The sequence below is a fragment of the Anabrus simplex genome, chromosome 1, assembly GCF_040414725.1.
Source record: "Anabrus simplex isolate iqAnaSimp1 chromosome 1, ASM4041472v1, whole genome shotgun sequence".
NCBI classification, from domain to species: Eukaryota; Metazoa; Arthropoda; class Insecta; order Orthoptera; family Tettigoniidae; genus Anabrus; species Anabrus simplex.
Genome location: NC_090265.1, coordinates 1,074,893,557 through 1,076,046,989, shown reverse-complemented (window position 1 = coordinate 1,076,046,989; position 1,153,433 = coordinate 1,074,893,557). Strand labels below are relative to the sequence as shown.

The 1,153,433-nt window shown below is 40.1% G+C and overlaps 5 protein-coding genes and 1 pseudogene across 12 annotated transcripts; 4 read left to right on the top strand and 2 right to left on the bottom strand.

Moving 5' to 3' along the window:
• Positions 1-16,617: 16,617 nt before the first annotated feature.
• On the top strand, positions 16,618-18,389 carry snf (U1 small nuclear ribonucleoprotein A snf). Its single transcript, XM_067149983.2, has one exon. The coding sequence runs from the start codon at positions 16,719-16,721 to the stop codon at positions 17,463-17,465; it is 747 nt and encodes a 248-aa protein (XP_067006084.1). The 5' UTR covers positions 16,618-16,718; the 3' UTR covers positions 17,466-18,389.
• Positions 18,390-141,816: 123,427 nt separating this feature from the next.
• On the bottom strand, positions 141,817-173,138 carry RpS6 (ribosomal protein S6). The gene is made up of 5 exons (XM_067137188.2): positions 173,068-173,138; positions 172,622-172,826; positions 150,807-150,952; positions 142,537-142,743; positions 141,817-142,044 (listed from the first exon to the last, which is right to left on the bottom strand). Exons 1-5 carry the CDS (start codon positions 173,071-173,073, stop codon positions 141,862-141,864), a joined length of 747 nt encoding a protein of 248 aa, XP_066993289.1. The 5' UTR covers positions 173,074-173,138; the 3' UTR covers positions 141,817-141,861.
• Positions 173,139-211,518: 38,380 nt separating this feature from the next.
• Positions 211,519-407,784, top strand: rb (adaptor related protein complex 3 subunit ruby). Of its 4 annotated transcripts, none has more exons than XM_067137184.2 (21): positions 211,519-211,632; positions 211,749-211,899; positions 211,996-212,071; positions 236,578-236,748; positions 245,258-245,418; positions 248,992-249,094; positions 249,174-249,320; positions 261,721-261,885; positions 280,760-280,912; positions 288,442-288,635; positions 301,071-301,144; positions 301,502-301,722; positions 307,195-307,444; positions 322,101-322,319; positions 326,797-326,960; positions 349,398-349,707; positions 363,141-363,238; positions 371,532-371,720; positions 397,934-398,162; positions 398,714-398,852; positions 407,134-407,784. In XM_067137184.2, the coding sequence occupies exons 2-21, from the start codon at positions 211,793-211,795 to the stop codon at positions 407,282-407,284; spliced, it is 3,321 nt and encodes a 1,106-aa protein (XP_066993285.2). In that variant the 5' UTR covers positions 211,519-211,632; positions 211,749-211,792; the 3' UTR covers positions 407,285-407,784. The 4 variants fall into 4 exon arrangements, with proteins under 4 accessions (XP_066993285.2, XP_066993286.2, XP_066993287.2 ...); XM_067137185.2 differs by having other exon boundaries at positions 211,546-211,658; XM_067137186.2 differs by having other exon boundaries at positions 211,559-211,578.
• Positions 363,537-365,560, top strand: LOC136858827 (uncharacterized; annotated as a pseudogene).
• Positions 407,785-422,467: 14,683 nt separating the features above from the next.
• Positions 422,468-466,565, bottom strand: LOC136858001 (protein FAM169B). Its single transcript, XM_067137183.2, has 6 exons — positions 466,459-466,565; positions 466,118-466,218; positions 465,934-466,016; positions 444,201-444,381; positions 440,464-440,640; positions 422,468-423,109 (listed from the first exon to the last, which is right to left on the bottom strand). The coding sequence occupies exons 1-6, from the start codon at positions 466,470-466,472 to the stop codon at positions 422,970-422,972; spliced, it is 696 nt and encodes a 231-aa protein (XP_066993284.1). The 5' UTR covers positions 466,473-466,565; the 3' UTR covers positions 422,468-422,969.
• Positions 466,566-466,730: 165 nt separating this feature from the next.
• Positions 466,731-1,131,513, top strand: Csk (C-terminal Src kinase). Of its 5 annotated transcripts, none has more exons than XM_068225400.1 (14): positions 466,731-466,874; positions 692,441-692,473; positions 910,045-910,095; positions 1,004,512-1,004,572; positions 1,062,855-1,062,948; positions 1,068,818-1,068,966; positions 1,073,296-1,073,515; positions 1,084,233-1,084,367; positions 1,084,458-1,084,594; positions 1,100,370-1,100,531; positions 1,106,820-1,107,015; positions 1,115,852-1,115,938; positions 1,126,420-1,126,512; positions 1,131,063-1,131,513. In XM_068225400.1, exons 5-14 carry the CDS (start codon positions 1,062,913-1,062,915, stop codon positions 1,131,144-1,131,146), a joined length of 1,299 nt encoding a protein of 432 aa, XP_068081501.1. In that variant the 5' UTR covers positions 466,731-466,874; positions 692,441-692,473; positions 910,045-910,095; positions 1,004,512-1,004,572; positions 1,062,855-1,062,912; the 3' UTR covers positions 1,131,147-1,131,513. The 5 variants fall into 5 exon arrangements, with proteins under 5 accessions (XP_068081501.1, XP_066993283.1, XP_068081500.1 ...); XM_068225399.1 differs by lacking the exon at positions 466,731-466,874 and adding an exon at positions 468,628-469,058; XM_067137182.2 differs by lacking the exon at positions 910,045-910,095.
• Positions 1,131,514-1,153,433: the final 21,920 nt, after the last annotated feature.

Genomic DNA, 1,153,433 nt, shown 5'->3' with positions numbered 1-1,153,433 from the left:
TGCATAATATTTTTATTCATTTTCCTCTGTGCGAAGGCAAACCTTTCTCCATTCCTCTTCTCCGTATTTCTGATAATCTTTCCCTGCACAAAGTGATAACACCGTCCATTTTAAAAGTGGTCTTCCTGATTCCTACCCATTGTTTCACGTCAGCCGATATCATTTCTATTGGGTATAAATCAGGATGGTATGGGGTAGTCTCAAGGTAGTGTGCCCATGTCTTGCCATAATGTCATCTATGAGATACTGCTGATGGGGCGGTTTGTGCAATTTAATAATGTTGTACTATTCGGTCTTTAGCATACTATCTTCATACGGAATTCCTTTTCCACTAATCCATGCTTTCATGGTGTCTTTCCTACTATTAGAGATTGGAGTTTTGTTCAGACGAACGTTATGATAAGAAGCATTATCTATTACCAGCACAGAATTGGCTTGTAAATTTGGTATTAATTGTTCTGTCAACCAGCGCTGATAATTTTCAGAATTCAATTCATTATGGTAGTCTCCCGTCGACCGCCCCGATTTGAACATTAATAGAGCGTTCGGTACAAACCCCGACGAACCACCGGCATGAGCGATTATTAATCTGTTGCCTTTTGATACAGGAGTCATCAAATCTGCTGCCATGTCATCAATCCAGTTCTTATGGCTTGAGTGGCTACTATGAATATAAGACTCGTCTTCATAAACTTTGGGACGATCCTCCTCTCTATATATCTTAATCGCTTTCAGGAACTGTATACGCAAAGACCTAATGTCATGCCGTTCTATCAGAACCACCCTGTTGCTTCTTGTTTTTTTTTTTTTTTTTCATTTAAAACCCATATTCTTTAAGACAAGTTTTAAACTTGCCTTTTCCCTCCTGTAAACTTACGCTATTCTCATCCTGAAATCTAGGATGGAGTTTGCCGACTGTTGGCGCACATTTCTCTACATAATAAAAGTCATGCACTGCACGGCGAATCACAGACACGTCGAAGTCATCCACACCAGTGATACGTTTCCTTACTGCGTGCTTTTGCCAGGCATTCCAAATGATGTTCCTGTTTCTTCAGCGGCTTCCCTTTCCCTAATAATCCGTCTCACAGATCGTTCAAACACACGAATCGCCCTTACGACCTTCTCCTGAACCTTCTTCAAAGGGGTCGTCACTTCACCGGCGGCTGCTTTTCTCTTCATAAATTCGTGTACATTCGAAATAAGTTCACGTGATTGACTATGCAAGGTGTTCGGCGCTAGTTTCGAATGAACGGGAGGCATTGTAAGAAAGTAAAATCGAACAACTAGTCACTACTCTTACCGCTCGCGTTACTCTGCTGTCCGCACGCTGTCAGCTCGAGGAGAGAACTGAGACTATAATTATTATGTGCGTGCCCAGTGCGGGGAGAACACTGCGCACGTCAAATGTACTGGTTACCGTAGTGGGAAGAAACTTATAGGCTCGCCATGCGTGGAGAGACCATTTCGCACGTGGATTGCACCGGCCAAGAACGAGCGGCCGACCTATACATTAAATAAACTCATATTAATATAAATATATATGTGTGTGTGTGTATATATATATATATGAGATGTTTCATGACATAACCTCACAAATAATACGATCATGATTATGCAAAATAAAGTCTGGACATAACTACGTAAATAATAATACTAAGAGATGTAAACAATTTCATAACCATTGTTCACAAGTCATAATAATAATAATAATAATAATAATAATAATAATAATAATAATAATAATAATAATAATAATAATAATAATGCTAATTCGAGCTTGATATTTGCATTATTTACCCATGGGTTAAAGAATTGTTTCCAAGTTAACTAGTCCATTACACTTGCATCATCGTTCGTCTGTTTATTGTAACCCGACTTGAAACCAGGGGCATTGCAATTTGTAGGCATATTCATATGGGGTAGTAATTTTAAACACATGCCGAAGATACGTCCTACTTCTCAAATACTTAATATTTTTCACTATTCAGTTTACAAAAAAGTAACGCCAGATATTTGGTGCATGTACGATTACCGAAATAGATCGGAATTCTTCTTTAAGTAGACAAAACGCGCTAGTGCTTGCCTTTAGATCGACAGGAGCGCTGCAGATGGCGGAGAACATTTACGCCGTAACTGTTAACGTGTGTTTCAGAAGAAGTCGTCACACTAGTCATTTCTATTCGTCCTGTCCATAGTAAAATACACTACAGACAATACTGGACACTTCCGCACTCCCCCATACTAAACTGAGACATGTTGACAGTGGTGCACCTGGCGGCCCGACCTTAAACATCAAGTGGAAAGATTGAAAGTATACTAAAGACCCATGAGAGTTGGAGTCTGACGTATAGCGCCACCGGCGAGAAAAAATTGACTAACGCTGTTCGAAAATGGTCTGTTACTATGGCAACGATAAACGCGACGCCACGTTTAAGTGAGCATTCGCCACGTGGGTTAGCTTGCTTTCAGTCGCTTTTGTGATATTATTCGGAGTGGTACCGTATTAGCTGTGTTAGTTATTGCTGCTTTATGTATTTACGTTTATGTTTTGTGAATATTAATTTTGTTGTTAGATTTTTTAAGTTAATCAGTGGCGAGTTGTACAGTTCTATTCTGTATTTAACATTTCTTGAGGTTATTGTCAGAAATTGATTTTTTTAGTGTTAACGAAATATGTATATTTATCGGTAACGACGTGTTGTGATGATTATGGTGGTTTAAAGGGCCTAACATCTAGGTCATCGGCCCCAACGACGTGTTCTGTCTTAAATGCTGGATTTTTTGCTAGTTGTTTTACGTCGTACCGACACAGATATGTTTTATGGCGACGATGGGATAGGAAAGGCCTAGGAGTTAGAAGGAAGCGGCCTTGGCCTTAATTAAGGTACAGCCCCAGCATTTGCCTGGTGTGAAATGGGAAACTACGGAAAACCATTTTCAGGGCTGCCGACAGTGGGATTCGAACCCACTATATCCCGGATGCAAGTTCACTGCCTCATGCCCCTGACCACACGGCCAACTCGGCCAGTACTGAAAATTATTAGCGCGGGCTTAGGCATCGGTCAAAGTTTACTGAATTGCATTTGACCTACATGTTCTATTACATGCTCAGCCTGAATGAAGGGGCAATATAGCGCAGGGGAAGATAACTATGACAGCGCAGCCCACTTCGTACTTACTGCTTTCGCCGCTCAAATGCCGACTCCAAGCCTCGTGGGCCCAACTATACAAAAGTTGCATGTTAAAATTGATAGATATAATGAAACTAAATAATGAGTTTTGCTTTGTTCTACTACAAAAGTTGAATGTGAACACTGATAGAAATAATGAAACTCAATAATGATTTCGTTTTGTCCGAATCCTTGGCTGAATGGCCTGCATTGAGGCCTTCATTTCAGGAGGTCTCCGATCCAATTCCCGGCCGGTTTAGGGGTTATAATCGCGTCTAATTAATTCTTCTGGTTTGGGGACTTTTCATATTCAGAAACACACTACACTTCCAAACCCCGCAGAAACATGCTAGGACAAACCATTCAGTTATTGGCCACTTAAAGATAATTTGAAGTTTGTTATTCAATAAAATTCACGAATGGCAGCAAATAATTTTTGAAACAGATTTTTGGCATTGTTATTTATTTCTAATACAATAAGGACTAAGACACTTGTGACAAAATAATATAAAAAATGTACACATTAAATTATTTGTAAGTTTGTAAGAATGTATAGTTATTGGCCACTTCTGACAGTAATTGTCCACATGTGGTACAGTAATTGGCCACTCAATATTTCTACTAGTGACGTATCATGGGCTTACTGCACGATCTATAAACTCCTATATTAGAGTGTATCATACTTTTCTTGGAACAAGGTGTTAAATTCTACGTTTTACTAGGTTATATATTTCACCTACTTCATCATCATTTACACTATTGTCACTGAAATATTCAATTTCACTGGCTGATTTCACATTGTAGCAGAAATGGCAAAGGAACCCATCCTCGTCCTCAGCCAAGGGAATATGACTTTTGTGGTTGTTAGATACACATTCTTCGTGAAACGAACTGCGGCAATCCTCAGAACGTATTGCCCTCCCATTTTTAACCTTGCTATGGCAGATGCAACACGATAATTCATTTCCACCTTTCCCAAATAATTTCCTTTTAATTGTGCATCTGTCGCTTGCCTTCCATTTCTTTTCCCCTTTCAGTTCTGCACGTTTACGTTTCCGTTGTTCTTTCTCTTCCTCTGCGGCAAACTTAGCAAGGCGCATCTTCTCAGACATGTCTTGATATTTTTTTGATGTCACAGCAAATGAATGTCTGTCTATGATCTTTCCTTTATGATTAGGAGTTTCAGGCCAAATGAGAATTTCCTCCATATGGTCTAAACGGGCTCTTTTGATTATTGAGGTAGTCGTGCTGGTTGAAAACTTTTCCTCCTCTCCTGTGTACATTCTCTTGCTTGAGACATTGTTAGTTTCTGCTCTTATACTCCGTACGGCTCTACTTCTAAATTGACGTTTTGGCAGATTTTGGCTCTGTCTGGTGGTTATGCGCTGAAGCATAGACATCCAACCAATCCCAAGCTGCCATTCATATCGATTTATATCGGCAGAGCACGATCTCGAAACCCAGTTGCCAACTCTAATATTTACATTCGCCACGTGGTTAACCTATCTCGCTCAGCGTGTGTGGTATTCGGTACGGTTCGCGATCTTTTGCATTTTCCTTCAATATTTAGTGTGTTTTTCATATTGTTGGAGGGTTCCAGGTACTCTGAGATCAGTAGAGTGTTCCCTTTGTAGGCCATAACCTCTTTTCTGTGCCAGCCATTAGCCGTTAGTGATGTATTATTTCCTCATTATCTTTTATTGTTAATAATATATTCTCTTTTAGTGCCAGATATTGTTAGAAAGTGTAGTTCTTGTGAATTTGTTTTCAATCCATATTCATTCGTTTTTCTGAGTATGTATTACAATTTAAAAGGGCTGTTTACCACGGTCATATTGTATCAGCTGTTCTCGCAGGCGTAGCGCACTGGCAACGGAGGGAAGGCGAAGCTCATTTGTTTTGCGAAACTTCCATTTAGAAGTAAGGCCGTGCGAAGTATACTTGGCTATGCTGCGAGGCATTATTTGGGGTCACGTTGCTATTGATATTTACTGTACCTTTCCTCTCAGGTGTTCTGCTAGTGGATTGACAATCAATATTCTTCAGATTGGTTGAGTGGCCGTTACACTGAATCATGTCACTTGCTGCGTTGCGTGGTTCAGCGCCTGACATTCGCCTGAAGTTCTTCTCTTTCTTGAAATATTTCCATATTCGGAACAAAGAGCGAAAACCTTCGTTGCTTTCTCGCAGAATCGTGCCATTCCTATTCTTAAATATTTCAATTATTCAGCTCCTACAATGCTGAAAAAAAGTGTCATAATTCATAACTGCATTTGATATATTTTCATCATTGCAGGAAATCTGTCCCTGCTCCTTCGGGACCGCTGTCACGTTAGATTCCCCAAGATATTTGGTGTAATCCACTGCATCAGGATTTAAAGGACAAATACCACATAGTTCAAAACTTTTTGCCAGGGTTTCAGGTTTGGCAGCAGACTCAACTACTTTCTTCAGCAGAGGAGTAAATGCCAATTTGTTTAGAACCTCACCTGGATGATTAGACTACGAATCAAGCACTGTCTTTCGCCAACATACTGTGAGGGGACGAAACACAGCAATATCGGCAGGTTGTAAGATGCGGGTAGCATTTGGATATAGTGCTATTATCTCAATCTGTAAATCGCGGCAAAATACACTTAATTGATAAGTTAGGTGTGATTTATCTCCGTCAACAAACAATACTACTGGCAATGTTATAGCTTCAGACACAAGAAAGGGGTGAAACACATTTGCTATGTGTTCAAAAAATACCTCGTAAGTCATCTACCCACTGTGGCTTCGAGCGATTCCCCATTCCTTGGGAACAGGTTCTGAAATCTTTTCAGGAATTGGTTTGTAGGGATAGACAATCATTGGGCAACATGTTTTCCCACTGGCTGAAAAGGTGAATATAACAGTGATGTTCTCCTTAGAAAGTCCCCCCTGTACCGAAAAGACATTTTTGCCCCTTCTTCACTAGCACCTGACCCGTTGAGGGACATATTTGGAAACCTGTTTCGTCTCCGTTGAAGACTCTAGATTGGTCTTTCATAGCCTCTTCGAGGTTTTCTCTTTAATATACTCCTTTACTTCGTAAAACCACTTCCTAACATCACTTTCCGAAGCACGTGAACATGCCGCTGTTACTGACTCACTTGTTCTGCCTGTTATCTGAGGATGACGACGCAGGAAAGCCTATAAACAAAGAATAGAACTCATATTTTCAAAATAATTTACAATGACATAGATACTAATAAACAGTTCTACGAATATCTTATTACCTTCAGCCAGCCTTCACCTGGGTGGTTGTTCCTAAAAGGGTTAGGCCGTGGACTTAATGTCAAAACATTCTTACGCTGGAAATGATGTCTTCTCTCTTTCTCAGCAAACCTTTCCTTGCCATTTCGAGAATCCACCCAGAAAATTTATATTTCCTTTTCATTGTTAAGAACCATAGCAATAAGGCAAATTGTGTATCTCTCTACTTCATGTTACACATTTCGAATCATCTTAGGCTTACCTGACTAAAGTATCCTCCTCTTCCTTCGTGAGAACTGGTGATGGACCGAACGCACCTTTGTGTGCAGGGTTTTTCAATTTAAATTTTAGACTGGTTCTTGATAGGCCATATTTTTCGCCGCGGCTCTCAGAGATTTATCAGGATAATTGTGTATCCTGTGTACCATTCAAAAATTGTTACAATAATGGACCACCCCGAAAATAGTTATTGACCGAGTGGCTATTACCTCTATAGGCTGCTTTTATTACATAATCCAAGGAATATTGATATTCTGATCGTATAAGAAGCTTGTTTACCGCATAAAAACCACGATTTGTATCGAATCCCAAAACACAAGTATTTATTCAGCTACAGTTATTGGCCACCCACGTGTATGGTACACACTACAATGATTCTTATAAATTATCACATTAACTCATTGGTTATTAACTTAACTCACCTCAGTAACCTTCCTTGGTGTGTAGGACAATATCGAAACAGTATCAGCGATATTTCAAATGTGTCCTGAAGCTAAAGAAATTCACAAGAAATATCACAATATTAAACACTGTGCCAATTGAGTGACGCCATTTTGAACTCTCATAGCTAATGGAGGGAAAATGATCCATGCTCATGGAGAATAAAGGATAAGTCTGCCATCTGGTGACAAAATCAGACTTTAAATGATATCACTGCCTTGTAATTGAATTTTAAATTAGTATTGACCAATAACTGTAAGGTGACCAATTACTATACGGTTTACCCTATAGTGAATTCTAGAACTCGGACTTTTAGGTGCTAAAATGTTGTTTTAGCTGCCTAAAATAGACTCTGCAATAGGTTCTAAAATATTTTCAGGCTGCTTCAATTTTATGTATTTTAATACGCATCAATTAAAATACTATGTTTATTTTGTTAAATTGATAATAACTCGTCAAAGGGAGAGATAAAAATGCACACACCTCTTCGCTGCAAAACGTCACAAAATATAATTTTACCATCTGATGTGAAATGGGGAAATTCCTGTAACCACTTTTTCAATTACAGACGACTTGGAACCTGGCACTTTCACCATAATTCACACACTGAACAAACGGGAATACTGAAATGTTCTCACAGAATTAAATGTACGTTTTTTCACTAGGCCAATGGATACAGTCTCCTGCCTCGTGACAGACTACGGGAGTGTTTTACAGCTTTCCGACTTTAGGATTTTGTTTAAGGTACCGGTACTGAAAACGAGTCAGCAAATATTTCCTGGGAATATATTAAACGCGTTTTTAACCGATTTAGGGATAAAATACGAATTGTAGGAATATAGGCAAATAACGTCAATTCAGGCATTTTTAGACACTATGGGCCGATTGCAGAAACGATGACTAGTTTTAAGCCTTAGATATCGTCTACCTAAACAACGTCTAAATCATTCACGATCTTCCATTGCATAAACAATCTTCAGCCGATGTTTAACTAGACATCCCTTAAAGTTTAAATTTTAGTTTGAAAATGGAGACAGAAGTATCTTTCATGCAACTCTTTGCTTGTCGCAACTAATGAAATTCATCGGTGCGCGCGCCGAACGCCAGTCAGCTGTTTGTCTTCCTACACATTACTCAAATATGGCTGAGCATGACTTGCCCACAGATAAGAGTATCGCTTTGGGTGCAAATTAAATCTCATAATATTATCGACACTAAAGCGACACGCTACCGTACGGGGAAGTGTAGCTTTCATTATAATGTTGTTACAGTGAGTGTAATCTACTCATAAATACGGTAGCTTCGACGAAGGGAAGATGAAGCAATAGTAATGTGTAACTGAGTGTGTTGTACGGGCCATATAGATGTAGCTTGCATTCTGGAGATCGTAGATTCGAAACGCATCATCGACAGCGGTGAAGATTGTTTTCCGTAGTTTCCCTATTTTTACACCAGGCAAATACTAGGGTTGTTATTATGGCCACGGCTCTTCTTCCCCAGTCCTCTTTAAACGATAATCACCACCACTTGCCTTTTCCTATCTGATAGTTGCCCAAAACCTATGCAATTATATATATAAAAATCCCATACAACCTACTTTTAAGTTTCCACTATTATGTGTGTTTACTTGGCAGTAAATATTAGTGAATCTCTCCCAGTTGACGTATGTGACAGCCCTCGGACGATCGAGACACGTAATTGTGATATGTATGTTGTCGAAGTGACCTATAATTCCATGAAAATTACCCCATGTATATAATAAAATATATCGATTGCCAAGAATTTATTCAAGATGACAGTTACCGGACTGTCACTTAGTCTCAAGAAGTCTCTCGTAAAGCGAAACCTTATTTTATGATTATCTCCCCGTGCATGTCAAACGAATTGCTGCGATTTAGCAGCGGGCGACCCACAGAGAGGCCGTCGGACTAACCTTTCTTCCCGGAATCGTCTCAACATGATAATACAAATTACATATTTCAAAGTACATAACCTCTGATTGTGAATTCACTCCTGTCATTTCAGGTTAAACAGTGCTCTCGGCAGTGTTTAAATATGACCGGTTGAACATCGGTTTTAGACAGTGTCTAAGTGATAAATAACGTCTCTGCAATGCGGTAGCCATACTTAGGCATTGTTTAACCGTAGACATCGTCTAAATGCCGTTTCTGCAATCGGCCCTATAGGTCCACAATTTCTAACCTTATAAATACACGAAACATGTAAATACAACTTCGTTTTAAGTTATATTTTCAGGAATAAAATAGGTCTTTCCTTATAACCCGAAGTCTTGTGGTTATATATACCTCTATATAAGGTTGGCGTAAGCAAGGGTATCCGGCCGTAAAATAGGGACAAATCCACATTTGCGATGTAGCTCGTAACCATGACTCCACAAATTGGGAAAACGGTAGAAGGAGAATGTTTGTTTTATAAATTTTGTTTTAATTTTCTTCATCATATAACAATATATTAACACAAATTTCTTAATATTCACAAAAATAGGACAATAACAATAACAACTCAGTAGCGAACAAACTATTTAACAACCTAACACAAAAAATCAAGGACAACAACTTAAATTTTACAAAGACAGATAAAGGTAATACTACTGTACAGTAATCATGGATAAAAGTGAATACCTTAAGATGACAGAAGATTTTTTCACAGATATTAAATTCACTATTAAGAAAGACCCCACTATTTGGTTTCGAGGAAAGCGAAAGAAAGATTTCGATAGCTAAACAAGTTCAAAAACAGCACAAACCTTACGAAACATGGTCGATCTTTCATTTATGCATTACTTTTTTTGCTTTAGCATTCCTGCCTGAACTTTTACGGTTAGATTTGTCTTTTTCCTCATATAAAAAACATTGTATCATCACATTAAGACATTTGTCAATAAAAATATCGGCACATTCCTTACACACATGATGCAATGAATTAACAATTAAAAGCTGGACAATTTTCCTCTTAACATGAAGCCTACTAACAGAAAGAAAATCTATAAAATCCCGGCTTTAATCTGAGAAGAGGGATAAAAGAAACAAAAGTATGAAAATGTTGTCGATAGTGTTGCTTTGTATACTATATTTACGTACAATTAGATTTAAAAATGTAATCCTTGGCTGTATAGTCGAGGATTTCTAAAGTCGCTGGCCTGGAAATGATCTGAACAGATCTTATAATTCTTATATAAACGTAACGTCCCTTCTTTCTTGAACATCTTATCCAAATCACTTCTGTGACATTTCAAAACCCACAGATCACACCTACAACACCACATCGGTATTGAAGGTTAACTGCTGCACTATACAATAAAATATGCGCATTATATTTTAAGTCAGTTAAAATATGGGTCGAGCAGGTCAGAAGATTACGAAGTACTATAAAATTCTCTTTGTCAGTGGAAGAATATATATGCAAACACAATATTACTTACATTTTCTTGTCACGAGAGAAGCGAAAGAAAGACCGCGCATTCTTTTCTACTTCATAGTTACTGCACCCAAACACAGCACATATCTTTCCCCTCGTGTTGAGAGGAGATATCAAGGAATGACACACGCTACTATTTAATTATGTCAACTCACTGAAAACGCGTAAATAACACCAAAAACTTTACACACAAATACACGTGCTCTTATGACAGAATCAGTATTTCTCAGGTCTACTCGCTAGAGAGAGCTCTAATAGCTGTCCATCGATATCTCGCTGAGTGTCGCGTATTGTCTCTACAGTATTTGGTATGACTACTACACTAAGTTTGAAGGACGCCCCGCTAGGTGCGTTGTCAATCATTGTCTTGCGATATCTCGCAAAGTGGTACTTATTCTCTATAAGAAAGCGGTGTGGACAGGACGCCTGCGATCAACGCGACATCTTGTGGTGAACATTTGTTGTCTTCTGTTGTGTAATGGTAGAAAGGGGCTTGTCTTTGAACAGTTGTTTTCTAGCCGTGTAATTAAAAAACTCACCGCAATAAAGACGTGTAATCTCATATTTCCTTAATTTATACAACAAAATTGGTCTAAATTATATACGGTAATAGCATTTTATAAAAATCGTGTTCGGAACACTTGATTGTACAAAATATATTGTTTATACATTCTTTCTAATTAGTGCCCATCGTTTGTGTGAGCGAAAGGGATTAGGTAAATGTCATACAACTAATGTTACTTTCTTTCCACCAATAGAGTATTTAATAACATTCATTGGAAATCGGCACGTGCAGAAAAACGTCAATATGTGTAGTATTTAATAACATTCATTAAAATAAGAACAATGTAGGGCCTACAGAAACACGTCCATGTAAGCTAGATGTACAGTATTTAATAATGCAATTCATTGAAACAAATAAATAAATAAATAAATAAATAAATAAATAAATAAATAAATAAATAAATAAATAAATAAATAAATAAATAAATAAATAAATAAATAAATAAATAAATGGCGTGTGGCTTCAGAGAGGGCTGGTGCAGGTCTTTCTATTTGACTCCTGATAAACCAACTTGCGCGTCTGTGAGACTGAATCCTTACCTATCATGTATTCTAATGCTCAAGGCGGCACACACACCCACACCCCCGAACCATCGGAATTAACAAATGAAGGTTAAAGTCCCCAAGGCGGCCGGGAATGGAATCCGGGACCCCTTAGACCAAAGGCCAGCACGTTAACTGTTTAACCATGGAGCTGTACATTCACTGAAATCAGCACACTGCATAGAAACACGTTCATTTAATCTAGATGGACAGTGTTTAGTAACATTCATTGAAATAATCACACTGCAGGGTGGGGGCTGTAGAATGAACACGCACGGCATCTCCTACCTGTCATAAGAGGCCATTAAAAGGGGCAACAGTAACTTTTAACTTGGAAGCCTGGGTTGGCGACCACGGGCTATCGAAAGTTCTACGCCAGGCCTCTCCGGAGACCACACGCCATTTATTTATTTATTTATTTATTTATTTATTTATTTATTTATTTATTTATTTATTTATTTATTTATTTATTTATTTATTTATTTATTTATTTATTTATTTATTTATTTATTTATTTATTTATTTATTTATTTATTTATTTATTTATTTATTTATATTGTGGTATATGTTTGTGGGTTACTGTAGTCACGTCCTAGTTCGTGAACCATGGGCAACGGCTGAGTGGCCTAGTAAGTGGTCCTGAGAGTCGGGATACCAGTTGCTATGGAATGGGAGTGGGCATCTCGGACATATTCTGAGTCGTGGCCCTCCTTGTGCTCAGGCGGCTAGGACTATACAATTCACAGGTGGTCCATAACCCGTTAGATGGGAGATCCTCACTTGGACTATGTGCAAGTAGGGCAGCATCCTGCTTCATGAATTTACCGAGCTCAGAACACTTTAAGCAAGCCTCGGACCTATGGGAGTAATGGAGTCCCACTCCCATTTGACAGGCGAGGGACTCCTTGGAAACAATTTGGCGAACGAAATGGAATTCGATGGGGAGCTATCAATATTAATGGGGCTTATGGAAGAAAGAAGGTAGAACTGGCTGATTCAGCAAAGAGGATGCATCTGGATGTGCTAGGAGTAAGTGATATTCGGGTAAGGGGAGATAATGAGGAAGAGATAGGAGATTATAAAGTGTACTTGACGGGTGTTAGAAAGGGAAGGGCAGAGTCTGGGGTAGGGCTCTTTATCAGGAATACCATTGCACGCAACATAGTTTCTGTTAGGCACGTAAATGAGCGAATGATGTGGGTAGATTTGTCAGTGGGAGGAATTACGACAAGAATTGTATCCGTGTATTCACCATGTGAGGGTGCAGATGAGGATGTTGACAAGTTTTATGAAGCATTGAGTGACATCGTGGTCAGGGTCAACAGCAAGGATAGAATAGTGCTAATGGGCGATTTCAATGCGAGAGTTGGGAATAGAACTGAAGGATACGAAAGGGTGATTGGTAAATGTGGGGAAGATATGCAAGCTAATGGGAATGGGAAGCGTTTGCTGGACTTCTGTGCTAGTATGGGTTTAGCTGTTACGAATACATTCTTCAAGCATAAGGCTATTCACCGCTACACATGGGAGGCTAGGGGCACCAGATCCATAATAGACTATATCTTAACGGACTTTGAATTCAGGAAATCTGTTAGGAATGTACGAGCTTTTCGCGGATTTTTCGATGATACAGACCACTATCTGATCTGTAGTGAACTAAGTATCTCTAGGCCTAGTGTAGAGAAAGTGAAATCTGTCTGCAAACGAATAAGAGTAGAAAATCTCCAGGACGAGGAAATTAGACAGAAGTACATGGATATGATTAGTGAGAAGTTTCGAACGGTAGACAGGAAGCAGGTTCAGGATATAGAAAGTGAATGGGTGGCATACAGGGATGCTGTAGTAGAAACAGCAAGGGAATGCCTAGGAACAACTGTGTGTAAAGATGGGAAAAGGCGAACATCTTGGTGGAATTATGAAGTGAGAGCAGCCTGTAAACGTAAAAAGAAGGCTTATCAGAAATGGCTCCAAACAAGGGCCGAGGCAGACAGGGATTTGTACGTAGATGAAGGAAACAGAGCGAAACAAACAGTTGTTGAATCCAAAAAGAAGTCATGGGAAGATTTTGGTAATAACCTGGAAAGGCTAGGTCAAGCAGGAGGGAAACCTTTCTGGACAGTAATAAAGAATCTTAGGAAGGGAGGGAAAAAGGAAATGAACAGTGTTTTGAGTAATTCAGGTGAACTCATAATAGATCTCAGGGAATCACTGGAGAGGTGGAGGGAATATTTTGAACATCTTCTCAATGTAAAAGGAAATCATCATGGTGGTGTTGCAAACAGCCAAGCTCATAGGGAGGAGGAAAATGATGTTGGTGAAATTATGCTTGCGGAAGTGGAAAGGATAGTAAATAAACTCCATTGTCATAAGGCAGCAGGAATAGATGAAATTAGACCTGAAATGGTTAAGTATAGTGGGAAGGCAGGGATGAAATGGCTTCATAGAGTAGTAAAAGTAGCGTGGAGAGTTGGTACGGTACCTTCAGATTGGACAAAAGCAATAATTGCACCTATCTATAAGCAAGGAAACAGGAAGGATTGCAACAACTATCGAGGTATCTCATTGATTAGTATACCAGGCAAAGTATTCACTGGCATCTTGGAAGGGAGGGTGCGATCAGTCGTTGAGAGGAAGTTGGATGAAAACCAGTGTGGTTTCAGACCACAGAGGGGCTGTCAGGATCATATTTTCAGTATGCGCCAGGTAATTGAAAAATGCTACGATAGGAATAGGAAGTTGTGTTTATGTTTCGTAGATCTAGAGAAAGCATATGACAGGGTACCGAGGGAAAAAATGTTTGCCATACTGGGGGACTATGGAATTAAAGGTAGATTATTAAAATCAATCAAAGGCATTTATATTGACAATTGGGCTTCAGTGAGAATTGATGGTAGAATGAGTTTTTGGTTCAAGGTACTTACAGGAGTTAGACAAGGCTGTAATCTTTCACCTTTGCTGTTCGTAGTTTACATGGATCATCTGTTGAATGGTATAAAATGGCAGGGAAGGATTCAGTTAGGTGGAAATGTAGTAAGCAGTTTGGCCTATGCTGACGACTTGGTCTTAATGGCAGACTGTGCCGAAAGCCTGCAGTCTAATATCTTGGAACTTGAAAATAGGTGCAATGAGTATGGTATGAAAATTAGCCTCTCGAAGACTAAATTGATGGCAATAGGTAAGCAATTCAACAGAATTGAATGTCAGATTGGTTATACAAAGCTAGAACAGGTCGATAATTTCAAGTATTTAGGTTGTGTCTTCTCCCAGGATGGTAATATAGTAAGTGAGATTGAATCAAGGTGTAGTAAAGCTAATGCAGTGAGCTCGCAGTTGCGATCAGCAGTATTCTGTAAGAAGGAAGTCAGCTCCCAGACGAAACTATCTTTACATCGGTCTGTTTTCAGACCAACTTTGCTTTACGGGAGCGAAAGCTGGGTAGACTCAGGATATCTTATTCATAAGTTAGAATTAACAGACATGAAAGTAGCAAGAATGATTGTTGGTACAAACAGGTGGGAACAATGGCAGGAGGGTACTCGGAATGAGGAGATAAAGGCTAATTTAGGAATGAACACTATGGATGAAGCTGTACGCATAAACCGGCTTCGGTGGTGGGGCCATGTGAGGCGAATGGAGGAGGATAGGTTACCTAGGAGAATAATGGACTCTGTTATGGAGGGTAAGAGAAGTAGAGGGAGACCAAGACGACGATGGTTAGACTCGGTTTCTAACGATGTAAAGATAAGAGGTATAGAACTAAATGAGGCCACAACCCTAGTTGCAAATCGAGGATTGTGGCGACGTTTAGTAAATTCTCAGAGGCTTGCAGACTGAACGCTGAAAGGCATAACAGTCTATAATGATAATGTATGTATGTATGTATTTATTTATTCATTTATTTATTATCTATTTATTTATGTATTTATTTATTTATTTATTTATTTATTTATTTATTTATTTATTTATTTATTTATTTATTTATTTATTTATTTATTTATTTATTTATTTATTTATTTATTTATTTATTTATTTATTTATTTATTTATTTCATTGTATTGTTGAATACTGTACATCTAGCTGACATGGATGTGTTTATGTAGGCCCTACAGTGTTCTTATTTTAATAAATATGATTAGATAACACGTTTTTCTGTACAGAATGCCGGTTTCAATGAATGCTCTTAAGTACTCTGTTGGTACAAGTAAAGTAACATTAATTGTATCCCATTTACCTAATCTCCTTTCCTAACACAAAATATGTGCACTAAAAAAAAAAAAGAATGTATAAACATATTTTGTACAATCAAGTGTTCCGAACACATTTTTTATAGATTTGTTATTGCCGTACATAATTTAGACCAGTTTTGTTGTATAAATTAAGAAAATATGTGATTACACGTCTTCATCATTGTGAGTATTTTAAGTATACGGCTAGAAAACAGCTGTTTAAAGTCATGCCCCTTGCCATTACTGGCATTGCTTCCACTTACTTGTGCCAGGCACCTCACTTACATCTATCCTATCCGACCTCCCTTGGTCAACTCTTGTTGTTTTCCGACCCCGACGGTATTACATATGGAGGCATAGGGAGTCTTTCGTTTTCACGCCCTTCGTGGCCCTTGACTTTCTTTGGCCGATACCTTCATTTTCGAAGTGTCGGATTCCTTCCATTTTTTCTCTCTGTTTAGTGTTATATAGAGGATGGTCTTCAGTCGTACTTCCTCTTAAAACAATAATCAGACAGCAGAAGACAAGAAAAAGTTTACCGCAAGATGTCGCGTCCTTCGCAGTCGTCCTGACCACACCGCTTCGTTTCTCTATAGTGTAAGTGGTTTTAGACCTCTTTGGCCGAAGAATCCAAAGAGAATGTGACGGGAAGGAAGAAGCCAAGAGGCAAGAAGGCACGTTGTGATGCGTTGTTGATGCCGGTGAGAGTTGTGGATTGTGTATTCGTGTTACTAGAGGTTGGGTGTATCAGGAAAGTTGGTGGTAAGGATAGTGTAAATTTTGTTGTATTGCTGTGGTGCACTAAGGCCTAAACAAGATGGACATAAGACCCAATCACACAATTTATATAAATAATCTCAATGAAAAGATCAAGAAAGAGGAACTGAAAAAATCTTTGTATGCTATTTTTTCTCAGTTTGGTCAAATTCTTGACATAATTGCGCTAAAGACGTTAAAAATGCGTGGACAAGCTTTCGTGATATTTAAGGAAATTAATAGTGCTACAACAGCCTTGCGTTCAATGCAAGGTTTCCCATTTTATGACAAGCCAATGAGAATTCAGTATAGTAAATCTGATTCCGATATAATCTCGAAAATGAAAGGAACATTCACAGAACGTCCCAAGAAAGTGAAGAAGGTGGTTGTCCCTGCAGATGAAAATATTCTCGATTCAAAGAAGGCTAAACGTAAGGCAGCAAAGGAGCAAGCTCGGCTCCTTAATCCTGTGTCTGGTATGTTATCGCAGCCCTTGTCACAGACTGGTTATAACCAACTTCAGCCATCTCAGTCCCTAAATCCATTGGTGTCTACATCTGTACCAGAGCAGCCTCCCAACCAAATTCTCTTCTTGACCAACCTGCCTGATGAAACAAGTGAGATGATGTTATCGATGTTGTTTAATCAGTTCCCAGGATTTAAGGAAGTGCGCTTGGTTCCCAATCGACATGACATTGCATTCGTTGAGTTTGAAAATGAACTACAGTCTGGTGCTGCCAAAGATGCATTGCAAGGATTTAAAATCACTCCATCTCATGCGATGAAAATATCTTTTGCCAAGAAGTAATATGTTGTAACTAGGTTATTAACACAGTTAAGTTTTAATCATAGAGTCAGAAACATTTAGACATACTTCATCATGATAATGGATATCAAAGAATCATAACAAGAATATGTATTTGATGTAGATTGTGCTGTTCAGTGCATTTATTGATTGAAGGTTAATGAGCAATAGCATCTGAGATGGACTGATGCTGAAAATCACTGTGTGGATTTTTCAGTTGTATTCATGAAGTTGTAATTTCCCATCTTTCATTCAGAGGCTGTTAATTACTCTGAAAAAGTTCTTTGAACTTAAGTTGTGAATGTCGTCGAGTTTAGGGTTGCGTATTTTGGTGAGCTTTAATCATTTTGCACTTGAACTGTCATTATGACTGCTATGTCATCCAGAGAACAGTTGTATAATTTAACTCTCTTTAGTTTATAAGAGATGATCAGTTATAATGTTCTGATATATTTACCTCTCAGCCTGTGTTGTAGTAAGCAATGTGTCTTAATGCTATGAATGGGAAATACTGTTTTAAGTTCAGGTTAACAATGTTATTTAAAGGCAAATGCAAAGCAAATATCTTTATAACTCTTTTATATTTTTATGCCTAAGAAAATGGAAGCGTTTTGCTCATTTAGAAACATTATTCTTGCAGTGTGTGTTATTTTCTGTTCAGTTTTGGTAACTGGTTTATGATTGATTCCTTTTTTTACATGCTCACATTTCTTGACCTAAAATAAACTAGATTTATTAGCAGTGAGAATCCTTTCAATTTTACTAACATATCATAACATTCCAGTCAGACTTGTTTTCTCCCATTGAAGGGTTTTGAGGAATATTGTTAACTGTTGTGTACTAATGCAGAATTTTTCTCCTACGACCCTAAATGTATCCATAGCACTTAGGTAAAATTTAATGAATTAAAACAAAATGTTCAAGAAATTATGTATTACCTTGGTTTCCAGACATAAGTTATAAGTCCTTAATGTTGATGCCCATTATGATGTGACGATAGCTATAATTCCAAATTACACCAACTTCATTACTGCCTGTGTCTATACATTCAACATGATAGTGGATATTAAAGAATCATAATAAGAATATGTATTTGATGTAGAAATACATAAGTTAGGAAGTTGAATGTTATCAGTTTTTACTTAGGAGAGGTAGAAATGTTCATTGCAACTGCTGAAACTCACCGGAGGTATTTTTACATTTATAGTAGGTAAAATATTATGAACCATTGAACATATTCCAAAATAGGCAGCCGGAGCTATAAGATATAGAGTATGCATTTCTTAAATTCCTCAAAAAATATGAGACATCAGGTGTTCCTATATCAGGAATTGCTTGCTGAGGACAACCATTAGTGGTTAAAAGTACTTCTGCAAGGTATTTAATTCACTCTGAGAAGGTAATGCATTTTGTATAATTTGTGATTAAAGTATTTATGTTGCTTGAATAAAGTAACTGAGCAAAATGAGGTGTGAACGCTAAAAATGGGGTTGTAGATATGTACGGAGATCGAGTCATAAGTCATGGCAACTATTTTTTTCTCGCGAACAGGAGACAACATGGAAAATCTAAGATATGAATTTGGAAACCTACGGTATATACTTGCGTATGATGCCACTAGATGGTGTATCTTAACAACAGTGTGGGTCTAAGCATGCCCCCAAGTTCAATGTGTGAGTGAGAGCGTCACAAAATGGAAGTCAACAAGCAAGAGCAACGATCGCATATTAAAATAGCAGTTATCCGCGGCAGAAATGCTCGCCAATGCCATGCAGAGCTGCGGGAAGCATTAGGTGTGCGACTATGACCTAATCCCCAAAGTTAAGAAGCTGTTACGTGAACAACGGTTTGCTAAAAAAGAGGACATCGTAACAGCATTTCGGAGAGAGGTGTCCAGGTGTCACATTAGGGATACACATGCAGCGAATGGTATTCAGCGCCTGCCCCACCGCTGGCAACGCACAGGGGAAACCCTGGGTGATTATTTCGAAGGTCTGTAACCAGTGGAGACCTGTCCTTTGTATGTAGTCTTGTGTATTTGCTGGCTATACCATAATAAAACAATGTTTATCAATGACCTGTGTTCTGTCACTTTTCTACGAGAATCTACTGAAGTCAGAATTTGTCTTCAGTCACTGTGCATAAGTACATGCCCTATATTTCCAAATGCTTATCTTAGATTTTCCGTGCTGTCTCATGTTGGCGAGAAAAAAAAAAATAGTTTCCATGACTTATGACTAGACCCTCGTATTTTCGTAAAGCAGGTGGTGTTGGTAGTTGTTGTTTCAAGAGCCAAATGAACAGGATTATCAGTTCCCTGTTAAGAAACCATTAGTAGACAATTTGTCCCAAATGGAAGATAATAGTTGCTAAGTGTAAAATCTGCAGTAAATTAAGAAATATGAAATATTTTACTTTGTAGAGAATAATATGGATACATACTTTACTACCTTACAACTGTTTTTTCTGCTACGTTGCAGTGCTTCCGTATGTGTTTTGTTTGTCTAACACTTTCGTGGGTGATGTATTTGCTCACTGAAGTTGTTTGAATTAATTAGGTGTTGTTTTCTTCATGTTGCTCATAGGTTTTGTGCCCTAACTCATACATTAAGTGATATATTTCTTGGTCCAGGGATCATGCTATTTTTCTTTCAACATAAAGTAATATATTTATTGGTCCAGAGATCCTGCTGTTTGAACTGCCCGCACTTGTCATATGGACAAAGATAATGAGAATTCACAGCCATAGAACTACCATTTGTTGGTGTTAGCCTTGGACCTCAAGAAAGAAACATAAGACGGCACTAGCAGCGGAATGCAACATAAGGGAGTCCTGTCTACATCCCGTAAGTATGTATACATATTTCTCTAGTAAGGACAGTATTTCTTAATTTACCGCAGATTTTACACTTTATTTGAGTAATAGCAATTACTATCTTCCATTTGGGACAAATATTACAGTGACGTTTCGTGGATCCAATTTGTTCACATAACCGATTAGATTTCTAACTTTGATATTGATCCCATGAAGCTAACTATCAGTTCAGTATGCAGCTTTGAATATTCAGTTTGTACTTTTCCCATCTTCCACCCTGTAAGTGGGGGACGCAGGCGAAGAATACACCCATGGTATCCCCGCCGGTTGTAAGGGGCGACCAAGGGATGCTTGGATTAGAACCATGAAACTACTTGTGATTAGTACCATCATGCGGGAACACCATTTGTCACCTTTACTTGCAAGTAGTACCACTATGTTAGGTACATAATAGGTTTGTGATTAGTAGCAGCAGCTGAGTGGTTCACTGTGGGTTTCCAGTACCTGTGATTAGTACCACTATTTGCGGAACATCACGGGCTTACATTTGTACCATTATGTGAGAGAAACCATGAGTCTGGGCATTGCCTGTGATAAGTACCACTATATGAGCAACACTGTTGGTCTGCGTTGCCTGTGATTTGTACTCACTATGTGAGGAACACCACGGGATAGTACGAGTCCCTGTGATTCGTACACCTATGTGAGGTGCAGCATGGGTTTGCGTTGCCTACGAATGTCGCCATTCTGTGAGAAACACCATACAGTAGGTCTGCGTTACCTGTGCGATGTACAATACTTGTGAGTAGTACCATAATGTTTGGAACACCGTGAGTTTACGCTACTTTTCATTAGTAGCGCAACTTGAGAAATATCATTGTTCTACTTTACTAGCGATAAGTACCATTATGAGAGGCCTTTGGCCTGGATTTTGAACCCCTTTAGACAACAAGCATAATTGATTCAGGATTGTGCTTTGGAAGCAGTCCGTTGGTCAGTAATAGTTTTTGGGAAGGTGAGGCATTGTGGATTGGATCCACTGATTATTTTAAATTCATATTCATTTATTCTTCATCATCACATTTTGAATTCTGGTCCGTGGATGAATTTTGGACTTTTAAATTGTCATTGCATTTCGTCTCATTCCGTGCCATTAGGGGCCAATGACCTAGATGTTAGGCCCCTTTAAACAACAATCATCATCATAATTTTCCCATCTTAGCGAAGATGAAGGTACAATTCTGTGATGAAGGCTCAGCACAAGGTGATGCTCTTTTGTTCGTAGTTCATGAGATTGCCAGTAGAATCGTTCTTAGGGAAACCCAGGGTAATTAGAACATTATCATATAAATACCATATGTAGGAAAATAAAATACAAAATTGATAGGGTAATTCGAAAAAAAACTCTTTTACAAATTGAGTAACACTATAATGTATGGGAATGCAGAAATATCATTAGTTAGTTTTTGGTATTTATGTGATAATGTTCTAGTTACCCCATGTTCTAATTACCCCGGTTTCCCCTAGTTCATGAGATTACCAATAGGGAGCATCAATAGGTGCTACCAATTCCTGGTTCCTTCATTGGTTTGCACACGTCCTAGCTGGTGACCAAAACTATTGGTCTAACATGTCAGGAGTGTTAAGCAAAAATCTCTCGAAGGAAGTGTGCTCCCACTATGTAGGGTCTGTGCTTTGTGTTGGCCATTAGCCTACCTTGTTGGCACCTGCAGTGCATTTGAGGTTATAACCACTAGTATGGTGAAGTTGGCTATTAAGATTAACTGCATTGAATTATGAGAGCGACACCGGGTTTATTAAATGCATCCAGTTGTAGTGAGTGCTCAACGGAGGGTTGTTGGTAATGGCCAAAGATTTCTTTCTGTCTTTAATTATAAAAGTACATTTCTTCTGGATGGTGGAACGTTGAGATTCTAGCATTGGCGATGAATACACATCTCCTCTAGAAGTATTTTAAGATAACTTTCATATATATTTCATCTCTACATGTAATGTGTTACATGTTGGTGTCCCTGTCCTAGAGTGCTACCAAGAGAGAAAATGGCTAAAATTGATGTTTGGTGCGTGATAAACTTTTACCATTAGATTATTCAGCATATTGTATTGAGAAAGCTAAATTAATGGGCTACCATTTACATGTATCATCATGTGTACTGTTAAATGTACCTGGTTGTCATGTAGGCAATAAATTGTTTAAGAAATTTTTCTGTTAGGAAGAGAGGAAAAATTATGTTATTATTGTTCAAAATAGAAATTAGTTATTCCAGTTTAATTTCCATGTGAAATCATCTCTGAACATTTTGAATATTAACCTGATACTTGGTTTTTATATCAGCAGGGCAAATAATAACCCCAGGACCGTGAGCAAGTTGGCTGCATGATATGGTATGGACTGCGTAGCTGGAAACTTGCATTCAGGAGATAGTGGGTTCAAACTCAACCATCGGCAGCTCTGAAGAGGTTTTTCTGTTCTTACCCATTTTCACACCTAGCATTTTTCTGGGGATGTAGGCCTAGCTTAAGGCCAAGGCCTTCCCAGTTCTAGCCCTTTCTTGTCCCATGGTCAAGTGCAATGATTTTTAAAAAAAAATAGCTAAGAAAATTAGAGATCAGATACATTTTAATTTTTGTCTGGTGCAGCATCACAAGAAAACAGCTGAGTGGAATTTCATAAAAGTTGGTATTTAATTAATGGTGAGAGCAATTCCTTTTTATGATTGTTTAAAGAGAAGGGGTTGAGAGGAAAGTCTGAACACAGAGAACAAAACAGAAGCTGATAATCAAGCCATATGTAAAAAGATAGGGACATCGTAAGGAAAACGTAATGGGATAAACACAATGACAGGTGGATTTATTTGCACTTGTTTGATCCATGCCATTACATTACTTTAATGTTAATTCAGTGTTAATTTAATCAAAGGAATATGTATTATTAAGGCTATAGTAAACACAATTTTCCGCCAATCTTGTGTAGATTTTTTCATTCGGCAAATAACGAAGTGACATGTCTTAGTTCTGGGCGAGACATGCTGGGAGGGAGGAGGAGGAGTAGTGAGTGTTGGCAGATGCACATTCCTGTTGGGCCAACTTTCTGCTTGAGTCATTCTGATCTTAGAGTTAATCACATTCAGTGGTATCCAGCTGAGCGAACCTTAATAAAGGATTTTATTATTAAATTAACATGGAATGTTTACTAGACCTACTTTCTTTAGGCTAATGTAGTTCATTTCAGCTGTACTGTTATTTTGCTGAGTGGAGCTAGAACTTTGTCATATGTTTGCAGTTTAGTTGTACTTCTTGCTAAATTAGCCTATACTATGAATAAATCAGTCGTTACTTCTTCCAAGGAGTTGGCATTGCTGCTGAAATCTGCATTTCTTTGTATCTGTAGATATATTGTACTGTGATTTTTGTATTGCTACAGCTTGCTTATTGACTTGTTCTTTTTGTGAACACCGGACTTCTTGCAAACTACTGAGCACCGATCCTCTCCTTTACAGACTTCCAGTCCCCGGTCAGCGTGTATTTTGCTATGAGCCTATGACTATTAACAAGTTACTAAAGCAGACCCTTTCTACAGTCAGGTTGGAACTGAGTGAAGGGTGTTTCTGTTATGGCCAGCTTTATGTTTCCTTCACATTCATGTTCCCTTGGGTAGGATATCTAACATTGTGTACTGTATAAATCAGCTCTGGAATAACAGACATCATCATGAAATTATCAAAGGTTATAACAGTGTATAACTTGTTGATAGTTTCATAAGCTGGTAGCACGAGAGAAATTATGTTAAGATGAAACCACAAGTTGCATTTGGTAAGACATTTACTGAATGAAATTTTTAATAAACAATATTAATAAAATGAAAATAGCATAGGTAATGTTTTTTTAATAAAATTTAATTTATTGTATACTGGTTCCAATGTCATAACATCGCTTCTGAAAATCTCTTTGTAATTTGTAACATTTTATTTATTCACTGTCTTGTAAATACTATGCGTTAGATTTCAAATCAGAAACAATTGTGAATCACCTTCTAAAATTTCCAGACGGTGGCCTATTAGGTGCGAGAGTCTCATTTCAATAATATTTCAGTGATAGTCAATCGTGATTGGTTGAAACTGACTTGTAAATTGGATTGGTCAGTATTCAATGTATGGTGGGTGAGGTAAATATTCATAGCAATCATTCTTGGAATTATTGAGCTGTAACTTCAGATGGTAGGAAAAAATATATCTGATTTTTAATTTTTTTATTTTATTTTTTACAATTTGCTTGGTGTGAAAATGGGAAAACCATCTTCAGGGCTGCCAACAGTGGGGTTTGAACTCGATAACTTCAGAATGCAAGCTTGCAGCTATGTGATCCGAACCGCACAGCCACTCACTCAGTCTGTGATTTTTTTTATTGCTTAAATGTAGAACCTGTATCCATATCCTAAATTCAAATCTGGAGGCAGATATTGACATACTGATTGATAAAAACAAAACCTGGAAAAATCAAGATGTACAACCAGTATTCAGGTATTCCAAAGTCAAAACACTGTGTAAAATGCTCGGTAAATGATCAACAAAAATGTATTCATACTCATTTGAGTTGATTTACCTGTCAAAAACAGCTATAACATACAGTTCGTAATTAAATTAGATGGTTACTTATTACATCAGAAATGAATGGCCAATTGTATATTTAATGCTCGTTAAAGTATTCCAAAACCTACAAGGGGAATTAAATTAGATGGTTACTTATTACATCAGAAATGAATGGCCAATTGTATATTTAATGCTCGTTAAAGTATTCCAAAACCTGCAAGGGGATGTGTGAATTTGTGTCTGGCTTAAATATGGCTACTGTGCTAGAAATTGTGAAATCTGCTTATTTCCTGAAATTTATTTTCAATTTATGTAACTTAAGATTTATTCACCGTACATTTCCCAGATTTCTGGGTTGCATATCAGATTAAAATTTTGAGTTTTAATCATGGGCACTTTTGCTATTGTGGTTTCTTCTCGGTAGCAATGATTCCTGAAGATGCTTCCAAGACCAACACTGTGATCTTCGTTAAGACAGTCTGTAGAGAAAAAGTTCACCAGAAATCTGCAAGGAGATGAGGAATGGTTCCTTGTGCTCCCACCATTAGGCCAAAGTCTGAGATTTCTTCTAGACTGTACTTCCTCTGTTAGTAGGCTAATCAATTTGCCATTTTTCTGCATCAGCATTAGCAGGCTGTCCCAATACAGAAAACTCTCAATTATTTGTATGTGAGTTGTCCATGCACCTTTAAAGAAAAATTAAATTTAAAAAATATGTAAAGTACATTATTTTTCATCCAGTTGAAAGCTAAACTATCTGCATTTGAGTCATTGAGAAAGGTAAATTTTAAGACCACAATAAACTACCTGCCTTATCCATGGTTATAAGTCTGCCTGCTCCTTAAAAAAACAATCTCAGTTTTATGTTTATAGTCTGTCTGTGCCAGTAAAAGAAAATGAATAGAAGTTTGTAAATGAGGTGACAGAAAAAATAAAAACTCCATGTGATAACATTAATTAAAAAATTTGAGAACCTGCTGCAAAACTAAGTGCTGATTACAAGATTGGAGTACAGACTGTTTGGAACAATAAGAACAGAAATGGGAAAAGTACAAGAAAAAAGTAATTATCAGTAAAATTACAATTATTTTACAGAACACTGGTCTTAAGAAAATGTTTTTCTGCTTGGGGTTATAACAATACCAAAGTTTGCAAGGAGAAGATATTATTCATTTTATGTACTTCTTTTTAACACAGAGATATTAAGTGACTATCATCTATAGGTCAGACTATACACCATAGCTTGGAACTTTCAAAATTATCTTTCACCATCATTTTTAACGTCCGGCTCCTTGGCTGATTGGTCAGTGTAGTCGTTTTTGGTCCAGGAATCTCCGGATTCAATTCCTGGCCCAATCTGAGATTTTAAACCTTAAATGGTTAATTTCCTTGTAATGTTTGTAATATCTCCAACACATGACACTATCGTCCACTACAATAACACGCAGTTTCCCATACACAGCAGATGTGCGCTCTCATCGGAGCATCTGCCTGACAATGTCTGCACCAGGCTAGCAATAGCCACCTGAAATTGTTGTCATTTTTATTTTAGTTAACGACTTGTAGATTTCAAATAATTTGCCATTTACTTTGCACATAAAATAATTTGTTCTTATAATTCTCATCGGTAAGCCTCATCCTCTTGGGGGAAAGTACATCTTTGCATTTAGTGAAAAGATACCCTACAGGAGTACTTGAAGGAATACCTGTATTTGGATAGTATGATGTATTTAGAAGTACAAAAGAGGTAAGGAAGTACCAGAACTGGTGAAGGTAGTAGAACTGAAAAAATTACCTTCATCATCATTTCTTTTCCCTGTTTCCGTGCAATATATATCAATTATTAGAATGTAATGATTACAATTTTATTTCAAGGAGTAAATTACAAGTAAAAATTACTTTTTGTAAAATGTAACAAAAGTAAAAATGACTAAGAATGTAAGTTAATTGTTGCAAGTAATCCAATTACTTTTACTCAAGTACTTCCCAAATCTGATTAAGAAGAAAAAGCAAATTTTACAGAACTTTGTATGAGACTGCAGTTCTAATTCTGGACAGTCTGCATGAAAAAGTATGAAGAAATCCATATTTGAATAGTTGAAGTTGGTCCTTTTGCAATTGTTTAACCTAAAGCATCATTGTTTCAAGTGTATTGTGTGTCGAAAAGGCTAATTTTTTCATGATGCTGTAGGGTTACAGGGGGGGATGTATTGCCTCCCGGATTGACCAATCGGATTTAACCAACGTCTTAGTTCAAATGTTACGGCAGTTGATTCCTTCTAGGAAGAGTTCCACAAATATATGGAAAAAGGGAATCTCACGCCAGACCAAAGAGGATAGAATAGACAGACAATATGGGTTTGTATCAGAAATGTCTACCAACCAAAACCCTTGCTTTTAAGAACAAACTTCGTGCTGCTGGACACATATGTAATGGATGTAAGTCGTCTAAAGAACACATTACAATTTTATGTATTTGGACAAACTGAAACAATTAGTGATAGGAAAAGCAAAAACTAAATTTTTACCTCCCAACGTGACTGCCATACAGCCAGTGGACCCAGGCGTAATTGAATCGCCGAAACAGCTCTACTGGGCTAGACTATTGAGAATGCTACTTGATGATGATTTGGTGGCATTCTGAAAGTAGTTTTGACAATTCTAGATGCCATACACAGGATTTCTAATGCCTGATTGATTGTGGAGGAAATTTCTTCCAGATATAGAAGGAAGTGATTTTCAAGGTTTCACTGATAAAGAACTAACATAAACACAAATTATGAATGTTGAAGTGGGCTTAAATGACCTTGAAGATGTTGATGAGGAAAACTTAGATGAGTGGCTGAAGTTGGACGCACGTGAACCTGGCTTCCAATACATGAGTGATGCCAAAATGGTTATGACTGCTACGCAGCAGAACAAAGAAGCAGACAGCAAATATAAAAGTGCAGATGAAGGAGGTGACCTCGTCAGCCATAGTACTGTCTTGCATTGTGTTGATACCCTTCTAGATGCTATTAATAATTATTGCTGCAAAAGAGCTTCAACTCCCCTCCACCCGATCCTGTGCTAACCGTTTCATTTCTACGTAACTAGAGCAGTTGAAGCTACTGGGTGTCTTAAAATGTGACCTATCATTCCATCTCGTCTGGTCAAATTTTGCCAAATCATTCTCCTGTCACCAATTTTATTCAATATCTCTTCATTTGTGATTCGATCAACCCATCTCAGCTTCAGCATTCTTTGTGTAACACCTCATTTCAAAAGCTTCTGTTTTCCTTCTTTCTGAGCTAGTTATCCATATTTCACTTCTATGTGTATAATGTCATGCTCCAGGTGAAAGTCTCCAAAAATGTTTTTGCAATTCCTATATCAGTGTTCGAGTTGAGCGAATTTCTTTCCTTAAGAAAGGCCTTCCTTGCTTGTACAGTACTAGCCTAGCCTGCATTTTATGCCCTCATACTTCTGCAATCTTTAGTTATTCTATTACCCAAGTAATAATATTCATCTACTTCCTTTGAGAATTTCCTAATCTAATATTTCCTGCATCACCAGACTTCATTTGACTGCACTCCATTACCTTTGTTTTTTTATTTATTTTCATCAATCAATCACCACTGATCTTCATTTATGGCACTCGCCCAGGTGGCAGATTCCCTATCTGTTGTTTTCCTAGCCTTTTCTTAAATGATTTCAAGAAATTGGAAATTTATTGAACATCTCCCTGGGTAAGTTATTCCAATCCCTCTCCTCTTCCTATAAAATATATGCCCCAATTTGTCCTCCTGAATTCCAACTTTACCTTCGTATTGTGATCTTTCCTACTTTTAAAGACACCACTCAAACTTATTCATCTACTAATGTCATTCCACGCCATCTCTCCACTGACAGCTCGGAACATACCACTTCATGAAAATTTATAATGTCCAATTACGGACCATTTATATTGGTATTACATATCACTTATTCAAGCAGCTTTTCGCCTTTCTCCCAAGTCTTCCCAGCCCAAACTTTGCAGCGTTTTTGTAACGCTACTCTTTTGTCGGAAATCACCCAGAACAAATCTAGCTGCTTCTCTTTGGATCTTCTTGAATCAAGTAATCCTTGTGAGGGAACCATACTCTAATTGGGGTCTTACCAGAGACTTATATGCCCTCTCCCTTACATCCTTACTAAAACCCCTAAATACCCTCACAACCAAGTGCAGAGATCTGTATTCTTTGTTTATAATCCCATTTATGTGATTACCCCAATGAAGATCTTTCCTTATATTGAAATGAAATGTCGTATGGCTTTTAGTGCCGGGATATCCCAGGACGGGTTCGCCTGTAGGCGACCTGCGCGTCGTGATGAGGATGAAATGATGATGAAGACAACACATACACCCAGCCCCCGCGCCATTGGAATTAACCAATTAAGGTTAAAATCCCCGACCCGGCCGGGAATCGAATCCGGGACCCTCTGAACCGAAGGCCAGTACGCTGACCGTTCAGCCAACGAGTCAGACTTCCTTTATATTAATACCTGGGTACTTACAATGATCCCCTAACAGAACTTTCACCCCATCAACACAGTAATTAAAAATGACAGAATTTTCCTATTTGTGAAACTCACAACCTGACTTTTAACCCCATTTATCATCATACCATTGCTTCCTGTCCATCTCACAACATTATCGAGGTCATTTTGCAGTTGGTCACAGTCCCGCAACTCATCCACTACTCTATACAGAATAACATTGTCCGCAAAAAGCCTTATCTCTGATTCTACTTCTTTACTCATATCATTTATATATACATATATAAGAAATCATAAACGTCCAATAATACTGCCTTGAGGAATTCCCCTCTTAATGATTACAGGGTTAGATAAAGCTTTCCCTACTCTAATTCTCTGAGATCTATTTTCTAGAAATATAGCCACCCATTCAGCCACCCTTTTGTCTAGTCCAGTTGCACTCATTTTTGCCAGTAGTCTCCCATGATCTACGCTATCAAATGCCTTAGATAGGTCAATCGCGACACAGTCCATTTGACCTGAATCTAAGATATCTGCTATATCTTGCTAGAATCGTACAAGTTGAGCTTCAGTTGAATAACCTTTTCTAAACCCGAGCTGCCTTCTATCGAACCAGTTATTCATTTTGCAACATGTCTAATATAATCAGAAAGAATGCTTTCCCAAAGGTAACATGCAATACATGTTCAACGGACTGGCCTGTCATTTTCAGCTTTATGTCTATCACCCTTTCCTTTATACACAAGGCCTACTATAGCAACTCTCCATTCATTTTGTACAGTTCCTTCATCCAAACTAGGGATGCAGTGGTGTCGGAGCACCCCGGAATGGAATCTGAAACCTATCTGGAAAGGCAGAACTCGGTCTGAAACTTATTTCCCTATTAATTTGCTGAAGATTTTTTTAATAAGATGTTGATGTTTTAAATGTCCTGCATTATTTCAATGGCCCATAGTGAAAAAATTCTGTACATAATCACTACTGCCAACTGTATTTCTGCCTACTGCTTCATGTATGTATGTATGTTCAGTCCTCAGCCCTAAGGCTGTCATAGATGGCGTAGGCATCACTTAAGTGGCGTACTAGGGAAATGAGGAGTGAGGTAGTTTCCTGTTGCTTTCCTCCCCGAGCCAGAAGTTGCTATTACATATTCTGCAAAGCCCACTGAAATCTACTGCTTCATACATCTCTGGAATGTGTGTAAATGATTAGGCCTATTGCTGTAAAATTGTCCGGTTCCATGGCTAAATGGGAAGAGTGCTGGCCTTTGGTCACAGGGGTCCCGGTTTCGATTCCCGGCAGGGTGGGGAATTTTAACCATCATTGGTTAATTTCGTTTTCATGGGGGCTAGGTGTATGTGTTGTCTTCATCATCATTTCATCCTCATCACGACACGCATGTCGCCTATGGGAGTCAAATCAAAAGACCTGCATCTGGTAAACCAAAATTGTCCTCAGATACTCCCGGCACTAAAAGTCATATGCCATTTCATTATTATTATTATTATTATTATTTACAAGTTACTGTAGAAAATGAATAAGATATATAATTAATTGATAGTACTAGTAATAAATGTCTTAATATGGAAACCAGTTACAGCTTACACAAAAGAGGGGAGGGAAGGAAAGGGGGAATTGTAGAAGACAGATAGTCTAATGTTTTAAGGGAAAGGAGATTGCAGGCTAAGGGCTCAATTCAGGACAGATGTCTGTGAGAAATCGGTACGAGTCACTGCAGGTAGAACAGCAGAGGGAAGATGAGGAACGGGGAACTGTTGCTGAGAGCAGAAGGGAAATGTGGAGAAGAGGGTAGGAAAAGACAGGTAGAAAAGGGTCATGGGAGTGAGAAAAGGAAGGAGGTAGTAGCTTCTGCAGCTGTCAGAAAAAATAGGACTGACCAGGTGGGGAGGAAATCAAATGAGGTGGGCAGGGTTGAGGCTCTGATCGTGGGGAATTCCATTGTTAGACATGTGGAGGAAAGGGAACCAGGGTAGAGTGTTATCCAGGAGTTAGGTTGAGGAAAGTAGAAGAAGAGGAGGAGGAGGGAAAGGAGGCGGCAGTAGTGTTTCACGTTGGTATGAACAACGCAAGGCAAGCAGGTATAAGGACCAACATAGTTGGGGATGTGTGGGATCTGATAAATGCAGCAGGGTGAAATTTAAGGAAGCGGACATTGGTATCGGTGGAATACTGTGTAAGAGGGATATTGACTGGAAGGTGATTGGGTTTTAAATGAGACTATGGAGTGGGTATGTAGGAAACTGGGAGTGAGAATTCTAGATCCTAATGGGTGGGTATTAGATAGTGATTGCGCTTAAATGGCCTTCACTTAAACTGCAGTGGTGTGTATAAGTTAGGAAATTTGTTTAGATGGGTTATAGGGAGGTACATTCAGGGAAATAGGCTGGTCTAGGGAGAAGTTATAAGGGTACAAGGATCTGGAAGTCAAGTAGGGATGACATAAGAATGTTAGTGTTGAATTGTAGAAGTATTGTAGAGAAAGGAATAGAATTAAGTAATTTAATAGATATATTCGTACCAGATATTGTAATAAGAGTTGAATCATGGCTGAGAAATGATATAATGGATGCAGAAATTTTCTCACGGTACTGGTGTATCGTAGAGATAGGATAGGAATGGTAGGAGGGGGACTATTCATTCTAGTGAAAGACGAATTTCTACGAAAAAGTTAAAAATGACGTACATAAAATTCTAGGTGTAAGGCTAATTTTTAAAGATAATAGGCAAATTGATGTCTTTGGAGTGTACCAACCAAGAAAGGGAAGCGCTGAAGTTGATTCAAAATTATTTGATAAGCTATGCGAGACACTATATAGAAAGGAATGTGATTGTAGCGGGTGATCTCAGTTTACCAAATGTCAATTGGGAAGGTAATGTGAACAACAGGAAGCGTGAACAACAAATGGCAAATAAGCTGATTCAGAAAGTGATGGAATCAACTAGGGGGAAGAATATTCTGGACTTGGTGTTGGTAAAACCAGATGAGCTCTATAGAGAAACCGAAGTAAGAGATGGTATTAGTGATCTCAAATTTTTTTTTCGCAGTTAAAAATTACGGTAATGTGATAGAAAGGCAGGTCTTAAAAGTAGTACTATTAGGTAGTACCAAATGTCTGATAAATCAGGCCTGAGAAAGTTTTTTAAAAAGTAACTATGATCGGTGGAAAATGGTAAATAAAAATGTATACAGACTCTGGGATGGGTTTAAAGCAATTGTTAAGGAATGAGAAAATAGGTTTGTACCTTTAAAGGTGGTAAGGAATGGTAAAGATCCACTATATTATAACAGGGAAGTAAAGAGACTAAGAAGGAGGTGCAGGTTGGAAAGAAATAAGAGTTAGAAATGGCTGTGGAAGTAAGGAGAAATTGAAAGAACTTACTAGGAAATTGAATCCAGCAAAGAAGTCAGCTAAGAATAACATGACAAGCATAATTGGCAGTCATACAAATTTTCAGTGAAAAATGGAAGGATATGTATAGGACCTTTAAGGCAGAAACAGGTTCCAGGAAGGATATTCCTGGAATAATGAACAAGGGGAGTGTGTATGTGAGGATTTTCAATAGGCAGAATTATTCAGTCGGCAGTATGTAAATATTGTTGGTTACAAGTATAATGTCCAAATGGAGGGGATGACTAATACTAAAGAAGTATTAAAATTTACCTATGATAACATTTACAATAAGATACAAAAGTTGAAAAGTAGAAAAGCAGCTGGAATTTCTGGGGTTATACGACTCAAGACAATGGGATGGGATATAGTACCATATCTGAAATACTTATTTGATTATTGTTTGCATGAAGAAGCTATACCAAATAAATGGAGAGTTGCTATAGGAGCCTGTGTATATAGGAATGATAGACATAAAGCAGAAAATTACACGCACCGGGCAAGTTGGCCTTGCAGTTAGGGGCGCACAGCTGTGAGCTTGTATCCGGGAGATAGTGGGTTCGAACCCCACTGTTGGCAGCCCTGAAATGATTTTCCGTGTTTCCCATTTTCACACCAAGCAAATGCTGGGGCTGTACCTGAATTAAGGCCATGGCCGCTTCTTGCCCACCCCTACGCCTTCCCTTTCCGTCGTCACCATAAGACCTATCTGTGTCGGTGCACCAAAAAGCAAATTGTAATAATAATATTGAAATTACAGGCCAGTCAGTTTGACATGCGTTGCATGTAAGCTTTCTGATTATATTAAACATGTTTGCAAAATTAATAGCTGGTTCGATAGAAGGCAGTTCGTGTTTAGGAAAGGTTATTCCACTGAAGCTCAACTTGTAGGATTACAGCAATATATAGCAGATATTTTGAATCAGGAGATCAAATGGATTGTATTGTGATTGACCTATCTAAGACATTTAATAAGGTGGATCATGGGAGACTACTAGCAAAAACGAGTGCAACTGGACTAGACAAAGGAGTGACTGAATGGGTGGCTATATTTCTAGAAAATAGATCTCAGAGAATTAGAGTAGGCGAAGCTTTATCTGACCCTGTAATGAATAGGAGAATTCCTCGAGGCAGTATTATTGGAACTTTGTTTTCTTATATACATAAATGATATGAGAAAAGAAGTGGAATCAGATATAAGGCTTTTTGCAGATGATGTTATTCTGTATAGAGTAGTGGATGAGTTGCAGGATTGTGACCAACTGCAAAATGACCTTGATGATGTGAGATGGACAGTAGCAAGGCCGCACTAGATAGACAGGCCACAAGGCTCGGACCGTGACGTCACGCGAGTGGCTGGCGTTCAGCATGGCAGTGTAGGGCCCGTTCTCACTTTCACCATGATATTGTTCATGTATTCAACCTTATTGATAAAACTGAACACTCCTTCAATTGTGGATTTACTTAGGCTTGTATACTACACGAGTTTTATGCGGGGAGAAAACTGGCAGGGCAGTATATGTACATTTCTTTACGTAAAATTATGCTGACATCTGTCACTTGTAACTCAACACGGTATCTTGTAAAAGATCAGAACGCATAATACGTATACAAAAAGTTTTAATCTTACTAGGAAAATGCATGATGGCAATTCACAACAATAGTCTGAAACCTTTCTTAGAAATTAAGCTGCAATTTAAAACTTACCTAACAATTCCTAAGGTGTCAGTTTATACATTTTTATTTTCCTGAGGATTTCTTCTTCTCAGCCATGAGTTTGTCTACGGTAACTTTCCTATTGTTATTCAATAATATATTACAAAAGATTTATATACATTTGTCAACGAAATGTTTAAAACTATTTATTTAATCACTGCATGTTTAAACATGTTTTCGTTTTCCAGAACATTGTTGACAAGCGAAATCAGAATTTTTCTCTGAGAATCCTCATGTAAAAACATTAGTGTACAGGTTTACATTTTGTAGCTCTAAAAGTGTCTGGTACAACACCTTTTGGCCCAGGGCAGGAGCAAGCCAAGGCCGCACTAGATAGACTCAGATAGACAATTTTTTGTCTGACTCAGAGTTGTCAAAGTCAGGATAAGTTGTCAGCTTGATTAAGCCAGTTATTTATTAAGTTTTTAAATAAATGACCAGTATCAAACAACTTTTTGTGTGTGTGTTTCGTCAAATGGATTTTGAAAAGTGGTTTGTAAATTGCTTTTGCACAGCTTTTCAAACATTTTCCTACTAACACTGTTATTATTAGAAATTATGCATGCTACCTTATAAGCTATAGGCCTATCTGTTAATACTTTAAAGACTTGCAAAGTTAGTTCTTCTAAGAAATGTCACGTTAGGTTCTTACATGGAAACAAATCAACGTCTTTATTTTTTTTTAACTGGATGACAGCATAAAAGTTTGTGCAGTTGTAGCTAATGTAGTGTTATTTTCTCCGCTTTTACTACTAAAAGCAACTCCCTCTACCTTTCCTCCTAGCGGGCGATCTGGCCGTGCGGTTAGGGGCGTGCGGCTGTGAACGTGCATCGGGAGATAGTGGGTTCGAATCCCACTGTCGGCAGCCCTGAAGGTGGTTTTCCGTATTTTCCCATTTTCACACTAGGCAAATGCTGGGGCTGTACCGTAATTAAGGTCACGGCCGCTTCCTTCCAGCTGTTAGGCCTCTCCTATCCCATCGTCGCCATAAGACCTATCTGTGTCGGTGCGACGTAAAGCCACTAGCAAAAACAAAAATAAAACCTTTCGTCCTTTATAGTTCAGCTCACGTTTTATGTAGACTCCATCCAACAAGTTACAAAATATTTCATGCTCCTTTAACAATTTTAGTTTCTTTTTCAAGTAATTCCAATGTGAATCATCAATACCCGAATTTCCCATGCCTAGTTTTGCAGTAAAAGACTGTGAATAACCGGGTGAGGCATTGTAAGAAACGTTGACTGTCTTATCTTCTTTTACGCCCCAGGAAATGCGAAAAATATTGAAGTGAACCATGTTATTAGAATACAGGAGTAAAATACTTTCTTTGCAAAGGCTATATTTAATTGTTCCTTACAAAATTATAATTTATCAGTAATGTTACACTCATCAACTTCACTTTCAATTTCATCGATTATTTTGTGTACAGATTCTATTTTGTCGTGGACAGTCACTTTTGAGTTACAAGCAGGTCTAAACAGGAAGTTACAAATATTTTTCTAATTTGACCATTTTAATATCTTGCCCCCGTCACCTAAATGCACGTATATCAGAGTTATCAACTTATCACTCATGAAAATATCATGTTTAATGGATTTAAAATCAAGAGCCTCGTTTAATGTTAAGGAAGTACCATTTTTCGGAATATTTTCCTCAGTCATATACATTTTGAAAATATAGACTTTGGCTGTTAAAGTTGACGGAGGGACCGATGACCTTCGATGTTAGGCCCCTTAAAACAACAAGCATCATCATCATCATCAACATCATCAAAGTTGACGGAAACTTTGTCCAAATCTAATTTGCGTTTAATACTGAAATTACCCTGAACATCATCGAAGTCCTTGATCCTGTCATATTCTTCCTCAGCTTTCTTTCTTTCCTTCCTCTTTCTGTTTTTCAATTTCTTCTTGTCTTTGAATAGGATTTTTGCTCGGTGTTGGAAGATTTTTAGACAGATAGGCAGGCACATTTTCAAACTTGGGAATAGCATCGTTTGAGAGTTTTAAATGGTTAGGTTTTACGGTTAAAAGATACTCATCAGGTCTTTTAACAGAATCGTCCCTAATTACGAAACTTCGTCCAGGTGTTTTATGCACACAACTGAGCTTGCTGAAAGGATGAATTCTGTTCGATGGATGGCTATGATCCACTTCTGTTTCCGAAACAAGCCAGTAGGAAATTTAAACACTGAAATATTAGGCTGTTTTGAACTGTAGTTGATTCTACAACCAGGTGTACAATACGACGTGGCCTTAATTCACAATGTTCACACGCGTTTAAATCATTCAACACCATCGATAGCCTCACTGCTACGAGGTTCAGATCAGCCTACAAGTCACTGGCGAGAAGTGAAGCGGCTGGCGGCTCGTGTGACGTAGCGCCCGAAGTGGAGGGGGAGCCTTATGGCCTGTATATCTAGTTGGCCTTGACAGTAGGCAATGGAATGATGATAAACAGGGTTAAAAGTCAGGTTGTGAGTTTCACAAATAGGAAAAGTCCTCTCAGTTTTAATTACTGCGTTGATGGGGTGGAAGTTCCTTTTGGGGATCATTGTAAGTACCTTGGTGTTAATAGAAGGAAAGATCTTCATTGGGGTAACCACATAAATATGACTGTAAATAAGGTTTCAGATCTCTGCACATGGTTATGAGGGTAATTAGGGGTTGTAGTAAGGATGTAAAGGAGAGGACATATAAGTCTCTGGTAAGACCCAAACTAGAGTATGGTTCCAGTGTATGGGACCCTCACCAGGATTACTTGATTCAAGAACTGGAGAAAATCCAAAGAAAAGCAGCTATATTTGTTCTGGGTGATTTCCGACAAAAGAGTAGCGTTACAAAAATATTGTGAGGTTTGGGCTGGGAAGACTTGGGAGAAAGGAAACAAGCTGCTTGACTAAGTGGTATGTTCCGAGGTGTCGGTGGAGAGATTGCGTGGAATGTCATCAGTAGATGAATAAGTTTGAGTGGTGTCTTTAAAAGTAGGAAAGATCACACTATGAAGATAAAGTTGGAATTCAAGGGGACAAATTGGGGCATATATTCGTTTATAGGGAGAGGAGTTAGGGATTGGAATAACTTACAGTGGGAGATGTTCAATAAATTTCCAATTTCTTTGCATTCGTTTAAGAAAAGGCTAGGAAAACAACAGATAGTGAATCTGCCACCTGGACGACTGCCCTAAACGCATATCAGTAATGGCTGGGGAATAAAAGAACTATTTTAAATAAATGATCAAGCTTTGACTTTAGTTAACAAAGCACAGTAATTATTCTGATGTTTTGTTATAGCTGTGCTATGCAGTTTTCTTTCCCTCCTGATTTTACATTTTCTTAAAATAAAGAGTAGTATTTTAAGACATTTACATAATTACAACTAATTTATTGCAATATATTATCTTCCTGTTTTAATTGGTCCAACCCCCTTGTAAGCAACCCATTACACGCATGTTCATATTCAATGTTGTCATTTCTCCAGTGAGTCTGAAGCCTATTTCTGGTACCACTACAACCCTGATCCAAATAATCAAATAAGTACCGGTACTTCAGATATGGTACTATATCCTAATCCATTGTCTTAGGATATCCCCAGATCTAATCAATTCCAACTGCTTTTCTAGTTTTCAACTTTTGTATCTCATTGTAAATGTCATTATCATAGGTAAATTTTATTACTTCTTTAGTATCAGTCACCTCCTCTATCTGGAGGACTGCTGACTGAATACTTTTGCCCTTTGAAGGTCATTGAATACACACTCCTCATGATCACCAATGATTCCTGGAATATCCTTCTTAGAACCTGTTTCTGCCTTAAAGTACTTATACATACCCTTCCATTTTTCACTAAAATTTGTATGACTGCCAGTTATACTTGACATCATGTTATCCTTAGCCTACTTCTTTGCTGGATTCAGTTCCCTAGTAAGTTCCTATTTCTTTCCAACCTGCACCTCCTTCTTAGTCTCTTTACTTCCCTCTTATAATATAGTAGGTCTTTACGATTCCTTACCACCCTTAAAGGTACAAACCTGTTTTCACATTCCTCAACAATTGCTTTAAAGCCATCCCAGAGTCTGTTTACATTTTTATTTGCTATTTTCCAGTGATCATAGTTACTATTTAAAAACTCCCTCCTGCCTGTTTTATCAGCTATATGGTACTGCCTAATAGTCCTATTTTTAAGCCCTTCCTTTCTATCACATTTATTTTTAACTACGACAAAGACAGCTTCGTGATCACTAATACCACCTATTACTCTATAGAGCTATAGCACCACATTCGGGATATTCTTCCTTCTAGATGTTTCCATCACTTTCTGAATCAGTTGTCCTTCCCATATTAACTTATTTGCCTGTCATTCGCATTACCTCCCCAGTTGACTTTTGGTAAATAATTCTGAATCAGCGTCGTCACTACCCTTTCTTCAAGACTGTGTCCATACCATTCAGCAATTTAAAATATCTGAAGCCATCTCTTTTGAGTTTTGACTCTGTTAATTTATAACTGTTAGGTTCTTCAGTCTGCCAAAATTAATTTTGAGTAATAAATCTATAAACTATTTGAAAAAGAAAACGTATGGTAACAGTATAATACTTGAAAAGAAAACAACTTAATTAAAATAAAATGACATGTTTTGTTCTTGTCAGAACATCATCAGATTATATCTTTCTTTCTTAAATTTCTTCAACTTCAGACGATATTTCATGACCACCATGTTTTGGTCAGAGTCCATGTCTGTTCCTGGGAACGTCTTGCAATCCAATACCTGGTTTCTGAATCTCTGCTTAATCATAATGAAATCTTATTTGATACCATCCTATATCTCCAGGTCTCGTCCACGTGTACAGCCATTGTTTGTGGAGTATGTCGCAGGAATTATCAAGGACTAAATTATTTTTTAATTTACTTTTGTGTGGCTATTTGTAGCCGAGTGCAGCCCTTGTAAGGCAGACCCTCCAATGAGGGTGGGCGGCATCTGCCATGTGTAGGTAACTGTATGTTATTGTGGTGGAGGATAGTGTGAGTTGCAAGGATGTTGGGGACAGCACAAATACCCAGCCCCCAAGCCACTGGAATTAACCAATGATGGTTAAAATCTTTGACCCGGCCGAGAATCGAACCCGAGGCCCTCTGAACCAAAGACCAGCATGCTAACCATTTAGCCATGGAGCCGGACAAGGACTAAATTATGATCAGTGTAGAATTCAACTAGCCGACTTCCTCTTTCATTCCTTCGCCCCAGTCCGAATTCTCCTACAGCATTAACTTCTCTTCTTTGGCCTACCACTGCATTCCAGTCTCTCATCTCAATTAGATTTTCGTCTTTTATGTATATTATTAAATCTTCTCTCTCTTCATATATTCTTTTGATTTCCTCATCATCTGCTGAACTAGTAGGCTTATAGGCCTGGTCTGTTGTGACGGGTATTGGTTTGGTGTCTATCTTGACAACAATAATTTGTTCACTATGCTGGTCAGAGCAGCTTACCCACTGCCCTATTTTCCTATTCATTATTAAACCAACTCCTGCATTTCTCGTATTTGATTTTGTGTTGTTAATTCTGTAGTTGCCTGAACAAAAATCTTGCTCTTCCTGCCAATGTTCTTTACTTATACCAAATACATCTAATTTTAATCTAACAATTTCCCTCTTCAGATTCTCTAACCTACTGCAAAGATTCAAACTTCTAATATTCCATGCTCCTACTCTCAGAATGTCAGTATTTATCTTCCTAATGATTGCCCCCTCCTGTGTAGTCCCCACCCGGAGATCCAAATGGGAGATTATTTTACACCCGGAATATGTTACCCAGGAGGAAGCCATCATCAGTGCATCATTCATTCATACAAGTGAGCTGCATGTCTCGAGGGTTAGTTACGACTGTTTTCCTATTGCTTTCAGCCATGTAGCAGTATCAGCATAATTAAGGCATGTTAAATATTATTACAAGGCCATATCAGTCAATCATCCAGACTGCCGCCCTTGCAACTTCCGAACGTCTGCTACCTCCCTTTTGATGAGCTATTTGTTAGTCTGGTCTCTCAACAGATACCCCTCCGATGTGGTTGCACCTACGGTTCAGCTATCTGCTTCATTGGGACGTGCATGCTTCCCCACTCTGGCAAGGTCACATTGTTCACAGGGGAGGACAGATCTCTATAATAATTATTTTTCTGATACCAGTTAATACAACAGACATATATGATCATACCTGATGGTACAACAATCTTATGGAAGATCAAGGAACACTGACCTATGGCTGCCTCCTGTCACTTATTAGTCTGTTGTATGAAGTATTGTTAGATTTTATGACCAGAGTTGGTATCTTTCTTACTAAAGTGGGTACCCATTTGTTAACTGTTACATGTGACATGATAGTTACTCTAACTGAATTCTGCCATGTGGTTACCTTTTGAACCGTGATTGTAAATACGCTCTGTAGCACAACCTACAAGCTACTGTATGTAAGTGTTCAGTGTGAACACAATGGGGTTTACAGCAAGCTCGTAGATGTCACACACCGAGCTCGATAGCTGCAGTCGCTTAAGTGCGGCCAGTATTCAGGAGATAGTAGATTCGAACCGCACTGTCGGCAGCCTTGAAGATAGCTTTCCGTGGTTTCCCATTTTCACACCAGGCAAATGCTGGGGCTGTACCTTAATTACAGCCATGACCGCTTCCTTCCTAGCCCTTTCCTGTCCCATCGTCGCCATAAAACATATCTGTGTCAGTGCGACGTAAAGCCAATAGCAAAAAAATATATATATCACACATGCTTGTACCTATAAACCAGAGTGGCGTTGAAAGTACTTCAGTGGTGTGGGGTGGTGAGATGTGTTAGAACTTAATTGACATTATACCAACACTTCAATACCATGGCAAAAATAAACAACCTGAATGAAAGTCCTTAGGTTGAAATTGGTGTTGCCATGCATCCAACTGATTCCGAGTGCAAACAAAAATGTTTACTGCTCATATCATGCAAGCAGGAGAAAATTAAAACAAAGGGAATTATGGAAAATGGAAAAAGTAATTGTATCTTTATATACATTTCTTTCTTTTATACCATTACAGATATTATGTTTGACAAAAAAGTTGGTTTTCCATGTACACCTTCAACTTCTATATATACTAAGTATAGAATATAAATTGCTGTTTGTGGGGGTTCCTATTCATGTTAACTTTTTTTCTTTCTGTGCAGGGAATGAATATTGTATGAATATTTTTGAAAGACAGTGGTAAATTACAGAAGTGACCAATCCCTGCTTATCTATTTAGTTGTACTTTTTCACTTTGCACACAGAGATCTTGCCAGGAAGTAGTGTGATAATATCCCACAGACTGGTGAGGGGTCAATTATTGCTGTAGTAGCCATGATATCGTAATAGGTTTATTATTCCTCCAGCCCTGTGTGGTTCAATTCGGCTCATACGAAGAGGGGGGACGTAGCTTTGAATGAAACCTGCAGAGTACTTACAAGATGCCTGAAAGCAATTCCTACTGAGAAACTTTACTGCCTGGCTGGTATCGCTCCCCATGATATTCGGAGGGAAGTGGTGGCAAGATATGAGAGAACAACAGGAAGCACCCTCTATTTGACTTCGACGTCCTCCTAAAAGATTAAAATCAAGAAAGAGCTTCCTCAGTGTGTCTGCCACTTTAAACAAACCACTGCCAACAACACAGTGAGACATGTGGCAAAGCAGAATACAACACCTTTCGGAGTGGATGGTCCTTCATGAATCTCCACCTTCTGGACAACAAACTTAGCTGGGCTGCTTGGAAGTCACTTAATCTTTTGAGGAGTGGTACTGGAAGACCTAGGGACAATTTCCAGAAGTGGGGGTATTTAGATCAGACATAATTTTGCAAGTGTGGGGAAAAACAAACTACCTCACACATGTATAACTGTCAGATATGCCCTGTCCAATGTACACTTCAAGACCTTGTTCAAGCGGCCTCCATATAGGGTTGGCGTGAGGAAGGGCATCCGGCCGCAAGACAGGGCCAAATCCACATGTGCGACGCAGGTTGCAGCCACGACCTAACAGGTGTTTGAAAAAGTGGAAGGAAAAGAAGAAGTACTGTATATTTGTACTGTTTGTCTTATATCAATACTCTGACATGGAATAATAATTCCTCCAGCAGGGGCCAGTGATGTAGATGTAAGCCTCTTGAAACAACAACAACAATCAAGAAAGAGCTTCCTTAATGTATCTGCCGCTTTAAACAAACTACCAGCAACAACACAACGAAGTAGAGTACAACATCTTTCGGAGTGGATTGTACCTCATGGTTCCAATATCAGACTTTTGCTATCCATCTTTTTGTGGAGGCCGCTGGCCTTTAACACACCACCATCTAAAGTTCTCCCTTGAACACTTATGACTACATACCATGATCATTTCTTAAGTCATGGCAACTGTGATACATTTTCCAATAAAGCAGCAGTATAAAGCCACTGTATACATTTGAAGGCTACTTCTCAATAGGGATGAGAATTCTCTCTCGACATTTTGTAGGCCAGCATCCAAAATCTAGAGAATCTTGTAAACCCTTCTGAGTCAAAGTAAAGTGTTGTGCTCTTTGTGGATGTGCAAAATCTTGAGGTATTTTAAACATTTCTTTCACAAAATGCAGGACTCAAGCTGTTTTAAGGATCATGTATTTGGTTAATCTGCTGTAATTCTTCAAAATTTCTTGCCTTTCTTTCTTAGATCTTCTTTGGTAACAGTAATGTAACTGCTTATTTGCAAAAAGAAATGAAATAGAACAAAGATTAGGTAGGCTACTCATTGAAGACAGACTGAATGTTATTTGCAAGTGAATACAAATTTTGTCTTGCTACCTTAAAGACCTTGGGGGTAAAAAGTGATAACCCTCGTATTTTGGATTTTTCAGTTCTTTGTTGTAAACAGTTACATCCAGCATGAAGTTTCTATTTTATTCAAGAAGTTAGTCGTTTTAACGAGAGATGGTAACAGAATTCAGCTTCATTTTTTATAACAAGCCACATGTCTCTGCAGTAAACAATCACAACCCACGTCACCAAGATGGCGGATCATCTTCTTAAAAATGTAAAATGCTCTTTCTTCTAAAGAAAATCTCATTTATGCAGTGGCGTATACTGAGGGCTACCAAGGCTATTGGTGAAGTCCAAACCTCAAATGAGAACGATGGAAGTCTAAAGCAAATTATAATGTAGCATCCGACACATTGTTCCATTTACAAATCTTGAAAGCAATGAGAAAAAACATGGCACATATTTCTGAGAGCAAGGCTTCGGAGACCGATCTTGCAGCCCAGACTGTTTACCCACGTCATGCAGCTTGCTGCTGGATGTCCGATAGGTGCAGAGACCGGGGAGATAGGTGAGCTAGGTTTTGTTCCGTCAGATCACCACTGCTATCAACCGTGCGTTCCTCATCGTAAATACTTCCTCACCTCATACTTTTCACTTAATTATATGGATAGCATATTGCTGGTATTTCACTCCCGTTTACTTTTACATCCTTCTAGGCTGCTGTGGCTGAGTAATATAGTTTTCTTTTATAGGTAGATCTCAGGGGGGTCCCATTGCGCTCACTTGTTTCTCTCCCTGGCCGCCTACTGTGTGACGTCATGTGATATGAGACTGCGCTCGTCCGTCCTGCTGACACGTATTAACACTACAGTCTAAAATGGTCGTAACTTCTGAACCATTCTGCAAATAATGTCCTGACAAGGTTATTGAAATCCTTATAAAATACTGGAGGAGGTCAAACAATTAATTTTGATGAGGAACCCGAGGATAATATCGAAATATTTATTTAATTTTAAGGAGTTATATTTTTGACCGCGGACTATAGAATAAAATCGCTTCTAGAGGGCAGCCGGTTGGAAATAGGTATGTGCCATCGCAGACTTTTTTGTAGAGGTTTCTATGCTCTACAATTCGTACGCTTACACTTGGGGTCTATCGTTGATGGTTTACACAGTGTAAGCCAAGAAAGCAAGTGGTCGACATTTTTGTCTCTTTCTACGTATTTACTGTATATCGGATCACAGATACATAATAATTTTATTGTGGTTCACTACGTGAACAGTGTTCGTGTTGTAAGTATCTGAAGTAGAACCACTGTACTGATTAAAATCCAGTCAACATATTATGGAAACGTGTGTGGTGCTATAAATTGTCGATATGTAAAAGAACTCCCATGAACCGAGCTCGATAGCTGCAGTCGCTTAAGTGCGGCCAGTATCCAGTAATCGGGAGATAATGGGTTCGAGCCCCACTGTCGGCAGCCCTGAAGATGGTTTTCTGTGGTTTCCCATTTTCACACCAAGCAAATGCCGGGGCTGTACCATAATTAAGACCACGGGCGCTTCCTTCCACTTCCTAGGCCTTCCCTGTACCATCGTCGCCAAAAACCTATCTGTGTCGGTGCGACGTAAAACAAATAGCAAAAACAAAGAACTCCCGTGGGACAAAATTACGGCACCTCGAGTCTCAGTAAACCGTAAATGTTGTTAGTGAGACGTAACACAAATAACATTATTAATATTTTGCATATTATAAAGACAATAACGACAAAAACAACCATCATAGCCAGTTAGTTCGCTACTGGGATGACGTAAGAATACTTCCTCGTCAGCAATGCTTGGTTGTTGAAACACCTTGTAATAAACTCTTGAATATCTCCATTATTACAGCTCGTACGGTAAAACGGTGTCAGATATAAATGACCGAATGAAAATCATATTTTCTATAATTATTGTTGTGCTAATAGCCGGGCTGAGTAGCAACTCAAATGGTAGAGCGCTGGCCTTCCTAGCCCAACTTGGCAGGTTCGATCCTGTCTCAGTCCGGTGGTGAAGGTGCTCATATACATAGTTAGTGGGACGTAAAATCCAATAACATTATTATGTGCTAATAACTTACATTTCTGAATATATTTTGAAGCTCGTGAAATAATACAGTATCTGTGATCCGATATACAGTAAATACGAAGAAAGAGACAAAAATGTCGTGCGAGAAGAGACCTGTTACTGGATTTAGGTTATTTCAAAAGGGGGCCTCACACATCCTAGTCATGAGTGGTTAAAAATCATAGCCCAGTTCGAAATTTCATTTGGTGTGTTTCACGGTAAGACTGTATCCAGATGCAAAACTCTTTCTCTATTATTAAGTCAAAATTTCCAGTATTCCATGACAAAATAATTTGTCTCTACCACTGATCTCTATACATGGATCGCTGATGGCAGGTCTCCGCTGCAGGAGAAAGTACGCCAAGTTGAGCGCGCGGTTCGCCATGTTGGCGTACCCAACCTAGAGCTCTCGTTATGGGGAAGCAATGATAATATAGTCAATTTTAAGTCGCGATTAATGGCGCATTGGAATAATTAAAAATATAGAGACATGTTCACTCAAAGCATAAGGACATTGGGATCACTGACACGTCATTCCGAGGTCAGTAAATCTCCGGGATAGCAATAAACATGAGTGTATAATAACGGCCGACAAATATTAACTTAGGTGCTGAATAAATGCAATTAGCGATCGGTAACACAATACGAGTGAAAACCAGTTTCTGGAAACATTGCTGTAAATTGTATACATGTACGCCACGAAATTATGCATTCTTAAAATGATGTACCTATAAACGTAGCTCACTATACAGGCCTAGATTCGACATATCGTAATCGGTGCTTGATAATAAATTTCTGTTTCCTGTTTCCATGAAATAACGCGCATATTATCAAATTAAAATATCACTGAAGCAAATGTACACGTTTATAAAACCAGCAATTATTCAAAACCTGTCAATATGTCACATTACCTGCAGCTTAATTTACTATTACAGACCTCTTTAATTAAATTCAGCTAGCAAAGCGATATTGATAGTCATCATCAGAAATATGTAACACAAGTTAAGAGAGTCCCAAATACCACGAATAGTATAATGGGATAGCCCCAAACACCCATCACACTTTCCCTCCTCCCACCACTCCAGTGTCTGAAACCCATAATTATTACTGATGTAAATAAGGTCTAGAATTCCTTCAGACTTCATTTTCTAAGACTGTTATAAGGTCACGTCAATTATTTCATCGAAACCGTCAGTTTAATTATGAGAAAAAAATATAAGTAAATCTTTACTTGCAGTTAATGTTCAGTAAAATTGAAAACAGTTGGCTGTACATCACTTCTAAGGTGTACAGTTTGTCCATTTCTATCAAAACAATCTTCCTCTAGGTGATCCGAGCAGAGAACAGCTGTTTTAGAAGGCTCCCAATTCTCCCGCCTGATAATCCATGATCTTAGAAGTTCGGGTCTCGAGAAAGGAAACCTACAAAAATTAATTGCCATTTTGCTCCCGGAATATGCGAAAAAAGATACGATAAACCTAAAACTCAAAACACTACCCTAGGAAGATTCTTATGTACAGTATAAAACTCCCCGATGAAATGATTTCTCCTTCTGCTGATCGGTTCTGTTTGTACATCCATAAGCTGAACACTGCGGTATGTTAATACCCCGTAGAATGTTTCTTCATTCATATTTCAGATAAACACATACATATTTAAATTGAATCTTGTAATCCACAAGTATACTACAAGGCAACGAACCTAAAATCGTAAAATACACTACTATTTACTTTGCAATAACACAGCACAGAACACTCGTGGAACTACAATCAGGAGGCCTGGCGTCACTGAACTAAGCATAAACAAAGCAAGCCAACACCTCCTAGATATATAAGGCCTCACAACTGTTCTGGGAATATACTGTGACGTCAAAATCGGGAGGCAAGCTTGAACCTTTTGAGTAATAACACAGCAATGAGTTTGGCCATGTAACGCTGAAATTAGAAGAGTTTTAATTCGTTTAATGGTGCCAATTGTTAATACCGTTGTACGTAATGGTACTGATGTATTGCGTACTCAACTTTAAGGAGAATTCCGGCAGTGATAACGAAGTGCATGCATTAAGTTTACGAAAGACGAGGTTATGCGGCAGATATGTTTACGTGCAATTCCAAGACAAGACTAAAGATTTACTAATAACTCAATGGTGAGTAACTATTATTATTACATTCTCACACAATCATAATGAGTATAGGCCTATGACGTATTTAACTACACGCAACAGCTGGTGATATGTAGGCATATTTACTCTTCAATGATATAAGGTTATGTTAAATCACAATCATGGGATACATTATTTCAACGGTATTATTATTATTATTATTATTATTATTATTATTATTATTATTATTATTATTATTATTATTATTATTATTATTATTATTATTATTATTATTATTATACGCATTAAAACATACCACCTACAGGAGCTGCTGGTGTAGACCGATTCACTCTGTAAATGCACGAATTTCGCTTACGGTGATACATTATTTTACAGGTATGCCACAGACATTTCAAAGTCGGTGATATTTTATGGGAAGTAACTGGTACTGATCCTGCCAGAATGTGACTATAAATATGATGGGCAGTTGGAAAAGATATAAGCCACTGCTGTCTCTGACAATCATGGTATTGGAAGAGGAGTAGTTAAAAGACCCCAAACCCCATGGCACTACAGCCCTTGAAGGGCCTTGGCCGACCAAGCGACCGCTGCTCAGCCCGAAGGCCTGCAGATTACGAGGTGTCGTGTGGTCATCACGACGAATCCTCTCGGCCGTTATTCTTGGCTTTCTAGACCGGGGCCGCCATCTCACCGTCAGATAGCTCCTCAATTCTAATCACGTAGGCTGAGTGGACCTCGAACCAGCCCTCAGGTCCAGGTAAAAATCCCTGACCTGGCCGGGAATCGAACCCGGGGCCTCCGGGTAAGAGGCAGGCACGCTACCCCTACACCACGGGGCCGGCCAGTAGTTAAAAGAACCAGGCAAAAATGTAGAATAGAAAGGAGCAACAAACAGAGCCATTGAAGATAGTACATATCTCATACACAGAATTTCAACACAGCTGAAAAGTACAATAAACACGTTGTTACCTGATGGTTGTTGTACTGTGATGAAGGGAACGTAAGTAATTTTTCTGTACGTCGATACATCAAGGCAACCATACTGCATGGCATATGTAATCATCTTATAAGACATGGCCTTTATTCTAAACGGGTTTTATTAAAGTAAAAATATTTCTAATGTATATGTGGACAAAATTACTAATATAAATGCGGTATACTCTTTAGTTACAAAACATCATAACTGCATTACAAGGAATGAGTGTAACAATGTGTAGAAAGATTCAATAAATAAGTTAATTCTAGTCCTAGTTGGTGAATTGGACACCGAGGATGATGTCCCCACAGTTAATTTAATAGCCATTGTTAAAACATTTCTTAGTTCATAAAGGAGTATGTGCATGATTTTCTTGTTATTTGTTCAACCTTCTGTCTGATATCTCCTCATGTTTACAAATTTATGGCCGACCCCGTGGTGAGAGGATATAATGCCTGCCTCTTACCCGGAGTCCCCGGTTCGATTCCAGGCCAAGTCAGGGATTTTTACCTAGATCTGAGGGCTGATTTGAGGTCCACTCAGCCTGATTGTTTACATTTGCGAGCTATCTGACGGTGAGATAGCGGCCCAGGTCTAGAAAGCCAAGAATAACGGCTGAAAGGATTCGTCATGCGGAACCCAAGACACCTCGTAATCTGCAGGCCTTCGGGCTGAGCAGGATCAAGGCCAAGCCCTTCAGGGCTGTTGCGCCGTGCGATTTTTACAAATTTATGAGACAGTAGCAATTTAATGTTGCCACAATATGTCAATACTTTTAAAAGAGTAGGCTCCAGTCCGAATGGTAGTCCAATATTAGGTTAGAAACTTACATACTTTCTGGAATACATAAAGGTTTCGAACAGAATTACAAAGTAACATCGATGGTAGGTGAAATTCTCATTAAACCATACATGAACTTCAAGATAGGAAACATTGTAGGCTCATGTGCAAATACTGCCAGTGATGCTACATCAGCTTAGATGTTAGGCCTATGCTAATATTATACGTGCTAGTTTTCTTTTAAGATCATGTAATGCCTATTTAAATTGAAATATGTTTGTAACATTCTGTTGTGATGTTAGCAATTCGGCCTAAGTGAGTTAACATTGCAAAATGCTGTCGTGTTTTACAACTGTCTGCTGTTTATCTTTAATGGCAGAGTCACTAAAATACGGTAATAACGACAGTATAATTCAATATCCTTCAAATTTGAAACGCTATTTGTTAGTAAATAAATTATTCCATTGGCAAAAAATATTAAATTCATGTCTGTGTTTAACTACGTTCCGCGTTTCTCTGCATTGCCATCGCCTCCGTAGCGTGACGTCACTACGCTGTTGTTAGGCCTTATTATCTAGGAGGTGTTGAGCAAGCGCGCTCCTCGAGGTCTATTGCACCATGCGCTCGCTGCCATCTTACTACGCCAGTCATCTACTATTCGGCTTACTGCTACCCAAGCTACCAGCCATCCAGGTATAGAGATCAGTGGTCTCTACGTAAGGACCAGGACATTTATTAGGATATGGTATTTTAATGCAAAGAGTAAGGACCTAGCACTGAGAAAATATGCCAATAAGAAGGCTAAATTTGGGCTGGTTCATCAAGTGTAGTCCACGCACCTTTTAGCGATGTTACCGTTTCTTACGCTATTATACAAGGCTGGGAAATACAAGGCCTCGCTGGTCGTGAAACTGGTTCTCGCTCGGGCTTGCGAAACGCATCGTTTTCCCGCTAGGTGCGCTCTTCTTAGACATAAAATTGCGCGGGCGAGGTACTCATTCAAACATTCACAAGCGTGTCAAGGCGTATTTTATGAGCTTTCTTGTGCTTGTGCAGGTGCTTATAATTGAGTGATTGAAATTAATGACCGTATTTACGTAATGTGAACATCGGATGAACTTAAAAAAACACGATGTACTGTAGTGTTCCTTATTGCAAATCAAATATCTCAAAAGGGTGTGGTATTTCACTTCATAGATTTCCGAAATACGAGGAACTTCATACTAAATGGTGTTCGGCAATTTCTCGTCAGGGAAATAGACTAGGATCTCTGTGGGAACCTAGCGTACATTCCAGTGTTTGCAGTAGGCATTTTAAGGACTCAGATTACAGTGTGAGCACAGCACTAAAAGTCCTACTTCCGAACGTCATTCCATCCGTTTCAAGACTTTCCCGGACACAAACAAACACAATCACATACAGGAAAACCACTTAAGAGGCAGGCTTTAGAAGTGGGAAATGAAGCTAAACCGTACAAGAAAATTGAACTTCATGTGAAACGAAGCACATCTAGGCCCTACAGCCAGTGAAGAGAATGGCCCTCCACCTGTACTTATCAGTGAACCATTATATAAAACCACAACCACACAGTGTTCTATTAAACATAAACTATACTGTACTAAATTAGGTTTGAAACTGAAAAGAATAGCCAGGAAATGTAGGAAACAAAGGGCACTTATAGCAAAACAGAAACATATTATTACAACTTTAAAAGAAAGGGTGCATCAACTCAAAAATGAATAAAACATGGACTTGACAGTCAACTAAATAAAATGACAGGACTAGCTGAACAAGGTGATTTGAAAGCAAATTTCTTGATTGAGCAGATTCAGGCTTTTTATAAACAAAAGTGTAAATTTTGCCATTGATGCTTTTACGGCCCGTACCTATAGACATGATAAAAGTGTAAATTCAGAGAGAACGCTATAAAGGTCTGCATATTACGCTAATTTAACAAACGTTTTTAAAAGTGCTTACAAATTATTTGATCCTTAACTCAGCAGTCATAATTACAACTTTCTGTTTTCAGAATCTGTAGTTGCTCTGTCATCAATTTCACTGGCAATGATAGCTGGACGTTTGATACATGTAGCAGAAGAAGAAACTAGCTGTGACAGTTGTCTACAGATAATATCCTTACCTGTAACTGATAGTCCTGCATTATGCTTAATCCGTTTTCAAGACAGGGAAGGGTTCAGGTACCCTAACGCTTTCTTCAGGGCTTTGATACAAATGTGTTACGATTTTGTTATTGAAGCAATACACTATCTCACAAGAAAACAATATCTACCGATCTGTACCAATACCTGAAAGACAGGTTTTTAAGGGAACTCATGTGCAGGACCTGCAATAACGAAACATTGCCACTATTGTTGCTGCAGACATTACTCAAGCCTTTGTTGGACAATATTGCAAGGAATATTTCATCAAAGTGCAAAAATATTCCGAATCTGGACCGAAAACCTTTGAACGGGAAAGTGTTAAAGTTAAATTAGGCTAGGCAGTGGTGTAAGATTCAAATGGTGACTCTGAACTGGAGACCCATTACAAATACTACATTTTAAGTAATAGCTTTTACGTGAGTATAAACTGAGTATATATTTCCCAAACACTTTAAAACACCTTTGTAAATATGTATAAATTCGTGTTGACTGGGGGTCCATACTACGACGACTCATAACCTCAAGATACTCATGTAAATAAGTTTCCAACAGGACACGTTAATATCATAGATTGACGGGATTATTTGCACTACGACAAAAATGGATCACAAGCAACATTCAAAACACGTAGTTTCTCCATAAATATCATATTGGCTATATATTAGCGAATTTTCACAAGCACTTGTCACAAAATCCATGCTGAACATAGGAAGACGTTCAAAACTTGTGTCTAAGAAAGGCGATCCTAGCGGGAGAACTGAAAACTAAATTTGGTGACCCCACTTCTCATGGCTCATTTCCCAGCCTTGTATAATAGCGTAAGCAACGGATGTTACTTTGTACGGGGTTGAGGAGTAAGGAGGGAGCTCTCCCGGTTTCGGTTATACTGCCAACTGAATGGAAATGAAATCTGAATTGAATCTATAATATGATCGATCAATACGAATTTTCTAAACATATAGTACCTTACGCCAAGAACTGTGTCACACATACATTATTTAACATTATATAACATTTCTGGACGGGAATCTTGTTCCTAGCATGAATTCTATAGTTTCGCTTTGTTGTATAAACGACAACAGTACTAGTGCATAAAGTGTACGCCAGATGTCGCAGAGCGATGCATAAGCGATTCATAGTTTGTGTTTCAAAGGTTGTCTATACGAATCTCGAAGACAACCGAGGTCGACCGATTCAGCACTAGGGTGTGCATGTATCACTAAAAGGTGCGCGTACGGTAATGGAGTGGGTATATGGGAAACTGGGAGTGAAATTTCTAGATCCTAATGGGTGAGTAGGAGATAGGGATCTGCGCTCAGATGGCCTTCATTTAAACCGCAGTGGTACATATAAGTTAGGAAATTTGTTTGGAAGGGTAATAGGGAGGTACATTCAGGGAAACGGGATGGCCTAGGGAGCGGTGATAAGGGAACAGGGAACTGGAAATCAAGTAGGGATGACATAAAATTGTTAGTGTTGAACTGTAGAAGTATTGTAAAGAAAGGAATAGAATTAAGTAATTTAATAGATATATATTTACCAGATATTGTAATAGGAGTTGAATCATGGCTGAGAAATGATATAATGGATGCAGAAATTTTCTCACGGCACTGGAGTGTGTATCGTAGAGATAGGATAGGAATGGTGGGAGGGGGAGTGTTCATTCTGGTGAAAGAATGTAAGCTACGAAAAAGTTAAAGATGAGACACATGAAATTCTAGGTGTAAGGCTCATTTCTAAAGATAATAGGCAACTTGATATATTTGGAGTGTACAGATCGGGAAAGGGTAGCACTAACGCGGATTCGGAATTATTTGATAGGATAGTCAGCTATGTGGGAAACGACATGGAAAGAAATGTGATTGTAGCGGGAGATCTGAATTTGCCAGATGTCAATTGCGAAGGAAATGCGAACGACAGGAAGCATGACCAACAAATGGCAAATAAGTTAATATGGGAAGGACAGCTGATTCAGAAAGTGATGGAACCAACCAGAGGGAAAAATATCCTGGATGTGGTGCTGATAACACCAGATGAGCTCTATAGGGAAACTGAAGTAATAGATGGTATTAGTGATCATGAAGCTGTTTTTGTGGTAGTTAAAAATAAATGTGATAGAAAGGAAGGTCTTAAAAGTATGACTGTTAGGCAGTACCATATGGCTGATAAAGCAGGCATGAGGCAGTTTCTAAAAAGTAACTATGATCGGTGGAAAACGGTAAATAAAAATGTAAACAGACTCTGGGATGGGTTTAAAGAAATTGTTGAGGAATGCGAAAACAGGTTTGTACCTTTAAATGTGGTAAGAAATGGTAAAGACCCACCTTATTATAATAGAGAAATAAAGAGACTAAAAAGGAGGTGCAGACTGGAAAGAAATAGAGTTAGAAATGGCTGTGGAAGTAAGGAGAAATTGAAGGAACTTACTAGAAAATTGAATCTAGCAAAGAAGGCAGCTAAGGATAACATGATGGCAAGCATAATTGGCAGTCATACAAATTTTAGTGAAAAATGGAAGGGTATGTATAGGTATTTTAAGGCAGAAACAGGTTCCAAGAAGGACATTCCTGGAATAATTAATGAACAAGGGGAGTGTGTATGTGAAGATCTTCAAAAGGCAGAAGTATCAGAAGTATTCAGTCAGCAGTATGTAAAGATTGTTGGTTTCAAGGATAATGTCGAGATAGAGGAGGAGACTAAGGCCAAAGAAGTAATAAAATTTACATATGATAACAATGACATTTACAATAAGATACAAAAGTTGAAAACTAGAAAAGCGGCTGGAATTGATCAGATTTCTGGGGATATACTAAAGACAATGGGTTGGGAATTAGTACCATATCTGAAGTACTTATTTGATTATTGTTTGGTCGGAGGAGCTATACCAGATGAATGGAGAGTTGCTATAGTAGCCCCTGTGTATAAAGGAAAGGGTGATAGACATAAAGCTGAAAATTACAGGCCAGTAAGTTGACATGCATTGTATGTAAGCTTTGGGAAGGCATTCTTTCTGATTCTATTAGACATGTTTGTGAAATTAATAACTGGTTCGATAGAAGGCAGCTCGGGTTTAGGGAAGATTATTCCACTGAAGCTCAGCTTGTAGGATTCCAGCAAGATATAGCAGATATCTTGGATTCTGGAGGTCAAATGGACTGTATCGCGATTGACCTGTCTAAAGCATTTGATAGGGTGGATCATGGGAGACTACTGGCAAAAATGAGTGCAATTGGACTAGACAAAAGAGTGACTGAATGGGTTGCTATATTTCTAGAAAATAGATCTCAGAGAGTTAGAGTAGGTGAAGTTTTGTCTGACCCTGTAATAGTTGAGAGGGGAGTTCCTCAGGGCAGTGTTATCGGACCTTTATGTTTTCTTATATATATATAAATGATATGAGTAAAGGAGTGGAATCGGAGGTAAGGCTTTTTGCGGATGGTGTTATTCTCTATAGAGTGATGAATAAGTTACAAGATTGTGAGCAACTGCAACGTGACCTCGATAATGTTGTGAGATGGACAGCAGGCAATGGTATGTTGATAAACGGGGTTAAAAGTCAGGTTGTGAGTTTCACAAATAGGAAAAGTCCTCTCAGTTTTAATTACAGCGTTGATGGGGTGAAAGTTCCTTTTGGGGATCATTGTAAGTATCTAGGTGTTAATATAAGGAAAGATCTTCATTGGGTAATCACATAAATGGGATTGTAAATAAAGGGTACCGATCTCTGCACATGGTTATGAGGGTGTTTAGGGGTTGTAGTAAGGATGTAAAGGAGAGGGCATATAAGTCTCTGGTAAGACCCCAACTAGAGTATGGTTCCAGTGTATGGGACCCTCACCAGGATTACCTGATTCAAGAACTGGAAAAAATCCAAAGAAAAGCAGCTCGATTTGTTCTGAGTGATTTCCGACAAAAGAGTAGCGTTACAAAAATGTTGCAATGTTTGGGTTGGGAAGAATTGAGAGAAAGAAGAAGAGCTGCTCGACTAAGTGGTATGTTCCGAGCTGTCAGCGGAGAGATGGCGTGGAATGAAATTAGTAGACGAATAAGTTTGAAAGGCGTTTATAAAAGTAGGAAAGATCACAATATGAAGATAAAGTTGGAATTCAAGAGGACAAACTGGGGCAAATATTCATTTATAGGAAGGGGAGTTAGGGATTGGAATAACTTACCAAGGGAGATGTTCAATAAATTTCCATTTTCTTTTAAATCATTTTGGAAAAGTCTAGAAAGCAACAGATAGGGAATCTGCCACCTGGGCGACTGCCCTAAATGCAGATCAGTATTGATTGATTGATTGATCAAGTCCCCTGACACGTACGTTTTAATAATTTAATATAATTCCATAAAGTTGTCGATATGAAGTATATTTTCCTATGCCATTTGATATAAATATTTACTTCATCAGGAAATAAATTAATTATTTTGAGTTGCATGGCAATATTTTATTTCTTATCGTATTATATTTCATGTATTTGATAGTTGATGTTCTACCTGCTCAGCATGTGACGAAATTTAACGCATTTTCACGTTTTTAAATCTATTGGAAGTGCCGTTACTTATCGAATCGGACTAAACCGGACTATTATTTGATGAAAGATTGAGAAGATGTTTCACAGGCACGAGAACACAGGCTTGCTGTACTGCGACTGTGTATCTTACTCGCTATCGTCCATATCGCGTGACGTCATAGCGCTCCATCCAATGGAAGCTTCAACCGCCGGAGTAGCCTACCTTTATTCTAGTTACCTTGGGTAGATCTGTTAAAATGAAATGCAATCTCTCAAGTTTATTGTTCCCTTTCGTTGGTTGGAGATCATGGGTCGGACACCACCACTGATCTCCCGAGCGATCTAATTAACCAGTGAACGATGGGTACGACCACTGTAAAATTAATATTTTTATTTAATAATAATAATGGTGCATGGCATCTGTATAGGCTAGTTGGTGACCTAATGAGGATAAAATGAATGGTGAAGAAGTCATAAAAACCCTTTCCCCAAGCCAGGGGAATTAACAGTACGAAGGATATTGATTCTGAGAATTGAACCGTGGCCATTGGACCAAAGGCAACCTTTCTATCCATTTAGCCACAAAGCCAGACTATAATTTGCTAAACTTTAGGTTACCATCTCCACTGTTCAGGTATTGAGTATTGGCAGTGGCAAAGGCCAGGGCAGTAGCTTGTGAAGCAGCCTTGACAACACAGCAGGCTTCTCTGTTGGCTGCTGGCTCCAGCTCAAAATGCTTAAGGCTTGATGCTCACTAAACAAACCACCGAAAAGGGGTAACCTAAGTCTAGTGGTAGCCCACGTCTTGATCCCAGCATACACCACTGCATTTGTGGTAAACAAAACAATGAAGATGGAGATTATAGTTTAAAGGATTCTGATTACAGTGAAATCCTGGAAGATGATGGAAGTTCATCAGAAAATAGTAAAAAGATACATTTTCCAGATGGATAGAAGACGTGTTTACCAAGTTGCTTTGAATGTTGGTTGTAACTATCTACATGCTGAGACATAAAATACCTTTTGCGAAAGTACCTACTAATATCCATGATTATTATCAAATCATCATAACACATACTTATACTGAAATTTCAGTACCGGTAACATAACCGCTCTTCGCACGTTCTTTAAGCGACTTTGTGGGTTGTAACTGTTTACACTTGTTGATGTACCGGTACTTCATATGTAGCTTATAAAACTTGTTTACCTGTCATTTTCTTAAAAATAATTGGGTGCTACCCGGCTGGGTAGCTTTGGCGGTAGAACGCTGGCATTCTGAGCTCAGGTTGGCGGGTTCCAACCCAGCTTAGTCCAGTGGTATTTGAAGGTAAGGATGGGCTGCGAACGGAGTCGCGATGAGTCGAGACTTCTACCTCTCGAACCGACACTGTCGACTACACTGATGCACTAACGCCATCTAACAACTATTGTCGGAACTGCTTGGAATTATACTGTAATTTCACCAAATACAGTAGAGACAATACGCGACACTTCCGGATATAGCCTTGTTAAAATGGGAGATAATTTGTAAGTGGCGCACCTAGTGGCGTGACTTGAAAATTCGCGCTAAATTCAAATATCAATGGAAATGTATATACGGAAATGAATAAATAAATTAGTCCAGAAAGAAAGTGTTGATAAAATATTAACTTCAAAGTTGCTAAAGCAATTCTGGATACAAGAATGAAGAATTATTTAACAGGTTATTATTTCAAGACTGAAATTAGACATATAATAAAGATGTGAAATGGACTGCTGTCAAAGGGCTTGATCTTTCATTTATACATTACTTTTTTAGCTTTAGCATACCTGCCTGAACTTTCAAGGCTAGATTTGTCTTTTTTCTCATTTAAAAGCATTGCACATCACATTAGGACACTTGTCAATAACAATATCGGCACATTTCTTACACACATGATTCAATGAATTTACATTTAAGAGCTGGACAATTTAACTTAAAGCCCACTAACAGAAAGAAAATCTATAAATTTAACCGAAGAAACATTCAAAATTTCCCTATAAGCAATACTTGCTATTACATTAGGGTAAAGCAAATTTGCCTTATCATCACATTTCCGAAATAACCCATATTTTCTTCAGTGCTTGACAACGCATTACGGCATTCTAAATGGGGTAACTTGGAACACAACCAGCCACACACATATGCATATGCATTTTCCTGAATTAAATCAATACCCACAGATCACACCTACAACAACACACCGGTATTGAAGGTTAACTGCTGCACTAATACAATAAAATAAGCTTATTATATTTTAAGCCAGTTAAAATATTTGTCGCGCAGGTCAGAAGTTTAGGAAGTAGGCCTTCTATAAAAATGTCTTTGTAACTGGAAAAATATATATGCAAACGCATTATTTACTTAAATTTTCTTGCCACGAGGGAAACGGAAGAAAGACCGCGAATCCTTCTGCACTTAATAGTTATTGCAGCCATACGCAGCACATATCTTTCCACTCACATTGACAGGAGATATAAAGGAATGACACACGCTACTATTTACTTATGTCAACTGAATAAAACGCATAAATAACCCCAAAAACTTCACAAACAAATACACGTGCTCTTATGACAGAATCAGTAACTCTCAGGTCTCTCCGCTAGAGAGAGCTCTAATCGCTGTCCCTCGATATCTCGCAGAGTGTCGCGTATTGTCTCTACTGTATTTGGTTTCATGTTCCTCCCTAGGTAACTTATGATACGATGAATACAAGATGATTATTAGCCAGCAGACATTAAATATTGTTTCGGGATATTATCATCGTTAGTGTTAATGTTGTAAGCCTATTTTGGCGACGATGATGATGATGACGATAATAGTAGTGGCAATAATAAGCGGACAATATGCGTTTACATAATCGCCAATATTAACTCCAATGAGCCCGGCCCCGCGGTGTAGGGAGCAACGCGTCCGGCAGCCCCGGGTTTGATCCCGTCCGAGTCAGGGTTTTTAACTGTAAATGATTAATACCACTGGCCTGGGGATTGGATGTTTTAGTGGCAAAAGATCTACAGAGGTCGACGCCACGAACAATTATCATTTAATATTTTTAAATTTCAATGACATAAAATAGAAAAAAAGGCGAGTGCTTAGAGTGCGTAATAATAGCCGCCTCCGCAGTCTAGGGAGGCCCCGGAATCGATTCCGACCAGGTCAGGGATTTTTACCTGTATCTCAGGTTTCGTGATGACGGTGAGGTAGAAACCGGGTCTAGAAAGCCAAGAATAACCAAGAGAATAACGGTCGAGAGGATTCGTCGTGCAGAACACACGTCACCTCGTAATCTACTGGCCTTCGAGCTGGACATAGGTCATTTTGTAGGCCAGGACCTACCAGGGCTGTTGTCAAAAGGGGCTTTTGTGCATAATAATAATAATAATAATAATAATAATAATAATAATAATAATAATAATAATAATAATAATAATAATAATAATAATAATAATAGTAATAATAATAATAAGAAGAATAATAGTAATAATAATAATATATTGACAGAATATTTTTCAATAATCGCCAACGTGAACTTGAGGTACATAATACAAACAACTTTCATTTCCTAATGGAATATTACAACAAATATTTCACCAATTGCTGTTTATAGTACAAAAAATGTATTATGACAGAATGGTAAGTAATCGCCAATATGAAATTCAATTATATAATAAAAAACACCGGTGAGTGTATTACGTATGACAATTTCTTAACAGTTATTGCTTATAATAATAATAGTAATAATAATGCAACAAGACTTAACGTGGTCCTTGATGGCCCCAGCGATTTATAATGAAATCCTACAACCTGTTTTCCAGTCAATGACCGGGTCAGGAATGGAATGAATGAAGCCTCTATCTTGCGGCGAGGAGGCTGCTGAGGCCTGTCGCACTCCTCTGGGGCAATGATTAATGACTGACAGATGAAATGAAATGATATTGGATAGATGACAGGGAAAACCGGAGTACCCGGAGAAAAAACTTTCCCGCCTCCGCTTTGTCCAGCACAAATCTCACATAGAGAGACCGGGATTTGAACTACGGAATCCAGCGGTGAGAGGCCGACGCGCTACCGCCTGAGCCACGGAGGCTTTTAATGGTTTAATCTAATGTTCGAATTATGTTAGTGGATTTACCCATATTAGATTTGTTTTCATGGTTCATATGCAATTCATAATGATTTACCATCGATATCTGTTTATCAATTTCCTGATCACGACAAATAAAGACGTGAAATTATATGCCCGTGGTCCGCTATGCTGATACTTTCTTACTTGACACGTTTAATTCTATTTCAGCAACACCATTACGCTCGTCTTCGTTAACGATACCGTACTTCACTCTACAATACTCTTAAAAATCCCAGTAGGCAAATGAGCAGCAACATGTGTGATATTTCATGTTATTGTCTGCGCCTCGACATGATAGCGGCCCCGCAATGAGGGTCAAGTTAGCTTGGAGTTGCGCATCAGGTTAACTTGGAGTCGCGAGGTTTCATGCGAACCGAGCCCGGTGTTCGGAGTCGATAGATTCGACTCTTTCGATTTCAGGCTTCAGTCGTGCCCATCCAAGATCGACTCCAATCCTCAGACCAAGACCGACTACAATATATCAGACCTTAATGTTACTATCGATTGGGAGGAAAATGGCGACTTCGTGGGCGAGCTTTTGAGACATGTGGTTGGTTCATATCTGTGTTTATATTCTGTTAAAGAGTGTTATTTTGATCGAGTTATTGAAATATAAAGTATATGTTTGGTAAAATAGTAATCTATAACGGTTTATCAGTATGGTGTTTTGTTAGAAGTTTATTTGATGGTATTTTTAATGTATAATAGTGTTTATATTGCCGTGCTGTAACATAGCACAAAATGGGTCGTTCCTGCTGCGTTCGTGGTTGTAGATCTAATTATACCGTTGCTGAAGCTTTTAAATTCCCTGAAGATAGATCTCTACAGGAGAAATGGATAAGGAATATTCACCGGGAAAATTTGGAAGTCTAAGACCAAACTATCGTAGGCTAAGTGTGTAACCAAAATTTGTGGTTAGGCTTCCTCTTTCCAACCGATAATGGTGAGCCTATTCGTTTTTGTTTTCTTATTCAGTCGGAGTAATTTCATGTAAGTTGACGATAAGTATTAGTTTCTATGTAGAATATAAGTGTGTGAGTGTATTTATATGGGTCAGTGGTCACTAAGATCTGTAATTATACGCAGTCATGTGAGAATATGTTTGTTTTGATCGTGTTGTGAACCGGATTTAAATCGAACTATGGCAATGCCTCTCATACATCTATTCTTAAGTTCGCTAAGAAATGAAACATTAAGAGAGAAGTGGATCAGGAACATACATCGTGAATATTTCTACAAAACAGTAGTGTGCATATGTCATCTGACAGTAAGTCTGAGATTAGGGAAAACTATTTTTCTAATTCTAAACGGTGGACCTATTCGTATTCTTCTACAAAAAAAATATCATTTAGATAGTGATAGTTGATATGGTGTCTATGTGCTTCAAAGTGTCGTGTGATTTAGATGCAATTGTATTTTGAAAGAATCTGTGCTTGCCTGCGGGAACATTTGGCTAGATCTTGGTGTATAACAAAAGTTATAGTGAGACAGATGGAGCAAGCTGTATACTGTTACACAGAAGAAATAGTGACTTGCAGGGATGGTGTTGGTGATTATTGTTTTAAGAGGAAGTACAACTAGGCAACCATCAGTTTATATAACACTAATCACAGAGAAAGAATGGAAGGGGTCCGACACTTCGAAAAATGAAGGTATCGGCCGAAGGAAGACAAGGGGCACGAAGGGTATGAAAATGAAAGACTCTCTAGGAATCCATACGTAATACCGTTGGGGTCTGAAAAAAACAAGTGTTGATCAAGGGAGGTCGGATAGGATAGATGAAAGTGAGGAGCCTAGCACAAGTGGAAGCAATGCCAGGACTCAGCTGAGGGCCCCGTGGTGGCCAACCCACGCTACAAAGTTCAGAGCCCCTGGGGCCCCTTTTAGTCGCCTCTTACAACAGGCAGGGGATACCGTGGGTGTTTTTCTACCGCCCCCACCCACAGGGGGGACTTGCAGGGATTAGCTTTGTTTGTAACTCAGGGGTTTTATTGTACCAATACCTTCCGATTCATGCTGTGGATATCTGCTATCAGACAGTCTACACCAAATTGTAGCTCATCCATGTAGGTTAAAGACATCATTGTTTAGAGTCAATAGAGTTGTTTCACTCATGTTCTTCAATGGGGGAAAATCCTATTATATCTTTAGTGTTTGAACGCTTCATTTCTAAGTTTACCATCATGGTTGGAAGTGCTTCTATATCATATGTCAACATACGATTTAAGAGTTTCCAGTAAGGAAGGCTTAACATCACCGGGGCTGTTCATTGAGCTGGCGTAATCATTTCGGGTGTACTTCATTTTCATCGAGTGCTGAACATTAGAAATTGTCCACCACTTCGAAACTAAGGCAACACGTTATGTTTCATAGATCTTATGAGAGTGAATAAATTGAGGAATTTCGAACCTTAAATTATTTTTAAACATTCCAAATGATGTTATAAATATCATTTTAACAGTTTTATAATGTATTTCCATCTATCCAGCGAAGTGTAATCTAAGAGAAAACGTTATTTGACAAAGTGAAATTTCGAAATAATCAGCTTGTTCTCTTTTGCTGTGGGGTTGTCCATCTATTCTAGCACAATATGTGTGATTCTAGTTGTTTATATGTGATGAGTAATTGTTGGCGAAGCGTTTTCATCGGTGCAACAGTGATTTTCCCTATGATGTTGCATTTATCATGTTAAATTACCTACCATCGTTTGCAAAATATGTACGTGATCTTTTCGTAATTTCTGGCTGATTGAACCAGATATTGTGTAGCTCTTTCAGTGGTATCAACACAATAATTTAATGTGACGCCGGGCTGAGTGGCTCAGACGGTTGAAGCTCTGGCCTTCTGACCCCAACTTGGCGGGTTTGATTCCGGCTCAGTCCGGTAGTATTTGAAGGTGCTCAAATACGTCAGCCTCGTGTCGGTAAATTTACTGGCAGGTAAAACAACTCTTGCGGCACTAAATTCCGACATCTCCGAAAATCGTGAGTTAGTTTATCGTCGAAATGAAGTTGTTGCGTACTACCCTAACCTTCATCAGTCGGCAGCTACTGCGCCCACGACGTCCACCATCTTGGTTTTGATATTACGGTCTGATATATTGTAGTCGGTCTTGCTCAGACCTTTATGTTACTTTCGATCGTTCAAAGATGGCGAATTGAGTAACCGGATATCTTGGAAACGTGAGTTTTTAGTGGTTTGTTGTTATCGTATGTAGTCGGTGTAATTTCATGAAAGTTGACGATACATGTTAGTTTCTTTGTAGAATATAAGTATGTGAGTGTATTGATATGAACCAGTGGATACTTAGGATCTATAATTATACGTAGTAATGTGAGAATATGCTTGTTTTAATTGTGCTGTGAACCAGGTTTAATTCTGACTATGGCAATGCCTCTCATACAACTATTCTTAAGTTTTCTACGGAATAAAACATTAGGAGAGAAATTAATTAGGCATATACATTGTAATCATTTTGAAGTCGATGATAAAACTGTAGTGTGCATACATCGTTTTGAGAATAAGTCTGAGGTTACGGAATGCTTTTCTCTAATTCCAAAGGGTGAACCTATTCCTGTTCCTCGAAAAATATTTGGATAGAATATAACGGATATTCTGATATTCTGTCAGTGCATATGAGCTTCAAAATGTCGAGAGATTTAGACGCAAGTGTATTTTACAATAATCTGTACTTGCCCTCGGAAATATTTGGCCGGATCTTGAAATATAACAAACCTTATGCTGTGGTTATCTGTTGTCAAGCAGACTACACCGAACTGAAGCTCGTCCATGTGGTTAAGTATCTATGTTTAGAGTCAGTAGAGATTTTGCACTCATGTTCTTTAATGGGTAAAAACCTATTTGGTGTCTGATCGTTTCATTACTAAGGTTACCATGATTGTGTGAAGTGCTGCTATGCCATATGTCAACATTATGTTAGCATTACCAGGGCCTTTCATTGGGTTAACATAATCATTTTGGGTTTACTTGGGCTGAGTGCCTCAGACGGTTAAGGCGCTCGCCTTCTGAATCCAAGTTGGCATGTTCAATCCTGGCTCAGTCCGGTGATATTTGAAGGTGATCAAGTACGTCAGCCTCGTGTCGGTAGATTTACTGGCACGTGAAAGAACTCTTGCGGGAGTAAATTCCGGCACTTCGGCGTCTCCGATAACCGTAAAAAGTAGTTAGTGAGACGTAAAGTTAATAACATTATTATTTCGGGTGTCTTTGCCTTTCAATGGGTGCTGAACATAAGAAATTGTCCACCAATTCAAAACTATGGCAACAAATTATGTTTCATAGTTTTCATGAGAGCGAATAAATTGAGGAATTTCGCACCTTAATTTATTTTGAAACATTCAAAATGGTGTTATAAATACCATTTTAACAGTTTTTAATGTATTTCATCTATCCAGCGAAGTGAAATCTAACAGAAAACGTTATTTGACAAATTGAAATTTCTAAATAATCAGTTTGTTGTTCTCTTTTCTAGTAGAATATATGTGATTCTAATTGATTACATGCGGTGGCTATTTGTTGGCGAAGCGTTTTCATCAGTGTTGCCAACTTATATTTTCAAGATCCGCTAAATACTACCGTACTAAAAATCCGCTAAAATTCCGCCAAGAAATCTGATCTCTAATAATAATAATAATAATAATAATAATAATAATAATAATAATAATAATAATCTGAGGAAAATTCTCGGCCCCCGATAAATAGAAGATGGGTATAGACTGAGGTCACGCAAAGTGATAGAAGAGCTTTCCAACATTGCAGCAGACATCCGCAAAAGACGTCTGAAATTTGATGGGCACGTCCGCAGACTGCCGGCAAGTAGACTGACACGCAAGATTCTCATCTACATAGAATATCTAAAAAATATTCCATGGGTACTGGAAGTGAAGAAGGATCTGGAAAAAGCCCAGATTAACTCAAATGACACCACGGACAGAAACCTCGATCGGAAAAAAATAATGGATGGAAAGTGCAACCAGAGAACGAAGTGAAAAAGAAGACTGGAGCAAAGTGGACAGAAAAACGAAAAAGGATACACGGAGAAAGGAGGAGAGCGGTTTAGCAACTCAGAAAACAGAATCGTCAGAGCTTATTATTATTATTATTATTATTATTATTATTATTATTATTATTATTATTATTATTATGATTATTATGATTATTATGATTATTATGATGATGATGATGATTATTATTATTATTATTATTATTATTATTATTATTATTATTATTATTATTATTATTATTATTATTATTATTATTATTATTATTATTATTATTATTATTATTATTATTATTATTATTATTATTATAGTAGTAGTATATATCTGTACTCACCTGATCTCTGAGTTCCACTGGGATTAACCCCCTGCCGGCGAGCTAAAACTTGTAGGCGTTTTACTGCCGGGAGCAAACTAGGTGAATCTCCTACCTCAAGGGCCACACACAGAACAGGCCAGTTCATTAAACGGTCTTCCTTCATGGCATAAATATAAACGCTACTCTCTCACACTTTTCATTATCTGTTGTCATTCGTCAACTAAGATATAAGTATCATTTCCCCACGCATTACAAATTTATGACACCACGATTTCATAACATCAAATCCAAATAACATCTTTTCCTAATGTGACTGCTAGCTCCTGACAAGGAATACGGAATAGCTCAGAGACAGACTGGAGTACAATTTTTTTTAAAAAGTAAAATGGTTAAAACGCTAAATTCCGCTATAATAAATCTAGAATTCCGCCAAAAAAAATCCGCTGTCCGCTAAATGGTATATTTCTCCGCCGACAGTCTTCTAATTCCGCCAAATTTAGCGGAAATCCCCGCTAAGTTGGCAACACTGGTTTTCATAAGTGAAGAAGTTATTTTCCCTGTGATGTTACATGTATCATGTTCAATTTCCGCAGCTGGTGTAATATGTACTCGATATTTTCGCGTTAGCGAATACTAGCAGTCCGGCTACTTCGGCCGCCATGTTTTTTTAATATTACGGTCTAAGGATTGGAGTCGGTTTTTGCCCATCCCTATTTGAAGGTGCTCATCGCGTCATCGGTTTACCGTCACGTTAAAAAAGACTCCTGCAGTACAAAAGTTTGGTATCTCAGCGTATGTATTCTAAAACGATAAAAGTAGTTAGTGGGACGTAAAAGGAATAACATTTTATTCTTAGATAATTTTATTAAATATAATAGTCTACATTCAGCATTTTTCTTCGTAGGGCAGTAAACAAAGCACTTCGGCCAGAACTTCAGAAACTGAGATGTTTTCTTGTATTGTCAGTTCACTACTTTTATTACTGCATGTAAAACATGATAACCCTCAAATTAGGCACATTCAGTGTTTAATATACTCTAAATACTGTACCTATAATACTGGTTCTGTATGCATATTTTCTTCAGGATGTTATAAAGAAGGATTATATATATATATATACACCATTGAAATGAGCGAGATGTTTCAAAGATTAACCATTTTAGCAGTACTATGAGTACATATTTTGTGAAAATTCATCCCTTTATATCTCAGAACTTACAAAATGTGGGTTGTCATTCTTTACCCCGGAAGTCTTCATTTCTCTATATTACTCTTTTGCTTCTTTTATTTAAAAAATTAATTTAACTGCATATTATCCTACTTATTCACAAGAAAAGATAGAAGAACATAACATTGTTTAAGCTACAAACACAGCCTGCAAGGTAAATAAAGTAAAAGTAAAGGGTGTTGTAGAATAAAATATCGTAAAACTAAGTAGTATTGTAGCATAGTAGTAGCCTATATTAATTACCTTATTGTCGTGTGATCTTTGTGAACTATCCTAGACAATATTTCTTTCCTTTCATTTTTATTTTGCACAGAATAAATTTTCTTATTTTTCCTTTTCTTTCCATTATTCAGTAAAGAATGGCTAAGGAGTGCAAGTGTAGGAACTGCTGGTGTAGCCAGGCATTAAGGAGTATAAGGGAGGAGTAGGAGAGTTTGGGAGTTATAATTAGGATTCTCTCAAGAGGACAGGAAGGAAAGTAGACCTCCATCAAAAATGCACAGGATACAGTAGGTGAAAAAGAGGGAAGGGAAGGAAAGGGGGGAATTGTAGAAGACAGGTGGTCTAATGATTTAAGGGAAAGGAGATTGCAGGCTAAGGGCTCCATTCAGGATCAGAATTCAGGACGGGTGTCTGTGAGAAATCGGTACGAGAAACTGCAGGTACAACAACCGAGGGAATGTGAGGAATAGGGAACTGTTGCACAGAAGTGTGGAATTAGCAAAGAGGGAAAAGGTAGGAAAGGGAAATATGGAGTAGCGGATAGGAAAAGACAGGTGGAACAGGGTCATGGGGTGGAGAAAAGAGAGGAGAAACTAGCTTCTGCAGCTGTCAGGAATGATAGGACTGACCAGGAGGGGAGGGAATCAAATGAGGTGGGTATGATTGAGGCTCTGGTCATGGGAGATTCCATTGTTAGATATGTCTGGAAATTGTGTGGAGGAAAATATACCAGGGTAGAGTGTTATCTAGGAATTAGGTTAAGGCAGATGTTGAGGATAGTAGAAGAGAAGGAGGAGGGAAAGGAGAATGTGGTAGTGTTTCACATTGGTACTAACAACGTAAGACAAGCAGGTATAAGTACCAACATAGTTGGGGATGTGCGGGACCTGATAAATGCAGCACGGGTGAAGTTTAAGGAGGCGGAGATTGTTATCAGTGGAATACTGTGTAGGAGGGATACTGACTGGAAGGTGATTGGGGATTTAAATGATATTATGGAGTGTGTATGTGGGAAACTGGGAGTGAAATTTCTAGATCCTAATGGGTGGGTAGGAGATAGGGATCTGCGCTCAGATGGCCTTCACTTAAACCGCAGTGGCACATATAATTTAGGAAATTTGTTCAGAAGGGTTATAGGGAGGTACATTCAGGGAAAAAGGTCGGCCTAGGGAGCGGTTTTAAGGGAACGGGGAACTGGAAATCAAGTAGGGATGACATAAATCTGTTAATGCTCAACTGTAGAAGTATTGTAAAGAAAGGAGTAGAATTAAGTAATTTAATAGATATATACTTACGAGATATTGTAATAGGAGTTGAATCATGGCTGAGTTATATAATGGATACAAAAATATTCTCACGGAACTGGAGTGTGTATCGTAGAGATAGGGTAGGAATGGTAGGAGGGGGAGTATTCATTCTGGCGAAAGAAGAATTTGTAAGCTACGGAAAAGTTAAAGATGGCAAACACGAAATTCTAGGGTAAGGCCCATCTCTAAAGATAATAGGCAACTTGATGTCTTTGGAATGTATGGACCAGGAAAGGGTAGCGCAGATGCTGTTTCAGAATTATTTGATAAGATAATAAGCTATGGGGAAATGATAAGGAAAGGAACGTGGTTTTAGCGGGTGACCTCAATTTACAAAATGCCAATTGGGAAGGTAATGCGAACGACAGGAAGCATGACCAACGAATGGAAAATAAGTTAATATGGAAAGGGCACCTCATTCAGAAAGTGAGGGAACCAACTAGTGGGAAGAATATTCTGGATGTGGTGCTGGTAAAACCAGATGAGCTCTATAGTGAAACCGAAGTAATAGATGGCATTAGTGATCACGAAGCTGTTTTTGTGGTAATTAAAAATATATGTAAAAGAAAGGAAGATATTAAAATTAGGACTAATAGGCAGTACCATATGGCTGATAAAGCAGGCATGAGGGAGTTTTTAAAGTAACTATTATCGGGGAAAACGGTAAATAAAAATGTAAACAGGCTCTGGGATGGGTTTAAAGCAATTGTTGAGGAATGTGAAAATCGGTTTGTACCTTTAAAGGTGGTAAGGAATGGTAAAGATCCACTATATTAAAACAGGGAAGTAAAGAGACTAAGAATGAGGTGCAGATTGGAAAGAAAAAGAGTGAGAAATGGCTGTGGAAGTAAGGATAAGTTGAAGGAACTTACTAGGAAATTGAATCTAGCAAAGAAGTCAGCTAACGATAACATGATGGCAAGCATAATTGGCAGCCGAACAAATTTTAGTGAAAAATGGAAAAATATGAATAGGTACTTTAATACAGAGACAGGTTCCAGAAAGGATATTCCAGGAATCATTAATGAACAAGGGGAGTGTGTACGCGAGGATCTTCAAAAGGCAGAAGTATTCAGTCAGCAGTATGTAAAGATTGTTCGTTACAAGGATACTGTGCAGATAGAGGAGGTGACTAATACTAAAGAAGTACTGAAATTTACCTATGACAACAATGGCATTGACAGTAAGATACAAAAAATGAAAACTAGAAAAGCAGCTGGAATTGATAAGGTCTCCGAGATATACCGGTACTAAAGACAATGGGTTGGGATACATTACCATATCTGAAGTACTGATTTGAGTATTATTTGCATGAAGGAGCTATACCAAATGACCGAGCTCGATAGCTGCAGTCGCTTAAATGCGGCCAGTGTCCAGTATTCGGGAGATAGTAGGTTCGAACCCCACTGTCGGCAGCCCTGAAGATGGTTTTCCGTGGTTTCCCATTTTCACACCAGGAAAATGCTGGGGCTGTACCTTACTTAAGGCCACGGCCGCTTCCTTCCCACTCCAAGCCCTTCCCTGTCCCATCGTCGCCATAAGACCCATCTGTGTCGGTGCGACGTAAAGCAACTAGCAAAAAAAGCTATACCAAATAAATTGAGAGTTGCTGTAGTAGTCTCTGTGTAAAATAGAAAGACATAAAGATGAAAATTACAGGCCAGTCAGTTTGACATACATTGCCAATATTCAGGCAGGCTGTTATACTCGCTAGGCAGCAGTGATCTATCGGAGATGAGTGGCAGCAGAAGACATAAAGTGGTGATTGGAGGTGGTGATTATTGTTTTAAGAGGAAGTACAACTAGGCAACCATCCTCTATTAAACACTAATCAGACGGAAAATGGAAGGGATCCGACACTTCGTAAAATGAAGATATCGGCCAAAGTAAGACGAGGGCCACGAAGGGCGTGAAAATGAAAGACTCCCTAGCCCTCGCAAACCTAATAGCGTCGGGGTCGGAAAAGAACAAGAGTTGACCAAGAGAGGACGGATAGGATAGATGAAGGTGAGGAGCCTGGCACAAGTAACTGGAAGCAATGCCATGACTCAGCTGAGGGCCCCGTGGTCGCCAACCCACGCTCCAATGTTCAGAGCCCCTGGGGCCAGAAGACATAAGGCAACATCACAACAAACAAAGGCTAATGTAATGTTATTGTTGGTCAATTTTATGAGCTTTCTATGTTGTAGGCTTTCACATTTAGTTTTCTTCCAGCTTTGTGATATTAGGGCATCTTATGTAAAGTGAGTCCTCCTTCCTTTCATGACTCCCTCCTGTCTTGTTATTCAAGCCATTGTTCCTTTACAGTTTTTTCTCATTCTTGTAATCATCTTCACAATTTCCCTTGTCAATATGGACCGATGATCATGCGTTTTTACACCTTAAGAAAATCGTAACAAAATCCGTCGCCAGTTAACATGTTTGAACAATATTTCCATGTCAGCAATGCTCGGCATTGATATAGACTAAGCAATAAAACTCTAAATTCATCTAAATTTATGAATTCTCTTATTATAGCCATCCCCCTGTGGATGGGGGCGGCAGAATAAACCCCACGGTATCGCCCACCTGTCGTAAGAGGCGACTAAAAGGGGCCCAGGGGCTCTGGACTTGGAAGGGTGGGTTGGCAAACACGGGGCCATTAATTGAGAATTGACATTGCTTGCAGATACTTGTACCAGGCTCCTCACTTTCGTCTATCGTATCCGACCTCCGGTCAACACTTGTCCTTTTCTGACCCCGACATTATTACGTATCGAAGCCTAGAGAGTCTTTCATTTTCACGTCCTTCGTGGCGCTTGTCTTTCTCAGGCTGATACCTTAATTCTTCGAAGTGTCGGATCCCTTCCATATTTTCTCTCTGACTAGTGTTATATAGAGGACGGTTGCCTAGGTGTACTTCCTCTTAAAACAAGTATCATCATCACCAGCAATCTTATCATAGTACCGTAAAAGTGAATAAGACATAAATGATTAGAAATTGTATTTTCTATAACTTTTCTTATGTAGTACTTTTTGACAGAACCAATAACATAAGTAACTGAAAATTAAATTTTAAGTGCCTTCCCCTAAACTACCATTTCCATTTCAACCAGGGTGAATAAAATTAATTATAGCGTAGGCTGTAGTTCCTGATTCCCAGAATTTACATTATCGATTTTTTTTACATTCCTTTTACCCACTTTCTTTTGGCTCGGCGTTGAGATGGACTTAGCAACAAAAATCCAAATTCATGAATATCTCTGTTATCATAGCCGGTACGGTAAAAATGTATACGACATAAATGACCGGAATTTTAGTACTATATAACTTTAGTTATGTAGTATTTATCAATAGGCAAAAGTGAGTGATATTGGATTGGAAAACAGAGTGACTGTATTGGCATTTCTAGAAAATAGAACTCAGATAATTAGAGTAGGCGAAACTTTGATGATGATGATGATGATGATGATGATGATGATGATGATGATGATGATGCTTGTTGTTTTAAGGGGCCTAACATCGAAGGTCATCGGCCCCGAGGCGAAACTTTATCTGACCCTGTAATATATAAGAGGGGAATTCCTCAAGGCAGTATTATTGCACCTTTATGTTTTCTTATATATCAGTGATATGTGTAAAGAAGTGGAATCAGAGATAAGACTGTTTGCAGATTATGTTATTCTGTACAGGGTAATAAATACTTTGCAAGATTGTGAGCAACTGCAAAATGACCTCGATATTGTTGTGAGATGGACAGTAGACAATGGAATGATGATAAGCGGGGTTAAAAGTCAGGTTGTGAGCTTCATAAATATGAAAAGTCCTCTCAGTTTTAATTACTGCGTTGATGGGGCGAAAGCTCCCTTTGGGGATCATTGTAAATACCTAGGTATTAATATACTTACGCAAAGATCTTCATTGGGGTAATCACATAAATATGATTGTAAATAAAAGGTACAGATCTCTGCACATGGTTATGAGGCTATTTAGTGGTTGTAGTAAGGATGTAAAGGAAAGGGCACATACGTCTCTGGTAAGACCCCAACTAGAGTATGGTTTCAGTGTATGGGACCCTCGCCAAGATTACGTGATTCGAGAACTGGAAACAATCCAAAGAAAAGCAGCTTGATTTGTTGTGGGTTATTTCCGACAAAAGAGTAGCGTTACAAAAATATTACAAAGTTCGAGCTGTGAAGACTTGGGAGAAAGGAGACTAGCTGCTCGACTAAGTGGTATGTTCCGAGCTGTCAGTGGATAAATGACGTGGAATGACACCAGTAGACGAATATTTTTGAGTGATGTCTTTAAAAGTAGGAAAGATCACAATATGAAGATAAAGCTGGAATTCAAGAGGACAAATTGGGACAAATATTCGTTTATAGGTAGGGGAGTTAGGGATTGGAATAACTTACCCAGGGAGATGTTCAATATATTTCCAATTACTTTGCGATCATTTAAGAAAAGTCTAGGAAAACAACAGATAGGGAATCTGCCACCTGGGCGACTGCCCGAAATGCAGATCAGTAGTGACTGATTGATTGAAGGACCACTAATAGCATAAATATTTGATAACTAAATTTTAGGCCCTCCACTAAACTACCATTTCGCTCAGTGCGATTACAAATATTCTAGCCTAGATTGTAGTGATTTATTGCCCGACGTTACATACCAATTTTCATTACATTCTCTTCAGCCGTTTTCTCGTAATGTGCGTACATACAGACAGAAATTATGGAAAATGAAAATGTGCATTTCTTTGTTACTGAGGACACGACAGATACATAAATACCATTCTTTCAAAATTCTGAGCAATGTACAGGCTAAACTCTTATTTTATATATATATGTTACAGATAAAATATAGCCTGTTAACCTCTAGACACAAGAAGGCGCGACCCCAGGTGGCGGATAGGTAGCTCACAACAATGTGGGCTGGTGAAAATACCTCGGAAATGAACCTGCGGACCAACAGGCAGCCCGACTCCTGGGGGCTTTAAATACTGGGACACCCTCTCTCCAGGGGTCATAAATATGGGGGGCCCTAACACAGGGTGATGTGTGAAGATCCCAACGACATCAACAGCAGAGAAGATAGACTTTGGTATGGTGGTGATGGCGCAAGAGGCAGCCCGGTACTTGGGGATTAATATGAGTAAAACTGGCCAACGGCTTCCAAGGAGGAGGAAGATGAAATATAAATTGCGTATGGCTTTTAGTGCCGGAAGTGTCAGAAGACATGTACGGCTCACCAAGTACAGGTCTTTCGATTTGACTCCCATAAGTGACCTGCGCTTCGTGATGAGGATGAAATGATGATGAAGACAACACATACACCCAGCCTCCGTGCCAGTGAAATTAATTAATGATGGTTAAAATTCCCAATTCTGCCGGGAATTGAACGCGGTTCCCCTGTGTCCAAAGGCCATCACGCTAACCATTTAGCCATGGAACTGGATGCGGAGGAAGATGTTTAGTACTGTCTCAACGGCAAGGAATGCGGAAAAATCACAACGGGGAAAATTGGTTTCCATAGCTGAGCAGGCAACTAATCTAAGGGAGTATACCCTGCAATTAAACCTACTGGACCTCACAACCTCGGTAGTACCATGAGTAGGATGTAATAACCCCAATCCAACCAACACAGTTTTCTATTAAAGCATGGAGGACAAACATATGCGGCATTCCCGCATCCAGGTCGAGTCGCATGAGATCCAGGCTAGATCGAATATTCTATTAACTTCTCGATACTTTAAATTTATGGGCTATGGGTCCCGCATTCGAAAAATGATCACCAGATTATACTATCAGAAAACCCTAACCTACGTAGTGGACGTCTCCTACCCGTAATTCGGTTAGTTTTCGCATACGACACACAAGGATATGCAAATAATCATTATCAAAATCAAATCAAAATCTCTTTATTTGCAAATGACGTGTCTACCTCGGTGGCAAATGGTACACTAAAATACATTATTGTCAAGCACTAAATTTTAAATTAACAAGAGAAGAAAAAATTTCTAGAATACAATAATATACAATTTATGCTAACAATTTTTTTCTATTAAACAAACAGATCATTCTTAATAAATTTATATTGTTTACAAAATTCTACATATAATATCTCCTATATGTACCAGTGGCGGTTCGTGCATGAAGGGCTTTTGGGCGCCGCCCCACCGCCTTTACTAAAACACGTAACATAATTTCACTCCGTAGCTGATTTTATAACGAGATGGACAATGTAGCAAAGTCTAACTTATGGTAATGTGTTATTCAGTTATACAATGTTATCTTTATTGTTTTGGCTGTAAACGTTTCGCTTTTTATTTTCAAAGACATGGCATCCGTTCAGCAAGCACGATGTTTTCTCTTTAGTCCAGCACAATGTTTTCTCTTTAGACATTAGGCGGTCGGGTGCTGGCAGGAGAGCCCTCAGTAAGCTCCTAGAGTTTGACAAGGGTGAGGGGTGCGGGAGGAGCCTTGGAAGACGATACGGGCTTGTCAGGGGAAGGAAGAGTGCAGGCGGGGTGTATGCTTAGAGCATTTAATACTTGGTCTGTCCGGCAGAGCCCGTAGCAACGTCGCCAACCACTTTACAATGTACCTAGGCCTTTTCTCACACGTCTTACGTTAACTGTTGTTAGAGGTTAATTCTAAAACTGTTTACAAAACAATGGATTCCATTAGACTGGCTATTTAAACAATTCAGTTCTAAAAATAAGCTAAAATAAATATTTAAAACCTAATCATAAGGTGACGGCACTATTTGTACGTTGGTCACATTGCTTTGAGATTTGAGGAAGCCGAAAGGAATTCTGGCGCGCATTGTTTATTTGTTCTCGTGAATGGCATTGTCGTATGTGATCAGTGAAACAGGAGTAGCCGTGATTGCAGTAGCTGTTAGCCGGCTAATGTGTGTGTGTTTAAATGCCATTGTAGTGTAGTGTTGCTGTGCAAGTGTTCAGTAGATATAACTACGGTACCATAATAGTTTAAATAACATTGTAAATTCTACCTTCAGTTTTAAGTGTCGTTTTAATATCTTCATTCGTGTGTTTAGTACTTACCTGCCCATTTGAAAACTAAATGTTACAGTCTTAATTTAGGAAGACAAGGAAGATGAATTCTGTAAATAGTATTTTAAGTAGTGACGGAAATGTAAGTTTTGAACATAGGATAGAATTAAAGAAATTAGGGCCTCCTCGACCGAATTTAAATATTGCACAAGAACAGAAGGGTTACAAGAACAAAAATGCATATACTAGGAAATTCAGTCCGTCACTTTATAAGCAGGCTGATTGGCTGTGCGGATGTGAGATCAGGAATGCGTTCTTCTGTTACTCTTGTTTAGCAATGAATGTCGTTGACGCTCCATGGACATCAGTCGGGGTATCAGACATAAAACACCTAGGTGAAAAAGTGAAAAAGCATAAAATGAGCGAGAAACATATAAACGCTGGTATTGAATTTGCTATGCTTGGTAGAGTAGATATTCGATGCCAATTAGACAGTGCATACAGACTTAAAATTAAACAATCAAATGAACAGGTTTCAAAGAATCGATACATTCTTAGTAAATTAATTGATGCTATTAAGTTCTGTGGGAAGTTTGAACTAGCGCTCAGGGGCCACGATGAGACATACACATCTGATAACCCAGGCATTTTTCGAGGTTTAGTCAATTTAATGTCAGAGCTAGACAGCACACTGAAAGAACATATCGAAAGAGCAAATAACAGAGTATTTGTTGGGTTATCTAATACCATACAGAACGAGCTTCTGAATTCAATCTATGCCGTGTGTCATCAAATGATTTCGGAAGAAATCTCTCAAACAAATTTTGTGGCAATTCAAGTTGATGAAACCACCGATTGTTCCACCTTATCTCAACTCGTTTTTGTTGTACGGTACGAGCTGGGTAGCAAAATAAATGAAAGATTCATTAGTTTTGTGTCGCCTGATAATCACTCAGCAGAAGGCATTACCTCTGCAGTATTCCAGGAGTTGGAAAAACTTAAGCTGGACCAAACTCCGGACAAAGTCATTGCGCAGACGTACGACGGCCATTCAGTAATGAGTGGAAGGCAGACTGGCGTTCAAGCAAGGGTCAAGGTCGTTTACAAAAACGCTCATTTTGTGCACTGCTACGCGCATCAATTAAATTTAATTGTTGAGCGATGTGCTACTCAGAATAAGCAGGTCAGGATCTTTTTTAGTAATTTAGAAGGGTTTTCATCATTTTTTCAAAATCTGCGAAACGAACTGCTGTTTTGGACGAAGTGGTAAAAAGGCGCATCCCAAAAAATGCCGCCACAAGGTGGAACTTCAAGGCACGATGTGTAAGTACGGTTTTTATGTACAGAAATGAAATATCGGAGTGTCTCGAGAAGATCGCCGATGACAATAATGACTATTCGACAGTGAGAAAAGCTGTAGGCCTAAGGAATCTACTGAAGGATCCCGATTTTCTATTCTGGCTAGAGCTATTCTCTAAAGTTATGCCTCACTGTGACTTTCTATTCAACGAGCTTCAGCACCGCGAAATTGATAGTATAAAAGCTCAAAAAAGTATATCTGATTTCAAGTTATCGGTGCAACGAGTCAGAAACTCTCTCGATTACGACCATCACTGGCTTAATGACACAGACACCACCGATGGAAATCCAGCAGGCTCAAGACAGAAACGCGCACGGTTTGAAGATAATAGAAAGATTGCAGCGAGAGAGGTGTGCGATGTTATTTTATCCGGGATAGAGGACCGTTTTTTGTTCAGTGACCACCTGTCTGTTGCCAAACTTTTCCAGCCTAGTTTATTTCCGAGGTATAGGATACTGTTCCCGCAAACTGAATTTGAAATTGCTGCTAGATTATTTCCTATTAACCAAATTGAACTAAGGCATGAACTCTCAATTTTATACGGCAGAAGTGATTTTGCTAACGCTTCAGGTACCCTAACTCTTCTGACATGCATTTATGATAACAACCTGGAAGTACTTCTTCCCGAGTCAATTAAGTTATTACGAATTATTTGTACAATTCCCATGACAACGTCAGAAAATGAAAGGTGCTTCTCTACGCTGAAAAGGATTAAGTCGTTCACTAGGAATACCATGGAGGAAGACCGACTTAACGCGCTTGCTATGTGCTCCATCGAGAAACAGCTGTTGGCAGTTCCTAACTTCAACGAACGTGTCATCAACCACTTCGCAGAGCAGAAGGAGAGGAGAATGGATTTTGTATACAAGCAAGTCAGCTAAGGTATCGTTACCTACTTTCTTGTATTATTTTCATGTGTATCTTCATCCCGTCATTATCATCATCATCATCAAAGTACGAACTGTATACTTATAATAACAATTGACTGACATTTCGTAATCTACTAGAATTGTTTTTCGGATACAGTTGTTGAGTTTTCTTGTTAGTGGTGTTCGCTTAGATGTCTTCACACTTCACTTCACTTCACTTCACTTCACTTCACTTCACTACATGTGTTGTAATATATTAGCCTATGTTTTTTTTGAACCTCAACCTGAAAAGTATATCGAGTCATGAATTCAGTAGTTTGTGAACATAAGTATATGTTTATTGTCGATGTCTTAAGGATATGTAGATTGTAATGCTTCCGGATTTGCGATGCTTTATGTTTCTACTTTTTTCCGCTTCGCGATATTATCTGATTTTCGCTACGTGTTCGTTCTGCCTCGGAAGAAGATACATACAGTATTTAGCCAGTGTCATCGGATTATTATTATTATTATTATTATTATTATTATTATTATTATTATTATTATTATTATTATTATTATTATTATTATTATTATATTTCATCTACAATTATCGTGGTGCTGGACAGTGAAAACTGGGCCGTTGGAGGGGGGGGGGGAGAGGAGATGACGGCACAGCCCTGCCAGAGTAAAATATCACGAACCGCCACTGATATGTACATAGTCAACTCATATACAGTATGTGGAATTACTTCAAATAATACTATGCAACTGGTATAAGATTAAAATTTACATTGCATTTATTTACTTTTTTTTACCCATTTTGGAACCTAAGTAGCATAACGACCTGCTGCATCTTAACCAGAGCCCCCTTTTGCCACCACTTTTCAGAGTTCCTGAAGGGCCTTCACAGCTATCGTAGCGGTCCCAGGGCCCTCGAAGTCCCCACTGCACTTCATCCCTACAGGCAGTCCCCTACTTTGGCTGTCCAAACTCCATGGACCAAGCGATGGAATTAATTTTTTTTAACACACATTTTTATTTATAATAGCCTGCACTGGTCGAATGCCCTCTAACATTTCATTTATTTTCCCTGTTGCTGTTTATTCTCTTCTTGAATACCTGGACAGATTTTGGAAAAGGATCAAACACTACCCCTGGTAAACTGTTCCACTCCTTCACGCCCTTCCCAATGAATGAAAATTTACCCCAGTCGCTTCTGCTAAAATTCCTTCTAATTTTATACTTGTGGTCAGTTCTGCCAATATAATTATTTTCCAACTGAAGCCTCTCACGGATATCTCCCCATGCTTCTTCTCCTGTATAGGCTCTATATAATCCTATAAGTCTAGTTTTCTCCCTTCTCTTACTTAAAGTTTCCCACCCAAGTTCCTCTAACATTTCTGATACACTACTGTTTCTCCTGAAATCCCCTGTTACAAATCTTGCTGCTTTCCTATGCACACTATCTATTTCTTTTATTAGGTATTCTTGGTGAGGATCCCAAACACTGTTTGCATATTCCCATAATGGACGAACCATACTTAAGTAACTTTTTTCTTTTAATTCTTTGTTGCATCCTTTAAGTAGCCTTATTATGACATGTAACGATCTGTATGCTTTCCCAACAATGTCATCAACATGACCCTTCCAGTGCAAATTACTTTCAAATCTCACACCTAAGTATTTGCACTTGCCATCTTTTGGGATAACTACCTCATCCAAAGTATATTCAAATTCAGTTTTAAAGCTCTTGTTTGTAAATGTTGTAACAGTTGATTTGCCTCCATTAACCTTCATATTATTTTCTTCAACCCACTGTTGGATACTTTCAAGGTCCCTTTGTAATTCTGAACAATCCTCAATGTTATTTATTTCCCTATAAACAATTATATCATCTGCATACAATCTTATTTTTGATGTTATATTGTTCCCTAAATCATTTGTGTATATTAAGAAAAGTAAGGGACCGATTATACTACCCTGTGCGATTCCCTTCCAAACTTTCTCTTCCTGTGATATATTATTTCCTACTTTGACTTTCTGAACCCTTGAATTTAGAAATGTTTTTATCCAACGTATAACCCTTACGTCCAATCCTGTTCCCTCCAATTTCTTTAATAATATTCCATGTTCCACTCTATCAAAGGCTTTGGAAAGATCTATGGCTATGCAATCTAACTGGCCTCCTGAATCCAACTGATCTGATATGTCCTGCTGAAATCCCACCAGTTGTGCCTCACAAGAAAATTTCTTTCTAAATCCATACTGGCTCCTCATGAACCAATTTTTATCATCACATATCCCTTTGATGTACTTTGCTATTAAACTCTCCAGTATTTTACAAACTATACTGGTCAGGCTGATTGGTCTGTAGTTCTCTGGTTTCCTTTTATCACCCTTTCCTTTATAAATTGGTATTATTATAGATTCCTTCCATTCTTTTGGTATTACACTATTATTTATGACATAGTCAAAGAGAAATTTTAAATAAGGCACTATGTACCACCCCATTGTCTTTAATACCTCCCCAGTAATTTGATCACTTCCTGCTGCTTTTCCTTGCTGAATCAGTTGGATTTCTCTGAAAATATCTTCATTTGTGAATGAAAAGCTTCTTGTTTCCCTATGTGTCCCTCCCTCTCTATCTTCTGTTACTGTTTCCAACTCCTGACAATCTTCTACTGAATCTCTGAATTCCCTGAATTACTTACAACTACAATAATATTCAAACAATCATCACTTTTAACTAGATCCTTAACCTAAGAAGTCATTAAAAGAGGAATTAAGTTTTACAATATAATATTTATTTAAAAATAAAGTAGAAATTGAAGAAAATACTTGGTATGTTATGGATTATTTTTGGAAAAGGTAAATAAGGAATAGTTGACTTCGTGCTTCATCAATTAATCTTCGAAATTCATTAAAACTAGAGATCTCTAACTGAATAAAGAAAATTGCATCATATTGTAATATTTACAATATTGACTGAGAGCTATTAAATGTGTCGGACGCAGATTCCAAGGTCTGATTAAATCACAAATAAAATTAGAATCTCATCTTTCATCTTATTAATCATCGCGTGAAATTGTTCCTAAAATCTTACTAATTTTTTTTAACATTCGTTAATTACCTTACAGTACGATAGACTCACTTGGATGTAGCTGTTCATGATCAATTACTGACAACAACTTGGTTGTGAGAAATTATTTTCAAAAATATATATATAATTTAAATTATTTAACATGGTTCACATGTGTTACACTTTCCCAACATTCTTTCAAAATTCTTGGTGTCGCATTTCGTACGGGAAGAAAGGTAATTCATTAAGTCATTATATCCTTAAGAATAATATGACTGAAACATCATAACTAATATTTACTCAAATTTTTCACTTGAGGTGGCTATAAATTAATTTAAGTGCTCAGATAGTGATTATACATGTCGTAATACTGTGCTATCATCTATATTTGACGGTCATTTAACACAATTATGCTGGATATCAGGTGATCTAGCTTGTAAGAAGATACTATCAATTACTAACAGCCTTCAATTTTGAAGAACAGTTACCAGTGAAATCAATTAATGTACTACAGTAAGCTTCCTAGCTTTCCTAATGTAATTGAGAATACCTGTGGTTAGAAGAAACATAAGTATAGGCTAATTCTGGCCACTCCTATTATCAGGAATTATTTGATGATGTACTAAGTAAATGTCAACATAGGAACATTATTAAGACCGTAATCAACGTTATATATGGTTTATCCAAAGATTAAGGGGCAACTGAGAACAAATCATAGCCTTCTTCCATCTCAAAATACGTAAATTGAAATAATATCGTCGCTAAATTAAACCATAACTTCATCTACAACGAAGCAATAATCATCACCAACATTATTCATCATATTCTCATAGCGTTATTCGCATATAAATCATTCACTTCACATTATTCATCTCATATTACACTTCACATTACCATAAACACATTAATTCATTTAAACTTGACGTATACCATACTATCATAATTAATCATCCATTCGATTATCTTATTATGTTCTCAATCTTTCACAATTCCATAAAATATCATCATGTTTTTCTAGCGATTTATCAAAATCCAACATACGATCTAATTTCCTCTTAACTTCACATCACCTGTTCTAAAATAAACCTAATGTTTACCACAATGTCGTATTATATTCACATTGAAATTATCTTAACCTCCTCTTACACAATATTGACAGCATTGCGAATGGAACATTAAATCATCACTGGTTAACTGCTTCCTATATAATGGATTTGATATTTATGTCAGATGAGTACCTACTAACCTCTAACATACCTATGTGAGTTGTCTTCTCATGTAACATCACTTCTTTGGTAATATTTAAGATAACACTTCGTTCAGATTTTGATAAATGAGTATAAAAATATAGCATAGCACTCTCCAAAAGAAAACAAATATCATTTACATTAATGACTATAATGACTTATCTTTCTCCGTACTCCCTCGTTGTCATCACATGCCTTCATTGTTAGACATGCGGCCTTGGTTCACGGCATTTCCCTCATCCTTTTGGGAACATCTGGGACAATCTCGGGTCGTTGCCGGTCATCATAGGCTGGAATTGTCATCTCGTGTCGCCATAACCTAGATAGCTCTGCCTCCACTTCTTTAGTGCATGATGTCTTCGGCCTCTTGCGCAGTTAGAACAGAATAATACGTCAACATAGTTTCGTCATCTTACGGACACAGCCTGCTATAATCTATAGATAATATAAGAGTACCGCTTCTCTAAAATAATCTTTTATAATGCTTTAGGATTTGCAGTATGTATGTGAATATTTCAATTTGACTAAGATATTAGGTTTTCTCTGTCTTGCGCTCTTATTATTATTATGTAGTTTCCTAAAATAAACTCCGTCGGCTAACACGTCGTCTTGCGAGGATAATGTGATGTAGTAATGCGAATCTGAATACGGATCTGAATATCCTTCAACGCCAGTGTCTCGCAAATAACTCGTTGACAATTATTTTTATTATATTTGCGTCTTTAACTTTCGCCTCGTTGATTTTATCCTTCCTCTTCAGCAGTCTTGAGTGACGTTCTACTTCTATACCTTCAGTGCGAATCGAATGTTATTTTCCAATAATACATTTTAACAATCATCTCGCGTAATTCTTTGTCACCGCCTTCTGTGCTTCTTTCTCCTCAAGTACCTGACGAAAACATTATTCCTTTGACATTTAGTAATGCTTTGATGTTTTATTACTGACGTTCTCACGGCTTAGACTCCATTTTCGTTCCAATCAGACTTCATTGAGAACAGTGAAATGGCACACATACAAAATGATTACCCCAGGTGGTACCCAATCCACCGTCACTTTCAGTGACATTCGTGGGCCTTCGGATTTTGGGGAGCCCACACCGACATGCTACCGGATGATTCGGAGCATTCTGAAACCTCTTGCAACAAGATACAGCATAAACAACCCAACTAGTTTGCCACGTTGAATGTCAACTCCCTAATCAAGATAGGTAAACTTAAACATCTAACAGACGCTTTGGCAAAACACCAGATTCTGCTCACGGCAGTACAAGAAACCATATATTCCGATGAATGTGAATTTGAATCTCAGTGATACCGGATTTCCATGGGAAAAGTGGGGCGTCGGAAGGTAAAGAACATCCCTCATTTGGGGACTGGATTCATTGTCAGACGCAAAATAATGGATTCATCTATCGACTTCAATTCGCCCAATAGTAGAGTATCTCTACTAACATTTCGGTGCACCAATAAGGTCTACAAAGTTGTGAATGAACATGCACCTATTAACAGGACAACAAGTGGAATCCTGAAGACACGCACTAGTTTTGGGAAGAAATCGAAAATACGATTAACAAGATTCCAGAACGCCATACAGTCATCTTATTAGGTGATTTTAACGTTCAGGTAGGAAAGGCGCAGAAGTATAAACACATAGTGGGAGAATACCCAGTTCACACGCGGACCAACAGGAATGGAGAACGACTTGTTGGACTCTGTAAGACCTTTAATCTGTTAATGAAATCAACGGCTTTCAAACGTCTACCAAGAAAGTAGAAGACATAGATTTCACCAAACAAACACCTTGGAGAATTTCAGATGGACCATGTGGCCATTTCAAGGAAATCCTGTAGAGAAATACAAAACGTCAGGGTACTGAGAGGAGTTAATCAGGATTCCAGTACTAACGCTCCAAAATAACATTTCAGTTCTTACCCAGAAACCCAAGAAGAGCGCGAACACCCGAACTCACTAACTTTGACCTGGAGAAACTGAAATCAAGTGACATGATTACAGAGAAAATGCAAGCGCTAGAATACGAGAGTTACAACTGGAGCCAACTACGTGACAACTTAGTCAAAGTTGCCAGAGAAGTCGCTCTGTTAACGAAAAAGAAGAAACGCACCTGGTTGACCAGTATCTGCGACCAATCGATAGCGCAGAGACAGGTAGCTTGGCTACGATGGAACTCACAAAGTTTCAAGCAAATGGGGATAAGTTCATAGAGCAGCGTCGACTAACTGCCAGATTCATCAGACAGGTTAAGCGTCAATACATCCAGGAACAATTAACGCAATTGGGTGAAGACTTTAAGAAAAACAACTCCAGAAACATCTACAGGCCCTTCAAACGAAACCTCAGGCACTATACTTCACCCAGCCTACACTTCAGGGGACCACATGGGAACTTAGCCTATAATGACAAAGACAACTGTCACCTATTGGCCAAATGTTTGGAGAATCTCCACAACTGTGAGTCACTTAAGACATCCTCTGTCTATCAAGACAGACCCAGACAACCAAACGCTCTTCCTCCATCAGAAGAAGAAGTAAAAAACATCATCCAATCTCTGAAAAATGACAAAGCACCGGGAGAAGACACAATAGTTGCCGAACTATGGAAATAGGCCGGGGACAAAGCAATCGGCAAGTCAAAGATCCTACGGAACATCTGGGAAACTGAGAGGCTACCCGATGACTGGACATCTACTCTGATCCACCCCCTACAAAAGAAGGGTGACTTGACTGACATGAACAACTATAGAGGGAACTCGTTGAAACCAGTTACCTACAAGATATTATCTAAGGCCTTATTCAACAGAGCCGAGCCTCAATTGGATCGAGAATTGGGGAATACCAAGATGGTTTCAGAAAAGGACGTTTTTGTGCTAAACAGATCCTCAACTTGAAGTCGTTACTTATGCAAGTTAAACTAGCAGGCAAGAAGTATGTAGTTACCTTTGTTGACTTAACGAAATCATACGACTCAGTCAACAGACCTACCCTCATGAGAATTCTGCCAGAAATGGGTCTGGACCAGAAGACCCACAGCCAGATACAAAATACTCTGAGTAATACGCGATTACGAGTAAAGTTCACAGGAACACTTCCGGAACGTTTTCAAATAAAAACAGGAGTTAGACAGGGAGATGGACTTTACCCCTTCTATTCAACTATTCATTGGACAAGGTCATCAGAGAGTGGAGGAAAGAACTGTAAGAACGAAAAGTACCAAGTTGTATTTACCTGGGACACAAACGAAAGGGGCTACTAGTTGACTGTTTGGCATTCGCAGATGACCTGGCACTTCTGGCGAACTCTGTAGAAGTAGCAGTGAAACAAATCAATGCACTTAAGCACCAGATTGTCTAGGTGGGATTACAGGTATCTCTAGAAAAGACAAAATACTTCACCAATATCAGTGATACTCCCACCAAACTACAGTTGGAACAGGGCCAGATTGAGAAAGTCAACAGATTTAAGTACTGGGGAGAATGGCTGGAACCAAATATTTCAGAAGGGGTAGCACTAACAACCCGGATTAACATACTAGAGTTAACATATCAAGTGACCAAGAACATTTATAACAAGAAATGTATCTTTCGCAAACACCAAATTGAGGCACTACCAGACAGTTACTCGCCCAGAAGCCCTATACGCCACAGAATGCTTGATGGTGAACAGGAAAGGATTATTGGATAAACCGGAGGTCCGGGAGAGGAAGATCTAGAGAAAGATACTAGGATCAATCAAAGTAGATGGCGAGTACAGAAGGCGACCAAACGAGGAGCTATACAGTTATACTGAAAAAAATCACAGACGTGGCCAGGAATAGGCGTCTGACCTTCAATGGACATGTCACGAGGATGAATCCTACTAGATCCTCAACTACTGGACAAACAGAAAGATAGGGACACCATGGCTAACAGAAGCGAAGGAAAACATGCAGGATCTGGGAGTAACTGAAAACATCAGAAACCGAGCACCTCTCATAAGAATGATCAAACAAAAGGGGTTTCAGAATAGACCACAAATTGGCGGGTAAAGCCATGAAGAGGAGGAAGAAGAAGACCGGTCCTAGATGTTCAGAATATATAACACAGTCACCATGACTTATGGAGTGACCTCCATATATGAATAATTATTTTTAAACACATCGTGCATAGGACAAACTGCAGTCATTAAATGACAATATGTGGAATGTGGTTTTTCGCATTTACCGCATAAAATATGAACGTTTCTAAATTTTCCAAACAAAATCTTTATTTTAAGCGGACACCAACACCTTAATAATCAGTGAAGAGGTGTTCTTTTGGGTCGTCAGTCCATTGACTGGTTTGATACAGCCCTTCATGTCATCCTATCCTATGGTAACTTTTCATTTCTGCGTAACAACTTCATCTACTCTAATCTGTTTGTTATATTCATACCTTGGTATACCCCTGCCATTCTACCACCCGCACTCCCATCAAAAACTCACTGAACAAGTACTGGGTGCCTTAAGATATGTCCTATCATTCTATCTCTTCTTGTGGTCAAATTTCATCAATTTTTTCTTCTCTCACCAATTTGATTCAATATCTCTTCATCAGTGATACGATTTACCCATCTCATTTTTCTGTAACACCTCATTTCAAAAGCTTCTATTCTCTTTCTTTTGAGCTTGTTATCATCCATGTTTCACTTCCATGCAAAAGTCTTCAAAAACATCTCATTCCTATATCAACGTTTAAAGTGAGCAAAGTTCTTTTCTTAATAAAGACCTTCATCGCTTGTGCTAGTCTGCATTTTAAGTCTTCCATACTTCTACCATCATTAGTTATTTCGCTACCCAAGTAACAATATTCATCTACTTTCTTTAAGATTTCATTTCCCAATCTAATAATTCCTGCATCACATGACTTTGTTCGAGGCACTCCATTACTTTCATTTATAGTTATTTATTTTCACAGGCCGGACTGAGTGGCTCAGACGGTTGAGGCGCTGGCCTTCTCACCCCAACTTGGCAGGTTCGACCCTGGCTCAGTCCGGTGGTATTTGAAGGTACTCAAATACGTCCGCCTCGTGTCGGTAGATTTACTGGCACGTAAAAGAACTCCTGCGGGACAAAATTCCGGCACCTCGGCGTCTCCGAAAACGGTAAAAGAGTAGCTAGTGGGACGTAAAACAAATAACATTGTTATTATTACTTCTTTTCACCTTGTACTCCTCTCCAATACTGTGTCCATGCTATTCAGCAATTTTTCCAGATCTTGTGGAGACTCAGATAACAATATCATTGGCAGATCTCAGTTTTGGTTTCCTCTCGTTGGATTGCAAATTCCTTTCCAAATTTCTCTTTGATTTCCTGTACTGTCTGTTCTATATAAACATTGAAAATGAGAGGGTACAGTCCTCACTCCTTTCTAGATTGCTGCTTCTTTGTCGTAGCCCTCAATTCTTATCAATGCAGACTGATTTATGTATACATTATAGATAATACATTATAGATAATTATTTCTCAGTATCTGATCCCGATCACTTTCAAAATCTCAAACACCTTGGCCCAATAAACATTATCAGATGCCTTTTCTAAACTATGAATGTCATGTAATGGGGCTTTTCCTCCTTAATTTGATCTTCTAGGATTAGATGTAGAGTCAGGATTATATCAAACTTCGTATATTTCTCCTGAAACCAAACTTATCTTCTCCCAACACAGCTTCAAATTGTATTTCCATTCTTGCCATGGCAAGTGAAGAGTACAACACACAATTATTCCAATATTGACAAAAATATTTAAAATAGGCTCTAAACCTCAGATATTAAATGAAGCTTTATGGATAATACAAGCAGCAATAAATGGATCACCACCACCACACCAAGTCAGGTAATAATGAAAATTCTGATCTGATCCCTTATTTTTTATTTCATTCAAGCCAAGGTAAAAAATTCTCTCTCAAACTAAAATTTGAATACAATGATACGATCGCCAGATTATTTTTTCAAGGTTTCTATAATGGTAAACATGGGCACCTTTTCTAATCTTAACCTTCAGCAAGTACTAGTGTTTATTCAGACACCATCTACAACCATGTGCTCAAAGGTTGGAAATACAACCAAACCAGGACCAGTTCACTGCATGATAATTGACCCCAGCATGATTTTACAGAACTAGGGATACCTTTGACCTCAAATGCTCTGAATCACATGAACACATACTTAGAATATCTTTCGTTCATCCGAATAACAGTAGTCTGTTTTTCCCATGCAGAACAGTGCATTGTGTCTCGAGAGAACTGAATAATCATCTATTCAAGTCCTAAGGAAGGAACTTGGGTAATGCAAGGAAATATACCAATATAATAGGAGGATAAACATACACAATTCAATACTGTGAGCATATTGATACATTTTCCATCAACAGTGTCACAAACACTATGCTTAAAGTACAGTAATTATGATACGTAAAGCACCAACAACTTAAGGCATGCAGGAACAGGTATTAATATAGTTGGGGATGTGTGAGATCTGGTTATGACAGCACTAGAGAGGTTTAAGGGAGCAGAGATTGTTATCAGTAGTGTGCTGACTGTAGGGTGATTGCGGATTTAAATGAGAGCATGGAGTGGGTATGAGGGGAAACTGGGAGTGAATTTGAAAATCCTTATAGGTTGATAGGACAAGGGGATCTGCACTCAAATGAACCACCATTGGGAGCCAGGTAAGTAAACTGTAAAAAAATGAGTTAGGATGTTTCTTTAGAGGGGTTACGCATGAACGGGGAAAGACGAAGAAGTGGTCATAACGATAAATATGACATAACATAAGTAATAGATAGCACAATTTCCAAAAGTCTTCAAAAACATCTAATTCTTATATCAACGTTTAAAGTGAGCAAAGTTCTTGTACAGTTTTAACATACCAGCTATGATAATGGAGATATAATTTAGACTTTTGTTGCTTAATCCATGCCCAAGCCGAACTTCGCTAATATGGAAATATTGTTGAGTTATGATAACTGGCGATAGTAGTGGTTTTGTCATGACCGCGTGGTCATCAGCTCATATTGGCAAGGATAATTGTACAGGTGACTATCAAAATGGGAAGAAATCGTGAAGGAACATCATGAAAGAAGGACTCTCTTTACATTGGATTTCTTCATATCATGGAATCGGAAGAACACAAAATATGAAGGCCTACAATATTGAAAGTCCATTAAATTGATCATCAATAACATTAAGCTCCTGAGGGTGAGAGATCCAAACTAAGAATACACACACGGTATCCGCTGCCCTTTCTAAGAGGCGACGAAAGGAGTAATCTCGGTGTGGAAATGGATTGTGGCTTTGGTACCATGTGTTGTACCCCCTATGAATGCGACGGGCTGAATACATCCACGGGTAATCCCTGCCTTGCAAGGATTAAATCTCATTTTTGATCCGTATTGAATTTCATATGGGTATATATTAAAATATCACATATATTTATTAAAACAAATCCACCTATTCAATACAATATAATATTCCTTATATTAGAATTTATACCTTACTATTAACATCCTAATTGGTACATGTTTCGCCCCACATATTGAGCATCATCAGCTAATACCTTACACCTCAAAATCATTACTAATCAGGATCCCGACTATATGTTAAATGCCTGTATACTTCTTAGATTATAATGGATTGTGATTAAAAAGTCAATTTTTAATGTTCCCATTTGACTAATTAAAATTGCTCATTTGATTATAAAAATTCCTAAGATAACTGTTTAACTTAGTATAGGCAATTATTACAACATGTCACCACAACATGGAGCTCGAAAGGTTCAGGAAAATATATTCTAAATGGCAATATACATGGATCAGTCTTTTAATCAGTACGCAGATGTTGAGTTAACCGAGTAATGATAGGAAGGTCGTTTTTTTATTTATTTTAGGTGTAATGTCAGGGGAAGGAAAAATATCTTTGAGATCGCGAAATGTTAGTAGGAAACCGAATATGGACAAGGATAGCAATATCCAGTCAGATGATGAGGCTGATGTTATTGTGTCCAAGAAAATTCAAGGTGATAACATGAATAGGGAGTTGGTGACTAAGATGGGACCTACTGAAAGCCAGAAAATTGTAGAAACTGAGGAAAACGCCGTCACAAAAGATCAAAGTAAAGGGGGGCTGGACCTTGGTTTATTTAATTTGCTGATGTCCAAAATATATGAGCAGAATAATATCATTAGTGGGAAAATTGAATCTCAGAATAACATCATTAGTGAGAAAATTGAAGCGGCCTTTAGTGAGAAAATTGAATTTCAGAACAATGCCATTAGTGAGAAAATTGAATATCAGAACAAGGTCATGAATGATGTCATGAGTGAGAAAATTGAAGCTCAGTGTAATATCAAAATAGAATTAATAAGAAGATTGATGATGTTAGCGATAAGATAGATCATAAGGTGTTAGAAATAAGTAAGCAAATTAATAATTTAGAAAGTAAAGTAAACAGGGAGTGTAGTGAGATGGAATTGGATCCGAGCAATCTCCATACGGAAATAGAGCAAATTAGTGAGACGTGCATCAAACAGGAGCATAAGATTGATGAATGAGGCGCCAAGATCGAGTCTAATAATGGGGAAATCAATGAGTTAGTAGAAGAAAGGTTTGAAAATGTAACCAATACAGTGGGGCGAGATACTAGGAAATGTATTAGTAGAATGGAACAAGTGGAAAGGAAACTTGGAGAAGTAGGTGAACTAGGGAGTGAACAAAAATTATCACAGAAGGTGAGAGAATCGGAAGAAAAGTTGCAGGTGGAATGAAGAAAAATTCAAGAAAAGGATGAAGAAACAGTGGAAGAAAAATCTGAGTTGCCAGAAAGTACTCCAGCAAGAAGTGCGTGATAGTAAAAATGTACGTGAAATAATTGTAACGAATGGTTTAATCACTAGGGATCAAGCTATACCTAAGTTTTTTGGAAAGAGTTCAACCTGATGAAATTTATGAGAGTGGTAGAGAAGAAATTTGCTGTTCAATTAAGAGACAATTTATCAGCTGGAAAACTGTATTGGAGATCTTATCTAATGTTTTCGTAGGAGAGACAAGTCTTGGTTTCAGGTATATAAAAGCTCGATGTCTAGTCTAACTGAATTTAGGGAGACATTCATAGCTAAATTTTGGACTGAAGGTGTTCCGAGTACAAAGGCAGAGAGAGAGAGAGAGAGAGAGAGAGTAATGTTCGGCAGATATAATTCTAACGAGGGTGTAAGAGTAACAGAATACTTTTTGGCTCATGTTTTGGTGTGGAAAAATTTAGAATGTATTGGACTTGAGGCTGATATAGTTAGACTTATGGCAAAGCACTATCCCGATGGAATAAGAGAAGCCGTTTGTGTGCAAAGAGTGGAGACGATTAAAGGAATGGGAATTTTGCTAGAAAGTTTTGATGCTTTGGGTAGTAGCCTGAATAATAGTAAGACACAAAATAGGAATGTAGAAGGAAGGGGTAATCAATCTAATCAGGACAGGCCTATGAATAATCGTAATTACAGAAGAGAATATCAGGAGAGACCTAGTAGTAATTTCCACAGGGAGAGAAATTATCAAAATAGTTCGGAACATTTCAGAACTGGGAAGCGTGAATAAGGAAATCAACCAGAAATTTTGAGACGGGAGAGTACAAACCATAATAATAATAATAATAATAATAATAATAATAATAATAATAATAATAATAATAATAGACAACAGGTGAGGTCGACTGAGGTTTGTTACCAGTAAGTCGTAACCGAACCAAGTAATTTAAACCCGCAACGGGCTGTATAAACAGGTCACTGAGACAGTCCGAATATGGTGAGTTCACGTACAAGGTAGATAAGTCATTTGATGTCGACCAGGCTATAGTTGTAAGTGAACATGATTGTGACCTAAGTAGCAATAATTCAAATGTTTTAAGTGACGACTTAATCATAAAACATAAATTTTATAAGTGTAAATTAAATTTAGACATAAGGCAAGATAAGTAATCTAATTGTATGTAATGAGGATAATTTAGTGTTACTGTAACACCGACGATTGAACTGATGGTATGGGGCATGAAGGTTAAGGTCTTGTTGGATTCTGCAAGTGAGAAATCATGCGTAAATTCCAAGCTGTATGAGGAAGTATTGAGAGGGAATCATCGGTAGCGGAAATACCAATGAGAAATACGTTCATCGTTACAGCTGTTGGAAACAAGTCTCAGAGGGTGTATAAACAAATAGCTGTCCCCATTAACATAAGTGGAGAATGCATTTTTAGTTTAGTAGTACCAGAATTAGTCTATGCTGTTATTTTAGGTACCGACTGGTTAACGTGTCATAAGGCTAAATTAAATTTTGATCTAGGTAATGCCAGTCTTACTTGGGGAAAGAGTAGTAGAGAAGTCAGGTTACCGTGTGATGTTGTGTCAGAAATAAGTGCGAATAAAGTGTGTTCTAGTACCGAAGAGTCTAACGAAATTCCTAATATGAGTAAAAATATTGATGTCTACCATGTAGAGATTCTAGAGATTTTAGAGATTCTAGAGGTGAATTATATGAAACAGTGGAGAAATGTAATTTAGTGGAAAGTCAGAAGAACGAATTGTGTGAATTGTTGATACCACATCGTGATGTTTTTTGTAATCGGCCTGGTAGAACACTGCGAACACAAATTCAATGTTCATGATAACTCCGTTGAAATTCCGTTGAAATGCGCAAGTGCTGTAGAAGAGCAGATTGGAATTATGCTAGATTATAATATAATTGAACCCTCATGTAGTCTTAATATAATTATTGTACCAAAAAAGATAACACGGTACGTCTCTGCATTGATGCCAGATTAATGAATGTGAGAATTGAAGCCCATCAGCAAAAAACAGAGACGGTAGAGGAACTCATTCAACGATCTGAAGATAGAAAATGATTTTCCACTTTTGTTTCGTCATCATCTTTCTGGCAGATTCCACTTAGAAAAAGCGACCGTCCACTTACTGCTTTTGCGTACAAGAATTGCTTGTATCAGTTCGCCGCGGTGCCTTTTGGGACGCGTACCTCATCCGCAGCGTTAATTAGGGCCATGATTAAAGTATTAGGGAGGGACACGGATAGTTTTGTGACCATGTACATAGATGACACTATAACTGCATCCCACACGTTTGAGAAACACATGATATATCTACAGATTGTTCTACATAAAACAGGGAAGGGGGATTTACATAAAAACTGGTTAAATCGCAATTGTGTTCACAACAAATCACATTTTTGGGACACACTGTAGCAGAACAGGGGGTAAAACCGGAAGAGACGAGATTAGACAAGATAAACAACACTCCTACTCCACGTAATGTGAAACAATTGCAATCTTTTCTAGGAATGTGTAATTAATTTCGGCGTTTTGTGGGTAAATATTCTGCGCTGTTAGAGCCGTTTCGAGAGCTATTGAAAGGAGGTGCGAAATGGAAGTGTAAGAAAGGACATGATGAGGCTTCCCAGAAGTTGAAGGACGGGTTTAATGAAGCGGTTTTATTGAGATATCCAGTGCCTGGTCGTGAATTTATTCTCATGACTGGTGTTTCTGAGAAGGGAATTGCTGGATGTTTATGTCAGACAGACGACAACAGTAATTTAGGCATCTTTTCCTTGGCAAGTCGTGGCTCAGTGTGGCAGAAAAGAGATAATACTATTACAGATATTGAATTTCTTGCTATCATGTATTCATTAAGTAAGTTTAGTATGTATGTCCTAGGAACTAAATTCGAGATATGGACTGACCATCAGGACTGGGTATTCTTAAATACTTACAAACTAACTGGTAATCGTATGACTCGTTGGCTTTTAGCCATAAGTGAAAATTATTTTGGGTAACGTCACATTAAAGGAAAAGATAATGTTATGGCTGACTTTATCCGCAGGTATTGCCCTAAGGAGGAAAATACAGTCTCTTTAGAGTTGTAAGAAGTTATTTTGATTTGTGTTGGCTCTATGACTGATAATATAGCAGTAAGAGATAGACTTCGTTATTTTCTGGTCGAGCAGGGAAGAGAAGAAGAGTTGGCTGGACTGTTGAACTCGCTTAGAGATAATGAACCAGGTACTGATGTAGAGAACGGTAAATTTATATATAAGTTATGTACGGTGATGGTTTTCTCACTAGGAAATGTCATTCTGGGCAGTTTAAAATCTGTGTACCCAAAGCCCTGCAAGAGAATATGATTTTTTTATAAGGAGCTGGGCCATTTTGGAGGAAATACGGTCTTATATGCTATTCAGGGTAACTTTGTGTGGAGAAATATGAAGGCACGCGAGGAAAATACTCGCTACGTGTGATCTATGACAACGCTCAAAGCACCCGACTAGAATTCTGGAGGTGCCTAGGCAGCCTGTTATTTGCTGACAGACCGGGGCACCTTAGTAGTGTTGATCTGTTTGGACCTTTTGTTAAATCCCGATATAGTAACAAATTTGTACTTGTCTTGATTGATGCCTTCAGCAAATATGTCAAGATGTACCCATTGTGGAAAGCATCAGGAAGGGGTTGTCTCAAAAAGGTCGTGGACAGATATACTTCTGAGTTCGGATGTCCCCTCAGAATATTATCTGATCATGGCAGCCAGTTTATTTCGAAGATCTGGAGTACCAAACTAAATGAACTGGGGATCAAAACTATATTTACGTCGGTACGTTGCCCGCAAAGCAATATGGTTGAAAGGACGATGCGCGAAATAGGAAGTATATTTAGGGCATATTTGCATGACAAACACAACTCGTGGTTTTCACAGTTGGGTAAGGTCGAAAGTTGGTGTAACATCACGTTGCACGAGTCCACTAGATTTAAGCCCTGTGAAATTCATCACGGCAGGAAACCTAGTGATGAAATTGCGAGTATGTTAGGCTTGGACTTGGGAGAGTAGAAAACTAAGGATTTTTATATCCAGCTGTCTAGGGAGAATTTAAAGAAAGCATGAGATAAACGAATTCGCCAGCAGAAGACTAAATTGAATGAACTTGAGCTTGGTGACAAGGTTTTACTCAGAGTACCACTTCCGCCATCAGCAGAAGCTGGTCAATTTTCTAAGTTTTTCTTTATATATCAGGGATATTTCACCGTAGTGAAACGGTTTGGGAAATATGCTTATTCGTTAAAAGACAAAGAAGGAATAATCATAAGCACATACAATATGAGAAATCTTAAGGAGTATAAAATCATGTGAGTTTGTTGATTAGTTCTCATTATTATGTTAATTCACTATATTTTATGAAGCTGGCATTGTGAACAGGACTTCAGTGAAATTAGCGTGTGTTGTGAGAATTTTTGGCTTTACGTCGCACCGACACAGACAGGTCTTATGGCGACGATGGGATAGGAAAGGCCTAGGAGTGGGGAGGAAGTGGCCGTGGCCATAATTAAGGTACAGCAACAACATTTGCCTGGTGTGAAAATGAGAAACCACGGAAAGCCATCTTCAGGGCTGCCGACAGTGGGATTCGAACCCACTATCTCCCGGATGCGAGGTCACAGCCGCGCGCCCCTAACCGCACGGCGAACTCACCCGGTGTTGTGAAATTAAGTGAAGCACTACAGTGTTATAAACTCCAGTGTTTGGTGAAAGTGTATACAATGAAATGTCTACGAGAATTACTTTTGGACACTAAATGAACGTTTGGAACGACCAAAGTGAAAAAGGAATGTAATGTCTATATGTAAATAATATTGTATAAAAAAGGTGAAAATGATATTTGATCTTTGTTTTATATGTGTAATAATGAACAACCAGATCGATGATACTACTGTATGTATCCAATTTGTAAAAGATGTTTTTATACATGTATCAATAGTGTGTACACGATTTCAGGTGATAATGTAAATATTTCATGAATAAATCGATTCATTTAATCCATTCTTTCATGAGGGAAGCGTTCTGTAACCGTACAACAGGGTTACAGATTTCATTCAGCATTTATTATTATTATTATTATTATTATTATTATTATTATTATTATTATTATTATTATTATTATTATTATTATTATTATTATTATCAATTAATTAATTAACCCGATTCATTAGATTTTATATTCTGATTTTCATCATTTAGATTGTAATATAATTAGGTATCATGGACATGAAGTCATTTAATCATAGGATAAGGGAATTTTGTTTGTAATTATTCTGTACATAAATAAGTGAGATTTGTTGATTTGAAATGGTCATGCTGTGACTTGTAACTGTGGGTAGGTGAGCTGGCGTGATATTTTGCAACCGAGGCTATGTTTAACCGAGGCTGTATTAGACAAGTACATTTTCTGCTTACACATGCTAGGTGGTCACCGTTTGTACACGTGGGCAAGATTTTAAGACACATACAGTGGCGGCTCGTTTGGGAGGCGCTAAGGCGCGCGCCCCCCACGGGGTTCCATTAAATTCGGGAATTTTAATCTTAAATGTTAACAAGGGAAATATTTTAATATAAGATTATTATCAAGGGCGCGAGTGGTACTGTACTACGGCCCGATGTGCTGCTGGCCCCGCGCAGGAGGGCGCTCTCTCATAGCGGACCAAATACTCCGAGTCTCGCTTGACTGGTCTTGAAGGGAGCCAATCAGAGGCGTGGTAGAGATGTGCTGTTCTACGGAGATTCCGGCGCGTTTCTGCCGCGGCCTATTGTTGCAGCCAACCTACCCGAAACATTGGTGATCTGATTTCTATTTAATAGGGGTCAGTTTATGCCATTTCTCTCCTAAAACTAGGAACTATTTTACTGAGGCACTTACCTAAGTTTAATGTGCCGGTATATATTTAAAATAGTCTTGTAATTTTTAGGATTATTAACTAACGAAACGAGTAACGACTGTAACTACTCTCTCCTCGCACTTGACTCATGTTGGCCATACTCACTGGAGAGCGCCATGTTTAACTTTGTATTTATGAATGATCTCGTGAGGTGACTGTGACAAGGTGAAATTAGGAGAAAGGTTGAGATTTATATGTAGGCGTAGTGTTATGTTTGCACTTCGTACGGTATGATTACCGCCGAACATATTAAAGTACTAACGTTTCTTCTCTTTCTATCGAGAAGAAAGTCGAACTGAAGGAGTGTTTTAGGCCGACACCAGACTTCTTGTTGAAAAAACCGGAGACCAAGAAAAATGAAAATAGGGCTTTCCAAAGACAAATTAATTCTCCTGACGTATATAACAAGAACTCGCGGATATGTGGAAGTGATATCTCAGAAACCTTTTACTGCTTTCCTTGCCTGCTATTTTCCCGTTCTAGGAAAGGAGATAAATGGGTCACCACAGGGGTGATATCAATAGTACCATGGACTTTGAAATGCTTGGTGAAGTCAATGTCGTGTGTTGTTTAAGTGATCACTACAGTGAAATTATTCGTAAACATAACTCGATCGTGGACAAGAACAGGCAAATATTCTTATTATTATTATTATTATTATTATTATTATTATTATTATTATTATTATTATTATTATTATTATTATTATTATTATCATTATTATTATTATTATTATTATTATTATTATTATTATTATCTATATTATTATTATATAATTATTATTCAATAATAATAATAATAATAATAATAATAATGTATGTGTATGTATGTTCAGTGGTGGTGGTGGTGATTATTGTTTTAAGAGGAAGTACGACTAGGTAACTATCCTCTATATAACACTAATCACAGGGGAAAATGGAAGGGATCCGACACTTCGAAAAATGAAGATATCGGTCAAAGAAAGACAAGGGCCACGAAGGGCGTGAAAATGAAAGACTCCCTAGCCCTCGCAAACCTAATAGCGTCGGGGTCGGAAAAGAACAAGAGTTGACCAAGAGTGTTCAGACAGGATAGATGAAAGTGAGGAGCCTGGCACAAGTAAGTGGAAGCAATGCGAGTACTCAGCTTGAGGACCCTGTGGTCGCCAACCCACGCTCCAAAGTTCAGAGCCCTTGGGGGCCCTTTTAGTCGCCTCTTACGACAGGCAGGGGATACCGTGGATGTTATTCTACCGCCCCCACCCACAGGGGGATGTATGTTCAGTCTTCAGCCCTAAGGCTGGTTGGATCCTCAACAGCTCTGCCATCAGCTGTCATACTAGGGAAATGAGAGGCATACTAGGGAAATGAGGAGTGGGATAGTTTCCCGTTGCTTTCCTCACTGAGCCAGAAGTTGCTGTTACATATCAGTCTGCCAAGCCCACTGAAATGCATACACCAACCGACCCTATGAGCAACATTTTCACACCATTCATAGCAGGGACTGGCTGCAGAAGGAATGGCATTACTAGCATCGCTCATACCTCAGTCACTTTCATATTGTCAAAGCCAAGGAGAAGACAGACAGATCAATGAAAGTAACAAAATTACACTAGCCCATACCAGAAGACATAGTGCACTGTAAACACTAGGTCCTGCCAGTAAACGCATATAATAATAATAATAATAATAATAATAATAATAATAATAATAATAATAATAATAATAATAATAATAATAATAATAATAATAATAATAATAACAATTGCATATGCATTGCACCGTATAGTGTTCGAAGTGTGTATCTTGATAACATGGTTTGAAGAACTTGAGATATTTGTGGAATTATGAAACTAAGGTGCGCCCCCCACTGCTGATATCCACGAGCCGCCACTGGACACATGACTACTTTTGTATAGTGCGTGGCCACGTGGTTTCGATAGTGTGTCCGTATTCGCCAGCAACCGTGTGTCGATGTGGAAGGGATGACCAGATAGTAGGGAGAAGAGTGATCATCACGAGTTGATATAAGTTGATGTTAGTGTTAAGAGGTCTAAGAATCGTCGAAGAGGTGTAAGAGTGGTGGTCTGATTGGAGTAGAGATTTGTACTGGGCTGATAGTGAAGCAGCAACATCTAATTGTGGGGTAGAACTTTGCAATGTAAGTATATTTCAGTGGATTTACCAGAGAGTTAGTGCTGTGGTCTGCAGAGGTATAGGAAATGTACATATATTCGTCATGGTACTTCGAATTCTTTATTGAATTCTACTATGCAATTCGCGAACTTTGTTCGAGAATTGAATCTAACGTAGATACATTTTACATCACATAGAATTGTTGTATTAATTTCAACAGTCCCTATATTAACTTTCAGGACGTGTGAAACTAGATAGTATGCCTGGATATTACAGGTTTTTCTTTCAGTAAAGTTTTCCACTTTCTAATAATAAATATTGAGTGGACGTAACCGCATTGGAGCTTACTACACTCGGATAGGGAATGTAGGTCAATTCCAGGTTACATAAGAAGAAAAGATAACAGAAGACGGCTTACGACTTCAACAGAATGGTTCTTCCAGGAATTTCAAGTTCAACAGTGGTGTGTACAGACATCAGGTAATTACAGCATCAGACATGTTATGCATAAATAACATGAAGCAGAATATAATCAGCGCCGATATCGTAGTTAAATTCAAGTTCATGCCACTAGCTTTCTTTATTTAGAGCAAATTTTCTGTATATGTAACAACAAATAACACAGGGTAAATTTTTGTCTTAAATTAAACTACGGCAAAGCTAGTTCGTTGTGGCATAAAGGATAGTCATAAATTCAGTTTTTAAATAATAACAAGTGTTTTCATTTTCAAGTACAATCCTCATTTGTGGAAATGCAACCGTAATCTACACTCGCCCTAATCCATATTCCTGTATATTGCCAGATATGTGAGTTTAGCACCTCACGCCTTGAGAATAACTGAGATAAGAGGCATGCTCTCCGGATTTTGTTGCTTATTACAGCAACCGGCGCTCAACCAATTTAAAGTACATATTGTCAAGAAAAGTAATAGTAATAGTTGTGGTAGGAGTAGTTACAGAATATCTATCATGTTCTCGAGCAATCCGCTCAACCACCGACCATTTGGTACGCCTGGAGCGTTCTATCCAGGACGCATTTCTCCGAAAACAGCATTTGGTGGCTGTTTTATAAGAAAAGGCCTATGACATCACCTGGCGATATGGCACCCTTTCAGTCCTGCGTTAATGGAGTTTCCGAGGTAACTTGAAATTTTTTTTGAAAATTTTTCGTCCTTCCATCTATTTTGTGTTTGAGTAGGGAGTGCACATTCGCAACATCTTGTTCAGGAAAATGGAGTCACACAGGGGTCGATTCTCAGTGGAACTTTAAACATTGCTTTTGGTTTTTAACTACTAAGACCTCTGCTGTTCACTTCTGCTCGAAGCGCACTCTTCACCCCGTCCTGAGCTATATTTAGGGAGTGTCGCTCTTCCTGTAATTAACACTGATTTCGTGGGCTCATTCTCGATAGTAAATTATTGTGGGAGCCACATGTGTGTCAATTAAAACCCAAATGCGCTAAGAAGCTGAATATTATGAAGTTCTTAATGGCACTGCTTGGGGGTGGGGACAGACCGCACGATGCTCCTATGATTATATAGGGCACATACTTTATCCAGGTTAGACTACGGCGGCGTAGCATACGGATTAGCAAGGGAGAGCATCATTGTGAAACTGAATAGCATCCACTACAGCAGAGTTAGGTTGACAACAGGAGCATTCCATACAAGCCCCATTGCTAGCATGCTTGCTGAATCTAGTGCGCCGCCTTTACACCTTAGGTGTCAACAAATACGATTGTCCTATGCTGCAAATTTGCAACAGATGTCACTTCACCCAAGCTATCCCTGCGTATTTCACAACGTAAACCGTTGGCTCTACACCGCTTATCCACGAGCACCGCAGCTGGTTGGTATACGCTTGGATAGCAAATTACAGATTGTGTGATTTACGTTCAGTTGCTCGTCTTGTCAGACAACCAAGCAAGGTACTTCTGTGGTTCATATGGCAATATGAAATAATCCTGAATCTGCACACCGGCACCTCAATTTATCGAAGGATTTTCCCGTCAGTTGTTGGCTTGTATCCAGATTAATTGTTTACACAGATGGTTCGAAGGCAGAAGCGATAATAAGCTGTGCGTTCGTTGTTGACAGCAACAAGTTTCTTTTTCCTCTACCAAAAGCCTGTAGTATAAACACAGCAGAGCTCTATGCTATCCTGGAAGCTCTGTAGCATGCGATGTCCAGTGAACACTGGCACATTCTGGTGTGTACCAACGCCTTGAGCTCGTTACAATCTATTGATGCGTTTCCCTCGGCACCCCGTGGTGTAGCGGATCCGCAACCTACTGGCCGGGTGTGGGGTTTCTAGCACCAGAATCATATTCTTGTGGCTCCCAAGCCACATGGGTGCAGCAGAAAATGAGTTAGCTGATAGGGCAGCCAAGGAGGCGGCCCCATTTCCCCTGTTGCCTTGCAAGTTTCCAGCCAGTGATATTTGTTCTCAGCTGAGAAATTCGGTTATGTCCCATTGGGAGATGGAGTGCCAGGGCCCTCTACAAAATAAGCTGAGAACAATAAAAGGAACTACGAAGGAACTACGAAGGTATGGATGAATACTGACAGGAAGTAGCTGGGGATCTACAGAACTTTTTTTTATCATACTATACCTCTGCTCATACGTGTTCTGATAACTACCAGTGCATGACACACTGGTTCATCACAGTATTCCAGCAATTTGATTCCTGCTTTGAAGCACGGGTAGAAATGGACAGGGTGCTAACCTAACGGAAAACGTTAGAGCAAGTGCACCACCGCTGTCTGTGGAAGGGTTATTCCACCTCTGGAACCTGTCACACTTAGGGCCGCTCCACACTAGACGAGAGGAATCGGTGACCAGCCGCCCATGCTTGTGGAACATTGTTTTAAATGAAGCCCTTCACACTGAGCTACTCAGTAGCCGAGCTATAGAAAGAAGTCCGACGACCGACCCTGCAGTAGCTCACTCCCACTACCGGTCGCCGCGGCAGATTTCGCAAACCCGCCTAGCGACAGCTGGTCAACCATTGTTTTGTATTGGAGTCTTCACACTAGGCGACTGTGTAGCCCTGCTATTCGTCCTCTTTGCGTTCTATTAAAAAACCTTCAGTGTCATTGTGCATTTCAAGTTCTTTCCTGTTATGTATTCCGTTTCAGAATAATTACAAATTGTACTAAATAAATATATTACATTCAGTAATTACACCAACTGAGCAGCGTCCATCTGGAACTTGAACTGTGACGAGTAGGCTTTAGTAATGAAGGTGAGAAGAGAAACGCATACTATGAAGTAATGACAGTTTTTCAGAGACTTTAAAGAAAGAACTTCCCAGGAAAGAAACTAGCGCTATAACTAATTATATAGATGTTGATTACCATAGGGAACCTGAAATATTATCCCGAATGAGCTGGTCCATTATTGGAAACTTTACTAGAAAATTTATGTCAAATAACGGACCAACTATATTGGTATTATTTGCAACTGAAGTATAACAAATATAAGCGACATCACTTTTATTAAATGTTCAATATAATTGAGATTTTGCTGTCCGACTCGTTTGGCTGTATGCTCAGCATATTGTCCTTCGGCCCATAGTGTCCTGGGTTCTATTCCCGAACAAGTAGTTTTCTCACAATTTGCTTTAAGTAACACAGACACAGATATGTTTTATGGTGAGGGGGCGTTGGAAAGGATAAGAGTGGGAAGGAAGCAACCTTGTCCTTGATTAAAGCACAGCCCCAGCATTTGCCTGGTGAGAAAATGGGAAACCACAATAACCATCTTCAAGACTGTTGACAGTGGAGTTCGAACTCACTATCTCCCGAACGCAAGATGATAACTATGTGGGCCAAACCGCGCGGCGTTTGCTGGGTCGGAGATTTTAATTTCGTATGGTTAATGCCACTGCCTCGGGGACTGGGCGCTTTTGTTCGCCTATACACACGGTACACCACACTACCAAATATAACAAGTACATGCAATAGTGAATACATCGCTCCGTAAAATTGGGTCAGATCTACACAAGGTGCCGATTTCAAGTGATTGGAAAAATGCTCGGCAGAATAGAATGATAATGGAGATTTTGCCAGTACAAGGACAGGCAGGCATTTTTATTATTAAGTTTTGGAGAGAATGATATATAAGGCACCTTGCTGCAAGCCGTTCTTGATTTTACTTTTAAAGTGAGGGTTGACGGTAATCAATTAATCATTTTCAAAATGCAGCTAACAACTCTGCAGTACCGTCTTCTCAGTAGACTGGAGAGAAAAATGAAGTACCGGTAATTAAAAACCTTGGTACCATCATCAAATAAATCATTGGATGGTTTAGAGAAAAGTCCTTTTTCCTAACGATCTTTCAACATACGATGTGAATGAAACCTACGAAGCTTTCCTTCTTTCTTTTCGACAATAATAAGAGCAACAAGATACACTCCTCTGCCTGAGAACTCATGATGAAAATATTGTCACTAGGCCGGGGAAGGCGGAAAAGTAGCGCGGCCGGCGACCGCCCAGCTACACAGAATTCGCCTGAGCTACTCTGTAGCAGATTCCTGTCGCCTAGTGTGAAACGGCCGTTAGAATGCCAGAATAGTACTTGTTCATAGAAAGAGAGAGTAACTGCACTGTTTTATATTTGACCGAGCATTTCATATGATAATATTGATTTTAAACATGACCTTCCAGCTGGTTAATATTTTACTCTTGATGTATCCACAAAGACACACACAAAATGCTGCCGGTTGATACACTTATGTATTTCCCCTTAACTTCACACATACACATAACCTAATCAACTGTTGTCACAAACAAATACACACTTCAACAAACCACCATTTTAACAGTTACCTATCACAGTATATGGAGATCACGAACTTAAAACAATTGACTGCTTACAAGCATGTCATCCACAACACGTGGTCACAAGTATACTCCTGTTAAATCGTAACTCCTACCACTGGCGTAGCCAAGGGGGGGGGCCCACTGGGGCCGGCCCCCCCCCCCAAATATTTCCTGAAACTAGAGCGATGATCACCCGTTGTTTTACGTACGGTACGAACAACTTAAAAACGTACGACGAAATGTTAAGTTAACGTAGCGACAAGAATCTACTAGCAGGGCTCAATAGGGCCATACATAAGTCTCCACATTTGTACTGCTTGAATGAAAGGAAGACACTTAGGATTGTGATGCGCGGGGATATTTACCTGTAGAGGCCTCAGTATTGAGAATGTAACAGTGTGTTGACAAATGTCAAGACATGGAGAAAGGAGCAATTAGGAAGGGATTACTCAGTAGGGGGCCGGAACGTGACCACCGAGATAACAACATCGTGTCAGCTTTTGCATATCGGTTCCAGGAAACAGCAATGTCCTAGGGATCCTCGGGTTGTACTGTGGTTGAGAGATGTGCTGTGTTTAAGTTGCAGCGCTGGGAAGACTGTGACAGGATTGTGAGCTGCACGTTAGTTCCTCATTTTGTGCCATATAAGTAACTTTTTTTTAAGAGGGACCGTTCTATCACTGAGAAGCCAACACCATGTGCATCCTCGGTAAGTTATGAAAATGTTTTTTTACTTTTAAAATAACAAGACAATCGCGGAGTCGTGCCTAAGTTCGATAGGTAGGCCTATATATTTTATCAAATGCCCGGGGACTGATTGGAACCTCAAATGGCACCATCAAAAGTGCGGGTAACTATTTTGTAATTGGCGGGCGTGATAACTCAGTTCCAATGGTTCTATCTTCTCATCAGGACGGCCCAGGCTTGAATCTCAGTCGATACATGAAACATTTTTAAAATGGGAAGTCACGTTCTATTGATACGGTTTCTACTTAAAACACAGATCCCGTCTCTTACATTTCCTTACACTTGTGAGCCAGAACCGCATCATTTATGGTGGCGTATTTTGAGTGTGGATACAACTTTTCCTTGGAAGGGGGTGTGAAAAGATTTTTTATTTTTTATTTAGAATTTACTTTACGTCGCACCGTAGGTCTCATGTCGACGATGGGAAAGGAAAGGGCTGAGAGTGGGAAGAAGCGGCCGTGGCCTTAATTAAGGTACAGCCCCAGCAATTGCCTGGTGTGAAAATGGGAAACCACAGAAAACCATCTTTAGGGCTGCCGATAATGTTGTTTGAACCCACTATCTTCCGGATGCAAGCACGCAGCTGTGCGCCCCTAACCGCACGGCCAACTCGCCCGGTGGATATAAAAAGAAAGCTTGTCCTACCGAGTGCGGTGACGGATCTTCAGTAGACATTGTTGGTTATGATTGTTACCATGTACAATCATAGCTTCTGTACTCTTGATGATTGATTGATGCTTGATGTTTTAAGGGGCCTAACACCGAGGTCATCGGCCCCTAATGGTACGAAATGAAAGAACAAAAATTGCAAAGGCATCCACTGACCAAAATAAAAATAAAACATGGCATGAAGAATGAATGGATAGATAGATAGATAGATAGGAAATGGGTGAGCCCTGTTTTCGCAGAGCTCCACACGTAGGTCTATGAAGACCCTTTGTGCCCCTTGAACGGGTTTGCCTAGTCCAGCCCTAGTGCTCCTATAAAGGATACCAGTGTCCGGATTTTGGCGTTCCTGATGTCCTCCAGGCTCACAAAATGTGAGCCCAGGAATCGATGTCTAGTGCTTGCAAAAGCCTCGCACTGACATAACACATGCGCGGAGGTCTCCTCCTCCTTACCGCATCTTCTACACATCGGATCCTGGGTGATTTTCATGATGTGTAGGTGTCTCTGTAAGGTATTGTGGCCTGTTAAGTCCAAGAATGAATGGATGGACAGGAACTCAACAAAACACAAAACAAACAAACAAAAACCAGTGGATCGGACTCAATACAGATCGAAAATAACATTATTACCGACCAAGGAACCACTTATAAAGCACAATGATGCTTGGTGTCTAAAGGGGGTGCAAAATCCACGTCTAAGGCCCCACAGAATGGTACATGTCGCGAGTAAAATAGAACCATGGTATGTGTCATGTTGGGGTACTAATCAGAAGTAGCGAAGACTCACGGTGTTCCACAAAAGATGGTACTACTCACAAGTATTGCAATACGTACTAGTAACGCAGACCTATGGTGTGTCTCACACAATGGCCCAACTCATAGCCAACGCAAACCGAGAAGGTTCCCCACCTAGGTGTACTAAACACGGGCGCCGGTATTCCCGTGGTGTTCCTCACATAGTGGGTACTAATCACAGGCAACGCAGACCCACGGTGCTGCTCATATAGTGGTACAACTCACAGGCTACGCCCAGACCCGCGGTGTTGCTCACATGGGTACAACGCACGGGTACTGGAATCCACCAGGCCAGGCTTTTACTGCTACTAATCACAAACCTATCTCGTACCGAATTTAGTGGTACTACTCGCAAGTACAGGCAACCTATGGTGTTCCCCGCGTGATGGTACGATTCAAAATTAGTTTCATGGTTCTAATTCAGTCAGCCCTTGGTCGCCCCTTTTAGTCGCCTCTTACGACAGGCAGGGGATACCGCGGGTGTATTCTACATGTGCGTCCCCCACCCGCAGGGGGTCTTCTGTACTCTTAACAGTGGGTGGGATTACTGTTCGTAAAATTGATAATATCATTCTTCATTTGTGAGGAAGTAGAATCTTTATTTAATTTCTCTTCTTAAAAAAGGAACCACTTTGGTACTACACTCCGTGAAGGTGACTACCGTCCAGGCCGTAGATATTTCGATTTCGGGAGACTCAAGGAAAACTCTACTGCACCCCAAAACAAGGTTGTATCCTCCCGATCCCATGCCTTTCTTAACTCTGTCAGTGCCGGGAATCGAATGCAGAATGCTTTAAGTCAAATTCGTAAATAAGGAGACCTAAAAGTAACCAGCCGGCCCCACGGTGTATGGGTAGCGTGCCTGCCTCTTACCAGAGGCCCCGGGTTAGATTCCCGGCCAGGTCAAGGACTTTTACCTGGATCTGAGGGCTGGTTCGAGGTACACTCAGCCCACGTGTTTACAATTGAGGAGCTATCTGACGGTGAGATGGCGGCCCCGGTCTAGATCCCCCTGTGGGTTGGGGCGGTAGAATAACACCCACGGTATTCCCTGCCTGTCGTAAGAGGCGACTAAAAGGGGCCCCAGGGGCTCTGAACTTTGGAGCGTGGGTTGGTGACCACGGGGCCCTCGGCTGAGTCCTTATATTGCTTCCACTTACTTGTGCCAGGCTCCTCACTTTCATTTATCCTATCCGACCTACCTTGGTCAACTCTTGTTTTTTTTCGACCCCGACGCTATTAGGTTTGCGAGGGCTAGGGAGTCTTTCATTTTCACGCCCTCCGTGGCCCTTGTCTTTCTTTGGCCGATACCTTCATTTTCGAAGTGTCGGACCCCTTCCATATTTTCCCTCTGATTAGTGTTATATAGAGGATGGTTGCCTATTTGTACTTCCCTTTAAAACAATAATCACCACCACCACCATCCCGGTCTAGAAAGCCAAGAATAACGGTGGAGAGGATTCGTCGTGCTGACCACACGACACCACGTAATCTGCAGGCCTCCGGGCTGAACAGCCGTCGCTTGGTAGGCGATGGCGCTTCGGGGCTGTTACGTCATGGAGTTTGGTTTGGAAAAGTGAACAGAGAAGGAAGCGACACCCCTGCAAGGCTCCTTAGCTTCCAGATAGTTCTTCTGCCCGGCCTCGTGCATTTAGGACAGTAAGAAAACGTACGACTTAATAAATGCTCCTCATAAAACCTTTGTAAAAATACTAACTACATCTATTTATAACAATAATCACAAACGCCTTTTCATGTGGCTCAGTTGGTTGTGTCTCTGTCCTTCTGAGTCCGAGTTCGCAGGTTCAAATCCCGGCTTGGATCGGTAACCCTTAAAACGGTGTTGAAATGGCAACAGCTCAATGTCGTTTCTGACACGTTAATAAAAATTATACATACGAATATTAACGTCACAAAACTCTAACTTTATACTACTATATTCTGTATCCCAGGCTTGCGAGGAAAGTAATTAACAATTTACTTTACGTCGCACCGACACAGATAGGTCTTATGGTCACGGTGGGATAGGAAATGCTTAGGAGTGGGAAGGAAGCGGCCGTGGCCTTAATTAAGGTACAGCTCCAGCATTTGCCTGGTGTGAAAATTGGAAACCACGGGAAAACATTTTCAGGGCTGCCGACAGTGGGGTTCGAATTCACTATCTCCCGGATGCAAGCTCACAGCTGCGTGGCCCTAACCGCGTTGGAACTAATAGGACAAGGTAAACCCTACATAGCATATGTTGTAACGCGTGTTTTTCTTTACCAACTAACAAAATATCTATACCCACACGCTTTACATTATTTATTTATTTATTTATTTATTTATTTATTTATTTATTTATTTATTTATTTATTTATTTATTAGTGCCTTCAGTACAGTGGGGAAGTTAGGGTTCCAGGCCCTCTCGTACACTTAAGCACATACTAATCAGAATCTTAAATAAAATACTGAGATACTTAAAATAGTTAAAACTACATAAATTAATAGAATTGAAAATACATTTAAATAAATTACTTACTAAATTAATATTAGAACTAATTAATATTTAAAACTCTTAAAAATGGCTAATCCTCAAGAACACACACATTCATACTTCAACCATTCAGTCAGCTGTCCTCAGCAGGTAGTCTCGGCAGGTGACCTTAAATCGTGATTAAAAAAAGCTAGTTTTTCTGACCTGAACTGGCAGGGAATTACATAATCTGGCGACAGTCACCACAAATTGTCTATTAATTTTATTTGTGCGGTGCAGTGAAATAGAAAGAATGAATCTAGAACGTGTATTTAAGTTGTGAAATTGTGATAAAAAGATGAATTTAGAAGACCTGTACATTGGCTGACTTTCAGCTACCACTCTGATCACCATCGTTAAAGTGTGTAGCTGCCGACGTTTATCAAACATCAGCCATGAGACAGCCTGATAGTATGGGGTGATATGAACATCGTACGTGATATTGTAAATAAATCGCAGGCAGGAATTCAGTGCTCGTTGAAGTTTAAGTGTTTCTTCTCTCGTCATGTCAACTAAAACAACGTCACAATAACCAAGAATAGGGAGAATGAGTGTCTGTATTCGTTTGACCTGTAGCTCAAATGGAAATACATCCCTCTGGCGTTTAAGAGGGTGAAAAACTCCAAAAATCTCTTTACGCATTTGTTTCGTCTGATCAGACCAATCAGCTGCTTCATTCATCTATACGCTGGGATTTTAAACCGTTTTACTCTAGGGAATAATTCAGTAGGATTGGCGGGATTGCGACATTGTTTGAGCAGCTCAGTAATTCTCGTGATCCAATTATAATTATCTGAGTTTTCTTGCAGTTTAGTATAAGAGAGCTTCGTTGTGCATATACAGTACACTGAGTCGTCGGAGGTCCCTGTTAATATCTTGTCCTGCAGTGTCGATATATTTGAAGATCATCAGCACAGAGGTCATGTGTGTTATTTCCTGTCAGAGAAGGTATGTCACTGATAAAAATACGGAAAATTTGGGGCCGCAGAATACTGCCCTGTGGGGCAACACTAAGTTTCATTTTCCATTTAGAGGCCTAGTCGTTTACTGTTACACGCTGTTGACGGTTACTCAAATAAGAACTAAAAACCTTAAGCACAGCCAGGTCGAAATTTAGCCGTTCCATTTTCTTTATAGTCGGAATTACTATAGTGTCAAAGGCGCTACTGAAGTCAAGAAGGATACGTATAGTGAGCAGTCGTTTGTCCCTAGTGTTTCTAATGTCTTCAGTAACCTTCAAAAGTGCTGTCGCGGTACTGTGACCTTCTCAAATCCAGATTGTAAAGGGTACAAAAGAGCATTTTATTTAGGTATTCCAGAACTTCCTCGTATACTAAACGTTCAAAGTCTTTAGAAAGCGCAGGGAGTACGGACATAGGACGATAGTCAGAGGGTGATTGTGGGTCTAAACTCTTAGGTACCGATATAATATTGGCTGTTTTCCAGACAGTAGGGAAAGTTCCGTTTAGTAAACAGTAGTTCAGTATGTGCGTCAGTATAGGCGAGATAGCACCCATAATGTTATGTAAAAAGTAATAGGAATATCATCTACACTTGTAGTCTTTGATTTAATCGAATACAAAGCCTTTTAACCTGATTTTCTGTGACACTGTGAAATGTGAATGGTGGATTGGTTGGAGTAGAGGGCGGTGAGTCGGTGCAGTTAATTTGGGTAGGTTGATTATTTATTCTACTAAAGTAATCGTTCAGTTTGTCAAGTGGAATGTCAGGAGTTGTCTGTCTCTGTTGATGTTTTCCTATTCCCAGAGCTCTAAGCTGGTCCCGTGTGCGATTAGAATTTAAGTTGTTAGCTAAACTCCGAAAATATATATATTTTTTTAAAATTTCTGATTAACTGCTTTGTGCGATTTCTTAAGATGCGGTAAGATTCGAAGTTTGTGTCATCTAGGGTTTGTTTATAATGTCGAAATAACGAGTCACGGTGGGCCATCATTCTCTTGCCTTCATCATCTAGCCATGGACAAGAAGGAGGAGAAACCTGTATTCGACAAGTGTGTGTGTGTATCTTTGCCGCATTATTTGTATAAAATGTCACTTCTTTATTGCTTATCACATGGCCATTATTATAATAACATTACCGTATTTATTCTAAACCAGAATATTGCATCCTTACTCAAACTGTTTATTCTTGCATTCATTTCACTTGTACTCGGAATATATGAAATGCTGCAGTTATGTTGGGATGGGAGTAACAGAGGTAGCCGTGGGACGGGGGTGGGGGGGTTGTCGCCCAAGAAGTCCAGACACCCCAGGAGTTTTAACGAATGTACTTTTATTGAGCATTTTATATATAATGTACATTAATATTAGCTTACGGAGTCCGACTCATTGGCTGAATGATCAGTGTTGAGGCCTACGGTTAAGACGGTCCCGGGTTCGATTCCAGGCTCCGTCGGGGATTTCAATCGCGTCTGATTAATTCTTCTGGCTTAGGACTAGGTGTTTGTCCCAACATATTCATATTCAGACAACATACTACACCACCAACCACCAAAGAAACACACAACACTGATTACATCCCTCTATATAGAGCTGGCGTCGGGAAGGAAATCCGGCCGTAAAACAGGTCCAAATCTACATGTGCGACACAGCACCCGCGACCCCACAGACGTGGGAAAAGCTGGGGAAGAAGAAGAAGAAGTAGAAGCAGAAGAAGAAAAACTACTATTAGCTTCCGGAATCCGCACGAATCCACCACTCTTACATGGATCCAAGCACACCCATTTCCTTTTTCGGTATTCTACACCACCTAAACTATGGAAGTTTGGACACCTATCAAAATAAAATTCTGGATGAACGGGCCCCCCCCCAAACTGAAATCCTGGCTACACTACTGACTCCTACTAAACAATAACTCGTCTCTATCATCAAGATCCCCTCCTTATATAGGTGCCTGGCGAGGCTTCTAGAAAGATACATTTTCTCGTAAATTCTAGAGTCCTTAAGGCGACACTCCGGAGATTAAAGTATATTTTACCTAATGCGTGGATTTTCACGAAACTTTGTCGGAATGTCACCTACATAAAAGTAGAGATCACGAACATTTCTTCCACATACAAATAATAGTTTTTCCAAAATAAAATTTGTCTTGAAATTTTAATCCCATTTGTTCATGAAATTTAATTAACATGTTAATGCAAATTCGTAATTAGGTAGATAATACGTCTTTTAATAGCACTACGTATAGTTTTTTCTTTACATAATGTATATAAGGAGGTATATCGTACTAAAGTTTGTGTAATTTTTACGTTCTGAAATTTTGGACTTAAAAATACCTACTCCGAACTACTTGAAAAAATTCTGCAATCAAAAATTCCATACGCAGGTTTCTTAATATAACTGTGATACATATAGGCTACCATATAACTTTAGTTACATTTGGCAGAATACTATGGGAGAAAATGGGATTCTTGGCAAACAAAGCATCATTACAGTGATAAATTATTTGAATTCAACGGAATAACTTCGTGCCAAAAAAAAAAGGAAACTCAATCCTTTCAATTTCAGTCATTAAAAAATTCACCAAATTGATCAAAACATCGATTTTTATCTCCGGAGTGTCGCCTTAAGGCCCAGATAAAATGTACAGAATATTCTACAGAGTTCTCGTCTACCGAGTGCCATTCTGGATGTTATAGTGTGTTACACAATTCGATAGTGGATTACAAATCAGATATACAGGTAATAATAAATTATATACAGGTTCTTACATTAATTAAATGTCTATATACAGTACAATACGCGAACCTCTTCTTGATACCAGTAAGGACGTAAGGAGGGAGCTCTCCTCTCCCAGTTCGGTTATACTGCCAACTGAATGGAAATGAAATCTGAATTGAATCGATAGCAAGATCGATCGATAGGAATTTTCTAAACCTTTATTATCTTAAGCCAACAAGTGTCTCACACACACATTAGATAACATTATACAACATTTCGCGATGCGAATCTTGTTCCTAGCATGAATTATTTTTGTTTTGCTGCGTAAACAACAATAGTACTAGTACGTAAAGTGTACACCAGATGTCTCACGGCGATTCATAGTTCGTGTGTCAAAGGTTGCCAATACGAATCTCAAAGATAACCGAGATCTACCGATGCAGCGCGAGGGAGCTCAGGTATCACGAAAAGGTTCGCGTACTTTTGTGTACATGTTTCATGACATAACCTCACAAACACGGCGATAATTTGAAAACGTAAATAATAATAATAATAAATGGATGTAAACACTTCATAGCCATACATTAGAAATAATAATAATAATAATAATAATAATAATAATAATAATAATAATAATAATAATCATAATAATAATAATTTCGTGTGGCTATTTCTAGCCGACTGCAGCCCTTGTAAGGCAGACCCTCCGATGAGGATGGGCGGCATCTGCCATTTTTAGGTAAATGCGTGTTATTGCGATAAAGGATAGTGTTATGTGTGGTGTGTGAGTTGCAGGGATGTTGGAGACAGCACAAACACCCGGCCTCCGGGCCATTGGAATTAACCAATTAAGGTTAAAATCCCCGACCCGGTCTGGAATCGAACACGGGACTCTCTGAACCGAAGGCCAGTACGCTGACCATTCAGCCAACGAGTCGGACATTATTATTATTATTATTATTATTATTATTATTATTATTATTATTATTATTATTATTATTATTATTATTATTATAACCTAAAATAATAATAATTCGAGATCGATACTTGCATTACTTACCCATGGGTGAGAGAATATTTTCAAGTTATATCAGTTCATCACATTTGCGTCACTCTTAAAAGAATACTGATGTGTTTGTAAGGATCTATGTTGAATTCATTTTAATATTTGTCTGTGTACGTATGTTAGAGCATCACAGGGAAAACGAATGTGTGGATTTAAATGAAATAAGGTTTGAGCATGACCTTAGCTATGAGTTGTTCGAAATATAAAACTCCATACATCTCTCCTTTGGTTGGTTTTACATGAAAATAGCTCATGGCGATTTTTTTCATACGTTTTCCCGCTACAGCCAAAATTATCAGTGGCAGTCATGTGAAAGTTTAAATCCAAGAGCAGTAACTAACTCTATTGACTGTCCAGAGAGCTGTTATGGAGATCGTTCTGGCAATGTTTTAAGGCTTTGTACATCTGGCAATAGTTTCTGAATAAAGAGATCAAATCAAAATCAGCAATAATGCAAAGGAATATCAAAGTGCAAAGGGCCACAGAGAACAAGGAAGCGAGTACGTCACAAGTTCTAAGTGATCGTCTCGTCGACGGGTACAACAACTAGTTTACTGATATGTTAAATGGAAAGGTAACGTGAACGGCAGAAGGCATGACCAACAAAGAGGATAATCAGGGAAGGACAGCTGAATCAAAAATTGATGGAAATAAGAGGGAAAAAATTCTAGATGTGATACTGTTAACGCCAGATGTATAGAGAAATAGAACTGATAGATGGTATAAGTTATTATGAAGTTGTTTTTGTCGTTCAAATGCTATGGAAAGGAAGGTTGTAAAAGTAGGATAGACTAAACTATACGGTTGATAAGAGAGGCATGGAGGAGTTTTTAAAATTATGATCAGTTATCATTAATTATCATAGAGTAGATCATAAAATTAACACATCGTCGTTGCAAGGCAAAACCTCCTATGTGATAATATTTTGGAGATATACTGACCCGCAGCACATATATTATGAAGAGCGAAAATGCCTTGGCAATATTCACACAATATTGCATCCTAGATGACAGAACCTCACCGGCTAAAATATTTCACATAGGAGGTTTTGTCCCGGCAGCGATGATATATGCAATTGAATATAAAACTACAATAACAAGAATACAATTTCATATCAGGATGTCCAGCCTTCCATTCACTCTAGCACTGCTTCTGATGGAACTGACGTGGATCTGATTGTGCCCTAAATAAGGCGCATACTTTTATTGAGCTGTGTATCAACATATCGGATATATGGGCTATTAAGCCATACAGGAGAATTATACTCTGCACTTGTACTTGCAAGGTGGTTGGGCTAAAATATTTCTTGAAATGGGATCGCCAGACCAAGGGCAGAATGTTGCAGAGTGCTTGCAGTGGATTTCCAAGTTATCCCACACAGTTTTAGAAGAATATTGTTCCGAGTTGTCAGTTTTTTAGGTAAGTTACATAGATGTTACTCACGTCCGTAGCTGTAACCTTAAAGTACCCTACACGTGATCCCTGAGTGGTGTTAAGCGAGCAACAATATCCTGGCAGCCAGTCTATCCGAAAAGATCTTCTGGCTATCACATGTCAAGTACACATAGTGGAAACAGCTCTTTTCAGAACTCCTTAACAAGTAAATTGGACCTTCCATCTATATTTTTTTTATTATGACCAGTGAAGAAATCTGTATAAACAAAATTATAGGGGTTCTGCCGTCTGGACATTCATTTTGCAATTTCTTGAGATATTCATCAGATTTTTCTGTCTTTATTTATAGCTTTGAAGGTTATTAGTTTGGTTAACTTAAAGCCTTAAGTCAACTCAAGACCATGTGAACTTCAGCTTCCATGTCAGTCTGTTTGTTCCGCCATGGCTGAATTCATTTCTACCCAAATTCATATTTGAAGTCTACTTATCTAGGAGCAGGTTTTGATTTTATGATTTAAAAATCACTTAATAGACTGGGGGTTTATAGGAAGACCATGAGTTGCTAAGTGTTTTTCATATTTATTTTCTGCAAAGTCTCTAGACTACATGCGAAACCTATTTATTTTAAATAAGTTTTGTTCTTCACTTATTTTCAATTACTCTTCAAACGGGGAAAATTGCCACCCCTGTGGGTGGGGGACACAGATGTAGAATACACCCCCGGTATCCCCTCCCTGTCATGAGAGACGGCTAAATGGGGCGACCTTTTTTTTGCTAGGGGCTTTACGTCGCACCGACACAGATAGGTCTTATGGCGACGATGGGATAGGAAAGGCCTGGGAGTTGGAAGGAAGCGGCCGTGGCCTTAATTAAGGTACAGCCCCAGCATTTGCCTGGTGTGAAAATGGGAAACCACGGAAAACCATTTTCAGGGCTGCAGATAGTGGGATTCAAACCTACTATCTTCCGGATGCAAGCTCACAGCCGCGCGCCTCTACGCGCACGGCCAACTCGCCCGGTGGGGCGACCTTGGCGCGGACATGGATTGCAGCTTGGTACCATGTTGGGCCCCCTGTGGATGGGAGGGGCTGAATACATTCACAGGTAATCCCTGCCTGTCGTAGAAGGCGACTAAAAGGGTCATATGGCCATCGGTCCCCTCTTCATTTTGTTGTGGGTTAGCAGTAGACCGTTTCAAACTTCTTGATGTGCGTGCTACTCGGAGATGGGCCTCTTACGTGTGCGATTACGTTTGAAAGCCTGCTTGTGACCACCCAGGAAGCTTGCGGGTGGGAGCGCCATGTACCCGTGCAGTAGTATCCGCCTGACAACACAGGTCCCCGCACAGCCGAATGCCAGATGGGCATATTATTATTGTTTTGTACTTTTGCTCTATATTTATTATTTATTACACTGTACACGCTATAGGGTACATGCTATTGCGGGTGAATGGAGGAAGGGAGTCCTAGTGCTCATTGCCTCAAGTCATTCCGTATTAGGCATAATCCAACATCGGACCCCGCGCAATACCTGCTACGATCAGGTGGGTATTACCTTGGCTGCTTGGTTCGGCTACAGAGGCCCCTGATCGGAGTGGGTGGCACTCGGGGAGGATGATTTCCGGCATAGCGTTGAAACTTCTTCCGCCTGCCTCCTCGGGTTGTTCGCTACCCAAGTCTATAACATTTGATCCCCTAAGGGGGCAACCCTTTGGAAACAAGCGCAGGTATTTGTCTGGGTTCCAGCTTCCTTAGGTTCCTGGTTGCTACTAGAACAGATGGGCAAGATTTCAAGCTAGTCAAATTGATCCTTTTCAGTCGACACATCGGAGTTGTATACGGCGAACTTGAAGATCTTAAGAAAATGCACAACTGTGGTTTGCATCTCAAAACGAGCATTGCGCTCCAAGCAGATCGGCTGCTTAAGTGCAACTACTTTGGCGAAATACCCGTCAAAGTGGAAGAGCACAAAACCTTGAATCTGGTTCGTGGAGTTATCTTGCACCGTGTTCTCGTTCTGAACACTAACGATGAATTGATGGAAGACATGAAGCGCCGTGGCGTGACACACGTCTGGCGCATAACGCGCAAAGACAACGGTTAATACATTGTCACGGGTGCGTTCATATTCCCCTTCCCCAGAGGAAGTTAAAGTAACAATCTATCGTTGCGATGTGAGGCCGTACATCACGCCTCCTGTGCGATGCTATCAATGCCAGAGATTCGGACGCGGTATCTCGTAGTTTGAATCCATTTATTTATGGTACGTGTTGAAGTGAAGCTCATGGCGCGGAAGAGTGCACAACTCCATATAGGTACGCTGATTGCCCTGGTCTTCATACTCCTCAAGTTCGGAACTGTGCGGTCTACCTGAGTGAGAAGAAGATCCAGGAGATTAAGACCCTGGATGGTATTTCCTACCAGGAAGCGCGCCGTAAGTTTAACTCTCTGAATGCCCCGGCCAAGACACTAGACTTCAGCATGATAGCACAGTCTCTCCCAGGTTCGTCATTTACAAATGGAACACCTTCCCAGAAGATCGCTGCGCCCAAGTAGGCAGTTGCACCTGTGAGCAACGCCGCAAAGAGAAAAAGCTCGAAGGCGGGTTCATTCCAGCCTTCGACTACAAACAAGCCTGTTTCGGCTAAGAAATCTACGCCGGCACAGCAGGGGAAGAAGACAACGTCTCCTTCCCTCACGAGGTCGGCAGAGGCGGCATCGTCGACCAGGCCTGGAAAATTACTTCCCAGCCCGTCAAAACAAGAATCTGGGAAAAAAGAGGGCCCTTACAAATGGGGTCTCACGCCCTCCACCTGAAAGGTCTGAGTCTGCGTCAGCAGGTTTTCCTCCTCCCGGAAAACCTGCACGCTCCCCTCGTAGGAAGAAACCCCGTCCCCGGAATACGTCGAAGAAGTTCAAGTCCACAGACGAGGTGATGCACGTGGAGCATTTATCTCCATCTTCGGATGGGAATGTGAGTGTAGGTTAGGTAGCATCTCGCTGCTTCTAACCTAAACCTCAGAAGTCCACACCCACACTATGGCACTGTTACAATGGAATTGTAACGGCTGTGATAGGCATCTTGCTGAGCTGCGCCAGCTAATTAGTGAGTATTTGGCGAGTATAGTCTGCATTCAGGAAACAAATCTCAGACTAGATCATCATTCGGTCTTGAGAAATTTTCGACTATACTCGACAGAACGACATTATGCTGACCGAGCTTCTGTGGCGTTGGCATTTTTCTTCCTTCTGATACCTACAGCGAAGAGGTTCCACTAAGAACCCCGATGGAGGCTGTAGCAGTTCGCGTTCCGCTGCCTGTCATAGCAACAGTGTGTAATGTTTATTTTTCACCAGACCAGCCTCTTACTATAAATGATGTAACTGATCTTAGTGATCAGCTTCCATCTCCCTTCCTCTTATTGGAAGATTTCAACGCCCATCGCCCTGTATGGGGCTCTGAAGCGCCTTGCCCCAGGGGACGGGAGTTAGAAACATTAGTAAGAGAGCTGGATTTATGCATTTTGAATACAGGAGAGCCAACTCATTTCAGTGTACGTTACGGCACATACTCTCGCATAGACATAAGTCTATGCAGCCGAACGTTGGTTCCGCTGCTTCGATGGACTACACACGAAGATCTCTGTGACAGTGACCATTTTCCCATTGTTTTTACTTTGTTGAAACAGGAATCTTTTTAAACATGCGGATTGGCCAAAGTTCACATCACTAACTACCTTTAAAGACGTGACCAGGCGGACCATAGACGGCGATATAACTAACATTACACAAGTTATTCTTGCTGCTGCTGAGAAGTCCATTCCATAGTTTTCAGGAACTCCTCGCTGAAAACTCGTTCCTTTGTGGAACGAAGAAATTGCAGCAGTTACCAAAGAACGCCGTCGCATTCACAAACGTTATCGCATGCAGCCTACTGTGGCCGATTTCGTAACATTTTAGAAACTCCGTGCTAAGGCGCGAGATCTTATTCGACAGAGTATGAAAGCTTCGTGGGAGAGATATGTCGTCTATGAGCTCACATACTACGTAATCTCAAGTGTGAACTAAATTTCGACGTATTTTTCGGTACCGGGAATTTCCATTGCAGGCAGTACCGTCACTGATCTGCTCTCGATTGCTAACGATCTAGCCATTCAAAGATATAAGCTTCATTGTTGTGTCCGTATTGAACTGAGATCACAGAGATGAGTTATTTATAAGGTTCAACCTATTAAATTCTAATTACGTGTTGTATAGATGTTATTTACAACATTTATTTAACATTGGACCGGTTTCGACATTTAATTGTCATCATCAGCCATAAACAAATCACAAACAAATGAGCAAAGACATAATAATTAAAACTGGTGTAGTGACACAAATAAAGAACTAATCTCTGTAACCATCTCGCCAGTCATTTCGCAGATGTGTCTGGCTCCGGGAATTACCATCGTGATTTCCTCGCTCTGAAACGGGAGGCAGAACGTCTTCTTAGATTTGCCACTGAAGCTTCAAAGGACTATAACGTGCCCTTTACGGAGTGAGAACTCCGCAGTGCATTGGCGCTTTGCAAGGACATGACTCCTGGACCAGACAATGTCCACAAACCGATGTTGAAACACCTTAGTGAGGACAGTCTGTTATATCTCCTTCGTGTGTTCAACCAAATCTGGATAGAGGGTGAGTTTCCGTCTCAGTTGGCGAGAGGGCAGTCATTCCTGTCCTCAAACCTGACAAAAATCCCAAGTATGCAGGAAGTTAAAGACATACTTGTCTTACTATCTGTTTGTCTAAGCTATTTGAGAGGATGGTAAATCAACGACTTGTGTGGTGTCTGGAGAAACAAGGACATTTTTCCGAGTACAGTGTGATTTTCGAGCCGACCACTCGACCATTGACCACCTGCAGAGTTCTATCCAGGATGCATTTCTCCGCGAAAAGCATTTGGTGGCTGTTTTCTTTGTTTTAGAAAAGGCTTCTAACACGACATGGCGATATGGTATCCTTTCAGTCCTGCATCAATGGAGATTCCGAGGTAACTTGCCGGTATTTATTGTAAAGATTTTGTTCCTCCATCTATTTCATGTCCGAGTAGGACACTCCGCTCGCGATTGCCATAAACGGCATTGTCGCTGCTGCTGGTTCAGCAGTAATACCGTCGCTATATGTGAACGATTTTGCTCTGCATTATAGCTCGAATAATATGGCAGTCGCAGAGCGACAATTACAGCAAGGTATTAGGGAGTGGAACAGTTGACTTTAGAATATGGCTTTCGGTTTTCAACCGCAAAGACCTCTGTGTTGCACTTTTGTCGGAAGCCCAATCTTCACCTGCATCTTGAGCTTTATTTAAGAAATGTGGCTCTTCCCGTAGTTGATACTTACTGGTTTCTTGGGCTCTTTTCGTTAGCAAATTATCGTGGGTGCCACGTGTGCGGCAGTTAAAAGTGCAATGAACTAAGTTGAATATTTAGAAGTTTCTTAGCAGCACTGTTTGGGGGGCCCCTGCTATTTTATAGGGCACATATTTTATCCAGGTTACACTACGGCAGTGCGGCATATGGATCAGCAAGGCAAAACGTCCTTGCGAAACCGAGCAGCATCCACCACAGCGGGGTTAGGTTGGCGATGGGAACTTTTCGTACAATACCCATTGCTAGCCTACTCGCTGAAGTTGGTGTGCTGCATTTACACCTGAGGCACCAGCAAATGCTTGTGTCCTATGCTGCAAATTTGTGAGATGCTATTTCACCCAAGCTATCCTTACGTATTCCACAATGAAACCGTCGGCTGTACGCTGCTTATCCTCAAGCAACGCGGCCGGTTGTAATACGCTTGGATAGCAGTCACAGATTGTTTGATGTACCTTCGGCTCCCTGCATTGTCAGACAACCAAGTGAGGTACCTCGTAGATAACACGACGACCTGAAATAATCCTGGATCTGCACACTGGCCCGAAGGAAAACACGGACCCTTCGATTTACCGGAGGCTCTTCCTGTCAATCGTTGCCCGATATCCAGGTTCAGTCGTCATTTACACGGATGGTTCAAGGGCAGAAACGATGGTTCGCTGTGCGTTCGTTGACTACAATGATAGGTTTCTTTTTACTCTCCCGGATTACTGTAGTGTGTGCACAGCAGAGCTCTATGCTATATGTGAAGGTCTGCGGTACGCCCTGTCAGATGAGCGCCGACACTTTCTTCTGTTTACTGACTCCTTGAGCTAGCTACAGTCTATTGATACCTGTCTTCCTCGCCACCCTCTGGTGCAGCGGATCCAGGACCTGCTCCAATTGAAATAGCTTAATTTTGTGTATATATGATTCTTTCAGTGCTATTTATATAGTGGTGTTTAGTGCTTGTTGGTAGAAATTGGGAGTAGTGATATATTGTAACAAGTAATTCAGTTGGTCTTCAGTAAATTACGTTTTCTAGGTTAAGTAGGCTAGCTAGATGTACCTTGTTTCGAATTTAGAATTAGGAAATACTTTAGGTAATAACATTAATTTTAAAAATATTTGTAAATGTCTGTAGGTTCGTTGGTATAATAGGTATTTACAAAGGCAGATTATCATAAGGAATAGTATCGTAACTTACGCCGAAACTTCTCCGGTATTTCGTATAGATATCCGTTCAAACTATCGCGAAGGTAATAATTTACTACATTAAAAACACGATATGCCTGTAAACTTCCATTTAAAAAGAAGTTAAAGAGATTACACGGTAATAGTTAACAGTCGTTGTATTGTTATTGATTATTGTCGCTCTTCATATTTAAATATTGCATTGTTGGCTAAGTCGTGAACAAAGGCTGTATAAAATAGTGTAGTCAAGTAAACATAAATAAAATCAGCTGATCTTGTATTCCAGTCATATGAAGTTCTGAGTAGGTAGTAATTTATATTTCGCTCCCTCGATCTTTCAGTATTTATGAGCGGTTAGCTAATAATAATAAAGTTCATATATCCCAGTAATTGCAATTCAAGTCCCTGGAATAGTAGGAGTATTTTTACCAGAAATATTTTTGAGAAATTATTGTAGACAACCTCGTATTTTTCAGTAGGCCTAATTAAGGACACATTTATTCTCCGTTCCGTGGAGTAGGGAATATAATAGTAATCCACCAGCTGTAATAATCGCATAACCACATTTCAGTTAACCCGCGCGTGGTCGCTAGCCGAAATGTAACGTGAGTGGTCGCGTGTGAGACTTTCTCTCACATTAACATAAATATGACATTTTTCACAGTTTTGTTGGGTGTAAGGCTGAAATTTACTACTGAAATGAAACGCAAGTTTTACCTTGTATATTTTAGATAAAATGAAATGATTAGCTGTGTGAGAGAGAAAGAGAAATGGCGTATGGCTTTTAGCGCCGGGAGTGTCCGACGACAAGTTCGGCTCGCCAGATGCAGGTCTTTTGATTTGACGCCCGTAAGCGATCTTCGCGTCATAATGAGGATGAAATGATGATAAATATGACACACACACCTACCCCGTGTCAGCGAAACTAACCAATTAAGGTTAAAATTCCCGACTCTGCCGGGAATCGAACCCGGGACTTCTGTGACCAAAGGCCAGCACGCTAACCATTTAGCCATGGAGCCGGACGTGATTGGCTGTTTCTTAAAGACACAAATTACTACTTAAAATAACATAAAATGTACATAAAAATAATTTCCGTCCTGAAATTGTAAAAAAAACAAAATCTCACACATGTGTTATATCTAGTAATATTTACGTACAAAGCAAGGTTTCTGAACACAATAACATTTTCAAAACAAGAAGTGCTCATAATACAAATACTAACGCGTACAACAGGAGTAAGTTTCCCGCTCCACTTCAAAATAACACCAACGTCATTAGTCACGCGATGAGAGAAAGTCTCACACACATAGCGCACGGACACATAGGAACCTTTGTTCTGACTAGGGGAGGGGTGCTTACCCTTCAAATGTGAATCGCTCTACTCACGACAGTTATAAACTCAGCTAGAAGAGGGAACAGTCACCTCCCTTTCATCACTGTGGAGTAATATCACAATAAAAAATAATGTGAGAGAAAATCTCATATAGCGACCACTCGCGGGTTAAGAATTGTAGTGAACATGAGGTATATTAGATAGTATCTTGCCTGTTATATTCGTGTTTTTCTTTGTGTACGGCAATCCTTTTGATACTTAAGCATTTAACCAAACTCAAGGTTTCATTTCCATTAGAGCATAGTAGGATAAAGTAATACTAAAGAAATAATCTTCTGTCTACGCGTTTAACTTTGTTGGAAATCCTTGAGTACGGTAGTTCTTGCGAATTTCAAACTTTAGGCTTACTTGCAATTTTCATTTCTATTTGTGCTTAGTAATAACCTATTGTAATTAGGATACGTCTGAACGTAGTTATTAAACTGTTGTAGTGTATTGTGTGACTTATTAGAAATTAGAGTGCTTATTCTATTATTTTGAGTACCCTAGTCTTGCGAAATTCAAACTTAAATTGTAATTTCCATTTCAGTTTGTGCTTAGTAATAACCTGTTGTATTATAATTAGGATACGTCTGAACATAGTTTAAAATCATTGTAGTGTATTATAGTAGGTATCATATTATAAATTAGTGTGGTTATTATATTACTGTGAAAAATTTGTGTAGTATAGTATCTGTATTAATCCTTTTACTAGAATTATGTTGCAGTAATTAGGGTAGACTTAACTGCAGTTTAGAATTGTGTATTACTTTCGGTTTTCAGTAATTAACAGCAATTTTTATTCTGTTAGGGCGTAGTAGAAAAAACTTCGTAAAACTAAGTAGTATTGTGGTGAAGTAGTAGCTTATATTAATTACCTTGTTGTTGTGTGATCTTTGTGAACTATCCTGGACAATATTTCTTTCGTTTTTATAGCAGCATTTTTATAGGCAATATTTCTTTCCTTTCATTTCTATTTGCACAGAATAAGTTATTTTATTTTTCCTTTTCTTCCCATTATTCCGTAAATAATGGTTACGCAGTGCAAGTGTAGGAACTGTGTGTGTGGCCAGGCATTAAGGAGTATGAGGGAGGAGTTGGAGAGTTTGAGGGAGATAATTAGGATTCCCTCAGAGGACAGGAAGGAAAGTAGGCCTACCTCAAATAATGTACAGGATACAGTAGGTGTAAAGGAGGGATGGGAAGGAAAAGGGGGAATTGGAGAAGACAGGTGGTCTAACGTTTTAAGGGGAAGGAGATTGCAGGCAAAAGGCTCTGTTCAGGATCAGAATTCAGGACAGGTGTCTGTGAGAAATCGATACCAGACGCTGCAGGTAGAACAACCGAGGGAAGATGAGGAACATGGAACTGTTGCTGATATGTGTGGAAGTAGGAGGAAGGGAAGAGGTAGGAAAGGGAAATGTAGTGGAGTGGAAAGGAAAAGACAGGTGGAACAGGGTCATGGGAGGGAGAAAAGGGAGGAGGAAGTAGCTTCTGCAACAGTGAGAGAAGATAGGGCTGACCAGGAGAGGAGGGGTTCAAATGAGGTGCGTAGGGTTGAAGCTCTAGTCATGGAGGATTCCATCGTTAGACATGTGGAGACATGTGTGGAGGAAAGGGAACCAGGGAAGAGTGTTATCCAGGAATCAGGTTGAGGCAGATGTTGAGGAAAGTAGAAGAGAGGGAAGAGGCAAAGGAGAAGATGGTAGTGTTTCACGTTGGTACTAACAACGTAAGGCAAGCAGGTATAAGTACCAACATAGCTGGGGATGTGTGGGATCTGGTAAATGCAGCACGGATGAAGTTTAAGGATGCGGAGATTGTTATCAGTGGAATACTGTGTAGGAGGGATACTGACTGGAAGGTGATTGGGGATTTCAATGAGACTATGGAGTGGGTATGTGGGAAACTGGGAGTGAAATTTCTAGATCCTAATGGGTAGGTAGGAGACAAGGATCTGCGCTCATATGGCCTTCAATTAAACCGCAGTGGTACATATAAGTAAGGAAACTTGTTTAGAAGGGTTATAGGCGGGTATATTCGGGGAAACGGGGTGGCCTAGGGAGCTGTGTTAAGCGAACAGGGAACTGGAAATCAAGTAGGGATGACATAAAAATGTTAGTGCTCAATTGTAGAAGCATTGTAAACAAAGGAATCGAATTAAGTAATTTAATAGATATATACTTACGAGATATTGTAATAGGAGTTGAATCATGGCTGAGAAATGATATAATGGATGCAGAAATATTCTCACGGAACTGGAGTGTGTACCGTAGAGATAGGATAGGAATGGTAGGAGGGGGAGTATTCATTCTGGCGAAAGAAGAATTTGTAAGCTACGAAAAAGTTAAGGATGAAAAACATGACATTCTGGGTGTAAGGCTCATCTCTAAAAATAGGCAACTTGTCTTTGGAGTGTACAGACCGGGAAAGGGTAGCACTGACGCTGATTCAGAATTATTTGATATGTGGGAAACGATAAGGAAAGGAACCTGATTGTAGCGGGTGATATCAATTTACCAAATGTCAATTGGGAAGGTAATGCGAACGACAGGAAGCATGAACAACAAATGGCAAATAAGTTAATATGGGAAGGGCACCTGATTCAGAAAGTGATGGAACCAACTGGAGAGAAGAATATTTTGGATGTGGTGCTGATAAAACCAGATGAGCTCTACAGAGAAACCGAAGTAATAGATGGTATTTGTGATCATGAAGCTGTTTTTGTCGTAGTCAAAAATAAATGTAAAAGAAAGGAAGGTATTAAAATTAGGACTATTAAGCAGTACCATATGGCTGATAAAACAGGCATGAGGGAGTTTTTAATAAGAAACTATGATCGGTGGAAAACGGTAAATAAAAATGTAAATAGACTCTGGGATGGGTTTAAAGTAATTGTTGAGGAATGTGAAAATCGGTTTGTACCTTTAAAGGTGGTAAGGAATGGTAAAGATCCACTATATTATAACAGAGACGTAAAGAGACTAAGAAGGAGGTGCAGGTTGGAACAAAATAGAGTTATAAATGGTTATGGAAGTAAGGAGAAATTATGGGAACTTACTAGGAAATTGGATCTAGCAAAGAGGTCAGCTAAAGATAACATGATGGCAAGCATAATTGGTGGTCATACAAATTTTAGTGAAAAATTGAAGGGTATGTATAGGTACTTTAAGGCAGGAACAGGTTCAAAGAAGGACATTCCAGGAATTATTTTTGAACAAGGGGATTGTTTATGCGAGGATCTTCAAAAGGCAGAAGAATTCAGTCATCAGTACGTAAAGATTGCTGGTTACAAGGATAAAGTCCAGATACGGGATGTGAGTAATACTAAAGAAGTATTAAAATTTACCTATGATAACAATGACATTTACAGTAAGATACAAAATTTGAGGACTAGAGAAGCAGCTGGAATTGATAAGATTTCTGGGGATATACTAAAGGCAATGGGTTGTGATATTGTACCATATCTGAAATACTTATTTGATTATTGTCTGGTCGATCTGTTCCGTAGTCTAGAACTCCCGAGTACCATCTCCATCATCCTGTGGGATGACGAGCAGTCAGCAGACCTCGTCATCCGTTTTCCGAGGGAGAGTGGTCTATTTTATAATGTGTAATAATGTCCTTGTTTTAGTGTGTTTCTGTTAACTGAGCCTTTATCCCATTGACTCTATTTTAGTTCGTGTTTTCGTATATTAATGTGTTATTTTAACTTCTAACCTGAATTATATATATCTCTGTACTTCCAGGCAATGCCTTATTTCATTGCCACCTGTATTTTCTATAACTTTATTAGAAAATAAGGCATTACAAATTAGGTCCACTGATTGTTTCAATCTCATAATCATGTTTCATCACCATTTATTTTGAACACTAGTCAGTGGATGCATTTTAAAATTTTAATTATCATATCATGTCGTCCATTTTGTACCATTAGGAGCCGATGACCTTAGATGTTAGGCCCCTTTAAACAACAAACATCATCTTCGAGATAATTGCCGTTTTCTACGGGATTTATAATGTCGCAAATGACCTCTTCTGTCAACAGCAAGTTTGCCAGTATGAAAGTAACGTAATGCCATGTTCGGCACCATTTCTGGGGGTTTATAGGGAGGCCAAGGGTAATTTTTTCCTCATATCGTACTTTCTATCACGCCCGTACAGTATATGTGAATAGTCTTCTTCTTTTTTTCTACCGCTTTGCCCACACCTGTGTGGTCGCGGGTGCGAACTGCGTCGCACATGTGGATTTGTCCCTGTTTTACTCCCAGATGCCCTTCCTGACGCCAACCCTGTATGGAGGGATGTAATCCCTATTGCGTGTTTCTATGAAGAGAAAAGTGTTGGGACGGACACAAAGACCCAGACCCCGAGCCAGATGAATTAATCAGAAGCGATTAAAATCCCCGACCCGGCCGGGAAACGAACCCGGCACCCTCTGAACCGAAGGCTACTACGCTGACCATTCAGCCAACGAGTCGGACTACAAGTGAATTGTCTATTTTATATAATTTTCGTTCTGTACATACTTGAGTCCGCCTTTGCTGGCAGGACCTAGTGTTTACAGTGCACTATGTCTTCTGGTATAGGCTAGAGCCTATTGTGTTACTTTCATTGATATGTCTCTGTCTTATCCTTGGCTTTGACAATATGAAAGTGACTGAGGTATGAGCGATGCTAGTAATGCCAATCCTTATGCAGCCAGTCCCTGCTATGCATGGTGTGAAAATGTTGCTCATAGGGTCGGTTGGTGTATGCATTTCAGTGAGCTTGTCAGACTGATATGTAATAGCAACTCTGGCCCGGTGAGGAAACCAAAGGAAAACTACCTCACTCATCATTTCCCTAGTACGCCTCTTCAGTGATGTCTAGGCCATCTATGACAGCTGACGGCAGAGCTCTTGAGGATCCCACCAGCGGCATCGCTGACGGACTGAACATACATACATACATACATACATACATACATACATACATACATACATACATACATACATACTGGAGTACTCTCCAAATAACTGAGAAAATTGGTTACCTATGGGATTGATGTTCTGTCGTGGGAGACGGGACACCCTCGCAGTTTGTACTTGCAAGGTGGTTGAGCTAAAATATTTCTTGAATTGGGATCATCATTTGCACTTCCCGCAAGCCTGCTATTGAGAGTAGAATTTCTGTCTTCCTAGAAAGCAGACCCCCTGTAAGGTTGTCAATTAGACCATCTTAATCAGATTCAAGAATGTCTTACACGTCCCTGTTTTGTAAGATAAATCGCAATTTGCTTAAATGTAGAACAGATATCCTTAAATCAACTCTTTTATTTCTTCAATAAAGCATAAAGTTTGGCGTCATATAATGAATACATGTACCGAGTTAATAGCTAACTCAAAAGCATGTAGGAGGTATATTTGTAATATACAGTCAAAAAAAATTAGAACATGTTTTGTAACGTCTGGCATATAAATGTTAATTTGGTAGATGGGGTTCCAAGGGTCGTACAGCATACCTTGAGGGCTTAGCTACTCAGGGTATGTAAAATCGAAGTTATACTCCATTTGTAGGCGCAGCCATGCATTAAACTGTCTGGTGACCCCTCAAAACAAAGTGTGAGGTACACAGACTACTGCGGTCATTTGAGCAAGTTGTACGTCAACAAACACATCCCATGAGACATCTTGACGAGGTCCAAGTCGCAAGGGCCGTCACTTTGATTCAGGAAGAATGGACTTTTCATCGTGTTGCTGTGGATCTCAATGTCCCTCCGTCAGTTAATCACCACCTGTGGAATCGCTACGAGACAGGCCAGTTCACAAGGAGGGGCGGAAAAAATCGTGGACGCATGAAAACCCCACAGGATGACAGACATCTGACCATCTGTGCGTTGCGGCGTCGTTCAGCAACTGCCAGAGAACTGCAACAAGACCTCAGGAGGGTCACTGGGATCTCAGTGTCTGACCAGACAGTAAGGAACAGGTTAAGAGAAGTGTCCTTACGACCCAGACGTCCTGTTCGAGTGCCCCGTTTAACGCAGCAACATCGCGCAGCTCGCCCTCTGTTTGCCCGTACCCATGTCAACTGGCAAGGTTCTGTGATGGTGGGGTGGCACCAGGGCCCTGTTTCATAAAACTAACTAATAATATTAGAACTCATAGAAATAATTATTAGTTAACCAAATTCGGTTTCATAAAGATGACTAATAAAATATCTTCACTAATAATATTAGTTCATTAATCAGCTGATACAAATGGAGGTTAGAATCGGTCTGTTGCATTATGTTCTTGGTTTGGGTTTGTTCCTAGCAGTAGGCTAATGCTTGACTGCAACCGACTATTAATCCACATGTTCGAGAGGCTCACTTGATATTTTCGTTGTTGTGACTTTGATACATATCAAAATGGATAAAAGTTAAAATAATGTGAGAGAAGAAAGTTTCTTTGCGGAAAGTGATTGAGTTAAAGTGTCAACTATTCACAACCTTTTGCACACTATAACCCTCCTTGTTCCTTTTACATTTTTTTAAATTTCATGTGCTCTTAAATATCTCTGTTGAGATGGACTAGCAATTTTTTTACTACCCCTGTTGGTGGGGGCGGTAGAATAACAGCCACGGTATCCGCTGGCTGTCGTAAGAGGCGACTAAAAGATGTCCCAAGGCTCTCAACTTGCGAGCGTGGGTTGGCGAACACGGGGCATTGAGGTGAGTCCTGCCACCGCTTCAACTTACTTGTGCCAGGCTCATTTTCATCTACTCTTCCGACCTTCCTTGTTCAACACTTGTTCTTTTCCGACGCTGACAGTATTAGGTTGTGAGGCCGAGAGAGTCTTTCATTTTCACGCCCTTCTCTTTCATTGTCCGATACCTTCATTTTTCGAAATGTCGGAACCTTTCCATTTTTCTATCTGATTAGTGTTATTATAGATGACGGTTGCCTAGTTGTAGCCTACTTCCTCTTAAAACAACATTACCACCATCATCTTGGTTTACTGATGATATAAGCCAAGATTTTAAAGGATAACTGGAGTGTCCGAGCAGAACTGCACTAGAGAAACACTATGATACTGTGTATCACTACCAACCGGTGGAGTGCAATGAGAAGCTCCTATTCCTTGCAGTGGAAAGTTTTATTACCAATCGTATCAAGCAAATACTCAAATGTTCTGTAATCTAACCTAAATCTCCCATTGTATGCATATGTTTGTTACATGCCAGTACAGCCTGTTTTTGACTTAACATTTATTGAACGGTGAATACCTACACTCGTTCCTTATCACTATTTGAATCAGAGTCGACCATTTCAGTGATCTTCACGATTTTATGCCAAAATATTAAAATACCACTCATTTTGGTTTCACTAATAATAATATGAATTATGAGTCAAAACACACTCCTGGTAATAATCCTAATAATGTGAGTAACTTTTATTAATCATGTTGTGTATGAAAAAAATTACTAATATTATTAGTAATATCTACTATTAATTTTTACTCATAAACTAATTACTAACATTATTAACTAATAACTCTATGAAACATGATACTAATATTAGTTTCTTACTAATAATATTAGTGAAAGATGTTTTATGAATCAGGGCCCAGTATTGATGGCCGTACGGATCTTGTCGTCATCCGTAGTAATCTTACCGCTGCGGGGTACATCGAGCAGATACTGCTACAGCGCGTGTTGGTTGCTACATACGGTGTTGGCCCTAAATTCGTACTACTGCACGACAATACCACGGCTTACGTAGCGCGCATCACCAGAGCTGTCTTGCGAGAACTGGACTTTCGAGACGGAATGGCCAGCAGTGAGACCTGACCTTAATCCCATCGAGCATGTGTGGGACAGGTTGGACAGAAGTGTTCGTGGGCGTCCTGTTCCACCACAGACTCTCCAAGACCTCGAACAGGCTATCATTGAAGAATTGTACCTGATACCGCAACGTGACCTCCCTCAACTTATACAGAGCATGCCACGTAGGTGCCAAGCTGTGATAAATGCTCGTGGAGGACATACACCCTACTGAAGCTCTCCTACTGTGATAAAAATCCACCCTGGAGGACTGTCATCCCATTGTTTTCGCCCCTATTTGGACATTTTCGTTTGTGTTCTGAATATGAATGCGAATCCATCGATGTTCTTTCGTATAATCCAACGGCAAATAAAAGTTTAGTTGCCTATATACCCGGGCGTGAGATACTGTTTTGTGGAGCATGGCATACTTTCAAAAACATGTTCCCCTAATTTTTTGAACTGTATGTAAACTTGCCCCGGACATTCTCACGACAGCCGACGGTGGGGATCAGCCCCTTCCCGAATCCCGAATTCAGAGGCGTAGAGCAATGGCCATCCCTCCTCTGCTCAGAGTGAATAGCGGATGGACCACGGACATTCGCTTCCCATCTCGGCATTATGGGTTATTTAGATTTTATAGTCCGACTCCATGGCGAAAAATTAGCATTCCGGCCATTGGTCCGAGAGGTCCTGGACGGGTCGGGGATTTTAACTTCCATAGGTTAATTCCTCTGCCTTGGGGGCTACTCAGGTTGCACAGATCGCCTATAACGCAGAGAGGCGGAAGCGCTGCCTTGGTGAAGCTAACAGCACGAACGTCCGCTATGTTTCCTGTGGTCACACAAGAGGGCATGGCCCTTGAATGACGAAAAGTGTAGTAAATACGCATTTTAGAATCACTGGGGGAGAATTAAAGACCGTTGCCGAAAGCATTAAAAATAAATAAGACTGCGAATACCGCCACTTCATCATATTGCGGCACGAGGCCAACATCACGATCAGTTGATTGTAGGGTAGTTCGAAATCATCGCAGAGTAACATACGAATAGGCCTCAAAATCTGAACAAGAGCGTTACCCGGCTTGGCTGTTGTGTTTAAGCGTAAATTAGAATTAAAACGGCGGACATAAATATTTATGACAGAAAGCCTTAAAATTATAGGGACCTTCAATAGGTTACAACCTCATTCTGTTCATATTTTTTTATAATTATTGCACCCTCATGAGTACTGTCTTTCTTTCTTAATCTGTTTACCCTCCAGGGTTGGTTTTTCCCACGGACTCAGCGAGGAATTCCACCTCTACCATTTCAAGGGCAGTGTTCTGGAGTGTGAGATTTTGGGTCGGGGGATAAAAGTTGGAAGAACGGCCAGTACCTCGCCCAGACGGCCGCACCTGCTATGCTGAACAGGGGCCTTGTGGGGGATGGGAAGACTGGAAGGGATAGACAAGGAAGAGGTAAGGAAGCGGCCGTGGCCGGCATTTGCCTGGAGAAATGGGAAACCACGGAAAATCACTTCGAGGATGGCTGAGTCGTACCCGTTTTCAAATTTCGTGGCAGAGCTGGGAATCGAGCCCAGATTTCCGGCGGTGGCAGCTACTCACGCTAACCACAATCCCAAGTACTGAACCACTATAATTGAATGGGTGCTCGCAAAACCGGGCTAACCAACATTTTGTCAAAACAGAGGTAAATCAACTTTTGCAAATGTCAAAAAAAAACTATACCATAAAAATAATATTTGTTTCATTAGTACCTTTAAATTATCCATGCCGTATATTGGAACTGTATTGAAAATGAAAAGTGCTTGGAAAAATAGGAATATAAAAAAAACGGAAGAAAATTGAATTCTGCGTTGACCTAGCTATAGTTAATAGTTTACCTTAGATTCGTAGCCAAACTTTATTTTATGATCATACAATACAAAAAAAAAGGTTTTTTATAAAGGAAACTAGACATAAAGATGCTTCAGACTTATTTTGAAATATGACATAACTTTCCCTCGTGGGACAATCATTAGTCATATGGGTCATATTCTAATGCATTGGGAAATTATTCCTCAGTCACTTCTTGGCCATTGCCAGTTCTCTGTAATACTGGTGATATCTTGCAGGGACATATTCAAGTAGCTCCAGCAAGTCCGTAAGCTTTGGCTTTATTGGCCTTGTAACACTGTACTTTGGTGACAGCTGAATACTAGCAAGTGATTGCCGACCACCATTACTGTTCTTTTTGTGAAGCTCAACACAATCATTCTTCAACAATACCATATGAATATTTTAAAAGAACTTTAATGGTTCATCTTTCTTAAATAGTATGCCTGAAATTTTACTAATTAGTACTCTTTGCTTATTTACAGATATCATTCTCTTGGTTACTTTTTCTAGCAAAGGTTGAGTTTTCACAAACTTATCACTTGTCACTTTTACTTCTTGAAATGGCTTTCTTACTCCACCTCCTATTACTAAATCCATCCACTCATCTGGCACAAAAACACAAGAAAAACCCACAGCCTTTAGGATACATTGGAATAAGGTTTGCTAACCTACACATACAGCAACGCCATCTTTACGGCCTCCTCCGTAAACATCTGTTTGCCCGATTTTGCAATAACAAAATTGGTCTAAATAAAATGGCATAAAATTCAAAGCGTTGTATCTCATCACACAGGATTACCTAATGTTAGTCCAACTCACAGAAGATAGTTTGAATCTTCCGCAACAGATGACAGCACAGAACTCATTTTTTTCCAAATTTGTTGGTTAGCCCGCTCTTGCGAGCACCCATTCAATTCTTTAATGTAATTATTATAATATAGGGGGCATGTTTTTCCCATTACCATATCATACTGGGATTACTAGCAGAAAGGTATCTTTGAAAGTTGTCCATTAAGAAGTGTAGCCTAGTTTTAAATACCAAGGCAACTGACATCTACAATAAAGGCTGCATAAATTTCACAAATCGCAGTAGAATACTGTATTTACTATACGTTTGACGGAAATGGGTGACTTTGGTGGTGGGCACTCCATTTTCTTTGTAAATGCGAATGAAAATTGAAGAGGGTTGGAACGGCATTTTTTAGTAATCGCAGTTGGTCATTTGTTTCATACATGCACTTACATTCGAAATGTACAGAGCATAAGAGACTGAATTGAGTGAGATACCATTTATCTCTTTTCGTCCTCACAATGCATCGTTCCGTTAATTCCCTGTTCTTTAAAGGAAATCTGGAACATAATCCGACAAATAATTACCGTGGCTATCCGTACTTTCTCTGTGTAAACAATAAAATGGGTTTAATTACAATCAGAAAGTACAAAAAGTAATCTCTGCTATAATTCAGTAATACTTACTTAAAATACTATATATCCTTTGTTCTATTACTCCAATTAGTACAACTATATGCTGAGCTTACGGCTGGCAATCTTGAAAGCGAGAATCTATCTTTTCACTTAAAAGTTAGCAAATCAAATTGGAACACACGATCTCCTTGTCACCTCAACATATGCTCTTGCGCCAATTCGCTTTGTTTTGACAACCGCTAACATGGCTGCCCCTTATCAACTTGCTTCCGCAGGGAGTGCGTATGTCAGCCATACAGCCCCTCTATGTTATTCTAGCTCGGTCAGCTGACATGCCACAATCCGATTTGGTAAAGAAAGAGACCATCACCAATTCAGATCACATAAACATGGTGGGCAAATTTTATCATCCAAAAAATTAATTTTCTCAATTTCTATGGCAAAAAGCAACGTATATTAGCCGTGTTTACATCACACTTAAAATACCTACACGAAAAGACATCCGTGTTATATGTCACAAATAGAAAAATGTCAAAAACAGGTACTGATGTACTGAATATAAACCAAGGTATAGGCGTTTTAAGGACATTAACTCTTGCATACAATCAAATTAACCTCGACACGAAAAGGTCGTGCAGAAATGCTGATAACAGTCCAATTTTTAACACATGAAATCTTATAACGTAACCACCTATTCAACACCATTAGAAATAACTTGAGAATAACAGCACAATTAGGTATACCACTAAAAATTAAGATTGTCAACTGATCTATTACTTAACCAGAAGTGTTGAAGACCGAATCCTGATTTAGATAAACCTTCCTGGACAACAGATCTGGAATGACTATCATATGCATACACAATCTGGTGAGTAAAGCACCTGCCTGCTAGGTTATATTAATAAATGATTATCAGTTGAGGAGCATCGTTTCAAATCGTATTAAGTACATAGATTATAATTTTACAGGAAATTTAAAAAAAAAACGTTTTACTTTCTAACGAAATAAGACGTCAAAATCTAGGTATTGAGGTTATGTTCCCGAATCAGTCATGATTCAAATCATTTCCCAATACATGAAGGTATAATTCTAACTATAAAATTTCATTTAATACGTTTTGAAGCAATTTACTGAACAAAATACGTTTTGATACAGTCTTTTATTCACATAATACGATTTGAAATGTTCATTTATTCCAAAGATTCTTATTGACTTTATTGTTAGCTACAGCGCATCATGTGCAGTAAATTAAGTTATTATTAACACATTGTTAATACTATATGGATGTTTACAGTCTTGCAAGTAATAATTCTTCCTCATGCAAACAGTCACTGTCGTCATCATGGGTCGGCCTACCAGTATCTGATGTTGAACTGATGTTTAGTGCTGAAACATAAAATTGTAAACTGTCGAACTCCTTCCAGTTGTCTCGAAATCTGGCATTAAGCAGGTTCTCGACATCCAGTTTTTTAGCGTCACGTACTGCTCTCGGTTTATCGATTACGGGAGCCTTATGCCTCGTTTCAGAAGGGTTACAAATGGCTTTGAGGGGTCATCAAACCTGAACGTCGGTTCCATCTTTATTGTAACGTGATACTGACCACTTTTGTCGCTTTTCTTCAGAATCAGTGTCTTTATTTCTTTAATCCTGTCCAATTTTTTAAGATGCTTGGCGAGGATCTTGTAGTCCCTTATAACCTATTATTTTCCTAGATGTTTTAGTCCCCACAGACTGAAAGATCTCTCGGTATTACTCGGGAGTTTTTTTTTTTGCTAGGGGCTTTACGTCGCGCCGACGCAGATAGGTCTTATGACGACGATGGGATAGGAAAGGCCTAGGAGTTGGAAGGAAGCGGCCATGGCCTTAATTAAGGTACAGCCCCAGTATTTGCCTGGTGTGGAAATGGGAAACCACGGAAAACCATTTTCAGGGCTGCCAATAGTGGGATTCGAACCTACTATCTCCCGGATTTACTCGGGAGTAGCGATGACAGAGCACTTAAGATATTCATATCATCATAATCTGTTTACCCTCCAGGTTCGGCTTTTCGCTCGGACTCAGCGAGGGATCCCACCTCTACCGCCACAAGGGCAGTGTTCTGGAGCTTCAGACTCTTGGTCGGGGGATACAACTGGGGAGAATGACCAGTACCTCGCCCAGGCGGCCTCACCTGCTATGCTGGACAGGGGCCTTGTGGGGGATGGAAAGATTGGAAGGGATAGACAAGGAAGAGGGAAGGAAGCGGCCGTGGCCATAAGTTAGGTACCATCCCGGCATTCGCCTGGAGAAGTGGAAAACCACTTCGAGGATGGCTGAGGTGGGAATCGAACCCACCTCTACTCAGTTGACCTCCCAAGGCTGAGTGGACCCCGTTCCAGCCCTCGTACCACTTTTCAAATTTTCGTGGCAGTGCCGGGAATCGAACCCGGACCTCCGGGGGTGGCCGCTAATCACGCTAACCACTACACCACAGAGGCGGCGGTATTCATATACGTTTCATTGAAAAGTCCATAATTTTACACCAAAACTTTTAAAAATTTGTTAGTAGTTAACAGGAAGGCAAGTGAAGACTATTATCTTATAAGATTGCCCAATTTACAATTTAAGGGCTGTCCGAGAATTTTTTTGTTAACAAAAACGGCACTTTTTTGAGACTACCTAGCAAGTACAAAAATGCATTAATTTTAATATTTCTTTCGCCGAACTATTATCATTAGTGTTCTTGATGTTCCCTACTAAATGTATTAGTTTATCACGATTACACCAAAAATTATAACACATTCTTTCAAAAATGCAAAATTTCAAAAATAATATTTCATTTCTTCGTACTCAGTTTTTGAACGGGGATATATTTTTTCTCAGTTCTAGTACAGGACATTCCTAAATTAATTATCTTCAATTTGAGGCATTTTTGAGGTAGATATCTGAATTTGAACTCGACTTATTGTTGTTCGAACCTGACAAGAAAACATAATTTTTAGATTCGAGTAAATTAAGTTTAAAGTTTAGTATTATGATTAGACCTCTTTCTTTTTATCTGAAAGCATTAGAATTCTTCCGCTGCATAGGTGGGACCTTCCTCTTGAAGTTTCTTTTCCTCTTTCAGCTTTCTTCTTCCCCTTAGGTACCTCCTTCGCTGTCTTTGTTCAGCAGTGCTCTGAAGCTGACTTCTGCGTACACGTGCTTCATCAGCTTGTGACACTCCTGATGCTGAGTACATACCAGGCACAATCTTCATTCTTCTTAAAACCTCTATTTCAACCTTGCTTCCATCCATGAGACCTAGTTTGAGAGTGTACAGCCCCTCATATGTATCTTTTCTACACCTCTTCCATACCGTAGCCTACCGTTGAATGACTCATTGGTATTTTGAGTAAAACTACAAAGACATTTTGATAACATTTTTGGATCATAGAGCCTTTCATACATAGGCTTCACTGCTCATAATTGTCATGTAGATTGCCAGCTTTGGCTCTTTGGTATGAACACCAACTGTCTATTCCTATAGGGCACCTGTGATGGGAAGACCTGTCTTTATGGGCAGTCAAATGATACAATGTTGCCCATACAGCATTTGCCATCTCTTTTATGAAACTGTAGTTGGAACGCAAAGCAATTCCAAGTGCTCCAGTTAATTTGCCTCTACCACCCATCTTTTTCTTATGTTGTACAATTTTTCTAAGAGCCGTCCTAAACACTTTTGGTAGTGACATTCCAGTTCATTGACTTCTTTACCATTGCATGGATTGGAATCACACACTGCCTTGTAACTTTTGGAATCCCCATCCCCATAGAAAACTACGTACTCCAGACCTCTACTCTCACTTGAGTGAATCCATATTATGCGAAGACCCACTGCAACTTTTGGCAGACTGCAGCATGATCAGACTTCCAACCTAAATAGGAAAGGGAATGCTTATCATCTGAATGCTTCTTACATCCAATACAGTTTCTAGACATTATCTCACGAATATACATCCAAATGCACAGGTAAACAGGCAACGTGACAATATTTTCACTCAAAACACACAGTTATGGAAACCATGGAAGTTGCCATTACCAAAGAGTATCACTGCTCCATACAAAGAATACGCACGTGGAGCCATCTATCACTATCAGCCATATTCAATCGTTTTTACGATGCAAGTCCGAAGCAAGGTAGGTTTTCATGAGGTCTCTCCATATGGGACGGTCTTGAGCGATGTTCTGCCAATTGATCCCAGTAATCTTACGGATGTCTTTATCCCATCTGTCCGGTGGTCTTCCCCTAGGTCTCAGTGGAGCCATCTATGGAGAGCTATTCTGCAACAACGAGCGCTAAACTTGGATTGAAATATCGAAAGGAACCATGAAATTCTCCGTCCAGCAATGTCACGCCCACCTCAGACCGTGACACGGGTGCACTGTTCCCTTTAAATCAATTTTCCGAGCATATTTATGCACCAAACATGTAAGAATTATACATTTTCTTAAAATAGAAGAATTAAGCTTTCATCAGGAAACAAAAATGAAAATTTCAGCCAAATAAGTCATTTCAAACGTATATGAATACCTTAAGAAGAAATTTTCTACATCGCCAAAAACCTTGTATGCGGGTAAAACAGAATGTCCTCCGACAGGAAAGATGACAACAATCATGGAAATTTTAGCGGGAGCTTTGGCTTGTTGCCTGTAAACTAAAGCACGAATAACATGCAAAGTTCTTGTTTTGGCCTCCACATCCGTCTGCGAACAGTCTGATTCAGGTGTTCGATTTATCGAAATGTACCTCATATAAAAACGAAGGAACAGCTGATACCTCGTTTGGCACCTCTTCCAGCGTCAGTCTCATTCCATACATACAATTTCGGATTCGAGAATACACGACATTTACGGATTTCGCCTTGCTAAAATGGGAGACAATTCGACGGTGGCGCTCCTAGTGACTTGACCTGAACAAATCGCGCTAAATTCAAATATCAATGGAAATGTATATACGGAAATGGATAAATAAAGTGAAGTTGCTAAAGCAATTCTGGATAAATGAATGAATTATTATTTAAAAGGTTATTATTTAAAGACTGAAATTAGACATATAAACAAGGTGTGAAATGGCTTGATCTTCCATTTATGCATTACTTTTTTTTAGCTTTAGCATACCTGCCTGAAATCTTACGGTTGGATTTGTCTTTTTCCTCATTTAAAAACATTGTATCATCACATTAAGACATTTGTCAATAAGAATATCGGCACATTCCTTACACATATAATGCAATGAATTAACATTTAATAGTTGGACAATTTTCCTCTTAACATGAAGCCTACTAACAGAAAGAAAATCTATAAAATCCCGGCTTTAATCTGAGAAGAGGGATAAAAGAAAGAAAAGTTTGAAAATGTTGTCGATAGTGATGCTTTGAGGAATATTTACGTACAATTAGAGTAAAAATGTAACATACCCTTGACTGTATAGTCGAAGATTTTTAAAGTCGCTGGCCTGGAAATGATCTGAACAGATCTTATTATTCTTATATAAGCGTAACGTCCCTTCTTTCTTGTACACTTTATCCAAATCGCTTCTGTGACATTTCAAAACCCACATCACACCTACAACACATCGGTATTGAAGGTTAACTGCTGCACTATACAATAAAATATGCGTATTATATTTTAAGCCCGTTAAAACATGGGTCGAGCAGGTCAGAAGATTATGAAGTACTATAAAAATCTGTCACTAGAAGAATATATATGCAAACACAATATTACTTGCATGTTCGTCACGAGGGAACCTGAAGAACGACCGCGCATTTTTCTCTACTTCGCAATTACTGCAGCCAAACATAGCACATACATTTCCCCTCATGTTGAGAGGAGATATCAAGGAACGACACACGCTACTATTTAATTATGTCAACTCACTGAGAACGCATAAATAACACCAAAAACTTCGCACAAAAATGCACGTGCTCTTACGACAGAATCAGTACCGTTCAGGTCTATCCGTTAGAGCGAGCTCCAATAGCTGTCCCTCGATATCTCGCTCAGTGTCGTCTATTGTCTCTACTGTATTTGCTAACACACAGTGCATAAAATGATATTTGGCGTGAATACAACGCTTCGCCAATTGATAATTTAGGAAGTGGTTGTACCTGTTGCAAATCAAAGCAGGACATTGTCAGCAGGTCGTTCCCTGATAAGTTTGTGAAAAAAATGTGAGCGAATTTTACCCGCTCCCAAATCAACTAGTAAACGGTTCTTTTTAGCACTATCTTTTTCAGATTTAATCTGAAAGAGCATTCGAGCACAGTAACTAAAAGCATCCGTGGAGCGTGTCCCAAACCCAATGTTGAACTGTGTACGGTAAATATTCTGGAAGAACCACTTTTTCACTTTCAGGTCCGCGGAAACACTATCCTACGGATTACAGTGGAAGGGCATGCAAGGAATTACACACTGTCAGGTACGACATAAAAATAGCGGTAACAGCCAACAAAAGAGCGGGATAAATGCAGGCTGGGAGACATTATCGTGAACATAATACATTTTGAACCGTTCGCCGTGGTGCACATAATACGATTTGTTCCGAATCATGTTTTTCAGCACTGAATTCCTATGGGGAAGAATACAAAATTACCCAATCCAACTCAACAGCGTTAAAGATCACCCTAATTGGCGGGAAACCGCATCAAAACGTATTCCGACCCCGACTGCATTTCATACGTTTTGAAACTATGCTTCTCAGTTCTTACATGACAGAATTCTAGAACCAAAGCTACTTGTTGCAGGAGCCATTAGCTAAATATAAATTGCCTGCTGCCAATTTAAAAAAAAAAAACTTGGCAAATGGTGAGAAAGAACTGTTCCTCATAAACGGCTAATGGCCTATGCTGACTACTTAGTCTTAATGGCAGATTGTGCCAAAAGCCTGAGGTCTAATATCTTGGAACTTACGTATTTATAATGTATCCTTGTTTTGCCATACAAAACAAGTAAATCTTGGAACTTGAAAATAGGTGCAATGTGTGTGGTATGTAAATTAGCCTTTCGAAGACTAAATTGATGTCAGTAGGTAAGAAGAACTGAATGTCAGATTGGTGATATAAAGCTAGAACAGGTTGCTAAAGTATTTAGGATTTCTAGTACCAGGATGGTAATTTACAGGATATCTTATTCATAAGTTAGAAGTAAAAGACATTAAAGTAGTAAGAATGATTGCTGGTACAAACAGGTGGGAACAATGACAGGAGGGTACTCAGAATGAGGAGATAAAAGGCAAATTTAGGAATGAAATCTATGGATGAAGCCATATGCATAAACCAGCTTCGGTGGTGAGGTGAATTTACTAAATGCCGCCACAATCCTTTATTTGCGCTGTGGCCTCATTTAGTTCTATACCTTTATCTTTAAATTGTTAGAAACTGAGTCTAACGAGAATAATGGACTGTTGTGGAGAGTTAGAGAAGTAGACCAAAAAGATGCTGGTTAGACTCATTTTCTAACTATTTAAAGATATGAGGCATAGAAATAAATAAGGCGATAGCGCAAATAGAGGATTGTGGCGACGTTTAGTAAATTCACAGAGGCTTGCAGACTGAACGCTGAAAGGCATAACAGTCTATAATGATAATGTAATAATAGTGAATACATTTTTAGTTATCAATTCCATGTCTCTCTCACACCATTGTCACGACTCAATTACCTTGCAAGCATGGTTGATGTGTGCTACTGTAGTCGTATAGTGAACTGTTTTTTTCTCTCTTTCGTAATAGTACAAGAACAATATTCTTGCAGTCTAATTCCGAACACCTTATTGAATATATCAAATAGCCTTTGCAGTAAATTGACATGTCTCATTCGTTTATTGTAACCTCTTAAACTTTTGGATCTATACTTATGAAAGATCCAGTCTTGTCTACTACTGAAACTACTTTTGACAGTTTTCAGAGATGCTAGAATTTTAGCCAACGGGAGTTCTTTTATGTGTCAGTAAATCTACCGACAAAAGGCTGACGTATCTGAGCACCTTCAAATACCACCGGACTGAGCCAAGATTGAACCTACCAAGTCTAAGCCAGAAGACCAGCATCACAACTGCCTGAGCCACTCAGCATGGCAGAACCAAGGTCGTAATGATTTTTGCAAACGGCTGGGACAGTTAGGCACCCCTCTATCAGGCCACATGCTGTTCTCTTCTTTGTCCATTCTAGTTCGTTGGCCTGTTCACACTCAAATTTTGGATGGCAGAAACCTAACTCTGGTGCCCAAATGATTTTTCAGCACCAAGACCACTTGTACTGGAATTAGAAATTACAATCATAATCCTGAGCAATGAAGGCAAGTGCCTAATCCAACTAAGTATGTACATACCCTATTAAGAGGAAAAGGAAAGCCAACAAAGAAATTAATTCACCACAACGCTTGCTACAAAAAATATATAAACTTAATTTTTCTTTATTTTTCACAAATAATTACAACACATTTCACTTTGCTCCTGCACTAGACTTTGAATCTCTCAGTGAAGCAGAGCGTCGCCGCTTAATTTCTTCTTGACGTCGAACCTTAGCTTCCTTCTGACGTTGTGCCAACAATCTAGCATACTCGGCAGCTTGTTCTTTACGCCTCAGGGCATTGCGTTTCTTCAAAGCAAGACGATGTCTGCGACGCTGAAAATCCGATTAAAAGATGTAATAATTTCCCATTAAATATTGCACAATATTCATAAAACAGTAAATCACTTTTTTTTAATTCCAGGCCAATTAGTTTGTTCTGTTTCACATTAACTCAGTGTTTAATTTGCTTCAGCTCTGTGTGAGCTGCAGCAATTCAAATTTTTTTGGCAAAATGTAAAACACCATAGTGAAAGGGAACACATTCAATTATGCTTTTTATTGTATATAATTTTATTAAGGCTGAACTCTTCAGTGGCATAAGGTCAAGATTATTAAAACTGTAGCTCTTAAAATTCTAGTACGGAACAAAAACAAGGGTATGTGCAAGTGGTTAAGTTCTAATACTACCACTGTTTTAACTGTGCACTAAATGGCAAACAAGAGCCTTAATTCCACTGCAGTTACTACTGTACCATACAATCATCTTAAAACGAATCAATCATTACAAAGCACACTTTCTACCAAGGAAGGTAAATAAGAAATTACCTGCAAGCTAAGCGGGGTAATAAGTCTCTGAATTTTTGGAGCCTTGTATCGTTCCTTCGTTTTTCCCTCCTTCAAAGGCAAAGGTCTCTTAATAACAAACTGCCTTACGTCATCTTCTTTGGAAAGGTTGAACAATTTCCTAATTTTTGATGCTCTCTTTGGGCCAAGACGACGTGGGATTGATTTATCAGTCAGACCAGGAATGTCCTGTAAGATTAAAGTGGTAATTAAGAAGCTATTTTATAATACATCAGGTTTGCAGTATGCAGGAGCAAGAAAACCATTTAATATTTCTTAAATTCATGATCTACATAAGATTTCAGACTAATATATAAAACAATGTTAACTTACTGCTCTACTGGAGTGACTATAATGTAAACTGACATTAAATTCCTCCTGTACACCAGAGCTAACAGTAGCTATAAAATGGGTGAAAGTAAATCCTGCAAGATGTTACATTCACAACTGTCTCAAATGTACACTGAGAATATCACATAGAAGTGAAATCCTCAAATTCCAAGAGAATATTACTTTTCCACACACATGAACGTCCTCAAGATAAGACACTTGAGCACTGCCTGAGTGTGGCTTAGTAAATCATGTGCCAATATTAAGATACAAGAAATCTGATTTTGAAAATAATCCCAATCAAAGAAAGGAATTCTCAGCAGAAAAGAACACAGCAGACCCCTCCCCTCATTTCACGCCACCCTTTCTGTAAAATTCTTGAACCTAAAGTTTAAAAATTACCAAATACAGTAAAACCTCGTTGGGATGCAAAAATCGGACCTTGAATTACGTGGTTTCGAATTAACCGCCAACACGTAATTCGGAAATGCCAACCCTTGCGGCGTCACAATATATTCTAAGACCCGTTACTGCATGCAATTAACCTTGATTCACAGTTTAAACCTCTCAAATGCCATGGAAAAAAACTATTTCCAAAATGTATCCAACAAGGTGCATTTACAATATTCAAATAATGCACTTGGATAACTCATTGGCAAACATAACCTAACACAATGAAAAAGAAAGAAAACATGATCCAAAGACGAGAAATCTATAATGGCTCCCCTGTGCAAGTGCCTTACTTACTGGACTGTATGCATATTAGATGCCTTGTACTTGCATGGAAAGTACCCGATCCCCTTTAAAAATCCCAACTTACCAAACTTTCCTATGAAGAGAGAAGAAAGTGTCTTGCCTCAGTCTGCATTACAACCACAGTACAGTGACTATATGTGTACGATTTTCTGCCAGTGCCCTTCTAAGACCTATTAATGCAGGCAATCACCTTGATTCCCAGTTTAAACTTTACAAATGCCATAGAAATGTATCCAACATGGTGTACTTACATTATTCAAATAATGCACTTGGATAAAACAATGGCAAATATAACCTCACACAACAAAAGGAAAAACAACACGATTCAAAGATGAGGACAAATCATTACGATTCCACTCGAACTTAGCAGATATGAAGTACACTGTAGACACGCTGAAGTGTGTGAAAATGCGGAAAGTTACCCCCGCAATTATGGAAGACACGTTCTTGCGTGACACGGAGAAATTTTAAATTTAAATTACTCTATAAAACACCATTTTTTTCAAAATGTAAAGGCAGTTTTGAATTAAAAGTTTGAATTTCGGTAACGGGACCAACATTGTTCTTCGAATTACGAATAATCCATATTCCATTTAAATAACATGCAAAACCTACCTCATGTTTCCGGGAACGAGAGCTGCTTCAAATTAGGCGAGTTTTTGAATTACCTGATTTCGAATTATAGAGGTTCTACTGTAATCGGTCAGATAAAAAGTATGTAAGGTATTTGAGGACAAATAATTGTGCCTGGTGGAGATGAGTTGCATGCAGCCTAGCTCAAAAGGCATTCATAAAACAGACATGACAAGGACACTTCAGATTATACAGTAAGTGCAAAACATGATCCCAGCCCCCCCTCATGAATACACTAGGATATTTTATACAGTATTAAATATAAAATGGGTAGTTTCCAATACTCTTTGTTCAGACTGCACAGATTCTAATGGTTTTTCTTTTAAGCAAATTTGGAATGACAGGACTTAAGTTCAGAACAAATGATTTCGCCAAAGTACATATTTTACTATTTTCCCACAAACACCACAGCAGAAGATGATCATTACCTCCTGCCCAGTGCAGTTTTCTCATAAATAATAATGTAAGACAGGGCTGCCCACTTTAATTTCAGTTATGTATGTAGAAGAGGCAATAAAAGCGATTAAACAGGTAGTATTAAAATTCAAGGGAAATAAGTGAAATGTACCGTAAAGCGGGGTAACTTCGGCCATACAGGGTAACTTCGGCCACTGACGAATAACACCACTTATTTTCTCCTCCCTCCTAAACTGAAAAAGATAAACCACTTGCAACAACTGAAATGCACGTACGATAGAATGCTCTATCAACACTCTGTAGTCCAAAGAACATTGGTGGGCTCATTTTTGAGTCAATCCATTTTTTTCGCAGCCCCGACTATTGTCTTGTCCGGTAACAGCAGAAAACACACTGTTCTCTAGCCCCAGCATTCGATTCTCCATTCCAGTGGTTTATGGGGTCCAAATGTAAGTACGTCTGGTAACTGATCAACCTAATTTGATGCATTTTATTCAAATAGGTTCTTCAGGGAATAGTTTTGTGATGAAAGTTGTCCACTTTCGGGGTAACTTCAGCCATGCCAAGAATGTACAGGAAAACATTACGCGGCCGCGAGTTTTATAATTACGAGCCTGTTTACTTCAAGAATGCTTTAGAAGAGATTAATAAAGCCACAATAACAAACTGAGAAGTTTATCCCGACAGGGAGGAGAAAGACGGTTCCTATTTTCAATGATAAATAGACGGAAATCAGTTGACATGGACGAGGCGCAATTAAGAACTTGATTTACGACCCAGATATTTTCTAATTTAGAAGACTGTGTATTATGAGAACAGTCTATAAGATTGCTTCTTTTCCGATCCCCTTTTTCCTCCATACTATTGAGCTTTATGATTTTCGTACTTTTTATTTATTATCTTTTGTACCATTACGAATAATTACGCAATGCAACACGTAATTTGTAATATCATACAATGCTTGTATGCTTAGGCTAAATAAAATAGTTTCTTATTTGTGAAAAATGTGAATTTGATCACTATACTTCTGTTTCACCACAAATCATTTTAATTTGTTCGTGATTGTTGATACTGGGCATTTTGCAGGTTTTTAAAAACATTCACAGTGGCCGAAGTAACACTACATCAAAGAAAACTTCGTTTAAAGAGATATTTTTATGGCGGCCGAAGTTACCCCAAAACATGGGGTACCTCCGGCCACTCTTTCGATAATTATAATTCATTACTGAATAACAATTTGAATTATGTTCATATTTAGAAATGAAGAACATGGCAGAACTTATATTATATTTTTCAGAAAATTAGGGGGAATATTTCACATTTTAACCCATATATGCCCATAGGGTCGAAAACGACCTACAATAGTCATTTGCCATCATTTATCCCCATGGATTCGTTTTCGACTTAAAATCATGATTATGTATTTGTCAGCATGTTGGCTATTATTGTGAATGTGTGATTGTTGATTTGAAGCTGTATTGTTTGCCTTGTAACTGCAAACAGATTGCTGTGTTACATCCTTCAGCATAGTATTGATGCAATGCGGCAGAAAATACAAGTTGACAATTTTGCTGTTTATTATTTTAGTTTGGTTCTTGTGCTGTTACTTAGAGTAAAGAATATAGTTTACGACTACATGTCACAAGTTTTTTAATTTTTCTATATGGTCATATAATAAAACGAGATATTTGATATGGGTTGTTTTCGACCCTGTGGGCATATAAGGAACCTTTCATGCATTTCATCAAATATGATCATAATTGCATTATTGCTCAATGATAAGATATAGCTTAGTTTCTTTCCGTTATTATTGCAACGTTTTTATATTTGGAGAGAGGGAATTATCACGGGAATCTATTACAGACTCGGTACTAAAACTTAAGAGTTCTCCTTCTCATGTTTCCTAGTTTCCCAAACAGTCTTATAACTTTTGAGATTTTAGAAGAGCTTAAAAAGGTTATCTTCCAAACAAGAGGTTTCAACTATTGATTTGGCTATACAACCTCCCGCTGATGAAGGTCATTGCTTCAGACAAAAGGTGTAAAGGCAACAGGAACTGTTAGAAAGGACCGTACGGGACACTGTCCACTAAAGGGAATTGATGTTATGGGCAAGGAGCCTAGAGGAGCATTTGACACCATGATAAACAAGAAACACGGTATCAATACAATTAGGTGGCATGATAACAACGTTGTTACGCTCCTGTCAAGTGAGTACGGAGTTCATCGCATTCGACCCACGCAAAGGTACTCTTCAGCACAGAAGAAAGGAATTGCCATTCCTCAGACATTCAGTTTTCATCAGTACAATGGTTATATGCGCGGAGTGGATCAAATGGATAGCAATGTTGTTGTGTACCGGGTTGGAAAGGGGAAAGAAATGGTGCCAGATGTTTATGGGAACAATGCCTTCCTTCTAGCTCGTTCCCTTGGAAGAACCAATGATCTTCTATTATTTCGTAGGGAACTAGCTAAAACGCTTCTTCTGAAATGTGGAGTTGCGCGAACAGAACCTGGCCCATCTACCGGATCAAGGAATGTCATAAAGAATGTCCCAGAAATCGCACGCAAAAGTGATGGTCATATGATTACTGTGGGTCAGAAACGTAAAAGATGTGTTTCGTTCAAAAGTAAAATCACGAAAGCTTGCAAGAGATGCAATGTCGCGTTGCATGATACATGTTTCTTAAAGTTTCATGCATAGCTTTTCATGAAGACTGAGACTTCAGTGTAAGATGCACAGTGCTTGTAACTTTCTAGTGCTGCAATATTTTTGTGAATGTGTTGTAATTCTCCATTGTACTTGAACTCATAATTATCTGTGTAATAATATTTGTGTATAATTGTAATAAACAAAACAATAACATTTCACACAATAATGGTTATCTGTATTAGTAAATAACTGTAAGATATGTAATTACAACAATTTAGGAAAAGGTAGTTTATATGCCCACAGGGTCGTTTTCGACCCATGGCCAATCAGACAGTAACGCTAATAGAAACAAAAAATCAGTGTTGCCATTAACTTAATATTACTAAAAGAAGCAACAAATGTGAAAATGAGCACTTCATTCAAAAACAAAAGTTGAGGGCATATATGGGTTAATTTAAAAAATATACAAGAAAGTGGCCGAAGTGGCATATTTTACGGTATAAGATATGCAGATTATACACAAATAGTCGCTTGCAGTGCAAATTAATAGAACACAAACAGTATTGGCAGAAATAGTCTCAAAATAAACACAAGTAATAGCTAGAAGTAGAGGCACAAAAATATTGCAACTGTGATAACATTATTTAAATAAAAATGATTTCCACAGTATTTTTTCACTTTTCATTTTGTTGTAAATTAAATCCTTTTAAGGCAAGTTGTTATTGGGAATTAATGCTGCAAGTGCATATTAAGGCCGTGAACTCTATTTTCAGCTAAATAAGAACGATTTCAAGAAGGCGTTATATTTGATGCAGAATATGTCAGCAGTTTTGGAACCATATTTCGACAGAAAGATGTTATAACATGAAAGTTTTAAAATCAATGTTAACTTCCAGACAATTCATGCGACTGCAACCAATACCCCATTGTAACGAGAAGGATTTACTTATTCATTCGTGTCAGTAGCACAATACAGATTACAGATTGCAAATTAGATAAAACATATGAAATTACAATATCACATAAAATCAAACAGCTATTTACAAAATATCGGCCCAGAATATGGCCACGCAGCACTGATACTGGCCTGTGCGAGATCAAGTTCTGTGCATTTAACAGGGCATAGAGGGCAATTAATAAGGTGCCTTGTTGTTTGTACCACGCCACATTCACATAGGGTGTGATCCCCCTTCAGGAGGCCCCATTTCTTCAAATTGTCCTTCTATCTTCCAACGCCTGCTCTTAGTTTGTTCAGTGCCTTCCATGTAGTCCAGGTTTCTTCAGGACCAGGGGGGAGTTTTTCCTCCAATTTCAAGCGTTCTGGATAAAAAAGGATCTTCTGATTCCAGAGTAGAAGTCTGGTCTTCCTTGCATCTGCACTAGCAGGGGATGAGTGCATAAAACTGTTCCTGGACTTCAATCGAGTGGGTAGTAGTTTGTGTCCATGTAGGGGGGTGGGCTGAGCTGGTATAAGCCCTTAACCTCTCCACATTTGCAGCTACTTCACGTCTGATCTCAGGAGGGGCTATTCCTGCAAGGGAGTACAGTTTGTTGGTGTTGGTTTCAGACATCCTGTAATATGTTTGCATGTTTCATTCAGGGCGACATTGACCTTTCTGGCATGTGTAGATTTATATCAAACGGGACATGCATACTCCTCTGCTGAGTAACAAAGTGCTAAGGCTGTTGTCCTTACCGTACGAGGGTGAGCGCCTCACTTTGAATCTGTCACTTTACGGAGCAGGGAGTTCCGAGAGGAGACCTTTGCCGTAACGTTTGAACAGTGCTCCCTGTAAGTTAGAAAAGATCCAAAGTAACACCCAAGTATTTCGGTGTGTAATTATGTTCTAGGACTTTGTCCTTCCAATTCACTTGCAGCTTCCTTGATACTTGTTTGTTCTTCAGATGGAAAGCACATACTTGAGTTTTTGATGGATTTGGTTTGAGATGATTGGTCTCATAGTAGTGAGACAAAATATCCAATGCTGAAGTGAGATTGTTTTCTACTCTTTCAAAGCATTCATTCTGAGTAGCCAAGGCCAGATCATCAGCGTATAGGAAGCTTTTAGTATGAGGTGGATGTGGCTGGTCGTTGGTATATATATTGAAAAGTAAGGGAGTTAGCAGACTTCCTTGAGGAAGACAAAAGATAGCTTGTAACGTTATAACGTCAAATGATTCCACTATTATATGCCTTTTCAACTAGAATATCTACAAACTCCCAACATTTGAGCATTACTTCAAATTTTGAGATGGTCCATAGAGATCCTATTTGAAACTGTTCAACTTTCTATTCTATAACTTCGTATCCTCAACATGTTCTACAACTTCACCATATGCCTCTGACTTTCGTCTTTTATCTTCAAGATTATGATCAACTTTGGATCTCTCGACCAACCTTTGACTTTTATTCTCTTTTCTTTATTTTGATTATATACGATTTTTCGCCATCGTCTAATTATAACCGCCAGACTATCAACTTTATTTTTATGCAATCTTACTACTTGTATAACAATCTGTTGTTTTATCCATTGCACTTATTTTAGCAGCCTTCTAATGTTAATTTTGTTAATACTTCCACTATTATCTCATCACATTGTATTTTTAAAACCATCATTGTTATTTTTAATGTTATTTTATTTCAAATCTCCTCAAGATTTTAAAATTCATTTCATTATTACATGTTATTTAGACGCTTATTTTTAATTTAAGGTGAAGACTATGGCTGATGATGCCTTCAGGGAAGGCAAAACATGTACCACTATTAGTTAACAAATTTATGTAAATCATCCAAGACTAGACTTTGTATTGATTAGGTGGTCTAATAAATAACTTACTGTTATTATTACTTCAGAGTTAAATATGTCGTGAAACAAATATAAATGCCGAGAAAAAATCCAAGTTAGGACTTATTCTTACCACTTCGTTCCAGAATACTGTAAACAATGTAGCTAAAAAATATTCCAGTTTACCAATATTAGATCTATAATATTCACATATTCATGGGGACAAATGGTGACAGCGGGCAAATGTGAATTAGGTTTATAATGATTTTCACTTCACGATTTTAATTTGATTTTCGCTGCATGATCGTTCTGTCTCGGAAGTATATTTCTATTTAGACTGTGCCATTGGATTATTATATCAATGGTGCAATTTCATCCACAATATTGTGGATCTGATTAGTGAAAACTGGGCTGGAAAAGGCAGAAGAGCCCTTCCAGAGTAAAATTCCACCAACCACCACCGTTTCATAATGACAGCTGCTGCTTATTAGTTCACAGTTGAGGTTCTACAGGAGTAATTATTCCTTCCCAATTCTGCAAGCCTACAAGGATGACAAATCAAGAAAAATCTACAAGAAAGGAAATACCAGTGTTTTGTACTCTTGTATAAAATGGAACAATGTCTCCAAACATCTTGCCATCATACTTTTACACTAAACTAAAACAATAATAACAAACCTGTTCACCCTTCTTTGTGATGACCAATGCAAGGACACTCAAGTTTGAATCCACAATGCAACCACGAACTGACTTTCGCTTCCTTTCACCATCACGACGGGGTCGGTAGCAGGAGTGACCCTTAGAAAGAAGCAATCTCACGCGACCTGGAATCATAGTAGTCACATGCACAAAGAAAGCTTGTAATCGTTGACAGGAAGATTTTAATGAAAAACACCAATGAACACTAAGCCGCAACTACCGTGACTATTACCAGCTACGTGAAACAAGGACAGGATTTTTTTTTGCTATTTGCTTTACGTCGCTCCGCCACAGATAGGTCTTATGGCGACGATGGAACAGGAAAGGCCTGGGAATGGGAAGGAAGCGGCCATGGCCTTAAGGTACAGCCCCAGCATTTACCTGGTGTGAAAATGGGAAACCACGGAAAACCATCTCCAGGGCTGCCGACAGTGGGATTCGAACCCACTATCTCCCGGATGCGAGCTCATAGCTGCGCGCTCCTAACCGCACGGCGAACTCGCCCGGTGGACAGGAACTGAGTACCGGAAATTGTGTATTTACTCACCTATAACACCCCCCCATTAATATTCTTCCCCTACTCTGGATCTCAATGTCCTTCCAGCTTCTGTGTCCCATCCAGCCGAGTGTAATGTTTAATTAGGTAGCACCCAGTACACAACCAGGAGTGAAAATGAGCAAGAGAACAAGTTTTACAGCATCCTTCAAGTCGAATGTATTAGGATATGAGGCAGTCATAAACGAAGTGTGTACGGTTCGTTTGTGGCATAACCATAGAGAAATTATTGAGAGCAAAGAAAACTTCCAATTCTTTCTGTGATGTGAAGAAACGAAAATGTAGACAAATGTTCTGGAGTGGTTTAAGACAAATGGCAGTTTAAAGAGCATTAAACTGCATGAAATCATTATATTATGGGGAAGGATAGGTTGGACAGAAGGCTTCATGTGCCAAAATAACTAGATTACAAAGGACATCACTGTGCCAGCAGCTTTCATCAGATTATAACAATAAAGTGATCAAATTTCCTTGCTTTGTCACAATACGTTGAACATTGCGATTCTATGCAGCCTTGAACACCGCAGTGTTTAGTCATGTGACCAATAAGCTGTGGTAATCCAGGAAGGGGCCTGATAGGAAATTTTTCAAATGTTCTAACATCACATTTTGCTAAGTACAGATATAAATATTTTGTGTTGATTTGGATGCTTGACATTCCTTTTTCTGCTTTTAAACCATGCCAACCTAATCCATTTTTGAAGTGCAAAATTAGGGGGGGGAAAGGCGGGATTATAGGCAAGTAAATACAGTACGGTAATAGGACAGATACAAAATCCAGGACAAGTAAATGGATGGGAGGCATGCACATCACACAAGTCTCATCTATTGCAGATACTGGCGGCAACTAGCTAGAATGGAAAAACATGAAATTATACATGTGCAAGAAATAGCAGTGAAATAAAATGTTTGATTTTTGTAAGAAAGAACCATAAAAAACAGGGCGAGTGAATAAACTGCTGCAATCTCATGGTCAGTTCTTCTATGTTACGATTCATTACAAATAAGCAATAATTGTTATTACTGTGTGTATCTAAGAATATTCAATGTAGATTATTTACACACTGGTTTATTTATAGAATACTAGCTAATGTACCTGTGCTTTGGTATGAAAATCTACATTGTATACAGAATTCTAGAGTATACACATTGTAAGATTGTATTAAAATGCATAGCTGTTAATGCTACCCCAGAAACGTGACAGGGAAGTCACGATATGTATTTTCTCATACTAAGACTGGGTTAGGGAATTTTCAGTGGCAGGCCCTCTTCCCTACCATCAGCCAATCAAGCTGAGGAGTTTCCATTATGATGGGAGGCCCACTTGCCCACTGCCAGCCAGAATAGAGTAGGGCAGTTTTCATTATAATGACACTCACTCTCCACCTGTTTTTTACATTCTCAAAAAGACAGTCATTGTGGTTTTGCCAACTGAACCCAACATAGGTCATTACAATGAAGCCAGTAGGAATGTTCCAATTAAAAGCAATGCTATCATAGGAAATACCCTGTATGTATGTTTAGTCATCAAATGAAAAACAGCAAATTTTCTCACTTTTAACAACACTACTATGCTTTGACTTTCTTAACCATTGTGGTTTGATTTTAAGAGTTATTTAATTATTTGTTATCTCATACAGGGTATATGTTTTGAAGACCTTACTGTCCTTTGGTGTTTGATGTGTAATAATAAGTGGTACAAGATATAACTGGTACTGTGGGGGAAAAAAAAAAAACGCTGAGGAAGAGGACACTTAAGGTCCTCGAAACATGTACAGTGTATGAGGTGAAAATTATCACAGGTGCATTTATTGGAGTACAGTACTACGCTACTGATACAACAGCCGCAAGTTCCAGAACTGGAAAGACCAGGCTACAGACAGTTGTGAACACTTCTGCCATTTTTTGTGCAAACAGCCCATTCAGTCAGTGCCTCAGAGTAAGGATCGAATAACTGACGAACCAGTAGTATCAGAAAATTTATGAACCAGAACAATGGCATGCTAAAGAAGAGTTATCTAACTCCCCAGCTACTTCCCGCCAATTTTCAGGCAGGCGTTATAAAAATCCCATCTATATGAAATGAGTGGCAGCTGAAAATTCAGAGCACATCACAACAATGGTCAATGTAATGCGACTGTTGATCAATTTTATGAGCTTTCTGTATTGCAGGCCTTCACTTTTTTTTTTCAGGCTCAGTGATATTAGGGCATCTAATGTAAAGAGAGTTCTCGTTAATTTCATGACTCCCTCGTCTTATTCAAGCAATCGTTCCTGTACAATCTTTTCCAATTTTTATAATTATTGTCACAATTTTCCTTGTCGATATGGATCGATGACCATGCGTGTTTACACCTTAATACATCATCATTTCCCTTTATCCAGCTGTAGCCAGGTAGGGGCAAATATGGTTCCTCTACACTGTCTTCGGTCTTTCCACCACTTCTCCAACACTGTGTCCCAGTCCAGGTTTCTTTCTATAATGCTGCGTTGGATGGTATCCTTCCATCTCAATCGTGGTCGTCCACGGCCTCTCCTTCCTTGGATTTGCATTTCCATCACCTTTTTTGGCATTCTTTCGTCGCTCATTCACTTTGTGCCCAAACCATCTTAGTCGGCTCTTCTCTATTCTATCATTCATTTTTTCCACTCCAATTTCTTCCCGGATTTTCTCATTCCTTATTTTGTCTCTTCTACTCTTCTGCATCATACTCCTCAAGAACTTCATTTCGGCTGCCTGTATTCGACTCTCATCCTTCTTTGTCATTGTCCAAGTTTCTGCTCCGTAAGTTGTTATGGGTACGTAATACATCTTGTACATAGTATCCTTTGCTTCCGTTGGTACATTTTTGTCCCATAACATGTTTCTTACACTATGATAGAAACAACTTCCAACTTGAATCCTTTTACTAATCTCAGCATCCAGTCGAGCATTCTCCATTAATTCACTCCCCAGGTATTTGAACGTTTCCACTACTTCCAGGGGCTTGCCTGCAAGTCTAATCTGACCTTTCCCTTCGTTCTCCCCTCTAGTCATAACAAGAGTTTTACTCTTTTCTACACTTATTTTCAATCCACATTCTTCGATCTTCCCATTCACCACATTCAACTGTTCTTAAACCTTCCTGTCGTCTTCTCCCCAAATCACAATATCATCTGCAAATAACATCATGTTTATTTCTCTTCCTCCATATGCTGCTTTTGCTGTTCTCATGATGTCATCCATTACTATTGTAAACAGGATTGGTGATAGAACACTTCCCTGTCTCAGCCCACTAGTTATTTTGAACCAACTTGTCCTGCCAACTTGTGTTTGCACGCAACTACAACATTCCTTATACAATGCCATGATCATTTTTATTAATCCCTGTCCAATTCCTTTTTGCACCAGACTGTCCTGTGGACACTGTCATATGCCTTTTCGATATCAATGAATGTCATCACCATATCATTCCCGTACTCCCAATGCTTTTCCATTAGTTGTCTCATAATGAAAATGGGCTGTATTGTTGGCCTTCCACTTCTGAAACCAAACTGATTTTCTGGTATCTGATTCTCAACCCTCAACCTTATTCTACTTTCCAGTATCCTTTCCACAATCGTGACAAAATCCATTGCCAGTTAGCACAACTGAACAACATTTCCATGTTAGCAATGCTCTGCGTTGATACGAACTAAGCAACAGAAGTCGAAATTAATCCAAAATCATGAGTTGTCTTATTATACTCTCCCCCCCCTGAGGGTGCGGGTGGTAGAATAACACCCACGGTATCCCCTGCCTGTCGTAGAAGAGACTAAATGTGGCCCCCCAGAGAGGCTCAACATGGGAGCATGGCATGGCGACCACCAGGCCCTTAGCAGTCCTAGCATTGCTTCCAATTGTGCCAACTTGTTGCTTTCATCTATCCCATCTGACCTCACTTGTCCTTTTCTGACCCCCACAGCATTAAGTATAGAGGGTTAGGGAGTCTCATTTTCACACCCTTCGCGGCCCTTTTCTTTCTTTCTTAGGCCGATACCTTCATTCTTCAAAGTGTTGTACTCCCTCCATTTTTTCTCACTCTGATGAGTGTTAAGTAGAGGACAGTTGCCTAGTTCTACTTCCTCTTAAAACAATAAGCACAATCACCACCAATCTTATCACAGACATAAATGATCAGAAATTGTATCCTCTATCCTTTTGTTATCTAGTGCTTTATGATAGGACCAATAACATAGGTAATTAAATATTAAATTTTAGGCACCTTCCCCTGAACTACCATTTTAACCAAGGTAGTTTCTTATTGTCTGACATCACATACCGATTTTCATACAATTGTTTTTTTCTCGTGGCTCGGCATTGATATGTACTTGGCAACAAAAATCCAAATTCATGAATATCTCCAAAGGCTGGTCTCTGCTGATTAACATTAAACATCAACATGTTAAACTGAACATGTTAGAATTGACATTTATGTTGTCATTGTGTCTTCCAATTGACTTTGCATGTTAACTCAATGTTGAGGTTAACGCTTTTAACATGGCGTGTTTCCCCGCACAAAGTGAAAAACTTGTCAGGTCAATTCGCTGTTCGCGAGATGCTGGCACAGCTTCGGCAACTTCCGTGCTGTTTCCACGCCAACAGATAGCTTAAACGACGTGCTTCTTGTGAAAAAAGTAGGATTATAATTACAAGCTACGAATACAGTACGCGCACATGTCCTCTCCACACTATACTAAAATTTAGTCAAATGGAGTGGAGCAAGGAAATCACTCTCAACTTAATGATATAACAGAAAGGCCATCTTTGTGGGATGTCTCATCAAAGGAATACCAAGATAAAGCCAGGAAAGCCGACAGTTTCCAGGAACTCAAAATTATCTGTAATTGCTCTCGTGAGTGCTTTGGAAAAAAAAAAAACCAGCCTCCCAGTATAGTCTAGAATTAATAAAAGTTCAGAAAAGTCTAAAGTCTGGGACGGGAGCGGACGAAGTTTATACTGTGCGGAAATGCAAAGTTTTCCTAAGACGCAGGTGAGGTGGATGGAATACCTGCTCGTGTGTCCTTTCTTATGGTAGGAAGAATTTTTTCCAAAACTTCATTAAAATCATGCTCAGACATTCTCAGCAAATTTTTAAATCCAAACCAATCTTCTACTTTTAGCTCATTCAGAATGGCATCCACATTGTACCCTGTATTGAGATATAGTCATACCCACATTCTCCTTTCCTTCAAGATCGTTAAGAAGCAACAGTGGCAATAAAGGCCAAATCCTTTTCATTTGAGTCCCTTGTCCTTGTTTGAAAATACAAGACACCACCTGAATGTATTAGCACAAACTGATATGAACTGCCTGTATATAAACAAAGGAAGTCAAGTTTAATAACATTTGCTTTACGTCCCACTATTACGGTTTTTGGAGACGAGATGCCGGAATTTTGTCTCAAACTTCTTTTACGTGTCAGTAAATCTACCGATTCAAGGCTGTCGTAGGCCTACATGAGCACCTTCAAATACCAACATCGAACCTGTCAAGTTGGAGTCAGAAGGCCAGTGCCTCAACCGCCTGAGCCACTCAATCCAGCAAAATCAAGTTTTAACATTTATATACGTGAGGACAATGTTAATCAGTGGAGACCGGCCTTAAGGGCTTAATTTTTGGCAAAATAAAACAGTTTATTTCTGTGTTAAAACACACTATTTCGTTAGGTACCCTATTTTGTAAAAAAATTGTCATATATATCGATGTTTCTTGTGAAATCTTCCTTATAGTATGGGATAAATTTAATTTTGTGGTTTAAAGTGAACTCATATAATGAATCCTTGTTATTAAATCTTAGAATAACCACAAAACCATCACTGCAAACACTTGGGTGCAAATTTACTGTGGTCTTCTATCAAACCTCTTAAGACTTCACTAACAATGTCTTCTCTACCAGATGTGCTTTCACTGCATTTTGGAAAGCTGGAAGATAACCGTGGATATGCAAATACTTGCCAGCCGGGGATGAGTAGCTCAGAGCCCAAGTTGGCAGGTTCGATCCTGGCTCAGTCCAGTGGTAACGTAAGGTGCTCAAATACGTCAGCCTTGAGTCACTAGTTTTACAGGCACGCAAAAGAACTCCTGCTGGACAACATTCCGACATCTCCAAAAACCGTAAAAGCAGTTAGTGGGACATAAAATCAATAACATTATTACTGCTCAACCAGTGGATTTATGTACAATAGGCTTACGAATAGTCATATTTCACAATAATGACTATTTATCTTTCCTTTTATATTCATTCACTTCCTCATGCCAGGATTATCCAATTTCCTAGAGGAATGTTTTCTTGTATGAATGATTTTGTTGTCTATTACAAACTGCTCTCTATCACTTCAATGCTATGTGTAGAGATCGCTGATAGTTATTTGCCACTTAGAATTAAGTTATCTTCATTCTTAATCTTTTCGTGTGTTTCTGATAACCTGCAATGTTTATCACATACGTCATTTTGTTTCCACTTTAGTGAACATCACAGCATTCACATATCAGAAACCTTCGTACAGCATTAAGTACATAGAACCCCCCCCCTCACTGTTTTATTCCTCAGCCACTGAAAAAAAAAAAAAACTTTTGTGACCTTAGTTTTCGGCACTTTCATGCTTAAATGCTGGGCATTTGCCGATAAAGGTTCATAAGTAGAGAACTGTCACTGTCAAAGAGTATAATGCACACTGCTGCATCTACAACCGGTTGTGTTTCGACCACGCCATTATTCAATAACAAGACAGATTTTTATTGGTTGCCTTAAGAGATAGCGGAACTGAATATACATAATTCAGATACACAGTGCGCATCACTTTGTGTGCGTTTGTGTAGAGAATATACAGCGCTATCAAGCAACCGAGAAGGAAACTACAACAGTCAAGCTCTCACGTCAGAAGAATTTGAAGCTTTAGTCGAGAGCTTTTCCAATACCATTTCGCATTTTTCGTACCAAGTGGAGTATATTTCGTGATTATTTTCGCAATTCGCAAAATAAACCAGATCTCACGATATTTTGTGAGCCCCTTTTGCTAAAATACGGTACTTTAAGTACATTAAATATATAGGCAAGAATATGAAAAACTTATCTATCACCATTTAAAAAAATACAGCCCCTAAATATCTCTCATCATAGCCGGTACGGTAAAAATATAAGGCATAAATGATGGGAAATGTAATACCATATAACTTTAGTTATATAGTATTTATCGATAGGACCCCTAATAAATACAGGGTGTTTCAAAAAGAATACGTACTACAAAGTATTATTTTGTCCAAACTATCGATCGCTGCACCTCGGCTACTGGAGAAACGAATACATAGTTTATATTAATAACCGCTAATGTCAGTTGTCTTCTGTTTTGCTTGGTAACAGTCATATGTTTAAAATGGCTACTCCGCAGCAGAAATACTTTCGTGTTCTCGAGTTTGCAAGTGCAATTCCGTGATTACAGTGCAAAGACATTTCACGTTGACGTACCAAATTGATCCTCCGAATGGGTGGAACATTCGCAGATGGTATAGACAGTTTATAGATACAGGATGTGTATGTAGAGGAAAGAGTCCTGGCTGTCCTCGTGTTCCTGAAGAAAACGTTGCATGAATTGAAACTGCTTTCCAACATAGTCCTTTAAAATCAACTCCTCGTGCCAGTCGAGAGTTACAACTGCCCACAACATCAATTTGGCGTGTTTTGAGACGTCGGTTGGTTATGAAGCCGTACAAGTTACAGCTGTTACAAACTCTGCGTCCTGATGACAAATGCAAACGTGTGGCATTTTGTAACGAGATTCTTGATGCTATTGACAATGATAAAACTTTCACACAACGCATCATGTTCAGTAATGAAGCGACTTTCCATGTTAGTGGTCAGGCGAACAAACACAATGTTCGAATTTGGGGCCTAAAGAACCCACATGCAGTCACTGAACATGTACGAGATTCGCCCAAAGTCAATGTGTTTTGTGCGATATCCCGATCATCTGTTTATGGCCCATTCTTCTTTGATGGAAACACTGTTAATAGTCAGCAGTATCTCGCTATGTTACAAAACTGGTTGTTACCAAGGCTGCACGAAGGCAACTTAATTTTTCAACAAGACGGGGCACTCTCTCACTGGAGTAGCCAAGTGCGTGAATATCTGAATGAAACTCTACCAAACCGTTGGATTGGTCGTCAAGGAGCTGGCAACTTAGCATGTCTCAGCTGGGCTCCACAGTCACCGGATTTGACACCCTGTTACTTCTACCTGTGGGGTTTCGTTAAAGACAACGTTTATGTACCACGACTCCCACAGAATATGCTTGCCCGAGTAGGGGAGGAATTTGAGTATCGATGTGATATTGTTCGTGTCGCTGATGGAGAACATATTAAACATCTGTAATCTGAACTTGAGAGGTTCATAAATATGTGTGTAAAGTTTCATATTTGTATGTCTTACAGGTTAATAAATATATGCATTTGAAATATGTATCTTCTTTTTCAAACAACCTGTATTTGAGAGGCCTTCCCCTTAACTACCATTTCACTCGGCATGAATAAAATTAATTACGGCCTAGACTGTAGCGACGTATTCCCCGACCTTACATACCGGTTTCATTACATTATCTTCAACCGTTTTCTTGTAATGCCCATATATACTGTCTGAAGTGACGAAAAATTAAAAAGTACATTTCGTTACTGTTGACACATTCAATACAGAAATACCATACCATTCTGAGCAATGTACAGTCAAAGCTCGTATTTTATATACATACCAGTGACATCAACCTTTATTGATTACATTGTTTTGTATCATACGTTTAGTTAGCTATAAGAGACTGTTAAATTGAAATAAGTAGATCAAAATAGTGGACCAGACCATGAAAACAAAACTATCAAATCAGCCAATTCGATTAGGGAATGCAGATCATCTATATTACTCCAGCGCTATATCTGTTGTCCATCTTACAAACATCACACCATAATTTATTATTATAGAAACAAGCATCTTTAACAATATCATAACTTGAAAACATTTGGTTAGCTGTTGTTGCTGGGAAAAATTCCATTCCATTTTCAGTGAGCATGGAATGTGGTAAGTGCCAGCTTTACTCTCCCACAGCATTGAACGCCACATTGACACTTCGAAGTTCAATATGGAGCTGGGCTGTGGTACTATACTAAAACAGAATCATGTGTAAAGCCTGGATGCTGTCTACCCACACCAGTGGTGCAAAACTAAACAAAACATGCATTTCCAAGGCAAAGTGTGGGCTCAGTGTTATGTTCATACACATTAAGGTGTGCAAAACGTAAGACTTAAAATTCAACACATCTTGAATAAGTACCAGTAACAACCAAACAAAGCCATAGCATCAAACTGAAATACTCAAGAGATAATGGAACAAGAATTTATATATATATTTTTTTTAAACGAGGATAGTTCTATATCAACTCCCTCTCAGGAAGAGTAAACTTAAGTTTTTCTGTTTTCTAGCAGCATGGTACAAGAGCAGAGAACCTTTCATCTCATTTTACTGCAGCCAAACAATTGCACAATAGCACTAAGACCAAAGGCTCAGCAAGATGCATCCCTCTACACATAACTGAGACACCACTAAAAAACATACAGCAGAAAGCTATCTCATTGATATTCAATAACCTTGAAGTATGGAAGAGCAATGCTAGGTAAGCATAACTGTTAAGGGAGAATCAATTCCAGACTGAAGAGTAAATCATTCCTGGGCCCTGTTTCATAAAACTAATAATATTAGAACTCATAAAAATAATTAATAGTTAACCAAATTCTGTTTCATAAAGATTTACCCATGACTAATAAAATATCTTCACTAATAATATTAGTTCATTAGTCAGCTGATACAAATGGATGTTAGAAACGGTCTGTTGCATATGTTCTTGGTTTGAGTTTCTTCCGAGCAGTAGGCAAATGCTTGACTACAAGAGACTATTAATCCACAAGTTCAAAAGGCTCACTTGATATTTTCGTTGTGACTTCAATACATATGAAAATGGATAAAAGTGAAAATAATGTGAGAGAAGAAAATTTCTTTGCGGAAAGTGATGGAGTTAAAGCGTCAACTATTTGCAGCCTTTTGCACACTATAACTCTCCTTGTTCCTTTTACTTTTTTCATTTCATGTGCTCTTAAAAATCTCTGTTGAAATGGACTAGAAAAGCCTGTCTTAAGAGGCGACTAAAAGGGGTCCCAGGGCTCTAAACTTGGGAGTGTATCGGCGAACATGGGGCACTGAGATGAGTCCTGCCATTGCTTCAACTTACTTCTGCCAGGCTCATTTTCATCTACCCTTCTGACCTCCCTTGTTCAACTCATGTTCTTTTCTGACCATGACAGTATTAGGTTGCGAGACCGAGAGAGTATTTCGCTTTAACGCCCTTCGTGGCCCGTCTCTTTCTCTAGCCGATACCTTCATTTTTCAAAATGTCTGATCCTTTCCATTTTTCTACCTGATTAGTGTTATTATAGATGATGGCTGACTAGTTGTAGCCTACTTCCTCTTAAAACAATTATCACCAGCATCAACTTGGTTTACTGGTGATATAGGCCAAGATTTTAAAAGATACCTGGAGTGTCCGAGCAAAACTGCACTAGAGAAACACAATGATACTGTGTATCACTACCAACCGGTGGAGTGCAATGCAAAGCTATTTTAAGGTTATGCTTCATTCCTTGCAGTAAAACGTTCTATTACCTACCAATCCTATCAAGCAAATATTCAAAAGTTATGTAATCTAACCTAAATCTCCCATTGTACCAGTATTCATAAGTTTGTTACATGTCAGTACAGGCTGTTTTTGACGTAACATTTATTGAACGGTGAATACCTACACTCGTTCCTTATTACTATTTGAATCAAAGTACCATTTCAGTGATCTTTATGATTTTATGCCAAAATATTAAAATACTGCTCACTTTGGTTTCACTAATAATATGAATTATGAGTCAAAATACACTCATGGAAATAATCCTAATAATATGAGTAACTTTTATTAGTCATGTTGTCTATGAAACAATTTAGTAATATTATTAGGAACATCTACTAATAATTTTGACTCATAAACCAATGACTAATATTATTAACTAATAATTTTATGAAACAAAATACTAATATTATTAGTTAATAATTGGTTTCTTACCAATAATATTAGTGAAAGATGTTTTATGAAACAGGGCCCTGAACTTTACCTATGGCCCAGATAGGTATGGTAGCAGTTAAGTGTAATACTTCAGAATTAAGTTCCTCTCTACAACCTGTAAAATCTGAATGGTTTCCATCATGCTGGCAAGAAACCAATGGTGTAAGAATATCTTTATCTTACCATGCTGGTAAGTAACCAATGGTGTAAGAATATCTTTACCTTACAACATATGTATGCTTTTCCCCAGTTTATTAACAGTTGCTATGAACTAAGTATTATCTGCGCACTTTTTAGTGATAGATTTACACCCTAGTGCTGAAGCGGTCGACTTTGGTTATCTTCGAGATTCGTATCGGCAACCTTTGAAACACAAACTAAGAACCGCTTATCATCGCTGTGCGCCATCTGGCGTACACTTTAAGACACAGCAAAGCTAAACTATAGAATTCATGCTAGGAACACTTTTCGCAACGGGAAATGTTATATAGTATTAAATATTGTGTGTGTGACACAGTTGTTTGCTTAAAATAATAAAGGTTTATAAAATTCATATCGATCGATCATATTATCGATTCAATTCAGATTTCATTTCCATTCAGTTGGCAGTATTAACGGAACCCTTCTTACTTCTCCAACGAGTACAAAAATCTATCACTAAAAAGTGCGCGGATAATACGTCCAAAAAATAAACTAGCACAGCAGTGTGGTGCGTACAAATTGTGCAGGCTGGGAGCTCTGCATTAAATTTTTCTAAATCTTGTTGCATAACTTGAAAATGTGGCTTCCTGGTGAATGTCACATACTGTATTTACTTGCATATTAGACCCATTTTCCACTTTAACAGACAAAAATTAAGGGAGGAGTCCAATGTGTGATAACCTCAAATTTTGTGCAGTGAACACGACTTCTAGGCTATAAAGAGCTATAAATTGTACACGTAAACATTCTACACCATTCAAAAAAATTTATGAATGGATTCAGAGTTTTACTGGCTACTTTTGTTGGAAGGCAGTATATTTAAATCCGGTCGTACAAACTTGCTACAAAGATTCGTCTCACTTCATACTAGACCCCATACAGAAAAGGGATAAGGGTTCATATTAACATTATGCAGTACGTATTAATCAAAAAGAATGGCCAGTCATTTGTCTATCAGTTGAACAGTCGGCCTACCAGACAGGCACTGTTGTGCTGTCAACTACCCTGCCACAGGCGTGTCAACATTACAAATGACAGTCATTTTTACTGCCATCGAGAGCATTCAAGACTCTGTCTTTGTGAAACCTAAAAATAAGTTTTGTTCCAGACTGTAGAGTAAAAACAGTGAGAATCTATTTGCAAAGGTTTTCTGAAGATGGTCTCTGCTATTCCCTGTTGGTGCATGTGAAGCAGAAGCCACCCATTCCAACCCATACTGTAGAAAACATGCCAACCCACCAGCTAATAACTAGTGTAATGTTATGAATTGTACTTCCAAATGTAATACATAGAGGCCAGAAGCATTCTTTGGACAACTACGGCTGTTGAAAGCCAGAAGTTTATTTTTAGTGCCCGGATAGTGCCGTTTCTATAACCGAAAGGATAAAAATAACAGGAACGCCTGCTGCATTTATGGATATCTACAGGTGTGGTGGTAATGCATTTTATCATAATGTCCAATTTCATGCGTTCGTTGTCTCCATTTCTTTTATGAACACACCCCGTAGTATGTTTTAATTTGTCTACGAAAAGTGTAAAAGTAGCTAGTGGGGAAGTAAAATCAATAACATTCATATTTTCTTTTACTCGTTGCTTTATGTCACACCGACACAGATAGGTCTTACAGCGACAATGGGACAGGAAAGGAAGTGACCGTGGCCTTAAGGTACAGCTCCACCATTTGCCTGGTGTGAAAATAGGAAACCATCTACAGGACTGCCAACAGTGGGGTTCAAACCCAATATCTCCCGAGTACTAGATACTGGCTGCACTTAAGGGAGGCTGGAAGTGAGATTTTGGTGAAAAAAGTAAAAATCGATTTTTCAATTTGTGCATATTATTGTACGCCGGACTCCTGCGGATCATTTGGCGGTGGTATTTTTCGGGTTCCGCCCTTTTTAAAGTATTAGTGCGACATTTAAATGTCCGGTTGAGTCCCCATCCACTAGCTTTTACTTACGAAAATGTGTTTTTTTCATACATACATTTTCAGGTATTTAAAATGTTCCAGGTGACCCAATTGGGTTTCAAATTCCATGAGAATTTCATGGGTTGTTAACAAGTGTATTGTCTTGATATTAACAGAAGGAATTTTTATAACGTTGATACTTTAAAAGATAGCCTCAAAGGGGTAATTTTTTAGCATAATTTGAGAAAAACAAACTCAAAAAACACAAGGCTACTTTGAGCCACTGGCAGTGCCAATGCACTATGAGAGACTTAGTCTCTTTACCAAAAATTGATGCCTGCTTGGCTATCAGATGATATAGATGTTGATTCCCATCGGGAATTTATAATACCAATTTATTTTATTTATATTGGTAGCCTACGCAGTGGCCTCCACGGTATGCACTAGCCAGCATCTTGGTAGGTGTGCTAGGTACCAAATGATGAGCCCAACCTAGCACACGAGGACGAAACGCTGGCAACCAGGAATGAGTTAGCTGGAAAATTTATAATATACAATAACGGACCATTTATATTGGTATTACACCTTGAAGTGTCTGTACACCAGTTTTCAATGTGATATTTGAAGTAACTGTTCAGCTGGAGCATTATTTATGCTTATCGATTTTTTAAATGTTAACTTGCAAGTGTTAATTTCTCAGAAAGTTCTGTTGCTATATTCCTGAAAATTGGTATATGGCCTTCTTTCACGATTAGGAGACTATAAACCAAATTTCATTCAATTCTACCATTAATTACTATTTTTTATAAATTCAGTCCTAACTTCCCTTAAGCGACTGCAGCTACCGAGATTGGTAACACCATTATTATTTGTTAGCTATGCTGTCAAGTAAAACTATAATTATGATTGGATTGTTTATGTCAAGTTTTAAACCTACTTCTCTCAAAAAATTACCTACATTGGCCCAAGTAACGAGATATTAAATGATCACTTTGTTAATAATCTCACTTGCTATATTAATAGCAAGAGCTGTAAATATTTAACCAAACTAAGTTTCCTCATCTCGAGGTGGTGCAGCTCGTTTTAGGCATGCCCCCAACGGAAGGGAGCTGCACGTACATTTTGTACCACATATCAACCCTCCTGCCATTCTTAAATCTCTGCCAGTACGACACCGGGAATCGAACTCAGGCCACCCGAGAACAGCAGCTAGTGGACATTCTTAACAGCAAAACACGGACATATAGCATGACTGATGCGTGCCTGCAATGCATGGGTCAGAAAACTATTCACCTATGTGTACGTCACCAGAGCTGCAGTAGGCCTATGTCACGGAGCACCAGTTTCATTTTCGAACCCACCATTACTCTTGTCATTACCTGTCGAGGAAGAAGAGGTAATAATTTATTCATCTGTCACTATGCCATAGTCTGAATTACAATAATTTTTCATCCAGTCATTTACATCGTTCACATCTACGTCCGAGCATCCAGGAATAAGTGCAAATGTCAAGAAACTCAGAAGAGTCCACGGTTTCCCATTCTCAATTCCAGGCGAATGCCACGACGGTACAATGGATTGACCACGGCCGACTTCCAATTCCTGTCCTTAACTAACCTTGGTGGAAAAGACATTCAAGAAGAATCTACCCCCTAAAAGAAACACTGTACAAGTAAAATTATTCATTATTTTTGATTTGGATAAACCGGAGATCTGGATTAATGAGGGCTAAATAAACGAGGCTCTTGTGTATTAAAACTACAAATTAAACATTCATGACTTCTCATTTACCCCTGAATGGTGAAAAATGTTTAACCCCATTTTACTTTGACATGAATAACAATTTATGAATTAATCACCAATTTTAAACAGATATATTCGTAACAATCTTGTTTAAGTAATTTTATCTATCTGTACATATTTGACTGGTACAAATGAGGTTCCATAACCTACCTTATTAAAATAGACAAAGTAAATTGTAACCACTATTAGAAGACTGGTGTGAACTCCAAGCAGAACAATATTTCAAACTAATTACTTTAATTCATAGTGTCATTATAACCTAGGATTGTATACATAAACCTTAGGTAATGTTTTAATTGACGTACTTGCTATTTTGACTATTAGTGTTATTGATATACCAACAGCTAAAGATGATCCATAACAGGATCAAAACTGGTGCTGTGATTGTAATGCACTTTCAAGGTAAAACTCTAGCCCCGGGGACAAGATTTTTCTAACATTATAAGTGGAAACTAATGAAATCTTACTTGCAACGAGTCTCAGAGGAAAGGTGTTCATAGCGATGTCCAGGAACCCACCATCCCGTCCCAAGAACTACACTTTTATAACCTAATGAAGAGTATTAAACGCCATTTTCATTGCTGAAGCTACTTGCATTCCTATTGGCCAAGGTAAAGTGGCACTTGATCTAATTCCCGTCAGTTATGATAATCATAATCAGTTACCAACTCCAGCACAACAGAAGCGCCCCTTTTTCTTGTCCCTGTATCACAGGTCTTGTCCAGGTCCTAACTGAACCGTCTGCACGGCAAGAACCAGTCCAGACCAATGGTGTAACAATAATCACCACCACCACCTACTGCAGCACCACTCACTCAGTTCCTAAGTAGAGTGGTTCGCAGCGTTGAGAAGGCCGCGAGCGTTTAAACAAACTACAATCTTTCGTCACGTGTGAAAGTCTTGCCTCCAGTGCTAGAGTATGGATGGAGTACTGAATTGGTAAAGGTTCCGTACCCAGTTTGTGACAGATCCAACATGGCGCGGCTCGATTGACACCACAGCACGCTATACAAGGCTGCCAACCTATGAGTTGCCGTATGGCAAGAGTGGTGATGGCAATTGTCTTAAGAGCGCAATTGGTCTGGGTAGGGTATTTAAAGGGGCTGTGGGGGTGTAAGCCCCCAGGTTAGAGCCGGGAAATGGCACTTAGGCCTCTAATATCCCGCGTGACAAGACCGCTGGTCTGGATAGGTTAGGTCCGGCTAGTGACAAGACCATTGAACTGGAAAGGTTAGGTCCAGCTAGTGGCAAGACAATTGGTCCGGATAGGTTAGGTCTGGCCAGTGACAAGGCCCTGGAACAAAAGTACAAAATGACAAAAGTAACGTTATGCGGCACTCACTCACCTTCATTGTCACAGGGGATATAACGTGCAGGATGCGCTTAGGAACTGGTAGATCAGTTCTTCCCTGGGGTGGCAGTATTTAAACAGATGTTCTGCCAAGTAGCCAATGAAATGTTTCTTGCACCCTGATACGGGTAGGGATTCACATATTGTGCGCCACTTCTTTTCTATTGTGTTGAGTGTGCACAGCGATATCCTGTTCCGCGAGCCGTTGTTGATTCAATGCGTGGACCAGTGCACTCCTGGGAGTATCCACGAATTGGATCGAATGGTTTACCTGCAGATGAACATTACCCTCGTTCTGGAGGCAATAATGTGCCTTCCAGCAGTCCGATACTATCATTGTACCAGGAAGAATGTACTTCCTAATGATAACTAATGTGAGTCATGGGAATCTACAGGCACAAGGAAGAACTTTTAAGCTGGCTCTTTCTACGCCCCCAAAAACCCATTGCCCTTCAATTCTACGGCCGCAGTTTAACTTCCTCTTGCCAAATTTGGCCTCGTCTATTTCTACAATAGAACCAACTCCTCCTACAAGAGTGGAATTCCTTTCGGCCCAGTCAACGCACACTTCCCTGTAGTAGCTGCACCAGTCTGATATAGACCCCGAACCAAGCTTTAGTTTGTGTTTGATGAAAGGGTAGTGGCCTATTTCCTAATAACCAATATGCCACAAAACGGATTATTTTTACAGGTGAAAGGTGGGCTTCCAAGAAAGTTCCCGCCTCCACAGATCTCTTAAAATTGCACATGGTTTAGTAGCAAGTAAAGAGTAGCTTGGTGCTGGAAACTTTCACTTCTAGCTCCTTAGCACACGATCCACAGGGAATGGAAGCCTTAATTAAGCCGTGGCTTATTAAATAATCCTTGAAATTCAACTGATCAGTACACAAAACACTTGTGTCAAAACAGTGCAACAACATCCCGCACATGCCACATCTATTTTCAAACAACCGCTCTTGCCTTCTTTCGCCGAATGTGGTAACCCTGTGGCTAGAATTAATGCGAACCCTATCGGAGAGAATTATAACACTGTTTTCATTTAGGCCTTTCACAGCTGATTGATGCTAGCCAATAGAGACAAAGATGGCAGCGATCTCCAGTTTTAAGCGGTCCCGGGTTTAATCCTGCTATTTAACCCTCCAAGTGGTAACGACTCATTTATGCCCCTGTGAAACGAAGTCGTTATTAACGACTCATTTTTTTAGAGCCATGTTGCTGGGTAACCATTTAATGAATATAGTCAAAATTTGCACTAATCAATAGTTCAGTTCACTGGCTATTTCGATTCATCTAGGTAAACTATCGAATTGGTTTCTTTGCTTATGTACTGTCTAAAACCAAATCTTAGCGTCAAGTCGCTCAAAGCACCACATCGCATGGCAGTGTTCTGTTATAATTGATTGGTTAGTGTTTCAATAAACTAAAACGTGCGATCCATGTTGTTCTGACGAAATTCAGGATATGTTAGATGTTTTCAGTGATGACATTTGCCAAGCGACGAAATACCAGAACCAGTTTCTTTGAGTGGTGACTCGTCAGAAAGATCCTGCCATAGAAAGCGAAGCAACTTCTGGTGCCCCAAGTGGAATTGTAGTTTGTGCTTACTGTTCATGTATATTTAATCTTTGTATTGTTTTGTGTAAGTTACCATATGCTAATAATAATAATAATAATAATAATAATAATAATAATAATAATGTAATTATGGCATTCATCCTACTTGCTACCATAAGTTGAAACACTTCTACAGGCCCACAGTAAAGGAGAGGAAAAGAAACTCTTGCAAGCGACTCAAAGTAAAGAATTATGCCCGAAGAGATGTGCATAGTTTGTTTTTTGTACATAACTTTCTGTTCTTTAGTTTTACGGTAAATAAGTACTCGTAAGTCTTTTGTTAACAAAATGGTGAACATTTTATACAAACATTGGGTTTTTTCAAAAGTGAAAAATTGTAATTCACAACCTCAATAAAATGGAATTAAGGTCTGTACCCAAAATTATTACATAATCACATTCTCTATACTCCGCACGGCTTTACTTCTAAAAGTTTCGCAAAACAAATGAGCATCGCCTTACCTCTGTTGCCAGCGTGTAACCGCAGTGAGAACAGCTGATTCAATACGACCACAGTAAATAGCCATCGTAAAAAGTAATACAGTACTCAGAAAAGCTAATGAATCTGGATTGAAAACAAATTCACAAAACACTTTCTAGCAACATCCGACAGTAAAATGAGAATATATTATGAATAAGAAAGAATGAGGAAATAACACATCACTCACCGCAAATGGCTGGCACAGGAAGGAAGTTATGGCCTACAAAGGGAACACTCCACTGATCTCAGAGTAACTTTCTTGCCACTTGTCTTTTACGAATTACAGACATGCTAAAGGGTACGATGCGCATTGGTATCACCCAAATATCACTGTAAAATTTGTCACAAATGGAACATAATTGGTTTTACACATATCAAGTGAAAAATCCCTGGCAAATTAATACCGTCGTTATTTGAGAAATATGAAAACATACTTAAGGCTTGTAGACAGGACTGGTTTATGACGTACTGCGCTGCTGGTGCCGTCTTTTGTTACATTCTTCAGGTCCAGGGCTAGCACCGTGGAATGGGAATGCTATGTCTGTAGATTCTCATTATCTTTGTCCATATGACTAGAGCAGCCAGTTCAAACAACAAAATGGAGGTCAACAGAAAAATAGCATGATCCCTGGACAAATAAATATTTTTATTTCTGTTCGAACGAAAGTACCAATAAATCACTAGTCCACTGAATTTTTCTTATGTACATTGGCCATACCATTTTGTCGCCTATTAAATATTGCATATCGCGATACAATTCATGAAATGATGTTTGACAAGTGAAGCAATGAAACGAAAGCAAAGAACTTCAGTGAACACACATGAAATCGTTGAAAGTGTAAGACAAAAGACATACGTGTCACTGTGAGCGCAACACCAAATGTACTTGTAAAGTGGTAAAGTACGTATACATAATATTCTCCAAAAATCAAATATTTCTTATTTGCCAGGGATTTTTCACTTGATATGTGTAAAAGCAATTATTATATTCCATTTGTGACAAATTTTATAGTGATATTTGGGTGATACCAATGCGCACTATACCCCATGCTAAATACACACGAAGAACACTAACCAATACACGGACGTAAATAAAACTACAGCTGTATTCTTATACAATGAACTATTAAACCTACACTGTACTAAATTATGCTATGCTAAATTGTAAATTACACTATACTGCACCATACTAGAGAGATAAAGACTAATATGAAAAAAACAACAAATTACTGAAGAAAAATCCAAAAGATCGTGAACCGTACCGAATACCGCACACGCTAAGCGAGGCATGATAACTACGTGAATATAAACTTGGAATCTGCAACTAGGCTTCGAGATGGTACTCTGCCGATATAAGTCAATATGAATGGCAGCTTGGGATTGGATGGATGTCTATGTTTCAGCGCATAAGCACCAGACAGAGCCAAAATCGGTCAAAACGTCAATTTACAGGTAAAGATATGCAGAATGTAGTTTATACTGAACATAAAGATATGTAATATGATATATTTTAATGTCATTTTGTATTCCTTATGCACTAAAAAAATATTGTACAAAGACGTTACAGTCGCTTATAATCTAAGAGGTTTTTACATATCACTGAGGGTTAAGCAAAGTAGCTTTTGGGGTGGGGGGGAATGATCACAAGCCAGCGCCCAGGAAGGATCTCTCCTCTCTACTTCAGGTACTCTAAAACAAATTAGTCCAGCCAGGGGGCAACACACGCGAAACGACTGTCGTTTGTTCACTCGCTCGTAACCTACTCGGAAAGGATGTTCTCTAGCAGTGCTCAGGACTGCCAACCTCTGCACTTAGGAACTATGCTTGCTTCGATATCCAGTGGTGGTGATTATTAGATTCTTGCCGTGGACAAGACCATGGGTATGGATGGTTAGGATTCTTGACGTGGACAAGACCATTGGTCCGGACGGTTAGAAGCCACAAAGAAGCCTTAGGCCCCTAGTTCCGTAAGGAAACACTACTGGTCTGGACGGAAGACAATTGGTCCGGACGGTTAGGATTCTTGCCGTGGACAAGACCACTGGTCTGGACAATTAGCAGCCGCGAAGCGACCTTAGGCCCCTAGTTTCGTGAGGAAACACTATTGGTCTTATGCTTTTATCGTGCTGCGGATGGTAACGCATTATGATGAAGTTTCTTCACGGGAAGGAGATCATGTGCCACTTTATATTGGCCAATAGGAATACAATAAGCTACTTGAGAAATGACTATGGCGTGTAAAGTAATAAAAATAATGTAATTCTTAGGGTGAGATGATGGGTTCCTGGACATCGCAATGAACACATCACTCCTCTCAGACGCTCTCCAAGCAAGATTGCATTAATATCCACTTCCCTATAACATTACAAATATAGTGGCCCCCGGGCTGGATTAATACCCATCAAACCACCAGGAACTTAACAATGGAAGATGGCACAGGTTTGAAATATAAACAAATTTCAACAGCACAGAGCAATAAAAGCCAAATAATATCAGCAACACCTATCAATCAATACACATCTCGAATGTACAAAATCACAGGACGTCCGACAACCACCAACTACGCAATCAATCTCAAACAATACCTTATCGATAACAATGTTCGTGTAACACTAACAGAGGCAACTTTAAATGAACTGCTTGCATCCACACCATCCAAAATTTCACACCTGCATATTACATCAACATCGGTCGTTGAAAAGAAATATTACATACCATTCGTGAGGACTCCCTGCTTCATAGGAAAACCCTGTTTGTCGTTCCCTCCTGAGATACGAACCACATAACCTTTCCATTCATCACCCAGGGAGTCCGCTTCCACTTCTGCTCCCATACGTTTCTCATAGAAAACTCGAAGCTTATGTTCATCCGACACCTCGAATAATTTCTGGCATCCTGATGCCGGATACGAAACGTTCAACTAAAATAAGAGAACACGTTACAAATTCCTTCATCTGAACTAAGAAAAGGAACATACAAGACAAAGTTCGACACGACATGCCATGCCGCCATCGAACCGAACAGAAAAATAATCGTAATTCATCGCATGCAAGCAGCAATAAAAATAATTCCGCCACCATCTACTTAAACAAGCACATCACAACAAATCTTAAAACTTCACAGTTGGACCACTAGCTAAAATTTATAAGCAGATTACTCACCTTCATCTTACAACGACCACTTACACACCACGCTCCATGTAGAAAAGAATATCGCAGCACACGAGAAACTCCACATTAGTGATGGGTCGTTCATGAACGAACTGACTCTTTTGAACGACTCATTGGAGAGAGCTAGCTCAGAGCTAGCTCTCTCAATGAGAGTCGACTCTTGTAAGAGCTAGCTCCCTCCTCGCTCCTTGAGAGCTAGCACGAGCCGACTCTTTTATCAACAGCTAGTCGTTCAATTACGAGTCGGCTCTTGCATGAGCTAGCTCCCTCCTTGCTCCCTGAGAGCTAGCACGAGCCGACTCTTTTATCAGCAGCGACTCCAAGAAAGAGCTAGCTCGTCACATCGACTCTCGTTCATTTCTAGCCAATGCCATGCCTCAGATAATCACGTGACGTACTGAAGCCGCTTTCTTTTTTATAGGCTGCCCAGTCTAGCCTCTTCCCGCATTCAGTCAGTGCTCTGAGTGCAGTGGTTCTGGTCTGTTTGTTAGGTACGTTTTTGTGCCATAGTTCTGGCAACTTGCAACGTAACGAAACAATGAAATGAAATAAACAACATGTTATTGAGCAATACTTACCTGTTCACTTCCTGTATACACTCATAATCTATGAAGGATGTAGGGCCTAGTATAGATCCAGTAGGTTAGGAGCAAATAAACGACACGAAGTTCGGGTTAACTAACCTCAACTAAGCACGAACAAACAGTCGCTATCCAGAATACTGAATATACCACTCGGCAAGTGGAAACGGCGTAGTTTTATTCTGTCTGAAATAATTAAGAAATACGCTGACAAATCCTCATCTGTTTCTTAAATGAGTTCGTAGTTATGAATTAACATATTGCCAAAATCTTTCGGTTTTACGGTACAGTGGATAAAATAATATACCGTAGTTTTAAATCGAATTAAGGCAAATAGAAAATAACACTAGTTTTGGCTTTAAAATATAGGCTAAATAACTCATACCAACGTGTATACCGCAGTACATTTTCAAATAATTATTTATTGACGTGTAAGAAGTCCGACTCCTTAGCTGGATGGTCAGCATTGAGACCCTCGCTGCAGAGGGTCCCGGATTCGATTCTCGGCCAAGTCGGGAATGTAATTCTTCTGGCTCGGGAACTGGGTATTTGTGTTTGTCCCAACACTTTCCTCTTCATATTCAGACAACACACCACAATACCAACCACCATAGAAACACGCAATATTGATTACATGATACATCCCCCCGCATAAGGTTAGCGTCAGGAAGGACATCCGGTCATAAAACAGGGCCAGCCGGGCTGAGTGACTCAAACGGTTGAGGCGCTGGCCTACTGACACCAACTTGGCAGGTTCGATCCTGGCTCAGTCCGGTGGTATTTGAAGGTGCTCCAATACGTCAGCCTTGTGTCGGTAGATTTACTGTCACGTAAAAGAACCCCTGCGGGGCTAAATTCTGGCACCTCGGCGTCTCCGAAAACCGTAAATGTAGTTGGTGGGACGTAAAGCCAGTAACATTATTACTTATTAAAAAACAGGGCCAAATCCACATTTGCGGAACAGTTCGCACCAGCGAACCCACAAGTGTGGGAAAAGTGGTCGAAGCGGAAGAAGAAGAAGTAAGTTTAGATAGTGTAAGGAATGCCAATATATAGAACATATACGAGTCATACGGTTTAATCGTTCTTGAAAAAAAAAAAAAAAAAAATAGAAGAGAGTGTGACCATACTGTACACGAAAAATAGGCAAAATGCTATGCGTACTGTAGTATACTTGGTTATATGTACATTTGTGCTGATAGTAGTTTCCATTATTTTCGTTAAAGATCGCGTTTAATTAGTTATGTTTCCTACGCTGCATTAATGAATGAAAGAATCTGTTGTCCCATCCCAACGCGGAGTGTTTTAAGTGAGAAACTTTCTGCAGCTCCAGTCGAAAGAGGATATTCTGATGACATCTTTTGAGTGAAATGTAAACTACGTGCACAGGAATATTCTTCTTATGCTTATCTGGATTGCCGGGGTCGAACGGAAGTATTGCCAATATCTCGAACATACGTCCCGTACGGTGCATTCAATCTTGAAAGACATCATTTTAAGGAGAATGGAACTTAGGCAAAGTAATATTAGATGTTATCAATCAACACTGTATGTTTGCGACACGTTTCTCCGTTACTGTGTATAAAACTTCATCATTGGATTAATTGCGAATGTTGGCAGCGATGTACATTTGTTTTATTCCAAGAGTAGCGTACCAAACTGTACATTGTGTTGCCATCTGCTGTGTAAAAGATGAACTATCTCGCACCATCTCGCTCCTTCAAATAAAAACGGGAGTCATGATTAATCTAGAAGATGTAAAATCACGCTATTTTGGGCGTTTCTGAATAAAAAACTCATGGCTTAGTGTATACTATAGTAACTTACATCCCATTACATTCTTAAACAATTATTTATTAACGTGTAAGTATTGCCAATATCATGAACATACGTCTCGTCACGGTGCATTCAGTCTTGAAAAGCATCATTTTAAGAAGAAAGGAACATGGGCAAAGTAATATTAGATGTTATCCATTAATACTGCATATTTGTTAATCATTTCTTCGTTACTGTATATAAAGCTTTATAGTTAGATTATTTGCCAATGTTGCCAGGAGTGCATTTGTTTATTTGTTTTATTTCAAGAGAAGCTTTCTGAACTAGACGTTGTGCTGCCATCTGTTGTGGAAAATATAAACTATTTGCGCTATATCGTTCGTTCCCGGAAGTCATACAGAGCGACCGGAAGTCATAAAGAGCCGTCTGCCCTAAACCGGATGAACGAATGAACGAACGAACCTGGAGCGGAGAACGGCCTCTGACTTCCTGGCTCGCTCCTACCTTTCCGCTCCCAAGAGTCGACTCTTTTGAACGACTCTCAGTTAGGAGCGGGAGCGAATGAGCTAGCTCCCTCAAAAGAGCTAGTTCGACCCATCACTACTCCACATTCCACGAGATCAGGCGCGTTCCATTGCCAGTGTAATCACCCTCTCCACGACCACCAGAAGAGCAGAAAACTGAAGCTTGCGGCCTACGCAAACATAAATCACAGCCCTGTTCCAATGCCTTAATGCAAAGTCATAAATACAATCTTAATATTCGACGGAAAGTTATAAAAACACCGAATCTACTACTACTACTACTAATAATAATAATAATAATAATAATAATAATAATAATAATAATAATAATAATAATAATAATAATAATAATAATAATAACCGTTGCTGCGTTATTACGCATTTTCCAACACCCTGGAGAAAAATGTAACATAAGGGGTACCGTAGTCTGGTGAAAAATAAGACAAAATGATGAAAATTACGATTTTCTTATTTAATTTTTTAATGACTTTACAACACTTGTTCTATACATGATGCTGTTATTATTGACATATGGAATATTTAAAAACCTTTGATTGCCATTTTTAAATCTCCTTGCAAAATGGGTTTGGCCAGAAATAAGCAGCTGGAGTAACCGCTCTGAAAAATTATTAATTTGTGCCCTTTGTACAAAATATCAAAAGCAAAATCTCTTTATTCGCAAATGAGGTGTCTACCTCGGTGGCAAATGGTACACTAAAATACATTATTGTCAAGCACTAAATATTAAATTTACAAGAGAAGAAAATTTTCCTATAATACAATATTATATGATTTACGCTAAGAATTTTTTCTATTAAACACACAGCTCATCCTTAATAAATTTATATTGTTTACAAAATTCTACTTATAATATCTCCTGCACTACTTACAAATATAGTCAACTGATATACAGTATGTGGAATTACTCCAAATGATACTGTACAACTGGTATAAGATAAAAATTTACATTGCATTTATTTACTTTTTTTTTTTTTTTTACCCATTCTGGAACCTAAGTAGCATAACGACCTGCTGCGTCTTAACCAGAGCCCCTTTTACCACCACTTTCCAGAGTTCCTGAAGGGCCTTCACAGCTACCATAGCGGTCCCAGGGCCCTCGAAGTCCCCACTGTACTTCACCCCTACAGGCAGTCCCCTACTTTGGATGTCCAAAGTACTTAGACGAGGGGATGGAATTAATTTATTCACACACACATTTTTATTTACAATAACCTGCACTGGTCGAATGCCCTCTAACACTTCATTTATTTTCTCTGTTGCTGTTTATCCTCTTCTTGAATATCTGTACAGATTTTGGAAAAGGATCAAACACTACCCCTGGTAAATTGTTCCACTCCTTCACCCCCTTCCCAATGAATGAAAATTTACCCCAATCGCTTCGGCCAAAATTCCTTCTAATTTTATATTTGTGGTCAGTCTTGCCGATATAATTATTTTCCAACTGAAGCCTCTCACGGATATTTCCCCCTGCTTCTTGTCCTATACAGGCTCTATATAATCCTATAAGTCTAGTTTTCTCCCTTCTCTTACTTAAAGTTTCCCACCCTAGTTCCTCTTAAATTTCTGATACACTACTCTTTCTCCTGAAATCCCCTGTTACAAATCTTGCTGCTCTCCTCTGCACGCTATTTCTTTTATTAGGTGTTTTGGTGAGGATCCCAAACACTGTTTCCATATTCCAAAAATGAACGAACCATACTTAAGTAACTTTTCTCTTTTAATTCTTTGCTGCATCCTTTAAGTAGCCTCATTATGACATGTAACGATCTGTATGCTTTCCCAACAATGTCATTAACATGACCCTTCCAGTGCAAATTACTTTCAAATCTTACACCTAAGTATTTGCACTTGACATCTTTTGGGATAACTACCACATCCAAAGTATATTCAAATTCAGTTTTAAAACTTCTGTTTGTAAATGTTGTAACAGTTGATTTGCCTCCTTCAACCTTCATGTTATTCTCCTCAACCCATTGTTGGATACTCTCAAGGTCCTTTTGTAATTCTGAACAATCTTCAATGGTTTTAAAAAAGGCTTTCACAGCCGCAGATCTTAAAATCACAGGAATAGAACCAGCTTTTGGGTGGTTAGGCCGTGTGCATTATGCAGAGTTTCGTCCAGACGTGCCATTTGGACTCATCAGCTGGAATGGCACGCCCCTCCAGGACTCTGCTTAGCAGTGGCAGACCAAACTGTGTGGCCCCGCCGTGTTAGCAAATCAAGTTTGCTAACCTGCTAAAGGAGAAATGACTTCTCCGTTTAAAAAATGCTCCCCCATTGGAGATACAATTTCAACAAAGGCTTTCACAGCCGCAGATCTTAAAATCACAGGAATAGAACCAGCTTTTGATTTGCTAACACGGCGGGGCCACACAGTTTGGTCTGCCACTGCTAAGCAGAGTCCTGGAGGGGCGTGCCATTCCAGCTGATGAGTCCAAATGGCACGTCTGGACGAAAATCTGCATAATGCACACGGCCTAACCACCCAAAAGCTGGTTCTATTCCTGTGATTTTAAAATCTTCAATGGTATTTGTTACCGTGTTTTCGTGGATCAGCAGAGATGAAAGAAGGTGCGGACTGGAATGGGTCGAACTACAAGTCCGAAAGATGAATTTAAAATTTAAATAAAGGTTATATTTTCAAGAGACAACACGATTTAACAATTTTCACTAGGTGAAATAACAAAGAAAAATCAGGTACAATGTAACTTTACAAACGAAAGCACAAGTTAAGGGGTCTTTACAAATTCTGGGCTACGAGCTCCAAAGTTTAACAATTTCTGAGCTCTCAGCTCACAACCACAAATTACCAAAGAGCAGAAAACCCCTCATAACATGGAGCACTTGCTCTCACCTTCACATCTCAAGCCTCTCTGAGGCACTTTTACCACAACACCATAAAGAGCTGACTCGCTCTCAATTTTCAAGCCTATTAAAGACACTACAAAGCTTTACAATCACTTGCCATCGAGGCGCAACTTACACGAATTAAACAGGGGTATCTCGTACCCAGCCTACCGGGCCTTAAAAGCAAAATAATAAGTTAATGAAATGGCCCAAAATAACAACATGAATGGAGGCGTTGCTTGCAATCCTACATGCAACATGATAAAACCTAAGGGGCACTAGGCCGATTACACAGGGGCTATTCCCACACTAGGGAGGTGACTCGTATAAGAAAAATAATTTAACACACTAATGAAGAGAAGAAAATCGGTTATGAAAACGTAGTCACCTCAAATCCAAATTGAAGGGGAGCTCGAGAGCGTACAGCACTCTCTATCCTCGATTTACAGTTAAGGTAATAAGAAAATGTTTACATAATCCGGCACTAAGTTACATTTTTAAACAGGTAGGATACTTTGAAACGGTTTCGAAACTTCCCCTGGGATTAAACTGCTGAGCAAGAAAGAAATCAAGATGTTAAAGGGCCATTACCTTTGCTGAAGAGCTGCTGCTCGAAGGAACAGGCGCAATCCGCCCCCTGCTATACTTCCATACACTAACCTAGATGTAGTTGAAGTGGCCGAGAGACTAGAAAATCAGCAGCTTTTATACCCTCGTGGAAGATTCGAGACCTTTCTTGAATGATTAAGACACACCCACATGCGTTTATTGGTCGGCTAAAAGTTACAAGTCAAAAATGAAGAAGAAACCTGTGATTGGAGAGAAATTAATTACAGAAATTAGTGATTGGGTAAATTCAAAACAGGCGGAAAGAAAGGATTAATATTGCCAACCCACCAACGAAAGAACGAAATTTTGTAAAGACAACAACTTATGAATACAAAATATCTTCAAAAAAATTCCTTCACTTCGCACTAGGGTGCATGATCATAGTTTTTGGTAGAGACATCTGTGAGAGAATGTCCACACTTCTTGATAATTAGTAAACAAAAACAATTCGAAATTAACACAGTGACGTCTTCAGATAAACGGTTGAATTAATTCAGTTTTAAAGTTCAGATTTTCAGCTGTAGAGAAGTAATTTAAGGCGGAAAATTCAAATGAGCGGCGTATAGGTGTACCAACCGGTACAGTATTTATTTCCCTATAAACAATTATGTCATCTGCATACAATCTTATGTTTGATGTTATATTGTTTCCTAAATCATTTACGTATATTAAGAAAAGTAACGGACCGATTATACTACCCTGTGCAATTCCCTCCCAAACTTTCTCTTCCTGCGATACATTAATTCCTACTATGACTTTCTGAACCCTTGAATTTAGAAATGTTTTTACCCAACGTGTAACCCTTACGTCCAATCCTATTCCCTCCAATTTCTTTACTAATATTCCATGTTCCACTCTATCAAAGCCTAAGGAAAGATCTATGGCTATACAATCTAACTGGCCTCCTGAATCCAATTGATCTGATATCTCCTGCTGAAATCCCACCAGTTGTGACTCACAAGAAAATTTCTTTCTAAATCCATACTGGCTCCTCATGAACCAATTTTTATCATCACATATCCCTCTGATGTACTTTGATATTAAACTCTCCAGTATTTTACAAACTATACTGGTCAGGCTGATTGGTCTGTAGTTCTGTAGTCTGTAGTTGTTTTATGCTATAGTTTCTCTGTTTTATGTTATGTTGCTGATGTGTTACTTGGTGACAGCTATTGAGCGATTTGCTCTGCGTAAAAAGTCATTGTAATTCATTTGACCGTCATGCGTTTTCACTATACTGCTCTTTAGGCATTATGAATGTTCGCCTCTTTTACCCAAGTTTAGTACCAGTGGGTCAGAGGGGAAGAAATGTGCAAGAATTGAACTCTGAAGTGTATTCTGCGTTATACCACTACATCAGCACTGATGACAATCATCGTCACTTCAAGTGCAACTCGGAGATTAGCTTATGGTGTTTCTACAACAGGGCAAATGCGAAGAAAGAAAAGCCAGCAAGTTACAAAGATATGAAAACCAAGCTAGAGCCTGCAATGGTAGTAAAAATAATGCCCGTAGACTAAAGACCAGCAAATGAACTTCTTGCCAGGTGTGTAAGCAGCCGGGATCAGATTGCAAATGAGAATCTTCACAGCACTTTGTGGTTAAAATGCCCTAAAATAAAATTTGTGTCAAAGAAACGAATAGAATATGGTGTTGTAACAGCTGTAATCCAGTTTAATATCGGGTGCGAAACTAGCTTGGAAGTACGGAAATCTATCTCAAGAGAAGAAATAATTGACACTTCAAGGAACATCAGTGGGTAACGAGACAGGCGACATATCTACCTATCCAAAACAGGGTGTCCTGAGCAGTCCTGAAAAATGAGGAGGAAACTGGAACTCAAGAAAATAAGGTTAGAACAGTTCATGAAGAAGAAGTAAGGGTATACATATGGTGCAGGATAGATTTAGGCAGCTTGTAAGTGTCTTGGCACTTGATGCTGCTTTTTCTCCAAAACTTTTTTCAATATTTGTTGTGTTAAAAATGCCCTAGCATAAGATTTCTTAGCCAATTGAGTTGTTCACTTGCACAGTTATTTCATGATTGTTAAGTAATGATTCACAGATCATAACTTATCATAACTTATAAAGCTGACAATTCCTTGAGAAAAATTAAGTAAACCATATTAAATATTTATTATATGTATCTTCATAATTTTAAAAAGCATCAATGACATTCTTGAAAATATCAAGGTAAACTTACAGAAAACATTCCAACTGGCTACAACGAAAATACTTTTGTAAGGACCGTTTTATTATTTAACAATTTCTTGCTAACAATTTTAATGAAAAATCAATTAACTGAAAAACGATTTAATACACTGGTTCCAAATTTGGTATTGTAATTAGACTAACCCTACAACAACAGTGTGCAAAGTTCCAAATGTTTACCTAATAAAAAGAAGGTTTTGGTATTTTCACAAGAATCTCAACATAAAGAGTGAAACGGACGTGAGAAATGTTATTCCAAATAATAATAATAATAATAATAATAATAATAATAATAATAATAATAATAATAATAATAATAATAATAATAATAATAATAATAATAATAATAATAATAATAATAATAATAATAGAGGTTTTATATCTACTATAGATCCTGTTATAACGATTAAAACAAGTGACTCATTCACCAACGTAAGAAAGCGTTAAAATGCCCAAATTCTTGAATGAACTATGCTGAAATCAGTTTCATCTCACACGAATTACCAAGTTCATTGCCTGTTTTTAAACTAAAAGGTATCTCTAAAATACACCTTAAACAGATGGGTCTCATAGATATTTCACTACTTATAATAGCCCACACATGGAGTTCAGATGGAAAACCACTTCTAGGAAAGGAAAACAAAGAAGAAAGACGGCAAGAACATATAAAACAGTTGTATCAATCAATCAATCAATCAATCAATCAATCAATCAATCAATCAATCAATCAATCAATCAGTCAAATCACTACTGATCTGCATTATGGCAGTCGCTCATGTTGCAAATTCCCTATCTGTAGTTTTCCTAGCCTTTCTTAAATTATCACAAAGAAATTTAAAATTTATTGAACATCTCCCATGGTATGTTATTCAAATCGCGAAATCCCCTTCCTATAAACGAATATTTCCCCCAATTTCTCCTCTTGAACTCCAGCTTTATCTTCATATTTTGATCATTCCTACTTTTAAAGACATCACTCAAACATACTCGTGTGCTGATGTCATTCCATGTCATCTCTCTAATGACAGCTCGGAACATACCACTTAGTCGAGCAGCTCATCTCTTTCCTCCGAAATCTTCTCAGCCCAAATTTTGCAACACTTTTGTAACGCTACTCTTTTTTCGGAAATCACCCAGAACGAATCGAGCTGCTTTTCATTGGATTTTTTTCAGTTCTTGAATCAAGTAATCCTGGTGAGCGTCCCATACACTGGAACCATACTTTACTTGGGGTCTTACCAGAGAATTACATGCCCCCTCCTTTACATCCTCACTCAAACCCTAAATACCCTCATAACCAAGTGCAGAGATCTGTACCCTTTAATTACAATCATTACAATCCCGAAGAGAACATTCACCCCATCAACGCAGTAATTAAAACGGAGAGGACTTTTCCTATCTGTGAAACTCACAACCTGACTTGTAACCCCGTTTACCAACATATCATTGCCTACTGTCCATCTCACAACATTATAGAGGTCATTTTGAAGTTGCTCACAATCTTGTAACTTATTATATTACTATGTAGAGAATAACATCACCTGCAAACTGTCTTATCTCCGATTTCACTCCTTTACAAATATCATTGATATATACAAGAAAATATAAAGGTCCAATAAGACGGCCTTGAGGAATTCCCCTATTAATTATTACAGGGTTAGATAAAGCTTCACCTACTCTAATTCTCAGAGATCTATCCTCTATAAATACAGAAACCCATTCAGTCACGCTTTTTTCTATTCCAATTGCACTAATTCTTGTCAATAGTCTCCCATTATCTACCCTATCAAATGCCTTAGATAGGTCAATCGCAATGCAGCCCATTTGACCTCTTAAATCCATGAAAACTGCAAAATCTTGCTGGAATACTACACGTTGAGCTTCATTGAAATAACCTCTCCTAAAACCAAACTGCTTTCTGACAAACCAGTTATTAATTTCGCAAACATGTCTAATATATTTAGAAAGAATGTTTTACCAAAGCTTACATGCAATCCATGTCAAACTGACTGACTTGCAATTTTCAGCTTTATGTCTATCACCCTTTCCTTTATACAAAGGGGCTACTATGGCAACTCTCCAATCATTTGGTATAGCTCGTTCATGCAAACAATAATCAAATCTGTACCTCAGATATGGTACTATATTCCAACTCATAGTCGGTAGTCTATCACCAGAAATCTTATCAATTCCAGCTGATTTTCTAGTTTTCAACTTTTGTATCTTATTGTAAATGTCATTTTTATCATAGTTAAATTTTAACACTTCTTTGGTATAAGTCACCTCCTCTATCTGAACATTATCCTTGTAACCAACAAACTTTACATACTGCTGACTGAATACTTCTGCATTTTGAAGATCCTCGCATACACACTCTACTTGTTTATTAACGATTCCTAGAATATCCTTCTTGGAACCTGTTTCTGCCTTAAAGTACCTATACATACCCTTCCAAATTTCACTAAAATTTTGACCACGAATTATGCTTGCCATCATGTTACCCTAAGTTGATTTCTTTGCTAGATCCAATTTCCTAGTAAGTTCCTTCGATTTCTCCTAACTTCCACAGCCATTTCTAACTCTATGCCTATTCAACCTGCACCTCCTTCTTAGCCTATTTAATTTATAACATAATGGATCTTTACCATTCCTTACCACCCTAAAAGTACAAACCTATTTTCACATTCCTCAGCAATTGTTTTAAACACATCCCAGAGTCAGTTTACATTTTTATTTACCATCTTTCAGGGATCATAGTTTTTTTAACTCCCTCATGCCTGTTTTATCAGCAATATGGTACTGCCTTATAGTCCTATTTTTAATACCTTCCTTTCTATCACATTTATTTTTAACTACCATAAAAACAGCTTCATGATCACTAATACCATCTATTACTTCGTTTTCTCTATAGAGTCATCTGGTTTACCAGATTCACGTCAAAATATTCTTCCCCCTAGTTGGTTCCATCACTTTCTGGATCAGCTGCCCTTCCCATATTAACTTATTTCACATTTGTTGTTCATGCTTCCTGTCGTTTGCATTACTTTCCCAATCGACATTTGGTAAATTGAGATCACCTGCTACTATCACACTCATTTATATCGTTTCCAACATAGCTGATTATCTTATAAAGTAATTCTGAATCAGCGTCAGAGTTACCCTTTCCCGGTCTGTATACTCCAAAGACATCAAGTTGCCTATTATATTTAGAGATGAGACTTACGCCTAAAATTTCATGTTTGTCATCTTTAACGTTTTTGTAGCTTACAAATTTTTCTTTCATCACAATGAGTACTCCCCCACCTACCATTCCTATCCTGTCTCCACGATACATACTCCAATTCCGTGAGAATATTTCTGCATCCATTACTGTATATCATTTCTCAGCCATGATTCAACTCCTATTACATTATCTGGTAAGTATTTACTGTGGGGAACATTACAATCACTGACTTGCTAGCTACAGTAAAAACAACATTTGAATAGAACTGCTTATTTATTCTCTATAGAACTTTACATTGTCGTTTCCTACAATACCGCGCATAGATGACAATATGTAGAAAGGCACTCGATGTATTTGTTTACTGTATCTTGTTTCAATAATGCTGCCATGGAAATAATAAAGAAGACGGGCAGTCTACAGGATTTCACCGGCGTTGCCTAGTGTGACGAGGTCCAGCTGCTGCCCTCTAGGTTCCTGTGGCGGAGGGAAGACGTAGTTTCGCCACACCAGCCCCCCACGGAGTCGAGGAATTCACGGCTGAAAGTAGTCCGGGAACCTAACTCTTCGGCCGGAGCGAGTTCTAGGTGCCAAGTCGCGGGATATTGGAGCACACTTAGGTGGCGGTGATGCTGCGGCTGTGTCACTGTGAAGAGTGTTCCCAGGGCAGATGCAATGACCCTGAGTGGAATTTTGTCCAGGTAATGGTGTGTTATCAGCCAGGAGGAAAGCAGGTTTTATGTGATCAATCATGACGCGGACAGGCTTGCCTCTTATCTGCACAGTCAGTGTCATATCACTTCGATCTAACATTCGATATGGGCCAGTGTATGGCGGCTGTAGAGCGCCGCGGACCGTGTCATCACGTAGGTAGACATGAGTACAAGTGTTCAAGTCCCTGAAGATGAAGGTGGAATATTGATCATGCCGCGATGCTCGCAAAGGACTTAGTCGACTCATTTGTTGGCGGAGTCTGACTACGAAACTTGAAGTGTCCTCAAGGTAGTTGTCTGTCGTGGCACAAAGCATTTCTCCTAGAAATAGAATTGGTTCTCCATAGACTAGCTCTGCCGAGAAAGCGCCAAGATCTTTATGCGCACTTCGGATACCAAGAAAGACAATTGGTAAGGCTTGCAGCCAAGACATATGAGGATGGCACATGATGGCCTCATAGAGTTGACGTTGGAAACGTTCAACCATCCCATTGGCACAAGGATGCCAGCTGGTTGTTCGGGAGCTTGAGGTTCCGGTGAGAATCCCCAGGTTTCGGAACAACTGAGATTCGAACGGTCTGCCTTGGTCGGTCGTGATACGTTGTGGTGATCCAAAGCGAGAGATCCAGCATGCTACAAAAGCTTCGTCGACGTCTTCGGCTGTGATGCGTTTCCGTGGCCAGACTTCTGACCAGTGGTGAATCGGTCCACTGCTGTCAGACTGTATCGGTAATTTCCAGCAGGAGGCATTGGGCCGATGATATCCAGATGGACGTGCTGGAAGCGAGCAGACGCTGGGTACAGTTGCCAATTAGAAAGTTGTTATGGCGCGTGACCTTCGAGCGTTGACATGCCTGGCATTCTCTGCCCATGTACGGCAGTCTTGTGGGGCCATACGAAGTGTTCTGATACTAAACGGGCGGTCGCTCTGGCACCAGGATGACTTAAACCGCGAAGAGAGTCAAAAGCTTGTCTGCGAAAAGGTGCAGTGTTAAATGTTCTGGGTCGAAGCGTTGAAGTGTCACAGAACAAATGTGGTGTTGGTTCCTGGTACCCGGACTTGCTCCAACCGAAGTGCTGATTCGCGGTTCGACAGATCAAGGAGTTCTGCATCCCCTTCCTGTGATCGTGCCAAAGCGCTGAAGTCCAAGCTCCTACTGGCAATTCCGTTGATGCGAGATAGTGCATCTGCGACTATGTTAGAAGAGCCTTCAGTGTGCTGAATGTCCGTTGTGAACTGAGCGATGAACGATAACTGGTTCAGCTGCACGGGTAGAAGTTTGTCGCGACGTTGCTGGAAGGCGTAAGTCAGGGGCTTGTGGACTGTACAGATTGTGAACTTCTGGGCTTCCAAAATGTATCTGAAATGCTGCACTGCTTCATAAACTGCAAGCAATTCTCGGTAGTAGGCTGGCCATTCGGCTTGCTTCGGAGACAGTTTCCTAGAGAAGTAGGCTAGAGGCTGCCAGGCATCGTCCACGTATTGCTGAAGGCTAGCTCCAATAGCGCTGTTGGATACATCTGTGAACAATCCCAATGGTAGTTGCGAATCGGGATGCGCTAGGAGGGTAGCTTGAGCGAGGCTTTCCTTAAAGGCGGCAGAGATGCGTTCCATTTCTGGTGTCCAGGGTACCTGTTGAGAGCCGCGTAAACTGGATACAGCTCCGTGGAGTGGAGCCTGGTATTGGAATGCCGAGGGAAACAATCTGCGATAGAAATTGAACATTCCCAGGAAACGTCTGAGATCACGTGCAGTTCTCGGGAGACGAAAATTCTGTAGAGCTGTGATGCGTTCCGGCAATGGTCGTGTCCCTGCGCCCGAGACTTCATATCCGAGAAAGGTGACTCTTGGAGATGCTAAGACACTCTCGGTAGCATTGATGAGGATGCCATACTCAGAGAGGCGGTGGAAGAGAGCTCGCATTTGGCGCCTGTGTTCTTCAGGACTCTTAAAGAAGATCAAGATGTCATCGACATACGCAAACGTGAAATCCAGACCTGATAGTACTTCGTCTATGAATCTGTGAAAGGTTTGACCAGCTTTGTGTAGTCCGAAGGTCATTAAAGGAAACTCAAACAGTCCGAAGGGCGTTATGATTGCGGTCTTTAGAATGTCGCTTGGACCGGGCGAGTTGGCCGTCCGCGTAGAGGCGCGTTGAAGTGAGCTTGCATTCGGGAGATAGTAGGTTCGAATCCCTCTATCGGCATCCCTGAAGATGGTTTTCCGTGGTTTCCCATTTTCACACCAGGTAAATGCTGAGGCTGGACCTTAATTAAGGCCACGGCCACTTCCTTCCAACTCCTAGGCCTTTCATATCTCATCGTCGCCATAAGACCTATCTGTGTCGGTGCGACGTTAACCCCTAGCAAAAAAATGTCGCTTGGGTTCACGGGAAACTGGGTGTAGGCCTTCACTAGGTCGATAACGGAGAAAATAGTGCATCCGGGAAGCTTATGGCTGAAATCATGGTGATGCCGAGGTGGACACTTGTCAAGGACGGTCCGTGCGTTTAAGGCACAATAATCTCCGCAGGGCCGGCAGCCTTCGTCTTTCTTCGTTACCAAATGGAGCGGTGACGACAAAGGACCATCAGAACGTCATACTGTACCTTCCAGAAGCATGGCATCAAACTCCTTCTTAGCAATCTGGAGATGATGCTCGGCAAGAGACAGGTGGTCCTTTTGTAGTGCGGATGAAATATACCGTAGAATGGTGTACTTCTCGCGGGGCTCCAGAAGGACGAGTCAGGTCACGAAATTCCTTGAAAATTTCATGAAACGTAGTCGGTACATTGAGAACCTTCACACTGGGTTATAGAGAGTTAGCAGTTTGGACGTTCACTGATAAGCATGTGATGCCGTCGACCAAGCGTTTGTTACGACAGTCTGGCAGAAGATGGTAATAGGCGAGGAAGTCTGATCCTATGATGGGAAGTGAGACGTAGGCAACAACAATATCAATAATAATAATAATAATAATAATAATAATAATAATAATAATAATAATAATAATAATAATAATAATAATAATATGGCCTCAGCTACCGTGTGCAGACATTTCAATTTGACGCAATCTGGCTGTCTTCTCGTCAATTTCGACGTTCTGTTTTTACTCTAGGCCCACTAGATGGCAGACCGAGTAAACCGGAACTCTCTTGGGCGTCTATGGCTGAGATTTAATGAATTTTGTCGAGTAAACACCAAATGTGTCACCAGAGATCTTTTACATGCCGACATCGTACGACATGGAGTGTCGAATGGACTTTTTCCGCCGTTCAAAAATCCGACTACCTCTGCCGGGTTTTAACCCGCTATCTCGGGATCCGGAGGCCGACACTCAACCACTGATCCACAGAGGCAGATACAAATTTCCATGAAAGTTCTCGTCGGAGTCCGAGGTTCAGTTTCATGTGCATAGTCCCGTATGTGTGGATTGTGGAATTATTGGCAGCTGCGAGTTCATAACTGGTCTGATGGCGACGCCCTTTCGGGGGTGTATGCGGGAAGCAACACAAATCCGACCCAGTATTGATCAGAAATTGATGCTTACTGCTCTTGTCCGTGTTAAAGAGGCGGTTTCCATCTGTTGGGCAACCATTTACCGCCGTCACTGGTTGCCGTTGGAGTTTGACGGGAAGCTACAAAGTGATTCGCACTTCTGTGCGTTTTCGCGGAAGCGGCGAGGGTACCAGCAGATACCGTGTGCACCGGCTGTAGGAAAACACCTGCGGCTGTTGATAGGACGGCTTGGTCGATCCCGGGAACGAGAGCGTGCGCAGAAGGAAGTTTGCAGTGCTGCCATCTAGTGGAAAAGTTCATCTATCCTCTTCGCGAGCTGGCTCACCTCACTAATTGGTGGTGTACTCACGGTGTGAACAGTGGTGGGGAAAGACACGGTTGAAACCTCAAGAATTTTGTCGGCCAAGGCGGCAAACCTATCTAGCGGCATCTCACTCTGTGTTTGTAAAATGGCCTGCACTTGTGACGGCAGGCGCTGTATCCTTACCTGTCTTAAGAGGTTATTTTGTACTTGTGTGCTGCCTGCGAGAGGCCTAAGGTGTTGTAAGAATAGGGATGGCTTTCGGTCACCGAGCTCCTCCTCCATGAGCAGTGACGAAAGCGTTGCTCTTCCGATAGGGAAAGACGCCGAATGAGTTCGGTACGCAGATACGCGTATGCATTTGCGCCGGAGGGTTGGTAATAATATCTTAAACTTCTGCGGCATAGCCACTGTCCAGCTGGTAAAAAATGTACGCGTATTTTGTTGCGCCCTGCGTGATACCGGATACATTGAACCTAGCTTCTGCCTCAGCGAAACATAGCGCCGGTTTGTCTGGGCAGAAAACAGGTAATTTAACTCCAACACTATTCACTACAGTACTAACCTCTGAGGGTGGTGATTGCGGCGTTCGTTGTTGAAGTTGCTGTTGTAGGAGGCGATTTTGCTCTTGTAATTGCTGTAGCTTCTGTTGTAATTGCTCCATAGCGATGGTGGTAACTAGCGTATGAATAGCACTGACTTTATGTGGAAAACTGTATCACACTATATTAATCACGTCGAGGTCACCAAATGTGGAGGACATTACACTCAATGGCTTGCCAGCTACAGTAAAAAAAACATTTGAATAGAACTGCCTACTTATTATTCACGGCACTTTACATTGTCGTTTCCTACAATGCCGTCCATAGATGACAATATGTAGAAAGGCACTCGATGTATTTCTTTACTGTATCTTGTTTCAAAAATGCTGCCATGGAAATCATAAAGAAGACGGGCAGTCTACACGATTTCATCGGCGTTTCCTAGTGTAACGAGGTCCAGCTACTGCCCTCTAGGTTCCTGAGGCGGAGGGATGACGTAGATTCGCCACATATCTATTCCATTACTTAATTCGATTCCTTTATTTACAATACTTCTACAGCTGAACACTAACATTTTTATGTCATTCCTACTTGACTTCCATTTCCCTGTACCCTTATCACCGCTCCCTAGGCCACCCCGTTTCATTGAATGTACCTGTCTATAACCCTTCTAAACAAATTTCCTAACTTGTAGATATCACTGCGGTTAAAGTGAAGACCATCTGAGCCCAGATCCCTATCTCCTACCCACTCATTAGAATCTAGAAATTTCACTCCCAGTTTCCCACATACCCACTCCATAGTCTCATTTAAATCCCCAGTCACCTTCCAGTAAGTATCCCTCCTACACAGTATTCCATTGATAAAAGTCTCCGCTTCCTTAAACTTCAGCCGTGCTGCATATACCAGATTCCACACATCCCCAGCTATGTTGGTACTTATACCTGCTTGTCTTACGCTGTTACTACCAACGTAAAATAATACCATATTCTCATTCCCCTCTTCCTTCTCTTCTACTTTCCTCAACATTTGCCTCAACCTAATTCCTGGATAACACTCTACCCTTGTTCCCTTTCCTCCACACACTTTCCACACATGTCTAACGATAGCATCCCCCATGACCAGAGCCTCAACCCTACCGCCTCATTTGATCCCCTCCCCTCCTTGCCAGCCCTCTCTTCTCTCACTGCTGGCAAAGCTACTTCCTCCTCCCTTTTTTCCCTCCCATGACCCTGTTCCACCTGTCTGTTCTTTTCTATGAGTATCAGCAATTCAGAATCACAACAGGCAACCATTCTGCGTCAGAGAAAAGTAGAGGCGGAGGGATGACGTAGATTCGCCACACATCTATTCCAGTACTTAATTCGATTCCTTTATTTACAATACTTCTACAGCTGAACACTAACATTTTTATGTCATTCCTACTTGACTTCCATTTCCCTGTACCCTGATCACCGCTCCCTAGGCCACCCCGTTTCATTGAATGTACCTGTCTATAACCCTTCTAAACAAATTTCCTAACTTGTAGATATCACTGCGGTTAAAGTGAAGGCCATCTGAGCCCAGATCCCTATCTCCTACCCACTCATTAGAATCTAGAAATTTCACTCCCAGTTTCCCACATACCCACTCCATAGTCTCATTTAAATCCCCAGTCACCTTCCAGTAAGTATCCCTCCTACACAGTATTCCATTGATAAAAGTCTCCGCTTCCTTAAACTTCAGCCGTGCTGCATATACCAGATTCCACACATCCCCAGCTATGTTGGTACTTATACCTGCTTGTTTTACGCTGTTACTACCAACGTAAAATAATACCATATTCTCATTCCCCTCTTCCTTCTCTTCTACTTTCCTCAACATCTGCCTCAACCTAATTCCTGGATAACACTCTACCCTTGTTCCCTTTCCTCCACACACTTTCCACACATGTCTAACGATAGAATCCCCCATGACCAGAGCCTCAACCCTACCGCCTCATTTGATCCCCTCCCCTCCTTGCCAGCCCTCTCTTCTCTCACTGCTGGCAAAGCTACTTCCTCCTCCCTTTTTTCCCTCCCATGACCCTGTTCCACCTGTCTGTTCTTTTCTATGAGTATCAGCAATTCAGAATCACAACAGGCAACCATTCTGCGTCAGAGAAAAGTAGAGGCGGAGGGATGACGTAGATTCGCCACACATCTATTCCAGTACTTAATTCGATTCCTTTATTTACAATACTTCTACAGCTGAACACTAACATTTTTATGTCATTCCTACTTGACTTCCATTTCCCTGTACCCTTATCACCGCTCCCTAGGCCACCCCGTTTCATTGAATGTACCTGTCTATAACCCTTCTAAACAAATTTCCTAACTTGTAGATATCACTGCGGTTAAAGTGAAGGCCATCTGAGCCCAGATCCCTATCTCCTACCCACTCATTAGAATCTAGAAATTTCACTCCCAGTTTCCCACATACCCACTCCATAGTCTCATTTAAATCCCCAGTCACCTTCCAGTAAGTATCCCTTCTACACAGTATTCCATTGATAAAAGTCTCCGCTTCCTTAAACTTCAGCCGTGCTGCATATACCAGATTCCACACATCCCCAGCTATGTTGGTACTTATACCTGCTTGTCTTACGCTGTTACTACCAACGTAAAATAATACCATATTCTCATTCCCCTCTTCCTTCTCTTCTACTTTCCTCAACATCTGCCTCAACCTAATTCCTGGATAACACTCTACCCTTGTTCCCTTTCCTCCACACACTTTCCACACATGTCTAACGATAGAATCCCCCATGACCAGAGCCTCAACCCTACCGCCTCATTTGATCCCCTCCCCTCCTTGCCAGCCCTCTCTTCTCTCACTGCTGGCAAAGCTACTTCCTCCTCCCTTTTTTCCATCCCATGACCCTGTTCCACCTGTCTGTTCTTTTCTATGAGTATCAGCAATTCAGAATCACAACAGGCAACCATTCTGCATCAGAGAAAAGTAGAGGCGGAGGGATGACGTAGATTCGCCACACATCTATTCCAGTACTTAATTCGATTCCTTTATTTACAATACTTCTACAGCTGAACACTAACATTTTTATGTCATTCCTACTTGACTTCCATTTCCCTGTACCCTTATCACCGCTCCCTAGGCCACCCCGTTTCATTGAATGTACCTGTCTATAACCCTTCTAAACAAATTTCCTAACTTGTAGATATCACTGCGGTTAAAGTGAAGGCCATCTGAGCCCAGATCCCTATCTCCTACCCACTCATTAGAATCTAGAAATTTCACTCCCAGTTTCCCACATACCCACTCCATAGTCTCATTTAAATCCCCAGTCACCTTCCAGTAAGTATCCCTCCTACACAGTATTCCATTGATAAAAGTCTCCGCTTCCTTAAACTTCAACCGTGCTGCATATACCAGATTCCACACATCCCCAGCTATGTTGGTACTTATACCTGCTTGTCTTACGCTGTTACTACCAACGTAAAATAATACCATATTCTCATTCCCCTCTTCCTTCTCTTCTACTTTCCTCAACATCTGCCTCAACCTAATTCCTGGATAACACTCTACCCTTGTTCCCTTTCCTCCACACACTTTCCACACATGTCTAACGATAGAATCCCCCATGACCAGAGCCTCAACCCTACCGCCTCATTTGATCCCCTCCCCTCCTTGCCAGCCCTCTCTTCTCTCACTGCTGGCAAAGCTACTTCCTCCTCCCTTTTTTCCATCCCATGACCCTGTTCCACCTGTCTGTTCTTTTCTATGAGTATCAGCAATTCAGAATCACAACAGGCAACCATTCTGCGTCAGAGAAAAGTAGAGGCGGAGGGATGATGTAGATTCGCCACACATCTATTCCAGTACTTAATTCGATTCCTTTATTTACAATACTTCTACAGCTGAACACTAACATTTTTATGTCATTCCTACTTGACTTCCATTTCCCTGTACCCTTATCACCGCTCCCTAGGCCACCCCGTTTCATTGAATGTACCTGTCTATAACCCTTCTAAACAAATTTCCTAACTTGTAGATACTACTGCGGTTAAAGTGAAGGCCATTTGAGCGCAGATCCCTATCTCCTACCCACTCATTAGAATCTAGAAATTTCACTCCCAGTTTCCCACATACCCACTCCATAGTCTCATTTAAATCCCCAGTCACCTTCCAGTAAGTATCCCTCCTACACAGTATTCCATTGATAAAAGTCTCCGCTTCCTTAAACTTCAGCCGTGCTGCATATACCAGATTCCACACATCCCCAGCTATGTTGGTACTTATACCTGCTTGTCTTACGCTGTTACTACCAACGTAAAATAATACCATATTCTCATTCCCCTCTTCCTTCTCTTCTACTTTCCTCAACATCTGCCTCAACCTAATTCCTGGATAACACTCTACCCTTGTTCCCTTTCCTCCACACACTTTCCACACATGTCTAACGATAGAATCCCCCATGACCAGAGCCTCAACCCTACCGCCTCATTTGATCCCCTCCCCTCCTTGCCAGCCCTCTCTTCTCTCACTGCTGGCAAAGCTACTTCCTCCTCCCTTTTTTCCCTCCCATGACCCTGTTCCACCTGTCTGTTCTTTTCTATGAGTATCAGCAATTCAGAATCACAACAGGCAACCATTCTGCGTCAGAGAAAAGTAGAGGCGGAGGGATGATGTAGATTCGCCACACATCTATTCCAGTACTTAATTCGATTCCTTTATTTACAATACTTCTACAGCTGAACACTAACATTTTTATGTCATTCCTACTTGACTTCCATTTCCCTGTACCCTTATCACCGCTCCCTAGGCCACCCCGTTTCATTGAATGTACCTGTCTATAACCCTTCTAAACGAATTTCCTAACTTGTAGATACTACTGCGGTTAAAGTGAAGGCCATTTGAGCGCAGATCCCTATCTCCTACCCACTCATTATAATCTAGAAATTTCACTCCCAGTTTCCCACATACCCACTCCATAGTCTCATTTAAATCCCCAGTCACCTTCCAGTAAGTATCCCTTCTACACAGTATTCCATTGATAAAAGTCTCCGCTTCCTTAAACTTCAGCCGTGCTGCATATACCAGATTCCACACATCCCCAGCTATGTTGGTACTTATACCTGCTTGTCTTACGCTGTTACTACCAACGTAAAATAATACCATATTCTCATTCCCCTCTTCCTTCTCTTCTACTTTCCTCAACATCTGCCTCAACCTAATTCCTGGATAACACTCTACCCTTGTTCCCTTTCCTCCACACACTTTCCACACATGTCTAACGATAGAATCCCCCATGACCAGAGCCTCAACCCTACCGCCTCATTTGATCCCCTCCCCTCCTTGCCAGCCCTCTCTTCTCTCACTGCTGGCAAAGCTACTTCCTCCTCCCTTTTTCCCTCCCATGACCCTGTTCCACCTGTCTGTTCTTTTCTATGAGTATCAGCAATTCAGAATCACAACAGGCAACCATTCTGCGTCAGAGAAAAGTAGAGGCGGAGGGATGATGTAGATTCGCCACACATCTATTCCAGTACTTAATTCGATTCCTTTATTTACAATACTTCTACAGCTGAACACTAACATTTTTATGTCATTCCTACTTGACTTCCATTTCCCTGTACCCTTATCACCGCTCCCTAGGCCACCCCGTTTCATTGAATGTACCTGTCTATAACCCTTCTAAACAAATTTCCTAACTTGTAGATACTACTGCGGTTAAAGTGAAGGCCATTTGAGCGCAGATCCCTATCTCCTACCCACTCATTAGAATCTAGAAATTTCACTCCCAGTTTCCCACATACCCACTCCATAGTCTCATTTAAATCCCCAGTCACCTTCCAGTAAGTATCCCTCCTACACAGTATCCATTGATAAAAGTCTCCGCTTCCTTAAACTTCAGCCGTGCTGCATATACCAGATTCCACACATCCCCAACTATGTTGGTACTTATACCTGCTTGTCTTATGCTGTTACTACCAACGTAAAATACTACCATATTCTCCTTCCTCTCTTCCTTCTCTTCTACTTTCCTCAACATCTGCCTCAACCTAATTCCTGGATAACACTCTACCCTTGTTCCATTTCCTCCACACACTTTCCCCACATGTCTAACGATGGAATCCCCCATGACCAGAGTCTCAACCCTACCGCCTCATTTGATCCCCTCCCCTCCTTGCCAGCCCTCTCTTCTCTCACTGCTGGCAAAGCTACTTCCTCCTCCCTTTTTCCCTCCCATGACACTGTTCCACCTGTCTGTTCGTTTCTAATGAGTATCAGCAATTCAGAATCACAACAGGCAACCATTCTGCGTCAAAGAAAAGTAAAGTTCAGCAAGAAATTCTTAAAATCATAGGCCCTTCTGTTACAGTTTGCCGGAGGAGCAACTCTCACATGCTATATATCATTTATGGATCGAATAGCTAAATTTTTTGCATTGTATGATTCGCATTTTACAGTGGAATGCAAGAATCATAATCCTTAAAAAGCATGAGTTATAATTATTAATCCACGAAACATCTTCTAATATCATTATCCTTCAGGAAACATGGTTGTCTACCTCTTCCACATTTCGCCTTCTTCGAATGGACACCAACATTTTATTCTTCATTTTCTCTTAAAATGAAGAAGACTGTAAAGTAATTGAGTAATAATCAAGTATTTAACATTTTATAATATGTATCCGAGTATAAATTGTTTTACTTGTGTGTGATTAGTAAGAATGTAAATTTGTGATTAATTAGTACCCCTCCACCAGTCTCACTCGGAAGCCGCTGCTGACTATGATACACTAACACTAGCGTCAAATGTCAGCTTAAATACACTTCGTACACAGTTCCACTATTAATAAATAATAGTGTAGGCTTGCGAAGGTTGGACGTATGCAAAATACATGATTCGAAAAGCTTCAAACTTACAACTATTTTTCAAAGATCTTACCATGAAATAAATTCTACTAATTTTCTCCTATAAACCCCGCATGCTTTTCCCAGGATAATGATTCATCTATCCACAAGCCAAGAAACTTCGTTGATGATTAATTACACTTTTTGAACAGACTGTTCATTTTCTTGTCAAAACATTTATGCACTTTCCTGACAACACATCTATCCTCAGTATGTCATAATTACGTTGATCTATAAAGAGTCACAGATTTATTTGATACCGTACCTCGTTGATATTTAGTACGGTATTTAGTAATCCACTATGTCCACTCTGAATGAAATTAGATAAAATTATATATTATGGTGATACACAGTCACAGAATTTGTTTACTCAAGATTAATTCAGCTCATGATATCACCCACTATATTGTCTGTTTTTAAATCTAACCCCTCAGCCCTTTCATCAGCTACATAAACAGTAATGTCACGTGCAAATAACGTTACTACAAACGTGACATTGCACCAAGTTCCTACTGTAAAAATCAGCCAGGATAATTATTTTATTTTGAGGCCCGTCTTGGATTGCAGATAACGGAAAACAAATGTTGGGCCTAAGCCTGTTCCCTAGAATTCGTATTTCTTATTTTTTACACATTTGGAGATAATTCGTCTATATCTAGCTGCCATTCAAAGCGATTTCATGTTCCAACATGGTCATTTTCAGGATTCATTCGCGTAGCACACAAACGAACATTTACAATGTTGTAAAAATTACGTGTGGTGTCTGCTGTCTGGATAAATGCGCAAGCAGAGCCCACCAATTTTACAAGAAGGAGAAGAACCTAACTTATGGCGCGCGAAAATTACAATCATTCCATGTTCCCGTTTTTGAAGACTTGAGTTCATTTTCTTCTCTAAGCCATCAATAGCAATTCTTAAGCGCATCAGTAATACCAAATACACTATATGCAATACTGGACACTTCCGCATTCTCATACTAAACTGCAAGACATGTTGACAGTGGTGCACCTGGTGGCCCGACCTTAAACGTCAGGTGGTAAAATAAGTTGCATGTTAAAAATGACGGAAATAATTATGTTTGCATTGTTCTACTACGAAAGTTGAATGTTAATACTGATAAAAATAATGGAACTCAATAATGATTATGTTTTGTCCGAATTGTTGGCTGAATGTTCAGCCTTGAGGCCTTCTTTTCAGAATGTCACGAATTCGATTCCCCACGGGATCGGTGATTTTAATCGCGTCTAATTAATTCTTCTGGTTCGGGAACTGGGAGTTTGTTACAACATTTTCACTTCATATTCAGACAACACACTGCACTTCCAACCATCACAAAAACATGCAATAGTGATTACTGGTCTTCGGAATTTTAGGTGCTAAAATGTTATTTAGCTGCCTAAATATGCTGTCAAATAGGTTCTAAAATATTTTAGGTAGCTTTATTTTTACGTATTTTAATTTGCATCAATTAAAAGACCATGTTTAGTTTGCTAAATTGATAATAAATCGTTAGGGGGAATATAAAACAAGTTTCCCTCACCTCTAACCTGCAAACGCCACTGAATATCATTTTATCATCCGATGTGAAATGGGGAAACTCATGTAACTTTTTAATTAAAGGTGACTTAGAGACTGACAGATTCGGCATAATTCACACACTGAACAAATGTGAATGCCAAAATGTTCCCACAGAATGAAATTTCAGTTTTTCAGTGGATAATGTCTCCAGCCTCGTGATAGACTAAGGAAGTGGTCTCTGTGGGAGGTTCTTTCCGGGGTGTGTGGTTTACGGCTTTCCTATTTTAAATTTTGTTTAAGATGCTGAAAGCGAGTCAGCAAATATTGTATTTTCTTTTAAAATAGTTAAATCCATGTTAACCATTTAGGAATAAAAATACGAACTATAGGAATAGAGGCAAATATAGGTTCTAACGTCTATTCAGGCACTTTTAGGCACTATAGAACCACCGTTCTAACATTATAAATATATGAAACTTGTAAATACAACTTCATTTTAAGTTCAGTCTTAAAATTAGGCTTTTCTCTAAAACCAGAGGTCTGGTGATTACATCCCTCCATACAGGGTTGGCGTGAGAAAGGCATCCGGCCGTAAAATAGGACCAAATCCACATGTTCGACACAGGTTGCACCCGCAGCCTCACAGATCTGGGAAAAGCAGTAGAAGAAGGAGAAGTTTTGTTTTATGTTTTTGTTTTTATTTTCTTCGTGTAACTAATCTAAAAATACTGGACAACTAAATATTAAAACTAATTTGATGTTCACACTACTATTTTACAATATTGGAATTTATTTTCTCGCCAGGAAAGCGGAAGAAATATTTCTATAGCTGAAAAAGTTCAAAGTTATTTCAGCCAAAAACAACACAAACGTTACCAAATATGGTTCATTGGGTCTCATCACTGGCACAAGCAAATCTACTCCCACGCAGTGGCTGCCATTGTTAAGTCATATCATTCCTCCAGATTTCAGACGTAAAGATGCTCTCCTAAGAGAATTCAGTAAAATAGTGAATAACCCAGAACTCCCGATATATAATGACATCGGCGATGCGAATATTAATCGTCTGCGTTCGAGAAAACCACCAACTAGAGATGCCATGAACTTGTGGAACAGCAACTACCAAACTTCTACTGAATGGCAGAAGAGACTCAACGACAAATACTGCCCGGCAAGCCTTCTGTGAAGATAATGCCGCCACCTGGTTTCGACCTGCCTCGTAGACAATGGTCCGCACAGAACAAACCACGGGAACTTTGCAGCCTTCCATTACAAGTGGAACAGAATCCCAACGCCTGGGTGTGACTGCGGCGCTACACAACAGACAGTGAAACACATAATAGAAGAATGCAGGACTAGAAAATACAATGGTAGTGCTAGTGACTTTGCTTTTGCGACTCCAGTGGCTATGGTCTATACAAACAATTTGGACATACGTATATAGTGTAGATCTTATAACAATAGACGCTGTATCTCTAGCCATACGGTAAATAAATACATATGACTCTTAATATTGTCTGGCACACATTTTGTGATACTCATTCTAGTGTTCATTTCCTATTCTTGTTACCTATGGCAACAGTAAACACTCCTAAACACAACCTACATCCTCTCAGCTCAGTAATATTAGGTCCTTTCGTAACTTTGATAAACAAACGTACTGTATGTTCTTCCATGCCCAGCTCCTAAAATATCCACCACCCACACTAGATTACCCCACTCTCCTCCGCCTACTCTTCACGTATGTCAATACTTTCCACCCCTGAAAATTAATCTCTCCCCTATGTCCCCGTTCTTACCAGCGGATACATTAATGGGATGCTGAATATCATAGCTTAATAATGCAGCGTAATACTATATGTAAACAGTTTCGCAAGGATATGGCACTACAACATTATTTAGCACTGAAGCGTCATAATGCGTGTATCAAACGAGTATTTCACACCAAAATACGTGATTCGTGGAAATCTTTCATCTCCTCTCTCAATCATCGAATATCTTCAGCCTCCCTCTGGAATGCTATTCGTGCTCTCACGCTTGTTAATTCTTCTCATCCTGCCCGCTCGGTTATTATGCCTGATGTTATTCTTTCATTTCTTCACTCCTTAACACCTGATTTTACAGTTCCTCGTCCCTTTTCCTTCTCTCATCTTATATCCTCCCAATTTTCCTCTTTACTACAGCCCATTCAACTTTCGGAGCTGCAATCCGTTTTCGCATCCGTCAACAGTTCTTCTCCTGGACCCGATAGTATCACTTATACTGTGCTCCGTCTATACCCTCTTCTTTTCATCTTGTATTACTTTCCTTTTTCAATACCACCTTACGCGCCCTGAATGCGCCGGAGCAGTGGTACATCTTTCATTTAGTCCCTATCCTTAAAAACGGAAAAGATCCCACTTCCCCCATTCAGCTATCGCGGCATTGTTTTAAGTTCGTGTATATGGAAAAAGTTTCTAAAAATTCTCCAACAACATTTTATGTGGGTCCTGGAGAAAAATTGGTTTATTCCCAAAAATCAATATGCATTTTTAAGGGCTGCAGTACGCAAGATCCTCTCAACATTCTGTTAATTGATCTCCTCCTAGCTCGACATAGACATTTTTCCTTGACATTAAAGGTGCCTACGATTCTGTTCCTTTAAGATTATTATGGACCTGTCTCGATTTCCTTGGTTTTCCTCTGCTTTTTATCTCCTTACTAGAACGATTATATACCTCCCGTACCCTTATTATCCAATCCCCATATTCTCAGCTTCCTGGAAGACTCACATGGTGTTCCTCAGGAAGATATCTTAAATAGCATTTTATTTCCGCTTTTTATGCGGGATTTAGAGCGTGTTATCACTAAGGACGCACGGGTATTAGCATACGCTGATGATTATGTTTTATACGTTTCATATGAAAGTGTTGATGAATGTAGGAGAATAATGGTGTGCGTCGTCCGTGACGTAGTTACATGGCTCCACGAACATGGTTTCTGCCTTTCTCCTTCTAAATGTGCCGCGATGTTATTTACACGTACCCGTACACATAATCGCTCTCCACTCATCATTGATAACTTCTCCGTGCCCTTTGTTACTCAGCGTACTTACCTTGGAGTGATCTTCGATCAAAAATTAACGTGGACTAATCGTGTTTTAGTACTTAAGCGTAAAACTGACAGTTTTATAAAAAAAATTACGAACGATCACCCGTAGGAGCCGGGAAGCTGACCCCGTTACAACTCTTCTTCGATATAGAGCTACTATACGATCCCTACTAGATTATTATGCATTATTTATTGATATCGCCCCTGCTTCTACCTTGGCACACTTAAATGTAATTCAATATCGTGCATTACGCGTCTGTCTAGGAGCTCCTAAACTACACCAACTAATGCCTTATTGATCGATGCAGGAGAATATCCGTTAAAAATCCGTCGTCAGTCCCTTGCCTCTAAGTATATTCTTATAAACTTTGCCGTTACACAGTCGCCGCTTATTCCTAAGTTACGTCTTTTACATACATATTATTCTACCAGTCCTCCTCGTGGAATTCGCGTTCCTGCTTTGTACCCTGCTTTTAGGTCCTTTTATCCTGCGCGAAGCTGACCTTCGCCGCTTACCTACGCTTTCCATGTACTCTATATCGTATGCCAGTCAGTACTTTTGACCTTCTGTCGTTATTTCTTCGCCTGAATCTTTTGTCCGTCCGGCTAGCTCCTATTCTCCTTCCACTAATAAAATTAAACGTATACGGCTATCACCCTCGAACAGGGAAGTTAGTATCTATACAGATGGATCGAAATAGGCACAAGGCACTGGAGCTGTCTACTTTATCCCCCACCCTTATACTCTTCATGAGTTTCCCCTTCCCCCTGCCTGTTCTGTCTTCACTGCCTCATTATTTGCTATTCGACAGGCTCTCCTTCTGATTAAGTCTAATTCGTGTATCAAGGCTACTATTAGTCAGTTCTCTGCAATGTGATACTTGTAAGAAAGCAGTTGTACAAAAAAGAAAATCTTCATCCATTCAATCCTTTAAGGAACTGGAGTGATCTGTATGTTCCTACGAAAGACGATGTTCATGTGTGCAAACTTACTACAAGATGTGTTTCAGAGAGAATACAATTAATGGATTAAGCTCACTCATGAAAAGGAACATACCTAATGAAGTCACAGCTTAGTTGTACGAAACATTTTTTCAAGGTTAAGATCACAAGCTTTGGATCTAAAACAAAGGGACACGCATGTCTATCGCCTTCTTAGTGTAATTTCATCACTGTACTTGAAAATACGTGTGAATCATGCTGTAAGAGAATTGAATGGAAACAGATCTGTCCAAACAGGTTGGCTATTCTCAAGTATGTGTTTATTGATATACCGGTGTTTCTTCTTTACTGAAAGTAAAATAAAGGACGTAGGCTAACAGGTCTAATTAATTAGTGTCATTGTTATTATTTTGATGTGCATTTTATTATATTAATCTTCTTCTGTCCATTATTACCGTTTCGGCTACTATTTTACATTAATGCATCGAAATAGTGTATTGACGTAAGATTGCGGCGGCCGCACGCTTTCGGCTTCAGAATAATACTGCTCATGGCAGGTCTGTATCTGTATGTCTGTGACTTCTTCTTCTTCTTCTTCTTCTTCTTCTTCTTCTTGAGGGGTGTGGTGTGGTTGGAATCAAGGATTATCGTCCAGTCACAAAACAGGTTATTAAGAACGACACTTACACATTTGGCACTCGCAAGAAACACTGATGCGGAATTCATCATAAAAACAGAATCACACGATACGTAGAGAACGGACATAATAAAGAGGCTAAAGTGACATGTATCTGACGAAAATTGATGAAAGGCGTTTTGCAATGGAAACTATCACACAACAACTATAGTGGAATTTATAATACAATATGTGCATCATCAAGAAACCGGTTTAAGCTGGTAATGAGGGCAGGAGTGAGAGAGGATAATAAACACGAGATACTTGTAGGGAAAGGTATAGACAGTCAAATTAAACTGGATAAAAAATGCCGACGGGGGACATCATAAGCAGTACATTGAAAGAAGAGGTGATTATACTATCACCGTCAGGCAAGCCACAGGCACAGGTAGTAGGAGGAGAAAGGTTAAAACGAGTTTGTATTGAAGGGTAAGAGCATGATTAAAACGTAAACGGATGATAGATGTGATGTGTCGTCAAGAATACATGCCATAGAAATACTAAGGTTTATGAGGAATAACAGGTTGCAGCTGATAGTAAGAGTGTCCCTTGATATGTGACGAAATATTCCACTCAGACTGCCATTGCTGATACGCTGTAAGCAGCGCTTCAGGTAAGAGATCAGAGGGCGGGATCGCGATGGAGAGAGGGGAAAGTTGCTGGGATACTCGTTTAGCGGCAGAATCTGCAGCCTCGTTACCAATAATGGCAGCATGGTACAAGTAACAAACTTGAGCACGTGGTGTCAAGTAGTTCGTGGATGGCCGGCTAAGAAGAAATCTACAACTGAATTTCCGGAAATAAACATCAGAAATAGGTTTTCTGCCCTAAATAATTTAATTCTGGAAGAAAGTGATCGCGCGCATGAAACCAAATCATCGTGATCCGCTGTCGTTGCCGTGCCGAGTTTAAAATTTAGGCCTAAAATTCAGATTCAAGACCCAGTTAGGCCTAAATCAACGAAGGTAGCTGTGTTTGGTGATAGCCAAGGAAGGGGAATTGTGGGAGTGATTAACGACGAGAATATAGCAGCAACCGGAGAAATTTTCTCACGGCACTGGAGTGTGTATCGTAGAGATAGGATAGGAAAGGTGGGAGGGGGAGTTTTCATTCTGGTGAAAGAAGAATTTGTAAGCTACGAAAAAGTTAAAGATGAGACACATGAAATTCTAGGTGTAAGGCTCATTTCTAAAGATAATAGGCAATTTACTATATTTGGAGTGTACAGATCGGGAAAGGGTAGCACTGATGCGGATTCGGAATTATTTGATAGGATAGTCAGCTATGTGGGAAACGACATGGAAAGAAATGTGATTGTAGCTTGAGATCTGAATTTGCCAGATGTCAATTGGGAAGGAAATGCGAACGACAGGAAGCATGACCAACAAATGGCAAATAAGTTAATATGGGAAGGACAGCTGATTCAGAAAGTGATGGAACCAACCAGAGGGAAAAATATTTTGGATGTGGTGCTGATAAAACCAGATGAGCTCTATAGGGAAACGGAAGTAATAGATGGTATTAGTGATCATGAAGCTGTTTTTGTGGTAGTTAAAAAAAATGTGATAGAAAGGAAGGTCTTAAAAGTATGACTGTTAGGCAGTACCATATGGCTGATAAAGCAGGTATGAGGCAGTTTCTAAAAAGTAACTATGATCGGTGGAAAACGGTAAATAAAAATGTAAACAGACTCTGGGATGGGTTTAAAGAAATTGTTGAGGAATGCGAAAACAGGTTTGTACCTTTAAGGGTGGTAAGAATTGGTAAATACCCACCTTATTATAATAGATAAATAAAGAGTCTAAGAAGGAGGTGCAGACTGGAAAGAAATAGAGTTAGAAATGGATGTGGAAGTAAGGAGAAATTGAAGGAACTTACTAGAAAATAGAATCTAGCAAAGAAGGCAGCTAAGGATAACATGATGGCAAGCATAATTGGCAGTCATACAAATTTTAGTGAAAAATGGAAGGGTATGTATAGGTATTTTTAGGCAGAAACAGGTTCCAAGAAGGACATTCCAGGAATAATTAATGAACAAGGAGAGTGTGTATGTGACGATCTTCAAAAGGCAGAAGTATTCAGTCAGCAGTATGTAAAGATTGTTGGTCACAAGGATAATGTCGAGATAGAGGAAGAGACTAAGGCCAAAGAAGTAATAAAATTTACATATGATAACAATGACATTTACAATAAGATACAAAAGTTGAAAACTAGAAAAGCGGCTGGAATTGATCAGATTTCTGGGGATTTACTAAAGACAATGGGTTGGGAATTTGTACCATATCTGAAGTACTTATTTGATTATTGTTTGGCCGAAGGAGCTATACCAGATGAATGGAGAGTTGCTATAGTAGCCCTGTGTATAAAGGAAAGGGTGATAGACATAAAGCTGAAAATTACAGGCCAGTAAGTTTGACATGCATTGTATGTAAGCTTTGGGAAGGCATTCTTTCTGATTCTATTAGACATGTTTGTGAAATTAATAACTGGTTCGATAGAAGGCAATTCGGTTTTAGGAAAGGTTATTCCACTGAAGCTCAACTTGTAGGATTCCAGCAAGATATAGCAGATATCTTGGATTCTGGAGGTCAAATGGACTGTATCGCGATTGACATGTCTAAAGCATTTGATAGGGTGGATCATGGGAGACTATTGGCAAAAATGAGTGCAATTGGACTAGACAAAAGAGTGACTGAATGGGTTGCTATATTTCTAGAAAATAGATCTCAGAGAGTTAGAGTAGGTGAAGCTTTGTCTGACCCTGTAATAGTTGAGAGGGGAGTTCCTCAGGGCAGTGTTATCGGACCTTTATGTTTTCTTATATATATAAATGATATGAGTAAAGGAGTGGAATAGGAGGTAAGGCTTTTTGCGGATGATGTTATTCTCTATAGAGTGATAAGTTACAAGATTGTGAGCAACTGCAATGTGACCTCGAAAATATTGTGAGATGGACAGCAGGCAATGGTATGTTGATAAACGGGGCTAAAAGTCAGGTTGTGAGTTTCACAAATAGGAAAAGTCCTCTCAATTTTAATTACTGCGTTGATGGGGTGAAAGTTCCTTTTGGGGATCATTGTAAGTATCTAGGTGTTAATATAAGGAAAGATCTTCACTGGGGTAATCACATAAATGGGATTGTAAATAAAGGGTACCGATCTCTGCACATGGTTATGAGGGTGTTTAGGGGTTGTAGTAAGGATGTAAAGGAGAGTGCATATAAGTCTCTGGTAAGACCCCAACTAGAGTATGGTTCCAGTGTATGGGACCCTCACCAGGATTACCTGATTCAAGAACTGGAAAAAATCCAAAAAAAGCAGCTCGATTTGTTCTGGGTGATTTCCGACAAAAGAGTAGCGTTACAAAAATGTTGCAATGTTTGGGTTGGGAAGAATTGAGAGAAAGAAGAAGAGCTGCTCGACTAAGTGGTATGTTCCGAGCTGTCAGCGGAGAGATGGCGTGGAATGACATTAGTAGACGAATAGGTTTGAATGGCGTCTATAAAAGTAGGAAAGATCACAATATGAAGATAAAGTTGGAATTCAAGAGGACAAACTGGGGCAAATATTCATTTATAGGAAGGGGAGTTAGGGATTGGAATAACTTACCAAGGGAGATGTTCAATAAATTTCCAATTTCTTTGAAATCATTTCGGAAAAGGCTAGGAAAGCAACAGATAGGGAATCTGCCACCTGGGCGACTGCCCTAAATGCAGATCAGTATTGATTGATTGAATATATCCAGGAGCTTCTATCAGCAGTGTTGTGGAAAACGTAGAAGCAGCAACTAGGAACTTCGGGAGCGGCGATGCAGTGCTTATCATCGGTGGGACGAACGACGTACCTCACGACGACGCCAAGAATGTAAGATCACAACTTAAACATACACTAGGGAAGCTGACCCACACTAACGTTTTTGTAGTGAACGTGCCCCACAGGCATGATTTGAGTAGAGACTTGTGTGTGAACATTGAAGTGGACAAGGTCAATACAGCTATTGTTAAAATTTGTAAAGATTTTCGGAATACTCAGGTTATTGAATGCAGCAGTTTTGAGAGATACTGTTATACAAAACATGGCCTCCATCTAAACAATTCAGGTAAACGAAAGATAGCAAATATTGTTCTAGATTTTATTAATCTTAAGATATGTACTGTAAAGCAGGCAACTCCCATGAGTTATAATACTGACCAGGAAAGTCAGAAAGAGCCAGCTGTACTTCAAGCTGGCTCAGTCAACTAGAAAAAGAAACTCAGGATAGTAAGGAATTTCAAGTTACCCAATTGCAACAGTCAAGTTTTAGGGAGGAAGGGGTTCTGAGATTGCTCTTGGTAAACTGTCAAAGTGTAGTAAATAAACAATTAAAATTCGGTACATTGATGGAATCTTATGAGACTGATGTGGTGATAGGAGTGTAATCGTGGTTGAAAGAAGGGGTGGGTAATAGAGATTTCCAGAAGGGTACACAGTCTATCGTAGAGACCGAGGTGATGAAAAGGGAGGGGGTGTTTATTCTGGTGAAGGAAACTTACTGTTCACATGAATGGTTTACGGATGAAATGTTTGAAATATTAGGGATAAAATTAGTTTGTGATAATATGAAGGAGGTGGGAATTATAGGAACATACAGGCCTGGAAGAGAGGAAAGAGACATGGAAATCTTTGAGAAAATAATAGATTATACTCGTAAAAACAATAATAATGATATGGTAATAATTGGGGGAGATCTAAATTTGCTTGAAGTTGAATGGAATGGAGCTGCAAGTGAAGCCCATGAACAGAAACTGGCAAATAAGTTAATTTGGGAGGGAGGACTTACACAAGTAGTACAAGAACCGACTCGTCTCAATAACTTACTAGATGTATTCTTGGTTAAACCATGGGAAATTGTTGATAAAACTGAGGTAATTGAAGGAATAGGAGACCATAAGGCTGTAATAATGGATGTAGGACTCGTACCAAAAAGGCTTCATAAGAGGGTTACACAAGACAAGAAATTGTACAGTTGATGAATTTGGGACTTACCTTAAATCACAATTCAGTTGTTGTATAAGTGAAGGGAGTAACGTGGATGCACTTTGGGCTAAATTTAAAGGAATCATTCGGGAAGGAGAGAAGAGATTTGTACCTGTTAAGAAGGGTAAAATGACCTCAGACCCTGTTTATTATACAAGGGAAATAAGAAAATTAAAAAGAAAATGTAGAATAGTAAACAGGAAAATCAAAGAGGGTAGGGAGAGTAGAGAAACTAGAAAACAGCTAATGAGGGAACTGAATAGAGTGAAAAAGGAAGCAAAAGAGAATTATATGAATGGCATACTTCAAGAGGGTAATGACCATAAAGGGAAATGGAAAAAGCTGTATTCATATATCAGGAATCAAAAAGGAAAAGGAATCCAAATTCCTACAATGGTGGGAGAAGGGGGTGAACACTATTTAACAGATACTGAGAAAGCAAACCTATTTAGTAGGGAATTTAGAGATTCAGTGGATGATTGTCAAGAGTTGGAAACCGAAACAGAAGATAGAGAGGGAGAGGGACAGAGGGAAACAAGAAGCTTCTCATTCACAAACGAAGATATTTTCAGAGAAATCCAACTGCTTCAGCAAGGAAAAGCAGCAGGAAGTGATCAAATTACTGAGGAGGTATTAAGGACAATGGGGTGGTACATAGTGCCTTACTTAAAATTTCTCTTTGACTATGTCATAAATAATAGTGTAATACCAAAGGAATGGAAGGAATCTATAATTTATAAAGGAAAGGGTGATAAAAGGAAACCAGAGAACTACAGACCAATCAGCCTGACCAGTATAGTTTGTAAAATACTGGAGAGTTTAATATCGAAGTACATCAGAGGGTTATGTGATGATAAAAATTGGTTCATGAGGAGCCAGTACGGATTTAGAAAGAAATTTTCTTGTGGGTCACAACTGGTGGGATTTCAGCAGGACATATCAGATCAGTTGGATTCAGGAGGTCAGTTAGATTGCATAGTCATAGATCTTTCCAAAGCCTTTGATAGAGTGGAACATGGAATATTATTAAAGAAATTGGAAGGAATAGGATTGGACGTAAGGGTTACACGTTGGATAAAACATTTCTAAATTCAAGGGTTCAGAAAGTCAAAGTAGGAAATAATGTATCTCAGGAAGAGAAAGTTTGGAAGGGAATTGCACAGGGTAGTATAATCGGTCCGTTACTTTTCTTAATATACGCAAATGATTTAGGGAACAATATAACATCGAAAATAAGATTGTATGCAGATGACATAATTGTTTATAGGGAAATAAACAACATTGAGGATTGTTAAGAATTACAAAGGGACCTTGAAATTATCCAACAATGGGTTGAAGAAAATAATATGAAGGTTAATGGAGGCAAATCAACTGTTACAACTTTTACAAACAGGAGCTTTAAAACTGAATTTGAATATACTTTGGATGGGGTAGTTATCCCAAAAGATGGCAAGTGCAAATACTTAGGTGTGAGATTAGAAAGTAATTTGCATTGGAAGGGTCATATTGTGGACATTGTTGGGAAAACATACAGATCATTACATGTCATAATGAGGCTACTTAAAGGATGCAACAAAGAATTAAAAGAAAAAAGTTACTTGAGTATGGTTCGTCCATTATTGGAATATGCAAACAGTGTTTGGGATCCTCACCAAGAATACCTAATAAAAGAAATAGACAGTGTGCAGAGGAAAGCAGCAGGATTTGTAACAGGGGATTTCAGGAGAAAGAGTAGTGTATCAGAAATGTTAAAGGAACTTGGGTGGGAAACTTTAAGTAAGAGAAGGGAGAAAACTAGACTTATAGGATTATATAGAGCATATACAGGAGAAGAAGCATGGGGAGATATCCGTGAGAGGCTTCGGTTGGAAAATAATTATATTGGTAGAACTGACCACAAGTACAAAATTAGAAGGAATTTTAGCAGAAGCGATTGGGGTAAATTTTCTTTCATTGGGAAGGGCGTGAAGGAGTGGAACAGTTTACCAGGGGTAGTGTTTGATCCTTTTCCAAAATCTGTACAGATATTCAAGAAGAGAATAAACAACAGAGGTAATAAATTAAATGTTATAGGGCATTCGACCAGTGCAGGATATTGTAAATAATAAATGTGTGTGATTAAATTAATTCCATCCCCTGGTCTAAGTACTTTGGACAGCTAAATTAGGGGACTGCCTGTAGGGTTGAAGTACAGTGAAGACTTCGAGGGCCCTGGGACCGCTACGGTAGCTGTGAAGGCCCTTCAGGAACTCTGAAAACTGGTGGCAAAAGGGGCTCTGGTTAAGACGCAGCAGGTCGTTATGCTACTTAGGATCCAGAACGGGTAAAAAAATAGTAAATAAATAAATGCAATGTAAATATTAATCTTATACCAGTTGTATAGTATCATTTGAAGTGATTCCACATACTGTATATCAGTTGACTATATTTGTAAGTAGTACAGGAGATATTATAAGTAGAATTTTGTAAACAATATAAATTTATTAAGGATGAGCTGTGTGTTTAATAGAAAACATTGTTAGCGTAAATTGTATAATATTGTATTATAGGAAAATTTTCTTCTCTTGTTAATTTAATATTTAGTGCTTGACAATAATGTATTTTAGTGTACCATTTGCCACCGAGGTAGACACCTCATTTGCAAATAAAGAGATTTTGATTTCAGTAAAGGATAAGTCGCCCACAGTAAGTAAATAATACCGTTACACAATCATACGATCTCATTCCGCTTTTTTTTTGCCTTCTCTATACGTATATCCTTTGGCATAACTTATACGGGTTATAATTTAACTGAAGTGTGGACTCTTGTTCCCACGAATATAGTTTTGTGCTATCTCGAATTATCTTTCGGTTAACATAATATTCCTGTAGGTTAGGTCCCTTTCTATTCCTCTGAAGTGTTGACCCGGTCTTGTAAGTGATTGGTAGAAAGTCGCCAAGTTTCGATCGCTATGGCGTGAAGCTTAGTACCTTGTGTCCTTGTGTTTCTCCTGTGTTGTAGGTGTATCGTTACATGCCATATTCTCCCCTTACGTTTTATTACCTTGTTCTATGCTATCTCCTTTTTTTTAATACTTGATTTAAGGGAACGTGGCTGGATATACCGCTCCCAAGCGAAGCCCATCAAATTATCAAGACAAGACAAGGCAAGACACATATCTGTCCACTCATATTGAGAGTAGGTATAAAGGAATGACACTCGCTACTACTTATATACTTATGTCAACTTAATGCAAACGCATAAATAACGCCAAAAACTTCACGAAGAAATACAGGTACTCTTATGATAGAATCAGTAGCTCCAGGTTACTCCGTTAGATTGGGCTCTAATCGCTGTCCCTCGATAACTGTCCGAGTGTCGCGTAATGTCTCTACTGTTTGGTGATTTAAACTAAGAAGTTACCTATCTGGTATTATTGTAACTTTGAATGTGCTTCTTATTGTTTTTATAGGTCAGTTTCCGTCTAATATGGCTACGCCTGCTTGAATCATAACCTAAAAGTAATTGTCAGAGTTTGTAAGTCATAAATTAACATCATCAGGAAATCTTTTAATGTAAGAAATCTTGACTATTGTGCACAGTAAGATCATTGCTTTAATATTAGTATGCATATGGTTGAATCCACACCTAGCAAAGAGATATTTTGTTCATGAGAGTGTGCATTTGACAGATCTTTCTTTAGAGCTCGAGTAGAGTTTGGTGCTCCCTGTAATTATGGCAAATAATGGGTCGTATAGTAATGACCGCTCCTCATCTGGAGATCCACCGGATTATGCTGCCGACCCAGCGTCGGGTGGATTCTTTCACTCGGACTACAAAAAGTAAGCTAGTTTTCAGTTTGCCATTAAAGGTGCTAAGGAATATTCTTTAAATTTTGAAATGATTTACCTGCGGTTTTCTTTCTGTGTGTTCTTTAGGCACGACGATTTAAAACAGATGCTGGACAGCAATAAAGATGGTTTGAAATTAGAGGCTATGAAAAGAATTATTGGGGTGAGTGGTTAATAGGATGCAGTAACACGTTCATTGGAATAATTGTAAATAATACTCTAAATTTGATCTTTGTTGAATTGTGTGTGTATCCCCTTTGATTTTTGTAGAATTGCAAATGTCATCATTATGTTTCTATTACATTACTGTTTCTTTCATATGATATATTGCTATGTTTGGTGAGGGAAACTTTTGTGCATTATTTGATGTTTCATTGTGTATTAAAGGATAACATGTATCTAGTTTTAAATTGTTCCTGGGATCAGTTTTGCCCTGGATGAATAGAAGATAATTTTGAACTTTTAGTATATTGATTGTTGTTGAAAATATGGCAGTAATGGACTACTGTTTCTGGAATTGAGTATTGAACTTCGGTCAGTCTTGACATTGTGTAATGTGTGTAGTATGAAAAACGATCATAATTCGCAACTAGGGTTTTGTCATTGCATGATTCAGAACACAGCGCTGATTGATACTTAAAGCTATGCCTAAATTTGAAGAAAAACTTTGGCGAATATTTTGTTTAAATAAATTAACTTCCCTTTATGACAAATTAATTTGCTTTCTTTGCCTAGCCAGTAATAAATTATGGTCGAATAGCCTTTTTAGTAGGCCTACTTGCAATAAATCTATTTGTATAACTAATCAAGAAATTGAACTCGGTGGAATTTGTTCAATCCTAACTACAAACATTTGAGATTGGGTAATAAAATGCTAGTTCGTTTAGGCCTATTTATCGTATAGCTTTTAGTGCCACAAGTATCCGATGACATGTTTGGCTCGCCTTGTTCAGGTGTTTCAGTTTGATGTCCATAGTTGACCTGCACGTCTGGATGTATGATGATGATGATGATGATGATGATGATGATGTTGAGATAGGAAGATGGTGAAACCCTGGTGTCGGTATGTAGCCTACTCCTGTCAGACCGAGCTCGATGGCTGCAGTCGCTTAAGTGTGGCCAGTATGCAATATTCGGGAGATAGCGGATTTGAACCCCAGTGTCGGCAGCCCTAAAGATGGTTTTACGTGGTTTCCCATTTTCACACCAGGAAAATGCTGGGGCTGTACCTTAATTAAGGTCACAGCTGCTTCCTTCCCATTCCTAGGCCTTTCCTGTCCCATCGTCGCCTATCTGTGTCGGTGCGACGTAAAACAAATAGAAAAAAAAAAAAAACTGTCAGACAACACCAAGGGGTCTGCTCAAAGCTCTATGTCTCCATCCAATGGACGAATCACCATTAACAGCACCATATGCCCTCACACCATATGAGCACTGTGGAGAGATCTGGAATTTAATCCAGGTTTTTGGCACACAATCTAGTGATTAAAAATTGTATATCACCACCTCTCCTACCCTGCCGAGCAACGTTCTGATGGTGAAATGCGCTTAAGGAACAAAACCTGAATAACAATAACAAAACTAAGAACAGATAAAAGTCAGCGAATTTCTCTATTAGTACAAGTCATGCCGAGATGTATCGCTGCACACCACTGCATTGAAATCTTCAGCAACAACTGCTGTACAGTACAAGAATATTAGATCACACACACAAATAGATGACTTCTCTAGTTCTCTACAGCAGTGATAACCTGCCGCCGATTCAGAGCGTAATGGATTATGCGTTGTATGTACCAGAACAACTCGTAAGGAAAATGAAGGATGGCAACAAAGCAATGGCTGTTTTTCAGTCATTGTGCTTCCTCCCTACAAATATATTTATGAAATAGAAAAGCTTCAGTAGTTATTTTAATAACTCACGGGCAAAAACATGCCCCATTCATTTTCTTTCTTTCTTTCATAATACAATATAAAGTACATTATAATATTCCTTAATTATGAGGAATTGTGAGTGTCTAAGAGTTGGTGTGTTTACTCATTGTCGGTCCATAAAAGCAATACTGTTTTCTTAACATGGAATGAGCTATAGGCGTGACTGAAGAGGCATTCTAGGGAAATGAGGAGTGAGGCTGTTTTCCGGTGTTTTCCTCACGGAACAAGAAATTGCTACTACATATCAGTCTGCCAAGCCCACTAAAATATACGCACCAACGAACTCCATGAGTGACATTTTTGCACCATTCATAATAGGGATGGCTGCATAAGGAATGGCATTACTAGCATCGTTCATACCTGTCACTTTTATATCGTGAAAGCCAAGGACGATATTGAGATAGGTCAATGAAAGTCCATAATAGAAGACAAAGTGCATTGTAAACAGTAGCGGCGGTTGGGAATTAGATGTGGGAGGGCAAAAAAAAAAGTTATAGACAACAAAATGTACCGGTGGTCTGGGGGATATAGTGCGGGGTAGACATCAAAATTGAAAGAAAATAGCTATAAAATTATAATGCGGGGTAGACATCAAAATTGAAAGAAAATAGCTACAAAATTATAAGTTTTGGTGCGCTCCGAGCAGACTTTGACAAGGAAATAAAGGCTAACACTTTAGCATCTGAACTGTGGTAATAGTTTTGTGACATTTTGATTCAATTCTATACAATAAAACTTTCACCGAAGGAACAATTATAAATGTGCGCATCTAAGGTTCTGTGCCATCAGATAGTGATCACGCTTCTACACGCAGCTGTGCGAGTCTCCACTACTTGCTGTGGTGCTGAAAAATCCATTAGCTGCATCGAATGGCATTTTAAAATTTATTTATTCAGGATCAGCAACAGCATAACGCCGAATTACAAAGATCCGAGCTATGTACAATAGATATTAATTTAAAATGAAAGAGATATATTTACATAAACGGCATAAACAAAGGAAAATGCATTTAAATACAAGAGCAGAACAGGAAAGAACAAGTAGAAAAATTAAGTTATATGAGAAATATCATGACAGAAGGAAGGAAACGATACGAAAATGTCTGGGTTCTGCATATTCCTACTAATTTTTTTAATTTGGTTTGATTCCGACTTCAGCCATCCTCAAAGTGGTTTTCCGTGGTTTCCCACTTCTCCCCTAGGCAAATGCCGGGAAGATACATAATTTAAGGCCACGGCCGCTTTCTTCCCTCTTTCCCTTCTATCCGTTCCAATCTTCTCATTTCCTCACAAGGTCCCTGTTCAGCATAGCAGGTGAGGCCGCCCGCTGGTATATCTCCAACCCAAAGTCTCATGCTCCAGGACACTGCCCTTGAGGTGGTAGAGGTGTGATCCCTCACCGAGTCCGAGCGGGGAAAACCAACCCTGGAGGTTAAACGGATTAAGGAAGAAGAAAGAAAGATTTTTTAATATTTAAAGAAATTTAAAAATAATTATGTAACAGACAACGGGGTTTACATACCATTCTGTTTTTTCATTCCTTGTTTTAGGTGGCGAAAATGGAATAAAAATGTAATTTTTCTCCCAAAGTGGGGGAGGAGGCAGTCCCCCCCCTGTAAGAATGCATCAAACCTTGACTACAATGAGATAAGCACTCTCTTTTGTTGCAAAGTGCTCTTGATCAGTATATTAAGATGGGAGTTTTTCAAGCAAAAATTTGCAGCCCTGTGGTAAAATATTCGCACAAATCTGGAGGTCCTTTGGCTGTGATCATATCGCATAAAACTGCACTTATTATTATTATTATTATTATTATTATTATTATTACCAGTTGGTACCAGCTATCCTTACTACTTCTCTGCAGTTAGTTTCAACCTATAGATATCATTAGTCCATCCACATTTTGCTGCTCTACAGCTTTTGAACTATAAAAATATGGTAACAGGAAGTTTTAAAAAGAACACTCTGTAGAAAGAGGGTCGGAGACTCTTTGCATATGTGTTTACAAGCTGTAGTACTCTGTGTCACCGTTGGTTTTTGAATGTTTACTTTTAAGAAGAGTATTACCAGTTAGTTGTGTGTGAAGTGAATTTTTAAAGAATTCCTTTTTGGGATATTGATTTTTACCATTTATTATATAGTTTTAGAGTTATTTAGATGTGTTCGATTTCAAGTTTTAGATGATTTAATTTTTGAGTAAAACGTTGTCCTTGTGGAAGCTCGAATTTACTGGGAAGTTGGAAAAAACGCACATACATCCATAATTTTGGTCATTTTGGACTATTTCTTTTCCATCCATTTTCATCTCCATCCCGATGGGAGTTGAACATGGTCTCGGTGACGTCCGGCGTGTCATTAATCCTCTCAGCGACCCCAAAAACTATGGATTCGACACTATTTTATATTTATTTCTCACTCCCCACTCGCCTCCCACCGCAAATAGTGCTGAATATTGATTTTTTAAATCCGGGGGTCACTATACATCTCAGCGACCCCGAAAACTATGGATTTGACACTATTTCTGATTATTTTTACATCTCCTGCCCCACCCACCCACCCCCCACCGCAGAGAGTGATGAACTTGAACTTTAAAAAATTCCAGAGTGTCACTATTCATCTCAGCGACCCCAAAAACTATGGATTGGACTCTATTTTCTATTATTATTATTATTATTATTATTATTATTATTATTATTATTATTATTATATCTCACTCCCCCCTTGACCCCACCCCTAAGGGATTAAAACATCCGGAGTGTCACTATTCATCTCGGCAACAAATAAATCTAATACCAATATGAATGGTCCGTTATTGGACATTATAAATTTTCCAGCTAGCTCATTCTTGGTTGCCATTCATATTGGTATTATAAATTTGCTCATTCAGGACAAATATTTCAGATTCCCTATGGGAATCAACATCTATATCAACAAATAAATCTATCGAATCGGCATTATTTTCGATTACTTTTATGTCATACCCCCCTTTCCCCCTCTCATCCCACTCCAAAGGGAGCTGAATGTGGACATTAAAGAATCCAGAGGATCACTATACATTTCAGCGACCCTGAAAACTATGGATTGAACACTATTTCCAATTATTTTTACATCTCACATCCCTCTCGTCTCCATGAACATGGACTTGAAAAATTTCAGGAGTATCACTATTCATCTCGGCGACCCCTAAAACTATGGATTCGACACTATTTTCGATTATTTTTATCTCTCACTCCCCCTCACCCCCACCGCGAAGGGTGCTAAATATGGACTTTAAAATGTCTGGAGTGGCGCCATTCATCTCAGCGCCCCCGAGAACTACGGATGCGACACTAATTTTGATTGCTTTTATATCTCACTTCTCCTGTGCCTCCACACCAAAGGGGGCTGAAATTGGAATTTAAAAAATTTGGAGTATCACTATTCACTTCAGCTATCCCGAGGACTATGGATTCGACATTATTTTAGATTATTTTTAATCTTGCTCCCCCCTTGACCCCAACCCAAAAGGGGCTGAACTTGGACTTTAAAAAAACCAGTGTGTCACTATTCATCTCAGCGACTCCATAAAGTATGGATTCGACACTATTTTTGATAATTTCTTATAACTCAGCCCCTCGCCCCACGCCTTTAAGGGCGCATGTAATGTTGGATCTATTTCCAAATAACAGGCATAAGAATGAATCTCCTATCAAGAAAGGTACTTCATAAAACATGACAGCATGTTCCCATCCTCCTATATACAGCATTTAATACCGGACTGTTATGATATAGCATTAGCTGCTGACGCTTAGCGACAGTCTGTCCACCAAGTCTATCCAATCTTGGTGCGGCTTTGCACTTTAATAAAATCACATAAAATTACTCATAATAATAAAACTACCTATCCAATTTCGTTCAAACCACTTTATAATCCCCCCCAGGAGTAATAAGAACAAGTTGTGAAATTTTCAGTGAAATCGGTCCAGTAGTTTTTGAGTCTATTAATCTCAAATATACCAACATCCAATTTTATATATATAGGTGACACTACTGGAGGGCAATACACCAGATGATCAAGAGTGCAATACTGTGGTAGGTTCAGAAATGAAGTACTATCTATTGATTTTGTAAAGTGTATCAGAAAGTGCACATCTGGAGAGGGAGTAGCATGAAGTTTCCAGTGCTGTTCTTTGTTCCAAAATTCTATGAAACACTTCTGACATGCCAGAACAGCTTAGTTAAGCACTGTTTGTACAGTTAACCAAATTTGAATGAGACCAGATGGCCGTGAGAAAGAATGGTGCAACATGGACAAGAAGTATCCAGAGTGCTTCAGAGTCCATGCTATGTTCTGGACAGCAGCAACATGCAGATGTATACTAAGATCGTTGAATAGTACGAGGGTCTGTAGCAGAGTGACAGCAACCACAATACAGATTAGGGATAGTGCTGTACCATGTTTGTTGACTAGAACATTCGAGTCTGGACTGCAATAACTGCAGCAGCTTAGCTGACTGACCAATCGTACTACACCACCGTGCAGCCTGTCTCTAGTGGAGTTAGAAATGGAGCACCTGAAGTGTCCTCCATTGAGTGTTCATTGACTATAGCTGACACAGTTGCCAAACCTGTCCTCCATTGAGAATGTGTGGGTGGGTGGATTGCATAGTTGCTCTAGAAAAGAATGGTTGTGTGGTATTGTATATTCCTTGCATTTACTATTTTATCAGGCTTAATTGTTATCAAAATATAATTCACCTCGCATGTAAATACAAGCACTGTGGATATGCACGACAAACATACCTATAGATTTAGCTGTTTCTGAGTTAAAGTTGACTTCCAAGAAACTTATACAATACTATGCACTGTTTTTTTGAGCTATTGTGCTTAGGGACCCAATCTTCATCATTGTGCATTTATTTATTTATTTATTTATTTATTTATTTATTTATTTATTTATTTATTTATTTATTTATTATTTATATATTATTTATTTATTGATTGATTTATTTATTTATTTATTTATTTATTTATTTATTTATTTATTTATTTATTTATTTATTTATTTATCTCGATAGCTGCAGTCGCTTAAGTGTGGCTGGGATCCAGTATTCGGGAGATAGTAGGTTCCCAACCCCACTGTCGGCAGCCCTGCATCTTGGCATCTCTGAGATTTGATCACACTGATTATCTTGTGAAACACAAAGAAGAAAACAAAAGGAGAAAATGTGGTTGTAGAAATTGCAAGTCATTTGTAAGAACCCACTGTTCCAAATGTAAAGTAGGACTGTGTATCGATTGTTTCATTCCATTCTACACTCTCTCATGTTTGTATTGGAAAACATTTGGTATTTAACAATGCCACTGAGCGTATAAGCATTTATATACTGCAGGTTATTTATATAAATCGGATGGTTTTAAACACGACCCCATTACTGTCTGATAGCAGATAGGAAGATGCGATTGCTCTCTAAAGGTGAAGAAACTGTGGGAGATCCACTTACCAGCATTTGCCAGCAATACAGAAGTTATTCTTTGTTCACCGTCAGTTGTTTCCTTGATTTTGCTTGTTGCTGGCTTGCTTGTTTTACTGAACACTCATTCTAGATGCAGTACACATTATATATTTTTAGTGAAAAATTATTGTATTATGAAGTCCATCGTAGCCCTGAAAAGGACCAGGAGAGAGTATGGTGTGTGCATTCCTCCTAAGAGGGACATGATACTGGATATTGTGAGGCAGATGGAAACAACTGGGCCTTTGTTGAGTAAATCTGGCAAGCATTGCACATCTGGTTGGGTAGATGATGTTCAGACTCGTCTACTTCGGTCTCCTAGTTAATCATTATGTCGTTTATCTGAGGAAGTAGGGTATATGCATTCCATATATCAATGAACAACCAAGGTAAAGAAACTGCAGCCATACAAGATGACTGCCATTCACGAGTTGGAGTCAGATAAGGAAAAACGAGTCTGTTACTGCACATGGTTCTTGGATTTTATTTTATGGCTACCGGGATTACTGAACATCATGTGATTCACAGAAGAGGCCTAGTTACGTGAATTCTCAAAATATCCGCATTTGGGCCACATGTAACCCACACAGTATTCATGAATGCACATGGTTTGTAAGCAGGAGAAATTGTACACTCTAAGTGAGGCCAGTATCCAGTAATCAGGAGATAGTAGGTTCGAGCCCCACTGTCGGCAGCCCTGAAGATGGTTTTCCGTGGTTTCCCATTTTCACGCCAGGCGAATGCCGGGGCTATACCTTAATCAAGGCCACGGCCGCTTCCTTCCACTTCCTAGGCCTTTCTTATCCCACCGTCGCCAAAAGACATATCTGTGTCGATGCAACGTAAAGCAAATAGCAAAAAAAAAAAAAAAAAAAAAAAAAATTGTACACTCGGAAACTAGTAACAGCCACATTCCTTTTACGTCTTTCAGAGACATCAGTAGTTATCAGAAAGAATGAATTTTAAAAATTTGCTTTACACTAATTTGATTCTTCATTTCAAGTCTATTTCAAAGCAACTTTGGAAGGAGACAAATATCTGGCTAATATACGTGCATTCCTAGAAAATAGGAACTTGGAGAGGAACACACATGCTTCCCATATCAAGAATGAAGATTTTTCATGGTATGGAAGGTGTGTTGATCGTCATCCTCCTGACGAAGCTAGGAAGCAGAAGCAAACTAATCAAGGACTAAGGAGAAGTGGATATAAAAGAATTAGAATTGGTAAGAAAGTCCATCTATGTGAAGACAGCAGTGTATGGAAGTTGTGGAAATTGATCTTGTCATTTTAAGTTCTCACTAGCAGTCTGCCCCAACTCAACAAGGGAGCAATTTTAAATTTATGGAGATACGACTTATAAGATTTCCTAGAAGAGGACATTATGGTATGTAGTAAGTTTTCCTGCTTATGTATCTATGCACCTCAATGCAGTGTTTTTCTAAGGGCTTTCCAGCGTACTGCCTCTTAGCTTCCTCATTTCTCCCCAAGCCATATTAAAATGATTCCTGCAGTTTCACTAAAACAAAATTTACAACTAGACCATACATGCAAATAATATGCTGTAAAGGGTATTTTTATATTAATATGATTATTGAGGCGAATCATCATCCTTTAACTGTCTCCAGTCACCCCTGTTGGTACAGGAGCGCTCTCCATCTTTGTCTATCCAGGTACATTTCTTCCTTCCCAACTTGGTACCATTCCACTTCTCTTCCTTCCAGATCCTGCTTTACTTGACTGATCTACCGTTTCTGTGGTCTGCCTCTAGATTTTTGCTTTTCAGTTCCTTTTCTAGCCTTTTTCTTGCTGTTCTCATTACATTTTGATCAATTCTTTTTACATCGCCATACCATTTGAGTCTTGATGTTCTTACATTTTTGCTTAGCGACTGCTTTACTTGTGTATTATGATGGATCTCTTTATTCCGGATCTTATCTTCTCTTGTTTTCTGCAACATTGACCTCAGGAACCTAATTTCTGTACCTTGAAGTCTGCTACTATCTCTATCATTGATCGTGCAGGTTTCAAGGGCACATGTAGTTATTGGCACGAAATATACCTGGTAAAGGGTTCTCTTTGTACTTAAAGATATTTGGTTATCTCATAGAAAAGACCTGACTTGGTGATAAAATTGTGCTCCTTTTTGGACTCCGTTAGTGAATTCAGCAGAGGACTTTGCATCACTAGTTACAGTATTACCAGGATATTGAAAATGGTTAACGTTTTCTAGTTTCTTGCCATCCAGGTGGTTGTTAACCTGTAAGGCTTGCCTGCTGACTGGCATCACTACTGTTTTTGTGTAAAGAGGATGGAGGAGGAAAGAATACCAAAGCAGATGGAGATGACGTTTCAGGGAAAGAGAGCAAGAGGAAAACCTAGAACTAGGTGATTGTTTCGATAAGGAGGAGTGCAAGAAGAAGAAACCTGGACTGGGGCAAAGTGATGGAAGAGGAATGGTGGAAAGAGAGGGGCGAAGTTGGAGAAGTCATAAGTGCCAAGACCCAGCAGGATCTGGATAAACGGAAAGGAGGAGGATGACAGAATGAGAATTGATGGTAGAATGAGTTCTTGGTTCAAGATACTTTTATGGGTTAGACAAGGCTGTAATCCTTCACCTTTATTGTTCATAGTTTACATGGATCATCTACTGAATGATATAAAGTGGCAGGGAGGGATTCAGTTAGGTGGAAATGTTGTAAGTGGTTTGGCCTATGCCTGCAACTTGGTCTTAATGGCAGACTGTGCTGAAAGCCTGCAATTTAATCTTGGAACTTGAAAATAAGTGCAATGAGTTTGATATGAACGTTAGCATTTCCAAGACTAAATTGATGTCAGTAGGGAAGAAATCTAAGAGAATTGAATGTCAGGTTGCGAAATCAAAACTGGAACAGGTAGGTAATTTAGTTATTTAAGATGTGTATTGTACCGGGATGGTAGTATAGTGAGATTGAATCGATACAGCAAAGCGAAGGCAGTGAGCTCACAGTTGCAATCAGTGTCCTGTAAGAAAGAAATCACTTCCTGGACAAAACTCTCTCTACACCGGTCTTTTTTCAGACCAACATTGCTGTACCAAAGTGAAAGCTGGGTAGACTCTGTTGTTCATAAGTTAGAAGTAACAGTAGCAAGAATGATTGATTACTGGTACAAACATTTAGGAACAATGGCAGGAGGGTACTTAGAAAGAGGAGATAAAGCAATATGAACAAATCTCGTCAAGGTGAAGAGACTTCCATCAAGGCAATACCTTAAGTCAGTGCAAGAGCACAGCATAGCAGCCACATACAAATTAAAGAGCCTTAGGGCAAGTACACTGCCTTGCTTCAAACCAGATGTGATAGGGAAAACATCAAAGATGTTTCTCTGATGGAGTACCTTACCAGACATACCATCATGGAGTGCTCAAACTAAGTCAACAAAGCCTTTAGGGCAACCAGAGTGTCTCAACTCCACCCACATCGCAAGTCTCTGAACAGAAACACAGACCTTTTCAGTTTCATAAAACACTAAATGGAGAGGTTGTTGTCGTTCTCTGCATTTTTACTGGAATTGCTGTGTGCAGATTATGTTAGTAGTACCTCTTGAGGCATGGAAATCACACAGACTAGGGACGAATCTTCTCTGAGACAATCTGGAAATGGCAACGTAGAATCCGTGTAAGAAGTTTGCCAGCTGTGGACCTATGGACAACAAGGATGTACCAAAATAGTTGCCATGTACACTGTATGATCACCTTTCTCAAGTATAGTGACGATATTGGCCAGGTAGATTGATTTTAATCAAAGTGATTTCAATCACGATATTAATCAGCTTTTTTTAATTGGATTTAAATAAAAATAGTTTTTACATTTATATTTTAAACATTTAAAATTAACTCTGTAAAGTCAGTGTTAAAATATACAGTAAAATCCTGTTATTACGCTATCCCGTTTATTACACTCTTTTTGTAAGGTCCCTGGACGGCTCATACATAATACTGTATAATTTTACCCTATTATAATGCTTTTAATTTCTGCTTAGTACATTTTCCATTTTGAAAAAGAGGGAAAATTTTATATAAATTTGAAAAAGGTACTGTACTCTATTTGAGATGTTATAAATGGTGTAGTGAAAAAACTTGTTAGTCTCCCTGTACTGGAGGTAATTATAGTTCGAGTAACTGAAAGGAATTCCACACCCTAAGTGGAGAAACTCTCCGGCCCAACAGTGTCGAAATTTTACCTAACGGTAGCCTACTTTGCCTTTCCTGGAAAGGTATTAAACACTCAAATCTACTTGTTAATACAGCTCATTTCTGTCTTGTCTTATTAGTCGTTTTGTGAATTCTTGTCAGTGCAGTTGTGAACAGTGCAAAATGGCAAAATTAAACCTCTTTCTGTAAAGAAAAACTACAAATTCTCTGTAAGTACGATGTAAATTCTGCACTGAATCAAAAGGATTTTTCCGAATCTGTGGGTATCCCTTTATCCAACTTAAGAACATTAATTTTTAAAAATAGGAATGCTATTACTGATGCAGCGAAGGACGGTTGCATACATAAAAAGTGAGAGCTGGAAAATATGAAGACATTGAGGAAACTCTTAGTGAGTGGATTCACCAATCCCGCAAGGTTTCAATCCCGTCATGCAGCCCAATCATACAAGACAAAGCACGAGAAATAGCAGGCAAATTAAATACAGACTTAGTGCTTCAAGTGGTTGGCTTGATACATTCAAACAAAGGTATTTCACAGTATATCGTCAAGTCAGTGGTGAATCAGAGTCGGTTAGGGACAGTGATGTAAAGGACTAACAAAGTGAAGTGCTACCTAGACTCAGTAAAATTATGTGCCATGCAACGTGTTTATCGCGGATGAATGTGGCTTATTCTTTAAGCTAATACCCGACAATTCAAGTTTATAAATTTAATTATTGGTTCCGTATTGAATTAAGATTACATATAATTTACAAAGTTTATTCCACCTACTCAATACTGTACAATAATTGCAATGTCTATAAATACTTTACAATATGTTATCAAGGGACTAGTTTCGACCCCATATGAGTCATCATCTGCCTAACTAAGATACAATTACGGATTTGCCGAAGTCCTAAGTCAGAATTACAATGTGGAAATAAAATTTAAAAGAATGAACTGTGTATGTGATGCAATAATGTAAATATAAAATGGTTGATTGATGAACTGTTATAGATAAAATAATGTTATACTGATGAGTGGCAAATCATTTTTTTTAGGATTTACGTCAATTACAATTAGGCTGTAAGAATAGTTATCATACAACTTTTACAATGATGATTTAAATATGCCCTTGTTAGTGAATACTCTAAAATTGCACTTTAAAAATGTAATATGCCGGTTGAATGCACAGTCCAGATGCTTCTATCGAGTTCAAAAATTCCGAGTGCATCTTCAGGTAGAGAATTGAAAGTTGAACATTGGCGCAGAGGGTGTCTGTCTTGCTTGAGGTCCAATATTTCAGATACAGAAATTAAATGTAGATATAACCATGCAACATTCTTATAATATAATGGATTCTTTCTGTAGTGTGAGGAAAATTCCCAGTCCAAGTTGGAACCAATAGAACCTTGCACACAATGTGAACACTCTACCGGTCAGGTTCAAGTGGTTGGCTTGATACATTCAAACAAAGGCATTTCACAGTATATTGTCAAGTCAGTGGTGAATCAGAGTCAGTTAGGGACAGTGATGTAAAGGACTGACAAAGTGAAGTGCTACCTAGACTCAGTAAAATTATGTGCCATGCAACTCTACCGGTCAGGTTGTTCACATTGCGCGCAAGGTTCTGTTGGTTCCAACCTGGACTGGGAATTTTCCTCACACTACAACAAGAATGCATTATTATAAGAAGGTTGCATGGTTATATCTACATTTAATTTCTGTATCAGAAATATTGGACTTCAAGCAAGACAGACACCCTCTGCGCCAATGTTCAACTTTCAGTTCTCTACCTGAAGATGCACTCGGAATTTTAGAACTCAATAGAAGCATCTGGACTGTGCATTCAACTGGCATATTACATTTTGAACCCTGACAGTAACACGTCTATAAATGTTGCTTTACTTACACCACACGTCTCGAAGACGTGCCACTCAAAGCCTATTATTTAAAGTTACGTTAAAGTTACCAGACAGAATGAAGAAAAAATAGTGGTGGTGGAGGGGATAAATCTCCCCTCCCTTTGAGCACTAGATGGCGTTCATTCGCACGACACATCAGAAAGTCGTATGGTGTAATTGTCAGGGTTAAAGTGCAATTTTAGAGTATTCACTAACAAGGGCATATATTAATCATCATTGTAAAAGTTGTATGATAACTATTCTTACAGTCTAATTGTAATTGACGTAAATCCTAAAAATTTTATTTGCCACTCATCAGTATAACATTATTTTATCTATAACAGTTCATCAATCCACCATTTTATATTTACATTACGCATCACATACACAATTCATTCTTTTAAATTTTATTTCCACATTGTAATTCTGACTTACGACTTCGGCAAATCCGTAAGTGTATCTTAGTTAGGCTGATGATGACTCATATGGGGTCGAAACTAGTCCCTTGATAACATATTGTAATGTATTTATAGACATTGCAATTATTGTATAGTATTGAGTAGGTGGAATAAACTTTGTAAATTTTATGTAATACCCGACAAGTTGGGTTCAAACGGGAGAAATGTCACAGTGGTAAATTTAGCAAAGTGTAACTGCGCTTGTTGCTGCAAATGTCGATAGGTCTGAAAAATTACTGCTGTTAATGTTTGGGAAGGCAACTATACACCGATGTTTAATTAACTAAACATCTGCCTCGTGAATATAAAAATCAAGCACGTGAATGGATGACTAGTGACTTGTTTATTAATTGGCTCAAAGAACTGAACCAAAAAGTTATAAAAGCCAGTCGCAAAATCCTGCTTTATGTCGACAACTCTCCAGCTCACCCAAAAAAAAGAAGAAAAAGAAAAGTGAACCTGAAAAATGTAGAACTGGCATTTCTGCCTGCCAGCACAACCAGTAAACTCCAACCAGTGGACCACAGGGTCTTAAAAGTGCTCAAGCATTTCTATCGAAAGCGTGATGTTCTACGATATCTGCAGTGCATCAACAGTGGAGCTGAAAACCAAATGGACGCAATGAATTTCTTCTTCGCTGCGTGGGAAGGGATCGAAGCACAGACCATCGCCAATTGCTTTAATAAAGCAAGCTTTTGCAAGATACGATTTTGAGCGTTGTTAGATAAAAATACTATATTTTGTCGGTCTTCTGTACAAAACAAGCAACACCGAGGCACAGACTGTAGAACATCAGCCTCTCACCGCTGCTCTGGTGGTTCAATCCCCAGTCACTCCATGATAGGTTTGTGCTGGACAAAGTGGCGGTAGACGTGTTTTCTTCGGGTACTCCGGTTTCCCCTGTCATCTTTCATTCCAGCAACACTCTTCACAATCATTTCATTTGTCATTTGTTAATCATTGCCCTGAAGTGCAACAGGCCTCACCGGTTAGAACAATTCCTTTCCTCAGTGCTAGTTATGGGCTTCATTCATCCCATTCCAGATCTGGTCAGTTGACATGAAACAGCCTGTGTATTTTCAGTTTCTGCATACATTTTTTTTTTTCCGCCAGGGGTTAATTTGCCTTTTTAAATTTTTTTTTTTTTTTAGGGACATGGTGTAACACCTTGTGAAACAAAGGCCTCTGTGACAACTGATAATGACGAGAATTGGGTTGCTGTATGGGAGAAGTTAGATGATGTTAACTTGGAAGATTGTGTGTCAGTTAACAATGGTCTAGCAACATTAGAATCTGCAAATGAAAATGTCCCCATGGGGAATGAAGCCCTCAGAGCAATCAATCTGCTCCAAAATCACATGATCACTGTTATTCCTAGCAACGTATCAAGTGATGTGAACAGCTATTTAAACCACATAGAAAATGTAATCATTCACAGCAGTAGTACACACACTCAAACATCAAAGACTTTTTTAATAGGAAGTGAGATAAAATTTGCATTTTGCATTGGAACTGCAGTAATGAACCATAACGGGTGTGCTGTAGCAATAATGCAGTAAAATACATTATTGAAATAGTTTCCCAATTGTTTTCCCACCTCACAAATAATTTCCTGTCTATAGTGCTGTCCTGCTTATTACACGTTAAACCACAGTCCGTTGGAGAGCGTAATAATGGGGTTCTACTGTATTTAGAGACTATTGTTGGAGTCCAATGTAGGGACAAAAAGGATCTTGTATGGGGAGTTTTTTTTATAAAACTTTCAACAAACAGTGGCATAGTTTAGAAATGTAAGGTTTAGTAGCAAGGATGAATCTCATCTTTACCAGGCGAGTTGGCCGTGCAGTTAGGGTCGCGCAGCTGAGAGTTTGCATCTGGGAGATAGTGGGTTCAAACCCTACTGTCAGCAGCCGTGAAGATGGTTTTCCATGGTTTCCCATTTTCACACCAGGCAAATGCTGGGAGCTGTACCTTAAGGCCATGGCCGGTTTATTCTCACTCTTAGGCCTTTCCTATCCCATCACTGCCATATGACCTAACTGTGTTGGTGCGATGTAAAGTAAATAGTTAAAGAAAAAGAAAGAAAAAAAAAGAGGAATCTCATTTTCTGAAATGCAAGAATTCAGGAAGATAAAAATTGTGATTTTTTTTCTGATTCTGAAGAACAAACACCACTTAATGAAAGTAAGTTTGAATAAGTTAATTAAGATGTATTTTGATTGATTGATTGATTGATTGATTGATTGATTGATTGATTGATTGATTGATTGATTGATTGATTGATTGATTGATTGATTGTGACAGGTACTTGCTCTTTTTTTTTCCAGTAACTTAAGTAGGATGTTAAATAATGATTTAATATTAGATTAGAATATTGGACCGAGCTGAGTGGCCATGAATGTTAATGTACTAGGACTATGGAACCAAACTCTGCATTTGGGAGATGGGTGGATTCGAATGCCACCTTTGGCTGTCCTGAGAATGGTTTTCTATGGTTTCCCCATTTTTACACTTCCAGGCAATTGCCAGGAAAGTTCTTAATCATTGGCTACAGCCTTATCTGATTTCATTCACCATCGTTCATTTAATGTTCATTAGATCCTCAACTGAGGTTGACATCAGTCAAAGCATCCAGCCATAAAAACATGCCATATTATTTCATGTCACCTCATTCCCGATCCTGTATCAGCCAACAGGACTAAAGGGTGGACATGCATTATATCGGAATACTGAAAAAAAATTCCCATATTCTGTTCTTCTGTGCATCATTACAATTTACAAGTCATAGAATAAAAGTAGGTATGTATATAGTGCCGGTATAATTGTAATAAAATGTGCAAAACACCATCAGCAGCGAAGCTGAGAAGATTTTCAGTTGCAGAAGAAATGGAATCTGGTAATATAATTCAACACAAAACATTACTCGAAGTCGGCTCAGCTCCTTTTTTTGTCAAAACAACTGCTGAACAGAAAGATATAGCCTACTGGACAAGCAAGTAGTTAAAAATTTTAATTAAATAAATACTTCATTTCGATGCACACAGCACCCAGAATTAATCAAGTTAACACAGATCTTTTGGCCTGGTTACTGTCTTCCCTCAAGCAGGGATGTTGCTGGACCCCTTCTTGAAGAACAAGATGAATGTTTCCAAAACTGTTTGTATGAGTTTAGATGACTAGTTAAATATTCATAATGAGCCAGTAATTTGTGGGACAGTGACCACAAAGGCTGGTGATTTGAACTTACACGACACAATTGATATATCAGGTTACCTACACACTTCAGATTATATGACTGAAATACCTGTGGATTTGTGAAAAGTTGTAGCAATAATGCAACAATAATAAAATCCTTTATTGAAATAGTTTCCCAATTATTTTTCCACATCGCAAATAATTTTCTGTCTATAGCGCTGTCCTGCTTATTACACGTTTAAACCACAGTCCCTTGGAGAGTGTAATAATGGGACTATTGTCGGGGTCTAGTGTAGGGAGGAAAAGGATCTTATATGTTTAGATGTAATGTTAGAAATATTGTTACTGATAATGCAAGTAATATGTTAAAATTGAGAGATGGTCTTAAGAATCACAAAGACTTAATTTCTGCCCATATTTTGAACCTTTTATCTCGAGATTATAAAAAAATGCTCCATATGTGAAAGAACATGTAGAAATTGTAAAATACTTTTATAATCATTTTGCTAATGGTAAATTCAACAATGAAGGTGGACAGTCCTTAATATTACTGCAAGATGTGAGATGGAACACTCTTGAAGATTGTCTCACTGCATATATAAAAAATTGGCCTGCATTCATGAAAATTTGTGAGAACAGAGACAAAATTCATAACTCTATTTCAAAAAGTGAGTGATGCTCAAGTAATGCAGAAGACTTGTGTTACATAACCGTTACCATTTTGTTACATAATAACAAGCGTAAGATAGAATTTTTATCGAGTAAAGTAAGTTCAGTAGATGTTTTCAGAGACAATACTTTCAAACACACATATCATAGGTGCATGAATGCATCATGCTCTATCATTTCAAAGGGGGATCCGTATTGAACTAGCAGAGTGCGAGGAAAGTGCTGGAAACCCAGAGGAGTTTGTGGTAGGTACAGAGCTTGAATGAATATAAAGGAACCAAAAAAGGAATTATAAACAAATTTCAACAAACAATAGATAACATGTATTTTGAATCGAACAGGCAATAACAAACATCCAGAAACTTGAAAGAACAGAATACAGTATGTTGATATTAGAATTGAATGTTAACAACGGAGATCACACGATCTACTAAATCGGCCACAATAATAGCAACACAGACAAGTTAAAAACATATCCTTCCAGTGGAGATGCCTAATAAAAAGAAATTACCTCAAAAGAACAAGTAGGGAGCGTGTAAGGGGGAAGTCGGGAGAGGGAGGTCGAATCCTGCATCTACGTTTATTTCAATTTGAATATAAAGGATGCGGCGGAGCACAGTTCATTGCTTAGAATTTGATGAAGTGAAGTAAAACACAAGTCCTTGACCACATGTTTGCGCACTGTGTCTCCCACAAAATTAATTTTTGAACAAATTGACGATTTAGTTCTCACAATTGATAAGTGGACGTAATCTATATATATATATATATATATATATATAAAATAAGAGTTTTGTCTGTACATTGCTCAGAATTTGAAAATAATGGTATTTCTGTATCGGTCATGTCCATAGTAACAAGAAAATGCACTTTTTACTTTTCCGTAATTTCTGTCCGTCTGTCTGTCTGTCTGTATGTATGTACACGCATCACGAGAAAACGGCTGAAGAGAATTTAATGAAAATCGGTATGTGAAGTTGGGGGATAAGCCTCTACAATCTAGGCAATAAATCATTTTACTCACGCTGAGTGAAATGGTAGTTTAGGGGAAGGCCTAAAATTGAATTCTCAACTATTTATGTTATTAGTGGTCGTATTTTAAAGAAAATGGGTATGCAAAGTTGGGGAATAAATTTCTACAATCTAGGCTGTCAATAATTGTATTCACGCTGAGAAAAATGGTAGTTTAGGGGAAGGTCTAAAAATTAATTCTCAAATATTGTTGTCATTAGTAGTCCTATCTTGATGAAAATCGGTATGCAAAGTCAGGAAATAAGTCGCTATAGTCTAGGCTGTAAATTATTTTATTCACGCTGAGTAAAATGGTAGTTTAGGGGAAGGTCTAAAATGTAATTCTCAAATATTTATTAGTGGTGTAATCGATGAATGCTATATAACTAAGGTTGTATAGTATTAAATTTCCTATTATTCATGTCTTATACATTGTTACCGTACTGGCTATGATCACAAAGATATTCATGAATTTGGATTTTTGTTACTAAGTCCATATCAGCGCTGAGTAACGAGAAAATGGATAAACAGTATTTAATGAAAATGGGTATGTATTGTCGGAGAATACGAAACTACAGTTTACGGCATAAAATATTTTACAAATCACAGAGTCGAAAGAAAACTAAATGTGTAGGCCTACAATATAGAAAGCTCATAACATTGATCAACAATAACGTTACATTGATCATTGTTTGTCGTGATGTGCTTTGTGTCTTCTGTTTCCCCTCATCTCCAGTAGATAGGATTACTGCTGCATACAGAGTATTTTTTATTTGATTAGGCCCAGCATTTGACTGGTGTGAAAGTGGGAAACCATGGAATACCATCTTCAGCGCTGCCGACAGTGGGGTTCGAATCCACTATCTCTCGGATGCAAGCTCACAGCTGCGCACCACTAACCACACGGTCAAATTGCCCAGTCGTACAGAGTGTAACATCCTGCCTGAATATTGATGGGAAGTAGCTGGGGAGTTAGATAACTTTCTTCTTTAGCATGCCATTCTCCTGGTTTATAAATTTTCTGATACTACTGGTATGTAACACACTGGATCATCATAGCATTCGGGCTATTCAACCCCTACTCTGAGGCACTGATGGGAATGAACAGTGTGCATATTTAGCGGAATAATGGCAGATGAGTGTTCATGGCAATCTGAGGCCTGGTCATCCCAGCTCTGGAACTTTGAACTATTAGATTGGCACTGCAATCTAACCGCAACACTGTTCGTTAAAAGTGATAAAACGTGCGACTTTCCATTTGATCGAGTATTTTATATGATAGCATTGCTTTTAATCGCTACATTCCTACTTACATTTTTGTAATGACCTATGTTGATTTCAGTTAGGAAAACCACAAAGTCAGTCTTTCTGAGAATCCCGTAGCGAAGCACAGGTACATCATCTAGTATATAATAAAGAAATGGATAAAGTTCCAGTTAAGGCCTGAAGGACAAAACGGGGACAAACTCCCCACGTTCAATGCTCAATTAAACATAAGTTTTTAACTCACAAGCATCACACTATGATGAATTCCAGATGGTCAGAATTAAAAGGGTATGTGCAGAAACACGCACTACTGTTGGAGGCCCTCCACACCAGACCGCAATCGAAGCTGGACTGACTAGTGAGATTTTTTTTTTTTACGGGGGGGTTCCCGTAACCCGCTCCCCCGCCGTGACCATCGGCTCAATCTACATGGCCTCTGACATGCTATTAATTTCTAAGAAGAAAGAGAGAGCAGGGAAGAGTGGGAAGTGATACAAGGAGTATCTGCCAGTTTCCGAGTTATACTCGCTACCACGGCAAGAGTTTGTATTGGTTAGGTACTGTTAAGGTGTGGTGTTGAAGGGTCAGGGGAAAACCACATAGGCAGAAAGAGAAATAGCTTACATGTAAAACCTGACATCTTGTGATAGCACATGCAAGGATGTGGGCTGGAAAAAGGTCCAGTGGTAGTGTTAGTTGAGAAGAGGTATCATGCACCGGGTAGCCATGAACCATAGTCTCGCCGTTCCATCTGCCAGGGGATCAGTCCGTCTGGACACTGCCGTGACTAGCGGAGCCATGCGTCGAGTACCACTAGGGTCCGCCGCACAGCACCACCTCCTTGGGGTCCATCGTACCCAGTCTCCGATCCCGGAGAATAAGGCCAAGCCCACCGAGGCGGGGGCCTTCTGGAAGGGAGTGGGTCATGACGCCGGGCCTCCTTCCTCTCTGCCCGCACCATGGCCCGGTAGACCGGGCAACTGCGATGGGAGGCCGGGTGGCACACCGCGCAGTTGGCGCACACCGGTGCCTCCTTAAGTGTTGCGCAGGCCGTGTAGTGGTGATCACCCCCACATTGGTTGCACTTCACTTGGAGCCCACACCTCTCCTGCCGGTGGCCCCACCTCAGACAGCGGAAACACTGCAGGAGCTGCTGAGGGGGATGTTTCAATCTCACCTGACTGCCGCTACCCGCTGAGGTCCTCTCCTGATTTGCTCCTCTGTAGACTGCTGTTCTGGCAGCAGTCCTGGGTTGCGGCTGGGCAGCCCTCTCCTGGTGGGCCAGCGTCTGCTTCCTCCTGGTCCTGGGGTGGCGTCGTCTTCTTCCCGGGGATCTCTTCTCAGCAGGGGAGGAGGCCTCTTCCTGATGACCCTCCTCCCGGCCTGGCGACTCTAGAGTAGCAGCTGGCTCCGCTGCATCGCCGTCTTCTTCCTTTCCCTGGCTGGCGGTCGTGGCGTCGGTTGGTGCTAAAACTCGACTGCGTTCCCTGTCCTGTGGGGCGCGCATCGAGGTCTGCAGTTCGACAGACATGCTGTCAGGCTGGGCCTGGACAGCAGCCTCAGAACGCCAGGGGGCGTCCTTCTCCACTGCTGTGCTGCCGTCCACCGTCGCGGGTGCTTTCCTGGTTTGCGCCCGGGTTACCGGCCCCTCCTGGTGGGCCTGGGTCTGCGTCCACTTCTCCTTGGCCGGTGGTCAACGTTCCTGGTTGGCGGCCTTGTTGGTCTGCATGTACTTCGTGAAGTACAGCGGTCCAACTGAGTTTGCGCCGTCGTGGCGCTTGGGGGCGCCGTCATCATCCTCGGCTCCGTCTGGGTGGCTGCCTCCTTGTAGCCTGAGGCGTCCAGGTGCTCCCTGAGTCCTGGTAGCCGGACAACCTGAAAAAAGGTGGACGCCAGCTTCTCGTAGATCATGAGGCGGTCCGCGTCCCTAGGGCGGATGATGACCGCCCAGCCAGGGATCACCTCGCCGATGAGCTCCATGATCGACTCCTGTCCGGAGGACTCCGCAATCGTAGTTAGAACATCGAGTATGCGGAGCATTTCCCAGTAGGCCTCCTGGCCCCACCGGCAATACACCATCAGCGCCGGGAGTCTAACATCTGGGGCGGGGACAACCTTTGAGCTCAGCACCTCTTGTAGTCCCTGGATGGCTCAGTCGCAGTCCACCGGTCTCTCCGGCATGAGTGGTTTCTCCAGCATGGTCCTCCTGAAAGAGAAAAGCGAGCACTGAAAAGTGCTCAGCTTAGACAAATGCTCCTTCGGAATAGTACTAATAAGTACAGTTGCCTGGCTTGCACTTAAGAAGTACAGTTCGCCTGGCGAGGAGAGGGACAGCGGAGTGAGAGACACGTTCGTGTTCTCGCTAGCGCAATCAAGCTCATCCTCTGACTAGTGAGGAAAACAGTTCAAGTATTTATAGGAGGACAGAAAGAATGTCCTGGAAGAAAGGAAGCATGGAGCGGCTTCAAGAAAGTTCGCTGACGTCACAAGTCACATGATCAAAGAAGCCGATGCATGTTCAACATGCTTAGTCTAAAGCTGGAAGGCGAAAATGGCAGGTGCACGAGGGCGATGAGCAGGTACAGAACAATTTCTTCCTTGCAGTTGTAGGAAGCTCGTTACACTTGTTAAATATGTTAAAGCCTATATCAGTAGCACTTGACTTTTGTCAAGAGTGATTGCTGTCAAACTATAGGAAGCTCTGAAAGATAACTTGAAAAGACTAAATATAACACACACACACACGCCGGGCTGAGTGGCTCAGACGGTTAAGGCGCTGGCCTTCTGACCCCAACTTGGCAGGTTCGATCCTGGCTCAGTCCGGTGGTATTTGAAGGTGTTCAAATACGTCAGCCTCGTGTCGGTAGATTTACTGGCATGTAAAAGAACTCCTGCGGGACTAAATTCCGGCACCTCGGCGTCTCCGAAAACCGTAAAAGAGTAGTTAGTGGGACGTAAAACAAATAACATTATTATTATTATAAATATAACACACGAAGACAATCATCCCACAGCAAAGATATTTCAAAAGTGCTACAGTCAAGAACTCACGCCATCACATATTTTGGCGTTTGTAATTGATCCTAAGCTTCAGTATTCCTCCAAATATAAACTCACTGTAGAAGAACGTGAATCTGCACTTCGCTTTGCTCACACTAACTAAATTGGATCCTATTTTATGTATATTTATTGTATGCCTTTTAGTGTTCTTTTAGGAGAACAGTTTGGCGAAGTTTGATCAGAAGAAGAGATAGAATGATAGGACACATCTTAACCGTTTCTTGACCAACAGGACTTTCTGATGAAGAGAACTTTATTGTTCTTGAAACATGTTTGATGAATAAATAGTTTCATTTACAGAAAGTGTATTGACAAGGCAGATTTATCCAAATACTATTTCGAATAGCTTTTAATAAGTTGTTTTTTTTTGCTAGGGGCTTTACGTCGCACCGACACAGATAGGTCTTATGGCGACGATGGGAGAGGAAAGGCCTAGGAGTTGGAAGGAAGCGGCCGTGGCCTTAATTAAGGTACAGCCCCAGCATTTGCCTGGTGTGAAAATGGGAAACCACGGAAAACCATTTTCAGGGCTGCCGATAGTGGGATTCGAACCTACTATCTCCCGGATGCAAGCTCACAGCCGCGCGCCTCTACACGCACGGCCAACTCGCCCGGTATTTAATAAGTTTAGACGGGTCAATACAGGAATAAATAATGCCACCTATTATGGTAAAATTTATCAACAGTAAGTGGGATGATCTGAGCTCTCTGTGGAGAAATGGCATGGAATGACTTTATTAGACGAATAAGCTGGAGTGGATCTTTTAAAGGTAGGAAAGATCAATATGAAGATAAAGTTGGAATTCAAGAGGACAAATTGGGGCAAATATTCATTTATAGGGAGAGAAATGAGGAAATGGAATAATTTCTCAAGGGAAATATTCAATAAATTTCCAAGTTCTTTGGAATTTTTTAAGAAAAGACAAAGTAAACAATTGGTAGGGAATCTGCCACCTGGACAACAGTTATAAATGCAGATCAATTATTGATTTGATTGATTGATTGATTGATTCATTCATTCATTCATTGTGATCCTCCATACTGGTCTAACAATGAAATTATCATAGTTAAGTTTTTTTTTAAAATCCTCACCACTTTTCATAAACATATCATGGAATTTGGTAATATTAGCAATTCTAAGAATCATCTGAATTATATGGCCAGGAGTTATTTTTTATAATGTCATTTTGTTTACACATTGACAAAACCTTTGTCCAAATTTGAAAAAATTGTTTTATATCAGTAGCTACATTTTCTGATTAAAAGTTTTGCATGCATATATCTGAGGGTTATTCTAGTTGATACGTTTGACAGAGATTCAGTGACTACTGTCAAAATTTTCCTGTTCTCTCAATTTAAACTTTCTGTCATTGATCCTTCAGTCAAGCTGTCATTCAGCCATTGTTTATAGTAGTATAACAGAGTTCAAGTTATCCCACTTAACTTACTTTTGATAAAATAGCTATATTTTTGGTCTCATATTTAATGTTTCATTTGACTTCCAGATGATCGCTAAAGGACGAGATGCATCAGATCTTTTCCCAGCTGTTGTCAAGAATGTAGTTTCGAAGAATATTGAAGTGAAAAAATTAGTTTATGTTTATCTAGTTCGCTATGCAGAAGAACAGCAAGATTTGGCTCTTTTATCCATTTCAACGTTTCAGAGGGCTTTAAAGGTAGGTACCTGAACTTGACAGTAAAATCTTACTTCCTTATACCTGTAACACTCTCTCTATTATAATAATTTTGTTAGTGTGTTCTTAAACCTCTATCTTATTATAAGAAGACTACATGAAAGGACTTTTCAGCCTCAGTGGCATGTAAATCATCAATAAATAATTCAGTCTCTCTCTCTCTCTAGATACACTTGAAACTTGAGTATTTTAAGACCTCTGAACACCAGAACACAGAATGCTACGTTCATGCACAAGCTACTGGGTTGGGTTTTGCAGACTATTTTCCTTTTCTGACTCGAGTGTCTTGAAGGGTCTCATCAGCCAGACCTCGTTCAGACATAGCTTTTTCTTATCATAAATGGATCCAGTTTTTCACCCCTTCAGTGACAATTGCACGACAGTACTTTTCGATGTATCAAAAATGGCTTCAAACAAGAACTGATTTAGATAGAAGTATGTGTAAATGATTGAAATAGAGCATAACAAATAATTATTGAGTCCTAGAGAAAGTGGGAACATTTTGTTGGTCAAGTAGCAGGGAAACCGTTCAGGACTGTGATAAAGAATCCTATAAAGGAAGGGAGATGGGAAATTAGTAGAGTGGAAGAACTTGAGGATCCTAGGGAATCACTGGACAGGTGGAAGAAATATTTTGAAAATCTTCTCAACGTAAAGGGAAATCTTTCTGTTGAAGTTCCAAAGAACAGAGCTTATTGAGAGAACGATAGATGTGAAATTACTCTCAAGAAGTGGAGAGGATGGTAAATAAAGTACAGTGTCATAAAGCAGCGGGAATAGCTGAAATGGAGGGAAAGCAGAATTAAAGAATTGGGATAGAGTTAGACGAAACTATTAGTTGTACCTGTCTAAAGAAGGGAACAGGATTGATTGGCAACAACTATCAAGATATTTCTTTGATCAGTTTACTAGGCAAGGTGTTCATTGGCATTTTAGGAAAGAGGGAGCAATCGGTAGTGGAGAGTAAATTGGACTAAAAACCAGTGTGGTTTCTTATATTTTGTAGATCTAGACATTGGCCATGGGTTCAGAGTGGGTAATATAGATAATCAAAGGCGTATATATTGACATTCAGGCCGCAATGAGGATTGACAGTAGAATGAGTTCGTGGTTCAAGGTAGTTAACGTTCGTAGAATGTATATGGCTATCTCCTGTAAAATACAAGTCTACAATGAATATCCAGTTTTCACGACTGCATTGTACTAGAAATAAACTTTCAATGTATTAGGTTATGTTCAATACGTACAGTACAGAACACGACCTGATCACCTTCTCCAGAGCATAGTTAAAAAGTGAAAGTGACAACCTATTTCCCTGCCTGACTCCTGTTTTTATTGCAAACGTTTTTGAAAATTATCCACAGAATCAGACTTTACATGAGGTGTTTGTTAATGTATCTTGTATAATGTTTTTAGTTTTTGAATCTAAGTTGAATTCTTTCAAAACATCGATTAGGGATTCTCTGTCAGTGGAATAATTAAATTGAAATAATAAATTAGTTCAACCTATTCAATAGATATAAATATGAAATGTAGAGTTACATTCCTATTTAATTGTAAGCGGAAGCGGTACCGGTTTCGACCCCAATCCGGGTCATCATCAGCCGAATAAAACGCAAAAAGCAATGCATAGGTAAGAAAGAAATTAAAAATCAAGTCCACATAAAAACAGTTGAATAGGCAATATAAAATAATGGGGATAGGCACTGTAAAATTCAGAACTAGAAGGTAAGTCACTTTAAAAAAAAAAAAAGCAAGGTGCAAAGTTCTGAACAGCAGCATAGCACACGCAAAGTTCGGCATTGTCTCATAACGTTTGCGAGAAGCGGAGAACAGTTAAATGAGCCAGCTTGCATACACTATCAGGCGCAAAGTCACAACACAATCCAACAAATACGAAGATCAAAAATCGTGCAGAAGCCGAAGACGAGTACCTCAATTGAAGTAATTTGCCAGCTCCCGAAGATCAGCGCGACATATTCAATGTCAGGCACTGTGCTTTCAAACGCCGAGGGAACTTGATGAATAGTTTAATGATCCAGTATTTGCTTCGGTCGCGAAAATGTACGTTCACAATGAAGTATTTATTTATTTTCCACCTAGTCGATACAATGATTGCCTAAGGCAATTTTTATTGGTCAAAAGTGGTACATGTTTCGTATATTATCAACATCTTCAGCCACATAACACAGTTTAGATGAAAAATATAAAATTGACAAAGTAATGCTTTAGAGGAAGTGTCCTTGAAATTAACATAACTAGAAGGTAAGTCACTTTAAAAAAAAAAAAAGCAAGGTGCAAAGTTCAAGGACACTTCCTCTAAAGCATTACTTTGTCAATTTTATATTTTTCATCTAAACTGTGTTATGTGGCTGAAGATGTTGATAATATACGAAACATGTACCACTTTTGACCAATAAAAATTGCCTTAGGCAATCATTGTATCGACTAGGTGGAAAATAAATAAATACTTCATTGTGAATCTATTGAAGTGCGATACGGACCATGAAGCTGATTTTATGTAAAATGTACGTTGACGCAAAAAACAATTGTGAAGAGAAAAATGGTAAAAAGCGCAATACCAGAAACAAACGAAAAACGTACATGCACAGTACGCTATTTCTTGAAGATAAAAATTCAGGTCGTAATTGAAGTAGTCAAAGACAGCACATGGCATGAGTTTAAATTTGAATGTGAAGACCCAAAAAATGCAGGTGGCAATGTAGTATATTAGTATACAGTTCAATTCAGAAAGTAGGGGGTTTTTTTTAAGAGGAGAGGTGAAAAGAAAAGATAAGTTAATAAAGGAAGAGGATTAGTAGATAAGAGAAGATTAAAAGGATTTGAAGTTAAAAGATCATATGCTTTCTTGAAGTCTATAAAAGTAACTGCTGTGTCCTTATTTCTTAGTTGTCTCATATAATATTGTGTGGAACTGAGAAAATACATAAAGGACTCTGTACCAATCTCTACTGTCGTGAATGTTAATTGCACATTGAGTTTAGAAACCAAAGTGGTTTGAATGTAGAACATGAGAATTCTAGCAGCCATTCTGAGTAGCTTTTCTGTAAGCTTTTCTAGGGTGGTTCCAGGAAAAGGGTGGGTGCCCATTAGGCATGATTTTGGTTCCAAAAAGTTTGACTGTTCAGTTTTTACCTGTGGTACATAACATCATGGAAAATAAAATGAGCAGAAAATCTTTGCAGGAAGCTTAACAAGACAAATATGTTGAATTCAGATGAGAAATACGATCTCCAGTATACAGGTTTGGTTTGCAGACAATTCTAAATATTACAGTGTTGCAAGAATAGAGGTGGATTACTTAATCTGAGTTTTCTTCACCATTGTCAGTCCATTGTGGGATGGCAGCAGCATCCAAAATATTCTCTTTAGTTAACATGCCTTTTGATACTACAAATACCACTTGGTGTACCAGAGTACCTTATTAGGAAGATCCAAATGCTATATAGTAATTGTAAAAGTTGTGTCAGAATTGGAGATGGTCACTCTGAATGGTTCAATACAACCAAAGGAGTACAACAGGGAAGTGCCTTGTCACCACTTCTATTCATAGCAGTTATGGATACCATTTTAAAGGAACTAAAAGGAAAAGGTAATAAAGATCTTCAGGCTCTGGTGTTTGCAGACGATGTGGCAATATGGGATGAAACAGAGGAGGGAGTGCAAAATAATCTGAATGCATGGTGTAAGAAGTTTGATGACTATGGAATGAAATTGAACCCATCAAAAACAGTAGCATTAAAAATCAGCAGACATTATACAGAATGCAACATAAAAATACAGGACCACCAAGTTGAAGTAGTACACCAATTCAGTTATTTAGGAAGCGTAATCGCTAGTAATAACAGAGCTGAGAGAGAAATAACAAACAGAGTAACCAAAGGCTCTAACTTTTACAGCATCGTTAGACACCTACTATGGGATCAGAAAGTCCCACAAAGAACAAAAATGACCCTGTACAAGTCATATTTCATTCCTATCCTTACATATTCTCTGGAAACCTGCACACTAACATCAAAGGATTATAGTAGGATTCAAGCCTGTGAAATGAAATTTCTTAGAACTGCCCTCCAAAAGACCCGACTTGATCATGTGAAAAATGATGAGATCCGATCTAATCTAGGTCTAAATGAATCAATGGAGGAAAGACTTAGGTCATCTAGACTTAAATGGTTTGGGCATGTTAAACGAATGAATAGCACAAGGTTACCATGTGCTTATTTGGAAAAGAGAATAACAGGTAGAAGACCAGCTGGAAGACCAAGAAGAAGATGGATGGACCAACTGAGGGAAGACGTGGAGAGAAGAGGATGGAATTGGGAATCTGTCTTGGACAATGAAATGTTTCTGAATAGGCAACTTTGGAAGACGCTCGTTTTCAAACACCCTACCCGGCTCGCTGGAAGGGCAAACCGATGATGATGATGACCACTAAACAGCAGCATTTTGCACACAGCAATCTACCACTCATGCGCCAACTTTGCATTGATGGTACCATCTTTAGTGTATAAATTAACTATCCTTAAAGACAGACTTCACAAGGATGTCACAAGTTACTATCTGCCCACTCCTACTGTCCAAACCTGCAGTGCTGTTATTCACATGGTGTCCTATGGGCCGCTCAGATGCTCATCGGTGACAAACAACCATTTGATACATTTGTTTCCAATGTGAATTAGCTATGTAATTGCCCACAAGTTCAAAGAAGACCTATCATAGTACAGCACTCAGCAGTACCTACATTATTTTTTGTTCTCACCAGCAATGCAGCAGAGCAATACTTCTATATGTACTGTATATAATCTGCCATGATATGTTTTATCATAATATATCTCAAGTAACAAGTGTTTGCACAGTACGCTCATAAAAATAACTGGCAGCAAAATATCCCATTGTAGGCTATATGTGGCTACAACTATGCACATCAAAACAAAGCATAAATTATACATAAACATACACATTGTTGGTTGTTCCTTCTAGAACAAATGCTGCATAATAACTACTGCTGTATCATATGTTAATACGACCTTGTTTCTTTTTTCAGTACTTCTTAGGTTCAGAAATGGGCCTTATCGGCACCTGTCTTTTGCGGTGTGCAGCTCCATGGCTGAATGGTCAGCGTAGTTGTCTTTGGTTCAGAGGACCCTGGGCTCAATTCCCGACTGGGATGGAGAGTTTAACCTTAAATGGTTAGTTTCCCTGGCTCGGGTATTGGGTGTTTGTATTGTTCCCAACATCCATGCAACTCTCACAGCACACTCAATACTATCCTCCACTAAAATAACGTGCAGTTTCTCATGCACGGCAAATGCTGCCTACCCTTGTTGGAGGGTCTGCCTCACAAGAACTGCACCAGTGGTATTTTATTCCAAGTTCTAAGGTATCTTTTTTTTTTTTTTTTTTTTTTGGCATCTTACAGTACACTCTAAGGCATAGGTCACTGAGCAATTGGCTGTGCCGTTTAGGTCACGTAGCTATCTGTTTGCATTCAGGAAATAGTGGATTTGAACCCCACTATCAGCAACCCTTACAATGGTTTCCCATGGTTTTCCATTTTCACACCAGTCTGTACTTTAATTAAGGCTATGATCACTTCCCTTCCCACTCCTAGCCCTTTCCTATCTCATCGTCACCATAAGACCTGTATGTGTTGTTGTGACGGAAAGCAGATTGTAAAAATAAAAATAAAAGATAAGGCATAGATCACAATAGCACAGTGCACATGGAACATAGTCAAAACACAGAGCTGGATAGCATAATACAACTTGTCCATAAGTATGTCGTAGAGCAGCACCAAATTATATTATGAAGTAATATTTATTGTCCAGTATCATTGTTAACATGGATCTTCTGTAGATCTTCCTTGAGAAATCACTGTTTGCTCCAAATCATTGACTTATTGAATAAGGTCAGCTACCAGATGATCCCTGCCTTGTAATTTCCTGTTGAGTTCATTCTGATAACTAGTAAACTCTATCTTCTAATATCTTTGATCTCTTATAGGCCTTTATTTTGTGTCAGAGTTTTCTGATTTTGGTGGTGAGTTATACTGTATACAGCAAAATACTGTGTAGCTGAATTCACAGAATTTATCAGTAGCAACAAAAATCTACTCTCAGTAAAATAAAGCAACATTTTGCATATTAAGAGCACAGTGTCATTCTTTTCTAATATTTGAAGCAAAAATAAAAGCCCCTCTTAAAGTATTTCTGTTTCATTTCCTAGATATGTTAGCCACCTTTATGGAACACACACTAAATTATTATATCTGTTATGATGGACCTATTCTTGCTGTCCATCATTTATAACCTTGTTTTATGCCTGAATAATAATAACCTAGATCTTGCAGAGCATGTGAGAGCTTCTCTTCAGCATGTTGAAAACTTGCCTCTTGAACTGTAGAACGAGATCATCTGCATAAATAAAAATCTTCGTTCCTTGCAGGTGGGATTATTCATTAGAATAAATCAGTGTCCACCTACTGGCTGACGCGTAACATCGGAGATACTATGTGACATAAGATCGTAGAGTGGTCATGCGCTTCAGTCACAGAGTGGGACGAAGGGACTGCCTCGCTCTGTAGTAGGCATATGCAGTGCCGTACATAGTGGTGTTAATAGTGGTACAGTACACTACATAAGGATGGATGAACCGAGCACATCATAGTGTAACAAGCTATCTATGCCCTTGACCTTATTGTCTTTATGGGAAGATCTATATTTATTTGTTGAAAATTGTAGGAATGCTACACCTAAATGTTTAGTTCGTAGAAAAGAGCTACGGTATGTAGAAAGATATAATTTACAACGCCAGTACAGTTTGAGTCTCGCTACAGATTATGATCAGTATCAAGGCGAAGAACGGGTACGTGTAATTGCAGAATTGAAGGGTAAATTAAATAACCGTGTTGAGCATTCGAACAGTAAGTCAGCAGTTTGATTGAGTTTCAGAATTTCATGTTTAATTGCAAAGAAACTTATACCGTTCAGTGATGGTGAATTCTTGAAGGAATATTTAATTCTAGCCGGCGAGGCAGTTCCTTTGTCCCACTCTACGACTGAAGAGCCTGGTCACTCTGCGCTCTTAAGTCACATGGGCTCTCTGACGTCACACGTCAGCCAGTTTACGGACACTGGTATAGATGTTAAAAAATCTGCGACTTTCACCTATAAAATAGGCAGGCATAAAGGAAACTGCAGGTGACCTGGAAAGGTACACATCTAGAACACTGCTTCACTCCCATATTGTCTAGGAGTAACTCTTGATCAAGCACTCAACCTACTGAACACACTGCTTGAACACCAAAAGGAAGATATCAGCAAGGAACAATTTCTTTGGAAACTACTGGGTACAACCTGTGGGACACAGCCTCGCACCTTAAGAACTTCAACTATAGTCCTTTACTATTCAGCTGAAGAATATGCCTATCCTATCTGGTATGGATCCACCCATACTGATTGAGTGGATATTGCCTTAAATGAGATTGCAGATTCATTACAGGTTGTTTGAGGTCTACACCACTTGAGTGTACTGTCTAGCAGGTATCTCACCTCCAGATATACGTTGTGAATCTGCAGTCAGTCTAGAGAAATCTAAGGCATTGAACTTGAGGACCCATACCCTATATGAATATCAACAGCAACCTGAAGACTTAAGTCAAGAAAAAACTTCCATCATTCAACAGAAATCCTCAGTGAACCACCTTCAAAATTTGGAGTAATTCATGGCATTCCATATACAGCAACCTCGAAGAATGGATGGTACCTTCTGGTCATGAGGAAAGTTGGTCATCATGGAAGGCACTCAACACGCTGCACACTGGAGTTGGCAGATCAAAGACCAACATGAGAAAGTGGGGATTCGCGTGCGATTCCACACTATTTGAATGCGGTGAAGAGCAGACCATGAACCATCTCCTTGTCTGCAAGTTGTACCCATCTACATGTTCTCCTCAGAACCTGATTGATGGCACCAAGGAAGCGTATGAATTGGCTAGATACGGGTCACCCTACATTTTCATGTGATTTGATATTACCTTGTTACTACAAATGATAATATGCTTTTAGACCAATGTTTGGATTTATTTTTATCTTTTAATATCTTTGACGTTATGTTTCTGACTCGATTAAATAAATGCGTGGGTTTTGTCTTTCACGAAAGAAAATCAACATCGTAACACAAAAATTACACAGCATATACCCACAAGATTCAACAGTCCTTTCAAATTCCAGCTTTTAGTGTTGGTCATGTCGTCAGCTGCTGGCTTTTATAGGATTTAGATACTGTTAGATTAACTAATATGTAAAACAACTCTTTGGACAAAATTATGAAACCTTTGCTGTTCTGGAAACCATTACCAGTTAGGACAATATGTAAATTGTGTAATACTAAGCATTGTATTTCAGTATTCATTAGGGTTAGTGCAATTTTTAATTATCCTTCTTTCCTTTTTTTTTTTTTTTTTTTTAAGGATCCAAATCAGCTCATCCGTGCTAGTGCTTTGCGAGTACTCTCAAGCATTCGGGTTCCAATGATTGTACCCATAGTCATGTTGGCCATCAAGGACTCGGCCTCTGACATGTCACCCTATGTCCGGAAGACTGCAGCACATGCTATCCCCAAATTATACAGGTACTTATCATTGCATAAGTGCTCGTTATATTTTATCAAACTACAAAATACATTAGGGTGTAATACAGATTTCTGTGATCAATACTTATTTCTATTCAAGTCAGAATAGTAACCCCCTAGATCTGTATATCACCATCAGTAGCAGCTTGTAAGTGATAAAAATGAGTAGTCACAATTTTATCAGAGAAACTCTTTGGTATGCATCTTAACCTCGTGGGTAGTGTCATGATCATCTGAGTTCACTCAGCCTGTGCTAAAAATGAGTACCATATTGATAAATCCTTTCAACAGCATCCCCTGTTACAGGAACACAAAGCATCACACAGCTGAATGAAGAAAATATGGTGGATTTTAAGCACTTTTACGTTTGTTATTAAAAATTCATGCACAAACTTCCTAGTTCTTGGTACTTGCTTGCTTACTGGCTATTGTGCCCAGAAAACTTCTGTCGGCTAGGTGACACAGATTTTTGTGTCTGCAAAATACCATATCTTTGCTATGGTAGGACAAAATGTTAAATGATCTTTACTTAAGTAGTCTTATGGCATATCATTTTGGATCTGGTCTGTTATAGTGATGATTATTCATTGCATTGTTATTAATGATTCATAGAATAGTTATATTCTGGACAATGCATAAATATAGAATACATTTTGAGCCTGTCTAGTTGTGCAGTTCATCCAAGATTGTGCGTATTCTTTATCTGCATCTAAATTCCTGACCTTATACCTACTTGTGATTAAAATCATCACCATGAACCTACTACGCTGGCGTAGCAGGGGGAGAGGTGATACTCCCACTTAGTGCGTCCCAGGTGGTGGATAGGGGGGTCCTAACCGGTTTGCCGGCGAACTTGAGGGAAATAAAATACCTCTCTCGGACCAAACACTCAATCCCCTGTGGGTAGGGGACGCAGATGAAGAATACTCCCATGGTATCCCCTGCCTGTTGTAAGAGGTGACTAAAAGGGGCCCCAGGGGCTCTCAACTAGGGAGCGTGGTTTGGCGAACACTGGGCCCTTAGCTGAGTCCTGGCATTACTTCCTCTTGTTTGTGCCAGGCTCTTCACTTACATCTATCCTGTCCGACCTCCCTTGGTCATTTCTTGTTCTTTTCCGACCCCGACGCTATTAGGTTTCCGAGGGCTAGGGAGTCCATTTTTCACGCCCTTCATGGACCTTGTCTTTCTTTGTCCATTACTTCATTTTTCGAAGTAACGGCTCCCTTCCTTTTTTCTTTTTTCTCTCTGTCTACCCCTGTGGGTGTGGGACGCAGACGAAGAATACACCCACGGTATCCCCTGCATGTCGTAAGAGGCGACTAAAAGAGGCGGCCAAGGGATGGTCGAATTAAAACCATGAGACTACTTGTAATTAGTACCACCACGCGGGAAACACCATGGTAACTTTTACTTGCACGTAGTACCACTATGTTAGGTCCAAAATAGGTTTGTGATTAATAGCAACAGAGTGCGCTTCCGGCTTTTACAGTACCTGTGATTAGTACCACTATATGAGCGACACCATGGGTGGACAACACCATGGTTCTGGCTTGCCTATGATTAGTAACCACTCTGTGAGGAACACCACGGGATAGTACGAGTCCCTGTGGTTAGTACACTGCTGTAATGAACACCATAGGTTTGCGTTGCCTGTAAATGGTGCCGCATTGTGCGAAATACCATAGGTCTGTATTACATGTGCGAATTTCTTTACCTGTGAGTAGTACAATAATGGGTGGAATACCGCAAGTCTATGGTACTTTTGATTAGTACCGCAACATGACAAATACCATGGTTCTACTTTTCTAGCGATAAGTACCATTATGACTTGGATTTTGGACCCCTTTAGACTGCAAGCATCATCGATTCAGTAATATGCAATAGAAGCAGTCCCTTGGTCATTAATACTCTTGTTTTACGCCAGTTTCTGTGAATGTGAGGCATTGCGGGTCGGATCCACTGATTGTTTTAAATTTGTTTCCATCCATTCATTCTTCGTCCTCACGTTTAGAATTCTGATCAGTGGAAGATTTTGGACTTTTAATTTTTCATTTCATTTTGTACCATTAGGGGCCGATGACCTAAATGTTAGGCCCCTTTATACACCAAGCATCATCATCATAAAATCATCACAATAAAATGACTGTGTTTTATATACTTTTGTGATAGTTTTCAGAGTTTTGCAAGAAATTTCTTATTTCTTTGCTCAATGATGCATTTGACTATCATCTTTATTATTAGAAAAGAACAGTCTGTCGGCAGCCTTGAAAATGGTTTTCCGTGGTTTCCCATTTTCACACCAGGCAAATTCTGGGGCTGTACCTTAATTAAGGCCACGGCCGCATCCCTCCCACTCCTAGTCCTTTCACGTCCCATCGTCGCCATAAGACCTCTCTGTGTCGGTGCGACGTAAAGCAATTAGCAAAAAAAAAAAAAAAAAGAACAGTCTATTAGCATGGGCTGAACATTTACTCCTTTAAGAGACAGAATACACTAACACTAGATGGTATCTTGCATACCTAATTAATATATATGTTATACATTTTCGTCATGTGTTGGTGTAGTGTACATAAAAAACTAATTAAAGAGATATGCAAAAATTATAATATTCAGTGGGAGTGAAATTTCATCTTTTGATAACTAGTATGGGAGTTACGTCCCTTGAGAAAAAGGCATTATTCAATAGAATCTCCTACAGACAGATTTCATGACAGATGTGGTAAATCACTTTCCGACAGGAATCATTCAAAAGGAAACCTAAAGATTTCGTGTCTGTCACAGTAGAAAATGCCCAAGAAGATATAGCTCAATGTTGTTTTTGTAAGGTAGCTTTACAGAAGTTTAGGATGTGTCAGGAAGAATTCAAATTTTATCCTTGAGAGTGCACAAACCCTCCATTCTGTAAAAAAGAACACCTTGAACAGTTGTGTACTGGCTACTCGAGTATAATTGTTTAAAGCATAAGCAAACATTGGGAAGCAACAGGTCTGAATGCTAAATTTTCTAAAGCAGTAAACTTGGTCCTATGTTGATCAGGAGAATAGTTTATTAAAATCTGTTCTACATGCATCTCTACATTATGCATAGTAGTTTTTAGCTATGAGGATCTTGGGTGTCCATAGGATAGTTTGTGGGGGGGGCTAGACCTGGAGGTATGTAATATTTTTAATATTTTGGAAGATGAATGGCGACTTGTATTCCATGGTAGACTACCTCACACGATATCCCCTACCACTTCTATGTAAACCAATTTTTAAATAATTTTCTTGAAAGGAAAACACCTGACTATATTAGATTTTTTTCCTTTTCCTGAGAGCTCTGGGCGCCCAGAGGATCCAATATGAATTTTTCACCTCCCTATGGTTTGTTTGTATTAAAAGCAATTTGTAAGATAGTCTTTGCTCAAGTCATTGTTGTTAAAAGGGACCAGAAGCTTTAGTTCCAAGCCTAATAATATTTTCTACACAATCTTATTATAAAAATCATGACAGTTGTGGTAAGTGACTCTTCCCCAGAAATCATCTTCTAAAATATTATAAACACTTCATATTATTATTTACTTTCATGTTGCAGTTTAGATCAGGATCAGAAGGAAGAACTGATTCATGTGATTGAGAAGTTGTTGGCAGACAAAACTACTTTAGTGGTTGGATCTGTCGTCATGGCCTTCGAAGAGGTTTGTTATTACTACGATTTTATTTATATTTTATTGTAGTAATTGAAACTGCTTAGTAACAGAGTATTTCTGTTAACAGGTTTGCCCAGAGCGTATAGACTTAATCCACAAAAACTATCGCAAACTTTGCAACCTTCTGGTGGATGTTGACGAGTGGGGTCAAGTAATCATTATCAATATGTTGACTCGTTATGCTCGTACGCAGTTTACAAATCCAAATTCTGAGGTAAGTTCCATTATATGCTTGATATGTGAACAATGACTGGATCACTAATGTCTGAAAGAATTTGTCGAGATTTTCTTTTTTTTTTATGTGATACATTGTTTTCAGTTATTAGGATTTATAGAAAATTAATAATTCTTATATAATTGAAGAATAATACAGTATTTCAATTAAAGCTTCTAAATTTTTCTCATTTAATATTTCTTGTTTGTTTTGTTTAGTTTATGTTAACACTATGTATGTCTACCCCTTAGTCGTATTCCTGATACGGGGTGGGGATGAACTAAGATGAAATTGTATGATATGTTTTAATGGCCTGATGCTCTTCCTGGCATCAACCTCGGTTGAGTAGCCAATGAATATGAAATTAATGATGGTGCATGAAATTGAGTAAGGAGGTGGAAGGAATCTGCTGAGGCCTGTGAATAGCAACTGCCTGGAAGTGAAAATGAGAAACAACAGAAAACTATTCTCAAAATAGCTGACGGTGGGGCTTGAATCCATGCGTCTCTCAAATTCAGAGCTTGGCTCTATAGTCGCAGCTAGCGGCTTAAGATGCGCGGCCACTCTGCTCGGTACTGTATGTTAACACCATACCTGCCAACGTTCCCGATTTAGGTGGGAGACTCCCGATTTTCGACAGTTCTTCCCGCCTCCCGATTATTTTATTTTTTCTCCCGTTTTTAGCTTATTTCTTGGTGGACTTGAAACATTTGTTTTCAAATCCCGCCATTTCAGCTTTTTTTTTTTTTACGCCAGTGGCAGAAGTCCTTCGCTCATTGGCTGCTTTCAAACGAAGTATCGTATAGGCCTATTAATGCGAGAAACGTGCACGAATGTGTGATGTTTATCGAAATCTGTATATCGCGATGCGTATATCGATTGTCAATCTTTCTTTCTCGCGTGTGCTGTATTCGTGTTCGTTTTGGTTCACATCAGTCTAGTCGATTCTGGAGAGTCTAGAGACTAGTCGCTAGATTATGGAATCTTTCTTAGTAATTTAGTAACAGAATTTCAATAATAATGACTTTTCTAGAGATTTTAGGAAACATTTGGAGACAATTCTGGCTCGTTCTAATTTATCTCAGTATAAATAAAATAAGAGTTTTGTCTGTACATTGCACAGAATTTAAAAAGAATGATATTTCCAAACCGGTCATGACCACAGTAACAAGGCGAAATGTACATTTTAATTTTCCGTAAGTTCTTGTCTGTCTGTATGTATGTACGCTCATCACGAGAAAACGGCTGAAGATAATTTAATGAAAATCGGTATATAACGTTACGGAATAAGTCACTACAATCTAGACCATAAATAATTTTATTCACGTTGAGGGAAATGGTAGTTCATCTCAAATATTTACGTTATTATTGGCCCTATCGATAAATACTACATAACTAAAGTTATATATTATTAAATTTCCTACCATTTATGTCTTATACATTTTTACCATACTGGCTATGATAACAGATATTCTTGAATTTGGATTTTTGTTGCTAAGTCCGTATCAGCGCCGAGATACTAGAAAGTGGATGAACAGAATTTTATGTTAAGTTGGGGAATAAGGAACTACAAGCTACGCTACAAATAATTTTATTCACCCTGTTTAAAATGGTAGCTTAGGGGAAGGTGCGAAAAATTTAATTTTTAATTACTTATCTTATTGGTCATATCAAAATGTACTACATAACAAAAGTTATAGAGAATGCATTTTCCGATTATTTATGTCTTATTTAGTTTTACCATACGAGAAAAGGTCATGTAGGAACGATCGCTTGAATAATAACACAAGAGGGAGTCATGAAGGAGAGGACGACTCACTTTACACAAATACAGTAGAGACAATACGCGACACTTCCGTATTTAGCTTTGTTAAAATGGGAGACAATTGGCAAGTGGCGCTCCTAGTGGCGTGACCTGAAAATTCGTGCTAAATTCAAATATCGATGGTAATGTATATACGGAAATGGATAAATAAATTACGTCTAGAAAGAAAGTATTGCTAAAATATTACCTTCAAAGTTGCTAAAGCAATTCTGGATACATGAATGAAGAATTATTGAACAGGTTATTATTTAAAGACTGAAATTAGACATATAATCAAGATGTGAAATGGACTACTGTGAAAAGGCTTGATCTTTCATTTATGCATTATGTTTTAGCTTTAGCATGCCTGCCTGAACTTTCACAGCTAGATATGTCTTTTTTTCTCATTTAAAAGCCTTGTAGATCACATTAGGACACTTGTCAATAAAAATATCGGCACATTCCTTACACACATGATTCAATGAATTTACATTTAAGAGGTGGCCAATTTTCGTTTTAACTTGAAGCCTACTAACAGAAAGAAATTCATAAAATTTAGCCGCAAAAACATTCAAAATTTCCCTATAAGCAATACTTGCCATTACATTAGGGTAAAGTAAATTTGCATCATCATCGCATTTCTTAAATCACCCATATTTTCTTCAGTGCTTGACAGTGCATTACGGCATTCCAAATGGGGTAACTTGGAACACAACCAGCCACACACAACTGCATTTTCCTGAATTAAACCAAAACACACAGATTACACTTACAACAACACATCGGTATTGAAGATTAACTGCTGCACTAATACAATGAAATAAGCTTATTATATTTTAAGCCAGTTAAAATATGGGTCGCGCAGGTCAGTTTAGGAAGTAGGCCTTCTATAAAAATATCTTTGTAACTGGAAGAATATATATGCAAACACAGTATTTACTTACATTTTATTGTCACGAGGTAAACGGAAGAAAGACCGTGAATCCTTCTGCACTTCATAGTTATTGCAGCCAAATGCAGCACATATCTTTCCACTTACATTGACAGGAGATATAAAGGAATGACACACGCTACTATTTACTTATGTCACTTAATGCAAACACATAAATAACCCCAAAAACTTCATAAACAAATACACGTGCCCTTATGATAGAATCAGTAACTCTCAGGTCACTCCGCTAGACAGAGCTCTAATCGCTGTCCCTCGATATCTCGCAGAGTGTCGTGTATTGTCTCTACTGTATTTGCTTTCCATTAGATGCTCTAATATCACAGAGTAGGAAGAAAACTAAATGTGAAGGCCTCCAACATAGAAGGCTCATAAAATTGATCAGCAATAGCATTACATTGATCATTGTTTGTTAAAAGTGAGATAATGTGCTGTTTTTCATGTTATCGACTAACTCATATGACAGCATTGCTTTTAATCGCGACATTCGTACTGACATCATTGTAATGACCAATGTTGACTTCAGTTGGGAAAACTATAAGTACAGCCTTTCTGAGCATTCCGTAGTGAAGCACGGCTACATCAGCTAGTTATTTGATCCAAATAGCATTGCGCTTCACATAATCGCGCAGGTGCTTGATGCAATATATTAATCTATGCATTTGCTAAGTAATGGCATCTAAGTGCATGACTGATTTGCACATGTGGAGCATGAGTTCATACTATTTTTGGTAGGCTTATCAGAGACCGATCATCTCACTCACATACTTCCTGTGGGGGAATAGAGATGTGTATTTTATAGCCTTGTAGCCTCATAAAGCAACAGTCAGGCTTTTGAGACAATAAGTGTTATAAATATATCATATAGGTGGGCCGGCGTAAGGTTGCACATGACAGTTGCGCACAATGTTGGTCACACTGCAATGGCGCACGAAGCGATGTTGCCGCCGCAACAACAGCTGATTGCAAGACACGCGAGTTTTTAAAAACATGGAAGAAATGTTTTTAATATCATCACGATGATACACAAGGCAAATGAAATCCGCCGACAAAAATCGAACTTTCAACTCACCGATTATTTATCACACAAAATGATACGAGATAAATATACTACAAAATTCTTATTATCGCGATGTTAGAAAATACTAAAGAAATCGGTCGACACGAATCTCACTTTGAATACACCAATAAATGTTAGAATAATATATACCGGTACTAACACAAAAGATTTCAAGTAAAATCTATAAAATTTACGAAAATTCAGAATCCTTATTTTCATACCTGATTCATACACGTAGAGTACCCTCCAGATCACTGCTATCACTACCGTCGCCTTCGTTGTCATTGACATCATCGTCTAGGCAGATCATCAACTCCTGACAGTCACTGATGATGCCATGTATTGTCATTGTCGAGTTAAGGAATGTTGCGTCATGGCTAACTTTCTTCATCCACAAAGCCGCATCAATTCGAGCAATGCCCTCCCGAAACAGTCCTTCCACTTCAGTAATTGTGAAGGACTTGTTATTAGTGCGTACGTACTGTTTTACTTCACCCCATACAGTACCAATTCATTGAGGTTGAAGTGACAGTGATACGGCAACAACCTAATAACCTCGTGCCCTTGTTCCTTCGCTACCTCGTCAACTAATTTAGTCATACACATACCGGGCGAGTTGGCCGTGCGCGTAGAGGCGCGCGGCTGTGAGCTTGCATCCGGGAGATAGGTTTGAATCCCACTATCGGCAGCCCTGAAAATGGTTTTCCGTGGTTTCCCATTTTCACACCAGGCAAATGCTGGGGCTGTACCTTAATTAAGGCCACGGCCGCTTCCTTCCAACTCCTAGGCCTTTCCTATCCCATTGTCGCCGTAAGACCTATCTGTGTCGGCGCGACGTAAAGCCCCTAGCAAAAAAAAAAAAGTCATACACATATACGCTGGGATATTTCTTTACTGCAGCCATTCCACTAACAGTTCTTTATTGATGCTCGAAGGAGGGGTCTTGTTCATTATTGCGGAGTGGTAAGGTAAGGTACATTATCCATAACAATGACAGAAGGGACTTTGAGCTGTAATCATCGTACGGTACCGTCTTTTCCTATGGCATCAGCCTGGAAATAATTAATTCCTGTTACAGGAGATAGCTTAATTCGTTTCTTCCCGAAGTGCTGTGAAATAAGTCCCTACTATCAGCCCCGTTTCCGCTACTGCTATGTACCCCAGTCCCTTTTTACTTCTATTCTTGGAGGCGGACACCTCTCTGAATAACAGTACGCTTTGAAAGCCCTAATGTTTGACGTACCGTATGCGTTCCACAACATGATCTGCAGGAACAGAGAGACGGCTGTACAAGCGTACGAATTTCCTCTCCCTCTCATAAAACTCGCGAGTTCTCCGCACTAATTCTAATGCCTGACTATTAAGGGACACACCGCCACGGCGCAAAGAATTATCACTTCGCGTTTCATGACTATGTTGTCGTTTCCGAGACATCGTACTGCATTCGTTAAAATGAAACTTCACAATTATCTCACAATGAAAACAAAACTTTCATAAACGCGCGAATCACACCTGACTACGTGCTAGCGACGACAGACATAACGGCAACACTTCAATGCGGTAGTCAAGCTAGTTATAGATGGCACCACTATACTACCCATATTGCCAACAACAATCAACTGAAAATAGTTCGTATTTATTTTGTGGCTCGCTCAAACTTTATAACATTTATTAAATGCTCATATCTGTGTAACCAAATAAAAGATTATAAGCACTATACGGAATTAAATACGAATTAACATGAATAAAATGCGTAACTGTATCTGACATATAAAAAGTAGTAGATTGGTGATTCTGATTGACGGGTGACGTTCTTCATTTCATTTTTATAGTGGTGCCAACATGACTTACAACTGTCAAGTGCAGCCTTGTGCCGGCCCACCTATAGTACTGTATTGTGCAAGACATGTAGAATAAGCAGTTTTAACGAATTGTATCTCCTGATTTTCATATCAAAATCTCCTGATTTTTTTGTTTTGTAAAGTTGACAGGTATGGTTAACAGTAATAACATTTATTGAGCAAAAGTGCTCTTTAACACTTCCACTACCAGCTGCCTGAGCAGCTTGCCACTGCTGGAACCCAGCCAGTTTTTATAAGCCACCTACTTAACAGCTGAGTTCTACATTAGTGCATATTAAAGAAATCATTATTGGATTTTTTTTTTATTTACAAAAGACATAACATCGTTTTCCTCACTGCTTTTATTTATACCCATACCTACATCAAATATTGGAGCTGATGAACGATAGAAAGGAGCCTCAGGGTCATTGTTCCTAAATCACAATTAACCAGGAAACAGAAACTTAAATCCATTTTTTCAACCTTCATGTTTAATTGTAATTATATCCACTACATTTCTAGTACTTTCAGAAAATTTAGTATGAAGGTAGCCTACATATCATTGAACAGGAATGAAAGCCTTTTTTATAATTCTGGTTCTATAAACAACCCCAATAAACGCATTCATTTGGGTGTCTACAGATTACAGTGTTCAGGATGTCAAGCAAGTCACATTGGGCAGACAGGTAGGGGTTTTGCCACCCGCTACTTTGAGCATATAAATGTGACTAAACACAGTAGGTTCTCTGCTAAGGGTAATCATATGGAAGAATGCCAACACGGTTTTATAAATATAGACCATGACCTACAAATCATTAAAACTATGCAAAAGGGTTCCTTACTCAATATAACAGCTTTCCATACATTTAGATCGCCATTCAGACACCTCTAGCAATTTTAAAGATATTACTGAAAAAAAAAACTAACATCCTCTTTAATTCCATTCTTCCATTTATTTCGAAAACTTATAACACTAGATACATAGATCAAAATAACAAGTCAACAAGACTTGGAGGACCTTCTTATCCCACCCTCTCTTCCCCTCCATGCGTTACACAATTTCCCGCTTGTCATTCCAGACAGCAGTGAGCAACCATCTATGGTAATCAGCCAGAGCATAGCTCACAACACCATCACACGCAGCACACGAGCAAAGAGAAAATAAGTTTGTTTCTTCTTTCCTCCTCCTCCTCTTTCTTATAATTTTTTTTGCACTTTCAGTTCTCTGTTTCCTCTTTTTTTACTCTGTATTTTTAGATTCCAGCTGTCCTTTTATGTTTTGAGGCTTCTAAATTTTATGATAATAATAATAATAATAATAATAATAATAATAATAATAATAATAATATGGTTCATGTTTGTGGGTTACTGTAGTCACGTCCTAGTTCATGAACCATGGGCAATGGCTGAGTGGCCTAGTAAGTGGTCCTGAGAGTCAGGATACCAGTTGCTATGGAATGGGAGTGGGCATCTCGGACATATTCTGAGTCGTGGCCCTCCTTGTACTCAGACGGCTAGGACTATACAATTCACCGGTGGTCCATAACCCTTTAGAGGAGAGATCCTCATTTGGACTATGTGCAAGTAGGGTAGCATCCTGCTTCATGAATTTACTGAGCTCAGAACATTTTAAGCAAGCCTCGGACCTATGGGAGTAATGGAGTCCCACTCCCATTTGACAGGTGAGGGACTCCTTGGAAACAACTTGGCGAACGAAATGGAATTCGATGGGGAGCTATCAATATTAATGGGGCTTATGGAAGAAAGAAGGTAGAACTGGCTGAGTCAGCAAAGAGGATGCGCTTGTCGTGGCCAATTTTTGGTCAACCAATGTTTAAAATTTCCTTGTTTAATTTTTGTCTCTCTTACTTTGTACTTCTGACACGATAAATAAATCTGGATGTGCTAGGAATAAGTGATATTTGGGTAAGGGGAGATAATGAGGAAGAGATAGGAGATTATAAAGTGTACTTGACGGGTGTTAGAAAGGGAAGGGCAGAGTCTGGGGTAGGGCTCTTTATCAGGAATACCATTGCAACGCAACATAGTTTCTGTTAGGCACGTAAATGAGCGAAGAATGATGTGGGTAGATTTGTCAGTTGGAGGAATTAGGACAACAATTGTGTCCGTGTATTCACCATGTGAGGGTGCAGATGAGGATGAAGTTGACAAGTTTTATGAAGCATTGAGTGACATCGTGGTCAGTGTCAACAGCAAGGTTAGAATAGTGCTAATGGGCGATTTCAATGCGAGAGTTGGGAATAGAACTGAAGGATACGAAAGGGTGATTGGTAAATGTGGGGAAGATATGGAAGCTAATGGGAATGGGAAGCGTTTGCTGGACTTCTGTTCTAGTATGGGTTTAGCTGTTACGAATACATTCTTCAAGCATAAGGCTATTCACCGCTACACATTGGAGGCTAGGGGTACCAGATCCATAATAGACTATATCTTAACTGACTTCGAATTCAGGAAATCTGTTAGGAATGTACGAGTTTTTCGCGGACTTTTCGATGATATAGACCACTATCTGATCTGTAGTGAACTAAGTATCTCTAGGCCTAGGGTAGAGAAAGTGAAATCTCTCTGCAAACGAATAAGGGTAGAAAATCTCCAGGATGAGGAAATTAGACAGAAGTACATGGATATGATTAGTGAGAAGTTTCGAACAGTAGACAGTAAGCAGGTTCAGGATATAGAAAGTGAATGGGTGGCATATAGGGATGCTGTAGTAGAAACAGTAAGGGAATGCCTAGAAACAACTGTATGTAAAGATGAGAAAAGGCGAACATCTTGGTGGAATGATGGAGTGAGAGCAGCCTGTAAACGTAAAAAGAAGGCTTATCAGAAATGGCTACCAACAAGGGCCGAGGCAGACAGGGATTTGTACGTAGGGTAGATGAAAGAAACAGAGCGAAACAAATAGTTGTTGAATCCAAAAAGAAGTCATGGAAAGATTTTGGTAATAACCTGGAAAGGCTAGGTCAAGCAGCAGGGAAACCTTTCTGGACAGTAATAAAGAATCTTAGGAAGGGAGGGAAAAAGGAAATGAACAGTGTTTTAATTCAGGTGAACCCATAATAGATCCCAGGGAATCACTGGAGAGGTGGAGGGAATATTTTGAACATCTTCTCAATGTGAAAGGAAATCATTCTGGTGGTGTTGCAAACAGCCAAGCTCATGGGGAGGAGGAAAATTATGTTGGTGAAATTATGCTTGAGGAAGTGGAAAGGATGGTTAAAAAAAAAAAAAAAAAAAAAAAACCTAAGGCAACAGGAATAGATGAAATTAGACCTGAAATGGTGAAGTATAGTGGGAAGGCAGGGCTGAAATGGCTTCATAGAGTAGTAAAATTAGCGTGGAGTTTTGGTAAGGTACCTTCAGATTGGACAAAAGCAGTAATTGCACCTATCTATACGCAAGGGAACAGGAAGGATTGCAACAACTACCGAGGTACCGTATCTCATTGATTAGTATACCAGGCAAAGTATTCACTGACATCTTGGAAGGGAGGGTGCGATCAGTAGTTGAGAGGAAGTTGGATGAAAACCAGTGTGGTTTCAGACCACAGAGAGGCTGTCAGGATCATATTTTCAGTATGGGCCAGGGAATTGAAAAATGCTAAGAGAAGAATAGGCAGTTGTGTTTGTTTCGTAGATCTAGAGAAAGCATATGACAGGGTACCGAGGGAAAAGATGTTCACTATACTGGGGGACTATGGAATTAGAGGTAGATTATTAAAATCAATCAAAGGCATTTATGTTGACAATTGGGGTTCAGTGAGAATTGATGGTAGAATCAGATCTTGGTTCAGGGTACTTACAGGGGTTAGACAAGGCTGTAATCTTTCACCTTTGCTGTTCGTAGTTTACATGGATCATCTGCTGAAAGGTATAAAATGGCAGGGAGGGATTCAGTTAGGTGGAAATGTAGTAAGCAGTTTGGCCTATGCTGATGACTTGGTCTTAATGGCAGACTGTGCCGAAAGCCTGAAACTTGAAAATAGGTGCAATGAGTATGGTATGAAAATTAGCCTCTCGAAGACTAAATGGATGTCAGTGGGTAAGAAATTCAACAGAATTGAATGTCAGATTGGTGATACAAAGCTGGAACAGGTAGATAATTTCAAGTATGTAGGTTGTGTGTTCTCCCAGGATGGTAATATAGTAAGTGAGATTGAATCAAGATGTAGTAAAGCTAATGCAGTGAGCTCGCAGTTGCGATCAGCAGTATTCTGTAAAAAGGAAGTCAGCTCCCAGACGAAACTATCTTTACATCGGTCTGTTTTCAGACCAACTTTGCTTTATGGGAGCAAAAGCTGGGTGGACTCAGGATATCTTATTCATAAGTTAGAAGTAACAGACATGAAAGTAGCAAGAATGATTGCTGGTACAAACAGGTGGGAACAATGGCAGGAGGGTACTCGGAATGAGGAAATAAAGGCTAATTTAGGATTGAACTCGATGGATGAAGCTGTACACATAAACCGGCTTCAGTGGTGGGGTCATGTGAGGCGAATGGAGGAGGATAGGTTACCTAGGAGAATAATGGACTCTGCTATGGAGGGTAAGAGAAGTAGAGGGAGACCAAGACGATGATGGTTAGACTCAGTTTCTAACGATTTAAAGATAAGAGGTATAGAACTAAATGAGGCCACAACACTAGTTGCAAATCGAGGATTGTGGCGATGTTTAGTAAATTCTCAGAGGCTTGCAGACTGAACGCTGAAAGGCATATCAGTCTATAATGATAATGTATGTATGTAATAATTATTTATTATTTATTTACATATTTTACGCCCACATTGGAGCACTGAAATCAATACATTTGAGTTAATTTCTTCTTCTTCTTCTCCCAGAACTTTTTCATCCTCTCCGACCTGGAAGCCCTTTGTGTGTCCGATATAGTATATTGTTTCCGTTCAACTGCTTTTAGTTTGAGACTTATGCTTTTGTTCTTCAAAATCCTCTTCTCTTTTCTGTCTTTGATTTGTTGCCGAGTTATACCCAATTCTTCCAAATCGTCCTGAACTTCTTTGAACCAATTATTATTGATTTTATTCTTCAAAAAGTAATCGAATAGTTGTTTCAATATCCTGGTGTCTGCTAATCTTGATATGTGACAGAAAAAGGAAATTCTTCTTTTACGCATTGTAGATATTATTGATTCACATTCACGATAGACAATGTTGTTAGGCAACAATCTCCACTGTCCATCAACTTGGTGTTTTTTATTAATAATTGTTCTAAGAATTCTTCTCTCAGTTTTCTGTAATTTGTCTGTTGTAGATTTTACATTTAATTTGAATAAAGTTTCACTAGCATAGGTTGCCTCTGGTTTAACTATGGAATTATAGTGTTTCAGCTTAGCGTTTATCGAAAGAGATTTTTTTTTATAGGTTGGCCAGGTAAGTCTTTGTGCTTGTTTAAATTTAGTTGTTCTGTGTTCTATTGCTTCTTTTTCATTTGTGTTCCATGTTATTATTTCCCCAAGATATTTGAATTTCTGAACAATTTTAATCTCTTTATTACTGTTCAGCTGAATAACTGGTAAATCAACTTTAAAAGTTGGCATCATTTCTGTTTTTTCAAATGAAATTTGTAATCCCATTTTTTTAGCTATAATTTCTAGTTGTTCAATTTGAAATTTAGCCTCTTCTATTGTATTTGCAAGTAATGCTAAATCGTCCGCAAAAGCAAGGCAGTTGAGTTTAATAATAATAATAATAATAATAATAATAATGTGTCAGCAATACAATTGGGCATGATGCTTTTCCTCAACACAGCTCAACTACTTTTCGTGTTATATATGCTATAATACTAAAGACCTACTCAAGTCACGTTTTACTACGAGGGAGAATTCAATATAGTTTATCTACAATTTTTTGCAATATCTTGCTCTCATTCGATTTTAATCTTTCATGATTGTGACTGTAATGTTTTCAGTTCGTTGTATACCACTTCAGCCTTTAAGTCTTTTGTTTACAACTAACATTTGGCACTTTAAATGTGTTATACATTTATTGTGTTACCTCAAGACCTTCCACAACATGGCATTTGTGAACTTTGTTAAACAAGTTTATTAGAATTCTATGGTTCTACTACATAACATACACATGTTGTACCCCTAATGTTCTTGTACTGATTGTGTTTTGTTAAGGCTAAGTTTTTATCCACTTTTTGGATACATGGGACTGTTTAATGGTTTGTTTTTTTTTTTTTTAATATATATTTGGGTTGTTTTAAGGTTTTTCTTATTTGTGCTAATTTAATTTTTAAAATTTTCTCACGTCTGTTACTGAAGATAGTACCACAGGTACCAAAACTGGTCTAACAGTATGAAATAAATATTTCTTCCTTGATATTAAAGTGTTGATTAGGTGGAGCATCTACTCCAATTTCTTTCAGGTATTGTCTTCATCAGTACGGAATGAAAATCATTAATTATGAGTACCAGAGTCTCATTTCAACTGTTCAGTTTTCTGCAATAAATTGCCTTTTACTCTGATATTGTAATCACGTATTTAATTTCACATCAACTTTATAATCATCCATATTAAGTTTCATGTGATTCCGACAGCTTTGTGGTGAGGGGATTTTTATGAGTGTAGATTACTAATGGACTCTGCTGTAGTAGTAATAGAAGGAGATGTTTGAAATAATTATAAATACTCTGGGTAGAAGTAAAATTGGCCATAAATGGTTGATCATGGAATATATGTATACAATAGACTTGAAAATTTACAGGATATATCTGAAGAAAATGAGGAGAGACCTTTTTATGATGATGATGAGGAGGAGGATGATGAATCCGAAAAGGATGAAAAGGAAAAGAAATCTTATACTCTTGATCCAGATCACAGACTACTGCTGAGAAACACCAAGCCTCTCTTACAAAGCCGTAATGCATCTGTAAGTCTCTAATGTTTTTGTATTGCATTAACAAGTATGTTTTGATGCATGAAAATGCACTGACAAGAAATAAGTTGCTATTGTAGCTAAGTTTGCTGTCTTTGATCAGGTGTTGCAAAAACAGGTCATTCTTGTATTGGAGATTTCTAAATAAAAAGCAATTCCATCCTTCATTTATGCCCATTGATAACACATTGTTGAATTGCTAAGATGTGTGTGATATTTATTGTACCAGAAATGCATAGTAAATGGCATGACACTAAACAAATAATTGTAGGGAGCAAGACTGTGATACACCAAGTATGACACAACAGATATTTAAATGTTGAATCCTATTTAAGTTTACTTATTTTCATGTAATGCACTTTACTCAGACTATAATAGGCTGGACACAGTGATAGGTCAGTGTAGAAAGAGTGAGCAATAGAAATAGAAAAGTAGGCTGATAACCCAGATGTTAGACCTCTTTAAACAAGCAACCATCACAAACAAGAAATAGAAGACAAAGATGAACATGAAAATACAAAAGAACAATCTCCGCATCTTCATACACTGCTCTCTTCTCTCCTTATCACTCCCTGTTCTTAATTCATCTCTTCTCAGCCCTAACGGGCTCATTTCTGTTTCCCAGCTTCATCAGGAGGGTGGGCATTGAGGGGCCATCTTGATAGATCGGTGGAAAACGGTAAATAAAAATGTAAACAGACTCTGGGATGGGTTTAAAGAAATTGTTGAGGAATGCGAAAACAGGTTTGTACCTTTAAGGGTGGTAAGGAATGGTAAAGACCCACCTTATTATAATAGAGAAATAAAGAGACTAAGAAGGAGGTGCGGACTGGAAAGAAATAGTTAGAAATGGCTGTAGAAGTAAGGAGAAATTGAAGGAACTTACTAGAAAATTGAATCTAGCAAAGAAGGCAGCTAAGGATAACATGATGGCAAGCATAATTGGCAGTCATACAAATTTTAGTGAAAAATGGAAGGGTATGTATAGGTATTTTAAGGCAGAAACAGGTTCCAAGAAGGACATTCCAGGAATAATTAATGGACAAGGGGAGTGTGTATGTGAGGATCTTCAAAAGGCAGAAGTATTCAGTCAGCAGTATGTAAAGATTGTTGGTTACAAGGATAATGTCGAATAAGGCCGAAGAAGTAATAAAATTTACATATGATAACAATGACATTTACAATAAGATACAAAAGTTGAAAACTAGAAAAGCAGCTGGAATTGATCAGATTTCTGGGGATATACTAAAGACAATGGGTTGGGATATAGTACCATATCTGAAGTACTTATTTGATTATTGTTTGACCGAAGGAGCTATACCAGATGAATGGAGAGTTGCTATAGTAGCTCCTGTGTATAAAGGAAAGGGTGATAGACATAAAGCTGAAAATTACAGGCCAGTAAGTTTGACATGCATTGTATGTAAGCTTTGGGAAGGCATTCTTTCTGATTATATTAGACATGTTTGTAAAATTAATAACTGGTTCGATAGAAGGCAATTCGGTTTTAGGAAGGGTTATTCCACTGAAGCTCAACTTGTAGGATTCCAGCAAGATATAGCAGATATCTTGGATTCTGGAGGTCAAATGGACTGTATCGCGATTGACCTGTCTAAAGCATTTGATAGGGTGGATCATGGGAGACTACTGGCAAAAATGAGTGCAATTGGACTAGACAAAAGAGTAACTGAATAGGTTGCTATATTTCTAGAAAATAGATCTCAGAGAATTAGAGTAGGTGAAGCTTTATCTGACCCTGTAATAATTAAGAGGGGAATTCCTCAAGGCAGTATTATCGGACCTTTATGTTTTCTTATATATATATAAATGATATGAGTAAAGGAGTGGAATCGGAGGTAAGGCTTTTTGCGGATGATGTTATTCTCTATAGAGTGATAAATAAGTTACAAGATTGTGAGCAACTGCAACGTGACCTCGAAAATGTTGTGAGATGGACAGCAGGCAATGGTATGTTGATAAACAGGGTTAAAAGTGCATATAAGTCTCTGGTAAGACCCCACTAGAGTATGGTTCCAGTGTATGGGACCCTCACCAGGATTACCTGATTCAAGAACTGGAAAAAATCCAAAGAAAAGCAGCTCGATTTGTTATGGGTGATTTCCGACGAAAGAGTAGCGTTACAAAAATGTTGCAATGTTTGGGTTAGGAAAAAATTGAGAGAAAGAAGAAGAGCTGCTCGACTAAGTGGTATGTTAAAATTATAAAATCCTTTTAATAACAACCACCTACTCAATACATTATATTACTCATTGAATTATAAAATAATCATGAGGTGTCTTAAATAAAGGAACATGTTTCGTTCGACATAGCGAACATCATCAGCCTTAATTTACAAGGATTAGGTCAGGGCCCTGAGCTGAATGATAAAAATTATTAAAATAGTGACAATACCATAATAAAAAGTAAAATGATAACATTAAACATGAAATTATAACAATATGTACAGATTAACAGCAAGTATGCAGAGGAATACTTTGAATAATGGTAGTCTATAAAGTTAAAGCAAACATGAGGTTGTAAAAGTAAAAAGATATAGATATAGTAGATCTTAAATTATATGTCAATGCATGAAGCGTGGATTAATTGTTGACTATGGAGTTCTTAATTGAGCAAAACAAAAGTTAAAATAGAGTTTATTGAATAGTGCGAGTCAAGCAGTGGTATGTTCCAAGCTGTCAGCGGAGAGATGACGTGGAATGACATTAGTAGACGAATACGTTTGAATGGCGTTTATAAAAGTAGGAAAGATCACAATATGAAGATAAAGTTGGAATTCAAGAGGACAAACTGGGGCAAATATTCATTTATAGGAAGGGGAGTTAGGGATTGGAATAACTTACCAAGGGAGATGTTCAATAAATTTCCAATTTCTTTGAAATCCTTTAGGAAAAGGCTAGGAAAGCAACAGATAGGGAATCTGCCACCTGGGCAACTGCCCTAAATGCAGATCAGGATTGATTGATTGATTGATTGATGGCAGTGTATCAATATTTGTTTTTCCTTGTCTTCTACAGTATTTCTGTTGCTCCTCTCTTCCAACACTGACCTATCATTCTGTTTGTCCTATTATGTGTTCTTTTTCATAATCCTATCTTTATATGACTTGATTTGACACTTGCTTGTTACTTTCCAATACTTAACATTATCCTGATGGGATCCTTTTCTTCTCTTGTGTTTGTCCTGTGTTCCTAATCTTTTGCCACCTGTATTTTATGTTTCTTCCCGCATCCTGTATGTCTAGCTTCTTTTCTTTTACATCCCACACTTCTTGATAGATAATCACTTAACATGATCCCCCAATGAGTATTAATGCTTACCCTTCTCATGAAGCTGGGGAGCAGAAGCAAGCTCATCAGGGGCTGAGAAGAGATGAAGTTATTAGAACTGGGATTGATAAGGAGGGAGCTTACCTATTCGAAGATGGCATTGTAGAAAGATGTGGAGAATGTTGTCCTTTTGCTTTTTAATGCTTCTCTTTGTCTTCTCTTTCTATTGCCGTCCGACTCGTTGGCTGAATGGTCAGCGTACTGGCCTTCAGTTCAAAGGGTCCCGGGTTCGATTCCCGGCAATGTTGAAGATTTTAACCTTCATTGGTTTATTCGAATGACCCGGGGGCTGGGTGTTAGTGCTGTCCCCAACATCCCTGCAACTCGCACACCACACATAACACTGTCCTCCACCACAATAACACGCAGTAACCTACACATGGCAGATGCCACCCACCCTCATCAGAGAGTCTGCCTTACAAGGGCTGCACTCAGCTAGAAATAGCCGCACGAAATTTGTGTGGCTATTTCTATTGCCCCCTCTTCCTGCACTGACTATGATTGTGTTCATCCTGTTTGTTCTTTTTCATGTTCCTCTCTTTATAAGATTTTATTTGACACTAGATTTTTCCTTTCCAATATTTACTCATATTATAAGATTGTTTCAGAGAGGAGGATTTTAAATGCAGTAAGTTACATGAAAACTAAAGGAGAAAAAAAAAAGTCTGCTTAAAGAAAGACATTCATGAAACTCTACACTTGATTCTACCAAAGAAAGATCAAGGATGAAGTGGTACTAAAATAGACATGATATTGTATAGGCCTTTGGGCTTGTGCCATGTCAAGAAAATAAGGTGAAATTCTTAACGTTTCGCAGAAAACTGTGCTCTGTGTCCTCAGAAGAATTCTCGACTGTCCACGAGAAAGGCTTCTTAAACAATTACTAAAATATCTGATATTATGTTGTAAGAGACAAGAAGAAATATTATTTTGTAGAATCATTGTCTGTAATATAGTTAGATATTCTAGCTAGTCTAATAACTTAACTGGTCTGTAAACATTAAATATTGATCATAATTATAGTCAGTTAGGTCATATTGATATTCAGTACCAATTATGAACTATGGTACAGATGAAGGTGGGCATAATCAAAATGTGGAAGTGTGGAAGAGGAATGGTCCAACTTCAAAAGGGCATTTATAAGTGGGGCAGAGAGTGCCTGTGGTAGAACATCAATGAGAGTGAAAGAAAAGGAGACACCATGGTGGAATGAGAAAGTGAGAGAAGCATTGAAAGAAAAGAAGAAAGTATGGCGGCAAGAAAGGATTAGAGATAAAAAAGAAGAAAGCAAAAGGAAGTACACAAGAACCTCGTTTACCTGGATTAAGTGAGACCGGACCTGATCCGGATTACATTTATAACTCTGTCTTATGCACTAAAATAATGTGTGACCTTTTTCTCTTTTACATTTATATAGCGTTTGCGCGCAGCACGATCACGAAGACTTTTTACTAACATCAGCTCTGCCGGTGTGGTTTCAGTCTGGGATTCTAAATAGACCATCAGTTTGTCCAACTGCATTGTTGCGTCTCCATTAGTCATTGTTTCTTCTGATGGAGCACCGGTTTTATTTTCAAATGTTATTATGCCGTAGCCTGAATTACAGTAATTTTTCAACCAGTCATTTACGTCATTCACTTCTACGTCTAAGCATCTGGGAATGTGTGCAAATGTGTTAAGGAACTCAGAAGAATCCACGATTTCCCATTCTCAATTCCAGGCAAATGCTGGAACAGTACCTTTGATAGACCATGGCCGACTTACTTCCAATTCCTGTCCTTAACTATCCTTGGCGGAAAAGACATTCAGGAAGAATCGACCTCGTAAATAAAAATACTGTACAAGTAAAATTTTTTAAAATTTTCGAACTGGATAAACCGGAGATCCAGATTAATTAGGGCCGGATAAACGAGGTTCTTGTATATCTTGATAATGTAATGTAATGTAAGAAATTGTTTGGAGAAGAAAAGTCGAGAAGAATTTACACAAAAACAGAAACAGATGGAACTAGCAGTAAAAGAATGCTGTATGGAATTGTACGAAGTAATAGGAAAGAAAGAGTTTATACAAAGCTGATGAAAGAGGAAGGTGAAAAGTTGGTAACACATCCAGAAGAAATAAAGAGAAGATGGAAGGAGTGTTTTGATAAACTGCTGAATGTTAGACATTGTGCAGAGGAGATGGTAGTAATATGGTATGACTCAACAGTAGGAGGAAGACAAAAGTGTTTCTGGTAACTGTAGAGGAATCACACTCTTATCACAAGTGGCAAAAATTATGGAAAGAATATTAGAGAGGAGAAAGATAGGAGAGTTGTAAGATGAACAGTATAGCTTTAGAAGAGGAAGATTTACAGTGGACTCAATCTTCAGTATGAGGCAATTAATGGAAAAGAGTTAAGAATATGAAAAGGATTTGGTCATGACATTCATAGATCTAACAAAGGCATACAATAATGTTTTCAGGGAGAAGGTGTGGGGAAACCGCAGTCGAAAAAGACTAGGAACACAAACTGTAAAAATGGTACAAGCAATGGAAAAAAGAAAAAAGAAAAAAAAACAACCTCTTGTCAGCAGTGTACAGACTCTGTTTGGAGAGACAGAATGGTTTAGAAATGAAACTGGACTAAGACGGGGGTATGTTGTCGCCTTTTTTTTGTTTCTAATGATTATGGACAAAATTGTAAAGGAGACAAAGGAAGCATACGGGAATAGGGAGATGAAGTTATTAGTATTTGCAGACGATATTTTGGTCTGGAGAACAAACATCAGAGAAGTACAAGAATAACTTGATCCACTGAACAAGAAAATTGAAAGATATGGTATCAAAATCAGCATAGAGAAAAGCAAGTCCCTGGTGATATAAAGAGGAGAAAGACAAGGGAAAGGCATTGAAATTGTTGACACTTTCAAATACTTAAGGAGGGAATTAATGCAGAATACAAGGCTGGACATGGAGATTAGTAAGAGGGTGCAACAGAGCAATGCATTCTACCAGAGTGTATGAAGCCTTGTCTGAAATAAGGAAGTACCAAGGAAGTGTAAAGAGATAATGTACTAAATATATTATGCACCCATATTGACATATGTGGCTGAGACTTGGACGATGGCAAGTAGAAAGGAGAGTAGAAATCAAGCGAGTGAAATGAAATACGTAAGAGGTATGATAGGAAAGACGAAGGAAGACAGATTGAGAAACGAAGAGGTGAGTAAGAAGCTCAGAATCGGAAACCTTAATAGTAAAGGTAAGAAGAAAAGACAGATTGAAATACGAAGATGTGAGAAAGAAGGTCAGAATGGAAAACCTAAATGAGAGAATTGATAGGGGTAAACTACAGTAAAATGTTTTGGACATGTATGGAGGATAGAGGAGAAAAGAATACCAAAACAGATGATGGAGATAAAGTTCGAGGGAAAGAGAGCAAGAGAGATACCTAGAACATGGTGGATTGATTTGATAAAGAGGAGTACAAGAGAAGAAACTTGGACTGGAACAAAATCATGGAAGATGAATGGTGGAAGGCGAGAGGAAGTTGGAGAAGTGCCATAAATGCCCCAAACCCGGCAGGAGTTTGGTAAGGGGAAAGGAGGGGGGTGGTGATGAATGGTACAGATGACAGTTTTGGGGAAATTTATTTAGTCAGACTGATATTCAGTAGGTAACTGTACGCTAATGGTATAGATCACAGTTTAAGAAATTAGCATAATCAAAAATATGGCTTCCGATTGAGATAGCTAAAAATAAAATTCAGGAAACTGGATCGTTTTTGATACAGGAAATGTGGTATTTGCCCTCTAAGCCAGGAAGAAGTGCTGAAACACGTGTACAATAAGCCAATGGTTGTAGAAGGTGAGGCTATGAAACAAGTTGTAAGAAAGCTTCATTGAGCACCTGAATCACAAAAGAGGTGAGGTAACAACTAATGGCTGAAGAAAGGGGAGATGTATAGATGTGCCATGTTTAAAAGGTATGACAGTCTCAGATTTTGACACTGCAGTTGAGATTTCTAGCTGTAGTGCCTCCGATGGGAACTGTCTCTCAAAGTACAGTAAAGACACCCGAACAGGGGATTCAATTAAAAATGACAATGATATCTGTACTGAATCAAAAGACAATTCAGGGCATGAAGAAGAATCTAATTCTGACTGTGAAGAAATTCCAATTCGTGAAAATCGTACCTTCAAATCCGATGATAAGCCTGTTGGAATGCACGTAATTGTAATATTCGACGACAAGTACTATCCAGGAATCGTAATGGAAGTGTACAAGTGGGGTGCGGTTGTCAGAGCAATAGACATCACTGGGAAGTGGCTGGATATCAAGGATGAAATTTAATATGCAGATGACAAAATATGGTGTAAAATTAATCCAACCATACAAAACGGAAAACTTGAAACCTATGACATACCAGAACTCGCAAAAAACAGCGTAAAGTAAGCAATTTGTAAAAAAAATTATCTCTTGAATGATGCAAATATTTCAAATGTTTATATCTGAGGGTTTAAAAATGTACAGTGTGTTGTATTATCATGGTTGTGAAAGAAATTCTCCTTTTATATTTAGTCAAAATCTTAAATGGGGGTAACTTTGTGACATCTGCACCAGATGTGGAAATGCATGGTAAAAGATGGTGTGTCAAAGTAACCCCACCTAACGGGTAACATTGTGACTAGTTCTTATTGAAATATTGAGTGATTAAATACAAATACACATCTAAAAATTCTTGCAAAACATGAATAAAGGATGGAGCATACGATAATATAGGAAAGCCTTAATACATAATATTATTCCGATTATATTGAAGAAATCACCAAAACTCTCACAAAGTAAGCCCAGTTTTATTATTATTATTATTATTATTATTATTATTATTATTATTATTATTATTTATAATACACCCTATGGGGAATAAACTCAGCAGATATTTAAAATTCAACGGCTTTATAAAGGTGGAAAGAATTGTCATAATAAGAAGGAATATTTTTTATACCACATGGCAGTTCGTGAAAAGAAAGGAAAAGACTGACCTACTTAGCACATTTTCCCCTGTGAATAACTTATGGGCCTGTAATGTATTTTTGGCAATATAGAATAGCACACAGCACCTCGACCCATTCAAATACTGATCACAATCAGGCTCGCATGAATGTGGACTTCTCATGTAATTTAGTGTTTCCAAACTGCTAAAACAATGGAGTTGCATACAGATATTAAAATGCTTCAGTACTCTGCAATTGTTATAATTTTTCGGTGCTTTTACTTTACCATCTTATTAGAACACACAGTTTGGTTTTAGATAAGAAGTACCACGAAGAGGGCACGGAGGGCCTTAAAACTCGCAGAAAGTCGGGGCAACTTGACAAGGCAACTAGAGGGCAAGACAACTCTTTTAGAAGCCAGAAATGAAAATCCTTTCTTATTAACAAAGTAATGAAGAACCATTCAGTTTCCCAGTTTTCCTTGCATAGTTTCCTCCAATCATTTGGATGGCTAGAAAATTATTATTTTCGTGGAAAACTAGTGCATATTTTCATTTTATACAAATACAATTATTTTTGTGTGCAGGAATCGTTTGTTTGTTTGTTTGTTTATTTATTTATTTATTTATTTATTTATTTATTTATTTATTTATTTATTTATTTATTTACAAAATGCACTCCTTTGTTTCTTTCAAGGCATTTTACTAGGATATTGTGAGAATATCTTATTTTTATTTATTACAACACACCTATCGTTATTCATATTTTTGGATTGTAAAGAATATTCATTTATAAGTGTTTGTAAATGGAAGCATTGTCTCTGTCTTTTATTTTTATATTTTTATTTGTTCCATTTACTTTCTCTCCCATTTTCATAATTATATTAAGAAGAAAGACTGGTATAATATTTCAGTAAAAGGGTGCGCCCTAGGTCTTTAAATGAAAGTTACCTTCTTTCATCTTAATTTCTTTCATATTTTAGTGCAAAGTATATTCATTCCTTTTTTGATAGTGCTTGCAAGAATATTAAAGTAGTTTAATAGGGCCTGTATTGACAAAAATAAGGGTCATTCTTTCTTACAATGGTTGAGCGCGATGCCATTTGATAATGAACTCACGGTCGAGACCACTAACATTTCAGCCAGCCTTCGCACACAGGAATTACAAAGAAACCGGAAAATTTGACACTCAGTGAGTTGACATACACAGTATTTCTGTTGCCTGGGTAGGTGGGGAAGCAAGTACTTTCCCCTCTGCGTGGGTTTCGTTCATGCTAAATGTCCCGTACTTAGCTCTCTTCAGATGTGTGCATGTGTTACACGTCTAATGGATGTGACCAATGAGAGAAAGCAGGTACTGGGTGGTTCTGAGGGCTGTACTGATTTCTTGCCTGAAATGAATTGGAGAATCCTCTGTTGACATTTTGCCAGTAACCTGGTACTTATGTTCAGCTCCTTGAGGATGGATTCGTTGGTTCAAAATGCTGTCCAAGGAATGCGAAGCATTCTTCTCCAGCACCACATCTTGAATGAGTTGATCTTACTCAAATCTGAAGCTCAGTTATACATACTGTATGCAGTCTCATTTGAACCAACATATACGTAGCAGCTTCATCATAATGTAGCGTTCCATAATTTGCTGTGATTTGCAAGTCATGTTCCGTATGAACGTATTTATTTACATATTTGATAATGTGTACACTTGCACAAATTTTGACATTAATATGGACCACAAAGTACATCAATAGAAATTGATTGTTAAGAACAATAAAGAGATCGTCAATTTCCACATTGGTGCCTTGTACACATTTGGTTATATGTTCTTCCATTCTGTCACCTGTTTTAAAGTGGATAGCCATCCACATTCTCTTTAGTTTCTGGAACAAACTCTTGGAAAATCCTTCTTAGACCTTCCAGCTTTCATGCAAATTGAATTAGGATTGAGAAGGCTGCAAGGTCCATGTACCATGGCATTGGAAGGATCTGGTACTTCTTCAGAAACTTATCAATATCAGGGAGTTCTCATAATTTACAACTACTGTATCTTGAAGACATACCAGTAAGTGTATATGAAGTAAACCTCACTCCTGGAATTCAACTGTGTATGAGAAGATTTGTACCTGGTCAAAAGTTTGCTTATTGTCGCCATAATGTCCAATAACGGACCATTTATATTGGTATTAGACCTATCTGTGTCAGTGCGACGTTAAGCAGCTAGAAAAATAAATGTTTTCTTCTGATTAATTATTAAACATAGGAGTTCCTTTACTTTTGCATTTGAAATGCAAACAATATCAAGTCTATTGTTTGCAGTTTCATAAAGGTGAAGGCGAATAGTAGTTTCATGCCATGAGGGATTGTAAGTAAAAGTAATGAAGAGGTCTGGTTTACCAAATTTTCTCACAATTGCCAAATTATCCTGATAATTTTGCAACATATTTCAAGGACTGCCGATGAAAGTAAAAGGCAAAATAACAATATAACCAGCTCTTAATCTTTCAGTTTCAGCTCTATCGTGTGAAGCATCAGCAAGACCGACATAGGTATTGACACTCAGTTTTGTCTGTTGATTGTGAATTCACATCTGTCCATCTCTTTCTGTTCAGCAACAATAGTCAACTATTAATTGTTGAGTAAGTTTTCCAGTATGGAGTAAAGAGATGACATTTTTGCAGGACAACCTCAAATTGTCAGTCTCTGCAAAATATATTCGTGCATTGTCATATTTTGCCTGATATTTGTCTTACGATTCCATCTTGTGGCAGTGAAATATTTCACCCTGTTTCTCTGCAAGACCAGTTTAAAATGAAAGTTAAGTGATCACAATGTATACTGTTAATTTCTTTTAAAGTTCTCTGATAAGAAAAAACTGCCATGTGATAGCATGAAGCCAGAGCACCATCAGTTGTTTCTAAAACAGCAGAAACCTCTGAGGAGGTTAGGTTATTGTAATGTCTAGGATCTGCTTGAGGTTGGTTCATGACAGAAGCACCTGACTAAATCTAATGGCTGACATTTTCTCTTAAAGCCAATTCATTTTTCTTGCTTATTTTTGTATGCATTGTCTTATATGATTGCATGTAGGGCTTATGCTGTTGCAAAATGTTGTACAAAATAAGAAGTGTGTCCTCCCTGATGCAAGAATTCACTGGATTTACTAGAGTGATTTGATTAGCTTCTGGGCAAACTAATATGTAACAACTATCAGTTACTTTTTTGGATGATGTACAATTCCAGAAATTTAAAACAGTATGGTCTGTATCCAGGTGGTACGGTAACATTGGCACCAAAGGAAATGAAGGACATAGTACTATCGTAATGCCAAATATTTTCTCTGAAATTTGTTGAGATCACCATCTCCAGTGAGAAACACTAGTCTGCGATGAAATGGCTGCCTCCGAAGTTTGATTGTTTTGGGGGTACTTTTAGCATGCTGAATTCATATTCATCACATACCATTTAATTTTTTTAAAATTCTATTTTATTTTCCATGTAGAGTAATTTTTGTATGCCCAAAGAATAATTACATAAACTGTAATGTGTAGTTTTATGATGTCAGGATTTGAAGACCACATGTATTTAGAATGCTTTTAACATGATTATAGTAAACGCTGAGGGCACCAGATGTTTCTTATCTGATACAGGGTGCGAGCACTTCAGGAAGTTAGATCGAGATAACGTGCACCCTTGCCATCTTAGGTTTATTTGTGGGGGATAGCCACTCCTTGGTGACAGCACATTCTTATCTTTGTGAAAACTTACACATCCTGTCTTAGTGTCTCTCACATTGCATTAGTGTGTGTCATCTGGAAAATATATCAGTTTCAAGCTGTATTGTGGAATAGAATGTTGTGAGTTTGTAGTTCAGTATAAAAGTATATTTACCATGTCGCATTGCTCATGTATAAATGATCCAGACCACTTTTGTTACATATGTGGGAAATACACATTACCTAAGCAAAGGTGTAATATTGCAGATTTTTGAAAAAAAAAAAAAGTATCTTGCCTATTTTAGAATCAAACTTGGAGACCAAAGTAAATCTTGGGCAGCCCTCAAAGTATCTGGAGTATGCATTGAAGATCTTCATCACTGGGTCAATGGCAAACGACCGTCACTGTCTTTTGGAATACCTGTGGTTTGGAGAGACCAGTCAAGCCATAGTAATGACTGCTACTTCTGTTCGTGTGATGTGGAGAGATACAATTCTAAAAATGAAAAGCAAATTGTGTACCCAGATGTTCTGTCAGCCATTTTACCTGTCCCCCATGGGCCTGATGTACCAATCCCTGTGTGACCAGAAAATCTTGAACAGTTTTCATCCGAGTCTGATGTAGAAGTGATGGAAATTGTGACAAGTGACAGTGACTACCTACCAATATTGTCTGCTCCAGAATGTGGGTGTTTTAACCAGAGTGAATTAAATTATTTGGTGAGGGATCTTTCCCTCTCTAAAGAGTTGAGTTGTTGGGTTGTAGACTCCAAGAAAAAATCTGCTCTGTCCGAAACCGTCATTCTGTTGGTACAGACAATGCGAAATAGAATTTAAATACTTTTCCTCCGAAGATGGCTACCTTGTATATTGCAATAATGTGAAAGAACTTATGCTAAAACTGTGATCCAAGTGAATGGAGACTGTTCATTGATGCTTCCCAGCAAAGTTGAAAGGGTGTTCTCCTTCATAATGGAAACATTTTTGGTTCAGTGCCTGTTGCCTATTCAGTGATCCTCAAAGAATCATACGCAGATTTGCATTTGATGTTATTGCGAGTTAACTACAGTGAACACAACTGGCAAGTTTGTGGCAATTTTAAAGTTGTTACTATGCTGCTGGGTCAACAATCTGGTTTTACCAAACTTCCATGCTTTCTTTGCCTGTGGGATAGCAGGGCATGAGTTGATCATTGGACTAAGGAAGACTGGCCACCTCGAGAAAGTTTGGAAGTCGGTTCTAAGAATGTTGTGCGCCAAAGCCTTGTGAGTCCTCCTAACATTTTGGTGCCACCTCTCCACATTAAGCTTGGCTTAATGAAGCCATTTGTAAAGGATTTACATAAGGAAGGAGACTGTTTCAAATACATATGTGAGAAATTTCCAATACTATCTGAAGCAAAATTAAAAGAAGGTATATTTAATGGTCCTGATATAAAAAAATTGATGTCAGATGCAGCATTTAAAATCACTATAGATGAAAAAGAGAAAGCAGCATGGATATCTTTCTGTGAATTTGTTTCAAAATTTCTAGGTAACAACAAGGATCGCAATTACCAAAACATTGTGGCTAACATGCTTGAAACATAAAAGGAACTTGGTTGTAACATGAATATGAAAATTAATTTCCTCTTTTCTCACCTACCGAGCTCGATAGCTGCAGTCGCTTAAGTGCGGCCAATATCCAGTATTCGGGAGATAGTAGGTTCGAACCCCACTGTCGGCAGCCCTGAAAATGGTTTTCCGTGTTTTCCCATTTTCACACCAGGCAAATGCTGGGGCTGTACCTTAATTAAGGCCATGGCCGCTTCCTTCCCACTCCTAGCCCTTTCCTGTCCCATCGTCGCCATAAGACCTCTCTGTGTCGGTGCGACGTAAAGCAACTAGCAAAAACAAAAATTTTTCTCACCTAGATTATTTCTCTGAAAATCTAGGATCTTTGAGCAAAGAGCAAGGCAAACAATTTCACAAGGATGTGCTTGAGTTTGAAAGGAAATACCAGGGACGCTGGAGCATCAGTATGCTTGCAGACTATTGTTGGATGTTAAAGCGTTAAATACCTCAAGACAGACATAAAAGAAAAAGGAACAGGAGGACTTTCTCAAGTAACAAGCAAAGAGTGTAAAATTTGTGTGAAACTTTCCTATAGTGAGTAAACAAGACAAAATAAAGCAAAAACACTCCAGTGGTATGTATTAACAACCATACACATTAATTCCAGCAAGTTGTGTATATTAAATATTGTTTTTCTTTAAAATAAAAAAAGTGTTATGAAAATGTTTGTGATGAAATTCGCGTAATGTATACAATACTTGTACAGTGATTTTGCAAGAAAACCTTACGTGATAGAAATAAACGGATTGAAAATTCGGACTCAGCACATCGACATTCTATAAAATCACATTTTTTTACTTTAGGCAACAAACAAAAAATTTAAATTTTAAATTCAGGCAAGTCAGTTTTACAATTACAACAGCATTCACCAAAATAACAAAGCATAGTTTTCTTGCAAGAGAAGTATAGTGCTGAACAGTTGTTTACATTCATTTGTCAAGGACCCAGCACTGTATAGCATGATATGCAGATTTTTTTTCTGAAATGGCAGATTTGTATTAGTTTTTAAAAGAGTTTTGTCTCAAATTTCTCGTCCCTTTTGCGCCTGTTCGTACCCTCCATACAACCGATCAGTGTCTTTTTTCATCCAATTCTTTTATAGGTGATAAATTTCATCTTGACGACTGATTTTATCGTTCATTTTTATTGCACATGGTCTTCATCTATCCTCCAGCTGGGCACATTTTACTCTTTTTATTCAACATTGAACTGCCAATCATCTAGTCAATTATCACCTAGCTAAACACAATAAGACTGTAAAACAACATATGATATTTTTTTATATTTGTTATTGTTTAACCTGAACTTTTCTCATTCTTTTACCTATATGTCTTATCTTAGAGTCTGAATGTCTTATTCCCTACATTATAAGCTGAAGATGACCTTCACAAGGTCAAAACATGTCCTTGAGACATTATGTGTGTACAGACCATTTAGTTTAAGTGGTGCATATCTGATTGTATTGAATAGGTGGACTTAAATAATCACCATCATTTTCCAACTCCATTTTCCCGGGTGTGGTGTAAAAGCACTCGCTACTTCTTCCTGTCAAAGTATAGTTTCTGTTCCTCTATGTCCTCCCACTTGGCATTCCTCTTGCTGATCTCCGATTTCACTGTGTCTGTCCATCTATTCCTTGGCCTCCCAACTGGCCTCTTCCCTTTCACTTCTCTGTCAAAGTAATTCCTTGCTGTTCTCGTTCCGTCCATCCTCATAATATTTGCAAACCATTGTAGCCTGCGTCTTCCTAAAAACTTGGTAACAGTTATTTTGATGCCAGCCCCTTTCCTATTTGCTTCATTTCTAATCTTGTCCTCCCTGGTCTTCTGGTTCATTGTTCTGATCAATTTCATTTCTGTTGACTGAATTTCACTATTTGCCATGTTATGCAGAGTACATGTTTCGAGTCCATATGTTAGAATTGGAATGAAGTATAAAAGATGGTCAATTTTGCTTTACGGGGATTTTATCAATCCCAGAGTAGATTTCTCACTTGAAAATAAAATTAAGAAACTTTCTGAGTCCTATTATTTCTTGGTTTACTGTGTTATCTTTTGAAATGATGCTTCCAAGGTATTTGAAGTTAGAAAAAGAATGCAATAGAGTTCCCTCCAGGAAAATGTTTGAATCTGTGCCTTTCCTATTGATAGTCATTTCAACAGTTTTTGTTTTACTGATGTTTAATTAATATTCTTTAAACTTGCCATTCCAAAGATTTAGTTTCTCCTGTACTTCTGCTTCATTTTTTCCCCAGATCAGAACATCATTTGCAAATATTGCAAGTGTTAGGTTCTTTGCAATGTTCTTTGATGGCCTTTATAATCCGATCCATAACAGTGATGAACAGGAGTGGTGACAAGGCGCTTCCCTGCTGGACTTCTCTTTTGGTTTCAAACCAATCTGATCTTCCATGCGCTACTTAGACACAGCTTAAGCACATTTGATAGATCATCTTTACTTTATTGATTAGGAAGTTTGGCACACCTATACCTTCTAGGCATTCCCAGATTATCACTCTAGTCACACTATTGTAGGCCTTCTTGATGTCCATAAAAACCATCACTAAGTTCTTACCATATTCCCAGTGCTTTTCTGTTAGCATTCGGACAGCAAATATCAGGTCTGTAGTGCTTTGGTTCTTCCTGAACCCGTGTTGCTCCTCCTCCAATAACGGTTTAACTATATTCCTGATTCTTCTTTCAGTTACCTTCTCCAGAAGTTTAAGTGAGCAAGAAAGTAGAGTGATACCCCTATAATTTCCACATTTCTCCTTGTCTCCCTTTTTATTTTCTTCTTGAGGCGCCTTCTCCTAGCGGAGGTTGGCGGTCCACATAGCCAGCTCTGGACGTGATGTTGCAGCATGGAAAGCATCTTCTGAAGTGCAGTTGTGCCATCTTCGGATGTCCTTCAGCCATGAATTCTTCCTCCTGCCAACAGACCTTTTCCCCTGTATTTTACCTTCAATGATGAGTTGTAATAGCTGGTACTTCTTGCCTCTCATAATGTGACCTAGATATTGAGTTTTTTTTTTTTTTTTTTTTTTTTTACAGAGGGATAATGATACCTTTCACCCAGGCCTCTGGTATTCTGTTCTCTTTCCAGACAACCATACAATCATTGTATGCCTTGTGTTACAGCTGCCTTTATCATGTCAGCAGTGAGGTCATCAAAACCTTTTTCCATGTTTTTCAGCTGAGACTCCACTTCTAGCCATGTTAGCTGGTGTTGAAGACTTTCTCCATTTAATAAAGTATTGAAGTAGTTCTTCAGTTCTTCTCGGATGTCTTGATCTGTCTTCACCAGGTTCCCATCATCTGTTTCCAGTGCTAGGATAATGCCATGCTCACTTCTGTTCTCGACTACTTTATAAAGTAACTTCCTATTACTTTCACAGTCTTCTGCTAACCTGGTAATGAATTCGTCCCAGCACTTTTCCTTTTCTTCTTCAATCAGTCGCTTCACAAATAGTTTCTTGTTCCGGTACTCCTGTGTCATGTTATGACGTAAATAATGATTGCACTTATATCAAACTCACTTATTTACAGGAGCATTAATCTCCGAATTAACATTGTATTAAATAATGCTGTAATGTCCTGCATCAGCTGTGCCTCTAAACAATAAATTACAAATAATATTCCCATTGCCATAAATAATCAACAACTTGGTTATGTACAGATGACCGATTGTGCATTGATTCCAGAACCATTGAGATCAAAGCTATGCTGTAACTGTTGCTCTCAAAGGTGGTTCTCAAGGTGTTATTTTCCTCTTGTAGAGCTGACACTTCACAAACGGTTCTGAATTCAACGCATAATCGGTTGTTTGTTAAGGAAAAAGATGTAAAAGGAACTGTTTACCTACCTTACATACATAACACGACGGATTGTATTGCTAAAGACTTACGTAAGTGCCTTGTACAAACTTCTTTTTGGAACATCAATTAAGATTAGGCAACTCCTGCGACCAACTAAGGATAGTTTGCCTAAATTGCAACAACCTGGTACCTACAGAGTTCCCTGTAATTGTGGCGAGGTTTATATTGGGCAGACTTCGAGAACAGTATGTACTCGCATCAAGGAACACATCGGGTGTATCAGGCTCAACCAACCTGATAAATCAGCTGTTGCTGATCATACTTTAAGACCTGGTCATGATGTCTTGTTCCAAGAAGTGGATGTTCTTTCCCGTATAAAGCAATATCGCCCAAGAATTATCAGAGAGGCGGTTGAAATACGTAAACATCCAGATAATTTCAATCGCGATACAGGCTTCAACCTCAGTGAATCATGGCTACCTATTATCAGAACCATTAGAGAATGATGCTTTCCTGTTGCCATTCGTTGTCTGTAGCATGGGGCTAAAATGACGTCCCTTTTACATCTCAAGGCACCATTTTAAATTCCTTGTTGCTTTCTCCTAGCAACCTTTAATCTGTCGTTTCATTTCTCTGTTGTCTCCTGATGAAGAAAGGCAAGATTCCTTTTGAAACGTGTAGAGTGTGTTTATAATCAATTACACAGCATAAGCCCAAAATATACTTCACGAATAGTTACACGAGCCTTGAAAGTTTAAATGATAATATATGAAAAGAAAATAATTTAAATTTCTCCAAAATCACTCAAACCAACAAATATAGGGAGAGATGGCATGGAAAAAGAAACTAAGTTTAAATTTCTCCAAAATTACTTCAAGCTAACAAATGTAGCGAGAGATGGCATGGAAAAAAAAAAAGTTTAAATTTCTCCAAAATCACTTCAAGCTAGCCAATATAGGGAGAGCTGTAGAAAAGACAGTAAAATCACACTGAATAGCCCCTTCCCGACCAAGCGACTCACCACCACACAGACTGGAAGAAGTTGAAGTAGAGCTGACTGAGAAAACGTCTAACTGTGCATGCGTACTTGCCCCCTTCTACCTCTCCTCTTGCATCTGATGCTTCAGTGCTCTCACTCTTGCAATTCTCCTCATGGTCCAGGTGTTCTTGGTGTAGTGATGAGCATTATTGCCAAAGAGAATGCTACATTTTCTTTAATTTTAAAATATACAGCAGCACATTTTTCTTTTGAAGAGACACTTCAGATCTACAGACCAAGAGCTTTATCAAGTCAATCCATTCAGCCGTTCTGTCAAAGGAAGGTGAACAAAATTCATGCTAGTGTTTTAAATGTATGGGTGAGCAGAGTTAGCTGAAATTCTAATGTTTGTTTTATGTTATTTCAGGTGGTCATGAGTGTAGCTCAGCTGTATCATCATGTAGCTCCAAAAACTGAGGTCAATGTTGTAGCCAAAGCTTTGATTCGGCTGCTGAGATCACACCGAGAAGTTCAGTCTGTTGTTCTGAACTGCATTGCTTCCATTTCTACACTAAGAAAGGTTTGTAAAACGTGGCTTAAATTAGCCCATACCTGTACAGTAAAACCTCGATTATCCATTCTAATGCCCGGGAAGGGGTGAACGGTTAATAAAAAAAACCTGGATAATCCATACTACTAATTTTAATGGACTACCGTATACTGTAAGCTTAAAATGCTGTGCATCTTTAACCCTTTTAGTACCAGTTGCTTATAGGTGGTCTACGCAAAGAATACCAGGCTTTTATTTTAAGAAATTGCACTGTTTCAGTAAAATCATTATAACTTATTATTGAAGATATGCCTTTGAAATTTTTGCTAATCATAGAAAAGTAGTTGCTTTACATGTTTTTAAATTCACAAGCTATGTTATATTAACGCTATAAAATATTAAAAAAATTATAGTTTAATAATTATCAAAATGAAAATTGAAAAGTCAAAATTTAGATAAAGAAACACAAATCAAAATTATGCACAATATTATTGTCTGCAAATACATGCTCTTTTGGTTCACTATTTGCAAAATTTCAATATCCTAGGCACTAAAGTTTCTAATTTTAAAAATATTTTATTTCACTGTACAAATGTACACATTTCATGCTGGTTCACTTTTAACACTTGTGATACCCTACGCAGATGCAATGAAGACCCTTCATACACTTGGAACAGGCAGTTCATGATCTTTTTACTGGCCCTCCATCTTTTTTGCTGCACACAACGCATCTGTTCAATAACCTGCCATCTAATTTCACCAAAAGTTCACCTTCCCTAGGTGGATTTAGCTTGGGTAAGGGGTTGTTTATTAGGTTCTTCTCTTGGATCCATTCCTTTTCTATTGATTCTATTATGGAGGAGGTGAACTTGAGCTGCGTCATAACTTTACTAGAAGTATTCTGTTTATAAATCAAGTACGAATTCAGCACCATTCGGGCAAAGATACAAAATACCACCTTCTTCCAGTATTTTAGTGTTCGGCGCTCGTCAAAGTATGTGTACAGCATCATGTCAGATGCGTCAACTCCTCCCATTGATTTGTTATATTCGAGGACTACAGCTAGCTTTCTTACTTCAACCTGCTGTCCTCAACACCTCTTGACTGTTGTTTTAGTGTGTGCTGTGCAGGATGTAGACAAAAGAAGCACTGGATTTTTCTGTGATTTTTTTCCCGGTGCCCAGCAACAAGAATCTCATTGCTCTGAAAATATTTCTCTTGTCCTACATCAGACTTTCCTTTCAGTCCCTGCGGAATATCTTTTCTGTTGCGTCTGAGGGTGCCTGTTAGGTAAGTACCATTTTCAAATAGGTACTTGGCCAAAGGAATGCTGGTAAAAAAATTGTCAGTGAAAACGTGATAGCCTTTCTTTAAATATCCCATAGTCAGTAATGTATGAACTACTACATGTCCCAAGCCAAACTTCTTAATTTTCTCTTTGTCTACATTACTCTTTGCCCCTCTGTAGCAATAAAACCCCAGGCAGTAATTGATGACAGAGTCACAAATCATCCAAAACTTAATGCCCCACCTATGATGCTTCTTATTTGGGAGATACTGCATCAGAGATGAATGGCATTTAGTGCCCACTAACGATTCATCTACACTTAATTGCTGATGAGGTGTGTAGTGAAACTGGAACAGTCTATTGGCATGGTCAACTATTGGCTGAAATCTTGCACATGGATCATACTTAGGGTGGCCAGGTGGAAAGATGGTACTATTGTAAATAAGGTGGAAAAATTTCAGAATTAACTCAAATCTATTGCGGGAAAACATGGTACCGAACCAAGGAATCTGTCTTGAATTAGTCGACCAGTATGAAAGTATAGTTGGCCTTCTTGTAATACCCATTTCCAATAATACTGCCACAAAGGCTTTTATTATGACAGTAACAGGTCCCCATTGTCGAGCTGTTGAATGGGACGACAGTGGCTTTAGAGAAGAGAGGAACTGATTTGCGTACCTATTCGTTTCCTTCACAATTAAATTCAAAATATATACTGTAAAGAACAGGTCAAAATACTGCACAGGCTGTGCATCAGCGGGAGGCACATGTTTAGGACCGGGTGTTTCGAGATATAGCGGGGAGGGCTCGAACCGAGTGTCATTTCCAACTGAAACTTCACTGAACACTGTATTATGCATATATAGACATTATTGTTATTACTGCCTGCATCATGGCCTACACTGTCCTCATTTACGTCACTTTCCGAATCAGCATCACTGTCACTTTCGCTAATGACAATACCACGAGGTTTATTGTACTGTGGAATGTCATCACTACACTCACTTTCTGTCTCTGAAATAACATCACCAACATCATAATTACATGACCCTGATATAGCTACATCTTCATCAGACTCAATATAATCATCATCGGCATAGATTCTGTTAATATATTCAGCTAAATCGTCATCGTTCTGGAACACATCGTGCGCGGTAGAGGCCATTTGCCTGCTCACAAACTTTTACGGTGTAGAATATAAGTCGCTTTGAAAAAATCATATCGCCGTAAATACAGCGATTGGCGCAATAGTTGTGGTAGATTCAGAAACTACAGGTTCCAAAGAATCTAGATCACCTGTATTGTGCTGCTATCTGTCCAAAAACTGAGAACTCCAAGCAAATATAAAACTGCTTGCGTAAGGAGTGCTATTGCGTTCCCGGCAATTTTCGCTCACTCGCCGAGGAACGCTTTTGCGCTCTCTGGTATTCTAAGAGTTAAAACCAAAATGTAGTCAAAGCTGCAACATTACATACTAAATATTCACCTAAATTACCAGCAGACCATATATAATTAATTTACCTGGTGTCATTTAAGCTGCTTTAAAAAAATCAGGGGTTTTTTGCACTCTCCTACAACTTATTTTCTATTATTTTCTATTTTCTTCTTTATGTCCATTCTGAGCTTTCTGATTACAAGAATGTCTGAAAAATTTATATCGTCCTCTTGCTCCAAGAATTCCATTAACGTTTCAGCCGACTCCAGTGGACTCTGAAACGGTACGCGATTGTTTGTGACGCACTCTTCTTCCCCATTCCCCTCACTTTCACTCGCCACTTCGCAGCTGTCTGCTTAATTCCTGTTCGTGCTTTTATTTACTATTTTGTCATCGGTTAAAATGTAATGCCCAGGCAATACATCGTCAGTATGAAGCCACTCCTCAATGTTACTTTCATCCACTTCTCCAAAATGAATGTTATTTTCAGTAGTCTTCAGGATATCTTTGATCATCAATCCCTCATCGTCATCAACGAACCCATGAAAATCGTAGGCGAGCTTTTCGGCATCAACATGCAATATTCTCCACGTTCGAGTGATTTTCTGAACAGTTACTAGATCCCTTGATGTCTGGGCAAAATTAAGTGCTTATAAGATTGAGGTTTTTCCAGAACTCAACCATAGACGTTTCTTCGGAAAGTAAGAGGCTAGCAATTCCCTCTTATAATGTGCCTTAAAGGTTGCAATGACACCTAGGTCCATCGGCTGAATCAATGAAGTTACATTAGGTGGCAAATAGGAAACAAAAATGTTTCCATCCTCTGATTTCAACTCTGTATCAACAGGGTGAGAAGGTGCATTATCAAGAAAAAGGACGGCCTTTAATGGCAAGCCTTTGGACGCCAAGAAATCTCGAACCCGCAGAACAAACTTATTATGGCACCAAGTTCTGAAAATATCGCATGTCATCCATGCAGATTTGTTATGACAATAATCTACTGGGAAATATTTCATCACTGTTCCTTTGAAAGAACACAGATTTTTTGCTTTACCAACAATAGCTAATTTTAATTTATGGTCGCTACTAGCGTTCACACAGCTCAAGATGGTAACGCGCTCTTTACTAGATTTGTGACCAGGAGCTGATTTCTCTTCAGCAGCTGCTAGTGTTCTACTGGTTAAGCACTTCCAATAAAGCCCAGTTTCATCGGCATTGTACACTTGACTTGGAACGAAATTGTATCTCTCAATTATGCGCCTAAACTCGTATCTAAAGTTTTCTGCTGCACTATTGTCACCACTTAGTTTTTCTCCTTCGATGTTTCATTCTCGAATGCCATGTCTGTCCTTAAATCTCTGTAGTCAACCATTGGACGCTGGTGAGGACCCTGAGAGCCCCATCTTTTCGTAAAAAATTTGTACCTGCCTTGTTATCGCCTCTCTTTTGCTGAAGCCACGTGAATAATGCAACATCCAGTTCTTTTAAAAATGATGCTTTCATTTTTTATTTTTTTTATTTTAGCAAGTCCATGTGAACTGTCAGAACTCGTCACAAACTGCATCACTTCGTCTTTATTCTTCATTAGGTCCCACACTGTTGTTACAACATTTCTCGGCTGTTAGAACGGAAAATAAATGTTCATCTTTATCAGTCACTCTCACATTTCCTTACTTTGCACTACAGTACAGAATGTAGCCTACCTGTCTACTAATAGTGGACGTTGACTATGACGGACCGCTAGGCTGGTTTCTGATTCCGGTGCATTGTGAAATATTTTTGATGCAGTAGCCTGTGGTGAAAATATTTGACCTTGACAGAGAACGATATGAAAGATCTACGTACGGTACACGGAGATGTTACACGCTACCAAATAAGTTGTAGGTATCATTCTGAAGTGGAAATGACTAGCATACCGTACTCTATGCTCTGTGGGCTGGGAGAGGAACATTACAGTACATTATTCGTCAACAATGGAATGGATAATAAAGTTTGTGACTGCTGAATTTGAATAACATCCCTCTTCTTTTGTAACAGTTAAGTTAAATAATTTTACACTACATAAAATTACGTAGTAAAAAAATGTATGAAGTCATGTCTCCAATGCCAATTGCCGCTCTATGCACGTGTGCGTACAGTAGTTATTGTACGTTATGATCGTGGACTCAAGAGTCGGAGAGTCAATGTACATTCGCTTCAAAACAGAATACTGTATCAAGATACCTTGACGTCAAGAGCTGGGCTGAGTGGCTCAGGCAGTTGAGGCGATGGCCTTGTGACCCCAACATGGCAGGTTCGATCCTAGCTCAGTCGGTGGTATTTGAAGGTGCTCAAATACATCAGCCTCGTGTCGGTAGATTTACTGGCACGTAAAAGAACTCCTACAAGACAAAATTTCGGCACCTCGGCGTCTCCAAAAACCATCAAAGTGGTTAGTGGGACGTAAAACCAATATTATTATGATTATTATTATTATTATTATTATTATTATTATTATTATTATTATTATTATTATTATTATTATTATTATTATTATTATTGACATCGATAGTACACTTATTCAGTTTTGGAGCAACTGTACATTGCTTTTTAAAAAATAGAGATTTCTTTTGGCGACAGATAATCAGCAGATCGATTAATCTAGGGATGGATAATTAAGGTTTTACTGTATTTGGATTTAATAATAATACTAATCATTCAAAATTGGAATCAGCATTGCAAGAAGTGTTTCTGAAATTAAATTATATTGTGCACAACAGTGACCTTCAATTTGAAACTCATTGGCATGTCATGGTTTTATGTTATGCTGCTTTACAGTGTCAAAGGATGGGCACTCAAGCCTTCATCTACAGAGTGGTGCAAGAAATGTCATACATTGAAAGTTGTTAAGGAAATTTGTAATTTTAGGCTAAGAACCTTGCCCTTTTTTGAAGAGAAATCTTATTTCATGCATGATTCGACAGATGGCAGACAAAGAGAGGTAGATGCGTGAGCAGGTGAAAACAAATAAAAATGTGAAAATAAAGAGTGTAGCTCGGACTCAGGAAAGATTTGATGTTCATTTCGGTATCTAGTGAGCTCCATGTTTGCAGACGTTGTATAGACTGGGCAGCCAATTTGAAACGGAAGGCAATATCATGGAGAGAAAACAGCCCCACCTCAAGCGGGTCTGTTCGCCAGAGAATATTGCTGCCATGAGAGCGGCTGTGATTCGGAGCCCCTCCAAATCCACCAGAACTGCCCGTGTTCAGCTGGGCTTCTCTCGTCGGTCAATTCAGAGAATACTGCAGTCTGAGCTTGACGTTTTCCCATTGAAAATTATAACGGTTCTAAAACTAACGGTGAGTGCAGTTTGCTGTGTGGGCTATTGCAGAAGGTGATCCCGCACCGCACAACACATGGTGCAGTGATGAGGTGTATGTTTATCTCAACAGTGCTGTGAACAAATAGGATGTCTGGTTTTGGTTGAAAGAACAGTCTGATTATTGTTCACAAGGTTGAAAGTTATGGTGTGAAAGTGAGTGTGTGTGGGCTGCAATTTCCATGGCTAGACAATGTTGCCAATGAGGAGGTACCCTGTTATACCAGGAAATCATGCAAAGTCATGGAATTGTTGGGCCAATCTCTTTCAGTGACACAGTCAACAGTGTGCAATACACAGACATATTGCAAAGCAGTATCCTTCCACACCTCTTTGCAACAAGACTACCAATAGAGATACAGTGGTTCATATGGCGCCCAATCGTAACCCCTGTGACTTCTTCCTATGGGGATATTTGAAGGAGGTAATCTACCAACACAAACCAGAAAATGTACTGCTGCTGCAAGCGGACATTCCGAGTATTTTTCTGAAGGTTGAGTGAGGACATATGTCATAGTGGTCACAAACATGTAGGTTTACCTTGAAGCTGTTGTACGCCGAAAAGGTGGGCGTATTGAACATGTCCTGCATACTGACTAACCTTGCACATTTCAGTAAGTGTTGTAATGCCATTTTTTATTAAATATGTTGTATATTAAATATTCTATAAACATTTCCAGAGTATGACATTTCGTGTGCCACTTTGTATGAACTGACAGCAATGCATTTGAAACAGGGATATATCGCAGAATTTTGAAAGCCTGATGTGTAGACCATGTCGCCAATGAGAAGGTACCCTGTCATACCAGGAAATCATGCAAAGTCTTAACCCTTGCAAAATGCCAGAATGCAGCCATTTTTTGTCGTATCTTCTGAAATGACAAATACAGCCTGATGCAACTAAGCATAAAGGCAAGATATAATGGAAATTTGGACAGAGAAGATTATCCTAGGGGTGCAACCTTTGACAGTGGTTTGATATCCACTAAACAAGAATCCTGATTTGGGAAACTCAAAGTAGGAATAATTTCTCCATGAAAGTTACAACCTTCTGTGAGGAGATGGCACTAGAGGAAGAAGAAGAATTGTACTTATTGTTCATGTTCAATCATTGATATCAGTTATTCAGTGCTTTCAATAAATTTTATTACATAAATCATTATGTGCACAGTTTTTATTTCAGAAAGCTTCAGAGCAGTAGCTAAAAAGAATTGGTTTTGTTTTCTTATTTTGTGAAGAGCTCTCTATTTCTCCCTCTTCCTATACTGACTTGTGATTGTGTTTATCGTATTATATGTTCCTTTTCATGTTCTCACTATATGTGGCTCAACTTGACACGTGTTTGTTCCTACCCTTACTTATATCATTTGTGTCTATACATAGTTATAACATTTTATTGGGAACCATTTCTGTTATACATTTAACCCTGGATAAATGAGTATAAATAAATGTGATTAACTATCTTTCTCTTGTAGGGGATGTTTGAGCCATTTTTAAAAAGTTTTTTCGTCAGAACAAGTGATCCTACACATATCAAGTTGTTAAAACTGGAAATCTTAACCAACTTAGCAACAGAAACTAGCATATCTGTTATTCTTCGGGAGTTTCAGACATATATCTCCAGCCATGATAAAGAGTTTGTTGCTGCTACTATTCAGGCAATTGGAAGGTAAGTTTCTCTTTGCTGTGTAGTTACTCAGTATTTTCATTGGTAATATACACTGATCGGCCAGAACATTATGACTACCTACCTACTATCAATATTAACCCATTCAGGTGATAGCAGCGTCACCTGACGAGGAATGACTGCTAGTCAGACACCCACGGTGCATGTAGTTTTAGTCTGTCCGTGTGTAGAGTGAGGAAGGCGCGCAATTTATCTGAGTTTGACCAAGGGCAGATTGTGATGGCCCGAAGGCTTGGCATGAGCATTTCGGAAACTGCACAATTTGTCGGATGTTCAAGGAGTGCTATGGTGAGTGTCTTCAACAAGTGGCGAAACCAAGGTGAAACCACGTCCAAACGTCGATGGGTTGGGCGGCCACCCCTCATTACAGATGTCGGACGTCGTAGGCTGGGCAGACTGGTAAAACAAGACTGGCGGCAAACTGTGACGGAACTAACATCGGACTTTAATACTGAGCAGAGTACAAGTGTGTCTGAACACACAGTGCACCGAACACTCCTGAGGATGAACCTCCGCTACCAACGACCTATACATATGCCAATATTAACACCATGACATCGGCAACTACGACTGAAATGGGCATGTGACCATCGTCACTGGATGTTGGCGCAGTGGCAGAGCGTTGCATTGTCTGATGAATCCTTATACCTTCATCATGCTGATAGGAGGCTGCGAATCTGTTGTCATCCAGTTGCAATTGTTGTGCTGCTCCCCCAACTCACCAGATCTTAACCCGATCGAACACATCTGGGATGTGATTGAACAGAGCTCATCGCCCCCCCCCCCTCCCCAGAATTTATGGGAATTACGTGACTTTTGTGTACAGATGTGGTGCCAGCTCCCTCCAGCAACCTACCAAGGCCTCATTGCTTCCATGCTAAGACACATTGCCGCTGTTATCTGTGCCAAAGGTGGACATACCGTCTATTAGGTAGATGGTCTTAATGTTCTGGCTGATCAATGTATGTACTACTCATTATTTCACTGTACAGAAAACGATCCTGTGTATCATGGGTAAGAAGTTGTTGAATAACTGTATCACGTTACCTGCATGTTGTTAAGGTTTAATAATAATAATAATAATAATAATAATAATAATAATAATGATAACGTTATTTGCTTTACGTCCCACTAACTATTTTTACGGTTTTTGGAGACGCCGAGGTGCAGGAATTTAGTCCTCCAGGAGTTCTTTTACGTGCCAATAAATCTGCCGACACGAGGCTGACGTATTTGAGCACCTTCAAATACCACCGGACTGAGCCAGGATCGAACCTGTCAAGTTGGGGTTAGAAAGTCAGTGCCTCAACCGTCTTGAGCCACTCAGCCCGGCTTGTTAAAGGTTACTAACAGACATACAGTAGTTGTAGGCAGAACTAGTGAACAAGGTTATTGTCTGTCTAGAGAAGCATCCTCTATTATAGTTTGTTGTTCCTTCAACTGAAAGAATGGTTGGATCCTCAACAGCTCCACTATCAGCTGTCATAGATAGCTTATATGACACTGAACGGGTGTACTAGGAAAATGAGGATGAGGTAGTTTTCCATTGCTTTCATTCATAGGATATAAACTTCATGGTTTTGATCCGTATTGAATTATGATCACAATATTATTAAACTAATGTCGTAATGGTCCACCTTTTCAATACTATAATATGGAATCTTTGAATTACATTTCTAAACTAGGGACTAGTTTTGGCCTTGGCTGGCCATCATCAGCCTTAATGGTGTACCGAGCCTTCAGTGTTCCAATGTCCTAAAGAGCCCTTAAAAAGGAGTTGAACACCATTCGTAATATAGCTAAATCTAATGGATACAACAATTTCTTTATTGAAAGAATAATCAATAAATATAAATATCACCCCTCTACCACTTTGAAAAAAGATAAACAAAACAAGTCCTCTCTTTCTATCTTTTTGTTCAATGAACAAATTTACAAAGTCACTAACATCTTTAAAAAGCACGATGTAAAAGTAGTTTTCAAAACCAATAATAAGAATGCACAAGTCTTACATAATGCCACATCCATAAACAAATTCAATAGTTTTTCAAAATCAGGAGTATACAGAATTATTTGCAACAGTTGTAATTCTTTTTACATCGGACAGACTGGGAGGAACTTTAACATTAGGTACTTGGAACATGTCAGTGCCCTGAAGTACAATAAATTTTCAGCTGTATGCATGACTATAATCACAAATTTACAGACATAAATTTCACCTTTTCAATACTATAATATGCAATCTTGAATTACATTTCTAAACTAGGGACTAGTTTTGACCTTGGCTGGCCATCATCAGCCTTAATGTAATACATCTAATGACTAAAACAAATGTTCAAACACACAATTGACATTAAAACAAATGTACAAACACACGATTGACATTAAATATCTGGGATGAACTATGTGTAAAATATGACTAAATTAACCCTTTCAGACCTGAAAGAAAACTGGAGGTGTGAATTTTTGTTTGTATGTCAAAAACTGACTAAAATGCTCCTCAATACACATATTGATAGTTTATTTTACAAAGTAAAAACTAACATTCGAAAAAAAGGATCTACACAATTGTGCGTATCAAAATTCAAAACCTCGTATCACATACAATGATGTATCTTCAAAATTTACGTTCACGAACCAATGTACACACTTTATTGAATATATTCCGGTGTTCAGTAAAGCTTTTAGATTAATATAAACGCAATAAATAAATACTTACTTTTGGCACTACTGCTGCTACCCACCATCTCGCCGATCAACTCTGCTTTTTAAACTCTTCTTCCTTTGCCCTGGCGGTCAAGGTCATACTAAAAACAATTGAACTACACGCCACGTGTCCCGCACAATCACTGCAGTCCGGTCTAGTGCCGAAAAAACATCAAATACGTTCAGAGATAAAGAAAATACGAACCCGCACAATTGTGCGTACACGGTCTGAAAGGGTTAAATTAGGCTCTTAATTCTTAAAATGTTCCCATAATGCTTGTTGTTAAAATCATGCTGGAATGCTGTTGGACGTTGTCAGGACGACACACAAAGATATGGTTAAAATTGACACATTCTTAATTTGTGGCTGGTATAAATTCACAATTCATTGCGGTGTCCGTGAAGTTAACCTGAATAAATTATAGATAAAATTATTGAACTGCAGGAGAGAGCGTGTTAGTCAAATGGCATAGGAAATTCTCAAAATCATCAACAAAGGACCCCTCCCTAACATTACTGAAAGCTGCTTCATACATTATAGATCAATATCCTGTTTGACCTTCTAATTCCCATTTTTAGAAACGTCAAACCAACAAGTGATAATTCAGTTTTTCATACTATTCACAGCACCTTTCCTCAGCAGCCATCTATTTTCCCCACATCCTTCGGCCCCGCCTTAATCCCCCTCCCCCTCCTCCCCCCTCTCCCCATTCCTTTTCCCTACCTCTCCCCTTGCCCCACCCTTAGGCAACACTATACCTCCCTTCTACAACTGAATTCAAAGACAAATATAATCAACACGGTACACCTGCCCTCACAAGTAGAGCAGTGAATTTAGCAGTCTTGTGCTTGAAGAATGTATTTGCAGCAGCACAGAAATTCAGTTAGCATTTCTCATTCCTGTTGGATTCTCTATCTCCTCCACACTTACCCAGTGCCTTTATTTGCCTTACTTGTTTTAGACATGTGTTAAAAGCAACTTATAGTCCCTGAATACTTTGTTTTAATGTTGTTGTTCTTCCCTCAACCAGACTTCAGTAATTTATACATATCCAATCCCATCTTGCTTGCTTAATCCTTTCCTTCCACAACAGTCATTGATTTTGGTGGCACCTCACTGATTGCCAGTTTATATTAACCACATTGTTTCTGGTAAGTCCCAAGTCTGTCAAGTGAAAGTGAGACTTTGTCACTCGTGTAGGTTTGAGGCTTGCTAAAGTAATGCTAGCATACTTTTGTAAATGTCTCTGAAGCAGGATGTTAGTTTTACTTACAGCCAGATAGATTTGGCAATGACCTGTGTACTACGTAGTCCAAGTTAGCTGAGCAAAGGGAAGAATATGTCTCGGAACATGTTGTAGCTGTGGTTATATGTGGGATTAAAATAAACATTTTCAGTATAGAAGTTGCGGTAAGTTTCGATACATATTCGCTCATTTCCATTACTGGCCCATGTCCTGTCTATTTGTACCATTTGCTTGGTCACATGTGGTTATGGGTAACAAATTAGAACTATACTTCTGGAACCCACACCACAAACCACAAATAAATAATATTACGGTATTGGTTTTACGTCCCATTAACTACTGTTACAGTTTTCGGAGACGCTAAAGTGCCAGAATTTCTTCCCGCAGGAGTTCTTTTACATGCCATTAAATCTACCGACACAAAACTTCGAGCACCGTCAGATACCACCACACTGAGCTGGAATCAACAACCTGAGTGCAGAAGCCCATTGCTCTACCATTAGAGCTGCTCAGCTCTGGTTTCCCTTCAAATCATTTGAAAATTATTATTATCATCATCATCATCATCATTATTATTATTATTCCAAACCTTGGCACGGTTATGGGTATGAAATGTGTCGGACGTATGCACTTGGCCATGTTTTACAACTGGATGTCCTTCCTGACACTATATAAAGTCATTTACCATTTCCAGTTCCCTTAATCGACCTGTCAGATGGATCTGTGCTGCTCTGTCAATTATCATTAGTTTGGACTTGCTCAGGTTGATCTCTAGCCCATATTCTAAACTTGCATCTTTTACCCTTGCTAGTAATTCTGCAAGTTCATCTTCACTGCTGACGAGGAGAGTTGTGTCATCAGTAGACCTGGGATTTTAAGGCAAATGCCTATTTTGTTCCTTACGAAATAACATGATTTTTTAAAAATATGTTGACGTTTCATGATAAATCCCTTACATTAATAGAGTTTTATAGTGCCCTAAAATGCCTATTTGGACCTTTAGAGCCTATTTTACTATTTTAGTGCCTAAAAATGCCTATTTTCTACATTTAAAATACAATTTAACTTCTGTAATTTCATGTTAATCTAAAACTAAGGTTTTGAATTTGGCTCCTCTAATTAATTGTAGAGACCTAGTCCAGGCGACCTGGGTTCGATTTCCAGTACTGGCAGTAATTCAGAAATCTATGAGGTCTGGAACGGTGTTGACCCAGCGTCGTGAGGAGATTTGAGAAGCTACAGTGGGCAGGGGTCAAGGAGGCAAGGCAATACGGCTGAGGGATGTATCGTGCTGACCACACGCCACCCAATGCCTGCAGGCCATGAGCTGGGCAGCAACCGTTATTGAAAGCCGACGCCCTTCGGGGACTGTAGTGTTCTTGTTCTTAATTAACTTTAGAGTATTAATGGCTTAATTTAAATAGTTCAAAATTACAAATTTTATTCAATAGCTCACCTTTTCTATTCCTCATCTTGGTCTCTAATTGGCATCACTTTATTGTGGTTTAGATTTCACGTGAGAAAAAATGCCACCTTAAGCAGCATGCAGATACTGCCAGTCACAAAGCGAAAGCAGCCATGAAAAGTAACATTACATAGACTCTGCTCACACAAACTATACCGTATCTCCTATAACCCATAATGGTTTCTATGCTGATATGTGTAGAGCCCTAGTTGCAGCAAATATCCCCTGAAATGCTATGCATAATCTGGTTTTCAGAGATTTTTTACAGAAATACACCAAGCAGCTCATTCCATCAGCATCTACATTAAATAAAAACTACTTAGATATTTGTTACAATGAGGTAATTTTGTCAATCAGGGAGGATATTGGGGAGTCTTGCATATGGTTGTGTCTGGACGAAACTACTGACTCTGTGGGCAGGTACATTGCTAACCTTATAGTAAGGAAACTGGAACCCAATCAGGCATCTACCGCTCACCTTCTTTGCTCTAAACAGCTTGAGAAAGTCAATAGTCAAAGCATTACATACTTCATCAACAAGGGGTTGCAATTGTTGTATCCTGGGAGTGCTGATGATTCTAAAGTCCTTCTCCTTGTCTCCGATGCTTCTCCCTACATGATTGCCACTGCACCTCTCCTCAAAACTTTCTATCCTTCTTTAATTCATGTTACTTGCATGGCCCATGCCTTTCATAGAGTCGCATAAACAGTTAGGGCCGAGTTTCCTGCAGTAAGTACTCTCATTTCAACAATAAAGAAAGTGTTCTGTAAGGCTCCATCAAGAATAGCCATCTTTCGAGGGAAACTTCCCTCTATTCCCCTTCCACTACAGCCAATCATCACCCGTTGGGGTTCCTGGATGGAAGCTGCCCTGTATTATGCAGAACATCTTGAGAAAATCATGACTGTGATAGACAATTTGCCTTTAACGGACAACTCTGCATGTTTGTCGTCTGTCAAAGAGCTGTTAAATGATTGTTCCAGTGTTCAGAGAGACATTGCCTATATTGAGGCAAATTTTTCATTTCCTCCAGTCACCATTACAAAAATGGAGGAAAACGGAAACCGTCTCAAACAGCAATTTTCTGTAATTGAGGAAGCTGAGAATAACATAAAGTGCTAGGGGCAAGGTAGGGGATAAAATAAGAGACAAGTGGTCTAGTGTACTGCAGAAGAACCTAGGTTTTTCAGTGCTGAAAATGGTACATCAGGTAATGGATGGGGAAAAGGTAGACTTACCAAGTGAAATTGAATTGAAAAATGTGGGTAAATTTTCCTATGCCCCTCTAACATCTGTGAGTGTGGAGTGCTCTTTTTCTGCTTTCAAAATGATTTTAACAGACAAAAGACACAGCCTGACTGTGGAAAATTTGGATAACATTATTGTTATGTACTGTAAAGCAAACTACGAATGAAAGTACTATAGGAATGTTCCTCACAAATAATAAACACATACTCCATTCGCGTTTACACCGTTATTGGATGCCTACAGTGCTGTAATTGTGTACAGTGATTTTAGTATTAAGGTTTTAGATCAGTACTGATAATGATATATCACATAATCCATAACTCTTTTTTTACACATGACTTTTTTATATTGTTTAAATGTCTTTTTTATTCTGTCTTAATTTTGCAGTTATTTCGGTTAAGAATAGGGATACTACACTTGTTAAAGTAAAGAAAGTATCACGTTACAGTTTAAGTGAATATTGTAATATTTTAAAGTCTATTTCCTGCCCATCCACACATTTTTTAAACATATTTTAAGTGCCTATTTTCTCTTTTAAATGCCTATTTACTTGCTTTAAAAGCCTATTTTAGGTGCCTAAAACTAATTTTTTTAGAGCCTAAAATCCCAGGTCTAGTCATCAGCAAAGCGCAGGTTACTGATTTTTCGTCCACCAATTGATATGCCTCCAATCCAGTCATATTCAGCATAGATGTTATATAGAATAGGTGATAATATGCAGCCCTGTCGGACACCTTGCAAAATACTGAAAAATTCTGAAACGTCGCCATCTACCTTTATAGTTGCAATGTTGTTTCCATACAGACTTTTCAGTAATGATATTAGATGTTGTGGAATGCCAAATTCACCAAGAACCTGCCATAGTTTATTCCAGACAACACAATCAAAAGCTTTCTTGTAGTCAAGGAAGCATATTAACACAGGAACACAGAACTCACGAGATTTTTCAATTATTTGCCTCATATTAAAAATCTGTTCCCGTGTTCCTTTTTCTGCAACAAATCCTGCTTGCTCAATGGATATGTGAGGCATTATGTAAGACTTACGGCGCTGATTTCTGATGTACAATAAAATCTTACTTGCATGAGATATCAGAGCAATTGTACAATAGTTGGAACACGTCCTGACTGACCCTTTCTTGTGCAAGGGGATTAAGATAGAGCTTGTCCAATCTTTCGGCTATTCTCTCATCGTCCATATCCTATTACACAATGAGTGCATCACGTGCAAACCTTCTTCACCCATTTCTTTAAGCATCTCTCCAGAAATACCATCCAGTCCAGGGGATTTGTTTCTTTTCAAATGGTTAATGGCGTTCTTGATTTCGCTTTGTAGAATGGAAGGTTCCAATGCAGAAGGCCCTCCTGGTTGCTGGACTGTTACATCATTATTTCTTCCAGGGTATAGCTGTTCACAGTATTGTTTCCACCTCTCTAGCGCTTCTTTTCTATATCCAATTAGCCGTCTATTCTCGTCTTCTATACACCATGTGCGAGGTTTAAATTGATGAGTAATGCTATTGATTTTGTTGAAGAGATCCTTTGTTTGATTTTGGATCTGGTTTTGTTCTATTTCCTTGCAAACGCTGTGGATGAACTGTGATTTATCATTCCTACAATTACGCTGTATCACTCTACACAGGATCCTGTACCTATTTTCATCCTGAATGGATTGGATACCATGTTTCTTCAGACTACTACTCTCTTCAATCAGTTGCAAAGTCTTGTTTGATATCCAGGGATGTTTTGCACTCGGTGTCCTCCTAGCTGGCTCTGGGAGAGATGAGGAGACAATCTCTTTTATTCTGTCCCATGTCTGACAAGGTGATTCATCTTCCTTTAGTAGCAAATCTGGGAGCTTTGTCCGTACAAGTTGCCCGAAGTGTGCAAGAGATTCCTGGTTAGTGAGTCTAAACTGCCTTGCTCTTATCTTCTTGGTGACTTTAGTTTTAGTCATATTTGCATGGACAACAGATTATGGTCACTGCCACATTCCGCTCCAGGAAAGGTCTTACAATCTAGAACAGATGTCTTCCAACATTGTCCCACCAAGATGAAATCAATCTGATTCCTGACTCTATCACCAGGTGATATCCAAGTGTGCAGACGCCTTGGGTGGTGCTGGAAGAGGGTGTTGCAAACTACCATGTCATTGTCAACACAAAACTCCAGTAGCTGTTTTCCTCGTTCATTCCTTTCACCTATGTCATAACGACCAATCACAGATCTGATGTCAGTGTCTCTAGTAGTGTCCCTAATCTTAGCATTGAAGTCACCTTGGATTATTACTATTTCCCTATTTGCAAACAGATTGATGGTATGTTTTAATAGTTCATAGAACTCTTCTATTTCAGCATCTGATGCTGTAGCTGTGGGAGCATAGACCTGGATAATATTAATCCTGCAAGGGAAGCATTCAGTTTGATGGTAATGATTCTATCACTGATGGGTTCATAGCCTAGGACAGTATTGTTCAGTTTTTCAGGAACAACAATTGCAACACCATTTCGACTCATATCATCTCTTTCCGAAAAGTACACAGTATTCCTTCCATGAGTTACAAAATGCCCATGTCCTTTCCAAAGAGTCACACTAAGGCCAAGGATACCCACATCATGTGAACTCATTTCTCTTTCTATTATTGCGAGTTTCCCTGGGTGTAGGGCACCACGGATGTTCCATGTTGCAATCCTTCTAATAACTCTCATAGAGAATTTACTTTGACGGAATAAAATAGGGGCTTCTCTTAATCCTGTCTCCCCCCGGAGATCCGACTGGGAGACTTACTCCGGAACATTTGGAATTAAGCAAAGCCAACTTGGTGTTGTCGAGAGAAAAGTACAGTGGTGATTTCCCGTTGCCTTCCACTGCTCCCAAATCCATTGGCTCACCAACCCAGTTTCCCGCTGGGGTTGGTTACCCAGCCTTCCATTGGGTTGCAAGTAGGTTGGAAATTGGAGGACTGAGGTGAGAGATGCTAAGAGTTGAGTTCTTATATTCGCATCACACCTCCTTTTTGCCATTGTCTCAAGATGATTGTGGAGACTCTCCCTAGGTTATTTCCCAGGGCCCAGTAGCATATAAGAGGGCCTTAATGTGATCCAAGTCTATGCCCCACAGGTAGGATGTTCAAAAGAGGAAAAGGTCAAATTCCTTAATAACTTGGAAGAACACACAGAGTATGAAAATCTAATTGTAATGGGTGTTTTTAATTCACAAGTTGACTCACAACGAACAGTATATGAATCCACACTGCGCCCTCATGGAATGGGAAATAGAAATAAAGGGTGAGAATATATGGTAGACCTATGCATGAGAAACAACCTGGGACTGCCATCAAATCACAAGTTATAGCTGGGATGATAAAAACGGTTCAAAAATAGATTATATTCTGATAGATCAAAATGTATGGAAGAATGTGAATGATGTCAAGGTCATTCCAAGTGAAGACCATGGCAGAGACCAGAGACTGCTGGTTACAGTTATTGCAGAGAAAAGACCTCCCAGAGTCTGTAACAGAAGAGTCCCAAAAATAAAACTTGGTGACTTTCCGAGCCAAGTGTAAAGGAAGAATTCAGGGAAGGTGTCTGCAAATCGTTTCCGAGAGAAGAACTAAAATTGGTAGATGAAGAATGGGACACACTAAAGAAGGTTGTGGTAGGTACAGCAGAGGAAGTATGTGGATGACAGAGCCAAATACAAAAACCTAAAGAAACTGGCTGGTGGAATGATATTAAGAAAGGCAGTCAGTGACAGAAACTGTCCAAGAAGAGCCCTATATCAAGCAAGAATACAGGGAAATCATCATGTAATAGAGGGGAATCTGTCAGTTTACAGAGAGAAAAAATTACATGTCAGACAGTTAGTTATAGCTGAAAAGCAGAAATGCAAGGAAGATCTAGCTACCAGAATAACACAGGATGGAAGTAAGAAACTGTTATACAGAATTGTTAAGAGTAGAAAGACTGGAACTGAATCTGTCGAACCTGTAGAACTTCTTAATGGTGAGGTGACTAGAGATAAGAAGAAAATTTTACAGGAGTTCCAAAGACACTTTGAAACTTTACTGAACTGTGATGGAAATATCACTCTCTTAGACGATGAATCTTATGATTTTTGCAGCACAAATACCAATAGTGTGACAGGTTGGAAGTGGAGACAGCAGTATCTGAACTGAAAAACAAGTCAACTGGATCAGATGAATGAAGCACCTGGAGAGACTGGACAACAGTGGATGTACAGATTACTGAACAAAATTTGGAAAGGGAATGTAATACCCAATGACTGAAAGCAGGGAGTCGTCATACCTTTGCTGAAAAAGGATGAAATGTACCAAGGATGAAATGTACCAACTACAGAAGTGTAACTCTGTCACATGGCCTCAAAATTTACGAATCCATCCTTGAGAGTAGGATTAGAAAATATGTGGAACCTACACTTGAGGAGGAACAGCATGGATTTAGACCTCATTTTTGACACCAGAATGCTCTATCAGAATCATTGGAAGAAAGGTAAAACACTCATAACTGTTTTTCTGGATATCGGGAAAGCATATGACCCTGCACCACTTGGGCATATATGGGAATGTTTGAGGCATAAGAAAGTGCCCGATGACATCATAGCATGAGTACAGATGGCATCATAGCACGAGTACAGCGATTATGTGATGAAACCAAGAGATGTGTCCAGGTCCAAGATGGAAGGTCAGGTTGGTTCGAAATGAAGAGTGGAGTCCAGCGAGGAAGTTGTCTTTCACCACTCCTCTTCATAATCATAATGGATGAAATTTTATAAGCAATTAAAAGAAAGGATCCAGCAACTAATGCCCTGGTTTATGCTGATGATGTAATGCTATGAAGTGAGACAGAAGCGCAAGTACTTTAAGCTAGACTAGATCTTTGGCATAAAACTTTTACAACCTTAGGTCATGAGTAGAAACTCTCCAACAATTGGAGATGAGGAGTTGGATATTGTAGACAACTTCCAGTACTTAGGTAATGTTCTGTCCTCAGACAATACCATACATCAAGATATTAGCAACAGAATACAGAAAGCTTCCACATTCTATCACGCTGTACGTCAAATACTTTGGGATGAAACATTTCCATTAATTTCCAAGATCAGCTTTTACAAAATATATCTTATACCTATATTGTTGTATGGTCTGGTAGCAGCAACACTTACTGGATCCACTCAGAGTCTTCTTCAGGCAACAGAAATGAAGTTATTTCGTTCTTGTCTACAAAAAACAAAAATTGATAAGTAAATAATGTGGATATCCAACAACAGCTTGGATTGGAAAGAAGCTTGCTGGAGAGCCTCGAAGTGAAGAGATTGCAATGGTATGGTCACATGAAAAGGTTGGATCCCCATAGGACTCCTCGAGCATATTTTGTCCGCAGTGTTCCTGGAAAGAGAGAAAGAGGAAGACCTTGTGATGTTTGGGAGACGCAGACTTTCAAGGACCTTGAAATCAGAGATGTAAACTGGCATTGCAAATATGAACATCATCTGTGGATGGACAGGACAAACTGGAGGAGGCTCGTACACAACCACACCCGGCTTGCTGGAGAGAAGAAATGATGATGAATGTGAGAAGACCTATGTCCTGTGTTAGTAGATTCTCAGTAATGTTAAAGAACCCCTCATGACAAAATACTGTGATTCCAATGTATGTTAAAATCTACAGAAAATCTTCATCAACATAATAACATAGGTTACTTAAAAGTTGTGTCTTTTGATCTCTTCCAGGTGTGCATCAAATATTTCAGAAGTCACTGACATTTGTTTGAATGGTTTAGTCGCTTTGCTGTCCAACAGAGATGGTGAGTTGATTTTTTTCTCTCTCTCTTAAAAATAGCTCAACAGCAACAACCACCAAGATTAAAGCTAATATATCAGTGCTCATTTATCTCTGAATTATATTTATATAAGTTTCATTTGATAAAGAAGTATTTTAATGCAAAAGGTTGCAGATTTTTTGAGCAGAGTATATCATCTCATTGCTGTCTCCTTATTGTGAATGTATTTTTTTTTTTTTTTTTCCCACCAATTCAGCTCTTTTGCAAGGTTTGGTTTCATACGTCTCTCTCTTTACTTAGCCTTGTGAAAAATAATTTTGAAATATTGAATTCAAATAACTCCAAATAGCTTGAATAACATGCTTAATATTCTGTTTGTAGAAGCGGTTGTTGCTGAAAGTGTTGTTGTTATAAAGAAGTTGCTTCAGACACAACCTAATGAGCATAAGGACATCATTACCCACATGGCCAAGTTGGTGGATTTTATAACTGTGTCACAAGCTCGAGCCTCTATTTTGTGGCTGCTTGGAGAATATTCAGATCGAGTCCCCAAGATAGCTCCAGATGTGTTACGTAAAATGGCAAAGACATTCATAAATGAGGTAAATTCATTTAATTGATGGGGAATTACCAAGGAAATTAATAAATTTAGCAGTGGATGATGAAGAAGTAGAGAATGACTTAGGAAATATGCATTATACAATGTGAGGCGTTCAGAGGCAGAGTGGACTAACCCTCAAATCCTGAGATTTCAGGTTTTTTTTTTTTTTTTTTTTTTACCAACCTGCTGTATGAAAGAAGCTTTGTATTGTAAAGTGAATTCAGGTCTATCACTTTCCATTTTTGCATGAAACGCGCATTCATTTTGATCAGTCTGCAAATGGTTTCATTCCATATGATAAATTTCATCGTGATTCCATATTGACAATTTACAATGGAATAGAAAAATTTTAATATATTTGTTCACCTAGTTAATACAACTTATTTCTTTATAATTTTTAAATTGCAAAATTGTTACATAATTAGGACATGTTTTAGCTTCTTTGGGCCATCTTGAGCTACATTAGATAATATAAAGGGATGAAATTTACATACTATTTAAACAACCAAAATGTTACATCATACTTCTTACATTCTTAACTGATAAAAAGTTCACATTTTGTCCCTTTATTTGTTTACTAAGTTGATTGTCATTGTCAACGAAGTTATTATTGGTTACGGAGAAAAAGTGCAATTATTTCAGCATTCCTGTACCAAAACAACTTCTGTCATACAGTATTAATCACTAGACTAACCTGCAAACTAAAACAGACTAACCCGGTATTTAATTTAATCAGAATTGACTGACTCACTTATAGAAGACAAAATTTGACGTAAAGATAATTCTTTGTATTACACCAAACTCCATTAAATTTTATCCCCCAATTGAAAAAACATGTTTATGATATGCTCAGTCCAGGTTATTGTAGAAGTATTTAATTCTTCATGTTACAGAAACATTTTCTGGAGGGTTAGTCCACTCTGCCTCTTAAAACCTCAATTATGAAATGATTTTAAGATAAGCAGGGTAGAATTTGTAATGGCTGCATTGTTAACTACAAATAATCAGTGGCGGCCCGTGACTAAATTTTCAGGGGGTTCACAACAAAGTGTGTCTTCAAATATACCAAAGTAGAATGCAAATCAGTACAAAATAACTCACTTAAATCATTTAACTAAAAGTTCCTTGTACCGAGACTAATCACTGAGTGTACAACAAAACTAAAATAACGACTGCCGGGCTGAGTGGCTCAGGCGGATTTCTGACCCCAGGTTGGCAGGTTCATTACTTAGCTCGGTAAAAGTAAAATTCACAGCAACTTTGCTACAATGCTGTATTGTCCATCTAAGTATGACAACATGCCTAAACATAGTGCGTGCAAATAGCTCATTTATCAGTACTCAAATTAACTGAAACTGAAACGATTCTCCGCCCACAATTTAAAGCAAATATTTTACGAACCCTGTTCAGAATTATCTACTAGCGAAATCTTCCGGCAATGTAATGCAATAGTAACTTCTAGGAGCTGTGGCCAACAGTAACAGGTGAGGTGGTCAACTGTAATACTATTGCTTGTTTAAGGGTAGTTGTAGACTGAAAGGCACACACCTTACCGTGTTCCTCGCTTATGGAGATATCTGTGGATAAACCATGACGTCATCTCCATGCACATGCGTATAGTCTTCAGGCTCGTAGCAAAATCTCCAGTGTGCTTCCTGCATTCTCAATCGAAACGAACACTTGTCAGTGTAACGGAGTTTCGATATAAATCGAATACTTACGATCGATTGACAAAATCAGGTAGAAACAGAGGAAACAATTTTGAATATTATCCAAGATTGCGTGAATATGCATTTGAACTGGGTGTTCACGTGCTCATGTGCTCCTGAGAGCCCACCGCCACTGCAAATAATATATATTTTAGGGATGTTTTTGCTCGCATAGGGTTGCATTACAACATTTGAAGGTGTACGTAGGTATTGTGTATTACATTTTTTATGTAAAACTGGGAGAGGTGAAATAGATAAAGATGCTTCTCATAAAGAAAACTATGCAATAGAAACATCCTAGTGTTCAACCCTTTAGTGGAACTGCATACAGATGCACATTCTGGTGGATGTGGGTGGAGGGAATTAACAATGGATGTGGAAGGACAGTATGTTCAAAGTTTGTCACTTAAAGCTGTCTAATACTCAGGTTTGGATATACTTGAGACTAAGAAGTAAATTGGTGCATAGTGCGGAAGAGTCTGAGAATAGGAAATGGTGCATAGGCATGTAGTCTCCTGACAGTTTTAATGGTGAAATTTTCTTAAGAGAGAGTGTTTCAGGAGTAGTTATGAATGTGAATAGGGAAGCAGGTTCTATTGAGCCATCTGTAGTGATATCGAACTGTGTTCCAGAAGTACTTTATTTTAGACATTACCTGTCCTTATAGACAAGATAGATTGCCTATCTCAGTGCCACAGTTGGTTAATCCTCGTTCGTTTGTTCCCAAGATTGAAGGTGAAGTCAGTGGCATTTGAAAGTGTTTAAATGTAAAAAGCAAACAATCGGTCACCACCTATCTGCATTTAGGGCTATAGTCCAGGTGGCAGATTCCCTCTCAGTTATTTATCAAATCAGTTCTTAGATTATTTCAAAGAAATCGGTAAATTATTCCCATCCCAATTCCTCTTCCATTAAATTAATATTTGCCCCATTTTTTTGCTCTTGAATTCCAAACTTCATCTTCATAATACGATCTTTCCTACTTTTAAAACTCCATTCAAGCTTACTTGTCTTCTAATGTCATTCCACGCCATCTCTCCACTGACAGTTCGAAACATACCGCTTATGTAAAAGTTTCAAACAAATTTATTTTAAAAAACTACCATTCCAATACATTACAATCTTTAAGTTTAAGATACAAATATTACATATATGTTAAAATGGGACATGTTTTGCTTAGGCTTTTTAAGCATCTTCAGCCATACTTAATCTAAAGCCTAAGCGAAACATGTCCCATTTTAACATATATGTAATATTTGTATTTTAAACTTAAAGATTGTAAAGTATTGGAATGGTAGTTTTTTAATAAATTTGTTTGAAACTTTTACATTCTGTACTCCAATACGGCTATCGTAATGAGACTCATAACATGTGACATACCGCTTAGTCGAGCAGCTAAGCCTCCTTACTCCCAAGTCTTCCCTGCCCAAGGTTTGCAGTGTTGTTGTAATACTACTCTTTTGTCGGAAATCAGTCTACAAAATGTGCTGCTTTCCTTTAGATCCTTCCCAGTTCTCGAATCAAGAAATTCTGGTGAAGGTTCCATACCCTGGTATCATATTTTCATTAGTCTTATCAGTAACATATGCATATTCTCGTCATCCTATCTGAAAACCCTAAATACCCTCATTTCTATGACAAGTCATATCTTAACATTATATCATGTAGTCTTGGATTTTTAACACGTTTCCAAGCACTATAATCGAAATGAAACAGGTCTTTTGGCTATATAAATGTATATTTAAGCCTTTTTTTAGCATATTTTGAAGGAAATCTCAATATAACATATTTTGGTCATTTTCATTTGAATTTTGTTTTATGAGCTTCAGAGTAAGCTCTAGAAATTATTTTTGAGGAATATACTTTTACTGAAGGACCATTGAAAAGAAGTGTATGGAATGTGTCTAGCAGGTAAGAGCTATTGTGTTCTGGTTGGGTCAGTTCCTGGAAACCAGGCTATTGTTTACATGGAAGCAGAGGTAATTCTGCAGTTATTTTACATTGTTCATATCTCTCTCTCCTTCACCCTTCACTCTTCCTCCTTCAACACACTGAATGACCTTGGTTATTGAAGGAGCTTCAGTCATTCAGTTGCTTTCGATATGCTTAAAATGAAAGTCTTAGTTAGTGAGAAGTTGCTTAGTTATCTCCGTGAGTTTGGTGAAAATATATTCAGTACGGATGGAGCGATATTATTCTGTAAAGTGTGTGAGCATGTGAAAGGATCAGTAGGATCTAGGGTGTGTAGAAAACAACAAAATGTACTTGAAAAGAATAGCAGACTTTTGTACCTGCATAGAATAAGTGGCAATCTTTGTGGAAATGCTTCATCTGCAGATTTCCAAGAATTTTCTCCAAGTGATTTAACTCTAATTCAAGTACGCTCTCGTTATCATGTGATGTAGAAAGGAGCTGTTTTCCCTACAAGACGATGCTCAGCAACAACAGGAGAGGATTCTCATTCAACAATCTTAAGATACATGTGGTCATAATTGCAACAATCCTGATAATAGAAACTAGATCCGATATGGTAACTTCATTCACATAACACACATTTTGTGTACAACATAAAACTGATTGAATATTGAACAGTGAAAGTAACTGTAGTGTTTCTATCTTCCACAGAGTCTGTCCTTTCCTAGGAGTATTCAGTGTAACCTTAATGAGTTTATGGATTATTTAGCATTACATTTGATTTTTAAGTTAATGATTTTGAAAATTAAAACTATTTTAACTCCAAGTAATTGCAGCCGTTAGGAATTGTAATAAAAATGTTTATGTATGTAATGCAGATGCTATTAAGTCATATTTTGAATTTTATAGGTCATATCTTTATGTTTTTAGGTTATAAATGCATACGTATTTCATACATTTTTAGGTCATAGAAATCCGCTTCGTACTCGTAACCGTATGAATATATCCTGTTTAAAATCCTGTTAAACTGAGCAAGTGGCTGTGCGGTTTGGGTTACGTAGCTATCACCTTGCATTGGGGAGATAGTGAGTTTGAACCCCACTGTCCACAGCCGTGGAGATAGTTTTCCATCGTTCCCCATTTTCACACCAGGTAAATGCTCTATAGAGTATAATATCATTTGCAAAAAGCCTTATCTGTGATTCCAGTTCTTTGTTTTGTCTGTTCAGGAAATGGCCTGCAGTGTAAATTGAGCAAAGCATACTCATGTTATGCATATTTCTCTTGTCCTTATAAACTTTGAATTCTAAACTGAAATTACTTAAGTCATTATGCTACTTGAAAAATTGCAACACCAATGAGCATATTTTTAACAAATTATGTTCCAGAGAATAATTTGATATTTAAATTCAGCTGGAGGTTTGTCTAATCCTCTTTCCATTCTTAATGATAAAATTATCATTTACATTATTTTTCTCTGTCAACTGTAACATGAACTACATAGCAATATTGTAATTACTTACCAGTATTTCTATATTGATGTCTTTGAAGTATGTCAAAGAGCATAGCTTCAGTACAACAAATATGTCCTACCTTTTTACCTACTCTTCAAGGTTCCTATGAATGTCCCTTTTATTTTGTTGATTTAATCACCCTTAAATGGAACATATTTGGTGTTTGTAATGGATTCCTCTTTATCTTGCAAACAGTGCTGGAACTCCCTTACTATATCTGGAAATATATTGGCAGTCAACCTGTGTCCTCGCAAGCAAATAAAAGTTCACATGTAGACATGCCTTTGAGGGAAGGGAAGATTGTAATAATGATTCCTAAATTTGTTGTTTCTGCAGGAGGACATAGTGAAGCTTCAAATTCTCAACCTTGCAGTGAAGCTGTACTTAACTAATCCAAAGCAGACCAAGCTCCTCTGCCAGTATGTATTCAGTTTAGCCCGATACGACATGAACTATGATATTAGAGATCGGGCAAGGTTCCTGCGGCAATTTATATTTCCTACTGAACCAACCAAACTCTCCAAACATGCTAAGAAGATATTTCTTGCTACAAAACCAGCTCCTGTCCTAGAGTCTAAGTTTAAAGGTTAGTATTTCTTCCTGTTGCTCAATATGAATATTATAGCTAGACTGATAACATCTATCTACACATATAAAATAAGAATTTTGTCTGTGCATTGATCGGGTTTAAAAAGAATGGTATTTTTGCATCGTTCATGTCCGCAGCAAATAGGTAATGCAATTTTTAATTTTCTGTCATTTATGTATGCATGTATGTGTGCTCATCATGTGAAAATGGCTGAACAGAATGAAAATGTATGTAAAGTTGGGAAATAGGGCATTACACTTTGGGATATCAATAACTTTATTCGCGCTGAGTGAGATGGTAGTTTAGGTTCTATTAATAAATACCATGCTGGGCTGAATGGCATTTAGGCGTAAGCTTAAAATTTCATTCTCATATATCTACGTTCTTATTGGTTCTATTAATAAATACCATGCCGGGCTGAATGGCTCAGACAGTTGAAGCACTGGCCTTCTGACTCCAACTTGGCAGGTTCGATCCTGGCTCAGTTCGGTGGTATTTGAAAGTGCTCAAATATGTCAGCCTTGTGACAGTAGATTTACTGGCATGTTAAAGAATTCCCACAGTACTACATTACGACACCTCGGCATCTTCATAAACCATCAAAGTCTTTAGTGGGACGTAAAGCAAGTAACCCACGATAAATACCACATAACAGAAGTTATATAGAATGCAATTTTCGATCATTTATGTTGTCTCCAGTTTTACTGTAATGGATATATTCATGAATTTAGAATTTTGTTGCATAGTCCACCTCAACACTGAGCATTGCTAACATGGATATGTTGTTCAGTCATGTTAGCTGGTGATGTGGTAGTTTTTTTGTGTTTTTCTTAAGGTGTCATCACCCCATATCAACAAGGAAAATTGTGAAGATGAGTATCAAAATGAGGGGGGGGAAATGTTGTGGAGGCACAGTCACTTGAAGAATAAGTCAAGAGGGAGTTATGAAAGGAGGAAGGAGGACCCACTTCATGTTGGATGCCCTAATATCACAGAGTTGGAAGATAACGAAATGTGAAGACCTACAATATCAATTTCAATGATTCAGTCACTACTGATCTGCATTTGAGTCAGTCGCCCAGGTGGCAGATTCCCCATCTGTTGTTCCCCTAGCCTTCTCTTCTAGCCTAATGGGCTATACTAGGAATTGATAGGTAATCTGTCATGAACTTTCAGACAGGTACTGTCCCAGTCAGAGGAAGTCACATAAGGCCACGCTTAATTGTTTATGCAGAGCACTCACTTTCTCAAAGAAGCAGTAGCGAACAGAGGCCTATCGAAAGCCCATAAGATTGATCAACAGTATCATTACAGTGATTGTTGTTTGATGTGCTAAGTCTCTTCTGCTGCCACTCATCATCCAATAGATGGCATTACTGCTGCGTACTGCATGAGCTAAGGTAGTTACCTACCGATGTAAAATAGCCTGCCTGAATATTGGCAGGAAGTAGTATGCCATTCCTCTGGTTCATACATGTCCTGATAACTACTGGTACGTAACACACTCATTCAGTCCATATTCATACTTTCACTCTGGCTGCGAATGAGATTTATTTTCTCAATTTACTTCACCAACCAACATGACTGACCCTATTGCATTTTCAAAACTGCATCCTTTCAATAAAATTTCAATTTTTTCTCAAGAGAATTATTACACTTTTAGAAGGTTAGTTACCGCACATCATTTCTGTCCATATTTGACAGTAGTACTGAGATCGTCAAAACAAAAAATACTGACTTCTAATTTAGAATTCGGAAATACAGTTGAACTGTACAGAGCTGCATTTTACTTTTCGTCATATTTTCAACAGTACATGTCAAGACTATATTTTAACAAAGCATGTCATTTTAATATCAACACTGAATTATTTTTTTAAAGGAGATTGTTTTTAATTTATCATGTTGCTTATTATGCAGTGTCTTTAATGTCTCAATATAGACACTGAACACTAACATTGTAATTCTCCAAAAGAGGTTTTTTAGCTTAGTCAAGTGGTCAATTATTTTAATGTCTTATATGTTTTGATGAAGGCCCAAAAAGGTTGAAACATGTCTACATTGTTAGTGTAACCTGTATCAGTCTTATAGATTGGATTACGTAGTATTGAATAGGTGGATAAATCAAGATTTTTTAATTTCTCATATTGCATTTATTATTTTGAAATTCTATATTTTTCAGTGCAAAATGTTGTGTCCTTATGTTTGGGCCATCTTCGTAAAATAACTTTTAATTAAAACATTAAAACATCTCGAATTTGTCGTGAGCGTCAAGGTGATTGTAATACATAAAAACATTTTTAAAAATTTGTGTTGAATGATCAAGTGACTATGGTACATGAAAACATGTATGCAATTAAAGTATTGTCCATTTCTTGAATAAATATTTTAACAATATATTTAATATATATTTTGTTAGATAGTATCTTGCCTGCTATTTTCGTGTGTTACCCTTGTGGTTAAACCACTAGAAACAACTACTGTAATTATGTGCGAGTCCATATATCGAATCTGTTTTTCTTGACGTAATATTACTTGTGTTCTTGATATACATTATCATGTATATTAATCAAATTAGCTTCATATTCAAATTACTGCATTCTTAGTTACCAATTGACCAAGTTATTGTGTTGTTAAGAAAAACAAAAATAATAATCAGCTGATTCCTGTATTCCAATAACTTATTTGTAGTTCTAAGTAGATAGTTCAAGTCTCCACCATAATTTATACTTGCACCATGACGAATAGAAGAACCAAGTGTGATGACTCATCGAGTTCAGGCGCGCCCCGCCAGGCAGCGCTAGAGTATGGTAGGTCCACAATACCGATCAGTTAGCCTTAGGAATGGTGACACAGGAAACGTATTATTCCGTAACTGATAAATATATACACTGTCTTTTATTAAAAAAAAAGAGAGAGTACAATTAAAATACCACGGCAGAGAACAATGAAAAAATATCATACAGGGAAATAAGAGCTACGACCTTCATCACATGTTGCGAAAAGCACAAGTTATTAGAGTGTACATATACATAAATAACACATAACTCCCAGCATATTAAAACAAACACCAACTCAGTTTGTCCGTTACTGGACTTTCGAAAGCTTGCATGAAGATTTGGCGGATGTTCGAGATTGTAAATCTCGCCGGATTTCTTTAATTCTGAAGAAAAATCGGCACTTCAGATAATGATAAACAAGTCTGGGGATTACATCCATAACATGTTGAAGACAACAGCCAGCTCCTGAAGGATCAACTGAAATTTTGTCTATAGAATCGATACAATCAATGTTTGATATTTCGCCTCACATCGATTTTGAGTTCAGTTTTCACTAATTACTTTCTCGGCCTAGAAAAGAATGTCACATATACTTTTCGAAGGGCGTATTAAAACACTTCATTATTGCTTGAACCGGAGTCTGTTATTTCGGAGAGAATTGAAAATGTACTTTGATTATTGTAACGTAGAGAATGGGCACACAGCGAACACTTAATAAACTTAGAAAGAAGTAGTGGGATATTGTTACTTGGGTAGTAAAATAATAACTAACGATGGCAGAAGGACAAAATAACATGCAGACTAGCACGAGCAAGGAAGAGCTTTCTCACGAAAAGAAATTTACTCACTTCGAACACTGATATAGCTATTAGAAAGATGATGATTGTTGTTTAAAGGGGCCTAACAGCTAGGTCATCAGCCCTTAATGGTACTAGGTGCAATGAAATGCAAATTAAAATTAAAACTTCAAAATGTATCGACTAGAATCTAAAACGAATGGTGATGGAAAGGTCTTTTCGGCATCAGAAAGCACACTACAATAATAACCCAAATTTTGATCAACATTAGACTGATCTTTTAATTCTCCGTTCGCTGATGCACTCCCATCTTCAATCTTGTTTCTTCTTTTCCTAGTGGTGTCTAGATTATTTTTCCTGTTGGGAGTTTCACGGGACTTAATCTCACTTCAAAGGTATTTCAGCAAATCAGGGAAAATGTGAGACACTGCTCCTGGGCGTAATTTCCATCTCACACGAGACATAACCACTTTTTCACCATACACGAAAAAATGATCTGATTGTACTATCAAATCATCAGAGAAATTCTACTATTACGCGTTAACACAGTACCCTTCAGTGGAATAGCTCTGGCCCATTTTTCAAATTTATTTATATCTTTCGGTGGTGAAAAGAATCTTAATCCCATTAACTACTCTACCATAGCCTGACTTACAGCCAGGCACAAAACAGTACCGCATGTTGAACTATTAATTTAATCGAGCCACATAACACACGTGCTTTAAGTGCACAACACACAATGAACTGAGTTTAGGAAATGAAAGCAAAGAAAATTCAACTTATAGACTTGAAATATCTCGCACAATAACATCTCCCGCACTTTCCTACACATGGTTTGCCAGTCTACTGAAGCACGTGTTGGACACCGTCATTTGCAGTGCTCCCAGTGACGGGTCCACAAACTACCACCCTATAACGGTTGAGTCATCACACTTGGTTCTTCTATTCGTCATGCTTGCACCCTTGATCTTTTGGGATTTAAGAGCAGTTTTAATTCTGCAAGCTTGTAGGAATAAAATGAAAATACTTTCTAATAAAATTTAGTTTTAACTACATTTCTAATGTTTGAATTAACAGTTGTAAATAGGATATGCTTAAACGAAGTTTAGAATTACTGTAGTCTAGTTATCTTACTAGAAATTATCGTGCTTACTGTATCATTGCATAATATTTGTCTAGTAGGGTAAAAATTTTCTCTTTCCTTAGCATGTAGATAGAAAAATAATGATACCGGGCGAGTTGGCCTTGCAGCTGTAAGCTTGCATCTGGGAGATAGTGGGTTCGAAACCCACTGTCGGCAGCCCTGAAGATGGTTTTCAGTGGTTTCCCATTTTCACACCCAGCAAATGCTGGGGCTGTACTTTAATTAAGGCCACGGCCGCTTCCTTCCCATTCCTAGGCCTTTCCTATCCCATCGTTGCCATAAGACCTATCTGTGTCGGTGCGACATAAAGCAAATAGTGGAAAAAAAGGAAACGTTGTAATAACCTAAATAAGTATCAATTATTTAGTTTTAACTCCAGTTCTATTTTTTCAGTAAACCTGTTATAATTACGATATGCTGAATTGCAGTTGTGAATTGTAGTGTAGTTACATAGATAGTATCTTGCCTGCTATTTTCGTGTGTTACCGTTGTGAACCCTTTTATTGTTTCAGCATTTAACTAAACAGCAGTTTTCATTTCTATCAGAGCATAGTAGGGTAAATTGTAATCATAATTATAATAATCTGTCTGCGTATTTAGCTTAGTGGTGTAATCCTTGTATAATTCTTCTGAATTTCATTTTTTTTTTAAGCAGTTTCCATTTCTGTTTGGGCATAGTAATAACCCTTTGTATTTGAGATACATCTGAATGCAGTTTATAGTTATTGTAGTGTAGTTAGTTTATTCTAAATTAGCGTGCATATTATATTACTGCAAAATATTTATGTAGTAGGTTAAATATCTCTCTAGAAATTTAGCTCTTACTAGAATTATAGTGTAGAGATGATAATGAGCTTTTGGGCTTTTAGCATGTCAAGAAAACAGGGCGAAATTCTTTATGTTTCGCAGAGAACTTTGTTCTGCATCTTCAGAAGAAAATCTTGACTGTTCACAAGAAAGATATCTCCAGTAATGAAGGACTGAATTTAAGAATGCTTTACCATTGGTCTATAGTAAATGGTACTCTTTCATCACCAAATGGCTCACTATACATTAGCATTCCAAGTGGGAACTTACAACACCATCTAAGCTCCAATTAAGATGTTTATTTTACATCCTATGTCCATTGCGAAGTGATAAGTGCTTCAGACGATTCAGGGACGAATGTGATAGAAGAAATAAATAGAAATAATAAAATAAAATAAAGTGGTATGAATGACTCACAGGATAGCAGAATAGAACAGATCTGAAGAATGGAAAAGAAAGTGTGTAGAAAAAACAGAGGTTAATGAATGTGAGTTGGTCGGTGAGGTCATAACAGGTGTACACACATTATGAAAGTATGACACTTAACACATGGTGATGAGTAATGTACAAATTTAGAAAACACCGAACCGAAACAATAGTGAAAGGACAGAAAAGAGAACTACCTATATAAGTCCTTAATGTAACATATTACTTAATTGATAGTCATTATCCCTGTTGAAATTGTTAGGATTTTTACGTATTTCCACAGCTTCCCATATAATCCTAGACCTGTAGTGTTTAGTGTGGGTAAGAGCTCAAACATCTTGGAACACGACAGAAACGGCAGAAACCACCTTGATTGCCAGTTTTCAACCATAGCCATTTAAATGTTTCATTGTCAAGAGAGCGATATTTTAAGGTTGCAGTAGTACAAGGAATGCACCGAGCAAATGGCTGCGTGGTTTGGTTCATGTAGCTATCAGGTTGCATTCGGGAGATGGTGGGTTCGAACCCCACTGTCGGCAGCCCTGAAGATGGTTTTCCATGGCTTCATATTTTCACACCAGTAAAATGCTGAGGCTGTGCCTTAATTAAGGTCATGCTCACTTCTTTCCCACTTCTAGCCACTTCTTATCCCATTCTCGCCTTAAGACCCTCCTGTGTCATTGCAACGTAAGAAAATTGTAAAAAAGAATAAGTTCACCTGCATACACCCCAGCGTCAGTGGGTAGAGTCTGACACATCTCACTCTGATGAGTCTAGTGTCAGACCTAAGACGACATGCTGGTTAATAGAGCAAACGCCTGAAAAGCCTTACATCTGATATGTTTTTGACATTTTTGACATGCTCTATTGGTGAAAAATATCTAATTCCATCCATGGGAATTTAGATTTTTCCATTCAGAGCCAGGAATCGAACCCAGGGCCTCCGGAGGTGACACCTAATCATACTAACCATAGAAGCGGACATGTTACTTTTTAAGAAATGGAAATACTGCCATTCCTATCCAAGGAATGGTAAATCGTAGCTTGGACGCTTAAACCCTATACTTTGGTAAATTGTAACACAAATACTATAATGTGTTGGTTTTCTTGGAATGTATAAATATAAGAAAATGAAACTGACTTTTTATATCGAGTGCAGTATAAATTAAACTGGAATATCTTGAAAAGGTTGGTTTTCTTGCAGTTATAGTGTGTTTATATTCTTTTTCTTGAATACTCTACCCCATTCAGCATTTCGCTGAGTAGTGGAGGAGACCTTCATAATGACAATCGAATGTCACTGTTCTCTTCCCTGCAAAGTGCATTCGCTCTCCTGCTTCACTGTGATGTATGCTTGTTACATAAGCTGCCCGCATTTACGTCACGTCAGCCTAGCCGCTCTGGGTTAACCTCAACGGGTGTCTCTGTTATACAGCATTCTTAAATTCAAACCTTCATTATTGGAGAAGTCTTCCTCGTGAACATTTGAGAGTTTCTTCTGAATCCTAAGCACTGATTTTCATAATGATCCATATTGAAAAACATTCACAATGAAAATGCTAAAAAGGTTCCACCTATTCAATGCTTATTAGTAATGTAAAAACAAAAGCGTTCAACTTCCATTGAGGTCATTCTCAGCCAAAAAAACTAAAAATTGGCAAGTTAAGACATGAGAAAGTACAACGAAGGAGTGTTAAAATAAAGTTCCATTATACAACATGAAGGTTAAAATTCAGTCTTGGTTGCTACACATCGTCAAGTTAAAAATCGCGTCAAGGTTCAGTTTCAGAACGTGGGATAAAGTTTCACCTTTTAAGATTTGTGGTTGAAATTGTTGACACTGAATCACACAAATGATGGGTTGCTGCTTGGCACTGAACCACACAAATCAAAGGTTGCATCATAGTAGCAACCTTTGATTTGTGTGATTCAGTGCCAACAATTTCAGCCACAAGCCTAAAATGGTGAAACTTTATCCAACGTTTTAGAATGGAACATTGATGTGATTTATAACTCAACGATGTACAGCAACCAAGACTGTGCATTTTAACCTTCATGTTGTATAACAAAACTTTAACACTCATCCATTTTTCATGTCTTAACTTGCCAATTTTTAGTTTTCTTGGCTGAAGATGACCTCAAAAGAGGTCAAAACTAGTCCCCTAATGTTTTAGCATTTACATTACTAATAAGGTATGGTTCATGGTGTGAGTTACTGTAGTCATGTCCTAGTTCGTGAACCATCGGCAATGGCTGAGTGGCCTAGTAAGTGGTCCTGAGAGTCGGGATACCAGTTGCTGCAGAATGGGAGTGGGCATCTCGGACATATTCTGAGTCATGGCCCTTCTTGTGCTCAGGCGGCTAGTACTATATGATCCACCGGTGCTCCCTAACCCGTTATAGGAGAGATCCTCACTTGGACTACATGTAAGTAGGGTAGCATCTTGCTTCACGAATTTACCGAGCTGAGAACATTTTGAGCAAGCCTCGGACCTATGGGAGTAAGTTTCACTCCCATTTAACAGGCGAGGGACTCCTTGGAAACAACTTGGCGAACAAAATGGAATTTGATGGGGAGCTATCAATATTAATGGGGCTTATGGAAGAAAGAAAGTAGAACTGGCTGAGTCAGTAAAGAGGATGCATCTGGATGTGCTAGGAGCAAATGATACTCAAGTAAGGGGAGATAACGAGGAAGAGATAGGAGATTATAAATTGTACGTGATGGGTGTTAGAAAGGGAAGGGCAGAATGTGGGGTAGGGCTGTTCATCAGGAATACTATTGCTCGCAACATAGTTTCTGTTAGGCACGTAAATGAGCGAAGAATGATGTGCGTAGATTTGGCAGTTGGAGGAATTAGGATGAGAATTGTCTCAGTGTATTCACCATGTGCAGGTGCAGATGAGGATAAAATTGACAAGTTTTATGAAGCATTGAGTGACATTGTAGTCAGGGTCAACAGCAAGGATAGGATAGTGCTAATGGGTGATTTAAATGCGAGAGTTGGAAATAGAACTGAAGTATATAAAAGGATGATTGGTAAATGTGGGGAAGATATGGAGGCTAATAGGAATGTGAAGCATTTACTGGACTTCTGTGCTATTATGGGTTTAGCAGTTACCAATACATTCTTGAAACATAAGGCTATTCATTGCTACACGTGGGAGGGTAGGGGTACCAGACCCATAATAGACTATATCTTTCCCGACCGAAAATCTGTTAGGAATGTACAGGTTTTTCAGAGATTTTTTGAATGATACAGAGTGCTAATGGGTGATTTTAATGCGAGAGTTGGAAATAGAACTGAAGTATATAAAAGGATGATTGGTAAATGTGGGGATGGTATGGAGTCTAATAGGAATGTGAAGCATTTACTGGACTTCTGTGCTATTATGGGTTTAGCAGTTACTAATACATTCTTGAAGCATAAGGCTATTCATTGCTACACGTGGGAGGGTAGGGGTACCAGACCCATAATAGACTATATCTTTCCCGACAGAAAATCTGTTAGGAATGTACAGGTTTTTCTGAGATTTTTTGAATGATACAGACCACTAACTGATCTGTAGTGATTTAAGTATCTCTAGGCCTGGGACAGAGAAAGTGAAATCTGTCTGCAAACGAATAAGATTAGAAAATCTCCAGGATGAGGAAATTAGAAGTACATGAATATGATTAGTGAGAAGTTCCGAACAGTACAATAAGCAGGTTCAGGATATAGAAAGAGAATGGATGGCATACAGGGATGCTGTAGTAGAAACAGGAAGGGAATGCCTAGGAACAATTGTGTGTACAGATGGGATAAAGCGAACATCTTGGTGGAATGAAGTGAGAGCAGCTTGTAAACGTAAAAAGAAGGCTTATCAGAAATGGCTCCAAACAAGGGCTGATGCAGACAGGGAATTATACGTAGATGAAAGAAGCACAGCGAAACACATAGTTGTTGAATCCATAAAGAAGTCTTGGGAAGTTTTTGGTAATAACCTGGAAAGGCTAGGTCAAGCAGCAGAGAAACCCTTCTGGGCAGTAATAAAGAATCTTAGGAAGGGAGAGAAAAAGGAAATGAACCATGTTTTTGGGTAATTCAGGTGAACTCATAAGAAATCCCAGGGAATCATTGGACAGGTGGAAGGAATATATTGAATCTTATCTTCCTGGTGGTGTCGCGAGCAACCGAGCTCATGGGGAGGAGGAAAATGATCTTGGTGAAATTACGCTTGAGGAAGTGAAAGCAGCAGAAATAGATGAAATAAGACCTGAAATGGTGAAGTATAGTGGGAAGGCAGGGATAAAATGGCTTCATAGAGTAGTAAAATTAGCATGGAGTGTTGGTAAGGTACCTTGAGATTGCATAAAAGCAGTAATTGCACCTATCTATAAGAAAGGGAATAAGAAGGATTGCAACAACTGTCGAGGTATCTCATTAATTAGTTTACCAGGCAAAGTATTCACTGGCATCTTGGAAAGGAGGGTGCAATCAGTGGTTGAGAGGAAGTTGGATGAAAACCAGTTTTTTTCAGACCACAAAGGGGTTGTTAGGATCATATTTTCAGTATGCGCCAGGTAACTGAAAAATGCTACGAGAGAAATAGACATGTGTTTATGTTTCGTAGATCTAGAGAAAGCATATGACAGGCTACCGAGGGAAAAGATGGTCGCCATACTGGAGGACTATGGGATTATTAATATCAATCAAAGGCGTTTATGTTGACAATTGGGCTGCAGTGAGAGTTGATGGTAGAATGAGTTCTTGGTTCAAGATACTTAAGGGGTTCGTAGTTTACATGGATCCTCTGCTGAAAGGTATAAAGTAGCAGGGAGGGATTCAGTTAGGTGGAAATGTAGTAAGCAGTCCGGTCTATGCTGTCGACTTGGTCTTCATGGCAGATTGTGCTGAAAGCCTGCAGTCTAATATCTTAGAACTTGAAAATGGGGTGCAATGAATATGGTATGAAAATGAGCCTTTCGAAGACTAAATTGATGTCAGTAGGTAAAAAATCCAACAGAATTGAATTTCAGATTGGCTACAAAGCTGGAACAGGTAGATGATTTCAAGTAAAGTATTTAGGATATGTGTTCTCCCAGAATGGTAATATAGTAAATGAGTTTAAATCAAGGTGCAGTAAAGCTAATGTAGTGAGCTCGCAGTTGCGATCAACAGTATTCTGTAAGAAAGAAGTCAGCTCTTGGATAAAACTATCTTTACATCGGTCTGTGTTCAGACCAACTTTGATTTACGGGAGCAAAAGTTGGATTGGCTCCGGATATCTTATTCATTAGTTAGAAGTAACAGACATGAAAGTAGCGAGAATGATTGCTGGTACAAACAGGTGGAAAGAATGGCAGGAGGGTACTTGGAATGAAGAGATAAAAGCTAAGTTAGGAATGAATTCGATGGATGGAGCTGTACGCACAAACCGGCTTTGGTGGTGAAAATTCTTTCAAGAATAAAATTTACTGTGTCCACCTATTCAATACAATTATATTCTGTAGTGATTAAATCCTACATGAGTTACAAACACTAATTAGGAACTTGTTTTGCCCTAGTTTTGGGCATCTTCAGCCTAATAATAATCTTAAGGACAAGTCTTTAAACCTATTAAACATTAGAACTTAAAACTAAATACAATGGTCTTATGCAAAAGAAATTTTACAATTTTACAAATATTTACATAGTTTACAATGTGTACAAGGAAGCAATTGAAATTATCTTACAATGACTAGAAATTGTCCAAAGCGTAAATTGGAACTTCTCCTACTGCATGTTACTTGTAATTTGGTGGTGGGGTCATGGTAGGCGAATGGAGGAGGATAGGTTACCTAGGATAATAATGGACTCTGTTATGGAAGGTAAGAGAAGTAGGAGGCGGCCAAGACGACAATAATTAGACTCAATTTCTAACGATTTAGTGTAGCTATACATTTCTATAGTTAGCCTCTTATATTTAAAAAATGGCATATGGCTTTTAGTGCCGGGAGGTGTCAGAGTTGCAGGTCTTTGTATTTGACACTCGTAGGCAGCCTGCGCGTTGTGATGAGGTTGAAATGATGATGAAGACTCCACATACACCCAGCCCCCATGCCGGCTAAATTAATCAGTGATGGTTAAAATTCCCGACGCTGCCGGGAATCAAACCCGGAACCCCTGTGACCAAATGCCAGCACGCTAACCATTTAGCCACAGAGCCGGACAGCCTAGTTACTAGTGAGAGGGTTTTAAGCGGCAGCACCTCTCAAAAATATAGCTATTTTCATACAGATAGGTCAGTATAAGTATTTGGGGGCATGAAATGAAGGTAAATAAACACAATTTGTTACATCTTTGCATTTTTTTTTTTTTTTTTTTTTTTTTTTTTTTTTTTTTTTTTTTTTTTTAAGAATACTACTACCTTTTGTCATGCTTCAGCACCTTTTCTCCACTTTTATCTGTGTTATTATTTTTATTCTCTTCTACAACAGATTTTTAAAAATTTTGTTTGATCAGAAGACACAAATAGTAAATAAATATTAAAATATAATTTATGGAAACCATAGTAATTCATATACCAGGAAGAATGGCCAACCTGCAACTGAGAAATCAAATTCACATTTAAACAATGATGTTTATTTAGTTCATTTAGTACTGGCATGAATTTAACGGTTCCACCTATCAACTGTGTACTCTCTTGATGGCCGTGTTAGTGTTTGACCAGTTTGGACCAGAACGTATTCTTCACAACATAAAATCATACCAAAGGTTAAGATGGAGAAGCTGTATGCTCTTTCAGAAGCATTCGAGATGCACTTTATCTAAACTGGTGGCATCATTCTTCGATCTGCCATCTGTGAAGAAAATATTGCAATCAGTGACAAGCTTCAAAGAAACCGAATAAACCAGCACATTCGGTACAGCAAACATTGAAGAACATTGAACTTTGCATGTCGAAACCTAAGGAAACTACTCTGTTACACGCCTTCACTTCAGGATCTGAAAGCAGAGGTCATTGCAAGATTTCTGTGCGGAACTTGCCATGGCTTTAATCAGTCAGAAATTCTGGTCATAAAACCCTGCATTCAAATCATTCCTTGAGAAGTACATGTAAAAGTCAATACCGGATGAGAGCAGTCTGAGAAAAAATTGCATACGGCCAATTTACAAAAACGTCTTGGAGAAAATAAGAGAAATGGAATAAACTACTGAAACTACTGTTGAGCTGCAAATATATATTTTTAATGTGTTGGCATTTCCGTTATTTGGTGAACGGGTGAATATACCAATTCGAGAAGACACATGCCTGCACAATAATGCAATCATTGAATGATTTCTGTATGAATCTGTGACCAGGGGGCATACAGTATGAAAAAGTGAGGCATGTGGTGACTGATCAAGCACGTACATGCTTTCGGCTCTCCAACAACTAAAGGGCATGTACCCCAACCTCTGCCATGTGATGTATATTGAACATGGACTACACTATGTTTGTGAAAATATCAGGGAGAATTACAGTAGGATTAATTACTTCATTGTTGCTCTGAAGAAGATTCTTGTACAGGCTGCCAGTCGTCTTTTGTACCAGGAAGTGACTGGGGCGTCCACCTTCCACAGTTTCCTGTCATCACAAGGTGGGGTACTTGGATAAGATGCCACAGTTTTCTTTTGACTCAATGGATGCAGCAGCCATAAAGCAGGCCAAACAATTATTCAACAACAAAGGCCTAAAGTTGGAACTTTTTGCAGTGCATGGTCACAACTATTTGCCTGATGCGATTCAGAGTTTGGAAGAAGAAAGTATGGAGGGGGAGGAGGAGGAGGAACAGTGGAATAAATTGATGTGTGTTAGAGACAACCTTGATGAATTTGCTAAAGAAAAATTAAAATTAAATTTGAAGAACAATTCAGATGCAGAAATCTTTAACTGAACTCCCTGTACGAGTGTCGACAAGATATTGTCCATTGGTTTCTGTAGATGGTGAGTAGAGTTTCTCTCTATATATAAGGATCTACAAAGCTCAAAGCACCAGTGACTTACTGTCAAAAATATTGGAATATTATGTGTAATCCAATATAACAACCCCCATGGCATTACAGCCCTTGAAGGACCTTGGCCTACCAAGCGACCGCTGCTCAGCACACAGGCCTGCAGATTACGAGGTGCCATGTGGTCAGCATGACGAATCCTCTCGGCCGTTATTCTTGGTTTTCTAGACCGGGGCCACTATCTCACCATCAGATAGCTCCTCATTTCTAATCACATAGGCTGAGTGGACCTCGAACCAGCCCTCAGGTCTAGGTAAAAATCCCTGACGTGGCTGGGAATCGAATTCGGGGCCTCCGGGTGAGAGGCAGGCATGCTACCCCTACACCACGGGGCCGGCAATCCAATATAATACGTTTATTAATTATTAGAACCCAGTAAATGGGATTTTAAAAAAGTTCATATAACTGGTTTAAATCTTACTAAATTTATTTTGTCAACACCTTTTTTTGCACCTTTTTTCATGTATTTTCAAAACCTTTTTTCCCACTTTTGTGGCTATACTTTCCACCGTAAAATCCTTCCCCTAATTATTACAGTCAATGTGAAAAATCCCAAAACTTGAGATTTTCTGTGAAGGTCCTCTCATGTCTCTTGGCTATGGAGTTTAGTATCACAGTCTAGCTCATACTTGAATTGTCCATTTTTTTCACTATCCTTATAGTTGTAAGTTGTTATGTTTGCAGATCGTGAGCAGTTCCAACTGGGATCCCTGTCGCATTATATAAATGCCCGGGCCAATGGATATCATGACCTTCCTTCATTCCCTGAAGTTGCTCCTGATTCAAATGTTCGTGATGTTGAGCTCCCAGTAGTGGTGGAAGAGCCTCGTGCTAAGAAACAACATACAGTGAAGAAACGTTCATTCTATTCAGAGTCAGAACACAGTTCTCCTGGTGATGATGGTGAGTGATATATTGCCATATTTGATAGATTAGCTCTTTATTGCTTAACACTAATCAGTAATCATAGTTGTATTTTTTAAAGAGTTAGTAAGAATTTGTAAAGTATAAAATGAACACTGTTAGCCCTAAAGGTCTGTTCAGACATTAAGTAGTTCATCAAAAAGCTGTTATTATACTTTGTAATTCAGAAATGCCAACCCTCGTCAGTTTCCGCGTACTGCCTGCTACGTGATGTGACGTTCTTTAAAACACTGAATACAAAACAATTACAATTTCACTCTATTTTCAACTATGAAACACACTATAGACACCAATATAAATGGTCCGTTATTGGACATTATAAATTTTCCAGATAACTCATTCCTGGTTACCAGCGTTTCGCCCCCGTGCGCTAGGTTGGGCTCATCAGTTGGTACCTAGCACACCTACACAAAAAAAAAAAATCAGATTCCCTGTGGGAATCAACATCTGTATCACACTATAGACACACCGAAGTGAGTGAAAGTGCGGAAAGCTACCCCTGCACGTTCCGGAAGACCCGTTCTATCGTGACGCAGAGAAATCTTGAATTTAAATTACTCTGTAAAATACAGTACTATTTTTAAAAAATGTTAAAGTCAGTTTAGAATTAAAAGTCTGAATTGTTTTCCTTTTAAATATGACATATGGGGACAGTTTTCTTCCATCTACGGTTGCACAAAACGTAACTGTACACTCAGCATCGAAAACTAGATGAGCCAGGAGCGTGTTGGTAACCTTGACGCAAATAACACCCGCACCCCAATTTCGTGTTTGATAGTCATTTAACTACATTTTACAAGTATACAACTTGAAAGTCATGCTATTAAAAGAAATTAACAATCTAAAATCCAATAATAAATGTTTGAAAATATTACAGTTGCACTTTTGTCGGTATAATATGACGTATTTTTCGTCTATAATTCACTAGTAGTATGATGTGTACAAGTGATAAAAGAGTTCGTTTTTTATTGTTTTTCTTCATTAGAAATCGGTTTGAGTCAATTATGTGTAGTCCAAGGATATTGTAGTCATATTTCAGTAATAATGGGCTGGTATAAAAGTAACAGAAAGTTCTTTATAAAAAGGTAGTTCCTCAAGAGATATGAGCTTGCGTAATTGTATATAGCACTGGGCTCAAACTTCGTACTGTGGTGTGTTAACGTAACAGATGAGTGGATCTCGTAGAACAAGTTTTGTTGTTATAAATGTTGAAATGAAATGTTCTCGATCCAAGACGGAACCTACAAGAAAAAATTCTTGAGTTGGAGTTGTGAATAAAGAAATGGGGCAAGAAGGTTTTTAAGTAGAAGACTCACTTCAGGTAACAAGTACACTCATGCTCAGAAATTAAGGATAATGCTGATACATGGTGAAACAACGCTATAGTGGGCGGTTTGCGGTTTTAAATCACCTCGGGGTATGACCATATGGTGCATTTGACCTGCGGTTGTCGCACGGTGGCGCTGGCAGCAGTCCAAATACGCAGAGGTGTGTTGGTGCATGTCAGAGTACGGTGCAGCGAGTAAGTGTGCAGATGTTTTCCGACGTGCTAATAGTGACTGTGTGGTGAAAATGGCTCAACGACACATACTGATGACGTTATGAGGAGTAGAATAATAGGGCGACTGGAGGCTGGTCAAACACAGCAGGTCGTAGCACGGGCCCTCCGTGTTCCACAAAGTGTGATCTCAAGATTATGGCAACGATTCCAGCAGACAGGAAACGTGTCCAGGCACTACAGTACGAGATGTCCGCAGTGTACAACACCACAAGAAAACCGATATCTCTCCATCATTGCCCGCAGACGGCCACGGAGTACTGCAGGTAGCCTTGCTCGGGACCTTGCCACGGCCACTGGAACACTTTTCTCCAGACACACAGTCTACAGACAACTGAACAGACATGGTTTATTTGCCCGGAGACCTGCAAGGTGCATTCCACTGACCCCTGTTCACAGGAGAGCCCGTAAAGCATGGTGTCAAGAACACAGTACATGGTCATTGGAACAGTGGTCCCAGGTTATGTTCACGGACGAGTCCAAGTATAGTCTGAACAGTGATTCTCGCCGGGTTCTCATCTGGCACAATCCAGGAACCAAATACCCACCCCGTAATGTCCTTGAAAGGGACTTGTATGGAGGTAGTGGTTTGATGGTGTGGGGTGGGATTATGATTGGTGCACGTACACCCCTGTATGTCTTTGACAGAGGAACTGTAACAGGTCAGGTTTATCGGGACGTCATTTTGCACCAGTATGTCCGCCTTTTCAGGGGTGCACCTTCCTCCTGATGGATGATAACGCACGGCCCCACCAAGCTGCCATCATGGAGGAGTACTGTGAAACAAAAGATATCCGGCAAATGGAGTGGCCTGCCTGTTCTCCAGACGTAAACCCCATCGAGCACATCTGGGATGCTCTCCCGTCGACATATCGCTGCACGTCTTCAAACTCCTAGGGCACTTCAGGAGCTCCGACAGGTACTGGTGCAAGAATGGGAGGCTATACCACAGCAGCTGCTCGACCACCTGATCCAGAGTATGCCAACCCATTGTGAGGCCTTTGTACGTGTGCATGGTGATCATATCCCATATTGATGTCTGGGTACATGCGCAGGAAACAGTGGCGTTTTGTAGCACATGTGTTTTGGGACGGTTTTCTCAACTTATCACCAATACCGTGGACTTACAGATATGTTTCGTTTGTGTTCACTATGTGCCTATGCTATTAGCGCCAGTTTTGTGTAGTGCCACGTTGTGTAACACACAATATGCAATTATCCTTAATTTATGAGCATGAGTGTAGTTGGTTGTAAAGTTGAAGAGGAACTGACTGGCTAATCATACATGCAGAAAACCGATGGAGAGATCGGGAAGGGACGGGGTGTACTAGGTTGAAGGAGGGGAGAACGGGGTACCGGAAGATGTGTGGTTGGGTGGGCATGGAGAACGGTAGGGGTAACATGCAAGCGTGTTGTGTCTTATCTGAAAAATTGATCAGTTTTTAGGTAATTCAGTATTGTTTAATATTGTAATAAGCATGTCAAACAGAATTTTAGGTTTTTCGGATAAATCTTTGAGATTTAGATTTGGATTATAATATTGATCAAGTTGAATAAAGCATTGTTCGGTAATGTCAAGTAAGGGGCCCTTATTTAAAATTTCAATGATATCTATGTCATGATCTATGCCCTAGAATTTGTGTGTGTAGTCATGCATATGTTGACGTGCCGCAGAGAATCTTTTATATTCGATTGCATTCACATGTTCTGTGTATCTAATTTTGAATGACCTAACAAGTTTGCCCCACATATGTGCTGCTGCAGTCATTGCAGCAGAATCTGTATACACCCAATTTTTCAAAAGGATTAGAAACATTAATTAAATTGGAGTTGTTCTATTGTTCATTCTAAAGGAAATGTTAACGTTCTGTTCTTGAATTATGTTTGTGACGCTATAAATATTTCAATTAAAGGTGAACGTTGAGAGAATTTTGGATTTAGTTGTTTCTTTGATTAAATTTGATTTTGAGCGGTGTTTAAACTAGACATTTTTCCAGAGGCTATCCAGCTGAACCATATGGAGGTGTGAACCAAAAATAATGTTAAGATGTTTTGTTTGGAGAATTTTATTTTTTGGTTCCAGTAATAATTTCTAGGTTCAGTGTAGTGATACAAATAAAGGATTTGACGGTGACTGCACACAGCATGTTTCAAACTACTGTACAGAAAAGATCTTGTGTGTTCTCTTGCAAACTATAGAACATGACCTTGGAATGGCCAGGAAAAAAGCTGTAGTTATTACCGCAAAGTAAGACTTTAGGTCATGAAAAAACTCCTTTATATAAACACTTATTATTAAGTATTAAAAATGAAATAATGCCAGAGCTGTTCCATCTCTCTTTGCTGCTTTCGTGTGATAGTCTGTAATGTATAACTTTCTTCTTCTTCTTCTTCTTCTGAAGTGTTGTCTTGGGTGTTAATTAACTTCCTCCAGTTGTTCCTGTTTACAACCAGGTTTTTCTGTAGGTTCAGTTCTGTCATATTCTCCTTTATACAGTCCACCCATCATCTTTTTTGGTTTCCCTTTTTCGTCTTACCAGGCACAGTCATCTCCATTACTCTCCTTCCTGCATAATTTTTTGTCCTGTTAACATGGCCAAACCACCTCAATCTTGCTTTCCTAACTTTTCCACTTACTTTCCCCACACTTAACGTTCCTCTGATTGTCTCATTCCTAACTCTCTAAGCTTATTGATCTCTGCAACATGTATCTTTTGCTGCAACCCTCTAGTAGTAGGCCATGTTTCTACTCCATGTAACAATGCTGCTCTCACAATGGCCTAATTTAATTTTCCTTTCAGTTTGGTTGGATCCGCTTGTCGGACAACTTGCTGGAAATCGTTCTCCAAGCATTCCAACCAAACTTTCACTTTATAAAGAGGGTATTTCTTATTTCAGACACTGATGACAGCAGTGAACAGGGGAGCAGTGAAGTGGAAGGGGATGATGATGAAGAAGAAGATGAGGAAGAGAGCTCTGAAGGAGAGGAGAGCAGCGAGGAAGGAAGCGAACCGGACTCTTCGGAGCCTGAAGAGGCTGCAACGAAGCCTCATTCTACAAAGGTGAAGTTGTACTCGTTCATAAATAAATACCATATAAAGCTGTCATCATCTACAAGTTTTATAAATTCATCAAGTCCATCTGAACGCCAGGAGGATGTACGAACTAATAGGGTCTCTTGGGCTAGACGGAATGATACTGCCAAGAAGCCACCTGTTTGGCTTACTGGTAGCTTGTGATACAAATTCTTATAACCTGCAATTACTGGTAACTTAGAATTTGAGCTGGTCTAACATTTCCAAATCTATAATTTGTGTATATTTCTCATAGTTTATGAAGATGTGATCTAAGACTACAGTTTTAGAGTTCCAGGTCTTAAGTGGCAAGTGATGGTTGCATGGTTTTGGATGCCACATAACAGATTTCCCAGGGGTCTGGGGAGGAAAGAAATGTACACTATGTTCTCTGGTTAATATAATTAGTAATTTCTACATCTTATTATAAATACGTGATGTGTCCATCCCCACAGTCATGAACAGCACATAGTCTTTCAGGATACAAGTATAGAAGTATCTCAAACATTTGTGTCCTCGTGCACATTGGTTATTAGTAAGATGTGCTTGCAGCGTATGTTTGTAATGCTTATTGCCATCTTGTTCTTGGATCATTAGTGATCCCACAGCATCCTTCAAAATTGCTCCAAAATGTTCAGCAACGTTTAAATCTGGGGATGCACCTGGCCATTCAGCAGTCTCAAGAGAGTTGATACCATTGTCCCACAAGAGCTGTTGTGTTGCATTCACCTTAAAACACAGTGCTTTGTCGTGGAGAAAAGACATTTTGTCATAACCTTCCAACTGCTTCAGTAAAATCTCTCAGCAATCCACTTTTGGGTAATACATTTTTTGTCTGCTCCCATTGCCTCATAATATGTGGTCACTATAATATGGTCAATAAAATGTTGCTCCTCAGTGCCGCTCAGTAAGTTCACCTCCTTGTAAAAATGTTCATATTAACAAGGAAAAATATCACATTGCATTTATTGCTGTTGGTATTTCCCAGAGACCCCTGTAAAAAGGGTTATGTGGCACCCAGTATACTTTGTTGGAGGTGATGTACTGTGTCACTGGACAGAAATACTTTAATGAATATTTTTCTCAACTGCATTCTTGACTTAGAGGATGATTTAGGTTGATTGGTTGAACTTTAGATCTCCGTGTGTTGCAATTCCCCAATCTGTTACCTTCTGCCTCTGAATTACAGAACTGTATTCCTTCTGTGACCTCAGAAAAATGAATTTCGATGATCTCTCTACTTCTCATCAGGGTACCTTACTCTTCTCTGTATCATATTATTGTTTCTTATTTCTTGCGATTAGCCCAGATTCATACTGTACCGTACCTGTCTTCAAAATATGCCGGGGTAATGTGGAAGAGTGTGTGGTTACCGTTCGGAATTATATGGGCTAAGCTAAATAATCTAACCTCTCCATGAGGTAAATACCATGGGTACATTGACAGGAATACGGGTACATAAATCTTGTGAATAAGAGAAAGAAATCAATAAAATGGATTTATTAAACTAAGACATTAATATCATTCATACTAAACAACACAAAGTAACAACATATGAAGCCAGATGGCCAACAAAATAAAGAAAAAATGCCACGCATATGTCCATAACATTTACTCACAAACTTTAATTACAAAACTGGTCACGGCCCGTGTAAGGAAACATACGACTTGGGAGTGACTTTGGATGGTAACATTATGAAATTAGGTCGATGCAACTTCGTTTTTATGTCCTAATCCCGTTGGGATTCGCTTGAAAAAGTCTCTTTACATATCCGCAGTAGACAGTTAACCACACTAGCGTTCGATTCAGTATATACATATTTACATCATTAATAAAGAAACAATTCAGTTACAATGCTAGTCCTGCGCTGCAAACATACATCTACATAGACTCTAATGTGTAGCCACCCACGCACAAATTGGATGACATAAAATGCCAGCGACCTCTATTTAGTTATCAAGCTAATTAAACAAGAAAATCTTATTCAACGCTGGTTACATCAACACATACAACAGAGAGAGAAACAAATACAAAAAAAAATCAGCCAACAACATCACTCAAAACCATAGATAAATCCAGAAAGGCTGGACATACACATACAAATGAAATAGCATGTATGGGACCTGTAAAATAAAACATGATATATGCACATCATCTTCTCATGCACATCTCCAACAGCAGACAGACGCATGGGTTGCGTCTAAATGTAAGAAAAAGGGCATATCTCACCCGGCACACTTTCACTCTCTCGATCAGCTGTGACCTGTAAACATTCCCTAGTTGTCAAGGGGATTGCAGATAATGGACCAGACGACACCCGACTGTGAGATGGCCTTGGGCTAGTGCACTCAACTACGCACAAAAGGGAGCTTGTCACTACCTGCTAGACTTCACTCGGAGACAAGGATTTTTCCTCAATACTTGTAGTTCCAATACTGCTTCTTACACAGATAACCTGCGGTCTCAATTTGCTAACATAAACTCCGAGACCAACTCGGGCCATTCATTTGGCGCTACACAGGTTCATGCCCCTCCTCAGGTCATAACTATGGGTACTTCTAGCCTCCATTAAACATCACAGTCAAGCATCCCTTAAATTATTCATAACTGCACTCATGGCTTCTCAAGCCTTATTCTAACCAGCACCTAGGTTCAAAAACATATTTGCGTGCTCTTCTGGCGTCTTATTCGGACAGTCAGCTGTTCGTCTAGCCCATTTGTCCTGCTTTCCTTGCATAATAAAGACTCTAACCAGACAACGTTGAATTTCTCCTTGATTCTGCTTCAAGATTACACCTGAAATCCCATGCATGATGAAAAAAAAATAGAAACTACAGCTGTGAACTTCTTTCCCATACAAAACTACCGGCGAGTTGCCTATGTAAAATAATGACCGGATCTTGCATTTAAAGTTAAGAACTTCATCACTGATCCGTATTGAACTAATAATTACAATGCTAAAAAGAGAAAGATGTTCCACCTATTCAATACAATAATATTGTTGTACGAATTAATGTAGCAACATATTTAATATGTTACGGGATCGGTTTCGACATATGTCCATGTCATCATCAGCCGACACAAAAATGGCAAGAAGTCAACACAATTGTAACACTTATGACACTTTTCTTGAATTAAAAAATAGAAGTTCATGTAGAGATTCTTGAGCACTCTTGCTGTAGATCTTGAGGTTAAAAATAATGATGCAGTATAATTCACAATTGTTGTTATTCAAGGAATAAAATTTGTTGCTAGGTAACAAATGATTTTTTAGTACTTCAAAAGGTGGGTAGTGGTATATATAAAAACTCTTAGAATATGAGACTATTAGTACTGATATGGATTTTAGGAGATCTAAGAAAAATAAAATAAATAAAAAATAATAAATAGAAAAGTGAAAATGGTAAGGTAAGTAATATTATGAGGCTCACTTTTATTTAGCCTTGTCATGAAGTACAAGAGGAAGTAAGAACTGAAAATTGAATATAGATAGGGGATAGGAGGGGGTAAGGGAGTAAGGGGAGTGGTTTAAGGTGGGTTAGGGGAGTGGTGTTGTAAGGGCAAGTAGCGCGATAAGGTGTTGTGTATTACGTGGAAGATTGAACGCCTACTTGTCAACTTGAAGCTTTTGAAAACTCCTATATCTACACTGGCATACCTTTAAACCCATCTAACTAACTGAAAAGGTAATAAAGAAAAACACAAGCATGCAACAGCCCAGGACACATTTATATTTAAATTGAACTGAATGAAACTCAGTGCCTTCTGGTTGAAAATTAACTTTAAATTAGTTATTTACAACAGATCTGAACTAGTGTGTAACTACCACCCCCAAGCATTCCAATAGGTAGACATAAAAAATTAGCTGGCGATGACCTCAGCACTCCTGATGCTCACAGGGCCACAGTGTCTCCACAAACTTAGACCATCTTCACGTCAATCTCCAGGATGCACGAAGTCACTCCATCGACCCTTGGCACTGTCTCCATGGTTCTGGGTTGGTGAAGCTCCTGCAAACAGTTGATTTAGGACTTCTTCTTCTTCACCGCTCGTGACACACATGTACCTAGATCGCGCCTTTAATGCTTGGCCGTTAAGTGACTACAGCCTGTAAGCAAAAATTAGTCCGTTCCGCTCACCATTAATTTAAGGACTCCTTGGTCCAGATGCAATCAGTCCTTCCCGCGGCACCACGACACATGCGGATACGAATGTTCACGCGATCACGAGTGTGAACCGTTATAATTCCTTGATTACACTGGTGTTAATTATTCTGTGGGGTTTTAGGTGTTAGCGATAAAAACCGTTCATTACCGTCCCTTTAGTATTAGATATCTCACGCGCCAAAGCCACATTTGGCGTCACTATAACGACTGTTACTACTAGAGGTATCTATCTTATTTTACTAGAACTGTTAACACTCCCGGATCTAATTATAAAAACACAGCACAGGCATTGTGCAATAGAAAAATCACGGTTTCATTTATATTTGTCGCAGATATGAACCACTGGCTCAGTTCACAAGTAATCAGAACAAAGTGTCCTCGGCGACCGAACACAATCAGAATCAGAGCGAGTCTGAGTAACGAATGCCAAGTAAGGAGTGAAGGACGCTCCCCCTCTTCTCGGGCTTATAAAGACCCGTAGACTTTCATTTGAACTTGGGGAGTCCCCTTTGATGAATACAATGTCAGTTGAACGGCCGGTTGAGTTTGAATGAGAAGCCATGGATAATTTTTTTTCTTTTTTTTTTCGTGTGGCTATTTCTAGCCGAATGCAGCCCTTGTAAGGCAGACCCTCCGATGAGGGTGGGCGGCATCTGCCATTTGTAGGTAACTGCGTGTTATTGTGGTGGAGGATAGTGTTGTGTGTGGTGTGTGAGTTGCAGGGATGTTGGGGACAGCACAAACACCCAGCCCCCGGACCATTGGAATTAACCAATTAAGGTTAAAATCCCCGACCCGGCCGGGAATCGAACCCGGGATCCTCTGAACCGAAGGCCAGTACGCTGACCATTCGGCCAACGAGTCGGACATGGATAATAATGAAATATACACATTAACATTAAGTAGGCACCAGTTATATCTACAGGCATTAGAAAAATTACATCCGTCTTTCTGGACACATCAGAACTGTGGAATATCGGTGCAATGACGGATTACTTTCATAAATAATACTGGTTCAAACATGCTGTAAGAAAGTTGATTGGCTGAGTTCGAAACTTGCTGGACAAAGAGTGCGGCAGCGTTTCCCAGCAACGTTGTTCAAATTTAAAAAGGTCATTGTAAGAAGCTTCTGGCTGGTCCCTTGTATTAGCACGGTCTGGAATCCAACCGTCTTCCAACAGACTCCCACACAAAGCCATGTTGCTCAATACGCCCACAGTGTTATGCAATAATTAAAATTATGTATCTGAAGCATATGACGATATGGTTCAATACATCCTTATGAAATTGAATAATGTTTCTTGGTGTTTAATTAAGATGTTTGTGTGGGATAGAGAGTGATCATTGTTCATGACAATTCTGTTTTTAGAATTAAGAATCCCAGTTCTTTTAAGATGAGTAGCAAGACAGTCAGGATCAGTGTTCAGCTAGATGAATGCAGTTTGTTGTTATGATTTGGATTTATACAGATCCCACTTAGCATTAATATTAGGATTTTCAACTCTGTAAGGTCAAGTCTTATATAGAAAGGAACATCAGAAGGAACCCAAAATAGGAAAACATAATGCATACCTGCCAACTTTCCCGATTTAGGCGTGAGATTCCCGATTTTCGACAGTTTTTCCCGCCTCCCAATTATTCTATTATTTCTTCCGATTTTAGCTTATTTTTTGGTGAACTTCAAACATTTGTTTTCAAATCCCGCCATTTCAGCTTTTTTTTATACGAGTGGCCGGAACTCCTTCACTCACTGGCCGCCTCCAAACGAAATATCTACGTTTATTAATGCAAGAAATGTGCGCGAACGTGCAATGTTTATTCTGGACACATCAGAACTGTGGAATATCGGTGCAATGACGGATTACTTTCATAAATAATACTGGTTCAAACATGCTGTATATCGCGACACGTATATCGATCGTCAATCTCTCATTCTCGCGTGCTATGTTTGTGTTCGTTCACATCCGTCTAGTCGATTCTAGAGACTAGTAGCTATATATTGAGTTTTTTTTGGTAATTTAATGATAGAATTTCAATGATAACGACTAGTGACTTTTCTAGAGATTTTAGGAGCCATTCGAAGGCAATTCTGACTAATTTTACTTCATCCCAATATAAATAAAATAAGAGTGTCTGTACATGGCTCAGAATTTATAAAGATTGATATTTCTGTACCGGTCGTGACCATAGTAACAAGGAGAAATGCACGTTTTAATTTTCCGTAATGTCTGTGTGTATATATGTATGTACGCGCATCACGAGAAAACGGCTGAACCACAAACCTGCTACGCAGGCGTAGCAGGGGGAGAGGTGATACTCCCACGTGGCGCGTCCCAGGTGGCGGATAGGGGGGGGTCCTAACCGGCTTGCCGGCGGACTTGAGGGAAATAAAATACCTCTCGCGGACCAAACACACTACCCCCTGCGGGTGGGGGACGCACATGTAGAATACACCCGCGGTATCCCCTGCCTGTCATAAGAGGCGACTACAAGGGGCGACCAAGGGATGATTGAATTAGAACCATGAAACTACTCTTGATTCGTACCATCATGCGGGGAACACCATGGGTTGCATGTACTTGCGAGTAGTATCACTAAATTGGTACGAAATAGGTTTGTGATTAGTTGCAGTAAAAATCCTGGCCTAGGGGATTCCAGTACCCGTGCGTTGTACCCATGTGGGCAACACCGCGGGTCTGGGCGTGGCCTGTGAGTTGTACCGCTATATGAGCGGCACCGTGGGTCAGCGTTGCCTGTGATTGGTACCCACTATGTGAGGAACACCACGGGAATACCGGCGCCCATGACTATTACACCTAGGGGAGGAACCTTACCGGTTTGCGTTGGCTATGAGTGGCGCCATTGTGTGAGAAACACCATAGGTCTGCGTTCCCTGTACAAATTGCAATACTTGTGAGTAGTACCATATTGTGTGGACCACCGTGAGTGTTTGCTACTTTTGATCAGTACCCCAAAATGACAAATACCATGGTTCTACTTTACTCGCGACATGTACCATTCTGTGGGGCCTTAGACGTGAATTTAGCACCCTTTCAGACATCAAGCATCATTGTGCTTTATAAATGGTCCCTTGGTCAGTAATACTCTAATTAACTACCTTCTTTTTGAGTCTGATCCACTGTTTTTGTTTGTTTATTTGTTTGTTTTTGTTTTTTTGTAGGGTTCATGTCCATCCATTCATTCTTCATGACATTTTTTATTTTATTTTGGTCAGTGGATGAATTTGAATTTTTTGTTATTTCATTTCGTACCATTAGGGGCCGATGACCTCGATGTTAGGCCCCTTTAAACAACAAGCTTCATCATCATCATCATCATCATCATCATCATCAAAACGGCTGAAAAAAATTTAATGAAAATCGGTATATAAAGTCGGGGAATAAGTCTCTACAATTTACACCATAAATAATTGTGTTCACGCTGAGTGATGGTAGTTTAGGGGAAGGCCTAAAATTTAATTCTCACATATTTGGTATTATTGGCCCTATCAATAAGTACTACATAATTAAAGTTATATATTATTAAATTTCCTATCATTTATGTCATACATTTTTACCGTACCGGCTTTGACAACAGAGAAATTCATGAATTTGGATTTTGTTGCTAAGTCCATATGAGCCAAGGTACGAGAAAATGGTTGAACAGAATTTAATGAAAATCCGTATGTGAAGTCGGGGAATAAAAAACTACAGTCTATGCTATAAATAATTTTATTCACCCTGTTCGAAATGGTAGTTTAGGGGAAGGTGCCAAAATGTAATTTTTAATTACCTATTTAATTGGTCATATCGAAAAGTACTACATAACTAAAGTTATAGAGAGTACAATTTCTGATTATTTATGTCTTATTCAGTTTTACCGTACCGACTATAATAATATTTTGAAGATTATTATAAGAATGAAAAAAAAACTTCAAGGAACGATCGCTTGAATAATAACACAAGAGGGAGCCATAAAAGAAAGGACGACTTACTTTACATTAGATGCTCTAATACCACAGAGTTGGAAGAAAACTAAATGTAAAGGCTTGCAATATAGACAGCTCATAAAATTGATCAACAACAATAGCATTACATTGACCATTGTTTGTTGTGATGTGTTTTGTGTATTCTGCTGCCATTTATTTCCAATAGATGGGATTACTGCTGCATGCCTAGTATAACAGCCTGCGTGAATATTGGCGGGAAGTAGCTGGGGAGTTAGATCTCTCTTTTATTTAGCCTGCCTTTCCTCTGGTTCATAAATTTTCTGATACTATTGGTACGTAATACTACTCTGAGGTAGTGATTGGAATGAGCAGTGTGCACACTTAAATGGAATAACCACAAACCTACTACGTTGGCGTAGCAGGGGGAGAGGTAATACTAGCATGTGGCGCGTTCCAGGTGGCGGATAGAGGGGTCCTAACCGGCTTGCTGGCGGTCTTGAGCGAAATAAAATAGCTCTCGTGGACCAAACGTCCCCCCTGTGTGTGGGGGACGCAGGCGAAGAATACACCCATGGTATCCTCTGCCTGTCGTAAGAGGCAACTAAAAGGGGCAACCTAGGGATGTTTGAATTAGAACCATGAGACTACTTATAATTAGTACCACCACGCTGCGCTGCTTTTACTTATGTGACTATGTTAGGTACACAATAGATTTGTGATTAGTAGCGACATTGTGTGAATCAGGGTGAGTTTTACCTCTCTATGAGCGACACCATGGGTCTGCCCTGCCTATGGTTAGTAGCCACTATGAGGAGGAACAGTACGTTTTGAATTCTGGTCAGTGGCTGATTTGAGACTGTTAAATTGTCATTACATTTCTTCTTCTTCTTCTTGCGAGTTGCTTTACGTCGCACCGACACAGATAGGTCTTATGGCGACGATGGGACAGGAACGGCCTAGGAGTGGGAAGCAAGCGGCCGTGGCCTTGATTAAGGTACAGACCCAGCATTTGCCTGGTGTGAAAATAGGAAACCACGGAAAACCATCTTCAGGGTTGCCAACAGTGGGGTTCAAACCTCCTATCTCCTGAATACTGGATACTGGCTTCTGAGCGGGACACTTGAATGCCTGGACCAGCCATTTCCATGCCCGGCCCTCTTGACGTGCATCACTTAATACAATTTACAATTATTCCTAAACTATAAATGTTAGAAAAATGATACTTTGTGCTTACCTCTAGTAAATATTTAGGGTGTGAATCTGGTATCACAGGTTTCAAAATACGTCTAATTTTATACAGCCTATCTGTATTTTCGGCATAATGATTACTGTCACCAAATTGAAGAAATGAAAGAATACGAAGGAAGCGTATTCAGAACATTGTATTAGAAAATATTGGAGTATGAAAAACAGCGTCCTCGGTCCAGTACATTTTTATATCAGGATTTTGGACTAATCGGTTTCCACGATTGCATGATCGAATTCTTTGTGAAAGGCCGGGGCACCGCACTTGACTCGCTAATAGATTGGTCTGTTCATTAATGAAAATACTCACGTAACTCAAAATATCCTGCTTATTTTCTATTTGAAGTTTTATACCTGAATTCTCTGTAAATGGTGGAACGGGTGGACAATAACTAGGATGATATGTACCAGGCATTTCACTTTTCTTTATAGGCCTAACGGAATTTCCTTGTCACTCTCACTTTCACTATCTGAGTCTATTTCAGGAATAAGTTCATCACCAGAATAATCATTGTGAACAATATCTAATAATTAATCCTCCGTAAGAAACTTTGTTTTATAAGCCATTATACTACACTCGGTAAGAACAACACACACTGCATTGGAATCTCAAGTACCGTGTTGACGCGCGAGGAAGTGCTGAGATATTCCCGCTAAAACAGCTAAGATAAACATGAGCCCACTCAACGCGAGAATTATCTCAAAAAGGTCAACCAGCTTCCTGCTACAACCAGTAATGCTGACTAAGGTGTAAGAATACATAGATGACGAATACAAACAGCATTGCTTCGCACGGAACATCAAACGTCTTACGCCGCCCACGACCCACAGCATAGGAGCAAGCTTAAACGTCTTACGCCGTCCACAGTCCGCAATGAGTTAAGCGACTGCAGCTATCAAGCTCGGCGTCATTACGCTTCATCTCATTTTGTTCCATTACGGGTCGATGCCTCCTCTGCGAACCATGTGACCTTGCCACAGTGGGGAGGCTTGTGTGTCCCAATGATGCAGATAGCCGAGCCGCAGGTGCAACCATATCGGATGGGTATCTGTTGAGAGACCAGACTAACGAATGGTTCATCGAAAGGGGGGTAGCAGCCTTTCGGTAGTTGTAAGGGCGGCAGTCTAGATGATTGACTGATACGGCCTTGTAATAATACTCAACATGGCTTAGCTGTGTTGATACTGCTACACGGCTGAAAGCAACGGGGAACTACAGCCGTAACTACCTCCCGAGGACATGAAGCTCTCTCTGTATGAATGGTGTACTAATGATGGCTTCCTCCCGGGTAAAATATACCGGAGGTAAACTAGTCCCCCATTCGGATCTCCGGGTGGGGACTACATGAGAGGGAGCGATCATCAGGAAGATGGATACTGCCATTCTGCGAGTCGGAGCGTGGAATGTTAGAGGTTTGAATCGTTGTGGTAGGTTAGAGAATCTGAAAAGGGAGATGGATAGGCTAAAGTTAGATGTAGTTGGTATAAGTGAAGTACGTTGGCAGGAAGAACAAGATTTTTGGTCAGGTGACTATCGAATTATCAACACAAAATCAAACAGGGGAAATGCAGGAGTCGGTTTAATAATGAATAAGAAAATAGGGCAGCGGGTAAGCTACTACGACCAGCATAGTGAAAGAATTATTGTCAAGATAGACACCAAACCAATGCCCACCACAATAGTGTAGGTCTATATGCCTACTAGTTCAGCGGATCATGAAGAAATCGAAAGAATGTACGAAGAGATAGAAGACTTAATACAATATGTAAAAGGTGACGAGAATCTAATTGTGATGGGAGACTGGAATCCAGTGGTAGGCCAAGGAAGAGAAGGTAATACAGTAGGAGAATTCGGATTGGGACAAAGAAAAGAAAGAGGAAGTCGGCTGTTGAATTCTGCACTGATCGTCCTTGCCAATACTCGGTTCAAAGATCACAAATGACGGCTTTATACGTGGACAAGACCTGGAGACACTGAAGGTATCAAACAAACTTCATTATGATTAGGCAGAGATTCAGAAACCAGGTGTTGGATTGCAAAACTTTCCTACGAGCAGATGTGGACTCTGACCACAACTTGTTGGTCATGAAATGCCATCTGAAGCTGAAGAAATTGAAGAATGGAAAGAATGCAGAAAGATGGGATCTAGACAAGTTGAAAGAAAAGATTGTGGGGGATTGTTTCAAGGAACATGTTGCACAAGGACTAAATGAAAAGGCTGAAGGAAACACAATAGAGGAAGAGTGGATAGTCATGAATAATGAAGTCAGTAGGGCTGCTGAAGAAATGTTAGGAAGGAAGAAAAGATCAACTAAAAATCAGTGGATAACTCAGGAGATAATAGACCTGATTGATGAACCACAAAAATACAAGAATGCTAGAAATGAAGAGAGCAGAAAAGAATACAGGCGATTAAAGAATGAAGTGGATAGAAAGTGCAAGGTAGCTAAGGAAGACTGGCTGAAGGAGAAGTGCAAGGATGTCGAAGGTTGTATGGTCCTAGGAAAGGTAGATGCTGCATACAGGAAAATCAAAGAAACCTTTGAAGAAAGGAAATCTAGGTGTATGAATATTAAGAGCTCAGATGGAAAGCCACTTCTAGGGAAAGAAGACAAAGCAGAAAGATGGCAAGAACATATCCAACAGTTGTATCAAGGTAAAGATGTAGATAATTTGGTTCTGGAACAAGAAGAGGCTGTTGATGCTGATGAAATGGGAGACCCAATTTTGAGATCAGAGTTTGACAAAGGCTGTGAGCGTCCTAAATAGGAAGAAAGCACCTGGAATTGATGACATTCCCTCTGAATTACTGAGTGCCTTAGGAGAAACCAGCATGGCAAGGTTATTCCATTTAGTGTATAAGATATATCAGGCAATCTAATGTTTCCTACATCACCTGCCTTCGTTCGACTGCACTCCATTACTTTTGTCTTGGACTTATTTATTTTCATCTGGTACTCCTTACCCAAGACTTCATCCACACCATTCAGCATATTCCCAAGAAAAATGTTGCTGGCAAGTGTGAAAACTACCGCACCATTAGTTTAGTATCTCATGCCTGCAAAATTTTAACACTTATTATTTACAGAAGGATGGAAAAACAAGTTGAAGCTGAGTTGGGAGAAGATCAATAATTTGGCTTCAGAAGAAATGTAGGAACACTTGAAGCAGTCCTGATTTTAGGTCAGATCTTAGAAGATCGAATCAAGAAGGACAAGCCCACTTACATGGCATTCGTAGATCTAGAAAAGGCATTCGATAATGTTGATTGGACCATGCTATTTATGATTTTGAAGTTGATAGGGATCAGATACCGAGAACGAAGAATTATCTACAATCTGTATAAAAATCAGTCTGCAGTGATAAGGATCGAGGGCTTTGAAAAAGAAACAGCAATCCAGAAAGGAGTGAGGCAAGGCTGCAGTTTGTCCCCTCTCCTTTTCAGTGTTTACATAGAACAGGCAATAAAGTAAATCAAAGAGAAATTTGGAAAGGGAATCGCAGTCCAAGGAGAGGAAATCAAAACCTTGAGATTTGCCGATGATATTGTTATTTTATCTGAGACTGCAGAAGATCTCGAGAAGTTGCTGAATGGTGTGGATGAAGTCTTGGGTAAGGAGTACAAGATGAAAATAAATAAGTCCAAGACAAAAGTAATGGAGTGCAGTCGAACGAAGGCAGGTGATGTAGGAAACATTAGATTAGGAAATGAAGTCCTAAAGGAAGTAGGTGAATATTGTTACTTGGGTAGTAAAATAACTAACGATGGCAGAAGTAAGGAGGACATAATATGCAGACTAGCACAAGCAAGGAAGAGCTTTCTTAAGAAAAGAAATTTGCTCACTTCAAACATTGATGTCGGAATCAGGAAGATGTTTTTGAAGACTTTCGTGTGGAGCGTGGCATTGTATGGAATTGAAACATGGACGATAACTAGCTCAGAAAGAAAGAGAATAGAAGCTTTTGAAATGTGGTGTTACAGAAGAATTCTAAAGGTGAGATGGATAGATCGAATCATGAATGAAGAGTTACTGAATCAAATTGGTGAGAGGAGATCGATTTGGCTAAATTTGACGAGAAGAAGAGATAGAATGATAGGACACATCCTAAGACACCTAGGACTTGTTCAGTTGGTTTTTGAAGGAAGTGTAGGTGGTAAGAACGGTAGGGGTAGACCAAGGTATGAATATGACAAGCAGATTAGAGCAGATGTAGGATGCAATAGTTACGTAGAAATGAAAAGGTTAGCACAGGATAGGGTGGCATGGAGAGCTGCATCAAACCAGTCTATGGACTGATGACTCAAACACACAGGGGCCGATGACATAGATGTTAGGTCCCTTTAAACAACAAGCATCATCTTTAGTGGAATATTGACACAGGAGTGTCGTGGCTGTCTGCGGCCTGGTCATTCTATTCTCTGGAACTTTGAACTGTTAGATCGACACTGTGGTACTTTTCTTTAAAAGTGAGAAAATGTGCTGTTTTTCATTTTATCGAATATTTCATATGACAGTATTACTTTTAATCATGACATTCGTACTGACATAAAATGACCTATGTTGACTTCAGTTGGGAAAACTATAAGGACATCTTTTTGGAAATTCCGTAGCGAAGCATGGGTACAACAGCTAGTTATTTGATAAAAATAGCATTGCGCTTCGCATAATTGCGCAGGCACTTGTTTCAATATATCAGTCTATGCATTTGCTTGGTAATGGCATTTTAAGTGCATGACCGATACATGCATGGGGAGCACGAGTTCATACTATTTTCGGAAGGCTTATCAGAGACCGATCATCTCACTCACATACTTCCTGTGAGGTGATAGAGATGTGTAATTTTCAGCCTTGTAGCTCGTTATGGCAACAGTTGGGCTTTGAGACAATAAGTGTTATAAATATATCATAGTATTGTGTTGTGCAGGACATGTAGAATAAGCAGTTTTGTTCAATTGTAGCTCCAGATTTCTCCTGATTTTTCCTGATTTTCATATCAAAATGTCCTGATTTTTGGTTTTGTAAAGTTGGCAGTTATGCATAATGACAATTAGTGTGAGAAGAGGGAAAAATAGAAAGAGAGCATGAAAGGACAAGAACTATCTCCACATACTCATACATTACCATCTCTGACTCTCTCCTTATTAATCCCATTTGTTCTACATCCCTTTCTTCTCAGCCCCTGACAAGCTTGTTTGTGCTTCCCAGATCATTAGAACAGGCTTCAGTACTCATTGAGGGGCCATCTTAACAGATCTTTCTTCTTGATACTGAAAGTGTAGGATATAAAGAAAGCCAGATAAACATAGGAAAAGGGAAGAGACAAAATGTTAAAGATGAATACTGGTAGTAAAAGACTAGGAGCACAGGACATAAAAGGAGAAAAAGAACACAACATGTTAGTATAAATAATGAAAAGGAACAAATGAATGCAAATCAAGTGATTATAGAAACATCAACAGTCATATATAGTAAGATAGGAACATCAAAAGGAACACATAGTAGGAGAAAGCTATGAGAGTCTGTTTCAACATCGGAACTGTTGTTACTACCATTTCAAACAGACGTAGCAGACATTGATTCACAGTACCCAGATTTAGGTTATTTTACATTCCTTATTCTTGTGGGAAGGTATTATAGGAATTACGAAGTGCAGTATAAACACGAGAGACAAGGAGAACAAGTTTCACGGATGCCTAAATTGGCTGTAGCTAGTGGTGTGCGGTGAATACGTTTTTTACCCTAGTTACAAAAAATTATGCAATCACAGCCCCACCACATTATTATTTCCACATTGGTATTCACAGGATCATCATAACAGAAACTAAACAGATTTTAAACAATGTACTTTCAGTTTTACCCGGAAACGCTTCATAATCGTAAAGTCATAGTTTTTACAGAAATATACTGGGCCTTACTTTTTGCTTTTTTTAACTTAAAAAACCTAACCTAAACTGATTGAGCAAAAGTTAGCCAGTATTTTACCATAGGCTAAGTTTTACAGTTTCACTCGCTTACTGCATGTTAGTACAGTGACGATACACATGGAAAAATATTCCTCATGGTGAATAGCACAGTTATATTCGCAAAGAATGCCACAGAACTCGTGAAAACTTCACCTATAATCCAAGAACAACACTACGAAAATTCACTGTACCTATCACCATTACAGGCAAAACCACACATACATAGCAATAAAATACAAAATTCTTGTACTTCAGGCTTGGCTCTGTTTTCATGCTGGGCAACCTAAATATTTTTCCGCGTGTATTGAAAAATATCCTCTACACATGCCATTAATGAGTGGATCCCAAAAACTTAATACATGCCAAGACCCAAAAAAGAATGGCTCTATTTTTATTATATTGTTAACATATTAATTTTTTTCTTGTAGCCTCGTGTGTAGTGCTAAAGTGTAAAGTGAGCTATTACAACTAAGTTTTGGCATGTCCCTGCCTTACCCTAGTGAGCTGGTCTCTCACCATAAGACTCTATGAATCTCCAGGTTGCTCCACAGCACACACCGTCTTGTCAGGACAAGGTAGCATGCGTCAGTTCGGCAATTTGAATTACGCTGGGGTACCTCTCTTTTGTGCCTCCAAGGAAACCCAGCTCTTTGAAGAAAGCTGGACTGCTGTAGAACGAGCGGATCTTCGAAACAAGTGTACTTAACTTGACTTAGCTGTCCGCAGTTTTTTAAACTTGATTAAAAACATTCTGAAGAATAATATACAAATGTAAATGCAAAATTCCTTGCCCCAGCAGCACTGGGGTAGATGTAGTTCACTGCACACCACTGGCTGTAGCCCAATATGCACTAACACCTTCAGGGCCATAAAATTAAATTTGATGAGAAATGTTCTGGCTGCCAGCCTCTAATTCTAACAAGGAAAGTGTCACTGTTAATAGCAAAACTTGCCTTGAAACTTTGGTGACAAAACAAATGTACATAAGAGAAGACCACATGCAAAAATATTAGGTGCCTATTTCGACTGCAAGGGCCTGAAATAAATCCTTGAATTACACATGTAAGCAATGAGAATGTGATGCAAGTTGCTGGATTGTACAGCCCTCACCATGATCAAGCCAGCAGAGGAGTGGTGGGCAGAAAACTGTAAGTCAAGGAGACAATACTCCACACAGCTTGTCACTGAGGCAGGGATTTGCAGCTGTGCCGCATCACCGCAGGATTCCAGCTTCGATTTCAAAGCCTTGCAGTGGAAACAGGCAGCTAATTTTTTGCATGCGGTTTCCTTATAGCACACCGGTTATGTCATCTATGTTTCAAGGTAGGTTTTGGCGTGAAGGGTGTATTTCCCTTGTGAGTGTACTTAAATCAGGTGGTGGTCAGAGTAAAATGTAATTGTTACACTTTTAATTGCAAGGAAAGAAACCTGCGTTCCAGTCGTAACACACACAAGGTAGCTGTGTGACTGTTGGTCCATTTTGCAAAAGATAAGACTCTGCAGTAAAGAAGCATCTCTTCTCTTATGTAAAAGAGGTCAAGCAGATTTTGTGAAGAAGTTCTTGATCATATATCATATCTAAAACAAATGCATTCCTTAAAAATGTGCCACTGGCTAACTAAACTAACAAGTAGGGTTTATTTTTACAAGAGGAAGTTTTGGGTGTACAATTTTGGAATACATAACTGTGAGAATGATGCAGGATACATGCACATGTGGGGTGAAGATAGAGCTCAAAGGGGCCCATCAGAAGCAGGTTTGTGTATTCTGCATTACCTGAAGAACATCAGCACAAGACGGATAGATTGTATCAAGAACAGTATACCACGTTCACAGAATAAACCACACGTCTCACACACTGATTGACCTTATTATAACAAACACTTCGCAAAAAGTGGTAAAACATGGACAGCTTGCTGTACCAGGTATTTCGACCCATGATCTCATATACTTATGTTACTCTCTCAAGGTACCAAAGTACAAAACCAGGTACATAATGCGAAGGGACTTCAAGCATTTTAATACTGAGATAATACGAAATGAAGCATATCAACTGCCGTGGAATGACATTCTATTGACTAATGACATTGATGATAAGGTTGACAGACTGAACTCTTTAATATTAGGACTGTATGACAAATGCGCTCTGAAGAAGCAAATTAGAGTTTCTCACCCTTCATCTCCTTGGCTAACAAATGAAATTAAGTCGGTCATGGCAAATCGTGATGTATGGTATAGGCGATTTAGGCGAACTGAAAGCACTAGCGATTTCGAAAATTACCGTATTCTTCAAAATCAAGTTAAGCGATTAATTCGTAACGGCAAGTATAAATATATTCAAAAGATAACAAACAGGCGAAGTTCAGCACTAATATGGAAACATTTGCATCGGATGGGTATAGGTCGCAGCCTAACCAAGCAGACACCCAGTATACCACTTGATGTTCTAAATTCTCATTTTATGAAAGCAGCATACACTCATAATGATATTACTAACAATAATGACTATGATGATAATTATCCTAATAATGATAATTATCCTAATAATGATAATAATAATAATAATAATAATAATAATAATAATAATAATAATAATAATAATAATAATAATAATCAACCGATTGATGACCTAACTAATGATGATATTAACGCCATAAATGCTCATTCCCGAGTAAATCAAGTAAAATTCACATTCAAAAAAGTTAGTGCGAACAAAGTGAAGCGTGTAATTTACTCCCTCAAGTCAGATGCTCCGGGTAATGACAACATACCATTATCTTTCATAAAAAATATTATTGGTGCCATACTACCTATTCTGACGCATATATTTAATCATTGCCTCGTACAGGGAGTATTCCCAACTGTGTGGAAGCACGGTATCGTCACTCCCATTCCTAAGAAGAATTCTCCTAGTTTACCATCAGATTATCGCCCTATATCCATTTTCCCACCGCTTTCCAAAGTACTAGAACGCTTGGTACACGAACAAGTCCTCACTTACTTGACTAACTACTCACTGCTTGACCCTTACCAATCTGGTTTCAGGAAAGGACACAGCACAACGACTGCTCTATTGAAAGTAACCGATGATATCCGACACGCAATGGACACTCAACAAGTGACTGTACTGGTTCTGCTTGATTTTTCTAGTGCTTTTGATACTGTTGTTCCTCAACTGCTACTTTCAAAATTGGATTCATTAAATTTCAGCAAGACGGCAATAAACTTTTTCAGTTCGTACCTCAAAAATCGCCATCAGTGTGTCAAAGTAAATAATAGCAGATCTGAGTGGCTTAACAAACCCCTCGGTGTCCCCCAAGGGTCTGTACTTGGACCATTGCTGTTTGCAATTTACTTACACGATGTTGCCAAATCGATTACACATTGCAAGTATCATCTTTATGCTGATGATCTGCAGATCTACTACCACTCAAGAACTGATAAAATTCAGAGTGCTGTAGAAAAAGTTAATGCAGATTTAAGTCTCATAAGTAATTTTGCATTGAGTAACAATCTCAAAATTAATCCTCTTAAAACGCAAGTAATAATCATTGGTACTTCGAAAAACTTACACGTCTTAAAGCAATACAAAATTTCTCCTGTAGCACTAAACAATACCATTATTCCGTATTGTGAAACAGTTATGAATCTTAGTGTGGCTATAAGCGAAACATTGAACTGGTCGCAACATGTGACGAAAGTGTGCCGAAAGATATATCAAAGCCTGCATCCTCTGAAGAGGTTTAAAAATATACTTCCTTGGTCCCTGAAAATAAAGCTCATTCAATCACTTTTGTTTCCAATTCTCGAATACTGTGATACAGTTTTTGTTGATATCAATAACGAGCAAGGCATGAGACTGCAACGTGCCCAAAATGCATGCATTAGGTATGCATTCGACATACGACCATATACCCACGTATCCCCATACTATAGACAATTATCTTGGTTACAACTAAATGACAGACGTAGACTCCACGCAACTACTTTGGTGTATCAAGTGCTTTCTGAAAACACTCCTCCTTACCTATCCACCAGATTTCGCTACCTTAGTTCCCTGCACCTGTTCAATACCCGGTCAGGCTGTACGCTAGAAATTCCTGTGCATCGAACTGCAACCTACAACAGATCGTTCACGATCACCGCCACGAGCTGGTGGAATGAACTCCCCATTGACATCAGGGAAGCTAAATCTAAGACAAAATTTAAAATCCTTTGTCAACATCATCTTATAAGCACTTCCAGTCTTTCTTGAGTGTGAATGGGATGCATGAATGAGAGTGAATATGGTTGTTTATTGTAATGTGTTCATGTTTATACTTTAGTTATACTTTACTCACTTTAGTTAGTTTAGTTAGTGATACTTTAGTTGCTTTAGTTATACTTTAGGTTGTAAAGATTTCATGTGTTTAAATTTTATGTAAAAATTATATTGTATATACATGAAGTGGTTAAGTGTAAGAAAGGGCCGGGAGCCCTAACTTCGTCACAATAAAGATGTTTTAATAATAATAATAATAATAATAATAATAATAATAATAATAATAATAATAATAATAATAATAATACCGAGCTCGATAGCTGCAGTCGCTTAATTGCGGTGAGTGTCCAGTATTCGGGAGATAGTAGGTTCGAACCCCACTGTCGGCAGCCCTGAAAATGGTTTTCCATGGTTTCCCATTTTCACACCAGGCAAATGCTGGGGCTGTATCTTAATTAAGGCCACGGCTGCTTCCTTCCCACTCCTAGTCCTTCCCTGTCCCATCGTTGCCGTAAGACCTATCTGTGTCGGTGCGACGTAAAGCAACTAGCAAAAAATCATAATAATAATAATAATAATAATAATAATAGTATAAGATAAAAGAAGACTGGACTGGAATACGATTACCAAAGAGGAAGTGGTGGAAGAAGAGGCAACTGTGGAGAAGTACCATCAACGCCCCAACCTGGCAGGAGCTGGACAAAACCTGTTCAGACACTTGTGGTGGTCAGATTAGAAATCAGTATATTGCATGTTTAGTACATTAGTACATTTAGTACATTATTCCCAATTTAAAGTCATTGATCATAATCTGTCCATTCATGCTTGCCGAATCACAGAGATTTTAGTACCATTGGAACCTCAAAATGTAAGGCAAATCACCGTTCATGGTAGAAGATTATTGGACCTTGGTTAAGTCCTTTAGTGTGAAGAAAATTAAACAGAAAGATTTTATGAACATTCGGCGACGGCCGATACTCGTATCCGAATTTACGTTCCTTGCCTGCAGTTTCATAATTCATTGGTCCTCTCGATGGAGGTGGCACTGATGACTGGTTTCTTTTTCTGGCAAGTTTCCTCTTCCTGTCCTTAACAATCCTGCTCAAACTGTACAACTGCAGCTGAAATGGTAGCATGCCAACAAGTGCAATCCACTGCCAAGTATTTGGGTTTGTATCTACTCTTTTCAAGGTCTTTTTAAGTTGATCTTTATATGGCTTCAGAGGGGCACCACGAGTCATCTTGTCAGTGCTGAATTCACCATACAGAATATGCTAAGGGAGTCTGCTGTCACTCATACATGTACACGGCCTGCCCATCTAGGCCGATGACTAATGATGATGGCTTCTATACTGTTTACCTGTGCTTTCTCATGAACCTCAATGTTAGTTATATAGTCATACCATTTGATGTTCATAATAGACCTCATTCTTTTTGGTTAATGTTCAAGTTTTTTGATGTCCTGGTGATTTAGGGTCCAGGTTTCACACCCATAGAGTAACGTGAAGGTAATAACAACTTGGTACACCATTATTTTCATGCTAATTCTTAAATCCTTGTTGTGGAATACTCAGTGTGAGAGATGTCCAAAAGCCACATGGGCAGCCTGTATTCTGTTCTCCATATCCTTCTCAGAGGTACAGTGCATTGAGATAATCCTCCTGAGGTATGAGAGGTGATCCACCCTTTCCAGAGTTGTGCCAGATATGATGATATCAAAATCTGGGATGGTGGTTCCAGGAGCAGGCTCAGCAAGCACTTCGGTCTTCTGAATGTTGACAGTCAGGCCAAAACATTCAAGTGTGTGGGCCGGAGAGGCATTGTCATCTGCATGTTGCAATTCTGTAACCAGGGTGGAACAGGAATCTTTTAGAGTGAATTCTGCCCAGGTTGAAACACCCCTCCTTCACACCGATATTTAATTTCCACATGTGTTATTTGCAGTTGTTGTCTCTTAAAGCATGGTTGCCAGGTACAGGGCAGAAAGTGTAGGTGCTCATCCTTGCTTGGGCCCATTTGTGATAGGAAATTCTTCTGAGATATTATTCTGTACAGTACCTGACCAACCATGCAGTCATGGGTAGCTTGGATAAGGCCAACAAAATGATCGGGACATCCAAAGCGCCTCAAAATCATCCACACAGCATTTTGAGGAACCGAATCAGAGGCCTTTTCAAAATTATAGAATACAAAAAACAGAGGTGTCTTTTGTTAACATTGATGCTTTCACGGCCCGTACTTGTAGACATGGGCTTTTGGGCTTATGCCTTGTCAAATAAACAAGATGAGTAAACACAATGTTTACAAATACTCTAAACAAGCATGAGATTAGATGATGTATACAGTGACTCTTCCTCCTCTATCTGGTGATGAGACTGCAAACTTCATCATATTATGTGTTTATCCTTTCATCATATTATGTGTTTATCATATAAGGAGTCCGGCTCCATGGCTAAATGGTTAGCGCGCTGGCCTTTGGCAACAGGGGTCCCGGGTTCGATTCCCGGCAGGGTCGGGAATTTTAACCTTAATTGGTTAATTTCGCTGACACGGGGGCTGGGTGTATGTGACATCTTCATCATCATTTCATCCTCATCGTGACGCGCAGGTCTCCTACGGGCGTCAAATCAAAAGACCTGCATCGGGCGAACCTAACTTGTCCTCGGACACTCCCGGCACTAAAAGCCATACGCCATTTCATTTCATCATATAAGGAAATGGAGTACTTGTGAGTACTGACAGAAGACCATGGCACAATAATACAAAGTATCACATTTATGGCTGTTTAAAATTACTGTAGGCAAAGGGTTAAATTTTGTTTTTCTTCCTCTTTATAGGAGAAGGTAGTAACAAAGGCTGTTCCAAAAGTAGTTCCTGAAAAGAAAGTTGTTAAGAAAGAAGAATCTACAGAAGAATCAGGCTCAGAGAATGAGTCATCGTCGTCATCCTCATCGCCACCACAGTCTGATGATGAAAAGGGGAAGGGTAGCAGTTCCTCAGAATCATCAGACTCTTCTGATGAAGATAAGAAAAAGAAGATAGTGAGTAGCAAGAAGAAAACAACCTCCAAGCCTTCACCACGCAAGGCGTCAACTCCAGCTGCTAAACCAAAGAGTAACTTGGACTTGTTACTGGAGTTAGATGATGGCAAGTTTTTTATTCATATCATATTAAGTAGTTTGGTAGCAAGTTAGGGGCAACCACAGTTTATTTTAATATTATCAAATACTAAATTTCATCCCACTAGAATTGATGTTGCAGATGCACACACAAACTTGAAAATTACATTTACCATTTTGTTCTGGGTGATTTCCGACAAAACAGTAGCATTACGAAATTGTTGCAAAATTTAGGCTGGGAAGACCTAGGAGAAAGGAGACGAGCTGCTCGACTAAGTGATATGTTGCAAGTGATAAATATCATTATGGTTCCGTATTGAGGATTACTATACTTTTGTTTTTTGAGTCATCAGTCCATAGACTGGTTTGATGCAGCTCTTCATGCCACCCTATCTAGTGCTAACCTTTTCATTTCTACGTAACTATTGCATCCTACATCTGCACTAATCTGCTTGTCATATTCATACCTTGGTCTACCCCTACCGTTCTTTCCACGTACACTTCCTTCAAAAACCAACTGAACTGGGTGTCTTAAGATGTGTCCTATCATTCTATCTCTTCTTCTCCTCAAATTTAGCCAAATCAATCTCCTCTCGCCAATTTGATTCGGTATCTCTCCATTCGTGATTTGATCTATCCATCTCACCTTTAGAATTCTTCTGTAACACCACATTTCAAAAGCTTCTATTCTCTTTCATCTGAGCTAGTTATGGTCCATGTTTCACTTCCATACAATGCCACGCTCCACACGAAAGTCTTCAAAAACATCCTTCTAATTCCTATATCATTGTTTGAAGTCAGCAAATTTCTTTTCTTTAGAAAGCTCTTCCTTACTTGTGCTAATCTGCATTTTATGTCCTCCTTCCATATTGTGGATTACTATACTTGTGTTGTTGTATGAGTCATCAGTCCATAGACTGGTTTGATGCAGCTCTTCATGCCACCCTATCTTGTGCTAACCTTTTCATTTCTACGTAACTATTGCATCCTACAACTGCAAATAACACATGTAGAAATTAAATATCTGTGTTAGTTAGTTAGTTAGTTAGTTAGTTAGTTAGTTAGTTAGTTATTTTACCATCCAGGTAACAATATTCATCTACTTCCTTTAAGACTTCATTTCCCAATTTAATATTTCCTGCATTACCTGCCTTCGTTTGACTGCACTCCATTACTTTTGTTTTGGACTTATTTATTTTCATCTTGTACTCCTTACCAAGACAATATCCATACCATTCAACAGCTTCTCGAGATCTTCTGCAGTCTCAGATAAAATAATATCATCGGCAAATCTCAAGGTTTTGATTTCCTCTCCTTGGATTGCGATTCCCTTTCCAAATTCCTCTTTGATTTCCTTTACTGCCTGTTCTATATAAACATTGAAAAGGAGGGGGGACGAACTGCAGCCTTGCCTCACTCCTTTCTGGATTGCTGTTTCTTTTTCAAAGCCCTCGATTCTTATCACTTCAGACTGATTTTTATACAGATTGTAGATAATTCTTCGTTCTCGATATCTGATCCCAATCACCTTCTAAATAGCCTGGTCCAGTCAACATTATCGAATGCCTTTTCTAGATCTACGAATGCCATGTACGTGGGCTTGTCCTTCTTGATTCGATCCTCTAAGATCTGACCTAAAATCAGGACTGCTTCAAGTGTTCCTACATTTCTTCTGAAGCCAAATTATTGATCTTCTCCCAACTCAGCTTCAACTTATTTTTCCATTCTTCTGTAAATAATAAGTGTTCAAATTTTGCAGGCATGAGATACTAAACTAATGGTGTGGTACTTTTCACACTTGTCAGCAACATCTTTCTTGGGAATAGGTATAACAACATTCTGCTGAAAATCGGATGGGTCTTCTCCTGTCTGATATATCTTATACACTAAATGGAATAACCTTGCCATGCTGGTTTCTCCTAAAGCAGTCAGTAATTCAGAGGGAATGTCATCAATTCCAGGTGCTTTCTTCTTATTTAGGTCGCTCACAGCCTTTGTCAAACTCTGATCTCAAAATTGGGTCTCCCATTTCATCAGCATCAACAGCCTCATCTTGTTCCAGAACCAAATTATCTACATCTTTACCTTGATACAACTGTTGGATATGTTCTTGCCATCTTTCTGCTTTGTCTTCTTTCCCTAGAAGTGGCTTTCCATCTGAGCTCTTAATATTCATACACCTAGATTTCCTTTCTTCAAAGGTTTCCTTGATTTTCCTGTATGCAGCATCTACCTTTCCTGGGACCATACAACCTTCGACATCCTTGCACTTCTCCTTCAGCCAGTCTTCCTTAGCTACCTTGCACTTTCTATCCACTTCATTCTTTAATCGCCTGTATTCTTTTCTGCTCTCTTCATTTCTAACATTCTTGTATTTTTGTGGTTTATCAATCAGGTCTATTATCTCCTGAGTTATCCACTGATTTTTAGTTGATCTTTTCTTCCTTTCTAACATTTCTTCAGCAGCCCTACTGACTACATTATTCATGACTATCCACTCTTACTCTATTGTGTTTCCTTCAGCCTTTTCATTTAGTCCTTGTGCAACATGTTCCTTGAAACAATCCCCCACAATCTTTTCTTTCAACTTGTCTAGATCCCATCTTTCTGCATTCTTTCCATTCTTCAATTTCTTCAGCTTCAAATGGCATTTCATGACCAACAAGTTGTGGTCAGAGTCCACATCTGCTCGTAGGAAAGTTTTGCAATCCAACACCTGGTTTCTGAATCTCTGCCTAATCATAATGAAGTTTGTTTGATACCTTCAGTGTCTCCAGGTCTTGTCCACGTATAAAGCCGTCGTTTGTGATCTTTGAACCGAGTATTGGCAAGGACGATCAGTGCAGAATTCAACCAGCCGACTTCCTCTTTCTTTTCTTTGTCCCAATCTGAATTCTCCTACTGTATTACCTTCTCTTCCTTGGCTTACCACTGCATTCCAGTCTCCCATCACAATTAGATTCTCGTCACCTTTTACATATTGTATTAAGTCTTCTATCTCTTCGTACATTCTTTCAATTTCCTCCTCATCTGCTGAGCTAGTAGGCATATAGATCTGCACTATTGTGGTGGGCATTGGTTTGGTGTCTATCTTCATGACAATAATTCTTTCACTATGCTGGTCGTAGTAGCTTACCCGCTGCCCTATTTTCTTATTCATTATTAAACCAACTCTTGCATTTCCTCTGTTTGATTTCGTGTTGACTTGATATTCGCCTGACCAAAAATCCTGTTCTTCCTGCTAACGTACTTCACTTATACCAACTACGTCTAACTTTAGTCTATCCATCTCCCTTTTCAGATTCTCTAATCTACCACAACGATTTAAACTTCTAACATTCCATGCTCCGACTCGCAGAATGTCAGTATCCAACTTCTTGATGATTGCCCCCTCTCGTCTAGTCCCCACCTGGAGATCCGAACTGGGGACTAGTTTACCTCCGGAATACTTTATCCGGGAAGAAGCCATCATCAGTACATCATTCACAGAGAGAGCTGCATGTCCTCGGGAGTTAGTTACGGCTGTAGTTTCCCGTTGCTTTCAGCCGTGTAGCAGTATCAACACAGCTAAGCCATGTTGAGTATTATTACAAGGCTATATCTGTCAATCAGCCAGACTGCCGCCCTTGCAACTTCCGAAAGGCTGCTACCCCCCTTGTAGGATGCTAATTAATTTATTTTTTAACCACCTATTCAATACATTATAGTCATAATCAGCAACCAGCAGCTGATGTTATTCCCAATAATACGAAAAATTGTTATTCAATTTTCCTTTAGACTGCTCCTATTTAAAGTATGTTAATAATACATCTTAATAATTATATATTAATTATAATTCAGGTGCTTGATTTAACTTTGAGGAGGTACAATGACTGAAGTTACCTTCTATGAAAGGCGAAACATGTCTCACATTTCATAAGGTAATAAGGATCAAATTGTAATTGTATAAGACTATAATGTATTGAATAGGTAGTTAAATAATAAATTAATAAGCGATATGTTCCAAGTTGTCAGTGGAGAGATGGCGTGGAATGACATTAGTAGACGAATAAGTTTGAGTGGTGTTTGTAAAAGTAGGAAAGATCCCAATGTGAAGATAAAGTTGGAATTCAAGAGGACAAACTGGGGCATTCATTTATAGGAAGGCGAGTTATGGATTGGAATAACTTACCAAGGGAGACGTTCAATAAATTTCCAATTTCTTTGAAATCGTTTAGGAAAAGGCTAGGAAAACAACAGATAGGGAATCTGCCACCTGGGCGACTGCCCTAATTACAGATCAGGATTGATTGATTGGTTGGTTGGTTGGTTGGTTGGTTGGTTGGTTGGTTGGTTGGTTGGTTGGTTGGTTGGTTGGTTGGTTGGTTGGTTGGTTGGTTGGTTGGTTGGTTGGTTGGTTGGTTGGTTGGTTGGTTGGTTGGTTGGTTGGTTGGTTGGTTGGTTGGTTGGTTGGTTGGTTGGTTGGTTGGTTGGTTGGTTGGTTGGTTGGTTGGTTGGTTGGTTGGTTGGTTGGTTGGTTGGTTGGTTGGTTGGTTGGTTGGTTGGTTGGTTGGTTGGTTGGTTGGTTGGTTGGTTGGTTGGTTGGTTGGTTGGTTGGTTGGTTGGTTGGTTGGTTGGTTGGTTGGTTGGTTGGTTGGTTGGTTGGTTGGTTGGTTGGTTGGTTGGTTGGTTGGTTGGTTGGTTGGTTGGTTGGTTGGTTGGTTGGTTGGTTGGTTGGTTGGTTGGTTGGTTGGTTGGTTGGTTGGTTGGTTGGTTGGTTGGTTGGTTGGTTGGTTGGTTGGTTGGTTGGTTGGTTGGTTGGTTGGTTGGTTGGTTGGTTGGTTGGTTGGTTGGTTGGTTGGTTGGTTGGTTGGTTGGTTGGTTGGTTGGTTGGTTGGTTGGTTGGTTGGTTGGTTGGTTGGTTGGTTGGTTGGTTGGTTGGTTGGTTGGTTGGTTGGTTGGTTGGTTGGTTGGTTGGTTGGTTGGTTGGTTGGTTGGTTGGTTGGTTGGTTGGTTGGTTGGTTGGTTGGTTGGTTGGTTGGTTGGTTGGTTGGTTGGTTGGTTGGTTGGTTGGTTGGTTGGTTGGTTGGTTGGTTGGTTGGTTGGTTGGTTGGTTGGTTGGTTGGTTGGTTGGTTGGTTGGTTGGTTGGTTGGTTGGTTGGTTGGTTGGTTGGTTGGTTGGTTGGTTGGTTGGTTGGTTGGTTGGTTGGTTGGTTGGTTGGTTGGTTGGTTGGTTGGTTGGTTGGTTGGTTGGTTGGTTGGTTGGTTGGTTGGTTGGTTGGTTGGTTGGTTGGTTGGTTGGTTGGTTGGTTGGTTGGTTGGTTGGTTGGTTGGTTGGTTGGTTGGTTGGTTGGTTGGTTGGTTGGTTGGTTGGTTGGTTGGTTGGTTGGTTGGTTGGTTGGTTGGTTGGTTGGTTGGTTGGTTGGTTGGTTGGTTGGTTGGTTGGTTGGTTGGTTGGTTGGTTGGTTGGTTGGTTGGTTGGTTGGTTGGTTGGTTGGTTGGTTGGTTGGTTGGTTGGTTGGTTGGTTGGTTGGTTGGTTGGTTGGTTGGTTGGTTGGTTGGTTGGTTGGTTGGTTGGTTGGTTGGTTGGTTGGTTGGTTGGTTGGTTGGTTGGTTGGTTGGTTGGTTGGTTGGTTGGTTGGTTGGTTGGTTGGTTGGTTGGTTGGTTGGTTGGTTGGTTGGTTGGTTGGTTGGTTGGTTGGTTGGTTGGTTGGTTGGTTGGTTGGTTGGTTGGTTGGTTGGTTGGTTGGTTGGTTGGTTGGTTGGTTGGTTGGTTGGTTGGTTGGTTGGTTGGTTGGTTGGTTGGTTGGTTGGTTGGTTGGTTGGTTGGTTGGTTGGTTGGTTGGTTGGTTGGTTGGTTGGTTGGTTGGTTGGTTGGTTGGTTGGTTGGTTGGTTGGTTGGTTGGTTGGTTGGTTGGTTGGTTGGTTGGTTGGTTGGTTGGTTGGTTGGTTGGTTGGTTGGTTGGTTGGTTGGTTGGTTGGTTGGTTGGTTGGTTGGTTGGTTGGTTGGTTGGTTGGTTGGTTGGTTGGTTGGTTGGTTGGTTGGTTGGTTGGTTGGTTGGTTGGTTGGTTGGTTGGTTGGTTGGTTGGTTGGTTGGTTGGTTGGTTGGTTGGTTGGTTGGTTGGTTGGTTGGTTGGTTGGTTGGTTGGTTGGTTGGTTGGTTGGTTGGTTGGTTGGTTGGTTGGTTGGTTGGTTGGTTGGTTGGTTGGTTGGTTGGTTGGTTGGTTGGTTGGTTGGTTGGTTGGTTGGTTGGTTGGTTGGTTGGTTGGTTGGTTGGTTGGTTGGTTGGTTGGTTGGTTGGTTGGTTGGTTGGTTGGTTGGTTGGTTGGTTGGTTGGTTGGTTGGTTGGTTGGTTGGTTGGTTGGTTGGTTGGTTGGTTGGTTGGTTGGTTGGTTGGTTGGTTGGTTGGTTGGTTGGTTGGTTGGTTGGTTGGTTCAAAACCCTGAGATTTGCGGATGATATTATTTTATCTGGAACTGCAGAAGATCTGGAGAAATTGCTGAATGGAATGGACAGAGTCTTGGGGAAGGAGTACAAGATTACATGAGTAATTCCAAAACAAAAGTAATGGAGTGCAGTCGAATGAAGTAAGCTGATGCTAGAAATATTAGATTAGGAAAAGTCTTAAAAGAAGTAGATGAATATTGTTACTTGGATGGTAAAATAAATAACAATGGTAGAAGTAAGAATGACATAAAATGCAGACTAGCATTAACAAGGAAGACCTTTTATAAGAAAAGAAATTTGCTCACTTCGAACATTGATATAGGAGTTAAATATTTTTGAAGTGTTTTGTATGAAGTGTGGCATTGGATGGAAGTGAAGTATGACGATAACTAGCTCAGATGAAAGAGAATAGAAGCTTTTGAAATGTGTTGTTACAGAAGAATGCCGAAGGTGAGACGGATAGATCGAATAACGAATGAAGAGCTACTGAATCAAATTGGTGAGAGGAGATAGATTAAGCTAAATTTGACCAGAAGAAGAGATAGAATGATAGGACACATCTTAAGACACCCAGGGCTTGTTCAGTTGGTTTTTGAGGGAAGTGTAGGCAGTAAGAACAAAAGGGGTAGGTATGAATATGACAAGCAGATTAGAGCAGAGGATGTAATAGTTATGTAGAAAGATTAGCACAGGATAGGGTGGCAGAGAGCTGTATTAAACCAGTCTATGTACTGATAAAATAACATCACCTCACAAAGATGCTGTGATTTGGAGCATAAGTGTTTGTTTTGATTATTTTGATAACCATCTATAGCACTCATTGTTAGTAAATATGTTATGCTTAGTCAATTGACAGTACCATAAATTAAAAATCTCAACAATAATTACAGTTATGAACATGCTATAGAAGGAGATATAGCAATATCCACGTTCTTCAACTTGTTTTGAAAAGATGTTCTGGAACTTGAGAAAAGTTGCTGATAATAGATGAGACATTACTAGCAATAAGAAAAGGGTCTTGAAAATACAGTGCTCAAAATAAGTTTGCATATTCTAGTTTAGTGTTCATTTTATTTGCTATCTGTATGTAAACTCAACTACACAAAAATTGGCCATCGCAGATGATGACTTCTTTCAAAATCTGCTTGTTTGAAATAGGTTGAAGATATTGTGCAGGTGGTAGGATTCTAAGTATGATCTCCTCAGCCAACAGCTATCCACAGTTTACAAATATCCTCACATGTTGTGAAAGTATAAAATTAAAGATCTTTATAAGCCAATTTTATGCAGTTTGAGTGTATGTACATTATACATTATGAAGGGTATATACAAAGGAAAAACACATGCAAAAGCAACAAAAGCACAAAGTTGGAAATGTGGGATTTTGAACACACTTATCGTTCATTGTATAGCAGATCATCACCGTTAATAGCCATGTTGGGTCCTGAGGCGTGCTGAGCAGGAGGCGTCAGCGCTAAAGAATCCAGCTTGTTCTGGGGCAGATTATCCTACTTTTGGAAAGCATCATTAGTCAGTTGCTAAACATTAGCAGGAGGTTTAGGATGGTGGGCAGTCGCTCTCTTCAGTTTACACCATGCATGTTCAACACAATTCTTCTCTGCAGAACATGCTGACCACACCATTCCATGGATGCCATGCGTCTCAAGGAACTGACTGACTGCTCTGGCGTGCTAGGTACAAGCTTATTAACTACTAGTGCAAAGCCCTTGCCCACAGTGTTAACAAATCCTGTAACTACAGGTTGGAGGATGTTGTCTCCATATACCAGACCAGTCATGATACCTTGGATAAGAACTGGGGGCAAACGTCAACGAAGATATTCCATCCAAAAAATAACGGAACCCCCTTGCTGGTGATGGCACTCCAGGTTGAAGGGCCCGTTCCATCTCTCATCGGATCATCTCCTGACTGTTAAACTTCCTGCTGTATGGGTGCAAGTCCACGCTTGTTGTATTTCTCATGGCATGGGCAGTGAATTGTTACCCACCCTGCACGAGCTGTGCTATGGTGTAGTTTAAGAGGAGCTTTTGGCACAGGCCTCCTTGATATCAATCCTCCATTGAGCAGACAATTTTGCATTGTCTGATCTGACACATTCAATCCAGTGGCCCTCCAAAGATCTTTGTAGAATCAGATGACAGTAGCAGTGGGCCTACAATGTGCTGAAAGCAGCAAATACGGATCTTCCTTGCAAGTTGTTTTTTTACGGGCATCCTATCTGTTGTCAGTCAGTAATCGTTTGTGTCTCCTTGAACTTTTTCCCATTCTGGAGACATCACTCTTGACTCATTCCAACATGAACGGTAACATCCACTTGTTAGCATCCTTCTCGCAGCAATGTCACTCTCAAACATGATCAATAGCAGCAGTGAGTACTCTTACCATGTTTACCTTAGTTCTATACATGCTGTCTGTATGCCACTGACTTTAAAAGTGATATTGTTAAACTAACCTGTTCGACAAATGCCTCATACAATAGTATTTAAATATTTATTATTAAGGTCCAACTTTTCAATACAAACTGTACAATGTTTTACATTGCATTTTCATTCAAGGACTAGTTTTGACCTAACTGTAGGTCATCATCAGCCTTAAAACAAATCAACACAAATACATCGAAGAAAATAAACAATGTATAGACATAAAGGTCTTAAAAATGTATGCTCAACTCATAGAATTGAAGTTAAAACTGGTTACATAAAATAAAATTCATTGAAAGCTCAAGCAATTTAAGACACAGTGCATTGTTGTTGACATAACACGAAATATACATACCATGTAAGAAATTAACGTAAGGTACAAGAGATGCACTGCACTACGTTAAAAAGTTGCTCTTTGATAGAGATTCATAAAAATCTGGTGCGCCGCACTACATAAAAACTTGTTTACGATAGAGATCCTTAAATTGCTGGTCAAGGATGATGCGTAGAAGTTCAATAAGGGTTGGCTCCTTAAATATGCTGCTTTCTATTCAAAGTTCAACTGAGCCGAAGTCACGCTGTCTTCTCAAGATATTCATATAATCAGTATACATGAATGCGATGCATGACGTACAAAAGGCTCTTCTGTTTTAAAAATCTTGAAAGATGATGATTGTTGCACATGGAGGTCTAAATACATAATAGTAATTAAAGGTGGTTGGATTTTGCATTTCAATGCGGACTGCACAGTTGATCTGGATAAATGACAGCTAAGATGAAAAAGAGTTAAGTTAGGGGGAAGAATATATTTAACTGACATATGTCGTATGGGAATCATTCGTGTTGCAACAAGTTGAGCGAAGCTGGAAATGAAGCGTGACTGAGGAGTGGAGTGGATAAGGTTTTAACGAAGCCTTGAGAAGGAGGTGCGGGGAGGAAGAGAGGAGAGAGGAAGTGAAGCAGAAAAGAAAGGGGGGGGTCAAGGAGGGGCTGATGGAATCGGGAGTACAGACAATTGCCTAAGTAAGGTAAGGTAAATGGAATGAAAAATCGGGCCTTGACTATTTGATTTTGTGTTTCTGAAAATATGAATAAACAGGTCAAATAGAATATTCGGCTTTTTGGAAATGTCATTAAGATTGTAATTTGGATTAAATTATTGGTCCAAATGTATAAAGCAGTTTTCTGCTCTGTTAAGCAGGGGTTCTTTACTTATAACTTTGAGGATTTCCATATTCTGCTTAATGTCAGTAAATTTGTGATTGTAATCTTGCATGTGTTGTGCTACTGCTGAAAATGTATTGTATTTTAAGGCATTGACATGTTCCAAATATCTTATGTTAAAGCTCCTTCCAGTCTGTCCAACATAAGAAAAATTACAACTGTTGCATTTTATTCTATAAACTCCTGATTTTGAAAAACTATTAGTCTTATTAATAGAAGTAGAGTTGTGTAAGTTTTAAGGGCTATTTTAACATGATGTTTTTTAAAAATGTTAATGACTTTATAAATTTCGTCATTGAATGTGAAGGTAGAAAATAAAGTAACATTGGGTTTTCTTTTTTCAAAGTGGTTAAAGGGCGATGTTTGTATTTATTTATTGAACTGCGAAATCCAACCACCTTTAATTACTATTATGTATTTAGACCTCCATGCGTAACAATCATCATCTTTCAAGATTCTTGAAACAGAAGAGCCTTTCGTACATCATGTATCGCATTCATGTATACTGATTATATGAATATCTTGAGAAAACAGCGTGACTTCGGCTCAGTTGAACTATGAATAGAAAGCAGCAAATTTAAAGAGCCAGCCTTTAATGAACTTCTACGCATCATCCTTGACCAGCAATTAAGGATCTCTATCGTAAACAACTTTTTAACGTAGTGCAGTGCATCTCTTGTACCTTACCTTAATTTCTTACATGGTATGCATATTTCGTTTTATGTCATTAACACTGCACTGTGTCTTAAATTGCTTGAGCTTTCAACAAATTTTATTTTATGTAACCAGTCTTAACTTCAATTCTATGAGCTGCGCATACATTTTTAAAGACCATTATGTCTATACATTGTTTTTCTTCGATGAATTTGTGTTGATTTGCTTTAAGGCTGATGACGACCTACAGTTAGGTTGAAACTAGTTCCTGAACGTAAATGTAATGTAAAACATTGTACAGTTTGTATTGAAAAGTTGGACCTTAATAATAAATATTTAAATACTATTGTAATCACAGTTCAATACGGATCTATCATATTGAAATTTATGTCTTTTAATATTAAATGCCTTGTATACAAAATCAAACAAAAACTTGAAAGAAAGGAAAAATTTTAAAAGTCCACCCTAGTCAATACAAATCACATCTTTAGCCATGGGCAAGCGCATGACAGATTTTAATCATTTCACAACTGTTGACTTTTATTGACTGGGCGAGTTGGCCGTGTGGTTAGGGACGTGCAGCTGTGAGTTTGCATTTGGGAGATAGTGGGTTCGAACCCCACTGTCAACAGTCCTGAAGATTGTGTTCCATGGTTTTTCATTTTCACACCAGGTGAATGCTGAGGCTGCACTTTAATTAAGGCCATGGCCGCTTCCTTCCCACGCCTAACCCTTTCCTATCCCATCGTCACCATAATGTCTGTCTGTGTTGGTGCGATGTTAAAGAAATTATAGGCGGGCTGTGTGGCTCAGACGGTTGAGGCGGTGGCCTTCTGACCCCAATTTGGCAGGTTCGATCCTGGTTCAGTCTGGTGACATTTGAAGGTGCTCAAATATGTCAGCCTTGTGTCGGTAGATTTACTGGCATGTAAAAGAACTTCTGCGGGACAAAAATTCCAGCACCTTGGCGCCCCCAAAGCCGCTGAAAAGTAGTTAGAGGGATATAAAAAAATGTTGTTATTATTATTATTATTATTATTATTATTATTATTATTATTATTATTATTATTGAATAAATTGTTTTTAAAAAAATTACTGATTTGTTTATTGTATTGATTTTATGCAGAGCAAAGGAAAAGGCAACCTACTTAGCATTTACAAAAGCATTTTCAAACATTTGGACCAAAGAAACAATCCCATTTATAATGTGAATGATATTTCTGGACAGTCCAACATTCTTTTTGAGGCTTTAATAATTATTCTCAACAAAGGAAAGAAAGCTAAAACTCCTCCAACTCATAACTCTCCCTGTAAAATCCTCCCCTTCCTTCCCTCAGCATTTCTATCTCCCCTTCCTCTGATTTCCTCAGCTGACAGCTGACCTGCTCTGCAGTCGGGCAGTTCCTGCCATAGCGCACACTTGTTGTTACATTACTGTTTCTCCAGTTCAACATATCAACACAGAGTAAGTCACATTTTTTTTGTCATTTGCATTGCTTACTCGCCCATGTTCAGTCTATTCACATTACTTCTACATATTTTTTTTTTTTTTAATAGATTTTAATTGGAGTGTCATACAAAGTTTATCATCAAACTACTCATTGTTTCATGCTGACTTCAAATTCAAACATTTTATATATTTGTATTTTTCCACCAAGTGCGTTTATATTATCTCAATACCAATGAACTATCCTTCAATTGGATGCAAAACCTATTAAGCAAGACTGCATATTCTTCAGCATCAGGAAGACATATGTTAAAAAATAATGAAATGAGTGGCTTCATACATATAGGTCATGTGACTGATTTTACCTAGTCTTAATGGCTTTTTTTGCATCAAGTCAGACAATTATTTCTGCCTGTTTACTTTTTCATAAAAGATTTTTAAACAATTTTTCTTTACATCATTTGTTTTTTTCAGCAGTTTATCTGTCATTGTATTTTAATTTTGTATCCAAAGAAGGCCCAATGATGGGCAAAACTTGTACTATTTTTTCATCATAATTTTTTTAAATGTTAATAGATGTGATTAGTATGGACTAGTGTCAGCTTTAGATTTTTGCTTATTTCAAGGAAACGTTTGTATGATGTACAGTTGGTATGGAACAATAAGAATATGAGATTCATAAACCGAAATGCCTCCTATCGCACAAATATCAAATCTGATCTAGGTTTAGCGTCACTATGTGCCTCAGGCATTGCCCTACAGTGCATACCGTAAACATGTTTGAGGTACAGTATCACATACTGTGTGAAATTGTAAAAAGCCAAACCTTTTTGAGCATTATATAAGATATGCTATTGTTATCAGACATAAAACTAAAAGTGTATAAACCGAGCTCGATAGCTGCAGTTGCTTAAGTGTGGCCAGTATCCAGTAATCGGGAGATAGTGGGTTCGAGCCCCACTGTCGGCAGTCCTGAAGATGGTTTTCTGTGGTTTCCCATTTTCACACCAGGCAAATGCCGGGGCTGTACCTTAATTAAGGCCACGGCCGCTTCCTTCCACTTCCTAGGCCTTTCCTATTCCATCCTCGCCTTAAGAGATATCTGTGTCAGTGCGACGTAAAGCAAGTAGCAAAAAAAAAAAAAAAATGTATAATGGCTATGGGTGATATCTGCCATCAGACCACTGCTTGGTAAATGTTTTTATCATGTCATTTTTTATGGGTCTGGTTTAAGCCTGTCTTAATAATGTCCTTTCTTGTTGTTTCAGTACCACCTACCATAACCCCTGTGATGACCCCATCATTAGGTGGATTTCTCACTCCTCTGACAACACCTGCTATGTCTGTCACAGCAGCATCAATCCAGGTACTGCAAGAATCCCTGCTTGGCAAAAATTTACTTATTTACGTTTACATACTATATTTTCCAGTATCTGACTTGAAATGTAGGGACCAATGACCTAGATGTAGGCCTTTTGAAACAACAAGAATCACCACCACCACCACCACTTGAAATTTAGGACTATTATTTCTTTTTTATAGACTGTCAAGAATATATTACTTAAGTCAAATTTCACAGAATGAGAAGTTAAGGATATATGTTCTATCGAATTGTCACTTTCATGGTTAATTTTCAAAAGTATATTTTAAAAGGTAGATTTATCATGCATATGGTATACTGATCTTGAAGTAACCAAAGAACTAATGAAAAAAGAGAATTTCTGTTAAGTTAAACACTTTGAACACTGGCATATTTGTAATGTGTTAACTTCTGTATATTGAACATTTTAGCCATATTTTGAGGCTTTGTAACTTCAACATTTTTTGAGAGAAATGAATTAAGGTCTGCACACACCAAAGCGGGAGCGGGAGCGAAACCTACAATCCCGCGGTCGCTACAAAGTTCGTCCAATGCATTACGTCCTTCATGGCTATCTGTTTGAGGATGTTTGTGATGGTTTCCTCACGTTCTGTTGCTTCCAGGACTGAATGTAGCAGGCAGTGCCGATACTTTCTTTTTAGACATTCCAGAACGGCCTGATCCATAAGTTGTATCAAACTTGTTCGTTAGGGGGCAAAAATAAAGCACGAATTCCATCACATACTAGTTCATTTTCATCTGGATGTGGCCCTGCGTTGCCCAGCAATGGAACTGCTTTAATAAGCAGACTTGGTCTCAGTAGAGGGGACCCACAGTACGATGACATGGCAGAAATACGCAGGGAATGAAATGCTGTAGACAAATCATTTTAAATTTATGAAAATAAAAATTCAAATAACACTCGGATTTGTGAGATTCCACTCCACTCTATGTATTTTTGTTTCAGATTTCTAGCTACTGGAAATTCCTATTCTACAGTTGGTCACCGTTTCCGGGTTGGATTCACAACATTTGGTGCTATTGTGCTAAATTTTTGCCAAGCACTTTGTGACAGAATGCAAGGAATATGCATGCCAGAACCATCTACCGAAACATGGATAGAATCAGCTCAAGCATATTACAGAATGCAGCAATTCCCAAACTGTATTGATAGTTGCCATTAATGCTTTCACGGCCCGTACTTATAGACATGATATTGTATAGGCTTTTGGGCTTGTGCAGTGTCAAGAAAATAAGGTGAAATTCTTAACGTTTCGCAGAAAAATGTCCACGAGAAAGGCTTCTTAAACAATGACACTTTTGAATTTGGAACGTTATAATGGAAGTAGAAGTGGAAATGGTACGTTCATTCACCGCCAGATGGCCCCTAGGACGTGGCACAACGCTAGCATTCGAAGCAGAAGCTGACCGAACCATCACATTCAGGCTAAGCGGTTCACATAACATGTTTGCGTAACATATGACAGGTGTAAGACATAGACATAAGCCTGGAATGAAACATCTGGCGACAAGGAACGTACGAATTTGGAAAACACCGAGACGAAATAACAGTAGTGAAGGGGCAGGGAAGGGAACTACCTACGTAAATTCTTAATGGCTGGCAACCAGGTATTACTTAATTGATAGCCGGTGTCCCTATTGAAATTGTTAGGATTACTACGTATTTCCACAGCTTCCCGTATAATCCTTATGTCTATGTCTTACACCTGTCATATGTTACGCAAACACGTTATGTGAACCGCTTAGTCTGATTGTATTGGTAGTATCGATGGGAAGCACGTTACTATAAAATGTGCGAGGAACAGTGGATCAAATTATTTTTGTTACCTGAAGAAATTCTCTATTGTACTTTTATAAATTGCTGGTCAAGTTTACAAGGTCCTATGTGTGGATATCAGAGGGTACGAAAAAAAACAGTGATGAGGGTATTTTCCAGAACTCTGTAATGGGACGACGGTTAGAAGCAGGCGCTCTTGGTGTTCCGAAAGACAAAAATCTTCCTGGACAGAATGTTCCTGCACCTTATGTCATAATCGGCGACGAAGCGTTTCCTCTGAAAAGTTACTTAATGAGACCGTTTCCATACAGGCAAGCAAAAGGAGACAAGCGCTAAGAAAATTACAACCATCGACCGTGTAGAGCAAGAAGGGTTGTAGAAAATGCCTTCGGTATATTAGCACAGAAATGGAGAATTTATTACAGACCCATGGAAGTTAATGTGGACACAGCTAAGCTAAGCTAATCATTAGAACAATGTGCATTCTGAACAATTTTCTGAGAGAAATTCAGCATATTAAGAAGATTTAGATCCGCCGGAATCAGGACTTGGAGCCTTTGAAAATGTTGATAAAGATGCACAACGAGCACCCGCTGTAGCCTTCGCTGATCGTGAGAAATTTGTAGAGTTCTTTGACATGCATAACAACAGTGTATAGATAGTTTTAGTATACATCTTACATGTATATGGAAGCTTACAAACGGAGAAATGTGTGCAAAAGAAGTCACAAACAGTGATAATTAAAGAATTGATACTTAACAGTTATACCCAGTTTTTTTCCTATTTCATTCCACAACATAATTATCTTTCTTCCTTACATTACTCATGTCGTAAAGCATTGAGTGTTTCTTAAAGCACTCTGTCAACAGTTCAGTCGTCGTTGCTACTGTCACAATGAATGCTGGACACGGGAAAACGCTGCATGCTACGAACTGCAAATGGTTCGCAGCAATCCCGCCATGTAGGCGGGAGAGTGACGCACCGGTGTGAATGGATCCGTATCCCGCTGTACTCATAATAGTTCACGGTGGGATCGTTCCCGCTCCTGCATTGGTGTGTGCAGACCTTTATTCTTGTTATATCCGAAACTAATCTGTCTCAGCACTGAACTCATTAGTTCTTTGATTTTTGGTACTGAAGTATGAAAGGGGACCAATATATTTATGATGATTTTGACGGGTCACGTAAAAGAAATACCGACTAGTCTTTCAGGGTTCTTGACTATATGTGTATAATTGTTTTACATGAGATCAGAGGGAATGCCAATACGTCGAGTAATATTTTATTTACCAGCTAAATCGATGGACGTCGCCATTCAAGATATCAATTGACTGCATGTATACCCGAAGTTGCCTTACATCATTTTAGAAAATCATAAATAAGACCTCATGTAAAATCTTATCCACTATTATTTATTGAAAAATAGAAATCTTAGTTTTAAAAAAAAAAAAAAAATTATGAAATTCAAATTCAAAGTTAAATGAATAGTTAACATTTGGTTACTTAAAATATCTGTTAGTGATCATAGTCTCCATTCTCATCTTTTAATCACAATTGAAATGTGCTAATAGTTCTTCATATTACAACATTCATAGATAAAATTGATAACATACGCAATATCAGCATGGGAAAATTATGGTTTCGTTAAGGTCTACACTTGCTTGTAGATATCATTCTCTGTCCATGTCACTGTTCTTAATTGTTCTTAGGACACTTTGTTAGAATAAGGTTTATTAATTTTAAGTTGGATTATCTCAGGATATATATATTTAACATATCTCAATATAAGCATCCCGAAAAGCGATAAGTTTCTTTTTTTCATTAGCAGAGATCTGCTCTTAATTAAAATTACCATATTACTCAGTCATGTCTAAAATTAACTTCCCTATACAACCTGAATTAATCATTAATTCTCACGAGGTAATCAGATCCTTAACTGAGCTTAAATATCAATATGTGACCTCCCGCGAAATGAATTATTCTTGTTATATCCAAAACTAAAGACATTTTGTGATATCAACTGATCTATATTCCTATATAAAGTAGCAATGATCACCCACATTAATGTAAGTATACCATAATTACTGCACTAGAATGCAACTTTTCAGAAGAAATCCTAAGTTAACATCTCCAAGTGAATGAATACTCATTCTTATAAGGATATTTTTTGAGACTCAATTCTACCATACTATTCCATGAAGGTTAAAATACGTCACCATTACCGTAGTATATGGATTCTCGACAGCGTATAATGTTTTAGATGTTTCTGTATCATCTGATGGCCAAGCAGGCATCAATTTTTGGTAGTGAGACAAAGTCTCTCATAGTGCATTGGCACTGCCGGTGGCTACAGTTAGCCTCCACGGTATGCACTAGCCATGCGTCTTGGTAGGTGTGCTAGGTACCAACTGATGAGCCCAGCCTAGCACACGGGGGCGAAACGTTGGCAACCAGGAATGAGTTAGCTGAAAAATTTATAATGTCCATAAACGGACCATTTATATTAGCATATAATGTTTCTCAATCATGAATACACACACACAACCTTCATCTTCTCAGCTACTCATATCGGCTGTGGATCGCCAACTAACTGCTCTGCATGTCAGCTGATACCCCAATGACGTCACACTTGACAGCTGTTTCAACTGGCGCATGCTCCTGTAATATTTAAAACCTTCCAGAAAGTCCTAGTCTTTCCTCCCCTTATTTTTCCCCCTCTGCACTATCCTATATAATCGCGGCTTTGCTCATACGCAACTTGAGATGGACTTCAAGCCTGTGCAGAGGGTGGAACGATGAGTGTTTTATTTTCTCTTATGGAGCTGTGTACATAATTTTTCTTCTTCCCGCTCCGGTACCATGAACTTGGATGTGAGGTATGACTGAAATTTTTATTTACGTCTTAAAATCTGGCAAAAGGTCACTTTTATTTACTTATTGGCTGATGGGGAGCATTAACAATAATATAAATTAATGTCATAATAGTCCACCTTTTCAATACTATAATATGTATATTTTTGATTTACATTATTAAACTAGGGACTAGTTTTGGTCTTGGCTGACCATTTTCAGCCTTAATGTAATAAATCTAATAACTAAACAAATGTACAGACACACAATTAACATAAAAACAAATGTACAAACACACAATTGACATTAAAATCTGGGATGAACTATGTGTAAAATTTGAAAAATAAATTAGGCTCTAAATTCGTAGCATCTGAAGTATGCTCATCATCCTGATTCTTTCTTGCATTAATATTCATAGAACTGTTAGTTTCATCACTGCTAATCATTACAATTTCAATTGTAAAACGGGAACTGGTAAATGTTGATCCTGTAGTCAATCACCAAATCTACTTGAGTGGTGTTAGCAGTATGCAAGCCACTGGATGCCACCGTAAATAAACACCAGCTGATGCAGAACTGCTAGATGGTATTTCCACATCAACCAACATAAATAAAATGTTTCCGTAGTGCTTGTTAAAATCCTGCTGAAATGCTGTTGGACATTTTCAGGACGGCACATGAAGATATGGTTAAAACTGACACATTCTTAATTTGTGGCTGGTATAAATTCGCTATTCATTCCAGTGTCCATGAAGTTAACCTCTCGTTGCGACATGTGGTGCATGGCCTATTGTGGTTATTTCCAGTGGCTTATATACTGCTAACACCACTCAAGTAGATTTGGTGATTGATGATCTGACTACAGAATCAACATTTACCAGTTCCCGTTTTGCAATTGAAATTGTAATGTTTAGCAGTGATGGAACTAATAATTCTATGAATATTAATGCAAGAAAGAGTCTGGATGATGAGCATACTCCAGATGCTAAGAATTTAGAGCCTAATTTATTTTTCAAATTTTACACATAGTTCATCCCAGATTTTAATGTCAGTTGTCTGTTTGTACATTTGTTTAGTTATTAGATGTATTACATTAAGGCTGAAGATGGCCAGCCAAGGCCGAAACTAGTCGCTAGTTTAATAATGTAATTTAAAAATATTGAAAAGGTGGACCATTATGACAATAATTTATAATTATTATTGTGAACACAATTCAGTACAAATGAAAACCATGAAGTTTATATCCTATGATAATGGGGAGCATGCAATTCCAAGCAAAGACTTTATCTTTCTTCACCGGTCTATGCCGGATGCGTAAGGTTTCAAGCTTTCTGAGGTGTGTGTGTCTGGTTCCATTGCTTTTTCTGTCCTCTTCATCTGTAAGCATGAATTATGGTTTTGATCCATACACTTGCTTTCCCATTTTGCATCATTTAAGGTTAAGTGAGACTGTCGTTGAACGGCCATATCTGATAATTGGAACTTCCGATAACCTAGTGGACATTGGTAATATTTATTCCCACTTGCCGATAGACTGTCAGTGGTTGCAGTTTTCTGTTCATTTTCTTTCATTCTGGAGGTGTACAGTATATTTTCTACGTGTGTAACCAACGAACTTCATTTTTGAAGTGTTCCATGGATATTTCCACTAGTAACGTTTTCTTCCGCTTGATGTTTAAAATTATGTAAAGTGTTGTGGCTATTTTCCAGGTTAGTTTACTAATTTGCCTTTGGGCAGGTATCTATCTCTGTTATACTCCCTCACCCCCTTGTTTTTTCTCTTATTTGTCTTTTCGATATCAAATATGTGCCATGGTTGGGAAACAATAATATTTGTGAAGATTAGTAGATTGCATGTAAATTTGTAAAAAAAAAAATCTTTTTTTCTTTGTTCTTTTTCTCAAATAGATTTTTTGTCAAAGCTATCAGTGCTCGTTTCTCGTGCCTTGGCAATCCTCCTTCCGAGCCTAACCCGAATTCCTAAGCTCAGCACTTACTTATTGTGCTCCTTATTTGATTCTGACATTGATTTCAAACCTTATACTTGGTATCCACTACTTTACATACAATTTACAAAATATTTGTTTAATGTTAACCTAGTCAATACTTACAATACCACATTTTGTGGTTAAATAATTATAAAAAATAGAAAGATCGTGAACATGTTTCGCCCTTCTTAATGGGCATCATCAGCACAATGGATAACCTTAAAACAAATAATTACAATTAAGACTGTTTACAATTAATGGTCATATAAAATTGGAATGAGACGTTGTGATGTTAAAAGTTATTATTCAATATCTTGATTAAATAGTTTGACGTGAATATTACAAACACAAGTTAAAACTATTGTAGTACAATTTTACAATATTGTCTAAAAATATATATATTTATATTGGTGAGAAGTTTTTTAATCGGCATTCGTCTGGAATTGAAATGGATCCTCTTCTTTTAACTTTTTGGTGAAAGTCAATATTATTGTTGTGTTAACCACCAAGTAGATTTGAAGAATAAAATATGTATAAAACATATATTCTTATTGTAGAAAATTAGATCAGGAATGAACATTTGGTGTTTCTTCTTGAGTTAAATTGGTTAAAACACATTCAGGTGAGAATACATTAAAATGGAATATACATTGAAAACCATTGAGATTTTCACAACAAATGGGAAGACTACTGTTATAGTAATAAATATTCCAACTAGTACATCGGAAAAATTTTCAATATATATTCCATTTTAACGTATTCTCACCTGAATGTGTTTTAACCAATTTAACTCAAGAAGAAACACCAAATGTTCATTCCTGATCTAATTTTCTACAATAAGAATATATGTTTTATACATAATTTATTCTTCAAATCTACTTGGTGGTTAACACGACAATAATATTGACTTTCACCAAAAAGTTAAAAGAGGAGGATCCATTTCAATTCCAGACGAATGCCGATTTTAAAAAAACTTCTCACCAATATAAATATATATATTTTTAGACAATATTGTAAAATTGTACTACAATAGTTTTAACTTGTGTTTGTAACATTCACATCAAACTTTGTAATCAAGATATTGAATAATAACTTTTAACATCACAACGTCTCATTCCAATTTTATATGACCATTAATTGTAAACAGTCTTAATTGTAATTATTTGTTTTAAGGTTATCAATTGTGCTGATGATGCCCATTAAGAGGGGCGAAACATGTTCACGATCTTTCTATTTTTTATAATTATTTAACCACGAAATGTGGTATTGTAAGTATTGACTAGGTTAACATTAAACTAATATTTTGTAAATTGTATGTAATCACTGTCGTCAATACGGACCAAAAATGAGGTTAATGACTTGTAATCCACTACTTTGTTCTTAATTTCTATCTGAGTTATCATTGGAGGGCACCTTAACATCATTATTATTATTATTATTATTATTATTATTATTATTATTATTATTATTATTATTATTATTATTATTATTATTGTTGTTGTTGTTGTTGTTGTTGCCACGGCCTCTTACTCCCCCCTATTACTTATACATACCATGGTTCCTTAAGCATTCTAAGATATTTAGAGTTCATAATTAATCACTCTTTAATTGATAGTTTTATTTATAATGTGTGTGTGTATATCATTTTTATTTTTTGATACAGCCCACAAGTGCAAGTTTCATTCCCCTAAAGTCTACAGAGATCCTGAATAGAGCAAGTGGAGGAGGGCTGAGTGTAATGGCACGTTTCACTCGATCACCTCACCTCTTTTCACCATCCATGGTGTCCATTGAGCTGATGTTCACCAACTTGGGAAACTCTGAAATAAACGACATCAAAGTTGGTCAGAAGGTAAGCCTAAACAATAAACCTAGTTTTGTAGTTCTATTACCTTTGTGATTCAGCAGTAAGGGAGATTGCATTTTTTTTAAAGCAAATGCATTCTCTCATCTCCATACAGGGGTGTGGGAGGTAAAGGCATATTATTCTTAAGTTTGGCATTAAGTGGGAGTGAGTGGTAAACTCCGTGCCTGGCTGCATTTGTCGCTGGAAATTAACCTAGTATTCATTTGTGGATAGGCCTAGTGCACTCAAGGCCGTTTGTCTCTCGAGAAGTGGAAGTCTTGCTTTTAAATTTCTATACCACCTCGACGGTTAAACCTATGTTCTTCTGAACGAACTAAGTACGCATTTACCACCTTGGTTAGGCAGCCCTCTAAGATCAGCCATACAAATGTGAGGAATTATACTCTTTAATTATTAAGTATTGGAAAGTAATAAACGAGTGTCAAATCAAGTCGTATAAAGATAGGAACTTGAAAAGGAATACATGATAGGACAAACACAGTGTAGGAAGAGGGAACAATAGAAAGAGAAGACAAGGTCAAACATGAAGGCTTTAAAGGACAAGGACAATCTCCACATCTTCACGCACTGCAGTCTTCAAATAGGCTATCTCCACATCACTCCCTGCTCTTCTACATCCATGTCTTCTCAGCCCCTGATAAGCTTGTTTCTGCTTCCCAGCTTCATCGGGAGGGTGGGCACCAACAGTCATTGAGGGACTGCCTTGACAGATCCTCGGTCTTGATTTGGGAAGTGTAGGATAATAAAAAACTGGGTAAATACAGGAAATGCTACTGACTTTACGTCGCACCGACACAGATAGGTCTTATGGCGACGATGGGATAAGAGAGATCTAGAAGTTGGAAGGAAGCGGCCGTGGCCTTAATTAAGATACAGCCCCAGTATTTGCCTGGTATGAAAATGAGAAACCGCGGAAAACCATGTTCAGTGCTGCCGACAGTGGGATTCGAACAAATACAGGAAATGGGAACATAAGATGAATACAGGTGGTAAAAGATTAGAATACAAAACGAACGCAGAATGAGAAAAGGATCCCAGCATGATAATATAAATTGGAAAGGAACAAACAAGTGTCGAATGAAGTCATGTAATGATAGGAACATGAAAAAGAACACATGAACATAATGATAGGTCAGTGTAGCAAGAAGGAGCAATAGAAAGGATGACAAGGATAAACATTAAAGGACAAGAACAATCTTCTTAACAGATCTTTTGTAAGTCTTTATGCCCGCCTTCGTGGTGAAGCTAGGAAGCAAATTTAGCTCATCAGGAGCTGAGAAGAGATGGATGTAGAACAACAGGGTTGATGAGGAGAAAAGATTGCAGTGTATGAAGATGTAGAGATTGTCTTTTAACATTTTAATGATTGTCATTGTGTGCATCCTAATATGTGTTCCTTTTCATGTTCCAGTCTTTATACAACTTGTTTACTTATTAACTTAACTCAGTATAATCTTTTACCTCACATCGACTCAGACAACAATGAGATAGGGCAGGTCTAGGATTAGGAAGGAAGCAACCATGCCTTAATTAAGTTACAGCCCCAGGAAATGCCAGATGTGAAAATGGGAAATCATGGAAAACCATCTTCAGGGCTGCCGACAGTGGGGTGCAAACACACCGCCTCCCAAAGGCAAGCTCACAGCTACATAACTCAAGCTGTGCAGCCAACTCATATGGTGCAACAGATAAACTTACTTGCAGAATAGGAAGTTTGGTTTAGTAGTAGGCTGATGATTCACAGTTTTAAAATTAGACAGCTCACCAATAATATAATATCTTCGCCATCTGTTCAGTCACAATTTTGAATTGGCAAGATGATAATTGAAATCCATAATTCTGTTCCCCTCAAATGCTAGATCATTGCAGTGCTAAAGAATAGTCTAATTCGGAAATTTGTGATAATTCAGACTGGTTTTCATCGCGAAGTAGAAAAGAAGAAATAACTCCATATATGCTCAAGGATGGGAGTCAAAGTACATCAGGATTTTTCTTTTCCACCTTTGCATGTGAGAGGCTGAGACTATAGAGTATGCTAGCCTCGTGTAAGAAGATTACATAAAAGTGCTTCTTCGGGACAGAGTCTAATGTGTCAGTATGTGAATATGAAGAGGAATGTGTTGATGAATGCAACCTCAGGCTGTAGGAATTATCCATACACGGTTAAAATCTCCAACCCAGCTGGGGATCGAACCCGGGCCCCTCCTAACCACAGGCAAGTATGCTGACTATTCAGCCAAGGAACTGGACAATATTATTATCGTCATGTGTGTGTGCGTGCGTGTCGAGGGGGGGGGGGGGGGTGTATTAAGTCGCCAACTGTATGTCCGCAGATAAGTCTCCAACTTAATTATCACTGCTTGAATCCAGTCTGAGACCTTACGTCAAACACATGCTCTCGATCTAGTGGCAGAAAATGACTTATAATGTACAAATGTGAAACTGCAAGCATTTAGGTACTGTTCTGTTGTTCTCTGCTTGTGCCCAAATGAATACAGTGAATCCTCACTAATTCAGACTACCCTAAATTAGAATTTGTGATAATTGAGGTTGGTTTTCATCGTGAAGTTTTCAATACAAATAATGTTTAAGTTACAACATATTTACTTGGAAATGCAACGCTATTTAGCGTCATCTTCAGCCAAAATGTGAGAAGTAGGCATAGGTGAATACATGCAAACATATACATTACATAAAATGTTACAGCATTATGAATAAATAAGGGTAAAAAGAGACATAAAATAGTGAATTACAAGTTTGGAACTTGTCAGTCATCAAACAGTCCATGAAGGGTGAATCAAAACTGTACGAACACGAGTTAGGACTCAACAAACACAATTTCTTAAAAAACATACACCACAACAAAACCCCGCGGAAGTTCGAGATGAACTTGGCAGTAAGTAAGTAAGTAAGTTGTATTGATTAGGTGGTCAATTTAATAAATAACTTACTGTTATTATTCTAATCAGATATCTCAATACGGACCAAAAATGATATTTATTACATGTAATATTATTACATGTTATGAACTTGGCAGTTAAAGATTCAAATTTTTTCAGACACTCTTCTATTAAATGTCGCCTGCCACCAGTATAGTACAAACATGAGTTAGAACTCAACAAACACAATCTTCTGAATGATGCACATAACTTTTTTTTTTTTTAGCTTACAATTGAGACGAACTTGGCAGTTAAGGATTCAAATTTGTAGTCACTTTTCACTAAGTGTCACTTCAAAACAAGCTGTGAAGGGTGAAATAAAATTGTACAAACACTAGTTAGGACTCAATAAACACAGTCTTTTAAAATGCATGTAACACATTCAAACTTTGTGTAAGTTCGAGATGAACTTGGCAGTTAAAGATTCAAATTTGTAGTCACTTTTTCATTAAATGTCACATGGGACGAGTGTAGTACAAACATGAGTTAGGGCTCAACAAACACAATCTTTTTTAAAAAGTATATAACATTTCAGAAACCAAGTACGAGAGGAACTTGGCAGTTAAAGATTCGTATTTGTAGTAATTTTTCATTAAATGTCACTTGTTAAGGGTGTAGTAAACATTTTCTTTGAGCTTTTGACAAAAGTATAATCTTCAGTTTGCGTGAAATGTTCTTCTGAGAGCTTTGAAGTTGACTGTGCTATTGTCTGTGGTCTATTGTTATGTTGCAACGTAACGTGTAAGGTGGAGACCAAGTTTCTGAGCCAAGGTTTCTATGATGTTCGCAGTTCAATGCGGGACCTGCGGTGTAAAAAGGAGATGTTTATAAAAGCTGGAAAAGTGAAGATAAAGAGACCTTGGGCTGTGATTGGATGAGACTCACATGAGGCGGTAAAGCTATGGCGCGTGATGAAGAGGAACTGAGCGCGATGGACTGCTTAGGTCAGGGGAAACAGCTATTGTTGGGGTAGGAGGAGAGACGGAAGGAGGAGGAGTTGTAATGGGAGGTGTGAGGAGTGGAAGGAGGGGGGAATTAGGGAGGGTGGTGCGGTGAAAGCGCGTGGCGTGAGAAAGTATTATGCATAATGTGAAAGACAGATCTATTATTCAGAATATTAATATTTTTGAAAAATGCAATGAGAAAGTCGAACAGGATCTTTGGTTTCTCGGAGATATCATTTAAGTTTAGGTTTGAATTGAAATGTTGATCTAAATGAATATGGCAGTTTTCAATGACGTCTAGTAACGAACCTTTGCTTAGAACTTCTAATACTTCAAGATCTTGATCTATTTCAGTAAAGGTGTGTTTAAATTCTTTCATATGTAGGCCAACCGCAGAAAAACGGTTGTGCTTATAGCATTGACATGTTCCACATATCTGATTTTAAATCTGCATCCTGTTTGACCTAGGTAAGAGCTATTGCAGTCTTTGCAAGAAAACCTATGTACACCTGATTTTGGAAAAGGACTACTTTTATTTATTGATGTAGTTATGCAGGATCTCTGTACTTCCATTGTTAGTGCGAAAGGCTATTTTAACATTATGTTGTTTTTTTTTAAACGTTAGTGACGTATATTTCTTTATTAAAGGTAAGTGTTGAAAACATGGCAGTGTTAGTTTCGTCTTTTATTAAGATGGTTTTTGGGTGATATTTGAATTTATTGATTATTCTTTTAATAAAGACTTCATTAAATCCATTAAATTTTGCTATAGAACGAATGATGTTCAGTTCCTTATTTGAGTTTTTTCTGAACATCGGAATCCTGAATGCTCGACCTACCAAGCTATCTTACAAGTAATAAATCTTATTGTAGACCGTATTGGACATCAGATATGAACATTAAAACAAGAATAATAGTTAACACCACCTTTCCACTACTTATCTTTCCTATATTTAGGAAATAAACATTACAACAGGCGTGGAAAGATGGGACATGTTTCGCTTAACAGTCGTAAGCATCATCAGCCAAAAATAAATCTTAGCCTAAAGTTAGGTCAGGGCCCTGAACCTAGTGTCCTTTACATATATGGCACCCTAAGAATCAACATTTATATTTATAAAATGAAAATAGGCTTAAAACTAGTGTGAAAAAACATGGAATGTTACATCATGACTAGGCAAGCACACAGATACAACACACGCAGCAACGGGCATAAATTTAACAGACCCCCTTGAACGGCTAATGTCTCCGCTCAACGCTCATCCAACATAAGAGATTTCAGTGCACGCACTTGGCATCTTATTTTTTCCGTTTTGGTCTTGAACTCCCAGCAAAAATGAAGCAGCTTCAGGCGTGATCAATGCTGTTTGAAGTGTTACTACTCCATGTCTGCTACAACATATGACTTCTCTCGCCCGTTCTCACGTATCTATACAAGAGTGGGATTTAATTATTTCTTCACTTAAAAGAATATAACCATCATGTTTTGTTATATATGAACATTCTTATTAACTGACTGGCAGCCATGAGTTTGATATTACACTGCCAGCTCTGTGTTGTACCTTATGTTTTTAACCTCTGGCAACACGATTACGTGTTTTTTCTAACTCAGCCATGATGAACACTCTTATATATTTTCACTCTTGTTTTTATGTTTGAGCATTCTGATTGATTGACTGACTGGTAACAATGATATCCTAATGATTTTAATTATTTCACTACCAGCTCTGTATTGTAGCCTACTTTCTGTTCTTATCCTCTGTCTCAACTCGATTTGTTTTTTCTCTTAGCCATGTTGTAACATTCCATGTTTTTTCACACTAGTTTTAAGCCTATTTTCATTTTATAAATATAAATGTTGATTCTTAGGGTGCCATATATGTTAAGGACACTAGGTTCAGGGCCCTGACTTAACTTTAGGCTAAGATTTATTTTTGGCTGATGATGCTTACGACTGTTAAGCGAAACATGTCCCATCTTACAACGCCTGTTGTAATGTTTATTTCCTAAATATAGGAAAGATAAGTATTGGAAAGGTGGTGTTAACTATTATTCTTGTTTTAATGTTCCTACCAAGCTATCACCGTATTTACTCGCGTATTAGACCCCCCCCCTTTTTTTTTTTTTCCACTTCTACAGTCAAAAATAATAAAGGGGGTCCAATATGCGATAACCTCAAAATTTTGTGCAGCAAACACATGATTTCTAGGTTATAAAGAGCTATAAATTGTACGTGTAAACATTCTATACTATTATTTAACAGACTTAGAATGTATTTAAGTTATATTGTCTATTTTCGTCGGAAGGCAGTATTTCTAAACGTAAAAAGACAAAAAATGGTGAACACGACTTTTAGGCCTACGGTACATATAAAAGTCCGTTTTAGTTACTCATATCACGTCATTCGTTACATCTCATTAACTCCTCTGGTGAGTTTGACATCAGGAAGGCCATACGGCCGTAAAAACTCGCTACGAAGATTCGTCTCACTTCATACTCTATCCCGTAGAAGAAAGGGATAAGGGTGTCGTTTATCATATGATTAAATATTGATACAAAAGAACTTAATGGCCAGTCATTTGTCTCTATCAGTTCAGCAGTAGGCCTACAACACAGTAAACCTGATCACTGCTTTCATTATCGCCTTGCGCCGCCAACTTCCCTGCCTTGCTACCGGCGTGTCGGCATTCTAAGTGACGTCATCTTCACTGCTATCTCTCGTTGGTCGCGGCTCGCGTCAGCCATGCTTCATTCTCTTTGAGCCATGCACTGCAATCAAGAGCATACGAGGTCCCGTCTTTTTGAACATTTTAAAAATAATTTCGTTCCTGACTATAGAGTCTAAACAGTGTAAATCTATTCCCAGTTGGTGTATATGTAGCAGAAGCCACTCCTTCCGAATGAAGCTGTGCTGTAGAAGGCATGCCAAACCATCAGCTGTTAACTAGCGTATGTTACGAGTTGTACTTCCGAATGTAATACATAGTAACTGGAAAACTTATTTTGATAACTGCGGCTGTTGAAACACAGACCCTTATTTTTAAGTATATTTCATGCTTGTCCTCTACATTTATCACATCAGGATTTACGTAAACAGCTGTCCATGAGATAAGACAGACCACATTGTTTAGGTTAGGTATATTATCACCCTGATAGTGCCAAAAGTTCGACGGAAAAAATAAAATAAAATAACAGGAAAATATACCGCATTTATGGATATCTACAGGTGTGGCGGTAATGTGTTTTATTATCATAATGTTTAATTTTGTACGTTCGTTGTCTCTTTTTTTATTAACGCATACCCTAGTATGTATTGTTTGGCGTCTCCGAAAATCGTTTAAAGTACGTGAGGACATAAAATTATTGTTATTTGTTAGGTACATTGGCGAGTAAAACAATCGTTTTAATTGGATACCTTTTATCACGTTTTAAACTTGCTTCTCTCCAAATATATACCTAAAATGGCCCGAGTTACGAGATATTAAATGACCACTTTGTTAATGATCTCGCCTACTGTATAAATAGGAACAACCACGAATATTTCTCAACTAAAGTCAACTCGTTTCCTCATCCCGAAGTGGTACAGCTCTTTTTAGACACATGCCTAGTTGAGGGGAGTTAGATGTACCGCTTTTACCGCATATCAACCTTCCTGCCATTCGTAAATCTCTGGCAGTACGGTACCGGGAATCGAAGTCAGACCCCCGTAAACGGCAACTAATTTTGCTAACCATTACGCTGGAGGACATTATTAACTACAAAACACAGACATATAACATGACTGATGCATGCTTGCAATGCACGGGTTGGACACAAAGCTAGGCCTATTCATCTGTTTGTGCGACGTCATCAGAGCTGCAATAGACTTACGCTACAGAGGCGGATTACGAAACACAGATACACCACATGGATTCGACGCGTTTTTCATTGCGTAGGTCGTACGAGCGAAACTATTCACAAATTTGTGCGATGTCATCAGAGCTGCAGTAAGACTTGTAGCCACTTCGAAGCAGAATCGTCATCATTCTCTGACGAATTACGTTGGGGGGTCTTATAGGCAAGATTTTTTTTTTTTCATTTTTTCGTCTCGAAAAGCCAGGGGAGTCTAATACACGAGTAAATACGGTATATGTAGCTGCTTTTTGTGTTTGAGGATGTAGCGAGTCATTTCTTATAGTAGTGGCCATTTGAGTGGGCTTTCTATAAATACTATATGTAAAAGAAGAGGGATGCCTATTGATTGTTAGGTCTAGAAAATTGATAGAATTATTTATCTCTGATTCTAAGGTAAATTTAATGTTGTGATCGATACTCTTAAGATTTTTGAGGGTGGATGGCGCATCTATAGAGCGTTCATCTAGGATTATAAATGTGTCATCCACATACCTAGCCCAGAATAGGGAACATGCATGATCCGGGGTTTTAATTAAAAATATGCTAATCTGATTCAAAATTTCATGCAGAATTCAAAAATGTGATCAGAATGTACAAATAATAACTCCAAACGTGATAAAAATCTACGAAGATGTCACGTCACGCAAGCACGCGATCTCATTGGTCTGACGTCATCGTACAGGTTGACTGAATTAGCAGACGAAGTAACACATAGTGTGCTGTGAGAAGCAGGATACACTTCACGTATTTCTACTTTACGTTAGTGTCTAGTATGGTTAAATTCGAGGTCTATACATTGGATAATAAGCTGAGTGGTATATTTTAGACTTAAAATGAATCCTGCGCAGACAGTGAGGCAGAAAACTTATAAATGGTGTAGAGTTCCGATGTGCAATAGCACATCGCATACCATACCAAACAAATTGTTTATAAATGTTCCAAAGACGCTAAAACTAGGGAGAAATGGATTTTGGCGAGCCGGAGAAATGCTGGTGATATGTCGGAAAAGTCTACAGTTTTTTTTTTTTGAAGATTTTAACGTAAGATGAATTTGTTTGAATTTTCAAATCACTTTTCCATGTCAGCTGTTCTAGTGGTAAAACTTTAAATTTTAATGTATGATGCTTTATTTAAATGCTTCAATTACATCTTGGAATATGAAAGTAAAAAACAGTGCATTAAATAATGCTGATTATTAAAGTATTCTCCAAACCTAACCTATGTTTTGGGTGATCCATGTCAAGATAATAAATCAAAGGGGCTATGAACCATTTTGACAGCTCTAATTCTACCAATATATCTTGGCATGGGACAGTTATGTATGTCTTTATTGAAGAGCTTAATTGGTAAAGAAATTTAGGCTATATCTAAATACTCTATAATGTAACAAAGAATAGGCGTGTACATCATGAAAGGAAACAACGTGAATTTAACAAATGTATAACTCTACACAAAACCAATGCTTGTCTGTTGGGGTCTTATAAGTTAACAATGCTCAATTATAATAATTATCATAATATTAATGAAATAAATAACATAATTGCACACAGGTGAAAATAGTGATGTAGGTGTTTAAAATATTATCCAACTTAGCCTAAGTTTTAGGTTATACAAGCCAAGTCAATAAACCGAAGGGTAAAAATACCGCGCGAGTTGGCCGTGCGGTTAGGAGCGCGCAGCTGTGAGCTCGCATCCGGGAGATAGTGGGTTTTGAACCCCACTGCCGGCAGCCCTGAAGATGGTTTTCCGTGGTTTCCCATTTTCACACCAGGCAAGTGCTGAGGCTGTACCTAAGGCCACGGCCGCTTTGTTCCCATTCCTAGGCCTTTCCTGTCCCACCGTCGCCATAAGACCTATATGTGACGGTGTGACGTAAAGCAAACAGAAAAAAAAAGTAAAAGTCACAGCACCCAAAGACATTCCTGTATTGAGCGACTAAAATGTCACCGGGACACTTTTCTTTCCTGATATGCTCAGCTTGTTAAAAGCCAAATGTAATTAATGTTATTGGCTTCACGCCCCGCTAACTACTTCTACGATTTTCGGAGACGCCGATGTGCAGGAATTTAGTCCTGCAGGAGTTCTCTTACGTGCCAGTAAATCTACCGACACGAGGCTGACGTATTTGAGCACCTTCAACTACCACCGGACTGAACCAGGATCGAACCTGCCAAGTTGGGGTCAGAAGGCCAGCACCTCAACCGTCTGAACCACTCAGCCCGACTTGTGAAAACTAGATGAAGTCATATTTATCTTTATCATGTTTAAATTTTCCCCTCCACAAAGATATTTAATTCTCTTTCATGGGCCCTGGAAGTGGGTAGGCCAGTTGTCCGAACCATAAATATATATTTTTTTGGGAATGATAGATTATAGCCCTATAGTACTATGATCTTTCTTTCCTTCTTTCTTTCTTTCTTTCTTTCTTTCTTTCTTTCTTTCTTTCTTTCTTTCTTTCTTAATCAGTGTATCCTTCAGGGTTGGTTTTCTCTCGGACTCAGCGAGGGATTTCACCTCTACCACTTCAAGGACAGTGTCCTGGAACGTGAGACTGAGTATGGGATGAAACTGGTGAGGAGGGCCATTACCTCGCCCAGGCGGCCTCACCTGTTATGCTCAACAGGGGCCTTGTTGGAGGATGGGAGGATCGGAAGGGATAGACAAGGAAGAGGGAAGGAAACGGCCGTGGCCTTAGGTGCCTGGAGGAGAAGTAGGAAAATACGAAAAACACTTCGAGGATGGCTGAGGTGGGATTCGAAACCCTTCTACTCAGTTGACCTCCCGAGGCTGAGTAGACCCCGTTCCAGTCCTCGTACTATTTGTTTTCAACTTTCATGGCAGAGCCGGGAATCGAAACCGGGCCTCCGGGAGTGGCACACATTAACCACTACACCACAGAAGCGGACTAGTACTATAATGCTGCCTATATGTTTATGTTAGTGCTGAAATCCGATTTCTTACTTTACTAATGCTGAAAGCCCGAAAATGTAATGTTATTCTTTAATAGGGGAATCAGTCTAGAAGGAAATGTTGAAAGTGATGTGATATCTATCCAGGTTCGTTGTTATCCTAATACTATGGGTTACAGTACATTGCACGTATATAAAAGACGCCACTTACAAACTTGCTTGTTATCCGCGAATTTCTGCGGCCACAAAAGTCACATTTTTCAAGAATGATGACATCTACACATGGTAGATTGTCTGACTGTGCTGTTTCGAACCTTTCTTCTGTCATTTCGAAGTTATTCGCGATCGTGAATAATAAACAATCGGCTTTTAGCAACGGCTGATGCACAACGGCTGATAGAGCTCCATGCGGTACTGGATCGTGACGTCACAGCGCGCCGCTTACGTCAGAGGCCGTTTCACTCGCCTTGCGGAAAGGCACTATTAAATATTTTTTTAATGGTAGAAAACAAGGCAACATACCACAATGTAATACGTTTACGTACTATTTCATTGGTGTACTCTTCAAAAAAAATATTTTTGAAAATGATGCATGTTCCCAATTGGACATTGGCAAATTTAATGTTATTGTCGATGGCAGTATGCTCTAAGAAATCAAGGTAGATCTCTGCTAAAATCCCCGAGGCAGGTGAACTCATTGCCAAACCATCTTGTTTGTAAATAACCTTATCAAATATAAAATAATTATTTTTAATTAGTAATCTTAAAATAGTCGTGAAGTCCTGAACTTCAAGTTTACTTAGTTAATTGTTGGCTAGTAAGTTTTTTCAATGATCGGGAATAATGAGTTAGTTTTTATACTGGGGTATATGTTGACTATATCAAAGGAGTGCATTGAATGATATGGTTGAAGTTTGAAATTGTCTAGTTTGTTTACTAATTCTACAGTGTTCCTGATAGATTTATTTGATGAGAATTTATAATATTTATTAAGAAACTGTTGGATAAATTGAGATAATTTATATAAAGGGCTTTGTCTGTAGTTTATTATAGGTTGAATAGGGACACCGGTCTTGTGGATTTTGGGTAGTGCTTTAGCTGTCCGCAGACCTGGGTTCATAGTGATTAACTTTTGTTTTTCTTGTTCAGTGAGGAGAAAAGATGTGTTTTCTAAATTTTGTTTCAATTGCCTTTGAATTGATTATGTCGGGTTCTTCTTAATTATCGAAAATAGGTCATTAAGAAATTCTTGGTTTTTTGAATGTAATTTGTTTTATTCATAACGACTGTTGTGTTGCCTTTATCGGCCTTTGTAATAATGAGTTGGTTATCTTTGACTTTCTTTTTAAGATTAAGAATGTGTTTTCTTTCAGTGAGAGAATCCTTGCTGTTTTTGGTGTTAGGGGTCACGATACAATTTTTAGAGAAAAAAACTTTTGTTTAATTGTTTTCTTACGTCCATTCTGAGTTCGTCTTGTAGGTCATGTGGCATTTTGTTGATAGCAACTTGATTCAACTACGAGTTTGGAGGCTGTAATGGCCGAGTTGAAGCAAGGGCAGTTGTGCTTTGGACCTTTCGAAAGAATTCTTTTATCATCATCTAAGTTGGTGTTGGACAGATTAATTACTGGTGGGTGGAATTGTTGTAAAGTATCATTAACGAGTTCAGGCTTGCTGTTAGGTTTAGAAGGGGAATTATTATGAGCTGCTTTATCCTTAAGCGTTTCAAGTTTTTTTTTCTAGCATCTGTTTTTTAGACAATATATTGAACAGCTTAATTTGGACTCCATCTTGAAAGAGATTCCACTGAGCCCTTATGAGTAAGATAACGGCCTCGAGGTGAGTCTCATATAAGCGATGATTTAAAAAAGACTTTTTCTTATAAAGAAATTTTAGTTCATTCTTTAACCAAAGTCTGTTTGTCCTAACCTGAACATCATGTTGATGGGGAGGAACAAAATGTTGTTTTGTGACGTTTTTCAAAAAATCAGGGGTTAAATTCTGTGTAATATACTGTTTGATCATTTGCACCAAGGCCATTTATTCCCACGCCTTTCTCTTTAAGCCATTATCAAGAGATATTGGGGATGACAATATTGCCATGGCATCAACATCAGTTAATAGGTTGGTTGCTGTGGACCATATCAATGTACATATAGTAGATTCAGATGACAGCAGCAAGTAACAGGTAAAGTACCTGTAGCATATAAACTTCTAATACAGACTTCCATTTTGTTTTTACATACTGTGTATATGTATGTATATAGGCCTATATGCCAGTTATAAACTTCATATTCATGGTTCGTATTGATCGTTATCATTATCTAACTTCAAATAAGGAAATTAATTTTTCCTTTTTAAATGAGTCCACATTATCAATACAACATGTAATCACAAAACTTACATATACGTATTAAAAATAATAAAACAGGACATGTTTTGCCCTGTTATCAGGCATCTTCAGCTGTTTGAAAAAGATAAAAATCACTAAAAAGCACTAGGCTACCTTGGGTTGAGTTCTTAAAAATTCTTCGAAATGTCTATGAAACCTAAAAGATTTGTAAAAATGACACTAGAACAAGTGTAATAAGACTGATCACGACTTATAAAGTCTTTTAAATACTTAATACCTATTGAAAAACGTATAATTTGAACACAAAAGCATTTGTCTTCTCGTATCTGTGGTTGTGTAGGGCTGCACTTGTAAGTAATTAATGTCACTGCTTTGGTTTGAGCAAACTTATAATAAACTTATAATAAAACTTATAATAAAATTGAAGTGTAAAAAATATGTAATTGTGCAGAGAAAGGGACTTCTTTAAAATTCGAATAAGATGATGTCACATCATACATAAATCCATAGAGACCAACATTTTTTCATAATAAACAAACCATCACCTCCCAACAGTTCATCCTTCAACTTAAATCACTCCCCAACCCGCACGATCCCTCCTCACGTTCTTTCTTCTCCTACGTGTTCTCTTTCTCATAAATGTCCCCATACACGATCAAGCAGTTGCGCAACAAAGGGTTTTGCACAAACATTTTGATGGTGTATGGCATGGGTAGACTAGTTGCACAAGTGTTTGAAACAAATTGGACAGACCGAAATAATTTGTGCAACACACTGCTTGACAAGCGGTTTGAACACCTATGGCAGTGTTTGATGATATTTGGCCATGTAAAGACCTTTCCTGTATCTACCTGAGTCCGGTTTAGCATGGTGTCAACAAAAAATGCTAATAAAGAATTCTGGCGAGAGTTCATCTGTGGAAACTGTGGAAAGTGAAGAGTGAGGTGTATAAAAATAGGAATATGAAGGATGTGGCACATGAGAAACTGGCGGAGAACATGAAGGAGATTGATGCCAAAGCAGATAGGGCCGTAGTGTGTACCTAAATTAATACCCTTCGTACTTTGTATCATAGAGAATATAAGATAATCAATAACAGCAAAAAACCCGGTGCAGGAAGTGAAGATGTGTATGAACCCAGTTTATGGTATTTCACCAATATAGATTTTCTGACAGTTTTCAATAAGTATTTAACCCTCCGTCGGTTGCGCCGTATCCAGAAGGCGCCAGCGCTAGTTTTTTGCGCCTTACTTCACAGCGCATGCGTCTGATGAACCTGCACTCACAGTATCTTCATAGCTGCCAGTGTCTTACAATACTGTTGAGAAGTTGTCATTGATGATAACATTAGTGTGGGAATACTGAACATTAGCGCCTACTGGATGCAACGCAACCTAAACCTTCCGTGTTTTTAGTATGGCCGGTAACCGTCAGTTTTTCTATTTAAACAATCCTAGTGACTCGAAATGAATGCACAATTTACTTACTAATGATAATTTTGAAAAAAAAAAAAAGCAACAGAATGAAGAGGACAGTGATACTGACGCTGAAGATCTTCCGGCTGAGAGCAGAGAAGACAACTCCGATACTGAGGAAATTGGAGCGGACATCTCAGGAACATCCTGTTTTATGCAGCGAAGGATGTAAACACAAAACAGGGTAAGCGCCATGATTGTAATTGTAGAAAGAAAACACCCCCACATAATTTGCTCACCAAACTGTCAGGTGTTATGATGATGCACGTCGCGTAACAGATGAAGGTGAGTGTTAGAAATTGTTTATAATTTACGAAATGTTACGTAATACGAGAGAAATCCCAAAAATATGGTCTCCTATTTTTTTATAAATACAGAACTCTGTTTGTGTGGCTGTTGGTCACATATTGTGAAGAGTGTTTCCCCGCGCTCGTATATAAACATGCGCACGCTGCGCTGAGGCACTCAGTCTTGGCTTGGCAGCTGTTGAGAATGGATCTCCCATTGGATGTTACCGCGAAGTGCGTGCAGTTATTCGGTTTTTTAACTCAGAATGTACTGAACCGATTGAAATCCATCGCCAGTTGACGGAAGTGTATGGTGAGCCGTGCATGGATGTCAAAAATATTCGTAAGTGGTGTAGAGAGTTTGTAGCCGGTCGGACTGAAATTCACGACGAACAAAGTTGCGGGAGACCATCATTTTCCGTCGCGACAGTTTTAAGGTTGAGCAAATCGTGTATGAAGATTGGCAGATCACCCTGGATGATTTCTGCACTTTGGTTCCTGAGGTTTCCCGAAGCGCCCTTAACAGAATTTTAATGGAAAAATACCGGAAGGTGTGCGCAAGATGGGTGCCATGCATGCTGACCGAAGACCACATGCGGCAGTGAGTTGATTCTTCCCGCGCATTTCTTCAATGCTTTGCAGCCGAACAGGACAACTTTTTGGACTCAATTGTCATGGCCTCATGGGTGACAAAACCTGGGTGTTCCACTTTACACCCGAGACCAAGCAACAATCGTGCCAGTGGCAGCATCCCTCTTCGCCAAAGCCGCAGAAATTCAAGCAAACAGTCTGCTGGTAAAATCATGTCAACTGTGTTTTTGGATCACAAAGGGGTATTGTTGGTCGACTTTATGCCCGCTGGGACCACAATTAACGCTGACCAGGTACTGTGACACCCTAAAAAGACTCAGACAGGCAATTCAGAACCAGAGAAGAGGAATGTTGAGCAAGGGCATAAACATTCTCCATGACGACGCTCGCCCGCACATCACCCGGCAAACGGTTGCTCTCCTGCAACAGTTTTAGTGGAACATCATCACCCACCCACCCTATAGTCCCGACTTGGCACCCAGTGACTATCACTTGTTCCTTAAGTTGAAAGAACATTTGGCTGGAAAGCGATTCAGCACCGACGATGAGGTGAAAGATGAGATTCACAACTTCCTGAACAGCATGGCGGCAAGCTGGTATGACATGGGCATACAAACAATGTCACAGCGTCTACAAAAATGGATCATCCAAAATGGTGATTATGTAGAAAAATAGCAAAATGTTCGAGCTGTAAAATGATGTAAACCGTTGTAGAAATAAACAGCTCTATGTATTTATAAAAAAAATAGGAGACCTCATTTTTGATAATACCAATATAGTTGGTCCGTTATTGGACATCAAAATTGACCAGCTAACTCATTCCTGGTTGCCAGCGTTTCGCCCCAGTGTGCTAAGTTGGGCTCATCCGTTGGTAAATAGCACACCTACCAAGACGCGTGGCTGGTGCATACCGTGGAGGCCACTGCATAGGCTACTTGGAGCCACCAGCAGTGCCAATGCACTATGAGAGACTTTGTCTCATTTTCAAAAATTGATGCCTCCACAGTATGCACCAGCTACACGTCTTGGTAGGTGTGCTATTTACCACCAACTGATGAGCCCAACTTAGCACACTGGGGTGAAACACTGGTAACCAGGAATGAATTAGCTGTAAAATTTATGATTTCCAATAACAGACCAACTATATTCGTATTATAAATTTACTCATTCAGGATAAATATATTTCAGGTTCCCTATGGGAATCAACATCTGTATCATGTTACATAACGTCGTTCAATATACAAATCAATATATAGAACACGTTAAAGGACATTTTCAAAGGGAAAGAGGTGTGAAAGTGACTGATGTTATTGAAATTAGGTCATCCTTAGGACTCTTTATATTTGGCTGGTACTTTACATGCCAACAAAATAATGCTGGAGGACTTGCGGAGCATGGACGGCAGTGGAGTGGAAAAATTGTCTTGTTATGAATTTGAGGCGTTTTAAATTTTTGCTTCGTTGTCTTTATTTTGACAATAGGGTTACAAGAGAGGAGCGTAAGAAGTTAGACAACTTGGCAGCTATCCGGGAAGTATTTCAATCATTTGTTGACAACTGTAGAAGAACTATTACCATGGGGCGTTCGTAACAATAGATGAAAAGCTTTAAGCCTATCGTGGAAGATGCCGGTTTAAGCAGTATATCGCATTAAAACCAGCCAAATACGGGATAAAAATATTTGCCCAAGTGGATGCAAAAACTTTCTATTATCATAATTTGGAAATTTACACAGGGAAACAGCCAGAGGGGCCGTTTCATATCAGTAATAAACCATCAGCTGTTGTTAAGCGGTTGGCACAGCCTATCCCTAGCACAGGTTGTAATATTACAGTGGATAATTGGTTCACAAACTTGAGCTTGATAATTGACTTGAAGAAGAATAAGAGGTTATCTTATGTCGGCATCAGTAGAAAGAATAAAATCTGGTTGCCAGCTGAGCTTACGAATGTGAAACAAAGGACAGTAAAGTCATCAATGTTTGGTTTCAGTGAACATGCCACTTTAGTCTCCTATGTTCCTAAGAAAAACAGAATTTTCGTGCTCTTTTCCAGTCATCATTTAGATGACGACTCGATTGAAGATGAAACTGGAGAAAATGCCAAACCTAAATTTGACATGCTACATCGGGACAAATGGTGGAGTAGATGTCTTGGATAAAATGTGTGGGAGTTACAACGTAGCTTGAAATGCCACACGTTGGCCACTAGTTATTTTCTTTGCTATGTTGAATGTAGCTGGCATAAATGCTCAAGTAGTGGCTGTTGGGAACGGAATGAATGTCGATAGGATGAGACTGTTTCTGAGAACACTATCTGAGCAGTTGGTGTCAGAAGAGATTAGGCGAAGGAGCATGAATCCAACAGATCTCCATTCAACATTGCGTTTCCAACTTGAAAAGTACCAATCTGCAGAGCAAGACAAAGAAGCAATAGCCACTGGAACTACCCTTCCTCCACTTGCTGAAATGGAACGATGTGACACTTGCAAGCTTGCTAAACCGAAGAGGATCTGTAGAATGACAAGGCACAGCTGCAAGAAGTGTAAGAAACAGTTCTGCCTGGAACACGGAAGAATGATTTGTCATAAATGCTTCGAAAACCTGGACTTAGGAAAATAAATGGAAAGATGAACAGTTCATTCTGTATTTTTCTAGTTTTATAATACGTTTGCATACTTTTATGTTTTTCATTATTGTTATTACTTCAAATTCTCTAAACAAGGTTATGGTATATCATGCTATAGCTCTTATTGTTGGGTATATTATTGTGTCTGAAATAAAGACTACCTAAGAGATATGACACTGAGTATTCTTGTGATATTTGAAACTAGATTAAACAACCTGCAGGACTTTATTGTTGCTGTTAACAATAGAAATAAGAGTAATAGGAATGTCAACATTATTTAAATCAATTATATCCAAACATGTCTCCAGGAAATGTATTTTTAAAACTAAGAACACAGTGGCGTCTCCTAGATGCCGCACGACTTATTGTGTCAAAATTAGAGCACGACTGATGGATGTTTAAAAGACTTTGTAAGTCCTGTGATAATCAATCTTATTGCACTTGTTCTAGTGTCATTTTTACAAACCTTTTAGGTGAAGTCATCTTCATGTTCCCCGTTTCATAGACATTTTGAAGAAAAAAACGTTCTCAAGAATCATTAAGAACTCAACCCAAGTAGCCGAGTAATTTTTAGTGATTTTTAATCTTTTTCAAAGAGCTTAAGATGCCCGATAAGAGGATGAAACGTGTCCTGTTTTATTATTTTTATTATGTATATGTAAGTTTTGTAATTATATGTTGTATTGATACTGCAATGGTTATAGCATCCGCCATGCCAACTTGCTATGGGCCGGGCTCGTCACCGTATCGGCCCACCCGCTTGCACTTCAACCGCGCCAATCACAGACAAGACTTCAATGCTGGACCAGCCCCCTCTCTCTTCTGTCCGTGGTCGCACCACATGACACGATGGAAATAATCAGATGATTAATCTGGAGTCTTCCATCTCGCGAGGTTCCTGGATACATCTAGCATCCGGACTGTTCTAGAAGGGTCGACGCAGGTATATGAGAGAGGAGTGACTTGCCTGAAGTTAGTGAGAGTGAGCTTGAGTTTGCTGGTGTGAGTTAGCGATGAGTGCAGTCAGTGGTAGCCTGGGCTGAGGTGTCAGCCTGATGGAGTATCCCGAGCTGCAAGACTGGCGTGTAGGCTGTGGACCGTGACAGCGCTAACGGGATACTAGTGGCCTGTCGTAGCAATAGCTGTGAACTTATTTCTTGTCACACTGCTTTGCCAGCATTGTGATATGATGTAGCGTACGGGTTATTTAGCAAACTGTTGAAGAGTCTTTCAGTTGTCTCTGGTTTAAGAGAGGAATTAATAGAATTTTTGCAACAAATTCTGTTCGCAAGACTTGAATCTTTCATATAAAGCTGGCCATATAATGCACGGCAATTTTCAGTAGGCAGTAAATCTGAAATGTATCCGTGAATCATCCCCTAATCCTGGAATGTGGCTATGGGTAGAAGAGAAGGATGCAAAGGACATTCTACTATTTATACTGCCTTATATGGTTCATGAAATCTTTATCATGTAGCATCATACCTTAAAGTATGTCGCTTACTTGAGGTTGTAGAAAATAAACCTAACCTTTGTGGCAACACAAATTAAAATGTCCATTTACCATTTCCGCAGCAAAATGTCGTGCTTAGCAGTGCATACAGATTTCATTCAATAACCTTTCTCTGTACTGTATAATTCAATGGAGGTTTCATTGTGAATAGTGTTCCGAGCCAATAGACTTCTTTCCCCACCGAGCTCGATAGCTGCAGTCGCTTAAGTGCGGCCAATATCCAGTATTCGGGAGATAGTAGGTTCGAACCCCACTGTCGGCAGCCCTGAAAATGGTTTTCCGTGGTTTCCCATTTTCACACCAGGCAAATGCTGGGGCTGTACCTTAATTAAGGCCACGGCCGCTTCCTTCCCACTCCTAGGCTTTTCCTGTCCCATCGTCGCCATAAGACCTATCTGTGTCGGTGCAACGTAAAACAACTAGCAAAAAAAAAAACTTCTTTCCCTATTGCGGAAATTATCAACTCGATCCTTAATTCGAGCTCTGACATGTGCAGTGCTTAGTAAAACAGCACACCTTCTTGGGCGTCCTCTCCTAGGAACAAGACTCATTTCTGAATAGAATAATTATTGGCTTTCTGCTAGGTAGCAGTATATTTAGTCAAAGAATAAGTAACCCTGAAAAGAAAACAGAGATCATATAGGACAGAAACACGGAATACCCGTGTATCAATATGATGTCCTTCCGTCACTGCATTCCAAATTTAACACATTGGTGCTTTTGCTGTGAAGAAATTATAAACTGTGCTATAATGGCACTGTGGAATAAAACAAGCTAACACTCAACGTGCTCTGCAGTCTCATTTACCCAATAAATGCAGTTCATTTGGTTCGAAGAAGAAAACATGCAACTATGTAGTGTGCTCCTGACCACTAAAAACGACCGACAGAATCGGTAATTAAGTTTCTGTTAGGTGCGGATTATGAGATAAGCAAGTGAAGTTAGTTGTATGCACTGAAGGAACCACAAACAAAACCACCTCTGATAGAATACCCACTTACTGATACAATGGCGCTTTGTTTGCGTGTAATGAAATGGCCAACATTGTGCATGGACAGCACATGAAACATGGCATTGAAAGATCAGCGGATTACGCAGACATCATATTCACAGACTCACATAGCCATCTTCTGGCAAATGCAGTTGAATGAAATGCTCACAGCATCGTATTTTGTGAATAAATTACTATTTTAGTCAAATAAAGGACATTTTCAAACACTGAGATGGATTCCTTTCTGTTTCTCGCTTATTAGAACCAATATGAAGCAACAACTTACTTCTGGTGAAAATGGCTTCACAGAGCCATCTATCAGAACTAACATAGAAAGATCTGCATAGACAACTTCCACAGAACCCTCTTATCAGGATGGAATAGAAAGATCAGCGGAGACAACGTTCATAGAGCCATCTGTCGGCACATATAGTTGACTGCAACAACGTAAGCATCATATTATTCCAATGAATGACTAAATTATGCAAATAAAGGACTTAGTGAAATAATATTTTTCTAGAAATCCTGAGATGGAGACGTTTCTTTTGATGTGTAACACATAGGCATTAGTTATGCAGTTTTCTCGCAATATTGTGTTACACGTTTAAATTATATATATAACCCGTTAGAGGAGAGATTCTCACTTGGACTATGTGCAAGTAGGGCAGCATCCTGCTTCATGAATTTACCGAGCTCAGAACACTTTAAGCAAGCCTCGGACCTAGGGGAGTAATGGAGTCCCACTCCCATTTGACAGGCGAGGGACTCCTTGGAAACAACTTGGCGAACGAAATGGAATTCGATGGGGAGCTATCAATATTAATGGGGCTTATGGAAGAAAGAAGGTAGAACTGGCTGAGTCGGCAAAGAGGATGAATCTGGATGTGCTGGGAGTAAGTCATATTCGGGTAAGGGGAGATAATGAGGAAGAGATAGGAGATTATAAAGTGTACTTGACGGGTGTTAGAAACGGAAGGGCAGAGTCTGGGGTAGGACTCTTTATCAGAAATACCATTGCACGCAACATAGTTTCTGTTAGGCACGTAAATGAGCAAATGATGTGGGTAGATTTGTCAGTTGGAGGAATTAGGACAAGAATTGTGTCCGTGTATTCACCATGTGAGGGTGCAGATGAGGATGAAGTTGACAAGTTTTATGAAGCATTGAGTGACATCGTGGTCAGGGTCAACAGCAAGGATAGAATAGTGCTAATGGGCGATTTCAATGCGACAGTTGGGAATAGAACTGAAGGATACGAAAGGGTGATTGGTAAATGTGAGGAAGATATGGAAGCTAATGGGAATGGGAAGCGTTTGCTGGACTTCTGTGCTAGTATGGGTTTAGCTGTTACGAATACATTCTTCAAGCATAAGGCTATTCACCGCTACACATGGGAGGCTAGGGGTACCAGGTCCATAATAGACTATATCTTAACAGACTTTGAATTCAGGAAATCTGTTACGAATGTACGAGTTTTTCGCGGATTTTTCGATGATACAGACCACTATCTGATCTGTAGTGAACTAAGTATCTCTAGGCCTAGGGTAGAGAAAGTGAAATCTGTCTGCAAACGAATAAGGGTAGAAAATCTCCAGGACGAGGAAATGAGACAGAAGTACATGGATATGATTAGTGAGAAGTTTCGAACAGTAGACAGTAAACAGGTTCAGGATATAGAAAGTGAATGGGTGGCATACAGGGATGCTGTAGTAGAAACAGCAAGGGAATGCCTAGGAACAACTGTGTGTAAAGATGGGAAAAGGCGAACATCTTGGTGGAATGATGAAGTGAGAGCAGCCTGTAAACGTAAAAAGAAGGCTTATCAAAAATGGCTCCAAACAAGGGCCGAGGCAGACAGGGATTTGTACGTAGATGAAAGAAACAGAGCGAAACAAATAGTTGTTGAATCCAAAAAGAAGTCATGGGAAGATTTTGGTAATAACCTGGAAAGGCTAGGTCAAGCAGCAGGGAAACCTTTCTGGACAGTAATAAAGAATCTTAGGAAGGGAGGGAAAAAGGAAATGAACAGTGTTTTGTGTAATTCAGGTGAACTCATAATAGATCCCAGGGAATCACTGGAGAGGTGGAGGGAATATTTTGAACATCTTCTCAATGTAAAAGGAAATCATCATGGTGGTGTTGCAAACAGCCAAGCTCATGGGGAGGAGGAAAATGATGTTGGTGAAATTATGCTTGAGGAAGTGGAAAGGATAGTAAATAAACTCCATTGTCATAAGGCAGCAGGAATAGATGAAATTAGACCTGAAATGGTGAAGTATAGTGGGAAGGCAGGGATGAAATGGCTTCATAAAGTAGTAAAATTAGCGTGGAGTGTTGGTAAGGTACCTTCAGATTGGACAAAAGCAGTAATTGCACCTATCTGTAAGCAAGGGAACAGGAAGAATTGCAACAACTATCGAGGTATCTCATTGATTAGTATACCAGGCAAAGTATTCACTGGCATCTTGGAAGGGAGGGTGCGATCAGTCGTTGAGAGGAAGTTGGATGAAAACCAGTGTGGTTTCAGACCACAGAGAGGCTGTCTGGATCAGATTTTCAGTATGGTAATTCTAAATTCCCATGGAGGGAATTAGATACTTTTCCACCAATAGAGCATATCAAAAATTAGATACTGAAAATCTGAAATCAGATCAAAAATTAGATGTTGGCTTTTCAGGCGTTTGCTCTATTAACCAGCATTTCGTCTTAGGTCTGACACTAGACTCATCAGAGTGGGATGTGTCAGACCCTACCCACTGATGCTGGGGTGTATGCAGGTGAACTTATCAGAAGCCTCTTATGTGGCACAGTCTGATAACTGCATACGGGAGATAAAACTCCACAATGGAATTAATGCCCGCCTAGCAATTCCAAATGGTAATTCTAAATTCCCATGGAGAGAATTAGATACTTTTCCACCAATAGAGCATATCAAAAATCAGATAAAAATTAGATGTTGGCCTCATTTGTGTGTTTGGAGCCCTTAAGAATGCGTCAGTGTGTAAGGCCAGTCGCACAGTTTGGAGAACTGGCAAAATAACTTAGGAGCATTGCTGAAATGAAGGGGATATGGAAAACCAAAGACTGGAGGAAAACCATTCCACCTTTTCTCTGTCCTTAAAAAATGTCATGAAGATTTAAACCCTAGATGCAGTGGTTTAAGGTGAACTTTGTACTCTCAGAAAGCACCAGATTATTAACATACTTAAAGAAAAAAGGATTGAATTGTTTCCCATTGATTTTTATAATTTTATTACTATCATTATATACATCTTATATGTTTATATAGGTACTACTTCTGAGAGAGAAAAGGCCCATTCACAATAACAAACATTAACGTCAAACTAATATAGTAAAAATAGGTGCTTTGGCAATGCAAGTGCAAATAATGCTTCAGCTGAATGTATTACCTTGTGTTTGCAGAATCGTACAAGTGAAAACAAAGAAACCTATAAGTAGACAAAGATGTTGTTGGGTTCATACATTTACCCAAAGGAGGATTACAAAAAGGGTATTTCCTTAACCATCTGTGCAAAATGTGAGGCGATGGCCATGAACAATTTCAGCCTTACATGATTTTAAAACAAAAGAATCAAGAATCCTTATTTGCCATTGACCATATACGTTGTACAATGAAATAGGCTTTGTCAACTGATAATAATTTAGTACTTAATACTAAAATTATGTATTTCTAAGAATTCAGAGGTATATTAAAATTGATTTTTTTTAATTAAATGATCTTAAACAACTGATTTTATGTGAGTAAGCTGTTTTTGACTGCCTGTGAATTGGGATGGCAATGTCTGTTTTGTCCTGAGTATCATGAAGGTGATGTTTTCCCTAGTAGTGAATTAATGTTGTTTAACAGATGACAGAGACATAAATATACAAATTTATGATCTGTATCTCGTCAAATGACTCCATTTTAGCACATACTCTTGATTGTTCCTGTGTAGTGCAATAAGGCAATAGGTTTTAATTTTCTCTCAAATTCAACTGGTACGAACATAAAAGCTTGGAGTTTACAAATTCTCACATTAGCATCTTGCATTTACGTTCACGTTTGCGTGTACATATTTTGTTGTGAATGCTTTCATCAAATAACATTGCTGCAAGGTTCCATATTTACATTGCATTTGTGTTTATTGTTGTAATGAAAAACTAGTTTTTGGCAAATGAGTTGGCTGGTCGGTACACATTATATAGCTGTTAAGCTTATATTTGGGAGATAATGGGTTTGAACATCACTGTTATACTATTTCAATCCTTTTCCTTAATCTTCTAGAATCTTAGGTCCAGAAATGGTTCCTTTTACCATGAGTTTTACAGTGATTTTGTCTGTTCTTCTTATAACACGTGTTCATTTCCCTTTTGCCTCTTATATTTCTTAGATTCTGTATTACACTCCTTGCAACCTGATCTAATCTTTTCAGGTTGTATCCTAAATTCTCTCTCAATTTAATTGTAGACTCTTTATATACAGGACTTGAAAACAGGTTTGATATGCATTTTCTCAACTTTCATAATGTTTTTATAATAAGATGTAGACTTGCTGTTTCTACAAATAAATTCTCATATGCTACCCATTTGCTATTATTATGGACCTCCTTTCTACCTATCCCTGATCATGTTGATTTTTTTCTAACTTCCGTACACAGTATCAAATTTTTTCCCCCTTTATCTTTTTTTGCTTTACGTCGCACCGACACAGATATGTCTTATGGCGACGATGGGATAGGAAAGGCCTAGGAATTGGAAGGAAGCGGCCATGGCCCTAATTAAGTACAGCCCCGGCATTTGCCTGGTGTGAAAATGGGAAACCACGGAAAACCATCTTCAGGGTTGCCAACAGTGGGGCTCGAACCCACTATCTCCTGATTACTGGATACTGTTACATGTTACAAATTTCATATTTGGTCCGTATTGAAATGTACGTCAATTTAAGATATTACTAAAATTTATTAGGATCAACCTAATTAAAATTTAATTTAATAGGATGTAAGTCCTACTTTTGTAAATTCTATTGTATTGAATAGGTTGATCCTAATAAATTTTAGTAATATCTTAAATTACTGGATACTGGCCGCACTTACGCGACTGCAGCTATCGAGCTCGGTTCCCCCTTTATCAGTTTGCAGACAGACTTCTCTCTCTTTCGTCATATTAGGCCTGATAATCCTATTATTTTTCTTTTTTTTTTTTGCCAAGAAATAATGTGAATAACTGCACATTTCTATAGATTTTAGGAATTCCAAGGCATTCATGACAGCCTCTTATTCTTGAAACTTTAATTTCAATATGTAATGCCATCTCAGCCCTGGAGTATTGAAACACTTGGTTTGGACCACATTTCTATACCAGAAATTGTCTGAATTCTCTGTAGTCAGATATTTGTTTCTATTCATGCCCTAGTTAGGCAAAGTTTCATCTCAGGAAGGGATAGAGAACCTAGAAAGGAAAAAATAAAGAAGGGAGGAGAACACCTAATTGTATTCAACATGTACATGATTCCCCTACTTTCCAATAATTTCCAAGCAACAAAATGCTTATCATTTCTCTCTTCCTCTCTTCATTTTCTTTGCTGTAATATCTATTGTTTACCATATACATCTCTCTTCCTTGCATACAGTAAATACAGTATATATGGAATAAAACTATAATGATCTTATAATTTAGACTCTGCCGCCTGGGATGGCAATGCATGACTTTGCCACTGTTGGTGTTCTGCCTGTGAACACGAGCCTGCCGGGGACAATTGGGGTAGATTTCAACGACTCTACTCAGCCCATCAGTTTTGATATTATGATGAGTAGTGGACGTAGCTGTAAAGTGACTCTTAAGGCCCCAACAGGTGAACTCGTTCGTGCAGTTACAATGCCAGAGTCCCTTTTTATCGTAGAACAAGGTGAGTTGTACAAGTTTTTTAAGTAAAAGTATAAGAAGTATGTGATAATTTCATTAAATAAAGATTGTAGGTTTCCATTCAGTAATTTTTTTGAATTTACCAAAGACATTGTGCTATTTAAGAGTTTTTCAACTAGCAACTAAATGGGCTGCACGAGAAGTGTTTGAAGGTGATTTTTGTTTTAGGCCAAAAAGCAAGATTATACTGAGGGCTTTTTGTAATGTGTTTCATGTGCTTCAAAAAGTTCAATAACTTATTAGTTGCCTTTAACATTTGTAGCAGTTTGAGTTTGATGCTGAGAAAGAGACACATTCATAGGTTAGTTATGCAGCCTCAATAAAATCCATTAAAAAATCTGTAAGTACAAAAGAACCCCTAGAAACATCATGAAAAGGTTACTGACTATAAACAGCAACAGAAGGTACAGTGTTCATTTCAGTGATAAATATTTATTTTCAAGGCCTTCTAAGCATCTGAGAGTATATCACAATTTAATTTGTGTTTTGTTATATCTGTTTATTGTTAATTTTATTATGTCCTTTATTCTTTAGGAAAGCTGAAAGGTATGACAGAACACAATGCTACTGTTCCATTACCTACAGGTTTTAATGATCAGAAGATAATCTGTCAACGAGTGTATGAAGCTGCAAATGTTGCAGCTATTCCCAGTACTGACCCCAATATACTCAGGTGAGTAGAAGACAGGAAAAAATTCCCGATCCTATGTGATATCTGTAGATGTCACTTCTTTTTTTTTTAATCTCCAATATACAGTATGTTGTACTTAATTTTGTAGAATGTCGTATGTACGAACTACAAATCACTCAGTAGCTTAACAAGTACACAAGCCCGTGAAGCCAATGCAATAGAAAAATCAATCAAATGCCAAATAACAGCAGAGAGAGAGAGAGTGGGGGATGGGGTCTGTTGAGGCGGGGAAAGGAATCATAAGGTGCATCATCTTAAAAGTGTACTTTAAAATTCCTAACTGCAATTCAGTACTTTATAGTAAAGACTAATAGACCACACTAAAGCCAAATTGAAATTGATACTTAATTATTTAATTTAATTTCCGGGTTGAACCGTGTTGTACTTGTACGCACATCACATACAGTTTGCCGACGTTTCGAATACATTGCAGTATTCTTTGTCAAGGCGACTGAAATACCCCTACTCGATCCGAGGTAATCAGTCTCCCAGGCAGAAATTACACTACTAGAGTGGCCTTGATCTTAGCCTTTTCTATCCTAGCCTTTCTGGCTGACATAAGCCCTGGCTGTCTCGTGAGAATTCTGGAAAGTATGTGTCACAGCCAGGTAGTGGGGGCTTGCCCGCGCTATTATGTAATGGGGTTGCGGCTCGTGTGTTTATGTCTGACAAAACTGACTTCATTCAAGTTTAATTCCTGAACTGGAGGAGAATAAAAGAGGAAGTGTGACCTACTAGGAAAGGGTAACCAAGCGAGTTGGCCGTGCGGTTAGGGGCGCACAGCTGTGATCTTGCATTTGGGAGATAGTGGTTTCAAACCCCACTGCCGGCAGCACTGAAGATAATTTTCCGTTGTTTCCCATTTTTACACCAGGCAAATGCAGGGGCTGTACCTTAAGGCCACAGCCGCTTCCTTTCCACTCCTAGCCCTTTCCTATCCAATAATAAGACCTATCGGTGTCGGTGAGACATAAAGCAGATTCTTAGGGGAAAAAAACAAGGAAAGGATATGAAGAGAGACCGGATAGATTAGAATGACACAAAGGTTAAAAAAAAAAAAGATTTGTAAGGATCGTCATCATCATCATCAGTTTCCCTTTTCCAGCTGACACTGGATGGGGACAAATATGGTTCCTCTGCACTTCGTCCTGTCTCTCCAACATTCTTCATCCAACACAGTCCAGGTTCCACTGTCCTATGCTGTTCTTCACAGAGTTCATTCATCGCAATCTTGGTCTCTCTTGTCCTCCTTCCCGGTCATCTATCTTTCCAGTGCTTGTCTTGGCAGTCTTTCATCCACTTGACATGTCCAAACCACCTAAAATCTGTTCTGTTCCGGTTTGTCGTTCAGTTTTGCACATTTAGCTCTTTTCGTATGTCTTCATTTCTCATTCTGTCCCACCTTGTCTTCTCTATCATACTCCTCAGGAATTTCACTTCAGCTGCCTGTACTCTACTCTCTCCTTGTCATTGTCCAGGGTTTTGCTGCATATACCATTATAGGTAAGTAATATCCTTTGTGCATTACTTCTTTAGCCATCATTGGTACATTTTTATTCCAAATTAATTTCTGTACATGGTGGTAAAAGGTACTCCTCAATTGTATTATTGTATTAATTTCCGTATCCATTCTTCCATCTTCTGTCAGTTCACTTCCCAAATACAGTGAAACCTCGTTAATGCGTTCCTCATTGACACGTTTTCCCGCTTAGCACGTCGTAAATTTAAAGTCCTGATTCTTATTGTATTAAATCTATACAAAAGTACCTCGCTTATCATACCATGAATTTTTGCTATTACTGCTTAGTAAGATCACATTTATTTCTAGTACTGAAAATGTTATTTGTCATCCCTTGTGAAAGAAGCGTGATTTCCGACTTTGATAAGAGCCATCGCCACAGTTGCATGATTATGAAAAAAGGCCTTAAATTTCTGAACTTTACCTGAACTTCACAGGATAAGTTGCACCTTCGGGGAGCAAGCAGTTACCCTCAGGAATGTTCAGTTTTGCTTGCCAGTTAGCAGCGAGATTGCTGAATAACACAGTGAGTCTATTTGTGCTTGTATTTCACATTCCATTCAGAAGTTAAAAATTGATTTTGTGTTGAGTGGTACAGCGAAGTGCAGTGAATGTTTGTCGCGTGATACAGTAGCCTCTATCTGGATAGGAATATAATCGTGTGAGATTGACTAGCATGGTGCATATTTGTCTTGTGATAGCCTAGTTATAGATAGGTAAAAGGTCATGAAATTCCTTACTAATGAAGACAAAATTAAAATCTGTCAGAAAGTGGATTGGCGTCCACATCTTAAAGCGCACAGAGGTCGCGAATATTGAACTCACGCCTTCGAGTTTTGACTCTTATTACTAGAATTGGTCAAAGTTTATTCAAAATGACTGCCACAGTCATGCCTCGCAGTCACACATGGTCAAGTGTAACCTCTAATTCATTGTCTAAGAGTATGACAAGAAAATAATGTTTAATAACCCACTGCTCCGAATTAAAAGGCTTCTACTACCATTTGTTTTAGAAAGAGGGTGATATGTAATAATACTTTATTTTTATTGGTCCCCATGCACATGTTTTCATATTTTTTTTGTTTGCTGTTTTTCACATCTTTCAGTGCACTTGTTATTTTAAAAGCCCCAGCAGAAAAGGTTTTCATATTTGTTCTCTCACGTTTTTCACACCTTTTAATACTTTTCTCTCATCTTTTGAAATGGTAGATATAGTTTTCACTGTACCTGCAGGTACACAACGTAAAATGCCTTCATTTCTGAAAAGAAACTTCTAGTGTTTCCTTATCTCTGTTGGATGGTTTTTATTTCTATATATTCAATAGTACGTTCTTTTTTTGTTGACCCCTTCAGAAACATCTTAATGAGGTTTTACTGTATTTGAAATGTTTAACTATTTCCAGTTCCTTGTCTCCAATTTTGATAGCTCCTTTTGCTTCTTTACTTTCTGTGCTTATCACCATTGTCTTGCTCTTCTCCACAATGATCCTCCTCTATTCCCATTGTTCAAACCTTCTATTCAGCACATTACATTAATTCTTTCCCCTCTTTAATCTTCCCTTGCTGCCATTATGATGTCAGCCATCAACATTATGAACAGCCAAGGCAAAAACACACTCCCTGGGTTTTAGCCCATTGACAGTTCCAAACCATTCTGTTCTACCCACTGTTGTCTTCACGCAGATGTAACACTTATCATATACTTATTTTACCATTGTTATTAGTTCTTGTGTGTCAGGCATTCCCAAACTCTTGATCTGGGGGTGCTGTCGGATGTCTTTTCTAAGCTCTCAGCTCTTTTCCATGATCTGTCTCAGAATGAAAATGGGTTCTATTGTTGACCTTCCACTTCTAAATCCAAATCGTTCCTCTTGTAGCTGAATTCCCACCTTTTCTCTCTAATTCTTCTTTGCAATATTATTTTCATTATCTTGGGAACATGGGAGAGGATGGTTATTCCTCGGTAGTTATTGCACATCTTCTTGTCTCCTTTCTTGAATATTGATATTATAACCCCCTTTTACCAATCCTCAGGCATTTTTTCTTCTTTTCACACACATTTAAGTATTCTATAAGGTCACTAGAGTCCTGCTGGTCCTGCAGCCTTGACCATTTCTATGGCTACTTCATCTATTCCCAAAGCTTTTCCCATCTTCTTAGCTGCCCATTCCACCTATGTCATTGTTAATGTCCAATTCCTTCTCTGTTACTTTTTCTGCTGCCTGGATACTTCCTCCACATGTATGATTTATAAAGCTCTCCGAACCAGAATCGGTGTGTTCACTATGTTCCAAACACGGTTAGCATTTGTATTAACTGCTTATCAGTGAGTTTAGCTTGACTGACACTTGAAATCAAACACTTATTTGAAAAAATAGAGTATAGTAGTATAGCTATAGTAGCCACTGTGTATAAAGGAAAGGGTGATAGACATAAAGCTGAAAATTACAGGCCAGTCAGTTTGACATGCATTGCATGTAAGCTTTGGGAAAGCATTATTTCTGATTATATTAGACATGTTTGCAAAATTAATAACTGGTTTGACAGAAGGCAGTTTGGGTTTAGGAAAGTTTATTCGACTGAAGCTGAGCTTGTAGGATTTCAACAAGATATAGCAGATATCCTGGATCAGGAGGCCAAATGTACTGTATTGCGATTGACCTATCTAAGGCATTTGATAGGGTAGCTCATGGAAGACTACTGGCAAAAATGAGTGCTATTGGACTAGAAAAAAGAGTGACTGAATGGGTGGCTATATTTCTAGAACTCAGAGAATTAGAGTAGGCGAAGCTTTATGTGACCCTGTAATAATTAAGAGGAGAATTCCTCAAGGCAGTGTTATTGGACCTTTATGTTTTCTTATATATATATATATATATATATATATATATATATATATATATCAATGATATGTGTAAAGAAGTGGAATCAGAAATAAGGCTGTTTGCAGATGATGTTATTCTGTACAGAGTAATAAATAAATTACAAGATTGTGAGCGGCTGCAGGGTGACCTCGATAGTGTTGTGAGATGGACGGTGGGCAATGGTATGATAAACGGGGTTAAAAGTCAGGTTGTGTGTTTCACAAGTAGGAAAAGTCCTCTCAGTTTTAATTACTGCGTTGATGGGGTGAAAGTTCCTTTTGGGGATCATTGTAAGTACCTAGGTGTCAATATAAGAAAATCACATAAATATGGTAGTTAATAAAGGGTACAGATCTCTGCACATGGATATGAGGGTATTTAGGGGTTGTAGTAAGGATGTAAAGAAGAGGGCGTATAAGACTCTGGTAAGACCCCAACCAGAGTATGGTTCCAGTGTATGGGACCCTCGCCAGGATTACTTGATTCAAGAATTGGAAAAAATCCTAAGAAAAGCAGTTCGATTTGTTCTGGGTGATTTCCGACAAATGAGTAGTGTTACAAAAATGTTGCACAGTTTGGGCGGAAGATTTGGGAGAAAGGAGACGAGCTGCTCGATTAAGTGCTATGTTCCGAGCTGTCAGTGGAAAGATTGCGTGGGAGGACATCGGTAGACGAATAAGTTTGAGTGGTGTTAAAAGTAGGAAAGATCACAATATGAAGATAATGTTGGAATTCAAGAGGACAAATTGGGGCAAATATTCTTTTATAGGAAGGGGATTTAGGGTTTGGAATAACTTACCAAGGGAAATGTTCAATAATTTTCCAATTTCTTTGCGATCGTTTAAGAAAAGGCTGTGAAAACAACAGATAGGGAATTTGCCACCTGGGCGACTGCCCTAAATGCAGATCAGTAGTGATTGATTGAAAAAATGTGTAACTCAAATTAGGAGTGAACTCGTGGTTTCTAGCCACTTCAGTAAAATAATACAGAGTTCAAATATCCTTGAACAGATGGTGACTTGCCGCACACACACAAAAATGTTAATAACAAAAGAGTTTATCTGTTACATGAACAATGCTATTATGAACATGAGAGTTTATTCGTGAAAGCCACCACTGCTTTTAAACACTGACATATTATTATAATCTTGTAGAAAATGTTCTAAGACGTTGTTCTAGAAATAATGAAAACTGTTTGGAAGTCAACAGTCTATAATGTTACTTGTCGCCCGGTTTTCCGCAGGCGTAACAGCGCTTACGTGTATGCCTGGTATTCCTATTAGGGCATTCAGGCCTCTTGTGACCCACTCCGTTACACTCGTAACATCGTACTGTGGGTTGAGACCACCCCTGTCGGTACTCTACTTTTCGCGCACAGTGAGGTCATGCTTGCAGCAATACCCTTGCGGACTTGACTATGTTTACATTCCTTTCTATGGGTTTTTCTTTGTCTTTCTGTTTCTTTCTGCACTCTCGCTCTCCATGGCCTAAATTTTTACATTAGGTACACCTGATCGTGAGCCTGGAGTGGTCAGTATCTCGTGAATTACCTTTAGTCTTTGTTTGTCTACATTCCTTTGTAGTGTGACTTTCCTGTTTACAATTGAAACAGGTAACTAGTACATTCCATGTTTTATGGTGTTTATCCCCAAAGTTTTCTGTCTTTGTTCCGTACTCCCTTTGGCTGGTGCCTTTTGCCAATCCTTCTTTTCAAGGAGTTCCGGGCTGGTGCTGTCTGTACAAGGCTTCTCGTTCTTTCTGGGAAGTTAATAGCGCTTCTTCCTGCCTAGCCACGGCTACGGCTTCTTCAAAAGTTTTTGGATTCCTATTCTGTACTTCATTCTGTATCCGTCCATTCCGGAGCCCTTGGGTGAACCCAGCCACCGCTGTCTTTATTAATAATTGTCGCTGGTATTCTCGGCCATCTATCAGTTCATCCTCTATTATTGCATTTTAGAAAATTACCATGATTTCTTCTACTTAGTGTGCCCATTGTGCTACGGTGTCCCTTGCTTCCTGACTTGACTGGAAAAGCGGACATAAATATAGTTCAAATGTGCCCTGTTTTCTATAATATTCCCACAGAGCGTCCTTTGCATTCCCCCAGTCAGTTATGTTACCCCATGGCAGCAACTTTTCGCAAGCTGGACCCATAATTTTTGTCAGTCGGCTGTTCTTATCGTGCATTGCGCATCATCAACATTAGTTATAAACTCGCAGAGGCAGTTCCGGCTTACTGCCGTTGAACTCGTGCCCTATCAACCTATGGCCTTCTGTGGCTGATATATACGGTCCTTCATCAGCATGCACACTATCACTCTCAGATCCTGAGTCACTAATATGATCAATTACATTGCTGGATTCTGCCATAATGGTAGAGATAGTTATAGGTATTCACCCCTGAATCATTGATCTGTCTGCTGGTGCTGGTTCCTCGGTCGGCTGTCTGGTCCACGCCGGTTCTGTTATCTCACGTTGGACAGGACAAGTAGGCTGCTCTCGTGCTGCTGGAGCCTCATTCTTGCTTGACTGAGCCTCTTCTGCGGGGCTCTTAAAGACCAAGGCTTCTTCTCCACTGAGGTTGGATACTTCCCAACCCCACAGCTACACACCAAAAATTTTGTTTCTGTCGTGACGGACAGGTGTTGGACTTCGTAGGAGGTTGGTTGGTTACTTGATTGGATTGTTCCCAAGCGGTTGGAACAAGTTGGTCAACAAGTTTCAACTAGGTGAGGAGAAGAAAGAGAAAAAGAAGATGCTGCCGCTCCCTTGAAGAATATTTAATAGTCTTGAGAAGACAGAAGTTATGTACCACACGAACAGAGAAATGAGACTCTAAAGTGACTGACTCTTGAGTAGAAGGCGAGTCTAAGTGCTCCACATCTAAGTCGATGAAGAGCTTATTATTACTATTTGTTGTGCAATCATCTTGTCGACTGACAAGGTTTTGTTTAGCACCTGCTCCGGCGAGTTACTAACAGAAGGCCTTGGGGTAGGGCTGCCTAAGCTTATATAGACCTCCGAGCCCCACCCAATGTTCTTGAACATCATGGAATTGTTCTATGGAACGTCGTCATAGAACATTCTACCATATTACGGCTCAGCCAATCAGAGGCCTGGAAATCCTGTATTCTTCCTCTGCGACTCGGCCAGCTCTCTGGCCTGGCCTATGTCCTATGTGCACTAAATCATCATCCTCGTGATTCTTACTGTAAGCCTTGTGACTGACTTCTTTCTCAAGACTCTGAAACTCAGCTTTTCAACCATATTACCATATTATAATTTACAGACAAAACGCTGGTTAATAGAGCAAACGCCTGAAAAGCCTTACATCTGATCTGTTTTTTGACATGCTCTATTGGTGGAAAAATATCTAATTCCCTCCTTGGGAACTTAGAAATTCCATATTACAATTTTATATGAAATAATTGCAATTTCCTTATTTCTATACCATATTTCACATATAATGAATCCCATCTCCTTACTCTAGTTAACTTTAATATGTCAGATCATAACAGTCCTTCCTACTTTCCTATGTGTCGATCCTCGGAGGAAGCTGCCGTCCTGTGTTTGTATCCCGGGAGGAGTACACGACACGAACTTCACTGTCAGCAGCCCTGAAGGTGGTTTTTCCGTGTTTCCAGTTTTCACGCCAGCTAAATAAATGCAGGGGTTGTACCCTAACAAAGGCCACGGCTGCTTCCTTCCCAATCCTAGCCCTTTCCTAACCCATCGTCGCCATAAGATCTATGTGCATTGGTGCGACATAAAGCAAACAAACAAATAGTTGTAACTGTTCGTGATAATCATCCTAAGTTCCTACGTGGAACGACAATTGATAAGCTGCCTCTTATTTTTATGTATTTTTTCTCTCTTTCAGATTTGCTGGTCAGACCCTATCTTCAAAATCTGTAGTTCTTATCATTATCAAACTACTTGAAGGTGATCAAGTTAATGTATCTGTCAGTTGTGAAAAAATGGTTGTAGGTTCTATGCTTCTAAATGAGGTAAAAAGTTCGTTGAGGAAGTAATTATTAATTTATCCTTAAATACAGATCAGATATTATTTACCAGTAGCATTAGCATTATTAGTTCTTTTTTAAAAACATAAAATTGAAGACTATTTTTGTATGGAAGACAATGGTATAGTAGAAAATGTGCATAAATACATTCCAGTGGGACTGAGTAGGTAATAGTAGTATACCAGGGAATGTGTGAATGTGGTTATTGTTGTGATCGAAACATATGGAGTAACTGACGAGGCATTAGTAACTTACCTCTTTTGTTGTAGAATACCATACCAATACAATGCAGTTGCACATCCTAATTAGTGTATTATCTCATTATTTTGACCATCTAAATAAGCACTTTTAAAAATTGTAGAATATGAGGTGTACTTAAGTTCATAGAGCAGCTGTATTTCTACTTCTGTCATGTGATATCTATTCTACAGGTGTCTGTATGAATCTCTCAATGAAAATGTTATTCCTAATGGCTGTTACGATATGTGAATAAAGTTTTTATATGCTGACTGTGTTTTATTGGTTTCTTCTTATTGATAGCCCCATTTTTACTGTTGTGTGTTTTTTAATGTGTGATTATATTCCAGGGGACTTACATTGTCAGACATGTTTGTGAAAGTGGTAGGTAAACAGGTCAAGGAAAGAGAAAGGTAAACAACAGTGGACCAAGCAACTTGGCTGTGTGGTTGGGGTCGCATAGTTCTGAGCTTACATTCAGGAGATGGTGGCTTTGAATCCCACCGTCGGCAGCCCTGAAGGTGGTTTTCCATGGTTTCCCATTTTCACACCAGGCAAATGCTGGGACTGCACCATAATTAAGGCCACAGCCGCTTCCTTCCCCATCCTAGCCCGTTCCCATCCTTGCATTGCTAAAAGCCTTCTTTGAGTTAGTGTGACATTAAACCACTAGCAAAGCAAAGCAAAGCAAAGCAAAGCAAAGCAAAGCAAAGCAAAGTCACCTCCGTACAGGCCATGAAGCCCCTTGGAGGAGTGGAAGGTAAACGCTTCCACCATTGTTAACCTCGGCACATGATGGGGTAGAGTGGTTAGCTCTATGTCCGGTCGCCTTTGCCCCCAGGAATTAACCTGGTACTTATTTTTGGTGTAGGCTGAGTGAACCTCAGGACCATATGCACCTCCGGAAGTGGAAATCTCATTTCTTAAATTTTACGACTTCCTGACGGGGATTCGAACTCACGTCCTTCCAGGCAAACCGAGCACGCCTTTATCGTCTCGGCCAGGCAGCCCCTAAACCACTAGCAAAACAAAATAAAAAAGATAGACAACAATGGAAAGAACTCGGAAAAAGACTATGCAAAGGAAAGCAGCACGATTTGTACTGGGTAATCTCCAGCAGACGAGTAGTTTTACAGAAATTTTCCAAATTTTGGGCTGGGAAAACTTGGGAGTAACTGCTCACATGGTATGTTCTGACCTGTCAGAGGAGAGATGGTGTGGAGTGACATTGATAGACAAGTAAGCTTGAGTGGAGCTTTTAAAGGTAGGAACGATCATAGTGTGAACTTAAAGTTGGAATTCAAGAGGACACATTGGGATAAATGTTAATTTATAGATAGAGGTATTAGGAACTGGAATAATTTACCAAGGGAAATCTTCAATAAATTTCCAAGTTCTTTGAAATCATTAAGAAAGGACTTGGTAAATAATTGATAGGGAATCTGCCACCTGGGTGACAGCTCTAAATGCAGGTCAAGGATGGATTGATTGATTTTTATTTTATTTTTTTACAGTTGGCTTTAAATCGCACTGACACAGATAGGTCTTTTGGTGATGATGAGATAGGAAAGGCCTAGGAGTGGGAAGGAAGCGCCCATGGCCCCAGCATTTGCCTGATGTGCAATGGGAAACCACGGAAAACCATCTTTAGGGCTGCCAGCTGTGGGGTTCGAACCCACTATCTCTCAAATGCAAGCTCACAGCTGCACGCTCCTAATTGCATGGCCAACTCGATTGATTGATTGATTGATTGATTGATTGATTGATTGATTGATTGATTGATTGATTGATTGATTGATTGACAAACAAATATAGAAATAAATGAGTTTCTGACTGGAATATTGAATAGTGTTAATAACGAATAGGGCCCAGATTCTTATGTAATTACATATTCCATTCCTTTACTTGTAGACAACAAAAAATGTTGACCAATTGTGGTCCTGGTAAGATTTCCATTAAAATTGGTATTTCTAACCCTTTTTCTGTGAAGTGCAGTAGATCTGAGTGGCTCACCTCCATACAACCAAACTAATTAAAGACCTCAGGGAAAAATAGTGATAACCCTCAAATTTTAAATTTTTCAGTTTTTTGTAGTAAACAGTTCTATCCAACATGAAGTTTATACCAGTCAAGTCAGGAAGCAAGGGACACTGTAGCACAATGGGCACACAAAGTAGAAAATTTGTCATTTATATCATTATACTGAAAATTTATAAATATAACTGCTCTTTATCCGTCCTTTATGCGACTGTGGGTTATAACTTTTTTCACTTGTTGATGTACCAGTGCTATGTAGGTAATTAGTTTACCTGTTATTTTCTTTAAAATAATTGGGTATATGCATCATGTGAAATTTTAAAAAAATGGGACCTAGTGTTTACAGTGCACTACGTCTTCTGGTATGGGCTAGAGCAATCTTGTTACTTTCATTAATCTGTCTCAGCTTTATCCTTGGCTTTGACAAAATGAAAGTGACTGAGGTATGAGTGATGCTAGTAATGCCATTCCTTCTGCAGCCAGTCCCTGCTATGAATGGTGTGAAAATATTGCTCATAGGGTAGGTTGTTGCATGCATTTCAGTGGGCTTGGCAGACTGATATGTAATAGCAACTTCTGGCTCGGTGAGGAAAGCAACGGGAAACTACCTCACTCCTCATTTCCCTAGTACGCCTCTTCAGTGATGCCTAGGCCATCTATGACAGCTGATGGCGGAGCTGTTGAGGATCCAACCAGCCTTCGGGCTGAGGACTAAACATACATACACATGGAAATCTCTTTAACATGCCGAGGTGGGTAGCTTAGGCGGTAGAGCGCTAGCTTTCTGACCGCAAGTTAGTGGGTTCGATCTAGGCTCTGTGCGGTGGTATTTGAAGGTGCTCAGATACGTCAGCTTCATGTCGGTACATTTACCGACATGTTAAAAAACTCCTGCGTGACAAAATTTCAGCATCTCGGAATACCCAAAAACCGTGAAAGTAGTTAGTGATACATAAAAGCAAAACATTATATAAAATTATTTTTCTTTAACTTAGTTCTTCTTTTTTCTGTTTTACGTTGCACTGACACAGATTAAGGTACAGCCCCAGCATTTGCCTGGTGTGAAAATGGGAAACCATGGAAAACCATCTTCAGGGCTGCCGACAGTGGGGTTCGAACCCACTATCTCTCGGATGCAAGCTTACAGCTGTGCGCCCCTAAGCGCACGGCCAACTCGCCCAGTAGTTTATTTTATTAAACATAAGTCTATATTTAGCATTTTACTACTTTCCTAGGGTGGTAAGGAAAGCACTTCAGCGGGTACCACCAGTACATTCTGAATTTTATGGTATTTTGAAGTACAGTGTTACAAACATTACAGAAATGTTCATTGATGAGGATGAGAGATAAGTCCAGTTGAGAGTGAGAAAGACTACTTGACTAACATTAATCAAAGAATTTTATTATTAAAACTATGTTACTAACTTGTTTCTTTCTGTACCTATTTTCATATTTTCATGGAGATGTTTTCTTGTATTGTCAACTGTTCACTACTTTATCCACATTGCATGTAAATAATTATAACCCTCAAATTGATAGGCACATTCAGTGTTTATACTCTCCCTATAATACTGGCTATTTATGCATTTTTCTCCAGGATGTTATAAAGAAAGACTACATGTATCACTGTCGTGAGTAATATGTTTCAAAGATCAAGAATGTTAGCAGTAAATATTTTGTAAAAATTAATTTTGTTATATCTCACAATGTTCAAAATGAGGCTTATCACTATTTTCAGTGTTGCCAGCGGATTTTCCATTAAATTTGGCGGAATTAGAAGACTGCCGGCGGAGAAATATATCATTTAGCGAACAGCGGATTTTTGGCGGAATTCTAGATTTATTATAGCGGAATTTAGTGTTTTATCCATTTTACGGTTTTTTTTTTTTTTTTAATTTGTACTCCAATCTGTCTCCGAGCTATTCCGTATTTCTTGTCAGGAGCTAGCAGTCACATGAGGAAAACATGTTATTTGGATTTGATGTTATGAGATCATGGTATCATAAATTTGTAATGCGTGGGGAAAGGTTACTTATCTCTTAGCTGACGAATGACGACAGATAATGAAACTGTGAGAGAGTAGCATTTATATTTATGCTATGAAGGAAGACCGTTTAATGAACTGGCCTGTTCTCTGTGTGGCCGTTGAGGTAGGGGATTCACCTAGTTTGCACGCGACAGTAAAGCGCCTACAAGTTTTAGCTCGATGGCTCGCAGGTAGGGGGTTAATCCCAGTGAAACTCGGAGATCAGGTGAGTGCAGACATTTACTTTATTATTATTATTATTATTATTATTATTATTATTATTATTATTATTATTATTATTGCTCATTTTACTGTTCATTAATTGAGATCAGATTTCTTGGCAGAATTTTAGCGGATTTTTAGTAGTATTTAACGGATCCTGAAAATATAAGTTGGCAACACTGACTATTTTCCCCCGAGGTCTTCAATTCTACCATATAATAGGTCAAGAGTTTCACCTGGTTTTCTTGACACGGCATAAGCCCAAAAGCCTATATCATGTCTAAAACTATAGGGTGTTCCAGGAATTTACAACTTGACCAACGTTTAAGTAGTGCATGGTGCACAAACCATAAACACTTGTTTGTTCCTTTCTAATAAAGGTCGTGTATCTTCTAACTAAAATGGAACAGTTAGTTTCACAAAGTGAGTTTTTTAAAGATATGTGCTGGGCAATGGCAATTGCAAGAATTCCGTGGAACAGATTTCAGGTGCCAGAATATCATTCATTTCTGGAAAGTATTGTAATAGTCCAATTCCAGACAACTCTACACTTTGAAAGAGTTATTTGGATGAGCGTTGTCAGGATATACCGGCATCTATTCGAAGTGATAATCAGAACTCCTATATGTGGATCGCAGAGGATGAAATGACAGACGCCTTGGGATGCTACAGTGCCAACCATTATTGTTTCGAAACTGGATCCAGAAACCCCTCTTAAGTCACACCTATCTGTTCGAGAAACATGGAACAAACAAATCATGCAAAGATTGCACAATTTGTTAACGACGGTTTGGAAGTTTTGTGGCCTGAAGGCATACAAGCAGATAAAGTACTTATCCAGATGTTGCGACCTATATGTTAAAAGCCTCTAATACACTGCAAGATTTTTACCCTAACATTGCTCATTTCACAGGTTGAGCACACGCATTACATGATGTCGCTGAAAAAATGAGAAGTAATTTTATGAAAAATGATATAATAGCATCAACAATAAAACAACTTGTGAAAGGCCCAATGAAAGTTCAATATTATAAAGGACGTCTACCACATATTGTCTTGCCACCTGAGCCTATCTTAATGTGATGTGATGGGTACTTGGATTCAAGCTGTTAGTTTCTACAATGAACATTTTGAAGCTATTAAGTCAATTGTAGACTCATTTCTCCCAGAGTCGGCAGAATCAGTACACGATTCTCAGAGAGTGAACAGAGTGTAGTCGGCGATATTGCATATTTTCAGAGCACTTTTACTTGGACTGCAGAGAGCATTACAGAACTAAAGACCACTGGCCTTCCATTTCACTACAAGAATCCATGACAATTGTGGAGAATGCAAAATTGAAACCTAGAAATACCATGACAGGACAAATCGTCAGAACAAACTCCATGAAATCTTGAAACGAAATTTAGGTTAGGTTATTCAAGTTCTCTATCTGTTTGTGCAAGAAGAACCTCTGGAAGATATTTTACCCAGCTAGTTCTATCTTCTAAAATATGTACTGGTGACTTGCTGCAATGTTGACCAGTTCTTCTCAACCTATAAGATTATTTTATTGGATCAACGTCAAAACATCACAATGGAAAACATGGTAACATACTTGGTGACACACTCCACATCACGATAAATATGCTACTCTACTAACTGTGTTACTTGGTATTAATTCTATATTAATTTTAATTAGTAATGTTTATTTGTTTCATTTACAGGGCATGAGGGCAACAGGAAATAAGCTACAATAATACATTGTATAATATAGTCTGCATTTTACAGTTTTCAGCATTCTTTTAAGATACCGTACTTACAGTATTTTGATTATTTAGTACTGTCAAAATTAGAAAACAGTAGAATATACAGTATATCTAAAGCAAAAACCAATGACCTTGTCATAAAATATGGAGGTATTTAAAACAATTTTACTGTAACTTAGTGCATTAATACTATTAATACTATGAATAGTACATATTTAACTACATATACTTATGTCACTGATATTTACTACATTTTATGTACATATTTCACACTTCGATGTTACATAAAAATCTGGGCCCTAGTAATGAATGTAACAATGGGATTGGGTCGCCAATTAAATGCTCATGAGCCATCCCTGGACACTCCATGTACATGAAGCCTTTGCCCAACAAGGGAGATTTCAGCTATTACTTGCTCGCTCACTCACTCATTCACTCTCTATTCCAGGATCTTTCTATAAGTTTAGACATTTTCCATGTACATAACACCAACTCCAAAAGTAGCGTATTATACTTTATGTTGAATTAATGTTTTACGCAGTACATTGACTGTTATAGTTGTAATATCATCCCCTAACAGGTAAAATATCATAAGTGCCAAAATTACTCAAAATTAGACATGGAGCTAATGATAGACTTCATGTCAGCAGGAATATCCTTGTTAAGTATCTTGAGCACCAACAAAGTTCATTCCCGCATTTTTACTAGTCATACTCGTACTGTGGTCAAGGATGTTACCCTTATTTAATTATTGTGTCGCTTACTTACTGACCAGGTGAGTTGGCCATGTGGTTAGGGGCGCACAGCTGTGAGCTTGCATCCGGAAGATAGTGGGTTCGAACCCCTCTGTCAGCAGCCCTGAAGATGGTTTTCCGTGGTTTCTCATTTTCACACCAGGCAAATGCTGGGGCTGTACCTTAATTAAGGCCACGGCTGTTTCCTTCCCACTCCTAGCCCATTCCTGCCCCATCATTGCCATAAAACCTATCTGTGTCGGTGCGACGTAAAGCAGCTTGCAAAAAAACTTACTTGCTGATGGCGCTACAGCAGTAGCGTAGCCAGGATTTCAGTTTGGGAGGGGGCCCATTACAGTAGGTCTTCATCCAGAATTTTATTTTGGTGGATGTCCAAACTTCCAGAGTGTTTAGGTGGTATGGAATACTTTATAAGGAAATGAGTGTCCTTGGTTCCTAGTAAGAGTGGTGGATTCGTGCGAATGGCAGAAACTAATAATAATATACATGCTTAGTAAAAGTACATTTACAAGCAAAGTATCCTGTAGTACTGAACAGGTGGAAAACCCTACCCTTATTTTTTTAATTGTAAATTTTGATTCAATAGGACCAAAAATGAAATTCTGACATTAAAAAAGTACATTTGTTAAAACTCCTGGGGTGTCTGGACTCTTTGGACACTCCCCCTCCCCACCTCTGGATACGCCCTTGTCTTCATCTATTATTCCTTTCTCAACATAACTATAGCATTTCATATACTCCGAATACAACTGAATAGATATTTTGTTAGTTGGTAAATAAAAATATTCACAATGTATGCTAGGTAGGGTTTACCTCATCCTATTACTTTACCTCGCAAGCCTGGGATACAGAATATAGTATTATAAAGTTAGTTTTGTGACGCTAATATACGTATGTGCAGTTTTTATGTTTTATCCTCTTATTAATTACTTAGGCATGATCAATGGCTAACAGTGTCGATATTGCAGCTTCAGGGTACTCATTTACCAGGTATATAATTTCAATTTTAATTTCAAGTGTAAGGGGTATTTTGTGAAACCAAGATGTCCCGAAGAAATGTAAGAAAGTATTATATTCAACCTATTATGTACCCATACTAACTTATGCAGCCGGATCGTGGACTACAACAAAACGAGAGGAGAGTAAAATACAGGCAGCGGAGATGAAATTCCTAAGAGGTATCAAGGGCAAGACCAGACAGGATGGAATTAGAAATGAAGCGATAAGGAAAAGGACAGGAATCTTGAAACTTCAAGACAGGATAGAAACTACAAAGCTAAAGTGGTATAGGCATATGATGAGAATGGGAGAAGAGAGTGTGCCAAAAAACGTTTTTCAGAGAAGTTAACAGGAAAGAGACCCCGAGGAAGACCCCGAAAGAGATGGACAGATTCAGTGTGGGAGTGCATAGAGAAGAGGGGAGGAAAACCAGAAGATGTACTTAAAAAAGGAGAAGAGTGGTGGACAGACAAATTTCAAGTTTATGATTATCCGCCCCGTCCCGCCTGATGACTTTCTCACTTGAGCACTGCGTCTATCCATCTTTTTGTCTTAAAATTACATCTAACACAACAGAAGGGGAGCACAGGTAGTGAGGGGGCACTGAACCATTTTACTATCACAGTCAAGCTATTGCCTACTCCCAAAACTGTATGCCTTTGCTACCGAAAATAAGTTTCACAGGTTACAAAAATATGATTGTATATTGGTTTTTAACATCGTTCTTGACTGCTACAAGAAATATTTATACGCATACCCTTACACCCAGTATATCAGTACATGATTTAAGAACAAGCAGTTTGCCTCTAAGAAAAGAGGTAGTCTTCGAGCACTATGTCCATAATGTTTTACAACCTCGCCAATATCCACATTGATATCTCTATGTACTGCCATGAGTGCAAGAGGCGTCAGCCTTTCCTCGCTGGTTTTACTTCTCAAATATATCTTTAGCCTCTTCAGGGTGGAGAAGCTTCTCTCCACAAATGCTTTAGTTATTGAAGTAACAGCCAGGATTGTAAGAAGAGTAGCAATGTTTGGAAAGGAGGTCTTGCCGATTTCTTTTAGAACTTCAATCACAGTCTTTGATTGATTTTCTGGTGAGATTCTGCATTTCAACTTCCACAAACGCCACTCCGCCTCCAGAATGTCTTTGTTTGCATTTTCAAGATCACTTTCTTAAAATTAAATTGCCTTCACTATGTCACCAAAGTCTTTCTTAACCATATATTTTGGCAATAGACATTGCAAACCGAGTAAAGTTTCTTTGTTGTTTGAAAACTTCCTTTTAATGGTAGCGGATATCTCATCTAATACTGAATAAATATTGCATGTCTGTAGTAGTCCTCAGGTGAGCTGGCTTCCACATTGCTTCGAAATTTCTGTGTTTCTACTCTTCTTGGAATTGATGGAGAAACACTAACGTGCGATGAGATCTCCTCCAATTTTTTATACAAAGTAGAATACTCTTCCTCTGCCTGTTTTCGTATTTCCATGAAGAGTTTCTCAACTTCTTCAACTTTAGATATGGCTAAAAAGAGATCTAAATACTCCGTTTAAAGGAACTTAGACAACCTGCAAGTTACTGAAAGAAATTTGCTCATTGTTAGAAGAGTTGTGATGAATGAAAAGCAGCATAATCTAGAGTGAAGACCTGTTGCTTTGGTTTTTGAAGACTGGTCATGACCTGTCTCTTATTTTCTCCAAGGCTCGAACAATGCATAGGAATGACTCGGAAAACACAGAGACAGTGTCATGTCATTCCACCCATCTAGTGTCACAATACCTGCTAATCACAGAGTTAGCTTTCCCATCAGATTCAAGCTCTTTCCTTAGAATGTATGTCCGTTTCAGTGAAACCCGGAAAAAAGCTGTAGTTTCTGACATAGTGCAAAAACAGTTATGAATTATATCAGTGCGTGCAGCGTAACTGAGGCACAAGTTCAGAACATGGCAAAAACAGTGTGTGTAAGAAGCTTTGGGGTATTCTTCACGAATAAGAGTCTGTACTCCATTGAATGTCCCACTCATCGCTGCAGTCCCATCATATCCTTGACCACGCAAGCGCAAGTTTTCCAACACTAAGCCATAAGTTCTTGTTTGATGATAGGTGCTAATCCAACCCCAGTCACATCATATACAGGAACAAATGTCAAAAAAATCTTCTCTAATATCTTTAACATCAATGTCAAAATATCTGATACACAAAGAAAGCTGCTCCACCTGGCTAACTTCAGCAGTTTCATCTGCAAGTACAGTGAAGAACTTTGCTCTATTCACTCCTTCAACTATATAGCTTTTAATTTTCTCTCCAATAAAACTGATAAGTTCATTTTGTACTGTTGGATTAGTATACATTGTATGTGCTCCCCCTGTGTTGATGTGGTCAGAAAGGAGTAAGTCCCCTCCTTTTGCACAATAGTGAAGCAACGCTCGAAAATTTCCATCGTTGTTCACGAGTTCTTCATGTGTTCGAACACACGACAGTATACCTTTAACACAGATCCAAGATCTTTCTTAAAGTGCCAAGTGTTCATGTCATTGTGTACATAATTTGTCATTATGTTTTAGGACGACCTATTGATAAGTATTTAGGCTATTGCCATTGTGTGTATAATTTTACATGATTTTTTGTCAATCTATGGAGATGTATGTAGGCAGTCCCCATGATGATTGTTATCAGATTCCCATTGATTTAATTATCTACAAGAACTGATGTTGACTCCAAGGGAGTCAAAACTGGTTTCCACTTAATAAATTTCATATATTTTACATTGTGTTGAGTGGTGGGGCATCCCTCAAACTCTATTACATTAGTTATACAACAACACAGAAACGAAAATCATAACCTATGATGAAGAAAGATCTGTCAGCAAAGGATTGTGGCCGCCATGATCGGCACACCTATCCACTTGTGACTTTTATCTGTGGAGCAGTCTGATTGAAAAAGTGTGTGAAAATAATCCAAAGATACTAGAAGACTTGAAGGAAAATATTAGTAATGAAATTTTGAGAATTGATGCTGCAGAGCTGTGCAAAGTGTATGATAACATGTTAAGGCATGCACGACAGTGCACTGAAGCACAAGGTCATCACTGTCGGCACCTACTGTAAAAGACAAGATCATTTTAGTAAGTAAAAACTTCTGCATTAGCTTATTTCTTTTACTTGTTGCTTATATCTGCTTGTGGCAAGTCCGTTGTGCACCATCCCATATTGCAAAATGAAATAATATGAAAATAAAGGCTGACTGAACTTCTGTCAACATTTTATTTAATCAGAGGAGGACTAAACTTATTTTGCATTGTGGAGTAATGCAAGGGTTCCTATTGTTACCTGTCTAATTAAATATTGCTACTGACCACATATTTAGACAACTGAATGAAAACAATGTATCTAATGAATATGCTAAGGGTGATAGGTTAACTCCTCTGACAACTCCAGACTTTGCTGATGATACTGCAATAATTGGAAGAAACAATCAATCAGCTCTCAAAATTACTAACTTAGCAATTGGGAGATTTCAGAAATTAGGGTTGAAAATAGACACAACAGAAAATCAATAGCTATTGCCATTAATAAGAGTGGTAACTTATGTATATCAAACAGAACAACTATAAGGAGCATTTCCGGATCCAAATTCCAGAGAGTTAACTTCGCTGATGCTATTATCTATCACCTTACTGCAAGAGAAACTAAATGCCCTGGCAATTTCTCCTTGGCTATATCATGATCATTTAATATCATAAATTCATTCATGTCCCACATTAATACATCATTTCCTTTCCAGCCCAATGGAAAAAATTCCCCAACGATTTTCAGATGATGACGACAAAATGATTAAGAGATTTTATCACTTCCAGCCAACACACTGGATGCAATGATCTATTCTTCCAAAGAAGTTAAAGGTCTGGGTCTTTTTTGACAAGGTGGAAAGCAGCTTACAACAGATCAATAGCTGTAAAGCTCTACAAAGCTGGCAATAAGAACAACGCAGCAATGAGAAGTTGAAACTACACATTGCGCATCAGTGCTTACCATCGAATGTCTTACTGAAACTGCTGCTAAATTGCAGATATGTGATGGCCTGTTGGATACCATGAGAATCAGGAGATCTCTTACAGACCAGGAATATAAAAAATTGCACCTATTAAACCAGAAAGGCAAAGGCATGTGTACAGGAAAAATTTACTCCAGCCAACCAGGGGATAAGAAAGCAGGACAGATTCACAAACACTGAATGGAAAGATGCTCTTAAAATTACTGCGTATTTAGCCCCTGTCCACGCCATACGAGGCAGATCCAAGCACAGTAATCACTGCAGAGGATATGGTGAGATTGAAACTTTGAAAACTTTGACACACGTCGTATGATCCTGCCCATTCGGCAAATGCCTATGAAACATCAGACATTATCATATCCGGTCTTCCTTGGCCGATATGCTACGTGAAAAGGGGCATCTAGTACATGAAGAGGTTCATGGCCTCACAGCTGATGGTGAAACAAGACAAATCAACATGATCACCTTCAAACCTTCGCCAAAATGTTTTCATTTCTCGATCCGATGATCAGATTTGAATCACATACGCAACAGCCTACTGAAAATGACAAAGAAAAAATGAGGATATATTCATCAACAATTACCTGAACAAGTACAACCTTGAGGACATTGAGGTCATAGGGCTCATGCTGGGTGCAAAACGGCACCATTCCTAAATAACTGGTCACTTTGGTGTAGTGATGGGCAGTCTGAGATGAGGTCTCGAGATTTCTCGGGATTTCTCGAGACCAGCGCAGGCACTATTTCTCGCGAGAAATTTCGAGATATCTCGAGAGTGTTGTCCCCGCATTGTGCGGCGAGCAGCGTGCCGTAGGCCTACAGGTAGTCGGAGCTGAATGTTATTTGTGCTGAGTATGCGAATAGCCAACCATGGGCCTTCTCAATTTCGTAAATACATGTCAACAAGCGACTAGGGCGTTCACTTCTACCGAGGTCTATTTTGACGCAGAATAACATAATTATAAAGGATACGCATTCTGGCATTGTATGCACTGGTAGGTACACGAATGAGTGGTTTAAGTACAGAACCTAACGGCTACTGTAGGTGCACGTACCTGGATACTAGAGGCGTGCGTTATTCGAACTCGAGACGAGGCAAGATGCGCTTGTTGCATATGCAACCTCCATTACGCATGAGTGGAATGTATAATCTAAAATGCTCCAATTCTTTCGACAGGTTGGTGTACATAGTTATCAGACCCCGCATTCAATAACATATGACCACTGCTTGTGTTTACCGATATTTTGGTGACGAAGGAAATAATTCCTTATAATGTTAGAGTATTCGCGTCATAATTAGGTACCTCGATATATGACGGTGCCATGTGAAATTGTGTCTAGCTGTACGCGACAACTTGAAGACGATGTCCGAAGCGCAACATAAGTCGTGGATGTCGGTTTTTAAGAGATGTTACATAGCACAGCCCACTGTGTTGCTTATTCAAAAGAAGTAAAATACATCGGCGGAAATACTTCTGGGATGATCCATCACTCACAAACGCATAGGCCTATCAGTGGAGAGGAATCGTCACAGAACACCTCCGGCCCGGTCTGAATCACAAGAAGCTACCCTGCCGAAAACGACTGTAAGGCATCCAGGTAGGTTTACATCCTAATAACAATTAACAAATTATATAGGTTATTCAGCTAAGAAGTCCACCTGACATAACTCGTGAACAGTTTAAGATACTGGTATTCTGTATTCACTTTCGTTAATGGTATTAAGGAGCTCATAGTTCAACATGCAGTGCTTTCCTGGGCTTTGACAAAACTTATCGTAACACACGTTTCCATATGAGAACTGCTGATGATAACTATCAAGCTTACACTCTTAGTTACTGGGACGTCGCACAGCTCACAGCACACGAGAATCGGTCTCGAGAGCATTTCCCCATCACCCCTGCTGAAAGAATTGGAGCAAAGTCGGGCATTTTAGATTACACGTTCCGCTCGTGTAATGGGGGTTGCATATGTAGCAAAGCACATCTCCCCCGTCTCAGGTTCGAATAATGCACGCCTCTAGTATCCAAGTAGGTGTACATCCTATCTACAGCTATTCACAAATTATGCATTGTTATTCAGCTAAAATGTCCACTCCAAATAAGTCGTGAACAGTTTAAGGTACTGACATTCTGTTTTCACCTTCGTTAATGGTATTAAAGGGGTTCATAGTTGAACATGCAGTACTTTTCCTGGCTTTTGACAAAATGTATTGGCGCACACGTTTTCATATGAGAACGTTATTTCACGCAATAACTGCCAATGATATACTATCAAGTTTACAGTCTTAGTTACTGGTACGTCGCACAGCTTGCACTACAGGACGATCGGTCTCGAGATTCTCGCGAGAATCTCAAGATCTATGATGTCGGTCTCGAGCGAAAGCGTTAACCATCACTACTCTTTGGTGTGCCGCATGAGACCATTGTGAGCTTGGGCATACATACATTGAAACCCTCAATATCGATCTAGAGATATCACTTTTACGTATCACCCTCCTAACTAAATCATTGAAATCTTTCATATGTTACCTGCTTCTTCTATAGTCTCTAATGATTGCTTTCTTTACATTATAATTAGATTTACTGTGTACCTTTTTATTCTAAATTTGTATTGTATGATACTCTTTGTCAATCTGACAACCTCAGACATTTCAAAAGAATAAATAATAATGCTTCTGGTTAGACCATTTTTTAACACATGTAAAATAAGCTTCAGTTAAGTAAATTTCCTGGAGATGCATCAAAATCTCTTCTTAACCTATGACAAAGATATGGAATGCAATATGCACTGAATTGTTACATAATAACCACACCCGGGCGACTGGAGTGGGACGTTGATGATGATGATGATGACGATAATGTTACATAATCTTGCTTAATGAAACATCATAAGCTCTCTGTGGGAGCAAATTGGTTGACAAGGAATCCTTGTTAGATGTGAGAGACCTTTACTCTTCTCCACATGCACTACTACTACTACCTGAACCTAGAGGTACATATACACATATAAATAACGATGTATATTAACAGAAAAAATTCTGGATGAATGATACAAAGATTCCACTTTCTTAGCCTTATGCTGGTAGATTTACTGGAACATGAAGGGATTTCTATGAGACAAAACTTCCACAAACTTTGGCATCTCCAAACCACAAAATTAGTTAGAGAGGCATAAAACAAATGGTACTAGTAGTACTAGAAGTAGTATTTAAATTATTGATTAGGTCTTCCCCTAACTCACCACATGACACACTCCTTCCTCTACTCTTAAGTACCACAGGATCTCCATGCATCATCACACATGCCCAAAGAACTGAATAAGGTATTTCAAGGAGGACAACAATTCAAAACTAAAGACAAAGGAACTGTAGCAAAAAGTGTAGCAATGTGGATTGGCTCACATGGATTAGCATTTTCCATTCTTCAAATTAGCTACACTACTAGTAAATAAGAGTTGGAGACTGTGACAGATACTACCTTAACCTAGAGGTTACAGAGTGTGCATTTCATTATTAGGAATTTTTGACAATATATTTTCATTGCTGGGGTTGGTTTCTTCAGGATGTGCTGCCCTGTATTGTTGGTAGTAGAAGTTCTTCCTGATGTTCTTACTAAGTATGTTTCCTCTTTCTATTTGTCTCCTTTAGTATCGAGTACCATATCAGTTTTCGTTGACCCTCTTCACCTGCTCCTTCAATTTCCCAAAATCTATTCTGGAGTTCAGGTTGCTGGGTGAGGTACTTCTTCAGCACTGTTAAAAAATAAAAATGCATATTAACAGAAAAATTTCTGGATGATTGATACAAAGGTTCCACTTTCTTAGAATGGAGATTGATAAACAAGATACTAGTCTGGAAGAAATTCAAAGTAGATAAAATGTGACCAGAAGAAAAAGTTTTTTCTTTCAACTACTTGAGCAAATAAACATTTTAGAAATTGAAATTGTCAGGATGTACACTCGACAACTGGGTATAATGAAAGTCTACCATCTATTTTCTTAAATCTCACTAAAATTTTGAACTACTTACAAGATGTAAGACCAACCAATGGAACAAATATAAGTCAAACCTATACCTAACATCTCTTGACCCACAACACAAAATTATATTTAGCATAAAAAAGTAATTGTATTTTTTCCTACTTGTTTTACGTCGCACCAACTCTGACATGTCATTACGATCTTATGGTGACGATGGGATACGACAGGGCTAGGATTGAGAAGGAAGCAACCATAACCTTAAATAAGATATAGCCCTAGCATTTGCCTGGTGTGAAAATAAGAAACCATGGAAAACCACAGTCTTCCGAATGCCTACACCCTCAAACTGCAAAGCCAACATGCTCTGTAGGAAATAAATTGCAAAGAGGTATGTATGTGTGTGTGTTGGGTATTCAGCCCGAAAGCTGGTTTGATCCTCATAGCTCTGCCAACATCTGTAATGATAGCCTAGGCATCACTAAAGAGGCATACTAGGAAAATGGGGAGTGAGCCAGAAGTTGCTATTACATATCAGCCTGCCAATCCCACAGAAATGCATGCACTAACCGACCCCATGAGCAATATTTTCACACCATTCATTACAGGGTTTGGCTGGATAAGGAATGGTATTAGCAGCATCGCTCATACCTCAGTCACTTTCATATTGTCAAAGCCAAGGATGAGACTGAGATAGATCAATGAAAGTAAAAAAATAATTATAGCCCATACCAGAAGACATAGCACACTGTAAACACTACAGCTCGCCAACAAAGGCACTACAAAGAGGTAAGCCAATAATAAAGAAAGAATATCAGCTAATTCAAAAAATTACACCACTCATCATCATCATCATTTCCCAACTCCAGTTTCCCGGTTGTGGTGTACAAGCGCTCGCCATCTCCTTCTGTCTTCATACATCTTCTGATCCAGTACATCCTCCCATTTGTATCCTCTCTCCTCCACATCTGATCTTACGGTCTCCAATGTTTTCTTGGACTTCCCTGTGGTCTTCTTCCTAAGAGATTAAGGTCAAAATATTTTCTGGCAGGTCTTTCCCTGTTCATTCTCATTATGTGCCCATACCACTGAAGTCTGCATTTCTTTGACACTAGTAATAGGAACCTCAATACCAGCTACTTTCCTATTCACTTCATTTCTGATCTTGTCTTTTCTGGTAGTTTGGTTCATGGTTCTAATGAATCTCATTTCAGTTGCTTGGATTCTACTGAAGTCTTTAATTAGTAGGGTACATGTCTCTAAACCGTACGTGAGGATTGGTACGAAGTAAGTGTGGTACATGATTGTTTTCGCTTTCTGTGGTATTTTGCAGTCCCAGAGAAGATTTCTGACTTGACTGTAGAAGTTCGATGCTTTCTGTGTCCTGCTGAGTATTTCCTGCCTAACAGTGTTGTCTTTTGAGATTGTGCTTCCGAGGTACTTGAAGTGGGAAGCTGATTCGATTTTTGCTCCTTCAAGAAATATATTTGAGCTTGTTCCTTCCCTGTTGATGGTTATTTCCACTGTCTTTGTTTTGCCTCATCTTCAGTCCAAAATTTCTGAATGTGTTGTTCCATTCATTAAGTTTCTTCTGAACTTCAGCTTCTGTCTCTTCCCATAAAAGCACATCATCAGTAAATACCAGGGCGTTTGGTTCACTGTCCATTTTCTTGATAGATTTGATGACCTTGTCCATTACTATTACGAACAGGAGTGGTGACAGAGCACTTCCTTGTTGGACACCTCTCTTTGTTTACAAGAGATTATTTTCATTTTGACCGTATTGAAATTCAATTATTAAATGTTAAACAATTAATTCATTGAAACCACCTTTTCAATACTAGTTAAGTCTTTATGACTATAACAATGTCATTACATTAAGTTTGAGTATGGTACATGTTTTGCCTGGCATTGCAGGCATCATCAGCCATGAATTCTATCTCCAAGTCAGAGCTCTGAGTGGATGCTATATTAGGATTAATCATAGTAAATATTATTTACATAACAATTGCAATGGAGTGATCAAGCCATCCATGTTTTAAAGTACTAATGTGACGTCCAAATCTTGTTCACATTTAATGGAGATAATATTAACTGTCAATTGTTTAACATTTAATAACCTCTCTTTGTTTCAAACCATTCTGATATAGCATCTTGACTTTGTCAATTAAGTACTTTGGCACCTTTAGGTCTTCCAGACATTCCCATATCTTGTTTGGAGGAACACTATCCTATGCTTTTTCAATGTCCACAAATGCAATCACAAGATTTCTTCCGTATTCCAAGTACTTTTCTGTCAGCATCACCACTATTCCACTTTAATCTAATTACGCTGATCTGAGTGACCTATCCCATTTCTGTATACTTTTGTTTTGCTAGTTGTTGAATGCCTCGCTGATAGATTTTTGGAATCAATAAAGTAATTTTGGTTTATAATATCAATCTATATATATAAAATAAGAGTTTTGTCTGTACATTGCTCAGAATTTTAAAAAATTGTATTTCTGTATCGGTCGTGTCCACAGTAACAAGGAAATGAATTTTTTCAATTTCCGTAATTTCTGTCTGTCTGTCTTTATGTATGTACGCGAATCACGAGAAAACAGCTGAAGAGAATTTAATGAAAATCGGTATGTAAAGTCAGGAGATAAGTCACTACAATCTAGGCCATAAATAATTGTATTCATGCTGAGTGAAATGGTAGTTTAGGGGAAGGCCTAAAATTTAATTCTCAAATATTTATGTTACTAGTGGTCCTGTCGATAAAGTTATATAGTATTAAATTTCTAATCATTTACGTCTTATACATTTTTACTGTACCGGCTATGCTAACAGAGATATTCATGAATTTGGATTTTTGTTGCCAAGTCCATATCAGCACCGAGTCACGAGAAAATGGGTAAACAGATATTAATGAAAATCGTTATGTAATGTCGGGGAATAAGGAATTACAGTCTACGCTATACATAATTTTATAAGATGCCCTAATATCACAGAGTCAGACAAAAACTAAATGTGAAGGCCTACAATATAGAAAGCTCATAAAATTCATCAACAATAACGTTACATTGAACATTGTGTGTTGTGATGTGCTTTGTGTCTTCTGCTGCCCCTCATCTTTGATAGACTGGATTACTGCTGCATACCGAGCATAACAGCCTGCCTGAATATTAGCGGGAAGTAGCTGGGGAGTTAGATACCTTTCTAACAGCCTGCCTGAATATTAGCGGGAAGTAGCTGGGGAGTTATATCTCTCTCTTCTCTAGCATGCCATTCCTTTCCTCTGGTTTATAAATTGTCCGATACTACCGGTACGTAACACACTGGTTCATCGTAGCATTCCAGCTATTCAATCCCTACTCTAAGGCACCGATTAGAATGAGCAGTGTGCATGTTTAATGGAATAATGACAGGGGAGTGTTCACGGCTGTCTGCAGCCTGGTCAGTGTAGCTCTGGAACTTTGGACTGTTACATCGGCAGCGTAGTATTGTTCGTTAAAAGTGAGAAAATGTGCAGTTTTTAATTTGATCAAGTATTTTATATGATAACATTGCTTTTAATCACTACATTCCTAATGAAGTCATTGTAATGATCTATGTTGACATCAGTTGGGAAAACCACAGTCTTTCTGAGAATTCCATAGCGAAGCAAAGGTACATCAGCTAGTTATATAATATTTATGTGATATGCACCCAACGATTTTTGTCATTTAACATATTAATTTCAATATCTTATGCAGGTAATGTTACTTGCGTTAAACACATGAAGGAAATCAATCCAAGCTGCAGTATTGTGACAGTTTATTCTATGATTATAGCCACAGAACCTCCAGAACCATACAACTTGACTTCTTTTCTTTTTTAATCCCATGTACATTGGGTGCAATTTCAACTGCTACCAACTTGGTGAATAAGCAATGACTATATCAATTGGCTATTAGGCCCTCTGAACCTTGAAAGATATTACATCATATTGGTACAGGAAACAAGACATTCTCAGAATCACAATCAGGTGGTTCCTACACAAAGAAGCTCACAGGGCAGCCAAACAAAACCATCTTAAGCACCTAATATGAATTGAGAGTCATCACTCATTATTTTCATTATTTTAAAGGCCAGACTGTGCTGAAATTCTGCAATCTAAAATCTTGGAGCTTGAAAAGAGATACAGCAAGTATGATATGAAAATTAACATTTCAAAGAGTAGAGTATGAAAGAAACCTGGAACAGATAGATCATTTCAAGTATTTAACATGTTATCCCATTAGAATACTAAGCGAAATTGAATCACGGTGCAGCAAAGCTAGCTGAATAAGCTCTCAATCCCAATGAATAGAAGAAAGATGTGAGCTCTCAGACGAAACTACGAGTATCTTTATGTTGGTCATTTGCAATCGACTTTGCTGTACGAGACTGACAGCTAGACTCGGGACATCTTTTTCATAAGTCAAAAGAGTAACAGGCATAAAAGTAGCAAGAATGATTACTGGTACAAACAGGAGAGAACAATGTCAATACAGTAATCTGAGCGACGAGACAAAGGAATGAATTCGATGGATGAAGCTGTACACTGACTTTGGTGTTGGGGTCATATGAGGCAAATGGAGGAGGATGGGTTATCTAGGAGAATAATGCATTTAGCAACCAAGGCAATGATAGTTCAAATCAGGTTTTAGTGATTTAAAGATAAGAAGTGTGGAAGTGAACAAGGTCTCAGAGCTAGTTGCAAGCAGAGGGTTGTGGAGGCACTTGGTTAATTCACAGAGGCTTGCAGGCCGAATGCTGAAAGGCACAACAGTCCATAATGAAGATGTATGTACATGTGTACTGTGTACATACTGTAGAGCAGAAAATTAAATTATATCTAACTAGCTGTTGCCCACGGCTTCGCCCACGAGGATTTCGTAATTTGATAAAAATTACTTGTTTCTCGGTACTGCACTAAGACATTATTTGTAAATCCCTAAAGTATAAAAACTCACCGAAAAATTGCATTTCATTTACCCCCTCTTTGTAAATCGCGTTTGTGACATTGCCTTTTGGGGCTAAGATGATCAGGCTACTGGCAGACCTAAATCTGGAACACGGGAAATGGAACTCTATTTGTAAGAAATAGTCCTCTTTTATGTTGAAAAAAAAAAAAAAATTTCTTTATTTCTAAAGGAGATTCCAAATACCAAATTTCACGTCTGTGACATCTTAGTTTTTGAGATATATCCTCATAAAGAGAATTCAACTCCTTCTTCACTAATTTTCGAACTCCAGCTTAAGTTGATTTTCCAAGAACAAAAAGAACCCGTTTCCCTTTTTCTTTTTCTTTTTTTTTTTTGCTAGGGGTTTTACGTCGCACCGACACAGATAGGTCTTATGGCGATGATGGGATAGGAAAGGCCTAGGATTTGGAAGGAAGCGGCCGTGGCCTTAATTAAGGTACAGCCCCAGCATTTGCCTGGTATGAAAATGGGAAACCACGGAAAACCATCTTCAGGGCTGCTGACAGTGGGATTCGGACCTACAATTTCCCGGATGCAAGCTCAAAGCCACGCACCTCTACGTGCATGGCCAACTCACCCAATTCTTTATTATTTTTACATTTTTTTTTTTAAGGAGAATACAAATACCAATGTTCACGTCTGTAACATGTTACGTTTATGAGATACAATGTAGATATACTCATTTTTAAAACTGCCCCACTCCTTGGCTGTGTGGTCAGCATTGAAGTCTTAGGTTCACAGGGTTCAGGCTTCGATTCCGGGCTAGGTCGGGGTTTTTAATCGCGTGTGATTAATTCTTCTGGCTCGGAGACAGGTTGTTTGTGTTTGTCCCCACATTCTCCTCTTCATATTCACTCGACACACCACATTACCAACCACAACAGGAACACGCGATAGTAATTACATCCCTACACATACGGCTGCTGTCAGGAAGGGCATCCAGCTGTAAAACAGGGTCAAATCCACATGTATGCACAGTTCGCACCCCCAACCCTACAAGTGTGGGTAAAGTGGTAGAAGAAGAAAATACTCATTTTAAAAATACACCCGCTTTTTTATTCTTTTCACCCCCTTATGGATTTTCTAAAAAGTGTGTTCATTTTTAAAGGAGATTCCAAGTACCAATTTTAACGTCTGTAACATCTTCATTTTCTGAGATATAATGTATCCTCATATTAATAATTCAACTCCTTCCTCAATTCTTTTCACACGCACACACACACACACACACACACACACACACACACACACCCACATACACACCCAAGTGGATTTTCTGAAAACGAATATTTGTGTTATTTTTAAAGGGGATTCTAAATACAAATTTTCATGTCTGTAACATGTTAGGTTTTTGTGATATATTGTAGATAATTTCGCTGCTGTAGAATCCTGGAGCTGACGTTGCCATGGTTACGGCAGTTCATTTCTTTATCTGATTCCTAAAGCAGCCGTAGTGTGATGCCAGTATCTCCATAGGGCTTACCGAGTTTTGTTCTTTGCATCAAGGGGCTTAAAATGAGCTCTGTCTCTTCCTTGTACGACAAATTTAATATTTAGCCTATATTAGCCTGTTATTTTTATATCTCCCCCCCTCGAATTGTTTTGAAAATAAAATACATCCCATGTTACTCACTGGCAATGTAACTTTCTATAGGTGAAGTATTTTTTTAAATCGGTTCAGTAGTTTTTGAGTCTTTCTGTTACAAACAAATATACAAATTTTTCCTCTTTATGATATTAGTATTAGAAAATGGGCGTATAAAGTTAGAGTTAAATTGATTACAGTTGATATTTAATATCCTTTCCTCTCATTTCACATTTCGAATATCTATGTGCTTAAAGAATAGTATTATACATATTTTACTAGAGCTTGTTAGCATCAAATCATCAGTTTCTGTTTTAAACAAATGAGTCAAAATGACTCACCTGATTTCAATCCTGAAATGGTAGGTGTTGCATCAATATTAAAAAAACTTCATATCATTTTTAAATGCTCTATGTGACGTCCCTTAGCAACCTCAACTTCACCAAGTTACAATGTCAATACGCAATGGTTGTAACAACATGATTTTTTTAGTTTCTAAAAAGTTGTGATGGTTTGAAGGCATATTAACCACTTTGAAGTTAAAGGCAATGATGGCAAGTATACAGCATTTCTGAAACAATGCTAGAGGAAAAGGTCACATGGATGACCTAGCTGAGAAATTACAAAGCAGTGTAAGTCATCAATCAATCCACTGGTTAAAGTAACAATTTGCTGAAATAATGGTAAGCAACAGCATGCCACTAGAGTGGAGCTCCATCATCATCATCATCATCACTTCCCCTTATCCTGCTCCAATCAGGCTGGGGCTTTTATAGTACTTCTCTCCCTCTCTCCTTCCACATTCTTCTTCTGTAATTCTGTTCCATTCCAGATCCCTTCTTCTTATAATGGTTTTGATTTAGTCTGTCCATCTTGCTCTGGGTGTCCCTCTTGCTCTCTTTCTTTCAAACTTATCTTCCATCATCTATTTTGGTATCCTTTCCTCCTCCATTCTCTGTACATATCCAAACAATCTTAGTCTGTTCTTCTCTATTCTGTCAGTCAACTTTTCCAATTTCCTTTCTGACATCTTCATTTCTCACTCTGTCTTTGTTTTCACTCTGGCTTAAATTTTACTCTCTTCTCGTTTTGTCACGCCCAGATCTCTCCTGCATATGTTAATATGGGTGTATAGTACATCTTGTACATCACTTCCTTACACTTCCTGGTTGCCTCCTTCTTCCAAAATACATTCCATACATTCTGGTAGAATGCATTTGCCTGTTGCACCATTTGCTAATCTCTATACCCAGCCTTGCATTTTGCATTAGTTTGCTTCCTAGGTAATTGAAGCTGTCTGCAATTTCACAGTTCTGACCTCCAATATTCATGATTTCTCTCCCTACTCTGTCACCTCTTGTTATCGCCATAGTCTTGCTCTTCTCTGGACTGAATTTTTACCGTATTTCACTATTTTCTCATTCAGTATATCCAGTAGTTCTTGTACTTCCTTAGCATCCGTTCCCCATACCACAAATAATCAGAAAATAATATTACCTTCATCTCTCTTTCACCAAATGCATCCTTTTACTCCATCACAATTTCCTTCATTACTATAATAAATGATAGTGGTGACAGCACGCTTCCCTGTCTTGGCTCAATAACATTCCTAAACCATTTTGTCTTTTGTCCTCCCCCAAGCTGGGTCTGGACACAGCTAAAACATTTGCCATGCACAGCATGTAGAATTTCCATTGTTTGTTTGCAAATTCCTTTTCTTACCATTGTTTTCCATACCTTTTCCCTAGGTGCACTATCATATGCCTTTACTATATCGAGAAATGTCATCACGAGATTAGTGCCATACTCCCAAAATCTCTCCATCAACTCTCATACTAAAGATGATGTCCACCGTTGATCTGCCATTTCTAATGCCATATTGCTCCTCTTCTAACTGTCCTTCCATCTTTCCTCTCAATCATCTTTCTATTATCCTTTCCATTATTTTTGCTCCTTCTTTCTGTAAATTGTATTTACACAAATCATTATTCAATCGGCTAAATAAGCAGTGCATCTAAATAAGGCATGCCAATCATAAGGGCTGTAAATTTTTGTCTCATGTTCCATAACAAGAAGTGATTCTTCATGTTGCTTCACTAATGACAACGAGCATGAAGCAATTGTCATCTATATACTGGCATGAAATGGCATGGACTGACATGTCTCCATCTCCTGTTATCTCAAAGTGTACAACTGCTTCATACATACACAGTTGAGTAACATAATTATGACCACCAGCTAATAATAAAAACCATGCTACCTGCAGTTCATCCCACAGTTGCTTGAAAGTGTATGATGTAAACACTGCAATTGAGGAGGTCCCACATATGCTCACTTGGGTTTAAGTCCAGAGAAGTACTTGCAAGTCTTTAATCGTGCACTTCCAAACACTATCTATCATTTCTAGTCGTGTGACATGTTGCATAGTCTTGCTAGAAGAGCCCATATACCCCAAGGAAGACATGTAGCAACCATCTGTTTGCTTCAGACTCCATATCCCACACAGTTTACTAAACTGTCATTTCAGACACACGTCTGGTGGCCCCTGGTTCATTGTGACAGTGAACTGGTCCACTGTAGCACGTCAGGCAGCTCTCACACACCTCTGTCGCCAACATTTATCTCTCACATCACTGGCATGCACTGCTCGGCAGTTTACACGTCACAAACTATGCTACTGAGTGAGTGGCTGTACGGTTTGGGTCACGTAGCTGTCAGCTTGAATTCAGGAGATAGTGGGTTGGAATCCCGCTCTCCACAGCCCTGAAGATGGTTTTCTGTGGTTTCCCCATTTTCACACCAGGCAAATGCTGAGGTTATACCTTAATTAAGGCCACAGTTGCTTTCTTCCCACTCATAGCCTTTATCTATCCCATCATCACCATCTGTGTCAGTGCAAAGTAAAGCAGATTGTAAAAAAACTATAAAAAATAAAACACGCTGTTTCAGAAGTACTGTCACCATTGACCCTAACATCGATAATCACCGAGCTTGATAGCTGCAGTCGCTTAAGTGCGGCCAGTATGCAGCATTCGGGAGATAGTAGGTTCGAACACAACTGTCGGCAGCCCTGAAAATGGTTTTTCGTGGTTTCCCATTTTCACACCAGGCAAATGCTGGGGCTGTACCTTAATTAAGGCCATGGCCGTTTCCTTCCCACTCCTAGCCCTCTCCTGTCCCATCGTCGCCATAAGACCTATCTGTGTCGGTGCGACATAAAGCAAAAAAAAGAAAAAGAAAAAAACCCATCGATAATCATTCCATTTTGCAACTCGGATGAATCGCCCTTTACCCATAATAGTAACAAGTTATATGTGTGCAAACAGCCAGCTGAAAACAAATACTGTACTTCATGAGCTATACACTACCGATGTCTAATGTAGGAGGTAGTCACAATAACGTGAGTCAGCTATGTAAGTACTGTATGTGCAACAGACTAAACTGTATAGTGGAAAGTTGAATGTGAGGTATGTTTAAAATCATCCCAAGACATATGCTACATTCTAGCCCAGCGATTTCCAACTGGGGTTCCACAATGCCATAAAATATTTTAAGAATAGTCATAAAACTTATCCATTGTCTTTCTGTACTGGAAGCTGTACACAAACTTTGCTGATGATTTGACATTCAGACTTGCTGCCATCGATGAAAAAAACGAGTTTCCTACAATTGCTCAGAAAGCTCCGATTCTCCACCTCTTATTCATGTCAACAAGCATTTTTGTGTTGAGAAACATTAAAACCAAACAATGAAATAGGCTTTTGTCTACCGAAGAAGAATTTTGTGCTTGCCTATTCTAGTGGCAGCCAAGAATAAAATTATTGGGCTCCACGAGACAAACCCAAATATCACATTGAGCTGTAAATGTTAGCAGAATTATGCATTTGAAGAATTGTTTACTTTTTTTTTTAACTGAGAGTGAAGCTTTACAAAATGCTTTCAGAGACAGTGCTAATCTTTATACACTGACTGACAGAGCAAATGCAACACCAAGGAGGAGTGGTTCGAAAGGGATGAAAGTTGGGGAAAAAACAGAGACGGCACGGACGAATAATTGATGTTTATTTCAAACCGATATGCAGGTTACACAATGCGCACGGCATCGACTCAGTAGGATGTAAGACCACCGCGAGCAGCGATGCACGCAGAAACACGTCGAGGTACAGAGTCAATAAGAGTGCGGATGGTGTCCTGAGGGATGGTTCTCCATTCTCTGTCAACCATTTGCCACAGTTGGTCGTCCGTACGAGGCTGGGGCAGAGTTTGCAAACGGCGTCCAATGAGATCCCACACGTGTTCGATTGGTGAGAGATCCGGAGAGTACGCTGGCCACGGAAGCATCTGTACACCTCGTAGAGCCTGTTGGGAGATGCGAGCAGTGTGTGGGCGGGCATTATCCTGCTGAAACAGAGCATTGGGCAGCCCCTGAAGGTACGGGAGTGCCACCGGCCGCAGCACATGCTGCACGTAGCGGTGGGCATTTAACGTGCCTTGAATACGCACTAGAGGTGACGTGGAATCATACGCAATAGCGCCCCAAACCATGATGCCGCGTTGTCTAGCGGTAGGGCGCTCCACAGTTACTGCCGGATTTGACCTTTCTCCACGCCGACGCCACACTCGTCTGCGGTGACTATCACTGACAGAACAGAAGCGTGACTCATCGGAGAACACGACGTTCCGCCATTCCCTCATCCAAGTCGCTCTAGCCCGGCACCATGCCAGGCGTGCACGTCTATGCTGTGGAGTCAATGGTAGTCTTCTGAGCGGACGCCGGGAGTGCAGGCCTCCTTCAACCAATCGACGGGAAATTGTTCTGGTCGATATTGGAACAGCCAGGGTGTCTTGCACATGCTGAAGAATGGCGGTTGACGTGGCGTGTGGGGCTGCCACCGCTTGGCGGCGGATGCGCCGATCCTCGCGTGCTGACGTCACTCGGGCTGCGCCTGGACCCCTCGCACGTGCCACATGTCCCTGCGCCAACCATCTTCGCCAAAGGCGCTGCACAGTGGACACATCCCTATGGGTATCGGCTGCGATTTGACGAAGCGACCAACCTGCCCTTCTAAGCCCGATCACCATACCCCTCGTAAAGTCGTCTGTCTGCTGGAAATGCCTCCGTTGATGGCGGCCTGGCATTCTTAGCTATACACGTGTCCTGTGGCACACGACAACACGTTTTACAATGACTGTCGGCTGAGAAATCACGGTACGAATTGGGCCATTCGCCAACGCCGTGTCCCATTTATCGTTCGCTACGTGCGCAGCACAGCGGCGCATTTCACATCATGAGCATACCTCAGTGACGTCAGTCTACCCTGCAATTGGCTTAAAGTTCTGACCACGCCTTCTTGGTGTTGCATTTGCTCTGTCAGTCAGTGTATATATATATATATATATATAAAATAACATGTCCTGACTGACAGATTCATCATCACCGAGCCAAAACTACTGGATATAACGAAACAAAATTTTGGGAATACATTTATATTACACTGTAGGTGTTCACTAAGAAGAATTTTTGGATATTTCGTCCCTAAGGGGATAAAAACAGGGGTAAATCTTTTAAATGAGTATATCTATATTTCAAAAACTTAACAGTTTAAAGACGTAAAAATTGGTATTTGGAAATCTCCTTTAAAAAGAAAGACATACATATTTTCTTGTTTTTGGAAAATCCACTTATGAAGATAAAAATAAGTGAAAAGGGGGTTGAATCCGTTTGATGAAAATACTTATATCTCAAAACTTGAAGATGTTACAGAGATAAAACTGGTACATGGAAACTCCTTTAAAAATAAACTGGACAAGGGGGTGAATTTTTATAAAGACTATAAAGAGTATAAATCTCCTGTAAAAGTTAAGAAACAAACATAAATTGTTTTGGGAAAATCCACTTAAGGGAAACTAAAAAAGGGGGTGAATTATTAAAATGAGCATAAGTTATCTACAGTATATCTCAAAACTTATCATGTTACAGATGTGAAAACTGGTATTTTAATATCTTTTAAAAATAAACAATTATTTTTTTGAAAAAACAGAAGTGGGGAGGTAAAAAGGACTGAAAAGGGGGGTGAACTCTTTTTAATACGATTCTGATATCTTAAAAACTGAAGGTATTACAGACATGAAAATTGGTATTTGGAGTTTCCTTTAAAAACAAAGAAATACATATTTTTTGTTTTTGGAAAATCCACTTCAGGGAGAGTGAAAGAATTGAAAACTTAGTTGAATTCTTTGTATGAGGATACTTATTTCTAACTAAAGATGTTACAGAGGTGAAAATTGGTATTTGAAATCTTTAAAAATAAAGAAAACACATTCTTGGGGAAAATCAACTTGGGGGAGGGGGGTGAAAAAGGAGTTGAATTCTTTTATGAGGATATATATATATCTCAACAAATGAAGATGTTACAGTCATGATATTTGATATTTGGTAGCCCCTTTATAAACAAAGAAACACATATGTTTTGTTTTCGGAAAATTCAGTTAAGGGGGGAGGGTGAAAGGAAGTTAAAAAATTGTTTTTTTAAAAATAGGGATGCTTATATCTCAAAAACTGAAGCTTACAGATTTGAAAATTGGTATTTAGAATCTCCTTTAAAAATAAAGAAACATGCATTTTCAGGGGGCTGGGGGGGGGGGGGGGGGAACAACGTACGTACGCGCGCGCGTGTGTGTGTGTGTGTGTGTGTGTGAAGGGGGGGGGGGATTAGTTGAATTCTTTGTATGAGGATACTTACATCTCCAAAACTAAACATTTTACAGATGTGAAAATTGGTATTTTGAATCTTCTTTAAAAATAAACACATCCTCTTTTGTTTTTGGAAAATCCAATTAATGGGGGGGGGGGGGGGTGAAGAGGAGTGAAAAAGGGGTTAATTTTTAAAAGACTATATCTACAGTATATTTCAGAACCATAACGTTACGGATGTCAGTGGCGGCTGGTGGTTTAAAAGTTCAGTGGTGCACAATTTTTACCAATGATATAATATGATTACAGGCTAATTTTCAAATCTAGATACATCAACAATACTTTTTTATTATTAAAAATAAAACAAACATTTTACATTTCTATTTTCAGGAATATTACTATAACGCATTAACATTTTTTCATTTAAAAACTCTTTTACCATACTGAAATGAAACACTTTGAGGTAGCCTAATTCCGGTGTTGCAAAAATATCCTTTTGTAATGTATCTGGTTTTGAAATTAAACGTCGCGTGGGCCTTCCTATTCGTTTCACCTCGGATTGTTCCTCGGCAGTCCGTTGCGGAAACGGCCTAGACATTAAAGACTGCACCAAATTCATGATCTGGCAACTGATAAAAACGCACAATAATAAAAACACACATGCTGACACGAATGTTTACACAATGAAATCAATAAGCTACTTAGCTTGTACGCACATAACAAAGCTCACGACTATACTGAAAGAAATGGCGGTGTTTATTATCAAATTTAGAGACATTAGTTATATATCCAGCCACGGCCGACTTGATGCTTCGCTCTAGCCAGGACGAATAGCTCTAGCTAGCTCCTTACAAAGCGCAGCGAGGGATCCAACCGGCCATGATCCAGCAGATGAACTTCCATCCGGTGTCGCTAGATGACACTCCTGTTCTAAAACAGAATCTCACATTGAGCAGCAACGGTCTCCAGCAACTTCGCTAGTAGTTGGTTACGTAGGAGCACGGCCGATTTGATGCGTCGCACTAGGTTGCTCCTTAGCGCAGCGAGGGATCCAGTCGGCTGTGGTAGGAGGAGCCAGGTTGATAAACCTCCATTTAAGCAATGTATAAGAAGCCACGCCTATCTTTTCCTCTCCCCGCGCATCCCTCTAGCAGCCTAAAAGCACACTTCTAGCGGCCCCGCGCACCCCTCGAGCAGCCCAAGTTTCATCCTACCTCAGGTTGACTTCCCGCTGCAAACTTTTCGGCTCCTGCAATGCAAACTTTTCGGCTCCTGCAATGAACACCTAAGAGTACTGGCTTGTAAAGTACCCTGTAGTCAATATTTGCTCTTTCAAGCTCTTGAAAGGTTTGTCTTGTTGAATGAAAATACAGTAGTTGAGTTATCCAAATGATAAAACTTTACCTAAAATAAACATAAAAATTTAATGGGGGTAGCGCAAACCTGCAACCTTATGGAGAAACCGCCCCTGACGGATGTGAAAATTGTAGGTCTATTTGGAATCTCCATTAAAAATAAAGAAACACATATTTTTTGTTTTTGGAAAATAGATTTTGGGGGGGGGATGAAAATAAATAAAGAAGGAGTTGAATTCTGTTTATGAGGATACATATATCTCAAAAACTGAAGATGTTACAGACGTGAAAACTGGTATTTGGAATCTCCCTGAAAAATAATGAAACATGTATTTTTTTGTTTTCGGAAAATCCACTTAAGGGGGTGACGAGAACTGAACAAACGGGTGAAATTTTAAAATAAGTACCAGTATATCTACAGTATATGTCAAAAATTTAACATGTTACAGACATGAAACTTAGTATCTGAAAGTCCTTTAAAAATACAGGAACATGTATATTTTTGTTTTAGGAAAAGGCACTTAACAGGTGGAGGATGCTTACAAACTGAAAATTTTACAGATGTGAAAATTGGTATTTGAAATCTCCTTTAAAAATAAATAAATAAACATACTTTTTTTTTTTTTTGGAAAATCCACTTAGGTGGGGGAAGGACTGATAAAGGGGTTGAATTCTTTTTATGGGGATACTTATATCTCAAAAAATGAACATGTTACAGACGTGGAAATGGGTACTTGGAATCTCCTTTAATATTTTTTTTTTTTTTTCCAACTTGAGAGAAGACTATTTCTTACATGTACAGTTCTATGTCGCATGGTCATTTTAGCCCCAAAAGGCAATATCACAAACGTGGTTTATATAGAGTTTCTGGGGTAAATGAAACTCAATTTTCGGGGAGTTTTTATACGTTAGGGATTTTCAGATAATGTCTTAGTACAGTACCAAGGAACGATTAATTGTATCAAATTACTAAATCCAAGCGAGCGAATCCACTGGTAATTGCAGGTATAAATATATTTGAAATGCTTTCATATAAATATAAAAATGCTGCTTCTGTTAATAACTGTTTTAAGCAGTAAAATTGTAAAAAGTGCCAGCCTTTCTATGAATAGCATTAAATAAATATTGTTCAAAAATGTTATTGAAATATACAAACTGCAATTTGGCTTGCCCACTGTACAACATTATTTTATAATTTTGTCTTAGGTTACAATGTGTGTCATATAGCCCGAGTTCCTCAAGGCTCCCCAAAACAAGGTTCGAAAACACTGCTCTAACTATTACATTTTGTATTCTTGAACTGCCGATACCACCAATGGTTGAAAATACTGAGGAAGAGATGTACGAAGCATTAATGAATGACTACTTTAAATGCATAAATTTTATTTCCACCTAACTTTCTACAAAAAACTGCCTGCCTGGTGGCCATGATCATTAAGGCATTAAGTCTATATGGTCTGACATTGTCATTAGCCGGTTCAAGTCCCACTGGTAAAAAAAAAGTCACCATCAGAATGAGGTGGTGGTACACAATTTATAATCACTAGATTGTGTGCCAAAATCCTGGTTTCAATTCCAAAAATCTCCACAGTGTTCATATGGAATGAGCCCATATAACGCTGTTGATGTGTTTTGTCTGTCAGATAGGAGTGTAAAGCTTTGAGCCTAACCCCTCGGTGTTATTCGGCAGGAGTAGGGTAGATGCCAACCCTCTCCCTATCTCATTATCATCATCCTATGTCCAGATGCGCAGGTCGCCGATGGGTGTTAAATAGGAAGATCTGCAACAGGCGAGCCAAACATGTCCTCAGACACTCCCAGCATTAAAAGCTATACGATGAGTAAATAAGTAAGTTAGTTCTACACAAACTAATATTATATTCTAGTTGATTTTCTATGCATATTCTGCATACTCTGAATTATTTATCCTGCTTTTGCCATTCACTTTTAGTCTCATCCTCTGCTTTGGTCTTCCAAACAACACAGATTTATAAATATACCTTCAATAGAACTTAACTAACTTTGTGGTTCAGACAGATGCGCATAAGCACTTGTGTAATGGAGCCTGCTGAAATTTGTGGACAGAAGGGCAAAGGATGGCAAGGTGGAGAAGAAGTTGATTGGTTGCCTAGGCAATGCTTTGCTTTCATGAGCACTCGAGTTGTCACCACTAAATGTCAGTAACACAAAGTAAGTTTAGTAGAACTACATGTATTATAGTATATTATATATAAACATTTTCCCTAGGTGAACATTTTTAAATACCTACCACAATCTATATTAAATTCAGCTAGTGTTCTTCATAAAATGCACTTTATAGTACATCATTAGTATTTTTCCGTAAGTATGTTATTTATTTATTTTACAATTTGTTCTACATCACACCGACACGAACAGGTCTTATGGCGACGACAAACATCTTAAAATCTATTGCAGAAACCTGTAAAATACTCTAAATATCAGTATGAAGAATTGTACATAAATATTTGAAATTCACTTGCCTTTCTTCATGCTGTTCGAAATAGGACTGCTGAAACCAATGTCTTGTTCAGGATATGACTGGAGAAGATCAGTTATCATTCTCGTACAATGGCCCTGTCTTCTGAACTGTTTACGAATATAAGCAGTATCCAGAGTTGCCATGCAATAAACCTGAAATGTCTCTTCAATTGTTGTCCCTATGAACAATACATAATGTGTAGAAAGAGAAGTGCTTAATAAAAAATAATAATAATCATAATCATAATATTAATAACAATGTAAGAAGTTATTGGCATGGTTCAATACACTTTGCCAACAATCAATCATCACTGATCTGTATTTAGGACAGTCGCCCAGGTGGCAGATTCCCTATTGAGTGCTTACCTAGTCTTTTCAATAATTTCAAAGCAGTTGGAAATTTATCAAACATCTCCCTTGGTAAATTATTTCAATCCCTAATTCCTTTTCCTATAAATGAGTATTTAATAATTTCTCTAAATAAATAATATTACACCGATACCTTTGTGATTTTTGTTAAATAAAGGAGGTCAAGAGAATGTACGGTATTTCAGTGGCACGATAGTTAACCGTCTAAGCACTGTTGGTGATTATTCTTGCACTTCATATTCAAATATACCACTGCTGTCATATAGCCTAGTAAAAAATAATTAGTCAGTTCCTATATTCCGATGTTTGTAGTTCAAGTCTCCGGAGAAGTCTCGAGAGAAGTTAATGAGAAACTGTTTGACATCTTCCACTGTACCTTGAATTTCAATCAATCGATCACCACTGATTTGAATTTACAGTGCTCGCCCAGGTGGCAGATTCTCTATCAGTTGTTTACTTAGTCTTTATTTAGGGCCGATGACCTTCGATGTTAGGCCCCTTAAAACAACAAGCAACAAGTCTTTACTTAAATGATTTCCAAAAATGATGGAAAATTATTGAAGATCTCCCTTGATAAAATTTTTCAAACCATAATTCTTCTACCTAAAAACAAATGCATGTATGTCCAACCCTTATTCCAGATGAATCTTGCAGCTGGAGCCAGGCTAACTTGCTCCTCCCAAGGCCTTACAATAAAACAGCGCACACCATCACAGTATACAAGTATTTGAATATTAAGAGCAACCTAGATGTTAACTATCTTGCCAGTAAAATATCATATATTCTCTTTGAACTCCTTTTTTTTAACAAAATTAACAAGGATAATGTATTATTTTTAAAGAAATTATCACCTTTGTGATAGGTGCAAACAGATCTTAAGGTACTTCATGAAATACCGTGTCTCGTACCTAGGCTTATATGAATATAATATAGGGGTCTCTCATATAAACTCAGACCGAACGCACTGTGTTTGTACTCTGCGCTACGGCAGCTGCAGTATAGGAGGCGCGCGCATAGTTCTTGACCTGCATGTGTTTACCCTGGCAAACATGAGTCACCAGTCTAAATCTCAGCTGTTAACATGGTGAGACAGTTATCATTACAACACCGTATTTTCAAATATAAAAGTTCTGGTTTCATCTTAATGGTCGTGTGAACAGTCATAATTCTCGCTACTGGTGAGCAGAAAATCCTAATGGCGTTCATTGGCGTTCATGAAGTCTCTCATTATGATAGGAAGATTGGTGTTTGATGTGCTGTTAGTGCAATAATTGGGCCTATTTTTTTTTTTCTTCGAGATGACAGTAAATGCAGAGAGGCACCCAGATGACATTTTGACACGGTTCTTCCATCAGTTAACATAAGAACAAGAAGAAGAAAGAAAAAGAAGAATTGTGGGGGTGGTTTCAACAAGATTCAGCCCCTGCTCATACAGCAGACGATTCCCTTCTTACAATCTCGGAAGTGTTTGCAGACAAGAGTGATCAGTGCTGGTCTATGTATTTCCCCCTCGTTCTCCAGATCTGGCAGTGTATGATTTTTACTTATGGAATAAACTGAAAGAAAAACTGTATCAAACAAATCCTCACACATTGGAGGAACTGAAAGAAAACATTACGAATGAAATCAGAAACATTACAGTGGCAGAAATCACTCGCGTCAGCCAGAATGTGGTCACCAGATATAATGCCTGTATAACCCAGAAGGATGACACTTCCAGCATCTTTTAAAAGGTAAGATTTCATATAAGATTGTATACACGTTTAAAGCTGCGCGCGATGTAAGTTCAGCTGAGGCAGCTGCTGTAGCGCATAGTACAAACACCATGCGTTCGGTCTGGGTTTATATGAGAGACCCTGTATAATCTTTTTACGTATTCTACCAACAAAACTACAAATATTTAAACAAAAAAGGAAAAATTGATTTTCTATTTTCCACACAGCAAAATCACAATAATATGCAGAGGAAGCATGAAATGGTAGAATCTGGCTGTAATTTTTATTCTTGCATAGTGGCTGGCACAAGTTTAGTCTATAAACACTGTTGTTGGTCTCTGCTACCCAAGTGCAGGCCTACTCATTCTCTCGTTGATAAGTCTCAACAATAACATCATTTATTTGGTGTTTTAAATAAATATTATGAGTAATTAATAAAAATATTGTGAGATTCTGGTTGGTGAGTGTAGTTTCTGCAATATATATTTACAATAAAATATAGCAGTGCAAAAAAGAAAAAAAAGTAACAAAAAGCAAGTAATAAATTTGTGAAAACCTTTCCTTCTCCCAGTGCAGGCCGTACAATTTATTCACTTTTGTAATGTTACTAGTGGAAAGTGATATACAACTAAATAGTAATTGAGACAGCAATTGTAAACAAGACAACTGTAACTAAATCTCCTAAAATAAACTTATTACATTTTATCCCAATCATTTATGGGGTCAGTGGAGCCACCCAGGCTCATGTGGCATTCAGGCGAGAGGTTTAAGGCTCGATGACCTTCCAGAAGCTATGTGATTTTTCAGATGAAAATCCCACTCCAAGATCTGCGAGCAATATCCAAATGATTGTAGAGATTATCAGTAAGAAGTCGGCAGTGATAGTACATTGCTCTTTGTTAAATAAAATCCTCATCAATCAATCAGTCAGTCAGACTCTCAGGTGTTCCCCTAAAGATGTTAAGCAGGATAATAGACCCTTTTCCACCAAATATTACCAAAAGTTCATGCTGACATGCCAAATAATTTGGAGGGAATTGTTGTGTTGTTGCTGTAAAAATGACTCAGTTTCTTGTAAGCCATGTTGAGGAGCAAAAATCATATTTGGTTTCCAGGGAAAGGGTTGCGAGAATGAGATGATTAACCAAAAGCAAACTGTGATATGAAATGTTATATACTTTTGAATGTTTTTAATTCTCATTCTTAGCATAAGAAAAACACACGTACTGAGATGTAAAGAATAGTGTGAACATATGGAAACAAGTCCTTAAATGCAATGTGAATATACAGTAATACTGATTACCAATAACCTCACACTTCGAGTATACGAGGAAAATTGGAAAATCTAACAGGGGTCCCAAAGAATTGTTCATTTGGCTATGATGACAAGAAGAGATCCCAAAAATAAAAAAATGATTTATGGAACATACGAACAAAAAGAATATCTGAGAAACAAAATGCTCTTATAATTCAAGATAGACACGTCATTGAACATAAGTAAACTACATGTTCTCTAATCTCTCTTTAAAAAGATTACCAAAGTCCAAACAGACAGCTTTAAGAGAATTGTATTTGTTCTATCAAAGAAGCATTATATACATCAAACACAAGAGTGTAAGATAATATCATACAAATTCTTTGCATGTAATAACTACCTTTAGGTTTGACAGTGTAAAATCCTACAGCCTTTCCATCAATCCACAGTATCTTGATGACATCCAAGGGATCTGGAACGTCAAAGACTACTTCCAGTTCATTTTCATTTGGGGGTTCATGTTCTTTATAAAGTATTTGGCTGAGAGTATAATGAACTACCTTATCCAGGTCAGTTTCTGCCTGCAAATTTCACAAAAGTTATTTTCACTTATTTAAACATTCCAAACTAATGTAACATATCAAATCATGTCCACATATTCAAAATAATGCACCATCTCAAACCTAGGCCTATACATTCCAAACTAATGCATTCTCTTGTATCTAGGTCCTTACGTTCAAACTAATAACTATATATAATTTAGGTCGATTCATTCAAACTTGTACACCATCTCAAATCTAGGTCCACAAATCTCGACAAATGTAGCCTACGTTCTCAAATCGAGATACATACATTCCAAAAAATACATCATCAAATCTAGGTCCATACATTCCAATCAATCCGCCCTCTCTAATCTAGGTACTAACCAGTACTGATGATTATTAGTACAGCATAATGAGTCATCTACAGAGATACTCTATCTAGGTCATACATGTCATTAAAGAGATAGTACATTTCTATCTGAAATATATGAAATTAAAAAACTGCATGAGGGAATCTAAATGCTGTTTAGGAAAGCCTTATACCATATGATGTAGCCAGCATTAAGTAAGGGCAATAAATGAACAAAAGATTGTTATCTTTTAGATCAAATCCATCATTTTCGCAAGACAAAATACGTGCGGTCAGAACAAATCACACGGTATAGTGCAGCGTGGAGAACAGTATCCCAAACGGTTACAAATATGGGAGGACTCCTGGTCTAGTGTCAGCTCCATCACAAAGTACTATGGACAGGTAGATTAAATGGGAAATGTTGAGTGTGGTATTGGGATTTCCCATATTAGTGAAGGAAAGACTTAGAGCTGAATGTAAAACTATCAGACCAGCAGAGAGGAGTGTAACAGTGACTGCCAATTAAATGGCTAATTAGGTATGGCTCCTCTACGACCGAACCAGTGACAAGTTCGTTTGCGTGGTTGTAGTTAGGAGGTAGAAGAGAGTGCATATAAGCCTCTGGTAAAACCTGAATTACAGTATGTTTTCGGTGTATTGGACCCACACCAGGATTATTTGATATGAGAACTGTAAAATATCCAAAGAAAAGCAGCACAATTTGTTCTGCGTGATTTCTAACAAAAGAGTAGTGTTACAAAAACTTTGCAAATTTTGGACTGGGAAGACTTGGAAGTAAGGATATGAGCTGCTCGACAAAGCTTTCTGAGCTGTCAGTGGAGAAACAGCATAGAATTACATCAGTAGATGAATAAGCTTGAGTGGAGATTTTAAAGATAGGAAATATCATGACATGAAGATAAGAGTGGAATTCAAGAGGACAAACTGGGACAACACCTACAGGAAGAGCAATTAGGGAATGGAATTATTTCTCAAGGGAAATTTTCAATAAATTTCCGCATTGTTTGAAATAATTTAAGAAAAGACAAGGTACACAACCGATAGGTTAACAATTGCCGCAAAGATGACAGATCTAAATGCAAATCAACGGACGGACGGACGGACGGATGGATTGGAACCCAAAATAGTCCTACACGGTTTCCACACAGTGGCCAAGGAAAAACAGGGCAATTATTGAAATTAAATGATTCCAATCTACTGGGTTTCATTGCACACAAAGTAATAATGATGGAAGAAATATGCTACACTTTTGTGGAAATGGATTTGTAGTTCAGTGCACTTCTACACACATGGGTAGCAATAAATCAAGTAAACTTATAGATTCATATGACTATTGATATCATGTTCATAGTCATACACCTCCACCTTCACGTGGAATCCAAACCACTGGGATGTGATATTTGTTTTCCAAAGTCCTACATGCACTGGTTAGGATTTGAGTCACAGCCACCTTGGTGAGAAGTCAGTAATTATACCACCTGACTATCATGCCCCAGGGAAGCAATAAAATTTCACAGTTTAGTTCAACACCTCCAAAACGTAATAAAAAATTTTTGTCCTAAAGATCATCTGATGAGAACAGCAGATCACACAACATTTGACATGACCCACAACATTCCATCAACGTGGCACTGTCCCCTTCAAATTTGGCTATCATTGGATTATTTACGACAGGTCGACATTAAAAGTTTTATTGTTCGCCGGGAGTTGTATTCATCATTTGGAAAGCTGTGTGTGTGCACCAAACTGGTTTTTTCTGTCATTCAGAGGGACAAAGTATTGATCTGTCTTCGATTGAGTGCAGGGTAAATCACGTGACAAGCCAGTGTCCCCAAGCGAGGCACGCGCACGTCGACCTGCGCTGCAAGCAGGCAAGCTTCTAGAAACAGTCAAGACCAATTACAAGAGACCCCGTGAACCAATAATCGTCTCTTAAAAAAAAAAAAAAAAAAAAAAAAAAAAAAAAAAAAAAAAAAAAAAAAAAAAGAGCATAACCACCTAGCGAAAACTATAAAACGTCATGATCACAGTAAATCAATCTGTACTCTGATTAAATCTACTCCGATCTGAACTCTCTGGTCTACATTCTGCTGGTGACGATATTCATCGGGGCCACATGGGAAAAATTCATCCGTGCAAGCAGACATCCGCTCTGCTAATTTAGTGCAGTTTTACTATAAAGTCTTATGGACTAAACTTCAACATTAGTGATCCAAGTTAAGTTTATTTCTCCACGAGAACATTAAATATTCCAGCGTGTGTGTGCACATTCTAATATCTATTGCATTAGTTACAGCTTACATTACTGGCACATGGCGAACCTCATCCCAGCAAATCGACGTGTACTTCAAGATGGATTCTTCCTCTACAATGTACAACATAACTGCATCGTGGGACGTCTACCGCCATGTCTCCATGACCTGCTAAGCATGTAAGGCATTTCTGGCTGGAGCAGGTGACTGACGGGAAAATGCCGGAATGACGAACCTCAACCTGGACTCGAACTTCAGCTAAACTTGAGTACCATTTTAACTGTTTGATATCTTTCTCATCTTTGTAAAACTAGATGATCTTTCGTCCCTAAATCATAGTTCTATTAGTTTTGTAGTAGACTGAGTTACTTTCATTTTCATTTCATGAGGTGTTGTGGTAGTTGAGTTACGTGTGTGTGACTGAAATTTGAAATCTTTTAGATTAATTATTGTAGTCTGTCTTTGAATGAGTTCCCATACGTAGGATTTGGACATATTTAAAAATCACTGACCACGCGATAAACTTCATTTGCTTACGTGTGATATTGGAAATATCTTGATTGGAGTTATATGTAAATTTTGTGAGATAGGGTCGAATTTAGTGTAATTTTAAGTTCACTTGCATTCTTTAGGATCGAGTCATCTAATTTCACAACATTTCAGAAGGACTGATAGATCTAATAATCACTAAAAATAATAATAAATTCAAGTAAAAGACCGGGTTAAGAATGGAATTAAACGGTCGTGGGCTATAATTGTCTTAGATTCCTTATATATCATATTTAATGTGCTCAGTTCATGATGCGCCTGGAATATTGGCAGTCCCGCGGGATATCAACTGAATAATTTATTATTGAATGATTTGTTGCTTGTGTCTTTGGGAGCACAATGTGAATTACAGTAAAGTGGAGCACACATTGAATACATTTCATAAATAGGGAGTAATAATAATGTGATTAAGGCTCACGAACACTACATTTGCGACTTATAACCCATGTGATGGTGATGGTTATGGAATTATATTAGAATCTTCAAGTTAATTTCAGAAATTTAGATGGATCTCCGTTGCTGTTTAATGAGTATTTCATTTCAAGTGTTACCACTAGTTCGATCACTAGCCACTAGCTGTGAGCTTGCATCCGGGAGATAGTAGGTTCGAATCCCACTATCGGCAGCCCTGAAAATGGTTTTCCGTGGTTTCCCATTTTCACATCAGGCGAATGCTGGGGCTGTACCTTAATTAAGGCCACGGCCGCTTCCTTCCAACTCCTAGGCCTTTCCTATCCCATCGTCGCCATAAGACCTATCTGTGTCGGTGCGACGTAAAGCCCCTAGAAAAAAAAAAAAAAAAAAACTAGCCACTAATTGGATTGAGAATATTACCAGACATGAGTTCATCCTCCGGATATTATTGACGCGACCATGCTAAAACATACATACATACATTATCATTATAGACTGTTATGCCTTTCAGCGTTCAGTCTGCAAGCCTCTGTAAATTTACTAAACGTCGCCACAATCCTCGATTTGCAACTAGTGTTGTGGCCTCATTTAGTTCTATACCTCTTATCTTTAAATCGTTAGAAACCGAGTCTAACCATCATCGTCTTGGTCTCCCTCTACTTCTCTTACCCTCCATGGCAGAGTCCATTATTCTCCTAGGTAACCTATCCTCCTCCATTCGCCTCACATGACCCCACCACCGAAGCCGGTTTATGCGTACAGCTTTATCCATCGAGTTCATTCCTAAATTAGCCTTTATCTCCTCATTCTGAGTACCCTCCTGCCATTGTTCCCACCTGTTTGTACCAGCAATCATTCTTGCTACTTTCATGTCTGTTAATTCTAACTTATGAATAAGATATCCTGAGTCCACCCAGCTTTCGCTCTCATAAAGCAAAGTTGGTCTGAAAACAGACCGATGTAAAGATAGTTTTGTCTGGGAGCTGACTTCCTTCTTACAGAATACTACTGATCTCAACTGCGAGCTCACTGCATTAGCTTTACTACACCTCGATTCAATCTCACTTACTATATTACCATCCTGGGAGAATACACAATTTAAATACTTGAAATTATTGACCTGTTCTAGCTTTGTATCACCAATCTGACATTCAATTCTGTTGAATTTCTTACCTACTGACATCAATTTTTATACCATTTTCATTGCACCTATTTTCAAGTTCCAAAATATTAGACTGCAGGCTTTCGGCACAGTCTGCCATTAAGACCAAGTCGTCAGCATAGGCCAAACTGCTTACTACATTTCCACCTAACTGAATTCCTCCCTGCCACTTTATACCTTTCAGCAGATGATCCATGTAAACTACGAACAGCAAAGGTGAAAGATTACAGCCTTGTCTAATCCCTGTAAGTACCTTGAACCAAGAACTCATTCTACCATCAATTCTCACTGAGGCCCAATTGTCAACATAAATGCCTTTGATTGATTTTAATAATCTACCTCTAATTCCATGGTCCCCCAGTATAGTGAATATCTTTTCCCTCAGTACCCTGTAATATGCTTTCTCTGGATCTACGAAACATAAACACAACTGCCTATTTCTCTCGTAGCATTTTTCAATTACCTGGCGCATACTGAAAATCTGATCCTGACAGCTGCTTGACCTAGCCTTTCCAGGTTATTACCAAAATCTTCCCATGACTTCTTTTGGGATTCAACAACTATTTGTTTCGCTCTGTTTCTTTCATCTACGTATAAATCCCTGTCTGCCTCGGCCCTTGTTTGGAGCCATTTCTGATAAGCCTTCTTTTTACGTTTACAGGCTGCTCTCACTTCATCATTGCACCAAGATGTTCACTTTTTCCCATCTTTACACACAGTTGTTCCTAGGCATTCCCTTGCTGTTTCTACTACAGCATCCCTGTATGCCACCCATTCACTTTCTATATCCTGAACCTGCTTACTGTCTACTGTTCGAAACTTCTCACTAATCATATCCATGTACTGTCTAATTTCCTCGTCCTGGAGATTTTCTACCCTTATTTGTTTGCAGACGGTTTTCACTTTCTCTACCCTAGGCCTACAGACACTTAGTTCACTACACATCAGATGGTGGTCTGTATCATCGAAAAATCCGCAAAAAAACTCGTACATTCCTAACAGATTCCCTGAATTCAAAGTCTGTTAAGATATAGTTTATTATGGATCTGGTACCCCTAGCCTCCCATGTGTAGCGGTGAATAGCCTTATGCTTGAAGAATGTATTCGTAACAGCTAAACCCATACTAGCAAGAAGTCCAGCAAACGCTTCCCATTCCCATTAGCTTCCATATCTTCCCCACATTTACCAATCACCCTTTCGTATCCTTCAGTTCTATTCCCAACTGTCGCATTGAAATCACCCATTAGCACTATTCTATCCTTGCTGTTGACCCTGACCACGATGTCACTCAATGCTTCATAAAACTTGTCAACTTCATCCTCATCTGCACCCTCACATGGTGAATACACGGACACAATTCTTGTCCTAATTCCTCCAACTGACAAATCTACCCACATCATTCGCTCATTTACGTGCCTAACAGAAACTATGTTGCGTGCAATGGTATTCCTGATAAAGAGCCCTACCCCAGACTCTGCCCTTCCCTTTCTAACACCCGTCAAGTACACTTTATAATCTCCTATCTCTTCCTCGTTATCTCCCCTTACCCGAATATCACTTACTCCTAGCACATCCAAATGCATCCTCTTTGCTGACTCAGCCAGTTCTACCTTCTTTCTTCCATAAGCCCCATTAATATTGATAGCTCCTCATCGAATTCCATTTCGTTCACCAAGTTGTTTCCAAGGAGTCCATCGCCTGTCAAATGGGAGTGGGACTCCATTACACCCGTAGGTTCGAGGCTTGCTTAAACTGTTCTGAGCTTGGTAAATTCATGAAGCAGGATGCTACTCTACTTGCACGTAGTCCAAGTGAGGATCTCTCCTCTAACGGGTTATGGACCACCGGTGAATTGTATAGTCCTAGCCGCCTGAGCACAAGGAGGGCCATGACTCAGAATATGTCCGAGATGCCCCCTCCCATTCCATAGCAACTGGTATCCCGACTCTCAGGACCACTTACTAGGCCACTCAGCCGTTGGCCATGGTTCACAAACTAGGACGTGACTACAGTAACCCACAAACATGAACCATCCATGCTAAGAATAATTAATTAATTTATAATGGCAGGATTTGTTGTAAATATCGTGTATATAAAAATACGTGTTACTTTGTGTGAATGCGGTGTGTGTGTGTTGTAATTAGGAATATTTTCATGTTTTCAATTATTCAGTGTATTTTAATCTGGTCGTGCGTTCATCGCAACGGCACGGATTATTTTCAACATTATTTGCCACCATGATGACTTGTTTAGTATATTTTAAGGAACAATTTGTTGAGAATAACGTTGAGTAAGACCAGGCTAGGATTTAATTTGCACTTACCAAAGATTTAGACGAAAGATCGTTGAGTTCATTTCCAACAAAGGCAAGCGATTTATAAATCAATCCTTAACTCACACGTGTTTATAAGAAAATTTTCAGTGCATTTATATTAAAATTTCCAAAATATTTCAGTGTGATTTGAAACTTTAATTGCCATGCAAGTATAAATCTAATGTCCACAAATGGCATAATTAGCTTGAAATTAAGAGATAACGAGTAATGATGATAATAACTTTTTGCTAGGGGCTTTACGTCGCACCTACACAGATAGGTCTTTTGGCGACGATGGGATAGGAAAGGCCTAGGAGTTGGAAGGAAGCGGCCGTGGCCTTAATTAAGGTACAGCCCCAGCATTTGCCTGGTGTGAAAATGGGAAACCACGGAAAACCATTTTCAGGGCTGCCGATAGTGGGATTCGAACCTACTATCTCCCGGATGCAAGCTCACAGCCGTGCGCCTCTACACGCACAACCAACTCGCCCAGTATGATAATAACTAATTGGATAATTAATTAATTGTAAAAATGTGTGTCATAATTACAGTGAGAATTATTTAGTGAGATACACTAATTTGTAAACACGATCTGTGATGATAAAAGTAAATGCTACACAGATAGGGTTGGAAATAAATAATAATAATTAATTAATTAAAATCTTGGAGTCAACTTAGATTTTCCATCAGAATTTCTACTGGTGTTAGTAATGGACGTTACATACCTTGGTTAATGAGATTCACCAGTATTTAACATTGACCATGTGTTGAGATTGCAATAAATTAATGAAACCTTAAGTTAATTTTATTATGAATAATAAGCGAGATAGCTGCCTACTAATTTTGTGTAAATCCTCATTGAAGTCTCAGAATACTTTCATTTAGAGAAATATTTTAATTTTTGAAGGCAGTGAAGGCCTAACCTTTTGTTAATTTTTATTCCAGAATATTACCATAAAGCTGGAGGACGAGGACTATGTTTGATTGGTTGTTAATTGCTACAGGAAGACCTGTTGCAATACAATTGGTATAATTAAATACGAGTATGTATTTCCAAGTACTTGCAGCAATCGCTTGGCAAATATCAACGAAAGTTCGATATGAAGGAAGCAAAAGACTCCCATAAATATGTGCTGGTATGCCGCACAGAGAACTTAGCAAGCAGAGTGCAGGGAAACGTGAAGTACGGGGTAATGGCACTATTCAAATGTCATGGTTCAAGTAACCACAATCAGTGCAGATAACATCCCAAGCTGTGTGCCGATTACAATTATGGGCCATTTCCCAAGAGGAATTTCCGCGGTAGGTAAATACTAAGCAAAACAAAAGGGAACACAGAAATGAGAACTCCCAAAAGCACAGGTTTAAAAAAATGAACAGATATATTGAAACAACTTCAAAAGAGATAACAAATGTTTTCACAACAGAGAGTAAAATGGACTGTTTGATACACCATAGAAAAAGTGAATCATACAAGTTATTGATAGGTCTTATTTTGGTCCATACAGACACTAAAAAAAAGGGCAACCACACAAATTACAATAAATCTTTGGTATACTCAGGTATGAGATAAGGGCTATAGGAATAAATTAATATTCTCATTACATTCTCCAACATGACAACGTTTACATGAATGCCGTGCGAAAACAGCAAGAAATTTTGAAAAGGAACAAGTAAAAATTACACAAGTTAAAGGGAACTTTCCAGTACCTAAAAGGGTACACAATAAAACAACATCATATCCCCCAAAATCTAACACACTCTTGTTTGAGACAGGAAGATACTAGAACATTCAAAATGTAAACAGCAGACGCAGTGTGAAATTGGCAGACCACAATGTTACCAAATTTCATTTGTAAATTATGAGAAATTACGAATGGGAGACGAAAAGGAGAGTGGAAAGAGGAGCAGGAAAAGAAAACCAAGAAACAAACAGCAGGGAAAGGGAAATTAAGTAATGATCAGGCTGTCAAGTCCCACTTCAAAACGAGGGAAGGGAAAGTTCATGCACAACACTTTAAAAGTTGAAGGTGACCGTAATATCGCTAGTCGAGAACACTTCTTCCTTCACATTTCCACCACAAGTCTAAAGTCAATAGTTTGGCACAGCGTAATTTCGTAGAGTCCTGAAGGGACTAGAGTTTGAAATCCAAGCAATAGCAAAGCCCATGTAGAGAGAGAGAGGGAAAAATTGAATGGATGATAATAATAATAAAAGTCTGCTCACCCAATACATAGAGAAGAATGAAGTAAAAATGAAATGCACACGGTCCAGCCGTGTACACTGCTCAAGCTCCCACTGCCGATTACAACATATCAATCAAGAAAAAGCGGTGAGTATATATACGGAAGCGAAGCGAGCTCGAGAAAATACTGGAACCAGGTGACGTCATGGTGATTGCGCGTGGAGGGGCAACAGCCCAAGCAGTGGTGAGACAGACTTGTAAGCTGACAGTTCGTGAAGCAGCGCAATATAATGTGCACTGAATCGGAGCGGAGAAGTATGCATAAGGTAAGCGAAGTTGAGCTCGTAACAGACCAGACATTATGAAAGATCATTGTATTTAACCCCAGCAAGGATATTTTGTGTTCATTGATGCTTATGTCAATAAATGTAAGAGTGTTGTTTAAAATTTTTTTTTTTTGCTTGGTCGTCACCCATTTTTCCCTTAAATGCCTCTAAAAACGGAAAGCCAGGAACGAACGGTCCACCCCGGGATCTCTCGCTCACTGGCTGGGCTTAGCTCAGCAATAATGGGGGCAGCACAGTCTGGTAAAAAATCAATACAACATGTGGCCACACTAGGCAATATAATGATAAGACTGTTCTGTAGTACTTTGGGTAAAGAGTCACATTCATACATCAAAGCTACCCGAAGCTCTAGGACAGCCCATGGTGGTAGGCTACCTAATGCTAAAGTACATCCCAAGCATTACTTGATACCATTTCAACAAAAAGAAGTTAATACTGTATCTGAAGTACATTTCATGAGGCCACGAAGGAAAATAAAACAATGGAAAATTTACTTGTTACACTCATGTTCATAAAAACAGGAACACCTTGAAAGGCTAGAGGTAGGAAGTTCATATTCACAGAACATGTGAATTAGTATATTCTGAAGAAATGATTAGCATTTGAACCATGTTGGCCCACAGGTTCAAGGTCCATATCCATATCTTGGCGCACAACCACCGACTGGTAAAATGTGCCTGCAGCTCTTGTTGTCACTATAAACCAAAGGTTATGGATCAGTGTGGCTTGAGCAGAAATGCAGGATGCCTCGCAGATGTATGCAAGAACCGTACCTTCAAATGAGGCTTTTTTGCTACTTGCTTTACTTTGCACTGATACAGATGGCGACGATGGGATAGGAAAGGGCTAGGACTGGGAAGGATGTGGCCGTGGCCTTACTTAAGGTACAGACCCAGCATTTGAGTGGTGCAAAAATGGAAAACCATCGAAAACCATCTTCGGAGCTGCCGGCAATGGGGTTCGAACCCAATATCTCCCGGATGCAAGATCACAGCTCTGCGCCCCTAACCACACAGCCAACTCGCCTGGTCGTCAAATGAGTGAGTTTGAAAGAGAGAACGTGATGCATCCATCTGGGAAACTGCTGCTCGTGTGGAATTAAGTGTGTTGGCAGTGCAATAAGTGTGTACAGAATGGTTCACAGAAGGTCGTAGAATACGATGAGATGGGTCTCTTCGCACCACCCAGACCACCCCCCAAGAAGATCGACACCTCATCCGAATGGCATTGCAGGACAGATCTGCGTTCTCCTCGGCTCTGGCGCAACAGTGGAACAGTGTAACACATCGTACACTATCAGGAATGTCAGTCCGTCACCGTTTATTACGGTCTGGGTTACCGGCGCGTCGTCCACATTTCCACATACCTTTGACTAATGTGCATAAATATGCTAGACTGCAACGGTGTATGGAACAACGTCACTGGGGACAAGAATGGCAGCAGATGGTGTTTCCAGATGAATCCAGGTTCTGTTTGTTTGAAAATGATGGCTGCATTTGTTTCACGACAGACAGGGAAAGAGGCATCACACTGACTGCATTTGCACAGCACGTAGATAGATAGATAGATAGATAGATAGATAGATAGATAGATAGATAGATAGATAGATAGATAGATAGATAAAGCCTTTATTTTCTGTAGCGAAGTTAGGGCTCTTGGCCCTTTCTTACACTTAACCACACACATATTGTTATTATTCCATACAATGACATTGATTAAATTAAAATACCAAGAACTACAAATAACACTAATTTTTAAGACAAAAATATTAATATATACATGCAAAGAAGAATGAAAGAAAAAGTAACTGCCTACATAATACAGGTTTGAGGAAAAAAACAATCAATACACAACGAAAGAAATACGAATGTAAAAATACTAGTAAGCTTAATAAAAATACTAAATGAAATTTAACTAATTGTATCCTTGCAAGACTAGATCTAAGTTAAATACTGTACTTACTACTAGCTATTTTTAGACTACTTCTACTTCGTAAATACAATATGGATGTTTTTAATTTAATTTAAATTATCATATTAAACCAATATTTAATTTATTGTGCAAGAATCTCATATCATTTTCACACACAATCACTCGTTCCACTCATACAGGTACTGTACCTTGCTGGAAGCACTTAACGAGGAACTGCTGGTAGGAGGTTTTAAATATACTTTTTGATGCAGCATCCTTGATGTCTTTGGGAAGAGCATTCCACCATCCCGAAGCAGTGATAGTAAATGATCGATGGTATGTGGTTGTTCGGTGGACAGGTATTTCTAGGAGGGACACTGAGCGAGTATCATGGAGATGTAAAGAACCAAGGTGACGGAAATTGCTGGAGAGATAAGCAGGGATGTCTTCCGAAAGTACCTCGTACACAAGAGTATTTGCATGTAGTTTATGCCTGTCGTCTAGTCGTAACCAAGATAATTGTTTATAGTAGGGAGAAACTCGAGCGTCATACCGTAAATCCATAGCATATCTAAGACAAGCATTTTGAGTGCGTTGTAGTTTCAAGCTTAATTCTTTTGTTATATCCGTAAGAATTACATCACAGTAGTCAAAAATGGGAAATAATAATGACCGAACAAGTTGAATTTTTAGTGATCGAGGGAATACATTTCTGAAACGTTTCAAGGGGTGCAAGCCACAATAAACCTTTTTGCAGATATTCTTAACTTGCGCTGACCAGTTTAGAGTTTCCGTTATAATAACACCAAGGTTAGAAACTGATTCACAATAAGGTATAACAGTATTATTTAAAGTTACGGGAGGAATGCAATTTTGTTTTAAAATGTGAAGATTCTTTGATGTACCGATGATAATGGCTTGCGTTTTATGGGGGTTTAATTTAAGGTTGTTTTTAATTGCATAGCTATTAATTTGCTCAAGGTCAGCGTTTACATTACATATTGCTTGTTGTATATTATTAGTTCTAGTGTGGTAATAAATTTGCAGATCATCAGCATAAAGATGGTACTTGCAGTGCTTAATTGATCTGGTGATATCATTTATATATAAAGTGAATAGGAGAGGGCCTAGGACTGACCCTTGTGGAACACCAATATTTTTTGTTCGCCACGTTGATTTATTATTATTTGCAACCACACACTGCCGGCGGTTTGTGAGGTAAGAATAGAAAAATTCCAGCACTTTCTGGCTAAAGTTTAAGGACTGTAATTTGGAAAGAAGCAACCTAGGATCGACAGTATCAAATGCGCTACTGAAATCTAAAAGAGTAAGTATTGTCACTTGTTTGTTGTCCATTGCATATCTAATGTCATCTGTCACTTTCAGCAGAGCTGTCATGGTACTATGTTTTTTCTTAAAGCCTGATTGGTAAGAGTCGAGTAAAGCATATTTATGTAAGTACGTAAGGATTTGCTCATGTACCAGGCGTTCCAGCACTTTGGATAGGGGTGGTAGGATAGAAACTGGTCGGTAATCTGAAGGAATACTGGGTCCATCCTTTTTTTGGGATTGGGATGACGAGGGCATCCTTCCACGCCGTAGGGAAAATTCCTTGGGTTAAACAGTAGTTAATAATGTGTGTTACGATCGGCAGAATGGCGCCAATGATATATTTGTAGAAAGACAGAGGTATGCCATCGTGTCCAGCAGCATTTGATCTGAGAGAATACATAACTCGTTTTACGTCATTTATACCAACCTCTTTAAACACAAATGTATTTAAATATTTATTTATTTATTTATTTATTTATTTATTTATTTATTTATTTATTTATTTATTTATTTATTTATTTATTTATTTATTTATTTATTTCATGCCTTCATTTGTGGCGAAGTTAAGGCTCACGGCCCTCTCTTACACTTAACCATAAAATGAATATTATTATTATTACTATTATTATTATTATTATTATTATTATTATTATTATTATTATTATTATTATTACTGTTATAAAAATATTATTATTATTACTTGTACAGTTATGAAAATTATTATTATTATTATTATTATTATTATTATTATTATTATTATTATTTGCTCTTACAGTGGATTCGGCCGACGTGAAGTGTAAATTTAAGTCATCAAGGGATACATTCGGCGCCTGCTTTAATAAATTTCGACCTATACCCATCGTTCGTAATTGTTTCCATATTTCTGTCGAGTTCTTGCATTTCGATACTTGACATATGTGTTTATATTTACTGTTTCTGATTAACTGTTTAACCCTGTTGCGGAGAACGCGGTAATTTTCAAAGTCATTAGCATTACCCGTTCGTTTAAACCTTCTGTACCATGAGTCACGCTTTGCCATTTCTGATACAGCACCAACTCAAGACCTTATGGTGTGGGGTGCTATTGGGTATAACCACAAATCATAGATGATGCGTGTCCAGGGCACTGTGACCAGTTTGATCTACGTGAACGACATCCTGCGACGTGTAGCCATACCCTTTCTGCATGACACCCCAGACGCCATATTTCAGCAAGACAATGCGGGACCACATGTTGCTGCATGAACACGTGCCTTCTTGTTGTCGCAGGATGTCAGACTATTGCCCTGGCCCGCCCGATCACCAGACTTGTCACAATCGAAAATGTGTAGGATATGGTGAAATGACGGGTGCAGCGCTGTGACCCAATGCCAACTACCAACGATGAACTGTGGAACCAGGTGAATGCAGCATGGATGGCTAGAACCTAGGATGCCATTCGTGCCTTTTACGCGTCAATGCCGTCACGCATGGAACAAGTTATCAGTACCCTTGGAGGACCCAGTACCTACTACGCAACAGGACACATGCTGAACCTAGGTGACTGAAATGCTAATTGTTTCTGCAGAGCATACTAATGAACATGTCCTGTGAATATGAACTTCCTATCTCTAGTCTTTCAAGGTGTTCTGTTTTTATTAACATAAGTGTATTATTTAGGGTGTTCAAAAATGATTCCCACTCCCTCATAACTCTTAAAAAGTAGCTCTTTGAAATGAGTGCCCAGTGTAAGTGAAAAAGGAGCTATTAAAAATAACCAGAATTATTTTATTACTAGAAAATACTTCACATTCACTTACAGACTTTAGAAGCATTTCCCTTCAGACAAAACACAGCAGTTACAGTGTTCAGTCCACTGTTCAAAACACTGCCTGAAGCCCTTCATGGATAGTGTGTTGAGTATACCTGAAATTTTATTGTTTTATTTTTTGTTTTATTGTTTGATGAACCTGAAGCTTCTTTTTTCAATGTAATGTGCTAGTGCTAGATCCACAAATAAGGTGGATATGGCATCACCTCAATGCCCAATGCAGTGATTATTTCCTCAGTTTTGATGGCAAGATTAATAGGCATATTGTCCTGATGAAGAATCCATCCCATATGAGAAAGGTGTGGTCTTTTTTTTTTTTTTTTTTTTTTTGGTAAGTTTCCTCTTGAGTGGCTCCTTAAATACCTCACAGTAGTAATCAGCAATAACAGGGCACTGCTAATGATGGAAGCAGGTTTTGTCACATGTGATGACTTTGGCCGAAATATCTGGTTCTCGCTGAAGCCTCCCTTGCCAAAGCTGACGTGCCACACCACGGTGATCCTTCTGTTTGTCATTCATCGCACAAGGCACTTTTCTGCTACTCTGCGATAGCCAAGAACATTGTGTATGATGTTTTTATTGATCCATAGAACATAGTCATGTTCAATGCAAACTGCACTATTAATACACGATGGTCTTCCCACAAGATGATATTAAGTGTGTTGACACTGCATTCGGTCTTCAAAGGTTGAGGGTTGCCTGGGGCATGGAGCATCCTTGAGATCAGTTTTACCCTCCCTAAATTGTTTACGTCACTCAAATACTTGCATTTTTCCCATGGCCTGTTGCGACATTTCCACTGTTTGTGATGGAGTTTTGTTGAGGAGAATGCAAAATCTAATTCATGCATGTTGGGTACAGTAAGCATATCCTTACACTTCAGCTGTTTACCTCCAATTGAGAAGCTCCACATGCAATGTTCTCATGGCCACCACATGACATTGCTATTGCACACAGGTAAAACAGTGCTGCATTATTCGTGCTCATATATTGATGTATTCCTGGACAACACTCAGATGACATGAGAGATAATCATATGCAACGGTGGACTGTGTGGTTTCTCTAGAGGTTAGGACAGGCTGCTTCAAACATCACATGCATGTGGGGAAGCAGTGTGAAGTCAGAGAACTGTGTTTGCTGGATAGCAGAGTTCGAAGATGGTTAGGACTGTACTGAAAATCGCAAAAACAGTTGGTGTCAGCAACTGCATGCAAACCAGGCAATACTCTCCGCATGTGCGACTTGACTCTGGAGAACAGGCAAATCACTTTCAATGAACAAAAGAATGTAACAGGTTTGTTATGTGGAACACTGCACACCATCATCCACCAGGATTTGAAGTTGAAAATGGTCTATGCCCATTGGGTGCCCCAGTCTTCTCACCATTGCACAGAAACAGAAGTATGTGGAGACAAGCCAATAGTTGCTGCAGCTGTACAGCACATCCAGCAGAGTTCTTAGAGCATCTGGGCACTGTCAATAAGTCGTGGTTCTAGTTCGAGTCTCTGGAAAAGAAACACCAGTCCATGGAGTGACAGTTGTTGAGAGCCCTCCCTGCAAGAAGTCATGGCTGGGACTATTCAGCCAGAAGCAAATGGTGACTATGTTCCGGGACCAAGAGAGGATCCTTCTGTGCCCTCCAATGTGATCACCTACAGTGATCGGTACTGTAATTCACTGTGCTGATTCTGTCGACACATTCAGCAATGCTGCTATGGAAAATGAGGATGCAGTGATCTTATCTAGCATAATGATGCACAGCCACGTGGCAGTCAGCAGACCACTGCTACCCTGGATGCTCTAGGATACACTCGCTGGATCTTGTCCCTAGCGACTGTTCAATGCAATGAAAATTGTCATGCAGGGTAAGAAGTTTACCTCCAACGTTGAGCTTCAGGCAGTTGTCCTGCAGCAACACGATTTACCCCCAAAGAATGGTTTGCTGCATACCTACGGTAACTGCTGGAGCGATAGCAAAAGTGCATACACTTTGGCCAGGAATGCCTCTAATATAATTTGTATTTATTTTGTTTCAATGAATGGTTACTGTGAAAGAAATACATTTAGTGTTACTCATTTTTGAATGCCCCAAGAACCATGATCATTTTTGCAATCAAAACTGCAGCTCATACACAAGTATCTTAGCAGTAAACCCTGAAATGTTAACAATGACATGGTTTACTGATGAAGTTTTGACTTTCAGAGTATGTGAATTTTCATTACACATGGACATAGAGCAGCATTGTGAGTCCACAAAACATAATTTTGTTCACAAAACTTGAAAGCTTTTTGATCTGTAAAACAACACACTAATAAATTAACAGGTACCGGTATGTTATAATATTATATGTGTTAAATTAATGTTTCAACACACTGAAAAGCTTCAAAGTTGTACTAACAGAATTGACACTGAAAACATATGGCTACCTTCTTAACAAACAATTTTAATTGCAAAAATTAGGCATTATTTTGATATGAAATTTCTGCTGAGAGAGTCACTGGGCTAGCTTTGTTGAAAGGGATTGTGACTACTGGTGATTACCAGGACATATTTTTTATTATCCTTGAAGAGCAACTAGACAATACTGAATTTACACTGAAGTATTTCCAATAGGACAAAACAATTTCTCCATAGGGAAACTGTTGTATACAAGCAACTTGGTATACAAGCCACAACATAAAAGTTTATTACTTCAACACATTTTTTACAATATGTACATGAAATAGAACGAAACTTTTCTTGAAGCTTGTTGAGTTGCACGCGTTTAATGTTAATATAAGGTAGTAGGCTGAGGGCCTGAGTATTATTTACATAGGTACAAATGGCGATTCCTATATACATTCAATCTTGTCTTGATGAGACAGTCTGTTCAAATGAGAGAATGTTCTTGATAGTCGAAAACTATCGGTCATGTATAATAACAAGTGTAACTTGTAGAGAGAGTTCGTATTAGCAGAATGCTAACAGGAGGCGTATAACTTGCAAGGAACTTGCGTCTAGTGTTCATATATAGCAGAATGCTATGATTGGAGTCGGAGCACTGTAGGGGACTTGAGTGAGTAGTAAAATGCTTGGATGGGTGCTTGACGTGGCTACGGGATGCAGGATGAATGAGACAATGTCCAGAGGTGAAACCTCAGGGCCAGGAATCAGTCCACCTATTCAGAACACATTTTTAAGAGGGTACCTCCGTGTCTGACTTGCGGTGTAGTCTGGTCGTCGGACACTGTAGGAGTCCTGGAGAGGCGAGAAACGTTTCTGCTCTGGGACTCTCCACTTTCACTATTCAAACTCTCCCCACCCACCGTTAAAAACCGAAGAGTGTTCACAGATCACGGACGTCTGCGGCCTGGTTATTCCAGCTCTGCAACTTTGGACTGTTAGATCGGCAGCGTAGTACTGTTTGTTAAAAGTGAGAAAATGTGAGATTTTTCATTTGATTATTTTATATGAAAGCATTGCTTTTAATTGCACCATTCCTACTGACGTCATTGTAATGACCTATGTTCATTTCAGTTGGGAAAACCACTAAGAGAGTCTTTCTGAGGATCTAAAAAGGCAGTTGGAGAGTGACTGTCTGCCATTATAATGAAAACTCCCCAACCTGATTGTGACTGATGGTAGGCAAGCGGGCCTACCATTACAATGAAAATTCCCAAACACAGTCTTCACATGAGAAAAGACGTTTGGTGACTTCCCCGTCGCGTTTCTAGGGTAACGTTAAGAGCTATGCAAGTTAATCCACTCTTGCTCACAACGTTTACACTACCTAACCTAGAATGCTGTATACAATGTAGAATTCCGTAGCGAAGCACGGGTACATCAGCTAGTGAATATAAATAAAACAAAGTATATGAAGTTGGGAGATAAGAGGGAGCAAGAGGAAGGACCACAGAGAGAATACATGGAAAGGGAAAGATATTTGGAGCAGTCAGAGATCAGGACGGATGGAGAAAGAGGACAAATGCAGAGTTGCAAGGATTGTTTGGTCAGCCAGATATTGTTGTTAAAATTAAGCAGGGAAGAATTAGGTGGGCTGGTCATGTTCAGAGAATGGCAGAAACCAGTACTGTCAAAAACATCTTTATAGGAAAACCAGAAGGAAGAAGGAGGAGAGGAAGGCCCAGGAGGAAATGGATTGATGATTGAGGACGACCTTAGAAAGATGGAAATTAAATGCTGGAGAAGGAAAGCTGAGGACCGGGACGAATGGAAGCAGGTGATTAAGGAGGCCAAGGACCTACATGGACTGTAGCGCCGACCAGTAAGTAAGTAATTCACTTGCAGTAGTGTTACTGTATAATCATTATGTTGATAGAGATAACCAATCAGTCATCAATGATCTGCATTTAGGGCAGTAGCCCCTTTGGCAGATTCCCTATCAGCTGTTTACCTAGTCTTTTGTAAAATAATTTCAAAGAAGTTGGAAACATCTTCCTTGGTAAATTATTCCAATCCCTAACTCCTCCTACTATAAACATATTTGCTCCAATTTGTCCTCTTGAATTCCAACTTTATCTTGATATTGTAATCTTTCCTAAAAGATGGGACTTCTCACTAAAATAGTTTGTACAAGTCATTCAAATTTCATAAGCCAGTAGAATTTATTCTCCAGTAGTTTAGCATTTCCATAAACACTGTTGTACTCTGACAGAAAGCCCCAGGAGTTCTTAACTTGGGAGCATGGGTTGGTGATAATGGGACTCTTAGCTGAGTCCTGCCGTTGCTTCCATTTACTTGTGCCAAGCTCCTTACTTTCACCTATCCTATCCGACCTCCCTTTGTCAACTCTTGTTCTTTTCCAACCCCAATGGTATTAGAGCATTGAAAGCCTAGGAAGCCCTTCAAAGCCCTTGTCTTTCTTTGGCCGATACCTTCATTTTTGAAAGTGTCAGACCCATCCAGCTTTTTCTTTCTGATTAGTTTTAATAGAGGATGGTTGCTTAGTTGTACTTCCTCTTAAAACAATAATCACCGCCACCACCATCTTGCAGAAATGCTGCAGATGGTAACTTATCAATTCGTTGCCATAAGACCTATCTGTGTCAGTGCGACTTAGAGCCAATTGTAATCATCATCATCATTTTACAGTTCCAGTTTCCCGGGTACTGTTGACGAGCCTCTTCCATTCTGTCTTACTGAGATATGTTCTGTTGTTAATGACGTCCTCCAGTGTCCTTCACCGATCTGCAATGTCCATCTTTACGACGTCCATCCAGTGGGTTCTTGGTCTTCCCACCATCCGTTTCCCTGCCACATGTCACTCCAAGTTAACATATGCTGTCCTTGTTGGCTCCATCCTCATTACATGCCCAAACCACCTCAGTCTGGAGATGCTGATCCGATCTAACCATGATGTAACAATCCCAGCTTCCTTCCTAACCACATCATTTCTCAACTTGTCCAGTTTGGTTTTTGAATTGTGGACCTAAGGAACTTCATCTTGGATGCCTGCAACCTTGATGAGTCTTTCTTAGTGCAGGTTTCAATACCATAGGTTAAGATTGGTATGAAGTACTGATTGAACATCACCAGCTTTGATTTTGTTGGTACTTTGGGATCCCAGAGGAGTGTTCATAGGCCTACTTGAGAGCCAATTGTAACGTATCAATAATAAGTACTGGTACAGATTTATATTTAAAATATTTCTGTATTAAGTTGCTTCATTTAACTTAATTGAATTGTAATCAAGTTGGTAGTGAACAAGTTTGTAGTTTAATATTCTACACAAATCACAACATATACATCTCAAACACGGTGTTCTTCAAGTCAGCTAATATATGTAGTACCGGTACTGCTTAACAGCATTCTACTTTCTTTTTGCTATAAATTTATTTTTTCCGAAGGCTAGTCTAATAACTTGTATTGGTCTAAAATTACTTGTAGCATCTATTCTCAGTGGAAACAACAAGAGACTGTAAAAGCTTTCTTTTTGGAGAGAAAATTGTTACAAAATTATTCTCGTCAGTGTCAACATTTCACGAGGTGATGTAAGAATTACAACGATTACAACGAACTACGCCAAGTTCTCTACTGTCTTTCAGTGATAAATGAATTACCTCATTGGAATGCCTTCTAACATTCAGAAACTGTTAGTACCGAGGTTGGCCATTCTTGCTACGATTGAACGTGCTCAATGCTTACAAAATATAATTAAATGACAGTAGAGTAGTCAGCACAATTTGCAGTAAAAGTCATTACCTCAGTCCACCAGGGCATTCAGGGAAAAATGAAAGGGATTATTTCCTTCAGACAACTGATAAAGAATGTTAAAATCTTTGCCATTCCTATTTAGACATGTATTATCGTAATTCTTCATCACCTATTTCCTTACAGCTGTGACAAGAAATATGTTGAAGGACTCATCTAATTCAAAGCACCACAGTTTTTCTTAAACTGATCAGCTCAGAGCTAGGAAAAGAGAATTATCATTTTTGATATATTATTTTTTATTCTGTCTATAATTGGCCTGCAATTCCAATACTTTCAAATTGAGACTGTTTTTTCATTAAATCTCAAACTCTGTGGGGAAATGTTGGATGATTCATCAATCAACCCAGCTACCACTATTTGAATCTCAGTGACTTCACCAGATAGGTTTTTGTTAGTTGCTTTACGTCGCTCCGACACAGATAGGTCTTATGGCGACGATGGGACAGGAAAGGCCTAGGAATGGGAAGGAAGTGGCCGTGGCCTTAATTAAGGTACAGCGCTAGCATTTGCCTGGTGTAAAAGTGGGAAACCACGGAAAACCATCTTCAGGACTGCCGACAGTGGGGTTCGAACCCACTATTCCCGGATGTAAGATAGGCTTCACCGAAAATCATACTAAACCAAATGAACACATTAACTCCATCTAAAGAAGGGAAAGAGTAAGTTGTCCAATATATTGAAAAGAATATGACTACGGTATTCATCAATCATAGATATGGTACTTACTTGCAACCAGCCATTTAATGTAGCATCCCTAACAAGAATGTCTTCTGTGGACACTGCAAGTCCTCGAAATTCAAGACCTGAGCCTTTAATACAATAAATGAAAAAAAAAAAAAAGCCTTCATTAAAGCAGCACATACTAATTAACCACTGAGATTGATTTGACAATGCAACTTTGGTTACTAACATGAATTACATAATTTACACCGAAATATCTTGATCTTGACATCATCCGAAAATTTCGTAAGTTCGGAGCTCTCCATCGATGCAGATGAAGCAGCCTGGCACCTGTAATGTACATATTATTTAAAACTAGGTCAGAATTTAGGATCCTTCTGGTCATTCACTGTATATAGGTGAACTGATGAATTTTTGAACAAAGAAGAATGCAAAATTGACAAGGCAAATATGGGTCGCAGCAATGTTTCCATATAGTAGAATGGAAACAAGTGAGGTTAGTTTTTCACTATGCTGTCATAACACGTTATTTCGCTTCTTATAGAGTACCGAAACATAGAATTGACTTACCTTGAGCATTTCATTTCAAGAGGTAATTTAAATATTTATTATATTGTAAAATATTGACAGAAGGGGTGGACAGCGGATAATCGTCATGTTTGCAACATATATATAATTAGTGAACTCTTCTGTAGCATTAAAACGTAATATACTGAATTAAATATAACTAGCAGAATTATTAATGAGTACTAAAATGGCTTTTATGAGTTGAATTTGTTTGTTAATTAATTCAAAGTAATAATTCTGAGCCAAAACAGGAAGTTTTGTATAAAATGGCCGACTGTAAAACGTGACGTATAAATAGTGCTTGTTTTAATGCTAGTTTATTCGAAATTTTGTTTTTAATCGCAATGTTTGTGTATGTGACAACTTTGTTTGGTGGATCCTTGTATCACTTTGGTTTAATTTATACCATTGCTAAATAGGTAAGATTATTCTGACATGCTAAAACATCCACATGATGCTATACGAATCATATGATGCTCCTGTTGAATTTTATTATTATTGTATTAACTTCTTAAATAACTTTAGAATTAACACCTTCCTTCAAAATTTTGTGACTGATCATAAACCATATCGTGCGTTCGTAGAAATAATGAACTCGGTTGTAGTCTTAGTTCGAGAAGTTGGTATTGATAGTGTTGACTTTGAAAATTAAACAACCCACTTATGGTAAGGAATGCATAAATACTTTTATATATATATCAGTTCGGAAAGAATAATAATGACCCTGTCGTGACCAATGTTGAGATATTATTTCATTGGTGGATATTGTTTGAAGTGCTTCTCGGGTGCTTGAATATTTGTATATTTGAAAATGCCTGCTTGTTAACCTGTAAATAATATTAATAATTAATATTGATAGTTAACTGCACTAGCTGCTTTCAAACTACTATCGTGTGTTCGTGATTGCATTTGAAAGAGAATAAAAAAACAATCAGGACATGGTCCTGGGACACTTTCTGGAATGGAGTTTAAAAAGAAAACTCATCTGTGTATCTTTATGGTCCTCTGCACACTACTGCTGCTGCTGTAGAAACTGCAAGGACAAATTCGTTGTGAAAAGTTATGTTTATTTAGTCGTGAATTATTGTTATTATTGCGCTAAAAAGTTCGAATAGTGTCTGCCATCATTGTAGGGTTTAAACAAATCTTGTGCGGTTTTGCTTTGGTGGTGGCCTGTGCAATTTTAAAGGATTGAAGCTTGACCTAACAACACATGGTGTTTGGATTTCTCTAAAAATTTGTACTAACATATAAATAGGAATATTCTGGGCATTTGTTATGATGTGGAAATACTATATGAAATTTATTGCAATACAACTGATTACCATACTAAGTGTCATTAACTTTTTCATCTTCAAATATTATGGTATTGAGTATCAGCTGTATTTATTTTATGTCTGTGATCATTTTGTTATTTAGCCTGTACAGCTGATTAAATGTTCAGAGAAAGCATACATACATTTTTATGGCTACTGAATGACTTGAACTTGGGAGACAATGTTGTAATATGTATTGCACCATTCTTAAGTGGTCAAATAAATAAGAAATAGAATTGTGATTTCGTTTTCTTTGTAGAGTAGATTTTTCTGCGATCTTGAGTACATTTGCGAAATGTGATATTATTTGGAAAATAATTTCTGGTCAATCCTAGAGATATGTTGCTGTTCGGAGAACTGTAAACTTGAACTTTCAGGGTATTTTTATGATTTGTTGGGAGGACGTGAAAGAGAAATATTATGAAAGCTGCTTGAAGGGGGGTGACGTTGCCAATGAAAGAGAAGTGTTTTTCAATACAGATTCTTGTCGTGTTTCGGAGATCTTTTTTTATGTCTCAGTAGAATAATGTTTTAGCAGCCATAAGTCAGTTGTGTATATAGCACGCGGTATTGTTAATTTCATATACCTATTTAAAACAACTTTAAGCATACAACCACTGACGTCCTATGTTGGGAGCTCTACGCGCAGTTTATTTGAATTTCGGTGCACTACGGCGTGCGCACAGGACAGTTGTCGCACGCGCAGCCCAGCCTCTCGTGCGAGCGTAATGAACCGGGCTTGATGCCTGGAATGACGAGGCGGGGTGGGATGGGGAACGGTAACGAGAGAGGGGAGCCCCACGTTTGGGTTGGTCGGGGTTAGTGGGAGGGGTTCTCTAGTAACCAGCCGGCTGGGTATCTGCTGCCCGTAAGATAATGTGATAGTAAAAAGTGTCGCAGACGTTTTGTGTCAGTGTGGCAGCTGCGAGATATAACTATAAACACGTCAGGCTGAGCATTAGCAACATACAGACATGTTCCTTTAATTTTACACTAATGCTTAACAGATCTATTGAGGCATTTATAAGGATTACCAGGTTTGAACATTGCTACTGATGCGGTCTGTTTCGTAAATAGCGTTGGCTGTCGTGCAATCAGCCTTGCAGTATTTACGAACACTCGTGTCTCCTGTGCTAGCGCGCATCTCAACAAACTTGTTGAAGGCGTGAATTATTTGTGTGTGTGGGTGATAAGAGTGTTGATTTGTAGGATAACGTTTGTCTTCTGAGCACTCGGCCATCTATTAAATTTTCATCATTGCTGGATGAATGGACTTGACAAGTCAAGGTAAGTACACTCGACGCTTTAATATTGTATAAAGCTAAGTAATCGATGCGTCTGATTGTTATTTATGTACTTCTGTATTTGATGTGGGGTAACTCCAATACACGCTGATCTTGAAGGTTGATCGTATTAATCTCGCGTAGTCTCGTAATTACTCTGTGACTGCCAGGTGTATTTGTTATTATAATATGATTATATTATTATTCCTGCAAATTTCTAGATATCTCATTTTGTTCGTGTTTTCCGCCAGGATTTTTCAGAATAGTAGAAATTTCTAAACGTAACGAAAAATGTTGCATTGTATTTTTCGGAGAATCTCCTTAATTACAATTCCTTCATTTTCATGACAGGAGCCTTTAATTTTTTTTGCTCTCGAATTAAAATGCTACTTAATGTGCCGGTATCAGATATATACTTAAATCTGATTCCTATAATGAACGCGTAAAATAAGCTCTTTCTCTCTAGTGAATTAGGCTGTTGTTAAATACTAATTTTCAGGTAGTTGTATGATTATAATCTAAGACTTTTTTGAAGAAGGGTTGACATTGTTTTTCCCTCGAGTTGTTCGTGTAAATGTTTTAAATTTTAATTACATTTCAGGAAAGCAAATCAATTCTCTTGGTACGTATTCGATGACCGAGAAGAGGAAATACAGTAATTTAAACTACCACTCTCGGTCTTCATGGCAATTCTTCTCTTCATGGGGCCGATGATCTAGATGTTAGGCCCCTTTAAACAACAAGCATCATCATCTTCTCTTCATCCCCAAGAAAATCCCAAATATTGCGTGGTGAAGTCACGCCTCTTTCGCATGGGAGTTGCACATATCAGATTTCTCTAGGTACCTAGAACTGTTGACCACGATGTTTTAATTCACGACATCAAGTAGGAGCATCATCAAACATGCTGTAACCAGTCTGTTCAATTGCCAGTATCTCGAGTCTAATAGCCTGCTGCCTAATTCAGTTATTAAGTAGAACCCTAGACTTATTTTCAATATGTTTCCTTTTATTAAAAAAAGGGGTATCTGATCAGAACTATAGTGGAATCCTGTCTATCCAGACTTCCGCATATCCATCTTGTAGGGCCTAAATGTAAAATAAATATTTTACTTTATGTTTTATTTGTATATGAAAGATAGGCTCGCTTAGCCCCCAGTTCTGTATGTTTTCTGAAATTTTTTTAGTAGTATTGGTGAGAAGTTATCAGTGTTGTGCAATTTTGTGTGGACAGTGAACAATTTTGTATATACGTTTGGTGCAGAGAAGAGTTCCCGGGTTTCTAAGTCACATCAGACAATAAACAGTTGAATTGTGTCGATGTGTCATTCGTCGATCACTTTCAATATTTTGTGAAGTAAACCTTCTTCCTCTTCTTCTCATCTTACCGCTTTTCCCACACCTGTGCGGTCGCGAATGCGAACTGTGTCGCACATGTGGATTCGGCCCTTCCTGACGCCAACCTTGTGTAACTTTGAGGGATGTACTCGCTATCACGTACGTGTTTCTGTGGTGGTTGGTAGTGTGGTGCGTTGTGCGAATATGGAGAAAGTGTTGGGACAAACACAAACACTCAGTCCCCGAGCCAGAAGAATTAATGACGCTATTAAAATCCCTGACCCGGCCGGGAATAGAACCATCATCGCTGACCATTCAGCCAAGGAGTCGGACGTTATGGTAATAGCAGCATAATGCTATCTAAAATGAGTGAACATTTGTCTGCCAGGATGGTCGACGCTGTAGGTCTACTGTAGAGTAGCACATTGAGCTCTTATTATATTGGCTTACTGTGGAGTCTTCTGTAGTTCATGAATCGAATTATGCTTTAAAAGAAGCTACCCTCAATAGTCATTTCCAAGTTTCATATAATGGTTAAGTGATTTCTGCTATCGATGTTAGGAGACTTCAAAATAATGGAAATTCACCCTCTGAAGATCCTTCTTTGATGAGACATTGTGGGGTATACTGCACTGTGCCTTTTGGTATGGGCTAGAACAGATGTATGCATTTATTATTTCGTTGATCTCTCTGTCTCATCCTTGGCTTTGACAACATGAAGCTGACTTGAGGTATGTGCGATGCTAGTTACGTCGTACGTCATTCCTGTAGCAGTCAGTCTCTGAAATGAATGGTGTAAAAGTGTCGCATAGGGTGGTTGGTTTGTACATTTCAGTGTTTTTGTTTTTTGCTAGTGACTTTAAGTCGCACCGACACAGATAGGTCTTATGGGATAGGAAAGGCCTAGGAGTTCGAAGGAAGCGGTCGTGGCCTTAATTAAGATCGCCAGCATTTGCCAGGTGTGAGAATGGGAAACCAAGGAAAATCATCTTCAGGGCTGCCGACAGTGGGATTCGAACCCACTATCTCTCGGATGCAAGCTCACAGCTGCGCGCCCCTAATCGCACGGCCAACTCGCCCGTTCAGTGGGCTTGATAGACCGATTTTTTTTTTGCTTTACGTCGCACCGACACAGATAGGTCTTATGGCGACGATGGGATAGGAAAGGGCTAGGAGTGGGAAGGAAGCGGCCGTGGCCTTAATTAAGGTACAACCCCAGCATTTGCCTGGTGTGAAAATGGGAAACCACGGAAAACCATTTTCAGGGCTGCCGACAGTGGGGTTCGAACCTACTATCTCCCGAATACTGGATACTGGCCGCGCTTAAGCGACTGCAGCTATCGAGCTCGGTAGACCGATATTTAATGGATTAGATACCTTCTGGCTCAATGAGAAATGGCGCCTAGGCTATCTGTGACAGCTGATTGTTGAACTCTATGGGACTCAGCCAGCCATCGGACTGCGTATTCAACATAAGGGTTTTCTTTAACGTACATCTTCTGGCTCGTGCGTCTCGCGTATGAGTGGACTGTGCCGGGATTCGATGCCAACCCATTGAGAACAGGAGGCGAACATATAACCTACTATGCATAAGTAATATGAAGACGTCTACAATAAAAAGAAGAAAGTGATTAAAAACATAGGCCTTTTTAATTGTGAAATTGCCAGCGTTTCGCCCCATTGTAGCAGTGGTCTTATCCTTTGGATTGCTACACCTTTCCAAGATGCTGGCGACTAGTACGCTGTTGAGACATCACTGCCAGCCTCCTAGGTAGGACAATATTAATATGCAAGAGTTTCCCTTCATCCACTCTGCCAACGCTCCGATTCTTACGGTACCTTATCTAAATAAGTATTTCTTTCCTTTGTACCTTACGGAATAGTAAAAGAGAGCTTGGAGTTTTATGTGACTCAATACTGCGATCATACCCACAAACCTCCAGTTTTACATGTAATCAAAACCACAGCTTTTTATTTCAAAAATCCCACAAGGATTAGTTGGGATTTAACCCTGGCGATCTGGGTGAGAAGCTGGTGATAAAATCAATCACGCCACTCATCCTTAAAGAAAAGTATTATATTTTGAAAGCCAGGCTAAGTGGCTCAGGCGGGGCCTTCTGAGCTCAAGTTGGCGGCTTCGATCCCGCCTCGGTCGATGGTATCAGATATCTCTGTACAGGCTATGAAACCACTTTGGAGAAGTGGAAGGTAAAATCTTCCACTATCCGTAACTTCAGCACTTTTGCCTTCACAAATTAACTGGTACTCATTGTTAGTGTAGAATTGGTGGACTTAAGAGCCACGTGCCTCTCCAAAAGTGGAAATCTTGTCTCTTTTTCTCTACTTTCAAACAGGGGAATCTAACCCAGGTCCTTCCGGGTGAATCGAACATGCCTTGACCGCCTTGGCTAGACAGCCGTTAAAAAGTAAACTCGTGTACCTCGAGTTATTGCAGCTCTTTTCAGGCACGCCCCTAATGGAGGTGATCTGCATGTACCTTTTTTTTAACCAGCAGCCCTCCTGTCAGTCATTAAAGAAATATCTTGTAATACCGGGAATCGAACCCAGACCTCGTAGGACGACAGCTAATAATGCTAACCGTTACGTTATGGAGGTGAACTGATGACTTGAAGGTGCTCAAATACGTCACCCTCGTGTCGATCGATTTGCCGAAATGTGAAAGAACTTTCGTGGGATAAAATTCCGGCACCCTGGCGTCCCCAAAAACCATAACAGTAATTACTAGGACGTAAAACCTAGAATATATGTGTTATCTGGTATGAAATGTATAATTGTATTGTATACAGGGTGGCCCAGATAAAGTGTTACAAGCTAATATAAATGAATACAGTCACTTCCTTCGTAATGTACACGCCGTACTGTAGTTCCTAGGGCTCTCTAAAGACTTCTAGAGCCTTAGTAGCTCCGATGACGTCACGCAAAGAATTGAACTGTTTCCTCCGTCCGACCCGTGTAATGCAAGGACATGATACATCTGTACCTTGTAATTATGAAATATTCACAAATGTTGTATTAATATTACAGGTGAAATCATTAACACATGTAATCTCATTATAACTCGTAAGTCAGGTCTATGCCATTTTAGGAGAAGTAGGTTTGAAGTGTGATCTACGCGGTCCAAGCTTGAGGGTTTTACTCGTCAGTGTAACCAGCATATAATTAGTATGTACTGAAACAAATATGGAGACAACAAAAAAGTGCAATAATAATAATACAACTACTACTAATAATAATAGTAATAATAATAATAATAATACCGAGCTTGATAGCTGCAGTCGCTTAAGTGCGGCCAGTATCCAGTATTCGGGAGATAGTAGGTTCGAGTCCCACTGTCGGCAGCCCTGAAAATGGTTTTCCGTGGTTTCCCATTTTCACACCAGGCAAATGCTGGGGCTGTACCTTAATTAAGGCCACGGCCGCTTCCTTCCCACTCCTAGCTCTTTCCTGTCCCATCGTCGCCATAAGACGTATCTGTGTCGGTGCGACGTAAAGCAAGTAGCAAAAAAAAATATATTATTATTATTATTACAACAGACTTTACATCCATACGTCTAGATGGCCATAAATACAGTAGCCTTCTTGGTTTTTTTCCCTTGACACTTCTGGTACTATCCTTCAGACTCTTACTTCCACACAAACATTTGTAGCTTTTTTTTTTTTTTTTTTTGGAATAGCCCGTGTTTTCCCAAATATTAATATACTGACCAGCAAGATCTGTTAATTACTTCCCACATTCGCAGAAATTGCTGAGGAATAATTTCTTAATCATTACTTAAGTATTAATTATTACATTGCATTGCTTCTAACATCTAAATATTATCTACCAGCAATAGTTTAATTTTAAGATGTATGCATCAAAATGCTAATATCATTTAACAGAAGGTTAGGTTTTATACATTGCATTTAGTTCTACAATTTTAGACCGTGTTTTGCTTTTACTCGTATTAATTTTGGGAAGAAATGACTGCACGTACTCAACATTACTAACCCAAGAAATAACCATATGTAGGTTCATTTGGTTACTGTCCACTTTTATGCATGTTCTGTATCAATAATAAAACGCCCTGCTGTAAATCTGTGCAAGAAGAAAGTCAAAAGCAGAATTCATTATCACCTCTGGAAAATTAGTGAAACATACTCTTCATTCTTCGTAACAGGTAGCCTACATTTTCGGTTGGGATTTTCGTTTTTCATAAAGGTATCCTGCCCTCATACGAAGAAAATGAAAATATTAGTGCATATTTACTTGTGTAGTTGTAATTTTGCCGTGGTACGCACACGTTCTTACCATTGTGGCAACTGCGAACTTTACCACACTGTGTTTAAATTCGCAACAAAAACGTGTTATACGATAACAATTAAATGAATGAATTCCACAAGAAGTATTACGCCCTTGAATTTACATTACTCATCACGTGAAGATACCATACCTAACCTAAATTATGAGGTCTCATTATCTTAATAACAGCTGTTTATGTGAATCCTGATGTGATAAATTTAAAGAACAAACATGCAATATACTTAAATATAAAGTTCTGTCTTTCAACAGTCACATTTATCCACAGAATGCTCCCAATCCTTCTGAATTACATTCACAAGCACATCTTGTAACATTCGCTTAGCTCGCCTCAATTGATCAGCTGATGGGCTTGGCGCGCTTTCTGCAGTACGGCCTGTATATTACGTAGGCAGCGATATAGTAGATAAAACCGAATGCTTTGTCTTCTAAATCTCATTGGTAGAAGGGGCCTTCCAAACTGCAATATGGGCAATATTTTTCGAGGGCGCGAGGGGGACGCAGCTTCAGAATTTTAAATTGAACTTTTGATGTTCTGGTATTTTTTAAAAAATTAATTGTTGAGTAAGGGCAAGGGACATATGTATTCTCTTCGCAATTCAGACGAAACGGGCAATAGAGGCCAAGGTCGTCATGAGCTTGCAAGCCGGCTGGTAGCTCTCCACCAAAGAAAATGGTGTAAAAGCATATTTTTGGTCATATTATAATTTAGTTGTAGCCGTTCTTCAAGTGCCGATAGTATCAAGTCATTTTGTTTGTATGTGATCACTTTGAATTTCGTTTCCTTAGAAATATTTTGTTGTTACAAACGGTCCCTGCCACTTCGGGAATAAACGATAGGAAGATGGAAAATTTTGTTGTGAAACGAATTTTGAAGATAGCAGAGTTTCGCGACCAGTAAGTTATCAAAATAGAAAGGAGAAAGTAATGTTAAGAATATGACCATTTTGCTTCTCTTCTAAGCAGATTTTGGACTATTTTAGTTTGCGTCATATTTCCCAAATTTTTGTCATGTTATTTATAGGGCATAGGTGTAATGATATTTCCAGAGTTTTTAGATCCGAGCCCTAGTGATCAAGTACAGTTGAAAAGATTACTGCTCTTGACAAGACCTTTTTCTATAATTTGCTTTTCTTTACGTATTGCCTTAATGACGATTTTTTAAAGCTTTTGTATGGAAGTTTCCACAACGCATTAGCAAAAGACAATAAAAGCTAAATCAGGAAGGTAATAATTTATTTAAAAATCCTATTCAAATGCGAAATACTGAACAACACTACGATCTCGCTGTGGGTTAGCGCAATTGATTTATTGAACCCAAAGCACTTGCAACCTCTAGTTGCAATTTTAGAAAAGCATATCCCTTACTGATGTGGCTCCCCTCCGTAACTAACGATGAAATACGCACCATAATAGGGCTGGTGCACTGCGCAGGTCAGAGATCCAAGTTTTGAATCTTAGGTCTGTTAGCAAGTATCCTGAATGTGATTTTTCTTCATATTTCTCTACAGTACCAGAAAATATGGAGTAAAACGAAAATACAGTTCTATGAATCATTTATGGGGAAAATCTTATCTTTGAAGCATACATCTCGTAGTATTAAAGATTGTGGTAAGGGACATGTTTATTCTCCTCCTAATTCATTTAATTTTGAAGCAGTTGCCAGGGGTTATTATGACTATTGCGACACGCGATTGTCACCACGTCTTCTACTAAAGCGAATTGTGTAAAAGATTCGACCTCGACCCATAACCTCTGACAACAACACCTGCCTTTTCTTGTTGATACAATGGTGAAACAAATCGACGGGTTGCATTTACAAACGCAACGGAACATGCGCTGAATAACATCACACATTTGTTTAGAAGTCAATAATTTTTGGTGTTGCCTAGTTACAGTAATTTATATATAACTAGCAGAACGTACCCGGCGTTGACGGACCGATCGTTGGCGATGAAACTGACTTCGGTTTTTACCTTACGTTGATGTGTAATTTGTAAATAGCAACCTACGTACACTCTGGTGTCCAGTCTGAATTAGCAGGACCTGCCAAAAACAGGCCAAATACCCAACCGAACAGCTGGTACCCTGGAGCGCTCGCTTTAACACACTAAAGTCGAATTTTCTGGAGAACCATTTAGAGATGCAAAGAAAATTTGTATGGCTTGCTAAGTTTTTTTCAGAAAACTGAATTTTGTTTGGTGACAGGACTAATCATTTGGTTTTTAACGGATTAGACATGGGCAAGTTCAGTAAATGCCTACATATTAATGGCTATCATTTCGAAAAGGTTAATTATTAAAACATAGAATAAGTTTGGATTTCAACCGAATGTCTGAGGTATTTGCAAAGCAAATTTCTGCACAATGGGTCCAGTAGTTTAGACGCGATTGAACGAGGATATGAGGTCACTTGGAAAGATTTATATGTACCGAATATCTCTTACTGATTTTTAATGTACTTTTTAGCATAGACGGTATTGAACGAGGGAGAATTCCGTGCGAAAGAATGGGCTAGTTTTACCGAGCCACTTTTCTTCAGTAATCACGACGAAGTGTAATAACAAATAATGGATTTCATTTCTAAAATTTCGTCTGTTATGTTTCTGATAGTATTGGTTTCATGTAATGTTAACAACAGAAGTACTGCCAGATTCAATATCGTGTTCTTACATGTCTCGTTCTCTTTTTCCTTTCCCTCCTAAGTATTACGCTCGGCCTGTCGCTCGTATCAGAGATTGGATTTGGTGTCTGCACGCGTCCTACTTTGACGAGGAGAACGGATTTGCTTGCAGTTTGCTGCTTCTCAAGCTGCGTGGCCTGTATGTTCACATCTGTAATAAATTAGCTCATTAAAACCACATGTCTGCATTGTTTATATGTACATTATTTCTGATGAATTAAGATTTTTTGACTGTTTTTATACTGGCACCATCAAAATGACTTAACATACTTTCATGCAACCTCATATTTAAACATATTTTAAGAGTGATTACCGCGTCGGTAGATTTACCGGCACGTATACGAAATCCTGCTGCATAAAATTCCGGCACCTCGGCATTTCACCTTATTTACTTGACATAGTATAAGCCCCTAAAGCCTATAATATCACGTCTATAAGTAGATGCCGTGAAAGCATCAATGGCAAGCAAGCTTTTTGTTTTGCGTGACTGTGGATATCGTGATCATAGACACAGGACCTCAAGTTTTATGTGGAATCCGACTGGGAGATGACTTCCATTTCAAAAATCCCACATTCATTGGCCCGGGGCTCAAAACACAGCCACCTTTAAATGAAGGTGACGATACCACTCGCCTATCATGCCCCCTACAAATTATAAACAGTTACTATAGGCTTCCAACGACCTTCATGACTAAGATATTATTCCTCTGCATTTGAGCTGTTATGGATACGCCTTGTCGTGCACGAGTTCACCGGAAAAATACACTATGGCATATTGACAATAGTGAGTATTCAAAGTCTGTCCATACTGGTCTCTTCTTTTTCTGTTCGTGTTATACACACAGCATACAGTAATATCAGATGTATCAGGTCGTATTATGTGAAGTTATTGCCGCCTGCTTCATTTAACTACTCATGTTGTTAGCAGAGTTGAGTATCTCTCGATTCATGCGTATAAATTTCCTTTTCTGATGCAGATATTACTCGCACTACTTGACAATAAGATCCATCAGAAAAATGTCCAGACCTTTGACTGATGATGGGCTGAGCAGTTCAGACTGTAGAGCGCTGGCTTTCAGAGTCCAACTTGGTAGGCTCAATCCTGACTCCGACCGCATATATATGGAGGTGTTGAAATACGTCAGCGTCATACTGGTAGATTTACTGGTACGTAAAAAGAACTACCTGTGGGACAAAATTCCGGTACCTCGACGGCTCCGAAAACCATTAAAACGTAGTTGGACGTAAACCATTATTATTATTATTATTATTATTATTATTATTATTATTATTATCATCGTGTGACCTTGCCGCACTGGGGAGGCTTGCGTGTCGCAATGAAGCAGATAGCCGAGCCGCAGGAGCAACCATATCGGATGGATATCTGTTGTGAGACCAGACTAACGAATGGTTAATCGAAAGGGGGTAGCAGCCTTTCGGAAGTTGCGAGGGCGGCAGTCTAGATAATTTACTGATATGGCCTTGTTGTTGTTGTTGTTGTTGTTGTTGTTGTTGTTTGAGTCATCAGTCCATAGACTGGTTTGATGCAGCCCTCCATGCCACTCTATCCTGCGCTAATCTTTTCATTTCTACGTAACTATTGCATCCTACATCTGCTCTAATCTGCTTGTCATATTCATACCTTGGTCTACCCCTACCGTTCTTACCACCTACACTTCCTTCAAAAACCAACTGAACAAGTCCTGGGTGTCTTAAGATGTGTCCTATCATTCTATCTCTTCTTTTCGTCAAATTTAGCCAAATCGATCTCCTCTCACCAATTCGTTTCAGTATCTCTTCATTCGTGATTCGATCTATCCATCTCACCTTCAGCATTCTTCCGTAACACCACATTTCAAAAGCTTCTATTCTCTTTCTTTCTGAGCTAGTTATCGTCCATGTTTCACTTCCATACAATGCCACGCTCCACACGAAAAACATCTTTCTAATTCCGGTATCAATGTTTGAAGTGAGCAAATTTCTTTTCTTAAGAAAGCTCTTCCTTGCTTGTGCTAGTCTGCATTTTATGTCATCCTTACTTCTGCCATCGTTAGTTATTTTACTACCCAAGTAACAATATTCATCTACTTCCTTTAGGACTTCATTTCCTAATCTAATATTTCCTACATCACCTGCCTTCGTTCGACTGCACTCCATTACTTTTGTTTTGGACTTATTTATTTTCATCTTGTACTCCTTACCCAAGACTTCATCCATACCATTCAGCAACTTCTCGAGATCTTCTGCAGTCTCAGATAAAATAACAATATCATCGGCAAATCTCAAGGTTTTGATTTCCTCTCCTTGGACTGTGATTCCATTTCCAAATTTCTCTTTGATTTCCTTTACTGCCTGTTCTATGTAAACATTGAAAAGGAGAGGGGACAAAACTGCAGCCTTGCCTCACTCCCTTCTGGATTGCTGCTTCTTTTTCAAAGCTCTCGACTCTTAACACTGCAGACTGATTTTTATACAGATTGTAGATAATTCTTCGTTCTCGGTATCTGATCCCTATCATCTTCAGAATCATAAATATCTTGGTCCAATCAACATTATCGAATGCCTTTTCTAGATCTACGAATGCCATGTTCGTGGGCTTGTCCTTCTTGATTCGATCCTCTAAGATCAGACGTAAAGTCAGGATTGCTTCACGTGTGCCTACATTTCTTCTGAAGCCAAATTGATCTTCTCCCAACTCAGCTTCTACTTGTTTTGCCATTCTTCTGTAAATGATACGAGTTAAAATTTTGCAGGCATGAGATACTAAACTAATGGTGCGGTAGTTTTCACACCTGTCAGCACCGGCTTTCTTGGGAATAGGTATAACAACATTCTTTCGAAAATCGGATGGGACTTCTCCTGTCTCATACATCTTACACACTAAATGAAATAACCTTGCCATGCTGGTTTCTCCTAAGGCAGTCAGTAATTCAGAGGGAATGTCATCAATTCCAGGTGCCTTGTTCCTATTGAGGTCACTCACAGCTCTGTCAAACTCTGACCTCAAAATTGGGTCTCCCATTTCATCAGCATCAACAGCCTCTTCATGTTCCAGAACCAAATTATTTACATCTTTACCTTGATACAACTGTTGGATATGCTCCTGCCATCTTTCTGCTTTGTCTTCTTTCCCTAGAAGTGGCTTTCCATCTGAGCTCTTAATATTCATACACCTAGATTTCCTTTCTCCAAAGGTTTCCTTGATTTTCCTGTATGCAGTATCTACCTTACCCAGGACCATACAGCCTTCGACATCCTTGCACTTCTCCTTCAGCCATTCTTCCTTAGCTACCTTGCACTTTCTATCCACTTGATTCTTTAATCGCCTGTATTCTTTTCTGCCCTCTTCATTTCTAGCATTCTTGTATTTTCGTCGTTCATCAATCAGGTCTAGTATCTGCTGAGTTATCCACTGATTCTTAGTTGATCTTTTCTTCCTTCCTAACATTTCTTCAGCAGCCCTACTGACTGCATTCTTCATGACTCTCCACTCTTCCTCTATAGTGTTTCCTTCAGTCTTTTCATTTAGTCCTTGTGCAACATGTTCCTTGAAACAATCCCTCACACTCTTTTCTTTCAACTTTTTCATGACCAACAAGTTATGGTCAGAGTCCACGTCTGCTCCTGGGAAAGTTTTGCAATCCAACACCTGGTTTCTGAATCTCTGCCTAATCATAATGAAGTCTATTTGATACCTCCCGGTGTCTCCAGGTCTTGTCCACGTATACAGCCGTCGTTTGTGGTGTTTGAACCAAGTATTGGCAAGGACTAAATTATGATCAGTGCAGAATTTAACCAGCCGACTTCCTCTTTCGTTCCTTTGTCCCAATCCAAATTCTCCTACTGTATTACCTTCTCTTCCTTGGCCTACCACTGCATTCCAGTCTCCCATCACAATTAGATTCTCGTCACCTTTTACATATTGTATTAGATCTTCTATCTCCTCATATATTCTTTCGATTTCTTCATCACCCGCTGAACTAGTAGGCATATAGACCTGCACTATTGTGGTGGGCATTGGTTTGGTGTCTATCTTGACGACAATAATTCTTTCACTATGCTGGTCGTAGTAGCTTACCCGCTGCCCTATTTTCTTATTCATTATTAAACCAACTCCTGCATTTCCCCTGTTTGATTTTGTGTTGATAATTCGGTAGTCGCCTGACCAAAAATCTTGTTCTTCCTGCCAACGTACTTCACTTATACCAACTACATCTAACTTTAGCCTATCCATCTCCCTTTTCAGATTCTCTAACCTACCACAACGATTCAAACTTCTAACATTCCACGCTCCGACTCGCAGAATGTCAGTATCCATCTTCCTGATGATCGCCCCCTCTCGTGTAGTCCCCACCCGGAGATCCGAATGGGGGACTAGTTTACCTCCGGAATATTTTACCCGGGAGGAAGCCATCATTAGTACATCATTCATACAGAGAGAGCTGCATGTCCTCTGGAGTTAGTTACGGCTGTAGTTTCCCGTTGCTTTCAGCCGTGTAGCAGTATCAGCACAGCTAAGCCATGTTGAGTATTATTACAAGGCCGTATCAGTCAATCATCTAGACTGCCGCCCTTGCAACTATCGAAAGGCTGCTACCCCCCTTTCGATGAACCATTCGTTAGTCTGGTCTCTCAACAGATACCCATCCGATATGGTTGCACCTGCGGCTCGGCTGTCTGCATCATTGGGACACGCAAGCCTCCCCACCGCGGCAAGGTCACATGGTTCGCAGAGGAGGATGGCCTTGTAGTAATACTTAACATGGCTTAGCTGTGTCGATACTTAACATGGCTTAGCTGTGTCGATACTTAACATGGCTTAGCTGTGTCGATACTGCTACACGGCTGAAAGCAACGGGAAACTACAGCCGTAACTAACTTCCGAGGACATGCAGTTCTCTGTGTACGAATGATGTACTGATGATGGCTTCCTCCCTAGCAAAGTATTCCGGAGGTAAACTAGTCCCCCATTCGGATCTCCAGGTGGGGACTACACGAGAGGGGGCGATCATCAGGAAGGTGGATATCTGCGAGTCGGAGCGTGGAATGTTAGAAGTTTGAATCGTTGTGGTAGGTTAGAGAATCTGAAAAGGGAGATGGATAGACTAAAGTTAGATGTAGTTCGTAAAAGTGAAGTACGTTGGCAGGAAGAACAGGATTTTTGGTCAGGCAACCACCGAATTATCAACACAAAATTAAACAGGGGAAATGCAGCAGTTGGTTTAATAATGAATAAGAAAATAGGGCGGCGGGTAAGCTACTATGACCAGAATAGTGAAAGAATTATTGTCGTCAAGATAGACACCAAACCAATGCCCACCACGATAGTGAAGGTCTATATGCCTACTAGTTCAGCGGATGATATGGAAATAGAAAGAATATATGAAAAGGTAGAATATTTCATACAATATGTAAAAGGTGATGAGGATCTAATTGTGATGGGAGACTGGAATGCAGTTGTAGGCCAAAGAAGAGAATGTAATACAGTAGGAGAATTCGGATTGGGACAAAGGAACGAAAGAGGAAGTCGGCTGGTTGAATTCTGCACTGATCATAATTTAGTCCTTGTCAATACTTGGTTCAAACACCACAAACGACGGCTGTATACGTGGACGAGACCTGGAGACACTGGAAGGTATCTAATAGACTTCATTATGATTAGGCAGAGATTCAGAAACCAGGTGTTGGATTGCAAAACTTTACCAGGAGCAGACGTGGACTCTGACCACAACTTGTTGGTCATGAAATGCCACCTGAAGTTGATGAAAGGAAGGAATGCAAGGAGATGGGATCTAGACAAGTTGAAAGAAAAGAGTGTGAAGGATTGTTTCAAGGAACATGTTGCACAGGGACTAAATGAAAGGGCTGAAGGAAACACAATAGGGGAAGAGTGGATAGTCATGAAAAATGAAGTCAGTAGGGCTGCTGAAGAAATGTTAGAAAGGAAGAAAAGATCAACTAAGAATCAGTGGATAACTCAGGAGATACTAGACCTGATTGATGAACGACGAAAATACAAGAATGCTAGAAATGAAGAGAGCAGAAAAGAATACAGGCGATTAAAGAATGAAGAGGATAGAAAGTGCAAGGTAGCTAAGGAAGAATGGCTGAAGAAGTACAAAGCTGTCGAAGGTTGTATGGGCCTAGGAAAGGTAGATGCTGCATACAGGAAAATCAAGGAAATCTAGGTGTATGAATATTAAGAGCTCAGATGGAAAGCAGAAAGAAGACAAACATATCCAACAGTTGTACCAAGGTAAAGATGTAAATTTGGTTCACTAACAAGAAGAGGGTGTTGATACTGATGAAATGGGAGGCCCAATTTTGAGGTCAGAGTTTGACACAGCTGTGAGAGACCTAAATAGGAACAAGGCACCTGGAATTAATGACATTCTCTCTGAATTACTGCCTGCCTTAGGAGAAACCAGCATGGCAAGGTTAATCCATTTACCAAACCCCACGGCACTTCACGCCCTAGAAAGGCCCTTGGCCTGCCCAGCGACCGCTGCTCAGCCCGAAGGCCTGCAGATTACGAGGGGTCGTGTGGTCAGCACGACACATCCTCTCAGCCGTTATTCTGGATTTTCGAGACCGGGGCCGCCATTCCACCGTCAGATAGCTCCTCAATTCTAATCACGTAGGCTGAGTGGACCTCGAACCAGCCCACAAGTCGAGAGAAAAATCCCTGACCTGGCCGGGAATCGAACCCGGGGCCTCCAGGCGAGAGGCAGGCACGCTATTCCTACACCACGGGGCCGGCCTAGGTTATTCCATTTAGTGTGTAAAATGTATGAGACAGGAGAAGTGCCATCCGCTTTTCGGCAGAATGTTGTTATACCTATTCCCAAGAAAGCCGGTGCTGACAAGTGTGAAAACTACCGCATCATTAGTTTAGTATGTCATGCCTGCAAAATTTTAACACATCTTATTTACAGAAGATTAGAAAAACAAGTTGAAGCTGAGTTGGGAGAAGATCAGTTTGGCTTCAGAAGAAATGTAGGAACACGTGAAGCAATCCTGGCTTTACGTCTAATCCCAGAGGTTCGAATTAAGAAGTACAAGCCCATGTACATGGCGTTCGTAGATCTAGAAAAGGCATTCGATAATGTTGATTGGACCAGGCTATTTACGATTCTGAAGGTGATTGGGATCAGATACCGAGAACGAAGAATTATCTACAATTTGTATAAAAATCAATCTGCAGTCATAAGAATCGTAGACTTTGAAAAAGAAGCAGCAATCCAGTAAGGAGTGAGGCAAGGTTGCATTTGTCCCCCCTCCTTTTCAATGTTTACATAAAACAGGCAGTAAAGGAAATTAAAGAGGATTTGGAAAAGGAATCACAATCCAAGGAGAGGAAATCAAGACCTTGAGATTTGCCGATGATATTGTTATTTTATCTGAGACCGCAGAAGATCTCGAGAAGCTGCTGAATGGTATGGACGAAGTCTTGGGTAAGGTGTACAAGATGAAAATAAATACGTCCAAAACAAAAGTAATGGAGTGCAGTCGAACGAAGGCAGGTGATGCAGGAAATATTAGATTAGGAAATTAAGCCTGAAAGGAAGTAGATGAATATTGTTACTTGGGTAGTAAAATAACTAACGATGGCAGAAGTAAGGAGGACATAAAATGCAGACTAGCGCAAGCAAGGAAGAGCTTTCTTAAGAAAAGAAATTTGCTCACTTCAAACATTGATATAGGAATTAGAAATATGTTTCTGAAGACTTTCATCTGGAGCATGGCATTGTATAGAAGTGAAACATGGACGTTAACTGGCTCGGAAAGAAAGAGAATAGAAGCTTTTGAAATGTGGTGTTACAGAAGAATGCTGAAGGTGAGATGGATAAATCGAGTCACGAATGAAGAGATACTGAATCGAATCGGTGAGAGGAAATCGATTTGGCTAAATTTGATGAGAAGAAGAGATAGAATGATAGGACACATATTAAGATACCGAGGACTTGTGCAGTTGGTTTTTGAAGTAAGTGTAGGCGGTAAGAACGGTAGGGGTAGACCAGGGTATGCATATGACAAGCAGATTAGAGCAGATGTAGGATGCAATAGTTACGTCGAAATGAAAAGGTTAGCACAGTATAGGGTATGCCACCCTAAAGTGCAAGTTGCAGAGTTGTGATGATAACGGCAGGCTGGCTTGTCTGCTGCCATTCACATTCGAGTAGGGAAGTTTTCATTATAATGGCACGCCCCATTACTGTGCAGTCACAATCCATTTGGGGAGTTTTCGTTTTCTACTTCCGGACAGATTACAATTGAGATTTTATTATAATGGCAGGCACCTTCCCTACTGCCAGTCAAAATTGAGTTCTGCTGTTATCATTATAATGACGGGCTCTTTTCTTAATGTTATTCACACAGAGTTGGTGAGTTTCCATTATAATAGCAGGCCACTATGCCTAATGCCTGTCACATTTTAGATGGGTAAATTTGTTCAGGCTATAATGGTGGGCACACTTGCCTACTCCCAAACACAATCGTTTTGGGGAGTTTTGAACAACATTGCATGCACTCTTGACTTCTGCCAGACAAATCGAGAAGGGAATCGTTCATTAAATGGCAGTCCCTCCTTACTAATGCCAGTTACATAGGAGTTAGAGAAGGATCCCATTCCTACTGCCAGTGAAAGTCGATGTGGAGTGTAATGATTACAATAGCAGACGTCCTCCAGCTGAGAGTCACTATCGATTTGTAAAATATTAATTATAATGGCAGACACGCCCTTTCTACATAGACTTCAATATCTATATATATATATATAGATAGATAGATAGATAGATAGATGGATATATATATGTATATAGATAGATAGATAGATAGATAGATAGATCGGCATAGGAGGTATATGCATGTTTGTAATTTTGCAAACCTTCATTTACAGATTAACTGCTGCTAAACGATACGTCATATCTACAAACGGATTGTAACATAAGACGCCTCATTTAGCGGTCTAAATGGTTGGTCTTATGATATATTCTCCTATCGCATCTATTTTTGGGTAAGATTGAGTTAGGGACTTTTGAATAGGGTAAACTTGGGTAAGGTTTTCTCCCAGTGCATTACTTTCGAATACTTACGTGACAGCTGCAAACATAGAATTTGGCTCACATATGGATAATGGGTGGACCAATGTTTGTGTTGAATTAAAATGATTCTATCTTCCATATAAGTTATTCAAACAATGAATTATACATGTACAAATTGCAAAATGTACGAACAATCTAGAAATAGAGACAAATCTAACGTATAAAAATAGAGAAACGACAGAACGTCATAGGACCAAAGTTGTAGATCATTCAAAATTGAACCGAGATTGTACCATCCGTTTTGGGATAGACTTACCGTTTAGCTACGAAGTACCTCGAAACGAAGGTCTGCACCGACATTAAAATTGCCTCAATATTTCGATATATTTCGGGGGTAAAATGTGAAATATTTGAAGATCTTGGAAGTTTTCTGTTGGTTACATGGTAAGACATATCATTTTGCAAAATTTCATTATTCTAGCTCGTCTGGCACACTGTGCCGCAATCTTTCTTTAAGGGGGTGGGGGTAAAATGAGGACTTCCGGGACACTAAAGCTAACAAATATGCAGATGGTCGATTTTACACCTGAAACGGATAACTGTTGAAAATATCACCAAAATAGTCAGCGGACAGACACACGGTCATTACGATTTTATTTATATAGATAAGGAATCTGCTCCACGCACGACACGTTTTGGGCTATATGCGTTGGACTTCGCCTGCAAACCGACCGTTCATGATATCTCCCTTATTAATCCTCCTACCGAAATGCACATGAGAAAAAAAGTTTTAGAAATGGGTTTCTTTCAAGGTTGGTCGATTTCCATTCGGGTTGATCTTGTATATATTGTGGGAGAATAAAATCACACATTTTCGGTTCCCTATAAACCCCCAGTCCATTCTGGGAATTTGATATGGTATGGACCTAAAAACCTATGTTTGGACACGTGGATGGTAAGTATGAAGTTTGGTTGAAATATCTCCAGTGGCAGGTTATAAGAAATACGCTTTACACGCACCACCTTTTGAGTTAAGTCCGGTGGACTTGTACTGAAAAACCGTCCGTTAAGGATATCTTCCTTATTAATCCTCCTATCAAAAAGTAGACACGAGAAGAACGTTTTAGAAGTAGATTTCCATCAAGGTTGGTCGATTTCCAGTCAGTTTGGTTGTGTATATTTTGTGGGAGTCCAAAATCACTGCTTAGGTTTCGTGTAAAACCCCAGTCGATTGAGGGATTTAGAAACAATATTTGGCCGGGCTGAATGGCTCAGACGGTTGAGCGCTGGCCTTCTGAACCCACTTTGACAGGTTCGATTCTGGCTCAGTCCGGTGGTATTTGAAGGTGCTCAAATACTTCAGCCTGGTGTCGGTAGATTTACTGGCACGTTAAAGAACTCCTGCGGGACTAAATTCCGGCACCTCGGCGTCTCCGAAAACCGTAGTAGTTAGTGGGACGTAAAGCCAATAACATTATTATTATTATTATTATTATTATTATTATTGGCTCTAAAACCTACCCAAGGACATGTGGATTCTGTATATGAAGTTTGGTAGAAATATATTCAGTACTTTTCAAGTTATAAGAACTCAAACAAACAAACAAACAAACAAAAAGACACCAAAGCTAAAAAATATGCAGATGGTCATTATTACAGCTGAAACGGATAACTGAATGAAAATTTCGCCAAAATAGTCAATGTTCAGACACATGGTCGTTACGATTTTATTTATATAGATAGGTACTGGCGTCAAAATAATGTATTGCACGTATGATTCTTCATATTCCACCGCTTTTTCCATACATGTGGGGTATCGGGTGCGAACTGTGTCGCACATGTGGATTTGGTCCTGTTTTATGGCTGAAAGCCCTTCTTGACGCCAACCCTGTGTGGAGGGATGTAATTACTATTGCGTGTTTTTGTGGTGGTTGGTAGTGTGATATGTTGTCTGAATTTGAAGAGGAGAGTGTTGGGACAAACACAAACGACCAGTCCCCGAGCCAGAAGAATTAATCAGATGCTATTAAAATCTCCGACGCGACCGGGAATCGAACCTGGGACCTCTGTGACCAAAGGCCAGCACGCTAACCATTAAGCCATGGAGCGTGACTGCATGTATGAGTCTGGCAACTAATATTAATTTCAGATGAATACGTACTCTAATTACTTCGTTTAGCAAATCATTCTTTGTATGTTTAAAAAATAATTTTCCCTGAATAATAATAATAATAGATAATAATTTGTGCGCTGAAGTAGAATGGTCACAACTTAGCCTTTAGGGAATGTTGTTTTAACTTGTCAGCGATTGTACTGAATATATATTTCTCTGTTAGGTACTCATAACCATTTGCATGGTCTGATTTCGAATTTGTTCCGACATCGCCATCTCTGTTGTGTTCGTACGTCGGAACTGTTCCGACTTGTGTTTGTAAGAATACCGCGCGTTAATGGGACCATTTAACCTCCGAACAACTCTTGGGGAATATATCATGTCTATAAAGTAGCAATTCGTGGCTTTAAGACTAGATTTGTTTCCAGTCAAGGCGAGTAGCCACTGAACAGAAAGCCACATTACGTCTTGCTGCACACTCAACCGCCTCTGTTGAGTGTAGTAAGGGACAGAACAGGAGAATGAAGAGAAACCCACTTCTTCAAAACTAGGCCTTCATCGAGTTGTGTGCGTTGAGTACATACAGTAAATAAGACAAGCATACCTACAAATTCTGCACTTCCAGCATTTACGTAAACGGTTAAAGAATTTTATTTCAGTTTAAGATTAGAGTTTTAAAAAAATGTAGGCTTCAGAATATACAGCAATACACCTATACTTTTCGAGGAAAATAGATACGAACAGAGTTATAACTAGCCAAACTTATTCGACTGCTAAGGGTTAATGTACTGGGGCCTAGCATTCTTATTTTTTAATCTTGAGGTCGAGAGACACACGAGGACTGTGCCATACAGAGAGTTGAATGAAATTTTACACCACGCATCACTTCTATTTTTTCGCATCTGTTCGTGGAGGTTAAGATGTGCTTATCTACATACCATACTCCATAAATTGAATGTCATATCATCGCTTGCTCTCAGGCAGTGAACTTGTCAATTTCGACCAGGTGAGAAAAATGAACGGGAAATTTGATTGATATTTACCATTTCGTATTATTATATCATTTACCAAAATTATATTGATGCAGGTTGTGAAACACTAACTTAATTGTGGTTTCGGAAGTGTGCTAACAACCATTTGCCGGCTAGCAGCAATCTTGATGTGGTTAGCTGTCGGTAGACATTATTACTATTATTATTATTATTATTATTATTATTATTATTATTATTATTATTATTATTATTATTTATATGACTTGGATATTAACTTGAACACTTTTCAGTGAAATCATAGTTCTGACTGCGAAACTATAATGCACTGCGAGCGGTTTTGCAGAACATCCAGTTAGGAAGATGTCGTGGTGATTATCATCAAATAATTATTGGTGGTGGATTTAACCTTGGCCGGGGATATACTTTTATCATTATTCATTTTTATGTTGTTTTATTTTTATACACTTTTCAGCAAATTAATGGACACTGTAGCCCAAATATTTTTTTAGCATTTCCTCGTATGAAGTACGATACTGTGGTATGTTGATTACTGTATATACTGCAACACGTGATTTGCTGAATGCCAGACGAATATAGGTTCGTGTCTCGTTGTGAAAGTAAGTGTACCTACGTATCCACTGCTTGGCTGTCTGCTCGAACCCAAACTTATCTTAGGCAGCTCTATTTCTGTACCGACCTTGATTGTGTAAGTCGTGTTACGTTATGTAATGGGGACCATTGAACGAACATTATGTAACTGAACACAGGTTTTAAAAATCTAGTGCTAGGATTTAATTGCCGGATGTCTGTTTTCCTTACGTTGACCTCCAAGTGATTATTGACCAGGAAATTAATTAATACTCTTTTATGTATAAGTTTCGCGAAACGATTCAGAATGTAATGCTTTATCTTATGGATTGCACAATACACCTAATTGTTTTCATTGCAGAATTGTTTGCTGACCGTATTGATTAAAAATAACCGGGTGAGTTGGTCGTGCGGTCAGGGGCACGCGGTTGTGAGCTTGCATCCGGGAGATAGTGGGTTCGAATCCCACTGTAGGCAGCCCTGAAGATGGTTTCTGTGGTTTTTCAATTTTCACATCAGGCAAATGCTGGGGCTGTACCTTAATTAAGGCCACGGCCGCTTCCTTCCGACTCCTAGGCCTTTCCTATCCCATCGTCGCCATAATACCTATCTGTGTCGGTGCGACGTAAAGCAACTAGCAAAAAAAAAAAAAAAAAAAAAAAAAGAGAGATTAAAAATAACCGACCTTCGTAATACACAGTACACTAGTTTTGATCTGTCCTACTGAAGTTGGGACGTTAGTTGCCTAGGTTTTTAAAACTTTAGGCATCGTGTTTGTCAGCTCCATTTGCTAACTGTCATATCTGTTCTAATATTTTGACGTTGACTAATGTTCGCAATCTTTACTGTGTAAACAGTCTTTAAATGGTCCGTTGTACAAAAATTAAATATAGGTAAATTGATTTTACTTACGATATAGATAATTATATCCTATCTGATTCCTTTGGTGAATAGTCAGTGTAACTGCCTTCGGTTAAGAGGATCCCGGTTCGATTCGCAGTCGGACCGAGGATTTTACCAACGACTGATTAATTCCTCCGGCTCGGAGAATAAGTGTTAGTCTTAATACCCACCACTTCATATACACACTATCAGAGACGCGTAATCGTGAATACATCCCTCCACATCGGATTGGCGTCAGGAAGGACGTCCAGCCGTTAAGCTGGCCCAAATCCACATGTTATTGCCAACCCCAAACGACTGGCAAAAGGCCAGGAGGAAGAAGAATACATTATCTTTCTCAGCTGTCTTATTCTTATAACTCAGGCCAACAATAAACACCATGACTTGAACCATCAATTGCTTATTCATAGGCTTAGGTGTGTTGAGCAGAGCTGCTCACTGCAACGTTGTTGAGAACTTGACGATGGTTCAAAAAGAAAAGACGAATAGTCTACCAGGGTATAGTGGAATAAGCTCATAGTTAGAATGTCTTGACAGATTTCCCTTGGTTAAGCAGACAGAGAGAAGGGTAAGTGGGGTTACAGGAGTGATCCAGACGGTTGAGCGCTGGCTTTTTGAGCACAAGGTGGCGGGTTCGATTCCACCACAATCCAATGATATTTGAAGGTGCTCGAATACGCCAGCCTTGTGTCGGTTGATTTACCGGCACGTAAAAGAACTCCTGCGGGACAGTCTGTTCTCCGCCTCTCTAAAAACCGTGAAAGTAGTTAATGGGACGTAAAACCCGTAACATAGGCTCGCGAGTGCCAATTGAATCAACTAGTAGGGTATAGTGTACAAAGGTCATAGTCAGAGAAAAGAATAAATAGTCCGAATGTCTTGACAGAATCCCCTTTAAGAGTCAGCAAGTTCCCCCTCTTACTTACTTACGCAACGAAATAAAATATTTTAAATCTGAATTACATCTATGCTTCGAGATTTGAATTACTATCTTCAGCTTATCTCTGTTGTTTCTGGGGTCGCTGGAGCCACCCTGGCTCGTTTGGTTTTTGGACGGTATTTTTCTTTTTCAAGTGAAAATTTCACCTTAGGATCAACTTGGATGGAAAGACATAATTTAAGCCACTGCGCTAATCATGCCTCCATATTCATATACGGCCCGAGGCCTGACAGCCCAGTGGCATCGTCAATGGTTTCTCACGTAGGCCTCTGAGTCCCGATCAATACATGTGAGATTTTTGAAATGAAAAGTCACATCACTGTGCCACATACAACTGGAGCCCCGTGGCTATGATAACGATATCAACGGTCACATACAGCTACCTGCTTATATTTTTATGTTCATGTACGGTACTGAAAATATGTCATATTCTCTTTACTGTTGAAACTTCTTCACACCTACCAGCCTGACCAAAATATTTAGAATAATTAATTTGCTCCAAAAACTCACACGGGCAGGATAACTGTACAGGTATTGATTGCATGATTAAGGAATATTTAACTTGCTTTGTGATTTACTGTCGGTTTTGCGGGTACGAATATTATAGCATTATTTTAAATTAATTAGTTTTTTGAATGTACGTCTCTCCCGTTTAATTTTATTTTTCATTTTCTTATTGTAAATGAAATGGTGTATGGCTTTTAGTGTCGGGATGTGTCCGAGGACTTCGGCTCGCCAGGTGCAGGTCTTTTGATTTGAATCCCATAGGCGACCTGCGCGTCGTGATGAGGATGCAGTTATGATTAAGACGACACATACACCCACCCAGTCAGCGGAATTAACCAAAGATGGTTAAAATTCCCGACCCTACCGGGAATCGAACTCGGGACCCCTGTGACCAAAGGCCAGCACGCTAACTATTTACCCATGGAACCAGACTTCTTATTCTAATACCCTGTTAATGAAGTGATGTCTTTTTGTCAACTCTAGAGTCTACAGGAGAGTAGGTAGACCTGTGAGAAATTACGTGGGTCTGCCCACCTAGCGACCTTGCCTACGACACTTTCACATGTTCGCTTCCCACTTGTGAACTGCGTCTGTGCACGCGCTCTCCCGTAGAGGTAGAAGAGTTCTTGCTGTATTTTACGTCAAGGTATGGTCAGTGGATCCGTGTACTTAGTGCGTGTGAAAACGTGTGTTAGTATGTATTTTGTAATTACTTGGACGGCCGTGGTCTTTAGATTTTTTTGGGATTGAAGTGGGTTGGGGGGGGGGGGCGGGGCGTGAAAATTTTCTAATATGATGGAGAGTGGCATTTTAACCATCTTCATGTTTAATGTTTGTTTCCGAGGCAGTGCAAATCTCGTTCCTGGTCAGGAAAGCAGTCAGACAGAGGTGAGAATCGAACGTTGTTCGACTGGACTGAAAATCAGTTGTAAAACAATGCTTAGCGTTCTTGTATATTGGCTTTTTGAAGTAGACATTTTTTGAAAGCTTCCAACATTGACTTGGATTGTGAAAATATTATTTTCTTGACAAACAGCATGTGGCCATAGAGACTGCTTAACACTGTGGGCGCTGTTTCCACTTATGCTACTGTGTTTCGCTATACGTTACAACCGGCTACCATGCCCTTATTGTTAGACCACGGCGGAGACCTGATATAAAGAAAAAGGTACGTAGTATCCCATGATGGATGCCCGTTCTCTAAAGCGCGAATTTGAGAGCTGGTTAGCCATTACGATTTAAATCAATCAATCAGTCAATCACCAGTGATCTGCATTTAGGACTGTAGTCCAGGTGGCAGATTCCCTATTAGTTGTTTACCTAGCCTTTTCTCAAATGGGAAAAGGAAGACGTCCGACCCTTCGAAGAATGGAGATGTCTGAAAAAAAGATAAAAGGGCCACGAAGGGTGTGAAAATCTAATGCTCTCTAGGCCTCGCAAACCTAATACCATCGGAGTCGGAGAAGTACTAGAGTTTGTGGATAGAGGTCGGATAGGAAAGATTAAAGTGAGGAAACAGCACAAGTGGAAACAATGCCAGATTCAGCTAGGTGCCCTGAGGTTGGCACCGCACAATCCCAGTATTAGACCCCCTTTTCAGTCACCTCTTAAGACAGACATGTTATACAGAGTATACGATAAAACGTCACAGAGGTGTTTTTTTTTTATTTTACAGTTTTTTCAGATGTTTAACGTTTCTCGTCGTTTGTTAAATATTTATTTATTTTATCATTTATTTATTTATATATATTTATTTATTTATTTAGCCTAATTTATTTATTGCGCACTACAGAATTTCTAATCCCAATTTAGTGGCTTTTTTAAATGTTTCAATCAGTCTAATAACCTAATATCTAAACTATTCTAATATTATATTTACGTTGAGAAATTAATAATATTGCATATATAATCCTTACAAGAAACAAGTAGATAAAACATAATTTCGTATCCAAACTAGTCTAATAACCTAATATCTGAACTATTCTAATATTATATTTACATTGAGAAAGAAATAATATTACTTATCTAATCCTAACAAGAAACAAGTAGATTAAAAAAATTCGTATCTAAACTAGTCTAATCTAATATCTGAACTATTCTAATATTATATTTACAGTGAGAAAGGAACAGTATTTCACATTTAATCTAATTTAATCTTTACAAGAAAGAGTAAAATAAAAATCATATCTAAACTATTATTTTCTTCTAGTTCTAACACTTATAATTACATTTATGGGATAGGGCTTAATGTAGAATGTACACTGACTGACAGAGCAAATGCAACACCAAGGAGGAGTGGTTCGAAAGGGATGAAAGTTGGGGGGAAAAACAGAGTCGGCACGGAAGAATAATTGATGTTTATTTCAAACCGATATGCAGGTTACACAATGCGCACGGCATCGACTCAGTAGGATGTAGGACCACCGCGAGCGGCGATGCACGCAGAAACACGTCGAGGTACAGAGTCAATAAGAGTGCGGATGGTGTCCTGAGGGATGGTTCTCCATTCTCTGTCAACCATTTGCCACAGTTGGTCGTCCGTACGAGGCTGGGGCAGAGTTTGCAAACGGCGTCCAATGAGATCCCACACGTGTTCGATTGGTGAGAGATCCGGAGAGTACGCTGGCCACGGAAGCATCTGTACACCTCGTAGAGCCTGTTGGGAGATGCGAGCAGTGTGTGGGTGGGCATTATCCTGCTGAAACAGAGCATTGGGCAGCCCCTGAAGGTACGGGAATGCCACCGGCCGCAGCACATGCTGCACGTAGCGGTGGGCATTTAACGTGCCTTGAATACGCACTAGAGGTGACGTGGAATCATACGCAATAGCGCCCCAAACCATGATGCCGCGTTGTCTAGCGGTAGGGCGCTCCACAGTTACTGCCGGATTTGACCTTTCTCCACGCCGACGCCACACTCGTCTGCGGTGACTATCACTGACAGAACAGAAGCGTGACCCATCGGAGAACACGACGTTCCGCCATTCCCTCATCCAAGTCGCTCTAGCCCGGCACCATGCCAGGCGTGCACGTCTATGCTGTGGAGTCAATGGTAGTCTTCTGAGCGGACGCCGGGAGTGCAGGCCTCCTTCAACCAATCGACGGGAAATTGTTCTGGTCGATATTGGAACAGCCAGGGTGTCTTGCACATGCTGAAGAATGGCGGTTGACGTGGCGTGCGGGGCTGCCACCGCTTGGCGGCGGATGCGCCGATCCTCGCGTGCTGACGTCACTCGGGCTGCGCCTGGACCCCTCGCACGTGCCACATGTCCCTGCGCCAACCATCTTCGCCACAGGCGCTGCACCGTGGACACATCCCTATGGGTATCGGCTGCGATTTGACGAAGCGACCAACCTGCCCTTCTCAGCCCGATCACCATACCCCTCGTAAAGTCGTCTGTCTGCTGGAAATGCCTCCGTTGACGGCGGCCTGGCATTCTTAGCTATACACGTGTCCTGTGGCACACGACAACACGTTCTACAATGACTGTCGGCTGAGAAATCACGGTACGAAGTGGGCCATTCGCCAACGCCGTGTCCCATTTATCGTTCGCTACGTGCGCAGCACAGCGGCGCATTTCCCATCATGAGCATACCTCAGTGACGTCAGTCTACCCTGCAAATGGCATAAACTTCTGACCACTCCTTCTTGGTGTTGCATTTGCTCTGTCAGTCAGTGTATATAATACATTTTGTTGTTCAAATCAGCATTACAAATCAGAGAGTTTTCACGGAGATGGTGAATGTAGAAACACGTCTAGGGGTGCACAGAAGTCTAAAGAATTATTTTTCTGAACTGCACTGCTGTAGACATTGCATAGCCTGTAGAGTGGGGATTTTTTGTGAGCGGTTGTTCTGACTTTTTAATTATGAAAAGTTACATTTGTCCTCGCATTAAAGCGAGAGTGACTTGATTTAATAATAGGGGCCGATGACCTTAGATGTTAGGCCCCTTTAAACAACAAGCAGCAGCAGCAGCATCATGATGATTTAAACATGGCCTGATTTGTTTCTGAACAATTTTCTAAATTTATCCAACGTTTTCTTCTCAGTTATAATAATCAACTTTTGACCTCGGTTACTGCGTTGCGAACATTTTCCTTTTAGGCCATTTAGGCTTCCTGCATGTCAGTTTAGACATTCCCGTTTCACTCCGACAGATGACAGAGAAATGATCTATGGATGAGTTTTAATTAATTTTGTCGGATAAAAACCGAATGTGGTGCCAGTGAGCTTTTAAATGCCGACATAAGACGACATGGAATGCCCAGTACACTTTTTACCATCCTTCAGAAAGCCGACACCTCTGCCGGGACTGAACCCGCAATGACAGGAAAGCCTTGAAAATGTCCCTCATCACTTTCTGTGCGTTCGATGTTAAAACTTAATTTGGACTTTCAGGAAACTTTTAACAATATATCCAACAGGTTGCAAGAAATGCTTACACTTGCGTTCTTATACTGAGCCGAAGTTTGTAGGATGCCTGGAAGCGCCTTATTAATTCATATCTATTTTCATTTTTGTACCTTTATACATAAAGTTTCCCTCAACGTTCTCTCGGGGTTTGATGTTTAAACTTAATTTGAACTTTCAGGAATTTTTTAAGCCCATGAAAACTATAGATGTCGGGCCGAGTGGCTCAGACGGTTGAGGCGCTGGCTTTCCGACCCCAACTTGGCAGGTTCGATCCTGGCTCAGTCCGGTAGTATTTGAAGGGGGCTCAAATACGTCAGCCTCGTGTCGGTATATTTACTGGCACGCAAAAGAACTCCTGCGGAACTAAATTCCGGCACCTCGGCGTCTCCTAAAATCGTAAAAGTAGTTAGTGGGACGTAAAGCCAATAACATTATTATTTTATTATTAAAACTATAGGTCATTGCTTTGGAAAAATATATCCGAGAAGGTGACAGAAATGTTTACATTTACATTCTTATGCCGAACCCCAATTTTGAAAACCCCCAGTCTGGGAGTTCTGGAAATTTTCGATTTTTCTGGGGATCCCCATATCATCAGTCTCTCTGGTACAAAGTTTTCAAGTTAGTAAGATGCCTGAACATATCATCAGTCTCTCTGGTACAAAGTTTTCAAGTTAGTAAGATGCCTGAAAGTGTCTCATTAATTCACGTTTATTTTCATGTTTATACCTTAATATCGCTACAAATCTACTTCCATATATACACGGTCTTTCTTATAAACCCAGACCGTCTAGCGGCGTTTCTACTCCGAGACCTAAACAGCTGTACGGGAGGGGCATGCATCGTTATTGACCTTGCAAGGAACGTCCACGTGTTCGATCTAACATCAAGAGGAATCTCAGCTTTTAACATGGTGAGACAGTTGTCATTGCAACACTGTATTTTCGTATGCAAACATTATTTTAAGTACGAGTCGGCTCGACGGGGACGCGATGCATTTGTTCAGCAATTTCCTTGTGACATGCCACCTTCATGAGCACACATTCACGTAATTGTAAATAACTTTGAAACTACTGGCTCAGTGTTCCATAAAAAACATGCGCGCAAAAACGAACGGTTTTAGTAGAGGAAAAGCTAGATGACATTGGTGCGAATCGTGAACGGTCACCGAATAAATCACTCATAAAATTAGCACAATTGTGAGTTTCGGTTTCTTCTGCACACAGAGCCAATAGCGGTGATTAGGGGGGGGGGGGGAGGCAGTTGCCTCCCCACTTTGTGGAGAAAACCTTACATTTTTATTCCATTTTAGCCAGATGATATTGATGATTATTAAAGAAACAGCAATTTGTACAAGCCCTGTTGTCTTATCAGGTAATTTCGTTCATTATTAACAAAATTATTAGCGCGAATACCCACAAAATATCGTTCGTCGCGGCTAACTGATCTGCACAGCACCACAGCAAGTAGCGAAGAATCGCGCAGCAGCGTATACCATGTGCTGCAAAGAAGGGTACCAGGGGTATATCTTTTTTGCCAATGTCATGGGCACTGAGAGGTATGATTTATTCGCTTGCCGCGCGCATTCGTCAGTCTGGCAGTCTCTTTAGTGTTTGTTAGTTTCTTAGTCTGTAGTCAAATACTAAATGATTTTTAATTATATAATCACGCCGTAGGTATATTTAATTGTAATACATGTATAATTATTGCCCCTTTGGTGAAAGTTTTATTGTATAGTACTGAATTGAAATCTCGAACTACAGTATTAATACAGCACTTAAGTTGGTAAACTGTCAGCCGGGGCCGATGACCTAGATGTTAGGCCCCTTTAAACAAGCATCCTCATCATCAAACTGCCAACCGTTACCTCTCTGTCGAAATTTGCTCAGAGGGCATCAGAAAACTTACAACTTTGTAGCCGTTTTTAATTTTTCATTTACGTTTTGATTTTTATATCCCCTCCCCCCGAAAACCCGGGTACATTTCGTTGTTAGTCAACTTTTTGCCCCCCACACTTCTAATTCCCAATCGCCGCTACTGCATAGAGCTACAAAGCGGTTACACATCAAACCGTACAGGTTTACACGGGCCCATTGTTTAAAATCCGCTGACCCAGCCACAGGAGTAAAATATTGCGAGTTGCGAGTGGTATCTTGCATCATTGAATGATCGTTTATTCGACCCATAGCTTGTATTCTTTTCGGATGAGGCCTGGTTCCATCTTAATGGTCGTGTGAACTGTCATAACTCTCGCTATTGGTGTGCAGAAAATCCTAATTGTGTTTATGAAGTCCCTTATTGGGAAGGATGAGACTTCTAGCATCTTTTATAAGGTAAGATTTCATATAAGATTGTATACACGCTTAAAGCAGGGCGGCCGAGCGCGTCGTAAGTTGGGCTGAGACAAATGCTGTGGCGCGGTGTACAAACACCGTGCGCTCGGTCTGGGTTTGTAAGAGAGACCTTGTATAGATAGATAGATAGATAGATAGATATATCTATCTATCTATCTATCTATCTAACATTCGATAGTCTTAACAACCTACTAGCAGTTTCCCGCTGGCTCCGCCCGCAATGTACAATGTATGGTGTTGTTCGTTACTATCCTCACGTTCCGACTTAATGAAATAAAGCACATGATCTGCTGCGGTAATATAATGTAATATTGTGTCAAGGAATCACTTGAAAATACATTACACAAAGAAATTGAATTAAACGTTCCTTGGAACAACACTACGCGCCGAACTATTAAAAAGTCCTTCAAAGATCTTCGTCATGGAGACAAATGTACTCATAACTATTCTCATAATCTACCAATGTAAGTAGTTATTACCTCAAAAGGAAGCGCTTGATCCACTGAGCGTTTTTAGACCAAAACGAACTGCGTACTTCAATTAGAACGAAAGATACGATTGGTTCAATGAGAAAAAATGTTGAAGAAATGAGACGTGAAATTTAATGTGCACTCATAACTTTGCTCAGAATGAACCAATTTGAATAGTTAAGAGCTGAAATGAAATAGCCTGATCCACTGAGTGTTCTTAGGCCAAAACGAAGTCCGTACCTCAATTAGAACCAAAGATATGATTGCTTCAAAGATACAAAAAATAAAAAAATGAGATAATTTGAGGAAGGTGGAAGTTAAGTGATTTATAGTACCTGATGACAAATTTGTGCATGAATACCTTGAAGTTAAAACAAAAATGAAGGAAATCGACCGGATAGAATGGCCGGACTGACTGACTTTAGTTTTCATAAAAAAAACTTAATATAACCTATAGATAATTGGGCTACGAGTAATATCGTAACCCAGCCTGCCACTACACGCGCATTTGACAAGTAGTATTTAGTAAGCCTTCCTTTCGGGTGTAGTGTGTTTGAATTTCATCATTATCAACACTGATTATGGCTTTCCGTATTTTCCCATTTTCACACGTTATACTGATTATCTCGATAACTTTTCCCTGAGTGTTTGGGATCTCCAACGGCAGGAGTAAAAGTTGTTTGCCTTTTTTGTCCAGAGAGATTGCTTGTCATTAATACCATTTCACAATCTCCACAATAAAATTATTTATATACAAGATTCCTATCTTTGAGTACATATATGGACGTTTCCAATAACATCTTCTGTTTACTTCCGGAACAATCTACGAAATCTAATCTTATGCATAATGGGAAGCGTATGTGTTCAAGAAGAAAGTGGGAATTAAGTTTATTTAGAGGATTGTCTTTTCTAATCTGATCTCCCACTCTTATTTCGCTAAATGTACCCATTTATTTCAGTTTTGTTTTAATGATCACATAACGATTATACTTAATATTAATTATAACTGAAGATGGCTGACTAAGTCACAACAAACGAAAAATACCGCACAAGATATGTTAATTTCTTTTGCACAATTCACATCGACCGTGCAATGCGATGATAGCTCAGTTCCCATCTGACTCCACCCCCACCCTCACCCCCTTCGTTTGGGGGGGGGGGATAGTGGGTTCGAATTTCACCATTGGTGATTGTTTTCCGTGGCTTTCCATTTTCACTTTGCGAATGCTGGGGTTGGAACTTACAGGCCACGGCCGTTTCCTTTCCAGTCCTTGCCCTGTCTTACCCCAGATCGGCGAAAACTTAACCGAGTTGTCTGTTAAATCCTTAGCATGGTGGCTGGCTGACGCAAAAACCACTACCAAAGGTTATGGGAGTATAGGGAAAGCTGCATTTTGATCGGACGTGTGCCAAGCGATAGACAATAGACAATAAAATACTGCATCATTCTGGAAAGAGCAACAAGCTAATATCTGAGTTAGTACGGCGTTAAATCGCTTTACAAATCATTAAAAAAAAAAAAACTCTGTGAACACTGGTCACATTGAGCTATCCTTACCGATACATATGTACTATTCAGTAGACTACTGAAGGTTTCACAATTGTAGTAGACGGAGACTGTTGAACTCTTGACAGATGAATTACTTTTTTCTAATCAGTGTTGTTTACTCAAATTGTATTGCGTGTGTACTTTGTTTTGCTGGCTGATGGTCTGCCCTTGCAATTAGTACAGGAATAGCGTGACGTCACGCGACACATTCGCAGCGGAATTATTTATATCATCAGACATTTCTACACATGTGCAGCGTGACCTACACCACGGTGGTGGTTGTTATTGTTTCTTGACTGACAGAACCTCATGGTCATTGGCACGGAATAATTTTGTGTCTGAAGTGTAGGTTTTCTTTTTTCTCTCTCTCTCTCTCTCTCTCTAGTGATTTAATGTCGCTCTAACACATCGAAGGTTTTCGGCGACGCAAGGATGGGAAAGGGCTAGGATAGGGAAGGTAGTGGTCGTGGTCTTACTTTAGGTACAGTCCTAGGATTTGCCTGGTGTGAAATGGGAAACCACGGAAAACCATTTTCAGGGCTGCCGACCTGAATTGTAGTGTCTGTTACGATGCCTGTAGTGTGTTTGAAACTTTGGTGTGTGCCTGAATTTACTCTCACATTACAGTATGTCCGTAACAGAGCCACTCTTACGCTAGATTGGAGCTGTCAATTTACGTTTCCGAGTTCTTATACTGAACGTACATTTGCGGGGCAGAGCAAAAGGGTAGAAACGGGACAAAATTTCGACAGAAGAGAATCGGACAGGAAAAGTGAAGGAAAGGAGTTTTTCGCTGTCAGGGGTATAGCCTAGGGCAGGGAGTGGTTACTGGGGGTCAGGACCCCCCCCCAATCGACCCTGTGCAAAGTAAAAGAAAATAAACAGAAACTAACAATAAACTAAACAAACATTCAGAGACATAATTGTAGAACCAACAGATCTGTTAAATCTATTTTCTAAGATGCCTCGAAATTTGGAAGTTAAATTGTAAACTGAACATTCCATTCGCTGTAAAACTGTTGTCCTTGATCGTATTGTTATTGTTCTGCATTTTAATGTAATCTTGTAGTGTTCTGCAATCTGAATAACAACATAATTCACTTGTATCAGTGTCCTTATAATGACAACAATGCATACGCTCACCACACAAGCACCTCCATTGTGTTTTATCATCATTTGCAACTATGACCCCCCCCCCCCCTTTCGTCGGCCGATCGTGACTACGCTACTGGGCACTGTTCAGTAGCTTCAGAGTCTGAGTTAACTTGAGGCACCGTGTTCATTACATACATAGGTTAGTCCTATATGACCTGTTAATTGTACACTTCCCGGCATAAAAACTAAGCGGACTCTTCCGCGGAAGAACCGGCGTGGAATGATGTGTACCGGTACCTTGTCCCGCTCTATGCCCCTTCGTAATAAAATATCCTGGCCTTACTCTTAATACGTTTGTCCAAGATACAATTCGCCAACAAACTTGTTTAGCTCTGCAAGCAGCCTTTAGGGTAATTTGTAGCGAATGTTATTTTTAAACTCGTTTTAAAAGAATAAGTACAACCTTTTATTGGCAAAGTATAGATAACTAATTTTTAAAAAATCTCTCTTCCCTTTTGGTTGTTCCTGTACTATTTTTAGTGATGGTAAGTGCACTTTAGATCTTTACAGAGTGTTTCATGAAAAGAAAGTTTGTATAACAAAAAATAACTATTATCCGCGCACTTTTTAGTGATAGATATACACCCTAGTGCTGAAGCGGTCGACTTTGGTTATCTTCGAGATTCGTATTGGCAACCTTTGAAACACAAACTAAGAATCGCTTATCATCGCTGTGCGCCATCTGGCGTACACTTTAAGTACTCGTACTGTTGTTGTTTACACAGCAAAGCCAAACCATACAATTCATGCTAGGAACAAGTTTCGCAACGGGAAATGTTATATAGTATTAAATATTGTGTGTGTGACACAGTTGTTTGCTTAAAATAATAAAGGTTTATAAAATTCATATCGATCGATCATATTATCGACTCAATTCAGATTTCATTTCCATTCAGTTGACAGTATTGACGGAACCCTTCTTACTTCTCCAACGAGTACAAAAATCTATCACTAAAAAGTGCGCGGATAATACATTATTATTATTATTATTATTATTATCTGCAGTGTACTAAGTATCTCTAGGCCTACGATAGAGAAAGTGAAATCCGTCTGCAAACTAATAAGGGTAGAAAATTTCCAGGGCGAGGAAATTAGACGGAAGTACATGGATATGATTAGTGAGAAGTTCAAAGAGTAGACAGTAAGCAGGTTCAGGATATAGAAAGAGAATGGTTGGCATACAGGGATGCGGTAGTAGAAACAACAAGGGAATGCCTAGGAATAACTGTGTGTAAAGATGGGGGGGGGGGGTGATGAATTGAGAGCAGCTTGTAAGCGTAAGAAAGGCGTATCAGAAATGGCTCCAAACAAGGGCTAATGCAGACAGGGAATTGTACGTAGAGGAAAGAAACAGAGCGAAACAAATAGTTGTTGAATCCAAAAAGAAGTATTGGGAAGATTTTGGTAATAACCGGGAAAGGCTAGGTCAAGCAGCAGGGAAACCTTTCTGAACAGTAATAAAGAATCTTAGGAAGGGAGGGGAAAATGAATTGAATAGTGTTTTGGGTAATACAGGTGAACTGATAATAGATCCCAGGGAATCATTAGACAGGTGGAAAGAATATTTTGAAAATCTTCTCGACGTAAATGGAAATCTTCCTGATGACGTCGCGAACAAGCGAGCTCATGGGGAAGAGGAAAATTGTGTTGATTAAATAATGCTTGAGGAAGTGGAAAGGATGGTAAATGTCATAAAGCAGCTAAAAAACTTAATATTGCCAAGGCCTACACGTCATAGAATAACGCGAAATTAGACCTGAAATGGTGAACTATAGTGGGAAGGCAGGAACGAAATGCTTCATAGAGTAATAAGATTAGCATGGAGTGTTGGTAAGGTACCGTCAAATTGGACAAAAGCAGTAATTGCACATATCTATAAGCAAGGGAACAGGAAGGATTACAACAACTGTCGAGGTTTCTCATTGATGAGTATTGTACCAGTAAAATATAGCCCGTACTAACTTGTGATTTGAAAAGAACATGAATTAATGTTGCCAAGACGCTTCCTAGACAAAAATAGGTAGGTCTTGGTACACGAGGATAGGTTCTTTCTACAATAAGTGAAGATGTACTTTGAATAGTCTGTTTATTCAAAATATTGGCAAGTTGAAATTTATATCACCTTGGTGCAGTGAACCACCGTCTCCCGAATGGTTCTCCAGGCAACTCGTACTCCAGGGTCCTCTCGTCACCATGGAACTGGACTCGTGCTCCCAAGTCCACTCGCCACCATGGAATCGAACCCGTACCTCGTACCTAAAGGTCTCGAATTTCTTATAGGTCTACGACGATCTTGATGCGGTGAAATCACTCGTGGTTTAGCTTTTGTACGAGTGTTCACAGTCGTACAGTGCCCCGACACGTTCACAATCACTTGTCACCAAAATTTGCAAAATACTTCCTTTAATTTATATGGGCAGACAACACGTTTGCAATATGCCAGTAAACTTCACTTGACACATGCAGATAGATATTAATGAATGTCACTTCATTATGTTAAAGTTGATAATGCGGATAGCATTGGTTTAAGAAACGAAATGATGGAACACAGTTCATGGTTATTTGCCAATGAAAATGATGAAACTAAACACATTTCACTGGCAGTACACTGTCTGTGGTTACTCGCCACAACGAAAAATAATTCTGTCGCACTTGACACACAAAAAGAGCTTATCCGTAAGTGCTAACAGCGATGAAATAAATAACTTGTCAGTCACTCTTAGCACAGTGAGTCTCGTAAAATAATAGTCACTGAAGAATAATTAGAAGCAATTATGTGCAGAAATCAATTCGAATCCAGTTAATATTAACACTATAATGGGTTATCAGTTTAAGTCGGTCACATTTAATAGTACGGTTTGGCACACTTTATCGTACTCAAGGTTTATCATTAGTTAAGGTTCACTTAAGTGTTTAATAGCAAGAAATATGTAAACACTTGTGTTATAACGACGAAATATTTCAAACACTTTCGAATATCACAGTTACTAAATATTATTCTAACACTTGCACAGCGTCGAAATACATTAAACACTTCACTTGGTTAGAAGAAATATTGAGTTCCGCAGTTCGAGAGTTACGCTGAGTTCAATTATCAGCGTAAGAATTTGCAAGTTGCGTTTGATAATCACCACATCGTCACTCGACTCTACTTTCTGACGGACAGAATAACATAGGGTCTGACAATGCAGAGCCTTTGCCGAAGAATGCCTGTCTATAGCTTTTTTTTTTTTTTTTTTTTTTTTTTTTCTGAGGGGCCACCGAAGCCCGGTCCCCCCGCGTGACCATCGACTCAATCTACATGGCATCCGACATGCTATTAGTTTTAAGAAGAGGCAGATAGCAGGGAGAAGTGAAGTGTGATACTACAGGAGTATCTGCCTGTTCCCATGTTCAGCATGCTACCAGGCCAGATATGGTGGTGGGTATCAATAGTGGTGTAATCGGGTAATAAGGGTCAGGACAAAACCACATAGGCGGAAATAGAAAGATGCCTACATGTAAAACCTGACATTTTGTAGATAGCACATGCAAGGATGTGGTTCTGGAGAGGTCCAGGTGATTGCGTTAATTGGGAATAGGTATCATGCCTGTCGCACCGCCCGACTCCCTTGGTGTCCCTCTTACCCAGTCTCCAATCCCGGAGAATAAGGCCAAGCCCGCCTGGGCGGGGGCCTCTTGGATGGGTGTGGCCCGGTATACAGGGCAACTGCGATAGGAGGTCGGATGGTCCCCCGCGCAGTTGGCGCACACCGGCGCCTCCGTAAGTGTAGCGCAGGCCGTGTAATGATGATCACCACCACAGCGGTTGCATCTCACTTGGAGCCCACAGCTGATCTGACGGTGGCCCCACCTCATACAGCGGAAACACTGCAAGAGCTGTTGAGGGGGACTTTTCAATCTCACCTGACTGCCGCTATCCGCTGAGGTCCCTTACTGATTGGCTCCTCGATCGACTGCTGTCCTGGGAGCAGTCGTGGGTTGCGGCTGGGCGGCCTTTTCCTGATGGGCCTGCATGGTTTCTTTCGCCTGGTCCTGGGGCCGCGTCTCCTTCCCGGGGGTCTCTTCTCGGCAGGGGAAGAGGCCTCGTCCTGGTGGCCCTCCTCCCGGCCTGGTGACCTCCGGGCAGCGGATAGCCCCACTGCGTCGCCGTCTTTTCTCCCCTCCTGGCTGGCGGCGGTGGCGTCGGTCGGTGCTAACACCCGGCTGCGTTCCCTGTCCTGAGGGGCGCACATCGAGGTCTGTAGCTCGACAGACACGTTGGCAGGTTAGGCCTGGATAGCAGCCTCCGAACGCCAGGGGCGTCCTCCTCCACTGCTGTGCTGCCATCCGCCGTCAGGGGCACTCTCCTGGATTGCACACGGGTGATAGGCCCTTCCTGGTGGGCCTTGGTCTGCGTGTAATTCGTGAAGTACAGCTTTCCAGCTGGTGGCGTGCCGTCGCGGCGCTCGTGAGCATCTCCATTGTCCTCGGTCCTCGGCTCCGTCTGCGTGGCTGCCTCCTGCCTGTGACGTCCAGCTGTTCCCTGAGTCCCGGAAGGCGGACAACGTGGAAGTATTGGGACGCTACACTCTCGTAGGCTCGGAGGCGGTTTGCGTCCTTAGGGCGGATGACTACCGCCCAACCGGGGATTACCTCGCCGATGAGCTGAATGACCGGCTCCACATCGATGAGCTCCGCAGTCGCTGTAAGGAGATCGATTATGAAAATCGTCTCCCTGTAGTAGTGCTGTCCCCACCGGTTGTACACCATCAGCGCTGGGAGGCTAAGGTCTGACGGGGTCACCAGGCTCAGCCTCGCTTGGAACTTCTCTGTGGCTGCCCTGTAGTTGCTGTCGGCCGGTCGTGCTGGTATGGATAGTTGCTCCATCCTGAAATTAAAACCTGAAAGAGAAATAGCACTAAAAAGTGGTCCCTGACAATGTTCACTGCGTACTTAGAAGTACACACAGCAGCCAATGCTCTTTCCGAAGTGTACAAACAAGTACAGTTGTCTGGCGAGGAGAGGGAGAACGGAGCGAGAGGCACGTACGTGTTCTCGCTACCACAGTGAATAAAAGGGGGGCGACGTAGACGCGAGCGTGGATTGCGGTTTGTTATCATTTGTTGGACCCCGTGTGGATGGGAGGGCCTGAATACATTCACAGATAATCCCTGTCTGTCGTAGAGGGCGACTAAAAGGGTCATATGGCCATCAGCCCCCTTTTTATTTTTTATGAGAGTGAGTTGTAGACCGATTCAAAATATTTTATGTGCGTGCTGCTCGAAGATTGGTCTCTTACGTGTGCGATTACTCTTGAAAACCTGCTGATGACGCCGGTAAGCCTTCGGGTGGGAGTGCCATGTGCCCGTGCGGTAGTATCCGCCTGACAACACAGGTCCCCGCACAGCCGAATGCCAGAAGGACGTATTATTATTGTTTTTATATTTATTACTCTGTACGCGCTATCGGGTACATGCTATTGCGGGTGTGTGGAGGAAGGGAGTTCTTGTGCTCATTGTCTCAGTCATCGCGTATTAGACATCATCCAACATCGGACCCCGGGCAATACCTGCTACTACCAGGTGGATATTGCTTTGGCTGCTTGGTTCGGCTACAGAGGCCCCTGATCGGAGTGGGTGGCATTCGTGGAGGATGACTCCGGCATTGTTTCGAAACGTCTTCAGTCTGCCCAAGGTGGTTCTCCACCGAAAACTTTAACATTTGATTCCTTGAGGGGTTCAAGGCCCTAGGAACAATCTCAGCGTGAAGGAATGGGATCCAGCTTCCCTAGGTTTCTGGTTGTTACCAGAACTGATGCGAGCGACTTCAAGCCGGTAAAGTATATTTTGTTTAGTAGGCACATAGAAGGTGGGTTGTTGCTAAAAACGCGCACTGCCGTGCATGCTGATCGGTTGCTCAAGTGCGACCGCTTTGACGATATTCCCGTCAAAGTGGAGGAGCACAACACCTTGAATCTGGTTCGTGGAGTTACGAGTATCTTCCACCGCGATCTCATCTTGAACACTGACGATGAGTTGATGGAAGACATGAAGCAACGTGGCGTGACACACGTCCGGCGCATTACGCTCAAAGTCAATGGCAAAGACGTTGCCGCGGGTGCGTTCATTGTCTCCTTCAAATTGTCAGTATTATGATAAAAAGTCAAGGTAACAACCTATCGCTGCAATGTGAGGCCGTACATCCCGCCTCCCATGCGCTGCTATCAATGCCAGAGGTTCGGGCAAATGGTATCTCGTTTCTCGAATCCGTCTGTATGTGGTACATGTGGCAGAGGAGGTCACGATGTGGAAGAGTGCATTACTCCTTACAGGTGCTCTAACTGACCTGGTCTTCATTCACCCCGAGATCGAAACCGTCCGGTATATCTCGGTGAGAAGAAGATCCAGGAGATCAAGACCCTGGGTGGTCTTTCCTACCAGGAAGTACGCCTTAAGTTCAATTCTATGAATGTACTCGCCAGGACGCTAGACTACACGAAGATAGCACAGAGTCTTCCAGATTCGTACTTTACATCTCCTAAACCTGTTACGACGGCTGCGCCCAAAGCTGCTATTGCTCCTGTGAGAAAAGCCGCAAAGAGTAAAAGCTTGAAGGGGGGTAACCCCCCCACCTTCGACCACAAACAAGTCTCCCTCCACAAAGAGGTCGGTGAAAACCGTTCCCACGCTGGCGGAGGAGACATCGTCGACTAGGGCTGGGAAAATATCTCCCAGCCCGTTTAAACAAGAAAAGGCGGAGAAGTTGAACGCCCTTATCAGGCGCTCCCGCACTTCTCCTGCGAAGGGGAAATATGCCCTTCATCTGGAGGGTATGAATCAGCGCCAGCAGGTACGCCTGCTCCTAAACCTGCGCGCTCCCCTCGTATGAGGAAATCCCGTCCCCAAAATAAGTCGAAGTTCTGGGCGCCAGTGCCCTCGTCCGTTGACGACGTAATGGACGTCGAGCTTTCCTCTACTTCTACGGATGTAGATGTTGATGTTAGTGCTTAGGTTTCAAGTGTAACCTAACACTCTTCCCTTTTAGTCCACACTATGGCACTGTTTCAGTGGAATAGTAACGGTTATGATAGGCATCTTGCTGAGCTGCGGCAGCTAATTAGTGAGTATTCGACGATATAATCTGCATTCAGAAAACTGATCTCAGACCAGGTCATCATACGGTCTTGCGAAATTTTCGACTATACTCGACAGGACGACATTATGCCAACCAGCCTTCCGGTGGCGTTGGCGTTTTTGTCCGTTCTGATACCTACAGCGAACAGGTTTCCACTAAGAACCCCGCTGAAGGCTGTAGCAGTTCGCGTTCCGCTGCCTGTCATAGCAACAGCGTATACTGTTTATTTTCCACCAGGTCAGCCTCTTAATATAAATGATGTAACTGATTTTATAGATCAGCTTCCACTTCCATTCCTCTTATTGGGTGGTTTTAACGCCCATCACCCTATATGGGGCTCTGAAACGCCTTGCCCCAAGGGAAGGGAGTTGGAAAAATTAGCAAGAGAGCTGGATTTATGTATTTTGAATGCAAGTGAACCAACTCATTTCAGTGTACGTTGCGGCACATACTCTCTCATAGACGTTAGTCTATGCTGCCGAACGCTGGTTCCTCTGTTTCTGTGGAATACACACGATTATCTCTGTGACAGTGACCACTTTCCCATTGTTCTTACTCTGTTGAAACAGACATCCGTCGAGTCCTCCTCGATGGATTCTTAAACATGCTGATTGGCCAGAGTTCACATCCGCTGTCTTTAACGACGTGACCAGGCGGAGCGTAGACGGCGATATAAATTACATAACAAAAGTTATTCTTGCTGGTGCTGAGGAGTTCATTCCATCGTTTTAAAGGAATCCTCGCCGAAAACTCGTTCCTTGGTGGAACGAAGAAATTGCAGCAGCTATCAAAGAACGCCATCGCGTTCATAAACGCTATCGTAGGCAACTTACTGTGACTAATTTGGTAACATTTAAAAATCTCCGTGGTAAGGTGCGAGTTCTTATTCCACAGAGTAAGAAAGCTTCGTGGGAGAGATGTGTGTCGTCTATGACGTCACATACTCCGTCATCTCTAGTGTGGACTAAACTTCGACGTATTTCGTGTATCCAAGGATCATCTTCTGTACCAGGAATTTCCATTGCGGGCAGTATCGTAACTGAACCGCTCTCGATTGCTAACCACCTAGCCAGTCATTTCGTGGATGTGTCTGGCTCCGAGAAGTACCATTGTGAGGCGGAACGTCATCACCTCAGTTTTGCCACTCAAGCTTTAGAGAACTGTAACGTGCCCTTCACGGAGTGCGAACTCCGCCAAGATGTTGAAACACCATAGTTAGGACAGTCTATTCTATCTGGATAGAGGGTGAGTTTGCCTCTCAGTGGTGAGAGGGCATAGTAATTCCTGTCCTCAAGCCTGACAAAAATCCTAGATATGCAGGAAGTTATAGACCTATTTGTCTTACTAACTGTTTGTGTAAACTATTTGAGAGGATGGTGGTGTCTGGAGAAAAAAGTACGAGTACCAGTGTTGTTTTCGAGCCGCTCGCTCGACCACTGACCAATTGGTACGCCTGGAGAGTTCTATCCAGGATGCATTTCTCCGAAAACAGCATTTGGCGGCTGTTTTCTTTGACATAGAAAAGGCGTATGGTACCACATGGCAGTATGGTATGTTTTCAGTCCTGCATCAATAGAGATTCCGCGGTAACTTGCCGGTATTTATTGCGAATTTTTTGTCCCTCCGTCTATTCCGTGTCCGAGTAGAGGGGGCATACTAGCAATACCACGTTCTTGAAAATGGAGTCCCACAGGGATCGGTTCTTAGTGTCACTCTGTTCGCAGTTGCCATAAACGGTTTTGTCGCTGCTGGTGGTTCAGCAGTAATACTGTCGCTATATGTGGACGATTTTGCTCTGCTTTATAGCTCGCATAATATGGCAGTCGCAGAGCGACAATTGCAGCAAGCTATTAGGGGAGTGGAACAGTGGAGTTTAGAACGTGGCATTCGGTTTTCAACCACAAAGACTTCTGCTGTAATCTTTTGCCGGAAGCCCACTGTTCACTCCCATCCTGAGCTTTTCTTAGGGAATGTCGCTCTTCCTGTAGTTCGCACATACCGAATTCTTGGGCTCCTTTTCGATAGCAAATTATTGTGGGAGCCACACGTGCAGTAGTTAAAAGTGCAATGCACTAAGATGTTGAATATTTTGAAGTTTCTTAACGGCTTTACTTGGTGGGGGGGGGGGGGGGGGCAAGACCGCACGGTGCTCCTACGATTATATAGGACACATATTTTATCCAGGTTAGACTACGGCATTGCAGCATATGGATCAGCAAGGCAAGGCTTCCTTGCGAAACTGAATACCATCCACCACGGAGAAGAATTGTTAGCAAACGCTAGGAATCATCGCTGTTGTCACATTGCAGGTAAGTGTCGCCATCTGTCTTTGTTCCTTAAGCAGAGTTATAAATGGTATCCTTTCCTTTTGCTGAGTTGTAAACGATGTGAACACTTGAATTAATTTTATAATAGAATAATGATAGATTCTAATATACCGGTACTTTCTGAACACTTACTGTATATCCCAGTTCTAGTGCAAACGTGCGTTGTGTCAAGTATGAACTTGGCTAAGGAAACTAAATCGAAAATTGAATGTATCTGAACGACCTTATGTAAGTAGCTACAGACGACACCTGCGTCTGCTCAGTCTCTACCTTTAGATAGTATTGACTGTTTTGTCATTATTTCTGTTGATTTACAAATGACTGCGTGAACTTTAAAAAAAAAAAAATTATAGATGTTTCATAACCAAGAACTTCAGTTAGTTATGAGGTATAAACGAAGTATGATTCAAAAGTTGCAGGACTTTGCGTATTATTCCTTACCACTAATAATTTAAAACAAAGTACAATCCCTTTCAATTTTGCCGCCATTGGTAAAGCTTCTGGAAGCACTGCTGAAAACCATCCTATGCAGTCTCCTATAATCTCACCTGCGATTTTACTTTCACCTTGGTCTAAAATGACGCCCCTACAGATGTATTGTGACCGTAGAAAATAGGAAATAAATGTTCGGTGCCAACTTCCAGTTAAAATGGATTGAAAAGAAATTAATACAGTTACAATTAAAATGAATATTCTATAGCAGACCCTACCATACTCACTTTTTAACCTGCTTCTGGAGAAGGGATAATCCGATTACTGATTAGATAACATCCATTACAATATATAATCTGCGGTTTATACAAATAAATTAAACGTACGCTATCTTCAATTAACTAACCGGCCACAAGGACAACGTTTACAGAATATCTACTGTGAATGAATTGAGAACCTATTTTTGTATTCTTAAAGATTATACAAAGATTTCCAGTAGGACAGTATATTGACTCACAACTTGGTAACCCCCTGTGGGTTGGGGCAGTAGAATAACACCACGGGTATCCCCTGCCTGTCGTAAGAGGCGACTCAAAGGGGCCCCAAGGGCGTGGGTTGATGACCACGGGACGCTTAGTGGAATCCTGGCATTGCTTCCACTTACTTGTGCCAGGCTTCTTACTTCCATCATCCTATCCAACCTCCCTTGGTCAACTCTTGTTCTTTTCGACCTCGATGGTATTGGATTGCTTCTCCTAGGGAGTCTTCATATTCACGCCCTTCGTGACCCTTGTTTTCCTGTAGCCGATATCTTCATTTTTTGAAGTGTCTGATCTCTTCCATGTTTTTCTCTCTGACTAGTGTTTTATAGACGATGGTTGCCTAGTTGTACTTCATCTTAAAACAATAATCACCACCACCACCACAACTTAGTTGTCACACTTCTTGACGATCCCGTTGCCTTGCAGATTATGTATGGTACGTTCAACACATAACTTGTGCTTGGCCAACTATGGCTATTTCTTTGCGGATGGAGTATCTTTGCATCTGTATCTTGGCACAGGCCAGAACAAAATGTAGCTTCCACCGAAGTTTCAGTAGTTTTTATATGGCTGTAACAGAATATAAGCTGCCATGGTATGGGTAGTGCTGAGTAACGACGGATGTTATGAAAGGTGCTACTCACAGGGCTAGCCGTCGTGGAATAGCAGTTTCTGGCCCATTGAAGTAAGCAATAGCAAACTACCTCATTCCTCATTCTGCCTTCGAACTAGTTGGCCGTGTGGTTAGGGGTGCGCAGCTATGAGCTTGCATTCGAGAGAGATAGTGGTTTCGAACCTCACTGTCGGTAGCCCTGAAGATGGTTTTCCGTGGTTTCCCATTTACACATCAAGCAAATGCTGGGCTGTACTTTAATTAAGGCCAGGGCTGCTTCCTTCCAACTCCTAGTAGGCCTTTCCTATCCCATCGTCGTCATAAGACATATTTTTGTCGGTGTGACGTAAAACCAATTGTTGTAGAAGAGCCTCATGTTCTTTTTTTTTTTTTTTTTTTTTTTTTTTTTTTTACCAGTTAACGTGAAATGTTGCTAATATTAGAAGAGCACAACGACTAAGATAGCTCTTTTGAGGCAGAAGGAGAGTATTGAGTATGTTGACCCAAAAATATAGATTATAATGCTCAATATAAAGGTCCTCCTACGGGTGGGGCCGGTAGAGAAACATCTACGGTATCGTCTCCCTGTCTTACCAGTCGTAATAGGGGCTCTCAATTTGAGTTCGTGGGTTGACGATTATGGTTTCCCTAGCTGAATCTGACATTACTTCCACTTGCCAAGCTTACCGTCTTTCCTATCCGACCTGCCTCTGTCAACTCTTGTTCTTTCCCGACCCTCATGAGATTAGGTTTTTCGAGACTAATGGGGCCTTTCCCTTTTTTTTCCTTTGAATAGTGTTAATAAAGGATGATTGCACAAGTGTACTTTCTCTTAAACGGTATGATCACCACCTCCTCTATACTATGTCTGCTCTACACACATAAATGAAGAGCTAGTTGTGTAAAGTCTGTTCTCCATAGTAGCAACAAGTGAAAGCTTCCTCTGTTGTGTCCCTTGATGCTGAATAGAATGGCTTAATAAGTTGTCCTCTGGGTATGGTAGTTGGCCTGTCTTACTAATTCTTCCTCGGGGACGCATGTCCGAGCAGAGTGAAGGAGATTCTATAGCTCTAGTGTATGGTATTGTCACCGTGGATTAAACACTGGTCGCAAGTAATCTCTTGGTAATCCGTCGGAACTTAGCGATGAGCGCTAACTTTTTCACAGCTAGCTGTTACTACTTTTTCACAGCTAGCTGTTACTAACACCGCTTAATACCTCGTAATTCTCAGACAGACTTCACCATGGGCAGTTTATTGCACCGAGTACGGAAATGTTTATACTCACTAATTCATTGCTTCTTAAACTTTAACGGCCATACCACGTTTGCATTTTCAGTACACTGGACCCAAATTAACCGTTCACATCAAAGACTGTACAGTAGGCCTACAGTTATGTACCGTAACGAGAACTGTCGTTGGAGGGGGAAATATAATTCTGTGTCTGAAAAACTCAGCCCCCATCTTCCCACCGTTGGCACCCCGGAAGGTAGTTTTCCATGGTTTCCCATATTCACAGCAGACAGGTGCTGGTACTATACCTTAATTAAGGCCACTGCGGCTCCCTTCTTAATCCTAGCTCTTTCTCATCCTTGCATCACCAAAATCTGGGGTGTTAGTGCGACGTTACACCAGTAGCAAAAAAATTAAAAAATCACACGACGGACTTTCAAATGCATTACGACGGTTATGTTCAAGACGGGGTCCTGTTCCTTGGCTGAATGGTCAGCGAACTAGCCTTCAGTTCAGAGGGCCCCGGGTTCGATTCCCGAACGGATCGAGAAATTTTAACTGCGTATGGTTAATTTATCTGGCTCGAGGACTGGGTGTTTTTGTTTGGCTTTAAATAATTACTTCATTTACATATAACACACCGCGAACAAATCACTACAGAAACACGCAATAGTGAATACATCCCTCCGTCCGTAAAACCGGGCCAAATTCGTATCAAGTACCGACCTCAATAAATTGGGATGAAAGCCATAAAGAAGATTGTTCAAGACAGGATCCTACGTTGTCATTTTTTCTTTTTATTAGCCTAGGTTTCGATTCCCAGCGGTTTAACCTTTCACTAACACATACAGGTTTTCGGCGACACCGAGATGGAAGGACTGGGAAGGTGCCCCTAGTTAGGGTAGAGCCCCAGCTCTCGCCTGACGTGAAAACGGGGAAACCTTAGAAAATCTTCTTCGTGCTTATTGACGGCGAGATTCGAACCCACCACCTTCCTAATCCAAGCTTACAGCTACACGACCTGCACTACGTAGCCAACCCTTCTCTCTTCAGTACTTAATGTTCTCAAATTAATGTTTCTCGCACCATTTTAATCAATATTAAAATTATCGAAGAAACAAGTACAGTGACACCAGGTCTTATCTTACTAAACCAGACTTCGTCGACTTCTGCTTAATGTGTCATAAGTGAAAATCTTCCACTCGAGTGTGAACTTAATTTTCACCATATGAATACACAGCTCAAAAAATGAACGTTAATTTGGTAGACGGGGTTCCAATGGTCGTCCAGCATACCTTGAGACCGTAGCTACTCAGGGTATGTCAAACCGAAGTTATACTCCATCTGTAGGCGTAGTCATGCATTAAAGTGTCAGGTGATCCCTCAAAATGAAGTGAATAGCGGTGCGCCTGTGTGTCGTTGTGAAGTACACAGACTACTGAGGCCATTTGAGCACGTTGTACGTCAACCAGCACATCCCATGACACATCTTAACGAGGTTTAAGTCGCAAGGGCCGCCACTTTGATCCAGGAAGGATGGACTTCTCGTTATGTTGCTGTGGATCTCAATGTCTCTCCGTCAGTTATTCACCGTTTGTGGAATCGCTACAATGAGACAGGCCAGTTCACAAGGAGGGTTGGACAAGGTCATGGACGCATTGCAATCCCGCAGGATGACCGATATCTGACCATCTGTGCGTTGCGGCGTCGTTCAGAAACTGCCAGAGAACTGCAACAAGACCTCAGGAGGGTCACTGGAGTCACGGTGTCTGACGAGACAGTAAGAAACAGGTTAAGAGAAGTGTCCTTACGACCCAGACGTCCTGTTCGAGTGCCCCGTTTAACGCAGCCACATCGTGCAGCTCGCCGTCTGTTTGCCCATATCTACGTCCACCGGCAACTTCGCCAATGGAGACCTGTGTTGTTCACAGACGAGTCCAGATTTCCCCCGACTCAGCGTGATGGTCGTCAACGTGTATGGAGACACCGTGTGAGCCGTACATGCCAAATGTTGTCCAGGAAGGCGACCGATTCGGACAAGGTTCTGTGATGGTGTGGGATGGCATCAGTATTGATGGCCGTACGGATCTTGTCGTCGCCCGTGGTAATCTTGCCGCTGCGGGGTACATCGAGCAGGTTACTGCTACAGCATATAATAGTTGCTGCATACGGTGTTGCCCTGAATTCGTACTCGTACACGACAATGCCAGGGCTCATGTAGCGCGCATCACCAGAGCTGTCTTGCGAAAACTGGACATTCAAGAGATGGAATGGCCAGCAGTGAGTCCCGACCTTAATCCCATCGAGGATGTGTGGGATAGGCTTGACAGAAGTGTTCTTGGGCGTCATGTTCCACCACAGACTTTCAAAGACCTCGAACAGGCTCTCATTGAGGATGGAACCTGATACCGCAACGTGACCTCCGTTGACTTATACGGAGCATGCCACGAAGGTGCCAGGCTGTGATAAATGCTCGTGGAGGACATAAACTAGGATACTGAAGCTCTCCAACTGTGATAAAAATCCACCCTGGAGGACTGTTATCACTTTGTTTTCGCGACTATTTGGACATTTCCGTTTGTGTTCTAAAAATGAACGCGAATCCATCGATGTTCTTTTGTATACTTCAATGGTAAAGAATAAAGGTTTAGTTGGTAATATACCTGGGTGTGAGGTATTGTTTTGTGGAGCATGGCATACGTTCAAAAACATTATCCCCTAATTTTTTGAACTGTGTAGTTATATCTATAAAGAGAACCATGTAACACTTCGCTGTTTAAACCACACCGGAAAAGAATGGCCATGTGAGATGTGATCTTCGCCGGAGAGAAAATCCATCTCATTCTCGGTTTCCTCTGCAGGCGGGGCGTGTCGACAGTTCAAAGAACACTCATTAGTTTACGCACACTTATGCTTCCGTATTTGTTCTCCCTGTACAGTTAACTTACTTATCCTGTCGTCTCGTCTGAGACCGAACAGCCTTTTGGGGCCTACCTTTTCCTACATTAACAGCTACGTTATTCGAGAGGATAGTCTCTTCCTTCTTTACATGGACACGTCTATGTCAATATTGGATTGAGAAGTCACTCTATTGGGAAATATCAGAGACTTGACTGCAGGCAGTTGCTTCCCACTTCCGAAAATGTCTCAATGTTCTGGAAGCGTTCCCTGAAATTTTGCATATGAAAAAACAAAATTGGGTATTTTAAGATTAGTCTATGTATTGGCTGGAAACTGAAGATGTACAAATGGCAGAAGACGAAATAAATGCCCTCTTTGCCACACACACACGTTGACAAAGGAAGATGTTACTGTTTCATGTTTTGTGTAATGAACCCCAGTCTTTTTAATAACTTTCCCAGGCGAAAATAAGATGCGTGTAAGCGAATTCTAAGCAGACACAAATGCGACTAGAGTAACGATACAATGCCGAGCGGGAAGAAAACTAAAGGCCATACCATGATCTTACAGTGGGTGTTGATACTGATGAAGCGGCAGACCCAATTTTGAGGTCAGAATTCGACAGAGTTTTGATAAACTTAAATAGGAACAAAGCACCTGGAATTGACGATATACCTTCAAAATTACTGACTGCCTTAAGAGAAACCGGCAGGGTGATGTTATTCCATTTAGCGTGCAAGATATATGATACAGGAGAAATGCCATCCGATTTTATACATAATTTTGTTATACCTATTTCCAAGAAATCAGGTGCTAAACAAGTGTGAAAACTACCTGGTATCTCACGCGTGCAAAATTTTATCACGTATTATTTACAGAAGTACGGGAAGACCAGTTGCAGCTAAGTTGGGAGAAGATCAGTTTGGCTTCAGAAGAAATGTAGGAACAGGTGAACCAGTCTTGACTGATCTTAGAGGATAGAATTTTAAAAAAACAAGCCGATGCACATGGCATTCATAGATCTAGAAAAAAATCGATAATGTTGATTGGACCAAGCTATTTGAGATTCTGAAGGTGTTCGGGTTCAGGTACAGAGGACAAAAATATTATATACAATCTGTAGAAACAGTCAGTCCGCAGTGATAATATCGAAGGCTATGAAAAAGGAGCAACACTCCAGAAAGGAGTGAGGCAAGGCTACTGTTGGTCCCATCTCCTTTTCATTGTTTACATAGAACACGCAATAAAGAAAATCAAAGAGGAATTTGGAAAAGGGATCACAATCCAAGGAGAAACAATCAAAACTCTGAGATTTACCGATGATATTCTGTCTGAGTCTTCAGAAGATGTGGAGAAATTGCTGAATGATACGGACGCAATCTTGGAGAAGGAGTACAAGGTGGAAATAAATAAAACAAAAGTATTGGAATGCAGTCGAATGAAGTCGTGATGCAGGAAATATGAGGTTAGAAAAATGAAGTCTTCAGGGAAGTAGATGAATATTATTACTTGGTTAGTAGAATAGGTAATGATGGCAAAAGTAAGGAGGACATCAAATGCAGACTACTACAAGCAAGGAGGGCTTTTCGTAAGAAAATAAATTGTATTTCGAACATTAATATAGGAATTAGAAATATGTTTTTGAAGACTTTCGTCTGGAGCGTGGCACTGTATGGAATCGTGGACGATAACTAACTCAAAGAAAGAGAACAGAAGCTTTTGAAATGTGATGTTATAGAAGAATAGGACAAGTTTGGCAAATATGGGCACTAAAAGACGTATCTTTAAAAAGGAGCACTAAAACAACTTCCATTTACCTGGTAAAAAATCCATGAAAACTTACAACCAGTCCCACAGTAATAAAACTTGAACCAGCCTCCAACCCATAGTGGTTTACGTACTGTGCGGCTTCGCAGCAAATCCTGCAACTGCCCATATTTGCCAAACTCGTACGGTAATGTGGGCATATTTGCTGGGAATATGGGCACAAGCTATCAAATGATAGAGTAACACACATGATTACATTCATTTTGTATTATAACAAGGTGGTTGTATTGAACATACATATATTATAATTAAACACCGAACATGAGCAGTCCTCATGGCACCACTTAGCAGATGAACCACACCACTTAGCCCGCTTCTGCCCTTCATTTTCATCATAATAATTCCCCTTATTCACAGGACAAATACAGGGAGCTGTGTTGCCCCTTAAGGCTTCACGCTTTGTCGCTAAACCTCCTCTACTGGTTCCCGCGATAGGTTTACGGAGTTTCAAGCATGTGTCAGTTTGTTCAGCCACTGTATGGCCCACTCATTGAGGAAACGAGTGGTAAACTACCTCAAGGGCTCGACGGAGTTTTTTCGAAACTCTGCATTTACGTTCAGGGATAGCCAGGTTGTGCACTGGGCTATATACGGTATTATTTGATTGGCGTACATTGGCTTAGCAATATTAGCTATACTGGGAAACTGTACATAATTAGTTGTACAAAATACAATTTCCGTTTTTTTTTGTGTTTCGTGCATTTTTAACTTACGAGGAATAATAACGGATATATTCGCGTTTTTTTTTTTTGGCCCATAAATTGGCTGCAGGCCCCTAAAGTTGATAATCTAGAAATCTTACTAATAAAAGGTGTATAACTTATATATAAAAAGTTTATACACCATTTATATGAACTTTATTACTAATAAACCGTGTATAAGCCTCATGTATATTCATCTGTTATTATAGTTGTACCGGGAGGTACACCCCAAAGCCGCGCATTCTAATTCAGCGCCTAAATGAACTCCTCTATTGGTAAAAGAGTGAAACTGAAACTACACCAACTTAGAACTTTACTCAGAAGATGTCACCACAGAAATATTATGTAATTTTGTTATTGTACAGTTTCCTAAACTGGGTGAATTTCTCCTTGTTTTGTTTCCCATTCATCAAGAAGTTTGGACATTTTTCCACAGATGACACCACTAAAAAACTGTGACCATGCACCCTGGTGCAAAGTGAAAGGACTTATAATTAAAAGAAGTTTTGTATTTCTGGGTTTTTGTAACTGATTGATGTTCACTTATTTTTGGGTTGGCAATATTTACCTTTTCTTTCCGCCAGTTTTGAATCTAGCCAATCCCAAATTTCTATAATTAATTTTCAACCTATCACAGGCTTCTTGTTCGATTCTGAGCGTAACTTTGAAATTTACCAATTAAATTGAGAGGGTGTGGCTGATTTAGTCTTGAATGATCTCGAACCCTGAGGGTTTATAAACTGCGGATTTTCACGTTTCTTGGCAATTGATAGTCACCTTTCTGAGTGTATGTATTAAGCGGGAGGCGGGCGGCCTCTTTTGTCTGCAACCAGAACATCTGTTAGGTAATGGCCACATAACTTTATTCTTTCTTGCTAACTCCGCAGTTTAACGCGAGGGAAAGGTCCGACCCTTTAGTATATAACAACTTTTCTAAAATGTAACTTTCTTCCAGCTAATGTAAAAACTTCATAAAAATCTTTAACTGTAAACCAGGGATAGAGAGTGATGTACCCTCTCGAGTTCCCTTTCATCTTGGTTTGAGGTGGCTACGTTTTCCCAACTTTTCGTTTCTGTAATGTATTAAAGTTATTTCCATCCGTGCCACCTCAAGTAGTTTGGGAATAGTCCCTGTTTCATCGGCCAACAGCCCTATAGGTTTTAATATTTCATTATCTGGGAGTGCAGTGTACTCTCCACTCAGTTTGTGTTCGGGCCGTTTATATAACCTGTTCTTTTTCGTCAAGGCCCTATAGGTTAGGTACTAATACCCCTGTATAACATTATCTTTCAATTTGTAAGTTGTGCCTTGATGGGCGAGTGATTGTAATTTTCTGATATTGCTTTGAATAGGCTAGAAGATATTGAGAGCCTGTTTGCTCTTTTTCAAAGTTTTTGTAAGATTAACGAACGCCTCTGGAAGGCTAGAGATTGTAATTGAGGGAGCATGTGCTCTTGAATCAATGGGATTTCTGCCATTAGATAAACGAGTCCTTAGTGTGAATTAAAGTTTTGGTAAACTGAATCAGGTATCTCTGACATTGTAAAATAGGGGCTTGAAGCCCAAAATTATTAATGTTCTAAATATCGGATTTTCCTGGTCTTGTTGCAAGATTACCTTATACCTGATGTATTATGTTCACTCAATGAAAAATATTGTTAAGTTTGTTTTTGGAAAAGAAGTATAACCTTTTAAAGTTTTAACTCAACTTTGCTATTGTAGATAGACCCATTCAAGCCCGCACCTTCTTTCATCACCTCTGCGTTCCACAGATACCCCGGAACAATAGTTATTCACTGAATTACTTAAATAGACCAGGGCCCTTCTATAAGCGTTGTAAAGCAGCGACTGGTGAAAAAGAAACGAGTGATCAGCTTATTTTAGTGGCATTTACTGTCTGCAGTAATATAATCGTGGTGAAACATCCGACTTATCCACTGAGCACACATTGAAAGAACGGAAAATAACGTTGATGATCTCCACGATATATATAATTTTTTACAAGTTGCTTTACGCCGCACCGACACAGATATGTCTTACGGCGACGATGGGACAGGGAAGGACTAGGAGTGGGAAGGAAGCGGCCGCGGCCTTAATTATGGTACAGCCCCAGCATTTTCCTGGTGTGAAAATAGGAAACCACGATATTTTTAACATACAGTAGAAGACAGAACATTTTGAGGTTATGGAGCCTGGAAATGTTCGTAAAATAAAACACTTAAAGAGGCGGAGTGACCAATTTCTCTTAGATGACGGAAGTTGTCCTCAAGAATTGTACATTTATCACTCATTTTTATTTGATCAGTATTATACTACGGATAAAATGAACACTGCACTGCATACGGCTGTCTGCAGATTTAAATGCGCACTGTTTGGGAGATCCCTACTGGCAAATCAGCCAGCCAGCAGTGTCACGCGTGAAACCTAAACAAACGAGACGTTCTTCCTGTCATGAATTAAGAACTAAGCGAGATAAAGACTTGAGGTATGTTTTAAAAGTAACTTCGGTATCCGAAGACCATTTGCCTTGCTTTGACCCCTAGTGTAAAGTTAATGGTGAAGACATGTCAGCGACTGACTTTCTGAACATGACTGTAAGGAAAGACACCTACTGAATTTCTTATCATTCAAATGTAAAATCAAACTTATCTACAGTGACCGTCATAATATTTCGGACAGGCAGTTTCCTTTGTATATATTTAACATAAAAAGATTAATAACAAACATATATAATTGAATTTTCCTTACTCCAAAATGAATAGTTTCACACACAGATACCAAAAATAAATTATACTTCATTTCATGATACACACAAAAAATGCAACTTATGAATGTAATTACAATAATAGAAAGTTGCCTGTTCATAAATATTCGGACAAGAGTCCATGTAGGAATAGTAATACTTCGTGATTCTTTCATCCCTGCGCAGCACTTCAGTCAGGCGTCTCGGCATGCTCTCTACGAGTTTTCTTGTGGTGGAATGGGACAATTTTTCCCACTCTTGCAGTCGTCTCTTCACATCAGCTTTGGAATTTTTGAGAAGTTTCCGGATGTTGTTTTCCAGTATATCCCATATATTCTCTATGGGGTTAATGTCAGGACTTTGTGGGGGAGGATTCACAACTTTAGAACAGTTGTACAACCATAGCTGTACATTATAGGCCGTATGTTTCGGGTCATTGTCGTGATAAAATTTAAAACAGTCCCCAACTCCCATATTTTCGGCACTTTTCTTCAGTGTTTTCTTAAATCTGAAGATACTGGCGGTGGTCCATATTTTCGTCTATAAAAACCAGCAGCTCACCTACTCCTTGAGCCGACATACAGCCCCAAACCATAACATGTCGCCCACCATGTTTTACCGTTGACTTCGTATTTCTTTCTTTAAAATCTTTATTGGACTGCCTCCAAACTATGATGCGCCCATCTGAGCCATAAACGTTGAATTTCGATTCATCGCAGAATTTATTTATTTATTTATTTATTTATTTATTTATTTATTTATTTATTTATTTATTTATTTATTTATTTATTTATTTATTTATTTATTTATTTATTTATTTTTTTGCTAGGGGCTTTACGTCGCACCGACTCGCAGAAAATTACAATGTTTCACTGGTTCATGTCTTTCCTAAGATGCTCCTTAGCAAATCGTTGTCGCTTGATCCTATTTATTTTATTGATATAGGGCTTCCTTCTTTCAGTTCGTCCATGATAATCACTTCTATATAACACCCTCCGGATTGTACTTGCACTGATCTTCTTTCTAAACTCGTTCTCAGCTGCAGCAGCAATATTAGTTGTTAGTAAGACGTGGATTTCTTTTCACTTTTCTTACTACTGCCCTCTTCTCTCCTAGTAAGGACCCTCGGGCGACCTGTCTGTGGCAAAGTTTCAATTCTGTCTTGCAATTTGTATCGGCAGATAATATTATTCACAGTACTTTTTTTCATGTTCAGCCAATCTGCGACTTGTTGACATGTTTTCCCTTTTTCATGGTGCAATATTACTAATTGCCTTTGGTCAAATGTACTGTTCTTTCCTCTGCGTTCCATTTCACCCGTGAATCGTTGCGTCTTCATTTTACATGAGGAAGGCACTGACTGGGATCTGCCTGCACAGTGCATAACAAGTGCAAAGCATGTCTTGAGTAGCTAAACATCTCCTGTCCGAAAAATATTGACCAGCAAATTTTCGTATCTCAAATAAGTAAAAGGTATTATTACTCTGTAAACTCATCTGCAAATCGCAATTGGATAATTACAGTACCTACGAAGTGCATTCAGTTCAGAGTTTAGTAATTTCGAATTTAATACCTATTCTTTCTTTAATAAAAGGGGTAATACATCTATAGATTATTCTGTCCGAAGAATTCTGACTTGTCACTGTACGTTAAGCCGAAATGTTTCTTTACGAGCAGTGAATTACAAACATAATGAAGATGAAATGGGAGTTACGATGACATGATGGGTTCCATGCAATTAAGATTTTTTTATTTGACGTAACTTTCTATTATATTAATATTTTCACACTCTGTTACTTTTTAATATTTTTTTAACGGCATTAGATGCAGCTTGAAATTTTGTACATAACTGGATATTCACCTATTTCAACCGATAACATTCAGATTTATATACAGATAGGCCTAACCAGCAAAAGCGACCATGAACGTGAAGAAATACAGTGGCGGTCAAAATAATAGAGCCACCTCTATTGACGAGATTAAGAACTAGGATATCTATTAGTTCGCAAAATCTCCACGAGTGCCGTGTTGTCAGTCCCTTTTAGACAATATCAGGGAAGACGTCGCTGCTGTCTGTAGTCGTGCGAAAGGAAGCGTTTGAGCTAGACGTTCGAAAAGAGGCATAAAGGTAAGAATCTTATGGGTCAAAATAATAGAGCCGTTTTACAGAAGTCCCGTTCAAATTGATTTTTTGCAGTTGTTTTGGGGGCTAGTGATATTATTTGTCAACAAACCTCCACTCAATATTATTTTGTATGTAAACTGACGTTTGGTTTTGTTTACATTCTTCTAGATGGGCAGAGCAGAGCATACAAGTGATGATGGTCGTATAGTAATGTTCCGGATGTTCAAAAGTGGGATATCCATGAATCAAATAGCCAAAGATTTACACGTTTCGCGAAAACGAGTCCAGAACGCCATTAGACTGGCAAAACAAACAAAGCCGCAGGTGGGGAACAGGGGGTGACCTCGTGTAACTACTCCTCGCGTAGACAGACTCATCACTAGGGAAGTAAAGAAACCCATTTTTGTCACCACCACGAATGAAAGCCATTTTGTTTAGCGACAAAAATGATGTTCAACCATCAACTTCAACGATACAAAGACGACTGAGATCCGCAAAATTGAATGGGCGCATTGCGAGACAGGAGCCACATGTTTCAAAAGCTAATGTTCGGAAAAGGTTGGCCTTCGCCCGGAGAAATGAACACAAACCCAATATTTGATGGAGGAACATCCTTTGGTCCGATGAATCCAAGTATAATAGGTTTGCCTCAGACGGAAAAGTCTATGTGCGCCACCCACCAAACCAGGAATTTAATCCCAAGTACACTTTAAAAATGTGAAATACGGTGGCGGAAGTGTTACGGTATAGGGATGTTTTTCATGGTATGGCCTTGGTCCAATACACCGTATCAACGGCATAATGAACGCAGAAATGTACAACGACATCTTAGCAAATGTGATGCTGCCTTATGCTGAAGAGGAAATGCCGCTGAAATGGAAATTTCAGCACGATAACGATCCAAAGCATACTGCAAGGATCATAAGGCAGTTTTTTCAATATCACCATATCGAAGTATTAGAGTGGCCACCTCAATCCCCTGACGCATCATCCATCGAGAACTTATGGGAGATCGTAGACAAGAGAATTGACCGCTCAAAAGCTAAGTCTTTAGATAAACTTTGGGAAGAAATCCAGAGAGCCTTGTATGCGATCAGCAGCGACGAATGCAGGCGTTTAGACGACTCTATGGGTAAGAGGTGCAGGGAAATCCTCAAAAAGAAGGGTTACACCACGAAATACTAATGCACTCCTATGCAAAAACGACTGTTCCTGTAAATTTCATAAGACTTAGGTCAAGTAGAAAATATTTGTGTCAATTGGCTCTATTTTTTTGACCCTGTGGTTCGGTATTATTTTGAATATTATTGATTAGTTTCAGTTGTGTTATCTATATAACTGACTGTGGTACAATGTGACTCTGTTGTAATGGTTCCTGTACAACGTAAAATTTTGTTTCCATCATAGTACAAACATGTCTAGTAATAAATTTGCACTTTATTCTAAACCTTTGCCAGGTGGCTCTATTATTTTGCCCACCACTGTATGTCAATGAACTGCAGGAAGAGATCCTACGACTTCGAAGGAGTGTATACGTGCAGTATAGTAATACAGTGCGTATACCACGTTTATTAGTAAGAAAAATATGCAACGCTTATACAGGGTTTACACAATGTATAGCTTTACAAGTGTTAAACAACTGTATAAGGATTTTATATTAGTAAGACTAACATTACACAGACTGTTATTAGTTGAAATGTTCTGTCTTTTTTGCTGCCACTCAACTTCGCTAGATGACACTACTTTTGAAAGGATTGTGGACGAACATTTTCTCCGATTACACTTACACTAACCCGAGAAGCAGCCAGAATTCTACAAAAACAGCGAACTTTCTGTTTAATATCTGCCCATTACTGATCTCTTCGCTTCACTTCAGAAAGCTTTTGTTCCTCGCCAGACGCCACGGAATGAGAGTCCAGTTTTTATTGTTTCTGTGCTTGGAAATCAACATGCTAGTAGGGTACTTATTTATCTGAAAACCGCATTGGTTGTCATCAGAACTCTGTTTAGAGTTTCGACGCTGTGCTCCGGAGTTTGGAATTCTGCCAGAAAGGTCAGTCGAGACATTACGTTTCTTTTATACAGATAACGCGCAAATTCTTTTGCTATTCTTGCCCACTTGATGAAGATGACAATGATGACAAATGACCAGTAATAGTCATCTTTATTGCTCAGTAAATTAACATGTTAGCCAACGTTTGAACTACTCCCCCTGCTTTATTTGCCAGATCACTGCTTCACTGAGTCGACGTATTGCTTGATACTGAAATGAGCTTTTTGTATTACGAGTAAAAGGGGTATAAAAGCTTTTAATGATGTATTTATAACTCTTACCTCTTTTCACACCCAACATGAATGGAAAATAATTTAATGAAAAATAACAGTCGGAAAAATAAAATGAAGCATTTCGTAGAGGTGCTTCAATGGTGTACCGACTGAAGTTGTTATAATACACTCACCACACTCCCGCATTGTTATTATTTATATTACTTATTACTTATATTCAGTGTTAAATTATTTAGTTCGTATATTAAATATAGAGGCTTGAAATTTGTACATAGTAGATATTGTTTGTATACATCTGTACAGTGAAAATCCACAGCCTGTTGCCAGTCATCTGACCGGGTCAGGAATAGAATGAATGAAGTCCCCATCTAGCGGCGAGGATAGGAAATATGCCGGCTGCCGAAGCCTGTCGCACTCCTCTGGGGCAATGATAAAATGACTGACAAATGAAATTAAATGTTAATGGAGAGTGTTGCTGGAATGAAAGATGACAGGGAAAACCGGAGTACCCGGAGTAAAGCCTGTCCTGCCTCCGCTTTGTCGAGCACAAATCTCACATGGAGTGACCGGGATTTGAACCACGGTATCCAGCGGTGAGAGACCGGCGCGCTGCCGCCTGAGCCACGGAGGCTCCACATCTGTACAGTACATGGGGAAATTAAGTATCACAAAGTTCGATAATTATCATTGAAAAATTGAGATGTATCATGTGTCCATGGGCAGGCGAGTCAGTTGACTGGAGGTCTATATATGTCTGACACGGCCCAGTATCGATAATCAAGAGTCCATCAGTGTAATGTATATGATGTTATCATTCGTTGTCTGTTGTATAGTGCTCATAGGTTGTCTTTAGGTCCAATATCTATTGGCTGCTATATGTTGGCTTGTATGGGTTCATTCATCTGCTGCTGTCTACGGCTTGGTTCAGGGTACTCATTTTCTGAAAAAACAGGGAGAGTACAGAAAAATAAAAATTCAGAAAATATACAGGGAAAACGCAGGGAAATGACTTCTCGGATCAGAATTAAGCTTTCGAACTAAGACTGAACACGAACCGAATGATCGAACGAGACTGATATGTAGACGCTACGCAAGTCGTATGCAGCGAGTAGTACTTTGAGAGAAAAATAGAGAAAGACGGAGTGAGCGCGGGTGATAGTGAAGAAGAGTGAATGAAAAAGACATATGTGTGCTAACCGCTCAACGGTCGCAGTACAAGAGTTGTGCGACGTATGTGGTATTGCATCAGCTACAGCGTGGTGCAGCTTACAGTTCACTGTTAATGAAAACGTAATTCCAGGTCTTTACTTTCATAGTAAAATTAAATGTTCGTAATAGTAACTTCCCCCCATTAATTCATAATTGCTTTGTTCTCGTTAAACCAAAACTTAAATTATTATAATAATACACAACTCTAAAAAAACTTTTTGCAACACCTGGAGTTCCAGGTTTCTGCGTTTCTGATGTATGAGATGCAAATACACACTTTATGTCAAGCATAACATAATTGGTGTAAAGAAAAAGCAACAGGCGCATTACAAACATTATATTTTGGCAACATCCATCCACCGATCAAACATGGGTATCTGATTCTGCCTCACCCCGTGAAGTGAAGCATGATTGGACTTGTCGTTGCATGCTGTCAAAAAGGCAGTTGGGGCTGTCCTGGTCGATCCTGCCGTAGCTCCGACCAGGTGAGAGGTGGATTCGTTCGTCGTCTCACTGCCTATTTCAGCATATGTCAGGCACTGTCAATGGGGGTCAGTGGGATTCATATCCGAAAACATCGCAGGCCAGTCCAGCCAATATATGTGGGTCTCCCTGAGGAAGATGTTCACAAGGTTCGAGTGGTGTGGACGCGCGTTGTCATCTTGCAGAACGAATCTGTCGCCAAAATGTTGTCAGTATGGTTGAACAATGGGCCCGAGGATTCTGTTCCGGTATTATGTACCACTTATATTGCCCTTTTCAATGATGAGTGGCATCCGACATCCATAAATAAGGCCGCTCCAAAACATGATAGATCTGCCTTCCTGATATGTTCGACGGTGTACAGAACTCTTCTGGCATAACCTCACTCTTTCCAAACCCTCCTAGAACAATTATCCAGCGTCAGACACTCGGCATTCATCCGTGAAGAGGACCCGCCGCCTTCTTCCAGAGTCCAGTCCAAGTCCTCCCTTGCCGATCTGTAACCTGGTGCCACAGTGTTGGGATGTACTGTATGTGCAAGTGCTCGCCAAGGTGGTCCAAAGTGATTGTCCTTGTAGACATAGCCCTACTAGTTGCCTGCCGTAAGGCATTACGCAGTTCTGTTGCAGTGTCTGCGGGGTTCCTGCAAGCCAGGATTCGCACGTAATGGTCATCAGGTCCTGTTGTTGACCGCTCATGATGATCTTCAACATCTTATGTCACGTTAACGGCTGTATGTTCTGACAACATTGTTATGGTGTACTCCAACCAGACCGGCATTTGCCCTCACAGCCAGGTCTTGCTGACGCAATGTCACTATGCACATATCAAAAGACGCGATTACTTGTCGAGGCATGTCTGTATACTGCACGAGACACAAATGTGTTCTTGTCATGTTGTGTCCGCAGGTGACAGTAACAGCACCCACTGTGGGTGGGAGTGGTAGAATAACACCCACGGTATCCGCTGCCTGTTGTAAGAGGCGACTAAAGGGGGCCCCAGGGGTTCTGAACTTTGGAGTATGGGTTGGTGACCACGTGGCCCTTAGCTGAGTCTTGGCATTGCTTCCACTTGTGCCAGGCTCCTCACTTTCATCTATCCTGTCCGACCTCCCTTGGTTAACTCTTGTTCTATTCCGACCCCGACGCTATTAGGTTTGCGAGGGCTACGGAGTCTTTCATTTTCACGCCCTTCTCTCTTCTTGGCCCTTGTCTTCCTTTGGCCGGTACCTTCACTTTTCGAAATGTCGGATCCCTTCCATTTTTTCCCTTTGATTAGTGTTATATAGAGGATGGTTGCCAGGTTGTACTTCCTCTTAAAACAGTAATCACCACCACCACTGACAGTAACAGCACACTCTTCTGGGCTGTTCTGAGACTGCGTGTATTACCTCCACGTCCACTAACAGGTAGCGTTACAGGTCGTTCATATGTCTGTCATGTAACAACTTTTGAGCGAACATCCTTCAAGAACAAAAAAAATGCAAGTGGTGCAAAACATTTTTGAGGTGTGTATTATAAATTAGAAAGACAATAACTCTTCTTAATGTTCTTTTTAAAACGCCCAAACCGAGAGAGTTGGTCGTGCGGTTAAGGGCGCGCAGCTGTGAGCTTGCGTTCGGGAGATAATAGGTTCGAATCCCACTGTCGGCAGCCTTGAAGATGGTTTTCTGTCGTTTTCCATTTTCATTCCAGGCAAATGCTGGGGCTGTACCTTAATTAAGGCCACGGCCGCTTCCTTCCCACTCCTAGTCCTCTCCTGCCCTATCGTCGCCATAAGACCTATCTGCACCGGGCGAGTTGGCCGTGCGATTAGGGTCGCGCAGCTATGAGCTTGCATTCGGGAGATAGTGGGTCCGAACCCCACTGTCGGCAGCCTTGAAGATGGTTTTCTGTCGTTTTCCATTTTCACTCCAGGCAAATGCTGGGGCTGTACCTTAATTAAGGCCACGGCCGCTTCCTTCCCACTCCTAGTCATTTCCTGCCCTATCGTCGCCATAAGACCTATCTGTGTCGGTGCGACGTAAAGCAGATAGAAAAAATGACATATCTGTGTCGGTAGGACGTAAAACGAATTCTAAAAAATTTCTTTGTATCCTTTACAAAAATAATGTATTTTAAAGTGAATACTTTTTTTGTGATATTCAAAGTATGTGAATTGTCTCAAAGTTAAACAGGTCATTGAATGTATGAAACATTGGTGAAGGATTCTTGCCTTCTTATAGAATATGGTTGCCCAGGTGTAGTTCCTGTTGAAACAATAATCAATACTACCGCAGAAAATGTACTTGTATTTTATCTGTCTAATCCTCCACATGGAGTTTTTGGACAATTTCTGTACGAGTGGGTATAAATCCCTTGCGGGGCTGAGAGGCAAACTATTCGGCATTTCATTCCAAGAGCGTCATTCCTATGAAAGAGCCCCAAAATAGGTATTTTAGTAACACCACAGTTGTGCTGGCTCTGTAGCTAAGATCCTAACCGACAGGGCCATTGTAGCTCACTCGGCAGATCATAAGCGAGTTCAGGTCCTGCTGGCGATAGCCATTGCTCTATACTCCTTGGCATGCACTACGTTCTCGACGCGAACTAATAGCTGAAAGCCTATTTGAAGTATAATGTGGCTGTGAAAGCTAAATACACTCATGTTCGTAAAAATCAGAACACCTTGAAAGACTAGAGATAGAAAGTTCATATTCGCAGGACATGTTCATTAGTATGTTCTGCAGAAACGATTAGCATTTCAGTCACTTAGGTTCAGCGTGTGTCCTATTGCCTAGTAGTGGGCACTGATAACTTGTTCCATGCGTGATGACATCGACGCGTAAAAGGCGCGAATGGCGTCCTGTCTTATAGCCATCCATGCTGCATTCACCTAGTTCCACATTTCATCTTTGGTGGTTGACAATGGATCACAGCGCCGCATCCGTCGTTTCACCATATCCCTCACATATTGGATTGGCGACAAGTCCGGTGATCGGGCGGGCCAGGGCAACAGTCTGACATCCTTTGACAACAAAAAGGCATGTTTTCGTGCAGCAACGTGTGGTCGCTCAATGTCCTACTGAAATTTGGCGTCTGGGGTGTCGTGCAGAAAAGGAATGGCTACGGATCGCAGGACGTCATTCACGTAGGTCAAACTGGTCACAGTGCCCTGGACACGCACCAACTACCCAATAGCACCTTACACCATAAGGCCTTGAGTTGGCGTTGTATGTCTTGTGCGAATGCAGTCAATGTGATGCCTCTCCCCCTGTCTGCGGCGAACCAAAATACATCCATCATTTTTAAACAATCAGAACCTGGATTCGTCCGAAAACACTGTATGGTACCATTCCTGTCCCTATTGACGTATTCCATACCCCACTGCAGTCTAGCATGTTTATGCACATTAGTCAAAGGTAGGTGGAGAATTGGACGACGTGCCGGTAACCCAGACCGTAATAAACGGCGACGAACTGTCACTCCCGATAGTGTACGATGTGTTACACTGTTCCACTGTTGCGTCAGAGCCGAGGAGGACGCAGATCTGTCTTGCAATGCCATTCGGATGAGGTGTCGATCTCGGGGGATGGTCTGGGTGGTGCGACCAGACCCATCTCGTCGTGTTCTACGGCCTTCTGTGAACCATTCTGTACACATCCGTTGCACTGCCGACATACTTCATCCCACAGGAGCAGCAATTTACCGGATGGATGCATCACGTTCTCTCATGCCAATAATGCGCCCTCTTTCAAACTCACTCATTTAACGGCGCGGTTCTCGCATACGTCTGTGAGGCATCCTGCATGTCTGCTCAAGTCACACTGGTCCTTTACCTTCTGTTTGTAGCGACAACAAGAGGCGCAGGCACATTTTACCAGTCGGTAGTGGTGGGCCGAGATATCGATGTGAACCTTGAACCTGAGGGCCGACATGGCTCAAATGTTAAATCATTTCTTCAGAACATACTGATGCACATATGAATATGAACTTCCTATCTCTAGTCTTTCAAGGTGTTCTGGTTGTTATAAACATGAGTGTATTCAAACTAGTTGTATGGCTTGGAAAATTAGCTACTCATGAACACTGGGGATGTTCAGAAGGGCACTTGGAGTGACTTCTGAACAAGATCCGAAATTATATCCCTCGCCAATCCGCTATAAAAACGCTGAACTCAGAGAAACTTGAAGACACCTTGAAATTAAAGTTGTGGTGTATTCGGCACATTGAGTTCAGAATTTGACAGTTGGAGGTATGCCAGCACTTGCAAGACCAGAAACATAGTTGAAAACTTGTGTGCGAAAGTACATGAGCAATATAGGCCCTAATGCTAATACTGATCCGGTCCAATAAGAGAAATACTACAGGAAAAATCTGGGGAGCCTACCTAACCTACCCCCTGTGGGTGCGGGACACAGATGAAGAATACACCCACGGTATCCCCTGCCTGTCGTAAGAGGCGACTAAAAGGGGCGACCAAGGGATGATCGAATTAGAACAGTGATATACTTTTGATTAGTACAATCACGCGGGGAACACCATGGGTCGCCTTTACTTGCGAGTAGTACCGCTATATTAAGTACACAATAGGTTTGTGATTAGTAGCAGCAGAGAGTGGTTCACTGTGGGTTTCCAGTACCTGTGATTAGTACCATTGTGAGAAACACCACGGGCCTGGGCGTTGCCTGTGATTAGTACCACTGTGTATGAGCGACACAGTGGGTCTGCGTTGCCTGTGATTAGTACCCACCATATGAGGAACACCACGAGAATACCGGCGCCCGTGATTAGTACACCGTGGGGAGGAACACCATCGGTTTGCGTTGCCTATGAGTGGCGCCATTTATGTGAGAAACACCATAGGTCTGCGTTACCTGTACGACGTACAATACTTGTGAGTAGTACCTTCATGTGTGGAACACCGTGAGTCTACGCTACTTTTGAATAGTACCCCAAAATCACGAATACCATGGTTGTACTTTACTAGCGACAAGTACCATTATGAGTGGCCGTTGACCTGGATTTTGGAACCCTTTAGACAACAAGCATCCTCGATTCAGGATTGTGCTTTAGAAGTGGTCCCTTGGTCAGTATTACTATTTTAATGATAGTTTTTGGGTCGGATCCACTGATAGTTTTATATTCATATCATCCATTCATTCTTCATGACTTTTTATTTTGGTCAGTGGATGATTTTGAATTTGCTGTTTCATTTCGTACCATAGGGGCCGATGACCTAGATCTTAGCCCCCTTTAAACAACAAACATCATCATCATCATCCTACCTAACCTAAATAACAAAAATATACTTTTAGAAAAAGACGACAGAAAACTTAATTTAAATGTTAGGAATATCATTGTCTTGGACATGAGTTGGAACTTTGATAAAACCTTTGACCGTCCTACTGGTTCAAATATACCGACTAGAGAAAATACACTTTTATGATCTCCCCGTAAGAACACCGTTTTTATGTGGTGGGACCGCTGATGTTGATCATGTTCCGTTATGATCACCTATGTGACCTTGCTCCGCGCGACCAGGTCACACTAATTGTGGGAGTGACTTACTTTATTAGACAATAGTACTGTACGTCTTAGGAGGAGCTCTTTTCTTGGCCGTGTTTCCATCACTTATGTAGGTTAATGAGGTCAGATATAACTTTTAAAACTTTGGCTTCGGGACTTCCGTATTCAACACTTCAGCAATCCGTACAACATTCTTTCACAGCTATCTTGAGGTTCGTATAATGTTTGTGAACCACTTGTAGGACTAGTAAGAGTGAGATTCGGTTGGATACGTACCAGTACGCTATAAACAAGTTACGTACTTAGTTGACGTTGTGGAATGTGCTAGAAACGTACAAGCTAAGCGCAGATCCATGTTAGCTGAGTATTTCTCTTATTGGACCGGATCAGTATTAGCATTAGGGCCTATATTGCTCATGTACTTTCGCACACAAGTTTTCCACTATGTTTCTGGTCTTGCAAGTGCTGGCATACCTCCAACTGTCAAATTCTGAACTCAATGTGCCGAATACACCACAACTTTAATTTCAAGGTGTCTTCAAGTTTCTCTGAGTTCAGCGTTTTTATAGCGGATTGGCGAGGGATATAATTTCGGATCTTGTTCAGAAGTCACTCCAAGTGCCCTTCTGAACATCCCCAGTGTTCATGAGTAGCTAATTTTCCAAGCCATACAACTAGTTTGAATACACTCATGTTTATAACAACCAGAACACCTTGAAAGACTAGAGATAGGAAGTTCATATTCATATGTGCATCAGTATGTTCTGAAGAAATGATTTAACATTTGAGCCATGTCGGCCCTCAGGTTCAAGGTTCACATCGATATCTCGGCCCACCACTACCGACTGGTAAAATGTGCCTGCGCCTCTTGTTGTCGCTACAAACAGAAGGTAAAGGACCAGTGTGACTTGAGCAGACATGCAGGATGCCTCACAGCCGTATGGGCTAGAGCAAGTCTGATCAGTCATATCTTTTGGCGTTGGCAGTATGAAAGTGTCTGATGTATGAATGATGCTAGTAATGTAATTCCTTCTGCAGCCAGTCCCAGTAATGGATTGTGTGAAGGCGTTACCCGCAGAGTCGGTTAGTGGTTAGTGTATACATTTTTAAATTTTAGGGTATTTTTTTTTTTTGCGACGATAGAGTAAGAAAGGGTTAGGAGTTGGAAGAGAGCGTCCGTGGCGTTAATTAAGGTACAGCCCCAGCATTTGCCTGGTGTGCAAATGGGAACCCACGAAAAACCATCTTCAGGACTGCCGACAGCTCACAGCTGCGCGCCCCTAACCGCACGGCCAACTCGTTCTCGTGTATACATTTTAGTGGGCCTGACAGAATGATGGGCAATAACACCATCAGGCTCGGTGAGGAAAGCAATGTGGAAACTGCATCCTTCCTCATTTCCCTAGTACCCTTCTTTAGTGACGCCTCAGCTATCCATGACAACTGATTGTGGAGTTCTTGGAGATCAAACTAGCCTTCGGGCTGAGGACTTGAATTGTAGCACTAAGGTGATGTCGGCTAATAAAATTCACTGGGGGATACGAAATGCGAAATGGATGCATGCTGGTCATTTCAAATATGTAGAATATGTATCATCTCAAAATTGTAATATAGTGGATGAAATTCAATCGTTGAAGTAGGTAGCGCTAATGGTTAGTCGTTGATCCCCTGTTTGCAGGATAGTGGGTTCAATCCCGATTGAGATAAAGCAACCATACTAAAATAGAAAGTAAAACTTTCTCTGGTCAGACATTTAACAACCATGGAGGAGTGGAAGGCAAAGGCTCCTGCTTTCCACAGTGTTTATCCCCAGAAATTAATCTGGTTAGGGCCTACTCATTTTTGGAGAAGGCCGAGTGAACCCTAGGGCTATGTGTCTCTCGAAAAATGGAAGTCTCGTTTCTAAAATATCCGACTTCTTAACAAGGATTCAAACTCACGTCCTTCTGAGTGATACGAGCACGTGTCTGTAAATGAAGAGAAGTGTGCCGAGACGAACAGAAACACCCAACCAGGGGAATTAAACATGCTTGGTTAAAATCCCTCGCCCGGCCGGGTGTTGAACCCAGAACTCTCTGAAATGAAGGCCAGTTCGCTGACCATTCAGTCAAGGAGCCCAACAGGTTAAATTATTATTATTATTATTATTATTATCGCCGCCACAATCTTCTATTTGTAACTAGTTCAGTAGCCTCATTTAGTTCTACACCTCTTACCTTCAAATCTCTGGAAACTGAACCCAACCATCGTCGTCTTGGTCTCCCTCTACCCTTCTTCCCCTCCATAACAGAGTCCATTATTTTCCTAGGTAACCTATCCTCCTCCATTCGCCTCACATGACCCCACCACAGAAGCTGGTTTATGCGTACAGCTTAATCCATTGAGTTCATTCCTTAGTCTTTATTTCTTCATCCGAGTACCCTTCTGCCATTGTTCCCACCTGTTGTTACAAACAATTATTCTTGCTACTTTTATGTCTGTTACTTCTAGCTTATGAATAAGATGTCCTGAGTCTACCCAACTTTCACTCCCGTAAAGCAAAATTGGTCTGAAAACAGACCGATTTAAAGATAGTTTCGTCCGGGAGCTGACTTCCTTCCTACAGAATACTCTTTATCGCATCTGCGAACTCACTGCATTAGCCTTACTGCACCTTGAATCAATTTCGCTTACTATACTACCATACTGGGAGAACACACATCCTAATTACTTGAAATGATCTACATGTACCAGTTTTGCATTCGCAATCTGACATTCAATTCTCTTTGATTTCTTACCTACTGATATCAATTTAGTCTTCGAAAGGCTAATTTTCATACCATACTCATTGCACCTATTTTCAAGTACTAAGATATTAGACTGCAGGCTTTCGGCACAATCTGCCATTAAGACCAGGTCGTCAGCATAGGCCAGACTGCTTACTACATTTCCGCGTAACTGAATTCCTCCCTGCCACTTTATATCTTTCAGCAGATGATCCATGTAAACTACGAACAACAAAGGTGAAAGATTACAGCCTTGTCTGACCCCTGTAAGTGCCCTGAACCAAGAACTCATTCTACCATCAATATAAATGCTTTTAAGTGATTTTAATAATTTACCCTTAATTCCATAGTCCCCCAGTACAGCGAACATATTTTCCTCCGGTACACTGTAATTTGCGTTCTTTAGATCTACGAAACATAAATGTAACTGTCTATTCCTCTCGTAACATTTTTCATTTACCTGCCGCATACTGAAAATCTGATCCTGACAGCCTCTCCGTGGTCTGAAATCACACTGGTTTTCATCCAACTTCCTCTCAACCACTGATCGCACCCTCCTTTCCAAGATGGCTAGTGAACACATCGCCTGGTATAGCGATTGAGTTACCTCGACAGTTGCTGCAATCCTTCCTGTTCCCGTACTTATTAGGGTTGGGCACTATGTCCCTGTTTCGGCACAAGGTGCCGGTGCACAGTTATGTTCCGCTGTTCCAGAACACCGAGTGTCAATTGTTCCGAAACATTCTCAAGCGAGCCGGAGACTCCCCGACTCGCTGTCCCATCAGAAGCGCCACTATGCACTGCCCTTCGCCTACTAGCTGAACTGTGCAGCGGGCGCACGGGACGCGGGACTGTAACTGCGCAGTGTAGAGAGAACTTCGGGAGGCAACATTACATGCTCCGCGCCAGTGGGAACTGGGAGTATGCCTGTACGGAACGTGCTGTGTGGTGAGTGCCTGTGAGTAGTTATGGCCATGGTCCAGCATAAAGCTGCAGGGAACGTGAACGAACAGTCGGAACACTGAAATTCGCGCCCAATAATCACGTTAAAGGCTGCTTTTAGTTTAAGATTTTTCCGGTCAATATACAGTACACATAACACGGTTACAGTGGCAGTGCAGGTGTTTAAAAGTAACCAATTCAAGAATATTTTCACCAGTTGAATGTATTGGCCTGTATTGTGAGTAATTAGTGAGTAATTAATATCTCGAAAATTTCCCTCAACACTTTCTCGGGGATTGACGTTAAACATTAATTTGGACTTTAAGGAAACTTTTAAGCCCAAGAAAAATATGGGTCGTCGCTTTGGAATTCAAAATATAACTGGATGAATACATTGTTGTACTTTCGTGCTGTTAGGCCGGGCGCACATTGAGAAGCAGTTGGCCGCAGAGCAGAACAGTGCGAAGCTTACGAAATTGCGAAGTGGACGTGAGCGCACATTGCCACGCAGGGTCTCGTCGGTTTTCAGAAATAACATGTTTTCTTTAGACTCTCTGATACTGGGGCATCCAGTATAAAGAGGCTCTTTTTTCTTTTTCTTCAAGCATTCGCGATTTTTCTCATTTTGTTAGTCATCTTCACAATTTCCCTTGTGCTGATGGCAACGCGGTTATTCAGCTTAAGACAATCGCAATAAAAACAACCACCTTCGCCAGTTTACAAGACTGAACAATATTTCTATGTTACCGATGTTCGGCGTTCATATGGACTAAGCAAAGAATTTAATTCATGATTATTTTTTATATTTTTTACGTCGCACCGTCACAGATAGGTCTTATGGCAACGATGGAATAGGAAAGGGCTAGGAATGGGAAGGAAACGACCGAGGCCTTAATTAAGGTACAGCCCCCAGCATTAGCCTGGTGTGAAAATGGGAAACCACGGAAAACTATCTTCACGGTTGCCGACAGTGGGGTTCGAACCCCCTATCTCCCGAATGCAAGCTCATAGCAAGGCGATCCTAACCGCACGACCAACTTGCATGGTAAATTCATTAATAGGATCACAGTGGGGGAGAGGTAAAAATATGTATTTACAAATGTACTGCTAGATTTTCATCTAGTTGTCACAAGACACAAGATACTAAAATCAATCAACATTGACAGTCTGTTGTGAACGCGTTTGCATTTATATTTGACAAGACATGATAAATGATTTTCCGTATTTATCTCTTCACATAAATGTGATGATGGATGACGGCGACGGAGTCGGCGATGATGCTCTCCATAATCAGCATTAGATCTTTGTCTTAAATTCTATATGTTGCGAGAACTTGGGTCACGGATTGTTTCATAGATATATGAGGATTGCATTCTTTTGTTTGCTGTTTGTTTAACGTCGCACTAACATATCGAAGGTTTTCGGCGACGGAAGAAGGGTGGAAGATTGAGAAGGTAGCGGGCGTGGCCTTAATTAAGGTACATCCCAGCATTTGCCTAGTGTGAAAATAGGAAACCACGGAAAACCATCTTCAAGGCTGCCGACAGTGGGGTTCGAACCCACTATCTCCCGAATGCAAGCTCACAGAGGCGCGACCCTAACCACACGGCCACTTGCTCGGTGGATTACATTTTAGGCCTTTCTCTAAACTACCTTGTTACGCAGCGTGAATAAAATTATTTATAGCCTAGACTGTAGTGCCTTATTCCCCGAATTTACATACCGATTTTCATTAAATTCTGTTCAGCCATTTTCTCACGTACATACATACATACATACATACATACATACATACATACATACATACATACATACATACATACATATATACGTACATACTGCATTGCAGACCACATGATTCACATAGTACCTACAAAACATGGTGAGACTGAATGGCTGTGGTAATTTTCTCCTCCATTTCTTAACTAACTGCGTGACACGTGCGCAGGAAACTGTATTTCGAAGACTGCGGGTGGTAGACGGAAGTAGGTGCAGAACCGGCCTGCTCTGCTCTGTCCTGCCCTGTCTGTCAACTTGCGATGGTGCAATGATTTGTGTGGATTACAAAAATCTGCTGTGCGCTGCACTGCTTTAGCTGCTTCTTCTGCGTCCCAATGTGCGACTTATGCTCTCTGCACTTCGAATTCCTTCCCTCTCAACTTCCATTTACTTTCTTCAATATCTCGAAAATTTCCCTCAACACTTTCTCGGGGAATGATGTTAAAAATTAATTTGGACTTTAAGGAAACTTTTAAGCCCAAGAAAAATATGGGTCATCGCTTTGGAATTAAAGACATAACTGGATGAAAAAATGTTGACACTCCAACACAGGGCGGCGCACAGCCGGTATCTACAGGCAGACAGCCAAGGCCAACTAATCTATCTAGTGCGTCCTTGGCACAGCACGTTCGGTTCAGGCACATTCCAGCTGAAGCGGAGCATGTCCTGTTGACTCTCGAAGTTCTCTCTAGGACGCAGTTACAGTCCTGTGTCCTGTGTCCCGTGTCTCGGCACTCTGTACCGAAACACTCCGCCTCAAGTTCCTAATGTTGCGGAACAAGTGAATGTTCCGGTCTGCCCAACCCTAGTACTTATAGATATGTGCTATTACTGCTTTTCTCCGGTCTGAAGGTACCTTACTAATACTCCATGCTAATCTTTTAATCTATGAAGCCATTTTATCCCTGCCTTCTCAGTATACTTCACCATTTCAGGTCTGATTTCGTATATTCCTGCTGCTTTATGACAGTGGAGTTTATTTACCACCTTTCCACTTTGTTGTCTGTTAGGTCATCAGCCCAGAGGCTGGCTGGATCCTCAAATAGCACCACCAAAGGCTATGCAGTTATAGGGAAACCGTAAAAATCAATGGGAGAGCCCAAATGAGACGCACTAGGCAAGATGAGGAGTTAGGTAGTTTGCCATTGCTTTCCTCACTGGACCAGAATGTGCCATTGTAGCACGACTGACCCTACGAGGAACACCTTTCATAACACTCGAGACACTATTTGTGCTCCGAATGTCATTACTCATTACTCAGCACCACCCATACCCCAGCAGCTTCCATATGGTCACAGCCATGGATGAGACTGGGACTACATTGTCAAGCGTAATTTCGCGAACATAATTGTCTTCCTCCCCGGGAGCTCGGTTGTTTGCGATATCACATGAGAAAATTTTCAAAATATTCCTTCCACCTCTCCAATGATTCCTTGGGATCTGTTATTAGTTCGCCTGATTTACTCAAAACACTTCATTTCCTTTTTACCTCCCTTCCTGAGATTCTTTATTACTGTCCAGAAAGGTTTCCCTGCGACTTGACCTAGCCTTTCCAAATTATTCCACGACTTCTTGAATTCAACAACTATTTGTTTTGCTCTGTTTCTTTCAACTACTTACAGTTCCTTGTCTGCTTCAGTCCTTGTTTGGAGCCACTTTTGATATGCCTTCTTTTTTTTTTACTTTTATAAGCTGCTCTCTCTTCATCATTCCACCAAGATGTTCATATCCACGTACTTCTACCTAATGTCATCGACCTGGAGATTTTCTACCCTTATTGGTCGTCAGATGTCACTTTCTCTATCCTAGGCCTAGAGATAATCAGTTCACTGCATATGAGATAGTAGTCCGTGTCATCGAAAAATCCCCGGAGAACCTTCACATTCCTAATAGATCAAGGATCATGTAAGAGAATCATATAAGAGAAATAGATCCGTCACTCCTGTATAATATAGTTCACTGAGAAAACAGGTCATGGAAGCTATAGTGGCCCCTGTATCTCCGCCAACATAAGGAAATAAATACCACGACAATACCTCGTAATAAACTTGATAATAACAGTTGTTACTTTGTTAAAATTTTAATTGTGATAGAGATAATGATTGCATTTCGGTAGGAAAGTTGTATCTAAAGCTTCTCTCGTGTCTTTTACTTGAAAAGCAAATTGCAATTACCGTATTTGTGTGTTGGCAATACTGCTATAATGCTAGCTTGTATCGTTGTTTCGCCGTTCGCATTGTAATGTACATTTACATCTATTAGATAATAAATGCAACATTGATTACTGAAAATGTTAATGCAATTCATATAAAACCCCAAAACGCCCATATTTGCCTAAATCACGATCTAACGTAACCTCATTCTTTCGCTCGTTCGTTAAACCCTTCCCACGACTTTTATGTATGGGAATGGAAAACAGGAGAAGGAAAGGAAGAAGTAAAACACAGCATAATGCACACAGTTTATATTTTGAATTTTATTCCAAACAGCAGGTAAGAAGCACAATCACACACACGTTTACTCGCAACAGCTAGGTAGTTCAATGTGAAATACGTTCATGATCATAATACTATTTCTTCACACTAAGAACGCGTATAATTGTAATTTCACTCCACACTCTCAAAAAAGTGGATCAAAAATCTCGTTCGATGCGAAAGAATCTCAACAAATTTTCGTCTAACAAGCACTATTACTTACCGTACGACCAAATTCCCTTCACGCGCAACGATAACAGTGTTGTGTTTTGAATTTGCTGTACCGCGCAACTGAATGTGTAATGCCAACCACTGCCTTCTAAATTAACCCTCTATAAGAGAATTTTAGTTTTCACTAGTTGACGGAGATTGAGGAGGCTCCCTATGAAGTGTCACCCCCTTGGTAATAGATTTTCTGAATTCAAAGTCGTTTATGATATAGGCTAGTCTAGTATTGACCTAGTGCCCCTACCCTCCCATGTGTAGCGGTGAATAGAAGTATGTTCGGGTAATGACAGCGCTCTCTGGACCATAAATAAATAAATGATAAAAAAGAAGAAGAATCGCAATTATTGTTACCATTGATACTTTCACGACCCTTACTTCATCTTAATTTTACCTTATTTCACCTTATTTTCTTGACACGGCATAAGCCAACAGCCTATATCATGTCTATCACAATTATTGTTCCAGATGTCCAGTAGACCCCTAATAGTCGAGGGAGTACGTTAGGAAGTCTTCATGTTGGACTTGGTTTAGCACCTCTCGAGTGGCAGTGACTTCGAGATTGATTTGAGTTGTATTTCTGTTCAAATGTGTTCTGTGTTTGGATTGATGTGAAAGATACTCGAGATTTAGACTAGTGACCTGCATGCCATGGTGGCCTTCCCAGGCTTTGAGTATTAATTTCCCCAGTGTAGTATATTCTCTACTATACGCGAACCTTTTCTTGAGCCCTGAGCTCCCTAGTGCTGAATCTGTAGACCTCGGTTATCTTCGACATCCATATTGGCAACCTTTGAAACACAAACTATGCATCGCTCTGCAACATCTGGCGTACACTTTACGAACTAGTACTGATGTTGTTTATACACAGCAAAGCCAAGCTATATAATTCATGCTAGGAACAAGATTCGCATCGAGAAATGTTATATAATGTTAAATAATGCATGTGTGACAGAGTTTTTGGCGTAAGATAATAAATGTTTAGGAAATTCATATCGATCGATCATATTATCGATTCAATTCAGATTTCAATTCCATCCAGTTGGCAGTATAACCGGAACAGTCAGCGTTCCCTCCTTACCCCTCACCCCGTAAAAATCGGGCTCAAGAAAAAGTTCGCATATAGTACTTTTACCAGGAAATGAATTCCAGCGGACAACCACTGTATTTAAAAGGAGAAGTAGGAACTGTTCGCCAGCTTTCACCACGATAACAATGACTTCTTTATGCTTGTGTACTTCCCAACTTCCTCTCGCTAGACACCCTTGAACTAGTCACCGCCGCTTTCCCGGTATTTACGCGATGATATGAAAAAAGTGGGCGGGAAATACTGTGTTTTTCTACTTGTCATTCATGGAATAGCCCTCAGCGATCAGGAACCAACCTTGCTGTCCATCCTAGTTATCTCCCAAATATAGTGGATTGTTCCAACAAAGGGCCTGATAACTGAGTGACATCGTCCCTGGCTTCTCACCACGCGGTTGCACTTTGAATGCCGTTCACTGCATGTGATATTTTTTAAACAGAACGTCACGACGCTGTGGTTCGATTCCTCGTAAAACTAGAGGGCCCTCGTGTATGATCACGATATTGTAAGTTACGTAAAACTACAACTTTCCTTGCTTTTTAAAAAAAAAATCGCTTTCGATCTTGTCCGACCATGCAGCCAGCCTGTTTTTTTTTACAATTGGCTTTACGTCACACCGACACATAGGTCTTATGGCGACGATGGGATAGGAAAGGGCTAGGAGCGGGAAGGAAGCGGCCGTGGCCTTAAGGTATAGCCTCAGAATTTGCCTGGTGTGAAAATTGTAAACCACGGAAAACTATCTTCAGGGCTACCGACACTGGAGTTCGAACCCACAGTCTTCCGAATGCAGGTTCAGACCTATGCACCGCTGACCGCATGACCAACTCGCTCAGTCCTCAATTTGTTTTTGTCAGTGTTGAAGAAATCAACTTTTAACTTATTTACTACGGTGAAATAGTACAGAGTACATTTAACTTTTATATTAATACAAACTCAAACATCCGGTCCCCGAGCCAGGAGAATTAACAAGAGGTGTCGAAAAACTCCAGGCCGACCGGGAATCGAACTCGGGACCCTCTGGACCGAAATTTGCTATGTTGACCATTCGGCCAAGGAACCGTCTGTCTGGTGGATTTAAGTCAAATAGTGGTTTAAATCCTATTAAGTTTTAAGCACAGTTCTATCAGAGGCAAATTTCGGGAATATACGGTAAAATTTTAAATTCATAACCGGTTGATATCCATGCTGGCTCTTTTCCAAAGTGGCCCCTGTCTGAATCCAGGCAAATGTATGTGGAATGTTTGAAATGAAAAGTCACGTCCTTGTTTTGTTTTCAGTCAACACTGATTTGCGTTTAGGGCAGTCGCCCAGGTGGCACATTCTCTATCAGTTGTTTGCCTAGTCTTTTCGTAAATAATTTCAAAGAAGTTGGACATTTATCAATCATCTCCGGTGGTAAATTATTCCAGTCCCTAACTCTTCTTTCTATAAACGAATATTTTCCCCAGAATGTCGTCTTGAATTTCAACTTTTTCATGCTGTTATCTTTACAACTTTTAAATACGCCACTCAGCCTTATTCATATACGGTACTAAAATCATTCCACGCCGTCTCTCTACTGATAGCTCGGAACATACCGCTAAGTTGAGCAGCTAGTCTTCCCAGACTAAGTGGGCAACATTTTCGTAACACTACTCCTTTGTCGGAAATCACCCATAACAAATCTTGCTATTTTTTTTTTTTATCAAGTAATACTGGTGAGGTTCCCATACACTGGAACCATGGTGATCTTGCAAAGAATTCCTCCCCCCCACCCCCTTACGTAAAGAAACTACTGTACACCAACATCAGAAGTTTGAAATGTTTACAGGTCTTTTTGCGTTTTGATTTGGGGTACTTGAAGTGTTATTGGGAGTTTGAATGACTCGTAACTTTTGGTCCTGTGGATTCCGAGCGAGGTGCGTTTACGTTATAGCGTGGCTACTTTGTGGCGAGCGCTTTAGTCTTAACAGAGGAATTCCACACGACCTGACTGGTAATGGAAGGAGGCGCGATACGTCGCTTGCTTGACACCATTAGTGCATGGTGATTTTTCACCAACTGGAGCAGCTACCCTGTTGGCGTGGGGGTTATTTCTTGCTACGCTGCGCTTCCAACCGCTAATATTATTTTCAGCACATATATCTGTCATGTTTTCTTTGTTAAATCAGAAAAGAGGTGAAGTTATAACTCGCTTGGCTGGGTTCCTATCGATCTGAAGAGTTTCGAGTCGAGAGTCCGATATCCAGTTGATTGCACTCGTCAACATGTGTGATAATTGAGTGCTTCTTTCCTCTCTTTTGGAGCTCTAGAAAGCTTTGCCAACAGATGTTCATGTGTCGGAATTCGATCCTGCAACTCTGAATATTGGAGACTAACGCCGAACCAGTTTGCCTTCCGCTTGTTAGGTAACGGGTTCGATTCCTCTGAGGTGGGTGGTATGTGAGTGTGTTTAAATGCGACAGCCCCACGTTGTTAGCTCCATTCATGTGGAGTAACTCCTGCTGGACTAAATTCAGACACCACGGAGACCGTTAGCTGTTAGAATGGACGTTGGCATTTTCCCCAGTTTATTCGGGTCCGCAATTGCGAATTTGGCCCAGTTATATCTCTGGATAAGCTTCCTGACGCCATCACTATTTGCAGGGATCACCATAGCGTGTTTCTGAGGTGGTTGGTTGTGGTGTGTTGAGCGTTGTATGGAGGTAAAGTGGTGTGTGTTGGGACAAACACAAACACTCAATCCCCAAGCAGTTAAATTCCCCAGCCTGGTCAGGAATTGAACCCGAGGTCCTCTAAACCGCAAACCAGTACGCTGACCGTCCAGCCAAGGGGCCGGTTTACTACTACTATCATCGTCCTGTTCTGATTTACGAGTTCTGCTAACACTGTTTTGTTTGTCCAACCCTTGTCCCGTTTCCTAACGGGGTCGGGTATGAGGTGAGATGAATCTGTCGTGGCGGGTTTTTATGACCGGATGCCTTTCCTGACGTCAACCTCATCAGAGGAGTTAATGAGATGAAATGAAGAGGGTGAAACCCAGTGCCGGCACATAACCAATAGCACCAAGGGGTCTGCTCAAGGCTTAACGTCCCCATCCGACGGACGAATCACCATCAGTCACCACTGCGGAGAGGTTTGGAATTTAATCCAGGGTTTTGGCACGCAGTTCAGTGGAAATTGTATACCACCACCTCTCCTACCCTGCCGGCCAACATTCTGATGGTGAAAATGTTTTCGACCAACGGGACTCGAACCGACTAACCTCGGTGTCAGACCGTTTAGACTTCAGCGCCTTAACGATCATGGTGTCCGGCTCCATGACTGAATGGTTAGCGTGCTGGCGTTTGGTTCAAGGAGCCCCGGGTTCGATTCCCGGCCGGGTCGGGGATTTTAACCTTAATTGGTTATTTCCGCTGGCTCGGGGACTGGGTGTGTGTGTCGTCCTTAAGCAGAAAATGAAACGAAAACAAGGAAAGAATGAAGAAAATAATAAAATGTCAGTCAAAATATAAAAAGTAAAAAAAAGTAAAAAAAAAAAAATGGCCACCAGGCGGGTTCTGCTAACACTACTTCTCTCAAAAACGACTTAATAACCTGCTTCCTGGACCAGTACAGTAAGTAGGCCTATATGCATTAACCGAGTATTTTATGTGTATTTCAACCCACGACATTACATAGTGAAGAATTTTTATGTATAGCCTGCTATGTTCACTGTCCTTTTTACAATTTGTTTTATGTCGCACCGACATAGATACAGTAGGTCTTATGGTGACGATGGGATACTGAAATGGCGTATGGCTTTTAGTGCCGGGAGTGTCCGAGGATAAGTTCGGCTCTCCAGATGTAGGTCTTTTGATTTGACGTCCATAGGCGACCTGCGCGTCATGATGAGGATGAAATGATGATGAAGACGACACATACACCCAGCCCCATGCCAGTGAAATTAACCAATTATGGTTAAAATTCCCGACCCTGCCGGGAATCGAACCCGGGACACCTGTGACCAAAGGCCAGCACGCTAACCATTTAGCCATGGAGCCGGGCGATGGGATACTAAAGGGCTAGGAGTGGGAAGAAAGCGGCCGTGGCCTTAATTAAGGTAATGGGAAACCACGGAAAACCATCTCCAGGGCTGCCGACAGTGGGGTTTGAACCCACTATCTCCCGGATGCAATCCACAGATGCGCACCCCTAACCGCACGACCAACTCGCCCAGTATGTTCATTACACCATCGAAGAGTCTGTAAGTCGGCATTTTTTATGTTAGTAGTTTCTTTTCTTTGAAAGTAAATTCCTTGCTTTTTTGTCCGTCATCCACATACTAGTAGTTCTTTATTGCAACAACTTAACCGATTTTAATCTCCGCAATAATTGAAATACTCTAGTCTAAATTATATTTTATAAGTAATTTTTGCCTTTGCTCAGCTCAAGCTATACTCAGTCAAGTTTGTATTGAGATTTCTAAAGATTAATTAAAATCTGATATGTTGTTCTTATATAAAGTTTCTCTTTGTTCTTTCCTTTTTAATTTGTTTATCCTCCAGGGTTGACTTTTCCCTCGGACTCAGCGAAGGATCCCACTTCTACCGCCTCAAGGACAGTGTCCTGGAGCTTCAGACTCTGGGTCGGGGGATACAACTGGGGAGGATGATCAGTGCCTCGCCCAGGCGGCCTCACCTGCTATGCTGAACAGGGGCCTTGAGGGGGGATGGGAAGACTGGAAGGGATAGACAAGGAAGAGGGAAGGAAGCGGTCGTGGCCTTAAGTTTGGTACCACCCCGGCATTTGCCCGGAGGAGAAGTGGGAAACCACGGAAAACCACTTCCAGGGTGACTGAGGTGGGAATCGAACCCACCTCTACTCAGTTGACCTCCCGAGGCTGAGTGGACCTGTTCCAGCCCTCGTACCACTTTTCAAATTTCGTGGCAGAGCCGGGAATCGAACCCGGGCCTCCGGGGGTTGCAGGTAATCACACTAACCACTACACCACAGAGGCGGACTTCTTTTTGTTCTGAAGTGTATATTGCATTAAGCGTAGACGCCACATAAAGGAGCTCATTAGTTTCAGCGTCAAATTGTTACTAAAATATTAAGTTTAATTTAATTATCTCTCACCCTCTCTCTCTCGTTCTCCTCTAAAATAGTATGTTATCTGTATGCTCTGCAGTGCATCAGCCACATGGCATTGGCAACGCTGCTATGTAATACTGTATTTGGCCGAACACCCTCAGTATCGATTTAAGGTTTTGTGTCGCGATGTCATTTCTTGTGGCTATAGTGTAATGAGCTGAGAGACTGTTTCGTCAAAATACGATAAAAACTATTTCAGACTGTTTTCCTTCAGTACGAAAGAGAGCATTTAAAAAAATACAGCGTATATAGACTTTACACAATATTAGTATTGAAAATGTGTTTGTTAGATGATTGAAAGCGCGATGCAGTTATATACATCTCATAATTGAGAGTTCATTTTCTCTTACGTCCTCATTTACTGTTTTGTTTTTACTTTTTAACGTTCCATGTCCTGTTGGCAAATGCTGTGGCGAGAAATTAATTTCATAGAGTGTCAGCTTCGGTTTCTCTCCACTGCCATAGGAGTACAGTAGTCTCTAGAGTAGTGGTGGAATCATATTGTCACTCAGAATAATATGTTCGGGCACTGAAATTTATTGGTCACTAAATGCAGAAACTCCCTAGAGTGCCGTTCCCTGACGCCCAAGATAGCGGGTTCAAACCCAGCAGGAGGAATTGCATTTTTGAAGGACAGAAGAAAATTAAATTCGTTACTCCATGTCGTACGATGTTCGCATGAAAAAGATCTCTAAACACACATTCGATTTGTACCTGGCAAAATTAATTAAAACTTAGCCATTACTCGCCTAACAAAGATACATTTCTCTGCCGTCTGGTAGAATTAAACTTGACGTTGAAATTGACACGCAGGCAGCCTAAATGTGGCGTCTAATACAAGTGCCTGCACATGGTAGCTGAGGCCATACGATTATTATTATTATTATTATTATTATTATTATTATTATTATTATTATTATTATTATTATTTTATTGGGGCTTTCTGCCCGAGGCGGTAGAGACGTGCTCGGCTCACCCGTAAGGACGTTTATTCCATTTCCACTTCCGGAGGTGCTCGTGGCCCTGAGGTTCACTCAGCCTGCACCAAAAATGAATACCAGGTTAATTCCTGGGGTCAAAGGCGATCGGGTGAAGAGCTAACCACCGAGGTCGCGGATAGTGGAAACCTGTACCTTCTACACATCCTAGGGCCTTCATGGCCTGTGAGATGACTTCGCATTTTTTTAAATCATCATCGAGCTGGTCGTTGTGTGAATTACTTGGAAAGACAAATGGAAATCTTCGAGGAAACAAAGAACATGGCGATGCCATTTACAAAGCTCCAACAGTATTATTATGCAGGGAAACTTACTCCGCGGGAAGGAAATTACAGTAAAAAAATGCCTCCAGGAAACATTAACTGTGATAAAATATCACTGTGAATGGGCTTTTTTTGTCAGTTATGTTCCGTATATTATCAAAAGATACATACATAGTCATTATAGACTGTTATGACTTCAGTCTGCGAGCTTCTGTGAGTTGACTAAGCGCATTCCACAATCCTCTATTTGCAACTAGCTCTGTGGCCTCTCTTAGTTCCACACCTCGTTTCAATAAATCATTAAAAATTGAGTTTAACAATCGTCGCATTGGTCTCTCTCCACTTCTCTTATCCATCTAGATAAACCTATCTTCCTCCATTCGCCGTTCATAGCCCAACCACCGAGGCCCCGTACACGTTTATCCGTAGAGTTTATTCTTAACTTGGCCTTTATCTCCTCATTTCGATGACCCTCCTGCCATTGTACCCACCTACTTGTTCGAACAATCATTCTCGCTGCATTCCAGTGAATATGTAAATCGTAATTTTTGCGACAGGCCCTTTCTAGTTGACACCCATCGGCGTCTGGGTATTATATGATAATGAGGTATTGAAAGGGTGAATGCCGGTGTCGGCATATAGCCTACTCCTGTCGAATATCACCAAAGGGTCTGCTTAAGTCGTACCGTCCCCATCCGACGGACGAATCACAATCAACAGTGTCATATTCCCGCACTCTTGGTATTTCAGGCTTAAAATTTGATAGTTGCGTAATTTTCTTTTCTTTCCACTTTCATATCTGTTCAGTAATTTCTTCTGAATAAGTCCGCACCATTAGTTAGTGTGTGCAGTTGGCCAGACTGGTACAGTATTCATTAGCACACAACATGGCGTCTCAGAGGAGCACTGTTCACAGCATGTGGTAAGTATTTTGCAAAACTATCACTTCTTTATAAGATATCTGATCTCTCATTTGTTGTAGAAGTATTGTTGAGAATCCGTGCTTTTGTTTGATATGCATTTTGTATAAGTACGTTCATACGTTTTGGAAATAACATGATTTTATTTTCATGGATCAGAAAAATCGGATCACATGCAAAAAGCAGTCTTACATTGTTCTCCTTATACAGTACCAACTAAATGTTCTAATCGCTGTAGGATGTTTCTGATCTCAACATAATGAGTAAAATATGTGTTTTTCATCTTATATCAGTCTCCATGTGGCCAAGATAATTGAAATGTTTGAGGAAGAGAACGAGGAAGACAGTGATGACACTGAGAATGTAATATACGCTGCAGTTCCGGCAGAGGGTAGGGAGACAGACGTTGACACTGATAAAACTGATGACGAACATGAGGGTAACCTTAACTACCTTGATTAGATGATGATGATCAGCTCGTGTGAAATACAGACATGACGCAGACCTTGAAGAAGCCGAAAATTCTCTCGGACTTACACCAGAACCTATCGCGCCTGGTTCAAAAGGTGTTCAGGTACCTGAAACAGATGGAGTGGCGGACTTCCGCGAAAGAAGAAACGTGTTCCTGTGAGGAAAAAACAAAATGTTACGTGGAGGAAATCAGATCCTCATCCTGTGTTGAAAACTCAGTGCGAACCAATACCTGTGTCTGAGACTCCAGAAACATGCCAAACACCATTGCTGTTTTTTCAGTTGTTTTATTTAAAGAACTGGGTGCAGAAAATTGTAGAAGAAAGCAATAAATATACAGCTCAGAACAATGTTATTCTCAGGCTAACAGAATCGGAATTTTGGGTGCTGATAGGAGGCCTGCTTTTATCAGGGTATGCTAAATACTCCAACAGAAGGATGTACTGGTCAGCAGATGCTTTTAGCTTTTAGCCAACAGCATCCGCTGTAATAGATTAGAAAGTATTTTGCACTGCCTGCATTTCAATGACAACATTGACGGACCATCGTCTGTACAAGTTGAGACCTATCATCGATATACTGAACGAAAATATCAGGAGCCATGGTGGACTTGAAGAGCACTTGTCTGTAGACGAAAGTAAGATTCCATACTATGGGAAACATTATGCTAAGCAATATATGAGGTAAACCAATGAGATTTGGATTCAAGAACTGGGCACTTTGTTCTTCATCTGTTTATATGATGTCCTTCAAAATTTATACAGGGAAGGAAGAAAATTATGAGAAACAGTTTGGCTTAGGTGGTGATACAGTTATCGCACTAATAAAATCCGCTGATGTACCCCCACACAAAAGGTTCAAGCTATACTTTGATAACTATTTCACGTCAATAAAATTCCTCAAACTGTCTGACGAAGGTTACTGTGCAACGGAAACTATTCGAGAAGGCCGTACCGAGAAATGCCCTCTCATAAGCACAGCAGAAATGAAGAAACTGCCACGTGGAACCAGCGATTTCCGCTCGTCGGGTGAAATACTTGCTGTCAGGCGGAAGGATAACAATGTTGTTATCATAGCAACAAACCACGGTGAAAATAGAGAGGGAACCTGCTCTAGATGTTCCAAGGAAAAGAAAGGAAAGGTGACAATCAAGCAGCCTACTTTCTGGCTCCTATAATAAAGGAATGGGGGGTGTAGATATAATCAGTTAATGGCAACATACGGAACCAGAATACGTAAAAAAATTGGTACTGGCCAATCTTTGTTTACTTACTGGACGTTCGTATTGTCAATGGATGGCTAATAATGTGTAAAGTCTTGCCGGATGGTGATAAATCGCAAAGTCTCCTGAAGTATCGAAGGGATCTATGCGTTAGTTTGCTTAAGACGCATGGAACTGTTTCTAGAAAGGGAGAACAACCGTGTGATCGCAACATAGATAGTCGCTTTGACGGAAGGAACCACTGGATTATTTCCGTGAGCACGGAAAAGAAATGTCCCCAGTGTTCAAGTAAATGTGACGTAAGCCTGCACCCGAAATGTTTCAAGGCCTACCATTCATCCATTTATGCCTTAGGCATTTTCCTTCAAGAACTCTACAGACTGATGTAGATAGAGTATTATGCGAAGTGTGATAGAAGTACAGAATTTTGAGCCAAAAAAAAAAGTTTGTATCAACATTTGAGCATGTTTATTGTATGTGAGTTTATTTCTAACTGATATTCTGACAAAATCAACAATAACGAAACTATCGTTGTGTTGTAAAGATCTATTATTGGGTGTCTCCTGTTCTTCCGGCCAACATTCAAATGGTGAAAAGTTTGCTACCTGCGAGACTCTAAACTATACTCCCTGCCATGTAAGCTTATACACTAACAGTCTTACTAATAGAACAAATAAAACACTTCAGTTCAACCACACAGGCATGGCTTTTAAAATTCTTCAACAACTGCTTTACTTCCCTAAAAATTCCAAAAATATGGAGAAAATCCAAGGTGATCGCATTTCTGAAACCTGGAAAGGAACCTTCGAACCCTAAAAATTTCAGACCAATCTCCTTACTCTGCCACCTATACAAAATAATGGAAAGAATGCTGCTCAATCGCTTAATGGGAGTAGTAGACCAAGTCCTAATCCCTCAGCAATGTGGCTTCCGCCCAGGAAAGAGTTGCACAGCACAGGTTTTACATCTAACCCAGCATATCGAGGACGGGTTTGAAATGAAGAAGATTACTGGTGTGGCTTTTGTGGACCTCTCAGCCGCCTACGATACAGTAAATCACAGGATATTATTACACAAACTTTATAGAATGATTACAGACATCAAGGTAACCAAGATGATAGCTACTCTCCTGGAAAATCGTCGCTTTTTTGTCGAATTCCAAGGACGCCGAAGCAGATGGAGGAATCAAAGGAATGGACTACCTCAAGGCAGTGTACTGGCTCCTGTTCTTTTCAACATCTACACTAATGACCAGCCATTACCAGAAAATACTAAAAGCTTTATCTATGCCGATGACCTTGCACTTACTACTCAAACTGATACCTTTGATGAAGCAGAGATCTCTTTAACTGCTGCATTAGAAGAGCTAGGTAGCTATTATGAGAAAAACCAACTCAAACCAAATCCAGCTAAGACTCAAATCTGTGCGTTCCATCTGCGGCATGCGCAGGCCTCTCAGAAACTCAAAGTACTATGGAAGGGGAACTTACTGGAACACTGCTTTACGCCAAAGTACCTGGGAGTTATGCTGGATCGCACATTAACATATAAGAAACATTGCCAAAACCTGAAACAAAAGATAGCTGCCAGAAACAACATTCTACGAAAGTTATCAGGAACAAGTTGGGGAACACAACCACAAACAATTAGAACATCAGCTCTAGCTCTATGCTATTCTGCAGGAGAATATGCCTCCCCAGTTTGGTACAGGTCAGCTCATACGAAGCAGGTCGACATAGCTTTAAACGAAAGCTGCAGGATCATCACTGGATGTTTGAAACCTACACCCATTGAGAAGGTCCAACTTTTAGCTGGTATTGCTCCCGGTGAGATTCGTAGGGAGGTAGCAGCTAACAAAGAAAGGCTCCAGGCATCTTCTTCAGAAGCACATCCTCTCTATGGATACCAACCAGCCACACAGAGGCTAAAATCTAGGAAAAGTTTTCTCCGCACATCAGTCAACCTTGAGGGGAAAGCAGAGAATGCTAGAGTCACAATGTGGAAAGAAAGAATCCACCACCTTTCCAACTGGATAGAGCCAAAGGAAAGTCTTCCATGTGGACACCAGGAGAAGTGGACAGTATGGAAAGCCCTTAACAGACTCCGTACAGAAGTCGGCAGAACCAAAGTAAACTTGCGGAAGTGGGGCTTCTCAAGTGATTCATCACTTTGTGATTGCGGAGAGCAGCAGACGATCCAACATCTATGTCAGTGTGTTTTATGTCCTTCAATGTGCACTATGAAAGACTTGATTGCAGCCTCCCCCAACGCTATTGACGTCGCCCAATACTGGGCAAGCATCATCTAGCTCTTGAATATTGTTGCTCTATCTGTGATTGTATAATAGACTTGTATATTTGTATAGTAGAAATGTAGATGTTGCTTTTTGTTAAATATCTATAAGTTGATACTTCTGACACGAATAAAGAAAGACTAATAAAAAAAACTTATACAGTTCTTTAACACTTGTATAGTTATACATTGAATAAACCCCGGATAAGCGTTGCGTATTTTTCTTACTAATAAACGTGATATACGCACTGAATTACTATATAGCACGTATACACTCATTCGAAGCCGAAGGATCTCTTCCTGCAGTTCACTGAAGTATTTCTTCGCGTTCATGGTCGCTTTTGCTGGTTAGGCCTATCTGTATATAAATCTGAATGTTATCGGTTGAAATAGGTGAATATCCAGTTGTGTTCAGAATCCCAAGCCGCATCTAATGCCGTTAACAAAAATAATGTTAAAAAGTAATCGAGTGTGAACATATTAATATAATGGAAAGTTACGTCAAATAAAACATCTTAATTGTGTGGAACCTATCATGTTATCATTCCATGGCGTAATGGTTAGCGTGCTGGCCTTTGGTCACAGGGGTCCCGGGTTCGATTCCCGGCAGGGTCGAGAATTTTAACCATCATTGGTTAATTTCCCTGGCACGGGGGCTGGGTGTAGGTGTTGTCTTCATCATCATTTCATCCCCATCACGACGCGCAGGTTGCCTACGGAAGTCAAATCAAAAGACCTGCACCTGGCGAGCCGAACCCGTCTTGGGATCTCCCGGCACTAAAAGTCATATGCCATTTCATTATGTCATCATATTTCCCATTTCATCTTCATTATGTCTGTAATTTTTTCACTGCTCGTAAAGAAACGTTTTGGCTCAACATAGATAAGTTTGATTTTACATTTGAATAATAAGAAATTCAGTATGTGTCTTTCCTTACAGTGAAAATGGAAATCCACAGCCACCGGATCAGGAATGGAATGAATGAAGCCCCCATCTAGTGGCGAGGATAGGAATTGTGCCGGCTGCCGAAGCCTGTTGCACTCCTCTGGGGCAATGATTAATGAATGACAGATGAAATGAAATGATATTGGAAAGTGTTGCTGGAATAAAATATGACAGGGAAAATCGGAGTACCTAGAGAAAAACCAGTCCCGCCTCCGCTTTGTCCAGCACAAATCTCACGTGGAGTGACCGGGATTTGAACTACGGAACCCAGGGGTGAGAGGACGGCGCGCTGCCGCCTGAACCACGGAGGCTCGTCATGTTCAGAAATTGGTATGCGCAAGCACGAAAAAGTCAGTCGCTCGCCAATGTCATTACCCTCATTACTATTAACTTTACACGAGGAGTCAGAGCGAGGCAAATGGTCTTCGGATACCTCAAGTCTGTATCTCGCTTAGTTCTTAATTTATGACGGGAAGAACGTCTCGTTTGTTTAGGTTTCACGCGTGACACTGCTGGCTGGCTGATTTGCCAGTAGGGATCTCCCAAACAGAGCACATTTAAATCCGCAGACAGTCCTAAGTCCGCTTTGTCCAGCACAAATCTCACGTGGAGTGACCGGGATTTGAACTACGGAACCCAGCAGTGCAGTGTTCATTTTATAAGTAGTATAATATTGATAAAATAAAAATCAGTGATAAATGTACAATTCTTGAGGACAAGTGGAATGTGTTTGTGAAATCTGTGTAGTTTGCGAGTGTGTGCTTGTGCGCGGGGGTTCTTAGTTCAAAGAACAAAGGCAGAAGGGTGCACAATGGATCCTCAAATTAAGAAGAAGCGTTACATAGTAATGAAATGAAATGTATGGCTTTTAGTGCCGGGATATCCCAGGACGGGTTCAGCTCGCCAGGTGCAGGTCTTTCTATTTGACACCCGTAGGCGACCTGCGCGTCGTGATGAGGATGAAATGATGATGAAGACAACACACACACCCAGCCGCCGTGCCGTAGGAATTAACCAATTAAGGTTAAAATCCCCGACCCGGCCGGGAATCGAACCCGGGACCCTCTGAACCGAAGGCCAGTGCGCTGACCATTAAGCCAACGAGTCGGACGTTACATAGTAATGATTATCACTGACAATAATTACTAACCTCTTTCCGCGCTCATGTCCGTTGTACTTTGAGAACTTGGAAGTTCGCAAGATATAAAGCCACCTCTAGGATCTTTCATTAAGTCATTTCTGACTGTGTTAATGGCAATTCGAGCATACTCCTTCGTAAATGGATATTTAATTTTAAAACTTCCATCATCTAAGAGAAATTGGTCACTCCGCCTCTTAAAGTCTTTATTTTACGAACATTTCCAGCCTCCATAACTTCATTGTTCTGTCTTCTACTGTATGTTAAAAATATCGTGGAGATCATCAACGTTATTTTCCGTTCTTTCAATGTGTGCTCAGTGGATAAGTCGGATGTTTCACCACGATTGTATTACTGCAGACGGTAAATGCCACTAAAATAAACTGATCACTCGTTTCTTTTTCGTCACTCGCTGCTATACAACGCTTATACACAGGAGGCTTATGCACGGTTTATTAGTAACAAATTGCCCTTAAACGGTGTGTATAAAAGTTATACACCGTTTATTAGTAAGACTGTAAGGGTACAACCTTGCTCTTTCTCCCCAGTTAGTACTGAAGGTAGTGATTTATAGTTATTTTCTAACTGTTGGGTTCGAATCCAGTGTCGCTAACCATGCAGTTTAGGGACCCTATTTGCCTATACGACGTCTCACAGTTACTGTTAATCTTGCATGTTGGCACTATATAGTCATTGTTTTGTTAATGACTTGAGAGATTTACTTATTGCCAATGTCGTATTATGAAAATTGCTAGTGTTACTTTTGCGGGTATAAGTAAAGCATACTTTCTTTTTCTGTAGTATTATACACCTGTTTGGGTAATACCAGGTAAGTAGAATTGTGTCTTGTTTGAATAATGCATTTAATAACGTAGTTGGTGTTAAAATGACGAATGCAGCTGGTACGGTCTTATTTCGTCCAATTCGTATGTATAGAATGCAATTAGGATGTATAAGAAACAAGAAAATCTGCAAGAATTCATTTGAAAAGGAAAGCAACATTACCTCCTCTTTAAATAATCACTTCAGTTGAAATGGAAGGAAATTTCGTTATCAACCTAACCTAACCTTGTCTTGTTAAGACTTTGGTACGGTTTGCAGATTAGTCTTTAGTCTTTGTGTATTTTTTTGACTTACGGCATATGTATTATCCCCACACTTTATCTTGGTGCATTTACACCCTAGTGCTGAATCGGTCGACCTCGGCGATCTTCGAGATTCGTACTGGCAACCTTTGAAACACAAACTATGAATCGCTTAAGCATCGTTGTGCGACATCTGGCGTACACTTTACGTACTAGTACTGTTGTTGTTTACACAACAAAGCCAAAGTATAGAATTCATGCTAGGAACAAGATTCGCATCGAGAAATGTTTTATAATGTTATATATAATGTGTATGTGACATAGTTGTTGGCTTAAGATGATAACGGTTTAGAAATTTCATATCTATCGATCATACTCTCGATTCAATTCAGATTTCATTTTCATTCAGTTGGCAGCACCAGGCAGCACTATCGATACCGGGACAGCTCCCTCCTTACTCCTCACCACCGTACACAAATGCACCAAGATAAAGTGTGCGGATAATACATGTAATTTATTTGCTTGTGTGTATTATTTCAGCATGATTTCACTAAGTCCGATTAAGTAATAGCGAATTTGAAGAAGGGAGCTGAATCATTTACACCAGGCAAACATCGAAGAATACGATTATAGTAATGCGTATATATAAAGGCAGAAATATGTAATATATATTATATACATAATATTATAATATATAACATTAAATTAAATGAGGGTGAGAGAGAGTATATTTCCTTAATACCTCATTAAACTTGGGAATCGAGTTAATTATGAATATCTTGATTGATCATGTATTTGGGCAAGGGAACCTCCATTCTTGATACTTACATTGAGGTTGCTTTTTTTATGGTTATGTCTCGTGATTTCAGTATGTAACTACGGTCACGTTGGCAGCAGTGATGGGGCATTAAGAAAAGGGGAATAGAATGGCGATATTTGCTTTTTAGTGTATAGCCTTACGTTTTAAGTACTATAGCTAACCACGGTATCGGATCATGAAGCATTAACTGTCATGGCCACCACGTTGAGTTGTTGTTTTTGTTGTTGAAACAACTGAGTATCTTCCCCTTGATTGGCAGCTGTCGGTTTGACTTCTTACCCGAAATGATCACGAGTCCCGTTCGTGTGAATGATGGTATATTTTTACATTTTATGATTATTTGTACACCCTCAAACAAATCAGACTTTCGTTTGATACTGAATTTGTGTCACAAGCTAACCCATTTGTGCTTCTTCAATGACAGTTAGTGCTGCTTTATGGAAAAGGGAAGTTATATCTATAATATTATAGAGAACGTTTGTGAGTTTTTTTATACATTGGGTAATCTCGAGAAATACTCAACCGATGTCGGTAATTATTTCACCATTATACATTTCATTTCTTCCAGATTATTATAGGCTATATGTAATATTACCGGACCCGCGGTCTAGAAGTGCCGACCCTCCCTCTTGCCCGGAGGCCCCAGGCTCGATTACCGACTAGGTGAGGGAATTATTCCTTGTTTGAGGGCTGGTTCGTGTCCCACTCAGCCTCCGTGAGAACAATTGAGGAGCTATCTGACGGTGAGATAGCAGCCCCGGTCTAGACAACAAAGAATAACGGCCGAGAGGATTCGTCGCGCTGACCACTCGTCGCCTCGTAATCTGCTGGCTTTCGGGGTGAGCAGCGGTCGCTTGTTAGGCCAAGGGCCGTCTGGGCTGCAGCGCCGTGGGGTTTGGTTTAGTTGTATAGAGTACAATTATGCTAACTCATCAGGAAAGCAAATAGTTATAATTTTATAAACAAAGGAGAGCATGTCGGAAAAATGATGTGTCTGGGACCCTTAAATATGAATATGATGCCCGAACTGTTGGTCCTATTAAAAATGAAGCTCTCCAAGTCCACTTCGAATTTATTTATGTATATGCACTTTCATGGTGACTACCAGTTTGCCAGATAATTACGCGTTTACATGTTATAGGAGCACTTTCAGCATACGGCTCGTAGGGCTTGCACGTCGAGGGTGGTACCGCTGAGTGTATTACGGTGAGTATGTAGCTCATGGCTCCAATGATCGACCGGGTATAAAAGGATCAGGAACTTCCAGTCGACAGCTATCTATCGCCGCAATGTTATCTTTTCGGTTTACCACTTTCATTTTGTTGCACCTACATTTACTTGTTTTGATGTAAATTCATCAGAATAGCGCACTCAAAGATCTCCAGTAACATATTTGACCACAGATCACACAATGAACAAGACGCAACTGTGTTACTGTCGGGAAGCTCAGGAAGCCAACAGGCGACATTGAGACATTGTCCCAAATAATTTAAAAGCAAGAATAAAACAGTATATTTCCGGCTCCATGGCTAAATGGTTAGCGTGCTGGCCTTTGGTCACAGGGGTCCTGGGCAGGGTCGGGAATTTTAACCATCATTGGTTAATTTCGCTGGCACGGGGACTGGGTGTATGTGTCGTCTTCATCATCATTTCATCCTCATCAGGACGCGCAGGTCGCCTACGGGTTTCAAATCAAAAAAGACCTGCACCTGGCGAGCCGAACATGTCCTCGGACACTCCCGGCACTAAAAGCCATACGCCATTTCATTTTTCCTTGTTGAAAGTATTGTTCTCTGTGTGGGTTATTTAATTTGTTATTTGTTTTACATTTATGCATTTGGTATTTACTTTTGTAGGGTTTTTTTAAGTTGCTTTACGTCGCACTGACACAGATAGGTCTTATGGCAACGTTGGGACAGGGAAGGGCTAGGAGTGGGAAGAAAGCTGCTGTGGCCTTAATTAAGGTACAGCCCCAGCATTTGCCTGGTGTGAAAATGAGAAATCACGGAAAATCATCTTCAGGGCTGCCGACAGTGGGGGTCGAACCAGCTATCTCCCGAAGACTGGATACTGGTCGCACTTAAGCGACTGCAGCTATCAAACTCGGTAATTTTGTAGTTATTCTCTAAATAAATACAACTCGAACTCCAGATTATTGTAGATAAATTCTGGAGCTCTCGTGATATTGCTACAGGAAATCGGTATTGGTATTCATTAGCGGTGCGAGCCCAACAGTCGTTATGCTTTTTCTATTTTGTGAGAGAAACGTTGTTAAGGTGGAAGGCGGGTGGCAGTGAAAGATAATGTTGAGTAAGCCAAAGGAAATATATGTCTGCGACCCTTAAGAGAGAATATACTGCCTAATCTGTTGGAAGTACAAGTTATGTTCCCTGGCTACGTCAATTGACATGTTAATCGATATGGAGGCTGATGAGAAAGATGATTAATAATAATGTTATTGGTTTTATATCCCACTAAACTACACAGTAAAAAAAATACGGGAACTTGTTTTTGAATGTATGCCATTCTCCACAAAACAATACCTCACACCCAGGTATATTACCAACTAAACTTTCATTCTTTACCGTTGAAGTTTTCAAAAGAACATCGATGGATTCGCGTTCATTTTCAGAACACAAACGGAAATGTCCAAATAGTCGCGAAAACAAAGTGATAACAGTCCTCCAGGGTGGATTTTTATCACAGTTGGAGAGTTTCAGTATGATATGTGTCCTCCACGTGCATTTATCACAGCTTGGCACCTACGTGGCATGCTCCGTATAAGTCGACGGAGGTCACGTTGCGGTATCAGGTTCCATTCTTCAGTGAGGCCCTGTTCGAGGTCTTGAAGAGTCTGTGGTGGAACAGGACGCCCACGAACACTTCTATCAAGCCTATCCCACACATGCTCGATCGGATTAAGGTCTGGGCAACATTTGGCATTTACGGCTCACCACGGTGTCTCCATACACGTTGTCGAAGTTGACAGTTGACGTGGGTACGGCCAAACAGAAGGCGAGCTGCGCGATATTGCTGCGTTAAACGGGGCACTCGAACAGGACGTCTGGGTCGTAAGGACACTTCTCTTAACCTATTCCTTACTGTTTCGTCAGACACCGTGACTCCAATGACCCTCCTGAGATGTTTTTGCAGTTCTCTGGCAGTTGCTGAACGACGCCGCAACGCACAGATGGTCAGATATCGGTCATCCTGCGGGGTTGTCATGCGTCCACGACCTTGTACAACCCTCCTTGTGGACTGGCCTGTCTGATTGTAGCGAATCCACAAGCGGTGAATAATTGACGGAGAGACATTGATATCCACAGCAACACGACGAAGAGTCCATCCGACCTGGATCAGAGTGACGGCCCTTGCGACTTAAACCTCGTTAAGATGTGTCATGGGATGTGCTGGTTGACGTACAACGTGCTGAAATGGCCGCAGTAGTCTGCGTACCTCACAACGACACACGGGCGCACAGCTATTCACTTTGTTTTGAGTGTTTTGAGGGGCCACCTGACACTTTAATGTATGGCTACTCCTACAATTGGAGTATAACTGCGATTTGACATACCCTGAGTAGCTAAGGTCTCAAGGTATTCTGTACGACCATTAGAACCCCATCTGCCAAATTAACGTTCACATACCAGACGTTACAAAACATGTTCCCTTAATTTTTTTGAACTGTGTACTTTTAGACGGTTTTCGGAGACGCCTAGGTGCCGGAATTGAGTCCCATAGGATTTCTTTTACATGCCAGTAAGTCTACAGACACGAAGCTGACGAAGTTGGCGTCAGACGGCCAGCGCCTCAACCATCTGAACTCTGTGGTGTTCAGATCCGGATTTTTAAATTTAACTTAAGTCGGGGTGGAGCCGCGGATACTGCTGTTTTGTTAATAATTTGAATTATGTTTTTGTCATTCAAAAAGCTCTATAACACCCAGGCTAACTAAAACTCATTCTGGATTACTGATGATTGCGAATAGTTGTATAAGTGAATTCATCATTTTAGAAGTTAGTGTAGCCAATGGATGGTGTCTGCTCGCATTCTAAATAATATGCATATGTGTATGTATTGTATCCGTAATGAGACTCTTAACATCTCGAGGGGATCGGGTAACATAAACAGGGCGTAGGTGCATAGAAAGACATTTAAATGAAAATGAAAAAAAAACGTAAAATAACAGAATAACTATTTATTTGCATAATAAAACATCCCTATCCTAACAAAAATCGAAATGCTAGTGGTAATGATCATTATGTCACACGTTACCGTTAAAATCAATATCATCAGTGCCTAACAAAAATGATATCTCATTATTTGAATTACCACTCAAACATTTAAAAAATAATTTAGATTTGAACTGGGTTCAGATATTTTTAATGTCCATGTTAGTCCCAAATCTTGACACTTTCAATGATGTAGATATTTAGTCTTAGACTGACGTCACTCTGATCGCTTATGCTTAATTATTGAAAACTTTATATCGTCGCTGTCGGGACAAAACCTCCTATGTGAAATATTTTAGCTCAGAACTTTGACCGGTAAAGTTCTGCCATCTAAGGTGCAATATTGTGTGAACACCGTCAAGGCATTCTTGCTCATCATGTATGTGCTGCGGGTCAGTATATCTCCAAAAATATTATCACATAGGAGGTTTTGTCCCGGCAAGGACGATATTAATTACAAGATTTTTAAAATGTCTAATCTGCTTGATATACTTTTATAACACATTTGCTTTGATTTTGTTACACATTGTTCACTTTGAGAAATGAGAAAAAAATGTTTATGAATTGCCTAAGTCCATATCAGTTCTTGTTTCCCCATGTAACCGAATGGATCCTAGCTCTGTAGCACTATTACCGGTACTAGGCATAAGGAGGTAGATCTACAGCTACAAATCTACTCTCGCCATAAGCAAATCATTTTCTAAAAAAAACAAGAGAAAAAAACTATAACAAGGTCTACACTACCAATCAAAATGAAACACTGCCTATCCTCGCAACTCTAGCTTAAGAAAATGCACATAACATTAAAAAAAGAGAAAGGAAGAAAAAAATTCACGCACACCACCTCCTCTGCGAACCATGTGACCTTGCCGCGGTGGGGAGGCTTGCGTGTCCCAATGATGCAGATAGCCGAGCCGCAGGTGCAACCATATCGGATGGGTATCTGTTGAGAGACCAGACTAACGAATGGTTCATCGAAAGGGGGGTAGCAGCCTTTCGGTAGTTGCAAGGGTGGCAGTCTGGATGATTGACTGATACGGCCTTGTAATAATACTCAACATGGCTTAGCTGTGTTGATACTGCTACACGGCTGAAAGCAACGGGAAACTACAGCCGTAACTAACTCCCGAGGACATGCAGCTCTCTCTGTATGAATGATGTACTGATGATGGCTTCCTCCCGGGTAAAATATTCCGGAGGTAAACTAGTCCCCCATTCGGATCTCCGGGTGGGGACTACACGAGAGGGGGCGATCATCAGGAAGATGGATACTGACATTCTGCGAGTCGGAGCGTGGAATGTTAGAAGTTTGAATCGTTGTGGTAGGTTAGAGAATCTGAAAAGGGAGATGAATAGGCTAAAGTTAGATGTAGTTGGCATAAGTGAAGTACGTTGGCAGGAAGAACAAGATTTTTGGTCAGGCGACTACCGAATTATCAACACAAAATCAAACAGAGGAAATGCAGGAGTTGGTTTAATAATGAATAAGAAAATAGGGCAGCGGGTAAGCTACTACGACCAGCATAGTGAAAGAATTATTGTCGTCAAGATAGACACCAAACCAATGCCCACCACAATAGTGCAGGTCTATATGCCTACTAGTTCAGCGGATGATGAAGAAATCGAAAGAATATATGAGGAGATAGAAGATTTAATACAATATGTAAAAGGTGACGAGAATCTAATTGTGATGGGAGACTGGAATGCAGTGGTAGGCCAAGGAAGAGAAGGTAGTTCAGTAGGAGAATTTGGATTGGGACAAAGGAACGAAAGAGGAAGTCGGCTGGTTGAATTCTGCACTGATCATAATTTAGTCCTTACCAATACTTGGTTCAAACACCACAAACGACGGCTGTATACGTGGACGAGACCTGGAGACACTGGAAGGTATCAAATAGACTTCATTATGATTAGGCAGAGATTCAGAAACCAGGTATTGGATTGCAAAACTTTCCCAGGAGCAGACGTGGACTCTGACCACAACTTGTTGGTCATGAAATGCCATCTGAAGTTGAAGAAATTGAAGAAAGGAAAGAATGCAAAAAGATGGGATCTAGACAAGTTGAAAGAAAAGAGTGTGAGGGATTGTTTCAAGGAACATGTTGCACAAGGACTAAATGAAAAGGCTAAAGGAAACACTATAGAGGAAGAGTGGAGAGTCATGAAAAATGAGGTCAGTAGGGCTGCTGAAGAAATGTTAGGAAGGAAGAAAAGATCAACTAAGAATCAGTGGATAACTCAGGAGATACTAGACCTGATTGATGAACGACGAAAATACAAGAATGCTAGAAATGAAGAGAGCAGAAAAGAATACAGGCGATTAAAGAATGAAGTGGATAGAAAGTGCAAGGTAGCTAAGGAAGAATGGCTGAAGGAGAAATGCAAGGATGTCGAAGGCTGTATGGTCCTGGGAAAGGTAGATGCTGCATACAGGAAAATCAAGGAAACCTTTGGAGAAAGGAAATCTAGGTGTATGAATATTAAGAGCTCAGATGGAAAACCACTTCTGGAGAAAGAAGACAAAGCAGAAAGATGGCAGGAGCATATCCAACAGTTGTATCAAGGTAAAGATGTAGATAATTTGGTTCTGGAACATGAAGAGGCTGTTGATGCTGATGAAATGGGAGACCCAGTTTTGAGGTCGGAGTTTGACAGAGCTGTGAGAGACCACAATAGGAACAAGGCACCTGGAATTGATGACATTCCCTCTGAATTACTGACTGCCTTAGGCGAAACCAGCATGGCAAGGTTATTTCATTTATTGTGCAAGATGTATGAGACAGGAGAAGTCCCATCCGATTTTCGGAAGAATGTTGTTATACCTATTCCCAAGAAAGCCGGTGCTGACAGGTGTGAAAACTACCGCACCATTAGTTTAGTATCTCATGCCTGCAAAATTTTAACACGTATTATTTACAGAAGAATGGAAAAACAAGTTGAAGCTGAGTTGGGAGAAGATCAATTTGGCTTCAGAAGAAATGTAGGAGCACGTGAAGCAATCCTGACTTTACGTCTGATCTTATAGAGGATCGAATCAAGAAGGACAAGCCCACGTACATGGCATTCGTAGATCTAGAAAAGGCATTCGATAATGTTGATTGGACCAAGCTATTCATGATTCTGAAGATGATAGGGATCAGATACCGAGAACGAAGAATTATCTACAATCTGTATAAAAATCAGTCTGCAGTGATAAGAATCGAGGGCTTTGAAAAAGAAGCAGCAATCCAGAAAGGAGTGAGGCAAGGCTGCAGTTTGTCCCCTCTCCTTTTCAATGTTTACATAGAACAGGCAGTAAAGGAAATCAAAGAGAAATTTGGAAAGGGAATCACAGTCCAAGGAGAAGAAATCAAAACCTTGAGATTTGCCGATGATATTGTTATTTTATCTGAGACTGCAGAAGATCTCGAGAAGTTGCTGAATGGTATGGATGAAGTCTTGGGTAAGGAGTACAAGATGAAAATAAATAAGTCCAAAACAAAAGTAATGGAGTGCAGTCGAACGAAGGCAGGTGATGCAGGAAATATTAGATTAGGAAATGAAGTCCTAAAGGAAGTAGATGAATATTGTTACTTGGGTAGTAAATAACTAACGATGGCAGAAGTAAGGAGGACATAAAATGCAGACTAGCACAAGCAAGGAAGAGCTTTCTTAAGAAAAGAAATTTGCTCACTTCAAACATTGTTATCGGAATTAGAAAAATGTTTTTGAAGACTTTCGTGTGGAGCGTGGCTTTGTATGGAAGTGAAAAATGGACGATAACTGGTTCAGAAAGAAAGAGAATAGAAGCTTTTGAAATGTGGTGTTACAGAAGAATGATGAAGGTGAGATGGATAGATCGAATCACGAATGAAGAGATACTGAATCGAATTGGTGAGAGGAGATCAATTTGGCTAAATTTGACGAGAAGGAGAGATAGAATGATAGGACACATCTTAAGACACCCAGGACTTGTTCAGCTGGTTTTTGAAGGAAGTGTTGGTGGTAAGAACGGTAGGGCTAGACCAAGATATGAATATGACAAGCAGATTAGAGCAGATGTAGGATGCAATAGTTACGTAGAAATGAAAAGGTTAGCACAGGATAGGGTGGCGTGGAGAGCTGCATCAAACCAGTCTATGGACTGATGACTCAAACAACAACAACACCACTAACTTCGGATGAAATTAACGTGAGGATGATATCATTAGATTTCAAATCAAAACCGACGCATTACAGTTTGTAGCACAACTCAATGTATGGAAACTAGTTTAGAAGACTTGAGTAAATTAGCGCCAATATACATTTGAAAAATATAAGTTCATGGCATAGGGATTAATCTCAAAATATGATTTCCAATAATTTTAAACTAATATTTGACTGCAAACTACAACATCCAAATAATTGAGGGCTATCTTTTACCGTTAGGTAAGTACTGTCGGAGACTTTTTTATGTGGCGCTTTCTATGCTCAGCTATTCTTAAACACATTCTCGGCGTCTATCGTTGATTTAAACAACGGAAGCAAAGAGGGCGCTCGGATAGTCGTTTTATCTTTGGTCTCCTTCACTAAAATCGCAGTATTCAGCTCCCTTTTGTCATATATTAATGTTTCATGCACCTAAATCTTCCTCGATAATGCTCTCTGTACAGTGGGGATATCCGCATCGAAAGCCGTTCTCGAGATTAGCTCGCACAAACATACGTACCGCGGATTTTATAACATGTAATGTATGTATGTATGTATGTAGTGCAATATAGTGAATAAAATTGTGATTCACCTCTTTCTGTTCCAGGTAAGTCCGATGTCCTGGCATTTCGTTAATACGTAAGGGCGTGTATTTTCATGTAAGTTACGAATTAATTGTATTATAGTCATTGAGCGTTTATCTCACTCTGAGAGTATTTGTGATGTGTGAGAAAGTTGTAGTTATCCTTTCCTTTCTTTCTTTCTTTCTTTCTTTCTTTCTTTCTTTCTTTCTTGAAGAGTATTGACTTTCTCCATTTACTCTGGTCCGTTTGACGAATTCATTGATTCTTCCCGCCGAATACGAGATTTGAATCATACGTCATGAGTTATTACAGCTAAATTCCTCTGTCGAAAATGCATCGACGTTGGAAATTAATACATATATTGTAAAGTCTGCGACATGTACTTCGTAGTGTTGCTACTATTTGGGGCTGTGTGTGCAGTGATCTCTGGGGGGAATCAAAGAAAAAAAAGCATGTCCTTTGAAATTATAATTTAATTCATGTGCAACCTATTTTGTACTTCAGAATAATCTGCTTGGTTGTCGACAGCTCGTTGCCATCGTTGGGGAAGACTCAAAATACCATCGGCCGTATGAGATTCGTTTTGTATGCTGCCTCACGCCGAACTGCATTTACGACGTATTTTGTGTTGACAAAGTGTTTGCTATACAACGGTTTCTTAACTTCAGCTACATGAGATCGAGAGGGTCGAACACTGTAAAAAACATTGTCTCCTTTGATAGGTCTAGCGTTGTCGTTGCCCAGCAGTTTTGGACGTCTCTCCCGTACTACACGACGGAGTTAGTACTACAAAAATAATGCCTAATACTAAAGTGTATCCTTAACGAACTGGATGTCAAACTGCTTTGACTTCCGTTTGCCAAAATGTTCAGAAGCTTGTGGTTGAGAGTTTTTGTTTAACCTTTATGATGACGCCTTCCCTGGTGATTCAGGATGACGCCAAGTGTTGAATTCTTCAAGACTCATAAACATGTATAACTAGAGCTGTGGATCAGTGCTAGAATGTCGGCCTCCGCATCCCAAGATAGAGAATTCAAATCCGGCAGAGCTAGTCGTATTTTTGAAGGGCATAAAGAAGTACATTCGATAGTCCATATCGTACGATGTCAGCATGAAAAAATATCTCTGGTGACACATTTGGTGTTTATTCAGAAAAATGACTTACAACTCAGCCATAGATTTCCCAACATAGATCCGTTTCTCTGCCATCTTGTAGAGTAAAACGGAACGTCGAAATTGACTCATAGGCAGCCTAGTTAGCGTCAAACCAATGTGCGTGTACACTGAAGCTGGGGCATTATTATTATTATTATTATTATTATTATTATTATTATTATTATTATTATTATTATTATTATTATTATTATTATTATTATTATTATTATTATTAACGCTATGGACAGTGAAAATTAGTCCAATAAATATTTACACCTGACTTTCCGTCTTATTCAGTAGTATACCAATTCCTCCGGGTACTCTGTGAACATTCCTTGTTGGACGGAAATTTAACTTGATGAAGGCGCTGGCTAACACAGGAAGCTTTGTCGGTTTTGACACACTTCACATCGTGGATTTAGTATCGTAGCTTTGATTGTGAAGGTTGTACGAGGTTAGCACACAGTTAATTTGGTATGTCGCTCCAAGAAGATGGCGACGGTTTGGCACACGCGGGCATTCCTACAACCTCGCTAATTAAAATTGTGTCTGGCTTCCTTGGATTCTCTCTACTTTCGTAGCCTAGCGCAACATTCCGTATTCCTTGTAAGATTTGCAAGGTGCATTCGAGTTTCAAATACTGTCGGCTGCTCCATGTATAATTTCTGAAAGGCTTTTGCATTCTCACTGCACACACTGAAATACCCCGACATGATCCAGGAATTTTATTCCAATCCAAATCATAAGCACACAGTTATTCTTCTTCTACCGCGTTTCCCACAGCTGTGAGGTCGTGGGTGCGAACTGTGTCGCACATGTGGATTTGGCACTGTTTTACGGCCGGATGTCCTTCCTGACGCTAACCCTACATGGAGTGATGTAATCAATATTGCGTGTTTCTTTGGTGGTTGGTAGTGTAGTGTGTTGTCTGAATATGAAGAGGATAGTGTTGGGACAAACACAAAGACTCGGTCCCCGAGGCAGAAGAATTAATCAGATGCGATTAAAATCCCTATTAACGCGATTAAATCGAACCCGGGACCCTCTGAACCGAAAGCCTTAACGCTGACCATTAAGCCAATGAGTAGGACAAATCATATGAACATAAGTGAACTCACCAATTTGCGTTCATAGAACCAGACCTCGACAAATCTGAGCCACCCAACGCGGCACATGCGCATGACCTAAAAGCCTGGAAAGCTTTTGCAAAAGTCGTAGTTTGTTATGTTTAGATTAATTATAAGAAGTAACACAATGTCCATCAAGGACGAACGATTTGAAAATGTAAGATTCGAAGTAGAATTTCCCCCCGTTCACCTAGCAGATGGCCGAGCTCGATAGCTGCAGTCGCTTAAGTGCGGCCAGTATCCAGTATTCGGGAGATAGTAGGTTCGAACCCCACTGTCGGCAGCCCTGAAAATGGTTTTCCGTGGTTTCCCATTTTCACACCAGGCAAATGCCGGGGCTGTACCTTAATTAAGGCCACGGCCGCTTCATTCCCACTCCTAGCCCTTTCCTGTCCCATCGTCGCCGTAAGACCTATCTGTGTCGTTGCGACGTAAATGAACTAGCAAAAAACCTAGCAGATGCCGTAACAGGCACTACTCCCCATCTCAGATAGATTAGAAAGACTCAACACCGCCTAACCATGTGCGTCTAGTGCAACTAACATGAGCGTGAACGCTCGCTACCTTGCCTTTCACTGCACTACACAACATTAAACGATTCTTCACAAGATTACTTTGAAAACAAACACATACTATTAACACTAGTTTTCATTAGTAACGCACATGCATATTAGGTATTTAAAATACGATTGCACTTGAGCGAGGCGGCTCTAGAGTTTTGTGTATCGCAGTGGATAGAGGACAGCGGATTGAGCGAGTTGGCCGTGCGGTTAGAATCGCGCAGCTGGGACCTTGCATCCGAGAGATAGTGGGTTCGAACTCCAGTGTCGGCAGTCCTGAAGGTGATTTTCCATTATTTCTCTTTTTCACACTTAAGGCCACTGCCTCTTCCTTCCCATTCCTAGCCCTTTCCTATCCCATCGTCGCCATCTGTGTCGGTGCGACGTAAAGCAAATTGTAAAAAAAAAAAGGGGGAGGGGACACGTCATCATTACCGACAGGACAAAGATGAACTTTAGAGAAGAATTTCTGAGAACTACAAATACAAAAACGATAGGGCGAATTCAAACGGAAATCTGTGTTGATCGTTCAGGGGCTAGCAACGTTAGAGCGAAAGGAACTGGCCAACAAACAGAACAGTCATATCAGGAAAGCTAAATCTAATGCATAGTTTAAAATTCTCTACCATCGTCATCTTATAAGCACTTCCAGTCTTTCTTGAGTGTAAATGGGATGCATGAATGAGAATGAATATGGTTGTTTATTGTAACGTGTTGCAGTTTATACTTTAGTTATACTTTACTCCCTTTTGTTATTGATACTTTAGTTTAGTGATACTTTAGTTAGTTTAGTTTAAAATATTTAGGTTGTAAAGATTTCATATGTTTAAATTAGGTCATTTCAGTTTTTATATTGTTTTATATTTTTTATACTGTTAGTATATATTAAAATTTAAGTTGTTGAAATTCTTACATTGTTAAATTGTAAAATTACGTTGTAAATTAGTAGTCATTCGTATACATGAAGTGGTTAAGTGTAAAAAGGGCCGGGAGCCCTAACTTCGCCACGATAAAGTGACAGGGCACTGGACGGTAACAAGCAGTAGTTCTTGTTGTGACCGTGTGCATTCTTATTTTAAACAGGTACTGATCAGTCAAGACTATGCCACTCGCGAGGAAATAGCGGCTAGGGCAGTACTTGCGCGAGGACTGTTCCGACTGGTTGACAGCGCCCCCGTATTGTGTAGTTTTATAGTTACAGTAACGAACTTTTTTCATGAGCTCGAATTTCTTTAAATACGATAAATATAACAGAGTCGTTATTAATGGAAGCGAAAATAATATTATTTGTACACGTTATTTACATTCAGTACCAACTACATTCAAACAAAACTAACTTGCACATTTTCTGACATGAGGGATACGTATTTCACTGGCAGCTAACTGTCTGTTTCTTTTATCTCTTTCCCACTTCACAATACCTCAAGCTCTCTGGTATACAGAGTGAACAGAATGGCATTCAGCGAGGACACGGAGGTGAAAGCGCCGAGCTAACGTCAACGGATAGATGTTAACGTGCTGGGTATTTCGGAAGCTACGTTCAAGGGCTAGTGACCAGATGGAAGACTTGGGGCCTATATTTAGCTTCCTCAAGGAGCCAACGAACAGGGCAGGAATAAGAAATGAAGGTTGACCGCCCACATCTTATTCTCGGAGTAGCCTGTATGAGTCAATCAGCCACGAGTAGTGAACTATATCCGAAGTGGGCAAGTAAACCTAAATCATGGCATTATCCCCTCTGGGTTTCAGTGGAACTGACCAAACAGAATTATACCTTGTGCTTAGTGGACAAGTAGGAGACTGGACTTTGCAAGCATTATCAGCGGTATTGTTTCAAGAGGTGTAGGGCCTAAACGGTTGATTAGGTCTACTTCAGTGTTTTTTTTTCTATTTGTTTTACGTCGCACCGACACAGATAGGTCTTTTGGCGACGATGGGATAGGAAAGGCCTAGGAAGTGGAAGAAAGCGGCCGTGGCCTTAATTAAGGTACAGCCCCAGCATTTGCCTGGTGTGAAAATGGGAAACCACGGAAAACCATCTTCAGGGCTGCCGACAGTGGGGCTCGAACCCACTATCTCCCGATTACTGGATACTGGCCGCACTTAAGCGACTGCAGCTATCGAGCTCGGTACTTCAGTGGGTTAAAGATAGGAAGTCGTTAGATTCGAGTTGAAATATGGGACATGAATTAATAATTGTCACATCTACACTGTCGCTTACAACAACAACAAAGTAGTTTGTTCTATTTGCCTGGTGTGAAGATGGGAAACCATTTCTATTTGCTGCTTCCGATCTTGTTTGCCCATCGCGCCTGCTTCTGTTTGTGTTATAAACTTGTGTTGAAGACACTCATAGGCCTATATGTTGTTATATAATTAAATATGGTACATTCGAAACAGACTGGCCTCACTAGCGCAGTCTGTTAGTCGTACTTCTCCAAGGATAGCAGGTTCGATCCCAGCCGATGCCGTTGCTATGTGACTTCATGTTCGTTGGCTTCTGGCAAGTTGAACAATTGCGGGACAAAATTCTGACAACCTGGACTCGGCTCCGTGGTGTTGGGGTAGCGTGCCTGCCTCTTTCCTAGAGGCCCTTACTGTGTACAAGGCTTAACGTCTCCATCTGACGGATGAATCATCATCAGCAACGTCATACCCTCACTCTATACGAAAATTGCGGAGAGATTTAAAATTGAATCCAGGCTTTTGGCATGCAATCTAGTGATTAAAAATTGCATACCACCACCTCTCCTACCCTGCCGACCAACAGTCTGGTGATTCAATTTTGTCCAGCGGGACTCGAACCGGCCAACCACGGTGTCAGACCATATAGACTTGACGCCTCAACAATCATGGCCTCCAGGCGGTTTAATTACTTACAAGTGGTGTAATATAAAAATAGTATGATCAAACGCATAGAAATTCATACGAAATGAATGGAAAATACATAAAAATATTTCCTTATGGGTAGGGTAAAATAATAATAATAATAATAATAATAATAATAATAATAATAATAATAATAATAATAATAATAATAATAATAATAATAATAAACATCGCAGTCGTTCAGGAACCCACACAAAATTTACAAACTCTATCTTAAACTATTCCATTATGACTGGTGTATCATAAAAATGACAGCACAATCGCATAGAAATTCAGTGACTTTAAAATGTTCTATACCTTAACACTGCGATTTACAATAGACTGAAAAGTACAGCAACTTACTGCTAGCTTAACATTGTAAATACAACACCATCTCATAGAAATGTACGCAAAATGTAGGTCTACAGGATGTTGGAGTCTTGAAACATCTTACCGGTACATTTTTGCTGCGGAAATGTACATTCCAACTGCCAGTTCCCCGATTTACAAACCAACATTTTCAGTAGTTTGATAAGTCTTGCTCCTTGGCTGAATAGTCAGCGTAGTGGCTTTCAGTTGGGGCGGCCTCGGGTTCGATTCCGGCTCAGGGATTTTAACTGCGTATAGTTAATTCCTCAAACTCGGGGGCTGGGTGTTTGTGTTTGTTTTAGTACACATCTTCATTTACACATAACACATCATTACAAACCACCACAGAAACACCCAGTAGTGAATATATTCCTCCACATAGGGTTGACGTCAGTAAGGCACCTGGCCGTAAAACTCACAATGCAGATAATTGGGACAACGTCAGGATGAGGAGGAGAAGAAGAAGAAGAAGAAGAAGAAGAGTAAAATTCACCTTAGTTTGATTTCTACGGCCTTCTTTACCCGAATCATTATTGCCTATTCGTATAAACATTGTACATGGTACGATGGTACATAAAAAAGCAAAGTCATCTCCCTACAGGCCTGAAGGCCCTTGGAGGGGTGGAAGGTTAAGGCTTCCACCATCCGTAACCTCGACACTTGATGGGGTAGAGTGGTTAGCTCTACGCCCGGTCGCCTTTGACCCCAGGAATTAACCTGGTACTCATTTTTTGTGTAGGCTGAGTGAACCTCAGGGTCATGTGCACCTCCGGAAGTGGAAATCTCGTTCCTTAAATTTTACGACTTCCGGACGGGGATTCGAACCCACGTCCTTCCGGGTGAACCGAGCACGCCTTTACCGTCTCGGCCAGGCAGCCCCTACATGATACATAACCGTTATCTTTTCCTTCCTGTATTTTCTACTGTTCCTTGGTTCGACTGTCATGGAGGTTGACAGTGTGTGGACAACCCTGGGAAGTCGTAGGCACTGTGCCAATGTGTGGGCATTGCCTTTCTGTCAGTCTACCGGATCGCTCGGCCAAGTGATCAGTGATCGCCAAGGGTGAGTTGAGAGCATAGACAGATAAACCTTTCGAGACCAAAAATACAATAAGGAAAGAATCCACTCCTTATTAGCGCCTCTTGTAGCCGGTCTCAATTACTTCACTAAACGTTGACACTCGGGCTTTTCCTCAGTTCTCCGTATGACATGGATTCGCCCGAAGGCTCAGTTTAGTTATGTCATAGCCGTTGCCCATGGTTCACGAACAAGGACGTGACTACAGTAACCCACAGTAATAATAATAATAATAATAATAATAATAATAATAATAATAATAATAATAATAATTTTTAGAAGTTGTTTTATGTCGCGCCGACAAAGATAGGTCGTATGGCGACGATGGGACAGGAAAGGGCTAGGAGTGGGAAGGAAGCGGCCGCTTGGTGTGAAAATGGGAAACCACGGGAAACCATTTTCAGGGCTATCGACAGTGGGGTTCGAACCCACTATCTTCCGAATGCAAGCTCACAGCTACGCGCCCCTAACCGCACGGCCAACTCGCTCGGTGGTGGTGGTGGTAGTAGTAGTAGTAGTAGTAGTAGTAGTAGTAGTAGTATGATTATTACAGCCGGCAGACCCTCCCATGAGGGCAGGTGGCGTCTGCGGGGTATGCCAAACTGCGTTTTATCGTGGTGGATGATGTTGTTGTGTGTAAGTTGTAGGAATCATGGGGACAGTACAAACGCCCGGTCCTCGAGCCAAGGAATTAACTGTTTACGATTAAAATCCTAGAACACGACTGGTGATTGAACCCTAGGTTCACAGGCCAAGACACTGACCACTCAGCCATAGAGGTGTACATAATATGTATTTGTTGAACTTCCCCTAGATTAGTATTAATTTTAGGGCACGCTGGGGTGTGAATAACATACCGGACACGAATAATACCCGTAAAATGCCGCCGATTTAAGCGGGGTCGAATCTGCCGTGCAAGTTGGCTACGCGGTACGTGTCATGTAGCTGTAGATGGTTGGTTTGAACATCACCGTCGGCAGTCCTGAAGATAATGTTCCATGGTTTCCTGTTTTCACACCATATCAGAGCTGGCCTGTACCTTAAAAGGTCACAGCCGTTATCTTTCCACCCCTAGCAGTCCTTTATTTTTTTCCTCTATCGTCACCGAAAAGCTATCTGAGTCACTGCGACGTTAAGCCCTTAGCTGCTCATCAGCCTGGCCACTCAGGTTAGGAATTCAGTCCGTACCCAGTAGCGGTCTCCTTACACCGTTCAAAGAGCTCATTGTGATGGTCGGTTCCTCTTGTGGGTGGGATTGGAAGAATAAATCCACGGTATCTCCTAAGAGCGACTAAAAGGAGACCCCGGGGGCGACCACGAGTCATCTAGCTAATTCTGGTATTGCTTGCATTTGCTTATGACAGGCTCCTCACTTTCTTTTTTCCTATCTGACCTCCCTTGGTTAACTCTTATTTTCTCGCCCCACCCCCGGTATTACATTTGCCAGGCCTAGAGTCATTTTCACACTCTTCGTGGCCCTTCTCTTCATCCTTTGAAGGGACGTTCCTCTTCCGTGTTTCACTCTGCTTAGTGTTGAGCGAGGATGGTTGCCCAGTTGTGCTTCCTCTGAAAACACCGTAATGGTCGACCATTCTGGTGGACACAGTTAACTTACACGTCCGGAGAGAAAGGGATTCGGGCTCGAGTCTGTAAAATGGTTACATTATCAACTCTTTGGTCGTATATTCTTCATACTGCTGTGTTTTAGTTGACCCATTGCTACTGAGTTTTCTTGGTCAATTCCTGTCGTAAAGCTCCTCTGTATTTGGGGTTGTTGCCTCACCCAGGGAGATAATCTCGTCACAACTCCTTGGCTGACATCGAGTCTTCCTTGTACGGAACGCACATGGCGTCGTGTGTGTGTACTGTTAAGTAATCGTGTGAGTCTTACAGTTATTACGCCATAAATCTCACCGCAATATCGAGTCTGAAGTTCTGTAATTACTTTGAAGTCGTTCTTATCTAATCTTTCGGGGAAACTGTTTATTATGTAAAGCTATGTCATCAGGGAAAAGTCATATCTCATGATAAATAAGCACAAGTATTTGGTGTATTGTGTCATTTTACGTTATATTGTTAGTTTCTGTATGTATTTGTTGTGGAATTGGTTCAAATTCTATTGAATAGAAAGACGGAATGGTACGGGTGTGATTAAAATTGAATGTTGGGTGAGTGTTTTTCCGGAGTGAAATCTTGAAAATAATGTATTTATATGTTTCAGTAATGTTTCAACTATTGTAGGGTACTGTATTTTATTGGTGTGATTTGTTTTTAGTCTTTGAAGGGCATGATAGCTTTGTGGTTTGCATCCTGGTTTAACTCCCTAAACGCCACAAAATAATTCGAGTGACTTGTGGTTGCAGTGTTCATTTGAAGTATCATCAACCATCTCCCAATTGTATTAAAGCTACACAAGCCATAATGCCCTTAAAAACAATTAAACGCAAACCTTATTATCCATATAGCAGACTTACGAGGAAGTGAACAATCCCGCAGTTAGGCTTTTAGATACTGAGGTAAAATTAGTTGGGGTGAGTGGCTCAGACGGTTACGGCGCTGGCTTTCTGCGCCCAAGTTGACAGGTTCAACCCTGGCTCAATCCGGTGGTATTTTAAGGTGCTCAATTACGTCACCCGCGTATAGTTGTATTTATCGGCACGTAAAAGATCTCCCGTGGGACAAAATTCTGGGAACTTGATGTTTCCGAATACCGTTAAAGTAGAATGGAACAAAAAACAAATTACGTTGTTAGAGAAACTAAGAGTTATTTTTAAAAAGGCTGTGTTCAGAAACACCTGAACGGATATTGTTGTATAGTTTTACAAAATGATAACCATTTCAATCCTACTTATGGGTCAGAATAGTAAGAAATAGAATAAAAGCATCAGAAATGCGGCCCTCAGTCGTCCTCACTGTCTCAGAATGCCAGCGGAATGTATCACCGAATAGCTGGGTAAAACAAATATAGACACTGTACATGAGCATAGGGAGACTGGTACTCTCATGTGTCAAGAAACGAAAGAAACCATATCCCAGCCCAACTCAGATAGCGGACAAGAGAAGAAAAAGAACAGGCTTTGTGGCTCAGATAGTAGAGCGTGGCGGGTTTGATTCTGGCTCAGTGCGTTTCTCGTTTCAGTAGATCTACGTAAAAGAACTCCTTTGGAACAAAATTCTGGCAACTTTGCCTCGCCGAAAACCGTAAAAGTGGGACGTAAAAATATTATTATTATTATTATTATTATTATTATTATTATTATTATTATTATTATTATTATTATGATTATTACGGAGATATCGTGGAAAGCAGAGGTGAAAGAAGGTGCGGGCATGAATGGGTGGATATACGAAAGTCGAAAGATTCATTTAAAACTTTAAAACTGGCAGTTTTATTTCTTTTCTTAATCTTTCTTTTTTTTCTTTTCTCAGACTTTAAATTATAGCATAAAAACAATTCGCTAAGCGAATAAGAAAATCCGGGGTACAACAGTGAGCTAGAGAAGTAATGTTATAAATTCCTAGAACAATTAGACAACATTAATTAACAATACGAGCTTGAAGCTCCTACCTTGCCAATGTGACAAGAGTGGCCACTGCTCCCCTCAATAATACCTCTAGAAGACAGAGTTTCCGCAATAGACTACTTTACAAGAGCACCTTTGCTCTACAAAATTATCTAGGAGACTACTGTCCAAACATTGTACCGTTCCAGCCTTCACCGAGCTCGATAGCTGCAGTCGCTTAAGTGCGGCCAGTATCCAGTATTCGGGAGATAGTAGGTTCGAACCCCACTATCGGCAGCTCTGAAAATGGTTTTCCGTGGTTTCCCATTTTCACACCAGGCAAATGCTGGGGCTGTACCTTAATTAAGGCCACGGCCGCTTCCTTCCCACTCCTAGCCCTTTCCTGTCCCATCGTTGCAATAAGACCTATCTGTGTCGGTGCGACGTAAAGCAACTAGCAACAAAGAACGTTCCAGCCTTCCAAAGGCACCACCATACAACTTTTACATTAATAGGAAGAGCGTGTGTGCTCTACAAGTTTACACTTTCCAGGCCTACTGAAGGCACAACCTACATTTAACAAAATTAAACAGAATACACTGGCTTAACTGCTCAAGAGTCTGATTGCCTTAAGATTGAAATGAATAAGGTTAACAGTAACAGGGGTAACGAGTACCAATTCTACCTGGCCTTTAGTAAAAATGAAAGGTTAAAGTTACTGGCAGAAAATCAAAATGGTGAGGAGGCGAACACTTGCGCTCAGAGAAAATTTAAATTAAATGCTTAAAACCCTATTTGGGATTATGGCCGACGTTACAGAGTTTAAGCCTATACTAAGGATGTGACTAGATCGAGAAAAATATTTAAGTTACAGAAATTGCTAGATAGATTTTAAAGGTTACAAAATGACCTGCAGTGTTAGGCCCCTTAAAACAACAAGCATCATCATCATCATCATCATTAAAATCATAGTGACCTGAATATCAAGTTGAGATGGAATACAAGAGGGTACCTCACTCTCTATTCCCTGATTTCGGTTAAGTTCTTTAGACTAGTTTGAAATTTACACTTAAAGTTTGAAATTTACATTAGAGAAAAGAAAAGTTACGTTACTAAAGATTTCAAACTTTCCCCTCGAGCTAGCTTTCAAAGACTGTCACATAGTACAACCGAAACTGCTATTTCCTTGAGCTGGTGGGCCTCCCGAAGATGGACTAGGGAGACATTTTCCCCTGCCTCCGTTACATACACACTATAGGTTGGAGCGATTACTAAGACAACATGGCTCACCAGCCCTCGGCTTTTATAGCGGAAAGGAAAGTTCCAGAAAACTCTGGCCCAAGGTCCGGACACACCCCTAATTTTCATTGGATTAATAAATATCAAACTTTTATCATTGGTGAATAAATCAATGTACAAAACTGAACATCAAAAACAACAACAAGTTCAGTTTAGGAAACCTTGACATACAAAATTACTTTAAAATAGTTCTTCTTCACCCCAGAGGGCACAACGTAAGTTGATAGTAGAGACATCTGTCGAAAAGTGTTCAAACATCTTGTACTAGTAGTTCCAGAGTTTATGTTACAGATGGCCTTATCCAAGGCGGTTGATTTAAATGCGCGGGGCGGGTGTAACCCCGGTACCAATTATTATTATTATTATTATTATTATTATTATTATTATTATTATTATTATTATTATTATTATTATTATTATTTATTTGTTAAAAGGAAAAAGGAAGACATGTGAAAAGATAGCGAGACCAAGTAACGTCGATACGAACAGTTTTAGAGATCTAAACCGTGAAGTTTATAATGAGTTAGTGCTCATAATTTTCCTCAAATTATTCATTTCTTCTCCTAGTGAGCGTCCTCGTTAGAAAGTGTGCTTGCTAAATATTTGTTACTCTGTATTTTATTACAAAATAGATGGCAGCTATTGCCTGATGCTATTTATGGTATTTTGAAGAATTAGCGAATCGCATCGCTGCTGCTAGCAGTAATAAAATGTCTTTGAGATAATTGAATAGTTTAAATCAACGTTCTCTTCCTTACTTCCTCAAAAGCGACAATATACATAGGTTAAACTCAAATTATAGTAATTCAATAGCTCCTTGTGCCTGTAAAAAGCTCTTTTATTAAACTATGAACCAGGTCTGTGGATTATGCGAGGGCTGTCCCGAAGCTATTTTGGAGCATTGCTGTAAAGAAAGAAAGAAAGAATGAATAGAACGAGGAATAAAAAATTGACGAGTAATAACGAGATGTGAAGCTAACTAGTTCCACCTCGTCAACTTTATCCATATCGAATCTCATGTGACTGCCCAGATTAAAAAAAAAAAAAAAAAAAAATTAATAATGCTATCCCAGCAGCACCAAGTATGTGGCCGTGTGGTTTGGGTCACGTAGCTATCAGCTTGCATTTGGGAGATAGCAGGTTCGAACCCCACAGTCGGCACCTTTGAATGTGGTTTTCCTTGGCTTCCCATTTTCACACCAGGCAAATCCCGGGGATATACCTTAATAATTGAGGCCACGGTCGCTTCCCTTTCCTATCCCATCGTCGCCGTAAGACCTATCTGTGTTAGTGCGACGCAAAGCAAAATTGTTGTATCCCGGCAGCAGAAAAGAGAAAGTACACCTCAACAATAGTCAGTCAGTCGTAATAGTATTGTTAAGTGGTAGTGGTGGTAATTAGAGGAAGTACACCTAGGCAACCACCCTCTATATTTTGGACAGTTTTGGCGTGGACATCACTTTCTGTTCACTACCGGCAATATTAGGGCATTCCAGGCCTAGGCTTTCACCCCCTTATATGATTGCCTTTCTTCCCACATTTTTAGAGATCGTTCCTTCACTTTTCTCTTCTTATTTGGATGACCATGTACATTATCCTCCTGATAAAAGACAAGCTTATAAAACCACCACGCTTTCCCCAGTGACTGCGGGCAGTAAAATACATCCATGGTATCCCCTACACATCGGAAGAGGCGACTTAAAGGGGGGCCACTTGATACTTTGGAGGGTGGGTTGGTGACCATGGTTACCCTCGCCGAGCCTAGCGTTCTTGTCAGTCTCCTCGCTTTCGTTTTTCCTATCGAGCCGCATTTGGTCAACTCTTGGTCTCTTCCAGTTCCGACTGCATTGGGTTTGCGAGGCCTAAGAGGTCGTTAATTATCACGCCCTTCGTGGCTTTTCTCTTCCTTTTTCGAAGTGTTGGACCATTTCTCTTCCATTTTCCCTCTGATTAGTATTAAGCCGTGGCGGTTCGGGGTGTATTCTATAAGTGGTAACAGTTAATTTTAAATGTATAACTGCTAGGCTGAGTGGTTCAGACAGTTCAGGCGCTGGCCTTCTGACCCCAACTTGGCGGGTTCGATCCTGGTTCAGTCCGGTGGGATTTGAAGGTGCTCAAATACGCCAGTCTCGTGTCGGTAGATTTACTGGCACGTAAATGAACTCCTGCGGGACTAAATTGCGACACCTCGGCGTCTCCGAAAACCGTAAAAGTAGTTAGTGAGGAGTAAAGCCATTATTATTATTATTATTATTATTATTATTATTATTATTATTATTATTATTATGTGTATAATTGAAATTTTTAAGTTCAAAAAATAAAATAAAGGAAGGTCCTCTTTACTATGAAATCTTGAATGAAACTGCTGTCTATAGGATGAGTGTTTGTAAAAGGCATATAAAAACAGTACCACATAAATTATACCTACTGCGCCTACTGCATACTCCTGTTTTGATCCATTTATCCTCGCTGCCTAACAAAAAGCACGGAAAACAGTACAATGGACTATATTACTTTCACTTCCACAAATCCACAAATCCAATTATCTTTATCATAAACAAATGACTGGAACATACGTGTAATATGTCTGCACGGTCTTCTGTATGTTTATTTTTACAATTTGCTTTACGTCGCACCGACCGACACAAACAGGTCTTACGGCGACGTTGGGAGAGGAAAGGGCGAAGAGTAAGAAGGGAACGACTATGACTCTAATTAAGATACAGCCCCGGCATTTTCCTGGAGTTAAACTACGAAACCACGGAAAACCAGCTTCATGGCTGCCAACTGTGGGGTTCGGACCCACTCTCTCCCGAATGCAGGCTGATAGCTACATGACCCAAACCGTCCAGCCACTTGCTCGATCTCTGTATTTAATACTAGTGTGGATCGTCCTAAATTTTTAATTTCTAACTTCTCTTGTACTACCTCTTACCAGGCGAGTTGGCCGTGCGGTTAGGGTCACGCAGCTGTGAGGTTGTATCCGGGAAATAGTGGTTCGAATCCCACTGCCGGCAGCCCTGAATATGGTTTTCCGTGCTTTCTCATTTTCACACCAGGCAAATGCTGGGGATGTACCTTAATTAAGGCCACGGCCGCTTCCTTCCCATTCCTAGACCTTTCCTCTCCCATCGTCGCCATACGACCTGTCTGTGTCGGTGCGACGTAAAGCAACTAGCAAAAAAGAAATAGAACTGAACCTACTTTCGATTTTTGTTTACCTGATCTGAGGTAAAAACTCTCTGCCTAGATCTGGTTGGATTTTGAAAAACTCTACCCAAGGTTATATGGGTACAGGGAAACTGCAAAAACCGATAGCGGTGCTATGATGAGGCGTATATGCCACAATGAGGAGTGAAGTAATTTGCCATTGCTTTCCTCACTCGGCTAAAAAAAGTGCTATTATAGCACTATCGTCTCCTGAGTAGCACCTTTCATAACATCCAGACCCACTAGTCATGCTTTGAATGCCATTGTTGAACACTACCCGTACCTCAACAGCTTCCATACTGTCGTAGCCGTTCATGAGACTGAGACTTCGGTGGAAGCTACACTTTTGTCTGGCCTGTGCCAACAGTAGAGATGGGCACTATCGACTGAAAACCACTATCGACTAGTCGGGCGATAGTCCCTTCAAACTATCGACTGAATAGTCGAATGTTTTCAGTCGAACAAAAGTATTCATTACTTCCTGTTGAGAAGACTGGACAGTCGAATGATTTCAGTCGAAAGAAAGTATTCATATAACGCAAGCAGTCAGTCCATGAAAAACATTCGAATGTTTCCAGTCGAAACTCTCCGTATCAAAAGTGGAGAGTCGTACTTTTACGAATTCGACTGATTTTAATGAAAATTACCAATAATTAGAAATCACTTGTATAGACACCAATTAGAACAAAATTAATGTTATATTGAGTGACTTACAAATTACACCACTCCACATTAGGAATAACAAGCTGCACCACCTGGATATCCTAGGTCCGTATTCCATTCACTGACAGCGGATACCATATCCTTAATGCAGTTTTCCATGGGGTTTTCTACATTCATTCCTGGCAATTGCCACAACATTACTGTACCTTGGGCGCATACCCCAATCCCAGACTTATATAATCACACTATCGAGGAATTCACAGTTGCGCAGGTTAAAATTCGATTTACGTACTCGTCCGTACACGGGCTTAATAAATAGGGAGATGTCCTTAATACGAATCAGCATCATACGAATGGCCTTTCTTGGTGCTAAATGGACAGTGAAACATAGACGACAATGAGGCTCTATTCCCGAACAATGCTAGCAATAATAATATGTAAAATTTGTTGCTGTAGTACACAATCAAGATATATATGAGAATAGCCAAACACACTACTACTGTATTTTCTAGATTATTGTTATACTTATGCAGATTATTTTATAGTTATGCCTTATTTATGAATAACGTAATTAATATAAACAAATATGCAACGAAATAAAGAGCACATAAACGACAAGAGAAAATCGCCACATTAAGTATGTACATATAAAATTAACATATTATATATTGCATATCCGAAATGACCATAAACCGATTGTTCCATTCGCTTCCGCGTCGCTGTGACGGGAGTACGACTGAATTCAGTCGACTTGTTTTGTGCTGGCTGGAGAGCAAAGCGTGGAGAGATCCGTGACGCGGCCTGCGACTGAATTCAGTCGACTTGTTTTTTAAAGTAGTCGACTGTTACGATAGTTTAAACTATCGACTAGTTCGATAGTTACCAGTCGATAGTGCCCATCTCTAGCCAACAGTCAGATACAAACAAACTAAGTATGAGGCTAAAATTTGAATTGTACAGACAAAATTATAATTTTATTTAGTCTTTATAGTATGTGTTGCGCATGTTCACTATCATTTGAGTCCGACTCGTTGGCTGAATGGTCAGCGTACTGGCCTTCGGTTCCGAGGGTCCCGGGTTCGATTCCTGACCGGGTCGGGAATTTTAACCTTAATTGGTTAATTCCAATGGCTCGGGGGCTGGGTGTGTGTGGCGTATTCAACATTATAAATCATCCTAGGAAGGGCCCTCATCTTCACAGACATGCAGGTCGCCTAATAGGCCGTCTACTAGAAAATGACCTGCACCAGGCCTCTCCGGAGGCCATACGCCATTATTATTATTACTATCATTTGAGATATGTGTACTTATTCAGGAAATCTGTTGTTTGATATTACGATCAGAATGATCCTGAAGTGAGTAAAGAAATCCTTTCCTCGGTAACGAGTTTGAACAACAAACTGACTGACATTATCCCTCACTGCAGCCTGATTCAGAATTTTCGATTAATACTAAATTTATCGGGACGAATAAAAACTTCCACTAATAAAGGAAATAACCAAAAAATTCACAATAAGTGTACAGTATTAGGTAGACTACCATAATGTCTGCAATTGTAAACCTCTCTGAATGTCCTATTTGTCGTTAATTACAAAGCCCATGCCTATCTGACGTGCTGGAATTAGGTGGTGCCCTAAACTTTAAAACCGGATTTCCTCTCTTGGATAGTTAATGGAGACGGAAGGTCCTCGGGCTGCCGTTTGTTATGACGATTCCGGACCGTAGAGAAATGCTACGGAGAATACGAAGGCCAGATTGCGAAAACAGGACACACGCACTATATTTAGCAAGCCTCGACAGACAAGCGAAGGAAATAAGGTACAATATAGTAATATGCGAATGACTAGCTTCCTTTGGGCCAAGGGTGGATTTTAAAGTCAAAATAATAATATGTGGAGATGTCAGGGTTTGGGCGCGGATGTTTTTTCTTGCTAAACATCGTGTGCTTGTTTGTGTGTGGAACTGATAACTTGTACTGTTGGCCTATTTTGGCGTAGGTAATTAGATGATCGCTTCAGTCTGCTCAAAGTTGCAGAATCTAATCCCGGCGCAGTAATTTGCCTTTGACAGTGCTAAAATGCTGGCTATCCATGATAGGACGAAATTCCTTGCGCTCTCACGTCTTTTAAGACTTGCAAAGGAACTGTTTAGGTTGGACCAGACCAATTACCATCAAATTTCGTAGGATGGTCAATTAAGACATCAGATCATCGTTCCACGCCTGCTGTTATTACATAGGCTGACCACACCGTGACAAAATGAGTTATTCTGAACAGGAATCCGGCCATTTCCTTGTTTTTACCAGTGAACGCTTATATTACTAGCATATGCACTTTTGTATACGCACAAATGGCCAATAATTCATACCACAAACCATTTTAGCTTACATTTTAAACGATACAGAAATGTTAAAACCCTGGTATTTTGATATATTCGTATGTGTTATGTAACTATTGGTATATTTCTGCATTGAATATGGAAGGTCATTCTACGTCATCAGCTAACTGCTCCGAGCTGCCCGGCCATTTTTTCAGCAATTAATTATAACGGTACTTTTGATTTTACGGCAAAGTGGCTGTTACCATTAAATTTGAGATTCACTAGGCCTAATTGGTCACTTACCCAAGTTTCATTGAAATCATTGTAGTCTGACCTAAACAGTTCCTTTGTTAGAGTAGGTTTTTTTTTTCCCTTGGTAGAACAGTTGAAATGAGATCAACCACTTGCCATAATTAGCTAATGTGATTTTGCTTTTGTACGTGTTGTATTTGCATTAGAGAATGGGATTGAAGTAAGTGTCAGAGGACTTTGAATAGCATGACGAAGAACTGAAGTAAGGGCTGGTAACATGGGTGACGTACTTTTGAGCAAATGAAGGGGAAATATCTACCTCACTTGAGCAAAAATGAGTCATTATCATTACCCTTCATTAGTCATGTGTCATGTCATACATTCAACGGTTCGGCAACGCCGCGTTCGACTACCAAGCTCTAGGTGGGTTAGAGGACATGAAATGATTTATTTCAGATATTGGCGACATTGGACTACAACAGCGCCTCTGTAAGGTGTCGGCGACTTGAACCAACAATAATATTGTCACCCTGGCCTGCATGATTAATATTTCAGACAGCAACGTTAGCAATACATTATGTTGCGGTGTGCCAGGTATATTACCCATATGGACTTCATCAGATCTGTTATTAATCGTGGTGTAGAGTGCATATTCTTCAGTAACGTTAAATACCGGTACACATTTCTTCGAGACATGCTGACACGATTTAAATCGTGGAGATGTGCGGTGAATAAGTGTTGTGCAAAGACCATTCCGTTGTACGAAAGCGAAATGGAAGTGCATATAGCTCGTAACATGTGTAAAACATAGCATGTGGTGAATTAACATTGTCTCCCAATAACAATGTTTGTCAATCATTGTCAAATGGTACTAATACTAGTATTTCGTCTCTGCAAGGAGATGACTTCAAGAAAATTTGTTTAGCAATGTACAAAGCTACAAAGTAGCACATACCGATAGTTCCGCGATCAGCACAAGAGGCATTAGAGTAGTTACATAAAGCATCAATAAAAACAAATTGAATGCGAACAGTTTTGTCATGTAGACTTCGATTCGGTATCTGCCTTTTTTCAACCTGTAAAAGTAATTTGCAGTATTTGTGTTCAATTGCCTTAACAGTTGGGACCATCGCCGTCTCGATCCTCTTATAAACGATAGAGACGGCGGTGGTCCCAACTGTTAAGGCACGATGTTGAGGCACCACTATGTGGCGCATGCGAAGCGACTGTCCTTTGTTTAATACTTAGGGTTTCTACTAGCAAGACCGACTCCAGTCCTCAGACCTTAATGCTACTCTCGATCGTTCAAAGATGGCGAATCGAGTAGCCGGATATGTTGGAAACGTGGGTTTGTTTTGGTTTGTTGTTATCGATTGTAGTCGGTGTAATTTCATGGACCCTTGCAGCTGTAGTGAACACATCTCTCCTCCAGAATCATTTCTAGGTATGAATAGCAGCATTGAAACTGGCATATTATGTAATAATCCATGCGAGGCGGACTCTTACATTTATACCCGTTTTATACGCAACTTTATATGATTCATGTGCTCTCTGATATGGGTTGTATTCGGGTTTCTTACTGTTTACTTCAGAGCAAAAGTGTTACGTGTCACGAAAACATGTGGATAATAATTTACACATTATGCATCGGGCGCATAATCTGCCAATAATAATAGTGGATTTGGAAGATGTAGCGCACAGAGCTATTCAGAAAAGCTTTCCTGATTCAACTCTAAAATGTTGTAATTTTCACCTCGCTCAGTCTTGGTTCGAAAAAATAGTTGAAACAGGACTGAAACAAGAGTATGTAGATAAACATTCAGACATGCGAAAATAGTGAAAATAGTTGATTTTTTTCCGGGTTATCATATTTACTTCCAGAACAGGTGTGTGATGCATATGTAGAACTTCACAGCATTGCTCCCGGTACTTCCCTAGCTTATGTATCTCTAGATTACATCTTGGAGAACTACATAAGCGATGAGTCAGTTGCCACCAAACCTTTGGGCACAACCTCCAAATGAAACCAGCCTCAGAACTACTGATGGCGCAGTCACTTCAACGACATTTCAAAAGGGAATTTTACTGTGCACATCCAACGATTTATATTTTAACACAGTTTGAAAGGAGCGACAAATACAAACGTGCACATTAACCAGATCGCATCCTTCTGCAAACCAAAGAAAAAATAAGAATTCTCAAATTGACCAATATTGTGACATTAAAAACTGGAACGGTTATGTTTCGGGAAAGATTAATGCAATGTATTACGTTATGTCACACTAATGGGATATATAGGCCTATATAAAGCACAAACTTTGTAATTTCCATATTTTCATCAGGTCGTGCCCATCAAATTGCGTTGAACCAGATGGCATTACAATTAATCAGTTAAAAAGATATTCCAGAGTTTGATTGGTTGCAATCTGTAGGACTAATTATCTCGTACTTAGCATCTGGCATTCTTTTAGCTTTAACCAGCCAAATTGTCGATAATACGGAGTTACGTAACTATCGCTTCTGACGTTCAGTAAGTAAGCATCCATTGTGTGTCCTTCGGAGACGTATGCTCCGCGTGCTGGAAAGATCACATAAAATAGGGAAAGCGTATTCTGTTACTGGGAATATCAAGCATTGAACCAGAAATGTTCGAAGATGAATGAATGGCAGAATAAATGCGTGAATGAAACAAAGGAGTGGCTAGACTATGGTATCCCAGTCGTTATCCTTAAGGGTGCTAGTGGCTATACGTCTTGATCACCGGCTCTAACACGGATATTGACGTACATTTACGAAATAGATTTAGAGTAATTTCAATAAAGGTCGAATACAAGACTGAATTTCCAATAATACTCCTGCTGCAAGATGTGAGTATCTCGTTGCTTTTTCTTCGGTCGTTAGAGCGTGTTTGTCACCGACTTGTGCGGGTGTCGCTGTCAGTAATAAATCTTTAAAAACACGCTATTTGTATGCAACAAATATATTGGAGACGTCTGCTCTCGTTAAGGAAAATATATGGTGTTTTTGTTTCTTCCCTAGGTTACCGAAATACGGAAATGGTTTTTATTTATGGAATCATACAAGTTGGGAATTGTCTATTTTTCACTGTTTTCTCTTCCATTTACGATTGATTGTACTGCATCGTTCCTTAGTTTGAAAATAAGTTACGCAGCTGGCGAAAGAACAATGGAATAAAACTAATTGTATACAACATTTCAGAGATGTGCCTTTAGTATTTGTTCATTGGACGTAGCCTATAGCTGTAGATCTAAAATGGGTAGTATAACTAAGTCAAACAGTAATAGAAATACTATTGATACACATGTATAATCAGTTCTAGAAATGGAATTTAAAAGAGTGGCGGGGTGGTGTATTCTCTTTTCCATCTGACACACAATATTCACTCAAATTCTCTCTCTCTCTCTCTCTCTCCCCCATTGACTTTTGATTAACTATTGTATTATAGCATTAACGTAATATAACGGAGTGAGTTTACTGCGCGGTTCGAGTAATGTAGCTGTAAACTTGCATTCGGGGGACGGTGGGTTATCTCTCCGTCGGCAGCCATGAAGATGGTTTTCCGTGGTTTCCCATATTCACACCAGGCATTAATTAAGGCCACGGCCGCGTCCTTACTACTCCTAAGCCTTTCCTATCCCATCGTCGTCATAAGACCTATCTATGTCGGTGCGACGTAAAGGAAGTTGTAAAAAAATGGAAGAGGTCAGAATTTTCGAAAAAAATAAATGTATCAGCAAAAGAGAAGGAAGGGACACGAAGGGCGTGAAAATGAAAGAATTCCTGGGCATCGCAAACCTAATACAGTTGGGGTCTGAAGTGAACAAGGGTTAGCCAAGGAAGGTCGGCCAGGAAAGTTTAAAATGAGGGGCTTGACACAAGTAGGTGGAAGGAATTTCAGATTCGGCTAGAGAAACCGTGGTCACCAACCCACGCTCCCAACGTTTGAGCCCCTAGCCCCCCTTTTAGTAGCATCTTACGTCAGGTAGGGGATACCGCCCCACCTTCAGGGGTTGGTGATCGTGGTTGCTGTGATTGTTTTTATAATGTGCAAAATAATGTTGTCATCAGCCGCTGATGATCATGGTCGGTGATTGTGGTTTTAAGGAGAAGTACAACTTAGTAAACATCCTCTTTTAATACTGATCACAGGGAAAAACGAAAAGTTCCGATATGTCGAAGAGTGAAAATATCGGCAAAATTGAAAGAAAAAAAAAGTGCCAGGAAGGGCGCGAAAATGAAACACCGTCGTGGTGACTCCAAACCATCACATATAGAATTATTTTAAAATATATATCTTTAATAATGAAATGCAATAATTATAATTTCTTATTTACGCATGCAAAGATCATCGCTTCTCATGGACTCGAAAGAGGAAATATGGCTTAATGTTGATCAGACTTAGGCACGGATGTACCAGTCACATCCACCGAATTAACGTTTTGGACTTACCGATGAGGGAATACCGTCTCTTTATTTGTTGAAGATTTAAACCGCCCCATCTTTGAATGTATAAAAAATCGTAAACTAGGGAACAACCCTACCAACTAGTGAATCCAGAGACGCCGACTTGTAAAAATTATTGGATGTGCTCTCTCTTTAAAAATATGCCGTACTCAAGTTCAAAAAGTAGTGACAGTTATGAACAATATAATTAAGTCTTTCGCGATTATAGCGTAGAACGTCCGGAGAACGTTGCTAAAAGTGATCAACAAAGACAGTGTGTTCTTAGCCTGTTTATTCAATTTAATGAGCAGCAACAGCACAAGTGTTTTATGTCCAATGTGAATGAATGAAATCATAGTTCACACCATAGTTATCGTCTCGCAGTTCCGCCATTCCTGTAGTTTCCTGAAATAAAAATCTGAAAAAGAGCTAGCACTGAGAAGTGCTTTCTGACAAAGCTCGTACTGTGTACTTAAAAGTACAAACAGTAGACAGTGCTCTTTTGGAAGATGTACTATCAAGTACAGTTGCCTGGCTAGTACTTGGGAAGTACAGGTCGCCTGGCGAGAGGACAAAGAGCGAGTGAGAGGGACACGTCCTTTCACTTCGACAGTCGAGCTGCTCCTTTATATACCTTGCCTGGCCAGGCTTCTAGAAAAGTATGACACGACATGTTTTGCTCGTATCTTCTCGAATCTCCAATAATCTATGTACAAACGGATAGAACATTCTATAAAACTCGAGTGACAAAGGTGCGTTGTTCTGGAATCTTACCCTGTGTTGCACAACATTACATCGGATTTATACATCATATTTACAGGTAATAATAAATTATATACTATTAGTTACGTGTTCTTACAGTAAATAAAATATCATTCGTATACAACAGCAGACGTATCGTGACATAACCTCACATGTTTTGTTACTCAAGACAGATTATAATAAATTATACGACCACGATTTATACCAAATAAAGTCCGTACATAACTACGTAATAATAATAATAATAATAATAATAATAATAATAATAATAATAATAGACGTAAACAACTTCACAGCCACACCTTACAAGTAATAATAATAATATTAATAATAATAATAATAATAATAATAATAATAATAATAATAATAATAATAATAATAATAATAATAATAATAACACCTACTAATCGAGCTCGATATTTCCATTTTTTACCCATGGGTTTAGAGAATTATTTCCAAGTTATACTAGTCCATTACACTTGCATCAGGTGTTCATTGGGAAAGTCCGTCCACGAATTTCTTTTTTTGTGATAAACTCGTTTGTTGTTTCATCCAGATCTAAATGAAGAGCTTTTTTTAATAAGTTGCTTTACATCGCACCGACACTGATAGGTTTTTTGGTGACGATGGGACAGGAACGGGCTAGGAGTAGGAAGGAAGCGGCCGTGGCCTTAATTAAGGTACAGCCCCAACATTTGCCGGGTGTGAAAATGGGAAACCATGGAAAACCATCTTTGTTACCGACAGTGGCGTTCGAACCCACTATCTCCCGTATACTGGATACTGACCGCACTTAAACAACTGCAGCTATCGAGTTCGATCACTTGGTGTTAATCCATGGTGTATCTAGTGTAGGATGTAAGCCTGCGTAGAGAGGAAAAGTAACTCTCTGTTGTAGAGGTAGACACTGATATTGTAAGGACTATTCTCATGAACATGACAAGTGTACTAAAGCCAGTTGCCATTGGGTTTGTGTAATTGTAGGAAGATACTTTAAATATCGAGATACCCAGCACATCAATTTTATGAGAGTGCTGAGTACCTCCAGTATTATTTTGGGGATGCACGAAATGCAAAGCACTCGCCTATGAGTATATCTATGTCACTTTCTTTCTGTAACCAGCATATTTCCACCATTTTAGCTCAATTCTTGCAAGACAGTATACTAAAACAACGTTCTTTGGTGCAGATCGATTGACAGTATAGGTATGGAAAATCAAAGTGTCTGTGAACCTAATTTTCTTATTGAAGGGATTTAGAACTTCGACATTTGAGTTTGTATATTATGTAATATTTCTGTTTTGTCTGTAATAAAGCTGGCTGTATGGTCGATAGCCCAAAAACACCATTAAAGAAAAGATCCTCCTGAAGTTTCCCTTCCCTACCCTTCCCTCCGACGTGTCATGTTCTCTGGACTCAGTGTTAGAAAGTAAATCGACATACGTTTTATTTAAATTCAGAATGTTGCTTTGGCTTACTGTGGTTCTGACGTGTATGTAGCTGTTTGTTATCTTCAGCCTAAGTGTAGTTATTAGAAAGCTTGAAACTCTTTATTGTGTGCTAATGCATTAATTTGAATAACGAATGAGATTCAAGCGTCGTACACAAGGGTAAGACAAAGTATGAGTGTAGTTAGAGACCTGTACAGGGAAGTTACATTATCGACGTTATGAGTAGTGGTTGGCATTTGATAATGTCTAGCTTGCAACAGTTGCTGTATCATTTGTGTTATAATCCAGAACCAAATTCTCTGTATCTTGAAAGCAGCCACTGACCTAAAATCCTTATTGTTCCTCGATATGTCAAGAGATTGCTTGAGTTTGCTTATTATTGTAGAATACTTTTTTTTTCGGGGATCTGCTTGGTCAAAAGCGACACACAGATAGTAAATTCATTAAAGTAATTACACGAGAGGTTGTTTACATGTAGACTATTGTCGTGATATCTTCTGCATTTTACTTCAGTGTATCAGTTTATTACGGATACGTTGCTCCACGACTGAATGGTCAGCGTAGTGGCCTTATGTTCAGAGGACCAGGGTTCGATTTCCGGCCGGGTCAGGATTTTAACTGCATGTAGTTAATTCATCTAGCTCGGGGCTGGGGATTTATTTTCGTTTTAATATATATCTTCATTTACCTACAACACATCACACTACAAACGATCACACACACACTCGGTAGTGAATAGAAAGTAGATTCCTTCATCAGGAAGAGCATTCAGCCGTAAAAGTGGGCTAAATCCATACAAAGTTTTTTTTTTTTTTTTGCTAGTGGCTTTACGCCGCACCGACACAGATAGGGCTTAAGGCCTGGTCCTCTGAACATAAGGCCACTACGCTGACCATTCAGTCGTGGAGCTGGACATCCCTGTCTGGATTGCTGTAAGGCAAGTAACGTATCCGTAATAAACTGATACACTGAACAACCTCTCGTGTAATTACTTTAATGAATTTACTAGGAGTTGGAAGGAAGCGGCCGTGACCTTAATTTGTGAAAATGGGAAACCACGGAAAACCAAATTCAGGGCTGCCGACAGTGGGATTCGAACCCACTATCTCCCGGATGCAGGCTCACAGCCGCGCGCTCCTAACCGCACGGTAAAGGAAAGGGTGTAAAGAAGAATATTTATTTATTTATTTATTTATTTATTTATTTATTTATTTATTTATTTATTTATTTATTTATTTATTTATTTATTTATTTATTTATTTATTGTCCCTTATTGCGATAGTAATCGGAACACATCCAAATAATCGAAATACATCCAAGAAGCCTATTATTAGCAGAATTACAGCGATAACTGTGAAACTTGCAAATTAACTGATCTGTGAATATTTTTACAGTGATTTTCGATAATCCGTGAACTTTTAATTCGCGGATTAAAGTTGTAATTTCAACAGTATGAACGTATGGCTTTTAGTGCCGGGAGTGTCCGAGGACAAGTTTGGCTCGCCAGGTGCAGGTCTTTCTATTTTACTCCTGTAGGCAACCTGCGCGTCGTAATGAGGATGAAATGGTGATGAAGACGACACATACACCCAGCCCCCGTGCCAGAGAAATTGACCAATGATGGTTAAAATTCCCGACCCTGCCGGGAATCGAACCCGGAACCCCTGTGACCAAAGGCCAGAACGCTAACCATTTAGTTTCGGAGCCGGACATTTCAACGGTAAAACTTCCGTCATATGAAGCAAAGTCATCATTTTTGCAGAAAAATGCAATTTTAATGCTTGGGACGAGAATATCACAGATCGGCTTTTCTGTTCAGGAGGTAGGGTACTAGGAAACTACTAACAGATTAAGGAGACCTCTTCTGAGCAAAATGCAAGTAAATGTTGACTTCGATGACAACGTTTCGAAAGCACGCGCAGTTCTCGCCACAAACGTTATTATTGCTAGAGCTCGAAGACTGTGAAGATGCAGAAGATGACGTGATGATTGTTTTGAGATCAAAGAAGGAAATCTACGCTACAGACAAGAAAGTCAGGAGGATATCTGACGGGATTTGACAGCAGATGGAGAGGAGGATAATGCAGGCAATGAATGCGAGAATGATATCGTGGAGGACATGAAATTGTGTTGACTTCTCATTTACAGATGATATTTCCATAAAATATCAGAAAGAGTGAACAGTTCTTAAAGCAAGAAAAAAAAATAATATTTTTTTCAGGCCTAACTGAGTGTGACACAGTACTCTATTATGTGCATTTTCCCTTCATTTATGTGTTGAGTGTAAGCAAGCAAGCTTGTAGTTTTACGTGACTTGATATCGTGATTTTAGCTCCAGGACCTCCAGTTGTACGTGGAATCCTAACGACACGGGCGTGACTTTTCATTTCAAGGATCCCGGGATTCTAACCGCTGGCGCCATGGTGAGAAGCCAGAGACGATATCACTTAGCTATCAGTCACACCACATCCCCTCGAAGAATGAAATCATCGTCAAAAGAAAAGAAAGGACCATGAAAGACTCCGTAGACTTTGAGAACCTAATCCCATCGGGGTCGAAAGACAACAAGAGTAGGTCGGATGTAAAGGATGAACGCGACGAGCCTGGTACAGCAAGGTACGTAGAATACAAGGTAGGGATCACGAGAGAGGTGCGCAGTGGCAAAGAAGAGCTGTGACGTCACGCTGGACCCTCGCGTTGAATCTGCTCTGAATGAGGTAGAAGTAATTCGAACAAGAATCGCTGTGCACGCAGAAGCTAGGTGCTAATAATACACGAGTAACATATATGTGGTGTATAAGAAACTGTGTGTGTTTATTTTATGAGATAAAACGTAAAAAGCAGTAATAGTGTACACTTTTCAGTATGCTTTGTCATGCCATTGCAGGCTGCACAAATCATAGCAGGCACGCGAAGGAACGAAACGTACACTTTCATGTATTCCCTAAAACCACTGACGTAAATAAATGGTGACAGAAGTAATCAAGACATTATCGAAAGCTATCTTTCTCAGCTTCGAGGGTTCGGAAGGCTTTATGACGATCCTCTTCCGACAGCTGTGACGCGAAAGGTGAAATCATTGCTTCTAGCCTCAATGCTTCCGAGGCGATAAGAAATTCCAACTGTTCTCCGGAAGATTATGAAATATTACGCCCAAATATGTAGATCAAAACTCGGATATCGTGTGCCAGTCTAAGACCAGCGTTGAGCCCACAACATTCTATTTTTTATCGGAATATGAGCAAGGGTTCGTTAAAGCCCTTGAAGATCTAGTAAAACAGCTCGAGGACAGTCGTGAAACCAAGGAGCTGCTTGAAGACTTCACTGGCTATATAGCTTTTAGGATAAAGAAGAAGAACCTTGATACAGAAAGTAATTACGGAGAGAAAACAGGTCAGACCACAAGGGGTGGAAATTAAATTTCAAAAAGGGTCCCAATTTTTTTTTTGCAAGTTGCTTTACGTCGCACCGACACAGATAGGTCTTACGGCGACGATGGGACAGGAAAGAGCTAGGAGTGGGAAGGAAGCATCCGTGGCCTTAATTAAGGTACAGCCCCAGCATTTGCTTAGTGTGAAAATGGGAAAGCACGGAAAACCATCTTCAGGGCTGCCGACAGTGGTTTTCGAACCCAATCTCCCGAATACCGGATACTGGCCGCACTTAAGCGACTACAGCTATCGATCTCGGTAGTTTCAATTTTGCCACGGGAAAGAACTGAAAGAGGGTTCTAACATCATCACAAACCTTACGGATATCCTGAAAAAGAAATTCCCCGAAATTTATGAGCTTGCAAGTTGCTTCGTGAGAAGCCGTTCTTTTATTCGAATGGACGCTTTAAACAAAAGTAAGACATTCAAGAGACCGGGTTTCAGTTAATACAACACCGATAAAGAAAGAAGAAAAGCAAAGAAATTCCACTGATGCTATGGATAAGTGTGTTTGAAATTCAATATCAGCATTATTCTTTGTGTATAACATACCCGTTATTTTTTTTATGAAAGGCAATTTATTATGTTGTGTATGAAACCAGAGCTAAGAATATTAATATACAGGCTCATTAATATGGCCTATCTAATGTTAATGTGGAATTTGTCTTTTCCTGGCACTTTGAGAACATTTACTGTACTGTTTGTGTTGTGGACAGTTTCCTAACATTTGCTGTTTGTGTTGTTAACAGTATACGCAGTTTCCCAATACTGCTTGTAACAACGGACATATTTATTGCAGTCATCAAGCTTTAATGTTCGAGTCTGTAACAATTAGAGCACCTTGTTATTGTTAGATGTTGAGAACATGAACACATGGAATGGCCATTCCACTGCGATCACAGTCTTAGCATCGTTACAACCTTTTATACAGATTGAAATACTTCAGAAACGCTGCTGGATTCACACTGTATTTATTTATTTATTTATTTATTTATTTTATGCCTTTGTATGTGGCGAAGTTAGGGCTCACGGCCCTCTCTTACACTTAACCACTACGTACAGTACATAATCACATACTTAGGAAAATAACATAAGCAGAACCTAGGAGCTACTTAAATTTATGGAGTAATATTATAATAGATTATAATTGTTATTTTTAATGATTAATATTATCTAGCCTATCTACATCTACATCACCTAACAATAGTTCTAAGTCATAATTGCACTCATACACACTAACATTCATACAAGCTGGTCACGTATTTAAGAGGAAATCTCGACAAGACCGTTTAAATGAGACTGTTGAAGTGCTATTACGTATACTGACAGGGAGTGTGTTCCATAGCCTTGCCCCAGACACTTGGAAAGAGTGGCTGTATACAGATGAATGATTAACAGGTATCATAAGGGTAGAAGTCGATCTGGTATTATGTTCATGGAAAGATGAAAGGAAGTTAAAATGTGAGGATAGGTATTCAGGTGTAGATTCGTTCAGAAGTCGGAAAATTAGTGTCGCAGTATGTAAATTCCTTAGTTGATCAATTTTCAGCCAGGATAGCTTCTCATAATAAGGGGAAATATGTGTCCTAAAGTTCAAAGAAAATATAAATCGTATGCAAGAGTTCATTGCCCTTTGAAGTTTCATAGTTTGTTCTGCAGTTGCATCGGTTAATACGACATCACAGTAATAAATTATTGGAAAAATGAGGGTTTGAATAAGTTTTATTTTCATGCTGTGTGGAAGAATGGATTGTTTCATTTTTAGGGGGTGAAGAGATGCATATACTTTTCTGCAGACACTTGTTATATGGTCATTCCAGTTTAATGAGTCATTCATGACAACGCCTAGGTTTTTTACAGACTTTTGAAAAGGTATAGCTTCACCACAGAGCATGAGGTTAGGCTGCTGTATGATGTTTAGCGTATTTAAAAGTCTAGTTTGTCCTATTATGATTGCTTGGGTTTTCTTCGGGTTAATTAATAGGCAGTTATCTTTAGCATACGAGCTAATTGAATTTAAAGTCGAGTTCATATGGTGGATTGCTTTGTCAATGTCAGGGACCTTAAAGTGTGAGTATATCTGAAGATCGTCGGCATAAAGATGATAGTTGCAGTCGTTCAGATGAGAAGAAATGTCATTAATATAGATTAAGAATAAAAGAGGTCCAAGAATAGACCCTTGGGGAACGCCAGATAGCTTAGTCCTCCATTCTGTAGTCTTCATGTTTGATACAACTTTCTGTCGTCTATTTTTGAGGTATGAGCCCAAGAGCTGAATAGCAGAATGAGCCAAGTGAAGTTTTTGTAACTTAGCTAACAGTATGTCTATATTTACAGTGTCAAACGCACTGCTAAAGTCTAGAAGGATAAGTATAGTCAGTTTTCGTTCGTCCATAGCCCGTCTAATGTCATCCGTGATTTTGATTAGTGTAGTTGCAGTACTGTGTCCTTTCTTAAAACCAGACTGTAAGGGATCAAGTACAGAATATTTTTCCAAGTATTTAACAATTTGTTTATGCATTATCTTCTCCAGAACCTTAGAAAGTGCTGTGAGGATGCAGACAGGTCGGTAGTCAGATGCATTGCTTGCAGGAGAGATTTTTGGGACAGGCACAATGAGTGCATCTTTCCATTTAATTGGGATTTTGTCGGAAGTAAGACAGGTATTAAGTAAATGCGTAAAAATGGGCAGTATTATGTCGATTATGTAAGTCACAAATGAAATGGGAATTTCATCAGCTCCTGTTGCGTGAGATTTTATTGAATTAACTTCCCTTCTTACTTCATGTTCTGTAACGATATCAAATTCGAATGCAGGACGGACTGGGGATTGTTGCCTTAATATATTGTCAATGGTGTTTTGTACTGTCGTTGTGTCAGGAGTTAGACGTTCCGTGGAGAAATATGTATTTAGCTCATCAAGGGACACCTCGGGATCAGTATGCTTCACAAGTGGTTTGCCAATACCCAGTGACCGAAGTTGTCGCCATGTGGAACCAGTGTTAATGCTTTTGTTTAAATGCTGGAAATAATTAAATTTCTTGTTACGAATTACAAGCTTAATTCGGTTTCGAAGAACACGGTACTGCTCATGTACGTCAGCTAGTTGAGTCTGCTTATAGCGTCGGTGTAGTGCGTCTCGTTCTTTCATCATAGTCTTAACATCAGCAGTCAGCCAAGGGCAGGGTGGACGTGTTACTCTCACAGAACGCTTTGGTGCATGTTTGTTGTACAATTCATGTAAATGTGAATTAAATATTTCCACTTTCTCGTCAATGTCACTCTTCATCATTATGTCATTCCAGGGGCAGAGTTGTGCATCTTGTCTCAGTTGTATTAAGTTCATCCTTTTAAAGTCTCTAAACGTTACATATTTCGTTCGGTACTTCGGCACGCGAAGAGAGTATGCTAAGTATATGAGGTCGTGTTTAGATATGTCAGGAACAGATACTTGACCGTGGTGAAGGATTTTTTGAGGGTTATTTGTTATTACTAGGTCTATGAATGTATCAGCGGAAATAGTGGAAGTATGGACATGGTGGGTGGGTTTAAGGGGTAATATAGTCATGTCACACGATTTAAAAATATTTTGTAGTCGTGAGGCGTCGTTGTTCAGAGTTAATAAATTGATGTTAAAGTCCCCAAAAAGTATCACGTGCTCGTATGATGGTAGCAGTCTCAGTAAGCTGTCTTCTAAGTCATGGAAGTCTCGCACTGCGTCAGGAGGCCTATATACTACTCCTACAAGTACTTTTACAGAATTGACAAGCACCTCTACGAACATATATTCAGGAGCCGTTTTTACAGCAGGAGTAGACGTGTGAACAACTTTACTCTTGAGCATTGATTTACAATATAGGGCGACCCCACCACCCCGTCTGTTCGTCCGATCATGCCTGTGAATATCATAGCCCGATATGTCAACCATGCTTGCGGGAATCGAACTATACTGTAATAGTGAAGTGGAATGCATTTTCTTAGGTGATGTTAAAATATCTATGAAGTTCTCTTATCTCTAACTTGTGGCTAAAACAGAATAGCTTCCAGCAGTGTATTAGCCTACCTCACAAAAGGCGCTGAGGGTTCACGTGACGTCATCGACGCCCAAGCGTGGTGGGGAGACCTGCGCGTGATCCCTACCTCTTACTCTAACTACCTTGCTGGTACAGGAAGTCTACATTGCGCACTAGGTCAAAATAAGGGGTAGATCGATAAAAGGTCATAGTCATATTGCGCACAGGTGACATTTTTACTAGATGTGGTCACTGGAGATATTGCACTCATGTGGAACGTTTGTATTATCCCGAAATATACTTTGCTTTGCATTAATATATTTGGTTCATTTCACAGCCAAATATTATGCATTATTTGTGCAGTCATTCACCCATAAAAACGGTTCCGATTTATTTGTTACAAAAGGAATTTTATTGGTCGTGGTATGTACTCATTTCTAACTTTAGGTAACGGAGGAAAGACACTTCTACCTCTACCGATTATTGTTGGTGAATGAAGGACATCTTCTCTTGTCAGTTTAATAGAAATGTGTCCGGCTCCATGGCTAAATGGTTAGCGTCCTGGCCTTTGGTCACAGGGGTCCCGGGTCCGATTCCCAACAGGGTTGGGAATTTTAACCATAATTGGTTAATTCCGCTGGCTCGTGGGCTGGGTCTATGTGTCGTCTTCATCATCATTCCAACCTCACCATGACGCGCAGGTCGCCTACGGGAGTCAAATCAAAAGACCTACATCTGATGAGCCGAACTTGTCCTCGAACACTCACGGCACTAAAAGCTATACGCCATTTCATTTCAATAGAAATGTCGTCAGGAATATTGCGAATTGCACTTCTTACCTGCTTTGAAAGTCTAGCAGAGACATAGTGTGGCCTTGCGTTTAACACAGTTTGATAAAAGATGTCACGACAAATATTCACTATTTTCATGATTATGTTCCCGTACAGATTCTAAAATCTCATCATGCTGCTCAGTAAAGATGCGCACATTACAGTTCTTTATATACAACTCCACTGTTTTTTAAATTTGGTTTTCGTCGCAGCCACTGTTTTCCCTTTTCCTAGTTAATGTTGTATGCTGCTACACACTACTGCTGCTTGTAAATGACTGTGCGACAGGGCCGATGACGTAGATGTTGAGACCCTTAATGTAACATTCGTCGTCATCTTCATCACTATGAGGTATGGGCATGTCAGCGTGCAATGTAGTCTGACTGTGCGACTGAGATGTTTAAAATAATCATGTGCGTTATGAAACCGTTTGGAGGGAGGGGGAGTATCTTAAAATGGTGCACAATGTGCCTCCAGTCTCTTACAGGCTAGTAGAAGCAATAGTAGTCCCGTGATCGTCACTTCACTTTGCCAAGTTGAGAGGCTGGGGATAGATAGATAATCAGACAGACTGCTCACTGACTGAACTGTTCACCGCGATTTCCCAAGCCCAGTGGGGGCGATACAGTATGTCCACGGTATCCTTTGCCTGTCGTAAGAAGCTACTAAAAGGGAGATAATCCCCCGTGGCTCTCAACTTGGAAGAGTGGATCTAGCTGAGTGTGACATTGCCTTTTTCTTGTCTTTGCATTTGTATTTTCTGTACGACCTCTCTTGGTAAACTCTTGTTACCTTCCAACTCCGATGCCATTAGGTTTGCAAGGCCTTTGGAGTCCATCATTTTCTTGGTCCGACCTTGTATTTTGCCGATATCTTCGTTCTTTGTAACCTCTTAGTGGTACTGGCTTCTCACGATGGCGACCGGGGTTCAAATCCTAGCTAATGCATGTGGGATCTGTAAGCGAAATGTCATATTTTTGTGATTTGGATTTCACGTAAAACTGGAGGTCCCATGATTATGATCACGACATCAACAGTCGGGTAAAACGACAAGCTTGCTTTAAAACACTCACCACCATCGGCATTAGCATCGAACTGTGTCTCTTTAGCTTCATCTGTAGTTAGACAGTCGAGATGTTTCCATTGTAGGAATTCCGAGTATTGGTTACTCGGAATCATTTATGAAGGGATTCCCCCTTACTGTGAGGAGCTCCCAGACAATAAAACTAGCCGCAAGTGATCATGTGGTACTGTACTGGGAACACACGCAGGGAGCGCATCTGGGGTAAAACAAGCTGCTGATGGCCTCATCCATCCTCAAGAACAAAGCTCCTTTCCGAGAAAGCTTTCTTCCAATTTTCCTCTTCCTATGCTCTTACTGCAGTAGTTTATAACTTATACAGAGTATTAACAATAATGAACTATCAGTTTCAAGGTTCATGCCTTTGTCTTGATGAAGAAAAGTGATATGCTGTACTAAGAATCTTGACCAAGGAGATGTAATTATAGCGCGATAGTAATTTTATGTGGGTTGTTCCTTCAATAATCTCGTAGCTGTGATCACACATTAGGAACTTGTTTTCTCAGAGGGTCCGAGATCAGTTATTATTGATGAGGTAATATTTCGCCTTTATTTTGTGGATTCGAAATACACATCTTTAAATCAGCAGTAGTGCTATTCTAGATTTCGCGACATGTGGCAGTGCACACAAATCACCAATGACCGAGAATTGTATTATTATTATTATTATTATTATTATTATTATTATTATTATTATTGTTATTATTATTATTATTATTATTACGTGTCGTTTCGTTCACTAGGACCACGGTTAACATTTGTCAACCTTTCTGGATTTTCAGTACTCCTTAGCTCCCTCTGTGGTTCAGTGGTAAAGTGTCGGCCTCCCAATTCCAAGATCGCGGATTCTGACCTGGAAGAGGTAGTCGGATTCATGGAAGGTGAAAGTCAATTCGGCACCCTATGTCGTACGATATCGACATGTAAAAGATATCTGATGACACAGTTGGTGTTTATCCGAACAAATGAATTGAACCTCAACAGAGTTCTAATTTCTCTGTCATTGGATGGAATAGAATCGAACTTAGAAACTGACACGCAGGCAGCCTAAATGGTGTCAAATCAAAATGCTTGAGTATGATACCTGAGGTATTATTATTATTATTATTATTATTATTATTATTATTATTATTATTATTATTATTATTATATTAACGCTGTAAATATGTTTTAGTTCGTACATTTGTTGTGAAGAACGTTTCATATCCCGTTGTTAAGAGTTTTAACAAGTTGCTACCGTTCAGTTTTCTTGCCCTCAAACTCGTGAAAGAGGCTAGATCGAGAAAAGTAGTAACAACAATTACTGGAGGTCTTTAGCGAAAATAAAGCGGCGTCAGTCCTGGAGCCAAGAGGCCTCAAACGTGTTCCTGTATTCCTTGTTCCCTACACCCGGATTTGGAACACACTTCTGCCGAACCTATAATATCCGGGTTGTCCCGGTGACGAGTTTGCTCTGTGAATGATAACGTGTGGAACTGAAAGAATACCATTATCCACCCAGTGCTGTAGTGCTGTAACATTTAGCCTGGAATGACATGGTGTTTAGTTTCCTGTCCAAATGTATTTTTGAATGAAAGTCGTTCATAGCCCGTCCCTTACCTCAGCAGATATCTGCATTAAACGGATCTCTTTAATATTACGATTAATCTTGGAAGATAATAATCTTGTTTTGCTCCTTCCCCATTCTGAAGAACAAAAAAGATGAAAATAAAAGATAGTCAAAGTACTATTAGAAATACATGTGTGCGTGTCCAATCCTTGTCCCGTTTCTCTACGGGGTTGGATATGGAGTCAGATGAATCTTCGTAGCGAGTTTTAACCTCATCAGAGGAATTAATGAGATGAAATTAATGACGTGATACATGATAGCAGGAAGGTAGAGGGTGAAACTCTATACCGGCACATAGTCGGTTCTAACGTCCTCATGCGATGGACGAAGCGCCATGTGCCTCACTCCAGTGAACACTACGGAGAGGTTTGGAATTGAATCCATGCTTTTGGCACGCCATCTAGTGATTAGAAATTGTATACCTCCACCTCCCGTAACCTGCTGGCCAGCATTCTTATAGTGAATTTTTTTCCGACCAGCTGGACTCGAACCGGCTAACCACGGTGTCAGATCATATAGACTTGATGCCTTAACGGTCATGGCATGCATATACTGATATATAATCGTTTTTGCTTAATAAAAGCTTCAGTCATCACGAATTTTCAGATAATAAATAAATTATTCTCTTCACTGGCAGAATTGATGGCGCGTTTCGTAACATGTAGCTTTTAGTTTGTATTCGGGGAATGCTGGGTTTGAAGTCCACAGTCGGCAGCCCTGCATATGGTTTTCCGTGGTTTGGTTTCCCATTTTCACATTAGACAAATGTTGGGGGTGCACCTTAATTTAAGCCACGGTCGCTTCCTTCCCAGTTCTAGTCTTGCCTTATCCCATCGTCCCGTCGCCATAAGACGGCGCGACGTAAAACCAATATTCGAGAGACAGAGTTGGTTGTTCGGCAGCAATTAAAATATCTTCCAGGCAGCAATATATAATGTACTCCTACTTTTATTGTAGTCTTAATATTGTGATACTTGTATCTTCGGTAAAAACGTGCTAAGTGGTATGAACAAAAACTCAAAGTAAAATATAATGACAATTGAAACTGGTATTTTGATAAAGAAATTATTCTAAGCAGGGAATTTTGTCTTGTCGGTAGGGAGTTGGGTCCCCAGAGGTAAAAATATTACTGGAATATGTAGTTACGCTTGATGTCCGACTCCTTGACTGAATGGTCAGCGTACTGTCCTTCGCTTCAGAGGGTCCCGGGTTTGATTTCCGGTCGGGTCGAGGATTTTAATCGCTTCTGAGGATTTTTTTCTCGGGACCACCACAGAAACACGCCCTAGTGATTAGATCCTTCCATATAGAGTTGGTGTCAGGAAGAGCATCCGGCAGTAAAACAGGTCCAAATCTACATGTGCGACGTAGTTCGCACCCACGACCCCACAGGTGTGAGAAAAGCGATAGAAGAAGAGTAGTGACTCTTGATCTCAAAGGTTTTGTAACATACTCGATACGTTGGATGAAGAGCTACAGGTCGTTTGTGGACAATTTTGAATATCGGCTGTGAAATAATTCCTTCCTCTTAGTAAAGATCCAAGGATAATGAACCCGATGAGAATTTTTTACCAATTTTTTAAAAACTTTTCATAATGTGCTACTTTTTTAAAATACCTCAAAATAAGAATACATTATTTTATTTAATTGAAAATTAATCTTTTCTTGTTAGAAGCTCAGCTAAATAGTTCGCGCAGAGAGAAGGAAAAACACACACACTAATGACTTTCTTTAGCGGAATTGTCAAATTTAATATGCTGTCGACATCGCCATACACCACATGCGCTGTCAGCTGTCTGCGCAGAATTTCAGTCTAGGTGTTATTGTGATAACTTGGACGAGGAGAAGCAGGATGGGTGTTTGAGTCAAAGTAGTTATGTGACTGAAACTGTATATCAGTGGCTCTGCAGTAATTCCTCTTCCTGTTCCACTAAAAGCACGCCAGCGTTCTTCCTCGCGAATCTCATTTCGGCGCCGTACTTCCGGTCTGTCATGTTTTTCTGCCTCTCAAACTCATGTATAGGAAGTGCATATCAAAGCAGTGAAGTCTCTCTGATGAGGAGTATGTGATACAGTGGTTTACCTTTCGTATTTTTCAGGTGTTAACACACCGATTCCGTTCAAATTGTGTTGCCGGCAGCCGAGCTAGTGTGCATTCCAAAAGTGAAAACCATCTGCACTCAAACTAATATTTAATGCTGTTTACTTAACGTTGAAGTTGCGAAAATACGCGCGAAAAATGACGTGTAATGGAATGAGCTGATACAAAGTTGAGAGGGGTGAGTCACAGTCATCGACTAGTTACGTGTCGGCTGACCACGACAGGCTGATGATATAACAAGAGTAGAATAGAAGAGACAGTGCAAACAAAATATTACATGCAAGTGTTTTTACGTCGCACCGACCCAGGTCTTTTGGTGAATATGGGATAGGAAAGGGCTAGGTCTGGGAATGAAGCGGCTGTGGCCTTAAAGCGTTTGGCCCCAGCATTTGCCTGGTGTGAAAATGGGGAAACCTGGAAAATCATTTTCAGGGCTGTCGACAGTGGGACTCGAACCCACCATCTCCCGAGTGCAAGTTTACAGCTGCGTGGATCGAACCACGTAGTCAAGTCGTTCGGTGCATTAACAAAATCATTCTTAGGTACGGTAGGGTGATGGTGAATAATAATAATAATAATAATAATAATAATAATAATAATAATAATAATAATAATAATAATGTTACATTGGATCTGTCAACACAGCACACATGGCTATGTTTACAAACCCCATGTTCTCGACTACCAATTAGCGCACGAAATCTGTACATTAGGGTGTATATTTTCAATTTCCGTTGGGGTAGTAAGTTAGTGTCTGTGTTACTTGTAACACATAAGTGTCCATATGCCACATGTCCGAGCGGAGGAATAACATTAGGTAAGCTTCCCAATCGACACCGTCACGAATCAAACCTTACCGTATCAGCGAATATTTTTGTATATGTTGTCTTTTCCATGCTACTCCTAATGTGGAAAATAGTTGTGTTCGAACGCTTCCTAGTGCATGAAAATTGATAGGAAAGCTCAGGTCGCTTTCAACTTCCTTTTCCGTTTTGATCAAACGGGTAACTTAACGTTGGTGCGGTTAATAATATTATGCTATGTCGTTCGGTCGCAACGTTGAGAATGGCTCGAAAGCATCCTATACGAGATATTAGTTATGTTACCAATCTTCTATAATAAAAAAGGAAGTGTTTGTCTGTGTATGTATGTGTGCGCGATGCCCAGCCAAAGCTACGGCGTGCAGAGACCTGAAAGTTTGAACATAGATAGATAGGAGGGGGTCCGAATGCACCTCGAAGCCGGATTTTCCATTTTCGCATTCGTTGGTGAGTTATGAATGAAAAACTTGCGGAAAACTTGTACTGGGATATGACACTCCAACGTGCTGTCACTGTCGCTAGGCGACTTACATAATATAGTAGGTAATGCAAGTCAAGGAGCCATTTTAAGTCCATGGGGTAGGAAGCCATTTCCGGTCTTATATGGAGTGAGGGCATGTGACGCTGTTCATGGTGATTCGTCCGTCGGACGGAGACGTAGTCTTGAGCTGTTCGAGAGAAGAAGGTTATGTGCCGGCGCCGGGTTTCATCCTCTTCATTCTTACTATCATATGTCATTCATTTCATCTCATTAACTCTTCTGATGAGGTTGACGTCACGAAAGTCATCTGGTCGTAAAAACTTGCTACGAAGATTCGTCTCACGTCATACCCAAACCCCGTAGAGAAACGGGACAAGGGTTCGACATACATACATTTAGAGGAAACATAGGACACAAGATAGATGATAATGATCAAGGAACAATACGTGTAGGCCTGTGTGTGCGATGCTCAGCCAAATCTACGGCACTCAAAGATCTGAAATATTTGTCGTAGGTGGGCACAGCATTTCACCGAAAACGCATCTGTGTCTAAGAGCAATTCTTTCACCAAAAAATAAATCTGTCAACGTCATCAACAAGCAATATTTACCAGAATTACCCGGTTTTCTACAAATTGAAAAGTATATCGACACGACTTGGCATACAGTTGAGGCTGTCAGCTACACGAGAGAGCTTTTGTAGAACTTCGTCACCTGGAGTACCCTCGAACATCTTTGAGAGGACGATTGTGGCACCGATCTTTGAGAGGACGATTGTGGCACCGATTATCGTTTTCAAGAATATGAATCCTGCCCTCTGCAATGAACACGACTCGGAAACTGATGACTAATATTTTTGAAGCCATGCTCATGATTGGACATGCCGCGAGCGAACTAATAGTAATTCCTCGGATTCAAATAATTCCTTCGGATATACAGTTTAAGTTTAGACGTCTGAGTTCTAAGAACAGTAGCTTTAAGTTGTGGGACTCCATCTTCGGAAAGGTTGTTTCTCCCATTGTCAACTGGACGTGGGTTGTTCAAGAGTTGGAAAGGCAAACACACTATACATCTTAGCTCCAAATGGAAGGACGCTAATATAGTTCATCCGGAAGCTATATAAGAAAAATATATTTTATTGTATAACTTAACATGGTCTTTTACATTGTTTTAATATTATTTGTGCTATCCACCAATCCGGTATCTTAAGCATTGAAAGTAACAATAAAATAAAATGATATATTTCATGCAGTTTACGTCAAAACGAAGTGAGTTAAATATACATGTTTATTTTGCTTTTAAATAAATGGTTTAGAAACATCTAACCTAACGGTTGAATGAATAAACACGGGCAAAGCCGCGGGTACATGCTAGTAAAGTATAATACATAAAAGGTGGTTACTTATCTAGTGTTCACTGATGAACCAAATAGTGTCAGACGATGTTTTCTTACTGCTGGAAAATTTCTAATTACTCGCTCCAAAATACTGCTTATGCCTTCCTTAATCACCCCTAGTTTTTTTAAGTTGCTTTAATTCGCACCGACACAAATAGGTCTTACGGCGACGATGCGATAGGAAAGGGCTCGGAGTGGGAAGGAAGCAGTCGTGGGCTTAATTAAGGTACAGCCCCAGCATTTGCCTGGTGTGAAAATGGGAAACCACGGAAAACCATCTTCAGGGCTGCTCCACGCTCGAATCTATTATATCCCGAATGCAAGCTCACAGCTGCGTGCCCCTGACCGCACGGCTGTTGAGGCTTTTGGATCTTTGTTTGTTTGTTTTTCACCGATTCTTCAATGTTAGGGTTTTTAAGAGTGAGTGTCGATCGATAATTGTTTTTCACCGTGCTCATAATAAGAAAAAAAATGTTTTTCACATAATGTATGTATGTCGACCCAAACATTACAGCAGTATCTTAGGGCCATGTCCTGCGGCGCTAGAGTGTGACAGGGAGGAAGACGCTAAATCCAGTACAAAAAGACAATTTCATGTCCTTGGGGCAGAGGGTTTCCTGATGAATAATACTGTGACATTTGAAAATGTTTCGCTTCAAATAACCTTTCAGTAGGAAATCAAAATAACACTGTATGTTTCGAGAAGTATGTTTTTAATAATATACTACTAAATTGATATAAATGTTTGCACGTGCCACTATATGACCATATAGGCTGGCGTGTTCTCTACTGAAAGTGGTCCATTAGTCCATGCTGCTCTATAGATGATGGACATGACAGGTGACAGGGCAAGGCAGGTAGGATAGCCAAAGGAATATCACTGCAACCAGCACTCGACAGTAACTCGAGCAACGGTCCAGTACGTCACTCCACATATCCTGACTGTGTGAGAATCGTACAGAGCAGTACAGTAATGTGAATGACTGACCACCCATATGAGAGAAACAAGCCTAGCGGTACAATTATTTCTGGTTTTAAGTAACATCGGAAAGGTCACACAGCGATACATATCCCGACCGGCGAAACAGCGTGCAGACAGGAAGACCGCGCAGGCTTAGTCCACACGCACTTGAGGACCCTCAGGTCTTCCGCATTTCAAATAAGCGGTCATTTGTTTTAACTGGCGCTACGATGATTCATGCCGCAACCTCCCTTTCTTCCAGGTCAATAACATGTATCAGACAGAGGAAATATTTGTTTTTCTAGCCATTAGTGCCTGCCTGAGAAAATCGTTCAAGATTAGAAACTGAACGTCGGGCTCTATGCCAACAACCCTATAATCCCCAACCGGTATCAAAGCGAGCGGAAGATCTTTGTAGCAGGGTCTTATTCACTCTCCAACCTTGTAGACCCCCCTCACCCCTTTTAAGTGTCGCTGGCAGGTTCTTCGAAACAAGTGTTGCTGCCATCTTCACTGCTTCACAACAACAGTGTATCTGTATCTAAAGCAGTATTTTGTTTAGTTCTTTAGTGGTTTTAGGATTTTACGCACAGTAGCTGTATCGAAGTTTATTGTGGAAGCCCGATTTTTCACAGTGCGTCTACAAACAGACGCCTTCCTGCGGAAGTGAGCAGTCAAGGGCCAGTGTGGCAACAGTCTTCTATTAGAAGCCCAGGCACGCGCCATTAATACATTTCAAGAGTGTTAAGGGACAGAAGCAAGTGTTCCGCTACATCTCAGAATCTGTTGGCTGATGATCCAATGGTCGTGGGGACTTCTTTGTTACATCTCCTAGTCTTTTGATCCACATATCGTGTAAAGTAGGAATAAACATCCTTCAGCTTGTTCCAGTTATTTTGGGGCTTTAGGGGGTTTACCAAGGTTTTAAGTCAGGTACCCTACCTGACGCCACGTGAGTTTCAGGAGAAACCACCGGGATTTCTACTTCGATTGTCTGAGTAGAAATCTAGCAGCTAAACCAATGAGCTAATCAGAATCACGCTCCCCCTCGTATACGGTAGGAATAATAATAATAATAATAATAATAATAATAATAATAATAATAATAATAATAATAATAAATAAGAAACTCACAGAATCGATTAAGGAGAAAAGACGGACATTGTACAAACACATTTTCGGGATGTCAGACGAACGACTAACAAAAATAGAATATTATACTTCATCAAACCGAAATCAACAAGGTCGAGGTGGTTCTAGGAATGTGAAAAGGATCTGAGACAGATCGGTATTCCAGAATATAAAATTAATGACAGGTTCAAATTTACGCAGATGGTAAAGAACAACCAGGGTTTTAAGATGGAATCAAAACCCACCACTAATCGAAGCGCACAAGAAGGTGCTGTGCTGACTGATGGGCTCAAGAAATGCTGGAAGCTGGTAGAACAAGATCTAGATCTAGACAGTAAAATGGTTCTGATCACCGAGCCCTTACAGACTCAAATCGATACATAATAATTATCATATTATCGCCTTAGCTACTGTATGCAGTCATTTTGATTTGATGTCATTTAGGTTACCAGTACCTCTATGTCAGTTTCGACGTTCAGTTCAATATTCCACGTGACTGCGAAAACTCTAATGAGCGACCTCTTCCCGCCCCCCATAAATTTTTAGGTAGCGCGTGATTAGCGCGACGAATCCTATTGGCCTTTAGGACGCCATCTCATCCTCAGTAGCTCCTTAGTTGTTCCGACGTAGGTTGAGTGGACCTCGAACCAGCCCTCAGTTACAGATAAAATTTACCAGACCTGACCAGAATCGAATCCGTGGCCTTCCAGTAAGATGAAGGCTCACGAGACTGGCGGGTGACCTGTTAATGATTTTTAATTTTGCCGGAATAAAACGGAATGTGTACAAGCGGAAGAGATTTGTTGCCGAAACGACTTTCTTCCGCCCTTCAGTAATCCGACTGAAAGACTACTTCTTTTGGGTTTGAACTCGCAATCTTGGCATAAGTTGCCCTACGTTATACCAGTGATCGATAGAGGAAGCTACCATAATATTTGTTTCTCTGTTTGTGTAGGTACGAGATGAGGAAAAGGGGAGTACACTGGTCTGAAAGAGTGTAACAAACAGATTGCGGCAGAGCCATCAGCGCTACCGTGATTATGTTCCTGCTGCATTGGTATTCTTTACCGGGAAACCGGAGATTGTGCGGCAATCCTCAGAGTCTAAAACGTGCAAGGCAGAATCACTTACAATAAATCCAGAGAAAAGATGCTATTAAACCGTACCTGTACACGTGTGTGGTCTATAGGCTACGAGATGCAGAATCACGTAGGAATATTCCATCGCTTAGAAGTTTTTTTAAAAATTTATTTGGCTTTAGATCAGTTACAGACCAAACAGCCACCTGGATATTACAGTACGCTGGTTTGAACTTAACAATTCATTAAAAGTCATTGTCATAGTGTGAAATGTATATATACATATAAAAGACATAGATGTTGCACATCATTACATTAAAATCACATACATTTCCATAGAAAATCAATCAAATTTGTAGACAAGTTGTTAAATAGTTCCCAATAATATATATATTTTTTTGTCGCCAGTAGTGTATTTACACAGGTTGGTAACTGTTGCTTAGCGTGAAGCAGAGCTGTAATAAACACATTTTGCTGTTGGTGGTAATGAGCACATGCAAACAAGAGATGGTTTAGGTCCTGAATCGACTGGCGATCACAGGAACAATATGGTGTGTCCACTACGTTGATTCGATAAAAGTGACTTCTAAAACTTCCGTGATTGAAGCGCATTCGAGTGATAGTCGAGATGAATCGTCATTGAGTGTTCCATTGTGCAAACCAAGGACGTCGCGGGGAATTCTGTTCAATCGTTGAGTAAAATTTACCTTTGTGACTCTTTGTTTCCTCCCACTTCTGTGACCGCTGACTATAGGCTCGTTGTAACATAATCACTGTATAATCCATGAAGTTGCTGGGAGTATTCAGGACCTGTCCACTGACACATGCTTGCTTCGCTAAGTCATCTACATATTATTCATTATGTGGTATCCCGATGTGGGCTGGGATCCATACGTAGTTTACTTTAGAATCGCGTCTTTGGAGTTCATATGTTTTTTGAATAATACTGATGTGGTAAATATTGGGTTTCTGGAGGATAAGCGGTGTAGATAGTGTGGAAAGGACGCTCAGTCAAGCGGTAAGGATAGTGATACTCTTACGGTAGAATCGTCTGGCATATTTGAGCGCTTCTATAATGGCAATAGCTTCTGCTGCATAGATAGAAATAAATGTTCTGGCAAACGAAAATCTTGAGCTTCATGTTGATCAGGACAATAGAATGCAATCCTACGCCACTTATTGGTATTGTTGAGCCATCAGTATAAATTTTAACAGACGAAGGATACCGGAGAGTCAAATCCTCTTGACATAACTGCGCCAATCTCGCTTAGAAGTTGCTGTACCGAGCTCTATAGCTGCAGTCGCTTAAGTACGGCCAGTATCCAGTAATCGGGAGATAGTAGGCCACGGCCGTTTCCTTCCCACTCCTAGCCCTTTCCTGTCCCATCGTCGCCATAAGACCTATCCTGTATCGGTGCGACGTAAAGCAACTACGAAAAAAAAAAGAGCAAAAAGAAGTTGCTGTTTCCTGGCTCAGTCCGGTATTATTTGAAGGTGCTCAAATACGTCATCCCTGTGTCGGTAGATTCACAGGCACGTAAAAGAACTCATGCGGGACAAAATTCCGGCATTTCGGCGTCTCCTAAAACCGTACAAGTAGTTAGTGGGACGTAAAACCAGTGGCGGACCAAGGGATGATTGAATTAGAACCATGAGACTACTTGTAATTAGTATCATCACGCGAGGAACACCACGGGTCACTTTTACTTGAGAATAGTACCAAAATGTGTGGAACGCGTAAGTCTACGTTACTTATGATTAGTACCGCTACTTGAGATGTACCATGGTTCTTACTTTCCTAGCGATAAGTATCATTATGACGGGCCATTGACCTGGATTTTGGACCCCTTTAGACAACAAGCATAATCGATTCAAGATTATGCTTTAGAAGCGGCCCCTTGGTCAGTAGGTCTATATACTATTATTTTAAGGTCGTTTCTGGGAAGGTGGGGCGTTGCGGGTCGAATCCACTGATTGTTTTAAGTTCATAATCATTCTTCATCTTTTTTTTTTTTTTTTTTTTTTTTTTTTTGTAATTCTAGTCAGTGGATTAAATTTGGAATTATTTTTAACTTTCAGTATTGTGATCTGGATCCGCTGGTTATTTTAAATTCATATTCATCCATTCAATTCTTCTTCATCACGTTTTGAATTCTGGTCATGGATTAGTTTTTGACTTTAAAATTGTAATTACGTTTCGTCTCATTTCGTACGATTAGGGGCCAGTGACCTAGATGTTAGGCCCCTGTAAACAACAAGCATTTTCATCATCATTATCAACAAGAGTCTAACCATCGCCACCTTGGTCTCCTCTCACTCTCCACGGCCGAGTCCATTATTCTCCTAGGTGACTTATCCTCCTCAGATGGTAGCGCTCCGGATTTGTAACGGGATCGATTCTCTCTGCCTGATTCCAATGTAATTCCATTGAAATGTCTATTTATTCAATTATCTTGCAAAATGTAAAATTATACGTGCGCAAATGTTAACTACAGTTTTTCAATTAAGAAAGATCTCGCTTTTCCGAAAGATATTGTTTCTATCCAACTATTTGTAATATCAATATTGCATATTAATGAGGATGCATAATTTTCAATAATAGAAGTATTTCCTCTGGTATTCATGTGTCTGCAAGAGGCAACAGGAGCTTTCGGTCTCAGGGTTCAGAAGATGGTGAATGCATACTCGAAGAAGTACAATAAGTCATCACATACTCGAAATCTGGAAAACTTAACGACAGTTCTGTGCAAGGACTTCTTGCATAATGCTTTGAAAACATGTAGGAAAACAAGTTTCCTCTTCGTCGATTTTAAGATAGGGCAGACAAATCCAGTATTGTATGACGAAATGTTTCTGATGTGCATTCTCACAGTGATTCGTCCACAGTGCACTCCTTCGGTTCAACCAACACCTGCTAAAGAAGCATAGCTTTTTGGCATTGCCTGTGGCACTAGCCATGGGTCTTGGTAGGTGCGCTAGTTACCATCGCAGTTACCAAATGATGGGCACAAATTGGCGCACTGGGGCGAAACGCTGGCAACCAAGAATGAGTTAGCTGGAAATTTTATCATTTCCAATAACGGACCAATTGTACTGAAATGATGAATTTACTTATTCACGACGAATATTTCAGGTTCCCTATGGGAATCGAAATCTATATCATATGAAACCAATATTGGAATAATATTGGAAATAGAGTATAGCTTAACAGTAATTAAATAAATGTTAATATGATCTAACACCTTAATCTAAGTACAATATTGAATCTTCCTGCAATTGAATTATACCGAAGATAAAAATTATATATAAAATACATATTTAAATAACAAATTGTTGTGTAATATTTGTGTATCATTGTACATGTTACATGTTTGTCTGGTGAGAAAATTGGAAAGCACGAAAAACCATCTATAGGGCTGCCGATAATGAAGTTCGAACCAGCGAGAGCTCACTCGGTCATAAGTTACAAGCTAATAGTCAGACTCATTCATTTCACAAACTGCTTGCCCACATAAGGAATGTGCCAGTCGCACTGTAGGCTGCACGATATCTACTGTACTACAAAATAATATCATACGAGATAATTCTCTTCCTACAAAGGAAGTTTGTAGTTTATGGTTACACAGTCTTCCTTCCTTCCTTCCTTCCTTCCTTCCTTCCTTCCTCCTGTGTGTTACGTTGTTGCTTATATTTCAGACTCATGATTATTTAATGGCGTGTGGCCTCGGGAGAAGCCCGGTGCAGGTCTTTTGATTTGACGCCCATAGGCGACCTGAGCGTCGTGATGAGGATGAAATGATGATGAAGACAGCACATACACCCAGTCCTCGTGCCAGGAGAATTAACCAATTTTGGTTAAAATTCCCGACACTGCCGGGAATCGAACCCGGGACCCTTGTGACTAAAAGTCAGCACGCTAACCTTTTAGCTATGGAGCCGGACGCTCATGGTTATGACAGTATTTACTTTTAAAAAAAATCTAGCTCCATATCTGAATTATCGAGATTCTGGTTTTCCTATTGCGGGGTTCCAGGGTTAAATTCCCGAGACTTCAACCACATATAGTTAATTTGTGGGGCTCGAGAGCTGGGTGTTCTGCCTCTTAACATTCCTAAACCCACACACTACCATACAAAAAGCCAAAACCCCATGGCACTGCAGCCCAGGCGGGTCTTGCCCTACCAAGCGACCGATGCTCAGCCCGAAAGCTTGCAGTTTACGAGATGGCGCATGGCTAGGGCGACGATTCCTCGTAGTTTTCTAGACTGAGACCGCTATCTTACAGTCATATAGCTCCTGAATTGTTCTCACGTAGGCTGAGTGGACCTCGAACCAGCCCTCTGATCCAGGTAAAAATCTCTGATCTGGCCGGGAGGCGAACTCGGGGCCTCCAGGTAAGAATTAGGTTCGCTACCTCGAGGCCGTAGGCCCACACACTATACTTGGCATAATAACTTAGTCGGTGTATGAATAAATACAGACAGATCAACACCAAGGGCAACGTTTGAGCGGGCAATGCTTTCTTCTATAATAAGTAAGTACGTTGCTGTAGAAACGATGCTCTCCGTTTTACCCATCAATTACAAACTTACCAGATCCAAATGGTCATAAGCTTGCTCCGTCATATCTCTAAAATATCGAAATGTTTAAGACTTTTAAATTTCATATGCTTAATTTTAATCATTCTAATAATGCTTTTAATTTTCTAGGAAATTATCTTGGTCCATTTACATGTTGGACGATTATGATACAGGCGAACAAGTTTGTACGAAATAAGCAATTTCTTCCAACTGGGCCTTAAGTCTCCTATACTCGCCTTAGTGTATCTTACTAAGGAAAAGAATGGAAATTTTTACTACGCAAACAAGTGACTCACTCTACATAATGGTGGTCATCAAGAAAATTTATCGTTTCTCATAACTTAGATAAAGGAAAGTTATAAAAGATAACTGTCCGGACTTGAGAATGAAGGAAAGTCTTGCTCATCTTCTTCGTGGCTTTCCCAATTGTATGGGATCAGCACTTTGAACAGATTTAGCGTAGTTTTTTTTCCAATGCCTTTCCTGACGCAAATCATATATGAAAGAATGTATTCACTATTGCGTGGATCTGTGGTGGTTTGTCGTGTGATGCGTTGTACTTATTTAAGAGTTGTGCATTAAGACGAACACACACTCAGGCCTGAGTTATGGGAACTAAGCAGACGCGATTAAAATGCCCATATGGGAATCGAACCCGGGATCCTCTCAACCGTAGCCAGTACGCCGACCATTCATTCAGAGCACTGGACGAAGGTCTTGCATAATGATTTATGATATTAAATAATCTCAGCAGATATCGGATCGTTCAAAAAACTGCCGCCGTGGTCTTCCCCCCGCCCGTTAGCCAAGTTTTATTTCAGCTTCTGCCATTGAAATATTACGTTCTACCACACGGTTTGGATCATGGTGCATTCGGCCTAGTAATGGCATCTGAGAAGAGAGGTCGGTTTGTTTTCCTATCTTAGCCCTAATTAACATTCGAATAGCGCTGTAACAGCTGAGTGTCAACGTCACTGGTTTCCCATCAAGGTGGTCATGATTTGATTCCCGGCCGATGTATCTGCGATTTTTGAAATGAGATGCCATTCCCTTGTGGTTCGGATTCCGGGCAAGACTGGAGGACTCATGACTATGACTACGGCCATGACCACAGTATCAGCAGTCGCGTTAAACTGGAGGTATTACCACGATATCAAAAATCACGTAAAACTGGAGGTCCCGTGACTGTGAGCATGGTCACCAGTCATGTAAAATCAGAGGTCCATTGGGTGTGAGCATAATCACCACCAGTGTAAAACTCAAGAGCCTGAGGGCATGGCCACAGCATCAGCAGTCATATCTATTAATACTGTTTTTTTGAAGTTAAAATAGCCTGTTAATAAAAAGTCTCTAGATGAAACTTGGAAAGGTTCTAGAAAGTGCGTTAATCGTAGCAGAAATCCATTCAGATGGCAGCAGTGTTTGCTGTACATAATGTACGATTATGTGTTCATTGAATTTGCCTTGCGATGTGTGTACGTTGAGGCCGTCCATGTTGGACCACATGCGGCAGGTTTGTTTATTCATAAGAGCTGCTCAACATGCCAAGCCCGTACCGTGATCACGAAGTGGGCTAGGTACCGCTTAAATGTAGGTTGTACGAGAGAATAACTCCCAAGGGCATTGTGTCACCGCGTGCAGCGGCTACAGAACATACTCCGTTCATTCAAGATGAAGTAATGAGAATTTGATTTTTACTTGACGGCTGCGTGAGAAGTCGTTGGAATACTGAGAGAGAAGTGAAGATGACCAACTAAATACGCATTTAATAATAGCTTGGATTACTTGGCTCTACCGTAATCTATACTAACATTGTGAACAAAGAAAGTTTGCGAGTTTGTTTATACACAGTAATACCAGGAGGTTGATCTTGCGAACCATGTAACCCATTTCAGTAATTCTTTCACCATTAGAAAGGGTAATTCTTCCAGATTATTATAGGCTACAGAGTGGTTTTTAATACTGCCTCATTTCTGTTTGATGATAGCTAGACATGCAGTCAGTTTCGTAATATACAGTAAATCACAAAAGTAATCGGGCACTAGTCTTTTGTGCTATTTTCTTACCTTTATTAACAGAAAAATATAATATAGGAACAATCTTGGCATATATTGAAATGGGACACATGTAATAAATAACATAACAGAATATTCATACTTGAAAACTTAACAAAAACAACATAAACAATAATACTTAACGAAACATGCCCAATATCGCAGCCACAAAAATTTTCGTGCGACATGTGGATCAAACACACCACAGTACATTTCAGTACTTTATATGAAGTCCCTTTTGCTTTATTACTTGCTCCAAGCGTTTAGACATGCTGTGAGTGTATTTTCGCATGTAATCTGGACTTATTTGTCTCCATTCTTTCATTATTCTATCCTTTAAAGCTTGCCTTGATGTCACTGGCGTTTGTCTTAACTTTCCTCTTCAGTTCATACCATAGATTTGCAATAGGGTTAACTTCGGACTCTGAGGAAGTGTGTCCAAAACTTTCGGGCAATTATACAGCGTCAATAGCCTTACAATATCCGATTTATGTTTCGGGTCAGGTCATTGTCTTGATATCATTTGAACTTGCCGAAAGCGCTAAATTTTCATCACTTTTCAGTAAGTTATCCTTTAGAATATTACGGTACTTATGCTTGTCCATTTTACATTCAATGAATACTAATTCGCCCACCCCTGATGAAAACACGGCGCCACAAATCATGACACCCCTCTACCTCCGTGTTTAACTATGGGCTGCAGATTCTTCGTTTGAAGCTCTTCATTTGGTTTTCTCCAAACCATAATTCTTCTGTTTGAAGATAACATTTGCACTTACTTTAATCTACAAAAATTACTTCGTCCCCCCCCCCCGACAGATTTATTTATGTGCTTCCTTTACTTCCAATCTTTACTTTTTATTTCTCTCATTTACCATGGGTTTCTTCCTGCTCACTCTGCCACTATACCCTTCTCTTCTGATAATTCTCTGCACAGTTTCAGGGTGAACTTCCTTCCCATATTCCTGCAGCACTGCGGCAGAAATTTTCGTTGCCGGTAACTTTGGATTTTTCTTATTTTTTCTTATTACTCCAGTTTCCTCTCTTCTACTCAGCTTCCTTGGTCATCCTGTTTTAGGTTTATCTTCATTTCTATCTCCTCTGTTGAATCTCCTTATAATATTACTTACAGAACTATTACTTATTTGTAACAATGCGGCAATATCTCTTTCAGAACGCCCTTTAGCATGATGGAAAATAACAAGTTATCTCTTTTCAAATGATGTATTTTTTTTCTTTTACGCCCCATCGTGCTGTAAAACGTTCGTGTTTACAGAACAGGAACGCAGAACGTAATGAGCTTGTTCTGCCTACTACTACCCCCTCACTGCCACCTGATCCTGCCTGCGCGACAAGTGCTCGAATATTTACGTGGCTGCATATTGTGATGTCTTATAACTAAAATTAAAATTGCATATATTTACAAAAATTGCCTATAGTTAAGTACGTTTTACGGGTACTTGTGTGTGGTATATTGTACGTTAATATTCACATTACTAAATGGACTGGCAATTGCTTCTTTTGGACTTCAAATGTTGTAAGAGTACTTCAAATTAAAAAACATAATAGGGTGATCGAATACTTTTGTGATTCAGTGTGCATTATCTGTGGGAGAATAGCTTACCCACACAGTAGTTATTATTATTATTATTATTATTATTATTATTATTATTATTATTATTATTATTACGGAATTTTCCGTGGTAGGTAGAGGTGAAAGAAGGTGCGGGTGTGAATGGGTTTCAAGCTACGAAATTATAGAGCAATGTAAAATTAATTTAAAATTTAACAAGGTTATATTTTCTTTTCGAAAACAAAGAAATAACAATCATGGCAGGTACAAAGTAGCAATTCAAAAGGGGTTAGTTACAATATTTACAGAATTTGGGCTTCGCGCCCTGATTTCACAATGCTTGGGCAATCAGCTCAGTTTTACCCCAAACACAAGTTTTAACAGAGGGGGAGAAAACCCCATTCATACCTAGGAGCCCTTGCTCCAAATTACACTGAAAAACCTCCATGAGGCATACAACCCAGAATTTTCAAAAGAGCCACTCGCTCTCAAAATTTAAGCCTCTCCCAGGCCACACCAAACTCCACCTTCAAGTTGTCCTCAACGGACATAAACACAGGGGTAAAATACCCAATCTACTGAGGTCTATTAAAAGAAAAGCAGGTTAATTAAATGACCTCTAAAATAACAATTTGAGAGGAGGCGAACTTGCACTCCTAATACACTTTGATTAAGACCTACTTGGCACTAGGCCGTTAAAACAAGGGCTAATCCCATGCTAACGAGGTGACTTAAGAAAAGAACAATTTGTTTTACATTAACGAAAAATAGGTTGAGAAAATAAGTTCACCTCAAGACAATGTGAGTGGGAGCTCGAGAGGGATAGCACTCTCTATCCCAATATGTCGTTTTAAAAGAGAATATATGAAAGGAGTAGTTACATTTTAGGAAAAGGTTACATGGCTGAACGCTTAGAACCCGCCCCGAAAGTTAAACTGCTGAGCTAGCAAAGAAAGAAGTTATTAATCGGCCATTACCTTGTGTTGAACGGCAGGAGAAGAAAGAGGCGCTTCCCGCCCCCTGCTATGTACTTAACACACTGAAAGATGGAACAGAAGTGGCCTAGAGACCCAAAAATCAGCAGTTTAAATACTCTCGCGGAAGTTTCTAGGCGTTAGGGGAAAGAAAACACCCTCCCACAAACTCTTTATTGGATAGGACCCCGCAACAGATTCAAGTTGGGGGAAGATACATCTGATTGGATAGAAATTAATTGAAGAAATTCGGGATTGGATACATTCATAACAAGGGGAAGAAAGGGGTAAATATTGCCAACTTAAACAATGACAGAAAGAAATTTAACAAAGAACAAACTCTTGAAATTAAATTTTCTCCAAAAAAAATAGTTCTTTGACTCCGCACTAGGTTGCACTATTGTAGATCTTCAGTAGTGTCCTCTAGAAGAGAAAGTTCACACTTCTTACTTCAAGCGAAACAAAAACACATCAAAAATGACACAGTTCAAAAACTCAAAATTTTCCACGTGGTGACATCTTTTGAGACGGTAGAAAATTAATACTGTCAATAAAGTTCAGACTTCCTCCAGCAGAGGAGTTTCAACAGGCGCACATTTTAAATTAGCGGAGTGGAGGTGTACCGCCCGGTACAGACCTCCCCCCCCCCAAAAGTTCCTCCAGGGATGACACATGAAATCAGTTTGAAACAAGGTCCAAGTTATGCTGTGGGTATGAAGATTGATTGCCAAAAAATTTATAAGATTTTCTTAATTTGGGGTTGATTTGGTTTCAAAATTTGTTGTTGCAGATGAAGTAAAGTCTTTATATTTGTAGAAGTTGAATTTCTGAAGATAACTTTTTATACTTGAAAGTGAAGGAAAAAAAAAATTTCAAAGTCCACCAAATATTGCAGTTGAATTCCCAAGTGTAGTCATTACTTATAGTATCTATTCATGTAGTAGATGGAGATGAAGTGGGATGGCCAGACCGGCCGTTGCTGCTTGCGTCCAAAGAAGGTCGCTCGGACCCCTCAAGTACCCTGAGATACCGCTCGCCCGCACTATGAGGGGAGCAGAGGTGTTGAAGCACGCCGCGCCCGCGGTGAACATATACAGGCTGCGGGCAAGTAGCAGGTCGTGCGCCGCACATCAGCCTTGGCCGGGAGGAGAGCTCCGGCTCGCCGTGCACACGTCGTCCTCGCTGGGGCCGAGGGGGCCCGTCCTCAGCTCCAGTTGCTGCACGGCGCCGCGCGGCTGCGGGGGCACTGAAACATTAAAGCTTGGCGGAAGAATTGTGTTGGACCATCATCTTTTTTGAGGGTACAGGCTTGTGGAGAGGTTGAGGGGCCAGCGGCGTGCAAATATCCATGGCATAAATTATGCCACTGTGTGTATTGAAGCAGGAGACGGGAGCGTGGTAATGGCCGAGGTAAGGACAGGATGGCAGTTTAACAATCGGGGAGGTTTACAAGAAATGCTTACATATAAAATAAAATAGAAGGAGCAGAATGCCTTAAGAGTGGAACTCAAAAAAAAAAAAAATATAACCTTCATATTCCTATCAAATTATATGAAGCAAGTTGACACAAAATTTACACCGGTTTCACCTGGGACAGGTGAACCCTAAATATCCTCTCGGTGGCTGGATTGCTTACTAACAAGGTAACCGGCGTAAGAAAATCGAGAATGATGCATGGCCCATGAAATCTGGGGGCAAGCTTGCCCGCGGGAACAAAATTCTTGACCATCACCTGGTCACCTACCTTCAAATGGGTGGGTCTCCGTCCACGATCATACCTTTCCCTAACCTTTTCATGAGACACTTTAAGATTGGCTTTAGCCTTCTTCCAAAGATCTTTAATGTTATCCGGATCTATTGTCTCGGGTAGAATGTCATTCAGAGACCAGAGGTTAGAGAGCGGCGAGTTGGGAACAAACTTGAACATCAAAGAAGCTGGAGTAAACTTGTGAGATTCATGAACCGCCGAATTCAAAGCAAAAGCTATCCAATGCAGGGACGTGTCCCACCTGGAATGATCTTCATGATGATAGGCAATAAGTGCTGACCTGAGATTACGGTTAACCCGTTCAGCCAGAGATGGTTGAGGGTAATAAGCAGAAGTAGTTACATGAGAGATTGATAAGTCAAAACAGAATTTACGAAATAAATTAGATGTAAAAGCCTTAGCATTATCAGATACAATATATTGACACGGACCAAAAGAAGCAAAAATAGAATTTAAGCAGGTAATGGTAGACTGAGCGGTAGCCAGCTTAGTCGGAAATAACCAAGAAAATCTGGTAAAACCATCTACGCACACAAAGATGAACTTGTTAGCATTACCCTTTGACTGGGGGAAGGGTCCTACATAATCGATATACAGACGTTCCATGGGGCGCGACGCTTGATGCGAAGACAAAAGGCCTACCTTGGTGGACATGGTGGGTTTACTGAGCAAACAAGATTTACAAGCTTTTACAAGTTCCCGGATTTCACCGTCCATACCTTTCCAGATGAACATTTCACGAATCTTCTCACGAGTTTTAAAGATTCCAAGATGCCCTCCTAATGGGGTCTCATGATAATACTTGAAGATCATAGGTACAAGAACAGCTGGAACGACAACTTTCATCATCCTATCATGCCTCGATGGGCAACATAGAACACCATTCCTCAGAACATAAGGGACAACATGTTCCCCAGAAGAAAGGGTTTCCATTATCGGAGCCAGCGTCGGATCTTCACGTTGGTATTTCTCAATATCCCTAAAAAGCATGGGAGCATCTGTTAAGATGGCATTAACACCAGATAGTATGGACTCGGGAGGTGATGAACTGTCGACCGGTTCGTGGGTCTCGACGTCGTTATGAAACATACGGCTGAGTCCATCAGCAACAACATTTTCGGTACCTCTAATATGCCTGACATCAAACTGGAAGGCGGAAATACGAATAGCCCAGTGGGCTATACGACCAGTACGACGCGGCCTACCTAAGACCCAGCTTAATGCTTGATTATCTGTCTCCAGGTCGAATTTGACATGTTCCAGATAGAGACGGAACTTTTCTAAGGCAAATAAGACTGCCAACCCTTCGAGCTCATAGATGGAATACTTGGCTTCTTGAGCCGATAGAGTCCTAGATGCATAGGCGATGGGTCGCCTCCCTAGTTCAGTCTCTTGAAGAAGGACTGCAGCTACTGCTGACGACGACGCGTCGGTTTGGACGATGAATTTCTTCGAGAAATCAGGCATAGCAAGTACAGGGGCATTACAAAGCGCTAATGTAAGATCTTCAAAAGCGGCTTGTTGAGAAGGTCCCCACTCGAATTTGATGCCTTTCCTACGAAGAAGGTTTAAGGGCGCCGCTCTATTAGCAAAGTTAGGAATGAACTTCCTGAAGAAATTCACCATACCAATGAACCTGGCGATACCTTTAATGTCCTTGGGAGGTTTAAAATCACGGATGGCCTGTGTTCTAGAATGATCGACTGCTACACCATCGGGTGACACAATATGCCCTAGGAATGACATAGAGGGCTTAGCGAAGGCAACCTTGGACAACTTAACAGTTAACCCAGCCTTACGAAGGCGATCGAGAACTTCTCGCAAATGATCTAGATGTTCTTCAAAAGTCTCTGAAAATACGACGACATCATCTAAATAGTGATATAAGTACTCGAATTTGATGTCGGAGAAGACCCTATCTAGTAGCCTAGTGAGCACAGCTGCCCCCGTGGGGAGCCCGAAAGGCACGCGGTTGTATTCGTATAAATTCCAGTCCGTGGCAAACGCTGTAAGGTGTTTAGACTCTTCGGCAAGGGGAATTTGATTATAGGCCTGATTCAAGTCCAAGATAGTGAAGAACTTGGCCTTACGAAACCATGAAAAGCAAGAATGAAGGTCAGGAAGGGGCACAGATTGCAACACCACCTTCCGATTGAGAGCCCTGTAATCAATGACAGGCCTGAAGCCTCCTTGGGGTTTCGGGACTAGAAAAATAGGCGATTAATACGCCGACTTAGAGGGCCTAATAATACCATCCTTCAACATCTGATCGATAATTTCTTTCAGAGCCTTCATTTTAGGTGGAGATAGCCTATAAGGTGGAAAACGGACAGGAATCGAATCCGTGACCTCAATTTTGTATTCAATAAGGTCAGTAACACCAAGAGTATCAGAGAACACCTCTGGAAATGACTGACATAATTTACGAATACTATCAGCCTGCTCCTCAGGTAGATGTCTAACGTCTAACAACATCTCATCCTGGGTAGGCGAAATAGATGAACATGACACAGAATTACACTTTAACAAGGGAATTTTACAATTGGACGCAAATTTGAATGTGCACGACTTACTCTGAAGATCGAGCACAAGACCAGTGTGAGAAATGAAGTCCGCTCCCAGTATGATGGGGCAAGACAAGTGCTTAGCCACAAACAGTTTAGTTTTCCAAGTAAACTTAAAAATACGAATTTTGACCAGTACGGAACCTAGAATTTCTAATGGAGATGAATTAGCCGAAACATATTGAATAGAAGATGAGACATAGTCAGGAAGTTTACAAACCGATTTCAATTTAGAATACCATTCAGCCGAAATAATCGAACAAACACTGCCTGAATCTAAGAGAGCTGTTATAGGCTCGTTATTTAACTCAATCTTAAGAAAAGGAACAGGTGCGGGGGTATCCGCCGCAATCCTAAGACACTCTTTGGGGCATTCAAAAGATGTATTCGAAGACTTATCGTTCCCTGAATTCTCGACCTTTTTGCCAGGGGCTGAGCCTTGGGAAGCAGAATTAGTTGACTCAGCCGCAGCCACTAGTCACTTTTGATTGTTGTTGGAAGTTACACCAGAAGTTGAGCAGGAGGGGGTGCTATTCGAATTGGGACAATTCTTTGCGATATGTGAGAAAGCCCCACATTTAAAACAGCCTTGTGATGAACCAGCTCCATTATTTGCCCTACTAGTTTTGATCAGAGGACACTTATTGCGCAGATGGTCAGGCGACCCGCAAGCATAACATTTACGGGGGGTGACTGATCGGCGAGGTGGAGGCCGAGTATTACTAATGGAAGGCGGGGGTTCTTTCGCGACACGCAAAGAATCGGCGTATCTAACTCCTTCCGCTGAGACGGCCAATGCTTCAAGTTCCGAGAAAGTTTGCGGGCACGCCGCGAAACACAAATATGACCTATAGGGAGGTGAAATTCCCTCTACAATAGCCTGTACAATCTGATCTTCAGGAAAATGAAGGGCAAACACCCTAGTATAAAACTTAATGTCCTGTATGAAATCAGCCAAGTTTTCATCCAAGCGCTGTACACGATAATAGTACTTCTGAATAAGGGAGGACCTGGCCCTAGCAGGGATGAAGTTAGCTAGCAAATGGGCATGGAAATCCTCAATAGATGATTGCTCGGCAATGGCTCTTACGATTTTATCAGAGAGAATACCAATAGCATACGGATAGATAATTTGCAAGATTTGACATGGAGAAAGAGAAAAAACAAGGGCATGATCCTGAAATTCCACTAGAAATCTTAAAAATGAAATTACGTCACTGGTGGTATTAACGGAAAACTTAGATATACCTCTGAGCAACATTGCCAATGGATGAGGCAAGCTACTAAACCCGGGTGACATAGTAGGTAAAGGTTTCAATGGCAAGGAAGTTAATTCAGAACGGATGTTACTCAGCGATGCACGGCGTTCAGACTCGTTGTCCAATGGGGCAGGGATAGTTTGAGCAGCAACGGTTATTCTATTAACTTCTCCCTTGGGAGGCGCTTCCTCAATACCTGTATTTACTATGGTGGGTTGATCAGATTTGGGAGAAACTTCCCCAGTTAACAATTGAGTGACCTTACTAGATAATTCGGAAATATTTTCCAGGAGCGTACTAGCTTCCTTCCTCTGAACATCATTCAGTTTTAGAGACAACAGATCGTTAACCCTATTCGAAAAATGATATAGCCTGCCTTGCACACGCTTAATTTGATTAGGAGACGGATCATTTTCATCAAAAAAACTAACTACAGAAGCTAGCCCAGTAATATTCTCCGTGATCGTGGAAAGAGAGTCGTCAATTTCTTTCTCTCCCAAATTGGGGATAGAAATGGGCAAATCAAGGGACTCTCTAAGTTTGTTAGTGTCTATTGCAACCGTGCCTCCAGATTGCACATTTCTGATAGTTAATTCATAGATCAACTCCTCCTTACGCAAATAGTTAAGAAGGAGAACATCGCGAGGGCCGGGCATGATGACAGACCAATTTTGAAAAACTCAAAAAATTCCAGCAACTGGGAAAATAGTTAGAGTTCGGAACAAACAATATTTAGCCGTCAAAAGGGGCTAAATTGAGACCCATTCAACCACGCTCTGCTACCACTTGTTACGGACTTTTCCGTGGTAGGTAGAGGTGAAAGAAGGTGCGGGTGTGAATGGGTTTCAAGCTACGAAATTATAGAGCAATGTAAAATTAATTTAAAATTTAACAAGGTTATATTTTCTTTTCGAAAACAAAGAAATAACAATCATGGCAGGTACAAAGTAGCAATTCAAAAGGGGTTAGTTACAATATTTACAGAATTTGGGCTTCGCGCCCTGATTTCACAATGCTTGGGCAATCAGCTCAGTTTTACCCCAAACACAAGTTTTAACAGAGGGGGAGAAAACCCCATTCATACCTAGGAGCCCTTGCTCCAAATTACACTGAAAAACCTCCATGAGGCATACAACCCAGAATTTTCAAAAGAGCCACTCGCTCTCAAAATTTAAGCCTCTCCCAGGCCACACCAAACTCCACCTTCAAGTTGTCCTCAACGGACATAAACACAGGGGTAAAATACCCAATCTACTGAGGTCTATTAAAAGAAAAGCAGGTTAATTAAATGACCTCTAAAATAACAATTTGAGAGGAGGCGAACTTGCACTCCTAATACACTTTGATTAAGACCTACTTGGCACTAGGCCGTTAAAACAAGGGCTAATCCCATGCTAACGAGGTGACTTAAGAAAAGAACAATTTGTTTTACATTAACGAAAAATAGGTTGAGAAAATAAGTTCACCTCAAGACAATGTGAGTGGGAGCTCGAGAGGGATAGCACTCTCTATCCCAATATGTCGTTTTAAAAGAGAATATATGAAAGGAGTAGTTACATTTTAGGAAAAGGTTACATGGCTGAACGCTTAGAACCCGCCCCGAAAGTTAAACTGCTGAGCTAGCAAAGAAAGAAGTTATTAATCGGCCATTACCTTGTGTTGAACGGCAGGAGAAGAAAGAGGCGCTTCCCGCCCCCTGCTATGTACTTAACACACTGAAAGATGGAACAGAAGTGGCCTAGAGAACCAGAACCAGCCTCCTCAAAGGTCCCGGGGGACCAATGAGTGATTTTAGCCCGTCGACCAATGTTTCAGGCCTTGAGTGCTATTTCATAGATTCTTATTGTAGGGACATGACGGTTTAGGTGAACTGGTATAGTTGTGTGGGGATCGAACTGGCCAGGATATGGCCTGGGCCCCAAGTGGGGCCGGGGGTGCCCTTAATAGGGCAGAGGTTGTGGGGGGTCGTTGGCACTCCGTGACTAGAGACCAACGAAGGGAGGGGGGGCAACATCAGGTGGATGGTCACCCATCCAAGAAGTGACCATTCCCAATGTTGCTTCATAACAAGTTTAGAAGATGAACATAATTGTAGGAGGGAGTAAGGGGAGTCCGAGAGGGTGCGGGTGTACAGGGGTAAGATGAGGAGTTGACTCTTGGAGCAGGGGGGTGTGAGGGCGGGGGGGGGGGAATTAGCTAACAATTAGCTGACGGCTTGGCATGGGCTGGTTAAGGGACGAAAGTAACTGGATGAGAAGTAAGTTGAGGAGCGTGGAGTTATCAAGACTTGGCAGGGCAGGGTTTAGGGGAGGGAGAGGTGCAGGGTTCGAGGTGGTAACAGGGCGGGGGAGAGGCTGAGGTGTGTGTGAGGAGTGTGCGTGTAGGTGTTGAGAGTGTTTGTGATGTGCTCTAATTGCCCGCTTTAGGTATGGGCAGCCAGGGTAGGAGGCTGCGTGACTGCCTTCACAGTTAGCGCACCTCGCCTGGGCTTTTGGTAGCGTGCAGTCAGTGTGGCGGTGGGCACCACCACATCTGTTGCACCTAGTAGCCTCTGAGCATGTAGCCGCAGAGTGGCCCAGCTGGAGGCAATTATAGCACTGGATGATGAGTGAGGAGGGGCGGTGGCGTGTAGTACTGTGAGTGTTGGTTGTTGGTGGGGGGTTTAACCGAGAGGCAGGTTTGTTACGCCTGCTCCCAGTTTGAGTGTACTTGTGCAGTGGTACCTTGTCCGGTTGAGAGACTAATGGGATCTCACTTCCGGACTCGGTAGATGGTGGGGAGTCAGTGACCTTGGCCGGTTGTGAGGTTAATGAGGGCTCACTTCCGGGTTCGGTACCGGACTCGGAGGGTGGTGCGGAGTTGGTTACCTTGGCTGGTTGTGAGGTTAATGGAGTCTCACTTCCAGGTTCGGTGGGTGGTGCAGTGTGGGTGAGTGTAGATGCGTGGTTGTCGGGAGGGATGGTGATGTCAGACTGAGTGCTCGCATCCAAGGATTGCTCCTCAAGATGGCAAGTGTATGGGAGCAGCTTGTGGTGAGCAAGCTGCTTCCAAAGGGCTTGGAAACTGTCATCGCTGTCCGTAAATATGATGACATAGCCGTTCTCAAGTTCCTGCAATAGTTGGATATGCTCAGTGATGGAGGACGTAGCCTTGGATACGAGCTGGCGGAATTTGCTAGTAGTAAGGAAGTCAGGCATGGGTGGGATGACCAACGGTAAAAATTTAGTATTGGGATCCTGGGCACATTGGAAGACCCAAAATCAGCAGTTTAAATACTCTCGCGGAAGTTTCTAGGCGTTAGGGGAAAGAAAACACCCTCCCACAAACTCTTTATTGGATAGGACCCCGCAACAGATTCAAGTTGGGGGAAGATACATCTGATTGGATAGAAATTAATTGAAGAAATTCGGGATTGGATACATTCATAACAAGGGGAAGAAAGGGGTAAATATTGCCAACTTAAACAATGACAGAAAGAAATTTAACAAAGAACAAACTCTTGAAATTAAATTTTCTCCAAAAAAAATAGTTCTTTGACTCCGCACTAGGTTGCACTATTGTAGATCTTCAGTAGTGTCCTCTAGAAGAGAAAGTTCACACTTCTTACTTCAAGCGAAACAAAAACACATCAAAAATGACACAGTTCAAAAACTCAAAATTTTCCACGTGGTGACATCTTTTGAGACGGTAGAAAATTAATACTGTCAATAAAGTTCAGACTTCCTCCAGCAGAGGAGTTTCAACAGGCGCACATTTTAAATTAGCGGAGTGGAGGTACAATTATTATTATTATTAATGCAGTTTTGCTGTGAAAGTAGAGGGTAAATAGGACACATCCTGTCTCGGTGATGCTGACTCTAATAAAAGTAGACCGAGCTCGATAGCTGCAGTCGCTTAAGTGCGGCCAGTATCCAGTATCCGGGAGATAGTAGGTTCGAATCCCACTGTCGGCAGCCCTGAAAATGGTTTTCCGTGGTTTCCCATTTTCACATCAGGCAAATGCTGAGGCTGTACCTTAATTAAGGCCACGGCCGCTTCCTTCTCACTCTTAGCCCTTTCCTGTCCCATCGTCGCAATAAGACCTATCTGTCTCGGTGCGACGTAAAGCAACTAGCAAAAAAAAAAAAAATGTAGTTATGTAAGTGCACTAAAACCGGTTCTCCCGGCCAGGCCTTTACCACACATCTCATTCAAATGCATTAATATTCATATCCGTGGACTTGCCGGGGAAAGTGCCCCTAGTTCTCGGTAGGAATTCCCAGGAAGAGAACACAGGAACTTGGTGCTATGCTCTTCATTAAATAAGGAGTGTCACCGTCTGTTACAGGAATAAGGAGGCCTAAATTGTGACAAGAAGGATTTCTGTGTGGGGTGGAAGCCATGTCCAGAAATCTGCACGTAGCTTTTAGTTGACCCAGTCCGAACGTTACTCCTATAAAAACGTTGGAGGTTCAACAGAGCCTCTTTAAAATGCAATATGTAAAATTTGGCGGAATAATTTTGCGACTTCTTGAAATGCATTGTGTAAACATTGTTAAAGAGTACCCAGAAAGGCAGTTATTTAATGGTTATATAGGCCTATTTGTGAAACATCGAAAGGTAAAATGTAAAAATAGATGTAGGTCCATATACAGTTGGGTCTCCTTAAAATGTAATGTGTAAAAATGTTGCAGGAATGTAATTTTGATCTCATAGAATGATACTATCAATTGAGTAGGCCCTATGCATATACTTATGATTGATAGCAATGCCACGCATTAAAAAAGTGTTGCATCACTGCGGTTCCAAGATCGCCGGAACACTGACGGTGAATGTTTATGTTGCATCAAGAACACAGTCCCATTGACTCTTCCTAGACGTCACTAAACCTGCCCAAATATGTAAACAACCATGCATGAGCAGGGCCTATTAGACGGAGTGTCTACAATAGCCGATCAGTTCCAGTCATTCCACCATAAAGGAGGTACACTGCTCGTGTTGTCTGTAGTTCTGCCTTGCCTAGAAGGTAAATACCGCATTTTGATCGTATACGCATTGTTACGTTGTGTCAGGAGGGGCTGTCATCAAGGGAAGTCTCGAGGTTTCCGAGTGAACCAAAGTGATTTATTCGGACATAGAAGAAGTACAGAGATATAGGAACTGTCGATGACATGCCCCGCTCAGGCCGCCCAAGGGCCACGACCCTTAGTAGATGATCGCTACTTACGAATTTCATCTCGGAGGAAGCCTGAAAGCAACGGCACCATGCTGAATAATGCGTTTAGTGCAGCTGCAGGAGGTCGTATTTCGACTCAAATTGTACGATATAGGCTACATGATGCGCACCTTCACTCCCGACGTCCATGGCGAGGTCCACCTTTGCAACCTATACACCATGAAATGCGGTACAGATGGGCCCAACAATATGCTGAATGGACTCGTCAGAATTGGCATCACGTTCTTTACACAGATGAGTGCCGCATATGCCTTCAACCAGGAAATCGTCGGAGACGTGTTTGGTGGCAGTCTGGTCAGACTGAACGTCTTAGACACACTGTCAAGCGAGTGCAGCAAGATGGTGGTTCCCTGATGTTTTGGGGTGGCATCATGTTGGGCCACTGGTGGTCAAGGAAGGCACCGAAACGGTTATACGATACAGAAATGACATCCTCCGACCTATAGTGCAACCATATCGGCAGCATTTCGAAGAGGCATTCGTCTTCATGAACGACAGTTCTCGCCCTCCTCGTGCACATCTTGTGAATGAGTTCCTTCATGATAACGACATCGCTCAACTTGAGTGACCAGCATGTTCTCCAGACTTGAACCCTATCGAACATGCCTGGGATACATTGAAAATTGCTGTTTTTGGACGAGATGACCCACCAACCAATCTGAGAGATCTACTCTGAATCGCCGTTGGGGAGTAAGACAATCGGACCAGCATTGCCTTGATGGACTAGTGGATAGTATGCCACGACAAATACACGCATCCAGCAATGCAAAAGGACGTGCTACTGGGTGTTAGAGGTACTGGTGTATGCTGCAATCTGCACCACAGCATCAAAAAGGCTAGCTGTACATCTTGCAATATCTGGTTTTCATGAGCAGTAAAGAGAACTGAAATGTTTGTGTATATCTCTATTCAGTTTGTATGTAAAAGTTCAGGACATATTAGCACCAAGGTGATGCAAAACTTTTTTTGATGTGTGTATGTAAAATTTTATGTATGTTCAAATTTGTTAATTGAATTTTAATGTATAAGATGTGTAATATCCAGATGGCTGTTTGGTATGTCAAGGATCTAAAGCAAATTTAAAATAAAAGGAAAAACGCGTTAGTCCTATACTCTGCAAATTGTATGGTCACCATTAGCTAACGAGCACTAACACTGGTCCACCTTTACTGACGAAGTGGGAAAATGGCGAGCGTGCACTTCCTGACACCAAAACCGAGTCAAGTCGGGGGGTTGCATCCTAGCTGACCGGTGATATTTGAAGTTCAAATACCTCGGCCTCGTGTAGGTAAATTTACCGCACGTAAGAGCTCCTGCGGGACAATATTCGGCATGTCGGCGTCTCCAAAAATGGTAATAGCTATTTGGGTGGGTAATACGCACTTTTCGGACGTGTTGCAAACAAGATTTTTAGACGGAAAATAAAAATTAATATTCTTTTGACCTGATGTGTTATTAGGTTATTACACTAGTGACATTTCTAATGAAAACTGAGTGTTATAGACTAGTTTTGAATAGATTGCTGTGTTCGCCGCCATTACCTTTAAACACGTTATTCAAACAAGCTTGTAGCATTCTGTTGAAAAATGAGAAAACATGGTATGTTATAACTCTAAATGTTCAACTTTGTAACTTGAATAATTGTGTTGTGAATATTTATAATTTATGAAGAGCCGGGCTGAGTGGCTCAGACGGTTGAGGCACTAGCCTTCTGACCCCAACAGGGCAGGTTCGATCCTGGCTCAGTCCGGTGGTATTTGAAGGTTCTTAAATACGTCAGCCTCGTGTTGGTAGATTTACTGGCACGTAAAAGAACTCCTGCGGGACTAAATTCCGGCACCTCGGCTTCGAAAAAATGTACACATATTTAATACAAAGCTAATGTATATACGCTCAAAACAGAATGTATGTGGTATGTTGATTCAATTTAATATTTTATCAGGCTTAATTATTTTAATTAATATCAAAATTTAATTCACCTCCCACAGGGTATTATGTACCTAGATATAAATATAATGTTTGTTCTGGTTCAGTTGTTTCTGTGTACAACTTCTACAATACCACACGCTCATTCTTGTCTTGAGCGATTACGATAAGCGAAGTAATATACATATGATTAGAGATAGGCGCATTGAGGAGATAGAGGGTTCGTCCGAAAACCGTAAAAATTTAGTTAATGGGACGTAAAGCCATGCGGAGACAGTTCTTATTCGAAGGCCACGACCGATATCTTCCACGAGATTGGCGTCAAGAAGGGCATCCGGCCGTAAAACATGTCTTAAAATAAATAAATAAATAAATAAATAAATAAATAAATAAATAAATAAATAAATAAATAAATAAATAAATAAATAAATAAATAAATATGAGGTGATATATACATTACCTCATCCCCGACCCCGTGTCAGGAAATGGGACTGAGGGGTTGCACACTTTATTTTGACAGTGCCTATCAAGCGGTACTACTTTTACGTCCGACAGCCCCATTTGATTTTCTTCCTATAGGCTGAAAATACGGAACTGTATCCTCCGGTGGACTGTTTGTGCATATGATGGATTAGATGCCTGTGTGTGCGTGCGTGCGTGTGTGTACATTTCATAATGTGGCTATTATTAAAATGATTTTAAATCCTTTTTCTGCCCGACCGTTTTTAACTTCGCAGCAATGTCACAATTATAATTTCGAAAACCGTAAAAGTAGTTAGTGGGACGTAAAGCCAATACCATTATTAGTTATTACTATGATAATCATGTGTGTTCTGGTTTGGTGATACGCTATCTGACCATCTCACGTGTAATTAGGAAATTCAACTGTATCGCTGATAAATCGGGGAACCAATCAGCATTTTACCTTCTGATTAGCGGTAGAGATTTGTGCGTTGTGACTGAAGTTGCGTGACTTAGCTGTACCAATAGGGATACGGAACATAATTCTGTAGCGATACTTTTCTTAATAGCTGAACGATACAGCACTTACCACTGATCTGTTTTACCTGATACTACTACTGCGCGAGATACTGCAAGTTATCGATGAATGAAGCCATGGCATTCTGTCCAAGCACTCAACGTCTAGATTCTATTGCATGGTAAGTCTAACTCAGGTGTATTGAAAGTTGTTAGATACAGTGAGTGCCGTTGTTCATATGAGATTAGTTTTCGGCTGATAGCATAAATGTAAAAGGTAAAGGAATAGTTCATGTCTTGAGGGACTACTGTCCCGTTCAGTAAACTGTTGGTCCATCCCCTGCAAGTATTAAGCAAATCTCGGTGTTCGTATTGTATATTTTAACGGGGATAGGGGAGTGATAGTCGAGTGGTATTGTCATTGGCTTCTCACCAAGACAGATGTGGCCCAGTCCCGGCCAGTGTCTGTAACATTTTGTCCCTGTGGTTCTTATAACCCGTAAAACTTGAGGTCTGGTGGCTGTGATTTCCTTGACCTTTTGGTGGATCTTATTAGGGTAGTTTGATCATTGTCGTGCCATGACGCAATATGTTAAAAGAAGAAGTATCTCCGTACTCTTTTGGACATTTGAGTTGACGAAGAGTCGCAGAGAAACCATGACAATAGAACGTTAATCTTTCCTATAGTCTGTTCTGTCACTGTGGTCGGGCTCTACTTATTCCTGAGTGTCTGTTTGAAGTTAGAATGTACACAGGTATCTGGAGGCTCAAAATAATGCACGATACTGAAATATACATGGACGTGATGGCTGCCGTCGTCTCTCGACCTTCGTAACTCGCGTATGTCAACATGAAGTCAACAGAGGATTTGGTACTACTTGTTTGTACGGTTATTTATTAGCATCTTAACTGTTGAATAAACTAATTATCGAGTTTAATGGGAACGCGCACCTTCTTTCCCTTAGAAATCATGAACACTTGCCTCTTGGAAGTGATCCAAGTTCCACAGTCGCATAGGAATACCTCTTTCAATTATCTGGTGGGACGAACGTTTAAATAGTTGCGGGAGTGTTCAATTGTTTTCTTTCGCCGATTGTTTCTTGGATCATTTGATCTCTTCCCAAATATAAAGGATATAAATGCCCGGCCCCATGGCTAAATGGTTAGCGTGCTGACCTTTGGTCACAGGGGCCCCGTGTTAGATTCCCGGCAGAGTCGGGAATTTTAACCATACTTGGTTAATTCCGCTGGCACGGGGACTGGGTGTATTGTACCGGGATCGACCGTACAGCAAGTATTTCTTAAATGAAATACGCCATAAAGAATTTATAAAGTATGAGCGAGTGTATTTTCAGCGCTCATACCAACAGTCTCGCAGGAACAAGTAGTCAACCCGCACAACACTACTTTCGTCATCTCTCATCAGTCATCACACAGCCTGCGCGTTGTCAGGGTCAGGTTGTGAGACATTGAAGATTCTCGACTCCAGCGGTCGTACAGAGCACACCTACAAGAACCAAGCACCGGCAACCAAGATATTAGCTCCGTGATCGCTAGCCACATCGCCGACATTATCAGGTGTTCGGTACACCAGTACCATTTCCAGCTCGAATAGTATCCAGCTAACCGTGAACCCCTAGCTCGCCAAAACAGTCCACCTGCGACACAGCCTGTTTAAACACAATAGATAACTGCCACCGGGCGAGTTAGCCGTGCGGTTAGGGTCGCGCTGCTGTGAGCTTGCATCCGAGAGATAGTGGGTTCGAGCCCCACTGTCGGCAGCCCTGAAGATGGTTTTCCGTGGTTTCCCATTTTCACACCAGGCAAATGCTGGGGCTGTACCTCACTTAAGGCCACGGTCACTTCCTTCCCACTCTTAGGCCTTTCCTATTCCATCGTTGCCAGCCAAGAATCCGGGCAGAATCAAGAATTGCCTGCTAACCAAGCTCATTACAGGCATCCCTCATTGTGGTCATTGGTTCGAAACTTGTCCCGTTGCGACACGGAAAAACTACGCCTGTTTCGACCGTGCCCACTGAGTGAGCATCAAGTAATTATTCAGTCCTCTCTGAATTTGACCAGACATACCAGTGCTTCACCTCCTTTTCACTTCACATCTCACACATATCACCACCAATCATGAACAACCTCAATTTTGAGGAAACAGAAGCAATGTTTAACGCTCTCTGCGCGCTGAAGTATACGCAGACAATACTCAGACTTTCTCACAATACCCAAACACACTAGACACACAAGCTACACAACAGTATTACCACACCCCCACCCCACCCTCTCCCCTACATCAAACCCACAAACTCTCACCCCAAACCAGGTCCCCTCAATACCCACACCAATAAGAACAAGACGAAGAACAGGAAGAAGAAGAACAAGAAGAGATCGACTTCACGGTTCCCTCTTCTGTTTCAGGAACAACACTTCCTTCCCAGTCTTCCCAAAATGCAAAGTCGTAATCTTCCCACTTAACAATCCAGACCCACGAAAACTATTATCACAGGCCTAATGCCCATCTTCAACCAACACTTTAGCCGTTATAGAAGAATCCCATAATAACCTCCTCATGGTCACTCCCCGCAAAAACTCATCAATCCGCAATATCCTAGAAACTCTCAAACCCACAAACAATACCACACCAATAATCATTAATCCACTGAACAACACCTCCAATCAATACGTACAAATCGACCCTAAAGTTACAAACCAACAAACCCAAACCCCTCGCCTCCCTCCCTCACCTCAGTCATCTAACATGTCTCCATCCAAGTTACTCCCACTATCATAGACTCTCACTCTCAAGCCACTCCACAGACCTCTGATTTTTGCGACCAAATCAGTCCAACTTCCGAAGAAACCCTACGTGCAAACTATCCCAATCCCGTCCCCACTCCCTCCCACCTCTACTATACACAAGTCAATCCAAGCCAAGCAATTTACCACCTCCACTCCCACACAAACCTCCAAGTCACAGGCTCCTAAGAAGAAAACTAAAACATCAACACACAACACAAGCCTGAGGAGCCCACCAACACCATTACACTAAACCATCCCCCCCTCCTTCTCACTCTCGCCCACCGCACCCCACACTCACAGTTCTATGCTATAACTGTCTCAGACTGGACCATCATGAAGCTCACTGCAAAAACAACTCGCGCTGCAATAGATGTGGCAGCCTGCACCGTCACATCGAATGTAAGGTGCCTAGGGACCAGGCGAGGTGCGCGAATTAACAAGGCAATCACGCGGCCTCGTTTCCTGGCTGCCCTTACTTTAAGAAGGCAGTTATCAGCAAATGTAAGCAATCCACACACACTAAACCTAACACAGCCACTAATACTGCCCCGCCTCTACTTTCTGCACCTACACGGCCATCTTTATTACCCACACCAAGTCGCCCCCCACTTCTTCCCACCCCTAACTCATCGCAGCCCAGTCAAATGACCAGCACCCTACTTTCACTACTCCGTACCCTCATTTCCAATCAAAACTCGCACTGTCCAGGGCCACCTCGGTGGATTGAGTTGTTGAGACCCTGGATATACCCAGCCAAGCACTCCACCTCCTCCCGCCAAGAAACATGAAAAGCTCACTTCCTCTCTCAAATTCTACCGCCTTCTAAACAACCAACTCCAGATGAAGCACTGGTACCGGAACGAGGTACGGTGCAGCGCAAAACAGATCTTCCCGCAGTTAAGCAACATCGGGCGTGGTCACCCGCTTTGGGTCACCACGTCTGCACTTTTCTTGCTTACAAAAATAAAGTGCATCCGTTGCCTAATTTAACAGCTGCTATAACCACATAACACTCGCCATTACTTATTTAACTTTAATATTGAATAAGTGGCGCGAATTTTACGATGCAAACCGTTGCAACTCTCAAGCAACAATGAGCGTGGCTAGTTACTGGATGGGTCACCATACAGTACAGCCACATCATACACACAAATTCACTGTTTCAGCCATACAATAAAGAGCTCCGCTGACCCTAGTCACATCACATACAAGAGTACACACACACATAAACACATAATAACATAACATGATTTTTTCCACCCATTATATTTTCAAACCCAATATAATTAATACATTTATTAACATACTACACCAATACATGACCGATAGAGGAGCGCCAGGAGCGTACCGGCATCGGTACCCCACACACCACCTCTCTCTTCGGAGATAGGTGCCACATACGGATAAGGACAGGTTGCATCATACGGTCTGGAAACATCATCCAATAAAATATTCTATATCCTAAATCAATTGAGGTATCGATTCAGAAACAACGGCATCTTATAGTGCACATTTCAAACGTCTCCTCGTGTTAATTTCTCCAGAATCGATCCAGGGATTACGGAGACATTCAGTATTTTATAAAAACATTACGCCAGAGCTAAATCTATATAAAAGGCCATCGCTCTTGGTCCCGTCACGGCTGTTCACACCGGCAACACGACGATGTTGGTTCGCCGCATGATTTGGAGTCAGCCTGCAGGGCGAAATTATGCCTAAGAGCCTAAGTTTCGTAGGAGTTGTGGAACATAGAATAATTTCGGTGTTACGGTACTTATAAACTTTCAGTAAGTAGAACCTCGTTGAGGAATTTATAAACTGAAGAAGGTGATTCTAAGACTTGTATTACTAACATTTACATGTGTGCTAGAAGCCGTAATAGTGATCTTTCCAAGTGAACTCGACTTAAACTATAACATTACGATGTGAATAACAGAATATTCAGAGACTTTACTTTTCGTAAAACAAGCGTTTAATAGTTTAATAGTTCACTTAGCCGGGCTGAGTGGCTCAGACGGTTAAGGCGCTGGCCTTCTGACCCCAACTTGGCAGGTTCGATCCTGACTCAGTCCGGTGGAGTTTGAAGGTGCTCAATACGTCATCCTCGTGTCGGTAGATTTACTGGTACGTAAAAGAACTCTGCGGGACAAAATTCCGGCACCTCGGCGTCTCCGAAAACCGTAAAAGAGTAGTTAGTGGGACGTAAAACAAATAACATTATTATTATTATTATTATTATTATTATTATTATTATTATTATTATTATTATTATTATTATTATTATTATTATTATTATTATTATTATTATTATTATTAATAGTTCACTTAGATATTATATCAAATGCGGTAGTGAAAGTGACATGTTGTTTTCTTCGAACAGACTTTTTCGCAATAATAATGCTAGTAATTTTTTCCTAGTGATTTACACTACATAAATAGACACAAGTGCACTCATAGACATTCATGTAATGCAAGTGAAATTTCCAAGTGAACTATGCTTCTAGTAGTTCACTACAAACATTCAGTTTCCTTAGATAATTCTAAGAGTACAGTTATTCCATCAGACGTTCTATTTCTCGACGTGAATAGGAATAAACTGTGTTGTGATGAGTTCCAATGAACAGTGCAAATATTAATTTGGCAGAAAGACTCTATGCAAGTGATAGAAGTCAATCTTTTGTGCAAAAGCCACCACAAGTTTCCCAAGTGGAACTTATTTTTCATATTTTACGTTTTGGGTTCTAAGTTATAACCGAGTCAACGATTACAATTCACAAACTGCTGTGGTTTATGTGAAGCATTCCGTTACTCGGGGTGCAGTTAAATGTGGACACTCGACGTAACATAATCAGTGAGTGGTTTCTCCGCGCCGGGACCATCAAGAATCAACGACAACCCATTGCTGTCCACAAGGGATCGTGGCTCCATGGTTTGGTTGCTGCTTACAAAGGATCGTGTGTCCATGGTTTGGTTGCTTCACACGAGGGATCGTTTTTCCATGAGTGAGTCGCTGCCCATCAAGGAGGACCTATGGAAACAACTTCACTGTAATCAGCACAATTGTAAGGTGAACCTTATGTGAATAAATTCAGTTTAAAGAACTTGGAACTCATTGCAGTTAGGACCTCCCTCTGTACCCAGCTCCAGGTCTACACCCAGTGTACCCTGTGATTAAGATATCTTACTCTCCGATATGTCTAGTCGTGCCTTATTACCAAATAATATCAGTCCAACACAAAATCCTGCCCAAAAACCTATATTATCATTAGGGTGTAAGGCAATATTCAAAATAGACTTGCAATATTCAACCCAGAAACAACCTCAAACAACAACAGACACGAGTAACTTGTGCGAAGGGAACTAAAATGCAGTGAATATATCAAATTCTACAGTTCACAAACTGTTAGAAATTTCAAATCTGGTCCAGAGTACTCGTCAGAACACTGAAATTTGTCGACCGTTTCCTAGACAGTTGTAGACAGCAACACAAGCGCGGATATTACACACACTCGCAATATTCTCATTTAACAGATAGACTACTGTTCAAATTACATGAGCTCGCTATTCGACCACCTCAATCAGAAATGACTGTAATGATGGTAGGGTGATTGTTGCTCTAAGGGAAAGTACAGGGAGAGGTCAACGGCGTAGTCATGCTGAAACGTCGTATCCCGCAAGTTCTCCGAAGTTAACCGACATTGGACGTGGTGATCACATGGTTGGGTAGCCCACGTGCTGTTGTCTAGAGGAAGAGCGGGATGGAACTGGACCCCTGATGCAAGTAAACTCCAGATCAGGATACCTCATCAGTGGCCCTTTTCTTAGCCGGAGGCAATGATTAGGTCGCCAACGTCCGGGCACGTAGTTATTATTCTCCACCTGTTCCTATTTCTTGATGGATACAGTATGTTCGCATAAGTCTTTTGGCGTGTTCCAGAGCAAAAAGTACCTTCTTCTGAAGTTCGTCTCATTAATGGTTGTGACAGTATGGAAACTGCTGAGGTGTGGGTGGTGACATTCGGAGCACGGGTAATGCATCTGAGTGTTACTCACAGAGTCAGGCATGCTACAGTAGCGTTTTCTGGCTCAGTGAGATAAACAGTGGCAAACTACCTCACTGCTCATCTTGCCTAGTATGCCTCATTTTGGAGCCGCCATCGGTTTTTACAATTTCGCTGTAATTGAACAACCTTCGGTGGTGCTTTTTGAGGATATAACCAGCCTCTGTGCTCATGACTTAACAGACAGCGAGATATCTATCTCGTCCAGAAATGTCTATCTACCATATTTTCACACCAGGCAAATGCTGGAGCTGTAACTTAATTAAGGCCACGGTTGCTTCCTCCCAATCTTATAGCCCTTTTCCATCCTTGCGTTGCGAAAAACCTTCCATGTGTTGACCTTTTAACTATTTTGCTTTCACTTACATCTTCAGTTACATTTCATATCACCAGGGGGCGGTGACTTCGATGTTTGGATCTGCTTTGGTTTAATGCGCTGATTTGACGGAGATTTTTTTCAGCCACCCACTTTTCCGATAGCGTGTCAACAATAATCCAAGCTCATCCTTCAATAGCTCTTAGTTTTGTGTGATCATGCTCGCATTCGAGAAACTTATTTTTTCACAAGAGTCTTTGAAAACGACCGCGTCATGGAAACCATCCTATGCGAACGTATACCGTAGTTAGGATAAACAGTGTACCGTACAGAAAATATATGATTATTTGTTTATTTATTTATTTATTTATTTATTTATTTATTTATTTATTTATTTATTTATTTATTTATTTATTTATTTATTTATTTATTTATTTATTTATTTTTATTTTATTTTTAGGTGAGTATTGACATCGCACTGATGGTGACTGCTGGTGGACTTCGACTGCCTGTGAGTTTCTTATATGAAAATATAATTGAGAATGTACTTGAGAAGTGGTTGTATGTGACGCATATTAATTCGTAAAAGAAAATAATGTTATTTTGAATGTAGTGCTTGTCCGCTTTTGTTTCTGGCAGTACTTGCATTTCATCTAAGTGGTATAGTTTGAAGTAGAGTTAAACAGTTAGGCTACTTGTTTACTGCTGTCCCTTACATTCGAACCCGCCGCGACTTTTGGTGTCGCGCAGTGTCATGTGATTCAAGTAGCTGATGTGTACTTAACTCGTGGCGAGACTGACATTTTGCGTAGTTTTTAATGATACAGCGACTCGCTCAGCAAAATGTCATTCGACCGGCTGTTTAAATGTCAGCCTGTGCCACTGTCCACTTGCTAGTCTTGCTTTCAGATTGCCATGGTGGTTAATATTAACTTTCATATTTGACATCGCCGTCATCATCACTGCGTAGGCTACTCGGCACTTCAATGCCTCTTCCATCTTATCACTTACCTATATTTATTGAGTCTTTAGTAGAACGTGTAAACTATGATAATTCGGCCTTGGATTGGCATAGATGCTACGAAACTTGATAGAAAGTATTATCCCAGCATTTACCTTGTCTAACTATGAGATCGCACAGGAAAGCCTTGTTGTTTGTCAGCACCGTGAAACAGCTCCTTAGCACTATCATCAAACATAAGTTAACGGACTGAGCCTTGCAGGTGAAATTGAAGTGAAAGAAGCCTCGTAATTTGTAATAAGCTACTTTTGTCTGAGTAAGTTGGAGGAGAAGGCTCAGTCAGGATGGCCGTTCTAATTCACAAGTCACATTCTTGGCTGTATAATTTTTGATTGATCAGAGAAAAGAGGCAATGACGTTATTCTGACCGCATGGTATTCTTGCAAAACCATCTGATGCATCCCTTTAAAGAAAACGCAAAACCGAGCGAGTTGGCTTCGCGGTACTAGGCGTATAGTTGCTAGCTTGCATTCGGAAACCCTGGAGGTGGTTTTCCATGGTTTCGCGTTTTCACGCCAAGCAAATACTGTGGCTGTATCTTAATTGAGGCTACGCTTGCTTCCTTCCCAGTCCTAGCCCTGTCCTATCCTATCGTCACTGTAAGACCTCTCTGAGTCGGTGCGACGTAAAACAAATAGAAATAATTAAACAAAACAGAAACTCTAACTGAGCAAGTGGGCTGCGCGGTTCGGGCTGTATAGCACTTAGCTTGCATTCGTGGGTTTGTCGGTTCGAACACCACTATCAACAGCCCTGAATATAGTTTCCATGGTTTATCATTTCCACACCATGCAAATGCTGGGACTGTACTTCAGTTAAGACCCTTTCTCGTCATTCTATCGTCGCCCAAAAACCTTTCTGTTTTGGTGCGGCGTTAAGCCACTAGAAAAAAAAGAAAAGGAGAAAAGAAAACGTGAACATTGACGTTTTCAGACTTCAATCATACTGCCATGCTGTCGGTTATCCTTCAGTTTTTGTTGCCTTTACTTCGAGATTTGCTATACCGTTCCATTGTCACATTTGGTGAATATTTTTAGAGAGAAACGAAGATACAAATATCGTAAAAGGGTCCCTTTAGTCCCTGTGTAGTAACAATACAATCAGATACAACCACATAGGGAAGAATGGGTGAAAGTGGAAGGGGTTGTTCACCGTCCAAAGGATAAAAACAATGATATCTTGCAGTTCAGTTGACGGGGAGGTAGGATATATTTAACTGGCTATTGTCCACACTTCACACCGCTCATTCCTGTCATCATGGGTTACTTAATTTCTTTCAGTACGAGTATATATTTTCAAGGACAGTTCGATACACACCCACATACATAATATAACTATCAGACAGTTTTACCCCCACACACATCCAACATTTCTGAAAACAGGGTATAATAATAATAATAATAATAATAATAATAATAATAATAATAATTGTTACGGAAATATTGCGGAACGCAGAGGTGTAAGAAGGTACTGGGGCGAATGGGTGGACGGAGAAAAGATCGGAGCATAATTTGAAACACAAAAATTTGCAATCTTATTTCTTTCCTTTTTTTCTTCTTGTTCTTGACTTTAAACTCCAGTGCAGTTCTGGAGCTCGTCGGCTCAAATGACAGGAATGGTCAAAGTTCAGGTACACAATAAGTTGTAGAATGATCTTGTAGCTCCAAAGTTACGAAGGTGTAGAATGATCTTGTAGCTCCAAAGTTACGAAGGTCGATCAAATATAAACGGTATTTTTATTCCTGAACATAAACAGTTGGTACGACTGCTCCCGCGCATCTGCTATGCTTAGGCGGGACCGGTAGGAGTGGGGAGAGCGTGCTATTACATATTTCCCGCCCTTTCGTCAGTAACCGTCAGTAACGCTCACGATGTCGGAGCAACAGGTGCACCCCTCCACTGCGCAACGATAATTATAAAAAATCTTGCTCGTGAAGGAGTCAGCGGTGGAAATTTGCCAGAGATTGACTGCACAGTTCGATGATCAAACATTGTCAAGGGCGCATGTGTGTAAGGAGTGGCGGAGGAAGGGGAAGGCAGCACCAATGAAAGCCAAGATTCGACTGTCAGCTGGCAAGGTTCTTGCAACCGTTTTTTTTTTTTTTCGATCAGCGAGTTATTTTGCTGATTGATTTTTTTCATGAGCGACGCGCAATCAGTGCTGCTTACTACTGCGAGCTGTTGAACAAGGCGAGGGTTGCATATCGCCGCAAAAGACGAGACCAACCGATCCGACAATGCGCGATCCCATACTGTAGTTCTGTCTCCAAGCTACAGGCCAGTGCACTGGACTACACTTTATCATCTTCCTTACAGCCCGGACTTATCGCCCTGCGATTTCCATTTGTTCGGACCGCTAAGCTCTAGGAGGGCAACGATTTGAAGATGACAAGAGTGTGAAAGACTTCGTGCGCAACTGGCTGGTGACACGACCCTGTTCTTTTTACGACGAGGGCATCAAAAAGCTACTCATACGCCGGAACAAATGCATTTCCAAAGCAGGAAACTATGTGGAAAAATAAATTGTAGTTGCCTTGTGTTTTTCATTGAATGGATTTAAATAAAAAAATAAAATCCCGTTTATATTAGATCCGCCCTCGTACATTATTCAAAAGAGCACCATTGCTCCGTTCAATTAATACTCTAGGAGACTGCGCTCCAAGGCTTATTACAATCTAGCCTCTCCAAGGCACAACTTTCTAATCCAAACTTTACATTAGATCATTACAAAATTTCCGCTCGAGAGTCTGATTCACACTTGACAATAAACAGTTCGAAATTAAACAGGGGCAATGAGTGCCCATACTAATGGGCCTTAGAGGTCAAAAGAAAAGGTTTAAGATATCGGCCACAAACAAAATGCTAAGAGGCGAACACTTGCACTCCTTTCGAAATACACTTTGAAACATTTAAAATCTTATCTGGGCTTATGACCCTGAGTTACAGAGGCTAGGCCTGTACTACAGAGGGTGACTAGATGGAGAAACATGTTAAGTTCCAAAATAAGAGATACATTGTAAAGTTTTACAAGATCGCAGTATCCCCAATACTAAGTTGAATGGGAATTAAAAGGGGTTGACACACTGTATTCCCCTAAATTACATTTTGCCCAACAGGGATTTGAATAAAGTCCTAAGACTTGTTTGAAAATTTACATTTTAAAGATGATATTGAACTTTAGAAATTTATATTAAGAAATAATTTTTGAAACCTTCCCCTCAAGTCAGCTTGCTGAAAAACTATCACATATTTAAAAGATGTCTGCCATTACCTTGAACCGGTGGGTCTTCCGACGGCGGGCAAGATTTTCCCATGCCTCCGCTACGTACGCACTCTAAACCTTTTGACTGGAGCGATGGAAAAGACAACATAGCCCAAAAGCTCCAGCTTTTATAGCAGAGGGAAAGGTTTCAGAACCCTTTAGGCCGAAGGCATGTACACACCCTCCATTTTGATTGGCTAATTGAATTAATATCCTAAATTTCTGATTGGCTAATAATTTCATGAAGAATAAAGAGAGAGAAGGGCTAGCAACTGTAGAACACCAAGAAAATCTACAAACACTTCAGGTTATTAAACTTAGAACCGACACATTTCTTTGAAAATGAATTGTCCATCCTCCCACCAGAGGGGGCACATAAGTTGACGTTAGACATCTGAAGATCAAGTTCGAAACATCTTCTACTACACAGTTCAAGGTTGACATTACAGATGACCTTCTGAAAGGCGCTCAGTTTAAATGTGCGGAGCAGGTGTACCACCGGTACAATAATAATAATAATAATAATAATAATAATAATAATAATAATAATAATAATAGCTGGGCTGAGTAATGCAAATGGTGGAACACTGGTCTTCTGAACCCAAATTGACGTATTTGACTCCAGCTCAGTCCAGTGGTATTTGAAGGTGCTCAGAGACATCACTGTCGTTCGATAGATTTACTGGCACGTTAAAAGAACTCTTGTAGGACTATATTGCGGCACCTCGACTTCGGCAAAAACCGTAAACGTAGTTAGTGGGAATTACAGACGTTATTATTAGTAGTAGTAGTATTCGGCGACGAAGGGTCAGGATAACCCTAATTATTATGCATCTTCTACGAGTGTCCGATGATGGAGAGTATGTCCCATCGCCATCATCACATGAACATTACATCACGCACATTGCTAACTACAGTCAGTACCTTCGTTCATGCCCTACATCTGGTTAGAACCAGCTGCCGACCGAGCATAAGTTCAGTCAGAAGGACAATGCTTTTTAGCGCCTGAGCTAAGCACTATCTTCCCTCTCCCCCCACCCTCACACCTACCCCTTCAGTCGCACAGTATACTAAATCAGTTTCCATTATGACCTGTTTTTGAGAGAATATCAAGGTGAACGCAATACCATCATTCACTACATCTGTAGGCCAGTTAAACTGGCGCAATCATTTTACCTCATCGTAAATCTATATATTGCTGTTTCTTGATGGATGTAGTATATTTTCGTCTGTCTCTTGGCACAGGCTCTAGTAAAACGTAGCTTCCATCGAAGTTTATTAAGAAGGAAACCATTTATTTTTTCAGTGACGAATCACTTAATGTAATTTCTAAGTTTTCAGGTTTGTCAAAACACGAATCGTAACACTTAGAAACATTACAACACGCCTATATATATAAACACACACACACACACACACACACACACACACACACACACACACACACACACACTTAATGAATCATGAGTGTCATGTTTCGTTCTACAAGAGCATCCTCAGATTATACCAAATCAATTTTAACCATGCGTATATATCGATATTATTGTTTACATTGCGTAAACGTGTCAATGATTGTGAATTGGTCATGTTATGAACCACTGAGATATGAATGTGATGATGATGATGATGATGATGATGCTTGTTGTTTAAAGGGGCCTAACATCGAAGGTCATCGGCCCCATAATATGAATGTATAAGTCTGTCAATGTGACTTTAGTAACTTAGATAAAGTTTACTGTACTTATTGTCAGTCGGCTTTCGTGCGTTACCTCCAGCGACACATGAGTTGGGCAGTCCAACATATCCAAGTTACTTATAACATCACCAGTTCACAATCATTGACAAGTTTACGCAGCGTAAACAATAATGTAGATGTATACGCATGGTTGAAATTGATTTTATTTTATTTGATTTGGTAGAATCTGAGGATGTTCTTGTAGAACGGAACATGTTATTCATTATTTATTAAGTGTGTGGGTTTCTTGTTTCTTACAGGCATGTTATAATGTTTTTAAGTGTTATGATTCGTGTTTCGACAGACTGGGAAAATATTATATTCCACCGAAGTCGCAGTGTCATTTATGGCTGTGACAGTATGAAAGGTGCCGTCTTATGACATTTGGAGCACAGGTAATTGGTCTGGATATTAATATGAAAGGTGCTGCTTCTCATAGGGTCGTCCACTGGAAGGGACTACGCGCGATTATGATATCAGGCGACTACGTGCGTACTAGCACGACTGATTCAAAAGCGAAGATTTTAACGCAACCGCGTCCATGCAAGCGACTTCGAGCAGCCGACTTCACGCGATTATAGCTGACAACAGGCAAAAAGGAGCTGCGCTTCCTAGAACATATTTTTTAATTAAACAGATAATCTCCCAAAATAATTATAGGCAACGAATAGGCCGCTTCTAAGTCGCAAAGTGTGGCTCACTTCTCATCATGGGGTGTGTGTCACGCTTACCATTCCACTAAAACTTGGGAAACTTGGAATTTTGTCCCAAAGTAGTTCTCTTACGTACCAGTAAATCTACCGACACGCGGTTGAAGTATTTGACCACCTTCAAATACCACCGGACTGAGCCAGGATCGAACCTGCCAAGTTAGGGTCAGAAAGCCGGCGCCTCAATCTTCTGAGCCACTCAGTTCGGTGCTTTCATCTGCTCCGTATTCCTATTCTGAGTGTAGGACCTATGCGTTGGTTTTTGATGGAAATCAGTGTTATTTATCAGTCCCTCGTAATATTAAGACTGTTGTGGTAATGTCAGTCCCTCTTACCCGGAGGTTCCAGTTTCGATTTTCGGCAAGTGCAAGGATTTTAATCATAAACTGAAGATTAGGACGGGGTTCACTCATTGTTGTAAGATCAACTGAGAATCTGTTCATAAGAGGTACCGTACCCGAGCTATAAAGCCCTTCAGTACGACTGCAGTAGTCAGCACGGGGGCTACATGTAATTCCGATACCAGCAGGCTGGCTGTCTGGGTGGATAGCCGTCGTCTTGGCAATCGGAAGTCCTGTAAGGTATTCAAATACATCATCCTAATGTCCGTAGAATTACTGGCGCGTAAAAGAACTACTGCGGAAAAAAATTCCAGTTCTTTACAATACACATCCATTGTTTTCCTTTCCCTGTGTATATACAAATTTAAAACCACCCTTTTTCAATAACTAGAAGGTGGATTTTGGCATATGTGCATGTTTTGTTTGTTCCAAGATAAAATATGTCCATATGAAATAAAGGCGATTCATGCCTTTGAAATCGAATGCCTAAGATTTACAGTGCATATTGTACAATAGGCCTATATTGTATATTGATATTCAAATCGGTACAACAATGCAAATAAATGAACATGTAAAAATTCCGTTCGCCGCCGGCAGTCTTTATAATGCTCTGTTGTTGACAGTATTAAGAAGAGTTTGACAATGCGTAATTCTTTTTTCGGTGGCGTTTTAGTATTCGGTTCGAATGTTGAAAACATAAAACGATATTTCTGTGGCTTGGTTCTAAAAGGGCCAATGTCAATGTCCAAAAATGTCAAATGTCAAAAAAACCTGTTTTTGAGCTATGAGCATTTGAAGTTTTGCTTATACTTTTTCAATTATTTTTTTCAATAACTAACTTTAAATAACTTCATACTTTCTATGTGGAAGTCACCTTATTAAACGCTAATTTTTTCTATCGTATTCTTTAAAAATTGCTTGGTCTGTAATCTTTATTGGTAATCCAACATTATTGGCAAGGGCTTATTTAATTAAACGTTAACTGTTCGATTAGTACTTAACAGAGACATTGGCCCTTTTAACATGTTGCAAGCCAGGATAAAACGCGTTTGTATCAGTTAATATCTCAATTCCGATAAAAAATGACATTGGCCCTTTTAGAACCAAGCCACAGATTTACGAACCTGAAGTAGCAGAAAGGATAGATCCTTCCTCGATACTTGGCAGGGGCCAACCTACCCGCCCCCAAAAGTATTCTTACTTGCGCATATAGAAGAATTAATACAGGAACAGCCTGAAACTAAATAATGCCGCCATTCTCTTTGTTCCTATGGTCTTGTCACTAGCAGGACCTAACCAGTCCAGATCAATTGTCTTGTCCGGACCAATATTTTGTAGCTCTAACCTACCTTTATCTAATTAGTAATTACTGTCGATAATGCGCCGACGTTGGCAAAGCTGTTTAGTGTATTGCGAGCTCTCTGGAGCCGCCATGTTGGATCTATAACCTATACTTTCATGTCTTCGTTGTATGAAGACCAGTGACCACTAAAAATCGAGGCAAAAGAAAAAGCGCCGGGCTGAGTGGCTCAGACGGTTAAGGCGCTGGCCTTCTGACCCCAACTTGGCAGGTTCGATCCTGGCTCAATCCGGTGGTATTTGAAGGTGCTCAGATACGTCAGCCTCGTGTCGGTAGATTTACTGGCACGTAAAAGAACTCCTGCGGGACTAAATTCCGGCACCTCGGCGTCTCCAAAAACCGTAAAACGTTAGTTAGTGGGACGTAAAACAAATAACATTATTATTATTAAAAATAAAAAAAGCTGCTAGAAGTATTCTGCTTCAGCAGTTGATATTTGGAGAACCAATCTTACACTTAAAGAAAAAACAAGTGTTTTGCAGAGTTTGCTATTGGGTAGTGCATATATTGCTGTATTCAAGTCCTCTAGCAATAACTTATGGTCTCTCGTAATAGACAATGATAATAAGGACGAATGCCACCGCACACTACTGCTCCTTCTCATAAACAAGACATGGGCATGTCAGTGTGCAGAGTACCTACAGTGCGATAGGTATACTATCTGGTGATAGTTATACGCAATGTTGAAATTGATTGAGTGCTCTTTGTAACTATGCAACCGCGATGTTTACGAGTAACATAACTCATGGGCGACCAAGTTCCGGCACCTCGGCGACTTCGGAATCCGTGATAGTGGTTATTATTATTATTATTATTATTATTATTATTATTATTATTATTATTATTATTATTATTATTATTATTAGTTTTTGCAACTTGCTTTACGTCGCACCGACAGAGATAGGTCTTATGGCGACGATGGTATAGGAAAGGCCTAGGAATGAAAAGGAATCGGCCGTGGCTTTAATTAAGCTACAGCCCCAGCATTTGCCTGGTGTGGAAACGGAAAAAAGGAAAACTACGGAAAACCATCTTCAAGGCTGCCGACAGTGGGGCTCGAACCCACTATCTCCCGGTTGCAGGCTCACAGCTGCGCGCCCCTAACCTCACGGCCAACTCGCCTTGTTATTATTATTATTATTATTATTATTATTATTATTATTATTATTATTATTATTATTATTATTATTATTATTATGCAACTTGTTTAACGCCATACTAACCTCTTACAGGTTTTCGGCGATGGGAAAGTGCTAAGACTGGGAAGGAAGCGCCGTGGTATTACGGTACTCTGCCAGCATGCGTACATAATCAGAGCAACTTACGTCAGAAATTAGCAATATCTTGCCATATTTACAGTGGTTTTTTTTCTTCTTCCAATCGGAAATCCAAACATTCCGTATAAATTGTGAAACACGTTTTTAAAAGCATAGTTGAATAAACAGTTGCTGAGCCTGTACTTGCCGTCATTGCACCTCCGATGCATGAAAGAAATTTTAACCTTTACTCGAAAAAAATATCCGGTCAGCACCGTTCGAGAGGGGGGTGTATTTCACGCCATAATGGTACTTTCCTTTCCATGTTCTTCTTCTTCTTATTCTGCTACTTCTACCGCTTTTCCCACACTGATGGGGTCGCTGCTGCGAATTGTGTCGCGCATGTGAATTTCGGTATGTTTTATGGCCGAATGCCCTTCCTGACGCCAGCCCTATGTGGAGGTATTTAATTATTAATGCATATTTCTGTGTGGTTGTTAGTGTGTTGTGCTGTTTGAATATGTACAGGAGAGTGCTGGGACAAACACCCAGTCCTCAAGCCAAAATAATCAGACGCGAGTAAAATACCCGACCCCGCCGGGAATCAAACCCAGTTCCCTCTGAACCGAAGGCCTCAACGCTGACCTTTCAGCCAAAGAGTCGGACACTTTCCTTTACGAACCTGAAGTAGCAGAAAGGAGAGATCCTTCCTCGATACTTGGAATTTAACATTCAAAAGAATCCCTGTTAGTATAGTTACATTTTTGACCTTTTTGTAAATTTTAATCTTGACTTCTGTGCAAAATGGCAATACGAAAATCTATTTCTACAGCTGAAACATTACGACGAAAATTCTACACAAAGTAGAAAGGAATTCCCTCATTCACTCTTAAGAACAATAATAAAAAAAATAGGGATGCTATTACCGATGCAGCGAATGGTGGTTGCAAACGTAAGAGAGATGCGAAAAATATGAAGACACCAAGGAAATTCTTAATGAATAGGTTAATCAATTCCGTGATGCATCAGCTCTATTTAGTGACCCTCAAGCGAATGTATAAGAAATAGCAGGCAAATTGCTTCCAATGGTTAGCTTGATAGATTCAAGCAGTCATGGCATAGCGTACCGGCAAATCAGTGGTGAATCAGTCGGTTAGTGAGACAGTGATGTAAATGACTGGCAAAATAAAGTATTTCCTTGACTTATTGGTAATTAATTATGTGCCGTGCAATGTTTTTAATGCATATGAATGTGGCTTCTTATTTTAACTAATGCCCGACAAGTCATGTGTGTTTAAAAAGGAGAAATGTCACGGTGGCACATTAAGCAAATAAAGGGTCTCTGTACTTGTTGCAAATGGTCTCTGTTTTTCAGGAATGCATTGGGTCCGTGAGCTTTTGTTAGCTCCACATCATTGTGACACCCATTCGAATCCCGGGTAATCCCTTAGTTTCCATGGGAAATTGTTGGAGCCATGGATTATGACCACGCAAATTTTTATTTTTTATTTTTTTTAGTTTGGAAGGGCTTGTAGCTGTTCTTGCGACATCTGATCATTGTTATTACGAAACTCGTCATGAATGCCTTTTGTGTAATGTCTCTTGCATAAGACTTGACAGGAAATGAATTATTTGATTACTAATTCGTTTCCCACTGGCGTATTCAAACGGTTGAGTAGGTAGGCATCGAAAGCTGCATAGCTTAGTGAACCGAGCTGTGTATCAAAGCAATGGTTAATCTGTGTCATTTTTTTGTCACAGTTATTCCATACCACTGTGCAAAGTGGCATATGGTTACTGGCTTCTTACTAAGGCTGCCGCGGTTCGAATCCCGGCCAATACATGTAAGATTTTGAAATGAAAACTCACGTCTCTGTGGTTCGGATTCCATGTAAAATTGGATGTCCCGTGGTTATGATCGCTATCAACAATCACGCAAAACAACAAGCTCCGTAACTTGCTTGCTTGTTTTATTTATATGTCTGGTACATTAAACAACTCCCATGGGGCAGAAATCCGGCGTCTGTTAAGGCGGTTAGTGATTAGAACGGATGATGATGATTATTATTATTATTATTATTATTATTATTATTATTATTATTATTATTATTGTTGTCGTTGTTGTTCGACTCCTTGGCTGAATAGTCAGCGTTTAAGGCCTTCGGTTCAGAGGGTCCCGGATTCGATTCCCGGCTGGATTAGGGATTTTAATCGCTTCTGATTAATTCTTCTGGGCCGGGGACTGAGTGTCTGTCCTTGTTTAAACTCTCTCCTCTTCATATACAGCCAACACACCACGCTACCAACCACCACAGAAGCACTCAATAGTGGTTACATCCCTACATATACGGTTGGCGTCGGGAAGGACATCCTGCTGTAAAACAGGACCATTCCACATGTGCTACATAGTTCGCACCCGCGACCGCACAGTGTGGGAAAAGCGGTGGAAGTATATTATTATTATTATTATTATTATTATTATTATTATTATTATTATTATTATTATTATTATTATTATTATTATTATCTGGCCCCTTGACTGAACAGTCAGCGTGCGGCCTTCGGTTCAGAGGGTCCCGACTTTGATTCCCAACTAGGTTAGCTCATCTGATTAGTTTCTCTAGTTCTTCGCATACTGAGCGTTTGTGTTTGTCTTAACACACACACACGCACACGCACACACACACAGAGGTAAACCATAGCGCGACAGCCCAGAAGGGCCTTGGCCTACCAAGCGACCGCTGCTCAGCCCGAAGACTACAGATTACGAGGTGTCATGTGGTCAGCACGACGAATCCTCTCGGCCGTTATTCTTGGCTTTCTAGACCTGGGCCACTATGTCACAGTCAGATAGCTCAGTTGTAATGACGCAGGCTGAGTGGTCCTCGAACCAGGTAAAAGTCCCTGACCTGGCCGGGAATCGAACGCGGAGCCTGCTGGTAAGAGGCAGGCACGCTACCCCTACACCGCGGGACCGGCCTTGTCTTAATGTACATCTCTTCATATACTCGTTAATACAACACCCGACATTACCAACTACCATAGAAACAAGCAACAGTGAATACCTTCCTCCACATAGGGTTGGTGTCAGGAAGGGCATCCTGTCGTAAAACATAGCCAACTGCATATGTACGAAATAGCTCGCACCCGCGACCTCACCAGAGTGGAATAATAATAATAATAATAATAATAATAATAATAATAATAATAATAATAATAATAATAATAATAATAATAAAGTTGTTTGTTTTCATTCTTGGCGTTATGTACAGGGACTTAGGATCACTAGAGTAACTTGGAAATGAAAATTCCTGGTAACGTAAGTGGGGATAAGGTAGGAATCTAAAACTCTTTTCGTGAGACCACTCTGTAATTAAATTATTGTTGCCTTTGTGAGAATCCTGACGGGTGCCGTATTCGCTCATGTATTAAAACTCTGAGGGGCTGTACTTTGTACCATATGGAACTCTTGTACGTCTTCCAAGCCGATAATTAATTTCCCCTTGTGTTTTTATTGAAGCCCACGAAGTGTAGCCTAAAGTTAGTGTTTAGTTGGATTTAATTTGCGCTCACCTACACTCCTACTAAACCGCAACTTCTGAACAGGTTGACTATTGTATGTATTCTGTGCCTCGTTGAACACGTTGAATTCTTAAACTGTTCATATTCTGCTTTATATTCCAAATCAAAACCAAAACCCCATGGCACTACAGCCCTTGCAGGGCCTTGGCTTACCAAGCGACCGCTGCTCAGCCCGAAGGCCTGCAGATTACGAGGTGTCGTGTGGTCAGGACGACGAATCCTCTCGGCCGTATTTTTGGCTTTCGAGACCGGGGCCGCTATCTCACCGTCAGATAGCTCCTCAATTCTAATCACGTAGGCTGAGTGGACCTCGAACTAGCCCTCAGGTCCAGGTAAAAATCCCTGTCCTGGCCGGGAATCGAGCCCGGGCCCTCCGGGTAAGAGGCACGCACGCTACCCCTACACTACGGGGCCGGTGCTTTATATTCCAGTCGGGTGAGTTTTTCTTGACGTCATATATTCCATGACATGGCAAGCAGTAACGGTGTTCCATTATGTCAGTCTCATGGTGAATTGGTAGCGTGCTTACCTCTTGCGCGGAGGCCCTGAGTTCAGTTTGCGATCAGTGCAAGGTTTTCAAATGTGCACTGTGAGCTGGAACGGAATTTACTCATCATCGTGGGACGATCTGAGGAACTGTCTGATACGAGATGCAGTGGACCCGATCACGAGAGCCAAGCAATATTTACAGCTGAAGATACCTTCACGCTGACTACGTGCCACTCCAATATTTGCAGGCCATCTGACTGGGCAGTAGTCGCCTTGGTTGGCCAAGGCTCTTAATAGGCTGAATGTGTCTCGAGTGTTCCTTTATATGCAACATACTGAGAACTCGAGGTGCCTTAAGGCCACCACACACAGAAAGCTAAGCAAAGCTACGCTATACTATGCTACGCTAAGCAATGCCAAGCTGTGGTGTGCTATGACCTGAATGAAAAGCTAAGCTAAACTATGCTGGCAGCACTTTTAATGTCTCGCTGTTGTAAATAATCAATTACTCTCTCTGCACTACTGCTCGGTGGCATGATTTTTTTGGAAGGGTTTCGACTGGCTGAGATTGTGTAGGTGTGGGGGCGGACGGAACAGATGATAAATCAGATATATGTGATAGGGAGTGTAGGTCATCACATTCCGGACTCTCACAGTCATCTGGGTGGCTACTTCAATTATCTCTTGACGTCGATATGTTCCCTGTCTGTCAATGTTTGAATGTGGTGCTGTAAGGAAAATTAAGCTACTAATACACATCCAAACGTATATTAAGAAATGACACATGGAGATCTGTTTATGGAGAATGATCATATTGAACTGTCCTAGTCCTTGTGTTTCAAACGCAATTATTCATGTTGTTCATTTTATTAGTGAAATGTTTATAATGTCTTAGCTGCAAAACATAACAAATCGAGACGTTCTTATTTTCTTATAACCTCGAATGAATTACATGCGTTTCTAATTATAATATACTCAACATATAAATTCACTTATAATTTCATCAATTTTTAATATTTTAAAACTATTTTAAATATTAGTCATACTGCATTAAAATGACAGCTCACCTTCTTGTAGAAATAATGTAAGGCAGAAGGAATTCCATTTGTTTGTGGAATCTCCACTCCTTCATTTTTTCCCTTCCCGTCCACTTTTACTCTCTTTTTGTCTCGTTAGTGACTCCCTAAAACAGTCTCTCAGTCTTTTTCATGAGGTTTAAAGCTCTTTACCTAAAACAATATATGCTATTATTTTACCTTTCACTTTCTTAGTAACTGTTGATATATTTAAGAATATGGCATACAGTTGCAGAACAAGCGCTTCAACTGTATCTGCTTAATTGTAAATAATGTGCGTAAAGCCATGTATTCTTCTCAAATAATTATAACTGTCAAAATTGCAATTATATAGCTAATTTATAAATTGTAGCCTACTTACAATCAATTTAAAGTACTGAACTTATTTCCTGGCAACAGTTTTCCTTATCAAATCTCTGTAGTAATTTGATGACATAACATAAGGGCAGGGATATCTTTCACCTCCTCAATTAGTCGTTCTTCTTTTGGCCCGTTATCCATTGTATTAAAATATCGAAGTACTATACCAGAAGAGACTCACACGACACGACTAAACACACATGACAGCCCGCCAGACCAACTGCTCAGAAATGAAAAGCGCATGCGCCAGGCCAGCTACAGCCAAGAAAATTGCCTGCCTAGCTTAGCTTAGCTTAGCTTGGCATAGTATAGTTTAGCATAGTGGCCTGTGTGTGTCATCGTACTTAAATGCATTGGGAGCGAAATTTTTCACAACACCGCGTAGCTTAGCTTAGCTTAGCCTAGCTTTCTGTGTGTGGTGGCCTTTACCAAGGTTTTACATTACCACTTCAGTCTCAATATTTGAATACGATTTGTTGTAGCTGGTATATTAATTTCCTGTTTGTGAATATACTGAGTCCTATGGGGATACCTTTGTTGGAAGGCATTTTTGAAAATAAAATATGGATATAAGTCACTTCAGCGTGGGATGAGTAGGGGATTATTTTGTCTTGTTGGAAGGCATTTTTGAAAATAAAATATGGATATAAGTCACTTCAGCGTGGGATGAGTAGGGGATTATTTTGTCTCCATCAGGCTTGTCATGGCATGCTGGTAGGCCTCTGTATGGAAAAACAGGGTGAGGTGAGAAAATTTCAAAATGACAAGCGAAGTGGATGTGTTTATATTGTTATATTAGCTGCGAATTGAAAATAAATAATGACTAGGTACATTCGGTTATCATGGCACGCTAATAAAGTTGTGCTGGTTGGTAAAGGGGTGAAGCTGATGTTTCGTAAAGCTGCGACAGGTGTTGAATGTACGTTATGCAATTAAGTTCAGTAGTACGTGATGCAAGTCTGCTACTTCATCAGGATCAGTGCAGTTTGGTGATTCAAGAGCTCCAATCCTGTTCAGATGACTTGGGTAATAACCAAACTCAAGTCTCATTTTACATGTCCTCTGATGAGAGACATTAAACAATACCGCGGTTTCTGGGGAATGGTGGACTCAATGGTGGGGTGATGATTTTGCCTTTCATAAGTTGTGGCGTTTTTCCATTCGTTTAACCCATTCTAAGTGGTAGCGATGTGATGAGTGAAGTCTGTGAATGGAAGTAGGATTGCTTCATATTGGCCCCTCGTTGCACTGTATTTCGCTAACTGATCTGCCGTGTCGTTATTGACAGTGGCTACCTGACTTTTGATCCACATAATATGCACCGCTTCATCGCTTTTCATAACTACATGAGTACCATTCAGTATGTCGAAGATGTGTTTATTAGTTCGTGTGTTCCATTGTGGGTGTTCTAGTATTTGAAGAGCACTTCTGGAGTCTACCAGGTGTATGCATACAGTAAGTCTTTTCTGGTTTCACTAAGGGAACGGTACGCAGCGTATGAATTTGACACGTATGTTTTTTCGTCTGACATTAACCTACCAACACACACAAGTTGAGTCCGCCAAACACTAACGTCTGTGTTGTATCGTTCAGTGATCATGTCGCCGTTTTTGCCTGAAAAGGAACATTTGAATTGCCTTTCTTATTTAATCAAAAAAAAAAAGGCTGTTGAAAGTCATCGTTTGCCGGTAGAAACATACAGTATGTGGTTCTGTTATTTGTACAGGCTTTAATTTCTTATCAAGTCTCGTATATTCACATTAACGATTGAAAAACTGAAATAAGACGTACATTACAAGTAAAAACATGGTTTGTCAATGATAATCCGTTAGTCAAAACCATACTTATTGACATTCAGGCAGGAATATTTTATATGAATGTGCCGGCATCGACAAACGGGTGTACCTGTTGTATTCGTACACATGGACAGGATGATGCGCATCGTTTGTTTGCGATGCACGGAAAAGTCTCAATGATGACATACGACTGGTCAAGTGCATTAGTCTTCCTAGTGTATCTGTGGTGGGCATGGGTAGGAGTGCAGAGTTAAGTACGAAGCTTAAGAACATGACACTTGTACTAGCACTTAAAGGATTTTCATTACGAATGATTGGGCAGCAGGTCAGTAGAACACATTCTACGGTGAATTATGTGGTTGCTAAATGTAAAAGGACTATTAAGAACACGCCAAGGAAACCCAGGAGAAAGTGTTTAACTGAAAGGGAAGAACAGTTAGGGTTGATTCACACTATGGGTACGATCACGCCACGGTCACAGTCTGATCACAAACAGTAGGTATTCACATTAGACGAGCAGCCTAAGGGCAAGCTCCGGTCTTGACCAACCAGTTGAGATCAGGCCGTTGTTGCTCTACAATGTCAGGCGAGTGCTCTAGGATAGAGTTGGCAATTATTGCGATTACGCTGGATGATGATGAAGAAGAAGAAAGAAGAAATGTGAACAAAAAATGTAAAAGGAGGACATGTTGGATACATCCAAGTTTAATTAATAGGAAAAATGAAGGGGAAAATTATACTCTCTTTCCTCATTTGATGGACGATGAAAGTAAATTTTTACAGTACTTTAGAATGAACATAGGTACCTTCAAAAGCTTTTTGAATTCACCAGATGGACTTGTATTTTGACAATATGATAAGATCTGACACTTTCAGGTGCATAAGCTTACTCATCTTCAAGCTTTAAATGAACTGCAATGTCCTGCCAGGCATTCCTTTTTGCAACATTGTCGCTGTAACGTGATGAACTAATGTCATACAACATGGGCTTGCTCCTTACCAGTTCAGTCAATGTCTCATCTGAAAAGGATATAAAAATTCTTATGTTATTCTCTATTAATGTAACTTCATATTTGTATTCTAACTGCATAGAAACACTGAATTTCAAGTGTATACAAATGATGTATTCTTAATTTGTACGTAGTCTCAGTTCATTTTTTAAAAAATTGTGTACTAACGGTTAGTCACAACCTTTTGAAATGCAGTAATGAAATGTCATTATCGCCATACAGTAATTTGTAAATACAATAAACACATTAAATACGTGAGATATGTTGTACTACTTACCTTTCTCAAAATCCCACGTAGAACAACTTTTACTTCTACTCGTGTTAATATGAAGCAAAAAATCGCGGATAAAGTGGATTCAAGCTGCCACTTCTTTAAAAATGTAGAAAAGTACCAAACTTCAAAGTGATACCACACTAGCGCGCAACGGAAAGCTGGGGTGGGGACTGAAGAGCGCAGGCACTACTGTACGCTCGCATGTGCGCTGCTTGCACGTGGTTGCCGGTCCGCTCATGGAACGGTACGATCACGCTCCGGTCAATTATTCTTTGGGAAGATCGTTACTTGCTCGTACCGTGACCGTACTGTGATCGCTAGTGTGTACAGTTCCCACCAAATCAGTTCAATAATATCTGACTGGACCGCGACCGTGGCGTGAGCGTACCCATAGTGTGAATCAACCCTTAGTTGTTCGGCTGATAAAGTCAGGTTCCAAATTAAATGCACCAATATTGAGGCAGTTCACGGAGGAACGAAGTGGAAAGATGATCAGCAAATCCACCATCCGTCGGATCCTGTATCAGCATGGGTACTATACTGCAGAAGAATCCCTCGGAAAAGGCCATACGTAAGTAGAAGAAACAGACGGCTTTCACTGACATTCGCTAAGAAACATATAAATAAGGAGAACGAATTCTGGAATGATGTTATCTGGTCTGATGAGACAAAAATAAACCTTTTCGGATCAGATAGCATCAACAGAATATGGAGAAAAATTGTTACGGACAGTGATGTGGCAAATACACTCCCAACTGTAAAATATAAAATACGGTGGTGGGTCTGTAATGCTTTTGGGCTGTATGTCAGCCAGAGGTGTAGGTAACATACATTTCATTGACGGGATAATGAACAAGGAGGGCTATAATGCAATCCTGAGGGCAAACGTGAAGCAGAGTGCCGAAAAAATGGGGATACCACCTGTTTATATGTTCCAGCATGGAAATAACCCTGACATAACTAAGACATGATTGATCTGGAACATTCCTAAGCAGCGTAGAACACCTCCCCAGTCTCCGGATTTAAATCCCATCGAACATCTTTGGGGTACGTTGAAGGGGAATATCCGTAAGCGTGTGCGTACGAAGGAAGGACTTAAGAGTGTGATTCTTCAGGAATGGCAGAAAATCAGCCCGGACATGTGCAGGAAATTAGTATATTCTATGCGGTGACGATGCCAGGCAGTTATAAAGGCTAGGGGACATTCCACTAGATACTAACATGTTTCAGGAACCCTTTATTTTTTTTTTTTGTTTACTTCATGTGTTCAGTTTGCTTGTACGAATGGGAAAGATACATTTTTTTTTTTTTTTTTTTTTTTTTTTGCTAGTTGCTTTACGTCGCTCCGACACAGATAGGTCTTGTGGCGACGATGGGATACGGAAGGGCTAGGAGTGGGAAGGAAGCGGCCGTGTCCTTAATTAAGGTACAGCCCCAGCATTTGAATGGTGTGAAAATGGGAAACCACCGAAAACCATAGATATAAGATTATGGACGCGCTTTTCTCTATGAGAAGCTGCATGTTTTGTAAACATGGTTGTAAACAGATATAGTAGATATGTTTTCTGAATGCTTTGTTTAATATATGTTCACTGAATAAAATCCTTTTCAGTTCATTATTTTCTGACAGTGCGTTGAAGTACTAACGCAAACAGCCCATACGAATAGAATAGGTACATACTGTATGGTGAACACGCTCCATCGATTAGAGCATGTGAGACATGGTTTCGACAATTTAAACGTGGCGATTTCAATGTGAAAGACAGTGCGCTCCCTGGTAGACTACAAAAGTGAGAAGACGAGCAATTGCCCGGCGAAACCGTTAATGCAAAACGCTATCGCCAACAAATGATTAATTTAAATCACGCATTGATCGAGAGACCAGAATGGGCCAGAAGACATGGCAAAGTGATTTTGTTACACGACAATGCGCCGCTTCACACAGCAAAACCAGTGAAAGAGACCTTGAAATCGCTTGGAAGGAACATCCTTCCGCACCCGCCGTACTCGCCCGACCTGGCTCCATCTATCACCTCTTCGCATCAATGGGGTACGCGCTCGCAGAGCAAGCACTTCAGCAATTTCGAGGAAGTTGGAAAATGGCTCGACGAATGGTTTGCCTCAAAAGACAATAAAATTTTCTGGCATGGTATTCATAACTTACCTGAAATATGGGCGAATTATGTAGAAGCCGATGGCCAATATTTTGAATAAACAAAAAAAAAATGAATTTCCCTTGAAAATTACGTGTTTTCTTTATCACAAAAACCGACAAAACCTTATACACACACCTGGTATAAGAATCAACATTCTTCTGAAATATTGAATACCGTACTTAATAATAATGTTATTTGCTTTACGTCCCACTAACTACTCTTTTACGGTTTTCTGAGACGCCGAAGTGCCAGAATTTTGTCCCGCAGGAGTTGTGCCAGTAAATCTACCGACACGAGGCTGACGTATTTGAGCACCTTCAAATACCACCGGACTGAACCAGGATCGAACCTGCCAAGTTGGGGTCGGAAGGCCAGCGCCTCAACCGTCTGAGCCACTCAGCCCGGCAATACCGTACTTTACGGCTGCTCTGATATCTAAAATTTCAGTGGGGAAATACTGTACATGTTGTATGCTGCATCCATGAATCGTTCTGGGTCGACAGGTGAGGCGTAAACTGGACTCCCGAAGGCTGCTGCACTTGACCGGTGTTAAATTCGATCCGGATGTGATTATCGATTAGAGGCTGTGTGATCCCAGGACACAGGAAGCGAGTTAAACGGAAATGGGAAGTCACACGGGGGTGAGCAGCAGGGGACGAGTGCTCATCTGGCGTGGAGGAAAGAAAGTTGAGACGAGGTAACAGGTGGCAGTGCCCGGATCTTGGTCAGCGGGAGGAGTGATCTCTCACTACCTTAAATTTAAAAATGTAAAGATTCGGAGTTCATGATTACACAGAAATCTCCGGAGGCATTATCCTTACCTGTGACTTTTTTATTGCTTCTAAAAGTATTTTAGAGCAGGTTAATATATATTTAACCGAGCGAGTTGGACGTAAGGTTAGGAGCGCGCAGCTGAGAGCTTGCATTCGGGAGATCGTAGGTTCGAACCTTACTGTCGGCAACCCTGAAGATCGTTTTCCGTGATTTTCCATTTTCATACCAGGCAAATGCTGGGGCCGTACTTTAATTTAAGGCTGAGGACGCTTCCTACCCATTCCTAGCCATTTCTTGTCCCATCGTTGCCGTAAGACCTATCTGTGTCGGCGCGACGTTAGGAAAAATGTTAACTTGATAAAAAATTCTAACATTATTTCAGTATGTGACAAAATATGCAGTTCCTGATCCAAGTATTCTACACAGTTAAAGTCTAGGAAGTATCTCAAATGCTAAGTTTATCCAATCGTTAATTAAATTTTCGTCCAAGAAGTATTTATGGTATATACTGTATGTTAGTAAGTATACTTAAGTATACCTATTTCCCCTCATAGCAGTTTGTTTGAAACTCTTGGGTTGCTGTATTTCAGTGTTCCTGTGACTGATGTATATTATGTTCAGTATATCCAGTATTTGTATGTGCTTAAATACTCGGCACAAAGGCTGGTTTGATCCTCAACAGCTCCGCCATCAGCTGTTTACAGATAGCCTAGGCGTCAGTGGAGAGGTGTACGAGGGAAATGAGGAGTGAGGTAGTTTCCCCGTTGCTTTCCTCACCTAGCCAGAAATGCTATTACATGTCGGTCTGCCAAGCCCACAAAACGCACGCACGAACTTGACCCTACGAGCGACGTTTTCACACCATTCATCACAGGGACTGGCTGCACTAGGAATGGCATTACTAGCATCGCTCTTACCTCAGTCACTTTCATATTGTCAAAGTCAAGGATGAGACAGACAAGTCAATGAAAGTGGCAATTTTTTTTACAATTGGTTTTACGTCGCATCGACACAGATAGGTCTTATGGCGACGATGGGATAGAAAAGGCTTAGGCTTGGGAAGGACGCGCTTGTGGTTAATTTGCCTGGTATGAAAATGGGAAACCACGGTAAACTATCTTCAGGGCTGCCGACAGTGGCAAATACCAGAATACATAGTGTCACCAGTAAGGGCAAATATCGTTGATTTTTTCTCTTAGTCTTTCTTCCCTGACCTTTTCCCAATTTTCTGGGGTCGACACTAATGTAGATTAAGCTTGGTTTTACGGCCGGATACCATTCCTGACTCCAACCCTATGTTGAGGGACGTATTCACTATTGCATGTTTCTGTGGTGGATGGGCAGAGTGATGTGTTGTATGTAAATGAATATTTTTATTACGATGACCACAAACAAGCGCGGCTAAAATCTCCGGCCCGATCGAAAATCGAACCTAGGAACCTATGAAACGAAGGCCACTACGCTGAGCATTCAGTCCAGGATCCGAACATATGCAGCCGTCGTTAATGTGAACGAATTTGTCTGGTTATCAGAATTTTCCCCCACCTTTTGTGGAAAATTTCGAGAATTGCCGCCAATTAAGAGTATGCAAAAAAAAAAAAAAAGAAGAAGAAAGTTAAACTAATACAAATCTCAAAATGGGTTGAAATCACACTGAGATCAGACAAGGCTTTAATCTTTCTCAAATACTTTTGAGAAAGAAATCAGAGAATGCAAATTCAAACTCCAACAACAAGAAAAAGATATTAGCTGGATACAAAAATTCCAACGTTAAATTGAACTGTTTAGCTTTTGCAGGTAATTTAGCTATTCTATCAGACAATGCAGATACTGCAGTGGATCAAATCAATCTTTAGACAAGACGGAATTTATAGCAAACATGAAAGACAATGGATAAAACGGGCGAATTTGGCATAACCCACCTTTATCTATTTCAGTGGCATGTTCATTTAAGGAAATGTGAGTGGTGACGCCTAGACAGTATCTTTGGAAATGGAATCCTAAATATGCAGTTTGGTTGAAATATGTCCAGTAGTTTTCCAGTTATATGAAAGCAGCAGCTCGCACACCCGCTTTGGGCTATGTCTGCCAGGACTTACATGGTAAAATGTTCCGTTAATTTAGGCCTCCCTTATCAGTCCTATTTGAAAAAAGTTTACATGAAAAAAGTTTTAGAAATAGATTTCCATTGAGGTTGGTAGATTTCCATTAGGGTTGTTCATGGACACATAGTGAGCGAGTAAAATCACTGCTTCTGTCTTCCTATAAACCCCAAGTCCATTCGTGGATTTTGAAATGGTATGGACACCTTAAGATAGTTGGATTCTAAATATGAAGTTTGGTTAAAATGTGTCCAGTAGTTTTCCAGTTTTAAGAAATCAGCACTACGCGCACCCGCTATTGGGCAACGTCCGCTTGGACTTAGACTGCAAAATAGATTTCCGTCAAGGTTGATCGTAGATATTTTGTGGGACAGTGAAATCATTGTTATTAAAGGCTGTCGAATTCATTATAATATAACGCAATATATTTATATCTTGAGCAAAATGTTCTGGAAACAAACATTTTCAGACAATATTTATGTTAAATTGTATACAATATAGCAATTATTTCATCTGAAACGGATAACTATAAGAAAAACTCGCCTAAGTAATCATTGCAGACACGCGGTCGTTGCGATTTTATTTATATAGATATATAATATGTGAAAACGGTCGGAAAACGGGGCAAAATGTAAAGCCGACGGGACCGGCTAGACAGCATAAAATAACGGAATGTATGGTCACCCTAGCCAACCTAATGCCGGCGGGGTCGAAAAAGAACTGGATAGATCGAATAGAGAAGGCAGCAAGCGAGTGTATTACAACGTCGATATTTGTATACGATCAACGCGACTAATAAATTGAACTCCACCGATCATTGGACTTAAGACTGTAAAACATTCCATTACTAATGTTTCCCCTATCAAATCCCCTATCGAAAAAGTGTACGTGACAAAAAGTTTTAGAAATAGATTTCCGTTAAGATAGATATTTTGTGGGAGAGTGAAATCACTGTTATTAATGGTGGTTGGATTAGTTAGAATATGACACAATATATTTATATCTTGAACAAAATGTTCTGGAGACCAACATTTTCAGACAATTTTAAAGTTAAATTTTACACAATATGGAAAAAATTATATGTACCATCATTACGGTGTTTGGCTACAGAAACAACACGTTTTATAGGCCTGTACATTGGAAGAATAAGAAACGCAGTATCTGTTTACTTTAGACTTGGCATCTTTTTGTCTCTTCTGTGAAACCCAGGTATTCATGCCTGCAGCTTGATTTTGTGACTACTTGTTCAGAATAGGGGATAAGTGTTGTGCTGTCAACCTTGACATGCAGTTGTGTTAGCCTTCAGCAGTAAAAATTACAACTAAACAGTTGCAATATTTAAAAAAAATCTAGACCACTTTTGTGAACTGCCTTGGCAAATAAAAAATTTAAAAAGAACTAATGCTACTGTCCAGTGAGGAAGCTATGTGGTCAACGTGACGACACAGTGCTTAGCTTTCTTGACCGGGTGTGCTGCCTCTCATATGATACAACTCCTCTTTTCAGTTCACGAGGCTGATTGAATCCTGTTCATGCCCTCAGTGCAGAATAAAAATCCTTAGATAATCCAAGGACCGAAACTAGGACAGTCGCACTACCCCTACATTTCAGCCCTCAGTAACTCCTTAGTTACTGTATGCTGAAGACTCCATCATACGTGCCGATGAGAACAGATTGTACTGCTCGGAATTTTGGTTATGATGATGTTTATTATTATTACTATTATACTGTAGTTTTACAGAGTCAAGCATCGAGGTCCTCGCTCCTAACGCAATTTTACTGTAAGCGGCAGTAGGATATGATAGAGAAGGAGTCTTTTCTTCCCGAGCTACCACAAACGATGTCATTACACTTCATCTTGAAAATAAATATACCGTAAGTCAATAAAAGTCCGAACATTTAAGTAATTGAAACGGTACCGTGCTAGAAGGGTGTGCACATAAAAGCAATATACGACTACCGCACTCAAAATAAACTACGTGTTTATTGTCTAACGGTTCGATGACAGTAAGTACTGATGTCTATCACCGTTAATTATATGAAACATCACCGCTGTTGAGCAGAGAGCTCTAGCGGAACAACACTTGTCTGGATCACCTTGTGCTTCATAATTTACAGAAAATAATATTGGAGAACGACAGCTAATGCTCTGTTTCAGAAAAAAAACCTGAGTTTAAACAGTCAGATTATAGTAAAACTTAACCGATTGTTGTTGGTTATCTTTTACTATTTGTTTTACTTTGCACCGACACAGACAGGCTTCATTGTGAAGATGGGATAGGACAGGTCTAGGACTGGTAAGGACGCGACCGTGGTCTAATTAAGGTACAGCCCCAGCATTCGCCTGGTAAGAAAATAGGAATCCACGGAAAACCAAAGTTGGGGTTCGAATCCACTTACCCCCCAAGTGCAGAGCTTGACTCCACAGCCGTCAACGGTTAGTTCACTTGCTGACAAGAATGACAGGTCACGTCTTGGATTATTCCGTCTTAAAAATTGACCGCCCTCGGCCGGTATCATAACTGCCAAGTCCCACTGCCCATCCACCGCGGGCTCGCAAATGCGTCATGTCTAAAGAAGCCTTCCGCTCAGTTTCATCATCGTGGAACACAAAAGAAATTTGCACATTCTGCTCAAGCATCAACGACGCTCACTGTTTCATTAAAGTGCCATTTGATTTCTTTTTCGGTACCATTGTAAAGAAATGGTGTTGTAATGGTATATTGGGCATGTAGCCATTGAGTTGCCATTGTGAACCCATTGCGGCATTCCTATGGTACGTTTTAGGATTGAAAGTAGGTGGCCAGGGGACGAAACCAAATTTCCAGAGTCTGTTGAGATGTCCTTTCAGTTCCGGTGTTGGCATCCCCGTTGGTTATATTTTATTTGGAAATGGGAGGTCACCCTCGACATCGGTTTCGACCTCGAATTCTACTGTATCACTCTCACTTTAAGATGTGAATCAAATCCCTATTTCGGCATGTGAATATTGTCATAGGGTCGGTAAACCAGTAGTTGGAGGTAACAGTTTTCTGGGCAGTTGTTTCATCCAAGACACCGAATGCGTTATCTAAACGCTCCCAGGTTTTATCTTCCTCAGAAGAAGCCGCACCTAGCTACTCATAGTGGGTATATTCCATATCGTTTAAGACATATCCCTGATGTCTGTCTGTTAGGTCATCAGCCCAGAGGCTGGTTGGATCCTCAAATAGCACCACCAAAGGTTATGCGGTCATAAGGAAACCGCAGAATGTGCAAATTTCTTTTGTGTTCCACGATGATGAAACTGAGCGGAAGGCTTCTTTAGACATGACGCATTTGCGAGCCCGCGGTGGATGGGCAGTGGGACTTGGCAGTTATGATACCGGCCGAGGGCGGTCAATTTTTAAGACGGAATAATCCAAGCACCAAAATGAGGCGTACTAGGCAAGACGAGGAGTGAGGTAGTTTGCCATTGCTTTCCTCACAGGGTCAGAAAGTGCTATTGCAGCACGACTGACCCTGTGAGCAACACCTTTCATGACACTCAGATGCACTAGTCGTGCTGTGACTTCGGTGAAAGCTACACTTTACACTGGCCTGTATCAAGGGATGGATACAAAAGTACTGTATCCATCAAGAAATGACAGCAGGCAAATATCCCTGATAACGTTTGTCATGGTTCTCCAAGTTACCGTGAATGAATTTCGTACACCTTCAGCCTTTCGAAATGTTCAGATTTAGGTAACGCATACAGAAAATTAGCGCAACCACTGCCCATGGAAGCTTTCCATTTTACAGTACTGAGACTATCATCGTTTGAAATTGTGTATCCGGTAGTCGAATGGTATTTCGGTATGAAATTAATTATTTTACTTTGTTGCACAAATTGACCGCCCTCGGCCGGATTCAGAAGCTAGCACGGTGCCTACTGCGCTAAAATGCTATCACTCCAAACAAACAGACCTTTCAGTAGAAGAGGTCAAACTTGGGACTCATCCTGTTTGTGAGCGCCTCTCTTCCAATTCGTTCTTGCTGCTGTAGTGTAGTGATCTATTGTTCCTTTGTGTCTGGCAAACTGCAGGAATTCTCCTGTTAATTAATATTTTTGCGGCGGGAGAAGCTACGCATTTATGTACTCTCTTCTCTATATTTATGTGTACGAAATTCTGTAAGTGAAATTACCGAAAGGAAGTGTCGTGAAAATTACCACCCGAGCTGTATATTATATTAGCAGGTACGGCGGCGGCTGGACATTAATTATGCGCATGAAATTAATCTGATGTGGGAACTTCACTTAATGTACGCATCGTTTCCACGACCAGGATAATCACTTTAAAGTGCAGGGTGTTTGATGGTTCTGGTATTTCTACTGCATTGAGACCTGCTTTAAGTGTTTTTTGCCAGAATTTTCCGCAACACAAGGCTCTGGCATAAAGCTAGTGTGAAATTAATTTTTAGTAATAAAACAAACACAATTTTCTTTCAGTTCGCTTTTCCTAAAACTATTGTTTTCAAACTTGTGTACGTAGTGGCCGTTAGAGTTGTGGCAGCGACACTGGCTTCTCAACTAGGCGGTTTCAGGTTGAATCTCGGCTAAGGCATGGGGGATTTTTGAAAAGTCACGTTCCTGTGGTTCGGATTCCTCGTTAAAATGGAGGTCCCTTGGAACTGATCGCATCAGCAGTCACGTAACACTACACGCTTGTTTTTTAAAAACTTGTGTCATTAGCACTTCTTATTTATCATATGGCAACACTGGCGGATATAAGTAAAATATTTTTGAAAATACAATGTAGCCTAGCTATGAAGTGGAAAAGCATTTTACAGCTAAGTGACAAGTAATTGACAATGAAGTGGAAGATAATTTTATAAATGAAAAATAACTAATGAAGTGGAAAATGAGAAATAATTAACAATGAAGTGGAAAAGAATGTACCACTATATGAAAAATAATTACAATGAAGTGGGAAAGATTTTAAAGTTAAAGAAAAAATAACAATGAAGTGGAAAAGTTGTACAATTAAATGAAAAATAGAAAATAATTACACTATAAAAATTAAAAAGACTAAAGGAATGCAGTATAGTACCTAGTTAAATATCGTACGGTATATAGGCCTGTAGGCCTATAGAAATGCCTCATCAACTAGTATAAGAAAAATACAAATAGATGCTGGCTACATGGTGGTCTAATAAGACCGAAAGCCAAAAACATAGGCCTATATTTAAAAAAAAAGAAACAGTACAGAATAGCGTAGACACCAGAAGACACTAAAAACATAACTGCATAAAGGATACCACAGAAAGCGACTGAAAGGTTCGACACATGACGTATTACACATTTACAGGGACAGTGTTTGTGCCCACTCCACAGGTCTAGAAATGTACTGTTGGATGTTTTGATTACTTAATTGCCATAGGGGTGGCATGCAGGACGACAGAATATCTCCCGGCCATTCTAAACTACAGCGTTAGTGTTGGGAGTACTGAAATTAAAACTATGTGCCTTTATCGCATAAATTCATACATATTTTGAGTGTTATATTTGAATAATCTTTATGGGACATACATACATACATACATACATACATACATACATACATACATACATACATACATACATACATACATACATACATACATACATACATACATACATACATACATACACCTTTATTATAGACTGTTATGCCTTTAAGTGCTCAGGCCTCTATGAATATATTACTCCTTCACAATCCTCTATTTGTAACTAATTGTGTGGCCTCGTTTTGTTCCATACCTCGTATCTTAAATGATAAGCAATTGAGTGTAACCAATTCTCGTCTTGGTCTCCCTCTACCTTTATTACCTTCAATGACCGACTTTGTTATTCTCCTCGGTATCCTATCCTCCTTCATTCGCCTCACACCTAAGAAAGGCTTTCCTACATAAACTGTTCTTGACGAATGGAGCATCACATTCGGCTACAACCTTAGACCTGTCTCATGAAGTCTTCAGTCCGGAGACTGGACAGATCTTCAAAAAAAAAAAAACCGGAGTTGCGGTTATAGGGAAAACGCAAAAACCTATTATAATTCCATAATGAGGCGTACGAGGCATGATAAGGAGTGAGGTAGTTTGCCATTGCTTTCTCACTGGGCCAGAAAGTACTGTCGCATCAGGGCCGGTCCTATGATTAGCACCTTTCATAACATCCAGACGCACTAGTCATGCTGTGATAGTCATTACTCAGCACCACCCATCCCTCGGCAGTTTCCATACTGTCACAGCCATAGACTTCAGTGGAGGCTACATTTTGCTCTGGCCTGTACCAAGAGACAGATGCAAAAATACAACATCCATCAACGGATAATATTAGACCATTAAAAAATTTACTATTTACCTAAAGGGAGACATATTCGTGATACAGGTAAGTTCCTGATAAATCTTTGATAAGTATCATGAACTTCTCTATTGCAAACTAAACATTTAAACATTGCTAATAGTTTTCTAAGTTCCCAACAGATGTCTCCAGCTACTTGCATGGTCTTCACCGCTCTGACGGGCACATGATACTTATTCAAGTATGTATCACTAACATACCTTCCTTTTCCCTACAGTTTTCTGGATTTCTAGATCAATCTTGCGTTATCTGCGAGACTTTTTTTTTTGGCCCTGTTTTACGGCAGGATCTCCATACGTCATGGAAAACACTCAGCTGCAGTACTGTAATCTCTTCCGGTTAGACACTGAGCAACTTGATTGCGGTATGCAAATCCACCCAGTTCTTTAAAACATCCACCGAACAGTCCTATCGATCAAACCGTGTTTTTGCTATGTTGGTCGTAGACTACGCTTCGGGGATTGTAACACACGTTGGAGTCGTCGTTCATGATTCTCATTTGTGGTGACTGTTCTTAGGCGCCCTTTTTTTCTCTTCCATTGACTTAAGAGTGATCCCATATAACTGGACTTGTCAATGATAGCTAACTTTGTTCTGTTATTTGGTGTCTCCTTAATAAATAATATAATATAATATAATATAATATAATATAATATAATATAATATAATATAATATAATATAATATAATATAATATAATATAATATAATATAATATAATATAATATAATATAATATAATATAATATAATATAATATAATATAATATAATATAATATAATATAATAAGTCGCTCCTCGTACTGTTCTTTAATGTGGAGTAAACTTGGCCCATTCAACGCTCTACTCCATATGACCGGAAACATCATGCGATAAACACCTTCTCATTTTGTTCTGAGAACTTTAATTGTAGAAATCAACACAACACTGAATTCACATTATGTCAAACTATTATACTCAGTAAATAAATACGTCCATAGGGAAACGTGGACAGCATATGACCAATAATTTCAGTTTCGTGTGTTTTGTTGCATCAAATCTATATGTTACAAAAGTTTACTAAAACAGCTTTGTCCAGTCCGTCCGGCCATTCTACTGGACCGGTTTGCTTCATTATTATTGTTACGGGGTTACCCGTGGAACGCAGAGGTGAAAGAAGGTGCCGGGGTGAATGGGTTTAACTACAATGTCAAGAAAGAATTTAAAACTGAAATGGAAGGTTATATTTTTGAAAAGCAACAAGTTAACAAATTCTCACTTAGTGAGATAACAATGACAAAAATAGAAAAATCCAAGATTACAGTACTTTAACTCTCTTGGGCTACAAGCCCCTAGTTTTACACTTTTTGAGTTCCCAGCTCAAATTTCCCAAGAGTACAAATTTACACAAGGGCAGAAATCCCTCAATACATGGAGCGCTTGCTCCAACAATGACAATCTCAGGCCTCCCAGAGGCACTTTTACAACACTTGAAAAAAGAGCTAACGTGCTCTCAGTTCTCAAGCCTGCTCAAGGCAACACCAAAAATATCTTACATCTTTTTGCCTTCCATGGCCCAACTTACAAATTGAAACAGGGTTATCTCGTACCCAACCTATAGGGCCTTCGTGTAAAAAGAAATAACAGATAAATAAATGGCCCGAACACAAAATGAAAGGAGGCGAATGCTTGCGCTCCTAGATATGAATTCTTAAAACCTAACGGGGCTCCCGGCTCAGTGATACAGGGGCTAAGCCCAATCTACTGAGGTGACTTGAATGAAGCTTAAAGACTTTACGGAGAGCAAGAAAACTAGTTACTAAACGTAGTCACCTCAAACCAATATGAAGGGGAACTCAAGAGGGTACATCACTCTCTATCCCCGATTTACAGTTAAAGATTTTATGAAGCTTTTACATTAGCCGACAGAAGTTACATATCCAGAAAAGTAGGTTACATAGTTTTGAAGTTTCGGACCTCTCCCTCGAGTTTTAACTGCGGAGCTAGCAAAAAAGTAAGATGTTAGGTGGCCATTACCTTGCTGAAGAACTGCTGCCTGATGAAAGAGGCGCCTCCCGCCTCCTGCTTGACACACACACTAAGTTAGATGACGATCAAATGGCCAAGAGACGAGAAAATTCGCAGTTTATAAACTCTCGAGGAAGGTTCGAGACCTTTCACAAATAAACCAGCCACACCCTCTCAATTTATTGGTTAAATTCAAAAGTAACACTCAGAACTGAGGAAGAAGCCTGTGATAGGCGGAAAATTAATTACAGAAGTTAGGGATTGGCTAGATTCAAAAGTGGCGGAAAGAAAAGATAAATATTGCCAACCCAAAAATAAATGAACATCATTTAGTAAAAAAACTTATGAATACAAAACTTCTTTAAATCAAAAGTTCTTTCACTTCGCACTAGGGTGCATGATCATAGTGTTTAGCAGTGACATCTATTGAAGAAAGTCCAAACTTCTTGATGAATGGCAAACAAAAACAAATAGAAATTCACACAGTACAGGAAACTTCAAAATAATAAAATTTCATCAGATTTCTGTAGTGACATCTTCTGAGTAAAGGTTTAAGTAGGTCTAGTTTCAAGTTCACGGTTCCTCCAGTAGAGGAGTTCTTTTAGGCGCAAGATTTAAATGTGCGGCGTAGAGGTGTACCTCCCGGTACAATTATTATTATTTTTATTCCCACCGCAATTACCTGCCGGTGAATCATCAGACATTGATAGGTAGACTTTGATAACAGAATTCATGAATTTAGACTTTTGTTGTTTAGTCCATATCAACGCCGAGCATTGCTAACCTGGAAATGTTCAATCATATGAACTGGCGATGGGTTTTGTCATGATTGTCTTAAGGTGTAAAACCGCGTGGTCATTGGTCCAAGAAAAATTGTGAAGATGATTATAAAAATGAGAAAAAACCGTAAAGGAACGATCCCTTTAAGAATAACGATCGCTTGGAGAATAAGACGAGAGAGGGTCATGAAAGAAGAAAGAAATGTCTATACATTAGATACCCTAATATTACAGAGTCGGAAGAAAACTTAATGTGAAGGCAAGTCCGTTCCCAATAATATCAGACCTTAATACAAAATCAACATGGCCGACGCATGGGTTGAATGTAAACAAACCTGTGATACATAAAAATAACCTTCTGATTATCGTATTGAATAATACCGTACAAATGTAAATATACTGTATCGTATTAAATTAAAATAAAACAAGGAGATCCATCTGAAAATATAGAGCATTTTAAACTATATGTTGACACTAGACACGTGCAGCGCTGAGGCAAACATATTTGTGCACTAATAACATTGGCACATAACCGATATTGAACACTAATTGTATCACTAGAATTCTCTCGAGCTCATGCATTACATGTAAAACGTCAACTACGAGGTTATATGGTGTATCGGGTTGGAACTATTTTAGCAGGGAAGGTCAATAATACCCTTTGTTCGTGGATATGATATTCAAGAAATAAAAACCGACATCTGCTCTATTTTCTACCATACGCAATTCCCTGTAGTCATATCATACTACATTCCTGATTCTTAATGCAGTTTATTGTTTTCATTCAAGAATTCTTTACTTGGGAAAGTAGAACCAATGCTATCTAGACAGTATTTAGGTAAGCAATAGGCCCTATGTGGAAAATTTAAAACAAAAGTACCGTGCTTTATATGAACTACTATAGTCCAGGAAATGGGTAAGATAGGATTGCATTCTGAAATAACAATCTCAGGGAATATCTGATGCGTTTCAAAGAGCGTTAGTTTCAATTCAACCAATTAATTCAATCCAATCAATCAATTACCAGTGATTCCATTTAGGGCTGTCGTCCAGATGATAGATTATCTATTTGTTTACCTAGTCTTTGCCTGGCCGAAGCGCCATGAGACCTCGGTTCGCCCGGAAGGACGTGTGTTCGAATCCCCGTCAAGAAGTTGTAAAATTTAAGAACGAGATTTCCCCTTCCGGAGGTGCATATGGCCCTGAGGTTCACTCAGCCTACACCGGAATTGTGTGCCAAGTTAATTCCTGTGGGCAAAGGCGGGGGGCGTAGAGCTAACCACCCTACCCCATCACGTGCTGAGGTTACGAATAGTGGAGCCTTTACCTTCCACCCCTCCAAGGGCCTTCATGGCCTGTACGGAGATGACTTTGCCTTTTTCTTTTTACCTACTGTAGTCTGTTCTGAAATGATTTCAAAGAAGTTGTAAATTCATTGAATTGGTGTAGATATAGCTGAAGGCACCCGTGGTAAATTATTCCAGTCCGTAATTTTTCTTCCTATGAATCAATACTTGTTTTATAAATACGTTTATTTGAATGAACGTTCTAATATCATACGCTTTTAAATATAATAGCCTACCTTGTTCAAGAAAATCATTAGAAACATAACCCTGTCACGATTCTGATAATTGTTCACCTAACTGTCACACTCCATCTGTTCCACTTCAGATCATCTTTGTCTCTCTGTAGTAGAATCGAGTTGAAGTTTTCTGGTGGCACATGCATTTTCGTATAAAACACAATATCACCAAATTCGTTGGTTAGTAAATACTTAATGTGACAGTGAACCAGTTGATAGAATTTCCTCTAATTTAACAAAGGGAGGTAAAACTTTTCATAACCCTCACCAGCGCAGGAACCTCTGTTTAATATTCATTTGTCATTGGAGATGTAGGCCTAAGTAAGTTCTTGGCGACTGGTGCCAACTGATGTAGAATAATTAGTTCCTGGTACGAATTTAACTTAGTACCAACTTTGGCCGGGCTGTTTGATTTATTCGTGGTTAGTTGCTATGGTCATAAATAAATTCTTCGTTGCCATTGATGCTTTCACGGCCCGTACGTATAGCCCAAAAGCTTATATCATGTCTAAATTCTTCGTTGCTATGGTAATCAACAAGGTATTGTTAAACATGGATGTTGTTCTGTGCGGAGGTTGCTGTGTCAAAATTACTGATTTTAATGATTTCAAGAGTAACTTTGAAGATTTGTAGTCGTTTTATGTTAACCACGGCTTGATAACTAGGGAAAGTAATTGTGAGAAATGTGGGCATAGCACCAAATTCAGTGTTCGGCGAGGGAACGAATTATTCTTTAGGTGCTCCCCAATAAGGTATGCTAAATTTTTGTTTAAATCTTCCTGCCTTCCCTCCCTCCTCCTATGTGCGTTAAACGTTGTGTGTGTATGAAATAATTTTTCAGCATTCATCTACCCTGGACCATTAGTGTTACTTTTCAGAAAAATATGGCTCTCCATGGAACAATCACAGTTGTTTCCATTCCTCCTGTAAAAAAGATGTTATAATTACTTTCATTAATTTCCCTCGTATCAATTATAAGACTGACATCAGCGCAATCTATACTTTGCAGAGGTCAAATTTTGCAATAATCATCACGCTTCCTTTCCTCTGGACGAAACATTATGGCTAGCCCTGGACCAGTTAATAATATTATTATTGTTACCAAGTTTTTGTGGTAGTTAGAGGTGAAAGAAGGTGCGGGTGGTGAACAGGTCTCAGGCTACGAAGTTAAAATTAATTTAAAATTTAACAAGGTTATATTTTCTTTTCAAAATGCAGAAATAACAAAAATGGCAGGTACAGAGTAGCAAGGCAACAAAAGTACAATTACAGTATTTACAGGATTTGGGCTTCGAGCCCCGAACTCACAATTCTTGGGCAACTAGCCCAACTTTACCCCAAAACAAGATTTAACAGAGGGGCAGAAAACCCCATTCATGCCCAGGAGCACTTGCTCTAAATTACACAGAAAAGCCTCTTCGAGGCATACATACTCAATTTTCAAAAAAAAAAAGAGCCACTCGCTCTCAACTTTAAGCCTATCAAAGGCCACACCAAACTCCACCTTCAAGTTGTCCTCTAAGGACATAGACACCGGGGTAAAATACCCAACCTACTGAGGTCTATTAAGTGAGAAAAAGGGTAAATTACATGACCTCTAAAATAACAATTTGAGAGGAGGCGATCTGCACTCCTAATACATTTTGTTTAAAACCTAATCTGGCTCTAGGCCGCTAATGCAAGGGCTAATCCCATATTACGGAGGTGACTTTAGAAAAGAACAATTTACATTACATTAAGGAAGAATCGGTTGTGAGAAATAAGTTCACCTCAAAACAATATGAGTGGGAGCTCGAGAGGGTTAAGCACTCTCTATCCCAATACGTAGCTTAAAAGAGAATAGATACTAAGAGTCTTTACATTTTAGGGAAAGGTTACATGGTGAAAAAGCTTCGGACCCGCCCCGAGAGTTAAACTGCTGAGCTAGCAAGAAAAGAAGTTATTAAAAGGCCATTACCTTGGTGTTGAACTGCTCCCCGAAGAAAGAGGCGCTTCCCGCCCCCTGCTACGTACTTTACACTTTGAAAGTTGGTACAGAAGTGGCGCAGAGACCCTAAAATCAGCAGTTTATATACTCTGGCGGAAAGTTCGAGGCGTTTCAGGAAAGACAACACCCGCCCACAATCATTTTATTGGTTAGGGTTAAGCAGCATATCCAATTTGAAGAAGAAACCCCTTATTGGTCGTAAATTAATTAAAGAAATTCGGGATTGGCTAAATTCAAAACAAGGGGAAAGAAAGGGGAATACAGCCAACTTAAACAATACCAGAAAGAAATTTAACAAGAAACAAACTTTTGAAATAAAAATTTCTCCAAAAAACAGTTCTTTCACCTTGCACTAGGGTGCACTATTGTAGTTCTTCAGTGGTGTCCTCTAGAAGAGAAAGTTCACACTTCTTACTACAAGCAAAACAAAAATACGTCGAAAACGACCCAGTTCAGAAACTATAAGATTTCCAAGTAGTGACATCTTCTGAGAAACTTGAAAATTAATACATTAGATAAAGTTCGGACTTCCTCCAGCAGAGGATTTCCAACAGGCGCAAATTTTGAATTAGCGGCGTGGAGGTGTACCGCCCGGTACAATTATTATTATTATTATTATTATTATTATTATTATTATTATTATTATTATTATTATTATTATTATTATTATTATTATTATTTGTCCGGCCCTGCTAGTGACAAAATCATTTGACTGGATAGGTTAGATCCGGCTAGTGCCGAAACCATTGATCTGGATAGTTCAGGTCCGGCTATTGACAAAACCATTGGTCTGGATTGGTTAGGTCCGGCTAGTGGCAAACCCATTGGACTGTGATGAAGCAAAGGTTAGGGCATGTTGACATCAGCGCAATATACACCTTACTGTGTCCACTTTCACGTTACCGTCAGATCTGGACCAGTTACGAATGCTACTGCTTCTCTTGTATACAATTCAATTATTAGGGTCGTATGAATTCCAAGAATGACAACAGCGCAATCTATGCTTCATAGTGGCGAGATCCGCAATTACTGTATCGCTATCTCTCAGCTATTTAAACATGGTATTATTTGTCTTTCTTATTGGTATTAAATATGGCTGGCGGTGGCACGAATAATGAACTCTGCCATTGGCTGAAGATCTGCCCTATGAAACGTCACTCCCATAATTCAAAACAATGAGGTGTTATTATTCTTATTAATTTTATATGCTTATTCTTTCCATTGTTCCTCCCGACTACAACGATGAGTAGTGTGTCGGTAACATTGCCTCATCGTTTTAGGTCTTTTTATACCGCCTAAGTTGGTCATAACTTCTCACTGTCTTGGATTATGGGAGTGACGTTTCATTGGCCTAATCTTCAACCATTAGCAGAGTATATTCGCGCCACCGCCAACCATGATTTTTAGGCTTATGTTATTTATGCTGGTGAGGGTTATCAAAAGTTTTACACCCTTTTATAACCTCAAAAGGTATAGTAGTTGGGAAATGTACTAGGATAGGCACCAACTCCGAGCTTTGGCCTTAATCGGAACAAATAAGCTATCAAGTACGCGGAAGATATCCTCTTTAATGAAAAATGTATCCTCGAATGTTTTAATGCACTATAATGAATTATTCTCAACTACTAAACCATCACGATGAGTAGGCCTACACTTGATACGAATGTTAGTGCATCTGCTTTGATATGATTTGCATCCAGGCACACAACACAAACGACACGGTCTTATTATACTGTGTCATATTAGTTTTAAAACCTAGTTTCAATAAAAACAACAGTTACTAACGTTTCCTAATCAAACCAAACCAACAGAAAAACTAAACTGATGCTTCGGACATGCTTATGAACAAACCGAACGCGGCGCCATTTTTCAGCATATCGATAGCTGCATTAAGGTCTGATATTGTAGATCGTCGTGGTGAAAGCCTACAATATCGAAAGCTCATAAAATTGATCAACATTAACATTACTTGTACATTGACCATTGTTTGCTGCGATGATTTTTGCCTCTTCCCCTGCCATTCATCTCCGATAGATGGGATTACTGCAGCGTGCCGAGTAAAACGGCCTACGTGAATATTGGCGGGAAGTAGCTGGGGAGTTAGATTTTTTTTTTTTTTTTTTTTTTTTTTTTTTTTTTTTTTTTTTTTTTTTTTTTAAGTATGCCATTCCTCTGGTTCATAAATTTTCTGATAACTATTGGTACGTAACACACTGGTTCATCATAGTATTCCAGCTATTCAAACCCCATTATGAGGCGCTGATTGGAATGAACAGTATGCAGACTTAACGGAATACGGCAGAGGATTGTTCACGGCTGTCTGCGGCCTGCTTATTCCGTAGCGAAGCACGGGCACGTCAGCTAGTATTCTAATATACGTGATTTTCATCCTTAGTAATGTGATTGCATGCAGCCATATTTGTTTACTACCTGTCAAGCCAGAGAACATACACTTCCTCAGATGATGGAAGAGTACTATTCTCTGCTAGATACTCTTTCGATTCTCTGGCCTTCCCCAGCTTCTAAATATATTCAATAGATGGCAGAACATTCCTATTACTAAGAAAAAACAGTCGACGTATCCACAGGCTGGAAGGTATCAAGTCGACTAGCCTTCTGTACGACCATTAATAAAGCGCAGGGACAAACTCTTGAAAACGTGGGTGTCTACTTACCTGAACCAGTATTCAGGGCGAGTTGGCTGTGCGGTTAGGAGCGCGCAGCTGTGTGCTTGCATCCGGGAGATAGTGGGTTCGAACCCCACTGTCGGCAGCCCTGAAGATGGTTTTCCGTGGTTCTCATTTTCACACCAGGCAAATGCTGGGGCTGTACCTTAATTAAGACCATGGCCGCTTCCTTTCCACTCCTAGCCCTTTCTTATCCCTTCGTCGCCATAAGACTTATAAGTGTCGGTGCGACGTTAAGCAACTAGCATTTAAAAAAAATGTAGTTGCACTAACTCGGGCAAGATCGTTTGAAATTGTTAGATACGCCCGAATGGTCGAAGGGCGATGAATATTGTATGGAAAGACGTGTTATAAACTACTTTATGAATGAATCAGTTATTGTTATTATGTACCGGTATTAAATGTTCATAAAACTATTGAAAAGGGCAGGCAAGACAATATGACTACGACAGGCATATCAAGACTTGTTGTCTGACCTAGGGTCCACTAGTGTATAATGAAAACAGTAATATAATAGAGTAGTATAGTGTTAAATATTCGTGAATTGATGAGAGTTATGTTAGCCTGTCGAGACGACTGTTGCCTGCCAGGTGGCCTGCAAATATTGGAGTACCGTTTGGTCAGCGTTGTATTGGTTGGCTTTCGTGATTGAGTTCGCTGCCTCTCGTTTCAGGCAGCTTCTCAGTCGGACTTCGTGGCTAATTGCACCTTGTTATTTTCGGTTTAAGTGGCTCAGACGGTATAGCCTAAGTTGGCGTGTTGCATCCTAGTGCTCACATACGTCAGTCTTATATCGGTAGATTTAATAATAATAATAATAATAATAATAATAATAATAATAATAATAATAATAATAATAATAATAATGTTATTTGCTTTACGTCGCACTAACTACTTTTTAAGGTCTTCGGAGACGCCGAGGTGCCGAAATTTAGTCCCGCAGGAGTTCTTTTACGTGCCAGTAAATCTACCGACACGGGGCTGTCGTATTTGAGCACCTTCAAATACCACCGGACTGAGCCAGGATCGAACCTGCCAAGTTGGGGTTAGAAGGCCAGCGCCTTAACCGTCTGAGCCACTCAGCCCGGCATCGGTAGATTTACCGGTACGTAAAATAACTTCTTCGTGACAACTTTCCGGCACCTCAGCGTCTCCAAAAAATGTGAAAGTAGTTGGTAGGGTGTAAAACCAATAATATTACTGTATTATGAACCCCGTTCCAACGTTCAGTCCAGAATTAACTTCTGGACTACCGAGATTCGAAAGCGGGTCTCTGGGTAAAAGGCAGGCACGCTACCCCTGACCCCACACTAAATATGAGTATCAAGTTAACTGCTGGAAAAAAAGACTGGTCCCATTTAAAACGGAGGTTGCCGACAGGATAAGCTTTTACGGTCCTCTCTTTCAAAGCCTCCGTGGCCTCTACCGAAATGTTTTTTTTATTTTTATTGATTTATATACCGGTACTGTATTTGATTGTGGATTAAATTGAAAGCCAAATGAACTGGGAGAGACGTTCGCGACCCAATTTATCATCCTCTGCTCTTTGAGTTACTTACCCATCAGCCATCTGTGAATGGTTAGCGTGGCGTGAAGTATTTTACTCGCTTGTATCTGGATTAGTAGCCGGCGTGAAGATCCTGCACTACCGCGGTGTCCTTGGATTCCAGAGTCAAGCAGTAGTCATTTGCGGCTGTGTTCCCATAGTTTTTTTTAATGCCATTCCCGCCATTGTTCGCTGTAATGAGCGCTTGTGAAGAAACTTGGGAGGATTCTTGCATACTCGTCGACAAGAACGTGACAATGCACTCTCTGACTTGCTGGCCTTGTTACAGATCTGACTGTTTTGATGAGTTTGCAGCCGATAACTTCCGTGGAAGAAGGGGGGGCTCCAAGCTGAGACTTGTGCTATGCTACTGGCCGACATTTGCTTGAGTAAACTCTAACAGGGTTCCTTTAGTCCTTTTAAACGTTCGTTATTGTGATTTCAGGTGTCAGATGCACACGAATCTTTCCACAAGCCGTCCTTGACACTTATTTATGTGTTTCTTAGTTTAAATCGTAATAATCCTCCAATAAACCGATATAATTCGCAAAGTTATTGATCTTAAACTTCATGAAACCACCGTTTGTGTTTTCCAGCATTTATGCGAATCAAAAATAATGAACACTTTGATGACCCCGTTATTAACCTATTGGGCCTCTTTCCCCCTTTTGTGCCGGCTAAGCAGTTCAGACGGTAGTGCTGGCCTTTTGACTCTGGCCTTTTGACTCCAATTCGGCAGGTTCGATCATGGCTCAGTCCGGTGGTATTTGAAGGTGCTCAAATACGCCAGCCTCGTGTCGATATACAACATTTGCTGGTACGTAAAATAATTTCTCTGGCAAAAAAATCCGGCACCTCGGCGTCTCCGAAAACCGTAAAAGTTGTTAGTGGGACGTAAAGCATATAACAACAACAACAACAATAATAATAATAATAATAATAATAATAATAATAATAATAATAATAATAATAATAATAATAATAATAATAATAATTTTCCTGCCCTGTAGTTAGAGCTGTATTTATTTTGACTGTTTGGCGAGTAACTACAAAATTAAATACCCCTTTCAATCCTGAGCAATTTTTTTCAGCCAAAGTAAATGGATCACATAAATTATTAGGCTAATATGATCAAATAGCTGCGTAAAAATGGTAAAAAAAATTCCCATGACTATCATTCTCTCAGAATAGGACCCACACAGTTGTGTGGTCTAGGATTTAATTCAGTAAACAATAATACACAATCTCCCTATGGCAACCAATATTATTATTTAGTAAACAAAGAATTTCTAGTATTGTGTTTATTTCTTATTAAAATAAGATTTCAATTAACTGTTTTGTTGCATTTACATGTATTAAAATATATAATTAATAAACAATAATTATGTTAAAAATACATTTCTTAAAAATTAGGGTAGACTACCTTACTACCTAAAAACTCAGTCCAAGAATCATTTTTACTTCTGAGTATGGAATACTTTAATAATAATAATAATAATAATAATAATAATAATAATAATAATAATAATAATAATAATAGTAATAATAATAATAATAATAATAATAATAATGTTATTTGTTTTACGTCCCACTAACTACTTTTACGGTCTTCGGAGACGCATAGGTGCCGGAATTTAGTCCTGCAGGAGTTCTTTTACGTGCCAGTAAATCTACAGATACGAGGCTGTCGTATTTGAGCACCTTCAAACACCACCGAACTGAGCCAGGATCGAACCTGCCAAGTTGGGGTTAGAAGGCCAGCGCCTTAACCGTCTGAGCCACTCAGCCCGGCATGGAATACTTTGAAACAGTGTTTTTCCTTACTTACACGTAAGTACACATTGCACTTCTCACAACGGATCGTGTTCGACTTGCGCACTCCTTCAACCGACACATTCTGGCTTCCTTCAGATCATCTACTATTGGCCAATGGTCATACCTATCCATCCGTTTATCTATTGGTGGTAGTGCTGAGTACTTGATTTTCTTCTGGGGAGGCTCCTCTTCTGCATACAAGTTATCATTCTCTACAAGTGGACCAAGGGAAAGCAATGATTCACCAACTTGTATTCTGAATTCTAGCAAATCCATGACCTTGTTTCTTGGAATAGAAGTATTCATGCAGTCATCCCTATATTCCAGCCACGCATTTGTAACTGCCATATAATTTAAATGCAATGTTACCTTAAGGGTCAATTTTCTTGTTTTTATCCAAGCACGATAGTACTCCAACAATTGGTCATGGATATCGATCGACCTTTTGCGAGAACTAGTGGGTGTGGTAGGATGTTGGTCAATGCCTTGTGCGGTAGTTCTAAATGTCTGAAGACTGCTCATATAATCACATGCTTCATAATCATCATCATCATCATAATCATCATCATCATCATCACCACCACTTTCCGACAGCTCACTCTGGACTGAAGTCAATGTAACTGGAGGGTCCCAATCAGCATCATCTTCATCATTGACAGATAGGTCGGAACCAAAATCTTGTAGTAATCGAGCAATTTCGTCATCATCAAGAAATTAAGTAACATGTTTAAAGTAAGCATAAACAATACAAATGATATCGTATATCAATGTGAAGTTTGGATATTAAACTGTTACGACAGTGCTAAGATAATATGTGACCTGAATAGGTTATGTATAGATTTGTAAATGGAATCCTAACCCACACAATTGTGTGGGTAAATATTTATAACTAAATAGAATAATCTCTGAGCGCTATATATATGTGAAATAACATACTACAATTATATATTGAGGTATTTATATTATAAGCTATCTGTTAACTTGCTGCTATAACAATAGAATCTCATAATTAAACTTTACCTCGAGGTCAGTGGTTGCTGGCAGCCATGTTGTCCATAGATAAAAAGTAAACAGATCTCACAATTTCATCATGGAATAAAAAGAGAGCTTCATATTAGAGTTCCATTTAGCCAGTTACCCGCACAATCGATGCAGACCGGTCTGGGGCCTAAAAGCGATCTCTACTAAAAAATAAAAATACGCACCCACATATAAAACAAATCACATACAAAGGTATTCATAACATATACAGAGAACAAAACTTTCAGGACGGTAATATAATGTTTTACCGAGTGAGTGGCTGCGTGGTTTGGGTCAGGTAGCTATCAGCTTACGTTCGAGGGATAGTGGGTTCGAACCCCACTGTCGGCAACCCTGGAGATCGTTTTCTGTGGCTTCCCCATTTTCACACCAGGTAAATATGCTGGGGCTGTACCTTACCTTAAACAAGCCCACGGTCGCTCCCTTCCCGATCCTAGCCATTTCCTACACCATCGTAGCCATAAGACCTAACTGTGTCGATGCGGCGTAAAACAACTTGAAAGAAAACGGTAGTAGTTTGAGTGCGCTATCCCGGTGAATTTACATAAATTTACATAATTTACTTACATTACGTAAGTGCGATAAAATGAAAACGATGGAATTGTGGCGATAGACCTCGTTTCGAGGCGGTGCTTCACTTTTCAGGCACGCCTCCAATGAAGATGGGCTGCATGTCTCATTTTAACCACACACCAGCCCTCCTGACATTAAATCTCTGGCAGCACCGGAAATCGAACCCGGGCTTCCGAGGACGGCAGCTAATAGCGCTGTTACCCTTCCGAGGCGGACGATAGGCAGTTGTGATTGCTTGAAATTCCTGATATTCTTGTACCGGATTGGTCACCGATTCATGAGCTAAATAGTCATAAAAAATCTTGTTAGTCAGTTCACGGAGGTTTATCTGCATTTTACCAGTAAAGAAATGCATTTCTACTGTATGTATTTAGAACGAGTTCAAATTATAACATTCGCTACAAATTGTCCTAAACGCTGCTTGTTACTTTCATAACATGAATTGACTTATTATCGCGTGGTTTTTAGCGCCGGAAGTTTCCAGGCAAGATCAACTACAATATATCAGACCTTAATGCAGCTGTCGATATTACCTAAAATGGCGCCGCGTTCGGTTTGTTCAAATGTAAATATGAGCATGTACGAAGCATCAGTTTAGTTCTTTCCGTTGGTTGGGTTTGATTAGGTGACGTTAATGTAGTGATGTTTTAATTGAAATTTAGTTTTAAAACTAATAACCTATGATATATTAGGACGTGTCGAACGTATTGTGTGCCTGGATGTAATGAATATTAAAGCAGATACAATGACATTCAAGATCAAGTGTACTCGTGATGATTCGTAGTTACAAATAATTCATTAGGGTGCATTAAAATATTCGAGGATAAATTTGTAATATTAGAGGGGATGTTTTCCGTATAGTTGATGAGCTATTTTTTTTTTCCGGATAAGGCCAAAAATCTGTGTTGGTGCCCCTCCTACATTTCCGAATTACTATACCTTTTGAGGTTTTTAAAAGCGAGGTTATAACAAGTGATAAAGCTATTTATTTTATCTTTGAATGAAGATTATATTCTCTTTGTTAAATTAGACTATATAATGCCACTCGTACGGCTGCATGGCTAAATGGTTAGCGCACTGTCCTTTGGTCACAAGGATCCCGGATTTGATTTCCGGCAGGGTTGGGAATTTTAACCATCATTGGTTAATTTCTCTGGGCTGGGTGTATGTGTCGTATGTGTCGTCTTCATCATTTCGTCCTCACCACGACGCACAACTTGGCGAGCAAAACATATCCTCGGACACTCCCGTCACTAAAAGCCACACGACATTTCATTTCATTTACTGCCACTTACAGTAAGTATTTTCATGGTCAACTATTTGGGTGTTAATGTGCTTTATACGAAAATGCATATGTCACCGAAGAACTTCACATCGATTCTCCTATTGAGAGACAAAGATTATCTGAAGCGTAACGGATGGAGTATAACAGTTAGGTGAATCATTATTAGAATTTTTGTTATGAGAGAATTGAAGTTCGTAACAGGGTCATGTTTCTAATCAATGTCGTGAACGGGTAGGCTATTATTTACTGTAAAAGCGTATGATAATAGAAAGGTCGTTCACATAAATATATTTAAAAACAAGTAGGCCTGTTGGTTTATTACGGACTGGAATAATTTACCAATGGTGCCTCCTACTTTGTCTACACTAATTCGATACATTTCCCACTTCTTTTAAATCATTTAAGAAATGACTGGGCATACAACTAATAGGTAATCTGCACCTTGAACGACAGTCCTAAATTCAGATCATTGCTGACTGATTGAATTGAAATTCCCACTCTTTGAAACGCATCAGATATTCTCCAGGACTGTTATGTTAGAATGCAATCGTATCTTACCTATTTCCTGGACCATACTAGTTCATAGAAAGGACTTATATTTTGACTTTTCCGCATAATGCTTATGTAAATATATGTCTAGTTCTAGATAGTATTGACTCTGTTACCCCATGTAAAGTATTCGTGAATGAAAATAGTGAACTGCTTTAAGAACCAGGGAATGGGGTGTGTGTACTGACGTGCAGAGGATAAAAAGTATAGCGTATGGCAGAAAATAGAGTAGATGTCGATTTTTATTTCTTCAATGTCATATCCATAAAATAAGAAATTATTGACCTTTCCTGCTATTTTTTTTTTTCAACTGACGCACCATATAACCTCATTGACGTTTTACATGTAATGCATGGGCTTGAGAGAATTCTAGTGATACAGTATTAGTGTTCAGTATCGCTGATGTACTCGTATAACCTCATTTACGTTTTACATGTAATGCATGGGCTTGAGAGAATTCTAGTGATACAATATTAGTGTTCAGTATCGCTGATGTACTCGTATCAATGTTATTAGTACACAGATATGTTTCTTGCAAACATGTGTCTAGTGTCGACATTTAGTGCCTCCTTATTTTGTTATTTTACCTTAATATGATATATTTAAATTTGTACGTTATTATTGACAACTTAGTAATTCAATACGATGTAATCAGAAGGTTATGCTTATGTATAACAGGCTTGTTGACCGATGCGTCGGCCATGTTTATTTGATTTTGTATTAAGGTCTGATACTATTGTAGATGGTCTTGGTCCAGGACATGATCAGCTCGCCTGGTGCAGATCTCTATATCTTTATATTTGATCTCCATGGGCAGTCTGCACGTCTAAATGTGATAATGAGGTAGGCAGAGGATATGAAATAATCGAATAAATTCCATCGGATTATTTAAATAATGGAATTAATAATCAATTCAAATAATCGAATGAGTTTCAAATATCATTCAGTTATATCGCGCAGAATAATCGGATGCGTAATGATTTTTTTTTTTTTTTTCGGTTTTAAGTGTGTCGAGTAGATAATCGATTGAAATAAGTGAATAGATGAACTCTTATGAAAAATAGAAATACGCCTTTTTTTCAAATTGATCTCCAAGTGTTGAAACTAAATGAGTGAATTAACTGTCTTGGTCTTTAATATCTGTAAATAGCATTCCTTATTCATGTAAATGCCTTCTGGCCGAATACTGGAACTAAGTCCCAGTACTACCAACTGACAGTTTCTTTTAACTAGCAGTGGGCGATATACCTACTTTAATTTTATGTCGTCCGGCTGCATGCATAAATGGTCAGCATGCTGGCCTTTGGTCCAAGCGGTCCAGGGGGTCCTGAGTTCGATTTCCGGTCGGGTTAGAGGTTTTAACTTTCATTAGTTAATTACTATGGCTCGGGGAATTGGTGTTCGTGCCGTCTTCAGCATTAGACTTCGTCTTAGGTAGACAGACGTGCAGGTAACCTATACGGCGTCAACTCTAAAGATCTGCACCAGATCTCTGCGGAGGCCACACGTCATTATTATACATTCATTTGAAAGGGTAAAATGCATTATATTAGCTTTAAGACAACAGCAAAATATTTTAATAATAATAATAATAATAATAATAATAATAAAACATCTCGGTCTCTTTCATTCACCAGCCATTATTTTTCCCCTGTGAGTTGGGGTGGCAGAATAACATACACAGTATCGCTTGCCTGTCGTAAGGGAAGCGTGAGTCACCGCGCACCTCATCCCTCCTGCGATCATCACAAGCACCTGCTGTCCGGAGTCGTGAATTTTGAGGCTCATCAGAATGTTTACTTTAGCTACCAGTTTGTAGTCGTGAGTTTTGAGACGTAACCGTTTGACACATAGCCCCCTCCTATAGAATAACACCAAGGGTCTGCTCAAGACCTAACGTGCATCCGACGGACGAATTACTATCAGCGTCATATCAGGATACTACTCCATATGGACGCTGCGGAGATGTTTGGAATGGAATTCGGGTTTTGACACGCAATCTGGTGATTATAAATTGTATACCACCACCTCTGCTACCCTGCTGGCTAGCATTCTGTTGGCGACATTTTTTTTGTCCACCAACGCTAACTCTGGTGTCAGACGATAAGAGACTTGGCGCCGTAACAATCAGTCACTAGGCGGTATAACTACACACGTTTATTGGGAAAGTGTATATTGGACTAATGTATATTAAATAATTCTCTGCTTGATCTGCATCCCAATTTTTGGGGTTTGGCACTGGGTATGGAATGACCCAGTTTTACGGCATGATGCCCTTCCTGGCCCCAACCCTATCTGGAGGAATATATTCACTATTGTGTGTTTCATTTGCGATTGGTTATGTGATACAAGGTAAGGGTGTAGTCTGCCCGAAGGCAGGTCCGAACCTCCGCGGAGGTGTGCCTGAGCCGGAGTTTACGTACGGTAGGGTGGCCAGTTCCTTTCCGCTCCTCCATTCCCTTACCCCCCCCCCCACCAACAGCGCGTGACAACCCATCCAAATCTTGACCACGCCCAGTGTTGCTTAACTTCGGAGATCTCACGAGATCCGGTGTTTCAACACGGCTACGGCCGTTGGCTGTGATACAAAGAGAAGTGTATTGAGACGAACGAAGTCCCGAACCAGAGGAATTAAATATAGGCAGGTAAAATGTTCGGCCCGGCCGGGAGTCGAACCTGAGTCTTCTGAACCGAAGGCCAGTATGCTCACCATTCAGCCAAGGAACCGGAAAGAACTGTAAACATAATAAGAATTTTTTTTTATTACGGAAGACCATAACGCGGGACGAGGTATACAGTGTGACGCTGATTCTTCCACTCAGTTCCGGTGGGGTTTCTTTTTTTTTCCCTTAGCGTATGCGTTTTAATGCCGAGAGTACCCGAGGACCTGTTCAGATGGCTGCTTTTCCCGACACATCCCATGGGAGTGAGCTACAATGGTGTATGATGTCGGTGTCTGTACTAGCGAGAGAGAGGTTCAGGGTTTAGACGACTGCGGCTTATATGGGTTTTCTAGGTACCATCAGGAGTTAAAGTGGGGAAACATGGTAAACTACTTCAAACATAGCCAATGGTGGGATAATAGCCCTTTGCTCTTTTACCTGGAGCTGAGAACTAATCGCTTGCTCCCTTCTGACATTAATATAGTTACGTTACTTAGAGCATCATTGAGTCGTATAATTCCAAAAGTTGTCTTCATATTGTGGATATTTGAGAAAAACTGTTTCTAAGCTTAAATATCATTTAAACATAGAAAAATGGACATATTTGAAAAGTTTATCTGTGTCAAAATATGACGGGTATAATTAAAATAATTGTTCCTTTTATAATATATTGAAGTAGTTACTTTTATATTACAAGAACAGTCATCTCAAGAAACTATAATTCAGAAATTTACCACTTTGTAAAGCTATACGCATCCTCATTGACATCTTGCGGAGAATCTAAGCAGTTATGCGTCGGAAGTCTTCCTCCACACTTTCGCGAAATTCTTCATTAGTCCTTTTCAATTTGCTTTACGTCGCACCGACACAGATAGGTCTTATGGCAACGATAGGATAGGAGAGGGCTAGAAGTGGAAAAGCAGTGGCCGTGGCCTCAATTAAGGTACAGCCCCGGCATTTTCCTGGTGTAAAAATGAGAAACCACGGTAAACCATCTTCAGAGCTGCCGAGAGTGGGGTTCGAATCTACTGTCTCCCGAATGCAGGCTCACAGCTACGCGACCCTAACCGCACGACCAACTCGCTCGATTTCATTGGTCCTGTAACGACTTTGAGTCACATGGAACTTCATTACTGCCTAGCAAGGTAAGATCCGGAAAGCCTACGGTAGGGTTCACAACATATACAGAAAAAGTGCTTGTCCCGCCATGCAAAGATCAGACACTATAATACAGTAATCAAGCCCGAAGTCTTATATGCCAGCGAGACCCTTACACTACATGGGAAAGGTGACCTAGAAAACATTTTAAAAGAAGAAAGAAAGAAGAATCCTAAGGATAATTCTCGGCCCCCGGAAAACAGAAGATGGATATAGACTGAGGTCACGTAAAGTGACAGAAGAGCTTTCCAACATTGCAGCAGACATCCGCAAAAGACGTCTGAAATTTTATGGGCACGTTCGCAGACTGCCTGCAAGTAGACTGACACACAAGATTCTCACCTACATAGAACATCTAAAAAATATTCCATGGGTACTGGAAGTGGAAAAGGATCTGGAAAAAGCCCGTATCAACTCAACTGACACTGCGAACAGAAACCTCTACAGGAAAAATTTAATGGATGGAAAGTGCAACCAGAGAACGAAGTGAAAAAGAAGACTGGGCAAAGTGCACAGAAGAACGAAAAAGGATCCACGGAGAAAGGATGAGAGCTGTTTGGCAACTCAGAAAACAGAATCGTTAGAGCTTTGCGTGATCCGTTGGGTCCGTGCGCACATAGTAATAATAATAATAATAATAATAATAATAATAATAATAATAATAATAATAGGGTCCGTGCGCACATAGTAATAATAATAATAATAATAATAATAATAATAATTTGTAAACCTATAGAGCCGGCTAACATTTTCCAAAGTGTTCCTGGTAACAAGTAGTACATTCAAAAAGTACTACGTTCTCAGCTGTACCGTACAGCGGTACCTTGAGTTAAAGAAGTGGACCTCACTGTAGTTAAGTGACCTCCATTAAGAACCAATGTCGGTTCAGGTTCAGGATCCTTGGGCGTCTGTAATTTTAATATTAAATCAACAGTTTCCATACATTTTTTCCTTATAATTTGGTGTTTATAATGTGTTGTAGTGTTCTTTGAGTGAGAATATAATAAGACTTTTCCTTTGTTGCAGGTTGGTGACTTGGAACAGGATTGTAAAACAGAGGTAAGTACGTTGGAATGATGTAAATGGAAGAAAAGGGGCAACTGTTTTCACTCATTAATTATTTGGATAGCTCCCAGAGTGGCGCACCTCCCTCACAAAGCTGTATGCTCTCGGTGAAAGCGAGGCATTTAATAAGCAATGTAATCCGGGCGCACAGCTCAAGGTTGGAATGCGTTAACAGTGTGAATCTCGTCCCGGAAAGCGAGACGATCACGACGTTATCAGTTTTGATAATACAGAATAAATTCTAATCACACCTGCCAGTTAAGGCCTCCGCAGCAAATACATACCGGAGAATATGAAGGTATAGAGCTGTTTTACACAGTGTTCTATAATGCAGATTTATCACAACCAAGACCTTCATATACCGTCTGGTTAACCTACCCCTTGCGATTTAGTTTTATGCATCCCACCGCGTTTAGTGCAATTCTGAAATACATCAGTCCCTATCCCTAACCCGTGGTAATATAAGGAGCTGTGTGGTTACGCGCTAAAAATCAGTAGGAATCGTGAGCGCCGCTATTACTTCATTGTGAGTACCACGAATGAATCCATAAAACGAGCACAAATACGAAGAATATGTACCTTACAACAGGAGGTGCACACACAGACCAGAAACAGGTATTGTATAGGCTGGAAACTGCGCCTTGCATGTTAAGCCTCGCAATAGCTCACTTGACAGGGGCGCGGTAGGAGTTGTGATGTTGCAATAGTGGACGGTGTCGAAGGTTCGAGTCCCACGCAAGTGATTTTTTTTCCTTACAGCCAGTTGATTGGGATGTGACAAGGTTACATACTTAATAGTTTCCACAGTCGGATGTATTTGGCCCTGAAAAGGGCCATTGGTACGGTGGCATAGGGTATGGAGGTGGGTGGGAAGAGGCTAGGAAACATGTGACAGGATTTCAATTGTCTGCGTCTTTTAACGCAGCACCTGCTCGAACTGATGACCTTCGTGGTCGATACAGAGCTACGCGCGATGTAGTAAGGACCATCTTGCTCGTTGCAACATCTCCGGCGTAATGGATCAGCATGCCTTGGTGATGAACTGTCTCAGGTGACAAGGATTGCTCGGCTCCTGTGCGTAAACCAGTTGTTTACATGATCCCACAGAAACAAATCAAGGGGCGTAAGATTGGGTGATCTGACAGGTTCTCCCCTTCCTATCCATTTATCAGGATACGTCACATTGAGATGGTTCCGGACGACCACCACCGCGTGCGGTGGAGCTCCGTGATGTTCAAACCACATCCTGCAACGGTCAAGGAGTGACAAATTTTCCAAGTGCGGGGGTAGGTCTTCTTGGGGAACCCGCAGATAGCATCCTCCCGTCAGAGGTCCCACAAAGAAATGGTGACCAATGGTGTGATCACGCACGATGCCACACCATACGTTCACGCCCCACTGTACCTCATCCACACTCCAGTAATGCATATTATATCGATGAACGGTTCCATTGTTGTGGAACCGCGCTTCGTTCGTACATAAGGTGGTCGCTAAAAAGACAGAATCACTGTCCACATGATGTAAGTCCATTGACAGAACGCCACCCGTGCTTCGAAATCATAACCATGGAGCTCTTGGTGTAAGTGCAGATGGTACGGGAGAAACCGCTGAGTGTGCAATATCCGCATAACAGACGCCCGGTATGTAGAGTCGGGGAATAAGAAACTACAGTCTAGGCTATTATTCACCCTGGATGAAATGGTAGTTTAGGGGAAGGAGTCTGAAATTTAATTTTTAAATACCTATGTTATCGGTGCTACCGAAAAATACTACATAACAAAAGTTCTAGAGAATACAATTTTCGATCATTTATGTTTTATTCAGTTTTACCGTACCGACTATGGTAAGAGTAGTATTTCGGGCCGATGACCTTCGATGTTAAGCCCCTTTAAACAACAAGCATAGAATACAATTTTCGATCATTTATGTTTTATTCAGTTTTACCGTACCGACTATGGTAAGAGTGGTATTTCGGGCCGATGACCTTCGATGTTAAGTCCCTTTAAACAAGCATCAAGAGTGATATTTCAGAGTCGAAAGAAAACTAAATGTGAAGGCCTACAATATTGAAAGCTCATAAAATTGATCAACAATAACATTACATTGACCATTGTTTGTTGTGATGTTCTTTGTCTCTTATGCTCCCACTCACCTCCGATAGATGAGATTAGTGGTGCGTATCGAATATACTGTAAAAACCTGCCTGAATATTGGCGGGAAATAGCCGGGGAGTTCGATAACTTTCTTCTTTAGCATGATTTCCTCTGTTTCATAAATTTTCTCATACTACTGGTACATAGCACACTGGTTCATAATAGTATTCCATCTATTCAATCCCCACTCTGAGGCGCTGATTTGAATGAGCAGTATGCAAACTTAACGGAATACGGCAGAGGAGTGTTCACGGCTGTCTGCGGCCTGCTTATTCCAATTCTGGAACTTTGGACTGTTAGATCGGCAGCATAGTACTTTTCGTTAAAAGGGAGGAAATGTGTGATTTTTCATATGATAGAGTATTTCATATTGTACCATTGCTTTTAATCGCAACATTCCTACTAACGTCATTGTAATGACCTATGTTGATTTCAGTTGGGAAAACCACGAACACAGTCTTTCTGAGGATGTAAAATGGCAGGTGGAGAGTGAGTGTCTGCCATTATAATGAAAATTCCGAAACTTGATTGTGACTGATTGTAGGGAAGAGGGCCTAGCATTACAGTGAAAAATCCCTAACCTAGTCTTTACATGAAAAAAAGCGTTTGGTGACTTCCCCATCGCGTTTCTGGGGTAAAGAGCTATGCAATTAAAAACAATCTTACAATGTGTACATTAACCTAGAATTCTGCATACGATGTAGAATTCCGTAGCGAAGCACGGGTACATCAGCTAGTGCTTAACTAAATTACAACAATAAATCGCAATTCCCTGGGGGTAGAAATGTTGCTTGCCATCTGCGGTCAAGATTTCGAGATCAGGTGCTGGTTTCGTCGACTGGCCTTCAGGAGTACCGTAGAGTGCTCGTGTAGATGTACGGACCCTATGAAGAATTCCTTACCGAACAAGCGACTGTGTGGTTTGAGTTGCATAGCTGTCAGCTTGCATTCGGGAAATAGTGTGTTCGAACCCCATTTCGGCAGCCCTGAAGATGGTTTTTCGTGGTTTCCCATTTTCACACAAGGCAACTGCTGGGGCTGTACCTTGATTAAGGGCACCGTCGCTTCCCTCCTACTCCTAGCTTTTTTGTCCCATTGTCACCATAAGCAGATTTGAAAAGAAAAAATATACTTTTCGGCACTGAATGTCGAAACTTGGTGATTGCTTCTATACTGCTAATAATAAGAGTTGGTGTCTAACAGGTAAGGTTGGAGGGATGAGCACTGCACGTGCCATTTCACGTTGTTGCCACATTCCAGCATACCCCTCGCTTCCGGTTCACTTGTTCCCTCCTTCATTCTGACCGCTGTGATCTGTTGTAGACTATCTGGCCAGGCGGTGTCGTCCCATTTGCGATAACTCTTATTCAAACAATCAGGTTCTTATCAGTGACAGTGACAGGTTTGGCAACTCGAGCTGCCCTGAAGTGTTATCTCCATGGCAACCGCAGTCGCCCCACCCTCGTTTCCATGGCAACCACACAGCCACTCCCTTTATCCCGCCTCGGCAGGCAGTAAACGGATCTCCCTCTAAGAAATGTCAGACACCAACTCTTATTATTAGCAGTATAGGCAGGTTGCTAAAGTAGCCGTGTTATGGCTAAATTCATTTCATGAGAAGCCTTTTGTTTTGCAAGCTGATGGTGGACTCGAAGAACCTGAGGTCCGTCTGTTGTGGTGTGGGAACGAGCTCTGTGCGAGACTGAGTCATTGCCACTGGCACGCAACGAGCCTTATCGCGCTCCGGTCACTGCAAGGCGACCCCGTCCACGTGCACTCTCACCGATATAGCTGACCCCTCATTTCTTGTGGATAGCTGTGACGTCATGTGCCAAACAAAAGGGCTCTGTATCACAAGTATGCGACGATGATGACCGCATAGACTCAAGCCCCTTACAGAAACTACTTAATAATTTTTTAAATGTTATTTGTTTTACGTCCCACTAACTACTTTTTAAGGTCTTCGGAGACGCCGAGGTGCCGGAATTTAGTCCCGCAGGAGTTCTTTTACGTGCCAGTAAATCTACCGACACGGGGCTGTCGTATTTGAGCACCTTCAAATACCACCGGACTGAGCCAGGATCGAACCTGCCAAGTTGGGGTTAGAAGGCCAGCGCCTTAACTGTCTGAGCCACTCAGCCCGGCACAGAAACTACTACTATTGCACATCTTTCTAACGCGTTGCTGAGTATTCAGCCCGAAGGCTGGTTAGATCCTTAACAGCTCCGCCATCAGCTGTCATAGATGGCGTAGGCGTCGCTGAAGAAGCATGCTAGGGAAATGTTGAGTGAGATAGTTTCCCGTTGCTTTTCCTAACGCGTAGAGGTAATTATAGTTTTAACTAACCGTTCTAACCATTAGGCCTACAGTTTAGTTCGTACTACAGCATTTCGAATTTCATAAGTTTAAGGTTAATAAGAATAATGTGGAAAGTGAAACACCCACTTCAACTTCTGCCAACATACAAACATACCTTCAGAAATACGCAGTTCAAATAAATTAGGGGAACATGTTTTACAACGTCTGATATGTGAACATTAATTTGGTAGATGGGGTTCCAGTGGTTGTACAGCATACCTTGAGACCTTAGCTACTCAGCGTATGTCAAATCGAAGTTATACTCCATCTGTAGACGTAACCATGCATTAATCTGTCAGGTGATCCCTCAAAACAAAGCGAATAGCGGTGCGTCCGTGTGTCGTTGTGAGGTACACAGACGCCATTTGAGCATGCTGTACGTCAACCAGCACTTCCCATGAAATATCTTAACGAGGTTCAAGTCTCAAGGGCCGTCATTTTGATCCAGGAAGGATGAACTTTTCGTCGTGTTGCTGTGGAACTCAATGTCTCTCCGTCAGTTATTCTACGCTTGTGGAATCGCTACAATGGGACAGACCAGTTCACAAGGAGGGTTGGACAAGGTCGTGGACGCATGACAACCCCACAGGATGACCGACATCTGACCATCTCTGTATTGCGGGCGTCGTTCAGCAACTGCCAGAGAACACCAACAAGACCTCAGGAGAGTCACTGGAGTCACGATGTCTGACGAGACAGTAAGGAACAGGTTAAGAGAAGTGTCCTTACGACCCAGTCGTCCTGTTCGAGTGCCCCGTTTAACGCAGCAACATCACGCAGATCGTCTTCTGTTTGCCCGTACACACGTCAACTGGCAACTCCGCCAATGGAGACCTGTGTTGTTCACAGACGAGTCCAGATTTCCCCTGACACAGCGTGATGGACGTCAACGTGTATGGAGACGCCGTGGTGAGCAGTACATGCCAAATGTTGTTTAGGAGGGCGACCGATTCGGACAAGGTTCTGTGATGTGGGGTGGCATCAGTATTGATGGCCGTACGGATCTTGTCGTCGTCCGTGGTAATCTTACTGCTGCGGGGTACATCGAGCAGATACTGCTACAGCATGTGTTGGTTGCTGCATACGGTGTTGGTCCTGAATTCGTACTCATGCACGACAGTGCCATGGCTTATGTAGCTCGCATCACCAGAGCTTTCTTACGAGAACTGTACATTCCCATCGAGCATGTGTGGGATAGGCTTGACAGAACTGTGGGGTCCTGTTACACCATAGACTCTCCAAGACCTCGAACAGGCTCTCATTGAAGAATGGAACCTGATGCCGCTACGTGACCTCCGTCGACTTCTACGGAGCATGCCACGTAGGCGGCAAACTGTGATAAATGCTCGTGGAGGACATACACCATACTGAAGCTCTCCAACTGTGACGATAATCCACCCTAGAGGACTGTTATGACTTTGTTTTCGCCCCTATTTGGACATTTCCGTTTGTGTTCTGACAATGAACGCGAATCCATCGATGTACTTTTGTATACTTCAACGGTAAAGAATAAAAGTTTAGTTGGTAATATATCTGTGTGTGAGGTATTGTTTTGTGGAGCATGGCATACGTTCTAAAACAGTTTCCCCTAATTTTTTTGAACTGTGTATTTTTTGATGCATGTAAAACAGTTACTTACTGCGTCGTGTGCGTGAATCAGTATATCTATCGACTGAATCTTGAATGATATTAATTATTTCATGGATGGTGTCGACTGTTTGAATTCTGGGCCCTTGGCTGAGCATAATACGATCGTCTTAATGTTACTTAAAAACATCAAGATAATTTAGTGTGGAATAAAATATTGATCGTTACACGGGTGAATCCGTCTGTTGCCATTTCTTGATGCAACTTTCTGCATCTGTCTCTTGGCACAAGCCAGTACAAAATGTAACTTCCACCGAAGTCTGTCCCATTTATGGCTGTGACAGTATGGACGCTGCTGAGCTATGGATAGTACTGAGCATAACTAGTGTGTCAGACTGTTACGAAAGGTACTGTGCAGGGTACGTCGTGCGAACAGATTGCCCGCAATCCATTCCTAGACTCACCGGAACATTGTAACAGCGCGGACGGGCGTTCAGTTTAATTATGGTAGGTCTAAATTGTTTGTCAAGAATTAATAAAAAAGTTGCGATGTAGATCTTAGCTTTCATCAAAGCTGATGCTGAAAATGATGTCCATCACTCTCTATACAAACGTTGCATCGGCGTAAAGAATTCCGAAACACTCGTGTCTCCGGTCCTGAAATTTAACGTACTAGTCGTCTGATTCCATTCTGTATGGCTTCAATAGTACATGGATTTTCCTTGTACACTTTCTGTTTTAAAGTTCCCCAAAAATAAAAATCACAGACACTTAAATCGAGGGAACGAGGGGGCTAAGTCCACGACTAATTATTCACTCATCGAAGACATGTTGTAATGTATGCATTTACTGATAAGGTGTGTGGGCAGTGGCGTTACAATGCTGGAAGTAGGCATATTGCTTTTCTTCCTTAGTCAATATTTAAAAAAATGGCTGTAGTATGTTTTGCACATGACGTTTCAAGTTAACTGTATTATAAAATAGGGCCAATTATTTCGCATGTAGTAATGCGCACCAAACACCGATATTCTGATCGTGAAGAAGAATTTCATTCACTACATGAGGATTGTCAGTGTCCCAGTAGCTTGAATTCTGAGAAATCACAAACCCACTTGAGTGGAAATAAGTTTCTGTCGTCATAATTGAAATAGAAGGATCGATAATACCATCATGGACAGATTGCAGCATCCACCGACAGAAATTTACGCGGGCAGCTGAATACCGTGGTGTTAACTAATGAACCACTGACACACTCTATGGATAAAATTATAGTATTTTCATTCCCCACAAAGCCGATCTTTGTGAAATACCACACTCCTCCGCCAATCGGCGTGAAGATTTCATCGGGCTGATATCCATTCTTGCTTGAATATCTGCAAGCTTCTCCTCGGTTAATACCAGCTTTTTGTTTAAAACAGGCTCTGTTTCTTGCCACTTCCTGAAAAAAATGTGTATGGGTATTGTCTTGAAGAGATCGCAGCGTCGCGGAAATGATGAGGAAATTTACGAACTTCTTTGCTTATCAGAATGCCTAAAATGGAAAGTAATACAATCTGGTCTGTAGGAAATATCAGAAACTTCTAATGCAATCTGACAAGCGGTTGGTTGATTAACCTGATATAAATCACTACAAACTAAGAGAAAACACAAAAACAAAATGTTATTTTAAGTTCATTTTTCAGATGTCATTATTGTTCTTTACTATTCTCTAGGTCTTCGTAACTTATCAACTTGTAACATGTTTCCAATTAATTAAGCCATATAACAATATTCACCTGAGATGAAGAGGTGGCATAAAATATCAAGGCAATTAATATCTTTATTAATGTTGAGATAGGGAGATTATGTTCGCTCTGTCAGCCAAGGGAACAAGAATATTCATAACTGTCACTTTACTAAAACGAAACCTTTTAAATTGTTGGTCACAATACATTTCTACAGGATTTTCCATGTGTCTCAAATACCTCCTGAACGCATAGAAATTATTCTGTGTATGAAATGCAACATATTCATCGAAATCATTATCATCCATCTTGCAACCAAACATAAGTAAGCCCATTAAGCGTATGAAGGAGGTCCACTTAAGGGAATAACTGGGACACTTCTGTCTGTCTGTTAGGTCATCAGCCCAGAGGCTGGTTGGATCCTCAAATAGCACCATCCAGGGTTATGCGGTTATAAGGAAACCCCGAAAACCAATGGTAGCACCAAAATGAGGCATACTAGGCAAGATGAGGAGTGAGGTAGTCTGCCATTGCTTTCCCCACTGGGTCAGAAATTACTATTGCAGCACGACTGACCCTATGAGCAACACCTTTCATAACACTCAGATGCACTCGTCATGCTCTGAATGTCACTACTCAGCACTACCCATACCCCAGCAGCTTCCATATTGTCACAGCCATGGGTTTTGACTGGGACTTCGGTGGAAGCTACATTTTACTCTGGCCTGTGCCAAGAGATGGATACAAAATTACTGTATCCATCAAGAAATGACAGCAGGCAGCTGGGACACTTAAGTAGGTAATATGAAATGAAACCTACCTTACAGGTGCTGTCTATGAATTAGGCCCTTAATTTCAAACCATCCCAATACTACCTGAAATAATTGTGAGGGAAGGTGGAGTCCACTGTAATTCGAACAAAACTTTGGTTTAGTTCCCGGTTCCCCTATAGAAACCATGAGAGCAAGCTATTCTTATTTGGCGGCGCCTCTGTGGTACAGTGGAAGACCGCTGACAATGCAGTCTCTTTGTTCTGCTGGCGCAGAGTGAAGCGATCACAAGTGAACGGCAATAAAGACTCGGTGCGATATTTTATGTAGGTTTTCTGAAAAGGAATACTCGCCCTAAATAAACGTAAAAACGTAAATAAGAGTAACTACATCTTCAAAGTGAAAGATTTAAGGGCACCAAATGATCTATCTGATTTATATGTCGACATACCACTATTTGAACTTATTTTATCTTATGCTCTTGTTACAACTTTATCGGCGCTGTATCCGAGTTCCTTCATTAATATCTACAAATCATTCCACTATGTTGTGCTGTTAGTTTATACAGGGTGTACAAAAATGCTGTCCAATAACCACAGGCTGTGGTTAAGGTAATGAGGATGGGAACCAACCCTCTTAACTCCCGATCAAGAGTCAACTGAGACAAAGTAACGTAGGTAATGTAATTTTTGGAACCATAATTTATCAGATTGGAGTCACCACGGGCGTTCTGCTTGGTCTCTGTTCTATTTTTGTAGCACGACAAGTTGAAGTAAAACCCTGGTAGTCAAGCGAAATAAGCGCTATATAGTTTCGTCAGCTGGTGTGAGAGAAAGAGTACAGCGAATGTGAAATCCGGCTGAGTGGCTCAGACGGTTGAGACGCTGGCCTTCTGACCCCAACTTGCCAGGTTCGATCCTGGCTCAGGCCGGTGGTATTTGAAGGCGCGTCAGTATCGTGTAGTTAGATTTACTGGCTCGTAAAATAACTCCTTGGGGGACAATTACGGCACCTCGGCGTCTCCTAAAACCATAAAATATGTCGTTAGTGGGACATAAACCAATAGCATTATTATTGTCTGTTATTTTAGACATTCTAATTAAAGTGAATGTACACTATGTAGAAAACTGGTTAGAAGTGAGGAAGGGTTTTCGAATTTCCTTGAAAACACACCAACCCTTTCTAAGAAGTGTTCTGTGGTCTCTTTAGACAATTCGATCCATATTCGTTATCCCGCTTACGAATGAATATTGAATATAATTTCCTTTTTTGTGTTCATGGTCTTTACTACCTACGTAATCAAGTTCGATTTTTTCTTGCCGGTGTGTCTTTTATAATATATCTCTTGAAGTCGTCTTTTGTGTCATCTTTCCTGTAACGATTCCCACCTGAATGATAGCACACATTCAAGTCATACTGTGTTTGAAAACGACTGAAGTACAATTCCTCCCGATTTTCTCCTTACGATTTGTACTGTAATTTGTTTATTAGCGTAGCATGGCATGTCTTATCATTTTCTAATTCCAGTATCCTCTGCTGCTCTTCATGTTTATCGCCTTTTGTGTCATGTTCACAACGTCGTGAGTGCGCTACCGCCTTCGCCAATCTATGTTCTTATTTATTTTTAATACCAGCTACTTGCAGCGTATTTCTCTTGGTATACTTTCAATCGTCAATTTATTATTAAGTGCAATTGTTCTTGTATTCGAGAAGGAACGGCATTCACTTTTTCTCGCTCTCTCACACTTATATAGGTGGATTCATTTACATACACGCATTCCATCATCGTGATAACGTACGTCTCTTCTGTAAATGTATGTATGTATGTATGTATGTATGTATGTATGTATGTATGTATGTATGTATGTATGTATGTATGTATGTATGTATTCAACAAGCTTACTCACTACTACGTGTTTTCACTGGATCGGTCGAAACTGGCTAAGAAAATCGCCAGGAGCTGAATCCCGGCCTCTTAGATTTATAAACAGAGTGAAAGAGGCACGTTCTAAAAATAATAATAAAATAGCGCAGATCTGCGATTAATTTACATGAAACACATGTATTAACACAAATTTGGAGGAAATCAGGCCAAGACTGGCATAAAAGAACAAATAAATAGGGATATGGAAATTTAGTTACATACATGACGTTCAAAAACGGTCCGTCCAAAGGAAATGTCTTTTTTTCTATTTGCTTTACGTCGCACTGACACAGATAGGTCTTATGGCGACGATTGGATAGGAGAGGCCTAGGAAGGGGAAGGAAGCGGCCGTGGTCTTAATTAAGGTACAGCCCCGGCATTTGCCTGGTGTGAAAATGGGAAACCACGGAAAACCATCTTCAGGGCTGCCAACAGTGGGGCTCGAACCCACTATCTCCCGACTACTGGATACTGTCCGCACTTAAGCGACTGCAGCTATCGAGCTCGGTAAAAGGGAATGTTACTCAATCTCATAATTCTTTTGTATACCTCTAGAAATCACTGCAGAGGAATCTGTTTTGTGGTATAATATCTCTCAACACACAGTGAGCACAGTGCTTAAGATTAGATTCCAAAGTATTTATTTCTCGAAATAGGAAAAATAATCCCGCGGTAGAAGGTAACAACCTTTTTACATCAACAGAACCTCTACTCTCGTTTTTTATTTTACAATCCTCACGGAGATTAAATCCCCAATAAAATCAAAGATGCCAGTGAAATTAAGACCGGCTGAAAAAAAAAACCAATCATGGAACATAAAAGAGAAAAGAAAAGGGTTGCCATAACTACAAGAAATAAATAAACGCGCGGCAGAAAGGCGTCAAAATGAGGTTAAAATCCAAAACAAGCAGATAAATTGGCTAGGAAGGCCAGAAATGAAAGTAAGACAAAATGGCAACACTTTAATAATGAACAATAACTAGGTACTGAAAAGTAGCATAAGCCCGGTAATCACACCACACTCACCCACGCACACGCATAGAGACGACCATACGAAGTATAAAGTAAAAGAGTACGATGGCATGACACACAACGACAAGAATAGTGCTGCATAAAATGCTTCGGTCAACGGCTCATGAGTTCGATCTGAAAGCACAGATCAGAAACCTGGATTGCCGTAAAAGGGGTATGGGACATCCAGTCCAAACACACAACGCAAACAACATACTCGCTGCATAACACGTATTCATATCGTGCAGAAAGACGAACATGAATCACGCAGTATCATTGACAAAACACAATATAGAGCACGAACTCGAGCCAAGACATCGAAGATAAAGAAAAATTTAAGGTCTCCAACCAAACACAGCAAGCAAACCCACCACGCACATGAACTTTTTATTTTCTAGTTGCTTTACGTCGCACCGACACAGATAGGTCTTATGGCGACGATGGGACAGGGAAGGGCTAGGAGTGGGAAGGTGTGAAAATGGGAAACCACGGAAAACCATTTTCAGGGCTGCCGACAGTGGGGTTCGAACCTACTATCTCCCGAATACTGGATACTGACCGCACTTAAGCGACTGCAGCTATCGAGCTCGGTCGCACATGGACAATCGGGCCGATGCCACCTTTCGCTCTTAGCCGAAATGAGCACACATAAGCAGACATGTAAAGGAAGGAGGTAACGGAAAATAAGTCTGCAACAAAATATAAAAGAAATAACACACAAAACGAGAGACCTCCTTATAAACAGGCTAATATAACTATGGCAAACCGAGAATGATAGGAGCAATCATTACCTCGAGAAGAAGTAGCCATAGTTCCGACTCCAAGCTCTGAGAGTCTTACAGGGTAACGTTTTAAAACATTTATAATACCTTTTGTAAGAGACGAAAGCCACATCACAAAACACCGTCTCCATCGTATGTTTCTTTCTCACCGTCCGACTGTCAAAGATCACTCAACATGCAGATAAGATAGAAAGAAATGGTTTGGCGATCCTCATAGCATAAGCTGCCATCTGTCTAAATGGGAATAAATTGTACATCGGGCACGCCATACATGATGCCAAACAGCCACGACAGGCTGACTAAGACATCGCATAAAATGCGGTATCTGAAGAATATGAAGACAAGACGAGCAGGTTACGAAGTGTGGCTTAGTATGTATGTATGTATGTATGTATGTATGTATGTATGTATGTATGTATGTATGTATGTAGGCCTATATTGAGTAATCAGCCCGAAGGATGGTTTGATCCTCAACAGTTTCATTATCAGCTCCTATAGATGATGATGATGATGATGATGATGATGATGATAATAATAATAATAATAATAATGACGATGATAATAATAATAATAATAATAATAATAATAATAATAATAATAATATTGCCTTTACGTCCCACTAACTAGTTTAACGGTTTTCGGAGACGCTGAGGTGCCGGAATTACTGTAAGTCCCGCATGAGTTCTTTTACGTGCCAGTAAATCTACCGACACGAGGCTGACGTATTTGAGCACCTTCAAATACCACCGAACTGAGCCAGGATCGAACCTGCCACGTTTGGGTCAGAAGGCCAGCGCCTCAACCATCTAAGCCACTCAGCCCGGCGCTTCCATAGATAGCTTAGACGTCATTGAAGATACATACTAGGGGAGTGAGGTAGTTTCCCGTTGATTTCCTCACCGAGCCAGAAGTTGCTGCTGCATATTAGTCTGCACATTACAGTTTAAAAGTAAACTTACTTTATATTCTTCTCTTGTGGCATTTTCCCAATTACTTGAGGTCAGCCCAGTTTTACAGCCGATTCCCTTTCTTAACACCAACCCTATATTTAGGGATGTATTCGTTTTTGAGTTTTTTTGCGGTGACTGTGAATGCGAAGCGTGGTATGTAAACGAACAGGTAGGGCCTAAGACGAACACAAACACCCACTCTCTAAGCCAGATGAATTAACTAAATGCGGCTAAAATTGAATCCGCGACCTTTTGAATCGAAGGACGGTACATTGACCATTTAGCAAGGAGCCTAACAAAAGGAAGCTTATATTAGATACATTGAGAAGTGAAAATCAACATTTTGTGCCTTAATAGATAATTACTATGAGGATGTCACAAACGAGAGGCGGCTGCATTTAGAATCTCGGCCCCAAGCCTTGAGGGGCTTTTAAAATTCACGTAGTTGGTACGGATTCCACGTAACATTGGAGATCCCGTGCCAGGTATAATAGTTTAACGGAATATGTCGCACAAAGGATCTGAAATGGTTAGTGAGGTACATGAATACTACACGGCGAAGTGTGGTAAAAGGAGGAAGAAAATGTGAAGAAAATAATCTGCATTATCTTCAGTCAGTTGTATTTAATTATTTGTTCAGAATGGAACTCGGAGATAAACAAATTGTATTCAATTTTTTGCTAAGAAAAAACAAGTCAACAGTCATGTCAAACTACAAGCCTTTTATATATATATATTCTGCAGTTCATGAAAGAAGCCGTATTGCGCTTTAGTTCCGTTTCTCAATCTGAGCAACTCACATTACTTCATTATGGGAACTCACGACCTAGGACACGGAATATGACCAGGAAAACTGTTCGTAGCAAAAGAGTCAAAGCTAAACCATTGAGGGCTTTGCATGTTAAGGCCGCTTCCATAAAGTACTCACAGACTCTGATTACAGGAGAGCCACATTAAACCCTCCTCACATAATTGAATAGATTACGTTACTTTCTCCGTATAATAGACTTAAAGCCGAGGGTCCTGCAGGACAGGAAACCCTTTAATCTTGCTTATCCTATTCTTTTCCAATGTGGAGTGCGCGTGGCCATTTGTCAAGTTTACGACTTCCAGCAGGCTACTGCATACTTCTCTTTGACACGACCCGAACTTCTCACTCTGCCCAGCCACATGAATAATTCATTGCCTTTACACACCCTCCTACGTGCTGACAAGTAGTCGACTACATTTTTATATCAATATAGCATTCATTACCAAAAAAAGAGATGGGTCAGGGCTATATCCAGGCTCAACACTCGCAGTGGAGGCGGAAGAGGAGTGTAATACAGCGGCAAAACGGAAAACATCCGACGAAGAGGAGCGGTTTGTTTGTGTGATATTAAATTCGCAGCTGTAATACTTTACGGAGTATATCACAAAGATTCTGAAATGGCGTATGTGGTATATGAATAGGAGGCCTACGTGGCGAAATATAATAGGCCTGAAAAGGGTATTGGGGGTGGGTGTAACTTGTGAAGTATAATTCTGCATTTTATCCATTGTGTACATAAGTCATTGCTAAGAATGGAACTAAGTCGGCTATCGACAACTACGACATTTTAACACCATAATATCGATACGGATATCCTTGTTGTTATATTATCGTTATTTATTTCAACACAATAATAATAATAATAATAATAATAATAATAATAATAATAATATTCTTTATTTTACGTCCCACTAACTATTTTTATAAAGATAATATTGGCTACACGGTTTGTGTGACGTAACTGTGAGCTTTTATTTGGGAGATGGTGGGTTCGAACCCCACCGTTGGCAGCCGTGAAGATGGGTTTCCCAGGCATATTAAGGATCTGAAATTTAGTTAAGGAGGCGGTAGCTTCCTTCCCAGTCATAACCCATTCCTATCTTATCATCTTCAAAAGATCAGCATCGGTGCGGCGTTAAAACACTTGCAGAAAAAAAAAAGACGTGGTAGGCTGTAGGCTCCTACAAGGTACAGACGCTGGATTTATGAACGTGAATCGTCTGTTGTATATTTTAATTAGAAATGATAAGCAAGCTGAAATTTGTACATCATTGCATGTATTCCTTTATTTTTTCATTTGCACAATTTTTGGCAATTATCCAAGTTTTATCGAACAATGGTGAATGATGTATCGTTTGATTTGTCACACTGCAGGCGCAAGCTTGCGACACTTCCGTAGGTGTGCCATTCGTTCTACAGATGTACTTTTGGTCTTATTCCATCCCTTATTAGGTCTAGTTTTCTCTCGCATACGTTATTGTATAGGCTTTTAGGTTCTTGTTCGTCATATATTTGGACATTTTGAAGTATGAACAAAATAGCCAATGTTTTAATTTACTGTAACATTTTAATTTTTCGGTGTTTTCTGATTATATTGTCGAGGCAAATCAAATGACACCTCACTCGCCTAGCTACACCGCGTGGTAAATTACTTTCGACTGCATAAAACATGCATTAACTTGGCAGCCATCTTATGAAGGCGTCATGCGCATTAAGTCAGCTAGATTGGTCACTTCCAGTGTATACATCCTTCTGTTTTAAGATAATGCATAAACCATTTCCATATATGTACTACTATTCAAGTTATAGTCACTTTTTGTATTTCATGAAAAGCATTACATCGATTTTTCGCGTAAGGCCCCCTACCTCGTTTTGAAAGATGTTTCACGTGAAAAAGGAAAATCACTTATCTTTTTACATTTAGACCCAACTTGTATAACAATACACCATTAGTTTTGGCATTTTAAAAATAAAAACATTTCCTTAGAGAAGCACTTTACCGAGAAAGTGGCTGCGCGGTTTGAATCACGTAGCTATCTGCTTGCATTCGGGAGATAGCCGGTTCGAACCCCGCTGTCAGCAGTCCTGAAGATGATTTTCCGTTGTTTCCCATTTTCACTCCAGGCAAATGTTGGAGCTGTAGCATAATTTAGACCACGGTAGCTTCCTTCCCTCTCCTAACACTTTCCTATCTCATCGTCGCCGTAGACCTATCTCTGTCGGACCGCCGTAAAGCAGCTTGTAAAAAAAAAAAAAAAGTATTTCATTCGATGAGATCAATAACATTGGTTTTTTGCAACTTTTATGTAAATTTCTGAACATTTACGTAAGGGTTAGGTTGTGTGTTTTTTTTTTTTTTTGCTATTTGTTTTACGTCGCACCGACACACCGTCTTATGGCGACGATGGGATAGGAAAGGCCTAGGAATGGGAAGGAAGCGGCCGAGGCATTAATTAAGGTACATCCCCAGCATTTGCCTGGTGTAAAAATGGGAAACCACGGAAAACCATCTTCAGGGCTGCCGATAGTTGGGTTTGAACCGACTATCTCCCAGATGCAAGCTCACAGCTGCGCGCCCCTAACCGCACGGCCAACTCGCCCGGTGTTACGGCTGTGAAAATGGCCATGTAATCTTCTTTTTTCCTTCTTAGTTTTGGTTCGAATGGGCCTACTTTGACGCAAGTGCGATAACAAGTATAACTTGAAAACAATATCTCTCACCCTTGGGTAACTAATGCAGATATCGAGCTCGTATTATTATTATTATTATTATTATTATTATTATTATTATTATTATTATTATTATTGCTTGTATGTATAGCTATGAAGTGTACATCCATTTAGTATTAGTATTGTTATTGTTTACGTAGTCGAATGATTGTATTCTGTGTGAGGTTATGCCATGAAACATGTGTTGTACATAGACAGTGATATCAGTTCCGTTAATGTAAATACCTGTAGAATAATATTATAATTTATTCTTACCTGAATATATAAAGTGCAATCCATAATTATGAAGTACACTGTAACTTCCAGAATGGTAATAAGCACGAGAACGACTGATAATATTCCGTACATTATAATCTATGTATTATGCACTCTCGAATTTTCGAGAAGGTATATTTTGTAATGTAGCTTTCTAGAAGCCTGGCCAGGCACATATATAAGGAGGTGGTCTTGATGGTAACGACGAGTTATTGTTTAGTAAGAATTTCATTGGTGAACACATGTTGTGGTTAGGCTGACATGCTGATGTAGGCAGTCGGTAGTCGTCTGTTTCAACTCTGGTTCAAGGTTGTAACCTCTATGTGCTGTGTTATTCAGTTGTTTTTAAATGGCGGCTTTGTTGGTGTTCTCAGAGTGAAGGGTTTTGTTTGTGATACTGTGAATAAGGTTATGCGTGTGTTTAATTTGTAAATACATGTAAATAGATGTGCATAACATAATTGTACCAACTGACAGCATCTCTTGTGCGTCTGTGTGTATACGTTAACTGGCGACCGTGTGACAGGACTATTGAATCTTTGGACTCGAAAATGAAGAACGACCAGAAGACCGTGGTGATGAATAAACGGTTAACTTCATTCAGGCCCAGGCTAAAAACATCGAGGCCAAGCTTGGAAACTTGAGGAGAACATCGGGGCCTTGTTTGAAAAACTCGAGGAGAAAATCGGGGCCCAGTTCAAGACCGGATTGACGTCAGAAGAGGGAGCTGAATACCCGATCACTGGACTTCATGGGCAGGAGATGGAAGTACGACGCAGCCCGCAGTGATGTTCAACCTGCGAGGAAGCTGTGGGAGAGTTCGGCGGGCGCGGCGGTGTGCACCAGCCGGAAGCCGACTGCCGAGTCCGGCTGCGGGAGGGGGCGCAGTGCGCCGATGGAACGCCGCGGGTGTTCGACGCCGAGACCGAACAACCAGACGGCGCGACGTTGAATGGGTCGTACCGGCATGACACCAAGAGCAAGGCGCTCGACAGCCGCAGTAAGCTCCACGGCAACGTGAACTGTCCAAGGAGGATGTTCAGCGTGGAGTAGAACTATGGGGAGGCTCAGACGATGTCCCAGGAGATAGAGGCAGCGATGGCAATGACACAGCCAGTGGGACCCCCTCTACGAGACAGAGAACCAATGGGTTCCGAACCGATAACCACCAAATGAGGGTGCCACCTGACAGAACACCAAAATACGAACGAGGGGAAAACCAGCGGAGCTTCGAATGCCACGCGAGGACCTGTGGATCAACATCACCAGGAACGAAGACATCGTCGACCGGACCCAGCGGACCCACCATGGGAAGGTGGTGGTCCCCGATGGAACCGCCGGGCTGCGAACTGTGGACTTCGACAACGCCAACAGGAGGGCTGTGTGACTGAGGTGGTCTGTGTGTGGTTAAATGGTGTTGACCAAGAGAGTGTGACAAAGTGTGGAAATTGTTTCTAGTTATAGGGGGGATAGTAATGCAAGTGCGATAACAGGTATAACTTGAAAACAATATTCTCTCACTCGTGGTAGCAAATGCAGATATCGAGCTGGAATTATTATTATTATTATTATTATTACTTGTATGTATAGCTAAGAAGTGTACATCCATTTGGTATTAGTATTGTTATTGTTTATGTAGTCGAATGATCGTATTGTGTGTGAGGTTATGTCATGAAACATGTATTGTACATAGACAGTAATATCAGTTCCTTTAATGTAAATACCTGTAGAATAATATTGTAATTTAATCTTACCTGTATATATAAAGTGTAATCCATAATAAATTATGAAACACACTGTAACTTCCAGAATGGTAATAAGCACGAGAACGACTGATAATATTCCGTACATTATAATCTATGTATTATGCACTCTCGAATTTTTAAGAAGGTATATTTTGTAATGTAGCTTTCTAGAAGCCTGGCCAGGCACATGTATAAGGAGGTGGTCTTGATTGTAACGACGAGTTATTGTTTAGTAGGAGTTTCATTGGTGAACACGTGTTGTGGTTAGGCTGACATGCTGATGTAGGCAGTCGGTAGTCGTCTGTTTCAACTGTGGTTCAAGGTTGTAACCTCTATGTGCTGTGTTATTCAGTTGTTTTAAAATGGCTGCTTTGTTGATTTTCTCGGAGTGAAGTGTGAGTAAGATTATGTGTGTGTTTAATTTGTAAATAGATGTGAATAAAATAACTGTACGAACTGACAGCATCTCGTGTGCGTCTTTGTGGATACGTTAACTTTCGACCACGTTTGTTCAACTGTTGGGGTTTGATCTTTGCCCAGTTTTTGGCACATTTTTCTGCTGGTGTAGCTACTTTCTTTCATCTGTCCACGGGGTACCTTTCTTCCTAGGTTTTTGCCGGGCTGAGTGGCTCAGACGGTTAAGGCGCTGGCCTTCTAACCTCAACTTGGCAGGTTCGATCCTGGCTCAGTCCGGTGGTATTTGAAGGTGCTCAAATACGACAGCCCCGTGTCGGTAGATTTACTGGCACGTAAAAGAACTCCTGCGGGACTAAATTCCGGCACCTCGGCGTCTCCGAAGACCTTAAAAAGTAGTTAGTGGGACGTAAAGCAAATAACATTATTATTATTATCTTCCTAGGTTTTCCTGAAATCCATAGAATTCGTTCAGGGTATGTCGTACAGGCTGTCTATCTTGAAGATCTGATAATCCCAGTTCTTTAATGTCCTTCTCAGTTTCTGTCAGCCAAATGGTACGAATCTTCTTTTTCTGCTAGAAGATGAATAGGCGATTTGTCAGTCTTTTGGGAGATTGTCGTACTCTATCGCTCATTTAATTCATGAACGTCATAATTCAAAAACAGCCTATTTTGAGTTATATATACCATTTCATTGATACTTGTATGCACTTTTAATTGGTATATGACGTTGTATTAAATGAGTGATATGGCCATAGAAAGCTACTCTCCGTCATAGCACAATCATTTAGCTAAACACAGCAATGGCAAAATAACAATTAGATGGGCAAAAAAAATACATTTAATAATTTCTTCTCAAAACTCATGGCTTCAATATCATAAATTATGCCCCATCTGCCTTTTCGAATTCAAATATGCAATCAGTTTTATTGGGCTTTTGATACTTTGTTCATTATCCTCGACTGCTGTAGATTTACGTGGAATTCGAACTATGGGGAAGTGATTTTTAAATATCATGTTTGTTAGCCGGTATTCGAACCGCGGCCAAGAGAAGGGGCCAATGGCGTTGTCATTCAGTTGCCACTCATCCCATTTCGAATTAGTAAATCCTATGAACTTGTGATATAAGTTTCTAAGGTCTCGACCGTACTTCTTTTTACTTTCGTAGACGAACCTATATCCTAAGCCTTTTCCGCCTCAGCGAGGCGGCCTCTAGAATGATGACTATCATCATCATCATCATCATCTGTTTACCCTCCAGGGTCGGCTTTTTCCTCGGACACAGCGAGGGATCCCACCTCTACCGCCTCAAGGGCAGTGTCCTGGAGCTTCAGACTCTTGGTCGGGGATACAACTGGGGAGAATGACCAGTACCTCGCCCAGGCGGCCTCACCTGCTATGCTGAACAGGGGCCTTGTGGAGGGATGGGAAGATTGGAAGGGACAGACAAGGAAGAGGGAAGGAAGCGGCCGTGGCCTTATGTTAGGTACCATCCCGGCATTCGCCTGGAGGAGAAGTGGGAAACCACGGAAAACCACTTCGAGGATGGCTGAGGTGGGAATCGAACCCACCTCTACTCAGTTGACCTCCCGAGGCTGAGTGGACCCCGTTCCAGCCCTCATACCACTTTTCAAATTTCGTGGCAGAGCCGGGAATCGAACCCGGGCCTCCGGGGGTGGCAGCTAATCACGCTAACCACTACACCACAGAGGCGGACAATGATGACTATACATGATGAAAACTCTGTCTGTCTCATAAACGCCGCTGATTCCATAAACAAGTGATAAGGAACATTCATTGTTACATTGTTTAACCCTAAACAATCTATATATATAAAATAAGAGTTTTGTCTGTACATTGCTCAGAATTTGAAAAGAATGGTATTTCTGTATCGGTCACGTCCACAGTAACAAGAAAATGCCTTTTTTACTTTTCCGTAATGTCTGTCTGTCTGTCTGTCTGTCTGTCTGTCTGTCTGTCTGTCTGTCTGTCTGTCTGTCTGTCTGTCTGTCTGTCTGTCTGTCTGTCTGTCTGTCTGTACACGCATCACGAGAAAACGGCTGAAGAGAATTTAATGAAAATCGGAATGTAAACCGCTACAATCTAGGTTATAAATTATTTTAATCACGCTCAGTGAAATGGTAGTTTAGGGGGAGGCCTGAAATTTAATTCTCATATATTTATGTTATTAGTGGTCGTGTCTTAATAAAAATCGCTAGACAAAGATGGGAAATAATTCGCTACAATATAGGCTATACACGCTGAGAAAAATGGTAGTTTAGGGGAAGGCCTAAAATTTAATTGTCAAATATTTATTTTATTAGTGGTCGTATCTTCACGAAAATTGGTATGCAAAGTCGGGGAATAGGTCGCTATAATCTAGGCTATCAATAATGTTATTTGCACTGAGTGAAATGGTAGTTGAGGGGAAGGCCTATAATGTAATCTATATAAAATAATACTTTTGCCTGTGCATTGCTCAGAATTTGAAATGAATGATATTTCTGTATGTGTCATGTCCACAGTAACAAGGAAATGCCTTTTTTACTTTTCCGTAATGTCTGTCTGTCTGTCTGTCTGTCTGTCTGTCTGTCTGTCTGTCTGTCTGTCTGTCTGTCTGTCTGTCTGTCTGTCTGTCTGTCTGTCTGTCTGTCTGTACACGCATCACGAGAAAACGGCTGAAGAGAATTTAATGAAAATCGGAATGTAAACCGCTACAATCTAGGTTATAAATTATTTTAATCACGCTCAGTGAAATGGTAGTTTAGGGGGAGGCCTGAAATTTAATTCTCATATATTTATGTTATTAGTGGTCGTGTCTTAATAAAAATCGCTAGACAAAGATGGGAAATAATTCGCTACAATATAGGCTATACACGCTGAGAAAAATGGTAGTTTAGGGGAAGGCCTAAAATTTAATTGTCAAATATTTATTTTATTAGTGGTCGTATCTTCACGAAAATTGGTATGCAAAGTCGGGGAATAGGTCGCTATAATCTAGGCTATCAATAATGTTATTTGCACTGAGTGAAATGGTAGTTGAGGGGAAGGCCTATAATGTAATCTATATAAAATAATAGTTTTGCCTGTGCATTGCTCAGAATTTGAAATGAATGATATTTCTGTATGTGTCATGTCCACAGTAACAAGGAAATGCATTTTTTACTTTTCCATAATTTCTGTCTGTCTGTATGTATGTATGTACACGCATCAATAGAAAACGGCTGAAGAGAATTTAATGAAAATCGGTATGTAATGCCGGGTGATGAAGCACTGCAATCTAGGCTACAAATTATTTTATTCACGTTGAGTGAAATGGTAGTTTAGGGGAAGGCTTGAAATGTAATTCTCAAATAACTTAAATTAGTGGTCGTATCGATAAATACTACATAACTAACATTAGTTATGTCGTAAGTTAGTAGTAGTTATGTAAGAAGTTATTAAATTTCCGATTACTTATGTCTTATACATTGTTACCGTACCGCATATAATCAGAGATATTCATGAATTTGGATTTTTGTTACTAGGTCCTTATCAGCGCCGAGCCACGAGAAACTGGGTAAACAGAATTTAGTGAAAATCGGTATGTAAAGTCTGAGAATAAGGAACTGCAGTCTACGATTTAAATAATTTTGCAAGACACCCTAATATCACAGAGTCGAAAGAAAACTAATGTGAAGGCCTGCAATATAGAAAGCTCTTAAACTTTATCAACAATAACATTACATTTACCATTGTTTGTTGTGATGTGCTTTTTGTCTTCTGTTTCCTCTCATCCCCGATAGATAGGATTACTGCAGCGTACCGAGGTTGTTTTTCAATTTGCTTGACGTCGCACCGACGCAGGTAGGTCTTATGGCGACGATAGGATAGGAAATGAATGGTGGTGTGAAGGAGGCGGCCTTGGCTTTAAGGTACAGCCTGGTGTGACTGGTGTGAAAATGGGAAACCACGGAATACCATCTCCAGGGTTGCCGGCAGTGGGGTTCGAATCCACTATCTCCCGGATGGAAGCTCACAGCTGAGCGCCCCTAACCACACGGGCAACTCGCCTGGTACCTGGTACCGACTGTAATAACCTGCCTGTATATTGGCGGGAAGTAGCTGCGGAGTAAGATAACTTTCTTCTTTGGCATGCCATTCCTCTGGTTCATACATTTTCTGGTATATCTGGTACGTAACACACTGGTTCATCATAGTATCCGAGCTATTCAATCCCTACTCTGAGGCACTGATTGGAATGAGTAGTGTGCCTATTTAACGGAATAATGACAGAGGAGTGTTCACGGCAGTCTGCGACCTGGTTATTCCAGCTCTGAAACTTTGGACTCTTAGATCGGCACCGTAGTACCGTTCGTTGAAAGTGAGAAAGTGTGCGGTTTTTCATTTGGTCGAGTATTTTATATGATAACTTTGCTTTCAATCGCTACATTCCTACTGACGTTTTTGTAATGACCTATGTTGAATTCAGTTAGGAAAACCACCAAGTCAGTCTTTCTGAGAATCCCGTAGCGAAGCACGGGTACATAGCTAGTCATGAATAAATTTGTTAGTTTAGCTGTATATGCAGACAATACCTTTGTACCAGCATGTGATGCGGAACAGACATGCCCATATTGCAAAGACATGTATCGAAATTGTTCTATGTAAGTCATGCTCATTCATTGGACCGCAGGCAGTATTATTCCTACAGCTATTTGCGGCACACTCCCTCAAGAATCACTTCCTTCATCTTGCATAATACGAACATATCATAACAGCCGACAGACTTCGCTCGTTCATGGGGCTGCGATGTCTAATGCAATACTGCTCCTTTATATAACTAGGATGAGAAAGTATCCCCCGGTTTATGGGAGAGGTAAAATACATCCACGGTAGGCCTATTCCCTTTCTATTGTAAACGGCGACTGAAAGGTAGCCGAGCGGCTCTCTACTTGCCAGCGCGGGTGGCTTCTACGGGTCCCCTAGCTGAGTCTAGCATTGGTTCCACTTACTTGTGTCAACCGCCTCACTTTCATCTTTCATATCCTACCTCCCTTGGTTAACTCTTGTTCTCTTCCGAGCCCAACAGTATTCGAATTGCGAGACCTAGGGAGTGTTTAATTTTCACGTCATCCGTGGCCCTAACATTTATTTTTGCCGATACCTTCATTTTTCGAAGGGTCGGATCTTTTCCATTTTTCCTCTGATCAGTGTTAAGAGAGGATGGTTGTCCAGTTGTACTTCTTCTTAAAACGATAATCACTACCACCAGCAGCACCTCTGTGACTAATTAATGAATTTACTTATCTCTTTACGCTATATCGAATAGTGAAGGAGGGTTTCATACATACATACATACATACATACATACATACATACATACATACATACATACATACATACATACATACATACATACATAGGTACATTACGTACCTCTTAATTCTCTGTTACCGTACCAGTTTATACCTTGTTTAATCGGTGCCAGATATAATAGGACTTCATGTTTTGTTACTGCATGTCGAACTTTTCGATGTATGTCTACCCGTTAGTCCCGTTTCCTGATACGGTGTTGGGGATAAGATATATTTATATGGCATGCTTTTACGGCTGGATGGCCTTCTTGACGCAACCTCCGTTGAGATTAAATGAATGATGGTGAATGAAACTGGGCAAGGAGGTGGAAGGAATTGGCTGTGGCTATGAATAGGAACTGTCCCGGTTTTCGCCTGGAAGTGATAATGGGAAACCACGGAAAACCATTCTCACGACTGCCGGCGGAGGGATTCAAACCCACGCGTCTCTGCAGAGCTTGGCTCCGTAGCGCGTTTACAAGCACGACCATTCCGCTCAGTTTACCTAACCTTTCGATCAACCTCGTAATTGTGCATCCAGAGTTTCGTTTTACAGTTAATTCATTCCATTCCCGAATTAATACTGCTCAGTCTCATTTTTATGTTACTGGTACGTTCCTAACTTAATGTTATTTTATTTTCTAATTTCTTACTACGTTTTATGGCGGTGTGTCGTTTCAAGTCTTACATATCGCTCCAATGTTAGTTTTACCTGTCGGCCCCGCGGTGTAGGGTTAGTGTACCTACCTCTTACCCGGAGTCCCCGGGTTCGGTTCCCGGCCAGGTCAGGAATTTTTACCTGGCTGGTTTGAAGTCCACTCAGCCTCGTGTTTACAATTGAAGAGCTATCTGACGGTGAGATGGCGGTCCCGGTCTAGAGAGCCAAGAATAACTGCCGAGAAGATTCGTCGTGCTAACCATACGGCACCTAGAGTCGGGCCCACGAGAGTTGACGTCTGACATTTGAGCGGGGAAAGCAGTAACTACGAAGTACGCTGCGTTGTCATAGTTACCTCAATCTGCGGCATATCATCTGTTCATGCAGGCTGAATATTTAATCAACTATGTTGGCCTAATGCAGTTCAATAAACTTTGACCCGTTCCTAAGCTCGTGCTAATAACTCCGGCATTTAAGACAACATGTTATTGCCGATAAATATAAGATTTCATATTCACCAAACTGGCAATAACCTGAATAAATGCACATGTTAAATAGAGAATAGAACTGTACAACTTGCCACTGATTAACTTAAAAAAAAAAAAAAAAAACCTAACAACGAAAATAGTATTCAGGAAACAAACACGTAAATAATTACATAAACCAGCAACAACTACACTGCTAACACAGGACTACTCCGAATAGCATCCTTAAATGTGGCATCTCTGTTATCGTTGCCATAGCAACAAACCATTTTCGAGCAGCGTTAGTCAGCTTTTTTTCGCCGGTGGCGCTAAACGTCAGACTTCAATTCTCGTGGGCCCATTAATCATCTGCGGGCCTTCGGGCCGAGCAGCGATCGCTTGGTAGGCCATGGCCCTCCGGGGCTGTTGCGCCATGGGGTTTGGTTTGGTTAGTCTTACCTAATGTGGTTCTTTCATTCCGTTTCAGACAATATACTCGTAGTCTCGTTTCAGATTCAATACTGTTCCTTTCCGTTGTTTTAATATTGTTCCGATTTGTTCTTTCATATTGTTCGTGATTTAACTTCACAACGACTTTCGTACCGTCTGCTGTCATACCATATTTTGTCGCTATCCTTCAATTTACGGTTATCGTGCTAGTCAGTGTGTTTCTTTCACTACCTGTAAGTTCCAGAGCAAAATTCTTTGATCCGAAATAATAAAATGACAGTTCTTTTTCATTTAATTTAATCTTAATTAACATCCCTGTCAAAGATAAAGCTCATGGGAACTGTTTTACGAGTCCCACGTGACTTATTTCTTAATGCACTCCTACGATAAGAAGCTTGAGTGTAGACGCAAGAAACTTTATTTTGAATCACGCTCGACTTTAATGGTGGAGAAGGTGCAGAAGGTAAGAATGTTGTGTTTACAAAGCTGTGCTCACTGGTATGCGCCGTACATACAAGGCTGTCTCTGTGTTATAGTACCAGATGCTCGCGTGCCTTAAACACTAGCCGTATTTTCTTAACGCCCATCTGGGAATGTTAACAGTTTCTCTGGCATGCAACAACAGCTTGTGTATACGTCTTACATACAGTCAGTGTATACACTCGCACGTCTTGTAGTTCAATAGGCTATCTAAATTCAGCAAGTGTGTTCACTACTGTCTCGACCGACAGTATTATGTCTATTACCAGAACTCCCATTTTACTTTATGTGAGAAATGACTGTACATTTCTACTAAAATATTGACCGAGGAAATGTGATGAATTTACGCTAGAACTGAACCGCTGAAAATAACCAAGTCACTTATTCCAGTATTGAAAAAAAAAGTTATTGGTTTTGCGTCGCACTAACTACTTTTGCTGTTTTCGGAGACGCCAAAGAACCGGGATTTTAACCCTCTGTAGTTATTTTACGTGCCTGCAAATCTACCGACTCGACGCTGACTTATTTTAGCCCTTCAAATAGCACCGGACTGAGTCAGGATCGAACCTGCCAAATTGGGATCAGAAGGCCAGCGCCGTAACCGTCTGAGCCACTCAGCCGGGCATTTTGAGAAAAGTTTCTGCGCAGTAATTAAAGAGGTGGATATGATAAATAACTATATTTTTGACGTGGCAACGTTTTACAACTCAGCCACTCACGTTCGGAAAGTGAGCGTCACGAAGTTTCGTTCCCGAGTCCGTGGCAATTACTTTTCAAGAATAAGCAGTACACCGGGCGAGTTGGCCGTGCGGTTAGGGGCGCGCAGCTGTGAGCTTGCATCCGGGAGATGGTGAGTTCGAGTCTCACTGCCGGCAGCCCTGAAGATGGTTTTCCATGTTTTCCCAGGCATAATTATTAAGGATCTGAAATGTAATTAAGGACACGGCAGCTTCCTTCCCACTCCTAAGCCTTTCTTATTCCATTGTCGCCGTAAGACCTATCTGTGTTGGTGCGACGTAAAACTAATAATAATAATAATAATAATAATAATAATAATAATAATAATAATAAGCAGTACGTTTAATATGAATGTGCCATTGCGTAGGGTGGTCCTCGGACTACATGCATCACATATTTCTTTATGTGGAACAGTTCCGGAAACATACTACGTTCCAAAATAACAGTCCTGGGTTTAGGAGGTGGGGGAATTAGAATTATCGTGTTCGTGTATGCTAATTCCAAAATTGATTCCTCACTGCGAGTTTCATATTTTATTTTAATTGTATGCCCTTTAGGATAGTTGAACCTAACAAGGTAAACTGATATCTATCCTTATCCAGAGGGTACTAGGAACAATATGAGTAGAATCGCAGGAATTCAGAGCGAATAGTTAGCTGATGAGGTGATTACTTAAAGAGACTTGGTAGGCGAAGCTGAATCTGTGGACCAAGAAATTTGCACAGAGTGACATAAGACTTTCACATAGGCTAATTACATTTACTCATCTGGCTGTATTTATACTTTTAAAATAATTGTTAGAATATATTATATCTCTACTTTACAAATTGCTGTAGATAGCACAACACAAACAGCCATAAACCGCGGTGAAGATAATTTTCCGTGCTTTCCCATTTTCACACTAGGCAAATGCTGGGGCTGTACCTTAATTAAGACCATGGCCGCTTTCTTCCCACTCCTAGCCCCTTCCCATCCAATCGTCGCCAAAAGACCTATCTGTGTCGGTGCGACGTAAAACACACTGAAAAAACAGCGTAATCAGTAGTGTTACGGCGGAAGATTTAAAGTAGAAACATAAATGTGATTTGTTGGAAATAGGATATTCAACGTACTGCCTGCTGATGGCCTTGGCCACATAGCCAAGTATTTTAATTTTCGGGCGTGGATTGACTATGACTGAGGGAGGGAGGGTTATGTAAAGCGCGCCATTCAGTTGTAAGGAAGTAACCGGCATTTATATCGTGAGGAATTACTTCTAAATGGATAGTGCTTTGTCACGCTCCTAGCCACCGCCCAGATTGAATAAACCAGGATTAGCTTACAGATCAGTACAAATGATCATAATGACATGGTTAGGGACACGGTATGTCTGTACATGACAAGCTCATCCATCAACACAGCTTGTAGGTATACATTTTGAAATAATCCCCTAAAATAACTTCTGATTGTAATAAAGTAACCCTGTTTATAAGGAACATTCGTTATGTGCAACGTCCATAGCAAGTGTAGCTGTAACAGTGCCTAGTGTACAGTTTTTTCCATGCATGCTGTCATGTTCTGTCATCTCTTATTGAATGGATTTAATTCTGTTGACCGTGAAATGTTATGTACAAACACTGCGTTAAAAATATTTCCGTGCGAAGTTTTAATAATGCACCAAATTTAATAATAATATTATTAATAATAATAATAAGAAGAAGAAGAAGAAAAGAATTATTATACGTTGTTCAGTGCACACGCTCCCATAAACGAACACAACCGAAGAAATCCTAAGAAAGTGGAAGCATTCCGGGACCGAGAACGAAGTGCAGAAAACTCCAAGCAACAATGTAAAAATTCTTATGGGTGATTTCAATGCACAATTCGGGAGAGAACGACATTTCCGGAAAATAGTTGGTTTCTACCCGGCTCATAACAGAACAAACACAAATGGTAAAAGGCTTATTGAAGCAAAAAGAAAACTTAGTGCTCTCCGCGAAAAGATCTCGGTGATCATCAGTTGGACCATGTTGCCACGTCAGGACGAAACACTAGAGAAATTATAAATGTAGACGTTCGGGAAGGAGCCAGTATAGACTCGGATCACTTCTTGACACGCATAGAATTCAGGCCTCTTTCATTAAACAAGAAAAAGAGTGCATCTGAATAGGATCATAAAAGTAAACCATGAAAAGCTGCATGATAACAGAAACAAGTTTTAAAGACTGCTGCGGGAAAGGACTGTGAAGATATCCGGGAAAACATGGCAAATGCAGCCAAGGAAATTGGGCCATTACAACGTACATGCACACAACGATGGCGGACCAAAGACTGCAACGAGGCAATTGACAGAAAACAGATGCTTACAAAGCACGGTATGCGGACACAACGAGTGACAATTTCGAGACATACAAAGCAGTGCGCAAACAGACGGAAAGACCGTCCGGCACCCCAAAAGAAACCAATCTCTGAGGAGATCCGCAGCATTGAGACAGAATTTAACAAAAACAATATTAGAACCTTCTAGAGGACTACCAAGCAACACTTAAATGGGTATCAAGCATCAAGCTTGAGTTTTCGAAGGGAAGATGGAAATTGTGAGATCTTGGCCAGATGCCTTGAGAAACTGCTAAACTGTGAAGAGCCCAAAAATAAATGGCCATGGAAAAATCCGGAACGAAGGAACTAAACTATACCGCTTTTCATGAGAGTTTAATCCCGATGTAAACAAATAGGCGGAGCACGTTGCCTTTCCACGTGGACATAGACGTTGTTGACTGGAGAAGCAACCGTCGCTCTCACTCGACTGAACGCGAATTCGAATTAAAGGAATACGTAGCATTCATTCATTTTATTTTAGTTTAGTTTATTACATTTAGAGAGTTTGGAAGAATACGTAATCAAATTAAAAGGTTGTCAAATATACCGGTATATATATGTTTCTTGTATAAAATAGTGTTTAAATAACGAGAAATAAAGGCACAAGGCGTGGTGTAATACAGGAAGGCTTCTCGTAGTGAGTGAAAGTTCCAAGCTGTACAGTGTAGAGATAAGGTGTTGCATCTTGTAGCAGCAGTCAATATCAGTATTCATAGTGACAGAAATGGAGCAAGAGGTAGGACCATCGCGTGTAGTGAAGCACAAACGAGGAAAACCGCTCAGAAGTGACCACAAGCAGTGCATTGTGAATATGTTCAATAAACTAAGTGAACAGAATCTAGGTTTAGGCATTTATTCAGAAGTTCAGATCTTCGCACTGTTGTCGTATGCGATGCGCAGCCCTGTACGTCCGAACACATGACGTTGACGGGGTGGAGGTCGGTACTACACGCTCAGCGAATCACAACTCTTTCTTTGGCGTAAGCGTGGACATACCATATTTACATCGGGATTAAACTCTCATGAAAAGACATATATATGTGGGGATTCTCGTGTGTGTGTGTGTGTGTGTGTGTGTGTGTGTGTGTGTGTGTGTGTGTGTGTGTGTGTGTGTGTGTGTGTGTGTGTGTGTGTGTGTGTGTGTGTGTGTGTGTGTGTGTGTGTGTGTGTGTGTGTGTGTGTGTGTGTGTGTGTGTGTGTGTGTAATTACTTGGATGTTGAACAGGTCTTGTGAATATTATGTAAATATATGTCTATGTAAATATGATAACTGTATATAAGTACACTATGTAGAATATAATTGTATATTTTAATATTGTAATGTTAAGTGGGAATAGAGGCACGTTCGTGTATGTGGGGCTATGCCCTTTCTCTATTCACTATCCCTAAATTGTACCTACAATTTGTGATGATGATGATAATAATAATAATAATAATAATAATAATAATAATAATAATAATAATAATAACAACCGTGGGGAGAGGTGGTTCTAGAAATAATATTCTGCGCGTCACTCCTTTGGCATTAATCCGTCAGTCTTATTGGTATGCCCAGTAGCAGCGCACTCCAGGACGATATTGAAGTTCACTGTATAATTGATGCATCAAGCAATATTGCAGAATCTCCAAGCAACTTAACTACTCTCTCTCTCTCTCACTCACTCAATCATACACTATCGATATATAGATCTGAATTAAGTTTTTTTCCTGCATTAATTATCTCGTAGGACTTCAGTTACCAGCCTGTTTTAAAGTCACTTGTGAAAATCTCAACACACTTTTTTTCTCTGGAAAATAGAGTGGAGGTCATAAACCTGATTCACTGAAAATTCAAGGAATTGCGTGCTCTCAATGGCATGTCATTCACGATACATTGAGAAATAGTAAACCACAGATGAATATGCATTATAGAACTGAACGAAAAGTGATAGATTACTTAGGAGCGTGACAGTCGAGTGGTATCTTCTCTGACGTCTCTCTGCTAACGCGGCTGCGGTTCGAATCCCGGCCAATGGATGTGGGATTTTTGAAATGAAAATCACGTCCGTGTGGTTTGGATTCCACGTAAAAGTAATGTTCCCGTGGCTATGGTGACGATATAAACAGTCATGTTGAAAACTACAAGCGCTTATTATTTTAGTGAATTAGGAGACTAGAAAGCTGAGCTTCAAACCGCACTGAACATTTCATGTTACATCGAACCGGCTTAAGCCTTTGTAACTTTTTACCTCATTTTGTGTTGTGATTAGATCATACTGTTAGTAAATGCCTCGACACGACATAAACAGAAGTCAATAATATCGTACACTAGTTACATCTCGGAAGGGTCAGCTTCGTTTTAGACCAAGTAAGATCTCGATTCATACATGTTTTCAATTACCTTTACCCCTAAAATATTTCTGAGAAGGAAATTAATATTTAAGGTTCAGTTAGAACTGGTCAAGGTTGTAAAAGGCAAGACAACTTGCATCACTAGTGGGCAAAGGTAGGCTACACGACACTGTTCCGGTGTGTGACTCGGTGATACATTATTCTTGCATGTGTAGTGTTCGAGGGCCGGATGTACCTCTGGTAGTTCTCACGGTGTGTGGGTGTTTCCGTGCCCCCGTTTGTTTACCATGCGTCGAGCCCAGAAATGTTTGTGGCACGCCTCAAACACTCTTCGTCACTGTTTGGACGAGCTCATTAACTTTTGTAGAGCTCCCGCCACACGCGTTTTTTTAAATTTAATTTTTAAGAAATCACAATAACTATTCGAAGTTCATCAGTTTGTGTAACAGATGACATTCAGAATTTTGGAGAACTCTCCAATTATTTTGTCGATTTTTCGCAATGTACTTTAGTTCAGAGGTTGGCATATATCGTAACTCTTGCACATCTGAAGACATATGTCCTGATTTTAAAGAGGCATGGGCCTAGGTTTCGGTTATAGAGTCTACTTTACGAAGATGATTGTAACACCAACAGTTTCTCCTTAAGCTGTTACAAGAAAACCCGGGTGTCACTGTAGGCCTACACTTTGTCCTGTTGCTTCCATCGCCGAACTACAGTAAAACGAATATCTTCTTCCTCCTGCCTGCTCCCAGTTACTTGAGATAGACACTACGTGTGGATTAAGCCCAGTTTTATGATCACTTGTCCTTCCTGACGCCAACACTGTGTGGAGGGATGAAATCGTTAATGCGTGTTTGTGTGGATGCATTGTGTTGTATGTAATATGTTCATTAAGACGAACACAAATACCAACCCCCCGAGCTAGTAGATTAATCAGACAAGACTAAACTCTCGGCCAGGCCGGAAATCGAACCCGGGGCTCTGAACCGATGGCCCTACGTTGAACATTTAGAAAAAGCTAGAACGCATATAATACCTATAAGTATGTCACATGTACCAGAACCTTATGAGCACGAATTTCACTCCATCAATCACTAGGACTGGCTTCATCACAGACATCACCCATATTTGGCCGTTTTCGTAATTGTGAACCTCTTAAGATAATGAAATGAAATGGCGTATGGCTTTTAGTGCCGGGAGTACCCAAAGACAAGTTCGGCTCGCCAGATGCAGGTCGTTTTTGATTTGACTCCCGTAGGCGACCCGCGCGTCGTGATGAGGATGAAATGATGATGAAGACGACACACACCCAGCCCCAGTGTCAGTGGAATTAACCAATTATGGTTAAAATTCCCGACCCTGCCGGGAATCGAACCCGGGACCCTTGTGGCCAGCACGCTAACCGTTTAGCCATGGAGCCGGACAACCTCTAAGGTGAAACACAACGATTGAAGTTAACAAATTTGTGCATACCAATACTAGAAGACATGGTTCCGCTATGAACACTATATCTTACCAGGGGGGACATTTAGCCTAAGTAAAATGTCAGGGTAGAAATATTAGCATGAGAGAGTGGTAAGATAAGGTAAGGGCGTTTTCTGCCCGAAGGCAGGTCCAAACCTCCGCAGAGGTGTGCCTGAGCCTGAATTGACGTACGGTAGGGTGGCCAGTTCCATTCCGCTCCTCCATTCCCTTACCCCCCACCAACAGCGCCCAATGTTGCTTAACTTCGGAGATCTCGCGGGATCCGATGTTTTCAACACGGCTACGGCCGTTGGCTGAGAGAGTGCAAAAGACGAAAAGCTATCGATAACAAAAGGTGGCAGTAAATACACTGTGGCATTCTCAGAACATCATTCAATTGTGATCGACATCACTGATTATTTGGTGATGGTGGTAATTATCGTAAGGGACAAAGCAATAGGAATATCAGCTCGACCTATAAGATTGAATATCTTTCTTAACTCAAATTTACAAACTGAAAATATCTAATTGTTTCTTAGAGCCAAACCCGTCTTTGTACGGGTAGCGAGGCTATCTCTTATCCAGAGACCCCGGGTTCGATTCCTGGCCAGGTCAGGGATTTTTACTTATCTGAGGACTGGTTCGTTCATTCAGCCTATGTGATAACAGTAGGAGCTATCTGACGATGGGATATGCGGCTCCGGTCTAGGAAGCCAAGAATTTATAGGGTGAGAGTGTTCGTTACACTGACCACGCGTCATCGTCACCTCGTAATCAGCTGAGTAACGATCGCTTGGTAGACCAAGGCCCAGTAGGGTTGTAGTGTTATGGAGTTAAGTTTGCTTTTATGTTTAATCATATGTTATTGGTTTTACGTCACACTAACTACTTTTACAGTTTTCGGAAACGCCGAGGTGCCGGAATTGAGTCCGGCAGGAGTTCTTTTACGTGTCATTAAATCTACAGACACGAGGCTGACGTATTTGAGCACCTTCAAATACCACCAAACTGAGGCAGGATCGAACCTCTGAGCTACTCAGCCCGGTGGTTTTATGTTTACTAGTCATGTTGAAACAGACTGAACGTGCGAACATAAATAAAAATATACTTGTAAACATCGTCATTGAGTTGTTAACGCTTTAGAGAGTAGCTGCTTGTAAAGTGATCATTACCTAAGGTGAAATAGCTTAGTATGTCACCCCCAACGGGATTCGAACCCCGATTCGTCGTTCTCGAAACAGATGAGTTAACTTACTCAGCTTGAACAGAAGATAGCTTACATGGGAGAAGAAAAGTCTGCTCTTTTGATGTTGAATTGCTTATGTATAGACACATCTGCCGAGCAAGAGTTTAATTACCTTGAATATACCACGGCCGACTTGATGCGTCGTTCTAGCTAGCACCTTACCGACCTTGACAATCGGGAATCGGAGTAGTTACACAGCTCGACACGTGGCGCTGGCGGCCTATCTATTTGCGGTAGAAGTGCATACTTCTTTAAGGAAAAGATATTGACTTTGATTGCTGATTGATCGTAATTTAGAGTTATGGAGAATGTTACATAATTTAATACTGTTAAAATGATTAATACTAAAGGTTACTTTCGTTGATATTTGCAAAATAATGTCGTGAAATGAAACTGCAGAGAGATGGAGTAGTCCAGCTGACGTTCTGATATTGACTCTGATTACCGATTTATCGTATTTTAGGGAATAAAGGAGTATGTTACATTGACCAATAGTCTACTGTTAAAATGATTAATCCTAAAGGCTACTTTCATTGATATGTGCCAAAATAACGTAGTGAAATGAAACTGCGGAGAGTTGGAGCAGTCCAACTGACGTTCCTAAACTGTGAGGAATAATAGTAATCGCTGTTATTATCATGGCATTTAGATACAGTACATACTTACCACAATACTTTGTCTTCTGATGTTAATCTTGAGATTAAGAGTCATTGTTCGAGTTTTAAAATTCTTCAAGTGCTGCTCTCAGGAAGGGGGCTGGACAAAACATGTCTTACGTTTTTCTATATTCGTTGTATGGATAACATTAATATTTTGACTCAAACATGTTTAAATTTTAATTTAAATATGTATATAGTTTCAGATTACATTTCATTCATACCTTGCACTAGAATTTTAAATACCGGGCGAGATGGTCGTGCGGTTAGGGAAGCGCAGCTGTGAGCTTGCATCCGGGAGATAGTGGGTTTGAACCCCACTGTCGGCAGCCCTGAAGATGGTTTTCCGTAGTGCCCCATTTTCACGTCAGGCTGTACCTTAATTAAGGCCACGGCCGATTCCTTCCCACTCCTAGCCCTTTCCTGCCCCACCGTTGCCATAAGACCTATCTGTGTCGGTGCGACGTAGAACAAATAGCAGAAAAGAAGAAGTAGAATTTTAAATATAAATTCAGTGCGAGAAAAGTATTTTGAATAAATACGTTGTAAATTGTTCATTGCTCAGGTAACAACATTTCATACCTTGGCCTTACCATCATAACAGTAATGATTCTTACTTGTCAGTGTTTAAATGTTAAAGTTCAGATTATCTTGGATTAAAATGTGTTGTGTTGCTGTCATATGGCAAATACGATTCCGCCTAAAGGATTATTCAATGAAAGAAAATTTAGGGGTAAAAATACTTGATTAGCGTGATTAGCTGCCACCTCCGTAGGCCCGGGTTCGATTCCTGGCCCTGCCACGAAATTTAAAATGTGGTACGAGGGCTGGAACGGGATCTACTCAGCCTTGGAAGGTCAGCTGAGTAGAGGGGGGATCGATTCCCACCTCAGCCATCCTCGAAGTGGTTTTCCATAGTTTCCCACTTCTCCTCCAGGCAAAAGCGGGGGTTGGTACCTAACTTAAGGACACGGCCGCTTCCTTCCCTCTTCCTTGTCTATCCCTTCCAATCCTCCCATCCCCAATACAAGGCCCCTGTTCAGCATAGTAGTTGCGGCCACCTGGGCGAGGTACTGGTCATCCTTCCCAGTTGTATCCCCCGACCCGAAGTCTCACGCTCCAGGACACTACCCTTGAGGTGGTACCCTGGATGGGTAAACAGATTAACAAAGAAAGAAAGAAAGAAAGAAAGAAAGAAAGAAAGAAAGAAAGAAAGAAGATAAATGCCCGAAATAGAAACGGAAGACTAAGATAAAGTGCTAACTGCTTTGAGCCACTCCGTAGTTTTGACCTGGACTGCAGAGAATTCGTGAAATTATAGTGTCCCTTTGTTCTTTTTTTCCTGTTCGAAATACTGTACATAAAGGCACACAGCAATACATGTTCGAATATTTACAAACACAGTTAAAGAAAAGCAAATCACTACACCATTAAAGAATCGCAGTAGCGCATAAATTAAAATTCTTGTTTAGGACGAAGTTACAGCGAGAAATCCCTTTGAGCCACTGATTACATTTGTTCTTGTTTACAGAAAATTTCTGCTCGAAGTACAAAAAGGCGCACGATGTCACAAATTCCAAGATTTGTAAACACTATTTAAAAATATAATCACCGCACTACACAATTAAAAAGTAAACTCACTAGCGCATAACTATCAGCTCTTAATATGAAGCCAACAAGCACATCATTGCGAACACATTGCCAAATTTACGACCGCAAAACAATAAAACTGGAAATGTCAGTGACTAGGAGGCCAGCGCTCCGGCGGTATTATGGTGAAACTTTCCAAGTACAGCTTTATGCTGGGCCGTGAATATACTTAAAGAAGAGCCATCTCGCTCTGCGACCCATGTAAGTAACCGACTAAACTTATGAAACTTAAATACGACTTACAGAATAGGTTCTTTGAAAACAGTCGTTTTTTGAGGAGTAATAGCTGAAAATTCGACCGCTTATGGGACTCAAACCCGATATTCTTGTTGTTCGGATGGGTACGAGCCGATTCCACTACGATGGCCGATACACGAGAGAAAATGGCTCTTTTAGTTGAGGGATTCTAAGCAAATGATCGTGGGTTCAGATCACTAGCAATACGTACCGAGGGTACTTGAATTCGATAGCTGCTGTTTATTGAAGTTACCAGCTGATGACGGCACCACAGTAAAACAAACACAACATTAAGGGGCTGTGGATCCAACCCAGGAAAGTAATTTTAAATGATAATTATGGATACGACTTCTTGAGCATCAGCTTGTTTTCAAGCACCATTGTGCCCGAAGCGTGGAATTTGTTTTCGCCGAATAGCTCGAGCGCTGGCTTCAGCCTTGATAGTATTTACGAAGTTACTCTTATGGACTGAAGTGCCTTCTCCTCAAAGAAGGTTGGTGTCCATCGTAGAGTAATTATTCCTGTTTCTCGCTTCCCATATCAGGTTGGCCGTATTGTGGATGTCGAACCACTGTCGGTGTCCGCTCGCATCCACTTTATCTCACCTTCTATAAGATCCGTGTATCTTGTAAAATTATGTAAGATATATATTGCTTTAAAATTATACTTTCAACTGTGAATGATGTGGATATAAAGTGCGACTTCAGATCTTTAAGTATTACCTGGACTCTCTCTACAGCGAGGAAAGAACTAAGCCTTGTGATGCTGCGAGATGAGTACCTTATAATAACCTCTTCGTAATTTTGGCAATATCATTTAACTTTATCTCTGTATACCTTAATAAAAGGCCACGGCCGCTTCTTTTCCTTTCCCATTCTAGCGTCGTCTAAAACGTATCTATGTAGTATTATTGTTTTTTCAGTCCTGAGGATCGAGATCTTTTAGGATATTTCTTTGCACCCGTTTCCATCCTTTACGGTCTTCTGCCAAATGGGTTGCTTAAACTTAAATGAGGCATATCTTGGTTGCGTGTTTAATGCAATCTGTCCAGTGTAGGAGATCGTCCATGCTCCCTCTTCCGAGGCACATCCCCTAAAATGATGTGCTTTTCAGTACTCTCTTTTTTGCGTCGCATGATGTAACCAAAGAATAGGAAAATTATTTGCGGGCACACTGATGGTAACCTGTTATTGATGAGCAGCTTTTTTGGGAGGGACTCGTTGGTACGAAATGTCGTCCAAGGAATGTGAAGCATTCTTCTCCAACACCACATCTCAAATTTATCCTTTTTTATATCTGCAGTTCTGACTGATTACCTAGATGTTAGGCCCCTTCAAACAACAAGCTTCATCACATCTGCAGCTCGCAAGGTTCGCGTTTCAGCACCGTAGACGAAGACAGAGAAAACCAGTTTGATTAAAATGGAGCGATCGTTCCAAATGTGAGATGTTCTTTTCCTGATGTCTTCTTTACAACTGTATTGCTAGTTAGAATGGCACCAAGGTACAACATTTCTGAAGCTGTTTAATTTCCCTGGAGGCGTCGATTTCGATCAGCCCTTTCAGCTACCATAATTTTGGTCTTTTACATGTTAATCTTGAAATTCAAATTGATGCTCTCATTTTTGACACGGTCCAGAAGCTCCGTCATTTGTGCGTCGTCTCCGGCAGTGAGTACTGTTGTCATCCGCGTTTCGGAGATTCGACATCTTCCTACTTCTAATGGAAAATCCACCAGTCTATCCATTCAGTGCGTCCCTCATGATATATATACCGTAAATATTAAATAGTATAGTAACAATGTACAGCCTTGGCGGATACATCAGTGCAACGTTAAACCACTAGCCAGAAATAATAATAATAATAATAATAATAATAATAATAATAATAATAATAATAATAATAATAATAATAATAATAATAAATAGCAAGAATCCGCGCCTGTTGCACCTACAGGCAGATAGCGAGTCAGTACTGCAGGTAGCTTAATTCAAATACTTTGGCCAAATCATCACACAAAATGTACAATGCCATGAGGAAATTGGATCTCGAATAGCTACAATCCCTCTTTTGATGAAGTACAAACCCCCACAGCCTGCGTTGTTGGATAATGAAAGCATATTATGTTAGGTTATCCCCGAAACCTGGATCCTCTGTAAGAAAGACATCAAGGGGCTGGAAGCTGTGGAGATATGGTGCTGGCGTCGAATGCAGAAAATAATTTCTGTAAAAAAATTACCAACGCCCAGATGTTAGACTATGTACAAGAGAGGAGGCAGCCGGTGAGTTATATTAGTAAGAGACAGCTCACTTACATGGACCATGGCAGTTTGTTAACTGAAGTGTGTAAGAGGCAAGCGCCACCGACGAAAACCTTCGACACGACATTCCTTAAGAATGCTGGGCTGCGAAGCTATGAAGATGCCAGACGTGCTGCTCTAGACCGAGCCAAATGGAGAAGACACTTTACAGCGGCAAACCAGTCTCAAGACCGATTACCTCATTACTGCTACGACCCTGACACCATTTGGTGCATTTACTCGTAACGCTCTGCCCAGATTCATCTCTGTTGGGATACAGTGTACATATTGTACTGTGTCGCCTGGTATGGGCCAGATCAAGTTTGTTACTTCCATTTGTCTGTCTGTCTCAGTCTCATCTTGACGTTATGAAAGTTACTGAGGTATAAACGAGGCTAGTAATGCCATCCCTTATGCAGCCAGTTCCCGTGATGAATGGTGCGAAAGTTTTTTTTTTTTTTCTTTTTGCTTTACGTCGCACCGACACAGATAGGTCTTATGGTGACGATGGGACAAGGAAGGGCTAGGAGTGGGAAGGAAGCGGCCGTGGCCTTAATTAAGGCACAGCCCCAGCATTTGCCTGGTGTGAAAATGGGGAACCACAGAAAACCATCTTCAGGGCTGCCGACAGTGGGGTTCGAACCTACTATCTCCCGAATACTGGATACTGGCCGCTCTTAAGCGACTGCAGCTATCGAGTTCTGTGAAAGTGTTGTTGATAGGGTCAATTGGGAACATGCATTATTTTCAAAAATATTTTTTTTGAAAAGTACACCAATGAAATAGTACGTAAACGTATTACATTGTGGTATGTTGCCTTGTTTTCTACCATTAAAAAAATATTTAATAGTGCCTTTCCGCAAGGCGAGTGAAACGGCCTCTGACGTAAGCGGCGCGCTGTGACGTCACGATCCAGTACCGCATGGAGCTCTACCAGCCGTTGCTAAAAGCCGATTGTTTATTATTCATGATCGCGAATAACTTCAAAAAGACAGAAGAAAGGTTCAAAACAGCACAATCAGACAATCTATCATGTGTAAATGTCATCATTCTTGAAAAATAGTGACTTTTGTGGCCGCAGAAATTCGCGGATAACAAGCAAGTTTGTAAGTAGCGTCTTTTATATACGTGCAATGTACTGTAACCCATAGTATTAGGATAACAAACGAACCTGGATAGATATCACATCACTTTCAACATTTCCTTCTAGACTGATTCCCCTATTAAAGAATAACATTACATTTTCGGGCTTTCAGCATTAGTAAAGTAAGAAATCGGATTTCAGCACTAACATAAACATATAGGTAGCATTATAGTACTCGTCCGCTTCTGTGGTGTAGTGATTAATGTGTGCCACTCCCGGAGGCCCGGTTTCGATTCCCGGCTCTGCCATGAAAGTTGAAAACAAATAGTACGAGGGCTAGAACGGGGTCTACTCAGCCTCGGGAGGTCAACTGTGTAGAAGGGTTTCGAATCTCACCTCAGCCATCCTCGAAGTGGTTTTTCGTATTTTTCTACTTCTCCTCCAGGCACCTAAGGCCACGGCCGTTTCCTTCCCTCTTCCTTGTCTATCCCTTCCGATCCTCCCATCCTCCAACAAGGCCCCTGTTGAGCATAACAGGTGAGGCCGCCTGGGCGAGGTAATGGCCCTCCTCACCAGTTTCATCACCATACTCAAAGTCTCACGTTCCAGGACACTGCCCTTGAAGTGGTAGAGGTGAAATCCCTCGCTGAGTCCGAGAGAAAACCAACCTTGAAGGATAAACTGATTAAGAAAGAAAGAAAGAAGGAAAGAAAGAAAGATCATAGTACTATAGGGCTATAATCTATCATTCCCCCCAAAAATATATATTTATGGTTGGGACAACTGGCCTACCCACATCCGGGGCCCATGAAAGAGAATTAAATATCTTTGTGGAGGGAAAAAGTTAAACATGATAAAGATAAATATGACTTCATCTAGTTTTCATAAGTCGGGCTGAGTGGTTCAGACTGTTGAGGTGCTGGCCTTCTGACCCCAACTTGGCAGGTTCGATCCTGGTTCAGTCCGGTGGTAGTTGAAGGTGCTCAAATACGTCAGCCTCGTGTCGGTGGATTTACAGGCACGTAAAATAACTCCTGCAGGACTAAATTCCTGCACATCGGGGTCTCCGAAAATCGTAGAAGTAGTTAGCGGGGCGTGAAGCCAGTAACATTAATTACATTTGGCTTTTAACAAGCTGAGCATATCAGGAAAGAAAAGTGTCCTGGTGACATTTTAGTCGCTCAATACAGGAATGTCTTTGGGTGCTGTGACTTTTACTTTTTTTTTGCTGTTTGCTTTACGTCACACCGTCACATATAGGTCTTATGGCGACGATGGAACAGGAAAGGCCTAGGAATCGGAACAAAGCGGCCGTGGCCTTAGGTACAGCCTCAGCATTTGCCTGGTGTGAAAATAGGAAACCACGGAAAATCATCTTCAGGGCTGCCGGCAGTGGGGTTCAAAACCCACTATCTCCCGGATGCGAGCACACAGCTGCGCGCTCCTAACCGCACAGCCAACTCGCGCGGTATTTTTACCCTTCGGTTTATTGACTTGGCTTGTATAACCTCAAACTTAGGCTAAGTTGGATAATATTTTAAACACCTACATTACTATTTTCACCTGTGTGCAATTATGTTATTTATTTCATTAATATTATGACAATTCTTATAATTGAGCATTGTTAACTTATAAGACCCCAACAGACAAGCATTGGTTTTGTGTAGAGGTATACATTTGTTAAATTCACATTGTTTCCTTTCATGATGTACACGCCTATTCTTTGTTACATTATAGAGTATTTAGATATAGCCTAAATTTCTTTACCAATTAATCTCTTCAATAAAGACATACATAACTGTCCCATGCCAAGATATATTGGTAGAATTAGAGCTGTCAAAATGGTTCATAACCCCTTTGATTTATTATCTTGACATGGATCACCCAAAACATAGGTTAGGTTTGGAGAATACTTTAATAATCAGCATTATTTAATGCACTGTTTATTACTTTCATATTCCAAGATGTAATTGAAGCATTTAAATAAAGCATCATACATTAAAATTTAAAGTTTTACCACAGCTGACATGGAAAAGTGATTTGAAAATTCAAACAAATTCATCTTACGTTAAAATCTTCAAAAAATAAACTGTAGACTTTTCCGATATATCATCAGCATTTCTCCAGCTCGCCAAAATCCACTTTCCCCAGTTTTAGCGTCTTTGGAACGTTTATAAACAATTTGTTTGGTATGGTATGCGATGTGCTATTGCACATCGGAACTCTACACCATTTATAAGTTTTCTGCCTCACTGTCTGCGCAGGATTCATTTTAAGTCTAAAATATACCACTCAGATTATTATCCAATGTATAGACCTCGAATTTAACCATACTAGACACTAACGTAAAGTAGAAATACGCGAAGTGTATCCTGCTTCTCACAGCACACTATGTGTTATTTCGTCTGCTAATTCAGTCAACCTGTACGATGACGTCAGGCCAATGAGATCGCGTACTTGCGTGATGTAACATTTTCGTAGATTTTTATCATGTTTGGAGTTATTATTTGTACATTCTGATCACATTTTTGAATTCTGCATGCAATTTTGAATCAGATTAGCATATTTTTAAATAAAACCCCGGATCATGCATGTTCCCTATTGGTGTATGTATTTCGGTGAGCTTGGCAGACCACCTTCTAACCTGGTGAAGAAAGCAGCGGTAAACTACCTCGCTCCTTATTTACCCGGTACGCCTCTTCAGTGATACTTAGGCTATCTGTGACAACTGACGGTGGATCTGCTGAGGTAACAACCAGCTTCGGGCTGAGGACTCGACATACAGGACATACTGTTGTATGTCCGGCGCTCCCTTTCTCGCTCCGCCAGCCAGCTGTACGCGCGCCTGTGTATCATTCTGCTAGCTTCGACGCGCAGCCCTCAGTGCGCGTGCCTGACCATCGAGTGTACTATAAATAGGAGCTCCCTGTCTGCTCACTTGCCCACTTGCCCGGTGTCCAGCTCCAGAATACACCCTACGTCGAGCACGGAGGCTACTCCTCTTGAAAATGTGCTTCGACCAGGTGGACTGAATTTCTGGCAGTACGAGGTTTCACCTCTGGTCACCGCTCCCTTACCTGTTTCCGCTGCCTATGTTCCGTAATTCTTTTGCAAGCCAATTTCATTCCCTAATTTACGCAAGCTCCCTTAGTTTCGCTAGGTGGAATTTCTTCAATCAATTGAACTTGCTTTTTAGGAATTCAGGCACTTCAACAAACAAGGACTCTCAAAGACATTCATGTTAGTGTGCCAGATAGTTCTCGACTATCAACGTGTCAATTCACAAAGACTATCTTTTCAAGATAGAAGTGTATATAAAGACTGTAAACCTGTACATATTGTATAAAGACAGACTTTTCTCAAGATTCAATATTCCTTTTTGCTTCAAAATAAATTTCAGTTATTTGTGTAAATATCATAAAGTGAAGCAAATAAAAGTTGTGTTCTGTAAATTTCAACCTTGGTTACAACACATACCAGTAACGCTAACTCTTGACGAAGTGATAAAGGCTAAGGAATAAACACGTTGAATAATAATAATAATAATAATAATAATAATAATAATAATTTAAAAAATAATAATAATGGTAAGAAATGTGTTCTTCTGATCTGTGCGCCAGTTCTGAAAACCAGGCGCCACAAGGTAATACAGTGTGATGTCTAGAGATGAGGCCTACTGGTATAAAAAGTACTAGCTTACATTAGTGTACAGACTATCCCTCGAAGTTTACACCAAATGAAGGCAATATAAGCGAAGTTTAACAAAGCAGTGTGTGTTTTGTGTCATTGCACATGTCGTGTAATTTGAGCAGTGCGATACCAATTTTCCGCTGTTCTGGATGGATCATAATTGTCTAATGATGGACCATTCATGTTAATAAACATTAAATTGTTAAGGCTGTCCGACCGCATTGATGACCTCACATTGTTCTTTATTAGGTTCGTTTCAGTTTAACTTCCCTCACAGGGAACTCATGATGCAGACAACATTGACACAACACGAAGCAACTTGACTGCAATCGGAAATCTGTCTCCTTTTGATACAAATTTGTTTTAAAGCTCGCTTAACTTAATTCCCTTGCCAAGCACTTGAAATTCATATCATTCATGTAGACAGCATTCATTGCTTTACTTTTTTTTAAGTTCATGGTAGAACCAACAATTTGTTTCTTAAAATGCTGCGCCAGTGTTTCAATCTCCTTTCTCCTAAATTCTGGAGTTCCTTACTTTTTGGCCAGGTAAAAGTATCAAATACTTCAGTCCACATTTCAATGCTATATTCATTCTTAAGAAACATTTTGCTCAATATGGAATCAAAGCTTCTTTTTCAGCTTGGAGAAAAGAACTGGTACTATTCTTCCCTTGTAATTACCAACTCAACGGAATGGAAAATATTTGACATTCAAGGTAGATCTGAAACTTTTAACTTTATTCGGTTATGAATTTAATATTATTTTCTTTTAATCCAGCCACATGAAAATAACATATACTGGCAGGTAATCAGAAGAATCTAAGCACTGACTCATGACGACCTGGCGCTCGGGATTCTTTGAAATATAATAATAATAATAATAATAATAATAATAATAATAATAATAATACCGAGCTCGATAGCTGCAATCGCTTAAGTGCGGCCAGTATGCAGTATTCGGGAGATAGTGGGCTCGAACCCCACTGTCGGCAGCCCTGAAGGTGGTTTTCCGTGGTTTCCCATTTTCACACCAGGCAAATGCCGGGGTTGTACTTTAATTAAGGCCACGGCCACTTCCTTCCCATCCTAGCCCTTTCCTGTCCCATCGTCGCCATAAGACCTATCTGTGTCGGTGCGACGTAAAGCAACCTGTAAAATAATAATATAATTATTATTATTCTAGTGGCTGTTTCTAGCCCTGTGCAGCCCTGGCATGGTGTACCCTCCGACGAGGGTGGGTGGTGTCTGCCGCATATTGCGTGTTATTGTGGCTGATGATAGTGTAGTGTGCGAGTTGGAGCCGAGATCGAACCCACCAGCTTGGACTACTAAGCCAGGATTGCACCCGCCCGCCATCTTGAACTACTTTCTGAGCAACTCGGCCCAGCACAGGTTGGATGAAGCCATGGATAGGAATGATTATGTGTGCTATCATTCCTTGGTAAATACACCATATACTTTCCATTACATTTCTTAGCCGAATGCTGGGGGGACGCAGCAGAAATTAGTGTTCTAAATGGGAACGTCGTTGACTCATTTTCCGACTCTGCTTCTCGTTCGCTCAGCTATTCCGTTTCTATCCGTAGCTTCATTAATTAGGAAATACGCCTCGCTCGACTGGAGAAGGAATTAGAAAAAAAGGATGAGATCGATTCGCAGCGCAAGAGAGGACTTTTTAAAACGTCTCGAAACGAATATTATTCAATTTTAATTCTAGTTTCCGTGTTTCCAACCAAAACTAAACTGGACTGAGGAAAGAACGAAGCGACTGGGAATGTAGAAGGTGATTAAGAAGAGAATAATAACAATTGCCACCGCACAGGCTCCTCCCTTCAAAGTAAACTACTGCCAAGAAGTACCAACTTTAGACGATGCGGACCCAACGCTGGAACCTGCGTACAGTTTTTATTGATTAATTTGTGAATAATATTTTTTGTGAAAACATATCACGGCTAGAAATAGCCACACGAAATTATTATTACTATTTAAAACAATAAGTATATTGGTTGGGTCCTCAAATATCAGCGCCGAAAATTACGCGGTTGTAAGGAAACCGCAAAAACCGAAGGCGGCACCATGAGGCTTAATTAAAAAGGAGGATGAGGAGTGAGGTAGTTTGCCATATCTATCCTCACTAGGTCAGAAAGTGACGCTAGTCGTGCTCAGTTCACCCCAATACCTCAACAGCTTCCATACGGTCACAACCATGTTCAGTGAAGCTACATTAGAGACAGAAGCTACATCCATAGATTGCAGGAGGTAGGGCCGGTGTATGTAACGTCTAGAATAATTTGGAAAGTAGCCCTACGTCCAAAAGCTTACATTGTCTTCAAATATCCGTAAAATTCATAGCTTGCTTGCTTATTTTGCTTAAAGTTCAGGTAATACTGCATTTTGAAAAACCAAATTCGTCAGTCAATACACGTAGGAAGTTAAGCACAAGTGTGGTGAATAATGTGCGTACCGCTTTCGTTTCCATCTGGTATTGAGTAGTGGCTAATTCGCCCATCTAGTCGAACATAATACATGTCATTGTACAGATTCCCTCCTCGACTACTGGACGTTGGGTTAGCTGTGAGAAATTTCTGTCAACGACTAATGTAAACAGACGTTACTGTTCCTTCTCACGGAAATGTCAGTGAACGTGAATGTACTGTACTGCAGCGCTCAAAGAAAGTTTTGCATATTACGATTTCACGCGGTACCTCAAACATGTTTACAGCATGCACTGTAGGTCAGCGTCTGACAAGCATACCTTGTCTTGAGGCAGAAAAATACTGCATTTTTCGCACTATCTTATTCAGCATTACAAACTATGCCTGTTTGCACATTTTTACAACAGCAGCATTCGTGACAAAATATAAAATACGATGTGAAAGAACAACTATTGCATTGGATACCCAGGCACTAGGTAAGCAGCCGCAGACTGAAAAACATGTTTTGTTGTTCAGTGCATTGTTGGAGTTCTTTTATGAAATTCTTAAACTGTGTCCTATCTATTATAGTGTTGGACATTATGAATATATTGAATACTAGCAAGACACCCGTGCTTCTCTACGGTATTATACTGAAATTTATAATTGAATGCCTAACATTTTATATATAATCCGCCAAAATTAGCGATCTGACGGCAAAGTTCCTCCCATTTTTCAATCTTTCTTTCCAGCAATCGATTTCGTACCTCCCGGGCTAGGTCCAGGTATTCCGTCCGGTCAGTTGGGTCCCTAAATCTTTGCCATCTTTTCCTATAAGTATTTTTAATATGGATCAAATCCTTGAGGAGATCCTGCGTGGTGTCGTCTTGGGTGCCTTGGCGGTACTGAACCCGCGGCCGGACTGCATTCACAGTCATTACCCGACCAGGACCCGTTTCCAGCGCGGTCCGCACATTTTGACGACGCTCCAGAACATTATTATTATTATTATTATTATTATTATTATTATTATTATTATTATTATTATTATTATTATTGTTCTAGACCCCGCAGCAAGATACAAGACCGCTACTTGGCGGTAAATTACATCTGCTGCCATTGTCATTGCTGACAGTGTGACTATCACCATTGTCGCGCGTAGGCAAGTGCGCGGGATTTCTGGCGATACGAATGATATACTTCCGTGCATTATTGACCTTATTATAGAGGTGAATAATTGCATGGTCAGTATCATTCCTATCGTTTATTTCAAATGTGTTTAAATTGTAACTTTATGCCAGGAGAATCTACTGTAATCTAACTCTAAGTTCTCCAAAGGAAAACAAACCCAGGAAAGATTAAAATTGATCGATTTATGATCAGAATCAAGTATATTATGAACAGAAAAATCAATTGGTCTCAACTCCTTTTGGGGCCGATGACCTAGATGTTAGGCCCCTCTAAACAACAAGCAAGTAACTCCTTTTTTGACCCCACCGCCGTTAAGTTGATTCCCCCCCCCTCCGAAAAAAGGCGTGTTTCTTTATGTATAAAGGAGATTCCAAATACCAATGTTAACGTCTGTTACCTTCAGTTTTGAGAGATAAGTATCCCCATAAAAAGAATTATTTTCACTTTCTTTCACCCCCCCCCCCCCTTAAGTGAATTTTCCGGGGGGAAATACTTGTTTTCTTATTAGTAAAGGATCTTCTAAATACCAAATATCACAACTGTAACATCTTCAGTTTTTGAGATATGTGTCCTCATAAAAGGAATTCAACTCCTTTTCACCCTCGCCCCCAAGATGATTTTCCCCCAAAAATGCGTTTTTCTTTTTTTGAAAGGAGATTCAAATACCAATATTCACGTCTGTAACAACTTTAGGTTTTACTAGCTGGTGTACCCGTGCTTCGCTACGGAATTCCACATTGTATACAGCATTCTAGGTTAGGTAGTGTACACGTTGTGAGCAAGATTGTATTAAATTACATAGCTCTTAACGTTACCCTAGAAACGCGACGATTAAATCACCAAACGTATTTTCTCATATGAAGACTGGGTTAGTGAATTATCATTGTAATGGTAGGCCCCCTTGCCTACATCAGTCACAGTCAGGTTGGTTAGTTTTCATTATAATGGCGGACACTCTCAACCTGCCTTTTTACATCCTCAGAAAGATTGTCTTAGTAGTTTTCCCAAAATTAAATGAACAGAGGTCATTACAATGACGTCAGTAAGAATGGCGCAATTAAAAACAATGCATTAATATGACATACTCGATCGAATGAAAAACCACATATTTTCTCACTTTTAACCAACAGTACTACGCTGTCGATCTAACAGTCCAAAGTTCCACAGCTGGAATGACCAAGCCGCAGACAGCCGTGATCCGTGTGAACACATTTCGTCTTACTTCGGCCGAGTGGGGTGTCGAATAGTGGAGACTCCCAGGGCAAAAACTATGCCCTTTTACTAATCTGTTTTCTAGGATTACCCGATGAGCCGGAAAATCTCAGTTCATTACAAAGGCGGCGAAAGAATCTATCTGACTTGGAGGCAAATTTTTCCTCCAAGACAGAGGAGAAACCCCGTCTTCACTGCTAACTGGGAATAAAATGAATGTAGAATTTAATAAAAGTGAAGAGGAAGAAGCTTTTCTGAAGAAACGGCTTTTTTCAGGGTTGAATTTTGAGTTATTTAGTGAATTGTGGTGCTATAATTCGGAATAGGCCTAAATTGTAATTCTAGACCAGGTCATACTACTACTACTACTACTACTACTACTACTAAGTGAGCCTCTGCCCTATGTGTGCACACTGCTCATTCAAAACCGCGCGTCAGAGTAGGGATCGAATAGCTGGAGTACTATGATGAACCAGTCTGTCACGTACCAGCAGTACGGCATCAGGAAATGTATGAACCAGAGCAATGGCATGCTAAAGAAGAAAGTTTTCTAACTCCCCAGCTATTTCCCGCCAATATTCAGTCAGGCTGTTATACTCAGTACGCAGCAGTAAATAATCCCATCTATCGGAGTCGAGCGGCAGCATAAGAGACAAAGAACTTCACAACAAACAATGGTCAATGTAATGTTATTGTTGATCAATGTTATGCGCTTTCAATATTGTAGGCCTTCACATTTAGTTTTCTTCTAACTCTGAAATACCACTCTTGTCAAAGTCGGTACGGTAAAACTGAATAAAATGTAAATGGTCGGAAATTGTATATTCTGTAACTTTTGTTATGTAGTACTTTTCGATAGGACCAATAACATAGGTATTTAAAAATTAAATTTTAGGTGACTTCCCCTAAACTACAATTTCATCCAGAGTGAATAAAATTGTTTATAACTTACACTATAGTTTCTTATTCCCCGACTCTATATACTGGCTTTCATTCAATTCTGTTAACCAATTTTCTCGTGGCTCGGCGTTGATATGGACTTGACAAAAAATACAAATTCATGAATATCTGAGTTATCAAAGCCGGTACGGTAATAATGTATGACATAAATGATCGGAAATTTAATTCTATATAACTTTAGTTATGTAGTATTTATCGTTAGGACCACTAATAATATACATATTTGAGAATAAAAATTTAGGCCTTCCCCTAAACTACCATTTCACTCAGTGCGCGAGTCGAGCAGTTCACAGCAGAATCATTGTATGCTCGTTCTCCAACAACAACAACAACAACAACTATCTGCAGATAAATTTCTGTAGTCGTGAATTATTGGCTGCTTTCAAGAACACCCAAACATCACAATCAAAAATGTAATACATTTATCCTGTTCATGAATCTACGAAATATAAATATGAAATTGTAGAGGGTCTGCTGTCTGTAATTTCGTTTTATTTGCCAGTTTTTCAGATTTCTATCCGTTTTAGGTCAATTCAAGACCGTGTCAGTGTTTTTAGCTTTTGTGTCTGTTCGTCTGTTCCACCATCATGGCGAAACGGCTGGATAGATCTCGACCAAACTTCATATTTAGATTATTCTCATCCAGGAGCAGGTTTAGATGATATGCATATCATTTAAAAATCAGTGGGTATCGTCGCCATAAGACCTATCTGTGTCGGTGCGACGTAAAGCCCCTAGCAAAAAAAAAAAAAAAAAAAAAAAAAAAAATCAGTGGGTAGACAGGGGGTTTATAGGAAGACTAGAAGTGTTCTTTTCAATTTTCTCTTACACTCGATTATATCTCGATTAAACTTCATATTTAGAGTCTATTCATCCAGGAGCAGGTTTCAGTATGCTTATCATTTAAAAATCAAATGACGGAGAAAATTACTATTTTCTACGGGCTTCATGCTCTGCAGCCAATGACGGACACCCTCGCAGACGTAGTTATTTGAAGGGTCCATAACAGGAGAAAATGAAAGGATGCATCATATTTCTCTCGGCTTTAAGATTACCCCCACCTAATGTATCTGAACATCGAGGTAACGTGAGGTAGAACTTTTCCCTTCGGTGTCTGTCTGTCTGTCTGTCTGTCTGTCTGTCTGTCTGTCTGTCTGTCTGTCTGTCTGTCTGTCTGTCTGTTCCTAAAAGTGGAAAACTGCAGGACTTATTTCAACCAAACTACGTATTTGGATTCTACTCTCTCAGGATTGTATTATCAGGTGCATATGATGTGATGGTAATCACATGGAGTTGGTATTTATAGGAGGATTATTCTGAAATATTTTCGTTAACATTAGGTCCGTGGGAGATGTCCTGCATGTTACTTCAAGATGGGCAACGGGAAAAACTAAAGAGCCATTTTACTCTTTTCGATAGGACAGATATTAAGAGAAGTAACATCAATGTCAGAGCGTTACGCCAGTGATCAGAGATACAATATGCAACCTGAGAACCCTGGAGAATTTCGCACAACTTCGGACCAGAAACTCTGCCGTACAATAGATTCGGAAATAGTCATCATTCTCTCTCGACTTTGTTCAGCTTTGTCATATTTCACGTTACTGTCACCCTCTTTCGTACGAAAATATCATTTTAACATGTCGCATTAAACGTGTGAATATTCCCATGTTACTTTGCATAAATTCCTGAAGGTAACATGTAATCCACTGCAAATTCCCGTGCGAAGAACCGGTACATATGCTAGTTAAAAATAAATGTACGTGAGGACAGGTGTACAGAATGAAGGACTTTAACAAACACGAACAGAATTTTCTCTGATGAAATTAAGGCAGTTAATAAGAATAGATTTGAAGAATTACTAAAGTTGCATGCAGTGAATCAAATTGTGAAAGAATGTGACTTACAAACATTAGCAGCATTAAGGGTGCGCGATCTAAAAATTGACGAAAACCAGTTCAAGGCTAGTTCGTTTTGTCTGCATCATTTTGAAAAGCAGTACTATATAGTAAGTCATAAAATAGTATCATTCGTAACAACACGGCTAGTTCGAGATAAATTCCAGCAAGAGCGGATAATACAGGCTTTTAAAAATGATTGCAAAGTCTTCATGGAGTCATATTCCGATGAACAGATTTAAAATGTCGACGATTGTGGTTTTAATAAAGAAATGTCCATAGGAAGAACTTTTGAGTTTGAAGGTACATTGGACATACAGGGAGCAATGCAATCGAAAGGGGTGACCGACCACACATTCGTATGGTGTCCTCATCAGAGAAGCCATTGCCAAACTTATTTGTGATTTTATACGAACCAGCTTGCATAAGTAACAGAGTTCAGGAAAAAAAATGTTAAAGTCAGTACATTTAATTGTGAAATGGGGTTCGTCAGGGAAAATGACAAGCAGTTGTTCACTATTATTTTAATAAAAGCCTTCCTCCTATTGTCAAGTGCAAGAAACTTGCTCCTTTTAGACTTGAAGTCCACAGTGACGCTGAAAATGTCAGAAAAAATTCTTGACGAAGGTAATCATATCTCGGACAAACTAACAGTAAAAATAATACCGGCCAACACAACGTATGAACTTCAGTTCCTAGATAATGTCTTCTCCCGAATGTACAAATACATGATACGCGAGCTCTCACACAGAGGTGATTTCGTCGAGTCAGTCATCTAGCAGCAACGAGACAGCCTGAAACTACAGTTGCTAGCATTCCTGCAGTACCTTTCTTCGCGATTTGAGCGTGATCGTCGGTATGAATGGGTGGTAACTGGATTCAATTCAAGAAACCCACACCATTTTCATAATACTGCAGATTTTTTCAAGAATTTGACGACGATTGTGTAATAAATGTAACTTTGCAGCAATTAGATATGGTTGGTGTATAGAGGAGCTATGTTTTACGCACTCCTTTTAGAGACTACCATTACTGCAGTCTGTTCCAGACTAATCCTAGTTGGTTGAAGGACTGTTGTTTCCCCTACAGATACAACTCACAACTTACAAACACTCGTAACTTCCCTCTGATTTATTGTCATGTATTTACCAGAGTAATTGCACTTCTGTAGCCAAAATTTATGAGAGCACATATTTCGACATACTAAGCACGACGAGAGAAAAAAAAACCCTACATTTTTCCTGCCCCCAGCAGAAGGTTTGCTTGTGAGACACATAGCGACGCTAAACCGAGACCAGGTTAGATATTTGTCGTGTCGGTCATTTCAGCATTACTTGTAAGGTCAGGAATATATAGACAGCACGTGCAGGACTGAGGTAAACATGGGAAGAGAACCCATTTTTACTAGTGACCGCATTAGAGTTGTGACAGCACTGGAAGATGGATGGCAACAAGTGGATGTTTCCGCTCGTGTTTGAATGAGTGATGTATCCAGAGTTTAGAAAAGTTCAGGGAGGCATAAACTGTTTCTGATCGATAACGGAGGGGACGCCCACGCATAACACTTCCCAGCGAGGATCCGTATTTGCTGCTATCAGCATGTCACAGGCTCGCTACTAGTGCCACCTCGTTCCGGCAGGATCTTTGGAGGACCACTGGAGTGAATGTGTCAGATGAGGCAGTACGAAATTTGCGGATAACTGATATCAAGGAGGCCTGTGCCAAAAGCTCCTCTTAAACCACGTGTGAGGAACTGTGGAAGCGTACACTCTTTTCTGATGAGGTCACCATAGGCTTGCACCCATGCAACAGGAGCATTATATTCTGGAGACGGTCCGGTGAGAGATGGAACGAGGTCGTTCACCTTGGAGCGCCTTCAGCATCAAGTGGGTTCCGTCATGTTTTACGGTAGAATCATGTTTGATGGAAGTAAACGTCGAATTCTCATCCAGGGTATTATGGCCGGTGTGGTATACAGAGATAACGTTCTGCAAATGTGGTCGATGGCTTTACACTAGTGGATGATAATGCTCGTGCCCATTGAGCCAGAATGGTCAGTCAGTTCCTTGAAAAGCATGGTGTGCAGTGAATGGTGTGGCCGGCATATTCTGCGGACATGAACTGTGTTGAACATGCATGGCGTGAATTGAAGAGAGTAATTGCCTCAGTTCTAATTCTCCTAACATTCAGCAACTGGACCAAGAGTTGGTTAATCTGCTCCAAAACAAGATGGATTCTTTGGTCCTGAGCATGCCTCATCAGACCGGAGGTGGCTATATTTAGTATTAACCTGCCACACGTTGAAAACTATTCTATGTTCAAAATTCCATATTACCACCTTTGTGCTTTCGTTGCGTTTCTGTTGCTTTTGTATAGGTGATTGCATTTGTTATCATTTGTATAACCTTCGTAATATATATAATATACATGCATATCCGTAGCAAAATGAAAAGTGCACTAAATCAGAATATGCAAAACTTGTTTTGAGCTTTGTGTTAAACATGCCACTCTTCTTACACACTTTTATTTCTCACGGTCAGTCCACCTCTTGCTCGCTAGTTCACATAGTGCTGTGCTATTTTCCAAATTTAGAGAAAAGTAAGCTGTAGTAAAGTGTTTACCATATTCGTGTAGGTAACAGGAAGTCGCTGACTTTGTTGTTCGAGATTATTATTATTATTATTATTATTATTATTATTATTATTATTATTAGCAAGATACCCGTGCTTCGCTACGGTATTATACTGAAATTTATAATTGAATGCTTAACGTTCTATGTATATAATCCGCCGAAATTCGCGATCTGACTCGTTTTCTGAGAGAATCCGCCATAATTCGTGATCTGACTCGTTTTCTGAGATATTACGGCAATGTTCCTCCCATCGTTCCATCTTTCTTTCCAGCAATCGATTTCGTACTTCCTGGGCTAAGTCCAAGTATTCCACCTGGTCAATTGGATCCCTAAATCTTTTCCTATAGGCATTTTTAATATGGATCAAATCCTTGAGGAGATCCAGCGTGGTGTCGTCTTGGGTGCCTTGGCGGTACTGAACACGCGGCCGGACTGCATTCGTAGTCATTAACCAGCCAGGACCTGTTTCCAGCGCGGTTCGCACACTTTGACATTCAGTTTTGAGATATGAGTATCCCCATATAACTAATTCACTTTTTTCATTTCCTTTTACACTCCTCCCCCAAGTGAATTTTCCGGCAAAAAATACTTGTTTCTTTAATAGTAAAGGATCTTCTAAATACCAATTATCACGACTCTAACATCTTCAGTTTTTTAGATATGTGTCCTCATAAAAGGAATTCAACTCCTTTTCACCCCCACCCCCCTCCAATGCGGTTTTTTTTAAGGAGATCTAAATACCAATGTTCACGTCTGTAACAACTTCAGTTTTTATTAGATGTAAGTATCCACATACAATGAATTCATTTAATTTTTCAATTCTTTCACCTCCGCCCCCCCCCCCCTTTCATTGGATTTTCCGAGAATACGTGTTTCTTTACTTTTAGAGCACATTCCAAATACCAATTTTCACGTCTGCAAAGTCGTTCGTGTTTGAGACAATACTATCTTCATACAAATATTTCAACTAATTTTTCAATTTTCCTCCCCCCACCCCCCACCCACCTTAAGTGTATTTCCGAAAACCAAAACTACGTATTTATTTATTTTTGAAGGAGATTTCAAATACCAAATTTTAGGTTCAGCTTTTGAGATATCAGTATCCTAATTAAAATAATTCAACCCCATTTTCTGTCACTTTTACCCCCACGCCCACCCAAGTGGCTTTTCCGAAAACAAAAAATACATGTTTCTTTATTTGTAATAGAGATAAAAAATACCAGTTTTCACTTCTGTAACATGTTATGTTTTTTAGATATACTGTAGAAATGCTCATTTTAAAATTTCACCCCTTTTTAGTTCCCCTTAAGTAGAGTTTCCTAAGAAGATTCTAAATACGAATTTTTACATCTGTACACTTTTAATGTTTTGAGATACAGATACACTCATTTTAAAAATATCACCCCCCTTTTCACCTCCCATTAGTTGGATTTTCCAAAATCAAAAACTACGTGTTTCTTTATTTTTAAAGGAGACCCCAAATACAGATTTTCAGGTCTGTAATATCTTCAGTTTCTGAGATGTAAATATCCTCATTAAAGGCATTCAACCACTTTTTTTACCCTTTTCACCCGTCCTTTTGGGATTCTCCGAAAACAAGAAATGCATGTTTCTTTATTTTTAAGGGAGATTCCAAATACCAATTTTGACATCTGTAAACATTTAAAGTTTTGAGATATAGATACACTCATTTTAAAAATTCACCCCCATTGTCACCCCTCATAATTTGGATTTTCCAAAAACCAAAAATACGTGTTTCTTTATTTTTAAAAAAGTTCCCAAATACAGATTTTCAAGTCTGCAATATCTTAAGTTTCTGAGATATGAGTATTCTCATTAAAGGCATTCAACCACTTTTTCACCCTTTTTCACCCCTCCTATTGGGATTTTCCGAAAACAAAAAATACGTGTTTCTTTATTTTTAGATGATATTCTAAATACCAATTTTGACATCTGTGAACATTTAAAGTTTTGATATATAGATAGGCCTACACTCATTTCTAAAATTCACCCCCTTCGCGATGGAATACTCAAAAATCCTCCCTTAGCGAGCACCTTTATTGTAATATAAATGTATCCTCGAGATTTCATTTCCTCGTGTCCAGTAGTTTTGGCTCGGCGATGATGAATCAGTCAGTCAGTCAGTCAGTCAGTCAGGACATGTTCTTTTATATGTAGATTAGTATTCATACACTTCCCCACAGGAAATATGGGTAGTAACGGGGCACGGAATGCACCAAGTGCCTTACAATAATTAAAGTATGTACACATTATAATACAAATATTGATGTAAAGTATATACTAAACTCTAGATCACGGAATCTTCATTCTTGCGAGAGGAACGATCGCACAATGTTGCATGTTGACAGGAGGACAGAATGTTGCATAATTTTGTAGATGCTCGGTGGAAGACCCAGTTCTTGCAGACTGTTGTGAAGAGAGAGAGAGAGAGAGAGAGAGAGAGAGAGAGAGAGAGTATGTGTGTGTGTGTGTGTGTGTGTGTGTGTGTGTGTGTGTGTGTGTGTGTGTGTGTGTGTGTGTGTGTGTGTGTGTGTGTGTGTGTGTGTGTGTGTGTGTGTGTGTGTGTGTGTGTGTGTGTGTGTGTGTGTGTGTGTGTGTGTGTGTGTGTGTGTGGAATGAGGCCGTTGACTGACAGAATCGCAGGGACTATCCGTATAATAATAATAATAATAATAATAATAATAATAATAATAATAATAATAATAATAGATTGTGTGAATTGTTTGTTGTTACATTTTAAATACTGTAGGCTTTATTTTATCTCAATGGCTCCGTTGATGAGGTGACGTCAGGTAGGCCATCCGGTCCTAAAATCTCGTTACGAAGATTCGTCGCACTTGTCATACCCGACCCCATAGAGAAACGGGTGAAGGGTTAGATTGGACTTGAACATGTCCATACATTTAGAGTTTTGACCTTTTGCCTTCCCCACTTTTGCTATTCGTGATGCAGATGGAAGGTAAATTTCCACACAACCTTGAAGGTCGATAAATTTGGGCTGTAGCCGGCTGCTTACCGTGTCGTGTGGTCTTTCTCGTGATAACACATTATTGACCAGGAGATAAAGACGGGAAGCACATTCTTTAGTGCCCATAAAGCAGTCAGCACCTCGCGAGAGGCCATTCGTGACGGTAGATAAAAGAAACAAATATCCTGATAGCTCGCTCGGCAGACCTTTTCGTTCCGCCGCCGTGAGTCTTCCTGACAGTTGTTATAACTGGATTAATGTGTGATATACACGACCGTGTCCAGATAACGTGAAGTTGAAAGCTACCTCTTGTTAGTGCAATTGCGCCTTACTAAAGGTGTACCGTAAACTAGAAAGCAACATCCTGGACTGCGGGCAATGTTATGGGAAGTTAAGGAAAATTAAAACACCTGACATCAGTTTTTGTCAGAGGACTCATAATATATACGGAATGTACCACACATGCAAAAAGCACAACATCAAGGACATGACAATCTTTCTTCCACACACTGTGTTGCCACGAATGGACTGTTCCCCATTGATTACTTGGCCGTCTATTTCTTCACGTTTACCGTTTATGACCTTCCTCTGTAGATTAGTGGTAGAGTGTCGGTCTTTGGATCCAAGTTCGCGGGTTCAAACCCGGTAGAGGTAGTCGTAATTTTAAAGGACGGAAAAAGGACCGTTACGCACTGCATGCCTTACGCAGTCGCCATATCAAAGAACTCTGGTGACACATCTAGTGTTTACTCGACAAAATTAATTAAAAACTCAGCCATAGATCACCCAACAAGGATTCAGTTTCTCTGTCGTATGGTAGAGTAAAACGAAATGTCGAAACTCAATCTCAGTGGCGTCAAATCAAAATGCCTCTTACCGTTTAGTAAATCAGTATCATTCACAATTGTTCACACAAAAGTGCACGATTAACGTACGGAATATAGGCCTTTTGCCTTAGTTTTCTATCACTTAGAAGTCATCCATAAAAATACATTACAGTACGCCGCAGTCCGAGTAGTGCGTGAATTGAAGTGCCTCAGTAATTCTTCATTCGCTGCTCGTATTGCGACTATTTATTGCTCCGTGCCTTTTACTTTCAGAAAACTAAATATCATCTCTAAGAAAGCTACTTCTAAATCTTACTGTGGTTCTCTTACAGTCTCCTGTCGAGTCTCTGCTGGTTATTATTATTATTATTATTATTATTATTATTATTATTATTGATTTATGATGATGATGATGATGATGATGATGATGATGAATTCCTCAACATTCTTTACAGGAAGTCGTTGTTGTTGCGGACGTGATATCTCAGTAACATAATAATAATGATATTCGTTCAATGTCACTTCAAAGTATGTATGACCACCTTCTGTGTTTGTTCCGTCCCGGATATTGTTGAGAAGTTTTGAAACAGGGGGAATTGTACAAATTAGAGAAAAATGTACTATGGAGAGACGTGGAGTCCAACAACGTCCCCAAAATGTTAGCTGCATTGCCACGCTGAATGGAGATTGCACATCTATGCCGCAGATGTTCAGCTGCTCTGTTGTCACCGTTTGCGCCCAGCAACTTCTTCCCAATCTCTGAAATGAGATTTTTGGCTTCTTTGCTCCAGGAGATCAGCGTTTCAACGGCAAATGTGACAAAGATGAAGTTGTCGATAACTTTTTTTTAATATTTCAGCCGCATATAATGAATGGGCTGCAGTTTCTACCGAAGAGCCTCCAAAACACGAAATAAATTATGTATATGACGCTGCCAATGCGTGTGCGCATGTAGAATCCCACATTAAAGACTTTTTCGGGATATCAAAATTTCGTCCACATGCGTTATTCAACGTGCTGGACGCTAATGACTCGGAGTTATTTAAATATTCCGTGCTCCGACACTTTTTTCGGAGCCCAGCTATTCAACTTGCCCTATTCTTTCACAATTCGTGTTAAAATATATTTAAGAGATGTGAACGCAATTCTTAGAGAAGACAACTTTCGGTATTATTCTCATTTCGAATGTATATCGATACGAAATACTTGCTTTTAGGAATTATTAATCCGCTCTTGGCTGAAGCTTATTTAGCACAGTCGTGTATGGGAACTGTCTCTTTATTCTCTATGCGATTTCCCAATGGGTGTAAGCTCTTACACCTCCTTTGATGGGGTTATGGATTATGAACTTAATTGATCCTTTCTCCGTGACAGATGGTGTACCGTGGACGGGAGTACATCGTTGGGATATTCAGTGCTCTCTGGCTGTTCGGCCCAGGCATTGATTTTTGCAAGCGTATCGGAGTTGTATTGGCCAGGCAGCGCCGTGATTGTAGCATCTGTTCATTGATCCACGCGAGCTGTACCTGATCACTTTCAGGGCCACGCCTGCATTGTTCGTGAACTAATTGCGTTTACGTCATTAACATTACTGATGACTGCAAGGTTTTTCATATCGGCCTGTGTAATATATCACACAATCCAGTACGATCAAACCAAGAACCTGTACAGTACTGACCCACCCTGTCTCCTTTGGATGACACTACCGGTACGGTACTGAATTTCAATTTGCAAGTTAGGAGAAGGATCATTTTCCATGCAACCAGAATTGGTAAATGGAGAGCAGGATTAAATATTCTGCTAGGTTAGTTTTGGGCGGTGTTTAATGATACTGCTCAGTGTGTTCCGTATACGTGATATACAACTCAAACAGGAGACATACTTCAAATACTTCTTAGTCATGTTGATTTTAAAAGTCAAAACTCACACTTTTATTTTCGAATCCAACTAAGTCAATTGCCATATTCCAAATCCGACTAAATCGATGCGTGCATAAAATTCGTCGTTGAAATTTTCAATTCTTCATTTTCAAATTTGTGAATAAGAAAGTAAAATATAAAGCATGAAATAAAGTATTTTCTATAATACTAGCTGTTTTCCACGGCTTCGCTCGCGGGGATTTGGTAAATTGATAAAAATTAATTGTTCTTCGGTACTGCACTAAGGGTATTATCTGAAAATCCCTAAAGTATAAAAACTCACTGAATAATTGCATTTCATTTACCCCAGAACCTCTTTGTAAACCACGTTTGCGGCATTGCCTTTTGGGGCTAAGATGACCAGGCTACTGGCAGAGCTAAATCTGGAACATGCGACATGGAACCCTACATGTGAGACACAGTCCTCTTTTAAGTCGAAAAAAAGAAAGGGCTTCTTTATTTCTAAAGGAGATTCCAAATACCAATTTTCACTTCTGTAACATCTTAGTTTTTGAGATAAAAGTATCTTCATAAAGAGAATTAAACTCCTTCACTTATTTTTGATCTCCAGCTTAAGTTGATTTTCCGAAAACAAAATGTACGTGTTTCTCTATTTTAAAAGGGGATTACAAATACCAGTTTTCACGTCTGTAACATGTTAAATTACTCATTTTAAAAACTGCCCCACTCCTTGGCTGAGTGGTCAGCGTTGAGGCCTTGGGTTCACAGGGTTCTGGGTACGATTCCGGGCTGGGTCGGGGATTTTAATTGCGTGTGATTAATTCATCTGGCTCGGGGACAGGTTGTTTGTGTTTGTCTTAACACTCTCCTCTTCATATTCACTCAACACACCACACTACCGACCACAGCAGGAACACGCAATAGTAATTATATCCCTACACACGGGGTTGGCGTCAGGAAGGTCATCCAGCCGTAAAACATGGTTGAATCCACAGGTGCGACACAGTTCGCACCCGCGATCCTACAGGTGTGGGAAAAGCGGTAGAAAAAAATACTAATTTTAAAAATTCGCCCGCTTTTTTTATTTCACCCCGTTAAGTGGATTTTCCAAAAAAAATGTGTGTTCATTTATTTTTAAAGGAGTTTCCAAATACCAGTTTTAACGTCTGTAACATCTTCAGTTTCTGAGATATATGTATCCTCAAATAATTCAACTCCTTCCTCACTTCTTTTCACCCCCCCCCCCCTCACCCCTTAAGTGGATTTTCTGGAAACAAAAATGTTTTTTCTTTTATTTTTAAAGGAGATTCCAAATAGCAGTTTACATGTTTGTAACATTTTGGGTTTTGGTTATATATTGTAGATAATCTCGCTGCTGTAAGAATACTGGAGCTGACGTTGCCATGCTTACGGCAGTTCATTTCTTTATCCGATTCCTAGAGCAGTGGTAGTGTGGTGCCAATATCTCAATAAAGGTTGGTTTTAGGGCCCGTCGGGTTTACCGAGTTTTGTTCCTTGCGTCAAGGGGCTTAAGTAGAGCTTTGTCTCGTCCTTGTACGACAAATTCGATAGTTCGCCTATATTAGCCTAGTATTATATCTCCCCCCGTGCCCCCACCCCCCTCGAATTGTTTTGAAAATAAAATACATCCCATGTCCGTCAGGGATAATAAATATTTACATCAGTAAAATATTTTTTTTTTTTAGAATCGGTCCAGTAGTTCCTGAAATTAGCCATTGCATGCAAACATACTTTACCTCTTTATAAGATAGTATAGATGTAATATTTCATTTCAGCTTTGTTAACATTTGTGGTTTACTATTTTGTTTTTGTACATGAAAATGTAAAAAGAACTGACATGTTGTAACAATTTTTAGTATTTGGTAATATAATAAATATTTGTATGATTCCTTCAGTTAATGCACCATACTTTAATCAACTAGAACTAGTACCGTGAAATATTCTGAAACGTTTTCCGTATCCAGCTATGCTTTATGACATAGTGTAATTTAAAAACAACATGCTTATAAATTGGAGGGTATAAGCATAAGCCTCATAAAAAGACGGTGTAATAGTGTTATTTATTTATTTATTTATTTATTTATTTATTTATTTATTCATTTATTTATTTATTTATTTATTTATCGTATGGCATATACATGAACAGTGCAATAAATGACAGGTTTATATCTACATTATTTACATAGGTAATCGCCTGTGGCGTCGCCAGGAAAAATTCACTCGTTTCTCCATTGAAACGTCTCAGTGGGCATTCTTGTGTGATGTGCTTCACAGTTTGCCTCTCAGCACCACAGTCGCAACAGGATTATGACTTTTCCCTCCATTTATACAGCATATTTGCATACACACACACCATGGTTAGTCCGGATCCGGTTTAACTTGGACCATACTTTCCGAGGTTGTTCAAAGCCAGGTACCTTCTGTGTAATGCACGGCATATCTAAGGATTCTGCTGAAGCAAATTGTCTCCATTCATTAGACCATCTCTCAATCATATTGAAATGACTGGCTACAAGGTTCTCTGCCGTACAGATGGGTGGAAGTCTTGACTTAAGTCTGTCTATATGTAGGTGGGGAATATCCTCATGAATGGGCAATCTTTGATTATTCTGGATCTTATTATATTCATTCATCAGAGCAGTGCATCTACGGAGGTGGGGTGGAGGAATATGGCTTAGTACGGGCAGCCATTGAATTGGAGTTGATGTGATCGTACCCGTGATCATTCTCATTGTGTCATTTAACTTAACATCTATTCTCTTCACATAATGACTGTTCATCCAGACGGGGGCACAATACTCCGCAGTAGAGTAAACTAGACTTAGAGCTGAGCAGTGTAGAGTAGTTGCACTTGCACCCCAAGAAGAACTACACAGTTTTCGAATTATGTTGTTACGTGTCTGAATCTTGGCAGAGCTCTTTCTCAGATGTTCTTGAAATGATAGTGTGTTGTCAAGTGTAACACCTAGATATCTGGGTTGTCTATTGGGGCGGAGGAGTGTGTTATCGAAGTATACTTTGAGGTCCCTTGAAGCCATTCGGTTGTTCATATGAAAACAAGAAACTTCTGTTTTATTCATACTTGGTTGGAGTCTCCATTTTCGAAAGTATTTTCCTAAAACAGAGAGATATTCTGTCAACGTTTCTTCTGTCTGCTCAAAGCATAGGTCTTTAGTGGCAAGAGCCCAGTCATCTGCACACCCAAATTTCCTGGATCTTGTGGATGGTAAATCTGAGATATATAAACTGAACAAGAGTGGGGCAAGCACTGAACCTTGCGGAAGTCCATTATTTAGTTTGCTGGGTTTACTGATTTCATCCCCCATGACTACACGAAATGTTCTGTCACTCAGCATGTTATTTATAAGATGAGCCAGACTCCTACATGGAATCACTTTGAGGAGATTGCTGATTACATCTTCTATCCAAACTGTGTCGTAAGCTGCCTTTAAGTCAATAAATGCTACTGAAGTCTTTAGTCCTTGCTGGAATCCTGCTTCAATGAAGGTAGTTAGTGACAAGACTTGGTCAGCACAGCGTCTTTGTGGCCTGAATCCTGCTTGTTCAATAGGGATCGTTTCCAACACTCACGTCCGTAGGTTTTAACCTAAAATTACCCTACACGTGCTCCCTGGGTGGTGCTAAGCGAGCAGCAGCGATCAGGCTGCCAGACTATCCTAGTGATCTCCTGGCTATTTTACATGAAAATATAATAGTGTTATCATTATTATAGTAAATGCAGTCAAACAACTAGCTCCAAAAATCATTATTTCAGTTTTTCTTCTTTATTGAAAAAGGTAGAATTTTGACATGGGAATCCACCTCTTCAATTAGAACTGTAATCGCCATAACATATTTAGAAATAAGTCTCATCTAGTTAGTTAACTTTCCCTTTAAGATTTCACAGCTGTTGAATGAGTGCTTGGAGGTAGTGGTGGTGGGGATTGTTGTTTTAAGGTGCTAAACAATATCAGTCCCATTAACTACGGAGATATCAGAATTCTGGAAATGAAGAGTTCGCTGTTTGTTTGTTTGTTTACATTCAGTAGCAAATTCATAAGAGCTAAATCTTCAGTCAGTCCACAACCTGTTTCCAGTCACTTCTGTTTAAGTCTTCAACCTGGAGGCTGGTTGGGTCCTCAGATAGCACCACCAAAGATTATGCGGTTATAGGGAAACCGTAAAAATAACTGATGGCGGTGCCATAATGAGGTGTCCAAGGAATGATGAGGGGTGAAGCAGATTGCCATTGCTTTCCTCACAGGACAGAAAGTGCTATTGCAGCACGACTGGTCCTCTGAGTAGCACCTTACGTAACATCCAGACGCTCTAATCGTGCTGTGATTGTCGTTACTGAACAGCAGCGTTCATAGTGCCACAGCGTAAATGAGACTGAGACTGGCGAAGCTACGAGTACATTCTGATTTAGGCTGTGCCAGTAGACAAATGCAAAAGCACTCTGCATTCAAGTAATATTGGCATAAGTCGTAGATCACTTTGTTTGGTGATCACCTCTCATACTCAAGCCGACTTCAGTGGCACTGTCGGTCGATCGTTATCGCTCTGTTCTCAAGATATCCTGTTCGATCCCTGCTAATTCATGGTCTTCGACTGTGTTTAAATGCGACAACTCTGAGTCGGTTCCGACCGTTTAAGAACTCTTGGGAGACGAAATACCGGCCGTCTAAAGTCTTTTGAACTCCACAACAATATTGGAGAGGCGTTAGGCCTAAACAAATAGCATTGTTATTTAATCGTTTTCAAGATTGTGTAGCCTATTCGTCAGTTTGTATTTAAGAATGTTAAACGCGAGAGATCCCGTCGATAAATTCATTGACGTGTTAGACACCTTTTCAGTGCAACTTTCCGGTATTCTAGCTTGGTTCAGAAAAGATGTCAGTTGAAGGGAGGTTACAATTCTTCTTCTTCTTCTGATATTGTTATTAAAAAAATCCACAGCCTGTTTCCAGTCACTCGACCGGGTCAGGAATGGAATGAAATAAGCCCCTATTTAGCGGCGAGGACAGGAGTTGTGCCCTTCTGCCGAAGCTTGTCGCCCTCCTGTGGAACAATGATTAATGACTGATAGACGATATGTTAATGGAGAGTTGCAGGATGACAAGGAAAACCGGAGTACCCGGGAGAATAACCTGTCCTCCCTCCGCTTTGTCCAGCACAAATCTCACATGGAGTGACCGGGATTTGAACCACGGAACCCAGCGGTGAGAGGCCGGCGCGCTGCCGCCTGAGCCATGGAGGCTGATATTATTATTATTATTATTATTATTATTATTATTATTATTATTATTATTATTATTATTATTCATACAATTCTCCACAGGAAATATGGGTAGTAATGGGGCACGGGATGCACCAAGTGCCTTACATAATTAAAGTATTTACACATTATAATACAAACGTTGATGTACAGGTATATACAAAACTGTAGATCACGGGATCTTCATTCTTGCGAGAGGAACGATCGTACAATGTTGCATGTTGACAGGAGGACAGAATGTTGCATAATTTTATAGATGTTCGGTGGAAGACCCAGTTCTCGCAGACTCTTGTGAAGTGTGTGTGGAATAAGGCCGTTGACTGACAGGATCACAGGGACTATCCGTACCAGTTTCATCTTCCAGATCCTCTTGATCTCTTCTGTAAGTTCGTTGTACTTGCAGAATTGTTCATGGTACTTCCTGTCGATGTTGTCATTGGGGATTGCGATGTCAATAATGAAAGTCGTCCCAGTTTTCTTGTTTACCAGTATGATGTCTGGTCTGTTATGGATGACTGTTTTGTCTGTCACTACAGCAGTGTTCCAATAAAGCTTAATCGACTCGTTCTCCAGGAGTGGTGTTGGATGGTACTTGTAATAAAGGATACGCTCCTGAGTTAATTGTTTTTCCTGAGCAAGTGCCCGGTGTATAATTCCCGAGACATGGTTGTGCCATCTCTTGTATTCTCCGGAGGCAAGTACTGGGCAGCTTGGAGTAATGGTCTCGAGATGAACGGAGCATCGTCTGCATTTGTCGAAGAGTACGCTGGTGTCTTTGATGATGTATTATTATTATTATTATTATTATTATTATTATTATTATTATTATTATTATTATTATTGATAATAGCCCTTACAATTTCCTTGTGATGTTGCAGCAGCACTTTTTCTTCTTTTTCGTTCCCCCTTTGGGTAGAGCATAGATCATAAAATACATCCACGGAATCCCCCGCCCTTCATAAGAGGGAGCTAAAAGCGAGATTCTTAGGTAGGGACACTTTCATCTATACAGCAAACGTTGGCGACCATGGTACTCCTAGCTGAATCTTGTATTGCTTCCACTTGTCCCAGGCTCTCCTCGCTTTTATTTTTCCTGTGTGACCTCCCGTGGTCAACTCTTGTTCTCTTCGATGGCCATGTTTAGTTTTTTTTCCTTTTTTAGTTGCTAGTGGCTTTACTTCGCACCGACATAGATAGGTCTTATGGCGACGATGGGATAGGAATGGTCTAGGAGTGGGAAGGAAGCGACCGTGGCCTTAACTAAGGTACAACCGCAGCATTTGCCTGGTGTAAAAATGGGAAACCGCAGAAAACCATCTTCAGGGTTGCCGACAGTGGGGTTCGAACCCACTGTCTCCCGAATACTGGATACTGGCCGCACTTAAGCGACTGCAGCTATCGAGCTCGATTATATTTAGTTTGCGAGACCTAGAGAGCGTCTATTTTCTCGCCCTACGGCGCCCTCCTCTTTTGTCTGTTGATACCTTCATTCTCCCAAGGATCAGTGCCCTTCCATTTTTCCTCTTATTAGTGTTCAAGAGGAATAGTTGCATAGTTGTACTTTGCCTTTAACTACCGCGACCATCTTGGTAACTGCGTAAAAAAACAGGATTTTAAGTAGTACTCTACCAATAATAATAATAATAATAATAATAATAATAATAATAATAATAATAATAATAATTTCGTGTGGCTATTTCTAGCCGAGTGCAGCCCTTGTAAGGCAGACCCTCCGATGAGGGTGGGCGGCATCTGCCATGTGTAGGTAACTGCGTGTTATTGTGGTGGAGGATAGTGTTATGTGTGGTGTGTGAGTTGCAGGGATGTTCAGGATAGCACAAACACCCAGCCCCCGGTCCATTGGAATTAACCAATGAAGGTTAAAATCCCCGACCCGGCCGGGAATCGAACCCGCGACCCTCTGAACCGAAGGCCAGTACGCTGACCATTCAGCCAACGAGTCGGACACACTACCACTGTGCAATTAAATCCAACATCGATCATTCTAATTTAAGAATATTATATTGATAGTTGGATTTTTTCTTAAGAAACAACTTCGAAATATTGTTCAATGTATGTGAAAGACGATCATCGTTGCTTAAAAATGACTGGGTCTGAGGATGTAAAGAGTGAAAGACGAAGATAAGCTAGTCTTTGGAAATATTCATGGCTTTCGGAAGGACAAAAGTGTTTATCAAGGAAGGGCATTGAGAAAGATGAAAGGCTAAAATCCTAACGCGGCTATGTACGTATAAGCAACTGTAAAAACCTCCAACCATATTTCCCCAGTGGTGACTCTTTCGATAAATATTATTGTAAATTGAGTTTTAAGTTATTCCTAAGTTAGAAGTGGGGTAAAGTAAAATATACGTCTACAGTAAGTCCCTTGCCACTAATGTAACTCTTAGTTATCATATAGCTGAAAGGTTGCTGCATCTTATGCAACTTTTCGTGCATTCTTATGGCTCTTGGGGACTGTCAACATGTAGGTGGATGTGACTCAGCCAGGGCGAGTGTTTTGCAGCCTTATTCGAACATAACCTATGTTTGTGAAGCACATCACGTGATAATGTCTGTTTGTGATGCTGTCTTTATAAGCGGTGTTCCGCATGCATGCAGATTACTCATCGTTGTTTGTGTATGGCTGGCAATTTTCTCTTTAAGACGTAGTCAGCAGTAAAAACCTCGAACAGCTGTTACGTAAATCTGTTTTGCCGCCTTGATATAGTGCTTCCTAACTTCAAATTACCCCTTATTCTTCTCTTTCATATCTCGTCATCGTTTTACCTTCTGTCCTCCCTTTGTAGTCTTCATAATCTCAGCCCTCCCAAACTGAAACGTAAATACAGTGAAAAATAAAATAAAAACATATTGCATTGTTAAATTGTAATGCTTTACGAGTGTCTTTAAGTGACTTGATCTCCTTAACAGCTCGTCTAAATCTAAGATCACAGATTTTGATTACGATGAATACACTGGCTTTGAGGGATGCTTAAATTGCACATTGGGGGCGTGATATCCGAATGGTATCGGTACTGGCTTCTCACCAAGGAGGCCGCGGTTCGAAACTCGGCCAACACTTGTGAATTGGAGGTACCATGGCGTTTAATCATGATATCAGCAGTGACGCAAAACCTCAGACCGTCTTTAAATTTGACAGCCTTTTTTGAGCAGCTTATCGGCACAAGATGAAGCCACTTGATCTTAGTTGTCTATTTCAGTTGAAAGAGAGAAACGAGCAATATACAGGGAATGGTAAGACTATTACATCAAACATTCTCCCACTTGTATGGAAATCGAAAGCTTGAAGTTCATTATCTTCGTTTTGCAGCAAGAGGAACAATCTCAGATGCTTAAGGTGACTAACCGTCCCATATTTTAAATGTTTTTTTAAATGTCCCGCGCGGGACGTGAATTTTGTCCCGCAATTGTCTCGTTTTCTATCTGAACGAATTTTTGTATCATCATCAGTACGAATGTTCACAATACTACAGTGACTCTACTGGGTTTCTCTTACAAACACAGACCGAGCGCACGATGTTTGTATTCTGCGCCACAGCAGTTGCCTCAGCTCAACTTACGACGCGCGCCGCCGCCCTGCTTTAAGCGTGTATACAATCTGATATGAAATCTTATCTTGAGTCTCATCCTTCATAATTGGGGACGTGCAGTTGGCCTACAGGGCGTAAACTCGAAACTATACGAAGGCCACACATTATTATTATTATTTATTATTATTATTAATGTTGAGTGCTCAGCCCGAAGGCTGGTTTGGACCTCAACAGCTCAGCGATCAGCCGTTAGGTGCCCAGGCGTCACTGAAAAGCTGTACTAGGGATTTTTTTTTTGCTAGGGGCTTTACGTCGCGCCGACACAGATAGGTCTTATGGCGACGATGGGATAGGAAAGGCCTAGGAGTTGGAAGGAAGGTACAGCCCCAGCATTTGCCTGGTGTGAAAATGGGAAACCACGGAAAACCATTTTCAGGGCTGCCGATAGTGGGATTCGAACCTACTATCTCCCGGATGCAAGCTCACAGCCGCGCGCCTCTACGCGCACGGCCAACTCGCCCGGTGTACTAGGGAAATAAGGAATGGGGTATTTCCCGTTGCTTTCTTTACTGAGCCTGAAGTTATTACATCCCATGCTGCCAAGCCCACTGAAATGCCCGCATCAACCAACCCTATGAACAAGATTTTCACACCATTCATAACAGGGACTGCCTGCATAAGGAATGGCACTACTAGCATCACTCACACCTCGGTCACTTTCATGTTGTCAAAGCCAAGCATGAGACTGAGACAGGTCAATGAAAGTAACAAATTTGTTCTAGCCTACGCCAGAAGACATAGTGCACTGTAAACACTTTGCCAGCAAAGGCATTATTATTATTATTATTATTATTATTATTATTATTATTATTATTATTATTATTATTATCATCAAGGATATTGATGTACCTCTACTCAGTCCGAGGTATAATCAGTCACCCTAGTCAATTTTAACTGCCCGGGGAGATAGATTACTTCGGATTGAGTAGAAGTTCATTAGCAGTTGGCACACGAAATTAAATTATTATATAGTCGCCTTGATAAATTCAGATCGACGATAAGTTACCTGACGAACATTAAACTAATAATAATAATAATAATAATAATAATAATAATAATAATAATAATAATAATAATAATAATAATAATAATAATAATAATGTTGTACATCCCACTAACTACTTTTACGACTTTCGGAGACGCGTTTGTGACCGAATTTTGTCCCGCAGCTGTTCTTGTAGGTGACAATAAATTTAGCAACACGACGTTGGTGTGTGTGAGGACGTTCAAATACCACCAGAATGAGCCATGATCGAGCCCACGAACTTGGGCTTAAGGCGAACGTTTTATCGTCTGAGCCACTCAGGCCTGGCTTGTGTCACTACCAGATATGCTACCACCAATTGAGCTTGTTCTCAAACCCTATGCACGTTCAAGGACATCTTTCCAATGCCTGTGATTCTTGTTCATCTCCCGACCTCTAATTTTACATGCCATTAATTTTCTCCAGGGGAATGTCGATAACAGGAATTCATATCTCCACAAGAGAGAGAGAAAGGGAAACTTTGGCACATAGGACTTTATTTGTGCCCATGAATACAAAATCTAGCATTGCTGAGGAAGTACTACACTGGTGCCAAGAAATGCTTTGGCCAAACACATTACTGTCGGCCGGAACGAACTGAGCGCGCCAACAATACACTACTGCTGACTGTAGCCGGCGAACCTCAAACATAAATTTGGAACTTTTTGTTCGTCTTGCCAAGGAACTCCTTTCTTCAACATACAGTAGTTTCTGTATAACTCACTTCGCAACCGTTAGAATTAATTAACGTTAGACTTACTTCTATTCCACACAATATTTCAAAATGAAGAATGGCAAACTAATAATTTTAAATAGAGATATATTGGTTTAAAAAAGACTAGACTCAATTCGGGAGTAAAATTCATGATCTTCCGATTAGTAGACAGCTGCATGTGGCAGGAAAATCGCAGTATTTTTTATTTTTCCGGCTTTCACTCCTTTTGCCCTACTTTTACGACCGGAAGCCCATCCTAACACCAATTTGCTGTAAAGAAATGTATTCACTTCTTTGAGTGCCGTCTTCTGTCCAAGGTTGGCGACTATCGTAGCTTAAGTGTACGCGGGTTATTGTACCGAAATGATATCCTGTATTCTTCTGGTACCAGTCCCTCGGGTTCTCAAACTATAAGTTCATCGTCGACCAGGTCCTTGATGACCTTGCATCACCAGTTGCGAGATCCTGTACTTTTTGTTACGCATCACGTGACCGAAATATTCAAACTTCCGTTTTCTGTGTGGATTTTATTTTACGTAGCATATCCATCGCCTCGGTGTTTGCTCACTTTTTCTGTTTACGAGATACATAAACATTTGCCGGTAAAACTGCATTCCAAAGGCGTCTAGTTTCTTACTCAAGACCTGAGTTAGGTTACGTGAATGATGTTGATCCACGAAATATCACTGTAATATTTGTCACAAATGGAAGATAGTAATTGCTTTTACTCAAATTAAGTCTTAAATCGAAGGTTGATTAAGAAAGAATACGAAATATTTTATTTTAGAGAATACATACTTTACTGCCTTACAACAAACTATTTCTGCTACGTCGCAGCGCTTCCGTAAGTGTTTTGTTTGTCCAGCACTGTCGTCTGTGATGTCTTTGCTCACTGAAGTTCTTTGGTGTCGTTTTATTGATTTTTCTCATTCGATGTAATTTGATGGGTTGTCACTTCATGTGCACTAACTGATTCATTAAACGATTTATTGGTCCAGGGATCATGCTATTTTCCTTTTAATATATATATGTGTGTATTGGTTAGGGATCATGCTATTTTTCAACAAAATACCCCCACTCCCATTCATCGGTGCCAGCCAACAAGCTAGAAAGAGAGCTCGTTCTAGCTCGGTGCCAGCCCTGGACCTCAAGAAAAAAACAAAAGACGGCGCATGCAGCGGAATGTAACACCATGGACTCCTATTTACAGCCAGTAAATACGTATACATATTTCTTGCTAGTTACGACGGTATTTCTTAATCAACCTGGGATTTGAGACTTTATTTGAGTAAATCAATGATTACCTTTCATTTGTGACACATATTACAGTGATATTTCGTGCATCAACATCATTCACATAACCACTGAGTTAAAGTCGACCCTTACCTTCCATACAACAATGTGGGAAACACACATTCACTATTGTGTGTTTTTGTGGTGGTTATTAGGGAAATGTGCTGTGTGTATATATAAAGAGGTAAGACGACGAAACAAACACCTAGTCCTCGAACGAGAGGAATTAGTCCATAACCAAACATGGCTAAAATTCCCGACCCGACCGGGAATCGAAACCAGGACCCCCTGAACCGAGGGCCACTACGTTGGTCATTCAGGCAAGGAGCTGGGCAGGATGTCACACTTTTATCAACTGGAAATCTGACTTGTAGTTATCAAGAAACCAACTGGACCTAATATTTTAGTGGTGGAACCAGCGCCATCTTCAGTTAAAGCCGGATGGTACGCTTGGCAACGTCAAGCAGAGGCCGAGGAAAAAGGGGGTGTGTCCGATTTTGAATGGCTTCGCCCATATTCACTGCATTTATAGACCAACACGATGATTGTGATAAATGCACACTCTTCGTAACATGGTACTAAGAAACACACACCTCAGTAAATGCATTCACTGAAGTTAGAAATACACATTTTACATGAATAAAAACAAAACACTTTAAGAACAGTACTCAATTATTGTGGAGCGCTGACAGCTTCCTCCGCTTAGTGTTTATATCCTCACTGCTGACATAACTCGTGTTCTTTATCTGCTTTCAGCACTTATTTAAAACACGACATTGGAAAATGTGGACAATAAACGATCCAATGCACCATTATTGTCACGCCCACAATGACGGCGTTCAAACCAGAACTGTTGATTGTCATCTCTTCCTAAAGCAGCTAAGGATAGAGAAAACATAAATTATTTACCATTTTCACAACCCAGATGGTCTTCGTACACCACTGTTCTGCAGACACACAATACAATGTGATGGCACCTATAACCCACCTCTCTGAAGTTCTGCAAATTAGGGATCACCTGTTTCATTACTCTACATGAGATCTAAGCAAGCGTCACAGCTTATCCTTCTGGATATTGTCCATATTGGATACCCATAAATGTACAGCATATTACCCCTGGCGTCTCAAAATGCCCACCAAAAAATTCACATTATAAAATGAAATGGCGTATGGCTTTTAGTGGTGGTGGTGGTGGTGGTGGTGGTGGTGGTGATGATTATTGTTTTAAGAGGAAGTACAACTTGGCTTTTAGTGCCGGGAGTGCCCGAGAACATGTTCGGCTCGCCAGGTGCAGGTCTTTTTGATTTGACTCCCGTAGGCGACCTGCGCGTCACGATGAAGATGAAATGATGATGAAGACGACACATACACCCAGCCCCCGTGCCAGAAAAATTAACCAATTAAGGTTAAAATTCCCGACCCTGCTGGGAATCGAACCCGGGACCGCTGTGACCAAAGGCCAGCACGCTAACCATTTAGCCATGGAGCCGGACACATGATAAATGTGAGTCTAACCTGTTTATTATTTCCATATTGAGCCCAATAACACTTGTCTTGATGGAATCAGACATTTCTAATTGGCTACAGCCAAACCTCGCTTTTCCATACCACCACCACCACCACCACCACCACCACCACCACCACCACCACCACCACCGCAACCCTAGAACACCCTTAATCCTAATTTTCATCTCAATTTCTAGGATTTGAGGTGCAGAAACATCGTAGTTACAACCAATAAGCTGTAAGTATTGAATAAACCTTCTTTCTAAGTTATCACTTTGTAAGTTTCTTGACAGTAAATAATTTGCTTTCACAGTTCCAAACGAAACTTTTTTAGTAGGGCCTAACTCTTTTTCCTTTTAGTGAAAATAATAATAATAATAATAATAACAATAATAATAATAATAATAATAATAATAATAATAATAATGTTATTTGCTTTCCGTCCCACTAACTACTTTTACGGTTTTTGGAGACGCCAAGATGCTGGAATTTAGCCCCTCAGAAGTTCTTTTACGAGCCAGTAAATCTATCGACATGAGGCTGACGTATTTGACCACCTTCAAATACTACCGGACAGAGCTAGGATCGAACCTGCCACGTTGTGGTCAGAAGCCCAGCGCCTCAACCGTCTGAGCCACTCAGCCCGGCCCTTTTAGTGCAAAGTTCGAATTGTTCCCTTAAACATATGAGGCAGGACAAAGAGTGCGCTTTCACTGCTTACCTCACGATACTCTATGAGATTGTGAAGCATTTTAATAGATTTATTTGTACACGTTTAACACTAACATTACAAGAAGTGGTCCCTATATAATTTAATAAATATGCATTTAGTTGAGACCACTTTGATATTTTACCATTTGCTAAACATGCCATTTCTTTTACCAACACCTGCTAACTTAACATACACAGTGACATTCATATCTTGGTGAATTTTGAGTAAATGGGTTACATTTGGTATATCATCCGTTACCCTACCCGTACTCTACATTTCCAGGCTCCTACCTTCAGGATCTTTTCTTTTAACGCTTTTCGATGATAAATATTTGGCAAATTTGGGAAAATAATTGGACATGCATCAGGGAGAAGCTCATTAGGTTTAGGCGGTAGTACAGTTACGTTGACTTTACTATCACAAATTTTATCTCCTGTTGAAACACTTTCGTGTGTTATATGTTTTATGCATACGACTGAATCCTTCCCAGGATCCCAATTATCTCGTTTAAAATGACAAATCCATTTTTGTTTTCATTCCTCGTCTGAAGAAAAACTAAACGAGGTAACAAAACACTTTTTAATGCTATAGTTGTTACGATAGCCGGGAACACAACATTTTTTGGGCATCTGCAAATACACGAAACATTTTATTAATAAGCCAAATTCAGTCCGCATCATCACAAATAACGTTATTGATTTAACGTCCCACTAACTACTTTTACGGTTTTTGGGAGACACCGAGATGCCAGAATTTTTTTGCCGGAGGAGTTCTTTAACGTGTCAGTAAATCTACCGATACGAGGCTGACGTATTTGAGCACCTTCAAATACAACCGGACTAAGCTGGGCTTAGAAAGCCACCTCTACAGTCCAAGCTATTCTGCCCTGTTTAGCCTTCACATTATTTCGATAACAGGCTCTACGTGTGCTTATTCTATCACCTTGTTATAATATAGGTACTCGAACATATTCATGAAAAATGAAACGAAACACTAGACGAAGTTCACTAGATATCAACATACACGGATAGATCCCGCGCTTTCACCTTGGCCTCCACTGGATGTTGCCAAACTTACATGACTCCGGCTTGTAACTGTAGTCGGCTATGGGTGGAACACATTTTAGCCTTCCCAACAAGTTGGCTAGCGTAGTTGGTTAGGCGCTCACCTTCTGTGTTCGCGCTCTCTGTTTGTTCTCACTGTTCAGTCACATTAGATATTTAGCTATAACAAACTACACACTTCTGCAGCTGCCACTTGGACCCTAGAGCAGTTCACGATTAAACTAACTGTACGCTATAGCGGCTGCACAGTCCACAGTTTGAGCGCGCGCAACAATCTCACATTCACACTCATAGCGGTCTTCGTTCATTGTCCCTCGTCGCTCAGCTGCACTGTTCCGCATCGCCGTCAGTTCATAAACAGCACTCCGTCGACACTGTCCGCTGGCTGATCCCGTATTCCACAGCAGTGCACTCGCTTCGCAGCACTGTCTCGCTGACTGAATCACTGGCAGAACTGAACCGAAACAGAGCCGTCCCAATCGTTGGTGGAACTGAACCCCCTAATGCTCGTCCGGCCTGCCTTAAATAAGGAGGCCGGCCCTTCCAGATTCTTTGGATGAGGAGAAACCCCTAGAGTTCTATGGAAGTGGAAAGTTCTGGGTTCACCTTTCTAACTATTTCTTACTCCGCTGTGAGGCACGGAGTGACGACTGTACTGGTGGCAGAATGGCTGGCTTTGCGCGCATGACTAATCTCTGACGGTTGCTCGCAGTGGCGAGAGGGCGAGACTCTAAACTCATCGTTGCGCTCGCGGCTGAAGCCAGGCTAACTTGCTCCTTCCAAAGCCGTGTATTAAAATGGCGGACACCCGTCACAATATTTTTTTACGGACAGATTGCCGATTTTTCAAAACTTCGGTGTAAATTTTCGGTATTCGCAGACACTTACTCACAAACTGTACTTTTATTCGTTGCGATGTCACTTATATTTGTTAGCCTGCCTATTTGCGAACAAAGATACCAAGAGTTTTTAATTGGTCGACACATTCACTATAGTGAAGCGCGTAATCGAGCGCTCAAAGCATGAGGCCCCGCGGGTGCAGGTTGCATCATCGCGTTAAGTTTATCATTGAGATAATTTCGGAATATCTAATATTCCACTTATAGTATGCCAGAAACAGCCTGTGATAGACAAGCTGATTATTCGTAACGCTGACTTTCCGTGTGTGCGGCGAAGTGAGGCGTTGTCACCTTAGAAAGTATGTGGGGTTTAGTTTAATTTACCTATTGGAACACAATTCTTACGGCAAATCTAAAACGTTTTGTGTATACTTAAAACCGAACCCAAACCCAATAACGTTACAGCCCTGGTGGATTTTTGCGTACCAAACAACCGCTGCTCAGCCTGAAGACCTGCAGATTACGTGTTCAGCCGGACGAATCTTCTCGGCCATTATTCTTGGCGTTCTAATGCGGGACCGCTATCTCACCGTGGGATAGCTCGTTCTCACGCAGTCTGAGTGGACTTCGAACTAGCCCTCAGATCCGGGCAAATATTCGTGACCTGGCCGGGAATCGAACCCAGGGCCTGCGGATAAGATATAGGCTCGCTACCTCCATCTAGACTATGAGGCCGGCTTACGTATACTTGATCACACTTAATATATACTGGCCATTTGAGGAATTGCAACGTATCAACCACTGTTAGTGAATTTAGGCGTAAGTCAGTGAGGCTCGTAGGCCCAATACTGTATGAGTCGGAAAAGCAAATAGGTTCGAATCTGAACGTCGGTTGTCCTCTTCTTAATTCCTGCGAAACCTAGATTGGAGTCATTTTAAACAGTCAAGGATGTTCTCTTCCCCATATTAGCCGCCAAACAAGACCAGGTCCCTTCAAGACAGTAAATTCATAGAACCTGATATCCCGTTTTCTCAGGCTCATAAACCACAGCCCTCTTTACCACGTTGGGGACCCCTGGACCTAAGATTACATAGTGGCCTATGGTAGTGAGCCTATATATTATCCGGAGGCCCTGGGTTCGATTCCCGGCCAGGTCACGAATATTTACCCGGATCTGAGGGCTATGTGTAAGGGATGGTATTTTAAACAAAAAGTACAATATTTGTTTAAATTGATTACACACAATATTACATAACACACGAAACACTTTATTTACAAAATTGTAGAGCTAATCAAAGACTTCGTATTGATTTCAGAGGCTTGTACACGTCGTCACAATCCGTGTTGTTTAAAATTTCGTTGACTATACTCATCATTGCGAGAGAGTTAATATTTCTGGTGCATACTGCTTCGAAGTTTATTTTGTCATTAATTTCAATTTTGACAAGTGGAAATTGTCGACCCTAACATCCGCTTCGAAATCTCAAGTACTTGCATTCAACCAGTGGAGGTCGACAAGGAGAAAAGAGATTCATGAACCTACAATACCATACTTTTTCATTTAAATTGCATTTTGTACATAAGCTATATTTGCATGTGAAGGGAGTCGTTGTTCACGTCCGTTGGTCTAACCTTAAATTACTCCTACATGTGGAGATCTCCTGTGCAAATTGAAAAGACCTTCACCATGTTGTGACTTTGGCACTGAGAAGCAGACAAGCATTATTATCCGACTGCCCTGTGAGATCCCACAGCGGTGAATTAAGAAATCTGTACCCAGTCAATTTGTATTAGTAGATATTCTGTATGTACATTTACCATACGATTAATAAGTTTGTATAGCAATACTTAAGCATTAGTATTAATTTTAATAGTATTTGTTATAAGAAATAAATTATAAAACAACAGCCTCCAATAATTAATACTTCAGTAGAGTCCCGAAAACTCGGCCTAATGTGGACTGAGAGGGTGTCAAGGAATAATAAATCATTAAAAACACAGCCTGCAAAAATTATTACTACAGTATTGCTAGTTTTTAAATTACGCTAATTATCACGGGAGGCCTTATGAGATAGCGGTCCCGCCCCGTGGCCAGCGAGGCCATGCTTGCCACTGCTAAAACGAAGACCGTCGAGGTCCTTTTGTGAAACAACGTGGGTGGGTCCAGATAGTAGTGTGTGTATGTTTGTGTATATAATGTATACACTGTCTTGATGGATAGCAGAGCTGATGAATGCCAGTGATTACCCTAGCCTACCCTGGCCCAACATTGATGAATGCCTTGCGTTATTCGTCGTGCAGGATCATATTTCATATAAATAGTGAAGATTTAAACTTACTTCATAAATAATGTGCAGTTCGTCGTGTATCAAGTCAGCAAGTAAGACACTAAAAACTGCTTGCTCTGCAGTCCTGATAAAACTGCGAGCTAGATATTTTAATTAATGTGTTTAAGCATTAACATCCCTAAAAACGTTCCTGAAAGCTAGTAGCAAATTCGTTGATATAATTTATGAGCTTGTGAATAGAAGTAACATAGTCTGTAATATGCTCGCCTTCTTGCGCTCTGCTTGCGGACTTCTTTTTTTTTTTTTTTTTTCCTGGAGACAAGTATGCTGCCCTGCTTAATGGAATATTCATTCATTCATTCAAACTACACGTAGTACCGTGCAATAGATTATAACGGGCGGATGAACTATTCTGTTAAAACGAATGAAACAAGCGAAATATGTACAAGAAAGAAAAAATATAAAGAATCACAGATCGTTGTTGTCATCGTCTTCTTCATCAAGCGCCAGGTCCTTCTTCTACTTTCCAAACTCACAAACGATCTCTTTGGGTTGGACAAGATCGATTGCAATGAAACTTGGTAAAATGATACTTGAAAACACTATAATCTTAATGAAAATAGTCATTCTGCAGTAAAATAATTTCTGTATAGGCTGCTTAAAAATAGTAATTTGTTGCTGAAGTTTAAATTATTAATGTATTGTTATTATTATTATTATTATTATTATTATTATTATTATTATTATTATTATTGTTATTATTGTTGTTGTTGTTGTTGTTGTTGAGTATTCAGCCCGAAGGCTGGTTTGTCCTCAACAGTTCCGCCATCAGCTGTCAGACGGCCTAAGCGTCACTGAAGAGGGGTACTAGGGAAATAATAATAATAATAATAATAATAATAATAATAATAATAATAATAATAATAATAATAATAATAATTTCATGTGGCTATTTCTAGCCGAGTGCAGCCCTTTTAAGGCAGACCCTGCGATGAGGGTGGACGGCATCTGCCATGTTTAGGTAACTGCGTGTTATTGTGGTGGAGGATAGTGGTACGTGTGGGGCAGGGATGTTGGGGACAGCACAAACACCCAGCCCACGGGCCACTAGAATTAACCAATGAAGGTTAAAATCCTCAACCCAGCCGGGAATCGAACCCGGGACCCTCTGAACCGAAGGCCAGTACGCTGACCATTCAGCCAACGAGTTGGACACTAGGGAAATAAGGAGTGATGTAGTTTCCCGTTGCTTTCCTCACCGAGCCAGAAGTTGCTATTACATATCAGTCTGCTAAGCCCACCGAAGTGCATGCACCAACCGACCCTATGAGCAACATTTTCACACCATTTATAACAGGGACTGGCTGCATAAGAAATGGCGTTACTAGTATCACTCATAACTCAGTCACTTTGAAACCGTCAAAGTCAAGGTTGAGACTGAGACAGGTCATTGAAAGTAACATTTGCTCTAGCCCATACCAGAAGACAAAGTGCTCTGTAAGCACTAAGTCTCACCAGCAAAGGCATTTTTATTATTATTATTATTACCGTATGTATTGACAATTACATATAAAAATAAATATAAACAATAAGCATAAAGTTAAACAGCAAATACACAGTTAAAGAGTAATGTCCAGAGTTGACAACAAGATTTTTGCATTTTATGTCACTTTGTGAAAAGTCGCCAAACTATTTTCGAAAGCACCTCGGGCACTTTCATGTTGTCAAAGCCAAGGATGAGGATGAAAGTAACAAAATTGCTCTAGCCCATACCATAAGACATAGTGCACTGAGAACACTAGGTCTTGCCAGCAAAGGCATCTTTGTTTACTAAAACAGAAAGAAAAAAAACATCCGTGCTTCTATGCTTCCCCGTGTAGCGGAGGAACTTAGTTACCGGTAATTATGCTACTATGAAAAATAGTGCCATTCCTCTTCTCTGTATGCTTTTACCCTAATCATCTTTCCTTGTGTGCGTACTTCCATGATGGGTTTCATTTTCCGTTCATAGCCCATCATTGCAACGTGGCCAAAGCTTTGTAGTGCTTACTTTCTCCGCTCTCTCTTCGAAACTCTTTCCTGATGGTTGTATTCCAAATTTGGTCCGTTATTAGTTCTTCCACCTACCTGTTGAAATAGTATATGGGTTCGAATCCAAACGTTGGTTCTTTTGAGGTAAATGATGGGTAGAACATTTCAAACGGCTAAGGTTGATTTCTTCATAGGATAAAGACACGGTTAGGTTATCTGCCCACTTGAGTGGAGGGAGAGAGTGTCAAGAAATTTTCGGTGCTAGAGCTCATTTGCTGCATAGCTAGCCAGGTATGTTTGGCAGCTGCTGTAATGACAATTCAGGGGTTCGATTCCAGTGTAAACAAATTCCTTTTGGCAGGCAGTGATATAATGAACTTCGTGTGCAGTTGCTGGAAACTTCGCTAGTAGATATCTTTAAAGGGTAGAATATCTTCAGCGGTTGTTATTTTCTTCATACGTACGCTAGATATTTCTTATTGACTGTTTTCTTGTATCTTCATATGTATTTTGTTAACATCCCAGTTCAGTAGAGAAAATGCGGGCCTCTGAAAGGTGTTGAAATGAAAGACTCCCTAGGCTTGCAAGCCTGATACCGCGGAGGTCGGAAAAGAACAAGAGTTGGGAAGTGATGTCGGATTTAAAAGTTTGAGGCGCCTGGCAGTGGAAGCAATGCCAGACTCATATAGGGGCCCCGTTGTAGCCAGTTTACTCTACCGATTTGAAAGCTCTTGGAAATGTGTGTGGAGGAGATGGGTCAGCTTTTGTTTGTGGCGGTGTAGAATGCCTGAAAATATATAGAGTTTCTGTGAGTGAAGTTCATTACATGCCTTTATCAAGTAAGCTGGTTGGCTACTCGGTAGAGATTAGAGTGGTGTTCCAGTTTTACGTGGAATCCGAAACACAATGACGTGATTTTTAATTTCAAAAATCCCTCAAATATTGATCGAGATTCGAACTGCGGCCATCTTGGTGATTAAGAAAATTAAACAGGCAACGAAAAATACTAGAAGTGATTTGATTAAGGCCCGTATGAAAATGTTCCTTTTAAATGTAATCTATAATCTTTTAACAGATGGCAACGATGTTTTCGTGCATTTGGCACATTAAATGAATAAAATAATGCTATTGGTTGTTACGGCCTTCTGACTGTTTTGAGACATTCAGAAGAGCCGTAAGTGTGTATTTTAGATGCTGGTAACAATATCGACACTAGGACAGAAAATTAAACTTCTGGTTAATGCTTTATTACATTGACGCTAGATTATATGAAAATGCTTTTTTTTTCCTATTAAAAAATCTAAGTAAAGCCATCTTTGTTCAGGCCATGAAGATTCTTGAAAGAATGTATCGTAAAGGCTTCCACTATTCGTAATCTGTGCCCCAAATGGGAGAATAACTTTATGCGTGTCCGCTTTTGCCCCCCAGGAATTAACCTGGTACTCATGTTTTGCGTAGGTTGAATTAACCCTACGGCTATATACCTCTCCAGAAGTGGAATTTTTCGACTACAGTAAATTCTAAGTGTAAAGCAGAATTTGCGTCTTCATAGTTCGTATATTTCATGGCCTTCATCGTTGAGGCGTCAAGGGCTCTATGGCCTGACACCGTGGTTAGCCAGTTCGAGTCCTGTTGTAGGAAAAGAAAAAAATCACCGTCAGAATGTTGCCCGGCTAGGAGAAGTGTTCGTATACAATTTATAATCACTAGGTTGCGTGCCAGAAGCTTGAATTCAATTCCAACCCCCTCCTCAGTGTTCATGTGGAGTAAGGGATTATGACGCTGTCGATGGTGATTCGTTCGTCGGATGGGCACCCCTTGGTGTTATTTGACGGGAGTAGGCTATGTGCCGAAACCGGATTTCACCTTCTTCCTTTGTCGGATCCTGCTCCGAGAGCCATGCATTATTATTATTTACAATTTGTTTTACGTCACACGGACACAGATAGGTCATACGGTGACGATGGGATGGGAAGGAAGCGGCAATAGCCGTAATTAAGGTACTGCCCCAGCATTTGCCTGGTGTAAAAATGAGGAAACCACGGAAAACCATCTTCAGGACTGCCGACAGTGGGGTTCGAACCCACTATCTCCCGGATGCTAGCTCACCGCACGGCCAAGTCACCTGGTAGCCATGCATTAAATAAATAAAGAAATAAATAAAATAAATAAATAATGCATGTCATTAAGGAGTGGTACAATCGTGTTAAAATAGCAGACGTTGGTGTTCGGTTTTTTCATCATTCCACCCTTTACTTTAAATATTTGAAAAACCATTGTTAAACATCCGTTCTAACTCCTAACAGTCTTCAGAACGTGGAAGAATCATTTCATTTCCCAGGTATCACACTAAGGTGACGTTGGAAACGGTTGCCTGGAGCAGATGGAGACGCGGTGAGTCAGATGTGGGTGCCTGCAGACCCTTACCCTGAGAGTTAGCTATGCAAATTACCCGCACATGTCGAGTATGCAATATTCATTTGGGATTGTCTTATTGTTATGACTTGTGAAGTCTGAACGTTTATTTACCCCTTATAAGATCATGTTTAACATTGTCTAAAGATGTTGGCTCTTGTAGTGTTGTACATTAAAACAAAGGTCTATCACCCATAAGTATATCAGTTGCCAGTAGCGTAGCCAGGATTTCAGTTTGGGGGGGGCCCATTTATTTTGATAGGTGACCAAACTTCCAGAGTTTAGGTGGTATAGAATACCTAAAAAGGAAATGAGTGTCCTTGGATCCAAGTAAGAGTGGTGGATTTATGCGGATTCCGGAAGCGAATAGTGATCATCATCATCATCATATTATTATTATTATTATTATTATTATTATTATTATTATTATTATTATTATTATTATTATTATTATTCCGTTTTTCCTACATCTGTGGGGTCACGGGTGCGAACTGTGTCGCACATGTGAATTTGGCCCTGTTTTACGGCCGGATGCTCTTCCCGACGCCAACCCTATGTGGAGCGATGTAATCACTGTTGTGTGTCTCTTTGGTGCTTGGTAGTGTAGTATGTTGTCTGAATATGAAGAGGAAAATGTTGGGACAAACACCAAGTCCCCAAGCCAGAATATAAATAGGGTAATTTTATTATAATAATGGTCATGTGATAAGCTATAAAGAAGTGACATTTTATACGATTAATGCGGCAAAGAAACACACACATACACATCGAATAAAGGTTTCTCGCCCTTCTCCATGGCTAGATGTTGAAACCAAGAAAATGATGGCCCACCGTGACTCGTTATTTCGACATTATAAACAAACCTTAGATAACACAGACTTCGAATCTTACTGCATCTTAAGATATCGCACAAAGCAGTTAATCAGAAATTTTAAAAAATGTGCATATTTCCGGAATTTAGCTAACAACTTTAATTCCAGTCGCGCATGGGACCAATTTAGAGCTCTGGGAATAGGAAAACATCAACAGAGCCAGACAACTCCTGACATTCTACTTGACGAACTGAACGATTACTCTAGTAGAATAAATATTCAACCTACCCCAATTAACTGCACCGAATAACCGCCCTCCCCTCCAGCCAATCCACCATTCACATTTCACAGTGTCACAGAAAATCAGGTTAAAAAGGCTTTGTACTCGATTAAATCAAAGGCCACGCGTGTAGATGATAATCCTATTACTTTTATACATAACATTATTGGTGCTGTCCTGCCTATACTGACGCACATTCTGAACTACTATTTTCTAAAAGGAATTTTCCTTACTGTCTGGAAAACAGACAGTATTGAATATTACACTGGTACCTAAGAGTTTAGACCCACAATCTCTCTCTGACATTCGTCATGTGTTCATACTCCCTGCGCTTTCTAAAGCCTTTGAACGGTTAGTATATGAGCAAGTTCTGGAATACCTAAATAAAAATGCTCCTTTGAACCCTTTGCAATCTGGATTTAAGAGGGGTCACAGTACCGCGACAGCACTTTTGAAGGTAAGAAGAAACGCTATAGAGAAACGACTGCTCACTAAACTTATAATTCTTGACTTCAGTAGCACCTTTGACACTATAGAAATTCCGATTATGATAAAGTAAATGGAACTGCTAAATTTCGACCTGGCTGCGCTTAAGTTTCTTAGTTATTATTTGAGTAACCATCAACAGCGTGTAACAGTAAACGACAAGGCCTCTAAATGGAAAATGAAACTTAGTGGTACCCCGCAGGGCAGTATTCTAGGGCCCTTACTTTTCTGTATTTATATCAGTGACATACCATCCGTAACAGGAAATAACATATCGACACTGCAAGACAAGATATTAACAATGACCTCTGATGACTCAGTATATATTCACAACGAAATTCTCTTATACTAAACTCCACAAAATTTCAGGCAATCATAATTGGACCACGAAAATTACTGAGCTGCTCAAACAATGTCGCAATCCCGCCTATCCTACTGAATGGGAACATTATTCCCCACAGTAAACCGGTTAAAAATCTTGGCTTAATTATGAATGAAACACTTGATTGTTCTGGTCACACGAAAGAAATACGTAAAAAAGACTTTTGGAGTGCTTCACCCTCTTAAACGGCAGAGGGATATATTTCCATTTGAGCTAAAGGCAAAACTAATACACTCATTCTCCCTATTCTTGATTACTGTTACGTTGTATTAGTTGATATGACGAGAGAAGAAACACTTAAACTACAACGAGCACTGAATTCCTGCCTGAGATTTATTTACAACATCGGGTACGATGTTCATACCACCCCATACTATCAGGCTGTCTCATGGCTGAAGCCTGATAAACGTCGGCAGCTACACACTTTAACGATGGTGTTTAGGAGTGTTAGCTGAAAGTCAGCCACTGTATATTTCTTCTAAATTCACCTTTTTATCATCATTTCACAACTTAACTACACGTTCTAGATCCTATCATTCTATTCCACTGCACCGCACAAATACAATTAATAGATTATTTGTGGTGATCGGCGTCACATTATGGAATTCCCTGTCAGCTCAGGTCAGAGAAACTAGCTCTTTATTAAGATTTAAGGTCACCTGCCGAGACGTCCGACTCGTTGGCTGAATGGTCAGCGTACTGGCCTTCGGTTCAGAGGATCCCGGGTTCGATTCCCGGCCGGGTCGGGGAATTTAACCTTCATTGGTTAATTCCAATGGCCCGGGGGCTGGGTATTTGTGCTGTCCCCAACATCCCTGCAACTCACACTCACCACATAACACTATCCTCCACCACAATAACACGCAGTTACCTACACATGGCAGATGCCGCCCACCCTCGTCGGAGGGTCTGCCTTACTCGGCTAGAAATAGCCACACGAAATTAAATTAAACCTGCCGAGACTACCTGCTGAGGACAGCTGACTGAATGGTTGACATGTGAATGTGTGCGTGCCTGAGGATGTCATTTTTAAGAGTTTTTAATATTGAAATGAAATGGCTTATGGCTTTTAGTGCCAGGAGTGTCCGAGGTCATGTTAGGCTCGCCAGGTGCAGGTATTTTTATTTGACACCAGTAGGCGACCTGCGCGTCGGGATGAGAATGTAATGATGAAGACGACACATACACCCCGCCCCCGTGCTAGCGAAATAAACCAATGATGGTTAAAATTCCCGACCCTGCTGGGAATCGAACTCAGGACCCCTGTGACCAAAGGCCAACTCGCTAACCATTTAGCCATGCAGCCGCACTTTTCAATATTAATTAGTTTTAATATTAATTTAGTTAGTAATGTATTTAAATTTATTTTTAAAACTATTAATTTATGTAGTTTCAACTGTTTTACGCATCTCAGTATTTTATTTAAGATTTTGATTAGTATGTGGTTAAGTATACAAGAGGGCCTCGAGCCCTAACTTCGCCACTGTAAAAAAGGCACTAATAAATAAATAAATAAATAAATAGATAAATATAGAATGTAAGGGGTATGTGTATAAATATTTTGTTAGTTGGTAAAGAAAAATATATGTCACAACATATGCTAGGGAGTGTTTACCTTGTCCTATTAGTTTCCCTAGTGGTTAGGGCAGCGCAGTTGTGAGCTTGCATCCGGGAGTCAATGGATTCGAACCCTTCTGTCGGCAGCCCTGAAAATGGTTTCCCGTGGTTTCCCATTTTCACACCAGGCAAATGCTGGGGCTGTACGTTAATTAAGGCCACGACCGCTTTATTCCCACTCCTACGCCTTTCCTATTCCACCGTCACCATAAGGCCTATCAGTGTCGTTGCGACGTAAAGCAAATTGTTAATTCGTTTCCCTCGCAAGCCTGGGGTGCAGAATATAGTAGCATTAAGTTACAGTTTTATGACGCTAATATTCGTATGTATAATTTTTATTAACGTGCCAGAAACCAACGACATGGAGCTGTTGCCATTTCAACACCGTTTTGAAGACCACCGACCAAAGTTGGGATTTGAACCTGCGAGCTCGGACTCAGAAGGAAAGCGACTCAACCAACTGAACCACATGAAAAGGAGGCGTTTGTGATTATTGTTATAAATAGATTCAGTTAGTATGTTTACACAGGTTTTATGAAGAGCATTTATTAAAGCGTACGTTTTCCAACTGTCCTAAATGCACGAGACCGGACGGAAGAACTAGCTGGAAGCTAAAGAGCCTTGCAGGGGTGTCGCTTCCTTCTCTGTACACTTTTCGAAACCAAACTCCATGGCGAAACAGCCCCGAAGGGCCATCGCCTACCAAGCGACCGCTGTTCAGCCCGAAGTCCTGCAAATTACGAGGTGTCCTGTGTTCAACACGACAGATCCTCTCCGCCGTTATTCTAGGCTTTCTAGACCGGGGCCGTTATCTCACCGTCAGATAGCTCCTCAATTATAAGCTCGTGGGCTGAGTGTACCTCGAACCAGTCCTCAGATCCAGGTAAAAATCCTGACCTGGCCGGGAATCGAACCCGGGGCCTCCGGTAAGAGGCAGGCAAACTACCCCTACACCGCGGGGTCGGCTTGTTACTTTTAGGTCACCTTATTTTAGAATTAGACTTAAGGTATCCTGCATTCGATGCCCGCCACTGACAGAGTTAAGAAAGGCATGGGATCGGGAAAATACAGCCTTGTTTGTGGCTGCAATAGATTTGGCCATGAGTCTCCCGTGATCGAAATATCTACGACCTGGCAGGTAGTCACCTTCACAGGGCGTAGTACCAAAGTGGTTCTTTTTTTTTTTAGAAGAAAAATTAAATGAAGATTCTACTTCCTCACAAACGAAGAACGATATTATCAGTTTTACGAACAGTTTCAATAATGGAGCCGGTTTAGAATACAGGAGCTATGATTTCGAATGTTGGATATAATTACATGGTATCAACCAAAACCATCAATATCTACAGAAGATCCGTCACCGCACTCGGTAGGACCGGCTTTCTTTTCATATCCACCGGGCGAGTTGGCCGTGCGGTTAAGGGCGCACAGCTGTGTGCTTGCATCCGCTTCGAACCCCACTGTCGGCAGCCCTAAAGATGGTTTTCCGTGGTTTCCCATTTTCACACCTTAATGACAGCTGATGGCGGAGCTGTTGAGGATCCAACCAGTCTTAGGGCTGAAGACTGAACATACAACATACAATTAAGGCTACGGCCGCTTCCTTCCCACACCTAACCCTTTACTTTCCCATCGTTGCTATAAGACCTACGGTGCGACGTAAAGCAAATTCTAAATACAAAATAAAACATCTTTTCACAACCCCTTCCATGGAAAAGTTGTATCCACGCTACTGGCCTAGACTTGGCCACTGATATTATTTCGTGGGTACGCCACTGCATCCTCTCACCATTTAAGGTACAAGGTAAGCCCGAAGAATGGTTGATACTCAAAATACACCATCATAAATGATGCGGTTATTACTCAAAAGTACCGGTACTAAAGAAAGGTAAGACACGCGACCTATTTAAGCAGAATCTGTATCAAAAGACGTGACTTCCCATTTTTAAAATGTTTCATGCATCGACTGCGACTCAAGCCTCGGCCGTCTTGATGAGAAGATAGAACCATTGGAACTGAGTTATCACGTCCGCTAATTACAAGATAGTTACAAGCAGTACAGTGCCATTTGAAGTTCCAATCAGTCCCCGGGCATTTGACAAAATATATGGACCTACCTATAGAACTAAGGTACGCATCTGCGATCTGTCTTGCTATTAGAATTTTAAAAAAATCATAACTTACCGAGGATGCACATTATTTTGCCCTTAGTGACAAATAAAGTTATTATATGGCACAAAATGAGAAACTAACGTGCAGATCACAATCCCGTCACAGTCTTCCGAACGCTGCAACTTAAACACAGCACATCTTTCAACCACGGTACAACCCCAGTTTCCTGGAACTGATCTTCAAAAGCTGACACGATGTTGTTCAACTGTTTCTGGCTGTGGACCCCGTTATCTCGGTGGTCACGTTCCGGCCCCCTACTGAGTAATCCCTGGCTAATTGCCCCTTTCCTCATCTTTTGGCATTTGTCAACACATTCCCAATACTGAGGCCTCTACAGTGAAATATCCTCGCGCATCACAATCCTAAGTGACTTCCTTTCATTCAAGCAGTACAAATATTGAGAATTATGAATGGCCATATTGAGCCCTGCTAGTAGATTCTTTGTCGCTACGTTAATTCGTAATTTAGGCGTAAGTTTTAAGTTGTTCGTATCGTACGTAAAACAACGGCTGATCCTCGCTCTAGTTTCAGGAGACATTTTGGGGGGGGCCCGGCCCCAGTGGCCCCCCCCCCTTGGCTACGCCAGTGTCAGTTGCGCTTTCTAGCGTTCTGAGTGATCTAGGTTTGTAGTCGGAAACAGAGCACAGTGAAGAGTGACCGATCCTATAGTGTACCTATATCAGACACTTATGTGTTAATTGAGAACGCCTAGTGATGTTATTCAATAGGAACAAATGGAACAAACGATGTACTGCTTTAATATTCACGTTAGAATAATAAAATACTGTTGTTCTCTTCAAAGCTTACAGTTTGAAGACGTCTGTTTGCAGTGATTAGAATTTACGAACATAAAAACTCGAATTAATTTTTAAATGAAGAATGATAATATGATTTTTGATAGTTTAGAGAGAAGTTTAAAAAAATAAAAGTTGGCTTTGACTCCTTTTGTTAGTATTTCATCCTCCAGAATAACATTAAATAAGTGATCATTCAGACCTCACGTCCAAGTTGGTATTGCAGATAATCTACGTCCATTGTCAGAATGAAGTAAGATACGTTTAGGTGCGCCCAAGCGGTGCCTCAACCGAAGCACTGATATTGCAGAGGATGTGAGTCATTCGAGAAATTAAAGAAGAATGGAATGCTCATTAGTGGGAAGAGAGTTCCTAGATGATTTGAGTCGAGAACAAGGTCAGTGTAACGACCCGTGGAGCGCGGTCAAGGTTCAGCTCTTCATAACTTAACCTGCAAATATGTCTTCTTTAAAGGGCTCTCCCATCCTGAGTAGGATTGACATTTCAGCGGAAAAGCGAACAGAAAGTTTATAATAGCTAAAAGTATTGTAAGGGCAATTAAATATATATATATATATATTTACAAGTTGCTTTACGTCGCACCGACACAGATAGGTCTTATCGCGGCGACGGGATAGGAAAGAGCTAGGAGTAGGAAGGAAGTGGCCGTGGCCTTCATTAAGATACAGCCCCAGCATTTGTCTGGTGTGAAAATGGGAAACCACGGAAAACCATCTTGAGGGCTGCCGACAGTGCGGTTCGAACCTACTATCTCCTGGATGCAAGCTCACAGCTGCGCGCCCCTAACTGCACGACCAACTCGCCCGGTAGGGGCAATTTTAAGAGAAATATCCAAGTACATGACGCAAATGAATCGGTTTTCTAATTGCGTATGCCTAACCTGAAATGATGATGATGATGATGATGATGATGATGATGATGATGACGATGATAATAATAATATCTTGAACCAGCCCTTGTTAGGCAAATCCTCCGACAAGGATTGGCGGCGTTTGCCTTGTAAGAGAAACTGCGTGCTATGTGGTGGAGGGCAGTGTTGAGTGCGGTGTGAGAGTTGCAGGAATGTTGGGGACAATACAAACACCCATTTGAAATCCTTCGACCTGTCCGGAATCGAACTTGGGGCCCCATGAACCGAAGACCACGGCACTGACCAGCCATGGATCAGGACCCTGCCTCGTGTATCTATTGAATTTTTGTCCAATACTTCATGTATTATTCCAACTCCAGATAATAAATGGCGTACTGGACTAAATATACGTTCACAAGGCATGCATAAGTTTTATGTAGATATTAACAAAGCAGAACTTTCTTCGAAAGTTTGAATTCGTTTCAAGATTTTCTGAAGGATGCAGTCTTGCTTTTCATTCCTATAGAATAATGTAAGAAAACTATGTTATAGAAAATAAAAGTAGCACAGAAAAACTTGCTACGTCCTCTGGTTTTTCTTTCTTTCTCTTTTTATTAAAACACAGTTTCAACTCATCCTCTCTAAAAGATTCAAATTACGGTACCGGGCGAGTTGACCTTGCGGTTAGCGGCGCGCGGCCGTGAGCTTGCATCCGAGATATAGTGGGTTCGAATCCCACTGTCGGCAGCTCTGAAGGTTGTTTTCCGTGGTTTCCCAGTTTCACACCAGGCAAATGCTGGGGCTGTACCTTAATTAAGGCCACGGCCGCTTCCTTCCAACTCCTAGGCATTTCCTATCCCATCGTCGCCATAAGACCTAACTGTGTCGGTGCGACGTAAAGCCATTAGCAAAAATAAATAAACCAAATTACCTAACGAGCTGTGGCGCTCCAGTACAATTGGGAGAACATCAGCTCCATTTAAAGAACATAACTTCTTAAAGTTTGTGAGATTGCTTGGCTGTGTATTTTATGTCAAATCAGAGGCGTCATTATCGTTGTTCATGAGGTTTTTCTTCGTCTTTCACCGCGGTTCCTTTAACCTGGTGGGGTCGCGATAAAATTTTCTTCAGCTTATGCTAGATAGTTCTGGAGTCACTGGAGTCACTCAGGTTCATCTTGGTGTTGGCCAGAGGTTTAAGATGGGATGTACTGGCCACATGGTCTAGGAGAAGCGAGTCTGCTTCTTACCCGAAAACCCTGGGTTTAATTCCTCGTTTACTTTTGACACAGAGTTTCGTACAACTTTTCCAGAGAGTACAGTGGTGCATGTCGTGTCCTAGTTTGTCGCGCTACAGTATAACGTTGCCTGAGGTGCTACAGGTCTGAAGGTCAGTTAGCAGCAAAGAAGTCGCCCCGCTGTCTACGTATCTCGTCCTACTGTGGCTCACTCTCTTTGAAAATATAGTGTGCTCTCACATCACAACTTATACAACAGACTACACGTATACAGTTGTATATGAACCTGATATATATTTTAACAGAATTGCTCGATAACCGAGTGGCATCGTCACCAAGGCGGCTACGGTTCGAATCCCGGAGAATGCACGTGGGGATTTTTGAAGTGAAAAGTCACATGTGCGAATGCCATGTAAAATTGGAGGTCCCGAGGCAATGATCACGATATCAGCAGTCAAGTAGAACTACAAGCTTTCTGGAGGGTGTGGTAACTGTAGTACCGAGCAAGTGGCTACGTGGTCTGCATTCGGGATATAGTGGGTTCGAGCCTCACTGTTGGCAACCCTGAAGATGGTTTTCCAGTGTTTGCCATTTTCACACCAGACAATTGCTGGAGCTGTACCTAAATTTAGACCGCAGACGCTTCCTTCCCACTCCCTTCCACCTTTTCCTATCCCATCGTCGCCATAAGACCTATCGGTGTCGGTGCGACGTAAAGCAGATAGTGATGTGATGTGATGTGATGTGATGTGATGTGATGTGATGTGATGTGATGTGATGTGATGTGATGTGTCTCAACTCAGGAGTTCAATTTCGGTTAAGATGGAGTGAATTTTTGTGATCACTGCAGTGACTCGTTCTTCATTCACTATTCATAGTGCAACTTAAACGTCAACCTGCCTTCATCATTTTGTGAACTCTGACGATGACCATTTTGTGTAACTCCTATCTTCTATAGATCCTCCGTTTTAAAGAGACAGATGCTTTTCGTACTGCCTAACGGTGAATTATCAATCGTTCTCCCGCGCACAATATTTTTTTCCGTTAGCTGCTAACATTGTGCATGATTTGTGGAACTTTCAAGGATATCAATAATTTACTTTCGCGACCTCATAGTAGGATAGATTCCTCGTCATTCGTTTTATTTGCAAGTCCTCACGCCAGTTAATTTGGTAATGGGATGCATTATGCTAAGATTTGCATAATTAGAGGACTAGACAACAAAAGCTAACGACTAGTCCTCAGTAAAGGCACCGTGCTTCTCGCTCCCTTCCCCACTCTTGCTCTCCCGCCTTGTGTTAGACGAAAGTTCTCATCGCATTGAAGAAACTAGTATTCAGTTCATTTTTAAAAGGAAGACTGTCACCCTCTTCCTCTTGCAACTACTGCCTGGCACATGACCTGCCTGTGCTGAATGTATCGCTCCCTCTCAGCCATTAACCCCAGGACACTGCTTTTAATAATAATAAAATAATAATAATAATAATAATAATAATAATAATAACCTGAGAAAGAACAATTGATGGAGAGATAGCGACCCCGGTATAAAAAGAAGCCAAAAATGAAATGAAATGTCGTATGGCTTTTAGTGCCGGGATATCCCAGGATGGGTTCGGCTCGCCAGGTGCAGGTCTTTCTATTTGACTCCCGTAGGCGAACTGCGCGTCGTGATGAGGATGAAATGATGATGAAGACAACACGTATACCCAGCCCCCGTGCCATTGGAATTAACCAATTAAGGTTAAAATCCCCGACCCGGCCGGGAATCGAACCCGGGACCCTCTGAACCGAAGGCCAGTACGCTGACCGTTCAGCCAACGAGTCGGACAAAAGAAGACAAAAATAACTGCCGAGGCCACACATCTGCGCTGACCACATGTCACCTCGCAATCTGCAGGCTTTTGAGCTGAGCACTGGTCGCTTGGTAGGCCAACACCCATCAGGGCTGTAGTGCCATGAAGTGTTTGTTCATTTGTAATAGTATTTTATACATTTATATCTTGTGTTCAACAGATTGAAAAACTCTGCACTGAAAAGTGTGGCTTCCATTTTAACAGAAAGGAAGCCTTATTACGTATATTAAACAAATAATATTTTCACTTAGCTAATGATTGGTTATAAACAGGGTTAGGATTGTTAGGTGCAAATTTCAGATGAAAAAAGGAAGGGAAAAGGTGCTCAAATAAGGTTTAAAAAAAAAGGGACAAAAAGGTGCTGGTTTATTCAGCTAATTAAACGATTTCTCTTTCCTCCATTCTAGTTTATTGAATTATAAACTAGTGCATCAAATTATCGCTCATCAAAAGAAGGAAAAACATGAAGCTGTTGTACTTCAAGACATTCAACATCTCTACATTTTTAAAAAGTAACTCTGTTTCTATTAGGAGATAGAATGTCTTTGTAGATGCTGAAGCTTGTTTTGACAATCACAGAAACCAGTGGGGCAAACCTTTTATTCACTTGGAATGACAACTCTACAGATGTGGCGAATTCCTCAATGTCTGGATTCTTCTGAAGACTAGACTCAAGTTTGTCTTTGGCAAAGCCATCTAACTGCTCCTTCACGGAAGTAAAAATATCCCATTGTTTTTCCTTTTCCAGACCTTGTTTTCCTAATCGTTTAATAACTGCAGTCAGGACTTGTAACTATGGGCACAGTATAGTTCTGTCTGCAAATTATCTATTTTCTCCGGTAACAGAAGTTGCTGTGCCTTGGAAATTGCACCTGCGTCGGCTGGATCCAAAGAAAGCACAAACTAAACTCAAGGGAACTTCTTTTTTTTCTTCTCGATTTTAGCAAAAATATCCATATCGGTTTTACAAAAAACCTGACGTGATGGAAAAAATGGAGGCCATTTTCGAAATAAGCACACCAAATAACATAGTAATTAGCGAAAATTTCTCTCGTAGTTTTCAAAAACTTCAATTTCGTAGGTCTGTGTTATAGGACGGGATGTTTTCTGTCTGTTCGGCTCCCGCCGTGTTCTAAGGTTTGCATTATACCGTCTTGCCTCAAGGTCGTGTTCTCACTCTTGGCGCAGAGCAGAGGAGAGACCCCACTATCGACCAGTCTGTAAGTAGTTTCTGTGGCTGAAGTTATTGTTGAAATGATACATAAAATACAGGCCATAACCTCAGTTATTTGCAAATATATCAGTGCAGATGCTACACCCACACAGGTGAGTACAATGCGTTTGCGCCTCCATAGATTTTTTTCGTAAAGTTGGTATTAGTGAACACATTGTTTTAGTTTATCGTATTTACCTCTAGCAGAAGTAGAGGACTGTTTTGTATTTGAAATGGTTGAGGATAAGCCAACTTGTCCAAAAACCATCTTGTTTTGTGACTGTCTTGTAGATTAGTTTGTCTCTGGCCAGGCCATGCCATTCTGCTGTACAGCGTGGGCTCAACATTCATTTGAAACCACTCGCACTACCAACGCCTGTGAGACATTTCATAGCAAACTCAATGACTTGCTTTACAGCTCACATCCTGATATGTATAAAACCGTTACAGCATTAAACGATATTCTTTTACATTCTTACAATTAATGGAGAGCAGGCCCAAATGCCGAGTAAGAAGAGAAAGAAAACTTGAAACAGACAAAGTTAGAGAACTGTATTAGAAGAAGTACATTGACATAGTTTTCCAGAAACAACCTGCCATTGGCTAATTTTCTGAACGCCAACTTTCCATGCATGCTGCGGAGTGAGATGTGACATGACACTTATGTCCTAAATGTAACCAATTCCTTTCACTTCCTAGGCCTTTCCTATCCCATCGTCGCCATAAGACCTATCTGTGCCGGTGCGACGTAAAGCAAATAGCAAAAAAAAAAAAACCACACACACACATAATAATGTAGCCAAGAAGGTGATTACCGGGCGAGTTGGCCGTGCGGTTAGGAGCGCGCAGCTATGAGCTTGCATCCGGAAGATAATATGTTCGAACCCCACTCTCCGTAGCCCTGAAGATGGATTTCCATTTTCACACCAGGCAAATGCTGGGGCTGAATTAAGGCCACGGCCGCTTTCTTCCCACTCCTCGCCCTTCCCTATCCCATCGTCGCCATAAGACCTATCTATGTCGGTGCGACCGCAAAAAGAAAAAAAAAAATGAGAGCATTGTTGAACACAGCAGACCTTAACAGCGCAACCGTACTTCCTTCCCTCAGTAATGATTCGTCTTGCCCAGAGGGGTGTGATAGCCGAGTGTCGTCATTTCTCACCGAGCCGGCCGCAGCGTGAATCCACCCAGTGCTTGTGGAATTTTTGAAATGAGAATTTGTCCCTGTGATTCGGATTCCACGTAAAACTGTATATACCGTAACTATGATCATGATACGATACCAATAGTCGTATATATGTACCAGCTGCTGCTTCTGCTGCTTCTTCTTCTTCTCCTTCATCGTAGTAGTAGTAGTAGTAGCAGCAGTAGTAGTTCTTCTGAACTGCTCCTACGCTTTTAATGAAGGAAATTAATGCTGTCGTATAACATAGGTCACGTAGCCTTCTACATCTTGGTGGGGTGGTGTCCTTCGCTCCGGTCAAGCACCGTATGTGCCAACATCTAAATGCAACGCAGGCTCCCTTCTCCCTTCTGTTCTTCCTGTCCAGGACTCTCCTCCTCTCGCAGTTCCGATTAAACAAGAAGGCGAGCGGCTTTCCAGTGTATGAGACTTTCACTGGTCTCTCATTAATAGAATACACTCTTTCATTGACGAAAAGAAAGCAATATATGCGCCAGTTCTCCTATACTTTAAGGGGCCTCGTTATTGGTGCACCAGTGGTGCGATTCCAAAGTCACTTGTAAAGTTCCATCTTCTACGAGCCTCAGAAATGAGATCGTCTCTAGTGTCCTCAAGAAGTTCTGCCAGATTCTGTTTCACTACTTTAGTGCTATTTCACTCATAAGAGACATGCCACTTAATTTCTTGAGCTATTTCATTTTTTTTTTTTTGCTAGGGGCTTTACGTCGCACCGACATAGATAGGTCTTATGGCGACGATGGGATAGGAAAGGCCTAGGAGTTGGAAGGAAGCGGCCGTGGCCGTAATTAAGGTACAGCCCCAGCATTTGCCTGGAGTGAAAATGGGAAACCACGGAAAACCATCTTCAGGGCTGCCGATAGTGGGATTCGAACCTACTATCTCCCGGATGCAAGCTCACAGCCGCGCGCCTCTACGCGCACGGCCAACTCTCCCGGTCATAATTATTATAACAGTGTTAGAATATAGGTGTAGTCCTCTGTTGAGAGGCGGTAATATAATTATTTTAAAAATAAACGAAAGCTATATTTCTACTGCAGTTCGTACTTCTCTACGAAATACATATGAACGAATATATTCGTAAGTTTTAGTATCTTAAAAAATGTCACGTTCCTGTGATTCGGATGCCAGGTAAAACTGCAACGATGACCACGATATGGACTGTCACGTGGAACTATGAGACGTTCCTACCTGCATTTCACGTACCATAATTCTGATAGGAAACAAGATCTCCTCACAGATTAATTTAAAATACGCTTATGTTGATATCTTTCGAACTGTATCTAAATGTATCTTCAAAAATAGTCCATTCGAGGATCGTTGTAGTGTTATTAAAATTCAAACACTCGCTTGATTTTGGAGGTTTACACATTGTCACACTTGTGAGATTACTCTCCGAATGTCCTTCTGTAATGTATGGCTGTAAATTAGTCAACAATGTTCGTGGAAAAATTGGTGAGCAAAATGCTGAGTTTCCTCAACTCACATTGGTGTAAGCACTTAAGACTTGACTCTCCCTCCCTCTTTCTTTCTTTCTTTCTTTCTTTCTTTCTTTCTTTCTTTTTATTTTTTCCTAACGTATGTACGATTACTACAATACATCATATTCCCTTACCATAATATCATCATAATAAAGAACTCTGAGTGTAGTGTGACTTGAAGATGTCACCAGTAGTTGACCTACCATCATCTTGTATTAGTTAATTTCATGTTTGTGTTCCGAGCAACGCGGTCCCGTCCCGTAGCTATTAGCTTGCATTCAGGAAAGGTTCGGTTCGAATCCTACCGTCGAGCCTGCCCTGTTAAACAGTGTTGTATATTCTAGGACAAACATGTATCCTACCTTTCATTATTTACATAAGTGCTTATTGTATGTTCTTTCATTTTCCTTTGTAACATTTTTTATAACAAATAATTTTGTTGTCTTTCCTGGTACTATCCACTATTTGTTGAATAAGTTGACAATCTCGTGGAATTCCTTCGCTCTTTATATTTTAATCTTACATTCACTATCAAGATATTTGGTTGTGATTCTATCTTCCAACAGACTCGTATCGGATGTGCATCTTTTGTTGTTTCTCCACACAACAAACAAAGATTTTCGTCATCTTTCTCTCTTTGACCTTTATTTTTGAATGTATCCATTAACCACCTCACCTTTCTCTTCTTCCTCGCTTTCCTTTTTATTGTCTTTATTATGAAGTTTCTATTATTATTATTATTATTATTATTATTATTATTATTATTATTATTATTATTGCTTGTTCTCTAATAGATATTTCTCTCTCTATAGGTGAGTACTGCTTCTGAAGAACATCGCCTGTAACCCGGTGTTCAACTCTCAGTCCTGCACCTGTAAGTCAGACCACGACTTCGTAAAACTTTTCTTTTTTTCTTTCATGAAAATGTGAAATGTGACTCTGTCTTGGATTGCTATCATAACCCTTCTGTTTCTCCGTGGAGATAGCCGTGTTTAGCCAGAGAGTGGAGTTTAGTGTTTCAACGGATGGTTGATTTAGATGGTGAGGATATGAACCATGAATTTCTTTCTGCTTGCTGTAGTTGTTCTTTGTTGACAACTTTTGGAGGGGAATCGACATGCTTTTTCGATTGAGTGGAGTAAATTTATCATCAGCACAACAGACAGCTACGAAAAGATTTCGTTCTTGCTTTGAATGGCAGTATCTTCGTAAGTTTTCTGTCTGTTCTAGGCATATCTTCCTGAGGTTTAGTATTCCTCTTCCTTCATTTAGAGGTGACAAGTTAATTCGCTCAATCGCAGAATCAGAAGGAAGCCTTCTGTTCGTTGTCGGACATGTCTTCAGTTGTCTCTCCAAGTCCACTAAATTTGTTTCAGACCATTTAATGACACTAAATGACTAGATGAGAACACGGAATGCGAAAGAGTTAATTGCATTTAGCTTACTTTGTTTCCTCCATTTAGGAATGATTTTTAAACAGCTATGGTTCTTTCAAGAAAAGTAGTCTTTAGTCTTTCTTTGATGGTTGAATGAGTGGTCCCTTTAAATTGATGGAAACCAAATCATTTGTCAAATTCTCCTGGCTCTTTCATGACTTACTTTTCAGAGATATGAAACCTGTCAGTAGCCTTAAGTGTTCCTTGTTTCAAATGGATTACTCTACATCTCTCCATTCCGAACTCCAGATGTATACCATCAGGGAATCTCTCGCCAAGATCAGGAGCTGCGTCAGTTCTTCATTGCTAGCGGCATGTACCTTAAGGTCATCCATGTAGAGGAGGTGACTTAATTTGTGGTTCGTTTCAGATGTCTTTACGTTCCTGTGCTGTTGAGTATTCGCCTCAGTGGGTTAAGAGCTAGATAAAACCACAAGGGACTGAGGGAGTCGTCTTGGAATATCCCTCTCCTGATGTTGATTTTCCTCTTTTGGAAAATCTGTCAGAGTGGGAGTGGCGCCATTTCGACATTGCTGACTGCAGGTAGTTGACAACTACTGAATAGATGTACTTTGTACATTCTGAGGACTTTAGCGAGGTAATCGTGGAGCACTGAATCGAAGGCCTTCTTGTGGTCAGTATAGGCCGTGTGGAGATTTTTCTTCCTCTGGGTGGCTTGAACAACTACCATACTAACAATTATAAGTCGGTCTTTGCACTCTTTGGAGTTCTTGTAACAACCTTTTTGTTCTTCTTTCAGGATTCCGGCATTTAGCTAGTGATTGTAGATTTTTGGTGGCCATTATGGATGTAAATATCTTGAAAGGAGTTGGCAGACAGGTGATTGGTCTGTACTTGGAGGGACTACTGGTATCTTCGTCCTTAGGCAGCAAGTAGGTGATACTTTTTGTTATGAAGTCTAATGCACCTTCTGGGTTCTCAAGGAGATGTTCTAGATGACTGTATAGCAGTTGATGTGTGCTTGTGAGGACTTTATTACCAGTAACAATACACTACACCTGGACCTGGTGATTTCCAATTCGCTAGTTTATGGAGGCACTCTTTCAAGTCCTGTGATGCTATTCTCACACTTAGCAGCACACTAATGGTCTGAGATCTCAGTTTCTCGTTATTCAGTGTAGAAGCATCCCTTTAATAGCTTTCAGAATTTTTCAACGTTGTGTTGATTTGGAACTTGGTCTTCTGTTCCTTTACTTTTTGTCAGCAGAAGTCTATACAATGCTTTCTCATTGTTCTGGGAGATCCTGGATGTCTGTCAGTTTGTCGTGAGTTAGTTCCTGTATTTTGAGTGGTTGAATGATTTTCTTGACTTCTTTCACCAATTTATCTGATCTGTTGATGTTTTTTCTGTACTGAGAGAGACGTCCTAAGTTTCCCTGAGTGGGGCTGTCCTCATGGGACTCCCCACCTGCTACATTATTATTATTATTATTATTATTATTATTATTATTATTATTGAAGGCGTATGATAGAGTACTGGGGGATTATGGAATTAGGATTAGGTTATAACTGTAAATCAGAGCATTGACAATTGGGTCGCAGTGGGAATTGACCGTAGAATGAGTTCTAGGTTCAAGCTATTTACAAGGTTTAGACAACTGTAATATTTCACTTTTGTTGATCGTTGGGTTACATGGATCATTTAATGAAAGGTATAAAATGGCAAGTAGTAATTCAGATAGGTGGAAATGTTATAAGCAGTTTGGCCTATGCCGACGACTTTGTCTTAATGGCAGACTGTGCTGAAAGCCTGCAGTCTAATATCTTCGGATCTGAAATGATATCCAGTGAGCCGCCTTCTACTTCTTCTGGACTACTTCTTGACCTTTTCCCAAATTCGTAGTAGTCGGCAGTGTGGATGTGGCCCAGTTTTACGGCCGAATGGTCTTCCTTACGCCAACCCTGCTTGAAGGGATGCATTTACTATTTATTACATATTTCTGTGGTGGTTGGTAGTGTTGTGTGTTGTATATAAATGAAGATATGTATTCACATGAACATGACCAAGCGAGTTGGCCGTGCAGTTAGGGTTGCGCAGATGAGAGCTTGCATTCGAGGGATAGTGGATTCGAACCCCACGGTCGGCAACTCTGAAGATGGTTTTCCATGGTTTCCAATTTTCACACCAGGCAAATGCTGGGGCTGTACCGTAATTAAGGCCATAGTCGTTTCCTCCTCCTCCTTCTTCTTCTTCTTTTTCTTCTAGCCCTTTCCTATCCCATCTTCCTCGTAAGATCTATCTGCGTCGGTGTGACGTAAAACAACTAATAATAATATTAATATGAACGCAGCCACCCAGCCCCAAGCTAGAGGAGTTAACCATATGAAGTTAAAACTCCCGACCATGCCGGGAATCGAACCCGGGGCACTCTGAACTGAAGACCACAACGTTGACCATTCGGCCAAGGAGCGAGTCGGAAATAGGTACAGCGAGTATGATATGAAAATTAGCATATCCAAGGCTAAACCTAAGAGGGTTGAATGTCAAGTCGGCAATAGAAAACTGGAACAGGTAGATTTTAAGTATTTAGGTTGTATTCTCCCACAATGGTAGTATACTAAGTGAAATTGAATGAAGGTACAGCAGAGTTAAAGCTGTGAGCTCACAGATCCGATCTGCTTTATTTGCTGTAGGGAGTGAAAGCTGAGTGGACTCAGGATATCTTATTCACAAGTTAGAAGTAACAAGCATGACAGTAGCGAGAATTATGGTCGGCACAAGCAGGTGGGAACGTTACTCAGAATGAGGACATAGAGGCTACATTTGGAATGAATGAATTTAATGCATGAAGCTGTATCCATAAACTGGCTTCGGTGGTGGGGGGTGTCTGGGACGAATGGAGGAGGATCGGTTTCTTCGGAGAAGAGACTCGACCATGGAGGGTAAGTGAAGTAGAGGGAGACCGAGGCGATGATGGTTAGACTCAGTCTTTAATTTTTTAAGGCGTATAGAAATAAACGAGGCCTCAGAGATAGAGGATTGCGGAGGTGTGTAGTTAATTCGCAGAGGCATAACAGCGTATAATGAAGATGTATTATTATTATTATTATTATTATTATTATTATTATTATTATTATTATTATTATTATTATTATTATTATTATTATTATTGTAAACATGACCGTTCTCGGAACTCGATACAGAATCTCCCTCGTTCTGGATGGATCTCTGCTAGGACATGTGACACACGGGAATATAACCTTACGCTCCTTGATGTTAACTGCCCATGGAGACCTGAGTATTACATCGCATCTAATTGCCGATGCAACAAAGGGTAGCGGGCACTTAAACCCTGTGCGAAAACCGAAAGTGGGTCAGGGAGGCTGCAGCAACTACAGTAATGACTGGTAGAAGTTGAAGGCACCCAGTCATTGTTCTTTTATTCCCAGACAATTTGCAGCACGTACGGGGAAGCGAGTGTCGGCGTGTACATCGATCGGCGGGCTCCTGCAGCGAGGTGTGTGAGATATCTAACTTGCTAACTGACCCATTATTGATTACTGGAGTTAACTTGCTCTTGACGTGATCACCATCCGTATCACTTCGCTGTCCGACTCGTTGGCTAAACGGTCAGCGTACTGGCCTTCGGTTCAGAGGGCCCCGGGTTCGATTCCCGGCCGGGTCCGGGATTTTAACCTTAATTGGTTACTTCCAATGGCACGGGGGCTGGGTGTATGTGTTGTCTTAATCATCATTTCATCCTCATCACGACGCGCAGGTCGCCTACGGGAGTCAAATAGAAAGACCTGCACCTGGCGAGCCGAACCCGTCCTGGGATATCCCGGCACTAAAAGCCATACGACATTTCATTTTCATCACTTCGCTACCTACACATCTACGCTCTCAAGTTTAGCTAAATTGAAAAATAATGGAAATATTTATTGAGTGTGCGTGTCCTTTCTTTCTTTTACCGTAAAGTATGGCAATTGATTGCAACCACAGACAGTTGTTTATCATGAGGGGCTCGACGGTACACTTCATGACACAAAAAGCCTGAAAGACCGAGCGAATTGGCTGTTGCTTCGGGCTGCTTTAACTATAAGTTTGCATTTGAGAGATGATTGGTTCGAACACCAACGCTGGCAGCCCCGAAGATGGTTTTACATGGTTTCCCATTGTCGCACGAGGCGAATGGTGGGGCTCTTCCTTCATTTAGGCCACAGTCACTTACTTCCCATTCCTAGTCTTAGCGCGATATTAAACTGCTAAAAGTAAAAATAAAATTAATGAAAATTTGTAAGTCCCTGGGTATGCACGGAAAAAGAAAGAAAGAAAGAAAGAAAGAAAGAAAGAAAAGGAGCGGGTCATCATAGAGCTTCGCTAGTTAATTAACGGAGGATTATGGGTACTTTGCCAATAAGAAGGTGCAATTCTATGCTTTTAGAACTACGATAATATTATTACATTCGCTGCAAATTGTCGCAAACCTGCTTGTCACTTTCATATAACTACACACATTTATTGGTATGGATGTGTATTAAAGAGTAAGAATGTTTTAAATGGTCCGCCTCTGTGGTGTAATGGTTAGCGTGATTAGCTGCCACCCCCGGAGGTCCGGGTTCGATTCCCGGCTCTGCCACGAAATTTGAAAAGTGGTACGAGGGCTGGAACGCGGCCCACTCAGCCTCGGGAGGTCAACTGAGTAGAGGTGGGTTCGATTCCCACCACAGCCATCCTCGAAGTGGTTTTCCGTGGTTTTCCACTTCTCCTCCAGGCGAATGCCGGGATGGTACCTAACTTAAGGCCACGGCCGCTTCCTTCCCTCTTCCTTGCCTATCCCTTCCAATCTTCCCATCCCTCCACAAGGCCCCTGTTCAGCATAGCAGGTGAGGCCGCCTGGGCGAGGTACTGGTCATTCTCCCCAGTTGTATCCCCGACCAAGAGTCTGAAGCTCCAGGACACTGCCCTTGAGGCGGTAGAGGTGGGATCCCTCGCTGAGTCCGAGGGAAAAAGTCGAACCTGGAGGGTAAACTGATGATGATGATGATGATGTTTTAAATGAACAATTAGCTTTCACGACCGTATATACTTGTAGTAAAAGGAGGCAAAAAACCGTAGTTCGGAACGAAGTATATAAAGATTGACGCTGTTTCTTCCACACAAGAGTGCCAGTTTTGTCAGTAACTTTGCTTCGAAGACGGGATTAGCTGTTCCTCTATCTTAACTGGAAGCCTCTGCTCACTCCCCCTAGCCCAGGGAAGTTTTGGAACTGTGCTTATTTTAGTGCGGGCTGTCTATTGAAGCAGTGAAGACGTGCTTCGTTTACTGCGACGGACGTGGGTTAAATTCACCGTCAGAAAGTAGAGAAATCTTGAAAGGAGTCTCCCACTTCTGGAGAGGCACGTGACCCTGAATTCATATTTGTGATATGAAGAAAACCAAGTATGGACTACCTACTTTAGAGAACTGATAGACATTGGAATATTTTATGTACTGAACGCTCTGACGTAGAGAGCGCGATTCGTGACTGTTCGTGATCTAGAACGTGTAGATATGAAATAAAATGTATACTTGCCTGCACCAGGATTTTAATCTCGACTTCTTGCTACCCGAAACAAGTGTCTCAGTTGTTACGCTAGAGACACTGCCGAATGACAACATACAGTACCGGTCTAAACTTTCGGGGGGGGGGGGGGGGAGGGCTGAGTGGCTCAAACGGTTGAGGCGCTGGCCTTCTGATCCCAACTTGACAGGTTTGATCCTGGCTCAGTCTGGTGGTATTTGAAGGTGCTCAAGTACGCCAGCCGTGTGTCGGTAGATTTATTGGCTCGTAAAAGAACTCTTGCGGGATTAAATTCCTGTACCTCGGCGTCTCCGAAAACCCTAAAAAAGTAGTTCGTGGGACGTAAAGCAAATAACATTATTAAACGGCGCCCGTGCCTGCATAACCCCAGTCAGTACATGAAACGGTTTGGACAGGCTGAATTACAGTATCGTAAATTTCCACATTGTGACTTCCGACATTATTCTGGAGAACATAAACATACCAAATTTGACATACGTAGTATGGTACTCGTATCTCATGTTCTAATCTGATCTGATCGAGTGCTTTCTCTGAGCACCTTACCTGGTTTGAATGTGGCAGGTTCGCCTGCCTATGTCGTGCAATACTGTGTTGCGTACGGCCCCACCCCGAACAGTGTGTGTATTGATCTGAGTGTGAGAGTACATAAAACATGCAGGGGGTCCAGCTCGCAGCCTCCACTCAGTGTACAGGGCTGATAGAGCCATTTAGTGAGTAATTCATTGCCCGGTCGTCGTACTCGTAATGCTGCTGCGTATATCGACCAGTCTGTGAGCTCCGTACGTACGGTACTCGATGGGCGGGGCTTGGTTCATCACACATACTGAGGGGGTGGGGGGATAGAGTACTACATCACACCACCACCACCACCCCAGGTCAAGTTTCCAGCAGCGAGCGAGCTTGTCCAGGGCCACTGCAGACCAACACCACTTGGAACCTGTCTTTATGAATAAATGAAGGTTTAAACTGGAGTTAAACTTTAACTTGAGTTTAAACCAATGTTGAGTCTTATAATGGCCGGCCTAAGTTAAAATGAGGTGAAGAAGGAACTGTACGATCTTGGTAGCAGTGACTTGCAAGAAAAGATGACTATCGATAATGTTTTGTTTACTTCTTGTAGGTAATATGGCGGACAAAAACAATCAACGTTGTCCTAATTTTACTTGTAAGGAAATAGAATTGCTTGTGCATTTAGTACAGAAATATTTATATAGTCCGTGAAACAGTGGCCTTACGAATTCCTGCGAAATCTCCCATTGTAATAAACATACTACCGGAGGCATAAAACCGCATTGCTATTAGTAGCTGACTGAGGGGTTCTACACCATGATTTCTGAAATAGAAGGAAGTTACTTTATTTTCTAAAATTTACACTTTTGATATTCAAACAGTTCGAAAAGTCATTTTTACATTCTTACCTTTCCGTTGCATGTTTTAGTCTAGTACCAATTTGCTGAAATAGGGTTATGGCAGTCTGTTTTGTAAGCCCAAACCTATTCAAAAACTCTGTTTCATTCCATATATGAAAGTGACGTGCCCTTGTTCGAAAAAATCGTGGTGCCCGTGGTCGTTCAATGATTTGAACCACTTCTTCATCATCGCTTAGTATTTCTTCAAACACCTCGAAAATATCTTCGAGATCCATTCGTTCTGCCATGTTGTAAGATTATGTATTCTTAAACTTCAGTTTAAACGGTAGATGAGTGGCAGTAAAATTAATCTCTAGTTAAACTTAAGTTTTATAATACGCGACTAACAGATAAACCGAAGTTTAAACTGAACCATCAGTTTAAACCTCTGTTATAATACCGGCCCTTAGCCACATTGTTCGCCTTCTGCACTGCATATTGCGGGATGTGTGTGGCATTAGGCTAACGGGCTTCCAGCAAAGTCTAGCAGTGTTCGAATCTCTCCCCTTCAACTTTCCTGTCCAACCTGCCTTCGTTAACCCGTGCTCTCTTCCAACCCAGGGCCCTGTTTCATAAAACTAACTAATAATATTAGAAGTACAAATAAATTATTAGTTAACCAAATACTGTTCCATAAAGTTTTACACATGACTAATAAAATGGCTTCACTCATAATATTGGTTTATTAGTTCATTGGTCAGCTGATACAAGTGGAGGTTAGGATCTGTTTGTTGCATACAGTATGTTACTTTCTTATTCGTACAGTTTCATATTGTGAAAAGAGCAGTATATTTTGGACATTCAAATGGATGCTATAGTAATTGTCTTTTAAGAAAGTTATTTCTGGTAGATTTCTTTACAGTGTCATACAAAAATATTTTTATAACAACATACAGTACAGAATACAGAGAATATAACAAAACATGATGTTTTCCTACGTCACATTGTTATTAACACAGATGTCAGTTCTTCAACTAAACATATGAATGAAATGAACCATAGCACCAATCCTACTACTTTGTGGAGTAACCCTTGGCTTTAATGAGAGCTTGACACCTTCGCTGCATGGAATTTACTAGCCTCGCACACGTTTCATGGCTGACATTGTACCATTCTAGGGTCACCACTCGTTTCAACTCATTCTTGGATGAAACCTTTCTGCTGTGAACCCTACGACTTCAAAAACGCCCATAAATGTTCAATAGGGTTTAATTCAGCAGACTAGGGGGATGTTTTTAATTGTTTTGGAACGTTCCAAATTAACCACTCCTTGTTCAGAGCAGCGGTATGTTTGGGGTCGTTATACTGTTGAAACATTTAGGTCGGTAGCATTCCCAATTTTTCAGCACTTTATTTAACATTGTTCTTCAAAATATTATTGTACACTACTTTGTCCATCATGCCTTCAATAAACTGAATAATCCCTACACCGTGTGCCGACATACACCCCCACATCATAACCGATCCACCTCCGTGTTTCACCGTGGGAATTGTATTGGCCACATCCTCGTCCGTATTGGTCTTTATTCACACCCTGCGGGCACCATCGGAACCAAACAGGTCGATTTTAGTTTCATTGGACCAGATGACATTATTCCAAAACTCCTGGCTAGGGATGGGCTTGAGCGTAGCTCGAGCTGATGACGTCATAGCTCGATGCAGGTCGAGCAGTACTCGAGCAGGAGTATGGCCCGCCACCTATGAGTGATTTCCTTACACTAAATCAGTTGCGTGGCAATCTTCTTTGCTCTTTGATGTCAAATACCTCATGTTCGTGGTAATAAAATAAGTTTATATCGAAACATATTTAATTATTAATGACTAATCCACTAGAATTACAAGAACATAATACCAGCCCTATGTGTCCAGTGATGCATTTTCACAACATGCAATATCTACGGATTGTGAGATGTAATTTTAAAAAATCCTGAAAGTTCAGTTATATCCTATCAGAGTATGGACTTCAGTTCTGTTCAGATTTTCTTCTTCTTCTTCTTCTTCTTCTTCTTCTTCTTCTTCTGCTTCTTCTTCTTCTTACCTGCTATTCTCCCTCCTGTCCCTTTTCCTAATTAGCATATACGGCAGCAAAATAATGATAAATTGAATGGATACAAGTTAAATATTGAAGGTCCCGTCATAACAATGGTGTATTGTATATAAACACGTCTTCGTGTAGAGGAAATAGTATCATAGCACTACAATAAAACTGAAAATAATATGTTATTAAAATGAAACATCCAATGATCAGAAGAACCATAAATTGAAGTAACGACCAAATAACGACAGGAAAAACACAGAAATATCATCACTATGCAGAGCTCATCTTCATGTCGAGCAGTCAGTTAAATTTGATAACAAGAATGTATTCTGGGCATATACGGGTTTAATAAACTGATGCGTCCACTACGACTTGTGGTACGTCTGTACTTCTGTAGAATGATCGCTAATTACTACAATGTAGTGCCGGAATGTGAAGACCAAAGAGTGTCAGCACTCGAGCCTGCGATCGAGTGGCACATCCCTACTCCTGTCCCTTGTTTACGTGTTCTTTCGCAAATAGCAGTCTTGCAGCACGGTTCTTTTTACCTACATAGGCCCTCTTCCTTAGTACACGGCCATGGTAACCGTGCCGATGTAAAACTCACCGGACCGTCTGAGTACTCATTTTCTTCCCATTGGCAGCTTTCAGCTCTGCCCGCAACGTTGGAGCACTTATGAGAGGATTCGATTTCACTCGCCTCACAATAAATATTTCTACTTGTGGACTTAGTTTCTTTTGTTTGGATTTTCTTGGTACATTCTTCACTGACCCTTCGTACTTAAACTTATTCACGACATATTGAACAGCGGCATGACTTTTCTTCACCATGAGTCCTATTTTTTGCAGGGAGCACCCTCTAAGTCAGTTCATAGCCAATCTCTACCCTTGCCCATTTCTACCAGCACTCTCACAAGTCTAAGACGAACACAAACAGCAACACTTCTCCTCGCCCCACACCTTCTAACATATGCCCCGTTCAGTATTGTCAGATGACGCCATGTATACTAGTGTATGAATAACAAAGTGACTTGAAGTTTTGGAGGGTATACAGTTTTTATTTGTGTAAACACAAATTATTTGCACTCAAAAATATTTGTGCATTGAGTGTTTACGTCTTGTTATTACATTCACGACACACAACTCTAAATTAATAATTTCCGTAAGTATACAGGCACATGGAACGCTTTATAACGAAATGGGTTGTGTACGAATAGGAAAGTGACATACTGCATGTTCTTGGTTTTTTTTTTCTTTACGTCGCACCGACATAGATAGGTCTTATGGCGACGATGGGATAGGAAAGGCCTAGGAAGTGGAAGGAAGCGGCCGTGGCCTTAATTAAGGTACAGCCCCGGCATTTGACTTGTGTGAAAATGGGAAACCACGGAAAACCATCTTCAGGGCTGCCGACAGTGGGGCTCGAACCCACTATCCCCCGATTACTGGATACTGGCCGCACTTAAGCGACTGCAGCTATCGAGTTCGGTTGTTCTTGGTTTGGGTTTGTTCCTAGCAGTAGGCTTGTGCTTGACTACAATCAGCTATTAATCCATATACAGTACGTTCGATAGGCTCACTTGATATTTTCGTTGTTCTGACTTTGATACATATGAGAATAGAGATAAAAGAAGTGAAGATAGTGTGAGCGAAGAAAGTTTCTTTGCGAAGAGTGCTTGAGGTAAAGCGTCAACTATTCGCAGCCTATTACACACTCTATAACTCTCCTTGTTCATTTTTACGTTTCTGTTTTATATGCTCTTGAAAATCTCTGTTGAGATGGACTAGGAAAATCTTGCTTTACTGGTGGTAAAAGCCAAGATTTTAAGGAATATATGGAGTCTCCGAGCAGAACTGCACCAGGAAAATGTCTCCAACCATTAGCCATCTTATTGTTCCAAGTCATTTAGCCTTAGAAGTATAGCATCATTGACACTACCTGACCAGTTCGCACAAATATAGTAGAATTCTAAATTTGGTCCACCGAGCTCGATAGTTGCAGTCGCTTAAGTGCGCCCATTATCCAGTTCGGGAGATAGTAGGTTCGAACCCCACTGTCGGCAGCCCTGCAGATGGTTTTCCGTGGTTTCCCATTTTCACACCAGGCAAATGCTGGGGCTGTATCTTAATTAAGGCCACGGTCGCTTCCTTCCCAGTCCTAGCCCTTTCCTGTCCCATCGTCGCCATAAGACATATCGGTGTCGGTGCGACGTAAAGCCAATAGCAAAAAAAAAAAAAAAAAGTCCACATACCGCATTACGTTCACCTTTTCACTGATTTTCACGATTTTATGCCAATATATTAAAATCCCACTCACTTTGGTTTCACTAATAATATGGATTATGAGCCAGAATACACTAATGGAAATAATTCCATTAATATGAGTAACTTATTAGTCATGTTGTCTATGAAACAATTTACTAATATTATTATTAATATCTACCGGGCGAGTTGGCCGTGCGCGTAGAGGCGCGCGGCTGTGAGTTTGCATCCGGGAGATAGTAGGTTCGAATCCCACTATCGGCAGCCCTGAAAATGGTTTTCCGTGGTTTCCCATTTTCACACCAGGCAAATGCTGGGACTGTACCTTAATTAAGGCCACGGCCGCTTCCTTCCATCTCCTAGGCCTTTCCTATCCCATCGTCGCCATAAGACCTATCTGTGTCGGTGCGACGTAAAGCCCATAGCAAAAAAAATAAAAATAATATCTACTGATAAATTTGACTCAAATGAATTACTAATATTATTATCTAATAACTCTATGAAACGTAATTCTGGTAATATTAGTGAAAAATGTTTTATGAAACAGGGCCCTGGTGCTACTGACCTGCAACGCTCATGTGAGTTTTAAATTTTGTCTTGCATAGTCTTCCTTACCCTACCCTCTCACTTCTCGAGGGTTCGGACCATATCTTTATTCTTTAATTGCTATTACGAGGGGCTGAAAAACCTCGTTGCTTTTTTCGTTAAAAGAGCGATATTTTATCTCTGTTTCTTAGTAGTAGTAGTAGTAGTAGTAGTAGTAGTAGTAGTAGTAGTAACCTTGAGCCGTGTAAATTCAAACTCATAATTTAATCAACATATTCCTCCAACTTTCGCCACGGAAGATGAAGACACCACGACAACCCTTAATAAATACACTTTGCCAGGCTGGGTAGCTCAGACGGTGGAGTGCTAGAGCGCTGGCCTTCTGAGCACAACTTCGCAGGTTCGATTAAAATTAGTTCGTGGAACGTAAAATTCTTCTTCTTGTTTCGTTTCGGCCAACTAAGGACCACGTCATTTCAACTGTTTCCATTGAGCTTTAATGCTGGTCCAGTATTCCTTTATTCGTAGACGGCGTTGCTTCTTTAGCTCTTTCGTCCATGCCTTTCCAGTTTTCAGCTTCGGCTTTGGTTGGAAACTCTGATGTTCTTGGAGTTTTTTCTTAAGTGGGTCACGCTCCTGGATATCTTCAAATGAGATCCCAATCTCCTGCAGATCTTTCTGTACCTCACTGAACCATGCCCCCTTTGCCTTTTTCTCTTAGAGGAAAGTGAAAATGCAGCTGGATAACCGTGTTGACTTAATTCGGGCCATGTGTTCATAAAAAATAATCCTTTTCCGCATCACGTCGGTTATTTCCTCCACATGCGAGTGCAACTCCTGGTTGTGCCATCTCCTAAACTCGCCATTGCCTTTGACTGGACCTAAGATTTTCCTCAAAATCTTCTTTTCCTTGGCCTCCATTTTCTCCATCATGCCTTTTTTGTTCATGACGAGACATTCCGCTGCATATAGAGCCTCTGGCCGGATGACAGTGCGATAGTGTTTGATTTTTGCATTCTGAGATATAGATCTTTTGGTACAGACATTTTAAGTCAGTTGGTAAGCCATTTCAGTTTTATTCATGCGTGATGCAAAGGCTTCTTTTTCGGACATGTTATGTTCTATCCATTCACCAAGATACGTAAATTTTTCAACCCGCTTGACTTTTCCGTGAGTCGCTTCTAGCTCACTTGGCGCCAGTTTGATGTTTGTAATGAATTTCGTTTTCTCAAAGGAGATCAGGAGACCCGCCTTTGCAGCTTGTGTTTGAAGCTGGTTGATCTGCTTCGTGGCCACATCCAAGGAACCAGCGAAAACTGCAAGATCGTCTGCAAATATTAGACAGTCAATTGAAAGATTCTTTTTCTTGTGGCCTAGTCTGACTCCGCTTTCGACTCCTTCATTACTCATTTCTCTGCGGCATTCACGGATCACTTTCTCAAGAACGCAGTTGAACAGCAGAGGTGAGAGATCAAAAATAATAATAATAATTATAATTATATTATTCTTATTATTATTATTAATATTATTATCGCGTGCAGAGCACAATACAATGGTAAAATCAGTGTAGTAGGCTATACATTGGAAGTCGCTGGAAAGAGGCGCAAGGGACAACCAAGTCAGCGATGGACGGATACAGTGCAAGACCTGAAAGCTGTAAGACTACATCCAGACATCGCTCGAGACCGAATTAAATGGAGACAACGAATCCACACAGCGAACCCTGCCACCAGGCGGAACAACAGCTAAAGATTATTATTATTATTATTATTATTATTATTATTATTATTATTATTATTATTATTATTATTATTATTATTATTAATTCATTCAACTTCGCTAATCAGCCAGCCAGGCACCACGATAAGCCTCACTTTACATTCTGGCATTTGTTCATTTTTCGCTTGATCCACGTCGTGTTCATTAGCTCACTGTGTTTAGCACGACGTTCTTCTGTCCATTTAGCACCAGTTGCCCGTTTTTCGTCCCGGAAAGTCCCAAAAGTCGTGGTGGCTGCTCTGAAAAGATTTCTGTCTTGTGCATCTTCTACTTGTTGGCCCAGTTCTTTAAGTTCTTTCTTGACATGAACGTACTATGGCATTGCCGTTTTGGGTTTTGAGTCAAATATACTGACGATACGTTTCGTCCATTATTTTTTTATTATTATTATTATTATTATTATTATTAGGATTGCTAGTGGCTTTACGTCGCACTGACACAGATAGGTCTTATGGCGACGATGGTATAGGAAAGGCTTAGGAGTTGGAAGGAAGCGGCCGTGGCCTTAATTAAGGTACAGCCCCAGCATTTGCCTTGTGTGAAAATGGGAAACCACGGAAAACCATCTTCAGGGCTGCCGACAGTGGGATTCTAACCCACTATCTCTTGGATGCAAGCTCACAGCCGCACGCCCCTAACCGCACGGCCAACTCGGCCGGTATTATTATTATTATTATTATTATTATTATTATTATTATTATTATTATTATTATTATTATTATTACATATACTCTAACAAGGGGAGGATCAGACCTTCAGGACACCGATTTATTTTAAACTACGCTCACGTGTAGAGGGCCATTAGGAAGACGTTTCATGAAATTACCAGTTATATTTTCTAATTCAGTTTGATTCTTTTCTTTAAAACACATTTTTCTTAACATTCTGTAATATCTGACATAATTTTGATAATGAATAATGAAAAATTACGAACAATGTAATTCAGTTTTCCTACTTTTGTAGAAGTTTATTTTTATTATATTTGAAAATTATCATTACTTCTTATACAACAAGTACTGTTAAAATAGTGTACTTATGCTCAGTAGCGGCGATTATTATTATTATTATTATTATTATTATTATTATTATTATTATTATTATTATTATTATTATTATTATTATTATTACATATACTCTAACAAGGGGAGGATCAGACCTTCAGGACACCGATTTATTTTAAACTACGCTCACGTGTAGAGGGCCATTAGGAAGACGTTTCATGAAATTACCACTTTGTGGAGAAATTTTTTTTTTTCATTTTAGCCACGTAAAACTAGGAATTATTTAAAAAAGAACAATTTATACACTTTAAGTATTAAGAGAATACTTAACGCCAACAGATTTTTCAGCGCCACAGCAAGTAGTGGAGACACGCGCAGCGGCGTGTAAAAGCGAGATTAATATCTGATGGCACAAAATCTTAGTCGCGCACATGTGTAATTGAGGAGTGTCTGTTCAAAAGATGCTGTTTCCACCCTAAGAAAGTTGTGGGAAAAGCGCAATAAACGTAAAATAAAAGGCACATGGAACGTACCCATGATCGGGTATGGTATTTTTTTTTTAAGGAATTACATCTCCCTAGTCTGGATTGCTCATGGCATTCCATAGTATACAACTACTGTAATGGATGTGGACGAAATTATGATTTTATTTTTGAAAGTGGAAATAGCACCTCTGCCGGGCTGAGTGGCTCAGACGGTTAAGGCGCTGGCCTTCTAACCCCAACTTGGCAGGTTCGATCCTGGCTCAGTCCGGTGGTATTTGAAGGTGCTCAAATACGACAGCCTCGTGTCGGTAGATTTACTGGCACGTGAAAGAACTCCTGCGGGACTAAATTCCGGCACCTCGGCGTCTCCGAAGATCTTAAAAAGTAGTTAGTGGGACGTAAAACAAATAACATTATTGTTAATAGCACCTCTTGAACAGACACTCCTCAATTGTTCCTTTGCTGAAAGTTTTATTGCAGGTCCTCTCAGGGTGCCATGCACTGTGCACGGTGCAAAAGACGACTTCACTTGGTTGCCCAGAGTGCAGACCCCCACTCCTCGATTTGGAGCAATAGCGCTGTCTGTCTCTTTCCCCACGCCTGTCTCGCTCGCTTTCCCTGTCTCCCTCTTCCTCACTTACTCCGTAGCGCTCCAAATCCGAGCCGAGCTTAGCCGAGTAGCCCAGAGACGAAGCGTTGGTCCGAGCCGAGTGGAACCGACGCACAGTGCACAGAGCTCTTGCGCCTCGATTTCCACGCGTGAGATTTTGGGCGTTTGAGAGGCCCTGTTTTATTGTATAGTATTGAATAAAAATCTCAAAAAATAGTTATTGCCGCATTTAAGTTGGTTAACTGTCAACCTTAACTTCTCCGGATTTTCCTGAAAGCATAAAAAACTTACCATTTTGTAGCTATTTTGTTTCAGTTTTGATTTCTACCCCCCCCCCCCCCCCTCCAGCTATATATTCCCCAGGCTCTGTGTACTTGTTTGTTTTCTATAAATTTATGTGCCCCCCACTTTTAATTCCCAATCGCCGCTACTGCTTATGCTTACATTGCGCGCCGGAAGTGCGTGGAATAATGCATTTCGTTCGAAGGTATTCAGCATGCAAACAAATAAGACATAAAATATAATCGCATTCGTTGCATCTAATACATGCAACCTCCTAAAACGTACACGAGATGTTCAATGGATGAAAGTCCATACAAAGTGGGTATTTAGAGCAGATGGCAGTGGTAAAATATGGAATAAAGCAAATGAAGCCATGGAAACTGAAAATCTTGTACCAACTGTCAAACATGGTGGAGGCACTGTGATTGAATGGGGATCATTGGCGGTGGCTGGGGTGGGGGATTTGGTTTGGTAAATAAGCGTCTGCAGAAAGTTTAGGACTTGGACATCAATGGATCTTCCAACAGGACAACGATCCAAAAAACACTGCTGGCACCGTCCGAGAATGGATCCTGTATAACATTCCTAAACAATTGCACTCACCACCCCAGTCACCCGATAACCCAATCGTGCATATCTGGGCTGAAGTCAAAAAAAGACTTCGCAAATATCGAATCACAAACAAAGATACTTTGAAGGATGCACCGAAGAGGGCGTGGTCCGAAATAACTCCATCGATGACAGAACATCTTGTGTTGTCTATGCCTAGAAGACTGCAGGTTGTTATAGACACAGATGGAGGTCATACGAAATATTGAGAGTGAACACTGGTGTTGTATGTAGACTTTTGTGAGGTGCTACCTTTAGTTCTTTTTCCATTTTTTTCACAAAGTACCTGAATGTTTATTTTTGTTATGACAACGTTTGCTACTGTAAAGAAGCAAGGTGGTATAAAACTTCTTAATATTTATTTGTGTTTCTTGTATAGGTAGAACATGTACTAGGTGTATGTAGACTTTTGTAACTGATTGTAAGTTTTCGGTGACGATGGGAGAGGTAAGGTCGAGGACTGGGAAAGTAGTGGGCGGGGCCGTAATTGGGGTAAAGCCCGTGTATTTAACTGGTGGGAAAATGTGGTAAACTACAGAAAAATATCTTCTAGGCTACCGACGGTGGGGTTTGAAACACGCCGTGTCCAGAATGCAGTTTGTCGCTGGTAGATCCGAGCCGCATAACCAACTTGAAAAGACTGCATCTGTATCATGCTTAGAAAGGAGGAAAAGAGTGAGTAAATCAAAGGCAGGCACGACGACACGTGTAGCGTGGACAGCCGTCTGTTAGATATAGTCAGGAAAACGAACTGTATTTGTAAACATAAGCATTATCAGTGGACATTTTCAAGGAAACTTTTTTTTTTTTTTTACTCTAGGCGATTGCCGAGTTTGGCATCTACTATGTAAACCACAACCGCTTCCTTCTCGTGATAGGCGAGTGGCATAATCACTAGCTTTTCACCAAGGCGGCCGTACTTCGAATTCCAGCCAATATATTATGTGGGAATATTAAAATGAAAAGTCACGCCCCAGTGGTTCGGATTACTCATAAAACTGGAGGTTCCGTGGCTATGGTCACGATATTAACAGTCGCGTAAAACACAAACTTGCTTCTCAATTCTAGCGTCAAAATCCAGTTGGGACTACAACAGATAAAGGGTATCAGAGATATTTCACATGTATTGGCATTGCGGGGTAGTTAAAGACAACAGAACAGTGAAAACGTTTCCTCTTTAAATGATGCGACTTGTCAGCGAATTGGCTGCAGGAGGCTTCGTGGCTTGTTTGTTTATGTTTGTATCGAAACCCTCCAGCTGATAAAAAGTGTAATTCTCTTTAAATGAGTGGTGAGTGCGGCCGTCCTTGACGCGTGGAACTTGGGACCTTGAATGTGAGTCAGCGAGAGGTGGGTCAGGGATGTCAATCATGCGGCCAGGCTTTCCCAGAATGAACGACCTTGCCCTTTCTTTCTCCCCTGCTTCAAGTTAGTTCTCAAAGGCACTGCGCTCTAAGCATGTGCCGTATGAGGTACGGATCTTTCGCTATTAGTCGTAAAGGTAGAATTTGTGAAACACTTCCTAAACTAATATTATATTCCTACAATATATTATTGATCGTTATCAAATTATCTTCCTTAATGTGTAGTTCATTTTCAATCCGGCTAAATGGTTAGCATGTTGGTCTTTGGTCCAAGGGGTCCGGGGTTCGATTCCCGGCTAGTCGGGAATTTTAACTTTCATTAGTTAATTCCTGCGGTTGGGGGTTGGGTGCTTGTGCCATCTTCGAAATCAGAATTCATTTTAGGTACGGCCCCCTCTTCACAGACCGCTGGTCGCCTATACGGTGTCAACTCGTAAGACCTGCACCAGGCCTCTCCGGAGGCCAAACGCCATTATTATTATTATTATTATTATTATTATTATTATTATTATTATTATTATTAATTATATGCGAATAAGCCCATTGGGACTAGCAAAGTACTTAGAGGCGTGCGTTCTTATGCTGAGCCCCAAATTTCAAAACACTCCAGCCTGGCCTCGTCGGAGACTTTTGAGAATTTTTGATTTTTCTAGGGATCCTGAGGTCATCAGCTACTGTGTGGCGAGTTTTAAATTATTGAGGTGCCTCGAAGTGCCTCATTCATTCACGTCTACTTTCATTTTTATACATTTATACATCGCTCTAAACCTATTTCTGTTTATATAGATATATAGGGTTATCGTTTGGGCAGCATATCCAATTTAAGGCTCCCACGCGTACATTTTCCTCCGATTTGCTTCTCATTTTTTACGCTGCATGGCCCCTTAAAGAGATAGCGTGATAAAAGGTAGGCCTACGCCCTCACCGAAGGTACCAGCTATAAACTTCCCAAATTTGAGGTCTACCGGTCGAGCAGTTCTTATGATAAGGATAGAAATAAATAAATAAATAAATACATAAATAATAATAATGCTATTTGCTTTACGTCCCACTAACTACTTTTACGGTCTTCAGAGACGCCGAGGTGCCGGAATTTAGTCCCGCAGGAGTTCTTTTACGTGCCAGTAAATCTACCGACACGGGGCTGTTGTATTTGAGCACCTTCAAATACCACCGGACTGAGAAGAAAGAAAGAAAGAACAATCAGATTATTATTATTATTATTATTATTATTATTATTATTATTATTATTATTATTATTATTATTATTAAGAACTAATTGAGTTCCCGTAATTTGAACGACTATAGCTAATCTTCGAGATTTATTAACAGAGATTCAGTTCCGGCGAGCTGCAAACAGAAAGCGGTGCTACAGCAAAGAGCTTCACTTCTTTGCTCCATTTCACGTAAGATTAACTCCGATTGTCTTCTCGTAACAAACGAGAGCGCTTTTCAGATAAGACTTTCGTTCGATCACTAAATGATGTGATTGGATTTGTTTCTTCACCTAGGTCAATATTAGCAATATTATCGTACCGCACTTGGCTATGTGCACTGTCAGTTTACATCCATTGTCGGTGTAAGGAATGGATATTACTAGTATATTAGAAATGTGAGGTTTTGTCGCATCTTTGGTAAATTGTAAATCCCAAGATCGCGGGTTCTAACCTGGTCGATGTGGTCTGTTTTTTGAAGGGCGGAAAAAAGTCAGTTTGGTATTCCATGTCAAACGATATTGGCATGTAAAAGATCTCGGGTGAGCTATTTAATATCTATCTGAGAAAAAAAAGTACAACTCGGACATACACCGGCGGAAAAAAATATCTATACACCAAGAAGGGGTTGTGGTAGATTAACGAATGTTGGTAGGCGTGTTTATACGTCTGAAAGATGCTGTTGATTCAGATATCCCGCAAATCGCTTTAGCGTCGCGCTAGTAGCGGCCCCATGACGTTCCACATCAGGTTTGCTTTAAATACGGGCTGTGCTGTGCGAGAGCGTTACCGTAGTTACCTGTGAGATTGGGCGGAGTGACTGCGAGTGAGTCAAGAGTGCCTTTATGACGACGAAGAGGCCAGTACCAACAGCTCCTTGCGGTTGAACGAGGCCGTATAATAGGGCTACGCGAAAGTAGATTTTCCTTCCGCGCTATTGCAGAACGCTTGGCAGGAATGTCTCCACTGTGCATGCGTGCTGGCAGCATTAGTTACAAGATAGTACACTAGCAAGAAGACCGGGCTCTGGATGTCCCCGTCGCACCACCGAGAGGGAGGACCGCCGTATTCGGCGCATGGCTGTGACGCAGCGGACTGCGTCTGCAGCAGCAATTCGAGCGGCAGTTGGAACCACAGTGACGCAACGAACTGTTGGAAATCGGTTACTTGAAGGACAGTTCCGAGCCAGACGCCCTGCGGCGTGCATTCCACTTACCCCAAACCACCGCCGTCTGCGACTTCAGTGGTGTCAAGCAGTAGCTCATTGGAGGATGGAGGTCCGTTGTTTTCCGATGATAGCCGGTTATGCCTTGGTACCAGTGTTGGCCGTGTGCTGGTTAAGAAGAGGCCAGGTGAACGCCTGCATTCCACCTCTCTGCGGCGTCGACACACTGGACCTACACCGGGAGTTCTGGTCTGGGGAGCAATTTCCTATGACAGCAGGAGCATTGTGGTGGATATCCCACGCACCCTGACTGCAGATGTGTACGTCCGTCTTGTGATTCGACCTGTTGTGCTGCCATTTATGCATTCCTGGGAGTGTTTTTCCAACAGGATAATGCACGCCCCCATGCCGCTGTTGTAACTCAACGTGCTGTACAGAGTGTTGCCATGTTGCCTTGGCCTGCTCGATCCCCCGATCTCTCCCGAATCGAGCTCGCATGGGACATCATTGGACGTCAACTTCAGCGTCATCCACAACCGGCGTTAACTGTCCCTGTATTAAACGACCAAGTGCAACAGACATAGAACTCCATCCCACAAGCTGACATCCGGCACCTGTACGACACAATGCATGCCTGCATTCAACAGTCAGGTGGTTACACCGGCTATTAATGGACCAGCATGGCACATTTGCGACGACTTTTCTAGCGCGGATATTAACCTGTAGTCTTGTACCTTTAATCAATTAAATATATTACCTCGACAAATATATTGCCAAAATTTCTGTATTCTACATTCCTTATTTCATGGTGTTTGGATATTTTGTTCCGCGATGTATTTGTTAATAATAATAATAATAATAATAATAATCTTCCCGCCATCCCTTGGAGTGGTAATTATTGTTTTAAAGGAAAATGCGACAGGTTAATTGTACCTTCTTAACACAAATCATGGGGAAAAAGAGGCCATTCGCAAAATAAGATATCGGGGAAAGGAAAGACTATGTAAAGTGCGAACATGCCTTAGGCTTCGCAAACGTATCACCGTCAGAGTCGGAAGAAGAAAAGGGAGTTTGATAGGAAGGATGAAAACAGGCGAGCAAGCAAGTCAGACTCAGTTAAAAGGCCCATGGTCGTCACTCCCGAATAGAAAGCTCCTCGGGACTCGTCATCTATGGACCACGGCATAACATATCGAGCCCAAGATTTGAGTCGCGGGCGCCTTTTTGAGAAGGCAGTGGCGATTATACTCAGCTATGAACGTCTTTAAATAGTACCTCGCCTGCCGTGTGAGTGGCTGCGCGGTTAAGGTCACGTAGCTATCAGCTTGCATTCGGGTGATAGTGGGTTCGAACCTCACTGTCGGTAGCCCTGAAGATGGCTTTCCGTTGTTTCCTATTTTCACACTTGACAAATTAAGTCAATCAAGGTCGATCCTTCCCACTCCTAGCCCTTTCCTGTCCCATCGTCGCCATAAGACCTATCTGTGTCGTTGCGATGTAAAGCAAGTTATATACAAATAAAAATAGTATCTCACCTCTTCTTATAAGTAACTAACTCGTCCTTTTCTTGACCAAGTGATCGCACAAGAGTACATCCCAAAAATAAAGAGTTCCTCTTCTGTGCAGTGAAAGGGCTGGAGTGGCGCAGCGCATGCAGAACACGCGTTATCTCGACCAGAAGCAGCAGGTTTGGGCGTGATAGCGGCGGCGAGAAAGCTCTATAAAATATAATTTAAAAAACAGAGTAAAATTCATGATCAGTGCTATGCGATGTGAACGGGTAAAACCATACGTTATTTTCCCTCCTGTGTAAGAGAATTATAGCTTGCAATTATTGTGAAACAGACCGAGTGCTTAACATGTTACGTTCTTGTGTGCAACATAGCGGATTCAGTTCCTGCGAACTTCACTGTGCATTGAGTGTCCCTCGAAGAAAGGGACTGTCAGAGTATCGCTTGTGATCTGCAGACCGTCACACTGCTGCGTGTGAGTGACGAATAAAATGTCAAATGATTACCAATGTTCTCATGTCGTCTGTGAAGATTTAAGAGTTGCATCCGCGTTCATTACATAATCCACTTCAAAACAATTTGCTCCAGTAAAGATAAAAAGCGTTTTTTAACGTGAATTTCACAAGAAATAAGAAAAAACGTGTAGAAATTATTTTTTTAGACAGCGTTAGGGTAGGATGTTTTAAGAACCAATCTTCACAACATAAGTGGATGGGTGCTCAGCTTCGTAGTTTTTAGAGAAGTCTGGTCTGGTGACATAAGTTTATATCGTTTTTTATCTGGAAAGAAAAGGAAACGATAGATAAAAATGAAGTTGTTGCACTAGCTGGTGTGAATATTGTCTGCGAAGGTTGCCTAGTCGAGACATTAAAGGCGCATTTGGTGTAAGTAAAAGGACATCGGTTCATTTCCCCGCTAGGAGTCGAGAAATTTTACATGCTATCTAGGATTTACTCAGTCTAGAGGAGAAATGAATATACGTCAATTCCCGTGCTAGGCATAGAGCTATCTATCTAGCCTTTCTGTCAGACTGACTTTCTGGATGGGTCAGAGGTAATGTATTTAACTCATGAACCGAAATTCGCGGGTTCGATACCATTTGTCATAGTCGATTTTTTGGAGGGCGGTCAAAAATCTTGGCACTCCATGTCATTGTTGTTGGTATGTTAAAAGATCTGTGGTGGCGCACTCATTGTCACCCGACATACAGTAGTTACATTAACTCAGCCATAGGAACCGTCCAGTAGAATACCTCCGTAGACAGCTGTACGATCGGAATGCCGAAATTGGTAGGGATTTCGCCTAGATAGCACCGCTTTAAGCCTGGAACTCGTTAGCTGAGGCCATAGGATTATTATTATTATTATTATTATTATTATTGCCATGGCTATGAATATTGGAAGCCTTTACTTTCCTCGTCTTCAGGATCGTCCGTAGCCTATGACGGAGATACTTTAACCACAGTCTAATTAGACTGTGCTTTAACCAAATACAGTAGAGACAATCCGTGACACTCAGCGAGATATCGAGGGACAGCTCTCTCTAGCGGATTGACCTGAGAACTACTGAACATGAGAGGAAAGGTATGTGCTGTGTTTGGCTGCAGTAACTATGAAGTAGAGAAGAATGCGCGGTCTTTCTTCCTTGGCCCTCGTGACAAGAAAATGTTAGTAATATTGTGTTTGCATAGAGTAGATCGGGGGAAGATGCCATACTTAGTGTTTTGAGGACAAAAATGTACATAAAAATTGAGAGTTCGAATTAGACATAAAACTAATATTTTGCCGAGTTTTTTCTATATATAGGCCAGTTAGCTATGCCAATCATTAGTAATTGTACGTTTTAAACATTTATTTATGAAGGCATGTATTTAGTCATCTCACCCCGAGCATCGGGGTAAGATGGCAATTAAATCTGGATGAGTTTCGACTACTAGTTTTATGTCATTCTGGAGAAAAATCGTCTAAATTCAATTCTTAAAGCATATTTATTATGATTATCAAAAAATAAACACACAAAATTATAGTGTAACCACATTAAATCAGCTGTAAGGATGACTCTTGTATCACAGTTCTTTAGCACAGTTATTGCACATGTTTTCTTTCTCTGCTATCACAGTGTCTGGCCTAGGATTCATCTGAAAACCGGTTTCATCCATATTATACAAGTGTCCGGGCTTATCCAGTAAATTGTTTGCTGACAACACATCCAGAATTAAAGAAAAATATTCTGCAATTGCTTCCCTATTCATTGCCATAGCCCGGTCAACAGAGAGACCTTGTGGCTTTTTCGTAACTAACGTTGGGAAACGTTTCAGAAAGGACTGTAGCCAAACCCAGCCTGCCATACCATTTTCTCGACGAAAACGGTGAGGAATTCCATTTCGTTCTGCAAACTGAAATGCCAGCTTCCGTAGATTTTCTCCAGTTGGGGGGAATCCAGAAATCTGCAGTTGTCTTATGTAGGTGACCAACTTCTTCTCGTTCTCTTCGCCAAGGCAACCTGTAAAATTATAAAAATTAATAATAATAATAATAATAATAATAATAATAATAATAATAATAAATAAGTGAAGACTTTTCGGAGCAAATGGGAGAGTACAGTTCGCGTATGGATACTTAATATGGAGAAGAGCATTTTTTAAATTTAAATTAAATTTCACGGTTAGGAACCAGTTGTCATTTTACTCCCGAAGGAGAGAAAACATCAAAATTAATCAGTAACTACTTACTTTGTGGGCCCATGGCATGCTTCTTTTCGTCGTTCTTCTCCAGACGTCGTTTAAGTGTTCTGTATGGGATTCCATAATCTTGGGAAGCTCTAAAACAATTCATCCCCCCGGTTCGGACGTGTTCCATGGCCATTTGCAGGCTCTCTTCGGACCACTGACCCCTGTTTGATGTCCTGATATACGTTCTTGGCATGTTCCTACGAAAAGAAACTGTTATATCAGAAGAATCAACTTCGGCATCTTACCCCGAAGAAAAAGTGGCATCTCTACCGAGAGTCGGGGTGAGATGCCACTTCCCGCAACGTGCACAGTATGGCAGCTTCGGAGCTAGTGAATTTAAAAACGTACAGTGCAAAGTATGTACCTTGCCCAACATATACTAATATTTGCAAATCCTCCTTATTATATAGGCTGATAAGCACTTTAAAACAACTGTGCATTATTAACAAGGCACCGCCTTAAGTTCTTACCTTGAATTTCTTGATAACAGAGCGGGAAAACAGTTCACACAGAGTCATACGTATTGGATTCAACGGCTAACTGAGGCCAACAAGCGCGAGACAAGTTGTTGTTGCGATCTGGTGGTTCCCGACGGAACTACGAAGCTATAGGCATCTCCCCCCGATCCACTCTATATATTCTTCCAGTGACAAAGATATTTTTATAGTACTTCATAATCTTCTAACCTGCTCGACCCATATTGTAACTGGCTTAAAATATAATGCGCATATGTTATTGTATAGTGCAGCAGTTAACCTTCAGTACCGATGTGTTGTTGTAGGTGTGATCTGTGGGTTTGATTTAATTCAGGAAAATACATATGCATATGAGTGTCGCTGGTTGTGTTCCAAGTTACCCCATTTGGAATGCCGTAATACGTTGTCAAGCACTGAAAAAAATATGGGTGATTTAAGAAACGTACATATTTTGTTGAAACAATATGATGATGCAAATTTGCTTTACTCTAATGTAATGGCATTATGGCAAGTATTGCTTATAGGGAAAGTTTGAATGTTTTTGAGGCTAAATTTATAGATTTTCTTTCTGTTAGTAGGCTTCAAGTTAAAAGGAAAATTGTCCAGCTCTTAAATGTAAATTCACTGAATTATCTGTGTAAGGAATGTGCCGATATTTTGTTGACAAGTGTCAACAAGTGACGGAGATGACTTTAACCAAATACAGTAGAGACAATACGCGACACTCAGCGAGATATCGAGGGACAGCTATTAGAGCTCCCTCTAGAGGATTGATCTGAGAACTACTGATTCTGTCATAAGAGCACGTGTATTTGTATGTGAAGTTTTTTGTGTTATTTATGCGTTTTCAGTGAGTTCACATAATTAAATAGTAGCGTGTGTCATTCCTTGATATCTCCTCTCAACATGATGATGCAATGCTTTTAAATGAGAAAAAAGAAAAATCTAGCCATGAACGTTCAGGCGGGAATTCTAAAGCTAAAAAGTAATGCATAAATGAAATATCAACCCCTTTCACAGCAGTCCATTTCACATCTTGATTACATGTCTAATTTCAGTCTTTAAATAATAACCTGTTAAATAATTCTTCATTCATTTATCCAGAATTGCTTTAGCAACTTTGAAGTTAATATCTTAGTAACACTTTCTTTCTAGACGTATTTTTTTAAATCCATTTCCGTATATACATTTCCATTGGTATTTGAATTTAGCTCGAATTTTCAGGTCAAGCCACTAGGAGCGCCACTTGCGACTTGTCTCCCATTTTAACAAGGCTAAATCCGGAAGTGTCGCGTATTGTCTCTACTGTATTTGCTTTAACTATTGGTACTCTTGTGCACCTTCGGATTCCCTTTCCAACACATATCCAACTGTTACCGGCTACCGGAGACCTGTGTACGCAATTGCAAAATACTTGACGAAAACTGATGTAAATATCTAAAGAAACAAATGAGTCTCTCCCTTCTAGGTCCTTTCTGTCATTCTATATGTATTTTACCTTGTCTAATTGTTTTTTCTCTTTTCTGTAACATATTAATCATTGTAAATTGGCCAAATTTCCCAAGGCCGAAGGCCGTAATTAAAAATATAAATATAATTGTTATTTTGCCTTGTCTTCTGGTATTTATAGTTGCGTTGTTGGACAACGAGCCCCAGAGGTAGAAATAAGGCTCCATCTCAATATCATTTATCTGAAGTTCGTAAACAAAAGCAGGCAAAAACAAGCCAGGACGATCATTCCCAGTCAGCCACCGTACATCTTCAGCTACAGCAGCGGGTGTAAAGTAAACGGTCATCCATAGATCAAGATTCTTGAAGAAATATCTACTGTTCATCAGTGAGGAGCCAATACATGGAAGAAAGTAAATTGTGGAAGGACGTGGGTGTCTGCCAAAGACAGCTTAGCGTTAGCAAATGGCGAGGTATACTTTACGGTCTATCGGGAGCATAGTGGCACTAAAGATTTTAACAACAATGTCCTTGCATGTGCCATTAACTTTACTTACTTCAAGGACTTGCTTTTTTATGTTGTGAATGTCGGAAGTGAGAGAATTATCGGGGTTATAAAATATTTACGAGTATGTTAAGACGAAAACAACATTAACCTAAATTAATATCGTAAGTTATAGGATGCGCGATAGATTACTATTAAAAGTACTTGTGTCATGTTCCTCCCAGTATGTCAGTCCCATATTTAATTGGAAACACAGTTGTAACCATTTTGATGATTACTGATCAATAAAATCATGAATAAGAATATATAAATAAAATTACTCAAAAACTTCATAAAATTAATAAACATAATGAACCGAAATGTCCGTAGTATGGGCGCCAGAGTTCACCAGAATGGATCCCTCGAATTTTGATAGACCATGATAAACTTTATATCCCAGGGCGTGTACATAATGCTGCGTAATGGCACATCTGCTGCAGGCCTTACCTAACCTCCTGAAAACGACTAAATAGGTAGGAACTGCACCTAGGTTCATCAATAACTCCACTGATTCTAAAATAGCTAACTATATTCTTAATAAAATCCGTGCATGAGCACCTCATCAACACACAAAATTATACATATAATACACACAAAAAACATTGCTGGAAGACTCCATATTTACAACAACAATAATGAAAACAGTGGGAAAACGAAAGCGAGAACTAAGCTACCATTTGTAGATAGTCCGATGAACAATGTACATGTATGTAGTTAAATACCCTTCACTGTTTCTGTATCAATACTACTTGCCAATTCTATAATCAGCACTTCTAATATCACACAGATACTGTACCTCGTAATACTGTGTTCACAGACTTTAACACTTGTTTTAAAGATATATACATTTAAGTAACACACGCTTATCGATCCTGAACATAAATTATGGAAAGTCTCAGATAGCTTTCACCAACATATAATGCCAGGCCGCCACAAGTGCTACAATACTTAATGCGCAAGCACTCCACAATCAGCCACTTTCCGCGAACATAACAAGACTACGCTCCACGAACGTTTGAAGTCCAGTCTATTGCAGCCATGTCACTCCAGTACCGTGTATCAGCACCACTTCCTTCCCGTACAGTGTGTCAGTTGTGGTTCTCTTCCGTAGTGATTGTCCGGTTCCATCCGTATGATCAACCTTTATAGACATCAGCATTCCCCTTCCTCTCAGATAATACGTCTGGATTGGTCCTTGCCAGCCAATCATGAGTGATGCTCTCGTCAAGACCATGCCCTGAACCCATACTTGGTCCCAAGAAATAAACAAACGCTGGGGTATATCACATGACTCATAGAACTTTCCTAGTACAATAACATCAACAAACACATCTCATCAGACACTGGGATGTCCGCATGAGTCATCTAAATTACCAGAGTCCAATATAGCAATGTTTTCCCAATCGTGCAAAACAAATTACTCATACCTGCATATGTGGATATCTCCCAGCTTACAAATATAAATGACAAAATATACAAATGAAATACAGATAATAATAATAATAATAATAATAATAATAATAAATGGAATACTGACAATAATATCTCTAACTTCTACATATAATTCGAGGGTGTGATATATGTACTATCACACAGTTAATGGGTAAAACGAGGCAATGCCTGTTTCAGCTTAGCAAGTGTGAGAGCCACCTATATAAAACTGAGCTATAGCGTCGCCAAGCAGTACCGCCCCCAAGTGTCATCCAGTTCTTTGCGTCTCCTGTTATTAATTAATGGTATTGTACTGCGTTACGCTTTGAGATGATCGACGTGTGTATTAGTGTTCTACAAATCGTTCTCGGGTTGCTTATTCATTATTATAAAGGACAGACAGACGGTATCACTCCCCCTAAATCACACCCGTGTGTTTGAGCCAGGCAACTCGCTGACAGTATATCCTACTATCGTCTACTATCAGCGACTCTTCAGCTTGGCATTGAGTATTAGAACACTGTAAGTTGTTTAGCCCAGCCGGGCTGAGTGGCTCATGACGGTTGAGGCGCTGGGCTTCTGACTGACTTGGCTGATTCGATCCTGGCTCACTTTGGTGGTATTTGAAGGTGTTCAGATACGTCAGCCTCGTGTCAGTAGATTTACTGGCACGTAAAAGAACTCCCGTTGGACTAAATTCTGCCACCTCGGCGTCTCCTAAAAACGTAAAAGTAGTTAGTGGGACGTAAAGCAAATTATTATTATTATTATTATTATTATTATTATTATTATTATTATTATTATTATTATTATTATTCCATATTATAAATAGTAATAATAATAATAATAATATTTAGTTGTTTAGCTAATAGGACTGAAGTATGAAACAATGCGATACACGTGCTGCTGGTCCGTATGTATGTATGTATGTATGTATGTATGTATGTATGTATGTATGTATGTAATGTATAACTACATTTCCTTTTGAATTCAAAGTCCTTGCTATAAATGAGAAATCGGCGAAGTCCGGGTTAAATTTGCTCACTGGTTACCTTTGGAAGGCCCAGGATGTGAGATGATACTTGAAGAGGTGTAACTTGCCCAGCACTTGCTAGAAATGACCTTATAATATTAGCAAACATTGCTTCGTTCTGCTGATAATGCTGTATGGGCGAAAACGACGAGAAACTACAGCCTTATTCGCCGAGAAAGTAATAATGCCACTCTGCCAGTCGGAGCATAGCATTGGAAGTTTGACTCATTGTGGATGTTTATAGAATCTGAAAATAAGGAGAGATTGGCTGAAATAGAAACGAAGATCATTGCGAAGAACATGATTTTTTAAACGAATGTACTCAATTAAATAGGGGATGTTCAGGAAAGGGTACAAGAAGTGGATGAGAGTACTGCTTGGCGACACTAAAGCTCCTTTCATATTATATAGGTGGCTCTCACGCTTTGCTAAGCACCGCCTCGTTTTTCCCATTAGCCGTGTTTCCAGTGAAACAAAAACGGCACCTGTGGGATTGTGTGATGTAGTGTTAATGCTGTAGGATTGGCCCGCTCGCTGTGTGGTTCAGCTGGTCATGTTCCGTGCTATATCCCCCTAATTACACAGGTCTCCTGGGAAGTGCACCAACTTGCTATTTCATTATTGTGGGTAGGCTGTTGAATGATTTCAACTTGTGATCTGATGCTGCAAACCATGTATTTCCGAATATATGGCGCCTTGTTTCAAAACACTGCCTGCTGAAAATCGGGATGCATTGTTCCTCAGCCCAAAGCATGATTGGATCCCGAATAGCTAATTCGCCAGCTGCCATAGAATGCCAAGATTAGGCGTCGCTGATACGGTGCTAAGGACATGCTTTCCTTACCGAGCGGGATTTTTGATTCTACTAAGTCCACTGATACAGTATGTATCCACCAATTGTCCCTACACGTAACGCCTTCGCACCATTCATTACAAGGTCTGGCTACAAAGGGAATGATATTACCAGCATTGTTAGCAGCTGTGAGCTTGCATCCGGGAGATAGTGGGTTCGAACCCCATCCGTGTCGGTGCGACGTAAAGCAACTAGCCAAAAATGGGAAACCATCTTTAGGGCTCCCGACAGTGGGGTTCGAACCCACTATCTCCCGAATGCAAGCTGAAAGGTACATACGCAAACTGCATAGCCAACTCGCTTGGTCAAGCTAATAGGCCTACTGCTGAACTCTGTACACCGTCCTTGAATTGTATTAAACTTGCGCCTAGTAGGTGGCTAATTAACGTTACCTTTGTTAATAAACTACGTAGTCACGTGCAACGTCTGTCTGGCGCTAGTCTTTTTCTTCTCAATAATTTCTCTTGTATATACTCGTGAACAATTGCGAAGCTCCGTCGCGTTGATTAGTCCGGATTGAGTGATATTTCAATCTTAGTTCCAATGCATGCTCCTAAATCCCGAAATTACTTTGGGGCGGATCCACTACCCAATTTGATTCCCATGTCCTACTTTTCTTCCAGTTATCAAGATTACTTTTGGGCAGGAGTTCTAGACTTACCTTCTCTTCCTTACTTCCAAGTATCGAAGTTACGTTGGTGTGGATCCACTACCCTGTCTGCTTCTACTACCCTATTTAGCCACTAAGTCCGAAGATTCTTGAACATCATAGGTATTTCCTTTCCTTATACCACATTTGGTGTTTTACTGTTGTGGTTTTCTTCCTAACCATTCTCATTTCGACGGGTCAGTAGCCACGATCTAAAGCTCTTTAAAATGACAGTCATTATTTTCTTCTTCTTCTTTTCATATAACTTGTATGTTATTTACCCACCCCATGAACGCTGTGTCTTACTGGACAGCTTGATTTCCTCCCACGCCCCCCCCCCCCCCTACCCCCCTGACAGTGACTAACACAATCTGCTGTCATGTTGACGAAACCAGCACGGCGTTATGTCTCGTTATGTAGAGAGAGGTTTGTACAAGGTTAACTACGTCCGACCTAGTTGGCCAGGGTGCGGCCTACATCCAGCATGTCTGGCCAGCTGCAGTAACCCCATCTGAATCTTTCTTCTGTTGATATGGGAAACCGACCAGCGCTGCGACGCATAGAAACATCCTAGTGAATAATAAGAGAGAATATGTATCGTTAGAAAAGAAACAAATATTATTTTATCCATTTTTGCCTACCACACATATTTACTCTAAAGTCTCTAAATAGTGTTTTCTTTTTTTCCCTCTTCATCGTTCGAGCTGCTGAACGAATGGGGTGACTTACTTAAAGGAAAGTGTTATCACGCATTAAATATATTTAACTAGTTTAGCTTCTAAATTTATGTTCAGTTTAAAATCTGCGTCTTCTTTGCTCGAGTGTTTTTTTGTTTGTATATTTTTTGTTTTTGTGGAGTAACCGACACTCTAATTTGAATTATGAACTCTCTCAATATTTTTATACAATGGCCATAGGTAGTATGTCGGCACCTTTATAAGCATTCCACATTTTGATTTGGAATCTTAAAGAACAGGGCCTCCACCTTACGGTACGTCACTTAACTCGACCATAATTCTCACAGTTTAATTGAATCTGCTGTCCACCTCTGTAAGTGTAATTACCTGGCGTCCTCGGAGGCACAGGTTCGATTCGCGATCCTGTCAGAGATTTAAAGTCAGAAGAATGCTGGTACGTGGTTGAAAGGATGTTCTTCCTGACACGAAAACTGAGTGGACTCCTGTGCGGAAGAATATAGCAGCTGCAACACCGCGAAGAATGTGTGAGAAGTCGAATTTAAATATTTATTGCATGCGCAATATTCCTTGCGCATCTTCCTGCATTACGAGTGAAAATGAAAATCCGCAGCCTGTTTCCAGTCATTAGACTGGGTCAGGAATGGAATGAATGAAGCCCCCATCTAGCGGCGAAGATAAGAATTGTGTGCGTAGTGGACTGGCATAATCATGGCAACAGTATAAAGGAAATGAGGAAGTTCTGTATCGCTGTATATAAAAAGGGCTGAGAAAATGTTCCTTGAACCATCAAAACAACTTACTGGAAGTGGCTTTAATGTATGTAGCGTATGCATTGGTTTAAAAGATGTGAAATACTTCCAGCTATTACATTAATACACGTATAATTTATTCACCTTTTAAAAGGGAAATTATTGCGGATTCAAAACTCAAAATTTTAAGAAAGTGAAATTTTGATGTTCCGTGCGCGTAGTGATAACGACCTCAATCGGGATTCCTCGGAACATAAAGCCAACAACTAGCCAACTAGAGTCCTTATTTTCTTCATTATTCCGTCTTCTGAGGTATTTTGTCAGTCAAATTTTGCTGCAATAATTCCACGTGCCTTCTCTCCACTATCCTACATTTGTGCCTTTTGGCTCGTGACGTCTGCCGTCGTAAACAAGCTGCCTATTTCTCATTTACCCATATGAAATCCACCGTGGCAGGATGAAGGGAAAAAACGCAGAATAGAGTATAACGAATGTGATCAGAGTATCCTACTTTCAAGCTAATTGTATGGACATACGATATGGAGAATTTAGGGACAGGATCTGAGTCTATTTACTGAATGCGTAGAAAGTGGCACGCTCCGCCCACGTGTCGCATCATACATGGCACACTTCCTAGTGCTGAGGTTTGTGAAACACATGAATGATTCATGAACGGCTGTTTCTCCCCTTGAACTTGACAGGTATTGACCGCAGTAATACTACATATATAGCGTGCAAATTTACCGACAATATGTGGATTGTGATAGTTTCAGATACAAATACAGGTGTGAAGCGATCTTGTCACATCTTTCTTGTAACGGAACCGAACAAATGAAACTATTTCCACTTTGAAATGGCGTATAGCTTTTAGTGCCGGGAGTGTCTTGAGGACAAGTTCGGCTCGCCAGATGCAGGTCTTTTGATTTGACACCCGTAGGTGACCTGCGCGTCGTGATGAGGATGAAATGATGATGAAGGCGACACATACACCCAGCCCCCGTGCCAGTGAAATTAACCAATTATGGGTAAAATTCCCGACCCGGTCGGGAATCGAACCCGACACCCTTGTGACCAAAGGCCAGCACGCTAACCATTTAGCCATGGAGCCACTATTTCCACTGAGCTCACACAAGAAGTGTAACACTCATCTCTAAAAGTGTCTTACCGACGTGAAGAAGTTAGCTGTTTGCCAAGGAGAGGCGCAAGCCGCGTAAATGATGTAAATGATTCCATGGGAGGAATTATGGACTTCGCGGAAGTTTAGTTAAATTGGACAGTTTTTCCATTCTCGCTTATGGTAAATTGTACTTGATAGCTCCCAAGGACTGATTTATTTATTTGACCCTGTAAAAGACCGTATGTAACGTTGCATTGGGTATGGTGCTGGGTTGGACGAGGATGAGGTGATGATGGTCTGTGGCCAGTTAGCTACGTCGTACATGTTCCAAGCTTCGTAGACCACAGGTAGCGCAAAGTATGCCCCATTAGAATGATAACAACATGCTATGCAGGTAAGTATGTAGCTGCCCGAACTCCCCTCCTTCGAAACAATTCACAACGCAAATTTTATTCACTGCCTCGAAATGTATTCCAGCGACGAGTGTGTGGATATGTTACTTATCTATGGAGAAGCTAGACAGAATGCATACCAGGCACAACGCCTGTACCAAGAACGCTGTTCGGATAGACGAGAACCGACGGGCATAACATTTCGGTGTGTGGAAAGATGCCTGCGAGATACTGCATCCCTGGGAAGGATACGGCCTGTTCGAGATCATCCCGTGACGTCTGTTGACAGTGAAGAGGTCGTGTTTGACGCTATCCGGCGTAACCCTCATACTAGCGCACGGGCCATTGCACAGGAGACTAACATCAGCCGAGCGTCTGTTATGCGGATATTGCACACCCACCGGTTTCTCCCGTACCATCTGCACTTACATCAGGAGCTTCATGGTCATGATTTCGATGCCCGGGTGGCGTTCTGTCAATGGATCCTACAGCATGTGGACACTGATCCTTTTCTAGCGACTCTCTTATTTACGGAAGAAGCACGATTCCATAACAATGGAACCGTTAATCGCCATAATATACATTACTGGGGTGTGGATAATTCCCATTGGGTGCAACAGACAGCTTTTCAGGTAATGTGGGGGGTGAATGTATAGTGTGGAATCATGGGTAATCAGTGTGATCACCTCATCGGTCCCCATTTCTTTGAGGGCCATCTGACCAGCCAACGCTATCTGCGGTTTCTCCAAGATGAACTACCACCGTTTTAGGAATATGTGCCACTCCTTGGCCGCTGCTGGATGTGGTTTCACATAATGGAGCTCCATCGCACGCGGCGGTGGTCATCTGGAACCATCTCCATGCGACGTATCTTGATAGGAATGGGAGGACCTGTCCCCTAGCCTGACCGATCGCCAGATCGTACGCCCCTGGATTTTTTTCTGTGGGGCCACGTAAAACAACTGGTGTATGCACAATAGCCTTAGACAGCTCATCACCGAGGCATGCCGATCCGTTTCGCCAGAGATGTTGCAACGGGCCAAACGGTCCTTACAGCATCGCGCACAGCTCTGTATCGACCACGGAGGTCGTCAGTTCGAGCAGGTGCTGCGTTAAACGACGTGGATAACTTGAAATCCTGTCGCATATTTCCTAGCCTCTATCATTCCAGCTCCAAACCAACGGCCCTTTTCAGGGCCAAATAAACAAATCAGTCTGTGAAAAATACCGGTATTAAGTATACAACCTTGCCACATCCCAGGCAACTGGCTTAAAAAGTACTTGCATGAGACTTGAACCTTCTAAGCCTCTAGCACTGTCAACTATCACACATCCTACCGCGCGCTAGCCATGTGAGCTAATGCGACACTTTACCTACGGCGCCCACTTTCCAGCCTATACCGGTCACAGACCATCATCTCCTTATCCTCGTCCAACCCAGCACCATACCCAATGCAGCGATACATACGGTCTTTTACAGGGTCAAATAAACAAATCAGTCCTTGGGAGCTATCAAGTATGCAACCTTACCACATCCAAGACAACTGGCTGTTAAAAATATTCTTATGTGGGATTCGAACCTCCTACCTCGAGCACTATCCACTATCAACTATCTCCCCGCCCGCCGCTTGCCATGTGAGCTACTGCGACACTTGATCTACGGCGTCTACTTCCCAGCCTATACAGTACCGTGCTCCCTATCTGTGCGTCCACCTCACGAATTTCTCCTCAAGCTGGATGCCCCGTGTTTTTTGTTCACGCTCTCAGCAGTCATTAAAACCATACGAACCCGGGATCCCTGTGACCAAAGGCCAGCACGTTAACCATTTAGCCATGGAGCCGGACACTCAGCAGGTGAACGTACTCTTGCCGATCCCTTAGTTACGAAGTTCCACTTGGCATGAATTTGGTTTTTGACTGGGCTAAAAATAAATAAATAAATAAATAAATAAATAAATAAATAAATAAATAAATAAATAAATAAATAAATAAATAAATAAATAAATAAATACGTTTGTTCGATTTCTGGCAGGGTCGGGAAATTTAACCTTAATTGGTTAATTTCGCTGGCACGGGGGCTGGGTGTATGTGTCGTCTTCATCATTTCATCCTCATCACGACGCGCAGGTCGCCTATGGGAGTCAAATCAAAAGACCTGCATCTGGCGAGCCGAACTTGTCCTCGGACACTCCCAGCTCTAAAATGAAACAAAATGGTGTATGGTCTCCGGAGGGGCCTGGTGCAGGTCTTTCGAGTTGACACCATATAGGCGACTTGCGCGACTGTGAGGATGGGGCCTTACCTATGCTGAATTATAATGATGCGGGTGGCACACACATCTAGCCCCCCCGAGCCATCGGAATTAACCAATTAACTTTAAAATCTCTGACTCGTCGGGGAATCGAACACGGGACCTTTTGAAGCAAAGGCCAACACGCTAACCATTTATCCTTTTGAGGCTGACACAATAATAATAATAATAATAATATAAATAATAATAATTTCGTGTGGCTGTTGTTAGCCTGGTGCAACCCTTGGCGGCGTCTGTCTGCTGTGTATAGGAAAGTGCGTGTTAGTGTGGTGGAGGGTAAAATTGTATGTTGTATATGAATTGTAGGGATGTTGGGAACAGCACAGAACATCCAGTCCCCGAGGTAAGATAATTAACCGTTACGATTAAAATCTGTCGACCATGCCGGAATCGAATGCGGGACCCCGAGAACAGAATGCCAAGGCGCTGACTGTTCAACCCTGGAGCCAGACGACAATAATAATAATAATAATAATAATAATAATAATAATAATAATAATAATAATAATAATAATAATAATAATAATTAGTGGTTTTTAAAGACTCAGATGTTGCGCCTCTCTGGTATTAAGGTATATAGTCTGGAGGGCATCACGTGGTCGAAGGTTGTGAAAGCGGTAGCTGTATCGGTAAACAAGCTGATAGCTCCGCGAATAATGACATGACACGTGGCGTAGAGGCTGTGGAAGACTTTTCCCATCAATGTCGTTTAATGCGAGGGTGGCCGAGACATCCCATCAACAGGGTGGGGGGATAGTTAGAAAGAATTTTTCTACTCTTTATTTCCAGTGCGTTAGTTACTTTGTAATTTGGAAAGCAGACACCATTAGAATTAAAGAGTCTTCTTTCGTTTTGAGATCGTGGATTGTAATTCCGATATGGTCTCGAATTGTAACTCTTAACGAGTTACATTACCTCCCTCGGATAGTAGGTAACAGTGGCATTGTGGAGAGGCCAAGGGCCCGTATCCTACACTCGACAGCAGCTGTTATGAGGGTACTTTCTTTACTTTCAAACACTCGTACCAAATAGCAGTTAGTCCCGAAATAATGGCGGACACTAGACTAAAACAACATTATTTTAATCCTAAAAATCTTTCTTTCTTTATTCGTGTCAGAAGTATCAACTTATAGATATTTAACAAAAAGCAACATCTACATTTCTACTATACAAATATACAAGTCTATTATACAATCACAGATAGAGCAACAATATTCAAGAGCTAGATGATGCTTGCCCAGTATTGGGCGACGTCAATAGCGTTGGGGGAGGCTGCAATCAAGTCTTTCATAGTGCACATTGAAGGACATAAGACACACTGACATAGATGTTGGATCGTCTGCTGTTCTCCGCAATCACAAAGTGATGAATCACTTGAGAAGCCCCACTTCCGCAAGTTTACTTTGGTTCTGCCGACTTCTGTACGGAGTCTGTTAAGGGCTTTCCATACTGTCCACTTCTCCTGGTGTCCACATGGAAGACTTTCCTTTGGCTCTATCCAGTTGGAAAGGTGGTGGATTCTTTCTTTCCACATTGTGGCTCTAGCATTCTCTGCTTTCCCCTCAAGGTTGACTGATGTGCGGAGAAAACTTTTCCTAGATTTTAGCCTCTGTGTGGCTGGTTGGTATCCATAGAGAGGATGTGCTTCTGAAGAAGATGCCTGGAGCCTTTCTTTGTTAGCTGCTACCTCCCTACGAATCTCACCAGGAGCAATACCAGCTAAAAGTTGGACCTTTTCAATGGGTGTAGGTTTCAAACATCCAGTGATGATCCTGCAGCTTTCGTTTAAAGCTATGTCGACCTGCTTCGTATGAGCTGACCTGTACCAAACTGGGGAGGCATATTCTCCTGCAGAATAGCATAGAGCTAGAGCTGATGTTCTAATTGTTTGTGGTTGTGTTCCCCAACTTGTTCCTGATAACTTTCGTAGAATGTTGTTTCTGGCAGCTATCTTTTGTTTCAGGTTTTGGCAATGTTTCTTATATGTTAATGTGCGATCCAGCATAACTCCCAGGTACTTTGGCGTAAAGCAGTGTTCCAGTAAGTTCCCCTTCCATAGTACTTTGAGTTTCTGAGAGGCCTGCGCATGCCGCAGATGGAACGCACAGATTTGAGTCTTAGCTGGATTTGGTTTGAGTTGGTTTTTCTCATAATAGTTACCTAGCTCTTCTAATGCAGCAGTTAAAGAGATCTCTGCTTCATCAAAGGTATCAGTTTGAGTAGTAAGTGCAAGGTCATCGGCATAGATAAAGCTTTTAGTATTTTCTGGTAATGGCTGGTCATTAGTGTAGATGTTGAAAAGAACAGGAGCCAGTACACTGCCTTGAGGTAGTCCATTCCTTTGATTCCTCCATCTGCTTCGGCGTCCTTGGAATTCGACAAAAAAGCGACGATTTTCCAGGAGAGTAGCTATCATCTTGGTTACCTTGATGTCTGTAATCATTCTATAAAGTTTGTGTAATAATATCCTGTGATTTACTGTATCGTAGGCGGCTGAGAGGTCCACAAAAGCCACACCAGTAATCTTCTTCATTTCAAACCCGTCCTCGATATGCTGGGTTAGATGTAAAACCTGTGCTGTGCAACTCTTTCCTGGGCGGAAGCCACATTGCTGGGGGATTAGGACTTGGTCTACTACTCCCATTAAGCGATTGAGCAACATTCTTTCCATTATTTTGTATAGGTGGCAGAGTAAGGAGATTGGTCTGAAATTTTTAGGGTTCGAAGGTTCCTTTCCAGGTTTCAGAAATGCGATCACCTTGGATTTTCTCCATATTTTTGGAATTTTTAGGGAAGTAAAGCAGTTGTTGAAGAATTTTAAAAGCCATGCCTGTGTGGTTGAACTGAAGTGTTTTATTTGTTCTATTGTGATATCATCTAATCCTGCCGCTTTTCCATTTTTGGCGCATTGAATCGCTTTCTGTAATTCCGTTATTTCAAATGGCCGGGATAGGTTACTGGACTTCATTACCTCGCTTTTCAGGATATTATGTTCCATCTTCCTTATTGGGTGATTTGTTTTCCCATTGATGGCAAGCTGATTTGCGATTTGGTTTGCCGTAACATTTGCATGGACTGGTCCCTTTGTTGGATCGTTGCTAAGTCGTTTGAGAAGCTTCCAAGCCTTTCGGCTATCCCTTGACATGTCAGTTTCCTCCATAAGTTTGATCCAAGCATCTTTCTTTGCCTCTGCAATTGAGGAAAGCAGTTTCCTTCCAGCTGAGATAGTGTCTTCACTTAGTGGATCTTCCTGAAACAGTGAAATATATGTGTTCATTTGGGCAGCTGTGTCTGAAGTTAGACCTTGTATATAGTTAACTCTGCATCCTCGTGGTATGGAAGCGCGGGAAGCTTTCTTCACAGCTTCAACAAACTGATCATAAAACTCTGGTGTTGGGTGGATATCTGATATTATTTTATCAAGGGTTGAGCTGAACTTCTCCCAGTCTGCTTTTTTGAAATTATATCTCCTTCGAAACGGAACCTTTATTGGTTGAATTGCAGAGAAAAGTTGACACATTACGGGCCGATGCTGGGTATTTGGAATAGGATTGCACATTGATTTCACACATTGCTGTGCCACGTGTTCACTCACAAATATCAGGTCTGGGTTGAAGCCTCGTCGCCATCTACTGCTGTTAAAGGATGGAGGTAGTTTGGGGTCATGAATAAGTTGTAATTGGTAATCATCAGCCCATTCTAATACAGCTTCTCCATTATTATCATCATCTGTATATCCCCATGCACTGTTATGGCTGTTGAAGTCTCCAACCACAAAGTTTGTCTTTTGCTTGAAGTAGTTATCTGGAATTTTAAAGGAGAAATCTACATTTGGTGGTTTGTAGATGCCCGAAACGGTGCAGTTACTGAGTTCCACAGTTATTATCTCGATTTGATTTTCATTGGTGGTTGCAACAGACAAAATTTGTAAATTTGGTTTGGCAAAAACAGCGCTGCCATACTGTCTGTGGGGAATCTCGGCCACAAGTCTCATTCCCGCTATTTTTGGTCGCCGTAGTTGCTCATCCCTGTGAGTTTCCTGAAGGCATAATATATCACATTTGTAAGTTTGACAAAGCTGGTGTAATATTCCTTCTTTAGATGGAGATAAACCTTCAATATTTACAGATATAATGGTTAGTGTTGGTCTTGATAAAGACCGTTCTGAATATAGCGATTGGGTCATATTGACTGGTAGATACTTCTGGAATGCTGACGTTCAGTTCAGTTCTGGAATTTTAATCCAGGTACCTATGCAGGGGCACCACGAGCAGGAATCAGCTTCACCCCCATCCTAAAAATGAAAATAATTATGCAAAGTAGAAAGTTTTTTAAAGCTCTGTTGTCTGTAACCCGTTCTAATTATTGATACCTCGTTGGTTTGCATAGGGACTTTCTAGCAGAGGCGCTAAAGGCGTGACTAATCGAACATAATTGGTAGTTTGTGTTGCTTTTATCTTTATATCAGCATAGTAGCTCGTTTCCAAGTAACCGCCGAGGTGAATGGCTCAGATGGTAGTGCGCTGACTTTCTGAGCTAAAGGCGGTGGGTTCTATCCAGGTTCATTTCGGTGGTAGTTGAAGTTGCTCAAATACTCTAATCTCGTGTCTGTAGTTTCACCGATACGTAAAAGAAAGGCTACGAGAGAGAATTTCCAGCACCTCGGCATTAGTTTCGCCAGATTTCAGGAGGAACAGAGCACATATTTGAAATGTTTAATATAGACCCGAAATTAAGGTAACGCACGAAACATAATCTTAAATTTATACTGGCATATTTAATTAACAAAATAAATATATACCACAAAATGTTGATAAATGCACCCGAAATACTTTACGAATACCTACCATTTGAACGTCTCATTGTGAACATTTGATTGTATGCAAGTACCTTCTCACACCAATACAAGTTTCATCGTTATTGAAATATGCAGTGTGTTCATTTCATAATAACTTCCGTTTCTTTCACCCCGCTAATAATAATAATAATTATTATTATTTGATTTCTATAACACCGAACAAGTTGCCGCGCGTTTGGATCACCTAGCTATCAGCTTGAGTTCGGGAGTTAGTGGGTTCGAACCCCACTGCCTGCAGCCCTGAAGATAGTTTTCCGTGGTTTCCCATTTTCACACCAGGTAAATGCTGGGACTGTACCTTAACTACTGTCGCTGCCTTCCCACTCCTAGCCCTTTCCTATCCTACCGTCCCCGTAAGACCTATCTGTGTCGGAGCGACTTAAGCAAATTGTAAAATAAATAAAAATACTTTTATAACAGAAAAAAAATCTTCCCTGTGAAAGGATTAGATAGGAAAGTAGTATAAATTTAATCAGAACTGATATATTATTGGATTTTGTTGGACATCTTGTCCAAATAACCCCAAACTGAACATTTAACGTGCTGTTAAAGGTAAGAGCAGTAAATGGAACAAAAAAGAAAGGAAAATACGTAATTGTTGCGGGTAAAACGGTACGTCTGGCAACCGTATTCGACATCTCCGGTAAACCTTAAAAGAAACCATTAGCCCATGTGTAAATAATAAAAAGCAACCAGCGCACGATAAACACTTATGACAATGACAAATCCATCCATGAAGTATGACAGGGCAGGGAAGAGCAGGTTCATGTGGAAAGCGTGACATCCCTGTGTGTGTGTGTGTGTGTGTGTGTGTGTGTGGAGAGAGAGAAAGTGTGGTGATGAGGCCGATGCGGAAGTCTTGTAAACAAGCGTCCACTTACCAAACACACTCGACACTACTTCCAGCTCCAAACCAGGTCGTCCGCGAGTATCAAGGTCGACAAGGTTCTCGTCGTCTGCGAAGCAAGATATTATGTCGCGGGGAATACACGGTAAATACGTCCTTAGAACAAAAATTCCACCAGTGAGCAGGTTATTAAACTTGAGACGACGTCAGAAGTGCAGTCGGTTACTAGTTGGCTTTCTGGTCTTAAGGTAGCAAGCAGGTTTGATCCCGCCAAGGGTGTTTAAATGCCACAACTTCGTGTCTTAATTCCTCCACTGTACTGAACCACGTTTATGGAGACTAATGTTCTAGTGCTTATGTTTGTCAGTAGTGGAAAACAGACGTTAAATTTATTATTATTATTATTATTATTATTATTATTATTATTATTATTTATTAAAACAGAATGTCTGTATGCTACAGAGTGTATGTTGTCCATGAAAACAGGAGAAATGGAAAAGCTAGAGAAAAAGGAAAGAAAATTTCGGAGAGAAATTTGGGGCCCATTAAAGACTGAAAATGGAGGTTTCAGACACAGGAAGAATACAGACCTCTACAAAAATAAAGAAACTGAAAGGATGTCTGATATGATCAGGAAGCGGAGAGTTAAGTTCTTTGGTCACATAATGAGGATGGGTAATGCCAAACTCACAAAACAAATTTTTAATCATGTGTACAAGAGTAAGAATGGCAATCAGAAGATGCAAAGTATTAGGAGAGATATGGCAGAGATGAGAATAACGGCAGATGTAACACAGGACTGAACAGCTTTTAGGAGATAGAAACAAACTTTCAAGGGATTTCCAGGAGAAAGAAAAGAAGGAATGGAATAACATTTGGGCAAAAGAGAGGAGGAAAAATAAAGTGAAATAATAAAGAACTATTGGAAAGCAAGAAAAGACGCAGGAAACATACTGAAATGAATGTAGTGGCCCAAATCGATAAATGAATTATTATTATTATTATTATTATTATTATTATTATTATTATTATTTACGTATACGTTTTAATTGGAAGGTTACTACAAGCAAATAAATATTTACATTTTCGAAAAGAGTTATGAAACAGATCTTTTAAAGATAAGAAATTTGCTTTTCATTTTGAGGCTGATACGTTATTGGCCTGAGGTGATTTATCAGACTCAAATTCATGCCTCTTTCCTTCCCAGGCTGCCAGATCACTGCATATGCACACACCAGAAGAAACATGCAAGTAACACAGGTTGTCATATATGAGTGTTAAGAGCAATGTCGACCACGATGTTCTTAGCTAGAAAACTCAATCAGAATGATCCACAGTGAGTCGCGGATATACCTCCTTCAGTTAAATGCAGATATGCAGTAAAGTCACGGTTCAAAGTGTTTTTTACGTGTTGTGACACTAGGAAAACGGAGTGAAAAAAATTACATTAGAAGGCATGTTCTATGAGATACTGCGCTGCAAAACACGAATGGTGCATTAGAAGAACGTTTAGTAGTTCTTAGTACTTTGTGGCTAATACGAGGAAAGGGCAATTCAGTCTTAAATTTTAGATTTTACTTACAACTTTGCCTTTTCGTGCGGAAGACAACACCGAACAAGTGGCTTTGCCGTGTGGGTCACCATAGCTAACAGATAGTAGGTTCGAACCCCACTGTCGGCATCTCTGAAGATTGTTTCCCGTGGTTTCCCATTTCCACACCAGGCTGTACATTAATCAAGGCTGCAGTCGATTTCCTCCCACTCCTAGACCTTTCCTATCCCATCGTCGCCATAAGACCTATCTGCGTCGGTGCGACGTAAAGCACATTGTAAACAAACAAATCACTGAGACGATTACTGGGAGGATTTGCTCAGTTTATTTTGGAGGTTCATAAATACAGTTCCTCTTCTAGTGAAATGTCTTCCTACCATCTTCATATTAACTGTTGTATTGTTTCAGAATGAGGAAATGGTAGAAATACAGGCAAGAATTCAAGCTGCCAATAGAGCATACTTCGCAGCATTACCTCTTTTCAGAAGTAGAGATATAAACCAGAACCTAAAAGTTATGCTATACATAGCCCTCATTCGCCGTATAATGATGTATGGAAGTGATACGTGGACCCTCCGAAAGAAAGCCGTGGATAAGATAGATTCCTTCGAAAGGAAAATCCTGAGAGAATTTATGGACCCATATGCGTACAAGCGGAATGGAGAATTAGATATAACAATGAACTATATTCCCTGTCGCATGCCATTCGAATTAAGAGACTGAAATGGACAAATCATGTAATTAGGGTGGAATAACACCGAATCCCAAAGAAGGTATTCTTAGGAGACTTTGTAGGAGGAAGGCCTGCGGGAAGGTCACGTAACAGATGGGAAGATGGTGTTCATCAAGACGCAGCACACATCCTCAAGATCCAGAATTACCGAGCTCAATAGCTGCAGTCGCTTAAGTGCGGCCAGTATCCAGTATTCGGGAGATAGTAGGTTCGAACCCCACTGTCGGCAGCCCTGAAGATGGTTTTCCGTGGTTTCCCATTTTCACACCAGGCAAATGCTGGGGCTGTACCTTAATTAAGGCCACGGCCGCTTCCTTCCCACTCCCAGCCCTTTCCTGTCCCAACGTCGCCATAAGACCTATCTGTATCGGTGCGACGTAAAGCAACTAGCAAAATAAAAACAAAAGATGCAGAATTGGAGAGTTGCTGCGCGAGATCGACAAGTTTGGCGGAGAGCAACTGGGGAGGCCATGACCCGAAAACGGGCCGTCGCTCCATAGGTAAGGTAAGGTTGTATTGTTTCAGGGACATTCTGGTTAACAGACCCGTTTGCTTTTATTATTATTATTATTATTATTATTATTATTATTATTATTATTATTATTAACAGTTACGTCGCAATTGGGAAATATCCCGGTGGCAATGGTTACTTGTGTGATAATGAGGTAAAGTTAAAACATAATTACCCAACAACAACAACAACAACTACAACAGGAGTACAACGAGCAATTCCATGGCAAGAAAATATTACAAGAAATACTACTAGTTTAACGTTACATAGTTTGAAACCTGTTTGAAAACCTTTGTCAATGTAGCCCATTACTGATCTGGAAATGTGTAATTAATTGGGGCACAGTTGAGAAAGAAGCAGCCAATACATGTTTGTTAGGTAATAGTGCGACATTTTCCTGGAGTTGGGCAGAAAACCATGGTAAACCCCGTGTTTAGGAGTTGGGACCCACTGCCAAAATTGTTTAGGCTACTAGTTAGGTCCTGAGCTGATAAGTATACAGTGCTAGATGGGTCCCGGATCGAAAATGGAGCTGTACTTGTTGGATCCGAAACATATTACATAATAATATGTTGTGCGTTCTATAACCTCATCATACAGTATGGTATTGAAAACACGTGGGAATTACCTACATTTTTCTTATAATATCCCGGCTTAGGACTGTCATAAGACAGGTACAGGTATTTTCTTGACTAGTGTACAAATCGCTCGTATACACAGACCTAATCGAATCATCTCTTCACACTTATCTACGTCTAAAGTGATGCAATAATTCTCCTGCCCTTCCCTAAGGCATGCTTTAACATTCTAATTGTCACTTATATTTGGCACTGCTATGAGCTAGTCAAGCTCAACGTTCAGTTTTATGTTGTTGGAAGAAATCTGTAGAACAGCGCTTTTATATACTCCAGTCTACAAATTTTAACTTCGAGACTTCGTAAACCTTCTTCTCATATATTTCTTTCCTTCTTTAATTGGGCCGTACCGAGCGAGTTGGCCGTGCGGTTAGGGGCGCACAGCTGTGAGCTTGCTTTCGGGAAGTAGTGGGTTCGAACCCCACTGTCGGCAGCCCTGAAGATGGTTTTCGGTGGTTTCGCATTTTCACACCACGCAAATCCTGGGGCTGTACCTTAAGGTCACGGCCGCTTCCTTCCGGCTCCTAGCCTTTTCCTATCCCATCGACGCCATAAGATCTATCTGTGTCGGTGCGACGTAAAGCCGATTCGAAAAAAAAAGAAGAGGGCCGTATAATCCTAGCATGACAGTATAGAAAGGATAGAATTAGTACTATAATATATAATACCAACATGATGACAAAGCCAATTAAATCGACACATGGGATAAAAATGTACAGATAGACGGGATAAAGTTATGTTATCTCCTAGATCACTGCAGCAGACTATTGTATTTTCTTGTCCACGATGTGGAATCTGTAACAGTACACCTTAATTTGTCGTGGTATGTACAGTCCTCTAGATAAAAACTATGTTATCACTTGCATTCCAAATTGTTAACGTTCGAGTTTATAAAAATCTGACCACGATTTTGTTTTATATGGGCTCGAGGATTTAATCAAGTTAGCTGGAGCTCGCCAGCGGCGAGTTGGCCGTGCGCGTAGAGGCGCGCGGCTGTGAGCTTGCATCCGGGAGATAGGGGGTTCGAATCCCACTGTCGGCAGCCCTGAAAATGGTTTTCCGTGGTTTCCCATTTTCACACCAGGCAAATGCTGGGGCTGTACCTTAATTAAGGCCACGGCCGCTTCCTTCCAACTCCTAGGCCATTCCTATCCCATCGTCGCCATAAGACCTATCTGTGTCGGTGCGACGTAAAGCCCCTAGCTAGCTCGCCAGCGGGCTTCGGAACGTAGCAGTTTCGTGACGTTATTTTGTGTTGTTGGCCTTGTCATATTGGGCGCAGAGCTGCTGTCTATCTTTTTAACTTTTCTGCTTGGAGTTACGTCGTATAAATGTCTGGTTGTTTTGTGGACTTAGAAGTTCGTGATGTGTTGGCCGCCATCAGCCAGGCACTATCGTGACTTGTGTTACTACCGTGTCTGATAATGTTGATATTTCTGAACTAACCTATAGATTTCACGTCGGCGTGATTTGGCCGACACACCTGAGGCACGTCCACACCGTGGTCCAGAAGGTGTCCTCATCCTGAGGTGGTGCAGCTCTTTTCAGGCACACCCCCAATGGAGGTGAGCTGCATGTACCATTTTAACCACATACCAGTCCTCCTGCCATTCTTAAATTTCTGACAGTACCGGGAATCAAACCCGGACCTTCGAGGATGGCAGCTAATAGTGCTACGGAGGCGGACGGTCCAGAAGGTAATGATATCGTTTAATGAGCTCGCTGAGTGAATCAGTTGCAGTATGGTGGGTTTCCGGATCCCATGGTCGTGGGTTCAAACCCGGTAGAGGTAGTCGGATTTTTGAAGGGCGAATAAGTCCATTTGACACTCCACGTCGTACGATGCCGGCATGTAAAAGATCTCTGGTGACACATTTGGAATTTATCTTTTGTTGTTAATATGGACATTATAATCCATTTACAATGAGTTCTCTTTGTTCCTACTTCGAGAGCCAGCTGTAGTTATATACGATGGCGCGACTGGCTAGTGAAAATGGAACGTCGACATTGTCACACAAGTGGGCTATAATAATAATAATAATAATAATAATAATAATAATAATAATAATAATAATAATAATAATAATAATAATAATAATATGCGTAGTTATGCCGTGTTTCATCGTGCTGTGAATTAACTTGTCTGTAGATGAGTGGAGGAATCCGGGAATTTCAGTCACCCATGGTGATCTGAGGCTACAGTGCGTGGGTGGATAAATGTGTGCAGTCACGTACTGCCCCGTGTGTCAATACCCTTCTGTCAGCCTGCCAGGGCGTACGGTGAACTCGAGGAGTTGCCACCTTGATTCCAGAATCGCTATTAGTTCTGCGCTATACCAATACAGGGTGTCTACATGTCATGAAAGTAATGAAAAAGCCATCATTTGTAGTTTTGGTCATGGAAGTCCTGAAAGGTCCTAGAAATAGCAAACGAAGGACTCACGATACGTGAATTTTACTAGTCTCTACAGTGAATAAACAATCAGTGCCATGCTTCTTTTCATAAACACAATTATTTTTACCATTATGATCATAATCATCATTTCTCCTTATCCAGCTGGGTCGGGGCATTTGTGGTACTTCTCCAACTTCTTCTCTCCTTCTACTATTCTTTGTCTTTAATTTTGTTTCATTAGGTATCGGCCCCATGTAGATTTCATCATTGTCTACTGATTTACTCATTTTTCTCCTTTTAACTGTTAATTCCACCTTTAGCATTGCTATCGTTTTTATTTTTGTCTTTTCATACTGCACCACGACTGTCTCTCACACACTATTTCTCACATTCAGGAAGTCCTCAAAAAATAGTCTTCACATGTTTTCTTTTTCTCTTTCAGCAGCTTTGTGCATACTCACAATGGTGTCTCCTTTTCTGTTTACTCTGACACAGGTGTTCCCTGTACACCTTACAAATCTCTGTTAAAACTGCCGGGCTGAGTGGCTCAGGCGGTTGAGGCGCTGGCCTTCTAACCTCAACTTGGCAGGTTCGATCTTGGCTCAGACCGGTACTCAAATACGCCAGTTCCGTGTCGGTAGATTCACTGGCACGTAAAAGAACTCCTGGGGGACAACATTCCGGTACCTCGTCGTCTTCGAAAACCGTATAAGTAGTTAGCGGGACGTAAAGCCAATAACATTATTCTTTTTAAACTTGGATCTTCCACACTTCCAACTTCCAATGCCGGAATTTGTTTCAATATCTCCTGTATGTTTTTACCTTTTCATTTCCATACTTTTATTTTCTTCTCTCATATTTCCTTTATTCTTCCATTTTTCTCACTCTCATTATTGCAACCACTATTGGATGGTCTTCACCAAATGATTCTGCCGGTAGAACCATCCGTCAAATGCGACTTTCACTTGCCACCATGAAGTAATACATTTCTGTCTTCGTCCTTCTGTTACATCAACTAGATCGTGTACTGAATTTGCAATTATTCTTTCTAAACCACATATTTTGTCATGTATGTTTGAAAGTGTAAGACTTTTGAATAATAATTAACATGTTTTCGAGTGTAAGACTTCTGGATACTGTAATTATTATAGTGACACCCCCAATTAAAAATGAATTACTACATAAATATAGGTAGGTGTTATTTTTATTGTGTATCATTGGAAGTGCAATATTTTTGTGTAACTACCCTGCTAAATGTTTTACAAAATAAATAAATAAATAAATAAATAAATAAATGAATGAATGAATGAATGAATGAATGAATGAATGAATGAATGAATGAATGAATGAATGAATGAAAGAAAGAAAGAAAGAAAGAAAGAATGCGAGTTGGGGACACTTGTTGCAAGTGCCAAAAGGTCGAGTTTGTGGGCATTCTTTCTAATTCATTATTGCTTGTTTTGATCTTTTGTTAGTAGCTTTACGTCGCACCGACACAATAGGTCTTATGGCGACGATGGGATTGGAAAGGCCTAGGAGTTGGAAGGAAGCGACCGTGGCCTTAATTAAAGTACAGCTCCAGCGCGCCCCTAACCGCACGGCCAACTCGCTCGGTCTTGTTTTGATTGAGTGATGAAATATTTTAGGAAAATTGTCATGAAAGTCATAAAAACTGCTTTACTCAAATCTGTCGACACCCTGCAATAGTTCCAACTTGATCAAATTTATCTACTTACAGTAGATGCTGACGTTGTATGGCGAGCTTGGCACTGGATATGATACGCGTTGATTCTTCATCTCTTTTTTCATTCCTGTTCATCCGACCCTAGTCAAATGTTGATCCCATTTCGTAAGTAGACATCCAGAACAAAACAGCCGTGCTCTTGTAAACGAACCTATGTCTTGACTGATATCACCATGATCTAGAACAGGAGTGCAGAAATCCCGGGCGCGGCGACTGTGTTTTTGCTACTGCCCCCACCCCCGAAGAAATCTGTTTTCCGTTTGTTCATACTTTTTCCTTCTCCTCCCCATCAGTCTACAACAAAATCCCCGTGACATATGACTTGACGTTACTGAACAAGCTTAAATCCACGCCACGATCTTGCCGAAAATAAATAACTGCGAGACCAAAGATACTTTTTTCTGCACTGTACCATCGAGGTATATCCACGAACGAGAGACTTTGCGTTAACGACGTGGGTAACGCAGTTGGCCCTGTTACAGCAGTAGAGCCTTTGGTGGAAGAATAGAGAACTTTTTTTTTTTTTTTTTTGCTAGGGGCTTTACGTCGCACCGACACAGATAGGTCTTATGGCGACGATGGGATGGGAAAGGCCTAGGAGTTGGAAGGAAGCGGCCGTGGCCTTAATTAAGGTACAGCCCCAGCATTTGCCTGGTGTGAAAATGGGAAACCACGGAAAACCATCTTCAGGGCTGCCGATAGTGGGATTCGAACCTACTATCTCCCGGATGCAAGCTCACAGCCGCGCGCCTCTACGCGCACGGCCAACTCGCCCGGTGATAGAGAACTAATTAGTACTTCATAGTCATATGTACCCAAAAGTACAATGAATCTGTGGTATTGTGTTTACATTTTAGTGTTTCTACGCGTGTCCTTCGTTATTATTCACGTTTTAATAACGTAAGGGCTTAGGCCTGTAAGTCATAAATCTTATGTTTGTGCGGGCGTATAATATTCTGCTGTCCTTCGAATATGAGACGCAATTAAAAACCAGAGTGTGATGAACAATCAAACCAGGCTAATTTGACACAATTCTTCACAGTTCCTATACATATATTAAGTGGGTATTGGGAGAAAACGAAGACGCAGAAAATACGACTGGTTCTTCCATAATCAGCATTCGAGTTCAGGTTTTCAGTGCGTCTGCAAGAGAACCTGTAAGTGAAGTAAAGTGCGAAATGTAGCCGTTTTACTAGATTTACAGCCAGGTAAAAGAAAATTCAAAGAAGAATGGTGTAAGAAACTGCCTTGGCTAGCGTTCTTTGATGTAAATCTCGTGTTTTGTTTCCAAATTCTTCAGATCAGCAGTAACAATTGTTACAGGGCCGTTTAAACTAGAAACATTTAAGAAACATAACAAATCTTTACAACACACAAACTGTGTGGCAGCTTGTAATACAACATTGTTTCCAGAAACAACGCCCCTGGCCATAAACAAAACGGTTTCTAATGTGTTTCACAATTTAAAGAAGCTTTTCAATATTGCATATTGTAATGCAAAGAATAATAAGCCATTCACAGACTTTCCTGGATTATGGAACTGAGTGAGAAATTGAGAGCTGTCCTGAGAGAGGAGTATCACAATATAACTATTTACAAGGAATTTTTATTATTATTATTATTATTATTATTATTATTATTATTATTATTATTATTATTATTATTAAAATCAAACAGTCGTATCAACACACAAGTGTTCAGTTCAAAACCTGTTTTTGGACACTAAAGTCCATCATCAGTGATTACAAATTTATATCATACTAATCCACATAGGTGTGTCGTCAAGATAAAATGGAGCGCAGGAATTTATTAGTCAAATAGGTAAGGTGCTAAAAATGACTTAATTTCTGAGCTGAAAGGTGCAAGTTTTGTTGTTTAACTGCTGGATGGATCAGCGGACATTGGATCTGCGGAAAAACTAATTATCTATGTAAGCTTCTTAAGGAACTTCAAAATCAAAGACATGTTTCTATCACGCACACCTGTAGAAAGTGGAAGTGCAGCTTGAACACTTGAAAAGGAACTTGAAAAACGTGACATTTCGGAATGGTTGTCTGATTCAAAAGTAGGTGGCATTGAAACAGATGGTGCTGCTTTTCTGCTTGGTGTACATAATGGATTAATTCATAACATTAGACTAAAGGTCAAACATCCTGTTGCTATGCACTGCATAGCACATAGGCTTCCATTAAGTGTGTTAAGGTCTGTAAAAAAAAAATGTGGACTATGTTGATGAACTTTATTCATTACAGAAGTCGCTCTACAAATTCTACCAGCTATCTCCCAAAAGGCTACACGAACTTAGACGAGAGTTCGGAAATGTCAGTATTTGCACAGTGTAAGACGGGTGCCGAGCAAGGTTGGTTGTGTGTCAGCTCTAGTGGCTGACTGGAAATGTGTCATTATGTACTTGGAAAATGTAATTGCAAGTAAAGATAAAGCAGCTCCAGTGGCAAAAGTTCTTCTGAGGGAACTCACTGATTTTAAATTTGTTCAAATGCTGCACTTTTTTCTAGATTTTTTAGAAGTCCGGAAGAGTTTGTCTTTTTTTCGGAGGGAGCAGCTATTTTTGAACACTATTGAACTGCGTGTAAAAAGTACACCATCACTTGAATTGCTCAAAACCACCCGCGGCCCAAATGAAGATAAATTTGTAACAAACACCTCCATTACTGGCATTTTCCTCCAAGACATACAACTGAAGGGAGTTGGACCAGCTGCTAGTTCTGCTGTCGAGTTTTAGAAAGAAAAACTGATTAGTCAGTGTCAGATAACCGAAGGAAAGAATTTTGGTTCATGGAACTGTAGAGAAGAGCACAACCTTTCTTGATACCTTCGCATGGCCAAGTGGAACTGATCTGAAAATTTATGGTGTTGATGACGTATCAATGTTAGCAGAACATTTCAGGGATCAACTTGCAAAATGTGAAAAGAGTGGGGACTACATACAGTGCATACAAAATGAGTGGTATGAGTTCATAGTTCTTGGAAGAGAAAAGAAACTGTTCGAACTGTTGTTGATGGCAAGCATTGACATATTTCCTATTCTGCTGCTATCTGTTGTGTGTGTTCTTCCAGTCTCTACAGCATCGTGTGAGCGAGGATTCAGTCAGATGAACCTGATATAAGAAAGATTCAGGTCGTCATTAAAACAAACATTTTGTGTGATCTGATTATATGTAATATGAATGTACCTGCAGTAAGTGAATTTGATTCTGCAAGGGTTGTGGACCATTGTTTTTTAGTAGCAAGACCATAAGGCACATCCATGGTCGCAAACGACCTTGCAATAATTATGCCTAGGTCATTATCATGTGATATTGTAAGTCTGTGTTCAGTAAAACAAAACCCGCATTAGCGTTTACAGCTAGTAGTCCTACTATAACTCTTTAATTTAATACTTCTGGATGGTTTAAACGTTAAGATTAGGAAAAGTAATACCGAGGTCAATGCTAAGTAGCGCAGCTTCATTATTTGTAGGTATCAGCTTGGTGGGATTCTTTCTGGCTCCTTTGGGCTGGCTCCTCACTTCAGAGAAACTGTCTGTTGCTCTTGTCTACAATGTTCAAAAAGGCTTTATAAACCCCTTCAGTAACTTCCATAACCCCTGATGGAAGCTACTATAAAGACAGTCGTTCATTAATCAAGACTTGACTCTACTCGCTTCCAGAAGACCGCCTGCGTATTGCAGCGTGGTGGGGGTGTTTAGAATATTATGTTCTTCATGGTTGTAGGAATGAATCCTGGAACAGTCGATTGGCATTTAAGAGGACTTGAACTTCTACTTCGGAAGTTGTAAGAATCTCATTGTAAATAGTGATTAAAATCATGCCCTTTTCCGTTGTAATCTACACTCATGTACATAAAAACCAGAACACCTTGAAAAACTAGAGATAGGGTGTTCATATTCACAGAACATGTGCATTAGTATGTTCTGAAGAAATGATTGGCATTTGAACGATGTCGGCTCTCAGGTTCAAGGTCCATACCGACTCTCGTTGTTGCTATAAACGGCAGGTAATGGATCAGTGTGACTTGAGCAGACGTGCAGGATGCCTCTTAGACGTACGCGAGAACCGTAACGTCGAATGAGTGAATTTGAAAGAGGGTGCATTATTGGCACAAAAGAACGTGATGCATCCATCCAGGAAATTGCTACTCATGTGGGACGAAGTGTGTCGGCAGTGCAACGGGTGTGTACAGAATGGTTCACAGAAGGCCGTAGAACACGACGAGATGGGTCTGGTCGCACCACCCAGACCTCCTCCCCCCTTCCCCTTCCCCGAGAATATCGACACTTCATCCGAATGGCATCGCAGGACAGATCTGCGTCCTCCTCGGCTCTGGCGCAACAGTGGAACAGTGTAACACATCGTACACTATCAGGAGTGACAGTCTGTTGCCGTTTATTACGGTCTGGGTTAGCGGCGCGTCGTCCACTTCACCGCCTACCTTTGACTAATGTGCATAAATATGCTAGACTGCAGTGGTGTATGGAACGACGCCACTTGAGACAGGAATAGCAGCAGATAGTATTTTCGGACGAATCCAGGTTCTGTTTGTTTGAAAACGATGACCGCGTTTTGGTCCGCTGCAGACAGGAGAAGAGGCATCACATTGACTGTATTCGCACAAGACATAACTGTGCCAACTCAAGGCCTTATAGTGTGGGGTGCTATTGGGTACAACCACATACCACAGTTGGTGCGTGTCCAGGACACTGTGACCAGTTTGACCTACGTGAATGACATCCTGCGACCCATAGCCATACCCTCTCTGCACGACACCGCAGACGCCATATTTCAGCAGGACAATGCAGGATCACATGTTGCTGCACGAACACGTGCCATCCTGTTGTCACAGGATGTCAGACTGTTGCCCTGGACCGCCCGATCACCGGACTTGTCGCCAATCGAAAATGTGTGGGATATGGTGAAACGACGGGTGCGGCGCTGTGACCCATTGCTAACCACCAAAGATGAATTGTGGAGCCAGGTGAGTGCAGCATGAATGGCTATACTCCAGGACGCCATTAGCGCCTGATACGCGTCGATGCCATCACGCATGGAACAAGTTATCAGTGCCCATGGGGGACCCAGTGCCTACTAGGCAACAGGACATTTGCTGAACCTAGGTGACTGAAATGCTAATCGTTTCTGCAGAACATACTAATGAACATGCATGTGAATATGGACTTCCTATCTCTAGTCTTTCAGGGTGTTCTGTTTTTTATGAACATAGTGTACATTCGTGTAGCGAAGTTCATGTTCCTTGATATCCGAGAAGATTTTGACAAATGGATACCTATTATTTTCACCAAGGTCCTTTAATTAACATATCTGCATGGACGACATGACATGCTATGTATTCTCTCATTTAAGCTGCAGGAATTACGGCCGCGAACTAGGTTACGAAGTTTTAGTTATCTATTCATTGCATCACGATATTCTTCATAGCAAAATTTCCTTTCTACGTTGGCAATGAACCACACTGCCATGGAGACAAAAGAGGACCAGGGAAGAGGTCTGTAATTAACTATACCTGAGATCGATTGCGAGAGATGCTGTAACAGATACCTCACTTGGAAACTCAATATCAAGCAATAAATCATTTTCACGTTGGAGCCAGTCCAAGTTGGAATTCGATAAGGCGTAACGCTTCTCGTTTCTGCGTCTACGGAACACGGTCAACTGCGTTTCGCTGCGTTTCAAATTCCCGTGGATATGACTGAAGAACGGCATAATAATAATAATAATAATAATATAATAATAATAATAATAATAATAATAATAAACCTGGCGAGTTGGCCGTGCGGTTAGGGACGCGTGGCTGTGAGCTTGCATCCGGGAGATAGTGGGTTCGAATCCCACTGTCGGCAGCCCTGAAGGTGGTTTTCCGTGGTTTCCCACTTTCACTCCAGGTAAATGCTGGGGCTGTACCTTAATTAAGGCCACGGGCGCTTGCTTCCAACTCCTAGGCCTTTCCTATCCCATTGTCGCCATAAGACCTATCTGAAATGAAATGGTGTAAGGCTTTTAGTCCCGGGAGTGTCCGAGGACATGTTCGGCTAGCTAGGTGCGCAGGTCTTTTGATTTGACACCCATAGGCGACCTGCGCGTCGCGATGTGGATAAAATGATGATGAGACGACACACACACCCAATTCCCGTGACAGAGAAACTAACCAATTAAGGTTAAAATTCCCGACCTGCCGGGAATCGAACCCGGGACCCCTGTGACCAAAGACCAGCACGCTAACCATTTAGCCGTGGAGCTGGACATAAGACCTACCTGTGTCGGTGCGACGTAAAGCCACTAGCAAATAATAATAATAATAATAATAATAATAATAATAATAATAATAATAATCTTTCTTTTCCCGCCATTTTTGCAGTGCAACTTAAGCGAGTAATAATAATAATAATAATAATAATAATAATAATAATAATAATAATAATAATAATAATAATATTCTTTCTTTTCCCGCCATTTTTGCAGTGCAACTTAAGCGAGTTGGCCGAAACTCTTTAAAGTACTGGTTATGGTGGAGTCGCGATGTAGCACGTGTGGAGCGGGCGCAGTTGTACGGCCGGATTCCCTTTCTGTTGTCATCCCTATGTGGAGGGTTGTATTCACTATTATGTTTTTCTGTGTTGGTTGATGCGTTGTGTGTGATCAACGTGTCGTGTATTAAGACGGACACAAACCCTTAGTACCCGAGCCAGAGGAATTAACAAGATGTGGCTAAAATCAACCAACCGCGGGAATTCGAACTGTGGACCTTCTTAAGCAAAAGCTTCACTGCTGTCCACTCAGCGATGCACAATTGAGGAGTATCTGTTCTAAAGGTGCTATTTCCCTGTTAAGAAAGTAAAATAAAAGGCATAGGCAACGAACCCATGGTCGTGTTTGGTACAACTTTTAGGAAAGAGTTGCTGGTCTGGATTGCTCTTGGCAATCGATAACATTCAACTACTGTAATGCTTGTGAACGAAATACTGATTTGTTTTTTGGGAGTCGAAATAGCACCTTCTGAACATACACCTCTCAATTATTATCACCCTTAAAAGCAGACACGTATTTAGTGGTGCAGCCAAATATTGAAGACATCTAATAGGCTGAATTTTGTAGGGTTATTCCAAATATCTGATCGGTGTGTGTTTGAGAATTACATTTGCAGTGAATTTGCCGAAACTCTTTCAATTTCAATAAGTACTGGTTATGAGGAACTTGTGGACACTATGCATTATACAGTACTTGGGTCTAGCATAACCTAGCAAAGAAAAAAAAATTGAACTGCTATTTCATACTATTGAAACGGGGAAAAAATAGAAGGAATTTTCAAACGAATAAGGACTGGGCATGAAAATTAGGTTTTCTACTTGAAAATAGTGATTTCAGAGAACGCACTTTGCTATGGGAAAACAAACATATTCCATGGAGCTACAACCCTGATGGGTCTTGGCCTTCCAACCACCGCTGCTTAGTCCGAAAGCCTGCATAGTACGAGGTGGTGCGAGGTCAGCGCGACGAATCCTTTCGGCCGTTATACTTGGCTTTGTACACCGGGGCTGTTATCTCACTGTTAAACAGCTTCTCATGTGTTCCGAGCCTGAGTGGACCTCGAATCAGTCCTCATATCCAGGTAAAAATCCCTGACCTGACCGGGAATTGAAGCCGGGCCTCCCGCTCGCTGCCCTTTTGACCGATGGGGACCGAACTTCACTAAGGTCTGCCCAGTTCGGGTGTGTCCGCGGTTGCTTAACTAACATGGTCAAGGTGTTCTTCGTTGACTCGAAGGGACATAGGTTCGATTCGCTATAAGTTGAAAAATACCGGTATAGGAACGGAACTACCTCTCCTGAAAAATAGCATGAATCTGCTCACAACAGAAAAGTTTCAGATTAATTTCTGATGCGCAAACGATTGGAGATAGAGCCATTTACTTTGCCCCACTTTGTGTGGAGGTTGCGGGTAGTGAAAACCCTTACTTGCCGTTCCTCCAGTATCATTCTTGGCCTTTACGAACTTTGATCAGCCTAGTTTAATGCAAACACTTAGACATGGTATTACTTGTTCAAAATAAGACTACACTTGGGAGAGGCTGTGCTGGTGTTTGTTTGCTGCTTTAACGTCGCACTAACACATCGAAGGTTTTCGGCGACGGAAGGATGGGAACGGGTTACGGCTAGGATTGGGAAAGTAGCGGCCGTGGCCCCAGCATTTGCCTCGTGTGAAAATGGGAAACCTCGGAAATCCATATTCAGGGCTGCCAACAGTGGAATTCGAAACCACCCTCTCCCGAATGCAACCTTACCACTACGCGACCCTAACCGCATGGCCAACTCGTTCGGATTATTATTATTATTATTATTATTATTATTATTATTATTATTATTTATTAAGCGTATGACATGGAATTACACATCTGAATATACACAATAAGTAGGCCTATACAACTCATCCAGTATATTTCATCTCAACCAAAGACATGCCTGGAATTGCCCAGCCGTCGAATAAGGATTTCCTTGATTCAAGATGCTCATTCTTAATGAAGCGTTTCTTGCCTTAGTCTGTAATGTCTACTAGGTTTTAAGTTTCTGCGAGCATTTCTTTTTGTATCCAAACGTGCATATCCCGTTCTATATTCGAGCACTGTAGGCCTACAATTAAGAAAAACAATTATTTTAGAACTGTATGTAAAACTGTATTGTACAAGAAGATCGGATGATTCAGTGGATGGAGAAGTTATGCAATCCTCTATTTATGTAGACGTGCCTGATGACAGAGCTGTTGAGGATCAAACCAGACTTCGGACTGAATACTCACATCCTTTCACAGGCAGCTTCTTAGTTGACGTGAGGCTAAGTGACCTCGACCCAGCCCTCAGTTTACAGTCGTGGATGTACTAGAATTTGAACCCAATTTCTCCACGTAAGAGACGGCTTACTGCCTCTACACTATGTAATTGCAATTCTGCTCTCACATACGTTGTGGCAAGTGTTAATTTATGGGGTCATATATATACTCATATATATACTTTTTTTGCTGGGATTTTAAGGCCGGATGCTCTTCTTGATGTCTTGTGATTTTCCCGGTGAAAATTACAACACTAAGTTCATCCAAAAAATGTTCATTGAAAACTGACGGAAGTAGGTCTCTTGCACTTTTAAATGACGCAAGAAGTGAGCGTGTAAAATAATGAACTATGGTACCAAGTCGATCAACTCTCTTACTACATTAACAGAGACGGCGGGTCCGTCCGCATTGAAATCAGAATTACAAATCGTATTTGAATACGGCTGGTAACGATAGTGAACAGTCCAATAACAACTTACCTCTAACCATCCTTTCTGACCTGACGATTCATCTCTCTCTTGGGCAATTAGCGTGTCGTAGCTAGGGAACATTATTTGTAGCCTACTTCTAACAGGTTAGGCAGTCCCCGCAGTGTTCTCTCTTTTAAAGGTTCCAGTGGTTTATTATGGAACGCCACATTTTACTCATTCTGGGTGATGACTTGATGACTAGAGCCCGCATTTCCATGCGAATGCATGTTTTTAAACAAGCTGGTTACAATTCTCAAACTTTGCGAATATTCGTTTTATGACTTAACGATTCCAAATAACCGTTCTTTTTCCGGCATGTTTGCATGTTTTGGCCTGTTTAGGACAAAATTCATGCATAATGCATATTTTGAAGATTTTGGATTTAATAGCGAATATTTGTATGTTTAATATTGCATAATATGACTTTTCTTGTGACTTTGGCGCATATATAATGGTAACTTGCATGATAGTGCCTTTTATGAATGTTGGTTTGCAGAATTTGGGGCCTTTTTTCCACGTTATACAGAATGTCTATTACTGAGAAACGGAGAGAATGTATTCCTGGCATCCTACATGACATCCAAAATTAGTACATAATTCAATTAACCAAACACTTTCTCATCTGCTGCTTGAGTAAACATTCACGTAAGCCGGAAGACCCCACGTCGATCTGTGTAATTCTTGGGATTTAATTGTCCCAGTTATACATTGTTATAAATCGAACCATAAATTGTGCATTACTCATTGACGGCTCATTCTTTTGTCTGTGTTAGACGAACAAAATGAAACTTGTATAGCATTTCTTTGACGCCGCGTTACTGAGCTAGCAGCTGGTTTTGCACTGAACCCTCTTCCGTTGTTATCCTGGATTTTCTTACCGGGAACTCTCACTCGTCACTTTGTTATCGCAGCAGGCAATCAATGCCAATTATTGAGGAGATTCAAATGTGTCTGCCATCATCGCACGGAGAAGTATAGCCGCGGCAGCTAGATATAAGTTGAAAAAAGTGATCCGTTCAAATTCTGATTTTGATTCGTCAAACTTATATAAGACGTATTGTAGTGAAAATGCAAAAGACGTACAATTTGACCTCACTTTGTCCCAAAAGTCTTCAATTAACTATGCAATGTCACTTCTTGTGACGTAGAACTTCTGTGCTTAAGGATGTGCTGACAGATAAACGGACGAGCTTAAATCAAGGCAGTTTGGAGAAATTAGTTGTTGTACAACTGTTTCAAAGGGAAGTGAATTTTGATTGTGCATATTTCCAGTTTATCGTGCATGTTTTGCTATATGATAGTGCGTGTGAATGCATGCATATTTTGAGATTTGATAGTGCATGGAAATCCGGGCTCTACTGATGACTATCGCTTATATAGTGCTGTTTCTCATTGTATAGTAATGAAGATCATCATCGTGCAACCCGTTTGCAAATCATCGAAAAAATTGCAGCTGAATGGTAACATTATGAATGTTTTATTATAGCTGCCGTACCCGACGTATTAGTTTATGTATAATGGCAGCAATAATAATACCACTGCGGAGATGAGTGACACAAGAAGGCAGAGGTGTTGGTCAGCAGCAAGAGAGGAGGAGATGGTATCAATATTGTAGACAGGAAGGAGAGTCAACTGAAACAAATGGAACACTTCAAGCACCTGGGTGCGGAGATCGATCAGACGGGGCCATGAAAGAGTTAAGGTTGGTTGGAGTAAGTGGAGGGAGATGACAGTTAAAGTTACAGACTTACAACACAGTAATCTGTCCATTAATAATATATGGGGCAAATGCATGGGTTTTGAGGAAGAAAAGTTGTTAGATAGGACAGAAATGAGAATGTTACGGGGAGTAATGGGAATCTTTGAAGGAAAGAGGAGGAAACGACGATACCAGAAAGATGGCAGGATTAGAGAAAATAACAGGAGATTCTGAGATAGTACAGACTGAGGTGTTGCGGCCGTACAATGCGATCTGAAGTGAATGCACCAATCCAGGGTATCAAATCCAGGATGGCGAGACGTTGTGCAAGGACTGATCAAAGAAGATACAAGAGATGACAACATGGACGAGAATGGTTATGACACCCAGTCCCTAATAGAAGTTAATGGGGGCGAAAAAGACGAAAAACAAGAAGAAATTACACCAGAAAAGAGAGAAAGCAGATCTCATCGAACAACAGTCCTTCAGTGAAATATTATTGAGGGTTTACGAACTTGGTACATTGATGGCAATCACATTGTGTTTTCCTCCGTTTCGGCGCTTTTAGAACATTCGAATTCTAAGCTTTAAACCGCCTCTTTTATGATTCCTGTTCCCGCTCATTGTTGGAGCGATCGTTCCTTCACGTTCATCTTCTCATTGTGACAGTTATCTTCCTGATTAACGGTCATGTGGTTTTCAGCTTATAAAACGATCACCGTCGCCATCTGGTTCGGTACCATGATGAATGAACATTATTTTCACGTCAGCGATGCTCACCGTTGATGAGCTTGGCAAATAAAAATAAATTCATGAATGTCTTCATTATTTTGTAATTCGTGCGGTAAAGATGTATCAGACATAAAACAGTGAAAAAGACATTAAAAAAATAAATGAATGTTATGTACCTATTTTTTTTAGATAAGAACATATAAGTTACAGTAGACTGGAGATGTTTGGAAGTTAGTGAAACATATGATAATCATGAATAGCCTCGTTATTTCTCTTCGTACGGTGAAAAGACATGAAATCTAAACGATAGAAAATAAAATTGCACATCTGTTATTATGGAAAGTTTTTCGATGCAGGTAATATGAACGGAGAAATATGTTATTTCGTGATTTGGTCCCCTTAATATTACTGCGCCACTGTATACTGTTAGTCCAGTGCACTCTACGGATATCCCTGAACGTAAATACCGCGTTTCAAGAAATTCTATACAGTCTTTTTTCTGTGATGTTCACATAGTCAAATGAACGGAGACAAAAATGAAAAATGAAATGACTACTTTCGACTTCTATGTGCCTAATTCGGGACGAAAACGAAGTATAAGGCAAAACTTTGAAGTGCAAAGACAGAATTTATTTATGTACATGTCCTGCAATAATACGCCTATTAATGGTTGAGTCGTTCACAAGATTAGTTTCCATTCAGTAACGAACTCACATATATAAATGTTACGAGTAAAACACTCTATTTTACTGATACAGTTTAATCTAAGATGACCCAAACAGTACACACCAAAAAACCAAATCCAGGCCCTATGGCGCAACAGCCCTGAAGGGCCATGGCCTACCAAGCGACCGCTGCTCAGTCCGAAGACGTGCAGATTACGAGGTGTCGTGTGGTCGGCCCGACCAATCCTCTCGCCCGTTATTCTTAGCTTTTTAGACCAGGGTCTCTATCTCACCGTCAGATAGCTCCTCAACTGTAATCACGTAGTCTGAGTGGACTTTGAACCAGCCTTCAGATCCAGGTAAGAATACCTGACCTGGCTGGGAATCGAACCCGGGGCCTCTGGGTAAGAGGCAGGTATGCTACCCCAACACCGCGGGCCGGTCTGATAAATTGGTAGTACTTTTTTATAATACTAATGTGAAATTAGAATTGCATTTTGATGCAGCTAATTGTAAAGCAAAAATGCATTAAAATTGTACATTTATTTTAAAATTATATAGGCTAAAACGTTAAAAATGTACGTATATATTGAAAAATCAGATTAATCAAAGGAAAATATACAAAATTAGCTTAATGTTAATGAATCATTGGCGCTGTTGAAGGAAATCATAGAGCATACTGGAAGATCGTGCTTTCCTATCGCTTACAATTAAATTGTATAATAATGTTATTTTCTTTTCATCCCACTAACTACTGTTTTTTACGGTTTTCGGAGACGCCAAGGTGCCGTAATTTAGTCCTGCAGGAGTTCTTTTACGTGCCAAGAAAACTACCGACACAAAGCTGACGTATTTGAGCACCTTCAAATACCACCGGCTTGAGCCAGGATCGAACCTGCCAAGTTGGGGTCAGAAGGCCAGCGCCTCAACCGTTGAGCCACTCAGTTAAATTGTATTTACTGAAATATCTTTCAACATCTACTCTGTTGGTAGGACCCCAAATACATTGGCAGAGATGGTTGGGCGAACTCTGGGTATCTGAGCTTAACAGCCAACAGCATTTGCAGGCATTCCAAGGGTGCATGAGTTTAATTTTCCAGAAGAATAAGAAGAATAAGAAAATAATAAATTGTTTTATTTGAAAAAATCGTCGGTTTTACATTTTAATGTAAAGTTCACATTTTGAGTAAATTTCGCCTTTACAGGTCGTGAAAAGCGAAAAGTACTGAAGCACAAGCCATTATACGCATTTCGCATAATATCGCTATTGCGAAGAAACGCCACCCTCAAAGATAGCATATTATTTTTGCTAGTATGAGAAGATTGATTTGCTTCTCGCCTTCTCTGAACGAGCAGATCGCGGCGAAGGTACATAGGCAGGTAGCGCGGTTTCATCGATACGAGCTAGCAAATAGCGAGTTGTGAGTGGACTTGGACCTGTGACGTGAGTGATGTGTACATAGTATATGGCACCGTGAATGGAAAACGTCAGAGGCCGAGGAGAGGAATAGCAGGACTGTTGATTCAAGTGCGCCCGACATTCCTTTCCGAAGACAGTCGCCTCACGACTCCGCTATTCATTCACTAGTGTTAGAGCATGGCTTATCACGCCGTGTTTGAACAATGAACCCTGTCCAGCACATTGTGCTTCATACCACTTATCGCACCACAAAACAACCGCCGACCCTCGTATATGTGCGCACTGGCGAGTCGAAGTCGAGTGGATCCAGAACATGTGGGTTTTTTTTCATTTTTTCATATTTATGCCAGAAATATTGAGTAAAAACTCAAAAATAAGTACCGGTATGCAGTAACATAATCGAAACCACGTTCTTTCTAATTCAAACGATGAAGTACTCTGTATAACCTATTTCAACGTCTTTAAAACATAATATTAAACGGTGCTTCTCCTAAAATCTTCTTCCTGGCCTTTGCCCTAGTTTATTGCGGTCGGCTTTTGATGCGGATTTTGGACCATTTTTACGACCGGCTGCTCTTCTTGACACAAATCCTATTAGGAGGGATGTATGGATTGTTGTGTGTTTCCGTGGTGGTAGTGTGATGTGTTGTGTTTAGATGGAGAGATGTGTATCAAGACGAACATGAACTCCCAGTCCCCGAGCTAGAGTAATTAACTACACACAGTTAAATCCGCGACCCTGCTGCAAATCGAATCCGGGACCGTCTGAATGGAAAGCCACTACGATAACCATTCAGCCAAAACGCCAGACTCTCCTCACGATTTACTGTGTGATTGTTCATAATAATACCATCAACTTTTATTGAACGTGCCCACTTTTTGTGTAAAAGAGAGAGATGTTGGAAAAAGGTGAATTGACCGAACGTTTACCACGGAGTTGCCTTAGAAAAAAAAGATATGTGTTTGTACTCATGTAAATATGAAAGCACTAGTCTGCACTAGTCTTGCAAATTAACTCTCATATGCCAAGTTTTACGCACTTGTCCGAACAGATATCATTTGCAACTGGTACACGTTGCAAATATACCAGATCGCTGTTCCATACTAATCCCACCAAAAATATTGATTGAATGATACTGCTTTTGAAGAATTGTAGAAGAATGGTGAGAAGACAATGTCAAAGCTGAAGTAAGTGATTAGATGGGCATTTGCAGATCATCATACTGTAATTCTGTTTTAGCAGTAATCCTGTAATTTTGCAATCCTTGATTTGATTATTTAGATTCGAGACTTTTGAAGGTCTTACGAACTCCCTCTTTTTTGTTAATATTTTACTACTTTTGCTCGCGTGATTTTCTTTTTCTTGATGATGTATTTTCATTTCATTATTATAGTTCTTGACAAGGAGTTTCAAAGGTAGTCGATAGTTTTTATGTTTTTCCCTTTCAAAATATTGTAATTGGTACAGCTGTCTGCTATGAAATGCCAGTAGACACAACCTTCAGGGCACTGTTCAGCTTGAAAAACTGTGGCAATGTTTTGCTAAAAAAAGGTATATCCATGAAATTAATAACCCCACTAAAAAAAGAAGAAAGAAATCTAGTTGTGCTGTTGATTTCTGGTGTGCTTTAAGTGAAATTAGTTCGCTTCAGAGGAAACACGTTCATTTCACTTGTTGATACGTAGGGGAGACTTTGGCACTGCCCTTCCAGTTGCTCTTCAGTGCAATATTTGTGATGGTATTGCGAATAAAGGACTGTCGTCGTTTGGATCACAGGAATTCAAAAAGTTTTTTTACTGATAGGAAATATAACAACTAGAAAGAGAAGTAGCTTAGTGGCCCCTTAAAAATGTTGTTAGATTTACTAACAGAAAGAAACCAATTGCCCATTGACTTGAACAATCATTATTGACATGATAAAGTTTGACAAATATTCTGTATATATCACATTGATTAACTGAAAAAAGTATTTTTTCTTATGTGATGAAGATTAGCTTTAAATAATAATAACAATAATAATAATAATACCGAATAAGTTAGCTATGTGGTTTGGGTCATCTAGCTATGAGGTTTTATTTGGGAGGTAGTGGGTTCGAACCCTACTTTCGGCAGTCCTGCAGGTGATTTTCCGTGGTTTCCCATGTTTACACCAGGTAAATGCTGGAGCTGTATCTTAATTACGGCCATGATAACCTCCTTCCCAGTTTTAGCCCCTGCTTTGTCCCATCTGTCCGCAAGACCTGTCTGTGTTGGTGCAACGTGAAATATATATATATATTACATAACTAAACGGACAAGAAACAAGAAAAGTAAAATTAGAAAACAGAAGCAGCAAAAGTTTTTAATATAGCTTCTTGTTATTACACCGTATATTTCAATATTTCTGTACAACGAGAGGTTTTATCTCAACATTAATTTGGAGCTGCAATTTTTAAGAGAATGGCCAAAATTAGCGTGCACAAATGAAAACTCTAATTCGGAATATTGGCAGTGTGTTTTTAAAATAAGTAATGTATGTGACTATTTTTTTTATTATTATTAACGTAGAAATAATCGTTTTCACTGCACTGTGACACCACGCAGTGGAAGTGTCTACCCTACATTAGCTCATTCGGCGATTTGGGAAACTTCTCCATAGGGAAACATGGCGATTTTGGCTGGTTTAATATGTGGCACAAGACTTGAAATGCAAGGAATGCAGGAAAAATTTCATCTAGAAATAATGACAGGGGAAGCAAAGGGTACATGTATATTCCTTCCAAAGAAAAGACCTCCCACTTTTTGACTCAATATCACTGTTTTCGCTTAAAAGAAGGCAGTTCCCAGCAGTAATGCACTTCCTATGTATAATTATCGGCACACGTCAGAGACACGATAGAGTTAGAATTTCTTCATGTAAATCATTATTTAGTTGCAGACCACTCCACTATGAAGTCATGTCCTATATGCGAGTTAGCGGAATGTTGAATATTACGTTACGAGAAGGTGTAAAGAGTCGTAAAAAAAGTGATTTACAAATAAGTAGGGCCTATTGCAAGGTTTTCCTCTTACTAAGATCTCAAAAAGTGTTCATTTCGCCCTGTAGTTCTGTAATTGAAAATCCACAGCCTGTTTCCAGTCATTCGACCGGGTCAGGAATGGAATGAATGAAGCCCTCATCTAGCGTTGAGGATAGGAATTGTGCCGGCTGCCGGAGCCTGTCGTACTCCTCTGGGGCAATGATTAATGAATGACAGATGAAATGAAATGATATTGGAGAGTGTTGCTGGAATGAAATATGACAGGGAAAACCGGAGTACCCGGAGAAAAACCTGTCCTGCCTCCGCTTTGTCCAGCACAAATTTCACATGGTGTGATCGGGATTTGAACCACGGAACCCAGCGGTGAGAGGACGGCGCGCTGTCGCCTGAGCCACGGAGGCTCTTAGTTCTGTAATTAATAATAATAATAATAATAATAATAATAATAATAATAATAATAATAATAATAATTTTTGCTACTTTTTTATGTCGCATCAAAATAGAAAGGTCTTTATAGCAACGATGGGATATAGCAATGCTAGGTCTGAGAAGGAATTGACTGTGGCCTTAATGCAGGTGCATCCCCAGCATTTGCCCGGTGTTCAAATGGGAAATCACGTAAAACCATCTTCAAGGCTGCCGACAGTGGGGTTCGAACCGGCTATCTGCCGTATGCAAGCTCACACCTACGTGACCCAACCGTGTAGAAAACTCGCTCGGTAATAATAATAATAATAATAATAATAATAATAATAATAATAATAATAATAATACATCATCGTATGGCCTCAGGTACCGATGTGGGGACCTTCTAAAGTGCCATATAGGGTGTCTGCCTACCAATTTCGGCATTCCGATTTTGCTGCTATCTAGACAACGAACGCAGTTTTCTACTGGAATGGGTACTATAGCTGAGTTATTTTGTTGGGTGACTGAGTGCGCCACCAGGGATCTTCAACATGCCAAGATTTTTGAACGTCCTTCAGGCGGGATTGAACCTGCAAACTTGGAATCATGAATCGAACACACTACTGTATACTGATCCACCGAGGCAGCTTTGTATCCGCTGGAAGCCAGCGACATGGAACTGTCGCCTTTAAACACTCATCTTTACCGGACCTTTTTCCCAATTTCTTGGGGACGGCACTTCGTTTGGGTTTGGTCCAGTTTTACGGATTGATAAATGTCAGACATGTGCAGGAATTCAACCACAATCTTGTGAACAAAAATGCCAGTGGCACCACTTCAACTTTCCTTCTAGGTGTATTTCTTTTAAAATTAACTTAGCTGTCCAATAGAATCAAGAATGGGATCCAGACACCCTCCCCTGCTGCTGGCTCAAAAACTGATGAAAGAAAGTTACCGTGGACTGCGAACCTGGAATGACGAATGGACTGCTAAAACGCCCGATGAATGGAGATCGTTCTTTGACCTTACGCAGCCCCCGTTGGGATTTCATGTTCCGCGGAGTGTATGGGTCCCGCTAAACAGAGTGCGCACTGGACATGGAAGAAGAGGCTCTGCGATTTATTCTTGGGGCCTTCGACCTTCTCCAGGCTGTAACTGTTGTGAAGAATTCCAGATAGTGCGACACATCACTTTCAGCTGTCTACACAGAGCCTTCTCCGGAACTATCGACGACCTTCTGACAGCTTCAACAACGACTATTCAGTGGCTGCAACAACTAGACATCTTAGTTTAGTTCACATTTTTCATTTGTTAATTTATGTATTCAGTTTTATTTTGAATCATGTCTATTTTTTGTCTTTTGTATTTTTGTACTTTTCTTTCTTTTCTCGATATTGCACATATATCTCTCGATTTCTAGTCAGTGTTTTATCTTCACATTTTATACGTATTCTTTGTAAATTGTTCGTTGTATTTTTCATCGTGTTATTTTTACTCAATTTGTGCGCGGCTTAATGTGTACCACAAGCTAAATTAAGAAGCATTACAATGTATTTCATAAAAAGTCATGGATCTGCGTACAATTGATCGGCTAATGCCAAAATGTGAATCTTCTTATAACAGTTTGACTTCGACTGAAAAAAGAAAAGACGACAAAAAATTGCAGGAACCATATAACAGGAAGGGATCGTGTAAGGAATGCAGATGTAAAAATGGCTCAGATAAAAATGGCGTTTGGCCTCCGAAGAGGCCTGGTGCAGGTCTTTCGAGTTGACGCCTCATAGCCGACCTGCGCGACTATGAGGATGAAGCCCTAACTATGATGATTCTAATGATGAAGACGTCATACACACCTAGCGCCAAGCCATCGGAATTAACCAGTTAAGGTTAAAATCCCCGACCCACCCGGGACTCCTTGGACCAAAGGCCAGAACGCTAACCACTTAGCCATACGGCCGGACATCTTAGATTAAACACTCGGTAAAAGGACAGAACACACCGAGGGCTTTGGGTACGCGATTTGAGTCACGTAACCGTGAGATTGCTTTCGGCAGATGGTAGTTCGAACCCCCACTGTTAGCAGCTCTGAATATGGTTTTCCGTGGCTTCCCCATTTTCACACTAAGAACTTTAAGTAACCCCACGAAAGGCTGAATAGCTCAGTCGGTACAGCGCTGGTCTTCTGTGCCCAACTTGGCAGGTTGGATCCTTGCTCAGTCCGCTGGTATTTGGAGGTGCTCAGATATGTCAGTCTCGTGTCGGTAGATTTACTGGCACGTTAAATAACTGCCGCGGGACAAAATTCCGGCATCTAGGAGTCTCCAAACAAAATGTAATGGTAGGTAAAATCAATAACATTAATGTATTACACTGAGTGGCCAAAAGTCATGGGAAGATACTGAATGTGATGTTAAAAACGAGCTGCTCTTCCGCGAGCCCTCAAAACGGCAGCAGTACGGTGAGGCATCGACTCTAGAAGGTGTTGGAATCGTTCTGAAGGGATCTGGACACACGCATCTTGCACTGCGGAATCGTTCTGAAGGGATCTGGACACACGCATCTTGCACTGCTACCCACCCACAGTTGTTCCTGTGTAGTTGGTGCGGTGTTCATGGAGCGTACACAAGCCTCGACAGCATCCCATAAAAGCTCGATTGGATTAAGATCGGGGGGTCTGGAGGGCCAATCCATGGTCGTAACTTCACTGGAGTGCTCCTCCATCCTCCTGCGTGCCACCGCAGAGAGGTGGCATGGCGTATTGTCCTGTTGAAGCATGGTATCCCCATCAGGGTACTGTAGGGCCAAATTTTATTATTAACCTATTATTATTATTATTATTATTATTATTATTATTATTATTTATTATTTTGCTAGTTGCTTTTCGTCGCACTTACACGGAAAGGTCTTATGGCGATGATGCGACAGGAAAGGCCTAGGAATGGGAAGGAAGCGGCCTGGCCTTAATTAAGGTACAGCCCCAGCTTTTGCCTGGTGTGAAAATGGGAAACAACGGAAAACCGTCTTCAGGACTGCCGACAGTGGGGTTCGAACCCACTATCTCCCGGATGCCAGTTCACAGCTGCGCGCTCGTAACTGCACGGCCAATTCGCCTGGTAGGGCCAAAAAGGGATGCACATGGTCTCAAAGAATGTCCACATAACGTGCACCTGTCAGCGCTCCCTGCAGCCGGACACTGGGGACTAATTGCGACCATGAAAACGCCTCCCAGACCAGACCTGAGCCACCTCCCGCCTGGACACAGCGTTGTTGACACGCAGGATCCATAGCTTCATGGGGCATACGCCACACTCTCACGCGACCATCAGCTCGATACAACTGGAATCAGGATTCATCGGACCATATCACACGCCGCCACTGTTCCATAGTCCATTGCCGATGTTCGCGAGCCCATGCACGTCGTTGAGCTCTGTGTCGAGGTGTCAGCAAAAGGACACGAATTGGTCGTCGGCTGGTGAAGCCTATGCGATGCAACTTGCCTCCTTACTGTCCTGGTAGAAATGGGTTCCTGACTCTCAACATTCAACTGGACGGTCATCTGACTCACACAGCAGCCCGTCGAGCGCGCAGTATGGTGGTTTTTTTTTTTGGACGCAGTATGGTTTTGCGGACACGACGAGATGTGCGTTCGTTATCACAACACCCGTGGTCTTCCCGCGCGGCGGTTTACGCGGGTCGTAATATTCTCTCTGCGATATTGAAGATCTACCCTCGACACTGTTGACCTCGGAAACGCGAAATTGCGGGTAATCTCCGCGATGCTATGACCCATGCGCCGTGCACCGATGATCATCCCACGTTCAAAGCCGGTTAACTCGGGACTTGTTGCCACCTTCACAACACTGGTGTCTGTGACAGACTGCTCAGCTACGCCACAGCTAGCCGCAACGTTCAGGGGGGCATGCACGGCACATTTTCTAATGGGCCACTCCAGTGACTTTTGGCCACTCAGTGTATTTTTTTTTTTTTTTTTTTTGCTAGGGGCTTTACGTCGCACCGACACAGATAGGTCTTATGGCGACGATCAGTGTATACTTAAGGCCCCGGTCGCTTCCTTCCCAGTCCTAGCCCTGTCCTGTCCCATCGCCGCCGTAGGACCTGTCTGTGTCGATACGACGTAAAACAGCCACTAGCATGTAGCAAAAAAAAGTAAAAATCATGAAAAAGAGGTGGATGAGTCACATTTGAGATGGTATGGGCACCTGTAGAGAATGGAGGAAAGAACACCGAGACAAGTATTTGAAATGAAAGTAAAAGGCACATGGCCCAGGGGAAGACCCAGAAGATTTGGAGTAGGTTAAGGTAAATCTGGGAAGACAATTACCGTGGCCTTGATTAAGGTACAGCCCCGGCATTTGCCTGGTGTGAAAATGGGAAACCACGGGAAACCATCTTCAGGGCTGTCGACAGTGGGGTTCGAACCCACTGTGTCCCGAATGCAAGCTCACAGTTGCACGCCCATAACCGCATGGTCAACTCGCTCGGTAATCTGAGAAGAAGAGTGAGAGATGTGGAAGAGTTGTTTGATCAGGAGTGGCGGAAGGATGGAAACCGAAAGAAATCATTGATCCACGACTAAATTGGAGGAGGGGGAGAACAATTTTGATCGACTAGCAACTTTCAGTGGTGCTATACAACGTAGTCTGTATGTGGGGTGGAAGCAAACCTCGCAAACCTTATACAGTACGTTTATAGACCAAGTTCGTTACACAGAAAATGTGTGGCACAAATAAGTGGAAGCAGTGTCAAACTCAGCTTAGTGCACTAGGTGTGTACCTCTGGAAAGGGGCTATTCAACACAGTCTATGCTAAGATATACCGTAATTATATCTCCGAGTTCACGACACACTTTCTTGGAGACATGACTGAGTACTCGAGCTCCTTTGTAAAGGACCGTACTATGTCCTGGTGTTCGCTGGCAGACGTGAGAATAATGGACACTCGCCGGAACTTGAAAAATTGCGCACTGAGGTGAGCGTTATTATCGTTTCAGACTTTTAATATTTCTTCTTGGCTTTAACGTGGAATCATGAATGTAAAGCGCTCCCCAGCTGGCTGTAACGAGGTTGTAATGAGCCCGTGTTCGACATCAACTTGCAGATGAGTTCGTTTTTATCGGAACGCTCTTGGCACGAGCTGTGGAATTTAATACTGAGAATGGAGTGATCGATTCTAAAGCGGTGTCAGGAAGAGTGCAGAAACGTTTCGTAGGAAGTCGTGGTCGATAACGTGCACAAGTAAGTTAGTTTCGTAAGATTTGAATCCTTATCCAAGAAAAAAAAGAACAGTTTTATTATTATTATTATTATTATTATTATTATTATTATTATTTTGCTAGGAGCTTTACGTCGCACCGACACAGATAGGTCTTATGGCGACGATGGGATAGGAAATGCCTAGGAGTTGGAAGGAAGCGGCCTGGTGTGAAAATGGGAAACCACGGAAAACCATTTTCAGGGCTGCCGATAGTGGGATTCGAACCTACTATCTCCCGGATGCAAGCTCACAGCCGCGCGCCTCTACGCGCACGGCCAACTCGCCCGGTATTATTATTATTATTATTATTATTATTATTATTATTATTATTATTATTTATTGTACCGTTTCAGAGAAGATTGCTGGCCATCATGGAGTAATTTTCCCCACTTTTCGCTTTCCGTATCGGGGTTGCCGTATTGTTAATGTCGAACCACTGTCGGAAGGTAATCTCCAATAACGTCCACGTTGCCTTCTACGATCAGTTGTATTAGATGTTGTTATTAAATGAACATACATTTTCATATTGACTGGTATGACATTCTGCTAGCCACTGTGAATGAACTAAGCGCATCCAGAATCCTCGATTTACAGCTGAAACTGTGCTCTATTCTGCCTCTACGTGTCTTAAAATTTTTAAACACCTACTGAGTCCTGGCACTGTTTCCACTTACTTGTGCCGGGCTACTTTCATCTATCCCATCCTACCTTCCTTGGTCAACACTTGTTCTTTTCCGACTCCGACGGTATTAGGTTTGTGAGGCCTAGGGAGTCTTTCATTTTCACACCCATCGTGGCTCTGTCTTTGGCCGATACCTTCTTTTTTCTAAGTGTCGGACCCCTTCCATGTTTCCCCTCTGATTAGTGTTAATAGAGGATGGTTGTCCAGATGTAGTTCCTCTTAAAACAACTATCACTACTGCCACTCCGTTTCTTTGCCTGTTTCTGTGGCTTTCGGTTCTGGACCACTGTGTCTGTTTGGGACAATCAAGCGTACACCTATGTGTATATTTTGTTCATTTTTGGTTTCTGTACAAATAAAGGAACATGTTTAGGTTCCGTATAATCTACATCTGCAAAATAAAAGCACACGAAGTATTACAGCCGACCAAAAGTTTGAAAGAGAGAGAGAGAGAGAGTGTGTGTGTGTGTGTGTGTGTGTGTGTGTGTGTGTGTGTGTGTGTGTGTGTGTGTGAGCAGTATAGTATCCTCTGTGGGTAGGGGCGTTAGAATAATACCCACGGTATTGCCTGCCTGTCAGACGCGACTAGAAAGGCGCTCAGGGGCTCTTAACTAGGGAGAGTGGTTTAGCAACCACGGGGCCCATAGCTGAGTTATCTTGCTTGTGCCAGGCTCCTCGCTTTAATTCATCCTATCTGACCTCCCTTGATCACCTCTTGTTCTTTTCTGACCCTTACCGTATTAGGTTTGCGAATCCTAGGAAGTATTTCATTTTCACACCCTTCGTGGTCGTTGTCTTTCTTTGGTCGATCCTTCATTTTTCGAGCTGTCGGACCCCTTACGTCTTTTCCCTCTGATTAGGGTTAATAGGGGATGGTTGCCCAATTGTACTTCCTCTTCACGACCACATCTCATTAGTGTTCTGTGATGCTACCATCAGTTTTCTTAAATTTTTTATTACTCTATCACTGCATAACTTTCGGAGGAACTCCAGTATTTGAACTAGCCTTAGTGTTGATACCTATCCTCTATTCGTCTCGCTTATCTCTTCATCGCTCTAATGATTAATTCACCATGCTCATTTCTAGCTTAACCTTTGTTTCTTGTTACAAAGAGTCTCTTCGCATTTGCCTCACTTGTTTATAGCTGTGCAGTTTTTGAGTTCTTATAGCCATGTCCTTATTCGTAAATCACTGACAGTGGTGGTGTTGTAACCAAGGTTGAAGTTTACAGAACACAACTTTATTTGCTTCACTTTATGATATTTACACAAATAACTGAAATTTATTTTGAAGCAAAAAGGAATATTGAATCTTGAGAAAAGTCTGTCTTTATACAATATGTACAGGTTTGCAGTCTTTATATACACTTCTATCTCGAAAAGATAGTCTTTGTGAATTGACACTTTGATAGTCGAGAACTATCTGGCACACTAACATAAATGTTCATGAGAGTCCTTGTTTGTTGAAGTGCCTGAATTCCTAAAAAGCAAGTTCAATTGATTGAAGAAATTCCACCTAGCGAAACTAAGGGAGCTTGCATAAATTAGGGAATGAAAATGGCTTGTAAAAGAATTACGGAACATAGGCAGCGGAAACAGGTAAGGGAGCGGTGACCAGAGGTGAAACCTCGTACTGCCAGAAATTCAGTCCACCTGGTCGAAGCACATTTTCAAGAGGAGTAGCCTCCGTGCTCGACGTAGGGTGTATTCTGGAGCTGGACACCGGGGCAAGTGGGCAAGTGAGCAGACAGGGAGCTCCTATTTATAGTACACTCGATGGTCAGGCACGCGCACTGAGGGCTGCGCGTCGAAGCTAGCAGAATGATACACAGGCGCGCGTGCAGCTGGCTGGCTGAGCGAGAAGAGAGCGCCGGACATACAACACCCTCCCCTCCTAAATACGCCGGTACGGCGTGAAACGGCGGCGGCGCTGGCGGCGACTGCGATGCTGGGGCGGAGCTGCTGATATCTCTGTTGTATTGTCCGGAGCTGGAACTGGGCGGAGTGGCGCTGTCTCGTCCTGAAAGGAACCCATTGTTATTAAATGATCTAAAGCGCGTTCAGCAATAGATTTATCAGGTTTAGCAATAGCATCAATAGCTGGACAGGGGCGGTAGCGCAGACGTATCTGATCTTGATGGCGGCAGATACGTTTCTCCGTAGTCTGTATCTCGTATAGACGATGACCCAAAGATCTGCAGATGACTCCAGGTATCCAGAGTGGGTTGGATTTGAATGTCCTGGTGTAGACCTTGTCGTTGAGGGAGAACTTCGTTGGTGAGGTCTTATGCTGGGCCGGAAGAGGCTGTAACAGAGAAAGTAAAGTTCTGTGAGGTCGTCCATGGAGCTTCTGTGCAGGAGTGATATTATCAGCGCCGGGTAGAGTTCTGTAGTTGTTTAAGAGTTGGAGCAAGGCTTGGTCTTTAGTTAAGCCTGAAGAGACAGCTTTCTTCATACTTCTTTTAAATGTTTGTACGAAGCGTTCAGCTTCACCATTAGATTGAGGGTGAAAAGGTGGTGCTAGGATATGACGAATGCCATTATGTGTACAAAAGTTCTGAAAAGCAGTAGCTGTAAATTGAGGTCCGTTGTCCGAAATGAGTACTTGCGGTAAACCTTCTGTAGTAAAGATTTTCTGGAGAGCACGAATGGTAGCTTCGGTTGTAGTAGTCGAATGCATATCCACTACATATGGAAAGTTTGACAGTGAATCGATGACTATTAACCACATGGAATTGAGGAAAGGACCTGCGAAATCGATGTGAACTCGTTCCCATGGAGTAGTAGCAGGAGGCCATGAAGCAAGATCAGAAGACGGGGCGTTCTGATTCGTTTGACATTGCTCACAATGACGTATTAGCTTTTCAATGGCGGCATCAATACCGGGCCAGTAGCAGTGTTGACGAGCGAGTTGCTTTGTTCTGGAGATACCCCAATGGCTTTGGTGTAATAATTCGAGAACTTGTTTCTGTAGGCTAAGTGGGATAACCACTCGGAAGATGGTGCCTGCTTCTAGTAGTACAACTCCGGCACGAGTCGTGAGACGATGCTGCATACGATGATAAGGTGCCAGGTGGGCAGGAAGTGTGCTCTGAAGAGGCCAACCGTTGCGGATGTAAGTACGTACAGTAGCAAGTGTACTGTCCTTATCCGTAGCTTTAGCTATGCAGGTAGCATCAATAGGAAAACTGGATACAGTATCTTCAAGTTCTATGTCCAACTGAAGACATGCAGATTCTCGAGAATCGAAGGCAGTATCAGGACCAACGGGTAAGCGGGAGAGGGCATCAGCATTACAATGCTGGGATGTGGCTCGATATACAATCTGATAGGAATAATCAGAAAGGAACATGGACCATCTTTGAAGCTTTCTGAGGGAATTCTCTGGGATCTTATTACCAGGATGGAATAAGTGTACGAGAGGCTTATGATCGGTAATGATCAGGAAATGGTTGCCATAAAGATATTCATTGAAACGGCGAATACCAAAGATGATGGCTAAAGCTTCTTTCTCTATCTGTGAGTATCGACGTTGATGGTCATTAAGTGTTTTCGAAGCGAAGGCGATGGGGCGTTCTTGTCCATGACGATCCTTCTGGGAGAGAACGGCACCGACACCGTAGTCTGAAGCGTCAGTAGCTAGCGTGATGATCTTGTCGGGCTGAAAATGAGTGAGTTGTATAGCTTGAATTAAGGCGTTGTTGATTGTTTTCCAGGCCTGTTGGCATTGCGGAGTCCACTGAAACTTAACACCTTTTTTACGTAGAGCGTTTAATGGAGCTGCTACTGTAGCGAAGTGTGGAATGAACTTATTATAATAGTTCGCTTTGCCTATGAAGGACTGAAGCTGCTTGAGGTTCTGAGGTGCTGGCATGTTTACTATCGCGGAGACATTCTGTATACTAGGACGAATTCCATTCTTATCAAGTATATGTCCGAGGTAGTGAACTTGAGGCTGAAAGAAGGTACATTTAGCGAGATTCGCTCGTAGGCCATTGTCTTTCAATTTCTGGAGAAGAAGGCGGAGATTGGTTAGATGTTCCTGATGATCTTTTCCAGTAACAATAATATCATCCAGGTAGTTAGCACAACCGGGAATTGAGGCGGTGAGTTGAGCCAAATAGCGCTGAAAAATAGCCGCTGAGGATGAAACACCGAATGGGAGCCGCTGGAGCTGGAGCAGTCCGAGAGGAGTGTTGAGTGTGAGAAATTTCTTAGATTCTTCGTCTAAAAGTAGCTGGAGATATGCTTCTTTAAGATCAACTCGAGAGAAGAATTGTCCACCAGAGAGACGACGGAATAAGTCTTCTGGACGTGGAATAGGAAAGATATCGGTTTCGAGTTGTGCGTTGACTGTAGATCGAAAATCGCCACAAAGTCGAACATTACCATCAGGTTTCTTGATTACCACGAGTGGAGTAGCCCATTGACTAGACGTAACTGGTACTACAATTCCAGTTTGTATCCATCTTTCTAATTCTTTCGTGACCTGGTCTTGAAGTGCTAGGGGTACTGGACGTGCTTTGAGGAAGCGAGGCTTAGCTCCGGATTTCAGCTGTATGTGAGCTGTATAGTCTTTTGCTGTTCCGAGCTGAGAGTCGAAGACTTCAGGAAACTGCGCTAGGAGAGCGGTAACGTCAGAAGTAGGATGCAATGTAGATACGACGTTAATGTTGTCATGTATCTGGAAACCAAATAAGTTAAATAGATCCATGCCCATAATGTTTGATGCAGTGTAGTTGTTAACTACTAGAAGAGGAATGGCCTTCTGAATTCCTTTATAACTAGCCTGAAGCTTAATTTGACCTTTGATGTCAATTTTCTTCTTGTTAAATGTCACGAGCTGGATGTCAGCTGGAGAGCATGAAGGTGAATTTAAGTCGTGGTAGGTAGTCAGGTTAATAATAGAGACAGGTGATCCAGTGTCTAATTGAAAATCGACAGATCGATCAGAGAATGAGAGAGGAATGATGATTTTGTGAGAATCCTTTGTGGGAAGAATAAGATTGATCTGATCAACTTCCATGTCTTGGCGGGGCTGTATATGCTTCCGGCGCGCTGCAGTAGTCTTAGCAGGGCGGAGCGAACTTTGACAGACAGTCTGAATGTGTCCAAGTTTATTACATCGTTCACAAGTAGCTTTGAAAAAACGACAGTCACGACGTTCATGATGCTTGAAACAACCTCGGCAGGAAGGCAGGAGTTTCGAGGTGCTTTTAGAATTGGGCTTCCGTGTAGCATTACGAGAGGGAACCTGGCGAGAATGCTTGGTGGAGAGCGCCTTATCCGTACGGTTCACTGTAGCAGAGGACTTGCGGGCCTGAGGCGAGACTTGTGCAACTTCGTGTGGAGAAGCTATGGCTGCGGCAGTCTTGGTAGTAAGCTCATAAACCGTAGCAATACGCTGGACGTCTTCTAAAGAAGGGTTACTCTGCTTGACAGCGTCAAAACGTATTTTGTCTTCAGGAGTATGTAAAATTATCATGTCCCGAATGAGAGAATCAGTGTAGGATGAACCACAACCGTCCTTGGAGCAGATGAACTGGCAGGGTTTAGCTAGACCACGCAATTCAGTTATCCATTCAGTATGTGTCTGATGGGGTTGCTTTCTGCTCTGAAAAAATTTATAGCGAGCAGCCACTATGTGAGGAGCTTTGGCATAGTGTTCCGTGAGACGGGCTAAGAGCTGCGTGAAGGGTACCTCAGATAAGTGTTCTTCTGGACTTAATTTACGTAGTAATTCACACGTAGCATTGCCAACCGAACTAAGAAATAGTGCGCGGCGGCGTTGATCATCTGTGACAGAATGGCAGATGAAATGCTGTTGTAAGCGGGCTAAATAAACTGACCATTCTTCCTTAGCCGGATCAAAAGCAGAGAACGGAGGAATAGCTGATGGCTGTGTAGAGACAGAAATAGCTTGAATAGCCTGAATTAATGCTGGCTGTTGTTGTTGCATAAACTGTTGTTGTTGCTGCTGTAAGGCTTGGAAGATCGTAGCGAGTTGTTCCGCAGTAGCCATTGCGAGATGCGGGCAAGAAAGAGTAAGGTAAGCTGTGTGTCAGAACTGGTTGGAGTGTCGTTGCTGTTTAGCACGTCGCCGTAGAGTTGACAACTGGGCCCGTTGAATTGTAGTGTTGGTTTCGTGTGTACCTCGTCGCTATAGAGTTGGCAACTGGGGCCGAAGAATTGTAGTTTGTTGCTTTTTTACCTCGTCGCCATAGAGTTGTGTTGTAACCAAGGTTGAAGTTTACAGAACACAACTTTATTTGCTTCACTTTATGATATTTACACAAATAACTGAAATTTATTTTGAAGCAAAAAGGAATATTGAATCTTGAGAAAAGTCTGTCTTTATACAATATGTACAGGTTTGCAGTCTTTATATACACTTCTATCTCGAAAAGATAGTCTTTGTGAATTGACACTTTGATAGTCGAGAACTATCTGGCACACTAACATAAATGTTCATGAGAGTCCTTGTTTGTTGAAGTGCCTGAATTCCTAAAAAGCAAGTTCAATTGATTGAAGAAATTCCACCTAGCGAAACTAAGGGAGCTTGCATAAATTAGGGAATGAAAATGGCTTGTAAAAGAATTACGGAACATAGGCAGCGGAAACAGGTAAGGGAGCGGTGACCAGAGGTGAAACCTCGTACTGCCAGAAATTCAGTCCACCTGGTCGAAGCACATTTTCAAGAGGAGTAGCCTCCGTGCTCGACGTAGGGTGTATTCTGGAGCTGGACACCGGGGCAAGTGGGCAAGTGAGCAGACAGGGAGCTCCTATTTATAGTACACTCGATGGTCAGGCACGCGCACTGAGGGCTGCGCGTCGAAGCTAGCAGAATGATACACAGGCGCGCGTGCAGCTGGCTGGCTGAGCGAGAAGAGAGCGCCGGACATACAACAGGTGGTGATACTGGTAATTGTTGTTTCATGAGAACAGACAATGATAATCATCCTCTCTTAACACTTGAGGAGAAAATGGAAGAATTCAGTCCTAACTTCGCCACGAATAAAGACGAATTACTTACCTACTTACTTCAAGGAATGAAGGTACACTACCGCAAGAGAAGGGGGAGGACCATTGAAGGCATGAAATTGAGACTCTACAAGCGTAACAAAACTAATACCGTCGGAGTTGGAAGAGAGCGCGTTTTTTAAAATTTGTTCTTATAATTTTTCTTTTTGGGCTCTAAGGAGCCATGCAGCCAGCAATCTACAATCATATACAATGTCGTAATAACAAACGGAACAAAATTGACACACAAAAGAAAACGCTATCTTTGAAAAGCAACAACTTATGAACCACTGATCAAATTAAAGTCTTTGGGCAAAAATAGTCCTTGCAACGTCCTGACAACATTAAATAAAGAACGTGGTTTGACGAAGACAGTTCGTAAGGAAGGTGAAGCTGAGGAGCAATGTCAGACATCCAGGAGACAAATGCTCACCAAGCCGAGGGTCAATGTGATAGTGGCAGTGGCTTAATAAATGGCCCTGAGTGTCAGGATACTATTTGTTGTGGAATAGGAGCGGCGTCTCGGATATATTCTGAGACCTCGAGCCACAACAAACAAATCTAATGATAACCCGTTAAAGTATCAATGCAGCTAGGTGCTGTACTTGCAAGATAAACTTCCTGCCTCAGGAATGGCGGGAGGGGGAGGGATGATAGTTTTATGATTTTATTACTACCGCTTTCGAATCTCAGCCTATTCATACGGGATTTTGGAAATGAAGAATCGCCTCCCTGTGGTTCGAATTCCTCGTAAACTTATGCAGGTCGCAGGGCTATGGTCACTAGTTTAACTAGTTTATAACGACTTTATCATTTCACAAAGGCATAAATGAGTCGGGTAAATAGGTTGCTTGCTCATCATCAGGTCTAGAGTATAGAAGGAAACAGCTCTTACCGAGCGATTGGCTGCGTGGTTTGAATCACTTACTGTCAACTTGTATTCGGGAGATAATGAGTTCGAACCCCACTGTCGGCAGCCTTAAAGGTGGTTTTCTGTGGTTTCCTGTTTTCACACCAGGCAACTGGTGGGGCTTTACCTTAAGCCTACGGTCGCTTCTTTCTCGCCTCTAGCTCTTTTCCTGTGTCATCGTCGCCATAAGACCTATCTGTGTCGGTGCGGAGTAAAGCAAATTGTAAAAGAAAAGAAAAACAGCTCTTGCACTTGTCATATTATTATTATTATTATTATTATTATTATTATTATTATTATTGCCCGACTCGTTCAAAGGCTCCCGAGTTCAATTCCCGTCTGGATCGGGGATTTTAATAGCTTCTGATTTAACTCTTTGGCTCGGGGACTGGGTGTTTGTGTCTGTCCCAACACTCTCCTCTTCATAACCAGACAACACATCACACTATCAACCACCACAGAAACACGCAATAGTGATTACACCCCTCCATATAGGGTTGGTGTCGGGAAGAACATCCGGCCGTTTGACAGAGCCAAATGCACACGTGCGACGCAGTTCGCACCCGCGACCCCACAGGTGTGGGAAAAGCGATAGATTTAGCGACTTCGCGTCCGAGGTTGTGGGTTCGGATCCCACTGGTGTCCGGCTGGCCATTTTTGTTATGTACATAACATCTCTTCAACACGTACTAAATGTACATAACACAACCTAATAGGTTGAAAGTCGATTTCGCTTGTATATTCACTTTGAGTGGAGATGGGGCAAGCACTGAAAGACACTTTTAGGATGGTCAGGAATCAAGTTTTAGTTCACATCGATCCTTAGTTGTGTTGTTCTTTTTAAGCCTGAGTACACCTCATCCTTGCGCACCCTCATCGGAGGGTCTGCCTTACAAGGGCTGCACTTAGCTAGAAACAGCCACACGAAGTTAATTATTACCCCATCCTTGGCCCTATAATGAATTAATTGAGGGCAGAGGTGGAAATCAGATGTGTTCCATGCTGGCAAGAAACTACTGTACAGTGGTGGCCGAAGTACGTGTGATCCGGCCCATGTAAAGCAATGGTAAGTCATCACCATGTGGCTGCAATGGATGTGGCGACCCGCAGCCGGGATTCAAACTAGTGTCGCTGTATCGATTGTGCTATGGAAGGTAGCATGACCTTGTCTGGTGGCGCGGGAAGGCCACCTCATTCAAGACCAAGGTCTCGTCTACATTCCGCTGCTGCCCGCTTTCGTCTCATCCAACTTTCGTCAACACACGATCTAAGGCAGGACTTGGTCTGATAGCGGACTCTAGCGTCTGTTTTGGCCACATTTCTCCTTGGCTTTTCTTCACATTTATTCTTCTGCTTCAAGTCCTGCTGCATGCTCCAATGATCTTCATTTAGGTGGCAGATTTCCTATGTTTTCAAATAACTTGAAAATTTATCGAACATTTCCCTTGATAAATTATTCCTCGTCCTATAAATGACTTTTGCCCAATTTGCCCTCTCGAATTCCAACTTTAATCATATTACGATCTTTCTTACTTTTAAAAGCTTCACTGAAGCTTATTCGTGTACTAATGTCATTTCAGGTAATCTCTCCACCAAGAGCTCGAAACATACCGCTTTGTCGAACAGGTCGTCTTACTCCCACATCTTCATAGCCGAAAGTTTGCATTATTTTCGTAACACTGCTCTCTTGTCGGAAATCACAAAGAACAAATCGTGCTGCTTTCCTTAGAGTTCTCGTATCAAGTAATCCTGGTGTGCGTCGAATACATTGGAACCATTCTCTTACGATAAGGTATTCCTTTTTCTTCCCACTTCAAACCTAAATTGTTTTCAATCCACTGAGTGTGCTTTTTATCTTTATCTGTTTGCAAACAGTAAGGGAACGGTGGGCTAAATACTAAACTAACAAGTTTTGGTGCCCACAACACACTGCAATCTAACACAGCCACCTCTTTAAACACAAATTTGTTTCCGTTTACTTTAAAGCCTTGCACATCAACTATTAATGTTTTCGTCATGTTTGCACTCTACTCTCTATCACTGTTTCTCGAAGACTAAAGCTTTTAGTCAACGAACGGGTTTTAACATGCGCACCTACAATAACGTCATCGCTGCAGCACATGCAAACTCTTGTTTTTATGATGCATACTTATTGCATTCCTTTACACCGACTTACTCTTAAGAAAACGGACAAGTCTAAACATGCATGATGACGTCATCACTGCAGCACGTGCTTACTCTAGCTCCCCCGATGTATGATTAAACTTGTTCGAATTTACCGCCACCACATTTCAACTAAAGAGTGCAGCACCGAGGTAAGCGATGTAAGATAGCGGTAACTGTGTTGAATAAAGATGGCTGTTTGTCAAAAAGAATTTTTCAAATTATCCGCTACTACATAGAGTGCGACACTGCGCTTTCTTGATTAAAGATGGCGGATAACAGCTGTCAAAAAAGCACGTGGGTTTGTAAAGCACATGGAATTTACTACCACTACAAAGAGGGCAGCACGGTGCTCTCTAGATTAAAGATGGCGGATGACAGCTGTTAGAAAAAAGCATCTAGATTTTAAATTGCTCGCTACTACGATAAAGATAGCAGCACGGTGTTCTGTAGTTTAAAGATGGCTGCTTGTCAAAAAAGATTTTTTTCAAATTATCCGCTACCACATTTCAACTAAAGAGTGCAGCACTGAGGTTTGCGATGCAAGATGGCGGGTGACAGCTTGTCAAATAGATTTTTTCAAATAATCCGCCTCAAAGGTAAGTAGCTAAAGAGGGCAGCACTAAGGTTAGCAATGCAAGATGGTGGATGACAGCTGTGACGTAAAAATTACCCGCAAGATAGCAGCATGATGCTCTTTTCATTAAAGATGGCAGCTTGTCAAATAGAATTTTTCAAATTAACCGCCTCAAAGGTAAGTAGCTAAAGAGGACAGCACTGTTCTCTCTGGATTAAAGATGGCTGCTTGTCAAAAAAAGAATTTTTCAGATTATCCGCCACCACAAAGAGAGCAGCACGGTGCTCTCTTGATTAAAGATGGTGGATGACAGCTGAAGAGCACGTAGAATTTGTTTCCAAACAAGAGCACGTGGAATTTGCCGCCACCACATTTCAACTAAAGAGTGCAGCACTGTTCTCTCTGGATTAAAGATGGCGGATGACAGCTGTCAGAAAAGCACATGGGTTTGTTTCCAAACAAGAGCACGTAGAATTTGCCGCCACCACATTTCAACTAAAGAGGGCAGCACATTTCAAAGGTATCTAGCTAAAGAGTGCAGCACTGAGGTTTGTGATGCAAGATGGCGGATGACAGCTGTCAGAAAAAAGCACGTGAGTTTGTTTCCAAACAAGAGTACGTGGAATTTGCCGCCACCACAAAGAGGGCAGCACGGTGCTCAAAGATGGCTGCTGTCACGTGGAATTGTCTGCCACCACAGGTATCTAGCTAAAGAGGGCAGCACGGTGCTCAAAGATGGCTGCTGTCAAAAAGCATTTTTCAAATTATCCGCCACCACATTTCAAAGGTAAGTAGCTAAAGAGGGCAGCACTGTGCTCTATAGATTCAAGATGGCGGATGACAGCTGTCAGAAAAGCACTGGATTTGTTTATCTCGCGCTAGTTAGGTTAAGTTGGTATCACTAAGGTTTAGACCCGCCAAGACGGCAGCACTGCCGATGACAGGTGACGAATTTGCAGCTACTGCGATAAAGAGGGCAGCACGGTGCTCTGTAGTTTAAAGATGGCGGATGACAGCTGTCAAAAAGCACGTGGATTTGTGTACCGATTCAAATCTCGCGCTAGTGAGGTTAAGTTGGTACTACTGAGGTTTAGGCCCGTCAAGATGGCAGCAGTGAGGTTAGCGATGCGTTGTTGTCTGTCAAAAAGCACGTGGCTGTCAAAAAGCACGTGGCTTTGTTTACAAATTCAAATCTCGCGCTAGTTAGGTTAAGTTGGTACCACTGAGGTTTAGGCCCGTCAAGATGGCAGTACTGAGGTTAGCGATGCGTTGTCTGTCAAAAAGCACGTGGCTGTCAAAAACACGTGGATTTGTTTACAAATTCAAATCTCGCGCTAGTTAGGTTAAGTTGGTACCACTGAGGTTTAGGCCCGTCAAGATGGCAGCAGTGAGGTTAGCGATGCGTTGTTGTCGATGACAGCTGTCAAAAAGCACGTGGCTTTGTTTACAAATACAAATCTCGCGCCAAAATTCAAATTTCCCGCGGGAGGAGGAGGAGGTCGCCGAACTGTCCTATTATACTACTTATAGTAATACAATGCGTATACCTCGTTTATTAGTAAGAAAAATGTAAAACGCTTATACAGGGTTTATTCACTGTTTAACTAAACAAGAGTTAAACAACTGTATAAGGACTTTTTGTTAGTAAGACGGTATATCTAGAGTCCTGCACGGGTGCGGTTATCCGCGAATGTCCGCGAAGTTACTGTCTTGGTGGATGCAAACCGTATGACATTGCGGATAATTTTGCTGACAATTTCGAAATAATGAAGTTTATTAATTTTCACTCACGTATACTCTTATTTTTCCTTGTGGTTACCTTGGCAGTGGTATGGGAGAATGGTGATATATAAGGAGCCTTGAGTCCATAAAGCCGCAAATCTGACCTAAGCCTAACTGGCTCCTGCCGGCAATTAATGGAAGAAAGGAACAAAGGTCAATACGTCGGTAGTTGTCGCAAAAGAAAATCCCTCATAAACCCCTGATTGTGGGGGGTCTGGTGCCAGGCATCAGGCCTATTGTATTATGTTAACAGATCTATCCGTTTCAATACCTTGGATGTAATATGTGGTTGAGTCCTCAGCCCTAAGACTGGTTGGATCCTCAACAGCTCCACCATCAGCTGTCATAGATGGCCGAGGCATCACTGAAGAAGCGTACTAGGGAAATGAGGAGTGAGGTAGTTTCCTGTACCTTTCCTCACCAAGCCAGGAGTTGCTTTTACATATCAGTCTGCCAAGCCCACGGAAATGCATGCACCAACCGACCCTATGAGCAACATTTTCACACCATTCATAACAGGGACTAGCTGCATAAGGAATGGCATTACTAGTATCGCTCATACTTCAGTCACTTTCATATTGTCAAAGCCAAGGATGAGACAGAGACAGATCAGTGATAGTAACAAAATTGCTCTAGCCTATACCAGAAGACTTAAGAGCACTGTACACACTAGGTCCCGCCAGCAAAGGCATGGGTGTAATATACTGTAGTCAGTGGCGTGCGGTGAACATATTCCATTACCCCAGCTGCAAAAAAGTTTTTTAAATATAAACAATCGTAGCCCCACTACACTCTCTAAAAGTCAACATTACAATTTTATAAGGCTGCGTTTTTCGTGGAAAGGTCCACATGAGAAAGATCTTTCAAGAATATTTTCCACCACACGCTCGCACATACTTCCACGGCAGTGACGACACCATCATAACTTAATATATAGCAGATTTTAAACAATGTACTTACAGTTTCATCCGGTGACGCTTCGTGATAGTACAGTCATGGTTTTCACAAAAATACACTGGGACTAACTATTTGTTTTTACTTAAAAAGCCAAATCTAAACTAATCAGCAAAATTTAACTGGTATTTTACCGTCGCTGAAGTTTTATGGTTTCACTCTCATACTGAGTGTACGTGCATCAACGACAAACGAGGGGAAATATTTGTCACGACGTATAACACACGTTATATTCATGAAGAATACCACAGAACTCACGAAAACTTTTCACCTATAATCCAAGATGAACACTACAAAAATTCGCTACATACCACCAACACAGACAACCAAATACAAAATTTTCTTTCTTCGCGCTCTGTGTTCATGCTGGGCAACCTAAATATTTTTCTGCGGCTATCGGAACATATACTCTACACGTGCCATTAATGAATTGCTCGAAAAAACGGTATACATACCGAAACTCAGGACTAAAATATATTTTTCTATATTACAATTGATTTCACATACTGGCTCTATTTTTATCAGCAAGACGATGTACAAGTGTTAAAATGTTGATATTTTTCTTGCAGTCTCTAGTGTGTGGCGCTGAAGACTTCGGGTGTCAAGTATTAAAACTAGCATTACCTTACCTAAGCTAGCTGGTGTGTCGCCGTAAATTGCTGTTGGGGGAGGGGCTATAGCTCCGCCCCGCTCCCAGGACAAGGAAGCTTCAATTGCATGCATCATCCAAGCGACCTTAAATTTCGCTGGGGTAGCTCTCTGTTGCGCCAGCAAGGAAACCCAGCTCGCTGGAGAAGATGAACTGCGGTAGTGCGAGCGGATTGTCGAGACAGCTGTACTATACGCGAACCTTTTCTTGAGCCCTGAGCTCACTAGTGCTGAATCGGTAGACTTCGGTTATCTTCGACATCCATATTGGCAACTTTTGAAACACAAACTATGAATCGCTTATGCAACGCTGTGCGACATCTGGCGTACACTGAACTAGTACTGTTGTTGTTTACACAGCAAAGCCAAACTATATAATTCATGCCAGGAACAAGATTCGCATCGAGAAATGTTATATAATGTTAAATAATGTATGTGTGACACAGTTATTGGCGTAAGATAATAAATGTTTAGAAAATTCATATCGATCGATCATACTATCGATTCAATTCAGATTTCATTTCCATCCAGTTGGCAGTATAACCGGAACCGGCAACGCTCCCGCCTTACTCCTCACTCCGTAAAAATCAGGCTCAAGAAAAGGTTCGCGTATAATACTTGGCTTGGCTTAGATGTTCGAATTGTTTTATTTATAAAAAGCGTTCTAAGGAATAATTAGAAAATGCTAATACAACGTTCTTTACCCCAGCAGCGCTGGGGTAGATGGGGTTCAGTTCACTGTAGTTAAATATTTTCAATATCCGCGGATGCGGGTGCGGATGATGGAAGTGGGGATGGGGATAATATTTTGTACATCCGCGCAGGGCTCTAACTACGTCGTCGCAGTACTCGTATTAGTTTTTATTACAACGCTTTAGAAGTTTTCAGTGTTTGGAGTAAACTCGATATATTCTCACTCTGTTGGTTATTTTGCAAGCACCTGTACATGCGAGTTTTCTTCACTGAAGGAAGTAAAATCTGAAAACAGAGACAGAATTTCAAATTCTGTGATCACATATTTTTCGAGTGGCAACCTCACAATTAGAAGTGAATTTTAAATAATTGGTTTCCCGTTCAGAAATCACAATATTCTCATTAAACAGTGTATGTAGAAGAATGCCATTATTATTATTATTATTATTATTATTATTATTACAATTTGCTTTACGTCACATCGACACAGATAGGTCTTATGGCGACGATGGGACAGTTAAGGGCAAGGGCTAGGACTGGGAAGGGAGCGACCGTGGGCCATAATGAAGGTACAGCTCCGGCATTTGCCTGGTGTGAAAATGGGCTGCCGACAGTGGGGTTCCAATCCACTATCTCCCGGATGCAAGCTGATAGCTACATGACCCAAATCGCGCCGCCACTTGCTCGGTCCAGTAACTGTTTTTAAGTACCATAAAAGTTGTGCTCATTCGACCAGGTCAGAAATGGAATGAACGAAGCCTCCATCTAGGGGCGAGGATAGGAATTTTGCCGGCTGCCGAAGTCTGTCGCACTCGTCTGGGGCAATGATTAAATACTAATGACTAACAGATGAAATGAAATTGTCTTGCAGAGTGTTGGAATAAAAGATGACAAAAAAACCCGGGGTAGCCTGAGAAAACCTGTCCCGTCTCCGCTTTGTCCAGCACATGGAGTGACCGGGATTTGAACCACGGAACGCAGCGGTGAGAGGCCGGCGCACTGACGCCTGAGCCACGGAAGCTCGTTCACCTTCAGAATGATAATTTATTCTATTTCCATTTTGTGGTGAGTAATCACAAATTTTCTGGCATCTGACCTTTGTTTATTAATTTATATCTATTTATATACGGTAACTTTTGTTTCTTATGCTTGATCTGAACCTGATGAATTTCTTACATTACATTTGCCCCTCGATAGGAATTACGTTGGCCAACCCTTATTTACAAAACTCTATCTTCTTGTTGTTCTTCCTAGCCTTCCCGAATTTATTGAGAACGTCATGTGATGTAAATTATGCCCGGTTTTACGGCCGGATGCCCTTCGTGAAGCCAACCGTATGTGGAGGGATATAGCCTATTCACTGTTGCTGTGTTTGTTGTGTCTAGATAAAGGGAAGTTTGTTTAGACGAATACAAACATCCAGTCCCCGAATCAGAAGTTAACCATACACAGTTAAAATCCCCGACCCGGCCGGGATCGGACCCGGGGCTCTCTGAACCAAGGGCCAGTACGCTGACCCTGTCAGCCAAGAAGCCGGGCTCACTAGGTAACTGTGTTTCGCTGAAAATTCAAATCAGCGTAAAATTGTATGTAAGAAACGTTCTGGAATATTTTGGGCATTCTGCAGATATACTGTACATCGCATTTCATTATGGTGTGTGTTCCTGTTATTTCAGTTGAAAGCCTGATTGTCAGGTGAGGGATACTTGATTGCCAGCTAATAAAAATGCACCGGGCGAGTTGGCCGTGCGCGTAGAGGCGCGCGGCTGTGAGCTTGCATCCGGGAGATAGTAGGTTCGAATCCCACTATCGGCAGCCCTGAAAATGGTTTTCCGTGGTTTCCCATTTTCACACCAGGCAAATGCTGGGGCTGTACCTTAATTAAGGCCACGGCCGCTTCCTTCCAACTCCTAGGTCTTTCCTATCCCATCGTCGCCATAAGACCTATCTGTGTCGGTGCGACGCAAAGCCCCTAGCAAAAAAAAAAAAAATAATAAAAATGCAGTGAAGTAGTGTTTCTCATCCCATCTTTCATATTGCCTGTTCATTTTCGATATTCGCAATTATTTAAATTCATTCATTCAAATGTAAATACAAAACAACGAAACAGAAGATTCAAGCTGATTATCATTACTATCAAGGGTTTGATTCGATTCTGTTCCTTTCTTTTCGACATTCTTTTTACTATTGAGTTTGGCCATCTAAGGACCGCGTAAAGTAACCCTAGCCGTTCATGTTTCTTATTTTCCGATAGCTCTTCACCTATTCACTTTGCTGTTTCATTCTCCCTTCCGTCGAAGTGTTACTTCCTTTTCTCTTCTCCTGGAAGTTTTCTGTCAATTATCCTAAGGTTGTTCTGTTCTGTATTGTATCCTCTGTTATGCCCATCTCTACCATTATTTATTCCTTGGGTCCACTAGCTGTCATCGTACGGAGCGAGTTGGCTGTGCGATTAGGGCCGCGCAGCTGTGAGCTTGCATTCGGGAGATAGTGGGTTCGAACCCATCCGTCGGCAGCCCTGAAGATGGTTTTCCGTGGTTTCCCATTTTCACACCAGGCAAATGCTGGGAATGTATCTTAATTAAGGCCACGGCCAGTTCCTTCTCACTCCTAGCCCTTACCTATCCCATCGTCGCTATAAGACTTATCTGTGTCGGTGCGACGTAAAGCCAATTGTAAAAAGAAAAGTCGCCATCGTTTAGTTAGTCTGTTGTTATCTATCCTCATGTGACCAAAAACCTTATCCACTCTCTGATAGTGTTTTGACGCCTTTCGTTCTTCGCCCTTGTAAAGATCTTCATTTCTCCTGTGTCTAATTTCTTCTGTCTCTGTTTTTGCTGGCTCCCAGATTTTGCTCTGATTTTTTCTTCCCTTCTGTCTTATTTCTCCAGCTTTCATAGAGAACATATATTCTGTAGCGTACATACTGTGTTGTAATGTCTGAGTTTTGTTTGAGATATTCTTCCTATAGCAAATACCCTTATAGTCAGTTGGTATGATAGTTCCAGTTTTCTTGATCTTGATTTGTTTGCTTTTTTGTATAGCCTTCAGTGTTATGATTAATAATATTGGCTTTACGTTCCATTAACTACTTTTATGGTTTTCGGAAACGCCGAAGTGCCATAATTTTTTCCGTATTTCTTCAATATGCTGGTAAATTTGACGCCACGAGGCTGGCGTATTTGAGCATTTTCAAATACCTCTGGACTGAGCCAGTATCGAACTCCCCAACTTGGACTTACCACGCCGGTCCACTGTGAAGTGTGGCATTTTATAGTATCACGGTTACTTCATAAATGCATGAGCAATCGTATCACGTCGATAGGCAAAGATCATCTTGGATGTGTTCAGTAGCAGCGAGCCAGTTCGGCCTTGGTCATCAATACTGCATCAAAAGAAATTTGTCTCACTTAAAAATATTGATCTTTCAATTACCTAAATACAGGTGTACCGAATTATCTCTCTTCAAAATTTAATTACCTCTCCTCCTATCATAACCACGATACACGATCTGGCTCCTGTTTAACAATATCTCTCAGTCACTCCAGGACCTACAACCGCTCCTTTGTAGTCACTGCCGCGAGGCTGTGGAATACCCTACCTGCTACCATTAGGGATTTGCGTTCTCGTAGGAGATTTAAGATGGATTGCCGAAATCACTTTCTGAATACCTCTAGCTGACTTTTCGATGTGTGTAGTGTGAATGAGTGCGTGAATGAGCATATATTCATAAAAATTAGAAATATATTTGCCAGTTATAGGTTTTTTTTCTGTGTTTCCGTCTCTTATTATCACTAGTGTTAGTTTTATATTTATTATCATGTACACTTGGATTGTAGTGTTGTACATTCTATAATAGTTTTTTATTACAATCTCCAAATTTTCTATTAGTACCATATTATTTTAAAAGATCTGTTGTATTTAAATATTATATGTACGTTAATCATTTTAAATATTGTGGTTAAGTGTAAGAGAGGGCCTTGAGCCCTAACTTCGCCACGAATAAAGACGAATTACTTACTTACTTACTTACTAAATCCCCAAAGGACGTTAGTTAGTAAATTAGTCAGCCGTAGTAGCCGTTACGGGCCACGGAATTTCGCATCGCTGTACTCGGTGAAATATTTAAAAAGATTACCATCGTTAGTCACTATGAAGAATATTACGCATGTTAAAAGGGAAAGGCTGGAAGGTGAAGGCACGGCTGACTTGACAACGCACTGTGTGGTACTTGAAACAGTAACGGAAGGCACCTGCTTTAAAGAGTAGGCTTTGAAGCCTCAGGAGTCACCGTATGGCTAAGTGCCATTGTGTTCCAAACATCGCCACGAAATCTCTAAATACTACGCTAAATACCGTACTCAGAGGTAAAAGGTAGATTGTAGGACTTCAGTTCAAGTGTAGCGCCCTCTTTGAAATGCATTTTACTTTGCATACTTCAGTTTCGGAAGTCCTACTTGATGGTTAGAGTGACTTTAGGTTGCCAGCCTTAGTGGGTTTTTGCGCACTTTTAACCACAAATGAACGATAATAATAATAATAATAATAATAATAATAATAATAATAATAATAATAATAATAATAATAATAATAATAATGTATGGCTTAGCTAGTTTGTGGAGGCATTTTGATTTAACACCATTTAGGCTGCCTGCGTGTTAATTTCGACGTTTCTATGTACTCTACCAGATGAAGCCGTAACTCTTTCGGGGTGATATACTGTATTTGCTGAATTTTAATTAATGTTGTCGGGTAAACGCCATATGTATCACCAGAGATGTTTTACATACCAACATCGCACGGCGTGGAGTGTAGCGTCTTTTCTTCGCGCCCTTCAAAAATCTGACTACCTTTGCCAGGTTTGAACGCCCTACCTCTGATCCACAGAGGGAAGAATCACCCGAAGGTCAGCATCCAGTGAAGCATCCGGACATTGCAACTGAAATGTGGTTTAACACGGTGTAGAAAAAAATACATCATTCTCATAATTAATGTTATTGGCTTTACGTCCCCACTATCTTCTTTTTTAAGTTTTTCGCAGACGCCGAGGCGCCGGAATTTTGTCCCGCAGGAGTTCATTTACGTGTCAGTAAATCTACAGACACGAGGCTGGTGTATTTCAGCATCATCAAATGTCACTGGACTGAGCCAGGATCGAACCTTCCAAGTTGGTGTTAGAAGGCCAGCGCCTCAACCGTCTGAGCCACTCGCCCGGCTACGTCATTCTCTTTAAGGTCAACGTTTAGTGTGACATAGAATTCACTTCACGGGCTCTTGTCTAAAGAAGTGACAATCCGAGGAAGTTGTTGTCAGGAAGAATGACTGGCTAACAAGGCGCCTTCAGTTTTGTGAGAGGCTATCATAAACGTCATTGGGAGAATCCTCCTCTCGCTGTTTTTGTTGGATCACTAATTCCCGTAGGCTATCACAAACGTCACTGGGGGAATCCACCTCTCGCTGTTCTTGTGGGATCGCTAACTCCCGTTACCAGCCGTAATTATACGACTGTACTTAGCCCAGCCGAGGTGGTTCGTGTGTCGTGTCTGGCTTGTCCTTGTGTTACAAGAACCGCTAACCTGCATTCATTGATTCGAGCAGCTTTTGTCATTAAAGTAACGTCTTTTTTTCCTTCCTTCTTAAAACTTGCTTTCGACGCATGTTTATTTGCACGCCATGATGTTTCAACTTTTCGCACGTGCTCCCTGCTGTTTGCTCCGTGTTGTGGCAGTCTAATTCTACACAAAAAGCAGTCATTACGTTCCAGACGATATTGTGTTTAGGAGTGCCTATCTGTGCACTGGGCCGCAGTTCCTGTGTTATACCACACACCCTTACGATTAGCTTAGGCAACAGAGACATGCAGTGACATACGAAACGTAAATAAAGGCGGGGGCGTGATTAATTTCGTGTGGCTATTTCTAGCCGAGTGCAGCCCTTTCAAGGCAGACCCTCCGATGAGGGTAGGCGGCATCTGCCATGTTTAGGTAACTGCGTGTTATTGCGGTGGAGGATAGTGCTATGTGTGGTGTGTGAGTTGCAGGGATGTTGGGGACAGCACAATTACCCAGCCCCCGGGCCATTGGAATTAATCAATGAAGGTTAAAATCCCCGACCCGGTCGGGAATCGAACCCGGGACCTTCTGAACCGAAGGCCAGTACGCTGACCATTCAGCCAACGAGTCGGACGGGGGCGTGATAACCGAGGGGCATAGCCACTGGCCTCTCACCGATTCAGCCGCGGTTTGAATCCCGGACAATGCTTCTGGATTTTTGAAATGAGATGTATCCCTGTGGTACGGGTTCTGGTTAATACTGGAGGTGACTATCATCACGGTATCAACAGTTAAATTTACTTTACGTTATACATACATACATACATACATACATACATACATACATACATACATACATACATACATACATACATACATACATACACCAGCCCAGTGCCGCAGTCAGTTTGTCGGTGTCCTGTTCCCAAGGTAGCGGGTGTAATGCCGGCTGAGGTCAATGACATTTTAGTGTATGTAAATGGGACAACTCCATGTAGCTAGGTTCCAACGCATTAGAGAACTCCTGCGGGACAGAATTCTGACACTTTTATTTTTTTAATTATAGCAGTTGATGGGACGTTAAGCAAGTTGTTATTATTATTATTATTATTATTATTATTATTATTATTATTATTATTATTACGGGGATTCTGTGGAACGCAGATGGGAAAGAAGGTGCGGGCATGAATGGGTGGATAGAGAAAAGATCAGATTTTAATTAAAAACTTTAAAATTATAAATTTTATTTCTTGCCTTTCTTTTCTTTTCAAATTTCAACTTTGCTAAGCAATAACAAATAATCAGGTATAAAGGTGAGCTCGGGAAACAATGTTAGAAACTCCAAGAACAATTAGACAACATGATTTAACAACCCGAGCTAGAAGCTTCCCAGAACACCACTGCTCCCTTCAGTAACTCCTCAAGGAGACCGAGCTCCAAAATTTACAACAGTAGGAAGAGCGTCTTCGCTCCACACAATACTCTCTAGGAGGCTATTCTCCAAATTTTCCAATTTCAGGCCTCTTAAATGCACAATCTACATTTTACAAAAAAAAAAAAAAAAAAAACAGTATGCACTGTCTTATCTGCTCAACAGTTACGAACATTTAAAAGGAAATGAATAATGGAAGTTAACTTTAACAGGGGTAACAAGTACCCATTCTACCATGGCGTTAGTTAAAAAGAAAGGGTTAAAGTTACTGGCCGTCCGACTCGTTGGCTGAACGGTCAGCGTACTGGCCTTCGGTTCAGATTTTAACCTTCATTGGTTAATTCCAATGGCTCGGGGGCTGGGTGTTTGTGCTGTCCCCAACATTCCTGCAACTCACACACCACACGTAACACTATCCTCCACCACAATAACACGCTGTTACCTACACATGGCAGATGCCGCCCACCCTCATCGGAGGGTCTGCCTTACAAGGGCTGCACCCGGCTAGAAATAGCCATACGAAATTATATTATATACTGGCCGAAAATCAAAATGTTAGGAGGCGAACCTGTGCACTCCTCTGAAATATACTTGACAAATACCTAAAACCCTATTTGGGCTGATGGTCCTAAGTTACAGAGGCTGAGCCTATACTACGGAGGTGACTGGATGGAGAGAAAGTTTAAATTACGAGGAAAAGATAAATTCAAAGTTTACGAAATCATAGTCACCTCAAAAACAAGTTGAAGGGGAATACAAGAGGGTTCCCGCTCTTTATTCCCTAAGTTAAATTGAGATCTTAAACCTGATGTAGAATTTACATGGCCGGATTACATAAAAAGAGAATTTTGAAACCTTCCCCTCGAGTGGACTTTCTGAGTCTATTACATGCTTACAATATCTCTACCATTGCCTTGAGCTGGTGGACCTTCCTGGGATGGGGATGGACTCTACTGCGGACTGGAGCGATCAGAAGACAATATGGCTCAAACGATCCCAGTTTTTATAGCCGAGAGGAAGGTTCCAGATTTCTCTGGACCGAAGCCTTGACACACCCACAATTTTCATTGGACAATCCAATAAATATGAAACTTTTCTCAATGGTGAATTAAATAAATGTACAAAATTCCCTATGGGCTACAATATTAAGTTGGCGGGAAGAAATAGAAGTGCTAGTAACCTTAGAACACCAAAAACAATCTATAAACAATTCTGTTTTACCAACTAATGACTACAAAATTTCTCTTGAATTTTAATTGTCCATTCTCTCATCAGAGGGAGCACCTAGGTTGACAGTAGAGACCTCTGTCGATGAATGTTCAAACTTCTTCCAAACTCAGTTTCCACGTTTATGCTATAGACGGCCTGCTAAAGGCGCTTATTTTAAATGCACGGGGCAGGTGTACCTCCGGTATTGTTATTATTATTATTATTATTATTATTATTATTATTATTATTATTATTATTATTATTATTATTATTATTATTATTATTATTGGCATGGCATCTGAGTGACATCGTCGCTGGCTTTCGACCTAGGCGGCTGCGAACCGAATTCCAAACAAAGCATGTAGGATATTTGAATGAACGTTCATATCCCTGTTGTTCGAATTCCATGTAAATCTGGAGGTCCCGTGGCTGTAATGGTTACGTCTCAAACCTCACGAGTCTCAAAACTCACGGGCTAAATTAGTAACAAATAGTATCAAAACTCACAACTACAAACTAGTAGCTAAATTAACATTCTAATGAGTCTCAGAATGAGTCCGGACAGCAGGTGCCTGCGATCACCGCTGGAGGGATGAGGTGCGCGGTGACTCTCACACCAGGTCTGTCCGAAGGTCAAACGCCATTATTACCAATTTATATCAAAGGGAAAAAAATACGATATATTAGCTTTAAGACCACAGCAAAATATTTTGAAAATAATAATAATAATAATAATAATAATAATAATAATAATAATAATAATAATAATACACCCGTGTCTCTTTCATTCACTAACCTATTTTCCCCTGTAGGTTGGGGTGGCAGAATAACATCCACAGTATCCCCTACCTGTCGTAAGAGGTGACTAAAAGGGACCCCACGGCCTCTTAAATTATTTAGTAAAATGCTAGATAAACAACTGATAAGCAATCTGCCACCAAGTGACTGCCCTAAATGCATATCAGTGGTGATAGATAGATAGATAGATAGATAGATAGATAGATAGATAGATAGATAGATAGATAGATAGATTGGATTGATTGATTGATTGATTGATTGATTGATTGATTGATTGATTTTTTGGTCTTATGGCGACGATGGGACAGGAAAGGGCTAGGAGTGGGAAGGAAGCGGTCGTGGCCTTAATTAAGGTACAGCCCCAGCATTTACCTGGAGTGAAAATGGGAAACCACGGAAAACCATTTTCAGGGCTGCCGACAGTGGGGTTCGAACCTACTATCTCCCGAATACTGGATACTGGCCACACTTAAGCGACTGCAGCTATCGAGCTGATTGATTGATTGATTGATTGATTGATTGATTGATTGATTGAGCTTGGGTTGGCGACAGTGGGGCCCTTAGCTGAGTCCAAGCATTGCTTCCACTCTCTTCTGGCAGGTTCCTTGCTTTCATCTACCTTAACCGACTTTCCTTGGTCAACTCTTGTTCTTTTGCGGGCCCGACAGTATTAGGTTTCCAAGGCCTAGAGAGTCCTTCACTTTTACGCCCTTCATGGCCCGTGTTTTTCTTTGCCCGATACATTCATTTTATGAAGTATGGGACACCTGCAATTTTTTTTCCCTCTGGTAAGTATGAATAGAGTGTTAAAACAGTAATCACCACCACCAACACCACCAACTTTTCCTTCATTGTTTTCAACCCTTATTGATTTGTATTGACCTTTTCCACATTTTCTTGGCTGGAGAAGGAACCACTATCGCAAAATATCAATATAATAATAATAATAATAATAATAATAATAATAATAATAATAATAATAATAATAATAATAATAATAATAATAATCGTTAGCGCTGTGGAATCTTCTTGAAGTCATTTAGCGACAGAATTTCAAAGGTAGTGACTAGAGACTTCGCCATATTCTGACGAATTTTAACTTATGACTTGATAAATTTGGCGAGCCAAGTAGTCGATACTATGTAGCATTGCGCTTCGTGTAACCGCGTGGGCGCGCGATGCAGTATACTAATCCATGCATTTTAAGCAACGGCATTTGAAAGTACATGACTCATACATACTGTACGTGTGGAGCATGACTTCATGTTATTTTCGGAAAGTTTAGACACCGTCGGTCGTACCCGCTCACTTCCTGTAAGGGAATGGAGGTAATGATCGGGGACCTGATGAAGCCTAGTTTTAATTTGAATTATAAGTTCACAGTGGTGATACCCACAAGGGAGGAGTGGGCCGCGGATGCTGGGGCCCGTCTTAGGTCTGGGGACTGTACACGGTACACAGATGGCTCGCGGACAGAGACGGGCACAGGCACCGGGGTCTGGGGGCCTAAGACAAGGCTCTCCCTACCTATGGGTAAATACGCTACTGTTTTCCAGGCCGAAGTATACGCAATACTGGTCTGTGCTGTATATATATGGAACATGCCTGGACACAGAAGATGCATCACCATTTGCAGCGATAGCCAGGCAGCGTTTAAAAGCACTACAGTATGTGCAGTTAAAACAACATCAAAAATGGTATGGGAATGCCAAAGGATGTTAGATCAGCTGTGTGAACTTAGCTCAGTTACCCTATTATGGGTCCCTGGGCACACAGGTATCAGTGGAAATGAAGAAGCTGACAAACTAGCGAAACAAGGCTCAAAAGGTCCTTTCATAGGACCAGAGCCCTTCCTGGGAGTGTCACTCCGAAGCGTGAAACTGGTAATATCCCAGTGGACAAACCAGTCTCACTTAAACATTTGGAAGAGGTTAACTATAGCAAGGCAGGCACGTGAACTTATCAAAGGGCCTAGCCAAAGTTATAAAAAGGTCCTGATAAATTTCAATAGGACCAGAATGCGAATAGTAGTTGGGCTGTTGACAGGCCACAATACCTTACAGAGACACCTACACATCATGAAAATCAGTCAGGATCCGATGTGTAGAAGATGCGGTAGGGAGGAGGAGACCTCCGCGCATATGTTGTGTCAGTGCGAGGCTCTTGCAAGCACTAGACATCGATACCTTGGCTCACATTTCGTGAGCCTGGAAGACATCAGGAATGCCAACATCCGGACACTGGTATCCTTTACAGGAGCACTAGGGCTGTACTAGGCAAACCCGTTTAAGGGACACAAAGGGTCATCACAGACCTACGTGTGGAGCCCTGCGAAGGCAGGGTTCACCCATTCTTTATCTATCTAAGGGAATGGAGGTACGTAATTTTAATTTCCCTGTGATGAGATTGATGAGTTGATGACAACATTAGGACTACTTTTCATTGATGTCCGGCTCCATAGTTAGATGGTTAACGTGCTGGCCTTTGGTCACAGGGGTCCCGGGTTCGATTCCCAGCAGGGTCGGGAATTTTAACCATCATTGGTTAATTTCCCTGGCATGGGGGCTGGGTGTATGTGTTGTCTTCATCATCATTTCATCCTCGTCACGACGCGCAGGTCGCTTACGGGAGTCAAATCAAAAGACCTGCACCTGGCGAGCCGAACCCGTCCTGCGAGCTTCCGGCACTAAGAGCCATACGCCATTTCATTTCATTTCATTTCATTTCATTTCATTATGTCAAAAGCAATCGCTATTCAATTCTAATGGAATTTCAAACGAATAATCGAAAAATAATTGAATGGAAAACATAATTGAACAACCGAAAAAATAATCGAATAAGCGATTCTTTTTGTATTTTATTATCCCATGAAATGAATTTCTAAATGTTGAAACTAAATGAGTGAATTAACAGTCGTAATCTTTAATACCTGTAAAGTAAAGTTCGTTATTTAAATAAATGCTGAGTTCTGGCCGCATAATGGAACTAAGCCCCAGCAGGTCTACTACCAATTGACAATTTCTTTTAACTAGTAGCAGGCAATATACCTATAATTTTATGTCGTCCGGCTCCATGGATACATGGTTAGCATGCTGGTCTTTGGTCCAAGGGGTCCAGGGGGTTCCGAGTTCGATTCCCGGTCGGGATTTTAACTTTTATTTGTTAATTCCTATGGCTCGGGGACTGGGTATTCGTGCCGTCAATTAATTATGCATCCGACACACTTAAGCCGAAATATGTATTCGTGACGAATCCGATTATTCTAGTTGATATAACTGAAGGGTATTTGAAACTCATTGGATTATTTGATTATTCATTCGATTATTTGAATAACCAGATGGAAATTGTTCGATTATTAGGAGTATTCGATTATTCCATCCCTAGTCGGGTGGGCATTTATCCATTCAAAGAAGAATTGGCCCTGGTCGTGAGTTTTGAGACTGACCCAGTTAGAGAAACCTACTCTTACTAATCCTCTTCTCGGAATTAGTGAATTTTGATACTCGTGAGTTCTGAGATGACACAGCTGTAATCACTACATCAGTCAAAACCAAACCAAATCAAATGAAATCAAATCCCATGGCGTAACAGCCCCGAAGAGCAACGGCCTACCGGGCTTTCCAAACGACCACTGCTCAGCCCGAAGGATTGCAGTAATACATTTGACTAGAGACCGCGCAATCAACAGGACATAACTGTATTATTCTGATGAAGCCGACATTTTGAAAGACTGCGACTCAAAGAGCTTAAATGCTAAAATAAAACAGTATATTTCCGTGCTGAAAGGTTTTCTCTGTGTATATTAGGTAGAGCCCTGCACGGATGCGGATATCCGCGGATAATTTCTGAACAATCTTCTTCTTCTTCTTCTTCCTTTTCTATTATTTTCTAGCCTATTTCAATCCACTGCTGTATATAGGCCTCTTCCATGTGTTTCCATCGTCTTCGGTCTTGAGCCACTTGGAACCAGCGTGTTCCAGCCAACAGCTTTATGTCGTCGAGCCATCTCTTCTGGGGTCTTCCAGTGCCTCTCTTGTGTCCCCATGGTCTCCAGTGAACAATCCTAGAGGTCCACCTGTTGTAGTCTTGTCGAGCTACGTGTCCTACCCATTGCCATTTTAGTCTTGCCACTCTCTCTAGGATGTCTGTTACATTCGTTCTTCTCCTGATGTCCTCTGAACGGATCTTATCCCTAAGGCTGATCCCTAGCATCTGTCGCTCCATGGCTCGTTGTGTTCGCTGAAGCTTGCGAGCACTTTCCTTCGTCAGAGTCATCGTTTCCAGACCGTAAGTAGTAACTGGGAGCACGCACGTATTATAAACCTTGGTCTTCAGGTTAATTGGAACATCCTTGTTGGTGAGGATGAATCTTAGTTTTTACCGGGCGAGTTGGCCTGCGTGTAGAGGCGCGCGGCTGTGAGCTTGCATCCGGGAGATAGTAGGTTCGAATCCCACTATCGGCAGCCCTGAAAATGGTTTTCCGTGGTTTCCCATTTTCACACCAGGTAAATGCTGGGGCTGTACCTTAATTAAGGCCACGGCCGCTTCCTTCCAACTCCTAGGCCTTTCCTATCCCATCGTCGCCATAAGACTTACCTGTGTCGGTGCGACGTAAAGCCCCTAGCAAAAAAAAAAAATCTTAGTTTTCGGAATGCAGTCCAACTCATACCTATTCTGCGAGGAATTTCCGCACGTTGGTTGTCTTTTCCAAGTTTTATCTTGTGTCCAAGATAGATGTACTCATCGACAGCTTCTGTATATTGGTTTCCCATTTTAAGTGGTCGACTCTCTGGGTTTAGTATTTTCGTTTTATTAATGTTCATTTCCAAACCAATCTTAGCAGAAGCAGTTTTTAATTCTTGGATCATGCTTTCTAGCTCATCTAGATTTTCACTTATGAGCACAATGTCATCGGCAAAACGCAGGTGGTTCAAATATAACCCGTTGATTTTTATTCCTTTATTATCCCAATGAAGGGTTTTGAATACATCTCCCAAGGCAAGGGTAAACAGCTTTGGAGAGATTGTGTCATCTTGTCGCACTCCTTTGCCAACTGGGATTTTATTGGTGATGAGGTCTTCGTCCACTCTGACTACCATTGTTGCTTGATCATAAATGCTTTCCAGAAGCTTTATATACCTTGAGTTTATCATGGCATTTTGAAGTGCCTTCATGATTGCCCAGATCTCCACTGAGTCAAAAGCTTTTTTATAATCAATGAAGGCCAGATGAATCTTGATGTACTCAGTGGTAAGGGAGAATGGTGATATGTAAAGCCATAAATCTGACCTAAGGCTAACTGGCTTCTGCCCACAATTAATGGAACGAAGGAACAAAGGTAAAATGAAATGGCGTATGGTTTTTAGTGCCGGAAGTGTCCGAGGACAAGTTCGGCTCGCTAAGTGCAGGTCTTTTGAATTGACCCCCGTCGGCGACCTGCGCGTCGTGATGGGGATGAAATGATGATGAAGACGACACATACACCCAGCCCTCGTGCCAGCGAAATTAACCAGTGATGGTTAAAATTCCCGACCCTGCTGGGAATCGAGCCCGGGACCCCTGTGACCAAAGGCCAGCACGCTAACCATTTAACTACGGAGCCGGGCGGAACAAAGGTAAATATGTCGGTAATTGCCACAAGAAAAGAAACCCTCATAAACCTGTGACTGTAGGGGTTCTGGTGCCAGATGTCAGGCCTATTGTATTATGTTAACAGATCTACAAATATTTACAGTATCCGCGAATAACGATGCTTGTATTACATTTCTGTAGTTATTCGCTAAATAGTCGGAAAAAATATAACTCGGAACTGCAGATTATCTCTGGATAAATTCTCTACTACTACTACTACTACTACTACTACTACTACTACTACTACTACTGCTACTACTACTACTACTACTACTACTACCACCACCACCGCTGTTGCTGTTTAACTCGTGAACGAGATAAGGTAATTGAGCCTGTTGTCAGTAGTTTACTGCTCTATCATGCTAATGCGAAGAACTCATCAGGTAAATTCCCTGTTCCTTTGGAAACGCGCCAACTGGTAGAGAATATAATATTTCCTGATACGCTTAGGTTCAGCTTGATTAACAAACATTTAACTTAACGATGCAAAAAAGGTAGGTAACCTTGAAGATAAACGATTTGACACGGCAGAGCAGTTGTAGCAGACACTTGTTGACGGGAAACCGTACGCTCTGCCATATCTTGATAAGTTGTAATATAGGCCTACTCCTTACATTATTGTGCGTGACGAATAGCGATATTTACATGATGCCTGTGATACCGATAAGGCGTATGCCGGGCAGAATATTTATTATTATTATTATTATTATTATTATTATTATTATTATTATTATTATTATTATTATTATTATGTATATTTTATATTCGAGTTGGGGCTCTATAGACTGCGCGTTAACAAGTCTAAATTTCAATGTCTACATCTGTTTCGTCTGTACTGTGAGCTTGCATTTGGGAGATGGTGGGTTCGAATCCTACGATCGGCAGCCTTGGAGATGATTTTCCATGTTTTCCAATTTTTACACTAGGCAAATGCTGGGGTTGTATCTTAATTAAGACCTTAGGCGCTACCTTCCCAGTCCTAGCTCTTTCCCATCCTTGCGTTGCCGAAAACCTTTGATATGTTAGTGCGACGTTTAACCACCAGCAAATAATCGTTCGTCTGTCGGTTTTGACATCTTTCCAGTATCTCGTTTGGCCATCGGTCAGTGCCTTCTTTCGTTCTTTTGTCAAAGCTTCCTTCCCCCTTCCCCCGCCCCGCTTTCTGAGCTGAGGTTCCGCTTTAAACCCTACATAGCTCTTGACCAACCGTCGGAATTCACGTCTTATTTCCTGGGATACCAGTCTGTCTCACATCTTTCCCAAATTCTTGGGAACGCCTCATCATTATCACATTGTCTTATGAAATACCCGATTTTCTTACCAAGTCAGTCATCAGCCATATGGAAGATATGTCCTGAGAACAATCATTTATTTTAATTGACGACGGTATTATTATGCGCTCCCATCCCCGTTTCCCTCCCATCTGGTAGAGCAAAATGGAACGTCAAAATTGACACGTCAGCAACCAAGATGACATAAAATCAAAATATATATAGACGGTAATTGATTCCAGACCAGTGGCGTCGCTAAGTTTTAATCCAGTGAAGTTATTCATGCGTATCTGTTACCTGTATGTACTGTATTTTTGTGTAGACCGCTATCTGATGCGTTTCTGAATGTTTCCATGCAGTGTGGCTTTGATGTTCCTTGCCTTGTACCGCGCCGATGACAGCTTCAGTAGACTAAGGGAACATAGGCTTTGACTCAAGCCGCACCACTGAGAGCCCTGCGGTATCCAGTGGAAGACTGAGATTGCTGGGTGATAATTTCTTGTCAACCGCACGTGGATGTGCTGGGTTGCGATATCTTATATCGTTATTACATATTTCGCAGGTTCGATTTAAGTCATTTGGGTACTAAGGAGCTTACAACGTGCAATTCAGTTGATAAAAGCATAAAATAAATATGTTGTTAGAGCAGACTTGGAAGAAATAAACACAGCACTGTGGAAAAAAAAGCTGACAGCTCCGCTTCTTCCTTTTTCCATCCTACTCACTTCTAGGTAGCCCTTCGAGATGCACAGTAATACTGGTTTTGTCTTGCTGTATAATTACTCATTACATCACAATCGTGACTGTCTGTCAACCCATCTGGTCCCTAAAATCTTTCTTACTAGCTGTCCGAATTCTTCCTGTCTACTCATAGTCAATCTTCCGAAGCAAATGTGTTTTTGGTTTGACAACCGTGCCATAAATTATTATTATTATTATTATTATTATTATTATTATTATTATTATTATTATTATTATTATTATTATTATTGCAAAGTCTGGGAACTAGCCTGCAAAATCCATCCCTCACGTAATATAATATCACGTATAGGTTGTAGTATGATGGGTTTGAGAGTGCCGTATAAAGTACTATACTGCTGTACCAGGAATACTGATGTTGCATGATGTGTGTGTATGTGTTTGGTCACGTGGCTGATAACTTCCTCCTGGGCGCGGTCTCCTTCAAACATCACTCCTTTTGTGAACAACAGATGAGTAATGCAGAGGTCATTCCTATTGAAACTGAAGGCATTGCTTTGTAATATTCTCTCTTTCGCATTGAAAGTCTCTAAAAAAATAAAATAAAAAATCACCAGAGCTTCGTGTTAAATACTTTAATTTTAAGGAAGAACTGTTGTATTAGTACACTCGAAACATAATTCTATGGCTTTGTTATAAAAGGACCAGTGCTATTTTTTAAATAGAAATTGAGACAATAACATACACAGAAGCAGTTTATGTGGCTTACGGCATATTAAAAGGGCCAGTGTCTCTTATAAATATTAAACAAACAGTTAACTTTTAATTAAATAAGTCCTTTACAGTAATGTTAGGTTACCGATAAAGATTGCAGAGCTATAGAAGAAATTTTTAAAAATACATTAGTAAAAGTTAGTATTTACTTAGTTGATTTCCACAAAGAAAGTGTGAACTTAAAATTAGTTGTTGAAAAAAATAGTTGTAAAATTTTAAGCAAAGCTCGAAAATACTTTTTTTTTTTACATTGGTCGTTTATAAACAAGGCACAGAATTAGTTATGCCACATATTTTCACTAAAGGTTTTAGGTCGTCGGAATTCCGTCCTGAAGATGAGCACGGAATGCGATGTTGCCCTATCGACATAGATTTCTTACATTTAGATACTCTTAAATGTTAACCAGCTTCCCTATCCGATCCCACAAATTTTATTAACTTCGCCTGAAAAGAGTTGCCAGCCCTAAGTAAGATACAGATCACATATATACATACGCCTATATTGGTCTGAATGGAATATTTCCCGACTATGTGCGAGTTGACTCATTCAGTCATTTGAAGACCATGTCGTTCCATTTTTATTACACTTTCTGATGTATAATTGTTTCTGTGCCGCACTAATTTTTTCATGAAATTTCTTCAATAGTACCGGCACCTCATTTTAACTAGAGGCCTGTCGCAGGTCTTCGAGTTGACGCCGTATAGGTGATATGCGCGTCTATGAGGATGGGGCGCTACATGTGATGGAATTATAATGATGAAGACTGCACAAAACCCCAGCCCCCGAGCCAGGTTAAAATCCATGACTTGGCTGGGAATCGAACCGTGGGCCCCCGGGACCAAAGACCAGCTCGCTAACCATTTAGCCATGGAGCCGGGCATAATTGTAATATCAAGCTCAATCTGTGGATCATTGGAGTGCGGGCCTCTGGATCCTAGGATCACAGATTCAAACTCAGCAGAGGCAGTCGGATGTTTGAAGGATGAAGAAAAAGTCCATTCGGAACTTCAGTTCGTACGATGTCGGCATGTAAAAGACCTCTGGTGACCTATTTGGTGTTTATCTGACAAAATTAATAAAAAATCAGCTACAGATCACCCAGAAGGAGGTCTGATTTCTCGGCCAACAAAGATCCCTTTCTCTCCAATTTGGTAGAGCAAGATGAACGTCGAAATTGACACGTCAGCAACGTAGATGACATAAATCCAAAATGTGTGAAATGTTTCTGAATGTATTTAAGAATTTCAAATGCTGAAAGATTTGGTGATTTTCATTGAAAATTTTAATCCTTTCGTTTTGAGTTATTTGGTACGTACATCATATACTGAATTTTAAAAAATGTGACTGTAAGCAGTGAAAATTTTTGTTTAGGAAGGTGGGAGTAACATCGTAAGGTACCGCACTGGGTGACACCAGCCCCAGCGACGCCACGGAGTCATATGATTATTCTGTTAGGTGCTTATCCTTACTATTGATACATTAACGGAGAAAAAGCCGTGCGATTATCACCCTCAACATGATTACAAGCAAATAGGTTGATATAACATCAAGTTCAGTAGTTTACTCGAGTTAAAACACAAGTCTTGGGTGCGGTCAGCACTTGGGCAGGTGACATCATATTGTCGGCTGGTGGAAGAAGAGAAAGGATAGGGTCACCCTAACCCAAATTAATGACTGTATGGTGAAGATTGAGGTTAAGGTTCTAATTAGGACATAATCTACCATGATGCGTCTTGAACTGTTGAATTTACCTTTCTTCTAGACTTAACTTAGGACATCAGGGGGCATGTTTTCTAATCCTTTATACATACTCTCAATTAAATGCAGTTACTCGTTTTAGCTCAGACACAAGATATCATACAGCATTCTTGTGTGTGAACAGCGGTTCGTGCCATGATATTCCTAGTCCCTGAAATAATGCAACTGCTGTAAGATCACTTCGGAATCGCCAGCTCCATAAATTGTGTATTATTTAAGACAGATTTAGAAGGAATTCAACGGACTTTGGACGCATTTTACATTTAAGAGTACAACAAGCATGTTGCAAGTCGGTGAAGTTTCTTCAGAAATATCTTAAAATAAATAAGCTCTCTATTTTACTTAAAGTTTGTAATTTCTTTGCTGTACCGTGCTTACCATAAGTGTTCCCGAATGCCAACGTGCCTGCTACTATTTCTTGATGGATGCAGTATTTTTGAAACTGTCACTTGGCAAAGGACAGAGTAAAAAGTAGCTTCCACCGAAGTCTTCTCATTTCTGGCTGTGAAAGCTGCGGAGATATGGTAGTACGCGGCTAGTGTGTACGGATCTAATGGAAAGTGCTTCGTGCAGCAGTAGCACTTTCTCGCCAAGTGAGGAAACCATTCACTCTTCATTTTGACGCCGCCATCGGTTTCGCGATAACCACGTAAACATTGGTGGTGCTCGTTGAGAATGCAATCTGTCTTCGGGCTGATGGGCCAAGAAGCGGACAGGCAGATAGAATGTCGACAACCTTTGCTGGGATTCGAGCCTGCAAACTCGTAATGTCTAGCCAACTTGGCTTGTAATCATTAAGGCTAGTACACGCCTAGCGACAAAGTCGCGAGACATTGTATGGGGACAGTTGCGAGACACTGTCGCTAGACTGTTGCGATACAGTGTCCCGCGACCACATCTATAGAGGCAGTTGCACCACAGGAATCGGCGCGAAAAGAAATTGCTTTATGTGCGTTTAATGTTGTGAATCTTTTTCTCCATCTCGTGAATGGACATAGTGAACTTTCTGCCAGAGACTCCATTGCTTCCCTCCTTTTGTCTCTGTGTTTATACTCGGTAGACATAACATCCCTAAGACAAGGGAGGGTGTGTAAATCCTCAATGATGTTTAGAGTAGTTTCCATCGCAAAACAACAGAACACGAAACACAACACCAATACGTGGCGGATATCTGCACACTGGCATAGACGTGTCCCGGGACTTCGTCTCGCGACACGTCCAGACTACATCATGTTGCGCAACACTTGTATCATGTATCCCATTTCGAATGGGAGACCTGCAACATGCAACTTTTGTATCGCGACAGTCCCAAACACGGAAAAAATGTCGCAGGACATCCCTGGGACTTGTCGCGATACACGTGTTCCGCAACTTTGTCGCTTGGTGTGTACTAGTCTTTAGGGCTACATTTTCATCTGCATGTTTTAAATTAGAGATGTTGTTGATGATGATGATGATAAATTAATGTATCGCAAAGCTAAACAATTTTATAGCTTGCAAGACGATGATATTATAACTCGTGGCGAATTTGTGGCTACACTTTATATTACGTTTATTTGTACTTTAATATGCGTTATCTGTTTCAGTTAAAAGTAATGTTTAGTTTAAAGAAACACAAGAGTTGACAACAGGCAATGTTTCATATTATGTGCTAGTAATGTATTTATTCGGTGTAGTGGTTAGTGTGATTAGCTGCCATCCCCGGAGGGCTGGGTTCGATTTCCGGCTCTGCCTCGAAATTTGAAAAGTGGTACGGGGACTGTAACGGTGTCTTCTCAGACTCAGGAGGTCAACTGAGTAGAAGAGGGTTCGATTCCCACCTCAGCCATCCTCGAAGTGGTTTTCCGTGCCCATTTCTCCACGCAAATACCGGTAACCGGGCGAGTTGGCCGTGCGGTTAGGAGCGCGCAGCTGTGAGCTCGCATCCGAGAGAGAGTGGGTTCGAACCCCACTGTCGGCAGCCCTGAAGATGGTTTTCCGTGGTTTCCCATTTTCACACCAGGCAAATGCTGGGGCTGTACCTTAATTACGGCCATGGCCGCTTCCTTCTCATTCCTAGGCCTTTCCTGTCTCATCGTCGCCATAAGACCTAACTGTGTCGGTGCGACGTAAAACAAATAGCAAAAAAAAAGAAGAAGAAGCAAATACCGGTATGGTATCTAACTTAAGGCCACGGCCGCTTCGTTCCCTCGTCCTTGCCTGTCCCTCCCAATCTTCCCATCCTCCTTCCCATTTGTATCCCTGATCAAATGTCTCCCGCTCCAGGACACTGCCCTTGGGGCGGTGGAGGTAGGATTCCTCGCCGAGTTCGAGGTAAAAACCAACCCTGGACGGTAAACATATTAAATAATAATAATAATAATAATAATAATAATAATAATAATAATAATAATAATAATGTGTATTTGTTCCCTTGTATTGCAGTTTTGTTTGTTTATATTTCAACATGGATTTATCGTTATTTTCCTGTGATATTGAAAATGTCTTCCTGACTCAGAATTCTGTACATGCATGCTGTCTTAAATTGACGAAGAAATAAATCAGAAGACGCGCCGCCGCCTACTTACGTTGATTCTTCATGCAACAGAATAGAATTTTCAAGCGCTCCATGTGTCTGAGAACGTGGACATGAACCGTTCATAATGCAAATTTTCAAGTCACAAACGTCAACTGATCTGATAACATATGTCTGGGTTTCACTAATTATGCGAATTGCTACAGAGCATTTTATGAATCAAGAAATGAGAAGGTTAATGATGTATACAAATATTTTCAAATATACTCGTATATGATGTTGAATGCCGGTTCCGTGGTGTAGGGGTAGCGTGCCTGCCTCTTACCCGGAGGCTCCGGGTTCGATTCCCGGGCAGGTCAGGGATTTTTACCTGGACCTGAGGGCTGGTTCAAGGTCTACTCAGCCTACGTGATTAGAATTGAGGAACTATCTGACGGTGAGATAGTGGGCCCGGTCTAGAAAGCCAAGAATAACGGCCGAGAGGATTCGTTGTGCTGACCACACGACACCTCATAATCTGCAGGCCTTCGGGCTGAGCAGCGGTCGCTTGGTAGGCCGAGGCCCTTCAAGGGCTGTAGTGCCATGGGGTTTGGTTTTTTTTTAAATTATGCTGAATACTATCAGTTTATTCAATTTCAACTTCATTATTTCTGTTAAGAGTTTGGAAGTTATTTTCATGCCGTGTGATATACTGTATTTCAGTCCGTGTGTGTTCCCCTCCCCCCGTGTGTGGGGACGATATAATACGTCCACGGTATCCCCTGGCTGTCAGAAAAGGCAACTGAAAAGGAACCTGAGGGTCTTTCTCGGGGAGCGTGGGTTGACGGCCAAGGAAACCCTAGCTGAGTCTGGTATTGTTTCCACTTAGGCCGTGCTTGCGCCAGATTCCTCGTTTTCATCTTTCGAATGCGACCCTGCTTGGTCACCTGTTGTTTTCTTCCGACCCCGATTATATTGAATTTGCGAGGCCCGCACCCTTCGTGGTCCTTTCCTTTCTTTTGCGAAGGATCGGACGTCTTCCATTTTTCGTCTGATTACTGTTAAGAAACGTTGCTTGCCCAGTTATACTTACTCTTAAAACAACCACAACCGACCAACCAACCAACTTATATTTCAGTATATTGTTGTATTTGCCTGTTCATTGATTTATGACATACCTACATTGTAAAAGACTATGCCTGCGGCATCATAATAAAATATACCACTGCTAACCCTTTCGGTCAGCATATATGAATTGGACGTTTTGGAGAATCCTCCAATCTAAAGGAATACAATTTTGTGTTGTATCATAATACTTTGCATGCCTGAAGAGGGTATATATATGGCTGGATTGGAGGTTTCAGGTGACAGGATGGAGGTACATGTAGAGGTCTTTAATACTGATATTTACCAACACCAAGTCAGCTAATGGCATCTCTCCCATTTCCTGCATCGAAATCATTATCCGCATCCTGTCGCCTCTAGGAGCACGTGCGAACACATCGCTACTAGTGTTTCATTTTAATGAGAGAACCCACAGGTAGAACTGTGATCTCGAAGAAAACACGGCGATTACAAAGAATTCGTTGCTTTAAATGTTTCTGTGCTGTTCTCGAGACAAAGTGAAATCATAGTTTATGTAGTTGTGTGGTAATCTGTGAGACACATACAAATGATGTAGTATACTCTTCAAGAAATTGACAAAAACAAAGCCTCTTCATATGTCGTAATCTCATTTTTAATATCTTAGCAACTTTCTTGTTTTTGCTGCTGTTCGGACGATTCAGTTTTCATTAACAGGGAATAGAGTTTGAAAATATCACATTGCAAGCTGGTCTCTGGGAGATCACGGGGAGCTTACTCGAAAAGTCCATACTGCTCAGATCTGATTCCAAGGAACCAGGCTGAGTGACTCAGACGGTTGAGGCGCTGGCCTTCTCGCCCTAAGTTGGCAGGTTCGATCCTGGCACAGTCCGGTGGTATTTGCAGGTGCTCAAATACGTCAGCTTCGTGTCGGTAGATTTATTGACGCGTAAAATAACTCCTGCGGGACAAAACTCCGACATCTCGGCGTCCCCGAAAACTGTTAAAGTAATTAGTGGGACGTAAAGCCAGTAACATTATTATTGATTTCTAGGGTCCTTTTCGCAGAAAAATTGTATATATCACTCTGTTTTACATACTATGGGAATTATATAGAATAAAGGCCTGTATCATATATATTTATAAATTATACAAAACTATTTTTTCAGCGTCATAGCGAAATATGTTTATCAGAAAAAGGGGATCAATATACGTACCTCTTTCTCGAAACTGATATAAGGTAGAAGTTTGAAGCCTCTCGTACGCATTTTCAGTACCCATATCTACCTGTTAGCAAAATGAATGAGTTATATTTATTGGGTTCATTTAAATACAAATAGTATGTTTATTATGTTCAACACTAGCCTACTAAAATATGTACATTTCTAAGTCAGATAATTATATCTCCCATAATATGCTCGTGGAGCCTCCGTGGCTCAGGCGGCAGCGCGCCGGCCTTTCACCGCTGGGTTCCGTCGTTAAAATTCCGGTCATTCCATACGAGATTTGTGCTGGGCAAAGCGGGGGCGGGACAGGTTTTTCTCCGGGTACTCCGATTTTCCCTATCATCTGTCATTCCAGCAACACTCTCCAATATAATTTCGTTTCATTTGTCAGTCAGCCCCGGAGGAGTGGGACAGGTTTCGCCAGCCGGTACAGTTCCTATCCTTGCCGCTAGATGGGGTCTTCATTCATTCATTCATTCATTCATTCATTCATTCATTCATTCATTCCTGACTCGATCGAATGACTGGAAACAGGCTGTAGTTTCGTTTTCAATATGCCCACACTCTTATTTAAAGCGCTACCAGCACACATAGTGTCAGCTGTCTAGTACAGTAGTTGCTGAAAAAGATTAGGGGCCGATGACGTAGATGTCAGGCCCCTTAAACAACAAGCATCATCATCATCATCATCATCATCATCAGTTGCTGAAGAGAAGGGACGGTTATGTTAGAAACTTTGTTATGCGAAAATCATATATAACAATGAATATTTTCCTCTTTTTACAGAATTCCAACTGACTTGCAATATTTGCATAGAGTACTGTCACTATTGAACCTAGACGTCATATCTACACTAGTTAATTATAATATTACCACTATATTTACACCGTTATCAGCATTGCAACTATTTACACTTGCACTGTTATTTGACTAGAAAATCTTTGTATTCCACAGTTATCGAGAGGCAGAAATTTGCTCTAGCTATGAGTATTTATCATAACATTATTGTAGTATTGTATATGCTACTTAATAAAGGTACCTCTATTTCTGAGGACATTATCCAATTTCTGAATTTAATGTCTAAATAGTGGATTAATAGAGAGGTGAATAAATGCAGAGTGCAACACGTTCAAGAACGTGCGTTAGTGCGCAGCACCACGAATTAAAAGAAGAGCGTGCTCCATTTAAATATAGGTATTTCTAGTGATGTAGATTGCATAATATTAACATTAAAGTATTTCTTATTCAGAAATACTCCGAGAATGTATTTCCGACAAGAAAGAAAAATTATTTTGATGACTTCAGACGACCATATCCCCTTAACGTTATTGATAGGGTCTGATCGAGGAATTGCCTGGCCTCGTATAATTGGTGCGATGAGTTCCGTGTTTGATGTGGGATTCCTGCCACCATTCGGGATATTCCTAATCTAATTGCCAGCCATCGTTATCTTTAACACAATAATGATCAATATTCTGCGCTGTCTTTGACCGTACTCGTGCCAAGCGTTAGACAATCTTATCGCTTTCATTTGTTTCCTATTAATGGATAGGTATCTTCGTAGTAGGTTTTTTTTTTCACGAAGACCAAACTCTGCTTCTCTTTTGTAGTTCTCCTAAGTTGGTAATGTCCAGTATACGGGAGATAATGGATTCGAACCCCACTGTCGGCAGCCCTGAAAATGTTTTTCCGTCGTTTTCCATTTTCACACCAGGCAAGTGCTGGGGTGAGGTGAAGGTCCCTTATTTGGTGATAGTTTTTATTTAGTCCATCACCACGTTAGATTACCTCCAAATGGTTTCATATTTTGCTCATAGATAGCGTAGGATGTGTGCTTTATGCGAGGAACTGCCAGAATAATTTATCTCTGCACGTGTCAGATACAGGAAACTTAAAACTAAAATCAGAGGATTTTTCATCTTCTATTACCTGCTTGTCGACGCTGAGCAACGTATTTCAAGATAACCAGAGCATTTTTAACGCTGCTTGTTCGATTTGTATATCAATGCTTTCAGCGAAGTGTACAGTTTCATACGAATTATGTGAAATATCGTAATAATAAGCTGGATACATTATAGATCCTTAGGAAGAGGTCATGTAAATTAAGGAATACAACGTCTCATGTCCTGTGAAGGTGAATGACCAAGCTTTTAGCTTGTACATAAATTGGGTAATTAGATAATAAATGATTAAATACTTTTTAGTTGTATTAGGGAACGGAAAATTTTATTTTGTAGTTATTTTCAAAATCTACACTATCACCAAATAAGGTAGACCCTATCACCAAATAAGGTTACCAAATTAGGACATTTTCCTTTTCTTTCAGTACGATGGCTTCCATTCACAAACCGGCACCTAAAAAAAAAGAGGAACAAAATGTAAAGACATCGTATTTTCATACAATATTCAAGCCTCCATGGGGCCGATGACCTTCGATGTTAGGCCCCTTAAAACAACAAGCATCATCATCATCATCAAGCCTCCATTTATGAAAGCCAGGTTTTCCGAAAACAAAACATGCTTTTAAAGGATATGGTGTAGTACCATTCAATGAAAAGTGCAATTTCCCAAGGAAAACTTGCTCCATCCCTGTTAACAAAACGACCAGTTAAGCCCACTTCCAGCATTAAGAACACTATCCAAATCAAACGCTGAAGTAGGCCAAGTTCCATCTTCGACAGCAGTGTCACTTCCAAAAGAAGGAGCTCATGAGAAACAGCCGATCTTGGTCGTCCAAAATGCTGGTACGCCTACCTCGGGAAAGAAAGGACTACATCAAAACATTGTGAAAGTCAGGAAGCAGACTGGATTCGTGGTGTATGTGGTGGGACATTTTCCGAAGACAGCAAGAAACAGAATGGAAGAAAATGGACCCAGTGTTTTCGTAAATTTCCTAACCACGAGCTTTGCCAGAATGAAACAAAATTTGATCTTGTTTTCATGTGTGATCAATGTGGTACTGATGAAGATCCACGCTAAACATGTAACGTAGCGCAAACATGATTTGTAAATTAATGGTTTATACTTTATCATGTTAATATTGTACTATCACCAAATTAGGTGTGCCCTATCACCATATTGGGTCCCTTATCACCAAATAAAGTTGATTAGTTGCTAGGAAATTAAATTTTAATAAACCTATGTTAGAGTATACTTTGATTTTCATTGATTAGAACCTGTAGGGCAAATCTTGTTTCAAGTATATACAGTACATCAATTACGGGGTTTTCAAACATATGTATTGAACCCTTTGGTCCATATAGAGGGATACCTACCTTTCTTACCTATCAGCAAAGCTCATGAGATCTGTCTCTTGGGTCGTATCGGGTTCTTCGTCACTTGCTGAGGTAAAGGTAGGGTTCAGTAATTCTAATCTATCTACTGGAATGAAAGGTCTATTTAAAAGATTCCTATTTATTCAGGAAATTTCTGAAGCAAACTGATATGTCAACGGTGTCATAGAAGTCAATTGTGTCCACTGGACACCACAATCATTTTAACATAATGGTCAGAACACTGGTGTGAGACTTTAACGTAACTGCCTGATGGGCATTCTTACTAGAAACCATTGTCTCAATTATTAATTATTTAAGAAAGGGAAGTCTGGAAATCCTTAAATTCGGCTTCCATGTGAGACCACATGTACCATCATAGTGATTCGTTATGGTCCAGCCCTCGTAACACGAACTCTGGACTCTGGGTATCATTAAGGCAGTCCAATTGGTGTGTGCCACAGAGTGGTTCTACGGCATGGACCCTTAATTGAATCGATGTGACCTGCGTCTATGTCGTGGACCGACATCTAATCTTCTAAGTTACTTTAAAGTCATTGTGGATGATGACCGCCAGGAAAATGATGCTACAGTGGCATATGGCCCTAATCTAAGTCACTGAGGTTGATGACCCCCTGACCATCCAAGTTTCTAGGCTGAAGGCTAAACACAATTAAGTTACATCGGTTGATGACCAAAGTTTCCACTTTACTATCCCAGCACATTCACTTACAACAATAGCAATGCTCACAAACTTTGTGGCAGTAAAATCCATTTCCTTCGGATATGTCCCCTTAATCGTTACTTTATTTTTTAATATTCCCCAGAAAACAAACTAAAATTTCCAGAATGCATCTCCAAGTTATTCGCTTGATTAAAGTTATTTCACAATGCGGTTTCACTGAATTTAATAATTAAATAAATTTAAATGATTTGACGAAATGTTAACGAACAACAAATTTTATCTCCGCGGACTCTGGTTTCTTCACAAATTCCTACGCAGCTGTGATGTGAATTCAATCTAGTGATGTTTGTCTGGCTGGAAAAGAATTGTTACATAATTCATGTCCAGTTATATATCTTCTCTCATGATTTCACACTTTAAAATCTAATCTAGTCCTAACCGTTATTAACACTTGGATATCCTATGAATCTACGTACAAACCAAACAACTCGCCATATAATTACGATGTCATATCTCGTCATACCATTATGAATTTTGCACACCCCTCACAGACAAACCGATCATCACAACCATCGCTCTGTATTTTGGACAAATCATTACCGGCTATGAATTTCAACTAAATCCAGCATTTTAACGTTTCCCTGGCCGAGAATACAGTACAATCTCAATTCCACGCCTGTCCCGTTATCACAGCTGAGGCCTCTCGTCCCCCAAGTTCGCTTGGCAGTAACGTGAAACACCTGGTTTATTCACAGTTGACTGGCTTCTCAAAATGCTCTTTTTAAACTCTGCCGACAAAATTAAACAAATACGATATTCTGACCAACAAAATGCACAGATTAAGCTTCAAGATGCCCACACTAATTATACGCGTCGCCAATTAATACCGCTATGGATTTCTATGAATTTCTTTCCATTCCCAACATTATAAAATATACCTCGGGCTATCGTGTCCCGGCTTCAATGACAGGACTCTAACCTGATTCGCACATCTCATCTCAACTCATATAAAACATTCCTCGGGCTTCCGTGTCCCGGTTTCAATGACAGGTCCAACCTGATTCACAAATCTCATATCAACAAAACTAACCTCTGTTTCCCAGCTCCACAATTATCATCGACAAAGAACTGGAATAAAATCCTTACTAGAAATCTCGACGTCTAATATCGCACAATGCATTAATCATGAATAGCTTCGCGTAAATGATATCGTATTTTATAACTTGATTTTTACGAGAAAATGACTGAAACATTCTACTAGATCTTTTATTGTCAGTCAGACACAGTTTAAAATGGGCCTAGAAAAACGTTTCTCTCCGTGACCAAATTCATCACCCTAGGTTCTCACCCGACAGCGCGCTTCCGCTCGATTGAAAATGAGTAACCATGGATTATTATTATTAACGTCAAATTGCAGACAGAAACATTTTACGTCGAATGAACATTTTAATTTGGCATCACAAAATATAGGCAGTACACTCACACGGATGACGATCTACATTGGACGTGATATCACTTCGGAACCCTATTCAATAACTTTTACAACATTATACGGCCCTCGCAAGACTTCAAAAATTTATCCAAGTGGAAAATAAAACAAATGACTCTTTTAGTCGTATTCTCACATTTACAAAACTTAGTAGGGGTGACCACTGCGTCGTATATCCCCATTAAAATACACTTTTAGAGATCATGAGACAAGATATAAGAGGTAGTAAGATGGAAAGTCACCTACCTCATGTAGTCATAGGGCTCACCTGCGACCCTGGCATTTTATTTAGCCATTTTTACATTCATGGCTTTACAAACCATTATGTTTCTTCAGGTTTCCTGGAATAAAGCATAAAAAGAAAGAAAATACCCTTCACTTGTTTGCTGAGCGCACACGATGGACTATAATTATATCCGCACACGAATTACTTAATCACATTAGAATTTATTCAGTACTTTGACCGTCCTATCTGATACAATTATTTCACTCAAGAAAACTATCTCCTCATGGAGACAAGACCTAGCCACACTGGCTGAAAGCTGCAGTTGAACTCAGTCTACTTTCGTTGGTTTGATTTCGCAGAGCAGCTCAACAATTTTTCGTCCGCTTTGTATCACAAATGCCGGAGAAGGAGGCTTCGTCATGGCGTCCCTTCATATTTATAGCAGTTACCCCCTCTCTTCGGATATCTCCCTTTGCCGCCAAGAAAATTTCTATAAATTTTCTGACTTACCTAAACTGTAATTTCAAGAGTTTTGAAAGTGACTACATGCTTGCTATATTTCTGGCGGTAGTGTTCATGGACATTTAAAACTTTTACGGGTTCGATTTGTGAGATGATTGACCCCCTTTGATAGGCACTATATTTTTTTGACTTGGCTTGGTTCACGCCATGTACACGCGCTTTGAAATAGTTCACAAATATGACTTGAGATTCTTCCGCCGTTGACACGTGTGGCTGACGTCACGTACCCCAGAGCGTGGGACCGAAGGTAATCACCCCCTCGTCACGTGTCAAATCCATGCTATCAAGAATCCAACTTTTAAATGATTGTCGATTTATGCATAATGTTCTTAGGGCACAAAGGTCATGGGTTCAGTATGTGCCTTAAAACAGGCATCAACTGAAAATATCACCAAGTTAGGTACCTTTTCCCTACCTTAATTAAGGCCATGGCCGTTTCCTTCCCACTCCTAACCCTTTCCTGTCCCCTCGTTGCCGTAAGACATATCCGTGTCCGTGCGACGTTGAACAACTTGTAGGAAAAAAAAAACAACTTTATAGTTGTCAGTATCTGCTACGTTGCCTTTGTAGTATGCACTATTTTTTGCATTTGATCGATTAACATGCATGTGTCAAACAAGTAAGCAAGCTTGTAATTTTACGAGACTGTTGATACAGTGTTTATTATCACGGGACCTCGAGTTTCACTAACCGCGGAGCTTTTTCATTTCAGGAATCCCGCATTCATTGGCTGAGATTCGAACCATAGTCGCCTGTGAGAGAAGGCAGCGACAGTGTCGCCCCCACATCGATGTTTGTTTCTCCATTCACTTTACAGATAACCATTCGGTAAAGCCGCTGCCTGATGATAAATCGTCGAAACTTGATACTGTGTGTTAAGTATTGTGCTTCTAGATCAGCGACTTGGTTTTGTTCCTGAAATATAATCTTCTTGTTTCAAGCTGTGACTGAGTCGCTGGGATTAACGTCGAAACTTTCTTCATTGCAGCAAGGTAAGTGAAAATATTTGATAATACCAACTAACAGGGAGTTTATTATTATTATTATTATTATTATTATTATTATTATTATTATTATTATTATTATTATTGTTATTATTATTATTATTATTATTATTATTATTATTATTATTATTATTATCCGGCTTCTTGACTGGTCAGCATACTGGCCTTCCGCTCAAAGGGCCCCGGGTTCGATTCCCGGCCGGGTCAGGGATTTTAACTGCGTATGATTAATTCCTTTGACCTGGAGACGAGGTGTTTGTGCTCGTCTTAATACCCTTATCTTCATCTGCTGTACATACACACACCACAGTACTAACCACAACAGAAACACGAAACAGTGAATACGTACATCCCTCCACATAGGGTTGGTTTCGGGTAGGGTATCCGGCCATAAAACTGGGCCAAATCAACAATTGTCTACTCTGAAGAATGTGGAAAAGGTCAGGAAGATGGCAATAATAATAATAATAATAATAATAATAATAATAATAATAATAATAATAATAATAAATTCCTTTCAGATACACTTTTCTCATAGACAATTGAAGCTATAAATGTAATGTTTTTATGGGTATCCACAGTGTTTGCATCCGCATGAGAGGTGAATTATATTATATATTTTTTTACTCATTAAAATTAAGTCCGATAAATTAATACTGCATACGCGAGGAACGTGCAATACCCGGCGCTCTTATTGTTATTACTGTATTTTACTAGAAACGGCTGTGGACTGGCTGACGAGTATCGGTTTGAACAAGGAGTTTATAGCTCGAGGGAAGCGTTCACAACTGTACACAAGTTGAGATGTTATTCTTTAAATGAAGGCGTTCCTCTCTCTACGATGAACAGATATGGTTGGCACAGAAATGATGAAAAGAGAAATGTATAGAATTCATAACCTGCTCAGGCTTGATTAACAATATGATGAAATGAATAAGCTCTTTGTTAATATTATTAAGACACAAGACATTTTCAGTTTTTTTTTTTTTTTATGTATCTTGGCTTATTGAGTTCCAATGAGTTTTCAACACCCTAATAAGGAACGTTCACGAAGTGACTGAGAGGCATTAGTACAATGTCGAATGATACCACCGCGTACCTAGCTCGATAGCTGCAGTCGCTTAAGTGCGGCCAGTATCCAGTAATCGGGAGATAGTGGGTTCGAACCCCACTGTCGGCAGCCCTGAAGATGGTTTTCCGTGGTTTCCCATTTTCACACCAGGCAAATGCTGGGGCTGTGCCTTAATTAAGGCCACGGCAGCTTTCTTCCCACTCCCAGCCCTTTCCTGTCCCATCGTTGCCATAAGACCTATCGGTGTCGGTGCGACGTAAAGCAAACAGCAAAAAGTAGAATAATACCGCAGTAAATAGTATTTATTGTACCAATTATAACTACCCATAGCGATGAGTGTTGATGATGGAATCTTGTAAACATGAATGGTGAGATTAATCGTCGTCCAGGCGCCCTACTGCCTAATTTTTAATTTTTTTCTCCCCTTTTCATTTATTTGTATTTTTCATTAATTTTATATCTGGTTTTTTCTTTATCCGTGTAGACATACTGTTAAGAAGTGTTCTAATTAAATACAAACTGCATTGCAACACAAACACATTTGCCATCGTCCGAGGCTGATTTTTTTGTTATACAACTTAAATAATCCCTCTCTCCATCTCCTATCAAAAATCCAACAGTGGTCATAAAAATAATACAAAAACGTTGATTTTGTTGTCAAGATGTGGCGATAGTAACGGAGTTTTTGATACAGCTTACATTAATGTAGGCATTTCCTTGCCTGCATGCACAAAGGAAAAACTGGTAAAAGAAAAGCGAGGCGTTGGTGCGCCTCGAATCTGAGACACTCGAGGCTGACCTCTAGACCAGAGGTGTTACGAGTACTAATACCTAAATTGCCAGCAGATATGCAGACTGATACATGTAAAGGGCCAAACCCTCGAGCACGTATCTGTTTATTTTTGACGCTGATCAATCTCCCAAAGTTTGAACGAAATCGATGTGCCCGTAGCAGTGGTTTCCTCTTGTTAGCCGGGATGGAACCCCGCCAAATTCGGCTCAGAAAGCCAGTACTCTGACGTCTGAGCTACTCAGCCCGATCCCGATCGAGCCATTTGACATTTAGGAATCCATATACCATGTGGCTACTTGTATAGTATCTCGCTAATGCATCTACAGAATCCACATCTATGTGGTTAGGATTCCACGTAAAGATGTACGGTCTGTGATTCATGGTGACAGGTAGAACCGCCTGCTTTGTTACGTTGTGTAGCATGATAGTACTACAGTTAATAATACGTATAGCAGTTGTTTAATAAACATTTCCACACCATAACATAACAAGTCTCTTCTCGGCGAGTGTCCGGGGGGGGGGAGGGTCATTGGTGTATCCCAGGTTCGAATCCTAGCGACGTTGGGTAGAATTGTCATTAAGACCGGCGTGGCGTAACAGTAGGATAGTCATAAACTAAGTCCTAAATTGGGCCTGGATGCTCCGCTCGTCGGTAAAAATTGGAAAATTGGCGTTAAAAAAAAGTCTTTGCAGATATGTTTTAATCGTGTTTGAGATACTGTCTCAGATAAGAATTCCCATTTCACAGCAATTTGAACCTTAGTTTCTAGAATTATTTTACAATTGTTAGTCAGCCTTCGCATTGATTCGAGGCGTGTATTTGGGATAGTTATACCAGTGTGTACACCCAGTGACGAACTGGTTCTCGAAAAAGAGACAGAAGGCGATGTATAACTCACTGTGTCGGTCTCCCTTTCGCAGCAGCTCACAAACAACGGAGCATTGATTCCTGTTCACGGTCTGCCAGTTTGCACTTCAAAGGCAGTGTGTCCAGAAGGGTTTTATTGAGGACATAAGGGCGTGCTCAGGTCGTTGTTATGGAGTGCTACTTGGAGACGGCAAGTGTCACAAGTTCACCTTACTTTGATACTCTCCCCTTTCAAGACTTTTTTTGTTTGCTATTTGTTTTACGTTGCACCGACACAGATAGGTCTTATGGCGACGATGAGATGGGAAAGGGCTAGGAATGGGAAGGAAGCGGCCGTGGCCGTAATTAAGGTACAGCCCCAGCATTTGCATGGTGTCAAAATGGGAAACCACGGAAAACCACATTTAGGGCTGCCGACAGTGGGATTCGCACCCACTATCTCCTTGGTCAACTCTTGTTCTTTTCTGGCCCCGACGCTATTAGGTTTGCGAGGGCTAGGGAGTCTTTCATTTTCACGCCCTTCATGGCCTTTGTCTTCCTTTGACCGATATCTTCATTTTTCGAAGTGTCGGACCCCTTCCATTTTTTTCTCTCTGATTAGTTTTATATAGAGGATGGTTGCCTAGTTGTACTTCCTCTTAAAACAATAATCACCACCGCCACCACCACCGGATGCAAACTCACAGCCACGCGCCCTTAACCGCACGGCCAACTCGTCCGATTTCAATACATTAGTGTAGTGGTTTCATTGCCCTGGACTAGACTGAAGAATTTTATTTTTAGAAAGAGATCCCATTGACTCATTGTGCGGGGCGTGATTAGCTCAGTGGCTTAGCTACGGGCGTCCTACACAGAAGTCTGAGGTTCGAACCCCAAACGATACTGGGTCCAGATTTTCGTCTCACGAAACACGTGGCGTAAGGAAAGACATTCGGTCTTAAACCCCTGGGTGGTTCCAGCGACACTAGTAATAATTAGGATAAGCTGAAGAAAGTCCGACTCGTTGGCTGAATGGTTAGCGTACTGGCCTTCGGTTCAGAGAGTCCCGGGTTCGATTCCCGGTCGGGTTGGGGATTTTCACCTTCATTGGTTAATTCCAGTAGCTCGGGGGCTGGGTGTTTGTGCTGTCCCCAACATCCCTGCAACTCACACACCACACATAACACTATCCTCCACCACAATAACACGCAGTTACCTACAGATACCGCCCACCTTCATCGGAGGGTCTGCCTTACAAGGGCTGCACCCGGCTAGAAATAGCTACACGAAATTAATTATTAGCTGAAGAAAGATAATACTGTACTTCATTATTATTATAATTATCTCATGGTCTCTTTTGCCTATATACAGGGTGAGTCAGCCGCACCTGACGTTTTATGCTGTTATGCATCCCACCGAACGTCGCTGGTGTCCTTATTGTCTATTCTCCTTACCGTATGCCAAGCAACAATCACCTTTGATCACTCACTGCACCATTACCTTTGCAAAAACATGTACGGTATGCGACAGGTATTTACACAATGCATCAAACTGTCATACGGTTATGTAAAAAGTGCGTGCCAATTATGAGTTTTCAGTAGGGTATGAAATGAATGCTAAAAGCAATGGCATACTGATAGAAAACGTGTGTGCATTTGTGAAGCGGAAGTAGTAGTCCATCTAGTAGGCTTTCTGGAAACCTACTCGCTGGAGTCGCCATGGTGCCATAGGTTAAGTGCGGTGCTTTTAATACAGCTGTGTTTGATAGGTGGGCTCGAACCCCACTTCAGCCTGTGAATTTTATTCGCATTTTGTACTTCGAGAATCATCCACAGAGCCAATGTATCCAAATGCCCTCACGTCGTGGGTTATATTTTTATATTTTTATTTTTTTTATTTCACGTTTCAGCACGCCGCGCCGTTGAACTGCCATTCGGGCTCTTTCTAGCATTGTCGGTGTTATGGATTCACAGGCTTCCGTAATAAGGTTTCGAATGCTTTCAGGATTTTCCGGCTGCTGAGCGTACACACTACATTCTACATAGCCCCATAGGAAGAAGTCCAGTGGCGTCAAATCGGGCGATCTAGCAGGTCAGGTGACAGGTCCTCCCCTTCCTATCCATCGACCGGGATGTGTAACATTCAGGCAGTTGGGAAAATCTGCTGACATGTGAGGGGGAGCTCCGTCGTGTTGATACCATATGGTTACACGCTCACCCAGGGGCACATCCTCTAGCAGCTATGGAAGTCTTGAAGAAACTGTAGGTATCGGCCTCCTGTCGAATGATCCTCAAAGAAATGTGGTCCTATTAGGTGATCACCCAGTGTACCACACCAGACATTTACTCCCCATCGTGCCTGAAATGCTGCCTGCCTTACCCAGTGGGGATTTTGAACACTCCAGTAGTGCATATTATGACGATTCACAGAGCCATTATTATGAAATCGTGTCTAGTACGAAAATAAAATGAGAGATACAAACGCTGGATCAGTACCCACGCACAGAAATCAACACGAGTTTCGAAATCTCGTCCGTGGAGTTCTTGATCTAGTTGCAGGTGATACGGACGAAAAACTGGAATACAATATCTTACAACAGACGACTGGCTGATGTTGGCCTTTTGTGCTACTGTCCGGGTACTCGTATGAGGATTCTCTCGGAAAATGTCCAAAACCATCTCAGCTGTTTTACCGGACGTAACTGGTGCCTCTCTAACAGGAGCTGTTTGGGAAAGTGACGAAGTTATACGCAAACGTCCCTCCACCCTCCTAAACGTATTTGCGTTTGGTTGTTGTCTGTGTGGGAATCTTTCCTGGTACATACGCTGTGCTTCCTGTCTTGCTTCATCGTAGATGAGGAGCATGTCAACATACTTATATGTTGAATACATAATGTTAGAAGTGACCAGGACTGCTAGCTACACCAAGTGTAGGGCCAGTAAACATTCAACATGCATGCTATTGGTCGAATGTGGCACGAATATCGTCTTATTTGATCCTCAGAGTTTAAAATGTGAATAAACATATTTATCGTTCATGGGATTCGAACGCACCTACCAACGCAACATGCGCCAACACATCTGTGGTTAGTCCACTACACCACGGTGACTGTTGACTCCAGTTCATCTGAAAGCTTACTTGGTGTAAAACTACGCCCCGCTTCACAAACTCACACACGTTTTCTATCAGTATGCCATCGCTTTTAGCGATAATTTCACAACCAATCGAAAGCTTATAATTAGCACGTACATTTTACATAACCGTATGACAGTTTGATGCATTGCGTAAATACCTGTCGCAAACATGTTTTTGTAAAAGTCGTGTAGTGATGACGCAGTAAGTGCTTTAAAGACGACTGTAGCTTGGTATTCGGCAAAGGAAAATCGACCATCACCCCAGTGACGTTTGTTGGAATGCCTAAAAGCAGAAACGCCAGGCGCGACTGACTCACCCGGTATGTGTTTATAAAAACAGTGTAAAAATATTTGACTTTTGGTGATCTCACAATTATCATTGCATGTATAACGCTATTGCTGTTTCATTTTGCGAGTGTACCAGGCGTGAAATTAAAAAATGACGTGTATCAGGAAGTAAAAATCGAATTTATATTCAAAATAAAAATAAAAGATATCGGCACAGTTTAACCTTATAATGATGTTCATGACATACCTTGTCCCTCAAATTACTAGAATTTACAGGAGACCCAATTCTTGACCCATTTTTGTTTCAGTTATCTGCAAAGACAGGTTTGTCAGAGAACCGTAAGCAGCTCTTTCTTGAAACATATTTCTAAACTTCGGTCATGGGTAATTCCCGCCAAATTCTTGATGTCAGGTGACTTGCTATGGAAAATATTAGATATTTATATGTGGAATATAAAATAACATTATTTCAGAAAAAATTATACAAATCAGTCAACGTACATATTGTTAAAAGAAACGTTGGACGTACTGTCAAAATGGTAAGAACTGTAACTAATATTCATGGTCGAAAGTATTCATTTGTTTGTCATCTACTTACATATTTTTATTTCAGGCATTTTCGTGTAAAACATACTGCAATTAACTTAAATCTAAATTTTCAGCAATACGCTGTATGTATGTTTTTGTTAGGAAGTCATGAATAAATTTTACTTTGGAATAACTTTATTCTTAGTCGCCATAAGACCTATCTGTGTCGGTGCGACGTAAAACCCCTAGCAAAAAAAAAAAACACCTTTATTCTTACGCCATTTAATTATTGTTACACGTAAAGTCACCAAATATGTGGAGGTTTTTTATAGTACTCATATCAACCATAATATGTCACAGAGCACTTCTGAATTTACCATCAATGTAAAACATCAGTTAATATATTTTGCATATTAAAAATATATTCTTAATGTGGTAAAACACTCAGAGATTAGTGTTAATTTTAAAAGTGCTATTTCCTCCTATTAGACAACTGGGATTCGTAAAATGGGGAGGTGACAAATCTCGATGTTCTTATTTGTAATAGATCTAATGAATATTATACTATTAAGAACTTATTATGACAAAGTAATGAAATCATGATATTATATAATACAAAAATTCAAAAAAGGAACACGGTAACGAATTAAACAGTCCTTCCATATAGTTTCCTAGTCTCTGCCGTACTCTGTAACAAAAAAAGAAAAAAGAAAAGAAACTGTATATGAATGTGCACACAATGAGTAAGTTCAGCACTCTGCTTCGAAATAAAACATGAGATACTGTAACACATAAAATAACAGTCGTTTTAATTTCTTAGTGTGTGCAGAACTCACAAACGAAACGATCTGTCTCTGCATCCAAACACAGTGTGTGAGACTATTTGCAGCACGTTGAAGAGAGTATCCACGGTTCTTATTCTTCTTCATCCTCCCCAAAATAACCATAACAATAAAGGCACTCTGCTTCTTCATTGCCATCTGAATCACTTCCAGAATTAATCTGATCCTCCATTTAGTGAGTGTGGGTGGATAATTTGTTATATTTAACTGGTTTTTTTTTTTTTTGCAGTGTGCAGCTTTAAATCTCTCTACAGTTGTTTCCTTTTCTTTTCCCTTGTAATTTGCGTTTCGTCGCTCCGACATGGATAACTCTTACGGCGACGATGAGCTAGGAAAGGGCTAGGAGTGTGACGGAAGTGACAGCCCCAGAATTTGCCTGGTGTGAAAATGGGAAAACACGGAAAACCATCTTCGGAGCTGCCGTCATTGCGGTTCGAACGCTCGGTACTACAGTTGTTTGTGGCATTTCCAATGTCCAAGATGCCTTAGAGCTCCACATTTCTTTGTTTTTGACAACTGAAAACTGCTGCTTACCTTACCACCGAATCCCAATTTTTTCCTTCCCGACATCTAAAATAATAAAATACCACTCTATAAGTGCTGAATAATGGCATGCAATCAATGCAATCAATGCAATCAATCACTAGTGATCTGCATTTAGAGCAGTCACCTAGGTGGCAGATTCCCTATTTGTTGTTTTTCTAGCCTTTTCTTGAATGATTTCAACGAAATTGGAAATGTATTGAACATCTCCCTTGGTAAGTTATTCCAATCCCTAACTCCCTTTCCTATAAATGAATATTTGTTCCAATTTGTCCTCTTGAATTCCAACTTTACCTTCATATTGTGATCTTTCGTACTTTTAAAGACACCACTCAAACTTATTCGTTTACTAATTTCATTCCACGCCATCTCTCCGCTGACAGCTCGGAACATACCTCTTAGTCGAGCAGCTCTTCTTCTTTCTCTCAATTCTTCCCAGCCCAAACTTTGCAACATTTTTGTAACGCTACTCTTTTGTCGGAAATCACCCAGAACAAATCGAGCTGCTTTTCTTTGGATTGTTTCCAGTTCTTGAATCAAGTAATCCTGGTAAAGGTCCCATACACTGAAACCATACTCTATTTGGGGTCTTACCAGAGACTTGTATGCCCTCTCCTTTACATCCTTACTACAACTCCTAAACACCCTCATAACCATGTGCAGAGGGCTGCACCTTTTATTTACAATACCATTTATGTGATTACCCCAATGAAGATCTTTCCTTATATTAACACATAGGTACTTACAATAATCCCCAAAAAAGAACTTTCACCCCCATCAACGCAGTAATTAAAACTGAGAGGACTTTTCCTGTTTCTGAAACCCACAACCTGACTTTTAATCCCGTTTTTCATCATACCATTGCTTATTGTCCATCTCACAACATTAGGTCATTTTGGAGTTTCTCACAATCTTGTAACTTATTTGTTACTCTATATGGAATAACATCATCCACAGGAAGCCGTATCTCGGATTCCACTTCTTTATTCATATCATTTATATTATAAGAAAACATAAAGGTCCAATAATACTGCCTTGACTAATTCCCCTCTTGCTGTAATTATTACAGGGTCAGATAAACCTTCGCGTACTCTAATTTTTTGAGTGATCTATTTTCTAGAAATATAGCAACCTATCGAACCCCTATCTATTCAGTTGACCTCCCAAGTCTAAGCGGACCCCGTTCCAGCCCTCGTACCACTTTTCAAATTTCGTGGGAGAGCCTCCGGGTGTGGCAGCTAATCACACTAACCACTACACGACAGAGGCGGTAATAATAATAATAATAATAATAATAATAGTAGTAGCGTATGGCTTCCGGAGAGTCCTGGTGCAGGCTTTTCTCTAGTAGATGGCCAATGAGGATGGGGCCCTACTTAGCTGATTTCTAATGTTGAAGACATCACAAACCCCAGCCCCTGAGTCAGACGAATTAACTAATGTAAGTTAAAATCTCCGACCCGGCCGGGAATCGAACCCGGCATAGTTTGGTCCAAAGTCCAACACGCTAACCACTCAGCCGGACATTTGGAATACTAATTTGCTTGTGATATACTGATCGTAGTTGGAAACAAGTATACATACTGTATCGGATGTGATGGGTCGTATGCGATAAATCGCTTCCTCATTTCGGACGGTATGCTTGCGTCTACATCCACGAAACATGCAGTTAATAAAAAAAGTCCCAGTTACCGTTAGTCCTCAGGAAGACTTCACTAATTTCTTCCCCAACTATTCTCCTCCAAGCACTTCTTCCACTCAAAAATATCTGTAAACAGTCTAGTGCAATCTAGTAGGCTATCTAAGAAAATTAGGGCGTAGTTTGTGATAGTGTTGAGTTGATTGATTGGCTTGTGCAAGCTACTGTATGTGCCGCCCTTGTTGGCGTGGGTGTGTGATAGATGGACCACATGTGGACATGTGGGAGTGTGAAATGGTACCGTTCATTATCCAGAGAGGGCAAGGAAATTGCTCGCATCCGTCTGACTTAATTACATATTACTTGCAGATTGGAGTATTTCTCCCTTGTACAAGCTTCTGTTGCTGTAGTACTGACTGGTGAGTACTCTTTGCAAAAATTTCATACGGTCTACACGCTGTGGCTATTTACATCAGTGCTACTCACCGTATTACGAATGCGTACGGTAGTTTACTTCGAGTGAATCTGAAATGTGTTAAATCTGTGCAGTGACGGTTCGTGCTAAAATTCAACTATGTGTTACAATTTTCAAGTAAGAAACCGAGCAAACAATAAATAAACCCACAAAAGTATAAGTAATGTACCGTATAGTACTCAGTCATTGACGAGGAAGTTCATACGTCGCAAGGAATTAGTCTCATCACTGCGTGCTGAAATGCTGGAAAGATGCTATGACGTCACGCTAGATAATAAACAATGCGTATAAGCATGCTAGCACTTGGGAGATTTCCGTCAGTTTCTTTTATACAATTTTGCCTGTAAGACCGAATTACCAGTATACTATAGCACATTGGCACATACGACATTATATCGCATAGCCTCTGCTATCTACAGGGACCTTTCGTTTTATCTGTTCAGGGCATTACCGCTCGCCCGGTCGCCTGCGCTGCGAGCCTGTCTCCCGCCAAGCACTTTGCCGTAATGCGGCCAGCGCTCCTCCGGTACTGAGTCATAGTGTTTTCGCACAAGATTTCCTGTAGGCCTACTTCGTGAAGGTATTATGTATATATAGACCTACACACTAACGTAATGAAAATGGCATTGGGACAACATACTGAGCACTAGACACCGGAACACTTGACTACACTGAACTTTACGCAGACTGCAAAGGAGGGGAACTTGTGGCGCCGTGAAGCGCATCACGGCAAACTGCTTGGCGGGAGACAGGTTCACAGCGCGGGCGACCGGGCGAACGACAATCCCCTGAATAGATTAAAAAAATGTCTCTGTATGATGTTCTGCCGAGGTTTCTCCATAGAATAGTATCAAGTAAACTAGAAGACTATGCGTCCTGGATCGAATTGACTTAGGTGAATATAACATAGGTAGATAGTAGTCAGTTAAGGGCTTTAGCTACATGGTACAGGTCGTATGGCTACAAACTTACTTTCGGGAGATTGTCAGTTAGAACTCTCACCGTCGGCGGCATTGAAAATCGGTTTCTCTTGTTTCCAAGTTCCACATCAGGCAAATGTCAGAGCAGTATACTTCTTGACACAAACAGTTGATGGGCCCTTTTTACGGTTTATTATAGAAACAAATTAACGCCGTTGAATATTTTGATAGCCAAACTTTCTTGTTTTTAAATTGCTTGTTTACGTTTGTCTAATTCCATGGGTCGTACGGCTGTATGGTCAAGAAAAGATAGCTTGAGCCTCCCTGGTTGACTATGACACAGCTTCAGTATTCTCAGACTTGTAATAAGAGGGAAACGTTAGGGAAGACAGTGATACGATTAGAGTCCTAAGAGGTAGGAAGGGGGCTACGGGGATGTCGGTGTAGCCCACTCTTTTCACCTCATCCCTCAAAAACGAACCGAGCTCGGACCCGAGCCGTATTGCTGTAAGCTACTAAATATTATCTTCTTTGGCTTGTTGTTTTCTATGTGTTTAATTTCATCAGGGCATCACTTTGTCTGCTGCTGTGACTTCATCTTTACTGTGCGATTTCTTCGTGTAGAATTTAGTGCTGCCTGCTTTAACCTAGATATAGTCCGATATTTCCCCCCTGCAGCTTTTCCTGTGTCTGGGGTAGTGTAGTGTGAAATTAACATCTCCCCTCGTTCTCATTACCTACCTGCGACCTGAAGAGTGCGCGTTGTGCGATGAACAGCGAGTGTTCTCTCACGTAGAAATGAAATAGTATTTATTATTATTATATGATATATATTATTTTAATAACAATAACAACCGCGTTGTTTGTTGAGACGTTCATCTTTTATACTCGGCGCTGTTGCAGGATCGAGGTGAAGATAGATCTTTGATGAGACTGTTGTAGAGAAATATTATTTTATTCGATGAAGTAGTAACGAGGCTTGACGAGCTGGTATCGTTCATACCACAGAAGCTGGGCGATACTTGGTGTACATTGTGCCCTTCATGGGGTTTTCAGTAAACAAGAACCCAGCTTCAATATGAAAGGTACTGAACTTCGTTCTATTTGCAGTGTTCCTTCTTTTGAAGCCTCCTATAATAAGTTGTATGCCTACATTCTAAGGTCACGTTGTCTGTTTCGGTTACCTCTAAGCTTGTTCGAAATAGGCCTACACCGTTGATTGCTCTGTCGTGGTTTCCCAATTTTACACCAGGCAAATGCCGGACCTTAATAAAGGACATGGGCGTTATCCTCTCAGTCCTAGCTTTCTCCTGTTCCACCATTGCAGAAAAATTGTCATTTTTACTGCGACCTTAAAGAGGTAGCAACAAGATAAAATCTCTTGTCGAGAAAATAATTTCATATTGTAGTTGCTTCAGCCGGGCCCGTAGTATAGGGACAGCGTGTCTGCCTCTTACCTGGAGGTTGTACTTCGCCTTAAAGCAATAATCACCACCACCCCACGCCGACCACCATTCTTACCCGGAGGTCTCGTGTTGGGCTCCCGGCCAGTTCTGATACTGTGTTTTAACTCTCGACCGAAGGTTTTAAGGTGGGGCCAGCTGGAAAGCTGTCTGATACGGGATGTAGCGGACTTGGTCAAGAAAGCCAAGCAATACGGCTGCGGATGTCGCTACATAGACCATGTAACACTCCAGTATCTGGAACCTGTCTAGATGGTGAGCGGTTGTCTAGGTAGGCAAAGTCCCTAATGGGCTGCTTCACCCCGTTTTTCTTCTTTGTTTATTATAGTTGCGAAATTATGTTGCTCTTGAGACATTGTGGTTAATAGCTCTATAAACGTAATGTATTTGAAGGTGGACTCATGACCTTTGTGGGTGTGATATGTCTTCTGGGGAATACAGGATTAATTAGTTCAGGCTGAGATTGGAAATGTAGCGGCCGTTTACCATCCTGGAGTTGAAGTGAAAAAGTACGGAAGGCTACTTCAAGGATTTGAACTTCAACGTACTTACCTTCTTAGTTTTGATTCGAAGGTATTTCCCCCATTCCTATTCTCTGCGCATGAATTCTGCTAACTCCGCGTCTAGAAAAGAAGGAAATGCTTAACATCATGGACGAATTCAACAGCTCATACCATAGCCATTACATGTATTAACTGAGTATTTTGTTAAGAAAAAGAGCCATTCTGTTTCAGTGTCGACTCGGTTAATATCGCTTGTAATTCTTTTCCAGTGTTGAAACACGAAGTGGAACACTTATAACACTATAGCATACATGTAAAAGACAGAATGACATGTTTCGTTCTACAAGAACATCCTCAGATTCTATCAAATCCCTTTTAACCATGCTCATATATAGATATGCAATATTGTCTCATTCTCGTCCATCAACACAGTTCTCTATTGCAAACCCATTTAGATCTATGAGTTCATTGTCACCACTGCAGTACTGCCCGTCTCCGTAGCGCAGCGGTTGGCGTTATTAGCTGCCGTCCTCAGAGACCCGGGTTCGATTCGATTTCCTGTACTGACAGAAATCTAAGAATGGCATCAGGGCTGGTGTGTGTTTAAAATGGTACATGCTGCTCACCTCCATGGGGGGGGGGGGGGGGTGCCTGAAAAGATCTGCACCACCTTGTTATGAGGACACGAGTTTACTTTATTTATTTATTTATTGCAACGGTGGGTGGGTGAATGTCAGTGGTAAAACACGGCATGGACACAGTAAGAAGGAATTTCCTTCAGCCAAGCGCGCCTAGAAATGGTTCGGCCAGGCACAGAGACCTGTAACGAAGGTGCTACATGTGCCAGGATGGTGGACATCGTACCAGTCGGATCTTGCCGTGCTTGTCGAAGGATCAGACGATCGTTCCTCCTGGTGGGCTTCCTAAGCCCATTTGCCATGTCTGCATGCCTTTTCGCATCCATTGGCCCAAACAGTCTGGTTAGAACGGTCTAGATGACGGGTGATTCATTGATAGGACCATCTTGCCTCACCCATTCCAATAATGCATACCTTTTTAAACTCTGATAACTGGGCGAAATTTCTTTTATTACGTCGTAGAGGCATATCCAGTGGTCGACGAGCTTTCCACAGCCTGAAGCAGCGTTCCACTGCGTACGGTTAGTCTTTTCGAGCCTTTACGTAGGCCACGGATTGCAACAAGTTCGCGGCCTCCGTTGACAAAACCGTTCAACTAATCACATCACTACGCTAATCATTTCACTATCTGTTTGAGATGTAACTGCATGCAGAGTACAGCAGCAAAAGAAACTCCTTCATGGTGCTCAATGCTTTTTGCAAATGAGTGATAAATAATTTACATACCGTTTGCTCAGCTCAAAATGTTCTTGTTATGCTCAGGTGTTTCATTAAATATAATGTGGTGTAATGTTTAATTATAATATATTTATGTTTTTAGTTAAATTTTATCTCAGTTTGTTTTGAAATCATTTTATATGGTATTTAATGTAGATATTGTGTAAAGAGGTACATTAGTCTCGGTGACAAATTGTAATAAACTAGTGGCATAGAGCAGGCAGTATAAGAGGATCGAAACGGCGATGGTCATAATCACTTCACCTATTTAGCAAGAGATCAGACATCTATGAACAAAGACCTCTGGTGAAAAAATCTTAACTATTTAACTATCAGTGCAAAAAGGAAAAAAAGAAAGAAAAAAAACATTCCTGGAATATTTTCTTTCTGCATGCCACTGAAACTTTAATAGTTAGTTTTAACAAGGTAGATGTGAAGGAATGTTTTGGGTTAAAGAACAAAATTGATATTTCAAAATGACCGGAAAGTGGAATGTTTTCCTGTTAAATACATCTCATCGATTCAGTTGCTGTTTTTTGGCTGCGATAAATTATTAAGAATAGAATAATTACGAACTAGTTCTATTATATTTTTTAAATGCTATGTATTTGTTCGGGGCGTCGACCTATAGAGATCTCTTGCCCCTAGTTCTACCCATACTCTTCTCGAATCTATTTGTTCATCTTCATGGGCCAGTCTCTCTGAAGTGCACGACCTTCAGTTCGATTTGAATAACTTTCTTAGAAGATAAGATTATCGTTCTCCAACTCTAGTTCGATGGGAAGTGCCTGATACTAACAGGATATTGTTGCTGATAAGGTGCTCCCAATCACGTCTACGAGAGTAGCAGAATTAGTGTTCTTCCGCCTGCAGACGAGGCACTGTGTGGCGGACGAATCCAACTCTGTCAAGTTACTGTAATATCGAGTTTCTGAACGGGCTTTACGTATAGGCAGATCCAATGCTAGAAATATGTAGAATATCAACGATCCCAAAAATTGGCCGAAAGCTTCCATTAGCACTCTGGGCGTCAGGTTCGAGTCCTTGGAATTTGCCTGGAATGCCTGGCCGATTTACACCATTTTCCAGGTTCTTATAAAAAAGCTTTGTAATTGATATTTAGAATATACAGTATTGATCTCAAGCAGTAAATTGATAAGTACGATTTGTTTATTGATATTGATTTATGTACAGCTTTATGTACAACTTTTATCTAAAGAAAATTCAAAACACTTTGACATGAAAAAATAAAATTGTAAAGTAGAATTAAAAATTCAACTTATATGAAATATTCCAACTTCTCTGCAATGTATGCATGTCTAAGAGAGTAAGCAGATAAAACATCACCAGTCCCATAGTCAGTACAATTATCTACTAATTAGCAACTGAATGGTGACCTGTTAACACGAATTCTGGGCTTCGCGGCACATTTAATTGCACATCGTTGTGTCTACCCCTGTCATTCTTTTTCATGCATTTTATTACCTAGTTAATCAAATAGTTTAGTAATCTAATGTCCTGGATAGTAAAATAAATATAAATTAAATAACCACATAATAAGCTATCGTTCAACGACACATTATCTACCTCAATAAAGAAATGTGTCTATTTTACACAGTAATAGTTCTTGACGCTAATAATAATAATAATAATAATAATAATAATAATATAGCTTCAGCCACCGTATTTTAATTTTACGTCATTTAATTATTTCGGAATGCCATACTACCATGCATTTGTTTTGTTTGTTTGTAACAATAGTCGAATCGTCTGTTGTAATATTAACCTCGGAAGCGAATTAATACTACACATTCAAGGCAAGTGTGTTAATATGGTCAGTGGATATAATTTATCCTCGGTTATGATCTGCAGTTTAGGTTTGTATTAGATGGTATTTTAGTCCTGTCTCTACGTCATCTCTCGTCCTGTAGGGCCTACTAGTTACCTGACGAGAGGGCGTGAGAACCAAGTGGCATTGCCATTAGGTTCTCACCAAGATGACTGCGGTTCGAATGCCGGCCAATACATGTGGGATTTCTGAAATGAAAAGTCACGTTCTTGTGGTTTGGATTCCACGTAAAACTGGAGGTGCTGAGGATTCAACATTCACGTCAAACCTCAAGCCTAGTTGCCTTTAGCCACCAGGAGAAAATAATCATCCTGAGTCCTGTTGAAAATTCTTCCGATTCTTTTTGCTGTTTTCCAGAGGTCACAGAGAATGTTGACGACCTTCTCAACATTGAGTAAGGGAAATTGCCTCTAACGCAAGGTTGGTGTCATGTTTATGATGAGAATTGCTGTCCGTTTTGTATGAGTCGTTGATAAATTCTTGATGCTTCACATTATTTTATGGTGGAAATTACGTTACGTAACTTCCGAAGTTAATTATAAAGAATCAAGCTTGGGGAAGTAATGAGCGTCTGAAAAGTAGAGATTTGATTTCCGGCGAGTTATTGCAGCTGGAAGACTGAGTGAATCGCTTAAAATAATTTTAACTGTCATTGTGGAAGGTCAGCTGCTACCTCATAACATCATAACGATCACGTAGACAGGGGTTCTCAAAGTTTTTGGCGTCTGGAGCCGTACTCGGACCGATGCGTGTTACAAGAGCATGCAAGTTTTAAAATCTAAACTTTCTAGACAGCACGTGCGACGGAAGTGCTCAGTATCTCATTATTTCAATGTAGGCCTACCTAGCAACAAGAGTCTTACTTCTGTATGACGTTATCGGGTGGTGCAGTAATGCTACCAGTTTGAGAGACAAATTGGGGCAAACATTCGTTATAGACAGAGGAATTATAAATTGGAATAATTTGCAAATGGAGATGTTCGATACATTTTCAACTTTTAAAAAAATCTTTAGGTAAACAACTGATACGGAATCTGTCACGTGGGCAACAGCCCTAACTACAGATCAGTGCTGATTGATTGACTCCTACTAAAATCGGCGTGCAGCGCGACTACCAATTAATGTAACTGTAGAGTCGCGGAAAGTGTTGTTTGATTCGTAGCAGTAGCTTCTAGACAAAAAATTCAAGTATGAACGTTTGAGAAAGTGATGTGAAGAAAAACTATTTTTTTGTAGGCTATTAAAGTATCATGACATATGGATAATAAATGGCTTCAAAATTATCGAATACGCAGACAAGAGAATAGACTGGATTGTCAGAATTCCAAAAACACCCGTTTCGAACGTCAAAAGTCTTCTTGGGGACGTCAGGACGCGAATTCTGCGTAACTGAAGCCCAACTGAGCACATCTACTGTCCCAATGGTGGAAGAAAAATTCAAACCCATCTTAACTAGCCACTTCATTTCTGTAATACCTATCACGCGGGACGTATTCTACGTCAAAACTTGGGGCCGTAACCCCGACACAGCTCCGTTCGCTTTCTTTTAACATGGTGAGCACCACTCACATGCAGTGCCAAGTATGTATGTCCAACTAGTGATGGGACATTCGATTCATTTTACTGAATCGATTCATTTGATTCCGTTCACGTTACTGAATCGATACAGTGATGCGATTCACGGCTCATTGGTCACCGCTCCTACTGCATCTCTGTAGTATGTACTGGTAAGACAGCAGCAACAGCATTCATTGCTCGCAGCTGCCATCTGGTCTTCATACTATGAACTCCTTTCTTAGAAAAAATGCTAGTTACTCTAATACATCGAAGGTTCCCGGTGACGCAGGGTGGGAAAGGTTAGGATTAGGAAGGTTGCAGCCATGACCTGAATTAAGGTACAGTCCCAGCATTTCCTGGTGTGAAAATGGGGAAACTACGGAAAAACCATCTTAACGGCTGCCGACGGTGGGATTCGAACCCACCATCCCCCGAATGCAAGCGCATAGCCACGCGATATTAACCGCACGACAACTCGCTCAGTCATTTTTAAAAAAAAGTATTTTTCTATCAGCTGAGGATTTTTTTAATAGTCATATTTTGTATAGGCTACCCGAGATGTACAGTAGCCCGCTGGTTTTCTGATTCAACATACTGTTATTGCGTCTGTCCACATAATTATGATTGAAGTCTTGTGCAACGATGTGACATATGAACTGAGAGAATACTGAGCCGTTCTTCCCAATATAAAACAGGTACTTTTGAGTGGTCATGAGCATGACTCATGGTCATAGGGCAGGCTAGAGTCGAGTTTGTCAAATGTCAACTAAGTTATAATACTAAGATTCATTAAACTAATAAATAGTATAACCTAATAGCCTACCTACTTACTAGCTACTTCAGAATTATGTTGTGACTACCTTTTTAACACTGCAAATAAATCCATCCGTTATTTAAACCTCCATGTAAGAAGAGGACAGTGAATGCAAATGGGTATTATTTTCAAATGAGCTGAGCTCGAGAGTCCATTATAGCATACGATTCTTTCAGTGTAGCATGGCTCACTGTATGTCTCGCTGCACTGAGCCGATAAGGAGCCGTGTGTATCTTGTGTCTCACTGAGCCGCGCTCGTTCACGATTCTTTCGATGTGCCATGGCTCACTGTATGTCTCGCTGCAGCGGAAGCTCGGCTCTCCGCGTGTCCAGTGAGCCGATAAGGAGCCGTGTGTATCTTGTGTCTCACTGAGCCGCGCTCGTTCACGATTCTTTCGATGTGCCATGGCTCACTGTATGTCTCGCTGCAGCGGAAGCTCGGCTCTCCGCGTGTCCAGTGAGCCGATAAGGAGCCGTGTGTATCATGTGTCTCACTGAGCCGCGCTCGTTCACGATTCTTTCGATGTGCCATGATTCACTGATTTACTGTCTCGCTGCAGCGGAAGCTCGGCTCCCCGTCAACGTCCAGCGAGTGCGCCACTCAGCACTGTCCGCTGGGAGTAAGCTGAATCATGTGCCGTGAGCTCGCCGTTCCTGTGAATCGATTCACTCGGACACTTGAATGAATCGATACACTGCTTCGAATCATACATTCAGTAGCCAACACTATTCCAACCCTTATCCCGTTTCTTCTATGGGGTCGGATGCGAAGCGAGATTAATCTTCGTGGCGAGCTTTTACGACCGGATGCCCCTCCTGACGTTATCCTCATCAGATAAGTAAGTAAACTCGTGTCCTCATCCCGAGGTGGTGCAGCTCTTTTCAGGCACACCCCCATTGGATGTGAGCTGCATGTACCATTTCAACCACATACCAGCCCTCCTGCCATTCTTAAATTTCTGGCAGTACCGGGAATCGAGCCCGGGCCCCCGAGGACGGCAGCTAATAACACTAACCGTTACTCTACGGAGGCGGACTCCTCATCAGATGAGTTAATGCGATTAATTGAATGACGTGATATATGATAGTAGGAAGGCAGAGGGATGAAACCCGTGCCGGCACATAGCCTACTCCTGTTGAAATTCACCAAGGGATGTGCTCAAGGCTTAACGTTTCCATCCGACGGACGAATCACTATAAATAAATAAATAAATAAATAAATAAATAAATAAATAAATAAATAAATAAATAAATAAATAAATAAATAAATAAATAAAAAATACACTCCACGCTAATGTGATCCTTGAACTTGAATGTTACTCGGAATTTCAGTGATGTCCAGGGGCCTGTAAATAGTCTTGCAGATGCGAATCTCTAATCGTGATCGCGCTTCGTATTTCATAAGTGCGAGAGCTTTCTCGCACAAGTTGATCATCCTCAACTTAGACAAACATTTAAGAGAAATACTCGGCAGTTATTGAAACTTGTTGCTATCCTCTGCTCCCCAAAAGACTACGAATGTCTCCTTATTTAAAAAAGATGAAAAGAAAAGATCAGCGCTTGTCAGTTCGTGTTTCACATGAACAGCTGTGTTATTCTCTCGAATAACCTTGATTTTTCTTACGCAGTCCGCATTGAATTAAAGGAGGATTATATACCATATTAAACAGTTGTTCGTTTTATTCCAAACACGAAATTGCGTATGAAATTCGTTCCAAAGATCTTGAATTGTTTGCTGGACGATTTTAGGACAACTAGATTGCACTCGGCCAAGACTGGAGTGTGTGTGCACGAGTTGTGGGAAATTTTGCAGTTCATTATTACGTGCTGTACAAAGGAATCTTTATAGTTTTAAAAGAATGTCTTTCATGTCAAAATTGTATTTTATTTACCCTAAATAAGGCCCTCAGGAATGTTCGTGCTCATGAGCGTTTTTTTTTTCTTTCTCTCGCATGACGAGAGCAGCATGGTGCCCGCGAACACCAAGTTGAACGATCCATCGGTTGAATTGATTTTCCCTAATTGAATGGATGTGTAATTTGTTATTGTTGTTGTTGTCTCATTTCAATCAGTAGTCATACTTAATTTGTGAAGTTGGTCACTTTTGTGACTGTGTCTAACGGGGTGTGTGTATTTCTAGTATTGGGAAAAGGGCGGCCATGTCTATATGTTGGCTACCATCTCATCGTTAGCTGAAGACGATGTTGACTGAAGATCAGTTCTATGATGCCAGAGAATGGTATTCGAGCGTGCCAGGCTGGGTGCCTCAGACGGTAGAGCGCCGGCTTTCTGAGCACAAGTTAGTGGGTTCGATTCTGGCTCACTCCGGCGGTACTGGAAGGCACTTAAATACATCAGCTTTATATTGATAGAATTACCAGTTTATAAAAGGACTCCCCTATGACGAAATTCTGCACCTTAGCGTCTCCGAAAACTGTAAAAGTAGTTTGTGGGTCGTAAAACCCAAATCATTCTTATTTTACCTTCTCCACTACGGTCTTGTCTTCATTGAAAATGTCTTCTGTACAGCCTGTATTTGAACAGAAGTGCGGGGCTCGCTCTTCTTATCGAGAGTTATGCCAGCGCACTTTATTTTCAGTGGTTGTATTGATGTCTGCCCTTAGAATTGGCTGGGAGCCATACAGCTGTCATAACTCCAGAGCATATGAACTAATTTAGTTGACAGCTACCTTGACAGCGTCGCGCCTATTCACTTGCTTACGTGGAAATAGTTTCCCTGGACAATTGTGTTCGTTGTTAGGAAACCCGCAGTTCCGCAAAGTCATTGCTTTCAGTCCAAGAACTCCGCGACTTTAGTAATGTAACACACTTCTAGCGTAGGGCATTATAGCCGACAACCATAGTCACTGTCGTAATCACGAAGTCATCCTTGGTTCGAATCACGGCCAAAGTATGGGGAATCTTTTAAGTGAAAAATTAAATGAAAAGTCACGTCTCACTTGTAAGAGTGATCGCAAATGCTTAATACGTCAAAATAAATTAGTCCAGCATTCTACCTGAGTGATGGCAAATGAGACTGATGGCAAATGGGACGGCATCCTGAAATTGAAGGCCACCAAGAAGTCAGACGGAAAAAAAAAAAAGAAAAAAAATCTGAAGACTGAAATTTGCCTGGTTTTGCATGGCTGGTGTCGCACAGTGGTGTATCATCCAAGGGCGATTCGCAGTAGTTCACATATCTGGGCGACATATTTTCAAGAATACACATCTGTACAGTTGGCTTTATGTCGCACTGACACAGACAGGTCTTATGGCGACGGAATGAGAAGGAAGCGACCATGGCCTTAATTAAGGTACAGCCGCAGCATTTGCCTGGTGTGAAAATGGGAAACTACGGAAAACCATCTTCAGGGCTGCCGACAGTGAGCCTCGAACCCACAATCTCCAGAAAGCAAGATCACCGCTGCGCGCCCCTAATTGTACGGCACATCTGTAACTTGTGCATTATTCTTATACCGCTTTTCACGAGAGTTTAATCCTGATGTAAACAAAGAGGCGGAGCACCTTACCTTTGCTCGTGGACATAGCCTTAGTTGATTGGAGAAGCAACTGTCGCACTCACTCAACTGTATGCGAGCTCGAAGAAAAGTAGTACGTCGCATTAATTTTATTTTATTTTATTTTATTTTAGTTTATTACATTTAGAGAGTTTGGAAGAGTACGTAATCAAATTTAAATATGGTTGTCATATATACCAGTACACATATATATGCTTTTTTAATATAAAATTGTGATTAAATAACGAGGAATGAAGGCACAAGGTGTGGTGTAATACAGGAAATCTTTATTTTCTTGCACCACGAGAGTTTCACTTCTGTTGACCAAAATAATTATATGCACTCGAGTTTGGAGGTTATTTATGAAATAACCAGTAGGCCTACAGACAGTCAAATAACACCATCGTTGTTTTGATTTCATTTTACGTTAGGTCATGTAGGTCGAATTTTTAATTATATTTTAATTTTTTATCGCAGGTGGAACGCAAAACGTGCCCGGTTTTAAGCGTGTTTCAACCATATGTCAAATTTAATACATTGTTTCTCCAAAACCCGTCATCTGATTGAATTCAAATTTTGAAACAATATACATAGGTATGTTTTTACATTGTTTATACATTTCAGAATTCTGTGTTTTCAAGAAAGAAAGCTGTTATCAGTTTTGTAAGGTAACTTTTTTCCGACCCGTGGTAGTTGGAAAATTGCATTCCTGCTCGCGTTGTGATCTTTACATATCCAATGGTTATGTTGTATGGCTGTTAAATACGTAAAAAAATCCAATTTAAAAAATCAGTTTGCATTTGTATTGGTTAGAATGATGTGGATGAGTAGCCGGCCGATGCAGGGAAAGTCGCGCGACGTTGCTGCGATAGCGCAGGACACCGCGCCAGGAGTTGAACCTCCTGATTACAAGTTCTATGTACAGTAACATTTGCTTCGCCGTTTGCTTAAAAGTTTCCTCCGTTATTTAATAATTACCTATGATTAGCGTTGAAACAAATTTGTTATAAAAGGTCATAAGAAACCCTTCCCATCACCTTTTCTCATGAGGGCTTTGGACCTCCATCTCTCTCTCCTGGCGCTACAGCCCATGAAGGACCCTGGTCTTTCCAATAGCTTTCGCCCACTCCTTTCGGGTCAGAGTTCTCCACCTCCAGCCCTGGATCCCTAACAACTCCAAATCTCTCGGGACGTTGTCCAGCGTTCTTGTTCTCCCCCGTCTTCGTTGGCTGCCAGGATGCTGGTTAAAGATCATCTTTGTTGCTCGGTCCTGGTCCATTCTTACGATGTGCCCGAGACACCGAAGTCTCCTCTTTTTGGCCTCAGCGATTATCTCGATATCACCAGACTTCTTCGTTGGTCCTGATGCGCCACTCTCCTTGATCGTGAACCGCGCCGAAGATCTTCCTCAAGATCTTTCTCTCCCACACCCGTTAAAAGTTCTTGTCGCGCTCGTTTAGGGTCCACGTCTCGCACGCATACAGCACAACTGGGCGGATTATAACCCGGTACACGGCGAGTTTTTATCTTCTGGACAGCGTTCTGGACCTCCAGTAGCAGCTCACTTGAAAATAATACACTCAGTTACCAGGATTATTATTATTATTATTATTATTATTATTATTATTATTATTATTATTATTATTATTATTATTATTATTATTATTATTATGTAATCTTCGTTCTCTAATTTAATAAACAAGTATCTATTTATCGGACGAGTAATTTTCTTATGCATTTTTTAACTGCAGTCACGAGAAAAGCTGACGGGAAATGATTTTCATGTTATTCATTTATGTCAATATCGCACAGAACATGCAATGCCGAAATGAGTTTTTTCTACCCCGGAAAAATACGACCATCTTTCCTGCGTTTTACTGTCAGTTGTTAATGACGGATGACTTGGCTGGAATCTAACCTCAAAGTATTTCGATTTAAACACTGCTCTTGTAAGTTTTTAAGATTTTTATTTATTTAGTTCCGAGCCAGCGGTTAGGTAGGCAGAGTGAGGTTCGTTTTTGTCTGTAATTTAACGTTACTAACATGTGGTAGTGCCAGACCTAACCTCGCTTAACCCCCCAAGTAATGACGTAATGTAATTATACTTATGTATTACAGTTCGATATCAAGGTGTTTGTGTTCTTCGTAGTTATTTACGAGGAGAAAATAGAAATGTGGTATATGGTTTTCTTATATTGATTTTTTTATGTTCATGTGAGTTTGACGGCATCATGTTATTCGTTTTTTTTAAAAAATATTTCTACAGATTTTTGGACTCCTGTGTTTTTCTACGTTGGTTGTTTAACAGATCGTTGCCGTTGATCAATAACACAGTTTTTTAAACTTTAATGCATGTTTTTTACATTCACTGTCAAGGAATATCGGAAGACAGGTTATATTTTAGTTTATATCACATAATACGGTTAAATTTGAGTTTCTTCGATATGGAATAATTTCATTAATTAATTATTGTATTAAATCCTCGCACACTTTAAAATGGAAAGTGGTCATACAGCTTCAAAAAAAAGAATGCTGCATCACGTGCATTTTCTCGGATGAGACCATAAAATACCTTGGTGTAACTTTTCAAGACGAAATTACTTTCAATCCCCATCTTGTCATAGACCAGCTCACGAAGAATTTAAACCAACTGGTTAGCTCAACTCTTGTCATTCCTGACCAGAAACGAAATATACTCAACCCCAGTATATTTAGCCGCCTGGTATACCCGTTCCAGTGTGCACATCTTAAAAACCTGACGGCAACATATATCAGTGACATTGTCAAAGTCATAAAGAGTTCTTACACTTATTTTACACTTATTTATAATTGTTTACCTAGCTTTTTCTTAAACATTTTCAACGAACTTAGAAATATATCGAACATTTCGTTTGATATAATTTATTCCAATCCCTTAGGTACTCCTCGTCCTGTAAATGAATATTTGCCCCAATCTTTCCTCTTGAATTTCAACTCTTCATATTATGATCTTTTCTACTTTTAAAAGCTCCACTCAATCTTATGTCATTCCTCGCTAACTCGCCCCTGACAGCTCGAAACATACCGCATAGTCGAGCATCTCGTCTCCTTACTCCCAAGTCTTCCCAACCTATAGTTTGCAACATTTTTTTAACACTACTCCTTTATCGGAAATCACCCAAGAAAAAACGCACTGCATTCCTTTGAATTTTTTCCAGTTCTCGCATCAAGTAGTCCTGGTCAGGGTCCCATACTCTAACTGCAGTCTTAAGAGACTTATACGGCCTCTCTTTTACATCCTTACTAAAAAACAAAACCCCATGGCACTAATAATAATAATAATAATCGTATGGCCTCAGCTACCGTTTGCAGACATTTCGATTTGACGCCATCTGGCTGTCTGCTCGTCAATTTCGACGTTCCGGTTTACTCTGTCTGCCATCTAGCGGACCTGGAGTAAACCGGATCTCTCTTGGGCGTCTATGGCTGAGATTTAATTAATTTTGTCGGGTAAATACCAAATGTATCACCAGAGATCTTTTACATGCCGACATCGTACGACATGGAGTGTCGAATGGACTTTTTTCCGCCCTTCAAAAATCCGACTACCTCTGCCGGGTTTGAACCCGCTATCTTGGGATCCGGAGGCCGACACTCTACCACGGACCCACAGAGGCAGCTCCCATGGCACTACAGCCCGTGAAGGGCCATGCCCTACCAAGCGACCGCTGCTCAGCCCGAAGGCCTGCAGATTGCGAGGTGTCGTGTGGTCAGCACGACGAATACTCTCGGCCGTTATTCTTGGTTTTCTAGACCGGGGCCGCTATCTTACCGTCAGATAGCTCCTCAGTTCTAATCACGTAGGCTGAGTGGACCTCGAACCAGCCCTCAGGTCCAGGAAAAAATCCTTGACCTGGCCGGGAATCGAACCCGAGGCCTCCGAGTAACAGGCAGGCATGCTACCCCTACACCACGGGGCCTTTACATCCTTACTATAACCCCTAAATACTCTCATAACCATGTGAAGAGATCTATAAACTTTCTTAACTACTTCGTTAATATGATTACCCCAATAAAGATAATATATTAACACCTTAGTACTTACAGTGTTCCCCACGAGGTACTTTCATCCCATCAACACAGTAATTAAAACTGAGAGGACTTTTCCTCGTGGTGAAACTTTCAACTTGACTTTTCATCCCATTTACATTCATACCATTGTCTGCTGCCCATCTCATGACATTATGTAAGTCCCCTTACAGTCGCTCACAATCCTGCAATTCATTTACTACTCTATACAGTATAACAAACCAAACCAAACCCCATGGCGCAACAGCCCCCAAGAGCCTCGGCCCACCATGTTCTTTTCTCATTGGAAGAAAGGCAACTAGTGGGTAAGCAATAAGAAAGGAATGTCGTGTGGGCAATGAACGGAAGTAATTAAAATGAATTGCAATGTCATCCCTGTTCGAACCCTTCCTGGAAGGAGCCTTAATACATCCCGCTGCAGAAAATGTAACGCTTCCTCAGTATTGGGTTATGTCCCAAGGGAGAGCTAATGAGAATCAACCGCCACAAAGCAGTGAGTTCTATACATGCTGGAAGCCTTCGTAGACATCACCGTGAAGAAGTCGGGTGCCTCTCTACGTCGAGCTGTTATCATAGTGATCGACCGAGCTTTAGTGGTGTGTGGCCTCCGGAGAGCCCTGGTGCAGGTATTTCTCGACATGACGCTCTGTAGGTGACCTGCGCGTCTGTGAGGATGGGGCGCTACCATAGTTGATTTCTAATGTTGAAGATTTCACAAACACCCAGCTCCGAGTCAGAGGAATTAACCAATAAAAATTAAAACCTCCGATCCGCCCGGCAATCGAACGTGGGACTCCTTCGATCATCTGCGAACCATGCTGTGAGGATCTTAAAAACAGACACAGAATACGAAAATGGGAAGTGGTTGTTCTCATTATAGGCGCCAAAGAGGTTATAGCTGAAGAAACTTTGGACTCTTGAGGAAGGCTGAAACACCCGAATCTACTAAAGTAAACTCGTGTCCTCATCCTGAGGTGGTGCAGCTCTTATCAGACGCACCCTCAGTGGAGGTGAGCTGCATGTGCCATTTCAACCACATACCAACCCTCCTGCCACTCTTAAATTTCTGGCAGTACCGGGAATCGAACCCAGGCCTCCGAGGGCGGCAGCTAATAACACTAACCGTTACGCTACGGAGGCGGACACCCGCATCTACTATCAAGACTATATAGCAGGCTCGGTGCTAAAACACTCGTTAACAATTATCAAACATCACTTACATTCCATGACATGACTGTTTGTGTAAAATGCGTAAAATTTCAATAAAGTAGAGAACAGGAAATCCAACAGATAACTCTCGTGTTCGATGTCAGATTTAACCTGCTTGATAGAAAAATGGGAGTAAAACATAGAAAAACTATGAAGTTCATTGTCTTAACCAATTAGGAGGGCGATCAGTTTGATCCCCTAAAAGGGCCGGTTATCTGTTGGGTATCTCTTTCTGGATTATTATTAAAATAAGGAAGTGTTGGGTTTTATGTCACTATAATATAGTGTTGCCATAGTTGTGGGACCCCTCGTTTCACGTGGAATTTGAACCACAGGCGCTTTGGTAGAAGTCCAGTGACAATGCCACTCGGCTTTCACGCTCCTATTATTATTATTATTATTATTATTATTATTATTATTATTATTATTATTATTATTATTATTATTTATTATTTATTAAACTGGCCTGTATTTTATCTTAATTAGAGGGTTAGTTGAAATACCAACCATCTCAAAGCGAATGCAGTTGCCCACAGCAGTTCAGCGATGGCCTCATATTGGGCATGGAGAGAAGTTCCGGTGTGGCGCAGGAGAGTGGATATTCGCTGTCATATCTGATATAGGGCTGGTTAGCGAGCAAAGTTCTCCCAAGTTTACTCTCACACAAGTTGCAGACACCAAGTTGGTGAAGTTCACAGTAATACTCTCGCCGCACCAGTTGATGAACTGTACCGACCGCTGAGGACACACCAGTTCATAGACTACTACTACTACTACTACTACTACTACTACTACTACTACTACTACTACTACCTCGTAGGGAGTTTTCCATTTCAATACAAATATTATCGTACGGGGGGGGGGGGGTATTTAGCTCAGAGTTGTAGCCGCTAGTTTCTCACCCGGAACGCCGTGGTTCAAATCCCGGTCGATTTGGAAGGACATCCGGTCTTAAACCCGCGGCCGAAACCAAAATGAGCCAGGGTGACTCAAGTGACCCCAGAAATACCTGGGATACGCTGAAGAAAGATATCATCATTCTGAATTGTTTATCACACCGAAGGAGTTTGTTTCCTTGATTTAGATGGAGCGATCAATATAGTGACTCGTTCTTCATTCGCTGCTCATGGCGCAAGTAAGAATCGTGCTTTGATCATCTTGTGAACTCTGATAATTACTACCTTGTGAAATGTAACTCTGTCTCCCAATGCAGAAACAGGTGCCTTCCGCACCAGCTAAAGGTAAACTTTCCATCGTTCTCCTGTGGACAAGGTTTTCCAGTATCAGCTAATATTGATGTTATTATAATGTTGTTGGTTTTACGTCCTACTAATTACTTTTAAGGTTTTCGGAGACGCCGAGATACCGGAATGTTGTCCCGCAGGAATTATTTCACTTGTCGGTAAACTTACGGGCACGGGGCTGATGTGCGTGAGCACCTTCAGATACCATCGGACTGAGCCAGGATCGAACGTGCCACATTGGGCCACTCAGCCCGGCATATTGTAGGCTACACGAGTGTGATATGAACAACGTCAGGCTCGTAAGAACAACTTAGGAGAGGCCTGATGCAGGTCCTTCGAGGTGACGTCGTATAGGTGACCTGCGCGTCTGTGAGGATGGGGCCCTACCTCTGATAAATTATAATACTGAAGACGGCACACATACACCCAGCCCGCCTGCCATTAGAAGTAACCAATGAAGGTTAAAATCCCCGACCCGGCCGGGCCCTCTCGACCAAAGGCCAGCACGCTAACCATTTAGCCATGGAGCCGGACCAAACTCGTGTCCTCATCCCGATGTGGTGCAGCTCTTTTCAGGCGCACCCCAATGGAGGTGAGTTACATGTACCATTTTAACCACATACCAGCCCTCCTGCCATTCTTAAATTTCTGGCAGTACCGGGAATCGAACCCAGGCTCCCAAGCACGGCAGCTAATGAGAGGCAGCGGACCTGTTCACAAACGCCAAGCAAAAGAGCTGAGCACATGGCTCTTCATTATCTACTCACCATCTGGCAGGGCAGCAGTCATTATGGCAAGCCTTGGCTCTTAATGGGCTGTACGTCCCACGAGATTTTTGTACATACATTACTGGAGCTCTTGTTGCCGTACGGGCTTCACTTTTTCTCTTTGAGTTACGAGATTGCTGAGCGACATATCTCAAACTCCTTACAGTACATGAAACGAGAACATGCGGTATATCTTTCTCTTCCCCAGAGACTCGCACTTCGAGCATGGCATGCTGGCCGCGGGATCCCAAAGCTGAGTGTTCAGTTTATAAGGTCTAGGAATCCATGCCTTTCATGTCCGTTTCTGTTTCTTTAAGTGCTGCCATCATTCTTCGAAGGGTTGAACCCCGTCCTTTTTTCTCGTATGATTAGTGTTAAGAGGGTCTGATATTAATGGAGCTTTTTTTTTTTCTATGTAGGTCTACACTCAACTACACATTAATTGGCCGTCACAGAAGACGACTTTCTTTCAAAATCATGAATAGGATCATGCTTTGCAGGTGGCAGGATTACAAGTATCATCTCTTCCGCCACTGGCTATCCACAACTTACGAATATCCTTGCGTTTCGAGAATGTATACAATTAAACATTTCTTTGCCGTCCAGTTTCTATGCGTTTGAGTGTACAAACCGGAAAAATAACTAATTAATTGCAGTTCAATTTACGAGAATTTCCGCGTTTCGCCCGCCTTCTCAACCAGGTGAGGGGCTGCCTGGCCGAGGCAGTAAAGGCGTGCTCGGTTCGCCCGGAAGGACGTGCGTTCGAATCCCCATCAGGAAGTCGTAAAATTTAAGAAACGAGATTTCCACTTCCGGAGGTGCATATGGCCCTGAGGTTCACTTAGCCTACACCAAAAATAAGTACCAGGTTAATTCCTGGGGGCAAAGGCGGCCGGGCGTAGAGCTAACCACTCCTCCCCATCACGTGCCGAGGTTAACAATGGTGGAAGCCTTTACCTTCCACTCCTCCAAGGGCCTCCATGGCCTGTACGGAGGTGACTTTGCTTTGCTTTGCTTTTCTCAACGAGGCGAGCTCGAAGCCGACGTCGCGAAGCTGGCATTTCATCTTGTTGATACTCGTATCTTGATCGAAATTGTGCGTGTAATGGGAAATTTTCCAGGAGACGTGGCAGAATGCGATCAAGGAAAATGAAATGAAGTTACCTCCGGACATGGGGTTTATCGGAAATTAAGCATGAGCCAGTCACGCGGTCGTAATGTCTCTCTTAATACGTACATGCAGTCATAGCCTGATGACAAATCAAGTGGTTCAGTTGGCAGCCCAGTTATCTACAACGTAGTCTAAATTTACAGCTGTCATTTAAAAATAAATTAGAGGAGGCCCATATTTGGGCGAGAGACTGACGTGAACAGTGCATTCTGTTCCAACTCGGGCCTCTTCATTGAAAATCTCGTTTACGCTGTTAAAGTCTTTTTTTCGGACTGAATGTATAGAGCTGGCTTGCTAGGCCTATTATTATTATTATTATTATTATTATTATTATTATTATTATTATTATTATTATTATTATTATTATTCCTTGGCTCACAGACTTCTTATCTGGTACATTAGCATAATTTCATGGCTAAATAATTATCTAGCACAATCACAAGAAACTATGGCAAACCATCTCCAGGGCTGCTGACAGTGAGTTCGAACACACCATCTCCCGAATGAAAGCTCACAGTTACGTGACCCAAATCCCGCGGTCAGCTTGCTCGTTTCTCTGGGGAATGTGATGGTGAAACAGCGCACCTGATGTCTTCTCGTCTAACGTCTGTACTTTGTGACCTTGAGTAGAACATTTTACCAATAAAATGTTGTGGTTCCAGGTAGGATTTTTTTACAATACATTTGCAACTGAATCCTCGTAGCTTGTTTCAAGGCAGTGGCTTTCCTCGTTTCTAAATACACTGCGAGATGTATTCCTGGAAGTGTATGACTTCTTACGAGAACGTTTTTTGAGAGCAAAGAATTTCCTAAGATTTGTATTTATTTACGAAGGCCGCTGAGGACAAGGTAATAAAAGGTGTGGTACACTTTATATTTTTAGTAGCAGTTTGATAGTTAGTTGAGATGTTCATATGCACTTGCATCACAAAAAGCATACAAAAATACTAACATACTGACTAGGATCATAAAACAAATTCTGTAATAGAAAGTTGTTTGCAAACTCTTCAATATATTGTATCAAAGCTACATTAGGGATTTCTTTTTTTTTTAGTTTTGAAAAATCAGGGGGGGGGGGTAACTTTTTATACCTTCAGGCTGTTCATTGTATAAAACTGTCAAATAGTGCCATAGGAATGAGTGATTGTACGATGGATTTAATTGGCGTTTCTTGTGTTGCTGTTGTGGGTATCTGGATTTAATTTACGTGCTGTGTTAGTGTGACTTAAGGTTTGTTTAATTCTAAACATCATGGTCTCTTTTTGCTGAAGACTGTCCATTGACAGGACACTGCATACTTGTATACTTGTAAGGTTGATGTTAATATGGACAAGTTAGAACAATTCAGTACTCTTTTCAGTAGTATCTGAATGTGTCTGAATAGGTCTCAGATGTGATACATAAGTTATATGGCTTTCAATCAGTGCATTATATAAATTTTTAATCAATTCACGGGAAATGCTTTTTCATTTTGTTGAACACACTATTAATGGCTGATATTTCATTACAGATTTCAGTGCTCTGATGGGGCGAAAGGTAGATGATATCTTGAACTGTGATACATTTTGCTTTACGTCGCACCGACACATAAGTCTTATGGCAATATGGGATAGGAAATGGCTAGGATTGGGAAGAAAGTGGTCGTGACCTCAATAGAACTGTGATAACGTTCGCTCGAAGATGTGGAATTCGCGTTGCGAGGGTGTAGAAAACCCATTTGTTTGAATTTTTGTTCTCCAAACCCCAGCTTCACTGCACCATTTGATTCAGGAGGCTGCGTACAGATTTACGGCCCCTGCAGAGGTATGTCCCTGTCCAGTAACGTGAGTAATTAATGTCTGCAGGTATTTGCCAGTTTCTAGGGAGGCAATTAGGAAGTCTCTCTGGACCGAGCTGCAAGCCATCCGTTAGCCTGGGCATGGCTTAGAAACCGCGTGCTTCTTAAGTCTCCCATTAGTCAGTGCTCTACCGAGAAACTTCCCTTTTAACTTTTCCTGGCCAGCTTGTCGGTAAACCATACAAGGAGCGCTTTCTCACCCGGCACACTGAGGGTGTCAAGAGATTGCAACCGCTTTTCTTTTGTAAGTAATCCCTCTGCGTCTTCGTTAGTGATCCGTTGTCTGCGTCGTCCTGTTAATGTTTTCAGATTCTCGCAATATTAATATTCGACTAAACTTAGGAGCATCTAGGATTCTTCTGTTACATTAAATTCATTAGTTCGGGTTAGCTTAGCGTAAAACCATTATTATTATTATTATTATTATTATTATTATTATTATTATTATTATTATTATTATTATTATTATTATTATTATTATTTCGAATTCAAGAGTTAGTCTGAAAATATTTTTCAGTGATCGTAGAAAACAACAACTCTTTCCTGAGAAAAGGTACCCAGCTTCTCCACCATCACGATTAAGTGGTCCATGTAATTTGATCGTTTCTTACTGTGTGGCACGTCATTGACGCATAGCTTGGACGTTTTAAGTATTAATCCCCCGCTCGCTTTGTTTTGTGAGTGACACGTCAACAACCTGCTCGCGCCAAGCCGTTGCTCCACATCACGTTGTCACATTTGCGATAGTTTAATTTGAGGTACAAAGAGGCATGTCGTTTGTATTTTAAAATATTCCAGCTGGTTCCTGGTACAGTTACAGGTTGTCTTCAAGAACGTCGATCTGCACTTCATTTGCAGCATGTTTCCAAAGCCTCCACAGTCATTTTGGCTCAAATATGCACGTTATATCCTCACAGACTCTAGGTCAGGGATGGCAAACCTTTACCGGCTAGCATGTCAATTAAGCTCTTGTTTATTACTTTGTTACTGTCTCGTGTGCCATCGGTTAATTTCCTTTAAAATCATCATGAAACCCCCTCATTTCACTTCGTTTAGGAATTAGATTGCATCTATATATATAAAATAAGAGTTTTGTCTGTACATTGCTCGGAATTTGAAAAGAATGGTATTTCTATATCGGTCATGTCCATAGTAACAAGAAAATACACTTTTTTACTTTTCCGTAATTTCTGTCTGTCTGTATGTATGTACACGCATCACGAGAAAACGGTTGAAGAGAATTTAATGATGTATGTGAAGTCGGGGGATGAGCCACTACAATCTGGGCTATAAATCATTTTACTCACGCTGAGTGAAATGGTAGTTCAGGGGAAGGCCTAAAATTGAATTCTCAGGTATTTATATTAATAGTGGTCCTATCGATAAATAATACATATCTAAAGTTATATAGAATTAAATTTCCGATCATTTATGTCATACATTGTTACCGTACCGGCTTTGATAACACAGATAGATATTCATGAATTTGTATTTTTGTTGCCAAATCCATATCAACGCCGAGCCACGAGAAAATGGGTTAACAGAATTTAATGAAAGCCGGTATATAGAGTCGGGGAATAAGAAACTACAGTCCAAGTTATAAACAATTTTATTCGCCCTGTATGAAATTGTAGTTATTGGTTGTTGGTCCTATTGTTATTGGTCCTCGCCAAAGTACTACATAACAAAAGTTATAGAGAATACAATTTTCGACCATTTATTTTTTATTCAATTTTACCGCACCGACTATGATTGGTATTGCAGAGTCGGAAGAAAACTAAATGTGAAGGCCTACAATATTGAAAGCGCATAACATTGATCAACAATGACATTACATTGACCATTGTTTGTAGTGATGTTCTTTGTCTCTTATGTTGCCGCTCGACTCCGATAGATGGGATTACTACTGCGTACCGAGTATAACAGCCTGACTGAATATTGGCGGGACATAGCTGGAGAGTTAGAAAACTTTCTTCTTTAGCAAGTCATTCCTCTGGTTCATACATTTTCTGATACCGTACTGCTGGTACGTAACTCACTGGTTCATCATAGTATTCCAGCTATTCGATCCCTACTCTGACGTGCTGTTTTGAATGAGCAGTGTGCACTCTTAAGGCAGAGACTCACTTAGTAGTAGTAGTAGTAGTAGTAGTAGTAGTAGTAGTAGTAGTAGTAGTAGTAGTAGTATGACCTTGTCTAGAATTACAATTTAGGCATATTCCAAATTATAGCACCACAATTCACTAAATAACTCAAAATTCAACCCTTAAAAGAGCCGTTTCTTAAAAAGAGCTTCTTCCTCTTCACTTGTATTAAATTCTACATTCATTTTATTCAAAATTAGCAGTGAAGAGGGGCTTTCTCCTCTGGCTTGGAGGAAAAAATTGCCTCCAAGTCAGATAGATTTTTCCGGCACCAGTGTAGTGAACTGAGATTGTCCGCCTCGTCGGGTACTCCTAGAAAACAGATTAGTAAAAGGGATAGTTCTTGCCCTGGGACTCTCCACTATTCGACGCCGCCCGGAAAAAAGACTAAGAGTGTTCACTGATCACGGCTGTCTGCGGCCTGGAACTTTGGACTGTTATATCGGCAGCGTAGTACTGTTCGTTAATGAGAAAATGTGTGGTTTTTCATTTGATCGAGTATTTCATGTGAAATCATTGCTTTTACTCGCGCCATTCCTACTGACGTCATTGTAATGACCTATGTTCATTTCAGTTGGGAAAAACACTAAGACAGTCTTTCTGAAGATGTAGAAAGACAGGTGGAGAGTGAGTGTCTGCCATTATAATGCAATTCCCCAATCTGATTGTGACTGATGGTAGGCAAGCAGGCCTACCATTACAATGAATATTCCCTAACGTATATGAGAAAAGACGTTTGGTGATTTCTCCGTCGCGTTTCCATGGTAACGTTAAGAGCTATGCAATTTAATACAGTCTTGCTCACAACGTGTACACTACCTAACCTACAATTCTGTATACAATGTAGAATTCCATAGCCAAGCACGGGTACATCAGCTAGTTACATATAAATCCATTCGGCTTGAATGGTTTATAGTTTTATTTTGCAAACCTCATTTTCAAAAAGGAAATTTTAAGAATGAGAAATATTTTTGTTTTAACCCAATAAAATTTGAAAAAAAAAATGGCCATCGAATTAATTGTGGCATCCTTATTTATTAAAGTGTAGTGTTAAATATTTTGACCTGTTTATTACACGTTAAAAATCATTAAACTAAGTTAGTGTGTTATGCGACGTGCCGCAAAAGTAGTGCTCGTGTCATAGGTTCGCCATCCCTGCTCTAGGTACTCTAGAAAATGGGTGATGGAGAGAGACATTATCTCCACTATACGTACATACATCTGATTGGTCGAATACCTATTTTACAGATACCCAAGGTGGTTCTTGTCACAAAAGCGATTCTAATGCCGGCTTGTTTTTCATGTTAGAGATTAACGGTATAAACGACGTGACTTTTCTTGATTACATACGCGTTGAAAACTTGATCTCCTAATGTCCCTTGTGTTACAAGTTACTAGAGACCAAGTGGACTCGAATTGAGCTCCGAGTGAGTCGATCATTTTCAACTCGCTAGATTTTTGTAACGTTTTAAGGTAATGTGAGGTTTTACATACTGTATTCCTATATAATAACATTCCTAAAATTGAACTATTCACCATATATTTAGACACACTTTTCAGTTCTTAAATCCACTAAGAGCCCTTCTAGGCATTTGTGGACAATATTTCATATCCTAAGACTTGTATATCTGAGGTAGGTCACGTTGAGCATGTGTTCTCTCAGTATGAGGAGAAATTGCTTCATAGAAATGCGTCGCAACGCTTGAACGCCGTAGTGCAGGAACTGTGCTTCGTCACTGTGGCGTAATGTAAGAATTTTAAATATTGTTGGTTGGGAGGTCGTGGACAATGAGAAAGTTGTGAACAGGTAACACGGAGCTCTAACTTCAAAGAATAAGAAATGAAACAGGATGTCATAAAGGGAAGTTACGACACTTGTATCTTCTTTCTGTTCTGTATTAACGGACGGGAAAGTTCATCTGATACGGATAAACGGAAGTAGAACGGGGCTCTGGGTAACTAGTGTGAGGACATTCCCCTTCCGGCTTCTGTCTGGTTAGCTAAGGTTCGATTTCCGACTCCGTGACCAATTTAAGAAGAGGTGACTACTACGGACTTCACTTGCCCTCCGGTGGAGCATTCGGATAGCACAAACCTCCACGGAGGGGCAAGAAGGGGAGGTGGGTGTGGAGGAAGGATAGCTGGCTCTAATCGCTAAACTAAAAGCATAGGGGCCGATTGTAGAAACGATGACTAGTCTTAAGCCGTAGACAACGTCTACCTAAACAACGTCTTCAGCTACGCACGATATTCCATTGCATAAACAATGTTCAGTCGGTGTTTAGCTATATAGACGTCGTTTAAAGTGTCAATTTTGGTTCGGAAATGCAAATAGAAGTATCTTCCATGCAACTCTTTGCTTGTCGCAACCAACGAAATTTGTCGGTGCGCGCGCCCAACGTTAGTCATCTGTCGGCTTTCTACACATTACACAAAATAATATGGCTAAGCGTGAGCAAGTGTAGCTTTGATTATAGTTAGCATCGGCGAAGGGAAGATGAAATTGCAGTACTGTGTAACCGAATGAGTTGTATGGACTATTCTGTAGCTTGCATTCTGGAGATCGTAGGATCGAAACGCACCATCGGCAGCCCCGTAGTTAGTTTCTCCATTTTTACACCAGGCAAATGCTGGGGCTGTTATTATGGCCACGACTTTCCCTTCCCAGCCCTTGCGTTTTTCTATCTCATCGTTGCCGAAAACTTATGTGTGTTTACCTGGCAATGAATATAATATAATTTAATCCCTCCCGGTTGATGTATGTGACAGCCCTCTGACAGTCGAGACAAGCTGTTCTCATTTAGATGTAGTCGATGTGACCTGTTATTCCAGGAAATTTATCCTAACAAAAGTAATTGGTTACAAAGAGTTGTAGTCGAGTTAACACTTACCGGACTGTCCCTTGTATCAGGCTCAAGAAACAAATTGTTTACGACCACCCTATACTTACACTCAACAAAATCAGCATAACCTCTATTATTTCATCTGAATGTAACTGTTTAAAGAAAAGATGTAATATATAGACGGTGAAGTTGGTGATTGATTTGAATTTGAAGTTCTTGTCACAATTTGCCACTGAGGCTAGCGAGCCCCATTATGTAGCATCTACGTTGAAAACAATATATGATACAATTAATTATTATATAGCAGAAAATGAAGGATAAAGTTCTAAAATCTTAAAAATATATATACTAACATGATATTGTATAGGCTTTTGGGCTTATGCCGTGTCAAGAAAATAAGGTGAAATTCTTAACGTTTCGCAGAGAACTGTGCTCTGCGTCATCGGAAGAAATCTCGACTGTCCACGAGGAAGGCTTCTTAAACAATAAATGACTCTTTAAATTTAGACATTATAATAGAAGTTGAAATGGTACCAAGTGGTCTGGTGGCGAATGAATGTACCATTTCCACTTCTATTATAATGTCTAAATTTAAAGAGTCATTGTTTAATAAGCCTTTCTCGTGGACAGGCGAGATTTCTGCTGATGACGCAGAGCACAGTTCTCTGCGAAACGTAAAGAATTTCACCTTATTTTCTTGATACGGCATAAGCCCAAAAGCCTATACAGTATCATATCTATAAGTCTGGTGGTATTTAAAGGTGCTCAAATACGTCAGCCTCGTGTCGGTAGATTTACTGGCACGCAAAAAGCTCCTGCGGGACTAAATTTCTGCGTCTCCGAAAACCGTAAAAGTAGTTGTTGGGACGTAAATTAAATAACATTAGTATAAACTGTAGCTTTTTTTTTTTTTTTTTTTGCTATGTGCTTTACGTCGCACCGACACAGATATGTCTTATGGCGACGATGGGAGAGGAAAGGCCTAGGAATTGGAAGGAAGCGGACGTGGCCCTATCTAAGGTACAGCCCCGGCATTTGCCTGGCGTTAAAATGGGAAACCACAGAAAACCATCTTCAGGGCTGCCGACAGTGGGACTCGAATCCGCCATCTCCCGATTACTGGATACTGGCCGCACTTAAGCGACTGCAGCTATCGAGCTCGGTAACTGTAGCTTCCGCCGAAGGTCTATCTCATTTAAGGCTGGGTCACTATGGAAGCTGCTGAAATATGGGTGTTGCTGAGTAATGACTGCAGAGCACGAATTGTACAACACGTCTAAATGTTTCTAAAGGTGCTATTCACAAGGTCAGTCGTGCTGCAGTAGCACTTTTTAGCGTGGTAAGGAAAGCAATGACAAAACTACCTCCTCGTCTTGCCTAGATTCCCTCGAAGTTTGCGGTTTCTATAACCTCATAACTATTGGTAATGCTCTTTGAGAATGACTTAATAGACATTCATTTTTATCTTTCATTCAGTGATGTTTCTGGTTTCTCCAGCTGCTCGACCTTATTAGTCGGCGTGGCAACAACTCTCAAAAGCGGTGACGGAGACAGACCTGCTATCTAGCGAAGTGTGGTGCAGAGGTCATAGTTCATGTTCATTTGCAATTGAAATGTCGACTCTGCTCAAGTGATCTGTTCGCTTCTAACTGTGTTTGTAAGCGCATCCGGTGTAGATCCATGTCAATACATTTGAAATTCATAATAGTTGAGGAGAGATGGCGGTTCATATCATTCTCACTAGGAATAGAGTTGTTTGTCTCTTATGACCTTTCTTACAATACGAGTAATCCATCACGGATACGAAGAGAGCTGTATAATAAACGATGGTATTAACTGAGAAGTCACACTCGTATTCCTTGAATTCGTGATAATTCCTTTACTTCAATAGTATAATTATAATTTTGTCTGTACACTTCAGAAGTATGAGACATGGTTCATATTTTAGTTTAGCCTAGATCAGGGATGGCGAACCTTTTCCAACTAGTGTGCCATTTTAAGTATAGTTTATGTCCGACTCGTTGGCTGAATGGTCAGCTTACTGGCCTTCGGTTCAGAGGGTCCCGGGTTCGATTCCCGGCCGGGTCGGGGATTTTAATCTTCATTGGTTAATTCCAATGGCCCGGGGGCTGGGTGTTTGTGCTGTCCCCAACATCCCTGCAACTCACACACCACACATAACACGCAGTTACCTACACATGACAGATGCCGCCCACCCTCATCGGAGGGTCTGCACTCGGCTAGAAATATCCACACGAAATTATTATTAATATAGTTTATTATTCTCAACTGTTGACTGTGCTACTTGTTATTTTCCTTTAAGAAATGGCTACAACCTACAACACCCAACACCCCACCGCGACTTAATTTCCAAATTCCCAATTATGTTTCATAATATGTTATTAATTCAATTTATTTATTTACTGATTTATTTATTTATTAGATATATATCTTGTAAATACATTGTTGCATGTTCTGTGGTCGTATTTTGCAAATATTGCAAAAATATATTTTTAAATGTGTAAGTTTTGAGAAGACATAATATTATAAATAAATAAATAAATAAATAAATAAATAAATAAATAAATAAATAAATAAATAAATAAATAAATAAATAAATAAGCTCCCTTTGCAACACACTTCATCATTAAATATTATTAGCAGGCGAATTGGCCACGCGGTTAGAGGCGCGCAGCTGTGAGCTTGCATCCGGGAGATAGTGGGTTCGAGCCCCACTGTCGGCAGCCCTGAGGATGGTTTTCCGATATTTCCCATTTTTACACCAGGCTGTATCTCAATTAAGGCCACGGCGGTTTCCTTTCCATTCGTAAGCCTTTCTTCTCCCATCGTCCCCATAAGACCCATCTGTGTCGGCGCGAGGTAAAACAAATTGTAAAAGGATAAATATTAACTTATTAGATATAAAAATCATAAATACTAATATTGCCAGTGGACTTCACTTCCTCCATTAGCTTCATTATTTTCCCATGTTGTCGTAGTTCGTATGCTCAACAATTTAACTAATTTCTACCTCATCACATTTCCGCAAGGAAATCAGAAAAAAAACAGCTGTCCTTGCTTGTAAGGTCACGTCCATGCTTTCATCAAAACATACTGTACTGCATACATCTGGGAGTTATCCAAATTAGCTTTCAATTGCTCCGAAACTTCTTCACTCCTCGATTTGTTCTGGGTGATTTCCGACAAAAGAGTAGCGTTACAAAAATGTTGCCTAGTTTGGGCTGGGAAGAATTGGGAGAAAGAGGACGAGCTGCTCGACTAAGTGGTACGTTCCGAGCTGTCAGAGGAGAGATGGCATGGAATGACATTAGTAGACGAATACGTTTGTGTGGCGTCTTTAAAAGTAGGAAAGATCACAATATGAAAATAAAGTTGGAATTCAAGAAGACAGGTTGGGGCAAATATTCATTTATAGGAAGGGGAGTTAGGGATTGGAATAACTTACCAAAGGAGATGTTCAATAAATGTCCAATTTCTTTGAAATCATTTAATGAAAGGCTAGGGAAACAACATATAGGGAATCTGCCACCTGGGCGACTGCCCTAAATGCAGATCAGTATTGATTGATTGATTGATTGATTGATTGATTAATTGATTGATTGATGTTTTGATTAATCTATCCTTGACAACAGTTCAGCTGATTGGCATTCCTTTCATTCTGTTAGTTATTTGTTGTTTGTTAAGGAAATTTTCAAACAATGTGTCGGACATCAATAAGGAAGTTTATTTCAAGAACTCACCGTCAGAAAGCGGTTTTCCATGCATGCTGTACTATACAAAAGAACTAGTTAGTTTTCAGTAATGTTCGATATTTTGCGAGACGAACTCTCTTCTTTCTACATTTGGCATGGAACAAACATTTGTATGATTAGTCTCGAAATGTCGCTTCACATTAAATGTGAGGGATACAATTGTTTTCAAACACAAACATCTTTCTATCAGTCCGAATTCCCTTGTCCACTGTTCGTGAAAAATCCGGTCACTGCCTTTGTTAAGAGTCTGTTCTCTTCGGCACCGAAAACATGTTTGCGAGGTCCCTATACAAAACCACCAGAAAACGACACTTTTCTCACTTGTTTTTCGGATCTATCAGTCTAGCAGTGTTGCCATATTGCATGTCCGGATGGAACTAGTATTTAGATTTTCGATATTTCTTATACGTGTAACACTATATGTATTGTCTGTAGTAAAAGACGTATATAAAAACATGATTGTGTTCATGTGGCGTGCCACCGAAATCGTGTTCGCGTGTCACCTAGAGACACGCGTGGCATAGGTTCGCCATCCCTGGCCTAGGTATACAAAAGTCGGAAATAGGTTCACTTATTTGTTGATTGCTTGTTAAGACATTATGGGAAAATGGCTTTACAGAATTTATCGAAAAGTGGTACAGCATTTTAAGTTAGGGGATAGCCGTGTTGTGCGTTACGCTTGAAATATATTTTTATACATGAATAAATAACTGAAATAAGACGTCCGATTCCGGTTTAAATTACTTGGAATGGCTTGTTCACTATTACTATGTCTCTGCACTTGATCTGGAGGTCTTTGATCCGTACGCCCCCTACTTTTTGATTCCAGTATATTTCTACTGGTTACTGAGATGTCGCATATTTCTTCCCAGTCTCGCGACGATCGTTGAGCGAAAGCCTTTTCAATACCCTATCCTGTTTGGCAGTGGGCGCCCTTTGTAGACGATCAACATTTCCTTTCTCCCTGAATATTTTCAGTAACCTCGAAATCGCCGACTGATTAAAACCTTTCTTAGGGACCAGTGATGGGAATATCGAATGTTTTAAACTATCGGTAGACTACCGATTGTGAAGCGTGACTATCGAATGCCAATATTCGATAGTTTCCATTCGGTTTCAAATCGGTTATAAAGTAGTAATATACGTTTTGTACAGCGGTAGTACTAGTAACTAGTAATAAGTCATTTGCTAGTAACTACCGAAATGTGGATTTTGTATTATAGGACCTACTACCAATTTTTATAGTGTGTTTCTTCTGTTGCTGGTGATATAAGCGGAAATATTGAGACTGGCAACAAACGTTACACAATGTTCCAGTGAATTGATTGGAAACTGAAATACCTACGTTGGTCTATAAAATAATATAAAATGTCCCGATTACAGTAATTGTGGTCATGCCTGTCTGTTAGGTCATCAGCCCAGAGGCTGGTTGGATCCTCAAATAGCACCACCAAAGGTTATGCGGTTATAAGGAAACCGCAAAAACCAATGGCAGCAGCAAAATGAGGCGTATTAGGCAAGACGAGGAGTACGGTAGTTTGCCATTGCTTTCCTTACTGTGTCAGAAAGTGTTATTGCAGCACGACTGACCCTATGAGCAACACCTTTCATAACACTCAGATGCACTAGTCGTGCTTTGAATGTCAATACTCAGCACCACCCATACCCCAGCAGCTTCCATATTGTCACAGCCATGGATGAGACTGGGACTTCGGTGAAAGCTACACTTTACTCTGGCCTGCATCAAGGGTTGGATACAAAAGTACTGTATCCATCAAGAAATGGCAGCAGGCAAAATTGTGGTCATTACGTTTCTATTTAAATAAAATGCAGGTTTGTGTCCCTAACCACAAGTTAATGAATGTAATATCCTCTGTTCATAAAATAACAAATGCTAAGTAATTTCAGACGAAGGTTACGTTTACACCTTATTGTAATGACACCACATATTAAAGTAATTTGAATACAGCAAACTAAACTAAATAAAAAAAACATAGTTTCTTAGGACTAACTAATAGTGCATATCTTAATTTAACAATAATTTAATTCATTTAAGGTTAATGTTCAATCATTAGAGGTTCATGGTTACTATATGGAAACTATTTATAAAAAATATAACATGATTATCTATTGATAAAGTGCACAATAATAAAATTGCATTTATCATTATACAACTTTGAGTCAGACATCTATTCATTTATAATAAATGACTCTGACTTCACTCCATAACGAAAGAGAAGGCCGATTTCAGCGCTGACTAGTAGAAACAATTTAGATTTGCGATCCGAATAAAAAACCGAATGCAAATGGAAACAATCAGTTGACGACTATCGAATAATTCGGTAGTTTTCATTCGATAGTCCCGTCACTGTTAGAGACTATCTGTGTGGTGCTGAGGCCAACAGACGAATAAGCACAAGTATAGTAGCTTTCTTTTCTGGCGTTAATTCAACTGACCTGCCCGTCTTCTCATTGCAAAGTCATTGCAGAGTCTCAACTCAAAATGACTGTATTAACACTGGCTTCATTGTAAAAACAAACGAAAACAACTAAGAGTTGTGTATTGGTGAAAAGCATATGAGAAATCGTCAAACCATCAAGGCAAGAATATGTCAACAATGTTTAACAACAATGGGACTGGTATAACCTGAAGCAAACAACTGTAAAAAAACAAGACAAAGTAATATTGGCGATTCAATAATATGTCCACCACTGTACAAGAAATGAATACAACAGAAGACGACATAAAAAATCGAGGAGCCTTTAGAACATTATTAACAAAGCACAAATTTGACAGAAAACCTAAAAAGAAAACTGGTAAGAAATAGTGAGAAGAAAACAAGAAACAACATAGCGAATTCATGAATAGATTTTGGGAGGTTTAGAAGGCGAAAACCATCAAGGCAACTAACAGTCCCACCACGTAATGCACGTCTTCCGCTTTTGACGTGACTGTTACCTTTGAAAATGAAGTAAAAATTAAGAGGTCCACCAGTCGATTTTACCCAGTATTTGATGATTACGGTATTTCATAAGCTCCAAAAATTAGACACACATTACATTTAAATTGGGAGAATAGAAAATGTTGAATAACTCCCCACATCTAACATAATTATCGCTGTGGAGGTAGGGTTTTTTGTTTGACAAATGTTGCGTCCTCCATGTTCCATTCCGGCCGGCGAATGGATGGCTGTCTCTCGCTCTCTCGTGTAATCTCCCCTAGTGGCGTGGTCTACGTAATATATGCCACTAATGTACGTGTTGAATTGCGCTCTCTACCAGATAATGGAAACAAACTAAGTTTTTAATCCGTTTCTCTTGTCCGGATAATGGAAATGAAACTGGCAATTTCTATGAATACCTGCAGTACTGTAATCTTGTTGCGCTGGAGCGCTCTTCCGATAAATGTGTCATCGCTTATTATCTTTTGTATGAGATACTAATTACATCTAGACGACTTGCTTCCGGATCGAAATTGATTGCTAGCGATAAGGGATGAATATACAGGATGATGCAGTCAACACGTGCACGAGGTAGGAGATTATCTAAATAATGTTATAATTAATGTCCTACTAACTACGCCTTTTACGGTTTTCGGAGAATGGAGGCGTCGGAATGGTCTCTTGCAGGAGTTATTTTACGTGATGGTAAATTACCGACACAAGACTTAACACATTTAAGCACCACCAATTGTGAATTATACTGCATCATTTTTTTAACCTCAAGATGTACAGCAAGAGTCCTCAAGAACGTAAGATATCTATAAAAATTATCTTCACTTAAAAGTGCTACATGAACTTCTTTTTTTAATTCTCAAGAAAAGTGTCATAAGTGTTACAATTGTGTTGACTTCTTGCCATTTTTGTATCGGCTGATGATGACATGGACATATGTCGAAACCGGTCCCATAACATATTAAACATGTTGCTACATTAATTTGTGCAACAATATTATTGTATTGAATAGGTGCAACATCTTTCTCTTTTTAGCATTGTAATTATTAGTTCAATACGGATCAGTGATGAAGTTTTTAACTTTAAACCACCAACCTGAGCCAGAATCGAACCCATCAGCTTGGGCTCGAAAGGCCTGACTCAGCACGATGGTGTTTGAAGGTGCTCGAATACTCCATCTTCATGTCTGTAGGTATACTGGTACGTAAAATAACTTCTGCGGGACAAAATTATGACACCTTGGCGTTTCCAAAAACCGTAAAAGTAGTTAGTGGGACCTTAAACCAGTAACATTATTATACCATCAGACTGAGCAAGATTCGAACCCACTAACTTGAGCTCAGAAGGCCAGTGCTCTATCCCTTGAGCTACTCAGCTCGTCAAGTGATTCTCTGTTGAATAGTATGAGGGTGTGTAGGGAGATGATAAACCATAATAAATTTAAGCCTCCCCCCCCCCCGCAGAATTGACAGGTTCTTTTGAATTAATTACTATCAAATGCTCCTCACCCAGTCTATTTGTAAATTAATGGAAGATGCATAGAGAGATGAAGAAAGATCTGAGATAGTATTGGGTTTATGAAGAAATAGAAGTGCTTAGAGAGAGATAGAAATGGAAAGTTATTTAAATTGGTAATTAATTTTAGGTTTGCGTGATTTTAAGGATTTTAAGAATATTTGGGTCTTTTCTTATGGTCGTTAAGCCCTTTTCTGAACCAAACAGTACGGCTGACACAGTTTATTAAAGTATTTGGCCGGCGGTATGTGGTAGACCAGAGTGGTCACCCATCCAGGTACTGACCACGCCCAATGTTGCTTAACTGTAGCTGGGTCAATACCGCCGATTTTTTCGCGAATTTACTGTTGCGTAAATTAATTGCTGATGTTAATTTGGAAAAGCAACGTAATAAGGGAGATGAGAACGTCTTAAATACCTAGTTTATGGGATCCCAATGGACACTGGCAGGATTGTAGCTGCCAGTGACATTATTTCAACGCGCCGGGGATCGTGGAAAGATACGGAACAATCTCCTGTGCATGTTTTATCGACAGTGGTAGCAGTCTTTTGAATGACTGTTGTGAGGTACAAAATGATATAAAAATAATAAAATATAAATTATCATGTAACTCGAAGGTACCGTAACTAATAAATGTTCACACTCTGTTTAAGCCTAGTTGAGAGGCTCAGTCGGTAGAGTGCTGACTTCATAAGTCCAGTTTGCGGGTTCGATTTTGGGACGTAAGAGAACTCCTCTGCGGCTCCTCGAGCCTGTGAAAACTGTTAAAGTAGTTAGTAGGACGTGAAACTAGGCTGGGCGTTCAAGACCAGATGCCACACAATTTTTAAGTGAAAATTCCATCCTAGAATCCACCAGGATTCGAACCTCGAACATGTACGTGGAAAGCTGCTGGGCACCGCACAATTCAGCCCTCATCCCTGTCGCTAAATATTCATGCTACGTAGAAATACATTTTCATACGAAATTTAAGCAATATTATAGAAACCAGTCCGCCGCAATAGCGATAGACATATTTGAGCGCGTATCTCCTACGCCCATCTTCCTCACCCTCGTTCGAAATGTTCAGAAGAGCACCCTCCAGTTATCATTTAATTTCTGCATGCTTCTGCACCTGTTTCTACGTCCGCTGAACTATATTAGGATGATGGGATGCTTGGGCGTTCTTCATTTTTCATGTCCATCTACTATAAAGTTTTATACTTTGTACATATTACTGTACTTGCGACGAGGCATATTTTTTAAAACCAAGGAGGATCAATATCCGTCAGAATGATGGATGTGAAATTAATTTGTTTAATACACCTCAATAAAAATGTGCAAAATAACGTACTGTAATCATAGGCAGAACTATACTGTAGAGCCCGCCCCGCAATGTTAGTAACACGATGCACCACTATGTGGCGCACGCGAAGTGACTCCTTTGTTTACTACTTATGGGGTTTGCATTAGTAGAGGTGAGTAGCACTGCTGCTAACTGTTGGTTGTTGGTTTGATATGGCTATTTGTTATTTTTTCTTGCTGTGCGGACAGTATGTGCCGCGGCGATAGAAAAGCGCTCCTCGTAGGGATACAACTACTAAATTACCTTTTTTCTTGCTGTGCGGACAGTATGCGCCGCGGCCATAGATAAAGCCTCTCGAAGGGGCCATTGCTCCCATGACAGAGATTGGCCTGGATGTGCAAAAATACGTTAAAGCTAATAAATGATCTTTATTTCTTGCCGTAAGCTCCAAGATTAAAGGAGGAATTGAGAAGTGTAAGATTACCGTCCGACGCTTTCGAACTTCGCAGGCCTCTTTTGTCTTTTTTCTTTTGCAGTGGTTGGTAACGACGGCCAATGCCCGTGATCCTTGGCAGAACAATGGATAATGGTGCTTGGACAACTACTTTAGGTTATACAAGTAAATATACTCCTAGGGGCGGGTTGATTGGACCCTGGAAGACGTAATGAACACATCTCTCCTCCCGAATCATTTCTAGGTAAGAATAGCAGCAACATTGAAACTGACATATTATGTAATAATCCTTGCGGGGCGGACTCTATATTTCTGCGGTAATTATGTTTTGAATTATCTGATAATGGAGCGAATTCTAATTCGTAATTTACGGGAGGTTAAAAAAAGAAATTGTCTTGTCATTGTTTAATATTTAATTGTTTAATTGATGTGATGTAATATCATGTGACCTATGGAGAAGCCTCGTGCAGATCTTTCCAGTTGACGCCATTGGTTGACCTGCGCAGCTAGATTTGGTGGTGGTGATGATAATGGTCATTGATCAGGTTAGGGAAGGGTGGAGCCCGGTGTCGGCACATAGCCTACTCCTGCCGAATAACACCTAGGGAATCTGTTCAAGGCCACGGTAAGGTTTGAAAGTGAACCCAGGCTTTTAATACGCAATTTGGTGGTTATAAATTGTATACCATCAGCACCCCTACCATATAGGCCAACATTCTGATGGTGATTTTTTTTTCCACCAACAGTTCTCGAACAACGTAACCACACTGTCATTCCATAAAGACTTGACTACCATGGCCACCAGGTGAACTATTGAAATCGACGTATTAAGCAGTGTGGGTGTAAATAGAAATTTAATTCAGGGCACAGTACTTTATTTTTAAGCTGAAATCCCAAACGTGCATGTAGGTGTGTACTGTGTATTGTAGCGGAATTCTCAAACAAAAGCCGCACAAATATCTCAAGCCTCACATATCACATTTTGTTATAGTAACTGTATATGCTTGTTAATTCCTCACCCCAAAGACTAGCTGACTGTCTACGGAAATTAGCCAAGGAAAATCGAACCCTGTACCCTCTGAACCGAAAGGCGCTACGCTGACCATCCAGCAAAGGAGTCTGAAATACATTGGGATTATGCTATTTTATATAAAACTGCCGTAGTACCCTTCGTTGACGAGACAATCACTTGCATGTGCGTGCTTACTTTTTTGTCCACCTCTCATATGGTTCCCCAGATTCTGAGGTACATGAGTATGCATTCCTTTTCCTGTCTCAGCCGCTTGTCGTGACGTACGCGCTTAGAGCCTTAGCTTCTTTGCTCTCTGTGGCCTTTTGCAGTTTCATATACATACGAATTCTGTTGTGATATTGCTGATCTTGATGTGATCGCTTCCTTCAGGCACAAAAGTATAAAAGAAAGCAAAGTATGGGGTTAATATTCGAAGAATACTATGATGATTGATGAAACCAATGTGCCATATTCAAGTAATTATCAGAAGATTTATGAACCGGAGGAATGGCATGCTAAATAAGGAAGTTATATAACTCCCCAGCTACTTCTCGTCGTTATTCAGGCAGGTAGGTAACTGCCTTAGCTCACACGGCACGCAGCAGTAATGCCATCTATCGGAGATGAGTGGCAGTAGAAGAGACAAAGCATATCACAACAAACAGTAGTAAGTGTAATGTTATTGTTGATCAATTTTATGGGCTTTCGATGTTGTAGGCCTTCACATTAGGGCATCCAATGTAACGGGAGTAGAGCCTCTGTGGCTCAGGCGGCAGCGCGTCGGACTCACCGCTAGGTTCCGTGGTTTAAATCCCGGTCACTCCACGTGATATTTGTGCTGGACAAGGCGGAGGCAGGACAGGATTTTCTTAGGGTATTCCGGTTTTCCCTGTCATCTTTTATGCCAGCAACACACTCCGATATTATTTCATCTGTCATTCATTTAATAATTTTCCCAGAGGAGTGCGACAAGCTCCGGCAGCCGGCACAATTCCTATCCTCGCCGCTAGATGGGGGGGTTTCATTCATTCCATTTCTGATCCGGTCGAATGACTGGAAACAAGTTGTGGATATTCAATGTAACGTGAGTCCTCTTTCCTCTTGTCTTATTCTTCTCATTCTTTCTCATGTTGATAGTCATCTTCACAATTGTCCGTGTCGATATGACCTGATGACCACTTGGTTTTCACCTTTAGACAATCACGAAAAAACTACCACCATCGCCAGTTAACTCGATTGAACAATGCTCAGCTTTGATATACACTAAGCAACAATAGTATAAATTCATACCCGGTACGTTAAAACTGTTACAAGACATAAATGATGGGGAATTGTGTTCTCTATCCAAACCAAACTATAGTCCTTGAAGGGCCTTGGCCTACCAAGCGACCGCTGCTCTGCCCGAAGGCCTGCAGATTACGAGGTGTCGTGTGGTCAGCCTCTCGGCCGTTATTCTTCGCTTTCTAGACCGGGACCGCTATCTCACCGTCAGATAGCACCTCAGTTCTAATCACGTAGGCTGACTGGACCTCGAACCAGCCCTCAGGTCCAGGTAAAAATCACTGACCTGGCCGGAATCGAACCAGGGGCCTCCGGGTAAATTGTGTTCTCTATAATTTTCGTTACATATTATTTATCGCCAGGACCACTAATAATATATATTTGAGAATAAAATGTTAAGTCTCCTAAACTACCATTTCACTCAGCGTGAATATAATTATTTATAGCGTAGAATAGACTGCAGTGCCTTATTTGCCCACTTTACATACTGATTTGCATTAAATTTTGTTCTGGTTCAACAGTAATAGTGGCGAGAAACCATGTCAGTCCACTGAAATGGTTAAGAATACAAGTAGACCATCCCCAGTGCATAATGCTAAAGCAAATAGAACCTTTTTTAAAAATTTGTCTTTCGGTCTTAACGACCATTTAGCCAGCTACAATTTTGTAAGTTTCTGATTATTACTCATGAATTGACTTGATGAATTGAACTTGTACATTTAAGACGAACACAAACACCCAGCCCCCGAGCCGGAGAAATTAACCAGACGAAGTTACGACTCGGCCGGGAATCGAACCCGGGACCCCAGTGACCAAAGACCAGAACCTTCGGCGAATAATAATCCTATTCCGTTTCTGACGCCAGTCTACTTTGAGACTGCTTTAATCGATTTGAGTAAAATTTTGTTCAGAACACAGTGAACGGTATAAAACATGTTTAAAAATGTACAACACTGGATCGCTATAATAACTGTAAGATGAAATTACCGAAATCGGTGCAAATATTTGTATGTGGTGAATTTAAACAAGTGGAATTTCAGGGAACTGCACAAGAACAACATGCTAAGAGACAATGATACTAACTCGTCACAAATTATTTCAAAAACGTAGGATAACTTACAGAAAGCAGAATTTCAGGATAACCTGTCAGAATGCTGGAAATGAGGACAATCTTTTACTGATAGAGGATCTGTACACTTGTAATGTAATTTGAAGTTCTTGTTCTGCAGCAAAGACTGGATCATGGTCACATACATGCAGTGCATTCCTCCACACCGGGTTGGCGTCAGAAAGTGCACTAGATCAACATCAAGCTCTGACCTCAATAAATTGGGAAAATGCCAGGAATAAAGAGAATCCGAGGATTAAATATGTAAAAGATGTTCATATTTATCATTAAGTTTTGTAATTACTCCGCAATTTTCTCAAAACTTAAATAATGTGACGTTCTAGTCGAGTATTTTCAGCGCTTCAATTGGTCGTTCTTAATTCCTAACAGCCGATTTGCATGCGACTGGTCTCGCTTGATGCCTGTCAGTAAGTAGAACAGGGAGCGATGGAGCGTCTGGAACGTTGCCAGCTGGTGTTCCTCGACGTCATTTTCATTATATTCACAAATGTGGTAGGTGCACAGATAGAATCTGGTAATTAATTTTCCGCTGCATAAAGTGGATTGAAAGAGCTTATTTGTTCGAAAACAACGCTGCCTTAAGGCTGGATTGGCTATTTTGAGCGGTACCAGTTTTCGTGTCCCGTTTTACCTTCGTAACCTCTCGTTAGGTAAAGGAGTATGTTCTATTCCTACAGTTTTCCTTAGATCCTATACTGGAGAAGGAAGAAAATAAATGCATAATACTGTACGGTGAAACCCCTTACTTTGGACACCCCTTCAGCCTGGACACCCCTTTTGATTGGACATATATTTGAATGCACCGTTTAATTCCGTATACATTTACGTGTTAAAAATCCTCTGTACAGTACATTGGACACGCCTCAAATCTGGACATTGGTCAGCGATTAAATTACATTTTGGATAGGTTCAAAACTATTTTGTTTTTGTAATGGTTTAGTGGAAGCCTGTCCAAGAGCATTTGCAGTAAAAACAATGTTAAGACAGAGAGTCTTTCTGTAATTTGACTGATAAATGTAACAATGCAATCGAATTTACACGGAATTTACCTTCCTCGACGCAATTCGCTGGATTCATGGTGAAATGTGTTGAGGAAATGAGATGTCTCCCTGAAGTCCTTCGCACCGGGCGAGTTGGCCATGCGGTCAGGGGCGCGCAGCTCTGAACTTGCATCCGGGAGATAGTAGGTTCGAACCCCCACTGTCGGGAGCCCTGAAAATGGTTTTCCGTGATTTCCCATTTTTACACCAGGCAGATGCTGGGGTTGTGCCTTAATTAAGGCAACGGCCGCTTCCTTCCCATTCCTAGGTCTTTCCTGTTCCATCGTCGCCATAATACCTCTGTCGGTGCGACGTAAAACAAAATAGCAAAAAAAAGTCCTTCGCAGTGAATTGTGAGAATTTGGTGTTTTTAGTGATTTCGATTATGTGTTGGAAGTCTACGATGAAATTCCTGGAACAGCTCAGAGTTTTTCCTTTCTTGCACTGTCAGGGTACGTTTGAAATATTGTACACGCTCCCTGCAGATTGGACACCCCACTACATTGGACACCTTTTTAACGAACCGCAAGTGTCCGGCTTAGAGGGGTTCACTGTAGTACTTTCCACGGGAGGCAGATTGCATTGGCTGATCATGTTATCTTGGGAAACAAAAATTTTAATTTCACTATGCTTACAGTAGAGTATATACAGTGAGAATCGAAAGTACTCGGACACCAGCATTTTTAGTATAAAAGGTAATACTTTCGCTCGTATGGGTAGGAAGTGAAATTCGGCATGCCAGATGTGTTACTAGCGAGCTCACTTTCGAAAACAAGTGGGATTTGTTTACCAGTCCCTTTCATGTCTCTTATAATAAACACCAATTGGAGAACGTGGCCTGTTCCACGCTCCTAAACTATTCGGATATGTAATGGAGGAGAGAAACGAATGAGTGTTGTGCCTTCACTCCCGTGTTTCAGAACCGTATCGAGCGCCAGGAGTAGTAGTGTAACACGTTGCAGCAGATGGACAGCAGTGAAATAAACAGCAGAAATAATTAAACATAAAATGGGTCACAAAGGCAAAGAGACGACATAGGATAAGACAAAATCATTGAATAAGGTAAGCCGGATTGTTAATAGATCTCGTTCAACTGTGTACGACGCAATAGACAAATTTGGGAGGGGCAAGTCCGTCCAAAACAGGCCAAGAGCGGGACGACCGCAAATCCACACACCATACTATAAGCGTGTTTTCCCACCGATCTATCCAGAAAAAGAATCCCCGTCTAAATGCTCTAAGATTGCAGCTGAACTACAGAACACAGAGGTCACAGTTTCTTTGAGTTCAGTGCAGCTTGTTTGTAATCCTGAAGGGTACCCTGGTCTTATCGGTCGGAAGAAGTTCTGGCAGAATGAAACTAACAGGAAAAACCAACTGGAATTTGGTTTTAAATATCAGGATAAAACTAAGGAATGTTAGGAAAAGGTGATAAGTACTGATGAGAAGCCGAAGGTATGGAGGAAAGCAAACGCTGAACTGGAGCTTCAGAACATCTTTCCAACTGTTAAACATGGAGGTGGCTCTGCATGTGTGTGAGGCTGCATGAGTACACATTAATGGCAGTGTAATGGACAACAGAATGTACCTGAACATCCTTAAACAAGAACTATCAGCCAGTGCAGAAAAGAGTGGGGATGATTTGACAATTGGAGCTTTATGCAAGTCAGTGACTCCAAGCATACCGCTCATAACGTCACACTGTGGCTGTTGTATAACACTCCCAGACACCTATACACTCCACCCACATCCCCTGATATTAATTCCATTGAGCATATATGTAGCTTTTTGTAGAAAGAAAGAAAGATATTAAAAACTATTCTCAAACATGCTTTGCTGGCTAAATTCCCATTCAGTAACTGCACATGAATTCCATGCAACGCAGATTAAAAACGATAATTGGAGCTAAAGGTTATCCAACAAAGTACTGAAATAAGTGTAGTAGCATAAAGTGTGTGTGTGTGTGTGTGTGCGTGTGTGCGTGCGCGTGTGTGTGTGCGTGTGTGTGTGTGTGTTTGACTGGAACATTCAGTGTCCGAATACTTTTGATGCTTGTGTAAGGAACCATTATTTATTTACCTCTTTGTAATGTTGTTATTTATGTTTTTCTTACTTTTATCAGTGCTTCATGAAGGTATGAATGTCCGATATTTTGTATGATCGTGTATTCAAGCTTACATATGCGTAATGTCACTCTACTAGTAAACGGCCTAAGAATCTTGCGGTGTCCGAATACTTTTTGGTTCTCTCTGTAATTATTTCAGCTGGTGGTTTAACGTCACGCTAACTCGGATAGAAAAGTGTAATACTTCTTGCAGCTCTTGTTGAAGGTTCTTTCCTGCTACGTCGGCCTTTGATATTCTCATCTTGAACATTCCAAATTAGCTACTGAATGTAGGCCAGGTTCCATCGTGTAACTAACCTGTCTTGGCACGTAGCAAGTCTGAAACGAATGTTACCTGCTCGCTAGGATGTAGAATACAAGAACGCATTATTCGCTCTGGTACAACCTTCGTTGCGTCCTGTTCGGCAATTGGCCTCTCCCCTCGCGTTGAGTGGATAATGGCATGCGAATTCAAGAGCGTATAAATAATGCCTGGAGGCGTGTAAGGCAACGTCAATTACTGCACTTTGAATTTGGATGTGCAGTCATCCCGTCGTGCGTGCGGAAATGCTAAAAGCTTTAGACACGGATTAGTAGTTAACATTATTTTGCTCTTGTTACTTGTGTACAATACATTTAGCTGGTGTTTTACGAACGAAGTTAATGCTCAGGGTCGAACCTTGAAAACGATAAAAAAAAAAAGGCATGGAATAATTACATGAAAATATGGATAACAGGCACATAACTGTCTTTGTCATGGAGAATCAATTGCTCACTCTTCTAGTTGATCCTCTGCGTTGTTGGGTTATGAAGAACCTCTTTTCAGGGAGGTAGATGATTTATTGTAGCTATCAACAGTGCCAGTAGACTGCCAACAATGGGCATAGCGAACAGTACCAACAAGAAGTAGGGAAGTAGGGAAGAATTCCAGCTTAAATCTTCGTGTGTCCATATAAATACGATAAGGTACACTCTGCCGCATTCAAGCCTGCTCACAGCTGAAGGTGGAATAAACTCCCGTAATCCTCCTTATCTTAGTCGCAGTAGCTCTATCCTAGCCTCCTCAGTCCCGAATCTTGTTTTTGCATTAAAAGTGTTATATTTGGCTAAAATAATTACAAAATATTTACCAAAGGAAATTAGTATGTTTCCCTATGGCATGTAGAATATATGCTATATCAGGAGTCAAGAGTTGATTTTTCTACCATACTTATTTTTTTCCTTATATTGTATTATTGTAAGCTCACATAATCACATGTAAGTGTAAGCTATATACGGACTGAGGAAGCAAGACAGTCTACATGGAATGTGAAGCAGTTAAACTGGCTGCAGTTTCAGTCTCTACCAGGCGAGTTGGCCGTGCTGTTAGGGGCGCGCGGCTGTGAGCTTGCATCGCTGAGGTAGTGGATTCGAACCCCACTGTCGGCAGCCTTCACGATGGTTTTCCGTGGTTTCCCATTTTCACTCCAGGCTGTACCTAATTAAGGCCACGGCCGCTTCCTTCCCACTCCTAGCCCTTTCCTATCCCATTGTCGCCATAAGACCTATCTGTGTCGGTGCGACGTGAAGCAGATTGTAAAGAAAATCAGTCTACTAGTTTACGATCCGTGCGAGACGTAAGTTTTAAAATTCGAGTGATTCAATTAGTGGGCTGAGCATTTAGGTTGCCCTTGAAAACACTTAACAAATCAAAAAAATCGTTCCGGGGGCCGAAAGAGCTACACTAATATTCAATAAACAGTTTCAGGTACTAGGCATAATAACTTTTTCTTCTTCTTTTTTGTGCGCAGTGATATGGAAGCGGAAACGGCAGGAGAGTGTATTCGGTTGCGAATGGAATTGTACAAACATCAATATTTTCGTTAATATTCAATAACATGTTTCGGAGCATAATCGAATGCAATCTATTAAGCGAAATGGTGAGGCTTTATTACCTTAAAGAAGTGTTTTAATTCTAATCAAGTTCGATTTACAAACTTCCCGCATGTACCTCGCACCCAGAATTTTAAGCTCAAATTTTGAGAATAAAATGCGAGATATACGGGGTAATATTTGGCGTTATCAATACGAAGGATGAACTCAACAAATGCATGTTTTGAAGAAAAATACATTTGAAATTATTGTATTGCTGCCAACTTCAGCAAACGTACAACTGAATCATTTTCTGTTTTCAGTATTCTAAATATTTTACTGTTTTCAAGAACTGGATATAATGAACGACACAGATTTTCTCCAACAAATAATCTTTTTCTGTCGCATTCAACATACGTAAACAAGAAGAGATTTCGAGTTCGCCCTGCATACTCGCAGTCACATCGCTCGAAATCTTTGCTCGATTTTCTTCATTGGTAATCACGGCCCGGATTTCGAGTGGCATGCCATCTTTTAACTGGTACCTCTGTGAAGCATTGCTGAATTGTATATAAATCCTTATCACTGCCCTCAGAATACCGAACCGTGTATCATTAAGTCATTTGTTTGTCATTATTTGCCATTTCTTATTTTTTTTAGCCAACGGCCGTAGACGTGTTGAAACACTGGATCCCGTGAGATCTCCCAAGTTAAGCAACATTGGGCGTGGTCAGGAGTTGGATGGGTTGCCACGCGCTGTTGGGGGGGGGGGGTAAGGGAATGGAGGAGCGGAAAGGAACTGGCCACCCTACCGCAAGTAAACTCCGGCTCAGGAATACCTCTGCGGAGGTTCGGACCTGCCTTCGGGCAGAACAACCCTTACCTTACCTTACCTCTTATTTTTTAAGTCTTCTTCAAATTTTGCGTCATTATTCTGTCATTTTCAGCTACGCGCCGTATCAATTTCTTATTTTAAAGTAATTTTTCTATGTCCTCTGGCATTATATAGCCAGTTTTATGCGTTTATGTTAAGTAATCGAAACATCTGAATAGCATCGGAGTTTTAAATACGCGTGAATACTGAAACATCAGAGGTTTTCAATTAACTAGAACGTGTTCGCAGACATTTCATGTTCATCTGCACTCGAGAAGTTGATTACCGTCATCTACTGCAATGCAGAATGAGGTGAGGTAAATATTGAAATCTAAACGTATGCACAGTATCTTTGATATGTTCTTGCCCGGAGATACGTTCGATCTGCTAATAGAGAAGATCCTTCTTTCGTTTTCAGACACGTTTTCCACTTAGGGAAGGCTTAATGTCTTGATAATGTCAGCATGCAGATGCTCAGGTACTCTGCTTGTAAAAAGAACATCGCGTAAAAGCAGACGGGAATTATTTGGTGATGTTCAGGGTTTTTATTCGCTCCGTTATGAATCAAAAGTATTGTGGGCTAGGAACATATTTACTATATTGCTTTTTTTTTTTTTGCAAGTTGCTTTACGTCGCACCGACACAGATAGCACAGGTCTTATGGAGACGATGGAATAGGAAAGGGCTAGGAGTAGGAAGGAAGCGTCCGACACCTTAATTAAGGTACAGCCCTAGGATGTACCTGGTGTGAAAATGGGAAACCACGGAAAACCATCTTCAGGGCTGCCGACAGTGGGGTTCGAACCCACTATCTCCCGAATGCTGGATACTGGCCGCACTTAAGCGACTGCAGCTATCGAGCTCGGTATTTACTATATTGAGTAACATACTTTTCTACACTTTTGGGGTTATTTCTTGTTAATCAAAGTCATTCTTGAGTATTCTTTTGGGTCATTTTACAGGTCACTTTTGACACATATTAGGGCATCGTAATCCGAGCCCTGCTAATTTCTAAAAGGAAAGAAATGTGAATTCAGTAAAGTTGACTCACATTGCTGTTCTCCACGGCTCGTAATTAAAAAAGCGAAAAGAAATATAGTTTTCGTCCCACGATGAATTCCCCCCCCCCCCTTTAACTCCGACTCCCTGGCTGGATAGTTAGCGTCGCAGCCTTCGATTCGGTGGATCCCGGATTCGATTCTCGGCCTAGCGGGGATTTTAGCCGTATTCTGGTTAATTCCTCTGACTCGAGGACTGGGTATTTGTCTCAGTACACATCTCTTCATGTAAATACTACATTCCTACCACAATAGTGAATACATCCCTCCCCATATGGTTGGCGTAAGGCAGGGCATCCGGCTGTAAAACACATGTGCGACACTGTTCGCATCCACGATTTCACCGCGGTGTTGGAAAAGCGGCGCAAGAAGAGGAAGTTGAGTTCGCCCTACATTTGCACAAACCGGGTGAGTTGACCGTGCGGTTAGGAGCGTGCAGCTGTGAGCTCGCATCCGGGAGATAGTGGGTTCGAACCCCACTATCGGCAGCCCTGAAGATGGCTTTCCGTGGTTTCCCATTTTCACACCAGGCAAATGGTGGGGCTGTACCTTAATTAAGGCCACGGTCGCTTCCTTCCCATTCCTAGGCCTTTCCTGTGTCGGTGCGACGTAAAGCAAAAAAAAAACACACACACATCTTCACAACGCTTCCTCGGTTAAGGAAATCAAAATGTTTACCGATCCCCGATCCCAGCTTTGTTTACTCGGGAGTCGAATATTGTTACTTTGGCAACTTTGCTTTCATTTAGGATTTAAAACGAATGCTAGTCCGTGTGTGTCAGTTCGGAGATGTGACCATCATGTCGACAGCCTGGCGGTAGATTTGCCATGCGCCATAGTCCTGTAGCGGGTGGTGGGGGCGTGGTTCATCAATGGATTTGGGAATATTCCGTTGAGCTCCTCATTGTGCGGTGACGCGCAGACACGAGTGACCCTCGGAATACTAATTGAGAGCTGCTGGAATTCCTTGCTTCCTACTATTTGTAAGGGTTCATCAATCTTCTTTATTATTCGATTGTCACCTTGATTTATGAACCACTGTAGCATGCGTTGCAATCCGCCTTCGACTCCTCTTATTAATATTCATCTCCCTAGCCGTAGCCAAGCCAGTGGCTGATCAATGATTCCGAGCAAATTGAGTTTTGAATAGGAGATAGAACTGTAGTGAGTTTAAAATATGAAGGTTAAGGCTCTGTGTGATCCATGATGCAGGCCCTTAAAAGATGATGAACCGGGTTCGATTCCTGCTCAGTCCGGTGGTATTTCAGGGTATCCAAAAGAATACGTCAGACTCTTGTCGGTATATTTACTGGCACGTGAAGTAACTGCTACAGGGCAACGTTCTGGCAACAGCGTCTGTGAACACCGTAAAAGTGCCTGTCGTAAGAGGCGACTAAAAGGGGTCCCAGGGGCTCTGAACTTCGGAGCGTGGGTTGGCAACCACGGAGCCCTTAACTGAGTCCTGTCATTGCTTCCACTTACTTGTGCCAGACTCCTCACTTTCATCTATCGTATCCGACCTCTCTTGGTCAACTCATGTTGTTTTCCGGCCCCAACGGTATTACGTATGGTGGCCTAGGGAGTCTTTCAGTTGCACGCCCTTCGTGGCCCTTGTCTTCCTTTGGCCGATACCTTCATTTTTCGAAGTGTCGGATCCCTTCCATTTTTTCTCTCTGATTAGTGTTATATAGAGGATGGTTACCCATTTGTACTTCCTCTTAAAACAATAACCACCACCACCACCACCACCGTAAAAGCGGTTAGAGGGACGTAAAACCGATAGCATTATAACTTTGCGGCCCAATTGTTGTCGAGAATGATGACTTCTGTATTGAACACTGGATACGTACATTTTTCTGAACTAGGCCGCGGACGTAATTTAGAGGCTAGTAATGCTGGTTTTCCTCCGCTTAGGTGGCGGTTGATTCCTTGCTTTGCCAAAAATATAAGTTTGCCGGGCTGAGTAGCTCAGATGGTTGACGCGCTGGCCTTCTGACGCCTACTTGGCATGTTCGATCCTGGCTCAGTCCGGTGCTATTTGAAGTTGCTCAAATACGTCAGACTCGTGTCAGTAGATCTACTGGCAGGCAAAAAGGACTCCTGCGGGACTGAATTCCGGCACCTCGGCGTCTCCGAAAACCGTAAAAGTAGTTAATGTGACGTAAAGCAAATAAGTATTAAGAATATAAGTTTAGTGTGGTCCAACGACACGTTCACGGGCTGTTAGGACAGCGCCTGGTGGCGGTACTATACGCTACACGCTGAACAACAACAACAACAACGTATGTATACTGTACCGAACTTTTTGCTGAACTAGTATACATTATACCATTCCAGAACCAGAAGCAACTAATAAGATTGGGTGGAATTAGTCAGTGGTAGATTAAATTTTAAAATATAGGGCAGCCAGTTTTTAACTTTTCGTCTGTTTCACCGGTGTCGGTCAGTTTTCAGCTCTCTATTCGTAACTTCTGTGTAGGTTTATAGAAAGAAACTGAAATGAAGACTAAAATCTTTACATTGGTGTATTTTCAGATCGACTTTACTGTACCGGAGTGAAAGCTGAGTGGGCTCAGACTATCTCATTAATATGTTGGAAGTAATGGACACGAAAACAACGAAAATGAATGCTGTACAGACCGTGGGCATAATGGCAGCAGGGTACTCGGAATGAGGAGATCAAGTCTAAGTTGTGATGTACTCGATGGATGAAATAGGTAGGCTATAAACCGGATTCGGTGGAGTCGTCGTGTGAGGCGAATGAAGGAGGAGAATAATGGACTCGGTCATTGAGGATAAGCGAAATAGAGGGAGACCAAAGTGACAATAATTAGACTCTGTATTTAATTATTTAATGATACGCGGTGTGGAAATATACGAGACTGCAGAGCTGGTTCCAAATAGAGGATTTTTAGTTAATTCACAAAAGCTTGCAGAATGAACGCCGGAAGGTAACAGAATGAAGTTGTATATCTGTTTAATGTGGGGCGCTATCTTTTTGCTGGCCTTTTTCCCAACTTATTGCGAACTGCTGCAACTTCAGGCTATCCTTGTAGACCACCAGATACTTCCTTCGATATCGGTAGTATTATTATCTACCTCTCCAGGAATACCGTAAGGCTATTGTTTCCAAAGAGTACACCACGGGGATCAGCGGATTGGTCATATATTATTTGCATAAATAATATATTACTACAGTTTTCCTCGACGCAACTAATCAAACACTTCCTACGGCTATACTGGAGGGTATACCGGCAAGAATAGATAATCAGATCTCACGCTTACATGAGCTGGTCTTCGAGTTGTTCGAATGATTCTTTTTTGGAAGATACAGAAATTCCTCGAAGAAGCTGTAGTTAATAACACCATTCAACACTGAACTGGTCAGCAAGAATCCTTTCAGAATATTTTCCACCCTCCGTCGAACAAGATACTGTAATTGGATAAAGCCCCTTTTAGTATTTTAGAAAGACCTGATGACATTTTCCGAAACGATAGTTGAGAGTTTGCTAGATCCACATCGAACACTACTAATTTAAAACAGATTTAACGAGCTTTCTCTGCAGGAATTCAGGTGTAGCCTACATCGGGAATATTCGGACGTTTCTAAATGTGCAGTGGTGAAACTCCTCCCATTTCATACAACATATGTGTGAAATGGGATTTTGGGTTATGCAGCAACAAAATCAAATTTCCGTCTTCGCCTGTGTGCCATACTACGGTCGATATGGGAATTCAACTTTCTTCAATCTCCCCGAACCTGAAATTCGCGAGACGAAGAAACAGTACCATTATTTACATTGGTAATTGGAAGATATGATTTTTGTAAATATGCATATAATTAATACCTGCAGTTTATTCATAATATTTATGAAGTCATGGCTATGAATTGTAACTGATGAAGACATATTGTATTATCGTATATATACGTGTTATCCATATAATAGAAATATGGATGCTTACTTATGGTAGGATTCGTTCGAGGATCCGTGAATATTTTTTTCCACGTCCAAAGAGATCCGCGTTGAAGAAAGTTTGTGGACCTCTGCGGTAAGGGAATACGGCCCGACAAGGGAGGTTAACCCCTTCTTGTTTGCAACACACTGCGGCGAAGGCCGTTACGTTCGACGGGTAGCCTATATTGATGACTGTCGGCATTGCCTGGAGTCCTCGTCCGGTTGGCGCAGATTCGACTTGCAATTCTGCCAAGAATGTAGAACTTGTTTGAGGACTGGAGAAGGCACGCTTAACCGTAACACAGTTACCACCGTTGAAAAGAGAAATGGTCAATCTCCACTATCAGAGGCTTTGCAGGTTTCCTCAGTTCAGCTTCAAATGAATGGTGGTATGGGACTACGTGTTTGAAATGCAATTGACTCGGCAATGCCACGAACTGCTGCTTGTTTGCGACTGGTGCTTTGTCGTCTGACTCTGTCGCCAAGTACAGTAATGTGCTAAATCTATAACTGCTTACTTAGTCGATCAGTCTTTGGTGATACCGTGGTTTCTAATGCTCTAACGTCGTTAGTCACTGAACGATGAACACGCATTCCATTCTGAATTCGGCCTGTTTTTTTGTATTTGTAGCACCATCAGATTCCTCTCGAAAATTAATCTTCTCCTGCCGATTATGCCTGATTCACTTGATGAATACTTGGTCCACTGACGTGTCCGATGCTTGTCCCGTAGTTCTCTAGCCACTGCGATAAACAAATACTAGTGCCACCTCACCCAAGTGCAATGGTTTCATTATGACCACTACCGCTTCCTTCCCAGACACAATACAGATACCACATCAACACAGGTTATCGGAGAAACTTCACATTCCCTAAGGCAGACCATTTCAGCACAGCGTTTGAGGGCTAGGAAGCCCTGACACAGCCTCGTGTTTGCTCACGGGTGATCCCTACTACTCCTTGCTGTGGTTGGGGGATGTAAGAACGCACGCGCTGTGTTGCTGACCCATCCTTTTTAGCTAACATTACAAATCATTTGAGTAATTTAAATACTTCTTTTCTTGGCAAAAATATGTTGATTGGCACTATGTGGAACAAAATTCATGCTTTTAAGATGAGACTTCCCCTGTTCGAAAAAGAATTACAGGAGAGAGATTTGGAAGAATTCTCATGCTTAAAACCATGTCCAATTGGTAACTCTGATTAAAAAAAATGTAAAACTCTTAAACTGTTCGACAACGGTTTAGAAAGAAACATTTTTCTGTAAATTTTGAGCAGGCTTCAGTCACAAGTTCCCAAGAATGAGAGTAAAACAAGGTCATGTTTGCCTGATATTGCGTTGGAAGCCGGGTTAGGCATTCTTTCTGCTCAAGCAATTTTCCCTGACATTACTAAGTTGGTGAAATCAAATACATGTTAGGTGTTTTCCTAAAAGAAATACAGTTTTATTTTGTTGTATTGTTTTCTTAAAGGCTGATTTTTTATTCTTGAATATTCTTTCCTTGTCTCATAAAATGTTCCGTCCATACGCCTCAGTCCCCTCCATCTCTTTACCACTTACTCCTTCTGGGCTCGCTCGCAGCTCTGATAGCTTGGGCCTGCCTTGGCTCAACCACGAGGCTGCTCCTGCCCCAAGTAAAAGTCATTGTTTAAGAAGCCTTTCTCGTGGACAGTCGAGATTTTCTTCTGATGACGCAGAGCACAGTTCTGCGAAACGTAAAGAATTTCACCTTATTTTGTTGACACGGCATAAGCCCAAAAGCCTATACAGTATCTTGTTTAAAGTAGTTTCTCCATCGTCCACTAACTTACTTCATTCCGTACACTGAAGGCTACGGCGCGCCTCTTGGAGAGTAATGCCCTCTCTCAAGCCAGGGAGATTGGTAGTGGTGATTTGTGCTACGGGGATGGTGGTCGTGACCTATAAAGGATCGGTTACGTGGCCAGAATTGACCGTGCCGCTAGTGACCAATTGTTTGGTTAAATGGTTTCTACCTCAACTTCGGAGTCCCTGGTATAGCGTAATCAGGTTCGGAAACAATATTTAGATATGGTTTGCCAGCCCATATAACATCTCTAGTTTCCAGCTACTACCGCGAGGAGTTTTGAGGTTAGGGTTTGAATAGCCACATGTTAAAAGAAAAGTTCAGCAAAATAGCTTTCTGGCCCTTTTTTCAGCAAAACTGGTTTGTCAACAAAGATTTACAATAGCTAGCCTATTTACACTTAGAAAAATCTAAAGTCGAATTAATACGTTAGTGGAATAACCGTAACCACTAGTTTAAACTCTTATAAGTGCAGTCATAGACACAGGTAGAACGTTGCTGTTGTAAGAGCCTCATTGAATCTTCAACCCCAAAGATTATGATTTCCATGATCAACAATTCTTTCAGCAGCTAGAAAACTCGAAGCATTCGGCAGTATCAAGAAATTTTCAGTTAGGACAATTGCATCTATGGATTTAAGGCTTTGTTCAGTTCCAAGAGACTGCCTGCTATCTCGACACATCGAAACAACATACTTTTCATCTCATTTGTTACGAGTTCATAGCATTTTGAATAGTTTTGAAAACTCCTCTTACCGGACGAGTTGGCCGTGTGATTAGCGTCGCGCAGCTTTATGCTTGCATCCGGGATATAGTGGGTTCGAACCCCCACTGTCGGCAGTTCTGAATATGGTTTTCCGTGGTTTACCATTTTCACACCAGGCAAATTCTTAGGCTGTACCTTAATTACGGCCACAGCCGATTCCTTACCACCGCTAGCCCTTTTCTATCCCATCGCCGCCGTAAGACCTATCTGTGTCGGTGCGACGTAAAATAGTTTGGAAAAAAGAAAACCACCTCTTCATATTATCGGTACGGACACTCTTTCTCTGAAGTTGTGCCTTGTTATATTTAATTCTGTTTCAGCCACGTCCGAGACACAGTAGTGTCCGGTGCTACTGTCCGGTAGAATTTCATGCAGCAGAGTAGTCTTCATCCTTCCTCGACACTTGCTCTGTTTTTCTTTGACACTCGAGCATGTCATGGACTGTTCTCTTGATTTATGAATACTGTTTGGAAATTAAAAGTAAAATAGTATTGCTTGAATGGCTACCAGCCAAAAATAAATACTGTAATAGTATTTATAATCACAACACTTTCCTCTATTTTCTATATTATGTTAATTTCTCCAAGAAAATCAGCAGTGAATAAAATGAATAGCATTTGGGTTAACTTAATATGAATTCTCATTGCTGATTAAAAAAATATTGATGCTATGTTTATTTTAAATCCAAAAGATAGTACCTTTAAGTATAAAGTCCATATGCTAAAGATGGTTTCCCTTTCTTCGTTGAGATGACAAGATGCGTGTCTATGATAGATCACAACTGAAAACTAAGCAACAACTAATACATAGCCAAATTACCTCACTTCCCCTTGTAGATGGGGGCGGTAGAATAACACCCACGGTATCCCCTGCCTGTCGTAAGAAGCGACTAAAAGGGGCCCCACGGGCTCTTAATTTGGGAGTGTGAGTTGGCGACCACTGGGCCCTTAGCTAAGTCCTGGCATTACTTCCACTTATGTGTGTCAGGTTTCTCACTTCCATCTATCCTATCTGACTTTCCTTGGTGAGCTCTTATTATTTTTCCCGGACCTGACGCTGTTAGTTTCCGAGGCCTAGAGAGTCTCATGTTCACGGCCTTTGTGGCCCTTGTCTTTCTTTGACCGGTATATTCGTTTTTCGAAGTGTCGAACTCTTTCCATGTTTTCCTCTGATCACTGTTAATAGAGAATGGTTGCCTAGTTGTACTTCCTTTTGAAACAGTAATCGCCACCACCGCCACCTCACTATTATTGTGGAATCCCGTTTCGCCTCTGTGATTAACCATGGTGGTGGTGGTGGTCTAAGTGTAGGATAAATAGAAACCAAAAAGAGTGTAGGCCTCTACGTCTTATTAACCGTGGTTGAAAATGCCTATGTTGTTCGAGGAATACAATTATAATTGGACCTGCAGTCCCGTGCTGTAGTGATAATGCTCACCCCTCACCTGGAAGTTCTAGTTTCAGTTGCCGGCTTCTTCGAATATTTCTTGCCTGTACTAGGGGTTCGCTCAGCTTCGTAAGATCAACTGAGGAGATGCCTGATACGGGAGACAGCAAATTCGGCCAAACAAACCAAGTAAGACTGATGAGGAGGTAGTTACGCTAACCATGTGACACTCCAATATCTGAAGCCCATTTGGTTGAGCAGTAGTTATCTTTGCTGGTCAGGTACTATGCCGTCTTTGCCACGCGCTTGATCTTTTAGTTTACGGTTGGACTGTAAATGAAATCGATCAGTTACTGCCCATACAAAGATATCGGTAGAATTCTTGTTCGAATCCTTCAGCTATGGGTCTTCTTCTTCTTCTTCCTCCTCTTCTTCGTCTTCTTGTTTCGTATAAGCCGATTAAGAAGCACGATATCCAGCTATTGATTTTGGGGTGGGTTTTGATGTTTGCCCGGTAATTATGCATCCTTTGGTTATGCTATTCCTTCCTTTGTTTCTTCCTCTCCTCTGTCCAGAGGGTACCTCTCTTCCTTATTGGTGGTTTGTCTTGGAACCTCATTTGTTTAAGCATCCTCCTGAGAGATGTCTGGTCTTGTACTGTAAGTCTCTTTCTGTTCCTCACAGTTCCTACAGATCTGTGATTACTTCCATTATTATTATTATTATTATTATTATTATTATTATTATTATTATTATTATTATTATTATTATTATTATTATTATGGACTGAGAATCGTTTAATGTGGGTTAGTAAACTATAGTCGCTCATAGAAGGTATGAACCTTCATGAGTGATGGATGTCTTGGTTGTGCTGCTCGTTTTTAACCCTAGCTGTAATAACTCCCTTCGGTAGAAAAGTTTTATTGCTTGGCTTGATTTACTTGAAACTTCTCAACTCACAATTAATGGACTGGGGCTTAATGTTATAAAACGCCGGCAGGCGGACTGTATCACAAACTTGCCTTGTGTTTTAAAACGGTTCGGATAGTCTTCCTTGCCGTAATTACCTCTCCAACTTTTACAGAGCAGAAAAGTTCACTTTCACTTTCCTTGTCTGTCTTCAAGTATCGCGAGAGGAAGAAAAACATCATCCGTGTTGTACTTTATAATTATATTTACAAGGAATGTACTTTGTACTTATACAGTTATACTTACCAAAGAATCAGAGAAAATATATGAATGATATAAGAAATCAGAAAGAACCGCAAAACGATGTTATATTATCAGAGGAATGCGAGAAAGGAAAATCTTAGGAAGGCGGAAACAGAAAGTACAGTAGGCCTACATGCAACTAGTAGAAAGGATATCAGCGGGGGCCGGCGACTTGACATGTAGAGGGTTGCGCATTTTCAGTTACATTAATTTACGCTACGGACTTCTCACTTTCGCAAAAATGTCAGTAAATTACTACTCTGCTAAGTAGTAGTTGAGCTATAATGCCTTTTGAGATGGCAAATATTTTACTGTTCCAAACTGAAATATGCGACTCACCTAAGTGGAGAAAAATCCATCTCCAGTCGTTGCTGGCAGTGAATTTATCACAACACATGAAAAAAGAAACCAGAAATGAATATTCTTGGCATGACAACTGCACAGCCAGTCTTGTTTTTTAGACACACCAGCTTTAAACCTTCTATTAAAATTACAATTGTGGATGTTCGATAACCGGTGTAGGTCTTCCAAACCTTTTTTTAATTTCTCGTTGATAAAATGTTTGTGGCTTGCATCCGGGAGATAGTAGGTTCGAATCCCACTATCGGCAGCCCTGAAAATGGTTTTCCGTGGTTTCCCATTTTCACACCAGGCAAATGCTGGGCTGTACCTTAATTAAGGCCACGGCCGCTTCCTTTCAACTCCTAGGCCTTTCCTATCCCATCGTCGCCATAAGACCTATCTGTGTTGGTGCGACGTAAAGCCCCTAACAAAAAAAATGTTTGTGACTGCAAACTAATTATCTGATTCATCCCTGTTCATTTGCAGTAATGTTTCCTGTTACCGGTACTTTACAACATGGATCAAGACAAGAGAAACACCGGCAAATAACATTATTGCGTAAGAGAGTTTACTATGCATTTATTGAAAACCACACGATGCATCTGGGCATCTTGCAGGAAGGAACAATTTGAAACAGTCAAGATCTTACATAAAGGAACAAGGAAAATAATTTTCAGCCTACCCATGTTGACTCCAACTGCACCTTAGTACGAATATTGTAACATCCTGTCACTCACTAGTCTCTGTCAAAAAGCCGCTGCTATCATGGTGTATAAGCTAATGCATAAGTAGATACACTCCAGTACTTCCTGTAAGGTTAATTCAGGTACTTCACTAGAAATGCTTCAAAACTAATGTTACACAGATACATACTTGTACGTTTGGTACAAATTAGAATAACTCTATTCATACACTGGCGAAAAATGAAATTCCATCTCTTATCATAGGTCGTTTCTTACTTCAAAAATCAAACACTTCGTTGCCATCGTCTTATCTCTGTCGTCATTCAAATTCAAGCTTGCTTTATATTCGCGAGGGGAGCGACGAAGATAAACGATGTTTACGGATTTCGCTTGGCCTGTGTAGGGATTTATTTTTAACTCGGTAGCGGGGACAGTGAAATGAGCGCTTTATCTGCAAACCGCCCTGACCTTACCTGCTTTGTGTAATGAAAGTTTCCAGTGATAACATCCAGCGTTTAGGGAATACACAATTTACCCTTGAAAAAGGATCTGTAAAAGTAAACTGTTCACTCAGAAATGCGCATTGATTGTCGGTGACTTGGTGGTGCATTTATGGAAAGGCTAGTTTATTTGACGACGATGACGATAATAATAATAATAATAATAATAATAATAATAATAATAATAATAATAATAATACGTTACTGCATGTGTTTGGATTTATAACATACTTTAATGTCATATGACTAATCGAGATTGAACAAGTTTCTAAAGCAGTATAGTATTTTAATTGCGCAGTCAGAATTACAGCATTGCCAAGAACAGCTGAGCTGAGGGTGGTGGTTTTGATCCCGGCTCACTTCCGTAGTATTTGAAAGTGCTCGAATACGTCAGCCTCATGTGGGTAGATTTACTGACATGTGAAACAACTCCTGAGGGATAAAATTCTGGCACCTCGGAGTCTCCGAAAACCCTAGTAGTTCTGTAGTTTATGGGATATTTTGTGTTGGATGTTATCACTGGAAACTTTCATTACACAAAGCAGGTAAGGTCAGGGCGGTTTGCAGATTTCCTGTAAGGTTAATTCAGCTACTTCACTAGAAATGCGTCAAAATTAATGTTACACAGATACATACTTGTAAGTTTGGTACAAATTAGAATTACTCTATTCATACACCGGCGAAAAATGAAATTCCATCTCTTATCATAGGTCGTTACTTACTTCAAAAATCAAACACTTCGTTGCCATCGTCTTATCTCTATCGTCATTCAATACGTCGAATACGTCAGCCTCGTGTGGGTAGATTTACTGACATGTGAAACAACTCCTGAGGGATAAAATTCTGGCACCTCGGAGTCTCCGAAAACCCTAGTAGTTCTGTAGTTTATGACACATTTTGTGGTGGATGTTATCGCTGGAAACTTTCATTACACAAAGCAGGTAAGGTCAGGGCGGTTTGCAGATTTCCTGTAAGGTTAATTCAGCTACTTCACTAGAAATGCGTCAAAATTAATGTTACACAGATACATACTTGTAAGTTTGGTACAAATTAGAATTACTCTATTCATACACCGGCGAAAAATGAAATTCCATCTCTTATCATAGGTCGTTACTTACTTCAAAAATCAAACACTTCGTTGCCATCGTCTTATCTCTATCGTCATTCAATACGTCGAATACGTCAGCCTCGTGTGGGTAGATTTACTGACATGTGAAACAACTCCTGAGGGATAAAATTCTGGCACCTCGGAGTCTCCGAAAACCCTAGTAGTTCTGTAGTTTATGACACATTTTGTGGTGGATGTTATCGCTGGAAACTTTCATTACACAAAGCAGGTAAGGTCAGGGCGGTTTGCAGATTTCCTGTAAGGTTAATTCAGGTACTTCACTAGAAATGCTTCAAAATTAATGTTACACAGATACATACTTGTAAGTTTGGTACAAATTAGAATTACTCTATTCATACACCGGCGAAAAATGAAATTCCATCTCTTATCATAGGTAGCTACGATTATGATTATGATTATGATTAGCTGACAATTTCAAGTCCACGAATACAAGTGCGACCGATAGGAGGGAGCACAGTGTCATTGGATTCTTAGGAACTAAAAAGGTGAATTTAGTTGTCCAAAATAGTCTCTCAATTATGAAAAAAATAGCTTCTAAAATATATTTTAAACAGCTTCAATTTTACGTATTTTTAATAAGAATTTTTTATTCTGATAAATTAATAATGGCTCTTTAGGGAAAAATAGAAAACAAATGTCACCTCTTTGCTACAAACGTCATAGAATATTTTACCATCCGATGTGAAATGCGGAAACTCGTGTAGACACTGTTTAATATTAAAGACGACACACACTGAACTAACGGACAACTGAAATGTTGTCAGAGAATGAAATTAAGAGCTTTGTTTCCAGCAGGTCAGTGAACACTGTCTCCCGCCTCGTGACACACATACTATGGCATTGTTTACTGCGGGAGGTTCTTGAAGGACTTGCGGGGAGTGTGGTTCACAGCTTCCTTTTAAGATTTGGTTGACAAGTAATTCAAGATGCTGAAAACAAGTCGGTGAATATTTTAGTTTCTCGGGATAAATTAAAGGCCTTTTTAATTGATTTAGATTTTAAATATTGGAATGTAGGCAAATGTAGGTTCTAACGTCACTTTAGGCATTTTTAGGCGCTATAGGGCCACTGTTTTTAACCTTATAAATACATGAAATTTGTAAATACAACTTCACTTTATCTCTTCACGAACAAAATAGAATTTCGCTTAAAATCCAAGGTCTAATTATCATAGATATATTTTGTCTAGTTAAACACGGAGGTTCATCCATACTTCTCTAATAAAAGGGCTGGACTTCTGTACTTTCAGTACGAATTCAAATTATAATATTCGGCACAAATGGCACTAAGCTGTCATAAACTACACAAGGTTATTGACAAAGTCTGTGTCAGATTAATGTACAAAAACGAAATGGCGTATGGCTTTTAGTGCCAGGAGTGTCCGAGGACAAGTTCGGCTCGCCAGATGCAGGTCTTTTGAATTGACACCCGTAGGCGACCTGTGCGTCGTGATGAGAATGAAATGATGATGAAGACGACACATACACCCAGCCCCAGTGCCAGCGAAATTAATCAATTAGGGTAAAAATTCCCGACTCTGCCGGGAATCGAACCCGGGACCCCTGTGACCTAAGGCCAGCACGCTAATCATTTAGCCATGGAGCTGGACATTCGTGTACAATGTATTAAAGAGTAAGACAAGACCGTAGGACGGGACGATGTATTTTTCATTCTTCAGTACAAGTGTCTGCTAACTTTTTGTGTCAGGAGGTACATGAGACCCTACAAGCGAATCTTACACGGCACCTAGCTGCAGGTTTGGTACGATCCTGCCTAAATGTGTACCGTTTGGGGCGATTTCCATAGGACGTTTGGGATGGTTACAGACATCCCTCTCTCAATTCATGCAGACTTGATACTGGCAGATGCTCATAATTGATGCCCTGGTGTGATTAAAAATATTGTTCTTAAAAATGGAATTAAGGGAACTATCGTCACCTTATGATTGTATTTTATACATTTTACACGATTTTCGACCATAATGTAATGAAGCCTATTTTAAATATGCCATTAGAATTAGTTCCCCAGTCTTATAGAATTCAAATGTGTTTATTAATTTCCCTTCTCTTTACAATTGCGAAAGTCGTTAAACAAATTAATTTATCGGCAGCCTTGAAGATGGTTTTCCGTGGTTTCCCATTTTCACACCAGGCAAATGCTGGGGCTGTACCTTAATTAAGGCCACGGCCGCTTCCTTCCAACTCCTAGGCCTTTCCTCTCCCATCGTCGCCATAAGACCTATCTGTGTCGGTGCGACGTAAAGCCCCTAGCAAAAAAATATATATATATATATATATTTAGAGAGGAAATTGGATGAAAACCAGTGTGGTTTCAGACCACAGAGGGGCTTTCAGGATCAGATTTTCAGTATGCGCCAGGTAATTGAAAAATGCTACGAGAGGAATAGACAGTTATGTTTGTTTCGTAGATCTAGATAAAGCATATGACAGAGTATCGAGAGAAAAGATGTTCGCCATACTGGGGGACTATGTGATTAAGGGTAGATTATTAACATCAAAGGCATTTATGTTGACAATTGGGCTGCAGTGAGAATTGATGGTAGAATGAGTTCTTGGTTCAAGGTATTTACAGGGGTTAGACAAGGCTGTAGCCTTTCACCTCAGTTGTTCATAGTTTACATGGATCATTTGCTGAAAGGTATAAAGTGGCAAGGAGATATTCAGTTAGGTATAAATATAGTAAGCAGTATGGCCTATGCTGACGACTTGGTCTTAATGGGAGATTGTGGCGATAGCCTGCAGTCTAATATCTTGGAACTTGAAAATAGGTGCAATGAGTATGGTGTGAAAATTAGCCTTTCCAAGGCTAAATTGATGTCAGTAGGTAAGAAATCAAGGAGAATTGAATGTCAGATTGGAGATACAAAGCTGGAACATGTAGATAATTTCAAGTAAGTGAGATTGAATAAGTGCAATAAAGTTAATGCAGTGAGCTCGCAGTCACGATCGACAGTATTCTGTGAGAAGGAAGTCAGCTCCCGGACAAAACTTTCCTTACGTCGGTCTATTTTCAGACCAACTTTGCTTCATGGGAGTGAAATCTGGGTGCCTACGATGTCATTTCACAGACGAGAGCGATGTCAATGTTCTCGTCTGCGAGGTACTCTGAAAATTCGAGATGATCTCTCTGGTTGCCCTCGGCATTCCAGTAGAAGACTCGCAATTGTTTCCGGACGTGCTTGCCGAATGTTGCTCTCCATTATCGAAAAACGAGAGACCGGCAGTCATAATAATTTCGAGCTTCAGAGTGGGGGTGGGGGCCCGATCTATTTTCTGTAGTCTCTCTCTGAGGACCTTCAGTATCCCTCGGGAGGTAGGGTCTCTAAAGAGCCACATGAGCTCTACAAGATCGGAAGCTTGGGTGGATTGGGTCGGGAGGGCTTCATGAGATGGAGTGGTAGTGGGAGGGCGGAGTGCCGGGAAATCGGAGAAAGCAGGCAGGGGGGGGGGGGTGGTCAGCTGGGTGGTCAGGGTTCGCCGCTAGGGCGAAGGAGACGTTTTCCCTGAGTCGGGTGGGTCGTCCGGGGATGGGTCCAGCGGCGCCTTTTTTGGTGGAGGGTAGGTGGCAGTCCTGGGAGCTGTTCGCTTCGCCACATATCACACACCTCGTGGCGCAGAAGCAATCTACGGATGTGTGGCCATATCGTTGGCACTGGAAACACTGAATGGGTCCTTCCGGGCTAACATACCGCTCTTATTTTCACTGCGATATCTTGCAGGTACCTGATATTGAAGATATGCTGTTGCTCGGAGGTGCTACAAGTATATGTGACAAAGAATAGGAAGCTTCCTTCTTGATCTATTGGCGGTCAGTTGTGCCATGGTAGCCACTTCGAATCCTTTAGCTACCACCTCCTCGCGGGTAACTTCAGGGTCCTGGGATCACAAATTTCCTATACCGCCTGTCTAGTATAGACGGGTGTGAAATTGTCCGTTATGGGCAATGATCAGGGCTTTGGACGTTTCGTAGTCCTCTACGGACTTGGTCTGCACCCTGACTTCGTCATAGGGAACCTTCATGGTGTACACAGTGTGGTTCTCCCTAGGTGTGGCAACCAAATTATTGATATTAACGTCTCTTACGTACACCGGTGGGATATTAACTCTCTTCGTGGTAGACCTGGTGGGCGCTACCTATACCCCATCTCGGCTGGAAGAGGGGGTGGATTGAGATAGTAGTAGTAGCAGCCGTCTCATTGGCGCAGGCGGGACCTGCACCGTGAGATTTTAGCCCGTCAGCCTCATTTATGGGCTTTGAGTGCTATTTCTGGATGTCTTCTTTCCAACGATGACGTTCTGTTGTTTGGTGGCTGATTTTATCTTCATTCATAACCGGACAGAATATGCCCTGCGCCCTGGCGGGCTGGTTGAAGACGAAGTGCAGCAAACATCAGGTTTAGTGGCCACACACCCCACTGCAAGGACTGATTCCTGTAGCATCCAAGTGATGACCACGCCCAATGTTGCTTAACTATCGTGGAATTGATGTCGTTGTCCTGACGCTTTAATTTATCTAGTGCTTATGACAGAACGTGGAGGTTGTTCAGTAGAAGGGGTTGGTGTTGGCAGGACAGTGCTGGGGTGAGTTACTGCAGGATTAATTGTTTGCTTGACTTCTGGAACTTTAATTTAGCTTTGTTTCCTGGGTATTACTACCGAATGACGCAGTGGTGAGTAAAGCCTAGTGAGGTGATTGGCGGGACGTGATCTCTGTGAGAACGTTGTTGTTGACACAAGAGAGGTGATGTCATCGCGTGCAGTGCAAGGTCTGCAATGAGAGCTGCTCCGAGTTACCCGTTCACATGGGAGGAGACTAGAGATGCTTGTGTTTATCATCTTAAACATTTAATTAAATTTAGCATTTTCTAACATTATTAATGTCAGTCGCAATTCGAAACTTCGTCGATGCATGTGGGATTTTTGGAATTTAAATCATGTTCCTGTAGTTCGGATTGCACGCAAATTTGGAAGTCCCGTGGTTATGATCACAATATCGATAGTTTACTTTGCTTTCTCTAATATCCGTAACCAGAAGCTAAATTTGTTTACAGTAGTGTGTAAAGCTTCCCCAGTAGTGTAGTTCCGTAAGGATAGGTGTCCGACTTGTTGGCTGAATGGTCAGCGTACTGGTCTTCGGTTGAGAGGGTCTCGGCCCGAGGACTGGGTGTTTGTGCTGTCCCCAACATCCCAGCAACTCACACACCACACTTAACACTACCCTCCACCACAATAACACACAGTTACCTACACATGGCGGATGCTGCCAACCTCATCGGAGGGTCTGCCTTACAAGGGCTGCACACGGCTAGATATAGCCACACGAAATTATTATTATTATTATTATTATTATTATTATTATTATTATTATTATTATATAAGGATAGGTTACTTCACCTGCGTAGCGTAACGGTTAACACCATTAGCTGCCGTCCTCGGAGGCCCGGGTTCGATTTCCGGTACCAGCAGAAATTTAAAAAGTGGCAGGAGGGCTGGTATGTGGTTGGAATGGTGCGTACAACTCACCGCCATCCGGTTTGTACCTGAAAAGAGGTGCATCTCCTCGGGATGAGGACACGAGTTTACTTCCCTCTGGATGTAATTCCATGTAAAGGAAATTCTATTGAGGTTTTAAAGATAATGGATGGTTGTTTCCGTCATTTGGAAAGGTGACTTGTTATCAAACTTCTAGACCGAAAATGTTCTTTTCCTAAATAGTTCACAGTGAACACGTCTCATATTGAGGTAATGATTGTTGTTAGACACGAATCTTGAGTGCGTCACTTGCTCGCACGGTAATGTGCGGTCTGCTAGTTTAGAGGTCACCACGCTTCGCGGTGTGTTGATAATACATGCGAGGAGTTCTGGGTGGCTACATTCTGTATGTTCTCCGTGACCTCCCTACGTCAGGCGTCTCCCATGACTCAGACGACGGGTGTAGACTACTCCTGATCGGGATTGATCCTCTCCCTAATTCCTCTGATTTACCAAGCTCGATAGCTGTAGTCGCTTAAGTGCGGCCAGTATCCAGTATTCGGGAGATAGTAGGTTCGAATCCCACTGTCGGCATCCCTGAAGAGGGTTTTCCGTGGTTTCCCATTTTCACACCAGGCAAATGCTGGGGCTGTATCTTACCGCTTCCTTCCCACTCCTAGCCCTTCCCTGTCCCATCGTCTCCATAAGACCTATCTGTGTCGGTGCGACGTAAAGCAAAAAAAAAACTCTGATTTAATAATAATGTTATTTGCTTTACGTCCCACTAACTACATTTTAAGGTCTTCGGAGACGCCGAGGTGCCGGAATTTAGTCCCGCAGGAGTTCTTTTACGTGCCAGTAAATCTACTGACACGGAGCTGTCGTATTTGAGCACCTTCAAATACCACCGGACTGAGCCAGGATCGAACCTGCCATGTTGGGGTTAGAAGGCCAGCGCCTTAACCGTCTGAGCCACTCAGCCCGGCAAAAACCTCTGATTTAAGGTATGAACACCCCTCTATCAGTAAACTAGATACCAAAGTGCAAACTTCGAAATTCCAAGATCATGAATAACTTTTGCTATTCAGAGTGTTTTATTGCAAGTGATACGAGCACAGGTGTGACTAATGAAAGATTGACTGGCAATAATCTAAATTTAGGACTGCCGGGCTGAGTGGCTTAGGCTGTTGAGGCGCTGGCCTTCTGAGATCCTGGCTCAGTCCGATGGTAATTAAGGTGCTCAGCTACGCCAGCCTCGTATCGGAAGATTTACGGGTACGTAATAGAACTCCTGCGGGACAAAATTCCGTATCTCGGTGTCTCCGAAAACCGTAAAAGTTCTTCTTCTTCTCCTCTTCTTCTTCTTCTGCTTACCCTCCAGGGTTGGTTTATCCCTCGGACTCAGCGAGGGATCCCACCTCACCGCCTGGAGCTTCAGACTCTGGGTCTGGGGATACAACTGGGGAGGATGACCAGTACCTCGCCCAGGCGGCCTCACCTGCTATGCTGAACAGGGGCCTTGTGAGGGGATGGGAAGTTTGGAAGGGATAGAGAGGGAGGAGGGAAGGAAGCGACCGTGGCCTTAAGTTAGGTACCATCCCGGCATTTGCCTGGAGGAGAAGTGTGAAACCACGGGAAACCACTTCCAGGATGGCTGAGGTGGGAATCGAACCCACGTCTACTTAGTTGACCTCCCGAGGCTGAGTGGACCCCGTTCCAGCCCTCGTGCCACTTTTCAAATTTCGTGGCAGAGCCGGGAATCGAACCCGGGCCTCCGGGGGTGGCAGCTAATCACACTAACCACTACACCACAGAGGCGGACATTATTATTGTTATTATTATTATTATTATTATTATTAATTTAGAACTTAGAAATATATTTACCATATCTTTTATTTGAAGTGAAGTGTTAGATAGCTGCACGTTAGCAAAACAAGATGTCAAACCGATTGAAATCTTTGAAATGCGGATTTGGAGAAAGATGCTGAAAATTGAGTGGATGACAAATTAACAAATGAGATTTTGAATATGATTGCGGAAAGGAGGACATTAATCAATACTTTGGAAGAAAGGAAAATTAAATTTGTACGTCACATCATCAGACTGAACAAATTCTTACCGAACATCTTTGAAGGCAAAATTTATGGTAAGAAGACAAGGAGAAGTCCTAGGAATATATTTTTTAATTTGTTTTACGTCGCACTGACTCAGATCTTTTGGCGTCGATGGAATAGGACAGGGCAAGGACTGGAAAGTAAGAGACCGTGACCTTAATTAAGGTACTGCCCCTGCATTTTCGTGGTACGAAAATAGGAAACCACGGAAAACCATCTGTAGGGCTGCCGACATGGGTTTCGAACTGACCATCTCCCGAATGCTAAAATATATTTTGAAAATATTAACAAAGTCATGGAAACAATTGAAGAGGATAGCTAATAAGAGAGAATAATGGTTACAATTATAAGGCAGTGTCTTTAGTAAATGATGATCTCCAGTATTATAGAGTTTTATAGAAATATCCTAAAACATAGACTATCAATGTAATCTTTGTGGTGTTGGAGAAGATCAGATTATTGTAATCTCTCTGACGGTCCGCTGAAACTACAGGGCTAGCAGTGAGCATAGGGACTGTCATATCATTAATTGCTGACATTTGTTTGTGGAAAAGTGTGCATTTTCTTATCTGTGATAGTTGAAGCGTTTCTCTTTCTCTCGAGCTTTAATAATACTCCCTTATGTTGTGCGAGAACGAATCCAGTTCACTGATGAAGTTTCATATTCGTTAGTGTATACTTGAAGGGTTCGCAAGTTCCGCGGTGGAGGTGCCGGTTTCGATTTCCGGCCATCCAAGGATTTTATTTCTGGATTGAGGGCTGGGACTCGATTCGTTCAGTCTCGGGAGATCAACTGAGGAGCTGTATGTGAGAGGCAGCGGATCCGGTCATGATATACAAGCAAGATGTCGTTATGCTGACCTCGGCAGGCCTTAATGGACTGTTGCGCTACGGTTTTTGTTGTTGTAGACTTAATGAGTATTCGGGAGGTAGTAGGTTCGAACCCCACTGTCGGCAGCCCTAAAAATGGTTTTCCGTGGTTTCCCATTTTCACACCTGGCAAATGCTGGGGCTGTACCTTAATTAAGGCCACGGCCGCTTCCTTCCCACTCCTAGCCCCTTCCTGCCCCATCGTCGCCGTAAGACCTATCTGTGTCGGTGCGACGTAAAACAACTAGCAAAAAAGACTTAATGAGAAGTACAATATAGGAAGTACAAGTATAAGCGTGATCAGTCCCCTTTGTGGTGCACGTGATGCAATTCTGAAGTAATTTGAGAAATGTGGCCTTGACTGCGGACTTTTTACGAGCATCGGAAATTGCATTGTCACTGACATCTTCATGAAGTCATAACAGATTTTATTTCATCATCTGAGTGCTCCCTCTGACCTTTTACTTTTCTTCTGATTTTTGTTTGAATTGCGGACGTGATTACGATCTATGTTGTACTAGTCTATTATTTCAATACAGTTATTCAGAAAGGAATCCTGATATTATACAAAATTACAATCTTTCTGTTAAGGGAACACAGAATCCTCTTTGCTAACAGTGTTAAATTATGCAACAAATAAGGAACATTCTCTCAAAACCGATTTGTCTTTTATTCTTGCAAACGGTTTAACGTCCCATTAACTAAGACAGGTTTTCGGCGTCTACGGAATAGGGTAGGACTGGAACTGGGAAGGAAGTGGCTGTGGCTGTGGTCGTTGTTAAGGTACAGTCCCAACAATTTCCTGCTGGGAAAAAGAGGAAAGGCTGGATTTCTCCGAAGAATCCGATACCGCATAATAACCAACAAGTACCGGTATTTCAGTACAATCACCGCATACGATTTTAACATCCGATCTCTGAGTAATAAACGAACATGTCTCCTGTATTTGATATAACCCAACTGGTTGGAGATGATTAGCCTACCCGGTGGGTGACACAGGATACAAGACGATGTCAAGGTCGTGTTTGAAGAGCCATGTGCGGAGCAAGTATGTGTGTGTTCTGCATGCAGCGGAATGTGATGGAGCACATGACAGCTTTGTTAGCGAACCACGTGACCGCCCTCCTGCTGTGACGCTGTCATGCTCTGATGCACATCCTTCGTTACTGCAAAATGACGCTGAACCGCACTTAATATATTCCTGCTTAACATAGTCATACAAGCCTACAAGGTCAGGACCCCCGGGAGCTCACAACCAGTGCTACAAACTATTGATCGTAATTCCCTTGTAGCATTGGCCTTTCGTCTGTTCTCGCCAAGATATTACCGCACACAAGGCCTGGCATATTCTTGGAATTCTCACCTTACAGTGTCTTATTCTTTTCTTCAGTAAAGTGGCGACCGGGTCGCGTCTAGCTCGGGGGCTGGGTGTTTGTTTTCATCGTAATACACATACAACTCATCACACTACGAACCACCGCAGAAACACACTGCTCCACTTGCGGTTGGCATCAGAAAGGGCATCTGGTTGTAAACTGGGCTTAATTCGCATGTGATGCCGACCCCCAATAACTGAGAAAAGACCCAAAAGAAAACTCATTCATATGGCTGGTGGCATCGATATTAAGCCATTAATTTTGAAAATAAATTAGGCGTATTGTTTTTTTTTCTCTTTCAATGGTTTTGTGAACTGCGGGAGTTATTACTATCTCAGTTGTAATAGCCTATTATTTCAATACAGTTATTCAGAAAGGAATCCCTATATTATACGCAAATTACCATCGTTCAATTATGGGAGTACAGAATCCTTTTTGCACAAAATGTTACATCATACAACACATAAGAAATATTTACTCAAAACCTATTGAAGTTAGATATTTAATTTGTACAAGTTACACATACAATACTTAGCTTAGTTTGAAACTGAAATGATTGATTTTAAAAGAAGGCATTATTTTATATTTGTGAGTTTTCTGAATATATGATATTGCTATACGATTTTGTCATACTGGAAACTACCAGACAAAAACATAATATCTGACATATCACCTAAATATCACTTCAGCATATGCATTACAACAATATGAAGGAAATTAGGAAGTTTCTAGTCACTGTTTTTGAAAATGGTGGAGAAAATGTCTCTCAAGCATTGAAATTCATAATTGAATCATACCCGTGATATAATATATGAATCCACTTTTACTTATTGACAATTGAACGATAAGAAGTCTATGTAGAAAGTCCTTCAGTAGTTCAGGATGTAATCCATTCACATTAACAAATTTAGTACTGTACACACAGTGGGGCTGAGCTCTTGCAGTTAATTAAGGTGAGTAAAAATGGAGGATTTATTATGACAGTGAGCCTACAGTTGATGCTACTAGGAGTTATTATATTGGTAATGCAACTAATAGTGAGGTTGGTGATGTGACAGCAGAAAAGAATGAAAATTGCGTGGATATAAGAAACATAACAAAATATATTGCCTAGTGTGAAAACGGGAAACCACGGAAAACCATATTCAAGGCTACCGATTATCATCTTTACTTTCGGGGAATGTAGTGAACTTACGGCACTATGGATAGGTAATAGAACTACTGGAAGTTTTTCATTAACAGTATTATAAAGTAAATGTAATTGTTCTGATTATGCTAAGAATTCTTATTTGTGTTATGGTCCTGTTGTTGAAGAAAGTGGTTTACCAAAAAATGATCATATGAGTAAGGGTGTGTTTAAGGCAATTCCATCTACAATTCCATCTAGAGTAGAAACTGATTCCTTTTTCCTTGGCCATTGTGATATTATTTTCTTTTCTTTTGTTATTTACACTCCATAGTATTTACAATTTTTATTACTGGACCTGAATGGGTTAGGTCTTCGTGCCCTAACCGAACAGAAAGGTGTCGTGAAGATGGTTTTCCATGGTTTCCAATTGTAACACCAGCCAAATACTGGTACTGTACCTTCATTAAGGCCACGGTCGTTTCCTTCCCAGTCTTAGCCCTTTCCTCTCTTATCGTCGCCATAAGACCTCTCTGTGTCGGTGCGACGTAAGGCAGATTAAAAAAAAAAATCTTTCAAAGCAAAGCTGAGGCATTAATGCAATGTCATCTGTCCAGAGGTATTATACGCTTCAGAATGTCTTGCAATGAACAAAAAGAGCCTGATCGAGAAACTGGATGCCAAAGAAAGGAAGATTTTGAGAAAGATCTTAGGTCCCGTCAAAGACAATGGGGAGTACAGAAGACGGCATAACGACGAACTATGCACCCACGTGGAGACGATTACCAATAACATTCGGAAAAGAAGAATATTACCTTTTATGGGCATGCGACACGAATGCACCAAACAAGGCTCATCATGACCTTCTTTCAGCAGAAGAAAATTTAGGGGCTTGGTTCATTGAGGTGTATAGAGACCTTGAAGAGGTGGGAATCACACGCACGTGTCCCATTTAAGAAGAAACTTCAGGCGTTCCAGGGTTTCCGAAATAAGCCAAAATTAAAAACGGGAAAAGCATGGACGCAGGAGAGGAAGAACGACACCGAGAACGCATGCGGATGTACTGGGCAGACGTCAAAGCCAGAAGTAGCCAGTTGAAATGACGTGGTCCAAAGTTGGCCGATACCACATGAATGAATGAAGTAATCGTATAGCCTCAGCTATCTTGTGCAGACATTTTGATTTGACGCCATTTGGGCTGATGTTCCGTTTTACTCTACCAGATGGCACAGCAAACTGGATCTCTGTTGGGCGATTTATGTTGTAAGCTTTTTATATTAATTTTATCTGGTATACACCTATTGTGTCACCACAGATCTCTTACATGCCGACATCGTACGACATGGAGTGCTGAAAGGACTTTTTTCCGCCCTTCAAACAATGTTGAGTTTAGACCCACGATCTTGAAATCCGGATGTCGATACTTTACCACTGATCGACAGTTAAACATTAAACCAGTAATTCTTCACCTTAGTAGAAATATTTCGTGCATGTTTTAAAAACGTACAGGATCCCCCGAATACGGCGTATCAACAGTGAGTAGTTTGCTACTTGTGTTATAGTACATTTCAGAATTATTGCGATTTCCTGGTTCTAGTTCTTATAAGCTGTCGTTAGTTGCATTTTCCCGTTTCCCTGACTCAGTCGAGAGAAGTTTAGCAGTTTGACTACTTTCTCCCTCACTAGTGAAATACCGTACCACTAATTGTAGCTACTCCCACACACTTTCTACTGCTCTCATCCGCTCGCCTTTAGTGATTAGCGGTTTGTATCATGTAACGGTTTGGATCAGGTAAATGGCTTGCTACCGTCTCATTGTTTTGACACCGTATGGATCATGTTAGGCAGGTTCAGCTTCTCTTTTGTCGTATTGAAAATGTGTACTTGTATTACGCTGAGGACACCTAGGCCTTGAGCCTCGTTATTGCTGAAACGTTGTCATCTGGAATGATTAAATCTTGGTCGATCTCCTGCATAGTGGGTTACAGGATCGAATCTGTTTTTATTGAAGAGTGCTTAATTGTAAGAGACGTGCAACATTAAACAATTCCTTTCTGTTGAAAAATTATGACACTATCGCATGCTTTAAAAGTGACAAAAGCTCGATGGGGTGTCAAGAAAAATTATCTCGGTCGATTTTGTAAAACGATGAATTACCAATCCTCCCCCACTATTCATCAGACAGGAGCTGGAATAGACAGGTAAGCTGAATCGTGTATTGGGCAGTCAGGCGGCACAATGTGGGAATGAGGAAGAATCTGGCGAAGTTGATTGGAGGGATGGTCAGTGGAGAAAATTTAGAAACCCTCTTAAGATTTTCATTATTACTTTTTTTTTTCGTAGGTCTAGTTTGCTAAATATTTTGCTTAAAATGTATTATTTCAGGTTCAATTGCTGGTCCTGCCTCTGACTTTACTTTAATGTAGGGTCTACGGTACGGGTTAAACGAGACCTGCAGAATTGTGATAGGAAAAATAATGACACCGGTCTGGAAAACCTATGCCTATGTTAACATCAAACATTTGACAGGCCTTGAGGAAGGTTAGTTGGTAGTCTGAAATTAGTTTTGGTCTAAATTTAAAGGAGTCGTCAATGACATGCCGGCCCAGCGGTGTAGGGGTAGGGTGCCTGCCTCTTACCCGGAGGCCGCGGGTTCGATTCCCGGGCAGGTCAGGGATTTTTACCTGGACCTGAGGGCTGGTTCAAGGTCCACTCAGCCTACGTGATTTAAATTGAGGAGCTATCTGACGGTGAGATAGCAGCCCCGGTCTAGAAAGCCAAGAATAACAGCCGAGACGATTCGTCGTGCTGACCACACGACACCTCGTACTGTGCAGGCCTTTGGGCTGAGCAGCGGTCGCTTGGTAGGCCAAGGCCCTTCAAGGGCTTTAGTGCCATGGGGTTTGGTTTTTTTAATCAGTGACATGCACTTTGGTGTCCGTACCATGTGTATGTTCACTCCTCAGCCCTAAGGCTGGTTGGATCCTCAACTGCTCTGCTATCAGCTGCCATAGATGGCCTAGGCATCACTGAAGAGAAGTACTAGGGAAATGAGTGAGGTAGCTTCCCGTTGCTTTCCCTCACCGAGCCAGAGTTGCTATTACATATCAGTCTGTTAAGCGCACTGAAATGCATGCATCAACTTACCCTATGAGCAACATTTTCACGCCATTCATAGCAGGGACTGGCATTACTAGCATCGCTCATACTTCAGTCACTTTCACATTGTCAAAGCCAAGGATAAGACTGAGATAGTCGATGAAAATAACAAAATTGCTCTAGCCTATACCAGAAGACATGGTGCACTGTAAACACTAGGTCCCGCCAGCAAAGGCATTTGTAGGTACTACTACTACTACTACTACTACTACTACTACTACTACTACTACTAAATGTGATGGTAGAAGAAGAAATGGCGTATGGCTTTTAGTGCCGGGAGTGTCCGACGACAAGTTCGGCTCGCCAAGTGCAGGTCTTTTGAATTGACACCCGTAGGCGACCTGCGCGTCTTGATAAAGATTAAATTATGATGAAGACGACACATACACCCAGCCCCTATGCCAGCGAAATTAACCATTTATGGTTAAAATTCCAGACCCTGCCGGGAATCGAACCCGGGACCCCTGTGACAAAAGGCCAGCACGCTAACCATTTAGTCATGGAGCCGGACAATGTGACGGTAACGCCGTCTCTAGGACAAGAGATTTGTATCGGAGGAGATGTTTGGAGAAGGTGAGAGGGTTGGCGGACGTGGCCCATACTAGGAACTGTCCCGGCATTCGCCTTAGTGCAGGAGAATGGAAAACCACGGAAAACCATTCTCAGGACAGCCGACGATGGGGACCAGCCGTTCTCCGTCTCCCAAAATACAGAGGCGCAGGACCACGGTAGAGCCGTGGCCATCCCTCCTCTATTCGGTTGGCCGGTCAGAGTGTAGAGCTGTCGGACCATCGATCAGCCGTGGCCACTTGTGGGCCGAGGTCCATTCTGTATTCGCCGACCGCATTGTAGGTATTTTAATGCCTGATGTGGTTTGTGTAACTGGGACTAGGACTGAGAAATGTGTTCTCAGGTACCATCCTCAGTTTGAATAAAATGAGCGAGTATTTGGGTTATAAGACAGGATGCGCAACCTTAAGTTGCCATCGCTATGTTTTGACGTATCTGTAGATACGTGAAATACACGTTCATGTGCTAGGTTGTTTGGAAACACTTCTTACTAAACAGTGTGGCCTACGGAATATTGTATCGATTTTCCGTTCGTGCGGCTGAGTGTGTGGGCGAATATTGTTTTAAGAGGAAGTGCAACTCGTGCAGCTGAGAAGACTTGCTTGTTCCGTAATTCTGTGAAATCTAGCTAGTTGCTTTACGTCGCACCGACTCAGGTAGGTCTTATGGCGACGATGGGACAGGAAAGGGCTAGGAGTGGGAAGGAATCGGCCGTGGCCTTAATTAAGGTACAGCCCCAGCATTTGCTTGGTGTGAAAATGGGAAACCACGGAAAACCATTTTCAGGGCTGCCGATAGTGGGGTTCGAACCTACTATCTCCCGAATACTGGATACTGGCCGCAATTAAGCGACTGCAGCTATCGAGCTCGGTCTGTGAAATCTAAAGCGTAGGAACGTGACCTCTTACGTGCAAACTCCATCTACAGTGCCAGTGCTACTGGGTTTTATTTTTATTTTCCTAGTGATTCAAAGTTGCTCTAACACAGGCATTCGGCGACGCGGGAATGGGAAAGAGATGGAGTTTTAGAGCTGTAAAGGTAGTGATACTAGTGGCCGTTGACCCGGCACTTCCTGCTGTGAAAGTGGGCATTCATGTAAAACCGTTTTCAGGACTGTCGGGTGTCGACTGTAGGGTCTGCTCGGTTTCTTCCTCTTGAGGATAGCATTCATCAGTGCAGATTATGAAGAGTTTAATCCGTGAATCTTGATATTGTCTTCAAAAATAAGTTATAGTCGGCATTGTAATGACTATAGAGCAACACCCTTACACGGAATGTCTAGAGAAACCTCGAATAAAAACAGAATGTTCTTCAGATGACCGCCATACTGTATGTAGGGGGCTTCGATAAATCTCTAATGTGAATTTTAGCGACCATTGAGAAATCTGATCAGACCAGCATATTTTAAGGGGCGTTGAGAAACTTCAGATCACTATAGTACTCTGAGTTCTAAGGGGGTCTCGAGAAGTCTCTGATGAGACAACACACTCTAGGTTAGTTCGAGATTTTTTTTGCTAGTGGCTTTACGTCGCACTGACACAGGTAGGTCTTATGGCAACGATGGGATAGGAAAGTCCTAGGAGTTAGAAGGAAGCGGCCGTAGCTTTAATTAATGTACAGCCCCAGCATTTTCCTGGTGTGAAAATGGGAAACCACGGAAAATCATCTTAATACCTTAATAAAGGCCACGGCCGCTTCCTTCCTACTCCTCTTCCTGTCCCATCCTCGCCGTAAAGCAAATTGTAAAAAAAAAAAAAAAAAAAAAAATAGGGCCTACTAGTAGTATCGCTCACATCTCAGTCACTTTCATAAGGTTTATTCACTGGTTTATTGTCCGGCTCCATGGCTAAATGGTTAGCGTGCTGGCCTTCGGTTCAGGAGTCTCGGGTTCGATTCCCCGCTGATTCGGGATTTAACCTTCATTGGTTATTCCAGTGGTTCGGGAGTTGTGTGTGTGTGCCGTTTCCAGCGTTAGAATTCGTCAAAGATTGGGCCCATCTTCACAGACGCGCAGGTCGCCTATTCGACGTCTGCACCAGGCCTCTTCGGAGGCCACATGGCATTATTATTATTTATTATTATTATTATTGTTGTTGTTGTACCGGGAGGTACACCACAACTCCGTGCATTCAAAAGAAGCGCCTTAAAGAACTCTATCTATCAAACAAAACATGAAACTGCTACTGCATGAAGTTAGGACATTAATCAGAAGATGTCTGAGAAGTTTTGTCATTTCTTAAGTTTCCTAAACTGATTGGATTTGTTTTGTTTTGTTTTGGTATACATCAAGAAGTTTGAACTTTTCTCCATAGATGTCTCTACAAAACTGAGGTCACGCACTCTGGTGCAAAGTGGAATAATTTGTTATTGAAATAAATTTTGTGTTTATAGGTTTTCTCAAGTAAATTAAGTTTCATTTACTTTATATATATATATATATTTCAAGGTTTGCAGCACTTCCTTCTCTTCCTGCCAGCTTTGGTGTCTGGCCAATCAAAATTTTTCTGTAATTATTTTTCAGCCTAGCACAGACTTCTTGTTGGTTTTTTGGGGTAACTTTTGATTCTGCCTTTATTCTGCCAATAAAATTGAGAGAGTGTGTCCGGATTAGTCCAGAACCCTCTAGAACCGTCCCCTCGCGTATATAAGCTGCGGTGTTTCAGGCTACCTTGTCTTTGGATCACCGAATTTCTGAGTGTGTATGTGTGTGTTAAGTCAGGAGGCGGGGCGCGTCATTCTTCGCCAGGCAGTTCAACCGCCAAGGTAATGGCCACCTGTCTTATTTTTCTGTAGCTACCTCCTCAGACTTACACGAGGGGAAGGTTCTGATTTCTAACTATGTAACCTCCTGTTTAAAAAAATGTAAAACCTCTTTCGGCTAATGTAAAATTTCATAAGATATTAAACTGTAAATCGGGGATAGAGAGTGCGTTACCCTCTCGATTTTCCCTTTCAACTTAGTTTGAGATGACTATGATTTTGTAACCTTTTCTCTTTTCTGTAAAGTGTTAAATTAACCTCCATTCTAGTCACCTCAGTAGCTTGGGATTAGCCTCTGCATCATCGGGCCGAGAGCCCAATTAGGGTTTTTAATTTTGTAGGAGTGCAAGTGTACGCCTCCATTCATTTTGTGTTCGGGCCAGTAGTTTAACCTGTTCTTCTTTCCACGAAGGCCCAGTAGTTTGGATAATAGATACCCCTGTGTACAAATTGTAAATGTTAGGTTGGGCCTAGAGAGGCCAGAAGGTGTTAGATTTTGTGTAATATTGCCTTGAGTAGGCGGTAAGAAATTGGGAGCGCCGTCTCCTTGGTTAATGTTGGAGAGCGTGTAAGCTCTTTTCTGAGATTGTGAATTTCCTGTAGTAGTGAGATGTGCCTCTGGAAGGCTATAGATTTGTAACCTTTGGAGCAAAGTGCTCTTCAATTTGGGAGATTTCTGTCCTTGTCTAAATAATACCACTTTTGCGAAATTGTAAATTTGTAAACTAGGGGCTTGAAGAACAAAATTGTTAAATTCCCTATCCTGGGGTTCTCTTATTTTAAGATCCACATTGTTATTTCACCAAGTGAAAAGTTGTTAGGTTTGTTTTTGAAAAGAAATAGGCTATAACCTGTGTTATATGAAGTTTTAAATTAATTTTTGATATTGTATATAGACCCATTCACACCAGCACCTTCTTTCAGTTCTTTCTGCTCCACGGAATCCCCGGAACAATTATTATTATTATTATTATTATTATTATTATTATTATTATTATTATTATTATTATTGGCTTAACGTCACACTGACACAAATATGTCTTATGGCGACGATGGGATAGGAAAGGTCTAGGAGTGGGAAGGAAGCGGTCGTGGCCTTAATGAAGGTACAGCCCCAGCATTTGCCCGGTATGAAAATAGGAAACCACGGAAAACCATTTTCAGGGCTGCCGACAGTGGGGCTCGAACTCACTATCTCCCGGATGCAAGCTCGGCGCCCCTAACCGTACGGCCAACTCGTCCGGTTTACCGTTATTCATTATTTTCTCTCTCTCTTCGAAAAATGAAGGTATCGGCCAAAGGAAGACAGGAGCCACGAAAGGCATGAAAATTAAAGACTCTCTAGGCCTGCACACGTAATACTCTCGGGGTCTGAAAAGAACAAGAGTTGATCAAGGGAGGTCGGATAGGATATATGAAAGTGAGGAGCATGGCACAAGTAAGTGGAAGTAATGCCAGGACTCACCTGAAGGTCCCGTGGTCGCCAACACACGCTCGAAAGTTCAGATCCCCTGAGGTCCCTTTTAGTCGCCTCGTACGACAGGCAGGGGATACTGTGGGTGTTATTCTACCGCCTCCACCCACAGGGGGGAGATATGTCTAATGGCGACAATGTGATAAGAAAGGGCTACGAGAGGGAAGGAAGCGGCCGTGGCTTTAATTAAAGCACAACCCCAGCATTTGCCTGGTGTGAAAATGGGGAAAGCACGGAAAACCGTCTTTAGGGATGCCGACGGTGGGGTTCGAACCCACTATCTTCAGAATGCAAGCTCACACCTGCGCGCTCGTAACCGCACGGCCAACTCTCTGAAAAAAGATTGCTCTTCTGTAGAGATACAGGGCCATATAATTCACTCAGCTCACACCAGAAATAAGAAGCAGATTAATTTATTCTTGGGGCAAGGACGGCAAAGAACTATTCACTTTATACCACGTAGAGCGGGGTTACAAATACTGGAAATTTTGCCATCTACTACTGAGATGGTCTTCCTAAATAAGTGATTATTATTATTATTATTATTATTATTATTATTATTATTATTATTATTATTATTATTATTATTATTATTATAGCTTAGCCTTGTAAAATCGTAAAAAATCAGAGTTTAGGAAAATTCTGGCAGTGTCCGGCTCTTTAGCTGAATGGTCAAGATTGAGGCCTTCGGTTCAGACGGTCTTAGGTTCGATTCCAAGCTGGTTGGGGATTTTAGCCGCGTCTTTTTAATTCCTCTGGTCCGGGGACTGTATATTTGTGCTCATATTTATGTACATATCTTCATTCACTCACAACACACTATACAACCGACCACAAAAACAGGTAATCGCGAGTACATTGTTCCAGGTGGGATTGGTAAATATCCGTTCTTTCTTGCGAATTTGAAGTCAGTATTTACTTAGCTCAAGTTGGCGGGTTCAATCTCGTCTCAGTCTGCTGATACTTGAAGATGTACAGGCACACCCGCCACGTGTGGGTAGATTTGCAGGCACGTTAAAGAACTCAAGTGGGATAAAATCATGGCACTTCGTCGTCTCCGTAAACCGTGAATGTAGTAAGTGGGACGTAGAACCATTATTTATTTATTTATTTATTTATTTACTGCCGCGTAGGGAGGAGATCGTTACACTTATGGCACTGTATTTAGCTTTCTATATATGGACTTATGGTTGTAGAAAATACTGGCGTATCCTTGAAATTAAATTTCCATCTTTGTTTTGCGTGTATGTTCTTAAAAAGCCTATGAATTTCGCTAGCAGTTCGCTTGAAAGCTGGAGCATGAAGTGATTCCCGCTCTACTTGAGGTCATGCGCCAGCTATAATTAACAGATTCAACAGACGTTGAAAATAATGAAGACCTATATAGATGATGGTCGTTAACCTTCAGTTCACGTTATTGCATTGTAGACACTGTTTTTGCTTGAATTGTGCACACCAAGATGCAGCCAGCTGTGGTAGTGGACGTGTCTTCTTCTTCTTCTAATGTAGAATACGTTGCTTGGTTGACTTACTTGGTCAGAAGTGACGCACAGCGTTGTCAACAACCGTACACCGCATGATGTACACTGCCGTGGTCATCGTTGCCATAAACTGTTGTTAACTTAATGGTGGTGATTATTGTCTTAAGAGGAAGTACAACTAGGCAACCATCCTCTATAACACCAATCTGAGAGAATAATTGGAAGAGATCCGACACTTCGAAAAATGAAGATAACGGTCAAAGAAAGATAAGGGCCTCGAAGGGCGTGAAAATGGAAAGTCCTCGGAACTTAATAGCGTCTGGGTTGGAAAAGAACAAGAGTTGACCAAGGAAGGTCGGATCGGATAGATGAAAGTGAGGAGCCTGGCACAAGCAAGTGGAAGCAACGCCAGGACTCAGCTAAAGGGCCTCGTGGTCGCCAACCCACGCTCCCAAGTTGAGAGCCCCTGAGGACCTTATTAGTCGCCTCTTATGGCGGGCAGGGGATACCGTGGGTGTTATTCTATAGTTAACAGAACCTGGATTCGTCCGAAAACACTATCTGCTCTCATTCCTGTCCCCAGTAACGTCGTTCCATACATCATTGCAGTCTAGCATGTTTATGCACATTAGTCAAAGGTTAACTATAACCAGGGTGTGAAAAATACGCCTATTTGTACACTGTGTTCATAAATACCAGAACACCTTGAAAGACTAGAGATAGGAAGTTCATATTCACAGGACATGTGCATTAGTATGTTCTGAAGAAATGATTAGCATTTGAATCAAGTCGGCCCTCAGATTGAAGGTCCACATCTATATTTCGGCGCACCACCACCGACTGGTAAAATGTGCCTGCGACTCTCGTTGTCCCTATAAACTGAAGGTAGTGGATCAGTGTGACTTGAGTAGACGTATGCGAGAACCGTACCGTCAAATGAGTGAGTTTATTGGCGTGAGAGAACGTGATACATCCATCCGAGAAATTGGTGCTCTTGTGGGACGAAGTGTATCGGCAGTGCAACGGGTGTGTACAGAATGGTTCACAGAAGGCCGTAGAACACGACGAGATGGGTCTGGTCGCACCACCCAGACCATCCCCCGAGAAGATCGATATCTCATCCGAATGGCATTGCAGGATAGATCTGCGCCCTCCTCGGCTCTGGCGCAACAGTGGAACAGTGTAACACATCGTACACTATCAGGAGTGACAGTTTGTCGCCGTTTATTACGGTCTGGGTTACCGGCGCGTCGTCCACTTCTGCGCGTACCTTTGACTAATGTGCATAAACATGCTAGACTGCAATGATGTATGGAACGACGTTACTGGGGACAGGAATGAGAGCAGATAGTGTTTTCGGACGAATCCAGGTTCTGTTTGTTTGAAAATGATGGCCGCATTTTGGTATTCCCATCGTCGCCATAAGACCTATCTGTCTCGGTGCGGGAAACGACGGAAAACCATCTTCAGGGCTGCCGACAGTGGGGCTCGAACCCACTACCTCCGGGGTGCAAGCTCACAGCTGCGCGCCCCTAACCGCACGGCCAACTCGCCCAGTACGCCCTTGTCTATTGCGCTGTAATGTGTTTGGCATACGACAGGAGTTCGTTTTACAACCCTTCCTGGTCGTTCATTTCCTCTTACATAACGACTGCCATGCATTCAGAAGCCTATACCGTCCCACACGTTATGTTTTAATGGGAATTTTATGTGCTCATAACGTGGCTCTTCAAGGTCTTCCGGCCTCACCACGTCGCACCATGTTGGCTGCGTTACTTAATGAGAGGTTAGAATTGAATTGACAAACATGAGGGCGTTACCGTCATCTGTTTATGAATAATAATAATAATAATAATAATAATAATAATAATAATAATAATAATAATAATAATAATAATAATAATAATAATAATCTGTATATATAAAATAAAGAGTTTTGTCGGTACATTGCTCAGAATTTTAAAAGGATGGTATTTCTGTATCAGTCGTATCACCAGTAACAAAGAAATGCACTTTTTACTTTTCCGTAATTTCTGTATGTACTGTATGTACACGCATCACGAGAAAACGGCTGAAGAGAATTTAATGAAAATCGGTATTCAAAGTCGGGGAATAAGTCGCTACAATCTAGGCCATAAATAATTGTATTCACGCTGAGTGAAATGGTAGTTTAGGGGAAGGCCTAAAAGTTAATTCTGAAATATTTGTTATGAACGGTCGTATCTTAATGAAAATCGGTAAGCAAAGTCTGGGAATAAGTCGATACAATCTAGGCTATAAATAATTGTATTCACGCTGTGAAAAATGGTAGTTTAGGGGAAGGCCTAAAATGTAATTCTCAAATATTTGTTATTAGTGGTCCTACCTTAATGAAAATCGGTATGCGAAGTCAAGGAATAGGTCGCTATAATGTAGGCCATAAATAATTTTATTCACGCTGAGTGAAATGGTAGTTTAGGGGAAGGCCTAAAATTGAATTCTCAAATATTTATGTTCTTAGTGGTTGTATCTATAAATACTGTATAACTAAAAGTATATGGTATTAAATTTCCAATCATGTATGTCTCATACATTGTTACCATACCCGCTATGATCACAGAGATATTCATGAATTTGGATTTTTGCTAAGTTCATATCAGCGCAGTCACGAGAAAATTGGTAAACAGAATTTAATGAAATTCGGTATGTGAAGTCTGAAAATAAGGAACTACAGTCTACGCTATAAATAATTTTATAAGACGCCCTAATATCACAGAGTCGAAAGAAAAGTTAATGTGAAAGACCACAATACAAATAGTTCATAAAATGGATCAACAGTAGCATTACGTTGACTATTGTTTATTGGGATGTGCTTTATGTCTTCTGTAGCCACTCATCTCCGATAGATAGGATTAGGCGTACTTCTGCGTACCGAGTATTTTTTAAAATTTGCTTTACGTCGCACCGACACAGAAAGGTCTTATGGCGACGAAGGGAAACGAAAGGGCTAGGAGTGTGAAGGAAGCGGCCTTGGTTTTAATTAAGGTACAGCCCGAGCATTTGCCTGATGTGAAAATCGGAAACCACGGAATACCATCTTCAGGGCCGCTGACACTGGGGTTCGAATCCACTATTTTCCGGATACAAGCTCACTACTGCGCGCCCCTAACCATACGACTAACTCGCCCGGTCGTACAGAGTGTAATTGCCTGCCTGAATAATGGCGGGAATTAGAGGGGAGTTAGATAACTTTCTTCTTTAGCATCCCATTCCTCTGGTTCATAAATTTTCTGATACTACTGGTGCGTAACACACTGGTTAATCATAGTATTCGAGCTATTCGATCCCTACTCTGAGGCACTGATTGAAATGAGCATTGTGCATATTTAACGGAATAATGGCAGAAGAGTGCGGTTTTCCGTTTGATCGAGTATTTTTTATGATAACATTGCTTTTAATCGCCAGATTCGTACTGACATTTTTGTAATGACCTATGTTAACTTCAGTTAGGAAAACCACAACGTCAGTTTTTCTGGGAATCCCGCAGCGAAGCACGGGTACATCAGCTAGTAATAATAATCAGAGTAGGTGGCTGAGACTACAGTATATAGTGCCAGCTTTCTAAGCCCATGTTGGTGCGTTCGATCCCGGATCAGTCCGGTGTATTTGAAGATTATCGAATACGCAAGCCTCGTATCGGTAGATTTACCTGTCCGAAAAATAACTCGTACGAGACAAAATTCCAGCATCTCAGTGTCTCTGAAAACGGCAAAAAGTGGCTTGTAGGAAGTCAAATAATACTAATATAAAAGGAAAAATTAGAGAAAAGGTAACAAAGTAACTTCTTCTTCTTTTTCCTTCTCAGACGATGGGTTGTCCCTCCTTTTCTAGTAATAATGTTTATAGGAAACGAATCTTGTTATTCCCGACCTTTTTCCAAATTTCTTCGGGTTTGGACTATGTGTAGATTGAGCCCAGCTTTGTGGCCGGATGCCCTTCGTGACACCAACCCTGTATGGAGGGATGGAAAACAAGAAACAAATACATTGAAATTAAAAATTGATTATTAGTGTAACATACTATTCAAACAATCGCAGTTAAACTTGCACGGAATTTTTATTTTAAATATTCCTTTGCATAATTACGACACAGTCCCTCAAAATTGTACTAATAGAGTAACATACTCATTTCAACGCACTGGCACATACATTTACAGATACTTAAATATTTCCAGTTGCCTTAAAACTGAGATTTACAGTAGATTGAACAGTATCCTACCATCACATAGAAATTTACACAACATTGATAGGAGATTGGTGTCTTTTCATGAATCATTTTACATGCTTGGCTCTAAGACTGCTGTAGGAAATTCATTCCCATGCATATGTTATCACATCTGATCTTTTATTGAAAGTCTTACAGGTATAATTTCACTATTTCCTTGTTTCAGGTGCGGTGCGCCAAATGGAACTGCCTCGCCAGATCGTCACCAGTTTCGTCGTGCACGTGTGGTGAGTGATGGATATTAACTCTTGTGATGTTTTGATATGTAGAATGTACAGTGGGCATCTTTTCCTGTACGTAGTCGAGTATATTTCATAAAATTGCCTCCAAGTCCGCTCTTTTAATCTACCACTTTGATATTGTAAACATAATTTCACTTAACTAATCAATTGCCTGTGAAATTTAGTCCTGTAGTGGTACGTTTGCCTGATCTTAGAATTCTAGACGTTAATTGATCTTCTAGCCTTACATTGTTGTTCGAAGAAAGAAGGCATACTTTAACTCTGGGTAGAATGGTTTGTAATACAGTAGTACGAAAAGACTTATCAATGGTCGCATTTTGAGAGTGAAATACACAATAGAGAATTCATACTCCGAAATTTTGCCATTGGAAATGTCTGAGCGAGAGTCCACTATTTTATTCTAGCGTAGGACAGTGGTCTGGATTCTTCCAAGCGTACCAAGTTCTTGTCTCAGGATGGTTCCCCCCAGCCTTCAGACCACAATAGTCAGCTATGCATAGCACAATACTACATACCATATGCATAGAGGCATGATTTTTTCGCCTTAATTTATATTCGATTTCGCGAAAAGGAAGCAATGTTTCACGTTATTTCGCGAAGTAGGGCTGACCCCATCGCTTTAATTTCGCTTCAATCCTTTCCTAATGTTATTCATAAAAAGTTTAATTAGTGACATTTGTGAGTTATTTATGTGAAAGATAGATAAATAAAGAGAAGCAATGTTGATAATCATTCATTATTCCTTATGTAATCTTGATTAGAACTATAAAATAGCCCTAATGAAGATTCCATAACAAATTACCCTTTCACCCTACAAGACCATAGCTTTCCCCAAATATGGCCATATCATTAAGAGATTTTATAGAACATTAACACGAAGAGACACGTCTGTCAAAATGAGAAATCCTTATTCTGTCTTCTGTTTCCCTTCACTTACGTGATATTGGAATAAAATTTCAACGTTATTTTCCATGAATTTCGCTGTATTTTCGCACTTATCGCAAAATAAGTAAATTTCGTTTTAAAGTGGCCTGGTCGCCTTAATTCGCTGTAATTCGCGAAAACATAATCACTAATTTCTTAACCAGAATCATATGATTCGTTAAGATATTTCGAAATCACTTCAACATATTGTTGTCGCGTTTATCGTTAATGCGAAAAAAATCATGCCTCTACATATGCACAAGACTGATGGTCATCGTGTACTCAAATCCTGAAGTCAGAAGAAGCAGGAAAATCGTGGCACATACAGCCCATTTTTTATGTTGATTTACCGAGAGCACTGCTGTCCAGTGAGATAGCCTACAGATATTGCAGTGCCACGTGGTTCAGTGTGACTGCATCCACTCCCATATTACTTGACTTTCATTACCTGGAGAAGTAATAGAATACACCTATTTTATAGTTATTTTCGATCAGACTGGGCGTTAAGTGAGATGTGATATTGTCATGAGTCTTTGGACCGATACCTCTGTATGAGAAGATTAAGAGCAGAATGCGGTTAAGAGAAGCCGCTACTAGGGTACGTGTTCGATGAAGCCCGGTTCAGGGACGAGTGGATCTGCCGGGCTGAACTTGTATTTTGCTGCGTCTGACGTACACACTGTGCACAGCTACTGTATACGCGGCGTCGTGCGTTATGCTTGCAGTACTATAAAGCTGCTGTGTACCTCCGTTTTGTCCTGTAACCTGCTCATGACTCCATCGATGAACAAAACAGAACGGCGAATCAGAGGTAAACTACGGGGTATTTTTAGTAAATAGTTAAGATAATGTTATTAGTTTAAGATAAGAAGCAGAAGAAATGAAGCTGCAAATTACTTTTATGAACTAAAGGGGACGGGGGTTTTACAGATACTTTGTATAGAGTCAGAGGTAAACTACGGGGGGAGGGGGGTCCTCAGCATTGAAGTGTAAGGCAAATATGAGGAGAAAATAGAAAAATAAAATTGTTATGGGCTCGAGGGGTGCAGGGTGCATTGAATTGCATTTCATACATTTCCCCAGGCAACGCGGGGTACTATCGTGCTGTCGTATCGGTCACAAAATCAATAATAGAAATTAAATGTGGTCGTGAAATAAAGTGGTAAAATTAAAACACGCTTAAGAAAGAACAGCTAAATAACAAAACCTAGCACAAATAAAACATACGGCAATTTTTTTGTCAGTGCAAATTATGTCATGACGTATCGCGGCACACCACAACACCAAAATATTTAGTAACAATTTTCTGTACAGTACGAAAATAATAGAACGCACACACATACTATGCAATATACAACCAACTCTCACAGAACACAAGACAAGTTCGCACTGATTTAAAGCCGAAAAACACGCACGCAACAAATAAATACTGTAGATGACTTCACTAAAGAAGTGAGTTGCCGGCGGTCCACAGAGTTCACACGATGTTTGTACCAGAGTAACACAGAAGAAGGAAACTCAAGGAATGCAACGAAGCGATGGCTGTTTCTGCCATTGTGCGTCCTCCCTACGAATATATTTATGGAAAAGAAAATGCTATGTAGTTATTAAAATAACTCACGGTCAAAAATGCCTCCTACTTTTTATCTTTCATAATACTTTACGAAGTACAGTATAATATTCCTTAATCACGAGGAATTACGGGTGTCTCAGAGGGGATGTGTTCGCTCCTTGTAGGTCCATAAGAGCAATACTGGAATCGGTGGAATGAGCAATAGAGATGGTTGCGTGCATTCTACCTCTCACTGGAGTTGGACGTTTACTTCGTTCGTCATTAATGTTAGTCAGTCGAAGATGATCGTGATTAATGCTGTTTTAAGGGGCCTAACATCTGGGTCATCTGGCCAGTCCATTGAAAATAAAATGTCAGAGCGTCCGTGGAATTTATTGTAGTGCCTAGTTGCACTAGGAAGATAAAAGGAGAAAGCCATAACTTCTTTAGAGAGGTAGGCCTACTCACTTCCTATAAATATGATTTGTATGAGAAATCGACTCCTGGTATCAATGTAGGTAGCTAAACATGGAAAGGGTGCGTTATAGGCGAGTGACATCGTCACTGGCTCCTCATCAAGGCGACCACGCTTCGAATCCCGGCCAATTCAAGTGGGGGGGTTTGAAATGAAATGCCACGTCACTATGGTTCGTATTCCAGGATATTCCGTGGTTCTGATCAAGATATCAAGCAAAACACTACAAGCAATATTCCAATTTGGAGATGCTTGCTGTAATCTGAGTAGGGAACACACATTCCATTATTGAAGCTGATGCTGTTTTTTCTTGTGTATATACAGTTTGTAATGTAAAGATGAAGGAGCTCAACCCTTCCTGCTCGTTAAATGCTGGTGCCACACCATTACGTGACGTGTAGTGTTATCGGTCCCCAGGTCGGCTCCTACATGCCTTACGAGTAGTTCAAAACGTTGCTGGGCGTGACTTAAACATTCGGGACGGGGCGCGCGCCTCAAGTGGTGGTGGTTCCTGGTCGTTAGCGCCGTGCTCAAAACACTGAATTTACATACGGCTGTCTTCATTCTACTCTTACGGCATCGCTAACGCCAAGTGTCCAAATTAATGCATCCCCTTCCTTCCTTCCTTGCCGGACTGAGTAGCTCAGGTGGGGCCTTCTCAGCCCAACTTGACAGGTTCGATCCTGGCTCAGTTCAGTGGTATTTGAAGGTGCTCATGTACGTCATCCTCGTGTGGGTAGATTTACAGGCACGTGAAAGAACTGCGAAATAAAATGCAGGCAACTCGGCATCTCAGGAAACCACAACAATGTAGTTAGTGGGACGTTAAACTATAATTATTATTATTCCTTACTCACTGTACTGTATTTTTTTAATCTTTCAGGGGTTCATCTGTTGAGACTGTAGATGCTCATGCGGAGTCTGGCATTCTTTCTTGATACTCTTAATTTACCTGACTAGTTCCTTGGCTGAATTGCCAGCACAGTGGCATTTATTTCATTGACCATCGTTCAGGTGACAGATTCCCTATCACTTGCTTACCTAGCCTTTTCTTAAGTGATTTCAAAGAAGTTTGAAATGTATCGAATATCTCCGTGATAAATTATTCCATTCCCTAATTCGGCCTTTTTTTTCTCTTGAAACCAACTTTATTTTCATATTATGATCTTTCCTACTTTTAAAGACACCACTCAAGCTCATTTGTCTATACTATTGTCATCCCACGCTAACTCTCCGACAGCTCGGTATATACCGCTTAGTCGAGCACCTCGCCTCCTTACTCGCAAGTTTTCCCATCGTAAAGAGTGTAACATTTTCTTAACACTATCAGAAATCTTCCAGAACAAATCGTACTGCTTTCCTTTGGATCTTTTCCGTTGTCGAATCAAGTAGTTCTGGTGAAGTCCCATACACGGGTTAAGTGAAAGACAAGAGACACATGGCCCTAACTTTTACAGTTGAAATAAATTATTATCTATCTATCTATCTATCTGTCTATCTATCTATCTGTCTATCTATCTATCTATCTATCTACACTGGAACCATACTCTGTGGTCTTATCACTGACGTATACGCCCTCTTCTTTACCTCCTTACTACAACCCCTGAGTGCCCTCGTAACCGTATAAATAGATCCGTAGCCTTAATTTACAATACCGTTAATGTGATTAGCCCCCAACGAAGATCAGAGGATCGTTGGTTCGATTCCCGGCCAGGTCGAGGATCTTAGCCGTGTCTACTCTGTGTTTATTCCTCTGGCACGGGGACTAGACATTTGTGTTGGTCTTAATACACACACCTCTTAATATACATTCGGCACTACTCTACCAACCACCACAGGAACATGCAACAGTGAATACATCCTTCCACATTTTGGTTGGAGTCAAGAAAGGCATCCGACCGTAATGCTGGGCTTAATCCATTCGTCGTGCTGAACCCAAGTAATTGGGAAAAGGCCAAGAAAAATATTTATTTACTTGAGGTACACCGATGAGCCATTACTTGCTTTTTCGTTGCGGTACTTTGTTATGTATTGTGTTCTGTTTATGCATTTTCTTATATTTTTCAGTTTGCACTTTGCATGTTTATCATTATGACTTTTTCTTTTTACTCTACATTTCTTTTATTTTATTTTATGTGTTGAGTTTTGCTTCCTTTCTTCAGTTTTTGTTCTCCAAATCTATTATTTAGTTTAATTATCTTTGATTTTATAGTTGAATATTCCTTTTACATATGTATTATCCTGCAATTTACGTGACTAAGTGTAAGAGAGGGCCACAAGCCGTAACTTGGCCACTTTTAAAGTCAAAATAAATAAATAAATAAATAAATAAATAAATAAATAAATAAATAAATAAATAAATAAATAAATAAATAAACACATACATACATACAATATAGGACCATACTTTGCCCGCAGAACCGCGACCACTCGACGAGGTATCGATTCAGTGAGATGGCGGAAGGTATCCTGGGGTATCTTGTACTATATACAAGCGCAACAACAGGTCTTCCTTTAGTTGGCGTAACCTACAACTTGTGGGTGGTGGTGATGTAGCCCGAATTCGCTTCTCCCAAGTCCAACCACAAATTAATGTTCAGTGGGGTTCTTATCGGTTCTATTTGGGGGCCACGACATTAAAGCAAAATCACTATCATGTTCCTCGAACCAGCCCTTCACAATCCTAGCAGTGTGGCACGGTTGGAAGTGGCCGCCATCCTCAGGGAACACTGTTGACATGCACGGATGATCGTGGTTCCCAGTAACGTCGAGATACTGAACAGCTGTTACGGATTGGTGTACCGAAATAATGAACCCCGGTGTGTCCCAGGAAAATATCAGCAAACTGAAATGTCGTATGGCTTTTAGTACCGGGATATCCCAGGACGGGTTCGGCTCACCAGGTGCAGGTCTTTCTATTTGACCCCCGTAGGCGACCTGCGCGTCGTGAAGACAACACATACACCTAGCCCCCGTGCCATTGGAATTAACCAATTAAGGTTAAAATCCCCGACCCGGCCGGGAATCGAACGCGGGATCCTCTGAACCGAAGGCCAGTATGCTGACCGTTCAGTCAACGAGCCGGACAAGCGAGATCATCACACATCCTTCACTGGCCTATCCCCGTCCGACCGTGCACCACGTGCCATAGCCTCCGATGGAAATATGTGTACACGCGCTCGGCCTTCGACGTGATGAACCAAGAATCTGGATTCATCGGAACAGGCGACCTTCTTCCAATTATCCACGATCCAAATGACACTTATAAGCTATCAGACTAGATACTGCAGCCACTCCGCTAAGAATGTCAGTCAGTATGTCCTTACCTACTTTTCCTTCCTTTCTTTCTTTCTTTCCTTTCTTCTTCCAGAACATTTCCAAATTGCTTTGAGTCTGCATTAATTCGTTTTACGGCCGGATGCCTTTCCTAATGCCAACCCCATGAAGAGCGATGTATTCGCTATTGCGTGTTTCTGTAGTTCTCCGTGGTGCAACGTGCTGAGTTTAAATGAAGATGTGTATGACGACAAGCACAAATACCAACTTCCGAGCTAGAGGAATTAAGAAAACGTGGCTAAAATCCCCGACCTGACCGGGATTGGAACCCACGGCCCTCTAAACCGACCGTTCAGCCAAGGAGTCAGCCTTTTTTCCTTCTTTCCTGAGCTGAGGAAGTGAACAAAAAATCCATCTCTTGGATTGGATCATTTGGTTGTTATTACATGCGCATCCGCTCTCGAAAGTCTGATATTAGTGTTACATATTCGGGCTGCAAGCGGCAATTTGTACGTCATATTCGTGTACAGCTTTAAAGAACACGTTTGCAACAGCTCTCATGTGACCCACTTAAGCACACTCCGTCTGCTGATAGTTCTCTTCGGGGAGCCTGAGCAACATGTCGTTTAGCATTAGTGATAGTCACACTTACCTGAGTAGAATGCTCTAGGACTGCCTTCAGACAACAACTTCGGCCATTTTTCTAGTGTTTTTCCCCAGGCGAACGAAAGGCATGAACCTAACATATAGACCATAGCCACTAGCTTCAGAATTCTAGGTCATCCTTCTCCTGCTTTTACACTTACCGTGGCGGGGTCACCGGTCAGTCTTTGCCGCGCATTTGGGCATGTCCTAGTTTTACGGTCAAATAGCCTTCCTGGGGCCGATTCTTTGCATGGAGGGATGTGTTATACTCTTACCTGTTGTCACAGTTTAGTGTGTATCTGAGGAGGCGTGTGTTAAGACAAACACCTACATCCAGTCTCCGTGCTAGAGGAATTAACACAGATGGCTAAAATCCCACGACTGGCCTGGAATCGAATCCGAGACCATCTGAACCGAAGGCCGCTGTTCTGACCATTAAGTCAGGGAGCTGTACTTCTGAACACTAGCTCCAATTATTATTATTATTATTATTATTATTATTATTATTATTATTATTATTATTATTATTATTATTATTATTATTATTATTCTGACTGTGCCAATCAATCAGTATCCAGTTATCTTCATTTAGGGCAGTTGCCCAGGTGGCAGATTCGCTGACAGGGAGAGGCGATGCCCACTTACGCGTCTCAGAATCTGAGAAGAGTATGAGGGGTGGACAAAAATATAATCATGCATGTGCTTTGTAATATTGTCCCATCAACGACAGATACTGCAGCTAGTTAACTACATACGCGCATTCTCAATTCGATATACTCTCACTGAAAATGAAGTTTTACTGGCAAATGAAATGATGAAATACAAATTATGGTGTTATATTTCGAAAACTCCAATTTCATACAGGTATGTCGCTTCATTTATTACATTGTTTACAAATTAGGCACAAAATAATTACTGGTTATTACACAATTTTAAAACTAAACATTTAAGTAAGAGTTCAGCAAGCACCTAAGGTTTATAAATTATTTAAACACCAAAAGATTAAATAACTGTATGTATAAACACTATTTCACTTTTCTTGTGTGTTTAATGTTTACGTTTACACATCACTATTACACATTTTAAAACAGAAACCAAATTGTTTTTCTCTGTGCCTAATCGGTTACGTACTTTTGTATCCGCTAACTCAACAGATTCTTTCAACACTTGCTGAAGAAGCCTCTCTGTAAGTAACTGTTCAGTAATGGGAATAGCTACGTCTGAATGTATCTGTGTCATTCTTCTGACCTTTTCACCACTCGTCCACTTTTACATACAACGCTGGGTCATGATTTTTTCGTGCTAAAATCCGACATGGATTGGCCTCCCTTGACAAGAGGCCACTTCCCCTTAATGCCAGTCATTTATGAAATATTTCAATTGTAATGTCAGGGTGTTCACAACTGGTGACTTTAAAAATAGCGCATAGTCAACTTTCTACTTCGACCGGCATTCTTTCATTATTTGCTCCACACTTTCTTCCACGGTTGGGGAAAAAGAAGTTAAAATCAATAACCAAAAACCAGGTTTTTGTTTAACCCCGTTCTTTCCTTTTGGATCCAGAAATGAGCTAGTGTTAGTCATATTATATCTCTTTTTGAATTTTTGCGTGGCTTGTTTGTCATTTGTAGCTTCAAATTCCGTTTGAGGATTCTTCCACAGATGTTGCTGACTTGGAAATAGTACACTTGATTTTTCTAAACGGTGTTAACGGCAGTGATAATAGGCTTCTACATTCCATTTTAATACTTAATTAAAATTTTGTGTTTACACCGCTCTATCAGTAGCTTCCCGATTTTCTTCACGAGTTTGTAACGACGTTGGTCAACGTTTAAGATAGGCCCATGTCTCCAGTATATCTACTATGATATTTCCGCGCACTTCACGTGGGAGAGCAAGTTTTGGGGCACCAGATTTTCTGTAACATGCAGTAGCAAAGTGTTTTTTTAAATTATCCTGAAGTATGCTACTTTACTACATTCATCAAATGTTATCTCACATTTAGAAACTGAACGTCATTCTCTAGCAGATTTATTACATGTACCAAGCATCCATAAGTAGTAACATCCAAATCTTCATAATTTTCAAGCAGTAAATGTACTACAACAGAACCAGCCACTTATGCCAGTCAGTTGGCACTGTGAGCATGACCAGATGTGCCAATCAAACCTTCTCCCTCCCGCATGGTGCTACAGTCCTGATAGGCCTTGGCCTACCAAGCAACCACTGCTCAGCTGAAGAGTCTACGAGGTGGCTTGGGGTCAGCACGACGAATCCACTCTGCTCTTTTGGCTTTCTAGACCGCTATGACACCGTCATATTACTCCTCAATTGTATTCACATAGGCTGAGTGGACCTCGAACCAACCGTTAGATCCAGCTAAAAATCCCCGACCTGGCCGGGAATAGAACCAGCAGTTTCCGGGTGAGAGGGAGGTGCGCTACCTCCAGATCGCAGGGTTGGCAGATATGTCAATAGTGTCCACTAAATAAACATCGCCTGTTCTGGTGGCAACTTAGTCATATTATAGATTCATTGTGAACATTTGCCCAGCCATCACCCCCCCCCTCCCCCCACACACTCTCTCTATGATTTTTGAGAAGAGGGCCGGCCCGCAATGCCATTTATTTTGGCCCGTCTGCCTGGTTGAAACGATTTAATCATTTGGGGAAATATGACGTTTGACGGTTTATAATAACAATAAAGGGGTTATTTGCTTTACGTCCCACTAACTACTTTTACGGTTTTCGGAGACGCCGAGGTGCTGGAATTTAGTCCAGGAGTTCTTTTACGTGCCAGTAAATCTACCAACACGAGGCTGACGTATTTGAGCACCTTCAAATACCACCGGACTGAGTCAGGATCGAACCTGCCAAGTTGGGGTCAGGAGGCCAGCGCCTCAATCGTCTGAGCCACTCAGCCCGGCTTTTGACGGTTTTTCATATAGCGTTAAAATGTTACTAAGACTGTTCATGTTGATGTTCATCCGATTAATGTCACAATCATGTTTCTTTCTACCCGACAAGTGATTACATTAATTGAAATTATTTCCACATTCTTATTTAATAACAAATGTATTACGGTCAAAGCTACAGCTGCCTGTTCAGGCCAGTACGCTAACGATTCAGCCAAGGAGCCGGGAATACAAACAACTTTCTGATACATGAAAGTTGACATCTAGAACATATATTTTGAATATCGAACACGAGAAGCAATAGGAATTAAACCTGCTGTTTGGCAGGCATAGTGAAGGGTGAGACTGAGATAGGACAGTCAAGGTAACAAATTTGTACTAGTCCCCACCTGAAGATATTGTGCACTGTAAACACTAGGTCTCGCCAGCAAGGCATGGATGAAGTCAGCTTAATATAAATTATAATTATAAATTATAATATATAATTATAAAAATTCTGTCATGGAGGTTTTGGATATCTTTCCTGTAACATCGAATACTGTCTTGAAGTTTCTGCCCAGTATCTTGAACTAAAATGTCTTAAGTTGAATATTGTCCGAAATTTGCGTAGAAGACCAGCAGTAAACTGGTCACATTCTCTAAAAATTTTTAAAACAAATTTTGCACAACTTCCTGCTCACGAAACCTATTCTTCAAACTTCATGTAACCACAAAATATTTCTATCTATGGAAAAGAAATCCGAACTAACCAAATACAAACTCATTTGGCATTATCGGCACAAAGCATGGGAATAATACTTGGAGAATGGCTAAAACTGACAAAAGAGTAGTGTTACGAAAAATATTGCAAACTTCGGGCTGGGAAGATATGAGAGTAAGGAGACGAGCTGTTCGACTAAGCGGTAAGTTCCGAGCTGCCACTGGAGAGATGGCGTGGAATGACATTAATTGGGGAATTAGCTTGTATAGAATGTTTAAAAGTAGGTAATAATATTGTTATTGGTTTTATGTTCTTCTAACCTCTTTTACGGTTTTCGGAGTTGCTGAGATGCCGGAATTTAGTCTCGCAGGGGTTCTTTTACGTGCCAGTAAATCTACCGACACGAGACTGTCGTATTTGAGTGAGCCACTCAGCCCGGCGGTGTTTTTTTTTTTAATGAGAAAGATCACATTATGAAGATGGAATTCAAGAGGACTAATTGGGGAAAACGTTAGTTTATAGGAGGAAGAAGTAGGGATTGCCAAGGGAGATGCTCAGTAAATTTCTGACTTCTGTGAAATAATTTAAAGCTAGGTAAACAATTGATATGGAACCTTCCTCCTAAGAGACAGCCCTAAATGCAGATCACTGATGATTGGTATGACCAAGAAAATGCTTTTAAACCATTTTGTGAGGGTGAAATATGGCTTGATAACATACCGTGATTTTCATGACCAGTAAGGACCGTGTCATCGTGTTAAAAAAAAGCTATAAAAAGAGACCAGGATAAAAAATGACGTCATAGAAATGCGAGCTCTAGTGAGCATAAAATATGCAAAACTCTAGGCCTATGTGTTTTTGCTGAGTTATAAGCAAATGAACTGTGCTAAATCTTTGCTAGTGAAAGGCTCTCTTATGAATCGTATAGGGCAGACTTGGCAAACTTGTCGATGGCGGACCTTCACCTCCAGACAAGCCTTACAAAGGGAAGGCACAACCTGGGAAATTGACTTTGGGAGGAGGCTTCATGTGGTGGTACTGTACCCTCAAGGCATTATAATATTAGGGCGCACTGGTCAGCCAGTTTCGAACCCTTCAACGTAACAGTTTAGATATTAAATTATTTCTACTCACAACCTGCCGGGGTGACTGAGGCGGTAGCGTTCCGGCTTCTTGAACACGAAGTATCGGGCTCTATTCTCCAGTGTTAGGCCCCTTTAAACAGCAAGCATCATCATCAACAACGGTTCTCCAGCCATATATTTTTTTGTCCTTTACCCGAATGTTCATGAATTTTCTTCCACATCCCATGTTTTAAACATTTTAACCGTTCATTTCTGAACCTTCATAATATTTTCCAATTTTTTTTTTCATTTTCTTGTTACAAGTTGCTTTACGTCGCACCGACAGATAGGTCTTATGGCGACGATGGGAAAGGTAAGGGTTAGGAGTGGGAAGGAAGCGGCCGTGGCCTTAATTAAGGTACAGCCTCAGCATTTGTCTGGTGTGAAAATGGGAAACCACGGAAAACCATCGTTAGGCTGCCGACAGTGGGATTCGAACCCATTATCTCCCGGATACGCAATCTCACAGCTGCTGCCCCTAACCGCACGGCCAACTCGCCCGGCTTTTTCATTTTCAATCGCTTGGTGATCCATACGTTCCCACTTCTCGTCTAGTTGGGAAAAACCTAGGACACGGCATGTCTAGACGGTTACGTCTCAAAACTCACGGGCTAAAATTAGTTACAAATAGTATCAAAACTCACGACTACAAACTGTTAGCTAAAGTAAACATTCTAATGATTCTCAAAATTCACGATTCCGAACAGAAGGTGCTTGCGATGACCGCAGGAGGGATGAGGTGCGCGCTGACTCTCGCTTCCCTTTACGACAGGCAGGGGATACTGTGGATGTTATTCTGCCACCCCAACCCACAGGCGAAAAATAATGGTTGCTGAATGAAAGAGACAGAGGTGTATTATTATTATTATTATTATTATTATTATTATTATTATTATTATTATTATTATTATTATTATTATTATTATTATTATTATTATTATTATTATTATTTCCTACTCCATGGCTGAATGGTTAGCGTGCTGGCTTTTGGTCACAGGGGTCCCGGGTTCGATTCCCGGCAGGGTCGGGAATTTTAACTTTAATTGGTTGATTCCCCTGGCCCAGGGACTGGGTGTATGTGCTGTCTTCATCATCATTTCATCCTCATCACGACGCGCAGGTCGCGTATGGGAGTCAAATTAAAAGACCTGCACCAGGTCTCTCCGGAGGCCACACGGCATTTCATTTCATTTCATTATTATTATTATTATTATTATTATTATTATTATTATTATTATTATTATTAAAATATGTTGATGTTGTCTTAAAGCTAATATAATGCATTTTTTACCTTTCACATAAATTTGTAATAATGACGTGTGGCCTTCGGGGAGGTCTAGTGCAAGTCTTTAGAGCTGACGCCGTATAGGTGACCTGCACGTCTGTAAGGATGAGGCCCTACCTAAAATGAAGTCTAATGCTGAAGACGGCACGAACACCCAGTCCCCGAGCCGTAGGAATTAACTAATGAAAGTTAAAATCTCCGACCCGACCGGAAATCGAACTCTGGACCCCTTGGACCAAAGGCCAGCATGCTAACAATTTATGCATGCAGCCGGACGACATAAAATTAAAGTAGGTATATTGCCCGCTGCTAGTTAAAAGGAACTGTTTGTTGGTAGTACTGGGGCTTGGTTCCATTATGCAGCCAGAAGTCGGCATTTACTTGAATAAGGAATCTTATTTAAATATATTAAAGATCAAGACAGTTAATTCACTCATTTAGTTTCTACACTTGGAAATTCATTTGGAAAAAAAGGCGTATTTATATTTTTCATAAAAGTTCATCTATTTCAATAGATTGTCTACCCTACACACTTAAAGAAAAAAAATACTCATGACGCATCCGATTATTCTGTGCAATATAACTGAATATTTGAAACTCATTCGATTATTTAAATAATCGGATGGAAGTTATTAAAGGTATTACATTATTCCATCACTAATATGGTGGACATGTATTCATCCGAAGAAAAACTGGCTCTGGTCGTAAGTTTTGAGACTGGCCCAGGTAGAGAAACTTGTTCTTACTAATCCTCTTCCTGGAATTCGTGAGTTTTGGGTTCGTGAGTTTTGAGACGACACGGTATAGACATCCCTGACCTTTTGTATTAAGGTTCAGTTGCGCATTGATAGACAAAAACAGTAGCATCATAAGGAATATTTCTTGGATTAGTCACTCCATTTATTTTCAAAATTCTGACTCTATACACATTACCGTATAAAATACCATATATATATAATTCAATATGGAAAAATATTGTTAGATATAAGAAAGTTTCTTTTTCGGTAATATTTATCAAAGTTCAGGAAAAAGCGTTAAAAATTTAAAAATCTTAAAGAAAGGGGTTGCTGAATAAAATAATGGTGAATGAAATAATTGTTCGGGGAAAGGAAAACATGCATGGATGGAGAATTGAACCCGAAACGTCGCGTTCGTGAAGCCAGAATGCTATTGCCTCAGTCACCCTTCGGATTTTAAGTGGAAAACACTAATGAAAACTGCTATGGATACGTTGGAGCGGTTTATTTCGAGAATTGCTGGCCATTGCACTCTAATATTTGAATATACACCACCACACGAAGCCTCCTCCCAAAGCCAGTTCCCTAGGTTGTGTCTTTTCCTTGTTAGACACAAAGAAATTCGCAGGGAAAATCAGTATGTTGCCCGTGGATAATGCATATCTTGAGAATGAGATAAGATTCGATGCGATCTGTTCCTAAGGGTCCGGTCAGCGGAAGAAGAATTTTGAAAATATATTTCCCGAGAAACATAACGTTAAAATATGTAGTCTAGTAAATTGCTGTCTTCTTGCTTTGGATCAAAGTATGTATGCTTCAAGCTTGAAACTAATGAAGACATTGCAGTACATTGCTCCAATGTAACGGATCTGAATTTGGGAAGTTCCTAAGTCTAATGCTGTCGCAGTATACGCCTAATTTTAAAAGCCTGATAGACGACATGAAACCACACATGGTGCCTGTCTTAATGTAATTCATGGCTTAAAGTTAGACTTACATTTATTATAAATGCGGGTCTAGCATAAAATATGTTATTCGTAGATCCCAATCAGAAATCTGTGTTAAATAAATGCATGAAGTAAATCAATATTTTGATATTGTATGATGACATTTTTGTATTTGTAGTGCTGAAAAGTGAGTCGATAGATGCAGTAGCTCATGACTGGACTTAATGGGGAAACATAGGTCACACCAGACCTGTATAGGGAAATTCCTGCCAGACGACTTCCAAGTTAAACTTATTGACAACCCACATGAAATGCGCATCATGGTAAAAGCCGAAACTTAAAACGTATTTTGTTGTCAGCAAACAAGTATATTTTCATTGTAAAAATAAAATAAAAGCTACTGCTCTTGTATTTTGAAAGTACGACGTGTATTTACTCGCGCGCGAAATTCATTGTCTTCGTGAGGTCAGGCTTGGAAGACCCGCAGAAATCTTCTGGCCCAGTGAAGCGCATTGTGTTGGCGATGTTCTGAACGAACGTCGTGCTGGAAAATGGCGCTGTGTGTGCAGGCAATTAGTGCATCGGGCCAGAAGTAATGGCTTGAATTAGAATCTGCATAAGAAAAGCTTCAATTATTGGCCAACAATGGGCATTAGAATGTGAATGAATAGCCCGCCATCTCGCGCAGAGGAAGAGCAGTCTCGTCTCAATGGCAGCCAGGTTGACATCACATTTGCTCACTTGATCCAAATATATTTTCCATGTTCTTTTTCTGCCACTTTTCCCATACCTTGGTGGGGTCGCGGGTGCGAACTGTGGAGCACATGCCAACGTGGCCCAATTTTACGGCCATATGCCCTTTCTGACGCCAACCCTGTGTGTAGGGATGTATTCATTATAGTGTGTTTCTTTGGTGGTTGGTAGTGTGTAGTGTAGTGTAGTGTAGTGTAGTGGTAGTATAGTGTCATGTGTTGTATGTTTACGGAGAGGTGTGTACTGGGGCAAACACTAACATCCAGTCGCCAAGTCAGAGGAATGACCTACTGAACCGAAGGCCTCAACGTTGGTCATTCAGCCAAGAACCCGGACTTGTCTGCTTTTCAGGCTCGGAATTATCGTATTCTACTTTGCCTTCATCCTAACGACTGTTTTCCTGGATTTCGCGATGTCCATATGTTTAAATGTGTTCAAACATCAAATTCCGTGTATCAGAATTTGAAATTCACTATATCTATTCAGGTAGAAAAAACCAGCACTTACAAAAGTTAATACACAAACATACTGCCAAGTGTTATTTTGTACTACGAAATAAATATTCCTATACTGACGGAAAATTAAACTTATAATCAAGGCAACTGATGTAATACTTCGCATGTATATTATTTTTATGTATCGCCTCTCTCACCCTCTTTGCATGGGATGGACCGATCTTCTCGTAGTCCCTGACATAATACTTTGCCATTCCCTTAATAAACATTCTTTCAAAGCTATCTTAGTGCGAACTTCGTATTTTCTCACTCTTGCTTAAAGTTCATTCCACAGGTGCACGATAGTGGTCAGGTTCGGGCTCTGGGCCGAGTTTTGAGGGTGTGTGGAGTGAGGTACAGCAACCACAGCCGTAAAATGTCCGCTGTATGTCTTAGATCATTGTCTTGTTGAAATTAATAATTTCCTTCTAGACCCAAGACATCAACACACTGTTGTAAGTTTTCTTTGATAATATTCCAATACACATATCTAGCCATGTTACCTTCAATAACCGAGCGAGTTGGCCGTGCGGTTAGGTAAATGCTGGGGCTGTACCTTAATTAAGTCCACGATCGCTTCCTTCCCACTCCTAGCACATCGTCAACACAAGATCTATCTGTGTCGGTGCGGCGTAAAGCAACTTCTAAAAAAATAATTTTGCCTGGTAAACACCGAATGTGTCGTCAGGGTTGTCAGCGGTGGGGCTCGAATTGGCCCTTTTCCGAATGCAAGCTTACATCTTTGCGCAATGTCCTTGTATTTTCACACTGCCTCAAGAAATGCCCATTTCCTATCTCCTCATACAGTAAACAGGTATTTTCTTTCCCAACTTCTTTAAATGCCTTATTTTTATAAACTCCCATTAGCCACCATATCATTCTCACATATTCACTTTTTGTTAATCTATCATTTGTTATTCTCATGCCTGGATATATATACATGAATTCTTATAGAATTCTCCTATTTTTACCTACCCTCATCTCTTAGCATTTGTACTGTATTTCAATATCTGCTATTCTGTGTGCGGTTTTCATCCATACTTTCCTTTCTTCTAGATTTCTGTCCCCATAATTCCCCATTCGAATTCCTTCTAGTAGTTGCTCTTAGGTACCCGTTCAGTACCCATCCTGGTACCCCACATAGTGTCTTCTTCTTCTTCTTCTTATTCTTCTTCAAGTGCCGTATCCAGGTCCCTAGACGTTGGCGAGCTCCCTGGAGAAAGCTATATCTACAATTTCTCCTCCTCCTCCTCCTCCTCCTCCTCCTCCTCTTTTTAGCCTAATCCAGTATTTTATTAATCTCGTAATTATATCTACCTATATACTATTGTAATAACCTTACACAGTAATCGTACACCACTAATTGTTGCACATCTTGGTAAACCTGTAATTATTTTAATAAATTTACTTGTGATTGGATCAAGCAATGCGGTTTTCTTTTCTGTGCCCCATATTTCTGAACCGTACAACATTTTAGATTTGACCACGGCACTGAATAAATTTCTCTCACCCTAAAATCAATGTTAGGCATTCTATTGTCTAGTATACCAGCGAGAGCTGCTGCACCAAATATCTTTTTGACCTCTTGACGTGTTCAGTCCATTTTTCGTTTCGTGATGTTATAATTCCTAAATATGCTATCTTATTTATATCCAGATTTACTCCTTCGAGACACCATTTTCCTTTTATTTCTAATTTGTTTCTTTTTTACATACCGTTACTCTGGTTTTCTGTGCGTTAATTTTCATATTGCACACCTCAGAGTACTTCTCTATACCATTAATACTATTTAATATCTATTAACTTGACCATGATGGCCACAAATGGTCCGTACTGACTTAATAATTACAGTTATTTGTGTCCAGGTTCCGCCTTGTCAATACAATTCAGAATGTATTATTATTATTATTATTATTATTATTATTATTATTATTATTATTATTATTATTATTATTATTATTATTATTTAAACTATCATTTACTTGTATACATATATATACACACACAAGTACATGTTTCGAGAAAACCAAATTCACTTCTTCAGCTTGTTGGTAAAATCACATGCATCAAAGACTTTATTTATAATGAACTATGTGTCGACAGATTGCGGACAAGATGACAATACATACATACATACATACATACATACATACATACATACATACATACATACATACATTATCATTATAGACTGTTATGCCTTTCAGCGTTCAGTCTGCAAGCCTCTATGAATTTACTAAACCTCGCCACAATCATCGATTTGCAACTAGTGTTGTGGCCTCATTTAGTTGTAGGCCTATACCTCTTATCTTTCAATCGTTAGAAACCGAGTCTAACCATCGTTCTCTTGGTCTCCCTCTACTTCCTGTACCCTCCATAGCAGAGTCCACTATTCTCCTATGTAACCTATCTTCCTCCATTCGCCTCACATGACCCCACCACCGAAACCGGTTTATGCTTACAGCTTCATCCGTCGAGTTCATTTCTAAATTAGCCTTTATCTCCTGATTCCGAGTACCCTCCTTCCATTGCTCCCACCTGTTTGTACCAGCAATCATTCTTGCTACTTTCATGTCGGTTACTTCTAACTTATGAATAAGATATCCTGAGACCACCCAGCTTTCGCTTCCGTAAAGCAAAGTTGGTCTGAAAACAGACCGATGTAAAGATAGTTTCGTCTGGGAGCTGACTTCCTTCTTACAGAATACTGCTGATCGCAACTGAGAGCTCACTGCATTAGCTTTACTACAACTTGATTCCATCTCACTTACTATATTACCATCCTGGGAGAACACACAACCTAAATACTTGAAATTATCGACCTGTTCTAGATTTGTATCACCAATCTGACATTCAATTCTGTTGAATTTCTTACCTACTGACATCAATTTAGTCTTCGAGAGGCTAATTTTCATACCATACTCATTGCACCTATTTTCAAGTTCCAAGATATTAGACTGCAGGCTTTCGGCACAGTCTGTCATTAAGACCAAGTCGTCAGCATAGGCCAAACTGCTTACTACATTTCCACCTAACTGAATCCCTCCCTGCCATTTTATACCTTTCAGCAGATGATCCATGTAAACTACGAACAGCAAAGGTGAAAGATTACAGCCTTGTCTAACCCCTGTAAGTACCCTGAACCAAGAACTCATTCTATCATCAATTCTCACTGAAGCCCAATTGTCAACATAAATGCTTTCTCTAGATCTACGAAACATAAACACAACTGCCTATTCCTCTCGTAGTATTTTTCAATTACCTGGCGCATACTGAAAATCTGATCCTGACAGCCTCTCTGTGGTCTGAAACCACACTGGTTTTTATCCAACTTCCTCTCAACGACTGATCGCACCCTCCCTTCCAAGATGCCAGTGAATACTTTGCCTGGTATACTAATTAATGAGATATCTCGATAGTTGTTGCAATCCTTCCTGTTCCCTTGCTTATAGATAGGTGCAATTACTGATTTTGTCCAATCTGAGGTACCTTACCAACACTCCACGCTAATTTTACTACTCTATGAAGCCATTTCATCCCTGCTTTCCTACTATACTTCACCATTTCAAGTCTAATTTCATCTATTCCTGCTGCCTTATGACAATGGAGTTTATTTACCATCCTTTCCACTTCCTCAAGCATAATTTCACCAACATCATTTTCCTTCTCCCCATGAGCTTGGCTGTTTGAACTACCACCAGGATGATTTCCTTTTACATTGAGAAGATGGTCAAAATATTCCCTCCACCTCTCCAGTGATTCCCTGGGATCTATTATGAGTTCACCTGAATTACTCAAAACACTGTTCATTTCCTTTTTCCCTCCCTTCCTAAGATTCTTTATTACTGTCCAGAAAGGTTTCCCTCCTGCTTGACCTAGCCTTTCCAGATTATTACCAAAATCTTCCTACGACTTCTTTTTAGATTCAACAACTATTTGTTTCGCTCTGTTTCTTTCATCTACGTACAAATCCCTGTCTGCCTCGGCCCTTGTTTGGAGCCATTACTGATAAGCCTTCTTTTTACGTTTACAGGCTGCTCTCACTTCATCATTCCACCAAGATGTTCGCCTTTTCCCATCTTTACACACAGTTGTTCCTAGGCATTCCTTTGCTGTTTCTACTACAGCATCCCTGTATGCCACCCATTCACTATCTATATCATGAACCTGCTTACTGTCTACTGTTCGAAACTTCTCACTAATCATATCCATGTACTTCTGTCTAATTTCCTCGTCCTGGAGATTTTCTACCCTTACTCGTTTGCAGACAGATTTCAGCTTTCTCTACCCTATGCCTAGAGATACTTAGTTCACTACAGATCAGATAGTGGTCTGTATCATCGAAAAATCCGCGGAAAACTCATACATTCCTAACAGATTTCCTGAATTCAAACTCTGTTGAGATATAGTCTATTATGGATCTGGTACCCCTAGCCTCCCATGTGTAGCGGTGAATAGCCTTATGCTTGAAGAATGTATTCGTAACTGTTAAACCCATACTAGCACAGAAGTCCAGCAAACGCTTCCCAATCCCATTAGCTTCCATATCTTCCCCACATTTACCAATCGCCCTTTCGTATCCTTCAGTTCTATTCCCAACTCTCGCATTGAAATCGCCCATTAGCACTATTCTATCCTTGCTGTTGACCCTGACCACGATGTCACTCAATGCTTCATAAAACTTGTCAACTTCATCCTCATCTGCACCCTCACATGGTGAATACACGGGCACAATTCTTGTCCTAATTCCTCCAACTAACGTATTAAAAATGCAAACACCGAGCTCGATAGCTGCAGTCGCTTAGTGCGGCCATATTCAGTAATCGGGAGATAGTGTGTTCGAACTCCACTGTCGGCAGCCCTGAAGATGGTTCTCCGTGGTTTCCCATTTTCACACCAGGCAAATGCTGGGGCTGTACCTTAAGGCCACGGCCGCTTCCTTCCCATTCCTAGGCATTTTCTATCCCATCGTCGCCATAAGATCTATCTGTGTCGGTGCGACGTGAAGCAAGCAAAAAAAAAAAAAGAAATCAATCATGAAAATCTTTCATGATATGTCCCAAATCTATGAAATGTCTGTATGTGCTGTATTGAAATACAGCTGGTTGGCTGTTGATCCATTGTATTTAAATGTGGCATTAATAATGCTCTTTCGTAGTCCCACCATCTCTCGAATGCAAGGTCACACCGCACGGCCAACTCGCTCGATAAAATGTATTTTAAAAGAAAAAGTCAAGCTAAAAAGTGTTTAGGTGGGAAAGGGATAAGGTTGCTGATGTAAAATTATGCAAAATATATAGTTTAAAATGATCGACGGTTTTTTTTGTACGGTAGGGCCTAAGCAATGTTTAGGAGGAAAAAAATATGTATGTCTAATTCACGAAGTAAGATTTTCTGTGGTTTTGGTTCAGTAGCTTGTCAACTTCTCTAAACATTTGGATGTTATCAGGTTAGTTGTTTGTGAGATATAGGAACGAAGTACATTCCAAATGCCAGACGCTATAAATTGAGGTCAAAATAATTCAAGATGAAAACTCTGTAAGCAAACACTGAATTACAAACCAGACACCCATTTCTTGGCAACCATACTTGTTTTGGCATTGGTACCAACTTAAAAAGTGAAGTTTACTGCACAAATAAATGTAAAACGTAGCCTTCGATACAAATGGTTTTGGAAATACTGTACGTAGGCCAACATATACTATTTCAAATGAGGACAGGTTTGATATTTTTAGATTGTCCTTTTCTATGTTCCGAGTACTTCTGTACTTAAAATTTTATTCCATTGCTTTGGTGTTTTTAGGGTGTCTCTTATTTAATTATTTTTCTGTGTTTCTGGACATTTCTTATTTGGAATGATTCTTTTATTGCCCTGTATTTTGTGACATGTCTTAGCTCAAATATTTCCATTATTTGTCTGTATTTTCCCCTCCATTTCTTATCTCGAACTACTCGATTATTTTCTCTGTTTTAGGAGCACGTTTTACTCCATATATTCTCATTTTTTCTCGAACCATTGTATTGTTCCATTGTTGCGTATATTTTTAGGAACACCTTTTACATATAATCATTCCATTATTTTCTTTTTAGGGGTACTTCTTACCTCGAATTATTCAGTTATATTTTTACTGTTTTGGGGCACTTCTTACGTTGAATATTTCTATTATGTTTCTGTAATTTTGGGGAGTTTCTTACGCCGAATTATTCCATTACTTTTCTTTTTTTTTTTTTTGTTTATGGCTTTACGTCGCACCGATACAGATAGGTCTTATGGCGACGACGGGATAGGAAAGGGCTAGGAGTTGGAAGGAAGTGGCCGTGGTCATAATTAAGGTACACCCACAGCATTTGCTGATGCAAAATGGGAAACCACGGAAAACCATCTTCAGGGCTGCCGACAGTGGGATTCGAACCCACTACCTCCCGGATGCAAGCTCACAGCTGCGGGCCCCTAACCTCACGGCCAACTCGCCCGGTACGTTTCATTTTCGGGTGACTTCGTGCATGGGGTCATTTCACCATTTTTCTATGTTTTGGGAACACTTCTTGTCTTGAATTATTCCTTTGTTTCTATTTTCGAGGCCATTTCTTACCTGTAATTATTCTGTTGTTTTTCTGTAGTTCGTATCTGGAACTTTGCATTATTTTTCTGAATTTTACTGGGATACAGCTCACTTCGAATTGTGTATGTTGGGTATTCAGCCCGAAGGCTGGTTTGATCCTCTGCAGCTCCGCCAACAGCTGTCATAAATAGCCTAGGCGTCACTGAAGAGGCATACTAGGGAAATGAGGAGTGAGGTAGTTTCCCGTTGCTTTCCTCACCGAGCCAGCAGTTGCTATTACATATCAGTCTGCCAAGCCCACTGAAATGCATGCACCAACCGCCCTATGAGTGACAGTTTCACACCATTCATAACAGGGACTGGCTGCATAAGGAATGGTATTACTAGCATCACTCATACCTCAGTCACTTTCATATTGTCAAAGCCAAGGATGAGACTGAGACAGGTCAATGAAAGTAACAAATTTGATATAGCCCATACCAGAAGACATAGTGCACTGTAAACACTACATCTCGCCAGCAACGAATTATTCGACTAAAATTTTCTTGTATCGTAGTTGGCAGCGTGCTTCCCTCGCCAACACTGCTTTCTCACGAATGTGTTCCCACATACTGTAGACACACTAGCTAGCTGCACTAACGAGACGTGGTTTTATCTTTTTAATTACCTCAGTGGGACACGCTCTCAGCTAGTGCCTTGTGTCCGGGTTGCGTATACGATGTTACTGTAATTTGTGTTCTGTTAACGTGTTCTTCATCATAAAATCAAAACGTTTGGGTTTGACTTGTCTGTTGTGTTCATCCAAGCTTGCAAGCTGTTAGAGTTGAATTTTTCGCGGTCTGTGAAACTACAATTATTATCCGCACACTTTATCTTGGTGCATTTGTGTACGGGGCTGAGGAGTAAGGAGGGAGCTGTCCCGGTATCGATAGTGCTGCCCGGTGCTGCCAACTGAATGGAAATGAAATCTGAATTGAATCGAGAATATGATCGATCGGTATGAAATTTCTAAACCGTTTCATCTTAAGCCAACAACTATGTCACATACACATTATATAACATTATAAAACATTTCTCGATGCGAATCTTGTTCCTAGCATGAATTCTATACTTTGGCTTTGTTGTGTAAACAACAACAGTACTAGTATGTAAAGTGTACGCCAGATGTCGCACAACGATGCTTAAGCGATTCATAGTTTGTGTTTTAAAGGTTGCCAGTACGAATCTCGAAGATCGCCGAGGTCGACCGATTCAGCACTAGGGTGTAAATGCACCAAGATAAAGTGTGCGGATAAAAAATACTTCCTCCATGCAGGCTAGAACAATTGTTGGTATTGTTCTATGTACATTATGTACAGCTTGTTGACATTTCGAAGATGGTACGGTGTGACTGTGGCAATAATGTGGGATGTACAACGGCGAGAATTAACTCCTGAAAACCATCAGTAATGATCGAAAAAGTGTATGAATGTACGTATTTCTCCGTTCTTTCCGTCTGTGTTAATGATAACCAGGTTAGCCAATGCTCCTAAATATAGCTGGACCACCTTTCGAGGTCGCATTGACGAAATACTTTGTGATTGTATCTACTCTAATCACATTTAATATGCATAAAATAAAATACTCTATCGTCGCACTATGAGGTCTCTCCTTGTACTTACTTCATTACTTACACATACAAATGTTGATGGGCGCCAGCTACAAATAACTGTAACAGTAGTAGAATGAGAATCTTGAATATCTCTGGAATGTGGTATAATAAGCTTACTTTGACAGCATAACATATAGGTTATGGGAAAAGGATACTGACGTTTGGTTTCCCAACTAAAATTTGAGGTTACTTGATGTACCATGAAATAAACAATTAACTGTACCTGATACTAAACAAAATGTTCTTTAAATTTGAATTGAAATGTGAGATTTGCTGCGACAATACATTTATAATAATAAAACTCTGAAGTTTGAATGAAACTCTAGGCATTAAATTAGAAATACTCTTGACCGGACATTAGAAATCTGTACAAGAAATTTATCCCGCACTAGTTCATTAACAGTACCTTGAACACTTTAAGTGTTATTATGACGTATTCCTTGAAAGTGGCATAAGCTGTAGGTATCTCAGACCTAATTTGGTGACGCATCCTTTTAATTTCATAAACGAGAGATAGCATGGCTTTTAAATACATCCACACTGCACAATCAACTTTACACGTAGTTCACTGAATTGTTAGTCGGCATTACGAAGACTCAGTCTTCGGCTGTCACTGAACCGACACAAGAACTCGACCGAACATATATATAGAAACACACTCCGAACATCTAATCCATCTGGTCACTGAAGACTACGTAATGAAGGCCATGGTCGCTGTATCCAGAGTGGATTCAGTGATTGCGGAAGTAGCTGGGTTAAGCTGATGAGACGTTGTTATTAATAGTTTATCTGCCACTCCTTCACTGGCTAATTTTCACACAGTTGCAGAAAACGAATGTTCATTATCCTTTTCCTATATAAGCCAAGTCGTGAGAAAAGCTCAAAAGTAGAACCATTCACCTGTTGAAAACTGTCAAGATTATGGTAGTGAGCCTCGTATCTGGAACCAGAACAGCACTCTCAGACAAATAATAAAGCAGTGAGAGAGGGATCACTTGGATTTAATTGACATGAGGCTGTAATAGTGGCCGGCTCCGCGATGTAGGGGTAGCGTGCCTGCCTCTTACTCGGAGGCCCCGGGTTCGATTCCCGGCCATGTCAGGGACATTTACCTGGATCTTAGGGCTGGTTCAATTTCCACTCAGCCTGCGTGATTACAGTTGAGGAGCTATCTGAAGGTGAGATATCGACCCCGGTCTAGAAAGCTAAGAACAGCGGCCGAGAGAATTCGTCATGCCGACCACACACCTCGTAATCTGCATACCTCGGGCTGAGCAGCGGTCGCCTGGTAGGCCATGACCCTTCGGGACTGCTGCGCCATGGGTTTTATTTAATAATGAGTGCGTTAACCAGCTCACTCCCCTTTCAGAATCCACTCGGCCACCACACGGACTCTTAAAGTGCGTGTCCGTCAACATTTTTGGTAGATATATCAGTAATGGTTTATCATGCTAGACAATTAATCGAACACTTCCTCCTGCTATTTTTGTTATATGCATCGTTTTCGCTAAATTAACTGTCGTCGAAATATGTACAAAAATCACTTTGAAGGTCCTTTTAAATATCCCCAGATATTTGCAGATGAGGTTTTTGTCCAGTAGGTCATCTACTCCAGTTTTGACTCTTGTCAATCACTCCAGTTGTTTTGATGCGGTACTTCCACAAACAATTGAAAGAAAAAAAGAAGAACGAGTAAACAAAAATATTGGAGCTTGAATTGATCATTATACACTATATTCTAGATAGAAACGAAATATTACAAACAAAGAATCAATTTTTATATATCGTCATTGCACCAAGAAAAATCTCTATGTGAAATGTTTCAGCTTAGAAAAATGGGGGGGTTAGGTTCAATATATTGCGAGTTATATCAACAAATTAGCGTCCTAAATGACAGGCTAGCAGAACATACTCATCTTTGATCGGACGGTAGTTAACGATGTCACCGACTTCTGTTTGTACCCATCGTCATTCTTTAATCCTTGGATAGGGGTCCAGAGAGAGCATTTTTATCCCAGGAATTGCGCTGAAACCATCACAAAATAATTTCACCTGCAATCGCCTACAGTTTTCTATGTTTACTTCGACCGGCGGGTACGGATTATTAAAATATTAAGTCATTGGTTTCAATTTTACAGCACCCTTCGCACACTCCGGTGCCCAGTGTGTCCATTACCAGGATCTACTAAGAACCGTCCAAACACACAGTCGAACAGCGCTTGGTTGGCGGGTGCTCAGCAACGCGTGCTTTAACACGTAAACACGTAATTTCCTGGAGAAACATTAGAGTTACAAAGAAAATACATAAGACTTTCTTGTAGAAAACTAAATTTTAAGTGCACGTGCTGAGCTTTATTTTGTGATATGTCTAACCATTTTTTGGTAGTTAAAACGTGCGCAGTTTCAGTAAATACCTGCATATTAATGGCCACTATTTTGAAATGGTCAATTATTGGAAAATCGGAATAGATCTGTGTTTGAACCGAGTATCTGACATATATACATGCCAAATTTAAATTTTATTGGTCCTGAAGTTTTGGCTCTATTGAACGAGAAAAACGCGCATCATTTTAAGCTATCATGCGAATGTTTGAAAAATAATTTCGCAAACAATTCTTAAGGTCATTATTTTGAAATCAAACAGTCGCGTGGCAGTTCTCTCTGAGAATGTTTGTGAAAAATGTCACGAAATTCCGCCCAACGGTTTAGACGAGATGTTTCAGAAGGTAGATATACAGACGTAATTTCATTTTTGTACACAGAGATGTGCTGCGTGTCAGTATTATCTGGCAGCATCGTCTGTATTTCCAGGCACAACGACAGTATAGATACGATATTGCGCTGTGACAGGTGTATGAAGTGACAGACGTGCGGGTACCGGTAGATAGCATTCAATGCAAAGTGCAGCAACTCGTGCTTGTTTTGTGACACCTTCTGATTTTAGAGGAAACTTAAGTCCTGTTTGGTAATTTTTCGAAATGATACGTTTGTATTCATAAATGAAAGCATAGTGGCATGTACTCTGTCTATAAATGAATAATCCCTTGATTGAGATAGCTCATATTAATATAGGTACCTCCATAGACGTCCAGTGTAAGTCACGTTCCATCACCCGGCGATTCCCGGCCGGGTCAGGGTTTTTTAATTGTAATGATTAATATCCCCGGCCTGGGGACTGGGTGTTTGTGTCATGCTTAATGTTCCTTTCCTCACAGACAACACTCCACACTTTCGCCATTCCAATAACACGCAGGTTCATACAATATGGTGCCAGTAGGGGCAACAGATCCACAAGGTTCGACGCCCCGAACAAATAGCATCATCTGTCTGAGGTCGGGAATCGAACCCGGGGCCGCCGGATGACAGGCGGACGCGTTGCCCCCTACACTGCGGTGCCGGACGACGTACACAGTTAGTACAAAAGATTGGTGAGCACTGTGCTCGTAACCCCCGTCCGAATGACCGTAATAGAATTATTTGAATGTAAAAAATGTAAAAAGTAAATAATAATAATAATAATAATAATAATAATAATAATAATAATAATAATAATAATAATAATAATAGAAGGGGAAGAAGAAAGGCAGAATTTTGTACTGAATAGAGATTATAACAAGCCAGTAAATCTAGACGCGTGTCTCTCGCTTTTAAGTACTTGGAAGTACTCGTATATACCAACAGAGTGCCCCTCAATCTTGAACGACAGAAGTTAAGCGCTACCCAGGCAGTCTTTCAAGCTTGCTGACAGGACTGGAAACAGCATGAAAGGCCACTATGTAGCTGTGTTCGGGACTGGGGGAGGCAGATTATCGAGGGCCGCTGTAGAGAGATGAGTCAGCGCGGGGTCATCCCTCCCTTCTGCGAGTAACAAAGGTAAACTAGCCTTCCCAGGGGACGACTGTCCAGTCACATTCGTCAGCTCCGTCTTTTTTTCCAAATAAAGATGTACTCTGATCTACCAACCAGGTATGTCTACTTTTATCAGTACATGTAGATTCGATTCTCTTTCTCTGTCAGATACCTGGGGAGCATTAGCGTCGTCTGGAATATCTTATGAAACGATGCCAGGGGGCTAAGTCCCTTCAGAAACAATATAAAAGAGTGAATGGTGATGAATGCAAGTTAAATTTAGTAGTATCAGTACATCAATGATTGCTAATGGCAGAACAATTAAAGTGAGCAAAAATGGGAGAAGTGCGTTGGTTAGTACAAAAATATTTAATAGAAATAATAAGTACATAAAACACATTCAATTTAATAGTTTAAGTAAAGTTATTACATGGGGAAGTCATTTATGGAAAGACGATATAAATATAGCTTCGGACGTAATCGTAAATTTGTCAAAACAATGATGAGATTGCCAAGTTATAATACAAATAACCGAATGAGAATGATGTGTGAAGAGATGAGTATAAGGGTGTCTGTCTGTTAAGTCATCAGCCCAGAGGCTGGTTGGATTCTCAAATAGCACCACCAAAGGCTTTGCAGTTGTAGGGAAACTGCAAAAACCAATGACAGCCCAAGTGAGGCGTACTAGGCAAGATGAGGAGTGAGGTAGTTTGCCATTGCTTTCCTCAGTGGGCCAGAAGGTGCTACTGCAGCACGACTGATCCTATGAGCAACACCTTTCATAGCACTGAGACACTAGTTGTGCTCCAAATGTCATTACTCAGCACCACCCATATCCCAGCAGCTTCCATACTGTCACAGCCATGGATGAGACGGGGACTTCGGTGGAAGCTACACTTTGCTCTGGCCTGTGCCAAGAGACGGATACAAAAATACTGCATCCATCAAGAAATGACAACAGGCGATAGTATAAGGGTAGATATTGTTAAAATGACAGTTAAGTAGGAGGAGAAGGATAGCCGTGTCAACATCAAATGGAACATCAACAAGGGTGTACGGGACAAGAAAATCTGGAGTGTATAGGAATTGGGTACTTAGGAAAAACAATAAGTTATGTGAAGAGATGGTCCAAAGAGTAAAATACGTAGGCTACATAGGAAATTGAACAATAGGGACAGAGAGAAGCAGCACGAAGACACTAACATTTCTGTAAAGTAAGCAACAACAAAAAACAATAATAAAAATGCTAAAGAAAAGAGACTTAAAGGGTGAGGGAATGATAATTTGGTGGATAGGAGAGCTATACAGAATAAAGCTATAAGAAAGAAGGAAACTTAATGTATTTTATCGAGTGAAGATATGGAAGTAGTCCACCTACTAAAAGACTGTTAAGAACAAGACATCATTCCCCGCTCCGCTGCATAGAAATGAGCACGGCACTTACCTCTCTTCGTCCATGCATGACATGATATAACAATTAACATTATAAGGAAACAAGCACGTACCGTATGACATGAGATGTTGGAAATGTTCTCCTCCTACATCCGCATATTTTTGGCATCGTGTTAGGAAACTCCGATACACACACACTCAGTAGTTCGTATTCCGTGATTGAGGCTATTCAAATTCGTACGAGTTTTCACAATTTAAAATTTATTTCCTGGATGGTTTCGACCTCCTTTGGCATACAAATCAAACTGTAAACTATCATTTAGCGCGAACTCGTTCATTGGCAGATTCATTTAACTCCCTGGAGCTCATAGCCGGTGTTGTTTCAAGGGAAAAAAAAAAAATTACACCCCTTTCATAACTTGTAGAATCTTGAGCTGAGTCTACTGTTAGTTACAATTAATTTTAACCGGCTCCTTCCTTGCTCTATTTCCATGTCGATGGCATTAGATTTGAGAGGCAAGGAGTCCCTCGAGCTATCGGAATTCTCCCTTTTTCAAATAATATAACGGCGGACTAATTATTCCATCGTTTTCCCTCTTAAATCAACAGTCATGTCACTTTGGGTCGCAACCCCTATAACGTATGTCGAAAAAGTACGGTGGATGGATCGATATATCAGTGACAACGAGCATGCGAATGTGAGTAGAGAGACATCTCGAGAAGCGCCACGTAGCGTTGAACACACAGAGCTGAATTAGGTTAGTTTGCTGAGGCCAGTCGAACGTAGTGCGTGTCATAGTGCAATGGAGCAACGCATAAACATAATATTTCGTTGAAAATTTTGAAAAACGGCGATGGAGACCCGTGAGATGATGTTGCAAGTCTACGGAACAGAAATCGTAAGCAGAAAATGTGTTTACGACTGGTTCAAACGCTTTCGGGATGGGCAGGAAACTCTTGATGATTCGCCACGTCCGAGTCGACTGTCAACAAGCAGAAGTCCAGAAAACATCGAGCAAGTGCGACAGTTGTTGTCACAAAATTGGCGACTGTCTCTGAGAAGGATATTAGTGGACTTAGCGATTAGCAAGGACACTGCGAACGCCATTATTCACAATAATTTGGGTAAGTGGAAGATCTGTTCAGTATTTATGCCTCGCACATTGACTGACGACCAGAAGGCAATATGGATGGAAATTGCTGGACATTGCATTGACACATGTGACGGGAGATCCATCTTTTCTGAAAATCATCATTGCAAGCAATGAGAGCTGGTGCTACCAGTCGATCCGGAGACCAAGCGACAGTCATTGTTCTCGAACATCCACCGTACTGCCCGGATCTGGCGTCTGTCGACTTGGTTTTGTTTCTCCGTCTCAAGGGAATCCTGAAAGGCACACATTGGACTGACACACCGGACATCCAAAGACGTGTGATATCAGTGTTTCGGTCGATTCCAAAAGACTCCGCTGCCACTTTCCAGCAGCTGTATACACGTTGCCTCAAATTTGTGTCCAATGGAGAGTACTTTGAAGGTGACTAAAGGTATTTTGTTTGTAACTGCTGTTTTGCTTGTGTTATGGTGTCATTCATCGTACTCTTTAGACTACTACTGCTAGTGTAGTCCCTCGCCTTCTACTACACTACTACTACTACTACTAGTAGTAGTAATAGTAGTAGTAGTAGTAGTAGTACATTCACATTTGCATCATATAATTTTACTTAACAGATCCATGTTTTGCTTTCTAAGAAGTATAGCAATACTACTATTTCACAAAAGTGTAACATTCACTCATCGAATTATTGAGCAAAGAGTGATAGAAATGTTTTGAAGAGATTCACGTTAAGGATCAGCCGCGACCTAACAGATTCATGGACATTGTAGTCTTCAAGTAAAACTCCAGCGCAGCCTTTATAGATCCTACAATCACGTAGGAAATAAACGCTGTCGACCAAGCCGAAGGTGGTTGGCAAAGAAATGAAGCCTGCATTCCTTTCTTGAAAGAGAGATATTGCGCATGCTTCGGTGATCAAAACACCATTGTCCATGGTTTCCTTTATTTTCAAAATGCATAGTACTTAGCAGATTTCTCTTTCTTCGCATCTTGAGAGGAGCTGTTGCAGCCAGAAACAATACAGTTCTAGATCAGCTTATCCATTATCACGTCCGTTCTTATCCAGGGTGATTTATATAAACCGGGTGGTTTTCAAAACGACCATATTTCTGTCTGGCAGCGGATAGGTAGATGCAACTACATTACAAATATGAAGAAACTGTCGAGGTTCACTTATCACAGCAGATGTTGGAAATGACCTCCATCTTTCGTAGACACAGCCGTACTATTCCATTGATTTAGGTCATGATGGTCTTCAAATCTTAAATTGTCCGTGGTCGACTTGGATATTCTGGATCCCTGAGATAGCTCCACAGAAAGTAATCTGGTGCCAATAAGTCCAGTGAACTTGACGGCCATACATTCTTAGAGATTACTCTGTCCTAAAATAAGCTGCTGTTAAGATTGAGAGACTTAGTTGACGTGTGACGATTCCCGTCCTGCTGAAAATAATCTGAGTTGCTCGACAAATTGCAGGAAAATATCCTTGTACCAGTCTGTGTTCATCGTATCGGAGAAGAAGAATGGATCCGCTATTCGGTTTGCTGAGATTGTACATCTATCTCCGACCTTCTGAGGTGCAGGGGCCTTTCACGAATACCGTGTGGGTTACATATAGCCCATATGCGGGTATTTTGAGAATTCACGTAACCAGGCGTTATCTGTGGACCATGTGATGTTCAGAATTCCCGGTAGCCGTACAATAAAATCCAAGAACCATGCGCAGTAACGGGATCATTTTTCTTTATCCGGCTCCTGGAACTCGTGAATGACAGTCGTCCTGTATGGCCGCAGTTTCTTCACCTTCGCCGCTCTTTGATGCATGGGATATGAATACTTCGGCCCCTGAGACAAACGACGTAACGATTTCCTAAGAGACCGAAGCAAACGAGTCTGAAGATCTTCTGCCACATCTGCCAAGCCAGACGTGCGATGCTTGCGAGACTCGCTCAGCAAATACCCAACTTTCTCACTGTAGCCAGTATCGTGTCTCTCTTGCGATGATTGCGCCCATCGCACTCTCTCCTGAACGTCCTTTGCGTGGCTATTTAGTAATCCAATAATATTTCACTAAAATCATGCACTGAGGCAATGTGTACTGCATCTTGAAGAATGTACGGTGAAACAACAAGCAAAATTGAGAAAACAATTGACGCCTTACAAAGAATAACTTGCGTATTGTTGGCGGCAAATATTGGTAAGTTAATCTCCTTGAGTTTCTCAACATTGAGAAAGCAATCGTATCTTCCTATCTGCTATCAGACTGAAATAGGGTCGTATTGAAAGCCAACCGATCTATATAAATCACCCTGTATAAGAATATGTAACTAACCGTTGCGGTATAATTACTTTGACAAGTTATACATCATTGGAACAATGGATAATGTGATTGAATAAATGGTATTGTCACATTGTTTAACTTGCAGATCAGTGATTATTAAGCAGCGTAGTGAAAGGAGAGGGTCGCCAATAATTTCATTCTCGAAACGGAGATCGTGTGTGCACAAGAAGTTTGAGAACCGGAACATTAATGTTTTGTGCGATGATCCTTCCTAGCCTCTGCATTGCCTGGTGTTGGACAGACAAGCGATGGTTCCTCAGCCATTTTCCTGAAACAATTTTGGTAAATGCTTGGAAGAGTTCTCTTCAGTGGCTATAGGTCAGCGTGTGGACTTGGATGTTACGTGTGCATTTCCTTTCTTCATTGTATTTTCAATGTTCAGCAGCCTTGGTTTGAGCAGTTCTTGTCCAAGTTCCAAGTAGCGTAATAAGTGACAGCTGGCAGTGATTGCTGTTGGAATATTAAAATGTCATTCGGTCAAGTAAGTTAGCGCTGGATGCGTGCCCACGGACTGTTATTCTACGATGATAACTGCCTTTTTTGAATATGACCCTCTTCTTTCTCCTCACATGACGACGGCTTTCAAACACTTCAGTGTGTAACGAGTAGTCCATATATTCCACGATGTTGGAAGAAATTGGTTCTGGGGTTCTTTGACAGGATGCTGAAACTTGCCAATTTCTAGTCTTCTCAACTGAATGTTTCTGTTGCAAGTTTTAGTATGCTCTCGTTAATTAATTAAATAATTCATTTATTCGTGTCAGGAGTACATAAAGAATGCACATCAAAATAAATGATCAAAGGAAAGGAAATATTCTAAATCCACAAGCTTATACAAAATTAGTACAAAACATAGAGCGTAAATTACAGCCACCATAAAATCCTTTTCAGAACATGATGAAGGACGTAGTGAGTTCTCGAACACTTATTCCACAGTCTACTGTAGTGAAGTCTACAATGACGGTTGAGCACTGATTTTCAGAGCCGAGTTTCGTGGATTCGAGCCCTGCTTAGTACATGTAATTTGAAGGATCACAAATACACAACTCTATGTTGGTGGCCATGGACTTGTCGCAATTTAAACAGCCTCAAACACCACCTATCTCAGACTGGTTTGAACCCGCTATTTTGAGAACAGAAAGACACCGAGTGACTGACTGCTCACTGAAGTCGGCAATAATAATAATAATAATAATAATAATAATAATATTAATAATAATAATAATAATCGAACGGGACCATGTAAGTACGGATGTCAACAAGGATATAGTACCTTTGGACAAAGACGAGCTACATCCGAAGGCCTTCCTTTCTTCAGTACACGTATTTCAATTCTTTCCAGGCATGCAATATTCCCCGAAGGCCTTCCTTTCTTCAGTACACGTATTTCAATTCTTTCCAGGCATGCAATATTCACTTGTAATTTTCAAATATCTTTCCAAAAATATTGTGCGTTATACTATTTGCCCTAATATTGTTCGATTTGTATACACGGGACCAATGTCGGGGTCACGCCGTAAGTTGTGACGAAGAACAGGTACCTCATGATAGGTATCGTCGAAATAGTCTCTAGTCTCTCTTCCACCACTGGGGCAGTAGATGTGCTCAGCTGGGGCTCCAGTAGCGCGGAACTCGCCTCGCGACGCTCGGGCGTCTTAACTTTGAGACGCTAAGGATAAGCCTTTTGATACTCGGCATTGATGATTGTGGACTTCCTGGAATTCTGGCAAACCGTTCGCTCCTCTCAAAGAAGCTTTCGACAATTTTAAAGCCATTTATTGTCCATATGTCGCGACATTTTGCGAAAGAGAAAGGAATTCTTCGCACTCCACTTTTTTCATATGTTCATTATTTGATTTCTTTGGCTGTATACTTTAGAGTTCGCTAGTGTGTGCATGCTTCGAAACACTGAGCCGGCGCAATCAGCTGTCTCGATGCCTTGACACAACTCTTCACTGTTTCGAAGCGATGATATTGCTTCGTGTGTCGTGTCGCGTCAGACTCCCTGTGGTGGGGGATGCAGACGAAGAATACACCCACGGCATCCCCTATTGTCGTAAGAGGTGACTAAAAGGGGTGAACAAGGGATGGTGACGTTAGAACCGTGAGACACTTGTAATTAGTACCATTACGTGCGGAACACCATGGGTCGACGTTACTTGCGAATAGTACTACTACATGTCCCTGGTTTACAAATACAGTAGAGGATACAACTATTTTCTCCACCAGATTAAAGAGGAAAGTATATTCTGTAAAGAAAAAAAGTAAATTGAGAATTGCATATTTCTTTATCCTAAGGCTTGCGTCCGCACCGGAGGTGGCTGGGTAGGTGCTTAGCGCTTGGGTGGTCGCCTGGCTACATGGTGCTTAGATACACACTGGCCACACTAACGCTAGGCGCCTAGATTAGTCCGTGTTTGCTCGATAAACATTATACATCAAAATGTCTCTTTCAAAGTTAAGAAGAAATACTTCTGTCTGAAAATACTTCTTTAAAGTCCGTTTTACTATCTCGACAAACGTGTTGAGTGCATGATGTTAATCGCTCGAGAGTAATAAATGGGGAGTTAAACGTTCTATACAAACAGTTGCGAAATTATGAAAATACATTCTGTGAGTATTTGAGAATGAACACAAACACGTTCGATATTCTGCTTACTACGAAACTAAAGGAAAGGTTGCAAAAACAGGATACTAATTACAGATCGTGCATATCACCTGAGGAACGTTTAGTGGTTACATTGAGGTAAGTAATACTGCATGTATAACATCAGTACGGAACTGCTAATGACATTTGTTCATGTAAACAGGAAATATAAATTCAAATCCAACTGATAGTAACACCAAAACCTATTACAGTAATGAATTGTACGTCTGAACATACGAAGTCAGAGTATGTGCTCATAAATCCGCAGAGTCGTAGAAATCAGGTTTCGAAGACTGTGGATGAGGCTGCTTGATTATATTTTGCTAAGAATTAGATGTAGATGGCTGGAATTGGACTGAAGGCTGTGGGTCTTGCAAAGATTCGAGTTCACTGAAAATTACATATTGGATCCTGCTTCTTAACCTCAATTTAGGAATTGCTAGGATTTGTTCTGTGTAGGGCAAAAGACTCTCAGTAAAGTGGCGGTCATCATTAATATCTTCTTCGCTTCTTTTCGTAAAAGTTCAACTTTTTTATTCTGAAGCTCCAGCAGCTGGTCACATCTTCGAGAATTGGAGGTAGTCGTGGAACGTTTTTTTCTTCTTGGGCGGTAGTGGAGTGCCAGAACACGAATCTGCAGATAATGGTGTATACGGACCTTCTTCCTCGTAGGAGGTAGTAGCCTCATCTGCAGTTGTATGGGTCTCATTGTCTAATGGTAAATTAGAATCCCTCTGCGAAAGAACTCTAGTATTCTGCAGGAACTTCAGTTGTTCATATAAGCGCCATGTGGAGGTAGAAACATCATCAGTGCCATCACCACTGTGTGGTTTTTAAATTTTTCGACATTCTTTAAAAAGGTACGCTCGTATATTCTTCCATCTTCCCTTTACAGTTTTCACTGAAAATGAAAATAAAAATAAATTATTAGTAAATAAATAAATAGATGAGGAAATAATATAAATGAATAAAACAGAGATTTTACATTGTTTTAGATATTTGGCTACTGGGAATCATTTAGGTCTCTGGCTTTTCATTTTCGCAGGGGACGGTCAACAGTGTTTGAGATAGTGAGAGAAACTTGTGATATTCTCTGGGATACACTAAAACAAGAATACATGCCAGTACCAACAGTTGAGAAATGGTACGAAATAGCAGACAACTTTTTTCACCAGTGGAACTTTCCTAATTGTATCGGTGCCATCGATGGGAAACACATCAAAGTAAGGTGCCCGTTGCACACTGGCTCTTTACACTACAATGATGAACAATATTTTTCTATTTTATTGCAAGCTGTAGCTGATGACCACTGCAAACTTACTGCCGTAGACATTGGTGGCGAAGGTCGACTTTGCGACGCAGTCAATTTTAGAAGTTCATCTTTGTTTCAATTGTTTCAATAGCCTTAACATTCCCCCAAAAAGAGCAATTCCCGGCACAAATATCAAAATCCCATTTGTACTAGTGGGTGATGGTGGTTATTCATTGTTGAACTACTTGCTGAGACCTTATGGTGGAAGAAATGCTGATAACAGACAATTAGTCTCGTTGGCTGAACGGTCAGCGTCCTGGCCTTCGGTTCAGAGGGTCCCGGGTTCGATTCCCGGCCAGGTCGGGGATTTTAACCTTAATTGGTTAATTCCAATGGCACGGGGGCTGGGTGTATGTGTTGTCTTCATCATCATTTCATCCTCATCACGACGCGCAGGTCACCTACGGGAGTCAAATAGAAAGACCTGCACCTGGCGAGCCGAACCCGTCCTGGGATATCCCGGCACTAAAAGCCATATGACATTTCTTTTTTTTTCTTGCTAGTTGCTTTACGTCGCGCCGACACAGATAGGTCTTATGGCGACGATGGGACAGGAAAGGCCTAGGAATGGGAAGGAAGCGGCCGTGGCCTTAATTAAGGTACAGCCCCAGCATTTGCTTGGTGTGAAAATGGGAAACCACGGTAAACCATCTTCAGGGCTGTCGGCAGTGGGGTTCGAACCTACTATCTCCCGAATACTGGATACTGGCCGCACTTAGGCGACTGCAGCTATCGAGCTCGGTATATGACATTTCATTTCAGTGTTTAACTATCGTTTTTAAAGAGCTTGAAGGAGTGTTGGGTGTGCTTTTGGTATAATGTCATCGAAATGGAGAATTTTACTGAAAGCCATATCTAGTGTGGATACTGCGAAGTCAATTACAAACGCAGCCTGCATCCTTCACAACTTTGTCATGACACATGAACGAGTGCATTTACCTCCAGGAGGAGATAGTCATTGGAATGTTCAAAGTGGAATCGTTGATTCAATAGAACACCATAAACAAAGACCACAATATAGGTTGGCAGTCTCTGCAGTAAGAACAAGAGATATTTTGACGGTTTATTTTAATGGAACTGGATCACTACCTTGCCAAATGGACTATGCATTACCCGAGAACATTATTCGACTTCGCCCGTTCGTAACTATCTGAACCAGCTTCGAAATCCCGCCCATGGAGCTCTTGGTATAGCTCAAGATGGTATGGATGAAATTTATGTTCATGCAGTATTCGCTAGACGGACGACTGGCTGGTGTTCACCTGTCGTGCAATCGCCCTTGTACTGATGTGTGGATTATACGAGCTGCCTCCAGAATGGCCTCTTCTGTTTCACGTCATATGGTAAAAGGACGTTGCTGCATGATGTCAAGGCGTCATGTTTTGCGAACGGATGATATAGTATTTCGCTAGGGTTCAGAATCTTGTTCAAAATGTGCTCACTGAACATTAGTATCATACAGTACGCCTGCAGGGTAATAGCACCCCTATAACCATGTGCACGTTAGTTGGGCTGCAGCCTACCGCAGACTGGTGGCTTGTTGGAAATCACGCATGTTGTCCTTAGGCGCCTTTCAAGACGGTGGAATGTCGTAGCAGCCGGATGTCGCCTGTCGGGATACCGTTCCTGGTACAGACGTAGTGCCTTGCATGCGTTTGGTCTTGCTTCCCCGTAAGTGAGGAGCATGTCAACGTATTCCTCACCGAGCTCGATAGCTGCAGTCCCTTAAGTGCGGCCAGTGTCTAGTAATCGGGTGATAGTGGGTTCGAGTCCCACTGTCGGCAGCCCTGAAGATGGTTTTCCGTGGTTCTATCTGTGTCGGTGCAAAACAGCAACAAAAAAACAAACAAACCAACCAACCAACCAACCAACCAACCAACCAACCAACCAACCAACCAACCAACCAACCAACCAACCAACCGTATTCCTCTGTGGAAAACATGCCGAATGACAGCAGAGATTACAGTACACTCAGGCCCTAACCAGCGGAGTATGTGCAGGACACAAGATGAATAACAGCGTCATTCTACTGGTTGAATGTGGCAAACGCGGGCCTCTGTTTACGTGTTCAAACATCATGCCCATGCAAAAATATTTGAACGGTGCAGGATTCGAACCGCCGCTTATACATTCCGTCGATTGCCAGGCGAACGCCTAACCACATCCGCTACGCTGCACTGCTGGAAACATGCCGGTAGTACGACGAGAGCAGAGTACATACGCCATCCGGTTTGGTGTTTAAGACATTAATTACTGCAGTGTTACCTAGTTGTATGAATTGATTGCCCTCTTCCTTACACCCGGTCATGAGGCACGACGCATTAACATAGTTATTTGGCAAAAGGACATTGCTACATGATGTCAAGGCGTCATGTTTTGCGAACGGATGATATAGTATTTCGCTAGAGTTCAGAATGTGCAAAATGTGCTCACTGAACGTTAGTATCACACAGTACGCCAGCAGGGGAATAGCACCCCTATAACCATGTGCACGTTAGTTGGGCTGCAGCAGACGATATTGGAAGGGGCTGCTGAGTGTATAGTCCTAATTAATAGTATTAATTAAAAGTTGTCTGCCTCTGTGGTGTAGTGGTTAGCGTGATTAGCTGCCACCCCCGGAGGCCCGGGTTCGATTCCCGGCTCTGCCACGAAATTTGAAAAGTGGTATGAGGGCTGGAGCCTCGGGAGCTCAACTGAGTAGAGGTGGGTTCGATTCCCACCTCAGCCATCCTGGAAGTGGTTTTCCGTGGTTTCTACCTACATAAGGCCACGGCCGCTTCCTTCCCTCTTCCTTGCCTATCCCTTCCAATCTTCCCATCCCTCCACACGGCCCCTGTTCAGCATAGCAGGTGAGGCCGCCTGGGCGAGGTACTGGTCATTCTCCCCAGTTGTATCCCCGACCAAGAGTCTGAAGCTCCAGGACACTGCCCTTGAGGCGGTAGAGGTGGGATCCCTCGCTGTGTCCGAGGGAAAAGCCGACCCTGGAGGGTAAACAGATGATGATGATGATGATGAATTAAAAGTTGGTGTCCGGTGCGTTATTTACATCCCAGAGTGTTAAACAGTATGGTCGCTCGACTGAGCTATCTAAGAAGAATAGCGGAAAGACCACATGGTTGAATAGATAATACATCAGACATCTGAGTACAACATACGGATTTCACTTCTGATAGCAGTGATCATGTGTTAACTCTCGTATGTTCGAGGTCACGGTATCGGATGCTGACATCGTCAGTCTGCATTTGAGAGTGCTTCAGTCCGAGAGAGAGAGTAGAGTAGAGTAGAGTAGAGTAGTAACCTCAGGTAGTTCGAATACATGGATGGCATAGCGAACAAGATACGCAGTTGCAAGATGGAGGCATGATATCACAGGCACCCAAAATGTTGGTTTAATCATACGTACAGCATCGATTAAGAGGTATAGTGGAGAGCAGCTTAATCAGGAAGTGTTAGGAAGTTAGTAAATGCTTGACTTTATATTTTGAAACGAAACACTGACTCGTCTTCACGAACAGTTACTTTACTAATGTATTTTTCACGCTGTGGTTGGCGATTCACTATATTTACTTCCCGGTCGGTTGACCTGGTTTCGATTCCCGGCTCTGCCACGTATTTAAGAGCGGTTTCAAGGACAGAAGCAGGGTGTATTCAGCCTTAAGTAATACAGTTAAGATCGCTCTCGTAGACCATCCTGGAAGTGGTTTACCATCGTTTCCATGCGAATACCAAGATGATACCTAAAGTATAGGCCACAGCCACTTCCTTTCTAACCAAATACACCTGTACGGAGACTAAAGCTACACACGTTATCACTTATCAGACAGTAATTGAGTGCCGTGCTCGTTTTTCTATTTGTTTTACGTCGCACCGACACACATACGTCTTATGGCGATGGTGGGATAGAAAATGCCTAGGAATGGGAAGGAAGCGGCCGTGGCTTTAATTAAGGTACATTCCCAGCATTTGCCTGGTGTGAAAATGGGGAAACCACGGAAAACAATTTTCAGGGCTGCCGACAGTGGGGTTCGAACCCACTATCTCCCGGATGCAAGCTCACAGCTGCGCGCCCCTAACCGCACGGCAAACTCGCCCGGTCTGTGCTCTTTTACGGGCATCATCATCATCATCATCATCGCCGTCGTCAACTGTACTTGTAAGGCAGTCTGGTTTCTTGTAATAATAATAATAATAATAATAATAATAATAATAATAATAATAATAATAATAATAATGTCCGCCTCTGTGGTGTAGTGGTTAGTGTGATTAGCTGCCACCCCTAGAGGCCCGGGTTCGATTCCCAGCTCTGCCACGAAATGACAAGTGGTACGAGGGCTGAAACGGGGTCCACTCGGCCTCGGGAGGTCAACTGAGTGGAGGTGGATTCGATTCCCACCTCAGCCATTCTGGAAGTGGTTTTCCGTGGTTTCCCACTTCTCCTCCAGGCAAATGCTGGGATGGTATCTAACGGCCACGGCTTCCCTCTTCTTTGTCTATCCCTTCCAATCTTCCCTTCCCCCGCAAGGCCCTTGTTCAGCATAGCAGGTGAGGCCGCCTGGGCGAGATACTGGTCATTTTCCCCAGTTGTATTCCCCGACCCAGAGTCTGAATCTCCAGGACACTGCCCTTGAGGCGGTAGAGGTGGGATACCTCGCTGAGTCCGCGGGAAAAATCGATCCTGGGGGCAAAAACATATAAAGGATAAGGATAATAATAATAATAATAATAATAATAATAATAATAATAATAATAATAATAATAATAATAATAATAATAATAATAACATACGGCCTCAGCTACAGTGTGCAGGTATTTTGATTTGGCGCCACTTAACCTGCTTGCGTGTGAATGTTAACGTTCCTTTTTACTCTACTACATGACAGAGAAACCATAATTCTGTTGGGCGAGCCGGGCTGAGTAGCTCGGACGGTAGGGCGCTGGCCTTCTGACCCCAACTTGGCAGATTCGATTCTGCCTCAGTCCGCTGGTATTTGAAGGTGCTCAGATACGTCAGCCTCGTGTTGGTAGATTTACTGACACGATGAACTCCTTCGGGACAAATTTCCGGCACGCCGGTGTCTGAAAATTATGAAATCAGTTAGTGGGACGTCAAAAAAAATATTATTATTATTATTATTATTATTATTATTATTATTATTATTAATTATTATTATTATTATTATTATTATTATTATTATTATTATTATTATCTGTTGGACGACCTTTTTACTGAGTTTTAATTAATTTGTCGGGAAAACAGATGTGCCACTAGAGATCCTTTTCATAGCGACATCATACGACACGGACTGCAGAATGGACTGCCGTTCAGAAATGCGATTACCGAGCGAGTTGGCCGTGCGGTTAGGGTCGCGCAGCTGTGAGCTTGCATCCGGGAGATAGTAGGTTCGAACCCTTCTGTCGGCAGCCCTGAATATGGTCTTCCGTGGTTTCCCATTTTCATACCAGACAAATGCTGGGGCTGTACCTTAATTAAGGCCACGGCCGCTTCCTTCCCACTCCTAGGCCGTTCCTGTCCCATCGTCGCCATAAGACCTATTTGTGTCGGTGCGACGTAAAGCAAATGTTAAGAAGAAGAAATACGATTTTCTCTTCCAGGCCGACGCACTACAACTGATGCGAAGAGAGCGGCGATGCGTTAGGAAAGGGCCAAGTTTGGGAAAGCAGCGGCCGTAGGCTTTATTAAAATAAATGAACATTTGTCCGCCGGCTCCTTGGCTGAATGTCTTTCTACAACACATCACGTTATAATTAGGAAAAGAGAAGAAGAACAAGATCAAAATTTGTCCGTTGTGAAAACGGGATATCATAGAAAATCATCGTCAGGGCTGCCGACAGTAACGTTCGAATCCGTCATGTTATGAATGTCACAATGAGCTTGTTCGGTTTCTACATTCTCCTTAAATACTTACTAGCAGTTTCCCGCTGGCTCCGCCCGTAGTGTGCAAAGTATGATGTTGTTCGTTACTATCCTCATGGATGTATTTGCAAAGTTTCGAGTTAATGAAATAAAGCACATGATCTGCTGTGGTAATAGAATGTCATATTATGTCAACAAAACACTTGAAAATACATCACACAAAGAAATAGAATTAAATGTTCCTTGGAACAACACTATGCGCCGAACTGTTAAAAAGTCCTTCAAAGATCTTAGTCATGGAGACAAATGTACTCATAACTTTTCTCACAATCTACCAATTTAAGGTGTTATTACCTCAAAAGAAAGCACTTGATCCACTGAGTGGTTTTAGACCAAAAAGAACTGCGTATCTCAATTAGAACGAAAAAGATATGATTGCTTCAATGAGAAAAATGTTGAAATGAGACGTCAAATTGAATGTGCACTCATAACTTTTCTGAGAATCAACCAATTTGAATAGTTAAGAGCTGAAATGAAAGAGCTTGATCCACTGAGTGTTCTTAGGTCAAAACGAACTCCGTACCTCAATTAGAACCAAAGATATGATTGCTGCAAAGAGACAAAAAATTGAAAAAATTAAATAATTTGAAGAAGGCGGAAGTTAAGTGATTTATAGTGCCTGATGACAAATCTGTGCATGAATACCTTTCAGTTTTAAAAAAATGAAGGAAATCGACCAGATAGAATGGCCGGAATGACTGACTTTAGTTTTCATATTTTTTTAAATATATAGACTAGCAGTTTCCCGCTGGCTCCGCCCGCAATGTACAATGTATGGTGTTGTTCGTTACTATCCTCACGGATGTATTTGCAAAGTTCCGACTTAATGAAATAAAGCACATGATCTGCTGCGGTAATAGAATACAATATTGTGTCAAGGAAACACTTGAAAATACACTACACAAAGAAATTGAATTAAACGTTCCTTGGAACAACACTACGCGCCGAACTATTAAAAAGTCCCTCAAAGATCTTCGTCATGGAGACAAATGTACTCAACTATTCTCATAATCTACCAATGTAAGTAGTTATTACCTCAAAAGGAAGCGCTTGATCGACTGAGCGTTTTTAGACCAAAACGAACTGCGTACCTCAATTATAACGAAAGATATGATTGGTTCAATGAGAAAAAATGTTGAAGAAATGAGACGTCAAATTTAATGTGCACTCATAACTTTGCTCAGAACGAACCAATTTGAATAGTTAAGAGCTGAAATGAAAGAGCCTGATCCACTGAGTGTTCTTAGGCCAAAACGAACTCCGTACCTCAATTAGAACCAAAGATATGATTGCTTCAAAGATACAAAAAAAAATTTAAAAAATGAAATAATTTGAGGAAGGTGGAAGTTAAGTGATTTATAGTACCTGATGACAAATTTGTGCATGAATACCTTTAAGTTAAAACAAAAATGAAGGAAATCGACCGGATAGAATGGCCGGACTGACTGACTTTAGTTTTCATATTTTTAAAAAATATATAGATTATCCATAGAAATGACTCACGATCCTGTCTATATAGTTTCATTACAATAGCAGAAAGTGTAGATGAATGGCAACACACTTTTGTGATAAGGGGAACTTCCTATAGACGTAGAGAGGTGCTGACATCACCACCGCGAGAGTTTGTTTCAAATTATATTAACGTTAATATACACAATTGGGATAATTGTCTCTAGCCATTGTCTGTCAAAACGCATGCTCATTATTCTTTGTTCTGTTTTCCTCCTTTCACTTACACAAAGGGAAAGATAATTATCACCAGACTACTCATTCCTTATTCCGTAATTACGAACTGCAAACGTTCACGGTTTGCGCTTGCACCGGTCTGATAAATCACTAAATCATTATATGCTTTATAAATCTTCAATATGCGTATAAGAATATGTTGCAAGATTAAAAAAAAATAATAGCCAGCTCTGTGGTGTAGGGATAGCGTGCCTGCCTCTTATCCGGAGGCCCCGCGTTCGATTCCGGCTAGGTCCACTCAGCCTACGTGATTACAGTTGAGGAGCTATTTGACGGCGGCATGGTGGCCCCAATCTAGAAAGCCTAGAAAAACGGCCGCGAATAAACGTCTCGCTGACCACGTGAACCTCATAATCTTCAGGCTGAGAAGCGGTCGCTTGGTAGGCCAACAGCCCTTCGTGGTTCGTAGTGCCAGAGCAGAAAATAACGGTATGGACTAATCTACAGTGTTGTTGAAATGGCGTATGGCTTTTAGTACCGGGAGTGTCCGAGGACAATTTCGGCTCGCCAGACGCAGGTCTTTTGATTTGACGGCCGTAGGCGACCTGCGCGTCGTGATGATGATGATGATGATGATGATGAAGAAGAAGAAGATGATGATGAAGACGACACATACACCCAGCCCCCGTCAGCGAAATTAACCAAGTATGGTTAAAATTCCCGACCCTGCCGGGAATCGAACCCGGGACTCCTGTGGCCAAAGGCCAGCACACTAACCATTTAGCCATGTAGCCGGACACAGTGTTGTTGAAATTTTGAAATGACATCATCTAGGCTACCTGTGTGCCAGATTCGACCCTCCATTTTATTATTATACAATTACACTCTATTGGGCGACTTAATGCTTAGTTAATTAATTTTGTTAGGTAGGCCTAAACATCAGATGTGTCACCAGAGATATTTTATATGCCGACACATCATACTCTAATGGACTTATTATCGCCCTAAAAAATACGAGTATCTTCGCGGGGTTCGAATCCACACTCTCTTAGAATTCGGAATACAACACACTAATGTATCCGATTCGACAGATATTTTGCAACCCGGTACTTTAACCCCCGAGCAGACTTTGACGAAGAATCATTTTACAAAAATATTAAACAGTTTGAACTACAGAATAATGCACTGGCGGAGCAGCAATTACGAGCAGCATATGTTCGAGTCTGTAATAATGATACACGTTGTTGTTGTTGTTGTTGTTGTTGTTGTTATACTTAGGTCTTAGAAACATGAAATGGAATGGCCATTTCACTGCGATCGCAGTCTTAGCATTGTTACAACCTTTCATACAGATCTTATGCATATTTCAGAAACGCTACCTGATTCACACTGTGTTTGATCTCATATTATTACTCTAATGTGATAGTGAAATACCTCTTCTGAGGTGGGGTTAACATATCAAAAACGTTCTCTTATCTCTAACTTGTGGTTAAAAACAGATTCGCTCGCAGATGTATAAATTATCTCATACAGGGGACAAGGCTTTGATGTATCTGGATTCCGATGACGTCACCGACGGCCAAGCGTGGTGGGGAGACGTGCGTGTGATATCTTAACTACCTTGCATCCTCGGTATCCTCTGCCTGTCGTAAAATACGATTAAAAGGGACTAAGGGACTCTGAACTTAAGCGCGTGGATTGGCGATCATGGTTCCCCTAGTAGAGTCTGGTACTTTTTCCACTTTTAGTTGTACCAGGCTCCTCTTTTTGCTCTGTCCTATCTGAGCTTCCTTGGTCAACTCTAGTTCCTTTCCGACCTCGACGTTATTAGCTTTACGAAACCTAGGGAGTTTTTCATTGTCACGCTCCTCCTTTCACCGATACGTTCAGTCCTGGAATTGTTGGACCTGTTCCATTTTGCCTCTGATTAGTGTTAATAGATGCTGCACTTCTTAAAACAACTAAATCTCTCTTTCAGTGATAAGAATGTTACCGAATTGCCCAGCACTGGATAAAGGAGTTCTTGCTCATTTCAGTGCACTTGTGTTCAGGATGACCGGGCGAGTGGCCTTGCGGTTATGGCGCACAGCTGTGAGCTCGTATCCGGGAGATAGTGGGTTCGAACCCCACTGTCGGCAGCCCTGAAGATGGTTTTCCGTGGTTTTCCATTTCACACCAGGCAAATGCTGGGGCTGTAACTTAATTAAGGCCACGGCCGCTTCCTTCCCATTCTAGAACTTTCCTGTCCCATCGTCGCCATAAGACCTACCTGTGTCGGTGCGACGTAAAGCAAATAACAAAAAGGAAAACAAAAACAGTGTGTTCAGTTCATGACAATAAAGATTTACTTTTATTCTGATCACTTCTAAGCTACTGTCATTCTTAAATCGTGGAATTTGACGTGATAAGCGGTCGGTGTCGAAGATATATAAATTGTGATAGAAGATTTTGATACCATCTAATCTCAGTCGGTATTTCATACTTGCGTGAAATTGATTCGGCGCTATGTTTAATGTTGTCGAAATAATAAGAAAATTTTTTTTCGAACAAAAACCTAACGCTGAAATGTGATGTACGAAGACGAACACACCCAAGTAACTGGGATACTTTAAGTTTATTTCTTTCCACAGCAGCATAGGATCGAATTTTAAAGAAGTGTCTAACATTTTTTTTCTTTTAAATTACAGCACGTTGGATAACATGTACGGTACTGGCACATTTAGCATTCAGAATTTTCTCATTTACAAGATTTGCACCATTTTGTACTATATAATGCTTATAGTCCCTATAGAAGACCTCACAGTTACAAATGAATTTCATTAACTTCACAATTTGTTTCTTTAGACCACCCAAATTTTAAAAAAGCTAATGTTTCAGAGCTTGAGTGAGAAAGCACATAGTTTAGAACCTGTCTGCATATAGGCCTACCACAGGTCTTGATTTTCAATAATGCATTTATTGCACGACCAACCAACGTTAAACAAATTATTACCGGGCGAGTTGGCTTTGCGATTAGGAGCTGTGAGCTTGCATCCGGGAGATAGTGGGTTCGAACCCTGAAGATGGTTTTCCGTGGTTCCCCATTTTCACACCAGGCAAATGCTGGGGCTGTACCTTAATTAAGGCCACGGCCGTTTCCTTCCAACTCCTCGCCCTTTCCTATCCCATCGTCGCCAGAAGACCTACCTGTGTCGGTGCGACGTAAAGCCACTGGCAAAAAGAAAAGAATGTCATATGAAGTTAGTTTTGACAAATATTGTAACAATAAGCAAAATTATCACGAATATTGTATACTGTAACTGTGGTGTTTGGATATTGAATTTCTGTTGCCGGACTTTGAGGGCAGAACTGAATACTGAATGATCAGTGTGATTGAATTAAAGGGTGTAGTAATGTCAGTGGGAGCTGGATGCAGGTTTAAGTCAGCAGTTGAAGTAGAAGGTGTACCAGAAGCAGTGGATGCATAATGCACCAGAAGGGAATCTAAACAACCTGGATCCCGCAGTAGAGATATTACCGCACTACAATTAGGTGCAGAACAACCCACCATTATGTAATAAATATTCACACAAATATAGCACTATTCTGTCCCTACACGCGATGATTAAAGGAATACGTTCAATGTGACGAAGCGAGCACTCGTGGGAGAAACTAGAGTTTGATCACATGTCTCATTGCGCATTTATGAACCAAAATGGCGGCTAAGCATACCCATCTTATAGAGCCTCAGGCCCAAGAAAGACGTCACCGGACCTTGGACGCATAGAAGAGGGTTGTCTAGAGTGACGAGACACGTTTTCACTTGCACTGTGCTGACGGCCGAGTCCGCATCTGATGTAAACAGTATGAACCCCCGCCCCGCCTGTACCTTAGGCGTTGATAGTGGTGTTATGGTTTGGGGAGGATTCTCCTGGCAAGTCCCAGGGCCATTCGTCATCGCACCACACACTTCAAGTGGAGAAGACTACAGGAATCTATTAGCCGACAGTGTGCACCCGTATCTCCAGGTAGTCTTTTCCGACAACAATGCCATATTCCAGCAGAACAGTGCACCGTGTCACCGGGCTCAGGTCACTATCGACTGTTTGGAGGAACATGGCAATGGATTCTTCACTCTGAATGGCCCCGCAAATTTCGCCGACTGTAACTCCAGGGCTGCTCATATGCCTCCACAAAATGTGCGTCAACTACACGAGATGCTGCAGCAGGCATGGCTTGGTTTGGAGATGGACAACTTGCGTAATCTTGTGTAGTCTGCCCCCCCCCCTCCTCCCCCAACTTTTGCAAGCGGTGATCACCAGCAAAGATAGGTGATTATTCACTGTAAATGTGAAAGATACAATTTACGAAAATTGATGGTGGTGTAGCCTTCGTAATTCAGTTAAATTAAAATGCGCCACCCAGCCGTTTGGGACTATAACATAGCGACAATTATGAAATTTCTTTTAAATCGAAGATTTGTGGATAATATAGTGGTTGGACAAATATTTTTTCATCATTTCCTCCTCATCACGATGTGAAGGTCGCCTACGGGAGTCAAATCAAAAGATCTGCACCTGGCGAACCGAACATGTCCTCGGACACTCCCGGCACTAAAAGCCATACGCCATTTCATTTTTTACTGTTACCTGTAGCGGATCATTGTTTAACAAATTGTATGATTCGCTAATATGTTGAATTGGTGTGAGGATTTTCAGTATATTCTTATGATCGCTGGTTTGGGGTATAAGGCTGGATGCCCTTCCGAACATTATGTGATGTTCTGTGTGCAAATTCCAGTCCGCAGTCTCTTGAACTAGAACCTCGGCCTGCTGAATGGAAGAAATGGCTTACTGTACTATAGATGAAACGCCGGGAAAACTAGAGATCTCGCAGGAAACAACTGAGTATTTTGTCTTGCACATTTCAAGGAAATTAAAGGAAGCCAAACACGGTGCCTCCTATGATAGTTTCAACCTATACTGGTCTTTCTTATTCTCTAATTATAGACTTCTGTGCTGTACCTTACTTTCACTGCAGTAAGCTCGACATGGTTACTGACTACATTTAGTATATGTTCATTCTGTGATAATTTCGTCTGCAGCATTTTGTGAGTCGCTGATGTATAATTGCGGGTGAGGTGGATTTAAGGAGTTGCTAATAGTGGATTTCTTGAACAAAATTATTGATTCAACAGAGTCTACTGTTTTTTTTTTTTTTTTTTTTTTAATGACAAATTACATAATCCTTCGCTGCAAACGGTGAGCTGGAATTACTTAAGCTTATTACCTGCTTGTGAAGGTTACACGATCCTTATATAACCGGACGAGTCACCGTGACTGCTGCAGGATTCAAGGGAGACGGAATATTTGTTTACATTGGCATCTTGAAGGCTATCATGTTGTTATAATGTAATGGAGGTCATGTTCATGGCTACGATAAACGTTACTAGACGGCGATCATCAACTGACGTATTTCTTTACGCTCCAATGTCAGGAATCTTTTACATTCTGGTTGGACCCTTGTAACTCCACTATAGCCCTGTGTATTAGTATGACCGACTAGCATTACCCAGTGTATTAGGATACGTGGGTGACATCGTTACCAGCTTCTTAACAAGGAGACTGCTGTTCGGATCCCGTCCCTTGTTTATAGTTTTCTTTACTCGTGACAGTATTTATGTTATTTCAGGTTAAAATGTTATAACTATTACTTTCAGCGTGCGCTTAATAGAGTATAAGTGGATTATTGTGTTCACGACTGTGTTTATCTCAGTGTGACAATACCGTATTGTGTTTCGTTAATATATTTACTGCAGGCCCCGTGGTCTTGGGGTCGCGAGCCTGCCTCTTCCCTGGAGATCCCGGGTTCAATTCCCGGCCAGGTTGGGGATTTTTACCTGGATCAGAGGGGCTGGTTCGAGTTTGAAGTCCTCTCAGCTTATGTGGGAGAGATTGTCGTTCTGGTCCAAGAAAGCTGACAATAACGGACGAGATGAGTCGTCACTCTGACCACGCGTCACCTTAATGTGCAGGTCTTCGAGTTGAGCAGAGGTTGCTTGGTCAGGATTGTAGCGCCAATGGAACAGAGGTGGGAGGATAATGTATGTATTGCTACCTTGTATACAGTTTAAAAAAATAAGGAAACATGTTTTTGAACATATGCCATGCTCCACAAAACAATACCCCACACCCAGGTATATTATCAACTAAACCTTTATTCTTTACCGTTGAGGTGTACAAAAGAACATCGATGAATTCGCGTTCATTTTCAGAACACAAACGGAAATCTGCAAACAGGGGCGAAAACAAATAGATAATAGTCCTCCAGAGTGGATTATTATCACAGTTGGAGAGCTTCAGTATCCTAGTTTATGTCCTCCACGAGCATTTATCACAGATTGGCACCTTCGTGGCATGCTCCGTATAAGTCGACGGAGGTCACGTTGTGGTATCAGGCCCCATTCTTCAGTGAGAGCCTGTTCGAGCTGTCAAGCCTATCCCACACATGCTCAATGGGATTAAGGTCGGGACTCACTGCTGGCCATTCCATCTCTTGAATGTCCAGTTCTCGCAAGACAGATCTGGTGATGCGCGCTACATAAGCCCTGGCATTGTCGTGTACGAGTACGAATTCAGGGCAACACCGTATGCAGCAACCAACATATGCTGTAGCAGTATCAGCTCGATGTACCCCGCAGCGGCAAGATTACCACGGGCGACGACAAGATCCGTAGCCATCAATACTGAAGCCACTCCACACCATCACAGAACCTTGTCCGAATCGGTCGCCTTCCTGGAAAACATTTGACATGTCTCCATACACGTTGACGTCCATCACGCTGTGTCAGGGGAAATCTGGACTCGTCTGTGAATACAGGTCTCCATTGGCGAAATTGCCAGTTGACGTGGGTACGGGCAAACAGAAGGCGAGCTGCGCGATGTTGCTGCGTTAAACGGGGTATTCGAACAGGACGTCTGAGTCGTATGGACACTTCTCTTAACCTGTTCCTTACTGTCTGGTCAGACACCGTGACTCCAGTGACTCTCCTGAGGTCTTGTTGCAGTTCTCTGGCAGTTGCTGAACGACGCTGCAACTCACATATGGTCAGATATCGGTCATCCTGCGGGGTTGTCATGCGTCCACGACCTTGTCCAACCCTCCTTGTAAACTGGCCTGTCTCATTGTAGCGATTCCACAAGCGTAGAATAACTGACAGAGAGACATTGAAATCCACAGCAGCACGACGAAAAGTCCATCCCTCCTGGATCAAAGTGACGGCCCTTGCGACTTGAACCTCGTTAGGATGTCTCATGGGATGTGCTGGTTCAACGTGCTCAAATGACCGCAGTAGTCCGTGTACCTCACAACGACACACGGACGCACCGCTGTTCACTTGGTCTTGAGGGGTCAACTGACAGTTTAATGCATGGCTACGCCTACAGATGGAGTATAACTTCGATTTGACATACCCTGAGTAGCTAAGGTCTCAAGATATGCTGTATGACCATTGGAACCCCATCTACCAAATTAACTTTCACATACCAGCCTTTAAAAAACATGTTTCCTATTTTTTGAACTGTGTATTTTGATTGGTCACTTTTCTTTGCTTTGGAGAGGGTGGGGGGGTGTTAACGTCACACTCACAAGGGGAAGCCGCAGCTATGGGGTCACCGATTTAGTTCAAACTTTGGGAGGTTGATCTACGTAAAAAAAAAAAAAAAGAATGCAGATAAGTGTCCGACGGTTTGTACCATTGGCCCTTATTTAACGAGAAAACGGCCTTTTTTTTACAATTTGGTTTACATCGCACCGGCACGGATAGGTCATATGGCGACGATGGGATAGGGAATGGCTAGGAATGGGAGGGAAGCGACTATGGCCTTGATTAAGGCACAGCCGCAGCATTTGCCTACTGTGAAAATGGGAAACCATGAAAACCATCTTCAGGGCTTCAGGTGGTAAATTTTGTTAGTATTCTTTGATCTTTACAGATATTTTATGGATAACAAAATTTCTGTTGGCAACACGGGAAATCTGTTGATAACATTCACAAGCGTTTTTCGAAATGCTACGAAAAGTTCTTGGCAACATGAGTTAGCAACACCAGTGTAAACGGAGTTTTAGGTGTTCTATTTTCTTCAGAAAGACCTAGCATTTTATGATATTTGACAAAATCGGTACAACTTCTGTCGATTGGTGGCATGATATTGAGAGTGCACCGATCCTCGGGGACTTATTTTCTGCACCATGTTGGGCGATCAATCAAATGCTCCGGCCATTTCCCCTACTACGTCTATCACGCCATCGGATCGATTACATAGATCAATGCAATAAAATGTGTGATGCGTAATGTCTGTAGCTGTCCATGTAACTACCCGTCATATAGTGCTTAATTCATAATGTCACAATGAACTTCAATTGACTGAATTAATTCTATCTTCACGTCCCAGTATAATCATCAAAGTATTCCCTAAGTCCCTACACAACACCTCTCATGGCTACTAGTTACGCATCACTAAAGCAAAATATATATTTTTTAACGTGGGGTCAATCGGGAACCCATTTCTCCAAATGTAAGATTTGCCAGCAGTATTATTCATTTATCAACCTCAATTCTCAGTTACTATCCAAAAATCATTCATTCGAAAGGACGATTACTATGCAAGTTCAACATAAACATATCTACTACAATCATATAAGTTTACCTCAATAATATTTTTTTTATAAATCCCTAATTTATTCACGATCGTGAATTAATAAAAGAAAAGAAAAAATACAACTTTCAACAACAAATATTCATCATGCTTTTCTTAAAATACACTAGATCGTTTTTTCACTGGATTCGATCGGTTTTCTATCTGAATAAATATCTCATTTACCTCAGAAAAAACAAAGAAAAGTTAACCTACTTTCATAAACTGTGATCGTCATGAATTAAATGAGTTAAACAGATCAAATAATTGAATAAATGGAATCAACTAAACGAATTAATACGTTGGATAAGTTATACAAAATCACTTATTTTCAGTTCCGTTTTTATATCATTTCAAATCATCTTGAAAGAAATATTTTTGTAACATCGGCAAATGTCAGCAAAGTTCCAAAGTAATAGCTCTCTACAGCTATACCAATTATATTTCATTTTTTAAAAAATATATCAATCATTTCTATCATGTCATTATTATGTAAATATGATCATCTTATATCCTCAGATTTCACGTAAATATTATATAATAGCAAGTTCTTAATGTTATACTATCGGTAGATGTGTCTGTCAGGACTCTAAATCGCATCTAATTCGGAATAATATTTCAATAACATTCCTAGGAATACAGCTGTTGACGTATTTCGTTTACTTATGGCAGAGAATAAACATTAAGAAGACATTTCTCCCTTTACAAGTATGGCTTCATCAATAAATATCACATTGCATTCATTACCCCATTTGAAATTCTCCAAGATGATATCAAGTTATAGCCTTACTAATATCTCATTCAGAAATTGTATTTTGAAGACAGTTTACGGTTACCCAACTACAATTCTGTGACGCATATCGTAGTATGAACACACATATCTAACCCAAAAGTAACTCAACTTACTAAAACAATCGTGCCGCACACGTCAAATAAAATTAATGGTTAGTAACAAAATCAAACTTACTACCAACACCTCTCAGTTATGGGTATACCCTTCCATATATCATTTGAAAATATTCAAATATCGCGCGATTCTTAAATTCAAATGCATTTCGATGAATACTCATATGTATATTCTCATCAACACTTTTCTCATAACCTTATCTAATAAATCGCTTCTCCCGCGGCATAACATTTCAACATTCCACACTGAAACTACGACGTTGCATAATTGGGTTAGTTTTCAGTCATATCACCAAGCATTCTATTTTTTTCTCGTCACGGCCGCACGGATTCTACCGGTCCGTATATTCAACTCCGGGACCATGACCTATGTGCATTGCCAAATTAGTATTTTTTTTTTCGATGTATTACGGCTTCTTTGACTTTCTGTGCCCGTATTTTATTATTATGATAACCACGCTTCGTTTGATTCATTATGTCCGTATATTTTTTTAAAAATGTATAGTCCAACCAAGTCGATCTTCTCGCGTGCATGACAACTTCAAATGCCGTATGACCTCTTTTATCTCGTTATCAGGCCGATGAAACGGTACAAGAGTCTTAACTTGTCCATGTATTATTCGTACCGAGCTCGATAGCTGCAGTCGCTTAAGTGCGGGCAGTATCCAGTAATCGGGAGATAGTGGGTTCGAGCCCCACTGTCGGCAGCCCTGAAGATGGTTTTCCGTGGTTTCCAATTTTCACATCAGGCAAATGCCGGGGCTGTGCCTTAATTCTTCTTCTTGGTAGGGGCTTTACGTCGCACCGACACAGATAGGTCTTATGGCGACGATGGGATAGGAAAGGCCTAGGAGTTGGAAGGAAGCGGCCGTGGCCCTAATTAAGGTACAGCCCCAGCATTTGCCTGGTGTGAAAATGGGAAACCACGGAAAACCATCTTCAGGGCTGCCGATAGTGGGATTCGAACCTACTATCTCCCGGATGCAAGCTCACAGCCGCGCGCCTCTACACGCATGGCCAACTCGCCCGGTTGTACCTTAATTAAGGCCACGGCCGCTTCCTTCCACTTCCTAGGCCTTTCCTATCCCATCGTCGCCATAAGACATATCTGTGTCGGTGCGACGTAAAGCAAAAAAAAAAAGTATTATTCGTAACGAGGTTCAGGGTGCGTCGACCGAGGAAGTGGCTGTGCGGTTTGGGTCACTTAGCTATCGGTTTGCATTCGGAAGATAGTGGGTTCGAACCTCACTGTCTAGAAGCGATTTTATGTTATAGTCCGCGGTAAAAAAAACTCCTTAAGATTAAATAAATATTTCGATATTATCCTCGAACTCCTCATCGAAATATATTGTTTGACCACCTCCAGTATTTTATATGAATTACAATAACCGTGTCAGGATTATTTGCATGAATGGTTCAGAAGTTATGACCATTTAGACCAGGGCCTCTCAGGGTGCATGCTCTGTGCACGGTGCAAAAGACGACTTCGCTTGGTTGACCAGAGTGCAGAACCCCCACTCCTCGATTTGAAGCAATAGCGCTTACTCTCTCTTTCCTCACGCCTGTGTCGCTCGCTCCTCCTGTCTCCCTCTTCCCCACTTGCTCCGTAGCGCTCAAATCCGAGCTGAGTTGAACCGAGTAGAGCCGAGCTTAGCCGAGTAGCCCAGAGACGAAGCGTTGGTCCGAGCCAAGCCGAGCGGCACCGATGCACTATGCACGGAGTCCTTGCGCCTCGATCTGCACGCGTGAGAATTTGGGCGTTTGAGAGGCCCTGATTTAGACTGTAGTGGTAGTACGTGAACGTACAGCGTTTCCTCTACCTCGCCGCTTGGAGCGCTGTAGTCGCCTCGGATGAAAATTATCATCAGACCCTCGCGACTGTATATATTAGGGTAAACACAGCCAGTGCCTGCGTCCCATATTCCCTCAGTTTTGTTTGCCCTTTTATACTGTGCGGACTGTAGCCTCGTGGTGATCGTGACAACATAAGGGCACATCGCGCCATTTGGACCCCGTTTTGCAGTTTAGAATACTCGGCCGCCTGGAACCAGGCCAGACTCAGATCAAAGTCGCCGTATCCTTGAATGTGCCACAAAGTGTCATTTCCAGGCTTTGGAGACGATTTCAAGGCACGGGAGATGTTAGTCGTAGGCCAGTACCAGGTCGACCAAGGGTAACCACCCCACAGCAGGCCTTAACCGCCCTACGAAATCGGAGTGCACCTGCAAGACAATTGTCGGCGGAGCTTGCAGCCGTATCAGGGGTAATCTGTGTACCGGAGGCTCAGAACAGCAGGGCTGTTTGCCCAACGTCCAGCGGTGTGCGTCCCGCTCACTCCAGCACAGAGACGGGCCCGTTTGCTGTGGAGCCGTCAACATCGAAACTGGACCATGAATGAATGGAGGCATGTGCTCTTCACAGATTAATTCCGCTTCGGTTTGCAGAACGATTCCCGCCGCACGTTAATCTGGAGAGAACCGGGTAGCCGATACAACCACAGGAACATCGTGGAACGAGACCAGTATGGTGATGGTGGCGTCATGTGTGAGGCGTCATCATGTTGAATGGCCGTACGGACCTGCACATCTTTATGGATGGTCCGAGAAACACTGTTAACGCTCGGAGATACAGGGATGAGGTACTGAGACCACATGTTCGACTCTTCAGAGGTGCGGTTGGTCCAGACTTCCTCTTAATGGACGATAATGCACGACCGCACCGCGCTGCTCTGGTGGATGCATTTCTGGCTGGAGAAGACATTCATCGCATGGACTGGCCAACGAGGTCTGCGGATCTGAGTCCTATAGAACATGCCTGGGATGCATTGGGGAGGCGAACTGCATCCTGTCAGCCTCCACCAAGGACCCTCCAAGACTTTCGCATTGCCCTTTCGGAGGAATGGGATCGACTGCCACAATAACTCTTAGACCATCTGATAGAGAGCATGCCACGTCGCTGCGAAGCATATGTGGCCGTTAGGGGTAACCGTACACCCTATTAACAGCATATTTTGTTGTGGAAGACATTGCCAAGTTTTGTTAGTTGTTGTCAAAGGTGTACCTTAGCTATCAGAACCGTTCTGACAATTTTTTTTGTTTTTTTGGACAAGTTGTGTGACATAGGGTGTGTGATTCAGCTTCCGTTTGTTCAGCAATCCGTCTGACATTCCTATCAGGCGGTATGGCCTCGTTTAGTGATTATGCTTAACTTTTGGACACTAGTGTATTAAAATGTATGGATTAAGGACATATCAGTGTATCTCAGAGAAGCTTAGCGGACGGACTTCCCACTCGTTACAGATATCTGTAACCAGCAACAAAATTCCAGTGATTTCTTGTGAAATGAACTGTTAGATTGCTTGTACATATTTATTTTCCATTGTAAATCATGTGTATCTTCGTTTAATTGGTAATATTTGATGAATATTGATGATGATGATGAATATTACTAGCAAGGAACAATAATGTAAAACATTCTAATTGATATTAGTTTGTGGATGACGGTCAGATACACCATTGTAAAAAACATGCTGTCGCTGGTAATCTGTAATTTGTACATTCAAATATAGTTCCGTTTGGTTCCATGAACATTCTCATTTTTATAAGTAATAGGGTTAGGGTTTCTTGCAGAATAATGGTCGTGTGTACGGTGGCAGTAAAAGCAAACCAAGCCTGATTTAGTTTCAATTAGATAACGTGTATTAATGGGGGATAGAAGAAGTCGGCAGTAGAGATATAATATACCATACAGAATGATTAATTTTGGTGAGAAATTCCTCTGAAATTGGAAAATTACAATACTTTCTCCTGTCACCAATCCCATACCCAGATGAGGTTTTAGGGGGTAATTTTTAATTAATTTCATGCGGCTATTTCTAGCCGAGTGCAGCCCTTGTAAGGCAGACCCTCCGATCAGGGTTGGCGGCATCTGCCATGTGTAGGTAACTGTGTGTTATTGTGGTGGAGGATAGTGTTGTGTGTGGTGTGCGATTTGCAAGGATGTTGGGGATAGCACAAACACCCAGCTCCCGAGCCATTGGAATTAACCAATGAAGGTTAAAATCCACGACCCGGGATCCTCTGAACTGAAGGCCAGCATGCTAACCATTCAGCCAACAAGTTGGACTTAAGCGGTAATCTGTGGTGTAAATGTGGATTTGGTCCAATTTTACGATCTGATTCCCTTCCTGATGCCATCCCGTTTTGGAGGGATATTTTCAGCATAAATTTTATGTTTCACTTTATGGAACGTACTAATTTCCTCAAAAACTCTGAAAATGATGTTCTGTTGTCATCTACTCTGTATTACTGTTGTAAGGTATTGTAGAGCATACAAGAAGTGAGGTGACATTTTTTCCTTCTTGTTTCAGATGGAGCCGAGCGAGTAAAGCTTGTGTGTTGTTCTCAGTTGTATGGAGAGTTGCAGTGATGAGCCAGAACATTCAAAACACAGCATTAACTCAGGTATGTACAGTACACCTTAAAACATGAAAAATGGCTGGTAGTGACATTCAAATTCACATCTCCTCTCCTGTGTCCTCATGAAGCTGAGTGTTTCCTATTCAAACTCCCTGGCAGAAGTTAGGTCTTTGACCTAGATTAACTAGATAATATGTATTAACGGAGGATAGAGTAAGTCGGCAGTACAGATATAATATACCATATAGAATGAATAATTTTGGTGAGAAATTTTTCTGAAATAGAAAAATTACAGTACTTTCTCCTGTCACTATTCCCATACCCAGATGAGGTTTTAGGTGCTAATCTATGGTGTAAATGTGGATTTGGTCCAATTGTACGATCTGATTCCCTTTCTGACACCATCCCTTTGTGGAGGGATGTTTTCAGCATCTCAGAAAACTTGAGATGCAACATTATCAAAGCCTGACCTGGTATATATAGTGCTACTGACTTTTGCAAAACCATTTGCTACCTCACAGAGCTTAGGGCCTTCTCTTGTCAGGGGAAAAAATACATCCAAATGAATTGATCATTTGTTGTCTCATGGAACTACGCTATTACCAGGACTAAATACATTATAAGATAAAAACAAATGAATAGGCAAACAATGTTAATAACGAAACAACAGAAAATTCACACTAAACACAGCTCCCCGATTACCCACTGTCCTTAGCGTCTTTAGGTAAGTGTTTTTCAACCACCGCACCGGTACCGGGGCTTGGTACTAGTTATACTGGGCTGGGAGATATTCTTCTGGATTTTTTTATTTTTACTTTTCTAAGAAGATTTTTACAAATAAATGTTGTATAGTGGAAATATTCTTAGAAGAGTAATTTTCGTGATTTAGAATTGAAGAGATTCATACGGAACAGTTTTAAATATAAATTACATGCATTGTATATTAAAACATGTGACAAGTCTTTTGCCGGTATGGTGGCATCCTTCAACTGCTTTTCCTACTTTACTGACTTCTGTGGTGAAGTACAGTGCATAATAGTTCTCCCAGTAACATTCCTTTCTCAAATGAACATAATTAAAATCATTGTAATACCGCAATACAACGATCAGCGTTGTACATTTCATAACATTTTGGTGGTAAGAATGGGATAGTGTTGTTTGAGTCATCAGTCCATAGACTGGTTTGATGCAGCCCTCCATGCCACGCTATCATGTGCTAATCTTTTCATTTCTACATAACTACTACCGGTACATCTTTTCCAATCTGCTTATGATGTTAGTCATACCTTGGGCTACTCCTACCATTCTTACTGCCTACACTTCCCTCAAAAACCAACTGAACAAGTCCTGGATGTCTTAAGATGTGTCCTAGCATCTCTCTTCTTCTTGTAAAACGTAGCCAAATAGTGGGATAGTATATCAGTGAAATCATCATCATCCTAAACCATCTCCTGTTTCCTGGGTGTGACATATGAGCTTCCTCCATCTCATCCTGTCCTTGTACCATTCTTCCTCCACCAACCAATGTCCAAAAATATTAGAAAGAAAGGCTTGTTCTTCTCCCAGTATTTTTCCATTAGCATCCTAATTGCAAATATAAGGTCTGTAGTTGACCTTCCTGGTCTGAAACCATACTGTTCTTCTTCCAAAATTGGTTCAACAATATCTCTGATTCTGGTCTCTATTATTTTTTCCAATATTTTCAGAACATGAGACAGTAGTGTGATACCACGGTAATTAGTACATTTTCGTCGGCTTCCTTTCTTGAACAGAGGTACAATGATGCCCATCTTCCAGTCCTCAGGAATAGTATTTTCCTCCCATATCTTGTTGAGCAGTCTGTAGAGCCATTGGATTCCTGGAATTCGCGCTGCTTTCAGCATATCTGCACTTAGTTCATCTATGCCCACTGCCTTTCCTTTCTTCATGCTCTTGAGCGCATTTTCAACCTCAAGCCATGTAATTGGTGGTTCAGTTGTGGTTCCTCGACTTGGCTCTCCTCTATCCGTTGTTATGTTTTCTGTATCTCCATTCAGCAGCTTTTCGAAATAGATCTTGAGTTCTTGTTTAATTTCTCCCTCTTCTTGTGCCAGAGTTCCATCATCACGTTCTATTGCTTTTATGGTCTCTTGATCCCTTCGCTTGTTTTTCACTACTCTGTATAGCAATTTCAAATTTCCTCTACTGTCCTCTTCCAGTTTGTCTGCAAACTCATTCCATTTATTCTCTTTTTCTTCCCTTACAATGTTCTTTACAGCAAGTTTCTTGTCCCTGTATACTCCTTGAAGTCTTTGTATTTCTTGTTCATTTCGTTCTTGTCCCTGTTTTTGTTTTTCCTTGTCCAGTGCCTTCTTTATTTGGTTTCTTTCTTTTACTGCTGTTTTCACTCTATCATTCCACCATGGTGTCTCCTTTTTTCTTTTGATAGAACTTGTAACTCCACATAGGTTTTTGGCTTCTCCCACAAAGGTGTCTTTGAAGGCCTTCCATTCTTCATTAACGCTGGTTACTTTACACTTCGGCAAACTCTGTTGAATCCTTAGTTTGTATTCTTCCTTTATTTGGACTTCTTGCAACTTCCAAGTTTTAACCCTTGGTTTTATCGTAATAAGTTTCTGTGTTTCATTTGTCTTATGTTTGAAGTCTACTACCAACAATCTGTGGTCACTGTCCATGCTTTCACTAGGGATGACCTTTACATCTGTAATGTACCTGCTACCATCTTTATTTGTGATTACGTAGTCAATCAATGTTCTATACTGGCCATCCCAACTGTACCTTGTTATTCTGTGACTGTCTCTTTTTTTGAAGAATGTATTTTTGATTATAAGATCATTTCTTCTGCACAGATCTAATAGTTGTTCTCCTTCTGGGTTCCTTTGTCCAAATCCATGTGGACCATTGGTGTTCTCGTACCCAAGTCTGTCTACCCCAACTTGCGCATTTAGATCTCCAATAATAATAACATTTTCCTCATTAACTGTATCTTCCAGGTCTTGCCAAAATTTCTCTTTGTCTTTCTCACTGCAGCCTGTCTGTGGGGCATACACTTGTATGATGGTGTACTTAGTGTTCTCCAGTTTCGTGAACATTTTAATGATTCTATCACTTTTGCAGATAACTTCAGCTGTAGCATCAGTCCCTTCGTTAATTAAGAATCCAAGTATATCAGTGAAAATGAGCATAAATTAATAAGTGATGCTTGATTACATAAAAAATGTATAGCCCTATACAAATTTTAACTAGATTAAAAGTGTGAACTGCGCTACACTTTACAAGGGTACCTTAAAAAATATAAAGATAACAAAAGTATACTATTTAACATCACAAATGAGCTATTCAGAAGAAAATGTGTGGCTAGAAACTGTATTTGCACAAGGGCTGTTTTAGCTGCATCCATTTTTTTTTGCAGTTTCATAGTCACTGTAGCTAATTTATTCATGTACACAGACTGGTTTAGATAAATATAGCATAATTATCATCAATAAAGTAATTTTCAGGCATATTATTTGTGTTCAGTAAGTACCAACTACATCAGATGAAACTGAGTTGTACATTTTCTGATTTAAGGGGTTACTTTTATGTATTTCAGTGACAACAAACCCCCTGTCCTACGGCAGTCTCTTCTCACTTCACCATGTCTCAGGCTCTCTGGGATACAAAATAGTCAGCATGTATAATAAACTCTAGACTGGTGGTGAATTGAACATGAAAGCAAGGAGGATGAAACATAAATTCATGTATATTCTTACAAATATTAGATTAACTGAAATATGTGTTCCTGTAAACATACTATCCATTTGTCTTTGAGTTACATAACAACAAATAATTATTTATGTTTCTTGTCAGTACTGTTTTAAAGGATATTTCTAAACATATGTATTAGACCTACTTTAATTGGAAGTGTACAATGATAAAATCGCAGTCTGGTACACCTGAGATTCTTTTGCAGAAGGTTCTGAGTGGGAAGTCAGTACCAAAAAAGATTCATGCTATGGAAGTATAAAAACAGCCAAAGAACAGGCACTTACTAGTACCCTTGCATTGTCAATAAGTTTTAGTGTTTCCAAAGCCACAGTAGCTACTTATCTGAAACAAATAATACAGTGCACAGACATAGATTCATATGAGTTGACTGCAGTTCAGGCCTAGAAACAAGACAATATCTGTAATCTACTCCTGAAAAAATTCTTAGGTGATTGCACCAGTTCTGGGAACACTTTAAGACATGCAATGAAAAATGTCTGTGTGTAATTCTGAGAAGAAGAAACAGTGGCTAGCTCTTGGAAAACGAGATATATCAAGGTCATTTTGAGATTAAGATGATTATCTGCATTTGATGGCTTTTCAAAGGTGGTGGTTATTTTTAAGTGGTTCTGAGCAGTCATGCAGCCGATGTTGAGTTCTGTAGTGATTGACAGGATTTGGTTTCTGAAGTTGTAAGACTTTATTATTCAGCATACACTGACATGTCAAAGTCATGGGATAGGGGTCTAATATTGTATAGGCCATCCTCTAGCTCGGTCAAGTGAAGAAACTCATCATGGCATCGAATCCATAAGTGAAGAAGCCTGTGGAGAGATTTTAACCCATACCGTTTGGATAGATACCCGCAGCTTCCTGCTATTTTAAGGTTCAGGGTCTTGAGTATGAATGGATCTCACTACCATGTCCCGTAAATGCTCGACAGGGTTTATATCAGGTGAACGAGGTGGCTTCAGCAGGTGTTGGGGAACTCTCCAGAATGCTTCTCCAACAAATTCTGGGCCTGATGGCATAATGCTGGAATATCTCTGCGTTGCAGGAGTATGTTAAGTCCATCAAGGGATGCAAGTAGTCATCAAGCAATTCATCGTAGCAGTGACTGGTTAATGATCTGTTCAGGTGGATAAGCGGATCCAACCCGTGCCTCATGAACACACCCTACACCATTATGGAGCTACCACCAGCCTGTAAGGTGCCTTGTTGACAGCTGGGGTCCAAGGCTTCATGCGGCCTGCGCCATATCCAAACCCTACCGTCAGCTCAAAACCACTGGAACAGTGACTCATTGGACCAAGCTTCATGTTGCCAGTCCTCCAGGATCCAATTATTAATGTCACTCCCCCAAGTGAGATGCTGTGCCTGGTGTCTTGGTGTTAAGAAGGGAACTCTGGCAGGAATTTTGCTCATATATCCCACTGACATTAAAGAATGCTATACTGACCTCCTGCATTAAATGTGGATGTGATTTGAGCCAGTGTGTCTCGTCTGTTACAATTGTCAGTTCTAGTCAGATGTCACTGATCGCGATCATTAAGCATTAATGGTCGGCTACTGCACTCTTCACTGTGTGTGGTAATGCCTTCCACGATGTATTCTCAATACACATGACACCATCGATTGAGGAATGTTATATGTCCTCGCAATTTGAACAATGGAATGTTTCATTCATCTGGCCCCACTATCAAGTCCGGTTCGAAAGACGACAATTCATGTTACCTTGCCATGACCAGCACTCTCACACGAGATGTCAAATCACACCTGATACAGATCTGGGAACTTCTAAGATGTCACGGTACGGTGGTGTGAAGACATGATATTTTATTCATCACAGTAGGCTATTGTTTTGTAGTTACTTCTTATTAATAGTGGCTTTCAGCTTAGTGTCCTTGGGAATTATTGATAGAAAACTCAAAATAATTATTTTTGTAGCAGTGACAATCATTGTGGCAGGGAGTTAATGCAGTGTAACCTGTAAAAGACAGTCCTTTTCCCAGAAATCAATAAGTTGTGTTAATTTCTATAAAAAATAACCAAAAGGGATTTTAAGGTTATGGTTTCTCAGTGCATTTGTATACAAGGCAAGACTCAGGTTTGGACCATGGTTGTAGCGTTTTGATATATACCTAAATCTCCATTTGACATGTTCCAGCGGTTCCAGCCGGTGGCTATTGTGGACCCAGGAGGTGGGTGGTTCCACACAGCCAAACACCCCAACAAGACGGCAACAGTGATGGACAACAACAAACTTTCACCTACTCCAGCTCAGAAGAGAGCTGAGGTTAAACTCAATGCTATGCCGTGAGTACTCTTGTTTATTAAAATAGAAACCAACAGACAATTGGGAGAGTTGTTTACTGTTTGTATTAATTAGTTCTCAAGCTCAGAAAAAAATAAATTTGCGGTTAGATGAGATATTTACTGCTTTTAAGCATGAAAGGGGCTGCCTAACTGAGTCAGAAGGACATGGAAGGATATGGGTTGATTCCCCATCAGGAAGTCGAAAAATTTAGCAACAAGATTTGCACTTCTGGAGAGGTACATGTTCCTATATCCAAAATGAGTACCAAGGAAATTTCTAAGGACAAAGGGAGTCGGGCATAGAGCGAACCACTTCATCCCACTTAGTTCCACGGTTACGGAAAGTGGAAGCCTTTACCTTCCGCTCCTCCAAGGACTTTTTGAAGCCTGCTTGCAGTATGGATGGAGCTTTAGGTCTTTTCATAATGAATTTTGTACTACTTTAAGAATATTAGAACTGGCTTTGTAGTATAGCTACTGCTGCTCATGATAATTGAATTTTAGGGGTATAACCATTGAGGCCACTCAACAGGCTTAAGAGCTGAATCCTCAAAAGAAGGTGGCCAGGGAGTACAAGACTTGCATGATCATCACATTTGTGAATCTCGGAGGAAAAGGAGTGGTAGTGTTAAGCTGATTATTTTAATTAGAACTGAAGTGAAAAGTATTGAGCAGCCCTGAAACATGAACATATCTCTCTCTCTCTCTCTCTCTTTCTTTCTCTCTCTCCACATTGTATGAAATCCTGTATCTTCTTGGGTTAAATAGGGGTGTCCATGCCAGAAAAGTTTTTGTTTTGTTATTTCAGTTTTAGGGGTTTGGTACATTGTAGTTATAAGAACTATGTCATCAGTAAATCTGTCAAATGTTAATGGCCTGTGTTGATGTTATATCAGTTACTTTCTGTGTATGAGTGGACCATAAAACACTTCATCCCAGCATTTGCTTGGAGTTCAAATGAGGCAGCCATTTTAAGGTCAGTATGCCAAACCACCATTTTGCTGAAACCACAAATGCTGGATACCATGATCTATACTTTATGAAATAACGTGTTAGTTTATTTCAGATGATGTAATAGAGGGAGAGAGATCTCCATTTCTGAGCAATAATATAGTATCTAGTTTGTTAGTTTTTAAAATACGAATAGGGCCTACAGTACTGTAGTCCTAGATTACGTGTTACAATTCTAAGCCCAAATACTGTTACATGCCATAACAGACATCACAGTAACAATTCAGTCAGTATATGGAGCTGATGATCTAAGATGTCTCTAACCTCTAAAATATACAGTATAAACATAACATAGAGGTTAACCCCCAGGGGTTGCATCACAGTCTTTTAGACCAGGCACATACATTTTTTATTCTTTCAAAATAGTTTCATAGTATAAAGCCATACTAGCAGAAACAGGTAAAAGTATGCAGAGAATGATCAACATATTAGCAGAAACTTTAGGCAAATGGAACCTCAAAATTAATACAAGGAAAACAAAAACCATGACAATATGTAAAGACAAGAAAACACCTGTAACACACTTAAAAATTGGCCCTGATAAAATAGAACAAGTGAAACAGTTTTGCTACCTAGGAACCCTGATCACGAGTGATAATCGGAGCATATCAGAAGTCACGAAGAGGATAGCCATGGCAAAGAGAGCATTCCAAGATAAAAGGCATCTGCTGGCCAACAAACATATAGATATTCAAACTGGGAAGGCCTTTGCAAAAACCTTTGTCTGGAGCGTGCTTCTGTATGGTTGCGAAAGCTGGACATTAGGAATGCAAGAAAAGAAAAAACCAGAGGCAGTTCAAATGTGGATCTGGAGAAGAATGCAGAGGATAAGTTGGATGGAAATGAAGAGCAATACCAAAGTCCTCAGAGAGATAAGAGAAGAATGGAGTCTGATAACCGAAATTGAAAAACGAAAAATAAAATTTATTGGTCACATTCTGCGGCATGAGGAGTTCCTTTGTAATATCATTGAAGGAAAAATTGCTGGAAAAAGAGGAAGAGGACGACCCAGAGTGTCTTACTTCAAGAACCTGCTTCTGAAGATGAAGTTCAAGACCTACGCTGAGTTGAAAAGACTGGCTCAAGATAGACAACTGTGGCTGCAGCGACAAGGCTTAGCCTTTAGAATATGATGATGATGATGATGATGAGTATAAAGCTTCCCCCTTCTTGTACATTTCAATGGACTCGTCCACTACACGTTTATGTTTGCTGTTCCCCCTTTCATCGCCAGTCAGTCAGTGGAAGCTTTTTCTGTAAGCCTGGTCCTTTACACCGTGCGCAACTCCTGACGTTTGTCATCTGTGGTCTTTGTTGTTGGTATAGAAGTGTTCTGTGAGTTTAATGGATATAGTTTTCTTCAATAATGCAATGTGTTTTGCTACAGAAACTGGTATTTTGTTCCATGGTTATATTTTTCATTATTAACACAACTTCTTTTGCTATAGAAACTAATATTTTGTTTCATGGATATACTTTTCTTATATAAATCAATGTGTTTTGCAAGAAAAACTAGTATTTTGTTTCATGGACATATATACTGGTACTAAATTTTACAGATGGTTTCAAGTTATCCCTTTGATTGCAGATATAATGTTATATATGGTTATATCATTAATGAAAGAATGTTTCAAGTTACACTCTGTATGAAAGTTAGTTGATCTGGCTGTTATTATTCCTCTGACCCCCATACCATGTTTTTCAAAATTGGATCTTGGTAGATCCTTAATTATTTCCATTAATTTCTAGCATGAAGACAATTGAATATTCTTGATATCAAGGATGTTCATAATTCATCTATATTTTATTTAAAACATTAAAATATCGTGAATAATGATCCAGAAGTAAGTATTGAGACAAAAGAAAACACACTGATGTTTTATATTAGCAACCTTTAAGCAAGTTTTGTAAAGTTAGCACACTCTCACAAAGCTTAGTTTTTTAAGAGGAGTTACCTTCCATAGTCATGTTTAAAAGGAAGAAGTAATTCAGTTTTTGACATAGCTGACATAGCTGGCAGTTCTTAAGTAATTGATTGTATAGCTTGCAGATGTTTCCATAGACAGCTAACTGAATATTGGTGAAAGTGGTTCACTTTGTGTTAGTCATCCTAGGGTAAATGGTTGACACATCATCCAGAAAACAAAAGATAGGGGTTTAAGTCAGTGTGGAGGTCATCTTTCTACTTCTTTCCAGTGGCGGCGCGTGACTTTCATCGCTGGGGGTTCAAAAGAAGAAAAAATTGCCTCCCCCCAACCTCTCCTCTTCCCATCTCCGCCAGCTTCTCTTCCATCGTGGGCCGTAACCTCCTAAACTAAGATGACATAAGTTCTAGAAAGTGATCAAATACAAGAGGAGCAGAAAATACGGTAGGCCTACATGCCGAGTTTTACCACATGCAAAATAAGAAATAACTGCTTCATTGAAGTCCGCAGAGTCTCGAACAAAGTTCCTTTCAATTGACAACATAGCAAGAGCAATAAGTCTATCCTGGATCATTGTGCTGCGCTAGAAAGTCTTTATTCTCTTCAGGGTAGAGAAACACCTTTCTGCTTTCGATGTCATGGGAATAGTAACAACTATATTTAAAAGTTTTCATTGGTATTACCTTGCCGCTATTCTTTGCCTCAATGATTTTTGAGTTAAGTTTCTCTCCAAAAGGTAATTATTCCAAAGAAGGCAAATTAATAGGTGTTTAGTAAGTAATGATATATTTGGGACAAGATATTAATTGGAATTTGACAGTTTAATGTGACTTTTGGTAGTAACGATGCTTTTCAACACTAGCGCTAGTTACGTGTTCTATTCTCTCTGTTGCCTAGTCAAATTCCCGTAAGGCCAACAGATGGCAGGCACATACCCCAACCCCAACAACACGACTAGCTAGTCTTGAGACAGTGGCCTATTGCGCATGCGTAAAGAACAGAGATCCGTTTCTGCGATATCCTGGTCTTGCCTTAGTGCTGGCTTTCGTCCCCCCGCACCTCGCCACTCCCTTCGCCTATGTACGGACGGAGAGATCGTCTTTGCAAGGGGGTTCATTCCAGACAAGTATCCAGCCACAGACCTTGCGCAGCTCACATGAATTGAAAGCCAGTACGAGTATATTACGGATAGAGGGACTTAGCAAGAGCTTCGAGATTGACAAGGGAGTTATGAAAATTACGTAGTTGAGTACAATTGGATATAAACTGGAGGTTCATTGCTCCATTGCGCTATACCAGAAACCGCCACTGCTTCTTTCATATTTTATGTAAAATGTCATCTGTACAGATGAGAATTTTATAACTTATTAATATCAATTCTCAACTTTCACAGCTGGTTCCATGGGAAGATATCTCGAGACCGTGCAGAGCAGCTATTGTCTCCTAAGGAAGATGGGCTGTTCCTGGTACGAGAGTCAACCAACTTCCCTGGGGACTACACCTTATGTGTGTGCTACCAGGGCAAGGTGGAGCACTACCGGGTCAAGTACAAGGACAATCAACTCACTATCGATGATGAAGAGTTCTTTGAGAACCTTGCAAAACTTGTTGAGGTAAGTAGTAGAGTTCATTTTGAAGCATGTCTATGAAAATAATCACTTAAATAAACTTGTGATTATGTCCTACTGTATTTCGTACTACAAATCGTGGGGCAGGAGACTAGACTATATTATGTATTAACCAGAACTCAACTATTGAAGAAAGTAATGGAGGGGGACCAAACAAGTGATAGATCAAGTCATGTACAGTAGAACTTGATAAAACATTTTAAATTTGCCTGATGTGAAAAGAGTAAACAACAGAAGATCATTTTCACGGCTGACAATAATGGAGTTTGAATCTACCATCTCCCACAAGTTCACAACTACGTGACCTAAACTGTCTACTCAGCTTGTTCAGTACCTGGTAGTTTATTGATTTGTGTATTAAATTTTATTTAGCAAAGGTAACTCTGAAAATTTGTAACAACAAAGTTTGAAGTTGCACAACTGTCCTAACAGTACACTAACACTCTGCTGCTTGAAATAGGCAATTCTTCCATCTAGTGGAAGATTTTAGAACTACTTGAAGAAATTAATATAATTTATGTATGGAAATCAGCAGTCCTATCTTACTACTATTTTTCCAAAGACCTTCAAATTGTGTGCTTTGAAATGAGGGGCCACTGACTGGGATCTCTCCAGCTGTTTTCTCACAATTTCTTTACCAGAAAACAGCTTATCATATACAGTTATATTTCATTTCCCTGGTAATTACTAATTACTTTTTACATAATGGCAGTTGACTGGTGGTTGAATCAGTAGTAAGATGCTGAAGGTAGGATGTATTGAATATATATCTTGAGAGATTTCTCAAGACTGAGAGTCTCCCGACAAGCTTATGAAGTAGAAATGAGCTAGTCTGATGAACATGGAATCCATTGTGAAGACTTAAAGTAAACTTACGTCCCAATCCCGAGATGGTGCAGGTCTTTTCAGGCAATGGAGGTGAGCTGCATGTACCATTTTAATCACACACTATCCTCCTGCCATTCTAAAATCTGTGACAGTACCAGGAATTGAACCTGGGCCTCCAAGGATGACAGTAATGCTAACTGTTATGCTATGGAGGTGGACATCTTTAAGATCGACAGTGTATGAGGATGTTCTAGTGCTTGTTCCTTTCTGATGGTAACCTTTGTCTGTGTTTTTGTTCTGCTTCCTAATTCTTTGCTATTGCCTTTATGTCACACCGATACAGATAGGTCTTATGGCGACAATGGGACAGGAAAGGAGTAGGACTGGGAAGGAAGTGGCCGTGGCCTTAATTAAGGTACAGCCCCAGCATTTGCCTGCTGTGAAAATGGGAAACCACGGAAAACCATCTTCAGGGCTGCCGACAGTGGGGTTTGAACCCACTATCTCCCGAATACTGGATACTGGCCACACTTAAGCGACTGCAGCTATCGAGCTCGGTCTTCCTAGTTCTTGCCACCAATATATACACGTACATTTGTTCTCCTTTCATGACATAAGTATTATTTTGAGTGAGTACATTTTTTGCATGGCAGAATTCCAGTGAGAATTTATTTTTCATTGTAAGTGCAAATAAAAAGTTTATTAGACTGTCACTCTAGTGTTACATTTTTAACCACGGTCTCCTGTTGCCAGTCGAAACCATATACCATTGAATTCCCAACCATAGACACATTTCTCAGACAGTCCACTTCCTCTGTATGTGACTATGAGTATTATTAGTGGGGAGCAGATTTCTATGTGCTAAAAGTATGAAAAATATTAATATTTTATGTGCTAAAAATCTAAAAGTATTTGATTAAAGGTTAAAAATATTCTGCTTTAAATATCACATAACCACCCACGTTCAAGAGGTAAATGATTATGAAGTATTGTATTAAAATATGGTGCTACTGAACGTGATGTCTGTGTATGGAAAAGTACGATATGGTATATTCATTTTTGATGTGCCAGTAGATATGGTATTTACAAAAATGGTATTGTTTTGTTTACATATGACAAAAACAACCTATCGTTTTTGAAAAATTTGTGCCAGTTGCCAATCACATGCTGGTATATTAGTCTCAGTATTGCAGTGAACAACAAAGGCCATCTCCATCACAAATGCATGCGATTATCTCTAAAGAACACCTTATACTGCAAAAGCGATTGCACTGTTTCACAGGATCTCAGACGAGCATAGTTAAAGAGACTAATGTCACCAGCATTAATGCCAACAATTTCACCAACATGAGCACCTTCCAACACTTGGGCAACTTCACACATTTTTTAAAACCCTCTGTTTTCCATGACAAATGTTTATATTTGACCTTTAACAGTCCCTGCATCTACGGGGCCTAGAGTGAGTCTAGTTTATTTTCAACACCATATACCACCTTCACTATTTCAGTCAACAGGTTAGTGGATTTTGCAAGTTTGTCTATGGCCTTACACAAGAAACGTAGATTGGCAGATATAAATGCAAAATCATTTTTCAAAGAGTTGTCTTTCAGTAACTCTTGAAGAATCTCAGTTGATTAAGTATCTTTTTTATAAAGTGTATTGACAATGGATGTGACTGTTTCAAAACTGTCTGCGTAGTATACCACAGTGCTAGCTAGGTATCCCACCCCATGACAATAAGCAGAGGAAGAAGCGCGAGATCTGGGTTTTTCTCTTTAAACAGATCAATTCCTGAGGGTGCTTTTACAAATACTTTTTTGCCATTAGACACTAATTTACCCACTTTAGGATGCTGAGCCCGTGCAGTTTTACATAACCTGTGTAACCTGTGTACGTAAGTTACGTGTATCATTTTTGGGAAGCTTACAGAAGGGTCTTTGGCTGCTTTTATCATGTAAGCTGCTCTATCAGCAAGTAGAAGCAATACATTGTCGTATTTTACACATTCTAGCCAAAGTAAGTGCATGGCTTCATTAAACAAACTAATTACAGTGACATGACACATTTCTTTACATGCTAGCAAATAAGGATGTTCGCAAGCAGGTGTGTCATTCTTCAACTCACCAGTTGCAACATTTCCTACTTTTCTGCCACTTGAATCAGTTGTTTTGTCAATGCTCACCCACAGTTTTCACATCCTGCGTGATTTCTTTGTAAAGTTTCTTTGTAACATTTTGGGAGATATTTTTTCCTTAATGTGGATTTGTCTCGGGGCTCAATATTAATGTATTTTGTTAGGAAATTTCTCAGTCCCAGATGATTTATTTTGCCAAGAGTAATGCCAGTGCAAACCAAACAAATGCCTAAATAATACTGGGAGTATTTGGATGAGCCTACATATGATGAAGCTGGTTCATCAGTAGAAACGAGAATTATAGGCACTAAAAACAGTTAAAATAGGCAGGCATATAGGCTCTTAAATAGCACTAGCATGTAAAATAGGCAACAAAATAGGCATGAAAAAATTACTTAAAATTTAATAACGCACTCAATTACTACAAAAGGGATTTACAAGCAACATTTCAATGTTTTTCGGTAACAATCTTGTTCTCGTCTCACGCATAATGTTTTTGCACTGAGAGAAGATCTCTCAACATCACATGAAGTGACTGGACAAAACTTCAGTGAAGTCACTTCATTTGGTTTTATTTCGTTGACAGCGGCTGCCTTCCCAGAGGTTCGGACAAAACTTTCCCTGACTTCTTCCACAAAATGACTCCACCAGGGGCATGCCACTCTTCTCCAACTTGGTGATTGCTCCCGGCAGCTTGTTAAAATTTGAAGATGCTCCGGTTTACTCCGGTTTATGCAGGGGCATATTAGCTACCAACATTGCAGTGCATAGGTCTGAAGAAAATGGTTGTTGGTCGCTGCCCAAAGTGGACTGGTAGAAAGGCTGCGTTGATACAGATTTCTGTACTCGTATCAGATGCATCGCAGTATTTGATCTATGTGGTATTTTTCTCACATTTGATCTGAAAAATAATAAAATTGATATCAATTACATTGTCCCTATATCTTAAATGTCTACAGTTGGGCTAATTGACAGTAATGCTTAGTATATATCATGCATTTGTTTAATAAATAAAAAAGACTATTAGAGATTATGTTTCTAGAAATACAAAACTTTAAAGTAGGAACAAGGGAATTAGTAATTTACATGGAAATATGTCCTCAAGGATTTTCAGTTATAATTTGGCAGTATTGTGTCGAGTTCACGTCTGAAAAATATAATAAAAATACGTGAAACAATACCGGAGTAGCGTAGAGGAGAGATCTGTCCTTTATGCTTGCTAAGGACCCACCAAGCTGGCCCTAGCAGTATTCTTACTTATATAGAAGTGGTAAAGCCAGAGGGTCTCTACGCTTCAGAGAGCCTGACAATGAATAAAAAGGGCGAGCTTCAAGATCTCAAAAAAAAAAAAAAAAAGGAGAGGAGAATCTTAAGGAAAATTTTAGGACCACAAAAATGCTGATGGGGTGTGGAAGAATAGAAAAAATGATGATCTCTACAAATACACCGAAAAAATCAGTCACCATGTGAAAGCGAAGGCTGAAATTATATAGGCATCTAGAAAGAATGGATGAGAAACGGCTAAGAAAATATCCATAGGGGCAAGAGATCTTCTTAGGTCGACGCCCCGAAAAAATAGCATTAAAAAAAATTCAAGTACATCACTGGACTGAAAGCTTCGACGAAGTGGGTAGAAAAGGTAAAATGAGATGCAATAGAAAGTGTACTTACAATGGATATGATTAACAACAGAAAAGAATTTAGAAGCCGAGTGTCCAGCTCAAAACATTCCAGGAGAAACCACCAATTTGTAGAACCAAATTGGTCATATCTGAGAAGTGAAAGGGTGAAGAGGTTCTGGAGAGAAGAAGAAGAAGAAGAAGAAGAAGAAGAAGAAGAAGAAGAAGAAGAAGAAGAAGAAGAAGAAGAAGAAGAAGAAGAAGAAGAAGAAGACGAAGAAGGAGAAGAAGAAGAAGAAGAAGAAGAAGACGAAGAAGAAGAAGAAGAAGAAGAAGAAGAAGAAGAAGAAGAAGAAGAAGAAGAAGAAGAAGAAGAAGAAGAAGAATGAAAACGGAGGCACTATAAATCTCAGATTTGTGAACATTTTATTTGTTTCTATTCGCCATCTTTGGTCAGCCAGGTCAGCTGTCATGAAGACTTTCTGTTGCCTGCAATAGATCCTGCATCATGTGTGCCCACAAGGCTGCCCCCTGTTGAAAATAAAAAAAACGCGTAAATTGAAATTGTCATGACATGCACCCATAACCTTATTTTTGTCACAGTTTAGTAAAACTCTAGAGGGGATGCTAGAGGCTTATTAGCCTGGAAGCTTACGCCCCTCAGACTCTCTTTGCTTTCCCCTTCTCACCCCCCCCTCCCATGCACAACCGGCCTCACCAATTCAGACCAACGGTCTTTTCGCTGGCTGGTCTTGTAAAGATAGTCTTGGCAACCTTGTAAAACACGCTGTGGCATCGTCCTAGCCGGGCTACATCGGATCTGCAACCTGTGTTTCACGAAGGCTTCGCAGAAGTATAATAGAATTCACCAATTTTTTTTTTTTGCAAGTTGCCTTACGTCGCACCAACACAGATAGGTCTTATGGCGACGATAGGACAGGAAAGGGCTAGGAGTGGTTAGGAAGCAGCCAAGGCCTTAATTAAGGTACAGCCCCAGTATTTGCCTGGTTTCCAATTTTCCTGTACCTTAATTAAGGCCATGGCCGGTTCCTTCCAACTCCTAGGCCTTTCCTATCCCATCATCGCCATAAGACCTATCTGTGTCGGTGCGATGTAAAGCCACTAGCAAAAAAAAAAATAATAAAAAAAAAAAAGCATTTCAGTTGTAAATCTCTATTTTCACAGGAATTGAATCACAGTTCAAAATACCAATTTAATTTTCATCCATTCTGTGACAAGAGACCACTGGCGTTTTAACTCCTCGTTGATTAATTTAATTATTATTTATATTTTAGCATTATAAAAAGAATAATTGAAAGTTCAGCATTGCAACAAATCAATTTGCCACAATACGTAAATTAATAGGCCTATATATGCTACAAAAAATGCGATCATAGTTTTCAGTCACAAAGATAAAAGGAACAAACGAACTTACCTCCTTACTGCAAGCATGACAGACTACCCTTCCATCCGTAGTGGAACTGGGATCCCCTGTGATCCACTGCTTCAGCCAGTAGGACTTCGACGATTTTTCTTTGGGCATTGCCGCAAACATACTTTTTTCCCTTCCACTTCACAGTAAATCACAACACGTTCTGAACATACAGCGTACGCGTACAGCAGTTCACATCGAAAGGGAGGTACAGGCCATATGGGTTGTGCAACATAGTTCGACGTTGACTGGTTCTCGCATATGTCTTAGGAGGTTGTTGGAGGGGTTGAAGGCTTCGAGGTCAAATTGTTCCTTGTTTCTCCTGATGGAAATTTCCCTAGAATTATTTCTAGTGACTTACGAGAATTCCTATTTTTGTCCATAGGGTAAACAGATATTGAAAAAAGAGAAGATAATTCTGTCGAGCACACTAGCTACAATATAATGCAATGGAAGAAAATCGGCTTTTTAAAAATACAGTCAAAAGTCATCAAATAGGCATTTATACTCCAAATAGGCATAAACCCCTGAAATCGGCATTTATAGGCACAATAAAACCAAAGAAATTAGCTAAAAAGACCCTAAAACGGATTTATATCTCAAAAGCCTACATTTCTGAACACAGGAATAAAATAGGCAAATTCCCGTTTCTATTCATCAGTTAATAATTGTCGCAAACGCACACGCAAAGCAGTTGCAGTATGCTTTTTTCCAGACAAATGCTGAATTACTTGGGGACATTAATCTGCACTTACTGTTTTACCTTATTGTTGGCAAAATAACACTTTTCCAACAGTAGTGAAAATATTTTTAAATTCTTTTACGTATTGTTGAAGACATGATCTTGTACTCGACTTCACTTTAGGCATTGTTTAACAGGTTAAGACACATGCATTTATGGTGAATCACTGTTTCAATAAAAAAAGGAATAGCAGCAGACACTGAAGGAAATATGTCTTATCTTAGAAATTCAGACAAAAGCACACAACTACGGGAATGATATATGGACCCTAACAACTCGCCTTACTCTTACAAGTGACACAATCCCACTACCTTATGTTAGGGGCTGATGACCACGATGTTAGGCCCCTTTAAACAACAAGCATCATCATCATCATCATCATCATTACCTTATGTTGGGGGAATATCTTTCCAGTGCACAGTTTAATCTGCAGTATACCCCATCACCTAATCTCCGCGTGATTGCCTTTCGCTGGCATTCGGTGAACAAAACCCAGGCAGGCTGACTGGTACAAGCGAGCTAGAATACTAGCTAACTCAGTCATGGAGGGAAAGAACTTGGGCAGCAAGTCAGATGACTGTCTAAAGGTAATGGCATAGCCAGTGATCAGCAGGTCTTTCAACTTTCGGAGGGATATCCATACATAGCCACAACATTCAAAAATATGACATTAGATACACTGTTTAAAAACAAATACTGTAATTGTAAAATGTGAATAAGTGCATCATTTTATAATACAGAAGCATTTTACATTTTATTGTACAATAAATATAAATATTTATGTGCTTATTATGAATTTTCTTAAAATATGTATTTACATAAATATTTTATGAAAATATGTGTTTTTATATGAAATAACATTGGGAATGCACAATAGGAATAATAAACTTTGTTTAAAACAAAGTAGTATCTAATTACTAGGGCTCGGATGTTTAAGACCAAAAAATAGCCCAAATAAGCAAGCAAACATGACCTCAAAAGTGATGAAGTATGACCTGAAAAGTGACTAAATATGACTTAAAATTTACAAAATATGACCTGAAAGTGATTAATCTAAATATGGCCATTTTAATATAAATTATAAATCTAAATGGCAATTCCTTTGATACATATTTGTTAACTAAATTCTTTATTCTTACTTTCATAATAATTTTTTGAATATACATGTTTATCAGTTATTCACAATCTGTTGTCCTTGATTCACTTATCAAACGATGTTAGGCCCCTGTAAAGTAATAAGTTCGCCAAGATTATCAGATCACACAACTTTTTAAAAGTCAAAACATGTTTGCACTCTGCATTGATGGTTTGAAATATGAAAAAAACTAGAAATCAATCCATTTCATATATTTACGTGAAAGGAGGGTGAGGTTCTAATATCTGAACAAAGACAAGTGAGCGATTGCCAGAAATAATTAGCTCACTGTTGGGATAGGTTTCTCAGGATTATTTCTGTCTATACCTGTGAGACCGGGTTGCCGAGTATAGTGGGTGGGGTAAAAGGTGTGCAGTGAGGTCTATGGCCTTCATTTTGTTTTTTTGCTAGTAGCTTTACGTTGCACCGACACAGATAGGTCTTTACAATGGCGAAAAATGAGAGTATCCTCCTATTCAATACATCATATATTCCGTCATTAGACGGAGCAAACAAATTCAGACATGTTTCGGCTCGCTTGAGCCATCTTCAGTGAAAAAAAATTAGGGGGGTTGGAATAATTTACATAATATAAGTTGAAAAAATGCTAAAAAAATAATGAAAGAGCAAATGAAAAAACAAACAAAAGAGAGCCTAGACGGAAACAAAATTAGCACAAATATACAATATTTACATCAATATGCAGAGCAAAAAACAACTTATTGCGACAAAATTCAGTGAAACAGGTGTTAATTTGAAATAATAATTGATACTAAAAACTGCGTTAACCTAAGAAACAAGGGAATGAGAAAACAAATGATGCGGATGGAAATGAATAATAGTAGCACATGATGAGGTTGTGGACCTCATAGTTTACAAATTATTGGTTTATAAAAATGACAAAACAGTTTGAAATTGCTGTCAAAATCATCCTAGTGGAAACCCATCACATCAAATTGGTCAGGAGGAGAGCGGGAGCAAACATTTTTGAGAGAAACCAAGCCTGAATTAACCTGCAGGCGAAAAGCCTGTGGAAAAAAAAAAAAAAAAAAAACACACCATGAAATTTAAGGCTTTAGAAATAGCAGCATTCTCAATATCTTCTCAATCTAGTGGTCCCTTTCTTCATTATTGTTTCATAATGTTGGCTGGTGTTTTGCCTTATTATAGAGGGGTCGGACTCGATCACGCGAACGAGACCGTTACTTTGAGAAAGCCAGGCCACTAGAGAGGACAACCACCTACTGCACACCATTAGAACTTCATTGACGGTTTCCACTAGATTACTACAATTTACTATGCATCTGTCTTCTACCTAACACAGCTTCTCATATTTTTATATGCGGCCCTTCCGACCCCTCTATAATAAGGCAAAACACCAGCCAACATTATGAAACAATAATGAAGAAAGGGACCGCTAGATTGAGAAGATATTGAGAATGCTGCTATTTCTAAAGCCTTAAATTTCATGGTGTGTTTTTTTTTTTTTTTTTCCACAGGCTTTTCGCCTGCAGGTTAATTCAGGCTTGGTTTCTCTTAAAAATGTTTGCTCCCGCTCTCCTCCTGACCAATTTGATGTGATGGGTTTCCACTAGGATGATTTTGACAGCAATTTCAAACTGTTTTGTCATTTTTATAAACCAATAATTTGTAAACTATGAGGTCCACAACCACATCATGTGCTACTATTATTCATTTCCATCCGCATCATTTGTTTTCTCATTCCCTTGTTTCTTAGGTTAACGCAGTTTTTAGTATCAATTATTATTTCAAATTAACACCTGTTTCACTGAATTTTGTCGCAATAAGTTGTTTTTTGCTCTGCATATTGATGTAAATATTGTATATTTGTGCTAATTTTGTTTCCGTCTAGGCTCTCTTTTGTTTGTTTTTTCATTTGCTCTTTCATTATTTTTTTAGCATTTTTTCAACTTATATTATGTAAATTATTCCAACCCCCTAATTTTTTTTTACTGAAGATGGCTCAAGCGAGCCGAAACATGTCTGAATTTGTTTGCTCCGTCTAATGACGGAATATATGATGTATTGAATAGGAGGATACTCTCATTTTTCGCCGTTGTAAAGTGAAAACCGTCAATACGGAATGATTGTAATATCTTGTAACAGATAGGTCTTATGGCGACAATGGGATAGGAAAGGCCTAGGAGTTGGAAGGAAGCGACTGTGGCCTTAATTAAGGTGCAACCCCAGCATTTGCCTGGTGTGAAAATGGGAAACCACGGAAAACCATCTTCAGGGCTGTCGACAGTGGGATTCGAACCCACTATCTCCCGGATGCAAGCTCACAGCCGCGCGCCTCTAACTGCACGGCCAACTCGCCCGGTGGTAACCTTCATTTTATACAAAGGGTATTCCATTTGTATTAACTGCAAATGTGATACCGAGAAGCAGTTTCGTGAACACTAGTTTGCATTCAGTAAGTTCAAGATGATTTTACACAGCTACAGCTGTCATCAAACTGCTGAAATATGACAGAAATATGAAGTTTCTATGAAAATAGCTCAAAATGTGACCTTATGACGAAAAATAGCTAAAATATTCACTTGTATGACAAATAAAAATCACTTATTTGTGAAGGTAATCACCTGAATTGCACCAAAATCCAATCAGACAAGTAAATAGAGACAAAGAAAAAATAAGACTTTTCCTAAACATCCGAGCACTAGTAATTACATACAAATCTGCTCCCTAATTGTAGGGTTATCTTATTTTTATTTTATTGGTGTTATAAAGATATTAGCTTTTTCTCTGCCAGTTTGTTCAGTGTGTATCATTTTATTTTATTTTTCAGCACTATGAACAAGATGCAGATGGTTTATGTACACAACTAACCAAAAGCTTACCAAAGAAAGGAAAGCAAGATTTCTTTGTGGACTCGAGAGCTTTCGAAGAAGCTGGTTGGGTGATCCGTAATAATGATTTGGAGGTTTGTATATCCCTTTGTGTTTTTTTTTGTTTTTTTAGAACTATAACCATGGTTATTCTATACTTTCACGTTTTATGTTGTTATGTTCAGTTGAAGGAGTCCATTGGGAAGGGTGAGTTCGGAGATGTCATGCTGGGAGTGCTGAAGGGGGAGAAGGTGGCTGTGAAGATGCTAAAGGATTCAAGTGAAGCAGCACAAAAGGTCCTTGCAGAAGCCAGCTTGATGACGTGAGTGTCCCTACTGTTGTTACAAGTTGTGGATCTTGTGCCTTCACCTCTACTCCTACAGCCACTTGTTTGGATTATCTTTGTCCATTGTCCTGAAGGTTTATGTTCTTCCTAAACACAATTCCCAGAAGTCGGGTAGAGCCTGCATCAGCATTTACATATGTCTGGCATGGAATAGGAGCGAGTTTTTGTGCAAACTCCATGATTTAGTCCATAGAGCCGTCTTATGAGAAAACAAGCCACATTCTTGTTTTTGTTGTTGTTATAATTATTATTATACCATATTGTTATTATTATGATCTTCTTGAGAATTTCCAGCCCATGTGACAGGAGAGTTATCCCTCTGTAGTGTGTGCATTTTCACCAATTTCCTGTCTTGAAGAGAAGAATGATAAACACCCTTGTTCCAGTCTGCAGGTACTTTGTTGTCCTTCCATACTGCATTAAGCACTTTCTATAGCAATTGCAGATTCTATACCCGTGCAGCTTTGGTCATGTCTATATTCACTTAATCTACTCCAGATGATTTTCTTTTTGGCATAGTTCTTAATGCTGCTTCTGTTTCTACCTGGTTGACAGGGGGGCTCCTCTTAGCGGACTTGCAGATTTGGCTGTATGTTTCTCTTTTCTTCGGATTCATTCAGTAAGTTGTTGAAATGGCTTTCCAGAACCTCTGTTTTGTCACTTCGTTTCTGGCTTTAGTCCAATTTTTGTCTTCAGGTGCCTTGATGAAATCCACTGGTTCGTTTTGTCTTTGATTGTGTTGTACGGTAACTATACTGGTTGGTTCACCAGCCCCTTATTTGTTGGAGATAGGCAACCCAAATAATGCGTATAACCTAAAGATCCTGTCCGACTCATTGGCTGAATGGTCAGCATACTGGCCTTTGGTTCAGAGGGTCCCAGGTTCGATTCCCGGCCGGGTCGGGGATTTTAACCTTTATTGGTTAATTCCATTGGCCCGTGGGCTGGGTGTTTGTGCTGTCCCCAACATCCCTGTGACTCGCACATCACACATAACACTATTCTCCACCACAATAACACGCAGTTACCTACACATGGCAGATGCCGCCCACCCTCATCGGAGGGTCTGCCTTACAAGAGCTGCACTCGGCTAGAAATAGCCACACAAATTAAAACAAAAAAATAGAACCTAAAGATCCTTATAATTTAGTTTTATGAGCACCAAATAACTTGAAATTTCTCCTCAAGGTTGATGAGGCTCTCCGCTACCTGTGTGCCATCACTAGCAATGGAAAAACTACTATGTACAATTCCATGCCAAATACTAAGGACCATTCTGCAAGCTTGATTTAGGGCCAGTATTATAATAGAGGTTTAAACTATTGGTTCAGTTTAAACTTCGGTTTATCTTTTATTCGCGTATTATAAAACTTAATATTAAGTTTACCTAGAGCGTAATTTTACTGCCACTCATCTACCGTTTAAACTGAAGTTTAAAAATACATAACCTTACAACATGGCAGAACAAATAGATCTCAAAGATATTTTTGGGATGTTTGAAGAAATACTAAGCGATGATGAAGAAGTGGTTCTAATTATTGAACGACCGGGCGAGTTGGCCGTGCGCGTAGAGGCGCGCGGCTGTGAGATTGCATCCGGGAGATAGTAGGTTCGAATCCCACTATCGGCAGCCCTGAAGATGGTTTTCTGTGGTTTCCCATTTTCACACCAGGCAAATGCTGGGGCTGTACCTTAATTAAGGCCATGGCTGCTTCCTTCCAACTCCTAGGCCTTCCCTATCCCATTGTCGCCATAAGACCTATCTGTGTCAGTGCGACGTAAAGCCCCTAGCAAAAAAAAAAATTATTGAACGACTACAGGCATCACGAGTTTTTCGAGCAAGGGCACGTCACTTTCATATATGGAACGAAATAGAGTTTTTAAATAGGTTTAGGCTTACAGAATAGACTGTCATAACCCTATTTCAGCAAATTGGTGCTAGAATAAAACATGCAACGAAAAGGTAAGAACGTAAAAATGACTTTCTGAACTGTTTGAATGTCAAAAGTGTAAATTTTAGAAAATAAAGTAAGTTTCTTTTATTTCAGAAATCATGCTGTAGAACCCCTCAGTCCACTACTAATAGCATTGCGGGTTTATGGCTCTGGTAGTATGTTTATTACAATGGGAGATTTTGGAGGAATTCATAAGGCCACTGTTTCACGGACTATATAAATATTTCTGTACTAATTGCACAAGCAATTATATTTCCTTAAAGTAAAATTAGGACAATGTTTATTGTTTTTATCCGCCATTTTACCTACAAGAAGTAAACAAAACATTATCGATAGTCATCTTTTCTTGCAAGTCACTGCAAAACATTATCGACAGTCTTCTTTTCTCGCAAGTCACTGCTACCAAGATCGTATATTTCCTTCTTCACCTCAGTTTAACTTAGGCCGGCCATTATAAGACTCAACATTGGTTTAAATTCAAGTTGCAGTTTAACTCAATCTTGTTTAAACCTTCATTATAATACCGGCCCTTATTGTGCCTTGAAATAACACAGGTACCTGTAATACAATGGAATTAATAGGTAACATATGGAAGTTAAATGAATATTGTAAACCTCCATTGAAGACTTTAAGACATATGTTAACTTTTGAGGTAGAACGGCCGTACTTAAGTACTAAACCTCTAGCAAGTATCATGTATGTTGACTATGTGGCTGAGTGGATCAAAGTGTGGAGCAGACGATGTGTATCGGCAGCGTAGTGGTTTGAATCCAGCATAAGGCAAGTTTTTAAAAGACAGAAATGCTCCATTTCAGCAGGGATACAATAATAATAATAATAATAATAATAATAATAATAATAATAATAATAATAATAATAATAATAATAATAATAATAATTTTTTGCTATTTGTTTTAAGAGGTGCGCTCTGATTTGGCTGTTTTAAGAGGTGCAGTCTGATTTGGCGTCCTTCCCCTAAGGATGGGTGGGGGAAGGATTGAGAAGGAAATTGGCCTTGGTCTTTTATTTAGGTACTGTCCCAGCATTCGCCTAGAGGTGAAAATGGGAAACCGAGGAAAACCGTTTTCAGGATGGCCGGCGTGGGATTCGCTTCCACATCCTACCTAATTCAACGCACACAAATAATAATGCACACCTACGAGGTCACATCACAGCACTTATTCATTTCCTGACAATGTATTCCTATGAAGAGTATGTTGAATTGTTGCTAATTTATGGAGAAAGTATGCTCGAATTAAAATGTATGCCACGTGCTCCATAATGGTAAAAAGTTAAATGAACACTGTAAAGTGGTCAACATTTCGAACACTTGTTACTCTGAGTATGCATAGTACGCTACTTCCTATCTACAGACCATCACATCGTATTCCAACCTGGTGATGTAACATTGGATAAAAGCGGTCTTTTTCAGGACCAAATAAAAATTCACTCTTTGGAAAGGATGATATGCGGCCATATTACAATCACTGTAAACGGTTTTAATCGAAAAAAAGTGTACCAGCCTGTGCTTCGAATCTACTACAACACAGCTTGGCTAACGCAACAGCAATGACACGTGCTTTAGCCACCTTAGCTACCACGAGCCTCGGTGCATTACTAGCACTTTGTAGTCGTTATAGACATTTCCTTTCCGAACTTAAGATAGTGTTATTCGCAGCTGTGATTGTTTTCCATATTCATTATAGTTGAAGTAATAGAAACAACACTGCCGTTAATGATTTCGTTATCGTCGCCATAAGACCTATCTGTGTCGGTGCGACGTAAAGCCCCTAGCAAAAAAAATAAATAAATTCTACCATATTCACGAGCATTATATAAATGGTTTGGTTGTACTAAGGCCATAAAGAAGCAGGTACTAATATTTTTTCGGATGACTATGATATACGTGTTAGTTGGGTTATTTACCTCCAAAAAAAATAAGGGGCTGTTGAACCACCCAGTATTTTGCTGTTACTATCTTCATCCAGTTTCTGTGTGAACATCTCCCAACTTTATCTTCTCTTCTTGTACTATCTTTTTAACATTCAACTTCTTATCTCAAAATACTTTTCAAGGTCTGTGATCTTTAACCTCATCTCTTATGAATTCTTATTTCGTTTTCTCTAGATCTCCTTCTTTCTATGATGCATTCATTTCTCTCATGGCTTCTCTTATGCTTTCATTCCACTCTGATGTTCCCTTCTCCATCACTTTCACACTGTCTTGTCTTCCCACAGATTTCAATTGCTTCCTTTACCAAGATGTTTTTCAGTCTGGTCCATTTTTCACTTTCTCTCTTGGCAATTATCCTCTTATCTGGTCATGATAGTCCTGATAATAATTCATTTTATTAAAAAATACTTCTATTTAAGCTCAAATAATAAGTGTTTACATACAACAATATCTCCAAGAATGTAAAATAATTTCATTGGAGATCTGTGTGGCCATAAGGTAAGGTCCTTCTAAGTCAGTGCTCTTCAACTTGCAGGCTACATGTGGCCCAGCAGGTACTAATCTGTGGCCCACAATATTTTTCTCCATTTATCATGATCATAATATAAATGTTTTAATTTTATATGATTTAAAAATCTGCTAAAATAAGTATTGCATACTTCAGATTATAAGAACACTTTTTCTATATAACAATTTAGCCAAAGTAATGTTTTCGCAAAGCTGAAGTAGTACTGGTAACATCGAGTATCCTTGAAACTCCTGCCACCTATTGCTTGTCAACTGAGTTACGATTTCCTGGTAACTCAAGTGCTATTTCATGGCTTCAGGGAGACTGAAAAATATTAAGTATGTTTTCATGTCATAATTTTCCTGTGGTGCTGATGATGCACCTGAAGAACTTCAACTACTATTAATCAAGTTTTAATGTGATTTTTTACCAAAGGAAAAATTCTACAGTTACAGTCTTAATAGATATTATATTTTCTTCTTTAACTAGGCAAATAAATGGTTGAGTAAGTTTGTATCTTGATGAAAATTGTTTTTCTTCTGAAACCATGAATTAATTATTCGGGCAACTCCCCAAGAGTTCTTCTTCTCCTTCTTCTTCTTTTACCATATCCTCATCGGTTGTTGGCTGTCATCAGGACGATCTGATTCTTGTTCTCAGCAACTCGGAAAAGAGTGCAGCCGTGTCATTCTCATAGATTCCGTAGCCAAGATATTCTCCTTCTTCCCCTACATATCCTTCCTTGTACGATAAGCTGTGGGAGTATGGCCAAAGTACTCAAGATTTTTTAAAATGTTGTGCATGACCTCTAGCTCTTTGTTCAGGCATTGGAGCCCACATATCTACAGGGCCTAAGTTTCTAACTGCTGGCAGAAATTCACTCGTGTGTCTTCTTCAGGGCCGGAACTAGGAGATTTGTCAAGGGGGGCAAAGATCAGTTTGCCGCCCCCCAACTCCCGATCCCCCTCCCTCCCACTACCACTAAAATATAATACCTCCGTAAGTTATTTTTTTAGACGCGGCAGTTGAAATTACACACCATATGTATACTGTTAAGAAGTTTTATTTATGAAAAACACTTATACATATTAATACACTTATACATGACTAATACAAATAATTTGTTTATAGTGTAACTCAATTGTAACTACGCAAAAATGTGTTATGTATTGTACCTCAAAATTGAATTCTTCGAGCCTTCTTAGCTGCAAATGTACTGATGATGTCGTCAAAGTTGATAAGGGATGCTCCTTTGTGTTCAGTTGATATTATACTTAGATTAGAGAGTCTCTCCTATCCAATTGTATTTCTCATGTAGTTTTTGATGATTTTGAGTTTGCCAAAACTTCGTTCTCCAGATGACACTGTAACTGGCAACGTGAGAAACATTATCAGTGCAGTAGTAATGTTAGGGTAGCCTTCCTATAGTTTATTTTTATAAACAAGGCTCAACATTTCTCTTGATGTGGCTTCCTTTAAATTTCATCAACTGATAAAGCGTGGTGCTAGGAACCTTCTATTTCAAATTTAAATTCTTAAATGTTGAGATCAACAGTGTAGATATTTGCCAATTCTTCTGCTTTCATTTTTAGATCTTTTGTTTGCATTTCTTTAATTCGAACTCCATTCAAAAATCCAAACTTGCTGTTTATGTTGTCCAAAGCCTTAAACCCGTCACTGAGTTCCGTAATCATCTGGTCAATAACCTCTAACATAGCTACTGGTACACATTCTCAGTACTTGTCGGAGCTTCATAGCCACACAGCTCATCAGACATTTTTTCTTTTTTCTTTGCCTTTTTTCTGAGAACTCAGATGGTAGATCTCTCATTGCTTGCTAAGAGTTTACCCTCAGTAATGGCCTCAGATGGAGCAAACTCTCTGTAAGACTTCAAGAGCGTTAAAAGCCCTTGAAGGTTCCGGGCAGCCAAATCTACAATTACATCTTTTCTTTGCAAAACTCCTTGACATGTTTGATCTTTTTGAACAAAGCATGTCAAAACCATGTGAAAACGATGAATTCAAGTTTTCCAATATTTTTCAAAAGGGAGCAGGCTTCACTCTTAGTTTGACGTGTTGAGAGATCATGTTTTTAAGATCCCCTAGAGCCTGCACAACTTTACCGTAATGTTTATACACAGCTTTGACCGCATCTAATCTTTCAGACCATCTGATATTGCTTTCAGGTTTCAATATCAGTGGCACATATTTTCGGAGAACTTCCCAGCGTGAAGTTGAAGCTGCAAAGAAAGAATACATACGGTTCAAAGTTCCTAAAATAATTCTGCCTCAAGAGTAGCACTGGCCGCATTAGCACCAGCTAAATTGAGGGAGTGAGCAGCACATCTGACAAAATATGCTGGCTCTCCTGAAGTAGTCTGGACTGAACTTCTATGTACTTCCCGGCCGTATTTGCCTTATTGTCGTAGGATTGGCCTCTACAGTTCTCTAAGTTTAGTCCATCTTTGTCTAATGTTTTTTAGGATTTCTTGGTTGAGACCTTCACCTGTTTTATCACTAACTGGGAAAAAATCAATAAAACTTTCTTCTACTTCCGATGTATTTGTTTTGACGTAACGAACTACTTGAGTCATTTACTCACTGTGGCTGATATCTGGAGTGCAGTCAAATATTAAGGAATAATATTTCGTATCCAAAATGTCTTTTATTATCTTTTGCCTTATGTTATTGGCAATAATTTCAAGGAACTCATCTTGTATTTTATGTGAGAAATACGAGATTTGCCCTTTCTTATGCTGCTCAATATGTTGTAGAAGAGGGACATTGTAATGCGATATAAGTTCTACAGTGTTCAAGAACTTTCCACTGGATGGGTCGCTGAAATCACAGTCTTCTTTAGTTCCTCGGAATGGACTCCCATGCTTTGCTAGGAATAGAATAGCATCGATAATGCAGCGCAATACCGCCTTCCAGTGAGACTCTTCTTGATGGATCTGGTTTTGGAGTTCTGCATCAATACCTCCCTTTCCTAAACAGAATTCTAAAGCTTTCCGCGAACAAAAGCAAAGTTTGTGGTTGGATGAATTTTCATGTTCAGGCAAATTTTCACTGAGTTTTCTCCAATTAGTAAGTCCTTTTTCTTTATCTAAGGAAGGCACTTGTTTTGATGCTAAATGTGAAAATTGTCTGCAAGGAACACAACATAGAGCTTTCTTACTTTCACTATAGCCTAACCATGATCTCTTCACTTTTTCACCATTTGTGAGAACTATATAAAACCAATCTTTCGTTAAGTTACATCCTTCTCTGTTGTTATTACTTAAATTTGGCTCAATCAGATTTTCAAAGCTCATTTTTTTTATGTAACAACTTTCAGAATCTGAAAAATTCTGTGGTCTTGAACCAGGATCCCTAAAATCAAAGGAAAACTCGGACGTTTCTTGAAGACCCGTTGTAGTGTCTGGACGAGATAATAACTCATCTTCATTCGCTTCACCAGTAGGACTGAGTTTCGTGCAAAGTTCGACATGTTGCGTGCCTTCCTCTCCAGCTTCAATGCCGTCTAAAATATTAAAAGCCATTATTAAAATTCAATCAGTAATATGATATATTAAAAAATGAAGTATTAAAACAGTTGTCGTAAAGTCCGATAGGCATAATTAATTCACCTCTTCCCTAGTGTGCTATAATTTAATTATTGAAATAAAAATTAATATTTACGTACCTGATTTTTCTTTTGAGCCTTCATCTTCATTAACATTAGTTTTTTTTCAAATGCTTCTAATTTTGGTGTTTGTGACAGCACATGGCTTTCTTTCTTCTTTTTTCTTTGGCAAGTTTGCTATACTCGGCTCCACTGAGTCGTTTTCTGCCATCCATAATTTAGAAACTGATAAAAACGCAGCTCAAAGTGTACTAAACAATTCAGTTTTCCAAATGCTGATAAACGGTAACACGAATAACTAACCAACACTCCGAACACTAATAACTAAATACTAAATGCAAATAAAATAAAACATCTGTCGGTTCCTATCAACACATGCAGGCAACAGTGTACGCAGGCTACAGGTGTAGCCGTCGATAACGACAAGGATGACTGCAGGTGTCTGTTTTGTTTACTGTTTATGGAAGCAGAGAGGAGCATGGGGAGAAAGGGGGTGAGGTGGATGAGATGCTCGCGCATTGCGTCAAGGTCAGGCTGTTTTCGAGACCGACCCTGCTGCCGAGCGCTCGTGCTATTAATTTTCGTATCAGTAGTAGACATAACAGTATAAGACTCACTCCAGACCCATGAATTACGTTAATTCTTGTGTCGTGTCTTATAATGAAGAAAATAACTTGGTGTACAGTGTCAGTGTAATAAAGTTGATGAATTGGGCAACAAAATTAAATAAAATTAAACAATATTAATTGTGGTATTATTATTTTGAAAAAATTAAATAACTTATTATTATTTTTAATAAGCTTTTCAAATTTTGCCGCCCCCTGAAATGTGCTGCCCGGGACACGTGCTCCTCCTGCCCCGCCCTAGTTCCGGGCCTGGTCTTCTTAACTTATTGTATACGACTCGCAAGTCTTAAACTTACAAAAAGAAGATAAACATTGTCATTCTAGTCATATTATTGAGGAATTATTTTAAGTGTAATGTTATAATGACACAAGCAACTGTTCACAACTGTGTCCTTTAAGATTGATTTCATTACTCAGAGAGTTACTATTTATACTCTGTATAAAGTGCAACAAGTCTTTAAATCAAAATATTGTTAGCACATATTAAATGTGACAAGTCGAACCCAGGACTCCCAAGATCACAGTTTGGCAGAAATTCACTCATTATGTGTCTTCTTAACTGATTGTACACGGCCCACAAGTCTTAAACTTGCTAAAAGAAGATAAACATTGTCATTCTAGTCATTTTATTCAGGAATTATTTTAAGTGTAATGTTATAATGTATTTTATATTGTGTAAGTGTAATTTTTATATCATTGCCCATTTCTATAATCCAGGTTCGGCTGAAGATGACGCCAAACAGCATCAAAACTAGTATCGAATAAATTTAATTTAAACAACAAATTGTATTGAAAAAGGTGGACCTAATAAGTTCCTTTCAAAACTTTTGTTTCTTTTCTCAATCCAAGCAATAATGTCTGCTTTTAACCAATACTCATTAGGGTTCTTAGTTTCTGGGTCCAGCTTTGTGTGGTAAGGTGCATGGTCTATAACTACAGCAGATTTTGGAGGGAGTAGGCTTAAAACTTTCCTGAACCATTCTTCAAAGTAGACTGAAGTAATTTCTTGGTGAAAAACAACTGTTCTTTTCTTTCCCATGAAGCAGAGCTCGGCTCCTTGAAGAAATCCCTGTTCGCTGCCAATGTGTAGTATTATGACATGCTGTCCAGCTCCTGATGGAGTTTTAAAACCTCCCCTCCATCCGTATACTTCCTGAAGTTCGCATCGGTATTGGTCATAATTATCATGTCTACTTTGAGCTTCGTAACTTTTCTTGCCATGCGTATGCATGGTGTGGTTTTGGGTGCACCATGTTTCATCTGCGTAGAAAATCTTGTAGCCTTCTTCCCGAAGTTGGCAAATTCTTCTTAAGAATGTATGTCTGGAGGCTGTGACCGATAACGAAAAAAAAAAAGCTGTGAATGGTACGCCTGATAACTCCAATGGTGAACTGATGTATTACAATGCACGGTCGTCCTGGTGACTGTCATTTCTTCTTAATGGGCATGGGAGTTTTCTTTGCTGTTATTTTCTTTATTCTTCACTGTGTATTTGACAGACCGAAGTTAAATTCCAAGGCAATCAGCTGTTCGTTAATGAATAGGAAACTGCTTTTCACCTAGCTTCTTGCCCTCAAAGGTAAAAAACCAAATGGCACTCACTATCATATGAAGTTCAAATTCAGTGAATGAAGGTCTTGGGGGCATCTTATAGGAATATGCACTCACTAACAAACTGAACAAGACCAAACTGAAGTTAGTTAATACGAAGACGGAAAATATGTGTTTATTGAGGGTAGAAAACCCCAGCATGGGAATATTCCAGTGACTCGTAGGAGGAAAGGCCAGGTAGCAGCGGAGAAGTCAGGCTAGTATACAATAATATAGTTTTATTATGAATCCACCTGTTCAATACATTATAATGTTGTTACATTAAAATAACTTCATTAGTTAAAAAGTTATATATGGGACATGTTTTGCTCCCTTATAGAGCATCATCAGCCAAATCCGAATCTCAAACAATTGTTATTTACGTAACAAAGACTTAAGAACCATTAGAACACTTTTGACAAACTTAAAACTTATTCTATTCAAAAATCATAAAAGTCAGGCTAGTACGTAAATACCAAATACTTTAAAAATTAAGAAATGTAAAATGCAAAAACAACATAAAAACAAAAATAGTACATTTTTAAAGTTGCGTTGGAGGTCCAATGTCCTTATGAGAAAAGTTGTCCACCGAACGAGTTGGCCATGTGATTAGGGTCGTGCAGCTGTGAGCTTGAATTCGCAAGATAGTGGGTTTGAACACCCACTGTCGGCGGCCCTGAAGATGGTTATCCGTTGTTTCCTATTTTCACACCAGGCAAATGGTGGGGTATCTTAATTAAGGCCACGGTTGCTCCTAGCTCTTTTCTGTCCCTTCATCATCATAAGACCTATCTGTGTCGGTGCTACGTAAAGCAAATTGTAAAACTGTGAAAAGAAAGCTGTCCGCCTCCGTAGCGTAATGGTTAGCGTTACTTGCTGCCGTCCTTGGGGGACCTGAGCTTGATTACCAGTAATGCCAGCGATTTAAGTATGGCAGGAAGGCTATTATAGAACGATACGTGCAGCTCACCTCCATTGGGGGTGTGCCTAAAAAGAGCTGCACCACCTCGGGACGAGGGCGCAAGCTTACTATTCCCTATTTATTTATTTATTCGTGTCAGTAGCACAATATAAATTACAGATGCAAATTAGATAAAATATATGAAATTACAATATTATATAAAATTAAACAGTTATTTACAAAATATCAGCCCAGAATTTGGCATGTTAACAGCACTGATACTGGCCTGTGCCAGATCAAGTTCTGTGCATTTAATAGGGCATAGAGGGCAATTAATAAGGTGCCTTGTCGTTTGTACCACGCTGCATTCACATAGGGTCTGATCGCCCTTCAGGACGCCCCATTTCTTCATATTGTCCTTTGATCTTCCAACGCCTGCTCTTAGTCTGTTCAGTGCCTTCCATGTAGTCCAGGTTTCTTCATGACCAGGGGGAAGCTTTTCCTCCAATTTTAAGCATTCTGGATTAAAAGGGATCTTCTGATTCCAGAGTAGAAGTCTGGTCTTCCGTGCATCTGCACTATCGGGGGATGAGGAGTGCATAAAACTGTTCCTGGACTTCAATCGAGTTGGTGGTAGTTTGTGTCCGTGTGGGGGGTGGGCTGAGCTGGTAGAAGCCCTTAACCTCTCCACATTTGTAGCTACTTCACGTCTGATCTCAGGAGGGGCTATTCCTGCAAGGGAGTACAATTTATCTATTGGTGTTGGTTTCCGACATCCTGTAATATGTCTGCATGTTTCATTCAAGGCGACATCGACCTTTCTGGCATGTGTGGATTTATACCAAACGGGACTAGCATGCTTTCCTGCTGAGTAACAAAGTGCTAAGGCTGTTGTCCTTACCGTATGAGGGTGGGCGCCCCACTTTGAACCTGTCACTTTACGGAGCAGGGAGTTCCGAGAGGAGACCTTTGCCTTGATGTTTGAGCAGTGCTCCCTGTAAGTTAGAGAATGATCCAAAGTAACACCCAAGTATTTCGGTGTGTAATTATTTTCTAGAACTTTGTCCTTCCACTTCACTTGCAGCTTCCTTGAGGCTTGTATGTTCTTCAGATGGAAAGCACATACTTGAGTTCTTGATGGGTTTGGTTTAAGATTATTGGTCTCATAGTAGTGAGACAAAATATCCAATGCTGAAGTGAGATTGTTTTCTACTCTTTCAAAGCATTCACTCTGAGTAGCCAAGGCCAGATCATCAGCGTATAGGAAGCTTTTAGTACGAGGTGGATGTGGCTGGTCGTTGGTATATATATTGAAAAGTAAGGGAGCTAGCACACTTCCTTGAGGAAGACCATTCTTTTGCGTTCTCCATCGACTTCGCTGACCCTGAAAGTCAACAAAGAATCGTCGGTTCTGTAAAAGGGCTGCAACAATTCTGGTAAGCTTGAAAACCTTCGTAAGGCAGTACAGGTTTTGTAACATGATTTGATGTTGTACGGTGTCATAGGCTCAGGAAAGGTCTACAAATGCTACTCCTGTGATTTTTCGGGATTGAAAACCATTTATGTATACTGTGTTAAGTTTACTGTGCAGTATAGTTCATGCCTGGCCTAAAAACCAGCTTCCTCTGGGATTAACAAAGGCTCCACAGATGGTGCAAGACGATTAAGAAGCATTCCTTCAAAGATCTTGTAGAGGTGACACAAAAGGGAGATCGTTCAAAAGTTCTTAGGGTCATTAGGGTCCTTGCTGGGTTTAAGGATAGCAACTACTCTGGCCTTTCTCCAGATTTTTGGAATGTGACAGTGCTCCAGGCAGTTATTGAAGAGTTGGAGTATGAGAAAAGTTGATGGGAATATTATTGGGAAAATGAAAACCTTCCTGACGAGATCCAAATACAGCCAGTTGTAGTCAGTCTTGAAAGTTCTGAAGGCGATTAGTATGAACTATAAATTGATGACGATATTTCTACTGATAAACTGTAAGCGAAATCAAACCAATGTATATATTGTAAGTACTTATACGAAGATAATCCCAAAAATAAGGTCTCCTTTTTTAAAAATAAATACATGGACCTGTTTATTTCTACAATGGTTTACATCATTTTACAGCTTGAACATTTAGCTATTTTTCTACATAATCACCATTTCGGTCAATGAATTTTTGTAGATGCTGTGACAGTTTTTGTATGCCCATGTCATACCAGCTCACCGCCATGCTGTTCAGGAAGTGTGGTCTTCAGTCAGCATGTGTTGCACCCATCTTGCGCACACCTTCCAGTATTTCAACTTTTCCGTTAAAATTCTGTGAGCGGTGCTTCGGGAAACCTCAGGAACCAAAGTGCAGAGATCATCCAGGGTGATCCGCTGATTTTCACGCATGATTTGCTCAACCTTCACAACTGTCTTAACGGAAATTGATGGTCTCCCACTCCTTTTTCTTCAATTGGCGATGGATTTCAATCGGTTCAGTACCTTTTGCGTTCAAAAACTGAACAACTGCGTGCACTTCGCACTTGGCGGTAACATCCAACGGGAGCTCCATTTTCAACGGTTGCCAAGCCAAGACTGAGTGCCTCAGTGCGGCATGTGCATGTTTATATGCGAGCGCGGGAAACACTCTTCACAATATTGTGACCAACAGCCACACGAAGAACGTTCTGTATTTATAACAAAATAGGAGACCTTGTTTTTGGTATTACCCTTGTATGTAAATAAAAACTGTCCAAAAAGAATTAAAAATAAAATATAAAAAGCAAATAACAAAAAATGTATTTAAAAAAGCATTTTATAGCTGCCATTGGAGGTCCAAAGCCCTCGTGAGAAAAGCTGATGGGAAATGTTTTTCATTAACTCACAGTGCCATTTGCTTTGGTGCTGATTCCAGGTAATTATTAAATACCGGAGGAATGTATTAAGCATACGGCGAAGCAAATTCCACTGTACGTGCAACTGTAAGCCATAGACACAACTTCCAACGTAGCATGGCATGGCGCGGTGTCCGGCACTATCGCGGCAACGTTGCAGGGTCTTCCCAGCACAAGCCAGCTTCCCATTTATGTCATCCTACCCATTACAAATACAAACTGATATAAAAAAGTGTAATAATTTACTTATTTCACAGTCATACAGCATAACTATTGGATTCGTAAAGATTACAGCATGACCAAGAACGCAATTTTTCAACCAGCCCGAGCCGAGAAAAAGTTACTTTACAAAACTGATAACAACTTTTTTACCTGGAAACACAAAATTCTGAAATTGATAAACTATATTTAAAACAATCCAATGCATATTGTGTTAAAATTTGGTTTCAATCAGATGACTGGTTTTGGAGGAACAATGTCTTTAATTTGACACATGGTTGAAACACACTTAAAAACGGGCACTTTTTGCGTTCCACTTGTGATAAAAAATATTATAATATAAATTAAAATTCGAAATCCACATGACCTAACATGAAATTAAACAAGGAAAATGATGGTGTTATTGGATTTTCAGTGGGGCTATTGGTTATTTCATAAACAACCTCCAAACTCGAGTGAACATAATATTTTGGTTGACAGTAGGTTGATGGATTCTGAAGGGTCTGCACAATGTCTGATTTGGCATTAGGAGCAGCCCAGGCACATTGTTCCTACATTAAGATTTTTATCCATTATTTTACAGTGAGAGAACGTTCACCTGAACAATTTGACTCAAGAATGCACACAATAAGTATTCTTATTGCAGCCCCTAATAAGAAACACTGCTTGCAGATCATCCAAGTAAAATTGTCTCAATCTAACATGAAACGTTTTCAATCTCAGCATATCTGTAGTCAGTAAATTATTTGGTGTGATCATCTTCATAAATTTTCCTTCAGTCAAGTCTCCCAACAAACTCACAAGCACTTTGAAATAGTATGGTATCAAAGTCTGAATGCTAGGTGCATTATGCTCTTAAGTCCTTCCTGTGTCCTCTTTGTGCCTATACATAAATGCAGCCATGTCAGTTAAGATTTAAGAGCCGAGTATGAATCCACAGACAATGAAAATCCAAAATAGGAACCCGGTACAGCATAGTGGAAGCTATCTCAGGCTCAGTTTCAACATAATCATCTACTACTATAAGGAGGATTTCCTCAATGTAATAAAACTATTCTGATAGGAATATTTTTGTGGAGCCTCTAGATAAGATAATAAATGTTTTGTTTGTTGATTAATTAGTAACTACTTATAGAGATTTATCAGTCACAAAAAAATCCTGAAAACCTCTGCAATGTTCAGGTTAGAAGAAAATTTTCAACTAATGGATTTGTATAGGAAAGCAATGGTCTATTAGGTGGGTATGCTATTATGGTATTCACTCGACTCACTAACTCATTATTGTGTCTATCCATTTGTATGACCTTCTATCCTCCTCCAAGAGTTCTGTATTCACACATTCTCTCTCCAGCATATATATTTGTACTTTCTAAGTTTGTATCTTCTCTTTATTGAAAGTTAGTTGTTCAATTATGAAATCTTTCTGCAGAAAATTATTCACAGATAGAATTTGTCTGAAAATTTATTTTGATTCAAAATTTGTGTTTACATTTGTGTGTTTGGTTTTGAAGGTCATTAAGGCACGAGAATCTGGTGCAGCTGTTGGGCCTAGTATTTAATAAGCAACTCATCTATCTGGTAACAGAATACATGAGCAAAGGCAGCCTGGTGGACTATCTACGATCTCGAGGGAGGCTGCATGTCACCAAGAAGGATCAGATCAACTTTGCGTTGTGAGTGACTTTTTTAAATGTTGCTTATTTCTTTTGTTAAGAAATATACTGTACTTCTATACTTTCAAAATTGATCACTTGCCATCAATACGGTTAGAGCTGAAGTAGGTAGATTCATAGTATTTATGTAGTTTTATTTTTTTCAAGGCAAAATTTGGTTAATCAGTTGAAAGCATATGGCCTCAGTTGCCATATACAGACTGAATTTTAATTCATTTTGTTGGGTAAACACCAAATGTTTCCCCGGAAATACTTTGCGTGCCAAAATTATACAACGAGGAGTACCAAAAGGAATTTTTTCTGACCTACCTGTGCTTAGTTTTTGAATCTATGATATATAGAGGTCTAGAGGCTGACACAGCCACTGATCCACAGAGGGAGGTAGACCTCTTGTGGAATCGTAGGCTGTTCCTTTGCACATATGCATAGACATCTTCATTGGAGAGTCACCAATACCATTTTGTGAAATATAACTTATGTTTACATTAAATTCCTATGGTTAGTAACCATGTAACATTCATCACAAAAACTACAGTGTTTATGATGACTGGGTTTTGAGTTGCTGACCCCGTGGTGTAGGGGTAGCATGCCTGCCTCATACCTGGAGGCCCCGGGTTCAATTCCCGGCCAGGTTAGGGATTTTTATCTGGACCTGAGGGCTCCGGTCTAGAAAGCCAAGAATAACGGCCGAGAGGATTTGTCGTGCTGACCACATGACACCTCGTAATCTGCAAGCCTTCGGGCTGAGCAGCGGTCGCTTGGTAGGCCAAGGCCCTTCAAGGTCTGTAGTGCCATGGGGTTTGGTTTTGTTTTTGGGTGTTGAGTTATGGCTAGGTATTATTGAGTTGAGAATAAGATAAATGTGTGGTGAGTCACAAAGTGGATAACCACTTTGATGAGCTATGACTTATGCCTAAGGTTAAGAAAATTGTTTTGTCTCTCCTTACGATTTCCTGTCATTCCAAACAAACTATAACCTTATTAGATAGAAAAAAAAAGTGTTACCTTTGTTTAGTATGGGACAAAAAAATCATTGAGCTCTATTGTGGTTGGAGATGAAACATAAGTGTTTCATTTCTCACTTGAATCAAGACTATTGTACATGTAGTGGAAACATATTATACCAGTATCAGTACAGCCCCACGAATGAGAATCAAAATATGTCATTTTGCTTGAGACACAATAAGTGGTACATCTGAAGTAAAGTGGCTTGTCATAGAATATCTTTGGTTTGAAATAACCAGGCGCCTCTGGCTCTTCTCAGTTGTTGCTCTAACGTGCAGGGATTGGTGAGTTCCAATGAAGACTTAATTTATATACATAAATTTGGGATTGCCTGAGACAGTTATATCCTACAATGGCATTAATTCGTAAATAAATATATGAGGGAATATGACAGGATAATTGAAGTAAAGAACATAGGATGGGCTTAAAATACCGATGGCTCAATGATTTCAGTACAGGATAAACCTTACAGAATTACATCATAAATAATGTTGGCATGAAATTATACAATTGTCAAAGTTCCATATGGGAATTAAATGTCTCATATGTGTTTATATATAATTTTTGGTCACATTCACATTCATGGTTGTTTCATAAAATGAATTTCATTATAAAGCCCGTATTGTCGTACATATACTTAAAACGTGGGGTCAAATGTTCCACCTTTACAGTACTAAATTTAAAAAATACAATATTTAAATATTTAAAAATAACGGAATGTTTCGTCCATCTTGGAGACATCATCAGCCGAAAAGTTTTAAGATTAAGAACAAAGGTCAAGGACAAAAACATAGGTAGTAAAAATAATTCAGAATACCAAATACGTCAGTTAAAATGTTGAAGAATACGTTGGAATGTTCCGAGCACAACACTTAAATACTGTTTAAAATGAAAATTAAAGATATTGAACACATGAAATGGTTCAGTAAAATTGGTAATAAAGTCCTTCTTGACGTGATGATGCTATGTTGACATACAGTTTGCCGAATGCTTTAGTAGAAACTTGGTGATATGGAGCACAATGTTTAGGTCCAGTAGAATGAAGATAATTTGTTAAACTTATGTTAAACATCTATACACGCTTGAGCCAGCTGTTCTTGGGCAGGCAGCGACAGCACTCTACTGCACATTCCACTTATGAAATCACAATCAGATATTCCGCCTACTTTTTTTATCAAGAATTGTTAACAAGACAAACTCAGTATTTTACTGGAACCCTCACTCATGTTTAACATACGTTTAACAATTAGATGATCAAAGAAATGCCCACAGTATACAAAGCTGGAAGGAAAATAAATAAATAAACAAGCATTCACATACCCACAGAACATAATCAAATACTGAAGACTGACATGTAATCCTCCTCATAAAGATGAAGACATATTTCTCATTTTACATAGAAATAAAATGTAGTAATGGCCACATTCAAGATGATCTGGAATGCTCCTGGCCTCCGCTCCTTAAAATTATTGTAAATAACCGTATTACCTATGTATCTACAGCATGCAAAGAAATAAATACTTGCAGTTGAGAAGATCTCCCTTATACAAATGGCCATTAGGTGATATAAGAAAATTATAAGATCTATATGAAGTTGTAATGATTCAATGTTCCTTTACGAGGGCTCTTTTACACAGCATAAACACTATTACACATGGTACATCTCGAAGACTCCATCACTAATTCTCCATTAATATACTCATTATTAGAGCCCAGATTTCCATACAAATGCATGTTTTTAAATAAGCAGGTTACACTTCACAAACTTTGCAAATATTCATTTTATGACTTAATGATTTCAATTAACCTCTTTTTTCCCTGCATGTTTGCATGCTTTGGCCTTTTTAGGAGAAAATTCATGCATAATGCGTATTTTGAAGATTTTTTTTTATTTAATAGCAAATATTTGGACTATTATATTGCATATTATGATATTTCTTCTGACTTTGGTGCATATTTAATGTTAAGTTGCATAATAGTTCCTTTTATGAATGTTGGTTTGCAGAATATGGGACCGCTTTTCTAGGTTATACAGTATGTCTATTATGGAGAGACGGAGAGAATGTATTGCGGGCATTCTATCTGACAACCAAAGTTAGAACATATGGTAGAGGTCCAAGCACTTTCCTATCTGTTGCTTGAGTAAACATTGACCTAAGTCAGAAGCCCCCCCCCCGTCGATCACTGTAATCCTTAGGAATAAGGTGTCGCAGTTATAAATTGAACCGTAAATTGTGCATTATTAAATGATTGCTCATTTTTTCACCTATATTAGACTAACAAAACAAAACTTATATCACATTTATGTGATGCCTCATTTCTGAGGTAACCTTTGTTTTGCACTGAACCCTCTTTTGTTGTTATCCTGGAATTTTCCACCCGGTACTTCCACTCGTCACACGTCTTTGTTGATATAGATGTTGATTCCCATAGGGAATCTGAAATATTTGTCCTGAATGAGCAAATTTATAATACCAATATAAATGGTCCGTTATTGGACATTATAAATTTTCCAGCTAGCTCATTCTTGGTTGCCAGCGTTTCGCCCTCGTGTGCTAGGGTGGGCTCATCAGTTGGTACCTAGCACACCTACCAATACGCTGGCTAGTGCATACCGTGGAGGCCACTGCGTAGGCTAACTGGAGCCACCGGCAGTGCCAATGCACTAAGAGACTTTGTCTCATCACTAAAAATTGATGCCTGCTTGGCCATCAGATGATATAGATGTTGATTCCCATAAGGAATCTGAAATATTTGTCCTGAATGACACAGGTTTGAAGTACCGACACTGGGAAGTTCTCTTCCCATTATGAGCTGATGATATGACCTGAAGTGAAATAGATATGAACTAATAAAAGTTAAATTCATGTAAGTACATAATAATGACATACGGGCAAAAACGAAAAGTCTTACCTTTTATAGGGTACCGTCTTTGAGTTTGCTACCAGTACTGGAGGAAGAACTGCTGCTACTGTTATCACTGCTCACATCTCTCCATAAGAAATCATGTTCACTCCCGTCTAACGAATTCAAGATTCCTGTTTCCTTGAAGCTCTTTTCAATCACCTTTGAAGAAATCATGTCCCAAGCGTGCCATATCCACTCACAAAATATTTCTACAGGTGGATTTCCTAATCTTGCCTGTTGGGGTAAGTTCGTGCACACTTTGCGCCATCCTGCACTGATAAAGTTTTCGCACATTGTCCTTGAATGGTTTCTGTATCGAAACGTCCAAGGGTTAAAGTACTGACGTCAGTCCAGGAATCACTCCAAATCGGTTTTCATTGTTTCCAATAACTTCTTAGTGTCCTCCGTCAGGTTGCCACGAAAACTGTCCATTACGAGAAGGGTCGGGCATCGAAGGAGGGACCCTGCTCCAACCGTTCGTATCCCATCTTGTGAGTGACGTGTCCATCCACCCTTTTTCCTGGATACGAATGTGGACCCCTCGTGGAAATTTCGGCATTGTTTTTCGCTTCAGAATAACTTAAGGTGCAAGCTTTCTGCCATCAGCAGTTGCAGCAAGCGTTACAGTTCATCGTTGTTTTTCGCTTCCCTTAGTGCGTACAATGACACGTATGGTGTCCCTGACATATTGATTGTTTGACTTTGTGACATGTTGAAACTTATTGGCGTCTGATCTGTGTTTCCTATTTGGGAGAGCAAATATTCCTTAACTTTACGCTTCTCAATCACAAAGCGGTGAAGATCAATTACTTTTTGGTTGAAATCATTTGACATTCTTTGGCATAATGTTGTTCTTTGTTGAAGAGAGAGCCGATATTTCTTCATAAAATTAATCATCCAGCCTGGGCTAACCTTAAAATCCAAGACACTGATTCCATGTGCAGCAGCTATTTCTCGTCCTTTAAAATACAGCATTTCATGAGAAATGGCGTAATGAAATCACATATTTAAGTAGATCCTTCTCTACTTGTGGATACTTGCTTGCCACTTTTTGGTCCGAGAAATGCTTTGCGAGACTTGTTGGTTGCTTGAAGTTCTATTTTCTGCTCCCGCCAGTAGCGCACGTTGCATTTGGAAACTGAATACTTGCAGCCGGCTGCCTTATTCCCGTATGTTTCAGCGTAACTGATCACTGTGAGTTTATACGATGCTGTTTTACTCGAATACTTGCTCATTGTAGATAAATAAACAGTTGTGAGATCACAGAAAGCACATGTACCACACCAAAACACTCGTAAAATATGTTTGTAAGACTGGAATAGAGTGTCACTAGCCACTTCTGCGCTGATTCACTCACTGAACTAGTGCAGTGGTATTTCCTACCGGCTAATAACAGCACGTTGCCCAGTATTTGGAATGCCCGGTTTCGCAATAGGAAGGCTGCTACTCGAGTAGTTGACATCTTTATTTTCGAAATGCATCCGAAGCTGCGTGATGGATGTTCGAAAAAGTGGGTGCGTCAAATACAGAAACATTTCTTTCTCTCCACTTTGGACCCAAAAATATTGGGATGTGTAAATTATGCAATAGCGTTAATTATTCGAGAAAATACGGTACCTAGAATTCCGTATACAATGTACAATCCATAGCAAAGCACGTGTATGTGAGCTAGTTGTATTCTATATAACTTTTGTTATGTTGTATTAATAGTACCACTAATAACATAAATATTTTTGAGAATAAAATTTTAGGCCTTTTCCTAAACTACCATTTCACTCGGTGCAAATAAAATTATTTACAGCCTAAATTGCAGTGCCTTATTACCCAACTTAACATACCAGTTTTCATTAAATTCTTTTCAACCATTTTCTGGTGATGCACGCACGTACATATGGATGGACAGATGGACAGACATGACAGAAAATGAAAATTTTAATTTCTTTCTTACCGTGGATATGAACGATACATAAATACCATTCTTTTTTTAAAAATTCTGAGCAGTCTGCAGACAAAACTCTTATTTTATACTGTATATATAGATGCATGGTTATATATTGTGATTAATTTGTGCAAAATTAATTTCTTCAATCTATTTTGATGTTGAGTACATTAATTTTATGTGCTATATTTTGACAGTGATACATGTAAAATATTTATTTCTTTAAATGGAATGTTCTATATTTTCCACCTTTTTGATACTTATAGATACAAATACATTTGTTTGTACATGTTTCAGTCAGTGAGACCTTCTTCAGCTAATGTTTTTATATCTATAAGTATTGGAAAGGTGGAAAACATAAAACATTCCATTTAAAGGAATAATTACTTTCTCAGTTAAAGTCAATACGGAACAAACATGATATTCATTAATTGCAGTGATACATGTTCTGGCATGGAGTACCTTGAATCTCGGAAAGTGGTTCATCGTGACCTTGCTGCTCGTAATGTGCTAATTTCGGAAGAAGGTGTAGCGAAAGTCTCAGATTTTGGTCTGGCAAGAGATGAAAACTTCTCCTTGGAGGGAGGCAAGCTTCCCATCAAGTGGACTGCACCAGAGGCTCTCAAACAAGGCGTAAGTATCTGTAACTGCTGTATTACTGTAGATGTTTAGATGTGTCTGTATGGTTTAATAGCAATAAGAGCTTGAATATGTTTGAACACCTTGGTTTATCATGGAGAGTGCATGACTAAGGTACTTTTGATTTCCTGAAGTTAGATCTATACAGTTTTCTTCTAAATTGATGTTTTGAAGGAAGATTTCCTGTCAGATGTGGTTGTGCAATTTCAGAACAGTAGAGCTAACAAATCATTTGCTGAAGACACTCTAGGGTCATCATGCTGATACAATGCTGAGACTGCCATCCATATTTCTCTTGGACTCATTCTGTAGTCAAGAGAATATCCGTGAAGTTAGTGTCTGGGCGGATACAAACTGTATGGCAGTGCGGATAATTTTGCTGATAATTTCTAAATAATGACGCTTATTGATTTTCACTCAGGTATACTCTTGTTTTTGCTTGTGGTTAGGCAACCCTTGACAGTAGTATGGGAAAATGGTGGTATATAGAGCCTTGAGACCATAAAGCTGTAAATCTAACCTAAGCCTAACTGGCTCCTGCCTTCAATCAATGGAAGGAAAGAACAAAGGTCAATACATCAGTAGTTGTCGCAAGAGAAAATCTCCCATAAACCCGTGACTGTAGGGTTTCTGGTGCCAGGTGTCAGGCCTATTGTATTATGTTATCAGTTCCAATACCTTGGGTGTAATACACTGTAGTTCAATATTTGTGCAATATCCGCAGATAACAATTTGCAGATGCGGATGAAGGAAGTGCGGATGCGGATATTATTTTGTATATCCTCGCAGAGCTCTATAGAGAGTGGTGTATTTGAAAAGTTACGTGATAATTGAGCAAACTTGGGAGGAGGTTGATCAACATGACAGGAATCAAAGATAGGTTTAACTTCTTTGCATTCTTTTATAGTTATTTGTGTTATACATTGTCATTGTTCCTCTTGTTCATTTCTTTGCTCCAGAATGCTAATGTCTGTTGTTATTTGGCATTTAGTAATTTATTCGTATTTCCCCACAACTACAGGGTGCTTCCTAATTAGAGTAGCAGATAACTGAAACAAAAATGTATCTTGTCATTTGGAAAAATACTACTTCTTTAGGTCTATCTTCATATATTTAATTCAGCAATGAAATGCAGGCTTTTTATTCCTGGTCTTTTCCTAGTTTATGGGGTTGGCATTTTGTATGGATTTAGTCCAGTTTTCCAGCTGGATGTCCTTCCTGTGGTGGTTGATAGTGTGATCCTCTGATCTGAAGGCCAGTACACTGAACATTCTGCCTAGGAAATGGACTTGCCAGTAACATACTGTATAGACTAATATTGTGAAATTTGAGATTGTTCAATGGGCATTTGTGCCTTGTGTACTTGGTTATTCAAGAACCAATCCATCGACAGACCTACCTACCTACCTACCTTTCATGATCTGTAGAATTATTCACAAAAGTAAATAGATGATGATGATGCTTATTGTTTAAAGGGGCCTAACATCTAAAGTCATCGGCCCCTCAAAAGTAAATAAGTAGTGCTGATAAATACATGTTGTCCCAATAAAATGTATACACTCTTCAAATGACTATAACACTAACAATTATTATAATACAGAAAAGTTTCAAAAATCAAAATAATTTGAACAAATGTAGAAACCAGCCAATTATCGAAAATGTTCAAATTGTTGGCCATTGTGGTCCAAGCACAGCTGATAATGCTAACTGATTGAATCCAAAATGTTCGAAATTATTTCAATTGGTATTTCGGCACATTCTCTTTCAATGGCTGCTCTCAACTCATTGATTGTAGCTGGTTTTGTGCTGTAAACATTGTGTTTAATATACCCTTAGTTAAATTAATAAATTTCATTGTTTGTCCGTATTGAATCACGATTACAACTTTTATTTTAATTTGGATCCACCTTATTCAATACATAAAAACTGTTGTTTAGATGAAATTACAACATATATTTCAATCAGAACTAGTTTTGACGCCCATCGGCGTTATCATCAGCTGATATAGGTTCTTGGAAAAATTGGCAATCACATAAGTTTATCTACGTCAAATTGAACACAATTTAAAACCATATTAACAACTTAAAACTGTGTTACGATTAAACTGTCTCAAAGTCCATATTTTCTACAAGTCCGAGACTTGCGAGTCTTAAACCGTAAATTGATGAAAACATATGCAAACTGGTTTGCTCACTTATAAAATAACGTGGATTTAAAAGAACAACAACTTAAAAATAAAATAATCTTGAAGAAACATTAGCTTAATTTATCACACTTCTTAAAACGTGACGTAGAATCGTATTAAAATACTTCAATAAAATCTTCAGACTCGCTTTAATGGAGCTATCCTAGTGAGGTGGAAACAAGCAATCGGTCCTTTAAGACGTTAACAAGTACAACGTTCCTAGTTCACTGCGGACCTGTAATAATAGGAATGTAATAAACTATCACTTAACTGAAGAGGCAATATATAAAATTACGTCTTATAATGTAAAAGTTTTTACGTGACTTACCTCAAAAGATCGCTGTCAATGCGAAGCACAATGAAACCTAGCGAGCAGTGTTGTGATAGTAATCAAGTGTCCAAGTTTGGTCGGGACCGAAGGGGGGAAATAGGGGAAAGTGGGAGGAGCAACTGAGGAACGGCAACCTGTTGGAGCTCCGGAGGGCGTGGTCGTAAAAATCAACTAGTAAAGCTATAATGCATAATATGAAACACCGTCCTATTGACCGGAATATATACATACTCAATAAGGAAATCAAATAGAATATTTGATTTTTCAGAAATTTCATTTAAATTAAGGTTTGGATTAAAATACTGTTCCAGGTGTATATAGCAACCCACCATAACATCTAGCAAACTTCCTTTTCCTAAGTTCTCCAAGATCTCAATGTCCTGTTCTATAGATGTGAATTTATGCTTTAGATCATGTACATGCTGGCCTACCGCAGAAAATCTGTTATATTTTATGGCATTAGTATGTTCCGTGTATCTAATTTTAAAACTTCGTCCTGTTTGACCTAGATATGTACACCCACAGTCGTTACATTTAAATCTATACACACCTGATTTAGAATATGGGTTCGATCTATTAACTGAGGTTGAATTGTGCAATACAACTGTATTATTATTATCAGTACAAAACGAAACCTTGACATTATGTTTCTTGAAAATATTAGTAAACTTAAATATATCCTTATTATAAGTAAATATTGCGAACGCCTTTTGATTAGGTTTGTCTTTGGGCAAAGTGGTTTGTAAACGGTACCTGAACTTGATGATAAGTTCAATAAACCATTCACTAAAACCATTAACCTTAGCCATTGAACGTATTATATTGAGTTCTTTATTCAAATTAGCTTTTGTCATGGGGATCCTAAAAGCCCGTTCTACTAAACTATAGTATGTAGAGTTTTTTTTACTCTGTGGGTGTTCTGAGTCTTGTCTAATAGTGACTGCCGTTTGTGTAGTCTTTCTAAAAATACTATTAGCAAAAGATGAATCTGATCTGTTGATTTTTAAGTCAAGAAAATTAATTGATTTATTACTTTGTGACTCCAAAGTAAATTTAATCTCGTGGGCCAATGTTGTTAAGTACATCTAGAGTAGCCGTTGCGTCCCCAACGCGTTCGTCTAAAATTACTAATGTATCATCCACAAATCTAGACCAAAACAGAATGTTGTCAAATTCTCTATCGTTTTCCATCATGTATATTTCCAAAGAATCCAGATAAATCTCCGCCAAGATTCCCGAGGCCGGAGATCCCATTGCCAACCCATCCTGTTTATAAATGACCTTGTCAAAGATGTAGTTATTATTTACAAGTAACTTAACCAATTTCATGAAATCTTGTGTTTCAAGTTCACTTAGCTGACTGTAGGATCTTAGATTCTTGAAAACAATAGGAAGCAACGTATTGGTTCTAATACTCGGAAACATGTTGACAATATCAAATGAATGCAAGGTATGGTGAGCTTATAATTTAAAATTGCTCAATTTATTTACCAGTTCTATGGAGTTCTTTATGGATTTGTTTGGCGTAAATCTGTAGTGTTGTTTAAGGAATTTCTGAATAAACTTAGCCAATTTGTATAGAGGACTGGGTCTATAATTTATTATGGGTTGAATTGGAACCCCGGCCTTGTGGATCTTGGGGAGTGCTCTCGCTGTTGGAAGGCCCGGGTTCATATTTACTAGTTTTTTCTTCTCCTGTTCGGTAAAGAGGAAGGATGTATTCTTTAATGTTTGTTTTAATTGGCGTTGTTGAGTTTGCGTTAGGTCTTTCTTGATCATTAAAAAGTTTTCATTATCGAAAAATTGTTTAGACTTATGAATGTAATCATCCTTATGCATGATTACCGTCACATTACCCTTATCTGCTTTAGTGATAATGAGCTCCTCATCTTTAACCTTCTTTTTAAGTTCAATAATACACTTTTTATCAATACTGATGTCCTTGGAACTGTAAACGCCATTCTCTTTATTATTAGTAACTAAATTATTGTGCAACTTTCTTTTTTAATCTAATCTAACTTCCTCCTGCACCTCATGTGGTAATTTACCAATCGCAACTTCCGATTCCACCACAAGTTTTGTGGACTTTTTGGCCAGGTTGAAATTAGGCCAGTTATGTTTTGGGCCTTTAGAAAGAATTAGCATTTCTTTTTCATTCAAAACGGTCTTGTAAAAGTTGATTACTGGTGAATGAAAACTCCTGATTAAATCTTTATTAGGAGAATGTTTGGCTCCTAAGACTGGTTTGTTTGAAAATGATTCTTTCTTTAGCTTTTCTAGTTTTTTATCCAATACTTTCTGTTTAGCAGGAAGAAAGTTATCTAATTTATTCTGAACCGAGTCTTGAAAAATGTTCCATTGCACTTTAGTAAGCAAGGCAGTGGCCCTGAGGTGAGTCTCGTATAACTGCTGATTCAAAAAAGTTTTTTTCTTATAAAGAAATTTTAACTCATTTTTAAGACAAAATCATTTACATTTTTGTTGTATGTTACGTTGGTGAGAAAGTATCTGATTCGTTTAAAAAATTTCGGGCTCAGATTAAATTTGATGCATTTTTTTATAAACTTGATATCCTTGCCTATCTTTCATACCTTGATTCTTAAGCCCAAATACCGATGGGCTACAATCTTTGCCTGGTGGGCTTCTTCAGTTAAATTAATAAATTTCATTGTTTGTCCGTATTGAACGAAGATTACAACTTTTATTATAATTTGGACCCATCTTATTCAGTACATAATAACTGTTGTTTAGATGAAATTACAACATATATTTCAATCAGAACTAGTTTCGACGCCCATCTGCGTCATCATCAGATAGGTTTTTGGAAAAATTGGCAATCACATAAGTTTATCTACGTCAGATTGAACACAATTTAAAACCATATTAACAACTTAAAACAGTGTTACGATTATACTGTCTCAAAGTCCATATTTTCTACAAGTCCGAGACTTAAACCAAAAAAAGAGATTAAAACATATGCAAACTGGTTTGCTCACTTATAAAATAACATGGATTTAAAATAACAACAACTTAAAAATAAAATAACGCAAGATTTCATGAAATTGGTTAAGTTACTTGTAAATAATAACTACTTCATCTTTGACAAGGTCATTTATAAACAGGATGGGTTGGCAATGGGATCTCCAGCCTCGGGAATCTTGGCGGAGATTTATCTGGATTCTTTGGAAACATACATGATGGGGAACGATAGAGAATTTGACAACATTCTGTTTTGGTCTAGATTTGTGGATGATACATTAGTAATTTTAGACGAACGCGTTGGGGACGCAACGGCTAGTCTAGATGTACTTAACAACATTGGCCCACGAGATTAAATTTACTTTGGAGTCACAAAGTAATAAATCAATTAATTTTCTTGACTTAAAAATCAACAGATCAGATTCATCTTTTGCTAATAGTATTTTTAGAAAGACTACACAAACGGCAGTCACTATTAGACAAGACTCAGAACACCCACAGAGTAAAAAAAACTCTACATACTATAGTTTAGTAGAACGGGCTTTTAGGATCCCCATGACAAAAGCTAATTTGAATAAAGAACTCAATATAATACGTTCAATGGCTAAGGTTAATGGTTTTAGTGAATGGTTTATTGAACTTATCATCAAGTTCAGGTACCGTTTACAAACCACTTTGCCCAAAGACAAACCTAATCAAAAGGCGTTCGCAATATTTACTTGTAATAAGGATATATTTAAGTTTACTAATATTTTCAAGAAACATAATGTCAAGGTTTCGTTTTGTACTGATAATAATAATACAGTTGTATTGCACAATTCAACCTCAGTTAATAGATCGAACCCATATTCTAAATCAGGTGTGTATAGATTTAAATGTAACGACTGTGGGTGTACATATCTAGGTCAAACAGGACGAAGTTTTAAAATTAGATACACGGAACATACTAATGCCATAAAATATAACAGATTTTCTGCGGTAGGCCAGCATGTACATGATCTAAAGCATAAATTCACATCTATAGAACAGGACATTGAGATCTTGGAGAACTTAGGAAAAGGAAGTTTGCTAGATGTTATGGTGGGTTGCTATATACACCTGGAACAGTATTTTAATCCAAACCTTAATTTAAATGAAATTTCTGAAAAATCAAATATTCTATTTGATTTCCTTATTGAGTATGTATATATTCCGGTCAATAGGACGGTGTTTCATATTATGCATTATAGCTTTACTAGTTGATTTTTACGACCACGCCCTCCGGAGCTCCAACAGGTTGCCGTTCCTCAGTTGCTCCTCCCACTTTGCCCTATTTCCCCCCTTCAGTCCCGACCAAACTTGGACACTTGATTACTATCACAACACTGCTCGCTAGGCTTCATTGTGCTTCGCATTGACAGCGATCTTTTGAGGTGAGTCACGTAAAAACGTTTACATTATAAGACGTAATTTTATATATTGCCTCTTCAGTTAAGTGATAGTTTGTTACATTCCTATTATTACAGGTCCGCAGTGAACTGGGAACGTTGTACTTGTTAACGTCTTAAAGGACCGATTGCTTGTTTCCACCTCACTAGGATAGCTCCATTAAAGCGACTCTGAAGGTTTTATTGAAGTATTTTAATATGATTCTAATGCTTCTTCAAGATTATTTTATTTTTAAGTTGTTGTTCTTTTAAATCCACGTTATTTTATAAGTGAGCAAACCAGTTTGCATATGTTTTCATCAATTTATGGCTAAGACTCTCAAGTCTCGGACTTGTAGAAAATATGGACTTTGAGACAGTATAATCGTAACACAGTTTTAAGTTGTTAATATGGTTTTAAATTGTGTTCAATTTGACGTAGATAAACTTATGTGATTGCCAATTTTTCCAAAAACCTATATCAGCTGATGATGACGCAGACACCGGGCGAGTTGGCCGTGCGCGTAGAGGCGCGCGGCTGTGAGCTTGCATCCGGGAGATAGTAGGTTCGAATCCCACTATCGGCAGCACTGAAGATTGTTTTCCGTGGTTTCCCATTTTCACACCAGGCAAATGCTGGGGCTGTACCTTAATTAAGGCCACGGCCGCTTCCTTCCAACTCCTAGGCTTTTCCTATCCCATCGTCGCCATAAGACCTATCTGTGTCGGTGCGACTTAAAGCCTCTAGCAAAAAGATGACGCAGACAGGCGTCGAAACTAGTTTTGATTGAAATATATGTTGTAATTTCATCTAAACAACAGTTTTTATGTATTGAATTAGGTGGATCCAAATTATAATAAAAGTTGTAATATACCCTCACAGAAAAGTCCATGGGAGTCAAATCCGGTGAACGTGGAGGGTACTCGATACTTCCTCTTCGTCCTACCCATCTGTTTGGCAGGTGGCCATCAAGATAGGCCCTTACATCCCAATGGTAGTGGGGAGGTGCTGCATCCTGCTGGAATTACCATTCTTAATTCCTAAACATCTCTTGGATGCGTGGCATAGCGTATTGTTGTAGCAAGTTGAGGTCATTTGCACCATTAACGGTATCATAAAAAAAAGAAAGGTCCAATTAAACCAAATGCTGACAAACCACACCATACTCTAACTCCAGGTAATTTCATATGGTGCTGCACTGCCACATGAGGATTGTTAGCTGCCCAGTAGGTGCAATTAATGGAACCATTTAACTTAAACGTGGCCTCATCGCTCCAAACAATCTTGTATGGGAATTGATTGTCCTCTGCAGATTTTGCTTGGTACCACTCACAAAATGAAATTCACCTGTCATAATCATCTTCATTAAGAGCATGGACTAATGTAGAAATAAAACTTCTTCATTGGGCACACTTCAAAATGTGATAGATGTTCAATTTTGAAACTCCTGTCTCACGAGCCTCTTGCCGAACAGATTTTCTAGTCGACTGCTGAAATCATGCTGTGACTTTTCTTTTTTCTTGTGGGGATGGTGGATGATCGTGATCTTTCAGAATGGCTCTTATGGACGTTCTTAACAGATCCTTCTTTCTCAAACTTATCTCGCAAAACGAGTAATTGTGAGTGTTGTTGGTGCATCGCGTTGAAACTCCATTCTAAACCATCTTTGCACTTCACTTATGTCCTCAGTCTTGCCGTAGCACTTTATAATGAATTATCTTTTCTCTAAGTTTAGTCTGACTCCAGCTATTATTTTAAGTAGCCACAACTGAAATAAAAGACAAAAAGCGTGGTCGTTGTGAACTGTCAAAGAGTGTATTCATTTTATTGGGACACCCTCTATTCTGCATTTCCAGTGTGTGTTTTACAATTTAAAAACTTATCTGTGTTCGTATGGTCTGGTAATATACTTGTTTCCTGTATTCCAGAAATTTTCGAACAAGTCTGATATGTGGAGTTTTGGAATTTTACTCTGGGAGATTTATTCCTTTGGACGAGTGCCTTATCCGAGAATAGTAAGTGTACTTCAGTTTTTTTATAATATTGTTCTCTATTGAGAAATGGTAATGGAAATTATGTACAGTAGTGGAAATGCACTGGAGAACACCTGGTCAACATCATCCAATCCAAATGGGTTTTATGATGCAAATTGTTTGCATGCAGAGGACACTTTGGTCATACATAGAAGGGTACCAGTATGCGGCCATGTGTGTGAAGTTGCTGTAAAATAACTTGCAAAGTGATTTTCATTTTAACCATGAAAGCCGTGTAACTTTGTAACATTTACTTTCATGCTCACCAGATTCTCTCTCTCTGTATCTACTTTGCTGACAGCAAGTAGCTCATCTTAAAGCAGTTTGGTAAGATCCTACGGCTAGCTTACTGACTATTATTATTTATAAACTTCATATCCGTATTGATTGGTATCACTATATAGAAATAATATGAATCACCACCTTATCAATACACTATTTTATTTACTACCAAACTGGTAAATAGGGTCAATACCGGTTTCGACCCCTAAGGGGTCATCCTCAGTTGACACATACAAAATATCTACAAAAACATCACATATAATGGTTAATGTTTAAAATTCATATGTCATTAAAATGCTGGTATTAGTTTGGATATGCATATATTATGGGATTTATAAGTTTGCTCTATTTGAGCATTTATATAAGTCTTCTGTTCCCTTGTATACAGTGTCAAAAGTATTGTATTGAATGTAATTCATCCATTTGACAAAATGCTAGTGGATTGACTATTAAGTATGTACATTTACTGAGAGGTACATGCTATTCTACTTTACAATTTATATTACACAATATGAAGTAAAATTATTGCATTTGCACACATATGATGATATTAAGTTCAATGTAGGGTCTTAAAGATGTACTGTTTGGATGCTACAAGGTGCTACAAACTTATACATTAGTATTAAGGATCCACGTCAACAAGGTATCAAATACCAGTGTTTTAGTCATAAGAATTCAAATCAACAAAATTCTTCTATGTATTTAACTGAACTAAATAAGTGAATAAGTAAACCTTATAAACCACTACATGAAATGTAATCAGGATACTGAAAATCCAAACAGTACATCTTTAAGACCCTACATTGAAATTAATATCATCATATGTGTGCAAATGCAATAATTTTACTTCATATTGTGTAATATAAATTGTAAAGTAGAATAGCATGTACCTCTCAGTAAATGTACATACTTAATAGTCAATCCACTAGCATTTTGTCAAATGGATGAATTACATTCAATACAATACTTTTGACACTGTATACAAGGGAACAGAAGACTTATATAAATGCTCAAATAGAGCAAACTTATAAATCCCATAATATATGCATATCCAAACTAATGCCAGCATTTTAATGACATATGAATTTTAAACATTAACCATTATATGTGATGTTTTTGTAGATATTTTGTATGTGTCAACTGAGGATGACCCCTTAGGGGTCGAAACCGGTATTGACCCTATTTACCAGTTTGGTAGTAATAAAATAGTGTATTGATAAGGTGGTGATTCATATTATTTCTATATAGCTTACTGACTGTTAATGTTGTGACCACAGGACCTGCAGCTTTATAGAAATGGAAAACAAACATATTTTAAAATTCCCTCGCATATTAACTGGGATTGAAGTATGATGAACGTGGTGGAAATATTAATAATTAAAAGGAACAATCAAATAACGAATCAAAGCATATATAGAAAGATAGAGACATGAAAAGGAGTACATAAACTGTGTTGAGTTATCATGAGCCAAATGCTGTGGTCATATGGGAGCTGTTTTTTAACTAAGGGCCTTTAAAAAAAATAACCAAACATTTTATTTTCAAACCACATTTATTTTTTGGTTTTTCATAAGTTTCTTTATTTTCTTTGCCTTGTTTATTTAGGCACTTATCATACCTTAAGACTGAGTTTGGAAATCCCTCCTCAAAGATGTCTGCCGCCTGCTCTTACAGCCAAGAGTTCACGTCCATTTTCACTTCTTTGTCGTTGAAGCGCTACCTGCCAAGATGATGTTTCAGCTGTCGTAAAAAAATGGAAATCGTTCGAAGCAAGGTCAGGGCTATACGGTGGGTGATCCAAAACTTCCCACTGAAAGAGTCAATCACTTCCCAAGTCTGGAGAGCAGTGTGAGGCCTTGCGTTGTCATGAAGGAGCAAAATTCCTTTGGCCAGCATGCCACATCTCTTATTCTGAACCGCATGTCGAGTTTGTTCGAGGTTGCACAGTAGGCTTCTGCGTTGATTGTCGTTTCTCATGGCATGAAGTCCGCCAGCAAAACACCAAGCCTGTTCCATAATATAATTGCCATGATCTTGTGCTGTGTCAGCGTTTGTTTGGGTTTGACTTTGATAGGAGAAGTTGAGTGTTGCCATTCCATTGACTTTTCCTTGGATTCAGGGGTGAAATGGGATACCCATGTTTCATCTCCTGTGATGATTCAACATAACATGTCATCCCCTTCTTGGGCATAACAAGTCAAAAAGGTGAGCGAACTGGCCAATCTCTTTCGTTTGTGGTCTTCTCTGAGGAGTTTGGGTACCCATCGACAGTGCAATTTCCTGAAGTTTAGGTTTTCAGATGCAATTTTATATAGTACAGACCTAGACATTTGAGGAAAATCCATTGAGAGAGTGATTATTGTGAATCTTCTGTCCTCATGAATTTTTGTGTCAATTGTATTCGCCAAATCTTCTGTGACCACAGATGATCAACCTGTGTGTTCTTCATCATGAACATTTTCATGGCCACTTTTGAACTCTTTTACCTATTTTCGTACTTTACCCTCGCTCATGTGGCAGTCAGGTCAGAATATATTCTGCTACCGTGTGCGACAGTAGACGGTACTACCTGCGACTGTCTGGCTGAGGGTCTGGCAGCCGATACCAAGGGAAAACCAATAGCTGTGAGCAGAGGAGTTTTCTCTTAGAAGATTGGATAAGATGAGACCTTTCTTTGGGAAATAACACATAAATTCATCAGCTGCTGCCTTGCAGTGAGGCAGGGGACTGCCAAAGGCTAAGGGAGACCACCCTGAAAGAAAATCCTCTAGTACGTTAGGCCTAGCAAGTCAGTAGAGTAGTACAATGCAGTTGCTTTCAAAACCAAAACGAGCCTCAGAAAGAAACATCAACTGAATGTCGACAATACTTCAAGTACTCTTGGAACTAATGACAACGTCATGTCCGATGTTCATTCAAGATGTACAAGAAGAACCGATCATAGAAACAAGCTTTGAACTGGAACCTTGAATGTTATGACTAACAGGAAAATGCAGTGAAATCATGGATTTAATGAACCGTAGTCATATTCACATCCTAGCGCTAAGTGAAACCAAATGGAAAGATTGCAACACGAGAATGTTAGAGGATGGATATAAATTATACTGGAGTGGTAATCCTGCAGTGGCGAGGAATGGAGTTGGTTTGATACTCCATAAAGACATCGACAGTGTAACAGATGTTTCATTCATCAATGAGAGATTAATCAAAGCTAAAATATGCCTAAATGGAGAAACCCAAACTGTGATCCAAGTTTATGCTCCTCAGCAGTGTTGTAGTGATGACCAAAAAGCAAGCTGTTGTGTATATATACAGTGGATGCCGCTTATTTTGATCACTCTGGGACGCAGGTAATTTGATAACATTAACCGACTGATAATAGTATCCGAAAAAAGATTGATAGGTAGCCTATTGTATTTATTCATAACCTACGTGCACTACAATGAAACAGATACCGGTACACAGCACTGCAATACAGTTAACTGTTTTCAGCTTTGCAAAAGTCTCTCAATTTTGTTTGCTTCTGGTTGTCTCTCACAAGCCCATTAATTATTCTTTCATGTTCATAATGTTTTTTGAAGTCCACTGACTTACGCTGAACACTTCGTCGTATGATATCTAGCACCTCTCACATTTCAGCATTCGTTGGTGTTCGGGAAGTTTCGGCAACATCGTCATCATCAGCATCACTATCTTCTGCTCCGTGTTCTTCACCTCTCGTATCTAATTCCACAGAAGTAAATGCCTCACATATGTAGTCTTCTGTCTGTTTCGCATCAGTAATGATGCCCTCATCTGTGTTAATCCATTCCTGAAATTCATCTTCCATTAAGCCTGTTGGACAAAGTTCAACATTCTTCTCTACTTCTGGTAACTCTCTTAAAAATCTCCCATGTCCGAAACAGTTCCTTATTGTATGTGCTGAGACAATATACCATGGCATGGTTAGAAGATGCAGGGCATCAAGAAGGCTGGCTGTTTTGGCAAGAGCGTTGGCACTAGTTTTATGTGAGTCCTCTTGTTTTCTAGGATTCTTGTGCGCATTTCATGGCAATAATACGCTTTCATAGTGTGAATGATCTCATGATTGCATGGTTGAATTAATGAAGTCGTATTCGCCAGTAAGAAAACCACATTGATGTTCTTGAGCTCACAATTCACAATGTGTACTGCACAGTTGTCAACCACCTAAACTATTTTACGGTCCAGCCTATTATCCCACTTCAGTAGACATCAGGGCGGTCATCCTTTCATTAGAGTTGGAATGATAGTCCACTGGAAACTTGTTGATGCTTTTAAAGCAACGTGGGTTCTTACTTTACCCAACCACTAACAGTCTTTTCTTTATAGCAGACATACTCGCACAGCATAACTGTTAGTCGTTCGTTGGAGGTTTTACGTTTTTAAACAAGTAAGTGTATTCAGGCAAGGCATGATAGTACATTGCAGTCTCTTCAGCATTATGGACACACTCGGGAGGGAATTCAGAAGCTATTTTAGGCCACTCTTCTATCCACCTCTCAGCAGTGACAGAATCAGCGTCCTTCTGCTCACCATGCGTTCGTTGGTACATTAGATTGTCTCGTTTCTTCCAAGACAGGGGCAGTGTAAACACGGGTTTTTAAAAGTTGGAAGCATTTCCTTTATATGCACTCTACTCGCATACTTCAGAACGAAATCCTTGAAATCACCCGCCAAGCAGTAATCCAAGCCATAGAACCCATCATCATTCATCATATATCTGTCATTGAAGAAACTCACAATAACCACCTCATCATTACTCCCTCCAACAACAGATCAGTATCAACCATCCTCAGCAAGTTGCAAGGTATTGACATCCCCATTCCAAATCTAATCAACCCCGTTAATAACTCCTCTAACCAAGGATCCACTTCTGATGTAGGTACCTAAACCACCAACATTAACAAAAAATCCGGACAAAGCCAAACCCAACCTACCAACATCCGCAACCGAGAAGTCCAAACTAAAGCTATTCCACCACCTCCACCTCCAATGCCCTCACTCCACCCACCCAAACCACCCACCTTTCGACGCCAGACACAAGCCAAAAGCATAAAGACAATACCTAACTCAACCACCAGTGCCACTCAGATCCGAACCAAGCGCAGAAAACCTGCTCCTAAGCCCACCTCACGCTCCAATCCAGCCACCCTGGCTCAACCCCTCCCCCGCCCCCATCCCTCTCTTATCACTCAGTGCTATAATTGCCTAAAATTAAATCATACCGCTGCTTCGTGCACGGAATCCACCCGCTGCAACAGGTGTGGTGGCCCTCTCCGCCACTCAGATTGCAAGGTGCCTTCGGACCAGGCGAGGTGTGCCAACTGCCAAGGCAACCATGCCGCCTCGTTTCCTGGATGCCCCGTCATCAAACGGGCAATTAGGTCCCATTATAAGCACGCAAAGCACCTAAACCCTTGCAACCAACCCCTCTCATTCCCAAACCACTTCTTCCCTCCGCAGTTCACTCCATCTGCTTACCAGCCTGGTCATGACACCTCCGCTCTTATTCGCATACTACTGAAGCTGCTTTCCCCCCACCTTTCACCCCAGATCCCCGCCGTGCTAAGTAGACAACTCCTCGTACATAAACTTTTCATCCAAGTCTAAATCCCGCCAAGTTCAACGCCTTGCCGACTTTCCTCCCTAATACACCTGCGCCTTTCCTCTCAAATCACTATTAAATTATTTTGATAGTTAAGCAACTTTAGGAATGGTCACCAGTTGGATGGGTGACCATCTCCCTTGCTTTGCTCTCACAGGCAAACCGTTATGAACAACCCACCTACTCCCAATATTGGGTAATTATGATAGCCTTGGACTCTGTCAACAGTGTCCCAAGGCCACTTTTCTCACCCTCCGGGGTGCAGGTCATATCCTGGCCAGTTTGATTTTCTTCAAAGGTACCACCATCCCTCAAAATCATTCTGTCCCAAACCCCAAATTGCCGAAAGCAGCACTCAAGGCCCACAAGGCCAAAGGGCTTATATGCTCAGAAGATCTGGGCTCCGCCCACATATCCGTTGAGACGCGTGGTCTACTACTACAAATGTGATAACGTAAACCGAATTGATGATCACAATAAACGGAAGATTTTCAATGTTTTAGTATTTGTCCGTACGGGACTTCATAAAAGTGATTATATAATACGGTTGATAACATTATCCGTGATTATAATAAACGGCGTCCACTGTATATATACTAGCTGTTGTACCCATACTTCGCTACAGAATTTTACAGAATTCTAGATGAAGTCGTGTACACGTTGTGAATAAGATTTTATTAAATTGCTTAATAATCGTGACGTAGGAATTTAAAAAACATGTAGGCGCCTTCCCCTAAACTACCACTTTTTTTTTTTTTACCATTTCATCCAGTGTGAATAAATTCATTTGCAGCCTCTATTGTAGTGCTGATTTCCCCAACTTTACATACCAATTTTCATTACATTCTGTTTTACCCATTTTCTCGTGGCTTGACATTGATATGGACTTAGAAACAAAAATAAAAATTCATGAATATCTGTTATCATAGCCAGTATGGTAAAAATCTATAAGACCTAAATGATGGGAAATTTAATTCTATTTAACTTTAGTTATGTGGTATTTATCGATAGGACCACTGATAACATAAATATTTCAGATTTGAATGTTAGGCCTTCCCCTAAACTACCATTTCACTCAGCGTGAATAAAATTATTTATAGCCTAGATTGTAGTGCCTCATTCCCTGACTTTACATACCGATTTTCTTTAAATTTTGTTCAGCTATTTTCTCTTGATGCCCAGACAGACAGACAGACAGACAGACAGACAGACAGACAGAAATGAAGGAAAATTAACAAAGTGCATTACCTGGTTACTGTGGACACAACCGATACAGAAATACTGTTCTTTTTAAATTCTGAGTAATGTACAGAGAAAACTCTTACTTTAGATATATTATTATTAAGCGTATGGAATTTACAGAATGGACAAGTATATACAATATTATACAAAAGAAAAACCTGCAAAGAATACATGGTAAGTAGGGAACAATTACACATGGATATCTAAATTGTTTATCCACTGCACTAGGGATTCTGAGACATCAGCAAAGTCTTTCCGGTCTCCACCATAAGCACGCAGAGGGCATTCATCCATTATATGATGCATGATCTGGACTAAAGCACCACAATCACATACTGGAGAGTCCCCGAAGCCTCACTGGTGAAGGGAGAATGCAGATCTTCCACAATTAGTGTGAAACCTGTTTAGTGTTGCCCATGTTCTTCTTGGCAAACTGAAACCAGCTGGGGTGTGGTTTGGTTTAAAGAGGCTTGGCCACTCCGGAGCAGTACGAATCCATTCCTCTTTTAAATTGAAACCAGCATCCATTAGATTCTTAGCTGTTTTCATTGGTGGCTTACGGGATTTCAGCCTTTGTCTCCAGAGATCTGCAACATCTCTGTGGATATGTAGAGTATATATGGCACATGCATGACCTTGATCTATGTCACTAAGTGGTTGCTCCAGACACTTGAGTTTACATTATGCTTGCACTCTATATTTTTATTCACCACAAATGTGGAGTGGAAGCTCATTGGCAGTGAGACATTCAGCAAGCACACACTTGCGTGCTTAAGATTCACTCCGCCCAATGACAGGTTATAGATAGAAAGACAGGAGCAATGAAAGGAACACTTAACAGGAAAAAGTAACAGGTCAGTGTGGGAAGAGGGAGAGATAGAAAGAAAATACAAAAGGACGTCTTAATATATACTGCTGCTTAGAAATAGATTTGGCTCTATTCCTCATCAATCCCTGTTCTTCTACATCTGTCTCTTCTCAGCCTCCGTCGAGCTCATTTCTGCTTCCTAGCTTCATCATGATGGCAGGCTTCAACACTAGTTTAGGGGCCAGCTTGACAGATCTTCAATATGGGAAATATAGGAGAAGAAGAAATCTGGACAAGCAAAGAAATGAAGAAAAGACATAAAGATAAAGCTGAATACAGATAGTAAAAGAATAGGAACATGGAACAAACACACACACTAGGAGGAAATGAACATGATAGGTAAGTGTATGAAGAGGAAGCAACAGAAACCACAATAGGATAATCTCTGCATCTTCATACACTGCTGTCTTCAAATAGATGGGCTCTCTCTTCATCAGTCCCAGTTCTTCCCACATGTTCCTTGTTGGTCCCCAACAAGCTGGTTTCTGCTGTTGTGCTGCATTGGGAGAGTGGGCATCTGCACTCAGATTTTGATCTGAGAATTTTAGAATAAGAAGGAAGTCTTACCAGGACAGGAAAAGGAAAGAGAGAAAAAATGCAAGTACTTCCATCTTGTTTATTTACTTATCAAGAGAAAAAAGTGCATATAGGTATATCATAGACTAGAGCATACAGATTCCTGGAGAGGTGGAAGGTAAAGGCTTAGTACTGAATGAGATAATACTTAGTTATATTGTTGGCTGTGTTAACCTCAGGGCTGTGAGCCTCTCCAGAAGTGAAACCTCTCAAAATTTATCTATTGGAAAGAAACAAACAAGTATCAAATCAAGTTGTATAGAGGTAGGAACATGAAAAGGAACACATCATATGGTGAGCATAACAGTGTGCAAAAGAAGCAGCAATAGAAATAGGAGAAAACACAATTCCTGCATCTTTGTGCACTGCTGTCTTCAAACAGACAGGCTCTCTCCTCTTCAATTCCAGCTCTTGTAGATTAATCTCTTTTCAACCCCTGACGAACTCTATATGTGTCCAACCCTTGTTCCATTTCTCTACGGGGTCAGGTATGAAGTGAGATGAATCTTCTTAGCGAGTTTTTTTTACAACCAGTTGCCCTTCGTCAGAGGAGTTAATGAGATGAATTAATAACGTGACATATGACATGAGGGTGCCGGCACATAGCCTACTCCTGTCGAATAACAAGAAGGGGTCTCCTCAAGGCTTAACATCTCTATCTGATGGCCAAATCGCCATCAATGGCCTCATATGCTCTCCCTGCATATGAACACAGTCGAAAGATTTGGAATTGAATCCAGGCGTTTGGCACACAATCTAATGATTAAAAATTGTATACCACCACCTCTCCTATCTTTCCGGCCAACATTCTGATGTTGAAAATGTTTTTGACCAACGGGACTCGAACCAGCTAATCATGGTGTCAGACTTGATGCCTTAATGATCGTGGCCACGAGGCAGAATTTTCATGTTCCTATCTATGACGTACTTTCTCAACTTACTTTTGTATTATGAAATCCACATTTATAAGGGGGAGCCAAATATCCCTTTGCTGCCTGAGCGAGGCAGCCTCTACATTATATATTATAGAGCATTTCTGTGTTAATCCATGCAACAAGAATGACACTCGGGAGTATTTGGTATTAAATTTTTATAATACTGTAGATTTGTTTTAGATATTTTAATAGTATTGCCACATTACTTCATGCCCATCTTCTCTTCTGCTCTCTGATGTTAAACATCAACATTTTTTGCATGGGATGGTGATAAATTGAGTGTCCTTGTTGCTAGAATCTAGCCAAGGTAACTAATAACAGAAATTTACCAAATTTCATATCTCACTTCACTTGTCTAAAAACATTATTGACATAATTACTCTGGAAAATTACAACTCAACATGATTCTGTGATAACATTTCTTTGAAAAAGCCTTTTGCCTATACACTACTGTCTTCATATAAGCAAGATACTAACAGTACCAACCTAACAGTAGCTTTGGTTCAAATCTCACTCGATACAACTAAGATTTTAAAATGTGGCTGATGAAACAAGAGTCAGATACAACTCCAAGCTTGCTTGAATTATTTGGTTGTGTAATTTCATTTTCCACTTATTTTGTTTCCATTGTTATAGTGAGACTCTTGAGAGCTGCTGGTAATGCCAGTCATCCCACTTTACATTGTCTGTCAGAGGAAGAGGAATTGTTGAATACATTTTGTGCTGAATAATGTATCTTGTTAGCCAGTACTACATACGGTGTAGAGGAAAATGAACTGCATATCCAACAACATTCTATCTTCACTTAGTATGCCTATTTAGTGCATGTGCGTGCATGGGTTGATGGGGCTACATAAGGAGAAACTAAGTAGCCTTCACACTAACTTGCAGTAGGCTATCTCTTACAAGAAGTGAAATCATCTCTTTGTTTCAGCCTCTTGCAGATGTTGTCAAACATGTGGAGAAAGGTTACAAAATGGAAGCACCTGAGGGATGTCCAGCAGAAGTTTATGAAATTATGAGGCAGGTAAGTGATCTTGCCCTGTTTGATTAAAATTCATTCTCAGTCTCTGTTGAGTTAATTATATTCCTTAACAACCAACCCCATGGCACTACAGCCCTGAAGGGCCTTGGTCTACTAAGCAACCACTGCTCAGCCCTGCAGGCTCAGGCCTGCAGATTACAAGGTGTCGTGTGGTCAGCATGATGAGTCCTCTCAGCCGTTATTCTTGGCTTCCTAGATCAGGACCGCTATCTCACCATCACATAGCTCCTCAATTCTAATCACTTAGGCTGAGTGGACCTCAAACCAGCCCTCAGATCCAGGTAAAAATCTCTGACCTGGCCGGGAATCAAACCCTGGGCCTCTGGGTAAGACGCAGGCACCTTACCCCTACACCACGGGGCCAGCGATAATTATATTCCTTAGCATTAGTAAATATGACAAATCAGTTGCCAATTGCCTGTAGAAACCACATAAACACAATACATTATTGCAGAATGGGTGGAAATACTTTATGAAAGACAAATAAGCTGATGCTCAGTGGTACAAGGCAAAATTTCGATGAATTCCAGCAGAACTACTATTACTGTGATGAATTGTAACTGTGACAAATTGTATTTTTGGGGCAAAAGATAATAGTTACAAATCATGTTTCTGTGTCAAGTTATAACTGATACAAATAAATTGTGGTGAGTTCCCCAGATCATGAAGTAAAAGTAGTATTTTCATTGTCATTGGCAAGTAGATTGAGTGTTTCTACTGTGAACGTCGAAGATCTCTGTGGCACATTCTTGTAACACAACATTTGACTTTTGTTATGGAGAGGGAGTGGTTCAGTGTGTTTTTTTAAAATGAACATTTTGTGTCCATCCATTTAAATAGAAATAATGTCTAATAATTTTCATTTTCCTACCTGGACTTCAGACAAGTGCATGCTATAGAAACTTTTTGGAACACAGGAACTAATGATATTATTCTGGGACTGTCCTGAAAAATCCATGATGTGTCCTATTTTCCTTCCCAACTTCCTGTCTTTGATGTGTTTTCATACCATATCAACTGCACTGCACTTTTCTTCACATTCTGATATATATATATATAAATGGCCCATTATTGGACATTATAAATTTTCCAGCTAACTCATTCCTGGTTGCCAGCGTTTCGCCCTCGTGTGCTAGGTTGGGCTCATCGGTTGGTACCTAGCACACCTACCAAGACTCTGGCTAGTGCATACCGTGGAGGCCACTGCGTAGGCTACTTGGAGCCACCGGCTTTGTCTCTTTACCAAAAATTGATGCCTGGTTGGCTATTAGATGATATAGATGTTTACTCATTCAGGACAAATATTTTTGATTCCCTATGGGAATCAACATCTATATCATCTATATCATATATATATATATATATATATATATATAATAACTTGTCCTGACTGACTGACTGATTGATTCGTCATCGCCGAGCCAAAACTACTGGACATACAGAAATGAAACTTTGGGGATACATTCATATTAAGATGTAGGTGCTCGCTAAGAGAGGATTTTTGGATATTCCTTAGCTAAGGGGGTGAAAAGGGGGGTGAAATTTTAAAATGAGTGTATCTATATCTCAAAACTTTAAAAGTTTACAGATGTAAAAATTGGTATTTAGAATCCTCTTTAAAAATAAGGAAACACATATTTTTTTGTTTTCGGAAAATACCAATAGGAGGGGTGAAAAAGGGGTTGAATGCCTTTAATCAGGATACCGCTACTTATATCTCAGAAACTGAAGATATTACAGACCTGAAAATTGGTACTTTTGATCTCTTTTAAAAATAAAGAAACATGTATTTTTTTGTTTTTGGAAAATCCAATGAATGGGAGGGTGAAAAGGGGGGTGAATTTTTAAAATGAGTGTATCTATATCTCAAAATTTTGAGTTTACAGATGTAAAAATTGGTATTTAGAATCTTCTTTAAAAATAAAAAAACATACATTTTTTGTTTTTGGAAAATCCAATTAATGGGGGGTTGAAAAGGGGGGTGAATTTTTAAAACGAGTGTATATATATATCATAACTTTTAAAGTGTACAGATGTAAACATTCGTATTTAGAATCCCCTTTAAAAATAAACACATTTTTTTTTGTTTTAGGAAAATCCCAATACAAGGGGTGAAAAAGGGTGAAAAAGAGGTTGAATGCCTTAAATGAGGATACTTATATCTCAGAAACAGAAGATATTACAGACCTGAAAATTTGTATTATTTGGGATCTCCTTTGAAAATAAAGAAACACATAATTTTTTGTTTTTGGAAAATCTTAATTAATGGCGGTTAAACAGGAGTGACAAATTGGGGTGAATTCTTAGAAATACTATATCTACAGTATATCTCAGAAATGTAAAATGTTACAGACGTAAACATTGGTATTTTGAATCTCCTGTAAAAGTAAAGAAACACAGGTAATTTGTTTTTGGGAAACTCCACATAACAGGAACTAAAAAGGGGGTGAAATTTTAAAATGAGCATTTTTACAGTATATCTCAAAAACTTAACATGTTACCAAAGTGAAAAATAGTATTTTTTATCTCTATTGAAAATAAAGAAACGTGTATTTTTTGGTTTCTGAAAAACCACTTGGGTGGAGGGGTAAAAGTGACTGAAAATGGGGTTGAAATATTTTAATTAGGATACTGATATCTCAAAAGCTGAAGATGTTAAAGACGTGAAATTTGGTATTTGGCATTTCCTTTAAAAATAAAGGAATACGTATTTTTTGGTTTTGGAAATCCACCTAAAGAGAGGAGGGAAATTGAAAAATTAGTTGAATTATTTGTATGAGGATACTATTATCTCAAAAACGAAAGATTTTGCAGACGTGAAAATTGGTATTTGAAATCTGCTTAAAAATTAAACAAACACGTATTCTCGGAAAATCCAATGAAAGAGGAGGGGGGGGGGGAGGTGAAAAATTGAAAAATTAATTGAATTAATTGTATGAGGATACTTACATCTAATAAAAACTAAAGTTGTTACAGACGTAAAAAGTGATATTTGGATCTCCTTTAAAAACAAAGAAAAAAGCGTTTTTGGGCTAAATCATTTTGGGGGGCGGGGGTGAAAAGAGATGAATTCCTTTCATGTGGACACATCTCAAAAACTGAAGATGTCAGAGTCGTGATAATTGGTATATAGAAGATCCTTTACTATTAAAGAGACAAGTATTTTAACGGGAAATTCACTTTGGGGGGGGGGGGTGAAAGGAAGTGAAAAAAGTGAATTCTTTTTATGGGGATACTTTTACCTCAGAACTGAAGGTAAAACAGACGTGAACATTGGTATTTGGAATCTCCTTTAAACATAAAGAAACATGCCTTCTTTTTTTTGGGAGGGTGGGGAAGGGGGGGGGGGGTGAAAAAGGAGTTGGGAGCAATTGATTTTACTGTTCATAATGTACTTATTCTGATCATAAACTGATCATTTTAAATCTTTCCTGGGTTCGTTTTCAAGAACCATCTCTTCCTTTGGAGTACATAGATTACAGTAGATTCTCCTGGCATATAAATAAATATTTAAACACATTTGAAATAAACTATGTGAATGATATTGACCGTACAATTGTTCACATCTATAATTAGGTCAATAATTCATGGAAGTATATCATTCGTGTCGCCAGAAATCTCAAGCACTTGCCTACGCGCGACGATGGTGCTGGTCACATTGTCAGCAATGACAATGGCAGAGGATGTAATTTACAGCCAAGTAGCGGTATTGCATCTTGCTGTGGGTTCCAGACCATCAATAATAATAATAATAATAATAATAATAATAATAATAATAATGCTCTGGACCGTCGTCAAAATGTGCGGACTGCGCTGGAAACGGGTCTTGGCCGGGTAATGACTACGATTGCAGTACAGCCGCCAAGGCACCTAAGACGACACCACGCTGGATCTCCTCAAGGATTTGATCCATACTAAAATGCTTATAGGAAAAGATGGCAAAGATTTAGGGACCCAACTGGCCGGGTGGAATACCTGGACCTAGCCCGGGAAGTACAAAATCGATTGCTGGAATGAAAGATTGAAAAATGTTAGGAACTTTTCCGTAATCTCTCAGAAAACGAGTTACCTCGCGAATTTCGGAGGATTATATATAAAACGTTAAGCATTCAATTATAAATTTCATTATAATACCGTAGCGAAGCATGGGTATCTTGCTAGTATATATATATATATATATATATATATGCAAGTGTTCAGCACATTCTTTCATTACAGTCAGGTCGTAAGCATAAATCAAACTTCCTGCATCATTTCCACTCTGTTTAGTTAGGACTCTTCATCCCCTCCATCAACTTCACATTGAAAGGATTTATAACAAATTTTTGGTAAATTCCTTCCAGAAGGTATTAGACCAACTACTTACTCTACCCATGCTTCCTGTGAATGTTTTGTGATGATGGTCTTTGTATTGACTATTTTGTGTATACCTTTCTTACATTTCTTTTAATTCTGTCATTTTGCCAGTTTCTTTATTGTAGTTGTTGAATTTCTTTGATATGATTTGTTATCTATGTTTATCTATGTTTCAGGCATGGGATCTGCATCCTGATAAGCGACCAACCTTCCGGGACGTAAAAGGAAAGCTGGGTCAGTTAAGGACTCTAACTATTTAAATGACTCTTCTTCGTAGGCAAAACTCAGCGTTGACATTTGAGTGATAGAGAGATGTGATATCTCGTAGGAAAATGGATTGTGTTTAAAGTGTTATTTGAAGAAACCAAATAAACTCTATACGTCCAGATTGTTCTATCAAGAACATATCGTAGCAGTGTTTTGTACAGTTGTGCGAATGTGTGAATGTCTGTTTGTGTAAATAGGAAGAGACCTGAGAGAGAAATTTTATTTTGACACTCTTTTAATGAAAATGACACATCAAAAGGAACATAATTAGCTGTACAGTCAAAGTACATCTTGAAGCTTTTAAAAGAACTACATATATATTGCAGTTAGATGTGAAAAATAAATATTCTCAATTACTTTTCTGGTTGTCCTTGAGTATTCATTTGTTGCAGTGAGTATTTGTGCTTCACGTGTAATACTGACTAGAGATATAACTTCCTAGGCTACATGAGGCTACTAGTCTAAAAAAGCAAAATCTAACATTTAAAAAAATTCAGTTGGAGGTACCATATCCTTCACATCTTCACTTCTTTAGAACTTTCAGAAAGTATTGTAAAAGAGTACTTTCAAGGCTCGAAATGAGAATTGACTTAATGGGTTAGTAACATTCTCCGGTTATGACAGTTTTGTTCTTGTGAACTTCAGTCATCTTGGTTGTATTTATAATTCTTATGAGTTTCACTTCTGTTAAAGGTTTTACTAGTTTATTATCTCAGAATTGTAAGTTGATGATTATAATAGTAAATGGTTAAATTTATTATCTTGTTGCTGATGATGTGTAAAACACAAAGAAATTGTTTTGTATGCATAAGTCAACTATATTGTTTGCAGTCAAGGAGGTGGCAAGTTTATGACATTTAACAGTTATTTTATGATTGGGTTACAGAGCAATCATATACAGTATGGAAGTTATTGATTTTCTTTACATTGTTATTTAGTTTCTTTATGTACGGTACGTATATATATATTTAGTATTATCTAAATCCTTTGAACTGATGTTCATGACATTTCTTAAATGAATATATTTATTGTACATTTTATTGACAAGATATCTATACGATACAGCGTAACAAAAGAATACTACAGTATAAGGCAAATGTAATGAGCTGGTGAATATTATCTCCTGCAACTAGTCCTGTGCGAGTGTGATCTAGGGTGACCATTTCTGAATCACCAAAAAAAGGATGACAATTCATAATCTTGGCATTAAGTGAGATAGAGTGATTAGCCCTATTCCCGGCTGCCTTACCCCAAGAATTAAACTGGTACTCATTTTTTGTGTTCCATTATAACACAGACTGAAAATGCTTCAAAATTAGCTGGGTGAGAAATCACCTGGAACATTGTTTTACCCCAAAATACCTAGAGGTAACTTTGTATCGTACCTTATCTTACAAGGCACATTATATGAAAACCAAATGAAAAGTCTCCATGAGAAATAGCTTACTTCATAAACTAACAGGGCAAACTTGGGCACCCATGCTCGGACACTACGTACAACCGCATTAGCTCGTTAATCCGCTAGCCCTGTACGGTATCATTCAGCTCATGCAAAACAAGTGGATACTGTTCTCAATGAGTCGTGCAGAATAATATCTGGCTGCCTGAAATCTACATCAGTCTATAAACTATACTGCCTGGCATTCGTAGCCCCTCATGAGTTATGTTGTGAGGTCATAGCACAAACTGAATGCCCAAAGTCCATAAAGTCACCAACCTCCAAGGCGACAACTCAAATCAAGGAAAAGCTTTGAGCAGACAACAATGCTCACTGCGAACCTGACGTAGCCAGGTCACAGCTATGGCAATCCACTATACCACCAGAGTGGATCAAAGCCAAGAAAGCCTTCCTGAAGGTCACGACATGAACTAGAAAATTTGGCGATCGCTCAACAGACTTCGGAGTGGTGTGGGGAGATGTAGAGTGAATTTACGTAAATGGGAATACCTACAGGGTTGGGATCTCTGCGAATGTGGGAAGAGACAGACGATGCTACACCTGCGTATCTGCAAACTGTGCCCATACTCTTGCACAACACAAGAGTTAATGGTAGGCTGTGATAGTGCTGTGAGAGTGGTCCATTCTGGGTGAAGATAATCTAATCTGAGACATTTTTTTTTTCAATTATCAATTTATGATTATAACATTTCTTTATAGCATTGTATGTTATTGCTTCTGACTCGAGTAAATAAATATTTTTGGCATAGGCTGATTGAACGTCACGGCCATGTGCCGGTACAGAAGTGGAAATCTTTTGTCCTTCTGGGTGAACCAAGTATGCCTTTACCATCTCGACTAGACAGCTCCTAATATTTTCCTTAAGATATTTACACTTATCACAGTTTCAAAATGGTATTGAAATGCTGAGATATGAAAGTTATATTGGGAACATAATTACTACTATACAATACATACATACATTACCATTATAGACCGTTATGCCTTTTAGTGTTCAGTCTGCAAGCTTCTGTGAATTTACTAATTGTCGTCACAATCCTCTATTTGCAACTAGTGCTGTGGCCTCATTTATTTCTATACCTCTTATCTTTAAATCATTATAAACGGAGTCTAACCATCATCGTCTTGGACTCCCTTTACTTCTCTTACCCTCTATGACAGTGCATTATTCTCCTAGGTAATCTATCATACTCCATTCGCCTCACATGACCCCACCACCGAAGCCAGTTTATGCGAACAGCTTCATCCATCGAGTTCATTCCTAACTTAGCCTTTATCTTCTCATTCCGAGTACCCTCCTGCTATTGTTCCCACTTGTTTGTACCAGCAATCATTCTTACTGCTTTCATGTCTGTTATTTCTAACTTATGAATAAGATATCCTGAGTCCACCCAGCTTTCGCTCCCATAAAGCAAAGTTGGTCTGAACGCAGACCGATGTAAAGATAGTTTCATCCGGGAGCCGACTTCCTTCTTACAGCATACTGTTGATCGGAACTGCGAGCTCACTGCATTAGCTTTACTACACCTTGATTCAGTCGCACTTACTATATTACCATCCTGGGAGTACACACAACCTAAATACTTGAAATTATCTACCTGTTCCACCTTTGTATCACCAATCTGACATTCAGTTCTGTTGAATTTCTTACCTACTGACATCAGTTTAGTCTTCGAAAGGCTAATTTTCATACCATACTCATTGCACCTATTTTCAAGTTCCAAGATATTAGACTGCAGGCTTTCGGTGTAATCTGCCATCAAGACCAAGTTGTCAGCATAGGCCAGACTGCTTATTACATTTCCACCTAACTGAATCCCTCTGTGTCACTTTATACCTTTCAGCAGATGATCCATGTAAACCACGAACAGCAAAGGTGAAAGATTACAGCCTTGTCTAACCCTTGTAAGTACCCTGAACCAAGAACTCATTCTACCATCTGTTAGGGGCCGATGACCTCGATGTTAGGTCCCTTTAAACAACAAGCATCATCATCATCATCATCATCATCATCATCATCATCATCATCATCATCATTCTACCATCAATTCTCACTGAAGCCCAATTGTCAACATAAATGCCTGTGATTGATTTTAATAATGTACCTTTAATTCCATAGTCCCCCAGTATGGCGAACATCTTTTCCCTCGGTACCCTCTCATATGCTTTCTCTAGATCTACGAAACATAAACACAGCTTTCTATTTCTCTCGTAGCATTTTTCATTTACCTGGCACATACTGAAAATCTGCTCCTGAGAGCCCCTCTGTGATCTGAAAACACACTGGTTTTCATCCAACTTTCTCTCAACCACTGATAGCACCTTCCCTTCCAAGATGCCAGTGAATACTTTGCCTGGTATACTAATCAATGAGATACCTCGATAGTTGTTGCAATCCTTCCTGTTCCCTTGCTTATAGATAGGTGCAATTACTGCTTTTGTCCAATCTGAAGGTACCTTACCAACACTCCATGCTAATCTTACTACTCTATGAAGCCATTTCATCCCTGCCTTCCCACTACTCTACATTCAAAAACAAATTCCTAACAAAGTTTAGTTATTCCTTACTTATTATTTACACAGCACTTTCTTTTTTTAAATGTATTTTTGTTCCTTCTTGTTACATCTAGGAATTTTATGTTGTCCAGGTAATCTGGAAAACATTAGAAACCAATGTTACATCAAGTCATGTCTTGAAAGTCAAACATTTTGTGGTCGTGTTATACCTTGGTCTTTATTGATAACATCATCAAGCATGGCATTAATTTGGTTTTATTTTAACAAGTATTTTCAGGCATGCAAAATTATATATTCACAAGCTCCCTACCAATGACATTTACACACTTATAACTAAAAAATTTCATCAACATCTGGCAGAAGGTGGTGCCAGATGGAGAAATATACACCTGAAAAAATGGTTATCTAGCCACCCTGCAGATTAGCTACAAATACATGTGGGGATTTCTCAAGACTGCTTTTAAGATAAATTTTCTATTCTTTGTATGTCAGTCAAGGGCTTACTTGAACTGATGAGGTCTTGTTCAGCACCACATTCACACGAGGTGTCTGCGTGTGCTGGAAGGATCCCCGATTTCTTCAGGTTGGTCGTGCATTGAGGGACGCCCACTCTTTAAGCAGTTGAGGGACCTCCATACAGGGTAAGGTAAGTCGGCACCTGGAGCTAGTTCTTCCTTTGGTGACATGTCTGTGGGCAGTGAGCTCCTCCATCTGTTAAGACGAGTTGTCTCTGTTGTTCCCTCCAGTGGTAGAGTCCTAGCAAGGAAGCTCTTGCAGGATCTGAGGCAAGACCTTGCAGTTTGGTGACCATAGAGTGGATATCGATGGTCATTCTCTTGCTTTGCTCCCTTGGCGTCTGCATCAGTGGCCCTCTGGATGTTGGGTGGGGCTATTCCAACAATTGGTACATTTTCTGCACTGGTGTTGGTTTTAGGCATCCCGAGATTATCCTTGCGGTATTGTTAACTGCGCTATTAACCTGCTCAGCAGGTGCTGAAGCGTTCCACCATACTCAGCAGCTGACACACACAGCGCAAGTGCAGAAGTCCTCAGGATGTGCGGGCCGGCTCCCCAGGCACTGCCGATCAGCTTCTTTAGTATGCCATTGCATACCTGCCAACTTTCCCGATTTAGGCAGGAGACTCCAGTTTTTCGACAGTTTTTCCCGCCTCCCGATTATTTTATTATTTCTGCCGATTTTAGCTTATTTTTTGATGAACTTCAAACATTTGTTTTCAAATCTCGCCATTTCAGCTTTTTTTTTTTACGCCAGTGGCCGGAAGTCCTTTGCTCATTGGCCGCTTTCAAACGAAACATTGACGTTTATTAATGCGAGAAATGTTTGCGAATGTGCGATGTTTATTGAAATCTTTATATCGTGACGCGTGTATCGATTGTCAATCTCTCGTTCTCGCATTCTATGTTGGTGTTCGTTCACATCAGTCTAGTCGATTCCATTCTCTTTGGTCGATTCTAGAGACTAGTAGCTAGATATTGAGTGTTTCTTAGTAATTTAGTGACAGAATTTCAATGATAACTACTAGTGACTTTTCTAGAGATTTTACGAGCCATTTGGAGACAATTCCGACTAATTTTTATTTGTCTCAATATAAATAAAACGAGGGTTTTGTCTGTACATTGCTCAGAATTTAAAAGAATTTTATTTCCGTACCGGTCGCGACCATAGTAACAAGGGGATATGCACGTTTTAATTTTCCGTAATTTCTATGTTTGTCTGTATGTACGTACGCATGGTCATCACGAGAAAACGGCTGAAGAGAATTTAATGAAAATCGGTATATAACGTCGGGGAATAAGTCGCTACAATCTGGGCCATAAATAATTTTATTCTCGCTGAGTGAAATGGTAGTTTAGGGGAAGGCCTAAAATTTAATTCTCAAATATTTTTGTTATTGGCCCTATCGATAAATACTGCATAACTAAAGTTATATATTATAAAATTTCATATCATTTACGTCTTATACATTTTTACCGTACCGGCTATGATGATAGAGATATTCATGGATTTGGATTTTTTTTCTTGCTAAGTCGTCCATATCAGCACCGAGGTACGTGAAAATGCGTGAACAGAATTTTATGTAAAGTCGGGGAATAAGGAATTACAGACTACGCTATAAATAATTTTATTCACTCTGTTCGAAATGGTAGTTTAGGGGAAGGTGCCAAAAATTTAATTTTTAATTACCTCTCTTACTGGTCATATTGAAAAGTACTACATAACAAGTCATAGAGAATACAATTTCCAATTATTTATGTCTTATTCACTTTTACTGTACCGACTACAATAATATTGGTGGTGATGGTGATTAAATTGTGAAGATAATTATAAGAATGAGGAAAAAGTCATGAAGGAACGATTACTTAAATAACACAAGAGGTTGTCATGAAAGAAAGGACTCACTTGACATTAGATGCTCTAAATCACAGATTTGGAAGAAAACTAAGTGTGAAGGCCTCCAATATAGAAAGCTCATAAAATTGATCAATAATAACATTACATTGACCATTGTTGTGATGTGCTTTGTGTATTCTGCTGCCATTTATCTCCAATAGATGGGATCACTGCTGCGTATTGAGTATAACAGCCTGCCTGAATATTGGCGGGAAGTAGCTGGGGAGTGGGGAGTTAGATCTCTCTTCTTTAGCGTGCCATTCCTCTGGTTCATAAATTTTCTGATACTACTGGTATGTAACACACTGGATCATCATAGTATTCCAGGTATTCAATCCCTACTCTGAGGCAGTGATTGGAATGAGCAGTGTGCACACTTAAACGGAATAATTACACAGGAGTGTTTGCGGCTGTCTGCAGCCTGGTCATTCTAGCTCTGAAACTTTTAACTTTTAGATCGATACTGTAGTACTTTTTGCTAAAAGTGAGAAAATATGCTGTTTTCATTTTATCGAATATTTCATATGATAACATTGCTTTTTATCGCAACATTCATACTGGCGTCATTGTAATGACCTATGTTGACTTTAGTTGGGAAAACTATAAGGACAGTCTTTCTGAGAATTCCGTAGCAAAACACGGGTTCATCAGCTAATTATTTGATCCAAATAGCATTGTGCTTTGCATAATCGCACGGGCGCTTGTTACAGTATATTAATCTATGCATTTGCTAAGTAATGGCATCTAATTGCATGACTGATTCACACTTGTGGAGCATGAGTTCATACTATTTTCAGCAGGCTTATCAGAGACCGATCATCTCACTCATATACTTCCTATGAGGGAATAGAGATGTGTAATTTTTAGCCTTTAGCCTCGTATAGCTACAATCGGGCTTTGAGACAATAAGTGTTATGAATATATTGTAGTACTGTAAGACATGTAGAATAAGCAGTTTTGATCAATTGTATCTCCTGATTTCTCCTGATTTTTCCTGATTTCCATATCAAAATCTCCTGATTTTTCATTTTGTAAAGTTGGCAGGTATGCCATTGCGAGCACTGACCTTCTGTTTCTTGTTCAGACATTGCTGCCTGTACGTTAGAGTGTGACATCCAGATAAATTGTAGCAACAAATATTTCTTGTATATATATATACACACATAAAACATAAGAAACCAACGTTACATCCAGTCATGTCTTGAAAGTCGAACATTTTGTGGTCGTGTTATACCTTGGCCTCTGTTGATAGCATCATCGAGCATGGCATTGGTTTTTAGACACGTAATGGAGATAAACTTCAGGGAAATTTAATGTTTCACAGAGACTTTCTTATGACTGTCTCTTCAGATAGTTTCCTTCAGAAGGCAAAAACACAAAAGATATCATGACTATTTAGGATCACTGGGCGAGTTGGCTGTGCAGTTAGGAGCGCGCAGCTATGAGTTTGCATGGGTTCGAATCCCACTGTTGGCAGTCCTGAAGATTGTTTTCCATGGTTTCCTATTTTTACACCAGGCAAATGCTGGGGCTGTACCTTAATTAAGGCCACGGCTGCTTCCTTCTAATTCCTAGGCCTTTCCTATCCCATCATCGCCATAAGACCTATCTGTGTCGGTGTGGCGTAAAACCACTAGCAAAAATATATATATATATATATATTTAGGATCGAACAGATGCAAGTACATTTTTAGCTTTTTGTAGATACTGTCAATTTTGATCAGGAAATGCATATTTATATCTGAATCAAATGCATGTCTAGCTGCAGCACTCTGTGAAGTGGAGATAGATATGCATTTTCTGATGAAAATTATGACAGTAAAGCTAAAAATGTAGTTATGTCTGTCTGATCCTAAGCAGTCATGTCTTTGAATCTGGGCTATAAAAACAAACCTAAATATTTCTTGTTCATATGCAATGTATGTTTTTATAGGAAATTCTTAAATTATGTTGATGCTTTTGAGAAGCCACTTAGAAATGGAAAAGTATGATGATGCAGTTATAACAAGAGGCTTCTGTTTAGAGGAGAAAAGGATATTTCTGATATATGCTCTGACTGATGAGACATTTTGATATATTGGAGTAAGAAGGAAGCTGGAGCAAGCAGTCTTGGCTCCAAACCTCCAAACCACAGAAATGTGACTTTTTGTTTCAGAAATCTCACTTATGTTGACAAGGATTCTAATCTTGGCTATATCGCTCAGCTATCGCACCCTTCCAAACTGAATTGTTTCTGAAAAACTTTACATGGTAGCTTGCACAATTGTACAGTAGTTTTAAATAGGCTGCCATGATAGATCAATATGCTGACATTTCATCCATTCAAAAAGTAGATCATAAATTAAACCACACTGTTCCAGTTCTTCACTGTATTATTTGTTGATGGAATTGTGATCCATACTTATTTCATTGAGTGATAAAGTGTGTTTCTGTCTTATTGGTATAGCAAAATACTCTGAAAACTGGGTTTTAAGACATAAAGAATACATATTTAATATATGAACTGCCATTAGACAACCATTCCGTTTGGGGTAGGATGCATTATTATTGTGAGACAGGTTATCTATCCTGTATTTTTATTTTAAGACATGAAAGACACTTTGTGACCATCCCTTGAAAACCTTACAGAAGAAGAATACTTAATTGGAGGCAGTTAGGTAATTATTCACCCCCTGTGGTGACTCTTTTCCCAGAGTTTACCTTTTATCATCATCATCATCATCATCATCATCATCATCATCGAGGTAACCTCAAATGGGCAGTGTACGAGAATTACATACATGATCTTCATTGTCTCTCAAACAAAATATTGCACACGTACACACAGTACTGTTTAACCTAGGATCTCTCAAAATTTTCTACACTGCTCTAACTTGCATTAGGATGCAAATGGTGACCATTTTCAGCAGCTGCAGTGAAGTACAGACAAGACTAAATCTTCAGTATTAGAAATTCTTTTTTAACTAGGTGGTGGTTGTTATTGTTCATCATAAAAAGAGGCTCATCAGCAAAACTGTGTGTGCTGCTGTAACACAGGACTATAGTGTGTTTGGCAAGAAGAGAAACTCTTCTGCTTTTCCTATCAAACGGTTGTCAAATTAGAGGTGAGGGGAAGGGAACTGAAATCTGTAGTTCCAAAATTTGGTAAACATTAACATGGTTCAGTGCTGCCATGTTGTTGCATGGTCAGAATAGTTTTGCAAGAAGGGATTAGGAAAGTCTAGCACTCAAAGGTGGTAGGGCAGGCATTTGTTGCAGTTCCTGTTTCTGCAAAAGTTCCTTGGAAGTCATTCATTCTGAACCCCACCCTTAAAGTGTCTTTCTACTCACCAAACACACTATTAACTACCAACAGTATGTTTCCTGGTGCAATACATTTGCCTCGCTCTATTTAATTACCAGTTCACTATGAAATATAGGCATGATAAACAGAAAATTTTCTTTGTGTAAAAATAAAATTGAATTTGCTATTTCAAATCTGTTAGCCTCAGATGTAGTAACAGTGAGAGAACTACTCTGTTTTATTCCTGCTTATATTGTGCTTTCTGTAATTTATTTTTTTACTGTAGTTAAAAGTTTGATGCTTCAGATGTTGATGTTTGAAAAACTTCATGGCATCGTAGTATTGTGTATGTATACATATATATATATATATATGTAACTCTTTGGCTTTACAATCTCTGATTCAGAATATTTGTATGGAACAGAATTCCATTGTTGTTAGTAAATATTGGTTAATATAGGTTTACTGTTGAAAATCAGGTGGTTTTGTAGAAATCAGAGATTATGTGAGTCATTTTATAAGTTGGTAAAATATTATGTGAATTTGTTTTTAAAAAATCTGGTACACCTGAATCTATGTAACACGTAGCATGCAACCAATCGTCCTGCATACTAATGGTAATGACCATTAGTACTGTACTTCATGTTTTCCATGTGTGTAAGTTACTCTGAGTCTTCATGGATTGTTAAAAATTTCTGGAAGTATTCGTTAATTGCAGTATCATGTTGGTGCCACGTGCTCACCATATGTAAGCATTTGATGAGCAGTTCTCAGTAAGAAGATACAGTCCTAACTGGAGTGGTTGATGTGTGACCAAGATCGTTTGACTTAGAACTTCAGCTATGTATGTGGGCAGTGTTTAACCATTGTTATACATATACATTTTCCTGTGACTCATACTTGCTACAAAATGTGGTATGGTTTATTTCAGTTTGGTAAACTTACAAGCATGGCACCACCATTCTCTGTATCGTGGTGGTCACCCAATAAAGAAATCAGAAAACGTAAAGGAAATGAGGTAGGCTATAAAAACTTTAAGTAGGAAAATATTTGGTTTTTGTACTGGTTAGTTTTTCTGTTGGAATAGTGTTAAAGTTCTTATTCCATAGACAGAGAGGTGGTAAGTTTGATGAAACACTTAGAACATCATCAATGTCGCAACATTCACTTCCACATGAGTCAGCGTGCATGCAAGAAGTTGTCATGACTTACTACTGCTTGTAATTATCTAATTACACTAACAAGGGAAGTGTCACCCTTCACGCTGAAACATACCTTGAAACTCTGGTGACGGAACCAGTGTGCTACAAGAAGACCGCACGCAAAAATATAGCTGCCTGTTTCCACTGTTAGGGCCTAAAATCAAAGCTGGGATCCTATGTGGAGAGATGGTGCTGTCAAAACGGGATAATATGATCATATCCTGCGTTATTTAAGTAAAATGAAAATCCACAGCCTGTTTCCAGTAATTCGACCGGGTCAGGAATGGAATGAATGCCCCATCTAGCGGCGAGGATAGGAATTGTGCCGGCTGCCGAAACATGTCGCACTCCTCTGGGGCAATGATTAATGAACGACAGATGAAATGAAATGATATTGAAGAGTGTTGCTGGAATGAAAGATGGCAGGGAAAACCAGAGTACCCGGAGAAAAACCTGTCATTCCTCCACTTTGTCCAGTACAAATCTCACATGGAGTGACCAGGTTTTGAACCCCGGAACCCAGCGGTGAGAGGCCGGTGCACTGTCGCCTGAGCTATGGAGGCTTGTTATTGAAGTAGTACTTACAAAATTATATGTATAAGATGTAAGATTTATTTGCATTTATTTGACATGATAATGAATTTGAAGTAGTTGATAACATTAAAAAAGGAAAAATATTGGTGAATGATATTCAGCTGTCATGTAATATGTGTACTATTGATTACAGTTTTACTTTTTTTTTAAATTAGCATATAAACCTAAAACAATACAAAACAAAACAAAACAAAACAAATAATTACTTAAATCACTAAACATTAAAAAAAAAAAAGAATTACAAAGAAGATTAAAATCCCTAAACCCATTCTATTTTTAGGCTACTTAGCAAGAGTGTGCTAACCAGCCGTAAAGAAGTTATGGAATATTAAGTTTGCTAATCAATAAAGTAAAATATAATAAAAACATATTAAACAGATAAAAAATGTTGCATTTGAGAGACACTAATCACAAATTTTGATCCCTCCTTCTGTCCACGTGTCATGCAAGTGCTTATTTTTGTAGACAGTGAATGGTGGTAACACTGTCCCATCTGCAGCCGCGGCCACCGTAACGTTATCACTCGTTTTTGATGAGTCTAAAATTCTCTCTGGATATTTGACAACAAGTTCCACAACCACCTTCACATGCCCTGGGTCATCACAGAAATTTCTTTCATCGTAATTTACAATATTTGAAGCAGGAACTCCTTCCAGTATGTTTTGCAGGTTATGGAAATAGTCCATGATAATATCTCTCATAACAGCTGCCCCGGCTTTTTGATGTTCTCCTCAATTCTCACCATGAGTTTGTGATTCCTCCTCAGAAAACCACGAAACTATTCTAACCTGGGGCGATTATCCGTGAACCTTTTCACAATCTTCCCAGTGTGGTTCAGATAACCCTGGACGATATTATGCATATCATTATTGTATTTCTCATGGGAAACTCCACTGACATAGCAGCACAGCCCTTCGACAATAGTTTTTTCCTCCTCCTTGGTTAACATTGTCGGTTCACCTACCTTCTGTGAATATCTATTCGTTAATTCATCACTAAGTGTTGTCTATGGCACAGCAGTGTTCAGATGCTTTCTGGATACTCATTACACTCTGGTGGTGCATTCTCTACACCTTTTTCCAGGTCCCAGTTTCTTCACATTTGTCCTCACCATGATAAGTAGGGCCCGGATTCTTACGTAATTACATATTCCATTTCTTTATTTGTTGACAACGGAAAATGAAAAACGTCAGCAAATTGTGGTTCTGATATGGTTATATCTGTGTTTCATTTTACATATTTCAGCATATATATTATGAGAATAATGTAACATTTTTGTACATACCTAGATATGGTAATTATTTAAAAAAATAAAAATTGTGTCAGCTTGTTTAATTTTCAGACTATAGTAAAATAATTAGCAAATTTCATCTCATATAGAACATATTTCAATGCTAAAGTTGGCTTTAAAATTGGGATTTCTAAATCCTTTGTCTGTGAAATACAGTAGGTCCAAGTGCCTCAACTGCATACAACAGCACTAATCCTTTTTTAGAATCTGGGATGGCTGGGTGCCTTTCATTGGTCAGAGCTTCTAACGAACTCCATGCATTCTTTAAACAAAATCTACAGTAGGTTATTCAAGCTGTCTTATCTGTTTGCAACAAGATCATTAGTGACGAACAAGAGGAGCCCCTGGAAGATATTTCATCCAGCTAATTTTTTTAAAAATATGTACCGGTGAATTCTTGCAATGTTTAACGGTCCTTGTCAGCCTACAAGAGAATTTTATTGAATCAACGTCAAAACATCACATGGAGAAGATGGAGAAGTACTTGGGGACACATTGCACATCATGATTTTTAAAAAAGAAGAAAAAAAAAAAAAAAAAAGGTTACCATACAGTTTGTGACTTTATAGAGTTTAAAGGCAGATAACTTTACTTAGTTACATTTATCTGTTTTACCGAGCGAGTTGACCGTGCGGTTAAGAGACGCACGCAGCTGTGAGCTTGCATTCAGGAGATAGGAGATAGTGCGTTTAAATCCCACTGTCGGCAACCTTGAAGAAGATACTTTTCCCTGCAGTTTCCCATTTTCACACCAGGCAAATGCTTGGGCTGTACCTTAATGAAGGCCATAGCCTTTCCTGCCTCATCATCACCATAAGACCTATCTAGTAAAAAGTAAACTCCTGTCCTCGTCTTGAGGTGGTGCAGCTCTTTTCAGATACACCCCCATTGGAGGTCAGCTGCATGAAACCACATAACACCCCTCCTGCCATTTTTAATCTCTGTCAGTAGCGGGAATCAAACCCGGGCCTCTGAGGACGGCAGCTAATAGTGCTAACCCTTATGCTACAGAGGTGGACATAAGACCTATCTGTGTCTGTGCGGAAGAAATATATTTGTTTCATTTTCAGGACACCAGAGCAACAGAAATTAGCTACAACAATACATTGCATAATATACTCTGTGATTTACAGTGCATAGTATTATTTTTAAATATTTGAAGTAATTTGATTTTGCCTTTAACTTGTTTATTTAATACTGTCAAAATTGGAAACCAGTAAACCATATAAATTAAAGCAATGACTTTGTCATAAAATATGGAGGTATTTAAAACAATTTTATTGTCTCATCAAAACTGTAAGTCTTACAAAAATGTTTGTATATTCCTTTTATTATATCTTGGTAGCATTAATAATATTACACCGAGCTCGATAGCTGCAGTCGCTTAAGTGCGGCCAGTATCCAGTATTCGGGAGATAGTAGGTTCGAACCCCACTGTTGGCAGCCCTGAAAATGGTTTTCCGTTTCCCATTTTCACACCAGGCAAATGCTGGAGCTGTACCTTAATTAAGGCCACGGCCGCATCCTTCTCACTCCTAGCCCTTTCCTGACCCATCGTCGCCATAAGACAATCTGTGTCGGTGCGACATAAAGCAACCAGGGTAGATATATATAACAATATTACATATTTTGTGAATATTACACATTTTATGAATATTACAAATATAATTACATATTTCACAGATATTTACTACTTTTTTATGTACATACTTTGCACTTTGATATTATATAAAAATCCAGGCCTTAATGATGAATATTACCCCATAACAAGACAACTTCATAAATAAAAAAGTTGTAACTTTAAAACAATATAATCTAGAAACTTGTGGAAAAGCTTTATATAATACCAAATAGCAGGGGATAGGATCATGGGCGCCTATATGACAATTTCTAGAGCGGGGCCCAGACCTGAGAGTGCGTAGTAATTTTAATATTTTGGAAGATAAATGGCGATTTGTATTCTGTGGTAGAATAACCCACGGTATCACCTGCCTGTTGGTGGTGGACGGTACTACCGCTTTTACGTAATACTGACTTTGAAATCATTTTCTTGAAAGGAAAACACGTGACTACACTAGATTTTTGCCTTTCCCTGAGAGCTAGAGGGGCACCGCAGCCCCACCTTGCCCCCGGGTATGGGCGCCCTTGGATAGGATTACAATATCAGCTTACTGTTTGTATTCGGTATGTAATGTTCTGAAACTGAAGTTTCTGATGACAACGATAATTTAATCAATTTCTCGCTTTACCACCTCACCTGGTGAATTGTTGGCAAGAACTGCACATATTCTTAGTGCTCATTCAGCTAGCATATAATGTTTCTTTTATTTATACGCCACGTAGTGGATTCATTGCTGTCACAGTTTCGTAGGAAGGCTCAAGTTTCAGAAGGAAGACTGAATGATCAATAATGCTCCATTATAGAATCTCAAGGATGACTTAATAAAACCACCTATTCAATCCTTTCCATACTTTAAAATGCTCCATTATATCGGTATTACCCTACGTTATGATAACATGGCGCAGATGAACATCCTAGCCTCACTGGCAAGCTGTGTTGTGCACGTGCAAGTAGTTTTCTCCTTGCCACTCTGCTACTGGCTTGTCCACAGTGAGGGCTGTATAATCCAACCTGTAGTGTTGTTTATATTGTTTATATCTATTGTTTATATGCATAATTCAGGGATTTATTCGGGTCCTTGGAGTTGGAAACAGGCAGTACATTGGTTATGTCTAGAACCCTGCACGGATGCGGATATCCGTGAATTTAATGTCTTGGCGGATACAAACTGTATGGCAGTGCGGATAAATTTGCTGATAATTTCTAAATAATGACGTTTATTTTCACTCAGGTATACTCTTATTTTTGCTTGTGATTAGGCGGCCCTTGACAGTGGTATCGGAGAATGGTGATATATAAAGAGCCTTGACCTGAGCCTACCTTACCCCTGCCCACAATTCATGGAAGGAATGAACAAAGGTCAATACGTCGGTAGTTGTCGCAAGAGAAAATCTCTCGTAAACCTGTGACTGTAGGGGTTCAGGTGTCAGACCTATTTTATTAATTTAACAGATCTATCAGTTTCAATCCTTGGGTGTAATATACTGTAGTTAAATATTTACAATATCTGTGGATAACAATTCGCGGATGCAGATAACCATTCGCGGATGTGGATGTGGATGAAGGAAGTGCAGATGTGAATATTATTTTGTATATTCACGCAGGGCTCTAGTTATATCATCAAGTTTCAAGGTTGTTTTAGACATGAAGGGTGTGACATTTCCCTTGTAAGAATAATCCTTGAATAATCAACTTGAATGGTGTGATGGATTGTAACTTTTTTCCTGATAAGCAAGTCCAAGAGATTTCAACACACTATACTGTACAAATATGGAGTAAAACGAAGTAAGTAGTTGCTCAGTACGTTTTCAGTTCAAGAACTCCTGTAAGTAATTTTTTCAGATTAATTTTTACATATTCATATAGTGTAATGAGATTTGGATTGACCTTTCCCTACTGATACCTTCTGAACTCCATTATATTTGTCCTCAGTCCTTGACCTATTTCGCCTCACCTTTGTACATAGGCCATTTGCCTCAAAATTTAAATCACATGCTTAGTTTGTTTGCCAATGTATATAACACATTGCCGCGGTGAACACCTAACTTTCTCAGAATGTTATCATCTAACTCCATTGTGCTTGCTGTCAGAGTACTGCTGATAAGTTATCTATTCATTCATTCATTCAGCCACCTTGCATGGATAAATGAAATTGTCTATGGATTATCTGTTGTTCTGATATTGATCATTACATGATGGGGCATACTGTAGCAGTTTTCATTGCAAACTCTCAATCACGGGGATTCAACACTAATGATATTAATTACCATTAGAAATTGGGTAACGGGTAGTAACCTAGTTTCCTATATAAAGCATATCCATCTAAATACTTCCTAAGTTCAATATACAGGGTTTTTCATAAGTAATGCATAATATCAATAAAACTAAATGTAACTGGTTTTTTTAATACTTGGACACATCAAATTTAATATTTTGAGAGGAGTATTTCACAAAAAATACACAAACTTTTCAACTATTATTCTACAATAAAAATTTTAAATAGTAACTTTTTCCTTCTGAAAGGCACTTATTTACTTTTAGTTGCATACAAAATTAAGTTTTTTTTCATACAGAGAGTTTGGTTGCTACGTGAACAGTTTAATTCTTGTCTTGTTTTATTAGCTTTCACCAAAATATAGCTACCAGTACTATAACAAATGCATTCCAAATTTGACAAAGTGTTCAAAATGCTCCCCGTTTACAATCTGGCAGTGTCTTAAGTTGGAATGTGAATTCCTTTTGAACATTTTCAATTACTTCTGGTGGTTCATTCTTCCCTGATTCTCATTTTCAACTCTTCTGTATTAGCAGACCTCATAACAAAGACTATAGTTTTAACATATCTCCGTAAAAAGTAATCAAGAGATATCTAGTGATCTCCTGTGCTACTGTATAAATCCTCTTCTTACAATCCATCTATGCAGGAAAACATGATGATGATGATGATGATGATGATGATGATGATGATGATGATGATGCTTGTTGTTTAAAGGGGCCTAACATCGAGGTCATCGGCCCTCTCAAACATGGACAGCATAATAAGGGGGTAGCACCATCTTCCTGATACCAGATTGATCAATGTGAAATATGATCTTCAAAATTTGGATACAGTTTTTGCACAAGAATTCCAAATAGTGATCACCTGTAAATGTTTATAATAAACTTTGTTATAAGAATTTGTGTTGGCCCACCTTTCAATAAAATTAACACAAATCTAAATGGTATGTGCAATTATAAAAACTATAACATGATGCAACTCTTTTTTTTGGGGGGGGGGGGGTCGTCCTCAACTAATGTTTATAAAAGGGTTGAAACATGTTCTAGTTTTTATGATAGTACGGTACATACTGTTTAAAAAGTGGCTTATGTTAATTTTGCATTGAGCAGCTGGACCAACACAAATAATATAAGTATAGGGAAGGAACAAACAAGTGTCAAATTGAGAGAGAGGGAGAGATCTCTGACTAAATTATTTTAAAGAATCTATATATTAAAAGAGTTTAATAAAAAACAGCTTTGGCAAATCCATCCATCCGTTCTACTGGAGTGATTTACTTCATTTTTGTTTTATTCTCTCCTGAATTACCTGCTGGTGAGTCTTGATCCATTGATAGTTCAGTTAACTTTGAGTAATCATAAAATCAAATCATTAAATGATCACTCCAATAATTGCAGGTGAAGGGCTTACTCTAACGTGCAATACATTCTGTACTTAGCAGGTGCTAACCGACTAACACTTTTATTAATATTCTGATATACAGTATATGATTTTCATCCTCAGAAATATAATTGCATGCAGCCATGTTTGATTACTACCTGTCAAGCCAGAGAGTATACACTTCCAGTGATCATGGAAGAATACTATTCCCTGCTAGATACTCTTTGATTCTCTAACCTTTTCCAGCCTCCAAATATATTCAACAGATGGCAGAGTGCTCCTGATAACTTAAATGCTGCTAAGAGAAAAAAGTCTATGTACAAAAAGACCCCATCATGACATGCATCTTAGAAATTATCTAGGAACACCTATTGAAGGATAACCTAGCTACACTAGAAAGAGTAAAGGTCATGTACCTTAAAAATGTTCTCTGCCTGGCAAAAAACGCTCCTTTGAGACTAACCTATGAGGTTACAAGACAGCCTTTCTATATAGAAGAACTGTGATTAAAAATACCATTGCCTTCGATGACACAAAACCAAGCATTACATCAACAATTGCAAGATTAAAACAGTGAATATATGGATAGATTTTTACCAAATGACATCAGAATCGATGAATTCTGGCTACGAACCGAGGCAAACCATAACTTGTTTCTCGTTAAATATTCATAAAACTATTGAAAAGGGCAGGCAAAGCAAAATGACTATGACAGGCTGCAGAGCATCATGGGTCCTCTAGTTTTATTATGAATTGTCAATATGGAACCAAACTATGAGATTCATTACATGTAATACCTGTGTCTCATCAAAGAAATAAGGACTCAAAATTCCAGTTCCCAGAATCTCTACCCACACATTTTCTTGTTGAGGATGCTGTGCGTGTGCGTGTGCGTGTGCGTGTGCGTGTGCGTGTGCGTGTGCGTGCGTCCGCGCGCCATCCAGTGTAGATTCTTGTCTGACCAGTACGTGCAATTTTGTTTGTTCACTTCTCCATTCAGATGAAATGAAGCTACATCAGTGAATAGCAAAAAGTCCGGATTTCCATCGCAGAGGATCAGTCATTGTCTCGCAGAACTCTTAACTCCTGCAAGGGCTGGACTTCAAAGTTGGTGTTTATGTCAAGCAATATTCTCCATGCAGTTGCTTTCCAGATATCAAATGCAGCTTCTAATCCTTTGAGAAAAGAATGTGGTTTCTCTTGAACTGTTAGTAGAAAGTCAAGTTGCACGTCTGTGGAAGGTCTTTGGAACTTTTTATATCTCTGACATCCGTGTTCTTTGAATTTTGTTTCTATTCTTCTCACGGTTGCCTGTTAAATAGGCTGCTGATGTGGATGTCTTTCATAGAAAAGGCCAACGGCTGTAGCCGTGTTGAAACACCGGATCCTGTGAAATCTCCGAAGTTAAGCAACATTGGGCGTGGTCAAGAGTTGGATGGGTTGCCACACACTGTTGGTGGGGGTAAGGGAATGGAGGAGCGGAAAGGAACTGGCCCCTCTACCGCACATAAACTCCAGCTCAGGTACACCTCTGTGGAGGTTCGGACCTGCCTTCGGGCAGAATACACCCTTACCCTTACCTCATAGAAAAGTATGGATTCTCTCACCAACTCATATCATCATCACAATTTCAATCCTTTAAGTTTCTGTTAAAAACATTTTATTTTAGACATATCATGAATAAAAGTTTTCTTCACACAAAATATGATACACAAGTCAGGAACTTTCTGTATGAAACAAATGAAATTTTGCAGCAACTAAAGAAAATAGGTAACGTTTAGAAAAAATGAATAGGTTACCATTTTAAAATGTTGCCAATGATGACATCCTGTAGAATAATGGTTGACATTTTTTTGTTTTTTTGTTTTGTAAAATACTCTTCTCAAAATATTAAATTTGACATGTCTGAGCATTTAAAAAAAATGAGCTGAGTTTAGTTTTATTAGTATTATTATGCATTACTTATGATAAAGTCTGTATGTAACAATAAGTGAAAGGTACAGGAATGTTTGAGAATTGACTTGCTATTTTAAATTAACTTTGAGTGGCCACCCTGATACAGATATTATTAAAAGTCCCCTTTTTCTCTGGCTCCTGCTGTTTGAATCCAATTTTTGTAGTTTAATTGATGGCAATTTGAGTGGTTACGAGGTGCACTTTTTAAGTAAGTACCAACATTTTTTAAAACATAATATTATTTTGGAAAATTTTATTTTCTTTAGATTTTACACACCTTTAACTACTTATCCACATAGTCGTCACCATTACATTATTAAGGCACTTGTCATAACGGGGCATCAATTTTCGTATGCCTTCATTATAGAAAGACAACACCTGTAATGAAAGCCACCCAAAGCTTGAATTTAAAGAGTGAGAAATTGTGTACAGTCAGTCCTCACAAACTTTTTCTACAACCGCACACACCAAATCATCTGCGAAAACAGACTGTTGGCCACTCCGCGGGACATCGTGCACATACTGACGACCTTCAACAAACAGTTTTTTATGGTGGAAGCCATCTCTTCAGCTTCAGCTTAGTTAATCTATAGCTGTTAGGTTCTTCAGTCAGACAAAAACTAATTCAGCATAAATATATTTAGAAAATACCTGAAGAAGAACATATTAAATAATGGATTATACATGAAAGAGATACCTAAAGAAAAAAGAGGATGACTTGTTTCATTCTTGAATGAACATCATCAAACAAATCACACTTCTAATTATTATCATCATTATTATTAGGGGCTGCCTGACTGAGGCAGTAAAGGTTATAAACTTCATTATTGGTTCCGTATTGAATTAAGATTACATATAAAATAAAATACAAAGTTTAATCCACCTACTCGATATATTGTAATGTATTTATAAACATTGCAATTACTGTATAGTATTGAGTAGGTGGATTAAACTTTGCATTTTATTTTATATGAGGCAGTAAAGGTGTGCTCGGTTCACCCGAAAGGACGTGGGCTCGATTTCCTGTCAGCAAGTCAAAAAATTTAAGAAACAAGATTTCCACTTCCCGAGGTGCACATGGCCCTGAGGTTTACTCAGCCTACAACAAAAAATGAGTACCAGGTTAATTCCTGGGGGCAAAGGCGGCTGGGCGTACAGCTAACCATTTTATCCCATCAAGTGCCGAGGTTATGGATAGTGGAAGCCTTTACCTTCTACCCCTGCAAGGGCCTTCATGGCCTGTACGGAGATGACTTTGCTTTGCTATTATTATTAAGCAGTAGCTGTGAGCTTGCATTCAGAAGATGGTGGCTTTGAATCGCACCATCGGCAACCATGAAAATGGTTTCCCGTTTTCACACCAAGACCTTAATTATGTCTACAGTTGTTTCCTTCATGATCCTAGCCCTTCACCATCCCTGCATTGCAGAAAACCTTTGTTGTGTTAGTGCGACGTTAAACAAGTAGCAAACAAAAACAACAAAAAATGTTTTAATTTATTAATAGTATCAATTATTTCATAAGCAGATGTGGCCAACAGCTGTAAACTGCAGATGATGATAATGATGATGATGTGTTAACTGATATATTTGTTTTCAGATATGTTCTAAATTTATTTTTATTCTGAATTAGTTTTTGACATAGTGAGGAACCTAACCTTTGTAGTCTTTGTTGAACATTCAAACCCATTTCACCATTCACTATACCATCCGCCATTGCACTTTCACCATACATCTTATACACTTGATGATGAATGTCTGCTGGTTTAATGTGTCATGCATTTAAGAAACAAATCACGGACCGTATCTCACAGTCGACAGGTTGATCTATTATATGTTATCTATTAACTTGAACACTCACTACAAGATGGCCACACTATGTGAATTTCTCCAACGTTGCATGTAGATCAATAGATGAAGGAAGGCATTGTGCATGTTTAATTGCAACTGCAGCACTGCACTGGAAATATATAGAAACAGTACTTACTAAAGAAAAACCCTTGTATCTTTAAAAAGTCTAACTCTTAGTTATTGTTACAGCTCTTGTTCAGTACTTGTTGGGTGAATATATTGTGAATAATATTAATTGCTATATTAATGGAAGAAAAGTCCTACTGGGACACAATTCCAGTACCCTGTGAACTCTGTTCAAGACAGTCACTCCATAGGGGCATGAAAGCCAAGTAGCATTATCACTGGCTTTTTACCAAGGTGGCCATAGTTCAAATCCTGGCCAATACATTGTGAGATTTTTTAGAGAAAAAGTCGGGTCCCTGTGGTTCATATT

Bases quoted from the DNA above. Each gene is read 5' to 3' on its own strand.
- snf (XM_067149983.2), top strand. From the start codon at position 16,719: ATGGACATAAGACCCAATCACACAATTTATATAAATAATCTCAATGAA.
- RpS6 (XM_067137188.2), bottom strand. The intron at 142,744-150,806 runs GTTTGTTATTAT...TTAATCTTACAG, and splicing joins TCACAAAGAAGGGTGAACAG to GACATTCCTGGTCTGACTGA. The intron at 142,045-142,536 runs GTAATTTCTTAT...TCGGATTTTCAG, and splicing joins TTACCCCGCTTAGCTTGCAG to CGTCGCAGACATCGTCTTGC.
- rb (XM_067137184.2), top strand. From the start codon at position 211,793: ATGGCAAATAATGGGTCGTATAGTAATGACCGCTCCTCATCTGGAGAT. The intron at 212,072-236,577 runs GTGAGTGGTTAA...TTTGACTTCCAG, and splicing joins CTATGAAAAGAATTATTGGG to ATGATCGCTAAAGGACGAGA. The intron at 301,145-301,501 runs GTGAGTTGATTT...TTCTGTTTGTAG, and splicing joins TTTGCTGTCCAACAGAGATG to AAGCGGTTGTTGCTGAAAGT.
- LOC136858001 (XM_067137183.2), bottom strand. The intron at 444,382-465,933 runs GTAAGTACCATA...TGAAATTTGCAG, and splicing joins CATTAAATGGCTGGTTGCAA to GCAGAAACTGACCTGGATAA. The intron at 440,641-444,200 runs GTAGTTATTACA...TATTGTTCATAG, and splicing joins TTACACTGTCAAACCTAAAG to GGACAACAATTGAAGAGACA.
- Csk (XM_067137182.2), top strand. From the start codon at position 1,062,913: ATGAGCCAGAACATTCAAAACACAGCATTAACTCAG. The intron at 1,073,516-1,084,232 runs GTAAGTAGTAGA...TTTATTTTTCAG, and splicing joins ACCTTGCAAAACTTGTTGAG to CACTATGAACAAGATGCAGA. The intron at 1,126,513-1,131,062 runs GTAAGTGATCTT...TCTATGTTTCAG, and splicing joins TTTATGAAATTATGAGGCAG to GCATGGGATCTGCATCCTGA.